Source organism: Cetorhinus maximus, chromosome 12 (assembly GCF_964194155.1).
Source record: "Cetorhinus maximus chromosome 12, sCetMax3.hap1.1, whole genome shotgun sequence".
NCBI lineage: Eukaryota > Metazoa > Chordata > Chondrichthyes > Lamniformes > Cetorhinidae > Cetorhinus > Cetorhinus maximus.
This window is the reverse complement of record NC_135890.1, coordinates 80,290,687-81,306,959: the sequence shown is the minus strand read 5'-3', so window position 1 is coordinate 81,306,959 and position 1,016,273 is coordinate 80,290,687. Positions and strand designations below refer to the sequence as shown.

General features: G+C 43.9%; 6 protein-coding genes, 1 long non-coding RNA gene, 115 other non-coding genes and 2 pseudogenes across 127 annotated transcripts; 4 read left to right on the top strand and 120 right to left on the bottom strand.

Annotated features, from left to right (window-relative positions):
* Positions 1-87,601: 87,601 nt before the first annotated feature.
* On the bottom strand, positions 87,602-344,086 carry kremen1 (kringle containing transmembrane protein 1). Of its 2 annotated transcripts, XR_013578183.1 has the most exons (10): positions 343,882-344,086; positions 301,903-302,065; positions 261,521-261,612; positions 237,445-237,569; positions 234,446-234,599; positions 218,334-218,666; positions 207,766-207,930; positions 207,602-207,686; positions 133,944-134,016; positions 87,602-88,981 (listed from the first exon to the last, which is right to left on the bottom strand). XR_013578183.1 is itself a non-coding variant. In XM_078554008.1 (9 exons), the coding sequence occupies exons 1-9, from the start codon at positions 343,961-343,963 to the stop codon at positions 149,011-149,013; spliced, it is 1,356 nt and encodes a 451-aa protein (XP_078410134.1). In that variant the 5' UTR covers positions 343,964-344,086; the 3' UTR covers positions 137,003-149,010. The 2 variants fall into 2 exon arrangements, 1 of the variants encoding a protein (XP_078410134.1); XM_078554008.1 differs by lacking the exons at positions 87,602-88,981; positions 133,944-134,016 and adding an exon at positions 137,003-149,167.
* Positions 344,087-404,662: 60,576 nt separating this feature from the next.
* LOC144687636 (uncharacterized) lies at positions 404,663-405,370 on the bottom strand. Its single transcript, XR_013578182.1, has 2 exons — positions 405,238-405,370; positions 404,663-405,148 (listed from the first exon to the last, which is right to left on the bottom strand). It is a non-coding gene; the product is annotated as an uncharacterized LOC144687636 (long non-coding RNA).
* An 808-nt stretch (positions 405,371-406,178) lies between these two features.
* On the bottom strand, positions 406,179-532,002 carry susd2 (sushi domain containing 2). Of its 3 annotated transcripts, XM_078554005.1 has the most exons (16): positions 531,880-532,002; positions 515,899-516,103; positions 513,038-513,189; positions 493,644-493,811; positions 483,820-483,994; positions 481,420-481,621; positions 477,175-477,260; positions 472,397-472,665; positions 469,644-469,799; positions 462,246-462,410; positions 461,390-461,638; positions 457,570-457,842; positions 455,230-455,406; positions 444,910-445,006; positions 417,196-417,279; positions 408,205-408,284 (listed from the first exon to the last, which is right to left on the bottom strand). In XM_078554005.1, the coding sequence occupies exons 1-15, from the start codon at positions 531,959-531,961 to the stop codon at positions 417,216-417,218; spliced, it is 2,520 nt and encodes an 839-aa protein (XP_078410131.1). In that variant the 5' UTR covers positions 531,962-532,002; the 3' UTR covers positions 408,205-408,284; positions 417,196-417,215. The 3 variants fall into 3 exon arrangements, with proteins under 3 accessions (XP_078410130.1, XP_078410131.1, XP_078410132.1); XM_078554004.1 differs by lacking the exon at positions 417,196-417,279 and having other exon boundaries at positions 406,179-408,284; XM_078554006.1 differs by lacking the exon at positions 408,205-408,284 and having other exon boundaries at positions 417,195-417,279.
* On the bottom strand, positions 458,654-908,706 carry LOC144687635 (synergin gamma-like). 2 transcript variants are annotated; one of them, XR_013578181.1, is made up of 7 exons: positions 908,418-908,706; positions 905,845-905,901; positions 896,661-896,757; positions 885,738-885,898; positions 878,447-878,548; positions 863,185-863,642; positions 458,654-458,664 (listed from the first exon to the last, which is right to left on the bottom strand). XR_013578181.1 is itself a non-coding variant. In XM_078554007.1 (6 exons), exons 1-6 carry the CDS (start codon positions 908,418-908,420, stop codon positions 863,541-863,543), a joined length of 522 nt encoding a protein of 173 aa, XP_078410133.1. In that variant the 5' UTR covers positions 908,421-908,706; the 3' UTR covers positions 861,117-863,540. The 2 variants fall into 2 exon arrangements, 1 of the variants encoding a protein (XP_078410133.1); XM_078554007.1 differs by lacking the exon at positions 458,654-458,664 and having other exon boundaries at positions 861,117-863,642.
* On the top strand, positions 496,311-496,862 carry LOC144687203 (ferritin heavy chain A pseudogene; annotated as a pseudogene).
* Positions 611,894-612,000, bottom strand: LOC144688180 (U6 spliceosomal RNA). Its single transcript, XR_013578373.1, has one exon. It is a non-coding gene; the product is annotated as a U6 spliceosomal RNA (small nuclear RNA).
* On the top strand, positions 615,416-616,835 carry LOC144687999 (dual specificity protein phosphatase 18-like). The gene has a single exon (XM_078554653.1). The coding sequence runs from the start codon at positions 615,416-615,418 to the stop codon at positions 615,974-615,976; it is 561 nt and encodes a 186-aa protein (XP_078410779.1). The 3' UTR covers positions 615,977-616,835.
* LOC144688092 (U6 spliceosomal RNA) lies at positions 625,433-625,539 on the bottom strand. Its single transcript, XR_013578301.1, has one exon. It is a non-coding gene; the product is annotated as a U6 spliceosomal RNA (small nuclear RNA).
* LOC144688145 (U6 spliceosomal RNA) lies at positions 629,235-629,341 on the bottom strand. The gene has a single exon (XR_013578351.1). It is a non-coding gene; the product is annotated as a U6 spliceosomal RNA (small nuclear RNA).
* On the bottom strand, positions 635,790-635,896 carry LOC144688091 (U6 spliceosomal RNA). Its single transcript, XR_013578300.1, has one exon. It is a non-coding gene; the product is annotated as a U6 spliceosomal RNA (small nuclear RNA).
* On the bottom strand, positions 637,553-637,659 carry LOC144688181 (U6 spliceosomal RNA). Its single transcript, XR_013578374.1, has one exon. It is a non-coding gene; the product is annotated as a U6 spliceosomal RNA (small nuclear RNA).
* Positions 639,316-639,422, bottom strand: LOC144688067 (U6 spliceosomal RNA). Its single transcript, XR_013578276.1, has one exon. It is a non-coding gene; the product is annotated as a U6 spliceosomal RNA (small nuclear RNA).
* Positions 641,076-641,182, bottom strand: LOC144688098 (U6 spliceosomal RNA). The gene has a single exon (XR_013578307.1). It is a non-coding gene; the product is annotated as a U6 spliceosomal RNA (small nuclear RNA).
* LOC144688090 (U6 spliceosomal RNA) lies at positions 642,839-642,945 on the bottom strand. Its single transcript, XR_013578299.1, has one exon. It is a non-coding gene; the product is annotated as a U6 spliceosomal RNA (small nuclear RNA).
* On the bottom strand, positions 644,602-644,708 carry LOC144688066 (U6 spliceosomal RNA). The gene has a single exon (XR_013578275.1). It is a non-coding gene; the product is annotated as a U6 spliceosomal RNA (small nuclear RNA).
* Positions 646,367-646,473, bottom strand: LOC144688142 (U6 spliceosomal RNA). The gene has a single exon (XR_013578348.1). It is a non-coding gene; the product is annotated as a U6 spliceosomal RNA (small nuclear RNA).
* Positions 648,129-648,235, bottom strand: LOC144688097 (U6 spliceosomal RNA). The gene has a single exon (XR_013578306.1). It is a non-coding gene; the product is annotated as a U6 spliceosomal RNA (small nuclear RNA).
* Positions 649,892-649,998, bottom strand: LOC144688065 (U6 spliceosomal RNA). The gene has a single exon (XR_013578274.1). It is a non-coding gene; the product is annotated as a U6 spliceosomal RNA (small nuclear RNA).
* LOC144688138 (U6 spliceosomal RNA) lies at positions 651,652-651,758 on the bottom strand. The gene has a single exon (XR_013578345.1). It is a non-coding gene; the product is annotated as a U6 spliceosomal RNA (small nuclear RNA).
* LOC144688089 (U6 spliceosomal RNA) lies at positions 653,416-653,522 on the bottom strand. Its single transcript, XR_013578298.1, has one exon. It is a non-coding gene; the product is annotated as a U6 spliceosomal RNA (small nuclear RNA).
* On the bottom strand, positions 655,179-655,285 carry LOC144688096 (U6 spliceosomal RNA). The gene has a single exon (XR_013578305.1). It is a non-coding gene; the product is annotated as a U6 spliceosomal RNA (small nuclear RNA).
* Positions 656,942-657,048, bottom strand: LOC144688064 (U6 spliceosomal RNA). Its single transcript, XR_013578273.1, has one exon. It is a non-coding gene; the product is annotated as a U6 spliceosomal RNA (small nuclear RNA).
* Positions 658,706-658,812, bottom strand: LOC144688063 (U6 spliceosomal RNA). The gene has a single exon (XR_013578272.1). It is a non-coding gene; the product is annotated as a U6 spliceosomal RNA (small nuclear RNA).
* Positions 660,468-660,574, bottom strand: LOC144688137 (U6 spliceosomal RNA). Its single transcript, XR_013578344.1, has one exon. It is a non-coding gene; the product is annotated as a U6 spliceosomal RNA (small nuclear RNA).
* Positions 662,232-662,338, bottom strand: LOC144688062 (U6 spliceosomal RNA). Its single transcript, XR_013578271.1, has one exon. It is a non-coding gene; the product is annotated as a U6 spliceosomal RNA (small nuclear RNA).
* On the bottom strand, positions 663,992-664,098 carry LOC144688136 (U6 spliceosomal RNA). The gene has a single exon (XR_013578343.1). It is a non-coding gene; the product is annotated as a U6 spliceosomal RNA (small nuclear RNA).
* Positions 665,756-665,862, bottom strand: LOC144688088 (U6 spliceosomal RNA). Its single transcript, XR_013578297.1, has one exon. It is a non-coding gene; the product is annotated as a U6 spliceosomal RNA (small nuclear RNA).
* LOC144688135 (U6 spliceosomal RNA) lies at positions 667,518-667,624 on the bottom strand. Its single transcript, XR_013578342.1, has one exon. It is a non-coding gene; the product is annotated as a U6 spliceosomal RNA (small nuclear RNA).
* LOC144688087 (U6 spliceosomal RNA) lies at positions 669,282-669,388 on the bottom strand. The gene has a single exon (XR_013578296.1). It is a non-coding gene; the product is annotated as a U6 spliceosomal RNA (small nuclear RNA).
* LOC144688134 (U6 spliceosomal RNA) lies at positions 671,046-671,152 on the bottom strand. Its single transcript, XR_013578341.1, has one exon. It is a non-coding gene; the product is annotated as a U6 spliceosomal RNA (small nuclear RNA).
* On the bottom strand, positions 672,810-672,916 carry LOC144688086 (U6 spliceosomal RNA). The gene has a single exon (XR_013578295.1). It is a non-coding gene; the product is annotated as a U6 spliceosomal RNA (small nuclear RNA).
* On the bottom strand, positions 674,572-674,678 carry LOC144688133 (U6 spliceosomal RNA). The gene has a single exon (XR_013578340.1). It is a non-coding gene; the product is annotated as a U6 spliceosomal RNA (small nuclear RNA).
* On the bottom strand, positions 676,336-676,442 carry LOC144688085 (U6 spliceosomal RNA). Its single transcript, XR_013578294.1, has one exon. It is a non-coding gene; the product is annotated as a U6 spliceosomal RNA (small nuclear RNA).
* Positions 678,100-678,206, bottom strand: LOC144688132 (U6 spliceosomal RNA). Its single transcript, XR_013578339.1, has one exon. It is a non-coding gene; the product is annotated as a U6 spliceosomal RNA (small nuclear RNA).
* LOC144688083 (U6 spliceosomal RNA) lies at positions 679,864-679,970 on the bottom strand. The gene has a single exon (XR_013578292.1). It is a non-coding gene; the product is annotated as a U6 spliceosomal RNA (small nuclear RNA).
* Positions 681,628-681,734, bottom strand: LOC144688061 (U6 spliceosomal RNA). The gene has a single exon (XR_013578270.1). It is a non-coding gene; the product is annotated as a U6 spliceosomal RNA (small nuclear RNA).
* On the bottom strand, positions 683,392-683,498 carry LOC144688060 (U6 spliceosomal RNA). The gene has a single exon (XR_013578269.1). It is a non-coding gene; the product is annotated as a U6 spliceosomal RNA (small nuclear RNA).
* On the bottom strand, positions 685,152-685,258 carry LOC144688059 (U6 spliceosomal RNA). The gene has a single exon (XR_013578268.1). It is a non-coding gene; the product is annotated as a U6 spliceosomal RNA (small nuclear RNA).
* On the bottom strand, positions 686,914-687,020 carry LOC144688082 (U6 spliceosomal RNA). The gene has a single exon (XR_013578291.1). It is a non-coding gene; the product is annotated as a U6 spliceosomal RNA (small nuclear RNA).
* LOC144688081 (U6 spliceosomal RNA) lies at positions 688,678-688,784 on the bottom strand. The gene has a single exon (XR_013578290.1). It is a non-coding gene; the product is annotated as a U6 spliceosomal RNA (small nuclear RNA).
* LOC144688058 (U6 spliceosomal RNA) lies at positions 690,441-690,547 on the bottom strand. Its single transcript, XR_013578267.1, has one exon. It is a non-coding gene; the product is annotated as a U6 spliceosomal RNA (small nuclear RNA).
* Positions 692,202-692,308, bottom strand: LOC144688057 (U6 spliceosomal RNA). Its single transcript, XR_013578266.1, has one exon. It is a non-coding gene; the product is annotated as a U6 spliceosomal RNA (small nuclear RNA).
* LOC144688056 (U6 spliceosomal RNA) lies at positions 693,966-694,072 on the bottom strand. The gene has a single exon (XR_013578265.1). It is a non-coding gene; the product is annotated as a U6 spliceosomal RNA (small nuclear RNA).
* On the bottom strand, positions 695,728-695,834 carry LOC144688131 (U6 spliceosomal RNA). The gene has a single exon (XR_013578338.1). It is a non-coding gene; the product is annotated as a U6 spliceosomal RNA (small nuclear RNA).
* LOC144688055 (U6 spliceosomal RNA) lies at positions 697,492-697,598 on the bottom strand. Its single transcript, XR_013578264.1, has one exon. It is a non-coding gene; the product is annotated as a U6 spliceosomal RNA (small nuclear RNA).
* Positions 699,252-699,358, bottom strand: LOC144688130 (U6 spliceosomal RNA). Its single transcript, XR_013578337.1, has one exon. It is a non-coding gene; the product is annotated as a U6 spliceosomal RNA (small nuclear RNA).
* Positions 701,016-701,122, bottom strand: LOC144688053 (U6 spliceosomal RNA). The gene has a single exon (XR_013578263.1). It is a non-coding gene; the product is annotated as a U6 spliceosomal RNA (small nuclear RNA).
* On the bottom strand, positions 702,780-702,886 carry LOC144688052 (U6 spliceosomal RNA). The gene has a single exon (XR_013578262.1). It is a non-coding gene; the product is annotated as a U6 spliceosomal RNA (small nuclear RNA).
* LOC144688128 (U6 spliceosomal RNA) lies at positions 704,542-704,648 on the bottom strand. The gene has a single exon (XR_013578335.1). It is a non-coding gene; the product is annotated as a U6 spliceosomal RNA (small nuclear RNA).
* Positions 706,306-706,412, bottom strand: LOC144688051 (U6 spliceosomal RNA). Its single transcript, XR_013578261.1, has one exon. It is a non-coding gene; the product is annotated as a U6 spliceosomal RNA (small nuclear RNA).
* Positions 708,066-708,172, bottom strand: LOC144688127 (U6 spliceosomal RNA). The gene has a single exon (XR_013578334.1). It is a non-coding gene; the product is annotated as a U6 spliceosomal RNA (small nuclear RNA).
* On the bottom strand, positions 709,830-709,936 carry LOC144688050 (U6 spliceosomal RNA). Its single transcript, XR_013578260.1, has one exon. It is a non-coding gene; the product is annotated as a U6 spliceosomal RNA (small nuclear RNA).
* LOC144688049 (U6 spliceosomal RNA) lies at positions 711,592-711,698 on the bottom strand. The gene has a single exon (XR_013578259.1). It is a non-coding gene; the product is annotated as a U6 spliceosomal RNA (small nuclear RNA).
* LOC144688048 (U6 spliceosomal RNA) lies at positions 713,356-713,462 on the bottom strand. The gene has a single exon (XR_013578258.1). It is a non-coding gene; the product is annotated as a U6 spliceosomal RNA (small nuclear RNA).
* Positions 715,118-715,224, bottom strand: LOC144688126 (U6 spliceosomal RNA). The gene has a single exon (XR_013578333.1). It is a non-coding gene; the product is annotated as a U6 spliceosomal RNA (small nuclear RNA).
* LOC144688201 (U6 spliceosomal RNA) lies at positions 716,882-716,988 on the bottom strand. Its single transcript, XR_013578395.1, has one exon. It is a non-coding gene; the product is annotated as a U6 spliceosomal RNA (small nuclear RNA).
* LOC144688200 (U6 spliceosomal RNA) lies at positions 718,645-718,751 on the bottom strand. The gene has a single exon (XR_013578394.1). It is a non-coding gene; the product is annotated as a U6 spliceosomal RNA (small nuclear RNA).
* LOC144688125 (U6 spliceosomal RNA) lies at positions 720,407-720,513 on the bottom strand. Its single transcript, XR_013578332.1, has one exon. It is a non-coding gene; the product is annotated as a U6 spliceosomal RNA (small nuclear RNA).
* Positions 722,171-722,277, bottom strand: LOC144688199 (U6 spliceosomal RNA). The gene has a single exon (XR_013578393.1). It is a non-coding gene; the product is annotated as a U6 spliceosomal RNA (small nuclear RNA).
* LOC144688124 (U6 spliceosomal RNA) lies at positions 723,931-724,037 on the bottom strand. The gene has a single exon (XR_013578331.1). It is a non-coding gene; the product is annotated as a U6 spliceosomal RNA (small nuclear RNA).
* On the bottom strand, positions 725,695-725,801 carry LOC144688198 (U6 spliceosomal RNA). Its single transcript, XR_013578392.1, has one exon. It is a non-coding gene; the product is annotated as a U6 spliceosomal RNA (small nuclear RNA).
* LOC144688123 (U6 spliceosomal RNA) lies at positions 727,457-727,563 on the bottom strand. Its single transcript, XR_013578330.1, has one exon. It is a non-coding gene; the product is annotated as a U6 spliceosomal RNA (small nuclear RNA).
* On the bottom strand, positions 729,221-729,327 carry LOC144688197 (U6 spliceosomal RNA). Its single transcript, XR_013578390.1, has one exon. It is a non-coding gene; the product is annotated as a U6 spliceosomal RNA (small nuclear RNA).
* On the bottom strand, positions 730,981-731,087 carry LOC144688122 (U6 spliceosomal RNA). Its single transcript, XR_013578329.1, has one exon. It is a non-coding gene; the product is annotated as a U6 spliceosomal RNA (small nuclear RNA).
* Positions 732,744-732,850, bottom strand: LOC144688121 (U6 spliceosomal RNA). The gene has a single exon (XR_013578328.1). It is a non-coding gene; the product is annotated as a U6 spliceosomal RNA (small nuclear RNA).
* LOC144688080 (U6 spliceosomal RNA) lies at positions 734,508-734,614 on the bottom strand. The gene has a single exon (XR_013578289.1). It is a non-coding gene; the product is annotated as a U6 spliceosomal RNA (small nuclear RNA).
* On the bottom strand, positions 736,273-736,379 carry LOC144688079 (U6 spliceosomal RNA). Its single transcript, XR_013578288.1, has one exon. It is a non-coding gene; the product is annotated as a U6 spliceosomal RNA (small nuclear RNA).
* LOC144688120 (U6 spliceosomal RNA) lies at positions 738,037-738,143 on the bottom strand. The gene has a single exon (XR_013578327.1). It is a non-coding gene; the product is annotated as a U6 spliceosomal RNA (small nuclear RNA).
* On the bottom strand, positions 739,801-739,907 carry LOC144688196 (U6 spliceosomal RNA). The gene has a single exon (XR_013578389.1). It is a non-coding gene; the product is annotated as a U6 spliceosomal RNA (small nuclear RNA).
* Positions 741,561-741,667, bottom strand: LOC144688119 (U6 spliceosomal RNA). The gene has a single exon (XR_013578326.1). It is a non-coding gene; the product is annotated as a U6 spliceosomal RNA (small nuclear RNA).
* Positions 743,324-743,430, bottom strand: LOC144688117 (U6 spliceosomal RNA). Its single transcript, XR_013578325.1, has one exon. It is a non-coding gene; the product is annotated as a U6 spliceosomal RNA (small nuclear RNA).
* LOC144688078 (U6 spliceosomal RNA) lies at positions 745,088-745,194 on the bottom strand. The gene has a single exon (XR_013578287.1). It is a non-coding gene; the product is annotated as a U6 spliceosomal RNA (small nuclear RNA).
* LOC144688077 (U6 spliceosomal RNA) lies at positions 746,853-746,959 on the bottom strand. The gene has a single exon (XR_013578286.1). It is a non-coding gene; the product is annotated as a U6 spliceosomal RNA (small nuclear RNA).
* Positions 748,617-748,723, bottom strand: LOC144688116 (U6 spliceosomal RNA). The gene has a single exon (XR_013578324.1). It is a non-coding gene; the product is annotated as a U6 spliceosomal RNA (small nuclear RNA).
* On the bottom strand, positions 750,381-750,487 carry LOC144688076 (U6 spliceosomal RNA). Its single transcript, XR_013578285.1, has one exon. It is a non-coding gene; the product is annotated as a U6 spliceosomal RNA (small nuclear RNA).
* On the bottom strand, positions 752,146-752,252 carry LOC144688075 (U6 spliceosomal RNA). Its single transcript, XR_013578284.1, has one exon. It is a non-coding gene; the product is annotated as a U6 spliceosomal RNA (small nuclear RNA).
* LOC144688115 (U6 spliceosomal RNA) lies at positions 753,910-754,016 on the bottom strand. Its single transcript, XR_013578323.1, has one exon. It is a non-coding gene; the product is annotated as a U6 spliceosomal RNA (small nuclear RNA).
* Positions 755,674-755,780, bottom strand: LOC144688074 (U6 spliceosomal RNA). The gene has a single exon (XR_013578283.1). It is a non-coding gene; the product is annotated as a U6 spliceosomal RNA (small nuclear RNA).
* Positions 757,438-757,544, bottom strand: LOC144688195 (U6 spliceosomal RNA). The gene has a single exon (XR_013578388.1). It is a non-coding gene; the product is annotated as a U6 spliceosomal RNA (small nuclear RNA).
* LOC144688114 (U6 spliceosomal RNA) lies at positions 759,200-759,306 on the bottom strand. Its single transcript, XR_013578322.1, has one exon. It is a non-coding gene; the product is annotated as a U6 spliceosomal RNA (small nuclear RNA).
* Positions 760,964-761,070, bottom strand: LOC144688073 (U6 spliceosomal RNA). The gene has a single exon (XR_013578282.1). It is a non-coding gene; the product is annotated as a U6 spliceosomal RNA (small nuclear RNA).
* On the bottom strand, positions 762,728-762,834 carry LOC144688143 (U6 spliceosomal RNA). Its single transcript, XR_013578349.1, has one exon. It is a non-coding gene; the product is annotated as a U6 spliceosomal RNA (small nuclear RNA).
* Positions 764,492-764,598, bottom strand: LOC144688072 (U6 spliceosomal RNA). The gene has a single exon (XR_013578281.1). It is a non-coding gene; the product is annotated as a U6 spliceosomal RNA (small nuclear RNA).
* Positions 766,255-766,361, bottom strand: LOC144688194 (U6 spliceosomal RNA). Its single transcript, XR_013578387.1, has one exon. It is a non-coding gene; the product is annotated as a U6 spliceosomal RNA (small nuclear RNA).
* Positions 768,015-768,121, bottom strand: LOC144688193 (U6 spliceosomal RNA). The gene has a single exon (XR_013578386.1). It is a non-coding gene; the product is annotated as a U6 spliceosomal RNA (small nuclear RNA).
* On the bottom strand, positions 769,775-769,881 carry LOC144688192 (U6 spliceosomal RNA). The gene has a single exon (XR_013578384.1). It is a non-coding gene; the product is annotated as a U6 spliceosomal RNA (small nuclear RNA).
* LOC144688113 (U6 spliceosomal RNA) lies at positions 771,535-771,641 on the bottom strand. The gene has a single exon (XR_013578321.1). It is a non-coding gene; the product is annotated as a U6 spliceosomal RNA (small nuclear RNA).
* LOC144688071 (U6 spliceosomal RNA) lies at positions 773,299-773,405 on the bottom strand. The gene has a single exon (XR_013578280.1). It is a non-coding gene; the product is annotated as a U6 spliceosomal RNA (small nuclear RNA).
* LOC144688070 (U6 spliceosomal RNA) lies at positions 775,063-775,169 on the bottom strand. The gene has a single exon (XR_013578279.1). It is a non-coding gene; the product is annotated as a U6 spliceosomal RNA (small nuclear RNA).
* Positions 776,825-776,931, bottom strand: LOC144688112 (U6 spliceosomal RNA). The gene has a single exon (XR_013578320.1). It is a non-coding gene; the product is annotated as a U6 spliceosomal RNA (small nuclear RNA).
* On the bottom strand, positions 778,589-778,695 carry LOC144688191 (U6 spliceosomal RNA). The gene has a single exon (XR_013578383.1). It is a non-coding gene; the product is annotated as a U6 spliceosomal RNA (small nuclear RNA).
* On the bottom strand, positions 780,349-780,455 carry LOC144688111 (U6 spliceosomal RNA). The gene has a single exon (XR_013578319.1). It is a non-coding gene; the product is annotated as a U6 spliceosomal RNA (small nuclear RNA).
* On the bottom strand, positions 782,112-782,218 carry LOC144688109 (U6 spliceosomal RNA). Its single transcript, XR_013578318.1, has one exon. It is a non-coding gene; the product is annotated as a U6 spliceosomal RNA (small nuclear RNA).
* Positions 783,876-783,982, bottom strand: LOC144688177 (U6 spliceosomal RNA). The gene has a single exon (XR_013578370.1). It is a non-coding gene; the product is annotated as a U6 spliceosomal RNA (small nuclear RNA).
* LOC144688108 (U6 spliceosomal RNA) lies at positions 785,636-785,742 on the bottom strand. The gene has a single exon (XR_013578317.1). It is a non-coding gene; the product is annotated as a U6 spliceosomal RNA (small nuclear RNA).
* LOC144688190 (U6 spliceosomal RNA) lies at positions 787,400-787,506 on the bottom strand. The gene has a single exon (XR_013578382.1). It is a non-coding gene; the product is annotated as a U6 spliceosomal RNA (small nuclear RNA).
* LOC144688107 (U6 spliceosomal RNA) lies at positions 789,163-789,269 on the bottom strand. The gene has a single exon (XR_013578316.1). It is a non-coding gene; the product is annotated as a U6 spliceosomal RNA (small nuclear RNA).
* On the bottom strand, positions 790,927-791,033 carry LOC144688069 (U6 spliceosomal RNA). Its single transcript, XR_013578278.1, has one exon. It is a non-coding gene; the product is annotated as a U6 spliceosomal RNA (small nuclear RNA).
* Positions 792,691-792,797, bottom strand: LOC144688189 (U6 spliceosomal RNA). The gene has a single exon (XR_013578381.1). It is a non-coding gene; the product is annotated as a U6 spliceosomal RNA (small nuclear RNA).
* Positions 794,453-794,559, bottom strand: LOC144688105 (U6 spliceosomal RNA). Its single transcript, XR_013578314.1, has one exon. It is a non-coding gene; the product is annotated as a U6 spliceosomal RNA (small nuclear RNA).
* On the bottom strand, positions 796,217-796,323 carry LOC144688188 (U6 spliceosomal RNA). The gene has a single exon (XR_013578380.1). It is a non-coding gene; the product is annotated as a U6 spliceosomal RNA (small nuclear RNA).
* LOC144688104 (U6 spliceosomal RNA) lies at positions 797,977-798,083 on the bottom strand. Its single transcript, XR_013578313.1, has one exon. It is a non-coding gene; the product is annotated as a U6 spliceosomal RNA (small nuclear RNA).
* Positions 799,740-799,846, bottom strand: LOC144688093 (U6 spliceosomal RNA). Its single transcript, XR_013578302.1, has one exon. It is a non-coding gene; the product is annotated as a U6 spliceosomal RNA (small nuclear RNA).
* Positions 801,503-801,609, bottom strand: LOC144688186 (U6 spliceosomal RNA). The gene has a single exon (XR_013578379.1). It is a non-coding gene; the product is annotated as a U6 spliceosomal RNA (small nuclear RNA).
* LOC144688185 (U6 spliceosomal RNA) lies at positions 803,263-803,369 on the bottom strand. Its single transcript, XR_013578378.1, has one exon. It is a non-coding gene; the product is annotated as a U6 spliceosomal RNA (small nuclear RNA).
* Positions 805,025-805,131, bottom strand: LOC144688103 (U6 spliceosomal RNA). Its single transcript, XR_013578312.1, has one exon. It is a non-coding gene; the product is annotated as a U6 spliceosomal RNA (small nuclear RNA).
* LOC144688184 (U6 spliceosomal RNA) lies at positions 806,788-806,894 on the bottom strand. Its single transcript, XR_013578377.1, has one exon. It is a non-coding gene; the product is annotated as a U6 spliceosomal RNA (small nuclear RNA).
* LOC144688183 (U6 spliceosomal RNA) lies at positions 808,548-808,654 on the bottom strand. Its single transcript, XR_013578376.1, has one exon. It is a non-coding gene; the product is annotated as a U6 spliceosomal RNA (small nuclear RNA).
* On the bottom strand, positions 810,308-810,414 carry LOC144688102 (U6 spliceosomal RNA). Its single transcript, XR_013578311.1, has one exon. It is a non-coding gene; the product is annotated as a U6 spliceosomal RNA (small nuclear RNA).
* LOC144688094 (U6 spliceosomal RNA) lies at positions 812,070-812,176 on the bottom strand. Its single transcript, XR_013578303.1, has one exon. It is a non-coding gene; the product is annotated as a U6 spliceosomal RNA (small nuclear RNA).
* On the bottom strand, positions 813,833-813,939 carry LOC144688182 (U6 spliceosomal RNA). The gene has a single exon (XR_013578375.1). It is a non-coding gene; the product is annotated as a U6 spliceosomal RNA (small nuclear RNA).
* LOC144688101 (U6 spliceosomal RNA) lies at positions 815,593-815,699 on the bottom strand. The gene has a single exon (XR_013578310.1). It is a non-coding gene; the product is annotated as a U6 spliceosomal RNA (small nuclear RNA).
* On the bottom strand, positions 817,355-817,461 carry LOC144688100 (U6 spliceosomal RNA). The gene has a single exon (XR_013578309.1). It is a non-coding gene; the product is annotated as a U6 spliceosomal RNA (small nuclear RNA).
* LOC144688068 (U6 spliceosomal RNA) lies at positions 819,118-819,224 on the bottom strand. Its single transcript, XR_013578277.1, has one exon. It is a non-coding gene; the product is annotated as a U6 spliceosomal RNA (small nuclear RNA).
* Positions 820,880-820,986, bottom strand: LOC144688139 (U6 spliceosomal RNA). The gene has a single exon (XR_013578346.1). It is a non-coding gene; the product is annotated as a U6 spliceosomal RNA (small nuclear RNA).
* LOC144688144 (U6 spliceosomal RNA) lies at positions 822,640-822,746 on the bottom strand. The gene has a single exon (XR_013578350.1). It is a non-coding gene; the product is annotated as a U6 spliceosomal RNA (small nuclear RNA).
* Positions 824,404-824,509, bottom strand: LOC144688148 (U6 spliceosomal RNA). Its single transcript, XR_013578354.1, has one exon. It is a non-coding gene; the product is annotated as a U6 spliceosomal RNA (small nuclear RNA).
* On the bottom strand, positions 826,163-826,269 carry LOC144688179 (U6 spliceosomal RNA). Its single transcript, XR_013578372.1, has one exon. It is a non-coding gene; the product is annotated as a U6 spliceosomal RNA (small nuclear RNA).
* LOC144687107 (dual specificity protein phosphatase 18-like) lies at positions 826,554-830,157 on the top strand (annotated as a pseudogene). The gene is made up of 3 exons (XR_013578062.1): positions 826,554-826,715; positions 827,291-827,423; positions 829,518-830,157. The product of XR_013578062.1 is annotated as a dual specificity protein phosphatase 18-like (transcript).
* Positions 847,694-847,800, bottom strand: LOC144688147 (U6 spliceosomal RNA). The gene has a single exon (XR_013578353.1). It is a non-coding gene; the product is annotated as a U6 spliceosomal RNA (small nuclear RNA).
* Positions 849,698-849,804, bottom strand: LOC144688099 (U6 spliceosomal RNA). Its single transcript, XR_013578308.1, has one exon. It is a non-coding gene; the product is annotated as a U6 spliceosomal RNA (small nuclear RNA).
* Positions 858,942-859,048, bottom strand: LOC144688178 (U6 spliceosomal RNA). The gene has a single exon (XR_013578371.1). It is a non-coding gene; the product is annotated as a U6 spliceosomal RNA (small nuclear RNA).
* A 24,633-nt stretch (positions 908,707-933,339) lies between the features above and the next one.
* slc35e4 (solute carrier family 35 member E4) lies at positions 933,340-954,024 on the bottom strand. Its single transcript, XM_078554001.1, has 2 exons — positions 952,671-954,024; positions 933,340-934,024 (listed from the first exon to the last, which is right to left on the bottom strand). Exons 1-2 carry the CDS (start codon positions 953,266-953,268, stop codon positions 933,585-933,587), a joined length of 1,038 nt encoding a protein of 345 aa, XP_078410127.1. The 5' UTR covers positions 953,269-954,024; the 3' UTR covers positions 933,340-933,584.
* A 4,488-nt stretch (positions 954,025-958,512) lies between these two features.
* Positions 958,513-995,600, top strand: c12h12orf43 (chromosome 12 C12orf43 homolog). Its single transcript, XM_078554002.1, has 6 exons — positions 958,513-959,484; positions 975,790-975,844; positions 977,614-977,712; positions 983,548-983,609; positions 983,982-984,072; positions 992,975-995,600. The coding sequence occupies exons 1-6, from the start codon at positions 959,373-959,375 to the stop codon at positions 993,462-993,464; spliced, it is 909 nt and encodes a 302-aa protein (XP_078410128.1). The 5' UTR covers positions 958,513-959,372; the 3' UTR covers positions 993,465-995,600.
* The last annotated feature ends 20,673 nt before the right edge of the window (positions 995,601-1,016,273 follow it).

Sequence of the window (1,016,273 nt, the reverse complement as noted above, 5' to 3'; positions counted from 1 at the left end):
CTGCTCTTCCTTCCATTCAATGAGAGATGTCTGGTATTATTTGTACTGGAGCTGGAACTTATTTCAAAAATTGTTTTCCATGCAAAGCACTCTGTTAATTGACAGCAGATGATTTCTTTGATCTCGTAGCTTTCTATTCCCTCCATAATGCTACATGGCTTAGGAGTTTTATCAAAGAATAGGGTGGAGAATTTCCTTGGAGCTGCTCCTGCTCTGCTGTAAACTGGGTTTCTGCTGCCCTCCCAGTAATATTATAAAGGTGGAGTGAAAACAGCTCTGCAAGAGCTCCCAACCAACGGTCTTGTTGCATTTTTGTGTCTTTTGAGCCTTTTTAATCATGTTATCTCAGCTCTTGTACTTGTATGTGAACCCTATCAGTGAATTCCAACACTGTTCATTCAGGAGTATCTATCCTTGGCTTGGTAAACTTTCAGGAATGAACAATGAACCATGTCTGGTTAGTTGCTTTCAACTACTGTACTTATTTTATGCTTTCATATGATTTAACTTAAGTGTTCAAAAGCAATAGAGCATCACATCTGATCTCATTTTCCATCTAAAATAGCAAGCAAATTTATTTGACAAAAAATGTGTAAAAACATAGGAAGCATTCATATTATATAGTTACAAAATTACATTAACCTATCTCTTTAAATTGATGTTAGCCATGGCTCATTTGGTCCACAATATCCTCTCAGGTAAAAGATCATATGACACTGATCAAAGAAGATAAAGGGAGTTCTTCCTGTGTCCTAGCTAAAATTCACCCACCAACCAACAGAAACAAAAAACAGATTATCTGGCCTTTTGATTCACTGCTGTTTGTAGGATGTGGTGCACAAATTGGCTGTCACGTCTCCTTAGGTTAAAACAGTAGATACACTATAAAAATAATTCATTGGCTGTGAAGTACTTTAGGACATGATGTGAAAGCTCCCATATAAGTTTGAGGTTTTTTTTTTTACCTTCAGCTTGTATTTATATTGGAACATCCTTTCCTGAACTATTTTGGCCACTCGGCCTATTAGCAGGGTATTAGTATTATTAATCAGTTAGGCTTTATGCTGTAATTATCTCTTGAGGCTTGTCAGTCACATCCTATTTTTTGCTTCTCTCATTGTTCGCTTCTTCTCTTTCCCTTCCCACCTCAGGAATTCCATCATTTGGATCTTGAGGCAAAGTACTCCAGCAAAACGGACATGAACATTCTTGTAATAAAATACCCACGCGTATAGTATGCGGAATAAGCTGGCCATGTTGTATAGAATAGCTGATGAGACAAATATATGTCACTAAGCCGTGCCATGACTGGGTTCTTCCCAAAGAGAGGGAAACAGTGAAACATCCAAATCATCAAAAGCCAGCGTTTGGTAGTAACCGCGCTAGAACTTTCAAACTCCAGAACTGGCATCCAACAATGATGTTCCAGTCTGGTGGGATACTTCGTCTTTTGACAGGACAACCTAAATCAGGGAGAAGGGAAACAATAGGCTTGTTCCCCAGCTACTTAAGTAACCCTCTGTTGAAGAAACCAAGGAGTGCCACAGAGAGAATCCATGAAGATTGGTCTAACTGCAAAGGCAGAGAGATGGGTTGGTTTAAGAGTTGAAAGGGACAGGAAAAAAAATTCCACTAGCTTTTTCCAGGAAGAAATCTCAGTCCTGGAGATGAACAACACATGTGAACACTATTGCCTGGGAGACATTAAAGGATCACTGGCTTGTTCTAATCTAGAGTGAATAAAGGCAACTCAAGTGAGATGGGCCTGGGCTTACAGACTGGGATAATAAAAACAGACCTGTTATCCATTGACCAATATATGCTATATTCTTAAATGAGCAATTCCTACCCTGTTGTACTTTTAGATTTTTTTATTGAGATGTTTCAGTACAGCACTCATGCAACTGCTATTGACTCCTTCAGCTGGATTACCAATTAAAATTGAAATCTCCATACTAAACCACATCCAGTGACCCTTACAATAATTGAATATGGCCTCAGTTTTCGTCTGCAAGGCAGGTGCACAGAGTCAGGAGAATTCCCAGCTCCAGGAACCCGACTTCTAAAAATGTATGTCCAAACGTCAGATTTTCGGTCCAGGGGATGGGCTATATTAGGAGTCAGGGCGGGCGACCCTGGAAGTAGTGAGGGGTCAGAGGCGGGCCCAGTGTGGGTTGGACGACTCAGGCGCAAATAAGATAACGTCCTCAGAAAGGCCCATTTGTGAGGTTGGTCGTCCCATAGTGAAGTCTCTGTGCCTTAGAGGCAACATCATTGAGTGAGAACTCTGTAAATGCTGTCCATCTGTTAGCTGACCTTGGAACAGATGGCCCATCATGGGCTTTCTCTGGGAAAAAATTGTCATTGTGGCTGCCTATTCAGAGTGTACTGTATTGAAGCTTTGAAAGCATGGAGTGGATTCACAAAACCCAGCCATGGTGATAGCATTGTCTTGTCACCACTACTTGGTACAGCTATTCTGCAGTCATGTAGCTAGCTGCCAAGACTCAGTGGGTAGATGAATGCTGAACAGTGCCATGCTCATTATTCCATCCATTTGCCCTCTTGCCACCCACCTATCGGGATGTGCCCACACTGTTGACCCTTGAGTAGGTCCATTACAGCTGCACACTGTCACAGCATAACAGTGTGACTAAGAGGGAGGATACTAGTAGGGTTGTCAGTCGTCATGGAGCACAGCATGCTACCTTGGAGACACAGCTGCAACACACATGGCACCAAGCATTTCTGCCGTGCCATTATCTCCACCAAACCTTATTAATAATCATTGATGATATGGTGAGAATGGTTAGTGCGGGGGAGATGATGGCCTAGTGGTGATGTTACTAGAGTAGTAATCCAAATGGCCAGGTGAATTCTCTGCAGGCTTGAGTTCAAATCCCATCATGGCAGCTGGTGGAATTTAAATTCAATTAATTTTTTTAAGAGTCTGGTATTGAAAGCTAATCTCAGTAATGGTGACCATGAAACTATCATAAATCATTGTAAAAACCCATCTGGTTCACTAATATCCTTTAGGGAAGGAAACCTGCTACCTTACTTGGTGTGGCCTACATGTGACTCCAGGCCCACAGCAATGTGGTTGACTCTTAATGTACCTCTGAAATGGCCTAGCAAGCCACTCAGTTCAAGGGCAGTTAAGGATGGGCAACAAATGCTGGCTTTGCCAGCGATGCCCACATTCCATCAAAGAATAAATTTTTAAAAGTAAGCGCACCAAAGTGAATGAGAGCATTGATAGGATGTCACACAGAGGAGACGCGGGGGAAGGGTTAGATCCAGCTTCCCCACTCTTTTCTGATGAGGACCTTCAAGTTTTGGTGGAAGAAAATCCAGAAGAGGAGAGCAGTCCTCTGCCTTGCTGGCCGACATAATCCACCTGCAACAACCGAGAAGGCCTGGATTCAAACTGTGGTGAGTGCAGCAGGAGATTATCAGCACTTGTGGATTCATTGCTTTGCTGCATTCTGGCAAGGTGAGTAGCTTGGCTCATCCACACAGAGCTGCAAGGGAAGGGTCATACTGCATACTGCAGCTAAGGTGTGGGACCTGGCACATACCCCTGTTTCAGCGTCGAGGCTTGTATGTGTAAGCTGCTCATGTGGGTGCACACAGAACAGATGTAAATCTGCACCGTGATGCACAGACACAGTGAAGAGAAATATCACAGCCTGCTCCATATATCAGGCTAACATGAAATCATGTTATCGTTTCAATTGAAAAGGGCGAAGAGCGCTAAGGAGATGGGCTGGACTGGGGGTGGGTCAGCCTGGCTGAGAAGAAGTCCTTCAGTTGAACAAATGGCCGTTGAGATAGCCGGGGTGCCTGAACAGCTGCCTGTTGGTGAATGGCGATAAAGGCGGGGTTAAAATCGCCTCAGCACACGGTGGTAATGCTGGAGGTCATGATATCAGATATCAGTTCACTGAGCACGAGGGGATGCTGGCGTGAAAGGAAGTGCAAGGATGGGTTCGCATCATACGGGTGGCACGAGCATGGTTAAATGCGACAGTGTGTATCAGACAGAGCTTTCACAATGAGAAGGGCTACACCAAAATAACTCCTTCTGTGTCTCACACAGGTCCCAGCTGTGCTCCCTCACCCCCACCTACTTGGGCATCAAGAGGGAAAAGAGACATCCGAGGAGGCAGCATCATATCTGACTAGCCCGCACTCCGCCAACTCTGACACTGGCACTTCGGAGGGATGTAGCACGCATTTAGAGTCGATGGCACAGGGTGAAAGTCACCACACCAGAGTGCAGGAGGAGGTGTCAGAGTCAGAGACAGCTGTGTGCAGGCCCCCCTTGGAGGAGGAGGTAAAGTCATGATGATTCTCCAATGGGCAGGAATGTGGAGCCTCTGGAGTCAACTTCGAGCCACAGTATTTGTCCAATCACGTGCGGATGTGTGGACATCTGGCAGGGTTTCCTGAGGCAGCTGGAGCGCTTGAACTGTGAATGGAGGAGTCCATCACTATCATGAGCTACACATTGTCCTAGAGACTCAACTGCATGAGCTCTGGCCATGAGAGATTGGCCAATCTTATGGAGAGACACATGCAGCAACACTCACAGTGAATGCAAGAGCAGCGTCTCAGCCAGGAAAAGATGCAAACCTCCCTGGGTAGCATGAATGGGTCTGCTCAGGGAATGAGCGCTAACATCCATGGAATGCATGAGGAACTGCATACTCTTAACAGGGTGGTCACACTGTTAGCACAGCAGCTGCCAGAATGGATGCATGCTGCACGTCAACAACCAGCCCATCAACCCCTCCTGAAGGCCAAGCTAAGGCTGTGGAGGTCACTGAGGAGGGTAAAGGTACCGGGCATTTCTCAGCACCCTCATCTTCTTCCACCTCCCCGGCCCCTCTACCAGAGCCCTCAGTCAGTGACCACAGCTGCCCATGCAGTGTTGCGGAGGTTGCAGTCTAAAGGAGGCCTCCATGAATGCCTGCCTGCATGACAAAGCCGGCCACCAGTTTCCTCGTTGCTATATGGACCGAGAAGTGAGCAATCTGCCTCCACCTCCTCCGAGGCAGCCCAGTGGGGGTATTTCGTAGGAGTCTGCGTGACTGCAGGGCGTTGTCTTGCCTAGAGCACTAATGGGTTCATTGTGGTTACACTTTTCACATTGTCTGTATCATATTTGAGCACTATTTGAATATATTTACACTCGTGGATGACTTTGTATGCTACAGAACTCCAAAGAAATGGCAACATCATAAAGGCTGCTCTTATCAGTGATAATGAAGGGAGCATGCTGAGGTCCATCTCGAGGTGAAGTCATCAGAAGCAAGGGTATAACCATATTTGTGATGCTTTGGATGTATCACATAAGAATCCAGTGTTCAAAGGCTCAAGTGCTGAGATGCTCCTTGTATCTTTCATTGTCCATCCAAGCTTGACTTTAAGGGAGGCTCAATGATCAGACTCCATGAAAAAATGCTGGGCAGCAGTTGTAACTCAAGTATGTGTCCTGGATGCAAGGCACTCATGCACATGGCACTGTCACGCATTGGCCTAGGTATAGGCATCGCAGCTCAATATGCCATGTCAGCTCTAGGGAATATTGCTCATCTGCTCTATTCACTACTTTGACAGCATTTGCATTCTAGGAGGCAGAGGATGTGTTTTGTGGGGGAAGCAGAAGTTTATGGAAGCCTGGAATGTTGCATATGGTGCCCACAGCAGATGCTAGACCACTGGCTGGAATGATGGTGCACAAGTTTGTCAAAGAAACTGTTGTACACTTGTAGGATCATTGTGCACAATATGCCTTACCTGTGTGGCTGCTGGCACATACAATCCTATCAGCCTGAAGAGGGTGTAAGTCTGAAATCATGTCACTCTCAGCATCATGGGCATGGTTTAATTATGGACAATACGGTAGCTTTGGTGCTTCATTTAGAGGCACTCATTTAAAGGTGTTCATGTGAGGGGGCCAGGCTGTGAAGGGCTTCTTACCATGAATGTTTTTAATACGCTGAGGCCACTGGTTATGATGGTGAGGGTTTCAGCCATTTTAATGTAGCTGAGTCAAACTCACTGATGATGATTCTCTCCCCTGTGGGGATGGGTAGTCCCCTGAGTAATTGTGGCACCAAAGTGAAAGGTCCTTTACTTAGAAATTACTCACCAAGTATTGGCTGATGGCAAAATGTGAGATAGGAGGACCTTATGTGAATCAATTTTGCACAAGGGCCCTTCTGGCGAAGAGCCCCCCCCCACCTCACTCCTGCACAGGGTCAGCCCTGACTACATGGCCATGCCTACCAGCTGCTCTACCATTGGCAGCCTCCTCATCGTCATCCGTTTGAGAATCATCAGAATAGGCAGGAGCTTCTCCTCCTCCTCATCCTCCTCATCCTCTTCAGAGCGCTGCCCATGGCATTGTTGTCATCAATTTGGAGGCCCCTCCGCCATGCAATTCTGTGCAGCATGTAACACACCACTACAATTCTTGATCCCTTTGCTGGGACATATTGCAGAGCTCCACTGAACATTGAACCTGAAGCACACCTTTAAAATGCCAATGGCCTGCTCGATTGCACGCCTGTGACAACATGGCTGCTGTTGTAGTTGCGCTCGGCCTCAGTTTGAGGGGTCCTAAAGTGGGTCGTTAGCCACGTTGTTGTCCCCTAGAAGCCAGCCACAGATCTGCGAAGGTGACTGAAATAGCTGAAGGAGTTAGGAACTCCTGAGTACGAGCGAGTCATGGCAGCTGCCAGAGAATCTTGCACACACATGAAGGAAGACCTTGTTGTGGTCACTAACCGCCTATGAGTGGAAGGACTTCTGGTTGACAGAGGCGTCCGCATGTTGAGTTGGGACCTTTGCGGCAACATGGGTACAATCTATAACACCATACACCTGAAGGAAGCCTGCTAATTGGGCAAGACCATGGCTCTCTGCGTCTGAAATGGCAAATCTATAGGGAAAAATGTACCCACCCCACACGAGCAAACAAGGCATTAGTTATGACCTTAAAGCAACTGTGTGCTATCGACTGGGATATACCGGACAGGTCTCCTGATGAACCCTGGGAAGAGACTGAGGCATAAAAATTGAGAGTGATGGTTAACTTTGGAGCCGCTGGCAGAGTGTGGCGGCGGTTGATGGATTGTGGTTTGAGCTGTTGTTGGACCATGCAATATATGTTTGTCATCACCTCACACATAGCCCCAATCACCTTCAGCACTGGTTCTTCACCATATTGTGATATGATATCCTAGGTCTGTACACCCTTCCCAAAGGGTAGTACCTGGTTGTCCTGCCCCTCCCTCTCCTCCTCCCCAGTGTGCGCGGAACTGCCTCTTCTTCCTGACCTTCTACCCACCCTCTGGCCTTCAGCTGCTTATATTGACTGGCTTTTAAGGCATCTATGTGCGAGGACGCCATGCACATTTTGTAAGTTCCTTCACACAAAGTGCAATGCACCCTTCTCAAGCACATATTTCTTCCTGGTACCTGGGTACACGAGTCAGTAGGGGCAAAATAAAACTGCCCCTGCGATTCCAGCATATCCACCCTCCTTGGGTTAAAGCAAGATAGTTTGAATTGAGTTTTTGCCAATTCTGGGGCAGATAAGACAAGTTTAAAGCAAATTTCACAGCTTGCACCTCTCCAAAGGGGCACCCTGGCTAGCCAAAGAAATGCATGAAGTTCAGACCTGCTCTTACCAGGCCTGCTCTGTGCACATTGTGTTTCAGATACCTGTGAAACCAAAACCTGACTTGAGCCCAAATATATCAGCAGCTGCCTCCGTGAAACGGGTATGCCCAAATCCCGATCCGGGCCTATTCTGGCCCCCACGAAAATGGTAGGTACCGTGTTCTGGGCTGGGACTTCCGATTTCCGGCATGTTCACCATCTTCAGGTCTATGTGTTAGTGTTGTGCCCAGCTGTAATTTCCAAATGACTGCCCATAGAATGTCTGAAGGTACAATCAAATTGAATTAGATAGAACTTGCAACACAGAAACAGATCATTCAACCCAATTGGTCTGTATTGGTGTTTGTGCTCCACGGGAGCCTCTTCCCACCCATTTCATCTTTCCCCTTCATGTGCTTACCCACTTCCCCTCTGAATTCATCACTGTGAACCAGTTTTTTCTTCCTTTATGATTGGCTCAAATATCCTTCCCTATCTTTGTGCAGTCAGAATCAACAATCTGTCACTCCCTCTGTGAGAACTCACCCAATTGCCTGCCATTCATGTGTGGACCTTAAAAGTGATGGTCAACAAGCTATTTGACAGTGGTGATAGGACTGGTGCACCCAGCAATCACGCAAGTTCACGTCTAGCATTAGTCACTGGATAATGGTCAGGGAAAGGAGTTCTGCCCAATCACTGCTTGTCAGTTTACTGAGCACCGCATCCATTAATTTCTCTGGCAGACACTGACATGTCAATTGTGTCTGTAAAGCAATTCACAGGTAACTCAGTGGCTTAAGATGAATCAGTCGTCACAGGAAATCTTGAAAGAACATCTGTATTCACAAGATCTGCTGACATATGATATCTAATATCATGTTGATGGCTAATTTTATCGTTTGGTCCTCCTTGCTTAAAGACCCCTTTGTGCTCTCTTAGCACTTCCTCAATGATAGATACTCCCTTACTGATCACTACTGCAAAATAACTTGGCCCAGTTTAACCATCTTTGTTCCCTCCTACTACCAGCAATGGCAAGAAAAATGATTCGCCATTGAATTCCACTCCAACACTAACTTCACCTAAAGCTGAAATATGATTATGGGAATAACAAGTCAGTTTCATTCCCATTTTGCATAAGGGTATCTGACTTAGCGATTTCATGTTCTCTCCTTGAATATTGCTGACAAAAGAGACATGTCTAAGCTTTTCATCTTGCACTCATCAGGACACATGCAAGAACACCAATAGAAGGGGAAAACAACAATTTATACTGTATGAGAAGAGAGTGCCGATTGGTTGGCAAGTGGACTCTGACTGGTAGAGGCATTGCCGTGGAGAATGCACCATTTGATGGTGACAGTTAACTGCCAAGCATTGTTTGAAAACCCTGATTGGTCAAGGCATTGCCCTAAGGCATTCAAGTATTTTCAGGTGCCTGAATTAGCTTTAGATCTAGCATGATCTCAATCTGGTGCATGGCTACGACCTGGAGCTTTACCACGACCTGAAGCAAAATTGTTTCCTCTACTCCCACACGCCATCTGGACGAGACTGACTTTCCCACAGGCATAGCACTTTGACCGGAATTGTGGGAATTTGAATGGTTACCGTGCCAATGATAGCATCTAAATTTCTGATTCTGAGACTTGGCTACCATGGCCTTGATCTCACTGAAATCCAGTGGACCACCCCTGCCGACTCAGGGAAAGAACTCCACTGCAATTTGCGATTATCTCTTTCTGCCACTGGGGCTGTGGCCTCATCTCAGGCCTCCTTCCATGTTCGCTTATTGCCTATGCTCAAAATCTTCACCTGGATTTTATTGTTCTTTAGGCTTCCTATGAACATATCTCTAAGATTGATTTCTGAGCGCGCACCGTACCCACATGGCGAGAGAGTTTCTTTAATTTGAGAATGTAATCTGCAATAATCTCACTTGGCAACTGCTTCCTTTCATGGAATGCAACTCTTAGTGCAATTTCATTCTTAGTTGTGCCATAATATGAGTCCAGAATTTAATTAATTTCAGCATATTCTATAGTACTGGCATCTCTCGACCTCAAACGCATCTGGCCCCATCATGGCAAGGAAAACATTTGCTTTCTCCTCATCTTCTATTTTATTCACTTTCAACCAAATGTATAATTACACCAGTCCTCTTTGTTAGGGTTGAATTCCTCCATTGTCACCAAATGTGCCTTCCGTGCCATTTTTTTCAATTATACACCGTGCTGACTCACTATGTACCTGAATACGATGTATACACCGAGAAGCAATCTTTCAAATTGCCCAAACATCCCCAAAATCAACGTTAGGAGCTTCAAAAAGTGTGCCACAATCTTCATCGGTCCTTAATTTCTCAAAAAAAATGTAAAGAAGAATTTGATCCTATCATCATTGTCAGCTTCCTGTTGTGTATTGCACTAAGACATGCTCAACAGCAGGCAGCTGTAATGAATAACTTTATTTGCACCCCCCCACCAGAGAGGTCAGTACAGAGGGTAGTATAACAAAATGCTCAGCTATAGCATTATTCTATACATTAGCTACAGGATTATATACTGATTACAGCACATAAGGAGGCCATTCACCCCATTGAGTCTGTGGCGGCTCTCTGCCAGAGCAATTCAGATAAAGGGCCCTATTATGTCTCATGAGGCTTTATGCTGATGGTTCAGGAACATTAGTAGGACACAAGAAGTAATTGCAAATAGGAAACATTCTATTCGTTCATGGAAGATAAGGTTGCCTTCTCTTATCTTGGCAGACCTGGTATGGCCATTTAATTGTTTTGGTGTGTACTCACTTGCCGTGTGTGGGGTTGCTGCAATTGCAGTTGCACCTGCCACTGTTGCCATGTTGCTCTCTTTGGAATTTGACATCCAAGATTCAGGCAATGACCCCTTCCTTGGCCTAACTTCTTGGAGGAGGACTTCCACTGACTCATCACTGAATTTGGAAGGTTCTAATGTCCCTTATGGACCTAAAACAATGTTTGACAGGAAACCTTTCAGAGGTGTTCTAAATCCAAACTTTTGGTGCACTGCCCCTTTAAATTGCTGCAGGCTTTTGAATCTGATACTGAAGTAACTAACTTTCTCCTTTTTTTGAGCATTTTTTTGAGGGAAATATTCAATGACTGATTACTTCTTCTGTGTATATGGTTATATACGTACTTCCTTCCAACCTTAGTAAATGCATGATTGAGGCTAGTTTCAACATTACAACAGTGATTGCACTTCAAAAGCATTTCATTGGCTATGAAATGCTTTGGGACAATAGGTTGTGAAAAGTGCTATATAAATGAAAGACTCTCTTTCAAGTCTCGCTGCATTGTCTTTTCCTGATGACATGGCTTGGAAAGAAGATCTCAAACAGAGATGCAGGGCAGGGACCTTCTGATGGTTGCTAACAATATCTTTTAAAACCAGTTGGTATAGGAGTGTTCACTTCCACTCATGAAACCAAGTCTGGATGTTCAAAGAAGCTCAGTCAGTGTCAGTATTAACAGCCTGACAATTGTCAGAAGGAAGGATGACGTACACAACGTCCATACGTTTTCAGGTCCTTCTACTGCACAGCACATTCTAGTTCCTTACCCTCATACCCCTAAAATTGCAAGGCCCCAATTTCTGATGCTGGGAGCTTTGCACTGCTATGTCAATTAGGTTAACTCTGGAAACACTAATGGAAATGCAGAACTGTAAAATAATTACAGAGGATGAAGGAAATTTATCCACCCATCTCCCCATTGCAGAATCCAGTGAGTTCTCAAATGATTTGAAGGTTTTCACCTTCATTGCCTCAACTGGGAGTCCATTCCACACTTTGATCACTCTGTGTGGCCAAGATCTTCCTGACTTCAATGCCAAATTTGCTTTTCACCAGTTTGAACCTGTGATCCCCGATTCTACTTTTGGAATTTAATTTAAATTAACTTTCTGGATTTTATCTTTCCATACGATTAACTATCTCATATACCTCTACATGATCAACTCTCAGACATCACTTTTCAAGGTCGAACAGCTTAAGTTGCTTCAGTTTTGTCTCATAATTGAGAGTATGTAGGCTGGCGGGCATCCTTGGCATCCTTCTCTACTCCACCTCCAGATCTTTGGCCGGGAATTTCTGTGCCGGCCAGCATTGGTCATACGCGGTGGCATCAGCAGACAATATGGCGCGATTGGTTTCACAACAGTGTGAAACCAGCTCACGATTGTTTGCTCAGCCTGCCGATGGCGGGCCACGTTTCCCGCCATCGGACATCAGGAACCTCATTGTGATACATCAGCATATCATTATTAGGCCTGCCCACTGGATTATCCGCCCATGTCGGCGGGAAAACACGCCAGCGTAGAACACATCTTCACATGTGTGACATGCAGAAGCTTACATCGAGGACAACGGAGGAGCAGAAGATGCTGGAGCCCAACAGCAATGACACACTGAAGGAACGTCAATGGCATGCTGGGCAGATTCTCATGGACATGGCTCTGCTGTGAAGCAGCTCACGGAAGTTGGAAAGTCACCATTGATGCTCACAACGGATGATAGTTGAGGGTGTGGGAGAGGAAGGGCTAGGATCGGCTAGAAGAGGAAAAAGTATTGGGGAGGGTGTGAGGTTGGGAGGGTGGGAATGAAGGTGTCGGGGGGGGTGAGGTTGGGTGGTAGAATGAGGATGTCGGTAGGGTGGAGTTGGGTGGGGAAGAAGGGAAAATGGGGGAAGAGGGGTCAATGGGGGAGAAGATGGCAACTGGAGAGGTAGGTGTAAGGGGGGCATCGAAAGTATATAAGGGAAGAGTGCGGAGAGGGGAAGGAGTGCAGTGAGGGGAGGGTCTCCAGGGAGAGGAAGGGGTAGGGAGATGGGAGTGTGTCCGGGGGAGAAAGGGTTGCGATGAGGGGAGGGTGTCCAGGGGGAGTAAAATGGGCAGAGAGGGGAGAGAGTCAGGGTGGAGGAAGAAGTAAGAGTGGAGGAAAGAATCAGGAAGGGGGTCTGGGTAAGGATGGATGAAGAAGTGAGGCTGGAGTAGAAGTAAGGCCGAGGAAGAAGTTGGGAGGGGGGAGGGACTAAGTGAGGCTGCAGTCTGGGTGGTGAGGGGTGGGGCAGCGGTAAGAGGATAAGGGGGGTCAGAGGTTCCGGGTGGGGGCAGTGGGAGTGTGGGTAAGCATTGTGATGGGTCTTCCAGGCTACTTATTTCCATCTGTTCACTGGAGGAGTTGTTCTCTTGGCTGGAGATGAGGACATGGATGGAGCTGAGGGACTGGCTGGCTGAGGGTGTCGGTCACTGGGCAGAGCTCCCTCTCTCTCTCTCTTACACTCTCTCTCTCTTTCTGTGTCTCACTGTCTCTGTCTCTGACTTTCTTGCTCACTCTCAGTCTCTCTCACTCTCCCTGTCTCTCTCTCTCTCTCTCTCTGTCTCTCACTTTTCGTCGCTCTCTGACTCCCTGTCTCTCATTCTCTCTCTCACTCTTTGTCTCTGTCTCTCACTTTCTGTCTCCCACTCATTCATTTGAACCAAAGTAAGGATAATTAGTGTATAGCAGCAGTGTCAAAAACAGGAGAGAGAGCATTCACAGTTGTGTTAAGAGAGGGATGATGTGGTGCAGGATCCTCATGAGGTTGTTCCCCGCCGACCTCACTGTCATCACAGGCACGGTCCACATCCTCACCAGTCAGCACGATGGCACACTCCTCAAAGTGAGTGAGGGACCTAATGTGGGCCACTCCACCCCCGGTCTGGGATTTCTCCCTGCTGCTGTGAGCCAGCTTCTCATGCATGAAAACAGATGGGGAGAGTGTGAGCAGGACACATGGCACTGCGTGGAATGTTTGTGTGGTGAGCGGAGCCATGGACAGGATAAGGATGTGAGCTCCAAAGGATATGAGCCTGATGGAGATGTGAGGGTGTGTGAGAGTTAGTGGTGTTGTCCTTCAAGGTGTGAGATCCCTGTGGATGTATGATGGGTTTGTGAGTGTGTGAGTTGAGAGTGATGAGAAGAGTGAGTTACCCTGGCGGAATGGATGAGATCATTCATCCTGTAGCGGCACTGGGTGGCTGTCCTCTTTTGCAGGGCATTGGCGCTGACCACCGCTGCCAATGCCTGCCATGCTGGGTTGGTGATGTGCTGCCCATCCTGCAGCAGAGTGGGAGTAGAGGATATCACGGCAGGCCTCCAAGGCATCCAAATGGCATTCCAGTGACGTGTCATTAAACCTGGGGGCTGCAGTCGTTTTGCATTTTGTGGACATCTTCCCTGCAGTCGTTGTGGGCTGGAAGACCTGAGATGTGTGCGCGCAGCTGGACTTTAAACATGGCGCCCGGTATGTGGAAGTGGCAAAGTGATGGCTTGGTGGGAGACTGAGGGCCCGCTCGCCATGGAAACAGTAATGTGGTGGGTTTGGGACGATGCGGCGTGAAAACGTTGTTTTACCTGCCTGCTACTGCACTTGGTGCAAGTCTGGGACGATTCCGCCCTTAATATCACTTCATGTCTCAGTGACCAGAACTGGACACAGGACTCAAGGTGTAATCTGTGAGCGGGCAGTATACTGTTTGATAATGACTTCACCTGACTTGGATTCCACTGTTTTGGCTAAACAGATCAACATTCTTTTAGCTTATTGACCGCTGCTCCGCATTGTTCGGACCTGTATAGTGTCAAATTTATTTATCCCCTAAGTCTTTTCAATTGCGTCCTTAGCCAATTCAACACTATTCACCTATGTTTGTTTCCCATTTTTCATTCCTATTTGTAGAACTTTACATTTGCCTGTATGAAAATTTATCTGACATTTTTCTTGCCATTTACAGACTTTGTTCAGCTCATCCTGTAATTTCTAAGCAGCCAGTTTGGATTGCAATGCCCTCTTGGTTTTGTATCATCTGCAAATCTAGCAGTTTGCATTGAGTTTCTGAGTCCAAAACATCAACACAATTTGTAAGAATAGTGGAAACACCAATCTCTGCAGCATCCCAGTTGGTATTTGCCCCCATCCCAACATAACTCCTTAGCTGTGGGTGTTCCTCAGGGAAGTGTCCTAGGCCCAACCATCTTCAGCTGCTTCATCAATGGCCTTCCTTCCATCATAAGGTCAGATGTGGGGATGTTCGCTGATGATTGCACAATGTTCAGCACCATTTGCGACTCCTCAGATACTGAAGCAGTTCATGTCCAATTGCAGCAAGACCTGGGTAACATTCAGGCTTGGGCTGATAAGTGACAAGTAACATATGTGCCACACAAGTGCCAGACAATGACCATTTCCAACAAGAGAGGATCTAACCATCACCCCTTGACATTCTATGGCATTACCATTGCTCAATCCCCCACTATCAACATTCTTGGGTGTTACCATTGTCCAGAAACTGAAATGGACCAGCTATAAGAGCAGGTCAGAGGCTGGGAATTCTGCAGTGAGCAACTCACCTCCAGAGTAAGGGAGTCCTGACTCCCCAAAGCCTCTCCACCATCTACAAGGCACAAGTCAAGAGTGTGATGGAATACTCTCCACTTGCCTGGATGAGTGCCACTCCCACAGCACTCAAGAAGCTCAACAACATCCAGGACAAAGCTGCTGGCATGATTGGCACCACATCCGCTGGGTTAAACATTCACTACCTCCATCACCAACGCACAGTGGCAGCAATTTGTACCATCTACAAGATGCACTGCAGCAGCTAAGCAAGGCTCCTATAGCTACCTTCCAAACCACGCTCTAGATCTACTTGAAATCCCCATAGCTTTGAGCTTACCTAAAGCCTTTCATGGAGAACTTGGACAAGCACTTCTGAAAGTCAAGATACAACATATTTTAAGGCTTCCCATAGTCAACTGGGTTGGCATTTCCTCTGGAGTGACTGGGCTTTTGTTGTGTGCTTATTGGTGGCTATGTTTGTCTACAAAACCATGATGTTATTATGCATCTGCTGACTGGGTCAGTTACAAACTCAAAGATAAAATGGGCACTACGTCTTGTGATTTTTCCAAAGCATTGGGTCACAAAGCTGTAAGCCATTACATTGAGCAGCTTTGGCTCTAGATGGCTTGGGTTTTTTCCAAGTTATATAATGTTGAATTAAGTCAATGATTAAAGTAACTTTCTAATTCCCTTACTATCTCTTCAAAGAGTAAAGAATTTTACTTCCAATGCAGAATTGGAGGCCGATGGCATACTCCTATTGTTAGTTTAGCTTTTTTGATATTAGAAATGTTCACCCAGAGTTGTTTGCTGTGTACTTTTTTACCTTCTATTGAAATGGTGTCTTCCACCTGCCAGGTATTGGACAATTGATGCTGCACTATTTTTCTGAATGCTTTATACCACTGACTATTACATTTATTGTACCTTAATGGGAATATATTCCCACTTATGGGGAGATGGTGGTGTAGCGGTAATGTCACTGAACTATTAATCCAGAATCCCAGGCTAATGCTCTGGCAACATGGGTTCAAATCCCACCACAGGAGCTGGTGGCATTTAAATTCAGTTAATAAAATCTGGAATCTATAACTAGTCTCAGTAATACTGACCATGAAACTATCATCAATCATTGTAATAACCCATCTGGTTTGCTAATATCATTTAGTGAAGGTAATCTGCCATCCTTAGCTGGTCTGGCCTGCATGTGACTCCAGACCCACAGCGATGTGGTTGGCTCTGAAATGCCCTAGCAAGTCACTCAGTTCAAGGGCAATTAGGAATGGGCAAAAAATGCTGGCCTTGCCAGTGATCCCTGCAGCCCTTGAAAGAATAAATTAGGTATCCTGTAGTCTTGTTTCAGATTTTCTTACTATGCCATAGATCCCTGTTGTTAAAGTAAGATTTTCTGGCCCCGTTGGTGTTGGGCATCATGGCAGGCGGGCGATGGGTGGACAATATGGCGAGAAGGTTTCACGCCATTGTGAACCCAGTTTGCGATCATCCACTCCACTGGTCAATGATGGGCCGCGTTTCCCACTGTCACACGTCGGGAACCTAATCTCAATACTTTAGCATCTCATTATCAGCCCTGCTTGCCAGAATTATCCGCGCTTGCTGGATCGTCCAGCTACGTCACCGTGTTTCAGAACCTGGCGATCTGCACTTCTCTCCGGACTTCAAGGTTTGTTTGTCTACCTTGCTTCGGTCAGCACTCACGGTCATCAGCGCCCGGCTTCACAGACAGAACCACATCACTTTTAGTGGGGGCTCACGGGCAGGTCTCTACCTACCAGACCAGCCAAATGTGGGCGGCTTTTCAATGGCTGCAGGGCTAGGGCTTGCTTGGGGAAGGGGGAGAAGTGGCCTCAGGCAAGGGAAGAGGCTGCAGAGCGAGGGCTGTACTGGGGAAGGTGGGTATCCCAGGGTGTGTGTGAGGGCACAGGCTGATCTGTGCAAATGGCCTCAAGATGGTGAGGGCTGAGGAGGCAGTCTCCAGAGGAGATGAGGGCAGATAGAGATGTGAGGGGGTGTGTGAGGGAGTGAGTGGTGATGTCCCTTGAGCTGGCAGTGAGTGAGATGCCAGTGAATGTGTGATGACCTTCTGAGTGTGTCAGTTTAGAGTGATGAGATGGTTGCCTTACCCTGGCGGCACAGATGAGATAATTCATCCACTTTCTGCACTGGATGGCCAACTTTTTGTGTGCAGCAATAGCACTGACTACCTCTGCCTTCCAAGCCGGAGCGGTGAGACTGATGGGCTGCCTGCAGCCAGAGTGGGGGTAGAGGCCATTGCAGCAGGCCTCCATGATGTTCACAGGGTGTCGCAGGGATGTGTCACTGAATCGAGGGCCTTCACCCTTCTTGGCTTTTGGGGGCCATGTCTTCACTGGTGCCCTTGTGGGCTGCAAGTATTGAGAAGTGTGCACAAGCTGCAGTTTAAAAATGGCGCACTGCGTGAGGAAGCGGCGAGTTAACGGCAAGGCAGGGAAATCAGAGGCTGCCTGCCAGTGGGACAGCGCATTTCCTGTGGCTGCAAAATTAACGGGGCAGGAGTGGGACCATGAGGTGCAAAAAGCCGCCATTGTGGCTGGCGGGTAAAACAACTTATATCCCAACTGCTACTGCACTTTGTGCAAGTCTGGGATGATTCCGCCCGACATCTTATGTCTAGCTCAACCATCAACATATATACTTCTTAGTAAGGGTTTCGTGACTCCCATTGTCCTGCTTTTACTCATCTCTGGATCATGTGTGCTTTGGAGCGTTTGTGTTCATACCCGTCTGCTGACTACCTACTGCCCTGCGCTCATACCCCCCTGGGTCCCAGTTGCTCTTTGCTTTGCTCCACAAAACCCGCCAAACCCCAGCACCTAGTTTAATGGTTCTTGATGGCTGCCTCAATCTTACTTGCAAGTCTCTGCCCCTACTTAGCTTAGCTATAGTCCATCTCACCCATATATTTTTTTGGTTTGAAAATATCATACCAACTTTGGTGCATGAGCATAAATCACTCTCCACCATTTCATTACTGGGACTTTACTATAATAGAATTAAGCAGACACTGCAGGATTGTCAGACAGTTTGATACCAGCTGAACAGCAAAGGTTCTGGACTGGACTAGCAAAAAGATTCTCATTTAATTTCAGACATTTAAGACCAGCGGGAGAAGGAGAGTTTCACTGCCTTCAGTGTGAGCTGAATTCAAATTTCAGAATCCAAAAGTAAGAAGGATCCTGATCCCACTGAGGCCAGGATTGTCCGGGCCCGTCACGATGGGACCCACCGCAGGAGATTCGGCGACCCAGCCCAAAGCCCGTTGACTTTCGGCAGGACTGGATGAACCCGACAGTGGGTGAGGCTGGAAAATCCCACCCAGCCCCAGTTATCCCACTGAATCCTCCAAGCTACCAGTTAAGCATGATTATCTAAGAGCTTCCCAATTTTATCCAACGTCATTCTGGCCATATCGAGGCAGCAGAATGTCAATTGCCTCAGAACATTTACATCAAGCAATTTAATCAAAGGTGATCCGAACGCAAATAACAATATTTAAACATTTTATCGATGCATTAAATTGCATGTTACCATGAATGGAGTCAGGAACCTTTAAATGTTGCTGGTCACAGTTTATTCCAGGTGACGCACACCAGTCAATCTTAGTCTTTCCAGCTATTATTGCTTCTTTGTACTTTCAATCTCAAAGCTAAGGATGTTAAAGAGGAAAATGCCTTCAGTATTTGTCTGTGGCCTGCTTTGGTTTTTGAAAGCTTTACACCTCCAACCGCAATCCTACAGTAATCCACTAGGTGCCAGCATTTTCTATGAATCTATTGGGGCATTGAACGCAATCCTAGGATAATGAGAGTTTAATCTACCACTTGACAAACAACTGTGTTGACTTCAATAGTTTATTGTCAGCACATTAACTGGAGATTCTTAACAAATTTGCACGTTTGAATTCCTTCAATGCAATTTCTGCCTTTGGCACAGCAATGAAAATGAAAAGGTCTTAATCCAAATGAAACATGATATTTCCTGCGGCTGTGACTATGGTCAGCCAGCCCTCCATGTCCCTCTCAACCTGTCTACAGCCTTTAACACAGTTGAGCATTCTCCTCCAATGCCTCTCCCCCACTGACCAGCTTAGCGGGACTGGCCTCAATTTTTCCTCTTTTACCTACTTAGTCATAGATGTGGGCATCTACAGCGATAACTTTTCTTCTCACTCGCACACCACTATCTCTGAGTTCGTCCCAAGGGTCCATCTATGACCGCCTCCCATTCTTCATCTATATGCTGCACCTTGGCAACATCATTGGATGATGGTGGTCTAATGCTGATGTCACTGAACTAGTCATCCAGAGGCCCAAGGTAATGCTCTGGGGACACGGGTTCAAGTCCCACCATGGCAGCTGGTGGAATTTGAATTCAGTTCACAAAAATCGGAATATAAAGTCAGCCTCAGTGACAGTGACCATGAAGCTATCATCGATTGTCGTAAAAACCCATCGGGTTCACTAATGTCCTTCAGGGAAGGAAATCTGCCATCCTTACCCGGTCTGGCCTATATGTTACTCCAGACCCATAGCAATGTGGTTGACTCTTAATTGCCTTCTGAAATGACCTAGCAAGCCATTCAGTTCAAGGGCAATTAGGGATGGGCAACAAATGCTGAGATAAAAAACAAAAAACTGCGGATGCTGGAAATCCAAATCCAAAACAGAAACAGAAACACCTGGAAAAACTCAGCAGGTCTGGCAACATCGGCGGAGAAGAGTACAGTTGACGTTTCGAGTCCTCATGACCCTTCAACAGAACTAAGTAAAATTAGGAAAGGAGTGAAATATAAGCTGGTTTAAGGGGGGGAGGGGGGAGTTTTGTTGGGACAAGCAGCCAGTGATAGGTGGAGATAACCAAAAGCTGTCACAGACAAAAGAACAAAGAGATGTTGAAGGTGGTGATATTATCTAAAGGAATGTGCTAATTAAGGGTATAAGACAGGACAGATAAGGTGCAGATAGCTCTAGTGGGGGTGGGAGAATACTAAAAGGTAGAAATAAACAATGGATGGAAATACATTTAAAAATAATGGAAATAGGTGGGAAAGAAAAAATCTATATAAATTATTGGAAAAAACAAAAAGGAGGGGGAAGAAACGGGAAGGGGGTGGGGATGGAGGAGGGAGTTCAAGATCTAAAATTGTTGAACTCAATATTCAGTCCGGAAGGCTGTAAAGTGCCTAGTCGGAAGATGAGGTGCTGTTCCTCCAGTTTGTGTTGAGCTTCACTGGAACAATGCAGCAGGCCAAGGACAGACATGTGGGCAAGAGAGCAGGGTGGAGTGTTGAAATGGCAAGCGACAGGGAGGTCTGGGTCATGCTTGCGGACAGACCGAAGGTGTTCTGCAAAGCGGTCACCCAGTCTGCGTTTGGTCTCTCCAATGTAGAGGAAACCGCATTGGGAGCAACGAATGCAGTAGACTAAGTTGAGGGAAGTGCAAGTGAAATGCTGCTTCACTTGAAAGGAGTGTTTGGGCCCTTGGACGGTGAGGAGAGAGGAAATGAAGGGGCAGGTGTTGCATCTTCTGCGTTTGCATGGCGAGGTGCCGTGGGAGGAGGAGTAGGGGGTGATGGAGGAGTGGACCAGGGTGTCACGGAGGGAACGATCCCTACGGAATGCCACCAGGGGGGGTGAAGGGAAGATGTGTTTGGTGGTGGCATCATGCTGGAGTTGGCGGAAATGGCGGAGGATGATCCTTTGAATGCGAAGGCTGGTGGGGTGTTAAGTGAGGACAAGGGGGACCCTATCATGTTTCTGGGAGGGAGGAGAAGGCGTGAAGGCGGATGCGCGGGAGATGGGCCGGACACGGTTGAGGGCCCTGTCAACTACCGTGGGTGAAAAACCTCGGTTAAGGAAGAAGGAGGAGATGTCAGAGGAACTGTTTTTGAAAGTAGCATAATCAGAACAGATGTGACGGAGGCGAAGGAACTGAGAGAATGGGATGGAGTCCTTACAGGAAGCGGGGTGTGAGGAGCTGTAGTCGAGGTAGCTGTGGGAGTCAGTAGGCTTGTAATGGATATTGGTGGACAGTCTATCACCAGAAATTGAGACAGAGAGGTCAAGGAAGGGAAGGGAAGTGTCAGAGATGGACCATGTGAAAATAATGGAGGGGTGGAGATTGGAAGCAAAATTAATAAATTTTACCAGGTCCCAACGAGAGCACGAAGCCGCACCGAAGTAATCATCGATGTACCGGAGGAAGAGTTATCTCCACCTATCACTGGCTGCTTGTCCCAACAAACACCCCCCCATCCCCCTTAATCCAGCTTATATTTCACCCCTTTCCTAATTTTACTTAGTTCTGTTGAAAGGTCATGAGGACTCGAGTCAACTGTACTCTTCTCTGCCAATGCTGCCAGACCTGCTGAGGTTTTCCAGGTAATTCTGTTTCTGTTTTGGCAACAAATGCTGGCCTTGCCTGTGATGCACACATCCCATGAAAGAATAAAAAACATGATAAGGAATCATGTTCCACATGAACACTACACCTCCCCAATACATCTGTCGACCCCTCCACTGCCTCTGTGTTATCAGCCACCGAGTCCAGAATTACCCACAATTTCCTCCATTTAAACATTGGAAAGACCAAAGCCATTGGCTTCGTTCCCCACCCCATAAAAATGTTGTTCTCCCACTCCTGATTTCATCCCCCTTCCTAGCCACTACCTCAGGTGGAACAGAGCTGTTAACAACCACGGCATCCTACTTAACCGCGAGTTGGGCTTCTGGCTCCATATCCGCCTTAACACAAAGACCAGCTACTCCCACCTTCATAACATTGTCCGTCTCCATCTCTGCCTCAGCCTGTCTGTTGCCGATATCCTTATCTGTGCTTTTGTTACTCCAGTGCTTTCTTGGCAGACCTTCAATCTTCTACCCTCTATAAACTTCAGTTTTTACGCCCATATCCATTTCTAACCTACACTGAGGCACAGTTCCCCAACACTCCTGCGCTGGTTTTTCTCAATTTCTGTCTGGCTACATTTCTGTGAAGCACCTCAGGAGATTTTTCTACATTGCAAACATTATATAAATACAAATTGTTGCAAATTCTCTTGCTAGCCCAGTTCCTGCTGTGCCATTTTGTTCCTCCAATTAGCATCGGGGCTGACAAACATCAACAACTGCTTAAATGATGCTAAACTGAAATTCAAGTAATTTGTACAAAATTGTGGTAATTTATTGTAGTTTCCTGTTTATCTCAGAAACATTTAGACAAAACATCAGCACAAATTTCAGCCCACTGCCACTTTAAAGGCTGGTGATTCCCAGGCCATGAGTTCCTCCCATTACTGCCAATTGCAGTTATTGTGGCCCATACTTTTTCCTTTACAAGATAGGGATTAAAAGGGTCAACTATTTGTCAAATGTTGTTCAATTTGAATCCTAATTTGGTAAGAAGCATTTTGCTTGGATCAAGACTGCTGTAAACACTAAGACATTCAATTTACAAAGTTTTACAAACTCCTTGCTTAAAGCATCAGCATGTAACTCAGCCTCGGATTAACTACAAGCACTGATTTTGCATCAGCACTGGTATATGAAGGGCATATTAATGTTGCAGACCTGTTTTGAGGCAGCCCCAATGACAACGAGTTTATCCTGTGAGTATCTAATCCTAGAAGATCCCAGCTTTGAACTTAAACTAACTGATCTCTGCTTGGAGTAGTGGTATCGCACTACAATGTGGGACACAATTCAGTGGGAGTTTCTACACTGGAATTTGTAGTCTGGCAGATAAAGGGTTAATGTGGGACTGAGTACAGTACTGCCCACACAGTGATGTAAGAAAACACATGACCCGCATGTGTTGGACAGAGCTGTGTGTGGAAACAAGCATGGAGACAGCTCCTAGCTTGGATTTTTACTGTACGTATGTATATAGTAAGTAGTTAATAAATACTTACTGTTGAACTACCTAAGACTACGAGTACCTTAATAGGATCTACCGAGCTATGCCCAATACCTTACAACAGAATGCACCACCTCCTGTTGGAAGTCAGCACCTGTATCTGGTGGATGAGAAAAAAATCGAGCTCGGTACTTGTGTTCAGGCAACCTGCTGATGCTCGCTGGAGTAGATTCCCTGCTCACCAGCCAAGGGTGAAACTGGCATTTGCAGGTCAATCACCCATTATAAAGCCAGACGGTTTCCATTTCCATTAAAGTCAATGGGCAGTCTCTATAACTATGGGAAATCTACAATAACTGCCCAAGCACTGGAGATGCAAATTATTGCCTTGTTTGTGGCCCACACTCCTGTAATGGTTATTGGGCAAAGTGCTGGACGTTGCACCCAGGCCCCATGGAATCTTACACCAGCAAAAAGCTGATACCTTCAGAGGAAGGAGGGAAATCATTGGTGGAAGAAAATTGACAACAACAAAAAAAAACCCAATTCTGCTTCTTAAAGTTGTACAGCAGAGCTCCAGTGCTGTGAAAACCACTCGGTTTATATTGCAAAACCCAATACCAGACTGACAGAGAAACATTTCGACTGGTCCAACAAGCGCCGATGGAGGTTTTGTTTCTCATTGCTGGGTCTTCCAGCATCAGGCCAGAGAGGGGGTGGCAGGATAAGTCACTGAGCCCACCAGCAACCAAGAGAGACAGCGCATCCGCCCATTGAGGGAAAGCCACAAACAGCAGCCTGGCCTCATTTACTGTGCTGTACCACAGCTTAAGTGGCAGATACCATTGACAATGGCACTGTCAGGAATGCAGTCTAGCTTTGGATTGGCTACATTTTTGCCTGATAACCTAGAAGGCCCATTGCTTATAGTGATGGATTTAAGCAATATCACAAGCAGGAAACAAGCAGTGCATCCACATGGGCTATTTCTTGCTGACTGGTAGGAAACATATACTGAAATTCATTATTTTTAATCAGGCATTTGTGCCTGAACTTATAATTCTCAGCACACTCGATGGTGAAGGCAATCATTTGGTCCCAGCCAGGAAAAGAGCCAGTTGTTTTACTTTTACACTGAGAATTTTTATAGAAACATATAATTTCTTTATATGTTTCTATAAAATAGAATGTGGAGATAATGTGCGACTGGGGCCTTTTCTAGATGAGGACATGTTCAGGGGATTTACAGGGTTTCAATGCAATGTTGGTCTTGAGCTGAAAGCCAGAAACTGGAAACAGTGAAAATTACCACCAAGCCACCCACAGTGAGGCCCATGGACTATTACTCCAGCATGGATTAAAGGGGAGAGTAGAACAAAAAATCTGTAGTGGGCAGAACGTGGAATTCTCCATCACAATCCCTGGTAGAAGCAGCCAACAATCCCTTCAAATGGGAATCACTTGCTTGAAAAAGAGGATTATTTAATTTTCTAGGGAATAGACTGGAATATGGGATTAGACTGGGGGGCTTTTGTACAGAAAAAAAATCCCACCAGCACAGGCCCAATGGGTCAAATGGCCTCTTTTTTGGAAAGAAGCAAAATGGAGAAAATTAAGAAATTTTGCTAAGATCAGGAATTCACTAAGGATGGGATGTTGGTTTGGCAATTAATATTTGGGTATTAATCATGGTTGGAATGAAACAGAAGTACATTGATCGTGGAGTCGGCTGTCTTTTCAGTTTCACTGATAGAGGTTATTTACCACTATTGTAAATGTCTTGACAGGGGAGCCGAAAGGATAACACGCTTCCGATATGCTGCTTGTGGCACCATGCAGGAGAGCATACGGGTTAGATCAATGTCAATTGAACTTCACACAGGCTTATCTTCAAAAGATGCATGTCACGGCCCTTTGGAAGCAAAGCTGCCTGAACTTCCAATATGAAATATGATCTATAACAGTGTATCACTGTGCACAATATAGCTAATAAGGCAACAGGATACAAATCCTCTCCATCAGAGCTCTATCAAAGTATGTTTCATAAAACATTTCTCAGTGAGGTATTTCTAAGTCATGCTGAAAAATGTTCGCTACAGATACCAGATGAAGTCTCCACTACATCCATGATTTCACTAGGCATAGCAACAATTGCAGGTAGCCTTTAATCCTACAAGCGCCAGTTACAAAAAATGCCTTTAGCAGCTAAAAAGCCACTAACTGCATTGCCTCTGTTTTACTACTGAGATGATGAAATGACATTGAGACACTGGGTTCTAACACTCATGTTTAATTAGTTTAGTAGTGATGCAAAATCCGGAAAGATGCCCACCATAAATGTTGAAATGATAAGGTGACATATATGTAGGCCTAAAATCTACAGCTGGCAACAGACAGACCAATAAATCAACAGAGACAACAAAATGGCACTCTGCGGCACCATGATGCTTTGCCTTCACATAGGAATAGGAGATGCCATTCAGCTCCCCCAGCTTGTTCCACCACAATTAGATCAGGGCTGATCTAAGTCAGTAAACATTAAACATTAATTTCAAAATGATGGATCTTGAGTATTTCTGCAAAAAGAGACATGCTGTCAAAGCTTTTTGTCTTGGACTCATCAGGGCAGATGCAAGAATACCAAATTTCAAATGGAACAACAATTTATACTGCATGTGGAAAGGGTGCTGATTGGTTGGAAAGTGGACTCTGGTTAGTCGAGGTGTTGCCAAGGGGAATGCACCAGGGAACAGTTGTGATGGACCTGTTAAGTGTGGTTAAATGAAGTGGCAAGTGTGATTGATTCAATATTAGTAGGATATGTGGGGAGAGGTAACAATATCTACCTTCAAATATGTGCAAACTTGGTAGGATGATCAAAGCTTGGTTGGAGAGGTGAACTTTAAGATAGATTGTAAGAGCACAGAGAGGGTTAGGGAGGGAGTTCTGGAGAATGGTATGAGATGGCTGGCAACTCTCATACCAGTGGTGAGGCAAAGAGAGAGAGAAGAGGGAAAATGGCAAAATATGCTCTTCCCAGTATTTTCTTCACTTCATATCTATGACATTTTCCAGCTCAAAGCATTGGAGGAGAACTGGAAAACTCCTGGTATTTGTCAGCTGAGGGGCTGGTGGACTGGCAAGGGATGAAAGAGGGTGTGAGTAAGGCCTCACTTTGGTCAAGGGTTAAAGTGAGATGATGTTGCATGAGTATCATACTCTGCCAATGCATGCTCTTTTCCCTTCACAATTTTTCTCTCTAGTTTTGAAGGCATTTTAATGCTGTGGTATGAAATACCTTACCTAAAGTTGAGGCAGGTGGTGGAATGGTAGTACTGGGAGTCATTGGCTTGCATGTGGAGACTGACTGAAAATGGTTTCACCATAGGACAACATATAGATGAGGGAGAGAATGGTGTGTGGGAGGAAAATCATCTTTGAAGATTAATTGTCTACGTTCAGAAAGGTAGGAATCAAACCATACAAAGGTTCCCATGAAACTGGATGACAGAGGAGAGGCATTGGATCGGAAAGACAGGAAGGCATGATCAACTCTGTTGAAAGCAAAAATAGAAGGATGAGAAGGGATAATGCACTAAGTCATAGAGTATATCATTCCTGAGTTTGGTTAGTGCTGCTTAAGTGTTACATGAAGCGAAAAAGCCAGATTGAAGGAATATGAACAGGGAATTACAGCAAAGGTAGGCAATGATGTGGGAAGGAACTTAGAGACAGGAGAGACGCTGGAAATAATGTGTGGGTGTGTGAAAATAGAGAGGTTAATGGGGGCTTTCTTTGAGAAAAGATGGTAAAAAGGGAGAGGGATGGTGCCTGAGGAGAGAGAAAACCATTGATAATTTCAGATAGCATGCAAAGTAGGAAGCGAAGTTGGGTGACTAAGAGTTGAGTGGAAGAGAATCGAGGGAACAGGAAGTGTCTCACTGCAGTGAGATAGGGAAGTTCCGAGCATTGGGATACAGCTGACCTACAAATTCAAAATATTTCAGGTATGTCTGAACTGGATAAGCAACCATAAAATTTTGCCTACAAGTTGGAAATGAAGGTCTACACAGGCAAAAAGAATCAGGTTTAACAAAAGAAGAGCTAAAGGATCCCCAAAAGATATGGAATACATTGGAAGACTGGTTCACATCACCAGCCTATAGAATCCATAGACGACGTGTCCGTCCTTGGCCTGCTGCAATGTTCCAGTGAAGCCCAATGTAAACTAGAGGTACAGCACCTCATCTTCTGATTCGGCACTTTACAGCCTTCCAGACTTAACATTGAGTTCAACAATTTCAGACCATGAACTCTCTCCTCCATCCTTACCCCTTTTTTAATCCAATTTTTTAATTTTATTTATTCATTTATTTTCTTTAATTAATTAATTTATCCTTTTCCCCCCAACACCACCCTGCCTCCCCCAACAACAGAGCCATTTGTCACTTGCTTTTATGTTTTGTTTTCACAGAACACTGACCTTTGTTCTACTATTAACACATTCTGCTATCTTATCCTTATGCCACTATCAGCACCTTCTTTAGTCTTTAGCCCTACCACTAACACTCCCTTTTACTTGTGTCCATGATATCTTTGTCCAATTTCTCCTTAACTCCCATCTATCCCTGGCCTTCTATTTTGCTCCATCTGCTCCAACCCCTCTTAAACAGTATAAAATTCATCACACATCTGTTTCTCTCTCCACAGATGCTGCTAGACCTGCTGAGATTTTCTAGCATTTTCTGGTTTTATTTCAGGATCCATAGACCACTTTGTCAGCAAATGCAGAGAAAAGAGTCCGTACTGTGATTTCTCAAATGCAGAACTAGCAGACAGAATTGTTGAGTTGGTGATCACATCCACTCCCATGGAAGCATTCCAGGAAGATCTACTAGACACTGATTCAAAAGGACCGAAAACAATCGGTACCTTCAAGCAATAAGAATAACCACCCAGTATCCCGTCAGAAACATACACACGAAGTGACTGACAAACCAGAAAATGACAGTGATGTGCACAATGAGACAAAGAGCGGAGAACACATGTTTCAGACCGTCAATCTCATGGAAAACACAGATGCCATCACACTGTCCAAAATGTTTACCAAGATTCCAATGATCTGCCCTAAGAAAGTTGGTAACTATTTGTTATTGGCCAAGATTAACACAGGGGCAAGAGTTAACATCCTACTTCTGCAGATCCTAAAAAGCATGTATCCACAGACATGGAAGGCCACGGTGAGACCTACTTCTGTGAAACTCTCAGCGTATAATGATTCACTAATTCCATGTTCAGGATCCATTGTCTTGGAGTGCAAGAACAATCAATACTCTTGGGTATCACAGAGGTGATCATCATGGAAACTAAAGGCCCAGCAGCTGACATGTCATGACCTCACACTAGTAACTTTCCATGGAATTAGTTAGACATAACAAGGCAGATGAGCCTCAGAAATTACTCCTATCACCTCAGTTCATGTCTTAACAGCAAAATATCCAGAATCTTTAGATAACATTGGCAGCTTCAAGGGACCTGCACATTACATTTGCAGGAGAATGCAAGTCCATCAATTGATCCACCAGGTAAGTGCAGCATCCACATACAAGACAAATTGAATGTTGAACTAGACAAAATAGAGAAAGGGTGTCATTAGAAGAGTGCAAGAGCATACCAACTGGCGCAACTCAATCACATGTATCATAAAGCAGGATGGATCATTGAGAGTTAACTTCGATCCACGACATTTAAATTCAGGTTTCAAATGTCATTTTTACAAAATTAGAAGAGTTAAATCCGAGATTTGCAGGTGCAAATTTCTTCTCGAAGCTTGATGCCAAGCATGGTTACTGGTCAATACATCTCGCAGAGAAATCCCAAGAATTTATTACATTTCATACCCCATTCAGGTGATACTGTTTTCAATTACTTCCTTTGGGGCTATCTGCCAGGATCTCTTCTAAGCTCACATGGACCGCATTACATACACTGTACCAGGGTGCATCTGCATCGCAGATGATATAGCTGCTGTGGGAAGAACAAAGCAAGAACATGACCATAATCTGCACTTATTGATGTAAGTGGCACATAATGAAGAATTGAAATTCGACATCAACAGGCAGCAGATCAATTTCTTCAGTTCAATTTATTCCAGTCCTAGCATATGTTGGATCCAAGTAAAATGGAGGCTATTAAGGTTGTGCCAACTCCTCAAGATAAGGATGGTCTTCGAAGATATTTGGGTCTCTTTAATTTTTTGTCTCCATACATTCCCAATTTCACTCAAAAATCTTCATCGCTAAGGGAATTGTTGAGAAAGGATGTACCTTTCCTGTGGCACAAAGACCACCAATACCTCTTCGAAGCACTGAAACTGTCATTATCAGAAGCATTGACATTGAAATTTTACTATCCTAGGGAGACAACTACCCTGGAGATAGATGCTTCACAGAAAGGTCTGGGAGCATGCATACTACAAAAAGGCAAACCAGTTGCATTTGCTTCAAAATCTCTGTCTGTAACACATCAAACTGCTCCAACATTGAGCAGGAAATATTAGCTTCAATATTTGGAATCATGCGTTTTCACACCCATCTATTTTGCAAAAGATTTGCAGTAGAGACTGATCACAAGCCACTGGAGATGATTTCGTGAAAACCATTGACCAGTGTACCACCAAGATTGCAATGTCTCTTGATAAAGATGCAAGGTTACGACTGTGAGATTAGATACAAGCCAGTTAATTTGATGGTCGCATTGGATACACTTAGCAGATTGCCTAACTCAGCAAAAGCAGAAGATATATCCCTAGGTCTGCAAGTTGACTTCGTTAACATTGATCTTGAAGACATTCTCCAAATTGATCTGGTACATTTTGTGCAACACAAATGCCAGCAGCTACAAGAAGAAATGGCAAAAGATTCTACACTACAGAAACGATGGAAAACCATCATCGAAGGATGGCCTGATTCAATTCAGCATGTCCATGAACCTATTAGGTCATTTTGTCCTTACTGGGATGAGCTAGGCATCTCCCGGGCAGTCTCTTTTAAATGCAGTCAGGTCATCATATCATCTTTGCAACCTGATATTCTTCAACAACTTCATCACTAGCACATAGGCATAGATCAGACAAGAAGACTTGCAAGAGAGGCAGTCTATTTGCCAGGTATGACAATGACATTGAAGTCGAATCACATCCAACCTCTTTCATGCCCATGGCACTGACTTCATCGGCATTGTTGACTACTTTACCAAGTGCCCTATTGTTCAACAATTGCACAATACATCAAGTACAACTGTTGCATACATTCTAGGGTGCTATTTTCAGTTTATTTGTGTGCATAGAGAGATGATCATGGATAATGGCCCACAATGTATTGGTAAACTATTTCAGGATATGTGTGAGAAGAGGAATATTAATCACACTACTTCTTCTCCGCATCACCCTAGATCTAATGAACTAGCTGAATGGAGGATTCACATGGTGAAATCCTGAATTTTCAAATGCAGACAAACCAAGCAAGATCTGCACATTGCAATGTTACATCTGAGAGTGACATCTTTAAATGCAACTATTCCATCACTCCCAGAGCTCATGTTTGGTGGACAAGTGTGTACCAATTTACCTACTCTTACCCACTCTATTCTCTCAGAAACTAGAGAGGACTTCTAAAACTGAAAGAGAAGATGACCAACATGCAGGACAAAAATGCAGGTACAGAAGTTTATAGATGGGACAATAACTTCACATCAAGGATCCCACAGAAGGTACATGGCAACCAGCTAAGTTAACAAGGGGTTGATCAGAACCAAGGTCCTGTGAAGCCATTACACACAAAGGCACAATAATGAGGCATAACCAAGGACAAATCAGATCCATCCCAGCTCCTCAACCGCCGTACAGTCCTACTGCGTCTAGGACGAGATCCCAAATGCAGCCAGGAACAACATCCAAGAATAACAACCCCACAGATCACTGTGAGCCATTGAAGAAATGTCCAGACAATGTTACCATTTCAAGATTACCTCTATGCTTTAGAGAGTTATAGATTAATCAGTTCTATGCACTTATGTAATGGTAACAAAACGTAAACATGTATTGTAAATAGTCATACTTATTTGGAAGGGGGAAAGTATCTTTAAAAATAAAAGGGGAAGGTTATAATATGCCTTTAAGGGATATCAGCATGACATCACTAGAAGGGAAATGTGTCATGTGATCCAGTCTTAGTTTCAATTTTGCTTTGAGCAGAGCACACACACACAGCTCTGATGTCTTCAAGCTTTATACCTATGTACAACTATTCTCATGTGCTTAGTCTTAATAAATGAATCAACGTGTTCACCAAATCATTTAATGAACAACTGGTGCCTTGTGTCTTGTACAGTAAATAAATCCACAGTATTATATCATTATAATAATATGACAATTATGATGGCGCCAGCAAATGCTGAGGGAGACCCAAAGGGAAGCCGTAGGCCAAATTGTTAAAGACATATTCAAGCCTGTGACATGGGCAGGAAAGACAATAGGCTGAGGAGTAGTGGGAGTTGAGTGGGAATAGGGATCAAAACAATGGAATGGCTTGATAAGAAGAAAATGAAAGGTGGCATGGGTAAGTACAGATAAGAGTCCAAAGAAGACTGGAAAAGGGGAATGACTTGATTTATCTGCGAGAGCACGAACAACGATTTTTGAAATCTGATCAATAGCAACAACCACCTGGGCTTCGTCGAAGTTCACAAGGCAAGAGGAACATTGAAGGGCCCAAGCTGCTATCTATCCTTCAGATCGACACACCAACTCCCCAATACAGTGCTAGGAGTTACAGACCATCAAATTAATCAATTTGGCTTGAAACTTGGAAAGCTTGGCAAAATAGAATGTGTGTAAAATAATGGGTGTCTATGAGACAGCAACATAAAATGAGAGATAATGAGATAACATAAACCAGAATGGAATTTATATCAGGTAACATGACCTTCAAGATTGAATTGATCTGATCCTAATTATCTTGTTTTAAAAATGTCTTTGTTAGCACAGTATTATTGATCCCATATACAGACAGTTTATACATCACAGATTGATAGCTGCACATGGGTCGCAGTGTACAAGTCTGTGGGCATTCATCTGCTCAACAGCTACAAACTTCAAAAGCCAGAGAGTCCCTGCATTTATTCACCAGATGCAGAGGGAAAAATGTAACCCGAATGATGTTCTTTGTGGTAGGATTATTAACATTATGAATCGAGCATTCAAAGCAAACGTATTTATGATGTGACTATGTGATTCTTCTCCTAGAATATTGATTGATAAGAATTACCTCAGAAAGCAACTCATATCCCATTGGCTGTGCTACCTGAATCAATCGGCACTTTGGAAATGCTCATCAATAGGAGTTGACTATCAAGTCCTTAACTGCAGTTGATCTAGAGGAAAATGAGATCAGCTAGATCAGAGGTAAAGTAAATAAAAGACCTAATGAGAGAGCTTTACAAAGGTAAATATTTCCAAATCCCTTACAATGACAGGGGGGTACAATGCATAATGATATATCGACTGGAGTTTGTTTGAGTATTAATGGCCAGGAAAATCCTCGGCTGTTACTGTTCTACCACTGTTACTTCACCAGACATTTGACCAAAATCCCATCTGCACTTTGAACAAGATCTGGTCAGTGGTTCAGCTTGCAAGAATTTTGTGGCCAGTATTATAATTTGTTTGATCTAGATTAGGGATAGAAAGAAGAAAGATCTTGTACTTACGGGGCATTTTCCCATATCCTCAGGACATCCCTAAAGCACTTCATGATCACTGAGTTAATCAGAAGTACAGTCGCTGTTGTTATTCAGCCAATGTACAGACTGCAATAAAATGAGTGACCGGTCAATCAGTTCTGATGGTATCGCTTGAGGGCTGAGTGTTAGTCAGGACATCCATAAAACATTTTTTTTTCAAAATAGTGTCAGGGGATTTTTACGTCCCACAGATACAGCCTCATTCTAACAGTTCATTCAAAAAACAGGATCACCTCGGCTATGCACTGAAATGTCCGTCTTGATCTTATGCCCAAATCCTGGAGTGGGGCTGGAACCCACAACCTTTAGCTACCAACGAGCCATGTTGACTGAAGCTTTGACAAGTAATCATTATTCATATGTGGGCTTTGATGGTCAGCCAATTTCACAATGCATGTATCACAGCCGAGCTTAATTCAATCCTTTCTCTTCGATAATGCTTTTGACCACATCTCTTAACTGTTCTACTGCAACTCCGCACCTTGAGGCATCTTAATGTGTTAAAGGTGCTACAAGCAACTGTTGTCCCCAATAACCCAGTATCGAATGATAAAGGTAAAAAGTACTGCACTTATTAAGGTTGAAAACAATGTTACAATTGGCCAACATTCTGTAACTCACTGCTGGTTTACAGGCCCATTTGCAGTACTCACTTCATGTCCACCCTGGCTCACTTCCAGCAGGGGTTACTGGATATTGATCAGGAAGTAGGTAATATGACCAATTATCCATTTCTTAACCCAGGCTGCAGTTGTAACTGGCTGAAGTCAGCCAACTCCACCCAGACTTTGAACCTCAGACTTTCCTAATTCACATTGGTCATTACTCACTGAGTCAGCAGGAAAGCTCGGCCTGGGAGCTTAATCCCCCACTCCACTTAACCCCTAAGTCCATCTGCTACCATAATTGGGAGACAAGGGGGACGGGCACCTTCACACACAATAGTTTGGGAGAGACAATAAAACTCAGAGCGCCAGCATCAGGCCACTTTTGAACAACATAGGTGGCACAGCAAAAACACAGGAGCAGGCCATTCAGCCCCTTGACCCTGCTCTGTCGTTCAATCAGATCACGGTGGACCATCAACTCAACTTCATTTCCCTATCTTATCTCCATTACCCTTGATAGCTTTACCCACCAAAAATATGATCGAAGCAATACCAATAGAGGTACTGACGTCTGCTTTCCCCACCCATTCTGCACCGCCTCAGCCATTGCCATTTCCTGACTGAAAGAGACCTGGGAGGAGAAAGATTAAGGTTTTGACAAAGAAATAATATATACAAATACGCAGGAAAAAGCAGACAGTCCAGCACTTGGTCCATGCAGATGTATTGCTGCATCCACACAATAGACAGCTGCACCATTGAAAACATCACTTGAGTCCTTTTGAAGGTAAAATGCACTCACAAATGAGGAGATTAGACCTAAGCATGCGGTTTTCATGTTGATTGGCAGTGGGGGGATGTTGAGTGCATTGGACTAAAAGATCTGAGTATAGAAGGATAGCAGCTGAGTGGGCAAATGCCATTGAGCAGCTCACTCAAGGGAGCAGAGAGAGAGCCAAGAATGAGCAGTCCATGAATATTAGGAAAACCCCAAGTGCACAGCAGAGATTTGAACATTTGACAATATTTTTAACTCGTACTGTGCCACACACAATGTAATGTGCATGTACACAGCTGGGTTCTCGAGAGTATGAGATTGCTTGAATCATGCCAACTCTTCTGGCTTGGAAGGATTTTCAAGGAAATACAAACCCAATTGAGTTTCCCAGTTGACCAGGTCAATCTCTGACTTTCAACTGATTTGAGGAGAAAAGGACCTTGTCTGGTTCTTATCCAATCAAAGTCCAACTTTTTGGCTGCCACTACTATCCTCAAAATGAACAGTGGGAGGCAACAATAAGAAAGCAGATAGGAAAGGGTGTTTCCTCATAATTTTAAATAAACAAAAAATTAAAATTATAGATTAAGTTAGAATAAGTAGGAGCAGTTAGTGAGAGAATGGGAATAAAATAGAATAGGGAGAGCAAAGGGAGGGCAGAAGCAGAATTGACATGTTTAAACATATTTATTTAAAATGTTGCTTTGCATGTTTAATTTTGCAGTTCAAAGTAATTACTGCACGAATGAAGCATTCCTGATAGACAGGCCTAAGCAGACACATTCCAGGGCTATGGCAAAAGAGCAGGTGACTGAAAGTAAAGGAGGAAAAGCCTTCCATTTAAATAGTTCCTTTCATGACCTTAGGACATCTCAAAGTGTTTTACATCCAATTAAGTGCTTTTGAAATGTAGCCACTGTTGTAATGTAGATGACGAGGCTGGGTCTAACTGCATAGCTCTTTCAAAGAGTTAGCACAGACATCTTTCTGTGCTGTATAGTTCTAAGATTCTAGGCAAATACACACTTCTTTCCAATTGTTGCATCTAGACTGAGCCATGGTTGAGCCAGTGAGTGAGTGCCAATGAGAAAATGCAACAACACTGAGTAAAGTCCGATCCAGCAGATTGCACTGGAGGGGTGGGGAACACCTGATCGGCACAAAAGAACAACTTGCATTTATATAGCACCTTTAATGTAGTAAAACATCTCAAGGCACTTCACAGGAGTGTTATCAGACACAAAAAAAACCCTGAATCAATGTTAGAGTCATGTGGGGAATTTTCCCAGGCCGGAGGAGGGTTGGGGGTGGTGGGCAGGGGGATTGGGAAAATCAGGAAAAAAGATGGCAGCCCAATTCTATGATGTATTCCCACCTGCTTCCTTTTTTCCCCAAGGTGGCTTGTGTGCAATGTTGCCAACACACTCAGAGGTGGCAGGAAGCCAATTGAACTTGTTAATGAGTTCATTACCAGCCATTTTCCCAGCACGATGGAATTTTAACAGCAACTCATGAGTTACAGACAATGCGTGGGTCCTGTCAGCTCACACGAGGCGGGTGTACAGTGGGGAGTTAGAGCAGCATGAAAGTGATGTACAATCTGAACTTCAAGTGGGGAAAACAGCAAGCCTGAGGTTGTCCACAGGCAGAGGGTTGCAAATACATGTGAAGCTCCTGATGTCATGGACAGTGAGCAGGTGAAGAACTTGCTGCCAGTTCCCTCAGCCTTCTCTGGCATCCATTTCATTCAGCCCTCTTTTGTGTCATTTACTCTCACAGCAGAAAGAGTGAAGGCTGCCAGCTGTCCTTTAAATCATAAACAGAATTACCTGGAAAAACTCAGCATCTCTTCCGCTGATGCTGCCAGACCTGCTGAGTTTTTCCAGGTAATTCTGTTTTTGTTTTGGATTTCCAGCATCCGCAGTTTTTTTGTTTTTAGTCCTTTAAATCATGCCTGCTGATTCACCCTCCGGCCTCCTCAACCCACCCACTGTCCTGAATTGGATGGTGATCCCAGAGCCAGGTTCTTGATTGAATGCCCTCTGGAAGATTGTACTGGAAGGCACACTAGTCTTGCATTGGGGTGACACTACAGGCGCAGAAAATTAATCCAAGCCTCACACCTCCATGAAAAGCTAAGGGCAGAATCGTCCCAGATTTGCACTAAGTGCGGTAACGGAGGGGTAAAACGATGTGTTACCCGCTGGCTGTGATGGCGAGTTTTCATCCCGTATCATCCCAAACCCATTGCATTACTAATTCATTCCCGGGAAACATGCCGTTTCCATGACAGGCGGGTTGTCATTCTCTTGCCACGCCATCACCTCGCCACTTCATCTCGCCTGGTGCCATATTTAAAGTTCAGCCACCCACATCTCAGTGTTTCCAACCCACGACTACTGCAGGGAAGATGTCCATGAAAGGCAAAAAGATTGAAGCCCCCAGGTTTAATGATGCGTCACTAGAATGCCTTTTGGACACCATGGAGGCCTGCCGTGATGTCCTCTACCCTCCTCTGGCCGCTAAACAGGCAGTGGCATCACCAATCCAGCATGGCAGGTGGTGGCAGTGGTGATCAGTGCCAATGCTGCACAGAAGAGGGTGGCCTCCAATGCAGATAGGGGATGAATGATCTCATCCGTGCAGCCAGGGTACAGCAACCATCTCATCACTCTAAACTCACACACTCAAGCCCATTACACATTCACTGGCATCTCACTCACTGCCAGCTCAAGGGACATCACCACCCATTCTCATACACATACCTCACATGTCCATCTGGCCTCATCTCCTCTGGAGACGGCCTCCTCAGTCCTCACCATCTTGAGGCCACTTCACAGATCAACATGTGCCCCTGCAGACCCCCTTGGATACCCCCGTTCCCCAGTACAGCTCTCATCCTGCAGCCTCTTCCCTTGCCTGAGGCCACTTCTCCCCCTTCCCCAAGCAAGGCCTACCCCTGCAGCCATTGAAAAGACAGCCACATATAGCTGATCTGGGTAGTTAGAGACCTGCCTGTGAGCCCACTTAAAAATGATGTGGTGCTGTCTGTGAAGCCTGGCGCTGATGACTGCGAGTGCTGACCAAAGCAAGGTAGGCAAACAAACCTTGAAGTCCCAAGTGAAATGCAGCCTGCCAGGTGCATGACGCTCATGTGCTGTTGTGAAACATGTCGGCGTGTTTTCCCACCGACATGGGTGGATGATCCAGCAGTGGGGGGATGAGTTTGGTGGGCTGGCCTAATAATGAAATGCTGATATATTACAATGAGGTTCCTGACATTCAATGGCAGGAGATGCGGCCCGCCATCAGCAGGCTGAGCAGACAATTGCAAACTGGCTTCACGCCATGAAACCAATCGCGCCATATTTCCTATTCACACCACTGAACATACCCAACGCCAGCGGGCATGGAAAATCCCAGCCTAAGGCGCCAAGATTCTGCCCAATATGATAGGCAACCAAAAACGTGGTCAAAGACATAGGTTTTAATAAGCACCTTTAAAGAATAGGGGATAGGCAAAGAGATTTAGGAAGCAAATTCCGGAGCTTAGAGCACAGACAGCTGAAGACACGGATGCCAACAGTGAGCCAGAATTGGAGGAGTGCAGAGTTCTGGGAGGGTTGTAGTGCTGTAGAGAAAGGGAGGGATTGGCATTCCCAATGTGTAATTGGATAGGCAGTGTCAAGAAAGATAAGTGATAGGACTGGGAGTTTGCAGCAATACTGAGTGACAGGAATGCAGGTTGCAGCAAGAGACATTCTCACTTGAGTGATTTTCCCAGTGAATAATTAATATGTGATGGTAAAATCGAAATTTCAATTTGAACTCGAGCAACTCAATTATGCAGTTTATTAAGTTAAGCACACTTTCAAAAACAAATCAAGTTAAGCTTAAGTTCCTGTAGCGTTAAGATGAATTAATTGGTATCATTTAGAAAACGCACTGAAATTTTATGTAGAAGTGTAGAACAAGTACAAAGATGTGTGAAAGGTTGGTTAGAGGTTGAGCTGACTGGAAAACAGCTGAGACATGTGATTTATGCTCTCCTGGGTTTCACAGAAGCAATTGCTAAACCGAGTACTTGTAGATTCAGAGAAAATGAAAAATTCTAGTCCTTAAAGTACTAAAGGCTAAAGAAGCTAGAATTGCTCTCATTACAGCAGAAAGGGCAATGGGAGATTTAATAGAGGTTTTCCAAATTTTGAAGGGTTTTGATAGAGTAAATTGGGAGGAACTGTTTCCATTGATTCCAGGGAACCCTAACCAGTTTGGCATGTGTTTTCCTGCCTGCACATAATTGGCATGTTACATGATATATTGGACCCTTCAATGCCAATTTATCTCCTGAAAAAACTATGCAAACCAATTTCAAGGCCAATACCTCTTTTCCTCTACAAGTAAGAGTCCTGTGTTTTGCTGAGGATGGCACTCCTTCAAAGCACTAAGGTCACCTTCATTATCGACTGATCGGCCATGATGCAAATTTCAATGAATAATTGGACTGACTGGGAAGCTGGAACTCCATCTAAGAGTGCAGATGAAAAAAAAAACAGAATTTCAACTCCAAAAAGAAATTCTGACTTTGAAATCTTTCCAAAGTCCCTATCCATGTTTGTTCTAATTACATACACTGTTCAGTACACAATGGCTGTCTAATTCAGATTTGGGTGGTCTATTTGCTGACAATGCCAATATGTGAAAACACTAACCAGTCAGTTCCATGTCCTTGATGACATACATTCTGAAAGGTTTACAACTGCAATATATGCGCTGCCAATTTCACAAGTTGATGGTCAACGGTTATATCAGTACTGTCAGTACATAATGTACTATACGCCATTAAATAGGCTCAAGTTTCTCTATTAAACAGCCCTTGCTAGTTATTCATGGGAATTAACAGCTACTGATTCATTTCCATTCTTTTCTTATCCAATGATTTTCTTCCTTCCTCTCCATGAATGCCCTGAGTCCATGTGAATCTGGATGGGGTTCATCCTCTCCACCATCGGCGCACCATGTACTATCCACAGGATGCACTGCAGCAGCCTGCCAAGGCTTCTTCAGCAGCAGTGCCCAAACCCATTGCCTCCGCCATTGAGAAGAACTAGGGCAGCAGATGCAGGGCAACACCATCAGCCCCAAGCCCCTCTCCATCCTGACTTGGATATATAATTGTGGCTCCGCATCGTCACTGTGTCAAAATTCTACCCAGCATCAGTGCGGGAGTACCTTCATCATATGGGCTACAGTACGTGGTTCAAGAAAGTGGCTCACTACGAACATCAGATTCCAATAAAGTGGCAGTGGCAGGAGGGGCAGTAAAGCCATTTCATTAGCTATTTCCTTTCCTTTCTGCTGGCCACATATTTTGAGATGTGGTGCAATTTTGGGAACAATTTTAATCTTACAGTAAGTGCATTCCAGCTCATTATCTGGGATAGCGAGCAGATGTAAGATCCACAAATGGCCAATTCCCAGCAGCTGTTGTAAATCCTACAGCTGGTTCAGAAAAAAAAACCCTTCAATGAACCAATTTCTGGAGGCTATTACGCTAACTTCAAATCGCACACGGCAAAGTTTCAGGCAGTTTCACTTTACCACGGCCGCAGATCAGAGAAAGTTTAGACAAATTCAATCAATTTTCTGAATGGTGACCTATGGCAAGAAGCTTCTCTTATTAATAAAACTTTAACTATTTATAAATCATGGTGTACAATTTTATTTGATAGAGGGTGGTCTGCCAGCCGGATTCAACATTACTAAAAAAAAACATCAAACAGTTTGAGGGAAAGTTAAATCTTAGGAGTAAATGCTTAGGGCAGAATTTTCCACTTGTCGGGCAGGCACGTGCCCGACCCGAACGAGTGTAAAATCTCACGCGATGACATCGGGCAAGCATCCCGGCATCTCCGCGCACTCGCGTGATATTCCGCTCGGCGAGCACGCGCAGAAGTCGGGGCCACGCCCGCCATTAATTAACAGGCCCGTTAAGGCCCTTGACAACCCAGTTGACAGTAATTTAACACTGCCCGTGTGATTTTTCGCTTCTCGCACGCAAAACAGGCAGGCGGGCAGCCCACAATTTGCCAAACCTCTTCCACAGGCTGGATAAGAAGGGTCAGCAGCATTGCCAGTGTGAGTAGTGAGGAGTTTTGGAGATAACTTCCTGCTGGCTGCTTATTGGTACTTGTCAGCTGAAAATCCGATCAGGGCTTCATTCTTAACATTTCCAGGCTTCATTTCATTGGTGTCTCCGGGCCCCCTGATGATTCGGACCATATGGACCCTTCCAGGTATCAGACAGCATTCCTTTACCCTGGTAATGAGGATTGTGGTCTCCACTGGAGGCACCTCCTCTGAAGAGTAACAGAGGGGCAGAAGGGAGGGGAGGCCAGGTGTCCCAATGCAGCTTCTAGGGGAGTGACCTGTGGGAGGAGAGGGTCAGGCACAAGGGACGGAGGGCCAGCAGGTAGTCCAAGGCGGATGGGGCTGCAGAAGCGCCACTATCCTGCTGCCAGGATTTACAGGTGGCGATGCAGCCAACTCAATATGTCCGAGGTGCAATGCCAAAGGAGACTCCGCCTCTCAAGGGAGACAGTGACCTCCATTTGTCAGTTGATTGGGCCTGAGATCAGCTCCGACTGTGTGGGTGGACACCCCATGCTAGTGGCTCTGAAGGTCACAGTGGCCCTCAACTTCTATGCCTCCAGCTCTTCACAGGGGTCAATGGGGGCTCTTTGTGGAGTCTCCCAATCAGCTGTCCATAGTTGCATCAAGCTGGTGACAGAAGCCCTGTTCAGGTGGGTACTGACCTTTATTCTTTACCATAAGAGCGAGGCCAGTCAGGCTGAGCGAGCCAGAGGCTTTGCAGTGATTGCTGGCTTCCCCTGCATCCAGGGTACAATTGACTGCACACATGTGGCCACACAGCAGGTAAGCCGGGAGCCTTCATCAACAGGAAGGGATTTCACTCCATGAACGTGCAGATTGTGCATCCTATGATCACACACTTTCTACAAGTCTGTGCAAGGTATCCTGGCAGCTCCCATGACGTGTACACCATGAGACACTCCCAGATGCCAAGGCTCTTCAGTGCTCCACCCTGGCTGGATGGATGGCTGCTGGGTGACAAGGGGTATCCCTTGAAAAGGTGGCTCATGATGCCTCTCCACCAGCCAAGAACAGAGGCCGAGCAGCAGAATAGGAGCCATTCCTCCACAAGGGCGGTGATAGAGAGAGCCATAGGTCTTCTCAAGTTGTGCTTCCGATGCCTGGACCGTTCAGGGGGAGAACTGCAATACCCTCCGGAGCGGGTGTCACTGACAGTGGTTACATCCTGCAGCTCTCCACAATCTGGCACTGGCAAGAGGGGACCCACTGGAAGAAGAGGATCTTGACGTAGTTGCACAGGCCACAGAAGATGAGTCCAGTAGTGAGTCAGAAGACAAGCACGGTGAGGAGAATGCCGAGGGCATGGAGCCAGATCTTGGTAACCTCCAGGGAGGCAGGGACATCTTGATCCAATGCTCCTTCAGCTAGGCTGCCAAATAAGAACTATCACCTCATGCCAGGGCTGCCGCCTCCATCCTGAATCAGAGAAATGACCCTTTCGTTGGCCCCCAATGTACACTCAGTGCCTGTGCAATAAAGTTTCGAGCCGCCCACGTGCAGCATTACCTACTGGCCTACCCTGCACGTACAAAGCAAATGAAGCATACTCAGGCCAATAACACAAGAGCCAATGTAATTTAATGTTGAAACTCACATGGTCTTGAAGAGAACAAAACTGGTGTTGGTGGTCACACCATTGTAAAAAGAAAAACAAAATGGGGGAGCAAAAGATCACCCGTGACCAGCCCCTCTTGTGCTTAAGGTGCTTTAAACTTATGTTTATGGGCGTTACGTCTATGTGCTTCCCCTCGCTGGAACCGGCATTGGAGATATCCTGCTGATTGTGCTGTCCTGTTGGCCTTGGTGACCTTGGTGGTTATCTTCTGGCCAGTGGAGCCTGTGCTGGCCCTGCCTGGAAGGGAGCGGCCAGTGCCACAGCTGGCATCTCCCCAGTCACTACACCCTCATCAGATGCAACGGTCATTGGCAGAGGGGCAGAAGAGCTGCCCTGAGAGGAGCCTGCAGAGATGACAATCAGCTCGTGCACCAATGTGAGGTCGCTGTGGACCATAAGACCATAAGACATAGGAGCAGGAATTAGGCCATTCGGCCCATCAAGTCTGCTCCGCCATTCAATCATGGCTCATCGGAAATACAGGGGTGCCAAGTGCCCAGCCGACCTCACCTCTCGCCTGGTCTCTGCATCCTCATTTGCAGCCATGTTGCTGCAGCAACTCTGACACGGGCAGCCTCCCTGGGGCTGCCTGAGTCATTTTTGAAATGGCTGTCGGGTCGCCATTGGACCCGGTGGACAACGGCCTCCGGCCACCCCTTCTTGGAGGCTCTCCAGCTGGCGTTCACGCTGGGCAGGCCTTAATTGGCCCGCCAGCGTGAAATTGCGGTTTGGCCCCAATCACGGGTGACGGTCGGCTGCCCAACCACTCCCACCCACCCCCACTGAGCCCACCCATCGAGGGCAAAATTCTGCCCTTAGAACAATAAACATTTATCCTTGGAATCTGTTCAACGTTTAGTTATTTTTACCATTTTTCACGCACATGAGGAACTGTCTCTTTGGACAGCAACACACACTGATCTGTATCCCATTTACACAGCTCTTTCGAGCTCTGCACCACCCCTGCTTGAGGGGCTGAATGGTGATCTAGAGGCTCAGGGATGACACAAGCTGAAGTGTGCTCTTGGGAGGACAGAAACTGTCCATCGCTGACGCTGGTGCAAAAACTGATTTAAGGCCGATTGTGACTAAGCTTTACTTCTCAGCCATAGAACCATAGAACCATAGAAAAGTTACAGCACAGAAGGAGGCCATTCAGCCCATTTTGTCCATGCTAGCCTGAGGACACCCAGGTGTCCTTTCTAATCCCATCTTCCTGCACCCGGTCCATAGCCCTGCAGCTTACAGCATTTAAGGTGCAGATCCAGGTACTTTTTAAAAGGGTTTAGAGTTTCTGCCTCTACCACCAACTTGGGCAGCAAATTCCAGACACCCACTGCCCCTGCTTAAAAAAGTTCTTCCTCATGTCCCCCCTACACCTTCTTCCACTTATCTTGAATCTATATCCCCTGGTTCTAGAATTCTCCACCAAGGGAAACAATTTTATCCTGTCCACTCTATCTATTCCCATCATAATTTTGTACACCTCAATCAAGTCACCTCTCAGCCTTCTTTGTTCTAAGGAAAATAACCCCAACCTATCCAATCACTCCTCGTAGCTACACTTTTCTAACCCTGGCAACATTCTTGTAAACCTCCTCTGCACACTCTCCAGAGCTATTATGTCCTTCCTGTAATGTGATGACCAGAACTGCAAACAATACTCCAGTTATGGCCTCACCAGTGTTTTATACAATTCCAACATTATATCCTTACTTTTATATTCTATACCTCTGCCAATGAAGGAGAGCATTCCATATGCCTTCTTTACAACCTTGTCTACTTGAACTGCTGCCTTAAGGGACCTGTGTATTTGTACGCCAAGATCTCTCACTTCATCTACCCCTCTTAGTATATTCCCATTTATTGTGTAATCCCTGTAACTGTTTGACCTCCCTAATTGTATGACCTCACACTTCTCTATGTTAAAATCCATCTGCCACTTTACCGCCCACTCCACCAGCCATTCTATATCATTTTGGAGATTTTGGCTATCCTCTACACTATCCACTACTCGGCCAATCTTTGTGTCATCTGCAAATTTCCCAATCGTGGCCCCCACGTTCACGTCCAAATCGTTAATATATAACACAAACAGCAAGGGTCCCAACCAAGCCTTGTGGAACACCACTTGAGACTTTCCATTTGCAAGGGCATCCATCAACCATTACCCTTTGTTTCCTGTTACAAAGCCAACCTTAAATCCAGCTTGCCACATTACCTTGAATCCCATGAGCTTTTACTTTCCTGACCAATCTGCCATGTGGGACCTTGTCAAATGCCTTGCTAAAATCCATGTGCACAACATCCACTGTACTGCCTTCTGAGGGGTTCTTACCGAAGTATGTGCAATGGACATAACCTCTGTAAAGACATGAGATTTGACAACAGCAGCTTGCATTTATTTAGCATCTTTAACATAGCAAAGATATGATGTAGCACCAGAACATTGCCAGACAAAATCTGACATGGAGCCACATAAGGAGATATTAGGACAGGTGACCAAAGGTTGGGTCAAAGAAGTAGGTTTTAAGGATCCTCTTAAAGGAGGAGAGAAAGGCACAGAGGTTTAGGCCAATAATTAAAAATCCTGCTCAACTGATGTTGAAAATACATTACGGGAGAGCAACTACCAAATGCCATTGATCTCTGTGTCATACCCCATTGGGGGCCTGGTTTCGGTAATATTCTGAGCTTCATTGCGTAAGACCCAATTCCTGGAGAGTGTAAATTGTGGGGGCTGACTCCCTTCCTATTTTGTCCCCTGAGTTCATTTTTGCTGGAACAGGAAGGTCCATGATGGAGGCAGTTCCAGATGGGTTGGGTTGCCCTGTGGAGGCAACAGACGAGGAATAGAAACGTCTGCCATCAGCTGCACTTCAACAAAAGGAGGCCGAACTGTCAAATATTTTCTTTGATAGATATACTGAGTGTTGTGCAAATAGTCAGGGTAAAGACATGTTGTTTTCCACTCATGGCAATTGGAATGGCATCCACTGTTGTACGAGCTTGCCATTACAATATGCCTTCTGTGGTGGTGATTGGTATAAAAGTTCCCAGGAGAGCGGAACAGACTGCATTCTTGTCAGAAGTACAGGCACAGCAGTTTCTCCCTGTATTTTTCAGCTGTTCATTCTGGTGTTTTGATGTCTAGTGCCATGGTCTCGACAGTCAGCTTCAGAATGCTGAGGCTCCCACATGGGACACCTTCTGTGGAAGTGGGATGAACAGGTGGATTCAGTGGCGACAAACACATCCCACTTGTTCACTTCAGAATCCTGGTACGGAGAGCAAAGAGAGAGAGAGAGAGAGAAAGAGTGCATAAGCATGGAAGGCAGAGAGAGAAAGAAAAAGTTTTGTGCAGAACCAAGGGAGAGAGAGAGAGGGAGAGTCAGAAAGCACCACAAAAGGACACAGAGCAAGTGGCAGAGGATGTAAGAAGTTAAAACTATGCAAGACAGTGCGAGAGACAGGGAGAATGAAGGCCAGCTTAATTCCGTTCCTTGTATATCATAATTTTTCAATTAATAGACAATAATTTAATTTAAACATGATTACATTTCAGTTGCCATTTGCCCACTGGAATGCAATTTCTAATTAAAATCTTTCCATCAATACTTTGCTGCGTTTTCAGTCTCTGCTGCTCTATTTTTGAGTCAGTGGCAAAGTTAGCAACCTTAGTTTCAATGTACAAGTCAGCTGGAGTCCAAATACTGATTCCTGTGGAATTCTTTTCAATGTCGCTCTCTTTTGCTGACCCCAAGTCTGACAGTGCACTTCTCACATGAGCTTTGGTCCGAACCTTCCGAGGAATGACAATCACCATGAAGTTGCCACTCTGCTCCTTATTTTTTTTACTTAGCACCAGAGCTCCACACTTCTGGCCCAAACTTCCAAACTGGACCTCTCCAGATATGTACCTGTTCTGGAAGTCCTTCCTCATAGGGCAGGATCATTGGGGTCCTTTTTGACAGCACTATCTGCCATATTTTGGTAAGTCTTCATTCACTAATCAAGTGGAATAGTGGCCAGGATTTTACAATTGGTCGGGTGGTCTCGGTGGGAGTGGGCAGGTGTGGAGTAGGCCGCCGCCTGTGATTGGCTCCGCACTGCGATTTCACGTGGGTTGGCCAATTAAGGCTCGCCCTGCGTGGATCGCGAGTGGCAGTGCTCAGCACTACCTGTGGGGGGAGGTGGGGGGGAGGAGGGAGAGTCGGGTCCAGCGCTCTTTCGCGCATGCGCATGAAAGAGCGCTTCAATTCCCCTGAGGCATGAAGCTGCCTCATGGAGACTGAAGCTTTTTTAAAAAAATATATAAGAACAGTAAAAATTTAATGAATCATGTCCCCTCATGTGACAGTGTCATATGAGATGGGACATATTTTCATTTTTCAAAGAAAGTTTTCATTTAATTTGTAATAGCTTTAGGAAACCTCATCCTGCTCATGGATGAGGTTTCCTAAAAAACATAAAGGCCGCTTGGCCTTTTCGCCTACCTGCCAACCGTAAGATTGGACGGGTAGCATAAATTTGAAGTTAATTAGTTCTTAAATGGCCTTAATAGGCCTTTCTGTTAACGAAATATCGTAAGACAGCGCGATGATGTTGGGACTTACGCCCGACATCATTGCGTATCGTTTTACGTTCAGGCATGTCGGGTGCGTGCCAACGAAGTGAATATAAAATTCTGCCCAGTTTATGTGAGATAAGTGGGTAACTGGGAAGGGTGGCAGGCCAGATAGGTTGCCAGCTGGGTAGGTTGCCAGCTGGGTCAGGTGGTAGGTAGCAGAGTGGTTAGAGTGGTGAGGTTGGGTTGGGGGAGTAGGAGGGTCGGGGGGGTCTGAAGGTCAGGTAGGAGTCAGAGTGTTGGAGAGGGGAGTCAGGGGGCCAGTGGGGAGTCGGTGGGGAAGTCAGCGTATAGTTACCCAATAGTTAGATCTGCTTTCTTTTCAGTCTAATATTTCCTAAGCAACTATTCAGATAAATAAGTCGGAACCCGCTGAAATCTCCGATTCTTACTCAGAGTTGGAGATTTTATCGGAGGGTCCTGGGGAGCAGGGAAATTGCCCATCAGATGTTCAAACTTCTTGGGCAGTTCCCACAAAATCCTTGTGTTGGGGCATCCAAGGGGTCCCCAGTGCATCTTCCGGCCATCCAGAGACCAGAAGATCTGGGTCCTTGTTTCCTTATTTTTTGAATCAGCTTCTGAACCAATCTCATACTCTGCCCTCGGATTTTGCATTTTATTTGGCTAAGCTCATGTAGAACCTTTTCGAAAGTTCAAACACACAACGCCAGTGGGCTAGATCTTAAGCCCCCCAGTGGCATATTTGAAGGCAGGGGGAGGAGTTTGGAAAATAAAGCATGTGGTCTTCCCTCCACCTTCCTGCCCAGTCTCCCATATTACAGTGGGTGGGGAAGGTGCAGGCAACCCGTCCACTCTTAGGCCTATTGAGGTCTTTAAGTGGCCAATTAAGGGCCTCATTCCCACCTCCGCTGCTATATTGCATATGGCAGGGAAAGACGAGTGGCCCGGCAGCCTTCATGCACAGCCTGCAGTCAGGCAAGAAGGGAGGGGAACCTCCTTTAGGAGCTTCCCTGTGCCAATTGGAGGCACCCCCTCTACCCCTCCATTCAAGGCCAGACATCCCTTTAACCCTACCCCAGTTTCTCTAATCCAGCCTCCACTCCCTTGTTGGAGTCTTCCAGCCAGTCTCATCCAAAATACCAGCCTTACCTCTGATTTTGGGCTCCATGACTCCTCTTCCTCAGGCACTGGGTCCCAGCAGTGGCCACTACGCAATCCTGGTGCTGCTGGGACTAGAGAGCTGCAGGCCAATCAGATTCACCAGCTGCTCTCTAGGACGGGACTTCTTTCCAGATGGGGGCAGAATTCCCACTCTGAAACAATTGAGGCTGCCCCAGCGTAATATTGGTGCAGGGCATCTGACTCCTGAATTGTTGGACTCAAGACTGACGTTTTCTTTTTCTCCAGGGCCCAGTGAATACCCCTCCCCAAAAATCCACCCTGCAGTGAGTTTCATATCTACGACAGCTCTAGCAGATCAAAAGGATTCTACAGGAGTGGTCTTCATTAACCATGCTGGCTCTTCCTTATTAAGGTGTTCTGACAACATACTCCTTTCAATGGCTTCCATGAAACTTCGATGAGATCTCATTTAGTGTATTGCATTCAGTTCAGGGCACTCAAGAAGGATACTGTGGCACTGGAAACAATGCAGTGCAGATTTACCAGAATGGTACCAAGGGTTTCTAAGGGGGGGTAAATTATGAGTACAGGCTGATTAGATTAAGCTAATATTCCCTTTGATATAGGTTAAGTGGTGGTCTAATTGAGGCGCTTAAGATGATTGGGATAAACTATTTCCTCCTGCTGGGAATATCCAGGACAAGGGGGAATAACCTTAAAATTACATCTTCAAAATTACAGTAAAATTACAGTTCGAGGGTGAGGTCAGAAAATACTTCTTTACAAAAAGGGTAATGGAAATCTCAAACTCTCCTCCTGTACCCCCACCCCAAAAAAAGCTGTTGAGGTTGGGTCAATTGAGAATTTCAAAACTGAGATCTTTGTCTGGCAAGGATAGCGAGGCCAGCAGAACCAAGCTGGGTAGATGGAGTTAAGATACAGATCCTCCAGGATCTAATTGAATGCTGTAACAGGTTTGAAGGGCTGAATGGTCTTGTTCTTATGCTCCATCACTTTACCTGTTATTAATACTAAAGAGTCTGTGCTCCCCTGTGTCGGGTTTGTTAGCTTTTTAAAAAAAACAGACATAAAGGGCAGGATTTTCAGGACCCGCCAGAGGCAGGAATGGAGGCAGCCAGAGTCCCAAAAATGTCAGCACCAGTCGACGTGCCAGTTCCCTAATCCCATTCCCGGCACCAGCCGGTTTTTTCCCCGAGGTGAGCTTGGGACCAGCAGATATCCAGTAGGCTTGTTAAGAGCCTTCTTAAGCTGAATTAAAGGTGGCCAACTGGAGGACAGCTTAACTGCCTGGAGGTGGGCACACAGCAACAGGCTGACCGGCGGTCAGCACTCCTGACAGGCCTCCCTGCCCTCATTGAGGGTGCAGCTAAAGATTGTCCATGGGGATTCCCCTGGTGCCCCTGCCCTCCCCACCCTCCCATGCCCAGCGGTGGTGGCCTGGCTGCTATCTATGTTTCTTAAACTTTTGAAAAAGTTGGCAAGGCAGTGTCTCTGTGTTGAAGTACTGATCTCTCAGTTACTTATTACAAGCTGCTGCGCCTCTCAAGCTGTAAGGCCTCTGATTGGCCTTCCAGCTTCAGCAGCCCCATGTCACCTTTAATTGAACAGGAAACCTGTCTCCATGGCAATTAAGTGGGCACCCCCTGTGAAAATCCCATAGAGTGACTAATTCCACCCCCCCCACCACCCCCTACAACCCCGACCCCCATCCACCACCCCAACCCCTGGGACCAGGTTTGGGACTCAGAAACCATCTCAACTCCTGTTTCCTGCCTTTGACGTGAAAATCCAGCCTGAACTTTGCTTGGGTCAGGTCCTGTGCAAGTTCACTAATTCCCAGGGATGCTTTCACGTGTATTGCATAAATTTCTTCTCTGGCCTCCTTCCTTTATGCTGTTTGGCCCTAGGGATATATTATTTTAAATTCCTTTAAAATATCAAGGAGCTAAGACTTGCTCTCTTAACAATCCTTTAGGATATGAAGGGTATCACAAGAATTGAAGAGCAAAGTTGGAGAATGAGTGTACAAAACATTCACTTTAACTATTTTATGTTGTTTTCTTTTGTCAGCCAAGTTTGCCATTTGTGGAATGCAATTATCAAACTTGAAATTCCAAGCCAAGCTGCAGAGAAGTCCACACAGTGATAGACTTTCTGTATACCTGATATACAGTGTCCACACTCCACATCCTATTTACCCAAATTCGGAGAGTCTAAATGTACTTTGACAAGAGCCAAGACTTAAGGACCTTCAAGCAGTAATGAATTCAAGCAGGTAAAACCATGCAGCCTACCAGCATGAAGCACCAATAATTTTCCCCTTTCTGGCCTAGTCAGTGCCACCGGGAAATTGGCTTCCAGTTTTCTATGAAACCGAGTGGAAAGAATTGCAGCCCCGGCTGACTGGTCTATCCCTTCATGCCCTATTAACACTCATCACCAGTACCCTGCAGTAGGAAAAACCAGCCTGGCTCAACTATCGAGAGAACACCATTGCCAATTAAGGAAGGCTATCTGTGGTAAAGTGGAGTGCCAAGTACCTTTAAGAGAATGCAAGTGGTCTAACCATGTGACAGTACTGACCAATCACAGTACAGGACCAGCTACTGGTTAACCATAAGCCTAGAGCTGGAGGTGGTTGTGGGAGCATGCAAGGATTTGGTGCCCTGCCTTCTGTTGCAATAAACAATCACAGTTTGTTCTTAGATAAAAGCAAAATACTGCGGATGCTGGAAATCTGAAACAAAAACAAAAATAGCTGGAAAAACTCAGCAGGTCTGACAGCATTTGCGGAGAGGAATACAGTTAACGTTTCGAGTCCGTATGACTCTTCATCAGAACAGACAGAGTCATACAGACTTGAAACGTTAACTGTATTCCTCTCTGCAGATGCTGTAAGACCTGCTGAGTTTTTCCAGCTATTTTTGTTTTTGTTACAGCTTGTTCTTATGTTGGTCTCTCTCCGTTATTGATTGCGAGCATCAACTAACAGATGTATATGAAGGCGTGCAATTCGAGTGTACTCGACTAGTGAACTCATAGACTCAAGACATAAAATTATCTGACTCTTCTGATTTTTCTATCACTAGGATGATCATCTTCAAGCTCTTTTGAACCAAAGACTTTCCCCTGGTCTGCCATCTTTAGCTCTTAAAATTTTAACTTCTACTGACTATTCTTATGCTGTTAGAGAATTGAAAAATATTTGTCCTATTGTTAAGCTCTTCTGCCATACTTATCTCTTTATAGTATTTTTAAGTATCGTTTTAACCAGTTTCTGAGACTCCTTGGGCAGAATTTTCTGCCAGTTGGGTGGGCGGGCCCGACCCAATCTCCGGTGGGCGGGGAGACGATCCCCGCCGAAGAAGCGGGCCCTGCCGCCATTTTACGTGGGCAGGCCAATTAAGGCCCGCCCTGCGTGGCGTCTGGCGGGAAGCGCTATGCGCTTCCTGTGCGAGTGGGGGGGATTCCCCAAAAGCGAGAGTGCACTCTTTCACACATGCGCACGAAAGAGCGCACATCTCCCTGAGGCTAAGCGCTGCCTCAGGGAGATCACTGACAGTTTGAAAAATGTTAAAAATAGAAAAAAAATTCCCTAACATGTCCTCCTCATATGACAATGTCACATGAGATGGGACATGTTCATAATTTGCAGATTAACTTAATTAAAATGTTTAAAACCCTGCATGAAACCTCATCCCGCTGCTGAATGAGGTTTCATGTTTTCTCTATTTGCCGCCGGGGCTCCTGGCCGACCCGCCAACCTTAAGGTTGGACGGGCAGGTCCTTTAATTGTTTAGATGATCCTGTCAATGGCCTCAATGGGCCATTGACAGGTCGGCGGGCCCGCAGCTGATTTTGCTGCGTCCCCGCCTTCCTGAAAATTTAAATGGGATGGGATGATGTCGGGGGTTCCACCCAATATCATCCCCCGTCATTTTATGCATCGGCGAGCGGGCCCCGCCCCCTGCTCGCCGACAGCAAAATTTTGCCCCTTGTCTACCTCTTCCTTTGTTCTAACATGAAGAAAATTGATGCCAAAGATCATTATTCTCAATTAAATATAACCATGGTCTTGGCTCATCTGACCCCAATGATCTCTTACAGCAATAAGTCCATGAATGCACCCCCTGCTTCTCCTACACTATTCATTGCTCCTTGCATACTTTTTTCCATCATCCATGACAGCTCCTTCAGCCATTCTGGAAATACTCTATCAAACTCCCTCCTCTGCTCCACCACCTCCTTCCACCTCCCCTTCAGAAGCCTCCACAAGACACCTCTGTTTCATCCTTCCACTTTCTTCTGTTGTTCTTCCCTGTTGTTCTTCCATTTCTCCCTCTTGCTTGGTGTCAAGTCCACTGCTCTGAGCTGTGCTTTTGCACCTGAGGAATGTTGTAGGATTATTAGTTGTCTTTGTATTTGTTTCTCTTTCTTGGTTATATTTTAATTTCCCTATTCATCTACTTTAGAAATACTGATTTATTTTACACTTACTTTCTTGGTATGTATTGGTCATTATCAACCTGCATCGATAGTAGAATGGCAAAAATGTTTAACTGCTTCTTGACTTAGGGTATTTTTCAGCCATACTTTCTGACAGATTTCTTTTAGTTCTATTATTATTTGAAAATGGTTGGTCATAAACTCTTAAAATGTCTGGTCTTTTCTGCAAACACCATTAACTTACCAAATTCTAAAATACAGAAATTAGTTAAAACTTCTAATTATGCAGGAGATAGTAAGGTAGTAAACTGTCTCAAGCTGCTTCACAGGAGCATAATCAGATAAACATTGACACAGGGCCAAAGAAGTAGTCATTCAGACAGGTGGCCAAAACTTAGTCAAAGAAGTAGGTTTTAATGAAGATCTTAAAGGGCGGCAGGGAGACGGAGATGTTTAGGTGCTGAATTGCAGAAATTAGGGCCTAGGCAACCTAATGCAGAATTGCCAACATTGGGGTGAAAGAAGTTGGGCGTGCACAAGAAGTCAGGATTCAAGGATTGCAGTGTTCTTTGATGGTTGTTGGGATGAGGAGGTGGCAGAGATAGCGACTGGCCATGGAGGGATTTGAACAAAAAGATGAGAATTTTAAATTTAAGGCGTTGATGGATAGGAAGCCACTATAAGTTAGTGAGCACAAGGCTGATGGGTGAAAAGGGGCTTTTTTCCGCGTGAAGCCTGGACAATATGATGCAAAATGACATTCCATAACTCTACCATGTCATCAAAATCTCAGGCACTACACGCTTACATTTAGAAGTCACTTGCTTAACAACAGGGATTTGCTATTTTCGAACAATCTCAAAAATATCGGTAGCTGATTGGGATGATTTTACAATCTGAAAAAAACATATTAACTCACAAATGGAATTTATACAAAACCAAGTTACATGTTACTGGGCTTGACCTTATCTTCATTTCAATTGTCAATTCTTTGCACACTAGATTACATCCCTGATCAAATAATTTTCATTTTCGATAGTCCTACTCTATTGCTTTTAAAGCCACTTGTAAAATTATGGGTAAACAGAGTCTGGTGTGAGTTAGGTCACGTATAGCAGAATTTTGAATGGCCTCAAGTTTACGGTGGGTAGGATGTGGGAGATCGATATGTTGGAATAGTCGAGTCTAGAGGGATACAGCATGTGGGTGCTCCTGGATAACATTGTGAGCCAGGGCAAACACAGCTGCAGCAAGTGTTTGCAGCTTGAGGAACTTTGGCCCAGAGTCATTGAGCTGGAGGCTGAGCTGCAGACTCTGTGACACATCAGGGAGGGGGAAAGTTCAAATCATTAGAAGTGCCTATTTTTGTCAAGTTGAAGTGATTATGAATCTTTGCTTTGCAAACCTACAAATCCAGTTTCCAAAATATCACAGCATATTATTTCAGTAGAAAATGACCAGTTGAACAATGCCACTGACAAAAAGTGCAGGTACTATCCCACGTTTGTTTATGAAATGTGTATTTTGAACAATTTTGAAAGTATTATCTATCTAAATATACTAACATGAACACCCAGTTTGTCCAGTACTATGTTCAGTTTATAAGAGTAATACATATTGATCATATTATTAAATTTTAACTCTGGGCTCCCCCCGTTGATTATACAATGCCTTTATAGGAAAAATGGTATATTGTTGCAGCTTTGTCACCTAACTTTTTTTTTCCGAAGTGTGTTTCATTCCTCTCACTTCCAGTTTTACGGTTAAAATTCTCGCTGGGGTACTTCCACAGTCAAAACCTCACCTCGAACTGCCTTGTCTTTATGGATGAGTGTGCACTAAGTAGTGACTTTCCTGTGGCAGAGATACTCGTACTTTAGCCATAGCTGGTCTTTAACAATTATTAAATTTTTTTGCAGACCACTTGTATAATGAATCACTGAGGTGATGGAATTCAGGTTTGGGCTGCAAGTTCCTCACATGTCCATTTCAGTGTAATATCAGTCACATGTTAAGCATCACTGATGCTAGTGGTCTATCCATTATGTAGTCTAGAAACAGCTGGAAGGGACTCAGCTGTATGCGTCCTGAACATGGTTCATGGCAAATGGCTGTGTTATCATGTTTCTCCACAAGGGGGAAGGAAAGCTGGAGAGCTGGGCTTGCTATATTTATCAGTGAAAGGTCAGCTACAGAACGTCTTTGTCAAAAGTTTGGGGGCCAATGCCTAGCCTGCCCGCTTATATATGCAAAGTACACAGCACACAGAGGGTTTGAGAAATGAAAAAAAGCATTAAATCATGAAAAAAATAAAATTATTTTCTTGTAATTTTCCCCCTCAGTTTTGATAATCTGCATGCAGAGCATTCATATTGTTAAAGGCAAGTCTATATTGGAATCATAGAATCATACGAGCATACAAGAAGGTTCTTCAGCCCATCGTGCCTGTGCTTTTTTAGAGGGTGGTGGAGGCAGGTTGCCTCACATCCTTTAAAAAGCACCTGGATGAGCACTTGGCATGTCATAACATTCAAGGCTATGGGCCAAGTGCTGGTAAATGGGAATAGGTAGGTAGGTCAGGTGTTTCTCACGTGTCGGTGCAGACTCGATGGGCCGAAGGGCCTCTTCTGCACTCTGATTCTGTGAAAATAGATGAACTGATAGCGGAAATAGAAATAAATAAGTACGATCTGATAGCCATTACAGAGACATGGTTACAGGATGACATAGATTGGGAACTGAAATTTGAAAGGACAGGAAGTTAGGAAAAGGTGGAGGGATGGCTCTGTTAATTAATGATGGTATTAGCACATTAGAGAGGGATGACCTAAGTTTAGGAAACCAGGATGTAGAAGCAGTTTGGGCTGATGAGGAATGATAAAGGCAAGTAGTCACTTGTAGGAGTGGTGTACAGGCCCCCTAATTGTAACTACACAGTTGGACAGAGTATAAAAGAAGAGATAATGGGAGCTTGTCAGAAAGGTACAGCAATAATCATGGGGGATTTTAATCTACATATAGACTGGAAAAATCAGATGGGCAAAGGTAGCATAGATGAGGAATTCGTAGAATGTTTTCGGGATAGTTTCTTAGAACAGCACGTTCTGTAGCCAACCAGAGAGCAGGCTATACTAGACTGGTATTGTGCAACAAGGTAGGATTACCTGATAATCTCTGAGTGAAGGCACTCCTAGGTAGCAGCGATCATAATATTATTGAATTTTACATTCACTTTGAGGGAGAAATGAGTGGGTCCAAGACTAGTATATTAAACTTAAATATGGACAATTATGAGGGCATGAAAGCAAAGCTAGCTAAAGTAAACGGGCAAATGAGGTTAAGGGATATGTCAATAGGAGTCCAGTGGCAGACATTTAAAGAAGTATTTCAGAATACACAGAATATATACATTCCAATGAGAAAGAAAAATCCCAAAGGGAGGGCCTACCATCTGTGGTTAACTAAAAATGTTAAAGCAAGTATCAAACTTAAAGAAAAAGCATATAATGGCACAAAGACGGGTGGCAGGTCAGAAGATTGGAAGGAATATAATGATTAAAAAAAAGATTAATAAGAAGGGAAAAATTAGAGTATGAGAGAAAGCTAGCTAGTAATATAAAGACGGATAATAGGAGTTTCTATAGATATTTAAATAAGAAAAGAGTTAACAAAGTGAGCATTGGTCCTATAGAGAGTGCGTCTGGGGACTTGGTAATGGAAAGGAAGATGGCAGATGAATTAAAAAGGTATTTTGCTTCATCTCCACTATAGTAGAGTAACATCCCGGAAATACACGGAAATCAGGGAATGGAAGTGGGGAGGAACGCAGGAAAATTACAGTCACCAGGGAAGTGGTATTGAGCAAATTGTTGGCGCTGTGGGTTGACAAATCTCAAGTCCAGATGGACTTCATCCTAAGGTCTTGAAAGAAGTGGCTAGTGAGTTAGTTGATGACTGGTTTTAATGTTCCAAAATTCCCTAGATTCCAGGAAGGTTCCAAGAGATTGGAAAATAGCTAACGTAACTCCTTTACTCAAAAAGGGAGGGAGACAGAAGGCAGGAAACTATAGGTCAGTTAGCCTAACATCTGTCATAGGGAAAATGTTAGAAACTATTATTAAAGATTTTATAGCAGTATTATTAAAGATTTTATAGCAGGGCACTTGGTAAAATTCAAGGCAATTAGGCAGAGTCAACATGGTTTTGTGAAAGGGAAATCATGTTTAACCAACTTATTGGAGTTCTTTGAAGGAGTTACATGTGCTGTGAATAAAGGGGAACTGGTTGATGTACTATACTTAGATTAGACATTTGATAAAGTGCCAGATCAAAGGCTATTGCAGAGAATCAAAGCTCATGGTAGTGGTAATATATTGGCGTGGATAGAAGATTGGCTCGCTACCAGGAAGCAGAGAGTTGGCATAAATGGGACTTTTTTGGGTTGGCAGGATGTGCCACAGGGATCAGTGCTGGAGCCTCAACTTTTTACAATTTATATAAATGACTTGGATGAAGGGACCGAAGGAATGGTTGTTAAATTTGCTGATGACACAAAGATAGGTAGAAAAGTAAATTTTGAAGAGGACGTAAGGAGGCCACAAAGTGATGTAGATAGGTTAAGTGAGTGGGAAAAGAACATAAGAACATAAGAAATAGGAACAGGAGTAGACCATTTGGCCCCTCGAGCCTGCTCTGCCATTCAATATGATCATGGCTGATCTTCTTGTGCTTTGATTTCCACATTCCCATCTAACCCCGATAACCTTTGGTTCCCATACCTAACAAGAATCTATCTACCTATGCCTTAAAAATATTCAATGACCCCGCCTCCACCACCTTCTGAGGCAGACAATTCCAAAGTCGCACAACCCTTTGAGAGAAAAAAATTCCCCTCTTCTCTGTCCTAAGATCTGGCAAATAAAGTATAATGTGGGCAAATGTGAAATCATTCATTTTGGCAGAAAGAGTAAAAATGAAGCTTATTATCTAAATGGTGAGAGATTGCAGAGCTCTGAGGTTCAGAGGGATCTGGGTGTCCTAGTGCATGAATCACAAAAGGTTAGTATGCAGGAACAGCATGTATTTAGGAAATCTAATAGAATATTATCATTTATTATGAGTGGAATTGATTACAAAAGTAGGGAGGTTATGCTTCAGTTGTACAAGGCATTGGTGAGGCTACATCTGGAGTATTGCGTGCAGTACTGGTCTTCTTATTTAAGGAAATATGTAAATGCGTTTGAAGCAGTTCAGAGAAGGTTTACTAGACTAATACCATGGAGGGGCAGGTTGTCTTATGAGGAAAGTCTGGAGAGGTTAGGCTTGTATCCAGTGGAATTTAGAAGAGTAAGAGGCAACTTAATTGAAACCTTTAAGATCCTGAGGGTCTTGACAGGGTGGATGTGGAGAGAATGTTTCCTCTTGTGCGAGAATCTAGAACTAAGGGTCACTGTTTAAAAATAAAGGGTTGCTCATTTAAGACAGAGATGAGGAAAATTTTCTTCCCTCAGAGGGTTGTGAGTCTTTGGAATTCTCTTCCTCAAATGTGGTAGAAGCAGAGTCTTTGAATATTTTTAAGTCAGAGCTAGATAGATTTTTGACTAACAAGGGAGTGAGAGGTTATCGGGGTAGGCAGGAATGTGGGGTTGAGGTTGCAATCAGTTCAGCCATGATCTTATTGAATGGCAGAGCAGGCTCAAAGGGCTGAGTAGCCTACTCCTGCTCCTGATTCATATGTTCGTAGAGGTACCAAAGTTGTTACTATCCAGTCCTTGAATTTTGTGATTTTTCTATCCAAATATTGGCAACATCTTTTATGTAAATCCTCAACTAATTAGATATCTCAGTTCCCTCTATGGTATCAATATCAAATATCAAAAAATGAATAAACATTAGATCATGAGAGACAGCAAAGTCGGAATCCTGTGGAGATGCCTTAGCACCATATCTGAATCACAAGAAGCATTCACCTAAGTATATCCTAATAAATTAGTTGAGCAGCAAGATGATCTCCTCATCGCTGTTCGCCAGAATCCTTTGCCTCACCCGAGTCCTGCTATTGCTTCTCTCTGATGGATTAACTACAGCTCTGACTGACCTGCCTTGAAATCCAAACAACTGAATGTCATCCTGAACAAAGGCTGAGTGCGTGGGTTGATGTGCATCATATATTTGGCTTGTGCTTGCTTTGAATGATTTAGCATTTCAGGGTGGCTTGAGCTTCAGAGCAACAGTTCAGTCACCTTCGAGGAAAAAAATGACATTGCATGCAGAATATATAAACAACACTATGCATGCAATCAGTTAGATTTTAATTAACCGAGAAAGCCAGCTAAACAATTCTTCAATCTATAAATAGTTTTGAAGCCTCAATTGTAGGCAAATAAATAAGTGAAAAAAAGACTTGCATTCATATAGCGTCTTGCCCAACTTCAAGATGGCCCACAGTGCTTTACGAAGTACTTTTGAAGTACATTTACTATTGTAATGTATAAACACGACAGCCAATTTGTGCACAGCAAGTTCCCACAAACAACAGTGAAATAAATGACCGCATAATCTGCTTTAGTGACAGCGATTGAGGGATAAATATTGAGCAGAGAGAACAGCTCTTCTTCAAAATGGTGGCATGTTATCTTTTACAGCTACCTGAGAGGGCAGATGGGACATTTGCTCTGTGATGGCACATTTGTCAGTGTAGCACTCCTTTGGTACTGCACTAGAGTTGACGGTAGGTGATGTGCTCAAGTCTCTGGAGTGTGACCTTCTGACTGAGGCAAGACTGGACCCTTGGTATCTGGAAAACACATTTAATCTTATTCCTTGTGCTTATAAAGCAACAGCACGCTCAGTAGAGAAAGATTTCTCCTGTTCATTAATTGCGTTGAAACAACAAAATGCAGGACAAGGAGCACTTTAACAATTTTGTTATGAATAGCATACATAGGAAAGATCCATTGTCATTCACAATGGGTGATTACTTGTATTTGTGCACATCAAATCAAATTGAAAAGATAATGAAAGACACTGCATTTTAATTAACATTTGTCTTGCGAGACAGCAATTTCACTAAAAATATTGGAGAAGCTTCCAACCACCAAAACTGAAATTACCTCTCACCCAGAGAGGGCAAGGGTTAAGAGGGAATGGGATTTCCTGTTCTGCAGGTCCAAGCTGGTCTACCAAGTAGATTATTGCAGCTACCAAATCCCATGCCTACAATTACAGCAACAAGAGCTGAAAAATTGCTCTTGCATTAAACAGCATAGTTCATAGGTGCCAAATGTACCAGTCATCCTCTAACTCTTTGATTGGCTCATTATGCTCAAATATATAAACAGTAAGGTTAATTGAACCACTGAGTTGCATGTCCAATTGCTCATGTATTACCCTATCTTGTGTCATGTCCAGAAGAATCAAGGAAAATGTATATGTATGTCAATATCACCCTGCCTACATTTTAAAATTATAATTTTTAAATGGACAAAGGCTTTACACTGACTGAAGCCTGACTATGGGACACACAAAAGGAATTTCTAGCCTTCAGAAAACAGCAAGGATCTCGTTATCTTTAAAGAGGTGCTAATGCCCCCAGTGACTGCAGAAATCAAATTCCAAGGAAATGCACAAAGACCCTTTACATTTCTAAGGCAAAGCCCTGGCCAATGGAGACGATACATCTGCAAGCGCAAAGGGGGCCCTGAAACCCCTGAAACTCATTAATGGATGCAACATTAACCATCTCAAGCATTCTGACATCCTTTATCCAAACCAAGGTGGAGAAGTGGGAGTTGTGTCACGTGAACAACCCCCCATCCTCCACCCCCAAGTTGTTAGAACCTATAATATTGCCTTGTGGAGCTGAATCCAGGCAGCCTGCCATCTTCTATCAACAAAGCAGCAGCAGAAACAGAGATCTGTCAATGTTTAAATTGCCTGGCCCTCATCTATGCTCTTTCCTACTGGAACATCTGAACTTCTGCACCAGTGCCTACTGAGAAACCAATTCCTCTCTATGTGTTTCTCCCATTTTGGAAGTGAGTGCTACTGGAAAAGTGGCCGGGATTTTCCAGGCCCGTCATGGGTGGGACCCTCCGTGGGCAAGGACGGCGCCCGGCCAGAAGCCCATTGACTTGCGGAGGGATCGGAAGATCACGGCGGTGGGCAGGTGTGGAAAATCCCACCCAGTGGATCACCCCGCATCAGTTTCAGCCGGCTAATCTCTCTGAAGGAATACGCCATTGGACTTTTGATTCTGGACGGTAGACTCACGTGAAACAATCATTTTTATTTTGTCTGTGGTATTTACCCTGTACTTCTTTCTTTTCCTTACTCCTCTCTTATTGTGTGAATATGCCAAGGGCTACGTTGCAAACTCCCCTCCTGCATTTTTGGATGTGGGTAAAATATACTAACGCTCTGATTTTACCCTGTCTTGAGATTGCTGTGGGGTTATTAATAGAGGATTGGATCACACCAAAAACTGAAGGGCTGGGGAAAAACACCACCACTCATAAAGGGGAAAATCAAAGGTCAAAACACCTTTCTGTTTACGGACAGATGGTGAGAGGAGAAGTCAGGGCTGTTTTAAATTAATCCCCCTCCTGTCAGTAACACTTGTTTCTTGGGTCTCAAAACTGAACAGCTTTTAGCCATTTTGGCACTGGTTATACCTCCACAGAGAACTCAACTGAAGAAAGATTCAAGCGAAGGTCATGTGCCTCACTTGGCAATAGCCCTCTAGTAAGTCCCAGCAGATGGAGTCACATACATGGGATTTGCCATTCGGGACATCTGTGGAGTCAAGGGTGCACATTTCTTTTTTAAAGTGTTGTGAACTAACATTTCGTTGGCAGCCATGGGACTTGACATAATTTCACTGATGTTTCCTTCATCAGGCATTGACATATTCAAGGAACCTAATCCTTGTTTTAAATGCTCCCCCCATGGAGTGCTAAAAAATGGATCGTCACAAATTTAGGAGTACATCCAATCCTTGTGGAGATTTGTTTACTTTTACCAATTTTTTTTTCACCTTTGGCAACCAATCAACATTGATCATTCCCAGGTCAGATGCAAGATAAAACACACTGAGGTTAAATTGGGCAGGAAGTCAATGAGGCACTAGAGGTAATATTACACCTTCCCTGTGCAAGGTGCATTTCACACCCAATAACTTCTGCACTACAATAACGTGCTTTATACCCATGTCAGGAAAACACCTCCTAAATGATGTTTGGATTTGCCACCCAGTGTCTAATTGTGGGCAGACTGATTGGTAGGTTCTTCTGCACTCAGAACAGAGTTGAAGCTGTTCAACCTTCCTTTCTCCCAAAATTTATCCCTCAAACAACATCACTAAAAACAGACTATCTGATCATAGTTGTATTGCTGTTTGTGGAACCTTGATGTGTGCAAATTAAGTTTGCCATGTTTCCTACAGTACAGCAGTAGCTACAGTTCAAAAGATGCTTCATTGGTGGTAAAACACACTGGGACCTCTTGGCATCCTGAATGGAGCAATGTAAATGCAAATTCTTTCTTTCTTTCACACTTTTCACGCAAGAAGCAAAGGGTAGATACTTTCATTCAGCAGTCTGGTCTTGGTTTAAACTGCACAAAAATGAATTGCAGCAGGACTTGACTGAAATGAGGAATTGCAGTTTGGTTGTATTCTGTATTTCTTTATTTGTTCACGGGATGTGGGCATCACTGGCTAGGCCAGTATTTATTGCCCATCGCTAATTGCCCTTGAGAAGGTGGTGGTGAGCTGCCTTCTTGAACAGCTGCAGTCCATGTGGTGTAGGTACATCCACAGTGCTTTTAGGGAGGAAGTTCCCGGATTTTGACCTAGCGACAGTGAAGGAACAATGATATATTTCCAAGTCAGGAGGGTGAGTGACTTGAGGGGAGCTTCCAGGTGGAGGTGTTCCCATGTATCTATGCCCTTGTCCTTCTAGATGGTAGTGGTCATGGGTTTGGAAGGTGCTGTTAAAGGAGGCTTGATGAATTCCTGCAGTGCATCTTGTAGAGGGTACACACTGCTGCTACTGTGTGTCAGTGGTGAAGGGAATGAATGTTTGTGGCTGTGGCCAATCAAGCAGACTGCTTTGTCCTGGACGGTGTCAAACTTCTTGGGTGCTGTGGGAGCTGCACTCATCCAGGCAAGGGGGAGTATTCCATCACACTCCTGACTTGTGTCTTGTAGATGATGGACAGGCTTTGGGGAGCCAGGAGGTGAGTTGCTCATCGCAGGATTCCTAATCTCTGACCTGCTCTTGTAGCCACAGCATTTACATGGCTAGTCCAGTTCAGTTTCTGGTCAATGGTAACCCCTAGGATGTTGATAGTGGAGGATTCAGTGATGGTAATGCCATTGAACATCAAGGGGCAATACAAAAACAAAAATACCTGGAAAAACTCAGCAGGTCTGGCAGCATCTGCGGAGAGGAGCATAGTTAACGTTTCGAGTCCGAATGACCCCTCAACAGAACTAAGTAAAAATAGAAGAGAGGTGAAATATAAGCTAGTTTAAGGGGGTTGGGACAAGTAGAGCTGGATAGAGGGCCAGTGATAGGTGGAGATAACCAAAAGTTGTCACAGGCAAAAGGACAAAGAGGTGTTGAAGGTGGTGATATTATCTAGTTGGACTATCTCTTGTTGGAGATGGTCATTGCCTGGCACTTGTGTGCCATGAATGTTACCTGCCACTTCTCAGCCCAAGCCTGGATATTGTCCAGGTCTTGCTGCATTTGGACATGGACTGCTTCAGTACCTGATGAGTCGCAAATGGTGCTGAACATTGTGCAAATATCCCTACTTCTGACCTTATGATGGAAAGAAGGTCATTGAGGAAGCAGCTGAAGATGGCTAGGCCGAGGACACTACCCTGAGAAACTCCTGCAGTGATGTCCTGGAGCTGAGATGACTGATCTCCAACAACCACAACCATCTTCCTTTGTGCTAGGTATGACTCCAACCAGTGGAGAGTTTTCCCCGATTCCCATTGACTCCAGTTTTGCTAGGGCTCCTTGATGCCACACCCGGTCAAATGCTGCCTTGATGTGAAGGGCAGTCATGCTCACCTCACCTCGGGAGTCCAGCTCTTTTGTCCATGTTTGAGCCAAGGCTGTAATGGGGTCAGGAGCTGAGTGGCCCTGGCGGAACCCAAACTGGCCATCAGTGAGCAAGTTATTGCTGAGCAAGTGCCGCTTGATAGCACTGTTGATGACCCCTTCCATTACATCACTGATGATCAAGAGTAGACTGATGAGGCGGTAATTAGACGGGTTGGATTTGTCCTGCTTTTTGTGGACAGGACATGCCTGGGCAATTATCCACAATGCCAGGTAGATGCCAGTGTTGTAGCTGTACTGGAACAACTTGGCTAGGGGAATGACAAGTTTTGGAGCACAATTCTTCAGTACTATTGCTGGAATATTGCCAGGGCCTATAACCTTTGCACTATCCAGTGTCTTCAGCCATTTCTTGATGTCACATGGAGTGAATCAAATTGGCTGAAGATTGGCATCTGTGACATTGGGAACCTCGAGAGGAGGCCAAGATGGATCATGCACTCGGCACTTCTGCCTGAAGATTGTAGCAAATGCTTCAGCCTTATCTTTTGCTCTGATGTGCTGGGTTCCTCCATCACTGAGGATGGGGATATTTGTGGAGTCTCTTCCTCCAGTGAGTTGTTTAATTGTCCACCACCATCCTTGTTGCAACCATTTTGTTTCAGGTGTCACGTGTCCAGGCGCAGATCTGACAATCACTTACAATCCCAGACAATGCCAAAATAAGGCAGGTGTGGTCTCATTACTACAAGAGAGCATTTTAACGCAGAAGGTGGCATTTTAATTCCCTTTGCAGAGTCCATCTGGTCGAACACTGATTCATTGGAGATAGTTTCCTGAAGAGGGCTTGTATCCGGGTCCTGCGCAGACCAGCAGAGGTGCATTCTTTTTTGTGTATAACCTTTAACAGTCGTTACTGGACTGGATTCTGGTTATCTGGAGGTGGGCCCCTGTGGTTCTGAGCTTCTCAAAGAATAATGCTCCAGCAGATCAGAGAGACAGCCTTTTGCAACTCAGTGATTGACTTGACTCAGATCTCTAACTGAGAACTGTAAAAAGCCAGACGGCAGTTAGAGTGCAGTATGGGATTCAAGAAGGAAAGCTGACATTTGAAGGGCAGCTGGGCTCTCAACAGATAAACAACTAGACTGCTAGTAGAGATTGCACCAATCTGTGATCATTATAAGAAAGGCACTTTGTAACACCTTGGTTTCTACCTGCTTATTAAAACTGTATGATTATTGAGAAACCTAAGCAAAAGGCCATGTATCATAATGGGGGACACAAGGGTAAAAAAGGTGAGGTGCATCACAATGCAGCAATTTAGTGGCCGCAGGCTTGTGTTTTAAAACCAGAAGGTTCTGGAAGGAAGGTAAAAAAGAGATACATGGATTAGATGACACAGAGGTCTCCACAATTACATTGACTATTGATATACTTCCCAAAATAACCATAAAATCTGTGGCTGTTTGGCTCAGCAACTACTGAACATAATAAGTACTTACAGAAATCCATTACTCTAATGCATTCAAAATAATGAACTTGGCAGGGATTTTCGCTTTGGTGCGTCAAGCTGTTGGAACTCGTTCCTGGCCGAATCTACTAATTTTAATCCACCAACAACAATTAGGATTTATATAGTGCTTTTCGTTTCGAAAAATACCCAAGGATGCTTCACAGGAACGTTCTGAAGTCCCGTTGTGGTGAGTTTGGTGATGGACTCCGTGGTGGAGTTGATCGGGGAGGAACTTCCTGGTGCTCTCAAACAAAATTTAGATGGTGGGATAGGGGTATATTCAAGCCATCCGAGGAAAATCAGAAAATTAACGTTCATTGGACCACTGTAGAGCAACTACAAGCTGTGCAAGGAATAAGAAAATATGGCCGGATTTTCAAGTTATTTCAGAATGTAAACATCAAAAAGGCAGTGGGTGCAAGTGAAAAACTTTCCTGTGAGTTATCGTCATCATTTCAACCTTGAAGATGTTCTGCAGGACTGGGAATCAAAACATGGCAGTCGAGAAGAAAATGGAAACATTGCTGACAAACCCCCAAATTCTCCAGGTGTTGCTACTAAACTTTCTGAGGAGGAGGAAGAGGTGCCTTCAGTGCTTGATGTAAGATAGCATTCTGCATCAGTATGCGATCTGAACCTGCTTATGTTGACTATTGTTTAGTCTAGCTCATTCAGTAATGCAAGCTTCAACCAGCCACCTCCAGTAACTCACAAGGACCAGCTAGTTTGACACCAAAAAAGCTATACTGTTCACAAATGGACACTTCTGCCTTACCCTCCCTCTGCCACCAGGACAGATACCCTTATTCATGGAAATCCTGGATAAACCTTTGATTTGACATTCTTTTTAAAACAAAATGGGAGTTCACAAAAATACTTTTGTACGTCTATTGTCTTCATTAAATCAGTTTTTGACTATGTCTCCAAGGCATTGATAATTTGTATATTTTTGGAACTGTGACAGCCATGGATTGCATCTTTATTACTTTCCTCACAGATGTTTTATGATTTAATGTAAATGCCATGATAGTTCTTGTGTTCTTGGCCTACAAGCAGTGCAATAAAAACATTTAGCTCATGGATCCAGCCTACACGTATTAAGAATAAAACTTGATTTAAAATGGAGGCATGCAACATCCTTAAGATGTTTTAGTGACTGACCCACCTCTTGAGAGTAGATTGGTTCCCCGCCACAACACAACAACCCCCCCGCCCCCCACCTCTTTTAAAACTGGAAGTGAGTGGGGTGGAGTCAGGTTTTCCTTTTTTATTTTTATACCCTCCCACCTCCTCCCACATCCTCCTTGAGAGGTAAAAAAATCCCCCCCAAAGTGTTCACATTCTTTTAAAGGATTTGTGAAGATAAGTAGTGAATATTACTCTGACTCCTCCCAATCATTAGCAAAATTGGCAAACTTAGCATTAGTACTGGAAGCATACAGGAGGAGGCTGGAAGGCATTTTCCACACACAAATGTAGTTTAGAATATGAAATGCCTGTCTGCAAAAACTGAGTCAGTCATGATATTTAAGAAGGAATTAGGCAAACACTGGGAAAAATATCAAAGGGAAGGGCAAGGAATTGGGATTAGGATAGATAAGTCCAATATGTAGCTGGCTGCGCTGAGGCACAATTGTCCAAATGGGCTGCTCCACAATGGAAATTGCAATAGCTCCACAGCAACAGTCAAAATTAATTTCAGATTGTGCAACCCAAAATAAAAGGGAGGAATATTACAATCAACGATTCCCAAATGGCAACCACAACTGTAATTCAAAAAAATCTTAGCAATACCAAAAATGGGACATGAAAGCTGAAATAAAGATGAGAAAGGATCACAGATCCCTCTATGTAATTGATGTTGTTTGATCAGCTTGTTGTGCTTAACACCATTATTTAGTTATGCCTGGATCCAGTTGAGAAAGACTAGGCCTGAAAGTAATGCTGTTCTTTTAGTTCCTTGCCAATGTAATAGATTTACAAATTAATGCATGGATGCCAAATAAAGGCATGGACACATTGGGCAGAATCTTATCATCGTAGTCCCTGCAGGAAGGACAGAACCATTTTGGATCAGGAACCCAACTCTCTGAATTGTGTGCTCAGCAGTTGTTCTGTACCACAGCAAATCAATCGTCATCCCACCTCCAGGGCTCCTGGCCAATTAGGAAGGGTGACCTGAATGACGCATTCATTCTGTGAAGGATTTTTCGTTAAAGGGGACACAGTATGGGTCAGGAAAGTTCACCAGCATTTGGATCTTTGACGCTGCAGCAACAACAAGAATGGTGAGCTGACCCATGTAGACTGCCTCCATCAGATCTCTCACTCTTACCTGGAGGTCCTGCTGGAGAATCTGCAATGAGAAAATCTTTCCCAAGGACAGGAGGATGGGGAAAGCTCTCCAAATAAGCCAGGGTGGATAGAAATGGCCAAGGTAGTCAGCAGCGCGATTCTTCCAACAACGTTGCACCAAGAGCACCCAGGAGCTCAGGAGGCCGGGAAAGGTGGGTGGCATTAACATTCAGATGCCAAGTCCCACACTCTGACTTCCCCAGCATTCTCCTGCACTGCACTCCTCACGCCAACACACCTTGCAGCTCTGCTCATTCCTCTCTCTGCAGGCCCCTCACATCCCCATCTGAACAGCCAACCCTCACATTCACCCTCATCCCAATGCCCTCTCATGCCAATGACTCACCCTCTTTCCCTCCTTTCCACACAAGCCATTATGATCACTCACACCTCTCTGCTATCTGTCCTCGCAGGAGAAGAGGGCACACTACCTGGCAGGAGGCAAAGATTTGGGGGTGGTGGCAGGTGCAGGGTAGCCCTCCAGTGATAGGCACCTTGTCAGCCATTGGCAAAGTGTTCCCACCTACTCCACTGGGGAGGAGGCCTTGTTCCAGGAGGCTGCAGATGTCAGCAGTGACCTGCCATGGGAGTCTGATCCTCCTGAGGCACTGGTGCTCAGACATATCGAGAGAGCTGATCCTTTGTCTGTAGACCCTGTGTTGGGGCCTCACTCTCTTCCAGCTGGATCTCGGTGTCCATCTCCTCTCCCCTGTGGTGGGCGGGCATACGGCTGAGGAGGAGGCAATTGGTGGCGCTGCTGCTGTTGCTCCTGCTGCTGGTGGTGATGGTGGTGCTGTTGTTGCTTCACCTCTTGTCCCTCAGCAGAGGTGGAAGGTGGAGCTGTGGAAGCTGCTCTCATGGTGAAGGCTGGCCACAGGGAAGTGCCCCTGAAGGCGAGTGAAGTGCTAGGCAGGTGAAGTGCAGTCCAAGGAGTTGGCAATCGCCTGTCAAGCAATGACTGAACTCTGAGAGAAGAAGTGCTTTGAACAGAATCTCTCATCTGGCCATGCTGGAAATCTTCAGTGCAACTCCTCTACCTTCTTAGTTTCTCTGAAGAAGCTCTTGCCCCTGTGAGTTTACCTCTGTGATCCTGGAGATTGGCTGAGAGGTCAGGAAACAGGGTCCCTCAGCAGTCCCTGAAATCCAGGATTCAGGGTTGAAACAGCACATTATTGACTTCTTAAAAATCACAACCACTTCTCAATTACTAACTTGGCAGATCCAAGGGAGCACCCACTCTCCTTCAATGCTACCAGAGGAGAATCCCAAAGAGGGCTGGTCCACTTCAGCATTCCCACCCCAATGTCAGTTTTCAGGATTTTCCCACTCTACTCACAGCTGAATCTGCCTCACTGGGATGGGAAAATTCTGACCATTGACCTTGCAAAAAGGGACGGTTTCTCCAATAATTTCGGAAACCAGTTCCCTGACTTCATGATAAAATTGCGAATGAATCATTGTCAACCAACACATAATCTAATAAACTAGTTAAGGCACCAAAACAATTCAGTCAAATATATTGCTACACTTGACTTTTTATATAAACTCAATTGGAATCACGTCACAAATAACAGCTTTGCGTGATCTGCTACAAAATGTATTCTGCATTTGTCTCATTTTTAATTACGGAGCCCTTTTATTTAAAATTTTCTAAATGGTTTATCCCATATTTGCTGAGTCTTAAGCACCACAATTTTCCATCTGCAGAACAATGTCCTTCTGCACTCTACTCCTCTCCCCTCTGTTACTAAAACCCAGATGAAAACCTTCATCAATTCCTCTAATGTTTTCCTTTCTTCCTCTATCATTCACCAACTCAGACCTCTAAAGACCAAGACATCCCTAACACAGTCTCACATATCCATGATTTGCATTCTTGCCACAATTCACAGAACCCCCTTAAGCATCCTTGTCCTAATTTCCACATCCTCACAGCCTTATCCTGACAGTGTTTCCCAGCATTACACCCCAATCTGAACACTCCAACCCTTCATTACTGCTCCAGTATGTTTTGGTTTCTCTCTCTCTTAAGTTGTATTCTTGCTCAGTGTCCTCCTTGCCCCCTAGAGAAGGGCCATGGGATGCTGGGTGAGGAGGGGAGGGGGTAGTGGCTATATAAACACATCTTTAATTAGGTCTCCTGATGTTTTGGGGGGAAGAAATTCAATAAAACCCTAATGCATAAACATCTTCAAGCTGAACAGAATTGTTAAATAAAAAGATTCAAAACCCCCAGCTCTACATGCCAAAATTAATAGAACGACTCGAATCCTGCAACATGCTCCTTCCTACCTTTTGCAAAAGAAGCAGTTTCTGTTCAATGATTCAGTTCAGTAGTTGCTTGATTAATGTGCGTTTCTTTTTGTTTGATATGACATTTTTCAGCTATCTTCCTCACCAAAGTTAAAAACATAGTTTCGCTGGGGGCTCGGTCTTTGTTTAGGCTTCTCAGTTAAAAAAAAGGGGGTGAGTTGTGCACTTGAAGGTACACCGGAAGTTTTGTGACACTCTTCAAATCGCCCAAAGATCCCTTTTCTGTGAAATCATGATTGGGGAAAGTAATTTTCTGCAACCCGAAAGCCGGGAGTTCTTTTGTTTCGGCCCACAAGCATCACTAAAACAGTTTAATTATTCTTTTAATTCATCCCTCTTTATTTCATACCTTGCTGTGTACATACTGACAGCCTGTTTCCTTACATTACCACATTGACTGTATTTCAAAAGTACTTCATTAGCTGTAAAGTGCTTTGAGATATCTTGAGGTCGTGGGAAGTATTTTTAAATGTAAGTACTTAAAATACGTGGTAATTTTAACTTTTGGCAATAGTGTAAAACAGGCATTACTGGATCAGCGACCTGTTTTAACTCTGACTATCCATCAACCAAAACCTACGTACAGATCGTTTGGTCATTATCACACATCTGCTTGTGGGAGCTTGATGTGTGCATATTGGCCGCCTCATTTCCTACATTACAGCAATTACTTTTTAAAATTCTATCATGGGGTGTGGGCTCACTGGCTAGGCTAGCATTCATTGCCCACCCCTGTTTGCGCTTGAGAAAGTGGTAGTGAACTGCTGCTGTCCATGTGGTGTAGGGAGTGCTGTTAGGAAGAGAGTGTCAGGATTTTGACCCAGCAACAGTGAAGGAAAGGCAACATGGTTCCAAGTCAGGGTGGTGTGTGGCTTGGAGGGGATCTTGCAGATGGTGGTGTTCCCAAGCGTCTGCTGCCCTTGTCCTTCTAGGTGATAGAGGTCACGGGTTTGGAAGGTGCTGTCAAAGGAGCCTTGGTGAGTTGCTGCAGTGTATCTTATAGATGTACTGCTGCCCCAGTGTGTTGGTGGTGGAAGGAGTGAATGTTCATGGTGTTGAACTGGGTGCCAATCAAGCAGGTTGCTTTGTCCTGGACAGTGTCAAGCTTCTTGAGTTGCACTCATCCAGGCAAGTGGGGATTACTCCATCACACTCCTGACTTGTGCCTTGTAGATGGTGGACAGGCTTTGAGGAATCAGGAAGTGAGTTACTCACCACAGAAGACCCAGCCTCTGACCTGCTCTTGTAGGCACAGTATTTTTTTTTTTAGGAAACTCTTTTGAGTTACCAACAGTCACAGATTGCAACTCTTTTCGAGTACAATCACAGTTCTTGGTTTCCAGGAGTGGGACATGAACCCACAACCCTCTGATTCAAAGGCGAGGGTGCTATGAACTGAGCCACAGCTGACACCTCCCTTTTTTTGTATTTACACTTCAAAAGTACTTCATTGGCTGTAAATGTGGAACTTTCTGCCACATGGAATGGTTGAAGCTTTTGACATAATTACCTTTAAGGGAAGCTAGCTAAGTGCAGGAGGGGCAAAAGAACAGAAGGCTATGCAGATAAGGTTAAATGAAGTAGGGTGGGAGGATAAACACAGGGTTAGACCAGGGCCACACAGGCCTGTCTCTGAACAGTAAATTTTATGTAAATTTATGTTAAATGCTTTGGGATGTCCTCAGGACATGAAACATACTTTCTAATGCAAGTTATTTCTTTCTAAAATTAGAATTCAATTGTAATTCAAAAACCTAGACCTAATTGAGAGCAGACAGCAACGTAGAGTCAAATATACACAATTGAGGAGTTACTGGGAGTGATATATGCTACCTAGTGCAGTAGAGGAATCAGAGGGTTCCAGTGATTCACATGTTATAGAGCGAATAACTCAAAGCAGATTGTGATTTGATTCCTGGTCCATGTTGAGTTAACCTCAACCTCACACAGGAAAGCAGCCAGCATAATTTAAGAAGTAGAGGGCGGAACCTGTGGGTCAGTACCCCAGCAAGCGTCAATGGGGTAGATTTTAGCCTGGGGTTTGGCCAGAAACCAGGCGATAGTGGATAGGCTGCCTGCTATGCACCCTGCTCAAATTTCCTTTCTGTTGTTTTTGTGATCGATCTCCCATTTTCTGCCATTGCCGAAAGTTAAAATGGACAACAGTGCCTTTCGAAGAGCAGGGGAGATAACTGGGGGGAGGGGAATAGAATGCGAGGCTCTCCCTTTTGCAGCTCCGAGGAAGATAGTGTTACTGGACAGTGCCGAGGTATTTCAGGTTGAGATTGACTTAACACAGTAAGAAATTAGTAATGCAACTGTTAACATGTTGGTATGAAATTCCTCTCCTCACTATTTTAATAAAGACATTAGATCATTTAAATTAACTTGATTGATACCACTATTGTCAGCTTTGTTCCATTGATGGCACTCTTGTCCAATTCAGAAGGTCCTGGGTTCAAGTCCCACTCCAGAATCTGAGTGTATCACCTATGCTGACACTTGTGTCATTGCTGGGGGAAAATTGTCAAAGGTGCCCTGTTTCAGATGAGGTATTAAATTGAGGCCCTGTTTGTCAGCAGAGGTTGGGTATAACCGGTTATAATATGTCTTTAAGGCATAGCAGCATGGCATCACTAGAAGTTAAGTGTGTCATGTGGTCCAGTCTTAGTTCCACTTTTGCCTTTGAGCAGAGCACATACATACACAGCTCTGCTGCTGCTGTCTTCCAGCTTTCTACCCGTTATATCCGTTCTTATGTTCATAGCCTAAATAAATGAATCAATAACATGTTTACACAATCCCCTATACACTATTGGTGTCTTTATATTATTATAACTGATGCTATGGTACTGTTTGAAGAAGAGTCGAGATTTCTCCCAGTGTCCTAGCCCAAAATGTATGGACATAACCCACACCCCAGAAAATAGATCTGCTGGCCATTTATCACATTTGCCTACATAATGTTTCAAAATTAATCCAAAAAGTTAAGCACTTTGATAAGACGCTAATGAAGTTCTTTAAGTTAAAATTGCAGAGAAAGAAATTTCACTGGAATACATTAGTTACTAAAATTCTACAGCTATATTTCAACTCATTTGTGTTCTAGGATCTCGAGCTCACCCATGCTCAAGAAGGTTCAAACAAACTTCTAACTAGTCTCCTTGATCACTACCTGCTAAGCCCCAAGGTACAGAACACTCATGGGTAATGCTGTGAAATGCTATAAAACTGCAAATATGGAGTTGTATTTTCTCAGCGAATGTTATTTCCTAAAGGCTGCCAAAAAATGCTATTTGTTTATGTCTTATTAAAGCTGCTGGCAAAACTAAACTAGTTAAAAAAAAGCGGAATATTTTCTCAACTGTGTTTGGGATTCAGTGGAAACAGCCTCAAGCTTTCAATTTTTTACTAACCTTTCCTTGATTATTATCTAAGAGCAATGCGTTGCTATGCCATGTCTTCAGGCAAATCTCACTGATCTCATTAAGTTGTTTCAGAAGACATCAGGATTGCTTTGAAAAAAAGCTCAACAATATTTTAAACCAAACTTTAATGAAAAGTCTAGTCATAATTTTGAACTGATATATAGGCAAATCTCAGCATGGATTTGTGGGTTCATGCATCAACCTCCTGTTGCACTGAATGGTAGAATTTGATTTGCTCTAGTGATTCCACACTTGGCTAGTTCCTAGCCTTGCCCATCAAGGTGGATTTTAGGTGGAAGCTGAATTTCTATTCTCGATGGCTCTGTTGTCGATGTCAATGAGTACCACATTGGATTTGGTTTCGTGAACTGACTTCAGGGCTTCTCAGTTGGGGGACTAGAGGAAAAAAGGGCTTTGGAAGCCACCAGTGTCCCTGCAGCTGGAATTGGGTGCATTGTGGAAAGGACTGTGCTCCATACACTGTGACCACATAGCCTGATGGTAGCATCTGTCTTAAATCCAACCTGTACATTGGCTGTTCAAGGAAGATACCAGCAGGTGTCTGGTGCCTGTGGAACTATTTTCCTACAAGAAAGTCAACATCTTCACAACATGAGAGTGAATATTTGCCAGAAGGAGATAAAAAAACAAACAGAATTTGAGAGAGTTTACACATTATAGTAGTTCATTTAAAAATTGCACAATGCATACAGACACAAGCAAAAGTAATTAGGTGCAAATGGGTAACATTACACAATGATTGAGTTGTTACCTTTTTTTTATTCATTCACACGCTGTGGGCTTCATTGGCTAGGCCAGCATTAATTGCCCATCCCTAGTTGCCCTTGAAAAGGTGGTGGTGAGCTGCCTTCTTGACCCGCTGCAGTCCATATGGCACCCACAGTGCTGTTAGGGAGGGAGTTTCAGGGTTTTGACCCAACGTCAGTGAAGGAATGGGGATATATTTCCAAGTCAGGATGATGAGTGATTTGGAGGGGATCTTGCAGGTGGTGATGTTCCCATTTATCTGCTGCCCTTGTCCTTCTAGATGGTAGTGGTCGTGCATTTGGAAGGTGCTGTCTAAGGAGCTTTGGTAAATTCCTGCAATGCATCTTGTAGATGGTACACACTGCTGCTACTGTGCTTCGGTGGTGGAGGGAGTGAACGTTTGTGAGTATGGTGCCAATCAAGTGGGCTAGCTGCACTCATCCAGGCAATTGGGAGTATTCTATCACACTCCTGACTTGTGCCTTGTGGACAGGCTTTGGGGAGTCAAGAGGTGAGTTACTCGTTGCATGATTCCTTGCCTCTAACCTGCTCTTGTAGCCACAATATTTATATGGCAAATCCAGCTCAGTTTCTGGTCAGTGGTAACCCCCAGGATGTTGATTCATTTTGACAGAAACTTTCGGGAAGGGTAGAAGGAACATGGAGTTGGGATATGTTGTTTATTGTTTCAGGGACAGCATCTCAGATATTTTGAGGAGGGGCATTGTAGGAAGGGGTGTGGTGAGGTGGGGGTGCGGCAGAAAGGCTATCCACCTACAGGTGGCAGGTAGCCAGTTTACCTTGTTAAGGGCCTATTAAGGCTTACTGTAGGTGGTTAATTCGAATTTTTCCAGGTCCCCAGAGGCATTGGAGGACAGTTTAGCTGTCTGCAGATGGCCTCCTGGTGGCACCTCTCGGGGGCCAGCGCTCCAGGCAGGCTTACAGGCCCTCCCTGCCTGCTTCAACCCAGCTGCATCACACCCCTATCCCTTGCACCCACCCCCAACCACCCCCCCACCCCAAGTCCACTGTTTTTTATTTTAAAATTTAGAAACTTGGAGAGAGGCTGCCTCCTTGGGGCACTCACTCCTCCACTTTCCTCGAAAGGCGAGCTTCTGTTCCTTCAATGCTGGAGGGCCTCGTTTGGCCCTTTAACCTTGGGATCCCACTGTCCTTAATTGTATGCAAAGCCCACCCTCTGGCCATTTCTCGACCAATTTGGGGAACATCAGAGTTGAGTGACTGTTCACTATATAGTGTGGCTTCTGACCCCCACTTGAGCCTGACAATGCGGCCCCGAAGCCTGCAGAGAGAATGCTGCTCTCGCATCTCCTAAGGCTTACCTTTCTCGATTGGGTGGGTAATGTCAGTGTTGGCATTGGAAAGCCAACGCCTAACACCTTGTCCACTTTCAATAGAAAAGGCTTACTGAAAAATCTCAATTTTAGGGGGAATTGGATCATTTGCTAAATGTCTGAATCGTAACTTGTGAGAAAAGGACTTTGACCGTAACTTGGTTTAAGCTGTTGTTTTCTGAAAGTAACAGAACGCAGGCTACCTTCTTTCGTAAAGTGCAGTCACAGATCAGCACACTTCCTGACTGTCCCTTTTCGATCAGACTCAACTCCATTTCATCACTGTATCGACCAACCCCTGCGCTGTCCCCAATATGCCTGCGCCATTGCCAATATTTGCGAGCCCCCACCATTTGTTTTCGTAAAAGCTTGCAGCCCATGCAAGAAGTTAAAAACAGAGTAATTCTCAAGCGAATCTTAATGTTTTTAATAAAATTGTGGGATTTATGATCATGAGTCTTCACAGTGTGGCCTCTTGAACCCATTAGATAGTCTGTTTCAATGACCAACACTGTAATTTAATCCACATGTCTTTACCCTTTGTGTAAATTCCTTGACTGTCCAGGAATGTTATTAAGCTGCAAACTACCCAACGTGATGACAACCTCCCCCATTTAATCCTCATGCTCAATTTTCCTGAAAGTATATCCAACTATTTCTGTTTTTCTGTTTAGGGTTTAAAAAAATTAATAACATAGGACCGAAATGTGATAAAAATTAAACTGATTTTTTTTGTTCATGGTTTAGCAAGGATCTCTGCACTTTGACCTATGGAAAAAGTCCTCCCTGAATTTCTACTATTTATAACCCTTTTGTTTTCAGGTTTACTCTGAGGCAAAATAAATGTTATTAATAATGTCTCAGAATAATCGACAATACAAGGCTAAAAAGTAAAACACACTAGCGTTCACTTGCAAAGTTTAATTTGTGACAAATGTAGCTTGCTGCATTTGCTTATTATAATATAGTAATTGGTACTGTTATTTTCAAGACGTTACTGTGATGAATCTGGAATGCACTGCCTGAGATTGTGGTGGAGGCAGAGTCGATTGTGGCTTTCAAAAGGGAATTGGATAAGCACCTGAAGGGAAAATAATTGCAGGGCCAATGGGGAAAGAGCGGGGATGTGGGATGAGCTGAGTTGCTCTTGCAGAGAGCTGGCATGGGCACAATGGGCCAAATGGCCTCCTTCTGTCCTGTAACCATTCTATGATTCCATGAATGGTGGGTTTTATAACATTTCTTATCATAGAAAGGCATTTAAAAAAAAATATTTCTGAGTGTGGCTCTTTCTCTGCTGGTCATTTTAAACTGGATTTCCTTCAAATTAAACCCACATGCGTTCTGTGTGGCCAGAAATGCTACAGGGGGGCCATCCCATCTTTTGTTAGTTGAGGTAATTACTTGCAGTCACCTGGCCTACTGGGGAGGACTGGCTTGTCTCTTAAATTTTGCTTGCTGCAAAAATCCAACCTGGTTACATACACGAAAGTCAGAGACTGGAATTTTATGGTTCCTTCACTGCTGGGTTTGAAGGCTGGGGGGTTTTGTGAAATAGTGTGTGGCCTGACCGCAGCTTACCCACCAGCACCTGACCTGCCTCCCATTTTACGGGTCCAAGGTGGCGGTGTTAGACTGCACCCCCGCAAGTGCCTATTAATGGCCTCCTAATTGCCTCATTCCTCTCAGCTGCTATTTTACCCATGGCAGGGAGAGGTCCATACTGAGGGGGTAGCCCGACAGCTTTAGCTACATGGGCTGATGTCAGGCAAGGGTGGGGGGTACTTCTACTGGAGCTCCCTGTGCCCATTGGAGGCAACACCTGCCCTCTCCCCCCGCCAAGGTCATACCCTCCTTTAACACTCCCCTCCCAGCCTTTCAAACACAGACCCCCACCCCCAACCTCCTCAGCCCCCTCGCTGGGGCCTGCTAGCCAGGCACAGCCAATACGCAGGACTTACCTTCAGTCCGGCCTCCATAAGATCTTTTTATTCGGGGACTGGCTCTAGTCCCAGCAGTGGCCAGCGCTCAAACCTGGCGCTGTTGGGACTACAGAGATGTCAGCCATCTGGTCAGCACCTCTCTAAGGCAGGACTTCCTCCTAGATGAGAGCAAAACTCTCACGGTGATCCATTTAACGCCCCGCCAAGTGTTAAAATGGCTGCAGTGCAGCCGGTACCAGCGGGAATACATGCCCTGCCAATCCTTCAGGTTGTGAGGCAGGAAAACGTTCCATCTGGAAAATCCTGCAGAGACAGAGATTCACACAATCTATCAGACAGTTGGTTGAGTTACACAATATTCTGACTTGAACATGTATCAGTTGTTCCTTCATCTCCCTGGGACAAGAGAACTCCCTACCTAAAAGCTTTGGAGCAGCAAGCTTACCACGCAGACTGCAGTTGTTTCATCTTGAGTTTGGTTTCCAGATGGGGTTTCTTTAGGGTTTGCCTGTTACCCTAAGAATGCTCCTCTAGACTGTTATTCATAAAAACTACTCTAGATCTATGTACATCTCAGTGCTCTACACAAGATTGTACTATTACTTCCTTCCAGGTTGAAGTCTCTTAGACATGTGACATTCATCAGCTTCGGGTGCTCTTGATGTTAACCCTTTACTCTACATCTCCACCCCCCCCCCAAGTCTTTGTCCCAACTACAGGTCGAGTATCCTTTATCCGTAAATCCAAACACATCCAAAAACCGCACTCTTTTTGAACCTCATCGACCTTTAGCGCAGGAAGCCCCGTAATTTGTCTGCACAAACATCATCTGTGGAGAGAGAGACAGCGTTAACATTTCGAGTCAGAGTTCTGAAGAAGAGTCATACGGACTCAAAACGTTAACTCTGTTTCTCTCTCCACAGATGCTGTCAGACCTGCTGAGTTTTTTCAGCATTTTCTGTTTTTATTTCATATTTCCAGCATTCTCAGTTTTTTGCTTATATTTTATTTGTCTGCACTGTTTACTTTGTGATTTTTATGGTGAACATGTCAAGAAGAAACTTTTACAAGCACTCTGTATTTATTATTCAATGATACATCTTACTTTTCCAACCATTTTATTTACTATGGCCTATAGCTAGCCTAGGTTTAGGCTATCGTTACGTAAGCTTATATATAATATCCGACAACTGAAATTATCTGAATTCCAAAATGCAATCAGCCCTGAGGGTTTCGAATAAGGAATGCTTGAACTATATATACATCCTCCTACATCAACCCCAAAGTCTTTATCCCAGTTATATACATCCTCCTACACCCTCCCGCAAAGTCTCAGACTTCACAGGGTTAGTCTCTGTGCTGCCTTGACCAATCTCCCTGATCTGGTCTTGATTTCGTTTTGAGGTTGAGGATAGTCTGCACGCTCTCGGCATTTGATAGGACTGTCTTCCTCTTGGGTGGTTGTAGAGTTTCTCCTTGTTTCTGGTTCCCTGTTTCCATCCGGATTTAAATGGTATGTCCAATGTTCCATTGGTTTCCTTCCCAATGAGATCAAAGCTTTCCGGATCATTCTGACATTCCCCTGGCCTATCTCGATTCTATAAGATCTCGGCTGTGGAGCTCTTTCTATCACAATGCCTTCTTTCTGTTGATCTCGTATCCACACTCCCTCCCCAGGCTGTAGCATTTCCAAGTCTCGTGCCCTTAGCATGAAGTTGAAATTATGAGCTTGACTGTCTCTTTGTTGCTCCACACGTTTCCTAACTTTCTCATGATCATCGAGGGTAATGTGAGGTTGCAGTGTTTGTTGTTGAGCTGGGAGTCATCTTCACAGCCGTCTTCCCATCGGCAGTTCTGATGGTGAGAACCCATTTTTTAGCAGTGAGGTTCTGTAGTTAAGAAGGGCCAGGTTAACATCTTTGTTCCTTTTCATCAATTACTTGATTGTTCAAGCTCTTCTTACTGTTTCTCCGTTTGACTGAGGATATCTAGGTGAACTAGTCACATGCATGAAACCGTATTCCAATGCAAAGTTATGGAACAGCTCGTTAGCAAACTGAGGTTTGTTGTCTGACACCACAATGTCCAGGATGCCATGTGATGCAAAGCTTCTTCTTAGTGATGTAATGACTACCTCCACCATGGTGCTGTGCAGCCTACTCAGTCCAAACCATCTGCAGTAGTAATCAATGACGATGATGAAAACTTTGCCTTTGAACTCAAACCAATCCATCCCCAAGCGCTGTCATGGCCTTGAAGAAAAAGTGGAGGTGGTTCACTCTGCTGTTGGCTATTCACTACACATGTAAGGCAATTCATGATTAACTCTTCAATGGAGTGACTGATGCTTGGCCACCAGACTGACTGCAGAGCTGCTGCTCAGCATTTTGCTAATCCCAAGTGACTGTGATGGATTTTTTAGAGAATGTCGAGTCTAAGTGTTTTAGGGATGACTAGTCTGTCATTAAAAACTGAGAAATCATCGATGATTGTGAGATGTTTTCTCTGTTTGAAAGATTGGCCAAGTACTGGGTTGTTAGTAGTTTAGTCCGGCCATCCATTCTGGCAATACTCTTTCATTTTGATAGACTCATCATTCTGCTATTGTGCTTGCTTAATCTCTTGTAATCTCTTCTCAGTGGCTGGTAAGTGTTCAGTAAAATAAAATTTAATAAAATTTACATCATCCAGCTTGATTCCTTCCACTGGTATTCTTGACATTGCATCCGCTGTTGCCTGGTACTTTCCTTGAATGTACTCAGTAACTGAATCGTGTTTCATGAGTCACAGGCCAAAATTTTCTGTTGTCGTTAGCGTCAGGTGTCATGGCGGGCGTGAGTGGACAATATGGTGGGAAGACCAAAAAATTGGTTTCACGCCGTCGTGAAACTAGTTTGAGATCATCCACTCCATCCGTTCCCACCACCGCACATCTGGAACATCATTTTCATACATTTGCATCTAATTATAAGCCCTGCTTGCCAGAATCATCCCCCATGTCAAATTTACTGCTCACGTTGACAGGAAAACATGCCGGCCCAGAACACATCGTGACAAGTGTGACATGCAGAAGTTTGGATTTATCGTGAGGGCCTTGCTCACCTCGTGAACATCTGAGGAGCAGAAGATGCTGGAGCACTACAGTTACCAGACCCTGGGGGAACACATGCCTCACCCGCTGGGTGGATTCTTATGGACATGGCTCCTCCCGAAACAGCTCATGGAAGGTGGAAGGTCACCATTGATGTCTGGGGTCTGCTTCGAGGCATCTGGCCATGGTCTGCAATGGGTGATTGCTGAAGGGGTGGAGAGGAACGTCCAGCTGTGAGTGGGAGAGGAAAGTGTACCAGGGTGAGGGGGCGAGGAAGGTGTACCAGGGTGAGGGGGTGAGGAAGGTGTACCAGGGGAAGGGGGCAAGGAAGATGTACCAGGGGGAGGGGGCGAGGTTGGGAGGGGAGGAATGATGGTGTTGGGGGCGGTGTGTGGGTGGTGAGGCTAGGAGGGAGGGACGGAGTACAGTGGGGAGGAGGGTGTAATGGGGGTCAATGTGGCAACTGATGAGGTAGGTGTAAGTGGGGTGGAGGGTGTAAGGGAAGGAGTTCGGGGGGGGGAGGAGTTTGAAGGAAGGACAGACTCCAGGGGGAAGAAGAAGTTCAGAGGGGGAAAGGAGTCCAGAAGGAAGAGGGAGTTCAGAGGAGGGAAGGAGTCCATGGGGAGTAGGGAGTTGGGGGGAGGAAGGGGTAAGGGTGGAGGAAGGAGTAAGAATGGAGGAAAGAGTAAAGGTGGATGAAGGAGTAAGGGTAAAGGAAGGAGTAGGGGGGGGGGAATGTCCAGTTGAAAGTGCAAGGGAGGGGTGTGTGGAGTCGATGACTGCCTCCTGGGGACCGAAATGATAGTGCGTACGGTAGGAGGGAATGGTGAGAATGAGACAGAGAGGACAGAGTGAGCCTGTAGGGTGGGAGGGTGAGGATGCAATGGTAGCAGCAGAAGGGACAGCGAAGGTGGCTGGTGGGGACCCAGAGGCATACACAGGCCCTAGGTGTGGGAAGAAGGAAGTCAGAGAGTCAATGTGGATGGGGATGGGATTCTCAGGAAGATAGGGAACGTGCATGTTCATCTGGACATCCCGGAAAGATAAGGGTTCAGGCTGGTAGGTGATGAAGGAGAGGTGGAAGGTGATTCCAGGAGGGTCAATAATGATTGGGGAAAGGACATGAGTGGCTGGGGGAGGGGAAAGAACAGGGGAGCTGAAAACATACTTGACAACCACCATGCTACTAAAACTTAAAGTGAGCGGAGCCTCGTGTTGGACTGACACAGGTGCTGCATGGGAGTGAGATCAGTGGGTGGGTGGAGATGCAGCTCAGATGGACAACTGAAAGAGAACCCCAGCAGGCAGCATTGAAAATACTCAGGATAGCAAGATGCGTGTGATAGATGAAGGCTCTCCATGTGTGGGAGAGAACATCACATAGAGCTGTTGAAAGCCCTCAACAGATTGGCACGTGAGTTGGAGGAGTGCGTCCGCCTGTTTTCTGATGAAGTGGTGCCCATATGTGTGCAAATGGAAGCCTCTATGGGAAGGATGGCATACACCATGGAGACCCTGAGACTCCGAATGGGCCTGCCACACACACACTTCTCCTTCCAGAATCATTCGTGGGCTGGCTATGCGCAACTGATCTGCTAGTGGGGGTGAGGTGCGGTGAGGGGGGGGAGGTGCAAGGGGAGGACTAGCAAAGCCTGTAAATGATACCATTACACATTATTCAGTGAAAGTGACTATAATTTCAGATTATAAAGTGTTCACCCATGCAACCACTTGTGTGAGAAATTCTAAACTTTTCTAGGCCTACCACTTCTAGGTGCTGCCCTGACATCCGCAGTAGGGGTGGAGACAGCCTATGCAATGGTTGGCTCTGTTGCCTCTGATGACTCTGATGGGTTCTCTGGTGAGCTGAAGCCTTGAGGGCCTTGGTTTGCTTTGGCTGTCCTCCTATGGGCCAGCTGCTCCCTCTGCGGTGACAGAGGATGTGATTGAGGGGCTCACAGGCAAAGGAGACTCGGAGATGAGGCCAGCCTCCGAGATTCCTGAATGGATGACCCAGGGGTGTCCAGCTGCTGTTCTTCCTCCCTGCCCGAGGGCTCCAGCCTGACTTGTTGAGGGGAAGGAGCACCTGGAGGTGCCCCATTTCCCTTTTGTGTTACCACTGCAGGAACTCACCCATGGCTACCGCAATGGAGTGCAGGTCTGCATACATCTCCACATTCTGCTGGATCAGGGTCTCCATGGTGTATGCCATCCTTCCCATAGAGACTTCCATATGCACACATATGGGCACCACTTCATCAGAAAACAGGATGACGAACTCCTCCGACACGCGTGCCGCGCTGTTGAGGGCTTTCAACAGCTCTATGTGATGTTCTCCTGCCTTCTGCTGACTCTCCATGATGAGTTGAAAGGCTGAATCCAGAGGACCATCATCTGACTCGGACCTCACAGATGCCTCTTCCCCAGCAGTCCTCTGAGTGCCGAAGAGCTTGGCTGAACCTGCCTCCTCCTCCTGCTGCGGACACGTGTCCATGCGGTGACCACCTGATCTTGAACCTGAGCCTGCTCCTGATCTAGGCCCCACTGAGGTGTGTGTCTCTGCGCTGGTGCAGGGTGTGGGTAGGCGCTGTGATGGGTCTTCCAGGCTGCTTATTTCCAGCTCTTCAATGGAGGAGGTGTCCTCTTGACTGGAGGTGAGGACCTGGATGGAGCTGAGGGACTGGCTGGCTGACAGTGTCAGTCACTTGGCAGAGCTCCCTGTGAACCAAAGTAGAGATAATTGGTGCATGGCAGCAGAGTCAAAAACAGGAGAGAGAGCACTCACAGTTGCGTTAAGAGATGGATGATCTGGTGCAGGATCCAAATGTGGGTGTTCGCTGCTAACCTCACCGTCACTGCAGGCACAGTCCACATCCTCACCAGTCAGCACGATGGCACTCTCCTGAAAGTGAGTGAGGGGCTTAACGTGGGCCACTCCACCCCCAGTCTGGGACCTCTTCCTGCTGATGTGAACAGGCTTCTCCTGCATGAAAACAGATGGAGAGAGTGTGAGCAGGACACATGGCACTGCGTGGAATGTTTGTGTGGTCAGTTGACCCATGGACAGGAATGTGGATATGAGCTCCAGAGGATATGAGCCTGATGGAGATGTGAGGGTGTGTGTGAGAGTTAGTAGTGTTGTCCCTTGATGCATGAGATCCCTGTGGATGTGTGATGTGTTTGTGAGTGTGTGAGTTGAGAGTGATGAGAAGAGTGACTCAGTCACAATCCGTCTTGTAGGCAGTGGTACGGAACTCCCAACAGAAGCAGGATAAATGGGGCCAGGTGTCCAACTTGGGCCAGAGCTCCTTCTGTGTGGCCTGCTAGTCAGATGTCAAACAGCAGACTGAGACTATGCAGTTCAGCAAGGCAATATTATTTGTTCCACAAGCCAGGGGCCCATGTCACATGACTCCCACCTCTCCACCATCTTTGACAAAGACTGTGTATCCGTGGTCTGGAATCCAATGACTGATAAATGCCTCAGCCATTAGGAATTTAAAGGAAGGTTACTGGACCTTTTTCTTAATAGACGATCCATCTCCTTCTGGTCAGCCTGGGTTACTAAATGTAGATGGCCTTTGTGCAGCTCTCTTTGAAGTTGGACTGTACAGTCGACAGGGGGTCGTTAGTGGATCCTCAGAGATAACAGGGTGTGAGTTTTTCTTAAAACTGCCAATTGGTGTCTTTTGTTCAGGGGTCACAGGCAGACACAGTTTCAGCCATTTTAATGGTCTTTGTTCAGCTTTTTAAATTTTAGAAATAGCAATGAGCATATTTATATGTATTTTATAAAAATATGCAGCATGAGGTCTTAATCCCTCACAGTCCTCTTGGCCTTGGAGAAAAAAAATGAATTCTATTTCAGTTTTTTTAAATGTGGTCTTATGATGGAAGAACAGGAGGGAAAGATGTATGCACTTGCTCTCTCATTCACCCTGGCACATCAGACACTCGGCTAGCAGGGGCAATGGCGCTTCCCTGCTGCATTTCTTTTGAGGCTTAGCATATCAGCAAGGACATTGCAATGCCCTGGAGTGTGGAAGGTTTAGGTGACCTGGGAAGATTCAAATTTCTTTATTGGGAAGTCTCGTTGGGGCTGGGGTTCTGATTTTTCCTCTGTTGGGGATCAGGCATAAGCAAAGCCATTGGTTTCAGAACTCAGCCTGTTCAACTCCTGATTAAGCGCCCTCTAAAGGGTCTGGGGGTTGTACAAGGTGGTTAGCATACAGTTGGTGAGTGATGGTCAAGCTGTTCTGGGCTATCTGCAGGGGAATGTGAGGCATCTGACTCCGTGAGTGCCAGGTCCTTTGATCATAAGGCTGAACAGCTGTGGTCCAGCTTAGCTCCTCCCTGACCACTTTGGCAACCTGTTGGTTCAACTGTTCAAAGCCAGAGACTGTGGTTAGGCTGAGGGTCAGGAGATTGGGGTGTTTTAATGGGACATTGGTCTCTTTCAGGGTTTCTGGTTTAGTGTCCGGCTCAGGCACTAGCACCACTGGGGTTGCTCCAGTTACTGTTGCTAGGCGCTATGTGTTAGCATGGCAACAGGTAGGCAATCTGCTCCTGAATTTGGGCCAGCCTTTCTGGGTCCGGATGATAGGGAGACTGCCTTCTGTAAGGGGCCTCCCTTGCACCCATACCAGGTAGGGCTACAGTGCTGTATCCTGGTGGGTTGTTGTGGATCCTTTTAAATGCAGTAAGTAGCCCTGTCAGGCTGCCCCATGACTTTGCACTAAGTTGGGTGGGTATGGGATCCAATCTGGTGGGAATCTCTCTGCTGGTCAGCTGGGTAGTAGGCCCCATGTCTTTTGCAACACTACTGCCCTCTGGTGGATGGTCAGCTCTTGCTGTATCTCCCTGTGGCTTTTCAAATAAGTGAGGCATCACCCTCACTCTTTCTGGGCCAATTCCTGATCCCCACTTAAATTTGCCAAAAGTGCTGCCGGCTAAGCCAATCAATGGCTTCTTAGCGGATGCCTTTGGATTGGGAATGGGCGCTCTCCTAACTTGTTGCCTGTCTGCTGGAACACCACTGCCTTCAAGTGGAGATGCAACTCCGGCTACACCACTCCCTTGTGGTGTTTCCACTGGGGGGGGCATCTCACTCCCCATCTGCTCGTTGATTTGGGGACTCCCTTTGTCCCTATTTAAATTTGGAAAGAAGGTTTCTGACAGCCATACTTCAAGCAGTTCCTTAACCTTTATCTTTCCTGGTTTAATAATTTGCTTTCCTTCAGGCTCTTTGACGACATGGGGCATCTCCCTCACTACCTCTTTCCCTGCCCTGGGACTTCTCTGGCCCCTGCTTAATTCTGGGATGTTTTGTGAACCTATTTTAAATTCTATTGGGTCTTCCTGGACCCCTTTTAACTTTACTGGCCTGGCTTTGGCCTTGTTACATTCAAGCAGCTCTCACTCAGTGATATGGGTTTTATTTCACCCTTCTGGGCTTCTAAACATTTCCCAGCCTCCTGCAGATTTCTGCTGGTTGGCATTGGCTTTTCTTTCACTGGCTAACACTTTGCTGCCAGCAAAATCGTTCCTGAGGAGGAAATTGATTCCTGCTACTGGTAGCTCAGGGACAATTCCTACCATGACAGGGCCTGGAACAAGGTCACACTCTAGGTGGACCTTATGAGGGGGGCAAACACAGATCCTTCTCCCACTCCACTGATCAGAGCTTTGGCCTTCGGGGAGGTCTCAGGGGGTAGGTTTAGGTTTCCCTCCAACATTAGAGACTGAGTGCCCCCTGTGTCCCAGAGCAGTACCACGGACTTGCTCACACTTTGGGACAGGTAGGGTGTCACTGTCCCTGAAAGGGCAAAACTCCAGAAGCTCTCTGGGTGTTTGTCCGGCTCAGACACACAGAGTGCCACGCGCTCCAAAGGTTAAGTTTCTGTAGCAAGAGTCTCAGCCTGCTCTGCCGGACTACCCATTGGGGCATCTTTCAGGGGACCACTCATATGGAGCCCTATTAGACCTACAGGCTTCCCTTGCAATCTCCAGCACTCAGGTCTGGGGTGGCCTATTTAATTGCATGGGAACACACTGGTTTCTCCTGAGGGGAGCTCATCTTACTCTCCTTTGTATTTTCTTTTCTGGGTGGGGATGGGTGGCCTTTCCTATCCAGAGCGCTCTACTTATCTTTCCAAAGATCATGGGGATGGTGTGGAAAGTCTGCCTGAGTTTCCAGGCCTCTGGGTGAGATGGTAGCTGTCTGCTACCTCGGGCTGTGAGGATTCCCTGCTCCTCCAAGTGCATCTTCAGGCTGAAGAGTAAACGGTTTTTAAATTCCTCCAACAATATCAACTCCCGCAATCTCTCACAGATATGTGGGGTCTTCAGGGGCCTTACCCATTGATAAAACACCATTTGCTTCAGCCGTTCAAACTCGAGGTAGGTTTGTGTGGGTTTCTTGCGAGCGTTCCGAAGGTGCCAGTGAGATGCCCCTGGGACTAACTCTTGGCACTTAGGATGGCAGCCTTGGGCTGCTTATAATTCATGGACACATCAGGAGCCAGCATGCAATAGACCTTTTGGTGCTCTCTCTGGAAGCTGCCCTTAGATTAAAAATGTTCAGAACTCCAATGGCCACTTGAGCTGACCTGCTACTTTCTCGAAAGTGGCAAAAATTGACTCCACATCACTCTCATCAAATTTGGGAAAAAATCTAGCATACTTGAGTGCCTGAGAGAATAGTTATGGGTTAGGGAGATAGGGGCTGCTATTAAGTGAAGAGAGGTTTCCCCTCGCATCTTCCTGCTTTCTGGTCTCTCTCCCTTTGAGCTGCTAGCTCCATTTGCAATTCTCAGAGCTGTAATTTTCTCTCTCTTTCTCTCTCTCTCTCTTTCTCTCTCTCTCTCTTTCTCTCCCCTGTTCCCTCTTCTGAAATTCTAGCTGCAATTTGAGCTTTTCCCAGCTCGAATTTGGCTAGGGGAGGGAATTCAGAGTCATGGTTGACCTCTTCAGCTACCTGCTCTAGCGGATATGCGACATCCAAATGTTCGACCAACAACTGGATCAGTGCACTTCTCTTCACTTTACAAGGTAACTTTAACTGTACCTCCCGAGCTATAGCTTTCAGTTGCTCTGTGCTAAGGGATGCTAATGTTTCACCGTTCAGATCTCCTTGCTTGACCTACATCCGGGCATTGAAATTTGCCATTTTCTTACTGTTAGGGAAAAAGGAATTTGCTGTGGTAAGTTAATGTTTTTTAAAATTTGCCTCAGCCACCGAGTTTTTCCTTTTGATTTCCAATTGGTTCTTTTATATCAGATTTGGCTCCTGAATTAACTTAGACTCTGGTCAAATTCAAATGGGTTATCTCGGATTTGATCTCCCAATTTCTGTTATGGACAGGAAGAGGGGCGAATTTAAACAGCACTAATTTCTCCTCTCATCACTTGTCCATAAACAGAAGGGTGTTTTGATTTTTTTTCCCACTTTATAAGCAGTGGCGTATTTCCCAACCCCTTGATTTTGGTGTGATCCAATTTTCTATTAATAACCCCATAAGAAACTTTGAGATAGGATGAACCCAAAGGGTTAGTTTATTTGCTCACACTCAAAATGCGAAAAGAGGGTTCACAATATCTCCCTCACATTCAGATAGAGGGATAGAGAAAAGAAAGATTTACAGTTCAGAGACCACAGAGAAAGAAACATGGTTTCATGTGGGTTCCAGAGTCCAGAATCAAAATCCAATAAGGTATTCCTTCATGGAAGTCCATGGGCTGAAAATCAATGTTGTAAAATTCACTTTTCCTGTGAGATAAGCATGAAGAGATGAATCAGTCTGTAGGCAATGGTACAGAACTTCCAGCAGAATCAAGGTAGATGGGGCCAGGTTTCCAACCTAGCCCAGAGCCCCTTCAGTGTGGCCTGCTAGTCAGATGTCAAACAGCAGACTGAGACTGTGCAGCTCAGCAAGGCAATATTATTTGTTCCACAAGCCAGAGGCCCATGTCACATGACTCCTACCTCTCCACCATTTTTGACAAAGGATATGTGTCCATCATCTGGATTCCAATGACTGGTAAATGTCTCAGCCATAAGGAATTGAAAGGAAGATTGTGGGGCCTTTTTCTTAGCAGACAATCCATCTGCTTCTGGCCAGCCTGGGTTATTAAATGCAGATGGCCTTTCTATAGCTCTCTTTGAAGTTAGGCTGCACAGTCCACAAGGGGTCATTAGTGAATCCTCAGAGATAATGGGGTGTGAGTTTTTCCTAAAACTGCCAAGTTTTTTGTTCTGGGGTCACAGACAGACACAGTTTCAGTCATTTTAAAGGTCTTTGTTCAGTTTTAAAAATTTTAGAAATAGTGAAGAGCATATCTACATGTATTTTATAACAATATACAGTGTGAGGTCTTAGTCCCTCGCAACATAGTAAACTGGTCTTCTTTGTCCATCTTTTTGAACTTGAAACAGCACTGTGCCCAAACTTGTAGATGATGTGTCCATTGCTACAATTGTTGGAAACTCTGGGTTATAGTGTGCTAATATCTCAGGTGATATGAAAAGATTTTTCACCTTGTTGAAAGCGTTTTGCAGTTTGACGTTCCAGCAGCACTGTTGGCCTTGTCTCAGTAGATGTCATAATGGCTTGTTGATTTCCGCCAGGTTCAGTATGAATTTGGCCACTTGATTTAGCATGCCAAGGAATCTTTGTAATTCTGTGATGGTTCTAGGCTGTGGGCACTCTCTAATCACCTTAGTTTTCTGCAGGTTGGCCTTAATTCCCAAAGTTTGCACAATGTGGCCTAAGAATTTTACCATAGTCTTTGCAAATTTACGTTTGTCGCTCTGTTGCTTCTTGTAGGACTTTGAGGGCTGCCCTCAGTTGACGGTCATGTTCTCCCTTCGATGAACTGTGTTTGAGAATGTTGTCCATCTGGCACATTACTCCTTTCATGCCTTCCAGGGTTTGAGAAATCTTAGGTACAGGAGAAATGCCGAATGGTAACCTGTTAAAACAATAACAGCCAAATGGGGTGATAAAAGTAGTTAGCAATCTGGATTCTTTGTCCAGAGGCCAAAAGCTTTTGTTAACATCCAATTTTGTGAATAGGGTGCTTTTTGCTAATTTGGCAAGACTTTCACCCATTGATAGAGTGGAAGTCCCACCCTCGAGATCTGCCGGCCTTTCTGATTGGCCAGCAGCTCTACTAGAACTCTAGAAGTCATAGTGGCTTTGCTGGGACTGCAAGGAAGCCAACAAAGAAGAGCAATGGCATCCGGAATGAGGTAAGTCCTGGATGTTTAGAGCAGGAAGAGATCGAACAGTCAGGGATAGATGTGGGAGGGTGGGTTTTCGAGGTGAGGTGGGGAGGAACAAAGGGAGCAGGTAACATCTTGTGGGGGGTGAGGTGTGCCTAATGCACACAGGGCACCCCTGAAAGGAACTCCCCCTATTGTAGTGTGGCCTTGTCACCTGTTTGTAATGGAGTTGCTCTGCAGACAGCTTTCTAAGTGGAAACATTAGGTTTATTTACAATACAGCCAGCAGCAACTACACATGTGCTTTCAACTCCATCTCTATCTCTGCACTGACTGTGGAGGTAGTCCACACTGCTAACACATTGGTTTACACAGATCATGTGATCTTACATCACAGGACTATTCTTAGAGGTACAGTCCAACATTTAACAAAATGATAATTACTACATTCCTCCCCCTTTAACTTTGCTGTACATATTGCGTTTACAAGTATATTTATCTCATGACATTTTAATATTTACACAGGTCATGAAATTTACAAGTTTAGTCTTTCAGTTGGTTTCCTGGTTTGTGTGGAATGTCGTAGCTCCACGACTTCAGCTTCTTTCTCAGGAACCAAGTTCTCTGGAACTGCATGAACGTCGGGTACCTCGGTGGGCACTTGCAGCTCAGTGATAGAGACATCAGACACGTCAGTCATTGGTTGAACATCTTCAACAGGAAACACTGGTTCAGTAATGGTTACAGGTGGAACCATACCTTGTTGTGGTATCTCTCTTTTTCTTAAATGGTCCACATGCTTATAGGTGGTCCGGCCTTCCACGTGGTATGATAATAGTCCGGTCACTGAACTTATTTTGCCAGATAACCACTTCGGTCCTCCACCGAAATTCTTTACATATACTGCTTCTCCAACAGTAAAATGTCTCTCACGACTATGCGAGTCATGCGCAGTTTTTGGTTTCCTTGACTTTTCTTCACCTTCCCCTCCAAATTAAGGCTCAGTCTTGTCCTAAGATGGCATCTCATCAACAATTCTGCAGGTGTTGCTCGTGTCATCGTGTGGGGGTCATCCAGTAGTGAAAAGGAAAGCATGCAAGCTTGGCCTCCAACGAATCACCTATTAACTCCTTCATGCCCGCTGTAAAAGTAAAACTGTAGAAAAATTAGGTAAAAATCACCCATAATAATTTATCATTCCTAAAAATGATATAAGTTCAGAGGCATTCTTGGGCGCAGGTGCCTCTCTTATTGCTTTAACCTTCTCTTCAACTGGGTGGAACCCCTGAGAATCTACCCAGTGGCCCAAATAGATTACTTCCTTTGCTTGAAAAGTGCATTTTTCCTTTTTCAGTTGCATAGGTTAACGAAATGTTCTTTTCAGCGAATCTAATTATCAGCACATCGTTTAAGTCGACTAAAACCTGAGGTAGTCCCTGCAGTAAGCTCTCCATTGTTCTCAGAAAGATGGAACAGGATGAGGAAACACTGAAAAGCTATATTGGTACAAGCCTTTATTAATTGTGATGAATTCCTAGGAGGTATCATCCAACTCTAATTGCTGGTATGCGTGACTTATGTCAAGCTTTGTATACGTTGTCCTTCCTGCTAGCTTGGCATATAGGTCTTCAGTTTTGGAATAGGTCCAGTTTTGCTGCTCTGTTGACCGTTAGTTTATAGTCCCCACAGATTTGGATGGTCTGGTCTGGTTTAAGGACAGGGACTATGGGTGCTGCCCATCTTGAGAACTGAACCGCTTTTATGACACCCAATTCCTCTAGCCGGTTCAGCTCAGCGTCACTCTTCTCTCAGGGTGTATGGCACCGGTCTTGCTTTCATGAAGCACAGGGTTGCTTCTAGACCCATGTAAATCTTGGCCTGCAGGCCTTGGACTTTTCCCAGTTTGTCTTTGAAGAAGGTGGCATACTTTTTAAGCAGCTCTGATAGCTCATTTGCTCTCAAGTGGAAGATTTTGGACCAGTTTAATTTAATCTTCTGCAGCCAATCTCACCCAAGAAGGCTTGGCCTTCACCTACTACCACCACCACGGGTATCTGTGCCGATTGGTTTCTATAATGGGCAGTTACTCTGCTGATACCTTTTACTTAGATTTCTTCGCCTGTATACGTTTTCAACTTGGTAGATGTTTGTTCCAAATTTAATTGATGTTCACCATTATTTAAATATCTGAAAGTGTGTTCCCCAAGTACAGTAATGGAAGCTCCTGTGTCTATTTCCATTTTCAAAGGTTTGCCATTCACTTGTACTGTAACAAATATTGGCACTGTCATCCCAACTTTCACTCTAAACAATGAATAAACGTCAGAATTTGTTGTTTCAGGCTCTTCTACACTGTAGATTTCATTGGGCTTCTTCTGTTATTTGCAAGCTGTTTAAATCTCTCTTTGCACTTTCCACGGGCGGGATGAGGTTTCCTAAAGCAAATAAAAATACAATAAAAAACTTAAAATTTAATTAATAGCATGCCCCTGCTCATGTTACAGAGTCACATGAGGGGATATTATTTTATTACACTTTTCATATCTTTTTTTTTGGAAAACTCTTCATCTCCCTGAGGCAGCTCTCAAGGAGATTCTCAAGCGTGCACTCAAAGTTCACACTCGCCCCGGTCACCCCCCTCCCCCCACCCGCACAGGCAGTGCTCAGCGTTGCCACTTGTGTTTCACGCTGGGCGGGCCTTAATTGGCTCGCTAGCGTGAAATCGCCTTTCAGCCTCGATTGTGGGCGGCAGTCGGCTTCCCGACCACCCCCGCCCACTCACGCTGAGCCTGCCTGGCAAGGACGAAATTCTGCCCTAGGTTTATTTACAATACAGCCAGCGGCAACTACATGTGTGCTTTCAACTCCATCTCTATCTCTACACTGACTGTGGAGGTAGCCTGCATTGCTAACATGTTGGTTTACACAGATCATGTGATCTTACATCACAGGACAATTCTTAAAGGAACAGTCCAACATTTAACAAAAGCATAATTACTACACCCCCCTTCCATTGTGTATATGAAAATGGCCTGTCCACTTTCACCTGCCTGCCCACGCCAACCATATTATGGCATGGCTCAGTAATATATAGGTCAGTTGGCCATTAATTAGTTATTTAGAAATGGTAGGTGGGCAGTCAATTTTGGCCTGCCTACTGTATTACGGGGGGTAGTTTGGAGCTGGGTGAAAAGGTGGTGGGCTAGCCACTCCTTGTATTTTATGTGCCCCTCCAACTGAAAAAACGCCTGGCAGCGGTGACAGGGATGGATAAAATCCAGCCCAAGAATTCATAGGAAGCTGTTGCGGGTTCTTGAGTTTTGTTTCAAAAATAAATGCTGGTTTGGACGTAAACCTTCATTTGTCAAGAATCAATGAAAGCTGAAGCACCTTAGGAATAACAGCAATCTTACCCGACTGATCGTCCTTCCCTCCTAAGCTACATTTTATCTTCATTACTTACCAGCAGCATACTTAAAACACATTCTTCAAATATGCTACTTACTGTGCACTGCCAATAAAATGCAATGAGACCTGAATTATAATTAACATGCTACAATGTGCATTAACAGCAATTTAGTATGGTTTTCAAAGTTTAATCAGCTTTGTAGGGCAATACAATAAAGGAAAATTGGATAAGTTACTTGATAAAAGTACAATTCTCAGAACATCCGGAGCGAAAAGCTTGTGAATTCCATTGTAGCTCAGTGCGACTTCAGTAAATTCAGAGCTCTCTGTTTACCCCAAGCTCTCACTTTATTGGTTATTGCAATCACACCACTGACACTAGAAACCGAGTATTTCATCCCTTGACAGGTCTTCACCTGGAGAGATGCAGTGTTTATGAAAGCATCAAAGCTGTGTTCCCGGGGTGTTCGCATTAGAACAGAGAATGATTTATCAAGGACAGTCCCTTGGGTGAGCTTAAGTACCAGCTGTGCAATACCAGCAGAGACAAAAGGTCCCTCAGTTCTCGAAATTACAGGTATTCCTGATTACAGACCCTGTCCTCAAGTTACAGCTGGGTAATAAGAACAAGTAGGTTTGCCGGTCACACAGAGTCAGACAGGGTGGAGCTTGTTCTCAGGCACTTCAAGAGGCTCCTTTTTTTCCACAAAAAAAAAGATACAGGTATAAGTATCGGGTCTGGACAGATGGCAGGAATCAGCCCCTCTCTGTGTGCAACTCCGAGAGGGGCTTCTACAAGTAGGGAAAGGGGGTGATTCCTGCCTTCTGTCTGGACCCGATACTTATACCTGTATCATTTTTTATGTAAAAACCATCTATTTGAAGAGCAAACATCAGGGACCTGAAGCCAATTCTTTCAGATTCAGTAGCAGATTGATCTGAAAACAAAGGTGCAGTTATAATTTCACTGACACTTTCACATCGATGGAATGGTGTTTCTGAAATGCACCCATGTAAAAAGTATAACTTGGGAGTCAGATCTCATCTGACTTTCAAGCACAGTAAAGTTGAAACTGCTAGGTCACCTACAGGAGGCCACCACACTGGGTGCAGTACAACTCAGGCCATGTGAGAAGCCACTTTTTAAGGGTACTCAAGTGGCCTGCTAGACCCTTTGGAGACTTCATAAACTTACCCTGTAACGTTCTTAATGTCAGGTAAAGGTGCCACACATGATCTAGTGTTAGCTACCCAAGAGTGTGACATACAGCTAACATTAAAACTCTGGTCTGTCACTCCACTGATACTGCTCTTATAATAAAGTTATCCCCATCTCTCACATGATACTGAAGGGGATGGAGAGTTGGAGAATTGCAGTATGGTCATACACTCTCCCATAAACAGATCTTATACCTGACAGTAAGATAAGGTAAATCTCCACAACTGAGATGTGGATTCCAGTTTGTTGGGCTGAGTTTCTTTCCCCACCTGTGTTTCTGTAGGACTTTAGGCAATGAACTGGTGATGAAATAAAATTGGCCAGTGATTTCACTTTGGCACTGCAGCACTCCAGCAGCAGTGTAGGATGTTTGATGAAACTTTACAGTTTTCTGCCACCTAAGAGATGTTAAGCACATGAATACTGCTACTTAACAATATGAATTACTTCCTAGCAAAACCACCAGCTACTCCTCAATGCCACATTGGCCAGAAATTTCCAGAACGCCATTACACACTTAAGCAGGGTTTCCCCCTGCTTTTCTGGCAAAGGTACTGTGACAGAGGGGGATCAACTCCAAGAAAATAATTTTGACAATTTTAAGAAAATATTAGAAACCAGTGAGCAAGTGGTTAATCAATGAGCAGGTTTACAGAGGGTTGAAGCAATTAGTATTAATTCATTGAAACATAAATTAGATGGATTCCTTTCAGAAAGCAACATTTTAGGATATAATGTGTGAGTTTTCTGAGACTTGACATGCGGAAAGTCCAACAAGCTTGGGTGGAAAGAGGTGACTTTGGATCTATGGTTCTAAAGCTCTCTACCGCTATGGTTTTCCTCACGTCAAAAGGGCTCTTTTGCAAACTAACCATAGCAATCATTATTCTTAATTAAGCAACAACTGCTTATTGCTGTATCCTGCATTTACCAGGATGGCAGAAGGTGAATTAGGTGAACTTTGTCTTTTTTGGTTTCACATTTCTATGTCCCCTGATATTTGGCATGATGAATGTGTAATTTTCCCTTTGTGATATGGTTTGTATCCAACTCAGTCTAACTGGGTGGAAACCCACTCTCTCTGGGTCCACTCTTTACAAAGGGAGAATAGTTTCAACTTTCAAGGAAGCCAAAATGCCAGCTAATGTAGAATCTGGGGAAACTCAAAATCACAGAAATGCTCTTTTAGAGTTGGATGTAGGGTACATTGCTATGGCCTCCACCTGAGGTCCTCAGCATCATAGATGCCAATTCTTCAGCCAAATCAATTCACGCTATGTGATATCAAGAAATGGCTGAAGGCGCTGGATGCTGCAAAGGCAATGGGCCTTGACAACTTCCCAGCTAAAGTACTGAAGGCTTGAGCTGCAGAGTTTGCTGCACCCCCTATCCAAGCTGTCCCAGTACAGCTACAACACTAGCATCTACCCGGTTATGTGGAAAATTGCCCAGGTATGTCTAGTTCACGAAAAGCAGGACAAATACAATCTGACCAATTACCTCCTCATCAGTCTATTCTCAATAATCAAGAACATGATGGAAGGCATCTTTGACAATGCTATCAGGAAGCATTTATTCACAATAACCTGCTCACTGATGCTCAGCTTGGGTTCTGTCAGAACTGTTTGGCTCCAGAATGCATTACAGCCTTGGTCAAAACATGGAAAGAACTGAACTTAAGATGTGAGGGTGAGAGCGATTTCCCTTGACATCAAGTCCACATTTGACCAAGTGTGACATCAAGGAGCTCTCGTAAAAGTGAAGTCAATGGGAGCGAGAGGAAAAATCTCAACTGGTTGGAGTCATACCTAGCACAAAGGAAACTGGTTGTGGTTGTTGGAAGCCAACCATCTCAGCCCCAGGACATCTAGAGTTCCTCAGGGTAGTGTCATATGCCCAACCATCTTCAACTGCTTCATTAATGACCTACCCTCCATCACATGGGCAGAAGTGGGGATATTCAATGATGATTACACAGTTTTCATAACCATTCGTAACTCCTCAGATACTGACGCAGTCCATGCCAATATGTAGCAAGACCCAGTCAACATTCAGGCTTGGGCTGATAAGTGGCAAGTAATATTCACACAAGTGCCAGGCAATGGCCATCTCCAACAAGAGAGAATCTAACTATCTCCACCTTGATGTTCAATGGTATTGCCATCATTGAATCCCCCACCATAAACAATGTGGAGGCTACAATTGACTATAAATGCAATTGGACCAGCCATATAAATAGGAGCAAAAATTGCTGGAAAAACTCAACAGGTCTGACAGCAACTGTGGAGAGAAAGACAGAGTTAATGTTTCGAGTCTGTATAACTCTTCTTCAGAACTCAGCCATATAAATACTTTGGCTTCAAGAGCACATCAGATGCTGGGCATTCTGTGTGAGTAACTCACTTTCTGCCGCATCAGCTACAAGACACAAGTCAGGAGTGTGATGAAATAATCTCCACTTTCCTGGATGCAAGCAGCTCCAACAACACTCAAGAAGCCCAACAGCATTTAGGACAAGCAATCTGCTTGATTGGCACTCCATGGACCACCTTAAGCATTTGCTCCCTCCACCACCAACGCACAACCAGCAATGTGCACCATCTACAAGATGCACTGCAGGAATTCACCAAGGCTCCTTCTGCAGCAGTTTCCAAACCCATGGCCTCTGCCAACTAGAAGGACACGGGCGGCAGATGCATGGGAACACTTCCACCTGCAAGTTCCCCTCCAAGCCACACAACACGATGACCTGGAACTGTATCACCATTCCGATCATACCTTTGGATCAAAAATATGGGACTCCCTTCCTAACAGCACCTACACCACATGAACTGCAGTGGTTCAAGAAGGTGGCTCACCACCACCTTCTCAAGGGCAATTAGAGATGGGCAATAAATGCTGGCCTAGCCAGCGGCACTCACATCCAATGAAAGAATAAAAAAAATAATAGTGAGAGAGCTAGATGAGGGTACTATTGCCTAAGTGAGGCTTTCTCAGCAGCAAAATCATAGAAACAGGAGTTGCCCATTAGCCCCTCAAGCCTGTTTCACCATTCAACAAGACCATGGCTGAGCTGCAACCTAACTCCTTACACACAGTTTTGTCCCATATCCTTTAATACCTCTGGTTAACAGAAATCTATCAATCTCAGATTTAAGGTTATTAATTGACCCAGCAGCGTCAACTGTCATTTACAGAAGAGAGTTCCAAACTTTTACCACCCTTTGTGTGTAGAAATGTTTCCTAACTTAAGTCCTGAAAGGGCAGGCTCTAATTTTTAGGCCTTGTTCCCATGTCCTCGGCTTTCCAACATGCAGAAACAGTTTCTCTCAATCTACCCTATCAGTTTCTCTTATCTTGAAAACTGTGATCAAATCAACCCTTAGTCATCTAAATTTCAAACCTACTTTGTATAATCTCTCATAATTTAACCCTTGGAGTTCAGTATCATTCTGGTAAATCTAGCCTGTGCTCTTTCCAAGGCATTCTGAAGGTGTGGTGCCCAGAACTGTTCACAGTATTCCAGATGAGGTCTAACCAGGGCTTTGTTCAGTGATAGCATAGCTACCCTTTGTATTCTAGTCCTAGATATAGGCCAATATTCTATTAGCCTTTTTGATTATTTTTTGTACCTGTTCCATTTTAATGATCTTTATACATTGATTCCTAAATCTCTTTAGGCCTCGACTGCATCTAGCTTTTTACCATTTAGAAAGTACACTGATACATGTCTTCCAAAGTCCAGTCAAAAAGGCCATAGCGCCAGGCATCTTGAGTTTCTCTGTCTGAACATTTCAAAACTCTCCAAATGACTCTCCCAAACCAGCTACTCGTATCAAACTGTGTTCCAGTGGGAACTGAGAAAGCAGTGAGCACTACTCAAATGTGGCCTCCTGATTTTTAACCTTCTTCTTCTTAGGCTGTCCCTTGGGGTCGAGGATGACTTGCTTCCACACTAAAAATGAGTTCTCAGGTGACTGGAGGGTCCAGTGTGCGACCTACAGTCTCTGTCACAGGTGGGGCAGATGGTGGTGGAGGAATGGGTGGGTGGGTTGCCCGGGTTGCCACGCTCTCCTTTCGATGTCAATGCTTGGCTTCAGCTAGGCCTTGACGGTGAGACTCGAGGTATTCAACTCCTTCCCGGATGTTTTCCCTCCACTTCCGGCAGTCTTGGGCCAGGGATCTCCAGATGTCAGTGGGGATGTTGCACTTTTTCAAGGAGGCTTTGAGGGTGTCCGTGAAGCGTTTCCTCTGCCCTCCTGGGGCTCATTTGCGTGTTGAAGCTCCGAGTAAAGCGCTTGTTTCGCGAGTCTCGTGTCAGGCATGTGGCCCGCTCAGCGGGCTTGGTCAAAGCCTTGAGCACAGTCAATGCTTCAATGCTGGGGATGTTGGCCTGAGCGAGAACACTGATGTTGGTGCACCTATCCTGCTAATGGATTTGCAGGATCTTGCAGAGGCAGCACTGGTATTACTTTTCCAGAGTTTTGAGGTGCCTGCTGTACATAGTCCACGTCTCTGAGCCATACAGGAGAGCGGGTATCACTACTGCTCTGAAGACCGTGAGCTTGGTGCCGGGTTTGAGGTCCTGGTCTTCAAACACTCTCTTCCTCAGGCGGCTGAAGGCTGCGCTGGCACACTGAAGGCAGTGTTGAACCTCGCCTCCAACATCTGCCCTTGTTCATACCTTCCAAGGTATGGGAAGTGGTCCACGTTGTCCAAGACCTCGTCATAGATTTTGACAACCAGGGGGCAGCGAAGTATGGAGGGGGCAGGCCAGTGGTGGTCCTTTGTCTTACGGATGTTTAGTGTAAGGCCTGTGCCATTGTACACCTCAAAGGTGTTGGCGATGGCTTGGAGCTCGGCCTCTGAGTGCGCGCAGATGCAAGCATTGTCTGCATACTGTAATTCAATGACAGAGGATGGGACGACCTTGGACCTGGCCTGCAGACGGCGGAGGTTGAACAGGTTCCTGTTTGTTCAGTAGTTTGGCTCCACTCCAGTGGTGAGCTTGCTGAAGGTGAGATGGAGCATTGCAGCAAGGAAGATCGAGAAGAACATTAGTATGATGACACAGCCTTGCTTGACCCCGGTCCGAACATGGATTGAGTCTGTGGTGGACCTGTTGGTCAGGTCACAGCTTGCATGTTTGCGTGGAGCAGGCGGAGGATGGTGACAAACTTTTGGGGGCAGCCAAAATGGAGGAGGATGCTCCATAATCCTTCGCAATTGAGTGTTGAAGGTTTTTGTGACGTCAAAGAAGACCATGTACAAGGGTTGGTGCTGTTCCCTGCATTTCTCTTGCAGTGGCTGTGAGGTGAAGATCATGTCCATTGTGCCCCTAAGTGGGTGGAATCGACATTGTGACTCTGCGAAGTGCTCTTCAGCCACAGGGAGAAGGCGATTGAGGAGGATTCATGCGATGACTTTCCCTGTGGCCGACAGCAGGAAGATTCCTCTGTGGTTACCGCAGTCAGACTTGTCACCTTTCTTGAAGATGGTCACAATTATGGCACCTATGAGATAAATTGGCATACTCTCCTCCTTCCAGATACCACCCAGTAACCGTCTGATAGAGTGCAGCTCAATCTTGCCTCAAGCTTGGGAAACCCACTCAGCAGTCGTTAATTTTGTATTGGGCTCCTACTTGCATTATAGGACCTTGACTTACATATGTTAATGGTTCTCTTGCCTCTCCATGGCAGGACACTCAGATATCCCATGATGGGGGAGTAATTATCAAGACCATAGTTTCTACCACAACCAGTAACCTTGGAAGTGAATTATACAGCTTCATCATACTGTGTAAATGTTGAACATTAAAATGTTAGAAAGCGGTTCACATGACTGAGTCACTAAAGTGCAGCCACTGTAGGTAAGTATAGCAGAATATCTGCGCTGGGAATAAACCATGGGCTAGCAGGGAGTCAACTGACTAGTTAATCTGTCCCCTTTAGAGGATGGCACATCCGACAGCACAGCACATCCTTGGTACTGCTGTGGAGTGTTGAGCTAGATTTTGGGTTTAAACATTTAGATAAGGGTGAACAAGCTTCCAAATGACACGCTGTGAGCACTGAGATTAATACTATATTGGGGGAAGGGAAATACAAGCAGTATTTGGACAACCTTGACAGACTGGCTGTCATTGCAACTGACAGTTCAATTAAAGAGTCAGTGTGCTGACTGCCTCAGGCCACAGGTGAAAGACATCAAAAATTCAATTTAAAAAATAATTTAGATCTTTATCAAAAATATGTATATACAGTACAGCAGGACAGATGCAACACATTTAATTCATTCATATCAATTATTCTGTAATTGATGTGAGGTACAAATGTATACCCAGCTGTTTACAAGAGCAACATTTATAATGCAGAAATCAAATAGTCCTTCATGTGTAAAATGCCTTGACCAGAGCAGATTGCTATTAATTTATTTAGACCAAGGTCAATTCTTGGTCCTTTCTGTAAGGTCTACAATTCATCCTGTAGTCTTGTTTTAAACCCATCCTGGAGGACTCAGTGGCTTGTAGCGAAATAGCGACCTAAGATAGGCAGAATGGCATGTTCACACATAACCAGGATTAACAGTGCACCTTCTGCCTTACTGTAAAGTGGCTCTTTACTCCGCCACATTCTTGGCAATAAAGTGTAACCACAGCCGAACCAACAACCAAGTGGGGCTTTGAATTTAGATGTTCAACTACGCTGGCTGACCTACGTTACAATGGTGACCACACTTCAAAAGTACATCATTGGCAGTAAAGCACTTTGGAATGTCCTGTGGTCATGAAAGGTGCTACATAAATGCAAGTCTTCCTTTTTTTTCTTTTTCCTGTCCCAACCCTGACCCATGACACCTTGCAAAATGACCCCTTAAATACAGTTACCGGTGTGGAAACAGTATCAGTAGTAGAATTGCTGCGTTAAATATTGCAGCTGTCTATTATAGAGAAGAATGGTCAAATGTATGTTCTTTTGCTATGAATATAGAAAGGCCTGACTGGATATTGTTTTTGGGTTGATCTATTTCTAAATAAAAATATCTTGGTCTATGTCATAACATGGTGACAGTGCATCCATCACTAGTTCAGAAAATTAAAAGCTGCAGCCTGGTAATTGCTCGGTCCTTGCACTCCAAACACTATGCAGACTAATTAGTCTCTTTCTCCAAGATACATTTTCACTCACTTGCTGCTACCAGGGTGGGATATAGACCCCCCCACCCCCACCACACCTTGCTTCCCCAGCTTCAGCTTACATGGCTGATACATCTGGGGCACCTGTGGGGAAACGTCCCAGTCTGAATGAGTAATGTAGTTACCGGGAATGGAGAAATGTCAAACAGTCTTGGGTCTTCCCCAAGAAATACAGTGAATCCCCCTCACCCCACCCCAGCCTCACCTTCACCCCCACATATACTCAAACCAGCTCTCAGGAGGTAAACCCAGGTGGGGAGCAGTAATCCAAACACAGGCAAGGTTGACTCAATGTGATTGGCAATCAAGAGCCTTCACCACTCTGGTAACATTGTGCTCCAAAGCCCAAGACCAAATCACTTTCACAATGGAGACTGAGGCCCAAGAATACACACTGCATTCCCAGCAAAGAAATGATGTAAAATTGTTTCTAATCAAGTAAAAAAAATGGCATACCAACCAGGGAAACACATGCCTTTGGTCCTGAAATATTCTGCAGTGCAATGACTGCGAAGCTCAATGTGGTTTTCCAAGTCCAAAGCTGGATGCCTGTTTATATTTATAAAGATACTTCCCTCTGAACTTGCTGCCAAATTTAAACCTGGGCCTGAATTTTACCCTTGGCAGGCGTGATCAATCGACAGGCACAGGAGCAGCCAGGAAACAGGCCCCTGACTGCAATCGGCACCCGGCCGGGATTTCACACTGACTGGCCAATTAACGGCTAACCAGCGTGAGGTGCACACTGAAAAGCTCAGCGCTGCTGGGGTGGGGGCGAGAAGAGGGTGGGCGAGTGCAGTGCTGAGGCAAGGGTTGCCCTGCGGTTGAGGTGACTTCGGGGGGGCAAGAACTGCACTGCAGTTGATTGTAGTGCATAAGCATGTGCGGGGTTGTGGGGAGGGAAGCGACCAGGCATTAGGGAAGCCTTGTATGAAGTGACCATTCCTCTGCAGCTGAGACAGATCAGACACAGCCACATTGACATACTTGGAGTCGAGCCTCTAGCTTACCTGCCCACTCAAACAACGCAGAGACAAGAAAGTGCCATGAGCTTTTCAGCCCTCAGGCACAGACTGAAACTAACGTGTGTTTCAGTGGACTGCAGTACCGTTGGACGACTGGGCATGTTGTACAATCTCCTTGCTAAAGCTGGCCATGGAGCAGTCACGGCTGGAGGTGCTCACAGCCCCTAGCAATGTCATCATCCCGGTTTGGACCAGTCTCCCCCACTATTCAAGCTAACAGTGCAGCCTTGCAGTGCAGGTTAGGAGAATGCCTGTGCCTGAGCTGAGAGTACAGCATGCAGTCCAATGGGCAAAGCTGCTGCCAATCGGTCAGGTGGAGTGGGGCAGAAGTGGATGGGATTTTGGGCAGCCATGCAGCGCACTAAACTCTGGCCATCCAAATGGTGGCCAGCACTCTCTGGGATGCGCTAAGGAGCCTTCAGACTTCACCAAGAGAGGTTCTTAGTGCACCCAAGCTAACCCACATGTCTCTCTCTTTCACCCTACAGGAGGAGTACATCAGGAGCATGGAAACTGGTGAACTAGCTGTATGCCTCATGGTGTACAGAGAGTGGAGACAACAGAGAAGAGACTGGCTGAGGCGCTTGGCTGTGCAGAGGGGGAAGCAGCACCCTCAGGAACAAGGGGTGGCCGGGTCTCCTGAACAACTACAGCGAGCTGTTACTGTTCGGCGCCTTGCTAGACCCAGGGTCTATAGACACGGCCTTTTATTACTGCAGTTGACCGAGAACCAGTGTCGTTGAAGACTGCGTATGCCTAGGGAACTGGTTGGTCACATCTGCCACCTGCTGTAGGATTTGGCGCCACGGGGACATGGAGGGCATCCACTGCCAGTGCCCATGAAATGCCCATGACCGTGTGCTCAATTTTTATGTCAGTGGCTCCTTTCAGGGCTCCACAGGTGACCTCTGTGGGATATCACAAGCCTCCACCCACAAATGCATCCATGAGGTCATGGATGCCATTTTTGCGAGGACACACAACTTTGTGCGTTTCACCTGGGACCAAGAGAGCCAGGATGCAAGAGCGATTGGATTTGCCCAGGTCTCGGGTTTCCCACCGGTGCAGGGTGCCATCGGCTGCATTCACGTGACACTCAGATCTCCGTTGCAACACGCGGTCAACTATGTCAACTGCAAGTGCTTCCATTCGCTGAATATGTAGCTGGTGTGGGACCACCACAAACACATCCTGCAGGTCTGCGCACAGTTTCCAGGGAGTGTTCACGACTCCTACATTCTCTTCGGTTTAAAAACCCTAACGTCTTCCAGGGTCCACAGAGGCTGCAGGGACGGCTCCTCAGGGACAAGGGCTACCCACAGAGGACCTGGCTGATGACACCCGTGCAGCGGCCTCAGACAGCAGCAGAGCGAAGGTACAATGAGGCTCATGCTGCATCTTGCACCTTGGTGGAGCAAATCATCAGGATGCTGAAAATGAGGCTCCAGTGCCTGGATCGGTCTGGTGGAGCCCTGCAATATAATCCACAGAGAGTGACACGTATCGTTGTAGCCTGCCGCACCCTTTCCAACCTGGTGCTGCAACGGGGAGAGGAGCTGTCTCAGGAGGAGATGGAGGAGCTGCATGTCTCTGATGAGGAGGATGTCAATGGGGATGAGGGTGAGGAGGTCCTCATAGGCGATGATGACGACGATGAGGCCCTCGCACTGGCCAGATGAGGCAGGTGTGCTCAGGAGGCCCTCAAAGCTGCTAGATTCATGGGTGATGATGAACATTCAGTGAGGCACCATAGATCCTCACATTGCATCTGTGAATGTTTGATTCCAGTCTGGCTGATGGCAGGGCACATACCCTGTGATAAGGCTCCTGTCATGGAGAGACAGCAGAGACCCTAATAGTCACTCGATTCCAGAAGGATGATGATGACGACCTGCAGTGAGCACATTCACATAGATCTTCACATAGCCTCTGTGAATGTCTGACTCCTATCTGGCTGAGGGCAGCTCACTTGCGCTCTGTGATCAGGGTCATATCATGGAGACACAGCCGTGAAACTTTAAGTGCAGTGTTTGTGGCCTTTGTCAGCCTTCAGCACCTGACCCCTTCAGGAGCACAGCATCACTGGTCACAGATGCTGATGGAGAGAGGCAGAGAAAGAGAGAGAGAGAGAGAGAGAGAGAGATGCTGCTGCAGGACAGAGAGGCCAGGAGACAAGGGTTTTTGATTTAACATCTGAGGTGGGTGTCTGGGCCTTTGTTTGGTGGGGGCTGATGACAGCCATGTGCTTTGTAGGGGGAGGAGAGAAGGCCACTGCAGAGACTTGGGAGACAAGGGGTGTGTGTCTGTTGTTTAAGATCTTGCCAACAACTCCCCCCTCCTCGCTCTGACCGTATCTGAGTCCAGGTAGCTGGTGCTGCTTGATGATGAGGGACAGAGCTGACTCCTGTGTGCCAGGTAGTACCAGCTGCCTGGTGAAGACATCGCCTGCACCCCCCCGCCCACTGGAAGAATGTTGAGGCCCCCACCCACACTCCACTCCATCGAGTGACACCCGCCTACCCTTTATACCCTGTGTCTCCCTGTCCTTTACCCCTCTCCCTCCTCTCCTCTCTGTTTTTGTCATCCTGGAGGGGGAGGTTACACTATCCTTTCCCCCTCTCCCTGGGGTGGGATATTGTTGAATATAGAGCTCGGGGTGGGTGTGGCTCAGCCCCTATGGCTGTGACAGGGTCGCCTGTAGCCGGGCCTTCCCGGGAAAACGTGGAGGCGGTGAAAACTTATGCGGGTGCAGCTGCTTCTGTGGCCCCTGCTGCTCCCGCAGTCCCACCACCTTTCCACCTCCTCACCAAAGCCCCGGAGGTGAAGAGTTACACCCACCCCGACATGACCATCGGGGCGTGCGTCAAGGCTATGGCTGGGGTTGTCGCTCCTTCAGGTTTAAAATAGTTCTCTCCTTCTTGCATTTTACATTAGGTGATGGTAGCACATACTTCTGACAATGAAGACAACCATAGCCAGCCTCAACATCCACGGCAGCAGGGACACACAGCGCAGGTTCCAGAACTTCTCGGTCCTCTGGGACAGGAAGTATGCATTGTGCTTCCTGCAGGAAACTCATACCGTTCCGGGAGATAAAACTACGTGGCTCCTGGAGTGGTGATGGGGGGGTGTCTACATGAATCACCTAGCCTCCAATTCTGGTGATGCTTCACTTTGTGAATGTGTACGCTCCCCTGGGCTTGCAGCAGCAAGCGAGCTTCTTTGAGGAAGTGTCCACTCATCTGGGCTCCATTGACGTGGACAAGTGCATCGTCCTTGGGGGGGGATTTCAGCTGTACCCTCGGGGCCCGGAACCATCACAGTGCCCAGCACCGCATGCTAGGTGTTAGTAAGCTGAGGGACCTGGTCGGGTCCTACGACTTGGTGGACGTCTGGTGAAATCTCCATCCCGACTCCAGCGTTTTCACTTTTGTGTCACCTGGAGTCGGAGCGTCTAGACTTCACCGCCTTTACGTTTCCAAGGCGTTCATGTCCTGCATTTCATTGGCTTCTCTGTGGCAGGTACCGTGCACAGACCACCGTCTGATGTGGGCAGAGCTCGCTCCGTTCTCGGACGGGGTCCGCGTACTGGCACTTTAACAACCTGCTGCTGGAGGATGAGCGGTTCCTGGACTCGTTTCGTCGTTTCTGGGCCGGCTGGAGAAGGAAGCGGGGAGGCTTCCCCTCCTTGAGGCTCCGGTGGGACGTGGGCAAGACTCACGTCCACATCATCTGTCAGGAGTACGTGAGGGGGTCGACAAAGAGGCAGAAATCCAGGGTCGAGGAGTTGGAGAAGGAGGTGCTCGACCTGGAGGCATGTCTCCGTCAGCCCAATGCGGACCCGGCCCTGCGGTTGGTGTACGATGAGAAGAAGGGCGCGCTGCGGGACCTGCAACTCGTCGGGTCCCGGGGCGCGTTTGTGAGGTCACGGATTCGGTTCCTCCAGGACCTGGACCGTGGCTCCCCTTTCTTCTACTTGCTGGAAAAAAGGCAAGGGGTCCGTCAGCAGCTCCTTACGCTGCTGCCCAACGTCGGATCCCTCGTCTCGGATCCGGAGGGCATCAGGGCCATTGCCCGAGACGTTTACACTGCCCTGTTCTCTCCGGATCCGTCCAGCGAGGATGCTTGCAGAGTTTTGTGGGAGGACCTGCCGCAGGTCGGCCCGGAGGGCACCGGAAAGCCTGACTCCCCTATAAGTCTGGGGGAGCTGACCGGCGCCCTCGACAGCCTCTCCAGGGGCAAATCCCCGGGACTGGACGGGCTGACCGTGGAGTTCTTCAGAGCGTTCTAGGACATCCTGGGGACCGACTACGCAGAGGTCCTGGGGGGGAATATCGCTATCGGGGAGATGCCCCTCTCATGGGTGCAGATTGGTCATTGCCCTGCTACCAAAGAAGGGGGGTCTCTGGCACCCTAAGAACTGGCGTCCGATCTCCCTCCTCAGCACGGATTACAAGATCTTTGCCAGGGCAATGTTTTCTCGCCTTGGCACCGTGCTGGACCACATGATCCACCCTGACCGGTCCTACACCGTCCCGGGCTGTACCATTTTTGATAATATCCATCTGGTCCAGGACGTCAACCACATTTCCCAGGTGACTGGTCTGTCGAGCACCTTCCTGTCTCTTGACTAGGAGAAGGCGTTTGACAGGGTGGGTCGCGAATATTTATTCGGGACTCTGCGAGCATTTGGGTTCGGGACGCATTTTGTTGTCCGGATCCGATTTCTGTACACTGCCGCAGAGTGTCTAGTGAAGGTTAACGGGTCCCTGGCGGCGCCCCTTCACTTTGGGAGAGGAGTGCGTCAGGGCTGCCCCCTGTCTGGCCAATTGTATTCCATCTGCATGGAGGCTTTCCTGCACCTCTTGCGGAGGAGGTTGTCGGGATTGGTTCTGCGCGGGCCGGGCATCGGGGTGGTCCTTTCGGCTTATGCCGATGATGTGCTTCTTATGTTTAGCTGACCTGCGGAGGATGCGCGAGTGCCAGGAGGTCTACTCTGCCGCGTCCTCTGCCAGGATCAACTGGGGCAAATGTTCTGGACTCCTGGTCGGTCAATGGCTGATAGATCCCCTACCCAAGGAGCTCAGGCCTTTTACCTGGAGCAGGATCAGTTTCCTGGAGATCCACCTCTGCCCTGCTGAGGAACCCTGGCTGGCGAACTGGCAGGAGCTGGAGGCCAAAGTCACCACTCGCCTGCGGCGCTGGACAGGACTGCTCCGAGTGCTGCCTTACCGGTTTCGAGTTCTAGTCATAAACTAGCTGATTGCCGCCATGTTGTGGTACCGGCTGGTCACTTTGATCCCTCCCCTGGACTTTGTCATAAAAATCCAGAGAATGCTCGTCGACTTCTTCTGGGACAAAAGGCCACACTGGGTCGCTGCTGAGGTTCTGAGTCTCCCGCTTGTGGAGGGCGGTCAGGCGCTGGTGTGCCTACGCACCCAGGTGGCGACTTTCCGCCTTCAGGCCCTGCAGCAATACCTTTACATTGAGCATCCTCCGAGATGGTGTGCCCTGGCGACGTATTTCTTCTGCCAAGTGCACGGCCTGAATTATGATGTGCAGCTCCTGTTTATAGACCTGAGGGGCCTTCGTGGCTCCTTGCAGGCATTGCCCATCTTTTACCAGGACCTGATCAAAGTCTGGAACATGGTCACCTCGCAACGCAGCTCTCCCCCATCAGGAGTAGCGGCTATCGTCAAAGAGCCGCTGCTCAGGAATCCGCCCCTCCGCCCTTTTAAATGGCTGGTGGAGAGGAGGGCTGTGGCTGCTGGGGTGACCAGGATCGGGGACGTGCTGGGTGGCGGAGAAATGGGCTAGATGCTCCCACAGGAGTTGGTGCATTGCAAGTCCATGGACGTCTGGCTCGCAGCCAATGCCACTCAAGACCTTAGGACGGTTGTGCTCGGCCCCAACATCATTCTGGGTTTCGAGGTGGCCCAGGTGGTCTTCCATCTGAGCGTTCCCCTGTTCGGACAGAATTCCACATCGGCTCCTAGCGCCAAAACTTCTCTCAGGATCCGGTGCCCCGCAACCTGAGTCGCCTCGTGGAAATGCCTTCCATGCCCTTTAGCCTGGCGTGGAGGGGTTTCCTGTATGGGCTGCTGCTGCACACCCTTCACTTCCTTGTCCTCGCCCACCGCCCGGACACGCCCTGTTGTGCCTTGTTGCCATCCGGCGGCAGTGGTCCTCAGTGAGGGACTTTCCATTGGAGACCTGGGGTGGAGAGTGTTGCACGCATCGGTCCCATACAACTGTAGGTTATGTCAGTTCATGGACTCCCAAGGTACCTGCACCTTTTGCGGCCTTGTGGAGTCTGTGGACAACGTATATATAGGGTGTTGTAGGCTGCACTTCCTTTTCAGTTATTTAAAAAACCTTTTACTGTTGTTTTGTTTGCACTTCAGTCCCACGCTCCTGATTTACGCGCACCCAAGCGGAGGGGGGCCAGGAGGGAGGAGGGCCTCCTCGTGAACCTGCTCCTGGGCCTGGCAAAATTGGTCATTAACATGTCCAGGCAGCAAGCGATCGAGGGAGTCATCTGACCTGACTGTCTGCCCCTCTTCCGCGGCAATGTTCGCGGCCGGGTGTCCTGTGGCTGGGTGTCCCTGGAAGGGGAGCACGTGGTGTCTGCCGGCATTGTCGAGGCCTTCCGTGCTCAGTGGGCACCGCGCAGACTGGGGTGTTTTATTGACCATGTTACTCTCATTTTGGTTAATGTTTGCAAGTTTCCTTTAAATTTTGTCTTTGTTTTTGCAGTTTCCCTTTAAGGGACTGCTTTTTACTTTGTCCCTGATTTTGTTAATTTGGTTTATTTGTTTAACTCAAAAGAGTTACATCTTCTCAACCTTCCTAACCCTGCCACTACATACGAATGTATGATTAAGGAGCAGGAGTAGGCCATTTGGCCCCTCGAGCCTGCTCTGCCATTTAATAAGATCGTGGCTGATCTGATAGTAACCTGAAACCTGCATCCCACCTACCCCCGATAACCTATCACCCCCTTGTTTATCAAGAATATATCCACCTCTGCCGTAAAAATATGCAAAGACCCTGCTTCCACCACCTTTTCAGGAAGAGAGTTCCAAAAATTCACGGCCCTCTGAGTGAAAAAGTTTTGCCTCATCTCCATTTTAAATGAGCAACCCCTTATTTGGTGCTCCCCCGACATCCACAGCAGAGGTGGAAGCAGCCTGCTGACTGCTACACCCTTTCTATGATGACCTTGACGGGCATCCTCTGGAGGACCGAGACCTGGAGGGCCTCGGCCTGCTTTTGGGGTCCTGCTGTGTGGCAGTGGTACCCTCCTCAGCCTATGTAGCTGGTGCTGTTGAGGTCACAGGAAGAGGGGATTCGGATGGGCTGGACAGTCCCAGAGTCACCTGGGTGGATGGCCCCGGGGAGTGCACCTGCTGATCCTCCTCCCTATGGGTGCCCGAGGGCCCCTGGCTGACTCCTTGAGGAGAAGGGGAAGCTGGAGTGAGATTGAGCTGCCCTACACCCTTCTTGCGTAAGGACTGTTGGAGGCCAACTATGGCATCAACGATGGAGTTGAGCCTGCGCAGAAGTGCAGGTTCAATGTTCTGGATCAAACTCTCCATCCTATTAGTGTTGGCCTCGATGCATTGGTATGCCAGCGCTATCACCTCAGACTGAAGGCAGATGGACTACTCCATCATGCCGTATAATCTGAGGAGTGCAGCGGACATCCCTTCCTGGTGTTCCCAAGCTTGCCTTTGCAGCTCCAGCAACCGTGATATGAACGAATCCAAAGGCTCATCATCTGACTCGGACTCAGCAAATTCCTGGCCTCCAGCAGTCCTCAGAGTGCCAGAGCCCTGGGAAGTCCATACCTCCACCCGCTATTGATCAAAAAGTGTGATGTGCTCATCACAATGTGACCCCGAAGCTGGTCTAAAGCTAGGCCCCACCGAGGTGTGTGTCTCTGCGCTGATGAGGGGTGTGGGTGAGCGCTGTGACAGGACTTCAAGGAGGGTGCCTTCAGATTCCTCTTCTGAGGTTTCTTTGGGGCTTGCTTCGCGGCCCTGGGTCGTGGACTTCGTCGGCTGTTTCTTAGATGTGCCTGTGGAAGCAAGGAGAGATAATTAGTGCATGGCAATGGCCTGTGAATCAGGACACATCACTCACAGCATGGTTGTGTAATGGATGTTGCACTGCTGGATCCGCACTCAGTAGAGCACCATCGACCTCACCGTCAGCACAGGACTGGTCCAGATCCTCACCAGCCAGCTGGATGGCTCTGTTTTCAAAGTTTGTAAGGACCTTGATTTCAGGCATTCCTCCACCGGTCTGCGACCTCTCCCTGTTGTTGTGTGCCAGCTTGTCGTGCATGAATAGAGATGGAGAGAGTGTAAGCAGGATGTCTGCTAGACCAGATGATAAGTATGCCTGGCATGTGTGGGTAGAGAGTGGTCCCATGGACGGAATGAGGACAAACTTGGACTTCCAGAAGGCCTTTGACAAGGTGCCGCACAGGAGGCTGCTCAGTAAGATAAGAGCCCATGGTGTTAGAGGCAAGGTACTAGCATGGATAGAAGATTGGCTGTCTGGCAGGAGGCAGAGAGTGGGGATAAGGGGGTCCTTCTCAGGATGGCGGCTGGTGACTAGTGGAGTTCCGCAGGGGTCAGTGTTGGGACCACAACTTTTCACTTTATACGTTAATGATCTAGATGAAGGAATTGAGGGCATCCTGACTAAGTTTGCAGATGATACAAAGATAGGTGGAGGGACAGGTAGTATTGAGGAGGCGGGGAGGCTGCAGAAGGATTTGGACAGGTTAGGAGAATGGGCAAAGAAGTGGCAAATGGAATGCAACGTGGAGAAGTGTGAGGTCATGCACTTTGGTAGGAAGAATAGAGGCATAGACTATTTTCTAAATGGGGAGAGAATTCAGAAATCTGTAGTGCAAAGGGACTTGGGAGTCCTAGTCCAGGATTCTCTTAAGGTTAACTTGCAGGTTGAGTCGGTAGTTAGGAAGGCAAATGCAATGTTGGCATTTATTTCGAGAGGACTAGAATATAAAAGCAGCGTTGTGCTGCTGAGGCTTTATAAGGCTCTGGTCAGACTACATTCAGTATGTTGTGAGCAATTTTGGGCCCAGTATCTCAGGAAGGATGTGCTGGCCCTAGAGAGGGTCCAGAGGAGATTCACAAGAATGATCCCAGGAATGAAAGGCTTAACATATGAGGAACGTTTGAGGACTCCAGGTCTATACTCAATGGAGTTTAGAAGGATGAGGGGGGATCTGATTGAAACTTACAGAATACTGAAAGGCCTGGATAGAGTGGACGTGGGGAAGATGTTTCCATTAGTAGGAGAAACTAGGACCCAAGGGCACAGCCTCAGAGTAAAGGGAAGACCTTTTAGAACAGAGATGAGGAGAAACTTCTTTAGCCAGAGAGCAGTGAATCTATGGAATTCATTGCCACAGAAGGCTGTGGAGGTCAGGTCATTGAGTGTATTTAAGACCGAGATAGATAGGTTCTTGATTGGTAAGGGGATCAAAGATTACGGGGGAGAAGGCGGGAGAATGGGGTTGAGAAACTTTTCAGCCATGATTGAATGGCGGAGCAGACCTGATGGGCCGAATGGCCTAATTTCTGCTCCTATGTCTTATGGTCTTATGGTCTTATGAAGGTGAGTGTAAGAGAGTGAATGGTGATGTCCCTTGAACTGGGCAGTAAGTGAGATCCCTGTGAATGTTAAATGGGTTTGTGAGTATGTGAGCTGAGAGTGATGAGAAGAGTGATTTACCCTGGCAGAACAGAGGAGCTCATTCATCTCCTGTTGTGGCACTGGGTGGCTGTACTCTATTGCAGGGCCTTGGCACTGACCTCCGCTGCCACTGCCTCCCAAACCAGATTGATGATGTTGCCCCTCCTGCAGCCAGGGCAGGGGTAGAGGACATCACGATGGACCTCCACTGCATCCAAAAGCACTCAAGGGATGCATCACTAAACTGGGGGGGGTGGGGAGGGGGTGTGTGTGTGCTGCAGTCTTCTTGCCTTTTGGGGCCATGTCTTCTTTGCAGCAGTCCTTGTCTGGAAGCACTGAGGGGTGTTCACGTGGCTGCACCTTAAATTTGGCACCCAGCGAGATGAAGCGGCATCGCAGGCGAATGAGAGCCTGCCTGCCATCAAAATGGCGTGTTTCCTGGGAATGCATTATTAATGAGGTGGGATTGGGATGATATGGTGTGAAAATCCCCCTTGCAGCCAGTGGGTAAAACATCCATCTTCCTGCCCCGCTACCGCACTTAGTGCAAATTTGGAACGATTCCTCCCTGAGAGATTTAGGAGCATCAAAATATTTGGACATTAACAGCTTTATTTTCTTAAAATAAACGCATCACAATTTTCTAGATAATCATTCCAGTTGCTTTATATTACTTATCCCCTGGCAGCCTCTTTGAGCAGCGGTGTTGTATCTAGACCAGGCTAATGATGATATTTCTTTGCTATCATCTGTACTGGAGTATGCACAAGCTGAACCTTAGATGTGAGGACCAATATCGAAAGAGTGGACATCATTGTAGACCATTCCCATAAATGTCTGTGAAAAAGAAGGTGCTTCCATTTATCTCATGTCCTTCATGTCCTCATGAGCATCCCAAAGTCAACCAATTAACTCCAACAACAACATTGACATGCAAAGTAGAAAAACTATCTAGGTGCTTCACAGAGGTGCGTGGAAAATGGAAGGTGCATTAGATTGGGAGGCTACCCAAAAGTTCGGTCAAAGAGGTGGATTTTAAGATTGGTCTTAAAAGGCAAGAGGGAAGTAGAAAGCCAAAGAGGTCAATCAGGAAATTTGAAAGAGTAGGACCTGGTGTCTGAATGGTGTGAAAAGGAGCAGCACAAGAGGTCATTTACAGGGCAGGAAAATGTAGGGTTGGAGGATATTTCAGAAATAAGGGGGGATTATGACAGGAAGAGATATAAACACAAGAAATAGCCTTGCAAGCCAATGTAATTCAGTGAGGAGGGCTATAATGGGTGAAAATGATTTTGTACAGGATAGGGTATAGACAAATGAAGTTTATGGAGCGTAAAGAATGGGAAGCTGACCAGAAGATTATTGAAGTACTGAAACAATGGCTTTTTTTGATCAATATTAATGACCTGGACTTGGGTACACAGGGCATTATTTCAAAGTATGCAATGACACAAAACTCAAAAACGTAATAAGCAGTAAGGAGGATAATACTAGAATTCAGGAGGATATGGACTGGTAAAATGGGCAGATGAAGTATAACACAAAGAAGATCAAAATGATATATTTTGGTAAGGAAATGAGAAGAGGCCATAAAAACTTTTTCTTCTTCAGTTCTCTGCCAAAAGGCAGGTCCAACCCATAGCGCCGCCACAGGTAGGGCAAGGAAGCAGGTTCCAAACCCACCCGAACAGAACAGGGAATGGAACTGCATGCTGTTGGCCCCAATCTGATCGACACCAGCCAATCAGCCAACTGAGTCCCCAGCAACCCTCTACTCCCCAGCCCTGAGGAGTCTGAGTTGCTGCACCAACATACATTTTCATGTGCACGTTGTTGTCTGGAGCTATGGATAGTGATGCTCCAGGCTCTTATTTCCATCACATGGCTGACTGAGAATCTCACCCAGTCTTAGCACCTGCCATTGGTGTATGTTGGAAGAATTTACAAGTTGATACTCAACCTGTTTGGCCATGTTATGAATTGACCTATCTCTCTTTTTCTTAAATGATCCACATGCTTACGGGTGATCCGGCCTTCCACTTCCACGTGGTCCAACAATGGTCCGGTCACAGAACTTACCTTATCAGGTAACCACTTCAGTTCTCCACCGAAATTCTTTACATATACTGCTTCTCCAAAAGTAAATTGTCGCTCTCGACTATGCAAATCATGACTTGCTTTTTGGTTTCCTTAACTTATCTCCACCTTCCCCTCCAAATTGGGAAGTATCAGGCTTAGTCTTGTTCAAAGACGGCACCTCATCAGCAATTCTGCATCTTCTTTCTACGTGTCTTCTTCTTTTTACCACAGAATTTAGTCTTGGCCTTATTTTAGACTTCACTGTCAGCCAGACTTCTCTCAGATGCAATCTCAACTTGTCTTGGTTCAGTAGTTGAGCTACCAATGACTTCATTGTCAACTCGCATCTTGAAAAGTTCTACGACTTTGGCTTTTTAGCTTCATTCAGCTGATTCTTCAGCTCTTCTGTCCCTTTCTTGTATCTGTTGGCCTCCTCCTGGAAACTTGACCATTGCTGTGTCTTCTCTGCCAACTGGTTCTTCAGTTTGTTCATAGGGGTGTTAAATTCTTCCTGTTTCTCTTTGTACTTTTCCAGAGGCACAAACTTTGACCTGAGGGAATCTTGTAGTGTGTGAAGGCTTTTCAACAGGTTTTCCTTTTCTTTGCGAAGGTTACTCACTTCATCTTGAACTCTGTCATTCAGCAGCGTCTCCATGAGTTTCTTCTGCTGTTCTTCCATGTCATTGCTTAAGACAGTCTTTATTTCTTCAGGTTGTTGAATCCTTACACACTCCTTATTCATCCCATTGTGGTCCTTGGACTCTTCAGGCTCTTTCTGATGCCTTGTTCCTTTTTCAGTATAGGAACTCTTCCCGCTTCCTTTGAAACCTCACTGGCCAATCAATGTTAATTTCCCTCAATCAATTTTGACCTAGAAGGTTTGGTTCTCTACCTTCTAATACCATCATGGGTAGATGTACCGATTGGCGTCTATGATGACGAGTTGCTCTGGTGATAACTTTTACCTGGATTTCTTCGCCTGTGTACATTTTCAACTTGGCAGATGTTTGTTCCAAATTTAATTGTTGATCACTTTTATTTAAATTTCTAAAAGTGTGTTCTCTTATTACAATGGTAGAAGCACCAGTGTCTACTTCCATTTTTAGTGGTTTACCGTTCACTTTCATTGTGACAGTGATTGACTGTCTTCCCAACTTTCATGTTGAATAAAGAATAAATGTCAGAATTGGATGTTTCTGGCTCTTCTACACTATAGGCTTCATTAGACTTCGTTTGTTGCTTGGAGGCCAGTTTAAATCTCGCTTTGCACTGTCTCATTATGTGTCCACTTCTGTGACAAAAATAACATTCTACTTATTAAAGTTGCCAATCGCTAGAAGAATGATTGTTTCTACGTCGATACAAATTCGTTTTCAATTTAGTTGCTAAGCTGTTTCCTCTCATTTTTCGGTTAGCGGGGGCTGTTTCCCGCTTTGCAGCAGAGTTCTGGCTTTTTGCACCACTTTTGGCTGACTGTCCCCACCGGACTAGGAGAGCGGCGCCATTTTGTGCCCCTTGAATTGCTTGTGAATCCCTTACAGCACTTTCCATCACAAGTGCTATTTCTAATGTTTTCTTAAAATCAAGATTCACTTCAGCCAGCAATCTTCACTGAATAGTGTCTTCCCGTACACCACATACTAAACTATCTCTGAGCATGTCATTCAGGGTTTCACCGAAATCACAATATTCCGTTTGTTGTTTTAATTTCGCTAAGTATGTAGTAATTGTCTCCCCTGGAGCTCTATTCCGTGAATTGAACCTGAACCTCTGCATTATGACTGAGGGCTTGGGTTGAAAATATCCCTTAATGAGGTCTACTAATTCACTGAAAGTCTTTGAATCTGGGGCACTGGAGGCTATTGAGCTTCAAATTAAACTGTAGGTCTTGTTGCCACAAATACTCAGGAGAACTGCTCTCTTCTTTTCCGCCTCCATGATTTCACTTACTTGAAAGAAGAACGCAAGACATTCAATATATTGAGACCAATCATCTGTGGCTGGCTCAAAGGGATCAATTCTGCCAAACTGTGGCATTTCGGATGAGTATATCTTCTTTTATTTTTGATGAACTTAGATACTCACAATCACTGGGTGAGGTACAGCACCGAATCTGATTTATCCTTGTTGCCAGTTTGTTATAGAGTTGATCTTCAGACAGCTTCGCTTAGTGGAAACATTTATCTTTATTTACAAGACAGCGGCAACAACTACACATGTGCATCAATCTCCATAACTAAAGAAGAACTCCCACTGTAGAGGTTCCCCGTGCTGCTAACACATTGGCTTACACAGATAATGTGATCTTACAACACAAGATTATTCTTAAAGCTACAGTCCTAAGTTTATCCAAACTATAATAACTACAAAGGTGCTGTTGAAGGAACCTGGGTGATTTGCTGCAGTGCATCTTGTAGATGGTACACATGTTTGTGGATGGGGTGCCATCAAACGGGCTGCTTCGTCCAGGTTGGTGTTGAGCTTCTTGAGTGTCTTTGGAGCTGCACTCATCCAGGTAAGCGGAAGGCATTCCATCACAATCCTGACTTGTGCCTTGTAAGTGGTGGACAGGCTTTGGGGAGTTAGGAGGTGACTTACTGCCTGCAGAATTCCCAGCCTCTCATTTGTTCTTGTAGTTACAGTATTTAAATGGCTGGTCCAGTTCAGTTTCTGGTCAGTGGTAACCCCCAGAATGTTGATAGTGGGGGATTCAGCAATGATAATGCCATTGAATGTCAAGGAGAGATGGTTAGATTATATCTTGTTGTAGATGGTCATTGCCTGACACTTGTGTGGCGCGAATGTTACTTGCCACTTATCACCCCAAGCCTGAATGTTGTTTAGGTCTTGCTGCACAAGACATGGCTGCTTCAGTATCTGAGGAGTCGTGAATGGTGCTGAACATTGTGCAATCATCTGCGAACATTCCCCCATTTCTGACCTTATGATGGAGGGGAGGTCATTAATGAAACAGCTGATGATGTTTGGGCCTAGGACACTACCCTGAGGAACTCCTGCAGTGATGTCCCAGGATAGAAATGATTATCTCATTATCTCAGTACTGCCTGATGGGATGGTGAAGTAAGGTCAATATTAACATGTCAAATGGAATTGGGTAAATACTTCAATGGGCAAAATTGGCAGGACAGTGGGGAAACTCTTTCGAGTTACCAACAGTCACAGATTGCAACTTCTTTCGAGTACAATCACAGTTCTTGGTTTTCCGGGAGTGGGACATGAACCCACAACCCTCTGATTCAAAGGTGAGGGTGCTATGAACTGAGCCACAGCTGACACCTCAACAGTGGGGAAGTGGAACTAACTGGGTTGCCCTTTCAAACAGTCGGCACAAGCACTGTGGACTGAAAAAATCTAACAGCGTAGTAGTGGATCTGTAAAGGGTTAACTCTAACACTACTCTAATAATAGCTACTGAGCATGTGCGTAAGGAGCTATGTCATAATGATGTCACTCAGAGAGAGGGAGAGATGAGTGAGAAGAACCAGGAGCAGTGTATATCGGTACTATTATTCTGTAATCTTGTATATAGTTAGTTATGTAAATAAAAGCATTTTTCAGGAAAGATCTTTGCCTCCAGTCAGGTCTCTTATTAGAGTAAGACACCCAATGTCTTCCGAGACAACCCAACAATAACAGGGGACCCTTGTAAAGTTATGAACTTGTAAATACTTTGGATGTTCCTCTTCTTTTATACATGCAAAAACCTGTTTGAAAACATACCAGAACACAGCATTGGTTTAAGAAGTGACCCACTACAACCACCGCATAGCAATTAGGGATGGGCTATAAATGTAGCTTTTCCAGCATTACCACATCCTGAAGACAATGCTTTTTTAAAAAGTGGAACAGGCAGACTTTTGGCCTCATCTACTGGATGGTGATACAGTAGAACTGACCCCTTTATTAATTTATGGAAATAAATAGAAAAATCAGACAAGTTCCACAAAGTTCAGGTGATTCGTTCTGTCAGATTACTGTCAATTCCTGAGCTGCTAGACCATGTAGTGCAGAAGATGTTAACAGATATAAGGTATATTAGGTTGATTCCACAATCGGGCCCTCCTGGCACAGAATGGTCTCACAGTGAGTACTTTTAAAACAAAGCTAACTTCAAAAATTTGCAGGGGCTATGGGAGAAATAGCATGGGACTAATTGGACGAATTCAAAGAGCGAGCACAGACACGACGGTCAAATTATCTTCTGTGCAATGTCCTTCTATGAAGTAATTGAGGTAACAAAGGCATGAAACAGAGTTACATTGCTAGATGAGCTGAGGTGTATGGATGTGAGTAATGTTACGGAAAATGAAGTAGGCAGTCTTTGTATGAATTTGGAATCTCAGGCAAAGGTTAAACAGGTCTCCAAGATTTTGAACAATCTGATTCAGCCAGGCAGTGGTCAAAGAAGGTGACTTTGGTTTTCCCAATGTTTAAACAGACGTTTTTTTTTGGTTCCAGGTGTCACTTGGTAGCACCCTCCTCTAAGTTAAGTGGTCATGGATTGAAGTAGCCCACTAGTGCTTGAACATCTCATCTAGACTTCAGCGTAGCACTGAGGGACTGCTACATCATCTGAGGTACCATCGTCAGGTGTTACATGAAATGGAGGCCTTGTGCATGCAAAAAACAAACTATAATATTCTGCTTCACAAACTACGATTTGATCCAAACTAGTGAGGAACTCAGTAATTTGCCCAGATCTTCTGGTCAGTGGGTGCACCCACTGTTGACTGTGATTTAAACTGACCACTTACCATCTTAAGTTAGAGGCTTTGCCTTTTCTGGTCTTGGCTCCAGCAGGGATCCAGCGACGAGCAGGAGACCAAGCGGTGAGATTAATTCCAGCGAAGCCACGGCCCCTTTTTTGTCATGAACTAAACACACAGCCCTAAAGGCCTGTCTTCAGTTCATCGATTACACTGTTTTTAAATGGAGCTGCCCCCCTCAACACTGCGCAGCCTCCCTTCCAACAATGTGCTCACCTCCTCTCTCACCCTCCGACAATGCTCATCCATTCCCTCAACCCGAACAACTCGCACCCTCCTCCCTCACTCCACGACAATGTTCACCCTCCTCCCTCACTCCAGGACAATGCTCACCACCCCCCCTTACCCTGACAATGCTCACTCCTTCCACTCACCCCCCAACATTGTTCACACCCCTCAATCACAATAACACTTATCTCCCTCACCCCTGACAATGTGACACATTTCTTCACTCATGACAGTGGTCACCCTCCTCATCCCCCTGACAATCCGACAAAGTTCACCCTCTTTCCTCTCCACTCCTGCTCACCCTCACCCAAAGCTCACCCACACCCCTCACCCCAAATAGTGCTCATTCCCCTTCCCGCGCACTCCTCGACAATGCTAACTCTCCCGACAGCCGGATAGAAGCCAGGGGTTCCAGGAGGTGAGTCGGGGTGGGGGGGGGCGGTGAACATGGTCAGGAAGGGGGTGAACACGGTCAGGAGGTGGGGGTGAACATTGTTGGGAAGGAGGTGACCATGGTCAGGAGGGAGGAGGGTGAACATTGTCTGAATGGGTGACAAGTCAGGACTTCTTCAGGGTCCTGAGATGCAGCTGGAACTTAAGTTGAGCCATTCGCTGCTCTCCAAATTGAAGATTCGAGCCAATGTGACATAAACTCAAATTCCAGTTCTGATGAAAGTTCTTGACCTGAAACATTAATCCTGTTTCTCCCTCCACAGATGCTGCCAGACCTCCTGAGTATTCCAGCATTTTCAGTTTTTATTTCAGGTTTATTGTGAGGGGAATTGAATACAAAGGTAGGGAGGTTATGCTTCTGTTATACACGGCATTGGTGAGACCACATCTGGCATGTTGTGTACAATTCTGGTCTCCTTATTTAAAGAAAGATGTAAATGCATTAGAAGCAGTTCAGAGAAGGTTTACTAGACTAATACCAGGAATGGGTGGGTTGTCTTATGAGGAAAGGTTGGACAGACTGGGCTTGTATCCACTGGAGTTTAGAAGAGTGAGAGGCAACTTGATTGAAACATATAAGATCCTGAGGGGTCTTGACAGGGTGGATGTGGCAAGGATGTTTCCTCTTGTGGGAGAATCTAGAACTAGGGATCACTGTTTAAAAATAAGGGGTTGCTTATTTAAGACAGAGATGAGGAGGATCTTTTTCTCTCAGAGGGTCATGAGCCTTTGGAACTCTCTTCCTCAAAAAGTGGTGGAAGCTGAGTCTTGGAATATTTTTAAGACAGAGCTAGATAGATTCTTTGTAAGCCACAGGGTGAAAGGTTATCAGGGCTAAGTGGGAATGTGGGGTTGTGGTTTCAATCAGATCAGCCAGGGTCTTATTGAATGACGGAGCAGGCTCGAGGGGCTGAGTGGCCTAGTCCTGTTCATAATTCGTATGTTCATATGTTCGTATTTCCAGCATCGGCAGTACTTTGCTTTTAAACTGAAATTATTTCTGTTGGTTTCATCATATAAAGTGTGTTAAATTTCCTTTGGAGTTTAACACAACATATGTAGCTAGCTTAGTCAACAAATTTACAAATACTAACTCCCTCTGATTGAATAGCCCAATTCAGGAGCCAATTCTTAGCTCATCTTTTTTCAGCCCAGTATCCAACTTCCATCTCACTGTTAATAGTAACCTTCACCTTCGTCATGGAGTAACAGGCCGGAAGTCCAAATTTATTTAAGGAGCCAATCCCATTTTGCACTCATAAAGGAGTCCCATCTGCAAACCACTTCCTGAGCCTCCCAATCTCCATCGTTTTTTCTCCTCATGCTTTTGTCCCCTTTCATGACTTCCTCCCAATCCCAGTCCCAGTTTCTAACATACAGCAAGTCCCATGCTCCACTTTCCTTATGCATTCATCTCCCATTTGTTTCTCTTTAGTTCCTGTCTTCCTCATACACTCAGTTCTAATCACTTGCTCATTGAGTCAAACTGTAGAAAGAGGACTGTCATTTTCAAACCATTAGGATGGGCAAAGGCAGTACAAGAGCTAACTGATAACAGGCACAAAATTTATGAAGAACAAGCTGTAAGCTGAACAGGGAATCAAGAATTTTGGTAGAAACTAGTCTTACCTTATTATACACGGGTAGCTCGGAATAGTTTGATAATCCAAAAATGAGCATTAAAGCGTGGAAAGAAATTTATAATGTCCCAATCATGATACTGGGAATATGTCAATTGGTTCTACTCAGCCCCTGTAGCCTGCTTTAATATCAATGTTGCGCCTATTCCAAATTGACTCCTTTTCCCAAAAGGTACAGTCCTCTTACCAAACTATATAAAATAATCCTAATACTTGATTTGCTGCTCAAACCAGTTAGACCTGAGTTTCTCAATCATCCCCAATCCCTCTCTTCCTTTTACACCCTTTCTAACTTCTTCAGTCTATCTGAATCCCTGATTTCCTCAGCATGCATCCCTGTTTTCTCCATGGCCAATCAGTGTCAATGATTTCCTCCTACAGACAGTCCAAATCCTTGTTTTCCTCAAACTGTCACTCGCAGTTAGCTACTTTTGGTGACTTCTTCACTAAAGTTATTCCAATGCTTTCCATTCAGTCAGTCGAATCAGTCCCACTATCTTAGCTGCCCCAGGCGCTTTCAGGTTGCCAACTCCCTTAAGTCTCAATCATCAGTGCACAATTTCGATGCAAATCATGTCAGGCAGATCTCTTCACTTCTTGTTCTGTATTGCACTGGAAAAGATTAACATGTGAACTCACAGCAGACAGCCATTACTGAACTAAAACAAAACAGAATTACCTGGAAAAACTCAGCAGGTCTGGCAGCATCAGCGGAGAAGAAAAGAGTTGATGTTTCGAGTCCTCATGACCCTTCAGCAGAACTGAGTAAAATTAGAAGAGGGGTGAAATATAAGCTGGTTTAAGGTGGGAGGGGGGTGGGGGGGGAGAGGTGGGGGGTGGGGTGGGGGGGGTGGTCTGTTAACAAATTGAACTTCCTCCATACAGGTAATAGAGGAACTTGGTAACACCATATATGATTACTAACGCTTCTTTCTCAAATTGTGAGTACTTTTTCTCTGACTTCGTTGAAGTATGTGAAGCATATGCTACAGGCTTCTCCACAGGATATGGGGATAGTGCAGGAAAATGGAGTTGAGTAGAAAATCAGCCATGATCCTATTGAATGCAGAGTGGGCTTGAAGGGCTGAATAGCATACTCCTGCTCCTATTTCTTATGTTCTTATGTTCTTATACCATCCTCCATTATATAACAACACATCTAACTCCTGTGTTGAGGCATCATAAGCTAAAATCAATTGTTTCTTGGGATCATAGTGGGTTAAAACAATTTACTTAGTCAGTACTTTCTTCACTTCTTCAACCGCTTCCTGATACTCCACAGACAACTCCCAATCTATTTCATCTTTGAGAAGTTGATACAGTGGAGGGAATGTATTAACTAAATCGGGGATGAACTTAGAACATTCAACAGGATCGTTTAGTATTATTCTAAGTTCTTCTTTGTTCTCTGGTCTCTTTGCTTTCAAAATCCCTTCAACCTTCTCCTGTATTGGGTGGATACCTTAATCACCTATTTGGTGACCCAGATATGTTATGCTTGACAACATGGAGCACCACTTATGCTTTTTTGCTTTGATGCCATACACTTGAAGCCGATCTAGGAACTTATTCAACCCTAGAATGTGCTTTCCCTCTGTCTTACTGCAAATTAGAAATGTCATTTAAGAAGCAGGACATTTCTTTAATCTCACATAATACCTGTTCCACGACATTTTGGAATACTGTGGGAGGAGTAAGCGTACCAAATGGTAACCATTTGCACTGGTACAACACTTTGGGTGTATGATTGCTAACCTGCTCCTTGCTCTTGTCAGTTGATTTGAATTGCAGATATACATTTGACAAATCTATCTTGCTGAATACCTTTCCATTGGTTAAATTAGAAAAACAAATCTTTACTGTGGGTATGGTTCATTCATTGCTCTTCACCTTCTTAATTGCCCCTGTTCTTTGTAATCTCTTCAACTCTTTACTTATTGCATTGGCCTAATCTTGAAAAATGTCAGCTGTACATTGTACTTTTGACTTTGGCCTTGTGAAGACTAATTTTATCATTTGTCCCACTTTTTGCTCTCCTAGCACTTCCTCAATGTCAAATGTACTCTAGTACAGCAAATCATGCACTCTGGATCCCACTACCTCATAGGACATTGTTATGGACTTGATTTTCCAGACAGGTTTCTCATTAGAAACATCAAACTTTATTTACAGGCTGCAGCAGCAGTTATATGCTTCCATCAAGCTCCACAACTAGAAGAACTCCTTCTCTAAGGTTCCCCATGCTTACAGCTGATTCGTTCACAATGTCACATGATACTATACAACACAATAGGTCTTAAAGCTACAGTCACTACATTTCTTAAAGCTACAATTATTACAAACATCCAGCCCCAATTGCTCAAAGATCTCTGGGTTGAGAATTGGCCTGTTGAGTCACATGAAGACCCATATGGCAGAAACTCGCGACCCTGAGAAGATGTCATCCTCAAATCAAAGGACAGTCGGCAACAATGATGATCCTTACTGTAAATGATTCAGTCCAGTTTAACTGTATTTTCTTAAACCAATTTCATCCAATCAGGGAGACTTTGTTCCCTCTTACTGTTACCAAGGACAAGTAAGAAGATGTATCATCATATTCCACTCCAACATTAACTTCACCTAACAGTGGATTACTGTTATTGGAACAACTAATGAGTTTCATACCATTTTTCCGTAAGGAAATGTGACTTAGGGATTTCTTATGCTCCCTTTCCAAGATAACAGACAGTGCTGCAGCTGTTTCAATGATGAAAGTGAATTGTGAATCTCTAAATTTCATTTCTACTGGAATTATATCTTCAATCCTATTACCCTCATCTTCCATTTGCTGGAATTTTCTTGCCATCTGACTGAGTACAACTCTTGATCTTACTGCTCCATAACATCAACTTCTGTTTCCGTTTACTTCAAATTCAAGGATTTCTAAACTCCTGAACTAGCTTTAGATCTACCATGACTCTTACCTGGCGCAGGGCTGTGACCTGGAGCTTTACCATTTCCTCTACTCCTGCATGCTACCTGGATATTAATAAGATTCCCACAGGCATAGCACTTTGACTAGAAATGGGGGAATTTAAATTGTTGGTGGCTACCATGGCAATGGTAACATCTACATTTCTGACTTTAAGGCTGTGAACTTGGCTGCCGTGGCCTAGGTCTTTCTGAATTCCATTGGACCTCTCCTCCCAGCTCAGGAAAAGAACTCCCTTGCAATTTGTAACTATCTCTACAATTTCCATGACTGTAGCTTCACCCCAGGTCTCCTTCCATGTCAGCTTATTGCCTTTGTTCAAAAACTTGGCCTGCCACAAACATGTCTTTAAGGTCAGCTTCTAAATTTGCACCATACCACCATGATGAGGGAGTTTCTTTAATTCGAGAATGTAATCTGCAATAGTCTCACTTGCCCACTGCTTCCTTTCACAGAATGTAACTCACAGTGCAATCTCATTCTTAGTTGTGCCATGATATGAGTACAGAATCTCAATCAGCCCTAATCCCTCTTTTCCTCCTACATTATTTTTAACTTCTTCAGTCTATCTGAATAACTGATTTCCTTAGCAGGCATCCCTGTTTCTCCATGGCCAATAAGAATCAATGATTTCCTCGTCCAGACAGTCCAAATCCCTATTTTCCTAAAGCTGTCACTTGCAGTTATCAGGTTTTAGTGGCTTCTTGACAAAGATTATTCTAATACTTTCCATTCAGTCAGTACCACTGTCCCAACTCCCTCAGGCAGTTTCAGGATGCCAACTATCTTAAGTCTCAAGCCTCAGTACACAATTCTTATGCAAATCATGCCAGGCAGAGCTTCACTTCTATTCCTGACATGATGACTTTTCATACTATCACTCAATGTTGTTTATAGGTTTTACTAAAACCAAGCAGAAAATCTTGTGCGAATTGCAGAATGCCGTATCAGACCTCAGAAATGAGAATTTAGAATGACTGGGTCAGTTTAAATCTCCGGTCCCAGTTCCTATCTTCTTCAGTTTAGATGTCCACTTATCCTCACTGCCCTTTTCCAACCCAAATGGGAAGCTGGAATAGGAAATTAAAACTTGTGCCCTGGTGTGTTGCCTTGGACTGGGAGGCTGTCAGAGTCCCTCATGCTATAGGGGACTCAACAGCGAGGATCACCTGAAGGTCACCATCTACAGCCCTACACCAGTAAATGGAGATGAAGGTGAACAGATAATTACAGGCGCACTGCCCACTCAATACTAATAAAATTGTATGTATGTTAAACATGATGCATCGTTTGAAATTTTTAAGCAATCTCTACACTTTGAAAGAATCACGATGGGTTTTTGAATTGAGACTTACACTACAATCAAGACAGATGGACATATCTAGTTGCATATGCAAAACAGTGAGTGGTTTCAGAGTTCCAAAGGAACTGCATCATTTGGTGACGATGTTAACATGTTACTCAAAGAATGTGAAGCAATGGGGCATCAACTGATGTGACAATGACAGCTGAATATTATTCAGAATAAATCATAAGTGTTCATCTCAGAAAATGACTGTGGCATCAAAGGAATAATAAAATAAAGCAGGATATCCTGTGAATGCAGATGACTGATTGCAATTCATGCATCCTAAAACATTTAGCAGGAGATGTGCTTCTGAATACCTGAAGGAACAGCAACCCATGGATTGCATTCATTCTCACCCTTCTGCTATCTCAAATTCCAATTATTTCACTGCCCACTGCATCTCCCGCTCCCTCCCACACCCCCAGCCTTGACTGCTTGGATTTCTTGACAGCTCAGCTCAGCCCAGCCCAGCCTCCCTGACAAATACAAGCTCCTGACATTGCCTGAGCCTGAAGGAAGCCACATGTGATTAAAGTTTCCACTTTAATTTCGAGTACGATCCATTTTTCACCTCTGCCACCCATTACCTAACAGAGCCCAGTAAAACTTTAAAAAACACTTAACTTACTGGGACACTTCTGCTCCAGGGTCCATCTAACGCCAGCTTCTTTGAGCATGGTCGCACTGTGACTTGGCCCGCCCAGGGTTAAAATCATGTGAAGGCCTGAACCTCAGCAATGGAAGCTGGATTTTGAATATTTAGAGGATCCGTGCCTACCATTGGTAAGGGCCTCTCACACCCCCTGAAACCCAGTAGTTATAACATTGGCTGACAATAATGCATCCCATTCTTGTTGAGCTTTGTGTGGGTAGCAGGGGTTAAAATCATGACCAAATAAAACAAACACTTGCTCAGGGTGTGCTGTAAACTTAGAATTTTATACCAATAGAGCTAATAGATTCAGTAGATATGCTGAAATTCTCCATTTAGAAAACCCAAAGTGAGAGAAGGTTGAAAGGGAGGGTAAACGCACGAGGATTTCAATGTAAAACAATTGTCCCCACATCCTATTTGTCCCACACCCCCAATTGTCTAAAATGGAAAAAAATGGTACTCAATTGAGAGTTGCACTGCACAACTGCAATACTGAGTGAGTGCCATCCAACATGTTTGGTTAGGATCCCTGTGTTCAGTGTCAATACAATAGTAGGTGTCTATTGAAAGGCCTTTAGAAAAGCATTTTTCAGAACACAAGAAATAATTTACTTTAAATATTTAGGTTTTGGCATTGTTCTGATCCCAGCCGATGCCATTACTGGACAAGCCTGATCCCAGGGTGGAACCCAGCTTGATGGATCCTAAATTTTATTTTTTGTTTAGATACAGAGTGGCTGCTGAACGAAGTCACAGGAGTCAGCTGATGAACTTTTAACGAAAGGATAAAACATTTACTTCACCCACAACTATACCTTCACAGATATATACAGATTTGTAAGGATAACACAAGTTACAATAGCTATCTTATACTCTAATGTTCACAGTAACTATACAGTCCATGTAAACCAATAGGCGACCTGTGCTCAGGTACATCATACTCTGAGACCAAGTGATGGATGCCACCCCAAACAGATGCTACAGATCTCCCATCAGATGCTTGTCACAACGTGAGCCAACCGGTCTCACTGAACTCCATCATGCACATGGGGGTTTCCAATGTCCATTGTCGAAGAACTCACTTTGGAACCTTCTCCCAAACAACACTTTCTCTCAGACACCTTCCACAAGGTCCACCTCCAGGGTTTCAAACTCTCCTTCGATGTTCCTCTCTCCTGGATCACCACATGCATTCAAGCTTCCTTCCACACACACTCTCTCACTGACTCAGCCGTGCCAACAGAACACCACTGCTTCACATGCCCATAGTAAAGAGTTACAGACCTTCGGCTGTCCCCTTGGAGCTTCCGGCTTCTCGCATGCCTATATTGCTTTAAACCTGCTTCCTGCAACTTTCTTCTCTTTAAGCTTGAAGCTTGGAACCTTCCTCTCTGCTCCTTGCTTTCACTTCCACAGAACAGGATCTTTTCCAGACTCCTGCTCTTCCTTTGACTAGAAGGTCTTCTTGCAACCGTTCCTTTCTGCCTCACTCTTTGGCCTTGGGACCTTTCAGTTCTTTTGGGAAATCTGCTCTCTCTGCAGTTCCCTCTCCCAGTATCCAGTCTCTCTGGAAGCCTGGCCTCAACTGCAGTTTGGGACTTGCTATCTGTCCATCTGTTATGCTGCTTTCAACTGAATTCAAACTGCTTTCAATTGAACTGAAACTACTTTTCTGTCTCTATGAGACCTCCTGTTGCAAGGCAACAGCACAGTTTTTTTCTGACCTTGTTTGTTTTACCTTCCCTTCAAGAGTCATAAAATATCATTACAAAACAGGCATCTTTAAAAGTGAAACTAAAACTCAAATTCTCCCTTTCTCAACACACAAAGACAGAAATAAAAATCAAACCTCATTCCTAACACACCCAATTACACATATAACTTGCTCAAACTAACTCTATTTCCTAACAGCATCTTTAAAGAAAGACATTATTTGAAAGTTCTCCCAATCTCCTACCGTACAATCGGCAGAGGATCAGCAGATACATTTATACCATTGATACCAATCCTTCACTGAAGCTATGGTGGGCAACCAAGAGAACAACTGTGGAAATCCTATCCTGTGGGTGGAAGCTGTGCTAGGTGAGTTGGAGTGCTAGAATGAGGAATTCAATGGACTGTGTGACCCATCCTTATCCTTAACTTTTTTGTAATGTTCCTTCAGCTGCCATAGAAATAAAACTGTAGATTTTACAATTACAATTCAGACAGCAACATGCATAACTAGAGATCAGAAAAGAAAGACTTGCCAAACAAAATTAGAACTTGATGGCGATATATTCTCTGGGGGTCTTATATTTTACTTATATTTTATAATTAATAAGTTTTGCATTTATTCTTAAGGTAAAAGATGTTAAGTGAGAAAAGAAAAGATTTTATTTTTCTGACTTTAGATAACTAGCATTGACATGAGCATTCACACTGGTTAAACACAAATCAGAACCTCCTCCTCACTGAATGTGCATTAGCCCAAATCCAAAAAAAGTGTCAGCTGTGGTAGCACTCTGGTCTCTGATTCAGAAGGTCATGAGTTCAATTCCATTCCAGGAAGGGGAAGCCTCACCAACCTGTTTTAAGTTTGTACTTTTATCAGTCTGAACCGTATTCAAACTAAGTACCCAACATGGATGGGCCATGTTCCAACTCTCCCCTCCTTTATTGCAGAAGCCCCTCATTGTTTTCCACTCAAATGTCTTGAGAATAACATGTATATCGAACAAAGAATCCTTTATTGCTGCACTTGACTTTTTGCTGCACTCTAGCCCGTAGACACGCCATTGAAGGGTGGGGGAGGAGAACCGCTCTTCTTCAAAAATCAAATGCTGATTAAATGTGTGCATAAGTTAAAGGAAAATTCCTCAATCTTACATTCACAGTGGGGAGTCTTGCTCAAAGGGAATCAATGTGTCAGTGTCCTTTAACCAATAAGAATTCCTCTCAGGTGTGGCTCCTGCTGGCAGTGCAAGCTCACTGAAATTACCCTTTTTGGTTTTTGTGCCAATATCAGTTGATTTGATTTGTTTGATTCTCTCCTCTCATCTCCTGAAGATACATGAGCATCAGTACCCTCCAGTCATTCCCCAATTATGTGTATTATTCACATCAGCTTTGATGGTGATTGTTGGCAGCTTATTTGGTGATAGTGGGGGAATTCATCATAGCTCAGACCTGATCCTGAAACCCACACTGGATCGCAATGAAGAGTGAGACCTCTGGTATATGTTTCCCTCTCTTAGCTCATGTCACTGGGATTAATTGTGGACCTTGACTGAGATTAGCCTGTAAATCAGAATAGAGGGAGGCTCAAATCTCAGAGCTCCAGACAAGTCCCCCTACAATGACGTCTAGGGAGGTTGAATGATCACCCTCCTGACAGCAATGGTACCAAATGACAAACCCATGCAAATACAATTTTTGATTCCTCTTTATCTACCTGCAAGTCTGTATTGGCTGTCACTCCAGATCCAAGCTAAATTGGTAACATACCCTGTTGCAGAAAAAACAACAGGCATTAGCATCTTCACATCACCAACAATAATGTTTAGGCTATCCTATCAATCACCTTCAGCGGGAATGCTTTCCACACACCCATTACACTGTGGGGGAAAAATATTCCCCTGACCTGTAGCCTTGCTTCAGACTCATTCATTTTGAACATGTGCCTTTAACATCTGCAGCCACAGTCCAGTCAAATGGTCCAGCGTAGTGCAAAGCAGACTACAAATTCATTATCAAATTAGAAGGATCTGCTTTATCATAAAACAATTACTTGGAAAATGTTATCCAACTCTAGAAAAATATACAGCCGGTTTGTACAGAGCTGCCAACAGAGGCCAATTTGGAAACTCCAATCTAATTAGTGCAAAGTATGAAGACTGAGCGTTAAAAATAACCTGGGACTCCCTCATCGCTTTCCGTCTGTTGGATGACTATGTTTTTCTCTCACGGGGGAGAACAAATTGATGGAATTCCTGGAAGATGAACTAACAATTTTATTCAGCCTTAGCAGTAATCGGAAACAGTTTGAGCAGCGAGCTTTGGGAATACTTGTGAGGAATCTCAGTCCTTTGGACAGATGCAATGTGTTAATTGATTAGCAAGTGGGAATTCAACTGGGTTGCTTGGAAGAAGAGAGAGGTCAGGGATTGTGTATGTGTCTGAGAAAAAAAAAACATCTTCCTAATCTCTCCATCTACATGTTGGTCTCTTTCAACTGCAGTGCATGACAAGAGGCAGTAAACATTTCCCTCTACCACAAATTTCTATGTGGAGGAAGGCTGTTGTTGCAAGATCCTATTTATTCCTACCAGAAACTGGCACCACTCTCACCATTCCACAGAAGTAATCCTCTACAAACCAAAGCATCATTGTAAGGCTCCACACGCTGTCTGTTCAATGGGGCTTTTATGCTCGCTGCTCAACCACTTACATCTTTGGCTTTCATTATTCTATCATATAACTCAACCCAATTTTTTTTAGAAAGGTCAATTTAAATAGTTTCTCCACAAACGCAATCCTGCGCCACAATCTTCAAACCAGCTTCATTCATGCAAAACTCATCAGCTCAGGGGGTCACCTTGTACCATATCGGTGGTGATCTTTTTTTAACAGGTTTGTGTGAGATTCCTTCATTTGACTAAAAGATGTTGACCTGTTTCATTTAAGTAGGTTGACAATCCATAATGGCCAGAGGAGTTTCATACTAAGATGTTAATTCATTTTTTATTGATATCACACAGTGCAATTTCAACCCATCATTCAAGTCAACGTATAGAAGACAAAAAAGCAGACTCTGCTTAGTGGGGGTCGAGCGTGGGCTAAATTTGAAACTAATCTGCGGAAACATCTGTGGCAATTTTAACCAATTTCACTGGACAAGATACACATGGGATTGGGTGGAATGCCAATTTTTCACCACATCTGATGTTAGACTCCCATCAATGGAAAGTAAGATCAGACAGAGTGTAAAGGCAACATTCCACCCAATCCCATCAATTTCCCCAATGGGCAGCATAGGTCAAAATTGTCCCCAATATTTCAGTCAGCACATGGTCAACCTATAATCAGGCTCCCTGCAGGGATGTGGTGGTAGTGGTGGTAGTATTGGTACATTTAAATGTAAAGTAAATGGATTTATTTCAAAAATAACATTTTGGGATAAAGTACACAATTAATTTGAAACATGCATGGTATTTCTTGGTCTGTTGTAGACTAATTGATAGGGATTTACTGTAGTGATTAGTCAACATCTCTATTATTGTTGTATCATGTGACTTCCAAGATGGTGGAGGTGAACTTGATGCACCTTGGTCTTTTTTCATCTAGCATTCCCTATGTAAGAGTAGACTTTTTGCCAATCACAGTTATAAGACTTAACAAAGCTTGAACTTCTCAACATATGGTTCTTGCACGAAGACAAAAGATTGCACAACATTATGGCAAAGTTGAATTTGTTACATTTGTGGGATTTGAATAAACAGGGAACCATTTTATCTCAACATATTTTCCCCATCCACAATCTTTCCTCAGCCTGGTTCAGTTAGTAGCATTCTCAACTCTGAGTCAGAAGAGCTCAAGCTACACTCCAGAGATTTGAGCATCTAAAGCTAAATTGCCACTCCAGTGCAGTACTGAAAGAGTGTTGCATTGTGCGAAGTGTGATCCTTGGATGAGACTTTAAACAGGTGGATATGAAATATTAGAGAAGAGGAGGGGGTTCTTCCAGTGTCCTGGCCAGCACAACAGATTTTTTTGTTGGGAATGCAGGAGAGCATCTTCATTAGTATGTCCTATCGTGTGTGGTTTCCTTATGATTTTTAAATAGAGATGAGCATACATATGAGTGATAAGGTGATCTGATACAAACATAGTGAATTATCAGCCAAATCGTTTTACCATTGAACTGACATTCAAATCATGTCATATTACATTTATAATACATTCTTTAATACTCATACTATTGACCACAAACCTATCAAAATGAATTCATTGCTTTGTTAGCAACCTAGTATGTGTAAAATCATTGTATATCTGCACTGAGAGATTGGTGTAGGTAGGTGAAAGGTGACTTGGCTGCTTGCAGTGCTCTCTGGGTGGCATTCCATCATCGTAGCTGGAAAACTGATCAGCTCAGGGGTCACCTTGTACCATGTCAGTGGTGATTTTTTTTAACAGGTTCGTTGCCTTGCTATGCATTCTGCAGCATAAGTTCACTGAACCCAGCTTATGTCCTGCAGCTGGGCTGTTTCTAACTCCCCAGTTTCATTCGTGAAGCCAAGTGAAAGTTGCTTAAGCCTCGGTTCCTGTTTCAGTCAGCTACGATGATGGAATGCCACCCAGAGAGCACTGCAAGCAGCCAAGTCACCTTTTACCTGCCTACTCCAATCTCACAGTGCAGATATACAATGACTTTACACATACTAGGTTGCTAACAAAGCAATGAATTCATTTTGATAGGTTTGTGGTCAATAGTATGAGTATTAAAGAAGGAATAATGTAATGTGACATGATTTGAATGTCAGTTCAATGGTAAAACGATTTGGCTGATAATTCTCTATGTTTGTATCAGGTCACCTTATCACTCATATGTGTGCTCATCTCTATTTAAAAATCATAAGGAAACCACACATGATAGGACATACTAAAGAAGATAGAGAATCCACTATATTATGGACATTCCTAAGTCATATATTGTCAGGTATGAACTATGTTCAGTTGGTGGAGCTCTTGCTTCTGAGTTTGAACATCCCTTGAAGGCTTGGATAGTGCAGTCCTGAGGTGATGCCATATTGCAGCATAAGTTATATAAGAAATTGGAGCTGGAGTATGTCTTATGGGCCTTCGAGTTTGCCACTGCCATTCAGTGCAATCAGGGCTGTTTTCTACCTCAACTCTATATTCTCAAACATTGGAGGTGCTATGCTTTAGGTGAAATATAAACTGAGGCTCCAGGAGCCTGTTCAAGTGGATATCACAGTCTGGGAGACACTGAGTATAGATTGCCTGCTAGTGAAAAGGAGGAAGAACCAGAGTAAAAAATCCAGCTTGGGGCATACCATAAACCTCATAGTGTTGGACTACACAAGGCACTAACAATAACCTGAGAGTAGGTCATACATTTGACCTTTCCACTTCAGACCAAGTAGATCTCACGAAGGGATGAGAAGTACAAAAATAACTGGAAAACCCTTCTGGCCTAAAAATAAAGTTGAAAAAAGATTGAACATTGTTGCCAGGTTCCTCCAGTAATTCCTTTTGTATTCATTCTGCAGTATGGAATTAAGCCATGTAGAAGAGGGAGATCCTAGGTTTGATCCTTAGTCTGTGCTAGGACCTCTGTGGGAGTGCTACAAATTACTTCAGCAACTCTAGAGATGAAAAATCAACCAGTATTCCCATTGCTGATTACTGTACCGTTAAATAAACTGAGAGTATCATTCCCAGTTATGGCCCCTCTAGGTGGACTGACCTGCTCCTATCTGCTGTTCAAGCTCACGCACTTGGTGCTAGATTTTCTGTCTGGAGTCGGGACCACAACGCCGGGATCAAATGCAAACCAAGACCTTGCGCCCTGTCAGGAATAGTCACGTGACATGATTTTTGGTGAGCTGGCCAATTAATGGCCAGCGGGAGCGCTTGCCGGTAAATGAAGGACGTTGAGACCCCGGTAGGTGTCAGCTGTTGCGGGGGAAGAGCAGGAGCAGGAGGTGAGAGAGGACATGGAAAGGGAGTTAGCAGGAAATAATGCTGAATGGAGAAGTACCCCAGCTAAACAACAAGGAGACTGGGCACGGCTCGGGATTCAAAGGTTTGTGCAGATGCCATGAATGTCAGGGATCTCCTGCTCCAGGAACATTTCAACTCAGCCCCTCTAAGCCAGGTTGAGAGGCGTGTGAAAGGAAGTTTGAGATACCTGCACTAAGACATGCATCGAAGATGCAGCCTGGAACATCGAACCACTTACCGCCAATGCAGGAAACACATCTGCCCAGAAACTCCGCCTTCATCGTGAGGGATCCTGTTATCTCTTTTACCACCTTGAGATAAGAAGTACAAAAAATAACTGGAAAACGCTTCCAAATGTCTGCCTGAAAATAAAGTTTAAAAAAGACTGAATATTGTTGCCAGTTCCTTCAATAATTCAATTGGTAAGTTCATTTTGCAGTGCGGAATAGAGCCATGCTTGGAGGGAGATCTTAGGTTTGATCCGCAGTCTGTGCCAGGACAGCTGTGGGAGTGCTACAAATTGCTGCAGCAACTCTCGGAGGTGAAAAATCAACCAGTATTCCCATTCCCATCACACCATTTTTCCTAACATGGGCAGCACAATATGGAGTCCCAGACGTGTGGCTTAAAGTGCCACCAATAATACAGTCCAAATAGAGGAAAACAATAGAGAGAGAGAGCAAGAAACCATCCCAGTGACCCACTTAGGGCTTGATGCGATGCAGTGGCCTTCTCCTGCCACCCTCCAGGAAGGATCTCCATCCCCTCCCTCACAGCACCCAACATTAGAACCAGGTTGGCATCGATCAAGTGTGGGCAGTCCTGTCCTGGGTGCCAATGCCAGTTCTCCTAGTGACATCTCACTTTCCCCTGTGCTGTGGAAGGCTTTGGCACAACCAACTAATACCTTCCTTTAGACATCCAGCAGCCTCAGGTTTGGATACCCCAGGGAGTTTTACTCAGTTCCACACTTCATCTGACCCACCTCTGTTCCTGCCCCACTGACTCGAATTGGACAGGGAGCCTGTCTCCATATCAACTACAGGTTCACCATTGAAAATCTAAAATTTAATCAGTGTTCCAGCAGTGGTGGGTTTCTGACCCCAAAACAGACCTGGCCCCTGTTCCCTGCCTCTGTAGTAAAAGTTCAGTCCAGTAAGTTCAACTTCAGCAGTTCACTCCAAAAGGGGAGTAATATTTTAAATGTGAAAACTACTTGAAATAAAACTTTGAGAATTTGGGGGGGAATTTTCTGCATATTGGACGGGCTGGTCGGGAACAGGTGCAGGCGGGCACGGAGCTGATCGCCGCCCGCGGTTGGCTCTGCGCCGCCATTTCACGTGGGTAATTAAGGCCCGCCCAGCGTGACGCACAGCCGGTAGCACTCAGCGCTGCCTGTGCGTGCAGGGGAGGAGGGAGGGTCGGAGCCTGCGCTCTTTCGCACATGCATGCGGCAGAGAGACAAAATCTCCCTGAGGCAGCTCCATGCCTCAGGGAGATTAAGTACATAATTAAATTTTTTAATAAAGAAAGATAAAAATTATTTACAAATGTCCCGTCATGTGTCACAAGAGCTGGGACATGTTTCTCAATTTAGCAGAATTTATTTACTGATTTTATTAAACCTTCAGGAAACCTCATCCTGCCCGTGGATGAGGTTTCCTGAAAAACGCGAAGGCCGCTTGGGCTCTTTGCCTGCCCGCCAACCTTAAGGTTGGATGGGCAGCGCTGTTAATTATCTTAATTATTTCCCTAATGTCCTTAACAGGCCTTTGACAGTTCGGCAGACGTGTAGCTGCCTCCAGCACGCGCTCGCCGAACAGAAGATCTAAATGACATGCGATGACGCCGGGATGCACGCCCGACGTCATCGCGCATTATTTTACGCATCGGCGTGTCAGGCCCACCCCTGCGCGCCGGTGTCAAAATTCTGGCTTTGATGTCTAGTTTGTTTGCAAAATTAAAACCTTACAAATCCTCATTGGGTAAGGGGAAGCGCTTTCGAGTTCAGAGAATCCAACTATTGCATATGGTCTGAAGCAATTGAAGCAATTGTTCTTGGGGGTGGTGGCGGGGTAGGGTAATATCCAGGCCTTTGATGCAGGCTGAGGGCCTTTAAATACCAACTTTAAGAACATAAGAAAAATTGAAGTTGGCCTCAACTCCACTTTCCTGCCTGCCCCCATAATCCTTGACTCCCTTGTCAATCAAAAATCTGTCTGACTCAGCCTTGAATATATTCATAACCCAGCCTCCGCTTGTCGCTGGGGAAGAGAATTCCAAACACCAATGATCCTCCAAGAAGAAATTCCTCCCCATCTCCAACTTAAATGGGAGATGGCTTATTTTTAAACTGTATCCCTGGTTCTAAATTCTCTCACAAGATGAAACATCCTCTCAGCATCTACCCTGTCAAGCCCCTCAGAATCTTTCAATAAGATCACATCTCATTCTCCCAATGAATATAAGCACAATCTGCTCAAACTTTCTTCCTGAGGCAAACCCCTCACCCCAGGAATCAGCCTAGCGAACCCTCTCTGAACTAATAAGGGTAATAATGAATATTAAAAGTGAATTCAATGGGTAACATTAAACTTGTAATTATGAAGTAAGTGACTTCTTGATGTTTTGATTAGACACCAATTTAGATATTAAAAAATGTAGTTGCTGAGGAAAAAATGCAGGCTTTTTTACTTCTCATTAAGTATTTGGAGTGATTCAAATGGTTCATTTTGTTATACCTTATTTGTTATTCTGAATTGGTTGTTTTCATAATCCTTTAATGGTTTCTCTTTGCCAGTTTTGCAGCCACTTTCCTCTCTGTCAATTTGTACATTTGTTGCCTGTTTAGTTTAGATCTTTCAGCTCATCAGAAAATTGCGATTAGAAAAATGTGTGTGTGACAGAAATAGTGGGTGGGAATTTCTGGTCCTGCCAGCGGCGGGCAGCAGCCAAAAGTCTCTCCAAAATTTTCCCGCCCAGCCCGCAACGATGCCCACCGCTGGCGGGACTGGAAAATCCCAGCTAGTGAGACTGCAACAGCAGAGGAAGAAAAAGGCAGGAAGTGTTACACACTGCTACATTTGACCTGGCACAGAAGAGTCTGCATTACACTAGTAGGTATTTACTTTACCAGTGACGATGGAGTTCTGGAAGCCAGTGCGTAAGTGAGGGGAGGAAAGACATGTGGGAAACTGGGCAATGTGACTAAATCAATAGGTCTGATGACAGTGTGCAATTTTATTTCCACATCTTGCACAAGAAAATAAAACAAAGTTTAGTAGAAACTGCAAAATGTTATATTTTAAGACATGCAAATTTATTAAAACACAGATTTAATAAACTACAGTACTCTTCATAATTTAAGTTTGTAAATATTGACATCCATACATATAGAAAAAACAGAATAATTTACTGTACAAATTATTGCTTATACTATCTTCATATATATTTCCACTTTCTTATGGAGAATGGGAGACATGAAAATAGCTTAAAAATGTTTTTTTTAACAGAATACAGTTTTACAGCATATACCCTGCTGGTACTTGTCTCTTTTTCCAAAATGTAACCAGGTATAAATGGAGACAATATCAATTTCTAAGTGTTTTAGAAATATTAATGTATTCAAAAAACACATTTCTCAATAAAATAAATTCCATATTTTGTAACCTCTTTCCAGGAAAGACCTTTCTCACAATCCCATTATATCCCCTTAATATTTCATAGTGAGTTTATAATATTTATAGAAGATATTCTGATCAAATTGGTAATTGGCATTTTTGTGACAGATTTATATTAACATATCGAGGAATTCATATCAAGGAAATAGCTTAATTTCATTTTTCTATGTTTTTATAGAGGGATTCTTTTTCCAAGAACTTTTTTCCACCTTTTCTGCTTCTATTCGGATTCTGGCAATGATAACCATCAAGGTTACCTCCGCTAAGTTCAAGGATTTTCTCTGAATGCCCCCAACCATCATTTATCTTAAAACTAGAGTTCTGCAATGGTGGAATAAAATGTACTGTGTGTTTTTTGTCATATTTTGATCTGGATTTATGGTAACTTTGATAACATTAGAAATAGGAGCTGGCATAGGCCATTTGGCTCTTCGAGTCTCTTCCACTATTCAATAAGATCATCTTCTCCTTCGACTCCGTCTTCCCACACTATCCCCATATCCCTTAACGTCCTCATTACTCAAAAATCTACTGATGGTTAATTTTCCCGGTACTCAGCCAGGTATGTTACAAGTGCAAGCTTGCAAAGGGCACTTTTTGATTGAGGATTGGGTGGGGTGCATTAATCGGATTCAAATCTCCATAAAATGTGTACATAACATGGGATCTCCTGACAGTCAGGAATTCTGGCGATGCTAATCGACACTTAACAGTGGTTTTGGACATTACGTTCTCATAGATGACCCTTGCCCAAACAGAAGGTGAGAGGTAACCTGGATATGATCATAGGATGTGTGAAAAACGTATCCCACTTGTGATGAGCACAAGGTGCAAATTGACAGGCAACATGCTCTTCGGATTTGCAGCAAACAAAGCTGAAGACACAGAAACCTTACCAAATATAAAATAGGCAGGAAACCAACAAACTGGGACAAATGATTGACAAGTGCAAGTACAGGTTCTGTGTTGCATCTATACAATGGTCACACCAAAATCCTGTATTTGAATCGCTATTGGATACCAATGTTTAAGCTAAGATGTGGAATTGGCTTATATATACCTGTGTAATTGAATACCAATATGATCTATACAAAGCACATTAAGAGTGCGGCTTATACAAGGGTATGGCTCACACAGTAGATTTCATGGTAACAGTCAATCTCCCTGATCCATCCAATCTGAAGGTCTGGACTTGTGCAGACTCTGAAAAGCAGAAAAGAATGACTACGCAGTTCAGGGGTAGGAGCAACTTAGAATTTTCCCAATATTGTTCCTTTACCATGGACCAGTCAAAAGTCTGGTCTTGTGGGTATTGAAGAAAACACAACCAAAGGAGTCATAAAATAAAGCAAAATAAAAATGTCTGTGTTCAGCAGCATTACAGTGGTCGACCATGTCACTTTTAATTGGACGCTAGTGGGCTTAAATACTCAGCAGTGCCCACAATTGAGAATTGCTGTGCTGCATTCTAGGTCAGTCATTAAGTGTTCAGTCGAACTTCCATCTGGACTGCTTCCTCACAACAGAATATTCCATTTTGTTGGTATTTATTCTACTTGACCACATCAAATGATGTACTGATCACTTAATGACAGCCAAACTGGAGAAGCCTGGCGTCTAGGCAGCACTGTCCTCTCAAACAAAGGAAGGCCACATAAAGGCAACCGGCATTGTGGGGAAGGCAGAGAAAGCAGAAAAAGACCAGAAATGAGAAAAGTGAACTGAAGGACCTGAAGTGATTATCTAATCAATAAATATCACCATGTCTTTGATGAAGGGAATGATTTTACTCCAATGGACCCAACTTTCCCTTTACTGAAAAGTTAAGAAACAGAAAAAGAGAAAGCCACCCAACAGAAGAGATAAGACCCAACCCCACTTTAATTATCTCTACTCAATTACAATAATTAAAGGCTGCTTTGACAGAAGAAAGATTGAGCTGTGCATGTAAGGACACACCAAGTATGCAGACTCATTCATACTCAAAAAGCTTGAAAATTCATGTGGCCCCTAACTACCGAAAGTAATTAAAAACCCTTCCAGAAATGTAATCTTTGAAACATATCATTAATGTGTAATTTAAAACTGGAGCCCATTAGCAATGCTGGAAGTCCTGTGCTGAAATATGAGAACCCCTGTATTGTACACAGGATTCCAAAGAAAAATCCAGAAAGCCGCCTCAGTAACGCTTCACAATCTAGTGGGTCAAGAATTTCCACCATGACATACCCGTATAAAAGACTACTTCAAGGCCTGAACTGAACTTAACTGGCTTGATGTGAAGTGGTGGTCCCTTTAAGTAAGGGCGAAACATTGTTCAGTTTGTAAAATTCAAACCAGTTAATAAAAGGGATCCTGAGGGATCCAAGTCATGCTTCAATTTGGCTCAGCACAGTGTTGGTTCTGTTTGCACTTACCCCAACTAACTGATTTATCACACTATATCTTTGCATTTAATATACCTTCTCATGTTTAGTCTTAACAATCTGTAATGACTTGTAAAGCTAGAACACCTTAATACACATTTATGAGTTGGAGTACGTGTATTAAGGAAGCTACCTTCTCGCTTTCAATTTTCATATGTTTCTCACACCTTATGCTGAATACATTTCTCACAGATCGCCCAAGTTGGATATCATTCCATTTCCACTAAACTCTGTGTTGTATCTTTGTAAACTAGCATTCCTAAAAAAAAATTACCCTGCAAGGCTTTGAAACGATACAGGAGGAGCCAGACAATATCAATTCTGATTAGGCACAATGCAAAATGGCATCACTCAAGGAAGTCTGGTTAAACAGTAGCTTTGAAACTGTGTAGGGAGCCGCAGGCTGCAAGTGTATTCCAATTATTGCTTTAAAAGATTTTTAAAATCCTGTTCAATTTCAGTTTATTCATAATTAACATTACTTTGTGCTGAAGACAATATTTTCCTTAATCCTGTCACTCTATGGACAACAAAAGGAAGTAATTTTAGTGACCAGCAGCATTTATTTTGGCCTTTGATGTATAGTATAGAATGGCTGTTTGTTGCAGATATCTGAGTTATTTAGCCTGAGGTTTATTAGCTTTGGTTTATCTTTAAATCTTTAATGTCTGGCAGGCTATAATTTCATGCATCACTAGCCCACAGCTCCACATACTGCCATTTACCTCAGCTCTGGGAAGCTGCCACTGCTTTCTCCTTTCAGGTCCTGGCTGATATGCTGCATTGAAGCCTCCACAATCAGCAGCATTCTTCAATAACAAGAAAACCTCTGCAAAAATACCCTCTGCATTCCAGATTTCAGTAGGGGTTGGCTTTTATTTAGTTATTGCAGATCTTGAAATCTTCTATATGAGCCTAGCAGCTGCAGCACTAGGATACCAGGTGGTTTGGCACTCAGAGGTAGAACATGGATCTTGAGCCCATTTTTCAGGCATAAAAATGTGCAAAAAGACCGATTTTGAGGGCTAACATCTCATGCCGAAAATGTGCAGACTGGAGTGGGGTGCTGGCATGCTCTGCATGGGATTAGTAAACAGTCACCCATAAAAGGTAAATGTTCTAAAGAAAAATTTTTAAAAAACAATCATTGTGGTGGAGCCAAGGTAAGCAAACTCCAGCCCCCATCACAATCCCATTCTTCCCTGTTGCCACTCCACAGCCACCTCCGAGGTCTCACCTATGGGTTGCTGCCAGCGAGGTAAGCCTCAGGAAATGGGGCTTCCTCAACTGGGCAAGCTGCCCATGGACGAATGTCAGACACAGGCAGCACAATCTATCAACACTATTGAGGCGCCCAGCCCATATTTGGGCCTGCCTCAAGCCTCCTGGTTTGAGTGCATGCTGCTGCCACATCAGGGCCTTTGCTTCCAAAACCAGTGCATCGGTGAATCAGCACTTCTAAGTTACCTCATTATTCTAAAAGCAAAATACTGCAGATGCTGGAAATCTGAAATAGAAACAGAAAATGCTGGAAAAACTCAGCAGGTCTGACAGCATCTGTGGAGAAGAAACAGAGTTAATGTTTCGAGCCCAATATGGCTCTTCTTTGGAACTGTTCCGAAGATGCTGCCAGACCCCCTGAGTTTTTTCAGCATTTTCCATTTTTGTTGCCTTACTATTCTGCCCTGTAGCCTCGAGACAGAATGGGAAGTTCTGACCATTATCATATTGGTATGGGGAGCGATTTACTTAAGGTTGAATTGCACAGGGATGTCTTCTTCTCTATAACATTCATTGTGTATGATTTCCAAAGATACAATTATACAAATAGTCTATTGGTCTTCAAGGTCTATTAGCCGACAGGAAGGTAAGTGCTTCCCTGGGGGTGAATATAATTCTGAGTCAAGCTCATTGAAAATTTCAATTGGTTTGACCCAATGCAAATTCCTTTTTAAACCCACTGGTTTGCTTACAGTGCTTTGTCCTAGGGCTAAATGATGCAGATCTATAGTCATTACTTAGTACAGAGTCAGTTCGCAATATTGCCTGGGTTATGGGGGATGGAGTGAAAGACAAGGATGATGTTGAACAAGGGTTAAATGCTTTCCTATAAGGACCAAGGAGTAATCAGTCCCAGCCATTCACACATGCCACCTAATTGTCTAAAGTTACAATTATGAGGTTTGTAAAATTATTATGTTTTGGGACTGTAGCTTTAAATTTAGGATAAATGAAGGGGGTTATGTAACCTGTTCCACAGTCTGCCTGACAGTAAGCCTGGGTGATGTGATAGTTAAAGATCAAAAGAGGGCGTATTTTATCTTACTGAGAAGGGGCAAGACATTTATGCTTGGAGTCAATGGCAATAGTCACTAATTCATCATGAATAGACCCTGAGTCTCCCAAAGTTCCAAAAAACTTTTATAGGCATCAGGTTCTAAAAGGATTTTCTGTTCTGTCTATTTACTTCAAAGATGAAAGGAAGTTGGGATCAAAGATAGATATTTATCATTTCTACCTGAATGCAAGATTAATAGGCTTGATACTGCCTTGTGGAAGAGAACATATGAAGCCAGTTTTGAGATCAGGTTACAGGCTTCCCTACAAATCAATGAATATCACAGGAGAGGGTCTGTGTGGTCAGCAGAGAGAAAAGGCTGCTTGACTTTGTGAGCTACAACAGCCAGATGTGGGAGGGAGTCGACATCTAGTCAAAGAGACACATCCTGCAACCTTCCACAGATTTCAGGCACTTTGTTCTGGCATAGCCAGGGGCATGAAGCATCATCAAAACAGGCTTAACTGCAATGGTGGGTTTAAAAAAAAACCCTGAAAGCTAAGAACTAGTTTTCCTTAGAAAGCTAAGGACTGTCTGGAGACAGTCACTAAAAGTTACTATTTGGTGAAATGGGGAAATGGAAACCCCATTGGAAACTGGGAATAACTGTGGACTATTTGCTAAAAGGAATATAATTACATGGAGATTGCGATGGGTGCTAGGCATAAAAGGGGAATGTTCCTCTCTGTGGCCAGGATTTTAAGGCCTCACCGTGTGTGGCCTGTAGTTTAAAGTATAAGTTACCTACAAAAATAAAATAGTGTTCAGTCAAGAGTGCTTTTAGTCATTTGTTACAGTAGGTTTGAAACATGAAATGTTGATGTGCCATTCTTTTAGCTATTAACTGGAAGTTTGAATTTTTTAAAAAACATTATAGGTCTCTTTGGAGATGCTTACAAAATTTGAGGCCCTTTGCAGGATTTCAAATTCACAGGCTGAGGTGAGTACAGTGGGCTTGGCCAGAGCTCACACAGGCCAGATTTCACGGTGACTTTTGTTGTATTTATTGAAAAGTCAAAAATGGCTATGTCTGTTGCAGAAGCTTTCCTCAAAAGGGAGGACTTATCTTTGAGTGCCTCAAAATAGTTAACAAAGTTTAATTTAAAATCAGTGGCAGAAAATTTGTAAATAGAGTTAAAAGTAGGCACTAAAAAAGCAGAGATAGTTGAGGTATTGGCTTGAAGCTTGAGGAAGATAAAGGTAATCCAGATAAAATGAAGGATGAGTTGGCTAGGATTCAGTTACAAATGAAGCAGGCTTGAAAAAATAAATGAAAAAACTAGGACCCAAAAGAGATAGAGAAAAAGAAATGTGAAAGCTTGAATTAGAATTTCAAAGAGTAAAAGAAAGGAAAAGCTTTGAATTGCAAAGAGAACCAGGAGCCAGGAAATTTGAACTTGATAGAGAAAAGGCTTCGACTACATGGAAAGGGAGTAGCAGATAGATTTGATGATGGGTCAGGTTTAACTCATGGTTTTGACTCAGCAAGGAGTATTTGCTAAGTAGCTAAGTTCATTGAGGACGGAGCCAAGATGTATTTTGCTTCATTCGAGAAAATTGCTATGAAGTTACAGAGCCCACAAGAAATTTGGACAATCCTATCATGAAGTGTTTTGGTAGGAAAAGCATTGGAGGTTTAATCAACCTTTTCAGATGAACTGTCTGCGGATATAGTTAAGACTGCTGTGCTCGACACCTATGAGCTGGTTCCAGAAGTAGTCGAGAAAAGTTTAGAAACTTGAGGAAAAAACAGAATCAGACCTTTGTGGAATTTTCAAGAGAAAAAGAGATGGCATTTAATTGATGGTATAGATCAATGAAGTTGGAGCAAGATGTTGAAAACTTTAGGGATATGTTGTTGCTGGAAGAATTTTAAAACTTTATTCTTTCGGAATCAAGTCCCACCTAGAATGCCATAAAGTTTCTAAATTAAGAGATGCTGCAGTTTCAGCTGAGAGTTATGAGCTATCCCACAAACACATGGTTGGGGGGGAGTGGGGGGGAACAGCAAAATATTGTTTGCAAACCCACAAAGGTGCTGGAGAGGGAAGCGAAATGATAATGAACAGAACACTAATTACAATAATAATGATAATGAACAGAACAATAATTACAAAGGAGGGTGATAGCAAAATTGAAAAGACAGGTACTCCTTAAAGTAGTAAAAGAGACAGTATAGAGGATGGGAACAGATGGGAATGATTTGAGGAGATCAACCTGTTTTTATTGTCATAAGACAGAGCATGTAAAAGCAGGCTGCTTGAAATTAAGACCAAAGCCAGTAGCTTTTGATTGTGTTTAGTGTTTCTCCAGAGAGTGCTGTGCCAACAGGTAGAGCTGGTGAAAAACCAATTCCACTAATGGTGGTGGTAGATTCAAGCATAGGATTATGGGAGTTTTATGTTTTAGGGTGAAGTAACTCCATTTCTGTCTGATAATGGACTCAAAAAGTTTATTATCCGTAGGGATACAGGTTCAGTTCAAAGTTGGATGTTAGCAAAAGACGCAAGTTTTTCTCCAGAGAGTTCACTAAATAGAAATGTATTGATACAGGAGACCGAATGAAATTGTTTACCTATTTTGTTTGAGTGGAGTGAGTTTAAACTGTGCTTTAGTCACAGTTTATACTATCTGCAGTATTAAATGTGCATCAGAAACTTGTGTAAAGTTTCAAATAATTACAGCAGCTAAAGATAAGTTTGGTCCTATGAATATTACATAAATGCCCTACCCTGGAATATTATACTAATTTTCTCCTCAAAGGATCAAACTCTCTTATCCTCCTATACATCTGGTCACCATCCAGCTTTCATTCCTCTAGAACTTATTTCTAGCAATGATTCTGTTATAGAGTCTGTTATTGTAGGAGTGATGTCAAAGCTGCCTGTTAATAATGTTGATTTCATACAAGGAAATGACCTTGCATGGTATAAACTGTTGCTATCTCCTGGGATGAGAGACAAGCCGACTGAAATTAACATTGTACTCAAACAATCAGGGACTATTTGTAATCCAGGTGTATAAAGTACTCTTTCAACTAAAGATATGTCCAGAGAATCAAAAGCTCAGACTTCTGAGAGTAAAGAACCCTTGAAACCTCCAACTGGCAACAAAGAGTTAAAGTCAAATGCAAACAAACTGAATCTGTCTGCTTTGAACTTGCCTGCAGACTCTAAGTCACAGGAGTGAAAACAGAATACAGCATCAGAATTCCAAGCTAATGAGCAAACAAAGAAAGACAGTGCGGTAAACCAAAATAATTTGAATCTGGTGAATGCTGTTATTTTGGAACTATGAAGGCATGTTAAAGTTTAGAAAACAAACTGAAACTTCAGAAGGATGAAGCCGTTATTCTTGTAGAGGAGTTGAGCAAAATGTGTGCCAGCTGGAGAAGGGAGTTCAAAGCTATAAGGGAACTCGCTGAAAAAGGGAGTACCAAGACTTTTTGATTCACCATTAACATGATCTTAACGAACTGCTTAAAGCATTGAAGGAAAATTGTAATCCTATGTTTAAACATGGAAAAGATGACTCGAATGTTTGTTTGGCCGAATCTTTCTTTTTCAACCAGGACCTTAAAGAATCAGTAGCCATGAAAGAGAATGGAGATCAGAAGTTAAAATCTGAACAGGATGATCCAAAGACTGAGCTAAAAAGTCAATACTCTGATGACAATGTAAAGTCTGATTTTAAAGAAGAACCAAAAGGGAATATTGAAGCCAGAGTGTAAAAAAAAATGTTATGACAGAATATTTCTTCTCAGTTTATAAGTTACAAGTGCCGGTATTCAAAAACCAGACGGACTATCACAAGTCAGCAATATTCTTCTTGACAAAGTTTCCCAGACTGAATCAATTCTGTCATCTTTTAAAAAAGGCCATGGAAACAATGTGAACTTTAGTCATCATGGGAAAGGGACTACTAGCAATGAAACCACTTCTCCACCACTTGACTGACAGGACTTTAAGAATAGCTGAAGAAAAGGACCATAAATCTTAACTGTTTCATGTACTCGATTAGCGCAGGTTAAACATCTTGATGCTGCTGGGATGAACTATTTAATGGACAATGTGACAGCAGGGGGGGAAATACGTTACTTGGACTGTGTGTCGTAACTTAGTTGTAAGTTAGTTGTTAAAGTGTATAGAATGTTAAAAGTTGTTATGTTTTGGGTTGTGTTTTTGAAAACTCATCACTATAGTGATCATTTTTCAGTCTTTGGGGGAGGTGTTACAAATATGAGGTTTGTAAGATTATTATGTTTTCTGACTGTAGCTTGAAATTTAGGGTAAAGAAGGAGGTCATGTAACCTGTTCTGCAGTCAGCCTGATAGTAAGCCTGGGTGGTTTGCTTGCTTGCAATCAGAGGAAGGCTTATATTGTTTTACTGAGAAGAAGGTGCAAGGTATTTATGCTCTGGACATAATGGCAGCAGTCTCTGAATTTGCAATGCGTAGACCCTGAGTGCTCCAAAGTCTCAGAACAGTGTTATAGGTATAGGTTTGTAAACAGTTATGTTGTGCCCGTCCATTTACTTCGACAATGAAAGCGAGTTGGGATCAAGAGTAGCTAATTAACATTTCTACCTGAATGCAAGGTTAACGTGATTCACACTGCCACGTGGATGAGAGCCGAGGAAGTCATTTTTGAGATCAGGTTACAGGCTTCCCTACAAATCAATGAATACCATAGACAGACAGCAGAGGATCTGTGTGGTCAGCAGAGAGAAAAGGCTGCTTGACTTTGAGAGCTACCACAGCTGGATGCAGGGGGAAGATGGTCTCTGGTTGAAGGGATGGAACTGCAGCTTCCATATTCTGTATGGTCTGGAGGGAGGGTCGGCGGAGGGGGTGGGGAGGGGGGCGGGGGGTGGAGACAGAGGGGTAGAAGAATCATCAGAACAAGCTTTACTCTCTGAAAATGAAGGAAAGTGCCTGGAGACAATCACTCAAAGTTACTACTTGGTGAAATGGGGATGCCGGAACCCATTAGAAACTGGGAGCAACTGTGGACCAACAACACTCAAGAAGTTCAACATAATCCAGGACAAAACAGCTTGCTTAATTGGCACCCATCCATCAACTTAAACATTCACTTCCACCACCAATGCACAGTGACAGCAGTGTGGACTATATACACCGCAGCAACTCACCAAGGCTCCTTCGGCAGCACCTTCTAAATTCACGACCTCTACCACCTAGAAGGACAAGGGCAGCAGATGCATGGGAACACCACCACCTGCAAGCTCCCCTCCAAGCCACACACTGTCCTGACTTGGAACCATATCACCGTTAATTCGCTGTTGTTGGGTCAGAATCCTGGAACTCCCATCCTAAAAGCATTGTGGGTGTACATGCAACAGATGGGACTGCAGCAGTTCACCACCACCTACTCAAGGGCAATTGCCCACATCCTGTGATAGAATAAATTTAAAAGAAAGACTGTTTGCTAAAAGGACTGTAATTCTGTGGAGAGTGTGATAGGTGATAAGTATAAAAGGGGAATGTTGCTCTCTGTAGTTAAAAGTTTAAGATGCCTACAAAAAGAAAATAGTGCTTAGTCAATAGTGCTTTTAGTCATTTGTTACAGCAAAAGTTTTAAAACGTGAAATCTTGACTTATCATTCTTCCAGCTATTAACTGGAAGTTTGAATTTCTTTCTAAATGTTATCAGTCTCTACGAAGATGATAACACTAGTTACATACCAGCGCTGGCAGAGAACAGGATCAGGTCGCTGCCGGGCAGGCAACTGTGCGATGCGAAGGGTACTGAAAAGAGGCATAAACAACAGACACTAGAGGGGTAACATATAAACAAATACAAATGAAATTCTGCACATGCACAGCAATACTTATTTTGGACTTAAGCTTTTCTGAAAAGGCAGGAGAGGCTTGTTTAAAGTTTAGTTTTGACTGAATGGAGGGAACTCCAACAAAACAGATCCATCACCAGCTCACTCAGCCCTACATGCAACACTACTTTTAGCAACTGGCATCATGTTAATTCAAGGTGAACTTTGACATTCCCTGTAACAGAATCTCCAAAGGCTCACCACCCTTGAATTCATTATTCCTAAAGGATTGCAGGTATGGATTTATACATGTGAGCATATTTCTGGTTCTTTTCCATGATTCTTTTGTCTTCACAGTGATGGTCCTGCGATACAGCAATTAAGGTTTCGAAGGCTGAATTAGAATCGCCATTCACTGTGGATTTTACAATGGTTTTCTTTCAATCAGAAAACACTTCCTTATGTTCCTTACCTGCAACATGATTGAATTCTTATTCAATAATTTAAGAGCAGGTTTGGTGTTAAACGTTTTTGCTCTTCTGCAACTGTTAAGAAATCACCCGCAGAGCTCAGTTAGGTAGTGCAGACACGCTTGGCCTAAAGGGCTGAATGATCATTGCATGAACATAATTGAAGAGTCACCCACAGAAGGATGGAATCACTACCAGTCTGCATCTACTTCCAGAAGGATTCAGAAAGTCAAGTGAAGTGTCCTTCCCTTTTTAGACTCTAATAGAAATCCAATCAATATAACGTAGAGCCTCATGCTGGTGATTGCCTCCTCCTTGTTGAGCTGTGAGAGCATAGCGTACAAAAGTTGCTGAGATCTTTTGTTTTTACTGGACTCTGGCATTGGAGATGTCAGCCAACTGGTCTGATGGTGTTCCAAATGCGCATGCGTGAATGCGTGTGTCCGGTGTGAAGTGCTTAATTCAGTGAGTTTAAAGCCACCTCCACGCTGAGGTATCAAAGTGCTGGATGTTGCAACTGAAAGATAATTTAAAGGAGCTTCCATGTTGAGGACTAGTGGCGGAGGTTCTTGGGGCGTTAGTTCTTTGCTGCTGCAGTAGGTTAATCACCCACAAGTGGACTTCGATCTCCATGTTGGTCCTTCAGCTTTTTCTTAAAGAACAAAATAGTCGAGGGTTTGTAGGTGATGACCCAGGGTTCAGACGGAGATGACTGGCTGCAATTCTCTGAGCTGTCTTGTGCAGGAATTCGACGAGACCTAAAGAAAAATACATTAACCTTTAAGCACAAATTTAATTGATCTTTAATTCGTGGATGCTTTGCACATCATTAGTTTATTTTTAACAATTCATTGCATTCATCATTTGCACCCACAATCTTCCATTAGCTAAGGGGGAGAGGTGAGGCCTCTGGCATAATATCTATTCCTTTATAACTGGTTAAATGGCATTCAAGGTGTGCTAACGTGGCACACTTGCTGTGCCCTAATATATAGAGAGTGGCAGCAAACCAGCTTGAAGTGCCCTAACCACTGATCAAATCAATTTTAAGATGAATTAAAGATTATTTTCAAGGCTAATTTTAAGCCTCTGGCCATGCTGTGGTGAAACAAGTGTAATGATCCTTCAATCCATGTTCAAGCTGACATCGGCCTTAGAAGTGAGAAAAGAACTTGGCACTTCCATCCTGAGTACCATCCCTTTCCTCATTAACTCTAGAGATTATTTTGTGTGTAGTTTCCTCACAGCTAACTGATTAGTTCAAGGTTCCTGTGGCTCAGATAGTTGATCCACCAGCTCAGATAACACTGAGCTATACTCACTAGGAGGATCTCAGCTTCAATTCCAAGGGCAGAATTTAACGCTCGGCGTGCAGGCAGGCGCCTGACACGCCCGAGCGTAAAATGACATGTGATGACGTCAGGCATGCATCCCGATGCCATCGCACACTTGCGCAATATTTCATTCGGCGGGCACGCGCCAGAGTCGGCTGCGCACCCGTCGATAATTGAAAGGCCTATTAAGGCCACTAACAAGCTAATTAAAATCAAATTTACACTGCCCATCCAATCTTACAGTCGGTGGGCAGGCAAAAAGGCCAAGCGGCCTTTACATTTCCTAGGAAACCTCATCCACGAGCGGGATGAGGTTTCCTAAAGCAAATAAACATTAACTAAAAACTTGATTTTTGAATTAAAAACATGTCCCAGCTCCTGTGACAGAGTCACATGAGGGGACATGTTTTTTAAATTTTTCACTGTCTTCATTAGTTTTTTTAAAAAGCACTTTAATTGCCCTGAGGCACGGAGATAGAAGTGTTATTTCGTGCACATGCGCGAACCGTGCACTAGGCCAGGCTCTCCCTGCCCGCACAGGTAACGCTGAGCGCTGCTGCTCATGATCCATGGAGGGTGGGCCTTAATTGGCTCGCCCACGTGATATCGCGGAGCAGAGCTGATCGCAGGCAGCAGTTGGCTTCCCGACCGCCCCCATCTGCTCCCGCCAAGCCTGCCCGACAAGGAAAGAATTCTGGCCCAAGACTTTACAGGACTTAAACCCACAACCTGCTAACTCAGAGACAGGAGTGTCAGGGCTGGGAATAGCAGAGGCAAGAGTGCTACCACTGAGCCAAGGAGTCATAGGATTGATGAGTTAATACACAGGTAGAGGTAAAGGGTGTGGATCTCAGCCATTACTGAGACATGGTTACTACTTGGTAAAGATTGAAAACTATATATTCCAGGGAAAGTGACTTTTAGAAAACATAGACAAAATGGAACAGGTATCCCTGAGAGTAAAGGATGCAGGTACAGCAAGCAACCACAAAGGCAAATGGTATGTTAGCCTTCATTGCAAAGGAGTTGGAGTATAAGTGTAAGGAAATCTTGCTGCTGTGACAACACATCTGAGGTATTGTCTACAGTTTGGGTCTCCTATTCTGTCTCCGTGTTTATAAAGGAAAGGGAGGATGTAGATATCGTAGTCCAGGAGGAACATTGCGAGATATTGGATGGGATAGTCATAAAGAGAGAGGAAGTACTCGAAGGGTTGAAATCCTTGAAAGTTGAAAAGTCACCAGGGCCAGATGGATTGTTTCCGAGGCTGCTGAAGGAAGTCAAGGAGGAGACAGCAGATGCTCTGAGGATGATTTTCCAATCTTCACTAGATACAGGGGAGGTACTAGAGGACTGGAGAAATGCAAACATAGTTCCATTGTTTAAAAAGGGATCAAAAGAAATGCCAAAAAATTATAGGCCAGTTAGTCCTACTTTGGTGGTGGGCAAATTAGTAGAATCAATCCTGAGAGATAGGATTAACTGTCATGTGGAAAGGCATGGACTAGTCAGGGATGATCAGCATGGATTTGTTAAAGGAAGGTCTTGCATCACAAATTTAATTGAATTCTTTGAGGAAGTGACAAGAAGGGTTGATGAAGGTAGTGCAGTGGATGTTGTGTACATGGATTTTGGCAAGGCATTTGACAAGGTCCCACATGGCAGATTGGTCAGGAAAGTAAAAACCCATGGGATTAAGGGTAATGTGGCAAACTGGATAAAAGGTTGGCTTTGTAACAGGAAACAAAGGGTAGTGGTCGATGGATGCCCTTGCGAATGGAAAGTTGTCTCAAGTGGTGTTCCACAGGGCTCAGTGTTGGGGCCCTTGCTGTTTGTGTTATATATTAACGATTTGGACGTGAACGTGAGGGGCATGATTGGGAAATCTGTAGATGTCACAAAGATTGGCCGAGTAGTGGATAGTGTGGAGGATAGCCATAATCTCCAAAACGATATAGATGGGTTATAGATAGTGGGCGGTAAAGTGGCAGATGGATTTTAACATAGAGAGGTGTGAGGTCATACATTTAGGGAGGTCAAACAGTTACAGGGATTACACAATAAATGGGAATATACTAAGAGGGGTAGATGAAGTGAGAGATCTTGGCGTACAAGTACACAGGTCCCTTAAGGCAGCAGTTCAAGTAGACAAGGTTGTAAAGAAGGCATATGGAATGCTCTCCTTCATTGGCAGAGGTATAGAATATAAAAGTAAGGATATAATGTTGGAATTGTATAAAACACTGGTGAGGCCACAACTGGAGTTGTGTGTGCAGTTCTGGTCACCACATTACAGGAAGGACGTAATAGCTCTGGAGAGAATGCAGAGGAGGTTTACAAGAATGTTGCCAGGGTTAGAAAAGTGTAGCTACGAGGAGTGATTGGATAGGTTGGGGTTATTTTCCTTAGAACAAAGAAGGCTGAGAGGTGACTTGATTGACGCATACAAAATTATGAGGGGAATAAATAGAGTGGACAGGATAAAATTGTTTCCCTTGGTGGAGAACTCTAGAACCAGGGGACATAGATTCAAGATAAGTGGCAGAAGGTGTAGGGGGGACATGAGGAAGAACTTTTTTACGCAGAGAGTAGTGGGTGTCTGGAATTCGCTGCCCAAGATGGTGGTAGAGGCAGAAACTCTAAACTCTTTTAAAAAGTACCTGGATCTGCACCTTAAGTGCTGTAAGCTGCAGGGCTTTGGGCCGGGTGCAGGAAGGTGGGATTAGAAAGGGCACCTGGGTGTCCTCGGGCTGGCATGGACAAGATGGGCCAAATGGCCTCCTTCTGTGCTGTAACGTTTCTATGGTTCTACGGTTCTATACCTAGGGAAAGATATACTTGCCTTGGAGTGGTTGCAACAAAGGTTTACTAGATTGATTCCGGGTTTAAGTGGCTTGTCCAGTAAGGAGAGATTGAGTAGAATGCATCTATAATTCTCTGGAGTTTAGAAGGATGAAAGGTGACCTCATTAATTTGACAAGTAGGGATGTAGAATTGAAAAGTAGGGGAGTTATGCTACACTGGTGTCGAACATTGCTTAGACCACATGTGGAGTGCTGCATTCAGTTCTGGTCACCATATTATCGAAAGAATATAGAGGCACTGGAGAGGGCGCAGAGATGATTTACAAGGATTGTCCCAGGAATGCATGGGAATACATATGAAGAATGGATTGACAGGCTGGGTCTCTTCTCTCTTGAAAAAGGGATGATCTAATAGTGGTCTTTAAAATTATGAAAGGTTTTCATAGATTTCATAGATAAGAGAGAATTTTTCTTCTTGTTGGGAAGAGAATAACTAGGGGCTATTTATATAAGATAATCACCAAGAAATCCAATAGGGAATTCAGAAGAAACTTTTTTATCCAAAGAGTGGTGAGAATGTGGAACTCACTATTACAGGGAGTTGTCAAAGCGAATAGTATAGATGCATTCAAGGGGAAAACTCTTTCGAGTTACCAACAGTCACAGATTGCAACTTCTTTCGAGTACAATCACAGTTCTTGGTTTTCCGGGAGTGGGACATGAACCCACAACCCTCTGATTCAAAGGCGAGGGTGCTATGAACTGAGCCACAGCTGACACCTCCAATAGGGAATTGAACCCACAACCTTTGGATGTGGAGCCAAAGCAGAAGGAGGTGGGATTGAGAGAGGGAGCTTGCATTCAAGGGGAAGCCAGACAACATTTGATGGAGAAGGAAATAGAGGGTTACAATGACAGATTTAGATGAGGAAAGATGGGAGGAGACTCGAGTGGAGCATAAACACTGGCATGGATTGGTTGGGCTGAATGGCCTGTTTACTGTGCCTTATATCCTTTGTGGTCCTATCTAATTGAAACATAAAATTCTTCAAGAGCTTGGCAAGATAGATTCTGCTGTTTCCCTGGCAGCAAAGTCTAGAACTAAGGGGTCAGCCATTTAGGACTGAGATGAGGAGGAATTTCTTCACTCAGAAAGTTATGAATCTTTGGAATTCTCTACCTCAGAGGGCTGTGACTGCTCAGTCATTGAGTATGTTCAAATTGAGATTGATAGATTCTTGGGCAAAGGGAACTCAAGAGATATGAGAATAGGGTGGAAAAGTAGAGTTCATGTCAAAGTTCAGCCATGCTCTTACTGAATGGCAGAGCAGGCTCGAGGAGCCGTATGGTCTACTCCTGCTCCTATTCCTAATGTTCTTATATTCAAACATCACAAATTGAGTAAATACAGGTTAATTTGTGCTGCAACTGAACCTAACCCCAACCCATTCAATCACTTGTCTTCCATCAATTGGTGATTACAAGTTACACTTAATGACTCTGTGGTTGTAGTTCCTTCACACCTGGAATAAAGAACAATCAGATTAGCATGACCACTGGCATCAACTTGGCATGTACCAATGATTTGCCTCATGTTGAAACACATTGAGCCGCAGACTTGGAAAGTCAACTGTTCTGATTCTAAACTTTAAAATGATCAATGACTTGATGAGGCCACTGCATTCTTTGATGATAATATCTGTCAAATGCCAGAAGTCTATTTATGGTTGCTGTGCACAAAGGCTGCTTTGGGGGAATTTGCAAACAGAAAGGAGTTGAAGGAATTCTTGAGTCTTTCAGCTCCCTTTTCAGGTATAATTTTAAGCTGACAGTCGCTTCTCTTTAAGGCCTTTTCTCTTCCAATTTCTGAAGAGAGAGGCGCTGCCATGGAAACAGCGGAGTTATGCCAATCCACATTACACCACTAAAGGCCGAGTTCAAAACTCTGAATTCTGAATGTACGACCTTTCACATTTATTTTTCATGAGACAGAAAGGCAGAAAGCCTGCCAATTGCAGTTGAAAGTGTCACTGGTGTCAAATTATGATTAAAATTATGAAACTCTCCTTCCCAATGTGGCAACGTAGCATCTTCAATGTGGCTGTGTTGTTGCAACATGCCCATTTTTAGTTTTGTAGCTACAGCATAGACTTTTCTAACAAGCCACCTCTTGGAGAATGTACAAGGGATATATGCTCGGCAGTTCAAAATGTCCAAAAAAGATAAACAGATTACGGTTTCTCTGAAAGGTTCTCATTCTGCTTCAGGTTGTTGGAGGCCAGATATACGACTGAGGTGTGTATCAGGACACTGTGGAAGTCCTGATATGCGGACCTATGTGGAAATTGCCCGGGAAGTTTGAACTGCCAATAGGCAATTCCCTTGCTCCCTGGGTCCCTTCACAAATGTCTCCGACTCTTGAGTTGGGTTTGGACAGTTCCACAGTACTTACCTGGATAGTTACCCAGGAAATGTCAGACAGATTAAAACCGAGTCTAGCACCTGGATAACTACAGAACTGGCCCCTGCAATCAATCCTCCGAACCTCCAATTACACACTCCCAACCACCTGAGAACCCCCTCAACCCAACAACTCTCCTGACCTGACCTGACTACTGCAGCCCAATACTAACTCTCTGCCCCCACTACCCTCCAAATCCAAAAGACCCAACCCTCCCGACCCAATCCGGCTACCCCCCTGACCTGACCCAACAACCTTCCCATTCTGCTTCTGAGACGTGACTACCCCCTACACCCCAACTACCCACCTGACCTGACCCGACCCAACTACCAACCCCCCTGACTACCCAAATACCCCTGACCATCCTCTGACTACCCGATAACCCACCGACCACACGACTACCACCCCGACAACAACCTCAATCACCTGACTACCCTCTGACCACCCCTCCAACCACACGACTACCCCTCTGACTCCCTGACCACCCTCCCAACCACCCGACTATCCCCCCGACCACCCGACTACTCCCACAATAGTACCCCCCGACCACCCCCAACGACCACGCAACTACCCCCTGACCACCCAACTACCGCCGGCCACACGACTACTGTCCTGACCACCCGACTAACCCCCAACCACCCAACTACACCCCTGATCAGGTGACTACACCCCCTGACTACCCTCCGACCACCCGACTACCCCCACCACCTGACTACCCTCCGACCACCCGACTAGCTTCCCCAACTACTCCTCAACCACCCGGGACTACACCAGGATCACCCGATACCCCACCCCCCCGGCTACCTCTCAACCACCCGACTACCCACCCCCGACCACCTGACTAACCCCCCCCAACTACCCCTCAACCACTAGGCTACACCGGGACCACCCGACTACCCCACCCCCGACTACCTCTCAACCGCCCGACTACCCCCCTGACCACCCAACTACCCCCGACCAACTGACTACCCTCCGACCACCCGACTAACTCCCCCAACTACTCCTCAACCACCCGACTACACTAGGACCACCCGACTACCCCACCCCGACTACCTCTCAACCGCCCGACTACCCCCATGACTATCCGACTGTCCCCCTGACCACCCGACTACCCCCGACTACCTGACTACCCTCCGACCACCCGACTAATTCCCCCAACTACTCTTCAACCACCCGACTACACTAGGACCACCCGACTACCCCACCCCCGAGTACCTCTCAACCGCCCGACTACCCCCATGACTACCCGACTATCCCCCTGACCACCTGACTACCCCCCTGACCACCCGACTACTCCTTAGACAACCCCACTAACCACCAGACTATCCCTGACAACACCTCCAACCACCCGACTACCCCCAACTACCCGATTACCCCCCGACCACACGACAATCCCCCAGACCATCCGTCCAAACACCTGACTACCCCCCAAATCCCCACTTACCATCCTCCCCACCACCTGACTACCCCCTGACATGACTACCCCCTCTCCCACCTACCCCTACCCACTTAGCTACCTGACCCGCCTACCTACCCACTTCACGCCTACCCATTTATCTACCTCGCCCCTACCCATTTACCTGCCTACCCACCCCACCCCTACCCACCTAGCCACTTCACCCCTTACCTGCTTGTGCACCTACCCACCTCACCCCCTACCCACCCACTAACCTACATTATCCACCTATCGAACTCAACCACCTAACTCACATGCTTGATGTGGAGTGGTGTCCCTTGAGCTATTGGCTAGTGACTTGTTCCAGGAAAAACAGATGTAAGCATGTGCTTTGTCTGCCTCATGGGTCACTAGATGCAGGAAATTGTAAAAGTTCTTCGAAAGTGTAGTCACTATTGTGATGCAGGAAAAAAGCTCCAGTACACAGCAAGCTCCCATAAAAGGCAATGTGATAATGACCAGAAAATGTGCTTCGGTGATCTAGAAACCTCAGAAAAAATAAAAGCAAAATACTGCGGATGCTGGAAAGCTAAAACAAAAACAGAAAATCCTGGAAAAACTCAGCAGATCTGACAGCGTCTGTGGAGAGACAAACGAAGTTAACGTTTAGAGTCTGTGTGGCCCTTCTTCAGAGCTAAAGAGAAGTAGAAATGTGACAACATTTATACTGTTTAAGGGGGGGGTGGAGCAGGTAAAGCTGGATGGAAGGTCAGCGATAGGTGGGGGCAAAGGAGAGATTGACAAAGATGTCATGGACACAAGACAAAGAGAGTGTTAACGGTAGTGGTGAAGATGAAAGAAGGTGCTGATAGTGGTATAACCATTCCTTGTTCCAGTCCTATACAGGCCCCCTCCCACAACTCTTTCTCTGGTACATCGATGACAGTATCAGTGCCGCTTCATGCTCTTGTCCGGACCTGGAAAAATTTATCAACTTCGCTTCCAATTTCCACCCCTCTAACACCTTCACATGGTCCATCTCCAACACTTCCCTTCCCTTCCTTGACCTCTCTGTCTCCATTTCTAGTGATAGACTGTTCACCAATATTCATTATAAGCCCACCGACTCCCACAGCTACCTCGACTACAGCTCCTCACACCCTGCTTCCTGTAAGGACTTCATCCCATTCTCTCAGTTCCTTCGCCTCCGTTGTATCTATTCCGATGATGCCACCTTCCAAAACGGCGCTTCTGGCATGTCTTCCTTTATCCCTAACCGAGGTTCCCCCAAACTGTGGTTGTCAGGGCCCTCAACCATGTCTGACCCATCTCCCACAACTCTGCCCTCACCCCTTTCCCTCCCTCCCAGAGCCATGATAGGGTCCCTCGGTCCTCACTTTTCACCCTACCAGCCTCCACATTCAAAGGACCATCTTCCGCCATTTCCGTCAACTCCAGCGTGATGCCACCACCAAACACACTTTCCCCTCACCCGCCCCCGTCAGCATTCCATTGGGACTGTTCCCTCCGGGTCACCCTGGTCCACTCCTCAATCACCCCCAATTTCTCATCCCCTTCCCACAGCATCTTCCCATGCAATCACAGAAGGTGCAACACCTGCCCCTTTACCTTCCCACTCCTCACCGTCCAAGGGCCCAAACACTCCTTTCAGGCAAAGCAGCGCTTCACTTGCACCTCCTTCAATTTGGTCTACTGCATTCGCTGCTCCCAATACGGTCTCTACTTTGGGGAGACCAAATGCAGACTGGGTGACTGCTTTGCTGAAAACCAGACCTCCCTGTCACTTGCCATTTCAACACACCATCCTGCTCTCATGCCCACATGTCCGTCCTTGGCCTGCTGCAACGTTCCAGTGAAGCTCAACGCAAACTGGAGGAACAGCACCTCATCTTCCAATTAGGCACTTTACAGCCTTCCGGACTTAACATTGATTTCAACAACTTCAGACCATGACCTCTCTCCTCCATCTTCCCTTTTCTAGTCCTTTTTTTAAAATTCATTTTTATTTTTTATTTACTTATTTTTATTTTTATTCATTAATTCACTGTTTTATCCCTCTTTTTATCCCTTTTTATAATCTCTTTTTCTATCCATTTTCCCCAACCACTGCCCCTCCCCCCACGTGCCCCCACGCGCCCCCGCCCCCGAAACGGGCCATCTGTCACTTGTTCCATGTTGCTCTTTCACAGAGTGCTTACCTCTGTTCTGCTATTAACACATTCTGCTTTCTTACCTTTATGCCACTATCAGCACCTTCTTTAGTCTTCACCTCCACCATAAACACTCCCTTTGTCTTGTGTCCATGTCAGCTTTGTCAATCTCTCCTCAGACCCCAGCTATCCAGCTTTACCTGCTCCACTCCCATTTAAAGAGTATTTCTGCTTTTCTTTAACTTTGAAGAAGACTCATATGGATTCAAAACATTAACTCTGCTTCTCTCTCCACAGATGCTGTCAGACCCAGAACCCTAAGAACATAGGAGCAGCAGAATGCCATTCAGCGCTTTGAGCCTGCTCCACCATTCGATAAGATCATGGCTGATCTGGTTGTGGTCTCAGCTCCACTTCCCTGTCTGCCTCCCGCATAACCCTTGACTCCCTTGCCTAACAAAAATCTGTCTAACTCTGCCTTGAATAAATTCAAAGACCCAGCCACCAATGCTTTCTGGGGAAAAGAATTCCACACACCAATGACTCTTTGGGAGAAAAAGTTTCTCCTCATCTCTGCCTTAACAGGGAGACCTCTTATTTTTAAACTATTTCCCTAGTTTTAGTCTCACCCACAAGAGGAAACATCCTCCGGGTATGCACCCTACCATTCCCATCAGAATCTTATATGTTTCGATAAGATCACCTCTCATTCTTCTAAACTCCAATGGGTAAAGGCCCAACCTGTTCAACTTTTTTTCATAAGACAAGAATTTGAGTAATAAATATTGGCTAAAATACTGAAGGGAACTCCCCTCCTCTGATTCATAAAAGTGCCATGGGATCTTTCTCCTCCCCCTGAGATAACAGACGATTTCATGTCTTACCCCAAAAGACAGCACCTCTGACAGTGCAGAGCTCCATCACTGCTGCATTGCACTGTCAGTATAGGTGATGTGCTCAAGCCTCCAGAGTGGGGCTTGAACTCAGGACATTGTGACCTCAAGGCAAAAGTGCTGCCAACTGAGCCATGCTGGGACCCTATAGCACTGGATCTGGGAATTTCCCCTTAATTTAAAAAAGACAACTTTGGGCTGAACTTTGGTCACATGATTGGGATGGAGGTGGCTCTGTTTTTGGGCAGGAATTTCACAAGGGTGAGTCCTTAATTGATATGGAGGTGGGCTTTCTGTCCACTTAGAGCCACTGCACGTGGGAATGGAGGTGGGTCAGGCAATGTTTTTGGACTCACTCAGACACCCCATGGCAGCCATCACTGAGGCTGCTGGCTGTCCTAAGAGAGAAATCTGCTGGTTGTGGCAAGATCTTCCATTGCACCAGAAAAAAGTGAGATGTCAGAGAGAAGCCGGAGGCCTGACACCTGGGGCAGGGCAGACCCTTCCTTCATTGATGCCAGCCTGAACCTAATGTTGGAGGCAGTGAGGGAGGGGAGGGAGGTCCTCTTCCTGGAGAGTGGCAGGAGAAGGGCAGCTTGGTGTGCAGCAGTGGCACCTCTAGATACAACGTCATCTCCAATTCCTCCTCCTCTCTCACCTCCTGTTCTTGCTTCTCCCCCAGTGGGTTGTCTCCTTCCAGGGCCTCACTGCACTCAAGGTTCATACCTCTCTGGAGGGCCATGTTATGGAGAGTGCAGCAGATCACCACGATGACCAAGGCCCTTGCAGGAAGGGATTGCAGGGCACTAACCAATCAGTCCAGGTGCCAGAATCGCATCTTCAAAAGCCCGATGGTCTGCTCAGTGGTTGTCTAGCTGAGCAGATAGTGTTAACTGCGTTGCCTCTATGCCTCTGCCTAGGGTCTGAGCGAGGGGTGATGTGAATAGCCATCTCTTCAAGGGATCTCCCTTGTCCTCATTCATGCACTTTGGGGTTTGGAATGAGGATCTGAGGCAGTCTGCACTGGGGGAGGATGAAGGAGTCATGGCAGCTGCCAGGAAAGCCAGCACACACACACATGGAGGGAGCGCTGAAGAAGAGTCATACGGACTCGAAACATTAACTCTGTTTTTCTCTCCACAGATGCTGAGTTTTTCCAGCATTTTTTGTTTTTGTTTCAGATTTCCAGCATCTGCAGTATTTTGCCTTTATATGGAGGGAGTTCTTGTTGTGGTCACAGGCGAGTTAGGCACTGAGGGACTGGAAGCCCCTCCTGTCGATGGGTCTCACTGGCCAGTCACTGGGTGCCTTGATGGCCAACGGGTGCAATCAATGATGCCCTGCACCTCCAGAAATGGGGCCAAAACCTTATGCCCAACGTCCCTGTGAGGCCATGTCAGTCATTAGAAGAATGTGCTGTCCAGCTGTGGCAAAGAGGGTATCAGTGGCCAGAGGGATGCAATGTTGTGCAGCCATCTGTGAGATGCCACTAAGGTCTGCAACTGATCCTTGGAAGGAGGCAGAAGCAAGGAATTTCAGGGCCAGAGTTACTTTGATGGCCACTGGCAGGGCATGCTGAGCAATGCTGCAAAGTGCAAGGGTTTTGGCCATAAGAGCAGTGGAGTCAGTGGCCATCTGCCTGGAAAGCTGCAGCCTCCTGCAGCATTGGTTCTTGGTCATCTCCAGGTAACTCCATTTTCAGTAGTCAATCTTGTGTTGAGGGTTTGGCCTTCATTGCCTCCCCGCTCTTCTTTCCTCTCCAATGCCCTCCTGGTGCTCGGTATTTTGCCCTTCCTGAGGAGGGTGTGGCCTGTCATTGCCACGGGGGTGGGCATCCAGAATCTGACAATGGTGCCCCCAATGCCAGCTGGGGCCTTCCTTTTGGGCGGGTGGCCATCCAATTGTCCTGGGCAACTTTGCACCTTGCTCTTCTGCCCCCACATTACCAGGGAGGTGCCGACCACATTCAATGCATGGGCGCTCAGAATCCACTCTTCCTGCCACCTGTGCAGTTCCAAAGGGACCCCCCTTACCAAATACTAAGTCCCCCTTTGCCCCAGTAGGTTTCGTATGGGGCAAGATGATGCCCTTTGACAACCCTGATTGGCTCCCCACTCCATATCCACCTCCCCTTAGCTGTAATGAAACTGACAGCTTTAAGAACCTGTCAGCCCCTTTAAAGATCCCACCCTTCCCCTTCCTTGAGCTCCAAATGAACTTTTGAGCTGTGTTAATTAGCCTTAACTGGGAGGACAGCAGGAATCCTGTCCTGCATGCCTCCTGAACTGGTGATCATTGCCAGTACCGGGATCGGTGCCCTGAAACTGACATACCGCCCAGCACTGGGGGTATTCTCTGGGGGTCCCACCTTGTCCTCAGCCTCTGTTCCTGCCTTTTGAGGGCCCCAAAAATTCAGTCTTTATAGCCTGTTTCCTTCCTTTTGTGGAAGGAAGGGAGGGGCAAAGATTAATAAATAAAACCAAAATAAACAAAAACAGCCACCGATGGTCTGGGGTAGGACATGCACAATGATGATATTGGGTGTGGACAGGGTCGGCAGAGGTCCAATTGGCTGGCATTACCAAATGCTGTTCCTTTGACCTCACCATGAAGGAAGCAGGCGCCTTCTAGGCTCTAACGTTTTCAAAACAAGTGAATGAAATAAATAAAGACTGAACAGATGGAACACATCTAGGGGTAATTAATTTACAATCCAAGTATTTACCACAGTTTGTTGCTCCTTTAATCTCATTTCCAAATAAAATCCACAGTTAAGTCTCGTGACTAATACTGCTTTACAGCTGTGGAGATTTTGATTATTTTCCCCCATAAGATTAACTTTCAACAAATCAAATTTCAAATGAGATTTTTTTCAGCTTGTTTTCTGGTCATGCTACAGTATATTAAACATTGCACAGAATATCAACTCAGCTAATGACATGTTGTGCTTATAAAACAGCAGGAAGCCATCTTAGTACTGAGAGCTTCATGAACCAGAAAACCTAACTCTCCGAAAGCCTTAAAGGGACACTGTTCTGTTTGTTTACCAACCTGATAAAATGGCTTCGAGTTCACGGAGAGCTCTAGGGTTGCTCACCCTAAAGGTTTGCCTCCTGAACACTACGGCAAGCAACAAGGGAGAAAAGTCACAGGGGCACTTTTTAAAAATGGAGCATTCTTTTCATTTTATTTGACTACCTTCATTTAAAGGGTGTTTTTTTGTACTCATTCATGGGATATGGGCATCGCTGGCTAGGCCAGCATTTATTGGCCATTCCTAGTTGCTCTTGGGAAGGTGGTGGTGAGCTGCCTTCTTAAACCGCTGCAGTCCATGTGGTGTAGGTACACCCAGAGTTAGGGTTAGGGAGTCAGGAAAAGAGTTCCAGCATTTGACCCAGCGACTGTGAAGGAACGGCGATACAGTTCCAAGTCAGGATGGTGAGTGACTTGGCAGGAAACTTCAAGGTGGTGGTGTTCCCATGTATTTGCTGCCCTGGTCCTTCTAGATGAGGTTGTGAGTTTGAAAGGTGCTGTTGAAGGAGGCTTGGTGGGTTGGATAAGAACCTGAAGAGAAATAAAATTATTGGGCTATGGGTAAAGGGCTGGGGAGTGGCACTGGCTGATTTGCTGTTACAGAGGGCTGGCATGGACATGACAGGCCAAATGGCCTCTCTCCCTGCTTCTATGAGTTATAAAACTTGATGATTCAATAGCTATAAAAATATTGGAGAGGGGAAGGGAAAAACATTGTTTCATTAGGCGGGAGCTCATGTCAAAATACTTCAGGAATAAGTCCAACCAGAGTTGGTGACCTTGGGGAGCACCGAACCCATCGTTAATCACATTCCTGTCTAGAATTTCATCCTCATCCCTTCTCCTCAATCTCCACCCATCCTATTCATAAGTCACTGGCTCATATTCAGAGACTGTTCTATAGCTGCCAGCAGCCTTGCAGAAACTTGCACTAGCAGCCATTGTTCTTTACTTCTTCACCCAGAGAGTGGTGAACCTATGGAATTCGTTACCACAGAAAGTAGTTGAGGCCAAAATATTGTACGTTTTCAAGAAGGAGTTAGATATAGCTCCTGGTTCGAAAGGGATCAAAGGATATGGGGAGAAAGTGGAAACAGACTATTGAGTTGGATGATCAGCCATGTTCATAATGAATGGCACAGCAGGCTGAAAGGGCCGAATGGCCTACTCCTGTTCCTAGTTTCTATGTTTATTTTTCTTTGGAAAATGTTTATTTTGGGATGCAGGCATTGCTGGAAAAGCTGGTGTTTATCCTCAAGAAAATGATGGTGGGCCTATTTCTTGAACCACTGGAGGCCATGTAGTGAAGGTGTTGTTAGGTGATGGGGGTGGTTATGCTGGGTTCCAGGATTTTGACCCAGCGAAAATGAAGAGTGAGCGAGTCTAGGCACTGAGAGTTAGATGTTTCCTTCTGTGGCAATAGGGAATGGGTCTTTGAGGGGGCAGAACCTCTGCCTGTACCCTTATCCTCAGTCCATTTCCTGGGGTCGAGGTAACAAATCAGAGGCAAAAGCCATTAATGGTAGCAGTGACACAAACGTCTCAGTTGAGGAAGAAAAACTGCTACGGTACCACTGACTGAAAATAAACAAAATCCATTCCAAGTTTTAGGTCTGCCACTTTGACTGGAGCAAGTGGTCCCAGAGTGATCAATTGACTCAGTCAAAGTGGCCCTTTAAATAACTTCCCCTTCTCCTCCTTAGCAATACTGGAATTAGGAATGTAACAAATGTTCCGAATGCCTGTGTCAACATGTCACAATACAGCCCAAGCGATAAAAGGGAGGAATATCTAGCAGTGAGTGCTTGGAGGCCATCAGGCCATGGGGGTGGTGGGGGGGTATCACAGCTAGTAACAATGTTCAGTCCAGCTCACCACAACACTAGAAAGGGGATTTATATACTGAGCCAACTAGTGCCACAAGGCTATGCCCCTTTAATTTTGAAAGTATGATTCCAAGGTGAAAGTGAAAAGCAAGGCACCCTCAGGGAAGTACGAAGAGAGAGACATTTCCTATCATTCAGAGACCCATTGAAACTCATCACTGTCTACGGAAGAGACATTAAAATGCAAACTGCTGGATATTGAAACCATGGCTGCCACTGACAGACTCACCCAAGCCCCTCAGAAATACACAATGGGTGAAGTATAACAGGCCAGGCTGCAGTCACTACAGAGAGATTGCAAGAATGTTTTCAGAAGAGGAAACAGGCTGAAAGCTGGGCTCTCTCTCTCTCTCTCTCTTTCGGAGCAAGGGCATTACCTGGTTAGGAGTCCAATTTACTAGAAATTTACCAGTGAACTAAGATCTTGTTAATAATTGTGACATCTTCTATATATGATCCATCCACCAAACATGCTAATCTAAATCGGCCACAACGTTTAAAAATCTACTCTCCCAAAATAATCAAAGGACACTTATCTGTATATTTTTAAACCTTTGTTTCTTGGGCTCTAATTTCCCTTATTTTTGATACCTGTGTGTGTGTGACGTCGCATTTTTATTATTATTTTTCTCAGGTTTTTCGGTTAATAAATTTGCACTTTCTTTGACTCAAGAAAACTTTGTTTGATTGGCTCCTTATTGCTTACAGCTTAAATAGTTAAATACATTTGGATTAGGAAAAGTAATATCCTCGTAAAAAAGAAACTGAAACCTTTGTTGTGACCAACAAAGGAGGCCAAATAGAGTTCAACCCTTCTCACCTGGTGGTAACATTAGTCAGCAACAAGGATAATTTGAGAGAGGTATCACAAATATGGGAGCTTTGAGTTTCAGATCACGGCAACAGTATCGTTCATTGCCTCACACGCCACATAGTAAATTCATAAACACCATTTGGACAGAACCTTCAGAGCAATATCCACTTATCCATGTTTATAGATGAAAATCAGCATCAATCCCAGTTACACCTGTAAGCACGGCTTCTTATTTTTCCCTTCAGCATCCCTTCCTGCTCCACCCCTCAGTGCTCCTTCTGGCTACTCCTGTCATTGTCACTCCTAATTAGTCTATTCAGTGCTGCTCCCTGCTATTCCTCTCACGCAACCTGACAGCCTCTCTCAGCGCCCCTTTTGGCCCTCATTCACCGCTCTTATCTCCTGTTGCTGTCACAACGTCGATGAATATTATGGGTGGGAATTCTCAAAAGGTCTGGAATTCCTGCCCAGAAGTTACGGCAGCAACGTTCAATTCCCCCGAAAAGCAGCAAAAGGAAAGAGATAGGAGGAGGACTCAGCTGGTGACAGCAGTGGTTAAAGGAGGAGAATGCCTAAATGAACTGTGGGTTGGGGACGGAGCGAGGAGAAGGCTGGGAGGTGATCTTATAAAGGTACATTCAAGATGGAATCAGAACGCTGCTTATTAAATTGCTAGATTGGGCAAGGGAACAGATGTTCAAAATAATGAGGCATATATGTAGGACTAAATACTGCCAGTTCTTCTTTACAAGGAGAGTTGTTGTTCGTTCTTCTTGTCTTTTGGTTCCCTGATGTTGCTAATAATTACACTTTAAGTTTGGAAGATGAGAGCTCTTTATGTTTAATATTTGTCATGCTGCTTCGTAGATAAGAAGGGCTGGTTTGTGCTGGTTCTGTTACACATCACATGGCTACCTAGTGCAGCTGTGAAATGTGGCCCCCTGGAACACTTAACACATAACAATTAGTTCCTAGCTCTTTACAGGTAATACAACAATATAACAGTGATCAACACTTTCAATGGGCTTCTGGAGAGAATAGTGGAGGTGAAAGACTTGGACTCAATTAAAAAAAACCAATGCAGCTATGGGGACCTGGAGGGTCTTTCTGGATGGATGAGGTATAATAGGCTATTCTTCAATTGTAAGTATCCTGACATCTTTTGGACCAGGAGCTGGGGATAAGAGAAGAGCCCAACAATTGTCCATTTAAAAAAAAAAGAATTTAAACAAGAGAATATGTTGGCCTTTTCGTTAGCGTGATAACCTTAAAACAATTTAACAGAGAGTAATAATACAAATCCACCTTAACCTACTGTTTTGCCAAAAGAAATGAAGAACATTTCCACTAAACATGTGTTGGGTGGACCTGCAATATAAAGTATCCTCGCTCTCGGTCCCACTGCACTTTCAGTGTAAGTACCCATCACAGGCCTATACTCTGAGCTGTTTTTGACCTATCACTTTTTTTGAGGCTGTTTGTCAGCTTTAATTAACTTTCTAGGTTGGTAGGGGTTCAGGTTCCTGATCTCAGTTGTATGACAGGCACCCATTCCAGACAGTTCTCATACATCCCCTGAGGTTAGCTAAAGCAAAATCTAAAGTCGCTGCAAACAGAATAAATTGCTGGCAACTTAGTGAGTGATTTTGGTGCGAGCAGTATGGCTATTTATGCTCAGCCCATGATCTTCTGGAACTGTTTGCTGAATCTATAACCTTGGTCCATCTCTCCCACCTGTCATGCCGTGAAGGTATGAAGAAAAAAAAGTCTTAAAAAGTTGTTTATCTTCCATATTCTCTTGTTTAAATTCTTTTTTTATAAAAAATGGACAATTGTTGGGCTGATAAAATGGTCACAGCTCGTCACCTGCTTGTAGTTTTAGAAGGTTCTAAGCTGTTCCAATGGACAATGGCTAACTCATCAACCTCCTGAATGTGACTTGTATGAACATTCCAGCCAAGCCAACACAAAGGACTAATAGAAGAGAAGTCTGCACAAGCCGGTCTGGACAAAGGCAGAGCTATTTGTGACTCCTACAAATGGCTCCACAGTTACCTGCTCAAAGTACAATGAGTTTTGACAAGGGTCCTTAACATACATCATTAGCTGAATGGCTCGACCCGAAACCATCCTGTCACACAACTGAAACTTGAACTGTTTGAATTACTTTAATTATAGAGCTTTTGGACTCTATTTTGAGTTGTGATTTTAACCTCAGAAGAGAAAATCGGACTCCAGGCTTGCAGCCTGCCTCTGACCTGCGTCTCTCTCAAAGTTGGATTTCCAGAGAGGATCCTGTATTTCGCCTACAGAGTGAACTAATTCCCAGAATACAAGAATACTTTGCCGCATCTTCAACCTGCAACCAAGTCCCTAGGACCAGGACCAAGAATTCTGCCAGACAAAGCCACCTAAAAGAACCTTTGTTGGACATTGACTTACTGGACTCGACTCCCATGAATTAACGCCAATACCTTTTGATTTTTTTTGAAGTAACTCCTTTTCTTTCTCTGCCTTTCTCCCTTGTATGCTCATGAGTGTGAATGTGTATTGCAATCCATCTCTCAGGTTTTGAATGTGTTAATAAATCCTAGTTTTGGTTACACCTTAAGGAATTTGCTGTGGGGTTATTTTTAACATTGGACTTCATAAACCGGAATTTGGGAAAACCACCATGGCCAATTTCAACATGGGAAAGGATAATAAGGGAAACAAATTAAATTAAAAATGAAAAACAATCTGTCACGGATGAAAGGGGGGGAACAGTAATAATAATTCAATCCACCTTGCCCTCTTGTCCATAACCGAATTGGGAGCTCATGTCTGGGATTGGTCAATTTACATGAGCCAAAATTTGGCCAAAGTGCACTGAAAATCTGACCAGAGTCCAAATTTTAAAATGAGCCTGAATCGGATACAGAGAGAAACTGATTGGAAGCCAAAGAGGGTAAGTTCAGTGGCTGAAATTATCTGTAAATAATTACGGCAAATTCTTGTAATCTCACATTAGAGCAACATGGTAAATTATAATACAAAGATGAGTATGGGAAGGGAAGTACTAACTAGTAACCTTATCCTCCCTAAGTCGGGGACAACTGAGATTTGCAGCCTGGAAAACACAGCTAAAAACACAGCCAAAAGGCCCACTATAATGCAGATACCTTTTGCGAATTTTGACTTCAGTCCCTATCCAGAACAGATTGAAGAATCAGAACCAAAAACTGGAGACCTGTACCCAAGATAATTACCCTAGCCACAAAACAGCTGTTAGAGCTGGAAAGAAGGAGACTAGAACTACAGAAGAGAGAAAGGGAGAGAGAGACTTCCAGAAAAGAGTGAGAACAGTCTCACCGGTAAAAGATGCTGGAGATGAAATTAAAAGCTCAAGAAGCAGAGAGGGAATTCCAAAAAGAGGTGGAAAGGAGACAGAGGGAGTTAGCTACATGACTTGATGAGGTCCCAAGCACTGTGTTCCGAGGATTCACAACCGCCCAGCGAGGTTGGGCAACCCGAATGATTTCAGTAAAGCTCTGCCGTGTGGGAGAAGGCTGAAACATTGATCAGAGACCCTGCAGGGAGCGAAAGCACCCATCAGGGGCCAGGTGGCTCAGGGAAAGCTTCCTGGATTCCAAAAGGCTGAGATTAGGCTAGTAAAATTCAAAGGGGTCAGGGAAATGGATTTCCAAAGGGATGAAGGGAGTGAGCCAGAGACTGAATTGACAATCACCTTCTGTGCTAACTTAAACAGGGAACAGGGCCATTTCCAGGCAGCAAAACTGATAGTGAGGGAGCTGGCTCCCACAGTCAAAGAGCCACATGGCAGAGCAGAAGAAACTAGCCAGTACCATGTGAGCCAGGGTGCCCAGAGGACATGGGACCAAATAGGGACTGGCCCACCCCTACAGTGATTACATTGGGGAAGTCATTACCCTGTGAACAAGCCCACGCTTGCCACCACTCAAAAGGCGGAGCAAGTGCTGCAGTTAACTCCCAGGCATCCAAAACGGGTGGGCCGTATTCAGCCAAGCAGCCAGGGGAAGAGAAAAGGCTGGGATGGGAAGAGAAAAGGCTGGGATGGGGATAGCAAAGGGTGGATGAGATGCAGCCAAAGAGGGGCTAGTAAAATCCATCTCCCCATGGATAAATGGAGGCATAGAAAGTCCCTAGACCCGGCCAGCAAATTTATAAAGGGATCCCGTACCCCTGCTGGATGAGCGGGAGGTCTGGCTGTCTGAAACCTTCTTTTCAATTTTAGAAGAGGGATGCCTGGAAAGTCCCTGAATAGATACTCGGTTGATGAGGAAACGACCTTGCCCAGATTTAAAACAGAAGGACTCTGCATCCCTGCTGGGTGAGCCGGAGGTCTGGCTACCCAAACCCGCCTTTCCAAATTTGGAGGCAGACCCGAGAGGTTCCCAAATACCCCCAGAGCTAGTGAGGAAACTGCTTCACCCGGTATAAATTAAAACTACCGCTGTCACGGGTGAAAGAGCGGGAACAGTAATAATAATTCAATCCACCTCGCCCTCATATCTATAACACTTCTTCAAAAGCTACTTGAAAGCTTCTCTCTTGAAGGTACACACTCCCTTCTTAATGGGCTCATCCTCTGCTCAGCAAACTCCTTATAAAACATGCTGAGACATTCTTGGAGCTGGAGGCTGCTGGTGTTGATTCAAGCTGCTTTTAGTGACTTGCCAGATTCACTAAGGCTAGACACTAGGAACACACAGGTCTTCCTGGCAACAGGTCTTAGCTATTATATCAAACTTTACTCCATGACAACTACTCCAAGCTACATGTGACCTGAATCCACATAGTAGAATGTAATAAAATCTCATCCAATATGAAAAAAACAGTGCCGTGTAACAGTTTATCCCTTTCTAGCAGTAGAGTATAATGGCTGTAAACCTGTACGGATCAACACCGTTTAACCTTCAACCTTTAGAACCTTCACATTCTGCAAGTCTTTTCGTTATCCCCAAAATGCATCCCACAGCCTCCAACTTCAAATGCCTCCTTAATATTTATAATACTTCCCTCTTCAACCCTATCTTGAGTCACTTGCCCTAATCTTCCCTCACATTCCTGTTTGAGTTCAACTCAACAGTGAAGCACATAGAAAGCTTTTACAATGCTGAAAATATGATAGGAATATCATTAAGAGTAACGGCAACTATTCAAGTGTTAGCTGTGGCACAGTTGGTCGTATTCTTGCCTCAGAATCAGAAGGTTGTGGCTTTAAACCCCACTCCAAAACCTAAAGCCCAAAATCAAAGCTGATATTGGTGGTGGTGTAATCTTTTGGATGAGATGTTTAATTGAGGCTCTGTAAAAAAAATCCCATGGCACTAGTTTGAAGAAGAGCAGGGGAGTTATCCCTGGGGTCTTGGCCAATATTTATTCTGAAATCAACATCGCAAAAGAAATAGATGATCTAATTATCATCACATTGCTGTTTATGGGAAAGGACAGGATTTTCAGGTCCCACTCACTGCAGGCATCATTGCCGGTGTGGGGGGAGGGGGCAGAATTTGATGGGCCAGCAAAAGGTCAGTCAACTTTGGGCAGGGTTTTCCGGTCCCCTGTGTGCACATTGCCTGTTGCATTTTGTAGTAATTGTAGGTATAACCATTCCTACTGCCTTTAGGGGTCACGTGATTGTCCTGATGAATGAGCCCTGGGCGCAGGTAATCTTAGGGGTGAAGTGTTCTAGTTGTGGACTTGGTTCATGCATGTAGCTTCCAAACGAGCTCTGTAATAAAGTTATCTGTTACAAGTAAGAAATCTGTCCGGTACATCAAGTTTATTACAATTGGTGACGAGGATAAATAGCTCCGACGCTGCACCTCGCTTTGTGAATATGAGTACATCAATTCTTAAGAAAATTATACTCACCAGTCATGTCATTCTTTGGCAGAATTGACCCTTATGACTCGTCCATGGAAGACTGGAGCCGGTACATAGTGCGGCTAGGTTTTTATTTTGTGGCGAATGAAATAACAGCGGAGGAGAAGCAGAAAGCAATTCTTCTAAGTGTCTATGGTAGTAAGACATTTAACCTCATCCATAGTCTGACAGCGCCCAATTCTAAATCTTTTAATGAGCTGGTAGACTTCATGAAGATGCATTTTCAGCCAAAGCCACCAGTTATTAGGCAGAGATTTAAGTTTAACTCCAGAGTAAGGGCCCCCAGTAGAGTCCATTGCAACTCATATAGTGAAGTTGAAGCAGTGTGACTTCGGAGATACACTCAATGACATGTTGCGGGATTGGTTGGTTTGTGGCATTAATGACAATGCCATTCAGTGCTATTTACTTGCAGAAGTTAATATTGATTTGAAGCATGCCATGGAAACAGCGATAGCAATGGAGAGTGCTGAGAGGGACTTGCAGGCTTTACAGAGTGTGCAACATGGCGCCGTTCTTCAATTGAGGCAGGAACCTACTGCCAGGCATGACAGGAAACCCAGAGAGACAGCCGCGAAGCGAGAGACAGCCTCTGCTGCTCGAAAAATGAAAAGGCATAGTGGAAGCATTTTAGCAGCGATTCAGAAATCAATCAGTTACAGGTGTGGGGATAACCATGTACCAGAAACCTGCAAATTTAAAGAGGCAGAATGCCATTACTGCTACAAAAAAGGTCATGTTACAAAGCAATGCAGGGTGAAATCGAGACAGCCAATCAGAAGCAGACCAAGATGATTGAAGCGCACAATATAACTGAACCAGATGCTACAGATACTGATATCTGTTCCCTATACAATGTCAAGGCAATGAAAACTGAACTAATCACTGTCACCCTTCAAGTGAATGGGAAGCCTCTAGTCATAGAGGTAGACATGGGAGCTTCGATCACAGTGGTGGAAGAACACACATTTAAATACCTAAATGAAGGTACCCAGCCACAGAATCTGGAGCAAACTATAGCTCAGCTGGTGACATACACTGGGCAGTCAATGTAGGTAAAGGGCACTGCCACAGTACCAGTGTCCTATAGGCAAGACAGCCCAACTTCCAGTGGTCATAGTGACAGGTGAAGGGCCTAGTCTTCTGGGCCGAGAGTGGTGACAAAAAATTAAGCTCAACTGGAAATCTTTCAAGTGAGAACAGGAAGAGTTCCTGAGCTGCTAAGGGAATATGTACTTCGGAATGAGTTAGGAGAATCGAAGGACCTTCACAGGATGCAAGGATCCCTCAGGTCAGAGTTGGTTCCTCTGGAAAATCATGATGAGAAACAAAACAAATATAACGCCACTCTGAACAAACTGAAGAAACAGTTGGCAGAAAAGTCTCAACAATGTTCAATGTTCCAGGAGGAAGTCAAGAGATATAAGGAGGAGACAGAGAGCTGAAGAATCAGCTGAGTGAAACAAAAGAGGCATTAGAAGGAAAAGTCATGGAGCTTTCCAAGGTGCGAGTGGGTAATGAGGCCATGGGTAGCTTAACTACTGAACTGAACCAAGTTAAGATTTCACCAGAGAGAAATTTGGCCAACTGTGAAATCAAAATGAAGCCAAGACAAAACTCTGTGGTAAAAAGAAGAGGGAAGTCAAATCTGAAAGGCCAATAGGCCAGGCCTCCGGAACCCTCTCTGCAGCTGAGAAGGGTTATTCACAACTTGAAAAGGAAGATTTATCAGTCATATTTGGATTGGTGAAATTCCATTAGTATCCACATTGACGACATTTCACCATTGTGTTGGATCATAAACCACTAATGGGTTTCTTCCGTGAAGATAACATCATTCCGCCGATAGCCTCAGCAAGAATTCAACATTGAGCTTTGATTTTATTGGTGTATGAGTATACCTTTATGCACCATCTGGGTGTGCATATTGTAAATGTGGATGCACCCAGTCATCTCCCATTACCAGAAAGCATTGTACATGCTCCAGTGCCACAAAAAGTTGTGCTTGTGTTGAATTTTTTGGACTCTCCGCCTATATGTGTGAAGCAAATAAAGAATTAGACAAACAGGGATCCAATTTTGTCAAAAGTCTGAGACCAGGCATTGCAAGGATGGTTGAATTCACCAGTCTCTGAAAAGATAAGACCATTCCATGCCCCTAAAACTGAGTTAAGTTGTCAAGATTGAATTTCGATGTGGGGATCAAGAGTCATTGTCCCTTCATAAGGGAGAGAACAACACTTGACAGGGCTTCACAGTGCGTATCCAGGCATTCCAAAGATGATGATGCTTGCACAAAGCTATGTCTGGTGGCCAGGCATAGACAGTGATATTGAAAGATCGGTTAAGCATATCTCCATTGTCAGCAACAACAGAAGTTACCCGTTTCAGCTCCACTGCATCCATGGGAGTGGCGTGTTCGACCCTGGGTTAGACTACATATAGACTATATAGGTCCATTTTTAGGTACCATGTTTTTATTGATCATCAGTGCACATTCTAAGTGGATGGATGTGTATGAAGTTAGATCACCGACATTGTGTGCAACTACTGAAAAGCTGCGCCAATGTTTTAGTATACATGGCCTACCAGAAGCCATTGTTTCGGATAATGGTACTACCTTCACTTGTACAGAATTTCAGAGATTCATGAGTTTAAATGGAATTGAACATATTAAAACAGCACCATATCATCCCTCATCCAATGGGTTAGCAGGAAGAGCAGTGCAAACTTTCAAATCAGGAATGAAGAAGTTATCCAAGGGTGCCTTAGAAACTTGAGTTTCATGTTTTCTTCTCAATTATTGTACGACTCCTCATGCAACTACGGGTTCAACACAGTCAGAATTACTGATGAAACGCTGCCTTCGTACAAGGTTAAGTCTGGTGTTTCCAAACTTAGAGGGGAAGGTAGGGAAGAACCAGAGTAGTCAGAAATTGAATCACGATATTCGTAACAAAGCTTGAAGATTTACTGTGAGAGATACAGTTTTCGTGCGGAATTTGGGAAATGGACCTAGTTGGGTCCCTGGTATAATTGTCTCTGAAACTGGGCCTTTGTCATTCCAAGTGGAAGTGGAAGTTGGGATTGTTCAAAAACATGTGGATCATCTAAGGAGTAGAGAGGCATTCCAACAAACAGCTATTCCACCTGTAATTGATGTCGAACCTTTAACCCCTGAGGTGACAGATCGACCTAGAATAAACATAACTGATGTCTCTGTTCAACTACCTAATCTTGAACTGCCACTGTCTAAGGATGTCCCTGATGCTGCAATTCCTGATCATGTCGATCCAGTGGGAGAATCTCAAGTGGTAGAGCTATGTCGCTCCAACCAAATTAGAAAACTACCTCAGAGACTTAATCTTTAATCATATGACCTGTGTATATATGTATATGTTGTGGATTAAAGCATTCTTTGTAAATAAGAAATGTAAAAAAAACTAAAGGGGGAGGAAATGTAGTGATTGTGGATATAACCTTTCCTACTGCCTTTAGGGGTCACGTGATTGTACTGACAAATGAACCCTAAGCGTGGGTTACCCTATTCCTGCTCCTATTTTCTATGTTTCTATAGCTCTTGGGGTGAAAGTGATCAAAGGATATGGGGAGAAAGCAGGAGCAGGCTATTGAGTTGGATGATCAGCCATGATCATAATGAATGGCAGAGCAGGCTCGAAGGGCCGAATGGCCTACTCCTGCTCCTGTTTTCTATGTTTTAATCTTAGGGGTGGAACTTTCTAGCCATGGACCTAGTTTGAGCATGTAGCTTCTAAACGAGGCCTGGAATAAAGTTTTGTTTCAAGTAAGAAATCAGTCCGGTACATTAAGTTCATTACACATTTCCTACATTACAACATGGATTACACCTCAAGAGTACTTGATTGGCTCTGAAGTGCTTTGGGACATCCTATGGTTGTGAAAGGTGCAATATAAATGCAAGACTTTCTTTCTATTAGTAGTACCAAGAGGAGTAGTATTTGTTATTGTTATTGGCTCTATTTAGAAGGACTTCTGATGCAAAATATCATTGAAGGGTATTTGCATGGAAGTGATTAAGATGCAAATTGTGGTCAATGAAACAAATGGCCAAACTGCAGGCGTGTTTGCCACAAAAACTGGCGAGAGTTTATTCGTGGTCTAGACAATATAGGTTGGGTACAGGCTAGTTGACCTTTCTTCCTGAAGAATGGTGTGTTGTGGAGGGAGTTGCATTCTGATGCTAAAAATGTAGTTCCAAGCCTACTTGGTTTTGGCACAAATTCAAAGCCAAAGGTATTATTGAATTCTCCTGTTTCTTTTCCTCCTCATACTCATTTAAACGAAGGTCATTTTAAATGAAGGCCTGAGTACATTTTCATGTTGTTTCAACTCCAATGCGACACCAGGAGTCAACGCAATGCCAAGTAATCTCAATCAATCTCAATTCTGCTTGGTGCCCAACAGCCTCTTCCCAATGGATGATGCAGACAAGTAAGGAGTATGCACATTGTGCACGGGATTTCCTGTGCCTTGATGTTACTCTGTTGTTTAAATGATCTGCACTGCTCTGCTATACCACTCTTGCAGAAAATAATATTAAAAAAGAACTTTTAAAAATTCACTTTATCAATTAATCAATTGTTGTTTTTAAATAAAAGCCCAGTTTTAGCCTTCTTTATAATTACAAATGGATTGGTTTGTGTAATGATTACTTCATAGGAGCAATAAACCAGACTGTGTCAGCAGCAATATATGGAGGTATTCTAGAGTGCAGGTTACAAACAAAAATGCCTTAAAGCAGAAATTTAGTCATTAGGCTTTCTTCAAGTAAAGCTGGGGAAATAAAATGCTTCCCTTCTGCAGGCTCCTAACTGTTCCAAAAGTATAAACGTTAGACAAAGTAATATTAACAGGAAAGGCTTTCCCAGCAGCTCTCTGGGAAGGACACTGCCTCTTTAACGCATTAGTCCTTCCTCATCCTTTTCTCACGAAGGGAAGGAATTGCCCCTTTAACTGATTCACTGTAATAAGGATGCTCCATAATAAAAATTATATGGCTGTGTTTGCACTGAAGTAGCTTTATTACAAAAGCTGCAACACAAATCTCTTTCATGGGCCAATCCCATCTCATTAAAATGTATTTTAAGACATTTTAGCCAGTCAATACAAAGATAAATGTCCCTCTCATGTTAATAATAAGTCCACTTTGCCCACTGGAAAACACTAATTGCGCCACAGCGTAATTAATTCTATATGAATGAAGGATGTTTTTGAGATTTATTATAAGGTGCTTTTCAAATTCAAGCTTTTTGTCTTCTTAAAAATCTACGTAATAATACCGAAAAAATTTAACTTCACGTTATAATGCAGCTCCCATAACTCCTTCCCCGATCAATTTTTCAACAGGCTAGCATGATCCCAGGTTTAATAACCTTACCTTACCCCCTTTTTCCAAATATTTATTCCCATTTCTTAATTTTTATTTTTTCATTGGGCAAGATTTCCCCTCTGTCGGCAGGGTGGGGGGGGGAGGGGGGTGGGGGGAGAGCGGGAGCAGGCGCGAGTGGACGGGTTCCCGATCAACTCCCCCAGTCGGGGGCGCGCTGCCATTTTACGTGGGTGGGCCAATTAAGCGCTATGCGCTCCCTTTGCGGGCAGGGGGGTGATTCCCTCAGCTGGGAGTGCGCTCTTTCACGCATGCGCGCGGAAGAGCGCACAGATCTCCCTGAGGCTAAGTGCTGCCTCAGGGAGATCGGCTCAGATTTTCAACTTTTAATAAAGGAGTTTAAAAATTTTCCCTCCCATGTGACTGTCACATGAGTTGCAACATGTCCATAACTTTTATTTAAACCTTACATTAAAATTTAAAAACCCTCATGAAGCCTCATCCCGCCCATGGATGAGGCTGCATGTTTCTTCGCAAGCCCACCTGGGCTTCTGGCCTGCCCGCCAGCCTTAAGGTTGGATGGGCAAGTCCAGTAATAAGCTGAATTGGTTTTCCAATGGCCTTAATAGGCCATTGACAGGTCGGCGGGCGTGCAGCCGACTCGGCTGCGCCCCCGCTAACCTGAAAATGGAAATGATGCGGAGTAACGTCAGGAGTTCCACCCGACGTCACCCCGTGTTGGCAAGCGGGCCCCACCCCTGCTCGCCAACCGGAAGATCCTGCCCATTGTTTCATTTTTATTTTTTATCCACTTTTTTAAAAAAAAAGTTATTTTCATATTTATTCATTGTTTTATCCCCACCTTTTATCCTATTTTCAACCTTTTTTCCCACCACCGTCCCCTCCGCCCACCACACCCCCACCTCCACAAGGACCGTCTGTCACCTGTTCATGTTGTTCTTTCCAGAGTGCTTACCCTTGTCCTGCCATTCTCACATTCTGCTTTCTGATCTTAATGCCACCATCAGCACCTCCTTTAGCCAGTATCACTATCATTAACACCCCTTTGTCCTTTTGTCCATGGCATCCCTGGCAATCTCTCCTTTGCCTCCACCTATCACTGGCCTTCTATCCAGCTTCACCTGCTCCAGCCCTCCTGAAACAGTATAAATTTCATTACATTTTTACTTCTTTTTAGCTCTGAAGAACAGTCATAAGGACTCGAAACATTATCTCTGTGTTTTTTTCTCTCCACAGGTGCTGTTGGACCTGCTGAGTTTTTCCAGCATTTTCTGTTTTTGTTTTACGATCCCAGGTTTGTTCTCAGTTCCAGCCCGCCAACATCGGCAGTCTTTTGGGTGAGATATCAGAGCGTGCCAGACATCCACAGGAGTGAGTCATCGGTGGAGATGAGGGGAATAAAATGGAGGGGGCGGGGGAGAACAGAGACTGGCCTTTCAGTTCTGGGGACCTGGATTCAAATCCATTTTGAGACCGATGGGATGATTGTCTCTGGTCGGAGCCAGGGGGGTCTACATGAATGAAGTTGGGCAATCCAGTTCCTCACCCGCAATACAAAGTGGTGTTGTATTTGTCACTAATCAGCAATCCCACACAGAGAATGTTAAAAAAACAAAGTAGAGGTTGGCACTGAGGCAGATCATTGGGACAGGATTAAGGGTGCTTTCCCTGCATGTCTGGGTGGGCCACACCTGTTCTGGGAATGCCTCACACTCATTGACTCAAGGATTTGAGTGTGTAGCTGGAAAGAAACTATTCGGTCTGCTGGGGGAGGTCCGGAACAAAGGGGAAACAGCCTTAAAATTAGAGCTAGACCCATTCAAAGGCAATGTTAGACAGCATTTCTTTAACAAAAAGGTAGCGGAACTCTGGAACTTTGGCTGCAAAAGCTGTTGACATGCGGCCAACTGAAAATGTCAAAACTGAGGTGAATGAATTTTTTTACAAGGCAAGGTTATTTAGGGTCACGGACCAAGGCAGGTAGACGGTGTTACAATATAGATCGGCCATCAAGGGCAACCAGGGATGGGCAATAAAAGCTGGCCCAGCCAGCGAAGCCCACATCCTGTGAATGAATAAAAAATATATATAAAATAAAGCGGCGGAACAGACTCAAGTGGCTGAATGGACTAACCCTGCTCCTATGATAAAAGCAAAATACTGCGGATGCTGGAAATATAGAACAAAAACAAAAACAAAAATACCTGGAAAAACTCAGCAGGTCTGTCAGCATCTGCGGAGAGGGATACAGTTGACATTTCAAGTCTGTATGACCCTTCATCAGACCCTTCTGATGAAGGGTCATAATGACTCGAAACGTCAACTGTATCCCTCTCCGCAGATGCTGTCAGACCTGTTGAGTTTTTCCAGGTATTTTTGTTTTTCTAACCCTGCTCCTATGTTCCTCTGACAGTCTAAAATGTCAAACTCCAACAGCTTCCACTGTGGTGAGCATAATATGTTTCAAAAAAGGGACTGCTCCTTCTAGTCTGAACAGTGCGATGTTACCAGGATTTAGCACTTACTGCTCCATCTCCTGATGCACTTTACCTCGTGCAGCTTTACAGTCCGACCCTGTCATTACAGAGAATACTCCCAGCAGCAGCCATCTGTTTCTCACATGTCCAGGCAGAAGATTTCTCTCTCCGAATGAGTGCACCTGCAGACAGCCTATGCAAAGCCAGACCTTTCTGTTCCCTCTTTGAGTGCCATCATCAAATACATATTTGACTTAAGTAAAAACTGTTGTGCCAGGAGCATCGTCTGTCTATAATTATTAACAAAATACCACTCAGCTACTTTGTAGGGCTCTTTTTTTGACAGGCTGGAATTTCAACTATTCCAGCAAATAAAATGCAAATTCTGGTGCTATGTACCCAGGATAAGTAAATACAAAAAGAGCTTTTCCATTAGGAGTGCGCAGACAACTTCAAGCTCACACAGTCAGTTGCTCTTCCCCACACCTCCCTAATCTTCTCCCCACACAATAGATTCAAGGAATAAAACCACAGCCAGGGTTTTTAGGATGGCAGTGTTTCCCATCCTGCCTCCAGGAGAGTGGTGGAGCACAGCCATTTAATGCTCCAAGGAGTCGTTTGGCTGGATGCTCTCTAATCCCACAGGGCCAGAAGCTGCGGTGGACAGGGCCAGGACTACAAGCAGTCACCAGAGTCTAAGTTCCGGGAATCCAGGACTGGATAAGTATGGGGGTCTCAGGCGAGGAGGGAAGTCGGGGTCCTGGAATGTGGGGTTTTGGTGGAGAGACCGGGGTGGGGAGGGACTACCCATGGTGGGGGGTGGGGAGAGGTGGTGGGAGGTTGCCTGATGTTGAAAGGTGGTCATTGATGGAGGCGTCCACCTTCCCACCTGAGGATTGAACAGAATCACTTTCTGGGCTTCTCCCTGCCCCTGAATTCCTCCTGCCAGCCTGAAAATTGAGGGTGAGTGGGAAATAACCCTTAAGTGGTCATTAGTTAGCCACTTAAGAGCATCAGTTGGGGCAAGGGCCAGCCTAGGCCTTGTGTGTCCCAACGTACTATTGTGGAGAGGCTGGGGCAGGCGAGAACCCAGCGGAAAGGCCATTTGGGGAATTTTACAGGCTCCCGCCCCGGCCTGCAAATATGCCAGTGGGGAACCTAAAATTCTGCCACACATTTTACGTTGCCTTCTGGTTCACCATTGCAATGTTTTGTTGCAAGGATATTTTAGTTCACATTTGTAGTCAAGACTGGTCCTTGGTACAATAATTTTAATTCTTACTTGCAGACCCATATGCATTAACCTGTACATTCTGCTAGCTTATTTTATTTGTAGGTAAATCGTAAACAACGCAGTCTGAGTAGAACCAGTGGCAGAGTTGGCCCGTGAAATGGTGGCAGCGTCCGTCCTCCCAGTATAGCTGGACAGAGCACTTTCTACAGCAACTCTCTGGCATGACACAAGCCTGCCTCCATGATGAAAATGACCCCTGGGTCAGAAGGTCAGTTGTGGTCAGAGGGTCATCTCCAAGGCAAGCAGAAGTCCCAAGTCACTGGAGATGCTTCCTCATCCCGTCCCTGGGGTACATAATGGTTATGTTACTGGAGTAGCTAAGTTATCTAGTGGCCTGGACTAATGATCCAGATTCATGAGTTCAAATCCCATTATGGCAGACAGGGAATTTCAATGCACTGGATTAATTTTTAAAATCTGAAATAAAAAGCTAGCATCAATAACAGTGAGGATGAAATTATGGATCGTCAGAAATACTATCTGGTTCACTGATGTCCTTCAGGGAAGGAAACCCGCCTTCTTTATCCAGTCTAACACCTTTGTAACTTCAGACACAGAACAATGTGGTTGACTTTTAAATGCCCTCTGAAATGGCCTAGCAAGCCACTAAGTTGTATTTAAGAAGGTGGCTCACTACCACCTTCTCAAGGACAATAAATGCCGGCCTTGCCTGCGGTGACCCCATCCCATAAATGAATAAAGAGAAACCCAGTTTTAGGGTGACCATGTTTCCCTATTTTGAACACGGGACATCTGGTAAAATTACTTGTATTTAAGCAAACTCAACAGCAATCAATCTATGCTGTAAAAACATTCAAATTATGATCAAGTAACTGTTTTAAGTTCCTCCTTCTCTTTTGCCCCTCAATTTTCTGCTATTTTTGGGATGCTTTTTGCATCTTCTACCATGTAGACAGATGCAAAATACTTGTTCAAAGCCTCTGCCATCTCCTATTAATTCCCCAGTCTCATTTTCTAAGGGACCAATATTTAATTTAGTTACTCACTTCCTTTTGTATACTTGTAGTAGCTTTTACTGTCTGTTTTTATATTTCTTGCTAGTTTACTCTCATATTCTAATTTTCTTTAATTTTGATTTTGTTAATTTTGTTAGTCATCCTTTGGTGGTTTCTAAAATTTTCCCAATCTCCTGGCCTATCACCAATCTTTGTGACATTGTACCTTTTTCTTTCAATTTGATATCATCCTTAACTTGCTTGGTTAGTCACAGGTAGTGCATCCAACTCATAGCACCTTTCTTCATTTTGGAATAATATAACCATATATTACCAATAAGGATCAAGCTCCCTGGTTTAAGTTTCAAACAATACTTGGCAGTTAACTATAAGTCACCTTCACCGGTGCATTCTCCATGGCAATGCCTTTACCATTCAGAGTCCACTTGCCCAATCAATCAACACTCTCTCCACAGAGTTGTTGTTTTTCCCCTTATATTGATATTCTTGCAAAGTGTCCTGATGAGTGCAAGACAAAAAGCTTTGACATGTCTCTTTTTTCAGCAATATTGAAGTTCTGTACTACCAAACAACTATTTGTAAAACTATATAATCCCACTCCATGTGTACCGTTAATTTTGTTTCAGGAACATAGGCAATTAGTGACATCAAGGGCAGAATTTTGCCCTTGATGTGTGGGATCGGTGGGGGCGGTCAGGAAGCGAGCTGCTGCCTGTGATCAACAGTGCATGTGATTTCACGCTGACGGGCCAATTAAGGCCCACCCAGTGTGATACGTGGGCAGCAGCACTGAGAGCTGCCTGTGCGGGCGGAGGGAGGAGGGCAGAAGGCCTAGCACGAACTTCGCGTGTGCATGCGAGAGCGCTGAATAATCTCCCTGAGGCACCTCCGTGCCTCAGGGAGATGAAGAAGATATTGAAAAAATTAGAAAAATGAAATGAAACATGTCTCCTCATGTGACTCTGTCACATGAGCAGGGACATATTTTTAATTAAAAAATAAAAGTTTTTATTTCGTTTGTATTTGCTTTTGGAAACCTCATCCCGCTTGGCCTTTTTGCCGGCCCGCCAACCATTAGGTTGAACAGGCAATGGAAAATTAATGACAATTGATAACTTAATGGCCTTAATGGGTTTTTAAGTTGTTGGCGGGTGTGCTGCTGGCTCCGGCGCATGCCCGCTGACCAAACTATCACATGATTGCGCGACGATGGCACGCTCAGCCGAGGTCATCGTGCGTCACTTCATGCTTGGTCGGGTCGGACGTGTGCCTGCCCGCCGAGCCAAAAATTCTGGCCCAGGCATTGTGAAATGCATAAGACATCTGGAGGCAGAAAATACGGGACAATTTGCTACTTTTTAAAGAAAAGGTTGGGACCCACCTGGCTTAAATACAGGACTGTCCCTTTAAAAACAGGATGCATGGTCACCCTACTCATTTAGAAGGCCTAAGCTTTTTATATTCAGGCCGCTACTGTCAAGATGAATTTATATAAAACGGCCTCACAGAAACATAAATCGGCAGCCAAACACGGATATGAAACTAGAACACATTTAGATCAGACATTCACAGTGAATAACTAGCCACGTAGGTTGCCCATTCATAGACTAACTTTGCAAACGAACAAAAGAAATTTCACATTGCTGGCTGGTATTTTCAAATAAAGAATTATCCTAAAAATTTTAAGAAGTTGTCCCAATTCCCAATGTAACTTTAGGAGATTAGCGCAGCTTCCAGGGGATCGGCCTCAGCAGCCAAAAACCGGACTTGGAGGACAACCTGGTGGATCATCAGGGACACTTAAAACCTTTGCTTTAAAATGAACCAAGGTGGGATCTTATTTGTGAGCAACTACGTTCAACAAAGTGGAAGAGGCCAAGACAAAACAAAAACAGAAATTTAAAAAAGGAATCAGAAAGTGACAAGAGAACCACACATGATTTGTGTCCCAGCTGCCTTGGCATATCTCCCAGAAACTACTTCAACATGAGGATTAACAGAGCAAGCTGCCTCTCAGCTTAGCCTTAGGCAAAGTCCCACCTTTTGCCAAATCCAAATACAGGAGCACGACAGAACAAAGTCGAGGCAGAGCAGGGCAGGCTGTGGCTGAGGTTCGTAGCTTGCATTCTGAGACTTGCCTCACTGATGTTAAAAAAAGATTGAAAACATTAATGAATTCATGAGTCATGTCTCATGAGACACCAAAAAGCGGAGAAAATGGATTTTCATGGACTTTGATTGCTCATCTTGTTCAACCACCTAGCAGAGTAATGGTACAAAGTTCAACATGTGCTGAGCTCATGTCATTTCAGCCAGAGCAACTGCAGGGACAATTGCCCCAGCACAATTGCCCCTAGTACCCTTAGACCAGGGCAAGAGGAAGATCTAACAGACCTGTCATTATGTCTTCTGGTTCCTATAAGTTAGAAATAAACACACTCCAGACTCAAAACTGCTGGAGCTTCATTCACCGAGTGTATTTCTTATGTCTCTCCATGTGGCTGGTAGACTGATAGGCTGTTGCTCAACACTTGACTGTAATGCAGCAGTGAATCTGGCATCCTGGGATATATATTCACAGAACAATTAGTTCCCAGCCCTTTATGAATAATATAACACTACTTAAGATCTGTATTTATGTAGCATCTTTCATGACCTCAGAATGTCCCGAGGTGTTTTACAGCCAAGGAAGTATTTAATTGCAAGAAATACAGCAGGCAATTTGCACACAGCAAGCTCCCACAAACAGGAAGGTGTTAATGACCCGATTGTGTGTTTTAAAGTTTTGGCTGAGGGATAAATATTGACTAGGGCTCCTAGCCGTTCCTTGAATAGTGTCGTGGAATCCTTTACATTCATCTGAGAGAACAGATGGGACCTCAGTTTCAAGTCTTATCTGAGAAACAGCACCCCTGGCTGTGCAGCACTCCCTCAGTACTGTGCTGGAGCGTCAGCCTCGAATATGTGTTCAAGTCTCTGGAGTGGAATGTCAACCCACAACTTTCTGACTCTGAGGTGAGAATTATGCCACTAAACAAAGGTTGATATTATCAAGTGACCGCTGGATACTAATGAGGATAGAATGAGGGTTGGCTGAGATGCTCCAACAGTCAAAAAGGCTTTGCCATTCATGTCAGGGTCCACACATGAAGAATGGTCTCTGAGGAGTGATACCTTAATGTGAGCAATGCTCATTTAACTCCAGTCATTGTTGCACCGGAATTATGGTACAGCCTCTGTAGAATTTCAGGGCCAGTGATTATAAATATAATGAGAGGAGAGAGTAGATAGAGGAAAGGAGAATGTGGAAAAAAAAGCTCTGTCAATCACCTGGGGGCACTTGACTACCCTCCTTTATATTTAGTTAATAATTCTGATAGCTGCCGAAGCAGTAAAGAAAATAATTGACAGCTATGTGGCATCACATCATAAGATTCTCCCTATAAAGTGCACATGAAGAAGGAATACAGAAATAAAATGCCTCAAGTATTTGATGTTAGGCTGACACTGCCAAATATTCTGGGACTTGCCTCTTGTCAGTAAGTTAAGAAGTTACCACTGGCGCTCATCAACTTGATGGTGTGGACTCCAGAACGGGAAAACAAAGTCATCACTTCAAGATGTGCAACCTTTATTTTGCTTTTTGTAAAAGGAAACAAGCTAACAGCAAGTCGCTAACAAAAGATGTCACAAATCTTGTGTTAAAGCCCCAGTATCTTTCTTCACTCAAGGGTTTTAATACTCTTATATCGAACCAAAAATAAACAAGTAAGCTAATTAAGCAGGCAACCCTTTAAGGGGGCACTGTAACAAAAAACACAAACTTTTAAAGGAAACTTACTTAATTAAATTAAAATGTTGTTTCCGGGGCTGATGAAGCACTCCAGCCCCTGCGTTGCCCACCGGTCGCAGAAAGCCTCAAGCGTACCAGTTGACCCCATGTGCTCCCTCTCCAGAGACACCCTCATGGCTTTTACATGAGCAGCTCAAAGAATCCAATCTGCCTGCCTCTCTGCAGCCTCACCACAGCACTGTGAGCAGTCTGTATGGTGAAATGGTTCTCATTGGAGTTTTAAACAAATAAAACTTGGGTTTCACTGGTAGGGGCTCACAATGAGGCAAAGTTGGGCCTCAGGCTACATTATCATCAAGCAGCTGCAATGTTAGCTCTCTGGTTAGTAGTTAAAGGACAGTGAGAAAGGGGACATCACAATGAGGACCAGGCTGGGAAGGATGTTTGAGTTGGGAAGGCTGATTGAGTTGGGAAAGGGTTGACTGGGTTAAGAGAGTAGCAGTAGCTGGGAGGGGTGGGTAGTGGGCAGAGGCTGGGTTGGAGGGCAATGGTCAAGGTCGTGATCGCAGGGAAGGTGGGGCAGTATCTGGCAGTGGCTTACGTGGTTTCAATGTGGGGCTGGGAGGGGAATTCCCAGCTCCTCCCCAGGTGAGTATATTTTAAGCACTTGCTGTGCCATGCTGGTGGCCTGCAGCACTCCTTTTGAGGATCCCCTGTTAGGTTGCACATGAGCTGGCTTTCCTGAACACAGCCGCTCCAGCTATTTGCAGGTCCAAGTCAGAGGCATGACTCCTCAGGCATGAGCCCTGGACACCAGATTATCCTTCCTGCACAATATGGTAGGCACCAAACCTTGGGCAAGTAGTGAGTGATCTCTTCCTGCCTGCCATGTTGAAGGTTTAGGAGGCCATTATCGCCTGAAAAATGGGTGCCACCTGGCTGAATATCTAAGCCATGATGCAGGTTGACACTTTAATTTGCTCAACTAGCCATCCATAAATAATTCTAGATTTCGAGCTCTGCATTTCCCAGAACCCATTCCATGTGCCAATCACATTTTAGATAAAATGGAAGTTCCCAGTATCAGCTCCATTCTGGCCTTTCACCCATTTGAATCTGTGCTCCGTTGCCCTCCTCTCATTGTTTTTTTTATTGCCAGTGTGCCGTGGACATTAGTTGCGATGGTGCAAGGGTGTTTTACAATGTGAAGACCTTGGCATTTGCTAATAGACCCTGAAAGTAACAACAGTAGTCCATATTTAGTGCTGGTCTAATATCAAAAGCAGTTCCCTTAGCTTTATTTAAAACACTGACGATTATTAAGGATCCGCCATCATCTAGGAAAATAGAGAAGTATTTAACGGAGGCGGCAGAAGTCTCGCCTGCTGGCTGGAGAATAAGCAAGAGCCCCATGCCACCTCCTTTCCAGACGGCCTGCCGAATTAAAATGCCTCTCAGGTACTTCACTGTGCAGTGACAGGCCTTCCCCGGGATTCAGGACTCAATGGGCATAATTGCCGCCTCCCCACACCACCCCCCACCCCAACCACGAGAGCTGCTGGCCAATCAGAAGCCGAGGAGTGCTGAGGGGTCCAGGCAACAGATAAGTGATGGTGGGATGGGGGTCGCAGGGCGGGGATCGTGGGGGAAGGGTGAGGGCCAAGGGGGTCCACGCAAGGGCAGGGGTTTTTTTCTCATCGGGTGCCCTCCTTCCCAAAGCCAGACACCTCAATATGGCATTGAGTGCCTTTGAACAAGGGACCCTCTGGAAACCCGTCAGCAACCCCAACAGGGGTTGCTTTTCAGGCTTCCAATGTGGCGAGTCCCCTGCCTGCCGCTAGGTGAATATCCAATTGGCGGCAAGATGGGAAGGTCATCCACGGTCCTTCCCACCAAGGACTTAATCGGGGTTGAGGCAGGAAGGCAGCAGGGTCCACACGTGCCACTCTCCCGTTCAATTAAATGGCCCCCCCACCAAACTCACCTCAAGGGAGGGCATTAAATTCTGTGGCCATCCAGCTCCTCAGGCCTGCCCCATATTCAATTAAATCAAGGCTGGCCTGTTCACTCAATTCCATTTTCCCACCTTACTTCCTCCATTTTTCTCATACCCATACCAAACAAAATCCATCAATCCCAGTCTTTGAATGTTTCAACTGTCCCAGCATCCACAAACTATTGGAAGAGAGAATTGTGTGAAAAATTGCTTCCTGTGATTTCCCTCCTAACTTTTAGGATTATGTCCTCTTATTATTGATTCCCCCATCAGAAATAGTTTTGCTGCATTTACTATACCAAATCCTTTTAATATTTTAAACACTTCGATCACATCACCCCTTATAGACTCAAAGGAAATCAAACCAGGTTTATGCAATTTGACCTCACAATTGAACCCTCTCAATTTTGGCATAATTCTGGTAAATCCGCACTGCACCCCCCACCCCCAGCCCCCTCGGCCAATATATCCATATATCCCTCCTATGGTACATGGTCCTGAAATGAATACATTTATTTCTTTACAAAAACAAAATTACCTGGAAAAACTCAGCAGGTCTGGCAGCATCCGCGGAGAGGAACACAGTTAACGTTTCGAGTCCGAATGACCCTTCAACAGAACTAAGTAAAAATAGAAGAGAGGTGAAATATAAGCTGGTTTAAGGGGTGGGGGGGTTGGTTGGGACAAGAAGAGCTAGGTAAAGGGCCAGTGATAGGTGGAGATAACCAAAAGATGTCACAAACAAAAGGACAAAGAGGTGTTGAAGGTGGTGATATTATCTAAAGGAATGTGCCAATTAAGGGTAGAAAGCAGGACGAGCAAGGTACCGATGGCCCTAGTGGGGGTGGGGTGGGGGGAAGGGATCGAAATAGGTTAAAAGGTAGAGATAAAACAATGGATGGAAATACACTTCAAAATAATGGAAGCAGATGGGAAAAGAAAAATCTATATAAATTATCGGAAAAAACAAAGAGGGGGAAAATCAGAAAGTGGGTGGGGATGGAGGAGAGAGCTCATGATCTAAAATTGTTGAACTCAATATTCAGTCCGGAAGGCTGTAAAGTGCCTAGTCGGAAGATGAGGTGCTGTTCCTCTAGTTTGCGTTGAGCTTCACTGGAACAATGCAGCAAGCCAAGGACGGACAGGTGGGCATGACAGCAGGGTGGAGTGTTGAAATGGCAAGCGACAGGGAGGTCTGGGTAATGCTTGCGGACAGACCGAAGGTGTTCTGCAAAGCGGTCACCCAGTCTGCGTTTGGTCTCTCCAATGTAGAGGAAACTGCATTGGGAGCAACGAATGCAGTAGACTAAGTTGAGGGAAATACAAGTGAAATGCTGCTTCACTTGAAAGGAGTGTTTGGGCCCTTGGACGGTGAGGAGAGGGGAAGTAAAGGGGCAGGTGTTGCACCTTCTGCGGTCGCATGGGAAGGTGCCGTGGGAGGGGGTTGAGGTGTAGGGGGTGATGGAGGAGTGGACCAGCGTGTCCCGGAGGGAACGATCCCTGCGGAATGCCGCCGGGGGGGGTGAAGGGAAGATGTGTTTAGTGGTGGCATCATGCTGGAGTTGGCGGAAATGGTGGAGGATTATCCTTTGAATGCAGAGGCTGGTGGGGTGATAAGTGAGGACAAGGGGGACCCTATCATATTTCTGGGAGGGAGAAGAAGATGTGAGGGCGGATGCGCGGGAGATGGGCTGGACACGGTTGATGGCCCTGTCAACCATCGTGGGTGGAAAACCTCGGTTAAGGAAGAAGAGGACATGTCAGAGGAACTGTTTTTGAAAGTGGCATCATCAGAACAGATGCGACGGAGGCGAAGGAACTGAGAGAATGGGATGGAGTCCTTACAGGAAGTGGGGTGTGAGGAGCTGTAGTCGAGGTAGCTGTGGGAGTCGGTAGGCTTGTAATGGATATTGGTGGACAGTCTATCACCAGAAATTAATAATTGATAATATCACCACCTTCAACACCCCTTTGTCCTTTTGTCTGTGACATCTTTTGGTTATCTCCACCTATCACTGGCCCTCTATCCAGCTCTTCTTGTCCCAACCCCCCACCCCCCCGTAAACCAGCTTATATTTCACCTCTCTTCCATTTTTACTTAGTTCTGTTGAAGGGTCATTCGGACTCAAAACGTTAACTGTGCTCCTCTCCGTGGATGCTGCCAGACCTGCTGTGTTTTTCCAGGTATTTTTGTTTTTGTTTTGGATTTCCAGCATCTGCAGTTTTTTGCTTTTACATTTATTTCTTTTCCTTTCAGCACTAAATGATCCTGCACTATCGTGTTACTAAGCACGAATGTCATTTCTACCATTTGAACTCTCAGGATGCGGTCACTATCATTTCAATACTATTTCTAGCAAAAGATCTGCAGTGATTCATGCAATACACAGGTGCCAGTTAACAAGTCTGTGGACACCGCACCTTTACATCAGTACTATGTAAACAACAGAAAATTTGAATGTTTATTTAGTTCCATTTCTTCCTCAGTATGTTGTTTTAAAATGGAACAATGCAGCTTTGCATATCACTTAACTTGATCTGCTTTATGCCCCTGTGCACTCAAAATGCTGCTGCTCAAATCTATTTTGTTTAAATGAAAATGGTATTTGCTTATCCGCCTCCCATGTTTTTAAGCACTAAACAAAAATTGATTTTAAGTTCAGGATGTAACTTGTGATGAGCCCGAGACCTGCCTTGTTTGAAATGATAAAAGGATCTGAGTTTTTAATATGCTATCATGAGATTTTGGTAGCTAGCAAGTTTCCTGCCTTGACAATTTGATTACAAGCAGCTTATGGTATGTACATAAAATTCATCTTAATTACTCCATGCTGACTCCACTTCAAAGGGAACACCTCTGTGTAGGTGGCCTACTTAACAAGTGTTAAATGAAAAGCTCCCCTAGCTATTAGAGATAATTAGTATTGATCATTTGTGACCTTTAACTATGCTCACCCTCTTGTCCTGACATTCTTCTTCCATTCTTTCTGGCCTTTATTTTATTTTTAATATTTGAAAGGCTTCCATTTATGCATGAAAACATCCTTTTATGTATGACAACCATCCACTTTGCATACCGCTTCCATCCTTACTGCTCCTCATCGCATCTGTAAGAAATGTTCTCCGAAACATTTCCTATACAATGAATGCGTTTGATGTGCACTAATTGGGTAACCTGAACCTGTATAAGCATAACATATGGCTGCTATTTTGTGCACAGCAAAAACCAACAAACAACAAGCAATCCGTTATCTCTTTTCTACTTTGTTTGGGCTCTTTTATTTGCACTTCAATATTTTGATCTATGTTTCTGCTCCCTCTGTCCCATTTTGAAAGTGAAGCAACTGTATTCTTGACTCTCACAGGGAGTTTTAATTGGCTGAAAAACAACTGATAAAAGCTCTTCTTCCAGCTTTAGGTCATGGAAGTTGAAATGGCCGCACCATCAATACAACCAGATCAACCACGGCTGCAAAGCCCATGCTGGAAACCGCAAGTGCCTGTTCCCAACAAGCAGCATCCGCAAAACTAAACTCAACTGCCATGCACAGGGAATATATGCTGTTAAATAATTAACAGGCAGGCAAGGCTTTGAATTGTTTTTGTAATAATGGAAGAGACGCTTGCACACTTAATAAGACCCGATGGCACTGTCTACCTTAAACTCCAAGGGAAATCGGCAATCATGTCCTGATCTGCATGTGAAGGATGCTAGAGGTGATCGTGCTGAGCTCAGATGAATAGCATGCCAGACTTTGTTTGGCGTGGTTCTTTCAAATTAAGTGAAGGTTTTCAAAGTAGGAGTCATGATTCATTCCTTATTGTCACAGTATGTTGTTATCATTAAATAAATATAATTGGATCGCTGCCATATGTTCTTGCCATGTACTTGAAAAGGAAAAAAATTGCAGAGCTCCGGGGAAAGAACAGTCGCTGGGCCTGATTGGATCGCTCCTTCAAAGAGCTGCTAAAGGCACAATGGACCGAATGGCCTTCTTCTGTGATCTTATTAGGTCACAGGGTTTCAATCCACTTCAGTATTTAAACCTCAAGAGCACTGCCCCAAAAGCATTTGTTCTGGCGTGGTGAGCCACAACACTGCCCGTTCTCATGGGGCCTGTGTTTTAATCCAGCCCACACTAATGGAATAAAGATCCCTTTATAGTGGAAATAAAAAAAGTGGATAGTTCTTCAAACTACTGTCCAAGCACCAGGGTACAGCATGGAAATGCTGCAATTCAGTTCCAATTGGTAATCTCGGCTTGGAATGTTTGCAAGGAGATTGGGTGAAGGCGGATTGTTGGGGTGGAGCAGGGGCCTATCTCTGACCTCGGAACATGCAAAGCTAACAACAGGTGCAGAACTATTCTGATCTCCAGTGCATAAAAGCACAATATTAAATTTTAAAGAATAGAAAAATTCCTGATGCTAAAACTCCCTCCTCAAAAAGGAAGTGCATTAGAAGGTGTTGAGAATGTGGGTTTATACTGCGTTTCATCAAGGCCCCAGGATATCCCAAAGCATTGGACAACCCATGGATAAGTTCTGAAGCGCAGTCATTGTTATGTAGGCAACCCAACACGACAGTGGGCATGTGTTCAGCAAGATTACACTGACAGTAAATGAATGGCAGGGTAAACTATTTTTGGTAGTGTGGTTCTGGGAAGAAAGTTGGCTAAGAATGTTCAAACACTTCGTCCAATAGTGCCTTTTAAATCCACCTGAGTTAGCAAACAGGAACCTAAAGATTTGATGACATGGCACCTGTTTTATAGGTACTTAAAGATCCAGTATAGTGGGCAGTGATGGAAGCACACTTGTTGCCATTTTAGTTAGGCATCCTCCAGAGGCTTACATGGTGCTTGCCTGAAACTGGCATTAATACCTGTTCTTATGCAAATGAAGGGCCGAATGCATGTTTCAGGGCCCCTTTGTGAAACTGGACTGATAATCACGTTAGCAAGCAGTGCACATGCTGCAGGTGAGTTTCTTCAGGCATTTACCAACCAAACCAGCCATCCTCAAAGGACTTACTGGCGACTGCCAATCAAAAGGTAAATTTTAAGCTTTTTTACTTACGCTATTGCGGAGGCGAGAAGCAAGAGTCCTAACTCTTGGATCCACATTACTCCATTTCCAGCCACATTGGAATAACCCCCCGCCCCCTCCAACCCAGCACCTCGAGGACCTTGACTGGCAACCAAACTGGCCGATCTGTCTATCACCCTGCAGTAAGCAAGCTGCCTCTTTGTCATGATGAACACCTCCAACCCGCAGGTAATGAAAAATTGGGGCCAGCAGATCAGTTGGCCGTGGTCCTGCCATTGGCCTCATTAGGAACATGGGGTGGAATTTTCCCATCCCGCTCGTGGCAGGCGGGAGCGGAGAATCCAGCGGCAGGCAAAATGTAGGAAACCTGCCGGGGTGAAAACAGTTTTCAATTCTCCCGGCGGTCGGTTTATGGCAGGTCACATATCCCACCGACTAGTGGCGCGAACGCCATTTAGATTCATTACCGTGTCATGAATGCTCATTGAGACAGCTGCTCGTCGGAATCTTGTCAGGCCTTCCAGTCTTGCGTCACGCCAGTGCGAAATCACATCAGCCTCATACCCGTTTGAAAAGGGGGTGTGTGTGCACAAGTCAGGCCTCAGTTCACTTTGAGGTGAGTGGAACATAAACAGCCTTCCTGCCACAGCACTGCGCCAGTCTTGTTGCGATGAAAACCATACTGCTGGGGCTGTAGGGTTGGTCTGCTCCTGCTCTTTGCCTACATTGTCCCAAGGAACACCACCGTGCTGTGGTACTCAGGTAGGCCTCCACTTTCAGAAATGAGCACTTCAGCCAGGGGTTGGGCTGTGAGTCGGGGGTGGGTGGGTGGGGGCAATGGGGAGGGAAGGCTGTACAATGGCAGTGAGGGGAATAGGCGAACATAAGAGGGCCTTTCTGGGGTCACCCTCTAACCTCTTGTTGCCACAGGAGTGAGCAGGAAGCTGCTTAGAAAGAAAGGAGGAAGGCCTTGTGATGAAAGCCACTGAAAGCCAATGGCTTCATTAGCCAATGTTAAAGGGCTACTCAGAACTCAGTGGCTTCACATCACAGTTGCTGCATCTCAAGAGTAACACATAGGAATGCAGAATTTGGGAATACAGGTAATAGTGAAGGAGGCACAGCTGTATCATATATGGCATTCCATCATTGAAGACCTGACACATGTTCACCATATTTGACAATCCTAACAGGCCAAATGGCATCCACTCATTGACCATAGGCAACTGATTGGTCAATACTATGCCACATCAGAGACTGGAGCACAGAACTAGGTTGGGTCACTCGTCTCAAGTAAACTTTGGCATCCCATGCAGGCCTCAAGATGTTACATATCTGTGATGCCATTTTGGTCACCCTGTGTGAGCTCATGTCTCAGGGACAAGGTGGCATCAGTCACCATGCAAGTAGGTCAGGAAAAACTATTGTACCCTTACAGTTTCCAAACACATCATTTTGTGAGCTTCACTTTCTTACCCCTTAAATCATTAATGTCTTCAATGTTTCCTTTCGGAGAGAAGGAAAATGCACATATGGATCCAGGGCTCAATGCTGCCTTTGTCAAGGGCCTAATGCAATGGAGGAGGTGAAAAGGGAGAGGTGACTCCGTGCTCAGCTCTATCAGGAGGGATATGGTCAAGCAGAGCCAGGGCATGAACAGGAGGGTCAGGAGGAGAGACTCAGGCAATGGGGGCGACTCGCTAGACTTAGGGTTTATCGTAGAAGATTCTCCTATATACAAATGAGTGAGAGGCAATGCAGTGCACGTCTGCGCTTGTCCCGAGCTCTGGTACATCACATATGCCACATTCTTTGTGAAGACCAGAAGCCACATGAAATTGGGGGGTATTCCCTACCAGTGGCTTTGGAGGTGACAACAGCGTTAAATTTCTTGGCCTCTGGTTCTTTCCAAGGATCAACAGGGGACCTGTGCGGCATGTCTCAGTCCGCAACACATCGATGCATAAAGGAGGTCGCACGTGCCCTTTACAGGAAGGCCTGTCATTATGTCAGGTTTGCTCTGGATGAAAATAGCCAGGCTGCAAGATTCACCAGCTTCGCTGCCATCTAATGATGTAAACACTGCTGCGACTGAGATGTGGACATGCCTCGGGATCCCCTCCTCCCGTGCATGTCTTTTCTTCTGCCACTACCACTGAGGAGACACAAATGCCACTAGAATATCAATGCCGATAAGCTGCTCTCACTCAATGGTGTTCCTCCAGGAAGAAGGGTTAGAAACGCTTACATCACACACTTCCAATAAAGATTTAAACACATCTCCCTGACATCACATAAGGGTGCGGAGACTAGTTCAACTGACGTTGATATCACAGAAATGTGAATCACCCAGTGGGACACTGTCACACTGAGTGGGAGGAAGGCTAAATCTCGAAATAAGAGAACTCCAAAGTACAAAATCACAACGCCTTCAGTTGACAGGAACATTCACATAACCATCGAACGTATTAACAAAAGTGAAGTTTAGTTACATGTCTAGCACACCCATGACCCAAAAGTGATGTCAATATTTCATACATTTCCTAAATCTACCGCTCCGCCTGGGTGCAGCCCCGACATCCACAGCAGAGTGGATGCAGCCTGCTGACTGCTACGTCCTGATGACTGTGATGGATTTCCAGTTGGTGGATTTCCTCTGGCGGCCTGAGGCCTGGAGGGCCCCAGCCTGATAAGGGTCACCTGCTCAGGGGCAGAAACACCCTCGGTGGCCTGAGAAGCTGGAGTGGATGGGGTCACAGGCAGAGGGGGCCGTGAGCGGCTGCAGACCCTTGGAGTGTCCTGAGAGGAGGCCCTTAGGGTGTCCGGCTGATGCTCATCCTCCCTGTCGGTGCCCAAGGACCCCACCCTGACTCCTGCAGGAGGTGGTGCACCTAGAGGGAGGTCAGGGTGCCTCGTCCCCATGTCGCCTACATCTTGATGGCACCTACCAGGGTGTGTGGCCATGGACTGCAGGACCGAGCGCAAATCTGGCAAGACCTGCTGGACCAAGGTCTCCATGGTGGTCGCCAGCCTTCCCATGGTGACCTCGAGGCTCTCGCATGTCAGAGCCACGACATCAAACAGAACACGGACGGACTCCTATTGTTTTCTCTAGTCTGCTGAGTGACTGTCGAATCTCTGCCTAATGTTCTACCGCCTGTCGTTGTCTCTCCAGCATTGATTTGGCTGCCGCTTCCAGAGGCTCATCATCTGACTCAGGCTGAGCGGGTGGCTGGTCTCCAGCAGCCCTCTGGGTGCCGGAGACCTGGGCTGTCCCTGCCTCCGACTGCTGCGGGGATGTGTCAGTGAGGTGTTCCCCAGAAAGTGAGCCCGATTCAAATTTACATCTGTGCCTCACCGACGTGTGTGTCTCTGAGCTGGTGGAGGGTGCATGTGAGTGCCATGATGGTTCTTCAAGAACTTCCTCTTTGGACATGGTTTGGGGGCTCGTACTGGTGGTGGTCGACTGCCTTGGGGGCCTTGATCTGCTGGTGCCTAGAAAATAGAGTTTCAGTTAATGAGCATGAGCTAGATAAGTCTGCATGTGAGTCACTGTGATTGTCAGGATTTGATGAGGTGATGGAGCTGTGATCTGTACTGGGTTGGTGGGAGAGGCCGATCTCCCCTTCCCCACAGGAGCGATCCCTGTCCTCCCCGGCCAGCTCAGCTGCAGCCTACTCAAACTCAGTGAGGGCAATGACATCGTCTGTCCCTCCCCCGGTCTGCGATCTCTCGCGCATGTTGTGCACCAGCTTGGTCTGTATGAAGAAGAAAGAAAGGCATGTGATGAGGAGGGATGGAGCAGAGGCTGGGTGAATGCGTGTTCCCTGTGTGTGGTGAACCCTACCCAGAAGGGCCAGAGGATGGAGTGTGAGCAACATGACAGATAGGATGTTGGTGATGTGAAAGTTTTGGACAGAGAATGAATGTTGAAATGTGTTAATGGTTGTGGGAGACTCCTGAAAAGAGCAGCATTTCAGTGCAGGATGCTATGATGAGAGTTTGATATTGGAGGGAGTTGAAGGTTGACTTACCCTAGCGGAGGGGATGAGGTCATTCATCCTCTTCCTGCACTGGTGGCATTTCAGGCGTGGCCTCCCATGCCGGAGAGATGAGGCTGCTGCGCTTTCTGCAGCTATCTCTGGGATACAGGATTTGCCTGCGCGTCTGCACTCCTCCGATCGAGGCCTGGAGGGCCTGGTGAGTGAAGCGGGGTGCTGCCTTCTTCTTCAGGCTGCAAGGCGTCTCCGGTGGGCTGGAGAGAGTAAGATTATGTGTTGGACTGGCGTTTAAATATGGTGCCCGGACCTTTTAACCTGCCAGCTGGTGGCAGGTGTGCGAATCAGCTCCCAGTCCGCCAGGTGATTTGGATCAATACGCACCTGTGAATAATTAATGATGCTCCAAGCATGGAATTGGGAGCGAGCTCCCGCCATTCCGGCCAGCAAGGTGGATGCTGCCAAAACTGTCCGCCGCTGCACTTAGTCTCATTAATGGAAAGTTCCGCCCAAAGGAATGGTAACAGGGCCATTGAACCTGCTCCACCATTTACTGAGATCATGGCGGATCTGTGACTTAACTCACCTTTCCTCATATCCCTTAATACCTTTAATTAACAAACATCTATCAATCTTAGTTTTAAAATTAATGATTGATTTAACATTAGTTGCCGTTTGTGGAAGAGAGTTCCAAACCTCTGTAGAAGTGTTCCCTAATTTCACCCTTGAAACGCCCGGCTCTAGTTTTTTCACTCTGTCCCCTAGCCCTAGACTCACCAACCAGTGGAAATAGTTTCTCCCAATCTGTCCTATCAGGTGCGTGGCAGGGGGAACTTTACGGGAGGCAGCCAGTTACGAGGCTGCCTCCGCATTCGGCATCCCATTAAGGACAGTGGGCAGGTTCCTGAGGTGGAGGTGCAGCACATTGAGGCCCACCCCAGTGGAAGCTGGCAGCACCCACTGTGAGGCCAGTGGAATCACTGCTGAGGGCTGGACAGATAGAGCTTCAGGGCAGCACTGCAGCCACTATTATCAGCTCTGGAACGCCGGAAACGTTTAATGCATATGGCCATTGGAGACAACCATCTCCACTATCTCAGAACTCAATGGCAAGGCTGCAGCATGGGCAGGCTGCAGCCTTGCAATTTGATGTCGCTAAGCTCATCCACAGCCTGAACATGAACAATGCTCCGACCACCCGCTGTGAAGCCACTTCCTCTCACCAGCCGGCGGGCTGACAAGGCGGGGGGTGGGGTTGGGGGGGGGGGGGACCATGCATCATTCACAAGATTTTACCTCAATCAATTGCCCCTTTATAATTAGAATTTAATTCTGCTTAATTGGCTACCCATCAACTGCACCTGCCTGCGGTATAAGCAAATGCAGGCAGGAATGTGTTGGGTAACCAACCCAACTGGCAACTTTTGGATTTTCCATGCCCCTGCCACTGCCTCCAAAGCTGCCTTGGCGAGGCTGGTAAGATACTGCTCAAAGACTATTAAATTTGTGTTGTTGGCAAAGTTGCATATGTGGCTTTCTATTCCATCATCTAAGTCATTGATAAATACAGTGAATCATTGAGGCTCCAACACAGATCCTTGTGGGACACCATTAGTTACGTCCTACCAATTCGAATATTGGCTCATTTTCCCTATTCAGTGTCTCCCACCTCTCAGCCAGCTTCCTAACCAGGTTAATAATTTGCCTTCACTTCCATGAGCTTCAGCTGCCCTTAAAGTCTCTTATGAGATACTTTATCAAATGTCTTCTGAAAGATCGTATAAAATCCATAGACAGTGCATTACATGAGGATCACACCCTAATCCAGGCACGATCCAATCTTAAAATCAAGCTCTGCTTGATGTCACATCTAAAAGACAACACTTCTGAAGACATAGTGACCTCTCAGTACAGTGCTAAAGTGTCAGCCTAGGTTAAGTGCCCAAAGTACAGAGCACCTTCTAAATCAGAAGCTAGAGTGAGGTGAAACTTTAAAAACTGAAACTGCTACAATCAGACTTAGAAGCACCTGGTTAGGTTCTGGTTTTAAATACACCAGCAATTTGCATTTATGAGGAAAGGAAGAGAGACTTGCCTTTCTATAGTGACTTTCACCGCCAACGGATGGCTCAAAGCACTTTACGGCCAAGGACATACCTTGGCGGTGTAGTCACCGTTATAATGTAGGAAACACGGCAGCCAATTTGCTCACAGCAAATTCCAACAAACAGCAATGTGATAAAGACCAGATAATCTGTTTCTGTGATGTTGATTGACGAATATTGGCCAGAACACCAAGGATAACACCCCTGCTCCTCTTTGAAATAGTGCCATGGGATCTTTGATCACCTGAGGGGCTCTGGTTTAATGTCTCACCCAAAAGACAGATATAGCATATTTCATGTTCCCGGGCACGGTAGCGTGAGATGACCAAAGGGCGGGACATTAGGACAGATGTTCAAACAGATAGGTTTTAAGTTGCAGTTTAGAGGAGGAGAGAGAGGCGGATAGATGGAGAAATTCCAGTGTTTGGGTTCTAGATAGCTGAAGCCACAGCCTGAGTGTTGGAGGCAATGGAAGTGGGGGATGGCAAAGAGGCCAGAGTTAGAGGAGCACTGTAGGGCTGGAGGAAGTTACAGAGATAAGGAGGGGCCAGGTCATGGAGGGGTTTGAACAGATATGTGAATCTTAAACTCCAGAGGCTGGATTTCCATTCCACAGCCCGGATTTCAGTGGGTCAAATTCCGGTTGGGAAACTGGACAAGCCGGTGGGGGACACTGGAAGCAATTTTCAAGAAGGTGGCCAATTAAGTGGCATCCTCCAGGAGCACCATACAATTAAGTACAGTGGGCTGGTTCTCAAGGCTGGAGGGCCAATAGGCTGTCCAGTACTGTAAGATCAGCAGCCACACTGTCAGAGGTGGGAAAGGTCCATGTAGGTAGGTGAAAAGTGGGGGGCACCCTCTGAAGAATTCTTTTAAAATGGTAAAATAAGAAGCGCCACGGTTGCTATGCTGTCATCCCTCCACAAGGCGACCTGTGGGTGCAGCTGTGGATATCTCACAATTGCAGCTACGGGGTGGGGGATTAAAAATGATTAACGGAGCCATGATCCCCCAGTTTATCACCAGGAGGCCACCCTTAGGGCAGGATACAGCCTTCACAGGGGCCCAACTGCTGATTTAAAAATTCCAGTCAATGTCTGCACACTGGCCTTAATAGGCCCTTAATGATGCATAATTGGCTACCGCCACTTGCGGGTAGTTAGCTGTCTCCTGCTGCCCAAAATCAGCCTCTTCAAAAATGGCTGTGTTGGGGGGAAAAGCTGGAAAACGAGCATGCTGGCCGGAAGTGGAAAATTACAGTCCCAACCTTTCTAAAATCTGACTCCCCAATGAACCAGGAATAAACCACACTGTTGTTTAAACTGATAGTGCTAATGGCATTATATTGAGGGAACTTGAAGGGAGAGATTACATAGACTGATAGCATGGAGAAGACAAATTAGCATGTAATTGAATTGCAAATAACCTAAAAATTGTGTCAAAAGCATGTTGTGCAATATTATTGGTGGCGTAGTGATAATATCACTGGACTAGTAATCAAGAGGCCGAGGTTAAGGCTCTGGGGACACTGGTTCAAATTCCACCATGACAGTTGGTGGAATTTAAATCCAATTAATAAAATCTGGAATTGAAAGCGAGTCTCAGTAATGGTGACCATGACAACTATCATCAATTGTCACAAAAACCCATTTGGTTCACTACTACCCTTTAAGGAAGGAAATCTGCCATCTTTTCCTGGCCTGGCCTACATGTAATTCCAGTACCACAGTAATGTGGTTGACTCTTAACTGCCCTCTGAAATGGCCAGCAAGCCACTTAGTGCAATTGCAATTAGGGATGGTCTCACCAGCGATGCCCACATCTAATGAAAGAGTAAAATAAATTAGAGCAGGATTTTTAGGTCGGTTTCAGGCACTATTGGCGAGCCTGAGAGCGGCTGGGGAAGGACTGGTGCCCGGGATCAACCCCACAACCGTGATTTCACGCTGGCTGGCCAATTAACGGCCAGCCAGCGTGAAGTGCGTGCTGAAATGCTCAGCGCTGCCGGGGTGGGGGCAGGAGGAGGGTGGGTGTTGATGTAAGCACAGGTGGGCACTGAATGACAGCTCCCTGAAGGCAGAGAGCTGTCTCAGGGAGCTGAGGAATTTATAAACAATACAGAAAGATCGTTAAATCTGCAAAAATATATCCACGCATCAGAATCAGTCACCTGAACATATACATGATGAAATTTCTGTCTGTGCATTTTTATTTATTTTCCATTTAATAACGGAAACCTCATCCCGCCCTTGGATGAGGTTTCATCAAAAATGCAAAGTCCACCTGGCAGGTTCGCCCGCCCACCAACCGTAAGGTTGAACGGACATGAGAAATCGGGGACAATTGGAACTTTTATGGGCTTAATTGCCCTCTTAATTGTTGACGGGCGCGCTTCCGACTTTCGTGTGTGCCCACCGACCAAAATATCGCGCGAGCATGGGATGGCATCGGGACACTCGTCTGAGGACATCCCGCGCTATTTTACGCTCGAGCGGGTCAGGCGCGCACCCGCACGCCGAACTAAAAATTCTGCCCTTAGTAACAAATGGTGACGCCACAGTTCATTTTTCGACTTGCATGTGAAGATATGACTCCATTTATTTTAATATTATACTGCGCTATTTCAACCTCAGTACTTTATGTTGCTATTATCAGTAACTGCTCTGAGCCAGTTCCCTGATGACCTTACCAGAACTCACTCTTTGAAGGCTTTTTTTTGACAAAAGCCTTTTATATCATTCCAACTATTTTTTCACATTAGTTACTACAAAGTTTATTGATGGCTGGGTTGCTTTTAATGCTGGTATGTGGCTCAGATTCTACTTCCCACTGGCACTTTTGAAGTACAGCATATATAAGAAGGGGGTTATTTTACCATCGTGACCAGTTATTTTATTGGGAATGAACAGACGGCTGGAGGCATGTTCAAAGCTAGGGAGGCCTCAATGTTGCCACCCAGACCCAGAGATCACACAACCTACGGCACTGGAATATGAAGGGGAGCAAGTTATACATTAGTTGTATGAAGCCTTGGTCAAAAACAGTCTGGAGTACTATGTTCAGTCTTGGGCACCATATCTCTGTAAGGATATAGTGACCTTCGAAGGAGTACAGCGTAGATTCACCAAAATGATTCTGCAGCTTGAGGGGTTAAATGAGGAAGAAAGGTTCCATAAATCGGGCTTGTATTCTCCTGAGTATAAAAAACTGAGGGCTGATTTGATCAAGATACTTAAAATGGATTTGACAGGGTAGATATAAAGAAACTATTCCCTCTGATGTGGAATTCAAGAAAGAGAGGACATAGCCTTAGACTTAGAGCTAGACACTTTGGAGTGATATTGGGAGCACTCTTTTAAACAAAGGGTAATGAAACTCTGGAATTTTCTCTCCCAAAAGGCTGTTGATGGCGGAATAATCGGACCTTTCAAGAATGCGATCGATAAATTTTATTGGTAAGAGTAGCAAAGAATAAACATAGAAACATAGAAAAAAGGAGCAGGGGTAGGCCATTCAACCCTTCGAGCCTGCTCCGCCATTCATTATGATCATGGCTGATCATCCAACTCAATAGCCTGCTCCCGCTTCCTCACCATAGCCTTTGATCCCTTTCACTCCAAGAGCTATATCTAACTCCTTGAAAACATACAATGTTTTGGCCTCAACTACTTTCTGTGGTAGCGAATTCCACAGGCTCACCACTCTCTGGGTGAAGAAATTCCTCCTCACCTCAGTCCTAAATGGTCTACCCTGTGTGCTCATACTGTGACCCCTGGTTCTGGACTCCACCACCATCGGGAACATCCTTCCTGCATCTACCCTGTCTAGTCCTGTTAGAATTTTATTCCCCCCTCATTCTTCTGAATTCTAGCGAATATAATCCTAACCGACTCAATCTCTACCCATATGTCAGTCCCGCCATCCCAGGAATCAGTCTGGTAAATCTTCGCTGCACTCCCTCTATAGCAAGAACATCGTTCCTCAGATAAGGAGACCAAAACTGCACACAATGTTCCAGGTGTGGTCTCACCAAGGCCCTGTATAATTGCAGCAAGACATCCCTGCTCCTGTACTCGAATCCTCTCACTATGAAGACCAACATACCATTTGCCTTTTTTTTTCGCCTGCTGCACCTGCATGCTTACCTTCAGCGACTGATGTACGAGAACACCCAGGTCTCGTTGCGCATTCCCCTCTCTCAATTTATAGCCATTCAGATAATAATCTGCCTTCCCGTTTTTGCTACCAAAGTGGATAACCTCACATTTATCCACATTATACTGCACCTGCCATGCATTTGCCCACTCACTCAGCTTGTCCAACTCACACTGAAGCATCTCTGCATCCACCTCACAGCTCACCCTCCCACCCAGCTTTGTGTCATCTACAAATTTGGAGATATTATATTTAGTTCCCTCATCTAAATCATTAATATATATTGTGAATAGCTGGGGTCCCAGCACCGATCCCTGTGGTACCCCACTAGTCACTGCCTGCCTTTCGGGAAAAGACCCATTTATTCCTACTCTGTTTCCTGTCTGCCAACCAGTTTTCTATCCATCTCAATACACTACCCCCAATCCCATGCGCTTTAATTTTACACGCTAATCTATGTGAGACTTTGTCGAACGCCTTCTGAAAGTCCAAATAAACCACATTCACTAGCTCCCTCTCATCAACTCTACTAGTTACATGCTCGAAAGACTCCAGTAGATTTGTCAAGCATGATTTCCCTTTCATAAATCCATGCTGACTCTGTCCGATTCTGCCACTGCTTTCCAAGTGCTCAGCTATTAAATCTTTTAGATTCTAGAATTTTCCCCACTATCGACGTCAGGCTGACTGGTCTATAATTCACTGTTTTCTCTCTACCTCCCTTTTTAAATCGTGGGATTACATTACCTATCCTCCAATCTATAGGAACTGCTCCAGAGTCCATAGAATCTCGGAAGATGACCACCAATGCATCCACTATTTCTAGGGCCACTTCCTTAAATACTCTGGGATGTAGATTATCAGGCCCTGGGGATTTATCAGCCTTCAATCCCATCAATTTCCCCAACACCATTTCCCTACTACTACTGATTTCTTTCAGTTCCCCCCTCTCACTAAACCCTGTATTCCCCAACATTTCTGGTATGTTATCTGTGTCCTCCTTTGTGAAGACAGAACCAAAGTATGTATTTAGTTGGTCAGCCATTTCTTTGTTCCCCATTATAAATTCCCCTGTTTCTGACTGTAAGAGACCTACATTTGTCTTCACAAGTCTTTTTCTCTTCACATACCTATAGAAACTTTTACAGTCAGTTTTTATGTTCCCCACAAGCTTACTCTCATACTCTATTTTCCCCTTCTTAATCAATCCTTTGGTCCTCCTTTGCTGAATTCTAAACTACTTCCAATCCTCAGGTCTGTTGTTTTTTTTATCCAATTTGTATGCCTCTTCCTTGCATCTAATACTATCTCTGATTTCCCTTGTAAGCCATGGTTTGGCCACCTTTAGTGTTTTACTTTTGTGCCAGACAGGAATAAACAATTGTTGCAGTTCACCCATGCGCTCTTTGAATGTTTGCCATTGCCTATTCACCATCATCCCTTTATGTAACGTTTCCCAATCCATCATAGCCAAATCATGCCTCATACCATTGTAGTTTCCTTTATTAAGATTCAGGACCCTAGTCTCAGAATCAACTACGTCACTCTCCACCTGATGAAGAATTCTATCATATTATGGTCACTCATCCCCGAGCGGCCTCACACAACTAGATTGCCAATTATTCCTTTCTCTTTACACAATACCCAGTCTAGGATGGCCTGTTCTCTAATTGGTTCCTCAAAGTATTGGTCCAGAAAAACATCCCATATGCACTCCAGGAATTCCTCCTCTACAGTGTTGTTACTAATTTGATTCGCCCAATCTATATTAAAGTCACCCATAATTACAGATGTTCCTTCATTGCATGCATCTCTAATTTCCTGTTTAATGCCATTCCCAACATCACCACTACAGTTTGGGGGTCTATATACAACCCCCACTAACATTTTTTGCCCCTTAGTGTTTCTCAGCTCTACCCATACAGATTCCACATCGTCGGAGCTAATATCTTTCCTCACTATTGCGTTAATTTCCTCTTTAATCAGCAATGCAACTCCACTGCCTTTTCCTTTTTGTCTGTCCTTCCTAAATACTGAATACCCCTGAATGTTCAGTTCCCATCCCTGGTCACCCTGCAGCCATGTCTCCATAATCCCGACTATATCATACCTGTTTACATCTATTTGCATGGTTAATTCATCCACTTTATTGCGAATGCTCCTCGCGTTAAGGCACGAAGCCTTAAGGCTTGTCTTTTTAACATTACTTGTCCTGTTCCCACTATTTTTCACTGAGGCCCTGTTTGATTCTTGCCCTTGATTTCTTTGCCTATCACTTTTCTTATTCCCCTTTCTATCTTCTGTTCATGTCCTTGATTCCCCTTTCTCTGACTCCTTGCTTAGGTTCCCATCCCCCTGCCATTTTAGTTTAAACGTCTCCCCTCACTCTAGCAAATATTCCCCCTAGGACATCAGTCCCGGTCCTGCCCAGGTGTAACCCGTCCAGTTTGTACTGGTCCCATCTCCCCCAGAACCAGTCCCAATGTCCCAGGAATCTGAAACCCTTCCCCTCAAGCCATCTCTTCAGCCACGTATTCATCCAATATATCCTGCTATTTCTACTCTAACTGGCACGTAGCTATGAGCAAAGGGAAAATGGAATTGAGATATTGATCAGCCATGGTCTAACTGAAGGACAAGCAAGCTAAAGGGGCTGAATGGCTTCATCCTGTTGCTATGTCATGATATGTACACAAGGGGCTTCAGCATTATCAGAGCCCAGCCAGCAGCATGCAAGACATATGACTGATCGGGCTTTCAATCTTCTGTCGGCAGCAGGGACCCATGCATCCGTGGGCTGCGGAGCTGTTACCAGGTTCACTGGCCTTGCTTCTGTTGCCTGTACATCCAGAACCAGTTCCATGCACCTGACACCATGGTGTCCGTAGCATTGATAACTACCCAGTGAAAACACTCAGACTGACATTGAGACACTAATGGCATCATAACATTCCACTTTGGAGCAGAAACACATTTCTCTGTTTTCTGATTTCTCCCTAAGGACCAACAAAGTACAACCCCAGGGCTGTTAAAATAAACGAGAGACAGGCCAACATGTAATCCAGAAACTGACTTTGTTTTCAGAGTCAAAGGTGCCAATAGTTTTTTCCATTCCTTCTTTTCAAGATTTCTCACCTAGAAGGACCCTAGAGTTCCATCAAAGCAGTGTTTAACTGCTTCATACGAGATTCCAGGGTTTGAGCCTCAATGTCTCTACCCCAAGCCCATTCTACATGTTACTCATTCTTCACATGAAGAACTTCCTGACATCAATCTTTAATTTGCCTTTTATAAGTTTCAACTCATGCTCCTTAATCCTCCCGTCATAGTTTAGTTTGGAATAGAGTTCTATGTCTATCTTTTCCATTCTCCTCACTATCTTATATCCCTGCTGCAGGTGCTCCCTCAGTTGCCTCTTTTCGAGACTGAAACTCAAGTTCTTCCAGTTTTTCCTCATAATTCAGTCCCCTGACACAAGGGACCCCTGACCACATATTATGCTGGTTAACAGCTCCATTTCTAATTGTATAAATAAATGATACATCAATCTATAATATGGTGTTTCTATTAATTATTGATGTCTTAAATTGAACTCAATTAATGCTTTGCCCTCTCTGGGTTAATCCAGTGTAATATATACATTTATCAAATAGGATATCCTTTATTCAATATCTATATTTCACCACTGGTTGCTACAACCTATTTTTTCTAGCTTTCTGATATTTTATTAATAAATATGATACATTTTGTGCTTCGCATTCAGCATTTCCCCATTGGCTGCTACATTCTGCCACATTAAGAATGCAAAAAATTGAGCTGGGTGTTGTAACTGAAGAATTTGGGCACCAGATGGATGAGCTGAAGGACTCTTTATTGTGTTAAACTTTTTGCACTGTAGTCCTATTGGCTCTCCAACAACTGGTGTTTCGGCTCAATCCCGATAGTACCTGTTCAAAGTTATTATAGATAATGCAAAGCCGTGCTGGTGGAATGGGCAGACAAGTGGCAGATGAAGTTTAATGCAGGGAAGTGTGAGGTGGTTCATTTTGGTAGAAAGAACAGAGAAACATTATAAAATAAAAAGTATAATTCTAATGGGGTGCAGGAGAAGCGAAATTGGGTGAATATGTACATAAATCATCGAATGTGGCAAGGCAGGTTGAGAGGGCAGTTAATAAAGCATACAGCATCCTAGGCTTTATTAATAGGTGCATAGAGTACAAGAGTGATGAGGTTATGTTAATGTTGTATCAAATGCTGATTTGGCCTCTATTAGAGTATCGTATCCAGTGCCGGATGCCACATTTCAAGGAAGATGTACATTAGACACAGTGCAGAAAAGATCTACGAGAATGGTTCCACGAGTGAGGAACTTCAGTTACATAGATAGATGGGAGAAATTGGGACTGTTTTCCTTGGAGAAGAGAAGGTTGAGAGGAGATTTGACAGAGGTATTCAAAATCATAAGGGGACTGGACAGAGTTCCCACGGATTGAGAATGAGAGGGAAGATCTGAAAATGCACTGCTTGAGAGTGTGGTGGAGGCGGATTCAATTGAGGCATTCAAGAGGGAATTTGATTATCTGAAAAGGAAGAATATGCAGGGTTACAGGAAGAGGTGAGTGGCACTAGGTGAATTGCTCATTCAGGGAGTTGGCACAGACACGACAGGCCAAATGTGCTATAACAATTCTGCGATGATTACTGTTTAAGTACTGCATTATACTATTGGTAACATAGTGGGACTAGACAGTAACTGCATGGTGACTCTTGACGAATCATACAGAGTGCCTCTTCATTTCTCTGTTTCTGTTGATGGCACATTTTCAGATGACACTGTCGGAAGGCCAGTAACAAACGCAGATCCGAGAATTGAGGAGGATTCTGGATCATTATGGAAATGCCCAGCCAAATGCCAGATGAAATTTAATGCATGATATATGTGTTAAACAAATGGAACAAAACCATTGAAGACGACTCAGAAATCAGTGTAATATTGGATTGTCATTGGCAATGTCTAGACTTGAGGAGTCAATTTACTGTAAGCCACTGCTTTCCACCCTGTACTAGTTGATCCTGTTGCCTGGCTCTGAGACTGATAGGGGCACATACTGGGTACTGAACATGCAAATTTCCTGGGCTAAATGTCACGCCTCATAGCACATTCACCAACTGAGTCACTGGAAAGAAGAACCATCATTACATTTACTTCAAATGAAAAATGTTTTAAGATGCGATGAAATCTCCTCCAACTTACTTCACTGTTAGATGAAGAAGAATCTTAGAAACCATCGCTATCGCCGTAAGTGTGAGCAGGGCTGCCAAGGCGTAGATAGTCCACACTGTAAATAAGTGCAGGGTTGGTTAGTAGCGGCCAGTGACGGTAAACAGAATGTGTTGTCCAGTGGTAGTGGTACCAACCTGGCATGTTCTGGTTCGATTGGCTGGGGCTTGCTGTAATGAAGTAGAGGATCTTTGACGACCGTGCCGCGTTGGTGCCAGGGCCGACCCTCTCTGTTATCATATCTGATGTATTTATATCATTCTTGCTTGCTGGAGGTTGTGCATGGGGATTGTCTTTAATAGCTGTGGAGGTGACAACAGTCAACAGGCTGTAATCCATTTAAACGCACAATAAACAATGTCTAAATATCTCCTCTGAAGGATTAACTGAAATAAACCACTTGAAAGCCTTCCCTTCTTCTGTTTGGAAGTCTAACTTGCCCTCACAATGGAGTACTCTAAATTCAAACCTTCTTCCCTAACAATTTTTTTTAAGTACCTCAGATGGAGAGACGCACTGACATTTTAGCTATTTCCCAATTGTTTTTGAGCATTATTTTGAAAGGGTCTCAAGTCTAAATCATGGACTTCATAAGTCAGTACTGAAGTATAAACTGAAATTTGTAGGGCCAGTAAGAGTGATACCTGTACCATTACGAGGCCTATCTGAGCCCAAGGCTGGTCCTTGGATGCATGAAGTGTCGATATGCATGTCTTACGTTACACTGCAGGCTGTGGCTCACATTCTGCCTCCCAGGAACAGGTACTGCGTGTTTACTCGCCCCAATGCATACTACAACAGGAGTTATTCTCCACATGGTGAAGGGGCAGGGCCTCACACCACTTGCATTTAGTGCAGCCCAGAATCAGATCAAGACCAGACTCTATCCCTTCCACGCTGATGCATATTGTTGCTACAGTCTCAATTTCATGATTTTATACCATGGGACTTGCAAATTAGAGGCAGTCTGAAAGCAGTTGTTTTGTTTAAAGCTCTCCCAAGGTGACACCATGAAGACACAGCGTAGAAAACGGTCAAACTGCAGCAGAAGCCATGTCTACACATACAAGTGGGAGAGGTTACAGCGGAGGAGCAGAAGCAGGCTGAGGACATTCTCAACCCTGCTTCACAAATCAAGGCTGGTTGCTTGGATAAAGTGAACAGTGTGACGCCTGTACTGTAGCATGAGAAGGTACCAGCGGGGAAGGAAGAGGAATTGGTGGAGGTGGAAAGAAAATCCTTACCATGTGTCTTCTCATACGGTTTGCTGAACTTTGAAGATATTTCAGGATTGGTGATTCAAAAGGATCCAAGGCTGCTCAGGTTTGGACAGGTGCACTGGCTACAGTAGTCAATAGGGATAGATTACCCCCCAGGATCATTTGTCAAACTCAAATCATCCATGGGGTGCCGAGAACGTGTGGGAATTAAAAGAGGACTGCCAGTGTTTTGATGCACTGCAAACTGCACAGGGACACACCGTGATAAAAGCTGCCCTGCCAGGTGTGTAATGGTCTGTTCTTTCAGGGGTTTTTTTCTTCCCTGCTCAAGGATAAACGTTAAATCCATGATAGCGTGAAAGAAGCTCAATTTTTGAAATGGCAATCAGCATGGATAGGTTACCTTCCACGAAGGCACTGAGAGTGGATTGAAGTACACCCTATGGAGACCCAGACAGATTTTGACCATTCATAAACTTCAATCATTTAAAGGCAAACTCCAAAAAAAAAGAAAAAAAAAAGGTCATGCTTGAAATCAGAGAAGCCCCTAACTATTTTTGTCCTGCTGCCTGGCAGCAGGGATAATTAATTTTGAAGCAGTTTAAAATAATTAAATCACTTCAACCCCAATAGCAGGACCTAACCTGGCTGGACTGGCACCACTTCAATGATGCTATTTTAAAAGCATTTAAAGAAAAACTGTTCATCCATAAAAATGCTGCAAATCGTGTTTACCAAAGTGACGTTACACAAGGTAGCATGATTCATATCATTGAGTTGAGCACATGCGTGGATTACACTGTGACTTTGTAAGAGAGAGAGTGTGTGTGTGTGTGTTTGTGTGTGAGAGAGAGAGTGCGTGAGTATGTGTGTATGTGTGAGTGTGTGCGTGTGAGAGAGTGTGTGTGTGTGTGAGTGTGTGTGTGTGTGTGAGAGAGAGTGCATGAGTGTGTGTGTGAGAGAGAGTGTGTGTGTGTGTGTGTGTTTGAGTGTGTGTGTGTACATTTAAAAAGCAAGAACAAGTTTGCCAAACACTTCAATTCAGAAAGATGTGTCTCCTTAAACATATAATTATTCTCACATGTAAAGCTCTAGATCAATAGAACATTCCTCATGCTTTATAGAGATAGCATCATTAGATGGAGGGTAGGAGACTCAAAGCCGTCTCAATGAATACCCTGAAGCTGTCAATTTCTTTTGTTTACATCAGTGATTTCTTGCCTGTTTACAATAAGTTGCTGGAGAGCAGAGCTGGTACTCATTTGGAAGGGCATTAATAAACTACAAAGGCAGTGAATTAAATAAGAATATAAGAACGTAAGAAGTAAAAGCAGTAATAGACCTGTTGGCCTGTCAAGCCTGCTCTGCCATTCAATACTGGTGGCAATAGCCGTTCAAAAGCTGATCTTCTACCCCAACTCCACTTTCTTGACCACTCCCCTTGCCCCTTAATTCCCTGAGAGATCAAAAATCTGACTATCTCAGCCTTAAATACATTCAACGGTGGAACATCCACAACCCTCTGGTGTACAGAATTCCATAGGCTCACAAGCATTTGAGTGAAGTAATTTATCCGCATCTCAGTCCTAAATGATCGGCCCCTTAACCTGAGGCTGTGACTCCATGTTTTAGATTCCCCAGCCAGTGAAAACAATCTCTCAGCGTCCACACTGTCAAGCCCCTTCAGAATCAATGAGATCCCCTCTGATTATTCTAAACTCCAGAGAATACAAGCCCAATTTACTCAGCCTCTCATCATCAGACAACCCTCTCATCCCAGGAACCAATCTAGTAGACCTTGGCTGTACCCCCCTCCAAGGCAAGTACATCCTTCCTTAGAAATGGAGACCAAAGCTACACCCCAAGTGTGGTTACATCAAAGTAAGACTTCCTTATTCTTGTACTCCAATCCCCTTGTAATAAAGGCCACCATGTCATTTGCCTGACTAATTGTTTACTGTCTTGCACACTAACCTTCTATGTTCCTTGTATGAGTACACTCAGTGGGCAGAATTTTCTGCCTGTCGGGCGGGCCACGTGGGAACAGGAGCGGGCACGGGCCCGATCGCCACCCGCGATTGGGTCCGTGCCACCATTTTATGTGGGCAGGCCAATTAAGGCCCGCCCAGTGTGAAACGCTGCTCCCGAGGGCAGCGGGAGTGGGTGGGACTGCTATGACCGCCGTGTCCAAAGATGGCCCAGCGGCCTGTTTAAAACTCCTCCTGCAGCCTTGCAAAGGCTGCGAATCATGGCCAGCAGAAGGGATCCCCAGAGCGCTGCTAGTGAGGAGGCCAGGTAGGAGGGTAGGGCAGGGGAGGCACTGTGCCCCTCGTTTCTCAGGCGATTGCCTTGCTGCCCTCCTTGAGGAGGTGGCAGCACGGCGGGAGGTCCTCGCTCCAAGAGACAGGAGGAGGAGGCCCCCCCCACATGACCGAACGTGTCTGGGAGGAGGTGGCGGAGATGGTGAGCTCCTGCAACATGGTGCAGCGCACCTGGATCCAGTGCCGCAAGCGCTTTAATGACATTTTGCGTTCTGGAAGGGTAAGTACCATGTTGGCATTGGTCACTTAACCCAGCAGGTAGGCTTTCCCCCCTGGCCAGCCCCACCCCCACCCACCTCCCCCACCCAACTCTGAGTGCAGTGACTGCATTGAATCAATGACGACATGTGTCCTTCGCTGGGTGGGCCAGCAGATATTGCCCATGCCAAGGTCACCCTCAGAGGGTGGTGATGAGGTGGGTTCTGCACCCGCAGCATGTGGTACAGTGACACCCATGTTACTGTTTTGGGGGCAACCAGGAGGATCTACACCTGGGCGCAGTGCTGGAACTGCAAAACATGTCAGAGTCAGGGTGCTGACAGGCTGGGAGGGGAGCTTCCAGGTGGCGGGGAACTAACCCATCTGCTGCCCTCTGCACTCCACGTGCTTGTGCCTCCTTGCTCTGCAAGGTTGGACCGTGTGGTGCCAAATGTGATGTTGGCTGCATTTGGCCAAGGGGGAGGGAGGGGACAGGCCTGGCATCTTTGTGTGAGTGTTCGGCAGTTGTGGGGTGAGGAGGCACTGGAGCCCTGCAATGTCCCACTCTGGCTGGGGTGGGACGGCAGTGAAGAGAGTCCAGGTACAAGTTGCACTAATCAATGCTCTTCTCTCCTTTTCAGGAGAAGAATGCTCATAATGCCACCGAGCGGGTGAGGACTGGTGGAGGGCCGGCCCAGTTGGCCATCATTTCCAGGTTTCAGCAGGAGGCCCTCAATATGGAGAGGTGCCATGCACCCAGGTCCACCAGTGTCGGAGAGGCTGGGGTGCCACGGACAGGTATATTTGCCCAGCACTGAGGTCACCATTAGTGTCCCAACAGCCATGGCACTGCTGAATGTTCAGTGATTGAAGTTTGCAACATGGCTTGACCATTGCTTATGGAAGGATGAGCGCATAATAATCCAGGGGACAAGGATGCACATTGACATTGTCTCCATGTTAACTAATCAAATGTCCTTGTTCTTCCTTTCAACATCAGCGGAGCAGGGTCGGGAGGAGGAGGCACAGGGGCCCCCTCTCACACCTGAGGGCCCTGAAGTCCCTGACCCACCAGCGTCACATCGTCTCTGCCAGGCAGACACCAGCGCAGATACTAGCACCTCGGTGGGAACTAGATCATCAGCTAGTGTCCCGGGGCACAGCAGTGAGGGCACTTCACACTCGCTGGAGGAGCTGGTGGAGACAGAGAGTGCCTATGGCGCCAGCAGTCGGAGGACTGCAGGGGACCAGGCACATGCTCAGTCGGTGGCTGATGATGTGCCCCTGGAGTCGCCCATGAGGCAGCAAACGCTGGAAGTCCAGCAGGGTGTGCGGGAGGGTCTGACGGAGATACATGAGGCTATGCGTGTCTTGGTCTCCGTGGTGGAAGAGTCCACACGGACCATCGCCGATGCAATGAGCCTCATGGCCGAGTGCCATGCTTCCTCCATGGAGAGTGGCAACTCTCGTGGAGAGGGTTCTTCAAGAGACCAATCAGAGCTTCCTGGGGATGCGCTTGGACCAGAAAGCCCTCACATCGGCATTGACCTCAGCTGGTCAGTGCCAGTGAGGGAGAATGTCTGGGCACCAAGTTTCCCAGCTCAGTGCCCATCCATCTACGGTGAGCAGGAAGGTCTGAAGCGACCTCACGTCGGCGCAGCAGCTGCCTGTCGTCTCTGTGGGCTCCTCTCAGGGCACGCCAGATGAGTGCAACAGCTCCTCCGCCCCTCTCCCATCCGATGAGGCTGCGACAACTGGGGAGATGCCAGCTGTAGAACTGGCCGCTCCCTCCCAGGCGGGACTGGCACAGGCTCCACAGGCCAGAGGACAGCCGCAAAGGTCATCGAGACCAACAGGACAGCACAGTGAGCAGGCTGTCTCAGATGCCAGTGCCAGCGAGGGGACAGCGCCTAGACTTAGCACTCGAAAGCGTAAATTTAAGGCACCTTAGGCACACCACGGGTTTCTCCCTGTTGCTTTAGTGTTGCCCACAATGAGGTCATGATTAGTTGGTGTGGTGTTTAACACCTTTGTCAATTTGTTTCCTTAAGAATATTTTGTTATATCATTAAATTTTGACATGTGACCATGGCTGAGGGTGCCGCTTTTCCTCTGCAGGTGGATGGTTACCCATGATGTTATGAGTGGGTTGTGTCACATTGAGCTTTATTGACTTGGCCCATAGTTAATGTTCCTATCCAGGCAGATTTAGCACTCAGGTATCAAGTATGAGGCCTGCAGCCCAGGCTTGTGTTGGAGGTCTATCCGTGGTGTTCTAGCTGAAGGTTTGTTGGATTAAAGCCTCCCGGGTGTCCCTGCCTCCCTGCAGTATGCCCGGGTCAGCATCTACCTCCTACGCATTTCCCTGTGCATACTCATCCTCGGACTCACTGCTGGACTCATCGTGTGCAGCTGCAGCCACTGCGTCTACATCTTCATCGTCCACAGCGTCACCTCTTTCCAGCGCAAGATTGTGGACAGCGGAGCATGCAACCACTATCACTGAGACACAATCTGGTGGGTACTGGAGTGCGCCCCCTGAACGGTCCAGGCATCGGAAGCGCATCTTGAGAAGACCGATGGCTCTCTCCACCGCAGCCCTTGTGGAGGCATGGCTCCTATTGTACCACTGCTCAGCTTCTGTTCTTGGATGGCAGAGAGGCGTCATGAGCCACCTTCTGAGGGGATAGTCCTTGTCACCCAGCAGCCATCCATCCAGCCGGGCTGGAGCACTGAAGAGCCTTGGCACCTGGGAATGTCTGAGGATGTAGGCGTCGTGGGAGCTGCCTGGGTACCTTGCACAGATTTGCAGAATCAGCATCCTGTGATCACACACTATCTGCACGTTCATGGAGTGGAAGCCCTTCCTGTTGAGGAAGGTACCGGGCTCACCTGCTGGCGCCTTGATGGCCACATGTGTACAGTCTATTGCACCCTGGACGCGGGGGAAGCCAGCAATGGCCACGAAGCCTCTGGCTCGCCGTTTCTAACTTGCCTGGTCCCAATGGTAGTGGATGAACATCAATGTTCGCCTAAACAGAGCGTCTGTAACCGGCTTGACACAAGCGTGGACAGCTAATTGGGAAACACCGCAAAGATCACCCACCGAGCCCTGGAAAGAGCCAGAGTTGAGGGCAGAAGTTGAGGGCAGCTGTGACCTTTAGGGCCACTGGCAAGAGGTGTCCACCCACACAGCTAGGGGAGATCTCAGGGCCTATCATCTGACAGATAGAATTGACTGTCTCCCTTGAGAGACAGAGCCTCCTTTGGCACTGCACCTCAGACATATTGAGGTAGCTGCCTGTATACCCTGGCAGCAGGATAGTGGCGTCTTCTGCAGCCCCTTCCACCTTGGAATTCCTGTTGGCCCTGTAACCCTTGTGCCTGCGCCTCTCCTCCCAAAGGTGGCTCCCCTAGAGGCTGAATGCGCACTCCTGGCCTCCTCCCCCTTCTGACCCTCCCTTCCTCCTCAGAGGAGGTGACCCAGTGGAGAGCACAACTTCCATTCCCAGGCTAAGGGAATGCTTCCTGAAACCTGAAGGCCCCAAAAAGGATTGAGAGCTGAGTGAAGGTTGTGAGTCCTGTCCAAGCAACTGATATGAGTTTTGAAGTATTTCTGCTCGCACAGGCAAGTACCAGTAACTTTCCAGATTAAATATCTGACTGAGCACATTCGCGACCCCACTGACCCACTCTTATCCCGCCCATGGATGAGGTTTATATAAATGTGTCCTACCTGGCTGTCCGTTGCGCCTGTGCGATGACCTGAAGATTGCACGGGCCCTGAAAAATTGCCATCAATTGGTGCCTCAAGGGCCTTAAGTGGCCCGTTAATTAATGGCAGGTGCGCATCGGAGATCATCGTGAAATAATATCACAATGGCGTGCAGTGACATCGGGACGCTCGCCCGACGTCACCGCATGTCATTTTACGCGTCGGCGTGTGGGGCCCGTCCCCGCACACCAACAGGAAAATTCTGCATAGTGTCTCTTAACATCAACATTTACAAGCTTCATGCCTTTTAAAAAATATTCTGCTTTTCCAATCATAATACTAAAGTGAATAACCTCACACCTTCCTACATTATACTCCATCTGCCACCTTGTTGCCCACACACCTAACCTTTCTATATCTCTTTGCAGCCTCTTTGCGTTCTCCTCACAGCTTATTTCCTCAACTAGCTTTTTATTGTCACCAAATTTAGATACATCACTTTCAGTCTCTTCATCTAACTCATTAATATAGATTGTAAATACCCTCCAGCACTGATCCTTGTGACATTCCACTAGGTACAGCCTGTCAATTTGAAAATGCCCCATTTAATCATACTCTGCTTTCTGTCCATTAACCAATCCTCCTGCCATGCTGATATATTAATCCCAACTCCATGAGCCCTTATTTGCATAATTCAAGTACATTACATTTACTAGTTTCCCTTTATCTACCCTATTCATTACATCCCCAAAAAACCCTAATAAATTTTTCAAACACAATTTCCCTTTTGTAAGACCATGTTGACTTTGTCTGAACATACTATGATTTTCTAAGTGCATTGTTAAATCTTCCTTAATAATAGCTTTCCCTGATGACTGGTGTCAGGCTAACTGGCCTGTAGTTCCCTGATTTCTCTTTCCTTCCCTTCTTGAATCATGGAGTTACATTTGCTAACTTCCAATCCACTAGGACCCTTCTAGAATCCGGGGAATTTTGGAAAATCATAACCAGTCCATCTTAATATTTTCCAACACTTTACCTCTGCTGATATTAACTGCCATAAGTCCCTCATTCTTATTAGCTACTTCATTACCATCTATTTCTGACAATGTAATTTGTATCTTCTATTGTGAAGACAGACACAAAATATTTGTTCAATGTCTCTGCCGTTTCCTAATTTCCCCATGATAATTTCTCCTGTCTCTTCCTCCAAGGGACCAATGTTTACTTTAACTATTCTCCAACTTCTAATATGCGTGTAAAAGTTCTTATAATCTGTTTTTTTTCTATTTCTGGCTAGTTTATTCTCATTCTATTTATTCCCTTTTTATCAACTTTCTGGTCATCATTTGTTGGTTTCTAAAACACTCCCAATCCTCAGGCTTACTAATACTCTTTGCAACACTATAATCCTTTTATTTAATACTATCCTTAACTTCCTTAGTAAGCCACAGGTGAACCTCTCTTGCTGAGCTTCTGTTTTCTTAATGGAATGCATTTTTGATGAACATTTTGGATTGTTACTTTAAATGTTTTCCACTGTTTATTCATCACCATATCTTTTGGTCCATCAACCAATTAGCCTTAGTCAGCTCTCCTCTAATACCTATGTAATTGGCTTTGTTTCAGTTCAAGTTTTTTTGTTTGGGATTGGAGAATGTTGTAATCAAACCTAATACGAAATTCAATTATAATATGATCACTTTTTCCCAGAGGAGCTTTTACTATAAGGTTACTAATTAAACTTGCCTCATTGCACAAAACTAGATCTAAGATCAATTTATCCCGGGTTAGTTCCACAACGTATTATTCCAGGATACAGTTGTGAAAGTCTTCTATAAATTAATCTCCCAGATTTGCCAATTTGATTTTTCCAGTCTATGTGAATATTAAAGTCCCCCATGATAAATTATATTGCTTTTGTTACAAGCTCCAATTATTTCTTGCTTAATGCTTTGCCTAATGGTATAATGACTGCTATGGGGTTTACAAACTTATCCCACCGGGATTTTCTGACTCTTGTTATTCCTAATCTCACTCATACCGATTCTACTTACTGATTTTTGAAGCTAAGATCCTTTCTCACTCCTGCCCTTATATCATCCTTTATTATCAGTGCTACTTGGTCACCTTGTAACCATGGGCAGAATATAATGGTTAGTGGGGTTTCCCGCCTGCCACCTGAAGAGTCTGCACGGAACGCATCCCCACCAATGCTGCCTGGCCCTCAGCCATTTTAAGGAGCATTATTTGGCTGAAGGCCTCCCCCTTTCACACCCGAGGCCCGAGCAAGGTAACCTGCCAGGGCTTCCCCCCACCCATCATCCCTGACCTCCTTCCACTAGCCTAAAAATTGAGGTCAGCTAGTGGCTCTTAATTGGCCACTTAAGTGCCTCAATTGGAGCAACGCCTGGTGGGCGGGCTGCCCTAGGCCTCACCTACCCCCTATAAAATTGAGGACAGGTAGGGTGAGAGGGTGGCAGGAAGGCCACCTGGGTAATTTTACTGGCTTTCCCCTCCCACCTGTAAATCTGCCACCAGAGGAGGTGGGGGGTGGTGGGAAGCAGTGAAATTCTGCCCTATGTCTCTATAATGGTGATTGGATCAGAATTATTTATCTCTATTTGTGCCATTAGTTGATCTACCTTATCACAAGTACTTTGTGTATTCAGTCAAAGAGCCTTTTTTTAACTACCATTCTTTGAATTGACCTTATGCACTGATACACTATTCCTATGAAAATCTCTGTCCTTTCCTGTCCCACTCTGCTGTCTTTACCCAAATCACTATACTGCTCTACTGCCTTAACTTTTCTTTTCAGATTTCTCATTCTCCCTTCACCTGACCCCTTCCCCCCACAACTCTTTCAGTTTAAAGCTGAAACAGCCTTAGCTATATGATTTGCCAGATCATTGATACCATCCTGGTTTAAGTGGGGTCCATCCCAACAGAAAAACTCCCTCTTTCATCTGTATCGGTGCCAGGGTCCCATGAATCAAAATCCCTTTTTCCCCCCACCATTCTTTGAGGCATACGTTTAATTCTCTAATTTGCTTGACCCTATTCCAATTGGCACCATGACTCAGGTAACAATCCAGGAACCTTTGAGTTTCTGTGCTTTCATTTGGATCCTAATTCCTCAAACTCTCTCAGCAGAACATCATTCCTAGTTCTATCTATGTCATTGGTTCCCATGTGGATCAAGACAACAGGATCTTCCTTCCCAAGTACATCTCAGGCACCCTGCTTACCTTTGTACAAGACGGCGAATCCCTCGGCCTGGTTAACCCGGTCAGAGTAAAAGTACAAAATTACAAAGCTGGCCGACACGTTCAAGCTATCGTATGGCCGGTTTCTCCCATCGAACCTGGCGAGAACATCATTGCTGCGGCCGTCCAGAAACTCCACCATGTCACTTGAGTCCCGAATGTCAAACAGGGCAAAGTCAAACCGTATGAGTGACGCGCCCGGCACCTGGATGGTCCAGTAGCACACTCTACCACTGGCGTAGTTGTCAGGGAAATCAGGAGAGTAAATGATGCCAGCATCCATCGAGTAATTCCCACCACAAGCTCCGATCATTGCTGCAGGAGAGAATGTGAGAAAATATAAGGCCAATTAAGGACTTCAAGTGAAGGCTCTTAATAATTCATTACTTACTGATTAGAACAATGTCAGGATGGGCTGTTCTCTCTGTGGCAAAACAAATTTTTAAAAAAGGAAATTGGGGAGGGATTGAATTAAAAGAATCTGAGAGCAAGGAAGGAGCAGGAAAAGTACACATTTTGGACAAACCAATTTATGAAGTCATACTTTTCAAACTATGACCAGAATCTGTGCTTGGAATCAAGCCATTTGTTTCTGAAGGAACAGTGACCCTGTGGCTTGGATCTGACTAAAGTGAATGTGCGGTTTAGTTCAGAAGCTGCATTTCCCAACCAGTTCCCGGTCCTGTAGCCTCACGCCCATGAATGGAAGTCACGTTGTAGGGTGACACAATGGTGCCACAAAATGAATAGGATGATGCTTACTCACCTGTACAGTTCCCCAGTTGGCAAGCCATGAGCACTGACTTGGCATCGATGGGGAGACAGTGAGCAGAAGCTGGGTAATGCATAGGAAGGATAGGGAAATTATAGCCTTGAATCCTCCAGGGTCAGATTGATGACACACGCTTCACAACTAATAGTTTGCAAAGTGATTTTTCTCCAAAAGAAATGTTTCAGGAAAAGGATAATAAAGTAAATAAGTTCTCAATCCACTCGATGGCACATGAATAAAAGAAAGAAAGATTTGCATTTAAATGGTGCTTTTCCCAGTCTCAGGACATCCTAAAGCACTTTACAGCCAATTAAATATTTTTGAAGTGTAGTTATTATTGTGATGTAGGAAATATATCAACCAATTTGCACACAGCAAATTCCCACAAGTGGGACTTGATTGGGACTTGAACCCAAATCTTCTGCCTCAGCGAGAGTGCTGACACAAGCCAACGCAATATTAAATCAACATGGCCTGTAGGCCATACTGTTCCCACAACCTCCACCATCTTGAAGGTCAAAGACAATGTGGAACATGGAAATACCATCACCTCCAAGTTCCCCTTCCAGTCACACACCATGCTGACTTGGAAAAATATGTTGCTGTGTCAAAATCCTGAGACTCCCAGCTAACAGCACAATGGGAACACCTTCACCACATTGACAGCAGAGGTACAAGAAGACAGCTCACCACAACCTTCTCAACAACAGCACTATGGGTGTACCTACACCACATGGACTGCAGAGGTTCAAGAAGGCAGCTCACCACTACCTTCTCAAGGGCAATTAGGGATGGACAATAAATCCTGGCCTAGCCAGCGATGTCCACATCCCATAAATTAATTTTTTTTTAAAACGGGTGGAATTTTCCACTCCTGCCAGCGGCAGGAATCATGGTGGGTGAGGGCACTAAATTTGGACCAATTGAAAGTCTGTTTCCCGCCAGCCGAAAATTAGTTTGGAATTTTGTTCTGCCGACTTCGATGCCGGGTTAAAGGAGAGTTAAGTTTCCCGCTGATCTATGTCAGGAACCACATGTGGATTCATTTGCATCTCAGGAATGCTCATTAATAGGCCTACTCACCAGAATTACATTCCCATCCAAATTAAGTGCCCTGCCAGCAAATAATTAGAACGGTCTGTTTTATGGCTGTATAGAAGTGGCGCCCACCTGGTGAGCTTCACTTCATCCATGACTTGGAGGTTAGTAGACACTGTTTTCGCCTTCCTTTAACACTGTAACTGCTAAATAACGTGCGCTTGTAACACAAGCTGTGCCAAGGCTGGCACAACCATCGGGGAGGGGTGCGACGGAGGCAGGACTCAGATGGGGTAATACACATGAGGGGAAGGGAGTGACAGAGGCAGGATTGGTGGGGGAGTTGAACACAAGAAGGGAGGGGGGCGAGAGGCAGAGGCAGGATAAGGTGGGGGCAGTGACGCGAAAGGGGAGGATGGAGATGGAGACAGGGCTAGGAGGTGGTCAAGGAACAGAGTGCGGTAGTGAAAGGCTGTCTGGGGGCAAGAATTATAAGACTGTCCATGAAAGAGTCAGACTGTCCTGGGGCTGAGGCTACGCTGTTGGGGGAATATTGAAGAGACCATCCTGGGGCTGTGTGGGCCAAGTTAGAAGGCCCTGCATGGAATACATGTCTTGGTCCCAGCCTTGGTCGGGGAAAGGCCTCTCTGTAAAGTCACAGTCATGTACAGTATGGTGTGCAGGGCATGGTCAGTCACCTAAATCATTTGATCCTGAAGATTCGAGTCATGGTATTGTGAGGCAGAGGGCATAGTAACATTCAAGGGAGGCAACTGGGCCCAGTGGGTCAATAGCTGAAAAGTCACTGGGGGGTATTAGATGGTCTCATGGGGAGAGGGGGCGAGTCCCGAAAAGAAAGGGTACAGGTGGCCCTGAGAAGGAGAGGGGTCAGATCGGCAAAGGGCATGGGGACATCAACATTAAAGGGTTCAGGGAGAGAGCAGGAATATCCACATGAACAATGATGGGGTCAATTATAGCAGGGGAGGCTGGATATTGTTAAGAGGAATGGGAATTAGGAGACAATGAGTATGGAGGAGGATGGGAGGAACTTGGTGGATATTGGGGGAGGTTAGAAGGTGGTCTCATGCAAGAAGTCAGCAGCACCATTTTCGCATTCACATAAGAATGACAAGTTTGAAGAACAAGATAGAAAAAATGGATTGTGAAGGGATCTCAGGGTGTGTGGGAGGAGTTCAGCACAGCAATTTTTGGCCAGTTGAAGGGGCACTCTATAAATTTCCTGCTCAAACCATGGCGAGCATGGCTCAGTTGAGTGCTGGGATCAAGAGTCTAATGCACAATGAACGAGCTTAGCTCCTTCATTAATGTTTCATATTCAGGCGGTAATCCAATAAGTTTAGGTGTTGTGGTGCATTAGGTCTTAAGAGGCATCTGATCCTTACAGAGGCATGGGAGATGTAGGGTCAAACAATCAAGGGCCATGGCTGCTGCATGGAGGAAATGTACTGATCATGGCGTTTGAGGCATTATGCTTGCAGTCATTACATAAGTGCAAGGATTGGGTATCGATAGTTATTGTCAAGACCACTGGAGGACAATGACCAGAAGCCTGACTGTGCATTGCAGGACATGGGTCTTTTGACCCTAATTAAGACCTTTGTTGTGAACGTGCTGTCTCATCTGAGGGGAAAGCTCAGCTACCTTCGTCCTCCAGGATATCATCATCCTGCAAGGGGTTGCCTGAGGATGCCATGTACAGACTGAGGGCAGGTCAAGGGCTTGAGACTGGATTCCTGGCTTGAAGATGGAGGGAGACTATTCAAAGGAAACTACCAATGATTGCTGAATCATATCTATTCACAGAAACAACGGGGAGAATGCAGGCTGCGGGCAACACTGCCTTGTTGATAGCTATAATTTACGGTGGCGCAGTGGTATTGTCACTGGACTGGTAATCCAGAGACCCAGGGTAATACTTTGGGGACCAGTGTTCAAATCCCACCATGGCAGATGGTGGAATTTGAATTCAATAAAAATCTGGAATTAAAAGTCTAATGATTGCACCTGGTTCACAAATGTCCTTTAGAGAAGGAAATCTGCGTCTGGCCTACATGTGACTTCAGACCCACAGCAATGTGGTTGACTCTTAAATGCCCTCTGAAATAGCCTAGCAAGCCACTCAGTTGTACCAAACCACTACAAAATCAATAAGAAGGAATGAAACTGGACGGACCACCTGGCATCAAGCTAGACACTGGCAAACCCAGCCCTGTCGACTCTGCAAGATCCTCCTTGGGGACTTGTGCCAAAATTTGGAGAACTGACTCACAGACTAGTCAAGCAACTCGGAGCAGCACTACCTAAAAATTAAGTGTCAACCTGGTGAAGCTACAACACAGGACTACTGGTGTGCCAAACAGCATAAGCAGTAGGTGATCACAGAGCTAAGCGATTCCATAACCAATGAATCAGATCTAAACTCTGCAGTTCTGCCACATCCACTTGTGAATGGTGGTGGACAATTAAACAACTCACTGGAGGAGGAGGCTCCACGAATAGCCCCATCCTTAGTGATGGAGGAGCCCAGCACATTAGTGCTGAGTGGATGATCCATCTCGGCCTCCTCCAGTCTTCAGCCAATTCAATTCATGCCACATGATATCAAGAAATGGCTGAAGGCACTGGATACTGCAAAGGCTATGGGCCCTGACAATATTCCAGCAATAGTACTGAAAACTTGCCACACCCTTAGCCAAGCTGTGTCAGTACAGCCTGTTGTCAATTGGCACAGCTCTGGGAAGATCATCACCCTGAGGAGCAAGAGCTAGCGCAGCCCCAGGAAGTCTCAGATGCTGCTAGTGAGGGGCCAAATCCTCGAAGACAGGGTCTACAGAAGATGGATCTCATACATGGAGATGAGCGAAAGTAAGTGCCGCAGGTGCCTTCGTTTGTCTAGTGATGTTGTAGCTCACATTTTCCACACTCTCCATGAGGAGCTCACGCTGCACAGATTTGTACGACATTAAATGCCAGTTGATATTCAGGTTACTGCCGCACTCAACATTTTTGCCAGCAGATCCTTCCAGGGCTCCACTGAGGATCTTTACAGAATCTCACAATCAGCGACACACAAATGCATAAGGGGGCTGAGAGATGCCCTTTTCAGTAAAGCTCACCATTATGTGCAGTTCTGCATGGGTGGCGCAAGCCAGGCTGCTGAATTCGCTGCTATCTCAGGTTTCCCGCAAGTGCAGCGCGCAATCAACTGCACATATGTGGCCTTCAGAGCTCCCTGGCAGCAGCCTGTGAGATTCATAATTAGAAAAGGATTTCACTCTCTGAACGTTCAGCTAATTTGTGATCACAGGAAGCAGATCCAGCATGTTTGTGCTCGGTACCCAGGGAGTTCTCATGACTCTTACATTTTGAGTCACCTGCAGGTGCCAGAAATATTTGAGGGACCTCGGCACTTAGAGGGCTGGCTCCTCAGTGATAAGGGGTACCCCCAGAGGACATGGCCAATGACGTCTGTTCGTTGGCCACATAACGCATCTGAGGAGAGATACAATGCTGCACATTCCGCCACAAGATACTTAATAGAGCAAACTATTAGCCTCTGAAAGATGCGTTTCTGATGTTTGGACCAGTCAGGTGGGGCTCTCTAATATTCACCACAGAGAGGGTTGTACATCATTGTTGTTTGCTGTGCCCTGCACAACCTAGCACTGCAAAGTGGGAATGTGTTTCCAGAGGGACACATTGAGGAGCTAGATGTCTCCTCGGATGAGGAGGACTTGAAAGGGAATGAATCTGAGGAGGGCGAGTGTTCAGGCAAGCTACGAGGAGGCCATTGCGCAGGCATGATACACCAGACATGTCCCTGACAACCTCATAGCTATAAAACTCCAGGAGGAATAAGGTGAACATAAGTGTTCACAATGGAAGTTCCCTTCAGGTTTTGATGCCGGGGTCACAACAAAACCTTCATTCTCAGCATTAATATATCAGGAAAGGTCATTAATCTCACAATGAAAATGGAAGCAGTATAAGTCACCTTCTGCCCTAATCTTTGGAAGGCATAGTAGCCTTGGCAACATGGTGCCACTGTGGAATGTGATTAGCATTCCATTAGCGCACCTCCTTAAGTACCTTTCAACCATGGCATCAATGAGTCAGTGGGCATGGCAGCCTTCAAGTGGCTGAAACGCACAGGTGGACGCTCTCATGCCAGTATGGCAGCAGCTTAGCAAGGGGGTGCTAACAGGAAAAACATTTGTCAATGGTTAGCGCTTGACCATCTCAAGAGGGAGCAGCATCCAGACAGTGCCATCTCTATCCAATCACCAGCTCTCAAGAATGAATAATGCAGAGGCCTCATCTTGCTACTGAGCCCCAATGTGCCTTTGGACATTAGGATGCAGTGACCTGTTACTCTACATCATGCACCCAAAACTGAGTTATATTCACAGTGTCCTCTCAGAGAGTGGCTCAGCAGGACAATGGTTTGACTTTTTACAAACACTCATGACCGTGCATTTGTTCGAAGCCTGCTAACTCTATGTCCTGCATTACCTTGGCATTTGAGAGAGACGTTGCCCAGTCAGATGCGGCAGTCAATGACAATCTCTTCCCTTCATAGATTCTGCTGAGGACTCAGGAGATATGCCGTAGCATTACAGTCCTTGACATTGTCCATCTCACAAAGGCTAACCCTTTCTGGCTACCCTAAGTCAATGAGTGCACAGTCGTGCAATGAATTCCATATCGAGTTGTGTAACATGTCTTAACAGAAGGATTTTGTAAAGTACCGCTAGGCAGCCGTTCAGGAGTAAAGTACGATCCTCACAGGTAAGAAGACAGCTTCATCAGGATGATCACACACCCCTGACATCACACACTCATTCCCCTCCGGCAGACATTTCTAATGTCATTGAGTGGAACCTACTTCCAGAGCTCAGCATCACGCATAGGGAGAGTGAAACTAAGAAATGAATAATGTTCAGCCCGAAAAATGGAGACGATAACTCATGCAGGGAAGCATGAAAGGGTATGGTGCTCGATGATGAATACTACTTTTCCCAAAAACTCAGTCATAAAGTATACACCATTGCAAAGTGCACTTTTGACAAACGATTCTAATGTTCATTGTGACAAATACTTGTGCCACCCACAAACTGCAGACATCAGTGCAACAGCACCAGGATAACTAACAGCATCAGGATAACTAGCCTTAATGAGTAATTCTCCTGAGGTCAAATAATGTCTGCCTGAGTTCCAAGGGTCACAGGTGTATTGTCCAGCCATCATTGACACACATGAAGTGACTTTGTTCAAAATGACATACGAATTAGGAACAGGAGTAGGCCATTTGGCCCCTCGAGCCTGCTCCGCCATTCAATAAGATCATGGCTGATCTGATTGTTGCCTCAACTCCTCATTCCGCCTACCCATGATGCCCTTAGAAATGTTACCGATGTGGAAATAAAGGCTATTCACTGGGATGAGATTGTGTGAAAGCTAATGGAACCGAGAATCCAGATGGGAACTCATTAGTGGGGGGGTACATTTTTGACCCTTGAATGAAAGCGGGACCTTGCATCACATAGATTAGGCGCTGAATACCTGAAACATGGAGAGGGATAAATGAAATATATTTACAGTAGTGAAGAGTATCTACTGCGAATGAACATCCATGCCCCCATTGTGCATTCAAAACTTCTTACCCTACCCTATGTCTAGATAAAGCACTGGCACTCACAGCAGAGGTTGAGGTAGCCTGTTGGCTGCTATGCCCTGTTGTCTGAGATGATTTTAGTGGGAGGCCTCTGGTAGCCCGAGGCCTGAAGGGCCCTGGCCTCCTATTCTGGGGCAGGTTCACCCTCCTCGGCCTGACTTGTTGGAGTTCATAGGGTCACTGGCAGAGGGGATTTGGAGCGGCAGGACATCCTTGGCATGTCATGGCTGGATTCACCCGGGGTGTCTGGCTGGCAGTCCTCCTCCCTTTGGGTGCCCAAGGGCCTCTCCCTGACTCCTTGAGGAGAAGGGGCACCTGGAGAGAGGTCGAGGTGCCCTGTCCCTCTCTTGCCTAGCCACTGCAGGTATGATGTTGTGCAGGTCCTAGTGCAGATCTGGCTGAAACTGCTGGACCTGGATCTCCAAGGTGGCCGCTACCCTTTCAATGGAGACTTCTTTGCACTCGTATGCCAGAGCCATAACATCAGACAGAATATGGAGAGACTTCTCTATCCTTCATTCCAGTCTGCTGACAGCCCCTGATAACTCGGCCTGATGTTCCTCTGCCTGGCCTGCATCACCAACATTTCTCTTAGGGCCAATTCTAGGGGCTCGTCATCGGATTCCGACTCAGCAGGGGCCTGGACTCCAGCAGTCGTCTGAGTGTCAGAGACCTCGGTTGTCACTGCCTCCGCCTGTTGTGAACCTGTGTCTGTGAGGTGATCACCAGATTGTGAACCCGAGCCTCCTCCCAGACTAGCTCCCACTGAGGTGCGTGTAACTGTACTGGTGGAGGGTGCAGGTGAACACAGTAACATCAGATAGTTGTTCTGCATTCTCATTTGAAGTCACTTGGATGCTGGGGTTGAGGCTGGGGGATATCCATCACCTTTTCTTGTTGGTAGCTGGAAAAGAGAGAAGATAGTGTTAGTGATTGACTAGACAGGCTCCTACACTATAGATCACTCATAGTCATTGTCCGCATGTGACTGATGTATACTGGATGCACGCTCTCTGGCTTGTTAGGGGAGGCCAATCTGACCTTCCACACATGAATGATTGCTATCCTCTCCAGCGAGCTCTGCAGCCTACTCCTTGTAGGGGGAAGAGTGTCCTCAACTCCGGGCTCCCTCCTCCGGACTTCACTCTCTCCCGTCTGTTGTGAGAGGTCTTATCCTGCATAAAGACGAATGGATTGACAGTGAGCACTATGGATGAATGAGCAGTTCAGAAGCCTACATGCCTACTGTATAAGCTGAGCCCTCCCCAGTAAGGAATTAGTGTCGCTTGTGCAGGATCTTACATGAGATGGGGATCTTTTAGTGGCTGGTAGACATTCAGTTCTGATGTCCCATCTGCTGATAGTGTGTGACATCCCTGTGGACTATAACACTTAGACTGCCTGATGCCCTTATGAGAGTGAGAGTTCGAAGTGAGTAGAAGTTTCACATATCCTTGCGGAGCGCCATAGATCATTTGTTCCTTTTGCTGTACGGCAGGGTGGTCCTTTCTCGTTTATCATAGGTGCTGACCTCCCCGGTGACCTCCTCACAGGCCAGTGTGATCAGGTGGGAGGCCATCCTGCTCCCATCCCGAGGAAAGAGGACCTCCCAACTTCCCTGAATGGCCTGGAGGAGAATCCCCAGGGAGGCCTCACTGAACCGTGGAGCAGGAGGGTTTGGATCTTTTAGGCGCCATTGAGAACCTAAACGCACAGCCAGACTGCAGTGAGTGGACGTCTGTCCGGGTGCCGTTTAAATATGGCGCCCAGGCCTTCAACGCCATGAGGTAACGGCGGCTCGGACGAACCGTTGCCCACCCCGCCACGAGATTTGCCAAATTCCTCACTGATGCATAATTAATGAGCTGAAAAGCAGAAGATCGCAAGGACTCATCCAACCTGCCACACGGCAGGAATTACGCCGAATTTCCCGCCCACACCAGGGTGGAAAATTCCACCCGTCAACAATAAATGCTGGCTTTGCTAGTGTTGCCCATGTACCAAAAGCGAATAAATAAATTAATTTTTAAAAATTGCTCTTCATGCATCGAATAGCCTAATGAGTAAAAGCACTGCACAGTTTAGTATTAAATCATTATAGTCATCCTGTCCCATATTCAATGCTGACCTCAGTGCATTGGCTGTTGTGGTATTATAATTGGCCTCAGTGCCCCTGGGTTATAGAGGTAATACCACTTCCGTTTGCTATCATCTCTCATGTTGGAAAGTGCCCATGTGTGAACATTAGGTGACTTCGGAGGCCACCTTGGCTGATCATCTTGGTGATAAAATAATCTACCAACAACCTCTGTCCAAGCTGACACTGGAGAAAATTAAACCGCACAAAAATAACACAGTAGCCACTTCATAAAACCATACAGTGGTTACAGCACAGAAGGAGGCCATTCCCCATCTTGTCTACAACTCAGCTAGCCACAACTCCTCTGCCCTTTTCCCATAGCCCTGTAAATGATTTCTCTTTGGGTGTTTATCCAAATCCTCTTTGAGAGTCACAGTTGAATCTGTCTCCACAATACCCTGAGGCAGGGCTTTCCGGATCCGAGCCACTTGCTGCATTTTCTTTTCCTCATGTTGCCGTTGGTTCTTTTGCCATGCATCTTATATTGACGTCCTTTGGTTCTTGACCCTTCCACCAATGGGAACAGTTTCTCTCTGTCTACCTTGTCTAGATTGCTCATTATTTTGAGCATCTCTATCAAATCTCCTCGCAACCTTCTCTTCTCTAAGGAGAGAAACCCCAGCTTCTCCAGTCTATCCATGCAACTGAAATATCTCATCACTGGAGCCATTCTTGTAAATCTTTTCTGCACGCTCTCTAAAGCTTTCACATCCTTCCTAAAGTGCGATGCCCAGAAATGGGCACAATACTCCAGTTGAGGCTGTATCAGTACATATAAATTTTCATCATAACTTCCTTGCTTTTGTACTCTACGCCTCTATATATAAAGCCCAGGATCTTGTATGCTTTTTTAACCATTTCTCAACCTGCCATGCCACCTTTAATGATATGTGCACATGTACCCCAGGTCTCTCTTCTCCTTCATCCCTTTGAACCAGAGTTACCTTTAACCCAGACACTCCTCACGACACACAAGTGAATTGAACTGTCCCCATAAGATATGCGATGGTACATTTTCCTGTTTACTAAGCTGGTGACTTCATTCAGAGAAGACACCTTTTGGAAAATGGAAAAGGTTTGCTGGTACATGGAGATACTTTTTATTCTTTCATGAGATGTGGGCATCACTGGCAAGACCAGCATTTGTTGCCCATCCCTAATTGCCATTGAATTGAGTGGCTTGTTAGGCCATCTCAGAGTCAACCACATAGCTGTGGGTCTGGAGTCACATTTAGGGAAGACCAGTTAAGGACAGCAGATTTCCTTCCCGAAAGGACATTAGTGACCAGATGGGCTTTTATGACAATTGATGATAGTTGTCATGGTCACCATTACTGAGACTAGCTTTCAGTTCCAGATTTATTAATTGAATTTCAATTCCACCAACTGCCATAGTGGGATTTGAACCCATGTCCACAGCACATCAGCCTGGGCCTCTGGATTACTAGCCCAGTAACATTGTACCCCACTGTCTCCCCTTATGCATACGAGTGTCCATGAAAAAAAGGGCAATGAGACACCATTGGGGAAACTAGTGTTCACTAAATTCTTAAGGTATTGTGAACTCGTTCCCCACCTCCCCAATCACAAGCAGCACTACTTCCTGACAAAGCCACATAATGCTCTTCCGAGTTTGGACCTGAGCCATTTTGTTGGGATAGAGGAAAGGGGGCTTTAATGTGCACTGAACTGTGTAATACCTGACATGGAAAAGCTTGTTGCTAATACTGGATGATCACAATGGGATCATTTTCCATGCATTAGCAAGAACAGTCCTTACAGCAATGAACAAATAAAAACAAAAGATATTGCTCATAGAGATTTCTCATAGTCAACAAGAATTGACTTGTTGATAAACTTGCAGCTAAATGGCCTGATTATCATTAAGCCTTCACTAGGGGCATTGTAAATGTGCATCAGTGGTACAAAGTGTGCTGATGGTTGACATTAGCAGGAGTAACTGGTGCAACTGGCAATAGAAAACAGACCCGAAGCTGAATAAAACCACTTCATAAAGTTTCCAGGATATGCTATTAAAAAAATAATAGATACCCTGAAGGGATTTGCAGGCAACAATCTTTGTTTTTTTTGTGGTATATGACATCATCTGAAACTCGTTACTGGTCTGTTGGCCGGTAATTGCTCCCAGGTATTCTCTCTGCATTTAACTTGGTGTTGGAGCTCCTTCATATGCTCAGACTTCATTCTTGGAGCACTCTGCTTCTTTGCTTTGGTGTGGCAAATGGAGATAATTGAAAGCAGCACAAGGCTGGAACATCTTGTTCATTGTTTGGTGTGGAGCAGCGATGGTCTCTGTGAGCCAAGGATAAGTCAACAATCATCCTTAAAAGCAACCCCGAAATGTCCAGAAATGCACAAGGGCCAAGTTGGTTGATAGCTTGACCTATATGGTGGGCTCCTTCACCACAGTTTCTCTCTTTTTATGATTTCCACTGATCTGCTGTGCATTTTCAGCACTCTCTGTCCACCATTTAGATTTCCAACATTCATGGTTTTTCTTTATACCCATATTGTTGTTTTTCAGTGCCAGCCTTATTATGCTGCCCGGAGTCCATGGTGCCCTTTCCCTTGGCATTCACTTTCCCATGTTGCATCCATTACACATGGTGCTCCCTCCCCTTCAGCACTGGAAGGCCAACCACTGCACAGTGAGCGTTAACTTTTCCCTAATACTTCATACAAATACTTGAAGATTACAAGTTCTGCAATGCTTTATCCTGGAGCATTGCTTCAAGAAATTACAGTCCCAATATTAAAAAGTACTGGAAGATGACCGGGGACGTGGAACAATGCTCTGACACTCAGCAACTTTGGAGTCCCAAAGCTGAGTGTTACACCCAGCCAGACACAAAACAGAAAAGATAATCCAAGTTCATCTAAAAGCTTATTTAAAATAGAAAAGCAATCCAAAGAAATCATTATATTTCCAGAAATCCACTGGCATTATTAGAAACACTTGCTCACATTCCCTAACAGGTTTCCATTTCATATCCCTTCAGGAAAGTAAAAATAAGAACAAAAACAGAATTACCTGGAAAAACTCAGCAGGTCTGGCAGCATCGGTGGAGAAGAAATCAGTTAACGTTTCGAGTCCTCATGACACTTCGGCAGAACTGAGTATAGTTAGGAGAAAGGTGAAATATAATCTGGTCTAAGGTGGGGGGGGCGGGGGGAGAGAGAAGTTGAGGGTGGGGTGATTGTGGGGATAAGCAAGCAGTGATAGGAGCAGATAATCAAAAGATGTCAAAGACAAAAGGATCAAAGAGGTGTTGAAGGTGGTGATATTATCTAAGAAAAGTGCTAATTAAGAATGGAAGGCAGGATACTCAAGGTACAGCTCTAGTGGGGGTGGGGTGGAAAGACTAACAAAGTTTTAGTTTTAGATTTAAAAATAATGGAAATAGGTGGGAAAAGAAGAATCTATATAAATTATTGAAAAACCCCAACCCCAACATTGTCATCAAACCCGCTGACAAGGGTGGTACTGTTGTTGTCTGGCGCATTGACCTCTACCTCGCGGAGGCTGAGCGTCAACTCGCAGACACTTCCCCCTACCTCTCCCTGGACCATGACCCCACCACAGAACATCAAGCCATTGTTTCCAGGACTGTCACTGACCTCATCTCCTCTGGAGATCTTCCTCCCACAGCTTCCAACTTGATAGTCGCCCAACCTCGGACGGCCCGCTTCTACCTCCTACCCAAAATCCACAAACAGAACTGTCCTGGCAGACCGATCGTGTCAGCCTGTTCCTGCCCCACGGAACTCATTTCTCGTTATCTTGACTCCCTTCTCTCTCCCCTTGTCCAGTCCCTTCCCACCTACATCTGTGATTCCTCTGACACCTTTCGTCACATCAACAATTTCCAGTTCCCTGGCCCCAACCGCTTCCTCTTCACCATGGATGTCCAATCCCTCTACACCTCCATCCCCCACCAGGATGGTCTGAGGGCCCTTAGCTTCTTCCTTGAACAGAGGCCCGAACAATCCCCATCCACCACTACTCTCCTCCGTCTGGCTGAACTTGTTCTCACACTGAACAATTTCTCCTTTAACTCCTCTCATTTCCTCCAAATAAAAGATGTGGCTATGGGTACCCGCATGGGCCCCAGCTATGCCTGTCTCTTTATGGGGTATGTGGAACATTCCTTGTTCCAGTCCTACTCCGGCCCCCTCCCACAACTCTTTCTCCGGTACATCGATGATTACTTCGGTGCTGCTTCATGCTCTCGTCGGGACCTGGAAAAATTTATTAATTTTGCTTCCAATCTCCACCCCTCCATCATTTTCACATGGTCCATCTCTGACACTTCTTTTCCCTTCCTTGACCTCTCTGTCTCAATTTCTGATGATAGACTGTCCACCAATATCCATTACAAGCCTACCGACTCCCACAGCTACCTTGACTACAGCTCCTCACACCCCGCTTCCTGTAAGGACGCCATCCCATTCTCTCAGTTCCTTCGCCTCCGTCGCATCTGTTCTGATGACGCTACCTTCAAAAACAGCTCCTCTGACATGTCCTTCTTCTTCCTTAACCGAGGTTTTCCACCCACGGTCGTTGACAGGGCCCTCAACCGTGTCCGGCCCATATCCCGTGCATCCACCCTCACGCCTTCTCCACCTTCCCAGAAACATGATAGGGTCCCCCTTGTCCTCACTTATCACCCCACCAGCCTCCGCATTCAAAGGATCATACTCCGCCATTTCCGCCAACTCCAGCATGATGCCACCACCAAACACATCTTCCCTTCACCCCCCCTGGTGGCATTCCGTAGGGATCGTTCCCTCCGGGACACCCTGGTCCACTCCTCCATCACCCCCTACTCCTCAACCCCCACCTATGGCACCTCCCCATGCCCACGCAGAAGATGCAACACCTGCCCCTTCACTTCCTCTCTCCTCACCGTCCAAGGGCCCAAACACTCCTTTCAAGTGAAGCAGCATTTCACTTGCATTTCCCCTAACTTAGTCTACTGCATTCGTTGCTCCCAATGCGGTCTCCTCTACATCGGAGAGACCAAACGCAAACTGGGCGACCGCTTTGCAGAACACCTGCGGTCTGTCCGCAAGAAAGACCCAAACCTCCCTGTCGCTTGCCATTTTAACACTCCACCCTGTTCTCTTGCCCATATGTATGTCCTTGGCTTGCTGCATTGTTCCAGTGAAGCCCAACGCAAACTGGAGGAACAGCACCTCATCTTCCGACTAGGCACTTTACAGCCTTCCGGGCTGAATATTGAATTCAACAACTTTAGATCTTAAACTCCCCCTCCCCCAATCCCCACCCCGTTTCTCCCCCCTCCCCTTTTTTTCAATAATTTATATAGATTCTTCTTTTCCCACCTATTTCCATTATTTTTAAATCTAAAACTAAAACTTTGTTAGTCTTTCCACCCCACCCCCACTAGAGCTGTACCTTGAGTATCCTGCCTTCCATTCTTAATTAGCACTTTTCTTAGATAATATCACCACCTTCAACACCTCTTTGATCCTTTTGTCTGTGACATCTTTTGATTATCTGCTCCTATCACTGCTTGCTTATCCCCACAATCACCCCACCCTCAACTTCTCTCTCCCCCCGCCCCCCCACCCCACCACCTTAGACTAGCTTATATTTCACCTTTCTCCTAACTATACTCAGTTCTGCCGAAGGGTCATGAGGACTCGAAACGTTAACTGATTTCTTCTCCACCGATGCTGCCAGACCTGCTGAGTTTTTCCAGGTGATTCTGTTTTTGTTTTGGATTTCCAGCATCCGCAGTAGCTTTTAGCTTTTTGTTTTTATCTCTAAGTAAAAATAAGACATGCTTTCCTTTTTTGAGAAAATGAAAGTTGGAGCTAAGCACAGAAATTGAAGCCTTTTTTTCATATATACACCTCAATCTTCGTTTCACATTCTCACTGGATTTGTTTTTGATTTGAGGAACATGGTTGATTTTGGCACTGCCTGCCATACTGGCCTTCTCACATTTACAGGGGTACCCCCCCCTGTTCTCCCAGCGGGAAGTCATGCTGGCAGGAGTCATGGATTGGAGATAGGGGCTATTATGAATGTGCAGCAGCAACAACAATAGCTTGCATTGGTAGGAAACCTTTAACACAGTAAAACATCCCAAGGCATCTCACGGGAGAGTTATCAAGCAAAACGTTACACTGAGCCATGTAAGGAGATATTAGGGCAGATGACCAAAAGCTTGTACTTAAGAAGCAACTTACACTTGGACAGTAGAGAGAGGGAGAGGTTTAGGGAGGGAATTCCACAACTTAGGGCCCAGGCAGACGAAGGCACGGCCACCAGTGATGGGGCAATGGAAATGCAGGGCATGCAAGTGACCAGAACTGTCACCTTGAAACTCTGATCCAGGCTCCCTAGAGGTGCATTTCCCTATTACAGAAAACAAGTTTTATTCCACAATACTCACCATCAAAGATATTTATCCTTCCATCTCCTCCACAGGCCTGGGTGTGATCGCCAAAGCACACATGGTTGCATTCCGTGCTGTTCGCCTCTCCGTGTTTCCAGTAATCAGCATCATTCCCGCAGAAACATGCATACCCAGACTCCATGCCAGCAAGCTTCAACATTAAATTAAGAATGGTAACAATGCAGATATAAAACAGAACAGCTGTAGTTATTTTATAAAAATATATAGAGGATGTTTCACAAAAAGCAATGAGATAGCCAAATGTTATGCAACTCATCTTTCCCAACATGTTTTTTGTTTAGAATCGCTTACTGTTCAACACTTTCTCTGTCTTCATCTCTTCATTTCTCTCAATTCCCTCCTCTCCCCATTCCCCATTAAAAGAGAGTGACAGTGAAATCAGTTTGGTGTAGAGGAGGCAGACACGACTGGCAGTGGAGTAACAGAACGTTGCCTGGTGATATAAACTAGTAAAAATAAACTTGCTAGAATCAAGGGAAATTTTTTTTCCACAAATGCTTGTGTTGCTCCAGATATTAGAGTTGCTCCCACACAAAGGTGCCCGTGGTGTTCAATTTGGCAATGCTGCCCAAACTGTGCAGCTCCTGCTCATGAGGAATGAAAGCAGTTCAAACGTTCACCACTGAGGAATCAAAGGCTTCTTTAAAACGCCGTAACTAGTGCTGCTTGTGTCCTTATTATAGAAACATAGGACTGGATTTAATGGCCGTGGAGGTGGGCCTGCCCATGGCAACCCCACCGTAGCTATTCCCGGGAGCCGCTAAGTGAGTTGAATCAAATCAGGTGCTTACTTGCCTGATGTCGGGGTTCCTCGAGCCTCCCAGGACAGATGTCCCACCTTCAAGAACTGCCAGCCAATCAGAGGTTAGCAGCTTTTCAGTACCAGCAGCACCACTGGAAGCAGTGGCCACTGCTGGGAGTGCAGGAGAATCAGGATGAGGAGCAGCCATGAAGGCCATGGAACCCAGGTAAGTGGACCTGCCTCGCCTGGGCAGGTCAGACAGGTCCCAGTAAGCCAGGGGGGGAATGGGTGAAGGGGTCAGTTTGAAAGGTGGGGGTTGCCCTTGGTGAGGTGCCTTGGGTGCCTGAGCAGGAGGACCTCCTACCCCAGGTTGCCGACCCACCAAGGTATACCCGGTGGCCTGCCCACATCTTGTGCTCACCCCAAGGGGCAGCCCCCCTCCTCTGGCCACTGGAATTCTACCAGTTATTATTAGCTGTTATTACCATGAATGGTCCACTTAAAAGCCTCAATTGGCCTCGGGTTGGGAAGGCAATCTCGACTTTCCCTGCCCCGACTTAATAGGATGAGTCAGGAAAATGATGGGCACTCCGTCCCGTGCCTTCCCGTCCTACTAAGTGGCTCCCCCTCTCCTCCCAGCTCGTTCCCGGGAGGGCATTAAGTTCCATCCATGGCAAATTTACAGTATGGAGGAAGGGCATTCGCCCCATTGCATCTGTGACAGCTGAAGTCCTTTATGTCCACTTGAGCAGCCTGCTGATATTCTCCCGTAGTCTATAGCTTTCTCCCTCATTATGAAACACAGCCAATTTTTATATCATCTTCAAACTTCTTAAACATGCCCCCTATATTTAATTCGAAATCATTGATATATACCATGAAAAGCAAGAGACCTAGTATTTTGACCTGCAAACTCCACTGGAAACAACCTTCCAATCACAATTTAAAAAATGAACCCTTTGCTTCCTGCCAAGTTGAGCCAATTTTGGATCCAAATTGCCACTTTGCCTTGGATCCCATGAGCTTTTACTTTACTGTCATGTGGGACCTTATCAAATGTTAAAATTTATGTAAACTACATCAAATGTACTACTCTCATCAATCCTCTTTTACCTCCTCAAAAAATTCAATTAAGTTATTCAGACGTGACCTTTCCTTAACAAATGACTGCCCTTGATTAATGTGGGCCTTTTTAAATTGTGGTCTATCCAGAATTTTTTCCAATCATTTGCCCACCACTGAGGTTAGGCTGATTGGTCTGTATTTACTCAGTCTATACCTTCCACCCTATTTAAACAATGGTGCAATGTTAGCAGTCCTGCAGTCCTCCAGCGCCATGCCTGTAGCCAGAGAGGATTGGAAAATGAGACGGCCCATGTGTTCCTGGTTGCCCATATTTATATCAATGCATTACTTTAAGGCAGTGGTTCTTAACCTTGTTACAATGTGACTGCTCAATCCATTAGTGACAAACTAAACACAAATAGATCACGACCGTCCTCTCCCCCTGCCCTGATGCACTTCCTGGTCCCACTATCAAGCTGAGATAATCCTCGCTGCCCCACATGGTCCTCACCGCTGTCATTTTGCTCTGGGAACAGAATCCTTGCCGCATGATGTGAGGTGGAGTTCCTGATCTGGCAAACACCTGCCCAAAGGCCAGGAACTTCGGCTCAAGCATGCCGCAGAGAATTCATTTCCAGGACAAGTGACAGCATTGGGTAGGATATGGAGCCTGAAACCAGCTTTGTGGAAAAGTGAACAATGGCATGCTCCATCCCGGAAGTTCATCACCCCCACAAATGGAGAGCCAATGGCCTCAGACACTCAGCTTCCCCAGTGAGGCTGAGTGAACTATATGTTTGTAAATTGATTAGAATCCGCCTCACAATACCACTAAGCTCCGCTTAAACCATTTGTTCAAAATATAATTTATTAAACAAGTTTCATATTTTACAAAAACACAAAAGGGGAGAAGAAAATAACCATTTTAGTTCTGTACCCCTCCCCTAATGTCTCCCACCGCCACACAGCTCTCAAGTCACAGATGGTATGAATGTGTTACACCAGAGTTGCCCAGAATCCCAGAAGTCTCAGTACCAGTTTGAGTCTCAGAATTGCCACCCTGTCACACGTTTAACCAGCTCTCTTCATTCCAGCTTAAAATTCTTTCCTCAGATATTCGCTTCGGTAGTTCATTAAAATTAATTTAAAAGAATAAACCGCCCTTTACCTTGAATCGCTTGCTCCTGCAAAACTTAATGCAGGTCTGGATGGTCAGCTTGTTGGAGGTTTCGCTACTGCCTGATAAAGGGGGTGGGTCACCATTATCTTTAAAACAGCCCAGGTAACCCGGCACTGAGGAAAAACAGAACACATTAAATTGGCACTAAGTATGGCACTTTTAAGACATAGCAACAGGAGTTGGCTATTTAAATTAATTGATTAAAATTTAGTATCCCTTCATTTGAGACTGAGTTGGATAGATTTGTGTTAGGTAATGGTATTGAGGGATTATAGAATAAAGGTGGGAAAATGAACTTCCAGTCATGACCTAGTTGAACGGCAGAGCAGACTCATAAGCTGAATGGCCTATTCCTGTTCCCAATGTCCGACTTTGATTAAACTCAGTCTCTCTTTGTTTGACCTGCATTCTCCAAATTTTAAAAGATGGGAGAGAGAGAACTATTTTAACTTCCCCTTTGCTGAATTTCTTTTTCCGTCCCCATTTCATTCTTGCAACCAGCAGCACGCACCCCCGCCTTTCCTGAAGACAAGGCTTCATGCTAGATCACACTTCCACAAGCGCCCACAGCCTTGAAACACCACTGCCTCTGAGTCAGAAGATTGTGGATTCAGGTCCCAATCCAGAGACCTGAGCACAAATTCCGGATTAACAGCCCAGTGCAGTACTGCGGGTGTGCTGCCTTTTCAGAGGTGCCATCCTCTGGATGAGACGCCCTCTCTGCTCCCTCAGATGAATGTAAAAGATCCCATGGTGATATCTTGGAGAAGAGCAGGTGAGTTCTTTCCATTGTGTCCTGGCCAACATTTATCCATCAACCAATATCACAAAAACAGATGAGGTGGTCATATATTGCTATTTGTAGGACCTTAATGTGTGCAAATTAGCTGCTGTAATTTCTACATTACAACAGTGACTGCACTTCAAAAAGTGCTTCACTGGCTGTAAAGTGTTTTGGGATGCCTTGAGATGATGCAAGATGCTACATAGGTACAAGTCCTTTTTTTCTGTCATTTTTGAGACAAGTTAATTCACCAATAGAGCCCAATCCTATTTCCTGTGTCCATAAATGCAAAGGAGTTTGATAGGGATCACCTTATAGTGATGATGAGATGGACCTCCAGGCTGGTTTTCCCCTCCTTAGCCCACAGATGACTCCAAATGCTGCTTCAGGTAAGCTCAACTGACTCAACACAGACTTGGGCCAGGTATTCAATTGGTGCGGGTTGTGAACTAGAGATGGGCAAACGCACAATTTCATGCCACCAGTCTCCGTGCCAGTTCATTGCCACGATCCCAACCCTGAGCCATTGTTAATGAGGGCAGCACAGGACTGGATTGGTCGCCTGCCACTTCTCAGTAGGCAGCCCATTCAAGCCAATCATTGACAATAATCGGTCCTGTTTCCGTGCCAACTGAGATTTCCAGTTGGCAATGCAGACTGCCCACATCAGCCTGGACCATGTCCAGGTCAACGTTGTGAGCTCAGGTCATGATGTGAGGAGTGGGCACGATGGTCACAGGATGGTCCTGACCCACACAGCTGCTGGACCACAACTGCGACCACTGGCCATCCCATGGAGAGGTTGCCACCTCCACGATCGCAGACAGACAGACTTGGCCATTTTAAATTTTAAGAAAAGACTGATCTCTTTGAGGGGGCCTCCATGCTGAGGCATCATGAATCTACAGCTCCGAATGAGTGATTTGTCAGTGGAAGACCTCCCCTTGACCATCCAGCCTCTGGATGCCGCCTGCTGTGTTGAATTGGTCGACGGGCCAGTTACCTGCCATTAATTGGCCTAGTGATTTAAAAATCCCGGTGGTTTATCTGGAATAGGATCAGGGCCTAAAACTGAACAGGCAGCTGGGTTCCCAACCCAGAATTGAAAATTCCACCCCTACTTGGCCTCTGTGGGCTAGTTCTGCAGCGTAGTGCACTGAGACGTTGGGGAAGCTCAGATGCACTAAGCTTTGATTGTGAGTCTGCACGTGAACAAAACACAAGAAACATTTACAAAACTCCACTCGCTCTTTATGGTCGCTTATTTCCAACAGTACTCCCCAGAATGATCTTTGCTCGAATAGCTCGGGGAGTAAATGACAGACAATTTGGCTTGCCCCCATACTCAGTAAGACAGTCCGACAGAGAGCACACTTTAATTAAAATTTCAAAAATCATTGATTTGTGCAGTTACTTTAATCCCCAATTAGCAACATCTTTGCAACACATCTGTGTGAAGGAAGTGGGAATGACGCATAACCAGCATCACTGTGCTGCACCAGGGACACATCCGAGGCTGGTAACTGACCCCAGAGTTAAGAGTGGAGGTGTTGAAAGAGAATGGAGAGGACATCGAAAAGAGTCACAAAGATGATACTGCGGATAAGAACATTCATTCTCAAGATTAACTAGGGAAACGTGGCTTTTATTCCCTTGAGTATAAAGTATTCAGGGCTGATCTGATTGAGATAGTTAAGATGTTAAATGGATTTGATAGGGTAGATGCAGGGAAAATACTTCGTCTGAAAGAGAATGGAGAGGGCATGGAAAAGATCCCAGTGAAGCAACAAGGGGACATAATCTTAAAATTAGAGCCAGGCCATTCAGGAGTGAAACCAGAAAACAATTTTTCAAATTAAGGCAGTGGGAATTTGGGACTCTCATCCCCAAAACTCTGTGGATACTGGGACAATTGTAGCTTCCAAGACTAGGATAGATAATTCAGTGTTAAGTCATGGTAAGTGACTTGGAGCCAAGGCAGGTAAATGGAGTTAAGGTGCCAATCAGCCATGATCTCATTAAATGATAGAGCAGAGTCAAGAGGCTAAATGGCCACGTTAAAATCATAAGAAATAGGAGCAGGAGCAGGCCATTCAGCCCCTTGAGCCTACTCTGCCATTTAAGAAGATCATGGCTGATCCTTTACCTTAGCTACACCTTCCAATACTACCCCCATCTTCCTTGATCCCCTCAGTCTCCAAAAGTCTTTTGATCGCTAGCTTCAATATATGTTCCTAAAGTGAAGCTCCATTCATCAGGACAAATTACTTCAGTCTCATGGATGCAATTAGCTGACAAAGGGCACACTGATCAATCGCAATGTTTTTCTTGGTTTTAATTAAAAGAAGTATGTCCTCTCCAAAAGAAAAATCTGATATAAGGTTTTCAAAATTTATTAGCAGTTTTGATTAGGTGAATTGAATAAAAATTATTTCTATCAATCAGTGGAACTGGTGGACATAACTGTAAAATAATCACTAAAAGATGGAAGGAAGCAGTTAAGAGATTTTTTTCATGCAAAGGGTTATTAGAGTGAGCTTTCATTTATATAGCAACTTTTACATTCTCAGGTTATTCTAAAGCGCTTCCATGCCAATTGTTATAGTGTGGCCTTGTCATCTGTTTATAATAGAGTTGATGTGCAGACAACTTTCTAAGTGGGAGCATTAGTTTTATTTACAATGCAGCCAGCAGCAGCTACACGTGTATATTCAACTCCATCTCTACCTCTGACTGTGGAGACAGCCCAAGCTGCTAACAGATTGGTTTACACATATCATGTGATATTACATCGCAGGACTATTCTTAAAGGCACAGTCAAATATTTAACTACACTCCTTACTACACTCCTCCCCCTTTAACCTTGCTGTACATATTGTATTTACGAGTATATTTAGCTCATAACATTATAATATTCACACAGGTCATGAAATTTACAAATTTAGTCTTTCAGGTGGTTTCCTGATTCCTGTGGAATGTCGCAGCTCCATGGCTTCAGATTCGCTCTCAGGAACCACATTCTCTGGAACTGCATGGACATCAGGTACCTCAGTGGGCAGAGTGTCTTCCACTCTGATAGAGACATTGGGCATGTCAGTCATTGGTTGAGCATCTTCAACAGGAAACATCGGTTCAGTAATGGTTACAGGTGGTACAATATCTGGTTGTGGTAGCTCTCTTTCTTAAATGGTCCACATGCTTACAGGTGATCCGGCCTTCCACTTCCACGTGGTATGATAATGGTCCAGTCACTGAACTTACTTTGCCAGGTAATCACTTAGGTCCTCCACCAAAATTCTTTGCATAAACTGCTTCCTCCAACAGTAAATTGTCACTCACGACTATGCAAGTCATGCATAGATTTTTGGTTTCCTTGAATCTTCTCCACCTTCCCCTCCAAATTTGGAAATATTAGGCTCAGTTGTGTCCTATGTGTCTCATCAATAACTCTGCAGGTGCTGCTCCTGTTGTCATGTGAGGGGTCGTCCTGTAGTGAAAAAGAAAGCGTGCAAGCTTGGTCTCCCTTGTTAACTTCTTCATGATTGTCTACAGCATCTAGATTTCTTTCCAGAGAATGCCTTGGAAGTAACTTGTACCTCTGATTTTATCTTCAGCATCATCATCTAGCAAGCCATTGTGAGAGACTGGAATAATATCAAAGTAGGCACAGTTCGACAATTTGTTTATTGCCACCTTCGAGTATTTATAGGTGCTACCAGCCACCATTTTGTCTTCTCAGATCCTTCTTCGTTTTTTAAGATATGAACTCTCTCAGCTTCCTTTTGAAATCTCACTGGCCAATCAAGGTCGATTTCCCTTAACCAGTTTCAGCATAGAAGGCTTGGCTCTCTGCCTCTCAATACCATCATGGGTATCTGTGCCGATTGGCTTCTATAATGGACAGTTACTCTGCTGATACCTTTTACTTGGAATTCTTCGCCTGTGTACATTTTCAATTTGGCAGATGTTTATTCCAAATTTAATTGATGTTCACCATTATTTAAATATCTGAAAGTGTGTTCTCCAACTACAGTAGAGGATACTTCCATTTTCAATGGTTTGCCATTCACTTGTACTGTAACAAATATTGGCTCTGTCTTCCCAACTTTCATGTTAAACAATGAACAAATGTCAGAATTTGTTGTTTCAGGCTCTTCTACGCAGTAGATTTCGTTGGGTTTCTTCTGTTGTTTGCAAGCCTGTTTAAATCTCTCTTTGCACTGTCTCATTATATGTCCACTTCTGTGCCAAAAGTAACATTCTACTTTTTTAAACTGCCAATCACTAAAAGGCTGATTGTTTCCTCATCGATTAAAGTTGTTCTTCGATTTAGCTGCTAAATTATTTCTTCTTATTTTTCCGTTAGCGGGAGCCGTTTCCCGCTTTGCGGCGGAGGCTGGTTTTTCCCCACCATTTTCGGCTGACAGTTCCCACCCGATTTGGTGTACGGCACCATTTTGCACCTCTTGTATTGCTTGTGAATCTCTTACAGCATTTCCATGGGCAACGCTATTTCTAAAGCTTTCTTAAAATCCAGATTCGCTTCAGTCAGCAACCTTCCCTGAATAGTGTTTTCTTTCACACCACACACTAAATGATCTCTGAGCATGTTGTTCAGAGTCTCACCAAACTCGCAATGTTCCATTAATTGCTTCAAATTTGCCACGTACCCAGCAATTGTCTCACTCGGTGCGCTACTTCACGAATTGAACTGGAACCCCTGCAGGTTGACTGAGGGCTTGGGTTGAAAATGTCCCTTCAAGGGGTCCACCAGCTCTCCGAAATTCTGTGAATCTTGGGCACTAGGTGTTGTCAAACTTCAAATCAAACCGCAGGTCTTGCTCCCACAAGTATTCAAGAGGATTGTTCGCCTCTTCTCTTCTCCCGTGATCTTGTTTGCTTGAAAGAGGAACGTGAGGCGTTCTATATATTGAGACCAATCATCTGTGGCTGGCTCAAAGGGATCAATTCTACCAAATTGTGGCACTTTGGGCACTAATTGTGGCACTAATCTTTTGTTATTTTAAACAGACGTTGATACTCACAATCTCTGGGCGAGGTACAGTACCGATTCTGATTTATCTTGATTTATCCTCATCACCAGTTTGTTATAGTGTGGCCTTGTTGCCTATTTGTAATAGAGTTGATCTGTAGACAACTTTTTAAGTGGAAACATTAGGTTTATTTACAACACAGCCAGCAGCAACTACACATGTGCTTTCAACTCCATCTCTATCTCTACACTGACTGTGGAGGTAGATCGCACTGCTGATACATTGGTTTACACATACGTGATCTTACATTGCAGGACTATTCTTAAAGGTACAGTCCAACATTTAACAAAACCCATAATTACTACACCAATGAAATCCTTTAGACCTGTAGGCACTTTTTATAATCAATAAATGCAGCAGCCACAGCAAGGTACCACAAACAGCAATGGGATAACTGACTAATTAAATCTTTTCAGTGATGTTGGGTAAGGGATAGATGCTACCTAGGACACTGGGAGGACTCCCTTGCCCTTATTTGAATGGCGCAATAAGGTTTTTTTTTACACCCACCTGACAGGGCAAACAAGACTTTTAACGTTTCAAAGATGGGAACGTTAGGATACAGAAGATCCAATTTTAAATTGGGGAGGAAATCAGTGCATTTTGGTTGGTAAATCTGTCTGGCCTCCTAAAGCCTGAGGCCCAGGGAATTTTTGCACCCAGGTTCCCCAACATGGACTTCCCTCCAAAGCCAGTGGGAATGACAGCAGGGGGCAGTTAAAATTCTTGCGGGGTCAGACTGCTGGCAAGGAGCCACGGCAAGGTATGGGGAGGATCAGTAAAGGCCACAAACCTGAGGCAATCCTGCTCCTCATGGCCAATAAAGAACCTTTAAAAATATTAAATTTACCTGGGCCTCCTGTGTGCTGGATCCATTCTTTCACTGGTGGGTTTAAACAGTGGGGTCCTTAGTTGGCCCCACAATGAAAATGATATATGGATCCCGATGATATAATCAGGATGTGGCTTTATTACTTAAATTAGACCCCCGCTCCTTTGAGGTGGGTGTCTTTTCTGTGCCCGATATCTATCTAGTGAAGGGCTGGGACACAGCACAAACCTGCCCCTCACCATTATTTAAACCCCTCTCACCTGCACTATTCCTGCCAGATGGGCTGGAGGCAGTTAAAATTCCATGGGAACGTCTTACCAGTAATAATGGTGGAAGCAGAATTTTTAATAGCTTTTCAAGAAATGGCCAAAGATTTGAAAAGAAATACTTAACCGGTACAGGAATGAGGCAGGTGAACGAGACAAGTGTGTAGCTCTTTCAGAAAGCCAGCAAAGGTATCATGGGCAAAATGGCTCCCAATGGTTAAAGACAAATGCCAAGGAGAGACAAATCAAAACTCAGTAACTTAAGAGTAGGAAGGCAAATTGGCATTTTTTCACCTCAAAGATTTGTGGAATAAGGAGCATATTTCCTATTGACAAAGTGCAAATCAAAATGCCAAATAGCTTGTCTCAAAATAGAGCTCAGAAGAATGTTGCTCAAACATGTTAGTCATTCATATCTGCCCTTCACCAATGGGGCTATCCATCTGTTACAAGGGAAGTTGAGAGAGTAACTGAACAGGTGGGGGGAGAAGGAATTATAGAGTCATAGAGATCTTTGCAGGATATGCTAAGGTGGTGCATGGTTGGGGTGGGTCTATCAAAAAGGCCTTTTGGGGCCATATTAGCCTTTTTACTGTGCTTAAAAATTCTTATGCTTTTATGAGCATGAGTAGCTTTTGAAGCTGACTTTGAAGAGTGTCATGCAATGGCACTACTCCACCTGACACCATCAAGTTTTATATCATTACAGTGTTATATCTTAAAACAGGATTTATATTATTAGTGTTATATCATAAAGCAGGATTTATATTATTACAGTGTTATATAAAGCAGGATTTATATTATTAGTGTTATATTATGAAACAGGATTTATATCTTTACAGTGTTATATCTTAAAACAGGATTTATATTAGTGTTATATCATAAAGCAGGATTTATATTATTAGTGTTATATCATAAAGCAGGATTTATATTATTACAGTGTTATATTATAAAACAGGATTTATATCATTACAGTGTTATATCATAAAGCAGGATTTATATTATTACAGCGTTATATCATAAAGCAGGATTTATATCATTACAGTGTTATATCTTAAAACAGGATTTATGTTATTACAGTGTTATATCACAAAGCAGGATTTATATTATTACAGCGTTATATCATAAAGCAGGATTTATATTATTACAGTGGTATATCATAAAGCAGGATTTATATCATTACAGTGTTCTATCTTAAAACAGGATTTATATTATTAGTGTTATATTATAAAGCAGGATTTATATTATTTGTGTTATATCATAAAGCAGGATTTATATTATTAGTGTTATATTATAAAGCAGGATTTATATCATTAGTGTTATATCATAAAGCAGGATTTAAAATATTAGTGTTATATCATAGCAGGATTTAAAATATTACAGTGTTATATTATAAAGCAGGATTTGAACCAAGTGATTTATGTTCCATTAGAAGCTACTTAGGTTAAAGTATCACCATAAATTTAAAGCAGGTTTCCTATTATGTGTGATTTTCAAGGGTTGTGTATTTTTCAAATAATCTCTTGCTTAGTTAATGCTGATTGATTAAGATCTGGCAGGGATAAAATTCAATCACTTCAGTCCCATGGGTGCAATTAGCTGCCAAAGGACGGAACAATTGTAGTCAATGAATTTTCGTATTTTAGTTAAAGGTATGTCCTATCCCCCAAAAAACATTGCAGGTTTCAATTGGTGAGTGTGCTGACTTAAAAAGATGTGTGAGACTTACTAATCAGGCCCTTGACTTTCACATTACTTGGAGAGAGCCATGAGCATCTTCTGTTAGTTGAACAGGTGCTGGCTGTGTCTCACCTCCAAGTCAGAAGTTTGGGGGTCATTCCTGCTCCAGAAACCTAGGGTTAGATTTTATGCCATGTATTCTGTGGGTTGGGTTGGGGGGCGGGTGGCATATTAAATACGAGGGGTAGCAAGCCCACCATCTTCTCGCCCACCCCATATCTTTCCCCCATAATATGCTAGGTGGGCAGGTGCCAAAATTGGCAGCCCACGCACCATTTTAAAATAAATTAAGAGCCAATTGACATCATTAACAAGCCAATTGACCCCTATAATATGCTGCCCATGCCAACTAGAGTGGAAATGAGCAGGCTATTTATTTTTTTAAACACAAATTTTTTTAAAGGCGGGAAGAAGGAGGTAACAGCATTCAGGCGGATGCTCGATGCTCTTAGGGGCAACTCCCCCAAGATATTACCCCCCACCGCCACCCCTTATTCCTCCCTCCCTGGCCTCCAAAAGGGGCCCTCCCACTTCCCCCACACCCCCATCTCCACCCCTCCCTAGGCTGCCTGATCCCTCCCCGCCAAAGACCCCCAACTTACTTGGGTCTAGATGCTACGGCTGCCCTCTTCGTGGACCAGATTGCAGCCCACTACTGAATTCTGGCACTGCTGGGAAGTAGCGCTGCCGGCCAATCAGATTTGCCGGCCCCTCGAGGGCGGGATATCCTCCCACTGAGGGATGGAAGTCTCACTCTCTGCCTGTTTAGCCCGATGGCAGCGCTTTATGGCTGTGGGGTGGGTTTCTTTTCAGCGTGTCGACTGCTGGCCAACACTGGCAATGGGGGGGTGGTTGGTGCGGGGGGGGGGGCATCGCAGCAATACGTGCCTTCCCGCCAACTCCAGTGAAATCCAGCCCTTGGGTACAAAATCTAGGCTAACACTTCAGTGCAGTCCTGAGGGAGGTGCATCTTTCAGATGAGACATTAAACTAAGGTCCACCTGCTCTCTCTCAGAGGAACGTAAAAATATTCCATGGCACCATTTTGAAGAAAAGCAGAGGAGGTTCCCCAGTGTTCTGGCCAACTTTTGTTCCTCAACCAACGTCACAAAAACAAATTATTTAGTCATTATCAAGTTGCTGTTTGTGGGACAGTAAATTGGCTGCTACATTACAGTAGCTTCTACGGGGAGAATTTTCCCCTTCCGTTGGGGGGGGGTTGTGCGGGGGCGGGCACGGACCCGATTGGCGCCCTCGATCGGGTCCGCGTCGCCATTTTACGTGGGTGGGATAATTAAGGCCCGGCCAGCGTGACGTGCACAGAAGTGCCTCAGGGAGACTAGTTTAAGTTTTTAAAATCTAAATAAAGAAAGGAAAAAATTTTAAGACATGTCCCCTCATGTGACAGTATCACATGAGCTGGGACATGTCAATGAATTTTTACAAAAATTTTTATTCAATTTATAAACACTTCATGAAACCTCAACCCGCCTGCGAGACGCGCACCCGAAGTCACCCAGCATCATTTTACGCTTCAGCAAGCAGGCCCCGCCCCCGCTCACCAAGCCAAAAATTCTGGCCTACATTTCAAAAGTACTTAACTGGCTCTAAAGCACTTTGGGACATCTCCAGATTTTATCTTTATCTTAAACAATTGTCTTAAAACAGTAATTTTTCATATATATATTAACCAGTATACACCAGAGGAAATGAAGACGCCCTATATTAGTGAAGCATCTGTTGCTTTCTTAAAAACGTGATTGCATTTTTTAACCCTTCGAGAGGGGGTGTTTATATATCCAGATGTTGTCAGGATCCGAGGGTCTCTGATGACTCTACTTGTATAAAAGCCAACTTCCCTCACTTGATGTAACATGACTGTGTCAGAAATCAAGCTGGTTGAATGAATGGTGCAACCTGATGAATATTACAACCTTTTGATTGTCTTAACAATGTACCCTTGGTGCTGACTTTCAGCTGATGAAACCCAGGGTCGCCTAGCTTGCTCCCACCTTCAAAATGAACAGCGAGCACCACAGGAAAGAAGGAAACCGGTAATTTATCGATCTCAATTTTTTTTAAATTAGAAAATAGTTTCAAACATTTTTGTATTTGCGATTAAATAGGAATTTTAAAAGAATTAAACCTAAACCTAAAAAAAAGAGAGCAGTGAGATTATAGGGCAAACAGTGCAAGCAAAAATTAATTGACAGGAGTGTCCTTGGAGATTCCCAAAATCAGCTGAGGGGCAATGGAAACCTTGAATTAACACACAAATGGGGCTTGCACATCTTCTGCTTTGATGGTTGCCGAACAGGGGAATTTTTGAGGAAACTTCCAGTGAAAGCCTTTCAATTTCTTTTTTTTTTGTCACTATTGCCCTTTTGTTCCGTAAGAATGTGGTCAGGTTTCCTAGCTAGTTAAAGATGTTTTGGTTTCCGTTGCTCTCTGTCTCCAACTTACCTTGTTGTCTGTGGATAGTAATGATGCAATATAGAGTACAGTTTCACGGAAAGTGGCGAGAACGTGGAACTTGCTATCACATGGAGTGGTTAAGGCACATTGCATAGATGTATTTGATAGGGTACTAGCTAAGTATATGAGGGAGAAGGGAATAGAAGGGTGGGTTGATAGGCTGGGATGAAATAAGGTGGGAGCTAGGTGTCTCATGTGGAGCATTAACACTAGCAATAGACCTGTTGGGACAAGAGGCCTCTTTCTGTGCTGTAAAATTCGATGTAATGTGGGGCTAATATTACAGTAATAAAACTTATCCTGAGGACCGAATAGCTTTATTGATGTATTATTTTCTCCCTTTTGAATGTCAGGGGAAAGCGCGAGGGTAGTTCCCCTAACCACAAATTATGTAGCTGTGTATCCTGCATTTAGGGACATAGCAAGTATCAGTAAGCCTGAATAGATTAGCCTCAGCCTGCAGAAGCCAACTTCTCAATCATCATGTCATCCCCTCCACAGTATGGTTACCTTGGCATCCTCTTTCAAACCCCACATCCCATCCATCACCAAAATCCTTTATTTCTACCTCTGCAACATTGCCTGCCTGAACCCCTATATCAGCTTCTTAACCACTTTCATATGTGACATTAAACCAGCCTGCACTCTAAGGTGGATGTAAAAGATCCCACAGTTACAATTAAAAGAAGAGCAGGGGAATTTTCCCCTGTGTCCTGAACCAATGTTTATCCCACAACTTGACTAAAGACTGGTTGATCTGGTCATTATCACATTGCTAATTATGGGAGAATATTGCGCTCAAATTGGCTGCTGTGTTTCCTACATTATAACAGTGACTATGCTTCAGAACTGCTTCATTTGCTGTCAAGCGCTTTGGGACATCCCGAAGTCCTGAAAAGCACTATGTAAATTAAGTTTTTCTTTTTTTCTCCACCCTTTTAAATGTATTCTGTCACTTCAATATTCTGCCCACTGCCCTCCTGCCCTCCACAAACTCAGAACCTATACCCTTTCTGTAAGAAAAACAAAAATTGCTGGAAAAACTCAGCAGGTCTGACAGCATCTGTGGAGAGAAAGACAGAGTTAACGTTTCGAGTCCATATGACTCTTCTTCAGAACTAAAGAGAAGTAGAAATGTGGTGAAATATATACTGTTTAAGGGGGGGTGGGACTGGTGAAGCTGGATAGAAGGCCAGTGATAGGTGAAGGCAAAGGAGAGATTGCAAAAGATGTCATAAACAAAAGGTCGAAGGGGTGTTAATGGTGGTGATACTGGCTAAAGGAGGTGCTAATGGTGACATTAAGAGTCGAAAGCAGGTTGAGCCAGTGACAGATGGCCCTAGTGGGGGTGGGGTGAGGGGAGGGGACGGTGTGGGAAAAAAGATCAAAATGGGCTAAAAGGTGGGGATAAAACACTGAATGGAAATACATTTTAAAAATAATAATTATAGAAATAGGTGGGGAAAAAATATATATTAAAAAATTTAAAATTAAATATTTGAAAAAAGGGGATCAAAAAGGGGTAAGGATGGAGGAGAGAGTTTATGATCTGAAGTTGTTCAACGCAATGTTAAGTCCGGAAGGCTGTAAAGTGCCTAGTAGGAAGTTGAGGTGCTGTTCCTTCAGTTTGCGTTGAGCTTCACTGGAACATTGCAGCAGGCCAAGGACAGACATGTGGGCATGACAGCAGGATGGAGTGTTGAAATGGCAAGCGACAGGGAGGTCTGGGTCATGCTTGCGGACAGATCGAGGGTGTTCCGCAAAGCGGTCACCCAGTCTGCGTTTGGTCTCCCCAATGTAGAGGAGACCGCATTGGGAGTTTTATTCACTTGTTGTCCAGTCCTCACCACATGCATTAGCTCTCATGTCACTTGCATTTAATTTGTTTTTGCCTTCAAATTCTTCCCCTGCCTCCCCCAACACACTCTCTGCTTTCAACACCAGCCTATGGATGCACTGCAACAATTCACCAAGAATACTCTCCTGACCTCTACCACCAAAAAGAACAAGAGTGGGAACAACATCATCTCCAAGTTGCGCTCCATGACCATTATGACTTGGACATATATTCCTTAATTATCACTGATCAAGAGCTCCCTAACTAATGGCATTGTTGAAGCACTATCACCACATGAAGTGCAGCAGTTCAAAGTGAAGGCCCCCCACAACCCTCTGAGAAATGGCGTAAATGAACATTTTCAGATGTAGTAACATTCCTCTGGAAGTTCTGCCAATCTCACCCTGGAATTACAGTGGGAGACTGGAGTCAAGGTCTACCCCACTGTTCCTGCTATCCACACAAGATCAGTCAAACATTTGAAGTATCCATTTGTACTAAAATTAGTTCATTTGTTAACATTCTCCCCAAGTGGGAAAGTGATAGATCCAATTTGTTACAGATATTCCAAAACTCACATCACTCTAGAACGTTAACACATTGTACTTTGATTGAACTCTTCCGTAATATCCCTAGATTGCTTTCTCTCTCAGACCAACTGATTAGACACTGTTAAAAGGATGCTCACGCTACACATATTAGCTGACAGCCAGCTTCACTTAGACTAGAATGATTAACAGACTATAGAGTAGATTCAGCTTGCAAAGCAGCTGTTGGGTTTTACATTGTTACACTGAGTGATGCACATATCTCTGAAGCCCAATATCTCCAATAGTAAACATATCTGGATCAGCTCCTTTAGACATGTATTCCATTATCCAATGAGTTTTTTCCAAAAGGCCTTAGCGACGGTGCATATGAGGGACTTCAGTTATGTGGAGAGATTGGCGAAGTTGGGGTTGTTACCATTAGAGCAGAGAAGGTTAAGAGGAGATTTGATCAAGGCAATCAAAATCACTAATGGCTTCAAAAGAGTAAGAGAGAGACTGCTTCCAGTGCAGGAAGGTTGTGACATGAGGACGCAGATTTAAGGTGATAGGCAGGAAAACAGAAGCGACGTGAGGAAACTTATTTTTTTCACACGGCAAGTTGTTGCAATTTGGAGTGCACTGCCTGGAAAAGAGGTCGAAGTAGATTCAATAGTAACATTTGAAAGAGAATTGGATAAATACGTGAAGGAATAGTTTTTACAGGGTTATACAGAAAGATCAGGGGCAGAATTTTGCCATTGGCATGTGGGATTGGTGGGGGCAGGCGGGGAGCCAACCCGCTGCCAGCAATCGACAGCGCACCGCGATTTCACACTGGTGGGCCAATTAAGGGCCACCCAGTATGATACGCGAGCAGCAGTGCCAAGCACTGCCTGTGCGGGTGGGGGGAGGAGGGGAGCAGGCCTATGGCGAACTTCGCACATGCGTGCAAAAGAGCACTGAATAATCTCCCTGAGACACGGAGCTGCCTGAGACACGGAGAAGGATACATTGAAAAAAATATTAAACAGCAGAAAAAAAAAATCAATAAAACATGTCACCTCATGTGATTCTGTAACATGAGCAGGGACATGTTTTTAATTAAAAATTAAAGTTTTTATTTCATTTGTATTTGCTTTCGGAAACTTCATCTCGCCCGTGGATGAGGTTTCCAAAAAATTGCAAAGACTGCTTGGCCTTTTCACCTGCCCGTCAACCGTTAGGTTGAACGGGCAGTGAAAAATTCAGGACAATTGATAACTTAATGGCCTTAATAGGCCTTTTAATTGTCAGTGGGTGCGCTGCTGGCTGCAGCACCCGCCCACCGACCGAACTATCGCGCGACTACGCATTGATGTCGGAACGCTCAACCGACGTCAACAGGCGTCATTTCATGCTCGGTCGGGTTGGGCGCGCGCCCACCTGCTGAGCTAAGAATTCTGCCCCAGGTGTTAGGTTAATTGGATAACTCTACCACAGAGCTGGCAGAGGCACGATGGGCCAAATGGCCTTCCTCTGTGTTGTATCATTCTATGATTTTAAAAGTGTATTTTAAAGCCAATTCAAAACATACTGGAATGATATAGGAACTTAAGGGGTGAAATTATGAGGATAGGTTGCATAAGGTTGGCTGTATTCCCGTTAGTATAGAAGGTTGAGGGGTGATTTGATCAAGGTTTTATGAGAAGGATTCAATAGGGTCGATAAGGAGAAACTATTTCCCCTGGTGAGGAAATCAAGAACAAGGGGCATAGTCTTAAAATTAGAGTTAGGCCAATCAGGAGGGAAATCAAGAACCGTTTTAGCTCAAAGAGAAATCTGGAACTCCCTCTCTCCCAAAAGGCTGTGCCTATGGCAAAATTGGAGGTTAAAATTGAGACTTTTTTTTTGTTGAGTAAGGCTATCAGGGAATATGGAGCTAAGGCAATTAATTGGAGTTGAGCTACGATTTAATCGAACAGCAGAGCAGGTTTGAGGGGCAGGCTGGTCTACTTCTGTTCCTATACATGCCAACCTGGAAAACCAGAAAAAGTTGGCCAATGGCCAAATTGACACAACTTCAAAAAAGTGGAGAGCTGAGAAACAGCTTTGAAAATAAACTGTGCGTCACATGAAGTCAAGGCGTTAACTGAAAGTGCAGTGGGACATAGGTTCCCCATAACTTAAGGTGCAGGTATAGAGTAAAGGGTTAACTCCAAATGATAGCTACTGAGGCATGAGGCGCAATGTCACAGTGATGTCCCTCTCTGAAGGAAGATGAACATGAAGCATGTTAAGAGAATAGCTCCAGCTATGTCCTGGCCTTATTTAACCTTGGTAAATAGTATGTAAAAATATCTGCTTTCAACAAAAGACCAGCATCTCCAGCAAAATCTCTTCTAGAGTAAGCAGCTTATAAATCTTTAGATAAAACCATAATAACAGAGCAGGTATATCCCGTCCTTGGTGTTATGGGGAGTTGGAAAGGGGGAATTATATACATAAGAGCCACTGACATTTACTTAACCATCAGCCAGCATTCGGCAGTGAGCAGTAACATCTACTGCTATTAAGGTAGCTGGTTTTAAAAGATGACCTGACACCAAGGATTGTACTTCAGGACAATTAAGTGGTTTCAGGAGAGCAAGTTGGTGAGGATTCTTCAAGGAGTAATTATTCTGTTGTAAACGAGAGCAGTACGTATGTGGAGTATGTATGGAGGACATATCTGCTCATTTTCACTGTTTCATCTGCTGTCAGCCAATGGATATTTTGTATTAATCTGATATCTAAAACATACTAAATAAATCAAAAATACTGTTGTAAATCTAACACCTCAGTGGCACAGTAGCCAGTTATAGCTCATTTTAATTGAGATTAAAGCCGTCATGCCTTTTAAAATAAAATGGAAATGGGGAAACATGAAATTGGAGTACGGAAAAGATGTATAAAAAGAAAAATAGAGAGACAGAGAGAAGGTAGAGGAGTAAAGTAAAAGGAGGGAATTGTATTTGCTTATCATCATCATTTCTACCATGAGCTTCTCAAGGCACTCTATTTACAATGAATTATTTTTGTGATGCAACAACTGTTGTTGCAGAAGCAAATGTGGAAGTCATTCTGTGCAAAGCAAAAACCTTTTAAAAGCAATGAGATAAATGGCCTGTGTTTAGGGGTGTTGCATGCCAGCATGGATTCTGAGCTCAAACCCCTCGAGTTGTGGTATTAATAAGTATGACCAAAGACTAAATCACAACTAGTAGAATCTAATGCACAGCAATCACAATTTGCACACATGCAGGACATATTTTTTTAAGAAAAGAAACAAAAATAGGCACAGCGGCAAGCAGTAACTGCCAGGAATTAACAGGATGTGCCCCATCTGAAATTGCTGCCAGTCAGTGGGGGTGGGGAGCAGGCCACTGCAGGGAAGTAACAATCAGGCCTCCCTTGGTTGTTCTTTTTCTATCTTCAATTCTTCACTTGGTGAAGAATGAAAGAGCGGAAGAACTTGCAGACTAGTTAACAGTCCTACAGGGCCGCAATCATCTTTATAACCAGTCTATAAAGCAGAAGGCTGTTCTGGGCTCCCACAACCCATATGCTGAGGGGTGTGGGGTGGGGGGGGAGAGGATGTATGGTGGGGTGGCATAGTTACTCAAACCCACTGAAAACTTGGGTCCCACTGGATGTATTCAGTGCTCCGTTCTCCATTTGCTGGAGTGGAGTTTAAACTGCCTTCTGGCTCAGAGGCAGGGATTCTACCACTAGCCCAAACATTAACAAAGTGACAAAGGCCCAGGAATAGGTTTTTCAATTGCTCTCTCGCATGTTGCACAGCGCTTGACACCTGGAAAGAAAGCGAAAAAATATAGAAAGAGGTGGATGGAGGAAATTGGGGGGTGGTTGGGGGAAGTGCCAGTTGCAGTCAGGAGGTTTTGTGTGTTGGAATCTGGTGCATGAGGTCATGGTGGTGTAGTGTGTTATTAACTTTACACCCCGACCCTCCTAGTTACCATCAAGCAGTTTAATTATACCCTAAGAAACCAGGTGGAAACACAAGACAAGTTAAACAGCTTTTTTTAAATGGCGAAGATAACAGTGACCAGCCACATCTTAATGATATGACTTTTGGGAATAGAATTTTAAAAAGTCTTTTTACAATACCACCACATCATAAAGACAGTAGCTGTAAAGATTATACTATTGTTGCTGAGTCGTGAATCTCACGCCAGAAAAATTCACTGTAAAATTAATGAGACACAGCATAATCAAATAACAAAACAATACATTTGGGCAGAAACAGCACTGTATTCCTGATTTAAAGGTCACTGTGTCTTATATAATGTAATCTGAATAACCCACCCTTATCCTTCTTAAGGGTATCGATTCTTGACCTGTTTTAATAGGCCTTGACTGCATTAAGGGTAATTCTGTGATCCAATGGCCTCAGTGGGAAGTGGCAATCACAGTGGGGGGGGGGGGGGGCTGGGGGGGCGGTGGGGGAGGCAGTTGGGCAACAATAGGAGTCGGGGAAGACCCTAGAAGAAGTGAGGGGGTTGCCAGGTGCAGAGACGATCTGGGCAGAAGGCCTGCCTTAAAGCTCCGGCACTGTGTCCAAAAATAAAAATTAAAGATTGAAATGTAAAACATCTCTCCAGCCTTCACCTCTCATGGTTGTGACATCAGTCATGCAGCACTAATCCAGTCACGGAAGCTTTCAGGCTTATGTCAAGAGACAGAGTGAAATAGCAAGCAATTATTTTATTTTAAACACTCCAGACATTTTTTTTTTCCAAAAATTTAAAGCGCTGGACTTTTAAATATCTTGATAGCTTGGCAGCTCTCTTTGATAGGTACTTCTAACAGTATTGACAGTTGATTTTAATAGGTCTGTTGAAAGTTCCAATGAGCTTGACAGTAATGCATTGATGAACTTCTTATGCTCATTTATGCCTACTTTTAACAATTCCAAAGGACACCTTACTTCCCCCAAAGGTATTCCGGTAAGGTGATCCAAAGGGTCACCTTACCTCTCCAATTGAGTACCCCTGGTTATCCAAGCGAATCCAACAAGTTCAGACTTGGGCTCAGATTTTTTGCCATAGTGGGGGAGGCTCTCCACCATGGCGAAAATCCCAGAAATGGATGGAAATTCTAAGTCCAACCTCTGAATGTGGCATTTGATATTTTTGCAGGGGCAGGACTGGAGTCGGGCCTGGTTTTGCACATGCAAGGTTTATGGAGGCAGCCGGCCATTTAAATCACCAGCTGCCTCAACTGAAGTGGAATTTTGGTAGGCCAGGAGTCTGAAACCCCAGGGTGTGCAGATTAGACCAGATAATAGAAAGTCTAAACTTGGTGGATTAATTTCGATAGCCGGGTTCTGGATCTGGTCCTGGGACACCTTTGGGAGAGGTAAGGTACCCTTTGGAAGAGGTTAGGCCCCCTTTGGAATTGTTCAAAGTAAATATGATTGTGCGTAAAACTTATTGGAACTGTCAAAGAACTATCAAAACTGTCAAAGAACTGCCAATGAACTATCAAAACTGTCAAGGAACTGTCAAAGGATGCTAAGTGAGTTGGCTGGGAAGGGGTAAGGGCAAAAGGGGGGCATGATTTTGCATATGGGTATGCAGAGTATGGATAGAGGGGCATGAGGTGGCATAGGTTGGCATGGAGGGTGTGTGAGGCGTGACGGGTGAGGGCTGTAGGGAAGCTTGTTGTTTAAGTTATTTTTTTAAAAATTAAAGCAAAGTGCTGGAGCACAGAGGCAGGCCTTCTACCCAGCCCACCTCTGCAACCGGCAGCATCTGCACTTGTGCAGGGGTTGGCGTGCCTGACTTACAATCCAGAACCCCAGAATGAAAATCCTAACTGTGGGTGGCCATTTCTAAAGGTCAAGTGCGCAGGGCCAGGAAGTCTCCCATCTCTGCGCACCCGACCCGGGACTAAAAACCTGGGCCTTGCTCTTACCGGATCTAATCTGCACACATTTGGTTTCACACTCCTGGCCTACCAAAATCTCACTTAAGTGGAGGCAGTTGATGATTTAAGTGGCCAGTTGCCACAGTGAACCACTCATACACGAAACATATTCCGCCCCCATTCCCGCCTCTACAAAAATGGGAAGTGCTGGGTTTGGAGGTGGGATTTCTGGTTTTCTGGCATTTCCATTACTTTCACTCCTTTGTGGCAAAACTTTGAGCCTACGTGTCCCTCTGCTGTAAATGCATTTTGCAGGCATGTTTTCCGTGTTTGTTACTCTTAAAAGAATTGATGGGTTCCAAAAGAACACATGAACACTCTCGTTAGTGATATGAAAGGGGAAACATTTTCACAAAAGTATTTACAATCTCTCTGCATTCAATTTCAATTCCCATTCTAGTGCCAACAAAGAAGTGAAACTTTGTCCATTAGTTCTATGGTGTAACATTACAAAACATTTCTTTTTATCCATGATGCCCCTGACTAATTAGTTATTTTTGATCTTCCCCAGATTGTTTTTATGCAGCTGCTAGGAGGAGCATGAGTGAAGCTCAGTTTGTCTCACTTCCAACTTTCCTCTCTCCCTCGAGGAGCTAGAATTTGCATCTGGTCACTGTGATTCAGGCTAATATTGAATGAGAACCCACCCTTAGGACAACTGCTGCGATAGTGAATGCATTGGCTATAATATTCCAAAATTCTCTGGGTTCTGGAAAGGTTCCAGTGGATTGGAAAAATGTTAATATAACGCCCTTATTCAAAAAAGGTGGGGGTGGGGGGGTGGGTGGGGGGGGGAGGTGGCAGGGGGAGGCAGAAAGTAGGAAACTATAGACCAGTTACTTTAACATCAGTCTTTGGGAAATTGTTGGAATCCATTATTAAGGAAGTAGTAATGGAGCATTTGGAAAGTCAAAATGCAATCCATCAGAGTCAACGTGGTTTTATGAAGAGTAAATCGTATTTGACTAATTTGCTAGAGTTCTTTGAAGATGTGACAAGCAAAGTGGATAATGGGGATCCTGTAGATGTAGTATATCTGGGCTTCCAGAAGGCCTTGGATAAGAGATTAATACACAAAATAAGATCACACGGAGTTAGGGGTAAAATATTAGCTTGGATTGAGGATTGGCTAACCAACAGAAAACAGAGAGTCGGGATAAATGGGTCTTTTTCTGGATGGCAAGCTGTAACTAGTGAGGTGTCACAGGGTTCGGTCCTTGGACCCCAACTATTTACAATCTATATTAATGACTTGGATTCAGGGATAGAAGGTACTATAGCTAAATTTGCAGATGACATCAAAATAGGTGGGAAAGTAAGTTGCAATGAAGAAATAAGAAATTTACAAATGGGCCAGGATTTCCCAGTCGGTGAGCGGGGGGCGGGGCCCGCTCACTGACACGTAAAATGATGTGCGATGATGTTGGGCGGAACTCCCAACGTCACCCGCCTCATTTCAATTTTCAGGTAGACAGAATCAGCTGTGCACCCGCCAACCTGTCAATGGCCAATTGAGGCCATTGACAAAGTCATTAAAGTAATTAGCGGACCTGCCCATCCAACCTTAAGGTTGGTGGGCAGGCCGGGAGCCCTGGCGGGAATTAGAAAAAGCATGAAACCTCATCCACAGGCTGGATGAGGTTTCATGTAGGTTTTTTAAAATGTAATAAAAGTGTATTTGAAAGTGATGCACATATCCCAACTCATGTGACAGTGACACATGAGGGGACATGTCAGGGAATTTTTTTTTTCTATTTTTAAGATTTTTCATTGTGGAGCCGATCTCCCTGAGGCAGCACTTAGCCCCAGGGAAATGAGTGCACTCTTTCGTGGGCATGCGCGAAAAAGCACACTCTCGGCTCAGGGAATTCCCCCTCCCACCACCTGCACAGGGAGCGCGTATCACTTCCTGGCAGATGTCACGCTGGGCGGGCCTTAATTGGCCCGCCCACATAAAATGGCAGCATACCCCCAATCGGGGGTGCCGATCGGAGGCGTGCCTCCACACACCCGCTCCTAAACTTCCTCCCCAACGGGGGAAATATTCTGCCCATGGATATGGACAGGTTAGATGAATGGGCCAAAATTTGGCAAATGGAGTTTAACATGGATAAGTGTGAGGCTATCCATTTTGGTCGGAAGAATAAGAAGGTGACTTATTTAAATGGAGAGAAACTTCAGAATGCTTCAGTGCAGAGGGATCTGGGTGTCCTCATACATGAATCGCTAAAAGCTAGTATGCAGGTACAGCAGGTAATAAGGAAGGCAAATGGAATTTTGGCATTTATTGCTAAAGGAATAGAGTATAAAAATAGGGAAGTGTTGTTGCAACTGTATAAGGCATTGGTGAGACTGCACCTGGAGTACTGTGCACAGTTTTGGTCCCCTTACTTGAGGAAGGCTGTAGTTACATTGGAGGCGGTTCAGAGGACGATCACTAGATTGATTCCAGAGATGCGGGGCTTGTCTTAGGAGGAGAGATTGAGCAGTTTAGGCCTATACTTGCTAGAGTTTAGAAGGATGAGAGGAGATCTAATTGAGATATATAAGATGCTAAAGGGGATAGACAAATTAGACGTGGAGTGGATGTTTCCCCTTGTGGGGCATTCTAGAATGAGAGGCCATAGTTTTAGCCTAAGGGGTGGTAGATTTAAATCAGAGATACAGGAGGAATTACTTTTCTCAAAGGGTCGTGAATCTGTGGAATTCACTACCTCAGAGTGCAGTGGATGCCGGGACGCTGAATAAATTTAAGGAGGAGATAGACAGATTTTTAGAAAGGTTATGGGGAGAGGGCGGGAAATTGGAGTTGAGGCCGAAATGAGATCAGCCATGATCGTATTGAATGGCGGGGCAGGCTCGAGGGGCTGAATTGCCTACTCCTGTTCCTAGTTCTTATGTTCTTATGGGTTAAAATTCTGGAACACCCTCCCTAACAGCACTGTGGGTGTACCTACACCACATGGACTGCAGCAGTTCAACAAGGCAGCTCAGCACCACCTTCTCAAGGGCAGTTGAGATGGGCAATTAATGCTGGCCCAGCCAACAATGCCCACGCCCTGCGAAACAATAAATAAATAATGCATTTCACCAGCCACCCTTGAATTTTTCTTTATTCATCTCAGCAATTTAATCATACAAAAAGGCCCAAGCATGTAGAGCATATAGATCCTCTGATGGTTCCATTGGTTTCGAAACTGGAGTACACCATGACTCAAGCAAGACATCCTTAGAAGGTGGTGGATTATGTACCACTTGGGAAAGGCCAAACATAAGATGCTGTGCTCTAGATATATGGAAAAATTTGTATGGAGAAATGAAAATGAACATCAGTTGTGGCAGCTGACAGGGCAGAGGTGCTGTGGCGACTAGGATTTGCTAAGGTAACCCTGACTGACTGCAACTACATCAAAATCCTACTTTAATACAGAGTTAAATTCTGGACTTAAAGGTCAATGGTGTGTAAGAAGTTTGCCGTCATCCCTTGTTTTCTCCCTTTCTGCCCAGAAGAAGTTAACTCATACTGGAATATAATGATATTCTCCACAGCCCTACACTTGTCAGACGTGAGGCTATAATCACTGTAGCTTTGATTCACCAAGTGGCATTACCTATTGGTGCAGTTATATTGGGGGAACAGGGTCTTGGAATTCACCATAAATTGTTTGAGTATCAGGCACATTACCAAGATGGCTACTTTTGGTGAGTGAGTGATTGCCGATAGATTGTTTAACTGTACAAATGTCAAAGCCAAGCCCTATTCTGTCCTCTTCTGAGGTTTCCCCACATGCAGTTTCCAGCAAGGGTCTCCTGGCTGAATCATTGGGAGAGTGACAACTGGCTGCGGTACCAAACACTACCTCAACTGAGGATTGACAACACAACACAAACTGGGATTGAACCTGATCAGCATCGCTCACCCCACTCTGGCCGGTTCTCAGGCCAACTGAGCCATCAGAGGAACTATGAAGTAAAACTTCTGTGCTCACTTGACATGGCTTCTTCAACAGCACCTCCCAAACTTGTAACCTCTACCGTTCAGAAGAGCAAGGATAAGTAGGGACATGGGAACACCACCACCTCCAAGTTCTCCACCAAGTTATACATTATCCTGACTTGGAAATATATTGTTATTCCTTCAATATCCAGATCCTAGAGATCGCTACCTAACTACACCTTAGGAGTACGTTCACCAAGCCGACAATAGCAGTTCAAAAAGGCAGCTCACCACCAGCTTCTGAAAGGCAATTAGGAATGGGTAATAAATGCTGACCTTGCCAGTGACACCCAATTCCTGTAAATAAGTTAGAAAAATTTTAAAATTCAGCTGAAGCTACTTACTAAGAGCAATTCCATGATTCTGCATGGCCAACGTTGCACTCACAGCAGCGTGGGCAAAGGATAAGACTACAACATTTTGGCCTAATTCTATGCCCATGATCCCTGTAAGTGTGGCCCCTCCACTGGAGAGCAGAATCAGTTACCTCTAAAGGTAGCTACATTATTAAAACAAATTTCTATCATAAGAAGGATGGAGAGGTGGTTCAATGGCTGCCCAGTAAACTTGTCTCCTACTCACTGTGACATGTTGGTATGTCGCAGTATTTCCAATACACGCCATCTTCATACTCAGCAACGTAACACCATGGCCTCACATCATTGTCTGGGTTCCTGGAGAGGCAAGAGACTATCCATTAGGGTATTTCATGGTCAGTCACTTTTATTTTACTGTCAGTATCAAGACTGTGGTTTCCCTATACAGAACAGTTTTGAGGACCACCTGTCAGTCTGCACACAGAGTCCTTTCCTTTATTAAGATGCAAAAACATATTTATGCAGGTATAAGAGGCTGAAGAATGCTCGATTGGTGCCCCTACAGTTAGAAGGCTAAGACAATGTGAGGAAGACAGCACTGTATATGGAGATTTCACTGACAATGACTGTACAAGTGATGAACTGGTGGGACACATTCTGTACATTCTGTATCACAGGCCGAGAACATTGCCTGTCAATGTGAGCCCAGTGCAAAGGGAAGATAAGCACAAATTGTTCTCAAACAGCACTGATAAGTTGGCACATCAAAGGCCTTTGAGATTAGCTCTTGAAAGTTATATTTGCAGAGCACCTCTTTGAGCAACTGTTTCTTTTTCATACGTGTAAGTGTTCGGTTATTAAACAGGGCCAAATACAGGAAGATGCTGCTTGATTAAACATTTTCAATGTCAGTGCCAAACTTATAATCACCAGCCACTGCTGATTTTGAAGCAGCGCGTCAAAAACTTGCTCCATTTTCTTCATCTCCTTTCCTGAAGATGGTGTTCAGTGCCAGGGCATGGGTCAATAGTTACTTGGTCCCTCACCTGAACTAAACTCTGTTTTGTGTCACTGTACGACACTGGCATTGCGAAAAGTGCTGGAAGCACCATACAAAGCAATCCCAAATCCAGCATTACGCAATTTTGCTTTTTTTTTTAAAAACAGATATCCTCCCATCACTGACGGAATGGGAGTTGTACAATATTCCCAGTACCATAAAGCAAAGATCTGTTGCTTTGAACTGAAAGAAAAGAAAGTATCAGAAAAGGACAGGGAGATAAAAGATGCAAGAGAAGGGGAAAAAAATTCACGGAAACGCAAGTACTAAAAAAAAAACCCAGAATTTATCATAAAACTGTTGCAATTATGCTTAGGGAATGCAGAAGCAGCACAGAGGGAGAGTTAACAGGAAAGATGATGGTGCCAGGATTAAAACTCTAATTAACACGGCTACTGACAGCTCCTGTGAGTTGGGTCCAAAATATCTTTTGGTGTAATTGAATCAAATGGCTGTCTAATGGTCCCCAAAATAAAACATATTTTAAACCTTCCATATTTTTTAAAATTAGAATAATGTTATCTTTGGCAGTGGACAGCATGTCTTTATTTTAAATAAAACACTTATCTCACACAGAAGAGTGGAACAGGTTCCTGGCTCATGCAAGGAATACTGATTCAGTGCAAGGACAAGCTGGTCCAGCCTGAGGATGTCTCCATATTTTTATGAGCAGGACATATGGTAGAGCAAGAGTTTTCCTCAGTGATTGGAGAACTTTGTGGTCCTTAGGTCTGTATGGCACTTACAGAAAAGGAGTTGACAATATGTTTCCCTTCCCACACATATGGCACACAGGTTCCCCTGATCATGCATGACACATGAGTAACACATTTATGGCAGGGTGGTCAACCTCCAAGGCCTACCACAGCACTAGCCATTTTTAACAGTTGTAATGATCATTCTCTGTGCTGTTCATCATTGATCTCTATGTACTTAAAAACCAGCATGTTATGATGATTCCCATGGGGGAACGTAAACCAAAATAACCAAATCTATTGAATGACCCCCAAATAAAGAAATCACTTTTTGTAGCTTTTACTTTAACACAAACCAGAGTCCACACACATTAAACATGAATTAACAGGCAAATTATAGTTAGCACAAACTATAAATTTTATGGAAAAGAAGATACTATCTCCTGATATTACAAGCATTTGTATCACTTCCCACTGAAATGTGGCACCAACGCAGGATCTCTCACTTTTCTCACTCAATGGATTTGGTCCTCATGTCACCTGGAATGGTAACTCCACTTCTGCTGAGTCCATGGGGACTGTCCACACCCAAATGGCACATTAGGACCTCCTTAGCTAGGTTCATGACAGTCTTGATAGCACAGCCTGTCTTCCATCCTTTTTAACAGTATTACACACACAACTCCTTGTAAATGTGCCTTCTCCATTCTTCCCCTGCTGCAGCTCTTCTTTATCCACACCCACATGGCTTCTGTACCTTAACTTCCTTCTTATTGGTACTGTTTCCAAGTCAAGGGTAACCAGGTCACATGGACCAGTATTTCTTAATATCCAAGAAAGTTACATTCTATCCCTTTACAATTGATGAAAGCTCTTAAAAGTCATTTTCAAACATTCTCAAAAAACAATTTCAGATTCCGCAGACCTTTTGAAGGCAGTACAAATTTTCCTTACTGTACTGCTTCCAGGTCAAAGGTCATCACAACATCCCCATCAAGATGTTGCTGCACCCTTTCCCAATCTACAACTCCAGTTGATGGGCAGAATTAAATACAACACATCACTCTGTGAACGTGTACTAAATTTGATGCAGTGCTGAGTGACACAGCAAGGCACTAGCAATACGAGGATACTGTCTGTGCTGAAATACAATGTGGTCAAGTTTCACGAAAATCACAATAACAGGTCAGTGACAAATGTTTATACCTATCTTTTCTTTATTATGCACATATAACCAAATGAAACTTGATCTAGGATTGGGCCTGAATTTCACACGCCCCCACCAGCATGTTTTTAGATGGGGGAGCGTGAAAGGTTAAGGGTAACCAGGTCACATGGACAAGAATTTCTTATTATCTCAGAATTCTTACTATTCACTAATGGGCTTCCCGCTGGGTCCCCGCCCGTCCCAACCTCTGTGATTTTATGCTGGATCTGGTGAGGCCTTGGACGGCCTGCCTGCCCTTGCGCCAATGGAGGCTCTTAAGTGGTGAATTATTGACCACTTAAGAGACGTTTCCCATCCAGCCTCAATTTTTAGACTGCCAGGAGGATTCCCCGGTTGTGGGGAAGCCTGAAAATGACCATGCTTATGCCTCAGGTGGAGGTGGAGGTGGTGGTGGTGGTGGGGGCGGGGCAGCCTCCATCAGAAGCCCCCTTCTAACTTTGGGCGTCCCCCTCCCACCTTAAGGTGCAGTGGCCATTTGGAACAACCCCCCCCACCTCTTCCAGCCTCCCCCCCAACACACCAATCCTCCAACCCCCAGGCCTTCCCTACCCTCCCCACCCTGAGACCCTGAAAACATACCTTTCCGTCCAATCCCAGGCCTTAGGCTTCATCGACTTCATGAACTTCTTTTCACGGCAGCCTCTGTCATTGCAGGGGCTGGAGAGCTGCCGACCAATCTGATTGGCTGGCAGCTCTCTAAGGTGGGACTTCCTCCCAAATGAGGGGCAGAAGTCCTGCCGGCAGCCAATTGATGCTCATTCAAGCGTGAAACGGCTGCAGGGCAGACAGTGTTGACGGGGACGTGTTCCCTGCCGACTCTTCAGATGGCGGGACAGGAAACCCCATCATCTGAAATATCCAGCCCGTGCAGTTTACAGATTTTAATATTTCATTTTATATATTCATGCCTCCTTTTTGAAGGCTCTGAAAGCTCATTGGTGCAAGGTCCCACAAGTCCGTTCAGGTAGACCTGTCAGTCTAAAGTCAATTGTGAGGGTTTTAGAATCTATCATTGTGACTGAGCACTTGGCCACATTTTAGCTGATCAGAGGGAGTTGGAGTGGATTTGTGAAGGGTATGTCATGCATGACCAACTTAGTTGAATTTTTTGAGGACACACTGGAATAGTGGATAGAGGACATGTATCGATTTCCAGAACACAAAAGAACTTTCAGAAGGCACTTGATAAGATTCCATGCGAGAGACTATTAGCAAACTGAAGATATACAGAATTGAAGGCATCCTTACGACATGAGGTAACACATCAAAGAAAAGTACAGCACAGGAACAGGCCCTTCAGCCCTCCAAGCCTGCGCTGATCATATTGCCTGTCAAACTAAAACATTTTGCACTTCTGGGGTCCGTATCCCTCTATTTTCATCCTATTCATGTATTTGTCAAGCTGCCTCTTAAACACCACTAAAGAACAGCCATGATTTTACTGAATGGCAGAGCAGGCTTGAAGGGGCGAATTGGCCCACTCCTGCTTCTATTTCTCATGCTCCTTTGTTCCTATAGGTGGGAAAATGTTTGGGAGGAAGGAGACAGATTAGGGATAAATGATACATACTCGGGATTGGTGAATGTGAAAAGTAGTGTTCCCTAAGGAACTATTCTGGGGCCTCAGCCCTTTGTCATATTTCTCAAAGATGTGAGGCGGGATTTTCCAGCCCCGACACCAGCAGGCATCGTCACAGGTGGGACAGGAAAATTTGGAGAGCTGTTGACTTTTAAAATTTTCCTGTATCACCTGCGACACCTGCTGGTGTCGGAGCTGGAAAATCCCACCCGTGGGTAATGGAAAAGTGAGTTATATAGTGGAGTCTGCAGATGACACTATATTGGGAGGTAAAGTAAGTAGTGTAGCTGGGAGCAGAAAGGTACAAAGTGACATAAAGTTCGATGTGGAGTAGTGTGAGATCATCCACTTTGGATTCAAGGGGCACAAATCAGAGCTATTTTCTAAAAGGTAAGAAACTCGGAACTACAGAAGAGCAAAGAGATGTGGGTGTACATATACACAAATCACTAACAGCTAGTGGACAGGTGCATAAAGCAATCAAAAAGTCGAATGGAAGGTTAGCCTTCAGCTCAAAGGGATAAAAAGAGGAGAAAGTTATGCTTCACTTGTACAGAGACTTGGTCAGACTCCATCTGAAGTCCTGGGCGCTGATTCTTAGGAAGGATATATTGATGTTGGAGGAGGTGCAGTGCAGATTCAGCAGAATTATAACAGAGACTAAAAGGGTTTATATATAAGGATACATTGTATAAATTTGGCTTGTATTGAGGGGTGATTTAATGGTATTCTCTAAAATCATAAAAATAATTTGATTGTGAAGAGAAACTATTTCCAGGAGAGGAGAGTTCTGGAAATTTCAGGCGAAATTATTCCAGATTTGCACTAAATGCAGTAGCAGGAGTGGAAAAAGTCATGTAACCCACTAGCCACAAGGATTTTTGCATCATATCGTCCCATTCCTGGCACGTCTCGGCTCGGTAATAATGCATTCACGGGATGCACTCCGGATCGCTGGCAGGCAGGCTCGGATTTGCCCATCACAGCGTGAACTCAGAGCTTTCCCCGCTCCAGGTACCATATATAAAGTGTAAGAGAGCACACTCCTAAGTCATGTCTTCAGACCAGGACCGCTCCAGGTGACAGATGGCACCGAAACCAAAGAAGACGGCAGCCCCCAAATTTAGTGATGCCTCTCTGAGGCACCTGCTGAACGCAGTGGAAGGCCGTCGCGATGTCCTCTGCCCCCGCTTTAGCCGCAGGAGGTCCACAAGTCACCAATCCAGCCTGGGAGGCAGTGGCAGCAGAGGAGTGCGTCTGCCTGCTCTCTGATGAAGTGGTGCCCACATGTGCGTGCATGGAGGTCGCCATGGAAAGGATAGCAGATGCCATGGAGAACGTGGTCTAGCAGAAAACGGAGATGCATGCAGACCTGCACTCCATCGCGGTAGTCATGGGCGAGTTCCTGCAGTGGCAACGTGAGAGGGAAATGGGGTACCTGGTCATCCCTCCAGGTGCTCCTTCCCCATCAAGGAGTCAGGTCAGGGCCCTCGGGCACCCGAAGGGAGGAGGAGCAGCAGCTGGACACCCCTGAGTCATCCACTCAGGAACCTTAGAGCCTGTCCACTCCCTCCGAGTGACCCCCTCAACCTCTTCCCCTGTCGCCACAGAGGGAGCAGCTGGCCTATGGAGGACAGTCAAAGCAAGCTGGGGCCCGCAAGGTCTCGGCTGTCCAGAGGATGCATGCCAAAGTCAATAGCGGCAACAGGGCCAACCATTGCACAGGCTGTCTCTACCCCTTCTGTGGATGTCAGGGTAGCACCTAGAAGAAGTGGTAGGCCTAGAAAATTTAAGACATTCTGATCACAAGTGGTTACACGGGTGAACACATTTTGTCACTTTATAATCTGAAAATATATTCACTTTCACTGAATATTGTGTAAATATTGTCTTTCAGCTTCATTGACAGGCTTCACGGGTCCTCCTGCTGCATTCTCCCACCACTAGCAGTTCAACTGCACACAGCCGGACCACGAGTGATTCTGGAGGGAGAAGTGTGTGTGTGTGGGGCAGGGCCTTTCAGAGCCTCATGGAACCACTATCCAAAAGGCTTCTCAATTTTTGGTACCATACACATCTATCCTAAAAGAAAGAACTTGTATTTATGTATCACCTTTCACAACCTCTGGGCATCCCAAAGTGCTATACTGGTAATAAAGTACTTTTGAAGTATCTTCACTGTTGATGTAATATAGGAAATGTGACAGGCAAATAGCACACAGGACTCCCCCACAAAATAACAGAATTTAATGACCAGACAATCTGTTTCAGTTGGGGGAGAAATATAGCCCAGAACACTGGGGAGAATTTTTTTTATTCATTCGTGGGATGTAGGCATCACTGGCTGGGCCAGCATTTATTGCCCATCCCTAATTGCCCTTAAGGTGGTGGTGAGCTGCCTTCTTGAACCACTGAAGTCCATCCCCTGCACTTCTTTGTTTGGTGCCATGGAATCCTTTACATCTGCGTGAGAGGACTGACTGGTCTTGGCTTAATGACTCTGCCAAAATATTAGCACCTTTGACAGCACAGTGCCTCCTTAGTACCGCACCGGAATGCCAGCCAAGATTATGTATTAAAGTCTTCAGAGTGAGACTTGAACTCATGACTGTCTGTCCCAGAGGAGTGAGCCATGGCTGAGACTTAAATATGATACATGTCCTGAAACATTTATAGGGAACAAATGGTGAAAAGGGTCAACAAGCACTTACTTTGTAAGACAGCTGAAGCATTCTGGCACCTTCAAACAAATGGTTTAAGATGCAGCAGCAATTGTTGAATCTGTGCTCGGATATTGATGCCAACCATTTACCACAGCCTCAATACCCTGTTAAAGAATTGGAGCAAATCCAACACTGTGCACCAAGAACTGTCAGATTCCCGTCCACCCACTCGAGGAACACATCAATAAACAGATGTACATGAGAGAAACTGAGAGAGTTAATGCAATCAAAGATACATAAAACTTCCCATTTACTGCCTGAGACACTGTAGATCAGATGAGAGATTCAAATGCCTTTCCATTTCCCAGCAACTCACATTGATTCACAGGAGATTAGAAATGTATTTTTGGACACTGTGCACCTTCAATTAAAAGCTTCCTGCTCCTGCTGGGCAGCACATGCCTAATTTGAGATCAGCGCTCCCAATGGGTGGATATTTTACACCTGGGTGCTGGCGAATAGAATCTGGACCTGCTTCTCCTCTGATGGGTGGGGGCTGGGGGGAAGTTTGGGGGGGGGGGGGGGCATCAAACCCTCAGTGGACTTTCGATAGACTCAATGGAAATGTGCTGCTTACATCCAGTTTCCTGAGGTGAACTTTGTAGCATATAGCTCTGCGTGTAGAATCTGAAAGGAGTGGGAAACTTCACAGGTATGTAATTTTATTGGATAGAGCTCATTACTAATTGCTCGAGGGCAATTAGGATGAGTCGTTTATGCTGGCCTTGCCAGCGACATTCACATCCCAAGATTGAATTTAAAAAAAGTAAAGGTGGGGTGGCAACAGTTCTGAAAGCTTTACTTGAGGCACAAAAGACATCACAAGCCATTAGCACCCTTGCCAAAACTGAAGGGGAATAGGGTCACGAAGCTACAGGCAAAAATGAAGGAAAAGAGAACACAAGATACAACCATAAGTTGGCAGACAAGTGACAGAACAACCCAGGATTCAACTCTGTTTGGTGGCTGCTAGGGTGTAAATGGTGCTGCATTGAGTGGTGATGAGAATGATGTCCCTCTTTGCTCCTCCATCACCCCATGCACAGTGATCAATGTTGCAACAAGCTAAGAAGATAGAAGCAGATTAAAGGTGATAACTGTCCAATACTGTCATTTTCTAAGCCCGCCCCACGCTGCTTTGCAGATGCGGTGTCCTAGAATGAAAGGCCAGCTTTGCATCACGCTCTCTTGCTGACCTGGGCACCATCAGGACAGTTCTCCATGGTTGTCAATATTCAGAATTTGTCAGTTCCAAAATCCCAAGTCTTTAATTGCCCCAAACCCCATTCACTAGCAATCAATGTGCTCAACCACAGCCTCACCCCCACCTTTGATGCTCTGGTCCCCATTAAAACCATTACTCTCTCTCACCCTGGCCATTTCCCGTGATACAGCCCTTATCTTCACTCCCTTAAGTCCAAGGGATGCAGACTTGAACGGATTTGGTGGGCAATTGTTTTAGCCACATGCTGGACCACATTAAGCACTATCAGTTCCTAATCTTGTCTGCCATAATTGCTTACTATTCCAGGATCATCTTGAATGCAACGACAACCCTTGATTTATTTTCTCTACTGCTAGCTGTCTTCTTAAATTCCTCTTCCTTGTCTCCTTCACCCTCACCTCTTAACAACTAGGGAGAAGAGCCCAGGAACCGTTTTGTCACCAAACTTAAGACCATCTGATCAGCTGACTCTGCTGCTTCCCTCAGGCCCACTGGACCAAACTTCCTCAAAGGAACCCCTTACCCTCGCCTCTTTCTCTAGTTTCTCTCCTATTCATGCACTCTCTGAGCTCACCTTGCCCCTGAGGCCCACCTCATGCTCCAAAGGCCCTATCCCCACTAAACTGCTGAACATACAACTTCCCCTCCTGGCTCCATGTCAGCTGTTTGTGTTGACGGTTCTCTCTCCCGAGGTACTCTTCTTCAAAGCCACCGTCATCATCCCTCTCCTCAAAAAAATGCCACTTGACCCCTCTACCCACCCCATTTCCAATCTCCCTTTCCTCCCGAATCACCTCCCAATACCATGCTTATCTTTCCCAGGACTATATGTTTGAATCCCTCCAGTCAGGTTTCCACCTGCCACAGTAGCAAAACAGCTCTTATCAGTCACAAATGGCATCCCCTGCAACTATCCCTCCTCATCCTTCTCATCCTGTCTGCAGCCATTTACACAGCTGACCACACCATCCTCCTCCAACACCTCTTCACCGTCGTCCAGCTGGGTGGGACCGCTCTCACCCGGCTCCATTCTTATCTATCTTATCTTAGCCAGAGAATCACTTGCAATGGCGTCTGTTCTTATTGGTGCACTATTACCTCTGGGGTCATGCAAGGATCTATCATTGGCTCCCTCCTATTTCTTGTCTACGTGCTGTCATTCATCAACATAATCTGAAGAGAGGATCGGTTTTCACATGCGTGCTGATGACGCCAAGCTCCACTTCACCACCAACTCTCTTGACCTCTATCCAAGTTGGCAGACAAGTGACAGAACAACCCAGGACTCAACTCTGTTTGGTGGCTGCTAAGGTGTAAATGGTGCTGCATTGAGTGGTGATGAGAATGATGTCCCTCTTTGCTCCTCCATCACCCAATGCACAGTGATCAATGTTGCAACAAGCTAAGAAGATAGAAGCAGATTAAAGGTGATAACTGTCCAATACTGTCGTTTTCTAAGCCCACCCCATGCTGCTTTGCAGATGCGGTGTCCTAGAATGAAAGGCCAGGTTTCCAAGTTGTTAGACAGAAATTTCTTCCTCTAGTTACCGACTCCATCTCTCTCTCTCCCTTGCAACTGTCTGAGACTAAGCCAGGCTGTTTGCAGCCTAGTAATAATGTCTGATCCTAAGAAGAGCTTCTGACCACATACCTGTGTTACCACTAAGACTGTCTATTCCTACCTCTGTTATATTGCCCGACTCCGCCCCATCTCAGCTTATCAGCTGCTGAAACCCACATTTGTGCTTTTGTTACTTCTAAGCTTGACCATTCCAACACACTCCTCACCAGCCTCCCACATTCTATCCACTGTAAACTTGAGGTCATCCAAAACTCTGCTGCCCTTGTCCTAACTCGCACCAAATCCTGTTCACCCATCACCCCTATGCTTGTTGACCTATATTGGTTCCTTATTATGCAATGCCCTTATTTTAAAATTCTCATTCTTCTCTTCAAATCACTCCAGGGCCTCACAATGCCCTGGGCTGGATGTCACAAAGAGTTATGAAGTCCCGCTGCTGGGACCGAAATGGGCTCCAAGTGCATACGGGTGGGCGATCAGGACATCCGCAGTGGAGGCTGGGGGGGTGGATTTTAATGGCAGTAGCCAATTAAGAAGCCATCACTGGGAACGGACAGTGGTCTGCCTCTCAAAGCTCCTGGTCCAATCAGAGGGCTGGCAGCTCCACTGAGAGAGGTGGCCACTGCTGAGGTTGCAGGAAGAAGAGGTTCCTCCATGTTGAGGCACCCTTGAAGGGCAGGTAGTAGAGTTTTTTTTAATGTGCCATAGCCAGGCAGACAGGCCCTGATGATCAGAGGGGTTAACCCTCCACCAGCAGCATCAGAAGCGTTGGAGTGACCATTAATTGAATTAACCAGCCAACTGCCGACCGGAGACAGGCCAACGCATCACTGCTGTTCCCTCTTCTGGGAATATGCTGCGGCGACGGGAAGTTGTGAGGCTTCCCTCTCGATGTCTACGGCCACCATTTCCCCAGTCCTCACGCCTCCCAGTCCATCTCCAGAGGGCTGGTAAAATTCAGCCTCTATCTCTGTAACCGCCTCCAGCCCCACAATCCTCCATATGTTCATGTAGCTGTGGCCCCTTGAGGATCCCCAATTTTAATTGCTCCACCATTAGCTGTTATGCCTTCAGCTGTCGAGGCCCTAAATTCTGGGATTCCTTCCTTAAGACTCAGCCGCTCTGCTTCTCGTTCCTCCTTTAAGGTGTGCCTTAAAACCACCCTCTTTCCAGTCATCTGTCTTAATATCACTTTATGTAGTTTGGTATCAATGTTTGCTTGATAATGCTCATCTGAAGTGCCTTGGCATATTTTTCTACATTAAAGATGCTGTATAAATACAAGTAGTTGTTGTTTTATACCTTCCTGCATGGAGGGATCGTGACAGCTTGGTGGGTATTGCCAACCATCTTCTATGTAGTGCCACTGAAAGTATGATCCAGCTGCTCCCGAGGAAGCCTCTAACATTGCAGTTAGTCATACATTAACAAATTTCAGTGATGCTATATTATTCCAGTTTCCTTTGGCGATAAGAGTCCCTGCCTACACTAACTGTCTCCCAAAGGGAGGCATGTTCACCTCCCAATGTAGATGCCGGGGAGCATGGGGGGTGTGGGTAGCAGCCAGTGGGCATGGAGTACCTCTAGTGAAGTTTGGCCTGCCTGGCATCTCTCCATAGCACTTCCTCTTCTTCGTAACACACGAGGTGGACTGGCCCTCTGTGAGTGTACTGGTGCAGGAAAGGAGCAATAAATTAGAACACTAAAGCAAGAGTAAAATACTGCGTATAGTGGATATCTGAAATAAAGACAGAAAGTGCTGGAAAAACTGGCAGGTATGGTAGCATCTGTGGAGAGAGAAAGAGAGTTAACGTTTCATGTCCGATATGACTCTTCTTCGGAACTTCGAAAGAATGGGAACAACTGACATTATGGCAGAAAAAAAAGTTAAAAGGAGAAGGAATGGTTGAAATACGTTTACCCTAACATTACTAAAGCCTCCAAATGAGCCTCTTACTTCTGACTGCCGAACAATGCTGGATAAGCAGGTCACAGGCACAGAATAATATACTTAATCCGGTGTCAATTTACTTTTTTTAAAGATTCTGGATCCGCGTGCGAGAACATTCTATTTTTTAAGTGCTTTATCTTTTCACCTGTAAGATGTCTCTGAGTAACCTATCAATGACTTGGCATGGACTTAGCCAGTCTTTTTGGAATTCCTGATGATAATACATTATGATTGAAATGAGTTTCAATTAAGGGAGAAGCATTGCTAAACTCCATTAAATCAAATCAAAACAGCTAAATTCAGTCAGCTATCCTCAACTACAGTGGAATGTCTGCAAGAGACAGCTAAACTCAGTTGGAGAGGAGAAACGGGCAGTGTGACGATAAAGAATCCAACGTGAACTATGGGCAGAATTGCCCCAGATTTGCACAAAGTGCGGTAGCAGGCGGGGAAAATGTCGTTTTACCCGCCGGCCGCAATGGCAGGTTTTTGTGCCGTATCGTCCCATTCCCACCTCATTAATTATGCAGCAGCAGGAAACATGCCGTCTCGCTGGCGGGCGCCCTTCGATTTTCCCGCCATGCCGTTACCTCACCGCTTCCTCACGCTGGATGCAATATTGTGTGATTGAGGCAAACAAACCTCAAAGTTCCAAGTGAAGTGCGGCACGCCAGGTGCACCTTGCTTATGTACAGGATGATCCAGCGTGGGGGGGAGATGATTCCAACAAGCAGGGCTCATAATGAGATGCTAAAATTTTAAAATTAGGTTTCTGACGTGCGGTGGGGGGAAACGCGGCCCGCCATTGACAGGTGGAGTGGAGGATCGCAAACTGGTTTCATGACAGTGTAAAGCCGATTTTTGGCCTTCTCGCCATATCGTCCACCCACCGCCCACCAACGTCCAATTTTACCTAATCAAGTTTCTCTCAATGGAACAGTGTAGATTAGAGGACATATCTGCCCTAAAACTAACAGTAGGAAGCTTAAATGCGAACGGATCTAGTCACAGGCTGGCTACATAAAGGATCAGATGAGTGCTTTAATCCGCGTGGTCCCTTAATTTAACATACACTACACTGGGATATTTATCATGAGCTGAGTAGATGGAACAGAAGTAACTGTTGGTCAGTTCTGTAGTGTCACTTTATCTGTTGCACTGGCAATGACCTTGTTCTATACTTTACAACTTGCTCTCATGATCCATCCAGTTTCTCTTTTAAAAGAATCAATAACTCTGGTGAGGTCTTGAGGTGCAGTGGTAGCATCCCTACTTCTGGTCCAGAAAGCTCTGGGTTCAAGTCCCACTTCAGGACATGTTGGCCATAGAAGGTGTGATCACAATGTAGCCAAACGGGTTGATTATCAGCCTGTAAATCCTTCCAGTACGGTTGATGGTGAGTGGGAGATTTTCCTGGTCAGCCAGACTGCAGAAGGCAATGGCAAACCACTGCAGTACTTTGCCAAGTATAATCATGGACCAATCCAATGGAAGCCCATGGTTGCCAACAACCTCTTAGGGCATGGTACCTGAAGGAGGAGGAGGATTCCAGCAATGGGATGTTACCTGAAGAAACAAACCACCAGGTCTTTTTCGAGAATTAGCATTCCTTTTGTCTACATAGTCTTGACTAAAAATGTATGCAATTTGATTACTTCTTTGGCTCATTATAGGTCACCTCTTGTAATGTTATTGTAATATCCAGTCACTGTGAAGTTAAGTTCATTGCAGCCTTGGTTAATAAGTTGATGATATCCTTAATTGGGGATCAGATGACAACCTAAAGGTCCCTCATTTTACACCACACTTAAACTTTGCTAAACATGCAAAACATTTTGCAGAGATGACGATACATCACACTTGAGTTCCTGGAAGACATTCTATATGGGGTTCAATGCTAAACCAACTTTACTGCAGTAATTAACCAACTATTTTATGTTATTGTCCTGCTATTCTGCACCCACTCTCCTCTATAAAGATTCAGTACTGATAAGCAGTACTCACAACTATTAAAATGACAGTAGATGCATGGATTGTGAGCATCCTTGGCAAGGCCAGCATTTGTTGCTCACCCCTAATTGCCCTTTAATAAGGGGTAGTGAGCCGCCTTCTTGAACTGTTGCATCCATCTGCTGCAGGTACACTCAGTGCTGTTAGGAAAGGAGTTCCAGGATTTTGACCCAGCAACAGTGAAGGAATAACGATATAGTTCCAAGGCCAGAATCTTCAGGTCGGCGAGTGGAGGCAGGACCCGCTCGCCGACGCGTAAAATGACACGTGGTCACATGGGGTGTGTGTCCCGAAGTCACCGCGCGTCATTCAGATTTTCAGTTCAGTGGGCGCACGCTGGAGTCAGCTGCGCGCCTGCCGAATTGTCAAAGGCCTATTAAGGCCATTTAAATAAGAATTGAAATACTTAACGGAGCTGCCCGTTCAACCTTAAGGTTGGCAGGCAGCAAAGAGCCCAGGCGGCCTTCGCATTTATCATGAAACCTCATCCGCAGGCAGGATGAGGTTTCATGAAGTATTTATAAATTGAATGAAAGTTTTAATTAAAGTTCATTGACATGTCCCAGCTCATGTGACACTGCCACATGGGGAGATATGTCATAAAAATTTTATTTTTCTTTATTAAAATTTTTTTAAAAATCAAACTAATCTCCCTGAGGCAGCTCTGTGCCTCAGGGAGATTTCTGCGCTCTTTTGCCCGCCTGTGCCTGCTCCCATCCAACCTCCCCGACACGGAGAAAATTCTCCCCCAAGTCAGGATGGTGTGTGGCTTGGAGGGAAACTTGCAGGTGCTAGTGTTCCCATTTACCTGTTGTCCTTGTCCTTCTAGGTGATAGAGGTTCATGGGGTTGGAAGGGGCTGTTGAAGGAGCCTTGGTGTAATGCATCTTATAGATGGTACTCACTGCTGCCGCCGTGTGCCAGTGGTGGAGGGAGCGTACGTTTAAGTTGGTGGATGGGTGCCAATCAATCAGGCTGCTTTGTCTTGGATGGTGTTGGGCTTGAGTGTTGTTGAAGCTGCACTCACTGAGGCAAGCGGAGACTATTCCATCACACTGGAGTTACTAGCCGCAGAATTCCCAGTCTCTGTATTGCACTTTTAGCTACAGTATTTATATGGCTAGTCTAGTTAAGTTTTAGTCAGTGATGACCCCAGGATGTTGATAGTGGGGGTTCAGTGAGGGTAATGCCATCGAATGTCAAGGAGCAATGGATAGATTCTCCCTTATTGGAGATGGCCATTGCCTGGGACTTGTGTGTTATGAATGTTACTTGTCACTTGTCAGCCCAAGCCTGAAAGTTATCCAGGTCTTGCTGCATATGGACACGGACTGCTTCAGTATCTGAGGACTGTGAATAGTACAGAACATTGTGCAGTCATCCTGAATATCTTCACTTCTGACCTTATTATGGAGGAATGGTCATTGATGAAGCAGATGAAAATAATTGGGCTTCGGACACTATCCTGAGGAACCCCTGCAGTGATGTCCTGGGAATTGGTCTCCAACAACCACAACCATCTTCCTTTGTGCTAGGTATGGCTCCAACCATTGATAGTTCTCCCATTGACTCCAGTTTTGCTAGGGCTCCTTGATGCAACACTCGGTCAAATGCTGCCTTGATGCTTAGGGCAGTCACTAACACTTTATCTCTTTTGTCCATGTTTGGACCAAGGCTGTAACGAGGTCAGGAGCCAAGTGGCCTGGCAGAATCCAAACTGAGCATCAGTGAGTAGGTTATTACTAAGTACCGCATGATAACACTGTCAATAACCCCTTCTATCACTCTGCTGATGATTGCGAGTAGACTGATGGGGCAGCAATTGGTCGGGTTGGATTGATCCTGCTTTTTGTGGACACGATATACCTGGGCAATTTTCCACATTGTTGGGTAGATGCCAGTGTTGTAGCTGTACTGGAACAGTTTGGCTAGGGGGTGTGGTTAGTTCTAGAGCACAAATCTTCACTATTGCTGAATGTTGTTGGGGCCTATAGCCTTTGGAGTACCCAGTGCCTTCAGCTATTTGTTGATATCACGTGAAGTGAATCAAATTGGCTGTAGACTGGCATTTGTGATGCTGGGGACCTCTGGAGGAGGTTGAAATGGACCATCCACTCAGCACATCTGGCTCAAAATTGTTGCAAATGCTTTAGCCTTGTCTTTTCGCTGTTGTGCTGGGCTTCCCCATTGTTGAGGATGAGGATCTTGTTAAAAGTTAAAATGGTTCATCAAATATGTAGCAACGGAATGATTGGCAGAAAGAGCAGGACATGAAATTATGTTCAAATAGCGTAGATTCGGCTTTGGGTCTTATCTACTTCTTCTGTTGTCAGTGCCTGGAACACCTCTGTAGGCAGCATGGCCCACAACAAAAAATAATTTGGGGTCCCTGGCAGTGGCCCTCAGCTAAGTTTTGATAGGTTGGATCAGGTTCTGAGAGGGTTGATGACCAGGAAAGCGGAATTCGCAGGGGCAGTCCTGTTTACCTGGCTCGAGGAAAAACTTCAGATTTTTAAGAATGAGGCATCTAACATTTATCTTTCATTAGGAACAGTTGAAGAATCCTGAGTGAGGTAGCTAATTTTACAATGAGATCCTTATACAGGCATTAGGTTCCTCCATTAAATTGTTTGTTTCAAGCATCTGCAAATTCACTTCAAAAATGGCTCCTACAAATGTGCAATGAGACCAACACCTGCATAGATTAGGTGTAGGCTGTTCCATTTTACACCCGAAAAACAGGCGTAATACACACCCATTTCTACCTCAATGTGTTTTGAGCAGGTTTAATTTAATTTCTGAAGTGCCAAACCAACTTGATAAATTGACATGGCACTGGCAATCTTTTTCAGAGATGCCAAAAGCATGGAAAATGGTATCTCTGCAAATTTCAAACTGGTGAAATAATGTGTGCTCTAAGAGGTTGAGGTTAGGGAAGGTTGTTATTGCAAATGTTTTCCTGCACCAGGTCTGGCAATGCTTGATGTGGAATTGAGTGCAAGATGGGTTTCATTCGCCAGTACAGAATATTGTCTTTCATCATAATGAGATAATAAATCAAAAGGTAAAAACGAGGTAAACAAACTCTTATTGAGTGACATCAGGATGTCATAACTTAAAACCCTGAAAGATTGTCAGGGTATTGGCTTCAGAAGTGACAGGCTGAATTGTCAGTGCGCTCACCAGGCTTGTCTCTGTATGCTCAGTGCTATCATCCTGGCTATACACTGTATGTATAGGGATCATGAGTGAGGGTGAGAATAGCTTCCTCCTGCCTGCCTCCCCGTGTCAAATAGTCACTTTCTGTGCTGGCACAAGAAGAGTGGTCAGTTGGATAAGATACCAGCGGAGTGTCAGCACTGGAGAAGCCATCACTCATCTAGTCTCGCCTCCTTCAAGAGAGAATGCGGAAGGGGATAAAGAAATGAAATAAAGTGAATTATGGTTTTCATCTGATTGCAGATGCTCAACAATTTGTGGCCTGCATATTGACTGCCCTTTCCAACTCTGTCAAAATAATGAAATGCAAAATTGACAAAATATGTTAATTTTTAAAAATATTTTTAATTTACACCAAAATCTGAAAAACATTCTCAAAACCAGATACTATCTGGAAATTACATGGCCTGGGAGGGGGGAGGGGGGAGGGGTCATTGGGCTTCAGTGAACCGCTGTCACCCGTTTAGTACCTTGTCCGATTGTTTTTAGGCGTTAAATGGCTTATAATTCGTCATCGCTCATTTTATGCTTTCACCGAAGATCAATTTTAAGTGAAGAATCTGAATGATGTTGTGAAATGAATTATTCCAATCTGCCTACATACAGTTCTTGCTTTGTAGAAATAGACTGTTTCTCAATTGTCTTCTTCAGAAAATAATGTTTCTCACATCAGAATTGGATACAGCTGACAATATACATCTTATGTACAACAATCTATGATTGAAGATATATCAACTCCAGATGCAGTCAGCAGTGCAATACGACTGCTACCATTTTCCCATAAATTCCATTCACTCACTTGAGGACAAAGCAAAATTCTCGACTTTACTTAAAGCTACAGGTGCAGGACCAGTTGCCAGCAACGGACTGGAATGTACATCCCCTTTGGGCATTCACACAATATTTCAGAAGTTTGCTGCTAGGAGGTTTAGCTACTGCTTTGCTTTTCCCCTACTTATTTCCTCCTTAAGTAAGCATACTCTAATCTTGTATTATTTTTCTACATGGTACATAGATACCACTGCTGTCCCCTAAGGGGTCTGTTGACATTGTGTAAGCCGAACAAAGGGCTACTGTGCTTCTTTGTTTTGTAAGACAGGCTGACCCACATTCTACCCGGAGCATTGGGTGGAGATTGCTATCTTATTGAAATATTCCTTACATTTGTTGAGAAATGTCCCTATGGATGGGCCCTATTCCACGGCACATCTGAGCTGTGCTTTGGATGATAATGAAATGGCGAACTGCTTGTGGGAGTATTGACTACCAAACACAGTTACAATATGGAACTGCGTGGATCCCAACTGTTGTCAAGTTGGCCACGGCCCAATGCACACAGTGTCAGAACTCCTACAGGGTGATGTGAAAGTTGATAGCCTGCACTGCTGTGCAACTAATCCTTCTCGACAAACTCACAACACTGGGCCTGTGCTGAAATCGTTTTAGATTAAGATGATTAGAGCACTTCCCTTTAAAGGCATTTGGAAGGCTACGAGGTGACTAATATTGTTTACGTTCTTCCAGTAAATTAATCTTTGATGTGGGCAGGAGTAATAAGGATCTCTGCCTACAAACAAAACAAAAAGTTTTATCATGAACCCCATGAACTATCTGGCGGTTTCACTGCTATACATTGATGTTGACTCCTATCCGTTGCAAATGGGTTGCTCTCTTTTCCTCCTATTGAGTTGCAAAAATTCTTTACCTGACAAAAGTTTTTACAGATTCACATACCACAGCATAGGGAGTTTCAGGAGAGGCAAATCCCTTGAAAAACAAAAGGGACAATTTCCCCTGGATAGATGCTAAAGAGCCTTGGAGGTAGCCCAAGGTGGCATCTTAAACTGAAATGCCGGTTTAGCCGGCGCTTAGTGCGAGGCGCTACATTGGTGAAGTTGAAGCTTGCATGAGGAACAACCTCCCAGAGGATCATTAAGCAGCTGATTACCACTTAAATTGTCTGCCAGCACTCATTAAGGAGGCTGCACAGCATTTTGGTGGTTGGCCCTTGAACTAATGACCTCTCCTAACAGCTGAATGGGAGTAAACCAGTTGCTGCAGAGGACTTTGAGTGTTACTTAAAGATACATTACCTTTTATTGGTTACTTGCTGCTGAAGGTTTGAAGAGGAGTTTTAAAAGTGCTACGTGAGGCTTTCTGGAACAATCTTTCAAGTCTTCACCAACACTCGAGAAACATTTATTCTGGAAATTCTCTGAGGACTTCACCTAAAAAGAGTTAATGCGGTTCACCACCCTTATAGGAGTCACTGGGCGGAAGGGAGTGCTTGGTCATTGGCATCTTGCTAGGGGTCACTCTTAATCTGCAGGAGGAATTGGAGGCCTCACAAAGCAGTACCAGCAGGTCAGAGGCTGGGAATTCTACAGCGAGTAATTCACCTCCTGACTCCCCAAAGCCTGTCCACCATCTTCAAGGCACAAGTCAGGAGTGTGGTGGAATATTCTCCACTTGTCTGGATGAGTGCGTCTCCAACAACACTCATGATACTTGACACCATCCAGGACAAAGCAGGTTACTTGATTGACATTGCAGCAGGAGAGGGGGACAGGGTGGTGAAATGGACTCCTTCCACAATATGGGTACAGGATACCCCTCCTCCTCTGGACCATCTCCACCAGGACCTCTACTAACGCATCATTGTTTTAATGCAGGAAACACGGCAGCCAATTTGTGCACAGCAAGTTCCCACAAGATTGGACCCTGCGATGAAAGGGCTATCCTTTGGTAAGAGGCTGAGTAAATTGGGTCTCTATTCTCTGGAGGTTCGAAGAAATGAAAGGTGATCTCATTGAAACATACAAAGTTCTGAAGGGGTTTGACGGGGTGGACTCTGGGAGGTTGTTTCCCTTGGCTGGGGAATCTAGAACATGGAGGCAATCTCAGGATAAGGGGCCAATCACTTGAGACTGAGATGAGGAGAAATTTCTTCACTCAAAGGATTGTGAATCTTTGGAATTCGCCACCGCAGACATTTGTGGATGTTCCATTGTTGAATATGTTTATGGCTGGGATAGACAGATTTTTGGTCTCTCAGAGAATCCAGGGATATGGGGGAGCAGGCAGGGAAGTGGAGTTGGAGCCAAAGATCAGCCATCATCGTAATGAATGACGGAGCAGGCTCAATGGGCTGCATGGTATATTCCTGCCCCTACTTAAGTCCTTATGGACGAACAGCAATATGATAATAATCAGTTAATCTGTTTATGTAATTATTTTTATTCTGTCTTTGGATGTGAGGATTGCTGTCAAGGCCAGACCACTCCTAATCAACATTGTTTGAGGGATAAATATAGGCTAACTCACCAAGAATAACTTTCCTGACTTTCTTCAAAATAGAGCTATAGGATCATCTGCATCCACCAAGAGGGCAGACATGGTGTAACATCTTATTTGAAAGACAGCACCTCCAACAGTGCAGCACTCCATCGGTACTGCACTGGAGTGGTAGTCTTGATTTTCACACTCAAGTTCTGGAGGCAGACTTGAACCCGCAACGTTCTGGCTCAGATGTGGGAATGCTACCACAGCTGAGACTGAGCACAGCCACAGCTGACGCTCAAAGGCTAGGCTTAAGGTGGGGAACTGCGACTATGAAAACTCACTCAGCTGAACTTAGTTCAAGGTGACTGCAAAATTACCTGAACACCAAGGTATCCAACCAATTCCTGTCTGCTGCTGCATGACAAGAGGAGAACATCTCCATTTTTTTTTTGCTTTTTCAGGGAATCAACTATTATGTTCACAAAGACACATGTGGCAGACGTTTGGGGAAAACCTCATTTACATAAATAAACCAAGCTTCTGTCAAACATCCACCAAATCTGCAGTGGTGTAGCATGGAAAGTTCCAAGAAAATTCATCACTACCCCATATTGGACAGTTAAGGATTGGAACTATGGTTGCCAACTCTCCAGGATTGCCCTGGAGCCTCCAGAAAGCAAGATATAATCATTCCGGAAATGGTTCATATAGGCATTGCAGGAACTTTGCAGTTTCTTTATTTTCTTTGATCACTTGTGGTTTTCAGCTGTAACAGTATTAGAGACTGTAAGAAAGGGGGAGTGTAGTGATTGGAGGAATACCCTTTCCTACTGACTTTCGGGTGTCATGTGATTGCACTGACGAATGAGCCCTAAGCATGGGTGGCCCCCTTAGGGGCGGATCTTTCTAATCGTAGATGTGGTTCAAGCATGTAGCTTCTACATGAGCTCTGTAATAAAGTTACCTGTTTCAAGTAAGAAACCTGTCTGGTACATCAAGCTCATTACAAAGAGGTTAAAGACGGGAGGTCATAATCTCCAGGAATACGTATGACCTGCGTTGTCAACCTTAATTGGAACACATTTTCACTTTTTTGTATCCAGTGTCATCATCAAGTACCATGTTGGGTACAAGGGCCAGAACCAAAACACATTTGAACTTTGATACAGATATGACCAAGAGTGGTCTCGTAACAACGACATGTTAAATGGTTGGAATTAATATTCAAAGTTCAGCTTTGAATGCAACTAAATGACCTGAAGCAGGATTTAAAGACAGGTGTCGGATTTTCTTTTGTTGGTCCTCTGAATTCAGATCCTAGCAGTCTATAATATTTAAACATTTGCATTCTAACAGAAACCAAAGCCAAATACATCAGCCTGAGAAATCGCTGATTGCCCCATAACAGCTATCATGGACAGGTTTTATTTACATTTATATTACATGGGTGAATTTATTCTGCACCCTCTCTGAGCCCAATATATCCTTCTAAGGTGTAGTGTCCAAAACTGAACACTGTACTCCGGATGCTGTCTAACCAGAGTTTTTATACAACTATGGCATAACTTCCAACTATTTATATTCCAGCTGATTGATTTGCAAAATCTAAACTTCACAATAAAATAAGACATTTTCTTTGTAATTCTGTCTTACAAATGGCACCTTGTGACCGAAGGTGGATATAAAAGTGCCTTCTGTCTTGGTTGACATTTTTGTGGTGTGATATCATTAACAATGACGCTTGTGCTGATCACCCACAGAATTCCATCCTAAGATCTGAGGTTCTGCTAGAAACTGGGCAGAGTGTTAACAGTTGGTGAAGCTACCAATTCCACTTTGAGGCCACTGTGACCCATCAATGGCAGGTCCAGGCAATGACAATCATCCCCATTCAGTTCTTACAATAGTGAGAGACTGAATACATCAAAGTAAGAAATAATCAACATTTGTATAATTGCTTATATCATCAGGGCTCCCCAAAGACAACCAATAATGGGATGAACATCCACTTGGCTTTGGCTGGGTGAGGGATGTAGACCAAGATACCCAAAGTATTCCCTGCTTTCCTATGAAACAGTTCCATGGGGTCTTTTTCATTCACTAGACCTGTACCAGCCAGACAGGAACGCACTTTAATAATGGGCAGGTAGTCTAATTAGCAGGATGAGATTTGAGGTGTCCCGGAAGGATCTGTGTTGGTGATTCAACAATTCATCATATTAATTAATGAGTCACAGGATGGGATAGAATGCCTCATATCCAAATTTACCACTGACTAAAAGACAAGCAGTTTTATAAGCAGTGTAGATGGAAGCACTGTGGGTGTGCCTACATCACGTGAACTGCAGTAGTTCAAGAAGGCAGCTCACCACCATCTTCTCAAGGGCAATTAGGGATGGGCAATAAATGCTGGCCTAGCCAGCGATGCCCACATCCCGTAAATTAATAAAAATAAATAAATAAATAACATTGCAAAGAGGTATTGATAGACTAAGAGAATGGTGTTAAATGGATTTCAGTGTAGGCAAATTTAAGATAATCCATTTTAGACATAAAAAGGATAGAACAGGGTGCTTTCTGTACCGTGGGAAGCTGGAAACAGTGGAGGTCCAAATAGACTTGGGAGTCCAGGTATGTAAATCATTAAAATATCATAAACTGGTACAGAAAATAATCAAAAAGGCTAATTGAATGCTGCCATTTATATCCAGAGGATGAGAATAAATGGAATTAGAAGTTATGCTTCAGCTATACCAAGCCTTGGTTACACTGGCTACCACGCCTTAGGAAGGATATATTGCCCTTGGAAAGTGCCGCGTAGATTTACCAGAATGATACCTGGACTCTAAGGTTAAATTACAAAGCGAGATTACACAAACTAGGGTTGTATGTTTGGGATTTCTAAATTTAAGAAGTTTTATGTCTTGGGTAAATGAATTCATTGGCCAACCCAACTCTAACTGCATCCCTTCCTATGTTTTCATCAATTGCTGCTTGCAAGCAATAATGGGGAGAGACTGTTGTAAGAATAAACAATGATGGTTTATTGAGACAGAGGGCAGAGGACCAGATCATACGTGCTCACTCAGAAACCTCCAGAACTAGACTTCCAGTTGCCCACGCTGCACAATGATTCATCAGTGCATTCTTTTAAAGGGGCAGGGTACCTCACTTTACCACAAGAAGCAATTTGATTGAAGTTTTCAAGATATTAATGGTAATGGATAGGGTGGATAGGGAGAAACTATTTCCGCAGGTTGTGGAATCCAGGGTTAGAGGCATCATCTAGAATTTAGAGGCAGATCTTTCAGGACTGAAATTAGGAAACACTTTTACACGCAAAGGGTGGTAGAAGTTTGGAACTCTCCTCTACAAAATGGCAAATGATGCTAAGTCAATTGTAAATTTTAAATCTGAGGTTGATTTTTTTTTTAGCCAAAGGTATTAAGGGATGTGTAGCAAGGGGGCTGAGATATGAATTTGAGCAACAGATCAGCCATGATTTCACCGAATGGCAGAACAGGCTCAAGGGGCTACATAGCGTATTCCCGTCCCTATATTCCCGACCCACTGGTTTTGACAAGCGTACTACACTATTGGTTTCTTTGTTTCCCTTTAGCCTCTGTATTGTTGTATTCACTATTCCTTTGTTCAGATGTTTACCTGCTCCTAACTGATTGTTTCTCAGGTCTCCAAGTGCCCTGAAGCATACGAGGTTGACCCAGGATGATTCACTGTCTTTCAACAGATTGGAACGTGCCCAGTCTATGCTCCACATGTCTGGCAAGATAATCATAGGGGTCTAAAGATGACTTTTGAACAGCAATGCAGACAGAAGTACAGTGATCTCTACCTGATCAACAGGAGCTGTTTATCCAGTGAACTGAAACCGATCGTGAATATTTTGTCATCATCCAGATCTGTAGCCCACTTTTCTCAAAACTCCACGTTTGAACCCCTCTACTCAGCTTTCTGGCATTACCACAGCATTGAACATCCCCAATCAAAGTCACATTCTATGTGACCGTGACCACGGCAAACTATTTGTTGCCTTCACTCTGCCACAAACTCTATTTGCCAGCAACTGACTCCATCCCTTGCCCCGGACAGCGTCTCAGGCTGAATCAGACCATTCCAACTTGACGTCAGGTTGAACTTCAACCTCCCATAACCTCTTCATCACCAACATCCCCTATCTTCACCTCTATAACATTGCGTGTGGCTGTCTCTGCCTCAGACAACTGCTGCTGAAACATTCATCATGAATAGTTACTTCCAGTCTCAACTGGTCCAGTTGTTCTCTGATTATTTTCTTAAATGTTTTGCTTTCAATCAATTCATCAACCAGTGGCAATAGTTTCACTTGATCAGCCTGATTGAAACTGCTTATAATTTCAAAATCTCCCTTTAAACGTCATTAGTCTGAGCAAAGTAATGGTGAATATCATAAAAGAAAAAAAACAGAATAAAACACCTTTACTTAACACTTTTCATGGCCTTCATCACCCGAAGTATTTACAGCCAATGAAATACTTTTGAAGTGCTGTCATTGGTGTAATGTGTGAAATGCAAGAGCCTATTTGTGCACAGGAAGTTCCCACAAGCAGTGATGAAGGAACAAGATAATCTGTTTTAGTGATGTTGCTTAAGGGATAAATATTGAACATAAGAATTCTCATCCTCTTCTTTGAAGTAATGCTGTGGGATCTTTCACATCCAGCTGAGAGGACAGATGGAGCCACCTGAAAGTCGGAATGTCTTCAGTGGGGGCTGTAATTTTGTCAGAGACATTGGCATAAAGGAACTATGGTATTTGCAAACAGAATGTAGCAGAGCTCTCTGCAAAGGCTCTGCATCAGGTATGTTAAGTATTATGCAGATCATCCACTACTGCAGTTCAAGCTACAATAAAATAGCTGTTTGCTGAGCGTTGGTGACATCGAAATTGTTTAATAAACTGTCACACGTAATACAGCCCATATCTAATGCCCATGTCTAATGTCTATTATGTAGCTGGAAGCAAGGGCTTATTTGCAGGAATAGAAGGTTCATTATAAAGATTGCACCTTTGAAATTGTTCAGTAGCATCACGTGCCCTTCCTGCCTCCAAGCTCACCACCAGCGAGAGCACAAGATTCCACCCATTGTGTGTGTGCCGACTCTTTGAAAGCGTTATCCAATCAGTCCCACTTTTCCTGCTCTTTCACTGTTCCCTTACAAGTTTTTGCCCATCTAGTATTTATCCAATTCCCTTTAATTATTTAGTTAGCTTCCATTACCCTTTTAGGCAATGTATTCCACAGCATAACAACTTGCTCCATAAATTTATTTTCCCTCATGTCATGTCTAGTTCTTTAGTCAGTTACCTTAAAATTATACCCAAGAAATTCATCGTGTAGAGAACAGTGGCACCATTACAAGCCTAAATCTCCACAGCACAAGCTCACTTTTTCAATAACATCATAAAATACCCAGCAACAAAAGTGGACCACAATTAAATTTAAGCGGATCAAATACGGCAATTTAATAAACCATTTCAAAAATGCTTGAATACATTTCAAGTACTATGTTGCTGTCATGTTCAGTTATGCTAACTTTGGATGGGACAAAACAAAACAAACCCAATATTGTTATTCAGGTAGTGAAACAACAGCGCATCTCATTAATTAAGTGCTTTAACAAATGCAAAAAGTTTCAATGTTAATGTAAAAGCAAAAAACTGTGGATGCTGGAAATCCAAAACAAAAACAAAAATATCTGGAAAAACTCAGCAGGTCTGGCAGCATCTGCGGAGAGGAACACAGTTAACGTTTCGAGTCCTTATGACTCTTCAACAGAATTAAGTAAAAATAGAAGATAGGTGAAATATAAGCTGGTTTAAGGGGGGGGGGGGGTGGTGGGACAAGAAGAGCTGGATAGAGGGCCAGTGATAGGTGGAGATAACCAAAAGATGTCACAGACAAAAGGACAAAGAGGTGTTGAAGGTGGTGATATTATCTAAAGGAATGTGCTAATTAAGGGTAGAAAGCAGGATGAGCAAAGTACAGATAGCCCTAGTGGGGGTGGGGTGGGGGGAAGGGATCGAAATAGGCTAAAATTAGAGATAAAACAATGGATGGAAATACACTTAAAAATAATGGAAGTAGGTAGGAAAAGAAAAATCTATATAAATTATTGGAAAAAACAAAAAGGAGGGGGAAAATCGGAAAGGGGGTGGGGATGGAGGAGAGAGTTCATGATCTAAAATTGTTGAACTCAATATTCAGTCCGGAAGGCTGTAAAGTGCCTAGTCGGAAGATGAGCTGCTGTTCCTCCAGTTTGCACTGAGCTTCACTGGAACAATGCAGCAAGCCAAGGACGGACATGTGGGCATGAGACAAGGGTGGAGTGTTGAAATGGCAAACGACAGGGAGGTCTGGGTAATGCTTGCGGACAGACTGAAGGTGTTCTGCAAATCGGTCACCCAGTCTGCGTTTGGTCTCTCCAATGTAGGGGAAACTGCATTGGGAGCAACAAATGCAGCAGACTAAGTTGAGGGAAGTGCAAGTGAAATGCTGCTTCACTTGAAAAGAGTGTTTGGGTCCTTGGACGGTGAGGAGAGGGGTAGTAAAGGGGTAGATGTTGCACCTTCTGCGGTTGCATGGGAAGGTGCCGTGGGAGGGGGTTGAGGTGTAGGGGGTGATGGAGGAGTGGACCAGGGTGTCCCGGAGGGAACGATCCCTGCGGAATGCCACCGGGGGGGTGAAGGGAAGATGTGTTTGGTGGTGTCATCATGCTGGAGTTGGCGAAAATGGTGGAGGATGATCCTTTGAATGTGGAGGCTGGTGGGGTGATAAGTGAGGACAAGGAGGACCCTATCATGTTTCTGGGAGGGAGAAGAAGGTGCGAGGGCGGATGCGTGGGAGATGGGCTGGACATGGTTGAGGGCCCTGTCAACCACCGTGGGTGGAAAACCTCAGTTAAGGAAGAAGGAAGACATGTCAGAGTTGTTGCTTGATATCTATGTGGTCCATTTCTTTGCCCCAAGCACATCAAGTCTTGCAGAAGGCCTAACTGGAGATGTACTGAATGTTAACCAGCTTTATTAGAAAAAAGTGAACACAACACATTGGGCAGAAAGCTATTATTGGTATGAGAGTTTGTAACTGAAATCTGATTGGTGCTGCTGCAAAGTCTGTGTTTGCTTCAATCCAATAGTTCAATTAGTTCAATGAAATATTATACTTGAGAAGGTGAACAGCCATTTTACATGCATGACTAGCATGAATTCAGAGTCCCTCTACCGTACAGGACCAGCTTGGGTGAATGATGTGGACAGTAAGCCTTTTAGCATTGCGATTCCTTCAGCCGATCCCACTGCAACACCAAGGATTTGGTATATTTTATATTGGGGCTGGTGATGGGGGATGGAAGAATAAAATAGGAAAAGGAAGAAAAAGAGAGAGGGAAATATGGTGTAGAAGTAGCATCCATTTTTAGCATCCATTTTCAACATCCTGCTGACCAGTGAAGCCAGTTCAAAATACTAGTGTCACATTAATATAAACTTTCCATATCAACTAACTTTATGGCTCTGAGTAAGGTCAAAAAAAGACTTGTATTTAGAGGTTGTAGTAATTATGGTTTTATGTAGTTTGCAATGTAACTTTAAGAATAATATTTGTTAAGGAAGATCACATGATCTGTAGTAACCAATAGGAGAGTAGCACGGGCTACCTCAGCAGTCAATGTAGAGACAGAGTTGAAAGTGCACATGTAGTTGCTGCTGAGTATATTGTAAATAAACTTAAAGCTTCCATCCAACAAGTATCTGCTGATCAACTCTATCATTAATAGTACAACTCAGCCACCCTACAACAGATGTCTATAGCATTTTTCATGACCAGTAAACATCTCAAACTGCTTTATAGTTAATTAAATGCTTCAGAAGTGTAGTCACTGTTGAATGTGGGAAACACAACAGCGAATTTGCACACAGCAAGCTCACACAAACAGCAATATGATAACGACCAGTTAATCTGATGTTTTTAGTGGTTTTGATTGACGGATAAAAAATTGACAACATAATGCCAACAATACAAGCATCTCTGTGCTGTGTATTCATGCTCCATTGAGCCAGTCCAAGGTGGCTTGAATACAACATCAATAATATTTCCAACATATCATGTGACTGTGCATGATACAAATTATAGCTGTCTAAATACTGCAGTTACATTGCTAAGTCTAGCCAGCTCCATAGTCCTGTACAACACATTAGATGGATACAGCAATGCCTTCCACTTGGCAAGGCTTGGAGAAATAATGTATAGTATAGATTACACCACGACCTTCATTTCTACTATTCTTCATAGTTACACCTTTTGGAACTTTTGAGCATTTCGACCCATTCAGCTGTAAAGGGCCATTTTGCAGGTGCCTATTGGTGATTTCACTAGAAGCAATATTCAACAAGGCCAGACATCCTTCCCCCCTGCAAATGTACATTAAAAATAGCGGACCAGGTGAGCACTGGAGTAATATGCTCCATGATGGATTTGTAGGAAACTTCATTCTCTGGTGCTTTAATGAAGGTGTTATAATAATTGGATTAACTTCTTTGCTAAAATGTCAGTTAGAAGAATTTGATAGGAAACAGCAGTCCACTGGTGACAGCATAGCTCAGAGGGTAGTGCTCTTGACATCAAAAGGTCATGGCCTCAAGCCCCTCTCCAGGAATTTAAAACATATTCTAGGCTGGCCCTACAGTGTCACGCTAAAACAAAAGCAAAATAACACAGGTGCCAGAAATCTGAGATAAAAACAGGAAATGCTGGAAATACTCAGCAGCTCAGGCAGCATCTGTGGAGAGAGAAACAGAGTTAATGGGTGGAATTTTCCGTGCCCGCTGGCGCCAGGCGTGTTCAGCAGCATGAGTGGACAATATGGCCAAAAGGCCAGAAATCGGTTTCACAATGTTGTGAAACCAATTTGCAATCATCCGCTCAGCCCATCGATTGCGGGCCATGGGACATCGGGAACCTCATTGTAAAACATCTACATATCATTATAAGGCCAGCCCAGAGGAATTATCCCCCCAGTTGGATTGTCTGCTTACGTCTGTGTGATTGCACACCGCCATGTTTCACAACAGCATATATAAGACGTGTACTTGATGGGCATGCGCTTTTAGGGGAGTTCGGACGTGAGTAACACAGTAACGTTGTGCAGCACTTGCCCGGGTCACCTGTTGAACTTCAAGGTTTAGGCGCTTTGAATGGGGCGGGGGGGAGGGCAAGGACTGCCCTTCGTTTGAGGCGTCTTGGAGGTGGGGACAAGGGCTGCCCTGTAGTTGAGGCTCATTGTAGGGGGGGTAGTGGGGGGAAGGTGGGAAAGAGCTGCCCTGCGGTTGATGGTAGTGCACAAGCACGTGCAGGGTTGCAGGGAGGGAAGCAGCCACGCATTAGGGAAACCTTGTATAAAGTGACCATTCCACTGCAGCTGAGACAGTTCAGGCACAGCCACATTGATATGATTGGAGTCAGGCCTCTAGCTTATCTGCCCACTCAAGCAATGCAGAGGCATGAAAGTGCCACCAAGTGCTCCAGAGCTTTTCATCCCTCAGGCACAGACTGCAAACTAATAAGTGTTTTAGTGGGCTGCAGAACAGTTGAATGACTGGGCACATTGTACAATCTCCTTGCTAAAGATGGCTGTGGAGCAGTCACTGCTGGAGGTGCTCACAGCCCCTTGTGAAGTCATCATCTCGGTTTGGACCAGTCTCCCCCATGGTTTAAGCTAACAGCGTAGCCTTGCAGTGCGGGTTAGGAGAATGCCTGTGCCTGAGCTGAGAGCAGAGCATGCAGTCCAATGGGCAAAGCTGCTGCCAATCGGTCAGGGTGGGGTGGAGGTGGGTGGGGTTTCGGGCAGCCACGTAGCGCACTAAACTCTGACCATCCAAGTGGTGGCCAGCACTCTCCGGGATGCATTAAGGAGCCTTCAGACTTAACCAAGAGAGGTTCTTAGAACACTCAAGCTAATCCATGTGTCTCTTTCTTTCATCCTGCAGGTGGAGTACATCAAGAGCATGGAGCCTGGTGACCTAGCTGTATGCATCATGGATTACAGAGAGTGAAGACGATAGAGAAGAGAGCAATGGAGGATCCTGGCTGCACAGAGGGAGGAGCAGCACCAACAGGAAGAAGGGGTGGCTGGGGCTACCGCACATGCCGCAAAAGAGCCATAGGGAGCTGTCGCGCCTAGCGGCACCCTGGATTTGTGGACGGTGCCTTTCATTCCTGCAGATGACCGAGAGCCAGTGTCACTGAAGACTGCGCAGGTTGAGAGAACTGGTCGGTCACATTGGCAGGATTTGGCGCCACGGGGACATGGAGGGCATCCATTGCCAGTGGCCATGAAAGTGACTGCGGCACTCAATTTTTACGCCACTGGTGACCTCTATGGGACTTTGCAAGTCTCCACCCACAAATGTATCCATGAGGTCACGGATGCCACCTTCATGAGGGCACACAACTTTATGCATTTCGCCCGGGACCAGGAGAGCCAGGATGCAAGAGCGATTGGATTTTCCCAGATCTCGGGGTTCCCACAGGTGCAGGGTGCCATCGACTGCACTCATGTGGCACTCAGATCTCTGTCACAACGGTCAACTGTGTCAACTGCAAGGGATTCCATTCACTGAATGTGCAGCTGGTGTGCGACCACCACAAACACATCCTGCAGGTCTGCGCACGGTTCGCAGGGAGTGTCCACGACTCCTACATTCTCAGTCGGTTACAGGTCCCTGACATCTTTCAAGGTCCACAGAGGCTGCAGCGATGGCTCCTCAGGGACAAGGCCGTGGCTGATGATGCCCATGCAGCGACCTCAGACTGTGGCAGAGCAACAGTATAACAAGGTTCATGCTGCAACTCGCAACTTGGTGGAGCAAACCATTGGGATGCTGAAAATGAGGTTCCAGTGCCTGGACCAGTCTGGTGGAGCTCTGCAACATAGTCCACAGAGGGTGTCACGCATCATCATTACCTGCTGCACCCTTTACAACCTGGTGCTGCAACAGGGAGAGGAGCTAGCTGAGGAGGAGAAGGAGGAGCTGTAGGTCTCCTCCATTGAGGAGGATTTCAACAGGGATGAGAGGTCCTCGAGAGTGACAATGAAGGTGATGAAGCCCTCGCACTGGCCAGGCGAGGCAGGGGTGCTCAGGGGGCCCTCATAGCTGCTAGACTTTTGGATGACAACATGCAGTGAGGAGACACCATAGATCCTCACATTGCATCTATGAATGTTTGACTCCAGTCTGGCTGATGGCAGCATACATCCCCTCTGTGATAACGTTCCTGTCATGGAGACGCAGTGGAAGCCCTAATAGTCGCTCGACTGCAGGAGGATGATGATGACATGCAGTGAGGACACTCCATAGATCTTCACATAGGCTCTGAGAATGTCTGACTCCTTGCTGGCCGAGGGCAGCTCACTCTGTGATCAGGGTCATATAATGGAGACGCAGCTATGAAACTTTAAAAGCACTTGATTCTTTGTCCACCTTCAGCACCTGAGCCCTTCAGGAGCACAGCGTCACTGGTCACAGACACTGAAGAGATGAGGGCCAGCCCCACCTTAAAGATGCTGAGAGCACACTGAGAGAATTAGAGAACTCTGTGGCGCCTGCCCACTACATTCTGGCAGCAATGACGAGCACTGTCAAGGTGCAGGCATCAGTAATGTGTCCAGGGAGTGTGAGGCCGGACCATCACTTTGGTCTGAAGGCTGCAGAAAGCACAGGGAAGAGGCCCTGGACTGAGACACCTGCCTTTATCTTGTGCAGAAAGGTTTCACATCTGAATGACATGAGCACTGCTCATCAGAACAAGGAACCATAGGCAGGGAGACATTGTTGAGAGTTTATTGGCAATAGTGAACATTATGTACAAGTGACTAACACCAGTGCCCAGGCTGTGTAACTACATCTTCTTAACCTTCCTAATGCTGCCGCTATGTCTTGGTGCTCACAGGACATCCACAACAGAAATGGAGGCAGCCTGCTGACGGCGACACCCTGTCTGTAATGCCCTTGGCAGGCATCCTCTGGAGGGCCAAGACCTTGAGGGTCCCGGCCTGATTTCGGGGCCCTGCTGAGAGACAGTGGCACCCTCCTCGACCTATGGAGCTTGAACTGCTGGGGTCACAGGAAGAGAGGGTTCGATGGGCTGGACAACCCCGGAGTCACCTGGGTGGATGGCCCCGGGGTGTGCACCTGTTGATCCTCCTCCTATGGGTACCCGAGGGCCCCTGGCTGACTCCTTAAGGAGAAGGGGAAGCTGGAGTGAGATCAAGCTTCCCCACAGCCCTCTCGCATACGCACAGTTGGAGGTCAACTACGACATCAGCAATGGAGTTCAGCCTGCACAACAGTGCAGGAGCAACATCCTGGACCAAAATCTCCATGGCAGCCGCCGTCTTACCAGTGTTGACCTCGGTACATTGGCATACCAATTGGTTTAGCCTGAAGGTGGACGGATTCTTCCATCATGCCTTGCAATCTGAGGAGTGCAGCGGACATCCCTTCCTGATGTTCCTGAGCTTGACTTTGCAGCTCCAGCAACTGAGACATGACCGAGTCCAGAGGCTCGTCATCTGACTCGGACTCAGCAAATTTCCAGCCTCCATCAGTCCTCAGAGTGCCAGAGATCTGGGAAGTCCCTGCCTCCGCCTGCTGTGGACCAAACAGTGCGATGTGCTCACCAGATTGTGATCCCGAGGCTACTCTAAAGCTAGGTCCCACCGAGGTGTGTGTCTCTGCGCTGGTGGAGGGTGTGGGTGAGCGCTGTGACGGGTCTTCAATTAGGGTGTCATCAGATTCTTCTTTGGAGGTTTCTTCACGGCTTGAGTCGAGGACCTGGGTTGTGACTCAGTCAGCTGTTTCCCAGATCTGCCTGCGAAGCAAGGAGAGATAATTAGTGCATGGCAATGGCCTGTGAAACAGGACACATCACTCACAGCATGGTTGCCTGATGGATGTTGCATTGTTGGTCCTCACTTGGTAGAGCAGCGCCGACCTCACCGTCAGCACAGGACTGGTCCAGATCCTCACTGGCCAGCTGGATGGCTCTGTTTTTAAAGTCTGTGAGGACCTTGATTTCAGCATTCCTCCACCCATGGACAGGATGAGGACAATGAAGGTGTGTGTGAGAGAGTGAATGGTGATGTCCCTTGAACTGGCAGTGAGTGAGGGTCCTGTGGATGTGTGATGGGTTTGAGAGTGTGTGAGTTGAGAGTGATGAGAAGAGTGACTTACCCTGGTGGAACGGAGGAGATCATTCATCCTCTTGCGGCACTGGATGGCTGTCCTCTTTTGCAGGGCATTGGTGCTGACCACCGCTGCCACCGCCTCCCAAGCTGGAATGATGATGTTGCTGCCCATCCTGCGGCCAGAGCGGAGGTAGAGGACATCATGGCAGGCCTCTATGGTGTCCAAAAGGTGCTTTAGGGATGCATCACTAAACTGGGGGGTGCTACAGTCTTTTTGCCTTTCGGGGCCTTCCTCTCTTCAGCAGCAGTTCTGGGCTGGAAGCACTGAGACGTGTACGCGCAGGTACTCCTCAGATAGGGCGCCTGGCGCGATGAAGCAGCAAGGTGATGGCGTGCGAGCAAATGTGAGCCTGCCCGCCATTGAAACGCCTTGTTTCCCAGGAATGCAATGGCTTTGAGAAGATACAGCGTGAGAAGCCACCATTGCGGCTGGGGGGGTAAAAGGTCGCTTTCCCTGCCCGCTACCGCATTTAGTGCAAATCTGGGACGATTCCACCCAATGTTTTAGGTCTGTGATTTTTCTTCAGAACTGGGAAAAGTTAGAAATGTAAGAAGGTTTTGAGCAAGAGGAAGTCACATCATCTGTAGACATATCTATTGCTTCTTTATTTGTCCCATTACCACACCCTTTGGCTATGCACCTGTTTGTCGCTTAATCTCTCCTTCCCTCCACGCTATCACAGGCTTTCCCTTTTGTCCTCTTCCCAGCAACCCCGCATCTAGTGCTTGTCATTTGCTCAAATCCTATTACATTTTTAACATATACCCAGTTTCGATGAAAGGTCACAAACTGAAAAATAGGGCGGCACTTTGCAGTCCTCCAGCAGGTTTGCAGGTGGGGGTGCCTGCAAAATTCTGCCTGTGTCCTTCCCCCCCATCCTCAACCTGGCAGCAATTTTACAGGAGAGGGGAGCGAGATCTAAGGCGGCCCTGCCTGCCCTTTCTCCAATCCTTAAATGGCTAATTAAGTGCCCACCCAAGGTTTGTCCCCCCCTGGATATCCCCTCACCCCTGGTTCCCACCCATCTCAACAACCCCAGGCCCCGGTGCCTCCTCTCCTGGCCCCACAGAGGGTCTTACCTGTATCCAACCCTTTATTCTGTGGGACTCGGTGTAGTCCCGAGCAGTGACCACCTCTCCCAATGGTGCTACTGAGACTACATAGCTGCCAGCCAGTCAGATTGGCCGATAGCCCTCTGAGGCAGGACTTCCTCCCCAGATGGGGGCAGAAGACCCGTCTCCGGCCAATTAACACTTGACAGAGCCTTAACCATCAGAAGCAGGTGTGCGTTCCCCACCGACTTTTCTGGTGGTGGGAGGGAAACAGCTATCTGAAAAACTCTGCAATGTTAACTCTTTTTCTCGCTCCACAAATGCTGCAAGACCTACTGAGTATTTCTAGTACTTTCTGCTTTTATGGCACCACAATGCATGACTGGAGTTGCCATCTTTTAAATGAGGCTTTAAATAGAGACTCCATCTGCCTGTGCGCGTGGGCAAAAAGGATCCCAGGGCCCGTTTTCAAAGAGCAGGGGGCTCCTATCGCATTTACCCTCAAAAACAGGTTCATTCAATGTTCATTTAATTTGCCATTTATGAGACCCTGCTGGTATACAAATTAGCTGCCTCCATAACAATGTCAACCCTACTTAAAACATAATTCATTGGCCAGGAAGATTTCGGGTCATTCTGAAGAGGTGAAAGACACGTTAAGTTCTTTCTGAATCACATCGTGATTAAGTGTTATGAGTAAATATTTGAGAACTCAGCATAATTTCTGCAACAAACTTAGACACAATAAATATAGTTTAGTCGAGAAAACAGTATGGAATGAGATTCTTGGTTAACAAACTTTATTGAATCTACTTTCTGATGGTCAGCATTATCGGCTAATTGACCTCTATGTAATGAACAGTTCCCTTAAGATTGTTGTGTTGGAAATGTGTTTTGTTCCCCTCATTTTGATGCTTCCTTCTTGCAGTGAGTCCCACGTGCATTGATTGCAAAATTTCCAGTCTATGTGCATGACTTATCTCCTCATTAATATTCATGACTCATTACAATCAGGGGAAATAAAGTGCCTATTTTGGTAAAAAAACTGAATTTATTTTACTTTACTTATTGGTATTAGTCACAACATGTAGACTTTAGGTGTTTGTAAAGTCCAATTTTTAAGGATATTTTATGTTGGTCTAATGAGAGGCTGTCTTCCTGGGGTATGGAACATTCTTTTCCTTTAAGCACCCATTGTCAGCATCGAGTGCTCCCAAGTCAGGTGTATCACATACAGTTAGATTTATGGAGCCAGGTTCCCTGAGCTCAATCCTAAGAATGAATTGCAATGGAAATTAAAACTGATTTTTTTTTTTGACAGGTGCCTGATCATCATTGCCTGTTTTATGCCTGGGTGGCAATGTGGAAAATCTACTCCAATATGTGTCAGTCCCAACCTCAGAAAGCACCTGCTGCTACACCATTGAGACAGTTTCCATTTCTCACAACAGTCATCCTATGGCCTCTATGTTTGAGAATGGCAGTTTAACAGTAGTTTTGTGCCCATTGGGAATTGGGTTGAGACTCCCTGAGTGCACGTCACACAGAAACTTTACAGAGGGAACTATCATCCCATTAATCTGAACCATCCAATCTGCTCACTCATCCAAACCCAATTTTCTATTGCCAGCATCGCATTTGAATAAAGAAAAAAGAATCTGTCAATCAAGCATTCATATTCATTTTATACCAAAGAAAATGTTAATGCGTAGGCACAAGTTAGAAGAGAGTTTCAGATATGAATGTATAACACATATTGTTCCTATTAATGTTTCAGGCATTATCCTTTACCAGTTCAGATGAAGGGTTAGACATGGAACATTAACTTGCTGCTTCTCTCCACAGATGCTGACAGGCATGCTGAGAGCTTTAAACTAAATTGTGGGCGGTGGGAGGAAATCAAGCAAGGGGATGTGGTAAATTAAAGGGAAAGGACAAGGTAATAGTACAGGGTAGAAACATGGGTAATGATAACCAGAGTGTGGCAGGAAGGGACAAAGTGTACAAACTTAAGAGTGCACCAGCAGATAAGGCCAGAGTTTGCAAAAATAGTAAACTGCAGAACTAAATGAAGGCTCTGTATCTGAATGCCCATAGCATTTGTAACAAAACAGATGATTTGTCAGCTCAAATAGAAATAAATATGTATGACCTGATAGCCATCACAGAGATGTGGTTGCAAAATGACCAAGGCTAGGACCTGACTATTCAAGGCTACTTGATATTTTGGAAGGATAGGAAGCTAGGAAAAGGTAAGGATGGCACTGGTACAATAGTGAGAGATAACTTTAGTTCTAAAGATCAAGATGTAGAACCAGTTTGGGTAGAGATATGAAATAACAAAGGTAAGAAGTCACTTGTGGGAATAGTTTATAGGTCCCCAAACAGTAACTACACTGTAGGGTGGAGTACACAGGAAGCATTAATGGAGGCTTGTAAGAAAGGTAGAGCAATAATCATGGGTGATTTTAATCCACATGTTGGACGAATCAGACTGGCAAAGGTAGCCTGGAAGATGAGTTCATAGAGTGTTTTTGGGACAATTTCTTAGAGCAGTACATTCCAGAACCAACCAGAGAACAGGCTATTCTAGACCTGATAATGTGCAATGAGACAGGATTAATTAATGACTTCATACTATAGGAGCCTCTAGATAGCAGTGATGATAACGTGGTTGAATTTCATGCTCAGTTTGAGGGTGAAAAGTGTGGGTCCAAGACTAGTGTTTTAAACTTAAATAGAGCCAAATACAAGAATGTGAAGACAGGGCTGGCTGAAATGAACTGAGAAATTAGGTTAAAAGTAGGACAGTAGAAATGCAGTGGCAGACCTTGAAGAAGTTATTTCACAACGCTCAGCAAAGATACATTCCAGTGAGATAGAAAAAGTCTAGGGGAAGGATGCACCATTCGTGGCTAACTAAAGAAGTTAAAGATAGAATCAAATTGTAAAAAAAAAATGTACAATTTTGCAAAGGTTAGTGGTAGGCCAGAAGATTGGACAGAGTTAAAAACCAGCAAAGAATGACTAAAAATAGTGATAAGGAGGGAAAAATTTGAGTATGAGAGAAAGCTAGCCAGAAATATAAAACAGATAGTAAAATTCCTACAAGCCTTTAAAAAGGAAAAGAATATCTAATGTGAGTGTTGGTCCTGTAGAGAGTGAGTCTGGGAAATTAATAATGGGAAATAAGGAAATGGAAGAAGCATTGAATAGATATTTTGTACCTGTCTTCACTGTAGAAGACATAAATAACATCCCCAAAATTCTTGTAAATCAAGAGGTGAAAGGGAGAGAGAAACTGAAAACAATTACAATCAACAGGGAAAGACTACTGAGAAAACTACTAGTACTAAAGGCTGACAAGTCCCAGGGACCTGATGGACTTCATCCCAGTGTCTTAAAAGAAGTGGCTGCTGAGATGCATTGGTTGTAATTTTCCAAAATTCCCTAGATTCTGGAAAGGTCCCAGTGGATTGGAAAATAGTGAATGTAATTCCTCTATTCAAGAAAGAAGGGAGACAGAAAGCAGGAAACTACAGGCCAGTTAGCTTAACATCAGTCATAGGGAAAATGCTGTAACCTATTATTAAGGAGGTTATAACAGGGTTCTTAGGAATCTTAGTGCAATGAGGCAGAGTCAAAATGGTTTTGTGAAAGGGAAATCATGTTTGGCTAATTTATAAAGTTCTTTGAGGATGTAACAGACAATGTGGATAATGGGGAACCTGTAGATCTGGTGTACTTAGATTTCCAAAGACATTTGATAAGGTGTCACATCAAAGGTTACTACACAAAATAAGAGCTCATGGTGTAGGGCATAGCATATTAGCATGGGTAGAGGATTTGATTAGCTAACAGGAAGCAGAGAGCAGGAATAAATGTGTCATTTTCAGGTTAGCAAGCTGTAACTAGTGGAGTGTCACAGGAATCAGTGCTGGGACCTCAACTATTTACAATCTATAATCAATGACTTGGATGTGGGAACCGAATGTATGGTTGCTAAATTTGCTGGTGATGCAATGATAGGTAGGAAATTAAGTTGTGAAGCGGAGTCTGCAAAAAGATATAGATAGGTTAAGTGAGTGGACAAAAAAATGGCAGATGGAGTATAATTTTGGAAAATGCAAACTTGTCCACTTTGGTATGAAGAACAGAAAAGCAATATATTATTTAAATGGAGAGAGGTTAGAACTATCCGGTACAGAGGGATCTGGGAGCCTTGGACATGAATCACAAAAGGTTAGTATGCGGGTACAGCAAGTGATTAGAAAGGCAAATGGAATGTTATTGTTTATTGCCAGAGGAATGGAATACAAAAGTAGGGAAGTTTTGTACAGGGCATTGGTGAGACCAAGGTACTGTTTTGGTCTCCTTTCTTAAGAAAGGATATATTTACATTAGAAGCAGTTCAGAGAACGTTCACTTGACTGGAATGAAGGGATTATCTTATAAGGAAGGGTTGAGCAGGTTGGGCCTGTATCCACTGGACTTTAGACGAATGAGAGGTGATCTTATTGAAACATATAGGATCCTGAGGGGACTTGACAGGGTGGATGCTGAAAGGATGCTGCCCCTTGTAGGAGAAGCTAGAACTAGGGGACACAGTTTACAAATAAGGGATCTCCCATTTTAGATGGAGATAAGAATTTTTTTCTCTCCGAACATCGAGAGAGAGCAGTGGAAGCTGGGTCATTGAATGTTTTTACATTGGACTTGAATAGATTCTTGATTTACAAGGGAGTCAAAGATTATATGGGGTAAACGGGAAAGTAGAGTTGAAAGTGGAGGCCACAATCAGGAAGCCGTAATCTTATCAAATGGCAGAAAAGGCTCGAGGGGCCAAATGGCCTACTCCTGCTCCTAACTCACAAGTTCGTATATTCCAGAATTTTTTCTTCTGCTTCCAGATTTCTGGCATCTGCCAGTACTTTGATTTTTTTATAAACCACTTGTTCATCTGGAGTTAACAAAACATCATTTTGCTAGTGATGGCAGGAAGTACTTCATCACACAAAGGGTAGTGGAAATCTAGAATTCTCTTCTGCCAAAAAGCTGTTGAAACTGGGAGCTCAATTGAAAATTTTAAAACTGAGATTGACAGATTTTTGCTAAGTAAGGTTTTTAAAAATTCCTTCATGGGCTGTTGAGCTGCCTTCTTGAACCGCTGCAGTCCATGTGGTGTAGGTACACCCACAGTGCTGTTAGGGAGGGAGTTCCAGGATTTTGACCCAGTGAAGGTACAGCAACTATATTTCCAAGTCAGGATGATTTGTGGCTTGGAGGGGAACTTGCTGGAGATGGTGTTCCCATGTGTCTGCTGCCCTTGTCCTTCTAGGCAGTAGAGGTCACAGATTTGGAAGGTGCTATTAAAGAAGTGTGCATCTGGTAGATGGTACACGCTGCTGCCACTGTGCGTCAATGGTGGAGGGAGTGAATGTTTAACATAAGAGGATGGGGTGCTGATCAAGCGGGCTGCAGACTTTGGGGAGTCAGGAGGCGAGTTACCCGCCATAGAATTCCCAGCCTCTGTTAAGGGGTAGGAAACTAAGGTGGATAAATGGAGTTAAGATACAGATCAACCATGATCTAAATATGGCAGAACAGGCGTGAGGGGAAGAATGGTCTCCTCCTTGTTCCTATGTTTCTACTTCTATAAGGACACAACACTGATTTAGGAAACTCCATATATAAAGGATAAAGGAGCTCAAAGGGTTAACATAGGTCAGCTGTTACCTGCAATAGTTATGATTCCCTAGGCCTCCTTCTCCATTGGGGTACTTGAGGGTGTTGTAAGGGTGCTGGAAGGTTTCATTCCAATACAAGCAGGGTTTTCCTCCTTGGTGTGAGGTTCGATTCTGGCAGCCTCTGTAGTCGGCACCATTAGCAGTATAGCACTCTGCAAGTGACACAGAAAGAAGTTCAATAAGCTGTCTACATAAGCCCTTTTGAGAACTACGTGCTCCAGCTCTGATGCCAGAAATGATGCCAATTTAATTCTGCTTTTGAGGGAGAAGTCCAATTTATTTTTTCTAAATTGTTACACAGCGACAATTCAACAGACAAAAAAAAACTCCATTCTATTTAGGATAGGGCACCATTAACATCAGACAACCCTGCTGGCTTAAACCATGATGGGATTTCTGATTTGAATTCATCCCAATGATTTTTTTTAACAGTTCCTAAAGGAGTTAAGAACATTTCCTTCTAATTGGTTCCTTATTTTTCCCATGGAAAAATTGGTAGACATGGAGAGTCAGAATGCTCCATGGAGTGGCGACAGCTCAGACATTGTTGTTGACATTAAGCATAATATGGTATGCATCTATAATTAGTACTGCTTTGCTAATTATGCTGCTAATCTCTCACTGGGTATTTTTCACCCTCTTACTCTGCCCTGGCTTTACCATCCTGGTTATCAAAAGGAAATTAAAGGTATATTTTTTAAAATGTATTCGTTCACAAGATGTGGGCGTCACTGGCTAGGCCAGCATTTATTGCCCAACCCTAATTGCCTTTGAGAAGATGGTGGCAAATTACTTTCCCAGATATGGTTTTCCACTTTAAGATACAGTGGCCAGAATTTTTCCCGTGTCGGGCGGGCTTGGTGGGAGCGAGCAGGGGCGATCACGGAGCCGTGCCGCCATTTTACGTGGGTGGTCCAATTAAGGCCCAACCAGCATAAGACGTGAGCGGTAGCGCGCTACCTGTGCAGGCGGGAGGAGGAGGGCCAGCACTCTTTTTGTGCATGCATACGAAAGAGCGCTTCAATCTCCCTGAGGCACAGAGCTTCCTCAGGGAGACTGAAGCACTTTTGAAAAACACAAATAAATGTAACAAAAATTTATTGAAACATGCCCCCTCATGTGACTGTGTCACATGAGATGGGACATGTTTTTTTATTTTTCTGAAAAACATGTTATTTCATTTGTAAAAGCTTCAGGAAACCTCATCCTCCTCGTGGCCTTTTAGCCTGCCCGCCAATCGTAAGGTTGGACGGGCAGCATAAAGTTGAAATTAATTACCTAGTTAATAGGCCTTTCATTTATTGGCGGGCGCGCAGCCGATTCCAGCGCGTGCCCGCCGAATGAAACACCATGAGACAATGCGATGACGTTGGGACTGCCCCCGCACGCTGGCTGAAAAATGCTAGCCAGTGTAGCCATGGCGCTTATTGGTATGCATCTAGAATTAGTACTGCTTTGCTGATTATGCTGCTAATCTCTCATTGGGTATTTTTCACCCTCTTACTCAGCCCTGACTTTACCATCCTGGTTATCAAAAGGAAATTGAATGTATATTTTTAAAAATGTATTCGTTCACAGGATGTGGGCGTCGCTAGCTAGGCCAGCATTTATTGCCCAGCCCTAATTGCCCTTGAGAAGATGGTCATGAGCCACCTTCTTGAACTGCCACAGTTCATGTGATGCACATACACCCACAGTGCTATTTGGGAGGGAGCTCCAGGATTTTGACCCAGCAATAGTGAAGGAACGGCGATATAGTTCCAAGTCAGAATGGTGTGTGACTTGGAGGGGAACTTGCAGGTGGTGGTATTCCCATACTGCTGCTGCCCTTGTCCTTCTAGGTGGGTAGAGGTCGTGGGTTTGGAAGGTGCTGTCAAAGGAGCTGTGGTGTGTTGCTGCAGTGCGTGTTGTAGATGGCACACACTGCTGCCACTGTGCATCGATGGTGGAGGGAATAGATATTTGAAAAACTTAAAAAAAGAAAAAAATTATAAGGTTACAAGGAAAGAGCAGGGAGTGGGACTAACTGGATAGCTCTTCCAAAGACCTGATACAGGAACAATGGAGCATGCGGCGATAACAATTATTCTGGAAACCCTGGCAGGAGATTGGGATTGTAAGTAGCCAACAATGTTTGGAATGTATTACACCACTCACTTCCCATCCATTTCCCAACCCAAACAAAATGGCTGAATGAGGAATTGTTTCCCTCCGACCATTAATTAATTCAATTGGTGAAATGTGCCAATCAGCCTAGCAGACTGACGTACTTAATACACCAGCATCCCTTGTTACATAAAATTTAGGATTTACAGGGTAGAAACAGGCTATTCAGCCCAACTGGTCCATACCGGTGTTTATGCTCCACATGAGCCTGTTAATGTGCTCAAGCATTGCTCTTTTGATGCATTCACATCATTCAATGAAATACACATCACTGAGAAGGCTGAAATGAAGACAGCTAAAGTCTTCATTGAAAGGTGAGCTCCTTCAAATTTTCTTTTCACAATCTAGGTTCTTGTGCTCTGTGAGAATTCATGCAAAGTTTCACTGGCACTGCAGTTGAGAAAGGAAGATTGCTAAGCCGTCACCAAAGTCAGCATGGCCTTTCGTGTTATGCGTTGAACTTCTTATGGGCTAGCAGAGAGCATCTGCAGTGTCAGACAGTTCTCTGGCCACAGACGTATCAACAGAAAAAGTGGCTCCATCAAATTGACCACTGACTAACAAGAGTGAGGAAGCAATTCAGAACTGCTGGTCGTCACGGAATCTACATCGCATTTGGGAACTTATCTCCAATTCTGTGCTTTCTGTGACCCAAAGGGGACTCTCTTTCTTTTAATCTTAGTGTGTACATGGTAGGTGGTTCAATCCCAGTCTCGCCAGAAGCATTCACAGAGCCTTCACCTTAAGGCAATTGCCTGCGCTACCTTTAATTGAATGGGAATGAAGAGGGAAGGAGAAATCCAGAAAGACCAATTTTACTCGATACACCAATAATTCATAATTATCCATGCATGAGCCACCAGCAGAAGCAAAACGCAGGTAAAAAGATACTCATGTGAAAACCAGAATTATTTTCAGATGAAGCACTTGTATCTTGAAGCAATGCTCTGCATGTTCCAACAATTGGAGACAGGCTTACAGTACAACCTTAACTCCCTCCTGGGATTTCCAGAATAACTGATAGCTGTGTTCTCTGTGCTACAAAGAGGCTTCAGCATTCACCTTGTTAGAATCATAAAGCACAGAAGTGGCCATTCAGTCCATCATGTCTGTGCTATCCAATTAGTCCCACTCTCCTCCACTCTTTCCCCATAGTCTTGCAAATATTGTCTGTTCAAGTATATATCCATGGTCACCAATGCCCTCTTAGGACATGGTACCTGAAGAGAGAGAGAGGTATATCCAATTCCCCTTTGATAAGCTGGACAGCAAAGCCAAGAAAGACTAAGACAGTGAAAATACCAATTTGGAGTTTGCAGCATCATCAGCATTCTTTATAATTCAGATGCCTTCCAATAAGTGCCATGGTTACATCATTTCCTAAATGGGCAGACCGCATCTCATCAAGTAAACCACCTTGTCCTACCCTTTCATTTCTTCAAATACCATATCCAATGCTGGGCTATATTGTAACCAAGACAAATAAATACTCAGAACATTGTTCAAGAGCATTGGTTTCTTCTATTATTAGTGTGCCAATGGTGGCACCATGTGTTGGCACAGTGTTGACTCTTAGTGGCCGTATTTTGACTCAGAAATGTGACACCTAAACTAGGAGATCTTCTAGCAGAAGGAGTCAAGCTGTTACTTGGTTTGAGGGTCCCACTGTCAGACTACTGGGACTTGGGCCTGAGACTTCCTTGTGCTGTGCATTGTGAGTAACCAGCCAGGTGATGTTTATCAAGACTGTGATGGTTGGCAGGCTGGTGCTGCCTGCTTCCAGGAACCAGTCCTGCCAAGCGGGGCAGAGAATTGGCCAGGTTTCCCTCTATGGATCCCTACCCTCCAATTCTTGCTGGAAGCCCATCCGTCCATTGGCTGAGGATAAGATTGGACGTGACTATGATGCCCCATGTGGTCAAATAGCTTCCTGTGGCTATGATGAAGGATTCCACAGGAATAATGATGGTCACTTTGACAAAGTGCTGGAGGGCACTCTGCAACCGTGAAGCAATACTCCAACATAAATCAATATCATCAGGAGAGGAAAGCTGAAACCTTGGAGAAAAGGAAATGGTGCACAAGAAATAGTGACAGTTCTGATGGAAATTTTATTTTCATAGCTGTTAGTTTTAAATGTAACCAAGTCAGTTAAATTAAAAAGAAATTCTAGGAGCCATCGCTTCTCTATCTACTAATAACTGTGCAAGGGCATTTAATTTGTTCCAGGCGCTATTTTTAATCACATCAGTTACCATTTCAGCTTTTCTGCTAAATTCACATCTGCACTTTTTAACACAGTTAAATACAGTTATTAACCCGTGATTAACACTCTACGTTGATTCCTGCTTGCTATTTCTGCATAGACATTAAGCTGTTTGGCGATAACAAGTGCATTAAATAAGTGGACAGCAATTTAACGCAAACATATTAACCAGTGAACTAACAATATTGTGCAGGGGAAACTAAATTCCTGTGTAATTCCACACACGTCTGTCTCTCATGTTTGTAATAAAGAAAAGATATATAGGACTCAATAATGCTGAAGGGATTGTCATTCTTTCCTGGCTTATTGTTGGACTTATTGTTACAGCATGAATGATTCCATAATCCTGTGCTCCCAGTGAGCAGCAGCGCTCGGAGGGAGTCCATATTCCAGGATATCAAGGCTGCAATTTCTCAGGAAGTGCTTCTTCCAGCACCACTCCCCACTGAGTCCTAATCATGGATACACTTTTGACTTTGTGCAGTTGTGAGTCAGCAGCCCATTTTACATCTCTCCCCATGTTTGTTTCTCTATATTCCTCTTGATGTAAAATGGAAATAAAAATCATGAGAATTGTAAAACACGCTGCCAATTTGCTATCACCCATTTTGCACGATCGCACAAAGTCAAAATGGCTCCCACTCAGGGTGAAGGGGTCATTCAAAAAATTTTAACGCACAGCATCTTTAAAATAAACTAAGGCCCTTCCACTTCTGTCACCCTCTTTATTACCTCATTTGAAAAAAGTCAATCTCAATCTTGAATATTTCAGTTGACTGAGCAGCAACAGCCTTTTTGAGGGGAGAGAAGGCCACATCACCCCATGTGTGGAAAAAAAAATGCTTCCTGATTTCAATTCTAAATGGCCTGACTCTCATTTAAAGATTGTGCCCCAATTATTCTGGATTCCCTCAGCAGAGGAACTAATTTCTCTGAATCTACTACATCTTCAGGGAAATAGTGGCACTGTGTAATGTCACTGGGTTAGTAATCCTACAGCCCAGGGAACACTGGTTCAAATCCCAGCATAGAAGCTGGTGGATATTGAGTTCAATTATCAAAGTTTGGAACTTATGACCACTAAGCTATCATAACCCATTTAACCCTAGTGCCATTTAAGAAAGGCAATCTGCCATCCTTACCTAGTTTGACTTCTGTGTGACACCAGCCCCACAGTAATGTGTTGACTCCTAACTGATTTCTGAAATGGTCCAGCAAGCCACTCAGCCACTCAAGGCTAATAGGGATGGGCAACAAATGCTGGACTAGCCAGTGATGCCTACCTTCCATGAATGAAGAAGGAAACATTGCATCAAATCCTTTTATTAGGTCATACCTCAGTCTGCCATATTCAGGGAATACAACCTGCAACACGCTGTATCTCTCAGTAGCTTTTTCAAATCAGTTGTCCGAACAACATCACTGAGTGTCAATGGAAGAAAAGAGCAAGAGCAGGCTATTCAGCTCCTCAGACCTGTACTACCATCCACTTAGATCATAGCTGATCTGTATCTTAACTCCATTTACTCAACTTAGTTCCACATCCCTTGATGCCCTAGACTAATAAAAATCTAATGATCTTAGGTTTGAAAGCACCAATTGTTTCACTGCAAAAAGGGAAACATATAAAATCCACTTACAGAATCAAATTTTTAAAATTGCATGTAATTTTTAAAATTACAGCTTATAATCTTTTACGAGATACTAAATAGGATAGATTTCAAACAATTCTAGCAACTCAAAACTGGGCATGACAGACTGTGGGCCATCCGCAGCAGCAGAATTGTATACAACCATAATCTGTAACCTCATGGCCTGGCATAACTCCCACTCTATCCCCATTAAGCCGGAGGATCAATCCTGGTTCAATGAAGAGTGCAGGAGGGCATGCCAGGAGCAGCACCGTGCATAACTAAAAATGAGATGTCAACCTGGTGAAGCTGCAACACAGGGCGGCTTGTGTACCAAACAGCATAAGGAGTCGTGAATGATGGTGGGCATTTAAACAACTAACTGGAGGCGGAGGCTCCACAAATATCCCCATCCTCAATGATGAGGAGCCCAGCACATGAGTGCAAAAGACAAGGCTGAAGCATTTGCCAGAAGTGTCAAGCAGATGATTCCATCTAAGCCTCCTCCTGAGATCCCCAGCATCACAGGTGCCAATTTGATTCACTCCACATGATATTAAGAAACAGCTAAAGGCATTGGATGCTGCAAAGGCTATGGGCCCTGACAACATTCCGGCAATAGTACTGGAGACTTATGCTCCAGAACTTGCCGCATCCCTAGTAAATCTGTTCCAGTACAGCTACAACTCTGGCATCTACCCGGCAATGTGGAAAATTGCCCAGGTATGTCCTGTACACAAAAAGCAGGACAAATCCAATCCAGCCAATTACCGCGCCATCAGTCTACTCTCCATCATCAGTAAAGTAATAGAAGGGGGTCATCAACAATGCTATCAAGCAGCACTTGCTCAGCAATAACCTACTCACTGACGCTCAGTTTGGGTTCCGCCAGGGCCACTCAGCTCCTGACCTCGTTACGGCCTTGGTTCAAACATGGACAAAAGAGCTGAACTCCTGAGGTGGGGTGAGTGTGAGTGCCCTTGCCATCAAGGCAGCATTTGACCGAGTGTGGAATCAAGGAGCCCAAGCAAAACTGGAGTCAAGGGGAATCAGGGGGAAGGCTCTCCACTGGTTGGAGTCCCACCTAGTACAAAGGAAGATGGTTGTGGTTGCTGGAGATCAATTATCTCAGTCCCAGGACATCACTACAGGAGTTCCTCAGGGTAGTGTCTTCAACCCAACCATCCTCAGCTGCTTCATCAATGACCTTCCTTCCATCAGAGGTCAGAAGTGGGGATGTTCACTGATGATTGCACAAGGTTCAGCACCTTTCATGTCTCCTCAGACACTGAAGCAACCTGTGCCCATATGCAGCACAACCTGGACAACATCCAGGCTTGGGGTGATTAAGTGGCAAATAACATTCACGCCACACAAGTGCTAGGCAATGACCATCTCCAACAAAGGAGAAGCCAACAAATCTCTCTGACATTCAATGGCATTACCATCGCTGAATCCCCCACCATCAACACCCTGGGGGCTACCATTGACCAGAAGCTGAACTGGACCAACCATATAAATACTGTGGCTACAAATGCAGGTCCATGGCTGGGAATTCTATGAAGAGTAACTCATCATCTGACTCCCCAAAGCCTGTCTACCACCTACAAGTCACAAGTCAGGAGTGTGACTGAATACTCCCCACTTGTCTGGATGAGTGCAGCTTCAACAACACTCAAGAGGTTGGATACCATCTAGGACAAAATCGCCCACTTGTCTGGCACCCCATCCACTACCTTCCCCATTCACTCCCTCCACCACCAATGCACAGTAGCAGCAGTGTGTACCATCTACAGAACAGAACGCTGCAGAAACTCACCAAGGCTCCTTACACAGCACCTTCCAAAACCATGACCTCTATTAAATGGACAAGGGCAGCAGATGCATGGGAACATAACCACATGCAATTTCTCCTCCAAGCCATTCATCATCCTGACTTGGAACTATATGGCTGTTCCTTCACTAGCACTGGGTAAAAATCCTGGAACTCCCTCCTTAACAGCACTGTGGGTGTACTTACACCACATGGACTGCAAAGTTCAAGAAAGGAGCTCACCACCACCTTCTCAAGGTCAATTAGGGATGAGCAATAAATGCTGGCCTAGCCAGCGACGCCCACATCCCGTGAAAGAATAAAAAACAAGATGTGACTTTTAAAAAGAGTACTGGCGTTATCGATGTAAATCGAAGCAAAGTGGCTATGGTTAAAGTCTCAGCTCTCTGCTACTTGTTAAAATGAGTACAGGCAATCTCAACCACTCGGTGCAAGTTTGAACTTCCAAACTGCTCATAATGCAGCACTAATTGATGTTAAACTGACAGTCTCACTCCAAGGTTAGAAGGCTGCCTGGTGTTGGAAATGTCACATTAGTAGCAAGTGCTCTTTGTGGAGTAACAGCAGAAGTGCTCTGTGAATGATTGTTAAAATCAGAAAACCGGTTCCCAGCACTAAGATCCCTCTTGAGCCTCATCAGAAATACAAAGAAAAAGATGATGTATTTAAAGGGCCAGCATCACCATACAATGCCAGACACCTTTCCATGTTTGTGCTTAGGAATGCTTCTGCATATTTATCGTTAATAACTTAAATGAAAGTTACATTCCGATTTCACACCAGGACAACGTTTGCCACTCAGCAAATTTACTGCAGTGTCAAACAAGAAAGCGCTATAGCAGGCTTTAGTGAACTGGCTGTTCCCATCTCTGAGCCTGCTTGAATAGCCTCTAATACTGTGAGGCTGGCTCTTTAATGCAAGGAGTTCCAAAATAATTCCAGAGATGGGGGCGGGGAGGGGTTGCTGAGCTGCAGAGCAATGAAGCTTTCACTGCACACATTTGCTGGAAGACCAATACCTTGGCCTGCTTTCTAATCTGCGTAATGAGCTCCAAGACGTTTTTTTTGTTGATTTTAAATGGTGGCATCCTGCCCATCTTGCTGCATAGGTGCACATCACCCCTTGCCAGTCTGAAGCACCAAGTAAAACTTGTGACAAAGGCAGCAGCGAGTTTTGGGACCTCATGTGCGTAGGCTCCCAGCTGGAGGAGGATGACAGAATGGGGAAATGAAAGTTTATTTAGCCGCGGGAGAGAAGCTCACATTAAGTCGGACAAAATGGGCATTGTTTCCACTCCAGAGTGGCAGCAAAATAGCATCGACAAACAGGGAAGCCCTCCCAAAATGTAATAATTGATTGAATAGTCAGAAAAGTGTCTTTCAATTCCCCTTGGTCACACTTGAACATCCATGAACTGCTGAATAATTATCATCAGTGACTGCCACCATTGCAATGATGTCTTCAGGAGCTGCCATTTACAGTAAGTCCCTCCCCTATCACAAACAAGAGAGGGATACTATGGTCACCATGTTTCTGATTTGTACAGGCCAATTCTCACAGGATGCAAAACTTGCCTTTGGGCCAATGGTTGGCAGTTCTTCCCACAGTGCCCTTATAACACAGGATGGCATGTAATACCAGCACAGAGACTTCATCAACCCCCTTCCTGAAGTGTGCAGGATTTCCTTGATATTTTGTAATGAAGGGATTTAAAAGCACAGTCAAGCATTTGTCCTCTGAACTAGGGACTTTGGAACACGCAGTCATCCAGGGAATATTCAGAGTTTGTCCCATTACCATCAGTCGTCTTTCATCAGAGCTCCTGTAGCTGTTCTTCCAATCTGTTTCAAGTCAGAGACCTGTAGTGCTTGTGAATACCCTCAGTCACTCTTTAGTTAACCCATTCTGTTCTACCCCTATGGTGCTGCTGTAGCTTGGATGCCATTGACTAACTCAAGGATTATGTCAACCGTCTTTTGACAGAAGATCTCCCACTGAGAGTCCCGTTCTCTTTCTCCAGGGGGTCACCTGCCCAAAGCTGTTGGCGTTTTCTGGAGGTGGGCGGGTTACTGAAACCATCACCTGTCACTGATCATTGACCAGCAACATGTAGCACTGTCACTGTCCCTCAGTGCCCAGTGCAAGTTCCTAAGGCCTTTCTTTCTGTATTTACAGGAACCACTAAGACCACATTCCCTTGCTCTAGATGCTTAGCAACATCCAATTGTTATTCCATCTGAGATCTGGCTGCATTTAAATGACATCTGAACCCCTGAGATTGTGTCAAAGCCTCAAACAGTTCATATAATCCAGTGACACCTACTGCCACTCCACATGAATGTAAGTTCTTTCTTCTTGTCATTTATATGACAGGACATCAATCACAAGGAGTTCTATTATAATCTAAGACAAAATCAAAAGCTAAAGATTTATACATATGAACATGGAGCAGGAGCAGGCCATTTGGCCCTTTAAGCCTGCTCCGCCATTCAATAAGATCATGGCTGATCTGAATGTAACCTCAACCCCACATTCCTGTCTACCCCCGATAACCTTGCACCCCCTTGTTAATCAAGAATCTGTCCAGCTCTGCCTTAAAAATATTCAAAAGCTCTGCTTCCACTGCCTTTTGAGGAAGAGTTCCAAAGATTCACGACTTTCTGAGAGAAAAAATTTCTCCTCATCTCTGTCATAAACTAGTGACCCCTTATTTTTAAACCGTGACCCCCTCTAGATTCTCCCATAACAGGAAACAACCTCTCTACATCCATTTTGTCAAGATCCCTCAGGATCTTAAAGGTTTCAATCAAGTCACCTCTTACTCTTCTAAACTCCAGTGGATACAAGCCTAACCTGTCCAATCTTTTTTCATAAGAAAACTCGCCCATTCCTGGTATCCGTCTCGTAAACCTCTGAACCGATTCGACTGCATCTACAGCGTTCCTTAAATAAGGAGACCAATACTGTACAAACTTGCATTTGTATAGCACCTGTCATGTCCTCAGGATTTCCCAAAGTATTTTACAGCCAATGAAGTACTTTTGAGGATGTAGTAATTGTTATAATGCAGAGAGGTGCAACAGCCAATTTGCACACAGCAAGGTCGCAAAGGCAGCAATGAGAGAAATGACCAGGCTATCTGCTTTTTTTGGCCAGGACACGAGAAAGAGCCCTCCAGCTCTTTGTCAAATAGTGTTTTCGGAGTTCCTGTATCCACCTGAGAGGGCCTTGGTTTAATGTTTCACCCAAGAAACAGCACGTGCAACATTGCAGCACTCCCTCAGCGCTACACTGAATGCATTTTCCGGCTATACACTCCTGATGTGGAACCTCGCCCACCAAGAAACATCACGCATAAAGCTCATGATCTCCTATTGGTTAAATTTCATGGAAAATAACGGGCTCCACACAAGACTTCCTGGTGGACACACCCACTGGGTAAGGTTCCATGCTGGAGGCTTCAGTCAGAAAACTTGGCCTACTGAATTTTCAATAATAATAGCTGTGATGGCAGCTAAGCTATTCGATGTAATGCTGAGATGCTGGCACAGGATGTCACTCGGTCATGGCACTGGGATTAATAAAATAATTCAATCACTAATTACGCTCAGCTATTGCAGATACAAATAAATGCATCTATATTCAGCACCCTCCACAGCACGTAATTCTACCACTTCAATAATCAAATCATCCTTCTGTTTTTTCAATCTATTTGAGATAGTAATAAGGACAGAGAGGAGCAGCCTCATGTTTCAGCATGTTGGGGCAGAAACAAGGCAAAAGCTTTCATTTCTTTGATGTTGCCAGACTCCCAATTTGTTTCTGATTTACATCCTCCTTCCATACCAGATTGATGAGTAAATCTGTCTCGACTCCGGAAATGCTAACAGGATGGCAACTCATTTAGTTGGACCAAAGGCATCCTGAGCTGACGACATGGCTTCATCTGCAAATGCATTGCCCCTACCCAACCACAGAATTCCCTGCCTCACCTCTTGGTCTGTGATGAATGAGCTCATCTTAGGGATGGAGTTGGGCAGCCAACGGCGCCTCAATGTTTAGGTCCGCACTTACTCTGCACTCATAGCCCCTGGCATGTTTCAGTCAGGAAATCTGACTTTAAGGGGCCGATTTTTACACACCTGCCTGCAGTCATCAGGACTCCATCTGCCATCTTAACCCTTGGCCTGGTTGTGGGAGAACTGATGGCTTTCATCTGGCAAAACTTGCTGGGAACAGCAGCCAGGGCTGAAAGGGTAAAGCAAGTTTTTATATTTTTTAAATAAGTTTTCTGGTTTGCCGGGGAGAACAGGGGTGCTCCTCTGGGTCGAGCAAGTAAACTTTGGGCCTTCTCTGCTCTGGGCTTCCTTTCAACTGGATCACCTCTCAGAGCACTTACCGAGTTCCAGGGACCTTTCCATCCAGGCCCTAGGTGACGACCTCCTGCTGACTGATTTTAACAGTCGGGGCAACTGTTACTGTTGACTTCCTCCCTCCCTCTTTATTTCCTTCTCACTATTGAAGGCTCTGATGTATCACGGGCTATGGTTCTTCAGGCACTGGTAGCCCTCCCTCAAGTGTTTCTCTCAACAGACCACGTGCAGCTTGACAGTGGGGACTACTGGCCTATTCAGTGTGATTCTGTCCTCAATTACTATCCACACATTCAGGGATCACTAGATTATGCTTAAAAGCAGGCACCCTGGCTGATTTCTATCCCTCTTTCTTTCTTTCGGCGTGAAATTTATAGCATTCAGAACAAATTTGGTTGCAAATGCAGGATACATTTCCTCCACAAGTCCTTCCCTTGCTCCTTCTTGGCAACAAAGCCAGACCACATGTTCTCCTTCCTAGTCTAACTTTTCCCAGGATCTCAAAGCTGTGGAACTCAATGCCTCTCCCAACATTTCCTAATTTGTATAATTCACATGCTCTTAAAAATCAAATTTGTATTATCTAGTTGCGAATTCATGACTTACCCCATCTTCCCCTTGGCATTTTCAGCTTTGGTGTTGCCCAGCACTGTGGGCCTCAGGCCTTCATCAAGGTTTCTCAGTAGACCTGCCAACTCTGTTGGGATGTATTCCTAAAGGCTTCATCACATGACCTCCTACCTCCAATCACTCTGATCAGTCAAATGGTCTTTTTTATCTCATCTCCAATATTTTTCTGACCAATAAGCATTCAAAGTATTCCACCCCAGCCTCCCCACCATTGGATTTATTACTGATGTTGATTGTCCTGTGCAGGGCATATAAAGCATCTGGGAAAAAAAGGGATTCCCTATTCTGAAAGTGAAAATATGAGCCTTTTATGACAAAATCAAGACAAGCAGGTTTTGGTATGATATAGTGATAGATAGAAGATCGAGTGATAAGCCTTTCACACAGATTCACCTGCAGATTCTAGGTTTGATTTTTGGTAGTGGATAGCGAATAGCTTAAAGTTTGAACTCTTCTGGTATCATCATATTACAAGCCAATATCATTCTAATCCACTAGATAAAATCGATTCAGATTAGATCGAACATTCACTTTGAGAAGGATGATAGTTCTAAAACAATAGATAGAAAGATATAGTCAACTTTCCATGTTTTACTTTCAGCATGAATAGCGCTCCTGTGGTACTCAGCCAGCTTCTCCTGCTGTGCCTTGTTGTTATGTCTGCCAGTATGTAATCACAGAGATAGTGATCACTATACCAGCATCAAGCATTCAACAAACCTAACTTGCTCTTTGAAAACCTAGAAACACCTCCTCTGTGTTCCAAAGCACCATCAGATCACAACAGAACTTTAAAGCAAAGACCATATATTTACCTCAGAGCAGCTGCTATTAAATACCTCCCCTTGTCTCCAATGTTTGTTTAGAGCTATCTGGTAGACACTGAGCATTGCTAAAATCACGTTCAACACATTTCTCGGACATCATGCAGGTGTGTGTGTTCCGTCTTTGGAAGGACAACTTCCTTATATTGCATTCTGCTGCCTTGGGCTAGCAGTGAGCGAGTCAAGGGCTTTGAGTTTTGTCCATTCCTCCAGCAGGAAAACCTTTCTTCCTAAAAGCTTTGTCATATCTGGCACATGCTTCTAGGGTGCTGGCTCTCTGCCAGAGCAATTTAGCTTTTCCCCATAGCCCTGCATTTTTTTCCCTCCAATCCCCTTTGGAAAGCCACAATTGAATTTTCCTCGACCACACTTTCAAGCAGTGCACTCCATGAGAAGGCTGCACCATCCATGACCAACTAAGGGAAGGTAAGGATTGTGTCAAATTGAAAGACAAAGCGTAAAGTACTGCAAAGATTAGTCACTGCGTAAAATATTTTGTCTTCATGTCACCTTTGTTTCTTTTGCCAATCACTTTCAACTTGTGTCCTCTGATTCTTGACTCTTCCGCCAATGGGAACAGTTTCTCTCTATCTACTCTGTCTAGACACCTCATGATTTTGAACACATATGGCAAATTTTCTCTCAACCCTCTATAAGGAGAGCAATGACAGTTTGTGTCAGCTGTGGCTCAGTGGGTAGCACTCTGAGTCACAAGGTTCTGGATTCAAGTTTCACTCCAGGGCTTCAGCACAAAAATGAGGGCTGACACTCCGATGTGCGTATTGAAGGAGTGCTGTACTGTTGGAGATTTCATGTTTTGAGGCCCTGTCCGCCTGCTTGGGTGGATATAAAAGATCCCATGGTACTATTTAGGAGAAGAGCAGGGAGTTATCCCTTATGCCTTGGCCAATATTTATCCCTCAATCAACATCACAAGAGCAGGTTATCTGGTCATTATCACATTGCTGTTTCTGAGAGTTTGCAGTGTGCAAATTGGCTGTCTTGTTTTCTACATTATAACAGTGGCTGTACTTCAAAAAAAGTACTTCATTCAATGTAAATCACTATGCAATATCTGGTGGTTGTAAAAAGCACTATATAAATGCAAATTTTTTTCCTTCAATCTATCCACGTAATTGAAGTCCCTAATCCCTTGAACTTTTCCCATCAATCTTTTCTGCACCCTCTCTAATAACTTCACATCCTTCCGAAAGTTTGGTATCCATGTTGAGTTTGATTGTTCAATTATTCGCTATTTGGCAAAGGTAGCCTGGAAGATGAATTCACAGAAGGTATTCAAGACAATTTCTTAGAGCAGTATGTTCTAGTGTCAACCAGGGAGCAGGCTATTTTATACCTGCTAACGGGCAATGATTCATGAGTAATTAATTATCTTATAGTAAAGGAGCTTCTAGGCAACAGTGATCATAGCATGATAGACATACACATTCAGTTTGAGGGTGAAGCGTGTGGGTCTAAGCCCAGAGATGCAGAGTTAAGGGTAATATATTAGCTTGGATAGAGGATTGGCTAACCAACAGAAAGCAGAGAGTTGGAATAAATGGGTCTTTTTTCTGGATGACAAGCTGTAACTAGTGGGGTGCCACAGGGTTCGGTCCTTGGGCCCCAACTATTTACAATCTATATTAATGACTTGATTCAGGGGTAGAAGGCATGACAGCCAAATTTGCAGATGACACCAAAATAGATGGGAAAGTGAGTTGCAATGAAGAAATAAGACATTTACAATTGGATATGGACAGGTTAGTTGAATGGGCCAAAATTTGGCAGATGGGTTTTAATGTGGATAAGTGTAAGGTTATCCATTTTGGTTGGAAGAATAAAAAGATGACTTATTATTTAAATGCAGAGAAACTTCAGAATGCTTCAGTGCAGATGGATCTGGGTGTCCTCATGCATGAATCGCTGAAAGCTAGTATGCAGGTATAGCAGGTAATAAGGAAGGCAAATGGAATTTTGGCATTTATTCCTAAAGGAATAGAGTATAAAAATAGGGAAGTGTTGTTGCAACTGTACAAGGCATTGGTGAGACCGCACCTGGAGCATTGTGCACAGTTTTGGTCCCTTTACTTGAGGGAGGATGTAGTTGCATTGGAGGTGGTTAAGAGGAGGTTCACTAGATTGATTGCAGAGATGCGGGGCTTGTCTTATGAAGAGAGATTGAGCAGTTTAGGCCTATACTCGCTAGAGTTTAGAAGGATGAGAGGAGATCTAATTGAGATATATAAGATGCTAAAGAGGATAGACAAAGTAGACGTGGAGCAGATGTTTCCGCTGGTGGTGCATTCTAGAATGAGAGGCTATAGTTTTAGGCTAAGGGATGGTAGATTTAAATCAGAGATGAGGAGGAATTACTTTTCTCAAAGGATCGTGAATCTGTGGAATTCACTACCTCAAAGTGCAATGGATGCCGGGACGCTGAATAAATTTAAGGAGGAGATAGACAGATTTTTAATTAGTAACTGGTTGAAAGGTTATGGGGAGAGGGCAGGAAATTGGAGTTGAGGCCGAAATGAGATCAGCCATGATTGTATTGAATGGCAGGGCAGGCTCGAGGGGCTGAATTGCCTACTCCTGCTTCTAATTCTTATGTTCTCATGTCTTAAACTTAAATAGAGGGAATTACAAAGGTATAAAGGCACAGTTGGCTAAACTGTACTGGGAAAATAGGTTAAAAGGTAGGAGAGTTAGAAACAGCTCATCCATTTAAGAAGATATTTCATAATTCTCAGCTAAAATATAGTGAGAGAGAAAGACTCCATGAGAAGGCTGTACCATCCATGACCAACTAAGCAAGTTACGGATTGCATCAAATTGAACAAAAAAGCATACAATACTGTAAAGATTAGCAGTAGGTCAGAAGATTGGACAGATTTTAGAAGCCAGCAAAAAATGACTAAAAAAAGGAGGGGGAAGAGTATGGGAGAAAGCTAGCTAGAAATATAAAAGCAGATAATAAGTGTTTCTATAAGCATTTAAAAAGGAAGAGAGTAACTAAAGTAAACATTTGTCCCTTAAAGGGTGAGACTGGGGAATTAATAATGGGAAACAAGGAAACGACAGAAGCGTTGAACAGGTATTTGAGTCAGTCTTCACTGTATAAGACACAAAAAATATCCCAAGAATAATTAAAAATCAAGAAGTAAAAGGGAGGTAGGAACTTAAAACAATCACAATCACTAGGAAAAAGGTGCTGGGAAAACTATTAGAACTAAAGGCTGACAAGTTCCTTGGAGCTGATGGCCTGCATCCTAGGGTTTTAAAAGAAGTGGCTGCAGAGATAGTAGATGGATTGGCTCTGATCTCCCAAAATTCCCTAGATTCTGGGAAGATCCCAGCGGATTGGAAAATTGCATATGTGACACCTTTATTCAAGAAAGGAGGGAGACAGAAAGCAGGAAACGACAGGCCAGTTAGCCTAGCATCTGTCATAGGGAAAATGCTAGAATCCATCATTAAGGAGGTAATAGCAGATCATTTAGAAAATCATAATGGGATCAAGCAGTTAGAAACCCTTAATATAATCAGGTGGAGTCGACATGATTTTGTGAAAGGGAAATCATGGTTCACTGATTTATTAGAATTCTTTGAGGAAGTAACAAGCAAGGTAGATATAGGGGAACATGAAGATGTGGTACATAGATTTCCAAAGGCATATGATAAGGTGCCACATCAAAGGTTACTGCACAAAATAAGAGCTCAAGGTGTAGGGCAAAACATATCAGCATGGGTAGAGGATTGGTTAGCTAACAGGAAGCAGAGAGTAAGGATGTATGGGTTATTTTCATGTTGGCAAGCTGTAACTTGTCAAGTGCCACAGGGATCAGTGCCAGGGCCTAATCTATTTAGAATCTACATCAGAGATTTGGATAAAGGGACCAAATGCTTGATTGCTTAATTTGCTGATGATACAAAGGTAGGTAGGAAAGTAAGTTATGAAGAGAACATAAAGGGCTGTATTTTATGTGCCCCTCCTGGGCATGTTTTCGGCGGGGGGCATGTAAATAGGGTGGCCAACTTCCAACCCCACCCCCCCACCGAGCTCACCCCCATAATACAGGGATGAGCAGCTGCCAAAATCGGCAGCCCACCCACCATATTTATGTAAATAATCAATGGTGAATTAGGCTTGTTACCAAGCCAACTGACTCTGATAATACTCTGCCCATACCATAAAATGTTTGGCGTGAACAGTTGGGCAGGAGTAGGCAATCTGGTTTTTTTAATAATTTCTTCAAAGGATGACAAGAGAAGAATCTTCAGGGGCTGTCCTTTGCTGACCAGTGAGTGGCCCCACTAAGGCAGAACCCCCACTACTTTCTTCCTACCTGACTGCAACCTTAAACCCATGTACCCCCAGCCCCGACACCCCGCCTGACCTGCCTAACCACCCCCCCCTCCACCGCCCAAGACTTAGCTGTTTTCAGGAATCCATGGGCCTCCTTTCTCCTCTTCTTGCAGTCCTGGCAGTGCCCACTAACGCGCTCTTGGTGCTGCCAGGGCTGATGGAGCTGCCAGCCAATTGGATTGTCCAGCAGCTCCCGAGGGCGAGACTTCCTCCACAGAGAGGAGCGGAAGTCCCACTCAGCCCTTGTTTAGCCTACTGCAGTCCATTATGGCTAGGTGGCAGACCAGTGTGGAGCAGATCAGCTCAATGCCAACTTTGTTTCCGGGGAGGAGTGGGGATGGGGAGGGTGGGGGTTGCTGGCGGAGGGGAGCCGTCCACCTCCCCGTAATATTCAATCCAAAGTATCTACAAGGGAATTAAGATAGGTTAAACAGGTGGGTTAAAAATTTGACAGATGGAGTATAATATGGGAAAATGTGAACTTGTCCACTTTGACAGGAGGAAGAGAAAAGTAGTATACTATTTAAATGGAGAGATTGCAGGACTCAGTGGCACAGAGGGATCCAGGTGTCCTGGTTCATGAATCACAAAAAGTTCGTATGCAGATACAGCAAGTGATTAGGAAGGCAAATGGAATGTTGGCATTTATTACCAGGAGAATTGAGTATATAAGTAGGGAAGTGTTGCTACAGCTGTACAGGATCTTAACAACACTACATCTGGACTACTGTGTACAATTTTGGTCTCCTTACTTAAGGATATAATTGCATTAGAAGCAGTTTAGAGAAGGTATCATTCCTGGGAAGAAGGGGTTTTCTTATGAGGAAAGGTTGAGCAGGTTGGGCCTATACCCATTGGAGTTTTGAAGAATGAGAGATGGTGCTATTGAAACATATAAGATTCTGAGGGGACTTGACAGGGTGGATGCTGAGAGGGTGTTTCCTCTTGTGGGGGAGTCTAGAACTGGGGGGAAGATTAAAAATTAAGGGTTTTCCATTTAAGGCAGAGTTTAGGAGAATTTTTTTCTCTCAGGGGTCATTAGTCTGTGGAATTCTCTACCCCAGAGAGCAGCGGAGGCTGGGTCATTAAATATATTCAAGGCTGAGTTAGATAGATTTTTGATTGACAATTGTGTCAAGGGCAATGGGAGGCAGATAGGAAAGTGGAATTGAGACCGCAATCAGCTCAGTCATGATCTTATTTAATGACAGAGCAGACTTGAGAGCCTGAATGGGCTATTCCTGCTCTAAGTCCTTGTGTTCTTTTGTTTGATTGTGTGTGTCTGTTAACTGCTCACTGTGCTGTGAGTTAAGCCTGTGGATGTGATTAGAGAAACTGAAACCCAAGCAGTAAGCATGAGGCGCAGATACTTTAAAATAATTATAATAAATCTCCTGTTCATGCATAACACCTAGTAAGTGTCATCTCTGCAGATCTCCGAGGCACAAAACACATTACCCAGAACTGCTCACAATACTCGAGTTGAGACTGAACCAGTGTTTTATAAAGGTTCATCATAACTTTCTCGCTTTTGTACCCTCTGCCCATATTTATAAAACCCAGGTTCCATTGTGCCTTTTGACCACTTTCTCAATCTGCCCTGCCGCCTTCAATGAGGTGTGTACGTATATGTCCAGCTGTCCCTGTTCCTGAACCCTCTGTAGAATTGTACCCTTTAGCTTACATTGCCTGGTTGCTTTTCAAATTTAATGGGAACCAGGATTGAGACCACCTAGGCTAGTTTTACTGAGGTCATCGAATAGTTGGAGCCAGGTGTTATAAAATGTGACTGTCTTTTAACCTATCGTTCAGAAGTAGAAAGAAACAGAAATTCAATATGAAATACTTTACTTTGCCCCTTTCTTATCAAAGAAATGTTCTTGAGACACATAAGGAAAGCCCTTCCCATCTAAATTCCACAGGTTTAGTGCTGATGGAGTTGGTGGCGGGCAGGGTTGGTTGGGGGGTGCTGGAGTCAGCTTCTAAACTGTGCAGATGCATTTGATTTTTTTTCCACTTCCTTTTCAGGGACTTATCAAATCTGCACTTAGCACCTTCTGACAGCACATTTGCTTACGTAATAACACTTCAAAGTAATTAATTTTGAATGAAGCGTTATGGCACGTTTTCGAAAAATGTGATAACTGCAAGTGTTTGTTAATTTTCTTTTCATCGGAAGCAAGTAGGAGTGGAAGACTCTGTTTAGTGTTTCTTCCCTCTTGAACATGAGCAGTGGCAATGAAGACAGAAAATACAACAGAGTCCCATAAGTTTTGATGGCATGCATTGGCATCCACATGTTACATCGCAAAATATGATATCCACTTTTAGATACTTCAACCTGAAAGTTTTCCCAATCACTGAAGATGTATAGTTTCCACCCTTGAACCATACTGACCAAGTGCCATCCAGGTTCCAGCCCTGATCTGTAATCTGCTGATTTCAACTGATCACTAGGGGCACTACAATTGGCACCATGTACTCCTGCCCCTGATAGTTACACAGTGACCCCTACTGGATGTGGTGTGTGCATAGTCATTGGGTGAGAACAAGGTGGGGATTGGCTGTGATGTCCTGATCAGGAAGACTTGATACTCACTGACAAGGTTCACACACTAGTACTTGGGTGAGATACCAAAGGGTAACTGCTGTCTGTCCAAGCATTTCCCAGTGAGGATCCCAATACCTTCAAGCGGGAAAATTGAAGAGAAAGCAAGACTTCAAACTTCTTAAAGCATTTACTGTCATTGTTTGACCAAACTCAACTGGAATAACAGATAAAGGCATAAGATTGTGGCTGCTGGACACCTAAAACAAAAACAAAAAATGCTGGAAAAACTCAGCAGGTCTAACAGCTCTTGTGGAGAGAAAGACAGAGTTAACGTTTCGAGTCCATATGACTCTTCTTCAGAGTGAAGAAGAGTCATACGGACTTGAAGCATTAACTATGTCTTTCTTTTTTTGGAATAACAGATTGTCATTTGCGATCAATAGAGAGAATGACTAATTTATGTTGTACAGTTGATTTACTTTGATTTTATAGGAAGAATCTAATTCCTTGCTACACCTCTCTGAAATATCCCAAGGAACTTCACATACATTGAATGGTATTGAAATACTCCATTGCTATGTAAATGAACAAGGCACCATTGTGTCCACTTCTCACAAACAACAATGGGAGGAATAACTGGTTAATCTTCTGTTCCTGGTGTTGCTTGAGGTGATCATTTTAATCAGGACACTAAGGACCAAATACTTTCTTTCAAATAGAGTGTGGAAGCCCAAACAAACAGCTAAAAAGGTAGACATAGGAGCAGGAGTAGGCCCTTTGGCCCTTCGAACCTGCTGCTCCATTCAATAAGATCATGGCGTAGTTAAGAGGAGAGACTGGATAGGTTGGGGTTATTTTCCTTAGAACAAAGAAGGCTGAGAGGTGACTTGATTGAGGTGTACAAAATTATGAGGGGGATAGATAGAGTGGACAGGATAAAATTGTTTCCCTTGATGGAGAATTCTAGAACCAGGGGACATAGATTCAAAATAAGTGGCAGAAGGTGTAGGGGGGACATGAGGAAGAACTTTTTTACGCAGAGGGTAGTGGGTGCCTGGAATTCGCTGCCCAAGTTGGTGGTAGAGGCAGAAACTTTAACCTCTTAAAAAGTACCTGGATCTGCACCTTAAGTGCTGTAAACTGCAGGGCTATGGGCCGGGTGCAAGAAGGTGGGATTAGAAAGGGCACCTGGGTGTCCTCGAGCTGGCATGGACAAGATGGGCCGAATGGCCTCCTTCTGGGCTGTAACATTTCTATAGCTCTATGGTTCTATGGCTGATCTGATTGTGGTTTCAGCTCTACTGAGGTGAGGTAAGGAGGTGTAGACGAGCCCCTCAGTTTAATGTCTCATCTGAAGGGCTCCATTTCTGGCAATTCTGTGTTCACCCGGTTCCTATGCTGGAGTGTTAGCCTAGGCCTTGTGCTCAAATCATGTGTGGACTTTGAAACCACAACCTCAGACTCAGACGCAAGAGTCTTTACCAAGTGAGCAAAAATGAAAAGCATGATTTGCTCCCTTAAAGGGCAAGATTTTTTAACCTCTGGCATAGTAATATTACTTTGAGTACCTTTAGAGATTTTCCCCTCATTAGATCAAAGTAACACTCCCATGTCAGAAAAGTTTGGACATAGATACTGCAAAATACTCCCTTCGTAGAAAAAAATGAGTAGCTCAAACGGTCACATCAAAAGTCAAACCTAAGCTGCTTCCCTTAGTCTTATTTATAACATATAGGATAACAGATGGTTGCAAGGGAGCTATAAAGATGTAACACAATCAAGGGGTCCTGAAGATGTCACTGTGAGGCCATAGCTGGAGGGGCTTATAGACATCATCCTGAGCCTTTGATTGAATTACAACGTTTAACTCCTTTACTTGTGGCTTATTTTGTCAAATGCACCAAGAATAATGGATAGTTGATGTGAGCGACTGGAGTTTGATCAAGGCTTTCAGTCACTTCAATAGTTTATAAATGTCACTCGAAGCCTGTGATGCTATGACAGCCTTGAACTGTCTTGTAACCATCTCTCTCTTTTTTAAATATTAAATCTGACTTTTATTTTTTCATATATACATAATTACTGGGTTATAACTTGTGGGATAGCAGATAGCTGGGAGCATTTCACAAAGCTGTAACAAGATCAAGGAGTTCTGAAGCCATCATAAACTGAGAGGCTATAGCTGAGGGGCTCAAAGTTGTGGAGATTTGGGCATGGGGAATTATCCCTATTATGATTCATAACTTGGTATAATTGATACGTCAGGTCATGGGTCTAGTGTTGAATCCAGAATTGGACCAGGTTGTAATACATCACCCATTGTTGACGTTTCATATTTAGGCTATTGCTGAACCTTTAAATAAAACTATCTGCCCCAGTGACCATAAAACATTCTAAAGGCCCTGATTTACTTTGTTCGTGGTAGGTTCACCTGTCATTGTAGAGAAAGCATCACCTCAGCATTTTCAACATGTTCTGAAGTCTCAACCACAGCCATGCTCCATGTTCCCTTGACCAAACAGCCCCCTCACCTGCCAGATTCTCTGATGGAGTTCAATGAGCCCACTGTAATTATACTAGTGATCAGAGAGCAGGAAAATTAGCCAGGCTCAGGAGTGATGAATGGAACGCTTGCCATGCTGGTGACAAATTCACACCCTAACCTTCCACAATGGCCCACTATTGGGGCCAATGAACCTGATTTGTATTCTGAATCCAATGCCCCAACATAGCCAACCAGCAGTGCACTGTGTGACCCTTGGTTTTGTAGTGAGCCCCAGAATTGAGATGCAGCCAGCCAAGTGTGATGTTTTTTTCTAACTGAACCACACAAGGCAAAATATTTCTTCTTGACCCAGATTTGCCTGGATTTTAACATTTTTTACCACTGTATTCAAATTCCTCCATGGCGTTGGCTCCTTCCCACTTCTGTAACCTTCCCCAGCTCCGCAACGCTCCGAGATCTCTGTGCTTCTCCAATTCTGGCCTCTTGCATATCCCCTATTTTAATTGCTCCACCATTGGCCGCCATGCTTTCAACTGCCTTGGTCCCTAAGCCCTGGAATTACCTTCCCACACCTACCTAAATGTTTCTGACCTCATTTAAGATGCTCCTTAAAGCCTATTTCTCTGGCCAGGCTATTGGTCATCTGTTCTAATATCTCTTTATATGGCTAGTTGTCAGATTTTGTCTGATAGCTCTCCTGTGAAGTGTATTGGGACTGCTTGCTACATTTAAGATGTGACATAATTGTAAGTTGTTTTAGTTTTTTTTATTCATACATGGGATATGGGCATCGCTGGCTAGGCCAGCATTTATTGCCCATCCCTAAATGCCCTTGAGAAGGTGGTAGTGAGCTGCATTTTTGAACCGCTGCAGTCCACAGTGCTGTTAGTGAGGGAGTTCCAGGATTTCGACCCAGCGACATTGAAGGAACGGTGATACATTCCAAGTCAGGCTGGTGAGTGGCTTGGAGGGGAACTTGTAACTGGTGCTGTTCCCATCTGCCTGCTGCCCTTGTCCTTCTAGATGGTAGCAGTCATGGGTTTGGAAGGAGCTGTCTAAGGGAGCTTGATGAGTTCCTGCAATGAATCTTGTACATGGTACACACTGCTGCTACTGTGCGTCAGTGGTGGAGGGAATGAATGTTTGTGGATGGGGTGCCAATCAAGCGGGCTGCTTTGTCCTGGATGGTGTCAAGCTTCTTGAGTGTTGAGGGAGCTACACTCATCCAGGCAAGTGGAGAGTATTCCATCATACTCCTGACCTGTGCCTTATAGATGGTGGACAGGCTTTGGGGAGTCAGAAGGTGAGTTACTCGCTACAGGATTCCTAGCCTGGTAGAATGGGGGATATGTAGGGCCATGAGGTTACAGATTGTGGTTGAGTACAATTCTGCTGCTGCTGATGGCCCACAGCACCTCATGCATGCCTAGTTTTGAGTTGCTAGATCTGTTCAAAATCTATCCCACTTAGCACAGTGGTACTGCCACACATCACTTTGGAGGGTATCCTCAATATGAAGATGGGACTTCATCTCCATAAGGGCTGTGCAGGGGACACTCCTACCAATACTGTCATGGATAGATGCATCTGTGGCATCAGGTTGGTGAGGATGAGGTCAAGTATGCTTTTCCCTCTTGTTGGTTCCCTCACCACCTGCCGCAGACCCAGTCTAGCAGCTATGCCCTTTAGGACTCAACCAGCTCGATCAGTAGTGATGCTACCGAGCCACTCTTGGTGATAGACATTGAAGTCCCCCACCCAGGGTACATCCTGCGCCGTTGCCACCCTCACTGCTTCCTCCAAGTGGTGTTGAACATGGAAAGGTACTCATTCATCAGCTGAGGGGTGACGGTATATGGTAATCAGCAGGAGGTTTCCTTGCCCATGTTTGACCTGATGTCATGAGACTTCACGGGGTCTAGAGTCGATGTTGAGGACTTCCAAGTCAACTCACTCCTGAGTGTATACCACTGTGCCGCCATCTCTGCTGGGTCTGTCCTGCCGGTGGGATAGAATATACCCAGAGATGGTGATGGTGGTGTCTGGGACATAATGTGTAAGGTATGATGCCGTGAGTGTGATTATGTCAGGCTGTGAGACAGACTAGTCAAGCAATATTGACACAAGCCCCCAAATGTTAGCAAGGAGGATTTTGCAGGCTCAACAGGGCTGGGTTTGCCGTTGTCATTGCCAGTGCCTAGGTCGATGCCAGATGGTCCATCCGGTTTCATTCCTTTTAGGAAATGAGGCAGTTTGATACAACTGAGTTGCTTGCTCAGCCATTTCAGAGGGCATTTAAGAATCAACCATATTGCTGTGGAGTCACATGTAGTTCAGACCAGGCGAGGACAACAGATTTCCTTCCCTGAAGGGCATTAGTGAACCAGACAGGTTTTTCCAACAATCAACAATGGTTTCATGGTTATCATTACACTTTTAATTCCAGATTTTCATTGAATTCAAATTCTGCCATCTGCCATGGTGGGATTCAAACCCAGATCCCCAGAGCATTACCTTGGGTCTCTAGTCCAGTGACAATAGTCTAGTGAAAATACCACTAAGCCACTGTCTCCCCATGATTATACATCACATCCTGCCTTTTAGTGGATAGTGATGACCAGCAGTTTAAGATATGCCTCCCTTAAAGGTATGTGTACATCACATCACAACAAACCCCTGCTAGCAGTGTGCATTTTTGGTCATCAGAAGAGGGGGCAATTGGACTGAGCCATGATGTCCACCATGGACCAACATCTCCCGATACTCACTGACCAGGTTTATTGCGAGTAAGAGCTACTTGGAACAAGGGAGCAGAGAGTGAGCCACACCTGTGGAACAATACCCCAATCAAATCTTCCCTCACTTCATCTGCTTCTGAAACCTTAGCCGTATTGTTTTACCTCCAGACTTGACTATTCTAATGTCCTCCTGGTTGGCCTCCTACCTTGCACCCTCCATAAACTTGAGCTCATCCAAATTCCTAAATTGCAATAATTCCCTTTCGCCCTTCACCCCTGTGATCACTGACCTACATTGGCCCCCATTCATGCAATGTCTAGATTTTAAAACTCTCATCCTTGTTTTCAAATCCCTCTGAGGCCTCGCCCCTCCCTATCAATGTAACCTCTGCCAGCCGTACAACCTTCTGAGACCCCTGCGCTCCTCTAATTCTGGCCTCTTGAACATCTCACATTTGCATCACACTTCCAATGACAGCCATGCTGCCAAGGCCCTAAACTCAGGAATTTCCTCCATAAACCTCCCCATCTCATTTTCCTCCTTTAAGTCAGCCCTTGAAGCCTACCTATTTTAATGAGCTTTAGTCACTTCCCCATTAAATCTTTACGTGGTTCAGTTTCAAATTTTGTCTGATAACACCTCTGTGGGATGTTTTTAAGTAGGATAAAGGTTCTTTATAAATGCAGGTTATAGTTGTTGTCAGGAGTCAATGACTTAAGTAAGGCAGTTAGGAAAGTGGAGAAATTGGTGAAGGAAAAAGTAAATATTTTGCCTAATTAACACCCATTGAATTTGAAACATAATGAGTAGAAAATATTTAGAATGCCCACTTTTGTGATATGACTCATCGCCTTTGGGTCTTCACTATCTTTCCTGCAGGGCAGCAAGTAATTCAACAGCAATTTGGATCTAGATGGATCTTTTAATGAAGGTGCTTTACAGAGAGAAAATTGAAAAGGGAAGAGGGCCCACGACAGGGGTGGCCAAGAGTTTGGCTGCAAAGATAGGTCACATACAGACTGAGAGAGAAAAGAGAGGTTTAGGCATGCGTGTTCCAAACAGTAAGCCTGAGGCAAACTGTAACAACAGAAAATGTTTCAAAAAATATATATTTTATTTAAAAGAAACCGGACTCCCAGACTGAGCTTCTACCGGCAGGTAAAATTTACAGGTGGATTCAGTACTTGCAGGAGTTCCCTCAATTTTCCTTTCTTTCTACAATCTATAGCAGCGATTCTCAACCAAGGGTCTGCAACTTCCTAGAAGTCTGCCAATGTGTACACAAAAGTAATGCGTTTTTTTGCCCCAGTAAAATATGGCAATACTCATTCTCTTGGCACAGCCTCACAGAGCACATGCAGTGTAGCGAGCCCACTGGAAAGTGGATACCAATTGGAAGCTATCGGCAGCAGCATAATGTTTGGAAAGAGGGAGCTGTTATGAACATAAGAACATAAGAACTAGGAGCAGGAGGAGACAATTCAGCCCCTTGAGCCTGCCCAGCTATTCATTACGATCATGGCTGATCTCATTTTGGCCTCAGCTCCAATTTCTTGCCCTCTCTCCATAACCTTTCAACCCATTACTAATTAAAAATCTGTCTATCTCCTCCCTAAATTTATTCAGCGTCCTGGCATCCACTGCACTCTGAGGTAGTGAATTCCACAGATTCACGACCCTTTAAGAAAAGTAATTCCTCCTCATCTCTGGTTTAAATTTACTACCCCTTAGCCTAAAACTATGGCCTCTCATTCTAGAATTCCCCAGAAGGGGAAACATCTGCTCCACGTCTACTTTGTCTATCCCCTTTAGCATCTTATATATCTCAATTAGATCTCCTCTCATCCTTCTAAACTCTAGCGAGTATAGGCCTAAACTGCTCAATCTCTCCTCATAAGACAAGCCCCGCATCTCTGCAATCAATCTAGTCTTAACCACCTCCAATGCAACTACATCCTTCCTCAAGTAAGGGAACCAAAACTGTGCACAGTGCTCCAGGTGCAGTCTCACCAATGCCTTGTGCAGCTGCAACAATACTTCCCTATATTTATACTCTATTCCTTTAGCAATAAATGCCAAAATTCCATTTGCCTTCCTTATTACCTGCTGTACCTGTTTACTAGCTTTCAGCGATTCATGCATGAGGACACCCAGATCCCTCTACACTGAAGCGTTCTGAAGTTTCTCTCCATTTAAATAATAAGTCGCCTTTTTATTCTTCCGACCAAAATGGATAACCTCACACATATCCACGTTAAGGTCCATTTGCATAATTTTGGCCCATTCACCTAACCTGTCCATATCTATTTGTAAATTTCTTATTTCTTCCTTGCAACTTACTTTCCCATCTATTTTGGTGTCATCTGCAAATTTAGCTATAGTACCTTCTACCCCTGAATCTACCCCTGTCTCTGCTTTCTCGCCCCCTCTCATCCCATGAATCTCGGCTCAACCACAGGGTCTCCAACCCCTGTCCAGACTCCAGCAGTGCTGGGGTCACTACTTAGATATATACAAGCAGCTGTAACCCATAACCCATCAGGGAAGAGACTGGGCCACACAACTCATCATGCAGCACCTCGAAAGAATGTAGTCAGCCTCACAATGTGACTTAACAAATCCTCCCTTTATAGGGAGATAAAAGAAAATTACTGCAAAACTGCACATACTGGAAAGCAGCAAATCAGTCAACATCTACTGGCAGAGCAGACAACAGTTCATCAAAGGGGGTTGAGGTATCTGCTCCTTTGTTCACCCAAAGGGTATCTGGGGTATCTGATACTCAGTGGAAGTTGTGGTATCATGCCTTGTTCACTATTCAAATAAAGGCAGGGATATTTTTAAATATATATTTTGATTCTTGGGATCAGAGCAAGGGCGGCATTGCTGGCTGGCTGAACTCATGATGGAAAAATCTGCTACACACCTGCAGGTTCCTTCAGTGAGAACATTAAAGCTAAACTGCCAGCCTCTATCCCATCAAAGCTATTAGAAGAGCTCATTGACATTTAATCAGTCAGCTCCCAAAGAACCAAGTTTAGTGAAATGCCACTGGAGACACCTTGGTGTGAACACTCTCATGAATACAGCATGGCAAGTGTTGATCCCAATTACTACACCCTACTTATGCGTAGCTGGATTTTCAGCAGTGACATCAATGAGAACAAAGAATTGAGCCAGGATGAACATTGACCATGACATGCGCATATGCTCGTCGCAGATGTCTCCATGACTTTACAGAATTACTGCTCAGCACCAGCAACAAGTTTCACATTAAGTAAAATAAAAATGATAATAAATACAGAGGTTTATTTGTATGACAATTTTCATACAGAAAATTAGGTTGTGGGGGTTGGTGGATCTCAGAAACAAACAGGTTGAGAACCCCTGATCTACAGGATTCAGAACACAGGACCTGTGCTATTGAATTATTACTTGCTAATTTTTCTCGCCCGCTTTCCTACCCTTTTGAATCAGTACATACCCTCATGTTCCCCACGATTACCCCTTTTGCCCCTAATCGGTCCAATAAGGACGATTTGGTTGCAGTTAAAATTTTGACATCATTCATATGAAAATACAAAACATTTAAACAATATTAAGAAATATGAACTAAGAAGTTCTTATAAGAAATTTAACTACTTCAGAACTGTGAGCTGTTCAATCTGCATTAATATGCCATTAACGACCTGCACAGTGCTAGTATCAAACCTCGTAAGCAAGAACAATTAGGTCAATGTATTGAGTCAAACAAGACAAAAACACAACACAAACTGTTGTGATATGCTTGATTTAAGCTTTTTATTGATTTTTTTATGACAGTTCCCTTTTATTATAAAGGTGAAGGATGTCAGCACTCAAGAATGGAATACTCTCTACTTTAAACACCAAGTGTTAGCATCAAGCACTCTTGGGAAAAGAATAGTGCATTTAATCCAAAGTAAAGCTCCCAAAACTCTTTCTCAACAATGTGCCTTATCCCCACTCCACTGCAGCAGTGTGAAAGTTTCCATTTTCCTATCCTAATGAACGACATTGCAACCTTAGTGCATCCTGTGTTGAACTGTGGTGATGTTACTCCATTTTGAAACTCAGGAAACCATTCTAATCTCATAACCCCATTTGGATTGGAATCTAAGTCATAGAAAATAAATAATATTGTTCTATCCAGCTACATCATAAGAACAAGAGTAGGCCATTCAGTGCCTAAGACCTGATCAGCCTTTCAAAAAGATCATGGCTGATCTGCAGCTCAACTCCATTTTCCTGCCTTTGCTCCATATCCCATTTTACACTTACCAAACAAAAACTCTGAATCCAGATCCAAATGCTCAAATTAAACCAGTGTGCACAAGCATTTAGGGGAGAGAATTCCATATTTCTATTACCTTTGGTGTAAAAAAGCACATCCTCATGTTGTTCCTGAATGAGTTGAGTCTAAGTTTGAGACCTTTTTCTTTGCCTTTGAACCACCCCACTAGAGGAAATCATGTCCAGAACTATCCTATTAAATCCACATACATATCTTTATATACATCTTTAACCTACCCAATTTCAACATACATGGGACAAGTCAACAGCTCTTAACCCTGACCATGCAATACTCCAGGAAAAAAATTAGAATGTAAGGTTAGACACATTCAACATACCTTTAATTGTCTTGTTAAGACAATGTCCTGTATTAATGATTGCAAAGGTTTAGTTTTGATTTGGGGGGAAAAAAATCTCAGTGGTGCACCACCATTCAGAATATCAGACTTGTATCCAGCAACATTTTACCAAATCCCTTATTATGAAACTGGCAAATACTTGGAACAATGTGGCAGCGGCTATAATCGGGTTGGCCTGGACTGATACCTAGCCAATTAAGTTGAGGAAAAGATACATCAGATTAGTTTTGGACTGATAACACTGTCCAGAGAAAAATTTACAGCATTAACTGCTTGATGGTATTTAGCGTGAAAACCTATGGTAGTTGGCATAATAGATAACGGTTATTAGTGTTTCAGTCAGTGGTAATCAGCACGAAGCACGGTTGCCCCTTTAAACCATTTGGTTCATTGTACCCTCTATTAATACAATATTACCATATACGATTACAAAATATTTCAGTTCATGGAGCTTAAAGGATATTGGATGCAATTCCAAGGGTGTAATCTAACAAATGCCATCATTAACAATGAGAGCAAATATTGTGCATTTTACGAATTTCCTCTAAATCCCAAATTTTGGCAGCAGCTTTGGAATTACTTTGTCCTATGTTATTTAAGTTTCAGTGACCATCACTTGGAAGATACCTGTCTGGGAAATGGATACATCCCATTCAGTGACAGCAAGAAGCATTCCAAAGTCAGTTATGGCACAAGTCTGATATAAAGATAGCCCGTCCACTCTCCCTGCACATATTGTCCTAACAGCGTACCTTGACCCTGAACCTCCAGCATTGCTCATTCTTATTTCCCACATCATCTCCCGTGGTGGTCCATTTGACTGCAATTACCAACTGAATGCAAGTCAATGTAGAGTTATGTTGGATTTGAGGCTTTGGATTCATTTTCCATTGTTAATTTCCACAGTCTGTATGCTGGGACTTAGACATTTTCAGAAGAGAAGTCTAAGGGAAGATCCAGTAGATTATTTTAGGATTATGAATGTACTGGAAAATGGTATGATGCTTCTGAAATTTCCAAAACTAGTGGCATACATTCATGATAAAGAGACCTAAAGTAAATAAACAATTAACAGAAGGATGATTAACATATGGAACAAATTTCCAGAATTAGTAACCAAACAGGAAACTTTAAGGATTTCAAACAAGTTCCTGATATCTGGAGGGATTTGTGGTTATCATTTTTGTGATGCCAAGATGTTCACAGGGTGAAAAAAAGAACAAATGATTTGGCAGGAAGTGAGTTGATGATCTTGCCTTGACTGAAATACATTTTGACATTAATACAACGACTGTGGGGATAAAAATATACAACATCAATTTTCCTAAGACTTACTGGCTGAATTCAAGGTCTATGAGGGTATTAAGGTAAAAAAATCATTCTGTAGCAATGGGCCAGTTTTGTTCTTGTATTTACTTTTCACTGTTATTTAACCAGGCAATAAAACGGTGGGAAAATACAGTTTTAGAAGCGTGATTTGTATATATGGGGAAGTGCAAAAAAGAAATAAGAGATGCAAAGAGAGTGTATGAGAAGAGACTGTCAGGTAACAATAAAGGAGAATCCAAAAGTCTTCAAATAGACTATAAATAGTAAAAGGCTGATGAAAGGAGGAACGGGGCTGACTATGCTTGGGGGATAGGGCCTGGCTGAGGTAATGGGCCGTAATTTCCTCAGAGTGGCAATCAGCATCAGATTGCCACTGCATGCCCAATTACTTACTCAAAATTTCTTCTGTGCCTGCCTTGCCCGACCTCCCAACTCAGGACGGGTGAGATCCAGGCAGCGCAGCTGTCTCTAAAGCCCAACATTGCAGTCCAGCTCCATTGGATTGAGGATGGACACTAACTGCCATAAAGGTAAATTTAAAAGTCTGATTGAAACTGACAGGCCAGGGAGAAAGTAAGTGCCTAAGATAAGTGGACAGGATTTGGGGGGTGGGGGCGGAATCGGAGGTGGGTGGGTGTTGTCAGACGTCGGTGAGGTGGGGAGGATCAGACATTGGGAGAGTGGTGTCGGGAGTTGGGACAGAGGTCCAGTCAGGTCAGGAGGGGCGTATGGCCTGCGGAGAGTTGGGCGGGGGGAGGTGAATATCTGGTTGGGTGAGGTGGGAGAGGTCGAGACAGGTTGGGGTTGGAGGTCATGTCAGGTCGGTGGGGGAATGTCAGGATGGCAGTGGGGGAGATTGGGTCAGGTCGGGGGGTCGGGAGAGCGGGAGTGGGGGGTTGGGTCAGGTCAGTGGGTTTGGGCCTACAGCTGGTGGTGGGTACTGTAAGTTTGGGGTCAGGTCGGGGGGCAGGGGGGGATCGACTGGTGGGTGGAACGAGTCAGGTCATAAGAACATAATAAGAACATAAGAAATAGGAGCAGGAGTAGGCCATTCGGCCCCTCAAGCCTGCCCCGCCATTCAATAAGATCATGGCTGATCTGCCCCAGGCCTCAACACCTCTTTCATGCCGGCTCCTCATAACCCTCAAATCCCATGGAGAGTCATGGGGCTGGGGAATACTGTGTGGGTCGAGGTTGTCAGGAGGTGGGGGAAGACCTCTGGTGGGGGGAGGTGGGGGGGGGGAGGGTCGAGGGGGTGTATGGGATGTCCCATGGAGGGGGCCAGTCTGTGTCTTTACAATAGTTACCCAGAAGTTAGAAAAGGCAATAATTCATCTAACATTTTCTGAGTAACTATTTGCGTAACACAGCCGGAAACATCTGAAGTTTGCGAATTAAATTGCATTTTCTGATGGTTCCCAGAGCTGGGCAATTGCCCAGAGGAAAGTTTGCACTTCTGGGCAATTGCCATGCAAACTCTGACCTTTGAAGTTCCGAGCAGGGATCCCCAGCGCATCTTTGGGGTACTCCCCCAAATCTGACGCTGGAGAGCTCGGAAGTCACAGGCCAATAAATTAATACATTGCACCTGTCTATAACATGGAAGAAGATGATGCCAAAGGTATAGTGAAACAGGAGGTAGATGAGACACTGATGGGCTAAAAATTGATAACGAGGAAGTATTAGAAAGGCTAGCTGTACTACGAATGGGATGTACCTAAAGATACTGAGGGAAGTCAGGGTGGAAATTACAAGAGCACTGGCCATAATTTTCCAACCTTTCTCAGATACAGGGGTGGTGCCAGAGGACTGGAGAATTGCAAATATCATATCCTTGTTCAAAAAAAGGGTGTCAAGATAAGCCCAGCAACTAAAGGTTAGTCAGTTTAACCACAGTGGTGGGGAAGCTTGTAGAAATAATAATTCTTGACAAAATTAGTTATTTGGGCAAATTAAGGAAAGGCAACACAGATTTGTTGAGGGCAAATCATGTTTAACTAAATTGCTTGAGTTTTTTGATGAGGTAACAGAAAGAGTTGATGACAATAATGACGTTGATGCGTACATGGATTTCCAAAAGACATTTGATAAATTGCCATATAACAGGCTTGTAAGCAAAATTAAAGCTCATGGAATAAAAGGACAGTAGCAGCATGCTTATGAAATTGGCTGAGTGACAGGAAACAGAGAGGAATGGTGGACAGTTGTTTTTCAGACTGGAGGAAGGTTTATCATGGGGTTCCCCAGGGGTCAGTGTTCCGATCATTGCTTTTCTTGATATATATTAATGACCTAGATTATGATGTATAGGGCACAATTTCAAAATCTGGGCATGGCACAAAACGTAGGAGTATTGTGAACAGAGACGGGGATTGTGTTAAACTTCAGATGGACTTAAACAGGGTGATCAAGTGGCTGAAGGCATTTAATGCAGAGAAGTATAAAGTGATTCACTTTGGCTGAAAGACCGGGAAGAGGCAATAAAAAATGAAGGGTACAATTCTAAAGGGGATGCAGGAGCAGAGCTATATCAACATCCTGAGAGTTATCATTGACCAGAATCTGAACTGGACCAGCCATATAAATACCATGACTATAACAGCGGGTCAGAGGCTGGGAATTCTGCAGAGGGTAACTCAACCCCTTACTCCCCAGCTACAAGCATCCAGGACAAAGCAGCCGCATGATTGACAACCCATCCACAAACATTCATTCCCTCCACCACCGCTGCACAGTAGCACAGTGTGTACCATCTAGAAGTTGCACTGCAGCAACTCTCCAAGGCTCTTTCGATAGCAGCTTCCAAACCCACAACCTCTACCACCTGGAAGGACAAGGGCAGCAGATGCATGGGAACACCTCCAAGCCACGCACCACCCTGACCTGAAAATATATCACCGTTCCTTCACTATTGCTGGGTCAAAATCCTGGGACTCACTTCCTAACAGCACTGTGGATGTACCTACACCACATGGCCTGCAGCAGGTTAAGAAGGTAGCTCATCACCATTTTCTCAAGGGCAATCAGGTTTGGCCAAAAAATGCTGGCATAGCCAGTGGTGCCCACATCCTGTGAAAGAATAAATTTTAAAAAGAGTGACCTGGCTGTATTTGTGCATATAACCTTGAAGGCGGTAGGTTAGGTTGAGAAAGCCATTAATACAGCATCCGGATTCTGGGCTTTATAAACAGAGGAATAGAATACAAAAGTGAGGAAGTTATGATAGATCTTATTAAAACATTGGTTCGGCCTCAGCTGGAGTATAGTGTCCAGTTCTGGGCTCCACACGTTAGGAAAGATGTGAAGGTATTAGAGAGGATGCAGTAAAAAAATTCAAAGATCCTCATTCCTGGAGACATTCTTGTGAATTTTTTTCTGCACCCTCTCTAAAGCCTTCACATTCTTCCTCAAGTGTGGTGCCCAGGACTGGACACAATACGCCAGTTGAGGCCAGAGCAATGTTTTATACAGGTTTATCATAACTTCCTTGCTTTTGTATTCTATGTCCCTGTTTGTAAAGCCCAGGAAAAATCAAAGAACAGGTGACACAAACTATGATGGAAGATCAAGCGCCTGTTTCACAACGGATGTACAATGGGTGTTGGAGGACTGAGCACCCATTTCATTTGGGATGTATGACAGACAACCAATTCACTCTCACCCATTTTCCTGCAGTGAGTAAAACTGTCATTATTTACTTATCTCAATTTTTGCGCTTGACAAAAAGTACCCAAACTGTAAATCGCTTGAAGAGGAAGTAATTTTGTGTGTCTTGTCATTTACAAATCTACCTCTCTGAATTAGGCCAGAAACATCTCAGCATATTATTTATCCAATACATCAATCAGATCATTAATTCTATCTTTTTAAATTAAACTGAGCTCCTACAGTCTTGGGCTGATGGAATTTGGAAGAAACTAATAAGGATTTTACTTTAGGCGGTAGTGACATTTCAGTTAATGACCTCGACGCTCCACCACAAATCATACTATGGGGATGAACGTTCAAACTAACCTCGGGGTTACTATTTTGCTGAGAGCCTGTGCCCACACGACCAGACGCCCTAACTAATTTCATATAAAGATTTAACATTTCGAGTCCATATGACTCCTCTTCACTGCTCTGAAGAAGTCATACAGACTCAATATGTTAGCTCTGTTTCTCTCTCCACAGGTCCATCCAGGCCTGCTGAGTTTTCTGTTCTTATTTCAGATTTTTAGCATCCGTAGTATTTTACGGGCTGAAAGGGAATACTTTTATTCTCCCTGCCTGGTCTGGATTTGAACCCAGGAACAAGCAGGGAAAGAGCGAACTTCTACTAAGTAAGTTACTGACCCCCCAGCAAAACAATATTACAGCAAAGGATGTGGGCAATCATTATGACTTTCATGTCAGCATATTATATGGCAAGTGCCTATGTGTTATACAGGGAATAACAGATGGTTAAGAGTGCTTCATATGGGTTTATAAATGGTTCTTGAAAGGGCAGGGTATGTTATCACCTTGAACATTCTCCTAAACCTTATTACGATGAACTTACTCCTGTTGCCACTACTCCAGTTTTGGTTCAGAAGATTGTGAGCTTGAACTCCTTAACCAGGGTTTCAGTTCATACAAAATTTAGGACATAATCTAGGGTGACAATGCACGCAGTACTGCAGGAGCTTTTGCACTGTGAGCGGCAGCGTTCTTTGAATGAGGTGTTAAACTGGGCACAGTTTGCCTATTCAGATGAATATTAAAGATCCCCTGGGACGTCTCCTGGTAGCCTGGCCAACATCACTCTCTTAACAAAATAATTGGTCAAACTTCTCACTGTTTCTTGTGGGATGGCAGGATGTAACGACTAGATTCCCACGGTGGCCTGAACTGGGGCCTCAACTTTTTATGATTTACATCAATGACTTAGATGAGGGGAGTGAAGGCATGGTAGCTAAATTTGCAGATGACACAAAGATAGGTAGGAAAGTATGTTGTGAAGAGGACATGTGGAGGTTGCAAATAGATATAGATAGGTTGAGTGAGTGGGCAAAGATCTAGGAAATGGAGTTTAATGTGAGAAAATGTGAAGTTGTTCACTTTGGCAGGAAGAACAAAAAAGCAGAGTATTATTTAAATGGAGAACGGCTGCACAATTCTTAGGTGCAGGGGGACCTAGGTGTTCTAGTACATGTGTCACAAAAGGTTAATATGCAGGTACAGCAAGTAATTAAGAAGGCTAATGGAATGCTATCCTTTATAACGAGAAGGATTGAACATAAAAGTAAGGATGTTATGCTTCAGTTATACAGGACATTGGTGAGACTGCACCTTGAATACTGTGTGCAGTTTTGGTCTCCTTATTTAAGGAAGGATGTAAATGCATTGGAGAAGGTTCAAAGGAGGTTTACTAGATTGATACCCGGAATGAGTGGGTTGTCTTATGAGGAAAGGTTGGACAGACTGGGCTTGTTTCCACTGGAGTTTAGAAGAGCGAGGGTGATTTGATTGAAGTATACAAGATCCTGAATGGCCTTGACAGGTGGACATAGAAAGCATGTTTTCTCTTGTGGGTGAGTCCAGAACTAGGGGGCACTGTTTTAAAATTAGGGGTCGCCCTTTTAGGACAGAGATGAGGAGAAATTTTTTCTCTGAGGATTGTGCAACTTTGGAATTCTCTGCCTCAGAAGGTGGTGGAGGTGGGGTCATTGAATATTTTTAAGGCAGAGGTAGATAGATTCTTGTTAGGCAAGGGAATCAAAGGCTATCGGGGTTAGATGGGAATGTGGAAATCGAAACACAAGAAGGTCAGCCATGATCTTATTGAATGGTGGAGCAGGCACGAGGGGCCGAGCGGTCTCCTCCTGTTCCTATTTCTTATGTTCTTATGTGCTGCCAAAGAATGGCTGGCATAATTGCCTATGTCTCAATAGGTGCTTTCAAACACTGCTTATGAGAAGGCACTTTCACCATATAAATTCAAATATTGCTGTAGAGGCATAACTGCCTTTTTTATAATTGGAGCTTATATCTCGCTCATATTTCGTATGGTTAATGATTCCTACCAGTCCCCCTACTGAGCCCAAATGCTGTTGTGTGGCTTTATATGCAATGACAGGAACTAAAGATATTTAATAAGATTAGTACGGCACTGAACCAGGATTTGAATAGGGTCACTGATAAGAAGAGAGAATTAAATGAACAATAACTCATTCCTTTTTATTTATGTGCGCAGTATGTAGAAAATAATGGCTATCTGGGAAGGATTACAAGACACTAGACTAATTGAAGGGTACACTGACATGACAGATTTCATGAGCAAAGCTTGAGCAGTTTATAATCATGAACTGAGGTTGGAAGATTAGATTACTGCCTTGAAATCTCTCCAGGTGTCTGTTAGTTTTCATTCTCTCTCTGTGTTTGATGAGGTGCTTTTACTCAGCATTGATTCTGGTTTTAATGCCAGCTGTGGCTGTCAGAACAGAAGCCATTTGCAGCTGCACAGAAGCAAGAAAATGTTCACATTAAATGGCATTCTTGAGAAGGGGCATTGTAAGGTCTGGCATTTATTGCCCAACTCTTTTCACTCTGAGAAGGTATTGGTGGCTCTTCTTGAACCACTGGTGCTGATTTAATACAGGAGAGTGGCTTGCTAGACCACTTCAGAGGGTAGGCAATAGTCAGCCACATAAGTGTGAGCATGGAGTCACATGTAAACCAGACTGAGCAATGTCCTTAAAGGGGGCATTGGTGAACCAGAAGGGGTTTTACTTCAATCTGACATTTTCATCATCACTTTTATTGACACCAGCAAAAACCAAATTCAAATCCCAAACTGCCATGATGAGATCTGGGTACAGATACTGTACCCAGATTAATGATTGTGACACTGTCATTTTAATAAATAATTAAACATAGAAGCATAGAAATTAGGAGCAGGAATAGGTCATTCTGCCCTTCAAGTCTGCTCTGCCATTCAATAAGATCATGGCAGATCCTCTATCCCAATGCCATATTCCTGCTCTTTCCCCATTCCCCTTGATGCCTTTAGAGTCTAGAAATCTATTTCCTCCTTAAATATATTCAGTGACTTGGCCTCCATAGTCTTCTGTGGTGGAGAATTCCACAGGTTCACCATCCTCTGAGTGAAGAAGTTTCTCCTCGTCTCAGTCCTAAATGGTCTACCTCATATCCTGGGACTGTGATCCCTTTTTCTAGACCCCCCAGCCAGAGGGAACATCATCCCTGCATCCATCCAGTCTGTCCAGCCCTGTCAGAATTTTATACATTTCAATGAAACTAAATTCCAGTGAATACAGGCCTAGTCGACCCAATCTCTCTTCATACAACAATCCTGCCGTCCCAGGAATCAGTCTGGTGAACCTTCACTGCATTCTCTCTATGGCAATTACATCCTTTCTTAGGTCAAGATACCAAAACTGCAAATACTCCAGGTGTGGTCTCACCAAGGCCCTGTACAGCTGCAGTAAGATATCCTTGCTGCTGTACTCAAGTCCTCTCACAATGAAGGCCAACATACCATTTGCCTTCTTAACTGCTTGCTGCACCTGCATGCTTGCTTTCAGTGACTGGTGTACAAGGACACCCAGGTCCCTTTGTACAACAACATTTCCCAATCTATCACTATTTAAATAATACTCTGCTATTCTGTTTTTCCTCCCAAAGTGGATAACTTCACACTAATCCACGTTATATTGCATCTGCCTTGTATTTTCCCACTCACTCAACTTGTCTAAATCACCTTGAAGCCTCTTAACATCCTCCTCAACACTCACATTCCCACCTAGTTTTGTGTCATCAGCAAACTGGGAAATATTACATTTGGTCCCCTCATCCAAATCATTGATATATATTGTGAATAGCTGGGGTCCAAGCACTGATCCCTGTGGTACCTCACTAGTCACCACCTGTCACTCTGAAAAAGACCCATTTATTCCTACTCTCTGATTCCTGTCTGTTAACCAATTCTCAATCCATGCCAATATATTACTCCCAAGCCCATGTGCTTTAATTTTACACACTAACCTCTTATGTGGGACTTTCTCAAAAACTTTCCGAAAATCCAAATGCACCACATCCACTGCTCATGTGTGCACCTGGAAAATGAATGTCGATCGGCAATTTGACCGCGGGAGGCATCACCCCAGCGCTGGATCCTTTCTAACAGGCACCCCTGTGCAGCCAAGGATCGCCAGGTCGTGCTCTGGAACAGCAGCTCCCGGCTGATATCCAACCACTCAACCCCACCCCCGCACCCCCCCATTCCGTCATCCTTTAGCCCACAGGGCCACCGGGTCTATCTGTAGCGACCAAGTTTAACACAGACTCGGAGACGGAACTTGAAAGCTTAAAAGCTGAGGCCAGTGCTGTGCACTGCACCCACCCACTGAAACTAATGACAAGATAGGAAGGGAAGCAGCCTTTCAATTTTTATTTCTTAAAGTACGTGTTTTCAGCGAATCTTACAGCACAGGAGACCAATCGGCCCATCGTGCCTATACTGGCTCTTTGAGCTACCAGCTTATTCCACTCCACCACCCCTGTTTCCCCAGTGGCCCAATAAAATGTGCCCTTTTCAAGTATTTCTGCCATTTACATGAAAGATTTAAACTATTTTTTTTCTCGCAAGGCGAAGCGTATTTATGGGAACCATTAAGGTTTTATAGTTAATGAAGTTCTGATTTGCCTTCCTGTAATGAAGTAACAATGAGGCAGGCTGTAGTCAGAAAGCACCGCGTCATTGAGCAGGTTTGAGTCGGATGTTTGGGCAGACGTGCACCATGCATTAGGGAGGTTCACAGATGGTGGCTTTCAGGGGCTCGCAGGCTGTCTATAGACTTAATCAAGGGCAAAGCGGCACAAGTTTTCCTTAATGAGACCCAAGCTTGGGGCTCCAGATTTTACTTTTGAAAAGGAGTGCAAGGGGTTTTGATTAAGGAAGGGAAAATTGGATTTTCTGAGCCTCATTAAACTCCTGCACGCACCCTTTCAGCAGAAGCCGCATAAACGCCTTCCCTTTACGCTCCGTAAAACCGAAAAGCCACTTAAAAGATGTTTAACTCGCGCACAAACCGACCCCTCGCGTCACTGGCGAGTCTCATGGACTGGAAATGAAGTTCGGTCAGATTCGCATCGTCAGCTCCGGGGGAGAGAAAGATATATATATTTAAAAAAAAGCGCCCTGCGATATCTATAATGACATCTTCCCGATCTTTGATCTCATTGTTTCCCAAATAGAAATAGAATCGGACCCACGATTCTCAGACAGATGTGAGACATCGCCAGGGGTTCCGAATGGGTTCGCGGTAAAACTTACTCACTCCCTCTCTCCCTCTCTCTCTTACGACGGAATATTGACAGGTCTGGATAGCCCAGCTCTGCCTAGATATAGGAAATGTACTCAGCAACCTGGCAGTGTTAGCATTGCCCATCATTATGTGTGTCCAGCCATGTGTTGATTTAGGCATTTACAGTATATACATATATATATTTACTGATTGCTCCCCAAATCTATCACATGCACAATAATCTATTTCAATTCTCTATTTATCAATCGATATATTTAACTATATGGCTATGTATTTATCTCTTTGTCTATATATTGATCTAATTATAATTATTTCTCTAAACTATATATTTATCGATCTGTCAATATATTTAACTGCCCACCTAGAAGTTTAGTCATCTGTCGACATATTTATTGATACATCCATCTATATATTTAGCCATTGATCTATCTGTAGATTTAACCATTTGCCCAGCACCACACATGTAAATACATGCCAAAGATCACAGAAGATTGTTTTATCAGCGCTGAGCTGTGAAGCCACACTGACAGTGATGGATTCGGAGCGCTCGCCTATCCCTCTCCAGGTTTGTACTGTATGCACACGCTGTTTGTCTCTGTGGAATAGCTGGTGCCGGACGAAGTGAAGTGGGAGCTGAGCTGTCAGAAGAGAGCCCCGCCAGTCAGTCAGATCGGACACATCAACTTAGCCCCGTATTAAACCTGCACCCCCTCCCCTCCCCTCCTCTGCCCCGCGAATGGGACTAAAAGACACAGCAGCGAAATGACTCACCGGTGTTCAACTCTGCCCATCCGAGGGTGACCAGACATCCGAATCCCATGCAAAGGGCGAGCGCCTCTACCCAGTAACCCATCGCTGAGCCGGCAGAGAGAGAGAGAGAGGGAAAAAGAGGCCGTGCAAAGAGCAGAGGGGGGCGAGGGGCAGGTGGCAAATCGGCAACTCCAAAGCTGGAAAGTCAGGTTAGTTAGTTAGTGCCGCCTCCCAGCCCTCTGATCTCTAACTACAGCAGTATCCAAAAGGAGCCTGAGGAGTGGGAGGGAGAGAGCGAGAGGGATCCTATTACTGCGAGCATGTGACAGGAAGCCTGGCTTTAAACCGGCTTGAAAAAGACTATTAGCCACAAGCAGCACCAAGCTGTGGGCTGTGTCCGCACCTGCCAGCAAGCTGCTTCTCAACTCGGCCTTTATGTATCATTATTTTCCTTGAAATGTGTTTTTCATTGGTTACCTCACTTGAAAAAATATTTTTTTTGTCATAAAACTAACGAATTCCAAAACAATTACTGTCACCACCCCGCCCCCCCATCCTCGATAAGAAGTTAGAGTAACCATGTTTAAGGGTTGCATTGATCCAGTGTCTTTCACGTCTTCAGGGTGTCCAAATGCACTTTAACATCAATTAATTGCATTTCTGAACTACGAAAATGTGGCAGCCACATTATGCACCTCAAGGTCCCACAAACAGCAATGTAGCAAATGGCCTGATCACCCTTTTTTAGCTGCTGCTAAATTTTTGCCCAGAACACTGGGGAAAACCTCTTCGAAGTAATGCCATGGAATCTTGTACGCTCGTCTGAGAGTGCACACAGGGCCTTAGTTCAGATCAGATGATTAACATCGCATCTGAAAGACCGCACCTCCAGCAGAGCAGCACTCCTTCAGCACTGCACTGAAGTGTCAGCCTAGATTTTGTACTTAACTCTCTGGTGTGGGATTTGAACCCATTGGCCTGAATTGTCAGCTCGGGGGGGTGGGGGGGGGGGGGGGGGGTGCCGCCGCCGCGGGTTGGAGGGGTGGGGTGGTGGGGGGTGGGCACGGTCGGCAGGCCCAGGAGAGGGGCCGGGAAACAGACCCCAGACCGCAATCAGCCCACTACCACGGTTTCACGCTGACTGGCCAATTAAGGCCCGCCCTGCTTGAAACGCAGCTTCCCAATGGTCAGGTAGGGCCGGGCGTGGGTGGGGGTGTATCGTACGCCGGCCCCAGTAGCAACCTGGAGGCCAGTTTAAAAACAGCACAGGCAGCCCCCTGAAGGCTGCTGGTGGAGAAGCAGACAGTCTGCATTGCAGAGACGGTACTTGTGGCCTCGGTAGCGGCTGGAAATGCCAAGCGGAGGACAGGTCGGTTGGGCGCTCGGACCCCTGCTTTTCGGGTAAGTGCCTTGCCGTATTCCTGCAGGAGCTGGCTGCCAGGAGGGACACCCTTGTACCAAGGGATGGAAGGAGGAGGCCACCACACCTGACGAAGAAAGCCTGGGAAGAGGTGGCAGCACAGGTCAGCAGCCATGACATGGTGCGTCGCACATGCGTGCAATGCCACGAAAGTTTTAAAGACCTGCTGCTCGGGAAGTGTGAGTACCGTGTTGGCATGGGTCAGTGTGTGGAAGTGTTAAGGGCTGGCCATCCCCCCATCAGGGGTGCTAGAGTCTGAATGCCAACTGTCAATGACGCCGGAGCTGGCCAAGTGGGTGAGCCCTGGCTGCGTGGACTGAGTGCCTTACGGGTTGAGGGCCACGACTCGGATGTGCCCTGCCAGGTGGTCCTCAGCTGGGGTTGGCCAGGCTGCAATGGCACTGCAGGCAGAGAGTGGACTAATCGATGCTCCTCTGTCCTTTCAGGAGAAGACAAGCCATAGCCAAGCAGAGAGGGCACATACAGGCAGAAGGCAGCCCAACCTGCTGCTGCTGACCAGGTTTGACTAGGACATCCTGGAGCTAGAGAGCCAGCACGCTCCCCGTGCAACTGGGCGTGGAGAAACAGGGGGGCCACACAAAGGTAAGAGTGCAGTGCACAGAGGTGAGAGTTTCAGATTGTGCAACCATTCCAGTGTAGTCTCTTCATTGATGTGAGCCTCAAACCTGGTGTCCCCACTGATCATTGAAAGATGATGGCAACATGATGCGGATCTCCGTTGTCTCACCAGGATGCCTGGCATTAACAGTGACAGTGTGATGACTTTAACTAATGACATGTCCTTGTTCTCCCTAAGATTCACCAGCAGGCACTCTGAAGAGCCAGCCCTGATGCCAGAGGTCCACCAGGCTTCAGCTGCACCTGCGTCACACCCGCTCCCTGAACCAGGCACCAGCACCTTGATGCGCATTAGATCGGTTGCCAGAATGTCGGTACATAGCGGTGCGGGCACTTCACACTCGCTTGAGGTGCAGGCAGAGTCAGAGAGTTAACAGGGTGCCGGCAGTCAGAGGACTGCTGGAGACCAGGACGATGCTGTGTCGAAGGCAGATGATGAGCCTCTGGAGTCATCCATTAGATGGCAGATGCTGGATGTCCAGTGGGATGCATAAGAGGATCTGGTGGAGATCCATGAGGGAATGCGTGCCATGGGCTCTATTGTGGAAGAGTCCATGCAGAGCATAAGCACTGCGTTGACCTTCATGGCCAAGCACACAGTCTCCTCCATTGAGAGAGTGGCGGTTCTCATGGAGAGGCAGCTCCAGGGACAAAATCAGGTGTTCCTGGGGTTGTGCTCGGACCTGCAAGCCCTCACACAGGCACGGACCTCAGGTGGTCAGAGCCAGTGTGGGAGATGGACGAGGCACCCTGTATCCCAGTGCCTGTCCATCACTGGTGAGCAGGGAGCTCCAGAGCGACCTAATGTTGGCGCACAACCTGCTTGGCATCTCTGCGGGCTCCTCTCAGGGTGCTCCGGATGATGGCAGCAGCTCCTCCGTCACTCTGCCAGTGACCATGGCACCTGATGACTGGGGAGATGCCAGCCATGGCACTGGCTACTCCGTCCCAGGTAGGGCCAGCACAGGCTCCACTGGCCAGAGGATGACTGCCAGGGTCACCAAGGCCAACAGGAAAGCAGAGTGGGCTGCCTCCAATGCCACTGCCAGCAAGGGGTGAGGGGAGGCGGGGGCAACAAGACGCAGCACTCACAAACGTAAGTTTAAGGCACCATTAGCACAAGAGGGACTATTCACGGGTGATCTTCTGTTCAGTTATGTTTGGTTTATATGTCTGCTGGTGTGGATATCAACACCAGTAATGGTCATGTCAATGTGATTTCAATGTGACAATAACATTAAATTTGTGTTTGTTCTGATGGCCTGAGTATGCTTCACCTTTTACTTTCGGTGCAGGGTGTGCCAATATGTAATGCTGGACATGAGTGGCTCTAAACTTTATTGCACAGGCACTGAGTGGACGTTGGGTTCACATGATGGGGCATTTCTGACATCTGGGATGGAGGCGGCGGCCCTGGCATGAGGTGGAAGCAGATCTTTGGCAGCCGAGCTGAAGGAGCGGAGGATCAAGGCGTCCCTGGTGTCCCTGTCTCCCTGGAGGGTACAGAGATCTGCCTCCACACCCTCAGCATTGTCCTCACTGTGTTCTTCTTCTGATTCACCACTGGATTCATCCTCTGTGGCCTGTGCAGCTACCTCAAGATCCTCTTCCTCCAGTGGGTCCCCCCCTTGCCGGAGCCAGATTGTGGAGAGCACAGCGTGCTCCCACTCTGGAGGGTACTGTATTGTTCCCCATGTACAGTCTGCCTTATGGCCCTCTCTTTCACCACTCTTGTGGAGGCATGACTCCTATTATAACACTGCTCTGCCTCTGTTCCTGGGTGGCAGAGAGATGTCATAAGCCACCTTTTCAACGGATAAGGTGCACTCGTGAACAACCTTGTCACCCAGCCATCCATCCAATTGGGCTGGAGCACTGAAGAGTCTCTGCACTTGGGAGTGTCTCAGGATGTAAGTGTCATGGGAGCTGCCAGGGTATCTTGCAAAGACTTGCAGAATCTGCATCTTGCGGTCACAAACTATCTGCACGTTCATGCAGTGGAATCCCTTCCTGTTGACGAAGGCACCCGGCTGACCCGCTGGCACCTTGATGGCCACGTGTGTGCAGTCGATGGCACCCTGGATACGGGAGAACCCAGCAATCGCTGCAAAGCCTCTGGCTCGCTCAGCCTGGTTGGCCTCATCCATATGGAAATGAATAAATGTCAGTATCTGCCTGAACAGAGCTTCTGTCACCAGCTTGACACAACCGTGGACAGCTGATTGGGATAGTAAGATCCCCAACTGACCCCAAGAAAGAGCAGGAGGCATAGAAGCTGACGGCCACTGTGACCTTCAGAGCCACTGGCATGGGGTGTCCACCCACACAGTCGGAGCTGATCTCAGGCCTAATCATCTGACAAATGGAGGTCACAGTCCCCCTGGAGAGACAGAGCCTCCTTCAGCATTGCACCTCAGACATATTGAGGTAGCTGCATCGCCGTCTGTAAACTCTGGCAGCAAGATAGCGGCGTCTTCTGCAGCCCCTTCCGCCTTGGACTTCCTGATGGCCCTGCGCCCCTTGTGCCTGCACCTCTCCTCCCACAGGTCGCTCCCCTGGAAGCTGCACTGGGACACCTGGCCTCCTCTCCCTTCTGCCCCTCTCTTCCTCCTCAGAAGAGGTGCCTCCAGGGGAGACCACAATCCCCATTACCAGGGTAACAGAAGACTCTCTGATGCCTGGAAGGGTCCACATGTTCAAGATCCTCCAGGAGCCTTGGAGACAACAATGAGTCCTCACATGTAGCCTGGAAATGCTAACAATGAAGCCCCAAACATAGATGAAGCTGCCAAGTACCAATAAGCAACCAGCAGCAAACTATTTCCAAAACGCCTCACTACTCACACTGGCAATGCTGCTGACCCTTTTTATCCCGCCCTTGGATGTGGTTTTGCAAAATGTCGGCTGCCCATCAGCCTGTTTTGCCCATGTGATGAGCGCGAAACTGCATGAGCAAAGTGAAATCTTGGTCAATTGCCTTTTTAACGGCCTTAAGCGGCCTTTTCATTGATGGCGTGTGTGCCCGCCAACCGAAATATTGCACGAGTGCAGGATGATGCAGGGACGCTCGCCTGACGTCCTCTTGCGCGATTTCACGTCCGATGGATCAGCGTAAAATTCAGCCCATAACCTTCTGAGTCAGGAGCCAGAGTACAGCCAACTGAGCCTAGGCTGCTGCTGCAAAATATAGTAACAAATTAACTGTCAGCAGTTTGCTTGTGTAATGTACAGTGGGGTATAATGTAACTAATGTGAATTTTCAAGCGTTTTCCCCTTAAAGGGAGATGAGACATTAGGCGGAATTTAATCCAGGCGACAGGGCTTTCACCTGCCAGCTGGAAATCCAGCAAGAGCCTTGCATCACCTCCTTTGGGGAAGGCCCACTGTACTAAGTGCAGGTCAGGCACTTAACTGGTCAGTGGTGGGCCTTCCCTGAGATCAAGGGCCCCAGGGGCGGAAATCCCACACACCAAGAGTCACTGGTCAATCAGAGGCCGGCAGATCCTCACTGTCATCAGCACCACTGGGGGAACGGTGGTAGGTGTTGGCAATGCGCTCATCAGAGGGCCAAGATCAGTGAGGGACCCAGGCCACAGGGGAGTGAGGGCCAGATGAGAGATAGGGGTTACGGGGATGAGGGGATCGCTGGCTGGGGAGGGAGTGGGTCAGAAGAAAGGGCAGAGGGTGGCACTCTGTGGGCCCCCTTTCTCGATGCTGAATCATTCTATCGGGCACTGGGAGCCCGCAAGCAAACATTATTAAGGTTTGCTTTTCAGGCTTCCCTCATAGCAAGACCCCATCTGCTGCCTGTTAAAAACCAATGGCAACGGGATGAGGCCCTTAAGTAGACATAAATTACCCCCTCAAGGGCCTCAATTGGCATTGGGCTGGGTAGGCCATCCACGAGCCTTCCCTGCCCAGACTTAATCAGGGCAGAGGCGGAATGGCAGTGAGGTCCCCTCCCAGCACTTTCTTGCCCAAATAAATGCCCCCAGCCTCCAAACTCGCCTCTGGGATGGGCATTAAATTCTGCCCATTATCTGTGAACACTCTGTGCAGAAACAAACTGGGGAAGGGCCTGTCAGGAGTTATTGTGCAACAATACTTGAAACTGTGAATTACATAAGACTGGTGCATGGAGCCTCTAGCTCCCTTACCCTTGGTCCAGCACGTGTCTACATAGAAGTCAGGAGCATTCCACAGTTCACAGCTTCTGGGTTGCCTGGAATTGCTTGAAGTGTTCCAACACGAGGGGAAATCTGCAATTCGTTTCTTCTTTTAGCCGTAAGGTCACATGTCTTCCCCCACACTTGCTAAATCCAGATTCCTGTCTATTAGCTCAGCACTGACAATGGGCCGAATGAATTCACTCCATTATTGTCGATGAACCAGTTTGACTGCTTCAATCATCTATATCCCTTTCTGTGACAAGTCACACTTGATACATTGTCTATCCAGCATTTCCTTGGTCTCCCTTATGTTCCTGATCCATGTACCTCTGTCTGGAGGGCCATGGAAAAGGTACTCCAATGCTTCCATTCTTGAAAGCCTGTTCAAACCATTACTCGTCTTTCTTGGACCTTCTGTATGAGCCATCATCTTATATTATTCTTGATCCTTTGCATCCTGAATATCCAGCATTTCCCTCAGCAACTCATCTCGACTTTTAGTATCTTTTGTTTGTTAACTTTTCTCATGTTTCAGCATTATATAACATGGAGATAACCACCATTTCATCAACTCTTATCTTCATTGTCCCTAAACATCCACATCCTGCTTCCTCATCCTGCTTAATCTTCCAATCCTTTCCAGTTCAATCCTTCCTTTCATTTCTTCTTCACAACTCTCATTCTCTGACACTAGCCTACACAGAAATACAAACTTCTCCTCCTGTTCAACTGCGTCCTCTCCACTGTAATGTGTGCATCTTCCTGATGCTTCCCAAAAGAAATGACTTTTTTCTCCTTAATCTGTGATCTGAATTTTCAAATCTTCACACTCACCTCGTCCATTTTTCACTGCAAATGTGCTTTCAAACTTGTGTTAAGGTCAATGCCATTAGCGAATCTGAGAATGTTTAAACTCTTGCCACTTAAGGAGGTTCCTCCAACATCATCATTTACTGCAAGATTCATAACTTTTCCCAGTGCTAAGCTAAATAAATCAGGTGACAGTGTGCATCCTTGTCTCACCCGAACTGGATGAGATCTAACCCATTCTGTCAGTTTCCTGTGCACTCCAATGACGCTCAGGGACTTGTCATAGAGGTTTGCTATCAGTCTGACACTTTCTCAGGAACACCTTACATCCTCAAGACATGCCATATCCCTTCTCACCATACACTGTCAAATGCTTGCTTAAAATATATGAGGTTGTTGTAACAATAGATGTTGCATTCTATAAATTTCTCCAAACTCTATCTCGTTGCAGGCAGCTGATCTAACTTACGTCATCCTGGTCTAAAATCAGCTTGCTCTTCATGCAGTATCACTTGCACATATCTTTTCATTATTCTCTGCAGCGTCTAACTAAGATACTTCTGTATTTACTCAGTCAGTTGACTCCTGTCTAACTGCTGCATTTGCTTTCGTCTCCTTTTTGAAGATTGGCTACAGCCCTGATTTGAAGGTCAGTGGCGAATGAGCAGCAAGTACTGTTCATTATGCTGAAAGGCTTTTAGTGGGTTTTTTTTGTGCAGCAACTTACAGTAATTAGGGGGCCATTTCAGTTCAACACCATCTACAGGGAACTTGGGACTTGTGTGAATTGGGCAAGCAATGGTGCCTCTCTTCAACCAATCAGGTTCAAGAAGCCTTACTGAGACATGCAGGGCAGGACTCACTTTGCGCAGTGCCAGAGGGCTTGCGCCACTTTTATGGGATCCCCTGCACCACCAACCCCTTCCTGCACAGCCTGCATAACACTCTGTGAGGAGAAAGGCGCTCAGTGGGACCGCCCCAAAGTGAGCCGAAGGCTTTGCGGTGACATCAATCCCAATCAGTTGAAGTAACACCAGGATACCAACCTTGGGCTCTGCAGGGCCTGGCAGTGTCTTCAATGATCACTCTGTAAACTGCAAGAGTTGTGCTGCAAGTTGGGCCCTGCACAAGTGTTATTTAAAGGGTCAGACACTCAAATGGGAGATAGAGGAATTTTGAAGAACTTTTTTGGTTGCCAAGTGTCTGGAAATACTCGGCAGTATTTCTGGAGATGTTGCCCCACCCTCTCAGAGGAGGAGATGGCTTGTCTGCACAAGACTGCAACAGGTATGAGAGCACCCCTGGGTCTGTAGCACAACAGGGAGCAAGAGGAGATTCTGCAGAGAGGGCAACCCAAGCAGGGCCCGACTGCCACTTTGCCCTCCAGTGAGCTGGCAGATGAAGTATCCTTTCCCACTGACCTGGCTGCAGCCCACTCGCGCACTGCTGACCCCAACTCTGTACACACATCCAAAATATGTGCTGTTCTAAAAGCTGAGCTGATGGCTGTGAGTGTGACATCAAGCGACGGGGCCTTTCCATCAGTGAAGTGCTGTTGCTCTCTCTCTCTTCCTCCCGAGGCTCATGTAGGAGGGCAAGCAGCAGTTCCTGCATGTCTGAAAGCAGAAAATCAGAAGAAGCAGATTAGACTGAGGGAAGGGGAGTTGGATGGGAAGCAAGAGGTCCATGGTCATGCCATCTGCAGCTTTCTCATTATGCCAGAAAGCAGGATGAGGGTGCACTGGGAGCTGAGAAGTGGCATAACACAGGAACATGTCATCATCTTCAGTGTTCTCTAGATTGCAGCCAGCCCTATGATGTAGCTGGACATCTCCTCTGTAGGGCTCGGGGGATGCGGGTCTCCTTGTCCCTTACTAGTTTTGCTCTGCTCCCAGGGTTATGGATCAAATTGTCGTGCAAGAGAAAGGACAGAATGTCAGTGATTGTGTAGCACAGTATTTGGGTGATGTGCCTGTGTCATGTTCCAGTGACTTGAGTTGGTCCAAGTCGAGTGGAATGCCTGAGGTGGCGACTGCGGCGAAGGGTGGTGCAGTGCAAGGAGTCGAAACAATCACTGACTAAAGTCACCAAGAAGCCGCCTAAGAAGCGGAGGAAATCTCGCAAGCAGAGCAATCCACTTATATGTACAGGGTGCTGACCCAGCTCCACCCTTCCACCAACATCTCGTCCAAGGCCATGAGTGTTATGAATCCCTTCATTGTCGACATTTTCGAGCGCATCACCTCCGAGGCTTTGCACCTCATTCACTACAGCAAGAGCCACACCATCACGGCCAGGAAGATCCAGAGAGCCGTCCACCTCAAGCTGCCAGGGAAACTGAGCAAATATGCCATCTCTGAAGGCACCAAAGCGCTCACCAAATACACCAATTCCATTTAGGTAGATCGTTCTAAAGATTATATTATTCAGTCAATACTTCAAAAATTTTCAACACAGTCTATTAAAATGGCCATTGCAAATCACGTGACCTTTTGGCTTCTGAGCTCCCGACAGTCCTGAATCTCAAGCAAATACCTAATTAAATATGGACATTTGCAGCCATCCAGAGAATTCACACATCCCTTTGTTTAAGGATGGACCACCAACAAAAAAACTATAGCTTTCCAGCCAGCTCATCTTTCTGTCTCACCATGGACAAAAGAAACATGAAACTCAATGTGTGTTAGATAAATGTGAATCCATTGTACTATGATGGTCTCTCATCTAAACTGTGCTGGACGAATTTCAAAGTGTCTTTTTGAAAAAAAGGACTTTGTACTCATACAAGTCACATGGTGAAGAGGCCAATTTATGGTCTACTTTAAAAATTCAGCAAAAAGCTGCCCAGAGACAGAAATCCATCAGGCAACGATCGAACCAGCTGCATGTCAACTAAATAGCCAAGGTAATTAACAATCACACCTTGAAATTGAGAGAAGGTCTCTCCCCAACTTTTTCCAATGTCAAGTTCACTTGAGAACCAACTACAAGAGGCTTCAAAGCGAACTGAAAATCCTCTGCTTTACAAGATCTTCACTCCAGCCAAAACATCAATTCATCTAAGAAACTATAGGCCTGCTACGAAAAAGAAAGAGACGACCGTAAATAGTAATTGTATTGTTTTTTCCCTCATCTTTATCTAATCTTTGTGTGAGTGATAGTGTGCGTGAGTCAAGTGAGTGACACATCACATTTTAAATCTCCGGGTACGTGGAGTACGTGGATGTTAGGTGTGAACCTTGAGTGCCAAGGGTTGGTAATGGGTGAGTGATGGGGAATGTGGTGCATTGAACAGTGTGAGAGGTTGGTGGTGTGACAGGTGTCATTTGAAGATGCATTCATTGACCTTGACCACCCACATGAGGTAATCAGATTTTGTATAGCACTACTACAAGGTCCTCGAGTCTAGAGTTCAGGAGTTGATATCCCTGGTTCCCTGCCCCCACACCCTTTTGTGGGTGGTCCTTGGTTCCATTCAGAGCCATGGCATCTCTCCTTCTGCCCACCTCCACCACTAATGCCTCCAGTGCCACATTCGTCTCCCTGGAACCTTCTCTCTGCCACTGTGTTCACTTTTCCATCCATTTAAATTGCAGGAACAGTCTTCAGCACAGCTTCCCTTTATGAGAGACAGCCTGCCTTTAAGGAGAGTAGGCCAGCTGCACCCCGTGGTGTGAGAACAATGCTACTGAACTCTCCTGCTGCGTGCAGTGGCAACCAGCTGTGTTGAAAAGAAGTCAGCAGCATGTCCCCCACTCAGTCAGGCACCATAGTCATTCAAATGAGATGGGTGGACCAAATTTTCAAGCCACCCACTTCAATGCGGCTGGTAGGGAATCTCAGTCTCGGCACCCAAAAATGGGACAGTTGGATTTTTAGCCTGCAGACTCTAAATCAGGAAGTGTAAGTTAGAATATTTAATTCAATGACAAATCATGTACAAAAAGCAAAATAAATGAAATAAATATGAGGTTAACAGTGAGAGAGATAAAAGAGGCGGAAAATAGAGAAATAATTCATTATTATTTTAAATTTCGTTTAAATCTCAAATAATAATTAAAATTTGAAAGAAAGAGACTCCAGACTTGTGCAAGTAAATTTTCAGTGCTAGAGAGGTTTTTTCACAGCAATTAAAATGTAAAAAGCCATTAGAAATTCATTTATGAATGAACAAATCCCTAATTTTTCCTGGCATGCTTAGTGGGTTGGTACCAAAACTTCATGCCCTTCATGTATATTAATGCTGAGTCTCTTGGTGAGATGCCAGTATAGTAAAGCTTGTGGAGGAGCTAGGCAAATCAGCAGTGCTGACCACCTTACTATTATTCCTACTGCAATTATTATGGCATTTCCATAATCTAGGTATATGCTCTGCTTCATGAGTTTTGTTGGCCAGCCTTTGCATCACCATCACAGTGTGTTCTTCACCTGCTTGCAGCAAGTGCAGTTCTATCAGCGATAGCAGGAACCTTGTTCTTTTTCAACAATCAATACGAATCTTTACTTCACCTTCCAACAAATCCAACAGTACCTCCCGTTCCGTTCATGCAGATGTGAAATTGGGGAAACTTTACTTTTAGTCGTTTGGTAATAGAGAACTTAAGTATCGCTGAAAAAAGGCACCGGTCGAAGCTTTTCATCTTGCACTCATCAGGGCATTCACAAGAAGACCAAATGTAAAGGGAACAACAATTTATACTTCATGAGAAGAGAGTGCTGATTGGTTGGCAAATGGACTCTGTTGTTCTCTTTACATTTGGTATTCTTGCGAATGTCCTGATGAATGCAAGATGAAAAGCTTCAGCATGTGTCTTTTTTCAGCAACAAACTTTATTTTATTATGCCCTGCATCACAAGTATTCACACACAACTTTTCTTCTAATGTGCATTAGTTTGGTTTCCACAAATCCAAATCAAGAAGTTTGTGAACTAGTGTTTGCTTATTTATACTTTTCAAATCAGAGCTATGAATAGGTTATTGTATTTGAGACTTCTCCTGTTCTCTGCCTGAAGGGAGTTCCTTGATGATTATTCACCAAACTACAACAAAGTCTCATGATTTTTACTACAGGTTTCAGGAAAAGGTTGGCCCCAAATCTATCTCAGCCAGACAGGGATTGAACCTCATGCTATTGGCATTACTCTGATCCACAGGCTGGCTGTCTAGCCAACCGTACTAACTAGCCACCCCTTTTGGGCTTATATGAACAGTTTTTTTCTGCTTCCCCTTCCATTCATTGACGCAACATTGCTGGCTGGAAGACAGAGAAAGAAAATTTTCTTATGGGTTCTGATGTCTTCATATTTCTGTTCCTCTCTGTATGTCTATATCCTGTTCTTCTTTTCTCTTTCGTTCCTATATGCTTTTTTGCCTGTTTCCTTTTGCTGTTTTCTCCTCTATACATCATGTACTGCGTCTTTCAGGCATGAATGAGGATGTCATGACCTGGAAGACAGCAGCTGAGGGATAGGTGCCAACGCAAACTTTGAACACTGGTCGGGCTGGGAAGAGAGCAGGCTGTGACCGGGGAGGCATGCTGTTACGACGGAGGGTTTGGGGTACCAGTTAGGGAAGGGTCATAGGCAGATGGGATTGCAAGTGAGGACAGACGACTGCCAGACCAGGTCGAGGGCAGGGACAAGGACATGGTTGAGTTGGATTATGAGTGGAGACATGGGGCCAGCCAGGGTTGTAGGTTCGCTCTGCAGTTAGCGTGGTTTTAAGACAGCATTCAACGTATAGCAGGAGGCAGATCCAGGGAGGGTTGTGGCAAGGTTCTCAAGCCAGCTTTCGGGTCATGGATTCAAGAAGGATGTGGCCATGTAGGGTTGCAGCAAGTTCCAGCTTATGGGTAAAAACTGGGGAGTGCTGTGGGGAGCTCTGATCATGGTAGGAGTGGCGTGCAACATGAAGAAAATGGATCTCCAGCTCTCTAACTAGTGTTATTTCACATCTGCTTAGCATACGTTACATTTCTTCACTTTTGGCAAAACAGACCTGAGGGACTGAATGATCGACTCTTGTTCTTATGATTCCAGGATGCGCACTGATGCTCACTCACAAGATAAAGAAACGCAATAAGTACAGCCATTTCCGATCATTCAAATCAAGGTGGACAGAGTAATGGGAATATCTGTAAGGAGTAGTATACATGTCATTGTATTAGACAGACCACAGCAGCTGAATTTTAACATAAAACTCACAAGGGTCCTTCCATCAATACATTTTCAGTGACGATCTCGTAATGAAAGCCAGTCACGGCTTTGCTTGATGTTACATCTCTATGGGCCTGAACTGTCTACTGACCACTGCTTTGGTGTTACAAAGCAAATGGGGGCCTTGAATCCCTCCTGATTAACATTTTGCAAGTAAGTAGTTTATGATAGTATTAAGACCATTCAGAAACTACATGGGTACAGGCCAGTTCTGCTGAAGGGTCGTGAGGACTTGAAACGTCAACTCTTTTCTTCTCCGCCAATGCTGCCAGACCTGCTGAGTTTTTCCAGGTAATTCTGTTTTTGTTTTGGATTTCCAGCATCCGCAGTAGTTTTTTTGTTTTTATATATGGGTACAGGCCTGTTTAGTTTAATTTTAATGGAAGGAACATTCCATGGTGTGCACTGACCTCTGCATCTGAATCCTCGATATGTACATTCAAAATGTGTACAACTGCACCAGGAGCACTGATTTATAAAATCTAGCTTTATCACCTATTGATAAAAGGCAATGAAGCCTGGGCTTCAGCATCATTGTTATTTGGACATCAAGCTTAGCCTCATGTTGTCATGGAGGTTCAATTTTCTTGCCACCAGGTCCCTGACCTCTGCCTCACTGCTAAGTGTGGGGAACGTCCTCAAAGTGGCAGGAACGTGGACAGGAATTTTTCGGCCCCGTTGAGGTGGGGAGGGGGCTGTAAAATGCGGCGAGCCATTTTAAACTCCATTGACTTCGGCAGGACCGTAAAATCCCGCTGGCGTAAAATTCCACACCCTGGGACTCAGTAGCGCTTGTCGGGCGGGCGCGCACCTAACCCAAGCAGGCGTAAAATGATGTGCGATGATGTTGGGCGAGCGTCCCGACATCATCACGCACTCGCGCAATATTTCGGTCAGCGGGCACGTGCGGGAATTGGCAGTGCGCCCGCCGACAATTAACAGGACTATTAAAGCCATTAATGATCTAATTCAATTAAATTTTTCGCTGCCTGTCCAACCTTACGGTTGGCGGGCAGGCGAAAAGGCCAAGCGGCCTTTGGATTTTTTGCGAAACCTCATCCACGGGTGGGATGAGGCTTCGATCCGTCATTAAAAAAAATTAAACATTTTCAAACTAATCTCTAACATGTCCTGGCTCATGTGGCAGAGTCACATTTAACCTTTTAAAAATGTTAACAGCATGTCCCCTTATGTGACAGAGTCACATGAGGGACATGTTAACATTTTTAAAATCTATTTTTCATTGCTCAAAATCTTCGTCTCCCTGATGCAGCTCTGTGCCTCAGGGAGCTTTCCCTGCATGCATGAGTGACCTTCCGCGCTCACCCTCCTCACTGCCCCACCTCCGACACAGGCAGCACTGAGCGCTGCAGCACACGTTTCATGCTGGGAAAGCCTTAATTGGCCCGTGAAATCGCGGTCAGGCCCCAATCGCAGGCGGCAGTTGGCTTCCCGACGGCTCCCACTCTCCCCGCCGAGCCCGCCCGACAAGGGCAAAATCCTGGCCCAGATCTGCTCTTGCATGCCTGCCAGTGGTTTCATCACGGCAATGTTGGAGGAGCCTGGGTGAAAGTAGCCCACATCCTTGGCCACACCTGCTTTGTGTGGTATAGAGGGCTGTGAGCAGAAAGACAGAGGGGGTTCATGGGCTCTAAAACACACAGAAATAGGTTTAAAAAGAAAACAGAGCCCAGAATTTACTCTGTCTTTTCCCTATGTATGCCTTTATTGGGTTTAAAAATCGAGGAAAAACAGATGGGCTGAATTAATTTGTTTATATGTCATTGATGGGCTGGACGTTCATGGGCAGCTTTCATGATTCATCTGCCCAATCTGATGAAGCTGATTTATAATATGAGGGCAACTGAGCAGGTGGCACCATAACTGGGAATTTCTTGCTTTTACACCACTACTACATCCCTGGAAGGTTAGACTCTATACAAGCCGGGTGCTGCTGCTCCCTTAGACACCTCACTCAGGTGGAAACGAAGAGGTTGAGAGCTCTGAAGAATCACCAAACTTTACTTAATTTTTCCGGCTTCACAGGCGTTTAATTTTCCACCCCATTTTTTGTCAGTTCTGTTCACCCGCAGTGTTACACTCTTACCCCACCCATACATTTTTTGACACATCCCCCCTCCCCCCCCCCACTCTTGCCACTCCTCTCATTCCCCTCACATACTCACAAACGACTCTGGAGAAGGTATCACATTCCCAACCTCTCCATGCCATCTTTCTGGAGGACGAGAAGAAACAGTAGCACGTAGACTCGTGAATAAGACAGCTTGGCAGAAGATGTTGGCAGAGAGCATCAGGGCCACCTCCCTTCAGACAGCAAGGGCATCATCCCAGATGGTGTGCTGCCCCTTCAGTCTTCCACCTCTTGCAGGAGGTCTTCCTGTGAAGCATTCACAGCCTTTGGGCACGATGCTGCCATATCATTGTGCCTCATAGGCAAGGCAGGCAGGATCTTTAGTACATGATTGGATTTAAATCCAAACAAAACTATTGCCAATTGTCGTAAAAGCCCATCTGGTTCACTAATGTCCTTTAGGGAAGGAAATCTGCCACCCATACCTGGTCTGGCCTACTTGTGACTCCAGACCAATGTTGCTGTGGTTGACTCTGAATTGGCCTAGCAAACCATTCAGTTTAGGTGAGGCATGGGCAACAAATGCTGGCCTTGCCAGCAATGCCCACATCCAATGAAAGAATAAAGAAAAAAAAAACAAAAAAGCTTCCTGGGCCTTAAGCTGCTCACAGCTATTTTAGAACTCAGTTACTCCAGCGCTTATGCCATCTTATATGTAAATTCACTCACCCAGGAAACTTGCATGCAATTCCCTGTAGCGGTGAATGTCACAACGAACATGGAGGAAATTCAGGGCCTGAGGATTTGACTCAACAATCTTTGCAGTCACATTAGGAACAGCAAGGTTTGCACCTGAAGAGAATAAACAACATTAGCAAGTAAGAACCGCATATTTGAACCCCTATTTACACTTTGAATATGATAGTCTCTACTGTTTTGATTATTCATGTAGACCAGACTCCTGTGCAGACAGGGTGTGTAATGCTGTGTTTATATTCTTAAAATTCACTCATCCAATTGGGAGTTATTAATATTGAATAGAGCAGACTTGTCCTTCACAGCAGTTGAACTGACAGAGCAGCATCTCCTCAGCTGCTTATTAGAATTTTACTTGATGGGCCTGAAATTCCATTGCAGAGATACTTCTGTATAGAAAGCTTAACAGGACTGAATTTCAATAGAGGTTTTCCCATTCATTGCCCATAGCTTTGGCAGCAGAGCTGCTAAAACTATGGAAATCGGTGCAAACAGTATTTGCACAGATTTTCCAGAGATTTCTCTGGCAAACAGGAGAACCTCTGTGGAAATTCCTTTTTTCTGCTATTTCAGTGAATTTTCAGATGAATGCTTTAATACAAAGTTATCCCAGAATATCAGAGCCAATATTTATTTTTATATATTTTGGTTTTTTTTTCCCCCCTTAGATGTAGATTGTCGTGCTGTGCGCGTATGTGCAATGATACAATGGCCTGATTATCAAATTTCTGTTTTTCAAATTTACAGTGCTTCTTCCTGGTTGTCCAATTCACATCAGTGAAATATACGAATGACACCCATTGCACTTCCCAATAGCAGAATATTCCTCGAACATACCATTCCATGAAAGCTCCATATTTTTTCCCTTATTTCAAATTAATAATTTAAGAATGCAAGTTAATAACTTGCTGGCAGTTATTCTGTACAGCCTTCAAACTGATTCTAACATCAACCTCAGAGATGAAAGAAAAATATTTATGTCTGAGAAACACTGAGAATGGTTCTGTTTGTAACCCAAGTGAGAATAAAAGTAAGAGACATCAGTGATCAGGTTACATACCTTTAGACCAAAACTGCAAATAATAGGTGGAAGCATTTTCTACATTTGTACAGATGTCATGGGCGGGAAATTTTCACTCGGTGTGCAGACGTGCGCCCGACATGCCTGAGCGTAAAATAGCGCGCGGGGTGAGCATCCCGACGTCATCGCACATTTGCGCGATATTTTGGTCGGTGGGCATGCATGAGAGTCAGCTGAGCCTTTCAGCACGCGTTTCACGGTGGCTGGCCGTTAATTGGCCAGCCAGCGTGAAATAGCGGATGGGGGCCAATTGCAGGCGGCGGGCCATTTCCTGGCCGCTCCCAGGCCCACCGATCGCGCCCACCCGATGGCCTCAAAATTCAGCCCCATGTTATGAGTGACAGAGACCAGGCAGGCTATGGGCCAAAATCATGTAAATGTACTGATTGATGCCATGGACTACTGATATGCATTTCATACTATATACTGGTACCATAGATCAGCATTAAATACTGTATGATATGACTGGTACTAAATAGACCTGTCCAATTCACTGTATATCATGATCTAGTACCATGCAGGATACACTAAGGGCTGGTATAATATACCAGTACAATGCATTATAAACAGCATTGCATTACTATGGGCTAGCACAGTAGAGTTATACAATGGATGGCTATAATGATTGTTACTATGGACCACAACTATAGCTGTTACCATACACTCTTACTACAGATTCTATGCACATGTACTATGGACATTTCCTATGGGTCAGTGGTGAGCACTGTTTCCAAGGACTGGTACAAAGGATCAGTACTATGGACTGATATTATTTTCTTACTATTCCTCCTAAACCAATCTAAGAAAACAAGAATTTGTTTTGCATTTCTTCCTCTACTCTGTTCAGGGCTTTGATTTTTTTTCACACATGGGATTAGAGCATTACTGGCAAGGCCAGCATTTATTACTCATCCCTAATTGTCATTGAGAAAGTGTTAGTGAGCTGCCTTCTTGAACTGCTGCCCTCCAGTGGGTGTAGGTACACCCACAGTGCTGTTAGGAAGGAAGTTCCAGGTTTTTGAATCATCAAAAGTGAAGGAGCGGCGATATAGTTCCAAGTCATTGGTGTGTGATTTGGAGGGGAACATGCAGGTGGTGGTATTCCCATGCTTCTGCTGCCCTTGCCCTTCTAAATTGTACAGGACGTGGGTTTGGAAGGTGCTGTCAAAGGAGCCTTGGTTGTTTGCTGCAGTGCATCTTGTCGATGGTACACACTGCTGCCACCGGTGGTGGAGTGGGTGAATATTTAAGGTGGTGGATGAGGTGCCGATGAAGTGGGCTGCTTTGTCCCGTATGGTGTTGAAATTCCTGAATGTTGTTAGAGCTGCATTCGCAAACTGAGACTAGTTTTCTCATTATGAAGGGTTTTGGTTCCGGGGTCACCAATAGTTCTCGACTATCTCCTCCAAGTGACCATTCCTCATGTGTGAGTCTAAACAGCAGGAGGTTTTATTTGCCAAGTGCTTACTGGCAGCAGGAAACCTCACCCACTAATGCCAGTCATTAAATCATTCTCACGCTGTCTGTGATTTTCCATCCTTTGAAATCAATGTATAGAAAATTGCAGGTTTTGTATCCTCTCTTCCTCAATATGTACTAACACAGACTCAGTAAATTTCCCACAGTGTGCTTCAATAATGTTTGTTCATATGAGCGGAGGAGTGGTTAAGTTATAACCCAAAATGCATTTCCAAGGGGAAAGGGGACAAAGGTAGCTTGGTCACAGTCAGAAACAGGAACCCTTGCTAATCTTGTTTCTCATTCCTGAGCCCAGGGACATTGAAGACATTATCTGATGGCCCTCATATTATCCCAATTGAGATGAGCTAACTCAATGACTTGGGTCATTCCAGGTTTCCTTTTGGTCTGTATGGGTTCAGTGAAAACCACTGGGCCTTTCATTGCAAACCCAGCAGAAGCATTAGTCAATATCTTGTCTTCTAAATTGAGAAACAAATGTTTCAAGGGCCAACGCTGACCTTGTAGGGCATCACTAAGGCTGAAAAGAGTTAAAAAGGAAGTAGTGATTAAGTAATGTTAAGATTGAGTTTTAATAGCTTGTGGAGGGCAGCTGTTTGGAGACCCTGGGAAAGTGTGCATTAAAGTGGGAGATAGCACAAGAAATTGTGGTTTCAAAACAATAAGGGTTGAGGAAGGAGGAAGGTGTGGAGCTGGGTTTGCAATGAAAGGCCCAGTGGTTTTCACTGTACAATTGTTGCTAAATTAGAAAAGGACTAGAAAGGTTGTGGTTACAGGCTAGAGCTGAGTGAGGAATCGCCTATCAGGAAATCAACCTCTTGTATTTTCCCTAGAAGAGTGGAACAGGCCCTGGAAAAGCCTCTTCAAAGATGGGTTAAACTGAGGATTTATAATTTGTCATGGACCTAGAAACTTTAACTAGCCCAGAGCTACTAAATATATATTAAAATCGCAGTGAGTCACTGTGATCTATTCTAAAATGCATAAAAAACTCATTTGTCACCCAATCAAAATGGAAGACTACTCTGAGAAAATATTCAGATGTACCTGCAGTATCTGTCTTATTTCTAGTTGGTGCTGTGATAGCCTTTACAATAGTCACACAATGCCAGAGAACACATTATATGGCAGTGTAAGGAACACATCCTTTTATTTCTGTTGGACTGTTGTAAAGAACATGTCTCTTTATTTTCTGTTGGTTTGTGGATTGAGATTGCAATGGCTGCAGTTTCAGAAACATATCCACTCGAGCAGGATGAGAGATATATACAATGTTGCAGTCCTGGAACAGAGTGTGCCATGAAAGACAGGATGGTGCCAGAGAGGAGTTCTGGACCAATGGAGCTGCCTGACAACAGCATTTTAATTGACTCCTGACCAGATGACCAGGTTTTGTGTGAGTGCAGCAGAATAGCTCCTAGCTTGAAAGGAACAAGACCTAAAACCTCTCTCTCCTGTGTGTGGAAGATTCCAGTAATTCCGCAATAATAGCTAGCTGGTTTTTATTTTTCTCTCCTCACATCTCTATAAGCTGCTCTCCGTATCTGAAAACCCCTGCCAAGAGGCAAAGGGGAAAACCACTGTTAAAGTCATTGAAAAGCAAGTTCTCAACCAGTGAACTAAATACGGAAAGTGCTGAAAGACCACCTTGTATCATCAACAAGAAATGAAAGGAATTTGGAAGACATCGATCAAAATCAACCCATCGAATTCTGTACTCCGGATTGATGCGTTTGGACTGTTTTATCCCACCCTTATGTGTCATGTGTGCATGTGTGCGTGCGTGCATGTGTGTAGGGATTTAAAAAGGGGGTAGAGTTTAAGTTATAGTGTTAGAAGTTAGCAGTTCGTATTTCTTTCTTTTGCCACTGGCTAATGACAGTTTTTCCAACAAACAGTTATTTACTTATTAAGTTTACAAACCTAGTGCTCATATTCTGTTAACCTAAACTAAACAGTTAGGTAGAATTGGGGCAATCTTGTTTGGTCAAACTTTGCATATTTGCCATGGCTTGGGGGAACAGTGGGGCTTGATATTACAACACACGATCCCCAAATGACAAATGTTTGGAGGCTCGGGTCCGGAATATTCTAGGAATTATGATGTGGTGAAAAAGGCCATTTTGAGTGCATATGAGTTGGTCCCTGAAGCATACAGACAAAAGAGAATGACGACTTGCGTGTAGATTTAGTAAGTTAAAAAAAGCTAAAAGGAAACACCAGGTTTGTACTGTTAAAAATAGGATGGCACTGGAAACTGCTAAAGCTTTCCTGCAAGTAGAAGTGATGCTCCAGACAATTTTACAAGTGTTTCCAAAAGCCAGGTTACTCGAATTAGCAAGTAATTTAAGAGTAGGATTGCCTGCCAAAGCTAGGGAGGCAGAGATAATCGAAGAAATAGCACAGCATTTGAAATTGGAAGGAATATCCAAGAGACTGAGTTCTCCAAGGGGTGGTTCATTGGAATGGGCTCAAATTCAGTTGCAAATAAAAAAAATTGGCACTAGAGGCAGCAGAAAAGGAAAGAGAAAGGGCATTGCAAAGGGAACAGGCAGAAAAGGAAAGAGAAAGTACATTCCAAAGGGAATAGGCAGAAAAGGAAAGAGAAAGGACATTTTAAAGGGAGTTAGAAATGGCAAAGTTAGAAAAGGAGGGAAGAGAAAAAAAAGAGAATTCCAGCTTAAAATGCTGACAGTTAAAAAAGAGACATCAGTAGGTGAGGCAGGACTTATTTCCAGATCAGAACCCAGTAGGGAGATGTTTAAATTTGTACAAGCTCTTCCAAAGTTTGAGGAAAGGGATGTTGAAGCACTCTTTATTTCATTTGAGAAGATAGCTAAACAGATGAACTGGCCAAAGGAAAACTGGACATTGCCCATGCAAAGCAAATTGACAGGTTAGAGCACAGGAAATTTATGCTTCACTGTCAGATGAGGTTTCTAGGAATTATGATGTGGTGAAAAAGGCCATTTTGTGTGCATATGAGTTGATCCCTGAAGCATACAGACAAAAATTTCAAAATTGAAGGCAACAGCCTGGGCAAACTTAGATTGAATTTGAAAGGATTAAGCAAAGAAGCTTTGACAGGTCAATACGAGCATTAGAAGTGGAAGCTACCTATGAAATTCTCAGAGAGACCATTCTCTTGGAAGAATTAAAAAACCCCCTACCTTCTGTAATAACCCATGTTGAAGACCAAAGGGTTGCAACTGCTAGACAGGCAGTGATAATGGCTGACGATTATGAGCTGATCCATAAAACTAAACCTTTTTCCCCTGTAAATCTGAAAAGTAAAGAAAGTGGGAGAGTGAAAGGAAGGCAAGTAGCCAGGGTAAAGAATGGATAGCTGGGAATACCTTAAGATCTCCTCCTGATATCAGGAAGGAAGGTGCTGAGGATAGAGGTGAAACTCAAAGGCCTAAGTGTTTCCATTGTAATAAAGTGAGACACATTCATTCAAAATGCTGGAAGTTGCAAGGGAAGCCCATGGGATTTATTGGAGTTTGTAAGAGTGAGTCCCAAAATGGAGCTCAAAAAGAAAATGCCATGGATCAAATTGTAGCTTTGACTACAAATAAGGGACTGGAGGTAACCACTGCTGTGAATGCAGGTGAAGTGAATAAGGTAGATGAGAGATATAAAGGGTTTTTGTCTAAAGGAAATGTAATCCCTTTTTCATCAAATGACGCAGCTAAATCTATAACTATATTAAGGGGCACAGGAACTACTCAAACTTTCTTGCTGGAGAAGGACCTAGTTTTCCCTCTAGAGAGTTCAATGAAAGCTAAAGCATTGGTAAACGGGATAAGTGGAGGGTATATCCTGGTTCCATTGTACAAAGTGCAATTGGAAATTACCCATGGATGGAGTTGATTTACTCCTGGGGAATGATTTGGCAGGAGTGAAGCTTATAGCTTCGCCCATAATTACGGAAAGTTACAGAGAAGCTAAAGAGACAGACCAGTTACAAGAACAAGTTCCTGGAATTTTTCCATCATGTGTGGTGACCAGAGCAATGGCTAAACAAAGACCATCACTAGAGATCCAAGTAATACAATTAGCAGATGTTAGAGTAACATAAACTTTCTTTAAGGATGAGGATAATTCAAGGGAAGTATTTGGCATGTCTTCATGAATTGAGGCTCAGAAAGCAGATCCAGAGTTAAACAAGTTAGCACAATCAGCTCACACTGAAGCTGAGGCGGAAGGAGTTCTGGAGTGCTATTACCTTAAAACTGGAGTTCTGATGAGGAAATGGAGACACCCTCACAGATCTGCGGATGAGGAATGGACGGTTGTTCATCAGATAGTGGTACTGCCCAAATATCGTAAGGAGATATTGCAAGTCACACATGAAATCTTTATGGCAGGATACGTAGGAATACAGAAAATCCAAGCATCGATAAATATGCATTTTACCTGGCCAAGACTTCATAAGGATGTAGTACAATTATGTAAAACGTGTCGTACATGTCAAGTAGTAGGTAAGTCTCAACACGCAATCAAACCAGTACCTTTAATACCCATACCAGTTTTTGAAGAACCATTCAGTCAGGTATTAGTAGATTGTGTAGGACCATTACCTAAAACGAAAGCAGGGTATCAGTATATCTTTACAATCATGGATATGACAACCTGATTTTCAGTAGCTATTCCTTTAAGGACAATTACAGCTAAGGTGGTAGTGGAAAATTTAACTCAGTTTTTCACTCGTTATGGCCTACCCATTGAAATACAGTCTGACCAAGGTGCTAACTTCATGTCTAAAATTTTCCAGGACATAATAAGGAATTTGGGTATCAAACAACTAAAGTCTACTGCCTATCACCTACAGACACAGGGAGCTTTAGAGAGATACCATCAGACTCTCAAATCCATGATTAAGACCTATTGCCATGAATGCCCAAAGGATTGGACAAAGGATTATGTTTTTTATTATTTGCTACCAGAGAGTCTCTGAGTGAATCTACTGAATTTAGTCCATTTGATGGTCATGAAATAAAAGGTCCATTAAAATTGATTAAGGAAAAGCAGAAAGAAGAATCCTCCATGTTGGATTACAAGTCCATGTTTCTAGAAAGACTCACAGGAGCGTGGATAGTAGTACGAGAGCAGACTAATGGAAAAGAGTTGGAGAGACAAGTCAAGTCAAAATCCAGCAAACATTATCCAGAGCAGAACAACGGCAAAGAGGTGAAATCAGGAGTGGAGATCGTAAACAGGGTAAAAGCAGAGAACGAGTAAAAAGGGCCAAATCAAAATCTAGAAGCCGAGATAGAGAACAGAGTAAAAACAAAGATAGAGGGAAAAGGGACAAATCTAGAAGTAAAGATAGGTAAAAGGGTAAAAAAAAGTAAAGAAAGAGAAAAACATGCGAACTCAAGAAGCAGAGGCAGGGAACAAAAACACAAAGAAAACTGGGTTAAATCCAGAAGTAATGGTGCAAAACAGGGCAAGAGTAAAGATCAAGAAAAAAAGAGCAAAATCCAAAAGCAAGGATAGGGATAGAGGAGCCAGTGTGGTACTTTTCCAAGAAACTAAATCAATATAGAGGATATACTCTACAGTAGAAATAGAAACTCCAGCATTGTTGCTGTCTCTTCAACCCTTTGAAGTTTATGTCTGACACGATAACAAAGAAACACTAATCTACGCTGACCATAATGCACTGGCATTCATTGAAGAGTTTAAAACTCGAAATGCGAGACTGTTTATATGGAGTCTATTGTTTCAACCATTCAATGTAATGATTGTTCACATTGCACAGTGAAGATAATGTGATCGCGAATGCATTGTCCCGGGTGTAAAATACTAAAATAAAGGAGGAAGAAATGCTGAAGATTATATAAGTGGGAAGAAGGACAAATGAAAGTAAGTCTCATGTTTTGTTGTCCATGTGTCACATACCTTGTGATGAAATGCATTTTTGAAATGGCATTTCATCTCTTTTAAAGGTGGAGGCATGTAAGGAACATATCTTTTTATTCCTGGTGGACTATTGTAAACAACGTGGGCCAAAACATCCGACTAGCGTCAGAAAGTGCTGGCCCGCAGAAATTAGGAGAAATAAATGCACACTTACCTGGTCTTGAAAATTAACGTTGGGGCTGTTTGGCCACTGGGGTGGTGGGGGGAGGTGTTCGGGAGGCTGGGGTTGTTCTGGGGGGGCTGTGGTGTTCTGGGGAGGTTGGGGGGTGTTCTGGGGAGGTTGGAGGTGCATTGGTGGGTGGGGGTGTCCCGAGGTCAGGGGGGTGTCCGGGAGGCGGGGGAGGGTCTAGAGGTCACAGGTGGGGTCGGGAGGTCAGGGGGGGCTCTGGAGTCAGTGGGGGGGCGTGGGTGGGTCCAGATATCCGGGTTGAGGTGGGTGGGTGGGGGTGGGTGAGGGCATCCGGGGGAGGTCTTGAGATTGGGTACTGGGGGTTCAAGGTCAGGGGCGGGTGTCCAAGGTCGTCGGGGGTAGGTTGGTGTGGGGGTGAGATGGGGTTGTTGGAGGTCGGGGGTGGGATGGGGAGAATGGGGGAGTCCTGTGAGTTTGGTCTGGGTCTTTAGAATAGTTACCCAGAAGTTAAAAGAGGTTTTAATTCTTCTAACTTTTTCTCGGTAAATATTGGTATAAGCCCGATGGAACAACCTGAAGTTTGCAATTTAAAACAAATTTTCGGATAGTTCCCAGCACAGTGCAATTGTCCAGAGGAAGTTAGCACTTCTGGGCAATTGCCATGCAAACCCTTGCTTGGAACTTGCCAGAGGGATTCCACAGCGCATCTTTGGGGTAACCCTCAAATCCAACAATGGGAAGCATGGAAGTTATGGGACCATACCTTTTTATTTTCTGTTGGACTGTAGATTGGGATTGCAATGGCTGCAATTTGAAAGACATGTACACTGGAGCAGGATGAGAGATATATACAATTTGCAGTCCTAGAACAGAGTGTGCCATGAAAGACAAGATGGTGCTGGGGAGGAGTCTTGGACCAAGGGAACTGGCTGACAACAGCATTTTAATTGGCTCCTGACCAGGTTTTGTGTGAGTGCAGCAGAATAGCTCCTAGCTTGAAAGGAATAAGGCCTAAAACCTCTCTCTCCTGTGTGTGGAAGATTCCAGTAATTCCCCAATAATAACGAGCTGATTTTTTTTTTACTCCTCTATAACCTGCTCTCCTGCTCTGAAAATCCCCATCAAGAGGCAAAAAGGAAAACCACTGTTAGAGACACTGAAAAGCAAGTTCTCAACCAGTAAACTAAATACGGAAAGTGCTGGAAGACTACCTCGTGTCATCAGCAAGAACTGAAAGGAATTTGGAAGACATTGATCAAAATCAACCCATTGAATCCTGTACTCCAGATTAGTGCTATTGAACTGTTTTATCCCACCCTTAAAATCCATGTTTCGTGTGTCTTATGTGTCGTGTGTGTGTGTGTTTATAGGGTTTTAAGAAGGGGGTAGAGTTGAAGTTATCATGTTAGAAATTAGCAGTCCATATTTCTTTATTTTGCCACTGGTTAATGACAGTTTGTTTAATAAACAGTTATTTGCTTATTAAGTTTACAAACCTGGTGCTCATATTCTGTTAACCTAAATTAAACAGGTAAAATTTTGGCAATCTGGTGGTTTGGTCAAACTTTCCACATTTGTCATGGCTCGGGCAACAGTGGGGCTTGATATTACAGTGCACTATCCCCAGTGAGTCATGACAAGCAGTGTCATGTGGCACCATGCATTTCAAACCAAATGCCGCTGGGTATCTTTCCAACACCCTATGAAATTCAGGAGGTGCACATTTAAGGCAGCTATTATGAATGAAATTAACTTCCATGAATCATAAATTATGAATATTGGTTGTCCATTGGCATGATATAGCACATGTGAATTCAAGGGGCTCCAAGAGTAGCCCTTGAACTTGCTCAAGAAACCTGTCCAGCAAAAAGATTCCATGAGTGTGTTACTGAAGTCAGCATTGTTGGACTTACACCATTCTGAAATCCTACATCCTCTAAGAACAGCGCAAATGCAGATATTGATTGACACAGTAATCCAGTCCCAAACCAAGAATTACTGATAACAGGCCATGGCCTCAAGCATAGAATCCACCTACCCCCATAAAGGAATGGAATTAACTTTCTCTCTTTATTTTTCATAATGAGTTTTTAGCAATAATATGTGTAAGAGTGAATTGTGGTTTGCGAATTGTCACGCGAAGTGTAAGAGGATATGCCAAATGTTAACTAAACTGTTGATGGATGCCTGCAGAAAACAGCTAAGAACAAATGTTTCCTGTTTTGGGGGAATCAGATATGATATCAGTTGTGTTTCCTTAAAATGTTGAATGAAATTATCATGGATTAACTTACTAACAATTGTTTCACTGAGCAGGATAAACAGGATGTCTCTACAAAATGTTGAATAAGAGATGATAATAGGCAAACAAAATTGAGCTTAAGGTGTTTAAACTTGCTGGGTAACAAGTTTGAGCTGGAGTGACCAAAAATGATTTTTATTGAATCAAATGATTAGCAGTTTGGGGCATGAAATAAGAGGGACTTTTAACAATCAAGCACAGAGTAGAAGACAAGGAGAAGACACTTTAGCTTGTGCACATGGGACTTAATGCCGGCTGGAGCCTAGAACCTACTTAGCTAAGAAAGAAGACAACACATGCTGCTCTGTCCAGTTACCTAGCAGGTGATATATGATCTATTTGGGTCTGTAAACTAATGCTTAGACATTGTACTATGCCAATCTCTGCTGTCTGTCAATAAAAGTTTTGCTGTAACCAATTGGTATCAAGTTTAAACCCTTGAAATTCTGACACCACCTCCGTAGAAACAATTTTTCATGCCACAGTGACCATTCCCATTTTCTTTGCAGCGTTTACTACTAATTTACTACTTTATCTGTCTGTCCCCTCCTTCTTCCACCTTACCTTCTCGTCCCTCTCCCTCTTGTCCTTGTTCTCCTCTTTGCCTCTTGTCCCAGGTGACAGTGCTGTTGCCCCGACTCAGAAGTTTGTGGGTTCAAGTCCCACTCCAGAGACTTGAGTGTAAAAACTAGGCTGACTCCCGTGCAGTACTGAGGGAGTCCTTTGGATGACATGCTAAACAGAAACCTTGTCCACCCTCTCAGATGAATGGCTTCCATGGTACTACTGGAAAAATAGCTGAGGGTTTCTCCTAAGAGCCCTAGTCAATATTTATCCCTCAATCAACATCATTAAAAAGAATTATCTGGTCATTATCACATTGCTGATATTGTACTGTAGTACAATAGGACACTTCAAAAGTATTTAATTGGCTATATAACACTTTGGAATTGTCCTGAGGTTGTGATATATAAATGCAATTTATTTCATTTCTCCTCTCCCCTTGATCTTCCCATTCCATCTGCCCCCTTTCCTCTTTCCATCTTCCTCTTTGGTCCCAATATCCCTATGCCCTTTAACATTGCTTGACCTGAACACTGCATTTCACCTTGAACCTCCAAGTGCATTGGCATGGGAAATTGATTAATACGATAAAATAAAATCTTACATTTACCAACTAATTTTAAAGCAATTTTATTAATTTCTGGTGGTTTTTAATCATTTTCCACTGAGTCATTTCCATAATGTGACAAGTCACACAACTTAAGACATATTGCAGTAACTTTGTAGCAAATGAGTGAAATGTAATTGTGCTAAGGCTCTGAGTTCCCCCAGTCACTTTGAACTGAATGCTCTATTTTTACTACAAGAACTACTGAATTCCTGCCTATCAGTTCAGCAGCAGCGATGTGGCTGAATGAATTCAGTCCATTGTTGTCAATGAGTTGGCTTGGCTACTTTGCTGAATCCTTTTCTGTGACAAATCACTGTTGCTATTATTTACCCAGTGCTTCCTTGATCTTCCTTGGCTTCTTGCTAGATGTACTTCTGCATGCAGGTCCGCAAAAGGTATTCCAATTAGTTCCATTCTTGAAAAATGCCTGAACCATTGCAGTTTCCTCTCTTGGACCTTCTGTACAAGCCATGTTTTAGATTATTCTTGAACTCTTGGCAAAGTGGAAGATTTTCCATAAGCCCCATATATGAAGTTTATAAGGAATGGGTTCATGTTATTGTTGCACATGACACAAAGGAGGAAGTATTCCTCCCAAGAGGGTTTTCAAGATGGTTATGTCAGTTGAATAGCAGCTCCCCTGACATAATGAGGAGAATTATAGGGGCCTCCCCAACACAATAGCCCCTATTCTAATTATTGTTACAAAAACATTTCAAGCGTTTTTTTTCCTAACAATGAACAATCTATGTGAAACCACCAGGGCATATATTGCGAGACACTCGTAAGGTTGAAAAGATAAATGTGGTGCGATGCTCGGGTTTTAAAAGCCTGTACAAAATGAAATGATCATTGTGTTGTCAACAGTATCAAGGTTATCACAGGAAGTAATCATCAATCAGAAAAAAACAGTAGTATTCACTAGAGCTGTACTTTGAATATCCTGTATTCCATTCTTAATTAGCACTTTTCTCAGACAAAGACCACCACCTTCAACACCTCTTTGACCCTTTTGTCTCTGACATCTTTTGATTATCTGCTCACACCACACCCTCAATGTGTCTCTTCCCCCCCGCCCCCCACCCACCTTAAACCAATTTATATTTCTCCCTTGTTGAAACTATGCTGCAGTTCTGCCGAAGGGCCATGGAGGCTCGAAACGTTGACTGATTTCTTCTCCGCCGATGCTGCCAGACTTGCTGAGTTTTTCCAGGTAATTCTGTTTTTGTTTTGTTTTGGATTTCCAGCATCCGCAGTAGCTTTTAGCTTTTTGTTTTTATTATAGTAGTATTCAAGTGTTTGCTCGTAGTACCCGCTGATCTCTTACTTTATTTAGAGCAGCCATTTAATCCAAAACCTCTCAGGGCAATGGAATCTTTATAAATAATACAGCACAAACCCATTATACTTATATGTAAATGCTTTACTTTATATTTTACAAATAAGAAAATCATCATAAAGTTATTAATGTTTAATTATATGGCAGTCACAAAGCAATAACACAATGCTGCAACATGCAAAATTAAATATACTTCAGTCCATTAACATTGTATCCAGTATGTTTTTAATGTACATGTTGTTAGCTACAGATCCAGTGAAACATGATGTTTTCTTATTTATCAGCTTTCCTTATTTATTTCTCCATTTTCCTTATATATTTTATTTTTCCAGCATTAGGGTTCTTTTCATTTTCAAACCTTAGGGTGCCTCAATTTTTTACCTCGTGCTTCCTCCCCTCCTCTCCTCTCTCATGAAGAGCTTGATTCCCTCGCTGGGTGAGATTCCACAGGCAATGGTTAACCTTCTTCAGCTCATCCAAAAGCCCTTTGTACATGGGTAAGCTGTATGGCAGTGAGTGCTATTTGATTGTGGAGTGTGATGCTTATCTGACATCCATGTAGGGGGACTTCCATGAGAGGCTGAGCAATGGCAGGAACCCTGCATGATCTTCTCATCCCATCCCAAGGTCACTGTAGCCAATTGAATCACCCCTGCTACCTCCCCAGCTGAAATCAGCTCATTAAATACTTACTGGACATTAAATCTGGGATCTTCTATATCTGTGTGGCTCAGAGATGAAGACTTTACCTTTAGCCAGATTTCACAACCAAAAACAAACAATATGGAAAATCGCATACCGGGCATTGAGGTGTTAAGATAAATTTCTGTAGCTGTCTTCCTTTCCTTGTTGGTTCACGTCAGTTCAGTGATTTCTCATTGATTTCCAACTGCAAGGACTTCAACAGCAAACCCTGTGGAGGCCCGGAGAATCATGGACAACAACCTCTGGATTTCCATTCTTAATTCTGCATATGTGGAAGCTAGAAGTTACAATCAATTTTACAGTCATGATGGTGAACACTGATAGTTTTACCTTCATTACAACCACAAAATCTGTACCATTAAGACAGGTGACTGAAAGCTTGAATAAAGAGTTAAGTTTTAATGGAAGTATGAAAGGAGAAGAGAGATGGAGAGACAGAGAGGTTTAGGGAAGGAGTTCCAAATCCAGGAGGCTGAAGGCACGACCACCAATGGTGAGATAAAGCGGGTGGAGAATTGTAGGGCGAGGAGAGGTTACAGAAATAGGGAAACTTGAAGTTATGTAGGGATTTGAACACAATGATAAGAATTTTAGTACAAAGGCATTGATGGACTGGGTGCTGATATAGGTCAGCAAACTGAAGGGTCATTGGGTGAACAGGACTTGGAGTGAGTTAGGATATGGGCAGCCGAATTTTGGATGAGCTCAAGTTTATGAAGGGTGGAAGACAGAAGACAGGCCAGGAGAGCATTGGAATGGTCGAGTCTGGAGGTAACAAAAGCATGGGTATGGGTTCCAGCAACAATTGAACTGAGGTAGTGGTGAAGACAGACAATATCATAGAGATGGATGTTGATGGTCTTGGTGGTAGAAAAAATATGGAGTCCAAAATTTGACTCAGTTTCAAAAAGGATGGCAAGTTTGCGAATTAACTGATTTGGCCTAAGGCAATGGCCAAAAGGGAAAATGGAACTGCTCTGCAGAAAAAAAAAAAATTGTGGCAGGAGGTGAAGACAATGGCTTTGATCTTCTCACTGGGCCAAATTTTACAGGGTCAGGACAATGGACATGAAAGTGTATAGCCCGCACACTCCTGTTCGTCACAGTCTTTCCACCGTAAATCAGCGACAGTCAGTTAATTAGCGGCTGATCATCGGGTTTGCTGGCTAATCAGTGCCTGGCCAGCAGAATTCGAAGTGAATTGGTGGCCTAGGCCAGAATATCCTGTGGCAGCAGGGGTTGAACCATGAACCAGAAGGAGGTTCCAGCACAACATTTAATCGGCTGCTGACAGCGTGGAGGAAAACCTCAGTGGTAGAATATTTCATTTGGCTCCACATGATCACTGGCAAGGAAACACTGCTTGGAAAGGGGTGTGGAGGAAAGTGAAGCTGTAGGGCAGAACATTTGGTGTCATCTTGGTAACTCCTGTGACAGCTGCAATCCATGCCAACCCCCTGCTCCGGATAAGAAAGGGGGAAATAACAACTACTCCTCCAGGGCACCCACAAACCCCCACCCCACCCCTGACTGGATCAGAGTAATCCAATCCTGTAGCATCATCTGCCAGGAGCAATGGTGGAGGCGAGAAGTCAGGTGGCCCCACAGTTTGATGATGACTCCCTGAGTACCCTCCTGCAGGCTCTGACTGAGCAGCGGGATGTACTCCCGCTGCAGGATGGGAAGAGGAGAGCTCCACGCCAGTCCAAGCAAACATAGACGGAGGTGGCAGAGGAGGTCAGCTGCTGTGGAGTCATCCTGAGGACATGGGCTGCAGTGCATCTGCAAGGGCGAATGATAAACCCAGTTCCTGATATGGGACACACCTATGAGAGGATTATGTATGTGATGTATATGGGAGATGGGTCAATGAATGTTCACTGGCCAGATTATCAAGGAACCTCTGCACCCTGCATGGCTTCAGGGAATGGGGGAGATTGAGGGGGCGGGGGTGCGGGGGACGGTGTTGGGTAGATTAAAAAGGGTCCAATGTGAGAAGCACTGCCAAGCTGTGAAATAAGGCAGCTTAGATTGTGGCCTTAGCCATGAGGGCATGGACTCTGCACAGAGGGGACCCTTCATTCTTCCACTGGCGAAGAGGAGAAGAGAACCCATTATGCTCGCGAGAGGTCGAGGACCAGTGGTGATGTACCCAACCTGCCATTCATGACATTGATAGAGAAGGACAGTCACCAGGGAACAGATCCGTTGGCCACTGAGAGGCTGGAGTTCGTACCCGGGGAGGTAGTGAGAAGAGTAACCATCACACAAACAATACGGGTAGGGGATTAGGTGGTGTTGAATTGGCGGTGGAAGAAATGTCTTGTACAAAGGCTGGGAGAGCATCACGCCCTGTCATGGGATAAATGGCAAAAGTGTATCTCTGAAACGTGTCAACCTTTATTGGGGGAGAGAATCGTTACTAATCTTTCTGTGTTCTCCAACAGGTCAGTCATCATCACCAGCAGCCACCATCCCCGAGCGACTGCCATTGGCCTCTGAGGAAGAGGAGGGCCTCCCAGAGGGTGATGCATTACATCCTTGCACCACACCATCCACCAGCCCAGATACTCGCACCTCAGTGGGATTGTGTGTGTTGAACGAAAGTGAATCACAAATTGGTATGAGCGCCACACAGGCTCCAGGTCAGATGCTGGCGGCTGTAACATTCCATGTCTCTGAAAATAGGAGGAGTATCAGAGTGCATGTCAATGCTGAACCTTAGGCTGATGATGAGCCTCTGGAGTTGTCGCTAGGCAGCAGATGCTTGATGAACAGCAGGAGGTGCATGAAGATCTGGGAAAGATTCCAGAAGGTATGTGAGCACTGACTTGGACAGTGGAGGAGTCCATCTAGGCCATGAGTGCTACGATCTCCCTCTCATCTTCACTTGCAATCTCCTCCACCAAGAGATTGGCGACACTGATGGAGAACCCAATCCAGCAGACCAGTCAGTGGCTGCCGGAGATGTGTGCTGAACCTACGTTCCATCAAATTGTCACTGATATTATACAGCCAGCACCAAGACAAAAGGGGCCTGAGAGGTACCTGGATTCCCCATCAAGTCCTCATTCCTCTCATTTAAGCAGGGAGGGCCATTGGACCTCACGATGATGGATAAGCAGCAGCTGTCTGCATCTGGGGGCACTCTCAGGGTGCTCCTGACAGTGACAGCATCTCCTCCACTCCTCTGGCATTGACAGCAGTGCCTCAGGGCACCACAGTTACAGTTAGAGGCTCCTCTCATTGTGCATGCGCCCCTCAGAGCACCAGGGCCCCCATGGCCTCAGCTAGCCAGAGGACACCTGGCAAGGTCATCCTAGGCAAAGGGGCATGAAGGTCAACAGCTTGCTTCCAGTGCTGCTGGAAGCAAAGGGGGAGCACCAAGGTGCAGCATGTGTAAAGGAATTTAAAAATCACTACAGGTGCACATGGGTCATAAGAGATGTTCCTTTACTTTATCTTGATGTGTGAGAAATTGTGCTCAGGATCTTTATTAACTACTTTTGACCAAGAAGGGTTGTGACATTGCTATGAGGGGTCTCATGGTTTGGGTGGTGCTATGAAAAGCATCTAGCCCATGGCTTTCTGGTGATCTTCGAGTCAGCTATCTTCCCCACAGGTCTCCTCAGCAAAGAAATAAGCAATGTTGGTCTTGGCTATGTTCACGTAAAATGTTTGTACACAGATTGGAAGACTGCAAGAGCTCAGATGTTGTTGATCAAAGTCCCTCAGATCCTTAGCGGAAGTGTTTCATTATGAGAGACTCATGAGTCTCCCTGACACCCACTTCCTGTTGCCCCCTCAGGTCCAGCGACAGGCCAGTCTGGATCCTCTTCATCATCTTCCGAATCTTCTTCACATTTGTCATCTGAGGATGTGAGCCACTGGCCAAAATCCTCTTCTGTCAGATCCTTCCAACTCTGAGTTGCACAGCAATGAAGATCTCAGTGCACACAACAATCAGGCAGACCCAAGCCAGTGCACACTGTAGTGAGCCACCAGCTCATTTCCGGCAGCGGACTCTTATTTTGAGAAGTCTGCCCAGTGGTGGCCCTGGTGGACGCATGGCTCTCATTATGACGATGCTCAGCCTCTGCTTGCAGATTTCTTACAGAGGTCATGAGCCACCTCTTCAGCGGATATCCCTTATTGCCAAGAATCCATTCCTACAATGGCAGTGTTGGGAGGACTAGCCATGGCACCTGGGAGTGCCTGAGGATGTAAGAGTTGTGAGAACTCCCAGGGCACTGCATGTATGGTCACACATAGAGAGTGAAAGTCCTTGCGGTTCACAAATGTCCCTGGCCCGCAAGGGCCTTTAATGGACACATGTGTGCAGTCCGTGACTCCCTGCATTCAGGGCAATCCTGAAATGTAGCCAAACGTTCTGGCTCTCTCAGCCTGACTGACCTCACCTGTTATGTAGTTGATGAAGTTGCTCTCCTAAAAAGCACATCGGTTGCTACCTTGGTGCAGTAATGAGCTGTGGCCTGTGAGATACTCACAGAACTCAGGCAGCTGCCTGAAAGGAGTCCAAAAGCATAAAAACCCCAAAGCTAGGGTCAACCTCAGAGCTATTAGCATTGGGCGGCCTCCTTCATAGTTTGGACTAATCTCCCCTGCCAGCATCTCGCACAGAGATGTCACTGTCTCCCTGGAGAGACGCAGTCAGCAAAAAGACTGGCACTCTGACAGCTGCAGATAGTTTAGCTGCCGCCTGTAAACACTTGCCACCGGGTAGAGTGGACTTGGTGACAGTGGTCCCTGCAGCCGTCTGCCCCCTCAACAGCACCAGGTGCTTCACGCGCTTGGTCAACAGGGCACAGCTGTCATTGGCCAGCTGCCCTCCTCTCCCTCCTTCTCCTGTAATCCTCCTCACTAGAGGACCCTCTCCAGAATGGACAGTGCCCAGGCGGACAATGACCTCAGGTTTCCCAGTTGGAGAGGAGTGAGGGGAAGAATAATGATAGGGAATTAAAGAATTTGAATTAAAGGGGATGAAAAGAGGAATGACATTGGGCCATTGAGATTTGGGAAGACTACAAAAGTGGCAGTTCATCGGCCAAATGAAACAGACTTCTAAAAGAAAATTGAGAGGGTAGCAGCAGTATATATAACCAGGAATTGTAGGAAGAATAGTGAGAGATAATGGGCAGCCTGCATGAGAGGGATAGTAATTAAAGATATTCAAAATTAAGCTTATACATTTAAATCCCATCAGTTGTCTGCAACAGAGGACTGTAAGGGCCAGTATAAAGGATGACTTAAAAGAACTAAAAGGACTTTTAAGATCTCATTTTAATTTAGAACTGCTGGGGAAACTAAAACAAATGACAAGAAACAAAAAGTAAAAAGGAAATCTTGTTCAGGCAGTATCATGGCTGAGGTACTAAATGAATAGTTATCATCTGTCTTCACTAAAGGAGAGGATGCTGTCAATGTCACAGAAAACAGAAGGTGCCAGAGACGCTGAATAGGATCAAAATAGAGGAAATACTTAAATGGTTGACAGGACTCAAAGTAGAAAAGTCATTCGGTATTTCTAGGTTGCTGAGGGAAGTAAGAGTTAAAATTATGAAGACTTTGGCCACAATTCTTCAATGGGAGTGATGCCAGAGAACTGAAGGGTCGCCAATTTTACACCACTGTTCAAGATCCCATTAGCCTAATGGGGAAACTTTTTGAGACCCCAACCCAGGACAAAATTAATTTACATTTGGAAGGACGTGGATTAATAAATGACAGCCAACAGGGACTTGTTAAAAGAAAATTGTGTCTGACAAACTTGACTGTGTTCGTCAATGAAATAATAGAGGCTTAATGGTGGCAATGCAACTGAACTCTAAAGGGATTGATAAAGTGCCACATAACAGGCTTGTTGGCAAAATTGAAGCCCTTGGGATTAAATATGAAGTGGCAGTGTGGGTACAAAATTGGTTCAGAGACAGAGGGCATATATTGAAGAATGGTTGTTTTTCATACTGGAGGAAAGTATACAGTACAAAAGTGTCTCTAAGGGATCAGTATTAGGACAACTGTTCACGCTGATGAATATACGTGGCCTGGGCTTGGGTATAGAGACGTAATGTCCAAGTTCACAGCTGCCACACAGCTTGGAAATGTAGTAAATAGTGTAGAGGATAATAGCAGAGCTTGCGAGCACATAGCCAGACTAGTGAAATCACATGGCCGATGACATTTAAAACAGAGAATTATGAAGCGATTCATTTTTGAAAAAAAAAGCAATGAGGAGCAATATAAACAAAATGGTGCAATTTCAAAGGGGTGCAGAAATAGAGACCTGAGGGGGTTCACATACACAAACCTTTGAAAGCGGCAGGAAAAGTTGACATTACTGCCCTAAGGATCTTTGGCTTTATAAATGGAGATACAGATTACAAAAGCAGGGGAATGATGCTAAACCTTTATAAATCACTGCTTAGACCTCAGCTGGAGGCCTGCATGAATTTCTTGGCACTATACTTTAGGAAGATGACAAGGCCTTGGAGAGTGTGCAGAGAAGGTTTACTGGAATGGTACCATGAATGAAGGATTTCACATGTGTGGAGAGATCAGAGAAGCTGGGATTTTTCTCCTTAGAGCAGAAACAATTAAGTGGAGATTAATAGAGATGTTCACAGTGATGAAGGTTTTTGGTAGATCAGATAGGGAGAAACTGTTTCCATTGGCATGAGGTTACAGATTTAAGGGAATTAACAAAATAACCAAAGGAGGGATCAGAAGAAATATTTTTACACAGAGAATTATGATCTGCAATGCACTGCCTGAAATGGTGGTCAAAGCAGACTCAATGGTAACTTTCAAAAGAGAATTTTATACGTACTCAAAAAGGAAACTTTATGAAGCTATATGTTAACAATAGGGGTGTAGGGTGAATCGGGTAGCTCTTCCAAAGACCTGGCACAGGCACATTGAGTTGAATGGCCTCCTAATGTGCTGTATGATTCTATGATATTGACAGAGACAAATCAGGAAAGAGGTCTGAGAATCATAGGGCTCAATTTTGTCGACACAACAATGGCCCCCGCCCCAGGCTGGAAAGCAGGAGCAACACTGCCTCGGCCATTTGACTTGGAAACTTGGCCACATTTTTTGGCATTCTGGACTAGTGCCAGGGTTCCCATTCCTTTAAAAGATGGGAGCCCATCACAGATTTGCCTACCTCTTCAGTGTCAGCAATAACACCGGAGGTGGTGGCCACTGATGGGACTGCAGCTGTCAAAAATTGACACCAACCTCCACACAGCATGATCAGTGGGTCACTGGAGCCAGTCAGACTGGCCCCAACAAGGGGTTGAGGGTGGCGGCATGTGAGAGTGGAGGTGGATGATTTGTGCAGGGACAGCCCCATAGGGAAACTCCACTCCAATATTTTTTATAATTCATTTATGGGATGTGGGTATCGCTGGCTAGGCCAGCATTTATTGCCCATCCCCAATTGTCTTGAGGTGGTGAGCTGTCTTCTTGACCCGCTACAGTCCATGTGGTGTAGGGGGGAAGTTCCAGGATTTTGACCCAGCAACAGTGAAGGAGCTGCGATATATTTCCAAGTCAGGATGGTGAGTAGCTTGGATGGGAACTTCCAGGCGATGGTGTTCCCATGCACCTGCTGCCATTGTCCTTCTAGATGATAGTGGTCATGGGTTTGGAAGGTGCTGTCTGAGGAAGCTTGGAGTTCCTGTAGTGCATCTTATAGATGGTACACACTGCTGCCACTGTGGTGGTGGAAGGAATGAATGTTTGTTGATGGGGTGCCAATAAAATGGCTGCTTTGTCCTGGATGGTGTCAAGTTTCTTGAGTGTTTTTGGAGCTGCGCTCATCCAGGCAAATGGAGAGTATCCTAACACAATCCTGACTTGTGCCTTGTAAATGGTGGACTGGCTGCGGGGAGTCAGGAGGTGAGTTACTCGCCACAGGATTCCTAGCCTCTGACCTGCTGTTGCAGCCACAGTATTTATATGGCTAGTCCAGTTCAGTTTCTGGTCAATGGTAACCCCCAGGATGCCGATAGTGGAGGATTCAGCGATGGTAATGCCATTAAATGTCAAGGGGCGATGGTTAGATTCTCTATTGTTGGAGATGGTCATTGCCTGGCACTTGTGTGGCACAAACGTTACATGCCCCTTGTCAGCACAAGCCTGGATATCGTCCAGGTCTTGCTGCATTTAGACATGGACTGCTTCAGTATCTGACGCACCGTGAATGGTGCTGAACATTGTGCAATTATCAATGAATATCCCCACTTCTGACCATATAATGGAAGGAAGGTCATTGACAAAGCAGCTGAAGATGGTTGGGCCTAGGACACTACCCTGAGGAACACCTGCAGTGATTTCCTGAAATTGAGGTGATTGACCTCCAACAACCACAATCATCTTCCTTTGTGCTAGGTATGACTCCAACCAGCGGTGGGTTTTCCTCCTGATTCCTGTTGACTCCAGTTTTGCTAGGGCTCCCTGATGCTACACTCGGTCAAATGATGTCAAGGGCAGTCACTTTCACCTCAACTGTGGAGTTCAGCTCTTTTATCCATGTTTGAACCAAGACTGTTATGAAATCAGGAGCTGAGTGACCCTGGCAGAACCCAAATTGAGCATCAGTGAGCAGGTTATTGCTAAGTAAGTGCCACTTGATAGCATTGTTGATGAACCCTTCCATCAGTTAATTGACAATTGAGACAGATAGGGCAGTAACTGGCAGGGTTGGATTTGTCCTGCTTTTTGTGAACAGGACACACATGGGTAATTTTCTGCATTGCTGGGTAGATGCCAGTGTTGTAGCTGTACTGGAACAGCTTAGCTAGGGGGGCGGCAAGTTCTGGAGCACAAGCTTTCAGTACAATTGCCGGAATATTGTCAAGGCCCATAGCCCTTGCAGTATCCAGCACCTTCAGCATGTTTCTTGATATCATGTGGAGTGAATTGAATTGGCTGAAGACTGGCATCTGTCATGCTGAGGACCTATGGAGGAGGTTGAGATGGACCATCCATTCGGCACTTCTGGCTGAAGTTTATGGCAAATGCTTTAGCCTTATTTTGTGTACTGAGGTGCTGGGCTCCCAGATCATTGAGAATGGAGGTATTTGTGGACCCTCCAATATCACCACTCCGATCCCCATGGTGATATTGCAGTGGAGTGTCCCCATGGTGATATTGGAGTGGAGCTTCCCCATGGTAATATTGGAGTGGAGTTTCCCCAAGCTGATACTGGAGTGCAGTTTCCCCATGGTGATATTGGAGTGCAGTTTCCCTATGGTGATATTGGCGTGGAGTGTCCCCATGGTGATATTGGAGTGGAGTTTCCCCATGGTAATATTGGAGTGGAGTTTCCCCAAGCTGATACTGGAGTGCAGTTTCCCCATGGTGATATTGGAGTGCAGTTTCCCTATGGTGATATTGGCGTGGAGTTTCCCCATGGAGATATTGGAGTGGAGTTTCCTCATAGTGATATTGGAGTGGAGTTTCCCCATGGTGCAATTGGAGTGGAGTTTCCCCATGGTGATATTGGAGTGGAGATTCCCCATGGAGATATTGGAGTGGAGTTTCCCCATGCTGATATTGGAGTAGGGTTTCCCCATGGAGATATTGGAGTGGAGTATCCCCATGGTGATATTGGAGTAAAGTTTCCCCATGGTGATATTGGAGTGGAGTTTCCCCATGGTGAAGTTGTAGTAGAGTTTCCCCATGGAGATATTGGAGTGGAGTGTCCCCATGGTGACATTGGAGTAAAGTTTCCCCATGGTGATATTGGAGTGGAGTTTCCCCATGGAGATATTGGAGTGGAGTATCCCCATGGTGATATTGGAGTAAAGTTTCCCCCTGGTGATATTGGAGTGGAGTTTCCCCATGGTGAAGTTGGAGTAGAGTTTCCACATTGTGATATTGGAGTAGAGTTTCCCCATGGTTATATTGGAGTGGAGTTTCCCCAAGCTGATATTGGACTGCAGTTTCCCCATGGAGATATTGAGTACAGTTTCCCCATGGTGATATTGGAATAGAGTTTCCCCATGGTGATATTGGAGTAGAGTTTCTCCATGGAGATATTGGAGTGGAGTTTCACCATGGTGATGTTGGAGTGGAGTTTCCCCATGGAGATATTGTAGTGGAGTTTCCCCATGGAGATATTGGAGTAGAGTTTCCCCATGTTGATAATGGAGTAGAGTTTCCCCATGTTGATAATGGAGTAGAGTTTCCCCCTGGTAATATTGGAGTGGAGTTTCCCCATGATGATATTGGAGTGGGGTTTCCGCATGTAGATATTGGAGTGGATTTTCCCCATGGTGATATTGGAGTGGAGTTTCCCCATGGTGATATTCGAGTTGAGTTTCCCCACGGAGATATTGGAGTGGAGTTTCCCCATGCTGACATTGGCATGCAGTTTCCCCATGGAGATATTGGAGTGGAGTTTCCCCATGGTGATATTGGAGTAGAGTTTCCCCATGGTGATATTGGAATAGAGTTTCCCCATGCTGATATTGGAGTAGAGTTTCCCCATGGTGAGATTGGAGGACAGTTTCCCCTTCCTGATTATGGAGGGCACTTTCCCCATGGAGATATTGGAGTCCGGTTTCCCCATGGAGATTTTGGAGTGGAGTTTCACCATGGTGATGTTGGAGTGGAGTTTCCCCATGGAGATATTGTAGTGGAGTTTCCCCATGGAGATATTGGAGTAGAGTTTCCCCATGTTGATAATGGAGTAGAGTTTCCCCATGTTGATAATGGAGTAGAGTTTCCCCCTGGTAATATTGGAGTGGAGTTTCCCCATGATGATATTGGAGTGGGGTTTCCGCATGTAGATATTGGAGTGGATTTTCCCCATGGTGATATTGGAGTGGAGTTTCCCCATGGTGATATTCGAGTTGAGTTTCCCCACGGAGATATTGGAGTGGAGTTTCCCCATGCTGACATTGGCATGCAGTTTCCCCATGGAGATATTGGAGTGGAGTTTCCCCATGGTGATATTGGAGTAGAGTTTCCCCATGGTGATATTGGAATAGAGTTTCCCCATGCTGATATTGGAGTAGAGTTTCCCCATGGTGAGATTGGAGGACAGTTTCCCCTTCCTGATTATGGAGGGCACTTTCCCCATGGAGATATTGGAGTCCGGTTTCCCCATGGAGATTTTGGAGTGGAGTTTCACCATGGTGATGTTGGAGTGGAGTTTCCCCATGGAGATATTGTAGTGGAGTTTCCCCATGGAGATATTGGAGTAGAGTTTCCCCATGTTGATAATGGAGTAGAGTTTCCCCATGTTGATAATGGAGTAGAGTTTCCCCCTGGTAATATTGGAGTGGAGTTTCCCCATGATGATATTGGAGTGGGGTTTCCGCATGTAGATATTGGAGTGGATTTTCCCCATGGTGATATTGGAGTGGAGTTTCCCCATGGTGATATTCGAGTTGAGTTTCCCCACAGAGATATTGGAGTGGAGTTTCCCCATGCTGACATTGGCATGCAGTTTCCCCATGGAGATATTGGAGTGGAGTTTCCCCATGGTGATATTGGAGTAGAGTTTCCCCATGGTGATATTGGAGTAGAGTTTCCCCATGCTGATATTGGAGTAGAGTTTCCCCATGGTGAGATTGGAGGACAGTTTCCCCTTCCTGATTATGGAGGGCACTTTCCCCATGGAGATATTGGAGTCCGGTTTCCCCATGGAGATTTTGGAGTGGAGTTTCCCCATGGTGATATTGGAGTAGGGTTTCCCCATGGTGATATTGGAGTGGAGTTTCGCCATGCTGATATTGGAGTAGAGTTTTCCCATTGTGAGATTGGAGTAGAGTTTCCCCATGCTGATATTGGAGTGCAGTTTCCCCATGGAGATATTGGAGTCCGGTTTCCCCATGGAGTTATTGGAGTAGAGTTTCTCCATGGTGATATTGGAGTAGAGTTTCCTCATGGTGATATTGGAGTAGAGTTTCCCCATGGTGATATTGGAGTAGAGTTTCCCCATGGTGAAATTGGAGTGGAGTTGCCCTATGGAGGCTTGGGAGTAGGGTTTCCCCATGGTGATATTGGAGTAGTGGTCCCCATGCTGATATTGGTGTAGAGTTTCCCCATGCTGATATTGGAGGACAGTTTCCCCATGGTGATATTGGAGTGGAGTTGCCCTATGGAGATATTGGAGTGGAGTTTCCCCATGGTGATGTTGGAGTAGAGTTTCCCCATGGTGATATTGGAGTGGAGTTTCTCCATGGTGATATTCGAGTTGAGTTTCCCCATGGAGATATTGGAGTGGAGTTTCCCCATGCTGACATTGGTATGCAGTTTCCCCATGGAGAAATTGGAGTGGAGTTTCCTCATGGTGATATTGGAGTAGAGTTTCCCCATGGTGATATTGGAGTAGAGTTTCCCCATGGTGAGATTGGAGTAGAGTTTCCCCTTCCTGATTATGGAGGGCACTTTCCCCATGGAGATATTGGAGTCCGGTTTCCCCATGGAGATTTTGGAGTGGAGTTTCCCCATGGTGATATTGGAGTGGAGTTTCGCCATGCTGATATTGGAGTAGAGTTTCCCCATGGTGAGATTGGAGTAGAGTTTCCCCATGCTGATATTGGAGTGCAGTTTCCCCATGGAGATATTGGAGTCTGGTTTCCCCATGGAGTTATTGGAGTAGAGTTTCTCCATGGTGATATTGGAGTAGAGTTTCCTCATGATGATATTGGAGTAGAGTTTCCCCATGGTGATATTGGAGTAGAGTTTCCCCATGGTGAAATTGGAGTGGAGTTGCCCTATGGAGGCTTGGAGGTAGGGTTTCCCCATGGTGATATTGGAGTAGTGGTCCCCATGCTGATATTGGTGTAGAGTTTCCCCATGCTGATATTGGAGGACAGTTTCCCCATGGTGATATTGGAGTGGAGTTGCCCTATGGAGATATTGGAGTGGAGTTTCCCCATGGTGATGTTGGAGTAGAGTTTCCCCATGGTGATATCGGAGTGGAGTTTCACCATGAGGATATTGGAGTGGAGTTTCCCCATGGAGATATCGGAGTGGAGTTTCCCCATGGTGATATTGGAGTGGAGTTTCCCCATGGTGATATTGGAGTGGAGTTTCCCCATGGTGATATTGGCGTGCAATTTCCCCATGGAGATATTGGAGTGGAGTTTCCCCATGGTGATATTGGAGTAGAGTTTCCCCATGGTGATATTGGAGTGCAGTTTTCCCATGGAGATATTGGAGTGGAGTTTCCCCATCGTGATATTGAAGTGTAGTTTTCCAATGGCAATATTGTTGTGCAGTTTCCCCATGGTGATATTGGAGTGGAGTTTTCCCATGGTGATCTTGAAGTGGAGTTTTCCCCAAGGGAGGATTTTTCCCTTGTCAGGTGGGTTCGTGCGGAGGTGGTCGGGAAGCTGCCCGTCTCCTGCGATTGGGGCTGGACTGAGGTTTCATGCTGGCGTGCCAATTAAGGCCTGGCCAGTGTGAAACACGAGCAGCAGCGCTCAGCGCTGCCATGTTTGGGGAGGGGAGGAGGCCAAGTGCGAATTTCGTGCATGCTCGTGGGTGCATGCTGGAAAAGCTCCCTGAGGCACAGAGCTGCCTCAGCGAGGTGAAGAGTTTTGAAAATTAAAAATAAAGATTTCTAAAATGTTATAAAACATGTGCCCTGATGTGACTCTCTCACATAAGCAGGGACATGTTACTAATTAAATTTTTTTAAAAATTTTTATTTTTATTTGCTGTTGGAAAACTCATCCTGTCTGTCGATGAGGTTTCCTAAAAAATGCAAAGGCTACTTGGCCTTCTCGCCTGCCCACCAACCATAAGGTTGGACAGGCAGCAAAAAATTTCATTCTATTACCCTTTTAATGGCCTTAATAGACCTTTTAATTGTCGGTGAGTGTGCTGCTGACTCTGGTGCGTGCCCGCCGCCCGATATATAGAGCGAATGCGTGATGCCGTCGGGACACTCACCTAACGTCATCACGCATCATTTTACGATCGGTTGGGTAGGTGCGCATCCGCCCGATGAGCGGAAAATTCTCCTCTATGGTGATATTAGGGTAGAGTTTCCCCAAGGTGATATTGGAGTGGAATGTGTTGCTGGCAATACTGGCGCAGTGTGATTACATGTGCGCTGGAAAATTCCTGTATTTTCTTTTGTGTGATGGCCCTTTAAAACCAAAATGGGTTGGGGAGTACTCTGTTGGAGTATTTAGTGGTTTCCTGATTATGACATCATTATGTTCCAACAAATGCCCATTTGATCTGTGGTTGCCTGGCAGGTGAACAGCTAAGAAGCAAAGGGGAAATAGAAAGCTATTGCAATGGGGCTGGGTCATCCTGTGTTTTCTGCTTGGCAGTGTTTGAACAGATCTTGGTGTTGAAAGCATGCCTCTGACAATAGGACAAAGACTGCATTACTGTATGTGTTATCTAATTGGAAAGAGCAGAGAGCTGAAGACAGGAAGGGGAAGGGATTGTGGATTGGACAAAACCTATTGTGCTATTTGAGTGTTGCCAGAGCCCAGTGTTGTCGTTTAAAGGGAACAGAGAATGGCTCTCTTGCCATTAGAGGCGCCTTGACCTGAGTGAGGAAGGGTTCTTTGACGTGAGCTTTGTCAGTGTTGACCAACTCCATGTCTGTCGGATGGAATACGGCTGCTGGTGAATGCGACTCAAAGGCCAAAATGACTGAATGTGAAGTGAGAGCCTGCTAAATGGACGCCGAATTGGAAAGACTGTGAGATTGCACATGGTCCCAGTAAGCACCTGGGAGGTGAAATATGTAGATGTGGATCCTACTGGGATTTTCATATTCTGACATATGAACAATGGAGCCAGAATCAGCCAATAGCTGCAAGAAGTTTTGCTCTCTAACAAGTTGTTTTCACTATTGGCAGCCTTGAGCTTTGCTGGCAACTTTCCCTACAGAAGTAAAAAGCTCTAATTTTAAAGTTTGTGGAATTATTCAATGTGCTGTTAAAAAGCATCACTTGTCCTGGTCATCAGGACATGACTACCTATGACCCATAGAAGCCAAGAAGCTCCCAAGTTTAACCAACAGCCTGAGCAGTGCTATGGGGATTACAATTGGCTTTAGGGTCCCTTGGGGCAGGAAGGGGCTATTGTCTACAGTTCCAAACTTCTGACCACTGCTCATGGCTGGATCAAGCTAATCACTGACAAGGCTCAGACATGACCTTCAGAAAGAAGGAGAAACTTGAGAGAAAAATTATTTTATTTTTAAAACAGTGTCGCTTAAGAGGTGGTGGCACCATGGTAACACATATCAAAGAACATGTTAATAAACAGAGGAATGTGCGAAGATGTTTCCAGCGACATCATGATGCCAATAGTATCAGCACTACAGGTTTTTGTGTGAGAGTCAATATGGCTGCTTTTTTAGAAACAATTTTATTCTAATTTCTCAGTTGGAATTCCCAACACCTGTAACCCATCACTGAGCAAGCCATATCAGTCAAGCAATAGGAGGTATGGGAACTTTGAAAGTGGGAAAACTAGCAGTGAAGTGGGCCCAAATTCCACTTTGCCCGTGGAGAGAAAAAGTGCACGAAACCAGACATTAGATTGACATAAGAGTCCTATGGGGACAGCTCCATCTTTGATTTTCTTTCCTTCTTCCGATCAAGTGATTGAGATCAATAATTATTCCTTCTCTTGGAGCTACTCAATTATTTTTATCTCATCTTTTTCCTCTCCAATGTCCTCCCACCCACCTCCCCCCACAATTTCTTTTGGAGATGTTGACTCCTTTGTTGGCCTTTTCTTTTGGTGGTGGAAGGCTATCTGACTGGGAAGCAAATCCAATTGTGTCCTCAACCATGTCTCACTTCCAGCAGGAATTGTTGTGCAGTGGTTGAAGCAGAAATGCAAGTAAATAGATACAGAATAATCCCATTATACAGATGACTGTTTGTAGTGATCAGTCACTTAGAATCATCAAAAGCTGCTTCCAATATCACAACGTGTAGTGATTGTAGGTATAACCTTCCCTACTACCTTTAGGGGTCACATGATTGTACTGATGAATGAGCCCAAAGCTCGGGTAATCTTAAGGGGCGAAGCTTTCTATTCGTGGACCTGATTCAAGCATGTAGCTTCTAAACGAGCTCTGTAATAAAGTTATTTGTTTCAAGTCAGAAATCTGTCTGGTACATCAAGTTTATCACAATTGGCGATGAGGATAAATAGCTCCAATGCTGCACCTCACCTTGTGAATATGAGTACATCAATTCTTAAGGAAAGAAAGAAAAGTATACTCACCAGTCATGTCACTCTTCAGCAGAATCGACCCTTATGACTCGTCCATGGAAGACTGGAGAAATCTAATCATGAGAAGTCGAGCAAAATCAAATAATTTTACTGATAAAAGTTTATTAATGAAATTAAACATGTTTAAAAAAAAACAGAAAATTACTTGAGGATCAAAGACAACCAGAGTAAAAGGATGTGCACTATGTTCTGGACCCAAATGGTTTCTCTTCGGCTCCTCTGTAACCTGGACATAGACCGCTTAGGTTTTTATTTCATGGCGAATGAAATAATAGCGGAGGAGGAGCAGAAAGCAATTCTTTTAAGTGTCTATGGTAGCAAGACATTTAACCTCATCCATAGTCTGACGGCCCCACATGCGCCTAATCCTAAATCTTCATGAGCTGGTAGATCTCATGAAGACGCATATTCAGCCGAAGCCATCAGTAATTATGTAGAGGTTTAAGTCCAACTCCAGAGTAAGGGCCCCGGATGAGTCCATCGCAATGTATATTGCGAAGTTAAAACAGTTGATTGAGCACTGTGACTTCAGAGATACATTCAGTGACATGTTGAGGGATCGGTTGGTTTGTGGTGTAAATGACTATGCCATTCAGTGCTATTTACTTGCAGAATTTAATATTGATTTGAAGCGTGCCATGAAAATAATGATAGCAATGGAGAGGGACTCGCAGGCTTTACAGAGTGTGCAACATGGCGCCGTACTTCAGTTGGGGCAGGAGCATACAGTCGGGCATGGAATGAAAAGCAGAGAGACAGCCCTGATGCAGGATCCAGTGTCTAATGCTCAAAAAACAAAAAGGCATAATGGAGGCATGTCACCAGAGATTCAGAAATTAATCTGTTACTAATGTGGGGGCAACCATGTACTGGAAACCTGCAGATTTAAGGAGGCAGAATACCGCTACTGCCACAAAAAGGGCATGTAATAAAGCGATGCACGGTGAAATGGAGACAGCCAATCAGACAGCAGACCAAGATGATTGAAGTGCACAATATAACTGAACCAGAAGCTGCTGATCCTGATATCTATTCCCTATACAATGTCAAAGCAGTAAAACTGAACCAATCACCATTACCCTTCAAGTGAATGGGAAGCCTCTAGTCTTGGAGGTAGACATGGGAGCCTCAACCACAGTTGTGGAAGAACACATCTTTAAATACCTAAATGAAGGTACCCATCCACTGCATCTGGAGCAAACTACGGCTCAAATGAAGACATACACTGGGGAGTCAATACAGGTAAAAGGCATCGCCACTGTACATGTGTCCTATAGACAAGAGACAACCCAGCTTGCCAGTGATCATTGTAAAGGTGAAGGACCTAGTCTTCTGGTCTGTGATTGGTTATGAAAATTTAAGCTCAACTGGTCCGAAATTTGTCAAGTGAGAACAGGAGGAATTCCTGAGCTGTTAAGGAAGTACGACAGCATATTTCGTGACGAGTTGGAAAAGATAAAAGGCCTACAAGCAAAAATATGTGTAGATTCGGAGGGGACACCCTGGTTCTATAAGGCCAGACCTGTGCCTTATGCCCTAAAGGAGAAGATGGATGCAGAATTGTGCCACTTAGAGAAGCTGGGCTTCACCCAGCCAGTGCAATTTTCAGAATGGGCAGTGCCCATGGTCCTTGTGATGAAACCAGAACAAACTATTTGCATTTGTAGAGTACAAATTAACTGTGAACAAGGCTGCTAAATTAGATAAATATCCAATCCCGAGGATTGAAGATCTGTGCACTAAGCTTGTTGGAGGAAATTGCTACACCAAACTGGACATGAGCCATTCATACCAACAGCTAGAGCTGGACAGCTCTTCTAGAGGGTGTGTAACCATCAACACGCACAAGGGCCTGCACTAGTATACACGCCTATCCTTTGGTGTATCACCTGCCTGTGCAATCCTCCAAAGGACCATGGAAAGCCTATTGCAAGGACTTCCCCGAGAAGTAGTGTACCTGGATGATGTCCTGGTCTCAGGATCAACAGAAGCCGAACATTTGCCCAACTTAGAAGAGGGTGTTGAGGAGATTTCTGGAAGCTGGTGCATGATTGAAGAAAGAGAAATGCACATTCCAAGTGACTGAAGTCACTTATTTGGATCACCGAGTGGATGCCCAGGGGTTGCATCCAGTAGAGAAGAAAGTCAGGGCAATCAAAGAGGTACCCTCTCCTACCAGTGTCACTGAACTCAAGTCTTTTTTGGGCATGATAAATTATTACAATCACTTCTTGCCAAACTTCCCAACAGTGTTAGGACCTTTACACTTACTATTGAAAAATAATCATCATTGGTCATGGAAAGCGCAACAAGAAGAAGCCTTCATATCATATCTACTAGTAAATTATGACCCATCAAAAGAATTAATATTAACCTGTGACTCATCTCCCCATGGTGTGGGAACAATTTGTCACACAAGGTGGAAGATGGTTCCGAAAGGCCAATTGGCTATCTCTCCAAAACCCTCTCTGCAGCTGAGAAGGGTTATTCACAACTTGAAAAGGAAGGTCTGTCAGTAATATTTGGAGTAAAGAAATTCCATCAGTATCCGCATGGATGACATTTCACCATAGCGTTGGATCATAAACCACTAATGGGTTTATTTGGTGAGGATAAAGCCATTCCACTGATAGCCTCAGCAAGAATCCAACATGGGATTTAATTTTATTGGTGTATGAGTATACCTTTATGCACCGTCCTGGTGTGCATATTGCAAATGCAGATGCACTTAGTCGTCTTCCATTACCAGATAGCATTGTACATGCTCCAATGTCACAAGAAATTGTGCTTGTGTTGAATTTCTTGGATTCTTCACCAGTCCGTGCGAAGTAAATAAAGAATTTGACAAACCGGGATCCAATTTTGTAAAATGTCCGAGACCAGGTTTTGTAAGGATGGTCGAATTCACAGTCTTTGTAGAGATAAGACCATTCCATGCCCATAAGACTGAGTTAAATTGTCAAGATGGAATTTGTTGTGGGGATCAAGAGTCGCCCATCCTTTTACACGGAAGAGAAGCACTCTTGATAGAGCTTCACAGTGCGCATCCAGGCATATCGAAACTGAAGATGCTTGCACAAAGCTATGTCTCGTGACCAGGCATAGACGGTGATATTGAAAGAATGGTTAAGCACTGTCTCTAGTGTCAGCAACAGCAGAAGTAGCCCGATTCAGCTCCACTACATCCGTGGGAGTGGCCTGGTCGACCCTGGGTTAGACTACATATAGACTATGTAGGTCCATTTTTATTGATCATCAGTGCGCATTCTAAGTGGATGGATGTGTATGAAGCTAGGTCACCGACATTCGTGTGCAACTACTGAAAAGCTGCGCCAATGTTTTTGTATACATGGCCTACCAGAAGGCATTGTTTCATATACAGTACTGCCTTCACTTGTATGGAATTTCAGAGATTCATGAGTTAAAATGGAATTGAACATATTAAAGCAGCACCATATTATCCCTCATCCAATGGGTTAGCAGAAAGAGCAATGCAAACTTTCAAATCAGGAATGAAGAAGATATCCAAAGGTACTTTAGAAACTCGAATTTCACATTTTCTTCTCAATCATCGTATGACTCCTCATGCAACTACGGGTTCAACACCATTTGAATTACTGATGAAATGCTGCCTGCGTACAAGGTTATGTCTGGTGTTTCCAAACTTAGAGGAGAAGGTAGAGAAGAACCAGAGTAGTCAGAAAGTGAATCACGATATTCATAGCAAAGCTCGAAGATTTATTGTGGGAGACACAGTTTTTGTGCGAAATTTTAAAAATGGTCCCAGTTGGGTTGCTGGTATAATTGTCTCTGAAACTGGACCTTTGTCATACCAAGTGGAAGTGGAAGACTGGATTGTTCGAAAACATGTGGATCATCTAAGGAGTAGAAAGACACTCCAACAACCAATTATTCTGCCTGTAATTGATGTCGAATCTTTAATCCCTGAGGTGACAAATTGACCTATAATAGACATACCTGATGTCCCTGTTGAATTACCTAATCCTGAACTGTCATTGTCTAAGGATAACCTGATGCTGCAATTCCTGATCATGTCGATCCAGTGGAAGAATCTCAAGTTGTAGAGCTTACGCCGCTCTAACCAAATCAGAAAACCACCTCAGAGACTTTAATCTTTAATCACATGATCTGAGTATATATGTGTATGTAACTGTTGTGGATTAAGATATTCTTTGTAAATAAGAAATGTAAAAAAAACTCCCGAGGGGCAGAAGTCCCACCTGCAGCCAATTAATGCTCATTCAAGCGTGAAATGGCTGCGCAGCAGTCAGAGTCAGTGAGGTGCATTCCACACCAACTCTTCAGATGACTGAAAGGGAAACCCCACCATTTGAAATGCTCAGGCCTCTATTTTAAATGGTTCTAACATCTTGAACAGCACCTTGGAGAGATTGAGTGGTTGGAAAGTCAGCTTGAGCATCATTCTTTCAGAATGTAGTGCACCACATGTATCATGGGGCTCACCCCATGTGACCTATATTGGGATCACCAGCACACATCAGGCTACATTTTCATCCATGACCAGTTCACAACCAGTTTTCCACCAGAAACTCACTGGGCTTGCTCTTTCATCCACTATTTGCAGCCAGTTCCCCTCTCCCATCAAAATTAGTTTTAATATTGCCAGTAGACTCCCAGTGCTACTTGCACCCGCTATTTGGAGCTAATCCCTGGGGAGAGAGGGAAATCCCAGTGGTGTGGTAGGTAGAGGAAGTCTGAGGAAAAGAGATCCAGGATTGGCCTGACCCAAACTTACTGGAAGGAAATAGCCTCAGCAGTCAGAGTCAGCTTCAGAAACCCTCAGGGTTACTCAATGTTGGAATAAGTCCAAGCCCTTATTCAAGTTTCACAGACTGACAACCCTCTGAGAGAAAAAAATTTCTCCTCATCTCATCTTAAATGGAAGACCCCTTATTTTTAAATTTTGTCCCCTATTTTTGTAAATTATAAATTCTGTTCTAGTCTCTCCCACAAGGGGAAATATCCCCTCAACATCCTTTCAGCCTTGACCAGGTTAGCCAATGTACAATGAGGCCAACCCACTGCAATGTTAGAAGCTCGTTTCAGTCTCCAATATTGAGAAGTGTAGAGGAATAGAGGGCCCTTGGAGTGTATGTCCAAGGATTTTGGGAGGGAGCAGGACAGGTAGATAAGGTGGCTATGAAGGTGCATGGAATATTTTCCTTTATTGGCTGAGACATGGAGTATAAGAGCAGAGAGGTTATGCTAGAACTGTTTAAAACACTAGCAAGACTGCAGCTAGAGTGCTGTGTATAGTTCTGGTCATTGAATTACAGGCAGGCACTAGAGAGGTTACAGGGGAGGTATATGAGGATTTTGCCAGGAATGGAGAATTTTAGCTATGAGGATAGATTGGATGGATTGTTTTCTTTAGAATAGAATAAGCCGAGGGGAGATTTAATTGATGTGTATAAAATAATGAGGGGCCTAGATAGAGTGGATAGGAAGGACCTATTCCCTTTAGCAGAAAGGTCAATAACCGGCATAGATTTAAAATACAAACGTATGAATTAGGAGCAGGAGTAGGCCATTCAGCCTCTCAAGCCTGCTCTGCCATTCAATAAGACCGTGGCTGATCTGATTGTGGCCTCAACGCCACTTTCCTGCTTACCCCTGATACCCTTTGAGTCCCTTGTTGGTCAAGAATCCATCTTCCTCTGCCTTACAAATGTTCAATGACCCTGCCTCTACCCATTATCCAGGGAAGAGAGCTCCACAGACTCACAACCTTCTGAGTGAAAAAAAATTTTCATCTTCATTTTAAATGGGAGATCCCTTATTTTTAAATTATGTCCCCTAGTTCCAGTCTCTCCCATGAGGGGAAACATCCTCTCAGTATCCACCCTGTCAAGCAACCCCCCCACCCACACACCCCCCCCGCCCCCCCAACCAGGATCTTACATGTTTTTGTAAGATCATCTCTCATTCTTCTAAACTCCAATGGATACAGGCCCAACCTGTACAACCTTCCCTCATAAATTAACCCCCACTACCCACACCCCCAACAACCCCATGCCAGGAACCAGTCGAGTGAACCTTCTCTGAACTGTTTCTAATGCAATTACGTCCTCCCTTAAGTATGGAGAGCAAAACTGAACACAGACACTCCACATGTGGTCTCACCAATGCCCTGTACAACAGTAGCAAAACATTTAGAGTGGAATTTTACGGCCCCGTCATGGTGGGGGCGGGGCCAGAAAGTGTGGTCAGTCGTTCAAAAGTCCACTGACTTGGGCGGGGCCAGAAATTCCCGCCGGTGGGAGGGGCCGCAAAATGTCATCCTTAAAGTAATTGGCAGAAGGATTCAAAGGGATTTGAGGAGAATTTTTTTCACCCAGAGGGTGGTCGGGATCTGGAACTCGCTGCCTGAAAAGGTGGTAGAGGCAGAAACCATCATTGTATTTAAAAAACACTTGGATATGCACTTGAAGTGCTATAACCTACAGGGCCAAGGATCAAGAACTGGAGAGTAGGATTAGGTTGGATAGTTTTTTTTCAGCCAGCACAGACATAATGGGCTGAATAGTCTCCTACTGTGCTGTAAGTTTCCTGTGTTTTCAGCTCTCTGCCTTCGTTGAAGTGAACCCACAAGACCCCTTACATGCTTCTCCTCCTGAGAGTGTTTCTTTGCTTATAGTGTAACATGTAGTAAGAGAAAATACTCATTTGATGTGATTTGCTTATTTCCTGCACCTATTATCACCCCTATTAAGGAATTGTCTCAAACACCTAAGTTGTTAGGCGGCTACAGCTAACACCTTAAACCTGGGGTAATTCTGCCATTGGGTAACAGTGACTCCCTCTCATGCTGATGTGCCAAAATCATTGTAAAGGTGATGAAATATATAGCCACAAACAAACCCGTGTGTCACCTATTTAATACACCTGTGGACAGAAGCCTGGGGCTGAATCTTACCTATATCGAGCGGGCTGGGCAGGAGCGGAGCCGATCACGGGCAGCGATTGGCTGTGTGCCGCCATATTACGTGGGCAGGCCAATTAAGGCCTGCCCAGCGTCACGTGCAGCTAGTAGCGCTCAGCGCTACCTGTGTGGGCAGGGGGGAGAGGGAGAGTTGGGGCCTGCACTCTTTCGCGCATACGTGCCAAAGAGCGCAAAAATCTCCCTGAGGTACGGAGCTGCCTCAGGGAGATTAAGTTGATAAAAAATTCTTGTTATAAATAAAGTAAAAAATTATTTAAACATGTCCCCTCATGCGACAGTGTCACATGAGCTGGGACATGCTTGTCAGTGTAGCAAAATTTATTGAATTATTTTATAAAACCTTCAGGAAACCCCATCCCGCCCGTGGATGAGGTTTCCTGAAAAACATGAAGGCCGCTTGGGCTCTTCGCCTGCCCGCTAACCTTAAGGTTGGATGGGCAGTGCTGTTAATAAGCCTGATAGCTTTTTTAATGCCTTAACAGGTCATTGACAGTTCAGCGGGCATGCGCCCGCCGAATGAAAGATCGAAATGACGCATGATGACGTTGGGACACCCGCCCGACGTCATCTCGAGTCATTTTACGCGTCGGTGTGTCGGGCCCACCCCCGCTCACCGACAGCAATATTCTGGCCCTGGGCAACCTCTGTCGGGGTCAGGCAATCCCCCCTGCCTGAGCCCAGGTAATTATTTCACCCCCAAATCTGAGCAAGGAAAACCTGTCCCTTTAATTAAGACAGGTCACATAATGAATTACATTTTGTTGGGTTGGTGCATGAACTATTATAATGTTCAGCTAATTCAGCACTGAACAGGGATCAAACCTTTGCTCGTATGCATTTGGCTGAGTGAAGGCGATGACTTTATCTCTGCGGCATCAGGGGAACATTTCAGTTCAGTCTTAATAAAAACACAAACAGCACATTGGAAAAGTTCCCAGGGCAATGATATTATCTCATTTCGCAGCATGGGCTGGCAGGGTTGCTGGAATCAGGCATTCGTGATTCTTCCAGGATTTAGGCTTCCTAATGAGGCATTAATGTTTCTTTAAAGATTGCATTGGGCAAGCAATTACCAGCAATAGTATGGATCTTTCTAATAGTCTTCCCGTTGAGCAGCCAAATTCTGCTCATCTATCAGTGGTGTTCCAGGCTTTGGACTGGATTCTCAGGCGGGAATACAGTCAAACTTTGGACCTATGTGCCAGCTTTTCTTGAAAAAAGTTCCACAGATGAAAAAGCCATTACCACATGTAAACGAGACAAATTTGGACATATGCTTGATACCAGGTCTGTGCCAGGTTAGCTGATCTTAACTGTGCTATTGGTAGAAGGCGTTACAATTGCCTTCAGCATCTCTGGGCTGGGGATAGTGAAGTGGCTATATAAACACAAGAATTAAGAGCAGGAGTAGGCCATTCGGCCCCTCAATCCTGGTCCACCATTCGATAAGATTGAGGCTAATCTGATTGTGGCCTCAACTCCACTTTCCTGTCAGCACCCCCATAGCCCTTGACTCGCTTGTCGATCAAGTCAGTCATTATTGCCATTTCTAACTGTTGCGAGGAAAGTATCTACAGATGTTGGTTAAGTCCACTGTAATGCCTGGATGAATGCGTCAGCCTGTTGCTAGTCACTGTCTAAGTTCACATGTCAAAGAAAGAAAAGCTTACATTTATACAGGGGTTTTCATGACCTTAGGACATCCCAAGGCACCTTACAGCTGATGAGGGGGCCTTTAAAGTGTAGTCCCCACTGTAGTGTGGAGGAACACGGCAATTAATTTGCACACAGCAAGCTCAAAGCAATGAAATAATGTCCAGTTAATGGGCTGGATTTTGCGGGGGAGGGAGGGTGGGGGTAGACTGCAATTTGGCAATGAACTGTCAGCATTTGCCTTTACTGCCTCTCTGAAACTGACTGCAACTTCACAATATGGGTCATGCAGAGTTTAGTGAGGAAATCCTGAATCGCAGTCTGTCACACAGGATTCCGACAGAGGCTGCGCTGTGGCTATCATCACTGAAATCAGCGAGAACTTTAGCTTCCCTACCCCCAACGTTGCCATTTGAAACCCTTGAAAAAGCCACATCTTGTTCAATCAGGTGCAACTGGGGCCTGGATTTTATAGCGGCTGTGGGGAACCCAAGATCAGGTCTATTTCTGGGTTCCGAGTCCACACAATTATGTGGCGAGCCCTCGGGCTTAATTTTAAGGAAGGTGGCCTGTTCCAGAGAAGTCATATTGGACTCAAAATGTTAACTCTGCCTCTCTCTCTACAGGTGCTGCCAGACCTGCTGAGCTTTTCCAGCATTTTCTGTTTTCTTTATGGCCAATCAACTGGCTGCCCCTGCATATGCTGTCCAATTAGAGATGGCGTACGACGCATGGATGCAGGAGGGGGAATCAGAGGTGCCGAAGGAAGGGCCAATCAGAGGCACCGGAGGGATGGTGGGCCAATCAGGGATGTCAAAGGAATGGCCAATCAGGGGTGCCGAAGGGAGGGAGGGCCGGACAGCAGCCCCAGTGGGAAAAGTGAGCGCTACTCAGGCAGGCGAAGAGCAGGTGTTTCAACAAACTTAATGGATGTCTCAACACTCATCCAAGCCTCATTATGTATGCTTGGCTGAGAGCCTAGACAACCATTGGAGTACTAAAACACCTGTGCCCCAGAGAAAGCATTGTCTGATTGACAGCTCAGATTCTCTAATCTGTACTGTCAGTTTCACAATGTTTGTTTACACAGGTTAAGTGGTTTCAAGGGCTTGTGGTTTTTATTATTGATACTTTAAAGAGCCTGGGTGACTGACACTTTTATGAGCTTCCAGTGAAATAGGAGAAAATTATAAATGAATTACTTTTTTTCAAAGCTTTCTCTTTACACATACCACTATACACTATAGGGTTCATTGGTTCTATACAGTTTACAGTGGATCAATGGGCATGGAAGTGCCATAGCTTGGCATACGGGGCATAAGGGGCCATGGGGGTGGGCAAGAGGGCTGACCTTGGCATAGGGGGTATGAGATGGCATGGGTGAGGCATAGGGAGTGTTTGGAGGCTGTAGAGAGGGTGCAGAAGGCCTTTGTGTTTTTATTTTCACTGGGACAAAGTCCCACAGCACTGAGGCAGGCCTTTTAAACAACCCCACCTCGGTACCAGCAGCCCCTGTTGCTGCCTCCAGACTTCTTCCAGGGTCGGCTGGTCCAACTCCAACCTGCACCCCCCCCCACCCCCATTTCATTCAGCAATGAAAATCCCACCTTTGTGGGTACTTTCTCCCAAGGCGGGTGTGCCAAGCCAGGAACTTTCCTGATTCCCTCTACCCACCTCAAGGATGAAAATCCTGACCACGAAGTTAGGAACACATTGGGGAGCTGAGCCAAAGCACTGCTTTCTACATTTCAACACACACACCATCCCCACCGCCCCCTCAAAGCCATCTCCACAGGGCTGGGAAAATTTCGGCCTGGATTCTTAATAGCAAAGTGATTAATAATATTTGATGACTGATAGAACTAACTTCGAAAAATATAATTCTATATTCATTGATTGTTAAATGGTGTAGTAGGTTTTTTAGTGAAATCTTTTTCAATAATCTTTTTTAAAAAGGTGTTTCTTCAGAATTTTTTACCTTGCACATTCATTCCACGTGTATGTCCCAATCTTTCATTAGCTTGCTGAAAAAAGTGATTTTATTTCAGCGCTTTTAGTTACCTGTTTAGAGGGGTTTGTGAAAATGCTTAAATATGTTTGGCTGCTTGGAGAGTCTGATGCCATCACTGTTGCTCCACGCTAGGAATTCCCAGTAAAGAATGCTGCAATCAGTTGCAGTACCAGTGAAATTCTCATCAGAGAGATGGCTAGACTTACTTCGTGGTCAGTGGTGAGCTCACCACAAACTCCAGGCTATCATGTTTCAGTGATACTGGTTGAGGGATGAACATTGGCCAAGGCTGCCCTGCTCTTCCTCAAAATAATGCTGTCGGATTTTCAATGACAGAGAGGAGATCAGCTTAAAGTCTCATCTGAAAGACTGCACCTCCGACAGTGTCGTGCTCCCTCAGTACTGAACTGAAGTGTCAGTATCAATTATATGCTCAAGTTTCTGCTGGGATTGTAGCCCACAATCTTTCGACTTAGTGAAGTTCTACCAAGTCACACTTAACACCTAAGAATTGAAGCTTGGGTAAGCTACTGGAAGGCAACTGCCATGTGTGGAGGAGAGGAAGCTTGAGGAAAGGCACGTGTAGGTGTAACAGTCAAAGCAGTGAAACCATCAGCCCTTGCTGTGGGCATCTTATTTTATGTTACATTGCCGATATTGGGTAGATTTTCAACTTGCTGTCTGGATACAAAGCATTGGTTTCAATGGAAATGAAAGTTAGCTGTTACAACATCAGTTTCACACCCAGGTGGCAAATTCAAAATCTACACCATTGTGTTTAAAAATATTTTCATCTTGAAGTGCAAGTTATCTACAGAATATAGTACATGTGATAAATGCTTTACCCTCAGCCTGATCCCATATACACAATTTGCCAAATGCCCCGCATCAACCCCCCGACCTCCTTTCCTTGCCCTCCATCTGTGGAGTGTGGGCTTCATGTAACTTCCTATTTCTGGGGCATTGCTATATATAAAATGGCTGCCACATTCACCCATTGACAAAAGAAATAAATACTGATGGCCCCAAAAGGAGAATATTTTTAGCGAGCCCCTGAAGTTTTATTTTTATTGCATTGACACCCCTGGCCACCTTAAAACGTATAACTTTGGCTTCATAAAAGCTTTAGGAAGAATGTCATGAAATCCATTGATTGTGGCGCCCTCGTGTGTTAAATTAGTAGTCTGTGGGGATTGTAACATTTAAAGTACAGGGTGTTCCAATGCTTATTCCATTGGGTCCTGCCTAATAACAAGGGTGGGACCCTCTGGGAATGTTCCGATAGGTCCCCAGATCAGTTCAAGGATCAGTGAACAGCTCTTCTTGAGGCAGTCAGTTTGAGGCAGTGTGCCAGCCAGAAGTGTCACAGACACAGGGACAGGAATAGGTCCTGTTAAGTAAGTTAAAAGAAGGGAGCAAAGAAAAAGACTCCAAATTAAAGGAAGAGCTGCAGCTAGCAGACTGACTCCATACTGTGGGCAGAGGTACCCCTTTGGAACAGTGTTGCTCTGCTTGGCATGGGCATAGATCTGAAAGTGTGCTTGTAAGCTAGCGTTGAGTGTACTTGGAAATCCAGGGAGAAGGAATCTCGGAAGGCGAGATTGAAATCCTGTGAGGTGGGCCATTGCTAAAGCCGCCCGGGTGAGAGAAACGTTTGGAAAGAACTCCGAGGCTGGATCTTCACATGTGGAGATTGGAAACCCTCCTTAGAAAGACGAAGGTTCAGTGAGATTGGTTGTCTGACAACGTGACAGACATCTGTGTGGGGGGTATTGAGAAATGCAAGGGATCGGACTTCATACTTCCCCTGAATGTTAGAGAATAAGATACATATTGTAAATTGTTTTATCTTTCTGAATCTGTATAGTAAAGCTTGTTTTTGTTTGTTCAAAAAAAATCATGTGGTTTTATTCCAAAAGCAGGTGTCTTGAATCTCAACTTTTATCTACTTTAAACAAAATGTTATTGGTCCCTAACTGGATCTCCCCGCCGTGTCCCGGGGTCTGTCCAAGGACTATAACAAGAAGCTATACAGATTGTTTGGTGGGTACACACCTGGCTCCTCTCATGCTCACAGCCTGAGTCCATTTCTTACATAATATAGTCTCTGCTCCTCTCAATTTCCCTCTGTTGCTCCCCTTAAACTCCAAGTACAGTTTCCTATGCACTCTCCTGTCTGCCTATTGAAATCAAAACTTAGCACATTATCTCCTCCTCTCTTTCACTCCTTTTCCAGAATCTATAAACTGCAGACCTCCTTGTTGTCTGGGTTATGTTGTCTAGGTTAATGAAATGAAAGTCTCAGCTTGCAATCCTTAGGCTGTCAAAAGCCAAGCTTGGCACCACCTAATCACTATATCCTAATTTACCTCAGCTTCTCCTTCACTGCTCCCAAGCTTGGCAAGAGCCTGTGCACTGGCCATTGATTGCTCAATGAGGAATAGGATTGGAGCTGTAGCTGGGTAGTCATCACCAGGGCTTTGCCCCCTTCAGAAACCTGTTAAAAAGAAATGCATTCACTTTGTGTCCATATGCTGGTGATATATAAATCCCATCGAGGTTTAATTTTCTTGACTCCTTTTGAAAAAACAGTAACAGAAATGATTCAGTTTGGACAACTGGGAGAATTCAATCACTTCTGTCTTCAAATGTTGCCTAGGTTAATGAAATGAAAGTCTCTTCTCTTCATTGGTTGTAAGGATTTGTAATAGTTTGGACAATCTCTACCTAGTTTTGAGTGAGCATGACCTGCAGTGTAAAATGCCAATCAGCTTGGCACTCTCACTCAGAGACACCAAGGAGTTGGGGAGAAATTTTTTGTGTGCCAAATGCAATAAAAGCATCCATGTATTTTCTTTTTATAAAGGTTACACCTTGCACACAAAGGAAAACTTTCTGCCCAATTCCCCTTCCAAAGATAGCCGGTCTGGGAAATGAGACAAAATCACTGAGTGTTTCCGTTCTGAGCTTGCGTCTAAGGTAGATGGCGGGGTGGGATGATTGTATCTCTGGTGTGAAATTGGGCATTGGTGCAAAACAAGCAATAGTGAATTGGCAGCCTTGTTTGACCCTTGGCCCGGATTTTCTTTTCCACTGGCCGATTGAGCAGAGTGGGCTTGGAGAGATTCCTGCAAATGATTGGGTGAAGGAGCTAGCCTAATCTGAAGGTGCTTGCATCTGGCCACTTCCTCATTTCTGTTGTGTGCCTATCAGTTTGGCTTTCTTATCCTGCTATGTTCAGTAACTTCCAGATACCAGCTGTGCTCACCTTGAATCAAGAGTTTTATGGCATCGACTGAAAGGACAAATACGTATGTTAAAATTAATAATGAGTCTTTCATTACTCTATTTTAAAAGCCATTGACAGTTAGGTTCGCTCTGTGTGAGGGAGGTACTGATTGTAATGCTTAGCACCCTTTTGTTAAATGGGATCTCAGTGAAATTGTATTGCTGAAAAGGGCCACCCTCTTTGATAAGAGTTTTCATGAAGGAAGACGCCTTCTTTGAAAGGGGTCCTCATTGGGAAGCACCATCTTGTGAGGAGACCTGGTGGCGATTGCTCTCCACGAGGGAAACCGCAGTGACGAATCTTCTGTGGAATAAATTGCACATTGCTACAGAAGACTGAATGTCAAAGTGGACGAATGCATATGTCAGGTAAAAAATAAATTTGTGTTGTTTTTAATTAGGTCAGCAGTAAATGATAAATTCAATCATGAAAAAGACTGCATAATGTTACATTTTGAACTAATAGCCTTATTGTGCAAAATGGCAGCTTAGGTTGCTTAGGCAAGAACTCTGAAAAGCTGCTACATTCCACAATCACACAATGCTATAAAAATGAACCAAATTGGCTAGATGTTCTCTTATTCTATTTTTAAAAATTAAGAGAGAAACAGGTGGACGTGTGAGACACAGTGGGTAGAAAGCATTATATCTTTTTATGCGTTGGGACCTGGTTTGAAAGTTGCCAGACTGATGGGATGAAAATTTCACGCAGTCTGCTAACTGGAAGAAGCTTGCAGTCATTTTTAATGGAGGCAACAGGGGTCTCGCCTGTCGGTTGGAGAGCCGGCGAGAGCCCTGTGTCACCTCTTTTCGGGAAGGACCGCCACATTAAGTGCCAATCAGGCACTTAACTGGGCAACAGGGGGGGCCTTCCCAGGGATCAAGGACCCCACAGGTGGAAGTCCCACCCATTGAGAGCTGCCTGCCAACAGACGCTGACAACTCTTCAACGTTCATCAGCGCCACCAGGGAGGTGTTGCTTGCTGCCAGTACTACACTCAACCCAGGCTCAGGATTGCCAATGGACCCAGGCACTGATGAGTGAGGGTGTCGCAGGGGAAGGGTCATGGGGGAGGCGGGAGGGAGGTCGGGCAGCAAGGTTGGGGGGTGGGGGGGTGTGTGGGGTGCTCTCAGCAGGCCTCCCCTTCCTAACGCCAGGTCCTTGGACCAGGCACTGAAAACCTTTGAATGAGGGACCCCTCCCCACTCCCGGAAGCCGACAAGCAACCCAAAAGAGTTTGCTTTTTGGGCTTCCCACATGGCAAGCGCTCCCCCACCCAGCCCACCCGCCTCAGGGTGAATAGCAGCGATGGTGGCATGAGGCCCTAAAGCGGGTCTTCGCGACACAAACTTAATCAGGGCAGAGGCGGGGTCCCAACCATCATCCTCACCCCAGCCGAATGCCCCTCGCCACCAAACTTGCCTTTGGGGGAGGGCATTAAATTCCGTCCTTGGAATGAAACAAGCTTGGACAGCCACAGGGTAATGAATGCATGACCATAAACAAAACAAAAACTTCCAAAAATTTGGCACTCTTGATCTGAAAGGCCACGAGGAGTGTTGTTGTGGGGAATGGAGTTTCACAGTGCTGTGGTTGTCAATCAGAATGGAGGTTAAGTCCTGGAGCTGAATTTTCCCGGCTCTATGGGAGTGGGCTTGGAGGCAGGGAGGGAGTGGGATGAGAAAATAGGGTGGAACCCATGTCGGCACAGCTTGCCAATGCATTCCCACTGGCAGGGAGTGGGATAAGCTGCCCGTTCCCCAGAGGCAGGCAATCTCTGGAGATGGTTAATGCCCCAATTTGTTGCAATTTAGAGGACTTGCCAGCATTTTTACACTGGAGGATCACCCCCCACCACCCACCTCCCCCCCCACCCCCACCCTGGAAGGAGCCATCAACTCCATGGAGACAGCCTCCCTGCTGCAGGCTGGGCAGCCATCGGAACCAGAGGCTCCACGCCCAAAAGGGGAGGCTGCCAACAGGGAAGGCCATACCCTTGGCCCAAATGATACAACCAGAGGTGGGGTTACCCTTCAATTCAAGGAGCCTAATGGCTTTGCAACTAATATTTTGTAATTTATATCCATCTCTCTGAGGACACCTCTGTGTTTAGCCACCCCCCCCCCACCCCACCCCCGCCATGGTCCCTGACCTGCCTCAGCAGCGTCCACATCTCCCAATAGGGCTACTGAGGCTCCAGAGCTGCCAGCCCTCTGACTGGGTCAGCAGCGTTGGGATCCTGTCCACCATCCTCAATGGGACACTGAGTACAGACGCAGCCAATCAGGAGGCCACCTCCGGGAAAACTGCACCAGTGGTGTGCTGCCGGAAAGTGGGTGTTCAGGAGCTCCATTTGGTCCTGACAAAGGATTCTGAAGCCCGTGGGAAAATCCAGCCCATGCAGTTGGGGCAGTAGGCAGTGGAGAGGAAGTTTCATTACAAAACTCAATTGTGCTGTAGCTGCCCTTAGAGTGCTTAGTGCAAAAGCTGCTAGGAGTGCAGAAAAATTACATGATTCATAGTCATGGAATAAGCTTGTCTTGAGAAGGAGAGTGAGCCAATGGAGCTCTGATAGATTTCTTCAAAAGTCTCAAAGGGGAGGTTTTACCCCTCGTCGGGTTGGCACGGCTGGCGGGCCTGTGAGCGGCCACGCAACGGTCTGCCACCTGTGATCGTACCCCAACCACGAGTTTACGCTGGCTGGCCAATTAACGGCCAGCCAGCATGAATTCTTTGCTGAAATAGCTCAGTGCTGCCTGGGTGGGGGCGGGAGGAGGGCGAGCGCGGAAGTCAGTGCATGTGCGCAGGTGCGCTCAGTGAAAGCTCCCTGAAGGCACACAGAGCTGCCTCAGGGAGCTGAAGATTCCTAACATTAAAAATAAAGATTTTAAAATTAAGGTTAACATGTCCCCTCGTGTGACTCTGTCACATGAGGGGACATGTTAAGGATGTGATTTAAAAATTTTTGTTTTATTTTTAAATAACATCGGAAACCTCATACCGCCCGTGGACAAGTTTCCTCAAAAATCCAAAGGCCACTTGGCCTTTTCGCCCGCCCGCCTAACGTAAGGTTGGGCGGGCAGGGAAAAATTCACTTTAACTAATTTATTAATGGGCTTAACGGCCCTCTTAATTGTCGGTGGGCGCGCTGCCAACTCCCGCGTGTGCCCGCCAGCCATAATATCGTGCAAGTGCGCGATGACGTCGGGACACTCGCCAGACGTCATCGTGCGCTATTTCAAGCTCATGCATGTTGGGCACCACCCGCATGCTGAGCTGAAAATCCAGCCCAAAGAAAATTAAAATAGGAAGAATGAGGAAATAGGACTCATCGCGAGGCCAGAAAAAGTTAAGGATCAACTTCACTTCTGGATCTCTTTGTGCAACAGGAAAATAAGGGAGTCCCTTCACTCCCACTCCCAAGGGAAAGGCAGTGCTTAGGGTTGGTGCTAGACATAGGGCAGTAAGAGGAAGGAGCAGCAAGGTCAGAGTGAACAGCAGACTGAAGATTATAATCAGTGCACTGATAAATCTAAACGCGTCGATACTCTCAAACCTGTCAATCAGGCCAGCCTTGCACTGAGCAATCAGTCCTGTGGCTGGTATTGATACTGCTACAGGCTGGGCTGATTGGATGTTTTGGCTGGCCCAGAAAACGTAGGCATCATAGAAAATGATCATTTAAATTCCTCTAAACAGGACACAGCCAGAATTAATTTGTCAACAGTGGCCCACTGCTGTCTGAAAGATTATCCAACGCGTTCTGAAAAATGTGTAATCCCTTTTTCCGGAGGCTTCTGAAATTAAAAAAGTGAGAGAGATCCATCTCCCAGACAGTGTTTGCTGGGCTGACTGCAAGTCAGAGAGGATGTCCATGCTGAGGGTGAGGGGGAGAGGGGTTCGTTCTTTAGTGTTACATAGTTTCAGTTTTCTCCGTGCTGGTATTTTGATACTCATGAGAAGTGTCAGCCATTTTGGCTTTTTTCCTGCAAAGGGATAAGAAAGAAAAATGATGAATAATGTTGCCTTGCTCAATCAAATGACAAAGGATGAGCTAGACCATCTGAAAATAAGAATGGATATATGACTTAAATGGAACAAGCCAAAAATACACAGCAGGTCAGGCAGCATCTACAGAGTTAACGTTTCAGTTCAATAATCTTTCATCAGAACTGGGGAGAAAAGTCAGGATTGTAACAGGTTTTGATTAAGTATGGAGGCAGGGTAAAGAGGGAAGGGATGAATGAGCAAAGAGATGGTCTGTTACAGGGTGGAAGGCAAAAGTGATTAAAGAACGAGCGATTAAAGGAGAAAATGGGTGCCGGTGGAAGGCAAGAGGGGGTGATAATGGGACAAATAAAGAAATGAAAGATGTGTCTAGAGAGCTGATGATGAAAAAAGGCAGAGTCATCACCAACAATTGCTGTCTGAAAAAAATAGGAGAGGTGATTATGATGTTAAATTGTTGAACTCAATGTTGGCCCCAATTTTACATGACCTCTCCACCCCCTCTGGGAATACACTGGGAGGTGGGGCTGGGGGTGTAAAATCAGATGGGGATGGCAGAGGATTGAAGTCCCTGTTGTCTATTCACCTCTGCTGGTATTTAGTCAGTGGCAGGGTAGGTGGTGGGCAGTCTATCCCATCTTAGACCAACTGAGGCCCGTAGGTGGCCAGATAATGACCACTTAAGGGCCTCTTCCTGCCACCACTGGTGTTCTACCTGTGGCAGATGGGCGTTTCATCACCTGGGGAGGCCACTCAGTAAAATCTGGCAGCCTCCATGTGGGCTCTGTGGGGGTATCCCTCCTGACCGGGTATCCTGTGGCACTCGGAGGCATGCCCCTCAACCCCCACCCCCCACCACCCCCACACCAGTGGAAAGAGCTGCCTCTGTTGGAAGACCACCCGGCCCTTGTGATTGGCCTCTTCCCACCACTTGCAGGGGCCTCAGCGAGCCCTGACTCCAATTATCTGCACTCTAAGACTCCTTCACTGTAGCTGGTCTGGGGACTGCTGCATTCTTAGCATTGGCCTCTGCCCCTGGTGGCACAGCCGGGAATAAAGAACTCCCAGCCCTTTGATTGGCTATCAGATCTACAAGGCGGGTCATCCTTCTTCAGAGGGCCGGCAGCCACAACTGCCAGCAAGTAATTAGGCAGCAGTTGTAGCTTCCATGGCCTGCAGAGATAGGCTTGCCCCTGACTTTACAGCCAGGGTACAGTGAGCAGGGTCACCACCTTCACGTCAAATCCAGGCTGTTAAGTCTGGAAAGCTATAAAATGTCTAATTAAAAAACTGGGCCCTCAACCATGTCCTTCCCAATTCCCGAATTTCTGCTCTCACTCCTTGCCCTCCCTCCCAGGGCCACCATAGGGCTCCTATTGTCCTCACCTTCCCACCCAGCTGACACCTTCCCATACAAGAGAAGGAGATGCAACACTTACTCTTTTACCTCCTCCCTTCCCACTGTCCAAGGCCCAAAACAGTTCTTCCTGGTGAAAAAGAGATTTACTTGTACTACTTTCACTTTAGTTTACTGTATTTGCTATTCACCATATGGTCTCCTCTACACTGGGAACACGATGCACAGTGACCCTGAGTTACCGGTTGCATGTCATTTTAATTCTCTGCCACTCTCACTCTGATCTCCTGTCTTCAGCCTCCTTTGGGCAGGGTTGCTTCTCCTGTGCTTGCATGGGAAGGTGCCATAAGAAGGAGGAATTAAGCGTGTTATGGGTGGACCAGGGTCTTGCACAGCACCTTCAGAGTGCTGAAAGGGGTGGGGAAGATATGTTTGTTGGTTGCATCATACTGGAGATGGTACAAATGGTGGAGGATAATCCATTAAATGAGGAGGCTGGTGGGGTGGAAGGTGAGGACAAGGGGAACCCTATCATGGTTCTGGAAGGGGTGAGTGCAGCATGAAATGGGATGGAGACAATTGATTGCCCTGACTCTTAGCCAGGTACCTTACAGCCTTCCAGAATCAACAATATCAGATCATATCCATTGCTCCCATTTTCAGACAGCAGCTGTGGGTAATGATTCTGTTGTTGCAATATGGCTCCCTTCTTTTTCACTTGTCCCATTACCACCTCCATCGCCTTGAACCATCAGCCCTTTTGTCAATCAATCTTCTCTAACTTCCACCATGTTGTGTCTGTTCTTTCATCCCCTCCCCTTTTCCCTTTCTCTCTACCTGCTTAAAACCTGTCAAATCTTTATTTTTTTCGCTTCTAATGAAAGGTCATTGACCTGAAAAATTAGTTTGGTTTCTCTTGCCACAGATGCTGCTTGGTCTGGTAAGTATTTCCAATTTTTTCTGTTTTTATTGCAATCGTCCAGCATCCACAGTATTTTGCTTTCCTCTGGTTGTAAGCGAATAAGATTATACTCTTAAAATGATCAAAGTACCTATTCCATTCACCTAGCACCTAGGATCTTTAAAAGCAACAAGGAATGAAAATAATGAAGCCTTAAGCAATATTTTTGGACCAAATTCTTAAGGATTGGATAGCAGCTGATAGAACTTTTATTTTTGAAAGGGTCAGGATAAACTTTCTTCCATTTAACTCTTAATAGGGTTCCTTGACAGCCTATACTCACACAGTCACACTAAGACATACCGCTTAAACCAGCTGCACTCATATAGAAGGTTCTCTTTAAAGACCCCTGTGCTCACTCCAAAACCAGGACAAGATAGCTCACCTTGTTGCATCACATATCTTTTGCCATCCTGGGAACTTGTGTAGGGCCATTAAAGGCCCACATGAATGCTGCATGGTACTTGTATGCTGGCCAATTGTATCACCATGACAGGCCATAAGAAACCATTTCATCAATCTCTTTATGACTGCAGATAAAACATGCCTACACATAGAAGGAAGTGTTTGCAAACGGAAGAGGCCACATCAAAGCTCAGGTCCTCAACACTCCTGGGAGAATTCCTGGATGTAGAGGGCCAACACTATGTAGTCTCCTTTGGAGAGGCGAGGCACTAAACATCTCCTTGTGCTCTGAGCTAAAAAACACCTCTTCACCCTCCACCTGCCAGTGGGTAGAAGGAATACACACGCTACCCATTCAGTTATACCATCCTAAATGGGAGGGGGAGGCAATTAATATTCTCATCCTTGTTTTCAACTTTGTCCATAGCCTTGCCCCCTCCCTCTCTCTATATAACCCTCCTCAGCCTTATAACCCTCCAAGATCTCTGCATTCCTCCAATTTTAACCTCTTACACATTCCTGATTTCCTTTGCTCCACAATGGCAGCTGTACCTTCAGCTGCCTGGGCCCGAAACTTTGGAATTATCTCTTTAAACCTCTCCACATCTCTACCTCTCCTCCTCTGAGGTGCTCCTTAAATCCTTTGTTCTTTGATTAGGGCTACACTGCCCTAATGTCCCCTTCTGTGACTCCATGTCAAATTTTTGTCTGAGTAGACTCCTTTGAAGCACCTTGGGATATTTCACCATATTAAAGGAGCTACATAAATGCAAGCTGTTGAAAACTGAAATTTGAAGCAAAAATAAAACTGCAATCTAAGCAAAATGCACAATGACAGTGAAGTACAAAAAAAATGTGCTGCCCAAGAAAATCTGCTAATTCACCGCAAAAGGTCAAGCAGTGCAGCTTTAACAGTACTTGTGGTGGCAGCACCCTGACAGAAGACACTCAGTGATAGGTTCACAGCTAGGCCACAACGTATAGTAATTCCTGGGGCAGCCAGCACCGACATTTGACCCGAAAGAAAAGCCCTGAGAGTCACTGCAACACCAGTGCAGGCCTATCGGGTCAGTGTAAAATGGACATAAGGCACTGAAATTCCAACGGAAAGTGGACGTAGTACCAGAGGCGGGCGAGCCCACAAATTTCCTGTAACTGGCTGACGTGCCACCATTGTCCCACTTCTGGCCAATTTTCATTGAGACTGGGTTGCAGGGTTCGGAGGGGGGTGGGGGGGGGTTAGTGGGGAGGGGGTGGTGGAGCGATGGTTACTCTTCAGCCAGTGGAAGGTAGCCAATTAGGTCAATTAAATTGCCCATTGTCAGAAACTGTCTGGAATTTTCCAGATAACGGACGGACTCCCAGCTGAGGTCGAGGCCCGGCCAATGAATTGAGGTAACCTCCTGGTGGCAGACCGGGGGCTATCAATGCTTTATTGAATTTAACCCTGTCTCCCCCCAACAGCCGTGAATGCCAGAAGGTTACAACTGCAGCTTCTGGCTGTCTTGTGGAGGGGTTCCGTCTCTACAAAGACAGTGTAGCCACTTTTTATTTTTAATCTCTGAAAAAGTCTTCAAAGAGTGCCTCCACTTTGAGGCACCCTCTCATTCCCCTACCTACATCGGCAGCTCCTACCTTTTACAGTGGGGCCGCTGATCTTTCTGCTGGGGGCTGTCCCATTGGCTCTCCAGCCTTGAGAGCCCACCTCCTGTCCTTAATTGGGCAAGGCTGCCAGACTTCCTTGAAAATTGTCCTCTGGGTCCCTGAGCTGATTATTTTGGGTTCCCAGCCTGTATTTCCTCACAACAGCAGGATTGGATAGGAACAAAATTTTCACCCAAGGTCACTGTGCCCACCTTTCTGCTCCATTGATGGTTGGTTTTCTGAACCCCTCTGTCCCAGGTTTTCTGCACCCTCTTCGCCTGCTCCCATTTCCATTTCCTGTGCCAGGTTTATGATTCCTTCTGGGCTCAGTTTTCCTTTCCCTCTGCATCTCTCAGTTTTACGATTACTGTACCTGTGCCACCAGGAGCGGATGCAGTATTTAAATTCCAAGAAGATGTTATGCCATGAACAAATTATATCAGTCATGTCGACTTCCTCCTCCCCTATTTCACTAGGTTGATACCTCTATTAAAGTGGCTGACAGAGGAAGCTGATACAAGTTATGTACTGCTGTCAGTCTCCATTCCCAGACTTTGATGAAGAGCTAGGTAAGTGGGGTTAGTTTATGAATAATAAATGGGTTTGTCAAGCACAATAGTTTTATCCTGTGGCTGGTGCACCTGGCAGTTCACATTAGGACCATGGATGAGTCACCTGTGGAATTCATGATCTAACTTACAGACTTCTTTTGGCTAGACAAGCGTCTGAAAGATACCGAACTCATCACCGCACTTAACAGTCTCCAAACAAATCACAGAGGGGCCCACATAAGCAGAGTTCCCATTTGTCCAAAACAGACTGTGCACATATAACCCCCTCCTCTCACCCCACTTAGATAAAGAACCTAGGCATGGGGTTTAGCACGAACTAATGCATAGTACAACCAAGGGTTAAAAGTATTCCTGCCTGCCCAACAGTGTCTGCACTTCAAAGTGAGTAATTTACTGGCTGTGAAACATCTTGGACTACCCTGAGGATGAGGAGGCTCCATATTTGTTTTTTCTCTTACTCGCCTTGGGCACAATATTCTCCCCGTTGAACTCCCCATTTGGCTGCAATACATTCGGTGCAGGGAAGTTATTTCTGAACCAGTGGAGAAGTGTTTCAAACTGGCCATCTGTTATCTCCATATGATTAAGGAACAACATTTCAGCAAACACAGAATTACAGTCAGCTCATAAATGTTAAATGTGATGATAGTGTATGATATTATTTCATTTATTCCCCATTGATTTATGGTATATACAGGAATATTATAGTCCGTTAAAGCCATCTTTCAATGTAATACTCTCCTTAAAGCAGACAGCCCTGCTAATGGCCTCATAATTAAAGTATAGAACTGAGCTGTACTAACAGTAAAGTCTTAGGTTCAACCCACAGTCAGTAATGATTTAACTGGGGCAACAGCTCAGGCTCTAGACTTGTCCTCAGTGGCCTGGGAAGGGAGAGTGGGGGACAGGATCCCACCCGTGATCACTAACCAGTGACTCCAGTGGAAACTACACACGTGGACATTACAGGAGATCGGGGTCAGGTTTGGCTGTGATGCCCCCAGTGGTTAAATAGCACATCAGATCACACGTTTCTAAACTCACACATAAAGAATGGGAAAGAGGGTAAGGTGGAGCAGGGTGGCCTGTGCATACTCCAGAACAAATCAGTACCACCAATAGAAGTAGAAAATCTTCCTCTTCTTTGATGCTTGACACTGAATCACAGTTCTAGCAGAGAGGGGAAACTGACAGCATTGACAGAATATACAAATCTCATCAGCCAGAGTTTACACTGGGAATGAGAAGAACTGAGCGTGGATGAGAATAACCACAGACTGCATTTATATAGCACATTTCATAGCTTCAGATTGTGAACTCAAGTCTGCTCTAGATCTAGATCCCACAGAGGTATGTGTCTCTGCGCTGGTGGAGGGTGTGGGTAAGCGCTGAGATGGATCTTCCAGGCTGCTTATTTCCAGGCCCAGGAGCAGATTCACGAGGAGGTCCTCCACACCGGGTGCCCATAGATCAGAAGCGTGGGTCTGAAGTGCAAAAGGCAGCCAGTTTTATCCCCCACCTGATTTTCTTTCCAATTAGAGTCACAACTGCTAAAGGCCAAATACACCCCCTTGGAGTCTTATCTTGAGTATCTTTTATAAAATATAATTTGTGGCAAGAAGGTTCACTATAATGCCTGGGAATTTCCTCAGAGCTGCTCTACTCAGCAGCCATTACTTTGCCAGAGGTGAGATGTCAAGCGCATTTACCTAACGGTGAGTTTATAAATGTATACTTATCAAAAAGTATACCATCAGAAAGCTGAGTGGTGTAGGCCCGATCTGCCACCATATATGAGAATAACCCTTAAATGAGAGTTAGGCCCCTCATTAGCATTTTCAAGGACCCTAGCGCTTGTTCCGAGCAACCACTAGGGGCTCCTGGAAAAGTATCCTTAATGATATGGTAATGCAGGCACAGGTTGGGAGTAGAACGTTAAGCCTCAAAATTAGACCATTCTACATCCATTTTCCACACCGAAAATGGGCAGGACTGGAATGATGATACTAAGATATCTGCTGCTTCATAATATCTACTGTTGAGTGGATATAGACATAGAACTGTTATTAAGTGCCAATGAGCAAACGGACTGCTGGATTCACTTTGTATATAGCCAGTCAGCATTGCTGCTGGCCACTTGCTTCCCACCCACTCCACTCAGATGACAGCGGGGCCTGGGTTCCCATTTCCCTCTTGTTTGCTCTTTACTTGCTGTTCCCTGGGACCGCCTGGTAAAACCTTTTGCTAGGCCGAGGTTGGCAGTAGGAAATCCCTAAATAATGCAAATGAAGAAGGAGGACCTAGAGAAGTCTCCCTCAATCTTTCACCTGCTCAAGGCCTCAGGCCTAGTCAAGCCCTTCAGTGGGCAATGTCTTTAATCCTAGAGGCCCTGCAGTCTCTTTAATTTTTCTTCTGGTCTCTTCTGGTACTATTTCCATGCACTTCCAGTTGGCCTCCCACTTTCCACCCTCTGTAAGCTTGACGGCACATCCAAAACTCTGCTTCATGTGTCCTTACTCGCACCATGTCTTGTTCACCTATCACCCCTGTGCTCACTGGCCTACATTGGCTCCTAATTTAACTATTATTTTATTATTCATTCATGGCATTGCTGGCTAGGCCAGCATTTATTGCCCATCCCTAATTGCCCTTGAGAAGGTGGTAGTGAGCTGCCTTCCTGAACTACTGCGGTCCATGTGGTGTAGGTACACCCCCAGTGCTATTAGGGAGGGAGTGCCAGGATTTTGACCCAGCAACAGTGAAGGAACGGCGATATATTTCCAAGTCCAGGATGGTGAGTGGCTTGGAGGGGAATCTCTAGGTAGTGATGTTCCCATGTGTCTGCTGCCCTTATCCTTCTAGGTGGTAGTGGTCGTGGGTTTGGAAGGTGCTGTCTCAGGAGCCTTGGTGAACTCCTGCAGTCTCCTCCAGCCCTACAACCCTCTGAGATATCTGCACTGATCTAATTCTGGCCTCTTCAGCATCCCCAATTTTAATCCCTCCACCACTGGTTGCCATGTCTTTAGCTGCCTCGGTCCTAAGCTCAGGAATTCCCTCCCTAAACCTCTCAGTTTCTCTTTCATCTTTAAAACCTACCTCTTTGACCAAGATATTGGCTCTCTGCCCTCCTATCGCTTTATGTGGGCTCATTGTTTAATTTTGCTTTACGTTAACAATCCTGTGAAACATGTTGGGATGTTTTGTTATTGAAAGGTGCTATATAAATTGCTGATGTTACTGTAGGAGTGGCCTTTTGCAGCACCATCTTGGTGGTTCTTGGGCCTGCTAGCAGGCTTCCCTTTGAAAATTCTGTCATGAATACAGACCGACCCCCACCAAGGAGACTGTCTCAGGGTCATAGTCTGTTCAGAGGCCTAATGCCTGTTTCAGGCAGCCGCCTGCAGAACATCTGACGTCAGTATGGTGTTAGATATAAAGTAAGCTTCTTTGAGCAAAGTCCTGTAAATAATTGGTCATTTTTGACCCTGTCTTCCATCTGGTAACTGAGCAGAATGATGACCAATTTCTAACCCAAAAACCTTAGCGTTATTTAAGAGACAATTGAATGCTGGTTTGAGATGAATAAGGAAAAAGTAAGAGAATGGAAATAGGGACGTTTGCATTTCTGGACTGCCTTAGAAACTTTTTAGAAACAGTTAAAGTCACTTTAGACAAACACATTGGCCGGTTTACGCATGAACAATAAAGTTAACCTGTTCCTTGACTGTGTTGCTTGGGTTATGAATGTCAGCTAATCGTCACCAAGAGACCTCTCTGCTGCTCTTTGGAAAGTGTCACTGCATCTATTATATCCACCTGAACCACTAGGAATTTAGTTTAACGGCTGCTTCCAAGACAGGCTGAAGTACCTTCCCGGCCTGTATTTAACTTATGATATGCCCCCTCGTTATGTGTGCATAAACTCCCCCCCACCCCCCACCCTCCCTCACCTGTAAACTCACTGTATGGTTCAGGTAGAATTCACAGCACCAATACCCTCAGTGTATTTTTGCCTTCTTCCTCTTGAACCAGCTCTAGTGTATAAAAGGGGACAGAGATACTTGGGCACTAGCCAAAAGGTTTTAGAATAATTCCACTTGAGCATTCCTACCAAGAGTCCAGGGCTAGAAGCCTGGAACCAAGCCCTGGAACACAATGGAGAGAGTCTGCTGTTCTGCAATAGGGGTGGTGTTTCCCATTTTGTCAGACAACAGTTTGTGCACATACTCATCTCTTTAGATTAAAGGATACTCAATACACCTGGATGTAGGTTTTGTCCAACAATTGAAAGCTATTTCCTGCCAGGGAGTCTGTTTACAGTACAAGTCTCACAGTGCAATCCTTTTATCAGGCCATTTACATCTGTGCTTATAGAATATCCAAATGGTTGCAGTTGCCTTGCAATGGAACGCTCATTGTCATTTAGTTTTAAAGTCTGGGAGGTGCATTTTCTTTTTGGAGCAGTGATTTATTGCTGATTAAACAGTGTGTCAGCGTCAGCAGTCTGTCTCCACTGTCACCACTCCTTCTGTGTGAATCCGAAGGGGCCCTTCAAAAGGTTATTTTCAGGGGCCAGCAGAGTCAAGCTTGATGCTTGTCCTCATTCACTGTCCACACAAGTGCACTTTCCAGCAGGGATTCCTGGCCACCGCTAAGGAATGGAAACACTGGACGATTTCTCAACTAGCCCAGGGAAAATGAAACTCCTCTATGCTCAGCTGAGGTCAGGGGTCAGAGTTTCAATGTGGACTTGACAACCCAGCACCTGCATAAATCCCAGGTCCCAATCTCATGCCCAAGCTGCATCGCTCTTGCGACGCTATTTATAAATTCAAGTAGCCTAATTGGGCAGCAGGTGGGAGCTGCCTGCCTTGTGCCAATAGGGCAGGCGGCAGCCATGATGGGGCCTGCTATTGCCTTGCCAAAGGGTGTAGGTGGCCCACTTGAGGGCTGGCAGTATCCACGGCAATAAAAGTGGCCATGCAGCCTGTGGTCGAGCGCTGGAACTAATGCAAGGAAGTCCAGCAAAGGTCAGTTTTAAATAAATGAAGAGAAAGTTTCTGATGGCCCCCATTGAATGCAAGAGCTATACACGAACATGCACGAGATTGTTTGGGTTCATCGAATTAAAGCTTCAAATGCGAACTCACAGGCTCCTTAACAAGCTCATTGAGGAGGTTGATGAGCTGTTAACTGATGGGGGGGCATTCCCTGTTCCTTCCCCTGGTGTCCCTTTGAAAATTCAAAACCGACCCAGAAGGGTCATGATCCTGAGACTACCTCTGGAACTGTGACTTTTGAATCCTCCCCGTACCTGGGACCTTTTGAAAATTTGGTCCCTACTTTCTCAGCACCATCCGAGGAATCAAACTGTGGGCTTCCCTGGTGTGTATGACTCAAATTGGGGTTTTATTCTTGCCCACTGAGCCATTTAGGTTCACCAAGTTCATTCCTAGATTGGAGGGATTGCCCTATGAAAAATTATTTAATAGACTGGGCTTTTATTCTTTGGAGTTTAGAAGAACGAGAGGTGATCTCATTAAAACATATAAAATTCTTACAGGGCCTGACAGGGTAGATGCAGAAAGATGTTTCCCCTGAACGGGAGTCTAGAATAAGGGGACACTGTCTCAAAATAAGGGGCAGATCATTTAGGACTGAGAGGAGGAGGAATTTCTTCACTCAGAGGATGGTGAATCTTTGGAATCCTGGCCCCAGAGGGCTGTGGAAGCTCAATCACCGAGTATGTTCAAGACTGAGATCATTAGACTGCTACATTTTCTAAAAATTCATTCATGGGATTAGAGTGTCGCTGGCTAGGCCAGCATTTATTGCCCATCCCTAATTGCCCTTGAGAAGGTGGTGGTGAGCTGCATTCTTGAACTGCTGCAGTCCATATGGTGTAGGGAGGGAATTCCAGGATTTTGACTCAACCCAGTGAAGGAACAGCAATATATTTCCAAGTCAGGATGGTGAATGGCTTGCAGGGGAACTTTCAGGTGGTGGTGTTCCGATGTATCTGCAGCCCTTGCCCTTCTAGATGGTAGCAGTTGTGAGTTTGGAAGGTGCTGTCTCAGGAGGCTTGGTGAGTTCCTGCAGGGCATCTTGTAGATGATGCACGTTGCTACCACTGTGCGCCAGTAGTGGAGAGAGTGAATGTTTGTGAATGTGGTGCCAATCAAGTGCGTTGCTTTGTCCTGGACAGTGTCAAGCTTCTTGAGTGTTGTAGAAGCTGCACTCATCCAGACAAGTGGAGAGTATTCCCTCACACTCCTGACTTGTGATTTGTAGATGGTGGACAGGCTTTGGGGAGTCAGGTGGTGAGGTACTCACTGCAGGATTCCTAGCCTTTGACCTGCTCTTGTAGCCACAGTATTTATATGACTAGTCCAGTTCAGCATCTGGTCAATGGTAACCTCCAGGATGTAGATAGTGGAGGATTTAGTGATGGTAATGCCATTGACTCTCAAGGGCCGATGGTTAGATTCTCTATTGTTGGAGATAGTCATTGCCTGACACTTGTGTGGCATGAATGTCACTTGTCACTTGTCAGCCCAAGCCTGGATATTGTCCAGGTCTTCCTGCATTTGGACATGGACTGCTTCAGTCTTTGAATAGTCGCGAATGGTGCTGAACATCGTGCAATCATCAGCGAACATCCCCCCACTTCTGACCTCATGATGGAAGGAAGGTCATTGATGAAGCAGCTGAAGATGGTTGGGCCGAGGATACTACCCTGAGGAACTCCTGCAGTGATGTCCTGGAGCTGAGATGATTGACCTCCAACAACTACAACCATCTTCCTTTGTGCTATGTATGACTCCAACCAGCAGAGAGTTTTCCATCCGATTCCCATTGACCAGGGTTCCTTACTGCCACACTGGTCAAATATTGCCCTGATGTCAAGGCTAGTCACTCTCACTTCACCCCTGGAGTTCAGCTCTTTTGTCCTTGTTTGAACCAAATGAGGTCCGGAGCGGAATGATCCTGGCGGGACCCAAGCTGAGTGTCAGTGAGCAGGTTATTGCTAAGCAAGTGCCATTTGATAGCACTGGTGATGACACCTTCCATCACTTTACTGATGATCGAGAGTAGACTGATGGGATGGTAATTGGCTGGGTCAGATGTGTCCTGCTTTTTATGTACAGGACATACCTGGGTAATTTTCCACCTTGCTGGGTATATGCCAGTGTTGTAGCTGCACTGGAACAGCTTGGCTAGGGGCACGGTGAGTTCTGGAGCACAAGTTTCCAGTACTATTGCTGCAATATTGTCAGGGTCCATAGCCTTTGCAGTATCTAGTGCCTTCAGCCATTTCTTGATATCACATCGAGTGAACTGAATTGGCTGAAGACTGGGATCTGTGATGCTGGGGACCTCCGGAGGAGGCCAAAATGGATCATCCACTCGGCACTTTTGGCTGAAGGTTGTAGCAAGTGCGTCAGCCTTATCTTTTGCACTGATGTGCTGAGCTCCCCCATCATTGAGGATTGGGATATTTGTGGAGCCGCCTCCTCCAGTGAGCTGTTTAATTGTCCACCACCATTCACAACTGGATGTGGCAGGACTGCAGAGCTTAGATCTGATCCGTTGGTTGTGGAATCACTTAGCTCTGTCTATCACTTGCTGCTTATGTTGTTTGGCATGCAAGTAGTCCTGTGTCATAGCTTCACCAGGTTGACTCCTCATTTTTAGGTATGCCTGGTGCTGCTCCTGGTGTGCCCTCCTGCACTCTTCATTGAACCAAGGTTGATCCCCTGGCTTGATGGTAATGGTAGAATGGGGGATATGCCGGACCATGAGGCTACAGACTATGTTCGAGTACAATTCTGCTGCTGCTGATGGCCCACAGCGCCTCATGGATGCCCAGTCTTGAGTTGCTAGATCTGTTCAAAATCTATCCCATTTAGCACAGTGGTAGTGCCACACAACACGATGGAGGGTATCCTCAATGTGAAGATGGGACTTCGTCTCCAGAGGGATTGTGGGGTGGTCACTCCTATCAGTACTGTGATGGACAGGTGCATTTGCGGCAGGCAAGTTGGTGAGGATGAGGTGTAGTATGATTTTCCCTCTTGTTAGTTCCCTCACCACCTGCTACAGACCCAGTCTAGCAGCTATGTCCTTTAGGACACGGCCAGCTCAGTCTGTAGTGGTGCTACTGAGCCATTCTTGGTGATGGACATTGAAGTCCCCCACCGAGAGTACATTCTGCGCCCTTGCCATCCTCAGTGCTTCCTCCAAGTGTTGTTCAACATGGAGGTGCACTGATTCATCAGCTGAGGGAGGGCGGTACATGGTAATCAGCAGGGGGTTTCCTTACCCATGTTTGACCTGATGTCATGAGACTTCATGGGGTCCAGAGTCCATGTTGAGGACTCCCAGAGAAACTCCCTCCCTTTAAGTTAGTAAAATGTCACAGAGGTATTTCAGAAGAGTGTTATCAAACCAAATTTTACACACAGACATATAAGGAGATATTAGACCAGATGTCCTAATGCTTAGTTAAAGAGGTAGGTTTTAAGGAGCATTTTAAAATAGGAGAGAGGGTTGAAATGGTTTAGATCAGCAAGTTCAGAGCTTAAAGCCATGGCAGCTGAAGCCATGACCTCCACTTGGGAATCCATTAAAATTTGGTGTGTACAACTGGTGGATTGCAGATATCTTGGAGTGTTATAGGGTTAGAGGAGATTACAGAGATAGGGAGGTGGGGGGTGGCGGGGGCGGGGGGGGTGGGGGGGGTGTGGGGGTGGGGGTAGGGGGCTGCCGCAAGGCCATAGAGGGCTTTGAAAACAAAGATGAGAATTTGGAGGTGTTGCTGGACCTGGATTGAATGCAGGTCAGTGACAAAGGGGTAATGGGTGAACAAGACTTGGTATGCATTAGGCTCAAGCCAGCATCAGTTTGGATGAGCTCAAGTTTATGGAGGGTGCAAGGTGAACATTGACATAGTTGAATCTAGAGGTGACAATGGCACGGATGAGGGTTTCAGCAGCAGGCAACTAGTGAGGGGAGGGCAGTACAGATCACTAAAATAACCACTAGAGCTGAGCTCCACACCCCATTCCCCCACCTCCAATATAACTGGGAGGAGCAGATACAGAAATGGAGTGAGAGCACCAATTAGATTATAAAACTCTCTTTATCCATAAAATAAATTACAGAAATGGAAAGGATACCTTCACCTTTTGCCAAGTCAAAAAAACCAAACAAAAGTGGAATCACGTGGAAAGAATGGAGAAGCCAGGGTTGTTCTCCTTAGAACTAAGAAGGTTAAGAGGAGATTTAATTGAGGTGTTCAAAATTATGAAGGGGGAACAGTAGAGAAGTTAAGCAGAAACTGACAGGAGAATTGATAACCAGAGGACACAAATTTGAGATAATTGTCAGAAAAACCAGAGGGGGGATGAGGAGATTTTTTGTTCTTTACACGGTGAGTTGCTGTAACCTGGAATGTATGGCCTGAAAGGGTGCTGGTTGCAGATTCAGTGATAACTTTCAAATATATATTTGAAAAGCAAAAATTTGGCAGGGCTGTAAGTAAAGCTAGGGCAGGGGATGGAATTACTAGGTTAGCTCTTTCAAAGAGCTGTCAAAGAAGCATTGGGCGGTCTCCCTTTCTGCTGTGTGACTCAATGGTTTAGGTCCTAATCTTGGCTTTGCTGCTGCTGAAAACCTAACAAGATAAAACCTCAACATTACTAGACAAAGAACTAGTCAGAACAAGAACAAAATAACAGACATCAGAAGGCTGGCATTCCTCTCCCCTGTCCTCAAGTCAGGCCCCAGACAGGTCAATGCACCCATAAAGTGGGCAGAACACTTAACTTCCCTACCTGGGATCATAGGTGTAGCTTTGGTGAACCCCTAGCCCAGGGCAGGGGCTCGTGCTAAGAATGAGGGGCAAAAACAGGGGCCTAGGTGTATTTTTGGCTACTGGAAGGGACTTTCTTGCAGAGAGATAGGTTACTTCTGGATTCTTTGGTCTGAGAATGATACTGCTGCAAATCCCATTGTCAGCTTTTCAGGGATTCCCCTGTGATTGGGCATAAAAAGGCGGCTCGGCTGGAAGTCCAGGAATGCCTTCTCCTGCCTTATGAACAGGAAAACTGGTCTTGTAGGAAGAGGCCCTGAAAGGCCCATTCAGAGGATCCCAAGAGATGCCTAGGCAGTGTAGAAGGGTTGGAGACTTGATGCAGTTTTCTTCTGTGTGCTTGGAAACCGTGAGGTGGAAAAATAGCTCAAGTTTCAAGAGTTTGAAGCTACCCACTCAAAATCCAGACCATTTGACCCATAATCCCCTTGTCACCCCCTTGGAGGCTAAATATTGAGTGTTTTAGTGGGACACTTCCTTCACCAAATATCCCATTTAACAAAAAAGCAACAATACCCTCATGATGGAGCAATCTGAATGTGAGCGAGGGTTGGCTGGGGGTGGGGTGGATGGGAGCGGTGGGGGAGTAATACATCAATTGTTTGGGTGGTGGTGGGGGGGTGTAATGTATCAACAGGTTGGTGGGGGCGGTGGGGGGAATGTTGCAGGGAGGCATCAATAGATTGGGGTTTTATTGTAATTTGGAAAGCCAGGGGGTACCTTTTCTTCTGCAGCGAGTTGTATGATCTAGAATGCAGTGCTTGAAAAAAAGTTGGAAGCAGATTCAATAATCTCTTTCAAAAGTTAAATGAATACTTGAAAAGAAAAAAATTGCAGGGCTATGGGTAAAGAGCAGGGGAATGGGATTCACAGGATAGCTCCTGCAAAGAGCCAGCACAGGCATGGTAGGGCAAATGGCCTCCTACTGTTCTGTATCATTCTATGATTCCATGATTAAAAAATAGGAAATGTCTGTCACTCATACACAAGTAACAAAGAGACGGCTGTGAAAGCTAACAACTCACCTTCAATCTGAGGATTTCAGGAACAGGCAGAGGCACAGAAACAAACATTGAAAAAGACGTGGAGACAGATGCTGTGAGGATTATGAAAAGCTCCAATTGCATTTTGGAGACTGTGCCCTGAATCATCTGCTTATTCCTGTAGTTCAGTTCTTACTGAAGCTCATAACATGCCATACCTATGAGGAAAGCCTGTGTCACACAATACCGCTTTCTTAGACTGTCAGACACAAAAGAAAATCCATTCCATGTTTATAGAGTACGGGTTGCCCGCCCCCGACCAAAAAGTCCGTCAGCACTACACCCACCAGAAGCCCGACAGCCCCACAGCGATAATACGATGGAGGTAGCCTCACTTGTTTCAGAATGGACTTCAGCACCCATCTTGGAGGAAATCCCACCCTACAGAGCTGCCAGACAATCTGAATGACTATAGGAGCATAGGAACAGAAGTAGGCCATTCAGCCAGTCAAGCCTGCTTCACCATTCAATTAGATCATGGCCGATTATCTACCTCAACACCACTTTCCCACACTCCATATCCCTTGATGTCATTAGTATCCAAAAATCTATCGATTTCTGTTTTGAACATACTCAATGATTGAGCTTCCACAGCCCTCTGGGGCAGAGAATTCCAAAGATTCACCACCCTCTGAGCGAAGAAATTCCTCCTCATCCCAGTCTTAAATGGCCTACCCCTTATCCTGAGATTATGTCCCCTGGTTTTAGACTCACCAGCCAGGGGAAATATTTTATCTACATTTAGCCTGTCAAGCCCTGTAAGAATTGTGCAAGTTTCAATGAGGTCATCCCTCATTCTTCAAAACTCTAAGGAATACAGACCCAGCCTCCCCAATCTCTCCTAGTAAAGCAATCCCAACATCCCAGGGATTAATCTGTTGAACCTCCGTTGCATTCCCTCTATGGCAAGTATATCCCTCCTTAGATAAGGAGACCAAAACTGCACACCATACCCCAGGTGAGATCTCACCAAGGCCCTGTACAACTGCAGCAAGACATCTTTACTCCTGTACTCAAATCCCCTCGCGATGAAGGCCAACATACCTTTTGCCTTCCTAATTGCTTGCTGCATCTGCATGCTAACTTTTAGTGACTAATGAACAAGGGCACCCAGGCTCCTTTGGACACCTACTCTTACCAATCTCTCATCATTTAAGAAATATTCTGCCTTTTTGTTTCCACCAAAGTGAATAATTTCACACCATTCACATTATATTCCATCTGCCATGTTCTAGCCCATTCACTTAGCCTGTCCAAGTCCTCTGGAAGCCTCCTTGCATCCTCCTCACAACTTTCATTCTAACAGGATAAAAGTAAAATACTGCAGATGCTGGAAATCAAAGAAAAACAGAAAATGCTGGAAAAACTCAGCAGGTCTAACAGCATCTGTGGAGAGAGAAAAAACAGAGTTAACATTTCGAGTCCTTATGACTCTTCTTCAGACTCTTCTGAAGAGTCATAAGGACTCGAAACATAAGAAGTGATGGATCCCAGACTTCAGGTAAATGGATTTTGGTCGGGCCTGTCTGACCAGGGGAGGAGGTGGGTGGGGGCTTGGGTTTTAGAGGGCTATGGGGAGGGATAAAGGGGAGGTATGATCTTTGGGAGGGATGTCCCCGGTGGGCACAGGAAACTCCGCCTACAGGAGGTACCACTCTCTACTGCCCAACAGCAGCCCACGCAGTGAAAGCTGCTGGCTGCCCGCCTTGCCCCCACCTTCCCCTGCTGCACATGTTATAGCGGCGGAGGCAGAATAGGCCCAAGGAGGGGTTGCCTGGTGCTAGCAGGGGGCTGTAAAATTCACCCCATTGTTTTCTTCTTAGAGGATCTAAGGTGAAGGCTCCAAGAATCACAGCGCAAGACCCGAACCCGAAAAGAACAGGGGGGAAGATGAATCCAATGGCTGTATTTGGATGATGCAAAGCGTGAAGCTTAAAGACTATAGATTGCAGGTGAAAAGAATGACTGAGGGAGGCAAGGAGTTACATAGATGTAGTCCAAGGAAGAATGAGCTAGAGGAGATCGTATTATGAATCTTGATTTCAATGCAGGGAGGAGGAAAAGTGTGCAGGATGTTGTGATGAAAACAAATGAGAGAGTGACTCAGTAGTGAGCAAGCTGTAAAGTTGACAGCTTCGCCAGTGAAAGATAAATATACAAGCCTTTATACAACCAGTTATTCTATTTGTGACCATCCAGATTCGGGTTTTTAAAGCATTGTTTACCTAATTCCAGTCAGTGTGCCTTGTCGCGCACACTCTGGCAAATGTTATGGTCCAACTCTGATATCCCAATGCAATTTCAAACTTTGCCACAATAGCAGTAAGATCTGGTACTTCTCATGGTGCTGCTCCAGGCTCCTAGTTTGACATCAAACCTGTACATAAGTTTCAAATTGACGACTCATTGTCAGGATAGCAAGAGAAACTATTTCCTCTGGTAGGGGAATCTAGAAGAAGGAGGCCTAACCTTGAAATCAGGTCTGGGCCATTCAGAATGATGTCAGGAAGCACTTCTTCACGCAACAAGTAATGGAAATCTGGAATTCTCTTGCCAAAAAGCTGTTCAGCTGGAAGCCAATTGAAAATTTCAAAACTGAGATTGGTAAATTTTGGTTTGACGAGGGTATTAAAGGGTGTGAAACCATGGCAGATAAATGGAGTTAAGATCCAGATCAGCCATAATCTAATTGGATGGCAAAACAGGTATGAATGACCTACTCCTGTTCCTGTGCTCTTATGTAAAATGAGTTGTTGCCTTTACTATGGGTAAAGGGCTTCCATTTACAGCATGGCCTTGACATAATTCAACAAGTATATAGGCCAATACTTGCACATGGCTGTTTAAGCCCACACCCCGAGTTTCCTGCACACATCTCAGCTGAGCGGAAGCTTTGAATTTAAAGGTGGACGCAGACTACACTGATTTTTGTAGCAACAGGATTTTTAAAAATATTTTTAAACTGTCAAAAATGAGCAAATTGATCATTTTCAGCTCAGTAACAGGTGTGACTCACTGGCCTGGATTTAGCAAAGAGATGGTGCTCACTGCTGATCTCAATAAAAGCTGCCCACAAAGATTTAGTGGATTTTGGAGCATAGCTTTCTTCTATTCCAACATGAATTTGAATTTGGAACCATTTATAGGGTTTCTGTTAAGTCCAGCAACAGTGCAGGCAGCAGGCAGGCTGACCAATCAATTAGTTTGAAGAATTCTCACAGGCAGCAAAGCAGGGAGAAAAAGGTAGGGGATATGGTTCACATTTTAATCACTACTGAAAGTGAAATAAAGATTGGGACATACAGGTGGGATTAAAGGAGAAAGTGAAACATCATAAACAAGCTTTAAAAAATAAAATAAACATTATTTATGACTTTAAAAATCATCCAATTTTTAAACATTCTTCTGATGGAATTGCACTCTGCGTTTATAGAATTACTTTCTCAAGGCCAGGGAGGTTATTTGGCAATAACTATGGTTTAGTATGCTATTAAAAACTCAGTTACTCCTGACTGAACAAGGCTTAACATCTTCATTAAGTGTTTTAACAGTGAGAGTATTGTGTAAAATTTGAAGCTCGCGCCAAATCAGTGATTTTGTGTTGATTGCATGTCCGAAGACTGCAACAGTGCACATGGTGGAGGACCAGGGTATCACAGACAGTAACTTCTGGGTTTCCATGTTTAACTGCACATATGCCGATGCCTGAAGTTGCTATCAGTCTTACGCAGTAATATGATGACAGTTTGTCATTATTTCCGCAAATTCCAAGTCAATTTAATACTCCTCAAAGACAGACTCTCAATGGGCAGATGAAACATCGAGGGGTGAACCTCTGCCATTCCGGGTTTCTGGAATTCTTCTGGCAAAGTTACAGGAGACATCTGTTTCAGTCTCCCTGTGGAGATTCACACTCCACCTTCCGCGAAGGATTTTAAAAAAGATTCATCATCAACGTCTTTTGGTTTTATTCTACACTATTTCAGTTGGCTTTGAACGAGGACAGGGGGGTCATTTTAACTTTGGTTGCGAATGCAAAGCAGGCAATATTGAATTGACAGCCCGCCGCAGACAGCGTGTGGTAATGTTCCCTTTCACTGACTTCAGTCCATAATGGGAGACAATCTTCTTCTGAATACAAGGCATAGAGAAATCGTAAAGCTGTCCTTTTTAAAAAGCAAGGCATGCCTAGTGCACAGAGCAAGCCTTTCACTGCCCCACCCTCCAGTGTTCCTTCGCTCTGAGAAGCAGCGAAGGTAATTCGATAGGGTAGATAAAGAAAAAACTATTCCCTCTGGTGGGGGAATCCAGAACCAGACATATAACTTTAAAATTAGAGCTAGGATGTTCAGGGGTGATATTAAGAAGCAAGAACACAGTAGGAGCAGGAGTAGAGCACTCGGCCCATCAAGTCTGCTCTGCCATTCAGTACCGCCATGGCTGATCTTGGGCTTCAACTCTATTTTCCCGCCCACTTCCCATATCATTAATTCCCTGATGGAGCATCCACAACCCTCTGGGGTAGAGAATTCCAAAGATTCACAATCCTTTGAGTGAAGTAATTTCTCTGCATCTCAGCTCTAAATGATTGGCCCCTTATCCTGAGATGGTGCTCCCATGTTTTAGATTCCCCAACCAGCAGAAACAATCTCAGCATTCACCCTATTAAACCCCTTCAAGATTTTGTAGATTTCTACTGAGATTGCCTCTCATTCTTCTAAACTCCAGAGAATAAAAGCCCACAAGCACTTTTTCTTAAAAATGCTAGTGGAAACCTGGAACACTCCCCCCGAAAATGTTAAGGTTAGGGCAGTTGAAAATCTCAAAACTGACATTGATAAATTTTGGTTAGGCAAAGGCTACAAAGCCAAGGCAGGTAGATGGAGTTAAGACACAGATCAAACATGATCTAAGTGAATGGCAGAACAGGTCCAAGGGGCAGAAAGACCACTTCCCATTCCAATGTTCCTGACTCTGCATTCCCTCCAGTTCAGACCTCTTCTGCAGCCCTAACTTCTTTCACCCAACCACTGCTTCCTACCTGTCTTCCTTTGCATTTGCACAGCTTCCCTCAGTGGCAAGTTCATGTTAGCCTGCCCGGTCTCACCAATGTTAGAAATATGAAGGAAATCCAGCAGATGACCTGATTTCCTTTATAATAAGAGCCAAGTTGGAGGGAGACTGCCTCAGGACACCTCATAGAACTCACCAGAATTCAAATCCTCTCAGGTTGGCCAATTCAAAACTAAAGTTGCACTGCGCCTTGTGTATCAATGAGGTGTACAGACACAAAAGCTGCAGTCTAATTGTCCACGAGATTCATTCCAATGCTACAGCCATTCAAACATAACATAGACATGGTGCACAGCAGCTAAATGATGGGTTTGGATTCAGTGGGATTTAACTCCTAAGGGCTTAGAAATCAAGGGCAGAATTTTGAGTTCAGCGGGCGGGCATGAACGGTGGGCCCGCGACTGGCTGGGAAATGGGCCACAAACACGATTTCACCAATTAAGGCCCACCCAGTGTGAAACGCTGCTCTCCAATGGTTGGGAGGGGGCAGGTGCCTGTCGGCCGCTGGGTCCAATGGTCTGTCGGCCGCTGGGTCCAATGGTGACCCGGCAGCCAGTTTAAAATAGGCACATGCAGCCCCTTGAAGGCTGCCATGGAAGAATGTCTCTTCTGTGTTTTCAATATTCAAGTTATGGAGTCGAGTGTGGCTGGACACGGCAGGCAGGAGGGCAGGTGGGCACTCGGCCACCCCACTTTTCAGATGAGTGCCTCGCGGTCCTCCTGAGATGGGAGGAGGCAGCCACCAGACCTCACAAAAGAGGGCATGAGAGGAGGTTGCAGCACTGGTTAGCAGCCATCATGTGATGCAGCACACATGGGTGCAGTGCCGGAAGACATTCAATGACCTGCTGAGCTCAGGAAGGGTGAGTACCATATTGGCATGGGTCCGTGTGCAGAAGTGTTAAGGTGTGTCCGCCCCCCCCCATGAAGCTCAGGGGTGTTACAGTCTGAATGCCAACCGTCAATGACGCTGGAGCTGGCCAAGGGAGTGAGCCCTGGCTGCTTGGACTGAGTGACTTGTGGCTTGAGGGCCACGACTCGGATGTGCCCTGCCAGGTGTTCCTCAGCTGGGGTTGGCCAGGCTGCAATGGCGCTGCAGGTAGAGAGTGGACTAATCAATGCTCCTCTGTCCTTTCAGGAGAAGACGAGCCATAACCAATGAGAGGGCACGTACAGGCAGAAACCCACCCAGCCTGCTGCTGCTGACCAGGTTCAAGCAGGATGCCCTGGAGCTGGAGAGCCGGCATGCTCTCCGTGCAGCTGGGCATGGAGAGGCGGGGGTGCCAGACAAAGGTAAGAGTACAGTGCACAGAGGTGAGAGTTTCAGATTGTGCAACCATATAATGCAGTCTCTTCACTGATGGGAGCCTTAAACCTGGAGTCCCCATTGATCATTGAAAGACGATGGCACCATGATGCAGATCTCCATTGTCTCCCCAGGGTGTCTGGCATGCACAGTGACAGCGTGATGACTTATACTAATGACATGTCCTTGTTCTCCCTTAGGTTCGCAAGTACGCACTCGCTCTATGAACCCCGAAGGGCCACCCCTGATGCCGGAGGACCACCAGGCGTCATCTGCACCTGCGTCACACCCGCTCTCTAAAGCAGGCACCAGTGCAGGCACTAGCACCTCGGTGGGCATTAGATCGGCAGCCAGAATGTCAGTGCACATTGGTGAGGGCACTCCACACTTGCTTGAGGCGGAGGAAGCGAGTGCCCAGGGCGCCGGCAGTCGGAGGACTTCTGGAGTCCAGGACGATGCTGGGTCAAAGGCAGATGACAAGCTTCTGGAGTTGTTCATTAGACGGCAGATGCTGGCTGTCCAGTGGGATGTGCGGGACGATCTGGCGAAGATCCATGAAGGTCTGCGTGTAATGGTCTCTGTTGGGGAGGAGTCTGTGTGGAGCATAAGCCGAGTGCACTGCCTCCTCCATTGAGAGAGTGGCGACTCTCATGGAGAGGAACAGAATCAGGGGTTCCTGGGGTTGCACTCGGACCTGCAAGCCCTCACACAGGCAATGGCTTCAGGTGGTCAGTGCCAGTGTGGGAAGTGGATGAGGCACCCAGTATCCCAGCTAGGTACCCGTCCATCAATGGTGAGCAGAGCAACCTCACATTGGCGAACAAGCTACTTGTCGTCTCTGCAGCCCCTCTCAGGGTGCTCTGGATGATGGCAGCAGCTCCTCCGCCCCTCTGCCAGTGACCATGGCATCTGATGAAGATGCGATGACTGGGGAGATGCCAGCCGTGGCACTGGCCATTCCCTCCCAGGTGGGGCCAGCACAGGCTCCACTGGCAAGAGGACGACCGCCAAGGTCATCAAAGCCAACAAGACAGCAGAGTCAGCAGCTGTCTCCAATGTCGGTGCCAGCGAGAGGTGGAGGGGAGGGTGGGGAGGTGCAGGCGCACCAAGACGTAGCACTCGGAAATGTAAGTTTAAGGCACCATGAGCACAAGAGGGACCATTCATGGGTGATTTTCTGTTCCTTTATGTTTGGTTTATATGTCTGCTGGTATGGACATCAACACCAGTAATGGTAATGTCATTATGCATTCAATGTGACAATAACATTAAATTTGGTTTGGTTCTGATGGTCTGAGTATGCTTCATTTTTTTCTTTTTGTGCAGGCTATGCCAATATGTAATGCTGAACATGTGTGGTTTGATACTTTATTGCATAGGCATTAAGTGGACTTTGGATGAAAATAAAAGGTTCATTTCAGACATCTGGGTTGGAGATGGCAGCCCTGGCATGAAGTGGAAGCAGGTCTCTGGCAGCCTAGCTGAAGGAGCGTTGAATCAAGGCGTCCCTGGTGTCCGTCTCTATGGAGGTTACCGAGGTCTGCCTCCATGCCCTCAGCATTCTCCTCACTGTGCTCCTCCTCTGACTCACTACTGGATTCATCCTCTGTGGCCTGTGGAGCTGCATCAAGATCCTCTTCCTCCAGTGGGTCTCCCCTTGCCAATGCCAGATTGTGGAGAGTGCAGCATGGAACCACTACCAGTGACACCTACTCTGGGGGGTTTTATAGTGCACCCCCTGAATGGTCCAGGCATCAGAAGCGCATCTGAAGAATTATGGTCCTCTCTATCACCGCCCTTGTGGAGGCATGACTCCTATTATGACGCTGCTCTGCCTCTGTTCTTGGATGGCGGAGAGGTGTCATGAGCCACCTCTTCAATTGATAGCCCTTGTCATCCAGCAGCCATCCATCCAGTTGGGCTAGAGCATTGAAGAGCCTCAGCAACTGGGAGTGTCTCAGGATGTAAGCATCGTGGGAGCTGCCAGGGTACCTTGTACAGACTTGCAGAATATGCATCCTGTGGTCACACACTATCTGCACGTTTATGGGGTGGAATCCCTTCCTGTTGACAAAGGCACCCGGCTGACTCACTGGCACCTTGATGGCCACATGTGTGCAGTCGATAACACCCTGGACATGGGGGAACCCAGCAATCGTTGCAAAGCCTCTGGCTCGCTCAGCCTGGCAGGCCTCATCCGTGCGGTAAAGAATAAAGGTCATGACCCACCTGAACAGAGCTTCTGTCACCAGCTTGACGCAATTGTGGACAGCTGATTGGGAAACTCCACACAGATCCCCAATGACCCCTGGAAAGGTCCGGAGGCATAGAAGTTGAGGGCCACTGTGACCTTCGGAGCCACTGACATGGGGTGTCCACCCACACAGGTGGACAGCTGATCTCGGGCCCAATCGTCTGACAAATGGAGGCCACGGTCTCCCTGGAGAGGTGGAGCCTCCTTCAGCATTGCACCTCAGACATATTGAGGTAGCTGCATCACCGCCTGTATACCCTGGCAGCAAGATATTGGCGTTTTCTGTAGCCCCTTCCACCTTGGACTTCCTGCTGACCCTGCGCCCCTTGTGCCTGCGCCTCTCCTCCCATAGATCCCTCCCCTGGAAGCTGCATCTGGCCTCCTCTCCCTTTTGCACCTCTCTTCCTCCTCAGAAGAGGCCCCACCAGCGGAGACCACAATCCTTATAACCAGGGTAACAGAAGGCTGTCTGGAAGGGTCCACATGGTCTGAATCCTGCGGGAGCCTTGGAGAAACCAATAAGTCCTGGAATGGAGCCTGGAAATGCTAACGATGAAGCCCCGAACAGAGATGAAGCTGCCAAGTACCAATAAACAACCAATCTCCAAAACTCCTCACTACTCACACTGGCAATGCTGTTGACCCTTTTTGTCCTGCCCTTGGATGAGGTTTAGCAAATTATCGGCTGCCCGCCTGTCCGTTTTGCCCGTGCGACTAGTGTGAAATCGCACGGGCAACGTAACATCTAGCTTCATTGCCTTTTTAATGGCCTTAACTAAGGTGTAGGAGCAGGAGTAGGCCATTTGCCCCATCGAGTCTGCACCACCATTCACTGAGATCATGCCTGATCTGATAATCCTCAACTCCACTTTCCTATCTTTTCCCCCATAACCCTTGATTCCTTTACTGATTAAAAATCTGTCTATCTCAGCCATAAATATTCCCAATGACCCAGCCTCTACAGCCCTCTGCAGCAAAGAATTCCATAGATTCACTACCCTCTGAGAGAAGAAATTCCTCCTCATCTCTGTCTTAAATGGGTGACCCTTTTCTCTGAGATTATGCCCTCTGGTCCTAGACTCCTACAAGGGGAAACAACCTCTCAGCATCGACCCTGTCTGGTCCCCTAAGAAACTAATATATTTCAATAAGGTCACCTCTCAATCTTCTAAGCTTCAATGAGTACAGGACCAAACTACTCAACCTCTCCTCATAAGAAAATCCCTCCATCCCCGGGATCAACCTAATGAACCTTCTCTGGACTGCCTCCAATGCCAGTATACTTTTCCTTAGATAAGGGGATTCTAGGTATGGTCTAACTTGTGCCTTGTATAGTTTTAGCAAGACATCCCTATTTTTATAATCAATTCCCTTTGAAATAAAGGCCATCATTCCAGTTGCCTTCCCTATTACCTGCTGAACTTATGCTAGCTTTTTGTGATTCATGAACGAGGACCCCCAAATCCCTCTGTGCTACTGCTTTCTGCAGTCTTTCTCCATTTAAATAATATTCAGCTCCTCTATTCTTCCTGCCAAAGTTCATAACCTCACATTTTCCCACATTATATTCCATCTGCCACGTTTTTGCCCAGTCACTTAACCCGTCTATATCCTTCTGCAGACTCTTTGTGTCATCCTCACCACTTGCCTTCCCACCTATTTTTGTGTCATCCGTAAACTTGGCGATAGTACATTCACTTCCCTCATCCACGTCATTAATATATATTGTAAATAATTGTGGCCCCAGCACTGATCCCTGTGGCACTCCACTAGTTACAAGTTGCCATCCTGAAAATGTCCCCCTTATCCCAACTCTGTCTTCAATAAGTTAGCCAATCTTCTAAAATGCTAATATATTACCCCCCAACACCATGGGACCTTATCTTATTAAGTAGCCCTATGTGCGGCACGTTATCGAATGCCTTTTGGAAATCCAAATATATAACATCTACTGGTTCTCCTTTATCCAGCCTGCTTGTTACCTCAAAGAATTCTAATAAATTTGTCAGGCATGATTTCCCCTTCATGAAGCCATGCTGACTCTGCTTGATTATATTATGCATTTTTAAATGCTCTGCTAATACATCTTTATAATAGACTCTAACATTTTCCCAATAACACATGTTAAATTAACTGGCCTATAGTTACCAGTTTTTTGCCTCCCTCCCTTTTTGAATAAGGGTGTTACATTGGCAGTTGTCCAGTCCTCTGGGACTTTTCCAGAATCTAAGGATTCTTCGAAGATTACGACCAGTGCATCGACTATCTCCGTAGCTACTTCCTTTAATATCCCAGAATGCAGGTCCAGGGGACTTATTGGCCTTTAGCCCCATTAGTTTCCCTAGTACTTTTCCTCTAGTGATAATTATCGTATTTATTTCCTTCCCCCCTTTTCCCCTTGATTATTTAGTATTTTTGGAATGCTATTAGTGTCTTCCACCGTGAAGACTGATGCAAAGTATTTATTCAACTCCTCTGCCATTTCCTGTTTCCCCATTATTATTTCCCCAGCCTCATTCTCTGAGGGGCGTATGTTCACTTTGGCCTCTCTCTTCCTTTTTATATATTTAAAGTAGCTCTTACTGTCCATTTTTATATAACTTGCTACCTTACCCTCAAAGTTTATTTTCTCCCTCTATTATTTTTTGGGCATCTTTTGTTGGTTTTTAAAACTTTCCCAATCCTCTGGCTTACCACTAATCTTTGCCACATTGTATGTTTTTTCTTTCAACTTGATACTATCCTTAACTTCCTTGGTTAACCATGGTTGGTTTATCCCCTTCCAAGGATCATTCCTTATCACTGGGATATATCTTCGTTGCGAGTCATGAAATATTTCCTTAAACATCAGCCATTGTTCATCAACCATCTTTTCTGCTAAACTCCTTTCCCAGTCCATAAGACCATAAGACCATAAGACATAGGAGCAGAAATTAGGCCATTCAGCCCATCGAGTCTGCTCTGCCATTCAATCATGGCTGATAAGTTTCTCAACCCCATTCTCCCGCCTTCTCTCCGTAACCTTTGATCCCTTTATCAATCAAGAACCTATCTATCTCGGTCTTAAATACACTCAATGACCTGGCCTCCACAGCCTTCTGTGGCAATGAATTCCATAGATTCACCACTCTCTGGCTAAAGAAGTTTCTCCTCATCTGTGATCTAAAAGGTCTTCCCTTTACTCGGAGGCTGTGCCCTCGGGTCCTAGTCTCTCCTACTAATGGAAACATCTTCCCCACATCCACTCTATCCAGGCCTTTCAGTATTCTGTAAGTTTCAATCAGATCCCCCCTCATCCTAAACTCCATCAAGTATAGACCCAGAGTCCTCAAACGTTCCTCATATGTTAAGTCTTTCATTCCTGGGATCATTCTCGTGAACCTCCTCTGGATCCTCTCCAGGGCCAGGACATCCTTCCTGAGATACGGGGCCCAAAATTGCTCACAATATTCTAAATGTGGTCTGACCAGAGTCTTATAAAGCCTCAGCAGCACATCCCTGCTTTTATATTCTAGTCCTCTCGAAATAAATGCCAACATTGCATTTGCCTTCCTAACTACCAACTCAACCCGCAAGTTAACCTTAAGAGAATCCTGGGCTAGGACTCCCAAGACCCTTTGCACTCCAGATTTCTGAATTCTCTCCCCATTTAGAAAATAGTCTATGCCTCTATTCTTCCTACCAAAGTGCATGACCTCACACTTCCCCACGTTGTATTCCATCTGCCACTTCTTTGCCCATTCTCCTAGCCTGTCCAAATCCTTCTGCAGCCTCCCCGCCTCCTCAATACTACCTGTCCCTCCACCTATCTTTGTATCATCTGCAAACTTAGCCAGGATGTCCTCAGTTCCTTCATCTAGATCATTAATGTATAAAGTGAAAAGTTGTGGTCCCAACACCGACCCCTGCGGAACTCCACTAGTCACCGGCCACCATCCTGAGAAGGACCCCCTTATCCCCACACTCTGCCTCCTGCCAGACAGCCAATATTCTATACCATGCTAGTACCTTGGCTCTAACACAATGGGCTCTTATCTTACTGAGCAGTCTCCTGTGCGGCACCTTGTCAAAGGCCTTCTGGAAGTCCAAGTAGATAACATCCATTGGCTCTCCTTTGTCTAACCTACTCATTACCTCCTCAAAGAATTCTAACAGATTTGTCAGGCACGACCTCCCCTTGATGAAACCATGCTGACTTTGCCCTATTTTACCATGCACTTCCAAGTATTCTGAAATCTCATCCTTAATAATGGACTCTAAAATCTTACCAACGACCGATAATCGGCCTGTAATTTCTTGGCTTTTGCCTCAATCCCTTCTTAAACAGGGGGGTTACATTAGCGATTTTCCAGTCCTCTGGGACCCTCCCTGACTCCAGTGATTCCTGAAAAATCACCACTAACGCCCCCACTATCTCTTCAGCTATCTCCTTCAGAACTCTGGGGTGTAATCCATCTGGTCCAGGTGATTTATCCACCTTCAGACCTTTCAGTTTTCCTAGCACCTTCTCCTTGGTAATGGCCACCATACTCATCTCTGCCCCCCCGACTCTCTTGAACTTTGGGGATGTTACTTGTGTCTTCCACCGTGAAGACTGATGCAAAGTACCTATTCAGTTCCTCTGCCATTTCTTTGTTCCCCACTACTACTTCTCCAGCGTTATTTTCCAGCGGCCCAATGTCCATTTTTTCCTCTCTCTTAACCTTTATATATCTAAAAAAAACTCTTGCAATTTTCTTTTATATTACTGGCTAGTTTACCCTCATATTTAATCTTATCCCTCCTTATTTCTTTTTTAGTTGTCCTCTGTTGGTCTTTGTAGGCTTCCCAATCCCCTGGTTTCCCACTGCTCTTCGCCGCATTGTATGCTTTCTCTTTAGCTTTTATGCTGTCCCTGACTTCCCTTGTCAGCCATGGTTGCCTCATCCTCCCTTTAGTATGCTTCTTCTTCCTAGGGATGAATTTTTGCTGTGTCTCCCAAATTACTCCCAGAAACTCCTGCCATTGCTGTTCCACTGTCTTTCCTGCTAGGCTCATCTCCCAGTCAATTCTGGCCAGCTCCTCCCTAATGCCTCTGTAGTTGCCTTTATTCAACTGTAATACCGTTACATCTGATTCCAGCTTTTTCCTCTCAAATTGTAGGGTAAATTCTATCATATTATGGTCACTTCCTCCTAAGGGTTCCTTCACCTTAAGCTCCCTTATCAAATCTGCCTCATTGCACATCACTAAATCTAGAATTGTCTGTTCCCTAGTGGGCTCCACCACAAGCTGCTCCAAAAAGCCATCTCGTAGACATTCCACAAATTCCTTTTCTGGGGATCCACTACCAACCTGATTTTCCCAGTCTACCTGCATATTGAAATCCCCCATGATCACTGTAACCTTGCCTTTCTTACACCTTTCTATCTCCTGGTGTATCTTGTGCCCCACATCCTGACTACTGTTCGGAGGCCTGTACATAACTCCCATTATGGTTTTTTTACCTTTGCGATTCCTCAACTCTACCCACACAGATTGTACATCATCTGACCCTACGTCATTTCTTGCTATCAATTTAATTTCATTTCTTACTAACAAAGCAACCCCACCACCTCTGCCAACCTGCCTATCTTTTCGATAGGATGTATATCCTTGGATATTTAGCTCCCAGTCCTGATCCCCTTGCAGCCATGTCTCCATGATGCCCACCACATCATACCTGCCAATTTCAATCTGTGCCACAAGCTCATTTACCTTATTTCATATATTGCGTGCATTCAGATACAACACCTTCAGTCCTGTATTTCCTGTCCCCTTTCTCATTGTCGTCCCTTTATCTGATGTGCTTGAAGTTAGATTCCTAGCCCTTTCCAAACACTCTGTCCTATTTTGTGTTCTGGAGACTTTAATAGCCTCTCCTGGGCTCTCCTTTCATTTCAGTTTTTTCATAATTTTCCATGAAGTTGAATCTACCCCCACGCGCTAACCTGCTGCTTTGTTTCCCATTAGGCATACTTCTTGGAGTTATACCCTTCCCTCCTCCCCCCCCCCCACTTTCTAGTTTAAAGTCCTGTTGACCACCCTATTTACCCTTTTCGCTAGAACTCCACTCCAGCCAACTCTACCCTCATTCCTTTGTAATGACCCTTATTTAAGTTTAGCACAGTTGTTTCCGACCCAAGTTTCTCACTCTCAAATTGAATGCTAAATTCTACCATGTTATGGGCAGTGTTTCCTAGGAGATCTTTTACTCAGATCATTTATTAAACCTACCTTATTACATATTACTAGATCCAAAATAGCCCGATCCCTGGTTGGATCCACAACATATTGTTCCAGGAAACTGTCCTGAACACACTATGAATTCTTGCTCGTGGCCACCTCTGCAAATTTAATTTTCCCAATCTACACAAAGATTAAAGTCGCCCATGATTAATGTACTGCCTTTTTCACATGCCCTCATTATCTCCTGTTATATTCTCTGTCCCACAGTATAGCTACTGTTAGGGGACCTATAGACTACTCCCACCAATGTCTTCTTCCCCTTGTTATTTCTTACCTTCATATGGATTCTAAAACCTCCGATCCAAGATCATTTCTTGCTATTGTATTTATTCCATCTCGTACTAACAGAGCTACCCCACCACCCTTTCCTTCCTGCTTGTCCTATCGAAAAGTCACACACCCATGAATATTTAGTTCTCAGCTTTGATCTTCTTGTAACCATATCCCCATAATGGCTATAAGATTGTACCCATTAACCTCTATTTGTGCTATTATTTCATTTATTTTGTTCCCAATACTGCGTGCGTTTAAGTAAGGAGCCATTTATTTTGCCTTTTTACCACTTTTTCTCCCTTTGACCCTATTTACTGCTGTTTTTTATGTTTGTACACTCTGTCACTTCCTGTTACACTCTGGGTATCATTATCTAAATAGCTGCCCTGCAATGCCGCTGTATCCTTTTGCTTTGTAAGCCTGCATTTCCCCTCTCCAGAACTCTCCCTCCCCCTCCCCAACCTTGTCTATTTAATTTAAAGCCCTCTCTACAGCCCTCATTATTCGGTTCACCAGGACACTGGTCCCAGCAAGGTTCAAGTAAATACCATCCCACTGGAACAACTCCCTTCTATCCCTGCACTGGAGCCAGTGCCCCATGAACTGAAACCCATTCTTCCCGCACCAATCTTTGAGCCACACATTTAACTCCTTATTTAACCAATGGCAGTTTGCCCGTGGCTCAGATAGTAATCCCAAGGTTATTATCTTGCAGGATCTGCTTTTTAAACTTAGCTCCTAACTGTTCAAATTCTTTCAGCTAGAAACTTCTTTCTAGTCCTATCACTGTCATTGGTACCAACATGGACGACGACAACTAGATCCCTCCCGTCCCACTCCAAGTTCCTCTCCAGCCCTGAGGAGATGTCCTTCACCCTGGCACTGGGCAGGCAACACAGCCTTTGGGCCTCAAGCTCATGGCTGCAGAGAACAGTATTTACTACCCTAATTATACTGTCCCCTACCACTACTACATTCCTATTTCCTCCCCTCACTTGAATGGCTCCCTGTACCACAGTGCTGTGGTCAGTTCGCTCATCCTCCCTGCAGTCCCCGCTCTCATCCACAGAGCTTGCAGCAACCTTGTAATTGTTGGACAATTGCAGGGGCCGAGGCTCCTCAAATGCTACCCCCAGAGTCCCCATACCTGCCTCACCTGCAGTCACACCCTCCTGTCCCTGATCACAGACCAAATTTGAATGACCTAATCTGATGGGTGTGACCGCCTCCTGGAGCAAAGTGTCCAGGTACCTTTCCCCCTCCCTGATGTGGCACAATGTCTGCAGCTCGGACTCCAGCTCATCAACTCGGGTCTGAAGTTCCTTGAGCTGCAAACACTACAAACGTGCTCACTCTGGATCACCTTAGTGTCCAGCAGCACCCACATGCTGCAGCAGCAACACATAGAAACATAGAAACTATGAGCAGGAGTAGGCCATTCGGCACTTCGAGCCTGCTCTGCCATTCATTATGATCATGGCTGATCATCCAACTCAATAGCCTGCTCCCGCTTCTCCCCATATCCTTTGATCCCTTTCGCCCCAAGAGCTATATCTAACTCCTTCTTGAAAACATACAATATTTTGGCCTCAACCACTTTCTGTGGTAACGAATTCCACAGGCTCACCACTCTCTGGGTGAAGAAATTTCTCCTGACCTCAGTCCTAAATGGTCTACCCTGTATCCTCAGACTGTGACCCCTGATTCTGGACTCCCCCACCATCGGGAACATCCTTCCTGCATCTACCCTATCTAGTCCTGTTAGAATTGTATAGGTTTCTATGAGATCCCCCCTCATTCTTCTGAACTATAATATAATCCTAACTGACTCAATCTCTCCTCATATGTTAGTCCTGCCATCCCAAGAATCAGTCTGGTAAACCTTCGCTGCACTCCCTCTATAGCAAGAACATCCTTCCTCAGATAAGGAGACCAAAACTGCACACAATATTCCAGGTGTGGTCTCACAAAGGCCCTGTACAATTGCAGCAAGACATCCCTGTTCCTGTACTCAAATCCTCTGGCTATGAAGGCCAACATACCATTTGCCTTCTTTACCGCCTGTTGCACCCGCATGCTTACCTTCAGTGACTGGTATACAAGGACACCCAGGTTTCGTTGCACGTTCTGCTCTCTCAATTTATAGCCACAGAAATAATAATCTGCCTTCCTGTTTTTGCTACCAAAGTGGATAACCTCACATTTATCCACATTATACTGCATCTGCCGTGCATTTGACCACTCACTCAGCTTGTCCAAATCACCCTGAAGCAGCTCTACATCCACCTCACAGCTCACCATCTCACCCAGCTTTGTGTCATCTGCAAATTTGGAGACATTACATTTCGTTCCATTATCTAAATCATTAATATATATTGTGAATAGCTGGGGTCCCTGCACCGATCCCTGCGGTACCCCACTAGTCACTGCCTGCCATTCGGGAAAAGACCCGTTTATTCCTACTATTTGTTTCCTGTCTGCCAACCAGTTTCCTACCCATCTCAATACACTACCTCCAATCCCATGTGCTTTAATTTTACACGCCGATCTCTTATGTGGGACTTTGTCGAAAGCCTTCTGAAAGTCCAAATAAACCGCAACCACTGGCTCCCCCTCATCAACTCAACGAGTTACATCCTCGAAAAATTCCAGTAGATTAGTCAAGCATGATTTCCCTTTCATAAATCCATGCTGACTCTGTCCGATTCTGCCACTGTTTTCCATGTGCTCAACTATTAAATCTTTTATGTCATCTTTATTCTTAGCTGTGCAAGATTGAGGCAGAGGTGTTCTCCTATCTCGTCTGCATTCTTGAAAGGTGATGGTGCAGTGCCTAAGGAAACACGTGTTCATGCATGGAGAAGCGTCATATATCATGCAACTCCATGTGCTCTCTGTCTCTCAGCAGGGTTTTCATGCTATGAGCTCATACTCAGGGTTCATGTGCGCTGCTGTCAGCCAACCATGTTTTCAATTTTCAGAGTGTACGTCTGATAGGCTCACCAAGTGGGGGCACCTTGCCACTTCAAGCTGACAAAGCTTGCACCTCTCAGCCCCATGATTGTCCTCACCCAACGTGTCATCACTACCATATTTTATTTAATTTATTAATTAATTACTCTAGTATCCCTGCTCTTTACACTTGAAGGATCCCCCCGCTCTTTTCACTTTATCGTAATTAATTTTTTTTACACCAGTATCGATCTTATGCTTAACAAACTATTTTTAAGAAAAAATGGACTAGCGACCTAAACGCAAACTAAAAACCTTACTTTTATTTCAAAGACTAGAAATGCTCACCAACCCTACTCAGCAATCAACTGCTTTCCCTGCACTCACATCACATTGTGGTTAGTGATGTCACTCCACCGCTGGTCTCACATGAACTCTCCCCGGTGTCCGTACTCTTTTGTAAATGAAGTCTCCCTGCTCTCCGCGCTCTTTTTAAAGATGAAGTCTCCCCACACTCCGCGCTCTTTTTTAAAATGAAGTCGCCCCATGCTCTTTTTTAAAGTGAAGTCTTCCTGCTCTCCGCACTCTTTTAAAATGAAGTCTCCCTGTGCTCTTTTTTAAAATGAAGTCTCCCTTCGCTCTTTTTTTAAATGAGCATGTCAACCTCATGGCTATAACTGAGTCATTCTGATCTCCTGTTCATTTAAATCAGACCAATTTTTGAAAAGATGAAAGGCAGGTGGACTCCATTAGTCACGCAGTCCTCCAGATCCGGTTTCCCGCTGTGCTCTATAAGGTTGATGACTTAGTGCCCAAGCACAAAAAGGAAAATACCTACCCCATACTTCCCAGTTGAAACACTGGTAGTGTTCTTTAATGGCCTAGTGGGTACAGCCATTGTAAACTAGTCTAGCTATACAGACCAGGTAGACCTGTGTTCAATGCCAATCTGTGCTAAAATTAGATGATCTCAGCCAAGGCAACAGTGGAGACCTCAGTGTCTGAGGACAAGCAAAGGTTTAAAAAATAAATCAGATAGGCATCCTACACCCTATTGACCCTTTCTGAAAAGTGTGGTTTGTGTAGCCATTTGAGAGCAGGTTCAGACTTGACTTTGCCACGACCTTTACCCCTTTCCGACGCTCAGAAGTGAGCCTCAAGTAAAATGCTTTTTGTATCTTTTTCCAGCTGGACTTTCTCTTGAAGGTTTTAACACAGATGTGCATAAGAGTAGTTTAACTAATTAGAATATGAATTCTTCTGATGCCAGTTTCACAAAAAAATGAGAACTAATGGTGATGGGGGCTTGTTTTACGTCTGACAAGTACAGTAAAATATGTTAATTATTGAAACATTTTGTGAACAGATAAATTATGCAGGAAAATTGCAGAGGGGGTCACCATAATGGGTTAATTAACTTAATGGCATCACATTGATGGACATTACAGACAGCTCTGCTTTCTCAATTCTTTCATTAAATAAGGGGTAAGTGGCTCCCTTGGTGGCTCCATTGGTAATTACACTGCTCAGTAAATAGCTGAGCTTCAGAGGCCAGGAGGGCCTCAGGCTCAATCTTTCCAGGCAGCTAATCTCAACCACCATGTGGTTTACTCTTAACTACCCTCTGAAATAGCCTAGCAAGCCACTCAGTTCAAGTGTAAATAGGGATGGGCAACAAATGCTGGCCTTGTCAGCAACACACACATCCCATGAAAGAAGAAAGAAAAGAAAAACTAGGCTGTTAAAGCACCTTCTGAGTAAGGGAAGGAGGGTCAACAAAGACATCTGGCAGATGTCTTACTCTGAATCAGTCTCCAGTGTGTCCCATAGAAACAAGATAGGCCGTTCAGCCCCTTGAGATTGTTCTGCCATTCATGGCTTATCTGTAACTTAATTCCATTTGACCTGCTTCGGTTCCATGTCCCTGAAGACACTTACCTAACAGAAATCCATCAAACTTAATTTTGAAATTTTCAATTAACCTAGCCTGTAAAACATTTTGGGGAAGGAAGTTCCAGATGTGATAAGAAATACTTTCTTACATCACCTCTGATTGGCCTAGATCTAATTTAGTTATTCTTCCTTGTTCCGGACTCTCTCACCAGAGGAAATAGGGTAGATAGAGAGAAACTATCAAATTCTTTCATTATCTTAAACACCTCAGTTAGATCTCCTCTAAATCTTCTATACTGAAAGCTGAGTATGTGTATCCAGATGTTGAGTATAGCTAAAACCCCTCTACCGTTCCAGCTCAGTCTATTCTCCTTTAGCATACTCCCTAATACCTACTTCTTGTCACCCATTCTAACATCTCCTTCTTTGGCTCACTTGTTGACGCATGTCTGATTACATTCCTGTGAGGCATTTTGGGATATTTTACTATGTTAGAGACACTATATAAATCGACCAGGCTGTTGAGCGAGGGTGAGATTAGCCTCATTTAATTAGGCGACTGACGCATTTTGGTTCGACGTGTAAAGAAGTGCCATGTGAATGAGGGAGTATCCCAGCATGAGACCCTCCATCGGCAAAAGAGGGAGAGAATTGAGTGACGGAAGGAGCAATAAAATATAAGAGATAAGAAACACCAACAGTGAAAAGCTTCACGAAACCATAACTCACATTTTCAAACGCTTTTCGTTCAGGAATAAGATCACTCCAATTACAACCAGGGAGAACACAGCAAGTAGAGTTCCTAGCACGATGCCCAGAATGTTCTCTGTTTAAAAAAAAGACACTAAAAATTACTCCATTCATATGCTTCAAAGATTCCTTTCACTAAATATATATCATGTGCCTTCTCAAAATATTAACAAACACAAGCCAAAAAAAAACAGGGCTTTTTCCCCACAATTTTTGTGGTAACAATGGCCGGCATTTTCCAGCCCCTCATGCCAGCGGGATTTTCCCATCCCGCAGATATTTCAATGGCTCGCCGGCTCCGATGCGGGGGAACCCACTCGGGGTGGGGTTGGAAAATTCCGGCCAGTATGGCTCATTTGTGTCTAAGCATTCGGTGGGAAAATGTTGGATTGTTTCCATTTTTGTGAGTTGGGGCAGTGGTTGCCATTGACAACTAGTCCAAGCCCAGTCTCTGAGGCAGGCAGCACACAAACTTTGTGCTGCCTCCTCATTTCAATGATGCAGTCCAGGGTCAAACATGCTGCTGGCTGGCCTCATGCTCAACAAGAGGCTCAGCAACATACGTAGCTGGCACACGTTATCGCTAGCCTACACATTATAAAGGCAGCCTCCCCTTCTTAAAGGAGGGTTGCATTCATTGGGTGGAATTTTACGGCCCTGTCACGGCTGGAGTAGGGCCATATAAAATGACGAGCCGTTCAAAAGTTCATTGGCTTCAGCAGGACTGTAAAATCCCGCCAGCGTAAAATTCTGCCCATTATTACACAGAAGCTGCAGCTGACTGTCTGTTCAGGAATTGGCTGCAACGAGAGGCACAGAAAATGTGGTAACAGGCAAGAGAGAGTGGAGATGGTGGGAGATGTTAGTGTAGTGGTAATATCACTGTACTAATAATCCAGAGGCCCAGGCTAATAATCTGGCAACATGGATTCAAATCCCACCACCACCATTGCAGCTGGTGGAATTTAAATCTGAATATAAAATTTGGAATTGAAAGCTAGTAATGGAAATTATCATAAAAATCCATCCATCTGGTTCACTAATGCCCTTTAGGGGAAGAAATCTGCCGTCCTTGTCTGGTCTAGTCTGGCTTGTGTGTGACTGCATGTGTAAATGCCCTCTGAGATGGTCTACCAAGAGTCACTCAGTTTAATTAGGGGTGGGCAATAATTGCAGGCCTCATCTACATCGCATGAATAAATAACTTAAAAAAAGAGAGCTCCCAGGTTTTCTGATGCTGCACTGGAGGCATTAGTACAAGAAGAAAGGAGAGATGCAAGGTTTCTGTAAGGGGCCAGGAGGCCCTTAAAGTACAACTGAGAAGAGAGTGGGAACAGGTACCCAGCGAGGGCAACTCCTGGAGTCTGACCCTGAAGGCCTGACAGTCAGACTCCACCAGAAGTTCAACCACCTCAAACAGGTGGTCAAGGTCAGTGAATACATCTTCATGTGACATCTCCTCCCACTGCATCACCAACCTCTTACACTGCTCAATGCACCACAGACCCATCACTATCCCAGCAGCAATCAGGACTCATACCTAACATTCAGATACTCCATCTCACCCTCACAGACCTTCCAATGCTACCAGGCTCACACCCATGTCTTGCTCCTTACACATGAATTCAGCTATTCATCTACGGCAAGCACACCACCCAAATCCAATACAGCACACTCACTGACATCTGTCCTTCTCCCTTAAGGGTGGCCCATAAAAGGATGGAACAGTCCAGAATTCGAGGGGGACAGGGATGCCTGCAACGCCCCAACCTTCTGGAGGAGACAGTATTCATGGGGATGGCTGTGACAGAGAACATTCAGGATGACTATGTTCCTGCCTTCCGGCCCTTCTCAACTCCCACCTCATCCAAATCATTTTATCTGGCATGAAATACAAGCTGCAGATGGTGTAACCATGGAGATATCTTGCTTTCCACCTTACCCCACGTCCCTCCCCCAACCCTCCACTTCGGCGAAAAATGCTTCCAGATACCAAGAATTACCACCTGGGCAGCCACTAGAGCCTCATGAGGAAAGGCAAGAGCTGCTACAGACCTCTGATAAAGAAGCCCCATCACTTGGTCTGACAATAGCAATGACAAGCTCAGGTACTGGCACTGTGTGCGCCTTAGAGGGTAATATAGAGTCTTAATGTGCACATAATGAGTCACCAGGCTTGGGTGATCTGCAGACTGTGCAGGGGAAAATAGTTTGTCAGCTCCTCAGAGGTGTTGCAACATGCCTTTAAGGGATTGCAGCATGACATCACTTGATGGGACATGTGTCATGCGATCTTTCATGCTTCCAGCAAACCACACACACACACACAGAGCTCTGACGTCTTCAGGCTTTATACCTTTGTATAAATGTTCCCATGTGCCTAATCTTAATAAATGAACCCACAATGTGTTTACATAATCCCTTATGAGTAACTGGTGCTTTTTATATCATTATAAAAGCACAACATAGTGTGCAGCAGGGGTTGCTTCTAAATGACATGATGTTCAGCCTGGCGGTAAGATTAAGTGCAGGTATGACATGGTGAACAGCCTTAAATCATGCTACATGGCATGAGGTGCCCCTCAACATTCTGGTAAGACCACAACGAAGCCACATTGGAAAGTGTTGAAATCACAGCATGCTAACTGTGCAGAAAAGCTTTGAAGACGCAGTGAGTTAATGCTCCAGTAAAGAATTGGTAAGTAGATGGATCCCTCATGGTGATATACATGAGGTGATCGACAAACCAGAAAATGATGATGCGATGAAGAGCAGTGAACATATGTTTCACGCCATCAATCTCATGGAAAACAAGATGCCATCACAGTTTGAAGTGTTTGCCATGGTTCGAATTATCTGCCCTAAGAAAGTTAGTAACTACTCATTTCATTATTGGCTGAGATTGACACAGGGGCAAGTGCCAACATACTACCCCTGTGAATTCTAAAAGACATGTATCCACAGACGTGGAAGGCCATGGCAAAACCTACTGCTGTGAAACTCTCAGCGTACAACGGTTCACTGATTCCACACATAGGATCCATGGTCCTGGAGTGCAAGCACAATCAATCCTCCTGGATGTGACAGATGTTCTGCATTGTGAAGACTAAAGGCCCAGAAATTGCAGGTCTACCAATATCCTGCGACTTCACCGTAGTAACAATCCATAGAATTAATCAAACCTTACAAGGCAGATCAACCTCAGAAACAACTACTATCACCTCAGTTCACAACATAACATTAAAAATATTCAGAATATTTCAACAAAATTGGCAATTTCAAATGAGCTGCAATGTTATGTTTGCAGGAGAATGCAAGTCTGCCAACTGATCTATTACATTTTGCACAGTGCAAATGCCGGCAGCTACAAGAACAAACAATGAAAGATTCTGCACTACAGAGTCTGTGGAAAACAATCATTGAAGGATGGCCTGATTCAGTTCAGTATGTTCACAAAAATGTGAGACCATTTTGGCCTCACCAGGATAAGCTAGGCATCTCCCGGGGAGTCTTCTTTAAAGGCAGGCAGATCATCATACCAGGATCTTTGTGACCTGATATTCTTCAACAACTTCATCACTCACATGGGCATAGATCGGATGAGAAGACTCGCAACAGAGACAGTCTATTGGCTGGGTATGAACAATGACACTGAAGTCATCATCAAGAAGAAGTGCGAGACGTATAAAGAGCATATGCCAAGTCAGCACAAGGAACCATCGATTCCACATGAAGCTCCTACCCATCCTTGGTCCAAAATTGCATCCGATCTCTTTCATGTCCATGGCACTGACTTCATTGTCATCATCACCTACTTTGCCAAGTACCCCATCATTTAACAATTGCACAATACATCAAGCACAACTGTCACACACACTCTAAATGCTATTTTCAGTTTATTCGGTGCACCTAGAGAGATCATCATGGATAACGGTCTTCAATTTATTGGTAAACCATTTCAGGATATGTGTGAGAAGTGGAATATCAATCACACTACTTCTTCTCCTCATTACCCTAGATCTAATGGCCTAGCTGAACAAATGATTTACATGGCGAAATCCCCAATTCTCAAATGTAGACAGACCAAACAAGGTCTACATGTTGCAATGTTACATCTGAGAGCGACACCTTTAAGGGCAACTATTCCATCATTGGCAGAGCTCATGTTTGGCAGACCAGTGCATTCCAATTTACCTACTCTTACCCATTCTACTCTCTCAGAAACTAAAGAGCAACTTTTAAAACTGCAAGAGAAGATGACCAACATGCACGATAAAAATGCGGCGACAGAATTGCCAAATTTAGAGCTGGGACAACAAGTTTGCATCCAAGATCCCACAGAATGTACATGGCAACCAGCCGTGGTGACAAGGATTTGTTCAGAATCAAGGTCCTATGACGTCATTATGCAGAGGTGCAATGGTGAGGTGTACCGAGGACAAATCAGATCCGTTCCAGCTCATCCACCACCATACAGTCCTATTGCAGCTAGGACAAGATCCCAAATGTAATCAAGAACAACATCCAAGAATGACAAGTCCACAGATCAGTGCGAGCAATTAAAGAAACCTCCAGACAAGGTTACCATGACAAGATTACCTCAATGCTAAGAGACTCGGATTCAACAGTTCTATACACATGTGAAATGGTAATTAAACATGAATATGTATTATAAATAGTTATAGTTCATTGGAAGGGGGAAGGGGAAGTGTCTTTAAAAAGAAAGGGGGATGTTGTAATATGCCTTGAAGGGACTACAGCATGACATCACTTGAAGGGGTGTGTGTCATGTGATCCAGTTTTAGTTTCCCTCTTGCTCTCAGCAGAGCTCACACACACACACAAAGCTCTACAGTTCTGACATCTTCAGGCTTTCTACCTTTGTGCAAATGTTCCCATGTGCCTAATCTCAATGAATGGGCCCACAAGGTGCTTATACAATCCCACTATGAACGATTAGTGCTTTTTATATCTGTCAGGAAGATATAATAATGTCCATAATGTTATTAGAATTGATTGTAAATAAAGTCTGTGTCTATGTGTGTGTGTATGAGTGAGACTTAATTGAATTAGAGGCAGCTAGTTTGAGTGCTTTGATGTAAGAAGAGAAGTTAATTAGAGAAGTTGAAATGTTAATTAGGTAAACATGAGGATGTTTTAGAATGTGAAGTGTAAAGGGAGCAATTTGCATTTTTAAACAAATTAGTGTGGCTTTAATTCAAAAGTGGGGGTGTAATGTATACCTAGCCAGCAGAAGTAGTAAGAAATAGTCTGTTTATTTATTTTCCCCAAAGATTACTGGTAAAACTTAATGCTATGAGAGATTCGTATTATCAGGAAGGTAAAGTCCAAAGACATAGTGAAACAATGGGTATTTGCTTTCAAAGGGGAAAATATGTATAAAGGTGTGAAGGCTGTCTGTAAGTGAAGGCAGTCTATGATTCAACAAGTGTGAAATGCCTTCAACCTGTATGTACCAAACTGCTGTCTCCAGGGACTGAAGTTAAGCGAACTCACTTTGAATTCGACTGTTCAGGGTATCGTTTACTTTGCCTGGGTCTTTTTGAAATATGTGTCTTACTGTTGCCTTGACAGAAGTATAACTGGGAGTCAGATTAAGTAGGGGATTTAGAAGTTATCATAGTAGTAATTTGTAGATCTATTTTTGTATTTAAAATAATTTCTTCGATTAATAAATGTTTAATCTAGTTTTGTAAAAAGCTATAAGATTTGGTGGTCTTATTACTACTGAATTCAAGGCACACATCTCGAAATTTATACAAATTTCAGAACAGGTTGCGGCAGTTGTTTCAAGTTCCCTTTGGGATTTGAACAGTTCAGCAGTTACCATCAGCTGTGCCATAACAATATTATAAAAACATGACAAGAGATTGCAGACCAGTTCTGCTGCCAAGGACTCGGATGTGGACTTTGACGGGACATCCTGCAGGAGAATGCCGATGGGCATGCAAGACAAGGTGATGGTTGCATTAGTGGGCCTGCCATGTAGCCTGTTGTCACTATCAAGGGGCATGGAGGAGTCCAGCTCCAACTTGGGACAGGGTTTCACACAGAGTTTGGAGTCCATCCATTCCAGTGTGCAAGTAGTGGTCATCTTCATGAGTTGTGGACTTGCCAGTGTTTGGTGAGCATTGTCTCAGTTTCCATTTCAGCAGAAGTGAAAGCTTCCCAAAGACTCAGTGCAGCAGTGGAAGTTCAGGCTGAGGTGGTGAGATTCAAGCTTACTGCCATGCAAGCCGACTGCTGTCATCATGTATGTGGATCTCAGTGCTCAAATGGATTTGCAGGGTCTCAGAAATCCAGCAATATGTACTCCAATATATTACCAAGTTTACCGAGGTGCTGTCCTGGAGGGTGCCTGTGGCATCATGGAACATGACCTTCTGTCCTCTCTCAGAATGAGAGCATTTATGCTCCCACTGTTGCCATTCCACTAGTTTCCCTGTTGTTGCCTGTCAGCCAGCTAACCCAGGCTGCCCACGCTGAGATGGCGCAGTCCAAAGCCAGGCCGCCAGGAGCTCCAGGAGTTCAGTCTGCAATGCCATCTGCAGTCTTCCCAAGTGAAAGTCAGCAGCCTTCCAGCAGCCATGTTGCTGTCATTGGGTTAGCATTGCGTAGGAGCATTAGGACAGGCAAAGGTACCCACAAGACAGACGTGGATGCACAAGGATGACTAGTTCAGTTTTATCTATATATATATATTATTGGATGTGTTATTCGACAAGTTATGGAAATGATTTTTGTTGACACTCTGATGGTACGCAGAGGATGAATTGAAAGGTGGGGAATTGTGGAACAATGATGAGGGATGAGGTCTTAGGTGAACCAGAGTCTGTAGGTGCTCATGGGCAGCCAATCCAGGGCGTAGTGGTCTCGGATGCCTTCTCCCTGTCTCCCCTTCCTCCTTCAGCTTCTCCCTGTATGGTTTCCAAATATGAAATGTTAAGGACTGCACCCACATGTCAGCCACATTGTGTAGAGTACAGCCAACCAACACAAACTTGGGCACTCATGCTGGTGAGTACTGGAGGACTCATTCTTTCTGGTTCAGGCAGCAGAACCTTTGCTTCAGGATCACAATGGTTTTCTTCACATTGTTCCTTATTAGCCATGGCTCAGTTGGTAGCATTCTTGCCTCTGATTTTGAAGATTGTGGATTCAAGATCCACTCCAGGGCTTCAGCACAACAATCTAGGCTGATAACTCCAGTGCAGTCCTGAGGACGTGCAGCACCGTCAGAGATGCCACCTTTCAATGAGACACTAAAATGAGACCTCATCTGCTCTCACAAGTAACACTATTTTGAAGGGCAGGGGGAGAGCTATCTCTGGTGTCCTGGCCCACAGTTATTCCTCAATCAACATCACTAAAACAGATTATCTGATCATTATCACAATGGTGTTTGTAGGAGCTTGCTGTGTGCAAATTGATTGCCATGTTTCTTCCATTACAATAGTGACTACATTTCTAAAGTACTGCATTTGTTGTGAGGTGCTTTGAGAGGCCAGTTGGTCATGAAAGGCACTATGTAAATGCAAGTCTTTCTTCCTTTCCTGTGGTTGCCTAGCTCCTGCATGGGCATATTGTCCTCACATGGTTTGATAGCTGGGCTAAGTTATGAACCAGGTGTACATTGACAGAAATGTGAGTTCCAGTGAACTAGTTAACTGCTGGGAGGCACCCCAACCATGAGCACACTTCACAAGTACTTTATTAGCTGCAAAGCACTTTGGGATGTCCTGAGGTATTGAAAGATGCTATATAAATTCAATTTCTGTCAAGGGGTATAAATGAGTTTCTCCTAACATGGGGGTGAGGGGGTTGGGGGGGGGGGGGGGGGGGGGGGGGGGGGGGGCGGGGGGGGGGGGGGGGGGAGTTCCCCCTCTCCTCCCTTCCTGAGTTTCCATTATCCTCTTTTGAACATAGTGGTCTTGGTGCCATGGTGGCTGGTCATTTACCCAAGTGGCCATTCTTTATGTATGAGCTTGAGCAAAAAGGCCTGGCAGGCTGTTCAACCAGAGTGTCATCACCCTTGTGCCAGACATTGCCCTCAACCAGTGACCATACAAGATGCATGCCAGAAAGCAGTACCACAGAGTGATCATGAACTTAAACTCTGGGTAAGCTTTCTACCCCCTGCCCCAGAGGCAGTGATACCAACTGTCGTGACCCCCTCCTCACCCCCCACCTCTGCCCCCACGACCCCAGCAGATCACTGATGAATCCCAGGTCTTTGGTTGTTTTTCCAGCTCAGTCCCATCCCCCATGGTACATTTACCTCAATCAGCACTCCACCAGGACAATAAAATTTAATAACATAGCACAAACAAAATCAAGATAAAATTTCCATACAACCTTCAGTACTCTCAGTGCCAATGTGCTGAATGTGTTTGAGATTTTATTGCACTCTCTGCACATACGGGAACACTGCTGTTTTCATGATAGCTGTCTTACTCCATGCTGGTAAGGAATCTAATTTATTCTGCTTTACGATAAGATGTGGGCCTTTGAAATGCTCTAATAATATTCTGGAGACTTGCCAATACAGGTTCAATCATATGCTCCAATAAATAAAACATGTTTCCACCAGATAAGTTTTAGAATCTTAAATGAGGCCATAGCATTGTAATTTCTAAATGTGTCCATTAGGTGGGGTTTTGTGTCTGCTGGGTAGAAAGGAGAAGTAAAAATGATTTAGAAAATCATCATGAATCTCACATGCAGAAGGCAATTTTTTAAAAAATCTGTAATCCACTTATATATATAAAATAGTATCTTGTCACCTGGACAGCCTGAGATGTTTCCCATTTGAAGGGCCATCACTTCAATTTGATTGTCCTGAGACAAGGGGGTCCCCTCCCTACTCCAGCTGCAGTACTGCCACTGCTGCCGTATTGAGCTTAGGTAATTCTGTATGGATAGGCAGCCAATTTCTACACAGCAAGATCACACAATCGGCAAAGGAATGAATGACCAGATAATCTTTTTTTTTTGATCACTCTGGTAAAGGAAGGAATGTTGGTCAGCACACTGATTTTCTTCAAATGGCACAACAGGATCTTTTGCATCTCCCTGATCTGACAGACAGGGAGGGCTTTGACTTAACATGTTGGCTGAAAGACATCGCTCTAAACTATGCATGCCTCTGCGAGTAACCAGGATGAGGCGTTGGCGATCCTTCTGGGGTAAAAACTTCAGGTCAGCAATGCAGCATTTCTGGAAGGAGCTGGAGGCAGATTGGAGTCGGAAGCTGGTTGTTACGGTCACTGGTTTTGCTAAAGCTATTATGTATTAACCACTTATACACTTATAGCAGGTGGTGAAGCTCTGTATCTGCCCCTCTGCTTACCAAGAGCCTGTGAAGCCAGTTCTCCACGGTTGCTGTCAGATCTGCAATTATGGTTGGTGACATCACGGTGGGTGTTGCTAATTAGGCTCTGCATGTCTCCCTGGTGTACTGAGTTCTGCCAGTAAGGCTCTCCTAGTAGCTGGTTTCCCAAACTTGCCTTCTCCCATACAGTGCCACTTAAAGTACTGAACACTGTGCAAATTCACTGACAGAGAGATCAGCTTGGAAGCTGCTGTGTGAGAAGTTTGTCCCATTCCAGATCCCCGCTTTCCAGCCAGCAGACAGCTCTGCTAATAGCTCGGACAACTGCTTGAATTTCCAATTGTCTTTCAGTAGGCAAACCCATGGGTGGTTTATAAAAGGGGGTGTCCTCTTAGTTCTTAATGACAAGTACTGAGTCAGAATAATAGTACAGTTATTCAGGATCAATCTGTGGCCCGTGCTGAGTTAGCCAATCAGGGGAGTAATTGGGACATTATGATTGGGCACACTATCTCAGAGAGGGGTCAATATCACATTGGATCCCTGGTGGTCAGTGAGCAATGCTCAAAGCTGGGTGTCAACTGAGGATGGAGTTGAGCATGTAGTCATTCATCCAGGCTCACATGACGAATGGTAACTTGGACAACATGCTGAAAGGGAAGCTGGTGCCATGGAAGTGCACCAGAGCACGAGTCAGCACTCAGGAGTGCAAGGAAGGAAATGGTAGCCCAAAAGCAAAATACTGCGGATGCTGGAAATCTGAAATAAAAAAGAAAAATGCTGGAAATACTCTTTTCTGATGAAAGGTCAGAGCCTTGAAATATTTACTCTGTTTCTTTCAACAAATCCTACCAGACCTACTGAGTATTTCCACCATTTTCTGTTTGTATTAAGGATATAACAGTGTGAGTGTGTATATAGACTTGTTTATGAGGGAACTCTCTTACCAGATATACAGAAGGTGGGCTCCCCAGACCACTGGCCAGTTGGCAGGCAGGTACGCATGGCCGATCCCGAACGAATGTGGCCCTGATTACAAGTAAAATTTATAGATGCTCCAACCAAGTAGAAGTTCCCTTTCTTTTTCCCATTCTTGGGCTCTTCCAGAAACCCACAGGAGGTCACTAAAGAAGGAAAAGAAAATCAAAAGGGATTGTCACTGATGTGAAATCCAATATTCAGAAACACAAAGAAGCTTCAGAAGATTATAATCTCGTGTCTGTCACAGAGCGTCCTTTATTTGTTGGGAAATCTTTGTCTGACAGTATTTTCAGCAACAAACCTTTCATCTAACACTGACAGTTTTAGGAAAGCAAGATTTATGAGTCCTTCCTCCTGAGCATTGATCTGAAAAATGCAACGGAAGCCGTATTTAAAAATCTGAACCTTTAGAACACTGATTCAAAACACACAAATCACATATTCCTCTGGGATCCCATATTGACTAGCACCAGCTCAGGGAGGATTAAGAGTATTGGTAATTCTGATGGGCAGCCTATTTTTCTCTAAAATCATCTTAGTCAAAGCCACCAACCATATTAATGTGATCCTTTTGTGTCATCCTTGATCTTCCTGTTGCTTTCCCACAGACCACCACTACACCCTCCTCCAGCATACCTCCACCATTAGCCATCGAGTTGTCAATCAGCAGAACCATTATCAACTGACCAACAACCTTCCATTCAGTTCCCACGAAAAGCTCTGCATCCATCCCACTCCCAACTGCCTTCCCTGGCTAAACCCAAAACAGTGCAACCTGAATGTCCTGTTTAATGCCAAGCTGAGCTTTGAACCCCACGTCCTAACCAAAACCAAGGCCACTCACTTAGATCACAGCAAAGTCATTTTGCCACTCCTCACCCTCGCTGCCCAAAACCCATTGCGTTCAAAAGTAACAACTTTCCAAGTGATGTGTCTGAAGAGGGAGAAGTTGCAGTGCTGTGTGGGAAAGGGCAGGGAAATGGGACTGTTTGGATTGCTCTTTCAAAGGTCTGGCACAACCATGATGGATAAATGATCTGCTGTAGGTTTCTAGGCTTTTGTTACTTCCAAGTCTGACACCTCCTGACCTGCCTGCCAAGCCCCACCTTACATAAACTCCATCCATTGCTCACACCTTGTCCTGCTGGTCCACCATCTCTATCCTTAGCATCCTGCATTGGTTCGCCATCCTTGGTTTAATTTCCACAGCCTTGCCCCACCAAACCCTTTGCAACCCATGCACAGCCCATATCCCAGCTCATGCCTTAAAGTCTTCTACCCGAGTTCTTCTGCCTATTGCCCTATTCCACTCTTCAACTGTTGATGTCACAGCCTTCAGCTGCCTCTTACATATACTTTAGCATCGTCTCCCCCACATTTCTACCTCTTTCCACGATTACAAAAGCCCCCTCAAACTCAATATCTTAAACTCTGTCTTCCAGTCATCTCTCCAATCTTCTCTCTAATCAGATCATGGTTCAGGCCCCAGTTTAGCAGGGGATAATCCAGATTGATGTTTCATTATCGGCAATTACTGCATTATTGGAGGTACTGTCTTTCAGATGAGGTGTTTAACTGTGCCCCATCTGTCTGCTCAGCTGAATCTAAAGGAATACCATGATGCTATGTGATGATGATCAGGGAGTTCTCCTGAGCAACATGTTTCCGTAAATGCAAATTAAAGGGCATAAAGATTCAAGGCCCGCTGCCCTCAAGACTCACTGGGGGTACACGGCCATACAATCCACAAAAGGCAAAAGAATAGGTTAGAAAGTTGTGTGGTCCTCATAGTTAATAGCTTACTGCACTCCATCAAGTGCACAATTCCCACTTCTATGTTCGCAGGTTGAAGATCCCAATGCATTAGGAATACAAAGATAGAAGATGAAAAGGATGAGAATAAAGTTATGAAATGATTTGATAGGGTAACTATAAAGAAGATTGTTTCACCCATGGGGGAATCCAAAATTAGATGTCATAAATATAAAATGGTTACTAATAAATCCAATAAGGAATTCTGCAGAAAGCCCTTTACCCAGGGAATGGAGGGAATGTGGAACATGCTACAACATGGAGAGTTGAGGCAATAGCATAGAAGCACCTGAGGAGAAGTTAGAAAAGTACATGAGAGAGAAAGGGATAGAAAGAGATGCTAATGTGATTGGATAAAATAGGATGAGAGAAGCTTGTTTGGAACATAAACATTGACATGGACCAGTTAGACTGAAAGGTCAGTTTCTGTGCTGTGATTTCTATGTCATTTTATATAGAGAGTTAACAGGTAGAACAGCAGTTACATATCTCACCTGGCTCAAGGTTTTCAATCAATGTAACGTAGCTTCCATAGGAGAACTTTGTTGCCTTTCCCACCTGAAGGCTCCTGGTTACAAGAGTATCAAATTGGCAAAACTTATTTCCTTGACACAGGGCCAACATTTCAGCATACAGTGGATCTCCAGAGTCCTCCGACACATTGAAAATGGGAGTGAAGTCCGGGTCATGTTTGGGAGCAAGCAAATAATTGTCCAGCAAGAACGGGCTGTCGTAAGTGAAGAGAGAGCTTTTATTTTCAATCGCCCCTAAAAAGAAAACATAAAATTAATGAAGCCAGTGTGCGCCATCAAAGACCACTGAACAGTGCGCTGTGACAAATTTACAGAACTGATACAAAAGATTCAGAACACAATATTAGCTGCTTCTACCTGAGAAGTGAAGGGTCTAGTCTGGTTTCTGAACAGATCACAGAGCTTGAAAATGTAGAAGAGATGAAGTAAATCACAAGATAGGACCAAAGATAGGATTGGGTCTGAAAAGCCTGTGCATTGTAAAACAGAAGTGATGGGAGGGAAGTTGTTCCACATTTCTAAAGTGCTGGGAAAATCTGAGCCAAGGTTAGAGCAATAGGTGTTTTCAACAGAAGACTAATAATAATAAGTAATAGTGACTACACATTAAAGCTCTGGAACATGAAGCATGATCACTAATTCCCTGAGGTGGCAAAGATTTAATCAAAGAATTCTGTGGTCATTTCAGATTAGGCTGAAATTTATGCAGGAAATGTTGTATTAAGTATTAAATTAAGAGAGAAGGGCATTGCAGAGGAATTGGATTAGAAATTCCAGCACTGTGGAGGCAGCACACATCCAATCAGGGAAGCCCAAGCCTGGCCTAAAATTGTGCTGCATGTCAGTAATTTAGGCAACTTGTCAGCACCAGTTGCATCCCCACAGGGAGTGTTGCTCATTTGAAGGCTATTTTCTGGATCACTTGTCTCATTGGCAGTGGTCCAAAGGTAACTCCCAGGAGATGAGGGAAGTGGGTGGAATGGTAATCAGGATATTGTGGAGTCAGGGAAGCAGTCCTGCTTCCACAACTGTGTTATCATTTGTTGGCAACCAGTGCTCAGGCTGCAGTGGCCACTCAAGAATCATGAGCAGAGCAGGATTGACACTTGCTCCACTCTGCAAAAACCAATTTCTGGAAGGAGGCCTACAGCAGGCATGAAACCCCTCCCTTACATATGTGAAGAGTCTAATGCCTGTTTTAAGCAAGTGTCAGGGATGGTCCAACCCAATTTTTGCAGAAATCTTGGAGGGTTGTAGGAGGCAAGGGAGGTAGAGAGGAACAAGATCACAGAGAGGAGAATTTTACAGTGCTACTGGACCAAGGGCCAATGTAGATCAGCTTGAAAAGGGTGATGGCTGAATGTGGCTTAATGCGAGTTAGGATACGGAGAGTTTTGAACAAAAGTTGTAAGATGGGAGTCTGGCCAGAAGAGCATTGGAATAGTTGAGTCTGGGGGAAATAAAGGCATGGATGAGGCAAATTGGCAGGAACAGATGACATTGCAGAGATGGAAATGGGTGGTCTTGATTTATGGAAAGGCTATGAGGTCAGAAGTTTAGCTTAGCGTTGAATTGGACATGGGACGGGATTTTCTGGCCCTGCCCACCACCGGGGTCATTCGGTCCTGCCGAAAGTCAATGGGCTTTTGGCTGGGCTGCCGAATCTCCCGCGGTGGGTCCCAATGCGACAGGGCCAGAAAATCCTGGCCGTAGACATTGTGCTGGAATCAGTGAGTAGAGAATGGAATGTTTGGCAGGGGCCAAAGACAGCGGGGCAGATTATGCGGTGCCAGTAATGGCGACATGCTCCGCATTTGCCGTTGTTAGACGTTAGCGAGCAAACGTAACTTAAATCCGGAAAGTTGCAGCGAGCCAACCAACATTGCTCCATGGGCCTCGCAACATCTACCACCGAGCTGCAGATTTAAAAGGCAGGTTGGGAGCAAGCATGAAGTTCAGCACATCGCCCACTAACAATGAAGTACTCACCCCGAGAATATTAGAACTGTGTTATTTCCGGGCGTTAAGGAGCCTCCTCTCAATTCGCGAAAACCTCTGAGGAGGCCCGCGTGGGAAAGGGTCTTTTAAATGTGAAAACAGATTCAATGAAATAAAACTGGAGGAACATTAATCTGACATTTTAAATGTTTTAGGAGGATTTATCAGACTTTTTTATTGTTTTAACGCAAATGGCTTTTTAAACAAATCAGATAAATTTTGGTAAAATGTCAACCTGCAAGCCTTTGAAAGATTGGAAAATTCTTGTTAAAATGCCAATTATGTTGAAGTCTGATAAATCTTGTTAAAAAGTAAAACCTTTGACTTCTTAGCATGATTTATCAGACTTTTTAAATGTTTTGCTATATAATTGCTTTTTAAAATGATTTCAGAGGTCTTCGAAGTTTGTATAAAAATGGTTCTGATCAAAATTATTAAAATATGTTTAAACGTTTAATTTTGTAAAATGATTCATGCCAAATAATTCTGATTTAATCTCATGTTTCAGTGCCTTTTTGCTGAAGCAGCCTGGCTTGTAGATTTTGTGGTGTAGCGATTGGAAGCCATGCCCACAACTGGGCATCACTGAGGTCGATGCCAGGAGGGAATCTGCCCTCCTTCAAACTCAAACTCTTGCCGTAGGGTCACGGTATGTAGATCTGTAGTTAGGTTCAATGACAGTGGTGAACACTGTCACTTTGCTGCTGGCCATGGAATCCAGCCAAATGGCACCAATCTTTCCAATATTTAATTAGATGAAATTTTGGCTGATGTCGGACAAGCAACGTGATAAATCAGAGACAGGATGGGTACCCCTGGCATATGTGTGGAATCCAAAGTTGTGCTTTCAGGTGATGACGGCAGCTTTGAAAGTGAGGGTGTAGGAGAGAGAGCCATTTACAATATTAACTAGCACGAGAGCCAGGAAGGGAAGTTGGGGAGTCAGCAGTTCAGTGAGAATAGGGTCGAGGGAGTAGCAGGTGGGTTTCGTGGACAAGATGTTTGAAGAGGGAATGAAGGAAATAGGAGAAAAAGGAGAGAGATAGAGCTGCATCCAGCGCTAGGGCAGAGGGAAATCCTAGGGGGAGTTTGGCTTTGTAGTCAAGAGCAAGGGAGGGAAGCAGCAGTCAGCTGATCAGGTGGTCGCAATCTTAATGACAAGTGCATGAACTCCTCGCATCTATTGTTCGAACTAAAGATGGAGGGAACAAAAGGGAGAGGTTTAGTTAGTATTGGAGAAGAGGAACTGGGACTTATCAGGGTGACCCTGGAATAATGAGCAGTTTTGGCAGACAAGAGCAGGATCCAATTGTGTTTTGCCGATTTGCTGTATATTTTATATCTGATTTACCTTGGAGCAATGCAGAGATGACATTAGTTTCTAAGTGTGCAACCGGTTTATTTACAATGCTTTAAAATATCAATGCAATCATAAATTGTTTGCACCCATGCTTATCCTAGCTCTAGCTTCAGTTTACTTTAGCTCTGAGTCATCATCCAGGCTTAACCAATCAAGCATAGTGAGCTTAGATCAGTTACCAGAGTAACATAATCAAGGACAGATCAATTGAACAATACACCAATTATACAGGGAAGTATCTGTGTTCACATTCAATAATCTATTGCAAAAACCTATTGTCTTGTCATGTTAGTTTTGTTTATTAAATTGGGCATCACAAGATTAGAGCTGGATTTGGATTGATTTAAAATGCCATACGGCAAAATGTAATTCTACATTTAGCTCAAAAGGGAGAGCGAACTTCACAGGAAGCCTTCTACTCACAGCTGCCACCCAGTTTGTAGAGCATTTCCTGACTGGCATCAGCAGATAGAACTGAGCCATTTCTGAAGGTGAAGTCATCATCTGGGTTGTTATTCATCACTCCAAAGAGACCCTCCGTCTGGTTCACAAATGTCTCCGGCAAAAGAACCATGATGCTCAAGATTGTGCCCCTCGCCTGCATTTCCACACCAGCTCCAGAAGGAAACATGGCAGTAACATTCTGCGAGTTGGCTGAATACACAAAAACACCTGGGAGAGGACAAACAGCCAAATAAGTACTCCTTGATATCACATCATGGCCATGTGGTGTACTTGCCTGAAAAGATGGCTCATTAGAATAAGAAAAAGAAGCTTGCATTTATTTAGCACTTTTCATGTTCTCAGAACTTTACACCCTATTAAGGACTATTTAAAGTGTAGCCCGTGTTGTAATTTAGGAAACTTAGCTGCCAATTTGGGCACAGCAAGGTTCCACAAACAGCAATTGATAACAACCAGATGATCTATTTAGTGATGTTGTTTGAGGGGTAAATATTAGCCAGGGCGCTTTCAGGACTCACATTGTCTTCTTCAAAATAGGGCCACGGGGTCTTTTACGTCTCAGAGAGGGCAGATGGGGTCTCAATATACGTCGCATCCAAAAATATGGCAGCTTCAACAGTGCAGCACTCCCTCAGTACAGCTCAAGTGTCAACATCTTAGTGGCCAAGTGCTTGGAGTGTGACTTGAACCAGGGTGAGAGTGCTACCAACTGAAGCACAGCTGACGAGATAAGAGTTATCAGTCTGGGGACCTTATGAAAGAGTTGGGTGTATTCAGGTCATCTGAGTACTCGCCAATTCAACAGGAAACTCACCTTTAAGATCCATCCAGTTCTGTTCATTGAAAGTAACAATCCCATGGTTGATCAGCACCTCCAAGCTGTCACCACTTGAATGGTTTGAAACACGGACTTCAACCACATCCGACTCACCTTCCTGCATAGCAACAGCAGTGAACCCAGTTGCATTTGCATTTATTCCTGTAAGAACAGTAAAGCTAATTGCCAATCAATATTGCTCTGACATAACTCTGAACAGTGTAAAAATTGCAGCAATAAATCTTAGAGAGGTCTATTGTCACGCTTGTAGTAGGATTCAAGGTCCAGCCCAAATTGTGATTGTGCCAATAGCTATAGTGTTTATGACTGTCCAGTTATACAGCCTATTATTAGAGTACCATATTTGCCCAATGTTATAATTTCTATAACTGTTGACCTCAGTTGTGCTAAATTTTCATCACCATAATGCTATAATTAGCCACTGTAATTTTCCATAATTAATCTTATAATTCCATAATTTACGTCATTATGCCAACTTAGTGTTAAAATTACTCACTGTTACACTCCTATACTTACCCACTGTTACACTCCTATACTTACCCACTGTTACACTCCTATACTTACCCACTGTTACACTATTATAATTGCTCTCAGATTTAAACTGCTAGAATTACTCTCGAATATAGACTGCTAGAATTACTCATTATTAAACTGTTATGATTACTCATTGTTACACTGCTTTAATTAATTAATTACCCACTATTTAAGTGGAAAAATGCCAAAGCCAATTTGCACACAGCATTATCCCCAAAACAACAATGAAAATAAATCTGCCTTTGGTGGTATTTGCTGAGGCAGGAATTCTGACATGGGAACCAAGAAGTCACTGTACTAGTTCAAATCCTTTCAAACCTGTTGCACATTCACTGCTTTAATTTCACATATCCAACATTAATGGGTTTTACTTTGTCCATACTGCATTTTCTACTCACATCACTAGATGGGGCAATACTGAAAACCGTCTTCAGAGTTGTACCAAAGAAGAGAAGCCCAGATCAAGCTGTCTCTCCTTATAATTAGGAGCATCGAATTGCAGCTCAGGATATTAAGTTGAAAAACATCCAACATGGTAAATACTCAATGAATACCAAAGCATTGCTGTACACTCAACAAGGGCAATTTTGTAAACTATTAAACAGAGCTGACCTTTTATAGTAAACAAGGCACTGACTGTGCTCACAACAACAATGTCTTGTTATAGTACCTGCAACATATAAAAATATCCCAAGGCACTCCAGAGGAATGGTAATAGATAGAAATTGAGCTCTTTTGTAACTGCATCTGACCTTGGAAAGAATGAGGTATGCAGACCATGGGAGAGAATGGGCATCCAGGTTTTTGATAGCTGCACTGGAGGTCTTGATAGAGGAGATGGAAAGCAAGAGGGCTGTCCTGTATCCTCAGAAGTTTGGGAGTCTCTCCAGACACTCAATGAGAAGGCAGCGGGACCAGATAGCCTTGAGGTTATTGCAGAAATGCAGCCCCAAGGACCTGGATGCAGCATTGGTAGTTTGGTGATTTCACATGAGTGGTCAAGGTCAGTGAATGCATCTTCAAATGCCATATTCTACCAATTCCATAATTACCCTCCACCACTGCTCAATCAGGACTCACTGTAATGAAAACAGAAAATGTTGGAAAAACTCAGCAGGTTTGGCAGCATCTGTGCAGCATCACAGATGCTGCCAAACCTGCTGAGTTTTTTTCCAGCATTTTCTGTCCTTATTTCAGATTTCCAGCATCTGCAATATTTTGATTTTATCATAAGACTCATACTGTCGTATTTTATAATGATATAAAGCCCAAGTTACTTAAGGAGGTATTAGGATAGAGGCCACAGTGGTAGCTTTTAAGGAAGAGAGAGAGGTGGAGAGGCAGAGAGGTTGAGGAAGGGAACAACAGGGCTTAGGTCTAAGACAACCAAAGGCACAGCCACCAACGGTGGGATAACTAGAGGCCAGTGTTGGAGGATGGAAGAGTTTTTGGTCTACTGTTGGATTGTAGTAGGTTGCAGAGATAGAGAGGAGTGTGGCCATGGAGGGATTTGATCACAGGGATGACAATTTTGAAACTGAGGTGTTGCTGGACCAAGACTCAATGTTGGCCAGTGAGCAAAGGGTGGAGGATGAGACGCCTGCCTGGAGAGCATTGGAATAGTCAAATATTGAGGCAGCAAATAAGCTGAGGCAGGAATGGAGGAGAGGATATATAAATTAAGAATTTAAGTCCATTGAGTTATTACAGAGGGTATTACATTGTATTATTGTACTGAAGTAGGCTCTTCTACCCAACAGCACTAGGGCAGTGATTATACTCCACACAAGCCTCCTCCTATTTTATTTCATCTCACCCTAACAGCAAACACTTCCAATACTTTCTCCCTCATTTGCTTAACTAGCTACCTCTTAAATGCATCCATATTATTTGCCTCAACCACTCAATGCATGAAAAGAAAATAATTGGCACTTACATAGTGCTTTTCATGACCAACGGACATCTCAAATCGTTTTACAGCCAATGAGGTACTTTTGAAATGTCACTGATGTAATGTCAGTAGAAAGATCCACATTCTGACACTCCCTGAGTAAAGAAGTTTCTGCTGAATTCTTTTTTGAATGTATTAGTCACTATTTTCTATTTAGTTTTGGACTCCACCACAAGTAGAACTGGTGCAGTGTTTGAGGTGGGGGGTGGGGTGCGGGGGCTAATGTGGATAGCTTCCAAAAAGGGGTGCAGGGACTACATTACATGATTAACCCATAGTCCATTCAGTGGAATACAGGCAGCACACAAACTGCATCCAGCAGCAGGGGGTCCAATATCATCACTAACTTGGCACTACTTAAAGCCAGCCACCACCACTAACAGGAGAGGTACACTGTGGCTGCAGCAATTGCCTGGAGCTGTTTTGCAACTGCATCTGACCTCGGAAAGAATGAAGAATGGCAGACCATGGGAGAGAGTGGGCAGCCAGGTTTTTGACAGCTACACTGGGGGTCTTGATAGGGAAGATGGAAATGAAGAGAGCTATCCTCTATTCTCAGAAGTTTGGGAGTCTCTCCAGACACTCAATGAGAAGGTAGAGGGACCAGATAGCCTCGAGGTTATTGGCAGAAATGCAGCCCCAAGGACCTGGGTGCAGCATTGGTAGTTTGGTGATTTCACATGAGTGGTCAAGGTCAGTGAATGTATCTTTAAATGCCATATCCTACCAACTCCATCATTACCCTCCACCACTGCTCAATCAATCAATCAGGATTCATACTGTCGTGTTTTTATAATAATATAAAGGCACCAATCACTCATAAGGGATTGAGTAAACACGTTGTAGGTTCATTTATTAAGACCAGGCACATGAGAACATATATACATGGATAGAAAGCTTGAAGACATCGGAACTGCAGAGCTGTGGGTGTGTACTATTCTGAAAAACAAAAGTGAAACTAAAACTGGATCACATAACATACATCCCTTCGAGTGATGTCATGCTGTACTCCCTTGAAGGCATATTACAATACACACCTAACATTCATATGCTTCACCTTACCCTCACACGCTAAGCACTTTTGTAAGCTTCACATCCACATCTTACAGCTTTCACACACTGCCAACCATGACAGCCACATCACTCAAACAGATTGCACAACTCTTATTGACACGTTTCCCTCTCTCTTGTATGAGAAGGTGGCACACAACTGAAGCATTAGAAATGGACTAGAGGGGGAGAGGCATGGAGGCATCTCCTCACCCTGGTGGAGATTATGCTGGCCATTATCGAAAAGGCTGTTCCTGAGGCCATCGCCAGTGTCAAGGCTGAAGCCGTGAAGGGTGACGCTCTGGCACCCACCTAGCACAGGGCTTAATTTATGCAGAGCTTAGAGCCACCTGTTCCAAGATAAGGTGGCCACCTCCATCAAACCTGTGAAAAGATACGTGATGCAGTGTCTGATGGCTATTGTTTCAGCATCCATTGCACCAACATCAGCGTCCATATCTGAGTGAAAGTTCTGACAGCTGTCACCATGGCTCCGAATAACAGTGCTCAAAGGGGCTTTCACGGTGTCAGAGTACTCCCGAAATCTGGTTTCCAACAGATCTGCTCCCGAAAGACCCTCTGCAATTATGGCCTTCTTTTAAGAGCCCTTTCCCACTGTTCCTCCTCCTTCTGGCAGTTTGTCCTGCTCTCAATGCCAAGAGGAAATCCTAGTGGGACACCTGTGTCTGGAAGCAGCTGGTTTGTGCACGAGCCTTTAAGTCACCAAAAAACACTTCAGCACCAACCAGACCACTTCCTGTAGACCTACTGAAACTTTTAACAAGTATGGAAAAGCATCGAAAATGCACAGAATTACAGGAGCAGCCATTGACTCATAATTAAGAAATGTCTTGATTTTGAAATTCCCAATCCTCCTTTTCAAATTCATCCATGGCCTTGCTCTTCCCCATCCCTGAAAACTCCTCTAGCCCCACAACACTCTGATAATTGGCAGTCCTCTAATTCTGGCCTCTTGGCCATCCCAATTTTAATCGCTCCGCCACTGGTTGCCTTGGCCCCAAAGCTCTGGAATTCCCTCTCTAAATCTCTCTGCCTCTCTACCTCACTTTCCTCCTTTAAAATGTTCCTTAAAACCTACTTGCCTCTTTGGCCAGGCTTTTAGCCACCTGCCCTAATATCTTCCCTATGTGGCTTGGTGTCATATTTTGTTTTATAATGCTCCTGTGAAATGCCTTGGGATGGTTTATTACATTAAAAATGCTATATAAATACAAGTTGTTGTTGTTAGAGATTGTGGCCTGGAGAGTGGAGCTCCAAAATCAGCATTGCACAATAACGTTATGATCTGCCTGCTCTGCGTCTTGTAATATGCCTCTAAGGGATATCAGCATGACATCACTAGAAGGGAAATGTGTTGTGTGATCCAGCCTTAGTTTTACTTTTGCTTTGAGCAGAGTACACACACACAGCTCTGTTGCCTTCAAGCTTTATACCTATGTATAACTGTTCTCATGTGCCTGGTCTTAATAAATGAACCCACAACATAGTTATCCAGTCCCTTTTGAATGATTGGTGCCTTGTATCTTGCACAGTAAATAAGCCCAGGTTATTATATCATTATAATAACATGACACTGCATACTTCCAGGAAGAATTAAATGTATGGATACTAACCCCTGTCAATAAGGGGTCCAGTATAAAGGGCAGAAATGTGTGCATGCACCATGGATGCACTTTTGGAACCCTAAGGGGCCTTGTAACCTCCAAAAAAACGGGTGCTATGAGCCCAATTTCAAACCCATCATCTCCATGTCTACCCAAACAATCTTCCTTCACAATTTTAAAGTGCTCTATCAAGTTGCCTGTCTGCCTTCTCTTTGCTAGAGAAAAAAGCCCCAGGGCCAGATTATTATGCCAGGGACAGGAATCAGGAGGCAGGGCTAATCCCGCCATCATGATCCCATCTCTGTTTCGGACTGCCGGCAGGTGGAATCTTCCAAGGATCCAAGGCCCTGTTACCTTGAACAGCTTAAAATGCCTATTTCCATTCCCAAAAGGTCTCGGCCCTGTGCTTCTGAGGCAACCAGTGACTCACCTCTATACAGATGAACCTTCTAATCACTTTAAACCCCTCCCTCACCCAATCCCCTCAATACCTAATCCCCACAAACCCTGATCCCTGAACCTTACATCCATGCACACCCTCATCCTCCCATGCCCCTCATCTCCCTGAGTCCCCATCACCCATAATCCACTTTATGAATAGAACTTACAAGCCCTATTTTAACAGTTGGAAGATGTTGAATAGCCCATAAAACTCCGAGTAAACAAACACAATCTTCAAAGGAATTTTATAAATAATGTGAAGCTCTTGTAAAAGAATTAGCTAGTTGGATTGCAGCCAAGACCCCATAAAACTCCGAGTAAACAAATAGACTTCAGAATTGCTATCTCAACAGGTGTCTACACCGAATATATAAAAGCAACAGGAAAAGATGAAACATTTACACTTCATTATCTGACTAGACTGCCCTTTCAATAGTGTGAAATGTACTCTACCTTTTTATCCATTAGACTAACTTTTTTTTTAAAAACTCATCTGAAGATTTTTTCCATATTTAAAATGTTGATCTTTTACTTGGCAGATTGCCAGCTGGCAGAAAGAACAATCTGGCAAACACATTGTTTAATGGATAGTTATATCTTCCAATCACAGTGCCATCATAGCTCACCTTGATGAATAGCTAATGCCACGGTATTTAATGATGAACTGTAAAAGGAGGCAAAACCATTTTATTTAGCTTTTAAACTCCTCCCACCTCCAACCATGGTTCATTGCCTCCCTGAAGATGTTGGGATGTCTGGCCACTTCCAGGAAAATTATAAAAAATCTTACCCTGACCTTACCCTCTCAATGAGCCCACAACACTGTTGGTTTCATCCTTCATGGAAGTGGGCGAGTTCTGGGGCCCGCTGCCACCCCGGCCTTATGAAAATGGCTGTGGGTGAGAACTGACACGGGACCTCCGGCTGCCCCGCTCTCAGTAGCTATTTTTTCGGCCCTGCCTCGTTTGGTCCCAGTGGACACCATGAAAATCCGGCCCCCAGTCTGTTCAATCATTCCTCATAGTTCCCACCTCAAAGCAGCCCAAACGAGCTAATTCATTTCAAAGAGAAAAGTTGATACGTGCTCACTGCTAGTTACTTGTGATTGTCCATCACAAGGAATTGAGATCTCTATTTGGGATCATCAAAATATTAAAGACCGAGCCAACTGGCTACATTCCCAGCAAATTTTCCACCATTAAATATTTATCCAATTCCCTTTTTAAGTTATTATTGAATCTTTTCTCACCACCCGTCCAGATCATGCATGCAGCTTGCAGCAAACGAAATGATTTCCTCATGTCAATGCCAGTTAAAGTACAGACGCTGAAATAGTTCAGTCATTTTTTTCCCCTTCTTCTACCAAGAGCTTTTACACACTGCGCATCCTATCATGTAACCAAGCTGGAAGTTCAAAGTTAGCTTGTTGTGCGGTCTATCGCTAGAATTCCTTAAGAACTCCTGAAGCAGTGAAAATAACTAGTTTTTAACCCATTAGATGTTGCATCTTTACTGTACCAAATTAGGAGCTGACATGGAAGAAAGAAATGGCACAAAAATATCAGGGCATGGCTGAGAGATGTGGCCCATTTTACATCATACGCACCATCCTTCACTATACAACAACCCAGTTCTTTTACATCAATGATTTTACACAGACTGGCCTGTGGTCCTCTCAGTGACATGTCGAGAGATGGAAATAGCAGCATAAGCCATGACAGGAGCACAGAGAAGCTGCATCATAGTGAATATTTGCTGCCGGTGGGATCTTACCATGTATATTCTTCATTATTGCTGTCCGTCCTTGGATTTGTAATTTTCCATTCATGCCATTTCCTCCTCCTTTTACCAGTGTGTACTCCCCCTTCCCATTGAAGGTGATGTTAGCGCCATCGAATGTAAAGAGATGTGGGTCTCCAAATGCTGTGCCTGGAAGAGAGTTGAAGTAATTCAACATCTGTTGTTAACTTTTGAAACTGTTTGTATGGGCAGGATTTTTAGGTTGGTTGGCGGGCTTGGGAGTGGCCGGGGAATGGACCGCCAACCACGATCGGCCCCCGACCGTGATTTCACGTCGGCTGGCCAATTAACGGCCAGCCAATGGGAAGCGCGTGTGGAAATGCTCAACATTGCCACGGTGGGGGTGGGGGTGGGGGTGGGGCTGGGACGCTGACATAAGCATGGGCGCGGGCGAGCGCTGAGTGAAAGCTCCCTGAAGGCAGACAGCGGCCTCAGGCAGCTGAAGACTTGAAAACAATTAAAAGATTTCAAAATCTGGAAAAAAATGTCCAAGCATCACAATCAGTCACCTGAATATGTACAACATAAAAATGCTGCCCATAGTTTTTTTTAAATTTAATAACGGAAGCCTCATCCCGCCCTTGGATGAGGTTCCATGAAAAATGCAAAGTCTACCTGGCCGATTTGCCCGTCCGCCAACCGTAAGGTTGAACGGACCACGAAAAATCGGAGGCAATTGCAACTTTAATTAGACTAATTGGCCTCTTAATTGTCAGCGGACGCGCTTCCGACTTCTGCGCGTGCCCGCCGACTGAAATATCGCACGAGCGTGGGATGCTGTTGGGACGCTTGCCCGACGTCATCTCGTGCGATTTCGCGTCTGATCGGGTCAGTTGCGCGCCCGATCGGGTCAGTTGCGCGCCTGCGTGCTGACCTAAAATTTCTGCCCTTTTTCTTTTTTAAAATCACAAGAACTCAGAATGACCTTTTAGATTCATAGGGAGGGATTTTACAGGGGAGCTTTTTCCCTGCACCCCTGACCGTAAGAGTCCATGGTCAGCCCGCCCAGCCGAAAACCAGTTTTGCTGCAGCAATATTACACTGGAAACAGTCTTAATTGATTCAGAATGGGACTTCTGCCCCACCTGCTGGGTGGGGGGGGAGCTCTGTAGCCCCAGCAGTGCCAGGATTGAGTAGTAGCCACTGCTGGGACTACAAGCAGTTCCCTAAAAGAAGTGTCATGGATCTTGGACATCAGGTAAGTCTGGGGATTTTGGACAGGCCTGCCTGGCAGACCCCAACAAGTGGGGGAGGGGAGGGTCATGTTTAAGAGGCTGGGTGGGAGGAGGGGGGTACAATTTTTCAGGGGGAGGTGGTATTGCCTTGAATAGGTACCGGTGACACCCCACCCCTGCCAAAGGAAGTACCTCTCTTCCTGCCTGACAGCAGCCCACGCAGTGAAAGCTATTGAGCTACACGCCTTGCCTCCGTCTGCCCCTGCCACATGTAATGTAGCAGCAGAGGAGGAATGAGGCCCAATATACCTCGATAGGCCCAAAGTTGGGTGGGCTGCCTGGCACCTTACCCACCCAATGCAAGATAGGAGACAGGTCAGGGGTGGACAGGAAGGCAGCAGGTTGGTGACCTGTGGCCCTTTCCCTTCAAATACACCAGCAGGGACCACAAGATTCACCCCATGGTTTACAATTTCAGAGTCAAGGGTGTTTTTCAACTTGCTTTTAGATTTTAAGAAGCGTCTTCAAAGAGGAGAGAGGAGTGGAGGGGTTTAGGGAGGGAATTCCAGAAATTGGAGCCTAAGCAACTGAACGCATGGCCACCGATGGTGGAGCAATAGATGTTTCCTACGTTCTAGCTCCTTCCATTCTTGGCAGACACCTCTGACACCATCAACCTCCATTGGCTGGAGTAGATTGGAACCCCCAAGTGTCTTTTGTGTTTCATGTTTAGCAAAGGCAACAGAATATTGAACTTTAAGTGCTCTGCTCAGACCACACCTTGAGTATGCTGTCCCTGGACGTAAGTTTGATCTTGGGCAATGGTGTAAAATTGAGGTACAACAGGTGGCTGACCTGTTATTGGCTGTTTTACACTGTCGCTTAAAGTCAGTTGTGCGCAAACTGGTTGGTAAAATGCCCAGGTCTTCAAGACACTATAAAAGGTCTGACAGAATTTTTCAACTTAGTTTGACATTATTCCTGGTGCAGTGTTTAGCCCAAGTGGTGTAAACTGGCTTCCAGGCTGTCTTGTGCTGTTACATCCTAGAGTCAGATTTCAACTCCAGACTTATACTGTCATCTCCTTGTTGCTGCAAACAGTCAGAAGACAGAGCTGCCTCTCAGGGTGACCAACAGCTGAAGTAACTTTGTGGTTCGAGCTCTCTCTGGCTGCCAATATTGTTTCTATATAATACACGTTGTTTTCCGTTACTGCTCAGCGGCACTCATAGGGTGGCCCGTTGACAGCTTCCAGAGGCAGAATGTCTACATATCCTCTCCAAAAGCTACAAGAATACTTCTTTAAAAATCCTAACTTTGGAACTGAAAGTTAAAAGCAGAATAATCTGCAGTCCATTGCCATTAAATGTTATGTTTAGTGTTGCACAATGTTTTGACTTGTTCAACTGAATTGAGAACAGGCCTGACAAACAAATCCTAACTTTCATCATGTTTGGCAGCTCTCAAGGGTAGTTAGACTGTCCATTATCATCTAACTGTTCCTTCGCGCATCATTGCACTAAAAAAATCCCCATTGTGGGGCTCACTTACCAACTTTCGGAGGTCTGTAGGTTGTGCAGCCGCTTGAGGGCCGTTTCTGGAAGTAGTACTGGCAGTTATCAGACCACAGGCAGCAGTAATAGAAGCTAATCACATCATAGAGGCCATGAGAGAAGCCAGGAACTCGTGGGGGTGCCATGTATGGCGGGGAGCCCCAGTCGTGCCCTCGGTCAGGGGTGCTGCCTCCTATGGAGTCTCCAGTCAGGATCTGTCTGCCTTTGGCATCATAGCAGCACTGCTGTCCCGCTCCATACTTGGGGCTGGTGAAGCAAGAATAACCGGTCAGTGGGAGAATGTTACTGTCAGAAAAAGCTGTCAGTAACAAATAAGAACAACTTGTGTTATACAGTGTTTTTAAAGTGATAAAACATCTCAAGTTGCTTCATAGGAGCGCACACATATAAAATCTGACACCGAGCCACAAAGAAATATTGGACAGATGACAAAAAATTTGGTCAAAAAAGTAGGATTTTCATGGCCAACATTCATCTGAAAATGATTTATTGCCAATGAAGTATCTTTAAAATGTAGTGACTGTTGTAATATAGGGAACACAGAAGCCAATATTCACATCAAACTCTCAAACAGCAATAATGACCAGATAATTTGTTCTGTGATGCTAATTGAGGGATAAGTGTTCGCCAGGACACTGGGGATAACTCCCCTGCTCTTCTCCAAAATAGTGCCACAGGACCTTTTGCATCGATCCAAGACTCAGTTTATCTGGAATGAAATTTGAACGTGGAATCTTGCAATCCAGAGGCAAAAGTCTTCCAAGCCAAGCCACAGCTAACACAAGGAAACTTGCAAAGGGAAAAGATGTATTACAGGCAGAGATTAGGATGGGAACCCCACAGTTTTAGGGCCTTGGCAGCTGAAGGCACAGCCGTCAATGTTGGGTCGAAGCAGATGGGGGTGGTCAAGGGGCCAGAATTGGAGGAAAGCAGATATCTTGGAGGTTTGTGGGCCTGGACGAGGTCACAGAGAAAGAGAGAGGCAAGGCCGTGGAGGGATTTGAACACAAGGAAGAGAATTTTGAATCATTGCGTTACTGAACCAAGAGCCAGTGCAGGTCAGTGAACACAGAGGCGATGGGTGAACAGGACATGGTGTGAGTTCAAATACACAAGCTCATAATATTCCAGCAAGTTGCTGAGTGGTGCTATCTCCTGTCGGGGGTACTGTTCAAGGTCCCATTGACGTCAAGCAGAGAATTCTTTAATAAACATTAGCAGAGTAGGTGAACTATGCAGTAAAGCTAAGACAAAGACATGGGGCAGGATTTTTCGGCCCTGCCAGCGGCAGGTATCATCACGGCCAGGATGGGAAAATTTGGAGAGGGGCCAAAAGTCATTTGACAGCTGCTGGCGGACCGGAAAATCCCGGCCATGATAATCAATCCTGGGAAAATCTTAGAATATAAATCAATAAAACAATCAACTAACAAATTATCGGTATACTTAAACAAAAGAGAGGGATAGTCCTAAAAAAATCTAACTTCTCAATCCAGTGATAAACAATGGCAACTCTTGTAAGACTCGGGATTGCATCAATAACTATTCTAGTTAGCATTCCTAACCCGAATATCACAGAATCACCAAATTATTGCAGGACAGGAGGTGGCCATTCGGCCCACTGCATCTGGACTGGCTCTGAAGGAATAATTCACCTACTGCCACTCCCTGCCCTCTCCCCGTAGCCCTGCACATTCTTCTTTTTCAGATAGTAGTCCAATTCTCTCTTGAATACCGCTACACGCTCAGGCGCTGCATTCCAGATCTTATTCACTCGTTGCGTGAACAAGTTTCTCCTCGTGTCCCCATTGCTTCTTTTGCCAATTACCTTAAATCTGTGTCCTCTTTCTTGATCACTCCACCAATGGGTGGAAGTTTCTCCTGATCTACTCTGTCCAGACCCCTCACGATTTTGAATACCTTTCAACCTTCTCTTCTCCAAGAGAAACAGTCCCAACTTCTCCAATCTGTCTACATAACTGAAGTTTCTCATCCCTGGAACCATTCTTGTGAATCTTTTCTACACTCTCCCTTATGCTGTCGCATCTTATAAATTGACCCTGCCCATCTACACTGCTCCCAGCTTTCAGTAAAATCCAGCATTTGGGATCTGCAACAGTTATTAACATAAATGCTGGCCAATCAAATCCTTTCCTCTCCAATGTTCCCCCTACCCACCCAACCCATCTGATTCCACAGAAGGAATGGCAGAGTGATGCAGGTATAGAAGGTATAATACAAAGAATAATCTGTGAGGTTGTGCCATTCACAGCTAAACCACCAGGTGGAGCACCTTTCCATAGGGAGAGGCAAACAGAACGCGAGAGAGACCCAGTGCAAAACTGGGATGGAGAGATAAACAAAGGCAGAAAGAGAGAGAATGCAAGTGTACTCACTCAAACCATTCTAGTGGAATTCCTAAATATATAGGTTGAAAACCACAAGTACAAATAAAACAAAAGAAAATATGTTCAGTTGTTATCAACAGTTATAAAATTATGACTTTATGGCCAGAATTTGAATTGTGCTGTTTGGAAACCTGTTCAGCAATGATTGGAAATACTGCAGATGCCCACCGTCCCAGAGGACCATTAGAAATATCAGTGGCCAGAGTAATCTAGAAGAAATAAAGTTGTATTTTTATAAAGTCCTTCAATAACTTCAAGACGCCTCAAAGTGCAATACAGCCAATGAAGTACTTCTTTAAGTGTCTTCTGTTTTGTAATGTAGGAAACAGACCAGCCAATTTGTGCAGCGCAATCTCCCACAAGCAGCAATGTGAAAATGGCTAATTAATCTGATTGTGATGTTGGTTGAAAGATATATATTGAAAGATAAATATTCGTCAAATAGTGCTATGGGATCTTGTCCATCCACCTGAGGGGACAGGCAGGGCCTCAATTTAATGTCTCACCCAATAAGTGATATCCAGGGTAATTTGCAATGTCATCACCTGGCTAGTAACCGGGCCAAGCTGATCTCCTGCTTGTGTGGAACCCGCCTGATTTTCACTCCATGGATTTCACTAAAGCAAAATTATCTTCCTGGCCCCTTTCCAACACTGAGGTCAACTTTCCCTTGGCCTTCTTCCTCTCTACAACATATTTCTCCTTGCATTATCCTTCCTTCATCCATGCACTCTCTCCATTCCCCACTTCCCCTCCTTGGTTCCATTATTGGTCTCATTCTGCCTCTTCTATTGGTGTCTTCAGTACTTTTTTTCCTATGCCGTCCTTTACCCTTTTCCACCTCCTCTCTTCTCACACTCACCCTATTCTGTCTCCCCTTCCACCCCTCTCCTCTTCCTCTCCGCTGTTCCAAGTCTTTCTCTCTTCCAATCTGACTCCTCTCACACCTTGGTTCAGATATGCTCCTGCCCCAAAACCATGTTTAACCTGAGACATGCCTTTGGCCTTGATTCTCACAGCACCTTCCTGCTGTGTAGCTGCACTGGCCCCGGCAACTTTCCTCCCATATGCAGTGTTCTTGTCCTTTGGTCTGTGAACTGTGCATCCTGTACAGGGAAGGTGCTCCACCTAGTGCTTCTTCTGTGAAATGATAATGGCTGGCTCTCAACAACAAGATTTTTACATCGAATTTACAGCACAGACAGACCATTCGGCCCAACAGATTTATGCTCCACAAAAGCCTCCTTTCAACTTACTTCATCCAACCCTATCTGCATTATTCTCCCTCTTCTGCTTTCCCCTTAAATCCATCCATGCCATTTGCGTCAACTACTCCCATGTTGTAACAAGTCCAAATTTCCAATCATTCTCTGGGTAAGGGAGTTTCTCCTGAAGTCATTAATTACAGTTCACTCTGAGTCCAAGTTGCTGTGGCAACATGCACTTTTACATGTGTGCTGTCGTCTGGAGCCATGGATAGTGATGGTAGAGGCTCCAACACATGGATGTGATCATGACCAGGAATCTATCTTTTACCGCCTGCCATTGGTGTATTTTGAGAGGATTTGCAGGTTAAAAGTCAACATGTTTGGCTGTGTTATGAATGCACCTTCCTTGGCCATCAAGTCCTGGGGTGTGACTCAAACCCAGAGCTTGTGGCTCAAAGTTAGGGAAACTACCCACTTTGCAACAAGAACTCCATGGAATTCATTCGTAACCAACTTACATTCATGACACCTAGATTGTGCTCCCCTCAAGTGGAAACATCTTCACTACATCTTTAACAGTGCCTTATACTTTGGCAAATGGTGGGAGATCATGACTACTATGGATAAAGCAGGCCAATCTTTGTGGCACAGTATTGGGCTAGCAACCTGGAGTTCATAAGTTCAAACCCACCATGGAAAGTCATCAAGCTAACTTCAATAAGTTTGGTAATTTGTGGGCCAGCCCCAGAAAATGGCCATGGAAAGCTATCAAATTGTCTTGAAAACTCAAGTGATTCAACAAATGTCCTTCAGGGAATATAACTTGTTATCACTGCCGGGGTAATCTTGATTTTGCCCGATAATTGTAAAAACAGCAGTATCAATCACTGGACTGTTATACACCTCCTTGGGGCTGCCCAAATTCACTTACAACTAGCGGACCAAGAACAATTTAAGCCCATTGGTCTGAGCTGGATGTGTATCCTGCACCTGGGGCTAAAGCCAGCGTGTGACCCACTGCCCAGCCTAACTCCAATAAAGCACTTCAAATTACTCAGCTTAAAACATTCACATCACCACATATCATCAGGGTCCAAAAAGCCAGGCCTCTGAAGCAGGGTGCTGGCTTTTCCACTTACCTTGCTTGTATGGCTCGAACACAGTGTACAGCTCCTGGATGGTAGGTACATACACTCCCCTTCTCAATGTCACACCCATAGTCTGTCTGCATTAGAAATGAGATTTTTCAGTCAATCCAGCCTCAAGTATCCTTAAGTGTCTCATTTTCAATTCATACTCCTCAACAGAATTGGATTTCCAGCATCCGCAGTAGTTTTTTGTTTTTATTAGAATTGAGTCAGTGCCTCTTTACTGGGTACAAGCACTACAGAGGGTTCTGAATCTTTCAAACTCTTTTCCCCAAAGAGTGGTAGAGGCAGGGTCATTGAGTATTTTTAAGGCAGAGGTAGATAGATTCTTGACTAGCAAAGGAATCAAAAATTATCCGGGGTAGGCAGGAAAGTAGAGTTGAGACCACAGTCAGATCAGCCATGATCTTATCAAATGGTGGAGCAGGCTCAAGGGGCTGAATGGCCTACTCCTGCTCCTAATTCGTATGTTCGTATGCAGTGACCTCCTGCAGTTGAGGAAAGAAAGCCAAGAGGAGGCTATTTAGTTTAAACATCCCCTAAATTGCCTCAGAAAATATCGATATTATAAAAATGTTACCATTGGTCAAAAAGCTCCTCCTTTCCTTTCTAGCCCTTCTTACCTCTTCAGGCATAAGAAGTAGGAGCAGATGTAGACCATAGGGTCCCTTGAAGTGCTCCACCATTCAATACAATCATTGTTGACCTTCTGCCTCAACTCCATTTTCCCACCCACTTTCCTTTTCACTTGATTCCCTAACAGACCAAAAATCTGTCTATTTCAGCCTTAAATATATGCAACAGTGGAGCATTCACAGCCCTCCAGGGTAGAGAATTCCAAATGAAATCCTCTGAATGAAGAAATTTCTCCTCATCTCAGTCAGAAATGATTGATCCCTTACCCTGAGACTGTGCCGCCATGTTCTAGATTCTCCAGCCAGGGGAAACAACCTGTCAGTGTCCACTCAGTCAAGGCCCTTCCGAATCTTGTATGTTTCAATTAAATCACCTTTCATTCTTCTGAACGTCAGAGAGTAGGCCCAATTTACTCAGCCTCTTATCATATGAGAACCCTCTCATTCCAGGAATCAACCTAGTGAACCATTGCTGTTCTAAGACAAGCATATCCGTCCTTAGATATAGAGATCAAAACTGCACACACTACTCCATGTGCGTTCTCACCAAAGGTCTGCACAATTGGAGCAAGACTTCCTTATTCTTGTACTCTAATCCCCTTGTAATAAAGACCAACATGCCATTTACCTTCCTAACTGCTTGTTGTACCTGCATGCTAACTTGGTGTTCCTTGTACGATTACACCCAAATCTCTCTGAACCTCATCATTTAGGAGTTGAATGCATTTTTAAAAATATTCTGCTTTTCTACTCTTACAACCAACATGAATAAACTCACACTTTCCCACATATACTCCACCTGTCACTTGTATCATCAGCAAACTTGGATATATTACTCTTGGTCTCCTTGTCTAAGTCATTGATATAAATTGTAAATAGATGAGGCCTTACCACTAATCCTTGAGGCATTCCACTAGTTAAAGCCTGACAACTTGAAAGTGCCTCTGGTTATCCCTAATCTTTGCTTCCTGTCCATTAAACAATCCTTTATCCATGGCAATATATCATCTCCAACTCCATTTTGACCTTTTATTTGGCATTGTATTCCTTTTGGAAATAGCAAGTATATCGTATCTACTGGATCCTCTTTATCTATCCTACTCATTACATCCTCAAAAAGTTCTAATAAATTTGTCAAACATGATTTCCCTTTTGTAAAGCCAAGTTGACTTTAACTGATCATACTGATCTTCTAAGTGCATTGTGAAGACTTCTTTAGTAATGGGTTCCAGTATTCTCCCAAGGACTGATATCAGGCTAATTGGCCCCTTCCTTCTTTCTTGAATGGCAAAGTTATATTTGCTAACTTCCCTCTTTTTATGGTGTGTAATTTGTGTCTTCTACAGTAAAGACTAACACAAGATATTTGTTCGACATCTCTGCCATGTCCTCATTTGTCAAGATTATTTCTCCTGACTGTGCCTCTAGAGGACCAAAGTTTGCTTTAGCTACTCTCCTTTTTATGTAACAAAAACAAAAATACCTGGAAAAACTCAGCAGGTCTGACAGCATCTGCGGAGAGGGATACAGTTAACATTTCCTCTCCACAGATACTGTCAGACCTGTTGAGTTTTTCCAGGTATTTTTATTTTTGTTTCAGATTTCCAGCATCCACAATATTTTGCTTTTCTCCTTATATACATGTAAAAGCTCTTACAATCTGTATATACTGGGAAAAACTCTTACACCAGCAAGTCGGGAGATGATGCTTACATCCCTTCAGCCCCAATCATTTAAATGGCAGCAGCCATGAGACCAAAGAAAAATGTGCCATTGGAGGCATACTGCTAGATACGAAGTGCATTGTATCCAAACCAGACAACACAGTGAGAGGGCACATGTCAGCACTCACTGAATTGAAATTTAGTTTTGCTACCTTCCTATCTTTTTTTTTCTGCTCTGCTGAGTCTCTAACAAACATGGCAGCCAATCACCAAGAGTCTCCAAGCCAAAGCTCCAATCTGCCTAATGCATGCTCTCCACATAGGACAACAGCTTACTGACCCGCCCCTGGAAAACTTGGTGTATATTAGTAACGGCCACTGCCAGGCCTCAAGCGCATATATGGTGAATGGTTGGAGTTTAGTCAATTAAAGCTGCACAGCTCTTACAAATGCAGTTCATTTGTAACTATCCTACTGCTTATCCAGCTAGTGATGGTCTGAAGTGTAGTGACTGATGTAATGTGGGAAATGAGGCAACTACTTTATGTAGAACACGGTCTCATAAACAGCAATGAGATAAGTGACAGAATAATCCATTTCTGGTGGGGTTTGAGAATTATACACTTAAACGAGGTGATTGTTGAGTTCCCTGATAGCTTAGCAGGTACATGAGCCATTAATGGTGATACTGAGGCATTGACTCTGGAAACCCCAAGGGTCAATCCACGGACTTTGCAGGTGTAGTTGATTCTCCAGCCTGACAGTTAATATCAGTGCCCTTGTAGGGAAAAATAGGGTTACCATTCCCAATCACTGCCTGGCAACCCTGCCAAAAAGTTCAGGTACATGGGCATCAGGCAAGAGCAGAGTTACCCCTAGCTGTGATAACTTCCATGGCATAGCCTAGTTTTCCCAATCAGACTGCCAATGGGCTTCCACTGAAAATGAATGGGCTTCTGACGGTGAAGCCTATAGGCTTTCCAATTGTAACAACGTCAGGGCTTACACACGTAGATTGGTCATGTGAACAAAGTACCAGAGATCATTGACACCTGTGACACTGCATAGTAGCAACAAAACACTATGTGTTATGGGTAGAGGAAGCAAGGAAATTGGGGGCAGAGGGGATGAACATTTATAAAGCTATATTCTATATGATTATTTGAATAGAAACAATATGCAGGGGTAAAGGGAAAAGGCAGGGCAATGGCACTAGGCCATGATGCTCATTTGGAGGGCCGGTGCAGACACAATGGGCCACATGGCCTCTTTCTGTGTCGTAAAAATTCTGTGATCGCGTGTGTGGGACCGGCAATGCTGGGTGATCTGGTGCAATGTCCGAATCTTCGTATCTCCCTCTATTTCTTTCTGTTGTGCTCAGAGCTGGAAAACAGACAATTATGGGATTTGTTCTTATAGTTTCATTGGGCTTTTGTAAAAGCATTTTTCAGAATTGCATTGCACAAACCCACACTTAGTGATTTGACAGATAAATGTTATCTCTCGTTTATCTGTGTTGGATCTAAGCCTGTTGGGCCTTTTGAGCAAACAAAGTCATTAAGATTAAAATCAACTCTGACTCAGTTGCAGTCATTAAAACCAGTTTCTCCCTCCTTCCACAGCATGTATCCTGATTAGATTAAGGATTTGAGGTATTGCCGTGGGCTCTAAGTCTGAGGGTTATGGGTTCAAGATCCATTCCAGGGACTTGAGCACACAGCCTCTGCAGCTTCAGTGCTGAACTGATAGTGTTACAATGTTGAGTGAGACATTAAAGCTCTCAGGAGGATGGGGCTATTCTCAAAGAGGAACAGGGGTGTTCACCCGCCGGTGTCTTGGCTAACTTTTAACAGCCGGCCAACATCATTCAAAATCCATTCTAAATGAAAAAGCAGTAGTTCAGTTTAATCCATTCCTCAATGAAATATTGTTCTTACGTGAAATCTGCCTGTATCTGCCCTGGATTGTGCCAAGGTACAAGGGCAAGGTGCAATCTCCAGCAAGAAGTTCGGTAGCGTCTCTTCAGTTTTTTTCCAGTCCAAACATTTTTTGTACGCCCAAGCAGCTGAGTCTTTCCTGAACGCTTCCTCCAAGTGCCAGGCTAGAGCATGGCTTGGACTCCATAACGCTCTCACGCCCCTGAGTCAAAAAAGACACAAGATGAGGTGAGTTCTCTACTTTATAAATTACTCAAATCCATAGGAGACTGACTGGCAATGCCAAGGGAAAAGGTACGTACATGTATGTTGCCTCTGAGTTCTTGTTCATTGAGGTATGGGTAGTCAACGGTGATCATTGGATCAACAAAAGTTGGCTAGATGCAGAGTAAAACGCGGGATCTTCCAGCTCCATTCACCACCAGGATCGTCCGGTCCTGCCGAAAGTAAGTGGATTTTTGGCTGGGCCCCCGCATCCCCTGCGGCAGATCCCGCCGCGATGGGGCGGGATAATACAGATGTCTCTGTCTCACCAATGTGTTCAGCTCAAGTCTCATTATTGCAACACAGGCACACATACATTGCCTACACCTAGTCTTATGGCTTCTCTTGAGTGAGTGTCGATCAGAGCAGAAATGTGGGGAATTTTGTGAAGTCTCACACCTCATCGAAAATGAAAAAAAAAATACTAACTCTAGGCTGAAGACTGGTTAGGTCAGTCCTGAAAGGAGTGCATCTTTGTTACCACCAACAACTCCTATGTTCTGTAGGCCTGCACCTGTCTATTATTACCTTCTCACATCACAGACACAACTTATCCTTCACTCCAATGCAAAGCCATGGACACCAGTGGGCCTGATAGGGATGACTTACTCTGCGCCCCAGTGATGTACTTTCAAAGGTGCACTCTGTTCATTGCATTGTTTGTGCATCAAAAGGACTTTCAAAAGGTGGTGGCAGCCAGGCCAATGGAAATTTTCAAGGCTGAGATGGATGTATTTCTGTCTGGTAAGGGCAAATGGAGTTGAAGGATAGATAAAATAAAAAGAACCTGCATTTTTATAGCATCTTTCAACCACCTCAGGATGTCCCATAGGACTGCACGGCCAATGAAGTACTTTTGAGGTGCATTCACTGCTGTAATGTAGGAAATGTGGCAGCCGATCTCCATCAGCAAGCTCCCGCAAGCAATAACACGATACATGACCAGATTCTCCGTTTTTGAATGATGTTGGCCGGCTGTTAAAAGTTAGCCAAGACACCGGCGGGTGAACACCCCTGTTCCTCTTTGAGAATAGCCCCATCCTCCTGAGAGCTTTAATGTCTCACTCAACATTGTAACACTATCAGTTCAGCACTGAAGCTGCAGAGGCTGTGTGCTCAAGTCCCTGGAATGGATCTTGAACCCATAACCCTCAGACTTAGAGCCCACGGCAATACCTCAAATCCTTAATCTAATCAGGATACATGCTGTGGAAGGAGGGAGAAACTGGTTTTAATGACTGCAACTGAGTCAGAGTTGATTTTAATCTTAATGACTTTGTTTGCTCAAAAGGCCCAACAGGCTTAGATCCAACACAGATAAACGAGAGATAACATTTATCTGTCAAATCACTAAGTGTGGGTTTGTGCAATGCAATTCTGAAAAATGCTTTTACAAAGCCCAATGAAACTATAAGAACAAATCCCATAATTGTCTGTTTTCCAGCTCTGAGCACAACAGAAAGAAATAGAGGGAGATACGAAGATTCGGACATTGCACCAGGTCACCCAGCATTGCCGGTCCCACACATGTGGTCACAGAATTTTAATGGCACAGACAGAGGCCATGTGGCCCATCGTGTCTGCACCGGCCCTACAAATGAGCATCATGGCCTAGTGCCATTGCCCTGCCTTTTCCCTTTACCCCTGCATATTGTTTCTATTCAAATAATCACCAATGCCCTCTTGAATGCCTCGATTGAACCTGTCTCCCCCAAACTTCAAGGCAGTGCATTCCAGACCCGAACCACTCATGTGAAAAAGTTTTCACACACGAGGGTGAATGGGTAAACTATTGCTGGTAACATCTCTCGCCTCTTAGACCCTGCCCACCCCCCACAACATCGCAACTTGCAGATGTTGGTGTGCACTGCTACATTTGCATATATTAACAGCTCCCATGTTTGATTCCCAACATGGGCAAAATTAGGAAGCAACTCAGGATTGATAAGGCTGGAAAGAGTGACTGAGCTACACAATGGATTAGAGTCCAATGTTATGTTTAACCTATGACACTAGAAATGAGAAAGAGGCCGAACAGCAACATTGATTAAACACCCGGGGCCCCAAGTTGAAAACGTATCCCTAATCTTATCCTACAACCAGCGCAGATGCCCAACTGCTGGTTAGTGTACTCACGGTTCCCCAGCTGAGTTATTCTGATCAGTGAGACGCAGCATTCCAATTTCCCATTCAGAATAGGGTTGTTCAGCAGGTTTGGGGGTGAATGTGAAATTCCCACTGTTTGGTACAGCTCTCCCAAGTGAGTACAGGTAACTCCATTCTCCTTTCCAGGATTCTGAGTAAGGTGCACCTGATGGAACAAGTTGTCAAATTGTGAGTTATTTTCCATTACCTTTATTTAATTAATGTGCATTTCCCATATAAAATGCTTTATGTAAAGCTTGCATTGTTCTGTAACTGAAACTAAAACCACAAATACACTAGTTACACGTGTAGTAGCAATCCTCCTGAAAACTGCAGTTCAAAAGGGCCTGAGGCAAGGGTCTCCATTTGAACTGCTGATGGATTTCTGGCTGCAAATTGCACCAGCGAGTTATTCTTCCTACTGCCTGTGGCGGAAAGAATTCTGGTTAATTTTAAAGGCAAGGTCTCACTTAAACGTTGCTGGTCAACTTGGGTTAGAAGTGGTAAAAATTATGCAGTCTGGAGATCCCCTGCCAACAGCAGATAAGTGGCAGGATGGGCAGTCCAGACATCCCTTGGGAAGGTCTTGTGTTCAAGGGCGATGGCCCCCCACCCATAAGGAAAGTCAAAAATGAGTGTTAAAATATTCTTCTGGCCTCCATCCTCTTCTTTCGCTGGGTGGCTCTGGTGGGAAATTCATTGCTGTTTCCCACTCAAGCCAATAGTTAAAATTGCAGTCAGGTCCTGATGGCATCACTTAAAATGGACCCCACTGGCTTGGAGCAGGTTTCCATTTCCCCCCCCAACTCAATTGAGAATGTTGAAATGTGATTGGCTGGTTCCTAACGGTTTGAAAGCAAGTGAGTAAAATCACCCACTAGAAGTCTAAACTTTGCAGGAATCTGACCTGGGATCAGCTATTGCAAATGTCAACCAAAGTAGTGCTGGATATTAGAACATTTTAGCATAAGGAACGACAACACAAGAGGGAAGCACCTCCAATTGCTTGACCCAGGTGCCCATCAAGGATTCAGACATACAAGAACCAACTGAAGAAGGCATTTAGCTGAAATTTCTGTAGATTAAGAATGCTGGTGTTTGGCTGTAAGGTACCAGAGCTCTTTGTGCTGTGGCTTCAACAAACTTTCATTCATTCCAATCTACAATTGAACAGTATGTCAACAACTGCTGTGCCCTAAGATTGCTAATAAATGTTACCATCATTAATAATTTGTAACCTAACCCATGAATCAGTCTTCAGAGCCATCAGGGTTGTCAGGGAGCAGGATATAACCATTACACACTAGGGGCAAGTTCACTAGGCTCCAAGGCTGTTGCGAAGTTTGCCTTCACATGAATGCAGGGTGGAGGTACGGCTATAAACACAATAGCCTCAATTTTCCAACCCGCTGTCACCCCTAGTGTTGTTTCACACCAGCAGGGGAGCCTCATGAAGATATCCTCATGGAACCCTGGTGTTATTTTTTGCTGCTGTTGCTGTTTTCACAAATTCACAGGATTAGGTAATTCAAAGTATGGGATGGCTCAGATTAGTACTTTTCTTAAATGGGGAAACCCAGCTATAAAGGCCAAGATATATCATGCTGGAATATCACCAAGATTCCAAAGTGAACCTGTATTTATATATTACTTTGAATGTAAAACCATTCCAGCATACTGCACAGGTGGGTGCAAGGAAAACAGACCCTGAACCAGAAAGGTAGAGATGAGGAGAGGTGACCACGGTTTTGGTCAAGAAGATCAGACTCTGAAGATATTTTTTAAATGGATAGAAGTGGAGAGGTTTGAGTTGAGAAATCCAGAGATTTGGACCAGGAAGCAAAGAGAAAAAGAGATACCCTAAGGATCAGAGTCAAGGAAACACTTATTTGGGATGTTTAGGGCTGGAGGGGCTGGCATATACAGCAAGGCTATGGAGCGATTTGCAGAGAAGATAAGAGAAGTCAGTAAACAGTCACAACAAGATTAGCTTAAGCCCGTAGTGGAAACCTGGAAACCTCTTCCCTGAAACACCGTGGATACTGGGTCAATTCAAATTGCCAAGATGAAGATCAATATTTGTTTGTCAAGGATATCAAAGGATATGGATTAAAGGTGGGTAAATGAACCTTAGCACAGAACACCATGTTCTAACTGAATGATGGACCAGATTCAAGAGGTTTTGTCCCAGTTCCAATATTCCAAGTATTTAAGATTTCATCACTGGCTTTAGACTGAACTGCCCAGTTTTTGAATCAAAGCAAATAATCGCGGATGCTGGAAATCTGAAATTAAAAAACAGAAAATGCTGTAAATACTCAGGTCAGCAGCATCTGTAGAGAGCAACAGAGTTAACGTTTCAGGTCGCTGTTCTATGGTCAATGGTCATCGACCTGAAAGGTTAACTTTGCTTCTTTCTCCACAACACTGCCAGACCTCCTAAGCATTTCCAGCATTCAGTTTTTAGTCCAGTTTTTTACATATTTGTCCAGAAATTTCTAAGTGATAGCAAGTGCTACATATGTATATATGAATGCTCGCTTTTCCCATTCTGTGACAGTCATGACATGAGGCTATTCATCATTGAGGTCATTAAAGGGACAAGATATTCAGTCATTCACTTGTGGAGTCACTGCCAGAAATATTTTGGTTGGGTTCCTTCTATGCATGCCTCATTGCATTGTCTCATTTTCTTTCCAGGCATAGTTACCTAACCTCAAACTTCTGGGAAGATTGACTTTGAAACCCTTAAAACTTGGGTAACTGGAAAATCAATGTTTAATCCAAGTCATTGTGAACCAACAACAAAATAAACAAGAATGGAAACCCAGATGCGTCCATCACTCCAACAACATCACAGGAAGCTAAGAGTTCTTAACTTGGAATTAGAACTTGCATGGATTTCCATCATCTACTTGACAGCAGAGAACCAGACAGAGTTCCCCAAATATCCCATGTGGAGACATGGACACAGATTATTACTAGAATAACAGTGATCCAAAATGTTGTTTCCCTCAACATTTTCACTTGGAATTCATTACATTTCCATTCTATTGTCATACAGGGTCCTTTGACCAACAGTTCGGTGCCCATTTTTGGTACCCAATGGTACAGTATACCCGGTCAGCGAGGGAATCCAAAGCTAGGAAATGCTGAGAGCATAATCCATCTCGGCCTCCTTCAGTCTTCAGCCAATTCAACTCACTCCACGTGATATCAAGAAATGGCTGAAGGCACTGGATACTGCAAAGGCTATGGGCTCTGACAATATTCTGGCAATAGTACTGAAGACTTGTTCTCCAGAACCTGCCACACCCCTAGGCAAGCTGTCCCAGTGCAGCATCGACAATGGCATCTACCCAGCAATGTGGAAAATTGCCCAGTTATGTCCTGTACACAAAAAGCAGGACAAATCCAACCCAGCCGATTACCGCCCCATCAGTCTACTCTTGATCATCAGTAAAAAGATGGAAGGGGTCATCAATAGTGCTATCAAGCAGCACTTGCTTAGCAATAACCTGCTCACTGATGCTCACTTTGGGTTCTGCCTGGGCCACTCAGCTCCTGACCTTATTACAGCCTTGGTTCAAACATGAACAAAAGAGCTGAACTCCAGAGGTGAGGCAAGAGTGACTGCCTTTGACATCAAGGCCACATTTGACTGTGTGTGGCATCAAGGAGCCCTAGCAAAACTGGAGTCAATGAGAATCAGGGGGAAAACTCTCCTGTTATGAAACCAGCTGATATTACAACTGGACAAGCCTAATCCCAGAGTGGATCCTGGCTTAATAGATCCTAACTTATATTTGCTTGTTTAGATACCTGGAGGGGGGCCTCTGAACAGAGTCATAGGAGTCAGCTGATGGGCTTTTAAGAGAAAAAAGCATTTTTTAAACAAGAAAATATGAATTATGTTACAATACTGCTTCACCCACAACTATACCTTTACAGATATATACAGATTTGTAACATATATAGAGTTGTAATATATTGTAGTACGTTTGTAACACAAGTTATAAAAGCTATCTCATACTCTAATGTTCACAGTAAATACAGTCCATATAAACCAATTGGTAACCTGTGGTCAGACACACCTCTGATACCAAATGACAGATGCCACGCCAGGCAGACGCTATGGATCTCTCCTCAACGCTTGTTACAACTGTGAGCCAACCAGTCTCACTGAATTCCATCTTTCACAAGAGTTTCCAATCCCCACTTTCCAAGAACTAGCCTTGGAATTTTCTCTCTTAGCCGACGCTTTCTCTCAAGTTTCTCTCTTAAGTACTGCTTAAGTATCTGAGTCGCGAATGGTGCTGAACATTGTGCAATCATCAGCGAACATCCCCACTTCTGACCTTATGATGGAAGGTCATTGATGATGCAGGTAAAGATAGTTGAGCCAAGGACACTACCCTGAAGAACTCCTGCAGTGATGTCCTGGAGCTGAGATGTCTGACCTCCAACAACCACAACTATCTCCCTTTGTGCAGGGTATGACTTTAACCAGTGGAGTGTTAGGAAATAGAAATAGCTTAAGTAAGTTATATTTGTATTTGTGGGTGTTAGGAATGAGTTTTAGCTTTAATGTTTAAGTTTGATTTGTATTTCTGTATCTGTGTTAAGAAAAGGTCAAGCTGAGTTTTAGTTTCACTTTAAAAGGTGCCTGCATTACTAATGAGAGTTTACAACTGTAAGAGAAGTTAAGTAAACACAAGAGTAGAAAAAAATGGGCTAACAACAGGGGTCCATTGAGGCAGGTCTGATGCTTTCCCTCAGACACCTTCCCAAGGGTTCACCTAGGGTTTCAAACTCTCCTTCTGATGTTCCTCTCCCCGGGTCACCACATCCATTCAAGCTGTCTTCCACATACTCTCTCATCGAGTCAGCTGTCAACAGTACACCACTGCTTCACATGCCCATAGCAAAGAGTTAAAGGCCTTCAATTGCCTCTTTGGGCCTTCTGACTTTGCACAAGCCTTTATATCACTTTGACCCTGCTTTCTGTAGCTTGGAGCCTTTCTCTGCCCCTCACTCTTAACTTCACTTAACAGGATCTTTTCCAGGTTCCTGTCCTTCCTTTGACTAGAAGGTCTGTTTGGGACTCTCCTGTTCCACTCCCGTGGATTCGTGGGGACTTTCTTTTTTAGCTTGGGACTGTTTATCTGTCCCCTTTGCTCCAGCCTCTCTCTGGCAGCTACTTTCAAAAACTTTAGCTTGGGACTGGCTACCTGAGCCTTCTAGGCTGCTTCTGCCTGGCAGCTGTCTTCAAAACTGAACTCAAAAACTGCTGTTTTTAGTTTCTTCTGTGTGTCTGTGGGGAGTACCTGCCTCTCTGGACTCCTGTTGCTAGGCAATAGCCCATTTTCCTACTCTTGTGTTTACTTAACTTCTCTTACAGTCGTAAACTCTCATTAGTAATGCAGGCACCTTTTAAAGTGAAACTAAAACTCAACTTGACCTTTTCTTAACAGATACAGAAATACAAATCAAACTTAAACATTAAAGCTAAAACTCATTCCTAACACCCACAAATACAAATATGACTTACTTAAACTATCTCTATTTCCTTTCCTAACACTCCGCTGGTTAAAGTTGTACACTGCACAAAGGAAGATGATTGTGGTTGTTGGAGGTCAGTCATCTCAGCTCCAGGACATCACTGCGGGAGGTCCTCAGGGTAGTGTCCTTGGCTCAACCATCTTCAGATACTTCATCAATGACCTTCCTTCCATCATAAGGTCAGAAGTGGGAATGTTCACTGATGATTGCACAATGTTCAGCACCATTTGCGGCTCCTCAGATACTGAAGCAGTCCATGTCCAAATGCAGCAAGGCCTGGACAACATCCAGGCTTGGGCTGACAAGTGGCCAGTAACATTCTAACCACACAAGTGCCAGGCAATGACCATCTCCAACAAGAGAGAATCTAACCATCACCTTGGATGTTCAATGGCATTACCATCGCTGAATCCCCCATGGTCAACATCCTGGGGGTTACCATTGACCAAAAACTGAACTGAACTAGCATTTTAAATACTGTGGCTACAAAAGCAGGTCAGAGGCTAGGAATCCTGTGATGAGTAACTCACCTCCTGACTCCCCATAGCCTGTCCACAATCTACAAGGCACAAGTCAGGAGTGTGATGGAACACTCTCCTCTCACCGGGATGAGTGCAGCTCCAAAAGCAATCAAGAAGCTTGACACCATCCAAGACAAAGCACCCTGCTTGATTGGCACCCCATCCACAACCATTCACTCCCTCAACCACTGACGCACAGTAGCAGCAGCATGTACCATCTACAAGATGCACTGCAGAAACTCACCAAGGCTCCTTAGACAACATCTTCCAAACCCATGACCACTACCACCTAGAAGGACAAGGGCCACAGACACATGGGAACATTACTACCTGCAAGTTCCCCTCCACGCCACTCACCATCCTGACTTGGAAATATATCACTATTCCTTCACTGTCGCTGGGTCAAAATACTGGAACTGTGGGTGTACCTACACCACATGGACTGCAGCAGCTCAAGAAGGCAGCACACCACTACCTTCTCAAGGGCAATTAGGGATGGGCAATAAATGCTGGCCTATTCAGTGATGCCCACATCCCTTGAATGACTATAAAAAAATAAGATAATGATGACTAAATCCAACAAGGAATTCAAAAGAAACTCCATTGCCCTGAAAGCGGTTAGAATGTGGGACTCAGTACCACATGGAGAAGTTGAGATGAAAAACATTCATTTAAAGAGAAGCTAGATAAGTACGCAAAGGAGAAAGGGCAAAGACCAGTTTATCACATATCAAGAACTCTCATGGACAGAAGAGACATGCAACCATTGAGAAAGAAACATTAGCAGCTACATGGACCTGCAAGAAGTTATCTGATTATGTCATGGGATTAAGGTTGAAAATTGAAAGTGACTAGAAACCTTTAGTTACTCTTCTTAGCTAAAAGGAAATTGCAAAAATGCCACCTAGAAATCAACATTTTAGATTGAGGTTCATGAGATATGATTCAGTTGCTGAGTACATTCAAGGGAAAGTCCCAGATGACAGCAGATGCACTAAGAATACCAGTAGAAGGAATCAAACAGGAAATTTTAAATTTTATTGAGTAAGTGGAAGTATACTTATTACTAAACATCTATCAGCCACGGAAAAGAGATTACAAAAGATTATACAAGCACAACAGCAAGATGACGAATGTAGTTAAATAAAAGAGTATTGCCAGACACATGGTCAGAGTATACTCCTAACAACCCACTACTTCAGCATTACTTTGAACAGAGAAAACAGCTCACAATCATTGGTGATTTCTTAGTTTTTATCGACAGACTAGTCATCCCTATATTACTTCAACTCGACATCCCCTAGAAAATCCATCATGGTCACTTGGGAACAGCAAAATGCAGAGCAAGAGATCAGCAGTCAATATGGTGGCCAGGCATCAGTCACTCCATTGAAGAGTTAATCATGAATTGCCTTACATGTGCAGTGAATAGCCAACAGCAGAGTGAACCACTGACACCCTCCACTTTTCCTTCGAGGCCATGGCAGTGGCTGGGAATGGATTGATTTGAGTTCAAAGGCAAAGTTTTCATTGTTGTCATTAATTACTACTGCAGATGGTTTGAAGTGAGTTGACTGCACAGCACCATGGCAGAGGCAGCTATTACATCACTGAAAAGAATCTTCACAACACATGGCATCCCAGACATTGTGGTGTCAGAAAATAGTCCTCAGTTTGCTAACAAGCTGCTGCATAACTGTGTGCAGGAATATGGTTTCATGCATGTGACTAGTTTCCCTAGATATAGTCATTTGGTAGTACAGAACTTGAGTGTTGCTGAAAAAAGAGACGTGTCAAAGCTTTTTGTCTTGCACTCATCAGGACACTTCACAAGAATACCAATATAAGGGGAAAACAACAATTTATACAGTATGACAAGAGAGCGCTGATTGGTTTGCAGTTGGACTCTAATTGGTAGAAGCGTTGCCATGGAGAATTAAGATTTTCAATTAGGCTCACAGTGTGGTGCACCTGTGTACTGGAAGCTACATATATTAATACACAGAGCCCTGTTCTTGGCAGATAGAAAGAACATGTACACACATTGCCCCTGTTTCAGCTAAACAAGATAAGTGACAGCCACTCGCTGACTCATTCCTCAGGGCAATGCCTTGACCAATCAAGGTCAAGCTGCCTGGTTTAAATATCAAAAAATGCTTGGCAGTCAACAGTCAGTCACCATCAATTGGTGTATTCTCCATGGCAATGCTTCTACCAATCAGAGTCCACTTGCCAACCAATCAGCACTCTCTTTTTGTACAGTGTAAATTGTTGTGTTCCCCTTATATTGGTATTCTTGCAGTGTTCTGATGATTGCAAGGTAAAAAGCTTCGACATATCTCTTTTTTCAGCAATGCTCACCTAAATATCCTCAGTCAAACAGAGAAGCAGAAAGGGGAGTTCGAACAATCAAGGAATTGATGAAAAGGAATGAAGATTTTAACTTAGCAAATCTTAACTACAGAACCTCACTGTTAAAAAATGAGTTCTCACCATCAGAACTATTGATGGGAAGACAGCTGCAAACACAACTCCCAGCTCAACAACAAACACTACAACCTCACATTACCTCAGATGGTCATGAGAAAAAGTTAGCAAACATGTGGAACAACAAAAAGACAGTCAAACATGTAACTTCAGGCACAGAGCACAAGACTTGGATATGATACAGCCCGGGGAGAGAGTGTGGATACGAGATCAACAGAAAGAAGGCATTGTGATAGAAAGAGCTCCACAGCTGAGATCTTATAGAATCGAGATGGGCCAGGGAAATATCAGAATAAACCAAAAAGCTTTGATCTCACTGGGAAGGAAACCAACAGAACCTTGGACATACTATTTAGATCTGGATGGAGACAGGGAACCAGAAACAAGGAGAAACTCTATAGCCACCCAGGAGAAAGACAGTCCTATCAAATGCCAAGAAAGTGCAGATTATCCACACCCTCAAAACGAAATCAGGACCTGATCAGGGAGATCAGTCAAGGCACCACAGAGGTTAAACCTGTGAAGTCTGAGACTTTGGCGGGGGCAATGTAGGAGGATGTATATAGTTGGGATAAAGGCTTGGGATAGATGTAGAGTAAAGGGTTAACATCAGGAACACCTGATACTGATGTAACCGCTGATGTAACTATGATGCAATGTCACATGACTAAGAATCTGCGATCTGGTGGGAAGCAGAAGTACAATTTTGTGTAGAGTACTTAGACGTACATAGGTCTGTAAATAAACAAGAATGGTTTTTTTTATGAATAATAGTCTATAGTAGCATTCTTAGGGTAACAGGCAAACCCCAAAGAATCAAAACAGAAAATGCTGTAAAAACTCAGCAGATCTAACAGCATCTGCGGAGAGAGAAACAGAGTTAATATTCCAAGTCCTATGACTCTTCTTCAGAGCTGAAGAGAAGTGGAAATGTGATGAAATTTATACTGTGTAAGGGAAATGGGGCAGGTGGAGCTGGATAGAAGGCCTAGATAGGTGGGGACAAAGGAGGGATTGACAAAGATGTCTTAGTTCATGACATTACCACTACACTAGCATCTACCCACAAATTGTGCTGAATGGTTTGTTTCCATGATGTAAATTCTATGTAATTCTTCCATGGTCAGTGGACAAAATGGGAATGAAAGCAGTACAATTGTCGAATGCCATGCAAAACTGCTGAACGTGGTTTTGTGTTGTACACTCCCTCAAAGCTGCTTGAATTCACACCGAACTACAGTTTACCTTGTTCTCTGTAGCCCCAGAGTTCAACATTTACAGAAGTTGCTGGAAGCAATGAACTGTTCCAAATCAGAGTCAGGTCTCCATTAACGTTGGGTGTGCCGTAATACTGCCACTTGGTAGCATTCACCAGCAGGCTTTTCTTCAAGAACGAAAATTTGTCATGATGTACTGTGGGGTTGAAAAAAACAACAGAAAGATGATTAAAATAAATCACATGAAAAGGTTAATAAGAGCCATTTTGAATTCCTGAGCTCCCAGCAAAGGAGAGGTGGGGAGCTGTATTCACCAAAAGCTTGGATTTGAGACAAGCCTACAATAACATAGCTCTGATTTTCTGACCCACACTCCCCAAGAATGTGGCTACCTTCACCATGGACAATCAACTGTGAGTGGCATCTCCTGATAACCCATGTAACTTTGGCGGGAGATCCACAAAAACTTTGGGGGCTGCGCGAATGGTACTTACACCATTTCCTTAGTTCTAGTAGATGATCAGAGAGACCTCCTGCAGAAGTTCAACTCACTCAATGTCTTTTTTTATAACTGTAACAATGGGGGCAACAGATCCTAACTCCTTCTGATTGTTTTCTCTTTGCACTTTGCACATTGCATCATGTACCTCACTTGATAGCTGACAATGAATATTGGCCTCTGCTAATTCCACGTTGCCATTTAGTTTAGGCCAGAAATGTTAGAGAATGCCTGAGTACCACATGCCAGTCCCTTAATGCATATCCAACACTGTACCAACACTTTTGCTACCTGCACAGTCAGCTATTTTTGAGAACAGGTCAACTTTTGTTTCTCCCCTACTATAATAAGTGATTCATTAACATTCATCGAAAAACTTTGCAAAATGTTGTAAATCAACCTTAAGAAAATGTGTTTCAAAGAAAGTGAAGCCGTGAAACACAGTACAGGTCAGTAAGTTTCAGAAATAATGAAGTCCACACACTTTGCTGAAGCTCACATACTTAAAACACACAAAGAAAGAGCAATATTGCATAGAGACTGATGGGGATGCTATGGGCCTTAAATTCCAAAGGTCCTTTCTGTTCATGGATATCTGAAGGTGTTGTGTTGGAGCACAACAAGGTTATCCTAAGATACCTTGGAGGATGCTTGCAATCCTGGAAAATCTCAGAGCCCTGTTGTCCAGCTTGATATCTGTACAGGATAGAAGGTGGCCCTGGCTAGAACAATATCCCTCGCTGCTTGATGCAGGCATACACAGCTGACTGACTAATATTGCTCATGTTCCCTGCTGCTGTTTGAGATTACAAATTCTGTTACGTGTGTTAATAGAATAGGTCAGATAGATCAATAGACGTTCATTTATGATTAATGATATTGAATGATCGAATTTGCGCCGATTTAAAATCTATCCCAACACAGTCTAAAATAAATTAACTTTACGTTCTTTGTCCTGATTAATTATTAACTAATAAAATTTTTAATACAGATTGTAAATTCAAGGAAAACTTCTTTCTGAATTAATTGAACAGTGTTTAACATTTATGGGAAAAATTGGATAAAGACCCAATAATGGGCGCAGGATTGTGATGCACGATTAACCCGCACCTGTTCGTTGCGACGCTTGCAGCAAACAAACTTTCTGCTGCCTGCTCATTATAATGACAGTAGCATGCAGCCCAGGATTAGATGTGCTGTTGAGTGTCTTCATGCCTTAAGAGGGACCCAAGGTTGCACAAGGCTAACATCACCTAAAGCTAGCCTGCACCTCTTGTAGGGGAGGTGCATTCTGGCTGGCGAAGGTTTTCAAACTGTTTGTGGATAAGTTTCTCAGCAGGAAAAAGAATGAGAATGGTTCCACAGTGTAGGGAGCATGGTCCAAGGTTCTCAGGCAGCTGAAGATGGGCAGGAGGCCCTCCAGATAGACACTGAGATGGCAGTGTGAGCAGATGACCATCACTGACAATGTATGCAGCCTCGTCCTGAGTTTGCAGTGCAGAAAGAACATCAATGACCTCATACATACGGTCAAGGTCATTGAATTCAATGGGCAGGATTTTCAGTTTGGCGGGCGCCCACAATTGGCGGGCCCAGGAGTGGTTGGGGAACAGACCGCCGGCCGCGATCGACCCCCAACCATGAAAGACTCAGCACTCCCAGGGTGGGGGCGGGGGGTGCAAGCACTGAAGTCAGAGCGGGCGTGGAGGAGCGCAGAATGAGAGCTCCCTTAAGGCAGAGAGCTGCCTCATGGGAGCTGGAGGATTTAAAGACAATTAATAAAGAATTTAAAATCCAGGGAAAAATGCCCACGCATCAGAATCAATCACCTGACCATATACATGTTGAAAATTCTGTCCATACATTTTTTTTAAATTTAATAATGGAAACCTCACCCGCCCGTGGATGAGATTTCCTAAAAAATGCAAATTCGCCCATCCACCAACCATAATGTTGGACGGGCAATGAAAAACCTCCGCAAATTGCGCCATTAAGGGGCTTAATTGCCCTTTTAATTATCAGCGGCGTGTTTCTGAGCTTAGTGCATGCCCGCCAACCGAAATGTACAATGATTTCGGGACGCTCGCCTGACGTCATCACACGTTATTTCATGCTTGAGCGGGTCAGGCGCGCATCCGAATGCCAAGCAAAAAATTTGGTGTTTGAACTTGACTTCTATCAACTACAAAAGTTAAGATGGCCTCCCAGGTGCATCATAACTATCACAAGGACTGTGAGGATGCCGTTAACAAGCAAATCAACCTCAAGCACTATTCCTCCTATGTTTACCTCTCCATGTCCTCTTACTTTGACCAGGATGAAGTTGCTCTGCGTCACTTTGCTGAGTTCAAGGGGCATTCACATGAGGAACGGGAACACGCTGAGAAACTGAATAAACGTGGAGGCCAAATCATCTTGGAGGACATCAAGAAACCAGGGCAGGATGGGTGGAGCAATGGCCTGGAGGCAACGCAGAGAGCTCTGCAGATGGAGAAGAATGTGAACCAGAGTCTACTGAATCTGCACAAACTCTCCTCTGAGAACACTGACCCTCATCTTTGTGACTTCCTGGAGTCTCACAGCTTGGATGAGCAAGTGAAGATTATCAAGAGGCTTGGAGATCACACCACCAATCTGAAGAGACTGGGAGCCCCTGAGAATGGCATGGGAGAGTACCTGTTTGCTCACTCTGTATTGTTGGCCAGGGGCTGCAGCCGAACTGCTGACACAGGCAAAAGCAACTTTTGACCTGAAGTAACCTGAGTTCAGTCACTGGCCTGAGCTGGCTGGAACGGTTTGAAGTAGCTGAGTTTCATGAAGAACAAAGGGAATGTGATAAGACGCAAGTCCTTATTTAGAAAAGGAGTAATGAGGTAATGCTACCTAAGTCCTTGGGACAGAGCCAATAGGGAGATGCCACAGACTAGGCAAGCAAGCCGAAACCAACGGGAGAGAGACAGCACAGCTTGAAGAGATAAGATTCAAAATAAGAATGGAGAATCTCGGGCGTGGAGCCAGTGAAGACTCCGGAGAACAACCATCGCGGAAGTGGAAGAACCTACGTCAGCAACGTAGAGACGATGTCAAGAGAGAGAGAGAATGGAACGCCTGGCCAGAGTCAGCTCTCCTTTTCAGGTATTAGCTTTTATATTCTGTGACCACTTAGGGAGTGTCAGAGAAACCTAGTGGGTGTGCATTTAGATCCTAGTTTGGGTATAAAACTGTATAACCTGGTGCAAACTGCATGCCTATATCTAACCAGATGTATAAGCTATATGTATATGATCTAACGACGTGAATAAAGCGAATTTAGAGTTAAGTGAGAATTGACTCTTATCCTCTTTGTACTAAGCCAATAACCGTTACCGGTGACCCCCAGTCAACAGCATTGACAGGGATTCTAGAACCATTTGTAATTTACATAATTTGACTGAAACAACCAAATTCCAGTGAATGCTTTGTTTGTGGTCAATTCAGTTTTCTCATCTGTTCCTGTGTACCTGGAAATAAAAATTGTTCATAATTGAACTTAGCTAAATTTTAAAAAAAACTCTGCCCAATGTCACTGAAGTGAATGCATCTTCAAATGCCATTCCTTACAGATGAACCAGGAGCCTCACACTTTGACCCATTCACCATATCCCCTCACTTATCTACAAACATTATGAAAGTACGAACATACGAATTAGGAGCCATTCGGCCCCTCAACCCATTCAAGAAGATTGTGGCTGATATGTCTGTGTTTTGAATTCCACATTCTCATCTACCCCCGATAACCCTTGATTCCCTTGCCTTAAGAATAATCAATGACTCCACCACAACCACCTCCTAAGGCAAAGAGTTCCACGGTTGCACGACCCTCGGAGAAAAAATTTCTCCTCATCTGTCCTAAAAGGGCAACCCCTAATTTTAAAACAGTGCTCCCTAGTCCTGGACTTTTCTACAAGAGGAAACATCCTTTCCACGTCCACCTTATCAAGGTCGTTCAGGATCTTGGTATACTTCAATCAAATTACCCCTGACTCTTCTAAACTCCAGTGGAAACATGTCCAGTTGGTCCAACCTTTCCTCATAAGACAACCTGCTCATTCCAGGTATCAGGAAGATATAATAATTTTATTGAAATTTATTGTAAAAATAATGGTATCTGTGTCTATATGTGTCTGTGTGTGTTTGTGTGAGACTTAATTGGATTAAAGGCAGTTGGTCTGAAGGCTTTGATATACTAAAAGGTGAGCTAGGTTTGAAATGTTAAGCAGGTAAACATGGGGGAAGTTTAGAATGTAAGGTGTAAAAGGACATTTGCATTTTTAAATACACCAGAGTAGATTGGTTTCAAAGGAGGGGTGAAATGTGTCATCTAGCTAGGTGAAGTTCAGAAACAGTGTGCTTATTTTTCCCAAAGATTACTGGTAAAATTAATACTATGATAACTGTTTATGATCATGGAGATAAAGTCCAAAGACATAGTGAAACAATGGGAATTTACATTCAAAAGGGAAAATATGTATAAAGGAGAGAAGATAGTGTGTAAAAGCAAGCATTTTAGGATCTAACAAGCATGAAAAACCTGCTGTCTACAGTGAACTGAAGCTAAGGAAACTCATTTTGAATGGATTGTTCAGGGTATCATGTTTCCTTGCCTGGGTCTTTTAAAATCTATGTATCTTACTGTTGGCTTAACAGAGGTGTAACTGGAAGTTAGATTAATTAGGGGATTTAGAAGTAATTATAGTAGTTATTTGAAGACATATGTATGTGCTTAAAACCATTTCTCTTATTAATAAATGTTTAATCTAGTTTTATAAAAACTTATAAGGCTTGGTGGTCTTATACTACTGAATTGCCCACATCTGGAAACATAGAAATTGAAAAAATAGTTGTGGCAGTTGTCTCTAGTTTCCCTCTGGGATTTGAACAACTCAGCATTTATCATTGGCTGTGCCATAACATCAGGTGTCAATCTCGTAAACGTCCTCTGAACCACCTCCAACACATTTACATCCTACCTTAAATAAGGAGACCAAACGGCACACGGTATGAGATGCAGTCTCTCCAGTGCCCTACGTAACTGAAGCATAACATCCTTACTCTTGTGTTCAATTCCTCTTGTAATAAACGATAGCATTTCATTAGCCTTCTTAAGTACTTGCTGTATCTGCATCCTAACTTTTGTGACTCATGCACTAGAACACCTAGATCCCTCTGTACCTTGGAATTCTGCAGTTGTTATCCATTTATGTAATACTCTGCTTTTTTTATTTTTCCTGCCAAAGTGAACAACTTCATATATTCCTACATTATACTCCACCTGCCAGGTTTTTACCCACTCACTCAACCGATCTATATCTGTCTGCAACCTCCTTATGTTGCACAACATCCTCTTCACAACATACTTTTCCACCTATCTTTGTGTTGTCTGCAAATTTAGTTACTATACCTTCACTCCCTTCATCTAAGTAATTGATATTAATTGTAAAAAGTTGAGGCCCCTGCAGGACTCCACTCTTCATATCCTGCCAATCAGAGAAAGACCCATTTATGCATACTCTGTTTTCTACCAGCCAGCCAACCTTGTTTCCATGCTAATATGTATGTTCATATGTAATAGGTTACCCCTACAGCATGAGCTTTTATTTTGTGCAATTAGCTTTGATGTGGCACCTTATCAAATGCCTTCTGGGAATCCAAGTGCAGTACGTCTACAGCTCCTTTATCCACAGCGTATGTTACTTCTTCAATGAACTCCAATAAATTGGTTAAACCTGATTTCCCATTCACAAATGTTGACTCTTCCCGATTACCTTAAGTTTTTTTAAATGCCCAGCTATGACCTCCTTAATGATCGATCAAACACCTTCCCCACAACAGGCGTCAAGCTAAGTAGCCTATAGTTTCCTGTTTTCTGCCCCCCTCCCTTCTTGAATACAGCGATTATATTTGCTACTTTCTAGTCTGATGGGACCTTTCCAAAATCTAGCAAATTTTCGAAAATTAACATTCCTATCCCATTAGCTACTTCTTTTACCATTTCCCTGGTGATTGTAATTTCATCAAGTTCCTCTCTCCCTTCCACCTCCTGATTTACAGCAATTACTGGAATGTTTTTGTATCCCCTATAGTGAAGACAGAAGCAAAATATTTGTTCATTTCATCCACCATTTCCATATTATCTATTAACTCCCCATTCTCACTTTCTAGAGGACCAACAGTCACTTTACTTACTCCTTTCCTTTTTAAATACCTGTAGAAACTCTTGCTATCCATTTTTACATTTCTCGCTAGCTTACTCTCATACTCCAATTTCTTTCTCCTGATTAACCTTTTAGACATTCCCTGCTGTTCCTTATATTCTGTCCGATCATTTGACCTGCCACTCATCTTTGCATAGTTATATGCTTTTTCCTTAAGTTTAATGCTTTCCTTAAGTTCTTTAGTTAACCATCGATGGTGGGTCCTCCCCTTAGAATTTTTTTAATAGTAGGAATATATTTATTCTGAGTATTTGAAATATTCCCTTAAATGTCTGCCACTGCTTCTCTATTGACCTACCCTCTAGCCTACTATCCCAGTTCACTTCAATTAGCTCAGCTTTCATCCCACATTGTTGCCCTTATTTAAGTTTCAAATATTAGTCTTAGACCCACTCTTCTCCCTTTCAAACTGGATATAAAATTCAATCATATTGTGGTCACTGCTATCTGGGGTGCCTTCAGTCTGAGGTCATTAAATAATCCTGTCACATTGCACAATACCAAGTCTAATATAACCTGATCTCTGGTTGGTTCCAGAACATGCTTCTCTAAGAAACTCTCTCGAAAGCATTCAAGGAACACCTCATCCGAGCTATTACTACCAATCTGATTTTTCCAGTTCATATGTAGATTAAAGTCACCCAAGATTATTGCTGTCCCTTTATCACAAGCACCCAATATTTCTTCTTGTATATTTTGTTCTACATTATGGTTACTGTTAGGGGGACTGTAGACTTAGTGACTTCTTTTCCCTACAATTCCTCTTCTCCACCCAAACAGATTTCACATCCTGATCTCCTGAACCAAGGTCATCTGTAATTATCGCATCAATGTCATCCTCGATTAACAGTGCTACCCCTCCACCTTTACCTAGCTTCCTATTCTTCTTGAATGTCATATATCCCTCATTATTCAGGACCCAATCCTTGTCAACCTGCAGTCACATCTCTGTAATGGCTATTATATCATATTTATTTACTTCAATGTGTTCTATCAATTTATTTACTTAGTTACAAACATTAAGATACAGAGGCTTTAGTTTTGTCTTTTTGTTATCTTTATAACATCTAGCCTTAACTGTTGGTGTATTCTTAGGTTTTTTTTTCTCTCTGTCCCTTCATGCAATTCTCTGACCTTCATTTCCCATATTTCTATCTTGTTCTCTTGCCTGGACTCTACCCCTTGATTTGCCACATCTACCCAAACTTGATCCGTCACCCCCCTGTTTAGCTTAAAGTCCTCTCTACTTTCCTAGTTATACAGCTCACTAGAACACACGTCCCAGCATGGTTCAGGTGTAGACCGTCCTAATGGTACATCCCCCATCTACCCCAGAACTGATGCCAGTGTCTCACAAACCAGGACCCATTTCTCCCACACCAGTCTTTGAGCCATACATTCATCTCTCCAATTTTATTTGCCTATGCCAATTTGCACGTGGCTCAGGTAATAATCCAGAGATTATTACCTTTGAGGCGCTGCTTCTTAATTTGGAACCTAGCTCCTCATATAGACTATGCAGAACCTCCTTCGTTGTCGTGCCTTTGTCTTTGGTGCCTACATGGACCATGACAGCTGAATCCTCCCCCTCCCACTGCAAGTTCCTCTCCAGCCCTGAGCAAATGTCCCAAACCTTGGTACTGGGCAGGCAATGTAACCTTCTGGACTCTCATTCTTTGCTGCAGAGAACAGTGTCAAACACTATCACTATACTGTCCACTACTACCACCACATTTCTGTTTGCTTCCTCTGCTTGAATGGCTTCCTGTACCATGGTACCATGGCCAGCCTGCTCATCCATCTTGCAGGCCTTTCTTTTGTCCACACAGGTTGTGAGCACTTCAAACCTGTTTGACAATTGCAAGGTCTGAGGCTCCTCCACTACTTTCTGCTCAGTTCTAATTACCTGTCTCATTCATGGTCACCTCCTCCTGTCCCTCACTGTTGACCAAAACAGACAACCCTATTCTAAGAGGTGTGACCATCTTCTGGAACAAAGTGACCAGGTATTTCTCCCCCTCCCTTATGTTGTGCAGTGTCTGCAGTTCAGCTTCCAGATCAATAATCCTGATCTGAAATTCCTCTAGCTGCTTACACTTTCTGCAGATGTGTTTGTCATGGATCACCTGGTGTCCAAAAGCTTCCACATGCCACAGCTGCAACATAACATCTGTCCTGCCTTTGTTACTTATGTTAGTTAGTTAACTTAATTTAATTGCCTTCTTAATTAACTTAGAATAATTCCTATGTATACTACATCTCTTTCCCCTGTGCACTATATTTCCATGTGAACCTAACTCACTACTCACTCTCCATCTAACTCAGGTCCAGTCTCCTGTGCCCCTTCCTGATCATGCAGTGTGAAAAGCCTGGCTCTTATATAAACCCTCTGATGAGTCACTAGCTAGTTTAGCTCTTTTAAAGCCAACCTAATAAACTAAATTAACAAAATGAGGGATAAAGTAAACACAGCCCCTAAGTTAGGTTAGCCGTAAAACTAAAGACAAAGTTTAAAGAAAACTTACAAACATCAAATCAAAATGTGATTAAGAGGGTCGATAAAGCCACTAGCTAGTTTAGTTTCCTGCTCCAGTAATTAACACCAATTGAACCAACTGCTGTCAGCTAATTGACAGATAACTGCCACTACCAATAGTTCCCTGCTTAACAAGCTTGTTGCTTTCAGTTGATCGACAGATAACTGCCACTACTACCAAGCAGTTCCCTGATTAGTTCTATATCAGAGCTTGATTCCAAATCTATATTTAAACCTGAAAAAGACTTACCAGAACTTACTACTTCAAACTAAATCGCTACTCAAATGGTCTCTGTCTCCCATCTCCTTGCATGCCTCTTACTGAACATTCTTTATCAAGCACAAGTTAGTCATAACATCCTTAGCCTCACCTCAGCCTTGCACATTTAGCACGGCTATAATCCTCAAGCTACCATCTCTCAGCTTCAGCTATTCAACCATGACAGGCACAATGACAACAATTTGTATTTATATAAGCAAAATGCTGAGGATGCTGGAAATCTGAAATAAAAACAAAAACAAGAAGTGCTGAAACACTCAGCAGGTCAGGTAGCATCTGTAGAGAGAGAAACAGAGTTAACATTTCCTATTCTGATGAAAGGTCATCAACATGAAAAGTTAACTCCGTTTCTCTTCACAGATGCTGCCTGACCTGCTGAGTATTTCCAGCATTTATCTTTAGTTTTTATTTTTACTTGTATTTACCTAGTTCCTTCAATGTAGTGAAACATTCCAAGTCATTTTCTCAGGAGCATTATAAAACAGAATCAATGTGTTGTTTAACTGGGAGCCAGTGTAGATCAGTGGGCACACAGTTGATGGGAGGTAGGACAACAAGATGACAGGAGTTTTGGATGACCTCAAGCTATGGAGGGTAAAATGTGGTAAGCTGGCCAGGAGTGTGTTGGAATAATTAAGTCTAAAGGTAACAAAAGCACAGATGAGGGTTTCAGCAGCAGTTGATCTGACACAGGCGAGGACTCGGGCGATGTTACGAAGATGGAAATCGTTGGTATTAATGATGGTGAGGATATGTGGTTAGAAGCTGTGGTCGGGGGTCAAATATGACACCAAGGTTGCATCAAAGACAATTGCCAGGAAGAGGGATGGCTAGGGAGCAGAATTTGTAGTGGGGACCAAAAACAATGGCGGAGGCTGTGACCCCACCCCCCCCTCGACTGAAAAATCGGTGTTGGGCCCTGACTCCAGATTTTTTTTATTATCAGGTTGTTAAGGAGCTAAGATCGTGGTTTCCACCACCAACTGGGAGGATATCCTGTCTCCAAGAGGTGCCAGGTAATCAGATGGCTGACAGCTCCACAGCCCCAGCAGCACCACCAAGAGTGTTGGCCATTGCTGGGACTGTAGCCAGTTGCCAATGAGGAACAGCAATGGAAGCAGGATTCAAAGGTGAGTTGGCACAGCTTTGCCAGCGCCAGTCAGGCAGATCCCAGTGGGTGGCTGGCGGGCGTGATCATGAGGCCAGTGGCGAGGGGACTAAGCAGGAGTGGCAATCATTATTGCTGGGAGCCTTTGTTGGGCAGAAGGAACCCAACCCAGAGGGATCCCACTACCCACCTGTAGCCAGGCTGCCAGGGTAGCAGTCTCATCATAAGGCATGGACAACACCAATTGTTGGCAAAATACTAGCTGCGGCAGGAGGGACCTTTAAGTGGCCATTAATTAGATACTTAAGGTCCTCAATTAGGCCAAATGCAGGTCGGCTACCTGGCACCGATCCCATGGGCTGGTCAAATTCAAGTGGGGGTGGGTAGGTGCTGGGCATGGCACCCCATGCCATGCCATCCAATTTTACACCCTGTCCCTGCCTGCCAGCCTAATCGCAGAGGGATGCTTAAAATTCTGGCCAATGGCTTTAGTCTTCCCAACATTTAATTGGAGGAAATTTCTGCTGATCCAGCACTGGATCTCAGATAAGAATCCTAATGATTTATAGACTATGGCGAGATTGAGAGAGGCAGTGGTGAAATAGTGCTGAGTCATTAGCATGCATGTAGCAACTGACGTGTTTTGAGTTGATGTTACCAACCAGCAACATGTAGATGAGTACTAGGAAGGGGCCAAGGATAGTTCTTGGAAGACCCCAGAGGTAACAGCACAGGAGTGGGAAGAGAAGTCATTGCAGGTGATTTTCTGGCTATGATTAGATAGATACGAATGGAAGCAGGTAAGAGCAGTCCCACCCAGCTGGACAAAGGTGGAGAGGTGTCGGAGGAGGATGGTGTCATCAACCTTATCAATGACTACAGACAGGTCAAGGAACCATAGAGTCAAATTTTCCATGGAAAAATTTAGGATTGCTGTCATGACATTCTTCAACAAAGGGTGACCAGTACAAGGGATGAACATCTGTGGCAGATGGCATTCAATGCAGTGAAGTGTGAAGTGATTCATTTTGGCAGGAAGAATGTGAAGAGACAGTATAAAATAAAGTGAGAAACTCTAAAGAGGGTGCAAGAACAGAGGGATCTTGGTATATGCACATAAGTCATTGAAGATGGCAGGGCATGTTCAGAGAGCAGTTAATGAAACATATAATATCTTTGGCTTTATTAATAGGGGCACTGAGTACAAGAGTAAGGTGGCCATGTTGAACTTGTATAAGACACTAGTTAGGCCTCATTTCGAGTACTGCATCCAGTTCTGGGTGCCATACTTAAGGAAGGATATGAAGGTATTGGGGAGAGTACAGAGGAGATTCACAAGAATGATTCCAGGGATAAAGAAGTGTAGCTATGAGGATAGATTGGAGAGGTTGGGACTGTTTTCCTTGGAGAAATGAAGGCTGAGAGGTATTCAAGATCCTGAGGGGTATGGACAGGGTAAATAGTGAGAAATTGTTCCCACTCAAGAAACCATCAAGAACTAGAGGGCATAGATTCAAAATAATTGACAAAAGGAGTAAATGTGATGTGAGGAAAAACATTTTTCACCCAGAGGTTGGTTGGAGTCTGGAACAAACTTCTTGAGGGTGGTGGAAGCAGGTTTGATTGAGGTATTCAAAAGGGAATTGGATTACTATCTGAAAAGAGAGAATGTCCAAGGTTACGGGGATAAGGCAGGGGAGTGGGACTAGGTAGAATGCTCTTTCAGATAGCCAGTGCAGACTCAATGGGTTGAATGGCCTCCTTCTGCAATGTAAGGACCTTGTGATTCTGTGTAGGGTAGGGTAGTAGAATATAGGGTCTTTCAGGATAGATTAGCCAGGCTCAGTCCTAAATTTGCCATTAATAAACCTGTGTATTTTTTTTCCACTGTCCTGGTTTAATTTCAAGTACTGTTCCAGATTTACTGTAAATGGAATTTGAAATAATTTTGTCTTTTAGCAGATAATTGTATTTTATACTGTGAACACAATATTTGTACACACAATTGTATTTTATACTTGTGAAGGCCATTCAGCCCATCGAGCTGATGTTGGCTCTCTGGAGATTGCTATCTTTTCTTATCATGCAAGTGATGGAGCTGCACCAATTGGTACGCTGGTGCACTGGGCAGAAATGCCATCTCACCGAACTCCATTTTAAGCTTTTCTTGAATGTGCATGCTATACTTCCTCGGCACCTGGATAGTAGGAACTGCATCCTCCCTGTGTGCAATGTGGCATCTCCTTTGTAGTCACTAATTGTGTCAAACCTGTCCAGATAGAGCAATTTCTGGTCTCTGACCAACTCAGTGCACCCCGTGCTGCAACTTTCCACATGGTGCTGACCTCATATATTGTGATGATCCATGAACAGCGCAAACTATAAAACTGGAAGCATCCATACCCTATGCATCATCTTCATCTGTTCTGTTTATAGCTCATCAAGTTTCAATTACCTCTTCCATATCAGCTCATGTACTGCATAAGGGGCCCGTGCCAATTTTTTTTTTAAATTTGAATCCCAAAGGGACAGTTATCTCTTTAAACAAACTGAATGAAGGAAGCCTTTTGATTGGTTTTGAAGATCAATTGTAGATTGCAAACAGATGGAGGTGAGTGTTAAATTTGTGGATAACACCTCCACTTGTGCATCGCACTCAGTAATTTCAGACATGTAAACAGCCAGTCTATTTAACCTCCAATTAAACATATTGTGTATAGCACTCTCGCCTTTGAATCAGAAGGTTGTGGGTTCATGTCCCACTCCCGGAAACCAAGAACTGTGATTGTACTCAAAAGAGTTGCAATCTGTGACTGTTGATAACTCGGAAGAATTTTTTAATGCAGAAAGCACTAATTAGGAACTGCGGGATTACTGCAGTGCCTGATATTCTGTCTACTAATTTACTGCAATTTCCTGGCTGGAGCTCTCTGTGGGCATCGTCCCACACTCAAAGTTCCTGACTGTACAATAAGCCCCTGTATTGAACTCACATTTCAGCAGGGTCCAGTAGAAAAGAAAATGGTGCAAGTGCATGATGGGCAGCTGATCCCCAACATCTAGTTTTCTGTGGGCAGGATTTTTCTGTCGGCGTACAAGGGCGGGCCCGACACACAGGCATGTAAAATGACTCGCGATGATGTCAGGCGTGCGTCCTGACGTCATCGCGATATTTCGTTCGGCGGGCGCGCACTGGAGTCGGCTGTGTGCCTGCCGAAATGTAAACGGCCTATAAGGCCATTAAGAAATTAATTGAGCCACTTGAGAATGCTGCTCATCCAACCTTAGAGTTGGCGGGCAGGCAAAAAGCCCAAGCGGCCTTCACGTTTTCCAGGAAACCTCATCCACCAGCAGGTTGAGGTTTCCTGAAGCTTTTATTTAATAAATATTCATAAATATAAAAGTATGTCCCAACTCATATGACACAGTCACATGAAGGGACATGTTTAAATAATTTTTTACAAAATTTATTTAATTATTTTAATATCCATTCAATCTCCCTGAGGCAGCTCCGTGCCACAGGCACGCGAAAGAGCGCTGGCCCCAACTCTCCCTCCTCCCCCCACCTGCAGGATTTTTCATATGGCGGGCGGGCTCGGTGGGAGCAGGCGGGGGTAGGCATGGAGCCGATCACCGCCCGCGATTGGCTCTACGCCGCCATTTTACACGGGCAGGCCAATCAGCGTAATACGTGACCGGTAGCGCTCAGCGCTACCTGTGCGGTCGGGGGGAGGAGGGAGGGTCGGGGCCAGCACTCCTTTGCGCACAGCAATCCCCATGAGGCACGGAACTACCTCACGGAGATTAAACGGACATTAAAATAATTAAATAAATGATATTAAAATTTATTTAACCATGTCACATTTTTATATTTATGAAATGTTATTTATTTATTTATTTAATAAAAGCTTCAGGAAACCTCATCCCGCCCATGGATGAGGTTTCCTGAAAAATGCAAAGGCTGCTTGGGCCTTTCGCCTGCCCACCAACCTTAAGGTTGGACGGGCAGAGTTCACAAGTGTTTCAATTACTTTAATCGGCTGTTTACATGCTTACATCAGCAGGCATGCAGCCAACTCCGGCACGCACCCACCAAACAAAATATCGCAGTGGCACGTGTTGACATCGGGACTCACGCCCCATGTCATCACTTGTCATTTTATGTGTCAGCGTTTCAGGCCCGGCCCTGAAAACTCCTGCCCTATGTGTGCCCTGTCTTTCACGAGTGTGAAATCACTCAGAATTAACTTTCTGTTATGTCAGTACTACTGTTGCCAAATCTGTTGCAGCAAGTTTATAACCCCAGACCTGCTTTGACACAGAACTTTGCTAATGCTAGGAGAGGCCCACTGTAATCTTATTCAGTTAATTGATTATAAATGTTGCAGTAATGGACTGAAGGTTTTTTTCATTAATAAGCTTATAATAATGATTTTGCACTTATTTAATTTTTAGTGTGAAGTTTGATTGGCATTAGCAGCATGAAGGATACTGGCAATTGTCCTGAGTGCACACCCCTGCAAAAATATGGGCTAATAAAACCATCAGGCTAAAAGGAAAACAATGTTCATTATTAAGGTTGAGGAGAGATTGATTTCAAGGTCATAAATTAATAATTATAAACTACTTGAACTTTGTTTTCCCCATTGATTTTGTTGATGTCAAAACATTATGGCATTGCCAAGATTGAATTATTGGCTTCTCAGCCACATGCTGGGTTGGTGTCTCGTGAACCCTGTTAATGGCTAAGTGGGCTTTTTAATATCTTAATCCTCTGGCATATCTTCATCATAACAGTGTTTATAGAGCCATAATAGTTCACTTGGGAAAAATATTTATTCCCTCCTTTCAGAGATCAGTGTGAATACCTCTGCCATTTAAACAAAATACTACTGTAAGCCTTTGTACAATATTGAATGGTTTGCGAGCGCTATATATAGACTAGGGGACTTCTAGGAATGCTTACAGAGCAGCAATCTAATCAAGGGGTTCAATAAGCACACCAGCTGGGAGAGCAAAGCTCAAGGAGCTTATGATTGTTAAACCTTGGCCTTGAAGCTTCATTAGAATGAATAGTAAATTGGATGTTCCTTTTTTGAGCAAGATTTATGTGTTTCTCAACTGTACTTGTGTTGAGGAGAACTCTTAGTGCCCTTTATATTCTTGCCGTGGGTTGAGATCAATACTCGATGGTCACTTGTGGCCTTATTATTAGAAATTAATTGCTAAAAATAATCTTAAATTGACAAGCCCCATGACTAGTCGTCAATCTGCAGAATGTTGTAGAAAAAGTCCCCCTGCTTCCCAGGAGAAGTAAATTTGAAGAAATGGAACCTGATAAGGCAGGTCAGCACATAATCTATTACATGGGTGTCTTGGCTATGTCATTCTATGAAGTCCTTGACATTCAGCCATTGGCATATCTTTCACGGCTCCATTCACAACCATGGAACTCCACACTCCCATTCCCATAGGGCGGAATTTTCCGTGCCCATTGGTGGTTGGCGTGTTTGGTGGCGTGAGTGGACAATATGGCAAGAAGGCCAAAAATGGGCTTCACAATGTCGTGAAACCAGTTTGCAATCATCTGCTCTGCCCGTCAATGGCTGTGTTTTCTGCCATCGGATGTCAGGAACTTCATTTTAATAGATCTGCATTTCATTAAAAGCCCAGCTCGCCGGAATCATCCCTCCACATTTCGTCATCCGGGCACATCGGTGTGATTGCACGCCAACGTGTTTCACAACTGAACATAAGCGACATGCACCCGGAGAGCTGCACTTCACTCGGGACTTCCAGGTTAGTTTGCCTTCCTTGTTTCGGGCAACACTCACAGTCATCAGCGCCAGGCTTCACAGACAGCACCACATCACTTTTAGGGGGGCTCATGGGCAGGTCTCTACTTATGAGGCCAGCCATAAGGTGGGGGTGGAATTTCAACAGCTGTAGGACTAGGGCTTGCTTGGGGAAAGGGGAGAATTGGCCTCAGGCAAGGAAAGAGACTGCAGGGCTAGGACATTATTGAGGAAGGGGGTATCCTAGGGTGTGTGTGGGGACACATGTTGATCTGTGCAAGTGGCCTCAAGAGGGTGAGGGCTGAGGAGGCAGCCTCCAGAGGAGATGAGGCCAGATGGAAATGTGAGGGGTGATGTCCCTTGAGCTGGCAGTGAGTGAGATGCCAGTGAATGTGTGATGGGCTTGTGAGTGTGTGAGTTTAGAGTGATGAGATGGTTGCCTTACCCTGGTGGCACGGATGAGATCATTCAACCTCTATCTGCGCTGGATGGCAAACCTCTTCTGTGCAGCGTTGGCACTGACCACCACTGCCACTGCCTCTCAAGCTGGAGTGGTGACACTGATGGGCCTCCTGCAGCCAGAGCAGCAATAGAGGACATCGTGGTGGGCTCCAATGGTGTCCTGAAGGCGTCCCAGGGATGTATCACTGATTCGGGGAACTGCAGTTTTTTTGCCTTTTGGGACCATGTCTTCTTTGCAGCAATCCTGGGCTGGAAGCACTGAGAGGTGTGCGCACGGTTGCACTTTACATATGGCGCCTGCCATGAGGAAACGGCAAAGTGACAGCGTGGTGAGCAAATGAGAGTCCGCCCACCATCGAAATGCCATGTTTCCCTGGAATGCATGATTAATGAAGCGGGATTGAGATAATACGGTGTGGAAAGCCGCTATTGCGGCCGACGGGTAAAATGTTCTTTTTCTCGCCCGCTACCGCACTTAGTGCAAATCTGGGACGATTCTGACCATTATCTCCATGAGTCTAGTACAGAACTCGCTGTGATGAAAGACTCAAATATGGTGCAATAGCAGGGAGACGGTGGCATAGTTGTGATGTCACTGGACAAGTTATCCAGCGATCCATGTTCTGGGGGACATGGGTTCAAATCCCACCATGGCAGCTGGTGGAATTTAAATTCAATTAATAAAGATCTTGAATTGAAAGCTAGCCTCAGTAACAGTGACCATGAACTTATCAGCAATTGTTGCAAAAAACCCGGTTAGTTTGCTAATGTCCTTTAGGGAAGGAAATCTGCCATCCTTACTTGGTCTGGCCTACACATGACTTCACAACAATGTGATTGTCTCATAACTGCCCTCTGAAATGCCCTAGCAAGGGCCCATATCCCATGAAAGAATAAAAAAAAGCCAGCTTAATGACTCACATGTTCAAATATCACTGACCATATTTTTCAGCTGGTGCTAGATAATTAAATTAAGCTCTAGGATGAAATTGTTACTAAGTTGAACTGCTCATCAAATTTTGGACTTGTCCATAGGTGGCAAACTTCTTGAAAGCTGCATCACTCACCGGGTTGGGGTAAGTCAAGGATAATTAAACTAAATACTCCACCATTGCCTATAGTAGTAAATGCCCAGGCATTGGTTACTATCACTAAGCGGGAGTCCATTGCATTCAGGTGCATTCAAATGAGTGGAGAAGGACCAGAAGCAGAAGCTCAAGGAGCTCACTGAATAAAATTGCATAATTTGGGTGACATAATTCAAGTTGCCAAATTTAGATTCCAATCTTGATTTTAACTGCCTGGGGTTTTAATGGTGTTCATGTGCAGTATCAAGACCTCTGACCTGCAGGGTAAGCTGGCTCTATTTGGTACAATGTATGTCGCTAACATTGTGTCAAGGCCCAGTATATCTAAAAATATTTTTCTCAAAGGGTTACTCCCAAGAGTATTAGAACACATTGCACCTTGGGGTGCTGAAGTTTAGATCTGCATTTACAGATCCCCACGGCTTGGGTTGAATTTTCCCTCCAGCTTGAGGCACCTTTGTGTTCTCCTACATACACTGGCAGCACCTACCTCTCCCCATGGGGCTACTGGCTGGACATCCCGACAGGGCCACTGATTGGGCCTGATGGTTCCTTGGCCACCCACCATCCTTAATTGGATGGGGCTCCCAGAGGCAGCTTCTTAATTGGCTGCCTCTGGAGTGATCACAACCGACATCCTATAACATCTGCTTCCGGATTCCTAATCCGGAATTGAGCCCAGCAGTGGTGTCCCGATGATCTCGGCAAAATCCAGCCTATTATGTTCCTATGGGTAGTTGCTGAATGGAGATCAAAAGCATCCCCACAGGCCAGGAAAGGGCAACTACCTATGGGACTAATTGATTCATCAAAGCAATAGCTTCTATAGCTTATAGAAACCTTTCACTGGCTCTCTAGATGGTTAGATAGTCCAATCATCCTAATAACATTCCTTTGCTTTCTTTCAATGGACAGCAAAGGAAAATGAAGGATACTGAATCCCAGGCCTGATGATATTCTGCTTCGGGACAGCCATGAGCAGAGGTTTGGCATTTGGAGCAGCAAGTTTTCTGAAGGCCTTGGGTGAGCAGGCCCTTATCAACTTCATGTGAGCCCCAAGATTTATTATGTTCACCACTGTTTATTGACTTCACCAAGGTAGTAGCAGTGAAGAAATCTGCCTCCTTTCTGTTAACTATTCTCCCAAACAATTTAACCTGAATTTCCCTGAATTCATTTATTTGATTGGTTTCCAATCTGCACCGAGTCACTTGTCTGGACTTCCTAACAGCGCTGTGAATTTAGCTGCACCAGATGAACTCCAGCAGTTCAAGAAGGTGGCTCACCACTGCCTTCTCAAGGCCTATTAGGAATGGGCAACAAATGCTGGCCTTGTGAGCGACACTGACATCCCAGGAAAGAATTTTTAAAAAAGATTTAGCCAAAGGATATCAACTGACCTGACACCCATGTCCCATGGCGATTGAAGGTTGCTCCATTATCTGTTGACAACTGAAATGGTATCCTCCCATTTTCATACAGCAATGGTGAAATGCAGTGTGCCTTCCTTTCTTTATCAACGTAACCATTGGTCAAAATGTTTGCTTTGAACCTGAAATGAGATAATGTCTGTGTTTTATCCAAGTGAGACATACATCAGACAGGACTTTTCAATGAACTTGGGAGGCACAAGATCATAGGGCGGGATTTTCCAGCTCCACCCGCTGCCAGGGTCATCTGGTCCCACCAAAAGTCAATGGGCCTCTGGCTGGGCCGTCAAATCTCCCACAGTGGGACCCACCACAATGGGCCAGAAAATCCCAGCCATATAGTCTTTAACTCTGAAGACCAAATATCATCACACAAAGGCAGGGAGTACAGATGATACCACTTATAACCATTACCTTCACAAAGATAGAGTAAAAAGCTGTCTAAGGCTTGCACCTGAAATCAAAACAGCATGTCGATTTTATGTTGAGATCAGCCGTAGCTCAGTTGGTCAAGCTGTCACCTATAATGTCAGAAGGCTGTGAGTTCCCAGTCCAAAACTTGGCAAACAAAACAGCAAAGCTGATACTCCAGTGAGGTACTGAAGGCGTGCTGCACTGTCAGAGGCCCGCCTTTCAGTTGGGATGTTAAACCGAGGCCCTGCCTGCCCACTCTGGTGATGTAATAGATCCCATGTCAGTATTTTGAAGAAGAGCAGCGGAGTTACCCCAGGTGCGCTGGCCAATATTTATACATCAATCAACACCACATAAAGCAGATTATCTGGTCATTATCACATTGCTGTTGGCGGGAGTCTGCTGTGAGCAAATTGGCTGCCATGTTTCCTACATTATAACAATGACTACACTTCCACAGTATTTCATTGACCATAAGGTACTTTGGGATATCCTATGGTTGAAAGGTGCTATATAATTGCAAATCTTTCTTCTGTTAAAAGTATCAGGAATCAGTCCCATTTACAGATTATGGGCAGATTTTTTTTCACCCCGTGGGCAACCTGACCCGAACGGGAGTAAAATACTGCGTGATGACGTCAGGCGAGCATCCCGACGTCATTGTACACTCTCACAATATTTCTCTCGGCAGGCATGAGCGAGAGGCGGCAGCATGCTCACCGATGATTAAGCGGCCTATTAAGGCCCTTAATCAATTAATTAAATTGAATTTTTGCTGCCCGTCCAACCGTTCAGTTGGCAGGCAGGCGAAAAGGCCAGGCAGCCTTTGGATTTTTGAGGAAACCTCATCCACGGGCAGGATGAGGTTTCCAATGTTAATTAAAAATAAAATTAAAATGTTTAAATCTCATTTTTAACATGTGCCTGCTCATGTGACAGAGTCACATTAAGGGACATGTGTACCTTAATTTTAAAATCTTTATTTTTAATGTTAGAAATCTACAGCTCTCTGAGGCAGCTCTGTGTCTTCAGGGAGCTTTCAGTGAGTGTACCCACACACATGTGCTGACTTCCACGATCCCCCTCCTCCCCCCACACCAGGGCAGCGCTGAGCGTTGCAGCATGAAATCAAGGTCAGGGCCCGATTGCGGGCGACAGACCACAGTGCGGCCGCTCCCGGGCCTGCCCGCTGCACCCGCCCAGCAAGGGGAAAATCCTCCCCTATGGCTCTGATACTCTGCCAACGCAGTCACTAGGTCACTCAATTATAATACTGCATTGAAAGTGCAATGTGGAGAATGTCTTTCAATGGCTCCGAATAGAAGTACCCATTCTGGCACGCTATTGGGCTGTGTGGAAATGTCCCAGGATTAATTGTACAGAAAGGACTGAACTCAGCCAAGGTAGCAGTATGGGTGTCATAACTGGCCTCCGTGCCTATGTACTGAAGAAAAGGATAACGTTCAGAAATCCTGCTTCTGATTGCATGTGGATATTGGCGAGGGCAGGATTGGACGTGGCTGTGGTGTCCCTACATAGTTGAATAACCTAATAGCACTGTCTGACCATCACACACACAGTAGATACTTAACACGTGGTACCTGAGGGCTGTCATAGTTGTCGAACCATACACCACCCTGAGTTATAGCCTTCATCTGGCAAGGGAGAAACTGGCATAAACAAGGCTTATGCCCTGAATTTAACCCTCTCCTAAAGCCTGTTGTGAATGGAATGTGTGGAGTGGGTGGGAGTTTATATTGTACCTGCGTCCTAACCTTCCCATTAGAGGAGGCTTGCATCACCCTTACTGCAGGCATGCAACGACCTCATAAATATGCAAACATTGGGGTCTGATGGCATCGCTAAAGATTGAAAATGGCATTTAAAAGCTTCCACAGGTGCAAGCAGGAACCTTCACTTTGCAACAATGGCAGTCACACAGCAGTCACAATGGAAATGAAGCAGTGCAAAACTATCTCCACCAGGTGATTTCACAGTGCCTCTTTGAACTCATTTCAGCCAACTTCATTACCAACCTGCAGCTCGGCTTCTGTGTCAATGCAAAGCCACAGCTACTTTACATCAATGTGGAATGGGTTATTTCAGATAACTGAATATTTTTCTTGCGGCAATGACTTTTCAAATTAGGTAGGAAAAGAAAGTGATCTAAGTTAGACTGCCAGAATAAATGTGAATTGTAACAGTGGGCATGAAAATTGGGCAGTTTCTAGAATGGGCAGCTAATCCAGGCTGGACATCCAATTTGTACATCCAACCTCTTTTCAAACCTTTTATTGTGGAAACACCACCTTATTTAAATATATATTAAAATGGATTGAAGAACCCATGAATGAATAATAAAAAAATAATTACAGGTAGATAGTCCTTAATGCTTACTGACTACATTAGAGACTCACTTGCAGACTATCTTATCTTCAGCATTAAATGTTGCATCAACGATGACAAAATCAGCTCCTCCCATTAAGGTTCCTGATTGAGGAGATATCCGGAGACAGAATTCCCTATAATCCGGGCAACATGTTTCCAATGATTTGCATGTCACATAACAGGAACAATTAGCCAGCTTTTGTCCACAATTGTTTTCACAAGAATTCTGAGCATCTGTAAGTGAAAAATAAAACATGTTCAAGATTTAATCATATACTTTCAAGTCGGCTATGATCAAACTGAATGGTAGAATAGGATGAAGGGGTTGAAGGGCCTACTTCTGTTCCTACGATTCCTATAAGCTATAAGCCCATTGACCCCACAGTTACCTTGGCTACATTTCCTCACACCCTGTTTCCTGTAAGGACTCGATGCCATTCTCCCTGTTTCTCCGACTCTGTCGCATCTGTTCAGACAATGCAAAATTCCAAACAATGCTCCTGATATGTCTTCCTCCTCAACAGGAGAATCTTTCCCCAGCATGGGTAATAGGCCTCAACCGTGTCCATTCTATTTCACAGGCTTCTGCTCTCATCCCTTCCCATCCTTCCCAGAACAACAATAAAGCTCCCCTTGTCCTCGCCTTCCACCCCAGCAGTCTCTGTATTCAGTGGATCATCCTCTGCCACTTCCGCCACCTCCAGCATGATGCCACCAAACCTTGATGCAAGCACATCCTCCCCTTCCCTCCCCTTCCAGCATTCGAAAGGGACCATTCCCTCCAAGACACCCTGTTCCACTCCTCAGTCATCCCCAACACCCTCTCCCTTTCCTACGGCACCTTTCCATGCAGTAGATGCATCGCCTGCCCTTTTATCTCCTCCCCTCTCACCGTCCATGGCCCCAAATGCACGTGGCGGTCCAGAAGAGTTCGAAATCCTGGAGGTGGACCCTTGTGGAAGGCATCTGAGAGAAACTGTCGTTTGGGGGGAGGTTCCAAAGTGAGTTCTTCGAGAGTGGAGATTGGAAACCCTCGTGTGAAAGGCAGAGTTCAGTGAGACCGGTTGGCTCACAGTGTAACTAGTGTCTGGGGGTGCGGCAGGTGGGGGGCGGCGGGGTGGTGGTGGTGCAGTTTGAGGAGAGATCCATAGGATCTGATTGAGGTGGCATCTGTCACTTGGTTTCAGAGTGTGGTGTGCCTGACCACAGGTCGCCTATTGGTTTACATGGACTGCGCACTTACTGTGATCATGAGAGTATAAGACAGCTTTTGTAACTTGTGTTATCCTTACAAATCTCTATATATCTGTAAAGGTATTGGTGTGGATGAAGGAGTATTGTAATATAGTTAATCTTTTCTTGTTTAATAAATGTTTTATTCTTTTGTTAAAAGTTCATCAGTGACTCTTGTGACTCTGTTCAGTAGCCATTCTCCACGTTTCTAAACAAAAAATAAAAGGTACGATCCATCAAGACGGGATCCCCCTGGGATTTGGCTTGTACAGTAATAACATCAGCTGAGATCATAACAGTATATATTCGTTCATGGGGTGTGAGCATCAATGGCAAGGCCAGCATTTATTTCCCATCCCTAATTGCCCTTGAGAAGGTAGTGGTGAGCCACCTTCTTGAACCGCTGCAGTCCGTGTGGTGTAAGTATACCCACAGTGCTGTTCAGGAGGGAGTTCCAGGATTTTGACCCAGCGATGGTAAAGGAATGGTGATTTAGTTGCAAGTCAGGATAGTGTGCGACTTGGAAGGGAACCTGCAGGTAGTGGTGTTCCCATGCATCTGCTGCCCTTGTTCTTCTAGGTGGTGGAGTTTGTGGGTTTGGCAGGTGCTTTCAATGGAGGCTTGGTAAGTTGCTGCAGTGCATCTTGTAAATGGTACACATTGATACCACTGTGTGCCATTGATGGAGAGAATGAATGTTAAAGTTGGTAGATGAGGTGCTGATCAAGTGGGCTGTATTGCCCTGAGTTGTGTTGAGCTTCTTGAGTGTTGATAGAGCTGCACTCATCCAGGGTAGTGGAGAATATTCCATCACACTTCTGACTTGTGCCTGGTGGACGTTGTACAGGCTTTAGGGTGTCATAAGATGAGTTACTCACCGCAGAATTCCCAGCCTCTGTCCTGCTTTTATAGCCACAGTATTTATATGGCTGGTCCAGTTAAGTTTCTGGTCAATGGTAACCCCCAGGATGTTGATAGTGGGGGATTCAGTGATGGTAAATCCAGTGAACATCAGTGGAAGATATTTAGATTGGTGTCACTCCCAATAACAAAAATCTATGCCAACAGATTACAATATTCACAAAAGTAAGCCTACTAGTGTGAATTGGTGATGTTAGTCTCCAGTTTATTTTTTACTTCAAACTTTCTTTGTTTAGCACTGGGGCATTTAATAGGAAATTGTAAACAGCTTTTTAGGTTGCACCTTGTAAATAATATCCAGTAGTAACACTTAGTCCCAGACTAACTGCAAATAAGTGGTAATTTCACCCAAAATTCAATCCTCCATTGGATATGTATCTACCCAAATAAGGCCTCCAGTACACATCTGTGAACCTAGGAACCCTCTTTCTTGCCTGGTACTCAACATGTGAACCCCCTACTTGTAGCCAGTGACAAAACAGGCAATCATTAGCAGCTCACTTCCACTGAGTGTAACTCCCCTCTAAAAAGGACAGACTGCCTTTAAGAGGGGCAGACTGACTGCTTCACATGACATCAGCGCACACAGTTTGTTCCCTGCTGAGTGCTCAGACAGCAGACAGCACAGGCCTCACTCGGACCAATGCTACATTCAGGGAAACAAGGAGGCAGCACCAAATTTGTGTGCTGCCTTCCTCAACAGAAATGGGTGTGGGTAGATTGCGAATTGCAACTCCATGCCTGAAAATGTGCCTTCACGAATTAGCTTTTTTCTTATTACCGTTCCTACTTTCTTAGGGGAAGAAAAGAGAGTAAGCAAATGGCAAAATGAGCCAGACTAGAGCTGCTGACCATTCTGATTCAATGTTAAGTAACCTAGTGTGGAGAAAAAAACAATAGAGCAGAAATGGAAAGAACATAGAGAACTGAAGGTGCCTGAAGAGCTGAAGGAATGAATAGAGCCAGCTCTTGTGGGTTACAGCCTACCACCATGATACTTAATTTTTAACTAAATTGATAATCCCTGCACAATCTAGTTATTACATAGATTGGAAGATCTGATATCCTGATTTAGTCAAGCATAAAATAACCCATGGCTAAGAACTAGAGGCAATAATGAGTGTCAACAACAGTTGGGTCCAATGAAATATCTGTGTGGGGTATGTCTTCTTGAGTTCAATTTCCACAAATAAAAACATCAAGACATACATTTATACTGAGACTAGGCTTTGGAAGTTACCAATTACGTCAAGAATTGTCCTGGAAACACAATTGTTTTGAGAAAAAGATATAAACTGCTGTTTAAGAATTACAATACGTTAACCATAAGCTCCATTTACAGATGGTGCATGGTATCCTCCCTCTACACCAAGCTGAGCACTTGAATAAAAGGAGCAGTATCTTTACTGTGCACAGATGTAGCCAAGCCTTAATAACTACATTATCATGGCACAGCAAATGGGTTAGGATTCCAGGCATTACATAGAATTACACAGAATGGACAGCACAGAAACAGGACATTTGGTCCAACAGGTCATTGCCAGTGTCCTTTTCATCTCGTTTTATCAGCATATCCTTCTAATCTTTTCTCCCTCATATGTTTACCTAGCTTCCCCTTAAATGAGTCTAATCTATTTGCCTCAGCCACCCCTTGTAGTGAGTTCCACATTCTCACCACTCTCTGGGGAAAGATAGCAGATCTCAAGGTTTTAAGGTTGTGGTAGGTTGGAGATGCGCATGTGACGGCAGGAATCAAAAAGCACAACCTCCAATTCAGATTACAACAGGTTACACTAGCATCTGACTGGATATTACGTTGTATGTGTGCACCTCTGAATGTAAGACTGCTCACAGGAGTGGCCAGCTACTACTGATCCTGAAAGAATATTGTTGCAGACAGGAGGGGGATTTCATTTAAAACAGCCCTGATTTCTCCACTCCCTACCCATCCATAAACAGAACGGTGTATTATAAGTGGTGGCGTATGTTCCCTTAGACTTCGGTTTGGAGTGATCCAATCCTCTATTAGTAACTCAACAGCAAACTTGAGATAAGGGGAAATAAGAGGGTTGGTTTATTTTACACACACACACACAAAATGCGGGAAGGTGTTTCGCAACATCGCTCCTTTTTGCTTTTATACAATAAAAGAAGGATAAGGGAAAGAAAGGGGTTCAGGACAGAGACCACGATAAACATAAGTCCAGAGTCCAGAATCACAGACCAAGGAAGAATTCTTTCACAGAGTTCAGCTGACCGAAGACCAGTGGTGTAAGATTTGCTTTTCTGGTGGTGTTGATGTCCCAAGATGATATAGGCACGCAGAGTATGAATCAGTTCTGTAGGTGATCGTACAAAATCTTCCCAGCAGAGTCAGGTTAGATGGGGGCCAGTTGTCCAATGCTTGCTACTGTGTGGCCTGCCAGTCAGATGTTAAACAGCAGATTCAAGATGGAATCCGAAAGCAGTATAATTAAAGCAATTCAAAATAGCTCAAGTCTCAGTCATGTAGCAGGGTGGTTTCAGGTTGAACTATTCAGCTAATGAGGCCTCTTGTTAAAACCCATTGTGTTTTGAGCAGGTAACTGTAGAACCATTAGCACAACGTTAGAGTTAAGGAGTCACAAATAGCTCTGCCTTTGTCCATAAATGGCTGATGCATAGGACCGGTCTACTATCCTTTGTGTTGGCTTGTCTGGAATGTTTATACAATGCAAGGCATGTTACATTCCAGGAGTTGGATGTGTTAGGCTTTTGTCATTTTTAAACTGCTCAGACACTTCCAGAGCTAACATCATGTGGGCAGTGGCATCCATTTTATCAGACCAGCCATTTGTCTATTTTAAAAGGAAAAATAATAAACATATATAGCCCACAATCTTATAATTAAAGTAAATCTAAGTAAAAAAATTCTTCACACAAAATGTGGTAAGAACTTGGTATTCATTGCCCAAGAATCAATTCAGTAGTTTTAAAAGGAGATAAAGGGGGCACTTCCATAGAAACTAAGGGTGGAACCACCCATGCCCACTGGCATCGGGCATGTTCAGCAGCATGTACAGACAATATGGCAAGGCCAAAAATTGGTTTCACGATGCCGTGAAACATCTTGCAATCAAAGGCTAAGGCCTGTCAGTGGCGGGCCGCATTCCCGGCTATCAGACGTAGGGGACCTCATTGTGAAACATCAGCATATCATTATGAAGCCAGCCCGCCGGACTCATCCTCTCCCCCCACTGGATCGTCCGCCCACGTCAGCAGGAAAACATGTTGGTGCAGAGCACGTCTTGACAACTGTGACATACAGAAGTCAGGAGTTGCCACCAGGGCCTTGCTCACATTGTGGACATCCAAGGAGCAGAAGATGCTTGAGCCCGACATAAACAGCACACTGGAGGAACGTCCATGGCATGCTGGGTGGATTCTCATGGACATGGCTCTGCTGCGAAGCAGTTCACGGAAGCTGGAAACTCACTATTGATGCTCACACCAGATGAAGGTGGATGAAGGGGAAGGTTCCATAAGATTGGACTGAATGGGAGAGGGAAGAGGTGTTGGGGCAGGGGGTGAGGTTGGGAGGCAGGGAATGAAGGTGTTGGGGCGGGGGGGGGGGGCGGGGAGGTGGTGAGGTTAGGAGGATAGAAAGAATGTATCAGGGGGGTGAGGTTGGAAGGGGGGAATGAAGCTGCCGGGGTTTGAGGGAGGAGTACGGGGGTGGGGGAATGAGGGGGTAACGGGGGAAAAGATGTCAACTGGGGAGGTAGGTGTAAGAGGGGTGGAAGGTGTAAGGGAAGTAGTTCAGAAGGGGGGGAAGGAGTGTGGAGAGAGGAAAGAGTCAAAGGTGAGGAAGGAGTGTGAAGAGGAGCGAGGGTGTGGACAGGGGATGGAGTCCGGGAGGAGAAGGGGTGCAGGGAGGGGAGAAGATAAGGGTGGAGGAAGAAGTAAGGGTGGAGGAAGGAATCAAGAAGGGGGAAGGAGTAAGGCTGGAGGAAGTGGTAAGACTAGAGGAAGGAGTTAGGAGCGGGGAAAGGACTAAGGGTGGCAGAAAAAGTAAGGGTGTCTGAGGGAGTCAGGAAGGGAGAGGGATTAAGCAGACAGGGAGTATGTGGGGTTGGGAGGACTAAGGAGGGGGAAGGGGTTTGGGAGGGTGGACAGGGAGACGGGGGAGGGGGGAGATTGTAGGGGTGGTTGGGGGTTAGCGGTTGGGGGTTGGTCGGGGGGGGTGGGGGGGGAGCGGTGCGGAGGGGTTCCAGGGGTGGGATTTCCAAGTGAACATACAAGGGAGGGATCTAATGGGACCATGACTGCCTGCTGGGGTGCGAACAGAGGTTGGGCGTGGTATGAGGGAATGGTGAGAATGACCTAGGGCCAAGTGAGGCAGTAGGGTGGGAGGGTGAGGCAGTAGGGTGGGAGGGTGAGGGTTTGTCAGTAACAGTAGAAGGGATGGCATTGGTGGGGATTCAGAGGCAGACAGACCCTGGGGGTGGGGTGGAGGAGGATGGGGAGGTGAATGTGGATGGGGGTGGGATTTTCAGGAAGGAAGGGAACATACATGTTCACCTGGACATCGCTGAAGTAAAAGGGTTGTGGCTGATAGGTCACGGAGGGGAGCTGGAAGGTGATGCCAAGGGGTCAGCTGTGATGGGGGAAAGGAAATGGGTGACCGGGGGAGGGGAAAAGATGGGGAGCTTAGGAAAAAGCAAATCCAGACCATGCTGTCTAAATAGAAAGTGAAATGACAGTCGTGCTGGGCGAGATCAGGTGCTGCATGGGAGTGTGATCATTGGGTGGGTGGAGATGCAGCTCAGCTCAGATGGACAACTGAAACTGAACCCCAGCAGGCAGCATTCAAAATGCTCAGGACATTGAGGTGGGTGTGATACGGGAAGGATCTGTGTGTATGGGAGAGGCTTGCACGAGGCTCTGAAAGGCCCTGCCACATATACACTTCTCTCTCCAGAATCACTCGTTGGCCAGTTGCTACCTCTGCAGTGACAGAGGATGAGGTTGAGGGGCTCACGGGCAAAGGGAACTCAGAGGGAGAGGACAGCCTCAGAGATTCCTGAGTGGATGACCCAGGGGTGTCCAGCTGCCATTCCTCCTCCCTTCGGGTGCCCCAGCCTGACTCCTTGAGGGGAAGGAGCACCTGGAGGGACATCGAGGTGCGCTGTTTCCCTCTCACACTACCACTGCAGGAACTCACCATGGCTCCTGCGACGGAGTCATCTCCACATTCTGCTGGACCAGGGTCGCCATGGCATCTGCCATCCTCCCCTTGGATGTTAAGTTCCAATAGCTGTTTAGCAATAAAGACCGAGGCCAAGACTGGCTTCTTCAGAGGTTTACTTTGGTACATAAAACTCTATAGAGAGAATTTACCTCACCTGTTTTCCCTTTTACTCTTTTGATTAAACCAATTCAACTAAATTAACATAACGTGGGACAAATTAAGAAGCAGCCCCTTAAAGGGATATTGCAAAAGAAAAACAAATCGCAAAGGAAACTTACAACTTCAAAACAAAATGTGATTAGAGGGGTCAGTAAAGCACCCCAGACCCCACGGTGCATGGAAGCGTTCTCCCTTTAATACATCTAAATGGGTACCAGGTTGTTAACTGATAATTAGCAATTGAACTCCTGGTAAGTTAACTGTTGCCTTCCCCAGTAATGGAGACCTCCATAAATGCACATGTGGGCACCACTGCGACACAGAGCAGGCAGGCGCACTCCTCTGACTCGTGTGCCACTCTGTTGAGGGTTTCCAACAGCTCTGTGTGATGTTCCCCCACTTTCTGCTCACTCTCCACGATGAATTGGAAGGCCAAATCCAGATGCTCGTCACCTGACTCAGATGTCTCAGATGCCTCATCCCCAGCAGTCCTCTGAGTGCCGGGGAGCTTGCATGAACCTGCCTCCTGCTGCTACGGACATGTGTCCGTGCGGTGACCACCAGATTCTGAACCTGAGCCTGCTCTAGATCTAGGTCCCACTGAGGGGTGTGTCTCTGTGCTGATGCAGGGTGTGGGTAAGCGCTGTGACGGGTCTCCCAGGCTGCTTATTTCCAGCTCTTTAATGAAGGAGGTGTCCTCTTGGCTGGAGATGAGGACCTGGATGGAGCTGAGGGACAGGCTGGCTGAGGGTGTCGGTCACTTGGCAGAGTTCCCTGTGAACCAAAGTAGAGATAATTAGTGCATGGCAGCACAGTCAAAAGCAGGAGAGGGAACATTCATATTTCCATTGAGAATGGGATGAATTGGTGTAGGATCAAGGGTGTTTGCCGCCGACCTCACCTTCATCGCAGGCATGGTCCATGTCCTCACCAGTCAGCATGCACTCAAAGTGAGTGAGGGGCCTAATGTGGGCCACTCCACTCCCAGTCTGGGACCTCTCCCTGCTGATGTGGGTAGGCTTCTCCTGCATGAAAACAGATAGAGTGTGAGCAGGACACATGACACTGCGTGGAATGTTTGTGTGGTGAGCAGAGCCATGGACAGGATGAGGACACGAGCTCGAGAGGGTATGAGCCTGATGGAGATGTGAGGATGTGTGCGGGAGTTAGTGGTGTTGTCCCTTGAGGTGTGAGATCCCTGTGGATGTGTGATGAGTTTGTGAGTGTGTGAGTTGAAAGTGATTAGAAGAGTGAGTTACCTTGGCAGAACGGATGAGATCATTCATCCTGTAGTTGCATTGGGTGGCTGTCCTTTTTTGCAGGGCACTGGCACTGACCACTGCTGCCACTGCCTGCCATGCTGGATTGGTGATGCCACTGCTCCTCCTGCGGCAGAGCGGGGTTAGAGGACATCACGGTGGGCCTCCATGGTGTCCAAGAGGCACTCGAGGGACACATCACTAAACCTGGGGGTGGCAGTCTTTTTGCCTTTCAGGGCAATCCTGTCTTCCATGCAGCGATCATGGGCTGGAAGCACTGAGAGGTGTGCGCGTGGCTGGACTTTAAATATCATGCCCGGCGTGATGAGGCGGCGAGGTAATGGCGTGGCGGGCAAATAAGAGCCCGTCCGCCATGGAAACAGCATCTTTCCCAAGAATGCACAATCAAAGCAGCGGGTTTGGAAAGTCGCCATTGCGGCCGGTGGGAAAAACGTTGTTTTACTCGTCGGCTACCACACCTAGTGCAAATCTGGGACAATTCCGCCCTAAAGGTATTAAGGGATTTGAAAAGAGAGCAGGAAACTGGGATACCTTGGCCAACAAAGTGATTGATCAGGCTCATAGACTAAATGGTAGTCTCCTGTTCTCACGTTTTAAAATGTAGTTGAGTTAAGTATATTATTGGGTGATTAATAGGACAGACTCATAGGCATTGATGTTCAAGCAGTACAGGCAACAAGTAATGAGGTGATAAGAAAATGATCATAAAACAAGACAAATAAAGGCATAGATTAAATTCAGCTTGGCATTGAGCCTTGCTACCCACCCTTGTCAGCAATTTTAATTTGTAACAACACTGTTGGTCACCACATGCGGGAGAGGGACCAACCTTGATCAAGTTACCACATAGGTCTCAGATTTGCTATCACTGTGTAACCTATTATAAAATGGGCCATGGTCAAGGTTTAGTGGTAATAATGATTTTGCAGCAGTTTGATCCAATGAAGAGCCAGCGTTGGTGTACCTTGTTGAGTTTAATTGCCATGAGTAAACATATTAAGACATATATTTATCTAACAACTCATCTTCTCAAGTTAACAGTTACCTGAAATTATTCTTGAGAGAAACAAAAATTACTGTTTAAATATTACACTTTGTTAATCATAAGCTCCATTTACACACAATCTAAAGCACTTCCTTGCTACACCAATCTGAGCACTCAGATCAGGGGAGCACTGTCTTTGTCAAAGATAGGTTCATCTGAGCCTTAATAATGGCATTTCCAGAGCACAACAGAGAAGGATGAGTTCCAGACAATATTATTAACTTGTAGTAACACAATATTGTTATTTGGAAGGATGTTACATTTTCTGCATTCTGAGAAACATATAATGAACATCCAGTTTATGGAGTGGTTTAGTATAACCAATATAGCCTGTATATGTCCTGAAAATGAGCTGTAAAGTTATAGTGTATAAAGAATTATTATGTTCACCCTAGGCTGCTTTCTTTTAAAAAAAACAGTTGATTTTAATGCATTAAGTGTTTGGACACTTTAGTGCCACAGCATAATTTCAAGGTCAATCATTTTAAAGTTTACTTTAGTTGACTCTACTTCAAGTTAAACCATGACAGCAGGTCAAAGAGCGTCAGGTTCAAATTAAGCAAAGTCAAATTTAGGACTGATGTCAACAAGTTATTTTTCATGTAAAGCGTGACAAACAGTTGGACTGGTCTTCAGGATAAGACAATGGAGGCAAAATGTTGGAATCAACATTGGAATGAAAATGTTGGAAGAGCAGGTCAGAGGCTGGGAATTCTGCGGCAAGTAATGCACCCCCTGACTCCCCAAAGCCTGTTCACCATATACAAGTCAGCAGTGTGATGGATGAGTGCAGCTCCAACAACACTCAAGAGGCTCGACACCCCATCCACCACCTTAAACATTCACTACCTCCACCAACAATGCACAGTGGTAGCAGTGAGTGGAATCTACAAGATGCACTGCTGCAACTCACCAAGGCTCCTTCGGCAGTGCCTTCCAGAACCCTGACCTCTATCACCTAGCAGGACAAAGGCCGCAGATACATGAGAACTCCACCACCTGCGGGTTCCCCTCCAAGTCACACACCATCCTGACTTGAAAATATATCGCTGTTCCTTCACTGTCACTGGGTCAAAACCCTAGAACTCCCTTCCTAACAGCACTGTGGGTGTACCTACACCACATGGACTGCAGCGGTTCAAGAAGGTGACTCACCACCATCTTCTCAAGGGCAATTAAGGATGGGCAACAAATGCTGGCTTAGCCAGTGACGCCCGCATCCCATGAAAGAATAAAAATAATCACGTAAGACACAGTTAAATGTCGGAATAGGAGGGCTGCAGGTTTTTCTAGATGGATGAAATAAGGTAGCAAGAATTGTCTTCCTCATCCATTTTTATCCAATGTTTACATTGACTATGGCATACTGAAAGAAAAAATAATGGCTTGCAGTTGTATACTGCCTTTCATGAGCTCAGGACGCCACAAAGCGCTTTACAGCCAATGAAGTGCTTTTGAAGTGTAATCACTACTGTAGTACAGACAGAACATTTCTCTCACCGTTCCTACTAGGACCATTTTGCATTCTCTTTGGGAATCCTCCGGATGGAAAATGGCAAGCAATAATCCATCAGTTTACAGACAGATATTAATATTCATCTGCCCAAGTGAATTTCAAGTTAATGTTATCTTGTCACTGTGAGTTACTGACTGCCCCCATTTGTTAACTAAATTGACAGCCAGCCCATAATCAGGTTATCAGTTAGATCTGAAGATTTGGTATCAAGATTGAATTTTCTAAAAACTAATCTATGACTCTGATGTTATAATGATACTTTATGCATTGAAATAAGGAGCATTTCCATTTCTGTTGCCTCAGTCCTATAACTGATTGTGTCAGGAAAAGAAAGATAGCATTCGATACTCTTTAACCCCAGGGTTGTCAGATCTGAGATTAATAATTTGTTGCAGCATTCAGTTTTGTACAAAACTAGCTGGAGATTAGATTACAATTGTTTTTTGAAAAATTCAGAACTACCATTAAGATAAAGCTGACCTTGGCCACAAATCCTTCAGTTAAAATTAAACTTAGATTTCCAGAGGGGAAGCGCGATGTTGGAGGTAGACAGATTAATAAGACACTGTTGCCATTCCGTTTCCCACAGCAGTCATTATTCTGGCTTCTCGGTACACAATATGCTGAAGTTATGAAGGAAAGCGGGGTGGGGAGGTGGGATTCAGCAGGTACTTGTTGCTGATGGGAGAAGAGTGCCCTTCTCTCACAATGCACCCCTACCCCAGCCTCAATCTTACCCCACAGCAATTGAGCACTGATAAGTGCTCTGGCCTATCTTGACCTCCATCAGAGTAATCATCAGTGCCTGACAGGAATAGAGTAGTGATTTCTGCACCCACTGCCCCACCCCACTTTCCTTCATATAACGTCAAGTTATGCTGAATTCTGATCACTGTGGGCTCTCAGAAACAGAACAGCTCCAGAAAATCAGAGTGATGTTAAAGGGAAAAAGCACAGGGTGGGATCCAAAGCAATGACGGTTAAGGTTCAGCAATGATGCTGGACAGGAGACATTCTTGGCTTGGATGGTAACATTCCTGCCTCTGCATTAGAAGTCATAGAGTCATACAGCACAGAAACAGACCCTTCGGCCCATCGTGGGTTCAAGGTTCACCCCAGACAGCTCTGCTAAGCGGAGCTGAGAATTGCAGTGCCTGAATTCTGGGCTGACATTCAGCAGGTACTTGTCGCTGATGGGAGCAGAGTGCCCTTCTCTCACAACACACCCCTACCCCAACCTCAATCCTACCCCACAGCAATTGAGCACTGATGAGTGCTCTGGTCTACCTTGACCTCCATCAGAGTAATCGTGCCTGACAGGAATAGAGTATTAATTTCCGCACCCACCACCCCACCCCACTTTCCTTCATATGTAGCCTGAACCCACAACCTAGGTCAGGTTAAGGACTTGCTCACCTGAAAGTCTTGGTTAGAGAAACAATGCACAGCATGATCTGCCAGATGTAAAAGCAGTAGAGGGAATGAGTGGCTTTATATGCCACTACGCATAGAAGAGAAAAGAAATGCTGGACCCTCATCAGCAGTGACATGAGTGGGGCAGCAATAGGAGCAGCTAGATAGTAGTCATGCCAGCAGTTAATTCTCTGATAGTAATTTGTACTCTCAGGCACCCCTCTGGCCCTCGCGCTGCAGTGTAATAAGCCATGCTTTATATTGAAATGACTTTATTTATTTACTGGACTGAAACCACTGATTGAGTTTTAAAAGACTGAAGAGCTGCATTTCAGTGACTTAAAACAGCAGCTTCTAAGATGGCCGAACATTTGCAATATATCGCATGGCTCCCAGCTCGATAACTCTCTTTACAGTGCTCATTCCTATAAGACAATGGGTGGAATCGTCTGTGCCAGCTGGCGTCGGGCATGTTCGGTGATGTGGGCAGACAATATGGCAAGAAGGCCAAAAATCAGTTTCACGACATCATGAAACCAGTTTGTGATTGTCCGCTCCACCCGCTGATCGCGGGCCGCATTTCCTGCCATCAGATGTCGGGAACCTCATTGTAATACATCTACATATCATTATAAGCCCAGCCTGCCGGAATCGTCCACCCCTGCTGGATCGTCTGCCCATGCCGACATCTTTCACAATAGCATATCAAAGATGTGCACTTGGTGAGCATGCACTTTTAGGGGAACTCAGAGGTGAGTACACAGTAACATTGTGGAGCGTTTACCCCAGTCATCTGTTGGACTTCAAGGTTGAGGTGCGTTGGGGCGGGGAGGCAAGGGCTGTCCTGCGATTGAGGTGCATTGGGGGAGGAGGGGGGCAAGGGCTGCCCTGCAGTGCAAGGTAGCACATGAATGCACGTGGGGTTGGGGGTGTTGGGGGGGTGGGTGCTGGCTGAGGGAAGCAGCCACAAATTAAGGAAACCCTGAACAAAGTGACCATTCCTCTGCAGCTGAGACAGATCAGTCACAGCCACATTGATATGATTGGAGTCAGGCTTCTAGCTTCTCTGCCCACTCAAGCAACACAGAGGAATCAAAGTGCCACCAAGTGGTCCAGAACTTTTCACCCCTCGGGCACAGACTGCAAACTAATGAGTGTTTTAGTGGACTGCAGTACAGTTGGATGACTGGGCACATTGTACAATCTCCTCGCTAAAGTTGGCCCTGGAGCAGTCACTGGTGGAGGTGCTCATAGTCTCTTGTGAAGTCATCATCCTGGTTTGGACCAGTCTCCCCCATGGTTTAAGCTAACAGTGCAGCCTTGCAGTGAGGATTAGGAGAATGCCTGCACCTGAGCTGAAAGCACAGCATGCAGTCCAATGGGCAAAGCTGTTGCCAATCAGTCGGGTGGAGTGGGGCGGAGTTGAGTGGGGTTTCGGGCAGCCATGCAGCGCACTAAGCTCTGACCAACCAAGTGGTGGCCAGCGCTCTTTCAAATGTGTTAAGGGGCCTTCAGACTCAACCAAGACAGGTTCTTAGTGCACCCAAGCTAACCCATGCGCCTCTCTCTTTCATCCTGCAGGTGGAGTACATCAGGATCATGGAGCCTGATGAACTAGCTGTATGCCTCATGGCGTACAGAGAGCGAAAATGACGGAGGAGAGAGTGACTGAGGCGCCTGGCTGGGCAGAGGGAGGAGCAGCACCCTCAGGAAAAAGAGGCGGCTGGGGTTCCCGCACATGCTGCTGAAGAGCCACAGCGAGCCATCACTGGTTGGCGCCTAGCTACAGCGAGGGTCCATAGACGCTGCCTTTCATTCCTGCAGGTGACCAAGAACCAGTGTTGCATGTCCAGGGGACTGGTTGCTCACATCTGTCAGCCACTGCAGGATTTAGCGCCACATGGACATGGAGGGCATCCACTGCCAGTGGCCATGAAAGTTGCCACGGCGCTCAATTTCTATGCCATTTGCTCCTTTCAGGTCTCTACAGGTGACCTCTGTTGGCTATCACAAGCCTTCACCCACAAATTAATCCATGAGGTCACGGATGCCATCTTTGCCAGGGCCAATTAATGGCCAGCCAGCGTGAAACGTGTGCTGAAAAGCTGAGCTCTGCCAGGGTGGGGGTGGGAAGATGGCGAGCGATGACGTCACCACAGGCGCGGGCGAGCACTGCAAGAGAGTTCCTTGAAGACAGACAGCTGCCTCAGGGAGCTGCAGACATTCAAATGATGAAATGAAGCTTTAAAAAGTTGCAAAAAAAATCCATACATCACAATCAAGCATCTCATAAAAACGCTGTCCACAGATATTTATTTTTATTTTATTTCATAACGGAGATTTTATCCGGCCCTTGGATGAGGTTTGATGAAAGATGTAAAGGCTGCATGGCCTATTTGCCTATCTACCATCCATTAGGTTGGATGGGCCATGAAAAAGCAGAGACAGTTGTGCCGTTAATGGCTTAATTGCCTTTTAGTTGTTGGTGAGCTCGCTTCTGACTTATGCGCTCGCTCGCCAAGCGAAATATCGCACGAGTGAGTGATGACATCGGGGCTCTCTCCCGACATCATCTCCTGCGATTTTACACCAATCGGGTGGGGTGCGCGCCCGCCCGCAGGACATAAAATTCTGCCCAAAGTTTCTGAACCAAAAGACGGTGGTTACTGTTTTTACACAGAAATGGCAGCACTAACAGTCACAGCACAGCCTGACAAAGACCTGCCATGACAAGCCTCCTGATCAAATAGGCACTGGCACATACGAAGGGGCCTGTCAACTGTATTAAGCGAGATTGGCATCTCATCCTATCCTGGATACAAGTTCTAAATAGAATAAACCTAAATCCAGTTCAGGATGGAAATTGTGCAGGAAGTTTTAAATCATAGCTAGAAAGCAGAAGCCACCTTTAGTCATGTTATCCTGTCCAGAATATACAGAAAGACAGTCAAAGCATTTCAGAGCACACTGGACTCCACAAAAAAAATGATACTGTGCGTCAAATGCACACTTAAACATCTGGGTCTGTTTGTTAATTGTGCTTTCATTAATTATACGCTTTTATATATTTCTTATTAACTCTTAAATTGTGCCAGATTATCCAAATGTCAAAAGGACCCAATCGAAACATACTTAAACATCCGAAATAAAGTCTTGCAAGAAAGGGGAACAGAAACAATATTGCACTATTTCCAATGATTTATTTCAAATTACCTGCTTGAAGTGCAGAGTAGGAGATAAGTCCAATCACTAAAAGGCAAAAAAGTTGAATCTTCTGTTTTTTGCCTTTGACCATGGTGAGGTGTTGATTCACTAACCTCTCACTGCACTGTGGTTTCACAAGAGCACGAGACAGAGTCTGTTAATGTCTTCAGAAAACTTTGTGAAGCCCACAAGAGAAAAAAAAATCACACTCTTATTTGCCTTGGATAGGAAATGGATCCATCCACTGCTTGGAATGCCTAGAGTTTAAAAATAAATGAGTAAGTGAACAATGAAACTGGAAGATCATTTATTGAACCTAATTTCGTTTCAAAGGTCAGTGTCTGCTGATGCTGTACAAATCGTATCACTGCCCCTGGGTGAACTGACCTCATTGCAGCATGATGTGGCTGCTTGTTCCCAATGGTGGATTGTGATGCTTATTTGAATGCACAAGGTTTGATTGCAACTATTGGGGTTGATTTTAATCTGAGTGTTAATATCAATTCGTGGGATCTTAATATACTTACCAGCAGTCAATCTTCAAGCTGTTCATATCTCCGAATCGTTAACTTTCATTCCAATTCAAAATAATGATGAAGGGCCCAACACAGTGGAGGATATAACTGTGGTTGAAAGAAAGAAAGGAAAGATTTGCATTTATATAGCACCTTTCATGATTCCAGGGTGTCCCAAAGCACCTTATAGCTAATGAAGTACTTTTAGAGCATTTTCATTTTTGTAACATAGGAGACGCAGCACACAATTTGCACACAGCAAGCTCCGACAAAAAACAATGAGATGAATGACTAGGTCAATGTTTTTTAATGGTGCTGGTTGAGGGGTAATTTCTAAAGAGCGGGAGAGGAGAAAAAGAAGTCAAGAAGAAGTTAAATAATGCCAAACTTAGCTTTTCAAAACCTGTACACCATGATTTTCAAACAGGGCAGAAGGTTCAGAAGAGGCCCACCTGGGATTCAGGCATGCTGCCTACCTTGTGCATGGTATTTTCTGTGAATTCTGTTTTCTACATTTATCCTGTAATTTGTGATTAACTGCTATATTTTTTCTGTTGCTGTATTCTAATAAAATTATCAATGATCGCCCTGTTATCCTTGAAATAGTTGACAGTATCATTTTGGGGTTCAGGCAGAAGGTCCCTGGGATTGTATCAGCAATCGCAAATGTTTTCTGGGATTATATTAATGTCTGGAGTCATCAATCGGAAATGTTGAAAGCCACTGTTGCATATCATAGGAAGAAAGGGAAAGGAGGAATTCAGCAAAGTATTGTGGGAAATTTAATTGGATAAACATTAAACTCAGACTAAAGATATATAAAAGCCTCAATAAGCTGGTTCACTCTCATAATTAGAGTAATTCAGTGTTGATTAAAGTCTCCAATTACCTGGAAGTTAGCCAACAAAGCATCAATTGTCATATCAGCAACTTATATTTATATAGCACCAATATCCCAAGGCACTTCACAGGAGCATTATAAAACAAAATATGGCACTGAGCCACAAATGGAGATATTAGGTCAAAGAGGTTGTTTTTAAAGAGTGTCTTAAAAGTGGAGAGTGAGGTAGAGAAGTGTAGAGGTGTAGGGAGGGTAGTCCAGAGCTTGGGGCCTGGGCAACTAAAGGCGCGGCCACCAATGGTGGAGCAATTATGATTGGGGATGCAGAAGATGCCAGAATTAGAGTGGTGCTGATATCTTGGAGGATTGTGCGGCTGAAGGAGATTACAGAGATAGGAGTCGGGATTTAAAGCAGAAACAGTGGCCTTGCCAACTAGCTGGAAAGTCAGGAGTGAGCCCTCTGGCCCTGGAAGCTACAATTTTCAATTGTCGGGCAATTAGTTGTTTGAGATTGTGCCTACCGCCCCATTGAGGGAGGATATCCTGCGGGGCCGGCAGCTCTTCAGTTGGAGCAGTGCCGCCGGGAGTGATGGCCACTGTTGGGATTGCAGCCAGTACTCGACAAGGGACAGTGATGGAGGCCAGTGTACAAGGTAAGTGGGCAGCCTCGCCAGGACCAGTCAGGCAGGCTGGTGAGGGGGAGAGGGGGTAGCAATAGAGAATGTAGGGAAGCATAGCGGCCCTTTATAAACCCTCCATGGGGTACAGGTTGGCCGAATAAGAGAGACCTCCCAACCCCGAGACCGCAGCCAGGCCGTCTTGGTATACTGGTGACCTCACCACATGGGCCTCCAGGAGGCCCTTAAGTGGACATTAATTGGCCACTTAAGGGCATCAATTGGCCCAAGGGTGGACAGGTTGCCCAACACCTCCCCTGCCACTGGTAAAATTTCAGGTGATGGGCAGCGGTCCCACCATTCCCAATTTTACCCTCCGACTTGCTCACTCCGGAGCGCATGTAAAATTCTGGCCAAGGAGGGGTGAGGCCATGGAGGGATTTGAAAACAAGGAAGAGAATTTTAAAATCAAGACATTGCTTGACTATGACTCAATGTAGCACAGGGATGATAGGGGAATGGGACTTAGTGCAAGTTAAGATTCAGGCAGCTGTGTTTTGGATACCTAAAGTTTATAGAAGGGTGAATATGGGAAACCAGCCAGGAGCATGTTGGAATAGTAATGTCTGGAGGCAGTGAAGGCATGGATGAGGGTTTCAGCAGCAGACGAGCTAAGACAGGGGCAAGTTGAGCGATGCTACAGAGGCGGAAATAGGCGGCCTTCACGATAGTATAAATATTAGGTCGGAAGCTCATATCGAGGTCGAATGTGACACCAAGGTTATGGGCAAACTGGCTTAATCTCAGACTGTTGCCAGGGAGAGGGTAGGAGTCTGTTGCGAGGGAATAGAGTTTGGAGCGGTGACCCAAAACAATAACTTCAACCACCCCATTATTTAATTGGAGGAAATTTCTGCTCACCCAGGTACTTGATGTCTGGTAAACCATCTGATAATTTATCAAAAGTGGAGGAGTTGGGGGAGGTGTTGATGAGGTAGAGCTGGGTGTCATCACCATCCATGTAAAAACTAATACTGTGCTTTTGGATAATGTCACCAAAGGGCTGTATGGAGATGAGAATGAGAGGGGGCCAAGGATAGACCCTTGGGGTCATCAGAGGTAATAATGCAGGAGCAGGCACAGAAGCCATTGTCATAGGGACATAGAAACAGGAATAGGCCATTCAGTCCTTCAAGCCTGCTCTGCCATTCAATAAAATCATGGCTGAAATATATCCTAACTCCATCCATAATCCTTAGCTCCATATCCCTCGATACATTTAGCTAGCAAGCCTGTATTAAATGAGTTGGCATCTACTAATTTAATGGATGAAGTTAGACACTTGTACCACATTCTTGTGTTTAGAAATGTTTCAGATTCTCTCCTGAATGACCTGATTCTGATATTAAAGTTATAAAGTCTTTGTCCTAGACTCCTTCAGTAGTAGAAAATGTTTCTCTCCACCCACCCTGTTACTTTCCTTCAAACCCCTAATTACCTCAGTCAATGGCTCCTTTACTTTCTATATTCAATCAGAGTCACTGAAATGAAACAGAGCAGATTAACCTTCCTGAGTGTGTCTTTTGAAACTTGCACATTTGTTAACTGCTAAAAATGATTTGCGGGAGAATTGACCTGCCCATCTAAGTTAAATTTTCAATATGATGAAGGGCCTCAATGCTTGTGATTTTCTCACTGAATTCTCATGATGGACCTCAAGTGTCTTGGGTGGAAGCAGTCTAGAGCTCTCAAGTCCTCTCTGTATCCACAGCCTCCCACTTCAAGTCCTATCCCCCTTTTCTCATGGTGAACCCTGTTAACTTCCACCTCACAGTGGAAAGGTGAAACAAAGTGCATTGTGACATGAAGGTGACATCCACAGGTATATGGAGTCAGCAAAAAGTTCTGGGAAACGCACCTTCAAAATTAAATGTTGGCCTTGGAAGGAATTCAGTGCAAATTCATCAGAATGTTACCAGGGCTTCAAGGGTTAAATCATGAGGAAAGATTAAATAGACTAGAGATAAAATTAACATTTTTGTGTACCAAATGTCTTTTGGAACTTGCACGTTTGTTAACTGCTGAAAACCACCCTCTAGAAATTTCAACCTAGATGGGCAGGCCATATCTCCTGCATGGACATCTCATAGATGATGAATAATTTCAACCTGAAAGATGAATCATTCTCTAGGACCTCAACCTCTAAGAGGTCACTCAGTACTGCAAGGGATTCTTCCTCATTACTACCTAGGAACAGCCAATTCAAGTCCAGCAGGTCTTCATTGGGATGGTCACTGTCTGCTACAACACCTTCTGTATCCGGTGCCTCTGGCCTTACTTCATGATTAACTGAGAGATTTATAATTCCTTTGTCTGCCCTGGGTGTAGTGAATGGTGTCTCTGTAAAAGAAAGGAACTTACTGCTGAGTATATAAACTTCCTCAGCTCCTGAAGGTTGAAGTTCCACTGCTTCTATATAAAAGGATGAAGATTGTTGCATGAAAGACAGTGAGTCGTTCAAATGATGAGCATCATCTGGTTTCTCTAAGATTCCTAGAAGTACTCCAAAATCACCACCCAATAAGGATGTACGTTGATTGTGAAGAACATAGAGAGAATCAACAATCTGTTGCCCCTTGTAGCTGATAGCAGCAATAATCCTGCCTTTTATTGGAAGGTCTACACCACCCGGACCTCGTAACTTGATACCTGATGGAGAAAGGGGTCATCGGCTGAAGCTGTTAATATGTTAGCAGCTGCTCCAGCATCAATTTTAAAAGTAGTGTCGAAGACTTGAACTTGGCCTGTAACTGACCTGTAGTCTGGATGAAGACTATCTACTTCCTCAAGAAACTCTGTAGTTTTGTCTTGTTCTTGACTTTCCATTCCTTGGAAGAAATTTGTTTCATAAATGCTTTCTGGCTTTTGACTTCAATCAAATTTGCAGAAATACTTGAAGTGTCCAGTTTTGCCACACTAGAAGCATTCCGCAACCTCTACTGGGCAGTCTTGGCAACTGTGCTGGGTTTGGCACCACAACACAAGCACCTCAAAATGGTTGCTGGTGTGGAGTTTCCCGCCCTTTCAGTTGGTTTGGCAGACTTTTATATGGGTGGGGCCACTGTCCGTGGGCCTACCCAATCTACAGAGTCATATGAAACTTCGGAATTGCCATGAATTATAGCCTGGTTAAATGATCAAAGCTCAGCCTGCCTCAGATACTGGACCACTTGGTCCAATGTAAGATCATCTTTGGTCTGCAGAAAGTCGGAGAGTTTCTCAACCCTGACACCCACAACTGTGCAATCACGGATTAGCTTGTGCTTCAGCACCCCATATCCTAGGCGACATAAGTATGTTGGGAATAATTCAATTGCTTCCCCAGGTCATTGTGAACACCGGTTAAAAGGTGTTCTTTCAATTACTAAATTTTGTTTTGGGCTAAAATAAGGGTCAAAGGCTTTCCTAATGAGATCAAGGTCTGCAGTGGACTCCTGCACCCCTTGCCTTAGGAGAATGCCCGCTGTTACAGGACCTTCTGCATAAAGCAAGGATCTAACTTGAAGCTTTGACTATTTTTCATGAAGACCTGATGCTGTTCGGTATCTGAGAAAATGACATTTCCATCGGCAGAATTTTTTGTCCTGTGGGTGAGCACGTGCTTGACCCGAACGGACAGTGCGTGATGACGTCGGGTGAGCGTCCCGACATCATCGTGCACTTTGGAAGGCACGCGCGGATGCTGAAGCGGCACCCGCCATTAATTAAGCAGCCACTTAAGGCCCTTAGCAGTCCAATTGACTGCAATTTTTCCTTGCCGTGAAATTTTCTGCTCATCATGCGGGCAAAACGGGCAGGCAGCCAGCCGACATTTCCACAAACCTCATCAAGGGTGGGATAAAAAGGGTCAGCAGCATTGCCAGTGTCAGTAGTCAAAGGTTTTGGAGATAGTTTGCAGCTGGTTGCTTATTGGTACTTGTCAGCTTCATATCTGTTCGGGGCTTCATTCTCAGCATTTCCAGGCTTAATTTCAGGACTCATTGCTGTCTGCCAGGCCCCCGGAGGACTCAGCCTGTGTGGATCCTTCCAGGTATCAGACAGCCTTCCCTTACCCTGGTAATGGGGATTGTGGTCTCTGCTGAAGGTACCTCCTCTGAGGAGGAAGAGAGGGGCAGAAGGGGGAGCTTCCAGGGGGGTGACCTGTGGGAGGAGTGGCGCAGACACATGGGGTGCAGGGCCAGCTGGCAGTCCAAGGCAGAAGGGGCTGTAGAAGATGCCACTATCCTGCTGCCAGGGTTTACAGGCGGCAATGACCTCCATATGTCCAAGGTGCAATGTTGAAAGAGGGTCTACCTCTCAAGGCAGAGCGTGACCTCCATTTGCCAGATGATTTGGCCTGAGATCAGCTCCAGCTGTGTGGTTGGACACCCCATGCCAGTGGCTCTTGAGGTCACAGTGGCCCCCAACTTCTATGCCTCCAGGGCTCAGTGGGGGATCTGTATGGAGTGTCCCAATCAGCTGTCCACAGTTAAGTCAAGCTGGTGACAGAAGCTCTGTTTAAGCGAGTACTGACCTTTATTCTTTACCATACAAACGAGGCCAGCCAGACAGAGTGAGTTAGAAGCTTTGCAGTGATTGCAGGGTTCCCTGCATCCAGGGTGCTATCGACTCCACACATGTGGCCATCAAGGCACCAGCGGATCAGCCGGGTGCCTTCGTCAATAGGAAGGGGTCTTGAACGTGCTCCAGGAACATGCAGATGGTGTGTGGCCACGGGATGCAGATTCTGCAAGTCCGTGCAAAGTACCCAGGCAGCTTCCATGACGCTTACGTCCTCAGACACTCACAGGTGCCAAGGCTCTTCAGTGCTCCAGCCCGGCTGGACGGATGGTTGCTGGGCGACAAAGGCATTGAAGTGGTGGCTCATGACGCCTCTCTGCCACCCAAGAACAGAAGCAGAGAAGTGTTACGAGTCAATATGAAGACAATACAAGTCATGCCTCCATAAGGGCAGTGTTAGAGAGGACCATAGGTCTTCTGAAGATGTGCTTCCAATGCCTGGACTGTTCAGGGGATGCACTACAATACCCCCCAGAGCGGGTGTCACTGATAGTGGTTGCATTCTGCAGTTTCCACAATCTGGCACTGGCAAGGGGGGACCCATTGGAGGAAGAGACCCTTGAGACAGCTGCAGAGGCCACAGATGATGAGTCCAGTAGTGTGTCCAAAGATGAGCACGGTGAGGAGAATGCTGAGGGCCTGGGGCCAGACCTCGGTAAGCTGCAGGGAGGCAGGGATATCAGGAACGTCTTGATCCAATGCTCCTTCAGCTCAGTTACCAAAGATTAGCTTCAAACGCATGCCAGGGCTGCCGCCTCCATCCCAGATGTCTGAAAGGATTCTTTCATTTGAACACAAAGAACACTCAGTGCCTATGCAATAAAGTTCAGAACCACCTACATCCAGCATTACATACTAGTGTTCCCCACACTAATGAGATAAAAAGGTGAAGCATACTCAGGCCATGAAGATGCAAACACAATTTATGTCATTCTGACAATGCAATAATCTTAACAGGAACAGTTCTGCTATTCAACATCAAACTAGTATACATAAAGTTAACAAAAATGAATATAAAATCACCCGTGACCTGTCCCTCTTGTGCTCATGGTGCCTTTAACTTATGTTTGCGAATGCTGCGTCTAGGTGCTTCCCCCTCGCTGGCAGCAGCGTTGAAGACAGCCTGCTGACTCTGCTGTCTTGTTGGCCTTGATGACCTTGTCGGTGGTCCTCGGGCCTGTGGAGCCTGTGCTGGCCCCGCCTGGAGGGAGCAGCCAGTGCCACGGCTGGCATCTCCCCCATCGCCGCAGCCTCATCAGATGCCATGGTCACTGGCAGAGGGACGGAGGAGCTGTTTCCATCATCCAGAGCAACCTGAGAGGAGCCCATAGAAACGGCAGGCAGCTCGTGCACCAACGTAAAATCACTGTGGACCTCCTTGCAAACCGTTGATGGACGGGCACCTAGCTGGGATACTGGGTGCATCATCCATCTCCCACACTCACACAGACCACCTGAGCTCAGTGCCTGTGTGAGGGCTTGCAGGACCGAGCGCAACCCCAAGAATCCTTCATTCTGTCCCTGGCGCTGCCTCTCCATGAGAGTCGCCACTCTCTCAATGGAGGAGGCAGTGCGCTTGGCCATGAGGGTCAACGCTGTGCTCATTGTCTCATTGGACTGCTCCACCACAGAGACCATGGCGTAGTGGCATTGTCACTGGACTAGTGATCCAGAGACCCAGGGTAAAGCTCTAGGAACCTGGATTTGAATCCCACCATGGCAGATGAATTGAATTCAATAAAAACCTGGAAGTAAAAAGTCTAATGATGCCCATGAAACCGTTGTTGTAAAAACTCATCTAGTTCACTAATGTCCTTTAGGGAAGGAAATCTGCTGTCCTTAACTGGCCTACATATGACTCCAGACCCACAGCAATGTGGTTGACTCTTAAATGCCCTCTGAGCAAGGGCAATTAGGGATGGGCAATAAATGCATAGCCAACGGATCAGATCTAAGTCCTGCCACATCCAGTCGTGAATGGTGGTGGACAACTAAACAACTGGAGGAGGAGGCTCCACAAATATTCCCACCCTCAAAGATGGGGAAGCCCAGCACATTAGTGCAAAAGTTAAAGCTGAAGCATTTGCTACAACCTTCAGCCAAAAGTGCCGAGTGGATGATCCACCTCAACCTCCTCCGAAGGTCCCCAGTTTCACAGGTGCCAGTCTTCAGCCAAATCAATTCACTCCACGTGATATCAAGAAATGACTGAAGGCGCTGGATAGTGCAAAGGCTATGGGCCCTGACTATATTACAGCAATAGTACTGAAGACTTGTGCTCTGGAACTTGCCGCATCCGTACTACAGTTACAACACTGGCATCTACTCAACAATGTGGAATGTTGCCCAAGTATGTTCTGTACACAAAAAGCAGGACAAATCCAACCTGGCCAATTACCGCCCCATCAGTCTACTCTCGATCATCAGTAAAGTGATGGAAGGGGTCATCAACAATACTTTCAAGTGGCACTTGCTTAGCAATAACCTGCTCACTGCTGCTCAGTTTGGGTTCCGCCAGGGCCACTCAGCTCCTGACCTCATTAAAGTCGTAGTTCAAACATGGACAATAGAGCTCAACTCTTGAGGTGAGGTGAGGCTGACTGCCCTTGACATCAGGACAGCATTTGACCAAGTGTGGCATCAAGGAGTCCTTACAAAACTGAAGTCAATGGGATTCAGGAGGAAAACTCTCCACTGGTTGGAATCATACCTAATACATAGGAAGATGGTGGTCGCTGTTGGAAGTCAATCATCTCAGTTCCAGGACATCACTGCAGGAGTTCCTCAGGGTAGTGTCCTCGGCCCAACCATCTTCAGCTGCTTCATCAATGATCTTCCTTCCATCATAAGGTCAGAAGTGGGGATGTTTGCTGATGATTGCACAATGTTCAGCACTGTCAAGCTTCTTGAGTGTTGTGGGAGCTGCACTCATTCAAGTGGAGAGTATTCCATCACACTCCTGACTTGTGCCTTGTAGATGGTGGACAGGCTTTGGGGAGTCAAGAGGTGACTTGCCACAGGATTCCTAGTCTCTGACCCGCTCTTGTAGCCACAGTACTTATATGGCAAGTCCAATTCAGTTTCTGGTCAATGGTAACCCCCAAGATGTTGATAGTGGGGGATTCAGTGATGGTAACACCATTGAATGTCAAGGGGTGATTGCCAGATTCTCTCTTGTTGGAGATGGTCATTGTCTGGCACTTGTGTGGTATGAATGTTACTTGCCACTTGTCAGCCCAAGCCTGGATATTGTACAGGTCTTGCTGCATTTGAACATGGACTGCTTCAGTATCTGAGGAGTAGTGAATGGTGCCATCCAGGACAAAGCAACCCACTTGATTGGCACCCCACCACCTTCTCAAGGGCAATTAGGGATGGGCAATAAATGCTGGCTTAGCCAGCGATTCCCGTATCCCATGAATGATTAATAACAAAAAAGTACATAGGGCACTTCAGAAAGCTATGCAAAGCTAACACAGCCAGACACACAGGTGATCCCAAGACAATTCATGAGGTCAAGGTCCCACACTAAGAGGAAATACAACCATGCTTCTTAGGTGAAATCAAAGTTCAGGCATTTTGATTATGAAACGCAGATATCTCAGTTAATGATCATCTCACAAACTTTAAATTGGACATGGAAGCCTGTGTTACAGTCCTCTCAGGCAAGAAACCATGACTCGTGACCCAAGGGCTGATGCCACCTATAATACAGCTGTACGGACCAGGCGGCATCAAACCCCCGGAGAAAGGTATGCTGCAGGTGATACTCAGGTACAAAGACAAAGACCAAGAGACCCTGTTCGTCATCCACAACCAAGAATGGTTACTTTTCAGCTGAAAAGCCTGTATTGACCTCAACCTCCCACAGAAAATTGACGAGGTCAATCGGCAAGGGCCTGGTTCCAAATTTAAAAAGGAGTTCCCAAAACTCTTTACCGGTTTGGGGTGACTGAGGACTGCATACAGGGTTACACTGAGGGAGGATGCTAATCCCATGTTTCTATTCACATCACTATAAATACCACATCCACTCATGAAGCAAGCGCAGCAACACCTGCACGAGATGACAAAAATGGATGTCATCTCCCCCATCACTCAACCAACCAAATGGTGTCCTGGGATGGTCTCAGTCCCAAAACTGGATGGGTCCATCCATATCTGTGTCGACTTAACACAGTCCAATAAAGCTGTGGCGAGAGAAGGTCACCTGATGTCCTCAGTGGACAACAGCCTGACCAAACTTTCTAAAAAGCGTTTGCAAAGCTTGATGCTAACAACATCTTTTGGTAACTTCCACTAGACAAGAAGTCCAGATTTCTGACCACACTCATCATCCACTTTGGCAGATTCTGTGTCTACACCTCACTGTTTGAAATCACCTCGGCACCAGAAATCTTTCAATGCAGAATGTCAGCTATTTTGCAAGGTCTAGAGGGTGTCATCTACCATATGGACAATGTTATGGTCCATGGCACATCAGTGGAAGAACATAACAAAAAGCTCACAACGGTCCTAGAATGTTTGCAGGAAGAAGGGTTGACACTAAATGAATTTGTGAATTCTCCAGGACCTCAATTCTGCTCTTAGGACACATTGTCAGCAAAAAGACATCATAGCAGAGGGGAATAAACTCACCATTCTCTCATCAAAATTGGAGCAATTACTGTGATATAGCTACATATTCTGAAGTTTGGTCAATAGTTGCTTGTTCACATTTGTCCAGCAGCAAATAATTGTTTCTGTTTGCACCATTTTGGCATTTCATGGAAATTACATGCATCAGAAGGTCTTGTTTGTAGCAGAGGTTATCCAGTTGTGACTTACTGCGCATCAGATGACAGGAAATTCCTACACATTATTTCTGTTTGATAGCTCAGCCAGGTTTGGCAAAACACAAAATAGGAGGACAGAATATCAACTGCGAATAAACAAGGCAGATAGAATAATTTGTTCAACTTCAGCAGATTCAAATTGGTCTGAAACAAAAAGCACAGAGAATCGACTGTTTTTGAATAGGGCCAATGAGGGATCACCCAGTTACAGTCTGCGCAGAGCAATGTGTGTAAGAATCAGCAGCAATCAAGGGGAGACTGTGCGACATACCATCAGGATGTTCAGTCATAGAAAACTGCTTTAAGAATCGGTATCTGACATCAAAATTCTTTTTTTACTCGTATCCTTCTGGCACTCTATACTGTAACTGACTCCTGTTCTAATTCAAGAGTCCCAAGTCATAAGGCCACAAATTGCATTCCTGTCCCACATTGGCCATGTACTGCAATTTATTACTGCACCAACTAGGCTTCAGCAATATATTTATTGTTTCGGCATTTTGACAAAGCACAATTTCAAAATTTATCCCGAACACAAAAACAATCGAACTACACACAGATACAATATAATTTAAACAGTCATGGTCAACAAATTGGCAGATTTACATGCTGACTCAAATTGTCAGTGCCGGTAGCCACATGTGTACTTACTGTAGAACAGAGAAGTTTATAATACCACCATCTGGGCAGCGAACTGCTAAAGTAATTTACCACAGGGCAGAGAGTCTTTATAGGGGGATGTCCTTGACAGAGTCAAAATTCAATGTTACTGGCTGTTCACATTTCTCATACCAGCACCACCTTGAACTCCAAACGAGGCTTGTAATTCCAGCTCTGAATAATATTTTCAGGGGGTAAAAATGGCATCTTGCCCTGTTGAGTTCATCACCAAAAGTCTGAGTTCATTCTTCCCCAGCTCATTTATATATGATTTTACCACCTACGCATTCATAAAAATGACAGGATGGAGTGATAAAAATAAATTAAATAAGACTCTAATAATTTGTGAAAATTATTTGTTCTTCAAATTTACTTTAATTAATATTTTTTGTCATTTATTCTAACATTTAATATCTACAGATTCAATGTTGGCAGGGCAATATAGGTGATTATTGCTAAGAGTTATTTTCTCAACATACATAAATTAGATTTACATTAGGGGAGGCGATGGTGTAGTGGTATTGTCACTGGCCTAATAATCCAGAGGCCCAGTGTAAAGCTGTGGGGACCTGGGTTCAAATCTCTGCCATAGCAGATGGTGGAATCTGAATTCAATAAAAATCTAGAATTAAAAAGTCTAATGATAACCATGAAACCACTGTTGATGGTTGTAAACACCCATCTGGTTCACTAATGTCCTTTAAGAAAGGAAATCTGCTGTCCTTACCTGATCTGGCCTACATGTGATTCCAGACCCACAGCAATGTGGCTGACTCTTAAATGTTTGCTGAACAAGGGCAATTAGGGATGGGCAATAAATGCTGGCCTAGCCAGTGATACCCTCATCCCATGAATGAATAAAAAAAAATTGAGCAGTACTAAGCTCTTCAAAATTTGCATTTAATCTATAAAAATAACTTTTGGCCATAACAAGGACCCATCAACATTTTTTTTTGTTCCTTTATGGGATGTGGGCATCACAAGCAGAACTGTGATTTATTACCCGTGAGGAGATGGTGAGCCAACTGCTTCAACTACCATGGTTCATACTAGCTATTTATCCCAGATTTAATTAATTCCTTGAATTCAAATTCGCCAGCTGTCGTGGTAGGATTTGAATACATATGTCTAAATCATTAGTCCAAACCTCTGCATTACTAGGCGAGTAATAAAACCAGTATGTTACAATTACCATACAGCATAGTCTCCACCATAATATTACCACTGGTGTCAGTCACGGTAACGTTCTCATCTCTGAGTCAGAAGGTTATAGATTCAATCTTCACTCTCAAAACTTCAGCACAAAACCTAGGTTGACAGTCCACTACTGCAGACATTCCAAGCACATTCGGTCACTAACACTACTGAGAGAGTGATCCACAATCAGAGGTGCCATCTTTCAGATAAGACGTTGAACCGAGGCCCCAACTGTCCTCTCAGGTGGTCATAAAAGATCCCATGGCACAATTTTGAAGAGGAGGAACTGAGGAGGTGCAAATATATTTAGAGGTCCAAGTGCAGGAATCATAGAAACTAGTGGATAGGTACAAAAATAATTGGAAAGCTTAATGGAAATCTTGCTCTATATTTCAAGGAAGTGGAATACAAAGGGTTGGAAGTTATATAAAGGTCTGGCTGGCCCTTATTTAGAGTATGGTGTTCAATTCAAGGCACTGAACCTCCGGAAGGATAGACAGGCCTTGCAGCAAATTCACCTTAGTGATGCTAGGACTAAAAGGATTTAATTCTGAGGACAGGTTGCATATCCAAGGCTTTATATCCCCTACAGTAAAAGGATTAGGATAGGTCTAATAGAAGCATTTAAGGTGAATAAATTAATTGGTAGGGTGGATGAAGAGAAACTATTTCCTATGCCGTGTGTGCCCAGAACACCAGGGTATGTCCTTAAAGTTAGAGTTAGGTCATTCAGGATGATGTCAGGAAGTGCTGCTTCACACCAAGTGGGGTGAAAATCTAGAACTCTTTCCACCAAAAAGTCAGTTTGAAAGTTTGTCGATTGAAAATGTCAAAACTGAGACTGATAGATTTCAGTTGGGCAAGGGTTACAGAACTAAGGTGGATAAATGAAATTAAGGTACAAATCAGTAATAACTTATTTGAATTGGGGAACAAGCTCAAGGGGCAGATTGACCTCCCGTTGTTCCAATGTTCTGAAGTCTGTTTTCCATCTTGCTTCCTGTGCATCACCGACTTCCTTCACCGCACCATTGCCATCAACTGCCTGGGTCTGAACTGTGGAATTCCCTTCTTAAACGTTTTTGTCTCTCCACTTTTCTTTCCTCCTTTAAAATGCTCTTTAAAATCTATCTTTTTAATTCATACCTGGGATATGAGTGCCACTGAAAAGGTCACCATTTATTGCCCATCTCTAATTGTTTTTATTCTTTCATGGGATGTGGGCATCGCTGACTGGGTCAGCATTTATTGCCTATCACTAATTGCCTTTGAGAAGGTGGTGGTGAGCTGCCTACTTGAACAGTTGCGGTCCATGTGGTGTAGGTACACCCACAGTGCTGTTAGGGAGGGATTTCCAGGATTTTGACCCAGCAACAGTGAAGGAATGGTGATATATTTCCAAGTCAGGATGGTGTGTGACTTAGAGGGGAACTTGCAGGTGGTTGTGTTCCCATGCAACTGCTGTCCTTGTCCTTCCAGGTGGTAAAGGTTGTGGGTTTGGAAGCTGCTGTAGAAGGAGCCTTGGTGGGTTGCTGCAGTGCAACCTGTAGATGGTACACACTGCTGCCGCTGAATGTCGGTGGTGGAAGAAGTGAATGTTTATGGTGGTGGTCAGGGTGCCAATCAAGAGGTGAAATCCCAACTTCAATCTGTCCTTGAAATGACAGTATGGTATTTATATGGCAGGTCCAGTTCCCTTTCTGGTCAATGGTAACCTCCAAGATGCTGATAGTGGCAGATTCAGAGATGGTAATGCCATTGAATGTCAAGGAGAGATGGTTGGATTCTCTCTTGTTGAAGATGGCCATTGCCTGGCACTTGTCAGGTGCAAATATTACTTGCCACCTAGCAGCCCAAGGCTGAATTTTGTCCACGTCTAGCTGCATATTTGCACTGTGGCTTCAGTATCTGATGTTAATGGTATGCTAATTAAATTGTTAGGATATACAGGTGAAGGGCATTGTTTAATTAAGTACATGGAGCACATATAAATAGGGGATGGCTGGAACACTGGGGGCTGAATTTTCCGTTCGTCGGGCGGACGGAGCTGACTCAATCGTGGGCCGCGCTGCCATTTTGCGCGGGCGAGCCAATTAAGGCCCGCCCAGCATGACGTCCGTAGGGAAGCGCTATGTGCTCCCTGTGCAGGCAGGGGGGGAATCCCTAAAATCGAGAGTGCGGTCTTTCGCGCATGCGCATGAAAGAGTGCACTCATCTCCCTGAGGCTAAGTGCTGCCTCAGGGAGATCGGCTCTACTTTCAGCAATATTAAAAATGGAGAAAAAAAAAATTCCCTTACATGTCACATGAGTTGGGACATCTTCATAATTTCCATAACAACTTCATTAAAATTTTTAAAACCCTACATGAAACCTCATCCCGCCAGTCCTTTAATTGCTTAATTGATCCTGTCAATGGCCTCAATTGGCCATTGGCAGGTCAGCGGGCGCGCAGCTGATTTTGCTGCGCCCCCCCCACCTTCCTAAAAATTTAAATGGGGCAGGGTGGCGTCGGGAGTTCCGCCCGACGTCACCACGCATCATTTGACACATCGGCGAGCGGGCCCCGCCTCTACTCGCCGACGGTAAAATCCTGCCCTGGGTGCGTGTGAAGAGAGCCATGTGGCTGAACAAAGTCAATAAACTCTATCAATAAAGAAAAGCTCTGTTTCTTGGTTTCTGCTACATCAGCCATACTTGAATCCATTAACATTGGTAGCAGAGAATAGTTGGCCTATAAGTGAAGATTTGAAACTAAAATATCTTTTCAGACAGAAGGTTGTAAGTGGAGATGCTTTAGAGAAGAAAGGCTGAAAGCAACTGTAAAGTATCAGGGTATTATTTTCCACTATAGTTCTGTGAAGCTGAACCTTTTGGCCAATGGAAGAATTAAGTAGATTGTGGACATAAGTTTCATCCTTAACAAAGTAAAAGCAAGGTATGGCCTTGGCACTGTCACTTCCCACCAGAAACAGGATCAGGTGCAAATTATTTAAGGAGCTAGAGGCTCATCATTTGGTCATTGAGGAAGGTTAAGATGATCTCTTAAAATTTATGGACGAAATTTATAAGAAAGCTTATCTGTAACTGCATGTGGAGCATGATCAGACTTTGATAACTTTAGCAAGCTTGATGGTTATTCCATAGAAGAATATATCATGAAATTGCAGGAATTGTATTTGGAGATTGCTAACTCAGTGCTCCTTTTCAAATTGTTGGATTGTGCTAAAAATCGAACATGGATAGGCTCCTGGTCTTGATTGGAGTTAGATCCTCGGAAAGAGAAATGTCTTTGGAACAGATGCTTGAAACTTTTCTTAAAAATTCTGCGGAAACATGGCACAAATGGGACCTGCAGTGGTAACACAAAAGATGGCGTTTGAATGTCCACAGCACTGCGAGACCGTTTAGATCTGGGGCGCAAGCGTCAATACAAAAGAAGAACCACAAACAAAACAAATGAAGATAGGGACAGAACTAACAGATGACAAGAATTGGGTAACTATAGTTGGAAAATGAACTCCAGGAATAACCGAGGAATGGTCAACAGGTGATTCAGATGTGACTCTAAATATCATTGTGCAATGAATTGTCCGAAACAGAATAACGGTTTTTGAAATGACACATGACATGGGAGGATCAGAAGGGGAAGATGACGATACTGATCAGTCAGAAGGAATTGTACTGGTCACTAGAAACTTTAGTCCGGTAATGGGTGTTCTACTTGTGGTCTCATTCAATTGTGATTTGTTAGGCATTGGGTGCATGTCCACGGTATGTGGAGTGGATTGGTTAAAGTTACCTGGATTCTCTAAATAGTAAAGACCGAAGTAAGGTTAAGGAATGTAAAAGTTCTACCTACTTCGGATTCAGGGACGATGATACGTTAAAGTCACTAAAGGGAGTGGTGATTCAGTATAAAATAGCCGGGGTATTTAAGAGCACAGATGTAGCATCCAGTGAAATACCCTTACTGTTGAGTAAGCCGTCAATGAAATAGCTCAAATGAAATTAGACATAGAATATAATAAGGCAATTCTTTTGGGAAAATCTATAGATTTACAGTTTTCATTATCTAGACTCTATTGTATCACCTTAACAAGACCTAACATTTCTAATCATGATGTTGAAGAAGTTGTCATGAACAATTTAATCACAGAAAATGGTTCATCTTAAAGGACAAAGGACATCCTGGAAGAATTTACATTTTAAAAGACACTGCCCCTTATAGGGTTAATGCGGCACTCTGATTGCTATTCCTGGAAAAGGCATACTTTTACAAGAAAGGTTAATTAAGCAGTTGAAAAAAGGCTGGAAACCTCTTGACCCTGGTTATCTGTGTATAAAGGGGGGGGGGGGGGGGTCACATGGGTTTTATGGCTCTGAAAAAAAAATGTCTGGAAGGCTATTTTAAAAGTGGGTTTTGGTTTTGATTTTTTAGAAGAGAAGGACCAACTGCTTGAGAAGGAAGACAGCAGCTTTTTTGCAGTCCACAGCCAGAAGTGAATACAAGCTGCTCCTAAGTTGCTACAAGCTTGGATAGAGTACCTTCAAGTGCTCCTTGAGTCCACCTGAAAAGCAGTGCCAGAGTCATTGATTGATGCTGAGAGACTAACTGTATAACCTAGACACCATTTCAACGACTCCACCATCTAACCTTTGCCTTTGAACCATTGACTTTTAAACTTTGGCAGAATTCTTTCATTTCTATGTTTGGCCAGGATTTTCCTGTCAGCAATTTGGGGTCGGGGCCCACTTGCCGATGGGAAAATGACACGGGATGACGTTTGGCGGAACCCCAGATGTCATCCCGGTCCCTTTAAATTTTTAGGAAGGTGGGCGGACAGCGAAATCAGCTGTCCACCCGCCGGCCTGTCAATGGCCAATTAAGGCCACTGACAGGCTAACTAAGATCATTAAAGACTTGCCTGTCCAACCTTAAGGCTGGCAGGCAGGCCAGGAGCCCCAATGGGTTTCTGATAATACATGAAACCTCATCCACTGGCAGGATGAGGTTTCATGTCCGTTTTTAAAAAGTTTAATAAAGTTTATGTCATTTTTATTAACATGTCCCATCTCGTGTGACATTGTCACATGAGGGGGACATGTTAATAATAGTTTTATTTTTCTATTTTTAAAGTTTTTTACACTCACTAATCTCCCTGAGACACCACTTTGTCTCAGGGAGCAGTGCGCTCTTTCAAGCACATGCGCAAAAGAGCGCACTTTGAAAGATGGGGAATCCCTCACCCCCCCCACCCCCCAGCACAGGAAGCGCATAGCATTTCCTGTCGGGCAGGCCGCTGGGCAGGCCTTAATTGGCCCGCCCACTTAAAATGGTGGCGGGCCCCGTTTCGGTGGCGGGGATCAGCTGTCCGCCCTCCGCCAAGCCGGTGGGGCCCACATGCCCACCAAGGGCAAAATTCTGCCTTTTATTTTTATTTCATTGGTGTTTGAGTGTGTATGTGTGTGTGCGCATGTGGCTTAAGGTATCTCAAAAGAGTAATTAGCATCATTTAATTTTCCATACCATATGTTGATAATCTTTGCCTTTCTATTTGACAAGACTGGTTTTATAATAAACTAATAAGTTGGTTGTTTACTGAACGAAGCTTGGTTAAAGTCTCTTTTATGCTGGGTTCCAGTACTGAAGGCAAACAATTGGCCATTATGGTGAGTAAATTAAACTTTTAAACTAATGGTACAACGTGTGGAGTAGTGGGGGTAGATTAAATGCTCACTCCTCCCATACCAGTCATAACAAAGTGTTGATGACATCAGGGGTAGGAGTTTAAAGGGAGAAAAGCAAATTGTTTTAAAACTACGTCAGCAGTTTTCCCATTAATCTTTTCATAGGTTAAAAATCCTACTAAAGGATACAGGAGTAATGGATGATGAATGTACTAAGCTTATAGAAGCGGTCAGTGAGAAATGTGATATATGTAAAAAAAATAAGAGGATAACATCACAGTCTCCCATTAGCAAGAGCCTTTAATGAAATTGTAGCAATGGACTTGAAGGTATAGAATAAGGACAAAAACATTTTTCTCTTACGCTTCATAGACATGGCAACAAGATTCAGTCTGTCACCAGTGATATATAGTAAAGACAAAAACGTAATTGTGGACAAGATGATTGGGTGGTTGGGACTGGGAACACCAGCTAAATTCCTAACTGACAACGGTGGAGGGGTGAATTTGTCAATGATGAATTTAAAAGTGTGTGTGAAAATATGAACATTGTAGTCATTAACACAGCAGCGGAAATCCCCTTTAGTAATAGAGTTTGGGAAAGAAATCACGCAGTGATTGATGAAATGCTTCACAAAATCTTAGCTAACCAACTGAGCTGTAAACTGACATCTGCCCTAACATGGGCAGTCTTTGTAAAGAATTCACTTTGAAGGGTTAGGAGCTATAGTCCCTATCAATTAGTTTATGGGAGAAATCCAAAAATACCTTTGGTAATGTGAAATCATCCCCCAGCCTTGGAAGGGATTACTATTAGTTCAATTTTTTTCTGTGTATTTGAATGCCCTGAAAGCAGGGAGAAGGGCATTCAACAAGGCTGAGATTTCAGAGAAAATTCAATGAGCCTTACAACACCACATAAAGCCATCAGAAATAAATTTTAGTCCAGGGGACATGGTATATTACAAAAGAGAAGGCCAGAAAGATTGGAAAAGCCCCGGTAAGTTTATCAGCAGTGATAGTAAAGCAGTAATTTTACACCATGGCAATCAAACTGTTAGGGTACATTCCTTGAGGCTAATTGACACTGATTCTACATTTACAGAATCTGAACAGCTAACAGAAAGTGAAAAGGCACCATGCACTGCACATACACATATGTTGGGACAACTATAAGAGGCAGATTATGGCAGATGAAGGATTGACTGAATGAAAACAAAGTGATATTGAAGCGCAGAATAAGGTTATTTATCCTAAAGGACAACTACCCAAAATTGGCACTAGAGTAGCATATATGCCAGAAGGGGCAAGCAAATGGAGGGATGCCACCATTGTAGGAAGAGCGAAAAAACCACTGGCAAGTACAAACATTGGATGAATGTGCAAGGTATGGGAGAGAAGTTAAGATCCATGGATAGGCAAAATGAGGTAAAGGTGTGAAAAACCAGAAAACGCAGTGTGAGTTCTGAAAGTGGATCTGGAAGTGATCAGGGCTCTAGGAAAAGATCACAGACTTGCAAAAGGGACCCTGATCATAAGAGGGAGAGATCGTGCAGAAGTAGCCCAGAAAGGGATAGGAGGGCAAGCAGAGCTCATAGTTTGACAAGAATAAGGGCTATAGAATGCCACTAGAAGGAGAAGCTCTTATGATTGAGAAGCTTTAGTGACAACTAACAAATTAGAAAATACGTTAATAAAGGATGCCAAACAAAAAGAGTTGGAAAGTTTAAAAGAATTTGGTATATACACTGAAATACCAGACAGGGGACAGCCAGCCAGATCACACAGGTGGATATGCACAGAAAAGGTATTTCCTGATGGCGCATATAAGGCTAAAGCTAGACTAATGGCTTAGGGTTTCGAAGAAAGACTTACTGATCAAGATGTCAGAGTGGACTCCCCTACTGCAGGAAAAATGAGCATGAACATTTTCTTTGCTCTTTTAGCAACATATTCCTGGAAATGAAAATATAAAAGCTGCACTTTTTCAGGGTGAGAAATTTCAAAGGGGAGGATTTTTGAAACTATCTAAAGGAGCAGGAGGTATAGAAGGGAAACTGTGAAAATTAAACAAGTATGTTTATGGGTTAAAAACAAAAAACTACTGTGGATGCTGGAAATCCAAAACAAAAACAGAATTACCTGGAAAAACTCAGCAGGTCTGGCAGCATCGGTGGAGAAGAAAAGAGTCGACGTTTCGAGTCCTCACGACCCTTCAACAGAACTGATGGGTTTATGTTTATTGGTTGATTGATGTGTCAAGGGTGTGGTATTTCTCAGTTAGGTCTGTCCTGTTGAAAACGGGTTGTATTCAGCTAAATGCAGACCCAGCAATGTTCTACTGGTATCACAAGGAGAAACTAGCAGGCATCTTTATGATGCATGTTGATGACTTTCTTGGGGGAAGTTCTGCAAAATTTGAGTAATGAATTATAGGTATAATAAAGAAGGAGTTTAAGATTGGAAGTCAGGCTTCGGGGGCCTTTAAATATAAAGGGTTACACATTAAGCAGAATAAACTGGGACTAACCTTGAATCAATGGTCTTATGTAGAAATGTCAACTGCATTCCAATAAATTGGGCCAGGTCCTCACAAAAAAGGATCCTACATCCAAGGAAGAAACAGACCTATTAAGAAGTTTGTTTGGGCAGTTGAAGTGGTTGTGCACTCAGACTAGGCCTGATACGAGCTATGACATATTGGAACTGAGTACTATGATGAAACATGCCACAGTTGAGGAAGTTCTGAGACTTAATAAAACATTAAAGAAATTGAATTCAGAGCAATGTGCACTCAGGTTTCCTGGGTAATCCAGAAGATATGAAGTTAGTCATTTTTAGTGATGCCTCACATCTTCCAGTTGGATATTCTAGTACAGTAGGGTTTATCATATTCTTGGTGGGGAAGAATAACAAACATTGTCCATTGGCCTAGGAAGTGAAGAAAATGAAAAGGATAGTTAAAAGCACTTTAGCTGCAGAAACACTGGCTCTATTAGAAGCAATAGATATGGGATTTTACTTACCAAACTTGGAGGGAAATCCTACACAAGGGGCATTCTGAGAATTGTTTGCCCATTGAATGTTATGTGGATAACCATTCTCTATAGGATAATGTACATTCAACAAAGAGTGCGACTGAGAAAAGTTTAAGGATTGACCTTGTTAGTATAATATAAATGTTAGGGAGAAATGAGATCTCTAAGATAAAATGGATCAACGTAAGTCATGAATTATCAAACCGTTTTACTAAAAGGAATGCTTGCTTGGTGAAATTATTGGAGGTCCTAGAAGAGGGACGTTTTCTGTAATGATGGGGTATACGAAATGAGGAAAATCATTTGTTTATTTGTTTTGGCTTGTTTGGAAATTATTTGAGTGTGGTAAAAAGTTATTGTTTAAAGAAAGAATGGGGATTCTGTTAATTGTATGTTAATTATATTGTTAGGAAACACAGATTAAGGGCATTGTTTAATTAAGTACTTAGAGCACATATAATTAGAGGATAGTTGGGACATTAGGTGTGTATGAGGAGAGCAATGTAACTAAACAAAGTCAACAAACTCTATCAATAAAGAAAAGCTGTATGCCTTGATTTCTGCTTCACTGACTGGCTTGAATATCATTAACATGGGAAAAGTCATGAATGGTACTGATCATTGTGCAATCATCAGTGACATCCCAAATTGGATGAGGGAAGGTCATTGATAAAGCAGCTGAAGCATACTAGCCCAGCATACTACCCTGAAGAACACCTGCAGCAATATCCTGGGACTGAGATGATTGGCATTGAGAAGTTAGTGGTGAGCTACATTCTTCAACTGCTGCAGTGCATGTGGTGTAGGTATATCCATAGTGCAGTTAGGAAGGAAGGTCCAGGATTTTGACCCTGTGACAGTGAAGGACAGCAATATTTCCAAGTCAGGATGGACAGGAACTTGCAGGTGGTGGTGTGCCTATGCCTCTGCTGCCCTTGTTCTTCTAGGTGGTTGAGGTTATGGGTTTGGAAGGTGCTGTCGAAGGAGCTTCGTGAGTTGTTGTAGTGCACCTTATAGATGGTGCACAATGCTGCCACTGTGAGTTGGTGGTGGAGGACATGAATGTTTAAGGTGGTGGATGGGTTGCCCATCAAGCGGGTTCCTTTGTCCTGGATGGTGTTGAGCTTTTGTATGTTTTTGGAGCTGCACTCACTCAGGCAAGTGGAGCACATTGCATCACACTCCTGACTTGTGCCTTGGACAGGCTTTGGGGAGTCTGGAGGTGAGTTACTCGTGATAGAATCCCCAGCTTCTGACCTGCTCTTGTAACCACAGTATTTATATAGCTAGTCCAGTTCAGTTTCTGGTCAATGGTAACCCTCAGGATGTTGATAGCAGGGAATTTTAGTGATGGTAATGCCATTGACTGTCAAGGGGAGATGGTTAGGTTACCTGTTGTTGGAGTTAGTTATTGCTTGGCCCTTGTGTGGCACGAATGTTACTTGACATGTATCAGCCCAAGCCTGAATGTTGTTGAAGCCTTGTTGCGTGCAGGCATGGATGCTTCAGTGTCTGAGGGGTTGCGACTAGTTCAGAATGCCTCAATCATCAACTAACCTCCCCACTTCTGGCTGTGCATTGGAAGGAAGGTCATTGTTGAGGCAGCTGAAGATGTTTGGGTCTAGAACACTGCCCTGAGAAACTCTGGCGATAGATCCCAGAACTGAGATGATTGGCCTCCAATAACCACAACCATCTTCCTTTGTGCTAGATGGAGAGTTTTCACCATTATTCCCATTGATTTCAACTTTTTTAAGGCTCCTTGATACCACACTGAGTCAAATATGGCCTTGATATCAGGGAAAGTCACTCTCTCCTCACCTCTGGAGTTCAACTCTTTTGTCCAAGTTTGGATAAAGGCTGTAATGAAGTCAGGATCTGAGTGGCCCTGGCAGAACCCAAACTGAGCATTGGTGAGCAGGTTATTGCTGAGTAAGTGCTGCTTGATAGAATGGTCAATGACACTTTCTATCATTTTTCTGATTATTAAGAGCAGACTGAGGGGCTGGTAGGCCAGATTAGATTTGTACTGCTTTTTGTGGACAGGAGATACCTGGGAATTTTCCACATAGCCGGGTAGATGCCAGTGTTGTAGCTGTATTGGATCAACTTGGCTAGGGGTGTGGCTAGTTCTGGAGCACAAGACTTCAGTATTATTGCCGGAATGTTGTCAGGAGTCATAGCCTTTCAGTATCCAGTGCCTTCAGACGTTTCTTGATATTACGTGGAGTGAATCAAATTAGCTGAAGACAGACATCTGTGATGCTGGGGACTGCAGGAGGAGGCCGAGATGGATCAACCACTCGTCACTTCTGGCTGAAGATGGTTACAAATGCTTTAGCCTTGTCTTTTGTACCTAAGTGCTAGGCTTCACCATCATTGAGGGCGGTGTTGTTTGTGGAGCCTCCTCCTCCAGTTTATTATTTAATTGTCCACCACCATTCATGACTGGATGTGGCAGACTTCAGAGATTTAATCTGAACTGTTGAACGTGGGATTGCTTAATTCTGTGTATAGCATGTTCCTTCCACTGTTTGGCATGCATGTAGTCCTGTGTTACATCTTCACCGGATTGGCACCTCATTTTTAGATATCCCTGCTGCTTCTCATGGAATTCTCGCCTACACTCCCCATTAAACCAGGGTTGGACCTGCCTTGGTAGGGTGAGGGATATACCAAGTTACAGATTGTGGTTGAACACAATTCTGCTGCTGCCGATAGCCACATTGCCTAATGGATTCTCAGTTTCGAGCTGCTAAAGCTGTTCTGAATCTATCTCGTTCAGCACGGTTGTAGTGCCACACACAGGACAGAGGGTATCCTCAGTGTGAAGACAGAACTGCATCTCTACAAGGACTATGCGGTGGTCACTCCTACTAATACTGTCATGGATTGATGCGTCTGCGACAGGTAGATAGGTGAAGACAAGATTTTTCCTTTCGTCGGTTCTCTCATCACCTGCTGCAGGCCCAGTCTGGCAGTCGCCGACCAACTTGTCCAACATCTTTAGCTTGTTAATTTTTTTCTTATTATGCCCCTTATAACTGTTGAAGCGCCTTGGGGCATTTTACTCCATTAAAGCTCATATGTATGTTCTTGAAGATGGAAGCAAGAAAAGGGAAAGAAAACAGTGGGTGAACATAGAAGGCTGAGGATAAGAATGGGCTTAGAGAAAACCAATTTAAAAAAAACTGGAGCTCAGCAGGGCACCCTGAAAATAATGACTGAGTGAAAGCAGAAACAAAGATGAAGAGAATGAGACACAGGTATTATCACCATGACAACTGAAGATATAAAGAAAGGGGGAGTTACCATTGGTTTGATGATCACCCGACTATAGGCAGAGGGTTAATTCATGTACAGCTCACATTACAAAAATTGCCACAATTAAAAAGAGAAATGAATTAATTAAAGGCTTTCTATACAATTTACTTAAACTGAAAATAAAATAAAGTAAATTCACTCTGGATTTCCAACAATGATTGAACACACCAAGGAAAAGTGTGAAGAATTGATTTTGTCCCACTTTAGCTCCTTTCATCTGATGGTGCTGCCTCGCTCACACTGGAGTGGGTCCACAGGTGCTATCAGCCCTCCAGTGCCTTTGCAAACAGGCTTCTCTCCACATGCTATTATGAAGGAGGAAGGTCATTTGCCCATCATAATTCATTCATTCAAAAGTTCCTAATGGCTCCAGTTGTAGCAATCAATGTTATGGGTTTTCCACTACCCTGTCTTGAAGTTTATACCACATGCTGATAGGGTTGCCAACCCTCCAGGATTGGCCTGGAGCCTCCAGGAATTGAAGATCAATCAATCTCCAGGACACTGCTGTGTGCACCCCTGGAGAAGAATCACATTAAAAAAGATAGTTCTTTTTGATCATTTTCTTTGAACATTTCTCTTTTCTTTACTATTGAAAATGAGGGAAAATAGCTGCCTGGCTGATAGTCAAGCATCACCCAATTGGGCAAAGAGTCTTTATGCTTTCCAATTGACATAGGAAAGCAGTGTGTCACAACAATGGTTATTTTACCAGTACTTTTTGTCTTTGTACAAAGATGGATATGTTGGCCATCTAATGGCTGGGGCATGGGGGAAAGTCATGTGTTGAAATCTCCAGGAATATATTTTTTCACATACATTCATCCTACACGCTGATCATTTCTTGTGTGAAGAAGAATTTCATGCCATCTGTCCTAAGGGAACCGTGGTAATCTGAGTTGCAATACGCCTTGAAGAGAATGTGAGCAGATTGACCACGTGACTGTATTACCCAAATGCTGTGTAGTGTGGGCTACAATGTTAATCAGTAGTTTAGAGTAGGGAAAGGTTGGAGAAGCACATGTTGTGTTAGTGCTTTGTGACTTGTGTAAATAAACAACATGTGCTTCATCTTATATTGATCTCCGCATCTGCAGTATACTGTTTGTCAACTCACCCGCCAGTAGATAGGCGTGCAACCGTGTCCACAAGCAAAGCGGCCTGACAGAAGGAACATAACAGGAACCTAGATTGAACCTGTATCCCTTAGTTCTACTCCCACAGTCTAAATTAAAGTAATATTCCTGGTTTACTTTTTCTGTACCCTTAATAATCTTATAAACAAAATCCACCCCTTTCCTAGCAGAAAAGCCCCAAATTTCTCTCTCCCTTTTCTGTAAATATTGCCTTTCCCTACTGCACTTGTGCCTTTTCTGCACCAAATCCAAAGTTTCAGTGGAAACAGAGCAGCCAGACTGGGACTTTTGCCTCTTGAGAAATCTAGATGACCTTTGACAGGGCAGAAGTTTGCCTGAAATCAGGATGCGGCCCATAAAGTCGTGGGCAGAAGCCCAAAGAGTAGCCCCTTGGGAAAATCCTGGGGCTGGAGTTTTCAATCGATCGTCTCCCAAGTCGAATCAACTCCTTTTCGAGCAGCAGTGATGTGAGGAGGTCAGCATGATTTGAAATCCCTTCAACCACCCCTAACAACATTGGCTTTCCTTTTGCCGTGTTGCTAAAACGCAAATGATAGTGAGTGACCGAGACCGCTGGTTGAGGGAAGGGAGGATAATTACCACAGGCCTATTCACAGGTAGGGGGATTTGGCAGTCGGCTCTCCTGCTCTGTTTTCCCTACCACCCGGCTCTGCAAAATGGCTAGGTTGCTGAAGTAAGTCCCATGCCATTTTATACCTGGTAATACTTCCCCTGGGAAATGCTGGAAGAGGCAGGGCTAACAGAGAGCCAGCAGAGGAGCTTTTACACCCATTCCATTCACGTTGCACCAAGGAGCCAGGATAATATGAGGGGAAACTCCTGTTCTGACTGCAGTCATTAGGTCCAAACCTAATACTGTCCTCACCCAAACCTATCTTCTATTCGTGGTAAATGGGAAGAGGAAGTGGAAGCCTTGGCTGATTCTTCCCCTAACTAACCCAGCGACTTTAAGGCAAGTTGTAGCTGTTTCCCTATTGGGACTGACTAATGTAACAAGAGCAGGAATAAACCTATGACCTTTTTGTTCTCCATAGCTCAAGGCTAGCTAATTATTTATTAAGTGAATGTTCACAGAGTCAAAGGGTGTGATCAATTATCTATTGACATATAAAGACAAGTGGAAGAGGTGAATAATTTATTCCTTTAGTTGTTGACTTTGAACTATGATGTGAAGGCAGCTATTCCACCTTATTGACTTTTTGTATCTTTTACACAATATTACAACACTTGTGGATTTATATCACATGCCACTGGTTTCCATTGACAAACCCGTACTAAATAGAGTTCGGATACAAAATCCCTTGTTTGCTACCTCTGTGTTTCAGGTTTATTTTGCTTTCGGTTTGTGGGGCATTTCTAGAATTTAGCTTCTCTTCTCACTGTGTAATCACAGAATCACACAGTGCAGCAGAGGCCCTTCGGCCCATCGAGTCTGCACCGACACGTGAGAAACACCTGGCCTACCTACCTAATCCCATTTACCAGCACTTGGCCCATAGCCTTGAATTTTATGACGTGCCAAGTGCTTATCCAGGTATTTTTTAAAGGATGTGAGGCAACCCGCCTCCACCACCCTCCCAGGCAGCGCATTCCAGACCGTCATAACCCCCTGGGTAAAAAAGGTTTTCCTCACATCCCCCCCTAAACCTCCTGCCCCTCACCTTGAACTTGTGTCCCCTCGTGATTGACCCTTCAACTAAGGGGAACAGCTGCTCCCTAACCACCCTGTCCATGCCCCTCATAATCTTGTACACCTCGATCAGGTCGCCACTCAGTCTTCTCTGATCCAACGAAAACAATCCAAGTCTATCCAACCTCTCTTCATAATTTAAATGTTTCATCCCAGGCAACATCCTGGTGAATCTCCTCTGCACCCTCTCCATTGCAATCACATCCTTCCTATAATGTGGCGACCAGAACTGCACACAGTACTCCAGCTGTGGCCTCACCACAGTTCTATACAACTCCAATATGACTTCCCTACTTTTGTAATCTTAATCCTCGATTGATAAAGGCAAGTGTCCTATATGCCTTTTTCACCACCCCACTAACATGCCCCTCCACCTTCAGAGATCTATGGACACACATGCCAAGGTCCCTTTGTTCCTCAGAACCTCCTAGTATCATGCCGTTCATTGAATACTTCCTTGTCAAATTATTCCTTTCAAAGTGTATCACTTCACACTTTTCAGGGTTAAATTCCATCTGCCACTTACCTGCCCATTTGACAATCCCATCTATATCTTCCTGTAGCCCAAGACACTCAACCTCACTGTTAACCACCCAGCCAATCTTTATGACATCGGCAGACTTACTAATCCTACCCCCCACATAGTCATTTATGTTGTTTATATAAATGACAAATAATAGGGGATCCAGCACAGATCCCTGTGGTATGCCACTGGACACTGGCTTCCAGTCACTAAAGCATCCTTCTGTCATCACCTTCTGCCTCCTACAACTAAGCCAATTTTGAATCCACCTTATCAAATTACCCTGTATCCCATGTGCTTTTGCCTTCTTTCTTAGTCTCCCATGTGGGACCTCGTCAAAGGCTTTGCTGAAATCCATATAAACTACTTCAACTGCACTACCCTCATCTACACACCTGGTCACCTCCTCAAAAAGTTCATTCAAATTTGTTAGGCATGACCTCCCTCTGACAAAGCCATGCTGACTATCCCTGATCAAACCTTGCCTCCCCAAGTGGAGATAGATTCTCTCCTTCAGAATTTTCTCCAGTAGTTTCCCTACCACTGACGTGAGACTCACTGGCCTGTAGTTCCTTGGCTTATCTCTACAACCCTTCTTAGACAGCAGAACCACATTAGCTGTTCTCCAGTCCTCTGGCACCACCTCCGTGGCCAGAGAGGAATTAAAAATCTGGGTCAAAGCCCCTGCAATCTCCTCTTTTGCCTCCCTCAGCTGTCTGGGACACAGCCCTCCTAGAGAAAGTAAAAGAGGGTAGTATTTTATAAAACCATCCAGGGGATTGGGCAGGAAGATGTCCATGAATTAACAGTGACATTCCTTAAAGCAGAATTGTCCAAATTAAATCTTAACGACCAATGTCAAGGCCAAAAAGCCCTGTCAACTCATTGATCCTTTAGTTGTTGACTTTGAACTATGATGTGAAGGCAGCTATTCCACCTCATTGACTTTTTGTACCTTTTACACAACATTACAACACTTGTGGATTTATATCACATGCCACTGGTTTCCATTAACAAACCCGTACTAAATAGAGTTCGGATGCAAAATCCCTTGTTTGCTACCTCTGTTTCAGGTTTATTTTGCTTTCGGTTTGTGGGGCATTTCTAGAATTTAGCTTCTCTTCTCACTGTGTAGTCACAGAATCACAGAATCACACAGTGCAGAAGAGGCCCTTCGGCCAATCGAGTCTGCACCGACACGTGAGAAACACCTGGCCTATCTACCTAATCCCATTTGCCAGCACTTGGCCCATAGCCTTGAATGTTATGACGTGCCAAGTACTTATCCATGTATTTTTTAAAGGATGTGAGGCAACCCACCTCCACCACCCTCCCAGGCAGCACATTCCAAACTGTCACCACCCCCTGGGTAAAAAAGTTTTTCCTCACACCCCCCCTAAACCTCCTGCCCCTCACCTTTAACTTGTGTCCCCTCGTGACTGACCCTTTAACTAAGGGGAACAACTGCTCCCTAACAACCCTGTCCATGCCCCTCATAATCTTGTACACCTCGATCTTTGAATAGTTTTGTTTATTAGTTACAAAAATACCGGATATAGGAAGAAGTGCTGCTTGACTGACGGTCAAGAACTATCCAATGTATTGAAGAGTCTATTCACTTGGCTTGTTGGGCAACCTATGGAAAGAGTGTGGGGGTGGGCCAGTTGACAGGAAGTTATGTGATGATATCTCCAGGAATATGCCCGGCCAAAGTTGGCAACCCTAAGACCATCCCATATAGCCAAGGCAGCTCATTTCTATTTGCATTGATGTTTCTTACTCACCGGCTTCTCCTGTTTGAAACTTGGGAGTCTCGAGGCTTGGTAAATAATCGATTCCAAATCACAATATCAAGATTTGTCAGTATTAACAGGTCAAACGACTTGTACTCATTTTCTCAACTCACGTAAAGAAAAGTCACTTGGACAAGGCACCAAATAGCACATAGCATCTATAGTACCCCTGCAAGGACATCCAGGAGAGTGGGGAATGAGGGGAAAATATTGGTGGGGAAAGGAATGAAAAACTTATTAAAAATGAACCAGGTACCAACAGCTTTTAATAAAACTCAAATTTAATAAATAAATTTGATCACCTAAAAGTGCTACGGCTCCAGGCTGTAAATTCTGCATCTATTAAGAGGTTTCAAAAAATCCTTTAAGGACTCAACTCCTGCCTCCTTCACCTCCAACATGTCCAATCAATTTGATCAGGATGCAGGGGTTACTGAGTTTCCCTGATTGATTCCCCTTGAGAAGGGGGTGACGAGCCAGTTTCTTAAACCACTCTGGTCCTTGTGGTGAAGGTATTCCATAGTGCTGTTAGATAGGGAGTTTCAGGATTAGACCCAATAGCGATGAAGGAACATCAGTATATTTCCAAGTCAGGATGGTGTGTGGCTTGGAGGGGACCTTGCAGGTAGTGGTGTTCCCATGTGTCAGCTGCCCTTGCCCTTTTAGGTGGGACAGTCACAAGTTTGGGAATTGTTGTCAAAGGGACCTTGGTGAATTATTGCAGTGCATCTTGGATATGGTACACACTGCTACCACGGTGCACCTGAGGTGGAGGGAATGAATGTTTAATGTGGTGGATGAGGTGCTGATCAAGCGGGCTGCTTTGCCTGGATGGTGTTGAGCCTCTTGAGAGCTGCTGGAGCTGCACTCATTCAGGCAAGTTGGGAGTATTCCATCAGACCTTGTAGGTGGTGGACAGGCTATGGGAGTGAGTCAGGAGTAAGTCACTTGGTACCAAAGATCTCGTTTATGACCTGCTCTTGTAGCTACAGTATTTATATGGCTGGTCCATTTAATTTTCTGGTCAATAGTGACCCCCCAGGACGTTGATTGTGAGAGATTCAGTGATGGTAATGCAACTGAATGTCAAGGGGAGGTGATTAGGCTCTCCTTTGTTGGAGATAGTCATTGCCTTGCGCATGTGTGGTGTGAATGTTACTTGCCACTTGTCAGGCTGAGCCTGAATGTTGTCCAGGTCTTGCTGGATTTGAGAATGGACTGCCTCAGTATCTGATGCAATCCAAAAGGAACTAAATGTTGTAGAATCATCAGCAAACCTTCCCACTTCTGACCTTGTGATGAAAGCAAGATCACCATTGAAGTAGTTGGAGACTTTGGGCCTAAAACACTACCGTGCGGAACTCCTGCAGTACTGCACTGGGGCTGAGATGGTTGACCTCCAACAACCACAACCATTTCCCTTTATGATAGGTTTGACCCCAACCAGTGGAGAGTTTTCCTCCAGATTCCTATTGACTCTACTTTTGCTAGGGATCCTTGATGCCATATTCAGTCAGATACTGCCATGATGTCAAGAGCAGTCACTTTCACCTTCCTTCTGACATTCTACTCCTTTGTCCATGTTTGGACCAAGGCTGCAATGAGGTCAGGAGCTGAGTGGCCCTGTCTGAACCCAAACTGGTCATTGGTGAGCATCTGATCGATGAGTAAGTGCAACTTGATAGCATTGTCGATGACCCCTTCCATCACTTTGCTGATGATTGTTAGAAAGCTGATGAGGTGGCAGTTGGCAGATTGGATTTGTCCTGCTTTTTGTGAAAGTCTGCTTTCAGGAGAGGAGGAAAATCTGCTCAAACATTCAAAAGCATAGAGAGACACTTCAAGTTAAAACTTAACCAGCAAATGCTTTATTGAGTAGTTGTTTATCTTCCAGAGCTGGGTTGCAAAAATAAAATAAATGATGGAAAATAAAAACTACTTTCTCTAGGAAAGAAATCTCAGGTTATTGCTTTTCTTTCTTTCTTCAAACACACTGTTTTGACAGGCAGGAAAGGGTCCGGCAATGGGTAAAAGTCCTACCAATCAAGATCCTGTCTCCAGTCTATGTTCCCAGCTGAATATTTGAGATTCAGGCCCTGGATGAGACCCCCGATAAAAACAGGCAGGGTCCTACTTAAGTTTTGTAAGTTGTGGCCAACGATGTTACCAGGGCCACATCTAGGCCGGGATTTTCCAGTCACGTAGCGGGCAGGAACCGCCGCGGGTGAGGCAGCGCCCCAGCCAGAGGTCCATTGGCTTACGGTGGGAGCGGAAGATCCCCACGTCAGGCGGGTGCGGGAAAATCCCGTCCATAATTTAAACATCCAGGTTGGTGGGGCGGGGTTTGGTGGGGGTGGGTGGAGTCCTGTGCTGTCCACTGCCGGGCAACAGAAACATGGCTGGAGAAGTCAGCTGGCCAGAAGAGGCCAAAGTAAGACTTAAAATGTTACTCCTCAGAATGGCCTGGAATCCTTGAGCCTCCTCTGATTCTTTGGGAACCCTCAGCCCTCATTCTGAAGTAGGAATCCCCAGCTTTTGCCCATCTCTGATTGCATCCAGAGAAGGAGTTGCCAAGTTTCCGAGCTCTTGTGGCCAAATTTTCTCCCCCTCCCAGTGGCCGGAGAGCAGGGCGTCTGGCTGGATGTTGGTGGATGTCTGGGAGGTTTCACTTAATTGAGGCACCAATCTGCACACTTCCTTCATGCCTCCCTGTTAGAATCAAGGCCTAAGTCTCATTGTGAAAAACACATGTATTCAAACTGATCTTTCTTTCCATATCACAAGATTACATTGATGTGAAGGCATTAGAGAGGGTGCAGAAAACATTCACGAGAATGGACGAGGAACTTCAGTCACATAGAAAGATTGTAGAAGTTCGGACTGTTTTCCTTGGAGAAGGGAAGATTGAGAGGAGATTTGGTAAATGTATTCAAAATCATGAGGGGCCTGAACAGTGTAGATAGAAAGAAACTGGTCCCATTGGTGGACAGATCGAGAATGAGAGGGCACAAATTTAACTTAATTGGTAAAAGAAGCAATGGCGACATGAGGCAAAACTTTTTCACGCAGTGGTTAGGATCTAGAATGCACTGCTTGAAAGTATGGGGAAGGCAGGGTCAACTGAGGCTTTCAGAAGGGAATTAGATCATTATCTGATAAAAAAAAATTGCAGGGCTATGGGGAAAAGGCAGGGGGGTGGCACTAGGTGAATTGCTCATTCAGAGAGCCAGTAAAGACACGATGGGCCAAATGGCTTCCTTCTGTGCTGTAACCATTCTGATTCTATGATTCCATCATAGCTTAACAATCTAGAAAAAATTACAGTTCCTCCAGCACAGAGTCCAACTAAATGTTTTTTTGCCTTCATCATACCCAGTGACCAATTCCAAATATTGCTCACACTAATATTTTTCATTTTCTCGTAAAACTACCTTTAGGTTGGGTTATTTTATTTGTGCTCAGTAATTCTCACAGGTAGTTGACCTCCACCATGTTTATGGAGATAAGAATTTAACTTGGTTTAGACTCAAGGAAGTGGCAGATAGAAGCACCACAAGGGACTGCAATAAAAAGTCCCAAGGTTAAACCAAGCTTAATACTACTGACTAAAGTATGAAAAAAGAACAAGTACACTGCAATGTTTAACCCTCCCTGGTGAATAGAAGTTACAAAGTGAAACTAGACAGTGCAGCACAACCCACTGTGTCAAGAGGAGAATCTGTTTAACACTTGATAAGAAGTATCACAAATCCATTAGAAACATTCGGATTTTCATCGCCTGATTTGAATTGGAATGGAGGCGGGCAGCAGAAAAAATGGTGGCAGCCCACATCGGAATTTGTTGCATAGGTGGGGGTGGGGGGGGGTGTTGGGGATCCTCCCAACTCACCCGCGATCCTATACGGGTCAATTAATCCCATTAGGAGCTGGTTAAAAGCCCAACTACCGTAAGCTTTGTAACTTTGGTGGGGGTGGCTGGCATTTAGAAGCTCTCTGCCATCAGACTCACTGAAGGCAGATATGCACCAAGTCAGAGGCAAGTCAGGAGCTCAGAAAGCTTTGTGAGGGTTAGTGCCATTGGCATCTCCTGGGTGAAAGGGTTTACCCCGTTGAAGAAAAAGCTGCAGTAGCACATCAAACGGCAGGGGAGGAGACAGAAATGAAAACTGCCAGTTCAGGGGGGGTCATCATCCTCCTGGCCTCACCTGGGCATCGGGTCACAGTCCAAGGCTGTGTGGAGCCCACCAGGAAGGGTGAAGCTGGAAATGGCGGCTGCACCCCCAGAAACCGAAGCCGTTGAAGCTGCAGAGCAGCAGCCTGCAGGGGAAGAAAGGAACTCCAGGAGGCCAGAGGAGAGGGATGAGGGGCATGAAGGAGAAGGAGATACGACCCTTAGCATAGGATCCAGAGGTATTGGCAAAACTACCTGGACATGACTGAGAACCAGTGCCAAAGGAGACTGTGACTCTCTCAGCAGATGGTCATAGCCTCCTGTGTCCTCATCAGTGAGGAGGTGAGGTGACGCACTGTCATTACTGTTTTCACAACGTTAATATAGTTGTGCATCAACATTAATAGCAATCTCGCCACTGCCGGCTTCCTCCAGCTGTAGCACCCTTGTAGTCTCCATTGCAGCCTCCTCAGTCACACTTATTGTGTGCCTCCATGTGTGCCCACCATCTCCCACACGTTATGTACCCATTTCACCTGCGAGGACAAGACAGATACGAAGATAAGGCACTGCAGTCCCGCATGGATAAGAGCAGCTCCCCCAAATTGTTAGAGGCAGCGTGCTACCATCATTGCCTCCCCCCAGAAGCAGTCTGACTGAGAACTTCTTCGAGGGGTGCGTGAGTGCCTGGGCCACACATTGTTCCAAAGTTGAGGAGCAGCATGTGCCCTGTGTCTCCTCAGGTGCTGTGAGTGTTGTAGGGTCTTTGCCAAAGGGCTTGTCCCATTTGGTGGGGGTTGCACTCGCCTTGCCAGATCATAAGATGCCACTGGGTCCACACTCGCTGCACCTCTCCTGCAATGCTTATGATGGCGATGACCTCTAGCCATGCCCTCTTTGGTATGGTGGGTAGCATCTTCATTCTCTCTGGGAAGTGAATGTCTCTCCTCTCCCTCATGGCGTCAGGTGAAGGCTGCCTTCATACGAAGGCTTGGCTTCTTCACTTTAAATGTGTGTAGGCCATCATGGACTGGCTTTCTGCTGTGTCGCAAGGTTAGTATGGAGGTGACCTCATTGGACTCTTTATTCTCCTGGGATGATATGACACTAGGTGTACTCATGAATTTTATCAGGAAGATAGTCATTTATGAAATCTTCACTTGGGTTTCTTGAGAAAAGCAACGTACTTCAAGTTCATATTTCCATATAAACGTCTAGTTCAGGTTTTCATATAGACATCTAGTCACTTTGCTTTCACTACTTTATTTTCATTTGTAATATTACAGTCTGCACACATATGCAAGAGAAAAGACAAAATACAACATTTATCCGAGAAACACTTACATATAGCTGTGACCAAGCAAGGTGAACGTTGAGAACAAGAGGCTTGCAGAAGCTTTTTCTTACATTTATCTTATGAAGGGGGACTTTCCTGAAGTTTTTCCCCAAAAAATCCAACCCTGAGACCGCAGCTCACAGTTTTTTAAACTTAAATTCCTGTGACTTGCCATCGCTTTGTTCACAGCTTCCATTGGCAGCCATAGCAACGGCTGCCAATGCACCATTTTATGTGGGCCGCACCAGAGGTGCCCCATCTACATTCCCACAACCTTGCCCTCTGATTTGACGCCAGACCCATTCCTTAACCAATCAAGGCCCCAGCTCAGGCAAAATTACGGACACTTCCTATTTCCCGCCGGGGTGGTTTCAAGATCCGGAATTGCCCCTCTTGCCTCCCGATTCCTGCCTTGCTCAGGAAAATCTGGTGCAAAGGGTATGTGTGAGGCTGGGGCTAGGAAAACAGTAAAGATTTTAAAAGAGGTTGCTGAAAATCTAAAGCAAAAGCAGAAAATGTTGGAAATGCAGACTCAGCAAATTACAAGGCGCCAATAGCAGAAAATCGCAGGTACATTTTCAGCCTGAGTGGGTGGTAGATTAAAGACAACATGCCCACAATTCCTGGCTCCATGCCTCTCATTGACAGCGTAAGGCCATACAAAACTAACCCAAATGGATAATCAGCGCCTGAATAAGGATAGGATCATGTCTCAGATATGACTCTCTTCCTCAGAACTGTCCAAAGAATTCTTATTAACTCTTACCACACATAGAGGGCGTCAAGAAATCCATGTTACAATCTATATTCTGCTTTCAGTGACAACCAAGACCATCAGCAAAAGTTCTGCCCAGTGACTAAAATACTATAACTTCAAAAGTAACTGACTCAAACCAATTGAAATTAAATCGTCATGAGTATGACAATAAACTCGATTTCCTGACAACTGCACTATAGCACAGAAAAAGCTGAGTTCAACTTGACACAACAGTAAATCAATTTCTGACATTATAGTACCTTCTTGCCGAATCTGTTTTTTGTCATCTTTGATCAGTTAACAGATTAACCGGTATGCTGAAACTGTTCAGCTTCTTTCTCTGATGCTCTCTGCATTTCTTTGGGTTCCTGAAGTTCAACTGCAACGATTCCTCACTCGTTATCTTCCTGTCTGGCTCAGCAGCATTCTCCATCCTCTGGCTAACACTCAACATATACCTGTGCACTGTTCAACTACACTCAGTGTTTCTACTTCACACAGCCAAACTGCATTTTACCAGTGCGTACTCTGTACCTTCCATGTGTAAGTAAACTCAGTAGGATGGCACATTATTACTGATAATTCTGTCTCAAAGATTTATCCTATAATGATAACGGTCACCAAAAACAAGTGAAAAGAAATTCCCTTTTTTTTAGCTGCTTTGTCTGGTCATCGCTTTGATTGTGTGATTGTGACAAATTAGCATCAACCGAAGAATTTTTATTAAAGCATTTTCTTATTCACAAAGATTTTCATCCAGCATCTTCACTCCTCAGGATACCATGCAAGCTTGCTGGTCCACATCATCTGATGGCTTATGATCGCTATTCAGGCATAAGCGTGTACAATGTGTCAACAAGCTATTTGACTCTGCAGGCATCACAACTAAGCTCAATGTCTTCCCCAGACAACTATCTGGCCATATGCTCAGTGGATTTTACTGGATAGTGATCAGCAGAAGGAATCAGTTTACCTTCCCTAGCTGAAACATGCTGATGCCTATTGTAGTGCCCATTCTACCAAGCAAAGATCAGCAAACACAGATCAGAAAATGAAATTTGGACTTCTCTGGTCTGGATGGCTCAGCTACTCATTAGAAAACTTGTCACTTACAGACTTGACTATTCCAATGCTATACTGGCCAGCCTCTATCCCTTCACCCATTGCTAGCCATGCCCTATCTCACTTCAAGTCTCTCTCACCAATCTACATTGGAACCCAGTGCCCCATTACCTCAGATTTATAACTCTTATCCTCAAGCTTAAATTCCTTCAAGAGCTCACCTACCCCAATTTCTGTAACCTCCTCCAGCCCTGCAACCCTTGAACATCTCTGCTTTCCTTCATCTCTGGTTTCTTGCGCATTCCTCATTCCCTTCACACCACTGGTAGCCGCGTCTTCAACCATCTGAACCCTAAACGCTGGAATTCCCTCCTTACACCTCATCACTTCTCTACCTCCCTCTGTTCCTTTACAATCCTCTTTAAAACCTGCCTCTGACAAAGCTTTTAGTAACCCACTCCAATCTCTGACTCAGCCTCCATGTTTGTCTGATTAAATTTCAGCACCTTTGTATGTTTTTCAAGATTAAAGACGCTATCGGAACTTGTTGTGGATAAACTCACAGAAGTAATAGGGGGAACCCAAATGAAGGGACTTTAAAGAATTAACTTCAGTCACTCACTGACAACCTAGTGGAAAATGGGTTACTGCTGGTTCAATAAATCCATAGGCCAGAAGGCCCCAGATTCAACTGAGTGAGCTGACTCACTTGGAGCACTGCAAATGGCTTCAATTTCCTTTGGCTGGGAAGGGAAAAAGAAATCAGCCAGCATGCCCACTCAATCACTAGCATTGACCTCTGAGCATGCTTGGATGTTGGGCTAGCCAATGCCCACGGTCTGAAGAATGGCCAGCGGGTAAGGTATTGGAAGGTTGGTGGCGCTGGTGGAAATATACCCTGGCATAAACTCAATCTCCCTTCAGGAAAAGAAAAACGGATAAAACTGGCAATGAATACTTTGAATATCTTTTACAATGTCACCTCCTTTTTATAACAAAAGATCAAACAGGGTATTTCTTCAATGCAAAACCAAATTGAAATTACGACTGACAGACGATGGGCATGATTCTGTCCTTGGGCGATAGTATAACCCAGACAATATCAGATCATCCATCTATTTTATATCTGGCTTGAATTTCATTTTTGATTGAAGTTAAAGGAACTAAACATCAGGAAAGATATAAATGGGCCCCAAATCCATTATCACCCATTTTACATATCGCTTAAAGACAATAATTACCCCCAGTGTGTGCAATCATCGATTTATAATCCAGCTTAACATAAAGTACAACCTACCAATTATAAATGTGAACTATCACATCTGTATCTGCCTGAAATCTATCTACAATATACTAAAATTATTGTACATGAAGTGCACTTCCTATTGTTGTCATGGTTACTTCCTGTAACATTTCCTGTCATTATTCCTGTCATACGTGTCAGTAATGCTATACCTCATGTTTAAATATTTGGCTATAATATATATTTGTTACCTCTCACTCAGAGTGAGCCTTTCGCCTCATGGCAGTATTGCTGCCTGAGGCAGAAGGCGAAGGGTTTAAGTCCTGAATCAGACAACTCCAGTATGTGGAAACAAGAATGTGGTCACATACTACTGGGTTGATATTCAGCAGGATACTCGTGTCTCCAGAGTGACCACTGGGTCAGTGATAGCATTTCCACCTCAGGCCCCAAATTCAAGGAGCTTGTAGCAAGCAAAGACGGGAATGGAGGCTCTGAATATCCGATTGATGTCCAAAAGGTAGAGTTGCCCGACCCTTAGTCACCCATGCCATCATAAAGAGTGGACAGGATCGCTTTAGCCTTTGTTGAACCCCACCTAGCAGAAAGTGCACTAAAGATACAAACTTTAAGGAAGACAATGGAAAACCACCTCAGTTACTCTTCCATAGTAAGTAACTCATGAATCCCATGTGAGACTTGAGTTAGGAGCTGCCCTGGGATAGAGTACAATGGATGGACTGACCTCTTATTGTGTCTTCCCAGCACTGTCGTCAATGTAGGTGGTGCCTTTCTCCACTCCCTCCTGTCCTGCTTCCTGAGTGCCAATAGCTTCTCAATGCCAGCTTTCCCCAACCCCAAAACTGTGGGATCGGAATCCCCTCCAACTGGACTTTTATTAAATATAAAACCCAAAAAAAACTTTGCTTCATGGACATAAACACTGCAAAACAAACTGGCCAAACCTCAACACACAGAGGCAGGCTGTACTGCCTGGGGTTAATCTGCAAAGCATGTCAATACCGAAACCAAATCAATACTATGTAAAGACACATGGACATTATCATCTCAAAGACACAATGCAGGCGCCATCAGACAAACCAGTTAAAGAAACTGGGAGACCATCCAAGAAGATGGCCCCAGAGAACAGCCATTACATAAACAACCAGCAAGAAGTGAACTTTATCACATGCACATTAACTAGGGAGCCAGAGACATCGCACCTGGATGGGGTCCATTGTTTCAGTTGTGGAAACAACATCACGATGAATGGGTTTGTCTGGACCAAGGCAGAAACTGAACTAAAGAGGTTAAAAAGGTGCTAAGCACTGACCATCCAAACAGAATGTTTCCAGGAAGTATGCTTTGATATTATCAATAAAGGTTTTAATAATGCCAAGGCCATAGGGTCTGGCACGGCAGTCACCAAGGAGGATCAGGGATGGTCAACCTGATTCACAGCCCTACAGCTCACACCGGAATGACCAACTGTGTGGGGAGCTGTAAGTATCAGCCAGATCCGAGGGATATTGGGGCTGAGGTTTAAGGATAGTTTTAAGGGTAGCAACCACACCCTGAGGGGGGTTTGAATTGAACCAAGTAAGCATTGGGGCAGAAACGTGGGGTTCTGCCTGTGGGTTTTTCTTTTCAGTGGAGGTTTTTATTAATAAGTCATGGTTTTGAGCGTTGCACGGCGTTGTTACACTAGTTTAGAGCTCTTGCATTAGGGCATTGGGAGTGTTTTGTTAACGAACAAGTTTGTGGCTGAACCTAAAACCGTGTCCGTGTATGTTTGTCCTTTTATAAAATCCTAACGTCAAGGACTAATAGTAAAGGTAAACCGGCTCACAAAGAACCCCTCGCAACACCCCTCACATCACTCTCCCTTTCCCCTCACCCCCACTTGATTTTTTTTTTGCCAATCCCCAACACATGTTTGCTTGTCAGATTTTCCAGAATGACAAAATATCAGCAAGTTCTTCTATTTTATTTTATGAAAGAGTAAAATAACGCTATTATGAAAGTTATATTTCATGCTGTTAAAACTCACGCTTTTAATTGAGTAAAATAGAAGGGCCACACCAATGGCCAGATATAGCATCCTGGAAATCCTGGTGGCCCAGTAGGTTGGAGAATGTCACAGGAGAAGGGGCACACGATAGCCCAAATATGGGCACAGGAAGATCAGACCATTTTAACTTGGCCCACCCACCTCTTTTATTCCTGACATGAACCTCACACCCTCCCACTCACCTCCACTCCTACCCTGTACCAATCGTACTGGGTCTCAGCATTCCTAATGCTACCAGATCATAACCCCTATATTACCAGACCCTTGGGCTCCTTATGCTTCTTTATACTCCACAACCAATTCCCTATTCCTTAACTCTAGGGCCACCTCCTAAGTACTCCACATTCCAGGACCATTCTCAAACCTTCTCAGATTCCACAATGCCCCTGTTCAAATATCCCGTGACATCCTCATTCTGTTCAGACATCTAAGGACCATAATCCCATAAACTCCACCATAGTCCAATTCAGATGATCCTCCTCCTCTTCCTCCTCCTCAACCCGCAATTCTACAATTTCATTAAACTACGTGCCAGCTTTGCCTCAGTTGGTAGCATGCTTACCTCCAAATCACAAGGTTCCCACATCAAGTCTCACTTCAGGTCTTGAGCACAAAAATCAAGGCTGATACTCCAGTGCAGTACTGTTGGGGGTGCTGCCTTTCAGGTGAGATGTTAAACCAAGGCCCCATCTGCCTATTCAGGTAGATGAAAAAAATCCCATGGTGCGACTTTGAAGGAGAGCAGGGGAGTTATCCCTGGTGTCTGAGCCAATATTTATCCCACAGTCACTATCACAAGAAAATCAGATTTCCAGTTCTTATCACATTGCTGTTTGTGGGAGTTTACCTGAGTGCAAATTAGCTGCCACGCTTCAGTGACTGGGCTTCAAAAATACTTAATTGACTGTAAAGCGTTTTGAGATGTCCAGCAGTCATGAAAATTGCTATATAAATGCAAGTCTCCTTATTTTTATAACTGAGATAGGACAACTTCCAACATAAACAGTCACACATGTCAGCATTTCATGTGGACATCAGCATTTTGAGATCGGTGTTTGCTTCTCTGTGCTTGCAGAAGAGAATCAGCACTGCTTTAAGCTGCACCCTTTGGTACTTCTGAATCTGCCCCTGGGAGCTACTCCTGGGCTCCTGCAACTCTGTGCTGTTTATCTGGCTCCTTCCCTCAAACCAGGACCCCACTGCACTTTCACTGGAATTATGGTTGAGACCCGTTTCTGAGGCCTCAGGTTTCTTTGTGGTAACCGTTCAGCTTCCTCTAGTTTTCAGGTTGATACGTACAGAGAGTGCTCACAAACATATTTCTGATCAAGGTTGTATGACTGTAAAATCTGGCAGTCAATCAAGAGGCAGCAGTGAGCTTTAGGCTATAACTTGGGAGTGCATCTGGTATAGTAATTGCCTAGCTTCACTGTACATGGTGTCTCAATTCTGCAGCGAGTACTTCTCCGCAAGTTAACGTGGAAACTCGCCTGGTGAATGATGCATACTATTCCACCTCTCAGCCTTGCTGACATTTAATTCTTGAGATGGGACAAGGGCAGAATGGGAGAGGATGGTGGAGCAGTCAGTCTAAAAAGTTCAGCCCCATTGAGATAGCCACAGTTGGCATCATTGCCCCAGGAACTCTTAGGGAAGAGGAGCTGGTGTAACAGGAGCAGGTTGTGTTGCTCAGTTTGTGTGACTGCCAAGGAGTGGAGCATTGAGAGGGAACACACAGTAAGATTGCAAAATCATAAAGTACATTGTGTTCTCCCAAGCCTAGTCAGTCCAAATGTCACGTCCTTTTTTCACACAAACACAGGAAGAGTCGGAGCCTGAGGCTGGACACTAACCCTCACCCTCAGTGTTTCCATACCATTGCACCCTGTGTCATTACTGTTTGAAAAATAAGTTCAGTGGCCCATATGCCAAGTTTCATGATAAAAAAGGAAACACAGGGTTAAGTCCAAAACATTCATGAGCCATGTAGGCAACTGGGTGCCAATCTATTGTTGAGCCAGTAACTTCAGGTTACACAGGCCACTCTGGGTCAACATGGGATTCAAACTCCTTAAGATCTGCACACAACATTAGTGCAAACATATTCACTAGTCTCTTATATCCATAGGCAAGACTAGTTTAGGGGCTAGTGGGAAGAAGTCCGCCACTCAGGTTACTGCAGTGTTTAACAGAATGCAAGGCAGACAGCTGGCAACTAAAATAGAAACTCTGGTGACGCCTGCCATCAGCAGAGTGGGTGTATCCACCATGAGTGATGAGTTATGGAGACCAAGGGGCCCAAGTCTTAGGAAGCAGTTGTACATAGGTTTTAGTCTCTACAAGAGGAAATGTAATACAACAATGACTTGCATTTATATAGCACCTTTAACGTAATAAAACATCCCCGGGTACTTTGCAAGCATTATCAAAAAAATGGTGCCAAGTCATGAAAACAGATATTAAGCCAGATGACCATAAGTTTGGTCAAGAAGGTAGGTCTTCAGGAGCACCTTAAAAAGGGGAAAGTGAAGTAGTGCGATGGGGAGGTCTAGGGCAGGAATCCCAAAGCTTAGGGACTTGGCAGCTGAAGGCATGGCTGCCAATGCTGGGAATTTGGAAAGAAAGGTTGAAGAGATTATCAATATAGCGATGGCCAGGCTTTGGAAGAATTTTAAAATCATGTTATTGTTTAACCAGGAGCCAACATAGATAAGCGAGCATAGGGGAGCTAGGCGAACAAAACATGGTGCAAGTTAGGACAGGGCAGCAGAGTTTCGAATGACGCCAAATTTGCAGAGGGTAGTCCTAGGGTGGCCAGCCAGGAGTGCTTTCGAACAGTCAGGGCCAGAGATAACAAAGGCATGGATGAATGTTTCAGCAGCAGATAAGTTAACGTGATAAACTAAGACTTTGTGGGAGGTCACCAAAAGCTGACACCTGCTCACATATATACCTTAAGGATTTGATCCCAGTCAGGCAATGAACAGACAGCTGGATCTCAAAGTAGTGCTAAATGTAGCTCACTGTATGTCTTTGTACAAGTGATAGTGAACACCCTACCCCATCCCCACAAGGCCATCAAGCCTAAACAAAAAGAGGTGCACACAGTATTTTTGCCACAGACTCAAGTCTCTCTAGACTAGGCTTGTCCAACGCATGGCCCATGGGCCAGATGTGGCCTGCAAAGACTCCAGTTTGGCCGCTGGAGGCAGTTTTCAAAATGCCTGCAAGTGCAATGGAAGATTCTGAAAGAAATTGCTCCTCCATTCACAGGCCGGTCCTATCTCACATTTGCTGCAAATGTAGGAGAGAGGTAGTCTGTGATTGGAGGAGCAGCAACACTGGCGGCAGCAAATGTGCTTGGGGAAAAAGAGATATTGGCCAGGGCGGGATGGGGGGCTGAGGTGGAGAGACAGAGGATGCCGGGTGGGGGAGGGAGATACTGCCGAGCCGGAAGAGGCTGGATGCAGCGGTGCGGGCGGAAGCGGTGAGGGTGAAGAGAAACATTACCCGATGGTGCGGGAGAGTGAGTGAGTGTGGGAGGGAGTGAGTGAGTGAGTGCGGGAGAAAGAGTGAGTGAGTGAGCGTGGGAGAGAGAGAGTGAGTGAGTGTGGGAGTGTGTCTGTGTCTGGCTCACTCACAGTCTCAGGATTCCCACTCACCCTCACCCCCACACACCCACACACAATCACACCCACTCACCCGGTGAGTGAGGGTGAGTGAGAGAGCATCAAGAGATTGGGAGTGAGCCAGACAAACAGACTCTGTCCCTCTCACACTCTAATGTTGATCTTTATTAATTACTCTTTTTTAATTATCAATTTATTGCTTTGACATTGCTTTATTTTTGTTCTGCCAGTTGTTTCTTTTCTTCATACCTCAACTTTATTTTGAAATTTGCGTTTAATGTTCTGCCAAACATTATCTTCCCGAAATTTGCTCATCAGAGAGAAAAAAAATAGAAATGCGGCCCCACAAGTGAAAAGGTTGGATAATCCTGGTCTAGACCAATGCCATATGTTGCCCTTGGATTTCCAATGTCAAGAAGCCCCCTTAAGAATTGTGTAGTCAGCTAGCAGACTGCGACCTTCCATTCGGGATATGCATAAAACAAATTCAAGAAGTAGATCACACCACAAAATCCTTCATGTGAAAAGCGACTGCTAAGGTAGTGAACTTCCTTATCAGAAAGTGTTGAGCATACAAACTTAACACTGCATGGTGTAGTTGAAACCATTAACATGTATGTAATTAGGGGAAGCTAGTTAAGTAATGTGAATAAGTGTGAAGTTATTCAATTTGGTAGAAAAAACAGAAAGGCAGAATATTTCTTAAATGGTGAGAGGTTGGGGAATGCAGGTGTCCAAAGGGACCTGGGTGCCCTTGTTCATGAATCACTAAAAGTTAGCATGCAGGTGCAGCAAGCAATTACAAAGGCGAATGGTACATTGGCCTTCATCACGAGGGGATTTGAGTACAGGAGTAAAGATGTCTTGCTGCAGTTATATAGAGCCTTGGTGAGACCTCACCTGAAGTACTGTGTATAGTTTTGGTCCACTTATCTAACGAGGGATATACTTGCTATAGAGGGAGTGTAACGGAGGTTCACCAGATTAATCCCCAGGATGGTGGGATTGTTTTATGAGGAGAGTTTGGGGATACTGGGTCTGTATTCCCTAGAGTTTAAAAGAATGAGGGGTTACCTCATTGAAACATACAAAATTCTATCAGGGTGTGACAGGGTGGATGTAGATAAGATGTTTCCCCTGGCTGGTGAGTCTAAAACCAGGGGACATAATCTCAAGATAAGGGGTAGATGATTTAAGACTGAGATGAGGAGGAACTTCTTCACTCAGAGGGTTGCGAATCTTTGGGATTCTCTACTCTAGAGGGCTGTGGAAGCTCAATCATTGAGTATGTTCAAGGCAGGAATCGATATATTTCTGAGAACGAATGGCATCAAGGGATATGGAGATAGCACGGGAAAGTGGTGTTGAGGCAGATGATCAGCCATGCTCTAATTGAATGGCGGAGCAAGCTTTTTTTTAATTCAGTCATGGGATATGGTCTTTGCTGGCTGGGCCAGCATTTATTGCCTTTCATTAGTTGCCCTTGAGAAGGCGGTGGTGAGCTGCCATCTTGAACCATTGCAGTCCATGTGGTGTAGGTACACCCACGGTGCTATTAGGGAGGGAGTCCTAGGGTTTTGATCCAGCGACAGTGGAAGAACGGTGATATATCTCCAAGTCAGGATGGTGAGTGACTTGGAGGAGAACTTCCAGCTGGTGGTGTTCCCATCTATCTGCAGCCCTTGTCCTTCTAGATGATAGTGGTCGTGGGTTTGGAAGCGTCTGTCTAAAGAGCCTTGGTGAATTCCTGCAGTGCAGCTTATAGATGGTACACACTGCTGCTACTGTACGACAGTGGTGGAGAGAGTGAATGTTTGTGGATGTGGCGCCAATCAAGTGGGCTGCTTTGTCCTGGACGGTGTCCAGTTTCTTGAGTATTGTGGTAGCTGCACTCATCCAGGCAAGTGGGGAATATTCCATCCTGACTTGTGCCTTGTAGGTGGTGGACAGGCTTTGGAGAATCAGGAGGTTAGTTTCTCATCGCAGGATTCCTAGCCTTTGACCTGCTTTTGTAGTCAAAGTATTTATATGTCTAGTCCAGTTCAGTTTCTGGTCAATGGTAACTCCCAGGATGTTGATAGTAGGGGATTCAGTGATGGTAATGCCACTAAATATCAAGGGGCGATGGTTAGATTCTCTCTTGTTGGAGATGATCATTGCCTGGCACTTATGTGACACGAATGTCACTCGCCACTTGTCAGCCCTTGTCAGATATTGTCCAGGTCTTGCTGCATTTGGACATGGACTGATTCAGTATCTGAGGAGTCGCGAATGGTGCTGAACATTGGGCAATCATCAGCGAACATCCCCACTTCTAACTTTATGATGGAAGGAAGGTCATTGATGAAGCAGCTGAAGATGGTTGGGCCGAGGACGCTACCCTGAGGAACTCCTGCAGTGATGCCCTGGAACCGAGGGGACCGACCTCCAACAACCACACCCATCTTCCTTTGTGCTAGGTATGACTCCAACCAGTGGAGAGTTTTCCCCCTGATTCCCATTGACTCCAGTTTTGCTAGGGATCCTTGATGGCACACTGTTAAAATGCGGCCTTGATTTCAAGGGCAGTCACTCACACCTCTCCTTGGGGGTTCAGCCCTTTTGTCCATGTTTGAACCAAGGCTGCAATGGGGTCAGGAGCTGAGTGGCTTTGGCATGACCCAAATTGGGCATCAGTGAGCAGGTTATTGCTAAGCAAGTGCTGCTTGATAGCACTGTTGATGACCCCTTCCATCACTTTACTGATGATCAAGTGTAGACTGATGAAGCAGTAGTTGGCTGGGTTGGATTTGTCCTTTTTTTTTGTGCACAGGACATACCTGGGCAATTTCCCACATAGCCAGGTAGATTCCAGTGTTGTAGCTGTGCTGGAACAGCTTGGCTACGGGCACGGCAAGTTCTGGAGCACAAGTCGTCAATACTGTTGCCGGAATATTGTCAGGGCCCATAGCCCTTGCAGTATCCAATGCCTTCAGCCGTTTCTTGATATCACGTGGAGTGATGGGTTGATGCTTGATGGGTTGAATGGCCTACTCCTATTCCTATGTTCCTATATACATGAGGGTGAAAGGAATAGAACAAGATGTGGACGGTGTTAGATGAAGTAGGATGAGTGAACATTGACACAAAGAAGAGGAAAGGAAAATAACACCTAAAATCATCAGAGCTCAACAGTAGCAAATCTAAATACAAAGTTCCAGCAGTCAGCCATCAGAGAAACAATGAGAGAAACAAAGATGGGGAGGGGGAGCTTTTAGTTCCAGAAGTATTAATAAAATGGATCATATCTCCAGCTGCTAATTCCACCAGAGGACACACAGATCACTGTCACATCATTGTCATCTGCTCTGCAGTCTGTATCTCTTGGGCATCCCAGAGAGGGAGGGAAAAACATATAAGGTGATGGTCAGCTGGTGCTACTGGCTCATATTTGTCTGATGTACACAATTACACTACCCCCCCACCCCCACCCAACCCTTCACCACCAGCTGGTGCTCTTATCACAGATCAAAGCCAGGATTGGCCTTGGCCTCCAGGTGAACCTTACTGCCACCATTGAATTGGCCTGTATAATGTGCTCATCTCAAATCCCAGTCACTTGGTGGCAGGGAGGCCTGAGATGAGATTGTCTGACCCTCATACCTACCTGTCCTGACATCAGGAGCCATGTTTCGGATGGCTGGGAGTCCCAGATATTTCTGCAAACTGGGAGGTGGTGAGATTCTGAGTAAGAATTCCTTCCCCGTCCACCTGACTATGTGCCACAGGAGTGCCGCTGGAGCTAAGGAAATTTTACTGCTAGGTGTCATTTTAACTGAGTCATCCATTAAGTTCTCTATATGTTAGTGAAATTAATTTCTCTTTACTCCATGAGTTTCCAACCAGAAAGACATGGAATACATTCTCTCTAGGAGATTATAATGTGGAGGGCAGACATGGGCATCCCACAAAGAAAGGAAGAATGGAAAATAACTGAGGTCTGGTGTTAAACATCTGTCCTTTCCAAAAAGGAAGGAAAGAATCCTTCAGAGCAATGAAAGTCCATCTCTGTCTTTTGAAATAGAGTTGAAACAACCAATTAGCAACTGATCTAGACCCTTTGTGACTTGGGAAACTTTTGGTGCTACAACCAAATAGTAAAATTCAATGGCTTGAATTGGATGACATCAGTATTACCACTGCCCTGTTCCAATTTATTTTATATATGAAGCATCTTGCAATATGGCCTGCGTAGGAAGATACTTAACAGTTTACCATTCAAAAACCGCTTCTGAAATAAATTAATGGGTTTTTAAAAAGGAGGTCCAAAGATGCAATCACCAGCCCTCAAAAGTGTAGGACAGCTCTGGTTCTCCCAGTGAGGTGAAATCCAGAGGACATTAACTGCCCCATCAATCAGCACTAGTCTAGTTGAGTGGCTCTCATAATATGAACTGAGGGGCCAATCTCACTCACCTGCTACGCTTGGCATCTTTGCTGCTCAATGTGTCTCTGGGTCTCTTCTCCAAATCCAACCAGCTGCAGTCTGTCAATCATGAAAAGGAAATGCTTTTGCAGGCAGGGTTAGCCCAGCTTCTGTACATCAAGCAACAAGGCTCTTATTACTATAGAGCTATTCAATAGGATTGGTCCGAAAGCCTATATTTCCCCTTCCTGTGAGGAAGCTTTGGGCCTTCACTTGACAGCGGTATGATTGAAAGGAGTGGCCTATTCTGTGCAAATTGCAGGCACAGACTTTTGCCACTCAATAAAACATAAATAATTTGGGTTTCACACACTCAGGGTGCCACAAAGCACTTTGCAACCAACTAAGTACTTCTGAAAAGTAGCCACTGCTGTATTTTGCACACAGCAAGCTCCCTCAAACAGCAATGACATAAATGACCAGATAATCAGTTTTACTGATTTTGGTTGCGGGGTTAATGTTTGCCAGGACGTTATGGACAACTCCCTTGTGCTTCATCGGAATTGTGGTTTATGATCTTTGATGTCTACCTGAGGGGGCAGATGGGACCTCAGCTTAACATAGCGTCCAAAGGACAAATGGAGAGCCTGGCTAGTTGGGGAATGGGAGGAAGAGAAGGGTTATAGTGCGGGTTGGTGCCAGCAGCAGGAGGCTTTAGCTGGGGTCACTTGAAGTTCTTCCCCAGTAATCAGGAGAGGATAGTTGGCACTTTGGTCTTGGGGAGGGGGAAGAGATCTGCAGTCAGGAGGTGGTAAAACCCTGCAATCAGCATGAAGTGGTTGTGGGGGCAGGGGGCGGGGTTGGTTGGAGAGATGTAGCCTGTGATTGGGAGGAATGGGAGGCTGAGGATGGTGTTAAGGGAAGCTGAACGTTTCCCTGAGGGGAGCACAGCTGCTACTTCTGGCCTACAAGGAGTGCAGATACATCGTGGAGCCGACACCTCCTGCCTCCCTGTTGCTATCAAGTTTTCCCAACCCCTGGCAAACTTGCATAGCAACAGTTCACTGCACATCAAGCTCCTAATTGTACTATGGGAGCTGTTTTCAAACATCCCACCTCTTCATGTGGACACTCACACCCATCATTGGAGGGTTAATATCTAGGCTCTATAGTGCAGCATTGCTAAGAGAATGGTTCTCAAGTAAGATAATGTTTGGGATTCCAGGCCTCAATGAAATATCAGTGAATAGCACTGCCCTCCTCCCCTGGGCTGTCCTGGAGTTTCTAGGGATTAAAGGATAATCTCCTAAAGCTAGCCTGGGAGAAAATGTAAAAATTAATTTAAAAATGTACTTCCTTTCTTTATTTGCTTTGAAAACTTTTGTTTCTAATTGTGGAAATGGGGTAGAACAAACGCTGTTTGACTGACAGTCAGGAATCATCCAGTTTGATAACAAGGAACATGTTCACTTTTCCAATCAGGGTGGTGATGGTGGGGGCAGTGCAGAAGGCAGGACACCGCAATGATGGACATATTGGGTGGCCAATGGTGGGACTGTGGGGGTAGGGCAGTTTGAGGCAGGGGGTCATGTGATGAAACCTCTCAGAATATGTCCAGCCAGAGTTGGCAACCCTACTCCTGCCAATGAATACAGAGTACAGGCCCATTTAAGGAAATGCTGTGCAATCCCCATCTGCCACATGGTGTATATTACAAATGGGCAATCAGCCAAGTCAAATACCTTTGTGGCATTGAGGGAGACAGCTGAGGCTGACCACATAGATTCCCTGTCCACAGTAACGTCAAATGCAAGAACTACTTTACTTGTACCCTTGGTTTTTATAAACCTGACCAATATGTAATGAAGTCATTAATGAAGTCCCCAGCCTCTAAGTGGGAACATTAGTAACAATCAGGAGAGAGATTACGAGAGCTGAAAAATCACTGGACCCACAATTATACTGGGATTGCACCTACCAGTACCCTTCTTGAACACTTTGCACTCACACAGTTTGCAAGGCCAATGGAAGCGCTCCTGATGAGCTTGAGGTAAGCTGGCACAAGAGTAGTTTTGAATAATATTATAGAATGGTTACAGCACAGAAGGAAGCCATTCGGACTCCACTCCCTTGCTGCCTTGACTGCACCTCAGAACTGAGCCTTCCAGAAACATAGTAAAGATCAACCCTTTATATTCTTCTTTGAGGAAAAGGTGACATTGTGGTGCAATGGTAGTGTCCCTATCTCTAGACCAAAAGCTCTGGGTTCCAATCCCACTCCAGGACTTGATGGTTGTGGCAGGTGTGCTAATAATGTGGCCAAACAGGTTTATTAGCCTGTAGATCCTTCCAATATGGCAGGTGGTGAGAGTTTTCTGGTCAGCCAAACTGCAAAAGGCAATTGCAACCCACCGCAGTACTTTGCCAAGCATAATCATGGACAAATTCAATGCAAGTCCATGGTCACCAATGTCCTCTTAGGGCATGCTACCTGAAGGAGGAAGTGGAATTTCAGGAGATGCTGCATGTGTGGCAACCTTGTGTGAAGTGTGGCTTTAATGCAACTGTATATTTTAGGAAGAGTGTGAAAAAGGTTGCATTTTTGCAGTCTGGGCGTCCCTCCTTTCCACTCACCCCCACCTGGTCAAACTTCCTTAAAAGCTCTTCCCTGCCCTAGCCCTGAACTCACATCTTTCTCTAGTTTCTCTCCTGTCTCTCCTTATGCCCTCTCTGCGTACATATTGTACATGAGGCCAGCCTCCTGCTCCCTCGACCCTGTTTCCACTAAATCACCCAACTTCCCCCGCCAGTCCCATGTTAACCAATATTGTAAACAGTTCTCTCTCTTTAAGTGTTGTCCCTCTCCCCTTTAAATTTGTCATCATCACCTCTCTCTTCAAAAAACCAACCCTTGGTCCCCAATGTCCTTGCAAACAATTATCCCATCTCCAACCTCCCTTTCAAAGTCCTAGGACATACTGTCACCTCCCACATTCATTCCCTTCTTTCCCGAAACTCCAGGCAGCATTTTCCCTTTCCCTGGTGGCGGGTTTGCAGACAGGAAGTTGGCGGGGGGAAGGTGCCATAAAAATCCTTGGATGGCCTTCCCACCGACCTTCCGCTCATCCCAACCTCTCTGCCTGCCCGCCCACCCTTGCCCCAGTTGAGACCCTTAAGTGGCCAATTATTGACCATTTCCAGCCCAGCCTCAATTTTCAGATTAGTGGGAGGAGTTCAGGAGCAGGAGGAAAGCCCAAAAAGTGACCCTGCTCAGGCCTCAGGCAACTCCATCAACAGCCGCCTTTTAACATTGGGCGCCCTCCCCGCCCCCCGCACGCCCCTCCCCCTAAAAAATGGTGCGGCCCCTGCAGCTCCTCCGTCCCCAGCTGGCCTCTCCACCAATACCCCCACTCTCTTTCTGCCCACCCCCTACCCACCCCCCACCACCACCTCCGGGCCTCAGCTCCATTCCCCACCCTGAGACCCCAACGCTTACCTGGTCCTGGACTCCCGGGACTTAGACTTTGGGAATTGCTTGCAGTCCCAGTCCTGTCCACTGCAGCTTTTGGCACTGTTGAACTGGAAAGCTGCCAGCCAATCAGATTAGCCAGCAGCTTTCTGAGGCCAGACTTCCCCCTCCAATCAATAGCTGCGGGGCAGTCAGTATCAATTGCAAAGTATTGGCTGCCGGTTCTTCAGATGGCGGGAAGGGGAACCTGTCACCATCTTGAATATCATGGCCTGAAGAATCCTGCATTGAACACCATGAAGTAGGCTTTGTAGTCCTGATAATATTAAGAGCAAGTCTTTATTAATAACTCATAACTATATACATATATACACTAGAGGGTGCAGGTATGGAGCTCTCCATTTCTCTGTCCATTTCTAGGCTGGCCCTGGCTCTGGGTCATGTGTCTTCTTACATCACTGTGCGGGTGGTAGTGTACCCAGTCCCACATTAACCCTGTATGTACCAGACCCTACTACTACACCTCCCGCCAAGTCTTTATCCATGAATATAGAGTTATTTTAGTTTACTTTACATCTATAAGTCTTGTGCATTTACCTTATTGTTACAACCTTAATGCTATTCCAACATTATTGTTATTACAGTATTAACATTACCAACATTCTCGCTACCCCATCTCCCCACGTCAAGTGAGAGGTTCAGGCAGTCTGGAGGTCTTATAAGCCTTCCACGTCTCATTCGTCATTCTGTCGGGAGAGTGGTAGACTTTGGTGGTTCTGGCTCATGTTGTTGGCTTGGAGGTTGGACTGGTGTTTGGGTATGGTTTCATCCGTTTCTTCCATCACCTAACATTAAACCATGCTTGGTTGGTCTGGCTGGTTTGACGGTGCATGGATTTTGTTACTCTTGATTGTTTCTTACGGGTATTTATCTGCTGGACGGTGCCTTTTTTTCTTCTTTTTTTGTTTGGGCTGTCAGGAAGCTCTCTGAGGCTGAGGAAGGGCATTCCAGTGGCAAGAAGATTGAGTAGCGTGCTCATGCATGTTTTTGTTGTTGATGTTGTGAGACTGTTCCGAGATCCCAGCATCCCTTGTGGCCCTGGCACGCTGGCTGGAAGTTGCCATGTGTGCACAGTGGTAGGTGTGACTACCAACTGTACCATCATCATAGTTGGAGGTAAAATTTCCTCAGACCATTGATCTTTTTCTGGTACCACTTCTACCAGAGGTTCTATGGTAATCTCGTGTGCGGTAGGTTGATCTGACCATTGGAGAGTTCCCCAGATCTGGAATGACATTGGACGAACATGCTCTGTAAAAAGAGAAGAGAGATCACAGGTGAAATCAGAGTCTGAATGCTTTTTAGTGATTGAGGACACAGGACCATGCTGTTCTGGCTGTCTGGAGGAGGCCTAGGGCCACACGGGCATCCCTGCTCAGAAGAGATGGAGGCTGATTACAGACAATGTACATCAGTGCAAAGATCTGTTTGTAGTATTCTCGCCACTGATCAGTTTTTCCTTGGCAGAGCATAATTCCTCTACGCTATCTTTCAAACTCACATTCTGTAATTGCGCTTCTGCCAATTGTTTTTAAAGACCACATACTCTTTAGTGAGAACTTCCACCTTCACTTGCTGTCCTGTGCTCTTGATTATCATGTCTTTGTATACCTCTTTGGGAATATAACGTTTTTCCAAGATTCCTTCCAAATGTGCAACTCTTTTCTTCAGCGCTGTAGTCTCTTTTCTGTACCCCTCGGCTTCCTCCAGGAATGGTGAAGATTCCTGAGTCTTCTCTGAAAACTGAGTCACTGGTTCTTTCAGAGGGACATTGAATTAATTACACCTCAAAACGTGATGTTCCCACGGGACAAACTTGGACCCCAGGGATCCTTGTAGCATGTGAAGGTCCTTCAACAGGTATTCCTTTTTGTTGCAAAACTCAAGTGCTTCATCTTGAGTCTTCTCGTGATGAGTTTGTTTTGCTGTTCTGCCATTCTGCTGCACAAGGAATTCTTTATACCATCGTGTTGCCGAAGGGTAAGGGATTGTTTTTGAATCTGATCCTGAAGGACAATTAGCTGCCCTTTCAACTGTTTATTTTCTTGTTCAGCTCATGTCTTCTGAATCTGAGTGTCGGTATATAGCTTTGTCATTGCTGATAGGTCCATCGCAGCTTTTTCCGAAGTGGCATTTGTCGTCTTTTCCAACTCCTTGGGCAGAATTTTACGCCTCGCGGGCGGGTGCGTGCCTGACCCGAGCTGGCATAAAATCACGCGAGATGATGTCAGGTGAGTGTCCCGATGTCATGCCGAATGCACGCTATCTTCAGGTCGGTGGGCACGCGTGGGTGTCGGAACCGCACCCCCCATCAATTAAAAGGCCACTTAAGGACATTAAAAACCCAATTGATCCAGATTTTATGTTCCCTGTGCGATTTCACACTCGCCACATGGGCAAAACAGACAGCCGGGCAACCCAGTTTTTGCTAAACCTCATCCAAGGGCAGAATAAAAAGGGTCAGCAGCATTGCCATTGTGAGTAATGGGTGGTTTAGGAGATAGTTTGCTGCTGGTTGTTTATTGGTACTTGACAGCTTCATCTCTGTTCGGGGCTTCATCGTTTGCATTTTCAGGCTTCATTTCAGGACTCATTGGTGTCTCCAAGGCCCCCAGAGGATTTTGACCATGTGGACCCTTCCAGGTGTCAGACAGCCTTCTGTAACCCTGGTAATGGGGATTGTGGTCTCCACTGGTGGCACCTCCTCTGAGGAGGAAGAGAGGGGCAGAAGGGAGAGGAGGCCAGGTGTGCCAATACAGCTTCCAGGGGAGCGACCTGTGGGAGGAGAGAGTCAGGTACAAGGGGTGCAGGGCCAGCAGGTAGTCCAAGGCAGAAGGGGATGCAGAAGACGCCACTATCCTGCTGCCAGGGTTTACAGGCAGTGATGCAGCTACCTCGATATGTCTGAAGTGCGATGCTGAAGGAGGCCCCGCCTCTCCAGGGGGACCGTGACCTCCGTTTGTCAGATGATTGGGCCTGAGATCAGCTCCAACTGTGTGGGTGGACACCCCATGCCAGTGGCTCCGAAGGTCACAGTGGCCCTCAACTTCTATGCCTCCAGCACTTTCCAGGGATCAGTGGGGGATCTTTGTGGAGTCTCCCAATCAGCTGTCCATAGTTGCATCAAGCTGATGACAGAAGCTCTGTTCAGGTGGGTAATGACATTTATTCATTTCCATATGGATGAGGCCAACCAGGCTGCGCGAGCCAGAGGGTTTGCAGTAATTGCTGGCTTCCCCCGTATCCAGGGGCAATCGACTACACACATGTGGCCATCAAGGTTCCAGCGAGTCAGCTGAGTGCCTTCGTCAACAGGAAGGGATTCCACTCCATGAACTTCCAGATAGTTTGTGACCACAAGACGCAGATTCTGCAAGTCTGTGCAAGGTATCCTGGCAGGTCCCATGATGCTTATATCCTCAGACACTCACAATGCCAAAGCTATTCAATGCTCCAATCCGATTGGATGGGTGGTGGCTGGATGAAAGGGCTATCGTTGAAAAGTTGGCTTATGACGCCTCTCCACCACCCAAGAACAGAGGCAAAGCAGCATTATAATAGGAGTCACGCCTCCACAAGGGCAATGATAGAAGGGACCATAGGTCTTCTGAAGATGCATTTCCGTTACCTGGACCATTCAGGGGGAGCACTACAATATCCCCCAAAACGAGTGTCACTGATAGTGGTTGCATGTTGCGCTCTCCACAATCTGGCACTGGCAAGGGGGGACCCGCTGGAGGAAGAGGGTCTTGACGCAGCTCCACAGGCCACAGAGGATGAATCCAGTCATGAGTCCGAAGAGGAGCACAGTGAGGAGAATGCTGAGGGTGTGGAGGCAGACCTCTGTATCATTCAGGGAAGCAGGGACACCAGGGACGCCTTGGTCCAATGACCTTCAACTAGGCTGCCAAAGATCTGCTCCCACCTCAAGCCAGGGCTGCCGCCTCCATCCCAATGTCTGAAATGACCTTTTCATTTGAACCCAAAGTGCACTCAGTGCCTTTGCAATAAAGTTTAGAGCCACTCACGTCCAGCATTACATACTGGCTTACCCTGCAACAAAAATAAAGGTGAAGCATACTCAGGCCATTACGACAAAAGCAAAATTTATGTAATTTTCACACTCTAAACAAATTAACATGACCATCTCTGGTGTTCATTTCCACACCAGTAAACATATAGACAAAACATTATAGAACATAAGATCACTCATGAACAGTACCTCTTGTGCTTATGGTGCCTCAAACTTATGTTTACGAGTGCTACATCTTGGCGCACCCTCCAACTCCCTGCCACCTTGCTGACAGCGGCATTGAAGGCAGCCTGCTGACTCTGCCATCTTGTTGACCTTGGCGGTCGTCCTCTGGCCAGTGGAGCCTGTGCTGGCCCTGCCTGGGAGGGAGCGGCCAGTGCCACGGCTGGCATCTCCCCAGTAATCGCAGCCTCATCAGATGTGTCAGTCACTGGCGGAGGGGCGGAGGAGCTGCTGCCCTGAGTGCCCTGAGAGGAGCCCGCAGAGACGACAAGCAGCTCATGCACCAACATGAGGTCGCTCTACCCCTCCCTGCTCACCATTGATGGACGGGCACCTAGCTGGGGTACTGGGTGCCTAATCCATCTCCCACACTGGCACTGACCACCTGAGGTCATTGCCTGTGTGAGGGCGTTGCAGGTCCGAATGCATCCCCAGGAACCCCTGATTCTGCTCCTGAAGCTGCCTCTCCATGACAGTTGCCACTATCTCAATGGAGGAGGCAGTGCACTCGGCCATGAGGGTCAACGTAGTGCTCACGCTCCGCATGGACTCCTCCACAACAGAGGCATGGCACGCAGACCCTTATGAATCTCCACCATATCCTCCCACACATCCCGCTGGACATCCAGCATCTGCTGTCTAAGGATGACTCCAGAGGCTCATCACTTGTCTTCGACTCAGCATCGTCCTGGTCCCCAGCAGTCCTCCAACTGCCGGCGTCCTGGGCAATCTCTGCCTCCGCCTGCTCCTCAAGCGAGTGTGAAGTGCCCTGACCAATGTGCACCGACATTCTAACCGAAGATCTAATGCCCACCACGGTGCTGGTATCTGCGCTGGTGCCTGGTTCAGGGAGCAGGTGCAGCTGACACCTTGTGGTCCTCTGGCATCCAAGGTGGCTCTTCAGAGTCCTGCAAATGCTGTCGAATCTTAGGGAGAACAACAACGTGTCATTAGTTTAAGTCTTCTCACTGTCACTGTCCATGCCAGGCACCCTGGTGAGAAAATAGAGATCTGCATCATGGTGCCATCGTCTTTCAATGATCAATGGGGACTCCATTTTTGAGGCTCCATCAATTAAGAGACTACACAAGAATGTTTCCACAATCCAAAACTCTCACCTCTGTGCACTGCACTCTTAGATTCATCTTGACACCCCAGCCTCTCCACAACCAGTTGAACAAAGTGCGTGGCGGCTCTCCAGCTCCAAGACTCCTGCTCAAATCTGGTCAATATTAGGAGGTTTGGGGGGCCTCCGCTTCTGTGACCTCTCAATGTGGTTGTGGCTCATCTTTTCCTGAAAGGACAGAGGAGCATTGATTAGTCAACTCTCTACCTGCAGCTCCATTGCAGCCTGGCCAACCCCACCTGAGGAACACCTTGCAGGGCACATCCGAGTCGTGGCCCTCGAGCTGCAAGGCACTCAGTCCAAGCAGCCAGGGCTCACCCCCTTGGCCAGCTCCAGCATCAGTGACAATTGGCACTCAGACTCTAACACCCCTGAGCTCCACAGGGGGGGCAGCCACACCTTAACACTTCACCACACTGATCCATGCCAACATGGTACTCACACTTCCTGAGCGCAGCAGGTCATTGAACCTTTAGCGACACTACACCCATGTGCGTCAGTCAACATCATGACTGCTGATCTCGGTTGCCACCTCCTCCTAAGCTCTTTTTGTCAGGTGCGGTGGCCTCCTCCTTCGATCTCTGGGATCGAGAGTGTCTCTCCAGGCAGCCACCTCCTCCAAGAGCACTGTGAGGCACCCACCCGACCTACCCTCCCATCTGGCATCTCCGGCCACTGTTGAGGCCTCCAGAACAAGGAATATATGATTATTCCCAGGCAGCCTTCAAGGAGCTGCCTCTGCCGTTTTTAAACCACCTGTCGGATCACCATTGGTCCCAACGCCTGACAGGCCACCACCCCCACCCAGCCCTTCCCGACCATTGGAAAGATGCATTTCATGCTGGGCGGGCCTTAATTAGCCAGCCAACGGTCGTGGGCTGATCACAGTCAAGGGCCTGTTTCTCAACCTGTCCTGAGCCTGCCGATCATGCGCACCCTCCAAGGGTAAAATTCAGGCCCTTGCATTTTTCTAGGGGCACATATTGGTTCGTCAAAGATTCTTTCAAGGCAATGAGCTCTGTGAGTGACTTTCTCGTCTGCTGTCGTGCCTGGCCGTACTTTCAGGTTGAGTTCTTCCAACTCAGCTTTGATGGAAACAATTTCTGAGTGAACCAATCTTTGTTGGTCCGTCTGGTGCAGGCTTTTCCTTCGTCTTTCACTACCAGCCGCTGGTACAGTTCTGGAAAAGCATCTGTGTCTTCAAAAGGAAAATCATTTGGGACTTCTGCCTTGGGCTCCCCATTAAGATTCAGACAAGAAAGGCACTTACAGTACCAAAACAGTTCTTATCAAAGTCACAAATGACATCCTACATGACGGTGACAAAGGTAATCTTTTCCTCTCCGTCCTTCTCGACCTGTCTGCAGCCTTTGGCATGGTTGACCACACCATCCTTCAGCACAGTATCACTAGCAGGCTTTTCTGCCTGCTCCCACACCATTATCTCTGGTGTTTCCCCAAGGGTCCATCCTTGGCCCCCTCCTACTTCTCACTTACATGCTGCTCTTCAGCAACATCATCCAAAGGCAAAGCATTAGTTTTCACATGTGCGCTGACAACACCCAGCCCTATCTCACCACCACCTCTCCTCTACTGTTGCTTCATTATCAGACTGCTTATCCAACATCCAGTACGAAGCAAGCAAAAGTTTCCTCCAAGTAAATATTGGGAAGATCAAGCCATTGTTTTCAGTTCTCTCTCTAAACTTGGTTCCCTAGCTACCAACCCACCCCTCTCCCTGGTAACAGTCTGAGATTCAGCCAGCCTGTTCACAACCTTGGTGTCATATTTGATCCTGAGATAAGCTTCTGACCTCACATTTGTGCCATTTCTAAGGCCGCCTATTTCCACCTCCGTAACATCGCCCAGCTTTGCCCCAGTTTCAGCTCCTCTGTTGCTGAAACCCTCATTCATGCTTTCACTACAATGGGACTTGACTGTTCCAATGCACTCCTTGCTGGGGTCCCCATTTTACCCTTCATGAACTTGAGGTCATCCAAAATTCAATTGCCTGTATCTTAACTTGCGGCAAGCCCCATTCCCCTTTCACCCTGGTGTTTGCTGACTTACATCAGCTCCCAGTCAAGCAATGTCTTGATTTTAAAATTCTCATCCTTGTTTTTAAACCCATCCAGGTCCTCACCTCTCCCTACCTTTGTAATCTCCTGCAGCCCCACAACCATCTGAGATAATTGCCACCCTCTAATTCTGGCCTCTTGTGCACCCTGACTTTAGTTACTCCACTATTGGTGACCATGCCTTCAGTTGCCTTGGCCCCCAAACTCTGTCATACTCTCCCTACACCTCTCCTCCTGTCCACTTCACTTTCCTTATTTAAGACGCTCCGAAAAACCTACCTTTTTGACCAAGCTTTTGGTCTTGTAACAAATATCTCCTTGTGTAGCTCGGTGTTGTACTTTGTTCTATAATGCTCCCTCGACGCGCCTTGGGACGTTTCATTACGTTAGAGGTGCTAAATAAATTTAAGTTGTTGTTGTTGTTCTTAGACCATTTTGAACAACACTTGCTCAAATTGTCTTTGCTGTTTAATAATCACACTAGCAGACATTTTGTAAATAGACATTGCTGTACCACACTAACTTGGTCACTGCACGGACTCACTTTTTGCTGAGAAATCGAGGTTTTACACTACCCCAAGCCCCTGGCAAATCTACCTCAGCCAAAGGCAGATCACCAAAACATCAGGCTCCTCCTTCCTCTCAACAGCCTGTGAAAGAGAGAGACCAGGTTAGAGGAGGGACTGCAGGGTTCAGGTAAAAAGATCCTGATGGTGGAGGAAGATCACACTCCCAGGGACAGTGTTGTCCCATAAAGCAGCCTTGCTGCAACTCAGCTCTGAAGGCACTTGCATCACTCATACTTAATGTGAGATCCTGAACTGCCACTTTGAATTTAAGCAACACCCTCTCAGGACATGGTCAAGGAAAAAGCAGAAAATAAAAAAAAACATCCATGCATCTCCTAAAAAGCATCTGATGTTTCAGTAACCAAAGTGTATAATGGACTTCAGTAAGGCTTTTGACAAGGTCCCGCATGGGAGAATGGTCAAGAAGGTAAGAGCCCATGGGATCCAGGGCAATTTGGCAAATTGGATCCAAAATTGGCTTAGTGGCAGGAAGCAGAGTGTGATGGTCAAAGGTTGTTTTTGCGATTGGAAGCCTGTGATGAGTGGTGTACCGCAGGGATCAGTGTTGGGACCCTTGCTGTTTGTAGTGTACATTAATGATTTAGATGTGAATATAGGAGGCACGATCAGTAAGTTCGCAGATGATGCAAAAATTGGTGGTGTTGTAAATAGTGAGGAGGAAAGCCTTAGATTACAGGACGATATAGATGGGCTGGTAAGATGGACAGAGCAGCGGTAAATGGAAATTAATCCTGTGAAATGTGAGGTGATGCATTTTGGGAGGACTAACACAGCAAGGGAATGCACAATGAATGGTAGGACCCTAGGAAGTACGGAGGATTAGAGGGACCTTGGTGTACATGTCCATAGATCTCTGAAGGCAGGTAGATAAGCTGGTTAAGAAGGCATGTGGGATACTTGCCTTTATTAGCCGAGGCATAGAATATAAAAGCAGGGAGGTTCTGTTGGAGCTGTATAAAATGCTAGTTAGGCCACAGCTGGAGTACTGTGTGCAGTTCTGGTTGCCACACTATAGAAAGGATGGGATTACACTGGAGAGGGTGCAGAGGAGATTCACAAGGATGTTGCCTGGGCTGGAGCATTTCAGATATGAAGAGAGACTGGATAGGCTAGGGTTGTTTTCCTTAGAGCAGAGAAGGCTGAGGGGGGACCTGATAGAGATATACAAAATTATGAGGGGCATAGATAGGATAGATAGGAAGAAACTTTTCCCTTTAGCGGAGCTGTCAATAACCAGGGGGCATTGATTTAAGGTAAGCAGCAGGGGGTTTAGAGGGGATTTGAGGAAAACAATTTTCACCCAGAGGGTGGTTGGAATCTGGAACACACTGTCTGAGGGGGTGCCAGAGGCAGGAACCCTCACAACATTTAAAAAGTATTTAGATGAGCACTTGAAACACCATAGCATACAGGGCTACAGGCCAAGTGCTGGAAAATAGGATTAGAATAAATAGGTGCTTGATGGCTGGCATGGACAAGGTCCTGTTTCTGTGCTGTATAACTCTATGACTCTAACTCTTAAGAACGTATGGTAATATATAACCTCAATACTTAACAGGCACTTATAAAACAGACAGATTAATAGTTAGTGCTTTGAATTGATAAGATTCTAATTACCTGCAAGAATCTGCATGGCAGTACAATATTATTACACTGCAGTAAGTAGACTAAACATTATCATGCCAAGATCTTTAAGCAATGATCCGCTACAGTGATAGTGAATTCGGGCAGGGATGCCTGATCAGAATATATATACGTTTTATTGTATATCTATAAATCTCCTGTGTCGTTGACCATGGTGTTTAAAGAGCAGAACCCAGGTGAAGATCAGAGTTCTAGATAAAACTGATAGGGAGAAAGTTGAATGACACAAATGAAGATACATTAAAAAAAAATCACTCAGAAGAAGTTCAAGATACGGTTCTTAAAACTGAGGACTTTCTTAAAGGTCAGGCAGGTCAGAGGTAATTCATGCAGGTCAGTACAGGAAATCAAGATATAAAAGCCAAATACAGCGGATGCTGGAAATCTGAGATTAATGTTCTGATGAGAGCTCACATGCCTGAAACATTAACTCTGTTTCTCACTTCCCAGATCCTGCCTGACTTGCTGAGTGTTTCCAAGCATTTTCTATTTTTTATTTCAGAAATCCAAGCCATTGGGAGACAGGAAGAGGAGCTTCCAAATTGCCGAACGCTGATGGAGGACTAAATCATTCCAGCCTAGGCTTGTCCCGTGAGGGACAAATTGAACATTTCAATTTGTTCCATGCTCAAGAGGCCGACAAGCAAATTTTAGAAAGATAAGGTTTGGCACAACATTAAACATGAATTTCAAAAAAAAAAGTTGAGGTATGAAGAAAAGAAGCAACTTGCTGAGCAAAACAAACAATGTCAAAGCAATAAATTGCTAATTTTAAAATATTAATAATTAATGAAGATGACCATTAGAGTGTGAATGGGTGCAAGTATGTGTTGGTGTATGGGGGTGAGGATGAATGAGAACCCTGAGACCGGTAGTAAGCCAGACACTTTCACTCACACACTCACTCACTCTTGCTCTCATACACACACTGTCTCTTTCACCCTCACACACACATACACACACGCTCTCTCTGACACACACACTCCATCTCACACACACACACTCTCTCTCTCTCGCACACTAGCTCTCTCTCTCACATACACACACACACATACCCTCTCTCTCTCACAGCCAAACACACACACAAAGAAGGTTGAGAGGAGATTTGATTGAGGTATTGAAAATCATGAGGGGTCTGGACAGAGTAGATAGGGAGAAACTGTTTCTACTGGTGGAAGGGTCAAGAATGAGAGGGCACAGATTTAAGGTAATTGGCAAAAGAAGCAATGGAGACATGAGGATAATCTGAGTGGTTAGGATCTGGAATGCACTGCCTAAGAGTGTGGTGGAGGCAGGATCAATTGAGGCATTCAAGAGGGAATCGAATTATTATTTGAAAAGGAAGAATGTGCAGGGTTACGGGGAAAAAATGTGAATTGCTTATTTGGAGAGCCGGCACAGACACGATGGGCCAAATGGCCTCTCTCTAGTTGTAACAATTCTGTGATCCTATAATTCTTGACCCTTGTGCCAATGGAAACAGTTTATCCTTGTCTACTCTGTCTAGATCCCTGATGATGTTGAACACCTCTATCAAATCCCTTCTCAACCTTCTCTCCTCCAAGGAGAACAACCCCAGGTTCTCCAGTCTATCTGCATAACTGAAATCACTCATCCCCGAATCATTTTTGTAAATCGCTTCTGCGCCTGTCTAAAGCCTTCACATTCTTCCTAACAATCAGTGCCCAGGTTTGGACACAATTCTCCAGTTGAGGCTGAACCAGTGTTTTATAAAATTTCACCATAACCTCCTTGTCAACATTCAAGAACCGCCCTTCACAAATCTGTTGTTTCTGATCATTTTAATAAGTCTTAACAAGCATTTATTTTTAAGGGTTAACTTGTAAATCCATTTTATCAAGGCAGCAAGTTATGTTAAAAATGAAAGAAAATCTATTCTTTTCTGCTGCTACTTGTTCAGTCATTAAACTGAGAAAAATATGGTTCCCAATAGTTAAGACTTAAAAACCAGTAGGTGAGACAGAACAAATTATTTCTTCAGCAGCAGCTGACTTTGGACCAGGGTGTGAGAGAAAATATTTATTTTTTGATTGATGTGGACTTGAAGGGATTGAAGTGACCTATTTAGTTGATTAATTACTTATTGACTTGAAGTCAAGGTGTGAGTAGGATGAATCATTTTGTGATTAATTGTCTTTTAACCGACATCTGAAGTAAACATTTCAGTTAATAATTTATCTGCTTAAAGCAGAAATGTGAGTGGAAAAAGAAAGAGATCTTTTATAATTTAATGGCTTTGAGCCAGCCCACAAGGAAAACTTGATTAAGAATTTATTGGCTTCAAGCACAAAGGAATATTTTTAAGTTCATGCTTGAAGGAGTCAAATAAAGGGGAGAAGAATATTAATATTTAAGGGGCTAGGGACAGGTTTCTATGAAATGCCTATTTAGGGATGGAATAATGGAAAGGAAGTGCCCAGTGGGAGTACAAGGACAAGGAGCCCGTGCAGTAAATAAGTTGTATTACATATAAGTCATCAGGATTTGACCAAATACCATGATTTTAGCTCCATGCTGAAGTATTTGAGTTAACTACCTACCTCAATGAATAAAGAAAGTGGTTACTTTACGAAATGACGCTGCTGTCAGGGATCTTCTGAACATCTGAACTTTAGGGTCCTGTGCCGCTTGTGATTTTCAGGATAAGAGATGAGTGAGAAATGCAGATAAAAGGAAGACCTGATGGATGATCACTGGGAGTCTGAGCTCCTAACATGCAGCAGCTGGTAAAGTTACCGCCATTCTAACAAATGTCCTGTTACACAATCTCCTAAGCACAGACAACTCAGTGTCACACATCCACTGGCACATCACACTCACGGTCACCCCTGGTTCCAGCATTCTTTTCAGTGACGTTTCCGCCTGTTCAGTCTTGAACCTGAATGCTTGTAGATGTCTGTTAAGTAAATATAAGTATGAGGTACATCTACCTGTGTTCTGTGACTGTGTAAGGCGTTTTCTACTTCAATTAGTGCGTGTGACTAAAACCAGGCAGCGGGCCACACTTGTGATTTCTCAGCAATTTAAAGGGACAATGGAGCTTTACTGCAAACCTCTCATGACAGCCATGCTCAGCTCGAACAGCTCAACTGTGGGAAATTTTCTTTGAAGTAACCACAGTTGGAAGAAGCTTCTTGCTGAAATCGATTGTGTGGCAGAGGAATGAGTGCTGGTGAGGGGGGCAGTGATAAGACCCCATTGCTGTCTAACATCCTTCTACATTGCTTACTGCACACTTAGCTCCTAACATCAGGCAGCATGCAGTTATACTGCCACTTTCATGTCACAATCAAGTACTTTCCGCTTGGCAGTAAATGTATAAGAAATTGTGCAACTGCTGGTCCTAGTATTAATCTGACTCCGCAATGCCACAATGTGAGAGACCTTTATGGATATCACCAGCCCTACACACAAAACCCCCAAGGGCTTGACATCACATGCAGCGTAAATCCACTCAGGTTTCAAATTCATTGGATCTCTTTCATCCTTTACAAATTTAAGCAGAATATCTTTGGTGCTGAAATTTTTCCATTCAAAATGCCAAGGCAGTAAATACAGCTCAGCACTTGCTTGCAAGCATGCAAATCCAGCAAAGGCAGTCTAAACAAAATTGCCAACAGTGAGCCTGGTAACCTAGTATAACTGCAGTCTAAGCCATCCAGTCACTTGTTCAACTTGGCAAGAAATTAATCTCCTTAAAGTGAAATCTTTTTACAAAATTGTGCCTCTTTTTGCAGAATAAGTGGATAAATCATCACTCTATCACAGGGTAAATAAAGCGGATAAATCATCACTCTATCACAGGGTAAATAAAGTGGATAAATCATCACTCTATCACAGGGTAAATGAAGTGGATAAATCACCACTTTATAGTGGTGTTGTAGGGTGGCCAAGTTATACTATTAGTGATAGAGTTAATCTGCAGACATTTCTTGGGTGGAAATATAAAGTTTATTTACAACATACTCAGCAGCAACTACACATGTGCTTTCAACTCCAACTCTATCTCTACACTGACTGCTGACGTAGCTTGCGCTACTCTCCTACTGGTTACTACAGATCATGTGATCTTGCCTAACAAGTATTATTCTTAAAGGTACATTACACGCTAAATAAAACCATAATTACTACAAGTGGGTTAATTAAAGTGGGTAAATCATCACTTTATCGTAGGATTCAAAAATGGAAGATACATTGAAACCTTTTGTTATTTAACCTTTCCTGCCCTCAGCCCTATCACAGACTTTCTCTTCTGTTCTTTTTCCCAACCCCCTTTCCCCTTTCACTTCCTCAAAATCACTTGTATTTTTTCCAGTTCAGTTGAAAAGTCATAAATCTTAAATGTCAACTCTGTTCCTCTCTCCGCAGATACTGCGGGCTGACTTGCTGAGTATTCCAACATTATCTTATCACTAAAAATCCAATTATCTATGGAGGGCCATAAAGATAAGAAGCCTGAAATCCATGGAGTGAAAATGGGGTGGGAGATCAGCTCTGCCTGCATACCAGCTCATTGACAATGTTGAAAATTACCCCATGTTCTATCCTTTGGATAAGACATTAAACCGAGCTCTGTCTGCACACTCAATGTAGAAGATCCCACAGCGCTATTGAAAGAAGAATAGGAGAGTTGTCCTCAGGACCCTGGACAACATTTATCCCTTAACTAACATCACTAAAACAGATTATCCGGTCATTATCACATTTTCACCACCCTCCCTCCCTCCCTCCTTCCCCTTGTTCAAGGCCTATTACATACAAACTTATCCCAGTTCTGAAGAAAGGTCACAGACCAGAAATGTTAACTCTGTTTCTCTTCATCTGCCAGTTCTACTGAGTATTTCCAGCATTTTCTGTTTCTATTTATGGGAGGTACCTGACCTATTCGTGATTATATACACACACTGAAGCACAGTGGGCAAAGCAAGTTTTTCTGCTGCAGACATGAAAGTTGCTACAAGTTGTACAAGACAGGTCTTGTAATTAGGGTTTTATTTAGTGTATAATGTACCTTCAAGAATAATACTTGTTAAGGAAGATCACATGATCTGTCATAACCAAAAGGAGAGTAGCGTGGGCTACCTCAGCAGCCAGTGTAGAGATAGAGTTGGAGTTGAAAGCACACGTGTAATTGCTGCTGAGTATATTGTAAATAAACTTTATGTTTCCACCCAAGAAGTGTCTGCAGATCAACTCTATCACTAATAGTACAACTCAGCCACCCTACAACAGGTTAAACATCTAAATACTTGTCATAAACTATACATTACTACAGTGCACAATGTGATTGTATCTAATTAGTTACAGATTGCTCAATGTCTATTAAACATTAATACATTAACTGCACAAAACAGCCTCGTGCTCCAGTGCCTCTCGAGCAGTAACTGGCCTTGGCGCCATGGATTCACCTCATGCAATGTACTTCTGGTACTCTGGGTCACCCTGTGCTCATGTCTACCTGAGTGTGTGTTTTGACTGTAATTACTGTCCCTTATTGCTCGCTGCTCCTGGGCTACTATTCTGCTTTATCCAGTCCTTCTGCACCCACTTCTCACCTACTCCGAGGTATTATCTCAGGGTTCACCCTGACCTCTTAATCTCCAAACAGTGAAGTGGAGAATAGACTGAAATCATAAATCTTTTCCTTCTCGCAGTCTTAATTATTTGGCAGATTTTCCATGTCATCGCTCAAATCAAGTCAAATAGAATGCTGGGCTGGCCTTTCACCTTTGGTGGGAAGTGTAGTGCATTAACTGCCCATTGAGCACTCCCTGTTCCCCTGCCATTTTCCTTTCATTTGAAGTAATTGGGAAGGAAAGTTGCACAGGGTATACAAAAGGTGGCCAAACCTCTGCAATTCATTTACACCTCCATTGCTCGTTCTTATAGAACTGGAGCTTGCTGCCATTTAAGCCACAATGCATTATTCTGCTGTTGTGGGTTCACTGAACCTGGCCTTTTAAGGCCAGAAGGTCTAATGGCTGTATCTCAGACACCTGTCATTAATTTAACTTAATTGCATTTAGTTTGTTCTTGATTAATGTAAACATTCTTGGCAAGTGCTTTTGCTCTACTTTCGTCTTTCGCCGGTACAAGAATTAAACCTTTGGGGACCCCATCTTAACCCATTCAAAACCCAGCCACTGAGTTAAAATCAAGCCCTAGGCATTTTAAACCTTCCAGCTCCATAGCACCCTCGCCTTTGAATCAGAGGGTTGTGGGTTCATGTCCCACTCCCGGAAAACCAAGAACTGTGATTGTACTCGAAAGAAGTTGCAATCTGTGACTGTTGGTAACTCGAAAGAGTTTCCAGCTCCAGACTGCAGGAAAAACCAGCCTCGAATGATAGCCCCTCTTTTATCAGAAATAGTTTTGACACTTTGAAGCATGCCTCTGAGCTGCAATGTTTGGAGGACAGGCTGATATACTTACACATGGTTTGGCATACTTACCAATTAACCCGGCTAACTCTGTGTGCCATAGAATAATTCAGCGATGCTTCACCGACAAGCAACAGCCCTGTCCCTCACAACCAGCAACCCCACAGAAATGCAGACCTGTCTCAGCATGGGCCTCTGTACAATTGGTCTAATCTGAAATGTAGCATGTACTCTATAGTATTACAAATAGAATATTTTTGTTTTATTCATTACAAAAACAGATGAATCAGGTCAACCCTGCCTAGTGTTATAATGCCTAGCATTGGTTAAATTGAGTTCCTTGCAGCTATGCTCCCTATATACTCACTGAAGGCTGCTCTGAGTCCCAGTGGATCAAATTTCTCAGTTAATTAAATATCCTTGGTCTGGTCATTGTTTTGTCTGTTTACATAGAATTACTTAGAAATTTAATAACAGCACACAACAGGCCATTTGACCCAAATGACCTGTGCCAGTGTTTGTGCTACACAGGAGCCTCCCCTTCCCCCTACTTCTAACCCAATCAACATAACCTTCTATTCCTTTACCCTCATGTGCTTACCTAGCTTCCCCTTAAATGCCTCTATGGTATTCACCTCAACTATTCCTTGTTGTAGTGAGTTCCATGTTCTCACCAGCCTTTGGCTAAAGAAGTTTTATCTTGAATTTACTATTGGTAATATTGGTAGTAATCATATATTTATGGCTCATAGTTTTGGTTCCCCATGTCTACCCAATCAATTCCCTATTGTTACAAATCCCTAATGTTAAACACTTCTATCAGTCACTCCTCTGCCTTCTCTTTTCTAGAGAAAAGAGCCCCAGTCTTTCAGCCCTTCCTGATAAGTATATGTCATAATCCTTCTGACTCTTATGCGCCTTCTCCAGTGCCCCTTTATACTTTTTATAATACGGGGGGGGGGGGACAGAACTATGCACAGTATTCCATGTGTGGTCTAACCAAGGTTTAATACAAGTTTAGCAATAACTGCTCAATAACTCAGCATTGTTACTGAATAAATACATTAATAAATGACATGAAATTCATACCTTATGGTCCTAATTAGAACATTAGGTCTAGAGTGTAGATTTTCTCTATTCTGACATCACTTTAGATTTGACGCCATTTATAAGGGATGGATGGCATCCAGCAATAGGGCAAGCAGCAGGCAGGCCAATCAGCCAATCAGATCAAAGAATTCTTACATGAGCAAGGCAAGAAGTAAAAAGTAGCTTCTATCATTGTAATCATTGTACAAAAAGTGAATTTAAGATTGGGACATGCATTGGATTCAGGGAGAAACTGAAACATCATAAACAAATCTTACATTTCTTTTTATGATTTAAAAAGTCATAAGAAGATAAGAATCAGGAGCCGGGGTAGACCATATGGCCAATCGCGCCTGCTCCCAGATTATAACAGACTATCTGGGCGTTATCATTATTGCAGATTGTGGGAGCTTGCTGTGTGGAAATGAGCTTCTGTGTTTCCTGCATTACAACAGTGATTAAGGGCAGGTTTTTCCGGTCGGTGAGCGGGGGTGGGGCCCACACATCAACGCATAAAATGACGCAGGGATACGCCAGGCGTGCGTCCCGACGTCACCCCACGTCATTTACATTCCAGTTTGGCCTATTAAGGGGGCCATTCAAAAAACTCATTAACCTGATTGATGGACCTGCCCGTCCAACCTTAAGGTTGGTGGGCAGGCCGGGAGCCCAGGCCTCAGAAAAAGCATGAAACCTCACCCACGGGCGGGATGAGGTTTCATGGGGGTTTTAAAAATTTTGACAAATGTTTCAATAACAGTTATGGACATTTCCCAACTCATGTGACAGTGTCACATGAGGGGACATGGCAGGGAATTTTTTTAATTACCTGAAATTCAACTTTTACATCGGAAACGATCTCCCTGAGGCAGCACTTAGCCTCCGGGAGATCTGTGTGCTCTTTCATGCACATACGCGAAAGAGCGCACTCCCGCCTGAGGGAATCCGCCCCCTCCGCCCGCACAAGGAGCACATAGCGCTTTCTGGCGGACATCATAAAATGGCAGCGCACCTGCAACTGGAGGCGCCGATCGGAAGTCCGCCCTCACACGCCCGCTCCCACACTTTCCCCCCAACAGGGGGAAAATATTAACCTATGCTTCATAAGTACTTCATTGGCTGTGAAGTACTTTGGAATGTCCTGAGGGAGTGAGAAAGTACGATATCAATGCAAGATCAATCAATGAAAGATTTTTGCTTTATGTGAATAAATTAATCTAGTTTGGTTTGTCATCCCTATTTATTAATTATTAAGATGGTAACATAAGCTTTAAGGGATAAAAACAAAAAGCTAAAAGCTACTGCGGATGCTGGAAATCCAAAACAAAAACAGAATTACCTGGAAAAACTCAGCAGGTCTGGCAGCATCGGTGGAGAAGAAATCAGTTAACATTTCGAGCCTTCACGGCCCTTCGGCAGAACTGAAGCATAGTTAGGAGAAAGGAGAAATATAAGCTGGTTTAAGGTGGGGGGGCGGGGGGGAAGAGAGAAGTTGAGGGTGTGGTGATTGTGGAGATAAGCAAGCCGTGATAGGAACAGATAATCAAAAGATGTCACAGACAAAAGGATCAAAGAGGTGTTGAAGGTGGTGATATTTGTCTAAGAAAAGTGCTAATTAAGAATGGAAGACAGGACACTCAAAGTACAGCTCTAGTGGGGGTGGGGTGGAACTAACAAGGTTTTAGTTTTAGATTTAAAAATAATGGAAATAGGTGGGGAAAGAAGAATCTATATAAATTATTGAAAAAAAAAGGGGGGGAAGAAACGGGGTGGGGATTGGGGATGGGGGGAGGGGGAGTTTAAGATCTAAAGTTGTTGAATTCAATATTCAGCCCGGAAGGCTGTAAAGTGCCTAGTCGGAAGATGAGGTGCTGTTCCTCCAGTTTGAGTTGGGCTTCACTGGAACAATGCAGCAAGCCAAGGACAGACATGTGGGCAAGAGAACAGGGTGGAGAAAATGGCAAGCGACAGGGAGGTTTGGGTCTTTCTTGCGGACAGACCGCAGGTGTTCTGCAAAACGGTCGCCCAGTTTGCGTTTGGTCTCTCCAATGTAGAGGAGACCACATTGGGAGCAACGAATGCAGTAGACTAAGTTAGGGGAAATGCAAGTGAAATGCTGCTTCACTTGAAAGGAGTGTTTGGGCCCTTGGACGGTGAGGAGAGAGGAAGTGAAGGGGCAGGTGTTGCATCTTCTGCGTGGGCATGGGGAGGTGCCATAGGTGGGGGTTGAGGAGTAGGGGGTGATGGAGGAGTGGACCAGGGTGTCCCGAAGGGAACGATCCCTACGGAATGCCGTCAGGTGGGGTGAAGGGAAGATGTGTTTGGTGGTGGCATCATGCTGGAGTTGGCGGAAATGGCGGAGGATGATCCTTTGAATGCGGAGGCTGGTGGGGTGATAAGTGAGGACAAGGGGGACCCTATCATGTTTCTGGGAAGGAGGAGAAGGCGTGAGGGCGGATGCGCGGGATATGGGCCGGACACGGTTGAGGGCCCTGTCAACGACCGTGGATGGAAAACCTCGGTTAAGGAAGAAGGAGGACATGTCAGAGGAGCTGTTTTTGAAGGTAGCGTCATCAGAACAGATGCGACGGAGGCGAAGGAACTGAGAGAATGGGATGGAGTCTTTACAGGAAGCGGAGTGTGAGGAGCTGTAGTCGAGGTAGCTGTGGGAGTCGGTAGGCTTGTAATAGATATTGGTGGACAGTCTATCATCAGAAATTGAGACAGAGAGGTCAAGGAAGGGAAGAGAAGTGTCAGAGATGGACCATGTGAAAATGATGGAGGGGTGGAGATTGGAAGCAAAATTAATAAATTTTTCCAGGTCCCGACGAGAGCATGAAGCAGCACCGAAGTAATCATCGATGTACCGGAGAAAGAGTTGTGGGAGGGAGCCGGAGTAGGACTGGAACAAGGAATGTTCCACATACCCCATAAAGAGACAGGCATAGCTGGGCCCACGCATCCTCCCTCACGCCTTCTCCTCACGCCAGGGTATCGGATTAGTGTTCCATATACACCCCATCTCAAAGGTACATCAGTTTTGGTGTACAACGAATGGTTAATCCAATGTCACCCTTTTTACGTCATCATCAGGAATTAAAAGTACTCCCTATTACCTCTGAAAATTTGACAAAGTGCACAGAGTGAAATATCTATGTTTGCCGATGATAGAAAGCTAGGTGGGAACGTAAGCTGTGAGGAGGACACAAAGAGGCTGCAAAGAGATATAGGCAGGTTAATTGAATGAGCAACAAGGTAGTAGATGGCGTATAATGTGGGGAAGTGTGAGGTTATTCACTTTAGTAGAAAGGATAGAAAAGCAGAATATTATTTAAAAGGTGGGAAACTTGTAAGTATTGATGTTCAGAAAGACTTGGATGTACTCATAGAAGGAACGTAGAAAATTAGCATGCAGGTACAAAAAGCAATTAGGCAGGCAGATGGCATGTTGGACCCTTGCAAGGGGATTGGAATAGAAGAATAAGGGAATTTTGCTACAATTGTATAGGACTTTGGTGGAACCATACTTGGAGTAGTGTGTGCAGTTTTGGTCTCCATATTTAAGGAAGGATATACTTGCCTTGGAGGGGATACAGCAAATGTTCACTAGGTTGGTTCCTGGGATGAAAGGGCTATCTCATTGAGACATACAAGATTCTGAAGAGGTTTGACAGGATAGACACTGAGGTTATTACCCCTGGCTGGGTAATCTAGAACAAGGGGGCAAAGACTGAGGATATGGGACCAATTATTTAGGACTGAGATGAGGAGAAACTTCTTCACTCAGAGCATTGTTAATCTTTGGAATTCTCAACCCCGAGCGTTATGGATGCTTCATTGTTGGATATGTTTATGGCTGAGATAGACAGACTTTTGGTCTGTCAGAGAATCAAGGGATACGGGGGGAAAGTGGAGTTGAGGCAAAAGGTCAACCCTGATCATATTGAATGGCAGAGCAGGCTCAATGGGCCATATGGTCTACTCCTGCTCCTGTTTCTTATCTTCTTACATTTCTTTTTATGATTTAAAAAGTCATAAGGTTTGTTTATGATATTTCAGTTTCTCCCTGAATCCAATACATGTCCCAATCTTAAATCCACTTTTCCTACAATGATTAAAATGTGAATTATTGTAGCTGCTTTTCGCTTCTTGTTTTGCGCTTTGTGAGGAATTCTTTGATCTGGTTGGTTGATTAGCCTGCTTGCTGCTTGCCCTATTGCTGGATGCCACACATGCCCTATAAATGGCATCAAATTTAACGTCATGTCAGAATAGTGGAAATCTTTACTCCAGACACTTTTTGGCAACATTTTACGAGCTCAGTGGTGAGCGCTGACCCTTTGCTGCTGACTGCAAAATCCAGGCCATTATCTTCCCTTTACTTTCATATTGACTTCAGTGGGGGGGTAGTTGGTGGTGGGGAGGTGGGGGGGGCGGTCAGTTAGCTCAGTTGGCTGGACGGCTGGTATGTGAAGCAGAATGATGCCAACATGTGTTCCATTCCTCTACCAGCTGAGATCATCCATGAAGGCCTCACCCCTCACCTCAGGTGTGATGACCCTTAGGTTAAGCTCACCACCAGTCATCTCCCTCTAAAGAGAGAGCAGCCTATGTCCTCTAGGGTTACATGAGGCTAACTCTACAGTCTCTATTGAATTGGTGCAATAATGTTGTGATATCTTGGGATTTGCTGCCCCCCATTGGGCAAGACTGGTAATACATTGTTGATCATTGTTGTCAGCTGTCCCTCAATTCTGATGTGGGTCATGAGTTTCTGCCATGCACCTTCATGTGACTGAACAGACCGATTCTCAACCCACAGATCTTTGGGAACACGGAGGCAGTGAGATCCGGAGTGCAGGATTTGTTTCCTTCTCTGCCACCCCTCTGCCTCATCAATAAGGCATTTGGAATCAAAGCATGATGCAGCTTAATGGACAAGTTGTTGTCATTTAGAACCATTGGTAGCAAACTCCTCCCTGACATTAATGTCAATGCTGCCATCCTTCAATGGGAGCTTCACAGCATCTTTGAAGTGTTTTCTATGTCCTCCACTGGAATGTTGACCATTTGAGAGTTGAGAAAACAGGACCTGACAGGGGAGGTGCTTTTCGACAATCTGGACACAGTGTCCAGTCCATTGAAATAGATTTTGCAGGAGCTTTGCTTGAATGCTTCTGAAGCCGGCTTCAAGAAGGACACCTAGAGTTTGATTGACGGTCCTCCCACTGAATCTTGAGGATGCAGCAGAGGCATTGCTGATGGAATTTCTTTAGTGCTCTAATGTGTCACTGATACACAGCCCAGGTCTGAGTGCATTACGGGAGTGTGGTGATGGCTAGCTGTTCTATACAGTAGGATTTTTGTTGAACTGCGGAGCTCTTAATTGTCAAACACTCACTGCCATAGCTTGTAGAAGGCTGAGCTAATCTGGTATTGGATCTCCTCGTCAATGCTGGTCTGTTGGGGGTGTTACCTGCCACGCTATGGAAAGTGCTCAACATATTCCAGAGTCTCTCCTTCAACGTATATGGGAGGTGGAATATTTGGCTGAGCTGGTGTGGATTAATATACGAGTTGATGTATATGCTTTGAGCTACTGAGTGTATATAAACCAGTGAGCCTCCAATATTAGTTACATAGTATAAAGTACATCTTCCCCAATACGGGGCATCCTCGATTTTCATAAATCCCCATTAGCAGCTGTGTTTTCAGCAGCCGAGAGTCTAAGTTTCGGAATATCCCTCTAAACTGCTCCATTCTCTTGACCTCACTGTTGTAGGGTGGCTGAGTTATACTGTTAGTGATAGAGTTGATCTGCAGACACTCCTTAGATGGCAACATAAAGTTTATTTACAATATACTCAGCAGCAACTACACGTGTGCTTTCAACTCCAACTCTATCTCTACACTGACTGCTGAGGTAGCCTGTGCTATTCTCCTATTGATTACTACAGATCATGTGATCTTCCTTAACACGTATTATTCTTAAAGGTACATTACACACTAACTAAACCCATAATTACTACATTCCTCCCCCTTTAACTCAGCTATACATATTATATTTACAAGTGCATATTTTTCAAGACAACATAATATTTATTCTGGGTAAGGAATTTACAAGTTCAGTCTTTCAGGCGGTTTCCTGGTCCGTGTGGAATGTCGCAGCTCCACAGCTTCAGATTCTTTGTCAGGAACCCCCTTTTCTGGAGTTGCCTGAACATCAGGTACTTCTGTGGGCACTTGCAGTTCTGTATCCTCAACTCTTACAGGAACATCAGACATGGTGGAACCAAATCTTGATGATTTGTCACTTTCTTCCTTAAATAGTCCACATGTTTACGGGTGATCCGGCCTTCCACCTCCACCTGGTAAGACATAGGTCCAGTCACTGATTTCAACCGGTAACCACTTTGGTCCTTCCCCAAAGTTTTTCACGTATACTGGCTCTCACAACTGTGCCAGTCATGTCTAGATTTCTGGCTTCCCTGACTCCTTTCCACCTGCCCCTCTAAATTCGACATTATTAAGCTCAATCTCATCCTGAGACAGTGTTCCAACAATAACTCTGCAGGTGTGGCACCTGTTGTTGTGTGAGGTGTAGTCCTGTAATGAAAAAGAAAGCGTGCTAGCTTGGTTGCCAAGGAATCACCAGTTAGCTTTCTCATGCCTGCCTTGAACGTTTGAACTGCCCTTTCAGCCATTCCATTTGTGGAAGAGTGGTATGGTGCAGTTTTCACATGAGTGATACCGTTGAGGCTGATAGACCATTGAAAATCAGCACTCGTAAATGCCGCACCATTAATGGAAACAATTACTTCTGGTAGTCGGTGAATGGCAAAACTCTGAAGTTTCTCAATTGTAGCGGCGGATGTTGGTGACTTCACCTCATATACGTCCAACTATTTTGAATGGGTATTGACAATGAGCAGAAACATTGTTCCCAGGAAAGGTCCAACGTAGTCAATGTGTAACCGCACTCAGGGTCTACCTGGCCACCCCCATGTGTGTAATGGAGCTGTCACTGGCAACTTCTGCAGTTGCTGTCATAGCACACAGTGCTTTACTAAACTCTCTATTTTGCCATCCATCCCAGGCCACCATAGATAGCTGTGTGCTATGGTCTTTATTTGGGAAATTCCTGGATGGGCACTGTGTAATTCAATTAAAAGTGGCTCCCTTCCCTTTGGAGGAACTGTCACTCGTGCTCCCCACAATAAGATACCATTCTGGCTGGTTGTTTCATGTCTTCTATTGAAATACGGTTTCATTTTGTCCGATACGGACTCCTGTGACCAACCATGTAGCACTTGTTCTCATACTTGAGAGAGGACTGGGTCCCGACTTGTCCAGTCTCTGATCTGTCGAGCACAAACCAGCAAGGAATCCAAGAAATTTAACAGTAAAACAAGTTCCTGTGGAACTGGGATGTGCTCATCATTTTCTTGTAAAGGCAAATGACTAAGTTTTCAGTGTTTGCGATTTGATTGCGAGGCCTATGTACAAAAGTGTATTAATTCGTTTGCTGCCAGAGTTAAAGCCCATTGTTGTATTCTTGCTGAGGCCATGGGTCACAAAGCCTTGTCCCCACTAAACAACCCTAGCAATAGTTTGTGGTCTGAAACAATTGTAACATGGTGGCCATGTATGTACTGGTGAAATTTCTTGGCACCAAAGATGATGGACAGGCCTTCTTTTTCTATCTGTGAGTAACCCGTTTCTGTTGTGGTGAGCATTCTTGATACATAAGCTATTGGTCATTCCGTGTCATTGTCCATCCGATGAGAGAGCACTGCTCTCACTCCATAGGGAGATGCATCACATGTCAGCACCAATTCTTTTGTCTGGTCATAATGTGCTAATAGACTGGACAAGTGTAACAATTGTTTCACTTTTATGAAAGCTTCTTTCTGGGGTGCCTCCCAAGACCAACATTGGTTCTTTTTGAATAGAGAATGCAGGGGGGACAGCACTGTAGGCAAATTGTGTAAGAACTGCCCATAATAGTTGATCATTCCTAGGAATGATTTGAGCTCTGAGGTGTTCTTTGGTGCAGGCGCCTCTCTTATGGCTCTCACTTTCTCCTGTGAATCTACCCGGTGAACCAAATAGATTACCTCCCTCGCTTGGAATGTGCACTTTTCTTTCTAGCGCAGACTTTAATCTCAGCCTTCTTTTTGACTTACTTTTGACCAGACTTCTCTCAGATGCAAGCTCAACTTGTCTGAGCTCAGCAGCTGAGTCTCCCAAAATTTCATTATCTGTCTGCTTCTTGGAAAATTCTGCAACTTTTGCTTCCAAAGCCTCTTTGGCTTCATTTAGCTGATTCTTTAGCTCTTCCATCTCTTTTTTGTATTTGTTTACTGCCTCCTGGAAAATTGAACATTGTTGTGTCTTCTCTGCCAACTCATTCTTCAGTTTGGAAAAACTCAGCAGGTCTGACAGCATCTGCGGAGAGGGATACAGTTGACATTTCGAGTCTGAATGACCCTTCATCAGAACTAAGACATATAGAAATGAGATAAAATATAAGATGGTAGAAGTGGGTGGGACAGGAGAGCTCGATAGGGGGCCAGTGATAGGTGGAGGCCAAGAAGAGATTGCCAAAGATGTCATCGACAAAAGGACAAAGGGGTGTTGATGGTGGTGATATTATCTAAAGGATGTGCTAATGGGGACATTAAGGAAAGCAAGCTAGTGGCAGATGGCCCTAGTGCGAGTGGGGTGGGGGCAAGGGATTGTAATGGGCTAAAAGGTGGAGATGAAACAATAGATCGAAATAAATTTTAAAGTAGGAGGGAAAAGAAAAAAAAAATAGTGTAAAAAAATGACAAATTATTGGAAAAAGGGGATCAGAAAGGGGTGGGGATGGAGGAGAGAGTTCATGACCTGAAATTGTTGAAAGGCTGCAAAGTGCCTAGTCGGAAGATGAGGTGCTGTTCCTCCAGTTTGTGTTGAGCTTCACTGGAACATTGCAGCAGGCCAAGGACGGACATGTGGGCATGAGAGCAGGGTGGTGTGTTGAAATGGCAAGCGACAGGGAGGTCTGGGTCATGCTTGCGGACAGACCGAAGGCGTTCCGCAAAGCGGTCATCCAGTCTGCGTTTGGTCTCTCCAATGTAGAGGAGACTGCATTGGGAACAGCGAATGCAGTAGACTAAATTGAGGGAAGTGCAAGTGAAATGCTGCTTCACTTGAAAGGAGTGTTTAGGCCCTTGGATGGTGAGGAGGGGTTAAGTAAAGGGGCAGGTGTTGCATCTTCTGCAGTTGCATGGGAAGGTGCCGTAGGAGGGGGTTGAGGTGTAGGAGGTGATGGAGGAGTGGACCAGGGTGTCCCGGAGGGAACGATCCCTGTGGAATGCTGCCAGGAGGGGTGAAGGAAAGATGTGTTTGGTGGTGGCATCATGCTGGAGTTGGCGGAAATGGCGGAGGATGATCCTTTGAATGCGGAGGCTGGTGGGGTGATAAGTGAGGACAATGGAGACCCTATCATGGTTCTGGGAGGGAGAGGGAGGTGTTTGGTTCCGTCTTCTCAACTTTCAGATTAAACAATGATAAATGTCTGAATTTGTTGTTTCAGGCTCTTCTACACTAGATTTCATTGGGTGGGAACATTAAGTTTATTTACAATATACTCAGCAGCAACTACATGTGTCCTTTCAACTCTGTCTCTACACTAGACAGCTGAGGTAGCCCACGCTACTCTTCTATTGATTACTACAGATCATGTGGTCTTCCTGAACAAGTATTATTCTTAAAGTTACATTGCACACTAAATAAACCCATAATTACTACACTCATCCACCTTTAAGACACTCCTTAAATCCCAACATCTTTTACTTTTGGGCACAGGTCCTAACATCCCATTGCTCTGTATCAAATTTTGTTGGTTAATGCTTTTGGAATTTTACTTGTTAAGCGACTTTAGAAATACAAGCTGTTGTTGACTTCATGCGATCAATTGCAAAGAGTATCTGCCACTTGTTAAAACAAACTGACAGATTTGTTGCACATGGAGAATAAGGATGAACTAAATTGAGGAGGGGGAGGGTAAAGTAAGAGCTCGTCATTGCAAGATAATTAGTATTGGGAAATCAATGTGAAACAGCAGCTAACGTGCAAATTTTGCAGAAAAAGTGTAAAATATGGAACGCTTCACGAATTTGCGTGTCATCCTTGCGCAGGGGCCATGCTAATCTTCTCTGTATCGTTCCAATTTTAGTATATGTGCTGCCGAAGCGAGCACAATATTTGGATACGACCCAGTGTTTTATAAAGCTTCATTAGTCTAAGCACTTTTACATGATGGTGGTGGCGATTTTTTTTTTGTTGCATTTTAAACGGAAGTGTTAGCATCACTTTAGTCACAAAGTGCACACAATCTAAACCGATAAATCTCTACTTTTATTATGTTGATTCTTTCAGGTAACTATTCAAAGTATTTTTTTACCGCAGAGGATTATGGTGGATAAATGTAGATCAGACGGGTGGGCGGTGCTTCAGCTCGCGCGCGGCTTGGCTCGGTGGGCGGGGCCGTTTGCTGGGCCAGACCCGGTGGGCGAGGCCTAGCGGCCGGGGTGTTACTGAGGTCGACCCGGAGGGCGGGGCCTATTGCTGGGCTGGGGGTCGAGGCGGGGCCTGTTGCTAAGCCAGGCCCGGTGTGCGGGGCCTCCTGCTGCTTTTAACCAAGGTGAATGACGGGGAGCGGGAGTGATCGTCTAGGTTGGAGGCTCGCAGCCCCGGAGCGAGTGGGGCCGGTGGGACCACTGCAGTTCCCATTGCCCGTCTGGTTGAGGGGCGTGAAAGCGCGATGTTGCCTTTCCCATGGAGACATCAGGCTTGGCCTAGGCCCAGGCCTTTTCCTCCGTCAGCTCCGCCCCCTTGGTGCTGTTCCTTTAGCTGCCTCAGCCTTAAGCTCTGGAAGGCCCATCCAAACTTCCATGTCCCTCTCACTATGGCACTCCTTACAATTTACCCCTAAACAAACTCTCACTCATGCCTCCTTCATTATCTTGCCTGATTCTGTTTTTGTGAAAGGCCTTGAGGTGCTATTTTGAGTTAAAGACACTATATAAATGCAATTTGTTGGTTGTTTGGTAAGGGTGATAAAGAATGTTATAGATCATTGTCATTGAAGCAACTGTTGGATGTAATGTATTCAATTTAATATTTTAAACAGTTTATGAACCATTTATAGTGTATAGTTAATACATAAAATACACTGAATAATTTTGCATCATATGTCCATTTCACACTTAGGAATCATAGAAAATTTGCAACACGGAAGGAGACCATTTGACCCATTGTGTCCATGCTGGTTGGTGAAGAGCTGCCCAGCCGAATTCCACTTCCCTGCACTCGGTCTATAGTGCTGCAGGTCACAGTGCTTCAAGTAGACATCCAAGTACTTTTTAAATGTGATGAGAGTTTCTGCCTCTACCACCCTTTCAGGCAGCAAGTTCCAGGTCCCTACTACCCCCTGGGGGAATAAAATGTCTGCTCATCTTCTCTCAAATCCTTCTACCAGTTACTTTAAATCTGTGTGGTTTTTGACCTCTTCTACTAAGTTAAGTAGGTCATCTCTATTTACTTTATCTCACTCTTATAGTTTTATGTACCTCAATTAAGTCCCTCCCCCCCGCCCCCCAAGCTGTCTCATTTCCAAGTGAAACAACCCAGGCGAGTCAATCTTCGACTAAAATTTTCTAGTCCTGGCAACATTCTCGCAAATCTCCTCTGCACCCTCTCCAGTGCAATCACGTCTCTTGTGTAATGTGGTAAACTGAAGCTGTGATCTAGCTAGTGCTATCTGTCGTTCTGGGATAATGTCCCTGCTCTTGTATCCTGTGCCTTGGCTAATAAATATGCCTTCTTAGCCGTCTTGTCGACCTGTCCTGATAGTTTGATGGGTATACACTTCAAGTTTCCCTAGTTCCTCCACAGTGCTCAGCAACCTCCCATTTGTTGTGTATTCCCTTACCTTGTTACATCTCCCAAAACAGATTGAGTTCCAAATTCACTTCTCTCCCCAACTGACTGGACCATCTATTTCTTCCTACAGTCTAAAACTTTCCCCCTCACTGCCAATCACATGGCCAATTTTGTATCCTCTGTCATTTTGTTTATCATCCCCTATATATTTGAGTCTAACTCATTAATATAATCTACAAAAAGCAAGGCACTGAGTATTTAATCCTGCAGAATTCCACTGGTAACAGCCTTCCAGTCCCAAAAGCCCAGTCCCAAAAGCATTATCCTTGCTTTCTGCCACTAAACCAATTTTGGATCCAATTTGCCGGTCTCTCTTGGATCCCAGAACTTTTACTTTTTTGACCAGTCTGCCATGTGGGCTATGCTAAAATCCATGTAGACTGCATCCACTGCCCTCCAGCCCTATTTGTCACCTCCTCAATTCTTAAACTCCTTAAAAATTCATGTTCACTTTCCTTGATTAATCTATGCTTTTCTGAATGAAGGATTATACTGTCCCTTAGAATTGATTTCAGTAATTTGCTCGCAATCAAAGTTAAACTAACTGACCAATAATTACTCAGATTATCCCTTCCTGTACTGCTTTAAACAATGGTATAACATTGGCAGTCCTTCAATCTCTTGGCACCTGTCATGTAGCCTGAGAAGGTTGAAATTTGATTGCTAGAGACTGCACTATTTCCTCCCTTGCTTCTTTTAACCACCTGGAATATATTTCAGACATTGTGATAAAGCAATATTGCTAACAAGCATGGAATGTGAAATCCCTTTGCGATTAACAATATTGAGCAAATGACGGTTAATATCTTGACACCCATTAATGTTCTTGCATCTTCCCTGCTGTTGCTTTTAGCAACTTCAGCTGTATTTGTATCCCGTTGTCTCCCTGACTTTTTGATACTTTTCTGATGAGCTTTTGAAGTTTCTTGTATTCTCCCTAGTGGATCATCTTGCCTTTCTTTCCACAATATTTTATGAAGCTTTTTTAAATTTATTCTGGATTATTTTCCAATGCCACTGATGTTTTATTTCCCAATTCATGCTTACTAATCCTAGATTTGCATTAGCCCTGCATGTTGTCCATTAGGAGATGGAAGGTATTAACTGTGGTATTAACAAATGAAATTAATCCATTTTATTTCTTCCCAACATTTTGGTGATTGCCATTTTTAAATTCCATGCATGGGTTTAACCCCACCCGCCCCCAACATTTCTCTGTAACCTCCTACAGCTCACAGAGAACACTCAATTTTTCCACTTTTGGCTTTTTGTGCATCCCTGATTTCTTTCACCCCGTCATTGGCAGCTGTGAATTCAGTATTCTAGGCCACAAGCACTGAAAGTCCCTCTTTACCTCTCCTCTTCTCTTTAAGATGCTCCTTAATCTATCTCTTTTACCACATTTTTGGTCACCTGTGATAATATCTTATATGTGAAATTTTGTCTGATAACATTCCTATGAAGCATCTTAAGATGTTTTACTATGTTAAAAGTGCTATATCAATAAAAGTTGTTGTCTTCCATACTGTCAGGATCATCCAAATGAATATTATTCACTGGTCAGAAGCTATCATTTCTTCTCCTCTAATTGGCACTTTAACTCTTTTTCTTTTCTAGACAACTCGAATGTTGTGCCAAAGATTTGAAGAAAACCTAATGTTCTATTTGTAATGGATTTGATTCCCCACTCCTCTGTACAACCCAAACCAAGACTCTCAGGCCTGACTCAGATTACGCACAGTTTATATTTAAGCAATGCTGTTGCTTCACACAACCAGAGTCTCTTGCAGGCCAGTGGAGTCACGTGTATGATCAGTGTGATGCCAGAGGTGATCAACTCTACATTTCCAGGCACTGAGTATATTAATATCCCTATTGCAGATTCTCCTAGTTCACAGTTAAGTGAGTACTTTGACATGGTGGCAGACAAAATCCACCTTGTTGGAAAATTGCATGGACGAACATTGCTACACTGTGTTGCAGGAGTCAGTAGATCTGCCACTTTGTGCCTTGCTTACCTCATGAAATACCACCACATGTCTCTGCTTGAGGCTCATGCTTGGCTGAGGGCATGCAGGCCTATAATTAGGCCAAATAGCGGATTCTGGAGGCAGCTGATTGAGTATGAAGATAGGCTCTTTGGAAAAACTAGCATCAAAATGGTGATGTCACCACTGGGTGTTATCCCAGACATATATGAAGAAGCAACAAGAGGAATGATTCCTTGTTGATACTGTACATCCAATGCATAATGTTTATTTTGTCTCAGTATGTTTGTGCTATATGTTACTACTGTACATGTTTGCCTATAAAGGCATCCATGGATAAGATAACATTTTAAGTATCACACAAAAATTGTCCCAAAGATTCCATGGCCCTCATGCAAGTCAAGGGTCAACTTCAGAAAGCTCCTATACATTAAAATTTTGTTCTTTATAATGTCTGGGGTCCACAAATATTTTCTCTCCACTACTCTCATTTCAAATACCCCATTCTCACCCGCTCTTGTTCTGATCAACCAGTGTGATGATATTTAAGTGGAACATCTCCCTCCTGCAGTCAGTCCTGGCTGCTGCTGATTTGAATCTTCTTTTCCCCTAGCTTTGCTGCTGGTCAGTTATTGGTTCAAAATCTGCAGTTGGACCTTTCAATAACCCTAGGATTCCGGAGGTAAAGCTGCCATTATAATGTATCTCAGCTTCTGTCGGATGTACTGTCTTTGGAGAATTGGCTGCATTGAGAGGATATATCCTTGTGTAAGATAAACTTGCTCAAGCACCTCTTGTGATCCAAACTAAGACATGCAATTATAGACTTGTATCCGAGTATATTTGAACAGTTTTCTTGTGTACATTGCATTCAATTTTAAATTTAATTCTAATTTTACAGAGCTAGGCTTAATAAATTGCAGCACATCTTGGAGTAGGACAAAACCAAAATAAGAAGTTTGGAACTATTTTTACAAACTACACAAATATAATGTGTTTATAGCTGCCTACTTTTTGTATGGTACCTACATTTAAGATTAAATTCTGGTGATGGAGTAATAATAATCTGTAATAAGGTAATAAAAAATACAATATAAAGTAATACTGTTTTTTGTCAGAACTGGAATGTACTCTTAGTATCGAAAGGACAAAGTCATGGTTAATCTTTAGGAGGGTCTTTGAAGGTCAGAAGAGTCATGGTTGAAAGTTTAATTTCCTTCTTCAACCACTGACTGCCCTGTCATATGTTTTTATTCATTCATGGGATGTGGACGTTGTTGGCAAGGCCATCATTCATTACCCAATTTTAATTGCCCTGGAGAAGGTGGCGGTGAACTGCCTCCTTGATCTGCTACAGTCGTAGTGAAGGTACTCCTAAGGTGCTTTTAGGAAGAAAATTCCAAAATTTTGACTCAGCAAGGATAAAGAACAGCAATGTATTTCCAGTTCAAGATGGTGTGTGACTTGGAGGGGACCTTGGAGGTCATGGTGTTCCTGTGCAACTGCTGCCCTTTTTGTGGGAGGATGTCATGGATTTGGTAGATGCTGTTGATGACAACCTGATGAATTGCTGCAGTCCATCTTGTAGGTGATACACTTGGTGGCAACGTGCGCTGGTGGTGGAGGAAGTGAATGTTTAAAGCGGTGAATGGGTGCCATCTTTATCTGAGCAGTTGCAACTGGAGATGAATACTGCAATCATCAGTGAACATCCCTACTTCTGACGTTATGATAAGTAGAAGATCATTAACAAAGCAACTGAAGATGTTTGGGTCTAGGACACCACACTTGGGAATTCCTGCAGTGAAGTCCGAAGGCCGAGGTGATTGGCCTTCAACAACCACAACCATTTTCCTTTATGCTACGTATGACTTCAGCCAGTGGAAAGTTTCCCCAGTTCCCATTGACTTCACTTTTAATAGAGCCCCTTGATGCCAAACTCTGTTAAATGTTGTCTTAACGTCAAGGGCAGTCACTCACCTCACCGCTGGAATTGAACTCTTTTGTCCATATTTTGACCAAGGCTGTAATCTGCTCTAGAAGCCAAATGGTCCTAATGGAACCCAAACTGAGCATCCATAAGCTGTTTAAGGGTGGGTGGGAAAGGTGGAGCTGGATAGAGGGCCAGTGATAGGTGGAGGCAAAGGAGAGATTTCCAAGGATGGCAAGATGTGTTTGACATCTTTGGCAATCTCTCCTTTGCCTCCACCTATCACTGGCCCTCTATACAGCTCCACCTTTCCCACCCACCCTTAAACAGCTCATATTTCACCACATTTCTATTCCTCTTTAGTTCTGATGAAGAGTCATACAGATTCGAAATGTTAACTCTGTCTTCCTCTGCACAGATGCTGTCAGACCTGCTGAGTTTTTCCAGCAATTTTTGTTTTTGTTTCAGATTCCCAACATCCGTAGTATTTTGCTTTTATCCATGAACGGGTTATTGGCGATTAAGTGCTGCTTTATAGCACTGCCAATGATCTTTCCGTTGCTTTGCTGATAATTGAGAGTAGGCTGATAAAGGCAAATCATGTTTCCCCAAGACGCGAACTAGGGTTAACAGTTCCAGAATCAGAAGTCAACCATTGAGGATTGAGATGAGAAATTCCTTCATGAATCTCTAGAATTCAGTACCTCGGAGGGTTGTGGGCAATAACAAAGGCAACTATCAATAGATTATAGGATACTAAGGGACTCAGGCATACCTGGGTGATTTTCCACTTTGTGAAGTAGATTTCAGGGTAGTAATCTCTGGAACAGCTTGGCTAGAGGCGCAGCTAGTCCTAGAGGACAAGTCTTCAGTACTAAGGCTAGGATGTTGTTTGGCCATAGTCTTTTCTGTACCCAAGGCACTCAGCCATTTCTTGATCTCACTTGGAGCGAATCAAATTGGCTGAGTACTGGCTTCTGTGATATGGGGACTTCAAGGGGAGGCCAAGATCCACTCAGCACATCTGGCTGAAGATGGTTGAAAATGCTTCAGCCTCATCTTTTGCACTCACACACTGGGCTATACCGTTACTGAGGATGGAAATATTCATGGAACAACCTCCTCTTCCAGTTACAAAAACAGAAAATGCTGGAAAAACTCAGCAGGCCTAGCAGCATCTGTGGAGAGAGAAACAGAGTTAACGTTTCAGGTCCGTATGACCCTTCTTCAGAGCTGAAGGCAAGTGGAAATGTGATGAAATTTATACTGTTTAAGGGGGGTGGGGCAGCTGGAGCTGGATAGAAGGCCCAATGATAGGTGGAGACAAAGGAGGGATTGACAAAGATATCATGAACTAAAGGACAAAGGGAGTGTTAATGGCATGGTTAGTGCTACAAAAGGTGCTAACAGTGACATAAAGGTAAGAAAGCAGAATGTGATAATAGCAGAACAAAGGCAGCATTATGTGAAAGAACAAAATGGAATAAGTAACAGATGGCCCTGTAGGAGTGTCCCCCTCACTGTGGTTGACAGGACTCTCAGCCCTGTCCGATCCATCTCCTATGCCTCTGCCCTCACACCTTCCACCCTCCCCCCACCCCCCCAGAACCATGATAGGGCCTCCCTTGTCCTCAATTTTCACCCCACCAGCCGCCACATTCAAAGGATCATCCTCTGCCATTTCTGCCAACTCCAGCATGATGCCACCACCAAATACTTCTCCCCTCACCTCCCTCCCACCGTCAGCATTCGGTAGGAACAGTCCCCCACCCCCCACCACCGCCCTGGAACACCCTGCTCCACCCCTCCATCGTCCCAGCATCTCATTCCCTTCCCATAGCATCTTCCCATGCAATTGCAGAAGGTGCAACACCTGCCCCTTTACTTCCTCCCTCCTCACTGTTCAAGGGCCCAAACACTCCTTTCAGATGATGCAGTGCTTCACTTGCACCTCTTTCAATCTGGTCTACTGCATCCACTGCTCCCAATGTGGTGGTCTCTATATCAGGGAGACCAAAGGCAGACAGTGTGACCGCTTTGCGGAACACCTCCGGTCTGTGCGCAAGTATCACCCAGACCTTCCAATCATTTGCCATTTCAACACACCATCCTGCTCTCATGCCCACATGTCCTTCCTTCGCCTGCTGCAATGTTCCAGTGAAGCCCAACACAAATTGGAGAAACAGCACCTCCTTCCGATTAGGCACATTACAGCCTTCTGGCCCTATCATTGGGTTTAACAACTTCAGACCATGAACTCTCTCCTCCATCCTCACCCCCTTTTTTTAATCTCCTTTTTTCTACATTCATTTTTTAATCCACATTTTTATTTTTAATCATTTATCCGTGATTTTATCCCCGTTTTTATCCCCCCTTCTACCCTATTTTCTATACTTTTTTCTGCACCACCACCCATCCCCCCACCCCTTCCCCTACAGGGCCATCTGTTACTTGTTCCATGTTGTTCTTTCCCACAATGTTACCCTTGTTCTGCTATTATCACATTCTGCTTTCTTACCTTTATGTCACTATCAGCACCTTTTTTAGCACTAACCATTGCCATTAACACTCCCTTTGTCCTTTAGTTCATGATAACTTTGTCAATCCCTCCTATCGCTATCGCTGGACCTTCAATCCAGCTCCACCTGCTCCACCCCCCTTAAACAGTATAAATTTCATCACATTTCCACTTCTCTTCAGCTCTGAAGAAGGGCCATACGGACCCAAAATGTTAACTCTGTTTCTCTCTCGACAGATGCTGCTAGACCTGCTGAGCATTTCCAGCATTTTTGGTTTTTGTTTCAGATTTCCAGCCTCCACGGTATTTTGCTTTTATCCTCTTCCAGTTCGTTGTTTAATTTACCACCACCATTCATGACTGGATGTGGCAGGACTGCAGAGCTTTGACCTGACCTCTTGGTTGCAACATCATTTCTCTCTGTCCATAGCATGCTGTTTCCACTGTTTTGCATGCAAGAAGCCCTATGTTGTAGCTTCACCAGGTTGGCACCTCATTTTAGGTATACTTGGTGTTGCTCCTTGGTATTCTACACTCTTCACTGTGGCCTTAGCATTCTCTGTCTTTTATTCCTTTTCGATCAGATCAAGTTGATCAGAATGTTCTGGCCCAACAATGAAAAAGACATTGCTAAATCCGGTTCTGGGGATTGAACTGGGTCAAGTGGATCAACTGTCAGTAGAGGAATATTTAGGGTACATCAATCATAGTTTCATAAGGATTAGGTTAGCTATGAAAAAGGACAAGGAACAAGCTAGAGAAAAAGTAATTAATTGGAGGAGGGCGAATTTGAGTGGGGTGAGAACAGATCAGGCCCAAGTAAATTAGACTCAGAGATATATGGGCAAAACTAATGGGACAATGCTGCCTTTGAAGAGCTGGTTTAGAACAGTTGAGGTACATTCCAATGAGGGGGGCAGGTAGGGCAAGCAAACCCAGAGCTCCCTAGGTGACAAAAGAGATAGAGAGTAAGATCAATCATGAAAACGGCATGTATGACAGATATTAGGTTGTTAATACAAGTGAGAATCAGGCTGATAATAGAAAACTCAGGGGAAGTGAAAAAGGAAATAAGAGGCAAAGAGATAATCTGAGAAGAGACTGGCAGCTAATATAAAAGGAAAATTCAAAAGCCTTCTGTAGGCATATAAATAGTAAAATGGTAGTAAATGATGGGAGGCTGATTAAGGACCAAAAATGGAATCTATGCATGAAGGTAGAGGGATAGCTGAGGAACTAAACGAGTACTTTACATCTGTCTTTAGCAAAGAAGAAGACACTGCCAAAGTCACAGTGAAACAGGAAATAGCAGAAATTATGGATGGGCTAAAAATTGATAATGGCTGGCTCTACTTAAAGTGGATAAGTCACCAGGACTGAATGAGATGTATTTGAAGTTACTGCAGGAAGTAAGGGTGAAAATTGAGGACGCACTAGCCAAAATCATCCAATTCTCTTTAGATACAGGGGTGGTACTAGAGGACTGAAGAATTGTTAATGTTACACCCTTGTTCAAAAGTAATAATTTGGGGCAATATTGATAATCACTTGGACATGTGTGGATTAATTAAGGAAAGCCAGCAGGGATTTGTTAAAAGCCATTTGTGTTTAACTAACTTGATTGAGTTTTTTTGATAAAGTAACACATGGTGAATTAGGACAATGCGGTTGGTGCCGTGTAAGTGGACAACTAAAATGCATTTGATAAAGTGCCACAGGAATTGGCAGCAGCAAAGTTGCAAACCCATGGAATAAAAGAAACAATGGCAGCATGGATACAAACTTGGGTGAGAAAAGGAAACAGAATAATCGTGAATATTGTTTTTTGGACTGGAAGAAGGTATATAGTGGGTTTCTGCAGGGGCCATGATGAGGACAGCCACTTTTCTGTCATAGGTTAATGACTTGACTTGGGTGCACAGGGAACAAAGGATGATAGTGATCAGCTTGAAGAGGACATAGACAGACTGGTAGTATGACCTGACACATGGCAGATGAAATTGAATGCACGGAAGTGTGAATACATTTTGATAGGAAAAACAAGGAGAGGCAATATAAAATAAAAAGCACAATACTAAAGGAGGGACAGGAACAGAGAGGCGGTGGGTACATGTGCACACATTTTGAAGGTAGCAGGGTAGATTGGGAGATAGGTTAAAAGACATTCAAGGCTTTAAAAATAGAGCCATAGCATACGAAAGCTTGGAAGTTATAATTAACCTTTATAAAATACTGTTTTGGTCTCAAAAGGAACATTATGTCCAGTTCTGGGTACCACACATTAGGAAGGATTTGAAAGGAGGAGATTGAGAGGAGATTTCATAGAGGTGTTCAAAATCATCAGGGATCTAGACAGAGAGAAACTGTTCCCATTGCTGGAAGGGCTGAGAACTAGAGGACAGTGGTATAAGGTGATTGATAAAAGAACCAAAGGTAACATAATGAAAAGATTTTTGATGCAGCAAGTGATTAGGACCTGGAATGCACTGCCTGAGAGTGTGGTAGAGGCAGATTGTGACATTTAAACGGGAATTGCTGTTGCAGACAACCGCATGGATAGGATGGGCCAAATGGCCTCCTTCTGTGTCATAACCATTATATGATTCTATTTGTAACTGACTGTAGATATGCAGGTAACCAGTCACTGATGTTGGAGGAAGAGACAAAATACATGGTCCATTTTTAGGATTTTTACATTAAAATTGATGATACATTCTGGTTGACCTGAAGCACTTTCATAGAGTTACGGTGCTTAGCCAAAAGAAAATGAATACTAAAGTTACAGTTTGGATTTTCAACAGACCATCACATACTGAAAATATACTTTAATCAATCACACATCCACATCTTATCCCCCACACATCCAATTCACAAAGTCAGTCCACAGCTTGTGCTCAGTTCACAGATGCACTGTTACCCCAGCCCTGCCACAAAGAAACTCGCATCTCCCCTTCTAATGCAGTTAGGATGGGGCACTTGTTTCCTTTTGATTGGCCAAAGTGCCACTCGCACTTCCTCACCTCTTCTCCCAAAGCTTATTTCACATCTTCCAGCACATTATTAACCCCCATTCTCCCTTTTCCAGCATCCATTTCAACCTTTCATGAAATGGAGTCAATCCATTTGAATGTGCTGTTTCCAGCAGAACACTCTGCTGGTGATTTGGTCCACAGCCTTGGTGTCCAACAGCTTTTCTCTTCCGCCGGATTCCCGAAATGTCGATTTGTCTTGGCTGAGTTTTATCGGCATTTTGTGTTTCTGTTCTCGATTTGTAGCATCTGTGGTATTTAGCTTTTTGTAAACCAAAAGCTGTTAGAGATTTAATGTTTTAAATATTGTAGATGTCCGATTTAAAAGAGTAAAACCCGGAAGACTGACAAAGTTGTGGAGTGAAAAGAAGGTTGAATTTAGTGATAAAAACAGAAAATGCTGGAAAAGCTCAGCAGCTCCGGAAGCTTCTGTGGAGAGAGGAACAGAGATAATGTATCGCGTTCATATGACTTTTGTTCAGATCTAAAGAGAAGCCGAAATGTGATGAATTTTATACTGTTTAAGAGGTGGTGGAGCAAAATAGAAGGCCAGGGATAGGTGGGAGCTAAGAAGAACTTTGACAAATATGTCAAGAACACAAGACAAAGGGAGTGGTAATGATAGAAGTAAAGAATAAAGGTGCTGATAAGTGGCATAAAGGTAAGATAGCAGAATGTGTTAATAGCAAAACAAGTGGCAGTGCTCTGTGAAAGCAAAACATTGGATTCAAAAAAGGGTAAAAATAGAGGAAAGAGTTCAAGGTCTGAAGTTGTTGACGTCAATGTTAAGTCCAAAAGGCTGTAAAGTGCCTAATTGGAAGATGAGGTACTGTTCCTCTAGTTTGCATTGGACTTCACTGCTAAAAGGTCAAGGTCAGACATGTGAGCATGAGGGCGAGATGGTGTATTCAAATGGCAAATGACAGGGAGGCCTGAGTCATGCTTGCACACTGAGCAAAGGTGTTTCACAAAGCGGTCACCCAGTCGACGCTTAGTCTCCCCACAGTGGAGGAGAACCCCCATCCACCCAACACCGAATTCTGCATGGCAAACACTTCATAGCTGCCTACAGAAGAGAGTTTGTGAAATGTAGCAACAGCTTCACGAAAGGGAACGCAGCCCTAGAGAAAGAAAAAAATCTCAAGAACAGCCCTGACACATGAAAACAAGTGGTTGATACAGGCTTTGTCGCTTTAGCTGGAGGAATGTTCAACATAACTCACCAGTATTGAAGGAAAGTGCTCAACCAATGATCTTTTTAAGGCAGCTGGGACAATGGTCCCAGTTAAAAGGTGGACTTTTACATTATAATTAATCATACGTCCAGGTTAACTTTAAGCACTTCCATAATTCACAATAAATACATTTTTAAAAGTGCTTAACAACAATCCGAGCTAAAGGTGCGATTTGGATTTGTACCCGACCATCATTTAACTAACTGTACCCATCCAATCTCAAAGCCATATTTAATCCCACACACAACTCACAAAATCAATCCACATTTCCTGGATCAGTTCACAGGCACACTGTCCCCCTGAACCTTTCACAGAGAAACTCTCATCTAAACATCCAATTCAGTTAAATTGCTCTGAGAAAGAGTCATAGGGACACGAATGTACTTCTCTCACCACAGATTCTGACAGACCAGTTGAGATTTTCCAGCATTTTCTGTTTTTATTTCAGTTAAACTCATATTCTTTTATTATTTTCCTTGGATTAAAACGCCACTCCCATTCTCCAAATCTTATTCCACATCTTCCAGAACATTATTAACCCCATTTTCCCTTTTCCAGCAACCATTACACCCTTTCCTGAACTGGAATCAATCCATTTGAATGTGCTGTTCCCAGCACAACGCTCTGCTGGGGATTTGCTCCACAGCCTTGTTGTCCAGGAGCTTTTCTCTCCCACCGAATTCCCGAGACGCTGACTTGTCTTTGCTGAGTTTTATCAGCCTTTTGTGTTTTGGTTCTAGATTTGCAGCATCTGTGACATTTTGCTGTTTTGTCAATCAATAAGTATCAAATAATTAATGTTTTAAATATCTCAAGTGCCCGATTTCAAAGTGAGAAATCTGGACGTTCGACAAATCTGTGGAATGAAAAGGTTGAATTGAATCAGGTAAAGGAGGAGCTGAATAAAGATGTTGGATTGTGTGATAATGGTTTTTGAAACAGGGTAAATTGTGGATGTTCTGCAGAAGGTGAAATGTTTTGAAAGTGTAAAATATGAAACGCTTCACGAATTTGCGTGTCATCCTTGCGCAGGGGCCATGCTAATCTTCTCTGTATCGTTCCAATTTTAGTGTATGTGCTGCCGAAGCGAGCACGAATCACCGCTGAGTATCAGCGCCTTATTAATGCTCAATATTCAACATGCTTTTTGCTTACACTAACTTCATTTCCTCTGGTTAAGATTTTTTTCAACGGTACATTAACGTTCTGCTACAGAATAATACATCAAACAAATTGTGCTACCACCACAATGGGACTTTTACATTTTGGGCCTTCCAAACATACACACTGACAGGAAAGCACATGTCCATGCAAAGCATTCTGCTCGCCTAGTTTCCCCAGGTCACAGCTCCCCCTTCGAACATGTTGGTGAAGTCAATCCATTCAGCATCAGGATGCAGCCAGACAGGCCATCAAGGGATCCCTTCAAACATTTCCAGAGTAGTTAGCACACGAGTGCTCTTAGCTGAAACCACCTTGTCGTTTACCAACTCTGTAGTGTCCAATGTCATTCATCAAAGGTATATGGAGTCATAGAGTTATACAGCACAGAAACGGACACTTCGGCCCATCGTGTCAGTGCCGACTATCAAGCACCAATCTATTCTCATCCCACTTTCCAGCTCTTGGCCCATCACCCTGTCAGCTATTGTGTTTCAAGTGCTCCTCTATATACTTCTTCAATGTTATGAGGGTTCCTGCCTCTATCTCCCCCTCAGGCAGTGTGCCCCAGTCTCCATCTACCTCTGTGTGAAATATATTTTCCTCAAATCTTCTCTAAACCTCCTGCCTCTTACCTTGAATCTCTGCCCCCTGGTTATTGACATCTCTGCTAAGGGGAAAAGTTTCTTCCTATCTGCCCCATTCAATGCACCTCATAATTTTGTATGCCTCTATGAGGTATTCCCCTCATCCTTCTCTGCTGTAAGGAAAACAACCCTAGCCTATCCAGTCTCTCTTCATTGCTACAGCCCAGGCAACATCCTGGTGAATCTCCTCTGCACCCTCTCCAGTGCAATTGCATCCTTCCTATAGTGTGGCAACCAGAACTGCACACTGTACTGCAACTGCGGCCTAACTTGCAGTTTATACAGCTCCAACATAACCTCCCTGCTCTTATATTCTATGCCTCGGTGAATAAAGAAAGTATCTCATATGCCTTCTTAACCACCTTATCTAGCTGTGCGGCTGTGTTCAGGGATCTATGAACATGTACACCAAGGTCCCTCTGATCCTCTGTATTTCCGAGGGTCTTACCTTTCATTTGTATTCCCTTGCCGTGTTCGCCCTCCCAACATGCATCACCTCACACTTCACAGGATTAATTTCCTTTTGCCACTGCTCTGCCCAACTTATCAGCCCATCTATATCACCCTGCAATCTAAGGTTTTTCTCCTTACTATTTACAACACCACCAATTTTCGCTTCACCTGCGAACTTACTGATCATGCCTCCTATATTCATATCTAAATCATTAATATACACTACAAACAGCAAGGGTCACAGCACCGATCCCTGCGGTACACCACTTGTCACAGGCTTCCAATCGCAAAAATAACCTTTAACCATCACCCTCTGCCTCCTGCCACTAAGACAATTTGGGACCCAATTTGCCAAATTGCCCTGGATCCCATGGGCTCTTACCTTCTTGACCATTCTCCCATGTGGGACTATCAAAAGCTTTACTGAAGACCATGTAGGCTACATCAACTGCACTAACCTCACCTACACAACTAGTCACCTCCTCGAAAAATTCAATCAAATAAATTAGACATGATCTCCCCCTAACAAAGCTATGCTGATGATCCTCGATTAATTCCTGCCTCTCCAAGTGGAGATTAATCCTGTCCCTCAGAATTTTTTCCAATATTTTCCCTACCACTGATTTTTGACTCACTGGCCTGTATTTACCTGGTTATCCCTAATACCCTTCTTGAATAATGGCACCACATTCGCTGTCCTCCAGTCCTCTGGCACCTCTCCTGTGGCCGGAGAGGTTTTGAAAATTAGTGTCAGAGCCCCTGCAATCTCCTCCCTTGCCTCACATAGCAGACTGGGATACATCTCATCAGGGCCTGGGGATTTATCCACTTTTAAGCACACTAAAACTGCTAAACCTCCTCTCTTTCGATGCTAATTTGTTCAAGTACATCACAGTCCCCCTCCCTGATTTCTACACCTCCATCATCCTTCTCCATAGTGAATGCAGGTGAAAGGTAATCATTTAAAACCTCATCTATGTCCTCTGGCTCCACGCATGGATTTCCACTTTGGTCCCAAATGGGCCCTACTCTTCTCTGGTTATTCTCTTGCCCTTAATATATTTATAAAATACCTTGGGATTTTCCTTTATCTTGCCCGCCAGTGTTTTTTTTATGCCCCCCTCCTCGTTCTCCTAATTACTTTTCTAAGTACCCCTCTACACTTTCTATACTCCTCTGGGGCCTCCACTGTTTTCAGCCTTCTGTATTTGTCATAAGACACCTTGATTTTTCTTATCCAATCCTCTATATCCCTTGACATCCAGGGTTCCCAGGACTTATTGGTCCCAACACAAGAACATAACTCAGGAGATGTCCACAAGGGTGAAACAATCAGCAAAGAATTCTGCATGTCGGACACTTCATTGCTGCCAACATGAAGGAGTTTGCTAAATGTAGCAACAGCTTCAGGAAAGGGAACGCAGCCCTAGAGAAAGATAAAAAGTCAAGAACAGCCCTAACACATGAAAACAAGTGGTTGATACAGGCTATGTCACATTAGCTGGAGGAATGTTCAACATAATTCAGTAGTATTGAAGGAAGGTACACAAGTAATGATCTTTTCAAGGGAGCCTGGGGCAATAGTCCCAGTTAAAAGTTGGACTTTTACTTTATAATTAATCATACATTCTGCTTAACTTTAAGCACTTTCATAATGGACAATTAATAATTGCTTTCAAACTTAGAAACAACAACCTGAGCTAAAGTTACATTTTGGTTTATAACCGAACATCATTTAACTAACTGTACCCATCCAATCTCACAGCCACATTTAATCCCACACGCAACTCACAAAGTCAATCCACACTTCCTGGATCAGTGCACAGGCACACTGAACGCCCTGAAACTTTCACAGAGACACACTCAACTCCACTTCCAATCCAGTTAAATTGCTCTGAAGAAGAGTCATAGGGACTCAAATGTCCTTCTCACACCACACATTCTGCCAGACCTCTTGAGTTTTTCCAGCATTTTCTGTTTTTATTTCAGTTAAACTCGTATTCTTTTATCATTTTCCTTGGATTAAAACGCCACTCCCATTCTCCAAATCTTATTCCACATCTTTTGGCACATTATTAACCCCCATTTTCCCTTTTCCAACAACCATTTCACACTTTCCTGAACTGGAGTCAATCCATTTGAATGTGCTGTTCCCAGCAGAATGCTCTTCTGGTGATTTGCTCCACAGCCTTGTTGTCCAGGAGCTTTTCTCTTCCACCGAATTCCCGAAATGTCGACTTCTCTTTGCTGAGTTTTATCAATGTTTTGTGTTTGGCTTCTAGATTTGCAGCATCTGTGACATTTTGCTGTTTTGTCAATCAATAAGTATCAATAATTAATGTTTTAAATATCTCAAGTGCCCGAATTAAAAGTGAGAAATCTGGACATTCGACAAATCTGTGGAATGAAAAGGTTGAATTTAATCAGGTAAAGGAGGAGCTGAATAAAGATGTTGGATTGTGTGATGATGGTGTTTGAAACCTGGTAAAATGTGGATGTTCTGCAGAAGGTGAAATGTTTTGAAAATCTAAAATATGGAACGCTTCACGAATTTGCGTGTCATCCTTGCACAGGGGCCATGCTAATCTTCTCTGTATCGTTCCAATTTTAGTATATGTGCTGCTGAAGTGAGCATGCATTAGTGCTGAGGATCAGCGCCTTATTAGTACTCAGTATTCAACAAGCTTTTAGATTACACTGACTTCATTTCCTCTGGTTAAGTTCTCTTCAATTGTACGTTAACGTTCTGCTACAGAATAATACATCAAACAAATTGTGCTACAACCACAATGGGACTTTTACATTTTGGGGCTTCCAAACATACACACTGACAGGAAAGCACATGTCCATGCAAAGCATTCTGCTCACCTAGATTACCCACGTCACAGCTCCCTCTTCGAACATGCTGGTGAAGTCAATCCATTCAGCATCAGGATGCAGCCAGACAGGCCAGCAAGGGATCCCTTCAAACATTTCCAGAGTAGTTAGCACACGAGTGATCTTGGCTGAAACCACCTTGTCGCCAACCAACCATACTTACCTGGCAGGGGAGAGACCATGATCATGATTCTGCCAGGGCAAGGTCGGGAAGCAAATGCTATAACCAAAAGAATCCCATACCATGGGGTATCAAACACCGTCCGAGTCACGGTGAAGGACAGGGAAGGAGGAGCACCTATGGATCGGGCCTTCTTCGCCAGGAGGATCCTGTTAAAGGTGTGTGGTTTTGAAGCTGCGGAGATCTACACCCTGCAGGACTTCCCCAGCGCTGGATATTTTGATGTGTCGTTCAAGCGAGTGACAGACTGCGTCAAGCTCCTGAAGGTGTTCGAGGAGAAGAGAGACCTGCCAGAGGTGAAGATCCTGACGGTGGAGCCGCTCTTTGCTCTGCCGTTGCAACGGGACCGGGTGGTGATGGTGCATCTTTACAACCCCTTCATCCCTGTCGCCGACGTGCTCACCTTCCTCACCAGGTACTTAGATAAGGTGGGGAGCTGCACCGAGGTTAGAGACGATTTGGGGATCTGGACAGGCAAACGCCAGTTTAAGGTCACGCTCAAGACCGACGGTAAGGGAGCCACCTTCCACCCTCCTTCCAGATTCGCTATCAGGGGAAGCCGTGGCTACCTTGTCTACGCTGGGCAACCCAAACATTGTCACTCATGCGGCAAGGCTGGTCATGTGGCGGCCAACTGCAGCACCTCCCTCTGAAAGAACTGCAAACAGGAAGGGCACCAGACAAAAGACTGCAAACAGGCTAAGTGCTGCAACCTGTGTGGCGAGGCAGGTCACCTCTACAAGACTTGCCCCAAACGCTGCCGTACTTACGCACAGGCAGCCAAAGCCAACGAGGGGGAAGCAGAAGAAATGCTTTGTGTCACTCCAACCACCAAGGCCCCCAGGGAGCTCAACGGGACAAAGGAGGACACAGAGGGAGACAAAGTGGAGGAAAAGATTGAGGCAACAGATAGCCAATCAACAGCACTACCCCCTGAACCTCCCACTCCTCAGGACAGCGAATCAATGGAGGAGGAGGAGGCAGCAGTGGAAAATCAGCAGGGGGAGTGGCAGACGGTGAAGAGAGCCAAACGGAAGAAGGGGCTAAGAAGGAACCAAGCCACTTTCCAGACAAGTGGCAAGAGGCGTCTCCCATCCGACATGGATGACAAAGGCAGCAGCTCTTCGGACGAAGAAGTGCCAGGGCGGCGCCGACAGAAGAAGTGGCAAAGCTCTAGGGAGTTGGAGGACGAGACACCCGAGGTCCAGAACATTGGAGACAATGTGGAGACCAGCGCACCCCAACTTTGCCTACAACCCGAAGAGGCCAGTGCACCACAGCCCCAGGAATCTGGGAGCAGTGAGGCAATCAGCGCACCCCAGCTCCGGGAAGCCGGGAGCAGCAACGCCCCAGAGGGGGTGAGGTTTGGAGAAGCTTCTCCAACAAAGGTCATCTCAAACCCCGCTCTCTGCACAGACCCCGAGATGCCACCCGAGCAGAACACTGCCAATGAGGATTTCCTCAGCCCATCCAAAGTGAAGGAGCTTGAGCACACTACGGGTATGAAGGAGCAGACTAAAGGTCTGGGACTCTCAGAGACAACAGGTTTGGTAGGAGAATAAATGCTTTAAAATGGGTTTAAAGATTGTATCCATAAATGTGCGTAGCATTAAATCTACTACGCGATGTGTTGCGACCTTGGACTACCTTGCCAAGGTCAAAGCTGACCTGTTGTTTCTGCAGGAGTGTGCGATACCGCACCTCAGCTCCTACAGGCAATGGTCACGATGGTGGTCCCACGGGCCATCGATCTGGTCGGGCGGAAACGACTCTCGTTCCTCCGGCCTCGGTATTCTGCTGCGGGGAGGCAACTTCACCATCTCCGAGGTTAAGGAGGTGGTGGGCGGGCGCCTCCTCATAGCAGATGTAATGTACAAGAACGCTCCACTCCGGTTAATTAATGTGTACGCCCCGTCACAAGGGGCCGAGCGGCTGGAGGTTTTTCAGCAGCTCCCACTGCTGCTGGTGACCTCCAGGCCGGTCATTCTGGGCGGTGACTTCAACTGCATCATCGATGCGGCTGGACGATCCAGCAGGGCCGACAGCAGATTGGACATTACGTCCAGATCCCTAATGGAAACAGTTAAGGATGCCAAGCTGCACGACGTCTTCAGCAATCCTGCAGACGGAGCACAGCGTAGATACACCTGGTCGCGGCCAGAAGGGTCCATCCGTTCCAGGATAGACTTCCTGTTTGTGTCCCGTGCATTCGCAGTCAGATCCACCGACGTCAAGCCGGTGTTTTTCTCTGACCACTGCCTCCTACTGGCTGACTGCCACTTAGAGAAGGACCAGAGGGTGGGCAGGGGTGCATGGAAGCTAAACGTGCAACTGCTGACCCCAGAGAACATTGAGGAGCTCAAGAGGGATTACAAAGGTTGGAGAACCATGAAACCCCTCTTTGAGTCCCTGACACACTGGTGGGAAGCGATCAAGGGAAACATCAAGAGGTTTTTCATCCTCAAAGGCACCCAGAAAGCTAGAAAGGAACAGAGGGAAATGTCTCGACTCCAGAAAAACATGCAGAATCTGCTCCAGCTGCAGTCGATAGGGGTCGATGTCAAGGAGGAACTCCAAGAGGTGAAGAGCCAGCAAGCCTCGATCTTTGCCTCGGAGGCCTCCAAGATCATCTTCCGTTCCAGAGTCCGCTCAGTGGAGCAGGATGAGACGTGCTCACGTTTCTTCTTCCAAAAGGTACACAGAGAGAGCTCTGTGATCAGCAGCCTGAAGGAAGAAGACGGCTCAGTAAAGTCATCACTCCAACATTTTGAGGATCAGCAAATCCTTTTATGCCGGATTGTATGACGTGAAGCCCACGGACAGCACGGCCTCCCAGTCCTTCCTGTCCTCTATCACGGAGGTCTTAGACGACAGTACGCGGGAGAGCCTGGACAAACCGCTAACTCCTGATGAACTGACTAAGGCCCTTGAGTCCTTCGAGAAGAGTAAAACTCCCGGAAGCGACGGCTTGCCGGCAAAGTTGTATTCGGCTCTGTGGGACTGGATCGGCCCAGACCTGCTAGAAGTGTACGAGAGAATGCTCTTGGCCGGCAGTATGTCAGAATCCATGAGGAAAGGCATTATCACCCTTATCTACAAGCACAAGAGGGGAAGGGAGGAAATTAGAAATTGGCGACCCATTTCACTGTTGAATGTGGACTATAAGATTCTGTCCAAGGTCATTGCCAATAGGGTCAAATCCACTCTGGAATTGGTGATCCACCCTGACCAGACCTGCACTGTGCCGGGCAGGAAGATCTCTGACAGCCTCGCACTGCTCATGGATACGATTGCCTATGTACAGGACAGGGGTGTGGACACCTGCCTCATCATCCTGGATCAGGAAAAGGCCTTTGACAGAATATCCCACACCTACATGGTGGATGTGCTCTCCAAAATGGGGTTTGGGGAGGGAATTCGAAATTGGGTCCAACTGCTCTACACTAACATCAGCAGTGCAGTCTCAATCAATGGGTGGGAAACAGATAGCTTTCCGATTAAATCTGGAGTCAGGCAGGGCTGTCCTCTCTCGCCTGTTCTTTTCGTGTGTTGCATAGAACCCTTTGCTGAGTCTTTCAGGAAGGATCCGGCATAAGAGGAGTGACGATCCCAGGCAGTGGAGGCACTCAGGTCAAAGCCTCCCTGTACATGGATGATGTCGCCGTCTTCTGCTCGGATCCGCTGTCGGTGTGCAGACTGATCCACATCTGCGACCAGTTCAAACTGGCCTCAGGAGCCAAGGTAAATCATGGGAAGACCGAGGCCATGTTCTTCGGGAACTGGGCTGACCGATCCTTTGTCCCCTTCACTGTCAGATCTGACGGCCTGAAGGTGCTGGGGATATGGTTCGGAGGGACCAGGCCATGTGCTAGAAACTGGAAGGAGCGAGTGTCTATGGTGAAAAGGAAACTGGGCATGTGGGAGCGACTCTCCCTCTCCATTGCGGGTAAGAATCTGGTCATCAGGTGTGAGGCATTCTCGCTGTTGCTGTATGTGGCGCAGGTCTGGCCTAATCCACACTCCTGCGTGATGGCGATCACCCGAGCCATCTTCCGCTTTATCTGGAGGTCGAAAATGGATCGGGTCTGCAGGGACATGATGTACAAGCCTCTAGATAAGGGGGGGAAAAAACGTGCCCAACATCGCCCTCATACTGATGGCCACCTTTGTGTGTGGCTGCATCAAGTGGTGCGTAGACCCTCAGTACGCAAACACCAAGTGTCACTACGTGTTGAGGTTCTACCTGTCCGCGGTGTTGCGAAGGATGGGTCTGGCCACTCTGCCGCGGAACACTCCAAGTAGTTGGACCATGCCGTACCACCTGTCCCTCGTGGAAAAATTTATGCAGAGAAACACCTTTGACCACAAGTCCAACAGGCAGTGGTCAGCACGTAACATCTTAGAGGCCCTGAGGGAAAAGGAGAGGGTGGATCCTGTGGGATGGTTCCCTGAGCAGACTGTCAAAGTCATTTGGCAGAATGCCTCATCGCCAGAACTTTCCAACAAGCACCAAGACGTAGCTTGGCTGGTGGTGAGAAAGGCCCTCCCCGTCAGATCATTCCTACACGCCAGGAGTCTCACCCCCTCGGCACATTGCCCTCGAGGTGGCTGTGGGGGGGAAGAGACCGTTGTTCACCTCCTTGTAGATAGTGCCTTTGCAAAGAAGGACTGGAGAGAGATGCAGTGGTTTCTGTCGAGGTTCATCCTGAGCAGTTCTGTGACACAGGATTCTGTGCTCTACGGGCTGTTCCCAGAGACACACACCGAGACAAACATCAACTGCAGCTGGAGGATCATCAACTCGGTGAAAGACGCTCTTTGGTCTGCCCGAAACTTGTTGGTCTTCAAGCGCAAAGAGATGACCCCGACCGAGTGTTGCAGACTGGCACATTCCAAAGTCCAGGACTACGTGATGAGGGACGCACTGAAGCTTGGGGTAGCCACCACAAAGGCACAATGGGGAAGGGTCGCTGCCTAAGACCTTTCTGCCACAGCGCACCGAGGGATTGGGAACTGTTTAAATCCCCTCGGGCTGTACAGCTCAAAATGAATGTCTGCAAATGATTGTAATATTGTTTGTACTGATGCACCTGGTGATACATGTTGTAAAAGTTGAACCTGATTGTATTGTTGTGTTGGTGATTTTGAAATGCTTAGGAATGTGGTCGAAGATATTTTATGAATAAAGTATATTTTTGCAAAAAAAAAATCAGGATGCAGCCAGACAGGCCAACAAGGGATACTTTCAAACATTTCCAGAGTAGTTAACACACGAATGCTCTTGGCTGAAACCACCTTGTCGTTTACCAATTAAGTAGTGTCCAATGTCAGCAATCACAGCTATAGCACCACTCGAGAGCCGTGCACATCGGTGCAAGAATCAGCAAATAATTCTGCTCTGACGAACCTGACTCGAATCGACTTCTCGCACCACAGATTGTGACAGACCAGATGAGATTTTTTAGTATTTTAGGTTTCTATTTCAGTTAAACTCGTATCTTTTTATTATTTTCTTGGATTAAAACGCCACTCCTATTATCCAAATCTTATTCAACATTTTCCAGTACATTATGAACACCCATTTTCCCTTTTCGAGCAACAATTACACCATTTCCTGAACTGGAGTCAATCCATTTGAATGTGCTGTTCCCAGCAGAACGCTCCGCTGGAGATTTGCTCCACAACGTTGTTGTCCAGAAGCTTTCCTCTCCCACCGAATTCCCGAGACGCAGACTTGTCTTTGCTGAGTTTTATCAGCCTTTTGTGTTTTGGTTCGACATTTGCAGCATCTGTGATATTTTGCTGTTTTGTCATTCAATAAGTATCAAATAATTCATGTTATAAATATCTCAAGTACCCGATTTCAAAGTGAGAAATCTGGACGTTTGACAAATCTGTGGAATGTAAAGGTTGAACTGAATCAGGTAAAGGAGGAGCTGAATAAAGATGTTGGATTGTGTGATGATGGTTTTTGAAACAGGGTAAATTGTGGATGTTCGGTAAAAGGTGAAATGTTTTGAAAATGTAAAATTAGGAACGCTTCACGAATTTGCGTGTCATCCTTGCGCAGGGGCCATGCTAATCTTCTCTGTATCGTTCCAATTTTAGTATATGTGCTGCCGAAGCGAGCACGAATCACCGCTGAGTATCAGCGTCTTATTAATGCTCAATATTCAACATGCTTTTTGGTTACACTGACTTCATTTCATCTGGATAAGTTTTTTTTCAACGGTGCTTTAACGTTCTGCTACACAATAATACATCAAACAAATTGTGCTACCACCACAATGGGACTTTTACATGTTGGGCCTTCCAAACATACACACTGACAGGAAAGCACATGTCCATGCAAAGTATTCTGGTCGCCTACTTTACCCACCTCACAGCTCCCTCTTCGAACATGCTGGTGAAGTCAATCCATCCAGCATCAGGATGCAGCCAGACAGGCCAGCAAGGGATCCCGTCAAACATTTCCAGGGTACTTAGCACACGAGTGCTCTTGGCTGAAACCACCTTGTCGTTTACCAACTATGTATTGTCCAATGTCACTCATCAAAGCTACAGCCCCACTCAAGAGGCGTGCACATGGGTGCAAGAATCAGCAAAGAATTCTGCATGTCGGTCATCTCATAGCTGCCAGCAGAACTGACTTTCTGAAATATAGCAACAGCTTCACGAAAGGGAACGCAGCCCTATAGAAAGCTAAAAGCTCAACAGCCGCCCTGACACATGAAAAGAAGAGATTGATGCACACTTTGTAACTTAGCTGGAGGCATGTTCCGCATAATCAACCAGTATTGAAGCAAACTGCTCATCCAATGATCTTTTCAATGCATCTGGGACAATTGTACCAGTTAAACGGTGGACTTTTACATTGTAATTAATCATGTCGACTAGATGACTTTAAGCACTTTGATCATTCAAAGAAGTAAATCTTTTAAAAGTACTAAACAACAATCTGAGCTAAAGTTACATTTTGGATTTGTATCCGACCAGCATTTAACTGAAAGTACCCATTCAATCGCACAGCTATATTTAATCCCACACACACACAACTCACAAAGTCAATTCACATGTCCTGGATCACTTCACAGGCACACTGTACCCCTGAACCCGTCACAGAGAAACTCTCATCTCCACTTCCAATTCAGTGAAACTGCTCTGAAGAAGCAAACTCGAATCGACTTCACTCACCACAGATTCTGACAGACCAGTTGAGATTTTCCATTATTTTCGGCATCTATTTCAGTTAAACTCGTATACTTTTATTATTATCTTGGATTAAAACGCAACTCCCATTCTCCAAATCTTATTACTCATCTTCCAGCACATTATGAACTCGCATTTTCGCATTTCCAGCAAACATTACACCCTTTCCTGAAATGGAGTCAATCCATTTGAATGTGCTGTTCCCAGCACAACGCTCTGCTGGGGATTTGCTCCACAGCGTTGTTGTCCAGGAGCTTTTCTCTCCCACCGAATTCCCGACACGCCGACTTGTCTTTGCTGAGTTTTATCAGCCTTTTGTGTTTTGGTTCTAAATTTGCAGCATCTGTGATATTTTGCTGTTTTGTCAATCAATAAGTATCAAATAATTCATGTTTTAAATATCTCAAGTACCCGATTTCAAAGTGAGAAATCTGGAAGTTCGACAAATCTGTGGAATGAAAAGGTTGAATTGAATCAGGTAAAGGAGGAGCTGAATAAAGATGTTGGATTTTGTGATGATGGTTTTTGAAACAGGGTAAATTGTGGATGTTCTGCAAAAGGTGAAATGTTTTGAAAATCAAAAATACGGAACGCTTCACGAATTTGCGTGTCATCCTTGCGCAGGGGCCATGCTAATCTTCTCTGTATCGTTCCAATTTTAGTGTATGTGCTGCCGAAGCGAGCACGAATCACCGCTGAGTATCAGCGCCTTATTAATGCTCAATATTCAACATGCTTTTTGCTTACACTAACTTCATTTCCTCTGGTTAAGATTTTTTTCAACGGTGCATTGACGTTCTGCTACACAATAATACATCAAACAAATTGTGTTACCACCGCAATGGGACTTTTACAAGTTGGGCCTTCCAAATATACACACTGACAGGAAAGCACATGTCCATGCAAAGCATTCTGGTCGCCTGCTTTCCCCAACTCACAGCTCCCTCTTCGAACATGTTGGTGAAGTCAATCCATCCAGCATCAGGATGCAGCCAGACAGGCCACCAAGGGATCCCGTCAAACATTTCCAGGGTACTTAGCACACGAGTGCTCTTGGCTGAAACCACCTTGTCGTTTACCAACTATGTCTTTTCCAATGTCAGTCATCAAAGCTACAGCCCTACTCAAGAGGCGTGCACATTGGTGCAAGAATCAGCAAAGAATTCTGCATATCGGTCATCTCATAGCTGCCAGCAGAACTGACTTTCTGAAAAATAGCAACAGCTTCACGAAAGGGAACGCAGCCCTATAGAAAGCTAAAAGCTCAACAACAGCCCTGACACATGAAAACAAGAGATTGATACACACTTTGTTACTTCGCTGGAGACATGATCCGCATAATCAACCAGTCTTGAAGCAAATTGCTCATCCAATGAACATTTCAATGCATCTGGGACAATAGTCCCAGTTAATCGGTGGACATTTACCTTGTAATTAATCATGTCGACTAGATGACTTTAAGCATTTTGGTCATTCAAAGAAGTAAATCATTTAAAAGTGCTAAGCAACAATCTGAGCTAAAGTGACATTTTGGATTTGTATCCGACCAGCATTTAATAGAAAGTAGCCATTCAGTCGCACAGCTATATTTAATCCCACACACAAACAACTCACAAAGTCAATTCACATTTCCTGGATCACTTCACAGGCACACTGTACCACTGAACCTGTCACAGAGAAATTCTCATCTCCACTTCTAATTCAGTTCAACTGCTCTGAAGAAGCAAACTCCAATCGACTTCTCTCATCACAGATTCTGACAGACCAGTTCAGATTTTCCAGTATTTCCGGTTTCGATATCAGTTAAACTCGTATTCTTTTATTATTTTCTTGAATTAAAACGCAACTCCCATTCTCCAAATCTTATTCCACATCTTCCAGCACATTATGAACTCCCATTTTCGCTTTTCCGGCATACATTACACCCTTTTCTGAACTGGAGTCAATCCATTTGAATGTGCTGTTCCCAGGACAACGCTCCGCTGGTGATTTGCTCCACAGCGTTGTTGTCCAGGAGCTTTTCTCTCCCACCAAATTGCCGAAACGCCGACTTGTCTTTGCTGAGTTTTATCAGCCTTTTGTGTTTTGGTTCTAGATTTGCAGCATCTGTGATGTTTTGCTGCTTTGTCAATCAATAAGTATCAAATAATTAATGATCTAAATATCTCAAATACCCGATTTCAAAGTGAGAAATTTGGACGTTCGACAAATCTGTGGAATGAAAAGGCTGAATTGAATCAGGTAAAGGAGGAGCTGAATAAAGATGATGGATTGTGTGATGATGGTTTTTGAAACAGGGTAAATTGTGGATGTGCTGCAAAAGGTGAAATGTTTTGAAAGTGTAAAATATGGAACGCTTCACGAATTTGCGTGTCATCCTTGCGCAGGGGCCATGCTAATCTTCTCTGTATCGTTCCAATTTTAGTGTATGTGCTGCCGAAGCGAGCACGAATCACCGCTGAGTATCAGCGCCTTATAATGCTCAATATGCAACATGCTTTTTGGTGACACTGACTTCATTTCATCTGATTAAGTTTTTTCAACGGTACATTAACGTTCTGCTACACAATAATACATCAAACAAATTGTGCTACCACCACAATGGGACTTTTACATGTTGGGCTTTCCAAACATACACACTGACAGGAAAGCACATGTCCATGCAAAGCATTCTGGTCGCCTACTTTCCCCATCTCACAGCTCCCTCTTCGAACATGTTGGTGAAGTCAATCCATCCAGCATCAGGATGCAGCCGGACAGGCCATCAAGGGATCCCGTCAAACATTTCCAGGGTACTTAGCACACGAGTGCTCTTCGCTGAAACCACCGTGTCGTTTACCAACTATGTCTTTTCCAATGTCAGTCATCAAAGCTACAGCCACACTCAAGAAGCGTGCACATGGGCGCAAGAATCAGCAAAGAATTCTGCATGTCGGTCATCTCATAGCTGCCAGCAGAACTGACTTTCTGAAATATAGCAACAGCTTCACGAAAGGGAACGCAGCCCTATAGAAAGCGAAAAGCTCAACAACAGTCCTGACACATGAAAACTAGAGATTGATACACACTTTGTTACTTAGCTGGAGGCATGTTCCGCATAACCAACCAGTATTGAAGCAAAGTTATCATCCAATGATCTTTTCAATGCATCTGGGACAATAGTCCCAGTTAATCGGTGGACATTTACCTTGTAATTAATCATGTCGACTAGATGACTTTAAGCATTTTGATCATTCAAAGAAGTAAATCTTTTAAAAGTACTAAGTAACAATCTGAGCTAAAGTGACATTTTGGATTTGTATCCGACCAGCATTTAATAGAAAGTAGCCATTCAGTCGCACAGCTATATTTAATCCCACACACAAACAACTCACAAAGTCAATTCACATTTCCTGGATCACTTCACAGGCACACTGTACCCCTGAACCTGTCACAGAGAAACTCTCATCTCCACTTCCAATTCAGTGAAACTGCTCTGAAGAAGCAAACTCCAATCGACTTCTCTCACCACAGATTCTGACAGACCAGTTCAGATTTTCCAGTATTTTCGGTTTCTATTTCACTTAAACTCGTATTCTTTTATTATTTTCTTGGATTCAAACGCAACTCCCATTCTCCAAATCTTATTCCACATCTTGCAGCACATTATGAACACCCATTTTCGCTATTCCGGCAAACATTACACCCTTTCCTGAACTGGAGTCAATCCATTTGAATGTGCTGTTCCCAGCACAACGCTCTGCTGGAGATTTGGTCCACAGCGTTGTTGTCCAGGAGCGTTTCTCTCCCACCGAATTCCCGACACGCCGACTTGTCTTTGCTGAGTTTTATCAGCCTTTTGTGTTTTGGATCCAGATTTGCAGCATCTGTGATATTTTGCTCTTTTGTCATTCAATAAGTAGCAAATAATTAATGTTTTAAATATCTCAAGTACCCGATTTCAAAGTGAGAAATCTGGACGTTCGACAAATCTGTGGAATGAAAAGGTTGAACTGAATCAGGTAAAGGAGGAGCTGAATAAAGATGTTGGATTGTGTGATGATGGTTTTTGAAACAGGGTAAATTGTGGATGTGCTGCAAAAGGTGAAATGTTTTGAAAATGTAAAATTAGGAACGCTTCACGAATTTGCGTGTCATCCTTGCGCAGGGGCCATGCTAATCTTCTCTGTATCGTTCCAATTTTAGTGTATGTGCTGCCGAAGCGAGCACGAATCACTGCTGAGTATCAGCGCCTTATTAATGCTCAATATTCAACATGCTTTTTGGTTACACTAACTTCATTTCCTCTGGTTAAGATTTTTTTCAACGGTACATTAACGTTCTGCTACACAATAATACATCAAACAAATTGTGCTACCACCACAATGGGACTTTTACATGTTGGGCCTTCCAAACATACACACTGACAGGAAAGCACATGTCCATGCAAAGTATTCTGGTCGCCTACTTTACCCACCTCACAGCTCCCTCTTCGAACATGTTGGTGAAGTCAATCCATCCAGCATCAGGATGCAGCCAGACAGGCCATCAAGGGATCCCGTCAAACATTTCCAGGGTACTTAGCACACGAGTGCTCTTGGCTGAAACCACCTTGTCGTTTACCAACTATGTCTTTTCCAATGTCAGTCATCAAAGCTGCTGCCCTACTCAAGAGGCGTGCACATGGGTGCAAGAATCTGCAAAGAATTCTGCATGTCGGTCATCTCATAGCTGCCAGCAGAACTGACTTTCTGAAATATAGCAACAGCTTCACGAAAGGGAACGCAGCCCTATAGAAAGCGAAAAGCTCAACAACAGCCCTCACACATGAAAACTAGAGATTGATACACACTTTGTTACTTAGCTGGAGACATGATCCGCATAATCAACCAGTATTGAAGCACATTGCTCATCCAATAATCTTTTCAATACATCTGGGACAATAGTCCCAGTTAATCTGTGGACTTTTACCTTGTAATTAATCATGTCGACTAGATGACTTAAAGCATTTTGATCATTCAAAGAAGTAAATCTTTTAAAAGTACTAAACAACAATCTGAGCTAAATTTACAATTTGGATTTGTATCCGACCAGCATTTAACTGAAAGTAACCATTCAATCGCACAGCTATATTTAATCCCACACACACACAACTCACAAAGTCAATTCACATGTCCTGGATCACTTCACAGTCACACTGTACCCCTGAACCTGTCACAGAGAAACTCTCATCCCCTCTTCCAATTCAGTTAAACTGCTCTGAAGAAGCAAACTCCAATCGACTTCACTCACCACAGATTCTGACAGACCAGTTCAGATTTTCCAGTATCTTCGGTTTCTATTTCAGTTAAACTCCTATTCTTTTATTATTTTCTTGGATTCAAACGCAACTCCCATTCTCCAAATCTTATTCCACATCTTCCAGCACATTATGAACACCCATTTTCGCTTTCCCAGCAAACATTACACCCTTTCCTGAACTGGAGTCAATCCATTTGAATGCGCTGTTCGAAGCACAACGCTCTGCTGGGGATTAGCTCCACGGCGTTGTTGTCCAGGAGCTTTTCTCTCCCACCGAATTCCCGACACGCTGACTTGTCTTTGCTGAGTTTTATCAGCCTTTTGTGTTTTGATTCTAGATTTGCAGCATCTGTGATATTTTGCTGTTTTGTCAATCAATAAGTATCAAATAAATAATGTTTTAAATATCTCAAGTAACCGATTTCAAAGTGAGAAAGTTGGACGTTCGATAAATCTGTGGAATGAAAAGGTTGAATTGAATCAGGTAAAGGAGGAGCTGAATAAAGATGTTGGATTGTGTGATGATGGTTTTTGAAACAGGGTAAATTGTGAATGTTCTGCAAAAGGTGAAATGTTTTGAAAGTGTAAAATATGGAACGCTTCACGAATTTGCGTGTCATCCTTGCGCAGGGGCCATGCTAATCTTCTCTGTATCGTTCCAATTTTAGTGTATGTGCTGCCGAAGCGAGCACGAATCACTGCTGAGTATCAGCGCCTTATTAATGCTCAATATTCAACATGCTTTTTGGTTACACTAACTTCATTTCCTCTGGTTAAGATTTTTTTCAACGGTACATTAACGTTCTGCTACACAATAATACATCAAACAAATTGTGCTACCACCACAATGGGACTTTTACATGTTGGGCCTTCCAAACATACACACTGACAGGAAAGCACATGTCCATGCAAAGTATTCTGGTCGCCTACTTTACCCACCTCACAGCTCCCTCTTCGAACATGTTGGTGAAGTCAATCCATCCAGCATCAGGATGCAGCCAGACAGGCCATCAAGGGATCCCGTCAAACATTTCCAGGGTACTTAGCACACGAGTGCTCTTGGCTGAAACCACCTTGTCGTTTACCAACTATGTCTTTTCCAATGTCAGTCATCAAAGCTGCTGCCCTACTCAAGAGGCGTGCACATGGGTGCAAGAATCTGCAAAGAATTCTGCATGTCGGTCATCTCATAGCTGCCAGCAGAACTGACTTTCTGAAATATAGCAACAGCTTCACGAAAGGGAACGCAGCCCTATAGAAAGCGAAAAGCTCAACAACAGCCCTCACACATGAAAACTAGAGATTGATACACACTTTGTTACTTAGCTGGAGACATGATCCGCATAATCAACCAGTATTGAAGCACATTGCTCATCCAATAATCTTTTCAATACATCTGGGACAATAGTCCCAGTTAATCTGTGGACTTTTACCTTGTAATTAATCATGTCGACTAGATGACTTAAAGCATTTTGATCATTCAAAGAAGTAAATCTTTTAAAAGTACTAAACAACAATCTGAGCTAAATTTACAATTTGGATTTGTATCCGACCAGCATTTAACTGAAAGTAACCATTCAATCGCACAGCTATATTTAATCCCACACACACACAACTCACAAAGTCAATTCACATGTCCTGGATCACTTCACAGTCACACTGTACCCCTGAACCTGTCACAGAGAAACTCTCAGCCCCTCTTCCAATTCAGTTAAACTGCTCTGAAGAAGCAAACTCCAATCGACTTCACTCACCACAGATTCTGACAGACCAGTTCAGATTTTCCAGTATCTTCGGTTTCTATTTCAGTTAAACTCCTATTCTTTTATTATTTTCTTGGATTCAAACGCAACTCCCATTCTCCAAATCTTATTCCACATCTTCCAGCACATTATGAACACCCATTTTCGCTTTCCCAGCAAACATTACACCCTTTCCTGAACTGGAGTCAATCCATTTGAATGTGCTGTTCGAAGCACAACGCTCTGCTGGGGATTAGCTCCACGGCGTTGTTGTCCAGGAGCTTTTCTCTCCCACCGAATTCCCGACACGCCGACTTGTCTTTGCTGAGTTTTATCAGCCTTTTGTGTTTTGATTCTAGATTTGCAGCATCTGTGATATTTTGCTGTTTTGTCAATCAATAAGTATCAAATAATTAATGTTTTAAATATCTCAAGTAACCGATTTCAAAGTGAGAAAGTTGGACGTTCGATAAATCTGTGGAATGAAAAGGTTGAATTGAATCAGGTAAAGGAGGAGCTGAATAAAGATGTTGGATTGTGTGATGATGGTTTTTGAAACAGGGTAAATTGTGGATGTGCTGCAAAAGGTGAAATGTTTTGAAAGTGTAAAATATGGAACGCTTCACGAATTTGCGTGTCATCCTTGCGCAGGGGCCATGCTAATCTTCTCTGTATCGTTCCAATTTTAGTGTATGTGCTGCCGAAGCGAGCACGAATCACCGCTGAGTATCAGCGCCTTATTAATGCTCAATATTCAACATGCTTTTTGGTTACACTAACTTCATTTCATCTGGTTCAGTTTTTTCAACGGTACATTAACGGTCTGCTACACAATAATACATCAAACAAATTGTGCTACCACCACAATGGGACTTTTACATGTTGGGCCTTAGAAACATACAAACTGACAGGAAAGCACATGTCCATGCAAAGTATTCTGGTCGCCAACTTTCCCCAACTCACAGCTCCCTCTTCGAACATGCTGGTGATCTCAGTCAATCCATCCAGCATCAGGATGCAGCCAGACAGGCCATCAAGGGATCCCGTCAAACATTTCCAGGGTACCTAGCACACGAGTGCTCTTGGCTGAAACCACCTTGTCGTTTACCAACTATGTCTTGTCCAATGTCAGTCATCAAAGCTACAGCCCTACTCAAGAGGCGTGCACATTGGTGCAAGAATCAGCAAAGAATTCTGCATATCGGTCATCTCATAGCTGCCAGCAGAACTGACTTTCTGAAAAATAGCAACAGCTTCACGAAAGGGAACGCAGCCCTATAGAAAGCTAAAAGCTCAACAACAGCCCTGACACATGAAAACAAGAGATTGATACACACTTTGTTACTTCGCTGGAGACATGATCCGCATAATCAACCAGTCTTGAAGCAAATTGCTCATCCAATGAACATTTCAATGCATCTGGGACAATAGTCCCAGTTAATCGGTGGACATTTACCTTGTAATTAATCATGTCGACTAGATGACTTTAAGCATTTTGGTCATTCAAAGAAGTAAATCATTTAAAAGTGCTAAGCAACAATCTGAGCTAAAGTGACATTTTGGATTTGTATCCGACCAGCATTTAATAGAAAGTAGCCATTCAGTCGCACAGCTATATTTAATCCCACACACAAACAACTCACAAAGTCAATTCACATTTCCTGGATCACTTCACAGGCACACTGTACCACTGAACCTGTCACAGAGAAATTCTCATCTCCACTTCTAATTCAGTTCAACTGCTCTGAAGAAGCAAACTCCAATCGACTTCTCTCATCACAGATTCTGACAGACCAGTTCAGATTTTCCAGTATTTCCGGTTTCGATATCAGTTAAACTCGTATTCTTTTATTATTTTCTTGAATTAAAACGCAACTCCCATTCTCCAAATCTTATTCCACATCTTCCAGCACATTATGAACTCCCATTTTCGCTTTTCCGGCATACATTACACCCTTTTCTGAACTGGAGTCAATCCATTTGAATGTGCTGTTCCCAGGACAACGCTCCGCTGGTGATTTGCTCCACAGCGTTGTTGTCCAGGAGCTTTTCTCTCCCACCAAATTGCCGAAACGCCGACTTGTCTTTGCTGAGTTTTATCAGCCTTTTGTGTTTTGGTTCTAGATTTGCAGCATCTGTGATGTTTTGCTGCTTTGTCAATCAATAAGTATCAAATAATTAATGATCTAAATATCTCAAATACCCGATTTCAAAGTGAGAAATTTGGACGTTCGACAAATCTGTGGAATGAAAAGGCTGAATTGAATCAGGTAAAGGAGGAGCTGAATAAAGATGATGGATTGTGTGATGATGGTTTTTGAAACAGGGTAAATTGTGGATGTGCTGCAAAAGGTGAAATGTTTTGAAAGTGTAAAATATGGAACGCTTCACGAATTTGCGTGTCATCCTTGCCCAGGGGCCATGCTAATCTTCTCTGTATCGTTCCAATTTTAGTGTATGTGCTGCCGAAGCGAGCACGAATCACCGCTGAGTATCAGCGCCTTATAATGCTCAATATTCAACATGCTTTTTGGTGACACTGACTTCATTTCATCTGGGTAAGATTTTTTTCAACGGTACATTAACGTTCTGCTACACAATAATACATCAAACAAATTGTGCTACCACCACAATGGGACTTTTACATGTTGGGCCTTCCAAACATACGCACTGACAGGAAAGCACGTGTCCATGTAAAGTATTCTGGTCGCCTACTTTACCCACCTCACAACTCCCTCTTCGAACATGTTGGTGAAGTCAATCCATCCAGCATCAGGATGCAGCCGGACAGGCCATCAAGGGATCCCGTCAAACATTTCCAGGGTACTTAGCACACGAGTGCTCTTCGCTGAAACCACCGTGTCGTTTACCAACTATGTCTTGTCCAATGTCAGTCATCAAAGCTACAGCCACACTCAAGAAGCGTGCACATGGGTGCAAGAATCAGCAAAGAATTCTGCATGTCGGTCATCTCATAGCTGCCAGCAGAACTGACTTTCTGAAATATAGCAACAGCTTCACGAAAGGGAACGCAGCCCTATAGAAAGCGAAAAGCTCAACAACAGTCCTGACACATGAAAACTAGAGATTGATACACACTTTGTTACTTAGCTGGAGGCATGTTCCGCATAACCAACCAGTATTGAAGCAAAGTGTTCATCCAATGATCTTTTCAATGCATCTGGGACAATAGTCCCAGTTAATCGGTGGACATTTACCTTGTAATTAATCATGTCGACTAGATGACTTTAAGCATTTTGATCATTCAAAGAAGTAAATCTTTTAAAAGTACTAAGTAACAATCTGAGCTAAAGTGACATTTTGGATTTGTATCCGACCAGCATTTAATAGAAAGTAGCCATTCAGTCGCACAGCTATATTTAATCCCACACACAAACAACTCACAAAGTCAATTCACATTTCCTGGATCACTTCACAGGCACACTGTACCCCTGAACCTGTCACAGAGAAACTCTCATCTCCACTTCCAATTCAGTGAAACTGCTCTGAAGAAGCAAACTCCAATCGACTTCTCTCACCACAGATTCTGACAGACCAGTTCAGATTTTCCAGTATTTTCGGTTTCTATTTCACTTAAACTCGTATTCTTTTATTATTTTCTTGGATTCAAACGCAACTCCCATTCTCCAAATCTTATTCCACATCTTCCAGCACATTATGAACACCCATTTTCGCTATTCCGGCAAACATTACACCCTTTCCTGAACTGGAGTCAATCCATTTGAATGTGCTGTTCCCAGCACAACGCTCTGCTGGAGATTTGGTCCACAGCGTTGTTGTCCAGGAGCTTTTCTCTCCCACCGAATTCCCGACACGCCGACTTGTCTTTGCTGAGTTTTATCAGCCTTTTGTGTTTTGGATCCAGATTTGCAGCATCTGTGATATTTTGCTCTTTTGTCATTCAATAAGTAGCAAATAATTAATGTTTTAAATATCTCAAGTACCCGATTTCAAAGTGAGAAATCTGGACGTTCGACAAATCTGTGGAATGAAAAGGTTGAACTGAATCAGGTAAAGGAGGAGCTGAATAAAGATGTTGGATTGTGTGATGATGGTTTTTGAAACAGGGTAAATTGTGGATGTGCTGCAAAAGGTGAAATGTTTTGAAAATGTAAAATTAGGAACGCTTCACGAATTTGCGTGTCATCCTTGCGCAGGGGCCATGCTAATCTTCTCTGTATCGTTCCAATTTTAGTGTATGTGCTGCCGAAGCGAGCACGAATCACTGCTGAGTATCAGCGCCTTATTAATGCTCAATATTCAACATGCTTTTTGGTTACACTAACTTCATTTCCTCTGGTTAAGATTTTTTTCAACGGTACATTAACGTTCTGCTACACAATAATACATCAAACAAATTGTGCTACCACCACAATGGGACTTTTACATGTTGGGCCTTCCAAACATACACACTGACAGGAAAGCACATGTCCATGCAAAGTATTCTGGTCGCCTACTTTACCCACCTCACAGCTCCCTCTTCGAACATGTTGGTGAAGTCAATCCATCCAGCATCAGGATGCAGCCAGACAGGCCATCAAGGGATCCCGTCAAACATTTCCAGGGTACTTAGCACACGAGTGCTCTTGGCTGAAACCACCTTGTCGTTTACCAACTATGTCTTTTCCAATGTCAGTCATCAAAGATGCTGCCCTACTCAAGAGGCGTGCACATGGGTGCAAGAATCTGCAAAGAATTCTGCATGTCGGTCATCTCATAGCTGCCAGCAGAACTGACTTTCTGAAATATAGCAACAGCTTCACGAAAGGGAACGCAGCCCTATAGAAAGCGAAAAGCTCAACAACAGCCCTCACACATGAAAACAAGAGATTGATACACACTTTGTTACTTAGCTGGAGACATGATCCGCATAATCAACCAGTATTGAAGCACATTGCTCATCCAATAATCTTTTCAATACATCTGGGACAATAGTCCCAGTTAATCTGTGGACTTTTACCTTGTAATTAATCATGTCGACTAGATGACTTAAAGCATTTTGATCATTCAAAGAAGTAAATCTTTTAAAAGTACTAAACAACAATCTGAGCTAAATTTACAATTTGGATTTGTATCCGACCAGCATTTAACTGAAAGTAAGCATTCAATCGCACAGCTATATTTAATCCCACACACACACAACTCACAAAGTCAATTCACATGTCCTGGATCACTTCACAGTCACACTGTACCCCTGAACCTGTCACAGAGAAACTCTCATCCCCTCTTCCAATTCAGTTAAACTGCTCTGAAGAAGCAAACTCCAATCGACTTCACTCACCACAGATTCTGACAGACCAGTTCAGATTTTCCAGTATCTTCGGTTTCTATTTCAGTTAAACTCCTATTCTTTTATTATTTTCTTGGATTCAAACGCAACTCCCATTCTCCAAATCTTATTCCACATCTTCCAGCACATTATGAACACCCATTTTCGCTTTCCCAGCAAACATTACACCCTTTCCTGAACTGGAGTCAATCCATTTGAATGTGCTGTTCGAAGCACAACGCTCTGCTGGGGATTAGCTCCACGGCGTTGTTGTCCAGGAGCTTTTCTCTCCCACCGAATTCCCGACACGCCGACTTGTCTTTGCTGAGTTTTATCAGCCTTTTGTGTTTTGATTCTAGATTTGCAGCATCTGTGATATTTTGCTGTTTTGTCAATCAATAAGTATCAAATAATTAATGTTTTAAATATCTCAAGTAACCGATTTCAAAGTGAGAAAGTTGGACGTTCGATAAATCTGTGGAATGAAAAGGTTGAATTGAATCAGGTAAAGGAGGAGCTGAATAAAGATGTTGGATTGTGTGATGATGGTTTTTGAAACAGGGTAAATTGTGAATGTTCTGCAAAAGGTGAAATGTTTTGAAAGTGTAAAATATGGAACGCTTCACGAATTTGCGTGTCATCCTTGCGCAGGGGCCATGCTAATCTTCTCTGTATCGTTCCAATTTTAGTGTATGTGCTGCCGAAGCGAGCACGAATCACCGCTGAGTATCAGCGCCTTATTAATGCTCAATATTCAACATGCTTTTTGGTTACACTAACTTCATTTCATCTGGTTAAGTTTTTTCAACGGTACATTAACGGTCTGCTACACAATAATACATCAAACAAATTGTGCTACCACCACAATGGGACTTTTACATGTTGGGCCTTAGAAACATACAAACTGACAGGAAAGCACATGTCCATGCAAAACATTCTGCTCGCCTACTTTACCCACCTCACAGCTCCCTCTTCGAACATGTTGGTGAAGTCAATCCATCCAGCATCAGGATGCAGCCAGACAGGCCATCAAGGGATCCCGTCAAACATTTCCAGGGTACTTAGCACACGGGTGCTCTTGGCTGAAACCACCTTGTCGTTTACCAACTATGTCTTTTCCAATGTCAGTCATCAAAGCTGCTGCCCTACTCAAGAGGCGTGCACATGGGTGCAAGAATCAGCAAAGAATTCTGCATGTCGGTCATCTCATAGCTGCTAGCAGAACTGACTTTCTGAAATATAGCAACAGCTTCACGAAAGGGAACGCAGCCCTATAGAAAGCTAAAAGCTCAACAACAGCCCTCACACATGAAAACAAGAGATTGATACACACTTTGTTACTTAGCTGGAGACATGATCCGCATAATCAACCAGTATTGAAGCAAATTGCTCATCCAATGAACATTTCAATGCATCTGGGACAGTAGTCCCAGTTAATCGGTGGACTTTTACCTTGTAATTAATCATGTCGACTAGATGACTTTAAGCATTTTGATCATTCAAAGAAGTAAATCTTTTAAAAGTACTAAACAAAATCTGAGCTAAAGTTACATTTTGGAAATGTATCCGACCAGCATTTAACAGAAAGTACCCATTCAGTCGAACAGCTATATATAATCCCACACACACACAACTCACAAAGTCAATTCACATTTCCTGGATCACTTCACAGGCACACTGTACCCCTGAACCTGTCACAGAGAAACTCTCATCTCCACTTCCAATTCAGTTAAACTGCTCTGAAGAAGCAAACTCCAATCGACTTCTCTCACCACAGATTCTGACAGACCAGTTCAGATTTTCCAGTATTTTCGGTTTCTATTTCACTTAAACTCCTATTCTTTTATTATTTTCTTGGATTAAAACGCAACTTCCATTCTCCAAATCTTATTCCACATCTTCCAGCACATTATGAACACCCATTTTCGCTATTCCGGCAAACATTACACCCTTTCCTGAACTTGAGTCAATCCATTTGAATGTGCTGTTCCCAGCACAACGCTCTGCTGGGGATTTGCTCCACAGCCTTGTTGTCCAGGAGCTTTTCTCTCCCACCGAATTCCCGACACGCCGACTTGTCTTTGCTGAGTTTTATCAGCCTTTTGTGTTTTGGTTCTAGATTTGCAGCATCTGTGATATTTTGCTCTTTTGTCATTCAATAAGTATCAAATAATTAATGTTTTAAATATCTCAAGTACCCGATTTCAAAGTGAGAAATCTGGACGTTCGACAAATCTGTGGAATGAAAAGGTTGAACTGAATCAGGTAAAGGAGGAGCTGAATAAAGATGTTGGATTGTGTGATGATGGTTTTTGAAACAGGGTAAATTGTGGATGTGCTGCAAAAGGTGAGATGTTTTGAAAGTGTAAAATATGGAACGCTTCTCGAATTTGCGTGTCATCCTTGCGCATGGGCCATGCTAATCTTCTCTGTATCGTTCCAATTTTAGTGTATGTGCTGCCGAAGCGAGCACGAATCACGGCTGAGTATCAGCGCCTTCTTAATGCCCAATATTCAACATGCTTTTTGGTTACACTGACTTCATTTCCTCTGGTTAAGTTTTTTTTTCAACGGTACATTAACGTTCTGCTACACAATAATACATCAAACAAATTGTGCTACCACCACAATGGGACTTTTACATGTTGGGCCTTCCAAACATACACACTGACAGGAAAGCACATGTCCATGCAAAGTATTCTGGTCGCCTACTTTACCCACCTCACAGCTCCCTCTTCGAACATGTTGGTGAAGTCAATCCATCCAGCATCAGGATGCAGCCAGACAGGCCATCAAGGGATCCCGTCAAACATTTCCAGGGTACTTAGCACACGAGTGCTCTTGGCTGAAACCACCTTGTCGTTTACCAACTATGTCTTTTCCAATGTCAGTCATCAAAGCTGCTGCCCTACTCAAGAGGCGTGCACATGGGTGCAAGAATCTGCAAAGAATTCTGCATGTCGGTCATCTCATAGCTGCCAGCAGAACTGACTTTCTGAAATATAGCAACAGCTTCACGAAAGGGAACGCAGCCCTATAGAAAGCGAAAAGCTCAACAACAGCCCTCACACATGAAAACAAGAGATTGATACACACTTTGTTACTTAGCTGGAGACATGATCCGCATAATCAACCAGTATTGAAGCACATTGCTCATCCAATAATCTTTTCAATACATCTGGGACAATAGTCCCAGTTAATCTGTGGACTTTTACCTTGTAATTAATCATGTCGACTAGATGACTTAAAGCATTTTGATCATTCAAAGAAGTAAATCTTTTAAAAGTACTAAACAACAATCTGAGCTAAATTTACAATTTGGATTTGTATCCGACCAGCATTTAACTGAAAGTAACCATTCAATCGCACAGCTATATTTAATCCCACACACACACAACTCACAAAGTCAATTCACATGTCCTGGATCACTTCACAGTCACACTGTACCCCTGAACCTGTCACAGAGAAACTCTCATCCCCTCTTCCAATTCAGTTAAACTGCTCTGAAGAAGCAAACTCCAATCGACTTCACTCACCACAGATTCTGACAGACCAGTTCAGATTTTCCAGTATCTTCGGTTTCTATTTCAGTTAAACTCCTATTCTTTTATTATTTTCTTGGATTCAAACGCAACTCCCATTCTCCAAATCTTATTCCACATCTTCCAGCACATTATGAACACCCATTTTCGCTTTCCCAGCAAACATTACACCCTTTCCTGAACTGGAGTCAATCCATTTGAATGTGCTGTTCGAAGCACAACGCTCTGCTGGGGATTAGCTCCACGGCGTTGTTGTCCAGGAGCTTTTCTCTCCCACCGAATTCCCGACACGCCGACTTGTCTTTGCTGAGTTTTATCAGCCTTTTGTGTTTTGATTCTAGATTTGCAGCATCTGTGATATTTTGCTGTTTTGTCAATCAATAAGTATCAAATAATTAATGTTTTAAATATCTCAAGTAACCGATTTCAAAGTGAGAAAGTTGGACGTTCGATAAATCTGTGGAATGAAAAGGTTGAATTGAATCAGGTAAAGGAGGAGCTGAATAAAGATGTTGGATTGTGTGATGATGGTTTTTGAAACAGGGTAAATTGTGAATGTTCTGCAAAAGGTGAAATGTTTTGAAAGTGTAAAATATGGAACGCTTCACGAATTTGCGTGTCATCCTTGCGCAGGGGCCATGCTAATCTTCTCTGTATCGTTCCAATTTTAGTGTATGTGCTGCCGAAGCGAGCACGAATCTCCGCTGAGTATCAGCGCCTTATTAATGCTCAATATTCAACATGCTTTTTGGTGACACTGACTTCATTTCATCTGGGTAAGATTTTTTTCAACGGTACATTAACGTTCTGCTACACAATAATACATCAAACAAATTGTGCTACCACCACAATGGGACTTTTACATGTTGGGCCTTCCAAACATACGCACTGACAGGAAAGCACGTGTCCATGTAAAGTATTCTGGTCGCCTACTTTACCCACCTCACAACTCCCTCTTCGAACATGTTGGTGAAGTCAATCCATCCAGCATCAGGATGCAGCCGGACAGGCCATCAAGGGATCCCGTCAAACATTTCCAGGGTACTTAGCACACGAGTGCTCTTCGCTGAAACCACCGTGTCGTTTACCAACTATGTCTTGTCCAATGTCAGTCATCAAAGCTACAGCCACACTCAAGAAGCGTGCACATGGGTGCAAGAATCAGCAAAGAATTCTGCATGTCGGTCATCTCATAGCTGCCAGCAGAACTGACTTTCTGAAATATAGCAACAGCTTCACGAAAGGGAACGCAGCCCTATAGAAAGCGAAAAGCTCAACAACAGTCCTGACACATGAAAACTAGAGATTGATACACACTTTGTTACTTAGCTGGAGGCATGTTCCGCATAACCAACCAGTATTGAAGCAAAGTGTTCATCCAATGATCTTTTCAATGCATCTGGGACAATAGTCCCAGTTAATCGGTGGACATTTACCTTGTAATTAATCATGTCGACTAGATGACTTTAAGCATTTTGATCATTCAAAGAAGTAAATCTTTTAAAAGTACTAAGTAACAATCTGAGCTAAAGTGACATTTTGGATTTGTATCCGACCAGCATTTAATAGAAAGTAGCCATTCAGTCGCACAGCTATATTTAATCCCACACACAAACAACTCACAAAGTCAATTCACATTTCCTGGATCACTTCACAGGCACACTGTACCCCTGAACCTGTCACAGAGAAACTCTCATCTCCACTTCCAATTCAGTGAAACTGCTCTGAAGAAGCAAACTCCAATCGACTTCTCTCACCACAGATTCTGACAGACCAGTTCAGATTTTCCAGTATTTTCGGTTTCTATTTCACTTAAACTCGTATTCTTTTATTATTTTCTTGGATTCAAACGCAACTCCCATTCTCCAAATCTTATTCCACATCTTCCAGCACATTATGAACACCCATTTTCGCTATTCCGGCAAACATTACACCCTTTCCTGAACTGGAGTCAATCCATTTGAATGTGCTGTTCCCAGCACAACGCTCTGCTGGAGATTTGGTCCACAGCGTTGTTGTCCAGGAGCTTTTCTCTCCCACCGAATTCCCGACACGCCGACTTGTCTTTGCTGAGTTTTATCAGCCTTTTGTGTTTTGGATCCAGATTTGCAGCATCTGTGATATTTTGCTCTTTTGTCATTCAATAAGTAGCAAATAATTAATGTTTTAAATATCTCAAGTACCCGATTTCAAAGTGAGAAATCTGGACGTTCGACAAATCTGTGGAATGAAAAGGTTGAACTGAATCAGGTAAAGGAGGAGCTGAATAAAGATGTTGGATTGTGTGATGATGGTTTTTGAAACAGGGTAAATTGTGGATGTGCTGCAAAAGGTGAAATGTTTTGAAAATGTAAAATTAGGAACGCTTCACGAATTTGCGTGTCATCCTTGCGCAGGGGCCATGCTAATCTTCTCTGTATCGTTCCAATTTTAGTGTATGTGCTGCCGAAGCGAGCACGAATCACTGCTGAGTATCAGCGCCTTATTAATGCTCAATATTCAACATGCTTTTTGGTTACACTAACTTCATTTCCTCTGGTTAAGATTTTTTTCAACGGTACATTAACGTTCTGCTACACAATAATACATCAAACAAATTGTGCTACCACCACAATGGGACTTTTACATGTTGGGCCTTCCAAACATACACACTGACAGGAAAGCACATGTCCATGCAAAGTATTCTGGTCGCCTACTTTACCCACCTCACAGCTCCCTCTTCGAACATGTTGGTGAAGTCAATCCATCCAGCATCAGGATGCAGCCAGACAGGCCATCAAGGGATCCCGTCAAACATTTCCAGGGTACTTAGCACACGAGTGCTCTTGGCTGAAACCACCTTGTCGTTTACCAACTATGTCTTTTCCAATGTCAGTCATCAAAGATGCTGCCCTACTCAAGAGGCGTGCACATGGGTGCAAGAATCTGCAAAGAATTCTGCATGTCGGTCATCTCATAGCTGCCAGCAGAACTGACTTTCTGAAATATAGCAACAGCTTCACGAAAGGGAACGCAGCCCTATAGAAAGCGAAAAGCTCAACAACAGCCCTCACACATGAAAACAAGAGATTGATACACACTTTGTTACTTAGCTGGAGACATGATCCGCATAATCAACCAGTATTGAAGCACATTGCTCATCCAATAATCTTTTCAATACATCTGGGACAATAGTCCCAGTTAATCTGTGGACTTTTACCTTGTAATTAATCATGTCGACTAGATGACTTAAAGCATTTTGATCATTCAAAGAAGTAAATCTTTTAAAAGTACTAAACAACAATCTGAGCTAAATTTACAATTTGGATTTGTATCCGACCAGCATTTAACTGAAAGTAACCATTCAATCGCACAGCTATATTTAATCCCACACACACACAACTCACAAAGTCAATTCACATGTCCTGGATCACTTCACAGTCACACTGTACCCCTGAACCTGTCACAGAGAAACTCTCATCCCCTCTTCCAATTCAGTTAAACTGCTCTGAAGAAGCAAACTCCAATCGACTTCACTCACCACAGATTCTGACAGACCAGTTCAGATTTTCCAGTATCTTCGGTTTCTATTTCAGTTAAACTCCTATTCTTTTATTATTTTCTTGGATTCAAACGCAACTCCCATTCTCCAAATCTTATTCCACATCTTCCAGCACATTATGAACACCCATTTTCGCTTTCCCAGCAAACATTACACCCTTTCCTGAACTGGAGTCAATCCATTTGAATGTGCTGTTCGAAGCACAACGCTCTGCTGGGGATTAGCTCCACGGCGTTGTTGTCCAGGAGCTTTTCTCTCCCACCGAATTCCCGACACGCCGACTTGTCTTTGCTGAGTTTTATCAGCCTTTTGTGTTTTGATTCTAGATTTGCAGCATCTGTGATATTTTGCTGTTTTGTCAATCAATAAGTATCAAATAATTAATGTTTTAAATATCTCAAGTAACCGATTTCAAAGTGAGAAAGTTGGACGTTCGATAAATCTGTGGAATGAAAAGGTTGAATTGAATCAGGTAAAGGAGGAGCTGAATAAAGATGTTGGATTGTGTGATGATGGTTTTTGAAACAGGGTAAATTGTGAATGTTCTGCAAAAGGTGAAATGTTTTGAAAGTGTAAAATATGGAACGCTTCACGAATTTGCGTGTCATCCTTGCGCAGGGGCCATGCTAATCTTCTCTGTATCGTTCCAATTTTAGTGTATGTGCTGCCGAAGCGAGCACGAATCACCGCTGAGTATCAGCGCCTTATTAATGCTCAATATTCAACATGCTTTTTGGTTACACTAACTTCATTTCATCTGGTTCAGTTTTTTCAACGGTACATTAACGGTCTGCTACACAATAATACATCAAACAAATTGTGCTACCACCACAATGGGACTTTTACATGTTGGGCCTTAGAAACATACAAACTGACAGGAAAGCACATGTCCATGCAAAGTATTCTGGTCGCCAACTTTCCCCAACTCACAGCTCCCTCTTCGAACATGCTGGTGATCTCAGTCAATCCATCCAGCATCAGGATGCAGCCAGACAGGCCATCAAGGGATCCCGTCAAACATTTCCAGGGTACCTAGCACACGAGTGCTCTTGGCTGAAACCACCTTGTCGTTTACCAACTATGTCTTGTCCAATGTCAGTCATCAAAGCTACAGCCACACTCAAGAGGCGTGCACATGGGTGCAAGAATCAGCAAAGAATTCTGCATGTCGGTCATCTCATAGCTGCTAGCAGAACTGACTTTCTGAAATATAGCAACAGCTTCACGAAAGGGAACGCAGCCCTATAGAAAGCGAAAAGCTCAACAACAGCCCTCACACATGAAAACAAGAGATTGATACACACTTTGTTACTTAGCTGGAGACATGATCCGCATAATCAACCAGTATTGAAGCAAATTGCTCATCCAATGAACATTTCAATGCATCTGGGACAGTAGTCCCAGTTAATCGGTGGACTTTTACCTTGTAATTAATCATGTCGACTAGATGACTTTAAGCATTTTGATCATTCAAAGAAGCAAATCTTTTAAAAGTGCTAAACAAAATCTGAGCTAAAGTTACATTTTGGAAATGTATCCGACCAGCATTTAACAGAAAGTACCCATTCAGTCGAACAGCTATATTTAATCCCACACACACACAACTCACAAAGTCAATTCACATTTCCTGGATCACTTCACAGGCACACTGTACCCCTGAACCTTTCACAGAGAAACTCTCATCTCCACTTCCAATTCAGTTAAACTGCTCTGAAGAAGCAAACTCCAATCGACTTCTCTCACCACAGATTCTGACAGACCAGTTCAGATTTTCCAGTATTTTCGGTTTCTATTTCACTTAAACTCGTATTCATTTATTATTTTCTTGAATTAAAACGCAACTCCCATTCTCCAAATCTTATTCCACATTTTCCAGCACATTATGAACACCCATTTTCGCTATTCCGGCAAACATTACACCCTTTCCTGAACTGGAGTCAATCCATTTGAATGTGCTGTTCCCAGCACAACTCTCTACTGGTGATTTGTTCCACAGCGTTGTTGTCCAGGAGCTTTTCTCTCCCACCGAATTCCCGACACGCCGACTTGTCTTTGCTGAGTTTTATCAGCTTTTTGTGTTTTGGTTCTAGATTTGCAGCATCTGTGATATTTTGCTCTTTTGTCATTCAATAAGTATCAAATAATTAATGTTTTAAATATCTCAAGTACCCGATTTCAAAGTGAGAAATCTGGACGTTCGACAAATCTGTGGAATGAAAAGGTTGAACTGAATCAGGTAAAGGAGGAGCTGAATAAAGATGTTGGATTGTGTGATGATGGTTTTTGAAACAGGGTAAATTGTGGATGTGCTGCAAAAGGTGAGATGTTTTGAAAGTGTAAAATATGGAACGCTTCACGAATTTGCGTGTCATCCTTGCGCAGGGGCCATGCTAATCTTCTCTGTATCGTTCCAATTTTAGTGTATGTGCTGCCGAAGCGAGCACGAATCACCGCTGAGTATCAGCGCCTTATTAATGCTCAATATTCAACATGCTTTTTGGTTACACTAACTTCATTTCCTCTGGTTAAGATTTTGTTCAACGGTACATTAACGTTCTGCTACGGAATAATACATCAAACAAATTGTGCTACCACCACAATGGGACTTTTACATGTTGGGCCTTCCAAACATACACACTGACAGTAAAGCACATGTCCATGCAAAACATTCTGCTCGCCTACTTTACCCACCTCACAGCTCCCTCTTCGAACATGTTGGTGAAGTCAATCCATCCAGCATCAGGATGCAGCCAGACAGGCCATCAAGGGATCCCGTCAAACATTTCCAGGGTACTTAGCACACGGGTGCTCTTGGCTGAAACCACCTTGTCGTTTACCAACTATGTCTTTTCCAATGTCAGTCATCAAAGCTGCTGCCCTACTCAAGAGGCGTGCACATGGGTGCAAGAATCAGCAAAGAATTCTGCATGTCGGTCATCTCATAGCTGCTAGCAGAACTGACTTTCTGAAATATAGCAACAGCTTCACGAAAGGGAACGCAGCCCTATAGAAAGCTAAAAGCTCAACAACAGCCCTCACACATGAAAACAAGAGATTGATACACACTTTGTTACTTAGCTGGAGACATGATCCGCATAATCAACCAGTATTGAAGCAAATTGCTCATCCAATGAACATTTCAATGCATCTGGGACAGTAGTCCCAGTTAATCGGTGGACTTTTACCTTGTAATTAATCATGTCGACTAGATGACTTTAAGCATTTTGATCATTCAAAGAAGTAAATCTTTTAAAAGTACTAAACAAAATCTGAGCTAAAGTTACATTTTGGAAATGTATCCGACCAGCATTTAACAGAAAGTACCCATTCAGTCGAACAGCTATATATAATCCCACACACACACAACTCACAAAGTCAATTCACATTTCCTGGATCACTTCACAGGCACACTGTACCCCTGAACCTGTCACAGAGAAACTCTCATCTCCACTTCCAATTCAGTTAAACTGCTCTGAAGAAGCAAACTCCAATCGACTTCTCTCACCACAGATTCTGACAGACCAGTTCAGATTTTCCAGTATTTTCGGTTTCTATTTCACTTAAACTCCTATTCTTTTATTATTTTCTTGGATTAAAACGCAACTTCCATTCTCCAAATCTTATTCCACATCTTCCAGCACATTATGAACACCCATTTTCGCTATTCCGGCAAACATTACACCCTTTCCTGAACTTGAGTCAATCCATTTGAATGTGCTGTTCCCAGCACAACGCTCTGCTGGGGATTTGCTCCACAGCCTTGTTGTCCAGGAGCTTTTCTCTCCCACCGAATTCCCGACACGCCGACTTGTCTTTGCTGAGTTTTATCAGCCTTTTGTGTTTTGGTTCTAGATTTGCAGCATCTGTGATATTTTGCTCTTTTGTCATTCAATAAGTATCAAATAATTAATGTTTTAAATATCTCAAGTACCCGATTTCAAAGTGAGAAATCTGGACGTTCGACAAATCTGTGGAATGAAAAGGTTGAACTGAATCAGGTAAAGGAGGAGCTGAATAAAGATGTTGGATTGTGTGATGATGGTTTTTGAAACAGGGTAAATTGTGGATGTGCTGCAAAAGGTGAGATGTTTTGAAAGTGTAAAATATGGAACGCTTCTCGAATTTGCGTGTCATCCTTGCGCATGGGCCATGCTAATCTTCTCTGTATCGTTCCAATTTTAGTGTATGTGCTGCCGAAGCGAGCACGAATCACGGCTGAGTATCAGCGCCTTCTTAATGCCCAATATTCAACATGCTTTTTGGTTACACTGACTTCATTTCCTCTGGTTAAGTTTTTTTTTCAACGGTACATTAACGTTCTGCTACACAATAATACATCAAACAAATTGTGCTACCACCACAATGGGACTTTTACATGTTGGGCCTTCCAAACATACACACTGACAGGAAAGCACATGTCCATGCAAAGTATTCTGGTCGCCTACTTTACCCACCTCACAGCTCCCTCTTCGAACATGTTGGTGAAGTCAATCCATCCAGCATCAGGATGCAGCCAGACAGGCCATCAAGGGATCCCGTCAAACATTTCCAGGGTACTTAGCACACGAGTGCTCTTGGCTGAAACCACCTTGTCGTTTACCAACTATGTCTTTTCCAATGTCAGTCATCAAAGCTGCTGCCCTACTCAAGAGGCGTGCACATGGGTGCAAGAATCTGCAAAGAATTCTGCATGTCGGTCATCTCATAGCTGCCAGCAGAACTGACTTTCTGAAATATAGCAACAGCTTCACGAAAGGGAACGCAGCCCTATAGAAAGCGAAAAGCTCAACAACAGCCCTCACACATGAAAACAAGAGATTGATACACACTTTGTTACTTAGCTGGAGACATGATCCGCATAATCAACCAGTATTGAAGCACATTGCTCATCCAATAATCTTTTCAATACATCTGGGACAATAGTCCCAGTTAATCTGTGGACTTTTACCTTGTAATTAATCATGTCGACTAGATGACTTAAAGCATTTTGATCATTCAAAGAAGTAAATCTTTTAAAAGTACTAAACAACAATCTGAGCTAAATTTACAATTTGGATTTGTATCCGACCAGCATTTAACTGAAAGTAACCATTCAATCGCACAGCTATATTTAATCCCACACACACACAACTCACAAAGTCAATTCACATGTCCTGGATCACTTCACAGTCACACTGTACCCCTGAACCTGTCACAGAGAAACTCTCATCCCCTCTTCCAATTCAGTTAAACTGCTCTGAAGAAGCAAACTCCAATCGACTTCACTCACCACAGATTCTGACAGACCAGTTCAGATTTTCCAGTATCTTCGGTTTCTATTTCAGTTAAACTCCTATTCTTTTATTATTTTCTTGGATTCAAACGCAACTCCCATTCTCCAAATCTTATTCCACATCTTCCAGCACATTATGAACACCCATTTTCGCTTTCCCAGCAAACATTACACCCTTTCCTGAACTGGAGTCAATCCATTTGAATGTGCTGTTCGAAGCACAACGCTCTGCTGGGGATTAGCTCCACGGCGTTGTTGTCCAGGAGCTTTTCTCTCCCACCGAATTCCCGACACGCCGACTTGTCTTTGCTGAGTTTTATCAGCCTTTTGTGTTTTGATTCTAGATTTGCAGCATCTGTGATATTTTGCTGTTTTGTCAATCAATAAGTATCAAATAATTAATGTTTTAAATATCTCAAGTAACCGATTTCAAAGTGAGAAAGTTGGACGTTCGATAAATCTGTGGAATGAAAAGGTTGAATTGAATCAGGTAAAGGAGGAGCTGAATAAAGATGTTGGATTGTGTGATGATGGTTTTTGAAACAGGGTAAATTGTGAATGTTCTGCAAAAGGTGAAATGTTTTGAAAGTGTAAAATATGGAACGCTTCACGAATTTGCGTGTCATCCTTGCGCAGGGGCCATGCTAATCTTCTCTGTATCGTTCCAATTTTAGTGTATGTGCTGCCGAAGCGAGCACGAATCACCGCTGAGTATCAGCGCCTTATTAATGCTCAATATTCAACATGCTTTTTGGTTACACTAACTTCATTTCATCTGGTTAAGTTTTTTCAACGGTACATTAACGGTCTGCTACACAATAATACATCAAACAAATTGTGCTACCACCACAATGGGACTTTTACATGTTGGGCCTTAGAAACATACAAACTGACAGGAAAGCACATGTCCATGCAAAACATTCTGCTCGCCTACTTTACCCACCTCACAGCTCCCTCTTCGAACATGTTGGTGAAGTCAATCCATCCAGCATCAGGATGCAGCCAGACAGGCCATCAAGGGATCCCGTCAAACATTTCCAGGGTACTTAGCACACGGGTGCTCTTGGCTGAAACCACCTTGTCGTTTACCAACTATGTCTTTTCCAATGTCAGTCATCAAAGCTGCTGCCCTACTCAAGAGGCGTGCACATGGGTGCAAGAATCAGCAAAGAATTCTGCATGTCGGTCATCTCATAGCTGCTAGCAGAACTGACTTTCTGAAATATAGCAACAGCTTCACGAAAGGGAACGCAGCCCTATAGAAAGCTAAAAGCTCAACAACAGCCCTCACACATGAAAACAAGAGATTGATACACACTTTGTTACTTAGCTGGAGACATGATCCGCATAATCAACCAGTATTGAAGCAAATTGCTCATCCAATGAACATTTCAATGCATCTGGGACAGTAGTCCCAGTTAATCGGTGGACTTTTACCTTGTAATTAATCATGTCGACTAGATGACTTTAAGCATTTTGATCATTCAAAGAAGTAAATCTTTTAAAAGTACTAAACAAAATCTGAGCTAAAGTTACATTTTGGAAATGTATCCGACCAGCATTTAACAGAAAGTACCCATTCAGTCGAACAGCTATATATAATCCCACACACACACAACTCACAAAGTCAATTCACATTTCCTGGATCACTTCACAGGCACACTGTACCCCTGAACCTGTCACAGAGAAACTCTCATCTCCACTTCCAATTCAGTTAAACTGCTCTGAAGAAGCAAACTCCAATCGACTTCTCTCACCACAGATTCTGACAGACCAGTTCAGATTTTCCAGTATTTTCGGTTTCTATTTCACTTAAACTCCTATTCTTTTATTATTTTCTTGGATTAAAACGCAACTTCCATTCTCCAAATCTTATTCCACATCTTCCAGCACATTATGAACACCCATTTTCGCTATTCCGGCAAACATTACACCCTTTCCTGAACTTGAGTCAATCCATTTGAATGTGCTGTTCCCAGCACAACGCTCTGCTGGGGATTTGCTCCACAGCCTTGTTGTCCAGGAGCTTTTCTCTCCCACCGAATTCCCGACACGCCGACTTGTCTTTGCTGAGTTTTATCAGCCTTTTGTGTTTTGGTTCTAGATTTGCAGCATCTGTGATATTTTGCTCTTTTGTCATTCAATAAGTATCAAATAATTAATGTTTTAAATATCTCAAGTACCCGATTTCAAAGTGAGAAATCTGGACGTTCGACAAATCTGTGGAATGAAAAGGTTGAACTGAATCAGGTAAAGGAGGAGCTGAATAAAGATGTTGGATTGTGTGATGATGGTTTTTGAAACAGGGTAAATTGTGGATGTGCTGCAAAAGGTGAGATGTTTTGAAAGTGTAAAATATGGAACGCTTCTCGAATTTGCGTGTCATCCTTGCGCATGGGCCATGCTAATCTTCTCTGTATCGTTCCAATTTTAGTGTATGTGCTGCCGAAGCGAGCACGAATCACGGCTGAGTATCAGCGCCTTCTTAATGCCCAATATTCAACATGCTTTTTGGTTACACTGACTTCATTTCCTCTGGTTAAGTTTTTTTTTCAACGGTACATTAACGTTCTGCTACACAATAATACATCAAACAAATTGTGCTACCACCACAATGGGACTTTTACATGTTGGGCCTTCCAAACATACACACTGACAGGAAAGCACATGTCCATGCAAAGTATTCTGGTCGCCTACTTTACCCACCTCACAGCTCCCTCTTCGAACATGTTGGTGAAGTCAATCCATCCAGCATCAGGATGCAGCCAGACAGGCCATCAAGGGATCCCGTCAAACATTTCCAGGGTACTTAGCACACGAGTGCTCTTGGCTGAAACCACCTTGTCGTTTACCAACTATGTCTTTTCCAATGTCAGTCATCAAAGCTGCTGCCCTACTCAAGAGGCGTGCACATGGGTGCAAGAATCTGCAAAGAATTCTGCATGTCGGTCATCTCATAGCTGCCAGCAGAACTGACTTTCTGAAATATAGCAACAGCTTCACGAAAGGGAACGCAGCCCTATAGAAAGCGAAAAGCTCAACAACAGCCCTCACACATGAAAACAAGAGATTGATACACACTTTGTTACTTAGCTGGAGACATGATCCGCATAATCAACCAGTATTGAAGCACATTGCTCATCCAATAATCTTTTCAATACATCTGGGACAATAGTCCCAGTTAATCTGTGGACTTTTACCTTGTAATTAATCATGTCGACTAGATGACTTAAAGCATTTTGATCATTCAAAGAAGTAAATCTTTTAAAAGTACTAAACAACAATCTGAGCTAAATTTACAATTTGGATTTGTATCCGACCAGCATTTAACTGAAAGTAACCATTCAATCGCACAGCTATATTTAATCCCACACACACACAACTCACAAAGTCAATTCACATGTCCTGGATCACTTCACAGTCACACTGTACCCCTGAACCTGTCACAGAGAAACTCTCATCCCCTCTTCCAATTCAGTTAAACTGCTCTGAAGAAGCAAACTCCAATCGACTTCACTCACCACAGATTCTGACAGACCAGTTCAGATTTTCCAGTATCTTCGGTTTCTATTTCAGTTAAACTCCTATTCTTTTATTATTTTCTTGGATTCAAACGCAACTCCCATTCTCCAAATCTTATTCCACATCTTCCAGCACATTATGAACACCCATTTTCGCTTTCCCAGCAAACATTACACCCTTTCCTGAACTGGAGTCAATCCATTTGAATGTGCTGTTCGAAGCACAACGCTCTGCTGGGGATTAGCTCCACGGCGTTGTTGTCCAGGAGCTTTTCTCTCCCACCGAATTCCCGACACGCCGACTTGTCTTTGCTGAGTTTTATCAGCCTTTTGTGTTTTGATTCTAGATTTGCAGCATCTGTGATATTTTGCTGTTTTGTCAATCAATAAGTATCAAATAATTAATGTTTTAAATATCTCAAGTAACCGATTTCAAAGTGAGAAAGTTGGACGTTCGATAAATCTGTGGAATGAAAAGGTTGAATTGAATCAGGTAAAGGAGGAGCTGAATAAAGATGTTGGATTGTGTGATGATGGTTTTTGAAACAGGGTAAATTGTGAATGTTCTGCAAAAGGTGAAATGTTTTGAAAGTGTAAAATATGGAACGCTTCACGAATTTGCGTGTCATCCTTGCGCAGGGGCCATGCTAATCTTCTCTGTATCGTTCCAATTTTAGTGTATGTGCTGCCGAAGCGAGCACGAATCTCCGCTGAGTATCAGCGCCTTATTAATGCTCAATATTCAACATGCTTTTTGGTTACACTAACTTCATTTCCTCTGGTTAAGATTTTGTTCAACGGTACATTAACGTTCTGCTACGGAATAATACATCAAACAAATTGTGCTACCACCACAATGGGACTTTTACATGTTGGGCCTTCCAAACATACACACTGACAGTAAAGCACATGTCCATGCAAAACATTCTGCTCGCCTACTTTACCCACCTCACAGCTCCCTCTTCGAACATGTTGGTGAAGTCAATCCATCCAGCATCAGGATGCAGCCAGACAGGCCATCAAGGGATCCCGTCAAACATTTCCAGGGTACTTAGCACACGGGTGCTCTTGGCTGAAACCACCTTGTCGTTTACCAACTATGTCTTTTCCAATGTCAGTCATCAAAGCTGCTGCCCTACTCAAGAGGCGTGCACATGGGTGCAAGAATCAGCAAAGAATTCTGCATGTCGGTCATCTCATAGCTGCTAGCAGAACTGACTTTCTGAAATATAGCAACAGCTTCACGAAAGGGAACGCAGCCCTATAGAAAGCTAAAAGCTCAACAACAGCCCTCACACATGAAAACAAGAGATTGATACACACTTTGTTACTTAGCTGGAGACATGATCCGCATAATCAACCAGTATTGAAGCAAATTGCTCATCCAATGAACATTTCAATGCATCTGGGACAGTAGTCCCAGTTAATCGGTGGACTTTTACCTTGTAATTAATCATGTCGACTAGATGACTTTAAGCATTTTGATCATTCAAAGAAGTAAATCTTTTAAAAGTACTAAACAAAATCTGAGCTAAAGTTACATTTTGGAAATGTATCCGACCAGCATTTAACAGAAAGTACCCATTCAGTCGAACAGCTATATATAATCCCACACACACACAACTCACAAAGTCAATTCACATTTCCTGGATCACTTCACAGGCACACTGTACCCCTGAACCTGTCACAGAGAAACTCTCATCTCCACTTCCAATTCAGTTAAACTGCTCTGAAGAAGCAAACTCCAATCGACTTCTCTCACCACAGATTCTGACAGACCAGTTCAGATTTTCCAGTATTTTCGGTTTCTATTTCACTTAAACTCCTATTCTTTTATTATTTTCTTGGATTAAAACGCAACTTCCATTCTCCAAATCTTATTCCACATCTTCCAGCACATTATGAACACCCATTTTCGCTATTCCGGCAAACATTACACCCTTTCCTGAACTTGAGTCAATCCATTTGAATGTGCTGTTCCCAGCACAACGCTCTGCTGGGGATTTGCTCCACAGCCTTGTTGTCCAGGAGCTTTTCTCTCCCACCGAATTCCCGACACGCCGACTTGTCTTTGCTGAGTTTTATCAGCCTTTTGTGTTTTGGTTCTAGATTTGCAGCATCTGTGATATTTTGCTCTTTTGTCATTCAATAAGTATCAAATAATTAATGTTTTAAATATCTCAAGTACCCGATTTCAAAGTGAGAAATCTGGACGTTCGACAAATCTGTGGAATGAAAAGGTTGAACTGAATCAGGTAAAGGAGGAGCTGAATAAAGATGTTGGATTGTGTGATGATGGTTTTTGAAACAGGGTAAATTGTGGATGTGCTGCAAAAGGTGAGATGTTTTGAAAGTGTAAAATATGGAACGCTTCTCGAATTTGCGTGTCATCCTTGCGCATGGGCCATGCTAATCTTCTCTGTATCGTTCCAATTTTAGTGTATGTGCTGCCGAAGCGAGCACGAATCACGGCTGAGTATCAGCGCCTTCTTAATGCCCAATATTCAACATGCTTTTTGGTTACACTGACTTCATTTCCTCTGGTTAAGTTTTTTTTTCAACGGTACATTAACGTTCTGCTACACAATAATACATCAAACAAATTGTGCTACCACCACAATGGGACTTTTACATGTTGGGCCTTCCAAACATACACACTGACAGGAAAGCACATGTCCATGCAAAGTATTCTGGTCGCCTACTTTACCCACCTCACAGCTCCCTCTTCGAACATGTTGGTGAAGTCAATCCATCCAGCATCAGGATGCAGCCAGACAGGCCATCAAGGGATCCCGTCAAACATTTCCAGGGTACTTAGCACACGAGTGCTCTTGGCTGAAACCACCTTGTCGTTTACCAACTATGTCTTTTCCAATGTCAGTCATCAAAGCTGCTGCCCTACTCAAGAGGCGTGCACATGGGTGCAAGAATCTGCAAAGAATTCTGCATGTCGGTCATCTCATAGCTGCCAGCAGAACTGACTTTCTGAAATATAGCAACAGCTTCACGAAAGGGAACGCAGCCCTATAGAAAGCGAAAAGCTCAACAACAGCCCTCACACATGAAAACAAGAGATTGATACACACTTTGTTACTTAGCTGGAGACATGATCCGCATAATCAACCAGTATTGAAGCACATTGCTCATCCAATAATCTTTTCAATACATCTGGGACAATAGTCCCAGTTAATCTGTGGACTTTTACCTTGTAATTAATCATGTCGACTAGATGACTTAAAGCATTTTGATCATTCAAAGAAGTAAATCTTTTAAAAGTACTAAACAACAATCTGAGCTAAATTTACAATTTGGATTTGTATCCGACCAGCATTTAACTGAAAGTAACCATTCAATCGCACAGCTATATTTAATCCCACACACACACAACTCACAAAGTCAATTCACATGTCCTGGATCACTTCACAGTCACACTGTACCCCTGAACCTGTCACAGAGAAACTCTCATCCCCTCTTCCAATTCAGTTAAACTGCTCTGAAGAAGCAAACTCCAATCGACTTCACTCACCACAGATTCTGACAGACCAGTTCAGATTTTCCAGTATCTTCGGTTTCTATTTCAGTTAAACTCCTATTCTTTTATTATTTTCTTGGATTCAAACGCAACTCCCATTCTCCAAATCTTATTCCACATCTTCCAGCACATTATGAACACCCATTTTCGCTTTCCCAGCAAACATTACACCCTTTCCTGAACTGGAGTCAATCCATTTGAATGTGCTGTTCGAAGCACAACGCTCTGCTGGGGATTAGCTCCACGGCGTTGTTGTCCAGGAGCTTTTCTCTCCCACCGAATTCCCGACACGCCGACTTGTCTTTGCTGAGTTTTATCAGCCTTTTGTGTTTTGATTCTAGATTTGCAGCATCTGTGATATTTTGCTGTTTTGTCAATCAATAAGTATCAAATAATTAATGTTTTAAATATCTCAAGTAACCGATTTCAAAGTGAGAAAGTTGGACGTTCGATAAATCTGTGGAATGAAAAGGTTGAATTGAATCAGGTAAAGGAGGAGCTGAATAAAGATGTTGGATTGTGTGATGATGGTTTTTGAAACAGGGTAAATTGTGAATGTTCTGCAAAAGGTGAAATGTTTTGAAAGTGTAAAATATGGAACGCTTCACGAATTTGCGTGTCATCCTTGCGCAGGGGCCATGCTAATCTTCTCTGTATCGTTCCAATTTTAGTGTATGTGCTGCCGAAGCGAGCACGAATCTCCGCTGAGTATCAGCGCCTTATTAATGCTCAATATTCAACATGCTTTTTGGTTACACTAACTTCATTTCATCTGGTTAAGTTTTTTCAACGGTACATTAACGGTCTGCTACACAATAATACATCAAACAAATTGTGCTACCACCACAATGGGACTTTTACATGTTGGGCCTTAGAAACATACAAACTGACAGGAAAGCACATGTCCATGCAAAGTATTCTGGTCGCCAACTTTCCCCAACTCACAGCTCCCTCTTCGAACATGCTGGTGATCTCAGTCAATCCATCCAGCATCAGGATGCAGCCAGACAGGCCATCAAGGGATCCCGTCAAACATTTCCAGGGTACCTAGCACACGAGTGCTCTTGGCTGAAACCACCTTGTCGTTTACCAACTATGTCTTGTCCAATGTCAGTCATCAAAGCTACAGCCACACTCAAGAGGCGTGCACATGGGTGCAAGAATCAGCAAAGAATTCTGCATGTCGGTCATCTCATAGCTGCTAGCAGAACTGACTTTCTGAAATATAGCAACAGCTTCACGAAAGGGAACGCAGCCCTATAGAAAGCTAAAAGCTCAACAACAGCCCTCACACATGAAAACAAGAGATTGATACACACTTTGTTACTTAGCTGGAGACATGATCCGCATAATCAACCAGTATTGAAGCAAATTGCTCATCCAATGAACATTTCAATGCATCTGGGACAGTAGTCCCAGTTAATCGGTGGACTTTTACCTTGTAATTAATCATGTCGACTAGATGACTTTAAGCATTTTGATCATTCAAAGAAGTAAATCTTTTAAAAGTACTAAACAAAATCTGAGCTAAAGTTACATTTTGGAAATGTATCCGACCAGCATTTAACAGAAAGTACCCATTCAGTCGAACAGCTATATATAATCCCACACACACACAACTCACAAAGTCAATTCACATTTCCTGGATCACTTCACAGGCACACTGTACCCCTGAACCTGTCACAGAGAAACTCTCATCTCCACTTCCAATTCAGTTAAACTGCTCTGAAGAAGCAAACTCCAATCGACTTCTCTCACCACAGATTCTGACAGACCAGTTCAGATTTTCCAGTATTTTCGGTTTCTATTTCACTTAAACTCCTATTCTTTTATTATTTTCTTGGATTAAAACGCAACTTCCATTCTCCAAATCTTATTCCACATCTTCCAGCACATTATGAACACCCATTTTCGCTATTCCGGCAAACATTACACCCTTTCCTGAACTTGAGTCAATCCATTTGAATGTGCTGTTCCCAGCACAACGCTCTGCTGGGGATTTGCTCCACAGCCTTGTTGTCCAGGAGCTTTTCTCTCCCACCGAATTCCCGACACGCCGACTTGTCTTTGCTGAGTTTTATCAGCCTTTTGTGTTTTGGTTCTAGATTTGCAGCATCTGTGATATTTTGCTCTTTTGTCATTCAATAAGTATCAAATAATTAATGTTTTAAATATCTCAAGTACCCGATTTCAAAGTGAGAAATCTGGACGTTCGACAAATCTGTGGAATGAAAAGGTTGAACTGAATCAGGTAAAGGAGGAGCTGAATAAAGATGTTGGATTGTGTGATGATGGTTTTTGAAACAGGGTAAATTGTGGATGTGCTGCAAAAGGTGAGATGTTTTGAAAGTGTAAAATATGGAACGCTTCTCGAATTTGCGTGTCATCCTTGCGCATGGGCCATGCTAATCTTCTCTGTATCGTTCCAATTTTAGTGTATGTGCTGCCGAAGCGAGCACGAATCACGGCTGAGTATCAGCGCCTTCTTAATGCCCAATATTCAACATGCTTTTTGGTTACACTGACTTCATTTCCTCTGGTTAAGTTTTTTTTTCAACGGTACATTAACGTTCTGCTACACAATAATACATCAAACAAATTGTGCTACCACCACAATGGGACTTTTACATGTTGGGCCTTCCAAACATACACACTGACAGGAAAGCACATGTCCATGCAAAGTATTCTGGTCGCCTACTTTACCCACCTCACAGCTCCCTCTTCGAACATGTTGGTGAAGTCAATCCATCCAGCATCAGGATGCAGCCAGACAGGCCATCAAGGGATCCCGTCAAACATTTCCAGGGTACTTAGCACACGAGTGCTCTTGGCTGAAACCACCTTGTCGTTTACCAACTATGTCTTTTCCAATGTCAGTCATCAAAGCTGCTGCCCTACTCAAGAGGCGTGCACATGGGTGCAAGAATCTGCAAAGAATTCTGCATGTCGGTCATCTCATAGCTGCCAGCAGAACTGACTTTCTGAAATATAGCAACAGCTTCACGAAAGGGAACGCAGCCCTATAGAAAGCGAAAAGCTCAACAACAGCCCTCACACATGAAAACAAGAGATTGATACACACTTTGTTACTTAGCTGGAGACATGATCCGCATAATCAACCAGTATTGAAGCACATTGCTCATCCAATAATCTTTTCAATACATCTGGGACAATAGTCCCAGTTAATCTGTGGACTTTTACCTTGTAATTAATCATGTCGACTAGATGACTTAAAGCATTTTGATCATTCAAAGAAGTAAATCTTTTAAAAGTACTAAACAACAATCTGAGCTAAATTTACAATTTGGATTTGTATCCGACCAGCATTTAACTGAAAGTAACCATTCAATCGCACAGCTATATTTAATCCCACACACACACAACTCACAAAGTCAATTCACATGTCCTGGATCACTTCACAGTCACACTGTACCCCTGAACCTGTCACAGAGAAACTCTCATCCCCTCTTCCAATTCAGTTAAACTGCTCTGAAGAAGCAAACTCCAATCGACTTCACTCACCACAGATTCTGACAGACCAGTTCAGATTTTCCAGTATCTTCGGTTTCTATTTCAGTTAAACTCCTATTCTTTTATTATTTTCTTGGATTCAAACGCAACTCCCATTCTCCAAATCTTATTCCACATCTTCCAGCACATTATGAACACCCATTTTCGCTTTCCCAGCAAACATTACACCCTTTCCTGAACTGGAGTCAATCCATTTGAATGTGCTGTTCGAAGCACAACGCTCTGCTGGGGATTAGCTCCACGGCGTTGTTGTCCAGGAGCTTTTCTCTCCCACCGAATTCCCGACACGCCGACTTGTCTTTGCTGAGTTTTATCAGCCTTTTGTGTTTTGATTCTAGATTTGCAGCATCTGTGATATTTTGCTGTTTTGTCAATCAATAAGTATCAAATAATTAATGTTTTAAATATCTCAAGTAACCGATTTCAAAGTGAGAAAGTTGGACGTTCGATAAATCTGTGGAATGAAAAGGTTGAATTGAATCAGGTAAAGGAGGAGCTGAATAAAGATGTTGGATTGTGTGATGATGGTTTTTGAAACAGGGTAAATTGTGAATGTTCTGCAAAAGGTGAAATGTTTTGAAAGTGTAAAATATGGAACGCTTCACGAATTTGCGTGTCATCCTTGCGCAGGGGCCATGCTAATCTTCTCTGTATCGTTCCAATTTTAGTGTATGTGCTGCCGAAGCGAGCACGAATCTCCGCTGAGTATCAGCGCCTTATTAATGCTCAATATTCAACATGCTTTTTGGTTACACTAACTTCATTTCCTCTGGTTAAGATTTTGTTCAACGGTACATTAACGTTCTGCTACGGAATAATACATCAAACAAATTGTGCTACCACCACAATGGGACTTTTACATGTTGGGCCTTCCAAACATACACACTGACAGTAAAGCACATGTCCATGCAAAACATTCTGCTCGCCTACTTTACCCACCTCACAGCTCCCTCTTCGAACATGTTGGTGAAGTCAATCCATCCAGCATCAGGATGCAGCCAGACAGGCCATCAAGGGATCCCGTCAAACATTTCCAGGGTACTTAGCACACGGGTGCTCTTGGCTGAAACCACCTTGTCGTTTACCAACTATGTCTTTTCCAATGTCAGTCATCAAAGCTGCTGCCCTACTCAAGAGGCGTGCACATGGGTGCAAGAATCAGCAAAGAATTCTGCATGTCGGTCATCTCATAGCTGCTAGCAGAACTGACTTTCTGAAATATAGCAACAGCTTCACGAAAGGGAACGCAGCCCTATAGAAAGCTAAAAGCTCAACAACAGCCCTCACACATGAAAACAAGAGATTGATACACACTTTGTTACTTAGCTGGAGACATGATCCGCATAATCAACCAGTATTGAAGCAAATTGCTCATCCAATGAACATTTCAATGCATCTGGGACAGTAGTCCCAGTTAATCGGTGGACTTTTACCTTGTAATTAATCATGTCGACTAGATGACTTTAAGCATTTTGATCATTCAAAGAAGTAAATCTTTTAAAAGTACTAAACAAAATCTGAGCTAAAGTTACATTTTGGAAATGTATCCGACCAGCATTTAACAGAAAGTACCCATTCAGTCGAACAGCTATATATAATCCCACACACACACAACTCACAAAGTCAATTCACATTTCCTGGATCACTTCACAGGCACACTGTACCCCTGAACCTGTCACAGAGAAACTCTCATCTCCACTTCCAATTCAGTTAAACTGCTCTGAAGAAGCAAACTCCAATCGACTTCTCTCACCACAGATTCTGACAGACCAGTTCAGATTTTCCAGTATTTTCGGTTTCTATTTCACTTAAACTCCTATTCTTTTATTATTTTCTTGGATTAAAACGCAACTTCCATTCTCCAAATCTTATTCCACATCTTCCAGCACATTATGAACACCCATTTTCGCTATTCCGGCAAACATTACACCCTTTCCTGAACTTGAGTCAATCCATTTGAATGTGCTGTTCCCAGCACAACGCTCTGCTGGGGATTTGCTCCACAGCCTTGTTGTCCAGGAGCTTTTCTCTCCCACCGAATTCCCGACACGCCGACTTGTCTTTGCTGAGTTTTATCAGCCTTTTGTGTTTTGGTTCTAGATTTGCAGCATCTGTGATATTTTGCTCTTTTGTCATTCAATAAGTATCAAATAATTAATGTTTTAAATATCTCAAGTACCCGATTTCAAAGTGAGAAATCTGGACGTTCGACAAATCTGTGGAATGAAAAGGTTGAACTGAATCAGGTAAAGGAGGAGCTGAATAAAGATGTTGGATTGTGTGATGATGGTTTTTGAAACAGGGTAAATTGTGGATGTGCTGCAAAAGGTGAGATGTTTTGAAAGTGTAAAATATGGAACGCTTCTCGAATTTGCGTGTCATCCTTGCGCATGGGCCATGCTAATCTTCTCTGTATCGTTCCAATTTTAGTGTATGTGCTGCCGAAGCGAGCACGAATCACGGCTGAGTATCAGCGCCTTCTTAATGCCCAATATTCAACATGCTTTTTGGTTACACTGACTTCATTTCCTCTGGTTAAGTTTTTTTTTCAACGGTACATTAACGTTCTGCTACACAATAATACATCAAACAAATTGTGCTACCACCACAATGGGACTTTTACATGTTGGGCCTTCCAAACATACACACTGACAGGAAAGCACATGTCCATGCAAAGTATTCTGGTCGCCTACTTTACCCACCTCACAGCTCCCTCTTCGAACATGTTGGTGAAGTCAATCCATCCAGCATCAGGATGCAGCCAGACAGGCCATCAAGGGATCCCGTCAAACATTTCCAGGGTACTTAGCACACGAGTGCTCTTGGCTGAAACCACCTTGTCGTTTACCAACTATGTCTTTTCCAATGTCAGTCATCAAAGCTGCTGCCCTACTCAAGAGGCGTGCACATGGGTGCAAGAATCTGCAAAGAATTCTGCATGTCGGTCATCTCATAGCTGCCAGCAGAACTGACTTTCTGAAATATAGCAACAGCTTCACGAAAGGGAACGCAGCCCTATAGAAAGCGAAAAGCTCAACAACAGCCCTCACACATGAAAACAAGAGATTGATACACACTTTGTTACTTAGCTGGAGACATGATCCGCATAATCAACCAGTATTGAAGCACATTGCTCATCCAATAATCTTTTCAATACATCTGGGACAATAGTCCCAGTTAATCTGTGGACTTTTACCTTGTAATTAATCATGTCGACTAGATGACTTAAAGCATTTTGATCATTCAAAGAAGTAAATCTTTTAAAAGTACTAAACAACAATCTGAGCTAAATTTACAATTTGGATTTGTATCCGACCAGCATTTAACTGAAAGTAACCATTCAATCGCACAGCTATATTTAATCCCACACACACACAACTCACAAAGTCAATTCACATGTCCTGGATCACTTCACAGTCACACTGTACCCCTGAACCTGTCACAGAGAAACTCTCATCCCCTCTTCCAATTCAGTTAAACTGCTCTGAAGAAGCAAACTCCAATCGACTTCACTCACCACAGATTCTGACAGACCAGTTCAGATTTTCCAGTATCTTCGGTTTCTATTTCAGTTAAACTCCTATTCTTTTATTATTTTCTTGGATTCAAACGCAACTCCCATTCTCCAAATCTTATTCCACATCTTCCAGCACATTATGAACACCCATTTTCGCTTTCCCAGCAAACATTACACCCTTTCCTGAACTGGAGTCAATCCATTTGAATGTGCTGTTCGAAGCACAACGCTCTGCTGGGGATTAGCTCCACGGCGTTGTTGTCCAGGAGCTTTTCTCTCCCACCGAATTCCCGACACGCCGACTTGTCTTTGCTGAGTTTTATCAGCCTTTTGTGTTTTGATTCTAGATTTGCAGCATCTGTGATATTTTGCTGTTTTGTCAATCAATAAGTATCAAATAATTAATGTTTTAAATATCTCAAGTAACCGATTTCAAAGTGAGAAAGTTGGACGTTCGATAAATCTGTGGAATGAAAAGGTTGAATTGAATCAGGTAAAGGAGGAGCTGAATAAAGATGTTGGATTGTGTGATGATGGTTTTTGAAACAGGGTAAATTGTGAATGTTCTGCAAAAGGTGAAATGTTTTGAAAGTGTAAAATATGGAACGCTTCACGAATTTGCGTGTCATCCTTGCGCAGGGGCCATGCTAATCTTCTCTGTATCGTTCCAATTTTAGTGTATGTGCTGCCGAAGCGAGCACGAATCTCCGCTGAGTATCAGCGCCTTATTAATGCTCAATATTCAACATGCTTTTTGGTTACACTAACTTCATTTCATCTGGTTAAGTTTTTTCAACGGTACATTAACGGTCTGCTACACAATAATACATCAAACAAATTGTGCTACCACCACAATGGGACTTTTACATGTTGGGCCTTAGAAACATACAAACTGACAGGAAAGCACATGTCCATGCAAAGTATTCTGGTCGCCAACTTTCCCCAACTCACAGCTCCCTCTTCGAACATGCTGGTGATCTCAGTCAATCCATCCAGCATCAGGATGCAGCCAGACAGGCCATCAAGGGATCCCGTCAAACATTTCCAGGGTACCTAGCACACGAGTGCTCTTGGCTGAAACCACCTTGTCGTTTACCAACTATGTCTTGTCCAATGTCAGTCATCAAAGCTACAGCCACACTCAAGAGGCGTGCACATGGGTGCAAGAATCAGCAAAGAATTCTGCATGTCGGTCATCTCATAGCTGCTAGCAGAACTGACTTTCTGAAATATAGCAACAGCTTCACGAAAGGGAACGCAGCCCTATAGAAAGCTAAAAGCTCAACAACAGCCCTCACACATGAAAACAAGAGATTGATACACACTTTGTTACTTAGCTGGAGACATGATCCGCATAATCAACCAGTATTGAAGCAAATTGCTCATCCAATGAACATTTCAATGCATCTGGGACAGTAGTCCCAGTTAATCGGTGGACTTTTACCTTGTAATTAATCATGTCGACTAGATGACTTTAAGCATTTTGATCATTCAAAGAAGTAAATCTTTTAAAAGTACTAAACAAAATCTGAGCTAAAGTTACATTTTGGAAATGTATCCGACCAGCATTTAACAGAAAGTACCCATTCAGTCGAACAGCTATATATAATCCCACACACACACAACTCACAAAGTCAATTCACATTTCCTGGATCACTTCACAGGCACACTGTACCCCTGAACCTGTCACAGAGAAACTCTCATCTCCACTTCCAATTCAGTTAAACTGCTCTGAAGAAGCAAACTCCAATCGACTTCTCTCACCACAGATTCTGACAGACCAGTTCAGATTTTCCAGTATTTTCGGTTTCTATTTCACTTAAACTCCTATTCTTTTATTATTTTCTTGGATTAAAACGCAACTTCCATTCTCCAAATCTTATTCCACATCTTCCAGCACATTATGAACACCCATTTTCGCTATTCCGGCAAACATTACACCCTTTCCTGAACTTGAGTCAATCCATTTGAATGTGCTGTTCCCAGCACAACGCTCTGCTGGGGATTTGCTCCACAGCCTTGTTGTCCAGGAGCTTTTCTCTCCCACCGAATTCCCGACACGCCGACTTGTCTTTGCTGAGTTTTATCAGCCTTTTGTGTTTTGGTTCTAGATTTGCAGCATCTGTGATATTTTGCTCTTTTGTCATTCAATAAGTATCAAATAATTAATGTTTTAAATATCTCAAGTACCCGATTTCAAAGTGAGAAATCTGGACGTTCGACAAATCTGTGGAATGAAAAGGTTGAACTGAATCAGGTAAAGGAGGAGCTGAATAAAGATGTTGGATTGTGTGATGATGGTTTTTGAAACAGGGTAAATTGTGGATGTGCTGCAAAAGGTGAGATGTTTTGAAAGTGTAAAATATGGAACGCTTCTCGAATTTGCGTGTCATCCTTGCGCATGGGCCATGCTAATCTTCTCTGTATCGTTCCAATTTTAGTGTATGTGCTGCCGAAGCGAGCACGAATCACGGCTGAGTATCAGCGCCTTCTTAATGCCCAATATTCAACATGCTTTTTGGTTACACTGACTTCATTTCCTCTGGTTAAGTTTTTTTTTCAACGGTACATTAACGTTCTGCTACACAATAATACATCAAACAAATTGTGCTACCACCACAATGGGACTTTTACATGTTGGGCCTTCCAAACATACACACTGACAGGAAAGCACATGTCCATGCAAAGTATTCTGGTCGCCTACTTTACCCACCTCACAGCTCCCTCTTCGAACATGTTGGTGAAGTCAATCCATCCAGCATCAGGATGCAGCCAGACAGGCCATCAAGGGATCCCGTCAAACATTTCCAGGGTACTTAGCACACGAGTGCTCTTGGCTGAAACCACCTTGTCGTTTACCAACTATGTCTTTTCCAATGTCAGTCATCAAAGCTGCTGCCCTACTCAAGAGGCGTGCACATGGGTGCAAGAATCTGCAAAGAATTCTGCATGTCGGTCATCTCATAGCTGCCAGCAGAACTGACTTTCTGAAATATAGCAACAGCTTCACGAAAGGGAACGCAGCCCTATAGAAAGCGAAAAGCTCAACAACAGCCCTCACACATGAAAACAAGAGATTGATACACACTTTGTTACTTAGCTGGAGACATGATCCGCATAATCAACCAGTATTGAAGCACATTGCTCATCCAATAATCTTTTCAATACATCTGGGACAATAGTCCCAGTTAATCTGTGGACTTTTACCTTGTAATTAATCATGTCGACTAGATGACTTAAAGCATTTTGATCATTCAAAGAAGTAAATCTTTTAAAAGTACTAAACAACAATCTGAGCTAAATTTACAATTTGGATTTGTATCCGACCAGCATTTAACTGAAAGTAACCATTCAATCGCACAGCTATATTTAATCCCACACACACACAACTCACAAAGTCAATTCACATGTCCTGGATCACTTCACAGTCACACTGTACCCCTGAACCTGTCACAGAGAAACTCTCATCCCCTCTTCCAATTCAGTTAAACTGCTCTGAAGAAGCAAACTCCAATCGACTTCACTCACCACAGATTCTGACAGACCAGTTCAGATTTTCCAGTATCTTCGGTTTCTATTTCAGTTAAACTCCTATTCTTTTATTATTTTCTTGGATTCAAACGCAACTCCCATTCTCCAAATCTTATTCCACATCTTCCAGCACATTATGAACACCCATTTTCGCTTTCCCAGCAAACATTACACCCTTTCCTGAACTGGAGTCAATCCATTTGAATGTGCTGTTCGAAGCACAACGCTCTGCTGGGGATTAGCTCCACGGCGTTGTTGTCCAGGAGCTTTTCTCTCCCACCGAATTCCCGACACGCCGACTTGTCTTTGCTGAGTTTTATCAGCCTTTTGTGTTTTGATTCTAGATTTGCAGCATCTGTGATATTTTGCTGTTTTGTCAATCAATAAGTATCAAATAATTAATGTTTTAAATATCTCAAGTAACCGATTTCAAAGTGAGAAAGTTGGACGTTCGATAAATCTGTGGAATGAAAAGGTTGAATTGAATCAGGTAAAGGAGGAGCTGAATAAAGATGTTGGATTGTGTGATGATGGTTTTTGAAACAGGGTAAATTGTGAATGTTCTGCAAAAGGTGAAATGTTTTGAAAGTGTAAAATATGGAACGCTTCACGAATTTGCGTGTCATCCTTGCGCAGGGGCCATGCTAATCTTCTCTGTATCGTTCCAATTTTAGTGTATGTGCTGCCGAAGCGAGCACGAATCTCCGCTGAGTATCAGCGCCTTATTAATGCTCAATATTCAACATGCTTTTTGGTTACACTAACTTCATTTCATCTGGTTAAGTTTTTTCAACGGTACATTAACGGTCTGCTACACAATAATACATCAAACAAATTGTGCTACCACCACAATGGGACTTTTACATGTTGGGCCTTAGAAACATACAAACTGACAGGAAAGCACATGTCCATGCAAAGTATTCTGGTCGCCAACTTTCCCCAACTCACAGCTCCCTCTTCGAACATGCTGGTGATCTCAGTCAATCCATCCAGCATCAGGATGCAGCCAGACAGGCCATCAAGGGATCCCGTCAAACATTTCCAGGGTACCTAGCACACGAGTGCTCTTGGCTGAAACCACCTTGTCGTTTACCAACTATGTCTTGTCCAATGTCAGTCATCAAAGCTACAGCCACACTCAAGAGGCGTGCACATGGGTGCAAGAATCAGCAAAGAATTCTGCATGTCGGTCATCTCATAGCTGCCAGCAGAACTGACTTTCTGAAATATAGCAACAGCTTCACGAAAGGGAACGCAGCCCTATAGAAAGCGAAAAGCTCAACAACAGCCCTCACACATGAAAACAAGAGATTGATACACACTTTGTTACTTAGCTGGAGGCATGTTCCGCATAACCAACCAGTATTGAAGCAAAGTGCTCATCCAATGATCTTTTCAATGCATCTGGGACAATAGTCCCAGTTAATCGGTGGACTTTTACATTGTAATTAATCATGTCGACTAGATGACTTTAAGCATTTTGATCATTCAAAGAAGTAAATCTTTTAAAAGTACTAAACAAAATCTGAGCTAAAGTTACATTTTGGAAATGTATCCGACCAGCATTTAACAGAAAGTACCCATTCAGTCGAACAGCTATATTTAATCCCACACACACACAACTCACAAAGTCAATTCACATTTCCTGGATCACTTCACAGGCACACTGTACCCCTGAACCTGTCACAGAGAAACTCTCATCTCCACTTCCAATTCAGTTAAACTGCTCTGAAGAAGCAAACTCCAATCGACTTCTCTCACCACAGATTCTGACAGACCAGTTCAGATTTTCCAGTATTTTCGGTTTCTATTTCACTTAAACTCGTATTCATTTATTATTTTCTTGAATTAAAACGCAACTCCCATTCTCCAAATCTTATTCCACATTTTCCAGCACATTATGAACACCCATTTTCGCTATTCCGGCAAACATTACACCCTTTCCTGAACTGGAGTCAATCCATTTGAATGTGCTGTTCCCAGCACAACTCTCTACTGGTGATTTGTACCACAGCGTTGTTGTCCAGGAGCTTTTCTCTCCCACCGAATTCCCGACACGCCGACTTGTCTTTGCTGAGTTTTATCAGCCTTTTGTGTTTTGGTTCTAGATTTGCAGCATCTGTGATATTTTGCTCTTTTGTCATTCAATAAGTATCAAATAATTAATGTTTTAAATATCTCAAGTACCCGATTTCAAAGTGAGAAATCTGGACGTTCGACAAATCTGTGGAATGAAAAGGTTGAACTGAATCAGGTAAAGGAGGAGCTGAATAAAGATGTTGGATTGTGTGATGATGGTTTTTGAAACAGGGTAAATTGTGGATGTGCTGCAAAAGGTGAGATGTTTTGAAAGTGTAAAATATGGAACGCTTCACGAATTTGCGTGTCATCCTTGCGCAGGGGCCATGCTAATCTTCTCTGTATCGTTCCAATTTTAGTGTATGTGCTGCCGAAGCGAGCACGAATCACGGCTGAGTATCAGCGCCTTCTTAATGCCCAATATTCAACATGCTTTTTGGTTACACTGACTTCATTTCCTCTGGTTAAGTTTTTTTTTCAACGGTACATTAACGTTCTGCTACACAATAATACATCAAACAAATTGTGCTACCACCACAATGGGACTTTTACATGTTGGGCCTTCCAAACATACACACTGACAGGAAAGCACATGTCCATGCAAAGTATTCTGGTCGCCTACTTTCCCCACCTCACAGCTCCCTCTTCGAACATGTTGGTGAAGTCAATCCATCCAGCATCAGGATGCAGCCAGACAGGCCATCAAGGGATCCCGTCAAACATTTCCAGGGTACTTAGCACACGAGTGCTCTTGGCTGAAACCACCTTGTCGTTTACCAACTATGTCTTTTCCAATGTCAGTCATCAAAGCTGCTGCCCTACTCAAGAGGCGTGCACATGGGTGCAAGAATCTGCAAAGAATTCTGCATGTCGGTCATCTCATAGCTGCCAGCAGAACTGACTTTCTGAAATATAGCAACAGCTTCACGAAAGGGAACGCAGCCCTATAGAAAGCGAAAAGCTCAACAACAGCCCTCACACATGAAAACAAGAGATTGATACACACTTTGTTACTTAGCTGGAGACATGATCCGCATAATCAACCAGTATTGAAGCACATTGCTCATCCAATAATCTTTTCAATACATCTGGGACAATAGTCCCAGTTAATCTGTGGACTTTTACCTTGTAATTAATCATGTCGACTAGATGACTTAAAGCATTTTGATCATTCAAAGAAGTAAATCTTTTAAAAGTACTAAACAACAATCTGAGCTAAATTTACAATTTGGATTTGTATCCGACCAGCATTTAACTGAAAGTAACCATTCAATCGCACAGCTATATTTAATCCCACACACACACAACTCACAAAGTCAATTCACATGTCCTGGATCACTTCACAGTCACACTGTACCCCTGAACCTGTCACAGAGAAACTCTCATCCCCTCTTCCAATTCAGTTAAACTGCTCTGAAGAAGCAAACTCCAATCGACTTCACTCACCACAGATTCTGACAGACCAGTTCAGATTTTCCAGTATCTTCGGTTTCTATTTCAGTTAAACTCCTATTCTTTTATTATTTTCTTGGATTCAAACGCAACTCCCATTCTCCAAATCTTATTCCACATCTTCCAGCACATTATGAACACCCATTTTCGCTTTCCCAGCAAACATTACACCCTTTCCTGAACTGGAGTCAATCCATTTGAATGTGCTGTTCGAAGCACAACGCTCTGCTGGGGATTAGCTCCACGGCGTTGTTGTCCAGGAGCTTTTCTCTCCCACCGAATTCCCGACACGCCGACTTGTCTTTGCTGAGTTTTATCAGCCTTTTGTGTTTTGATTCTAGATTTGCAGCATCTGTGATATTTTGCTGTTTTGTCAATCAATAAGTATCAAATAATTAATGTTTTAAATATCTCAAGTAACCGATTTCAAAGTGAGAAAGTTGGACGTTCGATAAATCTGTGGAATGAAAAGGTTGAATTGAATCAGGTAAAGGAGGAGCTGAATAAAGATGTTGGATTGTGTGATGATGGTTTTTGAAACAGGGTAAATTGTGAATGTTCTGCAAAAGGTGAAATGTTTTGAAAGTGTAAAATATGGAACGCTTCACGAATTTGCGTGTCATCCTTGCGCAGGGGCCATGCTAATCTTCTCTGTATCGTTCCAATTTTAGTGTATGTGCTGCCGAAGCGAGCACGAATCACCGCTGAGTATCAGCGCCTTATTAATGCTCAATATTCAACATGCTTTTTGGTTACACTAACTTCATTTCATCTGGTTAAGTTTTTTCAACGGTACATTAACGGTCTGCTACACAATAATACATCAAACAAATTGTGCTACCACCACAATGGGACTTTTACATGTTGGGCCTTAGAAACATACAAACTGACAGGAAAGCACATGTCCATGCAAAGTATTCTGGTCGCCAACTTTCCCCAACTCACAGCTCCCTCTTCGAACATGCTGGTGATCTCAGTCAATCCAGCATCAGGATGCAGCCAGACAGGCCATCAAGGGATCCCGTCAAACATTTCCAGGGTACTTAGCACACGAGTGCTCTTGGCTGAAACCACCTTGTCGTTTACCAACTATGTCTTGTCCAATGTCAGTCATCAAAGCTACAGCCACACTCAAGAGGCGTGCACATGGGTGCAAGAATCAGCAAAGAATTCTGCATGTCGGTCATCTCATAGCTGCCAGCAGAACTGACTTTCTGAAATATAGCAACAGCTTCACGAAAGGGAACGCAGCCCTATAGAAAGCGAAAAGCTCAACAACAGCCCTCACACATGAAAACAAGAGATTGATACACACTTTGTTACTTAGCTGGAGGCATGTTCCGCATAACCAACCAGTATTGAAGCAAAGTGCTCATCCAATGATCTTTTCAATGCATCTGGGTCAATAGTCCCAGTTAATCGGTGGACTTTTACATTGTAATTAATCATGTCGACTAGATGACTTTAAGCATTTTGATCATTCAAAGAAGCAAATCTTTTAAAACTACTAAACAAAATCTGAGCTAAAGTTACATTTTGGAAATGTATCCGACCAGCATTTAACAGAAAGTACCCATTCAGTCGAACAGCTATATATAATCCCACACACACACAACTCACAAAGTCAATTCACATTTCCTGGATCACTTCACAGGCACACTGTACCCCTGAACCTGTCACAGAGAAACTCTCATCTCCACTTCCAATTCAGTTAAACTGCTCTGAAGAAGCAAACTCCAATCGACTTCTCTCACCACAGATTCTGACAGACCAGTTCAGATTTTCCAGTATTGTCGGTTTCTATTTCACTTAAACTCGTATTCATTTATTATTTTCTTGAATTAAAACGCAACTCCCATTCTCCAAATCTTATTCCACATTTTCCAGCACATTATGAACACCCATTTTCGCTATTCCGGCAAACATTACACCCTTTCCTGAACTGGAGTCAATCCATTTGAATGTGCTGTTCCCAGCACAACTCTCTACTGGTGATTTGTTCCACAGCGTTGTTGTCCAGGAGCTTTTCTCTCCCACCGAATTCCCGACACGCCGACTTGTCTTTGCTGAGTTTTATCAGCCTTTTGTGTTTTGGTTCTAGATTTGCAGCATCTGTGATATTTTGCTCTTTTGTCATTCAATAAGTATCAAATAATTAATGTTTTAAATATCTCAAGTACCCGATTTCAAAGTGAGAAATCTGGACGTTCGACAAATCTGTGGAATGAAAAGGTTGAACTGAATCAGGTAAAGGAGGAGCTGAATAAAGATGTTGGATTGTGTGATGATGGTTTTTGAAACAGGGTAAATTGTGGATGTGCTGCAAAAGGTGAGATGTTTTGAAAGTGTAAAATATGGAACGCTTCACGAATTTGCGTGTCATCCTTGCGCAGGGGCCATGCTAATCTTCTCTGTATCGTTCCAATTTTAGTGTATGTGCTGCCGAAGCGAGCACGAATCACCGCTGAGTATCAGCGCCTTATTAATGCTCAATATTCAACATGCTTTTTGGTTACACTAACTTCATTTCCTCTGGTTAAGATTTTGTTCAACGGTACATTAACGTTCTGCTACGGAATAATACATCAAACAAATTGTGCTACCACCACAATGGGACTTTTACATGTTGGGCCTTCCAAACATACACACTGACAGTAAAGCACATGTCCATGCAAAACATTCTGCTCGCCTACTTTACCCACCTCACAGCTCCCTCTTCGAACATGTTGGTGAAGTCAATCCATCCAGCATCAGGATGCAGCCAGACAGGCCATCAAGGGATCCCGTCAAACATTTCCAGGGTACTTAGCACACGGGTGCTCTTGGCTGAAACCACCTTGTCGTTTACCAACTATGTCTTTTCCAATGTCAGTCATCAAAGCTGCTGCCCTACTCAAGAGGCGTGCACATGGGTGCAAGAATCAGCAAAGAATTCTGCATGTCGGTCATCTCATAGCTGCTAGCAGAACTGACTTTCTGAAATATAGCAACAGCTTCACGAAAGGGAACGCAGCCCTATAGAAAGCTAAAAGCTCAACAACAGCCCTCACACATGAAAACAAGAGATTGATACACACTTTGTTACTTAGCTGGAGACATGATCCGCATAATCAACCAGTATTGAAGCAAATTGCTCATCCAATGAACATTTCAATGCATCTGGGACAGTAGTCCCAGTTAATCGGTGGACTTTTACCTTGTAATTAATCATGTCGACTAGATGACTTTAAGCATTTTGATCATTCAAAGAAGTAAATCTTTTAAAAGTACTAAACAAAATCTGAGCTAAAGTTACATTTTGGAAATGTATCCGACCAGCATTTAACAGAAAGTACCCATTCAGTCGAACAGCTATATATAATCCCACACACACACAACTCACAAAGTCAATTCACATTTCCTGGATCACTTCACAGGCACACTGTACCACTGAACCTGTCACAGAGAAACTCTCATCTCCACTTCCAATTCAGTTAAACTGCTCTGAAGAAGCAAACTCCAATCGACTTCTCTCACCACAGATTCTGACAGACCAGTTCAGATTTTCCAGTATTTTCGGTTTCTATTTCACTTAAACTCCTATTCTTTTATTATTTTCTTGGATTAAAACGCAACTCCCATTCTCCAAATCTTATTCCACATCTTCCAGCACATTATGAACACCCATTTTCGCTTTCCCAGCAAACATTACACCCTTTCCTGAACTGGAGTCAATCCATTTGAATGTGCTGTTCGAAGCACAACGCTCTGCTGGGGATTAGCTCCACGGCGTTGTTGTCCAGGAGCTTTTCTCTCCCACCGAATTCCCGACACGCCGACTTGTCTTTGCTGAGTTTTATCAGCCTTTTGTGTTTTGATTCTAGATTTGCAGCATCTGTGATATTTTGCTGTTTTGTCAATCAATAAGTATCAAATAATTAATGTTTTAAATATCTCAAGTAACCGATTTCAAAGTGAGAAAGTTGGACGTTCGATAAATCTGTGGAATGAAAAGGTTGAATTGAATCAGGTAAAGGAGGAGCTGAATAAAGATGTTGGATTGTGTGATGATGGTTTTTGAAACAGGGTAAATTGTGAATGTTCTGCAAAAGGTGAAATGTTTTGAAAGTGTAAAATATGGAACGCTTCACGAATTTGCGTGTCATCCTTGCGCAGGGGCCATGCTAATCTTCTCTGTATCGTTCCAATTTTAGTGTATGTGCTGCCGAAGCGAGCACGAATCTCCGCTGAGTATCAGCGCCTTATTAATGCTCAATATTCAACATGCTTTTTGGTTACACTAACTTCATTTCATCTGGTTAAGTTTTTTCAACGGTACATTAACGGTCTGCTACACAATAATACATCAAACAAATTGTGCTACCACCACAATGGGACTTTTACATGTTGGGCCTTAGAAACATACAAACTGACAGGAAAGCACATGTCCATGCAAAGTATTCTGGTCGCCAACTTTCCCCAACTCACAGCTCCCTCTTCGAACATGCTGGTGATCTCAGTCAATCCATCCAGCATCAGGATGCAGCCAGACAGGCCATCAAGGGATCCCGTCAAACATTTCCAGGGTACCTAGCACACGAGTGCTCTTGGCTGAAACCACCTTGTCGTTTACCAACTATGTCTTGTCCAATGTCAGTCATCAAAGCTACAGCCACACTCAAGAGGCGTGCACATGGGTGCAAGAATCAGCAAAGAATTCTGCATGTCGGTCATCTCATAGCTGCCAGCAGAACTGACTTTCTGAAATATAGCAACAGCTTCACGAAAGGGAACGCAGCCCTATAGAAAGCGAAAAGCTCAACAACAGCCCTCACACATGAAAACAAGAGATTGATACACACTTTGTTACTTAGCTGGAGGCATGTTCCGCATAACCAACCAGTATTGAAGCAAAGTGCTCATCCAATGATCTTTTCAATGCATCTGGGACAATAGTCCCAGTTAATCGGTGGACTTTTACATTGTAATTAATCATGTCGACTAGATGACTTTAAGCATTTTGATCATTCAAAGAAGTAAATCTTTTAAAAGTACTAAACAAAATCTGAGCTAAAGTTACATTTTGGAAATGTATCCGACCAGCATTTAACAGAAAGTACCCATTCAGTCGAACAGCTATATTTAATCCCACACACACACAACTCACAAAGTCAATTCACATTTCCTGGATCACTTCACAGGCACACTGTACCCCTGAACCTGTCACAGAGAAACTCTCATCTCCACTTCCAATTCAGTTAAACTGCTCTGAAGAAGCAAACTCCAATCGACTTCTCTCACCACAGATTCTGACAGACCAGTTCAGATTTTCCAGTATTTTCGGTTTCTATTTCACTTAAACTCGTATTCATTTATTATTTTCTTGAATTAAAACGCAACTCCCATTCTCCAAATCTTATTCCACATTTTCCAGCACATTATGAACACCCATTTTCGCTATTCCGGCAAACATTACACCCTTTCCTGAACTGGAGTCAATCCATTTGAATGTGCTGTTCCCAGCACAACTCTCTACTGGTGGTTTGTACCACAGCGTTGTTGTCCAGGAGCTTTTCTCTCCCACCGAATTCCCGACACGCCGACTTGTCTTTGCTGAGTTTTATCAGCCTTTTGTGTTTTGGTTCTAGATTTGCAGCATCTGTGATATTTTGCTCTTTTGTCATTCAATAAGTATCAAATAATTAATGTTTTAAATATCTCAAGTACCCGATTTCAAAGTGAGAAATCTGGACGTTCGACAAATCTGTGGAATGAAAAGGTTGAACTGAATCAGGTAAAGGAGGAGCTGAATAAAGATGTTGGATTGTGTGATGATGGTTTTTGAAACAGGGTAAATTGTGGATGTGCTGCAAAAGGTGAGATGTTTTGAAAGTGTAAAATATGGAACGCTTCACGAATTTGCGTGTCATCCTTGCGCAGGGGCCATGCTAATCTTCTCTGTATCGTTCCAATTTTAGTGTATGTGCTGCCGAAGCGAGCACGAATCACTGCTGAGTATCAGCGCCTTATTAATGCTCAATATTCAACATGCTTTTTGGTTACACTAACTTCATTTCCTCTGGTTAAGATTTTTTTCAACGGTACATTAACGTTCTGCTACACAATAATACATCAAACAAATTGTGCTACCACCACAATGGGACTTTTACATGTTGGGCCTTCCAAACATACACACTGACAGGAAAGCACATGTCCATGCAAAGTATTCTGGTCGCCTACTTTACCCACCTCACAGCTCCCTCTTCGAACATGTTGGTGAAGTCAATCCATCCAGCATCAGGATGCAGCCAGACAGGCCATCAAGGGATCCCGTCAAACATTTCCAGGGTACTTAGCACACGAGTGCTCTTGGCTGAAACCACCTTGTCGTTTACCAACTATGTCTTTTCCAATGTCAGTCATCAAAGCTGCTGCCCTACTCAAGAGGCGTGCACATGGGTGCAAGAATCTGCAAAGAATTCTGCATGTCGGTCATCTCATAGCTGCCAGCAGAACTGACTTTCTGAAATATAGCAACAGCTTCACGAAAGGGAACGCAGCCCTATAGAAAGCGAAAAGCTCAACAACAGCCCTCACACATGAAAACAAGAGATTGATACACACTTTGTTACTTAGCTGGAGACATGATCCGCATAATCAACCAGTATTGAAGCACATTGCTCATCCAATAATCTTTTCAATACATCTGGGACAATAGTCCCAGTTAATCTGTGGACTTTTACCTTGTAATTAATCATGTCGACTAGATGACTTAAAGCATTTTGATCATTCAAAGAAGTAAATCTTTTAAAAGTACTAAACAACAATCTGAGCTAAATTTACAATTTGGATTTGTATCCGACCAGCATTTAACTGAAAGTAACCATTCAATCGCACAGCTATATTTAATCCCACACACACACAACTCACAAAGTCAATTCACATGTCCTGGATCACTTCACAGTCACACTGTACCCCTGAACCTGTCACAGAGAAACTCTCATCCCCTCTTCCAATTCAGTTAAACTGCTCTGAAGAAGCAAACTCCAATCGACTTCACTCACCACAGATTCTGACAGACCAGTTCAGATTTTCCAGTATCTTCGGTTTCTATTTCAGTTAAACTCCTATTCTTTTATTATTTTCTTGGATTCAAACGCAACTCCCATTCTCCAAATCTTATTCCACATCTTCCAGCACATTATGAACACCCATTTTCGCTTTCCCAGCAAACATTACACCCTTTCCTGAACTGGAGTCAATCCATTTGAATGTGCTGTTCGAAGCACAACGCTCTGCTGGGGATTAGCTCCACGGCGTTGTTGTCCAGGAGCTTTTCTCTCCCACCGAATTCCCGACACGCCGACTTGTCTTTGCTGAGTTTTATCAGCCTTTTGTGTTTTGATTCTAGATTTGCAGCATCTGTGATATTTTGCTGTTTTGTCAATCAATAAGTATCAAATAATTAATGTTTTAAATATCTCAAGTAACCGATTTCAAAGTGAGAAAGTTGGACGTTCGATAAATCTGTGGAATGAAAAGGTTGAATTGAATCAGGTAAAGGAGGAGCTGAATAAAGATGTTGGATTGTGTGATGATGGTTTTTGAAACAGGGTAAATTGTGAATGTTCTGCAAAAGGTGAAATGTTTTGAAAGTGTAAAATATGGAACGCTTCACGAATTTGCGTGTCATCCTTGCGCAGGGGCCATGCTAATCTTCTCTGTATCGTTCCAATTTTAGTGTATGTGCTGCCGAAGCGAGCACGAATCACCGCTGAGTATCAGCGCCTTATTAATGCTCAATATTCAACATGCTTTTTGGTTACACTAACTTCATTTCATCTGGTTCAGTTTTTTCAACGGTACATTAACGGTCTGCTACACAATAATACATCAAACAAATTGTGCTACCACCACAATGGGACTTTTACATGTTGGGCCTTAGAAACATACAAACTGACAGGAAAGCACATGTCCATGCAAAGTATTCTGGTCGCCAACTTTCCCCAACTCACAGCTCCCTCTTCGAACATGCTGGTGATCTCAGTCAATCCAGCATCAGGATGCAGCCAGACAGGCCATCAAGGGATCCCGTCAAACATTTCCAGGGTACCTAGCACACGAGTGCTCTTGGCTGAAACCACCTTGTCGTTTACCAACTATGTCTTGTCCAATGTCAGTCATCAAAGCTACAGCCACACTCAAGAGGCGTGCACATGGGTGCAAGAATCAGCAAAGAATTCTGCATGTCGGTCATCTCATAGCTGCCAGCAGAACTGACTTTCTGAAATATAGCAACAGCTTCACGAAAGGGAACGCAGCCCTATAGAAAGCGAAAAGCTCAACAACAGCCCTCACACATGAAAACAAGAGATTGATACACACTTTGTTACTTAGCTGGAGACATGATCCGCATAATCAACCAGTATTGAAGCACATTGCTCATCCAATAATCTTTTCAATACATCTGGGACAATAGTCCCAGTTAATCTGTGGACTTTTACCTTGTAATTAATCATGTCGACTAGATGACTTAAAGCATTTTGATCATTCAAAGAAGTAAATCTTTTAAAAGTACTAAACAACAATCTGAGCTAAATTTACAATTTGGATTTGTATCCGACCAGCATTTAACTGAAAGTAACCATTCAATCGCACAGCTATATTTAATCCCACACACACACAACTCACAAAGTCAATTCACATGTCCTGGATCACTTCACAGTCACACTGTACCCCTGAACCTGTCACAGAGAAACTCTCATCCCCTCTTCCAATTCAGTTAAACTGCTCTGAAGAAGCAAACTCCAATCGACTTCACTCACCACAGATTCTGACAGACCAGTTCAGATTTTCCAGTATCTTCGGTTTCTATTTCAGTTAAACTCCTATTCTTTTATTATTTTCTTGGATTCAAACGCAACTCCCATTCTCCAAATCTTATTCCACATCTTCCAGCACATTATGAACACCCATTTTCGCTTTCCCAGCAAACATTACACCCTTTCCTGAACTGGAGTCAATCCATTTGAATGTGCTGTTCGAAGCACAACGCTCTGCTGGTGATTTGTTCCACAGCGTTGTTGTCCAGGAGCTTTTCTCTCCCACCGAATTCCCGACACGCCGACTTGTCTTTGCTGAGTTTTATCAGCCTTTTGTGTTTTGATTCTAGATTTGCAGCATCTGTGATATTTTGCTGTTTTGTCAATCAATAAGTATCAAATAATTAATGTTTTAAATATCTCAAGTAACCGATTTCAAAGTGAGAAAGTTGGACGTTCGATAAATCTGTGGAATGAAAAGGTTGAATTGAATCAGGTAAAGGAGGAGCTGAATAAAGATGTTGGATTGTGTGATGATGGTTTTTGAAACAGGGTAAATTGTGGATGTGCTGCAAAAGGTGAAATGTTTTGAAAGTGTAAAATATGGAACGCTTCACGAATTTGCGTGTCATCCTTGCGCAGGGGCCATGCTAATCTTCTCTGTATCGTTCCAATTTTAGTGTATGTGCTGCCGAAGCGAGCACGAATCACCGCTGAGTATCAGCGCCTTATTAATGCTCAATATTCAACATGCTTTTTGGTTACACTAACTTCATTTCATCTGGTTCAGTTTTTTCAACGGTACATTAACGGTCTGCTACGGAATAATACATCAAACAAATTGTGCTACCACCACAATGGGACTTTTACATGTTGGGCCTTAGAAACATACAAACTGACAGGAAAGCACATGTCCATGCAAAGTATTCTGGTCGCCAACTTTCCCCAACTCACAGCTCCCTCTTCGAACATGCTGGTGATCTCAGTCAATCCATCCAGCATCAGGATGCAGCCAGACAGGCCATCAAGGGATCCCGTCAAACATTTCCAGGGTACCTAGCACACGAGTGCTCTTGGCTGAAACCACCTTGTCGTTTACCAACTATGTCTTGTCCAATGTCAGTCATCAAAGCTACAGCCACACTCAAGAGGCGTGCACATGGGTGCAAGAATCAGCAAAGAATTCTGCATGTCGGTCATCTCATAGCTGCTAGCAGAACTGACTTTCTGAAATATAGCAACAGCTTCACGAAAGGGAACGCAGCCCTATAGAAAGCTAAAAGCTCAACAACAGCCCTCACACATGAAAACAAGAGATTGATACACACTTTGTTACTTAGCTGGAGACATGATCCGCATAATCAACCAGTATTGAAGCAAATTGCTCATCCAATGAACATTTCAATGCATCTGGGACAGTAGTCCCAGTTAATCGGTGGACTTTTACCTTGTAATTAATCATGTCGACTAGATGACTTTAAGCATTTTGATCATTCAAAGAAGTAAATCTTTTAAAAGTACTAAACAAAATCTGAGCTAAAGTTACATTTTGGAAATGTATCCGACCAGCATTTAACAGAAAGTACCCATTCAGTCGAACAGCTATATTTAATCCCACACACACACAACTCACAAAGTCAATTCACATTTCCTGGATCACTTCACAGGCACACTGTACCCCTGAACCTGTCACAGAGAAACTCTCATCTCCACTTCCAATTCAGTTAAACTGCTCTGAAGAAGCAAACTCCAATCGACTTCTCTCACCACAGATTCTGACAGACCAGTTCAGATTTTCCAGTATTTTCGGTTTCTATTTCACTTAAACTCCTATTCTTTTATTATTTTCTTGGATTAAAACGCAACTTCCATTCTCCAAATCTTATTCCACATCTTCCAGCACATTATGAACACCCATTTTCGCTATTCCGGCAAACATTACACCCTTTCCTGAACTTGAGTCAATCCATTTGAATGTGCTGTTCCCAGCACAACGCTCTGCTGGGGATTTGCTCCACAGCCTTGTTGTCCAGGAGCTTTTCTCTCCCACCGAATTCCCGACACGCCGACTTGTCTTTGCTGAGTTTTATCAGCCTTTTGTGTTTTGGTTCTAGATTTGCAGCATCTGTGATATTTTGCTCTTTTGTCATTCAATAAGTATCAAATAATTAATGTTTTAAATATCTCAAGTAACCGATTTCAAAGTGAGAAATCTGGACGTTCGACAAATCTGTGGAATGAAAAGGTTGAACTGAATCAGGTAAAGGAGGAGCTGAATAAAGATGTTGGATTGTGTGATGATGGTTTTTGAAACAGGGTAAATTGTGGATGTGCTGCAAAAGGTGAGATGTTTTGAAAGTGTAAAATATGGAACGCTTCACGAATTTGCGTGTCATCCTTGCGCAGGGGCCATGCTAATCTTCTCTGTATCGTTCCAATTTTAGTGTATGTGCTGCCGAAGCGAGCACGAATCACCGCTGAGTATCAGCGCCTTATTAATGCTCAATATTCAACATGCTTTTTGGTTACACTAACTTCATTTCCTCTGGTTAAGATTTTGTTCAACGGTACATTAACGTTCTGCTACGGAATAATACATCAAACAAATTGTGCTACCACCACAATGGGACTTTTACATGTTGGGCCTTCCAAACATACACACTGACAGTAAAGCACATGTCCATGCAAAACATTCTGCTCGCCTACTTTACCCACCTCACAGCTCCCTCTTCGAACATGTTGGTGAAGTCAATCCATCCAGCATCAGGATGCAGCCAGACAGGCCATCAAGGGATCCCGTCAAACATTTCCAGGGTACTTAGCACACGGGTGCTCTTGGCTGAAACCACCTTGTCGTTTACCAACTATGTCTTTTCCAATGTCAGTCATCAAAGCTGCTGCCCTACTCAAGAGGCGTGCACATGGGTGCAAGAATCAGCAAAGAATTCTGCATGTCGGTCATCTCATAGCTGCTAGCAGAACTGACTTTCTGAAATATAGCAACAGCTTCACGAAAGGGAACGCAGCCCTATAGAAAGCTAAAAGCTCAACAACAGCCCTCACACATGAAAACAAGAGATTGATACACACTTTGTTACTTAGCTGGAGACATGATCCGCATAATCAACCAGTATTGAAGCAAATTGCTCATCCAATGAACATTTCAATGCATCTGGGACAGTAGTCCCAGTTAATCGGTGGACTTTTACCTTGTAATTAATCATGTCGACTAGATGACTTTAAGCATTTTGATCATTCAAAGAAGTAAATCTTTTAAAAGTACTAAACAAAATCTGAGCTAAAGTTACATTTTGGAAATGTATCCGACCAGCATTTAACAGAAAGTACCCATTCAGTCGAACAGCTATATATAATCCCACACACACACAACTCACAAAGTCAATTCACATTTCCTGGATCACTTCACAGGCACACTGTACCCCTGAACCTGTCACAGAGAAACTCTCATCTCCACTTCCAATTCAGTTAAACTGCTCTGAAGAAGCAAACTCCAATCGACTTCTCTCACCACAGATTCTGACAGACCAGTTCAGATTTTCCAGTATTTTCGGTTTCTATTTCACTTAAACTCCTATTCTTTTATTATTTTCTTGGATTAAAACGCAACTTCCATTCTCCAAATCTTATTCCACATCTTCCAGCACATTATGAACACCCATTTTCGCTATTCCGGCAAACATTACACCCTTTCCTGAACTTAAGTCAATCCATTTGAATGTGCTGTTCCCAGCACAACGCTCTGCTGGGGATTTGCTCCACAGCCTTGTTGTCCAGGAGCTTTTCTCTCCCACCGAATTCCCGACACGCCGACTTGTCTTTGCTGAGTTTTATCAGCCTTTTGTGTTTTGGTTCTAGATTTGCAGCATCTGTGATATTTTGCTCTTTTGTCATTCAATAAGTATCAAATAATTAATGTTTTAAATATCTCAAGTACCCGATTTCAAAGTGAGAAATCTGGACGTTCGACAAATCTGTGGAATGAAAAGGTTGAACTGAATCAGGTAAAGGAGGAGCTGAATAAAGATGTTGGATTGTGTGATGATGGTTTTTGAAACAGGGTAAATTGTGGATGTGCTGCAAAAGGTGAGATGTTTTGAAAGTGTAAAATATGGAACGCTTCTCGAATTTGCGTGTCATCCTTGCGCATGGGCCATGCTAATCTTCTCTGTATCGTTCCAATTTTAGTGTATGTGCTGCCGAAGCGAGCACGAATCACGGCTGAGTATCAGCGCCTTATTAATGCCCAATATTCAACATGCTTTTTGGTTACACTGACTTCATTTCCTCTGGTTAAGTTTTTTTTTCAACGGTACATTAACGTTCTGCTACACAATAATACATCAAACAAATTGTGCTACCACCACAATGGGACTTTTACATGTTGGGCCTTCCAAACATACACACTGACAGGAAAGCACATGTCCATGCAAAGTATTCTGGTCGCCTACTTTCCCCACCTCACAGCTCCCTCTTCGAACATGTTGGTGAAGTCAATCCATCCAGCATCAGGATGCAGCCAGACAGGCCATCAAGGGATCCCGTCAAACATTTCCAGGGTACTTAGCACACGAGTGCTCTTGGCTGAAACCACCTTGTCGTTTACCAACTATGTCTTTTCCAATGTCAGTCATCAAAGCTGCTGCCCTACTCAAGAGGCGTGCACATGGGTGCAAGAATCTGCAAAGAATTCTGCATGTCGGTCATCTCATAGCTGCCAGCAGAACTGACTTTCTGAAATATAGCAACAGCTTCACGAAAGGGAACGCAGCCCTATAGAAAGCGAAAAGCTCAAGAACAGTCCTGACACATGAAAACTAGAGATTGATACACACTTTGTTACATAGCTGGAGGCATGTTCCGCATAACCAACCAGTATTGAAGCAAAGTGCTCATCCAATGATCTTTTCAATGCATCTGGGACAATAGTCCCAGTTAATCGGTGGACATTTACCTTGTAATTAATCATGTCGACTAGATGACTTTAAGCATTTTGGTCATTCAAAGAAGTAAATCATTTAAAAGTGCTAAGCAACAATCTGAGCTAAAGTGACATTTTGGATTTGTATCCGACCAGCATTTAATAGAAAGTAGCCATTCAGTCGCACAGCTATATTTAATCCCACACACAAACAACTCACAAAGTCAATTCACATTTCCTGGATCACTTCACAGGCACACTGTACCACTGAACCTGTCACAGAGAAATTCTCATCTCCACTTCTAATTCAGTTCAACTGCTCTGAAGAAGCAAACTCCAATCGACTTCTCTCATCACAGATTCTGACAGACCAGTTCAGATTTTCCAGTATTTCCGGTTTCTATATCAGTTAAACTCGTATTCTTTTATTATTTTCTTGAATTAAAACGCAACTCCCATTCTCCAAATCTTATTCCACATCTTCCAGCACATTATGAACTCCCATTTTCGCTTTTCCGGCAAACATTACACCCTTTTCTGAACTGGAGTCAATCCATTTGAATGTGCTGTTCCCAGGACAACGCTCCGCTGGTGATTTGCTCCACAGCGTTGTTGTCCAGGAGCTTTTCTCTCCCACCGAATTCCCGACACGCCGACTTGTCTTTGCTGAGTTTTATCAGCCTTTTGTGTTTTGGTTCTAGATTTGCAGCATCTGTGATGTTTTGCTGCTTTGTCAATCAATAAGTATCAAATAATTAATGTTCTAAATATCTCAAATACCCGATTTCAAAGTGAGAAATTTGGACGTTCGACAAATCTGTGGAATGAAAAGGCTGAATTGAATCAGGTAAAGGAGGAGCTGAATAAAGATGATGGATTGTGTGATGATGGTTTTTGAAACAGGGTAAATTGTGGATGTGCTGCAAAAGGTGAAATGTTTTGAAAGTGTAAAATATGGAACGCTTCACGAATTTGCGTGTCATCCTTGCGCAGGGGCCATGCTAATCTTCTCTGTATCGTTCCAATTTTAGTGTATGTGCTGCCGAAGCGAGCACGAATCACCGCTGAGTATCAGCGCCTTATAATGCTCAATATTCAACATGCTTTTTGGTGACACTGACTTCATTTCATCTGATTAAGTTTTTTCAACGGTACATTAACGTTCTGCTACACACTAATACATCAAACAAATTGTGCTACCACCACAATGGGACTTTTACATGTTGGGCTTTCCAAACATACACACTGACAGGAAAGCACATGTCCATGCAAAGCATTCTGGTCGCCTACTTTCCCCATCTCACAGCTCCCTCTTCGAACATGTTGGTGAAGTCAATCCATCCAGCATCAGGATGCAGCCAGACAGGCCATCAAGGGATCCCGTCAAACATTTCCAGGGTACTTAGCACACGAGTGCTCTTGGCTGAAACCACCTTGTCGTTTACCAACTATGTCTTTTCCAATGTCAGTCATCAAAGCTACAGCCCCACTCAAGAGGCGTGCACATTGGTGCAAGAATCAGCAAAGAATTCTGCATATCGGTCATCTCATAGCTGCTAGCAGAACTGACTTTCTGAAATATAGCAACAGCTTCACGAAAGGGAACGCAGCCCTATAGAAAGCTAAAAGCTCAACAACAGCCCTCACACATGAAAACAAGAGATTGATACACACTTTGTTACTTAGCTGGAGACATGATCCGCATAATCAACCAGTATTGAAGCAAATTGCTCATCCAATGAACATTTCAATGCATCTGGGACAATAGTCCCAGTTAATCGGTGGACTTTTGCCTTGTAATTAATCATGTCGACTAGATGACTTTAAGCATTTTGATCATTCAAAGAAGTAAATCATTTAAAAGTACTAAACAACAATCTGAGCTAAAGTTACATTTTGGATTTGTATCCAACCAGCATTTAACAGAAAGTAACCATTCAATCGCACAGCGATATTTAATCCCACACACACACAACTCACAAAGTCAATTCACATGTCCTGGATCACTTCACAGGCACACTGTATCCCTGAACCTGTCACAGAGAAACTCTCATCTCCTCTTCCAATTCAGTTAAACTGCTCTGAAGAAGCAAACTCCAATCGACTTCTCTCACCACAGATTCTGACAGACCAGTTCAGATTTTCCAGTATTTTCGGTTTCTATTTCAGTTAAACTCCTATTCTTTTATTATTTTCTTGGATTCAAACGCAACTCCCATTCTCCAAATCTTATTCCACATCTTCCAGCACATTATGAACACCCATTTTCGCTATTCCGGCAAACATTACACCCTTTCCTGAACTGGAGTCAATCCATTTGAATGTGCTGTTCCCAGCACAACGCTCTGCTGGAGATTTGGTCCACAGCGTTGTTGTCCAGGAGCTTTTCTCTCCCACCGAATTCCCGACACGCCGACTTGTCTTTGCTGAGTTTTATCAGCCTTTTGTGTTTTGGTTCTAGATTTGCAGCATCTGTGATATTTTGCTCTTTTGTCATTCAATAAGTATCAAATAATTAATGTTTTAAATATCTCAAGTACCCGATTTCAAAGTGAGAAATCTGGACGTTCGACAAATCTGTGGAATGAAAAGGTTGAACTGAATCAGGTAAAGGAGGAGCTGAATAAAGATGTTGGATTGTGTGATGATGGTTTTTGAAACAGGGTAAATTGTGGATGTGCTGCAAAAGGTGAGATGTTTTGAAAGTGTAAAATATGGAACGCTTCTCGAATTTGCGTGTCATCCTTGCGCATGGGCCATGCTAATCTTCTCTGTATCGTTCCAATTTTAGTGTATGTGCTGCCGAAGCGAGCACGAATCACGGCTGAGTATCAGCGCCTTCTTAATGCCCAATATTCAACATGCTTTTTGGTTACACTGACTTCATTTCCTCTGGTTAAGTTTTTTTTTCAACGGTACATTAACGTTCTGCTACACAATAATACATCAAACAAATTGTGCTACCACCACAATGGGACTTTTACATGTTGGGCCTTCCAAACATACACACTGACAGGAAAGCACATGTCCATGCAAAGTATTCTGGTCGCCTACTTTACCCACCTCACAGCTCCCTCTTCGAACATGTTGGTGAAGTCAATCCATCCAGCATCAGGATGCAGCCAGACAGGCCATCAAGGGATCCCGTCAAACATTTCCAGGGTACTTAGCACACGAGTGCTCTTGGCTGAAACCACCTTGTCGTTTACCAACTATGTCTTTTCCAATGTCAGTCATCAAAGCTGCTGCCCTACTCAAGAGGCGTGCACATGGGTGCAAGAATCTGCAAAGAATTCTGCATGTCGGTCATCTCATAGCTGCCAGCAGAACTGACTTTCTGAAATATAGCAACAGCTTCACGAAAGGGAACGCAGCCCTATAGAAAGCGAAAAGCTCAACAACAGCCCTCACACATGAAAACAAGAGATTGATACACACTTTGTTACTTAGCTGGAGACATGATCCGCATAATCAACCAGTATTGAAGCACATTGCTCATCCAATAATCTTTTCAATACATCTGGGACAATAGTCCCAGTTAATCTGTGGACTTTTACCTTGTAATTAATCATGTCGACTAGATGACTTAAAGCATTTTGATCATTCAAAGAAGTAAATCTTTTAAAAGTACTAAACAACAATCTGAGCTAAATTTACAATTTGGATTTGTATCCGACCAGCATTTAACTGAAAGTAACCATTCAATCGCACAGCTATATTTAATCCCACACACACACAACTCACAAAGTCAATTCACATGTCCTGGATCACTTCACAGTCACACTGTACCCCTGAACCTGTCACAGAGAAACTCTCATCCCCTCTTCCAATTCAGTTAAACTGCTCTGAAGAAGCAAACTCCAATCGACTTCACTCACCACAGATTCTGACAGACCAGTTCAGATTTTCCAGTATCTTCGGTTTCTATTTCAGTTAAACTCCTATTCTTTTATTATTTTCTTGGATTCAAACGCAACTCCCATTCTCCAAATCTTATTCCACATCTTCCAGCACATTATGAACACCCATTTTCGCTTTCCCAGCAAACATTACACCCTTTCCTGAACTGGAGTCAATCCATTTGAATGTGCTGTTCGAAGCACAACGCTCTGCTGGGGATTAGCTCCACGGCGTTGTTGTCCAGGAGCTTTTCTCTCCCACCGAATTCCCGACACGCCGACTTGTCTTTGCTGAGTTTTATCAGCCTTTTGTGTTTTGGTTCTAGATTTGCAGCATCTGTGATATTTTGCTGTTTTGTCAATCAATAAGTATCAAATAATTAATGTTTTAAATATCTCAAGTAACCGATTTCAAAGTGAGAAAGTTGGACGTTCGATAAATCTGTGGAATGAAAAGGTTGAATTGAATCAGGTAAAGGAGGAGCTGAATAAAGATGTTGGATTGTGTGATGATGGTTTTTGAAACAGGGTAAATTGTGGATGTGCTGCAAAAGGTGAAATGTTTTGAAAGTGTAAAATATGGAACGCTTCACGAATTTGCGTGTCATCCTTGCGCAGGGGCCATGCTAATCTTCTCTGTATCGTTCCAATTTTAGTGTATGTGCTGCCGAAGCGAGCACGAATCACCGCTGAGTATCAGCGCCTTATTAATGCTCAATATTCAACATGCTTTTTGGTTACACTAACTTCATTTCATCTGGTTCAGTTTTTTCAACGGTACATTAACGGTCTGCTACGGAATAATACATCAAACAAATTGTGCTACCACCACAATGGGACTTTTACATGTTGGGCCTTAGAAACATACAAACTGACAGGAAAGCACATGTCCATGCAAAGTATTCTGGTCGCCAACTTTCCCCAACTCACAGCTCCCTCTTCGAACATGCTGGTGATCTCAGTCAATCCATCCAGCATCAGGATGCAGCCAGACAGGCCATCAAGGGATCCCGTCAAACATTTCCAGGGTACCTAGCACACGAGTGCTCTTGGCTGAAACCACCTTGTCGTTTACCAACTATGTCTTGTCCAATGTCAGTCATCAAAGCTACAGCCACACTCAAGAGGCGTGCACATGGGTGCAAGAATCAGCAAAGAATTCTGCATGTCGGTCATCTCATAGCTGCTAGCAGAACTGACTTTCTGAAATATAGCAACAGCTTCACGAAAGGGAACGCAGCCCTATAGAAAGCTAAAAGCTCAACAACAGCCCTCACACATGAAAACAAGAGATTGATACACACTTTGTTACTTAGCTGGAGACATGATCCGCATAATCAACCAGTATTGAAGCAAATTGCTCATCCAATGAACATTTCAATGCATCTGGGACAGTAGTCCCAGTTAATCGGTGGACTTTTACCTTGTAATTAATCATGTCGACTAGATGACTTTAAGCATTTTGATCATTCAAAGAAGTAAATCTTTTAAAAGTACTAAACAAAATCTGAGCTAAAGTTACATTTTGGAAATGTATCCGACCAGCATTTAACAGAAAGTACCCATTCAGTCGAACAGCTATATTTAATCCCACACACACACAACTCACAAAATCAATTCACATTTCCTGGATCACTTCACAGGCACACTGTACCCCTGAACCTGTCACAGAGAAACTCTCATCTCCACTTCCAATTCAGTTAAACTGCTCTGAAGAAGCAAACTCCAATCGACTTCTCTCACCACAGATTCTGACAGACCAGTTCAGATTTTCCAGTATTTTCGGTTTCTATTTCACTTAAACTCCTATTCTTTTATTATTTTCTTGGATTAAAACGCAACTTCCATTCTCCAAATCTTATTCCACATCTTCCAGCACATTATGAACACCCATTTTCGCTATTCCGGCAAACATTACACCCTTTCCTGAACTTGAGTCAATCCATTTGAATGTGCTGTTCCCAGCACAACGCTCTGCTGGGGATTTGCTCCACAGCCTTGTTGTCCAGGAGCTTTTCTCTCCCACCGAATTCCCGACACGCCGACTTGTCTTTGCTGAGTTTTATCAGCCTTTTGTGTTTTGGTTCTAGATTTGCAGCATCTGTGATATTTTGCTCTTTTGTCATTCAATAAGTATCAAATAATTAATGTTTTAAATATCTCAAGTAACCGATTTCAAAGTGAGAAATCTGGACGTTCGACAAATCTGTGGAATGAAAAGGTTGAACTGAATCAGGTAAAGGAGGAGCTGAATAAAGATGTTGGATTGTGTGATGATGGTTTTTGAAACAGGGTAAATTGTGGATGTGCTGCAAAAGGTGAGATGTTTTGAAAGTGTAAAATATGGAACGCTTCACGAATTTGCGTGTCATCCTTGCGCAGGGGCCATGCTAATCTTCTCTGTATCGTTCCAATTTTAGTGTATGTGCTGCCGAAGCGAGCACGAATCACCGCTGAGTATCAGCGCCTTATTAATGCTCAATATTCAACATGCTTTTTGGTTACACTAACTTCATTTCCTCTGGTTAAGATTTTGTTCAACGGTACATTAACGTTCTGCTACGGAATAATACATCAAACAAATTGTGCTACCACCACAATGGGACTTTTACATGTTGGGCCTTCCAAACATACACACTGACAGTAAAGCACATGTCCATGCAAAACATTCTGCTCGCCTACTTTACCCACCTCACAGCTCCCTCTTCGAACATGTTGGTGAAGTCAATCCATCCAGCATCAGGATGCAGCCAGACAGGCCATCAAGGGATCCCGTCAAACATTTCCAGGGTACTTAGCACACGGGTGCTCTTGGCTGAAACCACCTTGTCGTTTACCAACTATGTCTTTTCCAATGTCAGTCATCAAAGCTGCTGCCCTACTCAAGAGGCGTGCACATGGGTGCAAGAATCAGCAAAGAATTCTGCATGTCGGTCATCTCATAGCTGCTAGCAGAACTGACTTTCTGAAATATAGCAACAGCTTCACGAAAGGGAACGCAGCCCTATAGAAAGCTAAAAGCTCAACAACAGCCCTCACACATGAAAACAAGAGATTGATACACACTTTGTTACTTAGCTGGAGACATGATCCGCATAATCAACCAGTATTGAAGCAAATTGCTCATCCAATGAACATTTCAATGCATCTGGGACAGTAGTCCCAGTTAATCGGTGGACTTTTACCTTGTAATTAATCATGTCGACTAGATGACTTTAAGCATTTTGATCATTCAAAGAAGTAAATCTTTTAAAAGTACTAAACAAAATCTGAGCTAAAGTTACATTTTGGAAATGTATCCGACCAGCATTTAACAGAAAGTACCCATTCAGTCGAACAGCTATATATAATCCCACACACACACAACTCACAAAGTCAATTCACATTTCCTGGATCACTTCACAGGCACACTGTACCCCTGAACCTGTCACAGAGAAACTCTCATCTCCACTTCCAATTCAGTTAAACTGCTCTGAAGAAGCAAACTCCAATCGACTTCTCTCACCACAGATTCTGACAGACCAGTTCAGATTTTCCAGTATTTTCGGTTTCTATTTCACTTAAACTCCTATTCTTTTATTATTTTCTTGGATTAAAACGCAACTTCCATTCTCCAAATCTTATTCCACATCTTCCAGCACATTATGAACACCCATTTTCGCTATTCCGGCAAACATTACACCCTTTCCTGAACTTAAGTCAATCCATTTGAATGTGCTGTTCCCAGCACAACGCTCTGCTGGGGATTTGCTCCACAGCCTTGTTGTCCAGGAGCTTTTCTCTCCCACCGAATTCCCGACACGCCGACTTGTCTTTGCTGAGTTTTATCAGCCTTTTGTGTTTTGGTTCTAGATTTGCAGCATCTGTGATATTTTGCTCTTTTGTCATTCAATAAGTATCAAATAATTAATGTTTTAAATATCTCAAGTACCCGATTTCAAAGTGAGAAATCTGGACGTTCGACAAATCTGTGGAATGAAAAGGTTGAACTGAATCAGGTAAAGGAGGAGCTGAATAAAGATGTTGGATTGTGTGATGATGGTTTTTGAAACAGGGTAAATTGTGGATGTGCTGCAAAAGGTGAGATGTTTTGAAAGTGTAAAATATGGAACGCTTCTCGAATTTGCGTGTCATCCTTGCGCATGGGCCATGCTAATCTTCTCTGTATCGTTCCAATTTTAGTGTATGTGCTGCCGAAGCGAGCACGAATCACGGCTGAGTATCAGCGCCTTATTAATGCCCAATATTCAACATGCTTTTTGGTTACACTGACTTCATTTCCTCTGGTTAAGTTTTTTTTTCAACGGTACATTAACGTTCTGCTACACAATAATACATCAAACAAATTGTGCTACCACCACAATGGGACTTTTACATGTTGGGCCTTCCAAACATACACACTGACAGGAAAGCACATGTCCATGCAAAGTATTCTGGTCGCCTACTTTCCCCACCTCACAGCTCCCTCTTCGAACATGTTGGTGAAGTCAATCCATCCAGCATCAGGATGCAGCCAGACAGGCCATCAAGGGATCCCGTCAAACATTTCCAGGGTACTTAGCACACGAGTGCTCTTGGCTGAAACCACCTTGTCGTTTACCAACTATGTCTTTTCCAATGTCAGTCATCAAAGCTGCTGCCCTACTCAAGAGGCGTGCACATGGGTGCAAGAATCTGCAAAGAATTCTGCATGTCGGTCATCTCATAGCTGCCAGCAGAACTGACTTTCTGAAATATAGCAACAGCTTCACGAAAGGGAACGCAGCCCTATAGAAAGCGAAAAGCTCAACAACAGTCCTGACACATGAAAACTAGAGATTGATACACACTTTGTTACATAGCTGGAGGCATGTTCCGCATAACCAACCAGTATTGAAGCAAAGTGCTCATCCAATGATCTTTTCAATGCATCTGGGACAATAGTCCCAGTTAATCGGTGGACATTTACCTTGTAATTAATCATGTCGACTAGATGACTTTAAGCATTTTGGTCATTCAAAGAAGTAAATCATTTAAAAGTGCTAAGCAACAATCTGAGCTAAAGTGACATTTTGGATTTGTATCCGACCAGCATTTAATAGAAAGTAGCCATTCAGTCGCACAGCTATATTTAATCCCACACACAAACAACTCACAAAGTCAATTCACATTTCCTGGATCACTTCACAGGCACACTGTACCACTGAACCTGTCACAGAGAAATTCTCATCTCCACTTCTAATTCAGTTCAACTGCTCTGAAGAAGCAAACTCCAATCGACTTCTCTCATCACAGATTCTGACAGACCAGTTCAGATTTTCCAGTATTTCCGGTTTCTATATCAGTTAAACTCGTATTCTTTTATTATTTTCTTGAATTAAAACGCAACTCCCATTCTCCAAATCTTATTCCACATCTTCCAGCACATTATGAACTCCCATTTTCGCTTTTCCGGCAAACATTACACCCTTTTCTGAACTGGAGTCAATCCATTTGAATGTGCTGTTCCCAGGACAACGCTCCGCTGGTGATTTGCTCCACAGCGTTGTTGTCCAGGAGCTTTTCTCTCCCACCGAATTCCCGACACGCCGACTTGTCTTTGCTGAGTTTTATCAGCCTTTTGTGTTTTGGTTCTAGATTTGCAGCATCTGTGATGTTTTGCTGCTTTGTCAATCAATAAGTATCAAATAATTAATGTTCTAAATATCTCAAATACCCGATTTCAAAGTGAGAAATTTGGACGTTCGACAAATCTGTGGAATGAAAAGGCTGAATTGAATCAGGTAAAGGAGGAGCTGAATAAAGATGATGGATTGTGTGATGATGGTTTTTGAAACAGGGTAAATTGTGGATGTGCTGCAAAAGGTGAAATGTTTTGAAAGTGTAAAATATGGAACGCTTCACGAATTTGCGTGTCATCCTTGCGCAGGGGCCATGCTAATCTTCTCTGTATCGTTCCAATTTTAGTGTATGTGCTGCCGAAGCGAGCACGAATCACCGCTGAGTATCAGCGCCTTATAATGCTCAATATTCAACATGCTTTTTGGTGACACTGACTTCATTTCATCTGATTAAGTTTTTTCAACGGTACATTAACGTTCTGCTACACACTAATACATCAAACAAATTGTGCTACCACCACAATGGGACTTTTACATGTTGGGCTTTCCAAACATACACACTGACAGGAAAGCACATGTCCATGCAAAGCATTCTGGTCGCCTACTTTCCCCATCTCACAGCTCCCTCTTCGAACATGTTGGTGAAGTCAATCCATCCAGCATCAGGATGCAGCCAGACAGGCCATCAAGGGATCCCGTCAAACATTTCCAGGGTACTTAGCACACGAGTGCTCTTGGCTGAAACCACCTTGTCGTTTACCAACTATGTCTTTTCCAATGTCAGTCATCAAAGCTACAGCCCCACTCAAGAGGCGTGCACATTGGTGCAAGAATCAGCAAAGAATTCTGCATATCGGTCATCTCATAGCTGCTAGCAGAACTGACTTTCTGAAATATAGCAACAGCTTCACGAAAGGGAACGCAGCCCTATAGAAAGCTAAAAGCTCAACAACAGCCCTCACACATGAAAACAAGAGATTGATACACACTTTGTTACTTAGCTGGAGACATGATCCGCATAATCAACCAGTATTGAAGCAAATTGCTCATCCAATGAACATTTCAATGCATCTGGGACAATAGTCCCAGTTAATCGGTGGACTTTTGCCTTGTAATTAATCATGTCGACTAGATGACTTTAAGCATTTTGATCATTCAAAGAAGTAAATCATTTAAAAGTACTAAACAACAATCTGAGCTAAAGTTACATTTTGGATTTGTATCCAACCAGCATTTAACAGAAAGTAACCATTCAATCGCACAGCGATATTTAATCCCACACACACACAACTCACAAAGTCAATTCACATGTCCTGGATCACTTCACAGGCACACTGTATCCCTGAACCTGTCACAGAGAAACTCTCATCTCCTCTTCCAATTCAGTTAAACTGCTCTGAAGAAGCAAACTCCAATCGACTTCTCTCACCACAGATTCTGACAGACCAGTTCAGATTTTCCAGTATTTTCGGTTTCTATTTCAGTTAAACTCCTATTCTTTTATTATTTTCTTGGATTCAAACGCAACTCCCATTCTCCAAATCTTATTCCACATCTTCCAGCACATTATGAACACCCATTTTCGCTATTCCGGCAAACATTACACCCTTTCCTGAACTGGAGTCAATCCATTTGAATGTGCTGTTCCCAGCACAACGCTCTGCTGGAGATTTGGTCCACAGCGTTGTTGTCCAGGAGCTTTTCTCTCCCACCGAATTCCCGACACGCCGACTTGTCTTTGCTGAGTTTTATCAGCCTTTTGTGTTTTGGTTCTAGATTTGCAGCATCTGTGATATTTTGCTCTTTTGTCATTCAATAAGTATCAAATAATTAATGTTTTAAATATCTCAAGTACCCGATTTCAAAGTGAGAAATCTGGACGTTCGACAAATCTGTGGAATGAAAAGGTTGAACTGAATCAGGTAAAGGAGGAGCTGAATAAAGATGTTGGATTGTGTGATGATGGTTTTTGAAACAGGGTAAATTGTGGATGTGCTGCAAAAGGTGAGATGTTTTGAAAGTGTAAAATATGGAACGCTTCTCGAATTTGCGTGTCATCCTTGCGCATGGGCCATGCTAATCTTCTCTGTATCGTTCCAATTTTAGTGTATGTGCTGCCGAAGCGAGCACGAATCACGGCTGAGTATCAGCGCCTTCTTAATGCCCAATATTCAACATGCTTTTTGGTTACACTGACTTCATTTCCTCTGGTTAAGTTTTTTTTTCAACGGTACATTAACGTTCTGCTACACAATAATACATCAAACAAATTGTGCTACCACCACAATGGGACTTTTACATGTTGGGCCTTCCAAACATACACACTGACAGGAAAGCACATGTCCATGCAAAGTATTCTGGTCGCCTACTTTACCCACCTCACAGCTCCCTCTTCGAACATGTTGGTGAAGTCAATCCATCCAGCATCAGGATGCAGCCAGACAGGCCATCAAGGGATCCCGTCAAACATTTCCAGGGTACTTAGCACACGAGTGCTCTTGGCTGAAACCACCTTGTCGTTTACCAACTATGTCTTTTCCAATGTCAGTCATCAAAGCTGCTGCCCTACTCAAGAGGCGTGCACATGGGTGCAAGAATCTGCAAAGAATTCTGCATGTCGGTCATCTCATAGCTGCCAGCAGAACTGACTTTCTGAAATATAGCAACAGCTTCACGAAAGGGAACGCAGCCCTATAGAAAGCGAAAAGCTCAACAACAGCCCTCACACATGAAAACAAGAGATTGATACACACTTTGTTACTTAGCTGGAGACATGATCCGCATAATCAACCAGTATTGAAGCACATTGCTCATCCAATAATCTTTTCAATACATCTGGGACAATAGTCCCAGTTAATCTGTGGACTTTTACCTTGTAATTAATCATGTCGACTAGATGACTTAAAGCATTTTGATCATTCAAAGAAGTAAATCTTTTAAAAGTACTAAACAACAATCTGAGCTAAATTTACAATTTGGATTTGTATCCGACCAGCATTTAACTGAAAGTAACCATTCAATCGCACAGCTATATTTAATCCCACACACACACAACTCACAAAGTCAATTCACATGTCCTGGATCACTTCACAGTCACACTGTACCCCTGAACCTGTCACAGAGAAACTCTCATCCCCTCTTCCAATTCAGTTAAACTGCTCTGAAGAAGCAAACTCCAATCGACTTCACTCACCACAGATTCTGACAGACCAGTTCAGATTTTCCAGTATCTTCGGTTTCTATTTCAGTTAAACTCCTATTCTTTTATTATTTTCTTGGATTCAAACGCAACTCCCATTCTCCAAATCTTATTCCACATCTTCCAGCACATTATGAACACCCATTTTCGCTTTCCCAGCAAACATTACACCCTTTCCTGAACTGGAGTCAATCCATTTGAATGTGCTGTTCGAAGCACAACGCTCTGCTGGGGATTAGCTCCACGGCGTTGTTGTCCAGGAGCTTTTCTCTCCCACCGAATTCCCGACACGCCGACTTGTCTTTGCTGAGTTTTATCAGCCTTTTGTGTTTTGGTTCTAGATTTGCAGCATCTGTGATATTTTGCTCTTTTGTCATTCAATAAGTATCAAATAATTAATGTTTTAAATATCTCAAGTACCCGATTTCAAAGTGAGAAATCTGGACGTTCGACAAATCTGTGGAATGAAAAGGTTGAACTGAATCAGGTAAAGGAGGAGCTGAATAAAGATGTTGGATTGTGTGATGATGGTTTTTGAAACAGGGTAAATTGTGGATGTGCTGCAAAAGGTGAGATGTTTTGAAAGTGTAAAATATGGAACGCTTCACGAATTTGCGTGTCATCCTTGCGCAGGGGCCATGCTAATCTTCTCTGTATCGTTCCAATTTTAGTGTATGTGCTGCCGAAGCGAGCACGAATCACCGCTGAGTATCAGCGCCTTATTAATGCTCAATATTCAACATGCTTTTTGGTTACACTAACTTCATTTCCTCTGGTTAAGATTTTGTTCAACGGTACATTAACGTTCTGCTACGGAATAATACATCAAACAAATTGTGCTACCACCACAATGGGACTTTTACATGTTGGGCCTTCCAAACATACACACTGACAGTAAAGCACATGTCCATGCAAAACATTCTGCTCGCCTACTTTACCCACCTCACAGCTCCCTCTTCGAACATGTTGGTGAAGTCAATCCATCCAGCATCAGGATGCAGCCAGACAGGCCATCAAGGGATCCCGTCAAACATTTCCAGGGTACTTAGCACACGGGTGCTCTTGGCTGAAACCACCTTGTCGTTTACCAACTATGTCTTTTCCAATGTCAGTCATCAAAGCTGCTGCCCTACTCAAGAGGCGTGCACATGGGTGCAAGAATCAGCAAAGAATTCTGCATGTCGGTCATCTCATAGCTGCTAGCAGAACTGACTTTCTGAAATATAGCAACAGCTTCACGAAAGGGAACGCAGCCCTATAGAAAGCTAAAAGCTCAACAACAGCCCTCACACATGAAAACAAGAGATTGATACACACTTTGTTACTTAGCTGGAGACATGATCCGCATAATCAACCAGTATTGAAGCAAATTGCTCATCCAATGAACATTTCAATGCATCTGGGACAGTAGTCCCAGTTAATCGGTGGACTTTTACCTTGTAATTAATCATGTCGACTAGATGACTTTAAGCATTTTGATCATTCAAAGAAGTAAATCTTTTAAAAGTACTAAACAAAATCTGAGCTAAAGTTACATTTTGGAAATGTATCCGACCAGCATTTAACAGAAAGTACCCATTCAGTCGAACAGCTATATATAATCCCACACACACACAACTCACAAAGTCAATTCACATTTCCTGGATCACTTCACAGGCACACTGTACCCCTGAACCTGTCACAGAGAAACTCTCATCTCCACTTCCAATTCAGTTGAACTGCTCTGAAGAAGCAAACTCCAATCGACTTCTCTCACCACAGATTCTGACAGACCAGTTCAGATTTTCCAGTATTTTCGGTTTCTATTTCACTTAAACTCCTATTCTTTTATTATTTTCTTGGATTAAAACGCAACTTCCATTCTCCAAATCTTATTCCACATCTTCCAGCACATTATGAACACCCATTTTCGCTTTCCCAGCAAACATTACACCCTTTCCTGAACTGGAGTCAATCCATTTGAATGTGCTGTTCGAAGCACAACGCTCTGCTGGGGATTAGCTCCACGGCGTTGTTGTCCAGGAGCTTTTCTCTCCCACCGAATTCCCGACACGCCGACTTGTCTTTGCTGAGTTTTATCAGCCTTTTGTGTTTTGGTTCTAGATTTGCAGCATCTGTGATATTTTGCTGTTTTGTCAATCAATAAGTATCAAATAATTAATGTTTTAAATATCTCAAGTAACCGATTTCAAAGTGAGAAAGTTGGACGTTCGATAAATCTGTGGAATGAAAAGGTTGAATTGAATCAGGTAAAGGAGGAGCTGAATAAAGATGTTGGATTGTGTGATGATGGTTTTTGAAACAGGGTAAATTGTGGATGTGCTGCAAAAGGTGAAATGTTTTGAAAGTGTAAAATATGGAACGCTTCACGAATTTGCGTGTCATCCTTGCGCAGGGGCCATGCTAATCTTCTCTGTATCGTTCCAATTTTAGTGTATGTGCTGCCGAAGCGAGCACGAATCACCGCTGAGTATCAGCGCCTTATTAATGCTCAATATTCAACATGCTTTTTGGTTACACTAACTTCATTTCATCTGGTTCAGTTTTTTCAACGGTACATTAACGGTCTGCTACGGAATAATACATCAAACAAATTGTGCTACCACCACAATGGGACTTTTACATGTTGGGCCTTAGAAACATACAAACTGACAGGAAAGCACATGTCCATGCAAAGTATTCTGGTCGCCAACTTTCCCCAACTCACAGCTCCCTCTTCGAACATGCTGGTGATCTCAGTCAATCCATCCAGCATCAGGATGCAGCCAGACAGGCCATCAAGGGATCCCGTCAAACATTTCCAGGGTACCTAGCACACGAGTGCTCTTGGCTGAAACCACCTTGTCGTTTACCAACTATGTCTTGTCCAATGTCAGTCATCAAAGCTACAGCCACACTCAAGAGGCGTGCACATGGGTGCAAGAATCAGCAAAGAATTCTGCATGTCGGTCATCTCATAGCTGCTAGCAGAACTGACTTTCTGAAATATAGCAACAGCTTCACGAAAGGGAACGCAGCCCTATAGAAAGCTAAAAGCTCAACAACAGCCCTCACACATGAAAACAAGAGATTGATACACACTTTGTTACTTAGCTGGAGACATGATCCGCATAATCAACCAGTATTGAAGCAAATTGCTCATCCAATGAACATTTCAATGCATCTGGGACAGTAGTCCCAGTTAATCGGTGGACTTTTACCTTGTAATTAATCATGTCGACTAGATGACTTTAAGCATTTTGATCATTCAAAGAAGTAAATCTTTTAAAAGTACTAAACAAAATCTGAGCTAAAGTTACATTTTGGAAATGTATCCGACCAGCATTTAACAGAAAGTACCCATTCAGTCGAACAGCTATATTTAATCCCACACACACACAACTCACAAAGTCAATTCACATTTCCTGGATCACTTCACAGGCACACTGTACCCCTGAACCTGTCACAGAGAAACTCTCATCTCCACTTCCAATTCAGTTAAACTGCTCTGAAGAAGCAAACTCCAATCGACTTCTCTCACCACAGATTCTGACAGACCAGTTCAGATTTTCCAGTATTTTCGGTTTCTATTTCACTTAAACTCCTATTCTTTTATTATTTTCTTGGATTAAAACGCAACTTCCATTCTCCAAATCTTATTCCACATCTTCCAGCACATTATGAACACCCATTTTCGCTATTCCGGCAAACATTACACCCTTTCCTGAACTTGAGTCAATCCATTTGAATGTGCTGTTCCCAGCACAACGCTCTGCTGGGGATTTGCTCCACAGCCTTGTTGTCCAGGAGCTTTTCTCTCCCACCGAATTCCCGACACGCCGACTTGTCTTTGCTGAGTTTTATCAGCCTTTTGTGTTTTGGTTCTAGATTTGCAGCATCTGTGATATTTTGCTCTTTTGTCATTCAATAAGTATCAAATAATTAATGTTTTAAATATCTCAAGTAACCGATTTCAAAGTGAGAAATCTGGACGTTCGACAAATCTGTGGAATGAAAAGGTTGAACTGAATCAGGTAAAGGAGGAGCTGAATAAAGATGTTGGATTGTGTGATGATGGTTTTTGAAACAGGGTAAATTGTGGATGTGCTGCAAAAGGTGAGATGTTTTGAAAGTGTAAAATATGGAACGCTTCACGAATTTGCGTGTCATCCTTGCGCAGGGGCCATGCTAATCTTCTCTGTATCGTTCCAATTTTAGTGTATGTGCTGCCGAAGCGAGCACGAATCACCGCTGAGTATCAGCGCCTTATTAATGCTCAATATTCAACATGCTTTTTGGTTACACTAACTTCATTTCCTCTGGTTAAGATTTTGTTCAACGGTACATTAACGTTCTGCTACGGAATAATACATCAAACAAATTGTGCTACCACCACAATGGGACTTTTACATGTTGGGCCTTCCAAACATACACACTGACAGTAAAGCACATGTCCATGCAAAACATTCTGCTCGCCTACTTTACCCACCTCACAGCTCCCTCTTCGAACATGTTGGTGAAGTCAATCCATCCAGCATCAGGATGCAGCCAGACAGGCCATCAAGGGATCCCGTCAAACATTTCCAGGGTACTTAGCACACGGGTGCTCTTGGCTGAAACCACCTTGTCGTTTACCAACTATGTCTTTTCCAATGTCAGTCATCAAAGCTGCTGCCCTACTCAAGAGGCGTGCACATGGGTGCAAGAATCAGCAAAGAATTCTGCATGTCGGTCATCTCATAGCTGCTAGCAGAACTGACTTTCTGAAATATAGCAACAGCTTCACGAAAGGGAACGCAGCCCTATAGAAAGCTAAAAGCTCAACAACAGCCCTCACACATGAAAACAAGAGATTGATACACACTTTGTTACTTAGCTGGAGACATGATCCGCATAATCAACCAGTATTGAAGCAAATTGCTCATCCAATGAACATTTCAATGCATCTGGGACAGTAGTCCCAGTTAATCGGTGGACTTTTACCTTGTAATTAATCATGTCGACTAGATGACTTTAAGCATTTTGATCATTCAAAGAAGTAAATCTTTTAAAAGTACTAAACAAAATCTGAGCTAAAGTTACATTTTGGAAATGTATCCGACCAGCATTTAACAGAAAGTACCCATTCAGTCGAACAGCTATATATAATCCCACACACACACAACTCACAAAGTCAATTCACATTTCCTGGATCACTTCACAGGCACACTGTACCCCTGAACCTGTCACAGAGAAACTCTCATCTCCACTTCCAATTCAGTTAAACTGCTCTGAAGAAGCAAACTCCAATCGACTTCTCTCACCACAGATTCTGACAGACCAGTTCAGATTTTCCAGTATTTTCGGTTTCTATTTCACTTAAACTCCTATTCTTTTATTATTTTCTTGGATTAAAACGCAACTTCCATTCTCCAAATCTTATTCCACATCTTCCAGCACATTATGAACACCCATTTTCGCTATTCCGGCAAACATTACACCCTTTCCTGAACTTAAGTCAATCCATTTGAATGTGCTGTTCCCAGCACAACGCTCTGCTGGGGATTTGCTCCACAGCCTTGTTGTCCAGGAGCTTTTCTCTCCCACCGAATTCCCGACACGCCGACTTGTCTTTGCTGAGTTTTATCAGCCTTTTGTGTTTTGGTTCTAGATTTGCAGCATCTGTGATATTTTGCTCTTTTGTCATTCAATAAGTATCAAATAATTAATGTTTTAAATATCTCAAGTACCCGATTTCAAAGTGAGAAATCTGGACGTTCGACAAATCTGTGGAATGAAAAGGTTGAACTGAATCAGGTAAAGGAGGAGCTGAATAAAGATGTTGGATTGTGTGATGATGGTTTTTGAAACAGGGTAAATTGTGGATGTGCTGCAAAAGGTGAGATGTTTTGAAAGTGTAAAATATGGAACGCTTCTCGAATTTGCGTGTCATCCTTGCGCATGGGCCATGCTAATCTTCTCTGTATCGTTCCAATTTTAGTGTATGTGCTGCCGAAGCGAGCACGAATCACGGCTGAGTATCAGCGCCTTATTAATGCCCAATATTCAACATGCTTTTTGGTTACACTGACTTCATTTCCTCTGGTTAAGTTTTTTTTTCAACGGTACATTAACGTTCTGCTACACAATAATACATCAAACAAATTGTGCTACCACCACAATGGGACTTTTACATGTTGGGCCTTCCAAACATACACACTGACAGGAAAGCACATGTCCATGCAAAGTATTCTGGTCGCCTACTTTCCCCACCTCACAGCTCCCTCTTCGAACATGTTGGTGAAGTCAATCCATCCAGCATCAGGATGCAGCCAGACAGGCCATCAAGGGATCCCGTCAAACATTTCCAGGGTACTTAGCACACGAGTGCTCTTGGCTGAAACCACCTTGTCGTTTACCAACTATGTCTTTTCCAATGTCAGTCATCAAAGCTGCTGCCCTACTCAAGAGGCGTGCACATGGGTGCAAGAATCTGCAAAGAATTCTGCATGTCGGTCATCTCATAGCTGCCAGCAGAACTGACTTTCTGAAATATAGCAACAGCTTCACGAAAGGGAACGCAGCCCTATAGAAAGCGAAAAGCTCAACAACAGTCCTGACACATGAAAACTAGAGATTGATACACACTTTGTTACATAGCTGGAGGCATGTTCCGCATAACCAACCAGTATTGAAGCAAAGTGCTCATCCAATGATCTTTTCAATGCATCTGGGACAATAGTCCCAGTTAATCGGTGGACATTTACCTTGTAATTAATCATGTCGACTAGATGACTTTAAGCATTTTGGTCATTCAAAGAAGTAAATCATTTAAAAGTGCTAAGCAACAATCTGAGCTAAAGTGACATTTTGGATTTGTATCCGACCAGCATTTAATAGAAAGTAGCCATTCAGTCGCACAGCTATATTTAATCCCACACACAAACAACTCACAAAGTCAATTCACATTTCCTGGATCACTTCACAGGCACACTGTACCACTGAACCTGTCACAGAGAAATTCTCATCTCCACTTCTAATTCAGTTCAACTGCTCTGAAGAAGCAAACTCCAATCGACTTCTCTCATCACAGATTCTGACAGACCAGTTCAGATTTTCCAGTATTTCCGGTTTCTATATCAGTTAAACTCGTATTCTTTTATTATTTTCTTGAATTAAAACGCAACTCCCATTCTCCAAATCTTATTCCACATCTTCCAGCACATTATGAACTCCCATTTTCGCTTTTCCGGCAAACATTACACCCTTTTCTGAACTGGAGTCAATCCATTTGAATGTGCTGTTCCCAGGACAACGCTCCGCTGGTGATTTGCTCCACAGCGTTGTTGTCCAGGAGCTTTTCTCTCCCACCGAATTCCCGACACGCCGACTTGTCTTTGCTGAGTTTTATCAGCCTTTTGTGTTTTGGTTCTAGATTTGCAGCATCTGTGATGTTTTGCTGCTTTGTCAATCAATAAGTATCAAATAATTAATGTTCTAAATATCTCAAATACCCGATTTCAAAGTGAGAAATTTGGACGTTCGACAAATCTGTGGAATGAAAAGGCTGAATTGAATCAGGTAAAGGAGGAGCTGAATAAAGATGATGGATTGTGTGATGATGGTTTTTGAAACAGGGTAAATTGTGGATGTGCTGCAAAAGGTGAAATGTTTTGAAAGTGTAAAATATGGAACGCTTCACGAATTTGCGTGTCATCCTTGCGCAGGGGCCATGCTAATCTTCTCTGTATCGTTCCAATTTTAGTGTATGTGCTGCCGAAGCGAGCACGAATCACCGCTGAGTATCAGCGCCTTATAATGCTCAATATTCAACATGCTTTTTGGTGACACTAACTTCATTTCATCTGGTTCAGTTTTTTCAACGGTACATTAACGGTCTGCTACGGAATAATACATCAAACAAATTGTGCTACCACCACAATGGGACTTTTACATGTTGGGCCTTAGAAACATACAAACTGACAGGAAAGCACATGTCCATGCAAAGTATTCTGGTCGCCAACTTTCCCCAACTCACAGCTCCCTCTTCGAACATGCTGGTGATCTCAGTCAATCCATCCAGCATCAGGATGCAGCCAGACAGGCCATCAAGGGATCCCGTCAAACATTTCCAGGGTACCTAGCACACGAGTGCTCTTGGCTGAAACCACCTTGTCGTTTACCAACTATGTCTTGTCCAATGTCAGTCATCAAAGCTACAGCCACACTCAAGAGGCGTGCACATGGGTGCAAGAATCAGCAAAGAATTCTGCATGTCGGTCATCTCATAGCTGCTAGCAGAACTGACTTTCTGAAATATAGCAACAGCTTCACGAAAGGGAACGCAGCCCTATAGAAAGCTAAAAGCTCAACAACAGCCCTCACACATGAAAACAAGAGATTGATACACACTTTGTTACTTAGCTGGAGACATGATCCGCATAATCAACCAGTATTGAAGCAAATTGCTCATCCAATGAACATTTCAATGCATCTGGGACAGTAGTCCCAGTTAATCGGTGGACTTTTACCTTGTAATTAATCATGTCGACTAGATGACTTTAAGCATTTTGATCATTCAAAGAAGTAAATCTTTTAAAAGTACTAAACAAAATCTGAGCTAAAGTTACATTTTGGAAATGTATCCGACCAGCATTTAACAGAAAGTACCCATTCAGTCGAACAGCTATATTTAATCCCACACACACACAACTCACAAAGTCAATTCACATTTCCTGGATCACTTCACAGGCACACTGTACCCCTGAACCTGTCACAGAGAAACTCTCATCTCCACTTCCAATTCAGTTAAACTGCTCTGAAGAAGCAAACTCCAATCGACTTCTCTCACCACAGATTCTGACAGACCAGTTCAGATTTTCCAGTATTTTCGGTTTCTATTTCACTTAAACTCCTATTCTTTTATTATTTTCTTGGATTAAAACGCAACTTCCATTCTCCAAATCTTATTCCACATCTTCCAGCACATTATGAACACCCATTTTCGCTATTCCGGCAAACATTACACCCTTTCCTGAACTTGAGTCAATCCATTTGAATGTGCTGTTCCCAGCACAACGCTCTGCTGGGGATTTGCTCCACAGCCTTGTTGTCCAGGAGCTTTTCTCTCCCACCGAATTCCCGACACGCCGACTTGTCTTTGCTGAGTTTTATCAGCCTTTTGTGTTTTGGTTCTAGATTTGCAGCATCTGTGATATTTTGCTCTTTTGTCATTCAATAAGTATCAAATAATTAATGTTTTAAATATCTCAAGTAACCGATTTCAAAGTGAGAAATCTGGACGTTCGACAAATCTGTGGAATGAAAAGGTTGAACTGAATCAGGTAAAGGAGGAGCTGAATAAAGATGTTGGATTGTGTGATGATGGTTTTTGAAACAGGGTAAATTGTGGATGTGCTGCAAAAGGTGAGATGTTTTGAAAGTGTAAAATATGGAACGCTTCACGAATTTGCGTGTCATCCTTGCGCAGGGGCCATGCTAATCTTCTCTGTATCGTTCCAATTTTAGTGTATGTGCTGCCGAAGCGAGCACGAATCACCGCTGAGTATCAGCGCCTTATTAATGCTCAATATTCAACATGCTTTTTGGTTACACTAACTTCATTTCCTCTGGTTAAGATTTTGTTCAACGGTACATTAACGTTCTGCTACGGAATAATACATCAAACAAATTGTGCTACCACCACAATGGGACTTTTACATGTTGGGCCTTCCAAACATACACACTGACAGTAAAGCACATGTCCATGCAAAACATTCTGCTCGCCTACTTTACCCACCTCACAGCTCCCTCTTCGAACATGTTGGTGAAGTCAATCCATCCAGCATCAGGATGCAGCCAGACAGGCCATCAAGGGATCCCGTCAAACATTTCCAGGGTACTTAGCACACGGGTGCTCTTGGCTGAAACCACCTTGTCGTTTACCAACTATGTCTTTTCCAATGTCAGTCATCAAAGCTGCTGCCCTACTCAAGAGGCGTGCACATGGGTGCAAGAATCAGCAAAGAATTCTGCATGTCGGTCATCTCATAGCTGCTAGCAGAACTGACTTTCTGAAATATAGCAACAGCTTCACGAAAGGGAACGCAGCCCTATAGAAAGCTAAAAGCTCAACAACAGCCCTCACACATGAAAACAAGAGATTGATACACACTTTGTTACTTAGCTGGAGACATGATCCGCATAATCAACCAGTATTGAAGCAAATTGCTCATCCAATGAACATTTCAATGCATCTGGGACAGTAGTCCCAGTTAATCGGTGGACTTTTACCTTGTAATTAATCATGTCGACTAGATGACTTTAAGCATTTTGATCATTCAAAGAAGTAAATCTTTTAAAAGTACTAAACAAAATCTGAGCTAAAGTTACATTTTGGAAATGTATCCGACCAGCATTTAACAGAAAGTAACCATTCAGTCGAACAGCTATATATAATCCCACACACACACAACTCACAAAGTCAATTCACATTTCCTGGATCACTTCACAGGCACACTGTACCCCTGAACCTGTCACAGAGAAACTCTCATCTCCACTTCCAATTCAGTTAAACTGCTCTGAAGAAGCAAACTCCAATCGACTTCTCTCACCACAGATTCTGACAGACCAGTTCAGATTTTCCAGTATTTTCGGTTTCTATTTCACTTAAACTCCTATTCTTTTATTATTTTCTTGGATTAAAACGCAACTTCCATTCTCCAAATCTTATTCCACATCTTCCAGCACATTATGAACACCCATTTTCGCTATTCCGGCAAACATTACACCCTTTCCTGAACTTAAGTCAATCCATTTGAATGTGCTGTTCCCAGCACAACGCTCTGCTGGGGATTTGCTCCACAGCCTTGTTGTCCAGGAGCTTTTCTCTCCCACCGAATTCCCGACACGCCGACTTGTCTTTGCTGAGTTTTATCAGCCTTTTGTGTTTTGGTTCTAGATTTGCAGCATCTGTGATATTTTGCTCTTTTGTCATTCAATAAGTATCAAATAATTAATGTTTTAAATATCTCAAGTACCCGATTTCAAAGTGAGAAATCTGGACGTTCGACAAATCTGTGGAATGAAAAGGTTGAACTGAATCAGGTAAAGGAGGAGCTGAATAAAGATGTTGGATTGTGTGATGATGGTTTTTGAAACAGGGTAAATTGTGGATGTGCTGCAAAAGGTGAGATGTTTTGAAAGTGTAAAATATGGAACGCTTCTCGAATTTGCGTGTCATCCTTGCGCATGGGCCATGCTAATCTTCTCTGTATCGTTCCAATTTTAGTGTATGTGCTGCCGAAGCGAGCACGAATCAAGGCTGAGTATCAGCGCCTTATTAATGCCCAATATTCAACATGCTTTTTGGTTACACTGACTTCATTTCCTCTGGTTAAGTTTTTTTTTCAACGGTACATTAACGTTCTGCTACACAATAATACATCAAACAAATTGTGCTACCACCACAATGGGACTTTTACATGTTGGGCCTTCCAAACATACACACTGACAGGAAAGCACATGTCCATGCAAAGTATTCTGGTCGCCTACTTTCCCCACCTCACAGCTCCCTCTTCGAACATGTTGGTGAAGTCAATCCATCCAGCATCAGGATGCAGCCAGACAGGCCATCAAGGGATCCCGTCAAACATTTCCAGGGTACTTAGCACACGAGTGCTCTTGGCTGAAACCACCTTGTCGTTTACCAACTATGTCTTTTCCAATGTCAGTCATCAAAGCTGCTGCCCTACTCAAGAGGCGTGCACATGGGTGCAAGAATCTGCAAAGAATTCTGCATGTCGGTCATCTCATAGCTGCCAGCAGAACTGACTTTCTGAAATATAGCAACAGCTTCACGAAAGGGAACGCAGCCCTATAGAAAGCGAAAAGCTCAAGAACAGTCCTGACACATGAAAACTAGAGATTGATACACACTTTGTTACATAGCTGGAGGCATGTTCCGCATAACCAACCAGTATTGAAGCAAAGTGCTCATCCAATGATCTTTTCAATGCATCTGGGACAATAGTCCCAGTTAATCGGTGGACATTTACCTTGTAATTAATCATGTCGACTAGATGACTTTAAGCATTTTGGTCATTCAAAGAAGTAAATCATTTAAAAGTGCTAAGCAACAATCTGAGCTAAAGTGACATTTTGGATTTGTATCCGACCAGCATTTAATAGAAAGTAGCCATTCAGTCGCACAGCTATATTTAATCCCACACACAAACAACTCACAAAGTCAATTCACATTTCCTGGATCACTTCACAGGCACACTGTACCACTGAACCTGTCACAGAGAAATTCTCATCTCCACTTCTAATTCAGTTCAACTGCTCTGAAGAAGCAAACTCCAATCGACTTCTCTCATCACAGATTCTGACAGACCAGTTCAGATTTTCCAGTATTTCCGGTTTCTATATCAGTTAAACTCGTATTCTTTTATTATTTTCTTGAATTAAAACGCAACTCCCATTCTCCAAATCTTATTCCACATCTTCCAGCACATTATGAACTCCCATTTTCGCTTTTCCGGCAAACATTACACCCTTTTCTGAACTGGAGTCAATCCATTTGAATGTGCTGTTCCCAGGACAACGCTCCGCTGGTGATTTGCTCCACAGCGTTGTTGTCCAGGAGCTTTTCTCTCCCACCGAATTCCCGACACGCCGACTTGTCTTTGCTGAGTTTTATCAGCCTTTTGTGTTTTGGTTCTAGATTTGCAGCATCTGTGATGTTTTGCTGCTTTGTCAATCAATAAGTATCAAATAATTAATGTTCTAAATATCTCAAATACCCGATTTCAAAGTGAGAAATTTGGACGTTCGACAAATCTGTGGAATGAAAAGGCTGAATTGAATCAGGTAAAGGAGGAGCTGAATAAAGATGATGGATTGTGTGATGATGGTTTTTGAAACAGGGTAAATTGTGGATGTGCTGCAAAAGGTGAAATGTTTTGAAAGTGTAAAATATGGAACGCTTCACGAATTTGCGTGTCATCCTTGCGCAGGGGCCATGCTAATCTTCTCTGTATCGTTCCAATTTTAGTGTATGTGCTGCCGAAGCGAGCACGAATCACCGCTGAGTATCAGCGCCTTATAATGCTCAATATTCAACATGCTTTTTGGTGACACTGACTTCATTTCATCTGATTAAGTTTTTTCAACGGTACATTAACGTTCTGCTACACACTAATACATCAAACAAATTGTGCTACCACCACAATGGGACTTTTACATGTTGGGCTTTCCAAACATACACACTGACAGGAAAGCACATGTCCATGCAAAGCATTCTGGTCGCCTACTTTCCCCATCTCACAGCTCCCTCTTCGAACATGTTGGTGAAGTCAATCCATCCAGCATCAGGATGCAGCCAGACAGGCCATCAAGGGATCCCGTCAAACATTTCCAGGGTACTTAGCACACGAGTGCTCTTGGCTGAAACCACCTTGTCGTTTACCAACTATGTCTTTTCCAATGTCAGTCATCAAAGCTACAGCCACACTCAAGAGGCGTGCACATTGGTGCAAGAATCAGCAAAGAATTCTGCATATCGGTCATCTCATAGCTGCTAGCAGAACTGACTTTCTGAAATATAGCAACAGCTTCACGAAAGGGAACGCAGCCCTATAGAAAGCTAAAAGCTCAACAACAGCCCTCACACATGAAAACAAGAGATTGATACACACTTTGTTACTTAGCTGGAGACATGATCCGCATAATCAACCAGTATTGAAGCAAATTGCTCATCCAATGAACATTTCAATGCATCTGGGACAATAGTCCCAGTTAATCGGTGGACTTTTGCCTTGTAATTAATCATGTCGACTAGATGACTTTAAGCATTTTGATCATTCAAACAAGTAAATCATTTAAAAGTACTAAACAACAATCTGAGCTAAAGTTACATTTTGGATTTGTATCCAACCAGCATTTAACAGAAAGTAACCATTCAATCGCACAGCGATATTTAATCCCACACACACACAACTCACAAAGTCAATTCACATGTCCTGGATCACTTCACAGGCACACTGTATCCCTGAACCTGTCACAGAGAAACTCTCATCTCCTCTTCCAATTCAGTTAAACTGCTCTGAAGAAGCAAACTCCAATCGACTTCTCTCACCACAGATTCTGACAGACCAGTTCAGATTTTCCAGTATTTTCGGTTTCTATTTCAGTTAAACTCCTATTCTTTTATTATTTTCTTGGATTCAAACGCAACTCCCATTCTCCAAATCTTATTCCACATCTTCCAGCACATTATGAACACCCATTTTCGCTATTCCGGCAAACATTACACCCTTTCCTGAACTGGAGTCAATCCATTTGAATGTGCTGTTCCCAGCACAACGCTCTGCTGGAGATTTGGTCCACAGCGTTGTTGTCCAGGAGCTTTTCTCTCCCACCGAATTCCCGACACGCCGACTTGTCTTTGCTGAGTTTTATCAGCCTTTTGTGTTTTGGTTCTAGATTTGCAGCATCTGTGATATTTTGCTCTTTTGTCATTCAATAAGTATCAAATAATTAATGTTTTAAATATCTCAAGTACCCGATTTCAAAGTGAGAAATCTGGACGTTCGACAAATCTGTGGAATGAAAAGGTTGAACTGAATCAGGTAAAGGAGGAGCTGAATAAAGATGTTGGATTGTGTGATGATGGTTTTTGAAACAGGGTAAATTGTGGATGTGCTGCAAAAGGTGAGATGTTTTGAAAGTGTAAAATATGGAACGCTTCTCGAATTTGCGTGTCATCCTTGCGCATGGGCCATGCTAATCTTCTCTGTATCGTTCCAATTTTAGTGTATGTGCTGCCGAAGCGAGCACGAATCACGGCTGAGTATCAGCGCCTTCTTAATGCCCAATATTCAACATGCTTTTTGGTTACACTGACTTCATTTCCTCTGGTTAAGTTTTTTTTTCAACGGTACATTAACGTTCTGCTACACAATAATACATCAAACAAATTGTGCTACCACCACAATGGGACTTTTACATGTTGGGCCTTCCAAACATACACACTGACAGGAAAGCACATGTCCATGCAAAGTATTCTGGTCGCCTACTTTACCCACCTCACAGCTCCCTCTTCGAACATGTTGGTGAAGTCAATCCATCCAGCATCAGGATGCAGCCAGACAGGCCATCAAGGGATCCCGTCAAACATTTCCAGGGTACTTAGCACACGAGTGCTCTTGGCTGAAACCACCTTGTCGTTTACCAACTATGTCTTTTCCAATGTCAGTCATCAAAGCTGCTGCCCTACTCAAGAGGCGTGCACATGGGTGCAAGAATCTGCAAAGAATTCTGCATGTCGGTCATCTCATAGCTGCCAGCAGAACTGACTTTCTGAAATATAGCAACAGCTTCACGAAAGGGAACGCAGCCCTATAGAAAGCGAAAAGCTCAACAACAGCCCTCACACATGAAAACAAGAGATTGATACACACTTTGTTACTTAGCTGGAGACATGATCCGCATAATCAACCAGTATTGAAGCACATTGCTCATCCAATAATCTTTTCAATACATCTGGGACAATAGTCCCAGTTAATCTGTGGACTTTTACCTTGTAATTAATCATGTCGACTAGATGACTTAAAGCATTTTGATCATTCAAAGAAGTAAATCTTTTAAAAGTACTAAACAACAATCTGAGCTAAATTTACAATTTGGATTTGTATCCGACCAGCATTTAACTGAAAGTAACCATTCAATCGCACAGCTATATTTAATCCCACACACACACAACTCACAAAGTCAATTCACATGTCCTGGATCACTTCACAGTCACACTGTACCCCTGAACCTGTCACAGAGAAACTCTCATCCCCTCTTCCAATTCAGTTAAACTGCTCTGAAGAAGCAAACTCCAATCGACTTCACTCACCACAGATTCTGACAGACCAGTTCAGATTTTCCAGTATCTTCGGTTTCTATTTCAGTTAAACTCCTATTCTTTTATTATTTTCTTGGATTCAAACGCAACTCCCATTCTCCAAATCTTATTCCACATCTTCCAGCACATTATGAACACCCATTTTCGCTTTCCCAGCAAACATTACACCCTTTCCTGAACTGGAGTCAATCCATTTGAATGTGCTGTTCGAAGCACAACGCTCTGCTGGGGATTAGCTCCACGGCGTTGTTGTCCAGGAGCTTTTCTCTCCCACCGAATTCCCGACACGCCGACTTGTCTTTGCTGAGTTTTATCAGCCTTTTGTGTTTTGGTTCTAGATTTGCAGCATCTGTGATATTTTGCTCTTTTGTCATTCAATAAGTATCAAATAATTAATGTTTTAAATATCTCAAGTACCCGATTTCAAAGTGAGAAATCTGGACGTTCGACAAATCTGTGGAATGAAAAGGTTGAACTGAATCAGGTAAAGGAGGAGCTGAATAAAGATGTTGGATTGTGTGATGATGGTTTTTGAAACAGGGTAAATTGTGGATGTGCTGCAAAAGGTGAGATGTTTTGAAAGTGTAAAATATGGAACGCTTCACGAATTTGCGTGTCATCCTTGCGCAGGGGCCATGCTAATCTTCTCTGTATCGTTCCAATTTTAGTGTATGTGCTGCCGAAGCGAGCACGAATCACCGCTGAGTATCAGCGCCTTATTAATGCTCAATATTCAACATGCTTTTTGGTTACACTAACTTCATTTCCTCTGGTTAAGATTTTGTTCAACGGTACATTAACGTTCTGCTACGGAATAATACATCAAACAAATTGTGCTACCACCACAATGGGACTTTTACATGTTGGGCCTTCCAAACATACACACTGACAGTAAAGCACATGTCCATGCAAAACATTCTGCTCGCCTACTTTACCCACCTCACAGCTCCCTCTTCGAACATGTTGGTGAAGTCAATCCATCCAGCATCAGGATGCAGCCAGACAGGCCATCAAGGGATCCCGTCAAACATTTCCAGGGTACTTAGCACACGGGTGCTCTTGGCTGAAACCACCTTGTCGTTTACCAACTATGTCTTTTCCAATGTCAGTCATCAAAGCTGCTGCCCTACTCAAGAGGCGTGCACATGGGTGCAAGAATCAGCAAAGAATTCTGCATGTCGGTCATCTCATAGCTGCTAGCAGAACTGACTTTCTGAAATATAGCAACAGCTTCACGAAAGGGAACGCAGCCCTATAGAAAGCTAAAAGCTCAACAACAGCCCTCACACATGAAAACAAGAGATTGATACACACTTTGTTACTTAGCTGGAGACATGATCCGCATAATCAACCAGTATTGAAGCAAATTGCTCATCCAATGAACATTTCAATGCATCTGGGACAGTAGTCCCAGTTAATCGGTGGACTTTTACCTTGTAATTAATCATGTCGACTAGATGACTTTAAGCATTTTGATCATTCAAAGAAGTAAATCTTTTAAAAGTACTAAACAAAATCTGAGCTAAAGTTACATTTTGGAAATGTATCCGACCAGCATTTAACAGAAAGTACCCATTCAGTCGAACAGCTATATATAATCCCACACACACACAACTCACAAAGTCAATTCACATTTCCTGGATCACTTCACAGGCACACTGTACCCCTGAACCTGTCACAGAGAAACTCTCATCTCCACTTCCAATTCAGTTGAACTGCTCTGAAGAAGCAAACTCCAATCGACTTCTCTCACCACAGATTCTGACAGACCAGTTCAGATTTTCCAGTATTTTCGGTTTCTATTTCACTTAAACTCCTATTCTTTTATTATTTTCTTGGATTAAAACGCAACTTCCATTCTCCAAATCTTATTCCACATCTTCCAGCACATTATGAACACCCATTTTCGCTATTCCGGCAAACATTACACCCTTTCCTGAACTTGAGTCAATCCATTTGAATGTGCTGTTCCCAGCACAACGCTCTGCTGGGGATTTGCTCCACAGCCTTGTTGTCCAGGAGCTTTTCTCTCCCACCGAATTCCCGACACGCCGACTTGTCTTTGCTGAGTTTTATCAGCCTTTTGTGTTTTGGTTCTAGATTTGCAGCATCTGTGATATTTTGCTCTTTTGTCATTCAATAAGTATCAAATAATTAATGTTTTAAATATCTCAAGTACCCGATTTCAAAGTGAGAAATCTGGACGTTCGACAAATCTGTGGAATGAAAAGGTTGAACTGAATCAGGTAAAGGAGGAGCTGAATAAAGATGTTGGATTGTGTGATGATGGTTTTTGAAACAGGGTAAATTGTGGATGTGCTGCAAAAGGTGAGATGTTTTGAAAGTGTAAAATATGGAACGCTTCTCGAATTTGCGTGTCATCCTTGCGCATGGGCCATGCTAATCTTCTCTGTATCGTTCCAATTTTAGTGTATGTGCTGCCGAAGCGAGCACGAATCACGGCTGAGTATCAGCGCCTTATTAATGCCCAATATTCAACATGCTTTTTGGTTACACTGACTTCATTTCCTCTGGTTAAGTTTTTTTTTCAACGGTACATTAACGTTCTGCTACACAATAATACATCAAACAAATTGTGCTACCACCACAATGGGACTTTTACATGTTGGGCCTTCCAAACATACACACTGACAGGAAAGCACATGTCCATGCAAAGTATTCTGGTCGCCTACTTTCCCCACCTCACAGCTCCCTCTTCGAACATGTTGGTGAAGTCAATCCATCCAGCATCAGGATGCAGCCAGACAGGCCATCAAGGGATCCCGTCAAACATTTCCAGGGTACTTAGCACACGAGTGCTCTTCGCTGAAACCACCTTGTCGTTTACCAACTATGTCTTTTCCAATGTCAGTCATCAAAGCTGCTGCCCTACTCAAGAGGCGTGCACATGGGTGCAAGAATCTGCAAAGAATTCTGCATGTCGGTCATCTCATAGCTGCCAGCAGAACTGACTTTCTGAAATATAGCAACAGCTTCACGAAAGGGAACGCAGCCCTATAGAAAGCGAAAAGCTCAAGAACAGTCCTGACACATGAAAACTAGAGATTGATACACACTTTGTTACATAGCTGGAGGCATGTTCCGCATAACCAACCAGTATTGAAGCAAAGTGCTCATCCAATGATCTTTTCAATGCATCTGGGACAATAGTCCCAGTTAATCGGTGGACATTTACCTTGTAATTAATCATGTCGACTAGATGACTTTAAGCATTTTGGTCATTCAAAGAAGTAAATCATTTAAAAGTGCTAAGCAACAATCTGAGCTAAAGTGACATTTTGGATTTGTATCCGACCAGCATTTAATAGAAAGTAGCCATTCAGTCGCACAGCTATATTTAATCCCACACACAAACAACTCACAAAGTCAATTCACATTTCCTGGATCACTTCACAGGCACACTGTACCACTGAACCTGTCACAGAGAAATTCTCATCTCCACTTCTAATTCAGTTCAACTGCTCTGAAGAAGCAAACTCCAATCGACTTCTCTCATCACAGATTCTGACAGACCAGTTCAGATTTTCCAGTATTTCCGGTTTCTATATCAGTTAAACTCGTATTCTTTTATTATTTTCTTGAATTAAAACGCAACTCCCATTCTCCAAATCTTATTCCACATCTTCCAGCACATTATGAACTCCCATTTTCGCTTTTCCGGCAAACATTACACCCTTTTCTGAACTGGAGTCAATCCATTTGAATGTGCTGTTCCCAGGACAACGCTCCGCTGGTGATTTGCTCCACAGCGTTGTTGTCCAGGAGCTTTTCTCTCCCACCGAATTCCCGACACGCCGACTTGTCTTTGCTGAGTTTTATCAGCCTTTTGTGTTTTGGTTCTAGATTTGCAGCATCTGTGATGTTTTGCTGCTTTGTCAATCAATAAGTATCAAATAATTAATGTTCTAAATATCTCAAATACCCGATTTCAAAGTGAGAAATTTGGACGTTCGACAAATCTGTGGAATGAAAAGGCTGAATTGAATCAGGTAAAGGAGGAGCTGAATAAAGATGATGGATTGTGTGATGATGGTTTTTGAAACAGGGTAAATTGTGGATGTGCTGCAAAAGGTGAAATGTTTTGAAAGTGTAAAATATGGAACGCTTCACGAATTTGCGTGTCATCCTTGCGCAGGGGCCATGCTAATCTTCTCTGTATCGTTCCAATTTTAGTGTATGTGCTGCCGAAGCGAGCACGAATCACCGCTGAGTATCAGCGCCTTATAATGCTCAATATTCAACATGCTTTTTGGTGACACTGACTTCATTTCATCTGATTAAGTTTTTTCAACGGTACATTAACGTTCTGCTACACACTAATACATCAAACAAATTGTGCTACCACCACAATGGGACTTTTACATGTTGGGCTTTCCAAACATACACACTGACAGGAAAGCACATGTCCATGCAAAGCATTCTGGTCGCCTACTTTCCCCATCTCACAGCTCCCTCTTCGAACATGTTGGTGAAGTCAATCCATCCAGCATCAGGATGCAGCCAGACAGGCCATCAAGGGATCCCGTCAAACATTTCCAGGGTACTTAGCACACGAGTGCTCTTGGCTGAAACCACCTTGTCGTTTACCAACTATGTCTTTTCCAATGTCAGTCATCAAAGCTACAGCCCCACTCAAGAGGCGTGCACATTGGTGCAAGAATCAGCAAAGAATTCTGCATATCGGTCATCTCATAGCTGCTAGCAGAACTGACTTTCTGAAATATAGCAACAGCTTCACGAAAGGGAACGCAGCCCTATAGAAAGCTAAAAGCTCAACAACAGCCCTCACACATGAAAACAAGAGATTGATACACACTTTGTTACTTAGCTGGAGACATGATCCGCATAATCAACCAGTATTGAAGCAAATTGCTCATCCAATGAACATTTCAATGCATCTGGGACAATAGTCCCAGTTAATCGGTGGACTTTTGCCTTGTAATTAATCATGTCGACTAGATGACTTTAAGCATTTTGATCATTCAAAGAAGTAAATCATTTAAAAGTACTAAACAACAATCTGAGCTAAAGTTACATTTTGGATTTGTATCCAACCAGCATTTAACAGAAAGTAACCATTCAATCGCACAGCGATATTTAATCCCACACACACACAACTCACAAAGTCAATTCACATGTCCTGGATCACTTCACAGGCACACTGTATCCCTGAACCTGTCACAGAGAAACTCTCATCTCCTCTTCCAATTCAGTTAAACTGCTCTGAAGAAGCAAACTCCAATCGACTTCTCTCACCACAGATTCTGACAGACCAGTTCAGATTTTCCAGTATTTTCGGTTTCTATTTCAGTTAAACTCCTATTCTTTTATTATTTTCTTGGATTCAAACGCAACTCCCATTCTCCAAATCTTATTCCACATCTTCCAGCACATTATGAACACCCATTTTCGCTATTCCGGCAAACATTACACCCTTTCCTGAACTGGAGTCAATCCATTTGAATGTGCTGTTCCCAGCACAACGCTCTGCTGGAGATTTGGTCCACAGCGTTGTTGTCCAGGAGCTTTTCTCTCCCACCGAATTCCCGACACGCCGACTTGTCTTTGCTGAGTTTTATCAGCCTTTTGTGTTTTGGTTCCAGATTTGCAGTATCTGTGATATTTTGCTCTTTTGTCATTCAATAAGTATCAAATAATTAATGTTTTAAATATCTCAAGTACCCGATTTCAAAGTGAGAAATCTGGACGTTCGACAAATCTGTGGAATGAAAAGGTTGAACTGAATCAGGTAAAGGAGGAGCTGAATAAAGATGTTGGATTGTGTGATGATGGTTTTTGAAACAGGGTAAATTGTGGATGTGCTGCAAAAGGTGAGATGTTTTGAAAGTGTAAAATATGGAACGCTTCTCGAATTTGCGTGTCATCCTTGCGCATGGGCCATGCTAATCTTCTCTGTATCGTTCCAATTTTAGTGTATGTGCTGCCGAAGCGAGCACGAATCACGGCTGAGTATCAGCGCCTTATTAATGCCCAATATTCAACATGCTTTTTGGTTACACTGACTTCATTTCCTCTGGTTAAGTTTTTTTTCAACGGTACATTAACGTTCTGCTACACAATAATACATCAAACAAATTGTGCTACCACCACAATGGGACTTTTACATGTTGGGCCTTCCAAACATACACACTGACAGGAAAGCACATGTCCATGCAAAGTATTCTGGTCGCCTACTTTCCCCACCTCACAGCTCCCTCTTCGAACATGTTGGTGAAGTCAATCCATCCAGCATCAGGATGCAGCCAGACAGGCCATCAAGGGATCCCGTCAAACATTTCCAGGGTACTTAGCACACGAGTGCTCTTCGCTGAAACCACCGTGTCGTTTACCAACTATGTCTTTTCCAATGTCAGTCATCAAAGCTACAGCCCCACTCAACAGGCGTGCACATTGGTGCAAGAATCAGCAAAGAATTCTGCATATCGGTCATCTCATAGCTGCTAGCAGAACTGACTTTCTGAAATATAGCAACAGCTTCACGAAAGGGAACGCAGCCCTATAGAAAGCTAAAAGCTCAACAACAGCCCTCACACATGAAAACAAGAGATTGATACACACTTTGTTACTTAGCTGGAGACATGATCCGCATAATCAACCAGTATTGAAGCAAATTGCTCATCCAATGAACATTTCAATGCATCTGGGACAATAGTCCCAGTTAATCGGTGGACTTTTGCCTTGTAATTAATCATGTCGACTAGATGACTTTAAGCATTTTGATCATTCAAAGAAGTAAATCATTTAAAAGTACTAAACAACAATCTGAGCTAAAGTTATATTTTGGATTTGTATCCAACCAGCATTTAACAGAAAGTAACCATTCAATCGCACAGCGATATTTAATCCCACACACACACAACTCACAAAGTCAATTCACATGTCCTGGATCACTTCACAGGCACACTGTATCCCTGAACCTGTCACAGAGAAACTCTCATCTCCTCTTCCAATTCAGTTAAACTGCTCTGAAGAAGCAAACTCCAATCGACTTCTCTCACCACAGATTCTGACAGACCAGTTCAGATTTTCCAGTATTTTCGGTTTCTATTTCAGTTAAACTCCTATTCTTTTATTATTTTCTTGGATTCAAACGCAACTCCCATTCTCCAAATCTTATTCCACATCTTCCAGCACATTATGAACACCCATTTTCGCTATTCCGGCAAACATTACACCCTTTCCTGAACTTGAGTCAATCCATTTGAATGTGCTGTTCCCAGCACAACGCTCTGCTGGGGATTTGCTCCACAGCCTTGTTGTCCAGGAGCTTTTCTCTCCCACCGAATTCCCGACACGCCGACTTGTCTTTGCTGAGTTTTATCAGCCTTTTGTGTTTTGGTTCTAGATTTGCAGCATCTGTGATATTTTGCTCTTTTGCCATTCAATAAGTATCAAATAATTAATGTTTTAAATATCTCAAGTACCCGATTTCAAAGTGAGAAATCTGGACGTTCGACAAATCTGTGGAATGAAAAGGTTGAACTGAATCAGGTAAAGGAGGAGCTGAATAAAGATGTTGGATTGTGTGATGATGGTTTTTGAAACAGGGTAAATTGTGGATGTGCTGCAAAAGGTGAGATGTTTTGAAAGTGTAAAATATGGAACGCTTCTCGAATTTGCGTGTCATCCTTGCGCATGGGCCATGCTAATCTTCTCTGTATCGTTCCAATTTTAGTGTATGTGCTGCCGAAGCGAGCACGAATCACGGCTGAGTATCAGCGCCTTCTTAATGCCCAATATTCAACATGCTTTTTGGTTACACTGACTTCATTTCCTCTGGTTAAGTTTTTTTTTCAACGGTACATTAACGTTCTGCTACACAATAATACATCAAACAAATTGTGCTACCACCACAATGGGACTTTTACATGTTGGGCCTTCCAAACATACACACTGACAGGAAAGCACATGTCCATGCAAAGTATTCTGGTCGCCTACTTTACCCACCTCACAGCTCCCTCTTCGAACATGTTGGTGAAGTCAATCCATCCAGCATCAGGATGCAGCCAGACAGGCCATCAAGGGATCCCGTCAAACATTTCCAGGGTACTTAGCACACGAGTGCTCTTGGCTGAAACCACCTTGTCGTTTACCAACTATGTCTTTTCCAATGTCAGTCATCAAAGCTGCTGCCCTACTCAAGAGGCGTGCACATGGGTGCAAGAATCTGCAAAGAATTCTGCATGTCGGTCATCTCATAGCTGCCAGCAGAACTGACTTTCTGAAATATAGCAACAGCTTCACGAAAGGGAACGCAGCCCTATAGAAAGCGAAAAGCTCAACAACAGCCCTCACACATGAAAACAAGAGATTGATACACACTTTGTTACTTAGCTGGAGACATGATCCGCATAATCAACCAGTATTGAAGCACATTGCTCATCCAATAATCTTTTCAATACATCTGGGACAATAGTCCCAGTTAATCTGTGGACTTTTACCTTGTAATTAATCATGTCGACTAGATGACTTTAAGCATTTTGATCATTCAAAGAAGTAAATCTTTTAAAAGTACTAAACAACAATCTGAGCTAAATTTACAATTTGGATTTGTATCCGACCAGCATTTAACTGAAAGTAACCATTCAATCGCACAGCTATATTTAATCCCACACACACACAACTCACAAAGTCAATTCACATGTCCTGGATCACTTCACAGTCACACTGTACCCCTGAACCTGTCACAGAGAAACTCTCATCCCCTCTTCCAATTCAGTTAAACTGCTCTGAAGAAGCAAACTCCAATCGACTTCACTCACCACAGATTCTGACAGACCAGTTCAGATTTTCCAGTATCTTCGGTTTCTATTTCAGTTAAACTCCTATTCTTTTATTATTTTCTTGGATTCAAACGCAACTCCCATTCTCCAAATCTTATTCCACATCTTCCAGCACATTATGAACACCCATTTTCGCTTTCCCAGCAAACATTACACCCTTTCCTGAACTGGAGTCAATCCATTTGAATGTGCTGTTCGAAGCACAACGCTCTGCTGGGGATTAGCTCCACGGCGTTGTTGTCCAGGAGCTTTTCTCTCCCACCGAATTCCCGACACGCCGACTTGTCTTTGCTGAGTTTTATCAGCCTTTTGTGTTTTGATTCTAGATTTGCAGCATCTGTGATATTTTGCTGTTTTGTCAGTCAATAAGTATCAAATAATTAATGTTTTAAATATCTCAAGTAACCGATTTCAAAGTGAGAAAGTTGGACGTTCGATAAATCTGTGGAATGAAAAGGTTGAATTGAATCAGGTAAAGGAGGAGCTGAATAAAGATGTTGGATTGTGTGATGATGGTTTTTGAAACAGGGTAAATTGTGAATGTTCTGCAAAAGGTGAAATGTTTTGAAAGTGTAAAATATGGAACGCTTCACGAATTTGCGTGTCATCCTTGCGCAGGGGCCATGCTAATCTTCTCTGTATCGTTCCAATTTTAGTGTATGTGCTGCCGAAGCGAGCACGAATCTCCGCTGAGTATCAGCGCCTTATTAATGCTCAATATTCAACATGCTTTTTGGTTACACTAACTTCATTTCATCTGGTTAAGTTTTTTCAACGGTACATTAACGGTCTGCTACACAATAATACATCAAACAAATTGTGCTACCACCACAATGGGACTTTTACATGTTGGGCCTTAGAAACATACAAACTGACAGGAAAGCACATGTCCATGCAAAGTATTCTGGTCGCCAACTTTCCCCAACTCACAGCTCCCTCTTCGAACATGCTGGTGATCTCAGTCAATCCATCCAGCATCAGGATGCAGCCAGACAGGCCATCAAGGGATCCCGTCAAACATTTCCAGGGTACCTAGCACACGAGTGCTCTTGGTTGAAACCACCTTGTCGTTTACCAACTATGTCTTGTCCAATGTCAGTCATCAAAGCTACAGCCACACTCAAGAGGCGTGCACATGGGTGCAAGAATCAGCAAAGAATTCTGCATGTCGGTCATCTCATAGCTGCCAGCAGAACTGACTTTCTGAAATATAGCAACAGCTTCACGAAAGGGAACGCAGCCCTATAGAAAGCGAAAAGCTCAACAACAGCCCTCACACATGAAAACAAGAGATTGATACACACTTTGTTACTTAGCTGGAGACATGATCCGCATAATCAACCAGTATTGAAGCACATTGCTCATCCAATAATCTTTTCAATACATCTGGGACAATAGTCCCAGTTAATCTGTGGACTTTTACCTTGTAATTAATCATGTCGACTAGATGACTTTAAGCATTTTGATCATTCAAAGAAGTAAATCTTTTAAAAGTACTAAACAACAATCTGAGCTAAATTTACAATTTGGATTTGTATCCGACCAGCATTTAACTGAAAGTAACCATTCAATCGCACAGCTATATTTAATCCCACACACACACAACTCACAAAGTCAATTCACATGTCCTGGATCACTTCACAGTCACACTGTACCCCTGAACCTGTCACAGAGAAACTCTCATCCCCTCTTCCAATTCAGTTAAACTGCTCTGAAGAAGCAAACTCCAATCGACTTCACTCACCACAGATTCTGACAGACCAGTTCAGATTTTCCAGTATCTTCGGTTTCTATTTCAGTTAAACTCCTATTCTTTTATTATTTTCTTGGATTCAAACGCAACTCCCATTCTCCAAATCTTATTCCACATCTTCCAGCACATTATGAACACCCATTTTCGCTTTCCCAGCAAACATTACACCCTTTCCTGAACTGGAGTCAATCCATTTGAATGTGCTGTTCGAAGCACAACGCTCTGCTGGTGATTTGTTCCACAGCGTTGTTGTCCAGGAGCTTTTCTCTCCCACCGAATTCCCGACACGCCGACTTGTCTTTGCTGAGTTTTATCAGCCTTTTGTGTTTTGATTCTAGATTTGCAGCATCTGTGATATTTTGCTGTTTTGTCAATCAATAAGTATCAAATAATTAATGTTTTAAATATCTCAAGTAACCGATTTCAAAGTGAGAAAGTTGGACGTTCGATAAATCTGTGGAATGAAAAGGTTGAATTGAATCAGGTAAAGGAGGAGCTGAATAAAGATGTTGGATTGTGTGATGATGGTTTTTGAAACAGGGTAAATTGTGGATGTGCTGCAAAAGGTGAAATGTTTTGAAAGTGTAAAATATGGAACGCTTCACGAATTTGCGTGTCATCCTTGCGCAGGGGCCATGCTAATCTTCTCTGTATCGTTCCAATTTTAGTGTATGTGCTGCCGAAGCGAGCACGAATCATCGCTGAGTATCAGCGCCTTATTAATGCTCAATATTCAACATGCTTTTTGGTTACACTAACTTCATTTCATCTGGTTCAGTTTTTTCAACGGTACATTAACGGTCTGCTACACAATAATACATCAAACAAATTGTGCTACCACCACAATGGGACTTTTACATGTTGGGCCTTAGAAACATACAAACTGACAGGAAAGCACATGTCCATGCAAAGTATTCTGGTCGCCAACTTTCCCCAACTCACAGCTCCCTCTTCGAACATGCTGGTGATCTCAGTCAATCCATCCAGCATCAGGATGCAGCCAGACAGGCCATCAAGGGATCCCGTCAAACATTTCCAGGGTACCTAGCACACGAGTGCTCTTGGCTGAAACCACCTTGTCGTTTACCAACTATGTCTTGTCCAATGTCAGTCATCAAAGCTACAGCCACACTCAAGAGGCGTGCACATGGGTGCAAGAATCAGCAAAGAATTCTGCATGTCGGTCATCTCATAGCTGCTAGCAGAACTGACTTTCTGAAATATAGCAACAGCTTCACGAAAGGGAACGCAGCCCTATAGAAAGCTAAAAGCTCAACAACAGCCCTCACACATGAAAACAAGAGATTGATACACACTTTGTTACTTAGCTGGAGACATGATCCGCATAATCAACCAGTATTGAAGCAAATTGCTCATCCAATGAACATTTCAATGCATCTGGGACAGTAGTCCCAGTTAATCGGTGGACTTTTACCTTGTAATTAATCATGTCGACTAGATGACTTTAAGCATTTTGATCATTCAAAGAAGTAAATCTTTTAAAAGTACTAAACAAAATCTGAGCTAAAGTTACATTTTGGAAATGTATCCGACCAGCATTTAACAGAAAGTACCCATTCAGTCGAACAGCTATATTTAATCCCACACACACACAACTCACAAAGTCAATTCACATTTCCTGGATCACTTCACAGGCACACTGTACCCCTGAACCTGTCACAGAGAAACTCTCATCTCCACTTCCAATTCAGTTAAACTGCTCTGAAGAAGCAAACTCCAATCGACTTCTCTCACCACAGATTCTGACAGACCAGTTCAGATTTTCCAGTATTTTCGGTTTCTATTTCACTTAAACTCCTATTCTTTTATTATTTTCTTGGATTAAAACGCAACTTCCATTCTCCAAATCTTATTCCACATCTTCCAGCACATTATGAACACCCATTTTCGCTATTCCGGCAAACATTACACCCTTTCCTGAACTTGAGTCAATCCATTTGAATGTGCTGTTCCCAGCACAACGCTCTGCTGGGGATTTGCTCCACAGCCTTGTTGTCCAGGAGCTTTTCTCTCCCACCGAATTCCCGACACGCCGACTTGTCTTTGCTGAGTTTTATCAGCCTTTTGTGTTTTGGTTCTAGATTTGCAGCATCTGTGATATTTTGCTCTTTTGTCATTCAATAAGTATCAAATAATTAATGTTTTAAATATCTCAAGTACCCGATTTCAAAGTGAGAAATCTGGACGTTCGACAAATCTGTGGAATGAAAAGGTTGAACTGAATCAGGTAAAGGAGGAGCTGAATAAAGATGATGGATTGTGTGATGATGGTTTTTGAAACAGGGTAAATTGTGGATGTGCTGCAAAAGGTGAGATGTTTTGAAAGTGTAAAATATGGAACGCTTCTCGAATTTGCGTGTCATCCTTGCGCATGGGCCATGCTAATCTTCTCTGTATCGTTCCAATTTTAGTGTATGTGCTGCCGAAGCGAGCACGAATCACGGCTGAGTATCAGCGCCTTCTTAATGCCCAATATTCAACATGCCTTTTGGTTACACTGACTTCATTTCCTCTGGTTAAGTTTTTTTTTCAACGGTACATTAACGTTCTGCTACACAATAATACATCAAACAAATTGTGCTACCACCACAATGGGACTTTTACATGTTGGGCCTTCCAAACATACACACTGACAGGAAAGCACATGTCCATGCAAAGTATTCTGGTCGCCTACTTTACCCACCTCACAGCTCCCTCTTCGAATATGTTGGTGAAGTCAATCCATCCAGCATCAGGATGCAGCCAGACAGGCCATCAAGGGATCCCGTCAAACATTTCCAGGGTACTTAGCACACGAGTGCTCTTCGCTGAAACCACCTTGTCGTTTACCAACTATGTCTTTTCCAATGTCAGTCATCAAAGCTGCTGCCCTACTCAAGAGGCGTGCACATGGGTGCAAGAATCTGCAAAGAATTCTGCATGTCGGTCATCTCATAGCTGCCAGCAGAACTGACTTTCTGAAATATAGCAACAGCTTCACGAAAGGGAACGCAGCCCTATAGAAAGCGAAAAGCTCAAGAACAGTCCTGACACATGAAAACTAGAGATTGATACACACTTTGTTACATAGCTGGAGGCATGTTCCGCATAACCAACCAGTATTGAAGCAAAGTGCTCATCCAATGATCTTTTCAATGCATCTGGGACAATAGTCCCAGTTAATCGGTGGACATTTACCTTGTAATTAATCATGTCGACTAGATGACTTTAAGCATTTTGGTCATTCAAAGAAGTAAATCATTTAAAAGTGCTAAGCAACAATCTGAGCTAAAGTGACATTTTGGATTTGTATCCGACCAGCATTTAATAGAAAGTAGCCATTCAGTCGCACAGCTATATTTAATCCCACACACAAACAACTCACAAAGTCAATTCACATTTCCTGGATCACTTCACAGGCACACTGTACCACTGAACCTGTCACAGAGAAATTCTCATCTCCACTTCTAATTCAGTTCAACTGCTCTGAAGAAGCAAACTCCAATCGACTTCTCTCATCACAGATTCTGACAGACCAGTTCAGATTTTCCAGTATTTCCGGTTTCTATATCAGTTAAACTCGTATTCTTTTATTATTTTCTTGAATTAAAACGCAACTCCCATTCTCCAAATCTTATTCCACATCTTCCAGCACATTATGAACTCCCATTTTCGCTTTTCCGGCAAACATTACACCCTTTTCTGAACTGGAGTCAATCCATTTGAATGTGCTGTTCCCAGGACAACGCTCCGCTGGTGATTTGCTCCACAGCGTTGTTGTCCAGGAGCTTTTCTCTCCCACCGAATTCCCGACACGCCGACTTGTCTTTGCTGAGTTTTATCAGCCTTTTGTGTTTTGGTTCTAGATTTGCAGCATCTGTGATGTTTTGCTGCTTTGTCAATCAATAAGTATCAAATAATTAATGTTCTAAATATCTCAAATACCCGATTTCAAAGTGAGAAATTTGGACGTTCGACAAATCTGTGGAATGAAAAGGCTGAATTGAATCAGGTAAAGGAGGAGCTGAATAAAGATGATGGATTGTGTGATGATGGTTTTTGAAACAGGGTAAATTGTGGATGTGCTGCAAAAGGTGAAATGTTTTGAAAGTGTAAAATATGGAACGCTTCACGAATTTGCGTGTCATCCTTGCGCAGGGGCCATGCTAATCTTCTCTGTATCGTTCCAATTTTAGTGTATGTGCTGCCGAAGCGAGCACGAATCACCGCTGAGTATCAGCGCCTTATAATGCTCAATATTCAACATGCTTTTTGGTGACACTGACTTCATTTCATCTGATTAAGTTTTTTCAACGGTACATTAACGTTCTGCTACACACTAATACATCAAACAAATTGTGCTACCACCACAATGGGACTTTTACATGTTGGGCTTTCCAAACATACACACTGACAGGAAAGCACATGTCCATGCAAAGCATTCTGGTCGCCTACTTTCCCCATCTCACAGCTCCCTCTTCGAACATGTTGGTGAAGTCAATCCATCCAGCATCAGGATGCAGCCAGACAGGCCATCAAGGGATCCCGTCAAACATTTCCAGGGTACTTAGCACACGAGTGCTCTTGGCTGAAACCACCTTGTCGTTTACCAACTATGTCTTTTCCAATGTCAGTCATCAAAGCTACAGCCCCACTCAAGAGGCGTGCACATTGGTGCAAGAATCAGCAAAGAATTCTGCATATCGGTCATCTCATAGCTGCTAGCAGAACTGACTTTCTGAAATATAGCAACAGCTTCACGAAAGGGAACGCAGCCCTATAGAAAGCTAAAAGCTCAACAACAGCCCTCACACATGAAAACAAGAGATTGATACACACTTTGTTACTTAGCTGGAGACATGATCCGCATAATCAACCAGTATTGAAGCAAATTGCTCATCCAATGAACATTTCAATGCATCTGGGACAATAGTCCCAGTTAATCGGTGGACTTTTGCCTTGTAATTAATCATGTCGACTAGATGACTTTAAGCATTTTGATCATTCAAAGAAGTAAATCATTTAAAAGTACTAAACAACAATCTGAGCTAAAGTTACATTTTGGATTTGTATCCAACCAGCATTTAACAGAAAGTAACCATTCAATCGCACAGCGATATTTAATCCCACACACACACAACTCACAAAGTCAATTCACATGTCCTGGATCACTTCACAGGCACACTGTATCCCTGAACCTGTCACAGAGAAACTCTCATCTCCTCTTCCAATTCAGTTAAACTGCTCTGAAGAAGCAAACTCCAATCGACTTCTCTCACCACAGATTCTGACAGACCAGTTCAGATTTTCCAGTATTTTCGGTTTCTATTTCAGTTAAACTCCTATTCTTTTATTATTTTCTTGGATTCAAACGCAACTCCCATTCTCCAAATCTTATTCCACATCTTCCAGCACATTATGAACACCCATTTTCGCTATTCCGGCAAACATTACACCCTTTCCTGAACTGGAGTCAATCCATTTGAATGTGCTGTTCCCAGCACAACGCTCTGCTGGAGATTTGGTCCACAGCGTTGTTGTCCAGGAGCTTTTCTCTCCCACCGAATTCCCGACACGCCGACTTGTCTTTGCTGAGTTTTATCAGCCTTTTGTGTTTTGGTTCCAGATTTGCAGTATCTGTGATATTTTGCTCTTTTGTCATTCAATAAGTATCAAATAATTAATGTTTTAAATATCTCAAGTACCCGATTTCAAAGTGAGAAATCTGGACGTTCGACAAATCTGTGGAATGAAAAGGTTGAACTGAATCAGGTAAAGGAGGAGCTGAATAAAGATGTTGGATTGTGTGATGATGGTTTTTGAAACAGGGTAAATTGTGGATGTGCTGCAAAAGGTGAGATGTTTTGAAAGTGTAAAATATGGAACGCTTCTCGAATTTGCGTGTCATCCTTGCGCATGGGCCATGCTAATCTTCTCTGTATCGTTCCAATTTTAGTGTATGTGCTGCCGAAGCGAGCACGAATCACGGCTGAGTATCAGCGCCTTATTAATGCCCAATATTCAACATGCTTTTTGGTTACACTGACTTCATTTCCTCTGGTTAAGTTTTTTTTCAACGGTACATTAACGTTCTGCTACACAATAATACATCAAACAAATTGTGCTACCACCACAATGGGACTTTTACATGTTGGGCCTTCCAAACATACACACTGACAGGAAAGCACATGTCCATGCAAAGTATTCTGGTCGCCTACTTTCCCCACCTCACAGCTCCCTCTTCGAACATGTTGGTGAAGTCAATCCATCCAGCATCAGGATGCAGCCAGACAGGCCATCAAGGGATCCCGTCAAACATTTCCAGGGTACTTAGCACACGAGTGCTCTTCGCTGAAACCACCGTGTCGTTTACCAACTATGTCTTTTCCAATGTCAGTCATCAAAGCTACAGCCCCACTCAACAGGCGTGCACATTGGTGCAAGAATCAGCAAAGAATTCTGCATATCGGTCATCTCATAGCTGCTAGCAGAACTGACTTTCTGAAATATAGCAACAGCTTCACGAAAGGGAACGCAGCCCTATAGAAAGCTAAAAGCTCAACAACAGCCCTCACACATGAAAACAAGAGATTGATACACACTTTGTTACTTAGCTGGAGACATGATCCGCATAATCAACCAGTATTGAAGCAAATTGCTCATCCAATGAACATTTCAATGCATCTGGGACAATAGTCCCAGTTAATCGGTGGACTTTTGCCTTGTAATTAATCATGTCGACTAGATGACTTTAAGCATTTTGATCATTCAAAGAAGTAAATCATTTAAAAGTACTAAACAACAATCTGAGCTAAAGTTATATTTTGGATTTGTATCCAACCAGCATTTAACAGAAAGTAACCATTCAATCGCACAGCGATATTTAATCCCACACACACACAACTCACAAAGTCAATTCACATGTCCTGGATCACTTCACAGGCACACTGTATCCCTGAACCTGTCACAGAGAAACTCTCATCTCCTCTTCCAATTCAGTTAAACTGCTCTGAAGAAGCAAACTCCAATCGACTTCTCTCACCACAGATTCTGACAGACCAGTTCAGATTTTCCAGTATTTTCGGTTTCTATTTCAGTTAAACTCCTATTCTTTTATTATTTTCTTGGATTCAAACGCAACTCCCATTCTCCAAATCTTATTCCACATCTTCCAGCACATTATGAACACCCATTTTCGCTATTCCGGCAAACATTACACCCTTTCCTGAACTTGAGTCAATCCATTTGAATGTGCTGTTCCCAGCACAACGCTCTGCTGGGGATTTGCTCCACAGCCTTGTTGTCCAGGAGCTTTTCTCTCCCACCGAATTCCCGACACGCCGACTTGTCTTTGCTGAGTTTTATCAGCCTTTTGTGTTTTGGTTCTAGATTTGCAGCATCTGTGATATTTTGCTCTTTTGCCATTCAATAAGTATCAAATAATTAATGTTTTAAATATCTCAAGTACCCGATTTCAAAGTGAGAAATCTGGACGTTCGACAAATCTGTGGAATGAAAAGGTTGAACTGAATCAGGTAAAGGAGGAGCTGAATAAAGATGTTGGATTGTGTGATGATGGTTTTTGAAACAGGGTAAATTGTGGATGTGCTGCAAAAGGTGAGATGTTTTGAAAGTGTAAAATATGGAACGCTTCTCGAATTTGCGTGTCATCCTTGCGCATGGGCCATGCTAATCTTCTCTGTATCGTTCCAATTTTAGTGTATGTGCTGCCGAAGCGAGCACGAATCACGGCTGAGTATCAGCGCCTTCTTAATGCCCAATATTCAACATGCTTTTTGGTTACACTGACTTCATTTCCTCTGGTTAAGTTTTTTTTTCAACGGTACATTAACGTTCTGCTACACAATAATACATCAAACAAATTGTGCTACCACCACAATGGGACTTTTACATGTTGGGCCTTCCAAACATACACACTGACAGGAAAGCACATGTCCATGCAAAGTATTCTGGTCGCCTACTTTACCCACCTCACAGCTCCCTCTTCGAACATGTTGGTGAAGTCAATCCATCCAGCATCAGGATGCAGCCAGACAGGCCATCAAGGGATCCCGTCAAACATTTCCAGGGTACTTAGCACACGAGTGCTCTTGGCTGAAACCACCTTGTCGTTTACCAACTATGTCTTTTCCAATGTCAGTCATCAAAGCTGCTGCCCTACTCAAGAGGCGTGCACATGGGTGCAAGAATCTGCAAAGAATTCTGCATGTCGGTCATCTCATAGCTGCCAGCAGAACTGACTTTCTGAAATATAGCAACAGCTTCACGAAAGGGAACGCAGCCCTATAGAAAGCGAAAAGCTCAACAACAGCCCTCACACATGAAAACAAGAGATTGATACACACTTTGTTACTTAGCTGGAGACATGATCCGCATAATCAACCAGTATTGAAGCACATTGCTCATCCAATAATCTTTTCAATACATCTGGGACAATAGTCCCAGTTAATCTGTGGACTTTTACCTTGTAATTAATCATGTCGACTAGATGACTTTAAGCATTTTGATCATTCAAAGAAGTAAATCTTTTAAAAGTACTAAACAACAATCTGAGCTAAATTTACAATTTGGATTTGTATCCGACCAGCATTTAACTGAAAGTAACCATTCAATCGCACAGCTATATTTAATCCCACACACACACAACTCACAAAGTCAATTCACATGTCCTGGATCACTTCACAGTCACACTGTACCCCTGAACCTGTCACAGAGAAACTCTCATCCCCTCTTCCAATTCAGTTAAACTGCTCTGAAGAAGCAAACTCCAATCGACTTCACTCACCACAGATTCTGACAGACCAGTTCAGATTTTCCAGTATCTTCGGTTTCTATTTCAGTTAAACTCCTATTCTTTTATTATTTTCTTGGATTCAAACGCAACTCCCATTCTCCAAATCTTATTCCACATCTTCCAGCACATTATGAACACCCATTTTCGCTTTCCCAGCAAACATTACACCCTTTCCTGAACTGGAGTCAATCCATTTGAATGTGCTGTTCGAAGCACAACGCTCTGCTGGGGATTAGCTCCACGGCGTTGTTGTCCAGGAGCTTTTCTCTCCCACCGAATTCCCGACACGCCGACTTGTCTTTGCTGAGTTTTATCAGCCTTTTGTGTTTTGATTCTAGATTTGCAGCATCTGTGATATTTTGCTGTTTTGTCAGTCAATAAGTATCAAATAATTAATGTTTTAAATATCTCAAGTAACCGATTTCAAAGTGAGAAAGTTGGACGTTCGATAAATCTGTGGAATGAAAAGGTTGAATTGAATCAGGTAAAGGAGGAGCTGAATAAAGATGTTGGATTGTGTGATGATGGTTTTTGAAACAGGGTAAATTGTGAATGTTCTGCAAAAGGTGAAATGTTTTGAAAGTGTAAAATATGGAACGCTTCACGAATTTGCGTGTCATCCTTGCGCAGGGGCCATGCTAATCTTCTCTGTATCGTTCCAATTTTAGTGTATGTGCTGCCGAAGCGAGCACGAATCTCCGCTGAGTATCAGCGCCTTATTAATGCTCAATATTCAACATGCTTTTTGGTTACACTAACTTCATTTCATCTGGTTAAGTTTTTTCAACGGTACATTAACGGTCTGCTACACAATAATACATCAAACAAATTGTGCTACCACCACAATGGGACTTTTACATGTTGGGCCTTAGAAACATACAAACTGACAGGAAAGCACATGTCCATGCAAAGTATTCTGGTCGCCAACTTTCCCCAACTCACAGCTCCCTCTTCGAACATGCTGGTGATCTCAGTCAATCCATCCAGCATCAGGATGCAGCCAGACAGGCCATCAAGGGATCCCGTCAAACATTTCCAGGGTACCTAGCACACGAGTGCTCTTGGTTGAAACCACCTTGTCGTTTACCAACTATGTCTTGTCCAATGTCAGTCATCAAAGCTACAGCCACACTCAAGAGGCGTGCACATGGGTGCAAGAATCAGCAAAGAATTCTGCATGTCGGTCATCTCATAGCTGCCAGCAGAACTGACTTTCTGAAATATAGCAACAGCTTCACGAAAGGGAACGCAGCCCTATAGAAAGCGAAAAGCTCAACAACAGCCCTCACACATGAAAACAAGAGATTGATACACACTTTGTTACTTAGCTGGAGACATGATCCGCATAATCAACCAGTATTGAAGCACATTGTTCATCCAATAATCTTTTCAATACATCTGGGACAATAGTCCCAGTTAATCTGTGGACTTTTACCTTGTAATTAATCATGTCGACTAGATGACTTTAAGCATTTTGATCATTCAAAGAAGTAAATCTTTTAAAAGTACTAAACAACAATCTGAGCTAAATTTACAATTTGGATTTGTATCCGACCAGCATTTAACTGAAAGTAACCATTCAATCGCACAGCTATATTTAATCCCACACACACACAACTCACAAAGTCAATTCACATGTCCTGGATCACTTCACAGTCACACTGTACCCCTGAACCTGTCACAGAGAAACTCTCATCCCCTCTTCCAATTCAGTTAAACTGCTCTGAAGAAGCAAACTCCAATCGACTTCACTCACCACAGATTCTGACAGACCAGTTCAGATTTTCCAGTATCTTCGGTTTCTATTTCAGTTAAACTCCTATTCTTTTATTATTTTCTTGGATTCAAACGCAACTCCCATTCTCCAAATCTTATTCCACATCTTCCAGCACATTATGAACACCCATTTTCGCTTTCCCAGCAAACATTACACCCTTTCCTGAACTGGAGTCAATCCATTTGAATGTGCTGTTCGAAGCACAACGCTCTGCTGGGGATTTGTTCCACAGCGTTGTTGTCCAGGAGCTTTTCTCTCCCACCGAATTCCCGACACGCCGACTTGTCTTTGCTGAGTTTTATCAGCCTTTTGTGTTTTGATTCTAGATTTGCAGCATCTGTGATATTTTGCTGTTTTGTCAATCAATAAGTATCAAATAATTAATGTTTTAAATATCTCAAGTAACCGATTTCAAAGTGAGAAAGTTGGACGTTCGATAAATCTGTGGAATGAAAAGGTTGAATTGAATCAGGTAAAGGAGGAGCTGAATAAAGATGTTGGATTGTGTGATGATGGTTTTTGAAACAGGGTAAATTGTGGATGTGCTGCAAAAGGTGAAATGTTTTGAAAGTGTAAAATATGGAACGCTTCACGAATTTGCGTGTCATCCTTGCGCAGGGGCCATGCTAATCTTCTCTGTATCGTTCCAATTTTAGTGTATGTGCTGCCGAAGCGAGCACGAATCATCGCTGAGTATCAGCGCCTTATTAATGCTCAATATTCAACATGCTTTTTGGTTACACTAACTTCATTTCATCTGGTTCAGTTTTTTCAACGGTACATTAACGGTCTGCTACACAATAATACATCAAACAAATTGTGGTACCACCACAATGGGACTTTTACATGTTGGGCCTTAGAAACATACAAACTGACAGGAAAGCACATGTCCATGCAAAGTATTCTGGTCGCCAACTTTCCCCAACTCACAGCTCCCTCTTCGAACATGCTGGTGATCTCAGTCAATCCATCCAGCATCAGGATGCAGCCAGACAGGCCATCAAGGGATCCCGTCAAACATTTCCAGGGTACCTAGCACACGAGTGCTCTTGGCTGAAACCACCTTGTCGTTTACCAACTATGTCTTGTCCAATGTCAGTCATCAAAGCTACAGCCACACTCAAGAGGCGTGCACATGGGTGCAAGAATCAGCAAAGAATTCTGCATGTCGGTCATCTCATAGCTGCTAGCAGAACTGACTTTCTGAAATATAGCAACAGCTTCACGAAAGGGAACGCAGCCCTATAGAAAGCTAAAAGCTCAACAACAGCCCTCACACATGAAAACAAGAGATTGATACACACTTTGTTACTTAGCTGGAGACATGATCCGCATAATCAACCAGTATTGAAGCAAATTGCTCATCCAATGAACATTTCAATGCATCTGGGACAGTAGTCCCAGTTAATCGGTGGACTTTTACCTTGTAATTAATCATGTCGACTAGATGACTTTAAGCATTTTGATCATTCAAAGAAGTAAATCTTTTAAAAGTACTAAACAAAATCTGAGCTAAAGTTACATTTTGGAAATGTATCCGACCAGCATTTAACAGAAAGTACCCATTCAGTCGAACAGCTATATTTAATCCCACACACACACAACTCACAAAGTCAATTCACATTTCCTGGATCACTTCACAGGCACACTGTACCCCTGAACCTGTCACAGAGAAACTCTCATCTCCACTTCCAATTCAGTTAAACTGCTCTGAAGAAGCAAACTCCAATCGACTTCTCTCACCACAGATTCTGACAGACCAGTTCAGATTTTCCAGTATTTTCGGTTTCTATTTCACTTAAACTCCTATTCTTTTATTATTTTCTTGGATTAAAACGCAACTTCCATTCTCCAAATCTTATTCCACATCTTCCAGCACATTATGAACACCCATTTTCGCTATTCCGGCAAACATTACACCCTTTCCTGAACTTGAGTCAATCCATTTGAATGTGCTGTTCCCAGCACAACGCTCTGCTGGGGATTTGCTCCACAGCCTTGTTGTCCAGGAGCTTTTCTCTCCCACCGAATTCCCGACACGCCGACTTGTCTTTGCTGAGTTTTATCAGCCTTTTGTGTTTTGGTTCTAGATTTGCAGCATCTGTGATATTTTGCTCTTTTGTCATTCAATAAGTATCAAATAATTAATGTTTTAAATATCTCAAGTACCCGATTTCAAAGTGAGAAATCTGGACGTTCGACAAATCTGTGGAATGAAAAGGTTGAACTGAATCAGGTAAAGGAGGAGCTGAATAAAGATGATGGATTGTGTGATGATGGTTTTTGAAACAGGGTAAATTGTGGATGTGCTGCAAAAGGTGAGATGTTTTGAAAGTGTAAAATATGGAACGCTTCTCGAATTTGCGTGTCATCCTTGCGCATGGGCCATGCTAATCTTCTCTGTATCGTTCCAATTTTAGTGTATGTGCTGCCGAAGCGAGCACGAATCACGGCTGAGTATCAGCGCCTTCTTAATGCCCAATATTCAACATGCCTTTTGGTTACACTGACTTCATTTCCTCTGGTTAAGTTTTTTTTTCAACGGTACATTAACGTTCTGCTACACAATAATACATCAAACAAATTGTGCTACCACCACAATGGGACTTTTACATGTTGGGCCTTCCAAACATACACACTGACAGGAAAGCACATGTCCATGCAAAGTATTCTGGTCGCCTACTTTACCCACCTCACAGCTCCCTCTTCGAATATGTTGGTGAAGTCAATCCATCCAGCATCAGGATGCAGCCAGACAGGCCATCAAGGGATCCCGTCAAACATTTCCAGGGTACTTAGCACACGAGTGCTCTTGGCTGAAACCACCTTGTCGTTTACCAACTATGTCTTTTCCAATGTCAGTCATCAAAGCTGCTGCCCTACTCAAGAGGCGTGCACATGGGTGCAAGAATCTGCAAAGAATTCTGCATGTCGGTCATCTCATAGCTGCCAGCAGAACTGACTTTCTGAAATATAGCAACAGCTTCACGAAAGGGAACGCAGCCCTATAGAAAGCGAAAAGCTCAACAACAGCCCTCACACATGAAAACAAGAGATTGATACACACTTTGTTACTTAGCTGGAGACATGATCCGCATAATCAACCAGTATTGAAGCACATTGCTCATCCAATAATCTTTTCAATACATCTGGGACAATAGTCCCAGTTAATCTGTGGACTTTTACCTTGTAATTAATCATGTCGACTAGATGACTTAAAGCATTTTGATCATTCAAAGAAGTAAATCTTTTAAAAGTACTAAACAACAATCTGAGCTAAATTTACAATTTGGATTTGTATCCGACCAGCATTTAACTGAAAGTAACCATTCAATCGCACAGCTATATTTAATCCCACACACACACAACTCACAAAGTCAATTCACATGTCCTGGATCACTTCACAGTCACACTGTACCCCTGAACCTGTCACAGAGAAACTCTCATCCCCTCTTCCAATTCAGTTAAACTGCTCTGAAGAAGCAAACTCCAATCGACTTCACTCACCACAGATTCTGACAGACCAGTTCAGATTTTCCAGTATCTTCGGTTTCTATTTCAGTTAAACTCCTATTCTTTTATTATTTTCTTGGATTCAAACGCAACTCCCATTCTCCAAATCTTATTCCACATCTTCCAGCACATTATGAACACCCATTTTCGCTTTCCCAGCAAACATTACACCCTTTCCTGAACTGGAGTCAATCCATTTGAATGTGCTGTTCGAAGCACAACGCTCTGCTGGGGATTAGCTCCACGGCGTTGTTGTCCAGGAGCTTTTCTCTCCCACCGAATTCCCGACACGCCGACTTGTCTTTGCTGAGTTTTATCAGCCTTTTGTGTTTTGATTCTAGATTTGCAGCATCTGTGATATTTTGCTGTTTTGTCAATCAATAAGTATCAAATAATTAATGTTTTAAATATCTCAAGTAACCGATTTCAAAGTGAGAAAGTTGGACGTTCGATAAATCTGTGGAATGAAAAGGTTGAATTGAATCAGGTAAAGGAGGAGCTGAATAAAGATGTTGGATTGTGTGATGATGGTTTTTGAAACAGGGTAAATTGTGAATGTTCTGCAAAAGGTGAAATGTTTTGAAAGTGTAAAATATGGAACGCTTCACGAATTTGCGTGTCATCCTTGCGCAGGGGCCATGCTAATCTTCTCTGTATCGTTCCAATTTTAGTGTATGTGCTGCCGAAGCGAGCACGAATCTCCGCTGAGTATCAGCGCCTTATTAATGCTCAATATTCAACATGCTTTTTGGTTACACTAACTTCATTTCATCTGGTTAAGTTTTTTCAACGGTACATTAACGGTCTGCTACACAATAATACATCAAACAAATTGTGCTACCACCACAATGGGACTTTTACATGTTGGGCCTTAGAAACATACAAACTGACAGGAAAGCACATGTCCATGCAAAGTATTCTGGTCGCCAACTTTCCCCAACTCACAGCTCCCTCTTCGAACATGCTGGTGATCTCAGTCAATCCATCCAGCATCAGGATGCAGCCAGACAGGCCATCAAGGGATCCCGTCAAACATTTCCAGGGTACCTAGCACACGAGTGCTCTTGGCTGAAACCACCTTGTCGTTTACCAACTATGTCTTGTCCAATGTCAGTCATCAAAGCTACAGCCACACTCAAGAGGCGTGCACATGGGTGCAAGAATCAGCAAAGAATTCTGCATGTCGGTCATCTCATAGCTGCCAGCAGAACTGACTTTCTGAAATATAGCAACAGCTTCACGAAAGGGAACGCAGCCCTATAGAAAGCGAAAAGCTCAACAACAGCCCTCACACATGAAAACAAGAGATTGATACACACTTTGTTACTTAGCTGGAGACATGATCCGCATAATCAACCAGTATTGAAGCACATTGCTCATCCAATAATCTTTTCAATACATCTGGGACAATAGTCCCAGTTAATCTGTGGACTTTTACCTTGTAATTAATCATGTCGACTAGATGACTTTAAGCATTTTGATCATTCAAAGAAGTAAATCTTTTAAAAGTACTAAACAACAATCTGAGCTAAATTTACAATTTGGATTTGTATCCGACCAGCATTTAACTGAAAGTAACCATTCAATCGCACAGCTATATTTAATCCCACACACACACAACTCACAAAGTCAATTCACATGTCCTGGATCACTTCACAGTCACACTGTACCCCTGAACCTGTCACAGAGAAACTCTCATCCCCTCTTCCAATTCAGTTAAACTGCTCTGAAGAAGCAAACTCCAATCGACTTCACTCACCACAGATTCTGACAGACCAGTTCAGATTTTCCAGTATCTTCGGTTTCTATTTCAGTTAAACTCCTATTCTTTTATTATTTTCTTGGATTCAAACGCAACTCCCATTCTCCAAATCTTATTCCACATCTTCCAGCACATTATGAACACCCATTTTCGCTTTCCCAGCAAACATTACACCCTTTCCTGAACTGGAGTCAATCCATTTGAATGTGCTGTTCGAAGCACAACGCTCGGCTGGTGATTTGTTCCACAGCGTTGTTGTCCAGGAGCTTTTCTCTCCCACCGAATTCCCGACACGCCGACTTGTCTTTGCTGAGTTTTATCAGCCTTTTGTGTTTTGATTCTAGATTTGCAGCATCTGTGATATTTTGCTGTTTTGTCAATCAATAAGTATCAAATAATTAATGTTTTAAATATCTCAAGTAACCGATTTCAAAGTGAGAAAGTTGGACGTTCGATAAATCTGTGGAATGAAAAGGTTGAATTGAATCAGGTAAAGGAGGAGCTGAATAAAGATGTTGGATTGTGTGATGATGGTTTTTGAAACAGGGTAAATTGTGGATGTGCTGCAAAAGGTGAAATGTTTTGAAAGTGTAAAATATGGAACGCTTCACGAATTTGCGTGTCATCCTTGCGCAGGGGCCATGCTAATCTTCTCTGTATCGTTCCAATTTTAGTGTATGTGCTGCCGAAGCGAGCACGAATCTCCGCTGAGTATCAGCGCCTTATTAATGCTCAATATTCAACATGCTTTTTGGTTACACTAACTTCATTTCATCTGGTTCAGTTTTTTCAACGGTACATTAACGGTCTGCTACACAATAATACATCAAACAAATTGTGCTACCACCACAATGGGACTTTTACATGTTGGGCCTTAGAAACATACAAACTGACAGGAAAGCACATGTCCATGCAAAGTATTCTGGTCGCCAACTTTCCCCAACTCACAGCTCCCTCTTCGAACATGCTGGTGATCTCAGTCAATCCATCCAGCATCAGGATGCAGCCAGACAGGCCATCAAGGGATCCCGTCAAACATTTCCAGGGTACCTAGCACACGAGTGCTCTTGGCTGAAACCACCTTGTCGTTTACCAACTATGTCTTGTCCAATGTCAGTCATCAAAGCTACAGCCACACTCAAGAGGCGTGCACATGGGTGCAAGAATCAGCAAAGAATTCTGCATGTCGGTCATCTCATAGCTGCTAGCAGAACTGACTTTCTGAAATATAGCAACAGCTTCACGAAAGGGAACGCAGCCCTATAGAAAGCTAAAAGCTCAACAACAGCCCTCACACATGAAAACAAGAGATTGATACACACTTTGTTACTTAGCTGGAGACATGATCCGCATAATCAACCAGTATTGAAGCAAATTGCTCATCCAATGAACATTTCAATGCATCTGGGACAGTAGTCCCAGTTAATCGGTGGACTTTTACCTTGTAATTAATCATGTCGACTAGATGACTTTAAGCATTTTGATCATTCAAAGAAGTAAATCTTTTAAAAGTACTAAACAAAATCTGAGCTAAAGTTACATTTTGGAAATGTATCCGACCAGCATTTAACAGAAAGTACCCATTCAGTCGAACAGCTATATTTAATCCCACACACACACAACTCACAAAGTCAATTCACATTTCCTGGATCACTTCACAGGCACACTGTACCCCTGAACCTGTCACAGAGAAACTCTCATCTCCACTTCCAATTCAGTTAAACTGCTCTGAAGAAGCAAACTCCAATCGACTTCTCTCACCACAGATTCTGACAGACCAGTTCAGATTTTCCAGTATTTTCGGTTTCTATTTCACTTAAACTCCTATTCTTTTATTATTTTCTTGGATTAAAACGCAACTTCCATTCTCCAAATCTTATTCCACATCTTCCAGCACATTATGAACACCCATTTTCGCTATTCCGGCAAACATTACACCCTTTCCTGAACTTGAGTCAATCCATTTGAATGTGCTGTTCCCAGCACAACGCTCTGCTGGGGATTTGCTCCACAGCCTTGTTGTCCAGGAGCTTTTCTCTCCCACCGAATTCCCGACACGCCGACTTGTCTTTGCTGAGTTTTATCAGCCTTTTGTGTTTTGGTTCTAGATTTGCAGCATCTGTGATATTTTGCTCTTTTGTCATTCAATAAGTATCAAATAATTAATGTTTTAAATATCTCAAGTACCCGATTTCAAAGTGAGAAATCTGGACGTTCGACAAATCTGTGGAATGAAAAGGTTGAACTGAATCAGGTAAAGGAGGAGCTGAATAAAGATGATGGATTGTGTGATGATGGTTTTTGAAACAGGGTAAATTGTGGATGTGCTGCAAAAGGTGAGATGTTTTGAAAGTGTAAAATATGGAACGCTTCTCGAATTTGCGTGTCATCCTTGCGCATGGGCCATGCTAATCTTCTCTGTATCGTTCCAATTTTAGTGTATGTGCTGCCGAAGCGAGCACGAATCACGGCTGAGTATCAGCGCCTTCTTAATGCCCAATATTCAACATGCCTTTTGGTTACACTGACTTCATTTCCTCTGGTTAAGTTTTTTTTTCAACGGTACATTAACGTTCTGCTACACAATAATACATCAAACAAATTGTGCTACCACCACAATGGGACTTTTACATGTTGGGCCTTCCAAACATACACACTGACAGGAAAGCACATGTCCATGCAAAGTATTCTGGTCGCCTACTTTACCCACCTCACAGCTCCCTCTTCGAACATGTTGGTGAAGTCAATCCATCCAGCATCAGGATGCAGCCAGACAGGCCATCAAGGGATCCCGTCAAACATTTCCAGGGTACTTAGCACACGAGTGCTCTTGGCTGAAACCACCTTGTCGTTTACCAACTATGTCTTTTCCAATGTCAGTCATCAAAGCTGCTGCCCTACTCAAGAGGCGTGCACATGGGTGCAAGAATCTGCAAAGAATTCTGCATGTCGGTCATCTCATAGCTGCCAGCAGAACTGACTTTCTGAAATATAGCAACAGCTTCACGAAAGGGAACGCAGCCCTATAGAAAGCGAAAAGCTCAACAACAGCCCTCACACATGAAAACAAGAGATTGATACACACTTTGTTACTTAGCTGGAGACATGATCCGCATAATCAACCAGTATTGAAGCACATTGCTCATCCAATAATCTTTTCAATACATCTGGGACAATAGTCCCAGTTAATCTGTGGACTTTTACCTTGTAATTAATCATGTCGACTAGATGACTTTAAGCATTTTGATCATTCAAAGAAGTAAATCTTTTAAAAGTACTAAACAACAATCTGAGCTAAATTTACAATTTGGATTTGTATCCGACCAGCATTTAACTGAAAGTAACCATTCAATCGCACAGCTATATTTAATCCCACACACACACAACTCACAAAGTCAATTCACATGTCCTGGATCACTTCACAGTCACACTGTACCCCTGAACCTGTCACAGAGAAACTCTCATCCCCTCTTCCAATTCAGTTAAACTGCTCTGAAGAAGCAAACTCCAATCGACTTCACTCACCACAGATTCTGACAGACCAGTTCAGATTTTCCAGTATCTTCGGTTTCTATTTCAGTTAAACTCCTATTCTTTTATTATTTTCTTGGATTCAAACGCAACTCCCATTCTCCAAATCTTATTCCACATCTTCCAGCACATTATGAACACCCATTTTCGCTTTCCCAGCAAACATTACACCCTTTCCTGAACTGGAGTCAATCCATTTGAATGTGCTGTTCGAAGCACAACGCTCTGCTGGGGATTAGCTCCACGGCGTTGTTGTCCAGGAGCTTTTCTCTCCCACCGAATTCCCGACACGCCGACTTGTCTTTGCTGAGTTTTATCAGCCTTTTGTGTTTTGATTCTAGATTTGCAGCATCTGTGATATTTTGCTGTTTTGTCAATCAATAAGTATCAAATAATTAATGTTTTAAATATCTCAAGTAACCGATTTCAAAGTGAGAAAGTTGGACGTTCGATAAATCTGTGGAATGAAAAGGTTGAATTGAATCAGGTAAAGGAGGAGCTGAATAAAGATGTTGGATTGTGTGATGATGGTTTTTGAAACAGGGTAAATTGTGAATGTTCTGCAAAAGGTGAAATGTTTTGAAAGTGTAAAATATGGAACGCTTCACGAATTTGCGTGTCATCCTTGCGCAGGGGCCATGCTAATCTTCTCTGTATCGTTCCAATTTTAGTGTATGTGCTGCCGAAGCGAGCACGAATCTCCGCTGAGTATCAGCGCCTTATTAATGCTCAATATTCAACATGCTTTTTGGTTACACTAACTTCATTTCATCTGGTTCAGTTTTTTCAACGGTACATTAACGGTCTGCTACACAATAATACATCAAACAAATTGTGCTACCACCACAATGGGACTTTTACATGTTGGGCCTTAGAAACATACAAACTGACAGGAAAGCACATGTCCATGCAAAGTATTCTGGTCGCCAACTTTCCCCAACTCACAGCTCCCTCTTCGAACATGCTGGTGATCTCAGTCAATCCATCCAGCATCAGGATGCAGCCAGACAGGCCATCAAGGGATCCCGTCAAACATTTCCAGGGTACCTAGCACACGAGTGCTCTTGGCTGAAACCACCTTGTCGTTTACCAACTATGTCTTGTCCAATGTCAGTCATCAAAGCTACAGCCACACTCAAGAGGCGTGCACATGGGTGCAAGAATCAGCAAAGAATTCTGCATGTCGGTCATCTCATAGCTGCCAGCAGAACTGACTTTCTGAAATATAGCAACAGCTTCACGAAAGGGAACGCAGCCCTATAGAAAGCGAAAAGCTCAACAACAGCCCTCACACATGAAAACAAGAGATTGATACACACTTTGTTACTTAGCTGGAGGCATGTTCCGCATAACCAACCAGTATTGAAGCAAAGTGCTCATCCAATGATCTTTTCAATGCATCTGGGACAATAGTCCCAGTTAATCGGTGGACTTTTACATTGTAATTAATCATGTCGACTAGATGACTTTAAGCATTTTGATCATTCAAAGAAGCAAATCTTTTAAAAGTACTAAACAAAATCTGAGCTAAAGTTACATTTTGGAAATGTATCCGACCAGCATTTAACAGAAAGTACCCATTCAGTCGAACAGCTATATTTAATCCCACACACACACAACTCACAAAGTCAATTCACATTTCCTGGATCACTTCACAGGCACACTGTACCCCTGAACCTGTCACAGAGAAACTCTCATCTCCACTTCCAATTCAGTTAAACTGCTCTGAAGAAGCAAACTCCAATCGACTTCTCTCACCACAGATTCTGACAGACCAGTTCAGATTTTCCAGTATTTTCGGTTTCTATTTCACTTAAACTCGTATTCATTTATTATTTTCTTGAATTAAAACGCAACTCCCATTCTCCAAATCTTATTCCACATTTTCCAGCACATTATGAACACCCATTTTCGCTATTCCGGCAAACATTACACCCTTTCCTGAACTGGAGTCACTCCATTTGAATGTGCTGTTCCCAGCACAACTCTCTACTGGTGATTTGTTCCACAGCGTTGTTGTCCAGGAGCTTTTCTCTCCCACCGAATTCCCGACACGCCGACTTGTCTTTGCTGAGTTTTATCAGCCTTTTGTGTTTTGGTTCTAGATTTGCAGCATCTGTGATATTTTGCTCTTTTGTCATTCAATAAGTATCAAATAATTAATGTTTTAAATATCTCAAGTACCCGATTTCAAAGTGAGAAATCTGGACGTTCGACAAATCTGTGGAATGAAAAGGTTGAACTGAATCAGGTAAAGGAGGAGCTGAATAAAGATGTTGGATTGTGTGATGATGGTTTTTGAAACAGGGTAAATTGTGGATGTGCTGCAAAAGGTGAGATGTTTTGAAAGTGTAAAATATGGAACGCTTCACGAATTTGCGTGTCATCCTTGCGCAGGGGCCATGCTAATCTTCTCTGTATCGTTCCAATTTTAGTGTATGTGCTGCCGAAGCGAGCACGAATCACCGCTGAGTATCAGCGCCTTATTAATGCTCAATATTCAACATGCTTTTTGGTTACACTAACTTCATTTCCTCTGGTTAAGATTTTGTTCAACGGTACATTAACGTTCTGCTACGGAATAATACATCAAACAAATTGTGCTACCACCACAATGGGACTTTTACATGTTGGGCCTTCCAAACATACACACTGACAGTAAAGCACATGTCCATGCAAAACATTCTGCTCGCCTACTTTACCCACCTCACAGCTCCCTCTTCGAACATGTTGGTGAAGTCAATCCATCCAGCATCAGGATGCAGCCAGACAGGCCATCAAGGGATCCCGTCAAACATTTCCAGGGTACTTAGCACACGGGTGCTCTTGGCTGAAACCACCTTGTCGTTTACCAACTATGTCTTTTCCAATGTCAGTCATCAAAGCTGCTGCCCTACTCAAGAGGCGTGCACATGGGTGCAAGAATCAGCAAAGAATTCTGCATGTCGGTCATCTCATAGCTGCTAGCAGAACTGACTTTCTGAAATATAGCAACAGCTTCACGAAAGGGAACGCAGCCCTATAGAAAGCTAAAAGCTCAACAACAGCCCTCACACATGAAAACAAGAGATTGATACACACTTTGTTACTTAGCTGGAGACATGATCCGCATAATCAACCAGTATTGAAGCAAATTGCTCATCCAATGAACATTTCAATGCATCTGGGACAGTAGTCCCAGTTAATCGGTGGACTTTTACCTTGTAATTAATCATGTCGACTAGATGACTTTAAGCATTTTGATCATTCAAAGAAGTAAATCTTTTAAAAGTACTAAACAAAATCTGAGCTAAAGTTACATTTTGGAAATGTATCCGACCAGCATTTAACAGAAAGTACCCATTCAGTCGAACAGCTATATATAATCCCACACACACACAACTCACAAAGTCAATTCACATTTCCTGGATCACTTCACAGGCACACTGTACCCCTGAACCTGTCACAGAGAAACTCTCATCTCCACTTCCAATTCAGTTAAACTGCTCTGAAGAAGCAAACTCCAATCGACTTCTCTCACCACAGATTCTGACAGACCAGTTCAGATTTTCCAGTATTTTCGGTTTCTATTTCACTTAAACTCCTATTCTTTTATTATTTTCTTGGATTAAAACGCAACTTCCATTCTCCAAATCTTATTCCACATCTTCCAGCACATTATGAACACCCATTTTCGCTATTCCGGCAAACATTACACCCTTTCCTGAACTTGAGTCAATCCATTTGAATGTGCTGTTCCCAGCACAACGCTCTGCTGGGGATTTGCTCCACAGCCTTGTTGTCCAGGAGCTTTTCTCTCCCACCGAATTCCCGACACGCCGACTTGTCTTTGCTGAGTTTTATCAGCCTTTTGTGTTTTGGTTCTAGATTTGCAGCATCTGTGATATTTTGCTCTTTTGTCATTCAATAAGTATCAAATAATTAATGTTTTAAATATCTCAAGTACCCGATTTCAAAGTGAGAAATCTGGACGTTCGACAAATCTGTGGAATGAAAAGGTTGAACTGAATCAGGTAAAGGAGGAGCTGAATAAAGATGTTGGATTGTGTGATGATGGTTTTTGAAACAGGGTAAATTGTGGATGTGCTGCAAAAGGTGAGATGTTTTGAAAGTGTAAAATATGGAACGCTTCTCGAATTTGCGTGTCATCCTTGCGCATGGGCCATGCTAATCTTCTCTGTATCGTTCCAATTTTAGTGTATGTGCTGCCGAAGCGAGCACGAATCACGGCTGAGTATCAGCGCCTTCTTAATGCCCAATATTCAACATGCTTTTTGGTTACACTGACTTCATTTCCTCTGGTTAAGTTTTTTTTTCAACGGTACATTAACGTTCTGCTACACAATAATACATCAAACAAATTGTGCTACCACCACAATGGGACTTTTACATGTTGGGCCTTCCAAACATACACACTGACAGGAAAGCACATGTCCATGCAAAGTATTCTGGTCGCCTACTTTACCCACCTCACAGCTCCCTCTTCGAACATGTTGGTGAAGTCAATCCATCCAGCATCAGGATGCAGCCAGACAGGCCATCAAGGGATCCCGTCAAACATTTCCAGGGTACTTAGCACACGAGTGCTCTTGGCTGAAACCACCTTGTCGTTTACCAACTATGTCTTTTCCAATGTCAGTCATCAAAGCTGCTGCCCTACTCAAGAGGCGTGCACATGGGTGCAAGAATCTGCAAAGAATTCTGCATGTCGGTCATCTCATAGCTGCCAGCAGAACTGACTTTCTGAAATATAGCAACAGCTTCACGAAAGGGAACGCAGCCCTATAGAAAGCGAAAAGCTCAACAACAGCCCTCACACATGAAAACAAGAGATTGATACACACTTTGTTACTTAGCTGGAGACATGATCCGCATAATCAACCAGTATTGAAGCACATTGCTCATCCAATAATCTTTTCAATACATCTGGGACAATAGTCCCAGTTAATCTGTGGACTTTTACCTTGTAATTAATCATGTCGACTAGATGACTTAAAGCATTTTGATCATTCAAAGAAGTAAATCTTTTAAAAGTACTAAACAACAATCTGAGCTAAATTTACAATTTGGATTTGTATCCGACCAGCATTTAACTGAAAGTAACCATTCAATCGCACAGCTATATTTAATCCCACACACACACAACTCACAAAGTCAATTCACATGTCCTGGATCACTTCACAGTCACACTGTACCCCTGAACCTGTCACAGAGAAACTCTCATCCCCTCTTCCAATTCAGTTAAACTGCTCTGAAGAAGCAAACTCCAATCGACTTCACTCACCACAGATTCTGACAGACCAGTTCAGATTTTCCAGTATCTTCGGTTTCTATTTCAGTTAAACTCCTATTCTTTTATTATTTTCTTGGATTCAAACGCAACTCCCATTCTCCAAATCTTATTCCACATCTTCCAGCACATTATGAACACCCATTTTCGCTTTCCCAGCAAACATTACACCCTTTCCTGAACTGGAGTCAATCCATTTGAATGTGCTGTTCGAAGCACAACGCTCTGCTGGGGATTAGCTCCACGGCGTTGTTGTCCAGGAGCTTTTCTCTCCCACCGAATTCCCGACACGCCGACTTGTCTTTGCTGAGTTTTATCAGCCTTTTGTGTTTTGATTCTAGATTTGCAGCATCTGTGATATTTTGCTGTTTTGTCAATCAATAAGTATCAAATAATTAATGTTTTAAATATCTCAAGTAACCGATTTCAAAGTGAGAAAGTTGGACGTTCGATAAATCTGTGGAATGAAAAGGTTGAATTGAATCAGGTAAAGGAGGAGCTGAATAAAGATGTTGGATTGTGTGATGATGGTTTTTGAAACAGGGTAAATTGTGAATGTTCTGCAAAAGGTGAAATGTTTTGAAAGTGTAAAATATGGAACGCTTCACGAATTTGCGTGTCATCCTTGCGCAGGGGCCATGCTAATCTTCTCTGTATCGTTCCAATTTTAGTGTATGTGCTGCCGAAGCGAGCACGAATCTCCGCTGAGTATCAGCGCCTTATTAATGCTCAATATTCAACATGCTTTTTGGTTACACTAACTTCATTTCATCTGGTTAAGTTTTTTCAACGGTACATTAACGGTCTGCTACACAATAATACATCAAACAAATTGTGCTACCACCACAATGGGACTTTTACATGTTGGGCCTTAGAAACATACAAACTGACAGGAAAGCACATGTCCATGCAAAGTATTCTGGTCGCCAACTTTCCCCAACTCACAGCTCCCTCTTCGAACATGCTGGTGATCTCAGTCAATCCATCCAGCATCAGGATGCAGCCAGACAGGCCATCAAGGGATCCCGTCAAACATTTCCAGGGTACCTAGCACACGAGTGCTCTTGGCTGAAACCACCTTGTCGTTTACCAACTATGTCTTGTCCAATGTCAGTCATCAAAGCTACAGCCACACTCAAGAGGCGTGCACATGGGTGCAAGAATCAGCAAAGAATTCTGCATGTCGGTCATCTCATAGCTGCCAGCAGAACTGACTTTCTGAAATATAGCAACAGCTTCACGAAAGGGAACGCAGCCCTATAGAAAGCGAAAAGCTCAACAACAGCCCTCACACATGAAAACAAGAGATTGATACACACTTTGTTACTTAGCTGGAGGCATGTTCCGCATAACCAACCAGTATTGAAGCAAAGTGCTCATCCAATGATCTTTTCAATGCATCTGGGACAATAGTCCCAGTTAATCGGTGGACTTTTACATTGTAATTAATCATGTCGACTAGATGACTTAAAGCATTTTGATCATTCAAAGAAGCAAATCTTTTAAAAGTACTAAACAAAATCTGAGCTAAAGTTACATTTTGGAAATGTATCCGACCAGCATTTAACAGAAAGTACCCATTCAGTCGAACAGCTATATTTAATCCCACACACACACAACTCACAAAGTCAATTCACATTTCCTGGATCACTTCACAGGCACACTGTACCCCTGAACCTGTCACAGAGAAACTCTCATCTCCACTTCCAATTCAGTTAAACTGCTCTGAAGAAGCAAACTCCAATCGACTTCTCTCACCACAGATTCTGACAGACCAGTTCAGATTTTCCAGTATTTTCGGTTTCTATTTCAGTTAAACTCCTATTCTTTTATTATTTTCTTGGATTCAAACGCAACTCCCATTCTCCAAATCTTATTCCACATCTTCCAGCACATTATGAACACCCATTTTCGCTTTCCCAGCAAACATTACACCCTTTCCTGAACTGGAGTCAATCCATTTGAATGTGCTGTTCGAAGCACAACGCTCTGCTGGGGATTAGCTCCACGGCGTTGTTGTCCAGGAGCTTTTCTCTCCCACCGAATTCCCGACACGCCGACTTGTCTTTGCTGAGTTTTATCAGCCTTTTGTGTTTTGATTCTAGATTTGCAGCATCTGTGATATTTTGCTGTTTTGTCAATCAATAAGTATCAAATAATTAATGTTTTAAATATCTCAAGTAACCGATTTCAAAGTGAGAAAGTTGGACGTTCGATAAATCTGTGGAATGAAAAGGTTGAATTGAATCAGGTAAAGGAGGAGCTGAATAAAGATGTTGGATTGTGTGATGATGGTTTTTGAAACAGGGTAAATTGTGAATGTGCTGCAAAAGGTGAAATGTTTTGAAAGTGTAAAATATGGAACGCTTCACGAATTTGCGTGTCATCGTTGCGCAGGGGCCATGCTAATCTTCTCTGTATCGTTCCAATTTTAGTGTATGTGCTGCCGAAGCGAGCACGAATCTCCGCTGAGTATCAGCGCCTTATTAATGCTCAATATTCAACATGCTTTTTGGTTACACTAACTTCATTTCATCTGGTTAAGTTTTTTCAACGGTACATTAACGGTCTGCTACACAATAATACATCAAACAAATTGTGCTACCACCACAATGGGACTTTTACATGTTGGGCCTTAGAAACATACAAACTGACAGGAAAGCACATGTCCATGCAAAGTATTCTGGTCGCCAACTTTCCCCAACTCACAGCTCCCTCTTCGAACATGCTGGTGATCTCAGTCAATCCATCCAGCATCAGGATGCAGCCAGACAGGCCATCAAGGGATCCCGTCAAACATTTCCAGGGTACCTAGCACACGAGTGCTCTTGGCTGAAACCACCTTGTCGTTTACCAACTATGTCTTGTCCAATGTCAGTCATCAAAGCTACAGCCACACTCAAGAGGCGTGCACATGGGTGCAAGAATCAGCAAAGAATTCTGCATGTCGGTCATCTCATAGCTGCCAGCAGAACTGACTTTCTGAAATATAGCAACAGCTTCACGAAAGGGAACGCAGCCCTATAGAAAGCGAAAAGCTCAACAACAGCCCTCACACATGAAAACAAGAGATTGATACACACTTTGTTACTTAGCTGGAGGCATGTTCCGCATAACCAACCAGTATTGAAGCAAAGTGCTCATCCAATGATCTTTTCAATGCATCTGGGACAATAGTCCCAGTTAATCGGTGGACTTTTACATTGTAATTAATCATGTCGACTAGATGACTTTAAGCATTTTGATCATTCAAAGAAGCAAATCTTTTAAAAGTACTAAACAAAATCTGAGCTAAAGTTACATTTTGGAAATGTATCCGACCAGCATTTAACAGAAAGTACCCATTCAGTCGAACAGCTATATTTAATCCCACACACACACAACTCACAAAGTCAATTCACATTTCCTGGATCACTTCACAGGCACACTGTACCCCTGAACCTGTCACAGAGAAACTCTCATCTCCACTTCCAATTCAGTTAAACTGCTCTGAAGAAGCAAACTCCAATCGACTTCTCTCACCACAGATTCTGACAGACCAGTTCAGATTTTCCAGTATTTTCGGTTTCTATTTCACTTAAACTCGTATTCATTTATTATTTTCTTGAATTAAAACGCAACTCCCATTCTCCAAATCTTATTCCACATTTTCCAGCACATTATGAACACCCATTTTCGCTATTCCGGCAAACATTACACCCTTTCCTGAACTGGAGTCAATCCATTTGAATGTGCTGTTCCCAGCACAACTCTCTACTGGTGATTTGTACCACAGCGTTGTTGTCCAGGAGCTTTTCTCTCCCACCGAATTCCCGACACGCCGACTTGTCTTTGCTGAGTTTTATCAGCCTTTTGTGTTTTGGTTCTAGATTTGCAGCATCTGTGATATTTTGCTCTTTTGTCATTCAATAAGTATCAAATAATTAATGTTTTAAATATCTCAAGTACCCGATTTCAAAGTGAGAAATCTGGACGTTCGACAAATCTGTGGAATGAAAAGGTTGAACTGAATCAGGTAAAGGAGGAGCTGAATAAAGATGTTGGATTGTGTGATGATGGTTTTTGAAACAGGGTAAATTGTGGATGTGCTGCAAAAGGTGAGATGTTTTGAAAGTGTAAAATATGGAACGCTTCACGAATTTGCGTGTCATCCTTGCGCAGGGGCCATGCTAATCTTCTCTGTATCGTTCCAATTTTAGTGTATGTGCTGCCGAAGCGAGCACGAATCACTGCTGAGTATCAGCGCCTTATTAATGCTCAATATTCAACATGCTTTTTGGTTACACTAACTTCATTTCCTCTGGTTAAGATTTTTTTCAACGGTACATTAACGTTCTGCTACACAATAATACATCAAACAAATTGTGCTACCACCACAATGGGACTTTTACATGTTGGGCCTTCCAAACATACACACTGACAGGAAAGCACATGTCCATGCAAAGTATTCTGGTCGCCTACTTTCCCCACCTCACAGCTCCCTCTTCGAACATGTTGGTGAAGTCAATCCATCCAGCATCAGGATGCAGCCAGACAGGCCATCAAGGGATCCCGTCAAACATTTCCAGGGTACTTAGCACACGAGTGCTCTTGGCTGAAACCACCTTGTCGTTTACCAACTATGTCTTTTCCAATGTCAGTCATCAAAGCTGCTGCCCTACTCAAGAGGCGTGCACATGGGTGCAAGAATCTGCAAAGAATTCTGCATGTCGGTCATCTCATAGCTGCCAGCAGAACTGACTTTCTGAAATATAGCAACAGCTTCACGAAAGGGAACGCAGCCCTATAGAAAGCGAAAAGCTCAACAACAGCCCTCACACATGAAAACAAGAGATTGATACACACTTTGTTACTTAGCTGGAGACATGATCCGCATAATCAACCAGTATTGAAGCACATTGCTCATCCAATAATCTTTTCAATACATCTGGGACAATAGTCCCAGTTAATCTGTGGACTTTTACCTTGTAATTAATCATGTCGACTAGATGACTTAAAGCATTTTGATCATTCAAAGAAGTAAATCTTTTAAAAGTACTAAACAACAATCTGAGCTAAATTTACAATTTGGATTTGTATCCGACCAGCATTTAACTGAAAGTAACCATTCAATCGCACAGCTATATTTAATCCCACACACACACAACTCACAAAGTCAATTCACATGTCCTGGATCACTTCACAGTCACACTGTACCCCTGAACCTGTCACAGAGAAACTCTCATCCCCTCTTCCAATTCAGTTAAACTGCTCTGAAGAAGCAAACTCCAATCGACTTCACTCACCACAGATTCTGACAGACCAGTTCAGATTTTCCAGTATCTTCGGTTTCTATTTCAGTTAAACTCCTATTCTTTTATTATTTTCTTGGATTCAAACGCAACTCCCATTCTCCAAATCTTATTCCACATCTTCCAGCACATTATGAACACCCATTTTCGCTTTCCCAGCAAACATTACACCCTTTCCTGAACTGGAGTCAATCCATTTGAATGTGCTGTTCGAAGCACAACGCTCTGCTGGGGATTAGCTCCACGGCGTTGTTGTCCAGGAGCTTTTCTCTCCCACCGAATTCCCGACACGCCGACTTGTCTTTGCTGAGTTTTATCAGCCTTTTGTGTTTTGATTCTAGATTTGCAGCATCTGTGATATTTTGCTGTTTTGTCAATCAATAAGTATCAAATAATTAATGTTTTAAATATCTCAAGTAACCGATTTCAAAGTGAGAAAGTTGGACGTTCGATAAATCTGTGGAATGAAAAGGTTGAATTGAATCAGGTAAAGGAGGAGCTGAATAAAGATGTTGGATTGTGTGATGATGGTTTTTGAAACAGGGTAAATTGTGAATGTTCTGCAAAAGGTGAAATGTTTTGAAAGTGTAAAATATGGAACGCTTCACGAATTTGCGTGTCATCCTTGCGCAGGGGCCATGCTAATCTTCTCTGTATCGTTCCAATTTTAGTGTATGTGCTGCCGAAGCGAGCACGAATCACCGCTGAGTATCAGCGCCTTATTAATGCTCAATATTCAACATGCTTTTTGGTTACACTAACTTCATTTCATCTGGTTCAGTTTTTTCAACGGTACATTAACGGTCTGCTACACAATAATACATCAAACAAATTGTGCTACCACCACAATGGGACTTTTACATGTTGGGCCTTAGAAACATACAAACTGACAGGAAAGCACATGTCCATGCAAAGTATTCTGGTCGCCAACTTTCCCCAACTCACAGCTCCCTCTTCGAACATGCTGGTGATCTCAGTCAATCCAGCATCAGGATGCAGCCAGACAGGCCATCAAGGGATCCCGTCAAACATTTCCAGGGTACCTAGCACACGAGTGCTCTTGGCTGAAACCACCTTGTCGTTTACCAACTATGTCTTGTCCAATGTCAGTCATCAAAGCTACAGCCACACTCAAGAGGCGTGCACATGGGTGCAAGAATCAGCAAAGAATTCTGCATGTCGGTCATCTCATAGCTGCCAGCAGAACTGACTTTCTGAAATATAGCAACAGCTTCACGAAAGGGAACGCAGCCCTATAGAAAGCGAAAAGCTCAACAACAGCCCTCACACATGAAAACAAGAGATTGATACACACTTTGTTACTTAGCTGGAGACATGATCCGCATAATCAACCAGTATTGAAGCACATTGCTCATCCAATAATCTTTTCAATACATCTGGGACAATAGTCCCAGTTAATCTGTGGACTTTTACCTTGTAATTAATCATGTCGACTAGATGACTTAAAGCATTTTGATCATTCAAAGAAGTAAATCTTTTAAAAGTACTAAACAAAATCTGAGCTAAATTTACAATTTGGATTTGTATCCGACCAGCATTTAACTGAAAGTAACCATTCAATCGCACAGCTATATTTAATCCCACACACACACAACTCACAAAGTCAATTCACATGTCCTGGATCACTTCACAGTCACACTGTACCCCTGAACCTGTCACAGAGAAACTCTCATCCCCTCTTCCAATTCAGTTAAACTGCTCTGAAGAAGCAAACTCCAATCGACTTCACTCACCACAGATTCTGACAGACCAGTTCAGATTTTCCAGTATCTTCGGTTTCTATTTCAGTTAAACTCCTATTCTTTTATTATTTTCTTGGATTCAAACGCAACTCCCATTCTCCAAATCTTATTCCACATCTTCCAGCACATTATGAACACCCATTTTCGCTTTCCCAGCAAACATTACACCCTTTCCTGAACTGGAGTCAATCCATTTGAATGTGCTGTTCGAAGCACAACGCTCTGCTGGGGATTAGCTCCACGGCGTTGTTGTCCAGGAGCTTTTCTCTCCCACCGAATTCCCGACACGCCGACTTGTCTTTGCTGAGTTTTATCAGCCTTTTGTGTTTTGATTCTAGATTTGCAGCATCTGTGATATTTTGCTGTTTTGTCAATCAATAAGTATCAAATAATTAATGTTTTAAATATCTCAAGTAACCGATTTCAAAGTGAGAAAGTTGGACGTTCGATAAATCTGTGGAATGAAAAGGTTGAATTGAATCAGGTAAAGGAGGAGCTGAATAAAGATGTTGGATTGTGTGATGATGGTTTTTGAAACAGGGTAAATTGTGAATGTTCTGCAAAAGGTGAAATGTTTTGAAAGTGTAAAATATGGAACGCTTCACGAATTTGCGTGTCATCCTTGCGCAGGGGCCATGCTAATCTTCTCTGTATCGTTCCAATTTTAGTGTATGTGCTGCCGAAGCGAGCACGAATCACCGCTGAGTATCAGCGCCTTATTAATGCTCAATATTCAACATGCTTTTTGGTTACACTAACTTCATTTCATCTGGTTCAGTTTTTTCAACGGTACATTAACGGTCTGCTACACAATAATACATCAAACAAATTGTGCTACCACCACAATGGGACTTTTACATGTTGGGCCTTAGAAACATACAAACTGACAGGAAAGCACATGTCCATGCAAAGTATTCTGGTCGCCAACTTTCCCCAACTCACAGCTCCCTCTTCGAACATGCTGGTGATCTCAGTCAATCCAGCATCAGGATGCAGCCAGACAGGCCATCAAGGGATCCCGTCAAACATTTCCAGGGTACCTAGCACACGAGTGCTCTTGGCTGAAACCACCTTGTCGTTTACCAACTATGTCTTGTCCAATGTCAGTCATCAAAGCTACAACCACACTCAAGAGGCGTGCACATGGGTGCAAGAATCAGCAAAGAATTCTGCATGTCGGTCATCTCATAGCTGCCAGCAGAACTGACTTTCTGAAATATAGCAACAGCTTCACGAAAGGGAACGCAGCCCTATAGAAAGCGAAAAGCTCAACAACAGCCCTCACACATGAAAACAAGAGATTGATACACACTTTGTTACTTAGCTGGAGACATGATCCGCATAATCAACCAGTATTGAAGCACATTGCTCATCCAATAATCTTTTCAATACATCTGGGACAATAGTCCCAGTTAATCTGTGGACTTTTACCTTGTAATTAATCATGTCGACTAGATGACTTAAAGCATTTTGATCATTCAAAGAAGTAAATCTTTTAAAAGTACTAAACAAAATCTGAGCTAAATTTACAATTTGGATTTGTATCCGACCAGCATTTAACTGAAAGTAACCATTCAATCGCACAGCTATATTTAATCCCACACACACACAACTCACAAAGTCAATTCACATGTCCTGGATCACTTCACAGTCACACTGTACCCCTGAACCTGTCACAGAGAAACTCTCATCCCCTCTTCCAATTCAGTTAAACTGCTCTGAAGAAGCAAACTCCAATCGACTTCACTCACCACAGATTCTGACAGACCAGTTCAGATTTTCCAGTATCTTCGGTTTCTATTTCAGTTAAACTCCTATTCTTTTATTATTTTCTTGGATTCAAACGCAACTCCCATTCTCCAAATCTTATTCCACATCTTCCAGCACATTATGAACACCCATTTTCGCTTTCCCAGCAAACATTACACCCTTTCCTGAACTGGAGTCAATCCATTTGAATGTGCTGTTCGAAGCACAACGCTCTGCTGGTGATTTGTTCCACAGCGTTGTTGTCCAGGAGCTTTTCTCTCCCAACGAATTCCCGACACGCCGACTTGTCTTTGCTGAGTTTTATCAGCCTTTTGTGTTTTGATTCTAGATTTGCAGCATCTGTGATATTTTGCTGTTTTGTCAATCAATAAGTATCAAATAATTAATGTTTTAAATATCTCAAGTAACCGATTTCAAAGTGAGAAAGTTGGACGTTCGATAAATCTGTGGAATGAAAAGGTTGAATTGAATCAGGTAAAGGAGGAGCTGAATAAAGATGTTGGATTGTGTGATGATGGTTTTTGAAACAGGGTAAATTGTGGATGTGCTGCAAAAGGTGAAATGTTTTGAAAGTGTAAAATATGGAACGCTTCACGAATTTGCGTGTCATCCTTGCGCAGGGGCCATGCTAATCTTCTCTGTATCGTTCCAATTTTAGTGTATGTGCTGCCGAAGCGAGCACGAATCACCGCTGAGTATCAGCGCCTTATTAATGCTCAATATTCAACATGCTTTTTGGTTACACTAACTTCATTTCATCTGGTTCAGTTTTTTCAACGGTACATTAACGGTCTGCTACACAATAATACATCAAACAAATTGTGCTACCACCACAATGGGACTTTTACATGTTGGGCCTTCCAAACATACACACTGACAGGAAAGCACATGTCCATGCAAAGTATTCTGGTCGCCAACGTTCCCCAACTCACAGCTCCCTCTTCGAACATGCTGGTGATCTCAGTCAATCCAGCATCAGGATGCAGCCAGACAGGCCATCAAGGGATCCCGTCAAACATTTCCAGGGTACCTAGCACACGAGTGCTCTTGGCTGAAACCACCTTGTCGTTTACCAACTATGTCTTGTCCAATGTCAGTCATCAAAGCTACAGCCACACTCAAGAGGCGTGCACATGGGTGCAAGAATCAGCAAAGAATTCTGCATGTCGGTCATCTCATAGCTGCTAGCAGAACTGACTTTCTGAAATATAGCAACAGCTTCACGAAAGGGAACGCAGCCCTATAGAAAGCTAAAAGCTCAACAACAGCCCTCACACATGAAAACAAGAGATTGATACACACTTTGTTACTTAGCTGGAGACATGATCCGCATAATCAACCAGTATTGAAGCAAATTGCTCATCCAATGAACATTTCAATGCATCTGGGACAGTAGTCCCAGTTAATCGGTGGACTTTTACCTTGTAATTAATCATGTCGACTAGATGACTTTAAGCATTTTGATCATTCAAAGAAGTAAATCTTTTAAAAGTACTAAACAAAATCTGAGCTAAAGTTACATTTTGGAAATGTATCCGACCAGCATTTAACAGAAAGTACCCATTCAGTCGAACAGCTATATTTAATCCCACACACACACAACTCACAAAGTCAATTCACATTTCCTGGATCACTTCACAGGCACACTGTACCCCTGAACCTGTCACAGAGAAACTCTCATCTCCACTTCCAATTCAGTTAAACTGCTCTGAAGAAGCAAACTCCAATCGACTTCTCTCACCACAGATTCTGACAGACCAGTTCAGATTTTCCAGTATTTTCGGTTTCTATTTCACTTAAACTCCTATTCTTTTATTATTTTCTTGGATTAAAACGCAACTTCCATTCTCCAAATCTTATTCCACATCTTCCAGCACATTATGAACACCCATTTTCGCTATTCCGGCAAACATTACACCCTTTCCTGAACTTGAGTCAATCCATTTGAATGTGCTGTTCCCAGCACAACGCTCTGCTGGGGATTTGCTCCACAGCCTTGTTGTCCAGGAGCTTTTCTCTCCCACCGAATTCCCGACACGCCGACTTGTCTTTGCTGAGTTTTATCAGCCTTTTGTGTTTTGGTTCTAGATTTGCAGCATCTGTGATATTTTGCTCTTTTGTCATTCAATAAGTATCAAATAATTAATGTTTTAAATATCTCAAGTACCCGATTTCAAAGTGAGAAATCTGGACGTTCGACAAATCTGTGGAATGAAAAGGTTGAACTGAATCAGGTAAAGGAGGAGCTGAATAAAGATGTTGGATTGTGTGATGATGGTTTTTGAAACAGGGTAAATTGTGGATGTGCTGCAAAAGGTGAGATGTTTTGAAAGTGTAAAATATGGAACGCTTCTCGAATTTGCGTGTCATCCTTGCGCATGGGCCATGCTAATCTTCTCTGTATCGTTCCAATTTTAGTGTATGTGCTGCCGAAGCGAGCACGAATCACGGCTGAGTATCAGCGCCTTCTTAATGCCCAATATTCAACATGCTTTTTGGTTACACTGACTTCATTTCCTCTGGTTAAGTTTTTTTTTCAACGGTACATTAACGTTCTGCTACACAATAATACATCAAACAAATTGTGCTACCACCACAATGGGACTTTTACATGTTGGGCCTTCCAAACATACACACTGACAGGAAAGCACATGTCCATGCAAAGTATTCTGGTCGCCTACTTTACCCACCTCACAGCTCCCTCTTCGAACATGTTGGTGAAGTCAATCCATCCAGCATCAGGATGCAGCCAGACAGGCCATCAAGGGATCCCGTCAAACATTTCCAGGGTACTTAGCACACGAGTGCTCTTGGCTGAAACCACCTTGTCGTTTACCAACTATGTCTTTTCCAATGTCAGTCATCAAAGCTGCTGCCCTACTCAAGAGGCGTGCACATGGGTGCAAGAATCTGCAAAGAATTCTGCATGTCGGTCATCTCATAGCTGCCAGCAGAACTGACTTTCTGAAATATAGCAACAGCTTCACGAAAGGGAACGCAGCCCTATAGAAAGCGAAAAGCTCAACAACAGCCCTCACACATGAAAACAAGAGATTGATACACACTTTGTTACTTAGCTGGAGACATGATCCGCATAATCAACCAGTATTGAAGCACATTGCTCATCCAATAATCTTTTCAATACATCTGGGACAATAGTCCCAGTTAATCTGTGGACTTTTACCTTGTAATTAATCATGTCGACTAGATGACTTAAAGCATTTTGATCATTCAAAGAAGTAAATCTTTTAAAAGTACTAAACAACAATCTGAGCTAAATTTACAATTTGGATTTGTATCCGACCAGCATTTAACTGAAAGTAACCATTCAATCGCACAGCTATATTTAATCCCACACACACACAACTCACAAAGTCAATTCACATGTCCTGGATCACTTCACAGTCACACTGTACCCCTGAACCTGTCACAGAGAAACTCTCATCCCCTCTTCCAATTCAGTTAAACTGCTCTGAAGAAGCAAACTCCAATCGACTTCACTCACCACAGATTCTGACAGACCAGTTCAGATTTTCCAGTATCTTCGGTTTCTATTTCAGTTAAACTCCTATTCTTTTATTATTTTCTTGGATTCAAACGCAACTCCCATTCTCCAAATCTTATTCCACATCTTCCAGCACATTATGAACACCCATTTTCGCTTTCCCAGCAAACATTACACCCTTTCCTGAACTGGAGTCAATCCATTTGAATGTGCTGTTCGAAGCACAACGCTCTGCTGGGGATTAGCTCCACGGCGTTGTTGTCCAGGAGCTTTTCTCTCCCACCGAATTCCCGACACGCCGACTTGTCTTTGCTGAGTTTTATCAGCCTTTTGTGTTTTGATTCTAGATTTGCAGCATCTGTGATATTTTGCTGTTTTGTCAATCAATAAGTATCAAATAATTAATGTTTTAAATATCTCAAGTAACCGATTTCAAAGTGAGAAAGTTGGACGTTCGATAAATCTGTGGAATGAAAAGGTTGAATTGAATCAGGTAAAGGAGGAGCTGAATAAAGATGTTGGATTGTGTGATGATGGTTTTTGAAACAGGGTAAATTGTGAATGTTCTGCAAAAGGTGAAATGTTTTGAAAGTGTAAAATATGGAACGCTTCACGAATTTGCGTGTCATCCTTGCGCAGGGGCCATGCTAATCTTCTCTGTATCGTTCCAATTTTAGTGTATGTGCTGCCGAAGCGAGCACGAATCTCCGCTGAGTATCAGCGCCTTATTAATGCTCAATATTCAACATGCTTTTTGGTTACACTAACTTCATTTCATCTGGTTAAGTTTTTTCAACGGTACATTAACGGTCTGCTACACAATAATACATCAAACAAATTGTGCTACCACCACAATGGGACTTTTACATGTTGGGCCTTAGAAACATACAAACTGACAGGAAAGCACATGTCCATGCAAAGTATTCTGGTCGCCAACTTTCCCCAACTCACAGCTCCCTCTTCGAACATGCTGGTGATCTCAGTCAATCCATCCAGCATCAGGATGCAGCCAGACAGGCCATCAAGGGATCCCGTCAAACATTTCCAGGGTACCTAGCACACGAGTGCTCTTGGCTGAAACCACCTTGTCGTTTACCAACTATGTCTTGTCCAATGTCAGTCATCAAAGCTACAGCCACACTCAAGAGGCGTGCACATGGGTGCAAGAATCAGCAAAGAATTCTGCATGTCGGTCATCTCATAGCTGCCAGCAGAACTGACTTTCTGAAATATAGCAACAGCTTCACGAAAGGGAACGCAGCCCTATAGAAAGCGAAAAGCTCAACAACAGCCCTCACACATGAAAACAAGAGATTGATACACACTTTGTTACTTAGCTGGAGGCATGTTCCGCATAACCAACCAGTATTGAAGCAAAGTGCTCATCCAATGATCTTTTCAATGCATCTGGGACAATAGTCCCAGTTAATCGGTGGACTTTTACATTGTAATTAATCATGTCGACTAGATGACTTTAAGCATTTTGATCATTCAAAGAAGCAAATCTTTTAAAAGTACTAAACAAAATCTGAGCTAAAGTTACATTTTGGAAATGTATCCGACCAGCATTTAACAGAAAGTACCCATTCAGTCGAACAGCTATATTTAATCCCACACACACACAACTCACAAAGTCAATTCACATTTCCTGGATCACTTCACAGGCACACTGTACCCCTGAACCTGTCACAGAGAAACTCTCATCTCCACTTCCAATTCAGTTAAACTGCTCTGAAGAAGCAAACTCCAATCGACTTCTCTCACCACAGATTCTGACAGACCAGTTCAGATTTTCCAGTATTTTCGGTTTCTATTTCACTTAAACTCGTATTCATTTATTATTTTCTTGAATTAAAACGCAACTCCCATTCTCCAAATCTTATTCCACATTTTCCAGCACATTATGAACACCCATTTTCGCTATTCCGGCAAACATTACACCCTTTCCTGAACTGGAGTCAATCCATTTGAATGTGCTGTTCCCAGCACAACTCTCTACTGGTGATTTGTACCACAGCGTTGTTGTCCAGGAGCTTTTCTCTCCCACCGAATTCCCGACACGCCGACTTGTCTTTGCTGAGTTTTATCAGCCTTTTGTGTTTTGGTTCTAGATTTGCAGCATCTGTGATATTTTGCTGTTTTGTCATTCAATAAGTATCAAATAATTAATGTTTTAAATATCTCAAGTACCCGATTTCAAAGTGAGAAATCTGGACGTTCGACAAATCTGTGGAATGAAAAGGTTGAACTGAATCAGGTAAAGGAGGAGCTGAATAAAGATGTTGGATTGTGTGATGATGGTTTTTGAAACAGGGTAAATTGTGGATGTGCTGCAAAAGGTGAGATGTTTTGAAAGTGTAAAATATGGAACGCTTCACGAATTTGCGTGTCATCCTTGCGCAGGGGCCATGCTAATCTTCTCTGTATCGTTCCAATTTTAGTGTATGTGCTGCCGAAGCGAGCACGAATCTCCGCTGAGTATCAGCGCCTTATTAATGCTCAATATTCAACATGCTTTTTGGTTACACTAACTTCATTTCCTCTGGTTAAGATTTTGTTCAACGGTACATTAACGTTCTGCTACGGAATAATACATCAAACAAATTGTGCTACCACCACAATGGGACTTTTACATGTTGGGCCTTCCAAACATACACACTGACAGTAAAGCACATGTCCATGCAAAACATTCTGCTCGCCTACTTTACCCACCTCACAGCTCCCTCTTCGAACATGTTGGTGAAGTCAATCCATCCAGCATCAGGATGCAGCCAGACAGGCCATCAAGGGATCCCGTCAAACATTTCCAGGGTACTTAGCACACGGGTGCTCTTGGCTGAAACCACCTTGTCGTTTACCAACTATGTCTTTTCCAATGTCAGTCATCAAAGCTGCTGCCCTACTCAAGAGGCGTGCACATGGGTGCAAGAATCAGCAAAGAATTCTGCATGTCGGTCATCTCATAGCTGCTAGCAGAACTGACTTTCTGAAATATAGCAACAGCTTCACGAAAGGGAACGCAGCCCTATAGAAAGCTAAAAGCTCAACAACAGCCCTCACACATGAAAACAAGAGATTGATACACACTTTGTTACTTAGCTGGAGACATGATCCGCATAATCAACCAGTATTGAAGCAAATTGCTCATCCAATGAACATTTCAATGCATCTGGGACAGTAGTCCCAGTTAATCGGTGGACTTTTACCTTGTAATTAATCATGTCGACTAGATGACTTTAAGCATTTTGATCATTCAAAGAAGTAAATCTTTTAAAAGTACTAAACAAAATCTGAGCTAAAGTTACATTTTGGAAATGTATCCGACCAGCATTTAACAGAAAGTACCCATTCAGTCGAACAGCTATATATAATCCCACACACACACAACTCACAAAGTCAATTCACATTTCCTGGATCACTTCACAGGCACACTGTACCCCTGAACCTGTCACAGAGAAACTCTCATCTCCACTTCCAATTCAGTTAAACTGCTCTGAAGAAGCAAACTCCAATCGACTTCTCTCACCACAGATTCTGACAGACCAGTTCAGATTTTCCAGTATTTTCGGTTTCTATTTCACTTAAACTCCTATTCTTTTATTATTTTCTTGGATTCAAACGCAACTTCCATTCTCCAAATCTTATTCCACATCTTCCAGCACATTATGAACACCCATTTTCGCTATTCCGGCAAACATTACACCCTTTCCTGAACTTGAGTCAATCCATTTGAATGTGCTGTTCCCAGCACAACGCTCTGCTGGGGATTTGCTCCACAGCCTTGTTGTCCAGGAGCTTTTCTCTCCCACCGAATTCCCGACACGCCGACTTGTCTTTGCTGAGTTTTATCAGCCTTTTGTGTTTTGGTTCTAGATTTGCAGCATCTGTGATATTTTGCTCTTTTGTCATTCAATAAGTATCAAATAATTAATGTTTTAAATATCTCAAGTACCCGATTTCAAAGTGAGAAATCTGGACGTTCGACAAATCTGTGGAATGAAAAGGTTGAACTGAATCAGGTAAAGGAGGAGCTGAATAAAGATGTTGGATTGTGTGATGATGGTTTTTGAAACAGGGTAAATTGTGGATGTGCTGCAAAAGGTGAGATGTTTTGAAAGTGTAAAATATGGAACGCTTCTCGAATTTGCGTGTCATCCTTGCGCATGGGCCATGCTAATCTTCTCTGTATCGTTCCAATTTTAGTGTATGTGCTGCCGAAGCGAGCACGAATCACGGCTGAGTATCAGCGCCTTATTAATGCCCAATATTCAACATGCTTTTTGGTTACACTGACTTCATTTCCTCTGGTTAAGTTTTTTTTTCAACGGTACATTAACGTTCTGCTACACAATAATACATCAAACAAATTGTGCTACCACCACAATGGGACTTTTACATGTTGGGCCTTCCAAACATACACACTGACAGGAAAGCACATGTCCATGCAAAGTATTCTGGTCGCCTACTTTCCCCACCTCACAGCTCCCTCTTCGAACATGTTGGTGAAGTCAATCCATCCAGCATCAGGATGCAGCCAGACAGGCCATCAAGGGATCCCGTCAAACATTTCCAGGGTACTTAGCACACGAGTGCTCTTCGCTGAAACCACCGTGTCGTTTACCAACTATGTCTTTTCCAATGTCAGTCATCAAAGCTACAGCCACACTCAAGAAGCGTGCACATGGGCGCAAGAATCTGCAAAGAATTCTGCATGTCGGTCATCTCATAGCTGCCAGCAGAACTGACTTTCTGAAATATAGCAACAGCTTCACGAAAGGGAACGCAGCCCTATAGAAAGCGAAAAGCTCAAGAACAGTCCTGACACATGAAAACTAGAGATTGATACACACTTTGTTACATAGCTGGAGGCATGTTCCGCATAACCAACCAGTATTGAAGCAAAGTGCTCATCCAATGATCTTTTCAATGCATCTGGGACAATAGTCCCAGTTAATCGGTGGACATTTACCTTGTAATTAATCATGTCGACTAGATGACTTTAAGCATTTTGGTCATTCAAAGAAGTAAATCATTTAAAAGTGCTAAGCAACAATCTGAGCTAAAGTGACATTTTGGATTTGTATCCGACCAGCATTTAATAGAAAGTAGCCATTCAGTCGCACAGCTATATTTAATCCCACACACAAACAACTCACAATGTCAATTCACATTTCCTGGATCACTTCACAGGCACACTGTACCACTGAACCTGTCACAGAGAAATTCTCATCTCCACTTCTAATTCAGTTCAACTGCTCTGAAGAAGCAAACTCCAATCGACTTCTCTCATCACAGATTCTGACAGACCAGTTCAGATTTTCCAGTATTTCCGGTTTCTATATCAGTTAAACTCGTATTCTTTTATTATTTTCTTGAATTAAAACGCAACTCCCATTCTCCAAATCTTATTCCACATCTTCCAGCACATTATGAACTCCCATTTTCGCTTTTCCGGCAAACATTACACCCTTTTCTGAACTGGAGTCAATCCATTTGAATGTGCTGTTCCCAGGACAACGCTCCGCTGGTGATTTGCTCCACAGCGTTGTTGTCCAGGAGCTTTTCTCTCCCACCGAATTCCCGACACGCCGACTTGTCTTTGCTGAGTTTTATCAGCCTTTTGTGTTTTGGTTCTAGATTTGAAGCATCTGTGATGTTTTGCTGCTTTGTCAATCAATAAGTATCAAATAATTAATGTTCTAAATATCTCAAATACCCGATTTCAAAGTGAGAAATTTGGACGTTCGACAAATCTGTGGAATGAAAAGGCTGAATTGAATCAGGTAAAGGAGGAGCTGAATAAAGATGATGGATTGTGTGATGATGGTTTTTGAAACAGGGTAAATTGTGGATGTGCTGCAAAAGGTGAAATGTTTTGAAAGTGTAAAATATGGAACGCTTCACGAATTTGCGTGTCATCCTTGCGCAGGGGCCATGCTAATCTTCTCTGTATCGTTCCAATTTTAGTGTATGTGCTGCCGAAGCGAGCACGAATCACCGCTGAGTATCAGCGCCTTATAATGCTCAATATTCAACATGCTTTTTGGTGACACTGACTTCATTTCATCTGATTAAGTTTTTTCAACGGTACATTAACGTTCTGCTACACACTAATACATCAAACAAATTGTGCTACCACCACAATGGGACTTTTACATGTTGGGCTTTCCAAACATACACACTGACAGGAAAGCACATGTCCATGCAAAGCATTCTGGTCGCCTACTTTCCCCATCTCACAGCTCCCTCTTCGAACATGTTGGTGAAGTCAATCCATCCAGCATCAGGATGCAGCCAGACAGGCCATCAAGGGATCCCGTCAAACATTTCCAGGGTACTTAGCACACGAGTGCTCTTGGCTGAAACCACCTTGTCGTTTACCAACTATGTCTTTTCCAATGTCAGTCATCAAAGCTACAGCCCCACTCAAGAGGCGTGCACATTGGTGCAAGAATCAGCAAAGAATTCTGCATATCGGTCATCTCATAGCTGCTAGCAGAACTGACTTTCTGAAATATAGCAACAGCTTCACGAAAGGGAACGCAGCCCTATAGAAAGCTAAAAGCTCAACAACAGCCCTCACACATGAAAACAAGAGATTGATACACACTTTGTTACTTAGCTGGAGACATGATCCGCATAATCAACCAGTATTGAAGCAAATTGCTCATCCAATGAACATTTCAATGCATCTGGGACAATAGTCCCAGTTAATCGGTGGACTTTTGCCTTGTAATTAATCATGTCGACTAGATGACTTTAAGCATTTTGATCATTCAAAGAAGTAAATCATTTAAAAGTACTAAACAACAATCTGAGCTAAAGTTACATTTTGGATTTGTATCCAACCAGCATTTAACAGAAAGTAACCATTCAATCGCACAGCGATATTTAATCCCACACACACACAACTCACAAAGTCAATTCACATGTCCTGGATCACTTCACAGGCACACTGTATCCCTGAACCTGTCACAGAGAAACTCTCATCTCCTCTTCCAATTCAGTTAAACTGCTCTGAAGAAGCAAACTCCAATCGACTTCTCTCACCACAGATTCTGACAGACCAGTTCAGATTTTCCAGTATTTTCGGTTTCTATTTCACTTAAACTCCTATTCTTTTATTATTTTCTTGGATTCAAACGCAACTCCCATTCTCCAAATCTTATTCCACATCTTCCAGCACATTATGAACACCCATTTTCGCTATTCCGGCAAACATTACACCCTTTCCTGAACTGGAGTCAATCCATTTGAATGTGCTGTTCCCAGCACAACGCTCTGCTGGAGATTTGGTCCACAGCGTTGTTGTCCAGGAGCTTTTCTCTCCCACCGAATTCCCGACACGCCGACTTGTCTTTGCTGAGTTTTATCAGCCTTTTGTGTTTTGGTTCCAGATTTGCAGCATCTGTGATATTTTGCTCTTTTGTCATTCAATAAGTATCAAATAATTAATGTTTTAAATATCTCAAGTACCCGATTTCAAAGTGAGAAATCTGGACGTTCGACAAATCTGTGGAATGAAAAGGTTGAACTGAATCAGGTAAAGGAGGAGCTGAATAAAGATGTTGGATTGTGTGATGATGGTTTTTGAAACAGGGTAAATTGTGGATGTGCTGCAAAAGGTGAGATGTTTTGAAAGTGTAAAATATGGAACGCTTCTCGAATTTGCGTGTCATCCTTGCGCATGGGCCATGCTAATCTTCTCTGTATCGTTCCAATTTTAGTGTATGTGCTGCCGAAGCGAGCACGAATCACGGCTGAGTATCAGCGCCTTATTAATGCCCAATATTCAACATGCTTTTTGGTTACACTGACTTCATTTCCTCTGGTTAAGTTTTTTTTCAACGGTACATTAACGTTCTGCTACACAATAATACATCAAACAAATTGTGCTACCACCACAATGGGACTTTTACATGTTGGGCCTTCCAAACATACACACTGACAGGAAAGCACATGTCCATGCAAAGTATTCTGGTCGCCTACTTTCCCCACCTCACAGCTCCCTCTTCGAACATGTTGGTGAAGTCAATCCATCCAGCATCAGGATGCAGCCAGACAGGCCATCAAGGGATCCCGTCAAACATTTCCAGGGTACTTAGCACACGAGTGCTCTTCGCTGAAACCACCGTGTCGTTTACCAACTATGTCTTTTCCAATGTCAGTCATCAAAGCTACAGCCCCACTCAAGAGGCGTGCACATTGGTGCAAGAATCAGCAAAGAATTCTGCATATCGGTCATCTCATAGCTGCTAGCAGAACTGACTTTCTGAAATATAGCAACAGCTTCACGAAAGGGAACGCAGCCCTATAGAAAGCTAAAAGCTCAACAACAGCCCTCACACATGAAAACAAGAGATTGATACACACTTTGTTACTTAGCTGGAGACATGATCCGCATAATCAACCAGTATTGAAGCAAATTGCTCATCCAATGAACATTTCAATGCATCTGGGACAATAGTCCCAGTTAATCGGTGGACTTTTGCCTTGTAATTAATCATGTCGACTAGATGACTTTAAGCATTTTGATCATTCAAAGAAGTAAATCTTTTAAAAGTACTAAACAACAATCTGAGCTAAAGTTACATTTTGGATTTGTATCCAACCAGCATTTAACAGAAAGTAACCATTCAATCGCACAGCGATATTTAATCCCACACACACACAACTCACAAAGTCAATTCACATGTCCTGGATCACTTCACAGGCACACTGTATCCCTGAACCTGTCACAGAGAAACTCTCATCTCCTCTTCCAATTCAGTTAAACTGCTCTGAAGAAGCAAACTCCAATCGACTTCTCTCACCACAGATTCTGACAGACCAGTTCAGATTTTCCAGTATTTTCGGTTTCTATTTCACTTAAACTCCTATTCTTTTATTATTTTCTTGGATTCAAACGCAACTCCCATTCTCCAAATCTTATTCCACATCTTCCAGCACATTATGAACACCCATTTTCGCTATTCCGGCAAACATTACACCCTTTCCTGAACTTGAGTCAATCCATTTGAATGTGCTGTTCCCAGCACAACGCTCTGCTGGGGATTTGCTCCACAGCCTTGTTGTCCAGGAGCTTTTCTCTCCCACCGAATTCCCGACACGCCGACTTGTCTTTGCTGAGTTTTATCAGCCTTTTGTGTTTTGGTTCTAGATTTGCAGCATCTGTGATATTTTGCTCTTTTGTCATTCAATAAGTATCAAATAATTAATGTTTTAAATATCTCAAGTACCCGATTTCAAAGTGAGAAATCTGGACGTTCGACAAATCTGTGGAATGAAAAGGTTGAACTGAATCAGGTAAAGGAGGAGCTGAATAAAGATGATGGATTGTGTGATGATGGTTTTTGAAACAGGGTAAATTGTGGATGTGCTGCAAAAGGTGAGATGTTTTGAAAGTGTAAAATATGGAACGCTTCTCGAATTTGCGTGTCATCCTTGCGCATGGGCCATGCTAATCTTCTCTGTATCGTTCCAATTTTAGTGTATGTGCTGCCGAAGCGAGCACGAATCACGGCTGAGTATCAGCGCCTTCTTAATGCCCAATATTCAACATGCTTTTTGGTTACACTGACTTCATTTCCTCTGGTTAAGTTTTTTTTTCAACGGTACATTAACGTTCTGCTACACAATAATACATCAAACAAATTGTGCTACCACCACAATGGGACTTTTACATGTTGGGCCTTCCAAACATACACACTGACAGGAAAGCACATGTCCATGCAAAGTATTCTGGTCGCCTGCTTTCCCCACCTCACAGCTCCCTCTTCGAACATGTTGGTGAAGTCAATCCATCCAGCATCAGGATGCAGCCAGACAGGCCATCAAGGGATCCCGTCAAACATTTCCAGGGTACTTAGCACACGAGTGCTCTTGGCTGAAACCACCTTGTCGTTTACCAACTATGTCTTTTCCAATGTCAGTCATCAAAGCTGCTGCCCTACTCAAGAGGCGTGCACATGGGTGCAAGAATCTGCAAAGAATTCTGCATGTCGGTCATCTCATAGCTGCCAGCAGAACTGACTTTCTGAAATATAGCAACAGCTTCACGAAAGGGAACGCAGCCCTATAGAAAGCGAAAAGCTCAACAACAGCCCTCACACATGAAAACAAGAGATTGATACACACTTTGTTACTTAGCTGGAGACATGATCCGCATAATCAACCAGTATTGAAGCACATTGCTCATCCAATAATCTTTTCAATACATCTGGGACAATAGTCCCAGTTAATCTGTGGACTTTTACCTTGTAATTAATCATGTCGACTAGATGACTTAAAGCATTTTGATCATTCAAAGAAGTAAATCTTTTAAAAGTACTAAACAACAATCTGAGCTAAATTTACAATTTGGATTTGTATCCGACCAGCATTTAACTGAAAGTAACCATTCAATCGCACAGCTATATTTAATCCCACACACACACAACTCACAAAGTCAATTCACATGTCCTGGATCACTTCACAGTCACACTGTACCCCTGAACCTGTCACAGAGAAACTCTCATCCCCTCTTCCAATTCAGTTAAACTGCTCTGAAGAAGCAAACTCCAATCGACTTCACTCACCACAGATTCTGACAGACCAGTTCAGATTTTCCAGTATTTCCGCTTTCTATATCAGTTAAACTCGTATTCTTTTATTATTTTCTTGAATTAAAACGCAACTCCCATTCTCCAAATCTTATTCCACATCTTCCAGCACATTATGAACTCCCATTTTCGCTTTTCCGGCAAACATTACACCCTTTTCTGAACTGGAGTCAATCCATTTGAATGTGCTGTTCCCAGGACAACACTCCGCTGGTGATTTGCTCCACAGCGTTGTTGTCCAGGAGCTTTTCTCTCCCACCGAATTCCCGACACGCCGACTTGTCTTTGCTGAGTTTTATCAGCCTTTTGTGTTTTGGTTCTAGATTTGAAGCATCTGTGATGTTTTGCTGCTTTGTCAATCAATAAGTATCAAATAATTAATGTTCTAAATATCTCAAATACCCGATTTCAAAGTGAGAAATTTGGACGTTCGACAAATCTGTGGAATGAAAAGGCTGAATTGAATCAGGTAAAGGAGGAGCTGAATAAAGATGATGGATTGTGTGATGATGGTTTTTGAAACAGGGTAAATTGTGGATGTGCTGCAAAAGGTGAAATGTTTTGAAAGTGTAAAATATGGAACGCTTCACGAATTTGCGTGTCATCCTTGCGCAGGGGCCATGCTAATCTTCTCTGTATCGTTCCAATTTTAGTATATGTGCTGCCGAAGCGAGCACGAATCACCGCTGAGTATCAGCGCCTTATAATGCTCAATATTCAACATGCTTTTTGGTGACACTGACTTCATTTCATCTGATTAAGTTTTTTCAACGGTACATTAACGTTCTGCTACACACTAATACATCAAACAAATTGTGCTACCACCACAATGGGACTTTTACATGTTGGGCTTTCCAAACATACACACTGACAGGAAAGCACATGTCCATGCAAAGCATTCTGGTCGCCTACTTTCCCCATCTCACAGCTCCCTCTTCGAACATGTTGGTGAAGTCAATCCATCCAGCATCAGGATGCAGCCAGACAGGCCATCAAGGGATCCCGTCAAACATTTCCAGGGTACTTAGCACACGAGTGCTCTTGGCTGAAACCACCTTGTCGTTTACCAACTATGTCTTTTCCAATGTCAGTCATCAAAGCTACAGCCACACTCAAGAGGCGTGCACATTGGTGCAAGAATCAGCAAAGAATTCTGCATATCGGTCATCTCATAGCTGCTAGCAGAACTGACTTTCTGAAATATAGCAACAGCTTCACGAAAGGGAACGCAGCCCTATAGAAAGCTAAAAGCTCAACAACAGCCCTCACACATGAAAACAAGAGATTGATACACACTTTGTTACTTAGCTGGAGACATGATCCGCATAATCAACCAGTATTGAAGCAAATTGCTCATCCAATGAACATTTCAATGCATCTGGGACAATAGTCCCAGTTAATCGGTGGACTTTTGCCTTGTAATTAATCATGTCGACTAGATGACTTTAAGCATTTTGATCATTCAAAGAAGTAAATCATTTAAAAGTACTAAACAACAATCTGAGCTAAAGTTACATTTTGGATTTGTATCCAACCAGCATTTAACAGAAAGTAACCATTCAATCGCACAGCGATATTTAATCCCACACACACACAACTCACAAAGTCAATTCACATGTCCTGGATCACTTCACAGGCACACTGTATCCCTGAACCTGTCACAGAGAAACTCTCATCTCCTCTTCCAATTCAGTTAAACTGCTCTGAAGAAGCAAACTCCAATCGACTTCTCTCACCACAGATTCTGACAGACCAGTTCAGATTTTCCAGTATTTTCGGTTTCTATTTCAGTTAAACTCCTATTCTTTTATTATTTTCTTGGATTCAAACGCAACTCCCATTCTCCAAATCTTATTCCACATCTTCCAGCACATTATGAACACCCATTTTCGCTATTCCGGCAAACATTACACCCTTTCCTGAACTGGAGTCAATCCATTTGAATGTGCTGTTCCCAGCACAACGCTCTGCTGGAGATTTGGTCCACAGCGTTGTTGTCCAGGAGCTTTTCTCTCCCACCGAATTCCCGACACGCCGACTTGTCTTTGCTGAGTTTTATCAGCCTTTTGTGTTTTGGTTCTAGATTTGCAGCATCTGTGATATTTTGCTCTTTTGTCATTCAATAAGTATCAAATAATTAATGTTTTAAATATCTCAAGTACCCGATTTCAAAGTGAGAAATCTGGACGTTCGACAAATCTGTGGAATGAAAAGGTTGAACTGAATCAGGTAAAGGAGGAGCTGAATAAAGATGATGGATTGTGTGATGATGGTTTTTGAAACAGGGTAAATTGTGGATGTGCTGCAAAAGGTGAGATGTTTTGAAAGTGTAAAATATGGAACGCTTCTCGAATTTGCGTGTCATCCTTGCGCATGGGCCATGCTAATCTTCTCTGTATCGTTCCAATTTTAGTGTATGTGCTGCCGAAGCGAGCACGAATCACGGCTGAGTATCAGCGCCTTCTTAATGCCCAATATTCAACATGCTTTTTGGTTACACTGACTTCATTTCCTCTGGTTAAGTTTTTTTTTCAACGGTACATTAACGTTCTGCTACACAATAATACATCAAACAAATTGTGCTACCACCACAATGGGACTTTTACATGTTGGGCCTTCCAAACATACACACTGACAGGAAAGCACATGTCCATGCAAAGTATTCTGGTCGCCTACTTTACCCACCTCACAGCTCCCTCTTCGAACATGTTGGTGAAGTCAATCCATCCAGCATCAGGATGCAGCCAGACAGGCCATCAAGGGATCCCGTCAAACATTTCCAGGGTACTTAGCACACGAGTGCTCTTGGCTGAAACCACCTTGTCGTTTACCAACTATGTCTTTTCCAATGTCAGTCATCAAAGCTGCTGCCCTACTCAAGAGGCGTGCACATGGGTGCAAGAATCTGCAAAGAATTCTGCATGTCGGTCATCTCATAGCTGCCAGCAGAACTGACTTTCTGAAATATAGCAACAGCTTCACGAAAGGGAACGCAGCCCTATAGAAAGCGAAAAGCTCAACAACAGCCCTCACACATGAAAACAAGAGATTGATACACACTTTGTTACTTAGCTGGAGACATGATCCGCATAATCAACCAGTATTGAAGCACATTGCTCATCCAATAATCTTTTCAATACATCTGGGACAATAGTCCCAGTTAATCTGTGGACTTTTACCTTGTAATTAATCATGTCGACTAGATGACTTTAAGCATTTTGATCATTCAAAGAAGTAAATCTTTTAAAAGTACTAAACAACAATCTGAGCTAAATTTACAATTTGGATTTGTATCCGACCAGCATTTAACTGAAAGTAACCATTCAATCGCACAGCTATATTTAATCCCACACACACACAACTCACAAAGTCAATTCACATGTCCTGGATCACTTCACAGTCACACTGTACCCCTGAACCTGTCACAGAGAAACTCTCATCCCCTCTTCCAATTCAGTTAAACTGCTCTGAAGAAGCAAACTCCAATCGACTTCTCTCACCACAGATTCTGACAGACCAGTTCAGATTTTCCAGTATTTTCGGTTTCTATTTCAGTTAAACTCCTATTCTTTTATTATTTTCTTGAATTAAAACGCAACTCCCATTCTCCAAATCTTATTCCACATCTTCCAGCACATTATGAACTCCCATTTTCGCTTTTCCGGCAAACATTACACCCTTTTCTGAACTGGAGTCAATCCATTTGAATGTGCTGTTCCCAGGACAACGCTCCGCTGGTGATTTGCTCCACAGCGTTGTTGTCCAGGAGCTTTTCTCTCCCACCGAATTCCCGACACGCCGACTTGTCTTTGCTGAGTTTTATCAGCCTTTTGTGTTTTGGTTCTAGATTTGCAGCATCTGTGATGTTTTGCTGCTTTGTCAATCAATAAGTATCAAATAATTAATGTTCTAAATATCTCAAATACCCGATTTCAAAGTGAGAAATTTGGACGTTCGACAAATCTGTGGAATGAAAAGGCTGAATTGAATCAGGTAAAGGAGGAGCTGAATAAAGATGATGGATTGTGTGATGATGGTTTTTGAAACAGGGTAAATTGTGGATGTGCTGCAAAAGGTGAAATGTTTTGAAAGTGTAAAATATGGAACGCTTCACGAATTTGCGTGTCATCCTTGCGCAGGGGCCATGCTAATCTTCTCTGTATCGTTCCAATTTTAGTGTATGTGCTGCCGAAGCGAGCACGAATCACGGCTGAGTATCAGCGCCTTATTAATGCCCAATATTCAACATGCTTTTTGGTTACACTGACTTCATTTCCTCTGGTTAAGTTTTTTTTCAACGGTACATTAACGTTCTGCTACACAATAATACATCAAACAAATTGTGCTACCACCACAATGGGACTTTTACATGTTGGGCCTTCCAAACATACACACTGACAGGAAAGCACATGTCCATGCAAAGTATTCTGGTCGCCTACTTTCCCCACCTCACAGCTCCCTCTTCGAACATGTTGGTGAAGTCAATCCATCCAGCATCAGGATGCAGCCAGACAGGCCATCAAGGGATCCCGTCAAACATTTCCAGGGTACTTAGCACACGAGTGCTCTTCGCTGAAACCACCGTGTCGTTTACCAACTATGTCTTTTCCAATGTCAGTCATCAAAGCTACAGCCACACTCAAGAGGCGTGCACATTGGTGCAAGAATCAGCAAAGAATTCTGCATATCGGTCATCTCATAGCTGCTAGCAGAACTGACTTTCTGAAATATAGCAACAGCTTCACGAAAGGGAACGCAGCCCTATAGAAAGCTAAAAGCTCAACAACAGCCCTCACACATGAAAACAAGAGATTGATACACACTTTGTTACTTAGCTGGAGACATGATCCGCATAATCAACCAGTATTGAAGCAAATTGCTCATCCAATGAACATTTCAATGCATCTGGGACAATAGTCCCAGTTAATCGGTGGACTTTTGCCTTGTAATTAATCATGTCGACTAGATGACTTTAAGCATTTTGATCATTCAAAGAAGTAAATCATTTAAAAGTACTAAACAACAATCTGAGCTAAAGTTACATTTTGGATTTGTATCCAACCAGCATTTAACAGAAAGTAACCATTCAATCGCACAGCGATATTTAATCCCACACACACACAACTCACAAAGTCAATTCACATGTCCTGGATCACTTCACAGGCACACTGTATCCCTGAACCTGTCACAGAGAAACTCTCATCTCCTCTTCCAATTCAGTTAAACTGCTCTGAAGAAGCAAACTCCAATCGACTTCTCTCACCACAGATTCTGACAGACCAGTTCAGATTTTCCAGTATTTTCGGTTTCTATTTCAGTTAAACTCCTATTCTTTTATTATTTTCTTGGATTCAAACGCAACTCCCATTCTCCAAATCTTATTCCACATCTTCCAGCACATTATGAACACCCATTTTCGCTATTCCGGCAAACATTACACCCTTTCCTGAACTTGAGTCAATCCATTTGAATGTGCTGTTCCCAGCACAACGCTCTGCTGGGGATTTGCTCCACAGCCTTGTTGTCCAGGAGCTTTTCTCTCCCACCGAATTCCCGACACGCCGACTTGTCTTTGCTGAGTTTTATCAGCCTTTTGTGTTTTGGTTCTAGATTTGCAGCATCTGTGATATTTTGCTCTTTTGTCATTCAATAAGTATCAAATAATTAATGTTTTAAATATCTCAAGTACCCGATTTCAAAGTGAGAAATCTGGACGTTCGACAAATCTGTGGAATGAAAAGGTTGAACTGAATCAGGTAAAGGAGGAGCTGAATAAAGATGATGGATTGTGTGATGATGGTTTTTGAAACAGGGTAAATTGTGGATGTGCTGCAAAAGGTGAGATGTTTTGAAAGTGTAAAATATGGAACGCTTCTCGAATTTGCGTGTCATCCTTGCGCATGGGCCATGCTAATCTTCTCTGTATCGTTCCAATTTTAGTGTATGTGCTGCCGAAGCGAGCACGAATCACGGCTGAGTATCAGCGCCTTCTTAATGCCCAATATTCAACATGCTTTTTGGTTACACTGACTTCATTTCCTCTGGTTAAGTTTTTTTTTCAACGGTACATTAACGTTCTGCTACACAATAATACATCAAACAAATTGTGCTACCACCACAATGGGACTTTTACATGTTGGGCCTTCCAAACATACACACTGACAGGAAAGCACATGTCCATGCAAAGTATTCTGGTCGCCTACTTTACCCACCTCACAGCTCCCTCTTCGAACATGTTGGTGAAGTCAATCCATCCAGCATCAGGATGCAGCCAGACAGGCCATCAAGGGATCCCGTCAAACATTTCCAGGGTACTTAGCACACGAGTGCTCTTGGCTGAAACCACCTTGTCGTTTACCAACTATGTCTTTTCCAATGTCAGTCATCAAAGCTGCTGCCCTACTCAAGAGGCGTGCACATGGGTGCAAGAATCTGCAAAGAATTCTGCATGTCGGTCATCTCATAGCTGCCAGCAGAACTGACTTTCTGAAATATAGCAACAGCTTCACGAAAGGGAACGCAGCCCTATAGAAAGCGAAAAGCTCAACAACAGCCCTCACACATGAAAACAAGAGATTGATACACACTTTGTTACTTAGCTGGAGACATGATCCGCATAATCAACCAGTATTGAAGCACATTGCTCATCCAATAATCTTTTCAATACATCTGGGACAATAGTCCCAGTTAATCTGTGGACTTTTACCTTGTAATTAATCATGTCGACTAGATGACTTAAAGCATTTTGATCATTCAAAGAAGTAAATCTTTTAAAAGTACTAAACAACAATCTGAGCTAAATTTACAATTTGGATTTGTATCCGACCAGCATTTAACTGAAAGTAACCATTCAATCGCACAGCTATATTTAATCCCACACACACACAACTCACAAAGTCAATTCACATGTCCTGGATCACTTCACAGTCACACTGTACCCCTGAACCTGTCACAGAGAAACTCTCATCCCCTCTTCCAATTCAGTTAAACTGCTCTGAAGAAGCAAACTCCAATCGACTTCACTCACCACAGATTCTGACAGACCAGTTCAGATTTTCCAGTATCTTCGGTTTCTATTTCAGTTAAACTCCTATTCTTTTATTATTTTCTTGGATTCAAACGCAACTCCCATTCTCCAAATCTTATTCCACATCTTCCAGCACATTATGAACACCCATTTTCGCTTTCCCAGCAAACATTACACCCTTTCCTGAACTGGAGTCAATCCATTTGAATGTGCTGTTCGAAGCACAACGCTCTGCTGGGGATTAGCTCCACGGCGTTGTTGTCCAGGAGCTTTTCTCTCCCACCGAATTCCCGACACGCCGACTTGTCTTTGCTGAGTTTTATCAGCCTTTTGTGTTTTGATTCTAGATTTGCAGCATCTGTGATATTTTGCTGTTTTGTCAATCAATAAGTATCAAATAATTAATGTTTTAAATATCTCAAGTAACCGATTTCAAAGTGAGAAAGTTGGACGTTCGATAAATCTGTGGAATGAAAAGGTTGAATTGAATCAGGTAAAGGAGGAGCTGAATAAAGATGTTGGATTGTGTGATGATGGTTTTTGAAACAGGGTAAATTGTGAATGTTCTGCAAAAGGTGAAATGTTTTGAAAGTGTAAAATATGGAACGCTTCACGAATTTGCGTGTCATCCTTGCGCAGGGGCCATGCTAATCTTCTCTGTATCGTTCCAATTTTAGTGTATGTGCTGCCGAAGCGAGCACGAATCTCCGCTGAGTATCAGCGCCTTATTAATGCTCAATATTCAACATGCTTTTTGGTTACACTAACTTCATTTCATCTGGTTAAGTTTTTTCAACGGTACATTAACGGTCTGCTACACAATAATACATCAAACAAATTGTGCTACCACCACAATGGGACTTTTACATGTTGGGCCTTAGAAACATACAAACTGACAGGAAAGCACATGTCCATGCAAAGTATTCTGGTCGCCAACTTTCCCCAACTCACAGCTCCCTCTTCGAACATGCTGGTGATCTCAGTCAATCCATCCAGCATCAGGATGCAGCCAGACAGGCCATCAAGGGATCCCGTCAAACATTTCCAGGGTACCTAGCACACGAGTGCTCTTGGCTGAAACCACCTTGTCGTTTACCAACTATGTCTTGTCCAATGTCAGTCATCAAAGCTACAGCCACACTCAAGAGGCGTGCACATGGGTGCAAGAATCAGCAAAGAATTCTGCATGTCGGTCATCTCATAGCTGCCAGCAGAACTGACTTTCTGAAATATAGCAACAGCTTCACGAAAGGGAACGCAGCCCTATAGAAAGCGAAAAGCTCAACAACAGCCCTCACACATGAAAACAAGAGATTGATACACACTTTGTTACTTAGCTGGAGGCATGTTCCGCATAACCAACCAGTATTGAAGCAAAGTGCTCATCCAATGATCTTTTCAATGCATCTGGGACAATAGTCCCAGTTAATCGGTGGACTTTTACATTGTAATTAATCATGTCGACTAGATGACTTTAAGCATTTTGATCATTCAAAGAAGCAAATCTTTTAAAAGTACTAAACAAAATCTGAGCTAAAGTTACATTTTGGAAATGTATCCGACCAGCATTTAACAGAAAGTACCCATTCAGTCGAACAGCTATATTTAATCCCACACACACACAACTCACAAAGTCAATTCACATTTCCTGGATCACTTCACAGGCACACTGTACCCCTGAACCTGTCACAGAGAAACTCTCATCTCCACTTCCAATTCAGTTAAACTGCTCTGAAGAAGCAAACTCCAATCGACTTCTCTCACCACAGATTCTGACAGACCAGTTCAGATTTTCCAGTATTTTCGGTTTCTATTTCACTTAAACTCGTATTCATTTATTATTTTCTTGAATTAAAACGCAACTCCCATTCTCCAAATCTTATTCCACATTTTCCAGCACATTATGAACACCCATTTTCGCTATTCCGGCAAACATTACACCCTTTCCTGAACTGGAGTCAATCCATTTGAATGTGCTGTTCCCAGCACAACTCTCTACTGGTGATTTGTACCACAGCGTTGTTGTCCAGGAGCTTTTCTCTCCCACCGAATTCCCGACACGCCGACTTGTCTTTGCTGAGTTTTATCAGCCTTTTGTGTTTTGGTTCTAGATTTGCAGCATCTGTGATATTTTGCTCTTTTGTCATTCAATAAGTATCAAATAATTAATGTTTTAAATATCTCAAGTACCCGATTTCAAAGTGAGAAATCTGGACGTTCGACAAATCTGTGGAATGAAAAGGTTGAACTGAATCAGGTAAAGGAGGAGCTGAATAAAGATGTTGGATTGTGTGATGATGGTTTTTGAAACAGGGTAAATTGTGGATGTGCTGCAAAAGGTGAGATGTTTTGAAAGTGTAAAATATGGAACGCTTCACGAATTTGCGTGTCATCCTTGCGCAGGGGCCATGCTAATCTTCTCTGTATCGTTCCAATTTTAGTGTATGTGCTGCCGAAGCGAGCACGAATCACCGCTGAGTATCAGCGCCTTATTAATGCTCAATATTCAACATGCTTTTTGGTTACACTAACTTCATTTCCTCTGGTTAAGATTTTGTTCAACGGTACATTAACGTTCTGCTACGGAATAATACATCAAACAAATTGTGCTACCACCACAATGGGACTTTTACATGTTGGGCCTTCCAAACATACACACTGACAGTAAAGCACATGTCCATGCAAAACATTCTGCTCGCCTACTTTACCCACCTCACAGCTCCCTCTTCGAACATGTTGGTGAAGTCAATCCATCCAGCATCAGGATGCAGCCAGACAGGCCATCAAGGGATCCCGTCAAACATTTCCAGGGTACTTAGCACACGGGTGCTCTTGGCTGAAACCACCTTGTCGTTTACCAACTATGTCTTTTCCAATGTCAGTCATCAAAGCTGCTGCCCTACTCAAGAGGCGTGCACATGGGTGCAAGAATCAGCAAAGAATTCTGCATGTCGGTCATCTCATAGCTGCTAGCAGAACTGACTTTCTGAAATATAGCAACAGCTTCACGAAAGGGAACGCAGCCCTATAGAAAGCTAAAAGCTCAACAACAGCCCTCACACATGAAAACAAGAGATTGATACACACTTTGTTACTTAGCTGGAGACATGATCCGCATAATCAACCAGTATTGAAGCAAATTGCTCATCCAATGAACATTTCAATGCATCTGGGACAGTAGTCCCAGTTAATCGGTGGACTTTTACCTTGTAATTAATCATGTCGACTAGATGACTTTAAGCATTTTGATCATTCAAAGAAGTAAATCTTTTAAAAGTACTAAACAAAATCTGAGCTAAAGTTACATTTTGGAAATGTATCCGACCAGCATTTAACAGAAAGTACCCATTCAGTCGAACAGCTATATATAATCCCACACACACACAACTCACAAAGTCAATTCACATTTCCTGGATCACTTCACAGGCACACTGTACCCCTGAACCTGTCACAGAGAAACTCTCATCTCCACTTCCAATTCAGTTAAACTGCTCTGAAGAAGCAAACTCCAATCGACTTCTCTCACCACAGATTCTGACAGACCAGTTCAGATTTTCCAGTATTTTCGGTTTCTATTTCACTTAAACTCGTATTCTTTTATTATTTTCTTGGATTAAAACGCAACTTCCATTCTCCAAATCTTATTCCACATCTTCCAGCACATTATGAACACCCATTTTCGCTATTCCGGCAAACATTACACCCTTTCCTGAACTTGAGTCAATCCATTTGAATGTGCTGTTCCCAGCACAACGCTCTGCTGGGGATTTGCTCCACAGCCTTGTTGTCCAGGAGCTTTTCTCTCCCACCGAATTCCCGACACGCCGACTTGTCTTTGCTGAGTTTTATCAGCCTTTTGTGTTTTGGTTCTAGATTTGCAGCATCTGTGATATTTTGCTCTTTTGTCATTCAATAAGTATCAAATAATTAATGTTTTAAATATCTCAAGTACCCGATTTCAAAGTGAGAAATCTGGACGTTCGACAAATCTGTGGAATGAAAAGGTTGAACTGAATCAGGTAAAGGAGGAGCTGAATAAAGATGTTGGATTGTGTGATGATGGTTTTTGAAACAGGGTAAATTGTGGATGTGCTGCAAAAGGTGAGATGTTTTGAAAGTGTAAAATATGGAACGCTTCTCGAATTTGCGTGTCATCCTTGCGCATGGGCCATGCTAATCTTCTCTGTATCGTTCCAATTTTAGTGTATGTGCTGCCGAAGCGAGCACGAATCACGGCTGAGTATCAGCGCCTTCTTAATGCCCAATATTCAACATGCTTTTTGGTTACACTGACTTCATTTCCTCTGGTTAAGTTTTTTTTTCAACGGTACATTAACGTTCTGCTACACAATAATACATCAAACAAATTGTGCTACCACCACAATGGGACTTTTACATGTTGGGCCTTCCAAACATACACACTGACAGGAAAGCACATGTCCATGCAAAGTATTCTGGTCGCCTACTTTCCCCACCTCACAGCTCCCTCTTCGAACATGTTGGTGAAGTCAATCCATCCAGCATCAGGATGCAGCCAGACAGGCCATCAAGGGATCCCGTCAAACATTTCCAGGGTACTTAGCACACGAGTGCTCTTCGCTGAAACCACCGTGTCGTTTACCAACTATGTCTTTTCCAATGTCAGTCATCAAAGCTACAGCCACACTCAAGAAGCGTGCACATGGGTGCAAGAATCTGCAAAGAATTCTGCATGTCGGTCATCTCATAGCTGCCAGCAGAACTGACTTTCTGAAATATAGCAACAGCTTCACGAAAGGGAACGCAGCCCTATAGAAAGCGAAAAGCTCAAGAACAGTCCTGACACATGAAAACTAGAGATTGATACACACTTTGTTACATAGCTGGAGGCATGTTCCGCATAACCAACCAGTATTGAAGCAAAGTGCTCATCCAATGATCTTTTCAATGCATCTGGGACATTAGTCCCAGTTAATCGGTGGACATTTACCTTGTAATTAATCATGTCGACTAGATGACTTTAAGCATTTTGGTCATTCAAAGAAGTAAATCATTTAAAAGTGCTAAGCAACAATCTGAGCTAAAGTGACATTTTGGATTTGTATCCGACCAGCATTTAATAGAATGTAGCCATTCAGTCGCACAGCTATATTTAATCCCACACACAAACAACTCACAAAGTCAATTCACATTGCCTGGATCACTTCACAGGCACACTGTACCACTGAACCTGTCACAGAGAAATTCTCATCTCCACTTCTAATTCAGTTCAACTGCTCTGAAGAAGCAAACTCCAATCGACTTCTCTCATCACAGATTCTGACAGACCAGTTCAGATTTTCCAGTATTTCCGGTTTCTATATCAGTTAAACTCGTATTCTTTTATTATTTTCTTGAATTAAAACGCAACTCCCATTCTCCAAATCTTATTCCACATCTTCCAGCACATTATGAACTCCCATTTTCGCTTTTCCGGCAAACATTACACCCTTTTCTGAACTGGAGTCAATCCATTTGAATGTGCTGTTCCCAGGACAACGCTCCGCTGGTGATTTGCTCCACAGCGTTGTTGTCCAGGAGCTTTTCTCTCCCACCGAATTCCCGACACGCCGACTTGTCTTTGCTGAGTTTTATCAGCCTTTTGTGTTTTGGTTCTAGATTTGCAGCATCTGTGATGTTTTGCTGCTTTGTCAATCAATAAGTATCAAATAATTAATGTTCTAAATATCTCAAATACCCGATTTCAAAGTGAGAAATTTGGACGTTCGACAAATCTGTGGAATGAAAAGGCTGAATTGAATCAGGTAAAGGAGGAGCTGAATAAAGATGATGGATTGTGTGATGATGGTTTTTGAAACAGGGTAAATTGTGGATGTGCTGCAAAAGGTGAAATGTTTTGAAAGTGTAAAATATGGAACGCTTCACGAATTTGCGTGTCATCCTTGCGCAGGGGCCATGCTAATCTTCTCTGTATCGTTCCAATTTTAGTGTATGTGCTGCCGAAGCGAGCACGAATCACCGCTGAGTATCAGCGCCTTATAATGCTCAATATTCAACATGCTTTTTGGTGACACTGACTTCATTTCATCTGATTAAGTTTTTTCAACGGTACATTAACGTTCTGCTACACACTAATACATCAAACAAATTGTGCTACCACCACAATGGGACTTTTACATGTTGGGCTTTCCAAACATACACACTGACAGGAAAGCACATGTCCATGCAAAGCATTCTGGTCGCCTACTTTCCCCATCTCACAGCTCCCTCTTCGAACATGTTGGTGAAGTCAATCCATCCAGCATCAGGATGCAGCCAGACAGGCCATCAAGGGATCCCGTCAAACATTTCCAGGGTACTTAGCACACGAGTGCTCTTGGCTGAAACCACCTTGTCGTTTACCAACTATGTCTTTTCCAATGTCAGTCATCAAAGCTACAGCCCCACTCAACAGGCGTGCACATTGGTGCAAGAATCAGCAAAGAATTCTGCATATCGGTCATCTCATAGCTGCTAGCAGAACTGACTTTCTGAAATATAGCAACAGCTTCACGAAAGGGAACGCAGCCCTATAGAAAGCTAAAAGCTCAACAACAGCCCTCACACATGAAAACAAGAGATTGATACACACTTTGTTACTTAGCTGGAGACATGATCCGCATAATCAACCAGTATTGAAGCAAATTGCTCATCCAATGAACATTTCAATGCATCTGGGACAATAGTCCCAGTTAATCGGTGGACTTTTGCCTTGTAATTAATCATGTCGACTAGATGACTTTAAGCATTTTGATCATTCAAAGAAGTAAATCATTTAAAAGTACTAAACAACAATCTGAGCTAAAGTTACATTTTGGATTTGTATCCAACCAGCATTTAACAGAAAGTAACCATTCAATCGCACAGCGATATTTAATCCCACACACACACAACTCACAAAGTCAATTCACATGTCCTGGATCACTTCACAGGCACACTGTATCCCTGAACCTGTCACAGAGAAACTCTCATCTCCTCTTCCAATTCAGTTAAACTGCTCTGAAGAAGCAAACTCCAATCGACTTCTCTCACCACAGATTCTGACAGACCAGTTCAGATTTTCCAGTATTTTCGGTTTCTATTTCACTTAAACTCCTATTCTTTTATTATTTTCTTGGATTCAAACGCAACTCCCATTCTCCAAATCTTATTCCACATCTTCCAGCACATTATGAACACCCATTTTCGCTATTCCGGCAAACATTACACCCTTTCCTGAACTGGAGTCAATCCATTTGAATGTGCTGTTCCCAGCACAACGCTCTGCTGGAGATTTGGTCCACAGCGTTGTTGTCCAGGAGCTTTTCTCTCCCACCGAATTCCCGACACGCCGACTTGTCTTTGCTGAGTTTTATCAGCCTTTTGTGTTTTGGTTCCAGATTTGCAGTATCTGTGATATTTTGCTCTTTTGTCATTCAATAAGTATCAAATAATTAATGTTTTAAATATCTCAAGTCCCCGATTTCAAAGTGAGAAATCTGGACGTTCGACAAATCTGTGGAATGAAAAGGTTGAACTGAATCAGGTAAAGGAGGAGCTGAATAAAGATGTTGGATTGTGTGATGATGGTTTTTGAAACAGGGTAAATTGTGGATGTGCTGCAAAAGGTGAGATGTTTTGAAAGTGTAAAATATGGAACGCTTCTCGAATTTGCGTGTCATCCTTGCGCATGGGCCATGCTAATCTTCTCTGTATCGTTCCAATTTTAGTGTATGTGCTGCCGAAGCGAGCACGAATCACGGCTGAGTATCAGCGCCTTATTAATGCCCAATATTCAACATGCTTTTTGGTTACACTGACTTCATTTCCTCTGGTTAAGTTTTTTTTCAACGGTACATTAACGTTCTGCTACACAATAATACATCAAACAAATTGTGCTACCACCACAATGGGACTTTTACATGTTGGGCTTTCCAAACATACGCACTGACAGGAAAGCACATGTCCATGCAAAGTATTCTGGTCGCCTACTTTCCCCACCTCACAGCTCCCTCTTCGAACATGTTGGTGAAGTCAATCCATCCAGCATCAGGATGCAGCCAGACAGGCCATCAAGGGATCCCGTCAAACATTTCCAGGGTACTTAGCACACGAGTGCTCTTCGCTGAAACCACCGTGTCGTTTACCAACTATGTCTTTTCCAATGTCAGTCATCAAAGCTACAGCCCCACTCAAGAGGCGTGCACATTGGTGCAAGAATCAGCAAAGAATTCTGCATATCGGTCATCTCATAGCTGCTAGCAGAACTGACTTTCTGAAATATTGCAACAGCTTCACGAAAGGGAACGCAGCCCTATAGAAAGCTAAAAGCTCAACAACAGCCCTCACACATGAAAACAAGAGATTGATACACACTTTGTTACTTAGCTGGAGACATGATCCGCATAATCAACCAGTATTGAAGCAAATTGCTCATCCAATGAACATTTCAATGCATCTGGGACAATAGTCCCAGTTAATCGGTGGACTTTTGCCTTGTAATTAATCATGTCGACTAGATGACTTTAAGCATTTTGATCATTCAAAGAAGTAAATCATTTAAAAGTACTAAACAACAATCTGAGCTAAAGTTACATTTTGGATTTGTATCCAACCAGCATTTAACAGAAAGTAACCATTCAATCGCACAGCGATATTTAATCCCACACACACACAACTCACAAAGTCAATTCACATGTCCTGGATCACTTCACAGGCACACTGTATCCCTGAACCTGTCACAGAGAAACTCTCATCTCCTCTTCCAATTCAGTTAAACTGCTCTGAAGAAGCAAACTCCAATCGACTTCTCTCACCACAGATTCTGACAGACCAGTTCAGATTTTCCAGTATTTTCGGTTTCTATTTCAGTTAAACTCCTATTCTTTTATTATTTTCTTGGATTCAAACGCAACTCCCATTCTCCAAATCTTATTCCACATCTTCCAGCACATTATGAACACCCATTTTCGCTATTCCGGCAAACATTACACCCTTTCCTGAACTGGAGTCAATCCATTTGAATGTGCTGTTCCCAGCACAACGCTCTGCTGGAGATTTGGTCCACAGCGTTGTTGTCCAGGAGCTTTTCTCTCCCACCGAATTCCCGACACGCCGACTTGTCTTTGCTGAGTTTTATCAGCCTTTTGTGTTTTGGTTCCAGATTTGCAGTATCTGTGATATTTTGCTCTTTTGTCATTCAATAAGTATCAAATAATTAATGTTTTAAATATCTCAAGTACCCGATTTCAAAGTGAGAAATCTGGACGTTCGACAAATCTGTGGAATGAAAAGGTTGAACTGAATCAGGTAAAGGAGGAGCTGAATAAAGATGGTGGATTGTGTGATGATGGTTTTTGAAACAGGGTAAATTGTGGATGTCCTGCAAAAGGTGAGATGTTTTGAAAATGTAAAATTAGGAACGCTTCACGAATTTGCGTGTCATCCTTGCGCAGGGGCCATGCTAATCTTCTCTGTATCGTTCCAATTTTAGTGTATGTGCTGCCGAAGCGAGCACGAATCACCGCTGAGTATCAGCGCCTTATTAATGCTCAATATTCAACATGCTTTTTGGTTACATTAACTTCATTTCCTCTAGGTAAGATTTTTTTCAACGGTACATTAACGTTCTGCTACACAATAATACATCAAACAAATTGTGCTACCACCACAATGGGACTTTTACATGTTGGGCCTTCCAAACATACGCACTGACAGGAAAGCACGTGTCCATGTAAAGTATTCTGGTCGCCTACTTTACCCACCTCACAGCTCCCTCTTCGAACATGTTGGTGAAGTCAATCCATCCAGCATCAGGATGCAGCCGGACAGGCCATCAAGGGATCCCGTCAAACATTTCCAGGGTACTTAGCACACGAGTGCTCTTCGCTGAAACCACCGTGTCGTTTACCAACTATGTCTTGTCCAATGTCAGTCATCAAAGCTACAGCCACACTCAAGAAGCGTGCACATGGGTGCAAGAATCAGCAAAGAATTCTGCATGTCGGTCATCTCATAGCTGCTAGCAGAACTGACTTTCTGAAATATAGCAACAGCTTCACGAAAGGGAACGCAGCCCTATAGAAAGCGAAAAGCTCAACAACAGCCCTCACACATGAAAACTAGAGATTGATACACACTTTGTTACTTAGCTGGAGGCATGTTCCGCATAACCAACCAGTATTGAAGCAAAGTGCTCATCCAATGATCTTTTCAATGCATCTGGGACAATAGTCCCAGTTAATCGGTGGACATTTACCTTGTAATTAATCATGTCGACTAGATGACTTTAAGCATTTTGATCATTCAAAGAAGTAAATCTTTTAAAAGTACTAAGTAACAATCTGAGCTAAAGTGACATTTTGGATTTGTATCCGACCAGCATTTAATAGAAAGTAGCCATTCAGTCACACAGCTATATTTAATCCCACACACAAACAACTCACAAAGTCAATTCACATTTCCTGGATCACTTCACAGGCACACTGTACCCCTGAACCTGTTACAGAGAAACTCTCATCTCCACTTCCAATTCAGTTAAACTGCTCTGAAGAAGCAAACTCCAATCGACTTCTCTCACCACAGATTCTGACAGACCAGTTCAGATTTTCCAGTATTTTCGGTTTCTATTTCACTTAAACTCCTATTCTTTTATTATTTTCTTGGATTCAAACGCAACTCCCATTCTCCAAATCTTTTTCCACATCTTCCAGCACATTATGAACACCCATTTTCGCTATTCCGGCAAACATTACACCCTTTCCTGAACTGGAGTCAATCCATTTGAATGTGCTGTTCCCAGCACAACGCTCTGCTGGGGATTAGCTCCACGGCGTTGTTGTCCAGGAGCTTTTCTCTCCCACCGAATTCCCGACACGCCGACTTGTCTTTGCTGAGTTTTATCAGCCTTTTGTGTTTTGATTCTAGATTTGCAGCATCTGTGATATTTTGCTGTTTTGTCAATCAATAAGTATCAAATAATTAATGTTTTAAATATCTCAAGTAACCGATTTCAAAGTGAGAAAGTTGGACGTTCGATAAATCTGTGGAATGAAAAGGTTGAATTGAATCAGGTAAAGGAGGAGCTGAATAAAGATGTTGGATTGTGTGATGATGGTTTTTGAAACAGGGTAAATTGTGGATGTGCTGCAAAAGGTGAAATGTTTTGAAAGTGTAAAATATGGAACGCTTCACGAATTTGCGTGTCATCCTTGCGCAGGGGCCATGCTAATCTTCTCTGTATCGTTCCAATTTTAGTGTATGTGCTGCCGAAGCGAGCACGAATCACCGCTGAGTATCAGCGCCTTATTAATGCTCAATATTCAACATGCTTTTTGGTTACACTAACTTCATTTCATCTGGTTAAGTTTTATCAACGGTACATTAACGGTCTGCTACACAATAGTACATCAAACAAATTGTGCTACCACCACAATGGGACTTTTACATGTTGGGCCTTAGAAACATACAAACTGACAGGAAAGCACATGTCCATGCAAAGTATTCTGGTCGCCAACTTTCCCCAACTCACAGCTCCCTCTTCGAACATGCTGGTGATCTCAGTCAATCCAGCATCAGGATGCAGCCAGACAGGCCATCAAGGGATCCCGTCAAACATTTCCAGGGTACCTAGCACACGAGTGCTCTTGGCTGAAACCACTTTGTCGTTTACCAACTATGTCTTGTCCAATGTCAGTCATCAAAGCTACAGCCACACTCAAGAGGCGTGCACATGGGTGCAAGAATCAGCAAAGAATTCTGCATGTCGGTCATCTCATAGCTGCCAGCAGAACTGACTTTCTGAAATATAGCAACAGCTTCACGAAAGGGAACGCAGCCCTATAGAAAGCGAAAAGCTCAACAACAGCCCTCACACATGAAAACAAGAGATTGATACACACTTTGTTACTTAGCTGGAGGCATGTTCCGCATAACCAACCAGTATTGAAGCAAAGTGCTCATCCAATGATCTTTTCAATGCATCTGGGACAATAGTCCCAGTTAATCGGTGGACTTTTACATTGTAATTAATCATGTCGACTAGATGACTTTAAGCATTTTGATCATTCAAAGAAGCAAATCTTTTAAAAGTACTAAACAAAATCTGAGCTAAAGTTACATTTTGGAAATGTATCCGACCAGCATTTAACAGAAAGTACCCATTCAGTCGAACAGCTATATTTAATCCCACACACACACAACTCACAAAGTCAATTCACATTTCCTGGATCACTTCACAGGCACACTGTACCCCTGAACCTGTCACAGAGAAACTCTCATCTCCACTTCCAATTCAGTTAAACTGCTCTGAAGAAGCAAACTCCAATCGACTTCTCTCACCACAGATTCTGACAGACCAGTTCAGATTTTCCAGTATTTTCGGTTTCTATTTCACTTAAACTCCTATTCATTTATTATTTTCTTCAATTAAAACGCAACTCCCATTCTCCAAATCTTATTCCACATTTTCCAGCACATTATGAACACCCATTTTCGCTATTCCGGCAAACATTACACCCTTTCCTGAACTGGAGTCAATCCATTTGAATGTGCTGTTCCCAGCACAACTCTCTACTGGTGATTTGTTCCACAGCGTTGTTGTCCAGGAGCTTTTCTCTCCCACCGAATTCCCGACACGCCGACTTGTCTTTGCTGAGTTTTATCAGCCTTTTGTGTTTTGGTTCTAGATTTGCAGCATCTGTGATATTTTGCTCTTTTGTCATTCAATAAGTATCAAATAATTAATGTTTTAAATATCTCAAGTACCCGATTTCAAAGTGAGAAATCTGGACGTTCGACAAATCTGTGGAATGAAAAGGTTGAACTGAATCAGGTAAAGGAGGAGCTGAATAAAGATGTTGGATTGTGTGATGATGGTTTTTGAAACAGGGTAAATTGTGGATGTGCTGCAAAAGGTGAGATGTTTTGAAAGTGTAAAATATGGAACGCTTCACGAATTTGCGTGTCATCCTTGCGCAGGGGCCATGCTAATCTTCTCTGTATCGTTCCAATTTTAGTGTATGTGCTGCCGAAGCGAGCACGAATCACCGCTGAGTATCAGCGCCTTATTAATGCTCAATATTCAACATGCTTTTTGGTTACACTAACTTCATTTCCTCTGGTTAAGATTTTGTTCAACGGTACATTAACGTTCTGCTACGGAATAATACATCAAACAAATTGTGCTACCACCACAATGGGACTTTTACATGTTGGGCCTTCCAAACATACACACTGACAGTAAAGCACATGTCCATGCAAAACATTCTGCTCGCCTACTTTCCCCACCTCACAGCTCCCTCTTCGAACATGTTGGTGAAGTCAATCCATCCAGCATCAGGATGCAGCCAGACAGGCCATCAAGGGATCCCGTCAAACATTTCCAGGGTACTTAGCACACGAGTGCTCTTGGCTGAAACCACCTTGTCGTTTACCAACTATGTCTTTTCCAATGTCAGTCATCAAAGCTGCTGCCCTACTCAAGAGGCGTGCACATGGGTGCAAGAATCAGCAAAGAATTCTGCATGTCGGTCATCTCATAGCTGCTAGCAGAACTGACTTTCTGAAATATAGCAACAGCTTCACGAAAGGGAACGCAGCCCTATAGAAAGCTAAAAGCTCAACAACAGCCCTCACACATGAAAACAAGAGATTGATACACACTTTGTTACTTAGCTGGAGACATGATCCGCATAATCAACCAGTATTGAAGCAAATTGCTCATCCAATGAACATTTCAATGCATCTGGGACAGTAGTCCCAGTTAATCGGTGGACTTTTACCTTGTAATTAATCATGTCGACTAGATGACTTTAAGCATTTTGATCATTCAAAGAAGTAAATCTTTTTAAAGTACTAAACAAAATCTGAGCTAAAGTTACATTTTGGAAATGTATCCGACCAGCATTTAACAGAAAGTACCCATTCAGTCGAACAGCTATATATAATCCCACACACACACAACTCACAAAGTCAATTCACATTTCCTGGATCACTTCACAGGCACACTTTACCCCTGAACCTGTCACAGAGAAACTCTCATCTCCACTTCCAATTCAGTTAAACTGCTCTGAAGAAGCAAACTCCAATCGACTTCTCTCACCACAGATTCTGACAGACCAGTTCAGATTTTCCAGTATTTTCGGTTTCTATTTCACTTAAACTCGTATTCTTTTATTATTTTCTTGGATTAAAACGCAACTTCCATTCTCCAAATCTTATTCCACATCTTCCAGCACATTATGAACACCCATTTTCGCTATTCCGGCAAACATTACACCCTTTCCTGAACTTGAGTCAATCCATTTGAATGTGCTGTTCCCAGCACAACGCTCTGCTGGGGATTTGCTCCACAGCCTTGTTGTCCAGGAGCTTTTCTCTCCCACCGAATTCCCGACACGCCGACTTGTCTTTGCTGAGTTTTATCAGCCTTTTGTGTTTTGGTTCTAGATTTGCAGCATCTGTGATATTTTGCTCTTTTGTCATTCAATAAGTATCAAATAATTAATGTTTTAAATATCTCAAGTACCCGATTTCAAAGTGAGAAATCTGGACGTTCGACAAATCTGTGGAATGAAAAGGTTGAACTGAATCAGGTAAAGGAGGAGCTGAATAAAGATGTTGGATTGTGTGATGATGGTTTTTGAAACAGGGTAAATTGTGGATGTGCTGCAAAAGGTGAGATGTTTTGAAAGTGTAAAATATGGAACGCTTCTCGAATTTGCGTGTCATCCTTGCGCATGGGCCATGCTAATCTTCTCTGTATCGTTCCAATTTTAGTGTATGTGCTGCCGAAGCGAGCACGAATCACGGCTGAGTATCAGCGCCTTCTTAATGCCCAATATTCAACATGCTTATTGGTTACACTGACTTCATTTCCTCTGGTTAAGTTTTTTTTCAACGGTACATTAACGTTCTGCTACACAATAATACATCAAACAAATTGTGCTACCACCACAATGGGACTTTTACATGTTGGGCCTTCCAAACATACACACTGACAGGAAAGCACATGTCCACGCAAAGTATTCTGGTCGCCTACTTTCCCCACCTCACAGCTCCCTCTTCGAACATGTTGGTGAAGTCAATCCATCCAGCATCAGGATGCAGCCAGACAGGCCATCAAGGGATCCCGTCAAACATTTCCAGGGTACTTAGCACACGAGTGCTCTTCGCTGAAACCACCGTGTCGTTTACCAACTATGTCTTTTCCAATGTCAGTCATCAAAGCTACAGCCACACTCAAGAAGCGTGCACATGGGTGCAAGAATCAGCAAAGAATTCTGCATGTCGGTCATCTCATAGCTGCTAGCAGAACTGACTTTCTGAAATATAGCAACAGCTTCACGAAAGGGAACGCAGCCCTATAGAAAGCGAAAAGCTCAACAACAGTCCTGACACATGAAAACTAGAGATTGATACACACTTTGTTACATAGCTGGAGGCATGTTCCGCATAACCAACCAGTATTGAAGCAAAGTGCTCATCCAATGATCTTTTCAATGCATCTGGGACAATAGTCCCAGTTAATCGGTGGACATTTACCTTGTAATTAATCATGTCGACTAGATGACTTTAAGCATTTTGGTCATTCAAAGAAGTAAATCATTTAAAAGTGCTAAGCAACAATCTGAGCTAAAGTGACATTTTGGATTTGTATCCGACCAGCATTTAATAGAAAGTAGCCATTCAGTCGCACAGCTATATTTAATCCCACACACAAACAACTCACAAAGTCAATTCACATTTCCTGGATCACTTCACAGGCACACTGTACCACTGAACCTGTCACAGAGAAATTCTCATCTCCACTTCTAATTCAGTTCAACTGCTCTGAAGAAGCAAACTCCAATCGACTTCTCTCATCACAGATTCTGACAGACCAGTTCAGATTTTCCAGTATTTCCGGTTTCGATATCAGTTAAACTCGTATTCTTTTATTATTTTCTTGAATTAAAACGCAACTCCCATTCTCCAAATCTTATTCCACATCTTCCAGCACATTATGAACTCCCATTTTCGCTTTTCCGGCATACATTACACCCTTTTCTGAACTGGAGTCAATCCATTTGAATGTGCTGTTCCCAGGACAACGCTCCGCTGGTGATTTGCTCCACAGCGTTGTTGTCCAGGAGCTTTTCTCTCCCACCAAATTGCCGAAACGCCGACTTGTCTTTGCTGAGTTTTATCAGCCTTTTGTGTTTTGGTTCTAGATTTGCAGCATCTGTGATGTTTTGCTGCTTTGTCAATCAATAAGTATCAAATAATTAATGTTCTAAATATCTCAAATACCCGATTTCAAAGTGAGAAATTTGGACGTTCGACAAATCTGTGGAATGAAAAGGCTGAATTGAATCAGGTAAAGGAGGAGCTGAATAAAGATGATGGATTGTGTGATGATGGTTTTTGAAACAGGGTAAATTGTGGATGTGCTGCAAAAGGTGAAATGTTTTGAAAGTGTAAAATATGGAACGCTTCACGAATTTGCGTGTCATCCTTGCGCAGGGGCCATGCTAATCTTCTCTGTATCGTTCCAATTTTAGTGTATGTGCTGCCGAAGCGAGCACGAATCACCGCTGAGTATCAGCGCCTTATAATGCTCAATATTCAACATGCTTTTTGGTGACACTGACTTCATTTCATCTGATTAAGTTTTTTCAACGGTACATTAACGTTCTGCTACACACTAATACATCAAACAAATTGTGCTACCACCACAATGGGACTTTTACATGTTGGGCTTTCCAAACATATACACTGACAGGAAAGCACATGTCCATGCAAAGCATTCTGGTCGCCTACTTTCCCCATCTCACAGCTCCCTCTTCGAACATGTTGGTGAAGTCAATCCATCCAGCATCAGGATGCAGCCAGACAGGCCATCAAGGGATCCCGTCAAACATTTCCAGGGTACTTAGCACACGAGTGCTCTTGGCTGAAACCACCTTGTCGTTTACCAACTATGTCTTTTCCAATGTCAGTCATCAAAGCTACAGCCCCACTCAAGAGGCGTGCACATTGGTGCAAGAATCAGCAAAGAATTCTGCATATCGGTCATCTCATAGCTGCTAGCAGAACTGACTTTCTGAAATATAGCAACAGCTTCACGAAAGGGAACGCAGCCCTATAGAAAGCTAAAAGCTCAACAACAGCCCTCACACATGAAAACAAGAGATTGATACACACTTTGTTACTTAGCTGGAGACATGATCCGCATAATCAACCAGTATTGAAGCAAATTGCTCATCCAATGAACATTTCAATGCATCTGGGACAATAGTCCCAGTTAATTGGTGGACTTTTGCCTTGTAATTAATCATGTCGACTAGATGACTTTAAGCATTTTGATCATTCAAAGAAGTAAATCATTTAAAAGTACTAAACAACAATCTGAGCTAAAGTTACATTTTGGATTTGTATCCAACCAGCATTTAACAGAAAGTAACCATTCAATCGCACAGCGATATTTAATCCCACACACACACAACTCACAAAGTCAATTCACATGTCCTGGATCACTTCACAGGCACACTGTATCCCTGAACCTGTCACAGAGAAACTCTCATCTCCTCTTCCAATTCAGTTAAACTGCTCTGAAGAAGCAAACTCCAATCGACTTCTCTCACCACAGATTCTGACAGACCATTTCAGATTTTCCAGTATTTTCGGTTTCTATTTCACTTAAACTCGTATTCTTTTATTATTTTCTTGGATTCAAACGCAACTCCCATTCTCCAAATCTTATTCCACATCTTCCAGCACATTATGAACACCCATTTTCGCTATTCCGGCAAACATTACACCCTTTCCTGAACTGGAGTCAATCCATTTGAATGTGCTGTTCCCAGCACAACGCTCTGCTGGAGATTTGGTCCACAGCCTTGTTCTCCAGGAGCTTTTCTCTCCCACCGAATTCCCGACACGCCGACTTGTCTTTGCTGAGTTTTATCAGCCTTCTGTGTTTTGGTTCCAGATTTGCAGTATCTGTGATATTTTGCTCTTTTGTCATTCAATAAGTATCAAATAATTAATGTTTTAAATATCTCAAGTACCCGATTTCAAAGTGAGAAATCTGGACGTTCGATAAATCTGTGGAATGAAAAGGTTGAATTGAATCAGGTAAAGGAGGAGCTGAATAAAGATGTTGGATTGTGTGATGATGGTTTTTGAAACAGGGTAAATTGTGAATGTTCTGCAAAAGGTGAAATGTTTGGAAAGTGTAAAATATGGAACGCTTCACGAATTTGCGTGTCATCCTTGCGCAGGGGCCATGCTAATCTTCTCTGTATCGTTCCAATTTTAGTGTATGTGCTGCCGAAGCGAGCACGAATCACCGCTGAGTATCAGCGCCTTATTAATGCTCAATATTCAACATGCTTTTTGGTTACACTAACTTCATTTCATCTGGCTAAGTTTTTTCAACGGTACATTAACGTTCTGCTACACAATAATACATCAAACAAATTGTGCTACCACCACAATGGGACTTTTACATGTTGGGCCTTAGAAACATACAAACTGACAGGAAAGCACATGTCCATGCAAAGTATTCTGGTCGCCAACTTTCCCCAACTCACAGCTCCCTCTTCGAACATGCTGGTGATCTCAGTCAATCCAGCATCAGGATGCAGCCAGACAGGCCATCAAGGGATCCCGTCAAACATTTCCAGGGTACCTAGCACACGAGTGCTCTTGGCTGAAACCACCTTGTCGTTTACCAACTATGTCTTTTCCAATGTCAGTCATCAAAGCTGCTGCCCTACTCAAGAGGCGTGCACATGGGTGCAAGAATCAGCAAAGAATTCTGCATGTCGGTCATCTCATAGCTGCTAGCAGAACTGACTTTCTGAAATATAGCAACAGCTTCACGAAAGGGAACGCAGCCCTATAGAAAGCTAAAAGCTCAACAACAGCCCTCACACATGAAAACAAGAGATTGATACACACTTTGTTACTTAGCTGGAGACATGATCCGCATAATCAACCAGTATTGAAGCAAATTGCTCATCCAATGAACATTTCAATGCATCTGGGACAGTAGTCCCAGTTAATCGGTGGACTTTTACCTTGTAATTAATCATGTCGAATAGATGACTTTAAGCATTTTGATCATTCAAAGAAGTAAATCTTTTTAAAGTACTAAACAAAATCTGAGCTAAAGTTACATTTTGGAAATGTATCCGACCAGCATTTAACAGAAAGTACCCATTCAGTCGAACAGCTATATATAATCCCACACACACACAACTCACAAAGTCAATTCACATGTCCTGGATCACTTCACAGGCACACTGTACCCCTGAACCTGTCACAGAGAAACTCTCATCTCCACTTCCAATTCAGTTAAACTGCTCTGAAGAAGCAAACTCCAATCGACTTCTCTCACCACAGATTCTGACAGACCAGTTCAGATTTTCCAGTATTTTCGGTTTCTATTTCACTTAAACTCCTATTCTTTTATTATTTTCTTGGATTAAAACGCAACTTCCATTCTCCAAATCTTATTCCACATCTTCCAGCACATTATGAACACCCATTTTCGCTATTCCGGCAAACATTACACCCTTTCCTGAACTTGAGTCAATCCATTTGAATGTGCTGTTCCCAGCACAACGCTCTGCTGGGGATTTGCTCCACAGCCTTGTTGTCCAGGAGCTTTTCTCTCCCACCGAATTCCCGACACGCCGACTTGTCTTTGCTGAGTTTTATCAGCCTTTTGTGTTTTGGTTCTAGATTTGCAGCATCTGTGATATTTTGCTCTTTTGTCATTCAATAAGTATCAAATAATTAATGTTTTAAATATCTCAAGTACCCGATTTCAAAGTGAGAAATCTGGACGTTCGACAAATCTGTGGAATGAAAAGGTTGAACTGAATCAGGTAAAGGAAGAGCTGAATAAAGATGTTGGATTGTGTGATGATGGTTTTTGAAACAGGGTAAATTGTGGATGTGCTGCAAAAGGTGAGATGTTTTGAAAGTGTAAAATATGGAACGCTTCTCGAATTTGCGTGTCATCCTTGCGCATGGGCCATGCTAATCTTCTCTGTATCGTTCCAATTTTAGTGTATGTGCTGCCGAAGCGAGCACGAATCACGGCTGAGTATCAGCGCCTTCTTAATGCCCAATATTCAACATGCTTTTTGGTTACACTGACTTCATTTCCTCTGGTTAAGTTTTTTTTCAACGGTACATTAACGTTCTGCTACACAATAATACATCAAACAAATTGTGCTACCACCACAATGGGACTTTTACATGTTGGGCCTTCCAAACATACACACTGACAGGAAAGCACATGTCCATGCAAAGTATTCTGGTCGCCTACTTTCCCAACCTCACAGCTCCCTCTTCGAACATGTTGGTGAAGTCAATCCATCCAGCATCAGGATGCAGCCAGACAGGCCATCAAGGGATCCCGTCAAACATTTCCAGGGTACCTAGCACACGAGTGCTCTTCGCTGAAACCACCGTGTCGTTTACCAACTATGTCTTTTCCAATGTCAGTCATCAAAGCTACAGCCACACTCAAGAAGCGTGCACATGGGTGCAAGAATCAGCAAAGAATTCTGCATGTCGGTCATCTCATAGCTGCTAGCAGAACTGACTTTCTGAAATATAGCAACAGCTTCACGAAAGGGAACGCAGCCCTATAGAAAGCGAAAAGCTCAACAACAGCCCTCACACATGAAAACAAGAGATTGATACACACTTTGTTACTTAGCTGGAGGCATGTTCCGCATAACCAACCAGTATTGAAGCAAAGTGCTCATCCAATGATCTTTTCAATGCATCTGGGACAATAGTCCCAGTTAATCGGTGGACTTTTACATTGTAATTAATCATGTCGACTAGATGACTTTAAGCATTTTGATCATTCAAAGAAGTAAATCTTTTAAAAGTACTAAACAAAATCTGAGCTAAAGTTACATTTTGGAAATGTATCCGACCAGCATTTAATAGAAAGTAGCCATTCAGTCGCACAGCTATATTTAATCCCACACACAAACAACTCACAAAGTCAATTCACATTTCCTGGATCACTTCACAGGCACACTGTACCCCTGAACCTGTCACAGAGAAACTCTCATCTCCACTTCCAATTCAGTTAAACTGCTCTGAAGAAGCAAACTCCAATCGACTTCTCTCACCACAGATTCTGACAGACCAGTTCAGATTTTCCAGTATTTTCGGTTTCTATTTCACTTAAACTCGTATTCTTTTATTATTTTCTTGGATTCAAACGCAACTCCCATTCTCCAAATCTTATTCCACATCTTGCAGCACATTATGAACACCCATTTTCGCTATTCCGGCAAACATTACACCCTTTCCTGAACTGGAGTCAATCCATTTGAATGTGCTGTTCCCAGCACAACGCTCTGCTGGAGATTTGGTCCACAGCGTTGTTGTCCAGGAGCTTTTCTCTCCCACCGAATTCCCGACACGCCGACTTGTCTTTGCTGAGTTTTATCAGCCTTTTGTGTTTTGGTTCCAGATTTGCAGCATCTGTGATATTTTGCTCTTTTGTCATTCAATAAGTAGCAAATAATTAATGTTTTAAATATCTCAAGTACCCGATTTCAAAGTGAGAAATCTGGACGTTCGACAAATCTGTGGAATGAAAAGGTTGAACTGAATCAGGTAAAGGAGGAGCTGAATAAAGATGTTGGATTGTGTGATGATGGTTTTTGAAACAGGGTAAATTGTGGATGTGCTGCAAAAGGTGAAATGTTTTGAAAATGTAAAATTAGGAACGCTTCACGAATTTGCGTGTCATCCTTGCGCAGGGGCCATGCTAATCTTCTCTGTATCGTTCCAATTTTAGTGTATGTGCTGCCGAAGCGAGCACGAATCACTGCTGAGTATCAGCGCCTTATTAATGCTCAATATTCAACATGCTTTTTGGTTACACTAACTTCATTTCCTCTGGTTAAGATTTTTTTAAACGGTACATTAACGTTCTGCTACACAATAATACATCAAACAAATTGTGCTACCACCACAATGGGACTTTTACATGTTGGGCCTTCCAAACATACACACTGACAGGAAAGCACATGTCCATGCAAAGTATTCTGGTCGCCTACTTTACCCACCTCACAGCTCCCTCTTCGAACATGTTGGTGAAGTCAATCCATCCAGCATCAGGATGCAGTCGGACAGGCCATCAAGGGATCCCGTCAAACATTTCCAGGGTACTTAGCACACGAGTGCTCTTGGCTGAAACCACCTTGTCGTTTACCAACTATGTCTTTTCCAATGTCAGTCATCAAAGCTGCTGCCCTACTCAAGAAGCGTGCACATGGGTGCAAGAATCTGCAAAGAATTCTGCATGTCGGTCATCTCATAGCTGCCAGCAGAACTGACTTTCTGAAATATAGCAACAGCTTCACGAAAGGGAACGCAGCCCTATAGAAAGCGAAAAGCTCAACAACAGCCCTCACACATGAAAACAAGAGATTGATACACACTTTGTTACTTAGCTGGAGACATGATCCGCATAATCAACCAGTATTGAAGCACATTGCTCATCCAATAATCTTTTCAATACATCTGGGACAATAGTCCCAGTTAATCTGTGGACTTTTACCTTGTAATTAATCATGTCGACTAGATGACTTTAAGCATTTTGATCATTCAAAGAAGTAAATCTTTTAAAAGTACTAAACAACAATCTGAGCTAAATTTACAATTTGGATTTGTATCCGACCAGCATTTAACTGAAAGTAACCATTCAATCGCACAGCTATATTTAATCCCACACACACACAACTCACAAAGTCAATTCACATGTCCTGGATCACTTCACAGGCACACTGTACCCCTGAACCTGTCACAGAGAAACTCTCATCCCCTCTTCCAATTCAGTTAAACTGCTCTGAAGAAGCAAACTCCAATCGACTTCACTCACCACAGATTCTGACAGACCAGTTCAGATTTTCCAGTATCTTCGGTTTCTATTTCAGTTAAACTCCTATTCTTTTATTATTTTCTTGGATTCAAACGCAACTCCCATTCTCCAAATCTTATTCCACATCTTCCAGCACATTATGAACACCCATTTTCGCTTTCCCAGCAAACATTACACCCTTTCCTGAACTGGAGTCAATCCATTTGAATGTGCTGTTCGAAGCAGAACGCTCTGCTGGGGATTAGCTCCACGGCGTTGTTGTCCAGGAGCTTTTCTCTCCCACCGAATTCCCGAAACGCCGACTTGTCTTTGCTGAGTTTTATCAGCCTTTTGTGTTTTGATTCTAGATTTGCAGCATCTGTGATATTTTGCTGTTTTGCCAATCAATAAGTATCAAATAATTAATGTTTTAAATATCTCAAGTAACCGATTTCAAAGTGAGAAAGTTGGACGTTCGATAAATCTGTGGAATGAAAAGGTTGAATTGAATCAGGTAAAGGAGGAGCTGAATAAAGATGTTGGATTGTGTGATGATGGTTTTTGAAACAGGGTAAATTGTGAATGTTCTGCAAAAGGTGAAATGTTTGGAAAGTGTAAAATATGGAACGCTTCACGAATTTGCGTGTCATCCTTGCGCAGGGGCCATGCTAATCTTCTCTGTATCGTTCCAATTTTAGTGTATGTGCTGCCGAAGCGAGCACGAATCACCGCTGAGTATCAGCGCCTTATTAATGCTCAATATTCAACATGCTTTTTGGTTACACTAACTTCATTTCATCTGGCTAAGTTTTTTCAACGGTACATTAACGTTCTGCTACACAATAATACATCAAACAAATTGTGCTACCACCACAATGGGACTTTTACATGTTGGGCCTTAGAAACATACAAACTGACAGGAAAGCACATGTCCATGCAAAGTATTCTGGTCGCCAACTTTCCCCAACTCACAGCTCCCTCTTCGAACATGCTGGTGATCTCAGTCAATCCAGCATCAGGATGCAGCCAGACAGGCCATCAAGGGATCCCGTCAAACATTTCCAGGGTACCTAGCACACGAGTGCTCTTGGCTGAAACCACCTTGTCGTTTACCAACTATGTCTTTTCCAATGTCAGTCATCAAAGCTGCTGCCCTACTCAAGAGGCGTGCACATGGGTGCAAGAATCAGCAAAGAATTCTGCATGTCGGTCATCTCATAGCTGCTAGCAGAACTGACTTTCTGAAATATAGCAACAGCTTCACGAAAGGGAACGCAGCCCTATAGAAAGCTAAAAGCTCAACAACAGCCCTCACACATGAAAACAAGAGATTGATACACACTTTGTTACTTAGCTGGAGACATGATCCGCATAATCAACCAGTATTGAAGCAAATTGCTCATCCAATGAACATTTCAATGCATCTGGGACAGTAGTCCCAGTTAATCGGTGGACTTTTACCTTGTAATTAATCATGTCGACTAGATGACTTTAAGCATTTTGATCATTCAAAGAAGTAAATCTTTTTAAAGTACTAAACAAAATCTGAGCTAAAGTTACATTTTGGAAATGTATCCGACCAGCATTTAACAGAAAGTACCCATTCAGTCGAACAGCTATATATAATCCCACACACACACAACTCACAAAGTCAATTCACATGTCCTGGATCACTTCACAGGCACACTGTACCCCTGAACCTGTCACAGAGAAACTCTCATCTCCACTTCCAATTCAGTTAAACTGCTCTGAAGAAGCAAACTCCAATCGACTTCTCTCACCACAGATTCTGACAGACCAGTTCAGATTTTCCAGTATTTTCGGTTTCTATTTCACTTAAACTCCTATTCTTTTATTATTTTCTTGGATTAAAACGCAACTTCCATTCTCCAAATCTTATTCCACATCTTGCAGCACATTATGAACACCCATTTTCGCTATTCCGGCAAACATTACACCCTTTCCTGAACTTGAGTCAATCCATTTGAATGTGCTGTTCCCAGCACAACGCTCTGCTGGGGATTTGCTCCACAGCCTTGTTGTCCAGGAGCTTTTCTCTCCCACCGAATTCCCGACACGCCGACTTGTCTTTGCTGAGTTTTATCAGCCTTTTGTGTTTTGGTTCTAGATTTGCAGCATCTGTGATATTTTGCTCTTTTGTCATTCAATAAGTATCAAATAATTAATGTTTTAAATATCTCAAGTACCCGATTTCAAAGTGAGAAATCTGGACGTTCGACAAATCTGTGGAATGAAAAGGTTGAACTGAATCAGGTAAAGGAAGAGCTGAATAAAGATGTTGGATTGTGTGATGATGGTTTTTGAAACAGGGTAAATTGTGGATGTGCTGCAAAAGGTGAGATGTTTTGAAAGTGTAAAATATGGAACGCTTCTCGAATTTGCGTGTCATCCTTGCGCATGGGCCATGCTAATCTTCTCTGTATCGTTCCAATTTTAGTGTATGTGCTGCCGAAGCGAGCACGAATCACGGCTGAGTATCAGCGCCTTCTTAATGCCCAATATTCAACATGCTTTTTGGTTACACTGACTTCATTTCCTCTGGTTAAGTTTTTTTTCAACGGTACATTAACGTTCTGCTACACAATAATACATCAAACAAATTGTGCTACCACCACAATGGGACTTTTACATGTTGGGCCTTCCAAACATACACACTGACAGGAAAGCACATGTCCATGCAAAGTATTCTGGTCGCCTACTTTCCCAACCTCACAGCTCCCTCTTCGAACATGTTGGTGAAGTCAATCCATCCAGCATCAGGATGCAGCCAGACAGGCCATCAAGGGATCCCGTCAAACATTTCCAGGGTACCTAGCACACGAGTGCTCTTCGCTGAAACCACCGTGTCGTTTACCAACTATGTCTTTTCCAATGTCAGTCATCAAAGCTACAGCCACACTCAAGAAGCGTGCACATGGGTGCAAGAATCAGCAAAGAATTCTGCATGTCGGTCATCTCATAGCTGCTAGCAGAACTGACTTTCTGAAATATAGCAACAGCTTCACGAAAGGGAACGCAGCCCTATAGAAAGCGAAAAGCTCAACAACAGCCCTCACACATGAAAACAAGAGATTGATACACACTTTGTTACTTAGCTGGAGGCATGTTCCGCATAACCAACCAGTATTGAAGCAAAGTGATCATCCAATGATCTTTTCAATGCATCTGGGACAATAGTCCCAGTTAATCGGTGGACTTTTACATTGTAATTAATCATGTCGACTAGATGACTTTAAGCATTTTGATCATTCAAAGAAGTAAATCTTTTAAAAGTACTAAACAAAATCTGAGCTAAAGTTACATTTTGGAAATGTATCCGACCAGCATTTAACAGAAAGTACCCATTCAGTCGAACAGCTATATTTAATCCCACACACACACAACTCACAAAGTCAATTCACATTTCCTGGATCACTTCACAGGCACACTGTACCCCTGAACCTGTCACAGAGAAACTCTCATCTCCACTTCCAATTCAGTTAAACTGCTCTGAAGAAGCAAACTCCAATCGACTTCTCTCACCACAGATTCTGACAGACCAGTTCAGATTTTCCAGTATTTTCGGTTTCTATTTCACTTAAACTCCTATTCTTTTATTATTTTCTTGGATTAAAACGCAACTTCCATTCTCCAAATCTTATTCCACATCTTCCAGCACATTATGAACACCCATTTTCGCTATTCCGGCAAACATTACACCCTTTCCTGAACTTGAGTCAATCCATTTGAATGTGCTGTTCCCAGCACAACGCTCTGCTGGGGATTTGCTCCACAGCCTTGTTGTCCAGGAGCTTTTCTCTCCCACCGAATTCCCGACACGCCGACTTGTCTTTGCTGAGTTTTATCAGCCTTTTGTGTTTTGGTTCTAGATTTGCAGCGTCTGTGATATTTTGCTCTTTTGTCATTCAATAAGTATCAAATAATTAATGTTTTAAATATCTCAAGTACCCGATTTCAAAGTGAGAAATCTGGACGTTCGACAAATCTGTGGAATGAAAAGGTTGAACTGAATCAGGTAAAGGAGGAGCTGAATAAAGATGTTGGATTGTGTGATGATGGTTTTTGAAACAGGGTAAATTGTGGATGTGCTGCAAAAGGTGAGATGTTTTGAAAGTGTAAAATATGGAACGCTTCTCGAATTTGCGTGTCATCCTTGCGCATGGGCCATGCTAATCTTCTCTGTATCGTTCCAATTTTAGTGTATGTGCTGCCGAAGCGAGCACGAATCACGGCTGAGTATCAGCGCCTTCTTAATGCCCAATATTCAACATGCTTTTTGGTTACACTGACTTCATTTCCTCTGGTTAAGTTTTTTTTCAACGGTATATTAACGTTCTGCTACACAATAATACATCAAACAAATTGTTCTACCACAACAATGGGACTTTTAAATGTTGGGCCTTCCAAACATACACACTGACAGGAAAGCACATGTCCATGCAAAGCATTCTGGTCGCCTACTTTCACCAGGTCACATACCCCTCTTCGAACATGCTGGTGAAGTCTTTCCATTCAGCATCAGGATGCAGCCAGACAGGACAGGAACGGATCCCGTCAAACATTTCCAGGCTACTTAGCACACGAGTGCTCTTGGCTGAAACCACCTTGTCATTTACCAACGATGTAGTTTCCAATGTCAGTCTTCAGAGCTAAAGCCCCAATCAAGAGGCGTGCACATGGGTGCAAGAATCAGCAAAGAATTCTGCATGTCGGTCATCTCATAGCTGCCAGCAGAACTGACTTTCTGAAATATAGCAACAGCTTCACGAAAGGGAACGCAGCCCTATAGAAAGCTAAAAGCTCAACAACAGCCCTCACACATGAAAACAAGAGATTGATACACACTTTGCTACTTAGCTGGAGGCATGTTCCGCATAATCAACCAGTATTGAAGCAAAGTGCTCAACCAATGATCTTTTCAATGCATCTGGGACAATAATCCCAGTTAATCGGTGGACTTTTACATTATAATTAATCATGTCGTCTAGATGAATTTAAGCACTTTGATAATTCAAATAAGTACATCTTTTAAAAGTACTAAACAACAATCTGATCTAAAGTTACATTTTGAATTTGTACCCGACCATCATTTAACAGAAAGTACCCATTCAATCGCACAGCTATATTTAATCCCACACACACACAACTCACAAAGTCAATTCACATTTGCTGCATCAGTTCACAGGCACACTGTACCCCTGAACCTGTCGCAGAGAAATTCTCATCTCCATGTCCAATTCATTTAAACTGCTCTGAAGAAACAGACTCGAATCGACTTCTCGCACCTCAGATTGTGACCGGCCAGTTGGGATTTTCCAGCAATTTCGGTTTCCATTTCAGTTAAACTCGTATTCTTTTATTATCATCTTGGATTAAAACGCCACTCCCATTCTCCAAATCTTATTCCACATCTTCCAGCACATTATGAACACCCATTTCCCCTTTTCCAGCAAACATTGCACCCTTTCCTGAACTGGAGTCAATCCATTTGAATGTGCTGTTCCCAGCACAACGCTCTGCTGGGGATTTGCTCCACAGCCTTGTAATCCAGGAGCTTTTCTCTCCCGCCGAATTCCCGAGACGCCAACTTGTCTTTGCTAAATTTTATCAGCCTTTTGTCCTTTGGTTCTAGATTTGCAGTATCTGTGACATTTTGCTGTTTTGTCAATCAATAAGTATCAAATAATTAATGTTTTAAATATCTCAAGTTCCCGATTTCAAAGTGAGAAATTTGGATGTTCGACAAATCTGTGGAATGAAAAGGTTGAATTGAATCAGGTAAAGGAGGAGCTGAATAAAGATGTTGGATTGTGTGATGATGGTTTTTGAAACAGGGTAAATTGTGGATGTTCTGCAAAAGGTGAAATGTTTTGAAAGTGTAAAATATGGAACGCTTCACGAATTTGCGTGTCATCCTTGCGCAGGGGCCATGCTAATCTTCTCTGTATCGTTCCAATTTTAGTGTATGTGCTGCCGAAGCGAGCACGAATCACTGCTGAGTATCAGCGCCTTATTAATGCTCAATATTCAACATGCTTTTTGGTTACACTGACTTCATTTCCTCTGGTTAAGTTTTTTTTCAACGGTACATTAACGTTCTGCTACACAATAATACATCAAACAAATTGTGCTACCACCACAATGGGACTTTTACATATTGGGCCTTCCAAACATACACACTGTCAGGAAAGCACATGTCCATGCAAAGTATTCTGGTCGCCTACTTTCCCCAACTCACAGCTCCCTCTTCGAGCATGTTGGTGAAGTCAATCCATCCAGCATCAGGATGCAGCCAGACAGGCCATCAAGGGATCCCGTCAAACATTTCCAGTGTACTTAGCACACGAGTGCTCTTGGCTGAAACCACCTTGTCGTTTACCAACTATGTCTTGTCCAATGTCAGTCATCAAAGCTACAGCCCCACTCAAGAGGCGTGCACATGGGTGCAAGAATCAGCAAAGAATTCTGCATGTCGGTCATCTCATAGCTGCCAGCAGAACTGACTTTCTGAAATATAGCAACAGCTTCACGAAAGGGAACGCAGCCCCATAGAAAGCTAAAAGCTCAACAACAGCCCTGACACATGAAACAAGAGATTGATACACACTTTATTACTTAGCTGGAGGCATGTTCCGCATAACCAACCAGTATTGAAGCAAAGTGCTCATCCAATGATCTTTTCAATGCATCTGGGACAATAGTCCCAGTTAATCGGTGGACTTTTACATTGTAATTAATCATGTCGACTAGATGACTTTAAGCATTTTGATCATTCAAAGAAGTAAAGCTTTTAAAAGTACTAAGCAACAATCTGAGCTAAAGTGACATTTTGGATTTGTATCCGACCAGCATTTAACAGAAAGTAACCATTCAGTCGCACAGCTATATTTAATCCCACACACACACAACTCACAAAGTCAATTCACATTTCCTGGATCACTTCACAGGCACACTGTACCACTGAACCTGTCACAGAGAAACTCTCATCTCCACTTCCAATTCAGTTAAACTGCTCTGAAGAAGCGGACTCGAATCGACTTCTCTCACCACAGATTCTGACAGACCAGTTCAGTTTTTCCAGTACTTTCGGTTTCTATTTCAGTTAAACTCGTATTCTTTTATTATTTTCTTGGATTAAAACGCAACTCCCATTCTCCAAATCTTATTCCACATCTTCCAGCACATTATGAACACCCATTTTCGCTTTTCCGGCAAACATTACAACCTTTCCTGAACTGGAGTTAATCCATTTGAATGTGCTGTTCCCAGCAGAATGCTCTGTTGGTGATTTGCTCCACAGCGTTGTTGTCCAGGAGCTTTTCTCTCCCACCGAATTCCCGACACGCCGACTTGTCTTTGCTGAGTTTTATCAGCCTTTTGTGTTTTGGTTCTAGATTTGCAGCATCTGTGATATTTTGCTCTTTTGTCATTCAATAAGTAGCAAATAATTAATATTTTAAATATCTCAAGTACCCGATTTCAAAGTGAGAAATCTGGACGTTCGACAAATCTGTGGAATGAAAAGGTTGAATTGAATCAGGTAAAGGAGGAGCTGAATAAAGATGTTGGATTGTGTGATGATGGTTTTTGAAACAGGGTAAATTGTGGATGTGCTGCAAAAGGTGGAATGTTTTGAAAGTGTAAAATATGGAACGCTTGACGATTTTGCGTGTCATCCTTGCGCAGGGGCCATGCTAATCTTCTCTGTATCGTTCCAATTTTAGTGTATGTGCTGCCGAAGCGAGCACGAATCACCGCTGAGTATCAGCGCCTTATAATGCTCAATATTCAACATGCTTTTTGGTTACACTGACTTCATTTCTTCTGGTTAAGTTTTTTTTCAACGGTACATTAACGTTCTGCTACACAATAATACATCAAACAAATTGTGCTACCGCCACAATGGGACTTTTACATGTTGGGCCTTCCAAACATACACACTGTCAGGAAAGCACATGTCCATGCAAAGCATTCTGGTCGCCAACTTTCCCCAACTCACAGCTCCCTCTTCGAGCATGTTGGTGAAGTCAATCCATCCAGCATCAGGATGCAGCCAGACAGGCCATCAAGGGATCCCGTCAAACATTTCCAGGGTACTTAACACACGAGTGCTCTTGGCTGAAACCACCTTGTCGTTTACCAACCATGTCTTGTCCAATGTCAGTCATCAAAGCTACAGCCCTACTCAAGAGGCGTGCACATGGGTGCAAGAATCAGCAAAGAATTCTGCATGTCGGTCATCTCATAGCTGCCAGCAGAACTGAGTTTGTGAAATTTAGCAACAGCTTCACGAAAGGAAACGCAGCCCTATAGAAAGCTAAAAGCTCAACAACAGCCCTGACACATGAAAACAAGAGATTGATACACACTTTGTTACTTAGCTGGAGGCATGTTCCGCATAACCAACCAGTATTGAAGCAAAGTGCTCATCCAAAGATCTTTTCAATTCATCTGGGACAATAGTCCCAGTTAAACGGTGCACTTTTACATTGTAATTAATCATGTCGACTAGATGACTTTATGCACTTTGATCCTTCAAATAAGCAAATCTTTTAAAAGTACTAAACAATAATCTGAGCTAAAGTTACATTTTGGATTTGTATCCGAACATCATTTAACAGAAAGTGCACATTCAATCGCACAGCTATATATAATCCCACACACACAAATCACAAAGTAAATTCACATTTCCTGGATCACTTCACAGGCACACTGTACCCCTGAACCTGTCACAGAGGAACTCTCATCTCCACTTCCAATTCACTTAAACTGCTCTGACGAAGCGGACTCGAATCGACTTCTCTCACCACAGATTCTGACAGACCAGTTCAGATTTTCCAGTATTTTCGGTTTCTATTTCAGTTAAACTCGTATTCTTTTATTATTTTCTTGGATTAAAACGCAACTCCCATTCTCCAAATCTTATTCCACATCTTCCAGCACATTATGAACACCCATTTTCCCTTTTCCAGCAAACATTACACCCTTTCCTGAACTGGAGTCAATCCATTTGAATGTGCTTTTCCCAGCAGAACGCTCTGCTGGTGATTTGCTCCACAGCCTTGTTGTCCAGGAGCTTTTCTCTCCCACCGAATTCCCGACACGCCGACTTGTCTTTGCTGAGTTTTATCAGCCTTTTGTGTTTTGGTTCTAGATTTGCAGCATCTGTGATACTTTGCTGTTTTCTCAATCAATAAGTATCAAATAATTAATGTTTTAAATATCTCAAGTACCCGATTTCAAAGTGAGAAATCTGGACGTTCGACAAATCTAAAGAATGAAAAGGTTCAATTGAATCACGTAAAGGAGGAGCTGAATAAAGATGTTGGATTGTGTGATGATGGTATTTCAAACAGGGTAAATTGTGGATGTTCTGCAAAAGGTGAAATGTTTTGAAAATCAAAAATACGGAACGCTTCACGAATTTGCGTGTCATCCTTGCGCATGGGCCATGCTAATCTTCTCTGTATCGTTACAATTTTAGTATATGCGCTGCCGAAGCGAGCACGAATCACGGCTGAGTATCAGCGCCTTCTTCATGCTCAATATTCAACATGCTTTTTGGTTACACTGACTTCATTTCCTCTGGTTAAGTTTTTTTTCAACGGGACATTAACGTTCTGCTACAGAATAATACATCAAACAAATTGTTCTACCACAACAATGGGACTTTTAAATGTTGGGCCTTCCAAACATACACACTGACAGGAAAGCACATGTCCATGCAAAGCATTCTGGTCGCCCACTTTCACCAGGTCACATACTCCTCTTCGAACATGCTGGTGAAGTCTTTCCATTCAGCATCAGGATGCAGCCAGACAGGACAGGAACGGATCCCGTCAAACATTTCCAGGCTACTTAGCACACGAGTGCTCTTGGCTGAAACCACCTTGTCATTTACCAACGATGTAGTTTCCAATGTCAGTCTTCAGAGCTAAAGCCCCAATCAAGAGGCGTGCACATGGGTGCAAGAATCAGCAAAGAATTCTGCATGTCGGTCATCTCATAGCTGCCAGCAGAACTGACTTTCTGAAATATAGCAACAGCTTCACGAAAGGGAACGCAGCCCTATAGAAAGCTAAAAGCTCAACAACAGCCCTCACACATGAAAACAAGAGATTGATACACACTTTGCTACTTAGCTGGAGGCATGTTCCGCATAATCAACCAGTATTGAAGCAAAGTGCTCAACCAATGATCTTTTCAATGCATCTGGGACAATAATCCCAGTTAATCGGTGGACTTTTACATTATAATTAATCATGTCGTCTAGATGAATTTAAGCACTTTGATAATTCAAATAAGTACATCTTTTAAAAGTACTAAACAACAATCTGATCTAAAGTTACATTTTGAATTTGTACCCGACCATCATTTAACAGAAAGTACCCATTCAATCGCACAGCTATATTTAATCCCACACACACACAACTCACAAAGTCAATTCACATTTTGCTTGATCAGTTCACAGGCACACTGTACCCCTGAACCTGTCGCAGAGAAATTCTCATCTCCATGTCCAATTCATTTAAACTGCTCTGAAGAAACAGACTCGAATCGACTTCTCGCACCTCAGATTGTGACCGGCCAGTTGGGATTTTCCAGCAATTTCGGTTTCCATTTCAGTTAAACTCGTATTCTTTTATTATCATCTTGGATTAAAACGCCACTCCCATTCTCCAAATCTGATTCCACATCTTCCAGCACATTATGAACACCCATTTCCCCTTTTCCAGCAAACATTGCACCCTTTCCTGAACTGGAGTCAATCCATTTGAATGTGCTGTTCCCAGCACAACGCTCTGCTGGGGATTTGCTCCACAGCCTTGTAATCCAGGAGCTTTTCTCTCCCGCCGAATTCCCGACACGCCGACTTGTCTTTGCTAAATTTTATCAGCCTTTTGTGCTTTGGTTCTAGATTTGCAGTATCTGTGACATTTTGCTGTTTTGTCAATCAATAAGTATCAAATAATTAATGTTTTAATTATCTCAAGTACCCGATTTCAAAGTGAGAAATCTGGACGCTCGAAAAATCTGTGGAATGAAAAGGTTGAATTGAATCAGGTAAAGGAGGAGCTGAATAACGGTATTGGATTGTGTGATGATGGTTTTTGAAACACGGTAAATTGTGGATGTTCTGCAAAAGGTGAAATGTTTTGAAAGTCTAAAATATAGAACGCTTCACGAATTTGCGTGTCATCCTTGCGCAGGGGCCATGCTAATCTTCTCTGTATCGTCCAATTTTAGTATATGTGCAGCCGAAGCGAGCACGAATCCATGCTGAGTATCAGCGCCTTGTTATTGCTCAATATTCAACTTGCTTTTTGGTTAAAATGACTTCATTTCATCTGGTTAAGTTTTTTTCATCTGTACATTAACGTCCTGCTACAGAATAATACATCAAACAAATTGTGCTACCACCACAATGGGACTTTTACATGTTGGGCCATCCAAACATACACACTGACAGGAAAGCACATGTCCATGCAAAGCATTCTGGTCGCCTACTTTCCCCACCTCACAGCTCCCTCTTCGAACATGCTGGAGAAGTCAATCCATCCAGCATCAGGATGCAGCCAGACAGGCCATCAAGGGATCCCATCATACATTTCCAGGGTACTTAGCACACGAGTGCTCTTGGCTGAAACCACCTTGTCGTTTACCAACGATGTAGTGTTCAATGTCAGTCATCAAAGCTACAGCCCCAATCAAGAGGCGTGCACATGGGTGCAAGAATCAGCAAAGAATTCTGCATGTCGGTCATCTCATAGCTGCCAGCAGAACTGACTTTCTGAAATATAGCAACAGCTTCACGAAAGGGAACGCAGCCCTATAGAAAGCGAAAAGCTCAACAACAGCCCTGACACATGAAAACAAGAGATTGATACACACTTTGTTACTTAGCTGGAGGCATGTTCCGCATAACCAACCAGTATTGAAGCAAAGTGCTCATCCAATGATCTTTTCAATGCATCTGGGACAATAGTCCCAGTTAATCGGTGGACTTTTACATTGTAATTAATCATGTCGACTAGATGACTTTAAGCATTTTGATCATTCAAAGAAGTAAATCTTTTAAAAGTACTAAACAAAATCTGAGCTAAAGTTACATTTTGGAAATGTATCCGACCAGCATTTAACAGAAATTACCCATTCAATCGCACAGCTATATTTAATCCCACACACACACAACTCACAAAGTCAATTCACATTTCCTGGATCACTTCACAGGCACACTGTACCCCTGAACCTGTCACAGAGAAACTCTCATCTCCACGTCCAATTCAGTTAAACTGCTCTGAAGAAACAGACTTGAATCGACTTCTCTCACCACAGATTCTGACAGACCAGTTCAGATTTTCCAGTATTTTCGGTTTCTATTTCACTTAAACTCGTATTCTTTTATTATTCTCTTGGATTAAAACGCAACTCCCATTCTCCAAATCTTATTCCACATCTTCCAGCACATTATAAACACCCATTTTCCCTTTTCCAGCAAACATTACACCCTTTCCTGACCTGGAGTCAATCCATTTGAATGTGCTGTTCCCAGCACAACGCTCTGCTGGTGATTTGCCCCACAGCCTCGTTGTCCAGGAGCTTTTCTCTCCCACCGAATTCCCGACACGCCGACTTGTTTTTGCTGAGTTTTATCAGCTTTTGTATTTTGGTTCTAGATTTCCTGCAGCTGTGATATTTTGCTGTTTTTTCAATCCATAACTATCAAATAATTAATGTTTTAAATATGTCACGCGCCCGATTTACAAGTGAGAAATCTGGACGTTCGACAAATCTGTGAAATGAAGAGTTTGACTTGAGTGTGGTAAGGGAGGAGCTGAATAAAGATGTTGGATTGTGTGATGATGGTTTTTGTAACCGGTTAAAATGCGGATGTTCTGCAGAAGGTGAAATGTTTTGAAAGTGTAAAATATGGAACGCTTCACGAATTTGCGTGTCATCCTTGCGCAGGGGCCATGCTAATCTTCTCTGTATCGTTCCAATTTTAGTATATGTGCTGCCGAAGCGAGCACGATATTTAGATACGATCCAGTGTTTTATAAAGCTTCATTATTCTAAGCACTTTTACATGATGGTGCTGGGTTTTTTTTCTTGTTGCAGTTTAAATGGAATTTTCATTACAACTGTATTCTCAACGTACACACAATCTAAACCGATAAATCTCTACTTCTATTATTTTTATTCTTTCCTGTAACTATTCAAAGTATTTTTTTACCGCAGAGGATTATGGTAGATAAATGTAGATCAGACGGGTGGGCGGTGCTTCAACTCCCGCGCGCCTTGGCTCGGTGGGCGGGGCCTGTTACTGGGCCAGACCCGGTGGGCGAGGCCTTGCGGGCGTGGTTTGTTCCTGAGCTCGACCCGGACGGCGGGTCCTGTTCCTGGGCTTGGGGGCCGAGGCGGGGCCTGTTGCTTAACCAGGCCCGGTGGGCGGGGCCTCCTGCTGCTTTGAACCAGGGTGAGATTCGGGGAGCGGCAGTGATGGTCTAGGTTGGAGGCTCGCTGCGCCGGAGCGAGTGGGGTCGGTGGGACCACTGCAGTTCCCATTGCCCGTCTGGTTGAGGGGCGTGAAAGCGCGATGTTGCCTTTCCCATGGAGACATCAGGCTTTGCCTAGGCCCAGGCCTTTCCCTCCGTCTGCTCCGCCCCCTTGGCGCTGCCATTGGTGCTGTTCCTTTAGCTGCCTCAGCCTTAAACTCTGGAAGGCCCATCCAAACTTCCATGACCCTCTCACTACGGCACTCCTTACAATTTACCCCTAAACAAACTCTCACTCATGCCTCCTTCATTATCTTGCCTGATTCTGTTTTTGTGAAAGGCCTTGAGATGCTATTTTGAGTTAATGACACTATATAAATGCAATTTGGTTGTTTGCAAGGGTGATAAAGAATGTTATAGATCATTGTCATTGAAGCAACTGTTGGATGTAATTTATTCAATTTAATATTATACAGTTTAGGAACCATTTATATTGTATAGTTAATACATAAAATACACTGAATAATTTTGCATCATCTGTCCATTTCACACTTAGGAATCATAGAAAATTTGCAACACGGCAGGAGACCATTTGACCCAGTATGTCCATGCTGGTTGGTGAAGAGCTGCCCAGCCGAATTCCACTTCCCTGCACTCGGTCTATAGTGCTGCAGGTCACAGCGCTTCAAGTAGACATCCAAGTACTTTTTAAATTTGATGAGAGTTTCTGCCTCTACCACCCTTTCAGGCAGCAAGTTCCAGGTCCCTACCACCCCCTGGGGGAATAAAATGTTTATTCATTTATATAAAATGTCTCCTCATCTACTCTCAACTCCTTCTACCAATTACTTTAAATCTGTATGTTTTTTGACCTCTTCTACTAAGTTAAGTAGGTCATCTCTAATTACTTTATCACACCCCTTATAGTTTTATATACCTCAATTAATTCACCCCCCTCCCAAGCTGTCTCTTTTCCAAGTGAAACAACCCAGGCTAGTCAATAAAAACAAAAAACTACTGCCGATGCTGGAAATCCAAAACAAAAACAGAATTACCTGGAAAAACTCAGCAGGTCTGGCAGCATCGGCGGAGAAGAAAAGAGTTGATGTTTCGAGTCCTCATGACCCTTCAACAGAACTGAGAAAAGTTAGGAGAGGGGTGAAATATAAGCTGGTTTAAGGTTCGGGGAGGGGGTGGGGGGGTGGGGGGAGAGAAGTTGGGGGGTGGAGGTGGTTGTAGGGACAAGCAAGCAGTGATAGGAGCAGATAATCAAAAGATGTCACAGACAAAAGCAACAAAGAGGTGTTAAAGGTGGTGATATTATCTAAGAAAATGTGCTAATTAAGAATGGATGGCAGGACACTCAAGGTACAGCTCTAGTGGGGGTGGGGTGGAAAGACTGACAGGGTATTACAGTTATAGATTTAAAAATAATGGAAATAGGTGGGAAAAGAAAAATCTATATAAATTATTGGAAAAAAACAAAAGGGAGGGGGAAGAAACGGGAAGGGGGTGGGGATGGGGGAGGGAGTTTAAGATCTAAAGTTGTTGAATTCAATATTCAGCCCAGAAGGCTGTAAAGTGCCTAGTCGGAAGATGAGGTGCTGTTCCTCCAGTTTGCGTTGGCCTTCACTGGAACAATGCAGCATGTCGTTATACTGTCCCTTAGAATTGATTTCAGTAATTTGCTCACAATCAAAGTTAAAATAATTGACCAATAATCACTCAGATTATCCCTTCCTGTACTGCTTTAAACAATGGTATAACATTGGCAGTCCTTCAATCCCTTGGCACCTGTCATGTAGCCTGAGAAGGTTGAAATTTGATTGCTAGAGACTCCACTATTTCCTCCCTTGCTTCTTTTAACCACCTGGAATATATTTCAGACATTGTAATAAAGCAATATTGCTAACAAGCATGGAATGTGAAATCCATTTGCAATTAACAATATTGACCAAATGACAGTTAATATCTTGGCACCCATTAATGTTCTTGCATCTTCCCTGCTGTTGCTTTTAGCAACTTCAGCTGTATTTGTATATAGTTGTCTCCCTGACTTTTTGATAAGCTTTTAAAGTTTCTTGTATTCTTTCTAGTGGATCATCTTGCCTTTCTTTCCACAATATTTTATGAAGCTTTCTTTTATTTATTCTGGATTATTTTCCAAATCCACTGATGTTTTCTTCCCCAATTTATGCTTACTAATCCTAGCTTTGCATTAGCCCTGCATGTTGTCCATTAGGAGATGGAAGGTATTAACTGCGGTATTAACAAATGAAATCAATCCATTTTATTTCTTCCCAACATTTTGGTGATTGCCGTTTTTAAATTCCATGCATGGGTTTAACCCCAACCGCCCCCAACTTTTCTCTGTGACCTCCTACAGCCCACGGAGAACACTGAATTTTTCCACTTTTTGGCTTTTTGTGCATCCCTGATTTCTTTCACCCTGTCATTGGCAGCTGTGAATTCAGTATTCTAGGCCACAAGCACTGAAAGTCCCTCCTTAAACCTCTTTACCTCCCTTGTTTTCTTTAAGATGCTCCTTAATCTATCTCTTTTACCACGTTTTTGGTCACCTGTGATAATATCTTCTATGTGAAATTTTGTCTGATAACACTCCCACGAAGCATCTTAAGAAGTTTTACTATGTTAAAAGCGCTATATCAATAAAAGTTGTTGTCTTCCATACTGTCAGGGTCATTCAAATGAATATTATTCACTGGTCAGAATCTATCATTGCTTCTCCTCTCACCGGCACTTTAACTGTTTTTCCTTTCTAGACAACTTGAATGTTGTGCAAAAGATTTGAAGAAAACATAATGTTTTATTTGTAATGGATTTGATTCCCCACTCAACAGTGAAAAGCAGTTCATCACTTCACTCTGTACAACCCAAACCAAGACTCTCGGGCCTGACTCAGATTACGCACAGTTTATATTCAAGCAATGCTGTTGCTTCACACAACCAGAGTCTCTTGCAGGCCAGTGGTGTCACGTGTATGATCAGTATGATGCCAGAGGTGATCAGCTCTACATTTCCAGGCACTGAGTATATTAATATTCCTATTGCAGATTCTTCCAGTTCACAGTTAAGTGAGTACTTTGACATGGTGGCAGACAAAATCCACCTTGTTGGAAAATTGAATGGATGAACATTGCTACACTGTGTTGCAGGAGTCAGTAGATCTGCCACTTTGTGCCTTGCTTACCTCATGAAGTACCACCACATGTCTCTGCTTGAGGATCATGCTTGGTTGAGGGCTTGCAGGCCTATAATTAGGCAAAATAGCAGATTGTGGAAGCAGCTGATTTAGTATGAAGATAGGCTCTCTGGAAAAACTAGCATCAAATGGTCATGTCGCCACTGGGGGTTTTCCCAGACATATATGAAGAAGCAACAAGAGGAATTTTTCCTTGTTGATACTGTACATCCAATGCATAATGTTTATTTTGTCTCAGTATGTTTGTGCTATATGTTACTACTGTACATGTTTGCCTAGAAAGGCATCCATGGATAAGATAACATTTTAAGTATCACACAAAAATTGTCCCAAAGATTCCATGGCCCTCATGCAAGTCAAGGGCCAACTTCAGAAAGCTCCTATACATTAAAATTTTGTTCTTTATAATGTCTGGGGTCCACAAATATTTTCTCTCCACTACTCTCATTTCAAATACCCCATTCTCACCTGCTCTTGTTCTGATCAACCAGTGTGATGATATTTAAGTGGAACATCTCCCTTCTGCAGTCAGTCCTGGCTGCTGCTGATTTGAATCTTCTTTTACCCTAGCTTTGCTGCTGGTCAGTTATTGATTCAAAATCTGCAGTTGGACCTTTCAATAACCCTAGGATTCCGGAGGTAAAGCTGCCATTATAATGTATCTCAGCTTCTGTCGGATGTACTGTCTTTGGAGAATTGGCTGCATTGAGAGGATATATCCTTGTGTAAGATAAACTCGCTCAAGCACCTCTTCTGATCCAAACTAAGACATGCAATTATAGACTTGCATCCGAGTAAATTTGAACAGTTTTCTTGTGTACATTGCATTCAATTCTAAATTTAATTCTAATTTTACGGAGCTAGGCTTAATAAATTGAAGCACATCTTGGAGTAGGACAAAACCAAAATAAGAAATTTGGAACTATTTTTACAAACTACACAAATATAATGTGTTTATAGCTGTCTACTTTTTGTACGGTACCTACACTTAAGATTAAATTCTGGTGATGGAGTAATAATAATCTGTAATAAAATAATAAAAAATTCAATATAAAGTAATACTGTTTTTGTCAGAACTGGAATGTACTCTTAGTATCGAAAGGACAAAGTCATGGTTAATCTTTAGGAGGGTCTTTGTGAAGGTAGGAAGAGTCATGGTTGAAAGGTTAATTTCCTTCAACCACTGACTGCCCTGCCATATGTTTTTATTCATTCATGGGATGTAGACGTTGCTGGCAAGGCCATCATTCGTTACCCAACCTTAATTGCCCTGGAGAAGGTGGCGGTGAACTGCCTCCTTGATCTGCTACAGTCGTAGTGAAGGTACTCCCAAGGTGCTTTTAGGAAGAGAATTCCAAATTTTGACTCAGCAAGGATAAAGAACAGGAATGTATTTCCAGTTCAAGATGGTGTGTGACTTGGAGGGGACCTTGAAGGTCATGGTGTTCCTGTGCAACTGCTGCCCTTTTTGTTGGTGGTAGAGGTCATGGATTTGGTAGATGCTGTTGATGACAACCTGATGAATTGCTGCAGTCCATCTTGTAGGTGATACACTTGGTGGCCACGTGCGCTGATGGCGGAGGAAGTGAATGTTTAAAGCGGTGAATGGGTGCCATCTTTATCTGAGGAGTTGCAACTGGGGATGAATACTGCAATCATCAGTGAACATCCCTACTTCTGACGTTATGATGAGTAGAAGATCATTAACAAAGCAACTGAAGATGTTTGGGTCTAGGACACCACACTGTGGAATTCCTGCAGTGAAATCCTAAGGCCGAGGTGATTGGCCTTCAACAACCACAACCATTTTCCTTTATGCTATGTATGACTTCAGCCAGTAGAGAGTTTCCCCAGTTCCCATTGACTTCACTTTTAATAGAGCCCCTTGATGCCACACTCTGTTAAATGCTGCCTTGATGTCAAGGGCAGTCACTCACCTCACCGCTGGAATTCAACTCTTTTGTCCATATTTTGACTAAGGCTGTAATCTGCTCTAGAAGCCGAATGGTCCTAATGGAACCCAAACTGAGCATTCATGAACAGGTGACAGAGTTAACATTTTGAGTCCGTATGACTCTTCATCAGAACTAAAGAGGAATACAAATGTGGTGAAATATAAGCTGTTTAAGGGTGGATGGGAAAGGTGGAGCTGGATAGAGGGCCAGTGATAGATAGAGGCAAAGGAGAGATTGCCAAAGATGACAAGATGTGTTTGACATCTTTGGCAATCTCTCCTTTGCTCCACCTATCACTGGCCCTCTATCCGGCATAAAAGGATTTGCTCATCCTCAGAATGTCGGACTGCAATGACTTTATTGAGCCGTCTTCTTCCTTCAGGCTGCTGATCACAGAGCTCTCTCTGTGTACCTTTTGGAAGAAGAAACGTGAGCACGTCTCATCCTGCTCCACAAAGCGGACTCTGGAACGGAAGATGATCTTGGAGGTCTCCGAGGCAAAAAGCGAGGCTTACTGGCTCTTCACCTCTTGGAGTTCCTCCTTGACATCGACCCCCATCGACTGCAGCCGGAGCAGATTCTGCATGTTTTTCTGGAGTCGAGACATTTCCCTCTGTTCCTTTCTAGCTTCCTGGGTGCCTTTGAGGATGAAAAACCTCTTGATGTTTCCCTTGATTGCTTCCCACCAGTGTGTCAGGGACTCAAAGAGGGGTTTCACGGTTCTCCAACCTTTGTAATCCCTCTTGAGCTCCTCAACATTCTCTGGGGTCAGCATTTGCACGTTTAGCTTCCATGCCCTCCTGCCCACCCTCTGGTCCTTCTCTAAGTGGCAGTCAGCCAGTAGGAGGCAGTGGTCAGAAAAAACACCGGTTTGATGTCGGTGGATCTGACTGCGAATGCACGGGACACAAACAGGAAGTCTATCCTGGAACGGATGGACCCATCAGGCCGCGACCAGGTGTATCTACGCTGTGCTCCGTCTGCAGGGTTGCTGAAGATGTCGTGCAGTTTGGCATCCTTAACTGTTTCCATCAGGGATCTGGACGTAGCGTCCAATCTGCTGTCGGCCCTGCTGGATCGTCCAGCTGCATCGATGATGCAGTTGAAGTCACCGCCCAGAATGACCGGCCTGGAGGTCACCAGCAGCAGTGGGAGCTGCTGAAAAACCTCCAGCCGCTCGGCCCCTTGTGACGGGGCGTACACGTTAATTAACCGGAGTGGAGCATTCTTGTACATTACGTCTGCTATGAGGAGGCGCCCGCCCACCACCTCATTAACCTCGGAGACGGTGAAGTTGCAGCAGAATACCCAGGCCGGAGGAACGAGAGTCATTTCCGCCCGACCAGATTGATGGCCCGTGGGACCACCATCGTGACCATTGCCTGTAGGAGCTGAGGTGCGGTATCGCATACTGCTGCAGAAACAACAGGTCAGCTTTGACCTTGGCAAGGTAGTCCAAGGTCGCAACACATCACGTAGTAGATTTAATGCTACGCACATTAATGGATACAATCTTTAAACCCATTTTAAAGCATTTATTCTCCCACCAAACCTGTTATCTCTGAGAGTCCCAGACCTTTAGTCTGCTACTTCATACCCGTAGTGTGCTCAAATTGCCTCACTTTGGATGGGCTGAGGAAATCCTCATTGGCAGTGTTCTGCTCGGGTGGAATCTCGGGGTCCGTGCAGAGAGCGGGGTTTGAAATGACCTTTGTTGGAGAAGCTTCTCCAATCCTCACCCCCTCTGGGGCGTTGCTGCTCCTGGCTTCCCGGAGCTGGGGTGCGCTGATCGCCTCACTGCTCCCAGATTCCTGGGGCTGTGGTGCACTGGCCTCTTCGGGTTGTAGGCAAGGTTGGGGTGCGCTGGTCTCCTCATTGTCTCCAATGTTCTGGAGCTCGGGTGTCTCGTCCTCCAACTCGCTAGAGCTTTGCCGCTTCTTCTGTTGGTGCCGCCCTGGCACTTCTTCGTCCAATGAGCTGCTGCCTTTGTCATCCATGTCGGATGGGAGACGCCTCTTGCCACTTGTCTGGGAAATGGCTTGGTTCCTTCTTAGCCCCTTCTTCCTTTTGGCTCTCTTCACCGTCTGCCACTCCCCCTGCTGCTTTTCCACTGCTGCCTCCTCCTCCTCCATTGATTCGCTCTCCTGAGGATTGGGAGGTTCAGGGGGCAGTGCTGTTGATTGGCTATCTGTTGCCACAATCTTTTCCTCCACCTTGTCTCTCTCTGTGTCCTCTTTTGTCCCATTGTTCTCCCTGGGCGCCTTGGTGGTTGGAGTGACATGAAGCATTTCTTCTGCTTCCCCCTTGTTGGCTTTGGCTGCCTGTGCGTCAGTACGGCAGCGTTTGGGGCAGGTCCTGTAGAGGTGGCCTGCCTCGCCACACTGGTTGCAGCACTTAGCCTGTTTGCAGTCTTTTGTCTGGTGCCCTTCCTGTTTGCAGTTCTTGCAGAGGACGCACTGCAGTTGGCCGCCACATGACCAGCCTTGCCGCATGAGCGACAATGTTTGGGTTGCCCAGCGTAGACAAGGTAGCAACGGCTTCCCCCGATAGCGAATCTGGAAGGAGGGTGGAAGGTCGGTCTTGAACCTGGCGTTTGCATGTCCAGATCCCCAAATCGTCTCTAACCCGGTGCAGCTCCAAACCTTATCGAAGTACCTGGTGAGGAAGGTGAGCACGTCGGCGACAGGGACGAAGGGGTTGTAAAGATGCACCGTCACCACCCGGTCCCGTTGCAATGGCAGAGCAAAGAGCGGCTCCGCCGTCAGGATCTTCATCTCTGGCAGGTCTCTCTTCTCCTCGAACACCTTCAGGAGCTTGACGCAGTCTGCCACTCGCTTGAACGACACATCAAAATATCCAGCGCTGGGGAAGTCCTGCGGGCAGTAGATCTCCACAGCTTCAAAACCACACACCTTTAACAAGATCCTCCTGGTGAAGAAGGCCCGATCCATAGGTGCTCCTCCTTCCCTGTCCTTCACCATGACTTGGACGGTGTTAGATACCCCATGGTATGGGGTTCGATTGGTTATAGCATTTGCTTCACAACCTTGCCCTGGCAGAACCATGATCATGGTCTCTCCCCTGCCAGGTAAGTAAGAGTGGACTACTACTTTTTTTTGGCAAAAATATACTTTATTCATAAAATATCTTCAACCACATTCTAAACCATTTCAAAAACACCATTACAAGGGTACAATCCGGTTCAACTTTTACAAAATGTATCACCAGGTGCATCAGTACAAACAATATTACAATCATTTACAGCCTTTCATTTTGAGCTGTACAGCCCGAGGGGATTTAAACAGTTCCCAGTCCCTCGGTGCACTGTGGCAGAAAGGTCTTGGACAGCGACCTTTCCCCATTGCGCCTTTGCGGCAGCTGCCCCAAACTTTAGTGCATCCCTCAGCACGTAGTCCTGGACTTTGGATTATGCCAGTCTGCAACACTCGGTCGGGGACAACTCTTTGTGCTGGAAGACCAACAAGTTTCCGGCAGACCAAAGCGCGTCATTCACCGAGTTGATGATCCTCCAGCTGCAGTTGACGTTTGTCTCGGTGTGTGTCCCTGGGAACAGCCCGTAGAGCACAGAGTCCTGTGTCACAGAACTGCTCGGGATGAACCTCGACAGCAACCACTGCATCTCTCTCCAGACCTTCTTTGCAAAGGCACAATCCATCAGGAGGTGAACAACGGTCTCTTCCCCACCACAGCCACCTCGAGGGCAACGTGCAGAGGGGGTGAGACTCCTGGCGTGTAGGAAGGATCTGAGGGGGAGGGCCTTTCTCACCACCAGCCAAGCTACGTCTTGGTGCTTGTTGGAAAGTTCTGGTGATGAGGCATTCTGCCAAATGACTTTGACAGTCTGCTCGGGAAACCATCCCACAGGGTCCACCCTCTCCTTTTCCCTCAGGGCCTCTAAGACGTTACGTGCTGACCACTGCCTGATGGACTTGTGGTCAAAGGTGTTTTTCTGCATAAACTTTTCCACGAGGGACAGGTGGTACGGCACGGTCCAACTACTTGGAGTGTTCCGCGGCAGCGTGGCCAGACCCATCCTTCGCAACACCGGGGACAGGTAGAACCTCAGCACATAGTGACACTTGGTGTTTGCGTACTGAGGGTCTACGCACCGCTTGATGCAGCCACACAAAGGTGGCCATCAGTATGAGGGCGATGTTGGGCACGTTTTTTCCCCCTTTATCTAGAGGCTTGTACATCGCGTCCCTGCGGACACGATCCATTTTTGACCTCCAGATAAAGCGGAAGATGGCTCGAGTGATCGCCACCACGCAGGAGCGTGGAATGGGCCAGACCTGCGCCACGTACAGCAACAGCGAGAGTGCCTCACACCTGATGACCGGGTTCTTACCCGCAATGGAGAGGGAGCGTCGCTCCCACATGCCCAGTTTCCTTTTCACCATAGACACTCGCTCCTTCCAGTTTCTAACGCATGCCCTGGTCCCTCCGAACCATATCCCCAGCACCTTCAGGCCGTCAGCCCTGACAGTGAAGGGGACAAAGGATCGGTCAGCCCAGTTCCCTAAGAACATGGCCTCGCTCTTCCCACGAGTTACCTTGGCTCCCGAGGCCAGTTCGAACTGGTCGCAGATGTGGATCAGTCTGCGCACCGACAGCGGATCCGAGCAGAAGACGGCGACATCGTCCATGTACAGGGAGGCTTTAACCTGAGTGCCTCCACTGCCTGGGATCGTCACTCCTCTTATGCCCGGATCCTTCCTGATGGACTCGGCAAAGGGTTCTATGCAACACACGAAAAGTACAGGTGAGAGAGGACAGCCCTGCCTGACTCCAGAATTAATCGGAAAGCTATCTGTTTCCCACCCATTGATTGAGACTGCGCTACTGATGTTAGTGTAGAGCAGTTGGATCCAATTTCGAATTCCCTCCCCAAACCCCATTTTGGAGAGCACATCCACCATGTAGGTGTGCGATATTCTATCAAAGGCCTTCTCCTGATCCAGGCTGATGAGGCAGGTATCCACACCCCTGTCCTGTACATAGGCAATCGTATCCCTGAGCAGCGCGAGGTTGTCAGAGATCTTCCTGCCCGGCACAGTGCAGGTCTGGTCAGGGTGGATCACCAATTCCAGCGCGGATTTGACCCGATTGGCGATGACCTTGGACAGAATCTTATAGTCCACATTCAACAGTGAAATGGGTCGCCAATTTCTAATTTCCTCCCTTCCCCCCTTGTGCTTGTAGATGAGGGTGATGATGCCTTTCCTCATGGATTCTGACATACTGCCGGCCAGGAGCATACTCTCGTACACTCCTAGCAGGTCTGGGCCGATCAAGTCCCACAGAGCTGAATACAACTCCGCCGGCAAGCCGTCGCTTCCGGGAGTTTTACTCTTCTCGAAGGACTCAAGGGCCTTAGTCAGTTCATCAGGAGTTAGCGGTTTGTCCAGGCTCTTCCGCGTACTGTCGTCTAAGACCTCCGTGATAGAGGAAAGGAAGGACTGGGAGGCCGTGCTGTCCGTGGGCTTCACGTCATACAATCCGGCATAAAAGGATTTGCTGATCCTCAAAATGTCGGACCGTGATAAATTTACTGAGCCGTCTTCTTCCTTCAGGCTGCTGATCACAGAGCTCTCTCTGTGTACCTTTTGGAAGAAGAAACGTGAGCACGTCTCGTCCTGCTCCACGAAGCGGACTCTGGAACGGAAGATGATCTTGGAGGCCTCCGAGGCAAAGTGCGAGGCTTGCTGGCTCTTCACCTCTTGGAGTTCCTCCTTGACATCGACCCCCATCGACTGCCGCCGGAGCAGATTCTGCATGTTTTTCTGGAGTCGGGACATTTCCCTCTGTTCCTTTCTAGCTTTCTGGGTGCCTTTGAGGATGAAAAACCTCTTGATGTTTCCCTTGATCGCTTCCCACCAGTGTGTCAGGGACTCAAAGAGGGGTTTCACGGTTCTCCAACCTTTGTAATCCCTCTTGAGCTCCTCAATGTTCTCTGGGGTCAGCAGTTGCACATTTAGCTTCCATGCCCCCCTACCCCCCCTCAGGTCCTTCTCCAAGTGGCAGTCCGCCAGTAGGAGGCAGTGGTCAGAGAAAAACACCGGCTTGACGTCGGTGGATCTGACTGCGAATGCACGGGACACAAACAGGAAGTCTATCCTGGAACGAATGGACCCGTCTGGCCGCGACCAGGTGTATCTATGCTGCGCTCCGTCTGCAGGGTTGCTGAAGACGTCGTGCAGCTTGGCATCCTTAACTGTTTCCATCAGGGATCTGGACGTAGCGTCCAATCTGCTGTCGGCCCTGCTGGATCGTCCAGCCGCATCGATGATGCAGTTGAAGTCACCGCCCAGAATGACCGGCCTGGAGGTCGCCAGCAGCAGTGGGAGTTGCTGAAAAACCTCCAGCCGCTCGGCGCCTTGTGACGGGCCATACACGTTAATTAACCGGAGTGGAGCGTTCTTGTACATTACATCTGCTACGAGGAGGCGCCCGCCCACCACCTCCTTAACCTCGGAGATGGTGAAGTTGCCTCCCCGCAGCAGAATACCTAGGCCGGAGGAACGAGAGTCGTTTCCGCCCGACCAGATCGATGGCCCATGGGACCACCATCGTGACCATTGCCTGTAGGAGCTGAGGTGTGGTATCGCACACTCCTGCAGAAACAACAGGTCAGCTTTGACCTTGGCAAGGTAGTCCAAGGTCGCAACACATCGCGTAGTAGATTTAATGCTACGCACATTTATGGATACAATCTTTAAACCCATTTTAAAGCATTTATTCTCCTACCAAACCCGTTGTCTCTGAGAGTCCCAGACCTTTAGTCTGCTCCTTCATACCCGTAGTGAGCTCAAATTGCCTCACTTTGGATGGGCTGAGGTAGTTCTCCTTGGCAGTGTTCTGCTCAGGTGGCATCTGGGGGTTCGCGTAGAGAGCGGGTTTTGAGATGACATTTGCTGGAGAAGCTTCTCCAAAACTCACCCCCTCTGGGGCGTTGCTGTTCCCGGCTTCCCGGAGCTGGGGTGCGATGATTGCCTCACTGCTCCCAGATTCCTGGGGCTGTGGTGCACTGGCCTCCTCAGGTTGCAGGCAAAGTTGGGGTGCGCTGGTCTCCTTGTTGTCTCCAATGTTCTGGAGCTCGGGTGTCTCGTCCTCCAACTCCCTGGAGCTTTGCCGCTTCTTCTGTCGGTGCCACCCTGGCACTTCTTCATCCAAAGAGCTGCCTTTGTCATCCATGTCGGATGGGAGACGCCTCTTGCCACTTGTCTGGGAAGTGGCTTTGCTTCTTCTTCGCTCCTTCTTCCTTTTGGCTCTCTTCACCGTCTGCCACTCCCCCTGCTGCTTTTCCACTGCTGCCTCCTCCTCCATTGATTTGCTGTCCTGAGGACTGGGAGGTTCAGGGGGTAGTGCTGTTGATTTGCTATCTGTTGCCTCAATCTCTTCCTCCACCTTGTCTCTCTTTGTGTCCTCCTTTGTCCCCTTGAGCTCCCTGGGGGCCTTGGTGGTTGGAGTGACACGAAGCATTTCTTCTGCTTCCCCTTCGTTGGCTTTGGCTGCCTGTGCGTAAGTACGGCAGCGTTTGGGGCAGGTCCTGTAGAGGTGACCTGCCTCGCCACACAGATTGCAGCACTTAGCCTGTTTGCAGTCTTTTGTCTGGTGCCCTTCCTGTTTGCAGATCTTGCAGAGGGAGGCGCTGCAGTTGGCCACCACATGACCAGCCTTGCCGCATGAGCGACATTGCTTGGGTTGCCCAGCGTAGACCAGGTAGCCACGGTTTCCCCAGATAGCGAATCTGGAAGGAGGATGGAAAATGGCTCCCTTACCGTCGGTCTTTAGCGTGACCTTAAACTGGCGTTTGCCTGTCCAGATCCCCAAGTCATCTCGAATCTCGGTGCCGCTCCCCACCTTATCGAAGTACCTGGTGAGGAAGGTGACCGCGTCGGCGACAGGGACGAAGGGGTTGTACAGATGCACCGTCACCACACGGTCCCATTGCAACGGCAGAGAAAAGAGTGGCTCCGCCATCAGGATCTTCATCTCCGGCAGGTCTCTCTTCTCCTCGAACACCCTCAGGAGCTGGACGCAGTCTGCCACCCGCTTGAACGTCACGTCGAAAAAACCAGCGTTGGGGAAGTCCTGCAGGGTGAAGATCTCCGGAGCTTCAAAGCCTCACGCCTTCAACAGGATCCTCCTGGCGAAGAAGGCCCGATCCATAGGTGATCCTCCTTTGCTATCCTTCACCGTGACTCGGACGGTGTTAGATAACCCATGGTATGGGTTTCGATTGGTTATAGCCTTTGTTTCCCGACCTTGCCTTGGCAGAACCATGATCATGGTGTCTCCCCTGCCAGGTAAGTGTGGACTACAACTTTTTTTTTTTTGTAAAAATATACTTTATTCATAAAATATCTTCAATCACATTCCAAACCATTTCAAAAACAACATTACAAGGGTACAATCCAGGTTAAACTTTTACAAAATGTATCACCAGGTGCATCAGTACAAACAATATTACAATCATTTACAGCCTTTCATTTTGATCTGTACAGCCCGAGGGGCTCTAAACAGTTCCCAGTCTCTCGGTGCGCTGTGGTAGAAAGGTCTTAGACAGCGACCCTTCCCCATTGCGCCTTTGCGGCAGCTGCCCCAAGCTTTAGTGCGTCCCTCAGCACGTAGTCCTGGACTTTGGATTGTGCCAGTCCGCAACAATCGGTCGGGGACAACTCTTTGTGCTGGAAGACCAACAAGTTTTGGGCAGACCAAAGCGTGTCTTTCACCGAGTTGATGATCCTCCAGCTGCAGTTGATGTTTGTCTCGGTGTGTGTCCCTGGGAACAGCCCATAGAGCACAGAGTCCTGTGTCACAGAACTGCTCGGGATGAACCTCGACAGCAACCACTGCATCTCTCTCCAGACTTTCTTTGCAAAGGCACAATCCACAAGGAGGTGAACAACGGTCTCTTCCCCACCACAGCCACCTCGAGGGCAATGTGCAGAGGGGGTGAGCCTCCTGGCGTGTAGGAAGGATCTGACGGGGAGGGCCTTTCTCACCACCAGCCAAGCTACGTCTTGGTGCTTGTTGGAAAGTTCTGGCGATGAGGCATTCTGCCAAATGACTTTGACAGTCTGTTCGGGGAACCATCCCACAGGGTCCACCCTCTCCTTTTCCCTCAGGGCCTCTAGGACGTTACGTGCTGACCACTGCCTGATGGACTTGTGGTCAAAGGTGTTTTTCTGCATAAATTTTTCCACCAGGGACAGGTGGTACGGCACGGTCCAACTACTTGGAGCGTTCCGCGGCAGCGTGGCCAGACCCATCCTTCGCAACACCGGGGACAGGTAGAACCTCAGCACGTAGTGACACTTGGTGTTTGCGTACTGAGGGTCTATGCACCGCTTGATGCAGCCACAAACAAAGGTGGCCATCAGTATGAGGGCGATGTTGGGCACGTTTTTTCCCCCTTTATCTAGAGGCTTGTACATCGCGTCCCTGCGGACACGATCCATTTTCGACCTCCAGATAAAGCGGAAGATGGCTCGAGTGATCGCCGTCGCGCAGGAGTCTGGAATGGGCCAGACCTGCGCCACGTACAGCAACAGCGAGAGTACCTCACACCTGATGACCAGGTTCTTTCCCGCAATGGAGAGGGAGCGTCGCTCCCACATGCCCAGTTTCCTTTTCACCATAGCCACTCGCTCCTTCCAGTTTCTAACGCATGCCCCGGTCCCTCCGAACCATATCCCCAGCACCTTCAGGCCGTCAGCCCTGACAGTGAAGGGGACAAAGGATTGGTAAGTGTGGACTACAACATTGATTAAATCTCTATCGTCTACTTCCTACCTGTAGGAAACTCGTTCGAGTTACCAACAGTCACAGATTGCAACTCTTTTCGAGTACAATCACAGTTCTTGGTTTCCGGGAGTGGGACATGAACCCACAACCCTCTGATTCAAAGGCGAGGGTGCTATGAACTGAGCCACAGCTGACACCTCCCTTTCTAAGTAAATCTGTAATCTCCCTACAGATTGAAACTCTTTCAAGTTATCAACAGTCACAGATTGTAACTCTTTCAAGTACATTCACAGTTCTTGGTTTCCAGGAGTGGGACATGAACCCACAACCTTCTGATTCAAAGGCGAGGGTGCTATGAACTGAGCCACAGCTGACACCTCCCTCTTTTTGTGACCATCTGGGTCTCGGGCCTGATGCAATGTAGGTTGAACATATACTCAAGGTTCCTATTATAATACCTCGCCTCCAGGTGCAGGTGTCTTCCCATGTCATCTAATCATTGCAGCGCTTGAATTTTTGCCACAGGTTCCTCACAGGCAGCAGCAGGAAACGTGGAATGGATCAGTCTCCTTGGAAATCCAGATATCATAGAAAATCTACAAGGACAGGCTCATGAATGTTTTTCATGAAGATGTTTGCATTTCCATCATTGTTCATGGGTGCTATTGGCTGCACCGACATTGTCATTTACCAACCATGTAGTGCCTCTTGTCATTCATCAAGAGAACAGCACCACTCTGGAAACATCTAAATGAGTTCAATAATCAGCAAAGAATTCCACAAGTCAGACAATTCATACATGCCAATATACAGAAACCAGTTAAAGGTAAGCAATGGCTTCAAATAAAGAAAATACAGCCCTTCAAAAAGCTAACAACTCAAGAATAACCCTGATGTATGAAGACAAGTGGCTGAATGGGAATATGTTGTCAGAGCGACAAGGGCAATCTGGCTGGGAATTTGATGTTGTGGCACTAACAAAGACCTGGCTCAAAAAGGGCAGGACTGGGTACTAAAAAGTCCCAGGCACAAGGTGTTCAGGAAAGATTGGGAAGGAAAGGAAGGAGGAGGGGTGGCTGTATTGATTAAGGAAAATAAGACAGTCCTACAGAGAGAATATGTTCTAGAAGAACCAATGAGAGAATCTATACGATTAAAGCTAATAAATGATAGAGGTACCATTACAATACTGAGTGTTTTCTATAGGCCATCAACTACTGGGAAAGGTATGGGGAGCAAATTTGCAAGCAAATTACGGAGAGGTGCAAAGCTACACAGTATTGATAATATGGGGCTTAAATTATTCTAATTCAGGATAGTAATAACGTAAGGGGCAGAGAAAGGGGAGAGTTTTTAAAGTGTTTTCAGGGGAACTTTCTTGATCAGAATGTTTCTGGCCCAACAATGAAAAAGACATTGCTAAATCCGGTTCTGGGGATTGAACTGGGTCAAGTGGTCAACTGTCAGTAGAGGAATATTTAGGGTACATTAATCATAGTTCCATAAGGATTAGGTTAGCTATGAAAAAGGACAAGGAACAAGCTAGAGAAAAAGTGATTAATTGGAGGAGGGTGAATTTCAGTGGGGTGAGAACAGATCAGGACCAAGTAAATTAGACTCAGGGATATATGGGCAAAACTAATGGGACAATGCTGCCTTTGAAGAGCTGGTTTAGAACAGTTGAGGTACATTCCAATGAGGGGGGCAGGTAGGACAAGCAAAGCCAGAGCTCCCTAGGTGACAAAACAGATAGAGAGTAAGATCGATCATGAAAACGGCATGTATGACAGATATTAGGTTGATAATACAAGTGAGAATCAGGCTGAATATAGAAAACTCAGGGGAAGTGAAAAAGGAAATAAGAGGCAAAGAGATAATCTGAGAAGAGACTGGCAGCTAATATAAAAGGAAAATTCAAACGCCTTCTATAGGCATATAAATAGTAAAAGGGTAGTAAATGAAGGGAGGCTGATTAAGGACCAAAAATGGAATCTATGCATGAAGGTAGAGGGATAGCTGAAGGACTAAACAAATACTTTACATCTGTCTTTAGCAAAGAAAAAGACACTGCCAAAGTCACAGTGAAACAGAAAATAGCAGAAATTATGGATGGGCTAAAAATTGATAATGGCTGGCTCTACTTAAAGTGGATAAGTCACCGGGACCGAATGAGATGTATTTGAAGTTACTGCAGGAAGTAAGGGTGAAAATTGAGGACGCACTGGCGAAAATCATCCAATTCTCCTTAGATACAGGGGTGGTACTAGAGGACTGAAGAATTGTTAATGTTACACCCTAGTTCAAAAATAACAATTTGGGGCAATATTAATAATCACTTGGACATGTGTGGATTAATTAAGGAAAGCCATTTGTGTTTAACTAACTTGACTGAGTTTTTTTGATGAAGTAACACATGGTGGATTAGGACAATGCGGTTGGTGCCGTGTAGGTGGACAACTAAAATGCATTTGATAAAGTGCCACAGGAATTGGCAGCAGCAAAGTTGCAAACCCATGGAATAAAAGAAACAATGGCAGCATGGATACAAACTTGGGTGAGAAAAGGAAACAGAATAATCGTGAATATTGTTTTTTGGACTGGAAGAAGGTATATAGTGGGTTTCTGCAGGGGCCATGATGAGGACCGCCACTTTTCTGTCATAGGTTAATGACTTGACTTGGGTGCACAGGGAACAAAGGATGATAGTGATCAGCTTGAAGAGGACATAGACAGACTGGTAGTATGACCTGACACATGGCAGATGAAATTGAATGCACGGAAGTGTGAATACATTTTGGTAGGAAAAACAAGGAGAGGCAATATAAAATAAAAAGCACAATACTAAAGGAGGGACAGGAACAGAGAGGCGGTGGGTACATGTGCACACATTTTTGAAGGTAGCAGGGTAGATTGGGAGATAGGTTTGAAGACATGCAAGGCTTTAAAAATAGAGCCATAGTATACAAAAGCTTGGAAGTTATAATTAACCTTTATAAAACACTGTTTTGGTCTCAAAAGGAACATTATGTCCAGTTCTGGGTACCACACATTAGGAAGGATTTGAAAGCACAGGAGGAGATTTAGAGGAGATTTAATAGAGGTGTTCAAAATCATCAGGGATCTAGACAGAGAGAAACTGTTCCCATTGCTGGAAGGGCTGAGAACCAGAGGACAGTCATATAAGGTGATTGATAAAAGAACCAAAGGTAACATAATGAAAAGATTTTTGATGCAGCAAGTGATTAGGACCTGGAATGCACTGCCTGAGAGTGTGGTAGAGGCAGATTGTGACATTTAAAAGGGAATTGCTGTTGCAGACAACCGCACGGACAGGATGGGCCAAATGGCCTCCTTCTGTGTCATAACCATTATATGATTCTATTTGTAACTGGCTGTAGATATGCAGGTAACCAGTCACTGGTGTTGGAGGAAGGGACAAAATACATGGTCCATTTTTAGGATTTTTACATTAAAATTGATGATACATTCTGGTTGACCTGAAGCACTTTCATAGAGTTACGGTGCTTAGCCAAAAGAAAATGAATACTAAAGTTACAGTTTGGATTTTCAACAGACCATCACATACTGAAAATATACTTTAATCAGTCACACATCCTCATCTTATCCCCCACACATCCAATTCACAAAGTCAGTTCACAGCTTGTGCTCAGTTCACAGATGTACTGTTACCCCAGCCCTGCCACAAAGAAACTCGCATCTCCCCTTCTAATGCAGTTAGGATGAGGCACTTGTTTCCTTTTGATTGGCCAAAGTGCCACTCGCACTTCCTCACCTCTTCTCCCAAAGCTTATTTCACATCTTCCAGCACATTATTAACCCCCATTCTCCCTTTTCCAGCATCCATTTCAACCTTTCATGAAATGGAGTCAATCCATTTGATGTGCTGTTTCCAGCAGAACACGCTGCTGGTGATTTGGTCCACAGCCTTGGTGTCCAACAGCTTTTCTCTTCCGCCGAATTCCCAAAATGTCGATTTGTCTTGGCTGAGTTTTATCGGCATTTTGTGTTTTTGTTCTCAATTTGCAGCATCTGTGGTATTTGTAAACCAAAAGCTGTTAGAGATTTAATGTTTTAAATATTGTAGATGTCCGATTTAAAACAGTAAAACCTGGAAGGTTGACAAAGTTGTGGAGTAAAAAGAAGGTTGAATTTAGTGATAAAAACAGAAAATGCTGGAAAAGCTCAGCAGCTCTGGAAGCTTCTGCGGAGAGAGGAACAGAGATAATGTATCGTGTTCATATGACTCTTGTTCAGATCTAAAGAGAAGTCGAAATGTGATGAATTTTATACTGTTTAAGAGGTGGTGGAGCAAAATAGAAGGACAGGGATAGGTGGGAGCTAAGAAGAACTTTGACAAATATGTCAAGGACACAAGACAAAGGGAGTGGTAATGATAGAAGTAAAGAATAAAGGTGCTGATAAGTGGCATAAAGGTAAGATAGCAGAATGTGTTAATAGCAGAACAAGCTCTGTGAAAGCAAAACATTGGATTCAAAAAAGGGTAAACATGGTAAACAGATCGAGTTCAAGATCTGAAGTTGTTGAAGTCAATGTTAAGTCCAAAAGGCTGTAAAGTGCCTAATTGGAAGATGAGGTACTGTTCCTCTAGTTTGCATTGGACTTCACTGCTAAAAGGTCAAGGTCAGACATGTGAACATGAGGGCGAGATGGTGTATTCAAATGGAAAATGACAGGGAGGCCTGAGTCATGCTTGCACACTGAGCAAAGGCGTTTCACAAAGCGGTCACCCAGTCGACGCTTAGTCTCCCCAAAGTGGAGGAGAAACCCCATCCACCCAACACCGAATTCTGCATGGCAGACACTTCATAGCTGCCTACAGAAGAGAGTTTGTGAAATGTAGCAACAGCTTCAGGAAAGGGAACACAGCCCTAGAGAAAGGTAAAAGCTCAAGAACAGCCCTGACACATGAAAATAAGTGGTTGATACAGGCTTTGTCGCTTTAGCTGGAGGAATGTTCAACATAATTCACCAGTATTGAAGGAAAGTGCTCAACCAATGATCTTTTCAAGGCATCTGGGACAATGGTCCCAGTTAAAAGGTGGACTTTTACATTATACTTAATCATACATCCAGGTTAACTTTAAGCACTTCAATAATTAACGATAAATAAATCTTGAAAAAGTGCTTAACAACAATCTGAGCTAAAGTTGCATTTTGGATTTGTACCCGACCATCATTTAACTAACTGTACCAAAACAATCCCACAGCCACATTTAAGCCCACACACAACTCACAATAAATCCACACTTCCTGAATCAGTTCACGGGCACATTGTCCCCCTGAACCTTTCACAGAGAAACTCTCATCTTCACTTCCAGTCCAGTTAAATTGCTCTGAAGAAGAGTCAAAGGGACTCGAATGTGCTTCTCTCACCACAGATTCTGCCAGACCTCTTGAGTTTTTCCAGCATTTTCTATTTTTATTTCAGTTAAACTCGTATTCTTTAATCATTTTCCTTGGATTAAAACGCCACTCCCATTCTCCAAATCTTATTCCACATCTTCCAGCACAATATGAGCACCCATTTTCCCTTTTCCAGCAACCATTTCATCCTTTCCTGAACTGGAGTTAATCCATTTGAATGTGCTGTTCCCAGCAGAACGCTCTGCTGGTGATTTGCTCCACAGCCTTCTTGTCCAGGAGCTTTTCTCTCCCACCGAATTCCCGAGACGCCGACTTGTCTTTGCTGAGTTTTATCAGCCTTTTGTGTTTTGGTTCTAGATTTGCAGCATCTGTGATATTTTGCTGTTTTGTCAATCAATAAGTATCAAATAATTAATGTTTTAAATATCTCAAGTACCCGATTTAAAAGTGAGAAATCTGGACGTTCGACAAATCTGTGGAATGAAGAGGTTGAATTGAATCAGGTAAAGGAGGAGCTGAATAAAGATGTTGGATTGTGTGATGATGGTTTTTGAAACAGGGTAAATTGTGGATGTTCTGCAAAAGGTAAAATGTTTTGAATGTCTAAAATATGGGACGTTTCACGTATTTGCGTGTCATCCTTGCGGAGGGGCCATGCTAATCTTCTCTGTATCGTTCCAATTTTAGTATATGTGCTGCCGAAGCGAGCATGAATCAGTACTGACGATTAGTGCCTTATTAATCCTCAATATTCAACATGCTTTTTTGTTACACTGATTTCATTTCCTCTGGTTAAGTTTTCTTCAACTGTACATTAACGTTCTGCTACGGAATTATACATCAAATAAATTGTGCTACAACCACAATGGGACTTTTTATATTTTGGGGCTTCCAAACATACACAGTGACAGGAAAGCACATGTCCATGCAAAGCATTCTGGTCGCCTACTTTCCCCAGGTCACAGTTCTGTTGTTCAGTTCTGTTGAAGGGTCATGAGGACTCGAAACGTCGACTCTTTTCTTCTCCACCGATGCTGCCAGACCTGCTGCATTTTTCCAGGTAATTCTGTTTTTGTTCCCCAGGTCACAGCTCCCTCTTCGAACATGCTGGTGAACTCAATCCATTCAACATCAGGATGCATCTAGACAGGCCAGCAAGGGATCCCTTCAAACATTTCCAGAGTAGCTAGCACACGAGTGCTCTTGGCTGAAACCACCTTGTCGTTTACCAACTATGTAGTGTCTGATGTCATTCATCAAAGCTACAGCCCCACTCAAGAGGCGTCCACATGGGTGCAAGAATCAGCAAAGAATTCTGCATGTTGGACACTTCATAGCTGCCAACAGAACAGAGTTTGTGAAATCTAGCAACAGCTTCAGGAAAGGCAACGCAGCGTTAGAGAAAGCTAAAAGCTCAAAACAGCCCTGACACATGAAAACTAGTGATTGATACAGACTTTGTCACTTTAGCTGGAAGAATGATCAACATAATTCACCAGTATTGAAGCAAAGTGCTCAACCAATGATCTTTTCAATGCATCTGCGACAATAGTCCCAGTTAATCGGTGCACTTTTACATTATAATTAATCATGTCGTCTCGATGACTTTAAGCACTTTGATCATTCAAATAAGTAAATCTTTTAAAAGTACTAAACAACATCTGAGCTAAAGTTACATTTTGGATTTATAACCTTCCATCGTTTAACTAATTGCACCCATCGAATCTCACAAACATATTTAATCCCACAGAGACCCAACTCACAAAATCAATCCATACTTCCTTGATCAGTTTATAGGCACACTGTACCCCTAAACCTGTCATAGAGAAACTCTCATCTCCACTTCCAATCCAGTTAAACTGCTCTAAAGAAGAGTCATAGGGACTCGAATCTGCTTCTCTCACCACACATTCTGCCAGACCTCTTGAGTTTTTCCAAAATTTTCTGTTTTTATTTCAGTTAAACTCGTATTCTTTTATCATTTCCCTTGTAGTAAAACGTCACTCCCCTTCTCCAAATCTTATTTCACATCTTCCAGCACATTATTAACACCCATTCCCCCATTTCCAGCAACCATTACACCCTTTCCTGAATTGGAGTCAATCCATTTGAATGTGCTGTTCCCAGCAGAACGCTCTGCTGGTGATTTGCTCCACAGCCTTGGTGTCCAGCAGCTTTTCTCTCCCGCCGAATTCCCGAAACATCTGTCTTTATCTCCACAGATGCTGTCAGACCTGCTGAGTCTTTCCAGCACTTCTTGTTTTTGTTTCTAGTTTCCAGCATCCGCGGTATTTTGCCTTTATCCCAAAACGTCGACTTGTCTTTGCTGAGTTTTATCAGCGTTTTGTGTTTTGGTTCTAGATTTGCAGCGTCTGTGACATTTTGCTTCTTTGTAAATCAACAAGTATCAAATAATTAATGTTTTAAATATCTCAAGTGTCCGATTTAAAGTTGAGAAATCTGGACGTTCGACAAATCTGTGGAAAGAAGACGTTGAATTGAATCAGGTAAAGGAGGAGCTGAATAAATATGTTGGATTGTGTGATGATGGTTTTTGAAACAGGGTAAATTGTGGATGTTCTGCAGAAGTTGAAATTTTTTGAAAGAGTAAAATATGGAACGCTTCACGAATTTGCGTGTCATCTTTGCGCAGGGGCCATGCTAATCTTCTCTGTATCGTTCCAATTTTAGTATATGTGCTGCCGAAGCGAGCACAAATCAGTGCTGATCATCAGTGCCTTATTAATCCTCAATTTTCAACATGATTTTTTGTTACACTGACTTGATTTCCTCTGGTTAATTTTTCTTCAACTGTACATTAACGTTCTGCTACAGAATAATACTACGGATCAGTGTCTCATTAATCCTCAATATTTAACGCGCTTTCTTGTTAAACTGCTTGAGTTGCTTTGGTCAATTTTTCTTCAATTGTACATTAACGTTCTGCTACAGGCTATTGCATCAAACATATTGTGCTACAACCACAATGGGACTTTTACATATTGGGGCTTCCAAACATACACACTGACAGGAAAGCACATGTCCATGCAAAGCATTCTGGTCGCCTACTTTCCCCAGGTCACAGCTCCCTCTTCGAACATGCTGCTGAAGTCAATCCATTCAGCATCAGGATGCAGCCAGACAGGCCAGCAAGGGAACCCGTCAAACATTTCCAGAGTAGTTAGCACACGAGTGCTCTTGGCTGAAACCACCTTGTCGTTTACCAACTATGTAGTGTCCAATGTCAGTCATCAAAGGTACATGGAGTCATAGAGTTATACAGCACAGAAACGGACCCTTCGGCCCATCGTGTCTGTGCCGACCATAAAGCACCAATCTATTCTAATCCCATTTTCCAGCTCTTGGCCCATAACCCTGTATGCTATGGTGTTTCAAGTGCTCATCTAAATACTTCTTAAATGTTGTGAGGGTTCCTGCCTCTAACACCCCCTCAGACAATGTGTTCTTGATTCCAACCACCCTCTGGGTGAAAAATATTTTCCTCAAATCCCCTCTAAACCCCCTGCCCCTTTCCTTAAATCTCTGCCCCCTGGTTATTGACACCTCCGCTAAAGGGAAAAGTGTCTTCTTATCTACCCCATCTCTGCCTCTCAGAATTTTGTATGCCTCTATGAGGTTTTCCCCTCATCCTTCTCTGCTCTAAGGAAAACAAACCTAGCCTATCCTTCATAGCTGAAACACTCCAGCCCAGGCAACATCCTGGTGAATCTCCTCTGCACCCTCTCCATTGCAATCACATCCTTTCTATAGTGTGGCAACCAGAATTGCACACAGTACTGCAACTGTAGCCTAACTTGCAGTTTATACAGCACCAACATAACCTCCCTGCTCTTATATTCTATGCCTCGACTAATAAAGGCAAGTATCTCATATGCCTTCTTAGCCACCTTATCTACCTGTGCTGCTGCATTCAGGGACCTATGGACATGTACACCAAGTCCCTCTGATCCTCTGTGCTCCCTCGGGTCCTGACATTCATTGTGTCTTCCCTTGCTGTGTTAGTCCTCCCAAAATGCATCACCTCACACTTTACAGGATTAATTTCCATTTACCATTGCTCTGCCCAACTTATCAGCCCGTCTATATCATCCTGTAATCTAAGGTTTTTCTCCTTACTATTTACGATACCACCAATTTTCGTGTCACCTGTGAACTTAATGACCATACTTCCTATATTCATGTAAAAATCATTAGTGTACACTACAAACAGCAAGGGTCACAGCACTGATCCCTGCAGTACACCACTCATCACAGGCTTCCAATCGCAGAAACCTTTGCCCATCACCCTCTGCCTCCTGCCACTAAGACAATTTGGGATCCAATTTGCCAAATTGCCCTGGATCCCATGGGCTCTTACCTACTTGACCATTCTCCCATCTGGGATCTTATCAAAAGCCTTACTGAAGTTCATGTGGGCTACATCAACTACACTACCCTCACCTACACAACTAGTCACCTCCTCGAAAAATTCAATCAAATAAGTTAGACATGATCTCCCCCTGATAAAGCTATGCTGACCATCCCCGATTAATCCCTGCCTCTCCAAGTGCAGATTAATCCTGTCCCCCAGAATTTTTTCCAATACTTTCCCTACCACTGATGTTAGACTCATTGGCCTGTATTTACCTGGTTTATCCCTACTACCCTTCTTGAATAATGGCACCACATTCGCTGTTCTCCAGTCCACTGGCACCTCTCCTGTGGCCAGAGAGAATTTGAAAATTAGTGTCAGAGCCCCTGCAATCTCCTCCCTTGTCTCACATAGCACCCTGGGAAACATCTCATCTGGGGATTTATCCACTTTCAAGCCTGCTAAAACCGCTAATACCTCCTCTCTTTCAATGCTAATTTGTTAAAGTATATCACAGTCCCCCTCCCTGATTTCTACACCTACATCATCCTTCTCCATAGTGAACACAGATGAAAGGTAATCATTTAAAACCTCACCTACATCTTCCAGCTGCATGCACGGATTGCCACTTTGGTCCCTAATGGGCCCTACTCTTTCTCTGGTTATCCTCTTGCCCTTAATATATTTATAAAATACCTTAGGATTTTCCTTTATCTTGCCTGCCAGTGTTTTTTTTATGCCCCCTCTTTACTCTCCTAATTACTTTTTTAAGTACCCCCCTGCACTTTCTATACTCCTGTAGAGCCTCCGCTGCTTTCAGCCCTCTGTATCTGTCATAAACCTCCTTTATTTTTCTTATCCAATCCTCTATATCCATGACATCCAGTGTTCCCGGGACTTATTGGTCCCACCCTTCACAAGAACATCACTCGAGAGACGTACACATGGGTGCAACAATCAGCAAAGAGTTCTGCATGTCAGACACTTCATATCTGCCAACATGAAGGACCATGTGAAATGTAGCAACACCTTCAGGAAAGGGAATGCAGCCCTAGAGAAAGATAAAAGCTCAAGAACAGCCCTGACACATGAAAACAAGTGGTCGATACAGGCTATGTCACATTAGCTGGAGGAATGTTCAACATAATTCATTAGTATTGAAGGAAGGTACACAATCAATGATCTTTTCAAGGGAGCCTGGGGCAATAGTCCCAGTTTACAGGTGGACTTTTACATTATAATTAATCATATGTTCTGGTTAACTTTAAACACTTTCATAATGGACAATTAATAATTGTTTTAAAAGTTAGAAACAACAACCTGAGTTAAAGTTACATTTTGGTTTATAACCGACCATCATTTAGCCAACTGTACCCATCCAATCTCACAGCCACATTTAATCCCACACACAACTCACAAAGTCAATCCACACTTCCTGGGCAGAATTTTCTGGCCAACGCACGGTTGGCGGAGCCTGTACGTCAGTGCTTAAAATGTCGCACGCTGACACCGCACGAGTGTCCCGATGTCAGTGCATGGCATTGCGATATTTAGTTGGGCAGGCGCTAGGAAGCGCGATGCGTGCCCACCATTAATTAAAGACCTTGTTAAGGCCCTTAATTCGTCAATTGATGCCGATTTTGAGGAGCCCATGCGATCTTCGCCTTGGCGCACGTGCCCAACGGGCAGGCAGGTAACTGATTTTTTAACAAACCTCATCCACGGGTGGGATATGTGGGCTCAGAGGGGTTGTTAATGTTTTTTCTGAAGTATTTAATGCAGAAAGTGTTTTAAACTTGCCTGTGTGATTGTTAGCAGTTCAGATTGATTTCTAATAGCTTTCTCTGTACTTTGAAGCTTCAGCCCAGCAGTCTGCAGTTATCTTTATCAGGCCTGCAGCTTTCTGGAGGCCTCCATTTAGCCTGGATATGGGTTCTGACATCTCCACTGGAGGCAGCTCCTCTGAGGAGGAAGGGAGGGATAGAATAAGGAGAAGGCCAGGACTGGGCAATCAGCCTCCAGGAGAGCCACCTTTGGGAGGCCAGGCGCAGGCACAAGGGGTGCAGGGCCAAGAGGTTGTCCAAGGTGGAAGGGGCCGCAGAAGATGCCACTATCCTGCTGCCAGGGTATACAGGCAGCAAAGCAGCTACCTCAATATGACTGAGGTGCAGTGCCGAAGGAGGCTCCAACTGTCAAGGGAAACAGTCAACTATATCTGTCAGATGATTGGCCCTGAGATCTCCCCTAACTGTGTGGGTGGACATCCCATGCCAGCGGCTCTGAAGCTCACAGTTGCTCTTCACTTCTATGCATCTGGCTCCTTCCAGGTCTCGGTGGGTGATCTTTGCGGTGTCTCCCAATCAGCTGTACACACTTGTGTCAAGCAGGTTACAGACGCTCTATTCAGACGGGCGTTGACCTTCATCCACTTCCGCTGCGACCAGGCAAGTCAGACACAGCGAGCCAGAGGCTTCACGGCCATTGCTGGCTTCCCCCACGTCCAGGGTACAATAGACTGCACACATGTGGCATCAAGGCTCCAGGAGGTGAGCCCGGTGCCTTCGTCAACAGGAAGGGCTTCCACTCCATGAACATGCAGATAGTGTGTGATCACAGGATGCTGATTCTACAAGTCTGTGCAAAGTACCCAGGCAGCGCCCACAACGCCTACATCCTCAGACACTCCCAGGTGCCGGGGCTCTTCAGTGCTCCGGCTCGGCTGGATGGTTGGCTGGTGGGTGATAAGGGCTATCCCCTGCGAAGGTGGCTCATGATGCCTCTCCGCCATCCAAGAACAGAAGCTGAGGAGCATTACAATAGGAGCCACGGCACCACGAGGGCTGTGGTAGAGAGAGCCATCAGTCTTCTCAAGATGCGCTTCTGTTGCCTGGACCGCTCAGGGGGCGCACTCCAGTACCCCCCAGATCGCGTCTCTGTGATAGTGGTAGCATGCTGCGCTCTGCACAATCTTGCACTGGAAAGGGGGGATGCAGTTGACGATGAAGATCTTGACCCAGTGGATGAGGCTGCACATGATGAATCCAGCAGTGGCTCAGAGGATGAGGAAGCACAGGGCAAAGATGAGGGGCAGCACGCCGACTCGCTACTACACCAAGGAGGCAGGGACATCCGGGACATTTTAATCCAATGAACCTTCAGCTAGCCCCACGCACATCGATCAGCAGGACCAGCATTGCCTGGCGCTTCCACATGTGGCACTTAGGTGCTACATCTTCCACCTCATCAGCTGCAACTAAGGGCTTGGTATAGAAACATCAATGTCCACTCAAACTCTCATGAGATGTCTGTGAAACATACAAATGCAGCACAAAGGAAACACCCTCAGCCGTGGTCAGAAAAGTGGATTTTATTCCCACCAAAATAAAGCACAAATATCGCTCTGACGTACTTAATGATATATTCCCTAATCTAGGGCCAACACAAAATCACCAGTGACATATCCGTGGAGTGCCTAACGTGCCTTATGCTTTCGTTTGCAGGTACTACGTCTAGGTGCCGCCCCATTGCTCGGAGTGGCTTGTGAGACAGCCTGCTGGTTCTGCTGTCCTGTTGGCCTCGGTGACCTTGGCGGCCGTCCTCTGGCCCATGGAGCCTGTGCTGGCCCCGCCTGGGAGGAAGTGGCCAGTTCCAGAACTGGCACCTCCCTAGTTGTTGCAGCCTCAACAGATGCAACAGTCACTGGCAGAGAGGTGGAGGAGCTGCTGCCCTCATCCGGAGCGCCCTGAGAGGAGCTTGCAGTGACAACGGGCAGCTGCTGCGCCGACATGAGGTCACATTGGACCTCCCTGCTCACCGCAGATGCATGGGCACCGAGCACCGACACTTGGTGCCCAGAACATCTCCCACATTGCGAATGACCACCCATGGCCATTACTGCTGTGAGGGCTTGCAGGTCAGAGAGTAACCCAATCAGAAGATTCTCAATCCTCTGGAAGCCCCTCTCCATGAGAGTCGCCAATCTCTCAATGGAGGAAGCCTGAAGCTCTGTCCTGAGGTTCATGCCATCACTGACACTCTGCCTGGATTCCTACACCACAGAGACCAAGTGAAGCCCACCCTCATGCAACCCTGCCAGATGCTCCCATGCACCCTGCCTTGTCCTGCAGCTGCTGCATTGGTGACATCTCCAGCGGCACATCATCACTGCTGGACTCAGCTTGTGCCTGGTCCCCAGCAGTCCTCCAGCTGCTGGTGCCATCGGCACTCTCTGTCTGTGCCATCTCCTCCAGTGATTGTGATGTGCCCTCTCCACTGTGCCCTGGGACATTAGCCAACGTCATAATCCCCACTGAAGTGTTTGTTGCTGCGCTGGTGCCTGGCTGGCTGAAAGGATGTGACGCAAGTTGCAAGTCTTGGCCCTCAGGTGTGGAGGGGGGTGCTCTGGACATGTTGGTGGCAGTCATGCGGTGATGATGCTGAAATTAACAACAAGGACAGTGCATCAGTTAGTGTTCAGTCAGTAACACCTTTCATCCCTCCCCCCGCCGCCCAGCCTCATAAGTCGCTCACCCTTCAAGAACCTAAGGAGATGAACATTGGTGGGGTGGCAAATAGTCAAGAGGAGGCCCAAACATTACACGCGTATACAGACAGGCTGGTCACATGGCCTAAGGAATGCCACATGGAATGTTATGTGGATAAGTGTGCGGTTAAGCACTTGGGCAAGACAAGCAAGGTACGGGAATACATGAGTAATGGTAGGACTGTGGGAAGTCACGACGATTACAGGGACCTTGCTGGGTAGACCCGTTAAGGTAGCAGAACAGGAACATAAGGCGTCTAACAAGGTCGAAGCCAGACCTGCCTTTATTAGCCGAGGAATAGAATGTAGGAAAAGGGAGGTCATGTTGCAAGTGCAGAAAACGCTGTCGAGGCCACAGCTACACTTCTGCGTTCAGTTGTGACCTGCACTTCATGGGAGGGACGGCATTGGAGTGGGGAGAGTGCAGAGGTTGCTGACCTGGATGCATGCTGGCCTGGAGAGTTGGAGTGATGAGGAAACATTGCATACACTTGCGACATTTGCCGTGGAGCACAGGAGATTGACAGGTCACATTATTGATCTTCATACCATTATGAGGGGCATAGACCGGGTGGACAGAAGGCAACATTTCCCCTTGGTGCAGGGATGACTAAAGGTGGCATTTATTTAAGTTGAGTGCCATGAGGTTGACAGGTGAGGTGATGAGGACCTTTTGGACAGAGTAATGTGGGGCGCACTGGCTGAAAGGGTGGTGGAGGTACAAACCCTCCTAAGATGCAATAAGCCTTTGGATGTGCAGCAGCGATACCATGGCATGTTAGGCCATGGGGATAGTGGTGACAAATGGGATAAGGCGACTTTGGAAGGTGCTAGAGCCGCACATCCTCAAGAGGCCAAGGGACCTTTGTGTATGACCCACACGTCTGACTGTATCAGTCTGTGAATGAGCAGTGTTGCAGCATTAACAATTGCAGCAATCATCAGTGCTTTGGATGGTGGAGAGACAGAGTGGATGGGACTGTGGCCCTCAAATACCTGGTCGCTGCACCCCAGCCTTGCCGACACCTGCCGCCCTGGCTGCCTACCTCATCCCCAGCTCCCTCATATGTGGTGAGGTGCTGCAGCACGGCGTGCCCACCACCAGTCCACTGACGTTCCCGGATATTGCTCTCAGTTTTTGCCTGCAGAACATAGAAGAGCATTTATTGGGGCTGATCGCTCATGTACTCTGCACGCGCATGCCGCACCCCAACCACAGTGGCCCATCTGAGACCTCCAGCGGCTCCTGTCCACACTACTGCTGATCAGTCCCCAGAAGATAGTACGGCTGCTCCCAACCCCCTCCCCCAGCGGCCACCTTGGACACATTTGGCATCCATCACTTTGAAAAGCACACGGGTCTTAGCGCCCATGGCAAGGAGGCACAACTAGGTGCGGTGCCGAGGCCAGCAGATGGCTCTTGGCCACGACACCTTGAGGCTCCCCTTCCACCATCTCATCACCTTCAATATGACATGTGTTGGAGTTCTGAGTTTGTGTCTAGCTGCCTCCCCTACAGGTTGCCCCCAGACTACTCAAATGCGACAAACACCAACATATGCTGCAGGGAGAACCTATCTTCTCCTCAATCACTAAGGCTGATGTAAGCATGGTCACTATCTGTTTGCCCATCCAGCGAGCACCAAATGCCCAATGCAGTAACAACACTAAGATGTAGGGGGGTCTCAAAGACTAAGGCTACCTGCTGGGTAAAATGGCCAAGGCTGACATGGTACTCGCCCTTCCAGAGCGCAGCAAATCATTGAAGCGCTTGCGGCACTGTGTTCCTGTGCGCCGCACAGCATCTTGAGAGCTAACAGCCTCCACCACCTCCTGCCGCACCTGCCTGGTCACGTGGGGGGCCCTCCTCCTCCCATCCTCCGGAAACAAGACCTCCTGATGGTTGGGCACCTCTTCCAGGAGGACAGCAAGGCAGGCATCGGAGAACCGAGGGGCACAGTGGCCGCCCGCTGGCCTACCCTGCAGCCTGCCCCCCTCATCCTCCTCTGCCCTCACCTCTTGTGCTGCCCGACCGGACTGGCCATGGCGAATAGCCTAAATGAGGCTGCCTGGCCGTTCTTTATACAGACTGACGGTTCCCCATTGGAACCAGCGGTCTGTACACGCCTGCCGCCGATTTAATTTTCCCAATGAACATGGGAGTCTGAAACGCGCTGGGCCGGCCTTAACTGACCCGCCTGCGCAAAATGGCGGCGCGGCCCATTTCGCTGGCGGGGATCGGCTCCACGCCCGACGCCGATTCGGTTGGACCCGCCCGCCTGACAAACGCAAAATTCTGCGCCCTGGATCAGTTCACAGGCAGACTGAACCCCTGAACCTGTCACAGAGAAACTCTCATCTCCACTTCCAATACAGTTAAACTGCTCTGAAGAAGTCATACAGACCCGAAAGCTTAACCCTGTTTCTCTCTCCACAGATTCTGCCAAACCTGCTGAGTTTTTCCAACATTTTCTGTTTTTATTTCAGTTAGACTCATTCTTTTATCATCTCCCTTCTATTAAAACACCACTCCCAGCTCTTCCATCTCTTTCTCCAAATCTTATTTCACATCTTCCAGCACATTATTAACACCCAATCTCCCTTTTCCAGCAACCATTTCATCCTTTCCTGAACTGGAGCCAATCTATTTGAATGTTCTGTTTCCAGCAGGACACTCTGCTGGTGATTTGGTTCTAGATTTGCAGAGTCTGTGATATTTTGCTTTTTGTAAATCAAGAACGCATAAACAATTAATGTATTAATTGTCCGATTTAAAAGTGTAAAAACTGGACGTTTGTCGAACATGGGAAGTGTAAAGAAGGTTGAATTGAGTGAGGTAGAGGAGGAGCTGAATAAATATGTTGGATTGTGTGATGATGGTGTTTGAAACAGGGTAAAATGTGGATGTTCTGCAGAAGGTGAAATGTTTTGAAAGTGTAAAATATGGAACGCTTCACGAATTTGCGTGTCATCCTTGCGCAGGGGCCATGCTAATCTTCTCTGTATCGTTCCAATTTTAGTATATGTGCTGCCGAAGCGAGCACAGTAAACTTTAGAGCGTCAGTGCCTTATTAAACCTCATATTGCTCTCTACTTTAATATCATGGTACTGTAAGTTTTTTTTTCTCTTAAGAATCAAATCATGCTTTCTTATTCTGCCGATTATGGGTACGTTCAAATATCTAAAACACCTCTTTTTCATTTTGTATCTTGACTGAGATATTTCATGTAGGATAGCAGTTGGCGAATTGAATTATGGTCCCAGGGTTCTATATGTAGATGAGGGACAGGGGCGGGGCCTCAGATCGCGGCTTTGATGCTCGATGAATGGGGCCGTTGGCTGGGTGGGATCTTTTTTACTTGTTGGGCCTAGTAAGCAGGTCTTCTTGTTAGACCGGGCCCGGTGGCAGTACCTGTTGCTAGGCTGGGCCCGGTGAACGGGTCTTGTTGCTGTTTTGGCCCCGGGGGGACAAGGCCTGTTGCTAGGATGGACCGGGTGGGCGTGACCTGTTGCTAGGATGGACTGGGGTGGGCGTGGCCTGATGCTTGGGTGGACGTGGCCTGCTGCTAGGATGGACCGGGTGGACGAGGCCTGCTCCTGCCTGGAGCTGAGGTGAGTGGGTGGGCGAGGCCAGTTGCTAGGATGGACTTGGTGGGCGTTGCCTGTTGCTAGGATAGACCGGGTGGGCGAGGCCTGCTCCTGCCTGGAGCTGAGGTGAAACTCCACCGTTAGTGGGGCAGAGGCCCCGAGTTGGAGGTTCGCTGCCCTTGAGTGAGGGCGATGGGACCACTGCCGGTGTGAAGAGGGTGAAAGCGCGATGTCGCCTTTTCCACAGACATCAGACTTGGGCTTTCCCATTCAGCACTGCTGCCCGTTTCCAATAAATCTGCACCCCCTAAATCCTTGACATCCCTCCTGAAGTATGCAGTCATCACTTCAATACATTAGCTGAGGATTAACCAGTGTTTCATAAAGATTTAACATAATTCCCGAGTTTTGTGTTCTAGTCTTCTATTAATAGAATCCAAGGCTTCCACATGCTTCTTGATGGACCGAATGGCCTCTAGTGCTGTTTATGGTTTTTAAACTGCCTTCTCAACCTGTCTACCATCTTCAAGAATTTGTGTATGTTCACCCCCACAGCTCTATACCTATTTAAAATTGTATCTTTTGTTCTTCCCAACAAAATGGATTGCTTCATGCTTTTCTGTGTTGAATTTCATCTGCCAGGAATCTGCCCATTTTTCCTCCTGAAGTTTGTTACTATCCTTCTCATTGTTTACCATATTTCAAAGTTTCATAATCGCCTGCAAACTTTGAAATTATGCCCTCTATATCCAAGACCAGGTCATTAAATTGTCAGAAAGTGCTGTGGTCCTAATATTGATTCTTGGGGATACAACTGCACACTTCCCTTCAGACTGAAAAAACACTGTTCCATCATTGTCTGTCCTTGACAGTATTGTATCCACACGACCACTGTCCCTTTAATCCCTTAGGCTTTACTTTTGTTTAAAAGTCAATGTGGTACTCGAAAGCCCATATACTAAACATCAGCTGTACTAACCTTATCCACCTTTTTGGCTGCAACAAGCACTTAATCAAATTATTCAAACTTGGTTTGCCTTTAACAAATCCATGCTGACTAATTTATTAGCTGATATGTTTCCAAATGCCAATTAATTTTGTTTCAGATTATTATACCTAGCGGTTATCCCACTATTGATATTTGGCTTGTCGTTGATGGGTTTAGCTGCTCTCCCCATTTGCTCATTCCCCCCCAGTGTTGCTTTGACCTTCTCCTCTCAGTTCTGACCCAGCCATTTCCCCATATCTCAACTGTGGTCTCACATTTCTCCATACTCCTCATGCACATGCACACCCTGCCTCCCCGCCATGCTATTCCCAATTTTCTTCTTTTCCCCTCCACTTCTGCAATGTTCCCATTTTTCTCCTGCTCTCTACTGAGTGATGGGTGGTTCAGAAGGCTTGAAGTGGGTTCATGGAGTGCAGAGTCTTGAAGTTGCTTTTGAGGGCGTAACTGTTGGAAAGTTATTCTTCCTGTTGCTTTAAAATTAATAATATAACAATTACAAAGTGAAAACAAGGCATTTGATATTAAACTAAATACACTATTTTTATTTTTCTGAGGAAAATACCTTGGATCTGTCCATAAATACACCAGGAGTCAGCAATTAATCACAGAATCATTACAGTGCAGAAGGAGGCCATTTGGCCCATCATTACTGCAATGGCTCTCCAACTGAGCAACTCACCTAGTTCAATTTCCCCACCTTTTCCCTGTAACCCTGCACATTCTTTCCCCGTAACCCTGAACATTAGAGAGAAGGGATGGATATAGCAGCCGGAAAGACTACATTGTTCCCTCCAGCCCTAGATGGAATGATCAAGAATACTGTGTTTTTGCGATAGGTTATCTGCTCTAATGGAGGAAATACATTTGAAAATATGAAAATGCTTCCAGAGCCACAACACTATAGTGGTATGTGGAGGGTGCATCTTGTAGAATAAATTATGTTAGTGATTGGTGTTATTCCTCAGAAGCTGTCATGCTGTGGAGTAAATGGCAATGCTGATCATTTCTCAGAGCATGAGATGATTAACAGCATTTTTTTTCTGTTTAATAACTCATCTGTATAATTCTGATACCATTTAAAGTAGAGGTTACTTACCCTTCACCATTTGTAAAAGAACACATCCTTACACATGTATTCATATTTGTAAAGTTTTCAATCTGCTTGTAGACTATCTTGTATCCCCATGTGCTAAACCGGTTCACCCATTGTTACTATATTTTTCACCCACCTCCTTCTAGGTTAACCTTTTTGGGCCTGCTCTTCTAGCTTTCTGCTATCTTTATGTCACAATTGCTGCAGGTTACTAGATCAATTTGGATTAAAAATACCAGACAACAAAAGGCACTTATCAAAACATCTATAACTTACTTTGATTGGCAAAATTGATTCTCTATATACAAGGCAACCTCATAGGTATCCTCATTACTCACTTTTGTCCTTTTGGATGAAACATTGAATTGAAATCCAGTATATCTATTTAGCGAGACATAAAAGATCCCGTGACACTACATGAAGAACAGAAGGGAATTCTCCAGATATACTGACCAAAATGAATTGGCTTTTCATCTCATTGGCGTGTATGGAGTCTTACTATGTGAAAATGGTTGGAACAGTGACTGGTCTTTAAAAGTAACTAATTAGTTGTGAAGGTTTTTGAGGACACTCTATCTTGGCTATTAGACGCCATATAATACACTCATGTACACAAGCCAGCTGCCAAGATCTTTATCAGTAAGTGGGGTTTCTACTGTCCCCATGTTTCATTCCGGAATTGTGCACTCTGCAGTTGTATTCGTCAACAGCACACTATCTGTAACAGTTAAGTATGCGTTTATCTGGTTAAATAATATTATTGTAGGAACTTTCGAATCGGTCTCAGAAAGCTGATGGTAAAGCTGTACATTCATCGTGATATCGTTTTTTTTTAAAAAAGGGATATATTTAATGCACTGTCTGCCACAAGGAATTTCTCCTTTTTCCATTTTCAAGACTAAGATCTCTAAAAATTCTTAGGAAAGAATATCAAGGGATCTCAGTGAATAGCAGAAAAGGCCCAAGGGGCTGATTGGCCTACTTCTGTTCTTAAGCTAAACAAAACCTAATTCTGTTTCAGATTCTGTGCTATTCAGTAACACTAATATTTCCACACAAGTCTTGAGAAATGCTCATCATATCACATTCTGCAGCATTCTTAACGTACAATGATAAAACGGCTTTGAGTTGGGGAGCCAGGTATCAAACTGCGAATAGTCAAAATCATCCAATTTTTGATACAGAAAGAAGAGTTGATTGCAGTATCTCAGCTTCCTATTTACCTTCCGCCCATATATGTCTACCTGCCTTTTCCCAGCTGATGTTTTCGGTTAGTGGGCCTCACTTAGTGTAAGTGAAGCACTTGAGCTGCTGTGCCACATTACTTGCATTTCCTCTGGTGTGGAAACAGAGTTGTGTAAGCAAAATTGATACAGGAATTAATGTGCAGAGGGGAATCCCATAAAACGTGGAAGCTGGGCTTCATGCTTTCAAACTGGATTAATACATAAATTCACTTTCTGACCTAGAACTACTTTTACCGCAATACTTTGTTTAAAAAGTGGTTTTCATGGTAATTTGTTGCATCTTCCCCGAGTTACATCTGTGCTATCAATAGATTGCATTTGTTTTGTCTTAGAAAAGTTAATATTTTTCAGACAAGGAAAGTCTCTGAAATATCACTTGCAAATAGTTAATACCTTTAAAACATCCTAAAAAGGGTACCTCTGACAAAACTGTCCGCTCTGAAATAGAGTTCCTTGAATCTGAGAATAAATACAGTTTGCAGTCATTGAGCTACAGGAACAGTAAAATCTTTAGGACTGGTGTCCAAGCCGTTTGGTCCAAGAACCATGAAACCGTCTAAATTCAAAGCCTCAGAATTTTCTTCGGGTGCAATGAGGCCTAAGGTAAATTTGAGTCCACGCAGTTTAGCCAAAAGTTTGCACAGCTCGCATGGTAGCGACACCCATTATGAAGAATTGAATTTTCTGTGTCATTCAAGTCCTGTTGGAACGGAATGAGAGAGTGATATGTTTCTGTCAAGCCTACTTAGAGAGGCAGTATATATACTTTTAAAGGATCCAGGATAATAACCTATAATTTGCAAACCTTAAATCGTACATTATGTGAGAGACCCACAACATTTCACAGAATCATACAGTGCAGAAGAGGCCCTTTGGCCCATCGAGTCTGTACTGACACGTGAGAAACACCAGATCTACCTATCTAATCCCATTTACCAGCACTTGGCCCATAGCCTTGAATGTTATGGCATGCCAAGTGCTAATCCAGGTACTTTTTAGGGATTTGAGGCAACCTGCCTCCACCACCCTCCCAGGCAGCACATTCCAGACCATCACCACCCTCTGGGTAAAAAAGTTTTTCCTCACACCCCTCCTAAACCTCCTGCCCCTCACCTTGAACTTGTGTCCCCTCGTGACTGACCCTTCAACTAAGGGAACAGCTGTTCCCTTTCCACCCTGTCCATGCCCCTCAATCTTGTACACCTCGATCAGGTCGCCCCTCAGTCTTCTCTGCTCCAACGAAAACAACCCAAGTCTATCCAACCTCTCTTCATAACTTAAATGTTTCATCCCAGGCAACGTCCTGGTGAATCTCCTCTGCATCCCCTCCAGTGCAATCACATCCTTCCTGTAATGTGGCAACCAGAACTGCACACAGTACTCCACCTGTGGCCTCACCAAGGTTCTATACAACTCCAACATGACCTCCCTACTTTTGGAATCTATGCCTTGATTGATAAAGGCAAGTGTCCCATATGCCTTTTTCACCGCCCCACTAACATGCCCCTCTGCCTTCAGAGATCTATGGACACAAACACCAAGGTCCCTTTGTTCCTCAGAACTTCCTAGTGTCATGCTGTTCGAATTACTTCAAAAAATTTCCTTTATTTATACAAAATAGGATATATAATGTGTTACCAAAATCAATATTCTAAAACTTCAAAATGCATTCGGGAGAATTAGTATATTAGTTAACCCAAAGTTGATGGGAGACATGTACATCTTATGAAAAGGACAAAGGCTAATGCCAAACCCATTTGATGTTGAAAATACACAACACTTATGGAAAATACTGTCAAGCAGGGCTAAACTATGATCTGTTTCTACTAAAATTTGTCAATCCTTGACATAACTTTCAAGAAAAGATTGGGAAATAAATATTCCAGTGTATGCAACACTTCAAAAAAGACAGACAGAACAGAAAAGGAGAAGTAACCATGATAGTAAAGGATGACATAAGGACAGTGAGAAATGATCTTGGTTCAGAAGATTAGGAAGTAGAATCCGTATGGGTGGAAATTAAGGTTAACAAGGGTCAGAAAATGGTGGGAGTAGTATGTTGTCCCCCTAACAGTGGTTATATTGTTGGGCAGAGTATTAGAAAATAAATAATTGAAACTTGTAATAAAGGCAATGTAATAATGGGGGACTTTAATCTTCACATGGACAAATCAAGGCGGCCTAGATATTCATAGTCTGGAAGATGAGTTTGTAGAATACTTCTGCAACAGTTTTCTGGAACAGTACGTTGTGGAACTAACTAGGGATAAAGCAATTTAGAGCTAATATTGTACAATGAGGCAGGGTTAATTAGTAATCATTATAAAAGATCTGCTGGGAAATAATGATCATAACATAATTACATTCCATATTAAGTTAGAAAGCGACATACTCCAGTTACAAACAAGAGTCTTAAATATAAAACCAAATACATAGGTATGAGGAGAGAGCTAGCTGATGTTGATTGAGTAAATAGACTAGAAGGTATGGTGATGAATAAACATGGGAAATATTTAAAAAAACAATTCAAAATGTTCAATGAAAATACATTCCATTGAAAATCAAAAACTGAGCGAGAAAGATCCATCCGTGTCTTAAGAGTGAAATTAATGATAGACATAGATTAAAAGAAGAGGCTTAATGTTGCAAAGTATTGTAGTACACCTGAGGATTGGGAGAGTTTTAGAAACCAGCAAAGGCAAAGTGTTGATAAAAAGTAAGAAAAAATAGTATATGAGAATAAACTAGTCAGCAATATAAAAATAGACTGTAAGAACTTTCACTAGTATATAAAGAGAGTAGCTAAAATAAATATTAGTCATTTAGAGACAGAGACTGGAGAAATTATCATGGGGTATGAAGAAACAGCTAAGATGTTGAACAAATACCTTAATACCTTGGGCGCAAACATCCCAGATTTGCGCTAAGTGTGGCAGCAGGGCTGCAATTGCAGCTTCTCACACCGTATCGTCCCAAATCCACTGCATTAGTTATGCATTCCCAGGAAACATGCCATTTCCATGACGGGTGGGTTCTCATTCACCCATCACGCCATCACCTTGCTGCTTCCTCACATGGTGGTCATATTTAAAGTGCAGTCACGTGCACACCTCTCAGAGCTTTTTCCCAGGACTGCTTCACAGAAGACATGGCCCTAAAAGGCAAGAAAACTGCAGCCCTCAGGTTCAATGACGCGTCCCTCAAGCGCCTTTTGGACACAGTGGAGGACCTCTGTGATGTTCTCTACCCCCACTCTGGCCACAAGATGGGCAGCAACATCACCAATCCGGCTTGGGAGATGGTGGCAGTGGTGGTCAGCGCCAATGCCCTGCAAAAGAGGACAGCCACCCAGTGCTGCAAGAGGATGAATGATCTCCTTCATTCTGCCAGGGTAAGTCATTCTTCTTATCACTCTCAACTCACATAGTCACAAATCCATCACACATCCACAGGGCCTTCACTAACTGCCAGTTCAAGGGACATCACCATTCACTCTCTCACACACAGACCTTTATTGTCCTCATCCTGTCCACAGGAACACTCACCACCCACAGATGCCAGGCATACTTATCATCTACCCTGGCAGGCATCTCCATTCATGTAGGACAAGCTGGCACACCACAAGAGGGAGAGTTGCAGACTAGTGGAGGAATGCTTGAAATCAAGGTTCTCACTGACTTTGAAAACAGAGCCATCCAGCTGGCCAGTGAGGATCTGGACCAGTCCTGTGCAGACGGTGAGGATTCAGCAGTGCAACATCCACCAGGCAACCATGCTGTGAGTGATGTGTCCTGTTTCACAGGCACTGCCATGCACTAATTATCTCTCCTTGCTTCCGCAGGCACAACTGGGAAACAGCCAAGAGAGTCCATGAACCAGGGCCTCCAATCAAGCCCAGAGGGAAGCTCAAAAGAGGAATCCCCTGAAACCCTCCCTGAAGTCGCATCACAGCACTCACCCACACCCTCCACCAGCGCAATAGAGTCACACACCTCGGTGGGACCTAGCTTTAGAGTAGCCTCGGGATCACAATCTGGTGAGCACATCACATTTTCTGATCCACAGCAGGTAATGGCAGGGACTCCCAGGTGTCTGGCACTCAGAGGACTGCTGGACGCCAGAAATCTGCTGAGTCCAAGTCAGATGACGAGTCTCTGGACTTGGTCATGTCACAGTTGCTGGAGCTGCAAAGGCAAGCTCGGGAACATCAGGAAGGGATGTCTGCTGCACTCCTCAGATTGCAAGGCACGATGGAGGAGATGGCTGCCTTCAGGCTAAGGTGATAGCGCCAGCATTGCAATGCACCGAGGTCAATGCTGGTAGGATGGCAGCTGCCATGGAGACTTTGGTCCAGGCCGTCACTGTCATGAAGCTATTAAATGTATAAAATATTTTGGAAAATATTTTTCTTTTAAAATAGAGGTTTACTTTGCTAGTATGTCTTAATTGGTTTAAAGCCAGCCAGTCTGGGTGCTTTGATGGACTAGCTTGAGATGTAAACAGAGACATAGCGTACATTTGCATTTTTTGAATACAGCATTTAAAAAGTGGGGTGAAAACTTGATACCTATCTAGCAGATACCAAGCCATATGTTTATATTACTAATAAAATTGGTATTATGAAAGGGGTTTCATTGTTAAAAGGTGAAGTTCAAAGAGATTGTTGATATAATGAAAACATTCAATGGGGCTGGTAGGCATAACTTCAGTCGTTTTCAGGTGTGCAGGCAGAGGCAATGTAAGATCAAAAGGCAGCTGCAAGACTCCAACTGGCTCCACAGTGAAAATAACCTCATTTTGAATTCGTAAGGTGAAAATACTTTGCCTGGTGTTTGGTTAAGTCTATGGGATGCTGCTGCCTTAATGGAGATTAGTTTGGGAATTTGTTAAAAGTTATGATAGTAGTAATTTGTTGCCATGTGTACATATATTTTAACCTGTGTAACTTAATAAAATGTTTCATTTAGTTTAATGTACAACCTCGAGAACTAGTGGTCTGATTCCTGAGGCTAGTCACATCTCAAACGTAACACTTAAATTATTGGTTATGACGGTCGTTCAAAGTTTCCCTCTGAGATTTTTTAAAATAACGCCGCTTTACCAACTGCATCGGTCATAACAGTCACTCCTACATTGCTGCGCAGGCTGAATTCCATCGCCAACGCCACAGTTGGCTCCAACGTGTACACAAAAGGGGTGCAGGGCAGCTCGATTTCACTCCAGCTACCTCTTCTCCTCAAGGAGTCAGCCAGGCACGCTTGGGCACTCATAAGGAGGAGAATCAGGAGGTGTACCCCCCAGGGCCATCCATCCAGGTAACTCCAGGAGTGACCGGCTCATCCAAATCCCCTCTTCCTGTGACCTCAGCAGCTCCAGCTCCACAGGCCAAGGAGGGTGCCACTGCCACACAGCAGGACCCCGAAAGTGGGCCGGGGCCCTCCAAGTCTCAGTCCTTCACAGGACACCTGCCCAGGTCATCACAGGGCGTAGAAGTTTGCAGGCTATCTCCAATTCCACTGTGGATGTCCCAGGAGCACCAAGACATATCAGCAGTGTTAGGAAGGTTAAGAAGATGTAACTCTTTCAGAGTCAAACAATTAAACTAAATTAACAAAATAAGGGATAAAGGAAACACAGCCCCTAAGTCAGGTAGCTGTAAAACCAAAGACAAAGTTTAAAGAAAACTTACAAACATCAAACCAAAATGTGATTAAAGGGGTCGATAAAGCACCCCAGCCCCCCCGGTGCCCACCGGGATTGCACAGCCTGGCCACGGGTGTTAATCATTTGTACATAATGTTCTTTTTTGTAAATAAGCTCCCAAGAATGTCTCCCTGCCTATGGCTCCTTGTTCTGATGAGCAGTGTTCGTGTCATTCAGATGTAACCTTTCTGCACAAGATAAAGGCAGGTGTCTCAACCCAGGTCCTCTTCCCTGTGCTTTGTGCAGCCTTCAGTCCAAAGTGATGGTCCGGCCTCACCTATTAGTGATGCCTAATGACGGTGCTTGTCATTGCTGCCAGAATGTCGTGGGCAGGCATCACAGAGTTCCATCATTCTCTGTGTGCTCTCTGCGCCTTTAAGGAGGGGCTGGCCCTCATCTCTTCAGCATCTGTGACCAGTGACGCTGTGCTCCTGAAGGGCTCAGGTGCTGAAGGAAGGCAAAGGATCAGGTGCTTTTAAAGTTTCATGGCTGCTTCTCTATGATATGACCCTGATCACAAAGCGCAAGCAAGCTGCCCTCAGCCAGACAGGAGTCAGACATTCTCAGAGGCTATGTGAAGACCTGTGGAGTGTCCTTACAGTATGTCGTCATCATCCTCCTGCAATTGAGCGGCTATTAGGGGCTCCACTGCATCTCCATGACAGGAGCATTATCACAGAGGGTATGTGCACTGCTATAAGCCAGACTGGAGTCAAACATTCATAGATGCAATGTAAGGATCCATGGCATCTCCTCACTGCATGTCGTCATCCACAAATCTAACAGCTATGAGGGCCTCCCGAGCGTGCCTGACTCGTCTGGCCAGTGTGAGGATCTCCGCAATCTCATCACCATCGACGTCCTCCTCACTGGAAGAGACCTCCAGCAACTCCTCCTCAGCCAGCTCCTCTCCCTGTTGAGGCGACAGGTTGTAAAGAGTGCAGCAGGCAATGATGATGCATGTCACCTTCAGTGGACTATATTGCAGGGCTCCACCAGACCTGTCCAGGCACCGGAACCTCATTTTAAGCATCCAGATGGTTTACTCCAAGTTGCAATTTGCAACATGAGCCTCGTTATACCTTCGCTCTGCTGCTGTCCGAGGCTACCGCACAGGTGTCATCAGCCACATCCTCTGCAGGTAGCCCTTGTCCCCTAGGAGACAACCCTGCAGCCTCTGTGCACCCTGGAAGACGTTAGGGATCTGTGACCGACTGAGAATGGAAGAATCGTGGACACTCCTTGGAAACCATGTGCAGACCTGCAGGATGTGTTTGTGGTGGTCGCACACCAGCTGCATATTCAGCAAATGGAAGCCCTTGCAGTTGACCATGTGTTACGACAGAAATCTGAGTGTAATCAATCACATCCTGCACCTGTGGGAAACGTGAAATCTGGACAAATCCAATCGCTCTTGCATCCTGGCTCTCTTGGTCCCGGGTGAAATGCACAAAGTTGTGAGCCCTTGCGAAGATGGCATTCATGACCTCATGGGTGCATTTGTGGGTGGAGGCTTGTGATATCCCACAGAGGTCACCTGTGGAGCCCTCAAAGGAACCACTGGCGTTAAAAATTGAGCGCCGACGTCACTTTCATGGAAACTGGCAGTGGATGCCCTCCATGTCCCGTGGCTCCAAATCCTGCAATAGCTGGCAGATGTGACTGACCAGTTCCCTAGACCTGCGCAGTCTTCAGTGACAGTGATTGTTGGTCATGTGCAGGAATGAATGGCGGCGTCAATAGACCCTGGGTCTTGCTACGTGCCAACCAACGGCGGCTTGCTGTGGCTCTTCAGCATGTGCGGGAGTCCCAGCCGCCCCTTCTTCCTGAGGGTGCTGCCCTTCCCTCTGTGCAGCCAGGCGCCTCCGTCCTCTCTGCTCTCTTTACACCCCAAGGCATTCAGCTAATTCACCAGGCTCCATGCTCCTGATGTACTCCTCCTGCAGGATGAAAGAGAGAGATGTGTGGGTTAGCTTGGCTATTCTAAGAACCTCTCTTGGTTAAGTCTGAAGGTCCCTTTACCCATCCAGGAGAGTGCTGGCCACCACTTAGATGGCCAGAGTTTAATATGCTGCATAGTTGCCCGAAACCCCAACCATCCTGCCCTACTCCGTCTGACCAATTGGCAGCAGCTTTGCCCATTGAACTGCATGCTGTGCTCTCAGCTCAGGCATCCTCCTAACCCACACTGCAAGGCTGCAATGTTAGCTTGAACCATGGGGGAGACTGGTCCAAACCGGGATGGTGACGTTGCAAGGGGCTGTGAGTGCCTCCCACCAGTGACTGCTCCACGGCCTGCTTTAACAAGGAGATTGTACAACTTGCCCAATCATCCAACTGTTCTGCAGTCCACTAAAATGCTCATTTGTTTGCAGTCTGTGCCCAAAAGGTGAAAAGTTCTGGAGCATTTGGTGGCACTTCCATGCCTCTGCATTGCTTGAGTAGGCAGATAAGCTAGAGACCAGATTCCACGCATGTTAATGTGGCTGCGTCTGAACTGTCTCAGCTGCAGAGGAATGGTCACTTTATACAAGGTTTCCCTAATGCGTGGCCGCTTCCCTCCCCCACCCCGCACATGTTTGTGCACTACCTTCAACCACAGGGCAGACCTTGCCCCCACCCACCAATTACCTCAACCGCAGGGCAGCTGAAGTAATTGTAAGTTAAAACATTTCTTACCATTATGAGGATCATGTGACTGTATAGATGAATCAGCCCTAAGCGTGGAGAATCTTAGGGGCGGAGCCTTTTAACCTGGGTTTTGGAACAAGCATGTAGCCTCATCTGGAGTTTGTAAATAAAGCTTACTGTTTCTTACAAGAAACCCATCCTGCTCGGTTTATTACAAGTAACGACAAGGATAAATAGCGCCGGCACAGCACCTCACTGTGCATATTTCAATATTTTAAGGGAAGAAAGAAAAGAAGTATACTTACCAGCAATGCCCTTCTTTGGCAGAATTGACCCATACGACTTATCCGTCAAGGACTGGAGTCAATACATTGAGCGATTACGTTTCTACTTTGTAGCTAACGAAATAATGGCAGAGGAGCAACAGGAGGCAATTCTCCCAAGTGTCTGTGGGAGCAAAACCTATAACCTAACCCGTAGTTTGATGGCTCTGAACGCACCAAATTCCAGATCTTTCGCTGAGCTAGCAGACCTCATGAAGGGACAGTTTCAGCCTAAACCCTTGGTTATCATGCAAAGATTCAAGTTTAACTCTCAAGTAAGGGCCCCCAGTGAGTCGATTGCAACTTACATTACAAAGTTAAAACAGTTAACGGGGCACTGTAACTTCGGTGATACTTTAAATGACATTAGAGATCATCTGGTTTGTGGCATAAACAATGACGCCATTCAGCGCTGTTTGCTTGCAGAAGTTAAGATAGACCTGAAGTGCGCCATGGAGATAGTGCTAGCAATGGAGTGCTGAGGGGGATTCGCAGGCTCTGCAGAGTGTGCAACATGGTGCTGTTTTGCAGCTAGGGTGGGAACGTGCCGCCATGTGTGGCGTGAACATCAGGAGGGATACCGCAAAGCGGGACACAGTCCCTACCGCTAGAAAAACAAAAAGAAATGCTGGAAGCAGCTCACTCATAACCCAGAGGATTAAGTGTTACCATTGTTGCGGAAATCGTGCACCCGAAGTCTGTAGATTTAAAGAGGCAGAATGCCACCACTGCCACAAAAAAGGGCATGTTGTTACACAGTGCAGAACTCGATCAAGACAGCCATTCATACAGCAGGTCAATTTAAATGACGTGCACAATATAGATGAGCCGGAAGTTACTGAGGCTGACGTTCATTCCCTACACAATCTGAAGGCCAGGAAAACTGAACCAATCACTGTTACACGTCAAATAAAGGGAAAGCCTCTGCTCATGGAGGTTGACACAGGAGCATCGACCACAGTGGTGGAAGAACACATCTTTAAATCCTTCAGAGAAGGTATTCAGCCATTGAGTTTGGAGAAAACCGCTGCTCAGTTAAAAAACATATGCAGGAGAAGCAATACAGGTGAAAGGCATCAACTCTGTACCTGTATCACACAGGCAACAGGCAGCCCAGCTGCCAATAATTGTTGTAACTGGAGAAGGACCTAGCCTTCTGGGCCATGATTGGTTGAAGGAAATCAAGCTAAACTGGTCAGAAATTTTTCAGGCCAGGACAGGAGGAATTCCAGAGTTGCTAAAAAAGTGTGACAGAGTATTCTGAGATGAGTTGGGGAAAATCAAAGGTCTATAAGCTAAAATATATGCAGACTCTGAAGCAACACCCCAGTTTTTTTAAGGAAACACCTGTGCCTTACGCTCTAAAAGGTAGATGGGGAACTATATAATTTGGAGAAGTTAGGAATAATACAGCCAGTCCAATTTTCAGAATGGGCAGCACCCATAGTGTCTGTGCTAAAATCAGATAAAATCATTCACATCTGCAGGGATTATAAATTAACAGTAAACAAAGCTGTGAAATTAGACAAATACCCAATCCCAAAGATTGAAGATCTGTATGCTAAACTCACAGGAGGAAGATCCTACACAAAACTGGACATGAGTCATGCATATCAACAGCTCGAGCTGGACAACACACCAAGAAGTTATGTCACCATAAACACGCACAAGGGCCTGTACTAATATACACGCCTAACCTTCGGTGTGTCTTCTGCCCATGCAATTTTCCAAAGAACTATGGAAAGCTTACTATAAGGACTTCCCAAAGTTATCGTGTACCTAGACAACATCCTAATCACAGGATCCACAGAAGCAGAACATGTGGCAAACTACAAGATGCACTGCAGGAATTCACCCAGGCTCCTTACACAGCACCTTCCAAACCCACGACCGCTACCATCCAGAAGGACAAGGGCAGCAGAAAAATGGGAACACCACCACCTGGTAGTTCCCCTCCAAGCTATTCACCATCCTGACTTGGAAATATATCGCCATTCCATCACTGTTGCTAGGTCAAAATCCTGGAACTCCCTTCCTAACAGCACTATGGGTGTACCTACACCACATGGACTGCAGCGGTTCAAGAAGGCAGCCCACCACCGCCTTCTCAAGGGCAACTAGGGATGGGCAATAAATGCTGGTCCAGCCAGCGAAGCCCACATTCTGTGAATGAATTTTTTTAAAAACCTGGAAGAGGTTCTAAAGAGATTTTTGGAGGCTGGCGTTTGTTTAAAAAAAAAAAGAAAATGCACCTTCCAAGCAAAGGAAGTTGCATATCTGGGTCTTCGAGTGGATGCCCAAGGGTTGCATCCATTAGAGGGGAAAGTCAGAGCAATCAAGGAAGCATCCTTTCCTACCAACGTCACGGAGCTCAAGTACTTTTTGGGCATGGTAAACTATTACGGTCGATTTTTGCCTAATCTATCTACAGTGTTGGCCCCTTAACACTTACTATTGAAGAAGAACCACAGGTGGTCCTGGAAGGCACAGCAAAAGGAAGCCTTCACTAGAGTCAAGAAGCTTTTACACTCATCGTGCCTGTTAGTGCACTATGACCAGTCTAAGGAGTTGATACTCACTTGTGGTGCATCTCCCTACTGAGTAGGAGCAGTATAGTCACACAAGGTGGAGAATGAATCTGAAAGACCAATAGGATATGTATCCAGAACCCTTTCTACAGCCGAGAAAGGTTACTTGCAAATTGAAAAAGACGGCTCATGTATGGTATTTGAAGTAAAAAATGCTCTATCAATCCAATATTTGCACGGTCAACGCTTTGCCATCATGTCAGATCACAAACCACTGTTAGGATTGTTTAGTGAAGGCAATCCCACCGATAGCCTCTGCTAGAATTCAAAGATAGGTTTTGATTTCGTTGGCATATGATTACACTTTTATGCACCACCAGGTGTGCATATAGCAAATGCAGATCCTCAAGTCATCTTCCTTTGCCAGATAGCATTACACAAGTACCAGTACCTCAAGAGGTAGTACTTGTGTTGAATTTCCTGGACTCCTCACCAGTCTGCGCGAGACAGATAAAGAATTGGACAAATCGGGATCCAATTTTAGCAAGAGTCCATGAACAAGTATTACAAGGATGGTCAAATGCACAAGTCCCTGAAGAATTAAAATCATTCTTTGTACGTAGATCCGAACTGAGTTGTCAAGATGGTATCTTGTTATGGGGAGCAAGAGTCATTAGCTCTGAGCAAGGAAGAGAGAACCATTATTGGAAGAACTTCATATCCTGGTATTTCGAAAATGAAGATGCTCGCATGGAATTATACCTGGTGGCGAGGTACAGACAGTGATAAAGAAAAAATGGTGAAACACTGTCTCCAGTGCCATCAACAGCAGAAGTTGCGCATTTCAGCTCCACTACATCCGTGGGAGTGGCCTGGTCAACCCTGGATTAGACTACATATCGACTACGTAGGTCCATTTTGAGGTACCAAGTTTCTTGTGATTGTCGACGCATATTCCAAATCGATGGACATGTTTGAAGTGAGATCACCTACTTCACCTGCAACCATTGAAAAACTGCACCAGAGTTTCAGTGTTTATGGTTTACCTGAAGTTATTGTGTCAGACAATGGTACTGCTTTCGCTAGCACTGAATTCCAAAGAGTCGTGAACCTAAATGGGAGTAAACACATCAGGACAGCACTGTATCATCCCTCATCGAATAGGTTAACAGAAAGAGCAGTACAAACCTTTAAAACAGGCACGAATAAACTATCAGAGGGAACATTAGAAACGCGAATGTCAAGATTTCTGTTCAGCTGTTATGGGGAGCAAGAGTCATTAGCTCTGTGCAAGAAAGAGAACCATTATTGGAAGAACTTCATATCCTGGTATTTCAAAAATGAAGATGCTCGCATGAAATTATACCTGGTGGCGAGGTATATACAGTGATATAGAAAAAATGGTAAAACACTGTCTCCAGTGCCAGCAACAGCAGAAGTTGCACATTTCAGCTCCACTACATCCGTGGGAGTGGCCTGGTCGACATGTATCGCACAACTCCTCATGCGACCACTGGTTTAACACCTACAGAACTGTTAATGAAGCACCGACTTCGTATAAGATTAGTCTAGTATTCCCTAATTAGAGGGGAAGATGGAAAGAAACCAGGGTAGTCAGAAAGTGAATCATGACATTCACAGTAAAAGTCGAGAGTTTACTATGGGAGAGACAGTTTTTGTATGAAATTTTGCAATTAGACCGAGATGGGTCCCTGGTACAATCGTCTCCGAAACAGGACAGTTATCTTAGGTAGAAGTGGGAAACAGGATTATTGGGAAACATGTGAATCATCTCAGAAGTCGAGAAACCCTCCAACAACCCCTTACTCCACCTGAAATTGAAGTCAAAACTTCAACCCCTGAGGTGCCAGATCGACAAAGAATAGACATACCAGATATCTCTGTTGAAGTAAGTAATTCTGAACTACCATTGTCAAAGAATGTCCCCGAAGCTGCAGTTCCTGTTCAAGCCGATCCAAAGGAAGAACCTCCAGTTGTAGAGGTTGCGTCACTCTATATAATATGGGTTAAGGTGTTTTTGTAAATAGGAGGGTAAAACAAAACTAAAGGGGAAGGAATGTAGTAATTATACGGTAAACCATTTCTTACTGTTATGGGGTTCATGTGACTGTATAGACGAATCAGCCCTAAGCATGCGGAATCTTAGGGGCAGAACTATTTTAGCCTGGATTTTGGAACAAGCATGTAGCCTCATCTGGAGTCTGTAAATAAAGTTTACTGTTTCTTAAAAGAAAGCCATCCTGCACTCCAAGTTTATTACAGCAGCCCTTGCCCCCACGCCTGCAATGCACCTCAACCTTGAAGTCCAACAGGTGACCCTGTGAGCGCTGCACAATGTAACTATGTACTCACCTCCAAGTTCCCCTCAAAAGTGCAGCCCACCAAGTGCACCGCCTATTTATGCTGTTATGAAACACATCGGGGTGATTATGGACAATCCAGCGGGGGAGGAGTGGGGGGGAAATGATTCCGACATATTGGCCTTATAATGATATGCAGATGTATTACAATGAGGAACCTCATTGTAATACATCCGATGTCCAATGGCAGGAAATGTGGTCCGTCATCGACGGGCTGAGCGGACGATCAGAAGGCCGTCTTGCCATTTTGTCTGCTCACGCCACCGAGCACGCCTGACGCCAGTGGACACGGACGATTCCGCCCTTTGTATCTGTCTACACAGTCGAAGACACAAGTTACATACTAGAAAAAGAGGGTAACCAAGGGGCTAATAAGAGTGAGGAATTTAAGGTAGTTAATATCAGCAGAGACAAAGTATTGGAGAAAATCAAAGGACCAAAAGTCAAACACATCCATAGGACATACCAAGGTTCTAAAAGATGTAGTTGCAGAGAAGGTGGATGTACTGGTTATGAACTTCTAAAATTCCTTAGACTCTAGAACAGCCCCAGAGGATTGAAAGTAAGCAAATGTAACATCGCTATTCAATAAATGAGAAAGAGAGAAAAAACACAGAGAACCCACTGACCAGTTAGCCTGACATCAGTCATTAGGAAAATGCTGGAATCTGTCATAAAGGAAGTTATAGCAACATACTTAGAAAATTAGTGTTATCAGACAAAGTCAACATGCTTTTATGAAAGAGAAATCGTGTTTCAAATTTATTAGAGATTTTTGGGGATGCAATGAGTAGGTTGAATAGAGGGAACCAATAGATATAGTATACTTGAATTTCAAAAAGGTTTTCAATAAGGAGTTCCACAAAAGGTTAATATGCAAGAGGGCTCATGGAGTTGGGGGTAATATATTGGCATGGATGGAGGTTTGGTTATTGGACAAGCAGCAGAGAGTAGAGATAAATGGGGCATTTTCAAGTTTGCTATTTACAATCTATATTAATGACTTGGACAATGAGATGTAGAGTAATGTATCTAAGTTTACTGATAATACCAAAGACAGGTGGGAATGTAAGCTGTGAGGACACAGGTGGCAAAGTGATATAGACAGGTTAAGTGAGTGGACAACAAGATGACAATTGGAAGTGGGGAAGTGTGAAGTTATTCACTTTGGTAGTAAGAATAGAAAAACAGATATTTTTAAAAAAGACATAAAACTTCTAAATCTTGTTCAGAGAGACTTTGATGTATTCATGCAAGGGACAGAAAGTTCAGCTTTAGGAAGGCAAATAGCATGTTGGCCTTTATTGCAAGAGGATAGGAGTGCAAGAATAAGGAAGTCTTGCTTTAATTGTATAGGGCTTTGGTGAAACGACGCCTGGAGTACTATGTTCAGTTTTGATCTCTACAACAAAGGAAGGATATACTTGCATGGAGGCAGTACAGCAAAAATTCACCAGATTGGTTCCTGGCATGAGAGCATGAGAGGATTGTCTTCTGATGAAAGACTGAGTAAATTGAGCCGAAATGCTCTGGAATTTAGAAGAATGAGAGCCAATTTGATTCTGAAGGGGTTTGACATGGTAGACACAGAGGTTGCTTCTCCTATATGATGAATTCAGAACACAGGGGCACAATCTCAAGCTAGGGTTCTATTATTTTGGACTGAGATGAGAAATATCTTCACTCAGACAATTGGGAACCTTTGGAATTGTCTACCCCAGAGGTTTGTGGATGCTCCAACATTGAATATATTCAAGACTGACAGGTTTTGGTCTTTCAGGGAATCAAGGGATATGGGGAATGACCAGGAAAATGGAGTTGAAGATCATCAGACATGATCATGTTGAATGTCAGAGCAGGCCCGATGGGCTAAATAGTCTCTCCTCACTCCTATGTTCTTAAAATACATGTAAAAAAATCAGAATATTTTATACTTGCATTAGGTTCATTCAGCGTTCTGAGCTGACATACTCCACAGGTTTCATTCTGAGCATTTCCTGAAGCAATTACAGCTGAACAGTCAAGGGTAGATTCAGCAGGCTACGGAATATGAAAATAAAAATCTCCCATTAACCAGAGAAGCATTGCATGCACACATTTCAACCAAAAATGGTTTAATTTTGGCTGATTTATTGTACTGGAGTAGAGACCGTAATCGTGTGGCAAAATATGGACATAAACTTAACCAATACATCAGTCATCAAACACACTTTCTATAAAAATGTCCCCATTTTAATTTTTTTTTAAATGTTGCAAATGGCATTCTACGTGACGCCACCAGATGGCAGGCTACACAATTTGTCAAAATGTGATAAATGCAGGATGTGCTGGGCTAATCGGAGCTAGTTCTGATGAAGGGTTACATCTGAAATGATCATTTTCAACTTAATATTCTGCAGATTCAACGTTTTAGAGTAGAGGGCCAGACCTACATGTCACAGCTGTGTATGCTTTAGAGTCAGGCAGAATCACAATTAGCCCCATTAAAACAATCTATTTCCTTTCTCATAAAACACTGGACAAATGTTTGCACGCCCTTACATAATACCAGATTTGCACACAGAATCTGGGTATGCACATCTATTCAGATGTAACCCTTCATCAGAACAAATTTACATTGACTGGACCTGTTGTAGGGTGGCCGAGTTGTACTATTAATGATAGAGTAGATCCGCAGACACTTCTTGGGTGGAAACAAAGTTTATTTACAATATACTCAGCAGCAACTACACATAAGCTTCCGACTCCAACTCTATCTCTACACTGACTGCTGAGGTAGCCAGGGCTACTCTCCTAGTGGTTACTAGAGATCATGTGATCTTTCCTAACAAGTATTATTCTTAAAGGTACATTACACACCAAATAAAACCATAATTACGACATCCCTCCCCCTTTAACTCAGCTATACATATTCTATTTACAAATACATATTTTTCAAGACAACATAATATTTACACTGGATAAAGAATTTACAAGTTCAGTCTTTCAGGTGGTTTCCTGGAACGTGTGGAACGTCACAGCTCCACAACTTCAGATTCTGTCAGGTACCTCCTTTTCTGGAGTTGCCTGAACATCAGGTGCTTCAGTTGGCACTTGCAGTTCTGTAAGCTCAACTCTTAAAGGAACATCAGGCATGTCAGTCCTGGGTTGAGTATCCTCAACAGGAAAAGCAGACCCGGTCATGATCACTGGTGGAACCATATCTTGATGATTTGTCTCTCTCTTCTTTAAATGGTCCATATGTTTACAGATGATCCGGCCTTCCACCTCCACGTGGTAAGACACAGGTCCAGTCGCCGCACTTATTTCACCCGGTAACCACTTTAGTCCTTCCCCGAAGTTTTTCACATATACCTGCTCTCCCACGGTATGCCAGTCATGTCTAGTTTTCTGGCTTCCCTGACTCCTTTCCACCTGCCCCTCTAAATTCGGCATTATTAAGCTCAATCTCGTCCTAAGGTGGCGTTTCAACAATAACTCCGCAGGTGTGACACCTGTTGTTGTGTGAGGTGTAGTCCTGTAATGAAAAAGAAAGCGTGCTAGCTTGGTTGCCAAGTAATCACCAGTTAGCTTTCTCATGCCTGCCTTGAACGTTTGAACTGCCCTTTCAGCCATTCCATTTGAGGAAGGGTGGTATGGTGCAGTTTTCACATGAGTGATACCGTTGAGGCGGATAAACTGTCGAAACTCAGCACTCAAATGCTGTGCCATTATTGGAAATGACTACTACTGGTAGTCCGTGAATGACAAAACTCTGATGTAATTTCTCAATAATAGAGGCCGACATTGGTGACTTCACCTCATATACGTCCAACCATTTTGGATGGGTATCGACAATGAGCAGAAACATTATTCCCAGGAAAGGTCCAACCGTAATCAATGTGTAACCGCACCCAAGGTCTACTTGGCCACTCCCATGGGTGTAATGGAGCTGTCACTGGCAACTTTTGCAGTTGCTGACATTGCACACAAAGCTTTACTAAATTTTCTATTTCGCCATCCATCCCAGGCCGCCATAGATAGCTGCGTGCTATGGTCTTCATTTGGGAAATTCCTGGATGGGCACCGTGTAATTCAAAGTGGCTCCCTTCCCTTTGCAGGAACTATCACTCGTGCTCCCCATAATAAGATGCCATCCTAGCTGGTTATTTCATGCCTTCTGTTGAAGTACAGTTTAATTTAATCTGATACGGGCTCTTGAGACCAACCATTTAGCACTTGTTCCCATACTTGAGATAGGACTGGGTCCTGACTTGTCCAGCCTCTGATCTGTCGAGCACATACCGGTGAGGAATCTAAGAAATTTAACAGCAATACAAGTTCCTGTGGAACTGGGACGTGCTCATCATTTTCTTGTAAAGGCAAATGACTAAGGGTATCGGAGTTTACGATTTGATTGTCAAGCCTATGTACAAAAGTGTATTCGTATGCTGCCAGAATTAAGGCCCTATTAGTCCTTCTGTATCTTCTTTCTACGTACTTTCTTCTTTCTAGCACAGAGTTTAATCTTGGCCTTCTTTTTGACTTCATCATTGGCCAGACTTCTCTCGGGTGCAAACGCAATTTGGCTGAGTCTCCCAAAATTTCATTATCTGTCTGCTCCTTGGAAAATTGTGTGACTTTTGCTTCCAAAGCCTCTTTGACTTCATGTAACTGATTCTTCAGCTCTTCCATCTCTTTTTTGTATTTGTTTTCTGCCTCCTGGAAAATTGAACATTGCTGTGTCTTCTCTGCCAACTGATTCTCCAGTTTGTTCAGAGAAGTGCTGAATTCTTTCTGTTTCTCTTAGTACTTTTCCAGAGGTACAAACTTTGACCTGAGGGAATCTTGTAGTGTGTGAAGGTCTTTCAACAGGTTTTCTTTTCCTCTTCGAAGGTCATTCACCTTGTCATCTCGAACTCCCTGTCATCAAACAGTGTCTCTTCAAGTTTCTTCTGCTGTTTCTTCCAGTTTTTGGCTTAAGACAGCCTGCATTTTTTCAGGTTGTTGAGTCCTTAAACACTCCTTTTTCAGAGCAGGAATGCTTCCAGCTTCCTTTTGGAATCCCAGTGGCCAATCAAGGTTGATTTCCTTTAGCCAATTTCACCCTAGAAGGCTTGGTCCTCTGCCTCTCAGTACCAACACTGGTAGCTTTGCTACAATGGACAGTCACTCTGCTTATGTCTTTTACTTGAATGTTTTCACCTGTATAAGTTTTTAACTTGGCCGCTGTTCATTCCAAGCTTAATACATATGCACCATTATCCAAATATCTGAAGGTATGTTCCTCAATTACTATAGTGGAAGCTCCCTTGTCTACTTCCATTTTAACAGGTTTGCCGTTTATTTTCACTGTGATGAATATTGGTTTTGTCTTTACAACTTTCAGATTAAACAATGAGTAAATGCCTGAATTTGTTGTTTCAGGCTCTTCTACATTGTATATTTCATTGGGCTTCTTCTTTTGTTTACAAGCCTCCTTGAATCTTTCTTTGCACTGCCTCATTATATGTCCATTTCTGTGACAATAGTAGCATTCGATTTTATTAAAGTTATTGTTCGATTTCACTGCCAAGCTATTTTTCTTTATCCTTTGGCTAGCAGGGGCTGTTTCCTGCTTCTCGGCAGAGTCTCGCTTTTTTGCGCCACTTTCGGCTGAGGTTTGCCACCCAATGTGGAGGACAGCGTCTGTACTGCTTGTGAATCTCTTACTGCGCTTTCCATGGCCAGCGCTATCTCTAGCGCCTTCCTGAAATCCAGGTTCACTTCGGACAATAATCTTTTCTGAATAGAGTCCTCTTTCACACCACACACTAAACAATCTCTGAGCGTATCGTTCAGAGTTGTACTGAACTCACAACGTTCCGTTAGCTGCTTCAAATTTGCCACGTAGCATGCAATTGTCTCGCCCAGGGCTCTATTTCATGAATTAAACCTGAACCTCTGCATCGTGACTGAGGGCTTGGGTTGAAAGCGTCCTTTCACGAGGTCCACCAATTCATCGAAATTCTTTGAATCTGGGGCACTGTACGCCATCAAACTTCGAATCAAACCATAGGTTTTGCTCCCAGAAGTACTCAAGATGATCGCTCACCTCTTCTCTTCCCCCGTAATCTCGTTTGCTTGAAAAAAGAACGTGAGGAGTTCTATGTATTGAGACCAATCTTCTGTGGCTGGTTCAAAAGGATCAATTCTCCCAAATTGTAGCATTTTGAGAGAGGATGACTTCTTCAATGCTAATGGAGCTTGCTACTTACAATCACTGGGCAATGAACAATGCCGATTTCTTTTTAACTTGATTTCTCCTGTTCAATCCTGTTTTGTCCTCATCGCCAATTTGTCGTGGGGTGGCCGAGCTATACTATTAGCAATAGAGTTGATCTGCAGACACTTCTTGGGTGGAAACATTAAGTTTATTTACAATATACTCAGCAACAACTACACATGTGCTTTCAACTCTAACTCCATCCTTACACTTGACTATTGAGGTAGCCGGCGCTATTCTCCTATTGGTTACTACAGATCACGCGATCTTTCCTAACAAGTATTATTCTTAAAAGGTACATTACACACTAAATAAAACCATAATTACTACAGGACTACCATTTACTGCACAATACTACCAGTCAGTTTCTCAGGTGCTAGATGTGGGCTTGCTTCTCTTTGTCAGGTCTTTCATTAGTTGTGGATAGCCAATGGATGTCCTGAAAATGTTTGACAAAGTCAAACAGAAGAGGAACTTGTGCAGATTTTCTTGTAAAAATATTCATTCACCGACATGTGCTGCCAAATATTGACAGCATATGCTGGGCATCAGACTATAGACACGGTAACCCTTCTGGTTCACTAAAGCCCTTTAGAGATGGAAATCTGCCATCCTTATCTGATCTGGCCTACATGTCACTCCAGACCCACAGCAACGTGGTTGATTCTTAGCTGTTCTCAAGAGGCAATTAGTGATGGGAAACATAACGCCCAGATCTCACGAATGAATAAAGAAAAATGGATAAGCAGCACTACAGTGAGAGCTGACTTTTCATTTTACTGACTTTCTCCGTGTAAATCGCCCTTAATTTTGACTTTATATTTGGCCTTGCAGTGGTGTTGCACATTTTTAGCCCTTACTGTTCATGGTTTACCATTTATAAGACAAAGGCCCTGTTTTCCACAAAAAAGATACCAATCTATTTATTCACCCTGAAGGACGTGACCCTCAGAATATATTTTCCTTTTTTTATCAGGTGTCCTTACGTGCTAGTTCAACCCAACAAGATAGCTTAAGAAAAGCAAAAGCAGGCCCATAACTCAGGCAGTGCCAAGGTTGAAAACTGTAGGAGAGAGGATAGGGTAAATCAAGCAGTAGTGTCCCAACTTTAAGTTTTAAAGGCCCATGCATTAAAAAGGGAAGGAAGGCTAACCTATAATCTAAATATTATATCCTCAGGAATTTAAGTAACCAAAAATATTGCACAGCTAGTTTCAGAAAGGTCAGGGATTGTAGTTTTAACAGGACCGGTGTCAAGGCTGCTGCGAGATGTAGAAGCTTTATAGTCTATTCATAGTATTGACATTTTTCTACATTAAAGGCAACTTGTTGTAACAACCAGGAGCAAGTTGATCCCATAACTCAGTTTCCATTTCTCATGATAAATATGATAAATTTGTTTGCTTTGACTTTCTCTTTTAGTGAATTTCTGAAATGCAACATCCATTTCACTTTCCCACTGCTGAACAGTGGATGTGTTGAAGATGAAGGCAACTCCAGCCATAATATTCTGCACTTGTCCACTTGTGTAAAAGTTAAATTGACACTTTCTGGCCACAAGCCTATTCTGAAGGCAGAGGAAGATGTATAAAGGGCAAAAATGTGAAAAAGCAGAATGCTGGATGCCCAGTTCATACAGAGTTGACTGACCTTACCTGGACTAGCAGTAGGAGTGCTACAATTGGCTTTATTGTAATAACTGACTTTTCCCTCCCTACCTCCCTATTTTAAGGGTGCTGAAGCCAGTTGTCCCTTGTCCGCACCCCCCCTCCCCCCCCACACTGAGGCTGTACTAATTCAGCGCATACTAGAGATCAAACCCGAGAGCTTTCTGATCTATATGGTTCAGCTACGCACTGTCTTAACCAGCTGAACGATCAAGGAACTCAACATTTCCACATTAATAACAATTGGACCATATCAGGCAGGGTTCCCACTCTTGATCACCATTTAGTGACTCTTGCTGGAGCTGCATATGTGTGTGTGGACATTGGATGAGAACATTGGGCTTGGCTGTGATGCCCCCTACCTCCCCACCCTGACCAGCCAACTGCCAACATTGGCTGTCATGATTCACAAGACCAAGGAAAGGGAGAGTGTTCCTGATCTATCAAAAATATCCTAATAAAGGAGTCAGCACCTTCAGGATGCGAGAGGAGGAAATAAATATTGCAGGCTCAGCCAGTCCAGTGTCACTGCCACAGTATCTCTGAGGTGCTTCCATTGTTCCTTCAGTGACCCTGCCATTTTCTTATTTGTATTACAGGTCTGCTGCTGTGTTTAGGGCTGGTGCTGGAAGAAGCATTGTGCTATAAAGAGAATATTATCCTGCCTCCTTCAAATTACTTGTGCTGTGGATAACACGCACTCAAATGCAAGATCATACTAACTAGTCCCCATTTAAGTTCCAAGGAATCAGTAATTCAATCACTGCTGCTTCATTGTTGGCCTGAAGCAGGAGTTTGTACAAACAACAACTCATGGCACTGGAGACAAATAATAGCTTTGGAAAATGAAACTTGGCACATTCTGAAAAATATCTATTAATAATTAGCTTCCATAATCAGCAACATAATATCTGTGGAAAGATGCACAACCAGCAAAAAGCCTCCCATAAACTTGAAATTATTTGCATTTTAGACATTTTGTTTTACAATGCGTATTTTATTGTTACAGCTTGAATCACTCCTCTTCTTGTAATTGGACATCTTCATTTTAGGAGATGGTTTATTCTATATGTGGAGCATTCACAATTAAATATCAAGCCACATGAAAACTCCAAACTATCAATAATTTAAAAAGCTATTTTGAATGAGACCACCTTCTCATCAATATGTTTAACAGGTTAAAATGTAATGCTTAAAACTAATTGATAAAAAGTGCAATAAATGCTTCTATTAAAATACCGAAGTGGTGTCATATGAACTTCTGAAGCATCTTATAGTAAGGTCACCCACAGTAATTTCTAGCCTTAGATGCACTTACCAACATCTGTAACATAGAAGGGTTAAATGAGAGGAAAGCCTGCAAATTGTTCCAGATTATCTCAATGTCTCTCAGACTATGCTGCAGCGTTTCATTGCTAATATCTAGAGTCTTCATTCCACCTTCCACCCTCTTTGCCACTCGGTACACCTCAGTAACACCTGGGAATTGCAAAAAAAAAAAATTGGAGTATTATAATGTGCTGGGTGGGCATTCATTCGCTTCATATTGCATGGATATTTACAATTTCTTTTCATGATCTCTCATTGTTATCTTGTTTGTTTGTCACAGGACATTCAAATTTCACAAGCACTCAAAGAAAATTACGCTGTTTTGTTACACAATATCCCAGAACAGACTATCTGCCATGGGTATATAAAGAAGGATAAACTGTTCTATGCAAATAAATAACATATGATGATAATGGCCCAGATTTCCCTTTAGGGTGGGATTTTGCAGCTTCACAAATGCACCGTGTGACTTTGCCTGGGATTTTAGTTTTTTTCAAGCAGGGTTCAGGTTCTTTGTCTCCTGTCACTCAACCAACTTCATTGCCCTACTATTCCCTTTCGTGGGAATATAGCTTGACTGTACTTGAACTCTGTCTTTAAATGCAGCCCATTGTTCCGTTACAGTTTTGCCTCTTAATATTTGATTCCAATTTATTTGGCCCAGATCCATTCTTACTCTGTTGAAGTTAGCTTTCCCCCAGTTAATTATTCTCACACTGGATTACTCATCGTCCTTTTCCATAGCCAATCTAAACCTTATGATACAATGATCGCTGTTGGCTAAAATTTTTTTTAATATTCATTCACAAGATGTCAGCTTCGCTGGCTGGGCCAGCATTTATTGCTCATCCCAAGTTGTCCTTGAGAAGGTGATGGTGAGCTGCCTTCTTGAACTGCTACAGTCCATGTGGTGTAGGTACACCCACAGTGCTGTTAAGAAGCGAGTTCAAGGATTTTGACCCTGCAACAGTGAAAGAATGGCAATATATTTCCAAGTCAGGATGGTGAGTGACTTGGAGGGGAACTTCCAGGTGGCCGTGTTCCCATCTACCTGCTGCCCTTGTCCTTCTAGATGGTAGTAATCATGGGTTTTGAAGGGGCTGTCTAAGCAGCCTTGATGAATTCCTGCATTGCATCTTGTAGACTGTACACACTGCTGCCACTGTGCGTCAGTGGTGGAGGGAGTGAATGTTTGCAGATGTGTGCCAATCAAGCGGGCTCCTTTGTCCTAGACGGCGTCAAGCTTCTTGAGTGTTGTGGAAGCTGCACTCATCCAGGCAAGTGGGGAGTATTTCATCACACTCTTGGCTTGTGCCTTGTAGATGGTGGATAGGCTTTGGGAATTCAGGAAGTGAATTACTTGTCACAGGATTCCAAGCATCTGACCTGCTCTTATAGCCACGGTATTTATATAGCTAGTCCAGTTCAGTTTCTGGTCAATGGTAACCCCTAGGATGTTGATGGTGGGGGAATTCAATGATGGTAATGCCATTGAATATCAAAGGGCAATGGTTGGATTCTCTCTTGTTGGAGATGGTCATTGCCTGGCACTTGTGTGGCGCGAATGTTACTTGCCACTTGTTAGCCCAAGCCTGGATATTGTCCAGGTCTTGCTGTATTTGGACATGGACTGTTTCAGTATTTGAGGAGTTGCAAATGGTGCTGAACATTAAAGCGAACATTCCCACTTCTGACCTTATGATTGCAAAGAGGTCATTGATGAAGCAGCTGAAAACGGTTGGGCTAAGGAGTGTTTCCCAACTGACATTTAATACATTTGGCCAACCTCATTCCCAAGAACTAGGTCCATCAATGCCTCCCATCTCATTAGACTGGAAATGTACAGCTGTAAAAAATTCTCCTGAACTACTTTAAGAACTCTTGACCCTCTCTACCTTTTACATTATTACTATCCAATCTATATTCGGATAATTAAATTCCCTATTATATGTACACTATAAGTACTCTTATAAGTCCCTATTATAGCATTATAAATACTATTATAAGTAATTTTTGTACCTCGCTGTAATTTACTTGCAAATTTGTTCTGCTACATCTTTCCCACTAATTGGTTGCCTATTGACTACACCAAGCAATGTGATTGCACCTTTTTTGTTCCTTAGATCTAGCCAAATAGATTCTGTCCTTGACACCTCTGGGACATTGCCTTTCTCCAGCACTGCATTTTTAAAAAAATCATTCATGGGATGTGCCAGCATTTATTGCCCATCCCTAGTTGCCCTCGATGTTTTACTTAATCAATACTGCCACCTCTCCTCCTTTCCTATCATTCCTGAACACCTAGTATCCAGGAATATATAAATTACAATCCTGCCCTTCTTTGAGCCAGGTCTCTGTTATTGCCACAACGCCATATTACCACATGACTATCGTGTCTGATCTGATGCAGAAGATGTGGGCATGGTTCTCAACGAGCATTTTGTCTCTGTCTTCACTAAGGAGAGAGATGATGCAGACATTCTAGTTAAAGAGGAGGAGTGTGAAATATTAGATACAATAAGCATAGTGAGGGACTGGCATCCTTGAAGGTGGATAAATCACCAGAGCCAGATGGATTGTATCCCAGGCTGTTGAAGGAAGCCAGGGAGGAAATAGCAGATGCTCTGAGGATCATTTTCCAATCGTCACTAGATACAGGCCAGGTACCAGAGGATTGGAGGTCTGCGGACATTGGACCATTATTTTAAAAGGTTGCGAGAGATAGGCCAGAAAATTATAGACCGGTCAGTCTGACTTTGGTGGTGGGAAAATTATTGGAAAAGTTCTAAGAGACTGGATAAACTGTCACTTAGAAAAGCGCGATTGACCAGCGATAGTCAGCATGATTTTGTTTGGGGAAGATCGAGTCGTACTAACTTAATAGAATTTTTTGAGGAAGTAACAAGGAGGATTAATGAGGATAGTGTAGTGGATGTTGTCTACATGGATTTCAGCAAGACATTTGACAAGGTCCCACGTGGCAGACTGGTCAGGAAAGTGAGATCTCATGGGATACAGGGGAGGGTAGCAGGTTGGATCTAAATTTGGCTCAGTGACAGGAAACAAAGGTAATGGTCAATGGATGTTTTTGCGAATGGAAAACAGTTTCCAGTGGTGTTCCACAGGGCTCAGTGTTGGGGCCCTTGCTGTTTGTTGTATATATTAATGATTTAGACTTAAATGTGGGAGGCATGATTGGGAAATTTGCAGATGACACTAAAATTGGCTGTGTGGTTGATAGTGAAGAGGATAGCTGTCCACTCCAGAATGAATCGATGTTTTGGTTGAGAGGGCGGAAAAGTGGCAAATAGAATTCAATCTGGAAATGTGTGAGGTAATGTATTTGGGGAGGGAAAACAAAGCAAGGGAATACTCAATAAATGGGAAGTTATTGAGAGGGGTTGAGGAAGTGAGAGACCTTGGAGTGCATGTCCACAGGTCCTTGAAGGTGGCAGGACAGGTGGACATTGTGGTCCAAATTGGTACCAACAACATAGGCAGAAAGAAGGAAGTGGCCCTGCAGTCAGAATTTAGGGAGCTAGGTGAGAAATTAGCAAGCAGGACTTCAAAAGTAGTAATCTTCGTTATTCCCAGTATGACATTCAATTGAGTGTAGAAGTAGGAGGATAAAGCAGCTGAATGATTGGCTGGAGAGATGGTGCAGGAAGTAGAGGACTTCAAGAGAGCATATGCAATGCTTTCCTCTTTTGGGGTGAGGTACTGAATACAAAAGCAGGGATGTAATGATGGAACTGTATAAAATACTGGTTAGATCACAGCTGGAATTGTGTGTACAGTTCTGGTCACCACATTACAGGAAGGAGAGTGCGCAGAGGAGATTTACAAGAATGTTGCCAGGGCTTGAAAATTGGATAGGTTAGGGTTGTTATCCTTAGAACAGAGGAGACTAAGGGGTGACCTAATTGAGGTGTGCAGAATTATGAGGGGCCTAGATGGGGAAGACAGGAAAGACTTGATTCTCTTAGCTGAGGGGTCAATTACCAGGGGGCATAGATTTTAGGCGATTGGTAGAAGAATTAGAGGAGACATGAGGAAAATCTTTTTCACCCAGAGGGTGGTGGGCATCTGGAACTCACTGCCTAAGTTGGTGGTTGCGACTGGAACACTCCACTCATTTAAAAGGTACCTGGATCTGCATCTGAAGTACTATAACCTGCAATGCTATGGACCAGGTGCTGGAAAGTGGGATTAAAATGAGCGACTAGTTTCTTTTTTATCTTTTTGGCCAGCACAGGCATGATGGGCTGAATGGCCTCTTTCTGCACCATAACTTTTCTATGATTCTATGGTCTGCAACTCATCAGTCTTATTTACCACACTCAGCATATTCACTCATGCACTCTAACTCTAATTTAGATTTTATTACTTTCCCTGTAAAGCTGACCACTTATACCTTACTATTTACCACCCTATACTATCTGTCTCTCCCAATATTCTTTGCACCTTACTATCACTCTCTGATATTACCTCCTGGTTCCCACACCTCTGCCAAGTTGGGTTAAATTCTCCCCAATAGCACTAGCAAATCGAGGAAATTGGTCCTGGCTCTGTTTATGTGCAAACCTGTCTGGACTGTACAGGTCCCATCTCCTCCAGACTGATCCCAATGTCCCAAGAGTCTAAAGTCCTCTACTTCCTGCACCATCTCTCCAGCCAATCATTCATCTGCTTTATCCTCCTACTTCTACACTCAATTGAGTGTCATACTGGGAATAATGAAGATTACTACTTTTGAAGTCCTGCTTGCTAATTTCTCACCTAGCTCCCTAAATTCTGACTGCAGGGCCACTTCCTTCTTTCTGCCTTTGTTGTTGGTACCAATTTGGACCACAACTACTGGCTGTTCACCTTTTAGGGTGCTCTGCAGAGAAGAAAGAAAAATAGATTTTGAGAGGTCTTACCAGGGAATAAACCAAATACCCTGTGATTTTGTTTGGATATAGATCTGATTGACAGTGGAGTTTAAGAGATATGCATTTAAATTTTGATTGCCTTTGTCAATTTTTCAGCTCAGTTGTTCTGAGCAGTTGATCTGAAGCCTGTGGAAAGATATAGATAAGCCCAAGAGCTTCCATGGATGGTCAACAGTGAACAATATCTAATATTCAGGGGCATTGTGCCAGACATAAGTGCCTCTTGAGTCTTACAAGGAGAGATAGTTAACAATGGAACAGCTGTAAATCTGCCATATATCATTGCTACTGTTCATTTATACAACTGCTTTTTAACAAATTTGTTTGGCAGTTTGTAGTCTTAAGCCAAATTCTAGTGAAGTGTTGTATTCTACCACCTTCCAGAATCAATGGAGCTGTCTTGAGGGCAAGTATATAATTAATAAGCTGAGGAGTTTTTGTTCAATCCCTGGGTTTGATACAATGATCTAGTTACTGGGCAGGAAAAAGCTCACTGTGGTTAATACCTCGGGGAGTAATTGAAGAAGCGTTACTAAAGAAAATATCTGCAGTAAAACCCCAAACCCCAAAGTCTTCACTTGTTTCCTTGGATTAAAATATGTTTTGAGCACAGTTGAAAATATTTCACCAGCATTATTTGAGGAGTTGGATGTAAAGTTAAACCTCAATATGTTTTCTCTCCCCAGCATTTTTCCTGATAATCTTATCCCTTTCCCTTGCTATGCTGCATTTCTAGGGATGCCATCCAGACTACACTCTAGTGGTCATCCTTCATATGAAAACATAGACAGCATGTGTTGGCAAACTATGCGACCGTGGAGGCTTCTCAGCCAAGCTTGAGCATGTTCACTGCCAGCTTCGAGACATATGCTTCTGGTTAGCATACAGTAGCATAATGCCTGGCCAGGTTTCTCCTCCCTACTTCAGCAGCTCTGGTGCTAATTGTTCTCTTTCTCCAATAGTGGGATCATCTAACTCAATATAGGCTGGGAATCAAATCACAACCATATTACTCAACCATTCACTGGCTTGACTAGCTCAGCAGTTAAGGAGCTCAACTTTTCTACCATAATGATTAGAGAAAAAGGCTGACATAAACTTGGACAAGTATATAAGTCAATAATTCTTGTGCTGTCAAACATTAACAGGACAGTTAAGCACCACAAGAGAAAGTTAACATTATATAAGTCGAAAGGCACCACTAGCTTGTCTTGCCTCACGGTCTCTCTCCTACCAAAAGTATGATTGTATCGACTCCACTGTACCAGCTTCAAATTGGAACTCACCCTGTGAGAAATAACGGGCAACTAATCTGCCTTCATTTTGGACTTCTGATTATTATTATTATCCCCAACTATCTGAAAGTCAGCTTAAATTACAAACCTTAGTTCATTAATACTTTAGGAGCACGGATGCTGAAATTATATATTTACTAACTCTATTTGTCTATAAAATACCATTCTCTGCAAAATCTAAATTATTTTATTTTTGCCCTCCTAGTTTGAAGCTACCTTCTTTTATTTAGGGTCTTTACCCTCTCCTCACAAATTACTGCACCATTTCCAGACAAGGAAGGGTTTGTAGAGGATATGCTCTCAGGCCTCTATCAATAGCACTCAGCCAGCCACCAGGAGGTGCTCAAGAATAGTTCTGAGGGTGCTTTAATACGCTAAGACAGAGGAGGAGGTCAAGGGTGAGATGATAATCTAAAGACAAAAGTTGTTCAAAAAGACAAGTTTAGGAAATATATGGAAAATGTTCTGAAAGTAGAATCATTATAGCACGAAAAGACTGACCTTACAAAATTGGGTCTTCACTTTCGCTGACCACCAACTTACCATTCATACTAATGAGACCCTTTTGATTCATTCTCCATTGTCCACTGTATGCTGCTATTCCTACCATCTCCATTTTGCATTGAGTACTGGTGTTGATGCAGTCTCCATGACAACTTGGGTTTGTTTATGTAAAAGGAGGCAATGGAACTTTTTTTTTGTTTCAAAGAATTGCTCAATGGAAAACAGGATAGGAGAGTTAGTCATGGAACTGAAGAAAGTAAACAGAATCTCAAGCCAGAAAGCCACAGCCACCACCCTGTAAAGTCACAGAGAAGGTGTTGTCTTAAAGTTACAACTGTCAATGGTGGTAGCCCCTGCTTCTTCAGTATGTACAAACTTAAGATAAAAGCAAAAAACTGCGGATGCTGGAAATCCAAAACAAAAACAAAAATACCTGGAAAAACTCAGCAGGTCTGACAGAATCTGCGGAGAGGAACACAGTTAAAGTTTCGAGTCTGTATGACTCTTCAACAGAACTAAGGAAAAATAGAAAAGAGGTGAAATATAAGCTGGTTTAAGGGGGTGTGGGACAGGTAGAGCTGGATAGAGGGCCAGTGATAGGTGGAGATAACCAAAAGATGTCATAGACAAAAGGACAAAGAGGTGTTGAAGGTGGTGATATTATCTAAGGAATGTGATAATAGGTGACATTAAGGGTAGAAAGCAGGACGAGCAAGGTACAGATAGCCCTAGTGGGGGTGGGGTGGGGGGAAGGGATCGAAATAAGCTAAAAGGTAGAGATAAAACAATGGATGGAAATACATTTAAAAATAATGGAAATAGGTGGGAAAAGAAAAATCTATATAAATTATTGGAAAAAAGGGGGGTCGGAAAGGGGGTGGGGATGGAGGAGAGAGTTCATGATCTAAAATTGTTGAACTCTATATTCAGTCCGGAAGGCTGTAAAGTGCCTAGTTGGAAAATGAGGTGCTGTTCCTTCAGTTTGCGTTGAGCTTCACTGGAACAATGCAGCAGGCCAAGGACGGACATATGGGCATGAGAGCAGGGTGGAGTGTTGAAATGGCAAGTGACAGGGAGTTCTGGGTCATGCTTGCGGACAGACCGAAGGTGTTCCGCAAAGTGGTCACCCAGTCTGCGTTTGGTCTCTCCAACATAGAGGAAACCGCATTGGGAGCAGCGAATGCAATAGACTAAATTGAGGGAAGTGCAAGTGAAATGCTGCTTCACTTGAAAGGAGTGTTTGGGCCCTTGGACAGTGAGGAGAGGGGAAGTAAAGGGGCAGGTGTTGCCCCTTCTACGGTTGCATGGGAAGGTGCCGTGGGAGGGGGTTGAGGTGTAGGGGGTGAGGGAGGAGTGGACCAGGGTTTCCCGGAGGGAACGATCCCTGCGGAATGCCACCGGGGGGGGTGAAGGGAAGATGTGTTTGGTGATGGCATCATGCTGGAGTTGGCGGAGGAAGATCCTTTGAATGCGGAGGCTGGTGGGGTGATAAATGAGGACAAAGGGGTCCCTATCATGGTTCTGGGAGGGAGAGGAAGGTGTGAGGGCAGATGTGCGGGAGATGGGCCAGACGTGGTTGAGGGCCTGTCAACTACCGTGGATGGAAAACCTCGGTTAAGGAAGAAGGAAGACATGTCAGAGGAACTGTTTTTGAAAGTGGCATCATCAGAACAGATGCGACGGAGGTGAAGGAACTGAGAGAATGGAATGGAGTCCTTACAGGAAACGGGGTGTGAGGAGCTGTAGTCGAGGTAGCTGTGGGAATCGGTAGGCTTGTAATGAATATTGGTGGACAGTCTATTGCCAGAAATTGAGACAGAGAGGTCAAGAAAGGGAAGGGAAGTGTCAGAGATGGACCATGTGAAAATGATGGAGGGGTGGAAATTGGACGCAAAATTAATAAGTTTTTCCAGGTCCAGACGAGAGCATGAAGCAGCACTGAAGCAATCATCAATGCGAAAGAGTTGTGGGAGGGGGCTGGAATGTTCCACATACCCCATAAAAGCATAACTGGGGCCCATGCGGGTACCCATAGCCACACCTTTTATTTGGAGGAAGTGAGAGAAGTTTAAGGAGAAATTGTTCAGTGTGAGAACAAGTTCAGCCAGACAGAGGAGAGTAGTGGTGGATGGGGATTGTTCGGACCTCTGCTCGAGGAAGAAGCTGAGAGCCATCAGACCATCCCGGTGGGGGATGGAGGTGTAGAGGGAATGGACGTCCATGGTGAAGAGGAGGCGGTTGGGGCCAGGGAACTGGAAATTGTTGATATGATGTAGGGTGTCAGAGGAATCATGGATGTAGGTGGGAAGGGCCTGGACAAGGGGAGAGAGATTGGAGTCAAGATAGCTAGAAATGAGTTCCGTGGGACAGGAACAGGCTGACACGGTCGGTCTGCCGGGACAGTCCTGTTTGTGGATTTTGGGTAGGAGGTAGAAGCGGACCGTCCGAAGTTGGGAGACTATGAAGTTGGAAGCTGTGAAAGGAAGATCTCCAGAGGAGATGAGGTCAGTAACAGTCCTGGAAACAATGGCTTGATGTTCAGTGGTGGGGTCATGGTCCAGGGGGAGGTAGGAGGAAGCGTCTGCGTGTTGACGCTCAGCCTCTGCGAGGCAGAGGTCAATGCGCCAGACAACAATAGCACCACCCTTGTCAGCAAACTTGTACAAACTCAACGTCTTAAATAAAAGTTTCACATTAAAGCAGATGCTATTTTTCTCAAAATCAATCTTTAACCCATTCAGAGTTTGGTAAATTTGAAAGATTAGGTTCAGATTAAGAGGGCCCTACAGCCTATTTGGCTACATTCTTCCAGTGTCTTATCATTTTCCTTTTACAACATCCAGCTGCTCCCTAATTTAATCCAAGGTCCTGTTGATGAAAGAAATAGTTCCTGGTTATCTGTCCTAAACTTTCACTTTATAACCCTTAACCTGCTTCCTTTGCCTCTGCTTTTTCTCCATTACTTTCTCTGTCCTATTATGTATCCTGATTATCTTCCTAAAATCCTGTCTCAGACTAACTGATCTATGTGAAATTTATGCCTTAATTGGCATTGCTGGCAGCATAATTATAAATACTGTGATCTTCCCATCTACCGCCATTAATTACAAGGGCTTTAAAAATCCCACTGAGTAGAATGCCTGCTAGTACCGTCATGTACAGGGAGCCAAGTAGACCAGTTCTCGCTAACCATAATATCCCAGCTGCCGTACCTTCCTGAGTGACTAAGATCCATAGGAAAATTCTATTGTTGTCCTATATCTGTTGAGCCATTCCAGCAGCAGAAAAAGATTGCTGTCTCTTCCCCGATAGCTGAATTTATATAGCAACAAGAGAGAGGCAGTCATTTTTTTATGCGAATGTCAGCTTTGGAACAAGAACAACTTGCAGTTATATTGCACATTTAGCATAATAAAATGCCCTACAGCGTTTCACGTGTGCATTACCAAACAACTTTGACACATAGCCAAATGAGATATTAGGGGAGGCAGCCAAATATTTGGACAAGGAGGTAGTTTTTAAGGAGCACTTTTAGGGAAGAGAGAGAGAGGTGGAGAGGTTTAGGGAAAGAATTTTAAATCCTAGCTCCCAGGTAGCTGAAGGCACGGCCACCAATGGTGCAACAATTAAAAATGGGGGTGCAGAGTCCAGAATTAGGGGAATGCAGAGATCGCAAAGGGTTGTGGGGTTGGAGGAAGTTACACAGATGGGAAGGGGCGAGGACATGGAGGGATTTGAAAACAAGGATGAGAATTTTTTAAAAACCATGATGTTGTCAAGCCTGAAGCCAGTAGGTTATGGAGCTGAGGCATTATGGGTGAAGGGGACTTGGTGTGAGTTAGGATATGGGGAATAAAGTTTAGGATAAGTTCAAGTTTATAGAGGGTGGAAGATGGGAGGCCAGCCAGGGGAGCAGTAGAATAGTCGAGTGTGGAGATAGCAAAGGTGTGGATGAGGATTTTAGTAGCAGATGAGCTGAGACAGGCATGGAGACATGCGAGGTTACTGTTGTTTCTGGCGTGAATGGAACCAGTGTTAGGAAGTAGATATTGGAAATGGGTTATGCTCTCTGTTTGTAGAAATTTATTGGATGCTGGAGCTTCTCTGGAATGCCAATATTCTCTAAATCTACTAGTTATCTGAGCTGTCAGTATAGCCTAGCGGTGAAGTGTCCCTCACCTGAGATGTAAGCGATTCCTTGTGGAGACAGCAGAACTTCACTGCACACTGATGGCTTGCTGATGGCACACAGGGTATCATTTGCAGTTCTAATAACCTGGAAAGGACCACAACTGAGGTGAATGTATGCATATAGTTTTCAATGTATTTTTATCTTTTTTTAAATTGAGTTTATAGTTTATATTGAGTTTAAGAGTTTACATCTGTTCTTTATGAAGCCCTTGAACAATTTGGTTACACTGATGTATATTGAGGCATTCAAGCTTCTTGATATGGACTAGCCTGCGCTGGGAGTCTTACAGATATAGGAGTTTGTTTGTTCTTAGATTCTGGGGATGAGTTAGGCTTGAAGGCAGTGGTTAGGGGCAGGTAGTCGTGTTGATTATCTTTTTGCATTAGTGACTGGATCACTAGGGGCAGAATCTTCCGCTCGGCGAGTGGGAGCAGGCGTCTCAACGTCACTGTGCGTCATTCAGATTTTCAGTTCAGCGGGCACGCATCAGAGTCGACTGCGCACCCGCCGAACTGTCAAAGGCCTATTAAGGCCAGTTAACTATCAATTGAAACAATTAACTGAGCTGCCCTTCCAACCTTAAGGTTGGCAGGCAGGCAAAGAGCCCAGGCGGCCTTCACATTTATCATGAAACCTCATCCATGGGCGGGATGAGGTTTCATGAAGGTTTTAAAAGTCTTGCAAAAATTTTTAATAAAATTAATTAATATGTCCCAGCTCATGTGACAGTTTCACATGAGGGGACATGTCTTAAATTTTTTTGTCCTTTATTAAATTTTTTTGAACTTAAACTAATCTCCCGGAGGCAGCTCTGTGCCTCAGGCAACGCACCCCCCCGCCCCCCCCACCCGCACAGGGAGTGCTCAGCGCTTCCAGGCGCGTGTCACACTGGGCGGGCCTTAATTGACCCACCTACGCAAAATGAAGGTGCCCAGCGGGCAATGATCGGCTGCGCGCACGCCTGCGCCTGCTCCCGCCCAAACCCCCAGACGGGGAGAAAATTCTCCCCTACGTCAACAAGAACAACAAAAACTTCCATTTATATAGCATCTTTAACACAGTAATACATGCCAAGCCACTTTACAGGTGCATAATCAGACACAGATTGACTCTAAGCCATGCAAGGAGACATTAGGATGGTTGACCAAACACTTGGTCAAGAAGACAAGAGCAAGAACTGTTATGATGAAAGGTCATAGACCTGAGACACTGGTCTGGATTTTCCAGTGCCCGAGGCAGGTAGGAGTAGTCAGAAAAATTCCAGGCTCAGCCCACCTGTCTTGGGAGAAAGCATCCACAAAGGTAGGATATTCAGTGCTGGGGGGATGGGTGTGGGCTGGAGTACCAGGTAGTGGTGTTCAGTTGGCCAGAGGGGCTGCCAGGTACAAAGGCGAACTGTTTAAGAGGCCTGCCACAGTGCCATGGAACTTTGTTCCAGCTAAAATAAAAACACAAAGGCCACCCAGCCCTCATACTCTCTCATCCTCCAAACACTCCCCACTGATCCCCCACCATTTCCCCTCATGCCTCTCTACCAATCCCCTATGGCCCTTCATGCGTCCTATGCTCCTCCATCAACCCCATGTCTCTTTATGCCCCCTATGCCAAGCTCTGCCCTTCGACCCAACCCCTATATCCCCTCATGCCCCAATGCCAAGCTCTGCCCTTCCATCCAGTGTCCTCACATGCCGCTCATGTCCCTCTACCCATCCCCTATGGTCCTTCATGCCCCCTACACCAATATATGACACTTCCATGCCCACTGACCCATTGTACACTTTCTAGAACCAGTGAACCCTTTAATATAACGTGGTATGTGTAAAAAAAAAATCCTTGAAATAAAGTAATTCATTGAGAAGTTTCTCCTATTAAAAAGTCTGAAGTACAAGCTAATAAAAGTGTCAATCATCCAGGCCTTTTGAAAAGCCACAGACCCTTGAAACTACTTGTGTATACGGGTATTGTGAAATTGACTGCAGAGACCAGAGAGCCTGAGTTATCAATCAAACAATGCTTCCTCTGGGAAGCAGCTGTTCTAGTATAATAGGAGCTGTCTGGGCTCTCAGCCGAGCGAATAATATGAGGCAGGGCATAATTTGGCATAGGGGATATGAGGGGGACCTTTTGGACGTACCTTTCAAAAGGTCCACTCATGCAGACTAGGATTCACGACTCCTCTAAGTGAACCATGACTGTTTAAAAATCTGGCCCGGCTCCATCAAAATTGTGGAGAAGGAGGTGCCTACCTCTGCAACGGAGCTGGCCAGGCCAGGAGTGCCGGATGCGAGCTTTTGACAGGAACCAGCCCATACCCTTTAAAAGGCACTCCCGAAAATCATACAGCCTGGGAATGGGGTCGGGAATCCTGGAATCAGGACCTGCCTGCCATTTTTAAAGGGTTCCTGAGTCAACCTGACTTGGTGGAAATCCAGGTTGTTAACTCTATTCCTCTCTGCACAGATGCTGTCTGACCTGCTGAGTATTTCCATTATTTTCTGTGTTTACTTGGTCTAGAAGGTAGGCTTTAAGTAGTGTTTTTAAGAAAGAGAGAGATGAAGAGGTATGAGGGGTGACTTCCAGAGCTTAAGACTTACATGACTGCATGTCTGCCAATGTGAAGAAGAAATTGTGAGATGCACAAGAGGCCAGAGTTGGAGGAAAACACAGTTCTCTGAGGGGGACAAGTCAGGTTCATCATGTGAATCTGCCAAAACTGAACTCAAACCGCTTGTTATTCCTGCAGTACCAGAAAAAGGCCAAACCATACTCAGTCAGATTGATATATGTCCCACATGTCAGCCATATCCTTTGTAGGGAGCAATGCACACCACCAGTGAGGTGCATTCTTTGACTAACACTGACTGGCAAATGGTCTCAGAGAAGTCAGAAAATCAGCTGGAATGGGAAATAGAATTACCACAAGTACAGCAGGAGTGATTGTCTCAGGCTTGTTAAGGCAGTGAAAATTCACTTTTATATTAACTCTGAATGGGGTTGGGGGTTGGGGGCAGCAAAAACCTAGCATGAGAGGAGACCTCTCTGATTTCTGAACACTGGTCTTTTCTTGTTATTGCACCAGCACATTATTATGAATGTGAGGTTTTATAAGGTGGTTATGTTTTAAACTGTCACTTTTAATTCAAAGTAAAATGGAGCACGCAACCTCCTACAAGTTCTGCCCGGTGATAAACCAATCTGACCTGGTTGCCATGGGGACTTGGGGCCTAGGTCAAGTCCTATTGAAACCCAAGTGCCAGATTTAACACCTGAACACAAAAGGGAAGCAGCTGGCATGGCTTTGTGTAGAGTTACAGACTCTCAGATATACTGACTCAGAAATCTAGGGCACAGAGAGAGGGTGAGAGAGAAGAAAACAGCAGCTGCTGTGGACAGCAGGGGAAAAAGGCTGTTAGCTATCAGGCAGAATGCTGATGGGAGCTTGTTCTCTGCTCAAAGAGAAAAAACCTGTAGAGATGGACATTGGAAGATTTGCCCCGACGGGGCTGGAAGAAGGAATCACTGGAATGGGCCTTGCTGCTGGAAGTCAGTTCAGGGGTCTCAGAAGACTAAGGGGAATGACTTTTGACAACGCTGGACCTTACAACTCAGTGAAATTTGGAGAAACAAACCTGTTGGAAATGAGGTGTAACTTTGGACTGCAGGGGGCTGTGTAATGTATAAACTAGGCATGGGTTTTTTGGTGATATTAGGAAGTTAGGAGGGATATCTTTTCTGTAGTTTAGTGTACGAGTTGCACACTAACTAATGTTTGGTTGATGTAGCTTTTGGTGTGTTACGGTAGAAGTCTTAAAATGTGAAATCTTGTATGGTCCTTTGAGTCGGTCACTAGGGTTCCAAATTCCTTTTTAAAAGTTAACGATTTCTAGGGGAACCATAACAACATTGACAGTATCTGTTGGGTGAGCCAATGCGGACACCTGCATTTTCCATGCCTGTAATTGTTACCATTGGGATCGATAAATGGTTATGGTGGATACTGTCCAAGCCATAGAGTTTATCCCTGTTATAATATTGCGTGCCAGCTGCAGCACAGGTGCAGAATGCCTGTTGCTGATCATGTACAATCTTTAGTAAAAAGTTTCTTTGAAAAAATATTTATTTAAAGAAGAAATAAGGTTATATCTGAAATGCTTAATATTAAGTCCAGACAGTAAGTAAAGATTTCCACTGATATCATAATTTTATTATATATTTAAATATATATATTTTGACCTACTCCTTTGTATCAACTGCTATTACATAGAAACATAGAAAATTGGAGCAGGAGTAGGTCATTCGGCCCTTCGAGCCTGCTCCGCCATTCAATAAGATCATGGCTGATGCTCTATCTTAATGCCATACTCCTGCTCTCTCCCCATACCCCTTGATGCCTTTAGAGTCCAGAAATCTATCTATTTCCTTCTTAAATATATTCAGTGACTTGGCCTCCACAGCCCTCTGTGGTAGAAAATTCCATAGGTTCACCACTCTCTGAGTGAAGAAGTTTCTCCTCATCTCAGTCCTAAATGGACTACTCCATATCTTGAGACTGTGACTCCTTGTTCTAGACTCCCCCAGCAAGAGGAAATATCATCCCTGCATCCAGTCTGTCTAACCCTGTCAGAATTTTATACGTTTCAATGAGATCTCCTCTCATTCTTCTAAACTTCAGTGAATACAGGCCTAGTCGGCCCAGTCTGTCCTCATACAACAGTCCTGCCATCCCAGGAATCAGTCTGGTGAACCTTCATGCACTCCCTCGATGGCAAGTATATCTTTTCTTAAATAAGGAGACCAAAACTGCACACAATACCCCAGGAGTGGTCTCACCAAGGCCCTGTACAACTGCAGTAAGACATCCTTGCTCCTGTACTCAAGTCCTCTTGCAATGAAAGCCAACATACCATTTGCCTTCTTAACTGCTTGCTGCACCTTCATGCTTGCTTTCAGTGATTGGTGTAGAAGGACACCCAGGTCCCTTTGTACATCAACATTTCCCAATCTATCACCATTTAAATAATACTCTGCAATTCTGTTTTTCCTACCAAAGTAGATAACTTCATGCTTATCCATAATTGTCATGAAGCTATTAATGTATATAATATTTTGGAAAATATTTTGCTTTTAAAATAGCGATTTAGTCTGTGGGTGTGTCTTAATTGGACTAAAGCCAGCCACTCTGCGTGCTTTGATGTACTCGTTTGAGATGTAGACAGAGAGATAGCATACATTTGCATTTTTTGAATAGAGCATTCAAGAAATGGGGTGAAAACTTGCCGCCTATCTAGCAGATACCAAGCCATATGTTTATATTACTAATAAAATTGGTATTATGAAAGGGGTTTCATTGGAAAAAGGTGAAGTTCAAAGAGGTTGTTGTTACAATGAGAATTAACATTCAATGGGGCTGGTAAGTATAACTTCAGTAGTTTTCAGGTGTGCGGGCAGAGGCAATGTAAGATCAAAAGGCAGCTGTAAGCCTTCAACTGGTCCAACTGACTCCACAGTGAAAAGAACCTCATTTTGAATTCATAAGGTGAAAATGCTTTGCCTGGTGTTTTGGTTAAGTCTATGGGTTGTTGTTGCCTTAATGGAGATTAGTTTGGGAATTTGTTGAAAGTTATGATAGTAGTAATTTGTAGCCATGTGTACATACTTTAACCTATGTGATTAATAAAATGTTTCATTTAGTTTAATGTAAAACCTCGAGAACTAGTGGTCTGATTCCTGAGTTTAGAGTCGCATCTCAAACATAACACTTAAAATTATTGATTATGACAGTTGTTTAAAGTTTCCCTCTGGGATTTTTAAATAACTCCGCTTTATCAATTGCATTAGTCATAACAACAATATACTGCATCTGCCAAGTATTTGCCCACTCACTCAACCTGTCCAAATCACCATGAGGCCTCTTAACATTCTCCTCAGCGCTCACATTCCCATCAAGTTTTGTGTCATCAGCAAACTTGGAATTATTACACTTCGTTCCCTCATCAAAATCATTGATATATATTGTGATCAGCTGGGGTTCAACCACCGATCCCTGCGGTAATCCACTAGTCACCGCCTGCCACTCCGAAAAAGACACATTTATTCCTACTCTGTTTCCTGTGTGCTAACCAATTCTCAGTCCACTCCTATATTTTTCCTACAGGCTAACCAGTCTGTAATTCACTGTTTTCTCCCTCTCTCCTTTTTTAAATAAATAGTGGGGTTATATTTGCCACCCTCCAATCTGCTGGGACTGTTGCAGAACCTAAGGAATTTTGGAAGATGACAGCCAACGCATCCACTATTTCCATGGCTGCCTCCTTTAGTACCCTGAGATGTACATTATCGGGACATGGGGATTTATCAGCTTTCAGTCCCATTAATTTCTCCAGTACTAACATTTTAGTAGTACTAATTTCCTTCAATTCCTCCTTCTCACTAGACCCTTGGTTCCCTAGGCCAGAATTTTTAGCTCATCAGGCGGGCACGTGCCCGACCCGACCGAGCATAAAATGATGCACAATGATGTCGGGCGAGTGCCCCAACGTCATCACGCGATATTTTGGTCGGCGGGCATGCACCAGAGTCGGCAGCGCGCCCGCTGACAATTAAAAGGCCTATTAAGGCCATTAAAAAGGTAATTGAAATAAATTTTTCGATGTCTATCCAACCTTACAGTTGGCAGGCGGTTGGAAAGGCCAAGCGGCCTTTGCATTTTTTAGGAAACCTCATCCACGGGTAGGATGAGGTTTCCATCAGCAAATAAAAATAAAATAAACATTTTTAAATTTCATTTATAACACGTCCCTGCTCATGTGACATTTATAACATTTTTAAAATCTTTATTTTTGATGTTTTAAACTGTTCATCTCCCTGAGGCAACCCTGTGCCTCAGGGAGCTTTTCCAGCGCACACCTGCACAAAGTTCGCGCTGGCCCTCCTCACCCCCCCACACAGGCAGCGCTGCAGCATGCATTTCACGCTGGGCTGGCCTTAATTGGCCCGCCAGTGGGAAATAGTGGTCCAGCCCCGATTGTGACCGGCAGTCGGCTTCCCGACCGCCCCCACCCGCCCCCACCAAGCCAGCTCGACGAGGGAAAAATCCTCCCCCTAGTATTTCTGGGAAGTTATTTGTGTCTTCCTCCATGAAGACAGAACTAAAGTAGTTTACTTGCTCTGCCATTTGCTTGTTTTCTATTATAAATTCTCCCGTTTCAGACTGTAAGGGACCTAAACTTGTTTCACTAATCATTTTCTTTTTACATATTTATAGAAGCTTTTACAATCTGCTTTTATGTTCCTTGCAAGTTTACTCTCATACTCTATTTTTCTCCTTTTAAATCAATCAATGCCCTCAAAGCCTCTACTTCAGAAACAACACAATAGGCATCATTACACTTCACATTAATTTTGTTTTTTGGTTAGCTGCTTATCTGATGCTTGGAAATTAATCATTATACTTCAGAAACATAAACTGCACATTCACATTACACTTATTCAATTTGCGAACGTTTAGGCATTCTTGCAAAGAGCCAGCCTTAAGCAACTCCAAGTTTGGTAGGAGTGCCACTGGGGATTAACTGACAAAAACTAGTTATCTAACTAGCACAACGCATTGGCAAAATTCCTGAAACTTCCCCAGCTAGGATTATCCTACTGGTTAAAAAGAAAGAAAAGTCCCACACTGCTATCCATATAGTCTTCTCTTTGAGACTGACAATTTAGCGCAAACCTTTATTGATTTTAGGATTTTTTACCCACATCCATAAGCAACTGGGATGAGACTGCCTAAACCTCAGCTTGCACGATTTACTTAAAGCAAGTAGGGAACTTTTTTTTTTACATTTAGGAACATGAAATAGTAACTATGCCTAAAATTTTTTAACATATAAAAATAGACATCAGGCTTTCATCCCATAAGCCAGGGCTCTGTTCAGAGTAAGATCCTGAGGCTAAAAAGGCAGTGCTGGAACTCACTGCCCTGCCCAGTCACTCAAATCCACAATTATTTGCTTATTATGAGTTGTAAGGGTATTTTTGCACTATAGTTGCCTGTGTTTTGTATAAACAAATACAAAACAAAACAGGTTAAAATTATACTGTGCAATATTGGCGACTGATTTATTATCATGCTTGCGGGAAATGCCCCTTTGTCCATTAACAATTCCATTATACTCCACTCACCCGTTTTTGATTTGACCGCACTATGTTAACTTACTAATGTCAAGAAGTACACATTATAGCATTTACACCAAAGGTTGCATTTCCAGTATAAGTGAAGCATCAATAAAGTTTTAAAGGGAGGAGTTGTTAGCTGTAGAGAATGGAGCACTTTTCTATTTTAGAAGTCTGGGGGAGGATTTTTATACCCCTTAGGAGGCAGGTGGGTACAAATATTCACACAGCCAGCTGGCATACCAGTTCCCTGGCTCCAAGGCCAACCGCCTGCAAGTGGAGAGGGGCCAATTCAACTAGTTAAGGGCCTATTAATGCCTGTTCTCAGGGGCTGACTGGAAATTTTCAGATGGCCTCCAGGTTCCTGAAGGCATTGGAGAACACAGCAGCTGCCTGGAAGCAGCCTCCCAGTGGCAGCTCAGGGTCTACTGCAGGCTTAGAGGTCCTCTCTGCCTGCCTGCCTGCATGGCTTTAGCTGTAGTGTCAGGCCATACTGTGGAGAGGATCCTCCACCCAACAATGGTGATCCAGTTGCTGAGGCTGTTTATTTAATTTAAATTTTAAAAATGTTGGAGAGAGGGTGCCTCCATCTTGGACCGCCCTCGCTCTCACTCACCTGGAAAAGCAGCTTCGAGAGCCTGCCCAACATCCTTAATTAGATGGTGAGTCCACCCTCTGGCCATAAATTGGCCAATTCAGGGAACATCACGGATGACTGACCGTTCCCCACACAGGGAATGTGCAGGCCTGAGGGCGGAGTCCTAAAGCCCACAGGGGAAATCCTGCCCCTAATGTCAGCATCAATCATTCAATTCACAAAAAAGCTTTGAATATTGAGCACACAACCAGAGAATAAAATTCCATTGCTCTATCCTCCAAGCGGGGACAGGCATCTCCATCATGTATCCTCTAAATAAAATACTTGGGTCTCAGCATTAGAAGAGAAATATTATCAGAAATGGTAAAAATCAATGCAACTATTAAAATATAGATTCTGTATTTTACCTTATAAATACCGTTGAGGCATTTCTGCAAACTATTGACTTTGGCTTCCATGATGCACTGTACATAAACATCAACTGTCAAAATGAAGTAAAAACATTTTTAAATTAATGATGGATGGGGATTAAAATTAAAATTGTGCTGTAATACTAGGTGTAGGTTAGAATTGCTACAGGGGTCCATAAATGGTTAAACACATCGTTGCTGAAAATGTTTTTCCTCCAGAAAGTTGTACTTTAGGAATTGACTCAGGCCATGTTTCTAGATCACGCCTTTCTTTTAAACAAAACAGTCTGAAACAATAAGCAATTCTCTGCATTCTGTGGGTAATCTATAACGCATGACATAATGACATCTCTAATTGCTAAGAATTTTGCCGTTCACCACTTTGTCTCAAATAAAATCAAGGGGGCTAGAATACAACATGGTGGAAATTATGCTACAGTACTTAAAGGTCGGTTAGACCCTATTTAGAGTACTGTGTTCAGTTTAGGGCACTGCACCTCTGGTACAATATATTAGCCTTGGAGGCACAGACTCACTATCTTAACTTATGATGACAGGTTTCATAGACTAGACATGTATTCCTTGAGTAAAGAAGAGTAAGGGGCGATCTAAGTGAAGTGACTAAAATGATTAAAAGAACTAATAGGCAGAGATAGAGAAATATATTTGCTCTGGTGGGGGGCAGGAGGGGGGAGTCTGAATTAAGGGGGCATAACCTTAAAAATTGTAGAAAGTGTGCTTTCAGCTGTAAAATGGTTCTAAGGCAAGATGTTGTAAAGAAGGTACACTTGCCGTAATTTCTGTAAAGGTTCTCTTGACCTCCTGCTATGACTTTGATCAGCAAACATGCTTAGAAACAACATACACAGCTGTTCATGCAGTTTCTCCAGGGTTGACCTCCAATTGTTGGTTCTTGATCCTGGAAGATTGAAGATCCTGCCCCCGCTGTTTTTGAGAGACTACACATTGCCAATCACTAACTTTTTGCTGAAAGCAACCGACCCAAGCAGGGTCTCCCTCAAGGTTTACATCTTGGATTTACAGTTATCTATTTCCTTCAGTATGTTGGAGTCCACCCAAGGGGTATAACCTTAATAATAGAGCTAGGCCATTCAAGGGTGATGTCAGGAAACACTTCTTCACACAGAGGATAGTGAAAGTCTGGAACTCCTCCCCCTCCACCCCCCCCCCCCGCCCCCCCCCCCAACAAACTTTCGGGTCAGTCAATTGAAAATTTCAAAATTGAGATTGGCAGATTTTTGTCAGACACAGATATTAAGAGTTACAGAACCAAGATGAGCAGATGGGTTTAAGATACAGATAAGGATCTAAAGGGGCTGAATAGCCTACTTCTGTTCCTACGCTCCAAAGATGTGGGACTCAACAGCCTTGAAATAATGAGAACATGGTGTAGTACATTGATGTTGGCAGAAGTTTAGAACATTCTGCACATTAGTTTATAAAACTGAAAGAATGTTCTGGGCATTCCACTCGCAAATTCCTCAGTGTTGCACAGGCTGTCCATAATCCATAATGAACAGCCTAATTGTGACCAACAAGTAGTGACATGCTGCCCTCACAACTCAAAGTGAAGTACCTGTACATTTAATAATGTCTTAGTTGCCTCCTTTTACTGTGTCTTATGCTTTAAAACTTGTCAGAATCAACATGAAAGTAAATACTTTTTATGCACTTTAGTGATGCCCTGTCAGAAACAAGTCTGACATATGTTTACATTATTCCACAAAAAACTCCAACTGATTGCCTCATTTTGTTGCATGATGAAAAGAAGTTCAAATTCCCTGAAAAATTCTGAATCAAGAGTGTAGTATAAATTTGAACAAATTTAAAATCCATCTTTTAAACTGTAGTGCAAAGTATTCAAAAGAATCATCAATATTCAACATGAAAACAGAAACCTCAGGCTGATCAAATGTTAAGATGTAAAGGAAGTACTTCACTGCATTTAAATAGCAGCTTTTGAAATCAATGAAGTACTGTAGCCACTATTGTAAAATGTGGCAACCATTTTGCAGATAGTGAAATTCCATAAACAGAATGAGATAAATAACCAAATAATCTGCTTTTATGCTAAGGGATCTTTAACATCTACCTGAGGGGGCAGACACGGGTTAACATTTCATCTGAAACGCTGCAACTCTGACAGTACAGCACTCCCCGCCTCAGCATTTATATGCTCCGGTTTCTGGAGTGGGACTTGAACCCACTTCTGACTCAGCAAGCAGTGCTGCCACAGACCTATTCTTGGTTACTCCACTTTGTGCTCTGCAGCAGTTCTTAGTTCCCTATTATAGCCAAGGACGGGGTGGGATATTGTTACCAGAAGAACAAGTTTCTTTTTTCTGGCATGATAATGTGAATTACACAGCAAGACCAACCCTGATTGTGACTCACATATGCATATACACACACACCACATAGATATGAGCACTGCCCTACCAATTCATGTATTTAAACAAAACACAACATATTACATTAAAACCTACTCAATGCATTACACCCATTTATTCAGTACAGCATACTACTGCAACAACATATATTCCTCTTACCATGCCTGTCAAGTCCTTCCACGCCTGTCTACCTTCTGTCACTCACTACCTTGGAGTAAATACATTACATCCATTTAGTAAATGGTTAAGTCAGCAGCAAACTGCAGATTAGTTAAAACAAATCACAACTGGCAGTCCAGGGAGTGTTGGATTCCTCCTTAGAGAGGAGTAGACTTAATTAACAGTGCAACCAAGCACATAAACTGCTCTTACAGCACTCAGATATTCAAAAGCATCTTTCAGAGCTTTGCGGTAAAGGGAAGTTAGGTTCAGTGCACTTTGCCCTGAAACAAAGGATTTCTGGGTTTGAACTTCCTGTTCTCCTAGATCACATGATTTTGGACTGGTTGGACAGCTTTCTGCATAGATGTGAGATTTATTTGCCAGTTCAAATTAACCAGGGCAAAATTAGACTCAGCTGTCTTTTGAAAAATGAATTATACTTTATGTCCTTCACACCTATAGTTCAAGCCTTTTAACTCCATTCCATTGTGTGAAGCCTCCAGCTGTTAAAGGGGCAGTGTTTATTATTATGCCACATAGTTAGGCCACGTAACACAAAAGAAAGCATGTTTTGTAAATTCTGTTGAGTGCTGTTTTCCAATTTTTGCCAGTGTGTTGCTTTGCCAAAAATGCAACAGTGCAGAAGCTGACAGGCTTAATGCATGATCACAGGATCATAGACCATAAAATGTTAACAAGATTTTTTGTAAATGAATCAGCAATTGATTGTCAAGAAATAGTATCGTGTATAGAATAACAGACTCTTGATAAAAAAAATACTCTCTAAAGTCCTCTAATAATCACAAGATGGTCCAATAAGGTCACAACCTACAAACAGGAAACACAAGCAAATTATAACAACAGCAACAACATCTTATATTGATATAGTATAGGGAGGGGTGAGGCCATGAAGGGATTTGAAAACAGAATTATAAGATCAAGACGTTGTTTGATTGGGAGCCACTGTAGGTCAGTGAGAAAGAGGAACTGGACTTGCTGCAGAGTTCTGAATGACCTTAACTTTACGAAGAATGTGAGAGGCCAGCCAGGAGTGCATTGGAATAGTTAAGTCTAGAGGTAACGAAGGCATGAATAAGGGTTTCAGCTGCAGATGAGCTGAGACAGGGTTAACTCTGAGATGAGTCTACTCCCTAGAATCGTTCCTATATTTACGTTCCTTTATAATAGATCTCGCATTGTATTACTGACAGTCAGATAATGTGCTTTCTTTAACAACCATAGAATTACATTGAATTTATGGTGCAGAAACAGGCCCTGGACCCATTGTCTGGTGGCAGTCTGCTCCTGCAGCAGATGCAGGTGGAAAGCAGCCTCTTGGCCTCTCTGACCATGACACAAATGTGGCATCCAGAAGGAAGGCCCCTCAAGGTCTCTGCAAACATGATCTCATCTGCCGCAGACATTGAATGCACAGGAGCAGCAAAACCAGAAGTTTCCCCCAAATCAGCTCCAGCCACAGGGGAGCAAAATGTAGAAAAACATCAAATCGAACATTTAAATGCACCCAGTTGCACAATGGGTCTCAAGGGGTTGTCTTCATTTCATGTATGTCACCGTGTGTTTAATTTGTTCACCCCAATACGTGTTTTATGCCTTAATTCAACATCTTGTGTGATTCTTACTCCCTCATAGGACTGTGATCAGATGTTGTGACATGGAGCTGGAACCCATGAAAGGGATGCCAGTTAATGTTGGACAAGGATGGATGAATGCACTTGGGATGTACTCCTCATGGGGCCTCTGACATTATCATGACGTGGCATCACAAGCCACCAAGGCATCCACAGTGGGGGCAAATAGTTCTGGTCCAGAGGTAGCATAGGGAGACTCCGCTGAATCTTATGTGGATGAAGGAGTTGCGTGTTTCCCTGGCATGTGTGTCAATAGCTGTGACCATTGGCACCTCCTTTGCATGATCATTTTCTGCTGAGCCCAGTCCTGCTTCCCCCCTCATGCTGCTCATTGGAGCAGGCGGCAAGCTCAAGCGAATCATCCGGCACCAGTTCAACTCCTCTCTGATGTGCCAGTTTGCTCAGGGCTTTCCCACCGTGGGTTAAAATTCTGAAGTGCATTTTCAGGAGGGCAATTATCTCCTCAATGGTCGCCCTTGTAGTTAGATGGCTATAATTGTATAATTCTTCCACCTCAGTGTTGGGTTCTGCACTGATGTGAGCAGCCATGTTCTCAGTGGATTCACCTTGTCGCCCACGGCTATCCATGAAGGCTTTTTGATGCATTGAACCATTGAGGCACCTGTGACTGTCTCAGAATGAAAGAGTCATAATTGCTTTCCCGAAAACAAGGCCAGGATTTTCACTACCGAGGCGGATAGCTGTGCAGCACCGTGGGTGTACCTACACCACATGGACTTCCGAGGTTCAAGAAGGCAGCTCACCACCACCTTCTCAAGGGCAATTAGGGATGGGCATTAAATGCTGGCCTAGCCAGCAATGCCCACATCCCATCAATGAATAAAAAAAAGTTAGGAAATTTCGCCAGACCTACCTCAGTAGAAAGGCCCTGAATGCCACATGTCGTGATATCCATTCTCTACAGGGGCAAGGGGACCGTGGCAGGTGTAGGATGAAGTCGGGCCCGCCGGTTGGACTAGGGTGTAGGCAGCCATGGGCCGAGTGCTGAAGTGGACTCATTAGAAGGCCCGCCTTGGTTCTTTGGGACTGTGTTTCAGTTGTATTAAAGACTGCTAGAGTTAGACTCACTAGCCCTCACCCCTCACACAATACCCTTACCCCACCAGCCACCCCCATGCCACCTGGATTCCCTCCATGCCAATGCATGCCCCTGCCCATCACCCATGACCCCTCCTACCCTCCATGCCAACCTAATGCAAGCTCATGGCCCTTCTATGCCCATTCATCCAGTATACACAATGTACAGAACCAATGAGCCATATAGCAACAATGGTATGTATGGAACCAATCAGAAAAAACACTCATTCACAAATCTTTTGAAGAAAAACTGCTGTTCTTAAAACCCTTTAAAAGTGTCAGACAGACCATTAAAATATCAATAACAGAGGCTTCAATTTAATAAGTTAATAATTTAATAATTCAATCACTATTCTGTGATTCAAACACTTCACACTTCTTCATGTTGTGCAAATAAACATTAACTTTGACAGAAGAGATCACAGGAAAAGTGACGTGTTATAACCACTTAAAGATGTCAATCAAGCAGTCAACAATTCTCTCCAGTTGTCAAAACTGAGTCCCCAATTGAGATAATCCTTTTATGAGTCCAGTGTCTCAGCCAAGCATGCATAATGAGGACAGGTATAGAAACTCTTTCAATAGAACTGGATGGCCTCCACACAGCAATCCTTTTAAAATACACTTCCTTCCAATGGCCACCCTGAGCCTTCCCGCTTGGAAACTGCACAACTTAATGCCTGTTATTTAGAGGCAACAATCACCTCCCATTGTGCTCTTGCCTCATTTGAGCTGGTGAGTCACTGAAGCTTCATAGGACTCGTACAACCTCTATAAAACTCTAATCGCTGTGCAAAATCACCTTTAATGAACCCTTTAACAGCCTCAGTTGGATTCCCACCACAAGCCAGTGGGCTTCCATTCCCACTCTCTGGCACCCGCCTGGGAATTTGCCCAGCGGTGGGAATGTGTAGGGGAACTATCCTGAGGCAGTCTCCCATTATTTTCCCAGCATGCACCACCTCCAACCATGTCAAACTGAGCCCAATTCTTCTGGAAAAAGGCTCAGAACTGAAAATTTCAGACCTGAAACTTGACTTCCTTTCTTTTCCTTCATTGTGGGTGTCTCTACTTAGCAATGGTTCAGGCTGATCTGATGGAAATAACCAGCAGGGAGATGACAGGAATCTTTTTAATGTAGCGGGCTGTTCTAATCTGGAATGAAAAGGGTTGTAGAAGCACAACTAATAATAACTTTGAAAAGTTAATTGGATAAATACTTGAAAAGAAAAATAAATTGCAAGCCTGGAGAGGAGGCGGGGGAAGAGCAGGGTAGTGGAAGAAATTGGATATCTCTTTGGAATCAAAAAATCGGCAGGCAAAACTGTAATAAAACAATGGGCTGCCTTTGAAGAGGAGGTGGATTGGGTACAGTTGTGGGGGAAAGGTAGGACAACCAGAGCCAGAGGACCCCAGATGACAAAAAAGACAGAGGGTGGAATCATCCCAGATTTGTACTAAGTGCGGTAGTGGGTGGGAAAAATGACGTTTTACCCACCGGCCGCAATGGTGGCTTCTCACGTGGTATTATCCCAATCCCACCGCATTAATTATGCATTCCCGGGAAGTGTGCCATTTCCGTGGTGGGCTCTCAATCGTCCGCCACGCCATCACCTCGCCGCTTCATCACGCCAGGTGCCATATTTAAAGTGCAGCTGCGTACACACCTCTCAGTGCTTCCAGCCCAGGACTGCTGCACAGGAGACATGGCCCTGAAAGGCAAGAAGACTGCAGTCCCAAGACTTAATGACGCAATCCTTGAACGGCTTTTGGACACCTTGGAGGCCCGCCGTGATGTCCTCTACCCCAGCTCTGGCCGCAGGATGGACAGCAACCATCACCAATCCAGCATGGGAGGCGATGGCAGCGGAGGTCAGCGCCAATGCCCTACAAAAGAGGACAGCCACCCATCACTCTCAATTCACACACTCACAAACCCATCACACATCCACAGGGCCCTCACTCACTGCCAGTTCAGGGGACATCACTATTCACTCTCACGTACACACCTTCATTGTCCTCATCCCATCCGTGGGACCACTCACCACCCATACATGCCAGGCATACTTATCATCCTGCTTACACTCTCTCCATCTCTACTCATGCAGGACAAGCTGGCACATAACAAGAGGGAGAGGTCACAGACTAGTGGAGGAATGCCTGAAATCAAGGTCCTCACGGTCTTTGAAAACAGAGCCATCCAGCTAGCCGGCGAGGATCTGGACTGTCCCTGTGCTGACAGTGAGGTCAGTGGTGCTCAACCAAGTGAGGATCCAGCAGTGCAACATCCATCAGACAACCATGCTGCGAGTGATGTGTCCTCTTTCACAGGCCACTGCCATCATTAATTAACTCCCCTTGCTTCCGCAGGCACATCTGGGAAACAGCCGACGGAGTCCACGGACTCCAGGGCCTCGAATCAAGCCCCAAAGAAACCTCTGAATAGGAATCCGAAGGCACCTTCATTGAAGTCCCGTCACAGCACTCACCCACACCCTCCACCAGTGCAGAGACACACACCTCGGTGGGACCTAGCTTTAGAATAACCTTGGGAGCACAATCTGGTGAGCACGTTGCACTTTCTGATCCACAGCAGACGGTGTCAGGGACTTCCCAGGTCTCCGGCACTCAGAGCACTGCCAGACGCCATAAATCTGCTGAGTATGAGTCAGATGATAAGCCTCTAGACTAGGTCATACCTCAGGTGCTGGAGCTGCAAAGGCAAGCTCAGGAACATCAGGGAGGGATGTCCGCTGCACTCCTCAGATTGCAAGGCACTGTGGAGGAGTCCGTCTGCCTTCAGGATGAGGTGATTGCATCGGCATGCCAACCCAATGACTTTATGACTAGTAGGATGGTGGCCGCCATGGAGACCTTAGTCCAGGACATCGTTCCTGCACTGCTGCGCGGGCTGAACTCCATTGCTGACACCATAGTTGATCCCCAACAGTGCGTACGCGAGAGGGATGCAGGTCAACTCAATCTCACCCCAGCTTCCCCTTCTCCTCAAGGAGTCAGCTAGGGGCCCTTGGGCACCCATAGGGAGGAGGATCAGAAGGCGCCATCCACCCAGGTGACTCCAGGAGTGTCCAGCCCTTCCAAATCCCCTCTTCCTGTGACCCCAGCAGCTCCTGCTCCACAGGCCGAGGAGGGTACCACTGCCACACAGCAGGACCCCGAAAGCAGCCCTGGGCCCTCCAGATCTTGGCCCTCCAGAGGACGCCCACCACAGGCAGGGTGTAGCAGTCAACAGGCTGCCTCCACTTCCACTGTGGATGTCCTTAGGGTTAGGAAAGTCAAGAAGATGTAGTTGCACAGCCTGGACACGGGTGTTGGTCACTTGTACATTATGTTCACTATTGTAAATAAACACGCAAAAATGTCTCCCTGCCTATGGCTCCTTGTTCTGATGAGCAGTGCTCATGTCACTCAGATGTGAAACCTTGTTTCCTACACGTGATAAAGGCAGGTGTCACAGTCCAGGGCCTCTTTCCTGTGCTTTGTGCAGCTTTCAGATCAAAGTGATGGTCCGGCCTCACACTCCCTGGACACATTACTGATGCCTGCATTCTCTCTGTGTGCTCTCAGCACCTTTAGGGTGGGCTGGCCCCCACCTCGTCAGTAACGCTGTGCTCCTAAAGGGCTCAGGTGCTGAAGGCTGACAAAGGATGAAGTGCATTTAAAGTTTCACGGCTGTGTCTCCACCATATGACCCTGATCACAGAGCGCAAGCAAGCTGCCCTCAGCCAGACAGGAGTCAGACATTCTCAGAGGCTATGTGAAGATCTATGTAGTGTCCCCACTGCAGGTTATCATCATCCTCCTGGAATTGAGCAACTATTAGGGCCTACACTGCATCTCTGTGACAGGAGCCTTATCACAGAAGGTATTTGCGTTGCCATAAGTCGGACTAGAGTCAAACATTCACAGATACAATATGAGGATCTATGGTGTCTCCTCACTGCATGTCATCATCATCCTCCACAAATCTAGCAACTATGAGGAGCTCCCGAGCACGCCTGCCTCGTCTAGCCAGTGCGATGGTCTCAACACCATCATCGTCACCTTATAGGACCTCCTCACCCTCATCCCAATCAATGTCCTCCTCATCAGAGGAGACCTCCAGCTCCTCCATCTCCTCCTCAGCCAGCTCCTCTCCCTATTGCAGCACCAGGTTGTAACGGGCACAGCAGACAACGACAATGCATGACACCCTCTGTGGACTATGTTGCAGGGCTCCACCAGACCTGTCCAGGCACCAAAACCTTATTTTCAGTATTCCAATGGCTTGCTCCACCAAGGTGCGAACTAGGGCTGTTATCCTTAGAGGAGAGAAAGATGAGAGAAAGCGTTGAAAATCATGAGGGGACTGGCTAAAGTAAATAGGGAGAAAGTGGTCCCATTGGCAGAAGGGTCGAGAATCAGAGGACACCAGTTTAAGATGAGCAGCAAAAGAATCAAAGGCAACATGAGGAAAAAAAGTTATATGCAGCGAGTGGTTAGGATCTGGAATGCACTGCCCGAGAGTGTGGTGGAGGCAGATTCAATGGTGGCTTTCAAAAGGGAATTGCATAATTATCTGAATTGAAACATTTGCAGGGCTGTGGGAAAAGGGGCAGGGGAATGGGACTAGGTGAATTGCTCTTGCAGAACTGTAACCATTCAATGATTCAAAGAGCTGACACAGGCATGATGGGCTGAATGGCCTCCACATGTGTTGTCAGATTCTATGAATCTACAAAATAATGAGCTCACAGTTCACAAATCACAAGTGCAGGCCTGTATCGCATCTCTTCATGGTGCGGTGTGTTAAAGCATTTCTGAATGTGGCTCCCAGACAAGACACTGCTTGGGATTGCAGCCCTCAGCAAAACATGAAATACACTTTGTACTAAACCTGTAAGTGGAGCACTTAATATCCTAACATACCAAGGACATGTTCACCTTTTTAATATACCAGAGATCTACAAACTCCAATAACACATTTAATAGGAAGCACAAGAAATTTATCAAAATAAACTAGTCTGACTGGTTGATGACACTGACTGCCTAACACTTTGTAAGATACTGCTCATAACAAGCATTACCAGAAAAAAAAATTATATTTAATGATGACATGAATCAGCTATATTTGATTTTTTTTGTGTAGTTAGGTGGTAAGACAAAGTACTGTTTTGTTGAGTCACATTATCTATTCAGAAACTAAACTCACCAACAGATAAAAGCAAAATACTGCAGATGCTGGGAATCTGAAACAAAAACAGAAAATGCTGGAAAAACTCAACAGGTCTGACAGCATCTGTGGAGAGAAAAACAGAGTTAACGTTTCAAGTCCGTATGATCCTTCTTCAGAGCCGTCACCAACAGACCTTTCTGCAATTGTATGGGGCCTGGGGGAGACCACACCTCTGGAGCGCCATGTACAGTTTTAGCTTCCCATAAAGAAGTACATACTTGACTTAGAATGTTCACTAGGCTGATTCCTAGGCTGTCCTAGAATTGTCCTATGAGGCCAGATTGAGTAGACTAGGATGATATTCCTCAGAGTTCAGAAGAAGAGGTGATCTCATTGAAACATATAAAATTCTTAAAGGGCTTGATAGGGGAGGTGCTGGGAGGATGTTTCCCCTATTTCTTATGCTCTTTTGTAATATTATCTCTATCAAATGAGCACAGGAGTGAGGAGTGAATAGAACATGGTGTAAGGACATGAGAAGCAGCATTTTGAGTGACCTCAAGTTTATGGAGGGTAGAATGTGGGAAGCGAGCCAGTAGACCATTGGTGTGGTCACGTCTAGAGGTAAGACAGACATGGGTGAGGAATTCAGCAGCAGATGAACTGGGTATATATTGGGCAAGGAACATATTGGGTAGTGCGTACAACGGGCAATGGACATGGTGTACAACGGATGTGATGTACATCGGGCAGGTTTTACATTGGGCGGGGCAGACATTGAGTAGTGTAGACAACTGGCAGGGTATATAACCAGAAGGCAAGCTGCCATCCCCGATGGGTAAAATCAGCCCTCATACATTTTACAAGCTACTTTCTTTTCAGGAATAATCAAGAAATGAAGAACAAGAGTGACATCACAAGACAGCATGAGAGAGCAGCGGAGAGATCAGAACCAGCGCAAGTGAGGGGAAGCTTCCAAAAGTGACATCAGCACAAAGGTGAGAGCTGATAGGTGAGTAATGGCTAAGGGTTTTTCTCCAGTTTAAAATAGATTAAGCTAAGGAAGGGTAAGAGTTTTAGTTTTCATTTAAAGTACATAAATAATTTAACTTTTTTTACTGTATTTAACTTAAAGTAAGGGTTTTTCTTTCAACTAGAGGCATGGCAGGGCAGCTCAGCCCCGTGTTATGTACTGCCTGCAACATGTGGTAAGTCCTAGACGCTCCTTGTGCTCTGACCGACCACATGTGCAGGAAGTGCCACCAGCTGCAGCTACTTCAGCTCCGAGTTTCGGAGCTTGAGCAACAGCTGGAGGCACTGAGGTGCATCCGCGAGGCTGAGAGTTTTGTTGGATAGCATGTTTTTAGACGTAGTCACCCCACAGCTTACGGGAGTGCAGACAGAGAGGGAATGGGTGAACATCAGTCAGAAAAAAGGTGTCAGGCAGGTAGTCAGGAAATCCCAGGGTGCATCTCGCTTGAGAACCATTTTTCTGTGTTGGAAAACAGTGAGAGTGACAGCTCCTCTGGGGAGTGCAGCCACGCTCATGGCACTGAGTGGCTCAGCTGCACAGGGGAGAGGTAAAAGAGGGGAACAGCAACAGTGATAGGAGACTCGATAGTAAGGGGAACAGACAGGCGTTTCTGTGGCCATAGACGTGACTCCAGGGTGGTAAGTTGCCTCCGTGGTGCCAGGGCCAAGGATGTCACTGAACAGCTGCAGTGCATTCTAAAGGGGGAGGGCAAACAGACAGAGATTGTGGTACATACTGGTATCAACAACATAGGTAGAAAGAGGGATGAGGCCCTGCAAGCAGAATTTAGGGAACTAGGAAGCAGATTAAAAAACAGGACCTGAAAGGTAGTAATCTCTGGATTACTTCCGGTGCCATGTGCTAGTGAGTATAGAAATAGGAGGTTAGTCCAGATGAATGCATGGCTGGAAAGACGGTGCAGGAGGGAGGGCTTTAGATTTCTGGGATATTGGGACCATTTCAGGGGGCAGTGGGACCTGTACAAGGCAGACAGGTTGCACCTGAACTAGAATGGGACCAACATCCTTGCGGGGAGGTTTGCTAGTGCTGTTGGGGAGGGTTTAAACTAACTTGACAGGGGGATGGGATCCTGAGAGGAGTTTCAGCAGGGGGAGATGCACAGCCAAAATTAGAAGAGAGAGCAAGTAAGTCTGGAAGGCATAGTAATCATAGGCCAGTTAAGGCACAAGGGAGTTTGGCAAGGTTGGATGATATTTATTTTAATGCAAGAAGTCTGACGAATAAGGCAGATGAGTTGAGGGCACAAATTAACACATGGAAGTATGATGTCATTGCTGTCACAGAGACATAGTTGGGAGAGGGGCAGGATTGGCAGCTCAATATTCCAGGATATAGGGTCTTCAGGTGAGACAGGGAAGGAGGTAAAAGAGGAGGGGTTATCACAATATTGATCAAGGAATCAATTACAGCAGTAAGGAGGGATGACATCTTAGAAGGCTCCTCAAATGATGCCATATGGGTAAAAAAGGAGCAATCAAATGGCTGGGAGTGTACTATAGCCCCCAAACAGTCAGAGACAAATAGAAGAGAAGATATGTAGGAAAATTTCAGTGAAATGTAAAAATAATAGGGTAGTAATAGTGAGGGATTTCAACTTCCCCAACATTAACTGGGTTAGTCATAGTGTGCTAGGAGTAGAGGGAGTGGAATTCTTAAAATGCATTCAGGAGAGCTTTTTAAGACAGTACATAGAAGGTCCTACAAGAGAGGGCGCGGTCCTGGACTTAATTTTAGGGAATGTAGCCGGGCAAGTGGTAGAGGTATCAGTGGGGGAGCATTTTGCAGATAGTGATCATAACTCCATTAGATTCAAGGGTGTTATGGAAAAGGACAAGGTTGGGCCAGAAATCAGAATTCTAAATTGGGGGAGGGTGATTTTTACAAAGATCAGATATGATTTGGCCAGAGTGGACTGGGAGCAGCTACTTTTAGGTAAATCTACATCAGAGCAGTGGGACTCATTCAAGAAGGAAATAGGAAGAGTACAGGGCCAACATATTCCAGTAACGATAAAGGGTGGGACCAACAAATCCAGGGAACCCTGGATGTCGAGGGATATACAGGATTGGATAAAGAGAAAAGGGGAGGCTTTTGGCAGATACCGAGGGCCCAAAACAGCGGTAGCCCTATAGGAGTATAGAATGTGTAGAGGGGAACTTAAAAAGGAAATTAGGAGAGCAAAAAGGGGGCATGAGAAAACATTGGCAGGTAAAATAAAGGAAAATTCGAAGTTATTTTACAAGTACATTAAGAGTGAGAGGATAACTAGGGAAAGAGTAGGGCCCATTAAGGACCATAGTGGTAATTTGTGTATGGAGCTGGAAGACATTGGTAGGGTTCTAAATGAATACTTTATGTCGGTGTTCACAAGTGAGAGGGATGACATGGGTATGGAAATCGGGCAGAAGTACTGTGATATAATTAAATAAATTAGCATAGAAAGGGAGGAGGTTCTAAGTGGTCTGGCAGGCTTAAAAGTAGATAAATCTCCAGGCCCAGATGAAATGTATCCCAGGCTGTTGAGTGAGGCAAGGGAGGAGATAGCAGGGGCACTGGCAATAATTTTCAATACCTCTCTGGCCACAGGAGAGGTGCCAGAGGACTGGAAGACAACCAATGTGGTACCATTATACAAGAAGGGAGGAAGGGATAAAGCAGGGAACTACAGCCCAGTCAGTCTAACCTCAATGGTGGGGAAACTATTGGAAGCAATTCTGAGGGACAGAATTAATCTACATTTGGAGAGGTAGGGATTAATCAAGGACAGTCAGCATGGTTTTGTTAAGGGGAAGTCATGTCTGACCAATTTGATTGAATTTTTCAAAGAGGTGACCAGGTGAGGGCAATGCATTTGACTTAGTCTACTTGGACTTCAGCAAGGCTTTTGATAAGAGACTGATAACAAAGGTAAGAGCCCATGGGATCCAAGTCAATTTGGCAAATTGGATCCAGAATTGGCTGAGTTGCAGGAAGCAGAGGGTGATGGTCAAGGGGTGTTTTTGTGACTGGATGCCTGTGTCCAGTGGGGTTCCACAGGGATCAGTGTTGGGTCCCTTGCTGTTTGTGGCATATATGAACGACTTAGACTTGAATGTAGGAGGGTTGATCAGTAAGTTCGCGGATGACATGAAAATTGGTGGGGTGGTAAATAGTGAGGAGGATAGCCTTAGATTACAGGAGGATATAGACTGGCTGATTAGATGGGCTGATCTGTGGCAAATGGAATTTAATCTGGATAAGTGTGAGGTGATGCACTTGGGCAGGATAAACAAGGCCTGGGAATACATGATGAATGGTAGGACCCTGGGAAGCACCAAGGATCAGAGCGACCATGGTGTGCATGTCCACCGGTCCCTTAAGGTAGTGGGACAGGTAGATAAGGTGGTTAAGACGGCATATGGGATACTTGTTTTTATTAGCTGAGGCAGAGAATATAAGAGCAGAGAGATTAAGCTTGAACTGTATAAAACGCTGGTTAGGCCACAGCTAGAGTATTGTGTGCAGCTCTGGAATCTGCATTATAGAAGGATGTGATTGCACTAGAGAGAGTGCAGAGGAGATTTACCAGGATGTTGCCTGGGCTGGAGAGTTTTAGTTATGAGGAGAGATTGGATAGACTGGGGTTATTTTCCCTGGAGCAGAGGGGATTGAAGGGGGACATGATTGAGGTGTATAAAATTATGAGGGGCATAGATAGGGTAGACAGAAAGGCACTTTTCCCCTTGGTGGAGGGTTCAATAACCAGGGGACATAGATTTAAGGTAGGGGGCAGGAGGTTTAGAGGGGGTGTGAGGAAGAGTTTTTTTCACCCAGAGGGTGATGGGAACCTGGAACTCACTGTCTGAAAGGGTAGAAGAAAGAGGCAGAAACCCTCATAACATTTAAGATTTGTATTTGGATTTGCACTTGCGATGCCATGGCATACAAGGCTATGGGCCGAGTGCTGGAAAATGGGATTAGAATAGTTAGGTACTTGTTTGACCAGCGTAGACTCAATGGGCCAAAGGGCCTTTTTCTGTGCTGTAGACCTCTATGACTATGACTCTATTCAATTTCTAAACCAGTCCTGCCTGTTCTCCACCCATCTGGGTAATCTTCTCCTCCCATATATCCCTACCCACCCCCTCTGACCCTAGATTTCTACTCATCCTCACTCACTCCACAGCATCAGACATCAAACATTAAATAATTATCCCCCCTTCTAACTTTAAAAAAAAATCTCTCCAAAAGCTGCTCCACCTTGATGTTTCCTTGCTTGATACACTTTACCAGATTTTCATGCTGCTGTTTTACTTGTCTCCCCACCCCACCTCCACCATTCTTCAGCTACTGTATTCACTTGTTCCATGACTCATAAACATCTTTCTTTGATTTCTCTCACTGTACCTCCCTCTTGTGTGCATGTATTTTTTTTCATTCCCTACATTCTTTTCTTGTTCAAATGCTTTTCATCTATAATATCCTCCCTTTTGATGAAGGATCCACACCTGAAACTTCCTATAAATGATGCCTGGCCTTTTAGATTTCCAACATCCAGTTTTAATTTGGTTTTACACATTTCCCTGGATGCCCATTTGAACTGAATCCCCCTGTATATGCTTTACTGCCCTGCTAAACCCTGAGCTGAGTTCAAAAACTTATATCCAGTCCATTTACAAGGCTATACTTTTCCATCTCTGAAGCACTGCCCTAACTCCAGCTATAGTTCACTCCCACTATCCAACATAACAGCCTTGTCAATAAAGTTAAAGCTCAAGGAATAAAAGGGTCATCATGTCATGTCATCATTAAATATAAAATTCTCTTTTCTTGTAATGCTTATTATGAACAGTATCGTTTGAAAAGTGTTAGGCAGTCAGTGTCTTCAACCAGTCAGATTAGGTATTTTGATAAATTTCTTGTGGTTCCTATTAAATGGAGTTTATAGATCTCTGGTATATTAGAAAGGTGAACATGTTAGGATTTTAAGTGCTCCACTTACAGGCTTAGTACAAAGTGTAATTCATGATTTGGCTACAATCCCAAGCAATGTCTTACCTGGGAGCCACATTCAGGAATGCTTTTAACACACCACACCATGAAACCCACACCAAAGCCTTTTTTTATCTACTAGACTAAACTTTATCAATGTCTCCTCAGGGCTCCATCTTGCAGATATTCTTACTTATCCAGAGCTCCATCACACACAGCCCCTTGATCACACCTATCATTCCTGTTGACCTTCAGCTCCCCATCTTCAAAATGCTCACCTCATTTTCAAATCCTCCCACAAACTTGCATTTACCTATCAATGGGCAGCATTTTATCTTAACAGACCTGCACACAGCCGGAAGGTGAGTTGGGAAACTGTTCTATCAATGGGCTTCACCATGGGTCTTTAATTCAGCTTCAGCATTAGCACCCCACTTCCAGATTTCCCAGCCAGTAGGAAAGGGAGATAGGTTGACGCACTGAATCTGTCAAAAGTTTTCTAGTTAAATGGACCCCGGCAGCGGTCAGAATGGTCGAACTGACTTTGATTCCTGAGGCTTATGGAAAGAAGACCTGGAAAGGCTGCGTCCCTTTCCCCTGGCCCTGCCACCCCTGCCCCACCCCGACACATCGTAGCTCTCACTCTTATCTGGAGGTCCTGCTGCAGATTCTGAAGGACTCAGAATATTTGCCAAGGATGAAAGGAAGATGAGAGGAAGAGGCCAGGATCTCAAAACAAGCAGGCAGGAACTAGCCGCACCCCTAGCCAAGCTGTTCCAGTACAGCGACAACACTGGCATCTACCCAGCATGGTAGAAATTTTTTTTTTTTATTCGTTCATGGGATGGAGGCGTCGCTGGCTAGGCCAGCATTTACTGCCCATCCCTAACTGCCCTTGAGAAGGTTGTGTTGAACTGCTGTCTTGAACAGCTGCAGTCCATGTGGTGTAGGTACACCCACAGTGCTGTTAGGAAGGCAGTTCCAGGATTTTAACCCAGTGACAGTGAAGGAACGGCGATATACTTTCAAGTCAGGATTGTGAGTGGCTTGGAGGGGAACTTCCAGGTGGTGGTGTTCCAATCAGTCTGCTACCCTTGTCCTTCTAGGTGATAGTGGTTGTGGGTTTGGAAGGTGCTGTCTAAGGAGGCTTGGTGCGTACTAGCAGTGCATCTTGTAGATGGTACAAACTGCTGCCACTGTGCGTCGGCGGTGGAGGGAGTGAAAGTTTGTGAATGGGGTGCCAGTCAAGCAGGCTGCTTTGTCCTGGATGGTGTCAAGCTTCTTGAGTGTTGCTGGAGCTGCACTCATCCACGCCCATTTTTCTTTGTGAATGGTATGACTCCAACCAGCAGAGAGCTTTCCCCCTGATTCCCATTGACCCCAGTTTTGCTTGGGTCCTTGATGCCACACGGTCAAAGGCTACCTTGATGTCAAGGACAATCACTCTCACCTCACCTCTGGAGGTCAGCTCTTTTGTCCATGTTTGAACCAAGGCTGTAGTGAGATCAGGAGCAGTGTTGATGACCACTTCCATCGCTTTACTGATGAACAAGGGTAGACTGATGGGGCAGTAATTGGCCAGGTTTGATTTGTCCTGCTTTTTGTACAGGAATTGCACTAGGTAGATGCCAGTGTTGTAGCTGTACTGTAACAGCTTGGCTAGGGGTGCAGCACGTCATGGAACATAAGTCTTCAGTACTGTTGCTGGAATATTGTCAGGGCCCATAGCCTTTGCAGTATCCACTGCCTTCAGCTGTTTTTAAATATCATGTGGAGTGAATTGAATTGGCTGATGACTGGCATCTGTGATGCTGGGGACCTCCAGAGAAGCATGAGCTGGATCATCCCACTCGACACTTCTGGCTGAAAATTGCTGCAATGCTTCAGCCTTTTCCTTTACACTAATGTGCTGGGCTCCCCCATCATTTGTGGAGCCGTCTCCTCCCGTGAGTTATTTAATTGTCCACCACCATTCATGACTGGATATGGCAGGACTGCAAAGCTTAGATCTGGTCCGTTGCTTTTGGAGTTGCTTAGCTGTGTCTATTACTGCTTATGCTGATTGGCATGCAGGTAGTCCTGTGTTGTAGCTTCACCAGGTTGACGCCTCATTTTTAGGTATCCCTGGTGCCGCTCCTGGCATGCCCTCCTGAACTTTTCATTTGAACCAGGGTTGATCCTCTGGCTTGATGGTCATGGTAGAGTGGGGGATATGCCAGGCCATGAGGTTACAGATTGTGTTCGAGTACAATTCTGATGATACTGATGGCCCACAGCGCCTCATGGATGCCCAGTCTTGAGTTGCTAGATCTGTTGGAAAGCAATCCCATTTAGCACGGTGGTAGTGCCACACAACACAATGGAGGGTATACTCCATATGAAATTGCCCAGCTATGTCCTGTGCACAAAAAGCAGGACAAATCGAACCCAGCCAATTACTGCCCCCTCTGTCTACTCTCAATCATCAGTAAAGTGATGGAAGGTGTCATTAACAACGCTTTTAAGCAGCACTTACTCAGCAAGCAACCTGTTCACTGATGCTCAGTTTGGGTTTCACCAGGACCACTCAGCCCTGACCTCATTACAGCCTTGGTCCAAACATAGACAAAAGAGCTGAACTCCAGAGGTGAGGTGAAAGTGACTGTCCTTGACGCCAAAGCCACATTTGACTGAGTTTAGCAGCAAGGAGACCCAGCAAAACTGGAGTCAATGGGAATCAGGGGGGAATCTCTCCATTGATTGGAGTCATATCTAACACAAAGGAAGATGGTTGTGGCTGTCGGAGGTCAATCATCTCAGTTCCAGGACATCACTGCAGAAGTTCTTCAGGGTAGTGTTGTCCATTAAAAGGTCAGAAGTGGGGATGTTTTGCTGATGATTGAACAATGTTCAGCACCATTTGCAACTCCTTAGATACTGAAGCCATTCGTGCCCATATGCAGCAAGATCTGCAAAACATTCAGGCTTAGGCTGATAAGTGGCAAGTAACATTGCACCACTCAGGTGCCAGGCAATGACCATGTCAAACAAGAGAGAATCTAACCTTCTCCATTTGTCATTCAATGGCAATACCATTGCTGAATCCCCACTATCAACATCCTGGGTGTTACCGTTGGCCAGAAACTGAACTGGACTAGCCATACAAATACTGTGGCTGCAAGTGCAGATCAGAGTCTGGGGATTCTGCGGCAAATAACTCACCTCCTGACTCCCCAAAGCCTGTCCAGTACCTACAAGGCACAAGTCAGAAGTGACATGGAATACTCTTCACTTGCCTGGATGAGTGCAGCTCCAACAACATTCAAGAAGCTTGACACCATCCAAGACAAAGAGTCACCCCATCCACCACCTTCAATATTCACTCCCTCCACCACTGGCGCACAGTGACAGCAGTGTGTACCATCTACAAGATGCACTGCAACAACTCACAAGACCCCCTTCAACAACACCTTCCACAGCCATGAACTCTATTAACTAGAAGGACAAGGGCAACAGGTTGGTGGAAACACCACTGCCTTCAAGCTCCCCTCCAAGCCACATATCATCCTGACTTGGAACTATATCATCATTCCTTCATTGCCGCTGGCACAAAGTCCTGGAACTCCCCACCCAACAGAACTGTGGGTGTTCCTGCACCACAGGTACTGCAGTGGTTTAAGCACGCAGCTCCCCACCACCTTCTCAAGGGCAATTATGGGTGGGCATTAAACGCTGGCCATGCCAGCGATGCTCACACCCCAAGAAATAATTTTTTAAAAGCCATGGATTGAAGTGGCTGAGGAAGAGGGCAGAAGGAGTGTGACCCCTTGCAACTAGATCCAGTGCCCCAAGAAGTTTAAGGACCTCATGAGGGCAGGAATGGTGAGTGGTTCTCACTCTCAAGTGCCAACCCCCACACTCTGGCCTTCTCAGCATTCTCCTGCACAATGCTCCTCAGAGCAACACGTCTTTACAGCTTCACTTATTTCTCTCTCTCCAGGCGCCACCTCACCTCCCCATCTGAACAACCAACATTCACACTCACTCTCATCTTTGTGTCATCTTGTATCCATGCCTCACAGTCACTCTCCACAAATGTTGCTATTTCCTCCTCTTCACACAATCCTTGTTGCGCACTCACAATTCTCTGCTCTCTCTCCTTGAAGGAGGAGAGAGAGTGGGGGAGGGTGGGATGAGGTGGGGGTGGAGGGTGATAGATGAGGGAGGGGAGGGTGTTGATTGCTCTGCAAGTTTACTTTTAAATACATTTCTTATAAGAAAAAGGCCTTCCTGACACTGTTTCCACTGTAAAGCATTTCCCACCCTAGTCCTCTGCGTGCCTTGTGTAGATGTGAGCCCTACAGATCTCAGAGGTCTCAAATTCAATTTCTGATCTGTGCTGGTTGAGCTGATCTTAGCTGTGGCCTATTACAATTGGCTCAACACTAACCTGACATCTGAGGGGGAAAAAAATCTTAGCTGTTTTAAAGTGCCTCTTGTTGAAAGTTTGTGGATGTAAATTGAGATTAGAATCAGGCATAACCTCTACAGCTGAGTAGCCTGCTGACATGCAATGTTTAGACTCAAACCTTGAACAAGGTATTAGAGGGTAAAACAAAAACAGAAACAGAAATACCTGGATAAACTCAGCAGGTCTGGCAGCATCGGTGGAGGAGAGCACAGTTGACGTTTCGAGTCCTCATGACCCTTCAACAGAATGTATTCCAGGTATTTCTGTTTCTGTTTTTATTTTGGATTTCCAGCATCCGCAGTTTTTTGCTTTTATATTAGAGGGTGAATAGCCTCATGAATCTGTCACCTTTAACCTGCCAGAAGAGGAATCAAGAAAAAATGGAAAGGAAAATAATATTTTAAAAACAGCTACTCAATGAACAGTAGTACTCAGTTTGTCATTTCAATGTGTTCCATTTACTTCTAAATTCCCACTGGCGTGTTTGAAGGTAGGGGGCTTGTAAATGCAGTGCCTGGCCTGCCCACCGCCTTCCCGCCTGCTCCCAGCCTGTCTTTCATTTTGAGGAGGGCGGTGGAGGCATCAAACAGCCTGCCCACCCTTGGCCCTATTGAGGCCCTTAAGTAGCCAATTATGGCCGCTTAAGGGCCTCATCCCACTCATGCATGTTTTACCCGTGGCAGGAGGAGGCCCACACCAAGTGGGTAGCCCAGCAACTTGTACTGTGCCCATTGGAGACACCTCCCAAGGTCATAAACCCCCCTTTGACCCTGCCCTCCATCCTCCCAAAACCTCCTCCCCCCCACCCACTCCACTCGCTGGGATTTTCCAGTCAGGCCCCGCTAATACCCCAGATTTATCTGAAGTCCAGCCTCCATAATCTCTTCTTTGGGGACTGCCGGTAGTCCCAGCAGTGGCCACCACTCAAATCTGAGGGCTGCTTGGCCTACAAAGCTGCCGGCCAATCGGATTAGCTAGCAGCTCTAAAAGGTGGGGCTTTCTCCTCAGGTTGGGGGTGGAATTTTCATCCTGACTCAATTAATGCTCTGCTGAGTGTGAAATACCTGTGGTGCAGCAGGCTTTGTGGTAGACTGGCTCCTGACTGACTGTTCAGTTGGGGGTTGTGGTGGGTAGGGAATACAGCGTCCTGTAAAATCCAGCCCATTGGATAATGATTCATTGAAATTAGATACGATGCAATAAGCTATTGAAGGCAATGGCATAGCCCAGCAGACTGTGGGCCTGCAAGTTAAACACTACACCGATACTATCTCAATTACTTGCTGCTGTGTTACTTGCTGCTGTGTATTAAGTATCCATAAAGAAATTTGAGGCAACATTACGGGAAAGCTTTATTCCTGGTTTTATATATAGCCTCTAGGGGTAAACAAATCTGATTCCTTCTTCTGAAGCAATTTAAAGAATCCCGTGGGATTTGGAATTCGGCCCACATCATCCTGCAGCTTTGTGAAGAAATTTCCTATGGGATATTTTTTGTGTGGGTTTTTTAATCCTTTTTTGCGATTGTGCTCCAGTCTTTTTACTTGTAAAATAGGGTGCTTTTGAGTTTTACAATAAACTTTGAAAGCTTGCAGTCCATTCCATCAACAATCTTGTCCTAACTAGAAATCACATTCCCCCTGTTTTCATTATATATTTTCTTTGATGGGACTCAAGTTAGGGCACAGTTGCTATGGCATAGGCGAGGTATCTGATATTCCATTCAGAAACACTAACACCATTGTAGAAAAATAGAAATGTGGTCGTAAAGTGTGTTTTTATTTTATAAGTATTACCACAATCACAATGGTATTCCTGAGGGGTTCCAAGTAATGTGATATCTGTCAAAATTCACCAACACATTCTCTCCCCATTTTCAAAGATTTTTATTTTTATGCCAGCCATCAATATCCATAAATTATGGCCAATTGCATTTACAATTAGTGATTGTAAATAGGGATTTTAAAAAAAATCATCTATGGGATGTTGGTGTCACAGGCATCCCTTCTTGCCCTGGAGAAGGTGTTGCTGAGCTGCCTTCATGAACCACTGCAGCTTGTGGCAAAAGTACTCCCACAGTCTGTCAGGGAGGGAGTTCCAGAATTTTGATCCAGTAACAAAGGAACAACAATTACATTTTCAAGTCAGTATAGTGTGTGGTTTGGTGGCCAACTTGTAGGTGGCAGTATTTCTGTGTGTCTGCAGCCCCTGTCCTAGGCTGTGGAGATCATGGACTTAAGATGTGCTGTTGAAGAAGCCTCGACAAGTGGCTGCAGTTCAACTTGTAGACGGTGCACACTGTAGCCACATTGTGCTGGTGTTGCAGGGAGTGAGTGTTTAAGGCGGCAGATGGGGTGCCCATCAAATAGACTGCTTTTTCCTGGATGGTGTCAAACTTCTTGAGTGTTGTTGGATCTATACTCATCCAGGCTGGAGAGAATTCTTTCACACTCCTGAATTGCGCGTTCTAGATGGTGGAAAGGTTTTCGAGAGTCAGGTGTGTCACTTGTCGCAATACACCCACACTCTGACCTGCTCTTATAGCCACAGTGTATAAAACTGCTTTAAAACATGCTTTCTCTGGTGGTGAGCTTGGAGGTAGGAAGGGCATTTAATTAAAAGCAAAATACTGGAAATCTGAAACAAACACAGAAAATGCTGGAAAAACTCAGCAGATCTGACAGTATCTGTGTAGAGAGAAACAGAGTTGACGTTTCGAGTTCGTATATGGACTCAAAACGTCAACTCTGTTTCTCTCTCCACAGATGCTGCCAGATCTGCCTAGTTTTCTGTGTTTGTTTCAGGGCATTTAATTAGGCGGGATAGTAGTGTAACTGAACCCCGCCATCTTCCCAACTCAGCCAGAATTAAATTATAGGCAGAAAGCCCATCCATGGTTGACTTGCCCACCCTGCTGCCAATTGAGGCCCAAGTTACCAATCAATGACCACTTAAGGGCCTCATCCCACTGCCGTTGGTATTAATCCAGTTGCAGTCAGGCCTGTTGTTATGAGGCATGCACAACAACTACAACTGTGCACCCAGCTTGTCAGATCCTGGTGGGGGGTAGAGGAGGGCCCTCGATCAAAGCCTGATCAAGGGACTCGACATTGGGAAGGGGGGGTCCACTGACAGCCACCCTCTTGCCTTGCTGCCAACGTCCCTGCATCCCTCTCTCTGTAACCTCCACCTTACTTACCTGTGGCCTGGGTCGCTCAGTGATCCTGGAACTCCATTGTCTGTCCTTCTGGCCACATCCGCGGCCTCTCCTGTGGCGCTGCTGAGCACAAGAACTGCCAGCCTCTGATTGGCTGGCAGCTCTTGGTAGGTGAGACTTCCACCCCTGGGGCTTTGATTCCAGGGGAAGGTCCGCTGGTGGCCTTGCCATTGCTTGATTCGCTTGTGGCTCGGCGGGCATTCCCAAAAAGAGGCAGCGTGCGTCTCTCACCGGCTGTCTAGCTGGCTGGTGAGACCTTGATGCCTCAACAAGATTCCATCAGTGGTTACCAATTTGTGCACAGCAAGGTCCCAGAAACAGCATTGAGATTTAAAATAATTGGCAAAATAGCCAGTGGGAAGGTGAGATTTTTTTTCATAAGTGTGTTATGATGATCTGGAATGCTCTGCCATTACAAGTGACGAAGCAGATTCAATATTAACTTTCCAAAAGGGAATTGGATCTCCATTTTTTTTTACTCATTCATGGGATGTGAGTTGTTGACTTGCTTTTATAGCCATGGTAATATGTGGCTGATCATGTTAAGTTTCTGGGAATTATGACCCCCCAGAATGTAGATGGTGGGAACTAGGTGAAGGAATACCATTGAATGTTAAAGGAAGATGATTAGACTCTGTCTTTGTTGGAGATGGTCATTGCCTGACACTTATGTGGCACAATTGCTATTTATCACCCCAAGCCTGGATGTTGTAAGCAGGCACAGACTGCTTCAGTATCTAAGGAATTGCAAATGGAACTGTGTAATTATAAGTGAAAATCCCCACTTTCTGATAATGGAGGCAATATAATGCAGCTGAAGATAACTGGGCAATGGGCACTGCCCTGCATCACTGTAGTGATGTCTGGGGCTGAGATGAATGGCCTCCAACGATCACAACTGTCTTCCTTGGTGCTAGCTAGGACTTCAGCCAGTACAGAGACTTATTGACTGCCCCGACATAATTTAACTAATGAGTCATTAAAAATCTAATTAGTTATACACCAGTGATCCCCTTTACAGTCTTCAAATCCATGTTTGGTATAGTATGTAGGACAACTACAAAAATCAAGGTTAAATTGCACTAAAATAAAAACAGAAAATGCTGGAAAAACTCAGCAGGTCTGGCAGCATCTGTGGAGAGAGAAGCAGAATTAATGTTTTGAGTCCTTATGATTCTTCTTCAGAGCTAAAGAGAAGAAATGTGATGGATTTTATACTGTTTAAGAGTGGGTGGAGCTAAATTGGTCAGGGATAGATGGGATCTCAGTAGAGATTGACAAAGTTATCATGGATACAAGGCAAAGGGAGTGTTAATGGTAATGTTAAAGACTAAAGAAGGTGCTGATAGTGGCATAAGACAGTCGCTGAAGGAGGAAATATGGTGTGAAGACGAGTTTTGGTAAACATCTTGTCAAACACAAAGAAGGAAATGGAAAGCAATGAGGGTGAACAGGATAAAAGAAACAAACAGCAATCCTGTCAGTCCTGCTTCTTCAAGGTAAGCATTCCTGGAAGAGAATTGGCAGTGAATTAAACACAAAGATAAAAGCAAATACTGCAGATGCATTATTTATGTTAAACTGCACTAAATTGTCAGCTGCAGAAAGCCAACAGTCCAGCCCAGATTTTCACCGTGACGGAGAGGCTTCAGTCATGACGAAAATCCTGGAAATGGCCAAAAATTCTAAGTCCCGCCCCCGAATATGGCATGTTCCGTTTTTGCAGGGGTGGGAGTGGAGTCAGGCAAGGGTTCACGCATGCACGGTTTACGGAACCAGCTGGCCATTTAAATCACCAGCTGTCTCCACTGAAATGGGATTTTGGTAGGCTAACAGTGTAAAACCCAGAGTGTGCAGATTAGACAAGGTAAGGGGAAGTCTGAATTTGGTGGATTCGTTTAGATAGCCAGTACCCCTTTGGAGAGGTCAGGTACCCCTTTGGATATGGTCCCGAGGCACCTTTGGGAGGGGTAAGGCACCCTTTGGGATTGTATAAAGTGAACATAATTATGCACGTTTTACGCACAAACTCATTGGCACTGTCAAACTGTCAAAGAACTGTGCAGCTGTCAAAAGTCTGTCAATCTGTCAAAGGAAATCTTAAGGAGCTTTCAGAGCACTGTCAAATAACTGTCCAGTTGTCAAGGAACTGTCAAGCTGTCAAGGAACTGTCAAGCTGTCAATTAACTTTCAAGCTGTTCAAGCGCTGTCAAAGAACTGTTGAGATGCCGAGGACCTGCCAAAGAACTGTCAAAGCTGTCAAAAAACTGTCAAAGCTGTCAAAAAACTGTCAAAGCTGTCAAAGGACTGTCAAGGAACAGTCAAAGTTGTAAAAGCTGTCAAGGAGCTGTCAAAAGGATATGAGATGAGTTGGCTTGGGGGAGGTAAGGGAAAATGGTGCTGGGTGGGGGGCATGGGTTGGCACTAAGTTGGCATGAGGCTATAAAGGTACATGGGGATAAGGGGAAGCATGGTGGGTATGAGGGCCGTGGAGGTGGATGGGGTTCATGAATTGGCATAGTTGGACGTGGTTGGAGTATAGAGAGTGTGTGGGGTGGGGGTGTGGGTTGGTGAGGGCTGGAGGAATGTTTTTTGCTTTATTCATTTTTAAATTTATTTCAACACAGTGCTGGAGCACATAGGCAGGCCTTCCTCACAGCCCACATCCGCACCCAGCAGCCTCTGCACTCATTCTGGGGGTGGCGGGCCCCACTTCTAATCCAGCACCCCACCTCCCCCCACCCCCCGGAACAAAAATCTGAACTACGGATGGCCATTTTTAAAGGTCAGGGTCGCAGAGCCGTGAATCCTCCCGTCTCTGCGCACCCAAACCAGGAGCGAAAATCTGGGCCCGTTTGGCTGAATAATGAACCACAGTATAGGTTAATAGGCTGCAGGATATCAGTTTGCAAGTGAATTATATAGATCGTTGATTTTTAAAACTTACACTTGAAAATAAGGTCCATTAGAAATGAGCATATAGTATCTCTGCATAAGCTGATTCTCCGAATACTTCCTGGATTTACCACTCTACTCAATGTAGCTTGTTAATCTTGAAAAAAAAAGTTTCATTTTAGATCATACCTTTTGCTTTAAATTTGAGCCATCAGAACTCTAAATGTGAGCCAGCTGCACACCTTGATTTTTTTCTGTCTCCTACACAACTACCCTGGAGGTTTCTTCTGATGAACTCCAACATCTAGAGTTTCATTCGGAATTTCCTCTTCATTCATTGGTATCAGCCATGGCTTAGTGATAATGGTAATTTTTTTCCTTACATGCAAAAATGTTCAAAGCACAGTTACAATAAAAATTGAGCTTTTTAATAATCTGGTCTAGGACTATATGATGTAATAAATACAATTCCAGTCACAGACTTTTCATACATTTGAATGGGAAAAAATATCGAGTAAAGCATTAATTTAAATAAGGCAATGTGCTTTACTTTAATAAATTTAGCATTTTGTCTGCCCGCAGTTTGGCAAAATTTAACCCTACTGAATTACAAATACGTCATCTCCTGCCCCCTATAAACAAGGCTTTCTTTCAGTCAGTTTTTAACTTGTCCTGTTCTTCATGATGTTTACTTCTTGAATTCAAATAGTCTGTTATTAAGTCTGAGTTCTGATACATCAACACGCCCGTTAGCGTCAGCCCGATTCCAGCATAGCTCAATGCAGTCATCTCGCTGCCAAAGAGGACCTGTGAAATGACGAGGTTTCCAACCATGTTGAGGTTGCCCACAACATGCAGAGTGACAGCAGAGGTAAGTGTGGTGACACAGAAGCTTGCCAAGTTGTACAGTACTGAGCCTAGGCAGCTAAGAAGAATGAAAATCCAAAGTCTGTTGTCATACTTGATGGATGGTTCCCATTCAGTGCCACTCTCCAGAAGTAATGCAGCTGAAATAAGGATACAGAAGCTTGGGATGGACATCAAGTAGAGCAGGATGACACAGTTGATCTTTTCTTCTTGAAGGAGAATACCTGGAAAAGAGAGATAGTGATGAGTATTGCAATAGATGATATATTAGCCTGTCCTGTGAACAGATGTGCAATATAGCTCAGTTGGCTGGATGGCTGGCTTGCAATGCAGAGTGACGCCAACAGAATGGGTTCAATTCCTGTACCGCTGAGGTCATCCATGAAGGCCCCATCTTCTCAACCTTGTACCTCACCTGGGGTGTGGTGACCCTCAGGTAAACTCACCACCAGTTGTCTCCCTCTAATGAGAGAGCAGCCTATGGTCCTCTGGGACTACGGTGACTTTCAATATACAATTTTCCATTAAACATCAAGGGCCTCTTTGGAATGCTACTAATGGAGCCCCAGGGGAGCTTGAGGAAGTGGACAAGGGACAGGATCAGATGTAGAAGCAAACACAGACAGAGCCAAAGAGACCAGAAAGAAGGGTAAAAGTTGAGCGAGTGCTAAAAAAGTGATTGATTACAATTGATTTTTACAGCATTTTTGATGACTACTCTAAGCCCAGTTTGGAATCTATTCTAATTTTCAAATGAATTTGAACGCCTTCAAAAGTGTGATTTCCAAAGATGAAAGAATTCTGGATTAAGCAGTTCCTTTGAAATACCAATCACTGCATTTGAACTGTATAGTGTTTCCATAGTAATTGATTCAGCACAGCACAAGCTATGTTTCCCCTGAGCCATGTAAAATATAAATGTGGAAAAATATATGCTCGCTATTTTCAAGGTACTGAAATGCAAGTTGTAATTAAGAAATATTTTATTCAATTCAGTAACCATGAAACCAAATTGTGTGGGAGGTAATATGAATGAAGTCTTTCCTAAATACCAGTACTGTAACTTCATTCATAACATCTTTTTTCACTAGTTCTTGATCTGCCAACAGTGGTAAAAAGTTCCTTCCTGAATAACACTCAATGATGGTGAAAGTGACTCATTAATTTTAAAAGCAAATGCATTTCCAAGGTGTCATAATTGTTAACGACGATTCTGAAATACAAAAGCAGCAGAGCTCCGTTTTCTAAAAACAAATTTTCATTTTTAGGTCAATTAACTGAATTGTAATAATAATGATCCCTGTGCATATGGACAAAGCTGTTATGTAAACAGAGATGGTGCATGGGTTGTTGAAGAAAAATCACCTGATGAGAAAATGACTGTCGGAGGTAATATTTATGACTCTAACTAGCATTACTTTGATTTGGTAAGTTTCAAAACGTCCTCATTCAAGAATTCGATATGTAGTAAGACAGGAAAGTGGCTTCCAAAGTGCCTCAAGTGGTAAGTGCACCTCTTGCTGTACAGCCCAGGAAAGCCTTCAGTATGACCCATGGCCTGTGGCGAGTTTGCTGTCTTAGCCAGGGCCACTACAACAGCCCTCTGTGACTCCAGGCTAGATTAGATAACTAACTGGGTAACTGAATGTAAGAATGAATTTAAAAGCTTCGTATCCAGTCTGTTTTTCATCCTTCAAGAACTCTTGTCTTAGGATGTGGATAGAAATTAGAAGATAACAGGAGCTGAGAAATGATTGCCACACTGTTACAGTGACTGTTTGTGGAAATCAGGATTAACTTTTTACCCAACTGGCATTTCATACCCAATGGAGAATGATCGCTATGGATAATCTCCTTCTCTCTCTTTCTCAGCAAAATTAGCCAGAGCTGCTGATCCTAATCCAATAGTAACCGCTGTGAAAAGTACAATGAACATTGGGTTAGAACAGGATTGGGTGCACCTGTAATACCCTTACAGTCACCTACCCTACTGGCACTCTCTGTTGCATACATGAAGAATGTCAATCTGGCTGAGGTACTGGAGGTGCCCATACAATAGTACCTATATTAATTGTCAGTGACTTCAGGAGGTGAGGGGAGAAAAGTGAAAAAAATGGTGTCCTGCTCTAAAAAGAACATCGTTGTTGATGGAAGACTAGATGAGATCAGGCAGGCTGCAGCCTGCATACATACAAATAGCTAATATTTATTTCCTGACCAATATTTATTTAATTATAAGAACATACAATTCAGATGAGTGTGCTCTAAATATAACCATTGAATATCAAGTCTCCTGCATCTGTTTAAGCGTTGTTAGATGGAAAGTGACCTTTGCCCATGTGATTGCTCTGAATCACAGCCTATGTATAGGCTGTTGAAACTGCAGCAGCAGAGGTTCTAAAACATGACGTGAGTCAGTGGAAAAGTAACAGTTTGCAACAGTGATCACATATTCAGTTCTGTCATTGTAGTAGTTGTTGCAACTCCCTGTGTTGGGATGGGGAGGGCTAGACTGGAAAAGCAGTGGTCAGCATTCCAAAAACACAAGGCAGCATTACCATAATGCTATAAGTTAACAGTCACAATATTCTGCTTTCCATTTAACTCACAGCTGCAATAATTGAGATGGATGTAGTTTGCTATATCAATCTGGGACATGTAGGGAACATGTAGACTGGGCATCCATGAGGCACTATGGGCCATCAGCAGCAGCAGCAGCAGAATTGTACTCAAACACAATCTGTAACCTCATGGCCCTGCATTTCCCCCACTCTACCATTACCATCAAACCACAGGATCAACCTTGGTTCAGTGAAGAGTGCAGGAGGGCATGTCAGAGGCAGCACCAAGCACATCTAAAAATGAGGTGTCAACCTGGTGAAGCTATAACACAGGACTACTTGCATGCCAAACAGCATAAGCAGTAAGTGATAAACAGAGCTAGGCAATCCCATAACCAACAGATCAGATCTAAGCTCTGAAGTCCTGCCACATCCAGTCGTGAATGCAGGTGGACAATTAAACAACTCACTAGAGGAGGAGGCTGCACCAATATCCCCATCCTCAATAATGGGGGAGCCCAGCACATCAGTGCAAAAGATAAGGCTGAAGTATTTGCTACAATCTTCAGGCAGTAGTGCCGAGTGGATGATCCATCTCAGCCTCCTCTGGAGGTTCCCAGCATCAAAGATGCCAGTCTTCAGCCAATTCAATTCACTCCACGTGATATCAAGAAACAGCTGAAGGCACTGGATAGTGCAAAGGCTATGGGCCCTGACAATATTCCGGCAATAGTGCTGAAGACTTGTGCTCCAGAACTTGCCGCACCCCTAGCCAAGCTGTTCCAGTACAGTTACAACACTGGCATCTACCCGGCTATGTGGAAAATTGCCCAGGTATGTCCTGTACACAAAAAGTAGTTCAAATACAACCCGGTCAATTACTGTCCCATCAGCCTACTCTCAGTAAAGTAATGGAAGGGGTCATCAACAGTGCTATCAAGCAGCACTTACTTAGCAATAACCTGCTCACTGACGCTCAGTTTGAGTTCCGCCAGGGCCATTCAGCTCCTGATCTCATTACAGCCTTGGTTCAAACATGGACAAAAGAGCTGAACTCCAGAAGTGAGTTAAGAGTGACTGTCCTTGACATCAAGGCTGCATTTGACCGAGTTTGGCATCAAGGAACTCCCAGCAAAACTGGAGTCAATGGGAATCAGGGGGAAAACTCTCCACTGGTTGGAGTCATAACTAGCACAAAGGGAGATGGTTGTGGCTGTTGGAGGTCAGTCATCTCAGCTCCAAGACATCACTGCATGGGCTCCTCAGGGTAGTGTCCTCGGCCCAACCATCTTCAGCTGATTCGTCAATGACCTTCCTTCCATCACAGGGTCAGAAGTGGGGATGTTTGCTGATGTTGCACAATGTTCAGCACCATTCACGACTCCCCAGATACTTAATCAGTCCTTGTCAAATGCAACAAGACCTGGACAATATCCAGGCTTGGATAATATCCAGTGGCAACCAACATTCACGCCACACAAGTGCCGGGCAATGACCATCTCCAACAAGAGAGAATCCTACCATCGCCCCTTTACGTTCAGTGGCATTACCATCACTGAATCTCCCACTATCAACATCTTGGGGCTTACCATTGACCAGAAACTGAGCTGGACTAGCCATATAAATACTATGGCTACAAGAGCAGATCAGAGGCTAGGATTCCTGCAACCAACTGCTGACTCCCCAAAGCCTGTCCACCATCTACAAGGCACAAATCAAGAGTGTGATGGAATACTCTCCATTTGCCTGGATGAGCGCAGCTCCACCAACACTCAAGAAGTTGGACACCGTCCAGGACAAAGGAGCCTGCTTGATTGGCACCACATCCACAAACATTCACTCCCTCCATCACTGACGAACACTGGCAGCAGTGTGTACCACCTACAAGATTACTGCAGTAATTCACTAAGGCTCCTAAGAAGCACCTTCCAAACTGACGCCTACTACCATCCAGAAGGACAAGGGAAGCAGATAGATGGGAACACCACCATCTGGGAATTCCCCTCCAAGTCACTCACCATCCTGACTTGGAAATATATCGCTGTTCCTTCACTGTAGCTAGGTCAAAATCCTGGATCTCCCTTCCTAACAGCACTGTGGGTGTACCTAGACCACATGGACTGCAGCAGTTCAAGAAGGCAGCTCACCACCGCCTTCTCAAGGGCAACTAGGGATGGGCAATAAATGCTGGCCCAGCCAGTGAAGCTCATATCCCGTGAATGAATTAAAAAAAAAGGCACAGAATTTGCTGGGAAAATTATGAGTTTAATGGGCACACGGGTATTAGTGTGTAAAGAGCCCAACAATTTGTGGCAAAGAAATATGCTACGAGTTGCAAATTGCTCTAAATTGCTGGATGATTCGCACTGCTCTGTTGCCAGCCTCCCCAAAATGGAGCTTGCTGTCAACCTACCCATAAGTTTCAAGAAATTGCTGCATTTGCACTGTTAAAACAAATTACCCTTTACGCAGAGGCCTGGATTTTACCAAACTGAATGGAGATTTAAATGGTTCGCTGCATCAGCTGAGGGGAGATACGCCGTGGCAGGGCTGTAAAACCCTGGCCAGAATGTTAGGGTTGGTATTTGATGATTATAAGGTTCCTGTTAATGAGGAGATTTATGTTATTGCAAGGGGACTCAATCTTGGAGGCCCAGAAAGGAAACAATTGAAACTGTGGAGTTTCATTCCTGCTTACGAACATACAAACATACGAATGAGGAGCAGGAGTAGGCCCTTCGGCCCCTTGAGCCTGCTCTGCCATTCAATACAATCATGGCTATCTGATTGTGGGCTCAACTCCACATTCCGCCTACCCCAGGTAACCTTTGACTCCCCTTTTAGTCAAGAATCTATCTACCTCTGCCTTAACAATATTCAATGACCCTACCTCCACTGGTCTCCAGGGAAGAGTGTTCCAAAGACTAACGACCCTCTGAGAGGAAAAATTTCTTCTCATCTCCGTCTCAAATGGGAGACCTCTTGTTTTAAACTGTGTCCCCTAGTTTCAGTCTCTTCCACAAGGGTAAACATGAAGGGAATGCACAGGATAAATATATATTTAACGTAAAGACCTAAAATATACAGGACAGCATCTAAATGTATCCCAAAGGTTTTTTAAATTAAAAATGTAAATTTTAAAAGAAAGTTCTTACTTTTTCTTTTTGTCCCACTTCTCTCTTAATCCAACCTTTCCTTCCTCTCTTTCTGTATATAACTTGACTCTAATTCACACTAATTTCTTGTCAGCCATCCTCTGATTCTCTTGCTATCCTTAAATCTCATTAGTTATCAGACAGACTGTTGGTCCTCTCCGTCATCAAAGTTGCAGATGCTCCGCTGACCTCGTCACGCCCTTATCATTTCGCACTTCCAGTTTCAAAAAATGTGAGCTTAAGAGTCAGAAAATTGAATCTAACAAGATGCCCCCATTGCAATAAATTCTGGGCCAATACTCCAACATTGCTGGGCTTTCATTCTGCTGTTGGAGCGGGTCTTCCACTTCCAGCCATCTCCTGGAATGGCTGATTCTATTTCAAATCACAGGATACTACCTGGGACCAATGACCTTTGTCTCTTTATGTTTTGGAGGTCCAGAGGCGTACAATGAAATACACATCAGCACACAATATGTGTGGCTTCTGTAGGCCTAAGAAGGTCCTGAGGACATAATTTGTCGAGTATTGCACCCAAGAACCCTACAACCATGTCACCCAAATTTGGCTGTAGACATGGTACGGGGGGGATGGGTGGCTGTTTCAAAGCTGTTCCAGGAAGTGATTTATATAAAATTTATTTGTAATTTATTTCAATCCCGTTGTTGACCTGATTAAAGTAAACATTTTCTGTTATTCTAATAGCACAAAATAGGATTTTATGCAAAAGAATTAACTACTGTGCTACCTGAAAAAATTATACTGCTAAATGGGCTTCAACAGTAACCCTTCCACCTTACTTATCGGCAGAACACAGGATTACATAGGATATATGACATAGAAATTGGCCATTCAAACCAACCAGTCCATGCCATTGTTTCCATTCGAGCCTCCTCCCATCTTTCCTCATCTAAATCTACCATTAAAAAAGTCTTTCACTTCTCCTTCCAATGCTTGTCTAGTTTCCCCTTAAATCTATACTATTCACTTCAACAATTCCCTGTGATAGCAAGTTCCACATTCTTATCACCCTTTGAGTGAAGATATTTCTTCTGAATTCCCTAATTTGCATTTTTCACATGGAATTATGTAGAATTTACAGCACAGAAACAGGCCATTTGTCCCTGCTGGTCTATGCAGATAGTGGGAGAGCAGTGAGATTTGAAATTGCTAGCATTTTTGTTTCATGGCCTCAGTCACCTTATAGTCAAACTGCTGAATCACAGTCCCTCCATGCACCCACCTGAGACTCCAAATGCGAGGCCTGTCACGGACCTGTGACAGTCCAGTCAAAATTACTCCACTCATCCAGCTACAGCGGCGAATGCTAAGGGGAGCATGAGCTAACTTAGCCGTAGCTGAGTTTGGTAACACTCTCACCTGAGTTAGAAGGTTTGTGGGTTCACAGACCCACTCCAGTGAGCTGAGCACATCATCCAAGCCGACACACCCAGTGTAGCACAGACCACAACCAGATCAGCCATGATCTTATCAAATGGCGGAGCAGGCTCAAATAGTCAAATGACCTACTCCTGCTCCAAAGTCCTATGCTCCTATAAAAGCAGGGGAGTTCTCCCTGATGTCCTGGTCCTATCCCTCAACCAACATCACTAAAAACAGATTATCTGGTCATTATCACATTGTTGAGTGGGAGCTTGCAGTGTGCAGAGTGGCTATTACATTTCCTACATTACAATACTGACTGTACTTGGCTGTAAAGCGTTCCAGAATTCCTCAAGTTGTGAAGAACGCTAAACAAATGCAAGTCTTTTCCTTTTCTTTCCATCCTTGCAAATTCTGACTTTAAGACCAAGAAAGATAGGAGCACCTTTGAATAGGCATGCCATCTAATGATTTCCCATTCAGCATTCTTGGTGACTATCTTATATTGATGGCCTCTATCCCAAAAGAAGAAACATTCTATCTGTATCCACTCTATCAAAATCTTTCATAATTTTAAAGACCTCTATTAGGTCACTGCTCAGCCTTCCTTTTTCAAAAGAGACCCAGCTGTCAATCCTTTCCTGAAATGTATACCCACACAGTTCTGGTATCATCCTTGTAAATCTTTGCACTCTCTCTAGTGTATCTATACCCTTTTTATAATATGGCGACCAGGACGCCACACAATACTCGAAGGACATTATTTAATGGAGGTGATGCTGAAGAGCCAGCAAGAGCTCTGTGTCACCTCCTTTCAGAAAGGCCCACTATATTAAGTGCCTCTCAAGTACTTAACTGGGCAATGGTGGGCCTTCCCCAGGATCAAGAACAGAAGATTGGGTCAGAAATCCTGCCCCCCCAGAGAGCTGCCGGCCAATTAGAGGCTAACAGTTGTGCATTACTGGGGAGGCAGTGGCTGCTTCTGGCAATGCACCCACCCGAGGCTCAGGATCGCCGAGGGGTCCAGGCCACAGGTGAATGAAAGTAGGAGAGGAGTCACAGGGTGGGGGTTGCGGAAAGGCGGGGGAGGGCGATCAGCAGAAAGAGCCGGGTCGGGGGTGTGTGGCTCTTAGCAGGCACCCCTCCCCGATGCCAGGTCCCTCAATCAGGCACCGAGTGCCTGACAATAAGGGAGCACCACCCTCCCACCCCCGAGAAGTCCGCAAGCAGCTTTGACATGGTTTGCTTTTCATGCCTCCTGCTTGGCAAGTGCCCCGCCAACTGCTGTTCACAATTTATATTAATAATTTGGACCTTGGAATCAAAATGACACTTCAGATTTGCAGGTAACACCAAATTGTGAGGGAAGCAGGGGACGGGAATATTCAATACTGATGAGGACTGCAACAATTTACAGGAGGACATTAATAAACTTGCAGAATGAGCAAACAATTGGTAAATAAATGCCAGTAGTGGTGGGATGGGGTCCTTAAGTGGACATTAATTGTCCACTTACGGGCCTCAGTTCGCAGCATGGTGGGAAGGCCATCCAGACTTAATCGGGCGGGGTTCCCACCCACCACCTCCCACCCGATTAAATGCCACCCGTTGCCAAATTTGTCTCGGGGGAAGGCATTAAATTCCACTTGAAGTGCGGCCTAACCAAGGTTTAGCATAACTTCCCAACTTTCCAATTCTATACCTCCAGAAATAAAGCCTAGTGCTTGGTTTGCATTTTGTATGACCTTGCTAACATGTGGTGCAACTTTTAGTTGCTGATGTATTTGTACTCTGAGTTCTCTTTTGTTCCTCCAACCCCGTCTTGCACCTTCCAAGTAATAAGTAACCTCTCTATTCTTCCTATCAAAATGTCCTTCCTCATACTTATCTGTGTTGAACTTCATTTACCAATTGTTTGCTCGTTCTGCAAGTTTATTAATATCCTCCTGTAAATTGTTGCAGTCCTCCTCAGTTCCCCTCCCCTGCTTCCCTCACAATTTGGTCTTATCTGCAAATCTGAAATTGTAATTTTGATTCCAAGGTCCAAATCATTGATATAAATTGTAAGCAGCACTGGTCCCAGCACTGATTCATGTGGAACACCACTTCACATCTTCTGCCACTCTGAATAACTACCCTTTACTCCCACTCTCTGCTTTCTGTCTTGAAACTAGCTAGCAATCCATTCTGCTACTTGTCCCCAAACTCCACATTACCTGACCTTATTCATTAGTCTATTTTGGGACACCTTATCAAAGGTCTTTTGAAAATTCAAATAAATTAGATCTACTGCATTACCACCGTCAACTCTCTCTGTTATCTCCTCAAAAAATTCAAAAGGTGCGTCAGGCAAGATTGTCCCATTTGAAATCCTTGCTGACTATTCATTGTTATATTTCTCAATTTTAGATGTTCTTCTATTCTCTCCTTTATTCCATTATTTTCCTACCACTGACATTAAGCAGACTGATCTATAATTCCCTGGACATATCCAATTAAAATCAGGATAGTTGAAACCTGTCATGACTATTATTCTATGTATTTTACTCAATTCCCTAATCTGACTGCTTATATCTTCCTCTGCCTCCCTTCCACTATTAAGTGGTCTGTAGACTACGCCAATTAGTGGGGATGTGGTATGCTTGGAAAAGCAAAGGTAAGTTAGATTAATTGGGGAAAAAGTAAAATTGAAAGGATAAAATTGGACAGAGACAATGAGAAGGAAGAGAGGAAGAAGGGAAGGTAGGGGATGCATGACTATAACATTAAAATGTTTAAAATATTCTTTGATGTAAACCATGTTGTACGTGTTTTATTGTGTAGTTCAGGGTTAATATTGCAGTAATAAAAACTACTTCCAACAATGAAGCAGTGTTATAACTGTTACATTAATGTTCATAACTATATTACATAGTGTGAGGGTCGGGGACATTTTCAGCAGTTTGATGTTTAAAATAGACTGAAAGCAGGAAGGAAGCAAAAAGATTAAAAATGTGTTTATTTTTAGCCCAGTGTTGAAAACTCATGTGAGTGAAAATGTGAGTGAAAGTGTTAACAACAGTGATAAGATACCACAAAGAGCATTCAACAGTCATTGAGAAGTAGTTACTTCATAAATGGCACTATGAACACTGCTACCCACTATAGTAAAGTTCAACAAGGTTGGCTTTTAAAATTACGTGGCCGAGGTTTTACAGGATGGTGGTGGCTCTGACCGCCAGCTGGAAAGTCAGGGAAAACCGTGCCTTAGCTGGTCATGGAAGCCCTGGCTGCATTTTATGTTCATCAGGCAGTTACCTGCTTGTGATTGGGGCGAGGTGCTGCCCCCAAGAGCTGCCAGCCAATTTGAGGGTCTGAAGCTCTTCAGTCCCAGCAATGCCACTGGGAGTGGTAGCCACAACCAGCCACGATAGAGGAGGCCCCAAAATGGATATAAATAGGGTAGGGCTTTCCAGGGCAAATCAGGCAAGCTCTGTCAAGGGAGGGGATGGCTTGTTGCCAGGGGGGCCCTCCATGGGCCACCTGGTGCCCTAACAGAATGCCCTAGCAGGATGTCCCTCCCTCCATCCTCCCCCGAGTAAGTTCGGCAACCCTCCAGGATGGCCCAGAGTCTCCAGGAATTGAAGATCAAAACCAGGACACTGCTGCGTGCAACCATAGAGATATATCACGGGACATTAAAAAAAGATTGTTCTTTTTTAATTTTCTCTGAACATTTTTTCTTTACCAGATATAAAAAGTATTGAAAATGGGAAAAGAGACTGCTTGACTGACAATCAAGCATCACCCAACTAGGTAATGTGTCTTTTTGCTTTCCAACTGGTTGAAGGCAGCGCATCACAAGGACGCATGTGTGGCTGACTAATGGCTGCAGTGTTGGGGCAAGTCATGTGATGAAACCTCTAGGAATACATTTAATCACAGTTGGCAACCCCCGTGGATGTCGTCAGGGTATACCTGGAAGTCTTCCCACAGGGTGAAATGCCCATCAGCAGCAGTGGGAAGAGGTCCCTAAGTGGCCCCATGTAAGGTCCCCAATTAGCCTAAGGGTTGCTGGGCCATCTGCCCCCTTCCTCACCACTGGTAAAACGCCAGCAGTGGTAGGAAGGCGATGAGCATGCCACCTGCACAATTTTACACTACATACTCTCCCACAAGTCCCCTGGAGCCCTGTAAAATCCCAGCCCATGTTTTTGGACCAGGACAAAAGCACGTCAAAAAAGTAAAACACCTATTTCTAATAATCAAATTTCTTGAACCTGTGGCACACTCGTCACCTATACTGTCAATCTAGTTGTCAGTTTTCCTCTTCCCTTGTGATCAGGTATTTCTGTATTTCACTCCTTTTCTACTTTTCTGAACACCAGTCATGTCAAACAAAAGATTTTTTCTAATTTCAATTTTGTCTGCAATTGTGTTCACCTAAAACGTTCTAAGATAAAGTTATTACAGCTCCTCACCCATCCTTACTACAACCCCACCAAAAATGTCATATATTAAAGATACAGAAATTTCCAAAAAGACAGACATGCTCATAAATTGGTTTGAACAACTCCCTTCCCACTCCATGTGATGAATTCTCATTACATCCACCAACCCTAGTTAAGTACATGGTCTCCCGCCACCCCTCCAAATAACAGGTTCCCCAAGATTACAATTCTAAGCATTCTTTGTCAGAGGATCTCCCAGGAACCATTACATTGTCATACATTCCAAACCTAAACCCATAAGGCATTATCCTCCATCTCTCTACCTGGTACCTGGGTAAAGGAATTCTGTGGAGCTACCAAGCCATTTCCCACCACCCCATTCATGGGATATGATCATAAATGACTTTGAGAAGGTGGTGGTAAGCTACCATCTTGAACCACTGTAGTCTATCTGGTGTAGGTACACCCATAGCGCTGTTAGGAAGGGAGTTCCATGATTTTGACCTAGTGACAGTGAATCAATGGCTATATATTTCCAAATCAGGATGATATGTGGCTTGGAGGGGAACTTGCAGCTGGTGGCATTCCCATGCATCTTCTGCACTTGTCCTTCTAGAGGTCACGGGTTTGGAAGGTGTTGTCAAAAGAGCCTTGGCGAGTTGCTGCAGTTCATCTTGTAGATGGAACACACTGCTGCCACTGTTCGTTTAAGGTGGAGGGAATGAATGTTTAAGGTGGTGGATTGGCTGCGGATCAAGCAGATTCTCTGTCCTGGATGGTGTTGAGTTTCTTCAGTGTTGTTGGAGCTGCAGTCATCCAGGCAAGAGGAGAGTATGCCATCACACTGCAGACTTGTGCCATGTAAATGGTGGACAAGCTTTGGGGAGTCAGGAAATGAGTTACTCACTACAAAATTCCCAGTATTTATTTGGTTGGTTCAAATTAAGTTTCTGGTCAATGTTAACCTCCAGGATGTTGATGGCTGCCTCAATGGCTTAGGTAGTAGAATGCTCCCTAGTGTAACTGCTATTTAAAATATCCTGGAATGAGATCAAGTAAAGTAACATTGGCAGATATGTGTGCATATTTGTTGTAAAATAAACTTTCAGAGCAGTAGTTAGTTTTGTCATAGCAAATTTGACCCAATCATGGTATGGTCATAGGGACTAACTTAGAAGGGAGAGAGAAAGAATGAGTAAAAATATCAGAAACAGTTAGGAAAACTGAGCCAACAAGGTGAAGTGAGAGCAATACAGTGGAGAAAGAACAAGGGAGATAAGAAGAGTTTTGGACGACGTTATGCCTGTTCAACGGCAGTTGTGGGGCCCACCTTGATTTCCAGGTCAGGCTGATGACCTGGATCCTCAAAGATTAGGCAGATAAACCTTTTATCTTTTGTCATCCTCACAATAAAGGGGACTGAGGAAGCCTTAAAATTATCTTTCGAAAGCAAAGGTTGCATCTAGTAAAGTATGGGTGACTTTTCAGCCTCCGTCGGAAGCAGTAGTCAGGCATCCAGGAAGAACATGTAGTGTGTGGAAGCCTATCATGTGCATGCAAATGATAGGACATTATGACCCCACCTCATGTACTCAGTGATGGAAATCTCTAGAATAGGACCCGAGGATTTTCAGGAATGTTATGTTTCATCTATAAATTACTTCTATTTTAATTGGCCAAATAAATATCTATGTGTATCGCCTAGTGCAATATCACTAGGTACTCAAAAAAATATTCAAAATTACATTGGAGACCACTGAATTTCATGTGGCAATGTTCACAGTAGTCGGATAATATGTTTTACATTCAGGAACGGGAGCATTATATCATATAGGCCACGCATTGTCCAATTGCCAATGCAAATCCTTGCAAAAGATGACGGCAGCCATAACTAGTCTGGACTGTGTTCAGTTAAGTCCTTTCATATACCAAGTCTAAGGTGCAGAGGCTCAAGCATCCCTTGTACACAACTAGTTTTGGTGAAAGTCTCACAGACTGTCTCACAGACTAGTCAAGCAACAGCCTGACATAGACATCCTTATGGAATCATACCTTACAGATAATGTCCCAGACACTGCCATTACCATCCCTGGGTATGCATTGTCCCACCAGCAGGACAGGCCCAGCAGAGGTGGCGGCACAGTGGTATACAGTCAGGAGGGAGTTGCCCTGGGTGTCCTCAACATCAACTCCGGACCTTCTGGCATCAGTTCAAACATGGGCAAGGAAACCTCCTGCTGATTACCATGTACCGCCCTCCTTCAGCTGATGAATCAGTGTTCCTTCATGTTGAACACCACTTGGAGGAAGCTCCGAGGGTAGCAAGGGCACAGAATGTATGCACAAATGACATAGCTGCTAGACTGGGTCTGCGGCAAGTGGTGAGGGAACCAAAAGAGGGAAAAACATTCTTGACCTCATCCTCACCGACCTGCCTGCCGCAAGTGCATCTGTCCATGACGGTATCGGTGGGAGTGACCACCGCACAGTCATTGTGGAGACGAAGTCCCACCTTCACATTGTGTTGTGTGGCACTACCATCGTGCTAAATGGGATAGATTTCGAACAGATCTAGCAACTCAAGACTGGGCATACATGAGGCACTGTGGGCCATCAGCAGCAGCAGAATTGTACTTGAACACAATCTGTAATCTCATGGCCCGGCATATCCCCCACTCTACCATTATCATCAAGCCAGGGGATCAACCCTGGCTCAATGAAGAGTGCAGGAGGGCATGCCAGGAGCAGCATCAGGCGTATCTAAAAATGAGGTGTCAACCTGGTGAAGCTATAACACAGGACTACTTGCATGCCAAACAGCAAGTGATAGACAGGGCTAAGCGATCCAACAACCAACAAATCAGATCTAAGCTCTGCAGTCCTGCCACATCCAGTCATGAATGGTGGTGGACAATTAAACAACGCACTGGAGGAGGAGGCTCCACAAATACCCCCATCCTCAATAATGGGGGAGACCAGCACATCAGTGCAAAAGATAAGGATGAAGCATTTGCCAAAATTTTCAGCCAGAAGTGCCAAGTGGATGATTCATCTCGGCCTTCTCCGGATGTCCCCAGCATCATAAGTGCCAGTCTTTAGCCAATTTGATTCGCTCCACGTGATATCAAGAAATGGCTGAAGACACTGGATACTGCAAAGGCTGTGGGCCCTGACAATATTCTGGCAATAGTACTGAAGTCTTGTGCTCCAGAACTTGCCGCGCCTCTAGCCAAACTGTTCCAGTACAGCTACAACACTGGCATATACCCGGCTATTAGGAAAATTGCCCAGGTATGTCCTGTACACAAAAAGCAGGACAAATCCAACCCAGCCAATTACCGCCCCATCAGTCTATTCTTCATCATCAGTAAAGGAAGGGGTCATCAACAGTGCTATCAAGCGGCACTTGCTTAGCAATAACCTGCTCGCTGACGCCCAGTTTGGGTTCCGCCAGGGCCACTCAACTCCTGACCTCATTACAGCCTTGGACAAAAGAGCTGAACTACCGAAGTGAGGTGATAGTGATTGCCCTTGACATCAAGGCCACATTTGACTAAGTGTAGCATTAAGGAGCCCAGCAAAACTGGAGTCAATGGGAATCAGGGGGAAAACTCTCCACTGGTTGGAGTCATACCTAGCATAAAGAAAGATGGTTGTGGTTGTTGGAGGTCTGTCATCTCAGCTCCAGGACATCACTGCAGGAGTTCCTCAGGGTACTGTCCTCGGCCCAACCATCTTCAGCTGCTTCATCAATGACCTTCCTTCCATAATAAGGTCAGAAGTGGGGATGTTTGCTGATGATTGCACGATGTTGAGCACCATTCGCGACACCGCAGATACTGAAGCAGTCCATATCCAAATGTAGCACGTCCTGGACAATATCCAGGCTTGGGCTGACAAGTGGCAAGTAACATTCGCATCACTCAAGTGTCAGGCAATGACCATCTCCAACAAGAGAGAATCCTACCATCGCCCCTTGACATTTAAGGGCATTATCATCACTGAATCCCCCACTAGCAACATCCTAGGGGGGTTACCATTGACCAGAAACTGGACTGGACTGGACTAGCCATATAAATACCGTGGCTCCAAGAGCAGGTCAGAGGCTAGGAATCGTGTGACGAGTAACGCACTCCCGACTCCCCAAAGCCTGTCCACTATCTACAAGGCACAAGTCAGGAATGTGATGGAATACTCACCACTTGCCTGGATGAGTGCAGCTCCCACAATACTCAAGAATCTTGACACCATCCAGGACAAAGCAACGCACTTGATTGTCACCACATCCACCATCATTCACCCCCTCCACCACCAATGAACACTGATAGCAGTGTACCATCTACAAGATGCACTGCAGTAATTCACCAAGGCTCCTTTGATAGCACCTTCCAAACCCATAACCACTATCATCTAGAAGGACAAGGGTAGTGGATAGGTGGGAACACCACCACCTGGAAGTTCCCCTCCAAGTCACTCACCATCCTGATTTGGAAATATATCACCATTTCTTCACTGTCGATGGGTCAAAATTCTGGAACTCCCTTCCTAACAGCACTGTGGGTGTACCTACACCACATGGACTGGAGCGGGTCAAGAAAGCAGCTCACCACCACCTTCCCAAGAGTAACTAGGGATGGGCAATAAAAATGCTGGCCCAGCCAGCGAAGGCCACATCCCATGAATGAATAAAAAAAATTCCAGTAAGACTTCTTCACTCTTATACTCAAATCCCTTTTTAATGAAGACTAACATGTCACTTGCTTTCCTAATTGCTTGCTCTACCTGCACATTAACTTTCTATGACTCATGTACAAGGACACATAGGTCCTTTGGAATACCAACATTTCCCAGTCTCTCACCATTTAAAAATATTCTGTTTTCTATTTTACCTTTCCAAGTGGATAACATCACACTTTCCCACATTTCCATCTGCCATGCTCTTGTTCACTCATTCAACTGTCTATCTCCCTTTGCAGCCTCTTTGCATCCTCCTCACAGCTTACTTTGTGTTGTCAACAAACTTGGATACATTACAGTCAGTCCCCTCATTTAAGTCATTGATATAGATTGTAAATAGCTGAGGCCTAAGCCTCTGTACCCTGCTAGTTACAGCCTGCAAACCTAAAAATGACCTGTTTATTCCTACCCTCTGGTTAATGGACAGAAAACAATTTGCTATCCATGCTAATATATTACCCCCAAATCCATGAGCCCAAATTTTGCACAACAACCTCTTGTATGATACCTTATTGAATGATTTTTGAAAATTCAAATACACCACATTCACTGGTTCCCCTTTATCCACCCTGCTAGTTCCAAACTCTTACATTGCTAATATTGTTAGGCATCACTATGCTGCAAGAAGAGTGGAGAAACAGTCACAGTTCCTACTATTGCTTTTAATTTAGTAGCCCCTTAAGAAAAATTCCAAAGTACAGACATTGGCCTAGAACAGGATCAGTAACAAGTGCAAGCTTCCCCCACTACCGACACCCACCCACCTTACCTCCTCCACACCCCAATAATCATATAGCCTGCAAAAATTTGTTATTTTCATTTGAACAAAGCTAGTACTGTAAAAATAATAGATGCTATGAAGCAAATGAAAGGGTGCAATTATTGGTTGCCAACTCTGGCTGGACATATTCTAGGAGGTTTCATCAATAACCCAATCACCCCCTCCCTATGCACCCACCATTGGTCACCAGATCCGTCCATCCTCATATCAGGCTGCCCTCCCACACAAACTGGAGTGTGAATACACTCTTCATTACCAAAATGGATAAGTCTTGACTGTCAATCAAACATACTTATTCCCCATATTTGATATATTTTTGTACTGGTTTTACTTTTCTCCTTGGGAGTTAAATTACGGGAGGTTTGGGAACCCGGGTGGCATTTAATGCTGAGGTTCAGATGACTTTTTAAAGTCCATTCTTTGGATGTGGATGTTGTCATTGTTAAATGCCCAGCTCTTGATTTAATACAACAGAGAAGCTTTCTCAGTCACTCCAGAGGAGAGTTAAGAGTCAACCATGTTTGGTGTATCATATTAGGCCCGACTAGGTTAGAGACACTAGATTTCCTAAAAGGTATTAATGAACAAGTTGAGTTCTTATGACAATCTGTCAGCTTCATAGCCACTTGAATTATTTTTAAGAAACTGAATTCAAATCCTCCAATTAATATAGGGAAATTTGGACACATTGTATGTATCCAGCAATATAACTAACTACATTACTATATTTCCATATAGAAAATAAGCTGCATGATATATACAAGCTAATGATTTAGATAAGATAAATATCTCAATGATCACAATATGGAACAATAGCATAGCCTGAATTCAAAACTGTAAACTAGTGGAAAGTAATTTTTGATCAAATTGCAGAGAGAACTTCACTTTTTTTCATTCCCTCATGGGACGAGGGCATCACTGGTAAGGCCAGCATTTGTTGCCCATCCCTAACTGCCCTCAAACTGAGTGGCTTGCTAGGCCATTTCAGAGGGCAGTAAAGAGTAAACCACATTGCTATGGGTTTGGAGTCACATACAGGCCAGACCAGATAAGGACAGCAGATTTCCTTCTGAACCAGATGGGTTTTTAATGACAATCATCAATGGTTTCATGGTCACTATTAATGAGACTAGTTTTGAATTCCAGGTTTTATTAATTGAATTTAAATTCCATTAGCTGCCATGGTGGGATTTGAACCTATATCCCCAAAGAATTAGTCTAGGCCTCTGGATTATTATTCTGGATTACATTACCACCACAGCATCATCTCACCTATAATAAAATAATCTTCTAGGTCAATAAGTAGAGATGCAGGCATTAGGTGCATTCAAAACAAAGATGGATACCTGTTTGGTGAGGTAAGAGCACTTAAGAGAGGAGCTTCATAGCCAAATGCCCTTTTCTCACCCTTGACTTTTGTCCTTGCATCATTCCCAGCTGTGAATCATGTAACTATTATTCTGCAATCATGGTGTCACAATTGGATTTGCACTTGTGTTTTATGCAGCCATCTGAACCCTACAGTGTTTATTATCTATTACTGACTGAGCCATATATCTATATATGAATTTTCTGGTGGAGATTAAGAAAAATGTGGATGATGGGATATGAGCGTAATCTCTCACTCTACCTCAAGGTGCATCTTAACTCAACATCCTTTTGATAAAACAGGCTTAAGGCAACATTCATTTTCCATCACAAAAGACTCATTTTACCCTTTTTACCCTTCCTAATGGTAACCCAACCACCTATCCAACCACCCACCCAACCCTTTCCACCTGTCCATGGTACAGTTAGTAAAATCACAGAACGACCCAACTCACTTTGTTGGATGGACTTCACTCCTCTCAACATGGTTGCAGCAAAAATGTAGAGGCATCCTTTGTGATCAAACTGTACCTCGCCCAAAAGACTGAATGAAGCTCCCAGGCAGATAGGCATCATAGCAGTGTACTTGAGGATGTGATGGTGCTTACCCAAAAAGACCTTTGATATGGCTATGGTAAAGAGGGGAGTAGTGGTAGAGATCACTTGTGCAAAGGAGAGTTGTACGCAATTCAATCCCATGTTCCCAAAGCCGATAGTGGCACAGAAGGTCAGGCTCAGTAGGAACACTTTGAATTTAGCAGCAGTCGGGAGACCGGTGACTTCTTTTATTTTCAGGTTTACGAATCCCATACGGATCAAGGCGTAGTCGATAACAATAGCTGTCAGCATGTGAAGGGCCGACAGCAAGAGAGGGTACCGGAAATTGTAGACGGCGAAGATGCATTTGTTGAGGCTGGTGATCGTGGTCCCGGTGGCGAGCAGCACAGTGACCGCGGCCAGTGTGTGCAACATCTGCCTCTTCTTCTGAGTCGCCCCTGCGGTTTTATCGGATATCGGCGGAGGAAACTCCGGGAATACATCAGTAGTTGTCATGGTAACTCCATCTCGGGCTGAAAAGATAAAGTCTTTGGGTTATCCTTCTCCTTGTGTCCTCTGACGCTCTCCGGCTGCTCCTCGGGGGTGAGATTAGACACAGAATCTCGCTGCTCTCTCGGGAGAACAAGTCCTGTACATTTCGGCAGCTCGATCCTTTCTGGCGAATTACAGCCCATTGAACATGAACGTTATGTTAACGTTTCAATTATTGGGTTTTTTTTTTAAAAAGAAAGACAATATTATTTCATATCGCTTCGGGGGGGGGGGAAGGAAGGAAGAAATTTAAAATAAAGCGTCTAAAAAAACGCGAGAGGACAGCGGTTTCTGAATTCACCACGCCTCGCTGTAACAGATGCTGCCTGATGAATCACCCCGGTCGGTGCCTGTAATGTCTCATTAAAGCCACTCCTCACTCCTGGCTTCGCTCGTTCGCTGCTTTCAACAAGCTGCTTGCGGCCTCGGCTGCTCCAATTGAAACGGTGCGAGGGCAGGATCTCCGCAAGATCGCAGTCCGGACGTCAGATTTCCAAATTTAGACTTGGCTGAAACTGCGCCCGCCCCTGGGCAGCTTCCAAAATAAAAACCCAAACCTCGGTGCACACGGCCATTGTATTTTTTTTTAAAGGCACTGCGAATATAACAACACACACAGCGTTTTTGTTTTATGATGACGGTCATCAGGCATCGCATTTAAATGTATGACGGTGAGTAATAGTAATTCACACGCAGGCAAAACGCTGGAGGCTTTTTATATTTACACTGCGGGACTCTGTATCCCTTCCACGTGACACATGTAATACCATTTACCTCCGTACAAATAACATCGTCATGCAACCATTAATGTCGCCTTCCACTAAGCAACACCCATCGCAGGCTTTTTAAAAATTAATTCTTGCCGCAAAATAGAACATTCTAGGCAGTTTGATTTTTCTAAAAATGATGCCGAATAAAACATATCGAATCTCTGCTTGAAATAAATTTTGCGCGGTTAAGGTCACAATTTCCTTCCTCTAACGTTTAATTACACACACCGTTTTATTATCTATACGTGGTCCATTAATGTTACGTGAGCACTGTTCATTTACTTCACTGTTGGTAGCTTTTCACCAAATATACAGTATAGGAATGATTTGGAGGAAGGAATTGGAATTGTGTATGCAAATTTGCAGATGTCACCAAGTTAGGAAGGCACAATGAATTGTATAAATAAATGGAAGCAAGAAGCTGTGGAGGGGCATAGGCAGACTAAGTGACAGGCAGGACTGGAATTGAATGTGGGAAATGTGAGGTTTGAATCAGAGAACAAGAGATCAGAATTGTGAAAGGTGGAAGACTAGGATCTATGCAGGATCAAAGGTGTTTGATTTTAAAGATATGAAACATTTTGAATACCATAATTAGATCACTCCTCTATCTTTTAAACTCAAGGAAATAGAAATCAAGCTTATGCAGCCTGGACTAATAAACTCACCCTTTAAACCACACTATAATTCTAGTGCCCCTCTAAGGCCAATAAATCCTTGCTATGAGATCACAGAATCACAGGATTGTTACAGTGCAGAAGGAGGCCATTTGCCCATTGTGCCTACAGTGGCTCTCTGAAAGAGCTGCTCAGCTAGTGCCATTCCCCCATCTCCTCCCTGTAACCCTGCACACTGTTCCTTTTCAGATAACAGTCTAATTGCCATTTGAACCTGCCTGCAACACACTCTCAGGCAGTACATTCCGAACCCTAACCACTCACTGCATAAAAAAGTTTCTCCTCATATCACTTTTGCCTCTTTTACTCGTTAATTTAAATCTGTGCCCTCTCATTCTCAATCCTTTCTTGAGTGGGAAAAAGGTCCCTCTGATCCTCGGTACTTCCCAGCTACTCCAGACCACTCATGATTTTGAATACCTGTATCAAATCTCCTCTCAACCTTCTTTTTTCTAAGGAAAACAGTCCTAACTTCTCCAAGGTATCTTCCTAACTCATCACTGGAACCATTCTCATGAATCTTTTCTGCAAATCTGATCTGTGCATCTGAAACAAAATTTTGATATGGGCACCTTTACAGCTTTCCAGACACAATATTCATTTCAAGAATTTCAGATCTAACCTCTGCCCTAATCGTTTTGCACAGCAGCTGTTGGTGATAATGCTACTATTCCTAATTGTACCTTTGTTTCTTTACTTCTCCCATTAACATCTCCTTTTGCCTTGCACCATCATCCCCTTTGTCATTTAATCTCTGCTGATCTCCTCCTTATCAGAGAACTTCCCTTTTATACTCCCAACTTTCCCTGTCTTTCATAGAGGTCTACAGCACAGAAAAAGGCCCTTCGGCCCATCGCGTCTGCACTGGTCAAACAAGTACCTAAGTATTCTAATCCCATTTTCCAGCACTAGACACATAGCCTTGTATGCCATAGCATTGCAAGTGCTCATCCAAATACTTCTTAAATGTTTTGAGGGTATCTGCCTCGACCACACTTTCAGGCAGTGAGTTCCAGATTCCCACCACCCTCTGGGTGAAAAAATTTCTTCCTCACATTCTCTCTAACCCTCCTGCCCCTTACCTTAAATCTATGCCCCCTGGTTATCGATCCCTCCACCAAGAGGAAAAGTTCCTTCCTGTCTACCCTAGCTATGCCCCTCATAATTTTATATACCTCAATCATGTCCCCCCTCAATCTCCTCTGCTCCAGGGAAAATAACCCCAGTCTATCCAATCTCTCCTCATAACTAAAACTCTCCAGCCCAGGCAACATCCTGGTAAATCTCCTCTGCACGCTAGTGCAATCACATCCTTCCTATAATGCGGATTCTAGAATTGTATGCAATACTCTAGCTGTGGCCTAACCAGAGTTCCAGCATAACCTCCCTGCTCTTATATTCTATGCCTCAGCTAATAAAGGCAAGTATCCAATATGCCTTCTTAACCACCTTATCTACCTGTCCTGCTACCTTAAGGGAACCGTGGACATGCACACCATGGTCGCTCTGATCCTCGGTGCTTCCCAGGGTCCTACCATTCATCGTGTATTCCCAGGCCTTGTTTATCCTGCCCAAGTGCAACACCTCACACTTATCCGGATTAAATTCCATTTGCCACAGATCAGCTCATCTGACCAGCCTGTCTATCTCCTCCTGTAATCTAAGGCTATCCTCTTCACTATTTACCAGCCCACCAATTTTCATATCATCCGCAAACTTACTGATCAACCCTCCTACGTTCAAGTCTAAATTGTTTATATATACCACAAACAGCAAGGGACCCAACACCGATCCCCGTGGAGCCACACTGGACACAGACATCCAGTCATAAAAACACCCCTCGAACATCACCCTCTGCTTCCTGCTACTCAGCCAATTCTGGATCCAATTTGCCAAATTGACTTGGATCTCATGGGCTCTTACCTTCGTTATCAGTCTCCCATGTGGGACCTTATCAAGAGTCTTGCTGAAGTCCAAGTAGACCACATCAAATGCATTGCCCTAATCTACACACCTGGTCACCTTTTCGAAAAATTCAATCAAATTAGTCAGACCTGACCTCCCCTTAACAAAACCATGCTGACTGTCCTTGATTAATCCCTACCTCTCCAAGTGTAGATTAATTCTGTCCCTCAGAATTGCTTCCAATAGTTTCCCCACCATGGAGGTTAAACTGACTGGCCTGTAGTTCCCTGGTTTATTCCTTCCTCCCTTCTTGAATAATGGTACCACATTGGCTGTATTCCAGTCCTCTGGCACCTTTCCTGTGGCCAGAGAGGTATTGAAAATTATTGCCAGCGCCCCTGCTATCTCCTCCCTTGCCTCACTCAACAGCCTGGGATACATGTCATCCTGGCCTGGAGATTTATCTACTTTTAAGCCTGCCAAACCACTTAGAACCTCCTCCCTTTCAATGCTAATTTTAAAAATTATATCACAGTCCTTCTGCCTGATTTCCATACCCATGTCATCCCTCTCACTTGTGAACACCGACATAAAGTATTAATTTAGAACCCTACCTACGTCTTCCGGCTCCACACACAAATTACCACTATGGTCAGTAATGGACCCTACTCTTTCCCTAGTTATCCTCTCACTCTTAATGTACTTGTAAAATAACTTCGGATTTTCCTTTATTTTACCTGCCAATGTTTTCTCATGCCCCCTTTTTGCTCTCCTAATTTCCTTTTTAAGTACCCCTCTACACATTCTATACTCCTCTAGGGCTTCCGCTGTTTTGAGCCCTCGGTATTTGCCATAAGCCCCCCTTTTTCTCTTTATCCAATCCTGTATATCCCTCGACATCCAGGGTTCCCTGGATTTGTTGGTCCCACCCTTTGTCTTTACAGGAATATGTTGGCCCTGTACTCTCCCTATTTCCTTCTTGAATGAGTCCCACTGCTCTGATGTAGGTTTACCTAAAAGTAGCTGCTCCCAGTCCACTCTGGCCAAATCATATCTGATCTTTGTAAAAATCAGCCTTCCCCCAGTTTAGAACTCTGATTTCTGGCCTATCTTTGTCCTTTTCCATAACAACCTTGAATCTAACGGAGTTATGATCACTATCTGCAAAATGTTCCCCCACTGATACCTCGACCACTTGCCCAGCTTCATTCCCTAAAATTAAGTCCAGGACTGCCCCCTCTCTTGTAGAACCTTCTGTGTACTGGCTTAAAAAGCTCTCCTGTATGCATTTTAAGAATTCCGCTCTCTCTACACCTATCACGCTATGACTAACCCAGTTAATGTTGGGGAAGTTGAAATCCCCCACTATCACTACCCTATTATTTTTACACTTCTCTGAAATTTTCCTACATATCTGCTCTTTTATTTCTCTCTGACTGTTTGGGGGCCTATAGTACACTCCCAGCAATGTGATTGCTCCTTTTTTGTTTTTAAGTTGTATCCACGTGGCTTCATGTGAGGAGCCTTCTAAGATGTCATCCCTCCTTACTGCTGTAATTGATTCCTTACTCAATATTGTGATACCCCCTCCTCTTTTACCTCCTCTCTCTAGTCTGAAGACCCTATATCCTGGAAAATTCTGCTGCCAATCCCGCCCCTCTCCCAACCATGTCTCTGTGACAGCAATGACATCATACTTCCATGTGTTAATTTGTGCCCTCAACTCATCTGCCTTATTCGTCAGACTCCTTGCATTAAAATAAATACCATCCAACCTTGCCAAGCTCCCTTGTGCCTTAACTGGCCTATAATTTCTACGCCTTCCAGACTAACTTGCTCTCTCTTCTAATTTTGGCTATGCATCTCCCCCTGCTGAACCTCCTCTCAGGATCCCATCCCCCTGCCAAGTTAGTTTAAACCCTCCCCAACAGCACTAGCAAACCTCCCTGCTTCTCCACCGATGCTGCCAGACCTGCTGAGTTTTTCCAGGTAATTCTGTTTTTGTTTTCCCTGCAAGGATGTTGGTCCCATTCCAGTTCAGGTGCAACCACTCCTCTGTACCTGCTTAAAACTTGACACATCTTTAAATTCTTGCGTTGTGACAAAAGGCCTTTGATCTCAAAAGTTGACTCTGTTTTTCTCTCTGCACAACTGTTGCCTAACCTGCTGAGTATTTCCAGCATATTCTGATTTTATTTTTAAAGTAAGTAAATTGAAGGTTCCATAAGCTCCTAGTTCTCTATACATACAGATTTTAAAATGTACTAAATTATGGTTTAAATTTTAACATATTTTAAATGATATTTAAACATGTGATATAAATATTTACAAACTATCCTACACCATTTGAACGAGCCAAAGCCGCACCTTCAATTAATCCCAGGACTATGTGAGTGAAGGTTTTTTGACCAGGACATGTCCCGTCTCCTGATGCTGCAGCAAGTGTCCAGTAGCTTCCCTGGATGCTGTTGCTAAGGCCGGATCCCGTTGGCATGGGAAGGATGAATGGGATGCGTCATCAGATTCCGTATTTCGTTATTCACCTTCTCGACCGACGCTGACGTTTGCGAAAGGTGTCACGGGCGATGTAGTTTTGCTGTGACGCAGGTCATTCCTGCCTGGCTCCTGGCGACGCCTTCGTGACTACATTTCCCTTAGGGCGCCGCGGCAAACCGCACCTGCGCAGGGGAGACCAACGCCAGCGAGGGAATTGAAGATGGCGGCGGCCAGGGCGGCAACTGATTCAGACTCTGACAGCATGGAGGAGCTGTCCCGTCTCAAAGAGGCCGCTTGGGATATTGACAATATCAATTCCCACAAAGCAAGAGGTAGTGGGCCTTTCTGATATTTTTGGGGCAAGATTTATCAAGTCTTATTCATTTCTAGTTTAAGTTGTAGTCTATTTAATATATTGTACTAGGAGAAGTAAATGCAACTCCACGCTTTGAAATGAAAACAGAAAACGGTGGAAATGCTCAGCAGATGTGACAGTATTTGTGAAGAGAGAAAGAGAGTTAACGTTTCAGGTCAATGATCCCTCTTTCTTCATAGTAATATTTATGCTGTGCCAGGCAATGACCATCTCCAACAAGAGAGAATCCAACCATCTCCCCTTGACATTTAATGGCATTACCATTACTGAATCTCCCACTATCAATATCCTGGGGATTACCATTGATCAGAGACTGAACTGGACCAGCCATATAAATACTGTGGCTACAAGACCAGGTCAGATGTTGGGAATCCTGCGATGAGTAACTCGCCTCCTGACTCCCCAAAGTCTGTCCACCAAATTGAATTTAGGAGAGTGGTGGAATACTCTCCACTTGCCTGGATGAGTGCAGCTCCAACAATACTGAAGAAGCTTGACACCATGCAGGACAAAGCAACTCTCTTGGCATCTCATCCATCACCTTAAACATTAACTCCCTCCACCACTGATGCACAGTTGCAGCAGTGTGTATCATCTACAAGATGCACTGCAGCAACTCACCAAGGCTCCTTTGACAGCAGCTTCCAAACCCACAACCTCTACCACCTTGAAGGACAAGGGCAGGAGATGCCTGGGAACACTGCCACTTACAAGATCCTTAATTGGAACTATATTGCTGTTCTTTCACTGTTGCTGGGTCAAAATCCTGGAGCCCCCTCCCTAACAGTACTGTTTATGTACCAACACTACATGGACTATAGTGGCTCAAGAAGGTGGCTTACCACCAAATTCTCAAGGGCAATTAGGAATGGACAATAAATGCTGGCCTAGCCAGTGACGCCCAAATCAACAACTTTAGATCTTGAACTCCCTCCTCCATCCCCACCCCCTTTCCGTTTCTTCCCCCTCCCTTTTGTTTTTTCCAATAATTTATATAGATTTTTCTTTTCCCACCTATTTCCATTATTTTTAAATTTATACCTTTTATGCCCTGTTAGTCTTATTTCACCCCACCCCCACTAGAGCTGTACCTTGTGTGTCCTGCCATCCATTCTTAATTAGCACATTCTCTTAGATAATATCACCACCTTTAACACCTCTTTGTTCCTTTGTCTGTGACATCTTTTGATTATCTGCTCCTATCACTGCTTGCTTGTCCCTACTACCAACCCCCCCCCCTCCAACTTCTCTCCCCCCACACCCCACTCCCCCACCTTAAACCAGCTTATATTTCACCCCTCTCCTAACTTTACTCAGTTCTGTTGAAGGGTCATGAGGACTCAAAACGTCAACTCTTTTCTTCTCCGCCGATGCTGCCAGACCTGCTGAGTTTTTCCAGGTAATTCTGTTTTTGTTTTGGATTTCCAGCATCCGCAGTAGGTTTTTGTCTTTAAGATTATGGATGATCTGATTGTGGCCTCAGCTCCATTTCACTGTCTAGCCCTCTAACCTTTGACTCCCTTGTTAATTAAGGATCTATCTAATACAGCCTTAAAAGTATTCACTGATTTCTGGGAAAGAGAATTCCATATACTAATGCCCTACTGAGAGAAAAATTTCTCCTCATCTCCATATTAAATGGGAGGCCCCTTATTTTTAAACCGTGTCCCCTAGTTCTAGCATCTCCCACAAGAGGAAACATCCTGTTGGCATCCATCTGTCAAGTTCCCTCAGGATCTTACATGTTTCAATAAGATCACTTCTCATTCTTCTAAGCTCCAATGGATACTGGCCCAACCTGTGCAACTTTATCTCATAAGATAACCTCTTCAACCCAGGAATTAGTTGCATGATCTTTCTCTGAACTGCAACTATACCCTTTCTTAAGTGTGGAGACCAAAACTGTACACACTATTCCAGATGTGGTCTCACCAACACCCTGTACAATTGTAAAAAAAAACTTCCCAACTTGTATACTCGATTCGCCTCCAATAAACGCCAACATTCCATTTGCTTTCCCAATCTCTTGCTTTATGTGCATACCAAATTTTTGTGATTCATGTACCAGGATACCCAGATCCCTCTGTACTGCAGAGTTCTGCAATCTCTCTCCATTTAAATAATATATTGCTTTTCTATGCTTGCTGAAAAAGTGAACACGTTCACATTTTCCTACATTACACTCCATCTGCCAAATTTTGCCCATTCACTTAACCTGTCTATATCCCTTTGCAGACTCCTTGTCCCCTCTTCACTGCCCACCCTCCTATCTATCTTTGTGTCATCATAAAATTTAGCAACCATACATTCGGTCCCTTCGTCAAAATCATTGATATAGTTTGCAAATAGTTGAGGCCCCAGCACTGACCCCAGGCACTCCACTATTTACAGCTTTCCAACTCAAAAATAACCCATTTATCCCTACTCTCTGCTTCCTGTTAGCTAACCAATCCTCTATCCATGAGAATATGTTATCCCCTACAACATAAGCTCTTATTTTGTTGAGTAATCTTTGATGTGGCACCTGTCAAATGCCTTTTGGAAATCCAAGTACACCACACCTACTGGTTCCCCTTTACCCACGTTAGACCATAAGACGTAGGAGCAGAAATAGGCCATTCGGTACCATTGAGCCCGCTCCGCCATTCAATGAGATCATGGCTGATCTGATAATCGTCAACTCCACTTTCCTGCCGTTTCCCCATAACCCATCCCTTACTGATTAAAAATCTGTTTATCTCAGACTTGAATATACTTTATGACCCAGCCTCTACAGCCCTCTGTGGTGAAGAATTCCATAGATTGACTACCCTCTGAGAGAAGAAATTCCTCCTCATCTCTGTTTTAAATGGGTGCCTCCTTACTCTGAGATTATGCCCTTTGGTCCTAGACTCTCCCACAAGGGGAAACAACTGAAGCCCCCTAAGAATTTTATATGTTTCAATAAGGTCACCTCTCATTCTTCTAAATTCCAATGAGTGCAGGCCCAACTTACACAACCTCTCCTCATAAGAAGATTCTCCGTACCCGGGATTAACCTAGTGAACCTCCTCTGGACTGTCTCCAATGCCAGCATATCTTTCCTTAGATAAGGGGACCAAAATTGTTCACAGTATTCCAGGTGTGGTCTAACTAGTGCCTTGGATAGTTTTAGCAGGGCTTCCTTATTTTTATGCTCCATTCCCTTTGAAATAAAGACCAACATTCCATTTGCCTTCCCTATTACCTGCTGAACTTGTATGTTAGCTTTTTGGGATTCATGCACAAGAACTCCCAAATCCCTCTGTGCTGCAGCCTTCTGCAATCTTTAAACAATCTATTTAAATAACATTCAGCTCCTCTATTCTTCTTGCCAAAGTGCATAACCTCACATTTTCCCACATTATGTCCCATCTGCCAAGTTTTTGCCTATTTACTTAACCTGTCTGTATCCCTCTGTAGACTCCTTGTGTTATCCTCACCACTTGCCTTTCCACCTATTTTTGTGTCATCCGCAAACTTGGTCATTATCTAAGTCATTAATATATATTGTAAATAATTGAGGCCCCAGCACTGATCCCTGTGGTACTCCACTAGTTACAGGTTGCCATCCTGAAAATGCCCACTTTATCCCAACTCTCTGTCTTCTGTTAGTTAGCCAATCCTCTATCCATGTTAATATACTACCCCCAACACCATTGGCTCTTATCTTATGTGCCTTATGTGCGGCACGTTATCGAACGCCTTTTGGAAATCCAAATATATTACGTCTACTGGTTCCTCTTTATCTATCCTGCTTGTTACCTCCTCAAAGAATTCTAATAAATTTGTTAGGCATGATTTCCCCTTCATGAAGCCATGCTGACTCTGCCTGATTAGATTATTTATTTCTAAATGCTCTGCTATTACATCCTGTGTAATAGACTCCAACATTTTCCTAATGACAGATGTTAAGCTAACTGGCCTATAGTTACCTGTTTTTTGTTTCCCTCCCTTTTTGAATAAGGGTTGGCCGTTCTCCAATCCTCTGGGACTTTACCAGAATCTAAGGATTTTTGGAAGATTACTACCAGTGTATCCGCTATCTCTGTAGCTACTTCCTTTAATATCCTAGAATGCAGCCCATCAGGTCCAGGGGACTTATTGGCCTTTAGCCCCATTAATTTCCCTAGTACTTTTTCTCTAGTTATAGTTATTGTATTTATTTACTCCCCCCCCCCCCCCCCACCCCCTTTTGCCCCTTGATTATTTAGTATTTTTGGAATGCTATTAGTATCTTCTATCATGAAGATTGAAGCAAAGCATTTATTCAACTCCTCTGCCATTTCCTGCTTCCCCATTATTATTTCCCCAGCTTCATTCTCTAAAGGGCCTATGTTCACTTTGGCTTCTCTCTTCCTTTTTATTTATTTAAAGAAGCTCTTACTGCCCGTTTTTATATTGCTTGCTAGTTTACCCTCAAAGTTTATTTTCTCCCTCTCTATTTTTTTTGGTCACCTCCTGTTGGTTTTTAAAACTTTCTCAATCCTCTGGCTTATCATTAATCTTTGCCACATTGTATGTTTTTTCTTTCAATTTGATACAGCCCTTAACTCCCTTGGTAAACCATGGTTGGTTTATCCCCTTCCTTGAATCCTTCTTCCTCACTGGGTATATCTTTGTTGAGAGTCATGAACTATTTTCTTAAACGTCTGCTGTTGTTCATCAACTGCCTTTTCTGCTAAACTGCTTTCCCAGTCTACTCCAGCCAACTCTGCCCTCATTCCTTTGTAATTACCCTTATTTAAATTTAGCACAGTTGTTTCCGACCCAAGTTTCGCACTCTCAAACCGAAAGCTAAATTCTACCATATTATGATTACTGTTTCCTTGGAGATCCTTTATTCTGAGATCATTTATTAAACCTGCCTCATTACACATTACCAGATCCAAAATAGCCTGATCCCGAGTTGGATTCAGAACATATTGTTCTAAGAAACTGTCCTGTCCCAGATATGCTCTATGGATTCTTGCTCGTGTCTGCCTCTGCCAATTTGATTTTCCCAATCTACATGAAGATTAAAGTCACCCATGATTAATGTACTACCTGTTCACGTGCCTTCATTATCTCCTGATTTATCCTCTGTCCTACAGTATAGTTACTGTCAGGGGGCCTATAGACTACTCTCACCAGTGTTTTCTTCCCCTTGTTATTTCTTACCTCCGCCCATATGGATTCTACATCTTCCAAACCAGATCCTTTCTTGCTATCATACTTATTCCATCTCATACTTTCAAAGCTACCCCACCACCCTTTCCTTTTGCCTGTCCTTTCGAAAAGTCACATACCCCTGAATATTTAGTTGCCAGCTTTGATCTTGTAACCACGTCTCCATAATGGCTATAAGATCATGTCCATGAACCTCTATTTGTGCCGTCAATTCATTTACTTTGTTCCGAATACTACGTGCATTTAAGTAAAGAGCCATTAATTTTGCACTTGTTACTTGCTCAAAGAACTCAAATACATTAGTCAAACGCCATTTCCTTTTCACAAAATCATGTTGACTGTCTCATTGCTTTAAGATTTTCTAAGTGCCCTGCTATAACCTCCTTAATAATAGATTCCAGCATTCTCCCTGTGGCTGATGTTAGGCTAACTGGGCTCTAGTTTTATGATTTCTCATTCCCTTCTTTCTTGAATAGAGGAGCTACATTCACTATTTTCCAGTCTGATGGGAGCTTTACAGACCTAAGGAATTTTGGAAAATTACAACGAAAGCATCTACTATCTCAGCAGCCACTTCTTTTAAGACCTTAGGATACAGGCCATCAGGTCCTGGAGACTTGTCAGACTTTAGTTCTAATTTTTTCTTTGTAACCTTTCCCTGGTGATATTAATTGTTTTAAGTTCCTCCCTCCCTTTCACTTCTAGATTTACAAGTATTTCTGGGGTGGTATTTGTGTCTTCTACAGTGAAGATAGACACACAATATCTGTTCAACGCTTCCCCTTTTCCTTTTATCCCATCATCAATTCCCCATTCTCACTCTCTAGAGGACCAACGCTTCCTTTACTTACTCTTTTCCTATTTAAATACCTGTAGAAGGGTTTACTATTTCTTTTTATATTTCTAGCTGGCTTTCTCTCATGTTCAAATTTCATCCTTTTTTTGGTATTTTTGCTGATTTTTAAAATTCTGTCCAATCTTCTGACCAACCACTAATCTTCATGGAATTGTCCACTTTTTCTTTCAATTTGATTCTATCTTTAACTTCCTTAGTTAGCCATGGATGGTGTGTCCTTCTAGAGCCTTTCTTTCTCATTGGAATGTATCTTTGCTGAGTGTTCTGAGATATCTCCTTGAATGTCTGCCACTGCATCTCTACTGTCTTACCCTTTAACCTAATTTCCCAGTTCACCTTAGCCAGCTCTGTTACCATACCCTTGCAATTGCCTTTATTTAAGTTTAAAACACTAGTTTTAGACTCCCTTTTGTCTCCCTCAGACTGAATGTGAAATTCAATCATGTTATGGTTACTGCTACCTAGAGGTCCCTTCACCATGGGATCATTAATTATTTCTGTCTCATTGCACATTACCATGTCTAGTATAGCCTGCTCTTTGGTTGGCTCCAGAATGTGCTGCTCTAAGAAATTGAACTGAAAATACTCTATGAACTCATCTTCCAGGCTATCTTTGCCAAGCTGATTCATCCAATCTATATGCAGATTAATATCACCCATGATTAATGCAGTACCTTTCTTACAAGCCCCCATTATTTCATCCTGTAAATCTCACTCCTAAGATTCTCTAGTGTTGATGGCTCTGAATTATTCATAATGTCTAAAATCATTCTTGACTACTCAAGAGTGTCAATATCTTCAGTGGTGGATGCTAAGACTTTTATTTTACAAAATTGGAAAATGTCTTGAGCAACTATAGATGCCTATAAATATGTTAAGCAACATAGAAGGTTTGGGGGACGCACTTGAAGGCTGCACCTCGTACAATTTTTTTAAGCTCCACTAAATCTAAAAGGGAAAATATAAAAACTGAGCGAAATGGTAATTTATTTTGAGTGTCCTTTAAAACTTCTATTTACATTAATAGTTTGCACCCTGAACTTCAGACACCATCACCCCAAAATTAATTGATGGAGGCCATTCAGCCTAGCATGTGCTGCTGCTACCTCTTAAGCTGCCATTTCTTAGTCTAATCCCATTCTGTGACCATTCCTCATAACCTTTTATAATAGAACCATTTGACCACATAAATTCATCTCCATGAAAACTTCCTCCCGTGCTCCTGAACACATACAAATTTACTTTCTTGCCAAAGTACCCTTCTTCAGCTGATTGTTTGCTGCAATCATTCGTGGTTCTTGCTTGTCAGACTCTGCTCCTCGCTCCAATATTGAAGACTGGCATCAGCATCCGCTCGTCAAAAAACACGCTAAACGAACCATCTTCTCCAGCTGCCACCCTGTCTCTAAATGTTGGTACTCTCTCAAGTTTTCCAATATATTCCCCACAACAGATGTTAAGCTAACAGCTCTATAATATCCTGGTTCTTTTTTTTCCCTTTCTTATTCCAACATCAAACTAAAGAGGTAAGGTGAGAGTGACTGCCCTTGACATCAAGGCAGCATTTGACTGAGTGTGGCATCTCCTTGATGCCCTAGCAAAACTGGAGTCAATAGGAATCAGGGGGAAAACTCTCCACTGGTTGGAAACATACCTAGCACAAAGGAAGATGGTTGTGGTTGTTGGAGGTCAGTCATCTCACCTCCAGGACATAACCGCAGGAGTTCCTCAGGGTAGTGTCCTCGGCCCAACCATCTTCAGCTACTTCATCAGTGACCTTCCTTCCATCGTAAGGTCAGAAATGGGGATGTTCGCTAATGCTTGCACAATGCTCAGCACAATCCACGACTCCTCAGATACTGAAGCAGTCCATGTCCAAATGCAGCAAGACCTGGGCAATATCCAGGCTTGGGCTGACAAGTAACATTTATACTACACAAGTGCCAAGTAATGACCATCTCCAACAAGGCAGAATCTAACCATCGCCTCTTTACGTTCAATGGCATTACCATCACTGAATCCCCCACTATCAACATCCTGGGGGTTACCATTGACCAGAAACTGAACTTTTTTTAATTCATTCATGAGATGTGGGCATCGTTGGCTAGGCCAGCATTTATTGCCCTTCCCTTATTGCCTTGTTCAGAGCACATTGCTGTGGGTCTGGAATCACATGTAGGCCAGCCCAGGTAAGGATGGCAGATTTCCTTCCTAAAGGACATCAGTGAACCAGATGGGTTTTTACAACAATCAACAATGGTTTCATGGCCATCATCAGACTTTTCAGTTCAGATTTTTATTGAATTCAAATTTCTGCCTTGGTGGGATATGAACCCAAGTCCCAAGAGCATTATCCTGGGTCTCTAGAATACCAGTCCAGTGACAATACCACTACGCCACTGCCTCCCCCTAAACTGGACTGACCATATAAATATTGTGGCTACAAGTAGGTCAGAGGCTAGGAATCCTGCAACTCACCACCTGACCCCCCCAAATCCTGTCCACCATATGCAAGGTACAAGTCAGGATTGTGATGGAATACTCCCTACTTGCCTGGATGAGTGCAGCTCCCACAACATTCAAGAAGCTTGACACCGTCCAGGACAAAGCAGCTCCCTAGATTGGCACCACATCCACAAACATTCACTTCCTCCTCCACCAATGCACAGCAGCAGCAGTGTGTACCATCTACAAGATGCACTGCAGGAATTCACCAAGGTCCCTTAGACAGCACCTTCCAAACCCACGACCACTACCACCTAGAAGGGCAAGGGCTGCAGATAGCTGAGAACACCACCACCTGGAAGTTCCCCTCCAAGTCACTTACTATCCTGACTTAGAAATATATTGCCGATCCTTCATTGTCTCTGGGTCAAAATCCTGGAACTCCTTTCATAACAGCACTGCAGCGGGTCAAAAAGGCAACTCACCACCACCTTCTCAAGGACAACTAGGGATGGGTAATAAATGCTGGCCCAGCCAGTGAAGCCCACATCCCGTGAATGAATAATAAAAATAGAAAAGAGTATATGAAAGTGCAAAGAAAAGCATAACTCCAGGGGACTGGGAGATACATAAAGAACAACATATGAGACATATAAGATAGTAAAAGCTGCAAAAAAGGAATATGAAAAAAAACTTGAGGGATATCAAGATTAACACACCATTTTTGCAATTGTATTAGAAGGAAAAAGGTAGTCAAGCATTATGTCAGCCCTTTAAACACAGATGGAAAGTACAAATGGAAATTAAGAAAATCACATTTGTTAACTAATGACTTTGTATCAGTCTACACAGAGGAAGAGGATAATATTCCTGACATTGCAGGGAAATTAATAATGAATCAAGGATTGAAACTTGTTGAAAAATACTGAAAACAGTATTAGAAAAAAATAATGGCATTAAAGACTGACAAATCTGTGGGTCTTGATGTTTCCAAACCAATATTTTAAAGTGAATGGACGAGGAAATTGCTGATTCTTTAGCTGTAATCTTACAAAGGGTTCTCGTTCCGGAATTGTCCCTAGAGATTTGAAAATTGCAATGTAATTCCATTATTTAGGAAAGGTAAGAGGGTGAGAGTAACCAGAACATTATAGACCTATAACGACTGTTTTGGGAAGTTATTGGAATCTATGATTGAGGATAAAGCGAATGAGCACTTGGAAAAATTTAAGCTGGTTAGAGAGAAGCAACATGGATTTATAAAGGGTAAATCATCTAACAAACATCATTGCATTTTTTGAGGAGGTAACTAAATTAGCATACAGGGAAATGTTTATATATTCTTTAGAAGGCAATTCAATAAGGCTCCACATGAGACAGTTAGCTAAACTGAAAGTTTATGGAATTAGAGGCAAGTTATTGACCTGGCTAGGTGATAGAAAACAGAGAGTTGGGATAATGGATATTTACTCAAATTGGAAAGATGTAACTAGCAGTGCCCCACAAGGCTCTGTGCTGGAGCCTTAACAATTCACTATATTTACTAACGGCTCAGGCATTGCAATGGAAAGAATAACCCCATTCATTCAGCATTCATGACCCTGAGCTTCCTGTCAGTTGCCATTTGAATTCCTATCTTTTTATCTTGCAACAGTGTTTCAAGGAAACAGTGCAAGTTCGAGGAACAGCCGCTCACCTTTTAACTCAGCACTTTACGGCTTTCTGGACTCAGCACTGAGTGCAACAATGTGAGAGCATAACCTTTGCCCCATTTTGTTTTGTGTCTTTTTTTTGCTGGTTCAGTTTTTTCTTGTTTCTTTCTTAATCTCTATATTTTGCACTTGGATGACTGCTATCCTGCCATTCACATATCATCTAGACATACCTTTTGTTTTTTTAATTGTCCTGTTACCATTCCCTTTGGCTTTTGTACAATGAAGCTTTAGCCATTTAATCTGTCCTGTACTTCACCCTGTCACAGATCTTCCCAATTTTTCTTTTTCTCCCTCCCTCTTTCACTTGCTCAAAACCTAGTACATTTCTAACTTTCTTCAGTTCTAATGAAAGGTCACAGACCTGAAATATTATCACTGTTTCTATCTCCACAGATACTGCCTGACCTGCTGATTATTACTTGAATTAAATTTTCTGATTTTATTTCAAATTTCCAGCATCCACAGTATTTTGCTTTTGTGTTACAATAGAAAGTCTTACATCTAAATTTGCAGATGACAAAGATTAGCAGTATAGTAAACAGTGTGGACTGGAGCATAAACTAACATTGATAGATTAAGTGAGTGGGTGAAACTGAGGCAAATTTCAACGCAGGAGGTGTGAGGTCATCCATATTGGACAAAAAAAGTTAGATCCAAGCATTATTTAAATGATGAAAATCAAGTAACAGTGGAAATCCTATGAGATTTAGGGGTTCATGTACGCACAGCACTAAAATGTAGCAGTCAGGTACAAAAATAAACCTAATGGAATGGACTAATGGAATGATGGCCTCTATAATTAGAGAAACAGAATGTAAAGAGGAGAAAATTTTGTTACAGCTATACAAAGCCCTGGTTAACCACATCTGGACAGCTGTGTAGAGTTCTGGATGTTTAGAAAGGATATATTGTCCTTTGAATGCAGATTCGCCAGAATGTTACCAGAACTCCAAAGTTTAGATTACAGGGTGAGATTACATAAGAAATAGGAGCAGTAGTAGGCCATTCGGCCCCTCAAGCCTGCCCTGCCATTCAATAAGATCATGGCTGGTCTGTCCCAGGCCTCAACTCCCCTTTTGTGCCAGCTCCTCATAGCCCTCAACTCCCCAATATTTCAAAAATCTGTCTACCTCCTTTTTAAATGCTTACAGTGATCTCGCCTCCACAACTCTCTAAGGTAGAGAATCCCAGACATTCACTACCCTCTGAGAGAAGAAATTCCTGCGCATCTCAGTTTTAAATGAGTGTCCCCTTATTCTGTAATTATGTCCCCTAATTCGAGATTCCCCTACTACTTGAAACATCTTTTCACCCCATCTACCCTGTCAAGCCCCCTCAGAATCATGTACGTTTCAATAAGATCACCCCTCATTCTTCTAAACTCTATTGAATAAATGCCTAACCTGTTTAGCTGTTCTTGATAAGTCAACCCCTTCATCCCAGGAATAAGCTAGGTGACTCTCTTTTGAACTGCCTCCAATGCCAGTATATCCTTTCTTAAATACGGGGACTAAAACTGTACACAGTACTCCAGGTGCGGCCTCACCAACAACCTGTACAGTTGTAACAAGACTTCCCTATTTTTAAACTCCAACCCCTTGAGCAATACAGGCCAAAATTCCATTTGCCTTCTTAATTACTTGCTGCACCTGCATACTAACTTTTTGTTTCATGCACAAGAACACCCCCCAGATCCTTCTGTGCTGCACTTTTTTGGAGTTTCTCTCCATTTAAATAATAGTCTGCCTTTTGATTTTTCCTACCAAAATGCATGACCTCATACTTTCCTACATTAAACTCCATCTGCCAAGTTTTTGCCCATTCACTCAACCTGTCTATATCCCCTTGCAGATTCCTTATGTCCTCATCACAACATGCCTTCCCACCTATTTTTGTATCATCAGCAAATTTGGATACATTACACTCTGCCCCTCTTCCAAGCCATTAATGTAGATAGTAAATAACTGAGGCCCTAGGACTGATCCTTGTGGCACTCCACTGGTTAGGTCTTTCCAAACTGAAGAAGACCCATTAATCCCGACTCTCTGTCTTCTGTGTGTTAACCAATCCTCAATCCATGCTAATATATTACCTCCCAATACCGTGAGCTCTTATCTTGTGCAATAACTTTTTATATGGCACCTTATGCCTTCTGGAAATCCAAATACACTACATCTGCCGGCTCCCCTTTATCAACTCTGCTTGTTATATTCTCAAAGAACTCTAGCAAATTTGTCAAAAATGATTTCCCTTTCACAAAACCTTGTTAACTCTGATTGCATTACGCTTTTCTAAATATCCTGCTATTTCTTCCTTAATAATGGACTGTAGCATTTTCTCAACGACAGATGTTAGGCTGACTGGTCTATAGTTCCTGCTTTTTGTCTCCCTCCCTTCTTGAACAGGGGCATCACAGGGGCAAACAGCGGCTTTCCAATCTGCTGGAACTCTCCCAGAATCCAGTGAGTTCTGGAATATTTCGACCAATGCCTCCAATACCTCCGTAGCCACTTCCTTTAAAACTCTTGAATGCAGGCCATCAGGTCCTGGCGACTTGTCTGCCTTTAGTCCCATTAGTTTCTCAAATACTTTGTCCCTCATGATAGAGACTGTTACAAGATCTTTCCTCCCATGAGCTCCTTGCTTTTCTGATATCTTTTGAATGTTTATAGTGTCGTCCACCATGAAGACTGATGCAAAATATTGGTTTAAATTATCTGCCATTTCCCTGTTCCTCGTTATCAATTCTCCAGTCGCATCCTCCAAGGGTCCCGTGCTCACTTTAGCTACTCTCTTTTTATATACCCGTAGAAGCTCTTACTGTTTGTATTTATATTTCTTGCCAATTTACTTTCATAATCAATTTTCCCCCTCTTTGTTAGCTTTTTAGTCATCCACTGCTGGTTCCTAAAAAAAATTCCCAATCCTCTGGCCTACCACTAGTTTTCGCCACTTTGTATGCCTTTGTTTTTGATTGGGTACTCTCCTTGACCAACTTTGTTAACCACAGATGGTTCATCCTTCTCATCAAGTCCTTCTTTTTGACCGGGACAAATTTTTGCTGAGCATTTTGAAACCTCTGCCACTGCTCATCCACTAACCTTTCCCTTAGTCTATTTTCCCAGCCCGCTTTAGACAACTTTTTCTTCATGCCTCTGTAATTGCCCTTATTTGAGTTGAGGACACTGGTTTGAGATCCGAGTTGCTCGCCCTCAAACTGAATTTGAAATTCTACCATGTTGTGATTGCTACCTGCTAGATAGAGGATCCTCAACTACGAGATCTCTTATTAATCCTACCTCATTACACATTACTAGATCTAAAATAGCTTGTTCCTGGGTAGGTTCTGCAACGTATTGCTCTAAGAAACAATCCCTGATGCACTCTACAAATTCGTCGTCCGTGTTACCCATGCCAATCTGATTTGTCCAGTCAATATGCAGATTAAAACCACCCATGACAATTGTAGCGCCCTCCTTACACGCCTCCATTATTTCCCAATTTATACTTTGTCCTACACTGAGGCAACTCTTCAGGGGCCTATAGACGACTTACACCCATGACTTCCAACCCTTGCTATTCCACCCAAACTGATTTCACATCACGATCTATTGCACCTATGTCACTACTCACCACTGAACTGATGCCTTCCTTTATTAATAAAGCTACCCCACCTCCTTTTCATTTTTGCCTGTTTTTCCGGAACCTCGAATATTGAGTTCCCAGTCTTGGTCACCCTGCAACCATGTCTCTGTAATAGCTATCAAGTCATATCTATTTATTTCTATTTGTGCCGTCAACTCATCAATCTTCCTACAAGTGCTGTGTGCATTCAGTTAAAGAGCCTTAAACTTTGACTTTTTACCATTATTACTCATTCTGGTTCTAATTTCTGCTGCACTCTTCAGCTTATATTTTCTGTCCCTTCCTGTCACATTTTGATTATCGTTCACCTTTTCACTACCCTGCACCTCTGCTCTCTCATTTATTTTAGATTTTTTAAACCTCCCTTCAATTGAACCCTCCCCCCTACTAATTAATTTAAAGTCCTATCTACAACCCAAGTTATGCGATTCACCAGGACACTGGTCCCAGCATGGTTCAAATGAAGCCCGTCCCAATGGAACAGCTCTCCCCTTTCCCAGTACTGGTGCCAGTGCCCCATGAATCAGAACCCATTTCTCCCACACCAATCATTGAGCCACACATTTACCTCTCTAATCTTATTTACCCTATGCCAATTTGCACGTGGCTCAGGTAGTAATCCGGGGATTATTACTTAAAGAGACTATTTGAGATTACTTGAACTAAATTTGTATTCCCTGGAAAGTAGACGTTTTAAGAAGATTTAATTGACGTTTGAAAGGAATTGATAAGGAGATCATTAGTGGCTTAGTCAAGGTGCTGTGAAAGATAGAGTGATGGCAGAGATGGGCATAGAGTTGGATGGAGACAACACATTACGAACATAGGAGCAGGAGTAGGCTATTCAGCCCCTTGAACCTGGTCCACCATTCAATTAGATCATGGCAAAATCTATTGATCTCAAATTTAAACTCATTAATTGAGCTAGCCATCTATTGGTAGTTGGAGGGATTTTATTTTTCTACTGGTGGTGGAATCGAGGACATGGGGATAAAATCTTAAAAGCAGCATGAGGCCATTCAGGAGAGAAGTTAGGAAATGTTTCTTCATGTGAAATGTGCTTGCAATGTGGGAACTCTCCCACGAAACCCAATAGATGGCTAGCTCAATTAATAATTTTAAATTTGAGATCAATAGATTTTGCCATGATCTAATTGAATGGTGGAACAGGCTCAAGGGGCTGAATGGCCTACTCCTGCTCCTATGTTCGTAATGTGTTGTCTCAATCCAACTATATACCCATCTCTGCCATCACTCTATCTTTCACAGCACCTTGAATAAGCCATTAATGATCTGAGTGACTCTGACTTTGAAATGACCTCATGTAAAATTCAACAAAGTTGGTTCCTTAATCCTCCTCCCCATCTTTCCTCTGTGATCAACCTCTGTTTGGTCCACTCCTACTTATCCTAACAAATTCAGCAGATTTCCTGTGACAGCTTCTTTTGTGTGTCTGTACACTCACCCTGGGTATATCCCAAGGCTTCATCCTTGGCCTACAGCACAGGAAGTCTGTCTAGTCTGTGACAATATTTTTGTCAAATATGTGACACCTAGACTAATTACACCTTCATCATTCCAAATACCCTTCATTATTCCTTTTTATCAAACAGCAAGCATTTTTTGAAAGGATTTATGGATTCTGCTCTGAGTAACAGTTGGTGGCAGAAAATTCCATATTCTAGGGCTACCATTGATTACAGGAGATAACCTATCAATAGTTAACCCTTATTATTTGCGAAGACCTTCTCCCCTTATCCTCTAACCTTTAAATGTCTGCTTGGTTCAGTACTGGCACTACTGCTTCTGAGTCATTTCCTCTACATGTCCATCCATGGTCTCGCATTCCTGCCTCCAAATCTGTAACCTCCATTGGCCTTTTATTTTTACTGCATGCATGGTGGACCCCCCAAGTTCTGGTCTCCTTTGTATTCTTTCCTCCCTCCAGGGCACCACAGGGAACTCAATTATCTTGGCCCCAGTCTCTGGAACACTCTTCCTAAACCCTCTACTTCTACCCTTACTTTGAACACCTCCTCAAAAGGTGCCTCCTTGATCAGGTATTCATTCACCATGCAAATCCTCCTCCCGTTATTTCCTTGTGTCTAATTATATTAATCCCTGTGAAGTGCTTTGGGCCATTTTATTTCATTTTAGATATAAATGCAAAGTGTCATCTGTGCTTATTGAACCACACAAAAATTGTATGAAAATAGCTTATTTTTTCCTTCAATTTTATTCTACATTTCTAACAAACTTCCTTTCGATTTTTGCTTCCTGGCTACTTTCCGCATATTTTGAAGAGAAATTTGTTCATGAGTATCTCTCTGCCAAAAACAGATACAATTCACATTACAATGCAGTTTCCTAGTCATAAGCCTGACAGCTCCTTTTTATTTTTTCCCTTTATTAGCTGGGACCAGTGAAGATGTAAAGCATATTTCAGTATTAACAAGACCAAGTCTGAGGTACATATACACAATTTTGTATGTATTTACAACTGTGTGATGTTGTTTTCCTTTTCAGTTTGCAATGGGTGTAGGATTTTGACTTCATGGATTTTGTAAGTGCTACAGGGACTATGTTTATGTTTGTTTTATGTTTTAGTTAGCACTAAAAAGAATGTGTTAAACTTTTTTTAAAAATTGTAATGCTCATTCTTCATTTCCACTTTATAATACATAACTCATAAAAGAATTGGATTGTAATTTGCTGGAATTTCCAATAAATTCCACACCATACATCTTTGGGTAAGGTCCGTCGTATCACAGCAACACAGAATCTATGGAGATATATATATGCTGCCTCTCATTTATCATTGTTGGGCCAATCTTCTGGAATTTCTTCCCTAATAATATTGTAGGAACACCATTACCCCAAGGATCGCAAGATTCAAGAACACATTCCACAATCACCACGTCTGGGCAACTAGAAATGCACAATGAATACAGTCTTGCCAGCATCATCCAAATGCCAAGAACAAGCCATTGAAAGTCAAAGAAACGTGGCTGCACTCTTGAACCTGTGCATATGTTGGAAAGTCACAATCATGACTTACTTTTTTGGCTCTTAGACTAAGCCTGCTAGATTGAGATGGCCCATGTGAATACACCATTGAAGGAGTTCAGCCGGCCTCTGGACAGAGAAAAAGGGAGCTTGTGGTGTTGACAAACACCATTTACGCCTGCTGATGGAAACACTCCTGCCTGATGTTCTCTCATCACCAATTACATCCCTCTCTTGGCCAGTGTCTTAGGTTGAGATCAACTGTTCACAAACTTGACATCCATTTTAACGCCAAGCTAAGCTTTGGACTCCATTTTTTCTCCACCCCAAAGATTGCCTACTTACACTTCCGTAATATCGCCTGTCACAACCTGGGTGTCAACCCCTCTGCTACCAAAACTAAACCATGCTGTTGCCACCTTCAGTGCCCTCCTGGCCTGCCTTCTTTCCTCCATAAATTGTAGCTCATCCAAAACTCTGCTGCCTTACCCTAACCTGAAGCAAGTCCTGCTCACCCATCAACCTGCATTCATTGACCTTTATTGTTTCCCTGCCTCCAGCATCTCCGATTTAACATTCTCGGCCTCTTGTTTAGATTTCCTTGTGGCTATGCCCTTCCCTCCTTGTAACCTCCAAATCTCTCCCTTTTCACCCCATCATTGGCAACCATGCCTTCCGCTGTGTAGACCAGAAATTCTGGAATTCCTTCCAAACTTTTCTTTCTCCACCTCCTCCTTTTAAGACTCTTCTTAAGTCCTACCTCTTTAACGACACTTTGTTCATCTCCGAAGAAGAGTCATACGGACTTGAAACATTAACTCTGTTTCTCTCTTCACAGACGCTGCCAGATCTGATGAGTTTTTCCAGCATTTTCTGTTTTTGTTCAGTACCAATGTTTGCCTGATTACACTGTCTGATCTATATTAAAAGTACTATGAAAATACAAGTTGTTTACAATTTCCAAAATTGTGTAAAATACTTACTTATTGTTATTAGTGCATTATTAAATTGGTTTTCTGGATTTCTCAGTAGATGAGTGTTGTAAATTGGAATTACACAAATTTACAGAATTAATTAAGTATTAATTCATGCTATTGGAATTCAATTTCAATAATAGCTATAAATATTTGCTTTTGATGCAGTAATGCAAGCAGAGTCCTTAAAGCATTCATGTGAATTCACAGTGGCTATAGTGTTCCTCACTCAGATCTTGTTTTGTCCTCTCCCTTAGGCAGAAAGTAGATGATCACCAGCATGATGGAAATGAACTGCAGACAACACCTGAATTCCGATGTCATGTTGCTAAAAAGCTGGGTGCCTTGTTAGATAGGTAGGGAGAACGAATATTCTTACAATGACCTCTTGGCAGTGCATGTAACCAGTATACATGTCACTCTGCATTCCCAGGGCAGCCAAGTGTTTCTTTCTCCAGAGTGCAGTTTGCTGGAGTTAAGCATTTCTTTGCTCACCGCGAAGGAAGAGTGTCAAATATTAACTACTAAGAGGAATGAACAGTTCTTGTTTGGAAATTAGTTGAAAACTAATCAAAGTTGGGAAACTACTTGTTTAAGTTTTAGGTCCATAAATGTAGAAAATATCTGTGCAGTGTCAGCTGTATCAGTAAAATAGGAGCTCTGATATTTTATTGCAAAACCTGCTTTCTGTTACTGGGAGGATGCTGTTAAATTTGCAAGGCTTATTTGAACATTTGGTAGTGAAAATTAGGTAGTTCAGGAGCAATATAAAATCGAACTGCACTAACCATTTGACGTTACACACATACTAGCTTTTAACCTTCTGATAGGAGCTGTCTCCACTTGAGTACATAGTGGAGTTTTTGATTTATGCTCTGCCCTAAATTGATTCCTGGTCCACCAATATCTTGATTATAAAAATCCTCATCCTTGTATTCAAATCCCTCAATGTCCCCGGCCCTTCAAATCTCTAACTTCATCCAACGTCACAACCCTCCAAGAACTTTGCGTTTCTCCAATTCTAGCCTCTTGTCCTTCTAGCCCTTCTTCATCTGGCCCACCATTGGTGACCGTGCCTTCAGCTGCCTAAGCTCCTAATTCACTCCCTAAACTTCTACTCTCCACCTGTGCTCCCTTAAGGCACTTTATAATCTACCTCTTTATCACCTATCCTTTTTTCTTAAGATTCAGTGTTAAATGTTGTCACGTTATGACCCTGCGAAGCACCTTTAGGCATTTTGATACATCATGGAACTATATAAAAGCAGGTTGTCCTACAGCTGAAAGAGACCAGGAGCCAAAAAGGAAAGTAAATCTTGTTAACTTTGTACGTACAGGTGAATTTTGCTTATCTGTTTTCTGTTATGCAAAATAATTTTTGTGGGAATTGGAGCTTGGTTTTGCAAAGCAAATCTGGGATCTATTTGAATGTATTTATAAGTAGTATTTGTTCCCGCAACTGGTAGAATTTAATATCCATGTACTTCTTTTATTTGACTTTGGGCAGGACAGCAACAGGAATCAGATTTAGGACCAAGAGACCAGCACAACTTGGTCAGCTAAAGTTTTTTTTTCAAATTGAAAAATGCACGTCTAACCTCTATATCCAGGGAATTTGATTAATTTATATACTATACACCAATCAGAAACAAAAGCAAAACCTCAGTATCCGAGACTTAGCGTAAGAAGGCTATCCATCCTTCGCCTCTTTTCATTTTATGATGAGAGGTATTCCCCGCCAATCGTGGCAGATAACCAAGATTACACTGCAGAAGTTTTTTTTCTTCCTACAATGAGCTAAAAATTGATAAAGAGAAGATTAGAAAGGCTGGCTGCATTTAAAAGTTCCTGAGTCACCAGCACCAGATGGGATGCATCTGAGGAAAGTAAGGCTGGAAATTACTAAGGCACTGGCCATAATCTTCCAATCCTCCTTTGATACCCGAGTGATACCAGAGGACTGGAGAGTTAACTTTCGGAGGTGTGAAGGCTTTGGAGGGGGTTCAGGAAAGATTTAAGAGATCGGTTCCAGGGATATTATGTGGATCAACTAGAAAACTGGAGATTTTCTCCTTAAAGAGAAGGTTGATAGGAGATTTGTTAGAAGTATTCAAAATCATGAAGGATCTGGCCAAAGTAGATAGAGAGAAACCATTCCAATTGGTGGAAGGATGAGGAGAGAGGAAACGGATTGTCAAAAGAATCACCGAGGATAAGTTTTTTTTTAATGCAGTGAATGGCTAGGATCTGGAATGCTCTGCTTGAGAGTGTGGTGTGGACAGATTCAATCATGGCTTTCACAAGAGAATTGGATAAGCACCTGAAGGAGAAAATTGACTTTTTTTGTCGAAGTTTTTTGTCTTGCACTCATCAGGACAATTCACAAGAATACCAAATGTAAAGGGAACAACAATTTATACTGTATGAGAAAAATTTTAACAGGTGAAGTTAGCTGTTTCACGCTGCTGCTATGCAATAGCACCACAAGCGGTATTTGTCATTAACAGGATGCTGTTGTCAAGCCAAAAAGACATTCTGCCTATCACACAATTGCGTAATGTGGCATATGAATTTCTGTGGCAGTGTGATGCTAGGTACGTAGGCCGTACGTCCCAAAGACTGGTGGATCATATCAAACAGCATGTACCTTCCACTGTTTGCAACGGGCAAGGTACAGACCGTACCCAACCAGCCCATGCTTGTAAAACTCAAAACACAGTGCTCAATATTAGATGTGATTCTGCAATTGGACAACATTTGCTAAATAACCCTCAGCCTGCTACGAATTATGCTTTATATTTCAAGCAATGCTTGGCAGTTAACTGGTCAGTGACCATCAACCAGTGCATTCTCCATGGCAATGCCTCTACCAATCAGAGCCCACTTACCAATCAACCAGCACCCTCTTCTCATACAGTATATATTGCTGTTCTCTTTACATTTGGTATTCTTGCAAATTATCCTGATGAGTGCAAGAAGAAAATCTTTGACAAAAAATGTCTCTTTTTTTTCAGCAATACTCAAGTTCTACCAAACAACTATTGATAAACCTTTTACTGACTGCTGAAAATAAATTATTTGAACTAAAAAAAAAAGCAGCTTAACAGCATCTTAAATATCTCAGGACTGGGGATGACAGTGCTAATAGTTCTTTTCTGGGGTTGAATATCCTGCTTCTGTGCAGAGTTCCATCCAATAAATGGACAACGTTTCCCCAACTGGGACTGACAGCTTTTGGCTGTAAAACTGTAAGAGGGCAAATACCATAACACTTGCACATAACACTTGTAGGTTCAGAAAAACCTTTAATGTTACAACCATTGTTTCTGCTTGTGATACTAGCTTTATCAGAGGCAACTGTAAAAAACATGGGTAGTAACAGTTACTTTTTGTGCCATGCTGTAAGCCTTTGCAGTCATGATGAACGTTCACAGTCATTTGATAGTACAGAACTTGAATATTGAAAAGAGAGATTTGTTGCCAAAGCTTTTCATCTTGTACTCTTCAGGACAAATGGAAGAATGCCAAATTTCAAAAGATCACAAAAATTGATCCTACAAGACAAAAGGGGTGCTAATTGGTTGGCAAGTCGACTCTGATTGGCCGAGGCATTGCCATGGAGAAAGCAATGGGGAACTATAGGCTCCCCATGTTTCCAGGTGATTCGTAAAAGGTGCAAGGATTGAACATATTCCTTTTGCTTGAAGAGAATGGGCCCCTATGTATCTATGTTGCTTCTAGCAAGCATAAATGAGCCACATTATAAGCTCGCCTGATTATCTTAAATTGCTTATTAGTGTAGCTGTTAGAATCACAGAATCACACAGTGCAGAAGAGGCCCATCGAGCCTGCACCGACATGTGAGAAACACCTGACCTACCTACCTAGTCCCATTTACCAGCGCTTGGCCCATAGCCTTGAATGTTATGATATGCCAAGTGCTCATCCAGGTACTTTTTAATGCATGTGAGGCAACCCATCTCCACCACCCTTCCAAGCAGCGCATTCCAGACCGTCACTACCCTCTGGGTAAAAACATTTTTCCTCACATCCCCCTAAAACTTCTGCCCCTCACCTTGAACTTATGTCCCCTCGTGACTGACCCTTCAACTAAGGGAAACAGCTGCTCCCTATCCACCCTCTCCATGCCCCTCATAATCTTGTACACCTTGATCAGGTCGCCCCTCAGTCTTCTCTGCTCGAACGAAAACAACCCAAGTCTATCCAACCTCTCTTAAATGTTTCATCCCAGGCAACATCCTGGTGAATCTCCTCTGCACCCCCTCCAGTGCAATCACATCCTTCCTATAATGTGGCGACCAGAACTGCACACAGCACTCCAGCTGTGGCCTCACCAAGGTTCTATACAACTCCAACATGACCTCCCTACTTTTGTAATCTATGCCTCGATTGATAAAGGCAAGTGTCCCATATGCCTTTTTCACCACCCCACTAACATGCCCCTCCGCCTTCAGCGATCTATGGACATACACGCTAAGGTCCCTTTGTTCCTCAGAATTTCCTAGTGTCATGCCGTTCATTGAATACTTCCTTGTCAAATTACTCCTTCCAAAGTGTATCACCTCACACTTTTCAGGGTTAAATTCCATCTGTCACTTATCTGCCCTTTTGACCATCCCGTCTATATCTTCTTGTAGCCCACGACACTCAACCTCACTGTTAAACACCCGGCCAATCTTTGTGTCATCCGCAAACTTACTAATCCTACCCCCCACATGGTCATCTATGTCGTTTATATAAATGACAAATAATAGGGGACGCAGCACAGATCCCTTTGGGGTTCGCCACTGGACACGGGCTTCCAGTCACTAAAACATCCTTCTGTCATCACCCTCTGTCTCCTATGACTAAGCCAATTTTGAATCCACCTTATCAAATTACCCTGTATCCCATGTGCATTTGCCTTCGTTATAAGTCTCCCATGTGAGACCTTGTCAAAGGCTTTGCTGAAATCCATGTAAACTACATCAACTGCACTACCCTCATCCACACACCTGGTTTGTTAGGCATGACCTCCCTCTGACAAAGCCATGCTGACTAACCCTGATCAAACCTTGCCTCTCCAAGTGGAGATAGATTCTCGCCTTCAGAATTTTCTCTAATAGTTTCCCTACCACTGCCGTGAGACTCACTGGCCTGTAGTTCCCTGGCTTATCTCTACAACCCTTCTTAAATAGCAGAACCACATTAGCTGTTCTCCTGTCCTCTGACACCTCCCCCGTGGCCAAAGAGGAATTAAAAATTTGGGTCAGTGCCCCTGCGATCTCCTCCCTTGCCTCCCTCAGCAGTCTGGGACAGAAATCACCCGGACCTGGAGATTTGGCCACTTTTAAGCCTGCCAACACCTCCAATACCTTGTCACTCCTGATATGAATTTGCTCAAGAACCTCGCAGTCTCTCTCCCTGAGTTCGATACCTTCATCGTCATTCTCTTGGGTCAAGACGGATGTGAATTATTCGTTCAACACTCTACCAATGTCCTCTGGCTCCACCCATCGATTGTCCCCTTGGTCCCTAATGGGCCCTACTCTTTCCTCAGGATTGAGCGCTCAGGGTTGTTCAACAAGTGCTGCCCAATCGTGGAATCATATCTAACAGTCGACATTTTGCTTGGGTTTTGCAAGTGTGGGCTGATTGAGTACGGTCTGTATTCTGCCTCTCATTAACAGCTGGTGGAACACGTTTGATTCAATCAGCCAATGGTTGGGGCATTTTTCCTACATACCTGGCATCATGTCAACACTGAAATTCAGACACAGTGTTGTTCAATTGTGTGGTAGGCAGAATGACCTTTTGGATGACGGCAGCATCCTGTTCGTGGAAAATTCCACTTGCATCGTCGCTGCATAGTGGCAGCGTGAAATGGCTGTTGTTCAAAATTGGCATCCTTGCATTTGTTCTGATGAGTGCAAGACAAAAAGCTTTGGCAACATGTCTCTCTTTTCAGTGATGAACATTAAATTCACACTTTGTATAATTATAGTGTAGTCTTTTTCAGAATGAGGACTAGTAAAGCTTTGAATGAAGACCAGTCTGCAAACAGTGATAATTTAGTCTATCATAAATTGGATATTGCTTTGAACTAGATGGAAGCTAGCTGTGTTTATGAACATAGAGGTGCAATTCAATTATATTCAATATTTTTAATAGCAGCCTGTTTTATTTTTCAGTATCATAACTGTTGATGATTCTGGACCCTTTCCACAGCAGCAAGTAAGGGATGATGCTGAAGGTAATTTGATAAACTCCTGTTTACACTAAGGATTGAAGCTTTAAGGTTGGTAAATGAAACATATTCCCTTTCAGGAACTGTCATCAAGGACGGACACAGTACGCAGAAAATAGGTCCCTCTTTTCTGTCCCAGTAATGTCCCTCAGCACATTGCTAAGGGCAAACATATTGCAACAGTGTGACATGGTTCGATTTCCCATACTATGGCCTCTTGCGAATTAGGTTTGCCAATTCATGCTGGCTAAATTATGATTGTCAAAATTTTATTTGTATAAAGCCAACTGAAAAAGACCTTCATTTCAATGATCCATGTTGGATTATTTCTTTTTAAAGATTTGTTGGGCCTCAATTTAAGATGTTTTTATTTTACAGGCTTTCGTTTATTTTCTACATCTGTACCAGGGGATTACAGAAATGTAGAATCCTCATCTCCAGTTAAACGAAAACCTCCACCCAGTTCAAGGTAATGTCTAATTTTCAATAAACTTGCCGATTCTGTCAGAAGTTTCTAAACCATATTGGTTTCTTCGTAAACTTGCAAAGAAGAGAGCTAAATAGAATATGATAGACCAGTACTTCCCAAACATTTTCTCACAGCGACCCCATTTTAATGCATGAAAGTAGTATGACCCCAGAGTGAGAGCAGGAGTGGGAGTTGTTGAGCAAGAGCAAATGGTTTTGCCTACAACCATTTTGAAGACTCTGCTGGCACCTTGGAGCTATGAAACGTGTGTGCGTATGTAATGGAGCCTCGACACTGATCCCAGGACTGTCCTGCCATTTGCCACAACGATCGTTCAAAGTGCCTCCAACTGCACATTCAATGTACCTCCTCCATTATGAGCACTTCCAGGAAATCCCTTGTGAGTCACTTGGAGCGCTGATCTGAATGAACAATAAGGGCTGTGAAAAGCTGTCAAATTGACAAATTGGTTGAGGAAAAATTTGCAGGGTCTCTGCTTGATATTCGCCACAACCCCAGTAGAGAACAAAATCCCTGGTTTGGGAGTCCCTGTGGTAGGCAGCGAACATTTGTGGTTAATTCTGCCTTCAGCTATATACTTGAGGTTTAACACTGCAAGGTTCTTTCTGGCAATCACATTGAAGTACAATGCAGCTGGGCCACTAGCACGTGAATCCAAACTTGCAGCTTCATTCAGCCAACAATACTTGGAGCTGCCCTGGACTTGGGGGCTAAGAGAGGGAGAGGATTTTTTATCACTAGTAGATAAACCTCAGAGATGGACAAACGCCTGTAGTGCAGAATAACACCAAGGTTGAATTTTCTAGAAAGGAGATGAAATAATTCAAGAATAGTTAAATTAGCAGTACAAGTTAGTTGACCATTGAATATCAAAAAACTCGAGTTGAAAATTAAAATTAAGAGGTTAATCTGACAAAACGTTTTCGCCCAAAGAGGAATAGGTTTGTGAAATAAGTTATTGGGGAAATAGACCTAGTTAGTGGATTTTACTACCTAAAAATCCCTCCCTAACAGGCCCTGTGGCTGCACCTACACCACATGGACTGCAACAGTTATATAGCAAGGGCTAAATGAATGCAGGTTGTTGTTGGATTCACAAGGCACTCAGGAGATGAATTCCCATTTCCGCTATATAAGTGTTTTCTAAGCTTATTTAGCTATAAATAATGAGACAAATTTTACCCTGGACATGTTTTTGGATTGTGAAGATGGGGTTGGTTGATGTAAAAGGACTTTTTGTGAGCCCAGTGGCAATTTTCCATTCTTAAACATCCTTGTGAACCACACACCAATTTAAGGAAGTGATGTCCATGGGAAACCTAAAGTGAGCAAAGAAATCACAGCCAAACCTTATCTGTTTCTGCTTGTACATGATCGGTTGGGCAGGGTTTTGGTATCATCGTTTGAGTGCAAGCTGCCTGGCTTTTTGAAGATTGTTGCATAGCAATACTGGGTGCCATCCTTGTGCTTGGTTCTTTAAAGCTTCTACAGTATGGGAGATCAAAAAACTGGGGGCCAAAGACGAATTTGCATTGATGTTGGGGGAACCTGAGGGGAATCAGAAGTGAATTGAAATGCAACCCTCAAAAGTGGAATCTTTCAGCTTCAAAGTGAATGGAGTTGATGAAGTTTCAAAATTCTTGCAGCCCTGCAGCTGGTATCACTGTGAACTGTAATTGTCATTTGGAAATACTTAATGGTGAAAAAGACAAGACAGACTTGCATTTATGCAGCAGCTTTCCCAGGACCTTGAGATGCCCCAAAAGCATTTTCCAGCCAATGAAGTACTTTTGAAGCATCGTCACTGTTGAAGTATAGGAAATGCAACAATCGACATTGTGTGCAGCAATCTCCCAATAAACAGCAATGAGATCGGTGACCAGATTTTTAAATTCTGACGTGGGATGTTGCTGACAAGTGGAGCACGTATCGCCTGTCCCTCATTTCCCTTGAGAAAGTGGTGGTGAGCTGTCATTTTGAATACAACTGAGTTGCTTCCAGGGCCATTTCAGAGGGCAGTTAATAGTCAACCACATTGCTGTGGGTCTGGAGTCACATATACGACAGACCAATTTTTAAAAAAAATTTGATCATGGAATGTAGGCATTGCTGGCAAGATCAGCATTTATGACCCATCCCTAATTTACCTTGAGAGAGTGGTGGTGAGACACCGCCTTGAACTGCTGCGGTCCCTGTTGTGTAGGTACACCCACAGCCCACAGTGCTGTTAGTGAGGGAGTTTCAGGATTTTGACTCAGCAACAGTGAAAGAAAAGTGGTGTTTCCAAGTCAGTATGCTGTATGACTTGCAGGTGGTGTTGTTCCCCTTTACCTGCTGCCCTTGTTCTTCTTGGTGGTACATGCCATGGATTTGGAACATGATGTCAAAGGAGGCTTTGGCAAGTTGCTGCAATGCATCTTGTAGATGGTTCACACTGCTGCTACTGCACATAAGTGCAGGAGGGAGTGAATGTTTAAGGTGGTGGATGGGTTGACAATCAAGCGGGCTGCTTTGTCCAGCATAGTGTGAAACTTCTTGAGTGTTGTTGGAGCTGCACCCATTCAGGCAAATGGAAAGTATTCCATCACATTCCTGACTTGTGCCTTGTAGATAATGGACAGACTTTTGGGATTCAAGAGGTGAGTTAGTCACAGCAGAATTTGCAGCCTTTGACCTGCTGTTGTAGCCACAGTGTTTATTGATGGAATTTATTACCCTCTCCCAAGCTGAGTTGGAGGCATGGGGGGCATTTAGTCGGGTGGGAGGGTGATGGATAGGTCCCCACCACCTTCCTGTCCCCGCCTTGATTTAGACCGGAGTGGGAAAGCTTGTCAACACTTTCCCGCCCTGCTGGCAAATGAGGCCTTTAAGTGGGCAATTAATGTTCACTAAGGGCCTCAGTGGCCAGCCGGGATACTGCCCATGTGGGAAACCCAAAAAGGAAACCATGTCGGGTTTGCTTGCGGGTTCCTCATTCAAAGGCGCTCAGTGCCTGATCGAGGAATCTGGCATCAGGAAGGGGGAGAGCCCGCTGGAAGCCACCCCCTGCCCTTGCTGCCGACTACCCACACCCCACAACCTCTCCACCAAGGGTGACCAACTGTTGCACATCTTGTGGTATTGTCCCTTAATTTCACCTGTTTTCCACATCCTGTCTGTTGGCTCTCCCTGGGATGCCATTTGTCGGGTATTTTTTGACCAGGGGCTAGGACACTGCTAGGGAGGTTACTCTTGCTACTGCACTTGGTGTCTTTGGTTTTTGTGCACGCGCATTGCCCACCCGGCTACAAAATGGGCAATGAGTCCTTCTGCTCAAAGCATGTAGCCAGCTTTAATAGTTAACTCAGGATCCTTTGTTGGTTGTAGACCCCAGCAGAATTTTAGATATCAGTGGCACGCTCTGGTATTGCGCATTGAACAGTGGTATTGATTACCTGGCCCTCGGGCTGCTTGCAGCCTGTAACTTGTCTTTCCTGCAACACACTGCCACCTCCCTGTTGCCTGCTGCCTCCTCCCCACTCACCGCCCCTCCCGCTTGGTGCCTTGCTCCCCAACCCTCCTGCTCGCTGGCCCTTCTGATTGCCACTCCCCCCCCCCCCCCCCACCTCGGCAGTCCCACTCGCAGCCCCTCTTGTGGGAGGGTGGGGTCAGGGAGCAGGAGGGTCTGCAAACGGAGTGTCAAGGCAGGAAGCGTGAGCAGGGAGATTGGGCAGCAAAATAGATAATAGTTTCTTTTTCTTTACTTTCCATTAAAAAGCATTCTGTGACTTATTTAAGACTGATAACCTGATGTAGTTTTATTTATAATATCAGAATGGATTTTTAATCGCCAAAATGAAGACTTTTAATAAGTATCCAATCCTCCAACTGTGAGTAATCTGAATTAACATGACTGAAAATTGCTTCAAAAACTGTATCAAACCATTTAATAGTTTAATTGATGAGCACTTCTCAGTTTCTTAGTGAGCAATTTTTGATTTGAAGAAACTTTTAAAATGTGCCAAGTGCCAGGGCACCTCAGAAAATGAGTGCAGTTTGAAGAGCCTTCCTGAACCAGCACATTGGTTAGAATCTTACAATTCTGACCAGTAATTAACATAAGTATTGTAAGGATTATTATTCGTTGCCAAAATTTTAAAAATGAACTACTGCAAACAATATCAGGCAGAAGACAAGGGTGCAGTGTATAAGAAAAAGTAGAGAAGTTATGCTCAATGTATAGTGAGCCTTGGTTAGATCACACTTGGCGTATAGTGTACAGTTACTAATGTGTTTATTTCTTATAACCATTTTTTGTGTTTTACATACCAAAATACCTTTTTGAAGAAATAAATTGCAATGAATCTATAGGTATTTTATAAAATTCTACCTCCAGCCCGATTAAGATTTTTCAATTTCCCAATCGGCCCTCACTATTTTTCTCATGAATACCATTGGCATAGAGTGACCTAACCTGTGGTCCTTAAAGGAACTGCTGCAGATCACCTTGCAAACAGACCAAAAATCACACTGCCACTGATATTTGTGGGGACAGAAAGACCGTGAACACCCCCCAAGGCAGTTTACAGCCAGGACATTATTTTGAATTGAAGCCATCGCTGTTGCTTGTTCACCTGAATCTTCAGCTCTGAAGGACGTTGTTAAAAATACTAACATCTTTCTCTCTACAAATGCTGAAATCTCTAATGGGTATTTCCAGCTTTTTCTGTTTTTAAGTCAAATTAACATTTTCAGTCTAATTAATGCCTCTGGACTTTCCGTATTGAACAGTTTGCTGTTTTTCTACTATGGCTCAACAGCTTTAGTTTTCTGTTCCTTTAATCAGTTCTGAAAAAGAAGTAGCTATTTTCTGTATAGCATTTTTGGAATCAGAAAACATGTTAAGTTTCAATGAGGATTTTAGCAGTGAAATTCAGTTGGGAGGCTGGCCAGCTGTATTTAGGATAATGTAACGAAACCTCTGCTTAATATTCAGCTACAGTACCAAATGTAAGTTATGTTTCCTAGAGTTTTCAGTTAAAATGCTACTGCCTTTATAATTAATTACTTCATATTTGAGCCTTGGATTTTCCCTGTCTGTCTGACAAAGAAGGAAGTGTATATTACTAAGCCATCAAGTCCCACCTCTCGATGGCGCATATCTGGTTGACTGCAAACGTCACTAACCGCAACCTGGCAACTGACCCAAGTGGTGAAGTCCCAGGTTTTAAACTTCCACGGAAAATCTGGACAACCCTCAACCGCTTGAGGACGGGCCAGGGACGACATGACCACCTGCTTCATAGTGGAACATGAGAAACAACACAAATTATGACTATGGCCACCCAAGTCAGATCATTGTCCATGTCCTGAACTCCTGCCCTGAGAGATCCATTCCTGGTGTCATCACAATCATTCACACTGTGTCAGCTGAAGCCATTGAATGGATTGTTAACCTTGACCTCAATGTATAACTGCTTCCCCAGTCAATCAAAATATACTGCAGTGCTGGACTAAGTCTGTGCTAAACATTTGCTACAATAGAATTTCGGTTTAAAGAAATCAAACTGCAAGTGGCTTGCTAATTGTCTTCGCCACATCAATAAATGAAGTACATGTGCATTAACCTTTTGGTAGTTCTTTCGGGGTTTTGAGATGGGAGGATAATAAAGTATTTTAGATGCAATGGAAATTTGTACTTATTTGTGCCCTGGTCGTCTTGGGTTTTACTTCCGACTTTGCACAAAATGTGAAGTCTGCGTCAGATAAATCTCCAGAGCTGCAGTTTTAAAAGGGCTGCTAGAGGGCGCTGTGCACTGACAACAGGAGAACCTGTCAGGCCCATCCATTTAGATAGTTACCTGTTTTTAATCACTAACCTCTGAGCCCACAATAGAGTCCCCACAGGTTTGTTCAATTGCTAGTGTGAAATCTGTAGATGAGTAAACGAGAGAAGAAAGAGAGCCTGATTGGGAGTTCTTTAAATGGCCTTTTCTTTTTGTTTCTGTTTATTTCTCTGACTGGATTCATGTTTATTCCCACTCCTCTGTCCCACAATCGAAAGACTCTTGCTGCTACACCGGGAAGTCTGTTATATGTGAAGAAATATAAACAGGTGCAATTAGCAGCTAGCATTGCTTTTTAGGAAACACAATTATACCTCTATTTGAAAAGCAAGTGTTTCAAAGCTGTTTGAAGAAACAGACCTGCAGGTGCTGCTGAACCAGACATTTAAATTGAGGCAACTTCCAAAGGAACCTGCATACTGCTAAAGTGTAAGGGATTTTGATGGGGAACTGGTTTACCAGCACTGATGTATAGTTTTAAACTTCCACGGAAAATCAAAACCTGGGACTTCACCACTTGGGTCAGTTACCAGGTTGCGGTTAGTGATGTTTGCAGTCAACCAGGAGATGCGCCATTGTGAAGTGGGACTTGATGGCTTAGTTATATATACTGCCTTCTTTGTCAGGCAGCGAATGTTGCTGGACTTAGTGTGGGAAAGTGCAGCAATCATATTCCACTCTACCACACCCAGCTTTTCTTTCACTTGCGGCTTTCTCTAGAGTCCCTGCTCTGGTCCTCATTCACGCCTATCCAGGCGGAGAATATTAACCAGGTTATAATTCCATGTTGTGTCCTTTTTTCCGCCCTTTGCTCTCCAGCAATAGAAGACCTGAAACTGCAATCCCAATTGTCCTTAAGGGAAATGAAAGGACCCTGTATAAAATGCAAAGAGCCATGGGTCCTATAGTTTTCTTTCTTCCTATGCATCTTGGAACTGCCCCAGTGGTATTATTGAAATCAGGAGTGTGCTGTGTGAGGGGACACAGGAGCACAGCTGCATCTTGTTACCATGTGCTGAACCATTCCTGTTGGCCCAGGAGCAGGAATCTACTTGGGATTTTAGCACTCAGCAAAGAAGTCTGAGTAATGCTGAAATATAACGAAATTAATGATCAAAAATGAAGACTTAGACCTGACAAGGTCTTTGTATTTTAATTTACATGAGAGCCACATCCCCTTAGTAGTTGGTGAGTAGAGCCCTATCAATGTATTTTGTTTGAACTTTTTTAACACTAAAATATTCAAATAGGTTTGCTTTCATAACTCTAAAATGAAAGTTTACTGCAGTGAGGATGTTTGACTGGTGGGTGGCAGTATAAGCTGCATTTACAGCCCTTGAATTTTCCAATTTCTAACCAGTTTTTGCTGTAGCAGTAATGTTGAGTGTCGAGTTTTACAGTGTAAACGCATGGTAAAGGCTATTAATCATACACTTAGGTCGTTGACACTGTGGCCTGCAACACTGCTGTAACTTGCTGATCTGACCCAAGTGTTAATTGATGTGACAACACCTTGGTAGGAACTTGACTGACTTTTCACACATGGCAAATACTTGAAATTAATGGGATATGAGTGATTGTACTGTTGACCTGCACAGATTATATAACCTATATAACATATGGCCTTGCCAATGCCTGCCTGGCTAAAGTGGTAGCACTAAAAGCGAGGCTGCTGATGGAGAAGCCAAGAAGAGGTCTGAGAAACTTTAGATGGTAACAGTGTAGCTGGTGGCAAGCCTAAATGATTATTGCTGGCCATTGACGCTGACAGCTGTCATGTTTTTAGGCCACAGATAGGCTAAGCTACCAAGAAAGAGAGGACTTGCATTTATATATCGCCTTTTGTGACCTCAGGACATCTCAAGTATTTCACAGCCAGTGAAGTACTTTCGAAGTGTAGTCACTGTTGTAATGCAGGAAAATGCCCAGTAAGGTCATTGTAACTATGTACAGTCCCACAAACAGCAATAACATAAACATCTTCAGATAATTCATCTGGTAATGTTCATTGAGAGTTAAATTGTGGCCAGGACACAGGAAGAACTTCCCAGCTCTTCGGATCTTTGAGAGTGCAAATGGGGCCTCATAATATCCCATCTGAAAGATGGCACCTCCAACCATACAGCCTTCCCTCAATACTAGGCTAAGGTGTCAGCTTGGATTTTGTGTTCGTGTTTGGAATGTACCTTAAGCGCATCATCCTCTGACTCAGACAAATGCACTGCCAATGATCCAAGGGTTTGTTTCTCCCTAAATGGCCTGTAAGGACCTTCCTCACCATTACAAAGACTATGTTCAGAGCTTAGTCACCATCATTCCAAAGCGAGTCCATTTTTGTTTTTGATTGCATCAATTGGGAAGAGTCCTGCAATATTGCATAGCCACATTGAAACATCAGTCAAGTGTCTGTGATGCAAACTAGAAGCCTCTTGCGAGCACTAAATCTTGGACCCGAACAGTAGAATCTGTTGACAAGGCCTCCTCTGATCAGTCCAGATTGCGCAAGGTCAGGTAAATAGTTAATCATTCACTGAAGGTTACTGTGCCCGAGCTTCTTTCATTTGTTATTTTTCAGGCTGCTGTGGTAGCTGTTTCACTGAGGCAGTTGTTCGAATTGCACGTGATTGGCGTCCATAGTTGTTTAAGGAGCATCACTACAGAGACTGGTGCACCTAACTACCTTTCCTGAGTATCTTTATGTGGGTGGAAACCCTGCATATAACCGAGACACCACATTTTGCCTGCTTAATGGGTGCTTACTTCCATTGCCTCACCCGGAATTGTAATTTATTTGATCATTTTTTGAGAAGAATTGAAGATGAGCATATAAGAAACACATATAGTTTTTTTTGGGGAGGAGAACGGAAGAAAACAACCCTGGCCATCATCAGGTGTTCAAAGCTATATCAGATCCTTTACTGGACTAACTATACATCACTAGACTTTGAGATAATCAGAAACGCTTAAAATGATTGCACTGTTTTATTGAGTTCACTATATATTTGTTGCAACTGAGTGCATAGCCGTTCTTAACCGTTCTGTGTCAAATGTTACAGTGATTCAGACAGTGAGTGGGAGCGGCTGAAGGAAGCGGCAGTCTCGAGCAGCGACATACTCCAGCAAAGTTCCCTCCTCAGCACGCTGTCAGAGACAAACCAGGCCGAAGGCCCCATCAAGGCTGAAGATAAAGGAAAGAGGAAGAAGAAGAAAAAAAAGAAAAAGCTGGCAGCAGAAAGTGGGGATAATTTAGACACAGGCAGTGATCACAAAGGAGGTGAGCGAGTGTCCAAGGAAGGTAGCTTATATTCCAATTCAAGAAAGAAATCAAAGCAGATGTGCAAGGTCCCAGCCAGTGGGCAGGGACAAACTGAACTTATGGATGGAACTACTGTGGGGCAAGGATACTTTGAAATGGAACAGGCTGACCTTGAAAGGAGCAAGAAGAAAAAAGTGAAACACAAAAATGCCAAATGTGAATTTGAAAGAGTTAAACCAAATGTTAACCAAACAAAGAAAAAGAAAGTCCCTGTCACAGATGGTTCATGACAGGACAGTACAGTTTTGCAGGCTCATACCTTTCAAAGGACAGTGTTTATTTCAAGTAACGTTTTGCAAGATCTTTTGTTCCTCTCATTTTTGTATACTTTTATTTTGCCAATTACTTTGAAATAACTCTATTCTCAGAAGAGATGAGGAAGCAATGATTTCCTGCCTGCTGCTGGCTTGCCTCTGGGAGAATGCCTTTGAATGGGGAGCTGCTAGGCTGATTCAGCTGAACTGTGTATAATGGACTGCCACTGGAGAGAATTCTGACTGTGGAACTCATTGTTCCATTTATCTCCAACTTAGCTACCTGAAATGATAATAGATCCTTTATTCATTGGTTTGTAGACTTTCTTTGGTTTGATTTATATTTGAAATTTGAACTGCAACCATTTCAGTTCATTTTCTTTGGGTTTCAAGAGTATTTTCAATGTTCTGTTTTTTCATTACAATATTTTTTTTAAATCTTTTGAATCCATGTGATTAAAATGCTGCAGTGAACTTATTATTTCCTCTAAAACAAACTTGACCATTTCAACTTGTATCTCGTTAACTAACTGTTGGGTGGTTTGTTTACACCCATTAACCAATGTTGGAGTTCCTTTCCCACTGTGTAAGGCAATGCGTAAAAGAGCACTGTCTTTGCAGCAACATGTCCGATGAGGTACCATACATAAAGCTACTTAATAAGATAAGATCCCATGTGTTGAGGGTAGTATATTAGCATGGATAGAGGATTGGCTAACTAACAGAAGACAGAGAGTTGGGATACGGGGGTGGGGGGCATTTTCAGGATGGTAACCTGTAACTAATGGAGTGCCACAGGGATCAATGCTGGGGCCACTATTATTTACAATATTTATTAATGACTTGGATGAGGGAAACTTTCATAATTGCTAATTACTTTCATAATTGCTAATTACTATTGCCAAGTTTGTGGATGATACAGAAATAGGTGGGAAGGCAAGTGGTGAGGATGACACAAAGAGTCTACAGAGTGATATAGACAGGTGAAGTTAATGGGCAAAAATGTGGCAGATGGAATATAATGTGGGAAAGTGTGAGGTTTTGCACTTTGGCAGGAAGAATAAAGGAACTGAATATTATTTAAATGGAGAAAGACTGAAGAGAGCTGCAGCACAGAGCGATTTGGGAGTCCTTGTGCATGAATCCCAAAAAGCTAACATACAAGTTCAGCGGGTAATAGGGAAGGCAAATGGAATGTTGGCCTTTATTTCAAAGGGAATGGAGTATAAAAATAGGGAAATCTTGCTAAAACTATACAAGGAACTAGTTAGACTACACCTAGAATACTGTGAACAGTTTTGGTCCCCTTATCTAAGGAAAGATATACTGGCATTGGAGGCAGTCCAGAGAAGGTTCATTAGGTTGATCCCAGGTATGGAGGGATTTTCTTATGAGGAGAGGTTGAGTAGGTTGGGCCTGTACTCATTGGAGTTTAGAAGAATGAGAGGCGACCTTATTGAAACATATAAGATTCTTAGGGGGCTTGACAGGGTAGATGCTGAGAGGTTGTTTCCCCTTGTGGGAGAGTCTAGGACCAGAGGGCATAATCTCTGAGTAAGGGGGCACCCATTTAAAACAGAGATGGGGAGGAATTTCTTCTCTCAGAGGGTAGTGAATCTGTGGAATTCTTTACCGCAGAGGGCTGCAGAGGCTGTGTCGTTAAGTATATTCAAGGCTGAGAAAGACAGATTTTTAATCATGAAGGGAATCAAGGGTTATGAGGAAAAGACAGGAACGTGGAATTGAGGATTATCAGATCAGCCATGATCTTGTTGGATGGCGGAGCAGACTTGATGGGCTGAATGGCCTACTTTTGCTCCTACGTCTTATGGTCTTATCCGATGCTATCTGAGCTCCCTGTAACTGCAATATTAAAATTCAACTCGTTTACAAAACTCTCCTGATTCCCAAGACATGTCAAATCTGTGCCTTACATGGTGGCTATGTCAGTCTTTGCCATTTTTGATGTGCTGGCTTTTTCTTGCCTCTCCTGAACATAGTGAACCGCCCAGTACTTTGCCCAAGTGATCGTTCTTCATATTTAAGCCCAAAAAAGTGAGCTTCGGAGAGGTATTCAACCAAGGAGAGAATTAAGGCTGAGAATCATAACTGAATGTCCGTGTGTGCTCTTTCCAGCAGGGGAAAGTGAATAGTGGAATCCTGACTGATCTTTTTTCTTTTAACAAAAAAGTTCTCAATGGCACAGGAGAGCTGAGTAGCTTCTCCCTCTACTCTGCATTCCTGAAATCAAGTAAGTCCACACACAATGGATCGTGGCTGAGACTTTTCCCACCTTTTATGGTTTACCAGGTTATATTTATATGATAACCCTATCAGATACTTTGATGGAATTAGATGAATTAAGACGGAGGAGGCTTGTGTGGAATATAAACACCAGAATAGACCAGTTGGGCCAAATGGCCTGATTCTGTGCTGTAAATGTAAAGTATTTCGTGAACTGAGTCGCCAAGATGTTTTTAATTGCCTAAGGAAAATCAGTGTTGATAATTTACCTGAAGTCAAACTTTTGTCACTGTGCCATCTAGATAATGCCCGTTCAGTTATTAATTTTAAAACTAATATTTGCTTTTTGTTAGCCAAAGGTAGTAAGGGATCTGGGACAAAAATGGGTATATGGAGTTAGATCCCAGATCATCCATGATTTCATTCATTGACAGAATAGTCTCGAGGGCTACATAGCCTACTCCTGTTCCCATGTTCCTATGACTCCTACTGCAAGTTCCTATTGGTTCACTGGTGGGGGGGAAAAAATCATCCCTGGTACAGTTATTCTGTTGCCTTATATGCACAACACCTGCCAAAATTGCTCACTGCTTTTACTTTCCTATTTTTAAAGGCTACTTAATGGTTAAAAGAAAAATTGTCTATTTATTGGTTAAAAGCAGTTTACCGAAAGTGGCCACTTATCCAGACTAAGCTGGGCCTCCTCATGTGTCTAATTAGTTGATCATTCTCTGCATTGAGCTCATGTTTTTTTAATGCTGTACAAACAGGATTAGCACATCAGTTGTCCACATTCACTCATTTTGAGTAGGGGTTTCTCAGGTGTTTCAGAAAACAGCCCACTTGATATTAATTATATTTCTAGTACATATATTACCCTCTTTTGTATGGAATGGGCTGAAATATATGAGAAGTAAATTCTTCTGTCTGGTATTTTAGTGTAGCTACTTATCCCTTATTTTGAATGGGTGAACATCTTTCTTAAAATGATGATGTTTTTGTGTGCAATTTCAGACTAGCCACTTGGCTTTGTATTGTTATACTGACCTAGACAACTACGGGGAATGGTAAAACCTGCTTTCTCAAGAGGAAGCAACCCTTTCAGTGACAATAAAATAGGTGGCACAAGAGTCTCAATTGAAGTGAAAGTATGAAACCTTAGTTATAAATTTGTTTCTTTGAATTTACTATATTGTTGACGTGCCTCAATCCAAGATCTTGACTTTTGATTTAGCTATTTGCAGATTTGACTTGAAACTTTATTTATTTATCCCTTTGCCAGATGCAGTGTTCTTGTTCAAAAATATTTCTCTTGAAACAATGCCCAGTAGAGAGACCAATTTAGTAACCTGCTATCAGGTTTCTGCTGATGCTGCATTGTATCAAGCCACATGAGTGACTAACACTAACACTGAATTAACAGAAAATGTTGGAACTACACAGGCCGCATCTGTAGAGAAGGAAACAGAGTTAACATTTCATTTCCTGAAACGGTGTAGGAAGCTGAGGTAAAGTGAAAGCAGAGCGGAGAATTAAATGGCAAGTGAATCGAAGCAGAAGGTCATGCTTGAACGGACGGGTTCAGCAAAATGATCACCCAATCTGGATTTAATTTCCCCAATGTCAAAATACAGTATGCTAGGTTGAAAGCAATACAAGCAAATCGCTATTTCACCTGGAAGTGTTTGGAGTATTCACCTGGAAGTGACCCTGGGCGGTGGGAAGGAAGGAGGTGAAGGGGCAGGCATTTCATGCACTTGCATAGGAAGGGAGGAGGCACCTTCCTTTGTTTTTATATATTCCTTGTTAGTGTGATTAGACAAACCATTTTTTTTATCGATGACACAGTTGGAAGGGCATTTGGGGATGGGCATCATGCCAGCCTAACCAGCAATGCCCACATCCCATGAAAGAATGAATAAAAGGAAATATATAAGAAAAAGACCATTTGGCACATTGGAGTTCCGCCTTCTAGCATTCTTAACTCTTGTATCCAGTTGCATTTGGATTGTCAATAGTATTTTTACTTCTATTTCAAACATCATTAACTCTTTGAGTAAAGAATCTCCTCCTGATGTGTTTTAAATTAATTTTACATAAATATTAAATTTATGCCTTGTAGTTCTGCTTTCCTGATTTAATTTGAAGAAATATTGAGGTGTGTAAAATATTAATAACTTTAATATTATTTGATCACTGTTAGTATTATATATACACCTTGATAACTCCCTCCGCTTAATACTTTTCATTTTGACTATCAAGATTGAACTTTCTCAAGGCTGTGGTTATATGTTTCATCTGTTGAAGTGAATCCAATAACATCCATTTTACGCTGTAGACTGCAAATCACACTCTGTTCAATAGCTCTAAACATACATGGGTGGATGGAGCTCTTATCCCAGGCAGTAGTTTGAGAGAGGAGGCAGAAATATGTGCATTTTAATGACGTCAAAGAAACCCCAGTACGTTTGGTCCAGGCGGCCTATCGCACTGCCAAAGTACTTTTGAACAACAGCAGTAACTTATATTTATACAGTGCCTTTAGCACAATAAAATGTACCTGCTTCACAGGAGCATTATAAAGCAAAATAGTCCATGAAATGTTTGGTCAAAGAAGTAGGTTTTAAGAAGCATCTTAAAGATGGAAAGTGAGGTAGAGGCACAGGAGTTTGGGGATGGAATTCCAGAGCTTCTGGTGTAGGCAGCTGAAGGCACAGCTGCCATTGGTGGAGTTATTAAAATCAGGGATGCCCAAGAGGCGAGCATTGAGCGACCTCCGATATCCCTGAGGATTGTGGAAGTGGAGAAGATTACAAAGATAGGGAAGGATAAGGCTATGGAGGGATTTGAAAACCAGGAAGAGAATTTTAAAATCAAGGTGTTGCTTAACCGGGAACCAACGTAGGTTATCGAGGACAGGGGTAATAGGTGAATGGGATTTGGTATGAGTTAAGTCACTGGCAGCAGAGGTTTTGAAGACACCGAGAATGTGGGAAGCTGGCTTGAATAGTCAAATCCAAAGATAACAGACAACAAACCCAACTTCACGTCGTACTGTTGTTTTACCCCATGTGATGTCTAGCCCATGTAGTGTGAACCAATCTTCCTGAGCAGATTTCATATCTCTTGGCTTTGTATTACAAAAATTGGGACCTGAGTCTGAATTATTTTGCCATTTTTGCACTATGCAGAAACGACAGTCACCACATATATAGCACCTTTAACATGGGAAAACATCCCAGAGTGCTTCTCAGAAGCAATAAGACAAACATTATCAGCAAGTCAAAAGATAAGATATTAGAAGAAGTGACTAAAAATGTGGTCAAATTGTTAAGTTTTTTGAATCTTCAATGAGGAGAGAGAGCAAGAAATCTTGAGAAAAATTTCCAGGGTTGAGGGCCTGGATGGCTGAATGCATGGCTGTCAGTGGGGGTAGGGGAGGGGGAGAAGAGAGTGGGTGATGCACAAGAGTTCAAAGTTGGAGGAATGCAGAGTTTTTGGATAGTTGCAGAGCTAGAAGAGGTTATCCTAAACTACTTCACATCACTGCAACAATGCTAATGTAACGTATTCTTAACGTATGTAACATTTAATATTGCTCTTAACTACCTGCCTTCCCATTCAGTACAGTTGCAATTTGAGCATCAATATTAGAAACTGCAGAAGGTCATTCCATGGTTCCCAGTGTCTTTGTTTTTCCACACCTTCCTGGCTGCTTGCACTCTGGTGTCTGCTCCTTGTGGTCTCACTTTTTGCCAACTCTCGGGACAAATGGAGTCAGGTAGGCTGTGGAAGAAATGTACAGCTTCTCAGATAACCTCAAATCTGCTAAAGTGTATTGCTAACACTGTCACACAATCGGAGGCATTCTCTGAACAAATAATCAAAGATAAAGAGTGAAATGATTGAGAGAAGAAGGAAGAGCAAAATCTACCAAGTTGAACAGTACTGCTTGTGTTCAAGGTTTCTGATTGCTGACTACTTTATAATTATTAGCAAGTGGTTTGATGCCATCAGTGCAACATGTTTTTACAAAAGTTATGTTTTCTGTATCTGCTACTGTAGATGAGAATAATTGGATTAAGTCTAACAAAAGAAAGTAAAGTTTCACCATCTATAACCCCAGTAAAACTTTGAGGTAAGAGGAAAGATTTTGAGACTATCCTTAAGTATAATAAATTAATGAAAATTGCAGTCAATTGGTAGACTCCATCCATATCTTTGTTAGCTCCAGACTCAACTAGCTACTCCAAAGCTCCCCTGCCCAGCCTCCCACCCTCCATAAACCTAATCTTACCTCAAAACTCTGCCTGTGTCCTAACTCGCACCAGCTCCCATTTACCCATTGCTCCTGCGCTCGCTGACCTATTCCAACTTCACAAGCATCCCCATCCTCAATGATGGGGGAGCCCTGCATGTCATTGCATAAGTCACTGCATAAGACAAGGCTGAAGCAGTTGCAAGGTGCCAAGTGGATAATGCATACCGGATTCCTCCTGAGGGCCTCAGCATCATGGATGCCAGGCTTCAGCCAATTTGATTCACTACACTGATATCAAGAAATGGCTGCAGGCACTGGATACAGCAAAGATCATGGGCCCTGATAAACTCATCCTACAGAATAGCTGTGGCCCTCGCCAAACTGTTTCAGTACAGCTACAATACTGGCCTTTGCTCAACAATGTGGAAAGTTGCCCAGGTATGTCCTGTCCACAAAACACAGGACAAATCCAATCTGACCAATTACAACTGCATAAATCTACTCTCAATCATCAACGAAATGAAGGAAGGTGTCATTGATAGTGGCATTTACTCAACAGTTATCTGTTCACTGTTGCTCAGTTTGGGTTCTACCAGGGCCACTTGGCTGCAGCCTTCATTACAACCTTGGTCCAAACGTAGACAAAAGAGCTGAATTCAAGAGGTGAGTTGAGTGACTGCCCTTGATATCAAGCCAGCATTTGACTGAGTGCGGGATCAAGGAAAAATTGAAGTCAGTGGGAATTGGGGTTCCACTAGTTGCAGTCATATCTAACACAAAGGAAAATCATCTCAGCCCCAGCAGGAGTTACTCAGGTCAATGTCCTAGGCCCAACAATCTTCAGCTGCTTCATCAATGACTTTCCCTTCATTATAAGGTCAGAAGTGGGGATGTTCATTGATGATTATGTAGTGTTCATCACTATTCATAACTCCTCAGATAGTGAAGCAGTCCGTGCCTGCATGCAGCAAGACCTGTAGAGGCTTGGGATGATGAGTGGCAAATACCATTTGTACCACACAAGTGTCAGGCAATGACGACCCCCAACAAGGTGAATTTACCATATCCCTTTGACCATCACTGAATCCTCCATTATCAACATTCTGGAGGATTACCATTGACCAGAAACTTACTTGGACCAGCCACATAAATACTGTGGCTACAAGACCAGGTCAAAGAGGCTAGGAATTCTGCAGTAAGTAACTCACCACCTGAATCCCCAAAACCTAGTCATAATTTATAAGACCTAAGTCAGGAGTGTGATGGAATACTCTCCACTTGCCTGGATGAGTGCAGCTCCAACAATACTCAGGAAACCCGACAGCATCCAGGACAAAACAGCCTTTTTGATTGGCACCCCATCCACCAAGATAAACATTAACTCCCTCCACCAAGGACTCTGGCAGTATTGTATACCATCTATAAGATGCACTACAATAACTTACCAAGGCTCCTTTGACAACATATTCCAAACATATGACCTCTACCACATAGAATTACAAGGCCAGCAGACACATGGGAACACCGCCACCTGCAAGTTCCCCTTCAAGCTCCACATCATCCTGACTTGGAACTATGTTGCTGTTCTTTCACTATCATTGGGTCAAAAACTTGGAACTCCCTAATGGCACTGTTGGTGTACCTACACCAGATGGACTGCAGCAGTTCAAGAGGCAGTTCACCACCACCTTCTCAAGGACAATTAGAGATGGGCAACAAATGCTGGCCTTGCCGTCAACCCTCTCACCCCATGAACAAATAAAAATAGCACCTCACTTCTAAAATTGTCAATTTCATGTTAAAACCCATCCATGACCTTGCTCATCTTTATTTCTGTATGTTCCTCCAGCACCACAGCTCTCTGAGAACTACGTTCCCCTTATATATCTCCCAACTTAGTTTGCCCCACCAATGTGTTTTCAGCCATCTGGGCCCTAAGTTCTGGAATTTCTTGCACAAAGATAGATGTAAAAGATGCCATGGCACTTTTCTTAATAACAGCCATGGCCAATATTTATCCCACAACCAATGTCACCAAAAAACAGATTATCTGGACATTATCCTATTATTTGTGGGACCTTCATGTGTATAAATTGGCTGCCACATTTCCTACATTGCAACAAAGAATATGGTTCATAAGTACTTCATTGTCTGTTAACTTGGGGCATCCCAAAATTCATGAGAAGTGCTATAAAATTGCAAATCTTTCTTATATATAATTGAAAGTTGTCCAGTGGAACTTTTCTTTGGAGGTAGAGATGCCTGAGAAACAAAATGATGAACCATTGCTTTAAATGAGGTTCCTTCTAGAAATGCTTACATGTAGAAACCTGCAAAATGACATATTAGGTTTTTAACAACTGGACAGGAAGATTCTAGTGTGCTTCCATTTGCTGGATTTTTGTGGCTTTTGTTCTTTTAATAATTTTTAATAATCTTATTTTCATAATGGTAACAGCGTTTTGTCAGAGAGACCAGAATCTGTGCATCCTCTTGTACTTAATCCAGAATCCTTTATATTGATGTATACGTGTTTTGATGTGACAGAAAGTGATGCAGAATTTTCATTTGTTTTGCATCTACTGGGAAAACTGAACACTCCAAGGTCACACGTGTATTGGATTAGATACAGCGTTCTGACAGCGTACCTTGAAGATATCCCTCACCCATTGCTTTTATGTTCTGCACAGATTTCCTCGGGGAAACAGTTTGAAGCTGTCTGAACTAATTCAATTCATTAAAAAAACAATCCCACTGGTTTGGGTTTGGTGGGAACCCTGAGGTGAATGGACGATTCATTGCCCTTTAATCCTTGACCTGCTGTCATTTGATAACTGTCCATGCAGTTACAGATATCTATGCACATGAAGGTTCACTTAAACATCATTCTTGATAAAATGAACAGTAGCAAGATTTACCCCGTTTAAATTTCATATTAAATGTCCTCCATTCTGCAGGTATAGGTGAATCACATAGAAGCAGAAATACACAGCAGGCCATCAGCAGTGCAACAGAGGAGCTTAACATTTAAGTATGATGGAATACTCTCCATTTCTCTGGATGAGTACAGCTCCAACAACACTCCAAGAAGCTTGACAACATCCAGGACAAAGCAGTCCTCTTGATTGGCACCCTATCCACCACCTTAAACATTCACACCCTCCACCATCGACGCACAGTGGCAGCAGTGTGTATCATCTACCAGGTGTACTGCAGCAACTCACCAAGGCTCCTTCGAAAGCGCCTTCCAAATCTGCGACCTAACCTAGAAAGAGAAGGGGAGCAGATGCATGGGAACACCACCACCGGCAAGTTTCCCCTCCAAGTCATACACCGCGCTGTTTCTTCACTGTCTCTGGATCAAAATCCTGGAGCTCCCTTCCCAACAGCACTGTGGGTGTCCCTACACCACATGGACTGCAGCGGCTTAAGAGGGCAGTTCACCACTACCTTCTCAGGAGCAATTAGTGATGGGCAATAAATGCTGGCCTAGCTAGTGAAGCCCACATCCAGCGACAGATTAAATTTTTTAAAAAGGGTATGTACTCAGAACTGAGGGCCGAGAATGATTCTTTTCTCTTTTAAGTACTGACTGACCTGCTTGCACTTCCAGCGCATTCTGTTTTTAGTTCAGATTTCCAATATTCACAGATTTTTTAAAAAAGCCTCACTATCCTTCTTAAGCATGGAGGCAGCCCCGTTCCATACCTTCTCCCCAACCCAATGGCCTGATTAGTACCGGTTGCTTCTATGTTATTCAGGAGCCAATTCCAGAATGCTGGCTCCTGAAAAACATAGAAGCAACTAGAGTGCTGGCAGCAGTAATTCTGTCTAACCTCTTGGAGCAGATATACCAAAATAAATTTGCTTCTTTGCCCTCATGTGGATTGGCAGCCCCTAATTCTGCATCCTGCTTTTATTGATAAATTAAAAGAAGAGTGGCACAGCATGGGACAGAGAGTGAGAGAGGCAATATCTCCCTACCCAGCATTAGTTATCCGTTATACTCATATGCTTGTTTATATGCACCTTACAAGCTGCAAAAATAACTCTTCCTGGCTAAGCAAGTTTTTCTTAGTTGTGCCTGTATTTTTCTTCCCTTCTCTCTGTGATCATTGTCACAGGTACTGGTCATGCTCCAATGTACACTTGATCATTCTTCAACTTTGAGACTACAAAAATGAACAGTGAAAAATAGGAACATAGTACTTAGGAGCAGAAGCAGGCTATTTGGCCCTTTGATCCTTGTCTACCATTCAATAAGATCATGGCTGATCTGGTTGTGGTCTCAACTCCACTTTCCTGTCCATCCACTATAACCCTTGACTCCCTTGTCTATCCAAAATCTATCGAATTTAGCCTTGAATAACTTCAATGACCCAGCTTCCACTGCTCCCTGTGGAAGAGAATTCCACAGACTAAAGACCGTCTGAGAGAAAAAAATTTCTCGTCATCTTGGTCCTAAACGAGAGACCTCTAATTCTTAACCTTTGTCCCCTAGTTCTTGTCTCCCCCACAAGAGGAAACATCCTCTCGGTATCCATCCTTTCAAAACCCCTCAGGATGTTATATGTTTAAGGTTACCTCTCATTCTTCTAAATTCCAATGGGTATAGGCCCAACCTGTTCCACCTTTCTTCGTAAGATAAGCCGTTCATCCCAGGAATGAGTCGAGTGAACTTTCTCTGAACTGCTTCTAACGCAATTATATCTTTTTTCACATAAGAGCAAAACTGTGACCAGCTGTTCTATTATAGGAGGTTGGGGGAGGTCTGGGGGTTGAGGGGGGAGAGGTGGTGGGGTATAGGTTGTGGTTATAGGCAGCCCATCCAAAACCCAGCCCTGTCCTCACCTAACATTCACACTTTTCAGCTGGAAGTACTGAATAGTGAACAAGAACCCTGGCTGATTTGTTCCCCCCCACTACAAGTCAAAAGGATACTGAGCTCAATTGTAAAATATTTGCCACTGCCAGCTGGCTGGGAATGGGATCAAACCTGGTGCTTTCCTGGTCTGTACCACACAGGAAAGTGCCTTTACCTTTGGGGGAGTCTACAGTAAGTTTCCTTCCAAAAATAAACCCTCAGCTTGTTGCATCACCGTCCCATGCAAAGTGAGAGATTATGGGTCAAACACAGACTAACTTTATGCAGACTAGTTCTCATGCACACCAGGCAGTGGTAGTCACCTACCTCTTATAAGAATCTAGTTGTTAACTATGTAGGTAATCAATGGTGGATATTTTGCAATAAGTTAGCATCTTAAATCCTAACATCTAGTCATAAATGTAAGGACTGTATGCAACTGAAGGTGCAGAAAATTTGAATTTATTTTAAAGTGCCAGCCAGAACCAGCAGCTAGGGTGCCAAAGCATACACAGACAATCACAGCCTTACATGAAAGCTAAAAACTTGTACAAAGGGCTCAACTGTAAATTTGCAATTAGTAAATAGGAGACACACACAAACAAGACACAGGATAACTCAATCAAGAAATGGGGAAGACCATTTCACACCATCTGATGGCCTCGAACCACATCCAGTCAGCCTCCCGTAAACTTTTTGTATAGAACAAGCATACATTCTTTGCTGTCTCCAAAAGGACAATACCCAGTCTCTGCACTGCAATTACTGTACAAGAACACAATTATCAGCCCACCGGAGAGTCTTCGTGCTGTGGCCTTTGTCTAACTAATATCATTAAGTTGTAACTGATAGTAAAAAATATATAAACTGTGCTCATTTGAACCTCAATGGAGAAGCGCCTGGATTGCCCAGCGTATGCTCCCCGCATGCGTAATAAAGGAACCACTTGAATATTGCATGTGGACTCCGAGTGTTGAAATTTTGTACCAGAGTATTTCTCGGACCTTTCACAACTGATTTTTTGTGAAGTTATAGCGCTGTAGTGCAATTATCAGGGCATCAGTGGGAAATGGAGTTATTTTACCCATTGCTGATAACAATCTTACCACAGGTACTGTGAAGTAGGACAACATGCTTAAATATAACTGCCTCTGGATAAGACCACTTAAAGCTAACTATGCATCAGTCATAGTAATTGCGTATCGAAGGCTGCTTATTTGTAATACAAGCTTTGTTTATTTAGAAGTGGCATCACTCAGGTAGCACAGTACATCATGGTGGTTTCTATTGACAATTATAAATTTGTGAAAAGTTAGTGAAAAATAATTAACCAAAATTAACCCCTTGTTTTTGCAGTGACCAAGTAGACCTGTCAGTTCTTCTCATAGGCATTAGTGAAACTCTGGGATACAGGATCAACTGCTATGCAACTTGCCTGTTCTCTCATCCTCACAGGAGTACACTCCGTGAGCAGTGGCTGTGTTAAGACATAAGACTTAACAGTGAATTATCTAATTTTGAAGAACTGTACTCCCAACCCTGACCCTGCGATTCACCTGCGCAGACTTCCAGTAGCATAGCAATCATGAGCTAGACTATTGGTCGACTTTATTATTTAAGCTGGGGCTATGACAGTCAACCTCCAGCACAGACTGGAGATTGTACCTTCTTGATCTGTATGGTTCAGAGATGAAAGCTTTATTCCCAAACCAATGATACAACAAGGTATTTTTAATGTAGCCTAAACGAGAATGTTAGGGCATCATTATTTCTTGATTCATGAACTTTCAGAACATCTGTACAAATTGTAACATGGAATCACATCTGTTCCAAACTTTTTAATACTTCATTGTAAACACTTGAAAAGCTTTGTGATATGGAAGATTTGATGTGCAATGTACCATGTTTGACTAAACATGAATATACATTAGTATAATACAAGTTTAGGATTTTTTGAACATTTTTGATGCAATTTGTTAGATTTGATGTAGAACATGAATAATATGTTAACCAAAAACATTAGTTGTTCTCTATTATTGAGATATATAACATATATATATATATATGTATATACACACATACACGCACACACACATACACATATATATGTATATGGATGTATTTGTATATATATTATGTGACCCCCGATTTCTGCTGCATTAATTCAACTCAACCAGTATGGCATTTGAGGAGTTACAATTGGTCTCAGTGCCCTTGGCTAGTTAGGGTGAAATCAGAAATAAAAACAGAAAATGCTGGAAATACTCAGTAGGTCAGGCAGCATTTGTGGAACAAAACAGAATTGATGTTTCAGGTCGATGACCCTTCATCAGAACTGAGGAAAGAAATGAAATGGGATTTGAACAAGTGAAAGGGGGGAGAGGGAACAAAAGGGAAGGTCTGTGATAGTGTGGAGAGTAGGAGAGATTAAATGACAAAATTTTACACAGTACAAATGCCAAGGGAGTGGTAATGGGACAGGTAAAGAAACAAAAGATGTGTCCAGCTCAGGTGTGAATAGCTGGATAGCGGCTATCTGAAAGTGAAGGAATAAGGAAAGAAATGAGAAAAAAAAATGAACCAGCAAAAAAAAAGGAACAAAATGGGAGCAGAGGTTGAATTCAATGTTGAGTCCAGAGGAGTGCAGAGTGACGAGTCCACTTGGATGAGTTAGTAGGGAACCCCAGGACAAGCTGGTGTCTTCAGGAGAGACCAAAATGTTGCAGAAAGTAAATGAGCATGAACAGTAAAGGGTATAAGCCGGTTCCAATTGATCAACCCTTGTACAAACTGAACAAGTGATCGAATTCAGCCAAAGTGTCAATTTTTGGAGATTTCTTGCATTTAAGTTGATTTGCCTGTCCCAGAAACATTGTGATGGTTAGCTGTTCATCTATTTTTAATAGACGTAGAAAGATGCCCTTGAACAACACAGAAATTGAGTTAATTTCCAGATCTAAGCTATGGATTTTGTTCATTTGTGAACTCCATTGAAACTGTCCAAACTCATTGAATTTAAACACTCCTTGGAGAAAGAAAGCTATTGTTTCATTACTTTGGACAGATGTGAACTCACGTTGCATAGGGGGAACAAATTTGTTTTGTAACTCATCTTATGACATTGTGTAAAATGGGCGTGGAGCAGTATTACTGACAGTTTCTTTGTTTTGGTCCATTTCCCTTCTTGGCTGCTAGATTAACCAGGGTGCCTACAGTTGTGCTCTTCTTTGATAAGGCAACAGCTTCTTCATTAGCTATTTAAATTGAAAAAGAAAATGTGGTCTCTAAAGAGCCCAAGGTGACACTTGGCATCAGTGGCAACACTGACATTTATTCGTCATTCTTAAGAATAAAAACTATAAGTAGGTATAACCGTTAAAGGACAAACGACAAAGACCTGCTTAATGTACTAACTGGCCATTTAGTCATCCTGACAGCTGTTGGCATTTTACACCAGGTGCCAATATTAAAATTCAATATAAAGTCACCATCACTCTAGAATTGGATGTCAACGCACTTTTCTGCTTGGTTTCAGATTGATGAAAGTTCTTTTACTAAGATCAATGTGTTTTGGAGCAGTAAGATCCAAGACATATCTAGCTTAATGAAACTCATTACAACAGGCTTCCAATTAAACAATATCATACATTTATTGGCTGACAATGCAGATTACTGCAGCTATTTATACTTTTTAAAATATAATTTTCAAGACTTTGGCACAAAGTTTCAAGGGTTAAAAAGGTGCTGACCACAATTGCACTCTTTGGAGAGTGTATTGGGGCAGTGATCCATCCTATCTCAAACTATTGGAATTTTTATTACAAATATTTCCATTAAATTTGTAGCTATGCCTTGTACTACAGCTATTTCAAATCGTAGAATTATATAATTATGGAGCACAGAAGGAGACCATTTGGTCCATTGTGCCTGTGTCAAATCTTTAAAAGAACTATCCAATTAGTCCCACTCTGCAGCTCTTTCCTCATAGCCTTGCAAATTTGAAATGGTTTCTGTTAACTGTTTTCTGGAAGAGATTTCAGTTGTTTTTATGTCTCTGTATGTTTGGGAGCTGGTGGTGGGAGTGGGGGAGGGGGTGGTTTCAGTAAGCACGTGCATTGGTTTAGGGGTCCAGTTATCTTGGAGCTAATCAAATATAAGGGTTGAGTCAGAAGGTTGTGGGTTCAAGTCAGAGACATGAGCAGAAAATCTAAGCTGACATTTCAGTGCAGTACTGAGGGAGTGCTGCACCATCGGAGGTGCCATCTTTCAGAAGAGACATTAAATCAGATGGACATTAGGATCCGCAGCAGCCCATTCAATTGAGTGTTGCCACGGGCTGTCAGGTGATGCTCAGCATAATCCTGTCAAAATCTCCACCATGTTAGCAGGTAGGTCACCGAGAGCCAGCTAACCTTGTTCATCATGGTCCCTACTACTGTTTGCTGCCAATATTTTTGTACATTGATTCCATTTCATTACCAAAATCTGTTACACATTGGGAGGCTCTTGCAAGGAAAGACAGACACCAAGATGGCAAGTTCATCTGTTTAATGACATCAAAGTGCACTGTGCAGGCTCATAACATCTGAATACATTCCAATGACTGCTGCCAGGATAGATGGCATTGACCTGCCTGATGCGCTGAGTACGGTTGCACACCAGCTGCACATTGAGAGAGTGGAACACTTTACAGTTATGGTACATCTCTGAATTTAGATGTAGTGCCTGCAAAGCAATGTGTATGCAGTTTGCACCATGAGGATGCCCACTGTCCTGATGGAGCCATGTACATGCTCCATCTGCTTCTCACTGGAAAGAGAGAAGGCAATGTATTTCCCTTCTCTTTTCACACCATGCATTAGCCACCTTTTCAGCAGTGGATTTCGGACTGTGAGATGTTGAAGATGTTCCCTTCTCTAGCCTGGATGGAGTTCAACGTGAAGAAGTTCATGGCTACAGTCACCTTCACAGCAAATGGCAATGCTATACTTGCCCTGCTCTGAACCTGCAGGTCTGCCTGCAACAGATGGCAGATTTCAGTGACCATCTCTTTAGTGATATGGAGCTTGTAGTGCACTGTTCTTTGTTAAGGTTGAGGGAGGAGAATTTCCCTCTGAAGACTCTGGGTAGATATGGCCTCCTGCTAAGAACCCGTCTTCCCTTCCTCCTCCTCCCTCTTCGAGCAGTTTATCCTCCTCTGTGTTGTCTCTGCTGATTCTCCCTGTCATGCTACAGTTCAAAGGGCATGGAAACTAATGCACCCATGACTGAGAACAAGTGCTCTGAGCAGAACTCATAAAGTCACAACACCACGTCCTGTAGACTTCACTAAACTTTAAATGACAGTATAATCCACAAACACATCCACTAACTCAGCAGTAGTTACATATGAATTAGGAGCAAGAGTAGGCCACTCAGCTCCTTGAGCCTGCTCCACCATTCAATAAGATCATGGCTGATATGATTGTGGCCTCAATTCCACTTTCCTGCCTATTCCCAATAACCTTATACTCCCTTGCTTATCAAGGATCTATCTATCTCTGCTTTTAAAATATTCAAAGACTCTGCTTCCACTGCCTTTCCAGGAAGAGAGTTCCAAAGACTCACCACCCTCTGAGAGAAAAAAATTCTCCTCATCTCTATCTTAAATGAGTGACCCCTTATTTTTAAACAGTGACCCCTAATTCTAGACGCTCCCACAAGAGGAAACATCCTTTCCACATCCACCCTGTCAAGATCCTTCAGGATCTTATATGTTTCAATCAAGTCACCTCTTACTCTTCTAAACTCCAGCAGATACAAGCCGAGCCTGTCCAACCTTTCCTCATAAGACAACCCGTCCATTCAAGGTATTAGTTTAATAAACCTTCTCTGAACTGCTTCCAACACAATTACATCCTTCCTTAAATAAGGAGACCAAAACTGTAGAAATAGTTGGTAGAGATCACTCAGCAACTAATTTTAGAGTGATTGATGATCTTTTTAAGTTGTGCCGGTGGGAGGGAGTCTTGCTGTTGAATGCATGTTCAGCTGTACGAGGGCAAGGGAGGATGTTAGCTGGAATATTGAGGTGGAAAATGGTACCGCCGCAGTCAAATTAGTGGTCCCGCTGACTGAGCTGCCAGCACTGCATATTTCCGGTGCACAATCCCAGCACTCATACTTTGACTTACACAAAATGGCATTTGGTGTGGCCCGTCCCAAAATTTGGACAAATGGTGCAAGAAGGCATCTTGGACTGAAATGGCACCCTTTGTGTTGGAAATATGGGTGCTAGAGAGCCAAATTTTGTGGCTTTTTTTTTTAACATGCAGTCTAAAAAAAGCAGAAAATCAAGTCTGTAAATTCATTTTGGATATAGTGAGACTGTAGGGGCAACTTCAAAGGGCTGATAAATAAGCATTTCACAGAGGTTTTCTGAGGCCATCAAAACAGGTCTGGCACCATCCTGTCCAAAACTATTCTAAAAGGATTTTTAACCACAGGATGCAGCAATTCCATTGCATCCAATATTTACAGCTGCCCTACAATCGATTGTATAAAGATTCTGTTAGCAGCTGAGAGCTGGAGGATTGGGGCTGCTCCAGTTGACTGAGCAATCCTATAAATGGAGATGGGAGAAGTCACAGAACTGTTTAACAACATGAGGTCAGGCTAGAGATCGAGGTCTGGGATTTCAGGCCTTGGGTTTTTATGCTGGATGTAGAACTTCACACTATAATGATAAATATCGTTATTTAAAATATATAATTTTTTTATTCATTCATGGGATCTGGCCATCACTGGCTAGGCCAGCATTTATTGCCCATCCCTAGTTTCCCTAGAGAAGGTGATGGTGAGCTGCCCCCTTGAACCGCAGCAGTCCATGTAGTGTAGGTACACCCACAGTGGTATTAGGAAGGGAGTTCCAGGATTTTGACCCAGCGACAGTGAAGGAACGGCGATATATTTCCAAGCCAGGATGATGTGTGGCTTGGAGGGGAACTTCCATGTGGTGATGTTCCCATACATCTGCTGCCCTTGTCCTTCTAGATGGTAGTGGTTGGAGGTTTGGAAGGTGCTGTCTAAAGAACCTTGGTGAGTTCCTGCAATGCATCTTGTAGATGGTACACACTGCTACCACTGTGCATTGGTGGTGGAGGGAGTGAATGTTTGTGGATGGGGTGCCAATCAACGGGCTGCTTTGTCCTGGATGGTGTCAAGCTTCTTGAGTGTTGTTGAAGCTGCACAAAATATATTGTTGCCGAAAAAAGAGACATGTCTTTTTCCAGCAATACACAAGTTCTGTGCTACCAAACAACTATATATATATATATATATATTAATACAAAATAATATGTATTATATAAAAAATATGTTTATATAAAAAATTGGCCTCCTGCCTCCACAGAAGGAAAACAGATGAAGCTTTAGTGATTGTTAGTTGAGGACAAGACACTCAGGCTCCAAGTGTTGCCCTTCATAATCTAGGCTCACACAGTTGAATGAGGTGCCAAAGAGTGACCCACAGTCTAGTATGAGCCAGCACCTTCAAGGGGTAGTGGAAGAAAACAAAAGAAATTGAAGGGGCAGGGGGGAAAGTATGGAAACTAGCAATTCAAGGTGTTTAACAAGTGCAAGGGATAAGCCAACCTTATACCTCCTGAACTCTCTGGCTTTGGTATCTAATCACGTGTGAAGCAAAAACTGGCAGGTTAATACTGATGAGTTTTCTCCAACTCTCTTGTGATGATCAACCAGGCATCGCTTTGAGTGAGCACTGATTACAGCTGCTGTTATTGCTTATCATCAGTGACGGCTATAGATTCCTCCCCAAGACTGTTGGTTTTGATAAACTGTCTGTGTGCCTGATTGATATGTGATGTGACCAATGTACATCACATTAAAGATGCTTTTCATTGCCCTCAATTGAAATAAGGAGACAGGGCTAGTTGCTGGAAATTGCTTCCTTTCATTACTCCTTTGCTATGTCTCCCTGGTGGCACTGGGAGAGCTCCTCTTAAACTGTCAAGCTACAAAGTGAACTATTGTCACCTGGCTTTCACAGGGAAGGGTGAACTTTTGTTTCAAGACCCTGTTAAAACTGCATTTTTAAAAATATGTCTGCAGTCAACAATTTCTTGGTTTCAACACTAATGTCATATGTTTCTATTGGTTGGTTAAAACCGTGGTCATTTTACCTGGATGTCAATGCTCATTTAAAGCTAAAGTTTAAAAAAATTGTAGTACCAGACATGTGATGATAGAATCCCAGCTTTAACTAATTGTAAGGATGGTAAAGTGTCTTGCAATTAACTTTGCCATGAGAGAAGTCTTAAGTCTTGCATGTACGATTGTATTCTCAGTCATAGATGGTCCATTAAACAAACAGCCATTGGGTCTGTATAGCCTTTGCAGTTGTTCTTCTCCATTTGAGCCACCTAATCTAACATCTCCCTCCTGCTTACTTCTTATATCCTTTAATACTGCATTCCTCTTTTCCAAATAACTAATTCCCTTTTAAAAATGAATTATGAACTCCGTTTTAATCAGAAACTATAGACTGTTTTAATTCAAGTGTTTGGCAGAGCATCCCGCATTCAACACATTCTCTGTGTAACAACTTTTTCTATCTTTTAATTCTTCTTGTGATTTTAAATAATTTCTTCTTGTTACTGTCTTGCCAACCAGCAGGAACAATATGTCAGTGGTATTGCCATTGTGTAGCCTGTACCTGACTGTTGTCCACGGGTTCTCCACTTGAAAATGTGTGAGGACACCAGGTAACAAAGAAAAAAAATGCTGTATTTATATAGCACTTTTCATGAACTTAGCATGTTTCAAAACATGTTTTGCACAAATGGTGGATTTTTTTTGTAATGTAGGAAATGCAATAGCCAATTTGCACTCAGCAAACTTCCACAAATGACAATGTGATAATAGCCCCATAATCTGTTTTGAGTGATGTTGATTGAGGGATAAATATTGGCCAGGACACTGGGATAACTCCATTGCTCTTCTTCAAGACAGTGCAGCATCATCTTTTATGTTCCTGGGTTTAATATTTCATCCAAAAGACAATACCATACTGAAGCATCAGCCTAAGTTATGTGTTCACGACTCTGGTGAGGGATTTGACCCACATCTTCTGCATCAGAAGTAAGAGTGCAACCAATAAACCATATGGCTTAAACCTTATTATATGTGGTCACATGCCAAAGAATAGTTACTTGTGTGAGGTATTGTACCTCTGGAACTACACCTAAGAGCGAATTGGTGATTTCAGGAAAGGACATAGACCATACAGCACAGCAAGAGGCCATTCAGCCCAACCAGTCCATGCCAGCAGTTACGCTAGAGTGACCATATTTCCCAAACTGAACCCAGGAGCATACAGGGTAGGAGTACAGTAGTCAGGACGGTGAATGTTGGTCGTGCAGTGTATTGAGTGTTATGATCAAGACCACTAATGTGTTTGTTTACATAATCTGAAAACCAAAGGTATTTACTAAAAGAATAAAGTCATAAGTTTCATGGCTTAAAACAAAAGAATTTTGCTGGACCTAAATCAAAGAACATATATACTAAGAACTACACTCTATCTTAAATAGTCTGTTATGTAGAAGATATTAAAAGTACAAAGAATACAATTACTTAGGCTGGAATTTTCCAGCCCCTCACACTAGCGGGATCTTCCAGTCCCGCCAGTGTGAACGGAGATCTCGATGTCTTGCCAGCCCCAGCACGGGGGAGGGGGTGGTGGGGCTGGAAATTCCAGCCTTAGGGTCTAAACTGAACTTCTTAAGTCAAATTTCCTCAACACCCATTTGACTTACACCCCAAAAAACTCAAGTCAGACGCTTATCAAAAATTGGAAGGTTAACCACTTGGTCTGAGAGCTGCTTCAAAAACTTGTATAAGGGTTGAGATTTCTTGGGCCTTCTGGCAATATTTTCCCTTCAAATTTTCTACAGCCATCCCACAGTTATGGGCTCACCGTTCAACACAGGTGTTGCTAGCGTCTTAAGTGGGTCGGAACTCTCCTGGTTCTAATGTTCTTTACCTCTGGAGCCTTATATATTGAACCATCTCTCTCTCTTCTCTCAGCTTGATTGTCCCAGAAGTCTATCTCACTGTTAGTAGAGCCTTCAGTTATCAAGATTTTTAAAATCTCCTTTAGCAAGCACACCGAATTTCTGCGGAATCCTGCTTGAAAGAGATGCTCCCTGCAACCAGCTTGTTCTAAACTAAAACTAAACTTCTTGATCACAGAACCACATCCAGGAACCCATTTACCCTTACAATTAACTACTGGTTGACCCTTTTATTTCTGTTGTTTATTTCCCAGGCAGCTTGGTCACATGATCAATTACTGGCAGCAAGCTGCTTTTCACAAGAAATCATCTTTCAGAGGAACCTAGAGGAACAATCCCCAACGTAAAACATAGATTTTCCGCCAAAAGCACATGGGCCATCACAAGAAGCAAATATTTTTAGCAGCCTATCTGTTAACAATTGCACTTATGTGCTACAAATGCAAAATAATTGTGCATATAATTACCACTGATGTGGCATCACGCTTTTTAAGTGAATTCAGACACCATTCATAAATAATACAATAACACTATTCTGGAGTGTCAGATTTTTACACCTACTGTCTATAGCGCCTAGCCTGTGTTGGCTCACTTTTGTGAAAAAAATTCAGTAGCGTCACCAGAACCAGCATGTGCTGTAAGAGCAGCTTTGTGTTTAGTGGTATCTTCGTGTTCTTTTATAGATGTCCTCCCTCCGCTCAAAATGGAAGACACTGACTGGCATATTGATCATCATATAGATTTTTCTTTTCTAGGTGGTCATGAGTGTGGAAAATCCTTTTGAAGCTGGTTGTTGAAACAGCAATTATGCTCTCTTTGACAATGCCATTTTCACTTCACACTGAATCTTGCAGGTGCTCTACGTCATACACCATTCAGTCAGCATCGTAACTATGGCAATGGCAATAGTGCTGTACCATCTATGTTGAAGCTAATGGTAATAATAGCAATAATAATGTTCTGGATATTTCTCTCCAATGCACTTATTAATATTATTTATCAGACACCGGGCAGCTTACACTACATACTCTACTGTACCTCACTTCAGTATGAGACATACTCCAACATGAGAAAGTAAATGTTCGGGTATTTGGGACTGAGTTTCATGAACCACGGACTCTTCTGTGGACATTGTTTACCTGGGGACACAGCAACTCATGTGAGCACTACCCCAGAGAACAGGGGCTTGTGGTCACCTTAGCTTAATTTTCCATTTGATATCCCTCCCATCCTTCATCTAAACCGATCAGAATAACCCCTTCTCCCTCAAATGCTCATCTACCCACCGCTTAACTATATCTATACAATTGGCTTCAACCACTCCCTGTGGTAGCGAGTTCCAC

Excerpts from the sequence above, each read along its gene's own strand:
- susd2 (XM_078554004.1), bottom strand. The coding sequence starts at position 531,961 with ATGGTCAAAGGCAAAAAACAGAAGATTCAACTTTTTTGCCTTTTAGTG. Across the intron at positions 516,104-531,879 it reads CTACTCTGCACTTCAAGCAG|ATGCTCAGAATTCTTGTGAA; the intron begins GTAATTTGAAAT and ends TTTCACTTACAG. Across the intron at positions 408,285-444,909 it reads AACGAAAAGCGTTTGAAAAT|GAAAAAAGCCAAAATGGCTG; the intron begins GTGAGTTATGGT and ends ATCCCTTTGCAG.
- kremen1 (XM_078554008.1), bottom strand. The coding sequence starts at position 343,963 with ATGGGTTACTGGGTAGAGGCGCTCGCCCTTTGCATGGGATTCGGATGT. Across the intron at positions 218,667-234,445 it reads AAGGATAAATATCTTTGATG|CAATGATCGGAGCTTGTGGT; the intron begins GTGAGTATTGTG and ends TCTCTCCTGCAG. Across the intron at positions 207,687-207,765 it reads ATCGAACCAGAACATGCCAG|TGTGGACTATCTACGCCTTG; the intron begins GTTGGTACCACT and ends ACTTATTTACAG.
- c12h12orf43 (XM_078554002.1), top strand. The coding sequence starts at position 959,373 with ATGGCGGCGGCCAGGGCGGCAACTGATTCAGACTCTGACAGCATGGAG. Across the intron at positions 975,845-977,613 it reads TTAACAAGACCAAGTCTGAG|GCAGAAAGTAGATGATCACC; the intron begins GTACATATACAC and ends CCTCTCCCTTAG. Across the intron at positions 983,610-983,981 it reads AGTAAGGGATGATGCTGAAG|GCTTTCGTTTATTTTCTACA; the intron begins GTAATTTGATAA and ends TTTATTTTACAG.
- slc35e4 (XM_078554001.1), bottom strand. The coding sequence starts at position 953,268 with ATGACAACTACTGATGTATTCCCGGAGTTTCCTCCGCCGATATCCGAT. Across the intron at positions 934,025-952,670 it reads AGTGAAGTCCATCCAACAAA|GTATTCTCCTTCAAGAAGAA; the intron begins GTGAGTTGGGTC and ends TCTCTTTTCCAG.
- LOC144687635 (XM_078554007.1), bottom strand. Across the intron at positions 896,758-905,844 it reads GCCTCAACGGTATTTATAAG|GTTATTAGAACTGCAAATGA; the intron begins GTAAAATACAGA and ends GGTCCTTTCCAG. Across the intron at positions 878,549-885,737 it reads CTTCTATGTTACAGATGTTG|CCTGCTGAATCTACCCTTGA; the intron begins GTAAGTGCATCT and ends CATATTCCGTAG.
- LOC144687999 (XM_078554653.1), top strand. The coding sequence starts at position 615,416 with ATGGATTTGATTCCCCACTCCTCTGTACAACCCAAACCAAGACTCTCA.